We start from the raw sequence: 1,153,433 nt of genomic DNA on the forward strand, positions 1-1,153,433 counted from the left end.
ACCATATGGTAACCCTACTCCTCTTCCTCTTACGATCAAACTAGAAGTGTATAAGGTGATCCAAGAGACGAGATTATAGTCACTTTATTCGCGACTATAGAAGAGATGGGCGGAGAAATCAAAATACAATTCGGCAGCAGGGTTTTGTATGTAAATTATCTTCCAACCCTTGCTAGAAGCAAGCTTTTCACACGCTTATTCTGGTCAACTTAAAATTGAATCGAATGTACTCATCTCAGCGGCAAGTAGGGCTACTCAAATTTGAGTAGCCTTATGTTGACTCACTTTTGAGTAAACGACGTTCTCACGTAGACTGAGTCAAATCCACTCACCGGTATTTTCAGTTGCGGGGAGGGTTTTTGTTTTGATTTTATATAAGGAAATGAAAATTGTCTGCTCCGGATTCATTCTACCGGAGCAGAAAATGGTTCAACACCATTGCCCTACGCAATTTCTACTTACCTGAAAGAATTTCCGCCCGTTTTGAGTGAAACATTCACCCGTTTTCTAGGACGTTTCCTTCAACATGGTTGACCTTTTTTCTAAGTCCAGGATTTTGCTGACTGAGTGGCTTTTACTCAGTTTGACATTTCCTGTTTACTCAGTTTTTGACAACTCGATACATCGGACGAAAGTGAGTACGATCGACTCACCCTGTGAGTAAATTGAAGTTAGCGTGCACTTTTCTTTTCGATGCGATGTTCCTTCAAAATAATAATTGACTGCATCGCAATATTTTGCACATTGTAACCGTTCGCGAAGAATGCTTTAGGTTTAAGTGAAACACGGTGGCTTAAGCGCCACTCTCTTTGCGAGAAACCACCGGGACCATAAACGGTACAACGAAGAATTTTCGATAGATGAATTGATGTGGGCCCTAGATGGACGAGGAGGCTCCTCCACTGGGAATAATAACATCGGCTATCCTCTTCTACAACGCCTACCATTCTCAGCGAAGTTGTCGCTTTTGCAGTTGTACAATCAAGTATGGACAAGTGGCACATTCCCAGATGAGTGGAAAGAAGGCATAGTTATTCCCATTCCAAAACCTGATGGAGATCGGAGTAAAGCAGACGGATACAGACCGATTGCCCTTCTAAGCTGCCTAGGAAAAACATTCGAACGCATGGTGAACCGTCGACTCCTCAGAGAGCTTGAAAACAACGGCAAACTCGACCCTCGCCAGCACGCTTTCCGTGCTGGCAAAGGCACTGATTCACACCTGGCGCAGTTGGAAGCACTACTCAAGCTCAGCGAGAACCAACATGCAGAAGTAGTATCACTCGACATTTCCAAAGCCTATGACACCACCTGGAGACCCGCAATCCTCAAGACTCTGACAACATGGAAAATAAACGGCCGCTTGTTGAACATCATCATTAGTTTCCTTAACCACAGAACATTTAGGGTTACAGCTAATGGAGCAACATCCAGCATGCGTGTTGCAGAAAACGGTGTACCACAAGGATCTATTCTGTCGGTCACACTATTTTTAGTTGCAATCCTATACCTATCTTCGAAAAGATTCCATCAAATGTTCAAATTGTAGTTTACGCCGATGATGTAATTTTGATTGCTAAGGGACGAAACTTTGCACACATTCGGAAACACTTACGAAATGCAGTTACTGAATTAACCAACTGGGCTACGAGCGTTGGATTTGCTATCGCTCCGGAAAAATCAAAGTTATTACACATCTGCAATACGAAACTTCGAAAGCGTGGTCGGGCTATCAAAGTCAATGGTACTCCTATACCACGTGTTAGAAAGATGCGAATTCTTGGTGTGTTGATAGATGCGAAAATTTATCTTCTTCAGCACTTTGCACAAACCAAACGTAGCTGTGTGCAGCGATTAAACATACTTCGAGTTTTGGGACGTCGTCTAGTGAGAAGCAACCGTTCAACTCTCCTTACCATTGGTTCAGCTCTCGTGACTTCCAAGCTACTGTACGGCCTCGGTTTCACCAACATCAACATCGAAGCTATGGAACGTACTCTAACCCCAACATATAATGAGGTGATACGACAAGCTTCTGGCGCGTTCAGAACTAGTCCAATTACCTCCATTATGGCTGAAGCGGGGTGTCTGCCATTTCGTCTAATACTAATCCAGCGCCTAAATATCACAACTAGCAATACGACTTGTGGAAAAAAACAAATCAGTAGCCGACCTACCAGTGGTTAAGCGAGCATCTGATCTGTTTCTAGCAGTAACAGGAGTCTCCATGTCGAACATCTGTAGTCTTCTAAGACTAACCAATAGAGAGTGGTATACTCCATCACCATCTATAAGTAACGACTTCAGGGATAAAGTAAAAGCAGGCACTTCAAGTCAAGTTGTTGTGCCAATGTTTGTTGAGCTTGTAACAAATAAATACTCAACACACAGGAAAGTATTCACCGACGGATCTAAGGACAATGAGAAGACTGGTGCGGGAATCGTTACAGATACCAAAAGAACTGCCTTCAGTTTGCCAGGAAACAGCAGTATAATTTCTGCAGAGGCTTTTGCGCTCAAAGCTGCTGTGTCAGAAATTAGCAAAGACGAACCAACAATCATATTTACCAACTCGACCAGCTGTCTAGACGCTCTTCAAAATGGGAAATCAACTCATCCTTCCATCCAAGCAATTGAACGCGAAGTTATTGGAACTAAATTGTGTTTTGTTGGATTCCCGATCACGCAGGAGTTCTGGGAAATGAGGAAGCTGATAAACTGGCAAATCAAGGGCGGAAGCATTTGGCGTGTTTGGGAAAATGTGTGGAGACAAACCTGGGCACACCTACGTCAAATCAAACCTACTGCAGGCAAATTTGTTGACAGAAAAAATTCATCTGAGCAGCGAGCTCTTACCAGATTACGCATCGGGCACACTCGGCTGACTCACTCTCACGTGTTGGAAAACAAATCTCCACCAATGTGCTGTTTTTGTGGAACTCGACTTACTGTGCATCATATACTTGTGGATTGCAGAGGATTTGCCGAATTTAGGTTAAACTGTGGTATCGATGGGACAATAACAAATGTTCTTGCAAACACCTCCAGCAAAGAAAAAGCAGTAATTAAATTTTTGAAAGATGCTAATTTATTCAAAGAAATTTAGTTCGTAAGATAATTCAATTTGTCATAAAAATGAGACACGAATGTCACAGAAGTGATAAAGTGTCACTAATAAATAATAATAATAATAATAATCATCGTCATCGTCACAAGTTAATTCTGAACTGAGCTGTCCATCATTCTATAGGTCTTATTCATCAGAACAACTTTGTCCAAGACCGCCATCTTCTATCTAGTCTAGGTCGCAAGCTTTCAGCTGGTTTTTATTTTTCCTTCACTGTGTGTCATTCATTGCGCGTGTTGCCGTTTGTTTTGCAAAAGAGTTAAAAATAGAATCCATATCAGTAGACGGATAACCGCTGGTCACCGGCATTGGATTTGCACAAATTCCATACGTACAAGCAAAAGCATGAATTTTGTATTCTACGAATTGATAAGCGATGATAGGGTTGATGTACCAGTTATGGCTATACGTTTTTCCTATTATGATGTGTTTCAATTAAGGCCCATGAGAATTCCATGGAACACACTATAATAGGTACGTATATCGATAACTGGTACATCTACCCTATATCGCGAGCATCAACGCAGTCTGATTGTACAACCACATGGCAATGTCTATGGGGCACTTTATAGTTATACAATTCAAAGGGGCCGTCCATATACCACGAGGACTTTTTAGGTGCGGAGGAAGGGTTTTGGCAAAGGTTAACGGTACCTACAAACTTGCAAAACTCGTCCACAAGGAAGGAGATGAGGGAGTCTAAAACCTCTCGAAAACTGTCCACGTGGTATATGGATGGCCCCGAAGTAGTGATTATGATATGAGTGAACTAGGTAGTGTGTGTGTGTGGATCGCATCTATTGAACATTCGATCGCCCATCTTTTTGCGATCAAAAGTTGGCCATCGTGACCAGCATAATAAAAATCGAAATGATGATGGTTTCAAAATTCCTTCACAGTGAGGTATGGGACAGATTTAAAAAAAAATATTTACTTGTATTGCTTATTGCGCACATTATAAGGGCGACCATAAATGCGGAAATGCTTATAAAAGTGCGCTATTAGGGTAAATGAATTTGGGTCTGCCACGCACTTATTCCTTGGTTCATAAGAAATAAGTGCGCAGAAGACACCAAGACGGAACAACGCAAAAGCGCACTTTTATTGGCGATTGATCACTTCTGAGGAGTCCAGTTTCAAATGCAAAATACAATATTATATTATATAAGCATGATGATGCAATCTATCAATGTCAAGTCAAATTAAATCAAATTGCTTAGTCCGAAAAATACAAGCAAATAAAAATTCTCTCCCACTCCTCAACGTGACGAAATTTTGAAACCATCGTCACTTCTGTAGTTCTCATGTTCGCCACGAGAGCCAACTTTTGATCGCGAATGGGCGTTATACTAATTTTAGTTTTCGTTTTGTAGTAGTCGAATCAAAGTGGATTATTCTTTTAAGCGTGGTCTCATTGGCGACTCTGAAGAATTTGGTTTCCTGTCGGAAGACATTTTTCGCTTTTGCTGGATAACATTTGGTTGATATCGTGTTTAGTCTGCAACGTGGTGCAAATACTATTAACCTGCTGTGGTATTTTCTCGTGAAACGATGACTCAACCCCGCTGAAGTCCCGGAAAATACATCCGTTCAAAAGTGCGATAGCAGTATACAAGCGAGGAAAATTGTCGCTTCCGAAAAGTGACCTCAAGTAGTGAACCTTACTGTTTTTTTTCGAAATCGAAAAGACGATCAGAGGCCGGGTAAATCCTTCGCCAAATCGTATAATAAGAACCAAGGTGAGTACATATAGGTGTTCTAATGAGTCATATTCATGGTTCAGTCATGTTGAATTTCTGTATGGAGGAGTGACCGAATTTGTTTACAATTTGCTCTAAATCCGTACTATTTCCTCCCGCGATCTCCTCCCCCATATAGTTACAATGCTGGATCACCATGCTATACCCACCATGATACAAACTTAGAAATTATCGCCGACTTCGGTAATTTTTACCGAAATCTGAACAACTGAACTTTTCAATTGCTTTTCAGTTACTTTGAAACTAAATCTCCACTAAAATGACAAGATTTGATCATTTAAACAAGGTTGAACATGTTTTGATATTATTTTTCAAATTCAATAGCCTTTAAAATGAAGGTCAAAGTTTTACTGAACGTTCAGCTGTTCTGATTTCGGTAAAATTTACCGAGCACGGAAACAAAATCTTAGTGTGTAAGAAGAGTGTGTTTGGTCTGTGTCTCGTGCATACACTTATAGCGAATTCGTTTATTATTCAGTTCCAACCTACCCGATCCGGATTGAGTCTGCTTGTTTTCTGACAAACGTCAGTTTGCTCGTTTGTTTTTAAAACCTATAGCTCAGGTTGAGGTTCGCACTGACAAAAAGTTCGGTTTCGCACTGGGTTGGAACTGGTTAATAAACGAATTCGCTATTAGTATAGTAGTCAGTGTGCAAAGTGGTAGTAGAGGGTAGTAGACCTTTTCGACGTTTAATCGTCTTTCTCTATCGAGCACACATGGATGAATGGATGGTTTGTTTCGATTTAAATGGTGCAGTAGTGTGCGCCGATTAAACGTTAAAAAGCTCTATAGCATTATTATCAACAGAAGCATTAGCGGATTGACTCGCTAGGTACAAATACGTACCCGGCAGAGGATTCAAAAATCAAAATGTAAAGAAAAGATGAAATTTCGGTTGACTACCTCACGAGTGTGTGCGGTGTGGAGTTATATTCTTCAGCTTTTTTAAACGTAGAAGAGTCTGTGCCTGGGGGCACGAGTGGAAATTTAACGTAGGACGGCTATTGGTCGGTGAATTTGTTTTTGGGTTTGATTCTTTTTAATTGGTGAAACCTCTATAATTTTAACTGTATATTTTTTAAATGTTGTATCCCTCAAATGAATTGTTGTAGTGTTAGAAAGGGTCCCGAATGATTCGGCACTAGAGCTGTCGATGGGGCAATATTGCTGATGCTGGGATCTGTAATCAAGACAAATTTGTTACTTTTATTACTGTTACGATCGAGAGTTTACTTTTTAATTATTTCGGATCACTATTGGAAAACACGTCTTGATAGTTGCGATAGTAAATTCACTGTGAGCTTTATTGAACCTATTCATACACACCCATATATATATATATATATTGAGCGATATGAGAATATATCACATCGCTCCTCTCATCTCCCCCCTTTAGTATGTTTTTTTTTTAAATTTCTGTAGTTTTATGAATACTGTTGTTATGCTTAGAGTTCAATTTTAATGATCAATTATTCTACCTTATCCTACTGTGGCTTATGTATTATATACCATGTTTTTTTTTAGATAATAATTTCAAATTAATTTATATTCCTATGCTTCGAGCTTTTGATTCTACTTGAGTGACGTACGCTTTGGTATAGATTCTGTTTAAACTTTTTTCCTGTTCTTGAAGAGTTCTTACTTGTGATTGATTTTGTATCTATTTCTTTGTTTTCTGGTTCCACCGGAGCAGAATCTATGTAATTTAAAAAAAAAAATGGTTTTTGTGAAATGCACTTTAACTGGTTTTTGTGTGCTGTTCGCGTGTCGCCGTTTATATCAATTAAATATGTTAGCTTTGATAATTTCTTTATGATAATAGCTTCAGAGCTGAATGCTCGTTCATTTGCTTTGTGCGTGCAAACTACTTTTTCACTGATTTTGAAATCTTTTGCATTAACTTGGGATTTACAAGTTCCACTGAACAGATTTCTATTTGCTTTTATGTTCGATAGCTCTGTACGAGGAGAAAAAGAAAATATACGTCCATTGGGAATTATTTTGTCTTCTGTAGTAGGTGTTTGACGATGATGATGCAAGAATTTATTAACTTCATTGTCGATCTGTAATTGTGAAAAAGAATCGTTATCGATTAGTTTGCTTAACACCGCTTTTGTGGTTTGTACTGCCCTTTCTGCTAGCCCATTGCTAGCTGGATGGTAGGGCAGAGAAAGAATGTGTTCAATGTTTCGCAATTCGCAATACTTCCTGAAATTGAAACTAATGAATGGAGGTCCATTGTCGCTCACTATTACCGCTGCAAACCCAAATATAGCAAAAATATTATCGAGCTCTTGTGTAACAATCTCTGCGTTTGTTTTACACATTTTGCGGACCTCAATCCACCTAGAATAAGCATCAACTAATATCAAGAATGTACGATTGAATTTCTGAAAGAAATCTATATGAATTCTTTCAAATGGTTTGGTAGCTGCTGGCCAGTTTCCATACACTCTAGGAGTTCTGTCTATTCCTAAAATTTGACATTTTTTACACGAACTTACGTATTTTTCAATATCTGCTCCAAATTCATCCCAGTACAAAAATCTTCTAGCAATTTGCTTCATTTTTTTAATTCCTCGATGATTCGAATGTAACAACTGAAGAGAAGGCAGTTTTAAGGCACTTGGAACAACTATTCTTTCGCCAAATATTAGGCACCCTGACTCAGCATTTAGTTCATGTCTTTTTGAATAATAGTTTTTGAGATTTTCAACTTTTACATGACTTGGCCAGCCTTTTTGGACATAGTTTAATACTGTAGATATCAGTGGATCCCTAGCAGATTCTATGCTTATAACTTTCGCGTTTAGGTAAACCGTTCGATCATCAACCAAGTAATTCAATCCATTAAAAGAGCTCTGTTGACTTTCTATTAAATCTGCCTGACTTAAATGTTCGTTCAAAGGTAATCTTGATAAACAATCTGCTACGTGGTTTTCCTTTCCAGCCATGTGAGTAATAGTGAAATCAAATACAGATAATCTCAAGAAATATCTTTGTAACCTTGTAGCGATTACTGGCGGCCCCCCTTTTTTCCGGTTGAAAATACCCAATAAAGGTTTGTGATCAGTAACAATGGACACTTTTTGTCCAAGCACGTACTTTGGTCAGACGACGGGAGACAAAACATACTGGCATTTCTTTATTTTTTTCTGTATGACTTAAAACACCTGAAATGCCATCGTCACTTGCATCACAAGTCACAGTAATAGATTTAGAGGGATCAAAATGTGTGAGTATCATTGCGCTGCAAATTGCTTTTTTACTACTTTCAAATGCTTCGTTACAACTGGAATCCCAATTCCACTTACTTTCTTTTGTCAAAAGGTTGTAAAGTGGAGAAAGAACTAAACAAAGCTTTGGAACGAATTTTGTGTAAAACGTTATCATGCCGAGAAATGCTTTGAGCTGTGTTTTTGATGTTGGCACTGCCACGGCCGTAATCGCTTTCACTTTCTCTTGAGACACAAACCACTCACACTTCTCGGCATTAATCTTTACGTTATATTTCGCTAGCCTGCTCAATACAATTTTGATCGTATCTAAAAGTTCATCATCTGACTCTGCCCAAATGAGGATGTCATCGATATAAGTTTGAAAATTCGGAATGCCTTGTAATATTCTATCCATTACTGACTGAAAGATAGTGGCCGCTGGTTTCACTCCGAATGGTCACCTTTTATAAGCAAACAAACCTTTATCTGTATTTATTTCGCGCCGCTTTTATTAATTATCAGTTCTTCAATCACTGGGAGAGGGTAATGATGCGTGATAATGTGTGGGTTTACGGTTTTGAGCCATCCATGCATATTCTGATATCTTTTTTATTCGGTTTCACTACCACTACAATGGGAGATGCCCATTCGGCATATTCTACTTTTTCAAGAATACCCTTGGCTTCGAGGTCTTCTAAGTGTTTAGCTACTGTTTCTCGGTGTTTGAATGCAACTGTGTATGGTTTATGAACAATAGGTTTCGCATGGTCATTTATTCTGATATCTACTACCACGTCTCTTATTGGTTCGGTCAAATCGTTATCGAAAGCTTCAGAGAATTCTTGCTTTAACCTTTTGATCGTATTTTTCACCCAAATCTCTCTCTTCATTTCACAAAGAGAATTGAGATTAAATGTGTCCCTCCAGTGTGGCCATATAACATTAAGAAAATGACGCCCTAATAAGGGTATGAAATTTTTAGGGGATCTAATGACTAATAGAAAGAGAGTCAATATTCTCTCATTTAACTTCACATGTACTTTTATTTTGCCTAATACTTTAACTGTTTCTCCTGAGATAGCAAAAAAGTTTCTGTGATCGGGTAATAAATCACACATACTAAAATTTTCTTTATATGTATTTGAGGAACAAATTGTAGCACAAGCACCCGTATCGCACTCCATCAATATTTTTTTTATGTTCAACTGTTGATTCCACAAAAGCGGGTCTTAAACTTTTGGACTCACCTAATATCACGTTGTTTACCCAGTTACATGATTCATCTTCATCGTCCTGTTCTTCTGTCGATTCTCCGTCGTATGGTTCGTCATCTTCTTCTAAACTCATCTTGAGATTTTCCATGGCTGCCGACAGTTGATTAATCCTCTCTTCGTATGCTCTTTTTCGGTTCACGTTTCCTTTAGGGGGTTGCAACCCAAATCGTGGTTTTTTCGCCTTAGGCAACGTGCAGTTGTACGATAACTGCCCTTTTTTGTAGCAATTGTAGCACAAAATATAACTATTGACTTTAAAACTACCGCGATGGTTTGACAGATCTTTACGTACCTGATCTCCGTACGTCTTTTCATTAAATTTCCCTGGTTTGAAGAACCATCTGCTAGGCCCCCCACCGTTGTTTCCCACATAGTTGAACTTATTTGCATCTTGTTTAGCCATTTTTCGTGCTTCTAGAGCAGCTATTTCGATTAGCCTTCTCTAATAACTGCCCGAGGTTGAGATTGTGGTCGGCATCGCGTAGCATTGATTCTCTCGTTTTATCATTTCGTAAACCGGCCACGAAAACTGATTGTACCAACGTTGATTCTGTTTCTTCACTCACACTACAGTGTTCAACAATATTCTGTAGGTCGATTGCGAAATCATCCAACGATTCGCCATCTTCTTGCCACCGGATTATTAAACGATGCCGTTCGGCAAACACGTTTTTGTTTTCTTCATGTAACACTCTGAATTTAGTCACAATTTCAGCGTAAGTTTTATTTACGATTTTATCGGGTTTGAAGCTACCGATGATTCTATTGGCATTTTCTTGCCCTACGCTTGTTATAAATTCCAACGCTTTTTCTTCGTCGGGGGTCTTGTTAAGCGCAAAATAAATATCCACAATTTGAAGATACGAGTTCACATTAAGTCCGGGTACATACACAGGAAACCTCCCTTTGGTTCTTTTTTCCACTGTCACAGTAGCAGGCTTCTTTTCTTCTCCTGGAGGGTCCATTTTGAAATAACCTTCACTGATATCTTCCTGATATTACTTGAAACCCTTGACCGTTTAGATCACTTTCAAACCGTGCACGTGAAAGTTAAATTTCACTTCGTGCTGCACGCAATTCCACGCCAATTTATGGCTCGTCGCCAGAACTGTTACGATCGAGAGTTTACTTTTTAATTATTTCGGATCACTATTGGAAAACACGTCTTGATAGTTGCGATAGTAAATTCACTGTGAGCTTTATTGAACCTATTCATACACACCCATATATGTATATATTGAGCGATATGAGAATATATCACATCGCTCCTCTCAATTACTACTCAGATAATTGTTTCAATAATTGGAATGAATATCAACAGTAAGGTATGTAATTTCAAGGTTTGCATATCTACCTATACAGCCATTCCTTAGAAAAACGATACAGTGGATCTCATAATTTCATAAAAATAGTAATGTTGTTCCTCATCGCAAAATATAAGGCCCGTATTTTTGTATGTTGTCATGGGAGACTATAAATACAATATAATGATATTTAGAATTGGGATTTTGATTTGATTGTATTTACTATAAAAAAACTCTGTCTCTAAAAACTCTGCCCCACGTCATTAGGGAAATTTCCCTCTGGGAGTCCCACCCCCCTTAACTAGGGGAACTCCCCTCTGGGGTTCTCAGAGGCGAACCAGCCTAAGGCTGAATATCTCTTTAATAAAAGATTGTATTTGTTTTTATGGTTTTCATGGTTTGTAAACAGAAGGTGCAATATGATTTATACTTTTCCTTGAAAATTTAGGCTCATCAAAAAATCTGCTGGTTTTTTTTGTTTTGTTTTTGAGTAATATATTTTTGAAGTGATCAAGTTTTGAGTTTTCATGCTTATAACACCAGAAGCAGAAAATAGATAATGTGACTATTTTAGCTATGTACCAATGGAGAGGTATGGTAGTCTAGTTGCATAGGAGTATTGAGCGAAAACCCAAGACTTGATAACTTCAAAAAAATATAGCTCACAAACGAAAAAAAAAAACAAATAGCTGATTTTTCGATATGTTGTGACAAATATAATAGCGGCACCGGTGGCTCAACTTCCGAGCTGAACAGACGCGTTTTTGCTATCGTTTGTGGAAGTCGAACCCGAACGTCAACTGTGTTTTTTCGTATTCTGCTCATCGCTGAGCCGTTTTTCCGTGTCGCTGAGCGTCCAAACGACTCCGCGATGGGCAGTCGAGAAAATACATTTCGAATGTGCCGAAGAAACCGGATCTTGCCAAAGTCCACAAATTATGTGCGATCGTTCTTGGTCTGAAACAAGGTGAAGTGCTACGTATACAGAACAACAGAGCCCTCGGTGTTTCGTTCGTGAAAGTCGTTAACCTAGAGTTGGCACAACAAATCTACGAGGAACATGACAACCAACACGACATTACCGTCGACGGAAAAAATATCCTCTAAGGATCACGCTGGAGGATGGAGCAGTGGCGGTGAGGCTCTATGATTTGCCCGAGGCGTCGGACCAAAAACACGCCGATTTCCTCGGAAGGTATGGTGACGTCATATCTGTACGAGAGCAACGATGTAGAGCCGATATCGATTTCTCTGGTATTTCGACCGGTGTCCGCATAGCGAAAATGAAAGTGAATCGTAACATCGAGTCGTGGGTCACCATCGATGGTGAAGTGACGAATATATCGTATTTTGGGTAGCTACAAACATGCCGACACTGCCGCGAATACTGTTGAGAAACAAACTGCGGTGATATTATCACCATCGTCTTGTGGAGTAAACAATAACAATTTACCATTCAACTGATAGATCGGTACTGACACATCGGATGACAATTGTCAGTGTAAACATGAGAGATGCGAGCCGTAACTGTTATTCGCATATGGTATTGTATGCAATATTGAATGGAGAAGCTTTAGTGGTCAGCTAGAAGCTTTGCCTCTTGCATACAAACTTGCTAGTAGTATTTGAATGTGTGCTATCTCATATAGAGGCAATAGGGAGATAGGGAGTGTGAGAATGTGAAGCAGAAATGAACTATGTAAATAATGAACAATCGATATTGTACCATGTCTTCGTAAGATAACCTGACGTATTGAGTTTCAATAAAATCAACCTTAAAACCAAAAGTAATCTCGAAGTGTTTATTGCAATTCTCGAATCACAACATATACATCCACATCGTGCACTTGCGTGCAGAATAAAAAAAGTCGTACGCCGATGCCGCAAAACAGATGCCTTCACAAAAAATATTTCAAGCAGACTATACTCCGAACCAAACCAGCACACACTAACCAAATCGCTCCCGGTGCGAAAACAACTTCGAACCAAGCTGCACGGCCTCGGTTCGAACCAAACTCGGTCAACCCGGCTACCGTGCCGCCACCGAAACAAATTCCCCATCGACAACATAAGTTATTACCACCGATGCGCAACGATTCTCTACCTCGGCTTCGATTCCCCCATCGGACAGCGGGTCGTTGACTCCCTCTACAGGTCAACAGCACCCTGCCAGCGGTGGAGTGGATCGCAAAACTGCTAGTGACAAGTGCGATGGAAACGAAACAGATTCGTCTGTTGGCTCATCCAGCTCAAGAAGGCATCTCCGCAATCGACCACCAGGCAAGAAGCCTCGGGTGGAGGATAACTGCGACGACAAGCGAGATGGGAGTAACGCACTGTTGTAATGGCTGAGTTCTCCAGTTACAACATCAACATCAACAATATTACGAACGGAACGAAAATTGACTCTCTTCGGACCTTTGTATGAACGCTGGAGCTAGATATCGTTTTACTCCAGGAGGTGGAGAATGACCAGCTCGCTCCCTGGCTTCAACATTGTCTGCAATGTGGACCAGGCAAGGCGATCGTGCTGAAAGACCACATTCAATTCTCGCATGTGGAGAAGAGCCTGGATGGCCGCCTCATTGCTTTGAGGGTGCAAAACACGACTCTATGCGCCATCGGGGACAGCTGCTCGTGCGGACAGAGAGAGAGAGATTCTTCAACGGCACGATCGCATATTACCTTCGGCACAAGACGCAACACGTCGTCCTCGCTGGCGATTTTAATTGCGTGCTTCGCCCGGGCGACTCCACGAGTGCAAACACAAGTCCGGCACTCCAGGCAACCGTACGGCAGTTGCAGCTTCAACACATGTGGCTGAAGCTATATCCCACCACACCCGCACCCACATATTTACGTTACGCACAATGCGGCATCCAGGTTCAATCGCATGTATGTAAGCTATGGGCTTTGCGAGCATCTGCGAAGTGCTGCCACACACGTATGTTCGTTCACAGACCATAAAGCTGTTACAGCGCGAATTTGCCTTCCCCACCTCGGTCGTGAACAAGGACGTGGATTCTGGTCCCTCCGCCCTCATCTTTTGACTGCCGAAAACATCGACGATTTCCAAGTCCGGTGGCAGTTTTGGACCCGCCACCGGAGGAATTTCCCCAGCTGGATCTCATACGCGAAGCCAAAACTTAAATCTTTTTTTCCGCTGGAAGTCAAGCGAAGCATTCAGCATCTTTAACGCTGAATACCAACGTCTCTACGCGCAATTAACCACTTCATTTGAGCAGTTAAAATGACGTTTACTACCACTCGAACTTTGAAATAAAACATCATTTTGAATTTTTTTTTCTTCTAGAACCACGAGATAAGTAGCCAAAATTTTTGCGTTTCATAAAAAAATAGAAATTAGTTGGTCCAGTTTTGTGAAATCGCTGGTAGAAAGTCACGCCAAAACTGCTTGACAAAGTGGTCAATTGAGACTCACGTATGATGGCTACTACCAAAATCCAGACATGTTGACGACTATCAACCGCGTGAAAGCGAAAATGCTCAAGCTGCAGCGGCGCTTCGCACAAAATTTCATTCGGATCAATGAAAAATTCGTAGCTGGAGAGAGCATATCTACCTTCCTCCAGTTGGGTGATAGATGACGTAAAAAATCACATCACAGAGCTGCAGAACGAGCGAGGAGAGCAAATTCAAGGTTCCCTGGAGATCGATCAGTACATGCTCCGATACTTCAAGGACTTGTATGCGGCGGAGGAGACCCGGCAAGTTGGGGAGGAGATGTTTGAAACCTAGAGAGCAGTACCCGAGAACAACGAAGCTAACGCTGCTCTTGTGGCAGAGACAACTAATTATAAGGTACCGCTCTTTATACCCTTCAAAATATTGCAACACCCTCCAAAAGTGCGCCCCTTTGTCAGTCAAAAATGAATTCCTTCGCAACAAAATCAAGTAATAACACCGATAATGACCATGCATCACCATGCAGTCTTAACCACTTCAAACTAGGGAACAGAGAATAAAATATTAGGAATCACGTAGATAAAAAGATAACTACCTAATTCAATTTTCCCTTGTTTCAAGATCATCCTCGAAGGACAAAGATGAGTCTTGTCACAATCAACAAGGCATACAAAGTAAAATGGACTATATGTGTTCCTTTGATTACAAAACAATCCTGTTATCCTAGTTAAAAGTAGTTTGAAGTAGGCTTACTAGTACCTAGTACCAGACGCTACTGGGCTTGAATATGAACAAATAAACATTATTTTTCTCTACAACTTTTTCTACGACGTCATTGCGATCAGAAAAGCGGTTTTCGTGATACAATTTTTTGAAAAAAAATCAAGGACGCCATTTGAAAACTTTGCAAGATCTAAAACACCCATAACAAACAATTACTCAAAGTTTCATACAAATTGGAGAAGGTCGAGTCTGATCGATTCGTCGTTTGGTGTGGAACTGCTCACTTCTTGATCGATATATCTGCGCCCAGTTAGTTTTGATTTAAAAAAAAAAAACAAGTAACCATGGGTAACCACCATGACAACCAACAATTAACTTCTTTATTAACCAAATTTCGAGGAAACGGAAATCCAACCCAAAAAATATGTTTTTGTCGGCTGGTCACCAAATGCTTACACTGAAAACGAATTTGACTCAAACAGTGATTGACATTTAGTCATTCGTTGGGAGAAATTTATGCGCTGAGTTACCTACGCTTTTAGAAATTTCTCTGACACACTCTCTTACAGAATGCACGAAATTAAACCTTTTGTTACCAGGTGAATCTTTGTGATTGACGAAAAAATAAATGAGATTTTGACGAAGGTTTTCTTTTTGAGGATCAAGCCTATCAAAGAGATAGAGCATGAGCATGAGCATGATTGACCGCCCACGGTTGCTACTCTGCTATTGCCAAACCAGCTGTAATTACACAGAGAACCAATAGACGATGCTTGGGACTAGCAATCATCCTCAATGTGTAAAAACTGGGCAAAACTAAAACTAGGCAATACCAGCGCCGGCCGCGCCCAAACACAGGTCAAGAACGGAAGGGGTAGGAATGTGTTGACGTGACATTCGCTTTGATGGAAGCCGAGAACACCTCTGCACTTCCACGAGAAATCACTGGGATGTTGGATAAAAGGGTTGGGTTTGCAGCAGGGTTCGTTTTGGTAAACGATAAGCTGAATTGATGTCCTAACATTCATATATGGCGAAGGAGCTTAGGATTGAACCCACGGTCTTCTGCTCAGTAAGCAAAAACGAGCTCCTTTTTAATAATCGAGTTGCTGTTATTACCATGTAGTCATGATAACAAATAAAACGATTGACGAATCTTGAATGTGGATGGGCTTGAGATTAGACTCATGATGTTCTGCTCAGTAAGCAAAACCGGTTGCTCTAAGGCCACCGAGCTCCTCATATCACATTATAGCGTCTCTTAAGTTTTTTTTTAACTATTCAAACCCGGCACCGACGACAACGAAAAGTTTTACAAAATACATGATAAACAAGCGATCTTACCATACATTTTTAATATGAAAGGACCTGGAACCACGTTTTTCTACTCAGTAAGCAAGCCACTGCAACCGACGATCTTTGAAATCCTTAAACTAAAAGCTACGATAGAGTACTTAGGCCTTTATTTAGATCCACTTTCACGCGACGTTCAATGTTTCGATTTTCTCTTTACGCATGGTTCAGGCAATCATAACAAGCTATGACCGACGTGACGATTGCTTAAAACCTGGTTAAACAAGCTATTCAAATGAAATTACGTTCTCGAATTTCACTTGCCATTAATGAGCAACAGAAATACGCGATAATTCATATTTTCAGCGGTTGACAGCAAACCGACTAACGTACCCCTTTCTAGTATAAATTCCAGTACTACACTATGTTTGTTTTGATTCGCTATGAACACTATGTTTGACAGATAAAATGAGGGTTTAGTGGATTTTCCTATGTTCGAGGGGTGAATCGATTAGCTTGGGACCGAAGATAGTACCAGAGCTGAGCCAAAAAATTGAGCTCGTTTCTTCGGGACCTTCTGGTCTTAGAGTTACCTATGTGCTACGACCACAGACAAACAGACGTAACTCTTCATTGTGTATCTTCGTGCACGCATTTAACGGTTGATTTGAATATTATGAGTTTCGCGAACTACTCGCCTGGCATCGGATCACTTTGACGTTTCTATACATTCTATAGAACTTTAATGCAATATTGTTTGCGAGTTAGCGAGCAAGCTTGTTTTCCGCGAGAAGCCCGAGAGATGTCGTTACTGAGGTTCTATGTTTTGAGATACTATGTTTTCAAGGATAACTTTTTCAAAAAGTTACGTCTGTTTGTCTGTGCTACGACTACGACGGCGATTACGACAACGACAGCAGCGAATGTGTAACTTACCATTTGTCTAGGATAAACACCTTTGCACGGCACCTCCACTGGTTCTTCATGTCCGCTATCTGTCACTGTTTGCAAAATATCTAATAGCAATTACCTTTGTTGTAATACTTCTTGTATTGCCATGGTTATCTGGGAGGGGGGTCGCATCTAGTGCTTTCCCCAGGACCCGTTCACGGCCACCAGCTACCGCCTGTCCAGTCTTGGGTGTATCCAGCGAGACATCCTTCAGCTTACTCACAATCTCCGACACTCAATGCAAATCGCAGGCACACTTACGCTAGTTACAAAAAAAAAACACACCTGTGCTAAGAAACGTATCCAATAAACGTCACACTCGCGAAAGCACACCCGTCGTCGTTGAACGGCAAAAAAGAAGCACTTTTGGTACACTTTCGTTCGAAAACACTTAATTTTAAATCAAAAATAGTTGCGAGTGAACCAACATCATCACCGCTTAAATAAATTAAAATTATCAACCGCGATGCCACAAATTTCTCTCAAGCCTAGCAAAGAGATAGATGTGAAAACATTTTTTTCAATATTATGCAAAAGTCTGTCAATGACAATAACAAAGCTCAGCACTGCTCGCCAGTACGAGATTGTGGATTTGCTATGTATTATTATCGTTATCGGAATTCAACGCTACGGAGCAGATTTGTTCATCACAATCCATTTATAAGAGTGATGTGACGGTAGAGTCAAGTTAGTCCTTTTCAAGAGTGCTCAGATGTAAGGTGAAGTACACAGTGTGCTTAATTCGGTGTACAAAATTGCACTCAGAAGAATTCAAATTAGTGAAACTAACGAAGTGTAAATTGGGCCGCAACTAAGTGTGAGTGTGAGTAGTCGTTTAAAGCTGACTGACTGCCATATAACTTGATGATCAAATTATCGAGATGAAAAAGATTTTAATTCGATTTGCTAATGCATTGTAACGGCGAGATAAAATATTGAAGATGTATTACCTTAAACAAAAAGTGCAATAGTGATATCTTGAAATACCTATACAGCTATGTAATATAAACATTAAAAACCTTTCAACCTTGTTCCTTTAATCAGCCTGCGTTCTTCCATAATATTCCTAAAAAATAAAGTGTACGACATATGAATCACATTTTTTTCACTGTGAAAAACTGTGATTCATATTTCGGACAAGACAGTTTTATGCATTTATTTTATTGATAAGATTAAACGAAATATAACGTAGGTATGAAATCGAATGAAATGAAATTATACAGTGAATGTTATCGTACGTAGCTTAAACCAAAAACATATACAAAATCGGGTGTCCGAAATTTGAAGCTCCTCAAAGATAAGTGTCCGAAGTTTGAATCTTTGTAGCACCTATATAAATAACACATTTTTTTGGAAAAGTTTTGATATTTACTTTAAAATATCATCTCAGAAAGATTAACGGTACTTCAGCAGTGTATCGAAGAAACGAAACTAAATAATGTGTTACCATGAACTAAATGCCCGTTTTCTGTTCAAAATATGAATCAGAACGGTAGTTGTTAGGCGACAAGATTGAAGAAAACTGTTTGCATGATTAATGACGAAGAAAATTTATCCTGTCATTCTCATATTCTGTCAGTAAATGCATATCACTTCGCATACGAGACATAACAAGAATCGAACCACTGTAATTGTGATGTTTCGAACTCGAAGTAGCTTGTATCTTGGTGCAGACCTTTGTGTTTGGAAGTAGAGCAGTTCCACGATAAATGACGAATCGGAAATACTTGACCTTCTCCGATTTGCGTAAGTGATAATTGTGTGTTCTGGAAATCATTTGGTTTTTTGTTGATTAATTTATTTGTACAGGCTCAATCTAATAAACTTTACAGAGCCATGTTATCATTTGCGTTATACATTATTTGTGTCTTAAATCAAAAATTAAAGGATTTCAACCGATTACTCGCGGTCTTCCCGAGGTTAGTGAATGACAATTGAATGGATGGGGAGAGGGAAAAGGAGATTTGGAATATCATTTATGATTCAGAAATTTCACTTTTTCTAAAACATACACTCAATCCTATCAACGTGTACTATACAATTATTACAGAAACAAATATAACAAAAAACTACAAGCGACAGCTACAGGGATAAAAGTCAATTCTCCCTGTCTAACCTATTTCGCACTATTTGGAGGTGTTTGGTTCTGAATATGGCAATGAGTGTGCAAAATGTTACGCAATTGCATGCTCCCTATTATAATGATACGCGTTCCATGATGGTTAAATTGAGAATGTTTATTCAATTCAGCTTTTTGGTTATGAAAAGTTTCGGTTACAAATATAACTTTTTGGGAGGAGCTTGGACATAAAATTATTTGAAGTGGTTTACATGTTCATATTTGTTGCTATGGTAATAATCCAATTTATGTGACGCAAGGTTTTTTGACTGTTGGAAAGTTACCAGGTTTGAATGTGGGAAAATGTTCAATATTTTCTGTTCCTAACGCTATAAACTTTAATGACTGAGCTTGAGATTCTTATTTAATATTTTTCATGTATTGATATTAATGAGAGATGATTTTGACTATTGCGTTTATCTGGTATGTTTCATATAATGTTGAATATCTGATATGCTACACTATTCGCACACGGCCGAAGATCGGAGGCGAATGCCACTTCGATTTGTTTCGTTCACTAACGACATGTTTCGTCTAGAAACGATTCTCCGATGACACTGTGCTGGGAAAACAGCATATGCATGTATGTAATTGGTGGATTTGTTGGTTATTTCAACACTTTAGGACAATGCTTGACATTTACCACCTCTTTAATAGGTTTATTCTACAGTCGGAAGCATTGTTATTGATGCGTAAACATATTTCTGATCGATTGGTGATAAAAATTATTGAAATTGGTCCAGGGGCAGCTGAGCTATTAACGTTCAAATTCTTTCATAGTTTCGTTACATGTTCCATTTTCGGTTTTCACAAAGTGTACCCCCAGATACAAATCACAGACGTAGTCCTACGTCAAAAAATATCTCGGCTGAGCTTCCAACTAGCTTTTATTGTAGATTTAATACTGGTTTCTAATGGTTCTCAATGCGTTCCTCATCCAACCTTTTTTGCGGTAAATTAATTGTGAAGAGCGTCGAGAATACACCTTTTCAGAACCTTCTCTAGGATGGACCAACTCGACAGATTCTAGTCTTAATGAGTTTTTGGTGGATGCATCAATAGAAAACAGCCTTACCCAGGGTTTATGAATGTTGTTTTATAGTAGCTTTGTATTACTTCATAAAACTTCAAATTTTACTTGGGCTACTAGCTGAAAACCGGTGAAATTTGGAATTCTCTTAAACTAATCATGTTTTTTATTACTTCATGCGTGAAGTTAACGATTTACATAGTCGGAGATGCTTAACGTCAATATCAGACTTAAAGTGAACATTTTATACTATAGATGAGATGAGATGAACCTTTCTCATATCTCTCCTATCCTTTGCTCACTTTCTACTTTTGTTGTACAATTTTCACATCTGAAAATCTCTAAAATAAAGAATTAAAAAAAAAAAAATCAACTTTCACACTGTCGTACTATAGCGGAACTTTCATCTCCTCATCTACCTTATACCAATGCTACCGACGCCAGGAAGTCAGCTCTCACACTTGGACCCTACCTGTCGACCCATCAACTCATGGACCGGGGACCAACGGCTTTACTTCTCTTCCGAAGGAAAGTGTGATCATAGATTTTATGCCTTAGATAATTTCGGTGGCACCGACTGGGACCAGGCCCTTTAGGGTGAGACGCAATAACGATTATCCCTACACAACTGGAACCGCTATTAAGGAGAGTGTTGAGTTCAAAAAAAAAATTTGAACATGATTTCAAAGGAATCTAATTGTCAAAAGGGTGAAAAGGAATTTTAAGTAGGACGCCGGCAATATTGTATTTTGAAACTTCTATAAAAATCTTGTTAAGAAGCTTGCTTTTGATGCTTCTTTAAAAATCATTAGAAGCTTTTTTTAGCTACAACGTTTATTTGGAAGGCTCAATCGCGTTAGCTTTACGCAGCCGATAGTTAATTGTTCTTTTTTTTGTGATTAAATTCACTTAATTCTATGTCAAGTAGGAGTTGGGCCAAATACTCCCGGCTTACCCGAGGTTAGAGGGGTACATTTTCGAAGGATAGGATAATGGAAGGAGTTAGGGGGTTGGGTTTCGTTGTCTCATCGGTAGTAGTAAAATTTTCATTTATTTATTGATTCATTATGTTTTAACATTGGTTTTTCAGATCAATTCATTAGCCTTTGGCTCTTCATCTTTGTTCTGATAAATTGATTATTCTAGTATGTTCCCATTTTGGTTCCTGTACCCTATTGATTCACTTCGAGCGAGAAAAATCAGGAGATAGCGAGAGCAAGGAATAGAGTATATGTGTATTCATTGTGAATTAAATCAGTATGTCAGTTTCTTGTATGCAATATTGTCTTGTTTTGAATGTAAATATAATTAAATATGTAAGTCAAATGAAAGACCACTCCCAAACCAACGGTCCAATTAAATATTGTAACGGAGTCACACCAACAACACATAACACAGTACACATAACGGGAAGGAGTAAGGATGAAGGTGGGCGTTGGAAACAGTAGAAGGATATGGACAAGGGGTGGTGGAAAAGTGGGAGGGAGGTGGAAATGGGCTTAGGTCAAGGGGGAAGCTACTAGATCAAACTGAAGAGAAGGTTCTCTTCTACTTCAGCCATTGCGCGAGATAGATCGATCTGCCAAGTTTGTTATAAGTTTTGAAAAGAAGTGAAATTTATTTCGTCAAGCAAAGTAGACTAAATACAATGGTTACAATGTTTTACTTACATACTATGCATTATTTCTATTATGTTATATACAGAGTCGCCAACAAATACCGGCTAATACCACCGAATACGGAGTCAGGACCCATTAATTACGGGCACACACACACACACACACACACACTACAGGCACCAAAACCGTAAGTAATAAAAGAGTTGAAAATAACGATAAGGTGATTTGTACTTCTGATTATTATCGACAAGCCAGGAGCCGACCTTGAAGCTGTAGGGTGTCAAGCTCGAGCTAGCCAACAAAAGAGGCGAGTGTAGCCCACCCCAGACGATCTCCGTGGCTAGACCAGAGGTTAGGGGAATCCCTTTAAACTAGCCCATCTGGCTAGCAATTAACAAGTATGACGATTGCGTTTAGCGCTAGTTAACAGAAAACCCTTTGGGTTTGTTAAGTTTGAGTTTTAAAAATTTGATAACCTACCTAGGGGAAATGGCTCTAATGTTGGCCTATGGATCTAAGATTGGGCTAAAAATCTGCTATTTATCAATTTTATCTAGATGAACGCGTCATTGGGACGGTACTGATGGATATTTTTGGTCGCTATTGAAAATTTAGTCGATTGCTGAATTTATGTATGGGCCCAAATTAGGGGCATTTAGGCCGACATTACGTCCATTTCCCCTACTTAACCTAAAGCTTAACGTAATGTGCCAGATTCCTGATGGTCTGGATCGCCTACAGCAATCCTGAACCTTTCGATGGTAGCAGTTCTCCGTAACTCCAGTGTCTGAAGACCAGCGTTTCGAGAGCGTGAAGGACAGTTGAGCATCACCCTCAGGATCTTGTATTGGACCCTTTGTAGTTTTAGGTGATGGCAATTTGCGGTCTCTCTGTCGAGTGCAAGACCGAGGTAGACTACTTCTTTGGACCATGCCACCACTGTGCCGTTCAAGTTGATCTTATTATTCTCAGACGGAACAAGTCTGGGAGATTTGGAATGAGGAAAGATGATAACATGGATCTTTGCCACGTTTGTACGGATCTTCCAGCTGTTTAAATAATCAGACAGGATGTCCTGATGCATCTAGTCCTCTCTGAAGTTTGGGATCAGAGCTCAGATGGATGTGTCATCTGCGATCAGGGACAACGATCCACCATCAGGGAGAGCCAGCCTATCGGAGGTGAACTGATTGAACAAGATGGGTCCAAGGATACTTCCTTGTGAAACACCTTGTGGAAGACCACATCGCTGCAATTTGTAGACCAGGCCATCGTGTCAGACATTATCGAACGCTTTTTCATAGTCCAACAATGCCATGGCAGATATTTTAGATACATATTTGTTCTGTCTGAGAATGTTTATCACACGAGCAACCTTTAGGGAAGCCAAACTGCTCCTCGAGCAACAAGTTGTTTTCATCGGCAGATGCCAGGGGTCGCTGGTATACTGCCCTTTTGAACAGCTTGGACAACCCCGAGAGAAGGCTGATGGGTTGGTAGCTTGAATGAGAGGATGGATCTTTCCTCCGGATGGGGACTTTAACTGACTTCCAGCAGCATGAGGGAAGTACCCAAGTGATTGAAAATCCAGTTCCAGATTCAGAATTTGGTCGAAACCTGGGGCCTTCATGTTTTTAGATGATTTGATATAGGCCAACAGTTCATCAGCCGTAATCTCGGATTCCACAGAAAACTTGTTTGGGAATTTGATGGAGGTTGGCTGTATTTTCGGCAACCACAATGTCGAATGGACTAGTCATGTTCCGTCCGAAATTATGGGAGCTGACGAAGTGTTGACCTATAGCATCAGCCTTCTATTCAGGGGTTATCAGATGGACGACTGAATCATTGGCTTGATCCAACGGTACAAGTGGTGGAATGGGCCTTGGCTTATTTTTAAGGATTTTTGTTAGTTTCCAGAAGTGCTTGGCACAATCTGGTAGTGAACGCAACCTGCCACTAAAGTCCTCATTTCTAAGGGCCGCCGTCCTGGCTTGAATATTTTTTGTTAGGGGATTGCAATGGGTCTTCAAGGTGGTCAGTCCAGTGCGTTGGTACTGCCTATGCATTGCGCTACGGAGTCTTATAATGTCTTTAGTGGGTCTATCTGTTGTTCTCTGGCTCGAGATATCGCCTCCTTTATGGAACTCAGGCGCCGGTCAACGTCTTCGGGGGTGTCCGGATGTTTCTCGTAGTCAACAGCAGTGTCAACGCAGCGTTGGAACTGGTCCCAGCTAACGCAATGGTTGTTGCGCCAGGATGCTTGTAACCTGTAAGCAGAGAAACCTACTTCGGCCACCACCGGATAGTGGTCCGAACTCAGCTCCTGGTAGACCACAGGTTGTGAGATGTTGTGGCCCATGTTGCTGATGAAGATGTCGATGGTTGCATGAACTCCGGACCGACTCAGCCGGGTAGAAGTGTCCGAGGCCAAGATGGTGTAATGTCCCTCTTGAAGGTCCTCGTTCAGGATTGCGCCGACCATTGCCCCAAGCTTGGTGTCTGACATTTAGGTCGCTAGTGATGATGATGTCTTGCCGGAGGGCCACTGACGACCCGTCTCTGTTGGTGGTTTGCTTTGGGCAGTAAGTCGCGATGATGGTGATTGGGCCAAGTGATGTGCTCACCTCAACCCCGATGGCTTCGATTGTATTCAGTAGGAAGCTTGGTAGCAGCCGGCAACTGATGTTCCGTCTGGCAGCGATGGCCACTCCCCACTGCGGTCAAGTCTCACGAACTGAAAGTCGGGAAGGAAGACGTTCAGCTCGGCCTTCAAATGGGTCTCGATGATGATAGCGATGTCTATACTACGCTCGTTGAGGAAATTAACGAACTCGATGATCTTGATGGCGATCTTGATGGCTTCACGGTTCATGATTGTCGATGAAACGTGATGCAGCAAGAATCTGTTCGGTTCTAGGAGCGCTTTATGATGATTGCTTCTGCCATGATGGTAGTGAGTTCCTCTGTTGTGAGCAAATCTTCGTTTTCAATTGATGGTTGGGCATCTCCAGGGAAGGGTAAGCAGACGTTGCCGCATATGATTGTCGATGCGGATTAGCCGAAGGGGTTGGCATCTCAGTACGTGGCGGAACCAATGCAGCAGCGGTAGCCAAACGGTTGTTGAGTGGAAGCGGAGGAAGAACCGGAATCGGATGCCGTTGGGTAATGGCGGGGAACATCCCGGCGGTGCCGACTGGGATAGAACCCAGATCTGTTGGGGTGAGAGGTAATCACGCTTACCATTACACCACCGGCGCCGCTTCTTTCAAATGTTATAAGATTGTTTTTAATTTTTTGTCTTACTATAATGTTATATTTTCATATTGTTTCGATGTAACGTAGCCAAATGAAAAATAAAGCTACATTATATAGAGCTATTACTGTATTAATTTTGCCGTGATCGTCTTCACCCGTTCAAAGTAGCAAAATGACAGTCAGTCTTTAAATCACTCTCTTGTAAGGCGAATAATTAGTAGTCTCGAGGTAATTATGTCGAACCCCTTCTTGAAGTACTGAGCTAAGTAATTTCGAAGTGGAACACAGACTACGCCCAGAGCTTAACGTATGTCCTATAACATAAAACAGTTAACTAGTGTGTATAGATTAGATTAAATACTCTGTAATTATTAATTCGATTACAATTCCGACTTCAGTCATCATCGCTGCTTTCAAGGTGCAAGAGAGTGCCGTATTAATGGTGGGCTGAAACCAGGGCCCTCGATCATATCTTCTCAATAATATGTTTCAAGAAATTAATCGTTGGTCACTTCTGATTGGGCTCAATATAAGAAAACCCTATCTGAATATACGAAAATCTAAGAGGCGGTCTTGGATTCAAATGTGTGAAAATATAAACAGTACTCCTATAGTCGCGAGATTACAGAAAACTCTTGCGAAAGACCATACGATTGAACTTGGTAATCTTAAATGTCATGATGGAGGTTTTACCAAATCTACCTCTGAAACTTTAAATTCAATGATTTTTTTTTTTAAATGCGTTTATTTTTCCAGGCTCATTTGCCGTAGCTTTGCGGAGCCGATATTCATCGTTTGGGTACAAAATTACTTAAAACTAACGTTAGTAAAGCGGGGGCCGATTACTCGCGGCTTTCTCGAGGTTAGGGGTAACAAATTGTAACAAACGGGTGGCAGGGTAGGGATTGAGAACACAAGGTTTTTTAGAGCAATGTGCTCTTGATCTAGAACTAAGCGACATACTGATGAAAAAGACAAACATGGGGGTACACCGATGGGCAGCTAACAACTTGAGAGAACACAAGATGACACTAACTACTAAATCCTCAGATCGATCCGTTTTAAAAACACATAAATTAAATTAAAATATTCGAGATCTCGGCTCGCCAAGATGTCTCTAACGGGCCGCATAGGTTGTTTTCCTCGGGCCCTGAGGGATGCGGATAACTCGGATCTAGCAACACAATGTAAGGTGCATGACCAAAGCACGTGGTCGATATCGTGATAGCCACTACCACAAGCGCACAAATTGCTGCCTGCGAGCCCGATTCGGAAGAAATGCGAGTCTAACGAGTAGTGATTGGACATGAGCCTTGACATGACACGTTTTGAAAGTCACGGCTCATGTCCAATCCTTTGAACCATGGGTTGTTCGACACCTGTGGAAGAATAGAATGTAACCATCTTCCCAGATCACTCTCATTCCATTTTTGTTGCCAGTTGGTGAGGACGTGCTGACGGGTAATTGAGAAAAATTCCGCAAAGGCGATTTGTCGGTCAAAAATATCGCCTTCCATAGCGCCCACCTTAGCTAGCGAGTCCGCTTTCTCATTGCCCGGAATTGAGCAATGAGATGGGACCCAAACTAAGGTGATAGTATAGGAGCAGTTAGATAAAGTACTCAATTTAGCTCGGATTTCGGTCAGGAAATACGAGGAGTGCTTCATCGGCCTCATTGATCGAATAGCCTCCAACGAGCTAAGGCTATCAGTAAAAATAAAATAGTGATCAGATGGTAGTGAGGCAATTTGCTCTACTGCGTAAAATATGGCTGCTAGTTCCGCAACGTATACGGAACAGGGTTTTTGCAGTTGATATGAGGCGCTATGAAATTCGTTGAATACTCCAAATCCAGTGGAAGCGTTTATAGTTGACCCATCTGTGAAAAAACTCTTATTGTTACTAACATGGTGGTACAGCAAAATTAAGGGAACAACCATCGACCGATGGTGATCTGGTATTCCACGGATTTCTTGCAACATGGTCAGATCAAAATTTACAGAGGAACTATAAAAGTCTTGGAGGCAAACACGAGAGGAATTGAATGAAGAAGGGCCAATCTCCAGCGTCATGTAATCGTAATAGAGACTCATGAATCTTGTTTGAGGATTTCTGTCGAGCAGCTTCTCAAAGTTTTCTATTACCAATGGGTTCATTACTTCACAACGGATAAGAAACCGAAAGGACAGTTCCACGAAACGATCTGTCAGTGGAAGAACACCCGCGAGTACTTCGAGGCTCATCGTATGCGTCGAGTGCATACAGCCAAGCGCGATTCGGAGGCAACGGTATTGAACTCGTTGCAGCTTCATTGCCCAAGTAGACAAATTGTCTAAGGTATCTTGCAATGGTCCTTGCAGGTCCGGTGCACTTGGCCCTATAACGGACACAACCCCGTCATCTGCAAGCTGCCTTAGCGAGCAATTTTCATCAAGACAACCATCAATGTCTTTTACATAAAAATTATAAAGAAGGGGGCTTAAACATGAGCCCTGGGGGAGACCCATGTAACTAATTCGTGAAGTTGTCGAGTTTCCATGAGAAAAGCTCATATATTTCTCAGACAACAAGTTGCTCAAATAGTTGTTCATAATTGGTGAAAGCCCACTATCGTGGAGTTTATCCGAAAGGACATCGATACAAACAGAATCAAAAGCCCCCTTAATGTCCAAGAAAACTGAACCCATTTGCTGTTTTTGCGCATAGGCCAGTTGAATTTCAGTTGAAAGCAACGCAAGACAGTCGCTCGTTCCTTTGCCTCTCCGAAATCCAAATTGCGTATCTGAAAGTAAAGCATTCGACTCGACCCATTTGTCTAGACGAAAAAGAATCATTTTCTCCAACAATTTCCGTATACAGGACAGCATCGCGATGGGACGGTACGAGTTATAATCCGACGCGGGTTTACCGGGTTTTCGAATGGCGATAACTCTTACTTGCCTCCAATCATCCGGAACAATGTTGTGCTCCAGAAATTGATTGAATAAGTTCAACAAGAGTCTCTTCGCGACGTCTGGGAGATTTTTGAGCAAGTTGAACTTGATTCTATCCATTCCTGGAGCTGAGTTGTTACATGAAAGGAGAGCAAGTGAGAATTCCACCATCGAAAACGGGGAATCTATTTCTCTATTACCCGACGGACGATCACGAACGTTGGTTTGAACCGACACCGAATCCGGGCAAACTTTCCGCGCGAAGCTGAAAATCCATCTGTCCGAGTACTCCTTGTCTTCATTAATCGGTGATGACGCGTTTCGCATTCTCCTGCCGACATTCCAGAGTGTTCTCATGGAAGTCTCTCGCGACAAACCATCGACGAACCGACGCCAGTATCCGCGTTTTTTTGCTTTAATTAAGTCCTTAAAGGTTTTCTCGAGGTCGGTGTACCGCTCGAAATCCCCGACCTTACCGTGTTTGCGGAAGCGTTTAAACGCGGCGGACTTCTCGCTGTTCGCGTCGGTGCAATCCTTATCCCACCACGGGGTGGGAGGTCGCTTGCGGACGGAAACACCCGGAACACGTTTCGTCTGTGCTCGCAGCGCACAATCGATGATGACACGCGCGAGAAAGGAGTACTCGTCCAGCGGAGGAAGTACGTCAACCGATTGACTGGCATCAAGAACCGCGGTCGCGAATTTTCGCCAGTCAATGTTTTTCGTAAGATCGTACGCGATGTCGACCGAACGAGTAGAAGATGAACCATTGGTAATAGAAATTTTGATTGGCAAATGGTCACTACCGTAGGGATCTTGAATTACTTTCCACGAGCAATCCAACGATAGTGAACTCGAACAAAGTGAGAGGTCTAATCTGCTTATTTTTGCTGGAGGTTTGGCTACTCGTGTTGCTTCCCCGGTGTTTAGAATTGTCATTTTGAAGAAGTCGCACATGTCGTATATCAAGGTTGAGCGGTTGTCGTCGTACAGTTCCCCCCAGCCAGTACCGTGAGAGTTAAAATCTCCCAACGATCAACCGTGGCTCTGGCATAGCCGTGCAGATATCCGTGAAACTTTGACGAGAGATCGCGGTTTTCGGTGGAAGATATACTGAGGCAATACTGAGGCATTTACCTCGAATATTAACCTGACATGCAACTACTTCAATGCCTGTCACTAAGGCAGATCGATTCTATAGAAGGAATGGCGCTTGTTGATCCCCAGAAGCACCCCTCCATACGAATCTGCGCGGTCAAGGCGTATAATGTTGAAATCGTGGAAAGCAATATCGTTGTCTGAAGAGAGCCATGTTTCACAAAGGGCAAATGCATCAGAAAGTGAGTTGTTAACTAAAAATTTAAATGTGTCAAGTTTTGGCATAAGACTTCTACAGTTCCACTGAAGAACAGAGATCATATCCTCGACCTCATTCGGAGAATTATCCATCGAAAGATATGATCGATGCAAGGAAGGACCACCTAGAAGCTAGTTGCTTCAAAAGAGTTTTCACCATTGGCAGCACTAAATTAATAATGCTCCTCGTTGAGTCAGAGACATTGAATATACTGAAGAAGCTATCCACAATACCAGAAAACGTGAACATGGGGGCATGTTCTTGCTGATTATTCAGCTGCTTTTCTGGCCGAAAAACTGGGACATCTGGGGTTTTAGATGATCCTGGAAGTGACGGAAAGTTCTTGTCATAATTACAAGGTTGAAAACCCGGTGGAATGGGCTTCGGTGCATTTCCGTTACCTCTTGATTTTTCCAAGGTGGAAGGGTGGTCCGTACGAGTGGCCTTACGAGGCTTTTCGGTGTTGTGTTGTTTTGCTCGTTTTCTCGTATTGCCTTTAAAGACAAACGGACTACCCTCACCGACCTCTGAGTCAGAGTCTAGATCATCAACTGGCAAAATGGAGAACGTGTTACTGCTTTTTGGTGTGGTCTGAGAAGATGAAGCGGTATTCTTCAAGAGTTCTGCTAGTGTTCTCTTGGAGCGAGCTTGCAGAGACCGCTTAAGTTTTTCTCCCTGCTGTTTATACCTCGGGCAGTCAGTCAGGGTATGTAGGCTTTCCTTGCAGTACACGCATTTTGGAGGAGCACCGCAAGGGCCCTCTTGATGTTGCTCGCCACACTGATCGCAGCGTGGTTTGTTCGAGCAGTAGTCCGATGTATGACCAAGTTGTTTACATTTCGAGCAGTTCATTACCCGAGGTACAAACAGACGTACAGGCAGCCGAACCTTGCCAATAGCGACGTAGTGAGGTAACGCTGAACCCGAAAAGGTCACACGAAACGAGTTTGACAAGGAATAAGTTTTTTTGGAGCCTACTACGGATACTGACTGCATTTGAAGGCAGTCCAATATCTTCACCTTCGGCAGGGCACGGTTTTTAAAGATTCCGAAGGAATCGGGATCCAAGAAATCATCACTAGTCAAACTCGCTTCGGTGACCACTCCTTCAATTTCTACCTCACTACTGGGTATGTAGACTCGGTATTCCAATGAAAAAAGCTCGCACGCAACAATTTGGTTAGCCTGCTTCCGGTCATCAACGGTAACGGCGAAGCAATGCTGATTCCGTCTCTAACTAAGATTTATAAGGCGAGTTTAAGATTAAACTATATTCCATCAAAATGGAGATTGGGAAGAGTTATATTCATACCGAAAAACGGGAGGCCTGATAAAACGCAGCCAGAAGCATTTAGGCCCATTTGTATCTCATCAATTTTACTGAAGACGATGGAACAGGTGTTGAATGACTTCAACAATTCAACTTACATGTTAACGCATCCAATATCTTAATTTCAGTTTGCAGTTTGCGTATCAATCTGGAAAATCAACAGTTACTGCTCTCCATACTTTGGTAACTACAATCGGAAAATCACTTTCAGTTAAAGAAATCGCACTTTGATCTTTCTTGGATATTGAAGGAGCTTTTGACAACGCATCCTATTCTTCTATGGTTGACGCCATGAAGGCAACGAAAGGCTGTCCTCAAGAAGGAGTCATCTCACCACTAATGTGATCTTTAGTTGTAGATGATCTTTTAAGAAGCCTAGAGGCGAAAGGTTTCGAAGTTGTGGGCTTTGCGGATGATATAGTAATCGTAGTTAGAGGAAAGTTTGACGCTATCATTTCAGAAAGCATGCAACAGGCTCTAAAGTTTACCCAATCTTGGTGTATTAAGGAGGGCCTAAACATTAATCCGTCAAAAGTAGTAATCGTTCATTTTACTAGAAAGAGGAAGTTCAACCTAAAGGAGTTCAAGCTTGAAGGAGAACAGATCCATCTTAGTGACGAAAGGGGCTACCACACAGAAGAAAGCTGGCAAAACTACAACGTCTAGCATGTATTGCTATAACGGATGCGATGCGCAGCGTTAGATGCAATTCTCAATCTACTGCCCTTGCATGAATACGTGCAACTAAAAGCGGAAAGAAGTGCTCTTAGGATCAAAAGGTCTAAAAAAGTCATGCCTGGTGACCTGGTTGATCACCTAAGCATTTTACAATACTTCCAAAGAGGACCAGTGGTGAGTATGAATGGAGACTGGATGAAACCAGAGGACAATTATGACACTTCCTTCAACGTATGTGAAATGTTGCGTTCGGATTGGGAAGTCGGTGGTCCTAGCGTTCGTCAAGGCTCAATCCTATTTTTCACAGATGGCTCAAAAATCGGAACACAAACAGGTGCATGAATCTTTGGCCCTGGGACAAATATTTCAATAGCGATGGGACATTGTCCAACAGTGTTTCAAGCGGAAATCGTGGCCATACTTGAATGTGTAAGTGTTTTCCTAAGGAGAAAATATAGATGTGCAAATATCTGTATTTTTTCTGACAGTCAAGCAGCACTAAAAGCGCTTCGTGCTTACAAATGTACTCAAAAGATTGTCCGGGAATGTATTCTCTTGTTGCGACAGCTGTGCAAACAGAACTCAGTAAACTTATATTGGGTTCCGGGACACTGTGGCATTCAAGGGAATGAAAGGGCAGACGATCTCGCAAAATTAGGTTCAAATTCACCGTTTATTGGCCCAGAACCATACTGTGGAATATGAAACTGTACGGTAAAAATGGAACTCAAACGCTGGGAAGAACAAAGGGGGATGGCCAACTGGTTGGCACTCACGAAATGCAACCAGTCGAAAAGATTTATAACGCCAAATGTAACACATACCAAAAAGCTCTTGGTATGTACACTGGCCTAGTAACTGGGCACTGTCCGAGTAGATATCGTTTGAAGAACATTGGTCGGGTTCAGAGCGATATCTGCCGTTTCTGTAGCGTAGAACATGAAACCTCGGAACATCTGCTCTGCAGTTGCGGTGCATTACACAGGCGTAGATCTAAATTTCTTCGTAGTGTTATCTTACAACCTAGTGGAATTTGATCTGCTTATCCTGGAAAGGAATTTGGTTTCAGCGACCATATCATACCTGACTGGGAATGGACGTGTCCAGGCAATTAGCTGTCCACTCATTAAATGGTGGTAAGCTTGCATGATACGAACAGTTAACAGGGGTACCACAAAAGTTCAAATAATGGACGCAGGGGTTCAACTCCCCCAACAACAACAAAAAAGTTCTGGATCAATAAATCATACAAGTTGATATCATGAAAATAAATAAAAAAAGAAACTCTCACAAATACTGTTGAATTACAGAAGAACATGGATGTTCACAAAGCACCATCTTTTTAAAGGTTTCTGTTGAATTCTGGTTCCAACCACCTAGAATGTACTTAAATTTATTTTTTAAATGGAGCGTCCTAGGACGAGGGCTTCTTGGGTCGAGCTGTGCATTTCATAATGTTGAGCAATGCCGCCAAAAGGCAGGTCCACATAAAATAATATACCGCATTAAAGACATTTTCATTCTAGAATTGTGATACTTTGGGGATGGGATAAGATGGAGCACCAGGTGGAATGAAACCTACGGAGCATTTTGCAATAATACATTGGGAATCCGTTTCTTGCAGTTGGTGAAGGTGCGCTAGGACTAGAAAGTCATATCGTTTTTTCGTAAACCGTACATATGGACTGATCCCAAGTATTACCAGTTTTATCAAGGTTGCCATATTACTTGCCGCCATACAAAAGTTTGTTTGTAACACCCTTAGCTATCATTTGGAGGGTGAGCCCCCAGATTTCCAGACAAAGTGCAATTTTGGGACAGCCTAATGCATTATGTCTAAATCATGGGCAACAAAGCTGTGAAATGTGGAAATAATCCTTGGGGTATTTATTTCAATAATGACCACCAACTTCTCAAGATAGATTGAAATGAGTGAAAAATAAATTGAGGGATGATATGAACCATTATCTATCTTTTTTCCGTTGGCCGCGAAATAAATCGGAATGTGGAGTGTGGAAAGCGTTTTGTGCTCATAATATTACAATACTTCTCCCTCAAACAACACCATTGGCTACATTATACTTTGCCTCCACTTATCTATGGAATATATAGTATCTATAGTTAAAATCAGACTTGCTTCCGCTCACTTGCTATAAAAAAATGGTTTCGGAATTTCGGAATCATTAGATGTTATAATGATATTTTGTACTAGTTAGATGCAAGAAGAGGTTGCAATGCAAGTGTTTGACACATAAAACCCGTCACATTAGCTTTCAGATAGTCACAATCAGTGATTTTACGGTTAGCGAGCGCTCACTCTGAGTGAACGCTCACGAGTCATAAAATCGCCAGGTTTCATGTGTCAAACACACACTTTGCAACATCTTCTTTTAACTTACAAGTACACAATATCATAATTACATCCAACGGTTTTATAATTCCGAAAAACATTTTTTTCATAACAAGTTCGTGGAAGCAGGTTAAAATAAAAGCATATTAGAAAAAGAAATACAAACGAAAAAAGATTGTCGCTAATATAAATTTTTAATTCATGTGTGCAATAGACCAGGGCTCCCAAAGGTTTTGTTGTTGTTAATTACTTTACTATTGAGATTTTTAGCACTTGGTTAGTTTATCTCGTCGGGTCCCAAAGGTGGTTGAGAAGGGCCTGGTTTTGTACAACAGCTACGACATGATAAAAATTTGAGATGTAATAGATTCACTTCCTCAACTTTGATGCTAGATGCCTCACAATGGTTGTCGGTGAAGCAAAGAATTGTATATTTGACTATGGTGTTCATTTTAAAGTAGTTAACGGTTTGCTGCCTGGATATTTGTGTAATCGAATTGAAAGAGGAAGTGATTTTCATAGATATAATACTGAAAAACGCGGATGATATAAAAAAAAACACATTTCTTGATTTGTGCTTCACATAATTCATTATATTTTAAAGAAATAAAGGTTTTCAAATCAATGTTATAGGATGCTTTGTTGATTGTTCATTAACTCTTGATCGCTTGTAATACTTATGAATATTTTAGGCGGACAAAAAAGTTGAACTAAGAGGTGGACGCCTGACCTTTTCCACATTTATATCGCTGTGAAACAACTGTAAACTCTAGATTTTGCCAGTTCGATTTTGTTTTCTAACCTGGTTAAAATTAAAATGTTAAAATGTCATATTTAATTATCTTAAAGATAAATCGTCCAGCTCAAAGGTTAGTAGGGGTAAGCGGTGAGACCATCATCGTCATCGTCACAAGTTAATTCTGAACTGAGCTGTCCATCATTTTATAGGTCTTATTCATCAGAACAACTTTGTCCAAGACCGCCATCTTCTATCTAGTCTAGGTCGCAAGCTTTCAGCTGGTTTTTATTTTTCCGTGACTGTATGTCATTCATTGCGCGTGTTGCCGTTTGTTTTGCAAAAAAGTTAAAAATAGAATCCATATCAGTAGACGGATAACCGCTGGTCACCGGCATTGGATTTGCACAAATTCCATACGTACAAGCAAAAGCATGAATTTTGTATTCTACGAATTGATAAGCGATGATAGGGTTGATGTACCAGTTATGGCTATACGTTTTTCCTATTATGATGTGTTTCAATTAAGGCCCATGAGAATTCCATGGAACACACTATAATAGGTACGTATATCCATAGCTGGTACATCTACCCTATATCGCGAGCATCAACACAGTCTGATTGTACAACCACATGGCAATGTCTATGGGGCACTTTATAGTTATACAATTCAAAGGGGCCGTCCATATACCACGAGGACTTTTTAGGTGCGGAGGAAGGGTTTTGGCAAAGGTTAACGGTACCTACAAACTTGCAAAACTCGTCCACAAGGAAGGAGATGAGGGAGTCTAAAACCTCTCGAAAACTGTCCACGTGGTATATGGATGGCCCCGAAGTAGTGATTATGATATGAGTGAACTAGGTAGTGTGCGTGGATCGCATATATTGAACATTCGATCGCCCATCTTTTTGCGATCAAAAGTTGGCCATCGTGACCAGCATAATAAAAATCGAAATGATGATGGTTTCAAAATTCCTTCACAGTGAGGTATGGGACAGATTTTTTTAAAAAAATATTTACTTGTATTGCTTATTGCGCACATTATAAGGGCGACCATAAATGCGGAAATGCTTATAAAAGTGCGCTATTAGGGTAAATGAATTTGGGTCTGCCACGCACTTATTCCTTGGTTCATAAGAAATAAGTGCGCAGAAGACACCAAGACGGAACAACGCAAAAGCGCACTTTTATTGGCGATTGATCACTTCTGAGGAGTCCAGTTTCAAATGCAAAATATAATATTATATTATATAAGCATGATGATGCAATCTATCAATGTCAAGTCAAATTAAATCAAATTGCTTAGTCCGAAAAATACAAGCAAATAAAAAATTCTCTCCCACTCCTCACCGTGACGAAATTTTGAAACCATCGTCACTTCTGTAGTTCTCATGTTCGCCACGAGAGCCAACTTTTGATCGCGAATAGATGGGCGTTATACTAATTTTAGTTTTCGTTTTGTAGTAGTCGAATCAAAGTGGATTATTCTTTTTAGCGTGGTCTCATTGGCGACTCTGAAGAATTTGGTTTCCTGTCGGAAGACATTTTTCGCTTTTGCTGGATAACATTTGGTTGATATCGTGTTTAGTCTGCAACGTGGTGCAAATACTAGTAACCTGCTGTGGTATTTTCTCGTGAAACGATGACTCAACCCCGCTGAAGTCCCGGAAAATACATCCGTTCAAAAGTGCGATAGCAGTATACAAGCGAGGAAAATTGTCGCTTCCGAAAAGTGACCTTACTGTTTTTTTTTTTCGAAATCGAAAAGACGTTCAGAGGGCGGGTAAATCCTTTCCCAAATCGTATGATAAGAAGCAAGGTGAGTACATATAGGTGTTCTAATGAGTCATATTCTTGCTTCAGTCATGTTGAATTTCTGTATGGAGGAGTGACCGAATTTGTTTACCCCAATGACACCTGTTCTACAACTAAATACAAAACTAACGAATAACATAAATTAACATAAAACTTGTTTAAAACTACGCTTGTTTGTTTCTCGTGACACGTTGAAATCGTACACATAATAACACCGGTTGAATACACGGGACATGCTTCGCAAAAGTTCGTGAAAGCCATAATTAGTTCTTGCCGGAGGGATGGTGATAAACGAGTGCGACCGAAGATTGCGACGACGTGTGTTGATGTCCAAGAAACTAAGAAGCGTAGGACTGTCAATGTTGCCTTGCAGAAGATCCCCAACAAAGCACGCTTTTGCCACGTTGCGTCTTGCTTCTAGTAATTCCAGATTTATAAGTAGACAACGGCTTTCATAACTGGGCAGGTTGAATGGATCTCTCCACCTAAGATGACGTAGTGTGAACCGGACGAATTTTCGCTGAACAGCTTCGATGCGTTGAGTTTCATTCTGGTAATAAGGAGACCAGACGATAGACGAATACTCCAAGATAGGGCGCAAAATTGAGCAATATAAAGCTTTTAGGCAGTAAACGTCCTTGAACTTTTTTGCAAAGCGAAATAAAAATCCTAGTTGCGATGAGGCTTTAGACACAACGTACGCGACGTGATCCTTGAAGGTTAATCAACCAGAATCCCCAGGTCCTTGACTGTCGAATCACGTTGTAGATTCACGCCTCCCAAAGCATAGCTAAAATGGAAGAGTGATTGCTTGCGGCCAAATGAAATAACCGAACATTTGGACACGTTCAGCGACATTCGATTAATATGACACCATTCAGCGAAGGCTTCCAGTTGTTGTTGCAGAAAAAAATGCGTCTTGTGGTTGCTGAATCATGTAGTAAAGCTTCAGGTCATCGGCATACGAGAGTTTTAGGCATTTCAAGATGAAATTGACATCGTTCATATACAGCAAGAATAGAAACGGCCCCAAGTGACTTCCTTGGGGAACACCGGACCAAACCGGAAAGGAGGGCGAAACGTGGTCTCCAATTTTGACGGACATACTTCGACCGGTTAGGTAGGATCGAAGCCAGGAAAGCAAGTTACTGTTCATTCCCAGCTTGTCGAATTTAGCAACTGCGATTTGATGATTAATTTTATCAAACGCCGCGGATAAGTCTGTGTAAATAGCGTCTACTTGTTGACCATTTTCTATTTGGCGGATCACAAACGAAGTGAAACAAGTCAAATTAGTTGTCGTCGAACGGTTAGGCATAAATCCGTGCTGATCAATCGAAATGTAGTGTGCGTAGTTCTGAACCAGCTTATGTAGAACGATCACCTCAAACAGCTTAGAAGTGGCGCTCAACGCAGCTATGCCCCGATAGTTCGAAACAATCCGCTTGCAGCCTTTCTTGAAAACTGGGAAAACATACGACTGCTTCCAGCAGTTTGGGAATACACCAGTAGCCAAAGATAGGTTGAATACTCTTGCTAGTGGTGTTGCAAGTGTATCCGCGCAGCATTTGAGGACAAGCGATGGAATCCCATCCGGACCACATCCCGTGGAGGATTTTAAATCCTTTCCGGCTGATATAACCATATCGTTCGTGATCACGAACTGTAGCCCAGAGGCCGAAAGTTGAGGAACATTTCTGGTGGCGACGGCTACATCCTGCGGGTCGATGTGTTCATTAGTGAAAACATTGCTGAATTGAGAACGGAACAGGTCGGCGATGTCAGTGGTGGAATCAGCTTCGAACAATCCGTTGGTCATCGTAGAGGGCAGTCCGGATTCCATCCGTTGGTCATGGACGTAACGCCAAAAACTTCTGGGATTTGTCTTGAAGCGCCTTTGCAAATGGTCCTGATATGCGTTGAACAAACGATTATTAAGTTGGTTGTATTCAGTGCTCGCCGCCATATATCTCATTCTCGTGGAGTCCGTGCGATACTTCACAGTCCTAAGATGCTTGAGGTCAGCATTTGACCAGGCTGGCTTAGCCGGTTCGTGTCTAGACTTCACGGGAACGAACTGATCGATGGCATACCACAGGATACCAGATATGGTCGACGCAGCGAGGTTGGCATCACAATTTTGAAGCACCTCGTCCCAATCGACATGTGCGAGGAACTCGTTCATGCTGTTGAAGTCAGCCTTTCTGAAACCATAGGCGATGCTTTCAGAGGTTTCTTGGAAGCGTTGCTGTGGACTTATCTTGAATTCCATCAGTACAGGAGGATGATGCCTGCAGATTTTAACGAGCGGTGATGGAGCTTGCATAACTGTGCTGTGCTCGCAAAGTTCCTCACTGACGAAGCATAGATCAAGCGTACGATTGTTTTCATTTGCAATTCCACTCATTTGTCTGAGTCCAGCGGTGCTATACGCATCAAGCAGCTTCCGTGATGCCAAGCTAATCGAGGATCGTGATGTAATCGGGTACAGGGAACCATGTGGACTAAGCTGTTCTAATGAGTCATATTCATGCTTCAGTCATGTTGAATTTCTGTATGGAGGAGTGACCGAATTTGTTTACAATTTGCTCTAAATCCGCACTATTTCCTCCCGCGATCTCCTCCCCCATATAGTTACAATGCTGCATCACCATGCTATACCCACCATGATACAAACTTAGAAATTATCGCCGACTTCGGTAATTTTTACCGAAATCTGAACAACTGAACTTTTCAATTGCTTTTCAGTTACTTTGAAACTAAATCTCCACTAAAATGACAAGATTTGATCATTTAAACAAGGTTGAACATGTTTTGATATTATTTTTCAAATTCAATAGCCTTTAAAATGAAGGTCAAAGTTTTACTGAACGTTCAGCTGTTCTGATTTCGGTAAAATTTACCGAGCACGGAAACAAAATCTTAGTGTGTAAGAAGAGTGTGTTTGGTGTGTTACACTTATAGCGAATTCGTTTATTATTCAGTTCCAACCTACCCGATCCGGATTGGGTCTGCTTGTTTTCTGACAAACGTCAGTTTGCTCGTTTGTTTTTAAAACCTATAGCTCAGGTTGAGGTTCGCACTGACAAAAAGTTCGGTTTCGCACTGGGTTGGAACTGGTTAATAAACGAATTCGCTATTAGTATAGTAGTCAGTGTGCAAAGTGGTAGTAGAGGGTAGTAGACCTTTTCGACGTTTAATCGTCTTTCTCTATCGAGCACACATGGATGAATGGATGGTTTGTTTCGATTTAAATGGTGCAGTAGTGTGCGCCGATTAAACGTTAAAAAGCTCTATAGCATTATTATCAACAGAAGCATTAGCGGATTGACTCGGTAGGTACAAAAACGTGCCCGGCAGAGGATTCAAAAATCAAAATGTAAAGAAAAGATGAAATTTCGGTTGACTACCTCACGAGTGTGTGCGGTGTGGAGTGATATTCTTCAGCTTTTTAAAACGTAGAAGAGTCTGTGCCTGGGGGCACGAGTGGAAATTTAACGTAGGACGGCTATTGGTCGGTGAATTTGTTTTTGGGTTTGATTCTTTTAATTGGTGAACCCTCTATAATTTTAACTGTATATTTTTTAAATGCTGTATCCCTCAAATGAATTGTTGTAGTGTTAGAAAGGGTCCCGAATGATTCGGCACTAGAGCTGTCGATGGGGCAATCTTGCTGATGCTGGGATCTGTAATCAAGACAAGTTTGTTACTTTTATTACTACTCAGATAATTGTTTCAACAAGCTACATACAAAACGGAATGGATATCAACAGTAAGGTCTGTAATTTCAAGGTTTGTTAAGGTCATTTTTGGCTTTTTTGAAAAAGTAGCAAAGGCATTCCTTAGAAAAACGATACAGTGGATCTCATAGTTTCATAAAAGTTAGTAATGTCGTTCCTTATCGCAAAATATAAGGCCCGTATTTTTGTATGTTGTCATGGGACCATAAATACAATATAATGATATTTAGAATTGGGATTTTGATTTGATTGTATTTACTATAAAAAACTCTGTCTCTAAAAACTCTGCCCCACGTCCTTAGGGATATTTCCCTCTGGGAGTCCCACCCCCCTTAACTAGGGGAACTCCCCTCTGGGGTTCTCAGAGGCGAACCAGCTTAAGGCTGAATATCTCTTTAATAAAGAAAAAAAAATGATTGTATTTGTTTTTATGGTTTTCATGGTTTGTAAACAGAAGGTGCAATATGATTTATACTTTTCCTTGAAAATTTAGGCTCATCAAAAAATCCGCTGGTTTTTTGTTTGTTTTGTTTTTGAGTAATATATTTTTGAAATGATCAAGTTTTGAGTTTTCATGCTTATAACAGAAGAAGCAGAAAATAGATTATGTGACTATTTTAGCTATGTACCAATGGAGAGGTATGGTAGTCTACTTGCATAGGAGTATTGAGCGAAAACCCAAGGCTGGAAAACTTAAAAAAATATAACTCACAAACGAAAAAAAAAACACCATTAGCTTATTTTTCGATACGTTGTGTAAAATAGTCAAAATTTTCAAGGACAAATACAATAGCGGCACCGGTGGTGTAGTGCTAAGCGTGATTACCTCTCACCCCTGCATGCCTGGGATCAATCCCAGTCGGCGCCGTCGGGATGTTCTGAGGCATAACCAGGCATGGAAAATGATTTGCATTCATTTCAAACATTCATTTGCCTCTAAATTTTTTCTTCAACAGCATTCTGCAAAATTAGGTTTTGTAGGTTTTTTTATTAACTACAACTTTTGTCAGTAAGTCTTATCCGTATCTCTTACGCATGACGAAGCAGAGCAAACAGAAGTCACTACTGTTTTTCAGTGAATGTATTTTACATTCACTGAAAAACAGTAACAAGTTCTGCCCGCTATAGTTCGTGATGCATAAGCGATACAGATTTGAGTTATGAGCAAAACTTGTAGCTGATAATAAAACCTACGAAAGCTCTCTACATCATTTTGCGGAATGCTGTTGATGAAAAAAGTGAGAGGCAAATGAATGTAAATTAATGTATGAAATGAATGCAAATGATTTTCCATGCCTGGGCATAACATATCTGACCACAAGGGAAGTAAACCCCGTCTATCCTCGGTAGTATTGGTGCTCAGCATGGAAAACAAGATCGACGGAAAACAAATTATAGAAAAAAGAAAACAAATACAATCAATGTTCAACATTGATTTTATTGTGTTACAAAATGAAGATTGGATGAAGAAAAAATATCACTTCGATCGTCTTTACAATGTAAAGGGTGATACGGTCAAAATTTGGTCAATATCAACTTGACGTATTTCTTTCAATTTTGCATTTAAAAAACCTGAACACCCCTCATTTTGAAGGTGTGTGTGTGTAGAATGTTGCTCCTATTTTGATTTTGGAATTCACTCTTCAGTTGTCAAAATGCCGTCCAAGCAAGAAGAGCAGCGTATCAAAATTTTGCTCGCGCATCGCGAAAATCCGAGCTACTCGCACGCAAAGTTGGCAAAATCGCTAAAAGTTGCCAAATCAACCGTTACAAATGTAATTAAAGTGTTTGGGGAACGTTTGTCGACAGCCAGGAAGTCTGGATCGGGGGGAAATCGAAAACCGGAAGCCGCTGAGACGACAAAGAGAGTTGCCGGTAGTTTCAAGCGAAACCCTAACCTCTCTCTCCGAGATGCCGCAAATAAGCTGGGTGTATCGTCTACAACCGTGCATCGAGCCAAAAAACGAGCCGGACTATCGACTTACAAGAAGGTAGTGACTCCAAATCGCGATGATAAACAAAATACGACGGCCAAAGCGCGATCCCGGAGGCTGTACACGACGATGCTGACGAAGTTTGACTGCGTGGTAATGGACGACGAAACCTACGTCAAAGCCGACTACAAGCAGCTTCCGGGACAGGAGTTTTATACGGCAAAAGGAAGGGGAAAGGTAGCAGATGTTTTCAAGCACATGAAACTGTCAAAGTTCGCAAAGAAATATCTGGTTTGGCAAGCCATCTGTACCTGTGGCTTGAAAAGCAGCATTTTCATAGCTTCCGGGACTGTCAACCAAGAAATTTACGTGAAAGAGTGTTTGAATAAACGTCTGCTGCCTTTCCTGAAGAAACACGGTTGTTCCGTACTGTTTTGGCCGGATTTGGCATCTTGCCATTACGGTAAAAAGGCCATGGAGTGGTACGCCGCCAACAACGTGCAGGTGGTTCCCAAGGACAAGAACCCTCCCAACACGCCAGAGCTCCGCCCAATTGAGAAATACTAGGCTATTGTCAAACGGAACCTAAAGAAGACCAAAAAAAAACTGCTAAGGGCGAGCAGCAGTTCAAGGCAAACTGGCTTTCTGCGGCGAAGAAGGTGGACAAGGTGGCTGTACAAAATCTGATGGCAGGGGTCAAGCGTTAGGCCCGGCAATTCGGATTTGGAAAAGCGGAAGCCTAACTGAATATTTTTCCTGAATTTTATACTAATTGAACTTGAAAAAGAAATTTAATTTGATTTTTTAAATAAACGATTTCACCGATTTACACGCGTTTTCCCTTGACCAAATTTTGACCGTATCACCCTTTAGCAGATGCGGATCGCGATTTGTGGGACAATGGGGGGACCAAACATGCGATCGGAATCCAGCCACATCTCAACTGCTACGTGGTGGCGGCGTACTGATCGGTGTCAAAAAGCATTTACGTTGTAAGTTGGTTCCACTAATAAATGCCAACTGTATAGAGCAAGTGGCCGTGTGTGTTTCGTTGCCAATGCAGTCGGTCTACATATGTTGCGTCTACTTAAGGCCTAACTCGGACTGCGCCATGTACTCCAATCATGCATCTTGTGTTCAATAATTGTGTGAGCTTGCTGAAACTACCGATACAGTCATAGTTTTGGGAGACTATAATCTGCCTAGACTATCATGGCAATTTGATGCCGACATGAATTCTTACATCCCGACCAACGCTTCATCTGAACAAGAAATCGCTTTGACCCAGTCGATCCTTGGATGTGGATTACAGCAGGTTCAGGATGTACGTAACGTAAACGAGAGATTACTTGACCTGGCTTTCGTTAGTGATACTGACAGAATCGAACTTTTCGAATCGCCCTGTGGAATTTTAAAACTCGACGCTCATCACAAATCTTTTATCATCAAATTTGACTACCTTCGTAATACTGACGACGTTGGGCTGGACCGCTGTTATTACGATTTCAACTTCTGCAATGAACCCCTTATCAACGCCCGGATAGGCTCGATAGACTGGACGACGCTTTTGACTGATTGTGACGTTGACGATGCTGTTTTCCGGTTTTATGGTGCCATTTTCGATATCATCCACGAATATACTCCTATTCGACGACATTGCCGCCGTGTTCACTACAATCAGAAAGCAAGGAAACGTCTTTTCAAACAACGGACTGAGGATAACAGGCGATTACTTCACGACATGGAGGAGCACTACACCAGCCGGTTGAACACAGTTTTCCATGAATATGTATTGCGCATTGAGTCGGAGGCAAAGCGGGATCGATCGTCTTTTTGAACCTACGTGAAGAAACTTAGGCGGAATGGCGGTATACCACTCGATGTGTCCTATAAAGAAGCTCGTGCTGACTCCGCGGAAGAAGTTTCTGATCTCTTCGCAAAATTCTTCAAGGATGTTTTTTCGACTACCCCTCCCGCTCATTCTCCGGATGATCGTCGTGACTGGATGAGCAGCATAGCTCATTACAACTTGCATTTGCCGCAGTGGGATGTATCTGTTGAAGAGGTGATGACAGTTCTTTCATCTGTAGATCCTTCTAAAGGCCCTGGTCCAGACTGTTTGCCGCCATCGTTCATTAAGAAATTTTCTGCATTTCTCGCTTCACCTGTGTCGATTATCTTCAATCGTTCGCTAGTTAGTGGTGTTTTCCCCACAATGTGGAAAGTTGCGTCCATCACACCTATTCACAAAGCTGGAAACATGCACAACGTTGAAAATTATCGCGGAATTTCGATTCTAAGCTGCCTCCCAAAAGCTCTGGAGAAGATCGTATATGAGGTCGTATATCAAGCGGTTAGGCCAATAATAACCGAACATCAGCACGGCTTCGTGAGGAAACGCTCTACAACAACCAACTTAATGGTGTTTGTCAACTCGCTGATCAACTCCATTGAAAATCGACGACAAGTTGATGCGATCTACATGGACTTCAGTAAGGCGTTCGATAGGGTTCCACATGTGCTTGCAGTGGACAAAACTGAGCTGTATGGGATTACCTAATTGGACCATGAAGTGGCTACAGTCTTACTTAACTGACCGCTCAGTGTTAATTCGCCTAGTTTCGAGATACCCTCTGGTGTTCCCCAAGGAAGCCATTTGGGGCCTTTAATTTTCATCCTGTTCATGAACGATCTGTGTAGTCGACTGTGTTCTTCGAAACTTATGTTCGCCGATGACTTTAAGATCTTTCGTACAATTAAGTCAAGACTTGACTGTTGCGCACTCCAGAAGGATATTGATTCCCTTTTGCGCTGGTGTACATTGAACGGTATGCAGGTTAATGTCACAAAATGCTGCACAATATCTTTTAAATAGCCGTTCACGCGAGCCCTTACGACATGACTATAGGATAGGACTCAGTAGTTTGCTCTTCGTTTCTTCAGTTAAGGATTTGGGTGTTATCATCGACTCTAAAGTCAGATTCAATGAGCACATCTCCATGATAACTGCTAAAGCATTCGCCACATTAGGTTTCTTTAAACGAAACAGAAACGCATTCCAGGACATCTACGCGCTGAAATCACTATACTGTGTCCTCGTCCGCAGTCTTCTAGAGTATGCCGCTTCACGCTATTCAAGCTATCAGAATCGAAGCCATTCAGCGAAACTTCGTAAGATACGCTTTACGTGTTCTGCCCTGGAACGATTCGGTAAATTTGCCGCCTTACGAAGAACGGTGCAGGCTGATTGACCTGGACACGTTGGCAGCAAGGAGGAAACTACTTCAGCGACTCTTCGTGTTTGGATTGCTTAACGGTGACGTGGATTGCAACTCTCTTGTGAGCCAAACCTACATCAATGCTCCTCAAAGAGTTCTACGTAGTTACACGCTTCTGTGGCAACCTACCCATCGGACCAACTATGGATTCAACGAACCGTGGACTTTGTGCTGTCGTGTGTTTAATGAAACGTTTGATGTATATGATTTTAACATTAACAAGTCTATTTACAGACATAGAATTCGACACCTAGCTTAGAAAATATCTGTACAAAATTATGCTGAGGATTTAATTAAATAAATAAATAAATTGTCTTTTATACAGACGGCTCTAGATTGGATAATCGTGTAGGAGCAGGGGTTACAGGTCCAGATATAAATATCTCAATATCTATGGGCTACTGGCCTACCGTGTTCCAAGCAGAAGTCCAAACAATTCTTGGATGTTCTAAAATTTGCTTGCGGAGAAATTATAGACATTCGAATATCTGCATTATGTCTGATAGTAAAGCAGCACTAAATGCTTTGAAATCAGCAACATGTAATTCTAAACTTGTATGGGAATGTGCAATGTCACTCCAAAAATTGGCCTGCCAAAACCAAGTGAACCTATTTTGGGTTCCTGGTCACTGTGGAATTCAAGGGAATGAGAAAGCCGACACACTATCTAGGCTTGGATCATCTCAACAATTTATAGGACCAGAACCATTATGTGGAGTTTCTGCTTGCTCTCTTAGAATGGAGTTCAAGAAATGGGAAAAAATGAAAGTGGAGACCAATTGGAACAACACTCTCATTGCTAGGCAGTCGAAACGGTTTATTAATCCGAGCATTACAATTTACTTACTTACTTAAGGGTCCTGTGCACCACCAGCGGTGCAAAGGACCAACGTGAAAGACTTCCATCCTGGGCGGCTGCTCGCTTTTGCCTTGACCTGGGCCCAGGTCAGATTTATATCGACTTGCTTAATTTCCTTATTGAGGCTCCACCGCCATGAGCCCCTGGGTCTGCCTCTGCTGCGATGTCCTGCTGGATTCCAATCCAGCGCTTGCTTGCAGATTTCGTTTCCGCCCCGTCGAAGTGTGTGGCCGACCCACCTCCACTTTCGCTCTCGAATTTCTGTTGCTATCGGCTTCTGATGACATCGACGATGGAGCTCGGCATTCGAGATCCAGTTGTGAGGCCACCAGGCATGAATTATATACCGCAGGCATCGGTTGATGAAGACCTGCAGCTTTTGAGTGTTCTCCGCTGATAGACACCACGTCTCGCTGGCGTATAACAAAACAGATTTCACGTTCGAGTTGAAAATTCGGATTTTGGTGCGTTGACTTATCTGGTTGGATTTCCATACGTTTCGTAAACTCGCAAAGGCAGCCCTAGCCTTCTTGATTCGTGCACCTATGTCGCTCTTGGTCCCGCCGTCCGACGCTATTTGGCTGCCAAGCTATTGGAAACTTTCGACCTTCTCCACTGCTTGCACCGCTACCGTAAAGTTGGAAAGGTTCCCGTGTTGATATCAAACGATTTGGTCTTGTTGACGTTGATGGTGAGATCCGCCGCAGAGGAGCGATCGGCTAGGTCATTGAGCTTACTCTGCATATCAGAGCGCCGTTGTGCTAGTAGAGCAATATCATCAGCCAAATCGAAGTCGTTGAGATGCTCCATGGTAATAGGCTGCCAAAGCAGCCCACGGTTCGGTACACGGTCAATTGCAGCTACCATGATCTCGTCGATTACGATGAGAAACAGTAGCGGTGATAGTATACATCCTTGTCTCACACCAGCGACTACCCGGATAGGGTCGGACAAGCCCCGTAACGTGGGTAGATCACCTTTTCGTGGTACGTTACGGGATGTAAGATCTACCACCGATTCCTAGTCCTGACTACTTCAAACTAGGGAAACAGGATTTTTCAGCAGTCCAAGGAACACATCTTAGTCCTTGTTACATTTTACGCCTTGTTGATAGTGACAAGACTCGGCTTTGTCTACCGAGGATGATCTTGAAACAAGGAAAAACAAACGAGTTAGTTGTCTTCATCTATGTGATTCCTAATCTTCTATTTGTTGTTCCCTAGTTTGAAGTGGTTAATACTAGGGTTCTGATGCATGGTCATTATCGGTGTCATACCTTAATTTTGTTGCTAAGGAATCCAGTTTTGACTGACAAAGGGGCGCGCCTTTGGAGGGTGTTTCAACACTCCGAAGGGTATAAATAGCGGGACCTTTCAATTAGAGTCGGATCCTTGCGATAAATGCAAGAGTGGCAACTGTAAAAAAATCGAATACTTCATCATTTCTCAAAAGTGATGGAGTAATACGATATGCACTAAACTAAGGACACGGGTTATACTACAATAGATCAAATTACTGGTCGCAGTAGTGTTAGGTCCCGAACAGAGGAAAAAAAAGGGTCGGACAAGGCTCCGTTATGCAGAACTCTGCACGTGAAAGCCTCATACTGCGCTTCGATGAGGTTGACGATTTTATCCGGGACTCCCTTGCGTCTCAGGGCGCCCCACAGATTCTCGTGATTGAGACGGTCGAAAGCTTTTTCGTAGTCAATGAATACCAAATAAAGGGACTCTTGGAATTCATTGACCTGCTTCAGGATGATGCGAAGCGTGACAATATGGTCCACACAAGATCTTCCGGCACGGAATCCTGCCTGCTGCCGTCGGAGAGTCGCGTCGATCTTCTCCTGTATCCGATTCAGGATAACTTAACATGATGCCTCGCCAATTGTCGCACACAGTCAGATCCCCCTTCTTTGGGACCTTCACTACGATGCCCTGCATCCAGTCGGCCGGAAAAGTCGCGGTGTCCCAGATATTACTGAATAGTTGATGCAACATTTGTGCGGATAGCATGGGGTCAGCTTTGAGCATCTCTGCTGATATGCCATCGACCCTTGGAGCCTTGTTGGATTTCATGCTTCGGATAGCTGCTTCAATCTCCTGCAGTGATGGGGCCTTGGAATTGACGCGAGTTATGCGCCGCACCCTAGGCGGATCATGCCGAGATGTTGATGGCTGGTTGGCCGTCGAAACTTGAAGAAGTTGTTCGAAGTGCTCAAACCAGCGTTTCAGCTGATCAGTGGGGTCGGTAAGCAATTGTTCAGTCGTGTCCTTCACTGGCATCCTCGGGTTCATCCTTACTCCACTCAGGCGTCGTGAGATATCGCAGAGGAGGCGTATATCGCCAGTGTTTGCGGCTTTCTCCCCTTCGTCGGCCAGGGAGTTCACCCACGCTCGCTTGTCCCGTCTGCAAGAGCGCTTGACTTACTTCTCTAGAGCCGAGTACCGTTGACGGGCTTCGTTCTTGGCTCCTCTGGTTATCGCCCGCTCTATCGCGGCTTTTGCTTCTCTACGCTCCTCAATCTTCCGCCAAGTTTCATCAGTGATCCACTCTTTCCTCTGGGTGCGCAGCTCACCCAAGTTGTTCTCGCTTGTATCTATAAAGGCATTCTTGATGGCCGTCCATTGTTCTTCTACGCTGCCACCTTCTGGAACGTCCGCAGCTCGAGTCTCAAGTTCATGAACAAAAGACCTTTTTACCGCTGGATCTTCAAGTCGGCGTGTGTTGAACCGCCGCCCGAGTCTCTCCTCCCGTCGCTGAATCCGCGCCATGCGTAGGCGGATTTCACCGATTAGAAGGTGATGGTCAGACGCGATGTCGGCGCTGCGTTTATTCCGGACATCAAGAAGGCTCCGTCTCCATTTTCGGCTGATGCAGATGTGATCGATCTGATTTTCGGTATGTCCATCACGGGAAACCCACGTGACTTTGTGCACTGGCCGATGGGGGAAGAGCGAGCCCCCGATCACCATGTCGTTATTTCCACAAAATTCTGCAAACAGCTCACCGTTCTCGCTCATTTCGCCGAGACCATGGCGCACGCTCATAGTCCGTGTTGTTGGAGCCGATCTTCTCATTGAAGTCGCCAGTGTAGATCTTGATGTCACCCTTTGGAACCTGAACCTGTGTTGACTGTAAAAATTTTCCTTGTCCTGTAGCTCGGCAGCATCGGTTGGCGCATAACATTGGATTATAGTGAGGTTACGAACTCGTGTTCTAAATCTGGCAACGATTATCCTCTCATTAACAGGCTCCCACTTGATGAGCGCAGCACTTGCCTGGACGCTAAGTAGGAGACCAACTCCACGATGGCGGGGAGCGTTTTCACCTCGAATACCAGAGTATAGTAGTACCTGTCCCGACGGCAGTTTGTGTTCTCCAAAGTTTGGCCAACGAACTTCACTCAGTCCCAGGATTTCTAGCTTCATGCGTCGCGCCTCGTTGGCGAGTTGTGCCAGTTTACCCTGCTGGGCTAACGTCGATTCATTCCATGATCCAATTCGTGTCCGTTGTTTTGCGCTAAAAGTCGTTGCCGTTATATCAGTTCGATGTCTTTCTCTGTTGGTTTCTGTAACAATTGTAAAGGTTTCAGAGACAGTAGATAGTTGGCCTAAGGTCTCCTATCCGCCGTGATGGGGCTGCCATCTTAGGTGTAGCTTCCGGGGAAGAGCATTTCTTATTCAGCCGCTGGATGCCAGTCAGACGCTGTTTGAGCCGCACCTCCATGGTGAACAGACGCTCGGGTTGGCGAAGCATTTCCTCTATCACCGTGCTATGGTTACCGCGCCAGTGTTCGCGTCGCACCTCCTCACTCTGCTATTGTCGGATTGACAACATTGCCCAGGCTACGCCAACCAGCTGTGTCCATGTTTCAGCTGGCAGTCTTTTGTGATCATATGACTCGTGGAGGCGTGAGGTAGGAACTTGTGAGGACCGGAGCTAGGTATATCGCTCCTTCCAGATTGTCACTCACCATTTTGTAGCCCGAGCATTACAATGACTAGCAAAATTCTTCAACTATCAATGAAAGATCTCAGTACACTGGTTTAATAACAGGGCACTGTCCATGTAAATATCACTTGAAGCTAATAGGAAAACTTCAACATGACATGTGTCGATTAAGTGACATAGAAAAAGAAGACTCTGAACACCTGCTATGCTCTTGTATATCAATCTTCAATAAGAGGCGTATTTTTCTGGATAAGGAGCTGACAGAACCCTTTGATATTTGGAATTCAGTTCCCAGCCAAGTAGTGCAATTCATTCGAAATGTAATACCTGACTGGGAAAATGCTTTCGGTCAGTCTATGTCGGTCGCTTCATAAAATGGTGTTACGACATGCTGTTAAAGCAATATTAAAACGGGGAGTATATCACAATAGATCTTAGTACTGGTCGCCTTCAGGAAAAAGAAAAGGAAAAAGCCAGACGTAGGCGAAAGCAACGAAAGGAACATCACCAGGAAAATTCATATCAGTACAACAACAAGAACAAAACAGACAACTACAACAATAACAACAACAGCAATAATAACACCACCAACAACAACAACAACAACAACAACAACAACAAAAACAACAACAACAACAACAACAACAACAACAACAACAGCAATACCAACAATCATAGCAATGGAATAAGAACGTCGACACTTATTAACTCCACACATGCACATACGGCATTACCTCTGGACAAAGAGCTTTTGGCTGCTGCACGTATACAATTTTCTCGTCCACCAAGCACAGACAATGGACTAAAATTCATTAACTTCGAAAAAGGGGAAACTATTCACCCTTATCGCGCCGAAAGGCCAACCGGACATGAACACCCTCCAATCCTGGACCCAATGCGTCCGCCTATAGTCAGACTCACGGAACAGTCTGCAATTGGCGACCGACGCTTTTTGAAGGCACGGCTGCGGGACCCCAAAATTATGGACATTGTGCGGACTTATCTTTCATACTTGCACGACCAGCCACCTTCAGTATGCATTCGCGGAATCACTAAAACTAGTGCAACTTTAATGCTGGCAGCAGAAGGACTACCAACGGAAACAGCCCTTTTACGCGAAATTTTCCTGGACGTTCACGAAGAACTCGGAATTCCACGCACCGACGCTTTGGCAGACCTGAATTCACACCGCGCGTTCCTACTTAGTGAACGCACACAACGACTGCAGCAAACTAGGGAGGCCGCTCGCAAATTTTACAGTCCTCCGAATTTTCAACGGCACTGACGCACTCAACTAAAGGAAGTAACGACGACTATTCCCATGCAAGGGAATTATTATTATTGAATGACGACACTCTACATGAGGTAGACCCTACTAATGTAAGTAATACTGACCCTCCAAAAATCTCTTCACTTCCTCAACAGAATGCGACTGAAATTTTGGTGTATTGCCAAAATTTCAATCGCATGAAAAGCCCAGCTAAAATGAAAGAAATCCACCAGAACATTCTATCTTCTTCTTTTCAAATAATTCTTGGAACTGAAACAAGCTGGGACGAAAGCGTCAGAAGCGAAGAAATTTTTGGAAACAATTTTAATGTATTCCGGCACGACAGGAATTTTCAACTCTGTAATAAAAAGTCTGGTGGTGGAGTGCTCATTGCCATCAATGCTGACTTTACTTCTGAAGAAATCATAACAAATAAGCACAAGGAATTTGAAAATGTCTGGGTCAAAGCACTTATTGCCGGTGAAATACACATTTTTTCTTCTGTGTATTTTCCACCTAAACATGCCCACAAGCAGTCTTTTGAACTATTTTTTCAAATTGTTGAAACTATAATGTCAAATATGGAACCAGAAGTAAAACTGCATATTTATGGCGACTTCAATCAACGAAACGCAGACTTTATTACAGACATTGAAAATGAATCATTTTTACTCCCGGTCGTAGGTGAAGACGAAACATTACAATTATTATTCGACAAAATATCTTATTTTGGTCTTAATCAAATAAACCATGTAAAAAATCAACAAAACTCATATTTAGACCTTTTATTTACAAATTGTACTGAAGACTTCTGTGTGGATACATCATTAGCACCTTTATGGAAAAATGAAGTGTTTCACACAGCAATTGAATACTCAATCTTCGTACAAAATTCTTCTTCCTCCAGCGACTGGGAATACGAGGAAGTGCCGGAATACCATAAAGCAAATTACGAAGAAGCCAAACGTAGACTATGTACAATAAATTGGCAAAATTTAATAAGTATTGAAGGAAATGTCGATACTGAAGTAGAAAAATTTCACTCAATTCTTCAAAGCCTAATTTTAGAAACTGTACCATCAAAAAAAAGAAGACGAACACAAAACAATAAACTACCCGCATGGTTCAATCCACAACTGAAAAATTTAAAGAATAAAAAACAGAAAGCTCATAAACTATACAAAAAAGAAAAAACTGAAACCAATTTGCGAAACTATCACAACTTATGCAACCAATTAAGTACAGCCATCAACTCTGCATATGAGGACTATAACCGCAAAGTCGAAAATGAAGTCAAATCATGTCCTAAGAACTTTTTTAATTATGTAAACACGAAATTAAAAAGCAGCAATTTTCCTTCGCGAATGAATTTGGATGCAAATGTAGGTGAGAATTCTTCTGAAATTTGCAATCTCTTTGCAAATTTCTTCCAAGAAGTATACACCACATTTTCCGAAGAAGATCGTGACCGCGATTTCTTTGCATTCATTCCTGAAATTTCTAAAAACATCTCTGTCAACCAACTTTCTCAACATGAAGTCCTCAATGCACTTAAAAACTTAGACGCGTCGAAAGGGTCTGGACCTGACGGCATCGCACCCATATTTTTGAAAAACCTTTCTGAAGAACTCGCATTTCCTCTAGAGCGTCTTTTCAACATGTCTCTGAAAAATGGAAAATTCCCTGAAATTTGGAAATCATCTTATTTGGTACCTATTTTCAAATCAGGTGCAAAATCAGACATTCGAAATTATCGTGGAATTGCTATTATTTCTTGCATTCCAAAACTTTTTGAATCAATCGTAAACGGCAATATTTTTCAGCAGGTGAAAAATCTAATTACAAGTAAACAGCACGGCTTTTTTAAAGGTCGCTCAACTACCTCTAATCTTCTAGAATATGTATCTTTCATTATTAAAGCGTTGGACAGTGGCAAGCACGTTGAAGCGCTATACACCGACTTCAGTAAAGCATTTGACCGCATCGACATACCATTATTAATCCTCAAATTGCAGAAAATAGGAATGGAGCCTGGACTTTTGAATTGGCTTCAATCATACCTAACACATCGTAAACAAATAGTTCGCTTTCAAAATAAACTTTCAGAACCAATTTCAGTCACCTCTGGGGTACCCCAGGGTTCTCATTTAGGACCACTTCTTTTTATTTTGTACATAAACGACATTTCCTACATACTTAAAAAAATAAAATTGCTTGTATATGCAGACGACATGAAGCTCTTTATGGAAATAAGTAATTCTAGCGATGCAGAAGAATTCCAGAATGAAATCAATATATTCCACACCTGGTGTAGTAAAAGTCTACTTCAACTGAACGTAAAAAAATGTACTGCAATAGCATTTAGCAGAAAAATTGAAACACCGCATATTGAATTATCATTAGGCAACCAAATAGTAGAAAAAAGCAAAATTGTAAGAGATCTAGGTGTAATCCTAGACTCCAAACTAACTTTTATAGAACATTATAATACTATCATTAGTAAAGCAAACAGAATGCTAGGCTTCATCAAAAGGTTCAGTCATAATTTCGAAGACCCATACACTATTAAGCTTTTATATACCACATATATAAGGCCAATTCTGGAATACTGCCACCTAGTATGGAATCCATACATTTCCATACACGAAGAACGCATAGAATCTGTCCAAAAACAATTCCTTTTATATGCTTTACGTAAATTGAATTGGACTGCATTTCCATTACCATCTTATGAAGCGCGCTGCATGCTCATCAATATACAAACACTTAAGGAGCGCCGCCAATTTGCAATGCTTTTCTTCATCAACGACATTATTTCAATGCGCATAGATTCGGCAGAAATTCTCGCACAATTAAATTTTTACACACCTTGTCGATATCTTAGAACACGGAATTTATTTTCAGAAACATCGTACAGAACAAACTATGCAAAAAATAGCCCAATCAATCGAATGATGCGCCTATATAATTTGCATTGCGGAACTATTGACATCACTATGTCCAAGCAGCAAATAAAAACTAAGCTAAAACAGAATAGAATTAATGCATAGTATGTAAGTAAACATTGTAATTATCATTGTATGTAGTCTACACTGGCTTGACGAAATGGAAATAAATAACAAAGTGATCAAAATACCCAACACGGAGAAAAAAAAGAACTGCGACAGCCTCTGGTTGCCTAACCATAACATAATCCGGCTGGATCGCACCAGCTCCAGGGGGGGAGGTGTTTCGGTCGTTGTCAAGAAAGGAATTAAGTTCTACACTCTGCCTCACATCCACACTTTAATCATCGGAGCTCTTAGTATGGAGGTGGAATCGCCAACTGGAAATGTCCGGTTCATCGTTGTTTACTGCCCTCGGTAGAGTTCCACCATCAACGGATTAGCAAGCAAGTTCAAGAACGACCTGACCGCCATCACTCGTACTAGCTTCCGATTCATCGTTGGGGGCGGTAAGATGGTTGAAGAAGTCAATACTCAAGTTTTTCAACTCGAGGTTGACTACACCATCCATACCCACGGCCTTCATGTTTTTTTTAGTGCTTCTAACAGCTGCTATCACCTCATCAGCCGATATTCTACTATCATCATGCACTACTCCGGGGTTGTCTGCGACTCTAGACATTGCCTCCAGTACGGCAGGGTCATGGGGCTCACCATGGTTTGGCCAAGATTATGTGAAATCACAAAATGTAGGCCAAGAGTATTGGTCTTTTCGACTGGGGTTATGAGTAGGGATGGGTCCGAGTTCTGGTCAACAGAGGAAAGCTGAGGTATCGGTCTTTTTTTTTTCTTGACGCCAGGGAGGCAGCTCCCACACCTATCGACCAATCAACTCATGAACCGGGGACCAACGGCATTACTTCCCTCCCGAAGGAGAAGGCGTGATCAGAGATGATATGCCTCAGAACATCCCGGCCGCGACAACTGGGATTGAATCCAGGCCTGCTGGGTTGAGAGGTAATCACGCTTACCACTACACCACCGGCGCCGCTAGGGATAGGTATCGACTTATTTTTCAAAATTTTGGTCATCTTCCACAATGGCTTTGCACAATCTGAGAGAGAGAGAGCGAATCATGTTGGCAAAATCGTGATTTCTGAGTTCCAACATCCTGGCCTGGAAAATTTTGGTTAGCCTCCCTAGTAGCACGCTTGTCACCAATCAATTGTAGAAACTTATATACGACTTATTTCAGACATAAACAAGTTGCTGTAACTTATTGTGATGAAAGTGTGCTACTCGGGCTATTGACATTGGTCTTCAAGTGGGGCAGCCCAGAACGCTGGAACTGCCCACGAATGGTGTTACGGAGCCTGATAAGATCTTTGGTTGGTTCAAGGTTCAGAGTATGACTCACCTGTCTGGATGCTGGTACGTTGTTCCCTGGCACGGGATATCGCCTCTTTGATGATTGGCAGACACCGATCGTCTTCTTCGAACCACTCCGGTAGGATGTCGTAGTCAATTGCTGTGTCCACACAGCGCTGGTACTGCTGCCAGTTGACACGGTGGTAATTTCGCCGGGAAACTTGAAACTTATTGGGTGAGGAACCTACTTCGGCCACCACCGGACAGTGGTCCGAGATCAGTTTTTGAATAGGCGATAGGTTGAGAGATGTTATCGTCTATGTTGCTGATGAAGATGTCGATGGTGGCATGAGCTCCGGATCGACTCAACCAGGTGGGAGTGTACGGACACAGGATGTTGTAGTGGGCTTCCTGTAGATCGTTGTACAAGATTGTTCCATTATGGTTTCGCCGACTATTGCTCCAGGCTTGATGCTTGGCGTTCAGGTCGCCAGCGATGATGAAATTTTGCCGCAGTCGTGTTAGCTTGATGATGTCTCTGCGGTCGACGGCCACTCCCCCTCCTCCGGAGCAGGTGCGGTCAACGTTCAGCTCGGGCTTCAAGTGAGTCTCGGTGATGACGGCTATCCCGATGTTCCATTCGTTGAGAAAGTCAACAAACTCGATGTTTTTGCTCTTCAAGGAGCAAGCATTCCAATTTACGATCTTGATGGCTTCACGGTCCATACTTAGTGACGAGGGACAAACTCAGCCACGAGCGTCACAAGTTCCTCCGAGGTGAACGGAAAATCGTCGACAGGCTCACGTGAGGCAGCACCAGCGTATGACAGACCAGAGGTGGTGGAGGAACCTGTAATTGGCTGGGCCGCGGCAGCAGCGGAAGCGGGGCTAGCTTCAGAACATGTCGACGGGGCCTGGGTACTTGACTTCCGTGAGTGCAGAAGGCGAACGATGATTACAGAGGCGACCGGGCTGATTGTTGATTGTAGCCTTCCGACGGATATTCATGAACTCCACTCGCTTGGGACATCCGTGTTTGGAGGGTTGGTGGTTTCCACCGCAGTTGACACACGTTTGCTCGATGTCATCATCTTGCTCACAGGACGCAGTTGAGTGAGTTCCAGCACACTTTCCGTAGTTTGTATTCATGTGGCAGTTTTTGGTGCCATGGTCTGCGTGACATCACGGTTTGTAACGCTGAAACAGGTCCCGGAGTTTGGATCTCAGAGCCGCAAGACTGGTGGATCCCTTCGTGAAGTGCACCAGGAACAACTGGTCACGGAAGCTGGTGTTTCATCGAGTACACCGCCTCAGGCTTGAGCCCAAGCCGCTCCAGCTCGGATTTCACCGCAGCTGCCTCGAACGACAGTAATCCACGCAAAACCTCCTTCAGTGGCTTGCTCGATGGCAGATCATGCGTGAAGAAGTCCACGTTATTGTCTTTCAGGAAACATCCTATTTGTTTGTACTCCTCCAGACTGGAGCACATGATTTTGGTACCGATGCTGCAAAGCTTGAAGCGAGGCAGCAGCATGTGTTTTGCCAGTTTGGCACCCAGCTTGGCAACATCCTTCACCGGCGTGAAAAGCGGGGGAATCCGCTCTCTTCCAGCAATGGGAGCGGCGTCACCAGCGCCATTTTCTTTCGGGAGTACTGCATACTGGTTGCCATTTAGTACTCGTTTTCCGGCGTCATCCTGCAACGCGCTGGGCTTGATTATCCTGCTGCTGACTGATTGGCACGTTTACGCACCATTTGTTTCGTGTTTGCAAGTTCAAGTTGCTAGACGTTGAAAAGGCGTTTGACAATGTCTTGCATGAAGGACTTGTGTACATGCTTTGTAACTTCTGGTTAAAATAATCCGTAACTTCCTCCAGCAAAGGTCGTTTAAGGTATCGTTGAATGGTTGTCTTTCAGACACGTTTTCCATCCCAGCAGAGTCCCACAAGGAAGTCTGTTTGGCCCTTTGCTTTACAGCAGCTACACTTCCGACATTCCTCCCCTCGGACACGGTTGCGTGTTTTTCCTGTTCGCAAATGATACCGCAATAGCCACCAAAGGAAGGATGTCTCGCGAAATAACGAACAAACTTCAAAGGTGCCTTAACGTCTTTGTTGATTATGCAAACACCTAGAAAATTTAAATCAATACCTACAAAACTCAAGCAATCATGTTCCTCCATCGGCAATCGCCCAAGCTAAAACCGGCTCCACCTTGTACTGTAATCATGGATGGCAGAAGGGTTGAGTGGTCTACCGAAGTTACATACCTTGGAATGGTATTCGATGAGAAGCTACTGTTTCGCTCACATGTAGAAAAGATGTTAGTTAGGTGTTCAAGCTTAGTAAGGTGATTTGTCGCAGATCCCGCCTCTCTGGGGTTGACAAACTGGCTGTCTACAATCAAATCATGGCACCTGAAAATTTCTATCTTACGCCGGTGTGGGAATCATGTGCTAAAACTCACAGGAACAAAGTCCAGGTGGCACAAAACAGAGTGCTTACGATGATCCTCGATCGTCCTTTCGACACTAGAATAACAAATTTAGACGAAAAGGCAGGCATTCCCAAAATAGATTTGAGATAAAGACTAAATTTGCAAAAAAATTTAATATATCACAACATGCTTTGATAAGCAATTTGTATATAGTAGGTTTGGTGTATAAAGTAGTCGTAGGTTAGCTGTAGTTTTAAATAAAAGTTATAAATAAAGTTGAAAAAAAACGCATTTGTTTCACTTCATACATGTAAAACCACACATATAAAAGAAATTAAGAGCAATTAAAGTCAAAGTCAAAGTTTTTTCTATGCTACGTACTGAAATTTGTAATCTGTGATAGATATGGAAGTTACTTTTTGACGTAAGATTACGTTCTTCGGCAACATATTGAGGGTGCATTAAAAAAAAAACCAAAATCGACCACGTTACGAAAACTGGTCAGGTTTCGACCACTTATGACTCTGTCAATAGCGGATGGATTTTAATTCTAAGCAAGCCAATCGATTGGAATTTTTTTGTACGAATCTGCATCACTTCATCAATTTTCAGTAGGTCAGTATTGAAAATTACACCAATACTCAACTGTTGCAATGGTGATCAAAATTATCACCGATTGCCAGAAACAAAGTGGTTTATCTAACACAGTCGCCGAATATTGATACCGAGCACGTAATCCTACGTGTCTTGGATGTCCCGATGAGAGAGTTGTAGATTTTCCAGGTGCTTGTGCTAAATCAATACGCGACGTAGCTTTTCGGGTGACGCCATTTTTTCCAACTATCGAAAAACTGACAGCGATAAAAATACAGTGTAAACAATACACTCTAAACTACTTCTACCCAAATTTTCAAGAGGAGGTACCCAATAGGTAATTTTCAACAGCGTTTTTTTCCGTGATGCAATTTGATGTGGGACACCCTTTATTGTCTTCGGTGAAGTTGTTTAAGAAGTCATAACCTTTTTTTTTACGTAGAACTACGTCTTTGTCTACTATACTTGGGTACAAATCAAATAAAATGTGTGATGAAATAGTGTTAGGTTTTGAACGCTTGTAACTTTGTCATTTATAGATGAAATTAAGATCCAAATACGCCAATCGATATGATATTACTTCACAAATCTGGTGAAATAAATGATTTTCCAGTTTTTAATAAAAAAAACTTTTATGAAGAGCTTTGAGTGGGTTGGTTTATTTTCTTTAAATTCCGTTATAATTGCTTATCTTTTGACAGATACCACTGGTGTTGAGTACTTGGCACTGATGAATTCTGCAAGTAGACGAAATACGCGTATCTGTCAAAAGATAAGCAATTATAACGGAATTTAAAGGAAATAAACTAATCCACTCAAAGCTCTTCATAAACAGATTCCGTTAAGAGGTTCGACAAATTTAAAGGATTAAACAAACTTTTGAAAAATGCGCAAATGATAATTTTATGACTGTTTTCATGAACTAAACGTTTTCCCCAAACCAAGTCATCATAAACAAATACCACTTGGTTGCACATCATTCTGCTTGAGCATAAAAAGATATAAAAAAGTGCTGCTGTCGTGCCTCTGCACTTACCGCTTTGGACGGCGTGGCACTTTGGCCTGCAGCGAATCACCTTAAACCTCAGCTTGTACTTCCTCCAATCATGCGTTGGCGCATTTTACCCAGCACTACAAAGTCGGTTCCCAGCTCGTTGGTGGTGCCACAGTTCTGGTAGAAATTAACCGCTTGATACCCGCTTTTCCATATCTTTTGTCTCGTCCAGCAAAGTTCCTGTGACTTCGAAGTTGCGTGGTTGAAGTTCGTCATACACACTTAGAAAAATTCATGTAAATTTAGGTGCTCTGAGAGTGACATATACGAGCGTCAATTTTGACATAAATTTAAGTCATAACAGATGCGGAAATATAGCTCAATCAAACGTACTTTTCGTCGAGCAACGAACTTTTCAGTCTCGGATCACTTAATATTAAACGACATGTTTGTTTACGTCTCATCTTTTATGTTAAAGATAGATTCTGTCACGTGTAAAATTAGTTATTTCTAAGTGTGTAGATTAACCTACCGCAGCCTGGGAAGCCGAGTGATTTGCAGTTCTATGTTCCAAGTTTCCAATCGTAGTCCTTATTTTGTCGCGTAGGTCTGTGCCGATTGTTTCGATCCGTATTTCTTTCTTCGGTATTTTCAAATTTATGTTTTTTTTCAGGTTGGCTTGTTGGGCCTGCCTTAAGTCTCGCCGGGGGAGCATCGTGCACAGCTCTGTTTAAAGTTTCACGCTGGCACTAGGATGGTGATCAACCGCTGGTATTCGATGATTAATTCAAGAAAAACACGCCGTAAGTGTTTTCATCAGGAATCGTTTCAATTCATTTGTCGAAGTGAGGTCTTAGCCTTTGAGTTGAATTGAAGGTTGATCTTTATGCTAAGATACTTTCTTTCAGTCTGTTAATGTTTCCAATTATTCAGATATAGGAATAAGCTCGCACTTTGGTAGAGCATCTATCCAATAAGTTTAAAAGAACTTTTATATGATTGAGAATTGAAAGATGTGTCCAAGCAATCCTGACGGATTTGAACACACCATTAAACACCGTTCGCCGTGAACGTCTATCCTTCGCGATCATTGGTTCAGTATACGAAACTGAATAAAATTCTTCGCGTCGCGAACAATGGGTATATATCTTCACTATCGCAACTACGGGCAAGCATCGAAAGTACTTGCATTCTACTCATGCACTTTTGAGCAAATTGCAATTACCCTCTCATACTCGAAATGTGTCACGACCAACCAGGCACAACGATGCCCTATACGCTCTCTGATCAAAGCGCAGGGAGTGTTTTTAGTTCCATTGTTTACAAAAATCTTAATTTGTATCTACTGCAGCTTTGCATCGACCATGAGCTTCCGAAGAAGTCGAACTTGGTATAAGGACGATGAGGATTTATTCTGCTGCGATTCTCATTCTACAGAATCGAAAATTATTTAAAAAAAATCCAACGTTGGATAAAGTTTACCTATTCCATTCTATTGATCGTTAGGTAATATTCACTCAATTAATTCTTGATAAGTATTTTTCAAAATAGAGTTTAATGGAGTTGGTTGGAAATGCTAACATGAAGCTTTAGTGTGATGATTTATTAGCTAGAGAATGATCTTTAGAAGAGGGTAGGTGGATAGTTCCGTTAGAGTACGGCAGTATGAAAATTGAATAGAAGTTGAAAATGAGCGAAGGGCCATTAAAGCGACAGTTTTTCAAGATGACGCACATTTTTGCCTAGCCCGTACGATGTACGCGGGGACTTGAAGTATGTCTCCAAGTCCACAGGCAAAAATGTGCGTCATCTTGAAAAACTGTCGCTTTAATGGCCCTTCGCTCATTTTCAACTTCTATTCAATTTTCATACTGCCGTACTCTAACGGAACTATCCACCTACCCTCTTCTAAAGATCATTCTCTAGCTAATAAATCATCACACTAAAGCTTCATGTTAGCATTTCCAACCAACTCTGAAAATCGTTAACTTCGCGTATGAAGTAACATAAAAAACACTTTGAATATAGAGTTTAATTTTTTAACTTAATTTTACCTAGCCTCACTGAAGCCACGTGTTGAGTGAAAGGAATTCAATTTTGGGTACTTTTTTCTTACCGTGTAGAAATTCTAGTGGCACCACTATTTTTGAAATTCATCAAGAAATAGCTAAACAATGTCATTGCAAACTTGCCGTTACACGTTTTTCGGCGGCTTCGTAGTCGGCGTAAAGTATTTAACCTTCCTGTTCAATGTTAATTCAAATTCTTTTACAATATCTATTATTGTTTTAAAAGTTTAATTTTTTTGCGGATGACCTTCATAGCTTATTGAGTTAATGAAATATCAATCCTTTTTTTCAGGTGGTTCAAAATGGAGCAACAACTGTATGCAAGTGAAATTACGCCGGGTGGCCACGGCGAAAAATACCAAAAAGAAATTGCCCTCGCACTGTGGCTGCTTATGCGGGAATCAAGTTCCACTACAAGGATGGCGTATGAAATGACGGTGGCCGACAAGTTTGACGACGTTGTTTTGTTTGACGATACAAACGAGAAGATCCACTTAATTCAAGCAAAACACGCCGATACCAAGGATGAACAGGTTAAATTTTTCGAGCTGGATGCCCTGTTTCCGACTGGAAATAGTGACAAAGGCAAAGGAGACTTTGATTTGTACAAGTATGCCAAATCCTACTTTTGTGTGACTAGAAGCTTGAAAGAAAGGGCATACAATAAGATGTTTTACATCTTCACCAATAAGGTTCTGAAACTGACCGATAACGATTGGGTGAAGATCGAAGAACGAGAAGAAAATGAAATCCTACGTATTTCTGGATCCAGTGCCAAAAACCTAAAACTTATGCCAACCGAGAAGGCTATCACAGAGCTGTGCAATTACATCAACAAAGATGACGATATCACTGCGATTAAAGATGCGGTCAAAGAGTTCTTTCACAGTGGAAAGGTCAGCCAAACTTTTACTCGCTATTGCACTCCATTGAAAGACGTTATGATCATAAACGAGAACAAGTGTCGTTTTGCAAGCAACTTCAATGCTGAAAATCCAAATCCCGATGTTGTCAGGCTATACAAGATGTTGCAAAGCGATCAGGTTGATATGGAGGAAGAAGTAACCGTCAACAAAAAATTTCAGACGAAAGAATCAAGGAACAAATTTTTGCCACCACGCGTTGATGAGGATGACATTCGTAACTTCTTTCGCGATTTTACGCTATCGGTGGGTCAACCGAACGATTTGCGACCTATCATCGTTGCTGAACTAAAGGCTTGGATGAAGACTTGGATCCAGCCGGAAATTTTCGGTCAGCTGAAGGAAAAGTACTGGGAGCAGGTGTATATCGACCTGGGAGCTTATTTTGACGCATGTAACAAACCTGTTGGCGAAAAAAGTAAGCGCGTTTTAGGGGATTATTTTGACGAATGTAACAAACCTGTTGACGAAAAAAGTTTGCGCAGTTTGATGAAACTAGATATAGAAAAATGCTTTGAACAAATAAAGCGTGAAATGCAGACGGGTGGGAAAAAGCGCGAAATGGCAGAGGCGGAAGAATGGAAACTTACGTATATTAATCGCCATTTAAAGTACGAAGAGGCAGCATTAGAACAAACCGGAGGAATGTTAAGCATTGATCAAAAAATGTCAGGCAACGACAAGGTAGCACATAATAATAGGTCTAGCTCAATAGTTCGAACGATAAGTGATACTAAGTTTGTTGAAGAGCTTCGAGGAAAATTTAAAAGTCAGCAACATATTTTACTTGTGGCAGACCCCGGTATGGGAAAAACCAGCTTACTGCAGTTTTTGTCATTTGAAGCTCAAAAAAAAAACCACTCTGCAGTATTCTTAATGCGTTTAAGCACGCTATGTAAGAAACTCGACGAAATAGAAAAAGTATCAAACATAAATGATGTCCGGGAAATTCTCAGCGCTGTTCTTTCAGAGACTAACTGTAATCTCATCCTAAATGCCCCGGAAAGCCGAAATGACGAAGGATATTCCATTATTTTAGCATTGGACGCATTTGATGAAATACATTCCAAATACACCGAGAAAGTAATTAGTATACTCGAACTGCTCAGTTTGAAAAAGAGTATTCAGTTTATAATCAGCTCGAGACTCCACGTGCAGGAAATACTGCAAAGTAAGTTCGATTTTAAGCTAATACTCCTAGTCCCTTTTCAAGATGAGGACCAGATCCGGTACTTGAAGAAAATATGGATGAAAAAGAGTGTTGATGAGAAAGTTGTTGAAGACTTTTCGGAACTTCTTTTTGAAAAATATCATTCCGGCACTTTATCCAACTCGAGTGAAATGTTCGGTTTGCCTCTGATGATGCGAATGCTTGCTGAAGTTTACTCTGACAGATTCAAACAGTTTGTGTCAGCAGCGAATTCCGACAAAACGGAACCGCTTGATTGGCCAGAAGACATATTGAATATTGGGCAACTGTTAGAGCGGTTTGTCCATAAATGTTTTCACATCAAATTTGAAGAAAAATTTAAAACAAAGGTTGATATCAACGATGCTGAATTCAATTCATTCATTGCCGTGTACATTCTGGAGCATCAACTGCTAGCGATAAAGCTGCTAGAGATTGAAATGCTCATGGATATATTCACGAAGCCGAAAAATAAGAAAATATATGACTTATTCAAAATCCGATATGAAAAGGGTTCAGAAAAGTCTATGTTGGTGACAGTAGTCAACAATGATGTTCAGTTCTGCCATTTATCATTTGGTGAATACTTCGTAGCAACATATCTAAGTGATAACATTTCCGAGTTGGAACCAAACATATTGATCAAGGTTCTATCTCAACGTGAAGTTATTAGGAAACTGACACTGATCAAGCTTGAAGAAAATGAAAACTGCTCCGAGACCTTAAACGAGTTGTGCAGACTAAACTGGGACGTAGCTTTGTGGGCATGCGAGAGTGGTTGTCTGAAATTGGTTTCATTCCTAAATCTTAAATCGTTCTCCACTGATCAACTAAGCAATATGTTAAAAGTCTCTGCGAAATGCGGATATTTAGCAATATGTGAATTACTAATTGGTTACAATGCAAATCTCGATAAATCCACTGCGCTGCATTCTGCCGTTGAGAATGGTCACTTCAGCGTTGTGAAACAGTTGATTGAGAATAATGCGGACCCAAATGATATGGACGAATATAACAGGACTGCACTTCATGTTGCAAGTTATAAAGAAAATATGGAAATAATTCAACTCTTGATTGATAAAGGGGGGAACCTCAATTCTAAGACAATCTTTGGTCAAACTCCGCTTCACCTCGCTGTACTGAATAACCATGAAAGTGTTGTTAAAAATTTGATAGCGAATAGTGCGGACCCAAATGAGATGGACGATAATAAATGGACTGCCCTCCATTACGCATGCCAAAACGGAAATGTAGAAACGGTAAAATTCTTGGTTGAACAATATTCGAATATCAGCTCTCAGACAATCTTTGGTCAAACTCCACTTCACATCGCTGCACTGAATGGCCATGCACATGTTGTTGAACTTTTGATAGCGAAAAATGCGGACCCAGACAAGGTGGACGATAAGCAATGGACTGCCCTACATATGGCGTGCCAAAACGGAAATGTAGAAACGGTAAAATTATTCATTAAAAAACTTGAGAACACCAACTTTCAGACAATCTTTGGTGAAACTCCACTTCACATCGCTGCACTGAATGGCCATGCAAGTGTTGTTGAAGTGTTGCTTGCGAATAATGCGGACCCAGACAAGGTGGACGATAAGAAATGGACTGCCCTTCATTACGCATGCCAAAACGGAAATGTAGAAATTGTAAAATTCTTGATTGATAAAGGTTCGAACACCAACTCTCAGACAATCATTGGTCAAACTCCACTTCACATCGCTGCACTGAATGTCCATACGAGGGTTGTTGAACTGTTGATAGCGAATAATGCGGACCCAGACAAGGTGGACCGTAAGAAATGGACTGCCCTTTATTACGCATGCCAAAACGGAAATGTAGAAATGGTAAAATTCTTGATTGATAAAGGTTCGAACACCAACTCTCAGACAATCTTTGGTCAAACTCCACTTCACATCGCTGCACTGAATGGCCATGCAAGTGTTGTTGAAGTGTTGCTTGCGAATAATGCGGACCCAGAAAAGGTGGACGATAAGCAATGGACTGCCCTTCATTACGCATGCCAAAACGGAAATGTAGAAATTGTAAAATTCTTGATTGATAAAGGTTCGAACACCAACTCTCAGACAATCCTTGGTCGAACTCCACTTCACATCGCTGCACTGAATGACCATGCAAGTGTTGTGGAACTGTTGATAGCGAATAATGCGGACCCAGACAAGGTGGACCGTAAGAAATGGACTGCCCTCCATAAGGCATGCCGAAACGGAAATGTAGAAACGGTAAAATTCTTGATTCGTCAAGGTTCGAACACCAACTCTCAGACATTCTCTGGTGAAACTCCACTTCACATCGCTGCACTGAATGGCCATGCAAGTGTTGTTGAAGTGTTGCTTGCGAATAATGCGGACCCAGACAAGGTGGACGATAAGAAATGGACTGCCCTTCATTACGCATGCCAAAACGGAAATGTAGAAATGGTAAAATTCTTGATTGATAAAGGTTCGAACACCAACTCTAAGACATTCTCTGGTGAAACTCCACTTCACATCGCTGCACTGAATGGCCATGCAAGTGTTGTTGAAGTGTTGCTTGCGAATAATGCGGACCCAGACAAGGTGGACGATAAGAAATGGACTGCCCTTCATTACGCATGCCAAAACGGAAATGTAGAAATTGTAAAATTCTTGATTGATAAAGGTTCGAACACCAACTCTCAGACAATCATTGGTCGAACTCCACTTCACATCGCTGCACTGAATGTCCATACAAGTGTTGTTGAAGTGTTGCTTGCGAATAATGCGGACCCAGACACGGTGGACGATAAGAAATGGACTGCCCTCCATTACGCATGCCATAACGGAAGTGTAGAAACGGTAAAATTCTTGGTTGAACAATATTCGAATATCAGCTCTCAGACAATCTTTGGTGAAACTCCACTTCACATCGCTGCACTGAATGGCCATGCAAGTGTTGTTGAAAAGTTGATAGCGAATAGTGCGGACCCAAATGAGATGGACAATATGAAAAGGACTGCTCTCCATCATGCATGCCGAAACGGAAATGTAGAAACGGTCAAATTCTTGATTCATCAAGGTTCGAACACCAGCTCTCAGACAATCTCTGGTGAAACTCCACTTCACATTGCTGCGGAGAACGGCCATGCGATGGTTATTGAACTGTTGATAGCGAATAATGGGGACCCAGACAAGGTGGACAATAAGAAATGGACTGCCCTCCATTACGCATGCCGAAACGGAAATATAGAAACGGTAACACTCTTGATTGATCGAGGTTCGAACACCAACTCTCAGACAATCTCTGGTCGAACTCCACTTTACATCGCTGAACTGAATGACCATAAAAGTGTTGTGGAACTGTTGAAAGCGAATCTATGCGGAACCAAATGAGATGGACAAAGGCAAATGAAATGCACTTCAACTTGCAAGTCCTAAAGGAAATATGGAAATGGTTAAATTCTCTCGAAAAATCGACGGTGTAACTCCACTTCACATTGCTGCAGGGAATGGCCATACGGGTGCTGTGAAACTTTTGATTAAGGGGTTACAAAAAATCGACACGTATTCGTAACTGATGTTCGTTGACGCGCAAAGTGAACTGTAAAACTCGCAAAGCGATTTTCTCGAAACACAGAGTTGATTTACGGGTCCCACGATATCTCAGAACTGGATGGACCAAATTGGCTGAACTTTGTAGTGCAGACTCACAAGATGTAAAAATATTTTTTATCTTTCTTTAAACCACTTCTCAAAAATCGGCTTTCGTCATGCACACGAGACCTGTCTAAAGAGTCTTCACCCCAAAAATGAGACGATTTGGTCAAAGCAGTGATGGAATATCGTGGGACCCGGTTTTATTTTTTCAAACCACTTACTTCAAATAAGAATATATCAGCAATTCTGTTACCAAATGACTTTATATTTATTTTGTTTACAGTTGAAAATGTATATTTTGATGCCCTGAAAGCTATGAACATTTTTTCCGATTTACCGGATTTACCTATATGTAGCGTTAGCGTTAGCATTGATTGTTATGATATACTTCGTAGATTGGATGCTAGCGACACTCATGACGTCACGCCTCTTTTGAAATTCTCAGTCAGACTACTTTCAGGAATAATGCTGGGGAGTAAACATTGATTCCAATGTAAAAACCTTGTTTTTGATATTATCCATAGATAGACCGAGGCCTTAACAGATATTTTTATTTTTATTGTTCTCAATTTCTCAACAGCAATTGCTAGTTTGAATTGGAGTCCAAATCAATTGATTTATGTCTTCTCGTTTATTTCCTACCATGACAATAATTTTAAGTTACAATTGTGGCTTATCTATGCGGAGCTGATATAAAATTTACGAAGTGCGAAGTGTACATACATCACTTTCTTCTTCTTGGCTTACAACTGGAGCCTTATGACTTTATACTTAATTTGCTTTATTGTGCTCTACACACTTTAAGCACAATCTTATTATTGCGCATTTCACACCGAATTGGACTAATAAGCGCGTTTTCACTTATTAAAAAGTGTGATAAAATTGCAATAAGTGCTCCCAAGACATCAAAACGATTTGACGGACATGTGCACTTCTATCACACTTTTTGTATTTTTGGGACAGTCAAGTTTCAGATGCAATCAGCAATATATACAATCTTATTATATTGCAATAATATTTGACGAACCAATAAAGTTAAATAATCAATCAGCTCGATTTTCATAGATTTTCTCTTTCGCGAATAACCCGACTGCAAATGAATTTCCCATTCAGTGTGTTGATTCAAGCGCAAGCTGACTATGGTCGCTATATTTATTTATAGTCTGGCGGATTAATTTTTTTTCTATCAAAAAGCGGAACCAATTCAATATATTGTAGACCAAAAAGTTTTTTTTATTCTTTCCTCGACATTCGAACGTAGTATTGGTAATGGCGAACGTTATAGTTTATTTCGCAGTGCTGTGATAAATATTTAATTAATTAAGTGTGAAATTGTGCTTGTGCCGCGGTAGAATTGATCCTACGCGTGCCCCGTAGTGATAATTTATTGGATAAGTAGGAGAACGGTAGCTGTTGCCGCTGGTTCTCGTTCATTTTTTGTATTTTCCTTCGCCCGGCAAGCTAATTGGTACCCTTTTAGTAAGCTACGGCATTGTAAATTTTTGCTTTCGTTCGTTTTTACTTGTGTCTCTGTAGTGTTGCATGTACAGTTTATGTGTATAGGTGATATATATGGCTGAGTGTGCAATATGTAATTTGGGGATTTTGGTAAGTGATTTGCCGGTTATCTGTGTGGGTAAGTGTGCTCGTGTATTTCATTGCAAGTGCACTACACTCACGCGGACTCAGGCAAAGCTTATCACAGATAATGCAAATGTTCTATTCAAGTGTAGTAATTGTCTGTCAGATCAGAGTTGTGACGAGCAGAATGTATCGGTTTCGGATACCAAAATGCTGGGGGAAGCAATGAAGCAATTGTCTTCTGTTGCTGACTCTATCACTGGTATACGAAACAACGTTGCTGCTCAGATAGACAACGCGTTGAGAATTGGCATGGAAAAAATGCAACAAAATATGAACGATTCTTTAAGTTGCTTTGAAAAATTAATTAGTGAGAAATGGAATACGATGACTAGTTCATGTTTTGAAATTAGTACGGAAAAAAATTTAGCTGCAACGAATAGTGCATCTAGGACGGTTCATTCTGAATCGGACCGAAATCCCAGACGCAAAAAACGTAAATTTCAAAATAGTGACAACGATTCGACTGATGATGTTTTTCAAGAAAATGCGAGTTTTGCGGATGTTGTAAAAAGATCTAGTCATGCAAGTAAAAGTAAAAATATTAGTAACAGTAATAGTAACATTAACAGTAACAGTAACATTAACAGTAACAGTAACAAACAGAGTAATCGTAAGACTCGTCCGGTCATTGTGATCAAACCAAAAGAGTCCAAACAAGCTTGCGAAGATACTCGTAAGTTTTTGAAAACTCAGTTGGATCCAAAAACACACAAAATCAGTAATTTTAGGAATGGTAAAGATGGCTCTATTATTGTTGAGTGTGCAACAGGAGCTAATCTTAATGATGTAAAAACTGGTATTGAAAGCAATCTGGGTGAACAATATAGTGCTGTTGTTCCCACTTCGGTGCCAAGATTGAAAATAGTGGGCATGAGCGATCAGTTTTCCTCCGATGTCTTCATTGACTACTTAAAAAGTCAAAATGAAGACATCGCTATAAATGATGTTAAAGTAGTGAACATGTTTGAAAATCCACGCTTCACTTACAACAAGTTTAGTGTTGTAATTGAAGTCGATGTCGATACTTATAAATGTTTGTTATGTGCGAAAAAAGTAAATGTAGGGTTTGATCGGTGCTCGATAGTTCCTGCGATTAATGTGTTGAGATGCTTCAAATGTGGAGAATTTGGGCACAAGAGCATGGATTGCAAAAATTGTGATAGATGCTCTAGGTGCAGCCAACAACACAAAACGTCGGAGTGTACGTCAACTGTATTGAAATGTATTAATTGTTTGAAAACGAATAAAGAACGAAAAATGAACTTGGACGTCAACCATGCCGCATTTAGCTCGGAATGTTTGCTTTATAAAAGACTTTTTGATCAGAAGAAAAGCAGCTTGCGTTTCAATAAATAGCAGCCAAGTTCCAGGAATGTGAATCAATTCGATTTTTTATACTTGAATATTGCGGGGTTGTCAACAAACTACGTAGCATTACGTCAGATTGTTGAGGAAAAACGTCCTCTTTTAGTTTTATTATCTGAAACTCATATTGTAGAAACTGAAGCTTTTGATCAGTATAGTATTCCGGGATATATTGTTGCTGCTTGTTTATCACATTCTAGACACACTGGCGGTGTTGCTATTTATGTCAAAGAATCAGTTCAATTCAACCTTCGTACCAACGAAGTTATTGATGGCAACTGGTTCTTGGGCATTACAGTTGTACGTGGCATGAAGATGGGTAATTATGGTGTTTTGTATCATTCTCCCAGTTCTAGTGACCAGCGTTTTGTTGAAGTTTTAGAGAACTGGTTTGAGACATTCCTTGATTCTAGTAAATTAAATATATTGGCTGGTGATTTTAATATTAATTGGCGTGATAACCATAATTCGAATCATTTGAAGCGTTTAGCTGAGTTTTTTAATTTAAAGCAAACGGTAAATGAGTATACGCGTATTTCCAGGCACAGTAGAACTTTAATTGACCACGTTTATTCCAATTTTAATTCCATTTGTTCAGTTACGGATACTGATTTGAAAATAACCGATCATGAGACTTTAGTCATTAATGTCTTAGACCATGTTAACGATAACGATAATTTTGTAAAATTGAAGTGCTGGAGGAAATATTCGAAGCAAGCTGTTTCAAACCTTGTTGAGAGAAGCCTGGATTTTCCATTCGCGGACGGTAACTTAGATGAATCTACAGCTGTTCTTAATAACGCTTTGAAAACGTGTACCAATCAACTAGTTGAGCAAAAGTTTGTTTCTTTGAAAAACTCGAACAGCTGGTACAATTTGGATCTTTTGCGTCTTAAACGGAAAAGGGACAAATTGTACAAAAAGTTTTGTAGATCTAATAATGACAATCATTGGGCTAGGTACACAATCGCGCGTAATAAGTATTCACAATCGATAAAGAAAACTCGTTGTGAATATGTTCAAAGGAAGATTGATCAGCATCAAAACAACAGCAAAGAGTTATGGAAAATTTTGAAATCTTTATTAAAACCTAGTAATTGCAAACCGCGGTCCATAACTTTTAATGGCACATTAGAACAGTCAGAACAAGTAATTGCAGCTAAGTTTAATGATTATTTCGTAGATAGCGTTTCATTGATTAATCAATCTATTGAATTGGTCGATGAACCTGACGAAATAAAACAGCCAGTTAATAGTAGTTGTAGATTTGAAGTTTTTCACCCAATCACATTAGATGAACTTAGAGTTATTTGTTTTTCATTAGGAAAATCGGCTGGAGTAGATAATGTTAATGCTAGAGTTATTCAAGATTGCTTTCATGTCATTGGCCACATCTTGCTGGACCTTATTAATGAATCATTACAAACTGGACATGTGCCACAAATTTGGAAGGAATCCTTAGTGGTCCCTATTCAAAAAGTTGCTGGAACGATTAAAGCCGAAGAGTTTCGTCCCATCAACATGTTGCACACATTAGAGAAAATTTTAGAACTTGTTGTTAAAGGCCAGCTGTTGGAGTATTTAAATAGTAATAGTTTGTTGATACCAGAACAATCGGGATATCGGGAAGGTCATTCTTGTGAAACCGCGTTGAATTTGGTATTAGCGAAGTGGAAAAATAACTTGGAGTGTAAAGATACGATTGTTGCTGTTTTTTTGGATCTTAAACGCGCTTTTGAAACAATTTCTAGGCCCTTATTGTTAAGATCAATCAAGCGCTTTGGAATTACGAGTACTGCATATAAATGGTTTGAAAGCTATTTGTCTGACAGAACTCAACGGACTGTTTTTAATGATTCTGTTTCCAGTCCCGTGGGGAATAACCTTGGAGTGCCCCAGGGAAGTGTATTAGGGCCCCTGTTATTTATTATGTATATTAATGACTTGCGACGTGTTTTACGATTTTGCGACATTAATCTTTTTGCAGATGATACTGTGTTATTCATTGCAGCTAAGGATTTAGATGATGCCGTTTTACACTTGAATGAAGATTTGCGTTCTCTAAGTAGATGGTTGAAGTATAAGCAGTTAAAATTGAATACAAGTAAAACTAAATTTATGGTAATTTCGCGAAATCGAGTAAATGAGAACGTCTCTGTTGTAATTGATGATGAGACTATTGATCGCGTTCGGGAGATTAAATATCTTGGCGTGATTATTGATGACACACTTAAGTTCAACTCTCACATTGACAATGTCATCAAGAAAATTGCCAAGAAGTATGGAATTCTATGTCGACTGAAAAACGATTTAACTATTGCCAGTAAAATACAGCTATACAAATCAATCATCTCTCCTCATCTTGACTTTTGCCCTTCCATTTTATTTCTGGCCAATGCAACACAAATATCGAGATTACAGCGCTTGCAGAATAAAATAATGCGTTTGATTTTGAGATGTAATAGATTCACTTCCTCAACTTTGATGTTAGACGCCTTACAATGGTTGTCGGTGAAGCAAAGAATTGTATATTTGACTATGGTGTTCATTTTTAAAGTAGTTAACGGTTTGCTGCCTCGATATTTGTGTGATCGAATTGAAAGAGGAAGTGACTTTCATAGATATAATACTAGAAACGCGGTTGAAATAAGAACACCACATTTCTTGACTTGTGCTTCACAAAATTCATTATATTATAAAGGAATAAATGTTTTCAATTCGATGCCTAGACATATCAAACGTTTAGCAACACTTACAGAATTTAAAAGACACTGCATTTCACACGTTAAAACTGTCTTTTGAACAGTTATCCAGTGATTTTTTTTATGAATTGACAAATTATGTATCTTGACGAACTTATCTCTAACGGATTATTTTATATGGATAGCTGTCATAACGACTTTTTAATAATTATTGTAGCACTGCAAAAACTATTTCTGTTCGCCACGAGGGTGATGATGGATTTTTAATATATGATTTTATAGTAGATTAATTTAAAAAAAAAAGTAGTCTACAAAGGTTTGAGCCTCGCGCGCGTATTACGGATATAGAGGACTGAATTTAACATTTGATAAAAAAAAAAATGCAATTTTGAAGCTTATTTGGAAGATACTTTGAGTTAGTAGTAAGTTTTCTGGCAAATGTTGGGGGTTCGTGAGCATTCCTGACATTGCTGAAAATTATGATAGCATCAAATTGCGGGGTTACTAGTGTAATAGGATGCTTTGTTGATTGTTCATTAACTCTTGATTGCTTGTAATACTTATGAATATTTTAGGTGGACAAAAAGGCGAACTAAGAGGTGGACGCCTGAGCTTTTCCACATTTATATCGCTGTGAAGCAACTGTAAACTTTAGAGGGAATCTATATCTGTAACTGAAACCAGTTCGATTTTGTTTGCCAACCTGGTTAAAATGTCATATTCAATTATCTTAAAGATAAATCGTCCAGCTCAAACCTTTGTAGGGGTAAGAGGTGGGACCATCATCATCATCAACGCAAATTACCGGCATCATCGGACAGGGGATACTTTCCCCAGCCCAAAGATGGTGTAGTAGCGAATTCGTTTATTTTTCAGTTCCAACCTGGATCGGGTATCAGGATTGGGTCTGCTTGTTTTCTGACAAACGTCAGTTTGCTCGTTTGTTTTTAAAACCTAGCTCAGGTTGAGGTTTGCACTGACAAAAAGTTCGGTTTCGATAATAAACGATAATAAACGAATTCGCTATAAGTTTGCGTAGGCGTGCCTTAGGTCACGAGAAAACTGGTTACGGAAGTTCTGTTCGCAATAGCTGATGTGCTCTTTTCTGTTGTTGGTCGTGATTTGCCCGATTGGTTCCCGAGATTCTCTCCGCCAGGCTATGAATATAGCGACTATAAAGCCAACATCATCTTCTGTTGAACTGTCGTGCGAGTTTAGCGAGAAATTCGTTTATGTGACCGTGGTAAATCAAAGAGAAAGCCGGTGAAGAGAATCGATCAACGAGTATATGCCCTTTTAAAATGTTACGCGAGAATACAGAATTAAATTCGAAAAAATGTGGCATCACTGCCTAAGGCACCCCCAATAGCTACGCCAACGGGGCTGATCGGTAAGATAGTTTTGATATTTGTTTCACGATGTACCAGTTCTAATAACGATTTTTAAAAATGAGGGTGATGTATAGACCAAGGAAAAAACAGCGCAGGGTGCAAGCTATTTCTAAACAATCCAAATTTGAGTAGGATCTACTCATATCCACCAAAATTGAGTAAACAAAGCTGGGACTGACATGATGGCGAATGAACAACATCGACCTAAATCCGAATGTTAATTTCAGTTACAATCTAGTTTGCCCTACTTCTAATGGAAATGAGTAGACCTTACTGAAATTTTGATTGTTTAGAAATAACGTGTGCAGAAAGGTGGTCAACCAAAAATTGATTTTATTTTACTCATACATCGCAAAAAGTGCAGGAATTGTTTTTCAGATTTTATTTGAAATTAAAAAAAAAAGTTTGGAAATTTTTTTTAGAGTTCATATTTTTTTCAAATAGTCTCATCCATTATCTGCAATATTACATAAGACATCAAACCGATCAGGCAAACAATTTTCGAGTAAAAAATTTCTGAAGATAAGCTGGATATTTTTCTATAGGCTCTTTTCAAAAATAAGGCTGGATTCAAAATGGCGTTATGAAGATGGAAAATGTCGGTCCTAAAGAATGTTTCTGAAAATTTTCAACCAAATAAAAAAAAAAAAAATCAAAAGTAAACCGATTTGCGAATTCGTAGGGAATTGCTCTATGGACAATAATAGCAGACCATCAAGGGAATGCGTATATTTTGACAGTGCAATGCGAACTAAGCAAGTTCATAATTGCAACACCAATTAAAGACAAACGTGCTATAAGCAGTAGCACAAGCGTTTGTGGAATCTGTTATTTTAAAATTCGACATACCCAAAACAATTGCTACGGACAGAGGTAGTGAGTTCATCGCCCACGTGATGAAGGATGTTGCAGATTTATTGGGAATTGAGAAATTGACTAGTACAACATACCATCATGAGACAATAGGGGCACATTCACATGGTTGGAATGGATGTACAACTTTTTTGATTATGCTAAGGAACTAAAATTTCGTCTACAAACAGCACAAACAGATGCTAGATAAAGATTGATAGAAAGGACAATTATACAAAGAGAGAGTTGGTTGGAAATGCTATCTAACATGAAGCTTTAGTGTGCTAATTTATTAACATGAGAATGATCTTAGAAGAGGGTAGGTGGATAGTTCCGTTAGAGTACGGCAGTATGAAAATTGAATAGAAGTTGAAAATGAGCGAAGGGCCATTAATGCGACAGTGCAAAGTCAAACGCACACCTTTTGCCTAACCCGTACGATGTACGCGGAGGCAAAAGATGTGCGTCTGCAGCTGTGGAATAGTTCTAGCGACGTTTCAACACTACCTAAAGCCCCACGTTGCCGAGAGCATTTCCAGTCGATGGTGTGTTATAATGCAATTATTCTTTACCCAACTATTGTGTTGCTCCTCTCGTCAAGCAGTCAAGCAGTAGGGTGGTTGTTGTGTGCTGTTCCATCATCAGCACTGTTGACGGCTACTCCTGCCTTGAGTTGTTACAAAGTGGCACGTCAGAGAAGAATATTTATAAGATTGCATTCAAAAAAGATCAAATGGTATTTGTAAAAAGAGAAGATACATCGACATCGGATGAAATGAACGAAGGACCTTATAGAGTGGTCCAGGATTTAGGCCCAAATATATTATCAGAAAAGGGAAACAGGACGAGTGGTGGATAAGATAAGCTGATATTTGAAATGATGTAGGTAATGTTAGATTTTTTGATATAATATCTATTTTGGTTAGTTTGGTTTGATTTATGGGACTTTTAGCCATTGGATTGTCTTTTTGAAAATAAACAAATGTATTATTATTGGAATTGGATACATTATTGGAAAATAACTAATTCAAATTACATACTAGGACTACAGATTCAAAAATTACATAAAAATATTAATAATGATGTAGCGCGTAGGAAAACCTCAATTCGTGGGTGCAGTAGATTTAATTTATTTAAATATATTAAGAAATGGCATGTGGTGGATACGGACCTTACGTATCTCTTCAAATGAACCTAATATAAACGATCAGCATAAAGCGCACTCGTTCAAAGTTCTGACGAACGGACGATGGCGATTTATGCTGAGATGACAAAATAATCAAAAGTAAAATAAGTGCGACCCTCATGCTAGGGTAGAATAGTTATATGGAATAAAGTTTAATTCTGATCGCAACGTGCCAGTGAACACTTCATGAATATATCACCTCCCGTGGAATGTTGCGCCCGTAATTCTGTGTACATTACAAGACAGAACACATCAACAGACAGAATGAAAACAACCGTCTTCCTCATGATAGAGACCTTCTGGCGGCAGCGAAAGATCGGTTTTCAAGGCCACCGAATAATTACCAATCAACGATCAAATTTCAAAGGGGTGCAATACTAAACCCCTACCCGGTGAGTGATGTTTTCCCGCGCCCAGCTCAAGCACACCCGCCCAACAGGTGTGTTACCCCTACCGAGAAACAACCACTGATGTCTACTCGGGGTGCAATACTAAACCCCTACCCGGTGAGTGATGTTTTCTCGCGCCCAGCTCAAGCACACCCGCCCAACAGGTGTGTTACCCCTACCGAGGAATAACCACTGATGTCTACTCCCCTTCCCTACTAGGATTTAGAGTTCGGAAATAATTCACGTTCGAACCTAAGCGACTACCGAAACCTTTTTCGAGTTGTTATTAATTAATCAATCTCTTTTATACTATCCTAAACCTATTTACTACGTACATAATTCTTTGGGCATTCTTACCCTCTCTACTCTCATTCTCTTCGCTCCCTAGCTGAGCGCGTCGTTTTTTTTTCTTCATTTATTTCATATACCCCATGACTCTAACCCGTCATACCGTCACCACCTAGATCCGAAGTGCAACCTTGCATAAAAATGAATTTGTTGTTTTAACCGATAATTGCACTTCGCATCCAGGGCATTATTCGTCTCGTATGTCCACTCAGCTGTTTGTAGTCCAAAGTCGAATGTATTCTGTTTCCCCCTTGATGACATAAATTTGCTGCATCTATCCACCCTCTCGCGGGATGTTGGTCCTCGTGGCTCTGCCCAGGTTGGTTCCATGACGTTCGGGTTTTCTACGAACGCCAGGAATTGACGACTTCTCCGTGTGAGAGCGAGGTAATTTGTTTTAATAAACTTAAATTTGTCGACCGATTGATTTTCTACAGGTAAGTAAAGACGGCAAACTTGCCTGAAGTCAACAATAGCAAGAGAAAGGGCGATGGCAAAGAAATTTTAGTTTATTGCCAAAATTTTAACAGGATGAAGAGCGCGATAAAGGTTAATGAAAATGATCCTAAAGTTATCTTATCAATTTTGGCACCGAAAAAAGTTAGGATGCCAGCGTAAATAGTAAAGACATTTTCGGAGATCGCGTTAATGTGTTTAGGGATGATCGTGACAAAACGTTATCCAACAAAAAATCCGGTGGAGGTATGGTATTAATCGCAGTGTGTACCGACTGTGAATCGAAAAAGATTGAATCAAGCAAGTGTAAGGAGTTTGATCATGTTTGGGTCAAATGTTTTATTGGAAATCAAATTCATATCTTTGCGAGAGTGTATTTTCCTCCTGAAAGTGCCAAAAAAGAATCACATGAATTGTTTTTTTAGTATTGTTGATACTATTATTTCTAATCGTAATCTAATCGGTCTAAAGGCTAAGATCAAAGTGTAGTATCTGTTCGTTCTTTTCCCTTGATTTGTTTTCCTTATCTGTTCTTATCAGCTTAAGTGTTTCCACGTATGCTCTATGTTTCGCGCTACACGAGCATATATCGTACTTGTTGAGTGATAAACAATTTCGATCTTTATTAGTGAAATTAATTTCTTTCTCCGTGATAAAAGTGCAAGTCGTCATTAATTTCGTCATTGGCAAACGGCTAAGCCGTTGCACGGCTGAGGGATAGGGTAAGGGGCCCAATAATGACAAGTGTGATCTGTAACGTGTGCTCGCAGAGTACACATATATATGACTGCCATATATCTTCTCAACTAAAGGTTCTTCACATTTTCTAAAAGTTCCCGGATCTCCAGGTCAACTTTTAAGAATTGACTTTTTTCCCGCTGATTCCGGATATCCAGAGGACCGTATTCTGACCACCCGGTAGCAAAATTTATATCTTGATGTCTTATTTCCTCTATGCTAATGATTGTATGCAAGTTAGAAAAAATCGCGGATCTCTAGGTCTACTTTCTGGAATTGACCATTTTCCCGGTGATTCCGGATATCCAGAGGACCGTTTTCTGGCCACTTGGTTGCAAAATCGATATTGTGATGGTATATTTCCTCTATGCTCATGATTGTATGCAATTTAAAAAAAAAATCGCGGATCTCTAGGTCTACTTTCAGGAATTGACCATTTTCCCGGTGAACCCGAATTTCCACAGAACCACCTTTCACGGGTTTTATCGTTCCGATTGGCCACCCATAACTCCAATCGGTTCCTTGTCTGTTCCGTTTGAAAGTAGATAGTCATACCTTTCAAGTAGTGGCTCGATCTTAATATGTGGTTAGCAACTTGCCGAGAACCAGTTATGTCAACTATGAATCGACACGCATTTTGCAGCCTTGGTACTTTGAGGAAGTTTCGATGGCTTGGGATTATGTCAGTTAATCTTCTCTGATCTTCCCTTTGTTTTTAAGTTTTTAAAAGTTATCGACACTGCCATTAAAAAGCAGAGATCTTCCCATACAATTTTCTCACAATGTTCTAATGTTCATGTAACTTCCCTTACGTTTCCTAAATTTGCATGAGCCCCTCAGGACATTGCTGAAGTTTTCGGAAATTGCCTGAGATTCTCGGAACTCCTTTATAATTTCAGTTATTTCATTAAATTTTCCTGAAGCTCTTTGGACTTGTGAAGTTTCCAAAATATGTATGATGTTTCCTTAAGTTCACTGGACTTTTTTGAAATTTCGGATTTTAGCAGAAGTTAATGAAACTGTCTTTAATTTATCAAAACTTACACAAAAGTCGTTACTTTTCTGAAGTTTCAGAACTTCTTAAATGTTCCTGCAGCTAGTGTGGACCCGCAATAAAGTTGAAAAAAAAAATCTGTCGGGAGAAGATGAAAAAATCATCGACGGATCGAGCGAAGGCTGAAGTAACTTCCAAGGTAAGGTGGATGAAAATTCCACGGAAAGTTGGACGAAACTTCAGGAAGTTTAAAAATGAATACAACTTCCGGAAGTTAAATGATGTTTAAAAAATATTTCTCGATTCCCTTAGAATTACCGGGAAGGTGGGGTATTCAAAAAGATACAAGTGCCTTACCAAAATTTTCTCCGAAATTTGAGCGCGGGCAGGCAATTATAATTTTGATTATTAAAAAAAAAAAATCGGTATAAAATCTTAAAAATCGGTATTATGAGGAACCTTATCTGTATATCGGTATCTTGTTCGGAAATCGGTATAAATACCGTTAAATCGGTATATCTGGCAACGCTGGCTTTGACTCGATCGTTATCTCGACGTTTGATTGTCCCGATTCACACATTGAAAATTCACTATAGTTTCTCGACGCGTGCTAGTCTGTTTTTCGTGTAGTGAGAAAACTAATTAGCTTCACTATTTTTTGCACTTATGTGAACTTCTCGATCAACTTGGGTTGCACGCAAATAACGTGTTCTGGATGTGCGATCAATGTGCGGCGCTTTTTTCAAACGGCCACTTCCGCAATATCGTGAGCAGTGACGTCAATCAAACTTCTGTGACGCCGAATGCGGTGGATTCGATGAAGGAGGATATTGACAAAACTGAATTCAGCTGTTAATGCTCTAGCAGCAAAAGTTGATTCAAAGATTCCAACAAGCTCTACCCCACGTTGGCCCAGAATCGATCGCTTTGATCCTGTTCGTGGCACCCCAAAACGTCGCCGTACTTCGTCTAGCTCTGACAACAAACCCTGTGGGAAAAAAAGCTCCAATCGACTCTATCAGAACCGTTGACTTTAATGAAGATCTGGTGTGGGTGTATATATCTGCATTCCATCCCAGTGCTACGAATGACGGAATTTCATCTCTCGTCTCTGAGTGTCTGGGTCTGGAGGAACACGAGAAACCACTGGTTACAAAATTGGTTCCCAGAGGAATAGATCCATCCACGTTGAACTACGTTTCCTTCAAAGTCGGCGTTAATAAACGGGATGTTGCCCTTTCCTGCGATTCGTGGCCAGAAGATATTCGATTCCCTGAGTTCGATGATTCCCGGTCGAAGAAAGTTACCAAAATCGCTCGAATTGGTCCGGAACATTGACAGCAGTATCATAATACTTCCCTTTCGAAAACTGACGCAATGATGAGAGGGCCAATCAACCGAAGTCGTCCTGGCCCTACTATCGGTAATGGCGAGGTCTTCCAGCCTGTACCTACAGGCAAGTATCGTAACATACCTAAACCTCCATCTTCTGAGCCAGCTTTACGCTTTACACTTCCAGCAACGATCACGTAACTCGAATAAATGGGCAGTCTATACAACATTCATCTACTCTGGGACGCAGTGATGTCAGCATCTTGCAAGCCACCGATCTTCTCACCACAGTCGTGCCTCTGCAGCCGTCGTTCATCAGTCGTCCCGGCCCTGTGTGTGAGCTTGGAGATGTGGTCTTCCGACCGTACACAGCAGGCAAGTCCGATCTTCTTATGACCAGATCAATTCCTGACACCGGTTTCAGCGCTACAATGATCAACCATGATTCATCACTTACCAGAATAGCTCTAGGACGCAATGATGTTAACTCCATGGAAGCCCCTAATCCCCCCATCACAGTCGAGCTTTTCCCGCCTTCATTTACCAGTCGTCCTTACCCTGTGTGTGGGATTGGAGATGGGGTCTTCAAACCTGCTATGCACGATGTTTCCACGATCTCCAAGAATAATGCTGCTACCTCTACTGCTTCTAGACCACCACCATCACCACCGAGACGCATCGTGGATAGCACTGTGGAAGCCTCCGATTTCTCTGCCTCAGTCGCGCTTATTCCAGCCAGCGCTCAGCATAGTCGTCTCGGCCCTGAGTGTAGATGTAGGTCGGGGGTATTCCAACCAGCTACTACTGGCAAGTATATTGACGATTCAACCTCTCTTTTGCCTGATACCGCTTCAACTTCTAGCTGTGTTTCCGGTTCTGTGGCCTCCGAACTAGTCACATCATGCCTATGCATCCGTCCTGTCAACTGCCAGCAGGTTTATGCCACCACCTGCTCTTCTCCGGATCCGGACACCTTAAAACAGGGACTGAGGAAGCTTCCGAACCTCCCGACCCAGTCGCGCTTGCTGCAAACATCCGCCATCTGCATCGTGGCGGTCCTGTGGTCGGTGATGGTATCGGGGGCTTCCGACCTGCAACCTCAGGCGAGTATGATTGCGATTCCAAGCTTTCGGTACCTGTTGTCCTTTCGATTTCCAGCTCCCGTGATTGCTCCTCGAATGGTCTCCGGATCTACTACCAAAACGTGCGTGAGCTGAGAACTAAAATCGACTCGTTTTTCCTTGCTGTTGGAGAGGCCGAATATGTTTTGATTGTGGTGACGGAAACGTGGCTGGACGACCGAATTAACTCATCGTAACTTTTCGGGTCACTCTATCCCGTCTTCAGAACTGACCGGTCTCCCCTACACAGTCAATAATCGCGCGGTGGCGGAGTGCTGATTGCAGTATCAACGAGACTAGCCAGCTACGTAAGTACGTCACCCATTTCCAGTCAACTGGAACAGCTGTGGATTGTCGTAGAACTTCCACAAACCGACCGCAAAAACGACTGCACGATCATCCGTGAGCATGTGGAATCGTTAGGCTCGATTTCTTCTCAATTAAGTCCCTGCTCCCCCGCTTTCGTATTTGGCGACTACAATCAAGCTGGTTTGCAGTGGTGCTTTACAGACAGTGGCACACCATTAATCGATCCACTGCGTTCGCAGATACCGGTTTTTATTTAATAATTACTTTATTTGTACAGGCTCAATCGAATAAACTTTACAGAGCCGAGTTATCCTTTCCGTTATACATTATTACTGTCTTATATTTAATGTTAAAGGAACTGGACCGAATACTCGCGGTTGTCTCGAGGTTAGTTGAGATTTACAATGTTTTTTTTTGATGGGAAAAGGGAAGAAGGAGGTTTGAAATGTGGTTTACGATACAAATATTTAATTAATCCTAAAACATGAAATTATTTGTATTCATCTTGAAAACAAACATTGAGAAAAAAAACCCACACGTACAAAATACAATCTAAACACAAGGTTAATCAAACTTACAATCTAAGGTTAATATTCTCAAAGTAAACATATATGAGTTTCATAAACTCCAGATCGCATCTAGCCAAAATATCCCGAACTGGAACATTAGGTTGTCTACCTCGAGTCCGAAGGGGGTATCATAAAAATGTGATCTGACTACACGATACTCCGCACAAGACCAAAGGATGTGATCAGCGTCCTGGTAACCTTGTCCACATTCACACACCCAACCGGGGGATGTAAGATTCGCTTACAATTATGTGGGATTCATCATCAGAGGATGTTAGTGGAGACTGCATGAACCGAGGATGCGATATACCAAGCTGCTGTCCAATGCAAGAAAATTGGAGACCGAAAAATGCAGAGTGTATTAGTGAGGTAAATTATTGATGTCGAAAAAAATTGGAAACATACTGCCGACTGGACTAGAACCACAAACGTTACGATAAACAAACCTGTGCTTTCTCCACTGCTCTCTCCATGCTTCTGAATACGAATAGCCTAAAAGCAAACATGAAGCCGAGGGGGGCGACACATCTAAATCTCAAGTTTAGATGCTCAACAAATCTCACACTAGCTAATCAATCTTCGAAAAATCTTCTTTCATTTGTGGCATCTACTTGCATCGCTCATTATCTTTTTGCAGGAAATCTTCAGAATCGTCATCAATCTTCTTTCTATCTACTCAGCGTGCGCGCCACAGCAAAACACAATCTTTTTTGCATCGTAGATAGAGTCGTCCCCCTCGCACGAAGCGCTCATTTTCTCGCATACTCGACTTCGTATGCTTTTTCTGCTGGAGAGGAGTTATCAGATGAGCCACTGGGTCGCCGGGACGATCCAGTGGGGTCAGTGGGGGAATGGGTCTAGGCTTGTTTTTAAGAATTTGTGTAAGTTTCCAGAAGGGCTTAGCACAATTTGGGAGAGAGCGGATCTTACTAGCAAAATCGTTATTTCTTAGATACACCATCCTGGCCTGAATGATCTTTGTTGATCGATTATAATTGGTCTTCAAGTTAGGCAGGCCAGTACGCTGGTACTGCCTACGAATGGTATTACGGAGTCTAACGAGATCTTTGGTAGGGTTGTCAAGGTTCAGAGTGTTACTCACCTGTCTGGATACTGGCACGTGTTGTTCCCTGGCCCGGGAAATTGCCTCCTCGATGGTTTGTAGACACCGATGGTAAAGTTCCCGCTCCACCGGGTGAGTTTGATGATGTCTTTGCGGAGGGTCACTGACGACCCGTCCCTGATGTTGGTTTGCTTGGGGCTTGATCACGGGGCTTGATCACGGAAACAGATTTATTATAAGATAAAACCAAATCTTTCTATTTGTGGTCATCGAATTGTTTTGCTTAGATAATGTATAATTTTGTTTCATCTCGAATCCGCTCGATCAGCGCGATTCTTGGCTGAAGACGGCCAAATGTGTTTGATCGCGGTGACCTTGACCCGATACACAAGTGCGCGATCAACTGATCCGCCAGGCTGAAGTGCGCGATCATCAGATCCGCTCGAGTGATTGCGGTCATTCGACTCGTATCAATCCTGTCATTTCTAAGACTAAGCTTCAAATGCACGATCCTCATGATCCGCCCCACGCCGTCAATTTTTTTGCGTGGTAGTAAGCTGTCTCACGCGGTCATCCCGATCCGCAAATTCCTTCAAGTAGGAATTTTTATTCACACGGAAAATGCGGTCTTCCCGAGCCGCTCAATGATTTTTCTATGTAAACTATACGTTGACACACAAATCTGCTGATTTGTCTTTTCCTATGGCAAGTATAATCTCACTTTGTAAAAAAAAACTTTTCACATATTCTGTGCTGGGTGTTTCTTTTAGCACCACTTTGTAAAAAAAAATAAAATTAGGGTTCTGGTTTTTGTTGTTGCATCTACAATAAGCAACTCCTGGCAGGATCGCCATTGTGAATACCTGATAATCGGCTAAAGGAATCACCCAGCGCTGAATGCCGATCGCATGTCTTACCTCTGGAAAGATTGGAAGCCGAAAGAGGAAGTTGCAATGGCGGTTGCGATGACGGGCCCTCCTCACTCGCACTTACGATGAGTGCTGGCATACAGGGTGGATCAATCAGAGTTCAGCCCACATCACACTGAATACGGTGTATCATAATGTAAACCACACAGATAGGTCGTCTTTATACGATTTGCAAAGGTGCATCACCAGCCTGGATAGAATAGAATCCCACTTTCGTATTCCTTCACTGTTACCAACAGCTAGCAACCAGAAATCAATATCGATCGAAAAGAAAATATATAAATAGGCATTAACTAATGTTCGGTACTTATATTTAGTGATATTTTATATGGTTTTTTACTAGGATTAATGTGGTTTAAGCGTAATTTTTCAGTCATCCCGTGAATAGTAAATAATATAAATTATGTGACTTTTTCCTTATCAATATATTAAATACATCAAAAATAGATAAAAGTGTGTTTTATTATATGAAAAAAAAAAATTAAAATTTTGGTCTACATTTTGGCCCATTTTTTTTGTTTGTCTTCTCCTGGAAGGTCGATGAATCGAGAAAATAGTCGTACACGGCACAATTTCCTCATACTGCCAATTAGTTTGGCAGGATCAGTCTATGGTGGTGTAGTGAATCGTTGGTCCTCAAACATTTTCATCACAATATCATGGGGGAAATGACAATCCCCAGTGGTCCTAATTATCCTACTGAAAAATCTCGAGTTGGATTAAATACTGAGTGCATTTCTGTCCCAAGCGATCCTCGAAGCAGCGCTGAAAAACAAAACAAAATATTACTACCTGACACCCAAGCACCAACAAGACATTTCCGGCAAGCAAAATTAATATTTCTAGCGTTCAGAATTATAATGGCCTACCTGCGACGATCGATTTTCTCTTTTGGAAGGTTTAAAATTTTTCGGTGCTTTTGATTTTGCTTTTGCTAGCTAATACATCTTTTAGTACACTGTACTGGAAAAATTTCGGAAAATTGGTTCACTTAACTGTAGTAATGCGAAGACAAAATCGATTAAGAGAATCGATTATCGCAGTTAGACCATTATGCTTCTGAACGCTAGATATGTACCTTCTTACTAAATTCTCACTGTATGATACTGAAAAAAAACTATTGTCCTTGGTGTAGTCTGTCAGTACATTGCCTTTGTTTTCTTATTGTCTTCTTAACAGTAACGTTACAGATCGACGGAAAAAACAAACCAAAGGGAATATATGGGAACGGTTGTCGGGCTCTGCCAGACGATCGGCGACTTGCGATATCTGTGCATCTGAACTCCGATTCTTACCTCCACGCGGTGCTCGGTGGGGTTGCTGGCTATGATGCGTTGTAGCCAGAAACGCGAACAAGAACGGGGGAGTCCGAAGGTTTTGAGTGTGTGCAGGATGGGACCTAGTCATGTCTTAGGCCCATCCGATTACCGTGCTCAGCCTTTCTGGCGGCATTCAGTTGTCTACCGGACTTTAAACAATTGTAGATAGTGGATTTCGTGTGGCTAAAGTTTGTTCAGGATGAATGCATTCTGTAGGTAGAGTGTATGGACCTACTTCTAGCGTCCACGTTTGAAGCAACGGAGCGCTTCGGGCTGGCAGATGGAACCTCCCGTCTTAAGTGTTTCCGTTCAGTGTGATAGGGGTAAGGCACTGTCCTATATTTTTTCCCCTAAGGTTTGCATTGGGAACAGACTCCGGCGGCTTCGGCCCGAGAGGGTCTTTCCCGTACGAAATAGTTGATGATGCAAAACAGAGTCAGCTATTGTGAGGGTCGACGGACCCTGGCGAAAAATAAACGCAGCGGGACGATTGTTCTCCTCATGGAGACAGTCGAAGGAGGTGGAAAAGTAGCGTGGAACCATCTCGACGTGGCTTCAGCGGTTCAGCGTTCTGCTGAGCATACTGTTGAGGCCCACACGGATCGGGGTGGTTCGCGTTACGTGCTAGAGGTTAGTGATCCTGCTGATGCTGAAAAGCTGAAGCAGATCACTGAACTTAGCGGAGGGTTCAAGGTTCGGGTGGGTGCACACCCTACCTTGAACAAAATTCGTTGCGTGGTATCAAGTGTTGATATCATCAACGAATCGGAGCAGATTCTGAAGGAGCATTTTGCTACACAAGGTGTAGTAGATGTCCACAGAATCTGCAAGGGTAGTGGCGAGGGGAAGGTTAACACCTCATCCGTGGTGTTAACTTTCGAGGGGACCAGCTTTCCGGAAACGGTTAAGTTTGGTCTCCTCAGCATTAGGACCCGAGCGTACTACGCCTTGCCCTTGCAGTGCTACAACTGCTATGGGTATGGGCATGGTCGCGCGGGTTGCAAGAACAAGACCAGGGGCAGGGTCTGTTCAGGGGTCCATCCGGTTGCCGAGAAATGTGGAGCAAAGGCCTTCTGTTCCAATTGTCGAGGCAATCATCAGCCGACTAACCGTAGGTGCCCTACCTACGTGAAGGAAGCTGACATTTTAAGGATCAAAACCAACCTTGGTGTCTCCTTTGGGGATGCCAAGAAGGTTTATAGCGACGAGCGAAGCGGTAAGTCCTATGCAGCGGTTGCTGCTAGGACGGCACCTGTTGACTCTGGTAAGGGTCAGCAGGTGCCATTTTTCTCTTCCCAAGGGAAGAAGAAGAAGAAAGCCAAGCAGGGAGCTGCGAAGTCGAACTCTCAGGGCAAGGGAACAGACGGAGCTCCATCTGCAAAGGGTGCGAAGGCCGGCAAAAAGGGGACTACCCAGTGCAAGAGTAATGTGGTTGGTGCTAGTCCACCTGCCGGTCTTACGCAAGTTGCTACCAAGAGTGGAAAGAGGGCAAAGTGCAAACCCAAGAGGTTGGCACAGACCCCTTGCCTGATGCCGAAACACCAACCGAAAAGGACAAACAGCTCCTGGAAAAGTTGGTGGAAAGTCTACGAAAGGAGGTCGCCCTTGGCAAGGGGAAGATCAAACAGCTCAAGGAGTCTAAGACTCGCCTTGAGATGGAATGTGCTTCCCTTGTTGGACAACTCGAAAGAGTTGGCGTTAACCTCGACTCTAGTGAGAGCGAGGCTACTGCTCCCATGACCCGTAGGAAACGGAAGCAGACCGCCGGCCTCGAGGACACTCGAGGTAAGAAAATCCGTAAAAAAGGAGAAAACACAGCACCTTCTCCCCCTATTGACTCGGTATCGGAGCGCGAAAGCGATGCTGTTGCCGGTAAAAAGTAGTTACCATGTCTGATGTACTACAACAGAATGGTAAAGAGCCATCGAACGTAATACTGCAATGGAATGTCCATGGGTTGCGATCAAAGTTATCTGAGATCCAGCTATTGACAAAGAAACTGAAGCCTTGTGTCGTCGCTCTCCAAGAAACGATGGCCAAGGTAGCAGATCTACCTCCAAACTATCTCGGTGGTAGATATAAGTGGTATATTAAGCCTCACATTGCCTACATCCACGGCACTGGATTGGCTATTAGAGAAGATATACCACATAAGGTAGAGCAGTTGGATACTGAACTGGAGGCCACCGCGGTCACCATTCAGTTTCCGTATAAGCTGACTGTTGTTAGCTTATACATGGCTCCGAGGAATAGGGTTGACAAGGAAGTGAACGTCATCGGCAAACTGCAAGATCTCATCTCGCAGCTGCCTGTCCCTTATGTGATAGTGGGCGATCTGAATGCGCATCACCCCTCCTGGGGATCACATAAGACGGACGTTCGTGGTGAGAGGTTGTATCAGCTACTGGACACGTTGGGTTGTTCAGTGTTGAACGATGGCAGACCAACTCGGTTCGATCCCACCACCGGGGTAGAGTCCGTGATTGATCTGGCCATAGCCTCTTGGGATGTAGCCAGTCAGTTTATCTGGCGGGTTGACGATGACTTACACGGAAGTGATCATTTTCCTATCTCATTGTCACAGGCTGTAGACCTCCCGTCTACTGTGACAAGGCTGAGATGGAACCTTGAGAAGGCAGATTGGGACAGCTTCGGCAAAGAAGTCTGTCGCCAACTGCCTGGTGATGGCAGGATACTGAGACCAGGTGACTGGACCCAAATCTTGAGTAAGGCCGCTCATCGTCACATCCCAAAGGCTGGAGGGAGAGGAGGTATGAAAACTGTCCCTTGGTGGGGGACAGAAGTTCATACAGCGATTAAGACTAGACGTAAATGTCTAAGGGCGCTGCGTAGGTTGCAGCTTGATGATCCTTCTAGGGCCGATAGATTGAGGGAGTTTCAGCTTGCTCGATCTAAATCTAGAAGCATAATCAAAGCTGCAAAGCGGGATACATGGTCTGCTTTCACCGAAGACATATCGGAAACCACTAGCTTTGTTGAGCTATGGCGAAAGGTAAAGTCTGTCGGTGGTAAGAACAGACATGTTGAGAGGGTTATTAAGTTGGATGGCGATCACACGAAAGACCCAGGACTTATCAGTGAGGCCTTTGCTGATCAATTTGCCAAGGTGTCGGCAAACAGCAATCACAGTGATGAGTTCCTGCGTGTAAAGTCATTGGCTGAGGGGGAGTACCGCTACTCCCGTGACAGGCAGTGTAGTCTAGTTAAAGACTACAACAGGGTATTCGTGCTTGAAGAGCTCAACTGGGCCCTGCGCCGCGGCCTTGGTAAGGCTGCGGGCCCTGACGACATCGGGTATCCCCTGCTTAGGAGATTACCCCTTGCCGGCCGATTGGCTCTTCTTGCTACTATGAACGAAGTCTGGCTTTCTGGCCAGATACCGGACGAGTGGAAAGAAGGGTTGGTTATTCCTATTCCCAAACCTGGGAAGGATAAAACCCTAACACTGGGAAAAACACTCGAGCGGATGGTTAACCGTCGTCTGTCAACCGAGCTGGAGAGGCAAGGACGGATCCACCCACGGCAACACGCATTTCGATGCGGCTATGGGTCGGAGACGTTCTTCTCTGAGCTCGATCATCTATTGGACAAGGCCTCGTCGGAAGATTTGCATGTAGATGTAGTCTCCCTCGATTTGTCCAAGGCATATGATATGACATGGAAGCTTCCTATCTTGACTTCCCTCAAGAGCTGGGACTTCCAAGGATGTATGTTTAACTACGTAGAAAACTTTCTACAGAACCGTAGGTTCCGAGTATTGAACGCTGGCGCAACCTCTACCTCGAGGTTGCTGGAGAATGGCATCCCGCAAGGGTCTGTCCTTTCGGTTACACTGTTTCTCATTGCGATGAACTCAGTGTTTGAACGCATTCCCAAGGAAGTATACATCATTGTATACGCCGATGATATTACCCTTATCGTGTTAGGTAAATACGGTAGGGTGGTTAGGCACAAGATGCAGGATGTAGTTCAGTCTGTCGTTGACTGGGCAGATGGTGTTGGGTTTGTGATTTCCCCCGAGAAGTCCAAACTGCTGCACGTCTGCTTTGGTCATCATCACAGACCGAACCTGCCTTATGTTAGTATCGGTGAGCATGCGGTCAAGGCCGTACGCGAGATGAAACTGCTTGGTGTGACTATTGATAACAAACTCCGATTTGCTAAGCACGCCAAGTTGGTGAAGGATAACGTCAACAACAAGTTCAATATCCTTCGGACGTTAAATGGTCGCTTCTCTGAAGCCTCTCGTAGTACATTGACCAAGGTTGCTAGGGCTCTGGTTGTCCCTAGCATCCTTTACGGGGCGGAACTGTGGAGCAGGGGTGGTGTCTCCCTGCTCAAGATTCTGAAACCTCAGTACAATGAGGCGTACAGAATCTGTAGCGGAGCGCTGAGGTCTTCACCAATAGCTTCTCTGTTGGTGGAGAATGGAAAGGTTCCTTTGGTGAATGTTGTCACCGAAGACCTGGCCACCAAGGCGCTAAGGCTCGTAGAAAGGGATCCCATTCTCAATGACAGGCCCACGGTTGCAAGGGCGAGAGAATGGTGGAGCGACTTAACGCGAGTAGATCTTCCCACGTTAGCCCAACGAGCTAGGCTGTGGCAACGGGCATGGGATGCTACTGCCCCGAAAGTTGATTGGAGGGTTAAAGCTATGTGTGGGGCGGGGGCTAGCTCTAGTGTGGCGAAAGCTGCATTTAGGGAGATCGCTGCCTCATACGAGGGAAGGCTCAAGCTATTTACGGACGGTTCATTAATCGAAGAGGAGGTTGGTTATGGGGTGTCTGGGGAGGACATAAGCCGCTGCGGCCGGTTACCCGGTCTCTGTGGTATCTTCTCAGTTGAGGCCTATGCTCTCCTGCAAGCTTGTAGGCTAGCAAATGAGTCTCAGGCTGTTGTATTCTCTGACTCTGCGAGTTGTCTCACTGCCCTTGAGCATGGGCAGGTTGGACACCCGTGGCTGTTAGAGGTGCAACGGTACGCTAACCTAACCTTTGCATGGGTACCTGGGCACGCAGGTATACCAGGGAATGCTGATATACTAGCTAACCAGGGTCGTCTTGCTCGACTAGAGGCCACTCCGGTGCCCTATAGTGACGCTACCCGCTGGGTGAAGCAGACCTCGCGATACGCATGGAATGTGTCTTGGCATAACAACCGTGATGCATTCCTGCGTCGTATCAAGAACACTAGGCCACACATGTCACTTCATTCGACAAGAGGCAGTCCTAAAGGTCCTAAAGACCAAGGTGCACGAGGGAGGACGACCGACCTAACGGGGGACACAATGATGAAACAGCTGATGTTTAAAACCCGTCTCGAATGAACTAAATTCTCCTCTTGTAGGGGAACAGTTTAAAGAGACGTTAATAGACGTATCCACAGTACATAATTCCCGTCCAAGTCCACCATCGGTTTACCTTCTTAAACAAAGCAGGAGTTTATGAACTCAGAAGGTCAGAATATGTGCCCTGGAAAGCTTAACAGATCGTTCTCCTCGTTTCACTCCAATGTATTTTGAGACCACCAGTACTCTTGACCTACAATAATTGCAGATTATTATAAGAATTGAGTATTATATAAATGATTTAACTTACATCACACTGTCATTACTTGCACTTTCAAGCTGAATTGAAATGATTTTCTTAATTCAGGAATTTTAACGCCATATATCGATAAAAACTCACCGAAAACAAAACCACAACCGAAATGTTTTTAAAAGAACAACAATAGGAAACAACAAACAACATAGACGGTTAAAGGTGCGAACACTATCAATGCAGCAGTGGTGCGCTTGCATATTCTTTGAAATAACATATAAACCGAGAATACATTTTCAAATAGGCGGATGTACTTTTGCAACCAATTAATTCAAATGTCCATATTGTAAACTCTTAAAATGTTAGAAGTGGTTTTCAAGATACAAGGACAACTGCGATACATGTTGTTTTAATCAAGAAAATATTGACAAAAACCTCCTATAACACGTTACAGTTGCAGTGTTAATATGACTTAATAGTTCAGTGTCGACTGACCAGATAAATACCGTCCAAAGTAATTACAATTATTAAAATTAACCTATTATTTACCAATTGATATCCAAATACACTGGCATAGAGTTGGTAACGTTTGAGCAAGTTCGCGCCTGAGTTTGGTTTTGTAAGTTTCAGTTTCCTTGATTTAAACGATGCTGCCTATTTATCCAAAACTGTTGCCCATGGTTTTGAGTTTTGCTCTAACCAGATCACAGCTTCCTTAACGCAAGGATCTTCAACTACGTTGGATGACTTTGGATGCCTTTTTGATACAGCGGCAAGATGGTGCTCTTCGTTCAATCTGCGTTTAGCTGTTTTCTGCCTAAGATTAGAAATACGGTTGTATAATTTACCACCGTGATTTTTCTTGATTCCTCCTCGTGCAACAAAATAGGTTTCCTGAAAGTTAATTAAAGAAGCATTACTGTCTGAGTGCTTTGCCTAATTATATATTTTTTAATACTTACTGGAGTCTCGTATTTGAACTGAGCAACTATAGCATCTACATATTGGCGCAAAATATCTTCAGTTAACGGAAATCCCTTAGCGCAATGGTAGTCGGCAATGATTCCAACGAGTTCACGTTTACTATCTTTTGACAAAGAACCGTGAGGAGCCCTGTCCAAAATAAGCCGTCCAGCTACAGTCTGCGTTAATATGTTGACTAATATGTTAGGGCTGAAATGATTTGGTGTAACGTAAACTCTCGTTAGTGACTTTGTCACTTCGTTACGTGGAGAATAGGATGAGGATGGAAAATGTGTAGTTGATGGTTCTGTTTGTTGTATAGTTATAGATGTGTTATGTGCAGATGTTGAAGAATAATTCGCCACGGCGCGGGGATTAGATATCGTTTTTAAAAATGTGTCGATGCAGTGATTGGGGGGTCTGGAAGATTTTGGTAAGTTAGTGCATGCTGGTTTACACTTGACACAATAACCGACGTCTTTTCTAACTCTTCCGTACTGGTGTCGACCGGTTCGTCAAGTTCCGATAGTCCACTTTGCGAATACTGATGGAGTTCGGGATCTTGTGATTGCTCAGTCCACTTCTCCTCGACAGTCACTTCAGCAAATCCGAACACTTTATAGCCCTATGGTAGAAATAATAATTATTTACACCTCGAATCAAGGATGTTTTGTTTATATAGAGAACTTACGTTAATCTCTCTCCAAGAAATTATGCGCCTAAAAATTTCTTCCGCATTCCACCGCTGATTACCTTTGCTGCCAGCCTCCTCCAGAATGTTGGTCAGCTCGTCCTTCGTAATGTTTATTAATGATGTTATGTCAAACTCTTCGCCTGAAAAAGGAAATGTACATATAAGTATAATAACACTTTATTTTTTTTCAGTTTTTTTTTCATATATTTACCTTCAAAAAAGGTGCAGTAGTTCGTCGGGTAGATCCAATTCTTCTAGCACAACTTTCGCGAACTTGCTTTCGGTCTCCATTTTGCAATTCATCTCTGTCTAGGTCGGTCAGGCAGACAGGGGTGTATCGTTTTTATGTGTCTCCACACATAATTTTTTTGCTATATGCCGCTACCCATGACGCTCATTTGAGCTGCACATTTTTGGTACATGTTAAGCACATGACATTTATGTGTGGTTTATAAAATTAAAGTGTGGGGCGTTTAATCGACTTTATGTGTGAAATCACATGAATAAAATCTTTGCAGTTTTATCAGTGCAAGAATGGAAAATGTTTCGTCGATAGGCCTGCCACGGTTAGAAAAAAGTACCCAACGGCCAGTTCACTTTGACCTACTTTTGACTAGTTTCCTCCTTCTAATGTTGTCAAAAACGGAGGAGCAAAACCACCCAACAAGGGTAGTAAAGTGTGGGAACCCAACGTTGAGTATAGTCATATTTACCTACCTTTGGGTACAACTAACTTACTTTTGGGTAGAAAGCGAGTGGAAAATTCCATACAAATTGCACACAAGTAAATGGAAACTATTTTGACCCGCTTTACCTACTTTTGGGTTCCTGCACTAAAGTGCCGAGATGAGTGAAAAGAACATACTGTTCACGCACATAAGAGCGATGGTAATCGCCGGTGTCTCACGCACTTATCACGATATCGTCACTATAAAAAGGCACCTTTAATCGCGGTTAGAGATACTTTTATTTTATAATGATACAAGTTTATTTGCCGTCGGCCGATCGCGGGAATGGTTTATTTACTACTAACAGTACTACCTACTCTTCCTGATCATCTGTTTTTCCGCATGTAGTAGGAAAGATACACGACCACCGTTCAACCGTACGCTGAAGCCTTTCCTATTCATTCTACACAGCTGGTTGTATGGTGCACAATAGCGTACGGGAGAGAAAATTGAGAGTGAGTGATCGCGTATTAGGGTGGCTCTCGCAACATAAGTGCAAGTTATAATTATACGTTTGGCGCGATCATAAGCCGGCCGCCTTGAAACCTGCTGGATTTCAATTCTACCTTCTAACTAATTCCTAATCTAAACTTATCTAAAGAATTCAAATTATTGTATTTGTTCACTTGTTTTCTTCTTCTTGCTGCTGATACTGATCATTGATGACTGCTTTTTCGACGACATGGGACGGACGCCTGCGTCGGGATGCCGTGTGCCATGGAATACCGTTTCATCACGTTCGGTGTAGTTCTTCTTCGTGTCGCTTCTGTGATTCTTGCTGCTGTTCTTCAGTACGTCGACTTGACCGGCACGGATTGCATGTTGGTGCGTTAGTAGTGTGCCTTCGGGGTTCGATCGATTCCTAGGACATCAATCGACGGTAGGAGATCCTTCTGGTTGTCCTGCGGTTGTCCTCGATGACAGTGTACACGGGCATCATTCGTCGCTAGAAAAAATAAGGTGCCTTTTTATAGTGACGATATCACTGCGTGTTGGAATTAAGTGCGTGAGACACCGGCGATTACCATCGCTCTTATGTGCGAGAACATAAATTGGTCCTTCGAGCCGGATTCAATCGAGGTGTCGTTTCGTGCGAATGTAAAGTGCGCCGTTGGGCGGTCGGAAAAAGGACACTTGCTTTGTACAGTGCGGGACAAAAGCGCGAATTGAAATTTCGCCATCGCGCAAGTGCTTTGGGTCACGTATAGTACCCAATAATAAAAAAAAACATTCGAGGTGAATGTAGAATGGCGGATTGCTACTGAACTAGTGGATCGATAGTGGTTCCTGTTGGCAAGCGGAGACGGAGCGGACTTCGACGGACGAGCGAGATCGACGACGAAAGCAGCGCTGATCGATATTAATTGGAGTCAGATAAGTACAGTGCATGTGTGGTCTGTGGTGGCTCGATGCATGACGAGTGCCATCAATAAAAAGTGCAAATTTCTGTGAAGGTTAATTGCAATAAAATCTAAATTGTTGCATGCGACATTGTGCTTTTGATTTAGTGGATCTGGTCCCTGTGGTTCGTTCGCCTTCAGAATTGGTCTAGGACTTTGCTGGTAGTTCTGGTTGGCTTGATTTCCGCTGGTTGAATTCCCTTTCGCTGTAGTCAATCTGGGGTGGTCAGTTCGTCTCGCGGCGCGTGGAACGTCGAGTCGATTCGCAGTGTAGATCAGTGCGATAGAGGAAAGTGTGGTGAAAGTGGACAGTGCAAACGAACTTACCTGTGCAGTGTGTACTTACTCTCAGACTCAGTGATTTCAGTAGTGATACCCGAATCATGGCGAGTGATTTAAGAAGTTTGCTGAAGAGACAGAAGTGCATACTGAACAGTATAAACTCTGTAGCCAGTTTCGTGCAAGTTTACAACGAAGAGCGTGATAAAGATGAGGTTGAAGTTCGTTTGCAGCTGTTAGAGAGTGCATTCATTGAATATTTTGAAGTGCTTGAGAAGATAGACGTGATAATCGATGAAGTCGACGAGGAAGAAGTAGCAGATTCGAAGGAAGCGTCGAAGGATCGTCAGTTGCGGCTTGAAAGTGCGTCGAAGAAGAGGGAAGATGAAAGTGAAGCTATTACGAAGCACGTCGAGAATAGCTACTGCAAGACCAAGGCTGCGTTAGTGAAATGGCGGCAGAAAATGTTATCGGCAAATCCTGCACCATCAATACCGGTTTCTGGACCCATTCTTTCGAAGGTCAAGCTTCCGGAGATTAAACTGCCGACATTCTGCGCCAAGTTGCGCGATTGGGTTTCATATCGTGATGCATTCCAGAGCTTGATTCACCTGAACCGTGATCTCACTGACATGGACAAATTCACGTACCTTCGTTCATCACTGTCTGGAGACGCGCTTTTAGAAATAAATGCCGTTGAGCTTACTGCTGCAAATTACGAGGTGGCCTGGAATGCACTGGAAGATCGGTACCACAATAAGAAGCTGATCGTGAAAGCGTACTTGGATGCCATTTTCGCAATTGAGCCAATGTGGAAGGAGAGTTTCGAATCACTCAGCCAGATCGTCAGTGACTTCGAAAAGAATCTCCAAATGCTGCAGAAAATGGAGGAGAGAACCGAAGGTTGGAGTACCATTCTGGTGCACATGGTGTGTTCGAAGCTCGACTCTGTGACTCTTCGACTCTGGGAGACGTTACATAACTCGAAGGAAGTACCGACCTACAGAAACCTAGTGAACTTCCTGAAGAACCACTGCGCCGTACTTCAATCCGTTGGGTCGTGCAAGCCCACCCCTGTTGAATTCAGGAAACCGAAGATTGGTGTGAGTCATTCGTCGACCTCCTCCACTAATAGGTGTTGCTTTTGCTCCGAATCATTCCACTCTGCATTCGTGTGCAAACGGTTCCAGAAGATGAGGATCTCGGAACGTTATGACGCAGTGAGGAAGAACGGATTGTGCATCAACTGCTTGTCATCAGGGCACTTGGCAAGGAACTGCAGCAAAGGATTTTGCCGTCAGTGTGGAAGGAAACACCATTCCCTGCTTCATACGGATTCGGACAGTGCTTACCAAAAATCCTCCGTTCCACAGACGACAAAACGACCCTCAAGTGAATATCAAAAACATACACAGCAAGCACAATCGGGATCACCAACACAGCAAACAGCACCAACCACAAACCAACACGAACCATCCACTTCACTACCAATCGTCAATACACAATCGCATTGCATTAACCCACAGCCTGCCACAGACCGATCCAACACATTACAAAATACTGTAGCACTCCCAACACAAACAAGATCACATACACGCCAAGTTCTTCTGTCAACCGCTATGGTACGTGTGTGTGTGATAGCCAGGGAAGCACAATGCTAGCCAGAGCGTTGCTTGATTCATGCTCCCAGTATTGCTTCGTGACATCCGACTTCTGTCGACGGATGAAACTCAAGCAATTTCCGGACTATTTGTCAGTGAAAGGTATTGGGGGCTCAGGAATTGTATCGAAAAACGCTGTCTGCGGCATGATCAGCCCTCGCTTCACCAGCATCTCAGACTACGAAGAAGTGATGCAGTTCAACGTCCTCCCGAAACTGACTATTCCACTCCCGAGTGAAGAGGACGAAATTAGCCAGTGGAATCTACCCGAGGATATGGTGTTGGCAGACCCCAACTTCTACCAGACATTGGATATCGACATGATAATCGGCGCAGAACACTACATGAATCTGTTATGCGAAGGAAGGTTCAGGCTAAACGAGGATGGCCCTACCTTCCAAAACTCCGTTTTTGGATGGATCGTGTCCGGGCGTGTATTCGATTTCCGGTCTTCCGTTCCCAAAACGTCTACAACGCTGTGTTCAATGACTGAACTTCAAGAACAGCTGTCTCGTTTTTGGGAGCTCGAGAGTTGTCACGTCAAGAGCACATATTCCGTGGAAGAGTCTACATGCGAGGAGATCTTCAAGCAGACCACTGTTCGTGACGACGATGGACGTTTTGTGGTGTCACTGCCCACGAAGGAGCACATCATTGAACGCTTGGGAGATTCAAGGCGTAGCGCTGAGAAACGATTTGCAAGCTTGGAGAAGCGATTCGTTACCAATCCGCAGTTGAAGGAGCTGTATTGCGAGTTCATGGAGGAGTATTTGTCGATGGGCCACATGAAGAAGGTACGAGAAGAAGATCTGTCCGAGTCAGCGTGCTATTTCCTGCCGCACCATGCCGTGTTGAAACTGGATAGCACACACAACAACGAAACTGCGCGTTGTATTCGATGATTCGTGCAAAACTACATCGGGATTCTCACTCAACGATGGGTTGATGGTTGGCCCAGTAGTCCAGGATGATCTTATCTCTATTCACACACGGTTCCGTTTACATCGCATCGGAATGGTAGCAGACGTAGCCAAAATGTACCGGATGATTAAGATGTTCCTGCTCGATCAGAAGTTGCACCTGATTCTGTGGAGGAAATCCCCGGATGATCCAATCGAGATTTTCCAACTGACGACCGTTACGTACGGTACAGCATCGGCTCCTTTTCTAGTGACTCGTTGCTTGGTACAGTTAGCAGAAGATGGAGAATCAACACACCCGATCGCTGTGAACATCCTGCGGAAAGATTTCTACGTTGACGATATGATCACTGGGGTAGATGATCCTGAGGAAGGAAGAAGGTTAGTCGAGGAAATGGTCAATCTGACCAATTTAGCTGGATTCACTTTGCGCAAGTGGAATTCGAATAGCGAAGAAGTTCTAAGCGAGCTTCCATCACATCTACGAGATGAACGGGCGGTATTTGACATGGATTCGCCTGCATCGTCCGCTACCGTCAAAACTTTGGGTCTTTTCTGGAGTCCGACAACCGATAACTTCTGCTTCACCGTTCCCAAATGGAATCCCACCCCAACCGTTACGAAAAGAACCGTCGTCTCTGATGCGTCCAAATTATTCGATCCTTTGGGTCTGATAGGACCTGTCGTTGTTGAAGCTAAAATCTTCATCCAAACGTTATGGAAACTGCAAGTGAGTTGGGACGAGCCGCTCGCTGAAAACTTGCAAACATTTTGGCTGGAGTATCGCAGGAATCTCAGTGCCCTAGAATCCATTACCATTCCCAGATGGGTTGGGTATAGCAAGAAATGCACAACTATTGAATGGCATGGGTTCTGCGACGCCTCTGATAGCGCTTACGGTGCTTGCTTGTATCTTCGATGCACGTACGCTGATGGATCGGTTCGAGTCCAGCTAATGATATCGAAGTCAAGAGTAGCGCTGCTGGAGGATTTGAAAAAGAAGAAACGCAAGCAGTCTACGCCCCGTCTAGAACTCTCGTCCGCTCTGTTACTCAGTCATCTATATGAAAAGGTGCGTCGTAGCACTCAACTGGCAGTTCCCTCGTATTTCTGGACGGACTCCAACATTGTCAAATTTTGGATTGCTTCCACTCCATCGCGATGGCAGACTTTTGTTGCAAATAGGGTGTCCGAGATCCAACATCTTACAGAAGGAGGAGTGTGGAACCACGTAGCAGGAATACAGAACCCAGTCGACGTTCTCTCAAGAGGTATATCAGCCACACAGCTTGAATACCAGAACAGTTGGTTCAGAGGTCCCATCTGGTTACACCAAAGTAGAAGTTACTGGCCCGAGAATGCTGAAGTAGCCATTGATCAGCTTGATCCAGCAGTTCTTGAAGAACGTAGCACCGTTGCCATGCCGCTACAAGCTTCTCCACCGAGCGAAATCTTCTCGCTCCACTCGTCGCTCTTCAACCTAGTTCGTCTGGTGGTCTGGATTCGCCGATTTTGCCACAATACCCAGAGAGCTAACCGAACTTCCAGGAAATTCGGGTACATCGGAACGCAGGAGTATGAAGATGCACTCAAGGATTTGGTTCGACTGTCGCAAAAGGAATGCTTCCCGCAGGAGATAGCAAGTTTGTCCCGGGAAGTGCAGGTTCAAGATTCGTCCAGGATATCATCGTTGAATCCTCAGATCCATGAGGGCATCGTTCGCGTTGGCGGACGGCTGCAGAATGCGCCGGTTTCGGAGAGTCGGAAGCATCCGATGATACTCGACCATCGCCATCCTCTCGCAACATAAATGCAAGTTATAATTATACGTTTGGCGCGATCACATACTTTTGGGTACTTTTTTTCTTACCGTGCAGTAGATCAGTCTTTGAAGCAGAAGTTTGTTGCATCGTGCTTGTCAGATAAGCGTTGAATTTTTTCTGTTGTCGTTGTTACATAGTTTATCGTCATGACCCGACCTCGTTTGGAAAATTATCCATCGAAGGAAATGATTGCTGCAAGGAGGGGCCACTTCAATGTCAATTGCTTCAAGAAGGTCTTCACAAAGGTAGATCTTAATCGAGGGATGCGACACATCTAAATCTCGATTTTAAATGGTCGAAAAATCTCATACTAGCAAATCAATCTACAAAAAATCTTTTTCCATCTCTCGCATCTAAACCCATCTACTCGCATCGCTCTCCACCTTTTTGCAGGAAATCTTCAAAATCGCAATCAAACGTGTTTCTATCTATTAAGGCTGTGAACCATTTGCCGAGTTAAATTTAACTCGTGGTTAAAAGTGACATTTCGAAAGTTATTTCTTATGTTCGAAAATCCCTGTGTTAAGGATCGATAGGTTTTCGAGCAGAAGTCAGTCACGGTTGTCAAAATTTAACTTCTTGTCTGTCAGATATAACCACGCTCGGATAGCAGGGATAATCAATAACTTTCCATCTGTCAAATTTTAACCAAAAGTTAAAAAAAATCCACCAAATGGTTCAGAGCCTAGGCGCGAATGCATCTCACAACAGCAAAGCGATCTTAATGCTGGGCTTGAATATTTTTTTTCAGATAAATATTATTTTTCTCTACATTATTTTCGTGATACAATTTTTTGAAAAATTTCAATGACGCCATTTTGGAAAAGGCATGAATTTTAGCAAGATTGTGAATCATTACCCATAATAAACAATTACTCAAAGTTTCATACAAATTTGAGCAGGTCGAGTCTGATGCATTCGTCGTTTGGCATGGAACTGTTCACATGTTGATCGATATATCTGCACCCCGTTAGTTTTGATAAAAAAAAACAAGTAACCATGAGTAATCACCATGACAGACCTGTTATCGAAATTTAAAATTGAGCTGATAAAACCGATAAACCAATCAAGAATCAACATCTTTATTTTCAAATTTGGAGGAAACGGAAATCCAACCCAAAAAATATGTTTTTGTCGACTGGTCACCAACTGCTTACCCTGAAAACGAAATTGACTCAGACAGTGATTGACTTTTAGTCATTCGTTGGGAGAAATTTATGCGCTGAGTTAGTAGAAATTTCTCTGACAAACTCTCTTACTGAATGCACGAAATTACACCTTTTGTTACCAGGTGAATCTTTGACATTGACGAAAAAATGAATGAGAGTTTGACGAAGGTTTTTTTTTTTAGGATCAAGTCTATCAAAGACCATGTGAAATACAATTTTGCTGAAAAAGTTCAGAACTTCTTGCCAGTACGAGATTATAGATTTGGTATGTATTTTTATCGTTATCGGAATTCAACGATACGGAGCAGATAAGTTCATCACATTCCATTTATAGGAGTGATGTGACGGTGAAGATAAGTTAGTTTTTATCTAGAGTGCTCAACTGTAAGGTGAAGAACTCAGTGCCTTGAGGTATTTTTGGTGCTTAATTCGGTGAACAAAATTGTACTCAGAAGAATTTAAATAAGTGAAACTAACAAAGCGTAAATTGGGCCGCAACCAAGTGTGAGTATCATCATATGAATAGTCGTTTAAAACTGAATGACAGCCATATAACAGCCAGTGCTGTGTTCCTAAAATTTGAGCTAAGTAGTTGCACCCAATATTGACCTGCGCCCTTAAGATATAAACCTGCCTAAAATAACGATGCGTCCGCCCCTGACGTTGATGACGTTGTTTCAAATAGTGTATTAGTGATTACAAACTATCTGGAATTATTCAGTGCTTTCTGGAGTGATTCCAAATTTTTCTGAAGTGATTCAGTACTTTCTGAAATGATTCAGCGCTTTCCGAAATGGTTATGAACTTTCTGAAGTGATTCAGTATTTTTCGAAGTGATTCCGAACATTTCTGAAGTGCATTCCTAACTGATTCAATTATGTTCGAAGTGATTCCGGTCTTGCGGAAATGATTACAAGGGTAGTGGTTCAATACTTTCCGAGGTGATAATGTGCTTTCTGAAATTATTCAGTTCGGTTCTGAATCGATTCAGTACGTTCAGAAATGATTCCGAACATTTCTAAAGTGATTCAGTACTTTCTGAAGCAATTTCAAACTTTTCATAAATGTGCTCTCTGAAATGATTCAGTACTAGACTGCCAGCGAAAATGGTAATTTTTAATTTCGCTAACAAACCATATACACAATGTTTATTGCCTCGAAAAAAGAACCTATGCAAAATTTGGGCTCAATCGGACATGATTTAGGGGTGGCGCAAACGCGTCAAAGTTTGACTTTTTTCACTCTCGAAAATCTCCCATGAAATTTCGGAAATCAAAATTTTTTTTTTGATGCCAAATGTCTTTAAAATGCATGAAACGTCAAAATTTGGTGTTATAACGAAAAAAATGTTTTTGACGTAGGACTACGTCTTTGATTTCTATATGGGGGTACACTTTGTGAAAACTGAAAATGGAACATGTAACAAATTAAGAAAGATTTTGAACGTTAATAATTCAACTGCCCCTAGTCCAATTTCAATAGTTTTATCACCAATCGATCAGAAATATGGCTACGCATCGATAATAATGCTTCCGAATGTTGATTTTCAACAAGAAACTATTGAAAAACTGGTAAATGTTCAGCATTGTCCAAAAGCGTCGAATTAACTAACAAATCCACCAATTACCTACATGCATATGCTGCTTCCCCAGCACAGTCGTCAGAGAGTAGTAAGTAGACGAAACAAGTCGAATTGGCATTCGCCTCCGATCCTCGGGCGCGTGCGAATAGGGAGGATGGAATTGCGTAATATTTTGCACACTCATCGCCATATTCAGATCCACACGCTCCCAACGACCACACAAAATGCTCTCCAGAGTTGTAATCTTGTAACCAAACTTGGAAACAGGGGATACACTCAAAAAATATATCACATAGGGATTAAAAATTTGCATATTCTGCATAAAAAATACATAAAAATTCCCTTCCTTTTAACATATTCTGCAAGAAAATACTATTTAACAAAATTTTTTAGGAAAAACTGAACGATCAATGAGAAAAAATAGCCTTGACTTAATGGTGAAAACTATTTTTGTAGTTCTTTAAAAATTCTACTCTAACTCTTTTCTTAAATGCACTTGGTGGCCCCGAAAAGGGCCGTTTTGTTACTTGGTTGTTGGTGATAATCCATGGCCATGACTGTCTGCGCTTGGCGTGTTCAGTGACGGCATCCGGCAACGGCAAGACGGTTCGATTGGAACATTTAAAATGTTGGCTTCAGTCTTCGCGTCTCTTATTAAACATCCGTCTCTGGCTCGACCCATGTACCGTACCGTGTATGGTGAGCAGTGCCAGTCCACGATGATTTGCTAGCCCGACCAGCCTGTATGTTTGTTTTCAAAATCTCGAAATCAACCCCGCGTCAGAAAGCGAACGCATGAACGTACATTTTTGAGAGCATGTTTTTTAACTCGTACACAGAATAGTTTTGCTCTGTTACTGATTGCATAGAATCCACAGAACAAACTTAGCCGATCTAAATCTGAATTTTAAAAGTTCACTCAAATAACTCTCTTATGGAATCTTTGTAGTGGCCCTGAAAAGGGCCGGTTTTGTAGATTTTCGACGGGGGAATTAAGCGCGTTCACCACGGATACGATGTTTGTGACACGCTTGGCGTGGATGACACACAGGTTGGTATCTTCGAACAGACCGACCAGATAAGCCTCGCTAGCTTCTTGTAGAGCCATAACAGCTTAGCTCTGGAAGCGCAGATCGGTCTTGAAGTCATGGGCAATTTCACGCACCAGACGCTAGAAAGGCAACTTGCGGATCAGCAGTTCGGTCGATATCTGATAACGACGGATCTCACGCAGGGCGCGATGCCTGGCCGGTAGCGATGAGGCTTCTTTTTACTCCTCCGGTGGCTGGAGCGCTTTCGTTGCCTATGAGGCTGGAGCGCCTTCGTTGCCTACTGCTTGCGAAGAGCCTTTCCTCCAGTGGACTTGCGGCGGTCTGCTGTGTGCGAACCATTTTCCATGTGTACGATGTGAAGTCAATGAAAGCAAACTAGAATAAAAAATAAAAAATGTTTTTTTGTTTAAATGATCTTTATTTCAGTTCGACTTGGATGATTACCATATACATTTGTCTAAGTGATTTAATTGCTTTCTTCATCTTTAGGTATGGGCAAAATTCAAAATTTGTTTTACAGAATTAGTCCTAGACTTAGTACACGGTCGACCACCTTGGTGGGATTGGTTTGTTTTGTTTTTAGAATTTGAAGAGAAACTACTTAATACTACTATTTACAGCTTAAAACTAACCTACTCTACTATATACACTTAACCTACTATGTACAAATTGCTTATTAAAGCATGTTCAGAAAGATTGCATTTTTGAATAAATTTAGTTGTCATATCATCAATTTTGGAATCTACTTTGGGAATTTCTGCCTCTTGATGGAGGTCTGCTATTCTTGTGTCGAATGGACGATCTAGGATCATCCTCAACACTCTATTCTGTGCAACCTGGATTTTGTTCCTGTGGGTCTGAGCGCACGATTCCCACACCGGGGCGGCATAGAAGATCGCGGGGGCTATGATCTGTTTGTAAACAGCCAGTTTGTTTTGCCTTGAGAGGCGGGATCTGCGGCAAATGAGCGGATACAAACACCTAACCAAGGCGGAGCACTTAACTAGGGTTTTCTCTATGTGCGAGCGGAACAGGAGCTTCTCATCGAACAACATCCCGAGATAAGTAACATCAGTGGACCACTCGACCCTTGTACCATCCATTATTACGGTACAGGCGGGAGACGGTTTAAGTTTTAATGATTGTCTGTGAAGGAACATGATCGCTTGGGTTTTCGAGGCGTTGATTTTGATTTTCCACGTGGTGGCATAATCAGTAAAGGTGTCAAGGCATCGTTGGAGCTTGTTCGTAATTTCACGAGGCATCCTACCCTTGACAGCTATCGCGGTGTCATCTGCAAACAGAAAGAACACGCAACCGTCTCCTAGAGGAGGGATGTCCGACGTGTAGATGCTGTAAAGCAGTGGTCCCAGCAGACTCCCTTGCGGAACACCTGCTGGGATCGGAAATTGTCCCGAAAGGGAACTATTCAACGACACCCTGAACGACCTTTGCTGGAGATAGTTACGGGTGATTTTCACAAGGTATGGTGGAAAGTTGGAGTTACAAAGCTTGTATATAAGTCCGTCGTGCCAGACATTGTCAAACGCCTTTTCGACGTCTAACAAGGCCATGGCTGTGGACTTGGATACAGCTTTGTTACTCCGGATGTTATTCATCACCCGCACTAGCTGATGATTGGTGGAATGCCCCTTACGGAACCCGAACTGTTCCGGAAGAAGAATGTCATGTTCCTCCACAAACTTGTTTAGTCGGCTGAGGATCAATTTTTCGAACAGCTTGCTCAGCGCTGAGAGCAGGCTAATCGGTCTGTAGCTTGACGGTAGTGAAGGGTCTTTCCCAGGTTTGCGGATCGGGATGATTTTTGCCACCTTCCAGATGCTTGGAAAGTAGTGCAGCTCCAAGCATCTGTTGAGGATGGCAGCCAGCAGCGAGTGCACCCTCGCGCTGAGATTTTTCAACTCTAGGTTGAATATTCCGTCAAACCCGGGAGCCTTCATGTTCGTACTGTGTTTCAGCGCTGAGCAAATTTGTTCCTCTGTAATCCGTTCTTCTGGAGGGACGGCACAAGGGGAGGCATCTAACGTCTGGACGCACTGCACAACCTGGTTCTCGAGTGGACTTGGGATTGTAGAGCCAAGCAAATGCGACTGGGCAATGTGCTCCCCAATTGCATTGGCCTTCTCTTCGTTGGTGATAAGCCGTTCGTCATTGACTCTAAGTGGTGGAATGGGCTTGGGGTGAGACTTCAGCACCTTGGCAACCTTCCAGAATGGTCTGGAACGGTCGTCCAGGTTCTGAACGAGCCGCCCGAAACTCTCGTTCCGGATTGAGACCATTCTGGAAGCGATCTGCCGATTCAGATCGACCATTTCGTATTTACGCTGCAGATCCCCAGTCCGCTGAAACTGGCGTCTACGAACATTTCTGAGCCGAATCAAGAGTTTGGTGTGGGAATCAATTGCTTGAAACTTACCCCTCACAGGAACTCGTCGAACGCACTCTTCGTCAGCCACGGATATGGCTTGATGGAGACCCTCCAGGGCCCGGTCGATGTCATCCACTGTGTCGAGCGGTGGGTTGTCGTCGATGTGGCGGTCGACCACGCGTCGAAACTGGACCCAGTTGACTCGATGGTAGTCCTTCCGCTGGCACGGTGCAGGGGCCACGTTGTAGCCCAGCTCGGTCAGCACCGGTTGGTGGTCCGAACTCAGGTCGTTGACGGCAACCGGCTTGGCTAATCTGGTGTTTGCCAAGAACAGGTCCAGCGTCGATGGGTTGCCCGTCGGTGATGTGAAGGTTGGTTCGTCCGGAAACCAGACGGAATAGAGACCATGCTGGGAATGGTCGAATAGCAGACGGCCGTTCTGGTTCTGCTGGTAGTTCCGCCAGGCCTCGTGCCGGGCGTTCAGGTCCCCTCCGATTACAAAGCGGGCATTGGTGTGGGTTAAGATGGCAAGGTCGTTCTTGAACTGCTGTGCTGTACCATTGCTAACGGTACATTGCCGGGGGCAGTAGACAACGATGAACCGGACGTTTCCGGTCGATGTTTCCACCTCAACGCCGACGGCCTCGATGATGGAAGTGCGGTAGTGGGGTAGGGTGCAGTACTTGATGCCTTTCTTGATGATGACCGCGACACCGCCCCCCCTGGAGCTGGTGCGATCAAGCCGGACAATGCTGTGGTCGGGCAGCCAGAAGCTGTCACCGGTCTTGAGGTGGGTCTCGGTGAGAAGGCCCACGTCGATGTCGTGCTTGCGGAGGAAGTCTGCAAGCTCAATGTTTTTCGCCCCTACGGAGCGAGCGTTCCAGTTGGCGATCTTTATGGGTTCACGGTCCATAATTAGCGACGAAGGAGATGATAGCTTGGAGCTGTTGTGTTCTTGTTGCGCAGGTGCGCTAGATGATGATGGCCTGGGCCAACAGTGTGACGATCTCATCCGTTGACAGCGGAGAATCGTCTGTAGTTTCACCGGTTGTACCGGCCAATCCCGGAGCAGGGGGATCCGTCGATGGCCCGGAGGCTTGACCGGGTACTGCAGCGGCAGCCAACTGTTGGTTGAGCGGGAGCGGCGGCAACACTGGAATTGGCCGTGATTGGACCGGTGATAACGGAGGAAAGTTCTGCGCGTTGTTTTCTGGAACCTTCTTGCGACCGGGCTGGCTGTTGGACGAGGCCTTCTTCCGGATCTCGGCGTATTGGGCCCGCTTCGGACAGGCCTTACTCGTGGCCTTGTGGGCGGCACCGCAATTGGCGCATGTGGGAGCGGCTTCCTCGATGCTGTCGCAGTTGTCGATCTTGTGGTTTTTGCCGCATTTGATGCAGCGGCTGGCCATGCGGCAATTCCTGGTGCCGTGCCCGAACAATAGGCAGTTCGAGCACTGAGTGACGCCACGGTGGGTGGGTTTATACCGCTCCCACTTCACTACGATGTGGAACAGTGTGCGTGTCGTCTGGAGATCCTTCACGGTTGTGGAGTTCTTCTCCAGATGGACCAGGTAGAGCTGGTCACGATACTTGATGGCTATCAAGGCTCAACCTGGTATCTATAGAAGGTGTGGAATTATAGGCCCGAATGTATTGGTGAGATTAATCATCGTCCGACCATTTTCCAGAGCACGCTGGTAGGAAGTGTTAAAAATCCATATAGAATTTGAGAGAAGTGGAAATTATTCGCTTTGGGTGTATATTCAGTCCACAGAAAGCCAATTAAATCAAATTTGTGAGAAAATTAGCACTCACGAGTTCAATCTCTCGAAGTCCCTCCTTTTTTACATATTCTGCACAAACGATACTTTCCGGGGCGGGGCGCCCTATTCATATATTTCGGAAGGAAATCCTGTGAGGGGTGAATTGAATACACTTTAATTCAAAATGCACAAAACTGAAAAACTCATAAATAAAAAAAAAAAAAATACACCTTTTAAAGTCGGGTAGATGAATCGAAAATACTCAATTTGACAGTCCCTTGGATTCTCTTCATCAACTTTCTCTTTGAAATAAATACTACAAATTTGATACGCTTACAAATAAAAAACGGAAAGAGTTAAGATAATTGATGATTGATCAATTAAAAAAAACTAAATGTTCACATTTGTTCCGTCCACTAGCGGTCCTACGTCAAGCTTCCGTTCGTGCCCCTAGGCACAGACCCTTCTACTTTTTTTTTTTTTTTTAAAAATCGACTCTCATGAGTTCTATATGGAATATAGAAGATTGATGAGTCGGCTTCTAAAACTGTTCACAATTGTCTCCAACCTACTTATGTATCGAATTAAACCACCATTTAGGATCTAATACGAAATAATTCACTAGGGTGGTCCAATTATTCTTCATTAGGGTGGTCCAAAAATTCAAAAATATATGAAAAACCACAACTTTTCATCAGAAATCCCTTAAATCAATTGTAAAAATATCTTGAATTGCGTTAATCTGTTTTTTTTTTTGAGAATCATGAGTTTTACACAAGAGGAACATTTGCCTGAAAAGATGAAAAAATACTTGTTTTATACTTTGCCATATATTTCCTTATTAGCTACACCAAATCAGATTTCCTGGTACTCTTATAATTTTTTCGATGATCTTCAACTAATTGTAAAATGCACCTCTGTTGATCTTCATCCGTTGATAGTTTTGAATTGTATGTTTTAATCAATGCTATACCACGCTCTGCATTATCATTAACTACTTCCAAACATTGAACCCGTCTTTTGGCATTTTTAAACTCGATGGAACTACTCCACTGCTCCATATCGACATTCAGCAACGACTTCGGAATTTGGAGAGCTTTGAATAAGTTTTCAATACCACTGCTGCCTTGTACAAACGAGTGTAGTTCAATCGTTGAAATATCGTTGGATTCAACAATGGATCTGGCTGTAATGTTTTTATGAGTATCTGTAAAAAAAAAAATCATTAGAAAATTAAATGCAAATGTATCAATTAAAGCATTTACCTGATAGAAGTAAGGCTTCGATGACCTTTTTCTTAACCGGGAGGTCTACATTTTCGTCGAACAGACATAGTCCGATAAGGCTGTTGTCCAAATATTGCAAGTGAGTTAAGCAAATATATATATATGAGCAAGTAAGAGCAAATTCATGCCGAAGAATAAACATTTTCAAAGAATAAATGATTTTGGTCATCCACCTTGCATTGTGAAACGCACCAGGAGCTCTTATTTGTAATTTTTCATCGATTTTTCCACCCAAATATTAAATGGCAAGTTGTAGAACCTCTCGGTAATCATCACGGTGGTGTTGCTCTCTAATTTGTTTTTCATAAAACTCCAATAACGCCAATCTTTCTATTTCAGAAACAGCTATTTAAAAAAAAATATCATCCATACCTGAGTGGTATGAAGTCTTTTCCAAAATGTGCCATTTTGATTGGAATTCCTAAAAAATCTCAACATTTGGAGACTTTGACGTTTCAAATTTCAGAATTTTAAAAACTTTGCCAAGTAGCAGTTCATGTACCGTTGACCGTAACGATTTCGTTCAAGTTTTATTCATTTAGACAATAATTTTCAGTTGAATTTTTCAATATACAAACAAACAAATAAATAAACAAATATTTAACATTTGCGGTGAGATTTTGCTCTCATTTAAACGTTGGATTGCTGTATTTAACCTATTTTAAATTTTTTTTTTTCTTTTTGGAGTTAAGTAGTTGTCGACTACTCGCGACTACTGACAGCCACAGCACTGAAACAGCACGATTCAATAATCGAGATGAAAAAGATTTTAATTCGATTTGCTCATGCATTGTAACGGCGAGATAAAATATTGAAGATGTATTACCTTAAACAAAAAGTACAATAGTGATATCTTGAAATACCTATACAGCTATATAATATAAACATTGAAAACCTATCACCCTTGTTCCTTTAATCAGCCTGCGTTCTTACATAATATTCTTAAAAAGTAAAGTGTACGACACATGAATCACATTTTTTTCACTGTGAAAAACTGTGATTCATATTTCGGACAAGACAGTTTTATGCATTTATTTTATTGATAAGATTAAACGAAATATTACGTAGGTATGAAATCGAATGAAATGAAATTATGCAGTGAATGTTATCGTACGTAGCTTAAACCAAAAACATATACAAAATTGGGTGTCCGAAATTTGAAACTCCTCAAAGATAAGTGTCCGAAGTTTGAATCTTTGTAGCACTTATATAAATAACACATTTTTTGGAAAAGTTTTGATATTTACTTTAAAATATCATCTCAGCACATGCCTTAAGTGTTCAAAATATGAATCAGAACGGTAGTTGTTAGACGACAAGATTGAAGAAAACTGTTTGCATGGTTATTAACGAAGAAAATTTATCATGTCATTCTCATATTCTGTCAGTAAATGCATATCACTTCGCATACGAGACATAACACGAATCGAACCACTGTAATTGTGATGTTTCGAACTCGAAGTAGCTTGGATCTTGGTGCAGACCTTTGTGTTTGGAAGTAGAGCAGTTCCACGATAAATTTGTGTGTTCTGGGCAATCATTTTGTTTTTTGTTAATTGCTTTACTTGTACAGGCTCAATTGAATAAATTTTACAGAGCCATGTTATCATTTGCGTTATACATTATTAGTGTCTTAAATCTAAAATTAAAGGATTTCAACCGATTACTCGCGGTCTTCTCGAGGTTTGTGAATGACAATTGAATGGATGGGGAGAGGGAAAAGAAGATTTGGAACATGATTTATGATTCATAAATTTCACTTTTTCTAAAAAATGTACTCAATCCTATCAACGTGTACTATACAATTATTACAGAAACAAATATAACAAAAAACTACAAGCGACAGCTACAGGGATGAAAGTCAATTCTCCCTGTCTAACCTATTTCGCACTATTTGGAGGCGTTTGGTTCTGAATATGGCAATGAGTGTGCAAAATGTTACGCAATTGCATGCTCCCTATTATAATGATACGCGTTCCATGATGGTTAAATTGAGAATGTTTATTCATTTCAGCTTTTTGGTTATGAGAAGTTTCGGTTACAAATATAACTTTTTGGGAGGAGCTTGGAGTTGGCCAATCAGCGTAGATGCATTATGTATTCATCGATTGGTGATGGCTTAGTGTATAGTGTTTGTGAAAGTGGAATAATCGTTTGGGCACTTGCATCGTGGGAACGATGCGCTGCAGCGTAAGTAAGGAGATCGAATTACGCCTAATCGATTGTCTGGCAACGAACATTTGGGCTTTGTTTTAGGTGTCGATGACGTGGATTGCAATGTGGCAAGGATGACATAAAATTATTTGAAGTGGTTTACATGTTCATATTTGTTGCTTTGGTAATAATTCAATTTATGTGACGCAAAGTTTTTTGACTGTGGGAAAGTTACAGGGTTTGAATGTGGGAAAATGTTCAATGTTTTCTGTTTCTAACGCTATAAACTTTAATGGCTGAACTTGAGATTCATACGTATTGAGATTAATGAGAAATAGTTTTGACTATTGCGTTTATCTGGTATGTTTCGTATAATGTTGAATATCTGGTATGCTACACCTTCCCCCTTTGAAGGGAATGATGTAGCGAATGGAAATCATTCGTTTTTTGCTATGCTGCAAGGACCTTCGAGAATTTTTTTTAAATTAATTTGATCCTAACCCAATTTCGAGCTTCTTAGTATAATATGTTTTAAGAAATTTTACCTACCCCATATGATTGTCTTTTTTTGTTGGTTTTATTCTCTTTTTTATGGGAGATAGGCTCGGAATATCTAATTTTGAATTAATGCTATTGGTAATAATACTATTGGTGTTAGTGTTACAATGGTTGAATATAAATCAATGATTTCAAATAATGGTTTCTCTATATTTTAATTAGTCTGTTTTTGTGAACAATAATAGATTGGTTTGTTCGAGGCTTTCTAATTTTGCAATTTGGATTTAATATTTCTTCTACTAAGTAAGGTCCTTCATAAAATGGATCGAGTTGACATCTGTTTTAGATCTTTAGGTAAACTTTTTCATTAATATTTAATTGAATTGGGTTGATATTGGATTCTTGTATGGCTGTTCTCCTTAAGTTTTCTTCAATTAATTTGTTTTTAGCAATTTCATTGGATTTCTGTAATTTATATATCATTTATATTTGTATTGTAGTTTTCGAAATTGTATACTGGTTCTGTTACTTTCAAAAATTTCTTGAGGTTATTCCGCTTCCTTTCCAAAAACTAATTCTACGTTTCGATCAAGGAACAGAATACAACAACGAAATTTTTGAGCAAATTGGCAGAATATTACAAGTTGAACATAGATTCAGTACAGCCTATCACCCTCAGACTATTGGCTGGTTAGAAAGAAACCACAGGTGTTTGAATGAATACCTGAGATCTTTCTTTTTTTTAATTTTTTATCCATTTCGTTTATTTGGAAGGCTCAATCGCGTTAGCTTTACGGAGCCGATAATTCATTGTTCACTGTTTGTAACAAAATTCACTTAATTCTATGTCTAGTAGGAGTTGGGCCGATTACTCGCGGCTTACTCGAGGTTAGAGGGGTACATTGTTGAAGGATAGGATCAGGGGAGGAGCTTGGGTTAGGGTTTCGTTGTCTCATCAGAGCGTTGTTGCCAGTATGAATGGTAGTGCTGTTCTAGGAGAATCATCGAGACGGGGGGACAAGACAAACTAAAACTAATAAAGAGAGACAAAAGACAAAGGAATTAAATTCTCATACTAGGCATTTGAAGAAACCCATAAACGGACTGTATATAGCAGAGATCACGGGTTGCCAACACGTCTCTGATAGGAACATAGGGTTGTCTTCCTTGGGCCTCGAGGGTATTCAAAAGTCGCTCTCTGGCGGCGTCATTATTCGTACATTGCCAAACTGCGTGCTCGATGTCATCGTAACCGTTCCCACACCGACAGATGTTGCTGTCCACGAGGTTTATTCTATTGAGATAAGCATCTAGCGAGTAGTGGTTGGACATAAGTCTACTCATCACGCGAATGAAGTCACGACTTAAGCCCAAGCCTTTAAACTACGCTCTCGAAGAAACATTAGGAATAATTGAATGTAACCACCGTCCAAGATTTCCAGTGTCCCAATCGGTTTGCCAACTCGAAAAGGTACGCACTAAATGATAAAATTCATCGTGTGAAATTTGCCTGTCATACAATTCGCCTTCCTGCGCGTCCACCTTTGCGAGAGAGTCCGCCTTCTCATTGCCTGGGATTGAGCAATGTGAGGGGACCCATACAAAGGTAATCATATATGATCTTTCGACCAGCACACACATCTGCTCCCTTACCTTTGAAAGGAAATAAGATGAGTGCCTACCTTGTTTCATCGACCGAATAGCCTCAATCGAACTGAGACTATCCGTGAAGATGAAGTAATGGTCTGCGGGCATGTTGGAAATCATCCCCAATGCGAAGTTGATTGCTGCCAGCTCAGCAACAAAAACGGAACAAGGTTCCTGAAGTTTGCGGAAGGCGCTAGAGTTTTCATTGAAGACACCGAAGCCAGTGGATCCATTGAGACGGGACCCGTCTGTAAAATATCTTTTCATGCAATTGACTTGTTGGTACTTTTCAGTAAAAATACGCGGAATAATAATAGGTCGAAGTTGATCGGGAATCCCATGAGTTGCTTGTTTCATGGTCAGATCATATTCAATTGAGGAATTGCGATTGGTGAAGTGAACACGGTCTGGAGTATACCAAGGAAGACACATGTCCGACGATATGTAGTGGTGGTAGATTCTCATAAATCGAGATTGTGTGTTCAGCCCAAGAATTTCTTCAAAATTTGCAATTATAAGTGTGTTCGTCACTCCGCATTTGATTAGTATTCTGAGAGAGAGCTTCCAGAAACGGTTCTGGAGGGGTGTTACTCCTGCCAGAACCTCGAGACTCATGTTATGCGTTGAGTGCATACAGCCTAGAGCAATACGCAGACAACGATATTGAATTCGTTCCAATTTTATTAGGTGACTTTTTCTTGCCGAGAGAAAGCAGAAAGAGCCGTACTCTAGAACAGAGAGAATAGTTGTTTTATAAAGCGTTATGAGGTCTCCCGGATGAGCACCCCACCATGTGCCGCAAATTGAACGGAGAAAGTTGATCCTCTGCTGACATTTTTGCTTAAAATACGTAATATGGGAATTCCAAGTGCACTTTGAATCAAACCAGACCCCAAGGTACTTGAAAGACAATGATTGAGAAATGTTTCTACCCAAAAGATTAAGCTGCATTTGGGCTGGGTACCGCTTTCGAGTAAACACTACCAGTTCAGTTTTCTGCGGCGAGAATTCGATCCCTAGATTCCTAGCCCAAGAAGAATTTTGCAATGGTCCTTGCAAGTCCACGGCATGTGGACCTCTTACGGAAACCACACCGTCATCTGCAAGTTGTCTTAGCGTGCATTGTTCTGCCAAACAGTTGTCGATATCTTTGACATAAAAGTTATAAAGAAGAGGGCTGAGACATGAGCCTTGGGGCAGGCCCATGTAACTAATTCTGGAAGTTGTCAGTTGTCCAAGAGAAAAGTTCATGTGCTTTTCTGACAACAAATTGTACAAGAAATTATTTAAAATTCCAGAAAGTCCACACCTGTGCAGATTGTCTGACAGAATTTCAATGGAAACTGAATCAAAAGCCCCCTTAATGTCCAAGAATACTGAAGCCAATTGCTTCTTGTGCGCAAAGGCCAGTTGAATATCTGTGGAAAGCAGCGCTAGACAATCATTTGTTCCTTTGATCTTACGGAACCCAAACTGTGTATTTGATAGCAATTTATTTGATTCGACCCAGTGATCGAGTCTCCGAAGGATCATTTTCTCCAATAATTTCCTAATGCACGAGAGCATCGCAATCGGGCGGTATGAGTTATGTTCAGACGCTGGTTTGCCAGGTTTTTTAATGGCTATTACTTTGACCTGTCTCCATTCAGGCGGTACAATGTTGTTTTCTAGTAAGGAATTGAATAAGTCTAGCAAGCGTCTTTTAGCGATATCTGGGAGATTTTTCAGAAGATTGAATTTAATCATATCGCTTCCCGGTGAGGAGTTGTTCGATGAAAGAAGAGCCATAGAGAATTCCAGCATTGTGAATGGTCTATCCAGAGAGCTGCCGCTCGGAGACGCTTCTCGAAGAATGTGTTGGGCTGGAACTGAGTCCGGACAGACCTTTTTAGCGAAATCGAATATCCATCGGTTGGAGTATTCTTCACTCTCATTAGAAGATGAGCGGTTACGCATGTTGCGAGCCACCCTCCACAAGGCGTTCATTGAGGTTTCTTTGCTTTGATTAATTGTTTCAGCTTTGTCTCAAGCTTTGAATATTCCTCGAAGTATGTGGAGGTTTTGTGTCTACGAAAAGCTTTGAAAGCATCAGATTTTTCTACATACAATTTTGTGCATTCTTCGTCCCAACCAGATGTGGCTGGTCTCCTTTTAAAGAGTGCATTTGGAACTTTTCTTTTTTGTGCTTCCAGTGAGCTTTTGTAAATCAAATCGGTGAGGAACCGATATTCTTCCAATGGTGGAAGCGCATCTATTGATTCGACACCGATTGTCACCGCCGTTGCATATTTCTGCCAGTCGATGTTCCTTGTAAGATCAAATGGAACCCGAGATGGTTCTGCAGAGTGAGGGCCACACTTAATTGAAATGATGATTGGCAAATGATCGCTACCATGGGGATCATTGATAACCTTCCACTGACAATCCAATGATAGCGATCTTGATAGGTCGCGTCGGCTTTCTCGAGCCGGAGGTTTTGCTATACGTGTTGCTTCACCAGTGTTCAAAATAGTCAAATTGAAGTCGTCACATAAATCGTAAAAAATAGCGGCTCTATTGTCATCATATAGATCGCCCCACCCAGTACCATGGGAGTTCATATCACCCAGAATTACTACTGAGGATGGAAGAATCGAAACTAGATTCCAGAGTTGACTACGGCTAATGGAGGTTCTTGGTGGAACGTATACTGAAGCTATGCAAAGATCTTTGTTCTTCACATTTATTTGGCAAGCGACGATTTCAACGCCTGATAGAGCAGGAAGGGAAATTTTGTAGAAAGGGTAGCACTTTTTGATCCCTAAAGGTACTCCTCCATAAGAATCGTCTCTATCCAGGCGTATAATGTTAAAATCGTGGAAGTTGAGTTCTTTATCGGAAGAAAGCCATGTTTCACAGAGAGCAAATATATCACAATCAGAATTGTGAAGTAAACATTTGAACGAATCTAGTTTAGGCACTAGACTACGGCAGTTCCACTGTAGCACAGTGATCATATCTTCAACCTCGTTTGACGAATTATTCATCGAAAGATATGATTGATGCAAGGAGGGGCCATGAAATAGTCAATTGCTTAAGATATGATTCTAACGTTGGAAGCAAGGCAGAAACTAAGCTTCTTAGAGGGTCTTGTATGTTGAACATGTTTAATATGAATTCCACAATGTCCGAACCTCGTTCGGACTTGGATTTCTTTTGAGAAGTTTGAGGAGCAGCTTTTTTTATTTTTTTTTTTATCTTTGTTGGGCAATGGCGGAAAATTCTTGCTGCATCCAGGGATTGGATCAGCAGGAGCCTTCGGTTTTGTTTTTTCATCCCCATTACCTTGGGAATTTGGCAATCTTCTGGAGGTGACTTTAGTTTTCTTACGGCGCACTTTCGGGGAGGGGCATTTTCTTTTTGAGGATCCGTCCATTTTTGAAGGTGCGTGTACCACCGTAGAATCACCTTCATCCGATGAGTCAGAGTCCGATTCTTCAGCTGACAAAATTGAAAATTGGTTTGCATCTTGGACGGCTGATGCAGCCTTCACCATTTGCGCATAAATCTGCTTGAAGCGTCCAGAGATTGAACGCTGCACTTTATCGGAGTGCTGTTTGTACATCGGGCACTCCTGCAAGGGGTGAGGATTCTCGCCACAGTAAGCGCATTTTACCGATTCTTTGTGGCAAGAATCCTCTTTGTGGTTTTCACCACATTTGCCACAACGAGTTTTGTTGCCGCAATGGCTGGCAGAGTATCCCAGCCTTTTGCAGTTGGTACAATTATATATCCTCTGTACAAACAGCCGCACCGGAAAAAAAGCACCATCAATTTTAACAAAGTTTGGGAGAACTGAACCTGCGAAAGTCACCCGGAACGAGTCTGAGTGTTTATAAACTTTTTTACCGTCTAGCAAAGATGCTGAATGCAGTTGCCTTACATCCAGTATCTTCACTAGCGCGGTAGCGAATGTCGAGTTTTTAAAAGTTCCCGAGGCATGTTTCAAGTTCTCGACAGTCAGACTCGCGTCGGAGACCACGCCTTCTATCTCCACATCTCGAGAAGGGATGTAGATGTTATACTCAACACTAAAAAGCTCGTGTTCAGCAATTTTGTTTGCCACATCATAAGTCGGTGCTTCTATACGCAGTTTGTTGAATCTTTCTTTGTGTACCAAGATTCCCGGATACTTACGCAGCAAATCTCTCGTAATGACGAGAGTTTTCAAAGGTTTATTTTTGGGCCGAAAAAAGACAACCCATGGTCCTTTCGAAGACAGTTGATAGTATCTGGTTCGCGTAACGTAGGCATCGGAAGATGCCGTAAGTGTTGCGCAAAAGCGGTGCGCAACCACTTAAGAAGGAAAAAAAAAATTAAAACCTTCACTAATTAGTTAATTAATTTTAATTACTATTAGTTAAATTTTTTGCCCGATGTGTGAACAAATCAAAAAGAAAACAAAAATCGAAAAAAAAACTTATATCTACTTGCAAAAAGTTGTCTCACTATGACCCATACTCCCCTACCAGGGGTGAGAGACAGAGTCACGCGCCACGAGGCAAAATTAAACTACAATAGGGAGGCAATGGACTTGCAAAATGTATTGTCTAATACTTATGCCGGTTGTAAACAACCTATCAGCCGGTGCAGCTAGATGGTCCGTTTGCTGCTGCTGGTGGTGATGGTTGGTGTTGGTGGGTCGGCACGATGATGATACGATGAAATGATGGGCTCGCCGTTACCTCCGGTTATGGATTACCGCACGCTATGTCTGAAGGCACTTTTTTTGCAACATTCATGTACCTCAGTTTTATTTTCACAGGAAGTTAGTATTGATCCTAACAATCAAATCTGCGAAGATTTTAAAATATTTCATCTTGGGTTTTTTGAGAAAAAGTGTTTTGAAGTTTACTTAGCTGTTAACAAAGGCGTATACAGACTATTGATGATACAAAACTGTTACGGATCGAAACAAATTCAGCTGAAAATGATTCAAAAGGGGATTCAAGTTGTCAAAACACTGAGTTTCAATGATACCGTAAGATTCCCTCTTCGGTACCGTCAGATATCGTAACAATGTCATGATCTCAGAATGTTTAATTAATAAAATAATTAAACAATGGTTTAGTCTCTAAATTTACTATTATTGAGCCATTCCATTGCAAAACGATATAGTGGCTCTCAGATTTTGGTAGGAAATGGTAGTTTTGATCTTTATCGTAATTTTTTTTTCCATTAGGAGGGTGACTACTTCAACGCTAGGGTAGTCCAAAAAAAAAACGTTTATTTTTTATTTATTTTTTCAAAAATGACTTTTTTTTTAAATGTTTGGCCAATTTTAAAGATCAAAATATCAAATGAAAGGTTAAAAGTACCGTAAAACGGGGTAACATTGATAGTTTTTTTAAAGTATATTCTTAATATTTTTTAACAGCAATGACTGTTTTTCAAATTTTATATTTTTAAAACAAGTATTGAGGATCCAAGAGTTAATTCTTTAGTAATATTTTGAACGAAAATTAAAGCATTTGCACTATTTTTTTAGTTTTGTGACTGAACTTCAGTATTTTGATTTGGGGTTACTTTGATAATGCTCGATGAATGCAGAAAAAAAAATGAGTGAAACTCAAACAATTTAGTTCTTTAAATATAAAACTTTGAATGAGAATATAATCAGGAAACTTCATCAGCAATAAGAATGCCATATTGAATTTGTGATGACTGTATAGGAAATACATGCCATATGTGATGGTTTGAGTGCTTTTTTAAAAAGGCGAGAAACACGAAAATGGTTTATTAATGTGTTTGTAAAATATGTAACACATACTATTTAAAAACTATACACCATATCAACGGAAAGACCCTAAGCTACAATATGGAACCAATGTTTCTTATTTGGAAAAAGCACAGCGAGTAAATTTATTCTTTATATTATACCATCAAAGTTACCCGCATTATCAAAGATACCCCGTTTTACGGTACTTGTAATGATGCAATATAATGATTTAAAAAAATTAGGATTTTATGTTTGAAAACATTGATTGTATTCGTTTATTATGGTTTTCATGGTTTGTAGATAGAGGGTGCAATGTGTTTTTATATTTTTTCTTAAAATTTTTAGGCTTTTTTTCACAACACATCGAAAAATCAGCGATGTGTTGTTTTTCATTAGCTGATGATTAAAATTTCATCCTTCAACAACTGCACGATTATCAGGCAATGGCGTTTATCAAGCACCTACAATGGTGACCAGCGAATCCAAATTGCGTATGCTGAGTCGCATTTGCGGAAGCCGCCATATTGCGTTATTGGGATCATTCTTGGCCGCGTTGTCTTTCCTCATAGCTGATTTGAGGCCGGGCTGGATAGTTTGACGGCCGGTATGTCTCATAAATTTAGCCAATTTTAGCGTCTGTAATATAACAAAAGTATAGTTTAAAGTCATGTAAAATATAAAGTTATAAAGATAAATGTTAAATACTGACCTTATTAACACTCAGATTAAGATCTTTCTTAAAGCTGAGTAAATCTTCGTGAGAAATCTTAGATTTTTTTTTTCCTAACTGTTTCAAATTCAAACGCATTGGTCTTCCTGCGACGTTTGAAAAACTAACCTAGACTAGTTTTTTACCTGCTAACTCTCTAATGCTTTTGGCAACAAAGTGATGCTTACTTTCATCTGCCAATTTGGAGAGATTCTGAAGTCTGAATTCTGAAACCTGCGTTCGACATAATTTGAAATTTTTTATGATTTTTTTTTTGTTTTTCTGTGGTGTTTTTTTCTTACAAACATCTACACACCCGCACAACTTTGACTGTCGAGTTTGGTCTTCTGGATATTTATGAAGCTCAATTTTCATAAACTGCTCCTTTTTCTAAACCTGTAAATGGCAATGTAACATGCGTGAGCCGTACTCACGATTTTTTTTTTTGTGGTAAACTCTCATTTATATTATATATTATACCTGTTTTCTAAGATATTATACATTCAAATTCAAATCCCTGTTCATATGTTTGTCCATGATTTCGTTGGACTTAGATAAAATTCTTCTAACTTTCATGATGTTCTTTGATGTTCGTGTTTTTTTTTCTTGAAATTCTCAGATGTTTTTTAAAAATTCATAGTACTTTCCTAATGTTATTAAATTTTCCTGTGGTTCACAGACCATCCTAAAGGTTGCAAAAACTTCCTCACGTTTAAAGAACTGTTTGCAGAACATCATTGAAATTCATATAATGTTGCTATAGTTCACAGAACTCTCTTGAAGTTCGTAGAACTTACCAGGAGGGCATTGAACTCCCCTGAAGCTCACAAAATGTCCCTGAAGTTGGCAGATCTGGAGAGCGAAGCACACCTTTAAAGTTTGAAGAATTTTCCTGAAGTCTTTCCTGAAGTTCAATGAACTTCTCTGAAAGTTGTTGAATTTCTCTGCTTCTTTGGAGGAACTTATTTATAGTTTGCCGAACTTTCCTAAAATTCACTACAGTTCCCTATAGTTCGCTGATTTTCCTAGAATGTCGCTGAACCTTCCTAATTGTTTTCTTATTCAAAATATGGGAATTGCAATGAAGCTCTAGCAATTATGTAGTAATTCAAGGTTAGGACTACCTAAACTCACTGGGCAAGAGTAACTAACCTCATGTGAGTTTCATTCCTGTATTATCGGTTAGACGATTTTCAAACCAATTCGTCATGGTTGCCAGAATTTATTTTCGATCTCGCCATTGAGTCAAACATATCTATTATTTTAAATCCAAGCAAATTATTCACCTCTCAGGATGTTTTGGTGGCAAATGCCACCTTCACCACCTGCTGAGTACGGGACACAAAACTTTCGGATACCTACAATCTCCTTTATTGAACTCCATGGAGTAAAAATCTTTCAACCATCGTCGGCTAAAGTGGCTTGATTTTTTTTACAGAGTCGCTTTTTCGAAGCACAACAAGCAAACTCTCTATTTTCTTCATGAAGTTTTTTTTTTAATTTTTCCAGATTTGCACGATACCTCAAATAAAAACAAAAACATTCGAAACAGGACGAAAATCAATGCCTACTATGATTACGTGGCTGCCTCAGACTGTCCTGCTCGTTCCTTTCTCTGTTACTCTTATGAGGGAAGAGAAATTAATTAAGAAGTTGTTCTAGCAACAATTATTAATTGATTTTGGTCAAAGTCGACATAATCAATACGGATCTTACTTGAGAGTCAAAGATAACTCTTTAATGCCATTTAGATTAATTCAATCATCATTTGAATCTTGTTTAACTGCATTTGTTCAATTCGTAATAGTTTTGTATCGTCAATAGTCCATATACGCCTTCATAATCGACTTTGTAAACTTCAAAACACTTTTTCTCAAAAAACCCAAGATGAAATATTTTAAAACCATCACAGATTTGATTGTTAGGATCAATACTAACATCCTGTCAAGGAAAATCTGAGGTACATGAATGTTGTAAAAAAAGTGCCTTCAGACATAGCGTGTACCGGGATGAGTTAAAGATGGATGGCAACTCCAAGGGGCTCGGCCCATGGCAAAAACACCGAAACAAAACTAGATGCCGCGCGACTGAGACCGGGACGTTGTTAACCGACTGAGTGCTCAACTAGGAATACCTGAGATCTTTCAAAAATGAACATCAGGCTGACTGGGATGAATGGTTAAAATTTTATGCATTCAACTATAACACAACCCCACATTCAGATCATGGTGTCATGGTAATTTGGAGGTACAGTCTTTGTTGACCTATGTGTCCTCCAGTTGGTGTGTTGTAATAGTTTTTTTTTTAATGTTTTGTATTTCAGACCTTTTTGTAACCTTTGTAGGTGGTTTGTAAATAATAATTTGCGTTAACAATAATTTTAGAATTTTCCATAGATATCATTTCAAATATGTGGTCTTCGCTATCTTTTGCTGATTCATGATTTTCAGTGATTCTTCCAATTTTGAAGAGCAAACTCTAAAGTCTGACTTCCGTTCAACATCCATTGTTGCACTAGTGCAACAGCTTTATCATTTTTCTTCAATATAAATGCCAATTCTTTTTTGTCAATCCATGATTCAAGTTTAAGTAGTTTGCTTGTTTCTGATGGATTATTTGTCATGTACTCGTGCTAATCCTTAAAATATTAATTTGTTTTAATTCATCCGAAGTTGTGACTATACGTGACAACGCATTTACTTGTCCTGGTATATATTCTACTGTAAAATCATACTCTGCCAAATCGAGACGCATCAATGTTAATTTGGAAGTTGGGTTTTTCATTCCGAACATATAGACTAGGGGTCTATCATCTGTTCGTACTATGAACTTCCTACCAAATAAGTTCGGAGTACTTTGAGATTTGGGCGTAGATGCTTTTGTAAACAAACACGTCAATCGCCGATTTCTCGTAAATTTAAACTCAATCTCGCGAAAAAAAAAACCATACCAAATGATAGATGAATCATTTATCTACCTGTTTGTGCCGTTAATTTTTTAGATTGAGCTTTAATTTGCTAGAAATAGGTGATTGTCGTGTTTGTTTACAAAAGCAATTAAGCCCTAATCTAAAAGTTCTCCGAACTTATTTGGTAAGTTGTCAAAAGCGCTTTGACAATTTTCTGTCCGAACAAATTTCGAATTTTTCTTTAAAAGTTGAATAAGAGGGTGTGCGATGGTTGAAAAGTTTGGGGCAAATTTCTTACAGTAATTACAAAATGCAACGAAGCGTCTAACTTCGTCGGCATTTGTTGGTACTGGATAATTTAATATTGCGTTAAATTTGGAATCATCGGGCAATATACCCTTATCCGCAATTTTTTGTACATTTTGTGCGTTGAGTTTCAAATTGTAATATCTCAAACGTTCAAAAACTTGAGTCAAGTTTAAAAGATGATAATTTACTAAGCATCCAATTACCACTATATCATCAATATAGGTGAAAGCTAGTTCTGGAGTTGGACCTGCCATTGCAATGGTCATCATTCGTTGAAAACGATTTGGACTATTATTTAATTTCATGTGGCCACTCCCCGGGATCTACTGGTGTAGCCCAGGCTCACAATATGCTAGGTCTCTAAATCCACTAGCACGGAGTCCCTAACATCATCCAGTATATCCAGCAGACTGACTTGGACGTCGATTTCAATCATACAAAACATAACCTAAATAATATCGGTGCATCAAAAAACGCATTTTCATTATCATTCAATGACATTGCAATGAAAATTAATATAACATTACATTATTCGACAAATTTCCTACATGTATCATCACTATTTTGAACTCTTTTTTCAATAATGTATCACTCAAACTCTGGAATTTAAACCGGCTGCCATAAATTTATCACCATCGACTAGTACTATTTCCCGTCACTAGTGACGCAAAAATTTCACTTGGATTCTACTATGCTCTTGGTGGTGTGTAAAAAAGGCAGTACGCAGTGAAGTGTTGCGTTTAGACATGCCTGATTGAAACGCCATTGGCTTTTCAAAGCTTTTCTTCGTTCTACGAATGAAGACAGAGAAAATGGATTTGCTAGGAGTGCTAATTTTGATTTGAGAACAATAGGGGTATTCACTATGCGCATTGTAAACATATACACTATCGTAAAAATACCAGGGTCAATTGGAGTGTAATGGAAGTTTACACATTTACAAAGGTATATACGTTTACGATGCGCTTTGTGAATACCCCTAATGAGTTTAAATATTCATACAACGCACTCGTATAGGCTTTGTGTTGTAGCTTATGAGCTAACGCATGAGCAGATAGAACGAAAATAGGCGATTACGACCCTATGTCGTTTACAAATAGAATTAATAGAAGGGGCCCTAAATGAGAACCTTGTGGGACTCCTGATGTGGCATGAATGGTGGTTGATTTTTTTTTCCTTTGAGTCTTACTATTTGGTTGGTTAGATATGATTCAAGCCATTTCATCTTTTGAAGTTTAAAAAGAAGCATGGGTATGTCAATGCGGTCAAATGCTTTGCTGAAGTCTGTGTACAAAACTTCAACATGCACATCTCCATCGTAGTAATTCTACTTTTGATGTGGGCAAACGATTTTTCATTTATAATCACCTCAAAAAGTTTCGGGATGCAAGAGATAATGGCTATACTCGCCATGAAGCCTGGCAAAACTACCAGCAGAACCAGAACGGTTGTCTGCTGTCGGCTGTACTCTGTTGGGTTCTCGGGCGAGCCAAAATTCATCTCATCGGCGGGCAACGGGCAACCCATCGAAGCTAGACCTGTTCCTGACAAATACCGGTAGCCTTGAACGAACTCAGCTCCGACCAGGATTCTGAGATACATCCGATTGAAAACGTACCGATTTTAAATTGGCAGGGCTTTATCAGAGCGATTAGTATAGTAACGGAAATCACATGATGTTTATGTGCAAACGAATCAACCAGAAAACGAATTGATAACAAAAGTCCGATAACGAAAACCTAAAATCCACTGTTGAAAGATAAAAAAAAACACAGTCATACCTCGATATAACGTAGCCGCGAAGTTGCGTAACTTTTGAAAAGTCTGATAGTTAAAAGATAAAATTGCTTGGAAACTGGTTCTTTGAAAAGCTTTTTTTCTTGTCCTAAAGCAGAAAACAGTTAACTAGTGCGTGTAGATTAGATTAAATACTCTGTAACCAAAATTCGATTACAATTCCGAATTCAGTCATCGTCGCTGCCTTCAAGGTGCATGAGTCAGCTTTGGTGGACAAAAGAAACCGATTGAACCAGTGCCGTATTAATGGTGAGCTGAAACCAGGGCCCCCAATCATATCCTCTCAAAAGTTTTCAAGAAATTAATTGTTGGTTAGTTTTGAATCAATCAATCATACAAGTTGATATCATGAAAATAAATAAAAAAGAAACTCTCACAAATACTGCTAAATTACAGAAGAACATTAGTGATGTTCACAAAGCACCATCTTTTTAAAGGTTTCTGTTGAATTCTGGTTCCAACCACCTAGAATGTACTTAAATTTATCTTTTAAATGGAGCGTCCTAGGGCGAGGGCTGTGCATTTCATAATGTTGAGAAATGCTGCCCAAGACCAATGATTTACAAAAAGCAGGCCCACATAAAAGAATATACCGCATTAAAGACATTTTCAGTCTAGGATTGCGATACTTTGGGGATGGGAGAAGATGGAGCACCAGGTGGAAAGAAACCGACGGAGCATTTCGCAATAATATATTGGTAATCCGTTTCTTGCAGTTGGTGAAGATTGTGATCTACATTGAACTGTTTTCTGAAGAAGAAGACGAGTTACACCAAAGAATTATTTACAAATGGACTGATCTCAAGTATTACCAGTTTTATCAAGGTTTTAGAGCATGTACTATGTCTAAATCATGGGCAACAAGGTTGAGATAGAACCAAAATTGCTATTGGGGAAATTGGTTTTCCGAAATGTGGAAATAATCCACCAACTTATCAGGATAGATTGAAATGAGTGAAAAATAAATTGAGGGATGCTATAAACCAGACTCAGAAAATATTTACTTTGACATTCAGATTTCAAAAAAATCGGATCATTTTGTGTAAAATAGCAAAAGGATAAAATGACGCAACCTTTTCACAATCTTAAATAATGCGTCGAAGCAAACTGTTTTTCTTTTTTTAATTTTCGAAAATACATCAAAGTGAATCGAACCTTTAATGGTGACTGATCATGAATAGTAAGTACGAAATAATGTTAGAAATTCATATTAACAACAGTTCTTTTAACAAATATGGAAGTATGAGGAGTCGTAATCAGATTTAGTTTAGTCAGTTAAAATCCGGCTTGCTTCCACTCACTTTCTATAAAAAAAATGGATTTCGGAATTTTGGATTCATTAGATGTTATAATAATATTTTCTACTTGTTAGATTCAAGAAGACGTTGAAATGGAAGTGTTTGACACATAAAAACTGTCACATTAGCTTTCAGATAATCACAATCAGTGATTTTACGGTTAGCGAGCACTCACTCACTCAAGGTTCTCAATAAAATGAACTAAAATAAAATTGAACAACAATTACAGCAATTATCCAAAGACTACCGACTTTTTTTTGGCGTTTTTAAGTCCTTTTTCAGGATCTTGGAGGATTTAAAATACACTAAGATAACATTAAACACGCAAAATAAACCTCATACCGCCTTAAAAGCATTAAATATAACAATTATTACAATTATTGTTGGCCTATGATTTCTCAGTTAGTTGAAGCACATTATTAGCAAATAACAAATGTGCAAGTACTTCCAACATGAACTTAATGAATAGTGCTTTCTGCCCCGACATATGGTATGTTGTTTCCATCTCAGTAGCATTCGCATCCAGCGATCATTGCCGAAATTCACAAATTCACCCTTGGTTCCTCGCACTTCCATTTTCGAACTCAAAACAAACGTTGCTCTTGACGTCAACTCCAAACATCATCAAACTTTAATTGTTTCAAACAATAACATAACAATCATCGGTCGAGCTGCAGCCAGTGAACGATGCACCCGGTACAATAGCCTCTACCGGCAAAACATGTTTGTCTATCTCTTAACGTTATGATCAGTTTCGTGTCATCAGCAAAGTTTTTCGAAGTTTTACTGAAAATGTATGATGAAAAATCCGAAAATAGGGGCAAAAATCCGAAAATAGGGGCAAACTTTATTTGGTGGAAAACCTGCAACATTCTGATGATAGGAGAAGCAAGCTATATTGAAAATGTGTGGTGAAAAATGGAAAAAGGAAATCTGCACCAATCAGAAGATTGGGGAAGCAAATTTTTATTAAACTTTAACCATTCTGTGGCCGCATTGCGTATCTCGAAACGAAAAACTTTTTTATACAAGCGTTCGTACAAAATGTCTTTCGTTTCGAGATGCGCAATGTACCCCCTTGTCAATTAAAATTTTCTGGTCTAAAACTACCTGGGGGCAAATTTGTATTGAAAACTGAATTGAAAATTCCTGAGGTAAAAATTGCACAGTTCTGGTGAATGTAGAGGCAAGCTGTTCAATAATCTGGTATTTCTGGTCAAAAAAAATACTACGTTTTGGTGAATGGACGGACAACTTAAACTTTACTTCCGATAAGAACCTCAAGGGTATTGAATTCTGAGGGCTGTTCCAAAAGGAAAGATTACTGGGGATGATTCCATGATTATTCTGCGAATAATTTCTAGTGAATCCTGCAGATAGTTCCAAGATAATTCCGAAAAGAATACCAAGAAAATTACATTTTGAGTGAAATCCAAAGGAATTTAGAGGAAAGTTTTAAGGGAATTCCGATGATAATTTCAAGCTCATTATGGAAAAAATTTCTGGAGAAGACAGAAGAAATTCTTCTGAAACTTCAGGGAAATTTCAGTTCCAAGGTGTTCTGAGAAAAAAAAGTTCTAAGGTATTCCGAGAAGAACCTCAAGGATACTGAATTCTGAGGGTAGCTCCAAAGGATTTCTGGGGAGTATTCCAAGAAAATTTTGATAATTAATTTCTAGTGCATCCTGCTGATAGTCCCAAGATAATTTAGAAAAGAATACCGAGAAAATCAAATTTTGAATGAAATTCCAAAATGATTTTAAGTAAAATTTCAAGCGAATTCCGATGATAATTTCAAGCTCATCCCGGGAAAAATTTCTGAAACTCTAAAGGAATTTCAGTTCCAAGGTGTTCTGAGAAAAAAACACGAAGAATTCTAAGTATAATTCCAGTGGACTTCTGAAATGAATTTCAAAAGAGCTCTTAGGAGAGTTCTAAAAAAATCCGAGAAGAACCTCAAGGATATTGAATTCTGAGGACAGTTCCAAAGGATTTGTGGAGAGCATTCCGAGAAAATTTTACGAATAATTTCTAGTGAATCCTATAAAATAATATAGAATAATAATTCCAAGATAATTCCGAAAAGAATACCGAGAAAATTAAATTTTGAATGAAATTCCAAAGAAAAATTTATAGAAAGTACCGATAATTTCCAGCTCATTCCGGGATTTTGTTTGGGGAGGAATTTCTTCTGAAACTTTAAGGGAATTTCAGTTCCAAGGTGTTCTGAGTAAAAGTCAAGAAGAGTTTTAAAAATAATTCCAGAGGACTTCTTTAAAGAATTTCAATACAGCTCATAGAGTTCTAAAAATTTCGAAAAGACCCTCAAGCAAGGTTGCAAGTACTCATTTCAGCTAAAATAATGTTTTTCGGAATTATGAAACCAAAAGATGGTATGATGACATGTTTTACTTGTAACTTACAAGAAGAGATTACACAGTATGCGTTTGAAACATAAAACCTGTAAATTTTGCTTTCTATGAGTCACAATCAGCGATTTACTGATCGCTGAGTGAGTGAGTGAGTGAGTGAGTGAGTGAGTGAGTGAGTGTGTGAAAAATCGCTGATTGTGAGTCTAATGAAGTGAAATAAACAGGTTTAAAATATCAAACTCATTCTTTGCAACCTCTTCTTGTCGCTTACCTATTCAAAATATCGCAACCTTGCCCTCAAGGAATTCTGAGGATGGACTGTTTTGCAACTGTATAAAATTTTACACAGCTTTTGGATTCCCTAATTGAAAAGTGGGTATTAGTTTGCCTTGGTCTATTGTTGTCTTACTAAGAATTCGTCTAAAAATCTTCTCTGAAAATTTCAAGTCATTTGTTACCGTGGGTAAAAAGTTACAGCTGTTTATGTGCGTTGCAATAAATTCGGCATTGTTCTTTATATCATCTTTAAAACATGTTCAAGGTTCGGCAAAATTTTCTGTCACCCCGACTGGCGGTACTTTGGGACAGGGTTGACATGCTCAATCCTTCGCACAAGTCGTAATTCCATTAACAATCCTGTACTCGCTTGTCAAAATAGTTTTTTTTGCGCTTTTGTTCCAATCGTTACATATTTTTTAAACCCTTCTAATGATCCATTTAGGTCAAAATTTGAAGAAAAAAATCATGACTTCAATTTTCGCTGAAATTGACCAAGTTTTATCTAGAGGGAGGAGGGGCATAGTGAACAGGTGGGGCAAATTATATTAGTTTGAAAAATACTCGTTTCTTACCTTAAAATGACTATATCTTTTGATTCATTGGTACACACGTCATACTTAGGTAATCAAAATGTGTGTTTGTTAAAGTTCTAAAAGTGTTCTCAAGAACAGTTTTCTCTAAATACAAAGCAAAAACCCGAATATATCCACCTATGGTGTGATCAGACCCTTCTTACTTATTCAAGTTTATTTATTTTATTGTCATTATCAGTGACCAAGCCCCCCACCCCCGTGTCATCCAGTGACGCTACGCCACTGCCTGGGGGTACCCGGAATATATCCGGGTGTAGTCTATTTGGTGAGGCTACCAATCACCTTATCATCGTATTTTAATGTGATTTAATGGGTTTTAATTCAATTCATATTCAAGCAACTTCCCCGGGGTACCCGGAACATGTCCAAGTGTGTCCAATGTGGTGTGGAACACTTAACACGACTTGCATTGATCTTATATTTGAATTCTGTAGTAATTTGATGTGTCGCATGATGGTTTTGATACGTTTTCCGTTAAATCCAGCGTGAAGGCCCATATTCACCGGATCTTATTCCGGCCATATCTCCGGAACCGGTTCACCTATTCCAAAACCGTTCAATAGCGTTCAATGGGACCCTAAGACCTATCATTTGGCGCCGAGTTTGTCCAAATCGGTTGAGCGGTTGCTGATAAACGTGAGCGCATTCATTTCGTTACATACACACATACAGACGTACACACACACACACATACACACGTACACACACACACACACACACACACACACACACACACACACACACACACACACACGTACACACACACACACACACACACACACACACACACACACACACACACACACACACACACACACACACACACACACACACACACACACACACACACACACACACACACACACACACACACACACACACACACACACACACACACACACACACACACACACACACACACACACACACACACACACACACACACACACACACACACACACACACACACACACACACACACACACAGACACACACACACAGACACACAGACATGTTCCGATCTCGTCGAGCTGAGTCGAATGGTATATGACACTCGGCCCTCCGGGCCTCGAATCGATAGTCGGGTTGGTAAAAAGCCCAAGTAACCATAAGCATTAAGCTTTAACTCTATATTTGCACTAATTCGGCATTTATATCGTCATGAAGCCTATAATCGGCATTGTTAAAGCATGTATGCTGCATATCAGCATTCATAATGCATGCATGCCACATATCAGCATTGTTAATGCATAGAAGCATCAATAAAAACTAGCATTACTGGAAGATTGATATGCTTATATAGTGCTGCGACATAATGCTCACAAGGATTTGTGTTTGTAGGCTTTAAAACCTGATTATGTGCTAATAAAGAGCTACTATGTTAAGACTAAGTAAAATGGCTGACAACAATAAATTTAAATAATCAATTGAACTTTTTTAACTAATTGTAACATGAAAGTTTCCGATGAATGGAAAACAATACGCTAAAAAGTGGAAATTTTAGACGAAAAGTACACGTGTATCAGAATATAAATCCTTCTGATACCACTAATACTGCAGAAACTGATCAAGCGACTGGGTTAGAGTTGGGGTCTGTATCAACATTTTCTGTTCTTGCATTTCCCGATCCTCCAGATGAGGAGTCTGGTGGAAGCAGTTCTCAGCCTGCCCTCCAGGATGATTTCTTGGAAAATTATAGTCCTGATGAAGTTTCCGACGAAGAGTTGAACCTGTGTTCGCATCAAGAGGATTCAGATGAAAACAACTGCCAAGTGGAAAATTTAGCTTCATTCTTGAGGAACTGCCCAACAAACAATTTTAGCTGCAGCTTAGCTTATACAGGCAAAAAATAGCTGCATAAGGCAAATTTTGGCTGTATAACCTAATCTGCAGCTAAAATTGTTTGTTGGGTGGAGTATGCAGTATAATATATCACAGCAAGCTTTGAAACCACTTTTGTACAAAATGAATAATTATGATCGAACGCTTCCGGAATGCCCAAGACGACTTCTTCGCACTCCTAGGATAAATCCAACAATTATTGATATTGAAGGAGGACAATATTGGCATCAGGGCTTAGGTAGTTTTCATGTACAGAGTTTCGTAAAATGTATCGTGTCACTTTATTATTTTTGTAGAAAATTGTCTCCGTATGTGCTTCCGAGAATTAACAGAGCCGTTGTTGGTGGAAATCAACATCAACATTGATGGATTACCATTGTTTAAGAACGGTACCAACCAGGTTTGGCCCATATTATTCAGCATACACGGATTCTTTTCTTTAAAACCAATGATAATTGGCATTTTTTACGGAAAAAGTAAGCCAAAAAAAAGTTGAGGAATTCTTAGCTCCGTTTGTGAATGAGCTTAAACCTTTACTGACATATGGTATTAACGTAAATGAAGTTGAATTAATAGTTAAACTGCGGGCTATAATATGTGATTCTCCTGCTAGAGCATTCGTTGAAGGTAACATTACAAAAAAATCTTGAATGTATTTATAGCTTATTTTATCTATATAGGTGTTGTAAATTTCAATTCACTGCATGGCTGCATGAAATGTTGTACTATTGGACAGCATTCAACTCGTTTACGAACCAATATTTTTCCACAAACATTTGCCGCCAAAAGGACCGATGCTGTATTCCGGAGTGGGTTATGATAAACACTACCAAATTTACAAACTTCGTGAAAATGGAAAATTGAAGAGAACACCAGTTGTTTCACCACTACTTCAACTACCAATCGACATTGTTGAAGATGTGATAGTGGCTGATTCATTACACCTCCTACATCTAGGAATAATGAAGAGATTGATTCTGGCATACAAAGACGGCCATAATGGAAGCGGTAAAAGTAGGTGGCCAAATATTTAGTGCCGTAGAGTCAATATGTAATATTCTAAAAGCAATCAAACTGCCTAGAGAAATTCATCGAAAAGTGCGTGGCGTAGATTGTATATGCCATTGAAAAGCATCTGAGTGTGCTTCTTTTTTGCACTACATTGGTATTGTTGTACTAAAACATTTCATCAATGACGAACATTTTCAAAATTTTACAAATTTGTTTTGTGCTGTCACTATTTGTTCAAGTAGTTACTACACACAATTTTTACTTGTTGCTCAAAAATTGTTTGAAGAATTCATTTCGAACTATTACGCTTTCTTTAACTCCATTACGAGCAACGTACATAATCTTGTTCACGTAGTTGAAGAAGTGGCACGATTTGGTCCACTACCTACTATTTCGTCATATCCATTTGAGAATCATCTATTTCAAATCAAGAAATTAATAACATCAGGCAAACTCCCGTTACATCAAATTATTAATCGTGTAACTGAAAGGTATACTTTCAAACCAGTTACCAGTAAGAGCACTGATATATTTCCTTTGCTGAAATACTCAATCAAATCTGACCAGTCTAAATATTCTTGCATAAGTCTATCAAACGAATTTGCATTAACCAAAAACTGCTCTGATAGATGGTTTCTTACAAGGGAAAGGCGGATTGTTGCTATGGAATACGCGGATACGAATGGCGTGTACGGGTCAGAGATAGTTGCATTCACTAATCTTTTCGAATATCCACTAATTTCTGCTTGTATTAATGTGTTCAAATCAGGAAATGATTACAAGTTCCATAACATCAAACAATATAAATTAGATCAAATATTGTGTAAGTTGGTAGCGATAGTTGTGTATGAGGAGACAGCATTTATACCTTTGTTACATACATTGCCATCAAACGAGGAATTGTAGAATGAAGTTAAGCATATATCATAGTCAAACAATTTTATTATAATCAAACAATATTAATATCAAAAGCAAACATAGTTGAGCATTTAAATGCCTCCAAGCATTCAGTAAGAGAGATAAAACATGAGAAAAATATACTCAAAAATCACTCCAAAAGATATTCTTCGACAATAGGGTTAACTACCCCATTTCCGGCCTATTAAGCACAACCTGCACTTAGTCTTTCTTAATCTAGCGCAGTTTAGCACCAAACGGAATGTTATTATTACTGATGGCTTTCAAATTTATTTACCTTTCCGTACGTACCGTAAGATTCGATAAAGAGAAACCAATCGTTGAGATATTTTCAAAAGTCTAACACTGCTTCTTGACGCCAAACTCGGCCTACGGATTCTAAACTCAGCCTAACACATTGAAACGCCATTCAAAGGCCAATGAATTCACTTCGGCCTATCGGATGAAGATAAAACATGATTCGGTCGGAGCGTTTCTTTTGTTTTTGGGAATAATGGGTGCAAACCTTCATACCACGCGTTCTCATCGACTTCTTTCGGTAGCTTATTAACTAAAGTATCGTACCAAACGTATAATTGGCTTGTTAACTCTGAAATCATGGATTTATTTGAAGTTTTCTGCTCGATAGGCCCAAAATGGGCGATTAGGCCGAAGTAGTTCTCTACCCTAAATAATAGGTTTATTGTCAGAAATGTCTATTTCATCCAGTCCATCATACTCCACCAATGGGTCTTCCTCTTCATCGTGCTTCTCCTCTTCGTTATCCAGAGCAAAATCATGTCCATTCCGTTTGCGTCTCTTTCTTGCCACTGGAGCTCTTGTTCCCTTGATTTCCTCGAATCGTTGCTTGGCATTCCTTAAAAAATGATGAAGAAACTTCTGACACTCAACAAGTGACTACGATGGATCCGAAAACATTACCACTTTATGAAACAAAGCAATAACTCCATCAAATTTATGGAAAGCAATCTTCGAGAAAATAACTTCATCACAGCTTTTATTCCTGGTCGTTCCGGTCCAGGAGCAGCTCAGCATAAATTCTCGATGAAAGAAATAATCGACAATCTGTAGACACACTGTTCCACCTTCTCCAACGTACCGATCCTTACCATGCATGGAGCCACAATATCGGATGATACCCACAACAAATTGTTCATTGCTGGATTTCTTCTCGAGTGACTCCAACTCATCGAGGTTCCTAACTGGCTTCAACGGAGCACTCATTGCTCCGATACATTCGACTTCGATTTGCTGTGGCCTATGCGTAGCAAGGGTGTCGAGTTTAATGTTGACTTGAGAGGCGAAGACATCAAGTTTTGCATTTATTTGCGAGAGCAGCGCAACGGTTCTGTTTCCATCGAGCTTGGACTCTTCAACTTTCCTGGTATTTTCATCCACTTTCTTATGCAGCGACAGCACTAGCTGCCGTATGTCCGGTTCTTGTGTAAACGGGTCATCGACAGAAATCCGAGGTTCCAACGGTGGTGTCCGTCTGGACCCAGAGGATTGATTATCATGCATCATTGAATTTCAAAGCGGGGAACTATTGCGTCCTGCATCGATTCGGGTTTCCCTTTCGGGTTCATATTCGTCGTCGTGTGAGTCCAAGGCCTCTTCTACTTCGACGTTTTCAATCGGAACAGGAGTATGTTTGGATCTGCTTAAAAAGATTAGCTACAGTCGTTACTTTTCTCACCTTTTTCTTACTTTCATATTCTTCTGTATCTGAATTTAGTCCCATTGCTTTCTGTTCACGGAACGCCTAAAATTAAAAGATACAAATTGTTACAATTTACTACTATAGGAGTGAGTTCTTTCCTTACAGAATAGCTTTGAAACTTATTCCGCCTAATCTTGCAGCAAAAAGAACGCAGCAGTTTTGTGTCCGGTTTGATTCTTCGTTTGTTCAAGTAGTCTGTAGCCTGATACACCTTTTGGCCAATAGCACAAATCGTTGCCAGCCAGGTTAATACCTGGATTATTTGGATCATCCGATCCGAAACACTTCCATCCGTTCTTCAGGACCCAACGCGAAGACAACACACACAAAAACACGTCATTATTTTCGGACGTCTGAACAATGGTATAATTATTATTCTCCGGCATTATTCCTGAAAAAATCAACAGATTTTTATAAAACATGTTGTAAAAACCGATTAAAAACAACTCACCAATGAATATTCGAATAGACGATCACGGAGCATCAACAAATTAAAAACAGGATAATTGAAAATTGCGTGCATGCAGCTTGCTACTTTTGTTCGCTTTTGTTTTGCTTTAGCAAAAACGTCAAATGCGTACCAGTGCAATGTCTAACAATAAAGGCCTGGGAAAGTAAATGTATTTGTGACGACATCGTTATAGCTGCACTGAAAAGCAAAGAGAATTTTGTTCTCTATTCCTGACCTATGCCACATAGCATTAATTGAAAGCGGGCATCTAAAATATTGTTCAAATACTTCTATTTTTCTCCTGCTTATCTGTATCATTCGTGGTCGAGACAGTAAAGGCACGTGAAATTATGAGCAATGTTGCAATATAAATGCATTATCTCATTCTATCATCTCATTCTAACAAATGTTTCGCTCAAGTATAATAAACCAGATGATGATATAAAACAGCGACAAAACAGATAAGATAGATACATGAATAATTATTTCTACAGATTTTTTTAAGGCGCTGCAATAAATGAAAAAATAAATATATGGTTAACAAATCTGACATTTTACATCGTGCCATATCTATGCATTAGTAATGCTTATTACAAGCTGCTATCCATTTTACATTTCAGATGCTGCCTTAAGTAAACATTAGTAATGCTTATTACGAGCTGTTATCGTAGCATTTAAATAGCCCGCTATTTCGCCTTTTTAGCATTATAGCGAATTAAGAGCCGAGGATTCTTGGTCACTATACAATACATCTTAAAACTATAGTCAAAAGGTACAACACAATAAACACTTTATCTTCCGCTATCCAAAAAGCCTCCTCCATCAGAACTGGAGCCGCTTCCAGTGGTTGCATTATATGGCAGTTACGCCATCGTATGGCAAAGCGCTTCCATTGCAGCAATGGACGCAAAACGTGGTCAACACTCACACACTCATCTCGAAACGGTTGCTTTCCAAAGTCGACGACGCATCGACCGAAAGAACTGCTGATGAAGAACAATGAGGAGGACCACACAATGGTTGCTGCCGAGAAAACAGACGATCGCGTGGCACACATCGAGAGTGGCCTGCTTTTGTCGACAGCCAAGTGAACACTGCTCATATGGACATGCAGTGCATGATAAGCATGTAATACCTATTTTATAACCGATTTTAGTGCTAGATTAAGGCTTTGTTTTAGAGCCTACTAGTTACTTGGGAGGTTATGGTCAAAAAACTGTTTTTTCATGAATCACCCTAACCTTTGCATCTTCTACAACTTTGAAGAAGTGAAAAAAATTCCCCGAAGAGTTAGATTTTTGAAGTCACCCTAAAACTGAATCATTCCAATGATTGACCCAATGAAAAGATGCGCTTTTTCATTACCAACAACTCTTTCGAAAATATCAAAACGCTAAAACCAGTAGATTTTGCGCAAAACCCAATTTCCATGTATTTTTCCGCTCTGGACCACTGTGCATTGTCTCCAGAAAATCAATTCAGGTGGCACTACGGTGTATGTTAATGTTTTTTTGTCCCAAGTTTGCAACTGTTCAAAAGTTACCATTTGGATGAGCTTTTAAGTAATTAAATTATTTCAATCATATTTTTTTTTTGTTTATTACTTTATTTGTACAGGCTGAATCGAATAAACTTTACAGAGCCAAGTTATCATTTTCTTTATACATTATAAATGTCTTAAATCTAAAATTAAAGGATTGGAACCGATTACTCGCGGTCTTCTCGAAGTAAGTGGATGACAATTGTTTGGATCGGGAGAGGGAAAAGGAGATTTGGAATATGATTTATGATTCAAAAATTTCACTATTTCTAAAACATATACTTAATCCTATCGACGTTATATCAACTCTGTAATTATACAATTATTACAGAAACAAATCTACAAACAAAAAATACACACACACATACAAAACACAAACTAAACAGAAGGTTAATCAAACTTACAATCTATGGTTAATATTCTTCGAGAAAACATATATGAGTTGCATAAACTCCAGATCACGTCTAGCCAAAATATCCCGAACTGGAACATTAGGTTGTCTACCTCGAGCCCGAAGGGAATCGTACAACTCGGATCTGACTCCACGGTGCTCAGCACATGACCAAATAATGTGATCTGCGTCCTGGTAACCTTGTCCACATTCACAGAGATTACTGTCCCCCAGCTCAACACGGAACAAGTGAGCGTTTAACGAGTAGTGATTGGCCATGAGGCGAGACATCATACGAATGAAGTCTCGACCCACATCCAACCCCTTGAACCAAGGACACTTCGACACCTTAGGGATGATTGAATATAACCATCGTCCCAAACTCCCTTCACTCCATTTATTTTGCCAGCTGGCGAGTGACTGTTGACGATAAATGAAGAAAAATTCGTCGTAGGCGATTTGTCGATCGTAAATATCGCCTTCCATAGCGCCCACCTTTGCAAGCGAGTCCGCCTTCTCATTGCCCGGAATCGAGCAATGAGATGGGACCCATGCAAAGGTGATGATAAAAGATCTTAAAGATAAAGCACTCAGAAGCTCTCGTATTTTCATGAGAAAATACGAGGAGTGCTTTACCGGCCTCATAGAGCGAATAGCCTCGACAGAACAACATATACGGAACAAGGAGCATGAAGCATTCGAGAGGCGCTATGAAATTCGTTATAAATACCAAAACCAGCCGACGCCTCTATTAGTGATCCATCTGTGAAGAACGATCTTGCGGAATCAACTTGGCCAAACTTTGCAGCGAAAATTGACGGAGCAATCATGGAACGATGATGCTCTGGGATTCCGCGAATCTCTTGCGTCATTGATAAATCAAAATGAACAGAACTGTCGACATCCACCGGTTGGGTGTAGTAACGGAAATCACATGATGTTTATGTGCAAACGGATCAACCAAAAAACGAATTGATAACAAAAGTCCGATAACGAAAACCTAAAATCCACTGTTGAAAGATAAAAAAAAACACAGTCATACCTCGATATAACGTAGCAGCGAAGTTGCGTAACTTTTGAAAAGTCTGATAGTTATACAATTGCTTGGAAACTGGTTCTTTGAAAAGCTTTTTTCCTTGATTTGTTTTCCGTCGATCTTGTTTTCCGTGCTGAGCACCAATGCTACCGACGCCAGGGAGGCAGCTCCCACACCTGGACCCGACCTATCGAGTCATCAACTCATGAGCCCAACGGCTTTTCTTCCCTTCCAAAGGAAGGTGTGATCAGAGATGTCAAGCCTCAGAACTTCCCGGTGGTGCCGATTGGGATAGAACCCAGGCCTGCTGGGGTGAGAGGTAATCACACTTACCATTATACCACCGGTGTCGCTTCTTTGAAATGTTTAAAGACTATTTTTTATTTTTTTGTCTTGCTATATATTTTTTTTGCTGTCATATAGCTTTGATGTAACGTAGCGAAATGAAAAATAATGCTACATTAGGGTAAACAACTGATTTTGGACCCCTAGAGGAAGTGAGATCACGTTTATGTCAAAATAATATTATTTGTTTATTATTATTATGCAATTTACATGCGGTTGTGTTCGAAAGCTACTCATCTTGGATGTAAAATGTCACTTGATGTTTTATTTATCGATATATACTCGAAAAATAATTCTTTTCACATCATGATATTCACATATTTTGGACCCTTCCACTTGATTTTGAACAGTGTCCATAATATATTTTGGACACACTGAATGGGAACGAATATATGTTGGACATGCTGAAGTTCTTTCAACCTATGAGCCTAAAATTAATTACGACGGTCACTTCTTCCTATCTCGCATTTGTTAGGTCCGTCTAGGTGGGAAAATTTTCAAAGAAGGTGCCGTAAAACGGGGTGAAATTGATCGCTGAGTATACCCAATATTGTTCTTATGCATAATATTTTTACAATGTATACAAAGATACATTCGTACGCTTAGTAACGAAAAACATGTTACACATGAAAAAATATCACGAGAAATTTCAGCGATCAATTTTGCCCCGCTGATCAATTACACCCCGTTTTTATTTTATTTTTATTTAAATTTTATTTTATTTTATATATCACCGTCTTCGACTAGTCGTACAGACTGAACTATTTTCTTATAAACTAAAGATTGCTTCTAATCCTATTTCTAAAAACATTTTTGGTCAAATTAAAATCAAATTCGTCACAAACAACATTGAACGAGCGAAGGCACGAATCGAACGGGTTGTTGTATCCGTAGTTTGTTCTGTGGTATGGAACTGCTAATAAAGGTGAGTTCCGAAACCGTCGGGGAGGAATGTTTAGTGGGATCTGTGCGAGAAGTTCAGGACAATCAATAAATCCTCCGATGACACCAAAAATTAATAATCGCTGCATCGTAACTCGTCTGGTAGATAGTGGCTCCAATCCTATGAGCTTACATCGGTCAGAATAGGGAGGAAGATTAGACGGATCGTTCCAGGGAAGCTGTCTCAATGCAAAACGTACGAACCTTTTCTGTACCCGTTCAATGGTAAGAACATGAACTACATAGTAAGGGGCCCAAACTGGAGCAGCGTACTCCAGAATGCTACGAACCAACGAACAGTAGAGAGTTTTTAACGCGTAAATGTCGGTGAACTCGGACGCATGACGACGGATGAATCCCAGCACAGAAAAAGCTTTGGCAGTCATAATTCCCACGTGTTCGTTGAACCTTAGTTTCGTATCGATGGTAACACCGAGGTCGCAGATGGACGAAACTCGTTCTAATTCCGCCGTTTCCATCCTGTATTGATGCAGAATGGGGCTATTGCAGCGACTGAAGGAAATAATTTTGCATTTCTTGTTGTTAACTCGCATGCCGTTATCGCTACACCATATCATCATAGTGTTGATATCCTCTTGCAGAGCAAAGCAGTCCAAGAGAGAAGCTATGACACGATAGAATTTAAGGTCATCAGCGAATGAGAGCTTGAACGAGGAAAGCCGCAAACACAGATCATTGATGAAAATGTTGAATAATAGTGGTCCCAAAACGCTTCCTTGGGGTACACCAGACGTGATGTTGAAAGAGCGGGAACGAGCCGAGTTGATCACAACATATGCGGTACGATCACATAAGTACGAAGAAATCCACTCCGTAATCCAATCTGGAAAACCTATGTGCCTCAGTTTCTCAATGAGCTGAATGTGCGGTACGGTATCAAAGGCTTTCGCGAAGTCAACATACACCGCGTCAACTTGCCGCCTCTCTTCTACTTCGCGGGACACTGTGGTGACGTAACACATGAGGTTCGTTGTTGTAGAGCGATGCTTCATGAAGCCATGCTGACCTTCGAAGATAATCGGAGACGCTACGTTGTATAAAACATTGTGCACCAGTTTTTCAAATATTTTACCGAGACAACAAAGAATAGATACTCCGCGATAGTTTGTCACCTGGTTACAGTTGCCTGACTTGTGTATAGGAACAACGTAAGCAGATTTCCAAGCCGCTGGAAAGGTCCTTTCACGAAGCGATTGATTGAATAAGTGAGCAATTGGATTCGCCAGTTCTTCGGAACAGTTTTTCAGCAGCAGAGGTGGTAAACCGTCTGTTCCGGATCCTTTTTTGATGTCAAGGTCATCGATGGCTCGTAGAACTTCTTCGGTGGAGAACTGAATGACAGGAAGGTTGATGATGTGCGACGGAATATGTGCAAAGCAGTCGCGCCTTGGTACAGGTGACACTTTGCTAAACACGCTCTCGAAGAATATGGCAAAAAGGTTAGCAGCATCCACATTTGTATTAGCCTGGAGATCATTGTAGCTAACGTTACATGGGATGCGAGTAGATGCTTTCCGATTCCTCACGAAGTCCCAGAAACACGACGGGTTTTGTTTTACACTGTCCTGGATCCTGGATAGGTAGCGTTCATAGGTGGATAGAAGAACTGTTTTGTACTGCAGCTCCACTTCACGAAGGTACTCGCGGTCGTTCTCAGATTTCGAAAGAAAGAAACGGTGACGTGCTTTTCTGAGGATGTTGCGAAGATGTCGTAGTTCAGGGGTCCACCATGGTTTACTGGAAACTGGACTGAACGTTCGCCTTTTCCGAGGTACATAGTCGTTGAGCACTGCGTAAAGTTTTTCATAGAATGCTGATAATAATTCATCTAAAGGCTCAGATAGCAGTAAAGCTTCCCAGTCGATTGCAGCCAGAGCCGATTTCAACTGTCCAAAATCGTACGAGTGGAAATCGTAGTTAAGATTTTCGTCCGACTCATTCTCTACCACTAAATTGTCATTGCTCTCATTGAACAGCAAAACAAAAGGCACGTGGTGAATGTCAGCGGGCAGCAGAGGCGTGGAGGGTTCAACGAGGTCCAGTTGCTCTGGAAGACTGGCGAATACGAGATCGAGTAGTCTGCCATTCCCATTCACGTAGCGGTTAACTTGCTGCAAGCCAGTAGCAAACATAGTTTCTATGAGTGCCTGTTCGTGTTCGGAATGAACATTCAAGGGTATGAAACCGTTTACATCTTCGTCCAACTGCCAGCGTAAATTAGGAAGGTTGAAGTCACCCAGAGACATAATGATGTCTGCTGCGGTGGCACAGTTTGCAACATGTTGCACTGCGTTAGCATGTGCAGAATAAAGGTCGGCGCTTGAGTTTGGTGGAAGGTAAATCGCAACAAGGTAAAGTGATCGAGATTCCAGTCGTACACAAACTGCGACTTGCTCAAGATGATCGCAATCCAACAGTGGCATAGCTTTGCAAACGAGATGAGTTTTGACCGCGATTAGCACTCCTCCTCCACGAGAATGCTAACTAGTCAATGCACTACGGTCGCAACGGTAAAATGTATAGTCGGACGAAATTTCAGTACTATCGATATCTGCTCGAAGCCAAGTTTCCGTGAAGACGAGCACATCGTAGTCGCAGCTGGAGAGAAGCAAACGTAACTGCACAATTTTGGTACGCATGCCTCTGACATTCTGATAGTACACCGAGATGAGGCGTTGAGATGAACTTGTTTTAGTTTCTGATCCAGAAACAACGGAGCATTGTAGGGACGTCGTAATGTTGACTGGACTCGTTGTGATAACTTCAGTGATGCATTGAAGAGCGGCTGAGTGGAACTGCGCTGGCGGCCCTGGGCAGCTGGAAGCGATAGACGTTACCCGACAAGGAATGTTCTTATTGTGCGCGTACTTGCCTGCTGCGACGAAGTGGAAGACCCCTTCTCCAGCTTCGTACACAGGACCGGGATGACTGCAGGTCGCTGGCGGTGTAGGCTCGACTGTGACGAGAGGATTAGGGGCTTCCGTGAGGCTTTCAGGCATGCATCCCGGTGGCTTGAGTGTTGATGATGAGAGTGCACAGTGGTCTCCTGACATTGAGCGGCTGGAAGCGATGTGCATTACCGGGAGTGAGGTATTCAAATTGATTGTGTACTTGCCTGCGATAACGGGTTGGAAGACCCCTTCACCTGATTCGTACACAGGACCGGGATGACTGCTGGTCGCTGGCAGGAATGGCTCGACTGTGACGATAGGATTTGGGGCTTCCGTGAGGCTTGCAGGCGTGCATCCCGGTGGCTTGAGTGCTGATGATGAGAAGGTAGGAAACGATGATCGACTGAATTCGCCGAGATCCTCCGAGAAGCATCGGTGAGGTTTCGAACTTTGATCTCCTGGCGTTGAACGGCTGGAAGCGATGGGCATTACCGGAAGTGAAATGTTCAAATCGATTTTGTACTTGCCTGAAATAGCTGGTTGGAAGACCCCTTCACCGATATCGTGCACAGGACCGGGATGGCTGTAGGACGCTGGCAGGAATGGCTCGACTGTGACGATAGGATTAGGGGCTTCCATGAGGCTTTCAGGCGTGCATCCCAGTGATGAGGTGAGTTTTGGTGGAGTCGGTTGCTGCAGGTTGGGAGTCTTCAAGTAATGATTGCAATGATTAGTCTTCTGATGGCTTCCGAAAGTTTTTCGAACCATAATCTTCGAATTCTCTGAACATGATTCCTTCTGGCCATGTTGAGGGATCCAATGCCGTTGTCTTCAAATCCTGGTCGAGGCCGATTTTGAAAGAGATGAATGACAAGTCACCGGTGTCCTTGCCCTTTGGTACCAGTTTCACCACTTCAGGATCAACGGTGGTTTCCAAACATTCTTTCACTATCGCTGAAATCAATTCGTTCGTTGCGTCGGGACGGATGCGCGACAGGTAAAGCCAGAATTTGTCATTGCCGACAGTAGAGTTTTGAATGTGACAATATTCTGACTTGATTCTTTCGATCCGTATTGAGCTGCTGTGTTTGCCATGTAACGTGCCTTTGGAGCTTGAGGGGGCCGGGGTTCAGGCCTTGGTAATGCAGGAGGAGCAGGAAGAGTGGCGGGTTTGGTTGAAAGCTGTTTAATTTCGGTACGTAGTTCGTTGATTGCTTCCGATAACGATGCAAGCGGAGACGGCTCATGTCAACACGAAATTGAACGAAAATGGCTATTTTCGAACATTTCGGCACACTTCACGCACATCCAAAATAAATTCTTCTTGTGCGACGTAAAGTAGCTTAGAAGCGCTCGTGACACACCAGCGCACGTCATGTGAAAAATTCCACCGCAGTAACCACGACAAGCCACTTGATCGATACCAACGATAGCTTGGCAACATTCTGAGCAAGCCTTCTCCATCATGTGTACCGCGTTGATGTAAACCAAAATCGCCTACCAGTATGCTTGGAAAATGATGATGTGCCCACAAAGCAATGTTGGTTCGCGCTATTCGCCAGCAGATGTCGCTTCAGGAGAGAAAATCGGCGTGGGGAGGTAATAGGCCTTTGTTGTTTAATCACACTGACGAAAACAAAACACTCGTGGAATGGGATAAAATATCACCGTAGCACAAATAAACTAGCACGTACACACACGAATTTCGTTAACCGAGCTTAACTGGACGACGTAACAACGGAAATAATATTTACGGAGTTGAAAAACACGGAAAATAACAGAAAAAATCACGACCGATAATTGTCAATATTACGCACACAGAGCAGTGATGCTAGATTAGTTTTACGGTATGCATAAAAGTTAACCCCCCGTTACTCGCGCTGTTGTACTTTGTACAACACATATGAGTTTTCCATTGCCATTTTGTTGCTGCCAATCGATCTGAAACCAACTTGTATTCCTCAAAAAACTTGTTTTGAACTAAACAAGCTAAACTTTGATTACAATTAACCCCCAAAATGCGGATAATAGAGAAAATGTGAATGGAAACCGCGTAAACGGTGTCCATACTACGTGGGATTGACTTAATTGGTTACAACATGGTATATCTCGAGATCCTGACCAGATAGAAAGTTACTGTCTTGGGCAAAGTTGTTCAAGAGGTCAAAGCCTATTTCTTAGTGTACAATAGTTCAGAATTATCTCACTTCGTGGTGCTAGTATACATGTGAAATTCTCGTGTATAAAATATCTCTAGATCCTGACCAGATAGAAAGTAAATGCCTTCAGCAAAGTTGTTCAGGAAGTCAAGCTCTTTTCGTTGGTGGAGTAGTTCAGAAATTTCACACTACGAGGCGCTAGTATATACGTGTAATTCTTGCATATACAATAGCTCGAGTTCTTGACCAGCTAGAAAGTTACTGTATTGGGCAAACTTGTTCAGGGGGTCAAGACTTTTCGACTGGTAGACAGTAATTCAGAGTTTTCTCACCACGTGGCGTTTGTATACATATACACTTCTCGCATATGATGTATCTCGAGATCCTGACCAAATAGAAAGTAAGTCTTTGAAAAAGTTGTTCAGGAGGTCAAAGCCTATTGCTTGCTATGTATTGCTATGTAGTTCTAGTATACACGTTAAATTCTCTCATATAAAATATCTAGAGAGCATGACAAGATAGAATGTTACTGTCTTGGGAAAAGTTGTTCAGGGGATCAAGGCCTTTTGGCTAGTGGACGGTAGTTCAGAATATTTCACTTCATGGTACTAGTATATACGTGCAATTCTCGCATATGATATATCTCAAGACCTGCTAAAAATGTACTGTAATCGGCAAAGTTGTCCAGGAGATCAAACCCTATCGTTGGTGGAAAGTACATAATTTTCTCACTAGGTGACGTTGAAAGACACGTGAAATCCTTGCATATAAAATATCTCTGAATGACCCGCATACTAGTGCCACGTAAAGGGAAAATTCTGAATTACTGTACACCAACGAAAAGATCCTAACATCCTAAACAACTTTGCCGAAGACAGTAACTTTTTATATAATCAGGATTTCGAGACATTTTATATGCGAGAATTCCTCATGTATACTAGCGTTGCAAAGTGAGAAAACTCTGCCAAAGTCCACCAGCAAAAAGGCCTTGACTTCCTGAACAACTTTGCCGAAGACAGTAACTTTTTATATGATCAGGATTTCGAGATATTTTATATGAGAATTTCACGTATATACTGGCACCATATAGTGAAAAAATTCTGAACTATAGGCTTTGAACTCCTGTGTGAGGTTTGAACCGTATCCCACCGGAATCACCCAACCCTTTTGGAGAGCAGGCACAACCTACCTATTCAACTGCACTGCGACGAAAGAGGACGAACGAGATGCTTGCTGATTGAAGCGTCGTTGGGTTGTCAGATTAAAGAGGATGAATAGATTCATCCTGTTCATCCAGTTGACAGCTCGTCGAGGGGTTCATCAATGGATATTGCACTATGACTGAATGGTAATCCATTCAGTCAATTGTGCACCTCACATCCCACTCCTTCTCTCAAGAAAAACGAGAAAAAAAATCGCTGGTGCTCATAGCTTTAGGGTGCTGGTTTTTCTTTAAATAATATCAGTCCATTTCAACAGCCTATATTGTCTGTGATGTTGACCCCATGATACCTGCACAAAGTTCATTTTTTCTTTAATATCTGATACACCGCAACTTCTTCAGCCAACTGGATTCATAGCGTCTTAGTAAAAGTCCCAAAAAATGGAAATCTAGCTGCGGATGACAAGTGGCAAACCATAACGCTACCATAGAGGTAACTATAAGAGCAGAAGGTCCCGAAGAAACGTGCTCAACTTTTTTTTTTAATCTGAACTTTTGGAAATGATTTCTAGTAATCAAACATCAAGATTTCTAAGAATTATGCATTCTTGTCAGTTTTTATAACTTGCTTTCTAATCTTCATTGCCTTAAATTCAAACTCTCCTCAAAATTCACGCATGCCATTGCAGAAGTGCCAAATCTGTTTTTGAAATATAATACATCCAAAGAAGTGCAGTATATCTTTCATTAAAACGATATTTGAATAAATCTGTACACTGGAGTAGTTACTGCTACCGGATGGCTGTAAATTTATTCAGAGAAATTCCAATCGATTTTTTGCAATAAATTGTCCTATTCCCTCGTCTTAACAAATATAAAGTTAAAACAGAATCTGTGGATAAAATCTGGGTCTTTTTGTTGCAATAAAACTCCTTTATAGGAATAACTCAATCAAAAAGAAAATATTGATGACTTTAGCATTTGCTGCACATATACTAACAAATACTGTAGCCACTAAGTCAGCAAAAGCTTCATGAGATTCTTGTTCTTCTTCTTATTCGCATTTCAAGCTAATTGCTTGGCGCATATTAGCTTACTGCGTGCTCTCAACTTAGTGTTCTGAATGCACTTCCACATTTATTAATTGAGAGCATTCGATGCCAATATCAATGCATGAATTTATATATTGTATGGCAAGCACAATGAAGTCGAGTAAATTTCCGACCCGAAATATTCCCTCGACCGGAAAGGGAATCGAAACCGCCGCATCCGGCTTAGCTTCAAGAGATCTGATCAGTGAATTTCATGTCCCGTATGAATCTATTCGGTATTCTGATCCAATATTCTGGATCTCAGTAAATGTACAATGATCGAACCCTCAACTTTCTGATCCTTTTAATCGAATCATTCTTCTCTTCAGAATCGGTGTCTCACTTCTAACTACGTTCAACTGTCAGAAAGGGAATTTTTCTAGCTATCATCACGAATCACCTTTTTACCTTCTAGTAATCCTCAAACTAAGGCACTCATGATCGAGTGACTCAACATACTCAGATACGTCTCTTCGAGATTCTCCCGCGTCATTCTATCATCGACAACCTATTCCTGAGCGAATTTATTCCTGAAGATCTGCCCTTTCGAGTGGGTGACCCACAACACTCAGGAAATCCTCACGACATGCCTTTCCTGAGCGGGTGTCCCGTCACGCTCAATAACTTGGCGATTCCCAAGATCCGCCTTCTTTGAGTGGGTGTTCTGAAACACTCATGCAATCATCACGACTTGCCTTTTCTGAGCATGTGTCCCGCCATGCTCAATAACCTGGAGATCCTCAAGATCCGCCTTCTTCGAGTGGGTGTTGCGCCACACTCAGGCAATCCTCACGACTTGCCTTTTCTGAGCGGGTGTCCCACCACGCTAAATAACCTGGTGATCCACAAGATCTTCCTTCTTCGAGTGGGTGTTCCGGTAGAACGTATATTCAAAAAAATCCTTTACTACTTCCGGAAGTAGCTTTCCAACTTGTGGAAAAACAAATCCACAGACCTTCTTACGAGCGTCCCACTTCGTCACTAAAGGTTTGCAGTAATCTTTCCACCGGGCGTCCCACACCATGGCAAAGATACCAACGAGCGTCCCACTTCGTGGCATACTTATCTTCCTTCAGGCGTCCCACTCCGCGGAAGATTTTTCTTCGTTGTCGTCCAATCACTGAATAATCATTCCACCGGGCGTCCCACACCGTGGCAATGATTACATGACTTAGCCGTCTTGAACCACTTTTTCCACGGGCGTCCCACCACAGGTTTGATACCTGTTATGATTGCAGCAAAAATGATTATACTAAGACAACACGGCAATCATACTACACTGCAGGAAACTATTATCACTTTTGAAAGGCAACGTAACGAAGAAAAAAAAACAAACGCGCAAAGCAAAACAAAATGTCTTCTCAGGAACATTGACAATGCACACTTTTTTTTGTTGGTATCATTCCATTCCACTCGCGGTTCGCGGTTCGCGCTTTACACTTTCTCATAGACCAGACGAAAATTTTACGAATATACACGTGGGACTTTACGACTAGCCTTTCTTTTAAATAACACTTCAATTTCCACTTCTTAGCCCTCTCAAACCGTTGGGTGATTCTAATGGAAATGGTTCAATTTATTTTAGCACTGAATAGTAGCTAAAACCTGGCAGGATCGCCAATGTGAGGTTTGAACCGTATCCCACCGGAATCACCCAACCCTTTTGGAGAGCAGGCACAACCTACCTATTCAACTGCACTGCGACGAAAGAGGACGAACGAGATGCTTGCTGATTGAAGCGTCGTTGGGTTGTCAGATTAAAGAGGATGAATAGATTCATCCTGTTCATCCAGTTGACAGCTCGTCGAGGGGTTCATCAATGGATATTGCACTATGACTGAATGGTAATCCATTCAGTCAATTGTGCACCTCACATCCTGAACAACTTTTTCGAAGACAGTAACTTTCTATCTGGTCAGGATTTCGAGATATATCACATGCGAGAACTTCACATGTATACTAGCGCTATGTAGTGAGTAAATTTTGAACTACTGTCCACCAGCAAAAAGGTTATGATCTCTAGAACTACTTTGGCAAAGACAGTAACTTTCTATCTGGTCAGGATCTCGAGATATTCCATGTTGTAACCAATTAAGTCACAACCCTCGTAGTATGGACACCATTTACGCGGTTTCCATTTATATTTTCTCTATTATCCGCATATTTTGGGGGTTAACTCTAATAAATATTAAGCTTGTTTAGTTAAAAGCAAGTTTTTTGAGGAATACTCGTTGATTTCAGATCGATTGGTAGCTCGGCTGCAAAATGGAAATGGAAAACTCACACTGTTGTACAAAGTACAACGCGTGAGTACTCGTGTTACAAAAGTTGGCGCGAGTAACGGAGGAAATATAATATAACATAAGGAAACAACTGATCATACCATAAAAAAAAAAATCATTCAGAAGTAAATCTTAATACGGAGACCTGACTCTATGCTTGCAGTCCATATTATTTTTTGTATGGGCTGTTCATAAACTACGTCCAAAATAGGTAGGGGTCCAATTCAAGTTACCCCTAATACCCTATATCGTGTATTAATTTTGCCGTTATCGTCTTCACCCGTTCACCCGTCGGCCCAGCTATGTTAAAAACTCGTTCACTTGGTGTGCACACACAAAACCTTTCGCGAAACCTTGCGAACCAAGGCTGCCAAGCTTTCTAATTTTCCAAAAGCAGAGAATATCTCCATCTACAACGTTGTTCGGTTTCTCGATGACAGAAGTCACACTATCTTTAACGTTTGAGTGCTTCATAGCAAGACTGAGCAACGAGGAAGATGAGTTAGAAGGAAGTTCATCGCATTTATCTGATGTAGTTACCGATTAGAAACCCATTTGAATATTCGTTTTGATTGATGTCCGTACAATAAATTCAAATCATATAGTACGTACAAGAAATTGGTAATCGAGCGTTCATCCAAAGCACTTTAGATGCATTTCAGGTTCATAAATCGAGGGTCAAGTAAAGTCGAAATCAAAATTAGGTTCTTAACAGGAAACTTTCGATTCAGATGCTCCTTCATCCCCAGATTCATGTGTGTCATGGCAAGCAAGTCCTCATTTTTTTTTTCAGTGATACAAGCTTCAATCTCAGATCGCAGGAGCATGGCAATGTTAACTGTTGCATTCTTTCCAGCAGACAACAGGGTTACTATAATATGTAAACCAAAACGGAATTTTACTACAATCTTTTCACCACCATTATGTCACCATGCTTTAGAAACAGACTAGAGTAAAATCACATTGGAACTAAAATGAAACTTTTCACACTAGACGTTCGCTACGTGATCGACTTTAAACTGGCACGTTTTTAACTTGTCCGCTAACTGAGACAATTTTTCAGTTGAAGTACATTTTCTGCCAAAATGATGCAATTTCAAAATCTCGAGATTAACTGGATGAACACTGATGCTTTTCAAATGCATTTCAATTAGTGAATACCGTTCGTTAGGTGAAAATAAAACATTATTTTCTCAGCTATCGAATGTCTAGTGTATCAGTAAACAAACATCTGATCTTCAATGCACTGGTTGGATGTTAATTTTCAAACCCTGTCTGGTCACCAATCGGTCAGATGGAACTTATTAGTAGGCTTAGTTGCTAGAGATATAGCAACAATAGTTTACACTCATGTGCTGTGAATATGAGATCGTGAGACGGTTCAATAAAGCATTCACGCCAGCTCTATTTAGTTCGAGACTTTTCATCATCTTACGTAAGTAATGCTAACGTGTTACGCTGATTGTTATAAGTGTTGGGGCTTATTTAGGTCCTTGACGGAACATTGACATTCATTTCACACAAACTCGCAAGTTGAGCATTTAGCTCCTCCTCCATACTAGATAACGGGTTTTGCTCATCCATATCAAGTCAATCTCCAGATTCTTCGATATCGGTTAAGATGTGTCTGTTTATTTTATCCATTTCGACTTACAATTCCGGACCTCGGTATCATCCGGCCTCTTCTTAGCCTCTGACATGCATAACAAGCAGATCACTTTCTCCTTCAATATATGTATTTTCACGTCACTCTTAACACGTTTCACTTTAAAGGTTTTTTCCTCTCGAAGTATCAATCGACAGAAAATTCAAGGGAATTTTATTTAAATTCAAATTCGACATCGCTGAAGTCGTCGTGAATGGAAACGAGACCGATGCGCAGGATCTATAGGTGAGGCAGAAGGAAACGTAAGTCGACTGTTTCATTCATCCGGTGTTCTCGTCGGATCGAGAGAAAGAAAGAGTCGGCTAGTTTCCTGCTGCCTCACCTGTAGATCGAGACGAAACCAGTGAACTGAGATTTTTGACGTTTGATCAGCGCACCAAAACGCAATCTCGAACAAGTACGAGCAGCAGGACAAATAGTGATTCATCCCTGTGTGCTAGATAGAGCAAGTGCGAACAAACGTCAAAAAACTAATAGCGAATTCGTTTATTATTCAGTTCCAATCTGGATCGGGTATCAAAATTGGGTCTGCTTGTTTTCTGACAAACGTCAGTTTGCTCGTTTGTTTTAAAAACCCAGCTCCGGTTGAGGTTCGCTCTGCCAAAAAGTTCGGTTTCGCACTGATAATAAACGAATTCGCTATAAATGACGCTAAAAAGTTGCCTTATACAGGCTTGTTTGAGGTTACTCAAACATGAGTCAGACATTTTCATTTTCATAACTTCTTTTGAAACGTCAAAGCATGAGTAGTTGGGATTTCTGAATATGAGCAACATTGCGGATCTCAATTTTAAGATTTCAGCACATTTGTTGACTCAAAAAGAAACAAACTGGAATTGTGAGCAGGCTTGAAAAATCTCATTACAGCTAAAACGCCACACTTCAAAATTATGAAACTATGAGATATAATAATAATAATATTTTTTCAAGTAAGATCCAAGAAGAGGAGGTAAAGTTTGTATAGGACACATCAAACCTGTCAATTTTGCATTCACAGGGTCACAATTAGCTATTTTAGCTGTAATGAGATATTTCAATGAGTGAATACCCTTCGTTATAACTAATAGCTTATTGCGACACTCTGGAAGTGATATTGACAGGTTTTATGTGTCCTACACAAGCTTTACCTCCTCTTCTTGTATCTTGCATATAAAAAATATTATTTCAATATCCCATAGTTTCATAATTTCTAAAAGTAGCATTTTAGCTGTAATAAATTTTGCAGCCCTGATTGTGAGAATGTAAAAATATAAAGTTTTCCTTTCCGTCGTAGAAGAAATTTTGAAAATTTCGAAAGAATTCATTCGAAAATGATGCAAATTGCAGCCGCCGTGGATGCAGAATCGTACCGCATAATAAATGGTAATTGTTTTGCATTTTGTTTTATTTGATGCTTGATTTAACTGTTTTTCAGTTTTCGGTTTATTAATCCTAAAGAAAAAACGAAAAGACACGAAATATTTGCTCATTTGTGTATTTATGACTCATTTCCCTATATTTTGGATTCTATGGAAATGAGTAGAAATAACTCATCAACAAGTACCTCGCCATTTTACTCAAAATTTAGTTCTGGCTATGTTACTAAATTTAGAGTAGATCCGGTTGTAATGAAATTGAGTGATTTTTCACTAAATTTTAAATAGCCATGAACGAGCGTGCACACACGTTCTAATTGAAACGCGTTCAAGATGCATTTTACCGAAGAGGTGTTGCGGATTTATCATCGGCGTGACATAAATTTATTCGGCGGCGTGAACAATTTTACTGCGGCGGCGCGCCGGTTCAATTTCATCGGCGGCGTATGAAAATCGTCGGCGGCGGCGGCGTGGCGTGGCGGCGCACAGGTCTATCTGGAATGCATTGAATAGCTCTTTCCGTTGGAAATTCTTCCATTTTGATTGGTTTTTGAAGCAATCGATTAAAACGGCGGCTATTTCTCCAAAAGTCTCTTATTACTTTCTGGATATTGGTATTGTCTTGCCTATTTGTGTAATTATTAATAACAGAATTATCCCTAATGTATTCTGTTTCTAGTTTTTCAATGTATTCTAGAAAACTAGACTGATTGATGGATTCTAATTCCTCTTCTGTTAAGGTTGAAGAGAGAATCCTTGAGTCTTCTAAGTCCACTAAATCGTTGTGTTTGTATTTCGGTAAGACGATTTCCAGAAAAGTTTCCGAATGGCGTCTGTCTTTGTTATGCTCTTTTTCAGGGATTATAGCTGTGTTATCTAGTATCTTTAAAGATACTCTGCATGGCTCTGTTCTTTGTTGCCGTTTACCTTCTTTGTTTGGAAGGTCACTATGAACGCTACACTGCCCTTCAATGTTTATTCGTTTACATAACCGAATGAAAACATTCTCACCTGTTTGGCGATCGCTTGGGTTTTCGAGGCGTTGATTTTGATTTTCCACGTGGTGGCATAATCAGTAAAGGTGTCAAGGCATCGTTGGAGCTTGTTCGTAATTTCACGAGGCATCCTACCCTTGACGGCTATCGCGGTGTCATCTGCGAACAGGAAGAACACGCAACCGTCTCCTAGAGGAGGGATGTCCAACGTGTAGATGCTGTAAAGTAGTGGTCCCAGCAGACTCCCTTGCGGAACACCTGCTGGGATCGGAAATTGTCCCGAAAGGTAACTATTCAACGACACCCTGAACGACCTTTGCTGGAGATAGTTACGGGTGATTTTCACAAGGTATGGTGGAAAGTTGGAGTTACAAAGCTTGTATATAAGTCCGTCGTGCCAGACATTGTCAAACGCCTTTTCGACGTCTAACAAAGCCATGGCTGTGGACTTGGATACAGCTTTGTTACTTCGGATGTTATTCATCACCCGCACTAGCTGATAATTGGTGGAATGCCCCTTGCGGAACCCGATCTGTTCCGGAAGAAGAATGTCATGTTCCTCCACAAACTTGTTAAGTCGGCTGAGGATCAATTTTTTGAACAGCTTGCTCAGCGCTGAGAGCAGGCTAATCGGTCTGTAGCTTGACGGTAGTGAAGGGTCTTTCCCAGGTTTGCGGATCGGGATGATTTTTGACACCTTCCAGATGCTTGGAAAGTAGTGCAGCTCCAGGCACCTGTTGAGGATGGCAGCCAGCAGCGGGTGCACCCTCGCGCTGAGATTTTTCAACTCTAGGTTGAATATTCCGTCAAATCCGGGAGCCTTCATGTTTTTACTATATTTCAGCGCTGAGCAAATTTGTTCCCCTGTAATCCGTTCTTCTGGAGGGACGGCACAAGGGGAGGCATCTAACGTCTGGACGCACTGCGCAACCTGGTTCTCGAGTGGACTTGGGATTGTAGAGCCAAGCAAATGCGACTGGGCAATGTGCTCCCCAATCGCATTGGCTTTCTCTTCGTTGGTGATAAGCCGTTCGTCATTGACTCTAAGTGGTGGAATGGGCTTGGGGTGAGACTTCAGCACCTTGGCAACCTTCCAGAATGGTCTGGAACGGTCGTCCAGGCTCTGAACGAGCCACCCGAAACTCTCGTTCTGGATTGAGACCATTCTGGAAGCGATCTGCCGATTCAGATCGACCATTTCGTATTTACGCTGCAGATCCCCAGTCCGCTGAAACTGGCGTCTACGAACATTTCTGAGCCGAATCAAGAGTTTGGTGTGGGAATCAATTGCTTGAAACTTACCCCTCACAGGAACTCGTCGAACGCACTCTTCGTCAGCCACGGATATGGCTTGATGGAGACCCTCCAGAGCCCGGTCGATGTCCTCCACTGTGTCGAGTGGTGGTTTGTCGTCGATGTGGCGGTCGACCACGCGTCGAAACTGGACCCAGTTGACTCGATGGTAGTCCTTCCGCTGGCACGGTGCAGGGGCCACGTTGTAGCCCAGCTCGGTCAGCACCGGTTGGTGGTCCGAACTCAGGTCGTTGACGGCAACCGGCTTGGCTAATCTGGTGTTTGCCAAGAACAGGTCCAGCGTCGATGGGTTGCCCGCCGGTGATGTGAAGGTTGGTTCGTCCGGAAACCAGACGGAATAGAGACCATGCTGGGAATGGTCGAATAGCAGGCGGCCGTTTTGGTTCTGCTGGTAGTTCCGCCAGGCCTCGTGCCGGGCGTTCAGGTCCCCTCCGATTACGAAGCGGGCATTGGTGCGGGTTATGATGGCAAGGTCGTTCTTGAACTGCTGTGCTGTACCATTGCTAACGGTACATTGCCGGGGGCAGTAGACAACGATGAACCGGACGTTTCCGGTCGATGTTTCCACCTCAACGCCGACGGCCTCGATGATGGAAGTGCGGTAGTGGGGTAGGGTGCCGTACTTGATGCCTTTCTTGATGATGACCGCGACACCGCCCCCCCTGGAGCTGGTGCGATCAAGCCGGACAATGCTGTGGTCGGGCAGCCAGAAGCTGTCACCGGTCTTGAGGTGGGTCTCGGTGAGAAGGCCCACGTCGATGTCGTGCTTGCGGAGGAAGTCTGCAAGCTCAATGTTTTTCGCCCCTACGGAGCGAGCGTTCCAGTTGGCGATCTTTATGGGTTCACGGTCCATAATTAGCGACGAAGGAGATGATAGCTTGGAGCTGTTGTGTTCTTGTTGCGCAGGTGCGCTTGATGATGATGGCCTGGGCCAACAGTGTGACGATCTCATCCGTTGACAGCGGAGAATCGTCTGTAGCTTCACCGGTTGTACCGGCCAATCCCGGAGCAGGGGGATCCGTCGATGGGCCGGAGGCTTGACCGGGTACTGCAGCGGCAGCCGACTGGGCAGCAGCCAACTGTTGGTTGAGCGGGAGCGGCGCCAACACTGGAATTGGCCGTGGTTGGACCGGTGATAACGGAGGAAAGTTCTGCGCGTTGTTTTCCGGGACCTTCTTGCGACCGGGCTGGTTGTTAGACGAGGCCTTCTTCCGGATCTCGGCGTATTCGGCCCGCTTCGGACAGGCCTTACTCGTGGCCTTGTGGGCAGCACCGCAGTTGGCGCATGTGGGAGCGGCTTCCTCGATGCTGTCGCAGTCGTCGATCTTGTGGTTTTTGCCGCATTTGATGCAGCGGCTGGCCATGCGGCAGTTCCTGGTGCCGTGCCCGAACAATAGGCAGTTCGAGCACTGAGTGACGCCACGGTGGGTTGGCTTATACCGCTCCCACTTCACTACGATGTGGAACAGTGTGCGTGTCGTATGGAGATCCTTCACGGTTGTGGAGTTCTTCTGCAGATGGACCAAGTAGAGCTGGTCACGATACTTGATGGCCTTGCTGCGGGTCATCTTGTGGATTTCGACCGGCTTGAGGCCGTTCGCCTTAATCTCGTCCATTAAGGTGGTGGTGTCCATGTCGTGGAGCCCGCGCAGCACCACTTTCAGCGGCTTGGTGGCCTCGACGTCGTGGGAGAAGTACTCCAGCTTCATCCTGTCCAAGAGGGCCTGGACTGCGTTGTAGTGATTTTCGGCCGAGACCATCAGTTTGTAGCCTTCCGTGCACCGTTGAATGGTGCAGCGAAGGCCCTGCTTAATGTAGAAATCCAGCTGCTCCCATAGCCCGGGAGGGAAGCCCTTCACATAGAAGGGTGGCAACTTAACTTTTTTAGGCACCGTCTCAGGGTCCGACTGCGGCTGGGCTCCGTTCTGCAGGGCGGAGAACGGATTGTTGCTCAGCAGCTTTTTTGCTGCCGATGCGGTGGCGCTGATGTCTTCAGGTCTGGGTCGTTTAGTTCCGGGAGGCCCCGGCTGCGGGTCCGCAACGCCTGTCGGGACGGGCAATGGGGTTTTCTTCTGCTTCTTCTGAGCTGGCTCGGTGGTCGCGCCGTCTCCTGGGAGAGTCTGTTTTCCCGGTAAGCCGGCACTCGCGTTACCGCGCGATTTCTTACCCATGGCTGGGTCAGCGAGAGCGTCACTATACAACGCGGAGCTAATTCGACTTGCGAACGAACGAACGAAACTAGAGAGAATTCAAATCGACTGAACTGCTCAACAGTCTGGCAGCGAATGATGTTGAGCTGTTTACTTTAAAGATTAAAGGTCATTCTGTTTTATAACATGCGTTTGCTGTGTTCAACCAATCAGAAACGATGAAAGAAAAAAGAATACAACATCTAACAAGAAGAATGTAACCTTCGAGTAGATATAAAAAGGCGAAATTTGGAATTTTTGTTCATTTTCGTTTCAATCTTCACCGACGATACATCTACAATTTTAATCAATGACTGGACGTGGCAAGGGAGGTAAAGGACTCGTTAAAGGAGGAGCAAAGCGTCATCGAAAAGTGCTGCGTGATAACATTCAAGGCATCACTAAACCTGCCATCCGTCGTCTGGCTCGCCGTGGTGGAGTCAAGCGAATTTCCGGAAACCAGAGGCGTGTCGAAGGTGTTTATGGAGAACGTTATTCGAGACGCTGTTACTTACACAGAACACGCTAAGAGGAAGACCGTCACCGCAATGGATGTCGTTTAAGCTCTGAAGCGACAAGGACGCACTCTATACGATTTCGGAGGATAAATTAGCATCATCGACTCAGACAAAAAACCGGCCCTTTTCAGGGCCACCAAATGAATTAAGAAGATGTTTTTGATTTTCGGGATTTGAAAGGTGGTAGGGATGTGATCGAATGATGATTTTTTCAGTTTAAGGTTGTTAGATTCAACCTAAGTTGGTCGTTACTGGTATGAGATCTACCACTACTAATCCAGTACCGAAAATCATATGCATTCATTTGTTTTGTTGGGGTAGTAGTGCGTTTCCAGTCGAAATACGAGATAATTAACAAGAAACGCCTGGGTTGTACGCGCGCAAAGGCGAGGGCAATCATAGTCATACTAAAGAGAATAAACAGAGAGAACCCCGCTACAATTCCTATTCCTACACAAAACACCATCTTCTGCTGCAGTTAACAAAAATATTTATTATATCATACCACGTAGTCCTACGTCATCATTGCGTACAACCCCATTGGGCTGTCCCTTGTAGTTTTTTTTTACGGAAAATGGGGCGTTGCACACGCACAGACTGACGTTTGCTAGAGTAATTAATTACAGAGTCGACATCAACGCCATTACAGCCAATATTTAATGATGATTATTTTGATAGATGATCGGCATCGCAGATATTTCAAACCTTGCCGAGTTTCCGAAGCGGAAGTTGTTTTACAGTTAAAATAACGTTTAAAACCTCATCGCCCGTTCTAAAACTGCCTACGGACCCCACTCCGATGCCCTGTTAGTCTTGAAACCCGTAAGCGGTAGTTATCGAACGTATTAAAGTTTTGTTTTAGCTCAAGCTTTTTTGGACAGCAGCCGTTTCTTTCATTTAATCGAAAATTAAACTTAAACTGTGTCCATGTTTCAGCATTTTTGGTTTAAAATTAGCGTTATTGTCAAATTAAGTTAGTTCGTTGGTAAGGCTCAATCGGTCCATTTGTGAAGTGCAAACAAGTGGGATTAGGTATCGTTTCAATTCATTCGTCGAAGTGAAGTCTTAGCCTTTGAGTTGAATTGAAGGTTGATCTTTATGCTAAGATACTTTTTTTTCAGTTGGTTAATGTTTCCAATTATTCAGATATAGGAATTAGCTCGCACTTTGGTAGAGCATCTATCCTATAAGTTTAAAAGAACTTTTATATGATTGAGAATTGAAAGATGTGTCTAAGCAATCCTGACGGATTTGAACACACCATTAAACACCGTTCGCCGTGAACGTCTATCCTTCGCGATCATTGATTCAGTATACGAAACTGAATAAAATTCTTCGCGTCGCGAACAATGGGTATATATCTTCACTATCGCAACTTCGGGCAAGCATCGAAAGTACTTGCATTCTACTCATGCACTTTTGAGCAAACTGCAATTACCCTCTCATACTCGAAATGTGCCACGACCAACCTGGCACATCGATGCCCTATACGCTCTCTGATCAAAGCGCAGGAAGTGTTTTTAGTTCCATTGTTTACAAAAATCTTATTTTGCATCTACTACAGCTTTGCATCGACCATGAGCTTCCGAAGAAGTCGCACTTGGTATAAGGACAATGAGGATTTATTCTGCTGCGATTCTCATTCTATAGAATCGAAAATTATTTAAAAAAAATCCAGCTTGAGCTTGCTTGAGCTTGATTGACCGCCCACGGTTGCTACTCTGTTACTGCCAGATCAGCTGTAATTACACAGAGAACCAATAGACGATGCTTGGGACTAACAATCATCCTCAATGTGTAAAAACTGGTGATCTTAAATTAGGCAATACCAGCGCCGGCCGCGCCCGAACACAGGTCAAGAAAGGAATGGGAAGGATTGTGTTGACATGACACTCGCTTTGATGGAAGCCGAGAACACCTCTGCACTTCCACGAGGAATCACTGGGATGTTGGATAAGAGGGTTGGGTTTGCAGCAGGGTTCGTTTTGGTAACGATCATATAACGCGAAGGAGCTTGGGACTTAACCCACGGTCTTCTGCTCAGTAAGCAAAACCGTTTGCCACTAGGCAGACGAGCACCTTTTTAATCACCGAGTTGCTGTTATTACCATGTAGTCATATTAACAAATAAAACGATTGACGAATCTTGAATGTGGATGGGCCTGAGATTAGGCTCATGATTTTCTGCTCAGTAAGCAAAAACGGTTGCTCTAAGGCCACCGAGCCCCTCATATCACATAATACCGTTGCTCAAATTTGTGTATCCATTCAAACCCGGAACCAACGACAACGAGTTTCACAAAATACACGATACACAAGCGATTTTACCATAAATCTCTTTGATATGTAAGGACCTGGGACCGCGTTTTTCTGCTCAGTAAGCAGGCCACTGTAACCGACGATCTTTCAAATCCGAAAACTAAAAACTACGAAAAAGTACTTAGGTCTTCATTAAGTTCCACTTTCACGCGACGTTCAATGACAGGGTCCTATCCAGGATTACATCTGAAAAATCCAAATCTGGCCAACGCCCACCTTAAACCTAAACCTGTTCTAATCCACCTGAAATGACTACACGGCGAATGAGAACGACTCAAATCCGAGTCCAGTTCACCCACAACCGCCAAAAGTGCAGGAACTCAGCGATGAGTAAAATTTGTCTCATGGTTTCCTGTGGAAAACCTAAAAAATCTGCCAGAAAATGAGGAAATTGACGAAAATTTTATTCAGTCTCGGAGTAGTACCAATAGACTGAGTGAATCCAATCTTTACTTTTCTCAAATTCGGGAATTTTTCCCTGGAAAATCCTGGAAAAACCTGGGAAAACATGAGGCAAATTAACCCATCGCTGAGCTCCCGCACTCCCGGCGACTATGAGTGAACCAAACTCAAACCTGAGTCGCTCTCATTCGCCGTGTAACGAATGGAAGACTTTTACTACCCAGCCATGCAATAGTCTCATTCCGTGCCTTATGGCAACTTGATGATTATATTGCGCTCATCTTTTGGCACCACCCAGGGGAGACTTGGTCCTGTACCCAATGCTTAACTTATCTCCATTCCACTCAGCTACTCGCAATTTCTTGTGATATAGTGGGCGGAATATTATTATATGAGACAATTCAATGCAGACGTCTTTCCAAATTTGGCAGATCGACAGATAATCGGTGAGTTACCACGATAGTTGCTATTCAACAACTCGACAACGTCCCATCGTCAACGCCTGCTATGAGAATTCCCCATTGCAGACGCCAACTAAATGACGTCATCGAGCTATCGACCAACTACCCTGGTTATCGCCTGGTACCTTATAGCACGATGCTAGGAGGCGAACCGGAAGAATCGATGAGCTACCTCTCCCCCTTTATTTAAAAAAAAAAATCCAACGTTGGATAAAGCTTACCTATTCCATTTTATTGATCGTTAGGTAATATTCACTCAATTAATTCTTGATCAGTATTTTTCAAAATAGAGTTTTATTTTTTAACTTAATTTTACCTAGCCTCACTGAAGCCACGTGTTGAGTGAAAGGAATTTTATTTTGGGTACTTTTTTCTTACCGTGTAGAAATTCTCCACTATTTTTGAAATTCATCAAGAAATAGCTAAACAATGTCATTGCAAACTTGCCGTTACACGTTTTTCGGCGGCTTCGTAGTCGGCGTAAAGTATTTAACCTTCCTGTTCAATGTTATTTCAAATTCTATATCTATTATTGTTTTTATAGTGTAATTTTTTTACGCATGACCTTCATAGCTTATTGAGTTAATGAAATATCAATCCTTTTTTTCAGGTCGAACACAATGTTGCAACAACTGTATGAAAGTGAAATTACGTCGGGTGGCCACGGCGAAATATTCCAAAAAGACATTGCCCTCGCACTGTGGCTGCTTATGCGGGAATCAAGTTCCACTACAAGGATGGCGTATGAAATGAAGATGGCCGACAAGTTTGACGACATTGTGTTGTTTGACGATACAAACGAGAAGATCCACTTAATTCAAGCAAAACACGCCGATACCAAGGATGAACAGGTTCAATGTTTCACGCAGGATGCCCTGTTTCCGACTGGAAATAGTGCCAAACGCAACGGAGACTTTGATTTGTACAAGTATGCCAAATCCTACTTTTGTGTGACTAGAAGCTTGAAAGAAAGGGCATACAATAAGATGTTTTACATCTTCACCAATAAGGTTCTGAAACTGACCGATAACAAGTTGGTGAAGATCGAAGAACGGGAAGAAAATGAAATCCTACGTATTTCTGGATCCAGTGCCAAAAACCTAAAACTTATGCCAACCGAGACGGCTATCAAAGATATGTGCAATTACATCAACAAAGATATCATTGCGATTAAAGATGCGGTCAAAGAGTTCTTTCACAGTGGAACGGTCAGCCAAACTTTTACTCAATATTGCACTCCATTGAAAGACGTTATGATCATAAACAAGAACAAGTGTCGCTTTGTCAATGCTAAAAATCCAAATCCCGATGTTGCCATGCTATACGATATGTTGCAAAGGGATCAGGTTGATATGGAGAAAGAAGTTACCGTCAAAAATAATTTCCTGGCGAAAGACTCCAGGAAAACAGTTTTGCCACCATGCGTTGTTGAGGATGACATTCGTAACTTCTTTCGCGATTTTACGCTATCGGTAGGTCAACCGAACGATTTGCGACCTATCATCGTTGCTGAACTAAAGGCTTGGATGAAGACTTGGATCCAGCCGGAAATTTTCGGTCAGCTGAGGGAAAAGGACTGGGAGCAGGTGTATATCGACCTGGGAGCTTATTTTGACGCATGTAACAAACCTGTTGACAAAAAAAGTAAGCGCGTTTTAGGAGATTATTTTGACGAATGTAGCAAACCTGTTGACGAAAAAAGTTTGCGCAGTTTGATGAAACTAGATATAGAAAAATGCTTTGAACAAATAAAGCGTGAAATGCAGACGGGTGTGAAAAAGCGCGAAATGGCAGTGGCGGAAGAATGGCAACTTACGTATATTAATCGTCATTTAAAGTACGAAGAGGCAGCATTAGAACCAACCGGAGGAATGTTAAGCATTGATCAAAAAATGTCAGGCAACGACAAAGTAGCAGATAAGAATAGGCCTAGCTCAATAGTTCGAACGATAAGTGATACTAAGTTTGTTGAAGAGCTTCGAGGAAAATTTAAAAGTCAGCAACATATTTTACTTGTGGCAGACCCCGGTATGGGAAAAACCAGCTTACTGCAGTTTTTGTCATTTGAAGCTCAAAAAAAAAACCACTCTGCAGTATTCTTAATGCGTTTAAGCACGCTATGTAAGAAACTCGACGAAATAGAAAAAGTATCAAACATAAATGATGTCCGGGAAATTCTCAGCAATGTTCTTTCAGAGACTAACTGTAATCTCATCCTAGATGCCCCGGAAAGTCAAAATGACGTAGGATATTCCATTATTTTAGCATTGGACGCATTTGATGAAATACATTCCAAATACACCGAGAAAGTAATTAGTATACTCGAACTGCTCAGTTTCAAAAAGAGTATTCAGTTTATAATCAGCTCGAGACTCCACGTGCAGGAAACCCGGCAAATTAAGTTTGAGCTAATACTCCTAGTCCCTTTTCAACATGAGGACCAGATCCGGTACTTGAAGAAAATATGGATGAAAAACAGTGTTGATGAGAAAGTTGTTGAAGACTTTTCGGAACTTCTTTTAAAAAAATATCATTCCGGCACTTTATCCAACTCGAGTGAAATGTTCGGTTTGCCTCTGATGATGCGAATGCTTGCTGAAGTTTACTCTGACAGATTCGAACAGTTTGTGTCAGCAGCGAATTCCGACAAAACGGAACCGCTTGATTGGCCAGAAGACATATTGAATATTGGGCAACTGTTAGAGCGGTTTGTCCATAAATGTTTTCACATTAAATTTGAAGAAAAATTTAAAACAAAGGTTGATATCAACGATGCTGAATTCAATTCATTAATTGACTTGTACATTCTGGAGCATCAACTGCTAGCGATAAAGTTGCTAGACATTGAAATGCTCATGGATATATTCAAGAAGCTGAAAAATAAAAATAAATATGGCTCATTCAAAAGCCGCTGTAAAAAGGGTTCAGAAAAGTCTATGTTGGTGAAAGTAGTCAACAATGATGTTCAGTTCTGCCATTTATCATTTGGTGAATACTTCGTAGCAACATATCTAAGTGATAACATTTCCGAGTTGGAACCAAACATATTGATCAAGGTTCTATCTCAACGTGAAGTTATTAGGAAACTGACACTGATCAAGCTTGAAGAAAATGAAAACTGCTCCAAGACCTTAAACGAGTTGTGCAGACTAAACTGGGACGTAGCTTTGTGGGCATGCGAGAGTGGTTGTCTGAAATTGGTTTCATTCCTAAATCTTAAATCGTTCTCCACTGATCAACTAAGCAATATGTTAAAAGTCTCTGCGAAATGCGGATATTTAGCAATATGTGAATTTCTAATTGGTTACAATGCAAATCTCGATAAATGCACTGCGCTGCATTCTGCCGTTGAGAATGGTCACTTCAGCGTTGTGAAACTGTTGATTGAGAATAATGCGGACCCAAATAAGATGGACGAATATAAAAGGACTACACTTCATGTTGCAAGTTATAAAGAAAATATGGAAATAATTCAACTCTTGATTGATAAAGGGGGGAACCTCAATTCTAAGACAATCTTTGGTCAAACTCCGCTTCACCTCGCTGTACTGAATAACCATGAAAGTGTTGTTAAAAATTTGATAGCGAATAGTGTGGACCCAAATGAGATGGACGATAATAAATGGACTGCCCTCCATTACGCATGCCAAAACGGAAATGTAGAAACGGTAAAATTCTTGGTTGAACAATATTCGAATATCAGCTCTCAGACAATCTTTGGTCAAACTCCACTTCACATCGCTGCACTGAATGGCCATGCAAGTGTAGTTGAACTTTTGATAGCGAAAAATGCGGAACCAGACAAGGTGGACGATAAGCAATGGACTGCCCTACATATGGCGTGCCAAAACGGAAATGTAGAAACGGTAAAATTATTCATTAATCAACTTGAGAACACCAACTTTCAGACAATCTTTGGTGAAACTCCACTTCACATCGCTGCACTGAATGGCCATGCAAGTGTAGTTGAACTTTTGATAGCGAAAAATGCGGACCCATACAAGGTGGACGATAAGCAATGGACTGCCCTTCATTACGCATGCCAAAACGGAAATGTAGAAACGGTAAAATTCTTGATTGATAAACTTGGGAACACCCGCTCTAAGACAATTTTTGGTCAATCTTCACTTCACATCGCTGCACTGAATGGCCATGCAAGTGCTGTTGAATTTTTGAATCCATACTGGGTGGACGATATGAAATGGACTGCCCTCCATAAGGCATGCCAAAACGGAAATGTAGAAACGGTCAAATCCTTGATTGATCAAGGTGGGGACACCAGCTCTCAGACAATCTTTGGCCATACTCCACTTCACATCGCTGCACTGAATGGCCATGCAAGTGTTGTGAAATTGTTGATAGCGAATAATGCGAACCCATACGAGGCGGACAATGAGGAATGGACTGCCCTTCATTACGCATGCCAAAACGGAAATGTAGAAATTGTAAAATTCTTGATTGATAAAGGTTCGAACACCAACTTTCAGACAATCATTGGTCAAACTCCACTTCACATTGCTGCGGGGAACGGCCATCCGAGTGTTGTGAAATTGATGATAGCGAATAATGCGGACCCAGACAAGGTGGACAATCAGAAATGGACTGCCCTTCATCATGTATGCCGAAACGGAAATATGGAAATAGTTCAACTCTTGATTGATCAAGGTTCGAACACCAGCTCTCAGACAATCATTGGTCAAACTCCACTTCACATCGCTGCACTGAATGGCCATACGAGGGTTGTTCATCTGTTGTATGAGAATGAAGCGAACTTATACGAGGTGGACGATAATAAATGGACTGCCCTCCATATGGCGTGCCAAAACGGAAATGTAGAAACGGTAAAATTCTTCATTCATTTACGTTTGCGCATGTCTAAGACAATCATTGGTCAAACTCCACTTCACATCGCTGCACTGAATGGCCATACGAGGGTTGTTCATCTGTTGATTGAGAATAAAGCGAACCCATACGTGGTGGACGATAATAAATGGACTGCCCTCCATATGGCGTGCCAAAACGGAAATGTAGAAACGGTAAAATTCTTCATTCATTCACGTTTGCGCATGTCTAAGACAATCATTGGTCAAACTCCACTTCACATCGCTGCACTGAATGGCCATCTGAGTGTTGCGGAATTGTTGATAGCGTTTAATGTGGACCCAGACGAGGTGGACGATAAGAAATGGAGTGCTCTTCATTTTGCAAGTTATAAAGGAAATATGAAAATAGTTCAACTCTTGATTAATAGACGTCGGAAACCCACTTCTCAAACAATCATTGGTCAAACTCCGCTTCACATTGCCGCGGGGAATGGCCATCCGAGTGTTGTTAAAGAGTTGATAGATGAGAATACGGACCTAGACGAAGTGGACGATGAGAAAAGGACTGCCCTCCATCATGCATGCCAAAACGGAAATGTAGAAACGGTAAAATTCTTGATTTATAAAGGTTCGAACACCAAGTCTCAGACAATCTTTGGTCAATCTTCACTTAACATCGCTGCACTGAATGGCCATGCAAGTGTTGCGAAACTTTTGATAGCGAATAAACCGGACCCATACGGGGTGGACGATATGAAATGGACTGCCCTCCATAAGGCATGCCGAAACGGAAATGTAGAAACGGTCAAATCCTTGATTGATCAAGGTGGGAACACCAGCTCTCAGACAATATTTGGCCATACTCCACTTCACATCGCTGCACTGAATGGCCATGCAAGTGTTGTTGAACAGTTGATAGCGAATAATGCGGACCCAAATGAGATTGACGAAGACAAATGGACTGCCCTCCATTACGCATGCCAAAACGGAAATGTAGAAACGCTTAAAATCTTGATTGATCAAGGTTCGAACACCAGCTCTCAGACAATCATTGGTCAAGCTCCACTTCACATTGCTGCGGGGAAAGGCCATGCAAGTGTTGTTGAAGTGTTGATTGCGAATAATGCGGACCCAGACAAGGTGGACGATAAGAAATGGACTGCCCTTCATTACGCATGCCAAAACGGAAATGTAGAAATTGTAAAATTCTTGATTGATAAAGGTTCGAACACCAACTCTCAGACAATCATTGGTCGAACTCCACTTCACATCGCTGCACTGAATGACCATACGAGGGTTGTTGAACTTTTGATAGAGAATAATGCGGACCCAGACGAGGTGGACGATAAGAAATGGAGTGCTCTTCATTTTGCAAGTTATAAAGGAAATATGAAAATAGTTCAACTCTTGATTAATAGACGTCGGAAACCCACTTCTCAAACAATCATTGGTCAAACTCCGCTTCACATTGCCGCGGGGAATGGCCATCCGAGTGTTGTTAAAGAGTTGATAGCAAAGAATACGGACCTAGACGAGGTGGACGATGAGAAAAGGACTGCCCTCCATCATGCATGCCGAAACGGAAATGTAGAAACGGTAAAATTCTTGATTTATAAAGGTTCGAACACCAAGTCTCAGACAATCTTTGGTCAATCTTCACTTAACATCGCTGCACTGAATGGCCATGCAAGTGTTGCGAAACTTTTGATAGCGAATAAACCGGACCCATACGGGGTGGACGATATGAAATGGACTGCCCTCCATAAGGCATGCCGAAACGGAAATGTAGAAACGGTCAAATCCTTGATTGATCAAGGTGGGAACACCAGCTCTCAGACAATATTTGGCCATACTCCACTTCACATCGCTGCACTGAATGGCCATGCAAGTGTTGTTGAACAGTTGATAGCGAATAATGCGGACCCAAATGAGATTGACGAAGACAAATGGACTGCCCTCCATTACGCATGCCAAAACGGAAATGTAGAAACGCTTAAAATCTTGATTGATCAAGGTTCGAACACCAGCTCTCAGACAATCATTGGTCAAACTCCACTTCACATTGCTGCGGGGAACGGCCATGCAAGTGTTGTTGAAGTGTTGCTTGCGAATAATGCGGACCCAGACAAGGTGGACGATAAGAAATGGACTGCCCTTCATTACGCATGCCAAAACGGAAATGTAGAAATGGTAAAATTCTTGATTGATAAAGGTTCGAACACCAGCTCTAAGACATTCTCTGGTGAAACTCCACTTCACATCGCTGCACTGAATGGCCATGCAAGTGTTGTTGAAGTGTTGCTTGCGAATAATGCGGACCCAGACAAGGTGAACGATGAGAAATGGACTGCCCTCCATTACGCATGCCAAAACGGAAATGTAGAAACGGTAAAATTCTTGATTGAAAAAGGTTTGAACCCCACCTCTCAGACAATCATTGGTCGAACTCCACTTCACATTGCTGCGCGGTACGGCCATCTGAGTGTTGTTCACATGTTGATACCGAATAATGCGGACCTAGAAAAGGTGGACAATAAGGAATGGACTGCCCTTCATCATGCATGCCGAAACGGAAATTTAGGAACGGTAAAACTCTTGATTGTTAAAGGTTCGAACACCAACTCTCAGACAGTCATTGGTCAAACTCCACTTCACATTGCTGCGCGGAATGGCCATGCAGGTGTTGCGAAATTGTTGATAGCGAATGATGCGGACCCAGACAAGGTGGACAATAAGGAATGGACTGCCCTCCATCATGCATGCCGAAACGGAAATTTACGAACGGTAGAACTCTTGATTGTTAAAGGTTCGAACACCAACTCTCAGACAGTCATTGGTCAAACTCCACTTCACATTGCTGCGCGGAATGGCCATGCAGGTGTTGCGATATTGTTGATAGCGAATGATGCGGACCCAGACAAGGTGGACAATAAGGAATGGACTGCCCTCCATCATGCATGCCGAAACGGAAATATAGAAACGGTAACAATCTTGATTGATCGAGGTTCGAACACCAACTCTCAGACAATCTCTGGTCGAACTCCACTTTACATCGCTGAACTGAATGACCATAAAAGTGTTGTGGAACTGTTGAAAGCGAATCTATGCGGAACCAAATGAGATGGACAAAGACAAATGAAATGCACTTCATATTGCAAGTCCTAAAGGAAATATGGAAATGGTTAAATGCTCTCCAAAAATCGGCGGTGTAACTCCACTTCACATTGCTGCAGGGAATGGCCATACGGGTGCTGTGAAACTCTTGATTAAGGGGTTACAAAAAATCGACACGTATTCGTAACTGATGTTCGTTGACCGAATTTTGTTCCACGCGCAAAGTGAACTGTAAAACTCGCAAAGCTATTTTCTCGAAACACAGAGTTGATTTACGGGTCCCACGATATCTCAGAACTGGATGGACCAAATTGGCTGAACTTTGTAGTGCAGACTCACAAGATGTAAAAATATTTTTTATCATTCTTTAAACCACTTCTCAAAAATCGGCCTTCGTCATGCACACGAGACCTGTCTAAAGAGTCTTCACCCCAAAAATGAGACGATTTGGTCAAAGCAGTGATGGAATATCGTGGGACCCGATTTTTTTTTTCAAACCACTTACTTCAAATAAGAATATATCAGCAATTCTGTTACCAAATGACTTCATATTTATTTTGTTTACAGTTGAAAATGTATATTTTGATGCCCTGAAAGCTTATACCAACATATGAATATTTTTTCTTTCCTTGACATTCGAACGCAAATTACCGGCATCATCGGACAGGGGAAACTTTCCCCAGCCCAAAGATGGTGTAATAGCGAATTCGTTTATTATTCAGTTCCAACCAGTGTCTGTTTTTATCATTTACCATCACATGCAAGGAGTATCGCTTCAACCCAGTGTCGATGAATTGCGTTTGTTTTGAACATCTTCGTAGTTACGAAACGAGCGAAATGAACAAATTAGTTTATTATACAGGTTGAGGTTGAGATTCGCACTGACAAAAAGTTCGGTTTTGCACTGGGTTGGAACTGGTTCCAACCCCGATAATAAACGAATTCGCTATAAGTTTGCGTAGGCGTGCCTTAGGACACGAGAAAACGGGTTACGGAAGTTCTGTTCGCAATAGCTGATGTGCTCTTTTCTGTTGCTGGTCGTGATTTGCTCGATTGGTTCCACTATTTGACAGCTCAATTGGTTCCCGAGATTCTCTCCGCCAGGCTATGAATATAGCGACTATAAAGCTAACATTCTCTTTGATTTACCACGGCAACATAAACGAATTTCTCGCTAAGCTCGCACGACAGTGGTAAATCAAAGAGAAAGCCAATTAAGAGAATCGATCAACGAGTATATGTCCTTTCCAAATGTTACGCGAGAATACAGAATTAAATTAAAAAAAATGGGGCATAACTGCCTAATACACTGTCCAGACTGGAAAGTTATAACATGTTATAACGGTTGTCAAATAATTGCAACACAGAAACCGCCATCAAGATAGCGCTATAACATGTTATAACTCTGTAGTCTGAACGTTCTATGCCCAATAGCTACGCCAACGGGACTGATCGGTTTTATACTTTGAATGATCTTTATTTCTTGTATTTTTTGGTTTACACGTATGAATTTTCAAGTGACACAGATGCGTCTTTTCAACTTCAGTTATTTTAGAATTTTATTTATTATTTACTGTTCCTAGTCCTATCAGGCTTGTTAAATTATGACCACCTTGGTGGGATTGGTTTTTTTTTTAATTGGAAAACGAGACTACTGAAAACTACTATTTACAACTACAACTAATTTACAACTACTATATACACCTAACCTACTATATACAAATTGCTTATCAAAGCATGTTCTGATGTATTGCATTTCTGCACAAATTTGTTCCTAGTTTCGTTAATTTGAAAATCTACTTTCGGAATGTTAGCCTCTTGATGGAGGTAGGAAATGCGGGTATCGAAAGGACGACCTAGGATCATCCTCAATACCCTGTTCTGCGCAACCTGTATTTTGTTCCTGTGAGTTTGTGCACATGATTCCCACACCGGAGCTGCGTAGAAGATCGCAGGCGCAAGGCGTTTGTAGACAGCCAGTTTGTTCACCCTAACTAAATTGGAACTATCTATGTGCGAGCGGAAGAGGAGCTTCTCGTCAAATAACATATCAAGGTATGTTACTTCGGTGGACCACTCAACCCTTGTGCCATCCATGATTACAGTACAAGATGGAGCCGGTTTCAGTTTGGGCGATTTCCGATGAAGGAACATGATCGCTTGAGTTTTGGAGGCATTGATTTTGATTTTCCACGTGGTGGCATAATCAGCAAAGGCGCTAAGGCATCGTTGAAGTTTGTTCGTTATTTCGCGAGGCATCCTTCCTTTGACGGCTATTGCGGTATCATCTGCGAACAGGAAAAACACGCAACCGTGTCCGAGGGGAGGAATGTCGGAAGTGTAAATGCTGTAAAGCAAGGGGACCAACAGACTTCCTTGCGGAGCACCATTCAACGATACCTTGAACGACCTTTGCTGGAGGCAGTTTCGGGTGATTTTTACAAGATGTGGTGGAAAGTTGAAGTTACAAAGCTTGTACACAACTCCGTCATGCCAAACATTGTCAAACGCCTTTTCAAAGTCTAGCAATGCCATGGCTGTGAACTTGGATACAGGATACAGCTTTGTTATTTTGAATGTTATTCATCACCCGAACTAGCTGGTGACTTGTGGAATGCCCCTTCCTAAACCCAAACTGTTCAGGTAGGAGAATGTTATTTTCCTCGACAAACTTGAGCAAACCATTGAGAATGAGTTTCTCGAACAATTTGCTCAGCGCTGAAAGGAGGCTGATTGGTCTGTAGCTTGAAGGCAATGTTGGATCCTTTCCGGGTTTGCGGATTGGTATGATTTTTGCTACATTCCAGAAACTTGGAAAGTACTGCAGTTCCAATCATCTATTGAAGATAGCAGTCAAAAAAGAGTACACTTTCGTGCTCAGCTTCTTCAAAACCAAGTTGAATATACCGTCAAACCCGGGAGCCTTCATGTTCTTGGTGTTTTTCAGCGCTGAGCAAATCTGCTCCACTGTAATATTTTCTGCCGGAGGGACGACACAAGGGGAGGCATCCATGTTTTGTACACATTGTGAAACCTGATTTTCAAGCGGACTTTGGATGATGGAGCCAAGCAGATGCGACGAAGCAATGTGGTTGCACATCGCATTTAGTTAGGAGGCCCACGACGATACTATGCTTGCGGAGGAAGTCAGCAAGCTCGAGTCTTTTTGCTCTTACAGAGCATGCGTTCCATGTGACGACAGTTATCGTTTTAGACACCATACTGAATAATAAACTTACCAAGCACTTGGATCTGTTCGGGCTTGCTGCGGCACTGGCGAAGAGCGCTGGTCATGTCGACGAAAATCTTCATCAGCTCATCCGCAGAGAAGAGATCGGGATTGGCGTTTTGTGCTGGTGGTTGTCTCCAGAATCCAGGGGGGGATGGGGAGCTTTGTCCAGCTGAGGCACCAGACGTTTCTTGACGGGGGCAGGATTGCACAATTACTGTTTCGACTTTATTTAATGAAACTACACCAAATTTACAATCAAAAAGCAGCCGAGTAAATTTTTGCTAAGTCGCAACGTTTTCGAGATGCAGCGGTTTGAAAGTAGATATTTTTAAAATGTTGGTAGTTTTTGGCCATTTTTATAGTTTTTACAGCCAAACAGTTTTCGAGTAAAAATTTTCTGAAGATGAGCTTGATAGTTTTCTATAGGCTCTTTTCAAAAATAAGGCTGGATTCAAAATGGCGTTATGAAGATGGAAAATGTCGGTCCTAAGGAACGTTTCTGAAAATTTTCAACCAAATAAAAAAAAATCAAAAGTGACAGTGCAATGCAAACTAAGCAAGTTCATAATTGCAACACCAATTAAAGACAAACGTGCACAAGCGTTTGTGGAATGTGTCGGTTTAAAATTCGGCATACCCAAAACAATTGCTACGGACAGAGATAGTGAGTTCATCGCCCACGTGATGAAGGATGTTGCAGATTTATTGGGAATTGAGAAATTGACTAGTACAGCATACCATCATGAGACAATAGGGGCACATTCACATGGTCGGAATGGATGTACAACTTTTTTGATTATGCTAAGGAACTAAAATTTCGTCTACAAACAGCACAAACAGATGCTAGATAAAGATTGATAGAAAGGACAATTATACAAAGAGAGAGTTGGTTGGAAATGCTATCTAACATGAAGCTTTAGTGTGATAATTTATTAGCATGAGAATGATCTTAGAAGAGGGTAGGTGGATAGTTCCGTTAGAGTACGGCAGTATGCAAATTGAATAGAAGTTGAAAATGAGCGAAGGGCCATTAATGCAACGGGAACAAAGTCAAACGCACACCTTTTGCCTAACCCGTACGATGTACGCGGAGGCAAAAGATGTGCGTCCGCCTTTTGCTCATTACTGTCTGCAGCTGTGGAATAGTTCTAGCGACGTTTCATCACTACCTAAAGCCCCACGTTGCCGAGAGCATTTCCAGTCGATGGTGTGTTATAATGCAATTATTCTTTACCCAACTATTGTGTTGCTCCTCTCGTCAAGCAGTCAAGCAGTAGGGTGGTTGCTGCGTGCTGTTCCATCATCAGCACTGTTGACGGCTACTCCTGCCTTGAGTTGTTACAAAGTGGCACGTCAGAGAAGAATATTTATAAGATTTCATTCAAAAAAGATCAAATGGTATTTGTAAAAAGAGAAGATACATCGACATCGGATGAAATGAACGAAGGACCTTATAGAGTGTTCCAGGATTTAGGCCCAAATATATTATAAGAAAAGGGAAACAGGACGAGTGGTGGATAAGATAAGCTGATATTTGAAATGATGTAGGTAATGTTAGATTTTTTGATATAATATCTATTTTGGTTAGGTTAGTTTGATTTATGGGACTTTTAGCCGTTGGATTGTCTTTTTGAAAATAAACAAATGTATTATTATTGGAATTGGATACATAATTGGAAAATAACTAATTCAATTTACATACTAGGACTACAGATTCAAAAATTACATAAAAATATTAATAACGATGTAGCGCGTAGGAAAACCTCAATTCGTGGGTGCAGTAGATTTAATTTATTTAAATATATTAAGAAATGGCGTGTGGTGGATACGGACCTTACGTATCTCTTCAAATGAACCTAATATAAACGATCAGCATAAAGCGCACTCGTTCAAAGTTCTGACGAACGGACGATGGCGATTTATGCTGAGATGACAAAATAATCAAAAGTAAAATAAGTGCGATCGCGACTTATGCTGAGCCAACAAAAAGGGTCACGTAGCCACCACCCTCATGCTAGGGTAGAATAGTTATATGGAATAAAGTTTAATTCTGATCGCAACGTGCCAGTGAACACTTCATGAATATATCACCTCCCGTGGAATGTTGCGCCCGTAATTCTGTGCACATTACAAGACAGAACACATCAACAGACAGAATGAAAACAACCGTCTTCCTCATGATAGAGACCTTCTTGCGGCAGCGAAAGATCGGTTTTCAAGGCCACCGAATAATTACCAATCAACGATCAAATTTCAAAGGGGTGCAATACTAAACCCCTACCCGGTGAGTGATGTTTTCCCGCGCCCAGCTCAAGCACACCCGCCCAACAGGTGTGTTACCCCTACCGAGGAATAACCACTGATGTCTACTCCCCTTCCCTACTAGGATTTAGAGTTCGGAAATAATTCACGTTCGAACCTACGCGACTACCGAAACCTTTTTCGAGTTGTTAAATTAATTAATCAATCTCTTTTATACTATCCTATTTACTATTTACTACGTACATAATTCTTTGGGCATTCTTACCCTCTCTACTCTCATTCTCTTCGCTCCCTACACTGAAATAAATCGACATGTACCGTTTATTGGATCCATCTTATAACATACCAATGTCAGCAGATTTATTCATTCTATGTGATGATTGATAGATTCCATTGGATTATCATTTAAAAACTATGACTGCGATATTGAATGATTTCTATCGTAATTTCACATACTTAGTACTTGATAATACTTTGCTTCGAACGTGATTAGCGATAGGTAAGAAGTATATGAATATTATCTGATATATTTCATGGTGAAAAATTGTTGATATGTCATGGGTAAGAACAGACATCTAGAAACTAATGGAAAATCATATATGTTTGCACTATGAGAAAATTCAGTAAAATATACCTGTTTTCATGATGAATATTGCTCACTAAAATATATATCTTATAAGATAATCATGTATATTTTATTGGAGTTGCTTTTAATGATTTTTGACGTTTGTTGATATGTCGCGTAACATGTAGAAACTATTGGACTGTCATTTAACTTTGCAATATAGGAAAACATGTATATCTCATTGGAATAGCTTCTTTTGATTTTTGAGGTTTAAAGATTGTAAACAGATCTATCCCAATCATTAAATAGTCATATAGATTTGCCTTTTAAGAAATCCAACAGCAAACATTTGTTTTGACATGTTTTTCTGGGATGAATATCGCTCCCAATAAAATACATCTTACATGATTGTTCTTTATAAATTGTGGTTTAACGCAACACGACCGAAAGGGGGAATTCTTCCGTAATGATAATCTCCAGAGCACTCGTATATAATTACACTCTTTATTGGGGAGATTATAATATTCCTGTGTGGATCATGAAAGAGCGTTCCAAAGAGAATGCATAATTTTAGTTCAGTATACTGGTTTAGGTTATGTTTAGGCATAGGCATTATAGTTTTTAATAATTGAGTAGCTTTAACTTACGTTTAGTTTCCCCTAAGTGAGATTTTTCCTCACGTTCTAGTCAGGTTTTAAGTTCGCTCTTGCTGTAAGTAGTTTTAATCTTTAATTTTAGAAGAAACTTCCGGTTTGTCACTAGTTTCTTACCGGTGTGCATTCAGATTAGCTTTAAGTTAGGTTATTGTGTTCAATTGTGATCGTACTGATTCTTCGTTTGTAGGCAAACTTCCAGTTCATGTAAATAGTTTAGGTTTAACACTAATTTAGTATTCAAATTAAATTATAAATGTAGGAAAACTTGAAATTTCACCGCATAGAAAGGTGCACTGATAGTTTTCACTTTTGTCTTCTGTTCCTTTTTTTTTGCATACTCACGAGTCGCTGTGGTGACATTGGCATCTGTCACTTCCCTGCAGGGTTACCACAAACACTCATCGGGATTCCAGGGGTGGTATCGGGTCGACAAGCTGCTCGTGATGATCGTAAAGGGCGCGTGCTGTTCGTAACAGCTAACATAAATTATTGAAACAATTTTCAACGATGTTATCGTACACTCATTAAAATAATTAGTTGAACTAAATATTGCTAACAACAATGATACTGTATTGAATAATCTTTGTTTGTTATTGCTTCATAAGATAAGGGGTTCCGGAAAAGAATGTATTGAGATTGAAAAAAAAAATGATTCTACTGCAATATTTACTTTGCTATGATTCTAATAGTAAGCCTTCTACACGGCTAATTTTAGATTCCAGCCCTAGTACTCGAACTTCATGAACCAGTTCCATCGACTCATATAATTTAGTCGTTGATTTATTGCACACAGATGCATTAAGAAAGATTTGAACAAACGACACCACCGAAACAGAACATAAATTTGTCAGTGCTATTTGTCTTCACTCTAGCAAAACGAGCATAAAGTTGCACTACATTCCATGTCGGGAGAGCTGTTCTTACTTCATGCTATTTGAACGAGCTCAATCTTGAAGTCAGCCGTGGCTCAGTGGAATCGAGCGCAAACACCGAAAGCATCACACCTCAACAGTTCTGGATCGAATCCCAAATCAGCTACAATAAAAAAAGACAAAACTGTGAAAGCAGGCAATGGGATGTTTATTTTTCGATTTATTTTTAGAAATCGATTAAATATATGTGTCAAAAGAAGAAGTAAATTTCATGTGATTTTCACACAAACTTTACTTCGATTGATTTATCACACATATATTATATTGTGGTGAAAAGTATAGCTTATGTTTATGGGTTTCAAATCCATTTCAGTTAATTATTATAATTTGATCGATTTTCATTTATCATATGACGATCATATAAAAGTTACCAAATTATCAGCATTGTAAATGTATCAGATATTCATATAGAATTTACCTGACACATTTTCAATCATATCATTTTCAATGGATTATCTTATAGCGCAAATTTATTAGACTTCCACATAACAGGAATATGTCAAATTGGTTCAGTGTAGCTGAGCGCGTCGTTTTTTTTTTCTTCATTTATTTCATATACCCCATGACTCTAACCCGTCAGACCGTCACCACCTAGATCCGAAGTGCAACCTTGCATAAAAATGAATTTGTTGTTTTAACCGATAATTGCACTTCGCATCTAGGGCATTATTCGTCTCGTATGTCCACTCAGCTGTTTGTAGTCCAAAGTCGAATGTATTCTGTTTCCCCCTTGATGACATAAATTTGCTGCATCTATCCACCCTCTCGCGGGACGTTGGTCCTCGTGGCTCTGCCCAGGTTGGTTCCATGACGTTCGGGTTTTCTACGAACGCCAGGAATTAACGACTTCTCCGTGTGAGAGCGAGGTAATTTGTTTTAATAAACTTAAATTTGTCGACCGATTGATTTTCTACAGGTAAGTAAAGACGGCAAACTTGCCTGAAGTCAACAATAGCAAGAGAAAGGGCGATGGCAAAGAAATTGTAGTTTATTGCCAAAATTTTAACAGGATGAAGAGCGCGATAAAGGTTAATGAAAATGATCCTAAAGTTATCTTATCAATTTTGGCAACGAAAAAAAGTAGAAGGGTCTGTGCCTAGGGGCACAAACAGAAGCTTGACGTAGGACCGCTAGTGGACGGAATAAATGTGAAGAGCATTAAGTTCTTTTAATTGATCAAATCAGGCATAGCATTTGATAACGGCACAAAAGCATTTGTAAACAAACATTCTAAGGCCCTTTACACGTGAACTAAAGTACGCCCACGCAAACCAATACCACTTACGGAAAGGTGATAGTTGCCCCTATGCGATGATGTTGTTGATTTGCGTGGACGTACTTTGGTTCGCGTGTAAAGGGCCTAAGAAGGTTTGTTTACAAATGCTTTTGTGCCGTTATCAAATGTTATGCCTGAAATATCTATTATCTCAACTCTTTCCGGTTTTGAATTGTAGGCGATCCAAATTTGTAGTAATCTTTTTCAAAAAGAAAGTTGATTACGAGAATCAATCAGGGTGGCCAGTGAATTTTCATTTTGAAAATCTCGGTTTTTTCCCGGTTTTCCCGGTTCAAATCTTAAAAATTCCCGGTTGTTAATATGCAACAAAAAAACAAAATATACTGATAGGATAAAAAAATGTGATTTAAGAAGATTCCCAAGATTCTGGAGCTTTGAAATTTGTGTAGAGTCTGTAACTAGAACTTTTCTTCAAAATTTGTGATTAATAACATGCTTCGTGATGCAAGATTTGGAGAAACAATAATTAAAATGTGAAATTTTGAATTTTTTTCAAGATCACAGATTTATAAAAAAACATCATGCTTATGAGTCGTGGAGTCATAATTGTCACGCTCTGAGACTTGGAAGCATTTTAAGGGTAATAACAAATTACATAGCAATCTGTAGAATTTGGCGGACAAACCCTGGAATTTTTAGTAAAATTTATAAGAATTAAAAGTGTTGATTAAAAACAAATATTGAGAAGGATTCCCACACAGTTTTCGAAGGAGAAGAGCAGATTTCCAGAATTATTCTTAGAATTATTTATGAAATCCATGGAAATTGTTAGATGAATTTGGAAGGATTTCTTTGGAGAAGAATGCAAGTTCTAAATTAATGATGATGATGATGCAGATGAATTCTATTCCTACTCTTTACTGTAATAAGCTTGATGGTCCTGAAAAGAGCCGTTTTGTTTCCAATGTTGGTGATGATTTAACCTTTGAAACCAAACAGAGTGCGTCTCTGTCACTTCAAAACGTAGATGACATCCATGACCGCTTACGCTTGGCGTGTTTAGTGTAGGTGACAGCATCACGGATCTCATTTTTCAGGAACACCTTCAGCACACCTCGTAAATCAAACCGGAGATACGTCAGACACCGCCACGGCGAACCAGACGACGGATGGTGGTTATCTCGAAGAATTTGCGTTTGGTTCTGAATATGGCAATGAGTGTGCAAAATATTACGCAATTCCATCCTCCCTATTCGAACGCGCCCGAGGATCGGAGGCGAATGCAACTTCGACTTGTTTCGTCTACTTACTACTCTCTGACGACTGTGCTGGGGAAGCAGCATATGCATGTAGGTAATTGGTGGATTTGTTAGTTAATTCGACGCTTTTGGACAATGCTGAACATTTACCAGTCTTTCAATAGTTTCTTGTTGAAAATCAACATTTGAAAGCATTGTTATCAATGCGTAGCCATATTTCTGATCGATTGGTGATAAAATTATTGAAATTGGACCAGGGGTAGCTGAGTTATTAACGTTCAAAATCTTTCTTAATTTGTTACATGTTCCATTTTCGGTTTTCACAAAGTGTACCCCCATATAGAAATCAAAGACGTAGTGCTACGTCAAAAGTTAGGATGCCAGCGTAAATAGTAAAGACATTTTCGGAGATCGCGTGAAAAAACGTTATTCAACAAAAAATCCGGTGGAGGTATGGTATTAATCGCAGTGTGTACCGACTATGAATCGAAAAAGATTGAATCAAGAAAAGTGTAAGGAGTTTGATCATGTTTGGGTCAAATATTTTATTGGAAATCAAATATCTTTGCGAGAGTGTATTTTCCTCCTGAAAGTGCCAAAAAAGAATCATATGAATTGTTTTTTTAGTATTGTTGATACTATTATTTCTAATCGTAATCTAATCGGTCTAAAGGCTAAGATCAAAGTGTAGTATCTGTTCTTTTTTTTCCCTTGATTTGTTTTCCTTATCTGTTCCTATCAGCTTAAGTGTTTCCACGTGTGCTCTATGTTTCGCGCTACACGAGCATATATCGTACTTGTTGAGTGATAAACAATTTCGATCTTTATTAGTGAAATTAATTTCTTTCTCCGTGATAAAAGTGCAAGTCGTCATTAATTTCGTCATTGGCAACCTGCTAAGCCGTTGCACGGCTGAGGGATAGGGGAAGGGGCCCAATAATGACAAGTGTGATCTGTAACGTGTGCTCGCAGAGTACACATATATATGACTGCCATATGTATATCTTCTCAACTAAAGGTTCTTCACATTTTCTAAAAGTTCCCGGATCTCCAGGTCAACTTTTAAGAATTGACTTTTTTCCCGCTGATTCCGGATATCCAGAGGACCGTATTCTGACCACCCGGTAGCAACATTTATATCTTGATGTCTTATTTCCTCTATGCTAATGATTGTATGCAAGTTAGAAAAAATCGCAGATCTCTAGGTCTACTTTCTGGAATTGACCATTTTCCCGGTGATTCCGGATATCCAGAGGACCGTTTTCTGGCCACTTGGTTGCAAAATCGATATTGTGATGGTATATTTCCTCTATGCTCATGATTGTATGCAATTTAAAAAAAAAATCGCGGATCTCTAGGTCTACTTTCAGGAATTGACCATTTTCCCGGTGAACCCGAATTTCCACAGAGCCACCTTTCACGGGTTTTATCGTTCCGATTGGCCACCCATAACTCCAATCGGTTCCTTGTCTGTTCCGTTTGAAAGTAGATAGTCATACCTTTCAAGTAGTGGCTCGATCTTAATATGTGGTTAGCAACTTGCCGAGAACCAATTATGTCAACTATGAATCGACACGCATTTTGCAGCCTTGGTACTTTGAGGAAGTTTCGATGGCTTGGGATTATGTCAGTTAATCTTCTCTGATCTTCCCGTTTTTTTTTTATTTTTAAAAGTTATCGACACTGCCATTAAAAAGCATAGAACTTCCCATAACATTTTCTCACAATGTTCTAATGTTCATGTAACTTCCCTTACGTTTCCTAAATTTTCATGAGCCCCTCAGGACATTGCTGAAGTTTTCGGAAATTGCCTGAGATTCTCGGAACTCCTTTATAATTTCAGTTATTTCATTAAATTTCCCTGAAGCTCTTTGGACTTGTGAAGTTTCCAAAATATGTATGATGTTTCCTTTTTTTTTTTTTTTTTTTTTTTTTGACCCACCACTATCCCCCACATCCTTAAGTTCACTGAACTTTTTTGAAACCTCCGGGTTTTCGGATTTTAGCAGAAGTTAATGAAACTGTCTTTAATTTATCAAAACTTACACAAAAGTCGTTACTTTTCTGAAGTTTCAGAACTTCTTAAATGTTCCTGCAGCTAGTGTGGACCCGCAATAAAGTTGAAAAAAAAAAACTGTCGGGAGAAGATGAAAAAATCATCGACGGATCGAGCGAAGGCTGAAGTAACTTCCAAGGTAAGGTGGAAGAAAATTCCACGGAAAGTTGGACGAAACTTCAGGAAGTTTAAAAATGAATACAACTTCCGGAAGTTAAATGATGTTTAAAAAATATTTCTCGATTCCCTTAGAATTACCGGGAAGAGCTATCGACTATTTCTCGATTGGAAAAGGAGGAAATGCAAACATTAGTCAAAAGAGTATCAAGCATAAGGCATCTTAACAGATGATTTTTTAGAATTTTGGAGGCTCAAAAAATAGGAGGTATTCAAAAAGATACAAGTGCCTTACAAAATCGGTATAAATCGGTATAAAATCGTAAAAATCGGTATTATGAGGAACCTTATCTGTATATCGGTATCTTGTTCGGAAATCGGTATAAATACCGTTAAATCGGTATATCTGGCAACGCTGGCTTTGACTCGATCGTTATCTCGACGTTTGATTGTCCCGATTCCTACATTGAAAATTCACTATAGTTTCTCGACGCGTGCTAGTCTGTTTTTCGTGTAGTGAGAAAACTAATTAGCTTCACTATTTTTTGCAATTATGTGAACTTCTCGATCAACTTGGGTTGCACGCAAATAACGTGTTCTGGATGTGCGATAAATGTGCGGTGCTTTTTTCAAACGGCCACTTCCGCAATATCGTGAGCAGCAACGTCAATCAAACTTCTGTGACGCCGAATGCGGTGGATTTGATGAAGGAGGATATTGAAAAACTAAATTCAGCTGTTAATGCTCTAGCAGCAAAAGTTGATTCAAAGATTCCAACAAGCTCTACCCCACGTTGGCCCAGAAATGATCGCCTTGATCCTGTTCGTGGCACCCCAAAACGTCGCCGTACTTCGTCTAGCTCTGACAACAAACCCTGTGGGAAAAAAAGTTCCAATCGACTCTATCAGAACCGTTGACTTTAATGAAGATCTGGTGTGGGTGTATTTATCTGCATTCCATCCCAGTACTACGAATGACGGAATTTCATCTCTCGTCTCTGAGTGTCTGGGTCTGGAGGAACACGAGAAACCACTGGTTACAAAATTGGTTCCCAGAGGAATAGATCCATCCACGTTGAACTACGTTTCCTTCAAAGTCGGCGTTAATAAACGGGATGTTGCCCTTTCCTGCGATTCGTGGCCAGAAGATATTCGATTCCTTGAGTTCGATGATTCCCGGTCGAAGAAAGTTACCAAAATCGCTCGAATTGGTCCGGAACATTGACAGCAGTATCATAATACTTCCCTTTCGAAAACTGACGCAATGATGAGAGGACCAATCAACCGAAGTCGTCCTGGCCCTACTATTGGTAATGGCGACGTCTTCCAGCCTGTACCTACAGGCAAGTATCGTAACATACCTAAACCTCCATCTTCTGAGCCAGCTTTACGCTTTACACTTCCAGCAACGATCACGTAACTCGAATAAATGGACAGTCTATACAACATTCATCTACTCTGGGACGCAGTGATGTCAGCATCTTGCAAGCCACCGATCTTCTCACCACAGTCGTGCCTCTGCAGCCGTCGTTCATCAGTCGTCCCGGCCCTATGTGTGAGCTTGGAGATGTGGTCTTCCGACCGTACACAGCAGGCAAGTCCGATCTTCTTATGACCAGATCAATTCCTGACACCGGTTTCAGCGCTACAACGATCAACCATGATTCATCACTTACCAGAATAGCTCTGGGACGCAATGATGTTAACTCCATGGAAGCCCCTAATCCCCCCACCACAGTCGAGCTTTTCCCGCCTTCATTTACCAGTCGTCCTTACCCTGTGTGTGGGATTGGAGATGGGGTCTTCAAACCTGCTATGCACGATGTTTCCACGATCTCCAAGAATAATGCTGCTACCTCTACTGCTTCTAGACCCCCACCATCACCACCGAGACGCATCGTGGATAGCACTGTGGAGGCCTCCGATTTCTCTGCTTCAGTCGCGCTTATTCCAGCCAGCGCTCAGCATAGTCGTCTCGGCCCTGAGTGTAGATGTAGGTCGGGGGTATTCCAACCAGCTACTACTGGCAAGTATATTGACGATTCAACCTCTCTTTTGCCTGATACCGCTTCAACTTCTAGCTGTGTTTCCGGTTCTGTGGCCTCCGAACTAGTCACATCATGCCTATGCATCCGTCCTGTCAACTGCCAGCAGGTTTATGCCACCACCTGCTCTTCTCCGGATCCGGACACCTTAAAACAGGGACTGAGGAAGCTTCCGAACCTCCCGACCCAGTCGCGCTTGCTGCAAACATCCGCCATCTGCATCGTGGCGGTCCTGTGGTCGGTGATGGTATCGGGGGCTTCCGACCTGCAACCTCAGGCGAGTATGATTGCGATTCCAAGCTTTCGGTACCTGTTGTCCTTTCGATTTCCAGCTCCCGTGATTGCTCCTCGAATGGTCTCCGGATCTACTACCAAAACTTGCGTGAGCTGAGAACTAAAATCGACTCGTTTTTCCTGGCTGTTGGAGAGGCCGAATATGTTTTGATTGTGGTGACGGAAACGTGGCTGGACGACCGAATTTACTCATCGTAACTTTTCGGGTCACTCTATTCCGTCATCAGAACTGACCGGTCTCCCCTAAACAGTCAAAAATCGCGCGGTGGCGGAGTCCTGATTGCAGTATCAACGAGACTAGCCAGCTACGTAAGTACGTCACCCATTTCCAGTCAACTGGAACAGCTGTGGATTGTCGTAGAACTTCCACAAACCGACCGCAAAAACGACTGCACGATCATCCGTGAGCATGTGGAATCGTTAGGCTCGATTTCTTCTCAATTAAGTCCCTGCTCTCCCGCTTTCGTATTTGGCGACTACAATCAAGCTGGTTTGCAGTGGTGCTTTACAGACAGTGGCACACCATTAATCGATCCACTGCGTTCGCAGATACCGGTTTTTATTTAATAATTACTTTATTTGTACAGGCTCAATCGAATAAACTTTACAGAGCCGATGTATCCTTTCCGTTATACATTATTACTGTCTTATATTTAAAGTTAAAGGAACTGGACCGAATACTCGCGGTTGTCTCGAGGTAAGTTGAGATTTACAATTTTTTTTTTGATGGGAAAAGGGAAGAAGGAGGTTTGAAATGTGGTTTACGATACAAATATTTAATGCATCCTAAAACATGAAATTATTTCTATTCATCTTGAAAACAAACATTGAGAAAAAAAAACCCACACGTACAAAATACAAACTAAACACAAGGTTAATCAAACTTACAATCTAAGGTTAATATCCTTAAAGTAAACATATATGAGTTTCATAAACTCCAGATCGCATCTAGCCAAAATATCCCGAACTGGAACATTAGGTTGTCTACCTCGAGTCCAAAGGGGGAATCATAAAAATGTGATCTGACTCCACGATACTCCGCACAAGACCAAAGGATGTGATCAGCGTCCTGGTAACCTTGTCCACATTCACACACCCAACCGGGGGATGTAAGATTCGCTTACAATTATGTGGGATTCATCATCAGAGGATGTTAGTGGAGACCGCATGAACCGAGGATGCGATATACCAAGCTGCTGTCCAATGCAAGAAAATTGAAGACCGAAAAATGTAGAGTGTATTAGTGAGGTAAATTAGTTATGTCGAAAAAAATTGGAAACAGACTGCCGACTGGACTAGAACCACAAACGTTACGATAAACAAACCTGTGCTTTCTCCAGTGCTCTCTCCATGCTTCTGAATATGAATAGCCTAAAAGCAAACATGAAGCCGAGGGGGGCGACACATCTAAATCTCAAGTTTAGATGCTCAACAAATCTCACACTAGCGAATCAATCTTCGAAAAATCTTCTTTCATTTGTGGCATCTACTTGCATCGCTCATTATCTTTTTGCAGGAAATCTTCAGAATCGTCATCAATCTTCTTTCTATCTACTCAGCGTGCGCGCCACAGCAAAACACAATCTTTTTTGCATCGTAGATAGAGTCGTCCCCGTCGCACGAAGCGCTCATTTTCTCGCATACTCGACTTCGTATGCTTTTTCTGCTGGAGAGATTCGAGGCAAGTGTGTGCGTCGTTCTACAATGTTCTAAAATGTGCGTTGTTCTACAAGCTTACTGGTATAGTCGAAAGGGTAGATAGAACACGAAATAAAAAGGACAATGGCTGACGATGTTTTGTCCGAGATTATGGGAGCTGACGAAGTGTTGACCTATCGCGGCAGCCTTCTCTTCAGGAGTTATCAGATGAGCCACTGGGTCGCCGGGACGATCCAGTGGGGTCAGTGGGGGAATGGGTCTAGGCTTGTTTTTAAGAATTTGTGTAAGTTTCCAGAAGGGCTTAGCACAATTTGGGAGAGAGCGGATCTTACTAGCAAAATCGTTATTTCTTAGATCCACCATCCTGGCCTGAATGATCTTTGTTGATCGATTACAATTGGTCTTCAAGTTAGGCAGGCCAGTACGCTGGTACTGCCTACGAATGGTATTACGGAGTCTGACGAGATCTTTGGTAGGGTTGTCAAGGTTCAGAGTGTTACTCACCTGTCTGGATACTGGCACGTGTTGTTCCCTGGCCCGGGAAATTGCCTCCTCGATGGTTTGTAGACACCGATGGTAAAGTTCCCGCTCCACCGGGTGAGTTTGATGATGTCTTTGCGGAGGGTCACTGACGACCCGTCCCTGATGTTGGTTTGCTTGGGGCTTGATCACGGGGCTTGATCACGGAAACAGATTTATTATAAGATAAAACCAAATCTTTCTATTTGTGGTCATCGAATTGTTTTGCTTAGATAATGTATAATTTTGTTTCATCTCGAATCCGCTCGATCAGCGCGATTCTTGGCTGAAGACGGCCAAATGTGTTTGATCGCGGTGACCTTGACCCGATACACAAGTGCGCGATCATCAGATCCGCTCGAGTGATTGCGGTCATTCGACTCGTATCAATCCTGTCATTTCTAAGACTAAGCTTCAAATGCACGATCCTCATGATCCGCCCCACGCCGTCAATTTTTTTGCGTGGTAGAAAGCTGTCTCACGCGGTCATCCCGATCCGCAAATTCCTTCAAGTAGGAATTTTTATTCACACGGAAAATGCGGTCTTCCCGAGCCGCTCAATGATTTTTCTATGTAAACTATACGTTGACACACAAATCTGCTGATTTGTCTTTTCCTATGGCAAGTATAACCTCACTTTGTAAAAAAAACTTTTCACTTATTCTGTGCTGGGTGTTTCTTTTAGCACCACTTTGTAAAAAAATAAAATTAGGGTTTTGGTTTTTGTTGTTGCATCTACAATAAGCAACTCCTGGCAGGATCGCCATTGTGAATACCTGATAATCGGCTAAAGGAATCACCCAGCGCTGAATGCCGATCGCATGTCTTACCTCTGGAAAGATTGGAAGCCGAAAGAGGAAGTTGCAATGGCGGTTGCGATGACGGGCCCTCCTCACTCGCACTTACGATGAGTGCTGGCATACAGGGTGGATCAATCAGAGTTCAGCCCACATCACACTGAATACGGTGTATCATAATGTATACCACACAGATAGGTCGTCTTTATACGATTTGCAAAGGTGCATCACCAGCCTGGATAGAATAGAATCCCACTTTCGTATTCCTTCACTGTTACCAACAGCTAAGCTAGCAACCGGAAATCAATATCGATCTAAAAGAAAATATATAAATAGGCATTAACTAATATTCGGTACTTATATTTAGTGATATTTTATATGGTGTTTCACTAGGATTAATGTGTTTTAAGCGTAGTTTTTCAATCATCCCGTGAATAGTAAATAATATTAATTATGTGACTTTTTCCTTATCAATATATTAAATACATCAAAAATAGATAAAAGTGTGTTTTATTATATGAAAAAAAAAAATTAAAATATTGGTCTACATTTTGGCCCATTTTTCTTTTGGTTGTCTTCTCCTGGAAGGTCGATGAATCGGGAAAATACTCGTACACGGCACAATTTCCTCATACTGCCAATTAGTTTGGCAGGATCAGTCTATGGTGGTGTAGTGAATCGTTGGTCCTCAAACATTTTCATCACAATATCATGGGGGAAATGACAATCCCCAGCGGTCCTAATTATCCTACTGAAAAATCTCGAGTTGGATTAAATACTGAGTGCATTTCTGTCCCAAGCGATCCTCGAAGCAGCGCTGAAAAACAAAACAAAATATTACTACCTGACACCCAAACACCAACAAGACATTTCCGGCAAGCAAAATTAATATATCTAGCGTTCAGAATCATAATGGCCTACCTGCGATGATCGATTTTCTCTTTTGGAAGGTTTAAAATTTTTCGGTGCTTTTGATTTTGCTTTTGCTAGCTAATACATCTTTTAGTACACTGTACTGGAAAAATATCGGAAAATTGGTTCACTTAACTGTAGTAATGCGAAGACAAAATCGATTAAGAGAATCGATTATCGCAGTTAGGCCATTATGCTTCTGAACGCTAGATATGTACCTTCTTACTAAATTCTCACTGTATGATACTGAAAAAAAAAACTATGGTCCTTGGTGTAGTCTGTCAGTACCTTGCCTTTGTTTTCTTATTGTCTTCTTAACAGTAACGTTACAGATCGACGGAAAAAAACAAACCAAAGGGAATATATGGGAACGGTTGTCGGGCTCTGCCAGACGATCGGCGACTTGCGATATCTGTGCATCTGAACTCCGATTCTTACCTCCACGCGGTGCTCGCTGGGGTTGCTGGCTATGATGCGTTGTAGCCAGAAACGCGAACAAGAACGGGGGAGTCCGAAGGTTTTGAGTGTGTGCAGGATGGGACCTAGTCATGTCTTAGGCCCATCCGATTACCGTGCTCAGCCTTTCTGGCGGCAGTCAGTTGTCTACCGGACTTTAAACAATTGTAGATAGTGGATTTCGTGTGGCTAAAGTTTGTTCAGGATGAATGCATTCTGTAGGTAGAGTGTATGGACCTACTTCTAGCGTCCACGTTTGAAGCAACGGAGCGATTCGGGCTGGCAGATGGAACCTCCCGTCTTAAGTGTTTCCGTTCAGTGTGATAGGGGTGAGGCACTGTCCTATATTTTTTCCCCTAAGGTTTGCATTGGGAACAGACTCCGGCGGCTTCGGCCCGAGAGGGTCTTTTCCGTACGAAATAGTTGATGATGCAAAACAGAGTCAGCTATTGTGAGGGTCGACGGACCCTGGCGAAAAATAAACGCAGCGGGACGATTGTTCTCCTCATGGAGGCAGTCGAAGGAGGTGGAAAAGTAGCGTGGAACCATCTCAACGTGGCTTCAGCGGTTCAGCGTTCTGCTGAGCATACTGTTGAGGCCCACACGGATCGGGGTGGTTCGCGTTACGTGCTAGAGGTTAGTGATCCTGCTGATGCTGAAAAGCTGAAGCAGATCACTGAACTTAGCGGAGGGTTCAAGGTTCGGGTGGGTGCACACCCTACCTTGAACAAAATTCGTTGCGTGGTATCAAGTGTTGATATCATCAACGAATCGGAGCAGATTCTGAAGGAGCATTTTGCTACACAAGGTGTAGTAGATGTCCACAGAATCTGCAAGGGTAGTGGCGAAGGGAAGGTTAACACCTCATCCGTGGTGTTAACTTTCGAGGGGACCAGCTTTCCGGAAACGGTTAAGTTTGGTCTCCTCAGCATTAGGACCCGAGCGTACTACGCCTTGCCCTTGCAGTGTTACAACTGCTATGGGTATGGGCATGGTCGCGCGGGTTGCAAGAACAAGACCAGGTGCAGGGTCTGTTCAGGGGTCCATCCGGTTGCCGAGAAATGTGGAGCAAAGGCCTTCTGTTCCAATTGTCGAGGCAATCATCAGCCGACTAACCGTAGGTGCCCTACCTACGTGAAGGAAGCTGACATTTTAAGGATCAAAACCAACCTTGGTGTCTCCTTTGGGGATGCCAAGAAGGTTTATAGCGACGAGCGAAGCGGTAAGTCCTATGCAGCGGTTGCTGCTAGGACGGCACCTGTTGACTCTGGTAAGGGTCAGCAGGTGCCATTTTTCTCTTCCCAAGGGAAGAAGAAGAAGAAAGCCAAGCAGGGAGCTGCGAAGTCGAACCCTCAGGGCAAGGGAACAGACGGAGCTCCATCTGCAAAGGGTGCGAAGGCCGGCAAAAAGGGGACTACCCAGTGCAAGAGTACTGGAGTTGGTGCTAGTCCACCTGCCGGTCTTACGCAAGTTGCTACCAAGAGTGGAAAGAGGGCAAAGTGCAAACCCAAGAGGTTGGCACCGGCCCCTTGCCTGATGCCAAAACACCAACCGAAAAGGACAAACAGCTCCTGGAAAAGTTGGTGGAAAGTCTACGAAAGGAGGTCGCCCTTTGCAAGGGGAAGATCAAACAGCTCAAGGAGTCTAAGACTCGCCTTGAGATGGAATGTGCTTCCCTTGTTGGACAACTCGAAAGAGTTGGCGTTAACCTCGACTCTAGTGAGAGCGAGGCTACTGCTCCCATGACCCGTAGGAAACGGAAGCAGACCGCCGGCCTCGAGGACACTCGAGGTAAGAAAAGCCGTAAAAAAGGAGAAAACACAGCACCTTCTCCCCCTATTGACTCGGTATCGGAGCGCAAAAGCGATGCTGTTGCCGGTAAAAAGTAGTTACCATGTCTGATGTCCCACAACAGAATGGTAAAGAGCCATCGAACGTAATACTGCAATGGAATGTCCATGGGTTGCGATCAAAGTTATCTGAGATCCAGCTATTGACAAAGAAACTGAAGCCTTGTGTCGTCGCTCTCCAAGAAACGATGGCCAAGGTAGCAGATCTACCTCCAAACTATCTCGGTGGTAGATATAAGTGGTATATTAAGCCTCACATTGCCTACATCCACGGCACTGGATTGGCTATTAGAGAAGATATACCACATAAGGTAGAGCAGTTGGATACTGAACTGGAGGCCACCGCGGTCACCATTCAGTTTCCGTATAAGCTGACTGTTGTTAGCTTATACATGGCTCCGAGGAATAGGGTTGGCAAGGAAGTGAACGTCATCGGCAAACTGCAAGATCTCATCTCGCAGCTGCCTGTCCCTTATGTGATAGTGGGCGATCTGAATGCGCATCACCCCTCCTGGGGATCACATAAGACGGACGTTCGTAGTGAGAGGTTGTATCAGCTACTGGACACGTTGGGTTGTTCAGTGTTGAACGATGGCAGACCAACTCGGTTCGATCCCACCACCAGGGTAGAGTCCGTGATTGATCTGGCCATAGCCTCTTGGGATGTAGCCAGTCAGTTTATCTGGCGGGTTGACGATGACTTACACGGAAGTGATCATTTTCCTATCTCATTGTCACAGGCTGTAGACCTCCCGTCTACTGTGACAAGGCTGAGATGGAACCTTGAGAAGGCAGATTGGGACAGCTTCGGCAAAGAAGTCTGTCGCCAACTGCCTGGTGATGACAGGATACTGGACCCAAATCTTGAGTAAGGCCGCTCATCGTCACATCCCAAAGGCTGGAGGGAGAGGAGGTATGAAAACTGTCCCTTGGTGGGGGACAGAAGTTCATACAGCGATTAAGGCTAGACGTAAATGTCTAAGGGCGCTGCGTAGGTTGCAGCTTGATGATCCTTCTAGGGCCGATAGATTGAGGGAGTTTCAGCTTGCTCGATCTAAATCTAGAAGCGTAATCAAAGCTGCAAAGCGGGATACATGGTCTGCTTTCACCGCAGACATATCGGAAACCACTAGCTCTGGTGAGCTATGGCGAGAGGTAAAGTCTGTCGGTGGTAAGAACAGACATGTTGAGAGGATTTTTAAGTTGGATGGCGATTACACGAAAGACCCAGGACTTATCAGCTGATCAATTTTCCAAGGTGTCGGCAAACAGCAATCACAGTGATGAGTTCCTGCGTGTAAAGTCATTGGCTGAGGGGGAGTACCGCTACTCCCGTGACAGGCAGTGTAGTCTAGTTAAAGACTACAACAGGGTATTCGTGCTTGAAGAGCTCAACTGGGCCCTGCGCCGCGGCCTTGGTAAGGCTGCGGGCCCTGACGACATCGGGTATCCCCTGCTTAGGAGATTACCCCTTGCCGGCCGATTGGCTCTTCTTGCTACTATGAACGAAGTCTGGCTTTCTGGCCAGATACCGGACGAGTGGAAAGAAGGGTTGGTTATTCCTATTCCCAAACCTGGGAAGGATAAAACCCTAACAGAGCGTTATCGACCGATAACCCTGCTGAGCTGCATGGGAAAAACACTCGAGCGGATGGTTAACCGTCGTCTGTCAACCGAGCTGGAGAGGCAAGGACGGATCCACCCACGGCAACACGCATTTCGATGCGGCTATGGGTCGGAGACGTTCTTCTCTGAGCTCGATCATCTATTGGACAAGGCCTCGTCGGAAGATTTGCATGTAGATGTAGTCTCCCTCGATTTGTCCAAGGCATATGATATGACATGGAAGCTTCCTATCTTGACCTCCCTCAAGAGCTGGGACTTCCAAGGATGTATGTTTAACTACGTAGAAAACTTTCTACAGAACCGTAGGTTCCGAGTATTGAACGCTGGCGCAACCTCTACCTCGAGGTTGCTGGAGAATGGCATCCCGCAAGGGTCTGTCCTTTCGGTTACACTGTTTCTCATTGCGATGAACTCAGTATTTGAACGCATTCCCAAGGAAGTATACATCATTTTATACGCCGATGATATTACCCTTATCGTGTTAGGTAAATACGGTAGGGTGGTTAGGCACAAGATGCAGGATGTAGTTCAGTCTGTCGTTGACTGGGCAGATGGTGTTGGGTTTGTGATTTCCCCCGAGAAGTCCAAACTGCTGCACGTCTGCTTTGGTCATCATCACAGACCGAACCTGCCTTATGTTAGTATCGGTGAGCATGCGGTCAAGGCCGTATGCGAGATGAAACTGCTTGGTGTGACTATTGATAACAAACTCCGATTTGCTAAGCACGCCAAGTTGGTGAAGGATAACGTCAACAACAAGTTGAATATCCTTCGGACCTTAAATGGTCGCTTCTCTGAAGCCTCTCGTAGTACATTGACCAAGGTTGCTAGGGCTCTGGTTGTCCCTAGCATCCTTTACGGGGCGGAACTGTGGAGCAGGGGTGGTGTCTCCCTGCTCAAGATTCTGGAACCTCAGTACAATGAGGCGTACAGAATCTGTAGCGGAGCGCTGAGGTCTTCACCAATAGCTTCTCTGTTGGTGGAGAATGGAAAGGTTCCTTTGGTGAATGTTGTCACCGAAGACCTGGCCACCAAGGCGCTAAGGCTCGTAGAAAGGGATCCCATTCTCAATGACAGGCCCACGGTTGCAAGGGCGAGAGAATGGTGGAGCGACTTAACGCGAGTAGATCTTCCCACGTTAGCCCAGCGAGCTAGGCTGTGGCAACGGGCATGGGATGCTACTGCCCCGAAAGTTGATTGGAGGGTTAAAGCTATGTCCGGGGCGGGGGCTAGTGTGGCGAAAGCTGCATTTAGGGAGGTCGCTGCCTCATACGAGGGAAGGCTCAAGCTATTTACGGACGGTTCATTAATCGAAGAGGAGGTTGGTTATGGGGTGTCTGGGGAGGACATAAGCCGCTGCGGCCGGTTACCCGGTCTCTGTGGTATCTTCTCAGTTGAGGCCTATGCTCTCCTGCAAGCTTGTAGGCTAGCAAATGGGTCTCAGGCTGTTGTATTCTCTGACTCTGCGAGTTGTCTCACTGCCCTTGAGCATGGGTAGGTTGGACACCCGTGGCTGTTAGAGGTGCAACGGTACGCTAACATAACCTTTGCATGGGTACCTGGGCACGCAGGTATACCAGGGAATGAGGCTGCTGATATACTAGCTAACCAGGGTCGTCTTGCTCGACTAGAGGCCACTCCGGTGCCCTATAGTGACGCTACCCGCTGGGTGAAGCAGACCTCGCGATACGCATGGAATGTGTCTTGGCATAACAACCGTGATGCATTCCTGCGTCGTATCAAGAACACTAGGCCACACATGTCACTTCATTCGACAAGAGGCAGTCCTAAAGGTCCTAAAGACCAAGGTGCACGAGGGAGGACGACCGACCTAACGGGGGACACAATGATGAAACAGCTGATGTTTAAAACCCGTCTCGAATGAACTAAATTCTCCTCTTGTAGGGGAACAGTTTAAAGAGACGTTAATAGACGTATCCACAGTACATAATTCCCGTCCAAGTCCACCATCGGTTTACCTTCTTAAACGAAGCAGGAGTTTATGAACTCAGAAGGTCAGAATATGTGCCCTGGAAAGCTTAACAGATCGTTCTCCTCGTTTCACTCCAATGTATTTTGAGACCACCAGTACTCTTGACCTACAATAATTGCAGATTATTATAAGAATTGAGTATTATATAAATGATTTAACTTACATCACACTGTCATTACTTGCACTTTCAAGCTGAATTGAAATGATTTTCTTAATTCAGGAATTTTAACGCCATATATCGATAAAAACTCACCGAAAACAAAACCACAACCGAAATGTTTTTAAAAGAACAACAATAGGAAACAACAAACAACATAGACGGTTCAAGGTGCGAACACTATCAATGCAGCAGTGGTGCGCTTGCATATTCTTTGAAATAACATATGAACCGAGAATACATTTTCAAATAGGCGTATGAACTTTTGTAACCAATTAATTCAAATGTCCATATTGTAAACTCTTAAAATGTTAGAAGTGGTTTTCAAGATACAAGGACAACTGCGATACATGTTGTTTTAATCACGAAAATATTGACAAAAACCTCCTATAACACGTTACAGACCAGATAAATACCGTCCAAAGTAATTACAATTATTAAAATTAACCTATTATTTACCAATTGATATCCTAATACACTGGCATAGAGTTGGTAACGTTTGAGCAAGTTCGGGCCTGAGTTTGGTTTTGTAAGTTTCAGTTTCCTTGATTTAAACGATGCTGCCCATTTATCCAAAACTGTTGCCCATGGTTTTGAGTTTTGCTCTAACCAGATCACAGCTTCCTTAACGCAAGGATCTTCAACTACGTTGGATGACTTTGGATGCATTTTTGATACAGCGGCAAGATGGTGCTCTTCGTTCAATCTGCGTTTAGCTGTTTTCTGCCTAAGATTAGAAATACGGTTGTATAATTTACCACCGTGATTTTTCTTGATTCCTCCTCGTGCAACAAAATAGGTTTCCTGAAAGTTAATTAAAGAAGCATTACTGTCTGAGTGCTTTGCCTAATTATATATTTTTTAATACTTACTGGAGTCTCGTATTTGAACTGAGCAACTATAGCATCTACATATTGGCGCAAAATATCTTCAGTTAACGGAAATCCCTTAGCGCAATGGTAGTCGGCAATGATTCCAACGAGTTCACGTTTACTATCTTTTGACAAAGGACCGTGAGGAGCCCTGTCCAAAATATGCTGTCCAACTACAGTCTGCGTTAATATGTTGACTAATATGTTAGGGCTGAAATGATTTGGTGTAACGTAAACTCTCGTTAGTGACTTTGTCACTTCGTTACGTGGAGAATAGGATGAGGATGGAAAATGTGCAGTTGATGGTTCTGTTTGTTGTATAGCTATGGGTGTGTTATGTGCAGATGTTGAAGAATAATTCGCCACGGCACGGGGATTAGATATCGTTTCAAAATGTGTCGATGCAGTGATTGGGGGGTCTGGGAGATTTTGGTAAGTTAGTGCATGCTGGTTTACACTTGACACAATAACCGACGTCTTTTCTAACTCTTCCGTACTGGTGTCGACCGGTTCGTCAAGTTCCGATAGTCCACTTTGCGAATACTGATGGAGTTCGGGATCTTGTGATTGCTCAGTCCACTTCTCCTCGACAGTCACTTCAGCAAATCCGAACACTTTATAGCCCTATGGTAGAAATAATAATTATTTACACCTCGAATCAAGGATGTTTTGTTTTTATAGAGAACTTACGTTAATCTCTCTCCAAGAAATTATGCGCCTAAAAATTTCTTCCGCATTCCACCGCTGATTACCTTTGCTGCCAGCCTCCTCCAGAATGTTGGTCAGCTCGTCCTTCGTAATGTTTATTAATGATGTTATGTCAAACTCTTCGCCTGAAAAAGGAAATGTACATATAAGTATAATAACACTTTATTTTTTCCAGTTTTTTCATATATTTACCATCGAAAACGTGCAGTAGTTCGTCGGGTAGATCCAATTCTTCTAGCACAACTTTCGCGAACTTGCTTTCGGTCTCCATTTTGCAATTCATCTTTGTCTAGGTCAGTCAGGCAGACAGGGGTGTATCGTTTTTATGTGTCTCCACACATAATTTTTTTGCTATATGCCGCTACCCATGACGCTCATTTGAGCTGCACATTTTTGGTATATGTTAAGCACATAACATTTATGTGTGGTTTATAAAATTAATGTGTGGGGCGTTTAATCGACTTTATGTGTGAAATCACATGAATAAAATCTTTGCAGTTTTATCAGTGCAAGAATAGAAAATGTTCCGTCGAGAGACAGGCCAAACGGCTAGAAAAAAGTACCCACTTTTACCTACTTTTGACTAGTTTGTCTCCTTTCCTCCTTCTAATGTTGTCAAAAACGGAGGAGCAAAACCACCCAACAAGGGTAATAAAGTGTGGGAACCCAACGTTGAGTATAGTCATATTTACCTACCTTTGGGTACAACTAACTTACTTTTGGGTAGAAAGCGAGTGGAAAATTCCATACAAATTGCACACAAGTAAATGGAAACTATTCTGACCCGCTTTACCTACTTTTGGGTTCCTGCACTAAAGTGCCGAGATGAGTGAAAAGAACATACTGTTCACGCACATAAGAGCGATGGTAATCGCCGGTGTCTCACGCACTTAATTCCAACACGCAGTGATATCGTCACTATAAAAAGGCACCTTTAATCGCGGTTAGAGATACTTTTATTTTATAATGATACAAGTTTATTTGCCGTCGGCCGATCGCGGGAATGGTTTATTTACTACTAACAGTACTACCTACTCTTCCTGATCATCTGTTTTTCCGCATGTAGTAGGAAAGATACACGACCACCGTTCAACCGTACGCTAAAGCCTTTCCTATTCATTCTACACAGCTGGTTGTATGGTGCACAATAGCGTACGGGAGAGAAAATTGAGAGTGAGTGATCGCGTATTAGGGTGGCTCTCGCAACATAAGTGCAAGTTATAATTATACGTTTGGCGCGATCATAAGCCGGCCGCCTTGAAACCTGCTGGATTTCAATTCTACCTTCTAACTAATTCCTAATCTAAACTTATCTAAAGAATTCAAATTATTGTATTTGTTCACTTGTTTTCTTCTTCTTGCTGCTGATACTGATCATTGATGACTGCTTTTTCGACGACATGGGACGGACGCCTGCGTCGGGATGCCGTGTGCCATGGAATACCGTTTCATCACGGTCGGTGTAGTTCTTCTTCGTGTCGCTTCTGTGATTCTTGCTGCTGTTCTTCAGTACGTCGACTTGACCGGCACGGATTGCATGTTGGTGCGTTAGTAGTGTGCCTTCGGGGTTCGATCGATTCCTAGGACATCAATCGACGGTAGGAGATCCTTCTGGTTGTCCTGCGGTTGTCCTCGATGACAGTGTACACGGGCATCATTCGTCGCTAGAAAAAATAAGGTGCCTTTTTATAGTGACGATATCACTGCGTGTTGGAATTAAGTGCGTGAGACACCGGCGATTACCATCGCTCTTATGTGCGTGAACATAAATTGGTCCTTCGAGCCGGATTCAATCGAGGTGTCGTTTCGTGCGAATGTAAAGTGCGCCGTTGGGCGGTCGGAAAAAGGACACTTGCTTTGTACAGTGCGGGACAAAAGCGCGAATTGAAATTTCGCCATCGCGCAAGTGCTTTGGGTCACGTATAGTACCCAATAATAAAAAAAAACATTCGAGGTGAATGTAGAATGGCGGATTGCTGCTGAACTAGTGGATCGATAGTGGTTCCTGTTGGCAAGCGGAGACGGAGCGGACTTCGACGGACGAGCGAGATCGACGACGAAAGCAGCGCTGATCGATATTAATTGGAGTCAGATAAGTACAGTGCATGTGTGGTCTGTGGTGGCTCGATGCATGACGAGTGCCATCAATAAAAAGTGCTAATTTCTGTGAAGGTTAATTGCAATAAAATCTAAATTGTTGCATGCGACATTGTGCTTTTGTTTTAGTGGATCTGGTCCCTGTGGTTCGTTCGCCTTCAGAATTGGTCTAGGACTTTGCTGGTAGTTCTGGTTGGCTTGATTTCCGCTGGTTGAATTCCCTTTCGCTGTAGTCAATCTTGGGTGGTCAGTTCGTCTCGCGGCGCGTGGTCGATTCGCGAGTCGATTCGCAGTCAGCAGTGTAGATCAGTGCGATAGAGGAAAGTGTGGTGAAAGTGGACAGTGCAAACGAACTTACCTGTGCAGTGTGTACTTACTCTCAGACTCAGTGATTTCAGTAGTGATACCCGAATCATGGCGAGTGATTTAAGAAGTTTGCTGAAGAGACAGAAGCGCATACTGAATAGTATAAACTCTGTAGCCAGTTTCGTGCAAGTTTACAACGAAGAGCGTGATAAAGATGAGGTTGAAGCTCGTTTGCAGCTGTTAGAGAGCGCATTCATTGAATATTTTGAAGTGCTTGAGAAGATAGACGTGATAATCGATGAAGTCGACGAGGAAGAAGTAGCAGATTCGAAGGAAGCGTCGAAGGATCGTCAGTTGCGGCTTGAAAGTGCGTCGAAGAAGAGGGAAGATGAAAGCGAAGCTATTACGAAGCACGTCGAGAATAGCTACTGCAAGACCAAGGCTGCGTTAGTGAAATGGCGGCAGAAAATGTTATCGGCAAATCCTGCACCATCAATACCGGTTTCTGGACCCATTCTTTCGAAGGTCAAGCTTCCGGAGATTAAACTGCCGACATTCTACGGCAAGTTGCGCGATTGGGTTTCATATCGTGATGCATTCCAGAGCTTGATTCACCTGAACCGTGATCTCACTGACATGGACAAATTCACGTACCTTCGTTCATCACTGTCTGGAGACGCGCTTTTAGAAATAAATGCCGTTGAGCTTACTGCTGCAAATTACGAGGTGGCCTGGAATGCACTGGAAGATCGGTACCACAATAAGAAGCTGATCGTGAAAGCGTACTTGGATGCCATTTTCGCAATTGAGCCAATGTGGAAGGAGAGTTTCGAATCACTCAGCCAGATCGTCAGTGACTTCGAAAAGTATCTCCAAATGCTGCAGAAAATGGAGGAGAGAACCGAAGGTTGGAGTACCATTCTGGTGCACATGGTGTGTTCGAAGCTCGACCCTGTGACTCTTCGACTCTGGGAGACGTCACATAACTCGAAGGAAGTACCGACCTACAGAAACCTAGTGAACTTCCTGTAGAACCACTGCGCCGTACTTCAATCCGTTGGGTCGTGCAAGCCCACCCCTGTTGAATTCAGGAAACCGAAGATTGGTGTGAGTCATTCGTCGACCTCCTCCACTAATAGGTGTTGCTTTTGCTCCGAATCATTCCACTCTGCATTCGTGTGCAAACGGTTCCAGAAGATGAGGATCTCGGAACGTTATGACGCAGTGAGGAAGAACGGATTGTGCATCAACTGCTTGTCATCAGGGCACTTGGCAAGGAACTGCAGCAAAGGATTTTGCCGTCAGTGTGGAAAGAAACACCATTCCCTGCTTCATACGGATTCGGGCAGTGCTTACCAAAAATCCTCCGTTCCACAGACGACAAAACGACCCTCAAGTGAATATCAAAAACATACACAGCAAGCACAATCGGGATCACCAACACAGCAAACAGCACCAACCACAAACCAACACGAACCATCCACTTCACTACCAATCGTCAATACACAATCGCATTGCATTAACCCACAGCCTGCCACAGACCGATCCAACACATTACAAAATACTGTAGCACTCCCAACACAAACAAGATCACATACACGCCAAGTTCTTCTGTCAACCGCTATGGTACGTGTGTGTGTGATAGCCAGGGAAGCACAATGCTAGCCAGAGCGTTGCTTGATTCATGCTCCCAGTATTGCTTCGTGACATCCGACTTCTGTCGACGGATGAAACTCAAGCAATTTCCGGACTATTTGTCAGTGAAAGGTATTGGGGGTTCAGGAATTGTATCGAAAAACGCTGTCTGCGGCATGATCAGCCCTCGCTTCACCAGCATCTCAGACTACGAAGAAGTGATGCAGTTCAACGTCCTCCCGAAACTGACTATTCCACTCCCGAGTGAAGAGGTCGAAATTAGCCAGTGGAATCTACCCGAGGATATGGTGTTGGCAGACCCCAACTTCTACCAGACATTGGATATCGACATGATAATCGGCGCAGAACACTACATGAATCTGTTATGCGAAGGAAGGTTCAGGCTAAACGAGGATGGCCCTACCTTCCAAAACTCCGTTTTTGGATGGATCGTGTCCGGGCGTGTATTCGATTTCCGGTCTTCCGTTCCCAAAACGTCTACAACGCTGTGTTCAATGACTGAACTTCAAGAACAGCTGACTCGTTTTTGGGAGCTCGAGAGTTGTCACGTCAAGAGCACATATTCCGTGGAAGAGTCTACATGCGAGGAGATCTTCAAGCAGACCACTGTTCGTGACGACGATGGACGTTTTGTGGTGTCACTGCCCAAGAAGGAGCACATCATTGAACGCTTGGGAGATTCAAGGCGTAGCGCTGAGAAACGATTTGCAAGCTTGGAGAAGCGATTCGTTACCAATCCGCAGTTGAAGGAGCTGTATTGCGAGTTCATGGAGGAGTATTTGTCGATGGGCCACATGAAGAAGGTACGAGAAGAAGATCTGTCCGAGTCAGCGTGTTATTTCCTGCCACACCATGCCTTGTTGAAACCGGATAGCACACACAACAACGAAACTGCGCGTTGTATTCGATGCTTCGTGCAAAACTACATCGGGATTCTCACTCAACGATGGGTTGATGGTTGGCCCAGTAGTCCAGGATGATCTTATCTCTATTCACACACGGTTCGGTTTACATCGCATCGGAATGGTAGCAGACGTAGCCAAAATGTACCGGATGATTAAGATGTTCCTGCTCGATCAGAAGTTGCACCTGATTCTGTGGAGGAAATCCCCGGATGATCCAATCGAGATTTTCCAACTGACGACCGTTACGTACGGTACAGCATCGTCTCCTTTTCTAGTGACTCGTTGCTTGGTACAGTTAGCAGAAGATGGAGAATCAACACACCCGATCGCTGTGAACATCCTGCGGAAAGATTTCTACGTTGACGATATGATCACTGGGGTAGATGATCCTGAGGAAGGAAGAAGGTTAGTCGAGGAAATGGTCAATCTGACCAATTTAGCTGGATTCACTTTGCGCAAGTGGAATTCGAATAGCGAAGAAGTTCTAAGCGAGCTTCCATCACATCTACGAGATGAACGGGCGGTATTTGACATGGATTCGCCTGCATCGTCCGCTACCGTCAAAACTTTGGGTCTTTTCTGGAGTCCGACAACCGATAACTTCTGCTTCACCGTTCCCAAATGGAATCCCACCCCAACCGTTACGAAAAGAACCGTCGTCTCTGATGCGTCCAAATTATTCGATCCTTTGGGTCTGATAGGACCTGTCGTTGTTGAAGCTAAAATCTTCATCCAAACGTTATGGAAACTGCAAGTGAGTTGGGACGAGCCGCTCGCTGAAAACTTGCAAACATTTTGGCTGGAGTATCGCAGGAATCTCAGTGCCCTAGAATCCATTACCATTCCCAGATGGGTTGGGTATAGCAAGAAATGCACAACTATTGAATGGCATGGGTTCTGCGACGCCTCTGATAGCGCTTACGGTGCTTGCTTGTATCTTCGATGCACGTACGCTGATGGATTGGTTCGAGTCCAGCTAATGATATCGAAGTCAAGAGTAGCGCCGCTGGAGGATTTGAAAAAGAAGAAACGCAAGCAGTCTACGCCCCGTCTAGAAATCTCGTCCACTCTGTTACTCAATCATCTATATGAAAAGGTGCGTCGTAGCACTCAACTGGCAGTTCCCTCGTATTTCTGGAAGGACTCCAACATTGTCAAATTTTGGATTGCTTCCACTCCATCGCGATGGCAGACTTTTGTTGCAAATAGGGTGTCCGAGATCCAACATCTTACAGAAGGAGGAGTGTGGAACCACGTAGCAGGAATACAGAACCCAGCCGACGTTCTCTCAAGAGGTATATCAGCCACACAGCTTGAATACCAGAACAGTTGGTTCAGAGGTCCCATCTGGTTACACCAAAGTAGAAGTTACTGGCTCGAGAATGCTGAAGTAGCCATTGATCAGCTTGATCCAGCAGTTCTTGAAGAACGTAGCACCGTTGCCATGCCGCTACAAGCTTCTCCACCGAGCGAAATCTTCTCGCTCCACTCGTCGCTCTTCAGCCTAGTTCGTCTGGTGGTCTGGATTCGCCGATTTCGCCACAATACCCAGAGAGCTAACCGAACTTCCAGGAAATTCGGGTACATCGGAACGCAGGAGTATGAAGATGCACTCAAGGACTTGGTTCGACTGTCGCAAAAGGAATGCTTCCCGCAGGAGATAGCAAGTTTGTCCCGGGAAGTGCAGGTTCAAGATTCGTCCAGGATATCATCGTTGAATCCTCAGATCCATGAGGGCATCGTTCGCGTTGGCGGACGGCTGCAGAATGCGCCGGTTTCGGAGAGTCGGAAGCATCCGATGATACTCGACCATCGCCATCCTCTCGCAACATAAATGCAAGTTATAATTATACGTTTGGCGCGATCACATACTTTTGGGTACTTTTTTTCTTACCGTGCAGTAGATCAGTCTTTCAAGCAGAAGTTTGTTGCATCGTGCTTGTCAGATGAGCGTTGACTTTTTTTGTTGTTGTCGTTGTTACATAGTTTATCGTCATGACCCGACCTCGTTTGGAAAATTATCCATCGAAGGAAATGATTGCTGCAAGGAGGGGCCACTTCAATGTCAATTGCTTCAAGAAGGTCTTCACAAAGGTAGATCTTAATCGAGGGATGCGACACATCTAAATCTCGATTTTAAATGGTCGAAAAATCTCATACTAGCAAATCAATCTACAAAAAATCTTTTTCCATCTCTCGCATCTAAACCCATCTACTCGCATCGCTATCCACCTTTTTGCAGGAAATCTTCAAAATCGCAATCAAACGTGTTTCTATCTATTAAGGCTGTGAACCATTTGCCGAGTTAAATTTAACTCGTGATTAAAAGTGACATTTCTAAAGTTATTTCTTATGTTCGAAAATCCCTGTGTTAAGGATCGATAGGTTTTCGAGCAGAACTCAGCCACGGTTGTCAAAATTTAACTTCTTGTCTGTCAGATATAACCACGCTCGGATAGCAGGGATAATCAATAACTTTCCATCTGTCAAATTTTAACCAAAAGTTAAAAAAAATCCACCAAATGGTTCAGAGCCTAGGCGCGAATGCATCTCACAACAGCAAAGCGATCTTAATGCCAGTTACGCACTACGAAAAGGTAATTTACCAGAAGCTACTGGGCTTGAACATTTTTTTTTTCAGATAAATATTATTTTTCTCTACACTTTTGTCCAGGACGTCATTCCGATCAGAAATACCATTTTCGTGATACAATTTTTTGAAAAATTTCAATGACGCCATTTTGGAAAAGGCATGAATTTTAGCAAGATTGTGAATCATTACCCATAATAAACAATTACTCAAAGTTTCATACAAATTTGAGCAGGTCGAGTCTGATGGATTCGTCGTTTGGCATGGAACTGCTCACATGTTGATCGATATATCTGCACCCAGTTAGTTTTGATAAAAAAAAAAAAAAAAGTAACCATGAGTAATCACCATGACAGACCTGTTATCAAAATTTAAAATTGAGCTGATAAAACCGATAAACCAATCAAGAATCAACATCTTTATTTTCAAATTTGGAGGAAACGGAAATCCAACCCAAAAAATAAGTTTTTGTCGACTGGTCACCAAATGCTTACCCTGAAAACGAAATTGACTCAGACAGTGATTGACTTTTAGTCATTCGTTGGGAGACATTTATGCGCTGAGTTAGTAGAAATTTCTCTGACAAACTCTCTTACTGAATGCACGAAATTACACCTTTTGTTATCAGGTGAATCTTTGACATTGACGAAAAAATGAGTGAGAGTTTGACGAAGGTTTTTTTTTTAGGATCAAGCCTATCAAAGACCATGTGAAAAACAATTTTGCTGAAAAAGTTCAGAACTTCTTGCCAGTACGAGATTATAGATTTGGTATGTATTTTTATCGTTATCGGAATTCAACGATACGGAGCAGATTAGTTCATCACAATCCATTTATAGGAGTGATGTGACGGTGAAATCAAGTTAGTTTTTATCTAGAGTGCTCAACTGTAAGGTGAAGAACTCAGTGCCTTGAGGTATTTTTGGTGCTTAATTCGGTGAACAAAATTGTACTCAGAAGAATTTAAATAAGTGAAACTAACAAAGCGTAAATTGGGCCGCAACCAAGTGTGAGTATCATCATATGAATAGTCGTTTAAAACTGAATGACAGCCATATAACAGCCAGTGCTGTGTTCCTAAAATTTGAGCTAAGTAGTTGCACCCAATATTGACCTGCGCCCTTAAAATATAAACCTCCCTAAAATAACGATGCGTCCGCCCCTGACGTTGATGACGTTGTTTCAAATAGTGTATTAGTGATTACAAACTATCTGGAATTATTCAGTGCTTTCTGGAGTGATTCCAAATTTTTCTGAAGTGATTCAGTACTTTCTGAAATGATTCAGTGCTTTCCGAAATGGTTATGAACTTTCTGAAGTGATTCAGTATTTTTCGAAGTGATTCCGAACATTTCTGAAGTGCATTCCTAACTGATTCAATTATGTTCGAAGTGATTCCGGTCTTGCGGAAATGATTACAAGGGTAGTGGTTCAATACTTTCCGAGGTGATAATGTGTTTTCTGAAATTATTCAGTTCGGTTCTGAATCGATTCAGTACGTTCAGAAGTGATTCCGAACATTTCTAAAGTGATTCAGTACTTTCTGAAACAATTTCAAACTTTTCATAAATGTGCTCTCTGAAATGATTCAGTACTAGACTGCCAGCGAAAATGGTAATTTTTAATTTCGCTAACAAACCATACACAAAATGTTTATTGCCTCGAAAAAAGAACCTATGCAAAATTTGGGCTCAATCGGACATGATTTAGGGGTGGCGCAAACGCGTCAAAGTTTGACGTTTTTCACTCTCGAAAATCTCCCAGGGGGGGGGGGGGGGTACATGAAATTTCGGAAATCACAAATTTTTTTTTGATGCCAAATGTCTTAAAAATGCATGAAACGTCGAGATTTGGTGCTATCTCGATTTTTTTTTTCAAAAATCGGCTTTCTGGGATTTATAATTTTTTTCATGAGTTCTATATGGAATATAGAAGATTGATGAGTCGGCTTCTAAAACTGTTCACAATTGTCTCCAACCTACTTATGTATCGAATTAAACCACCATTTAGGATCTATTACGAAATAATTCACTAGGGTGGTCCAATTATTCTTCATTAGGGTGGTCCAAAAATTCAAAAATATATGAAAAACCACAACTTTTCATCAGAAATTCCTAAAATCAATTGTAAAAATATCTTGAATTGCATTAATCTGTTTTTTTTTGGGAATCATGGGTTTTACACAAGAGGAACATTTGCCTGAAAAGATGAAAAAATACTTGTTTTATACTTTGCCATATATTTCCTTATTAGCTACACCAAATCAGATTTCCTGGTACTCTTATAATTTTTTCGATGATCTTCAACTAATTGTAAAATGCACCGCTGTTGATCTTCATCCGTTGATAGTTTTGAATTGTATGTTTTAATCAATGCTATACCACGCTCTGCATTATCATTAACTACTTCTGGCATTTTTAAACTCAATGGAACTACTCCACTGCTCCATATCGACATTCAGCAACGACTTCGGAATTTGGAGAGCTTTGAATAAGTTTTCAATACCACTGCTGCCTTGTACAAACGAGTGTAGTTCAATCGTTGAAATATCGTTGGATTCAACAATGGATCTGGCTGTAATGTTTTTATGAGTATCTGTAAAAAAAAATCATTAGAAAATTAAATGCAAATGTATCAATTAAAGCATTTACCTGATAGAAGTAAGGCTTCGATGACCTTTTTCTTAACCGGGAGGTCTACATTTTCGTCGAACAGACATAGTCCGATAAGGCTGTTGACCAAATATTGCAAGTGAGTTAAGCAAATATATCTATGAGCAAGTGAGAGCAAATTCATGCCGAAGAATAAACATTTTCAAAGAATAAATTATTTTGGCCATCCACCTTGCATTGTGAAAGGCACCAGGAGCTCTTATTTGTAATTTTTCATCGATTTTTCCACCCAAATATAAAATGGCAAGTTGTAGAACCTCTCGGTAATCATCACGGTGGTGTTGCTCTCTAATTTGTTTTTCATAAAACTCCAATAACGCCAATCTTTCTATTTCAGAAACAGCTATTTTAAAAAAATCATCATCCATACCTGAGTGGTATGAAGTCTTTTCCAAAATGTGCCATTTTGACTGGAATTCCTAAAAAATCTCAACATTTGGAGAATTTGACGTTTCAAATTTCAGAATTTTAAAAGCTTTGCCAAGTAGCAGTTCATGTACCGTTGACCGTAACGATTTCGTTCAAGTTTTATTCATTTAGACAATAATTTTCAGTTGAATTTTTCAATATACAAACAAACAAATAAATAAACAAATATTTAACATTTGCGGTGAGATTTTGCTCTCATTTAAACGTTGGATTGCTGTATTTAACCTATTTTTAAAATTTTTTTTTTTCGTTTTGGAGTTAAGTAGTCGTCGACTACTCGCGACTACTGACAGCCACAGCACTGAAACAGCACGATTCAATAATCGAGATGAAAAAGATTTTAATTCGATTTGCTCATGCATTGTAACGGCGAGATAAAATATTGAAGATGTATTACCTTAAACAAAAAGTGCAATAGTGATATCTTGAAATACCTATACAGCTATATAATATAAACATTGAAAACCTATCACCCTTGTTCCTTTAATCAGCCTGCGTTCTTACACAATATTCTTAAAAAGTAAAGTGTACGACACATGAATCACATTTTTTTCACTGTGAAAAACTGTGATTCATATTTCGGACAAGACAGTTTTATGCATTTATTTTATTGATAAGATTAAACGAAATATTACGTAGGTATGAAATCGAATGAAATGAAATTATGCAGTGAATGTTATCGTACGTAGCTTAAACCAAAAACATATACAAAATTGGGTGTCCGAAATTTGAAACTCCTCAAAGATAAGTGTCCGAAGTTTGAATCTTTGTAGCACTTATATAAATAACACATTTTGTGGAAAAGTTTTGATATTTACTTTAAAATATCATCTCAGCACATGCCTTAAGTGTTCAAAATATGAATCAGAACGGTAGTTGTTAGGCGACAAGATTGAAGAAAACTGTTTGCATAGTTATTAACGAAGAAAATTTATCATTTCATTCTCATATTCTGTCAGTAAATGCATATCACTTCGCATACGAGACATAACACGAATCGAACCACTGTAATTGTGATGTTTCGAACTCGAAGTAGCTTGGATCTTGGTGCAGACCTTTGTGTTTGGAAGTAGAGCAGTTCCACGATAAATTTGCGTGTTCTGGGCAATCATTTTGTTTTTTGTTAATTGCTTTACTTGTACAGGCTCAATTGAATAAACTTTACAGAGCCATGTTATCATTTGCGTTATACATTATTAGTGTCTTAAATCTAAAATTAAAGGATTTCAACCGATTACTCGCGGTCTTCTCGAGGTTTGTGAATGACAATTGAATGGATGGGGAGAGGGAAAAGAAGATTTGGAACATGATTTATGATTCATAAATTTCACTTTTTCTAAAAAATGTACTCAATCCTATCAACGTGTACTATACAACGTGTACTATACAATTATTACAGAAACAAATATAACAAAAAACTACAAGCGACAGCTACAGGGATGAAAGTCAATTCTCCCTGTCTAACCTATTTCGCACTATTTGGAGGTGTTTGGTTCTGAATATGGCAATGAGTGTGCAAAATGTTACGCAATTACATGCTCCCTATTATGATACGCGTTCCATGATGGTTAAACTTAGAATGTTTATTTAATTCAACTTTTTGGTTATGAGAAGTTTCGGTTACAAATAATACTTTTTGGGAGGAGCTTGGAGTTGGCCAATCAGCGTAGATGCATTATGTATTCATCGATTGGTGATGGCTTAGTGTATTGTGTTTGTGAAAGTGGAATAATCGTTTGGGCACTTGCGATGCGCGCTGCAGCGTAAGTAAGGAGATCGAATTACGCCTAATCGATTGTCTGGCAACGAACATTTGGGCTTTGTTTTAGGTGTCGATGACGTGGATTGCAATGTGGCAAGGAAGACATAAAATTATTTGAAGTGGTTTACATGTTCATATTTGTTGCTTTGGTAATAATTCAATTTATGTGACGCAAAGTTTTTTGACTGTGGGAAAGTTACAGGGTTTGAATGTGGGAAAATGTTCAATGTTTTCTGTTTCTAACGCTATAAACTTTAATGGCTGAACTTGAGATTCATACGTATTGAGATTAATGAGAAATAGTTTTGACTATTGCGTTTATCTGGTATGTTTCGTATAATGTTGAATATCTGGTATGCTACACCTTCCCCCTTTGAAGGGAATGATGTAGCGAATGGAAATCATTCGTTTTTTGCTATGCTGCAAGGACCTTCGAGAATTTTTTTTAAATTAATTTGATCCTAACCCAATTTCGAGCTTCTTAGTATAATATGTTTTAAGAAATTTTACCTACCCCATATGATTGTCTTTTTTTGTTGGTTTTATTCTCTTTTTTATGGGAGATAGGCTCGGAATATCTAATTTTGAATTAATACTATTGGTAATAATACTATTGGTATTAGTGCTACAATGGTTGAATATAAATCAATGATTTCAAATAATGGTTTCTCTATATTTTAATTAGTCTGTTTTTGTGAACAATAATAGATTGGTTTGTTCGAGGCTTTCTAATTTTGCAATTTGGATTTAATATTTCTTCTACTAAGTAAGGTCCTTCATAAAATGGATCGAGTTGACATCTGTTTTAGATCTTTAGGTAAACTTTTTCATTAATATTTAATTGAATTGGGTTGATATTGGATTCTTGTATGGCTGTTCTCCTTAAGTTTTCTTCAATTAATTTGTTTTTAGCAATTTCATTGGATTTCTGTAATTTATATATCATTTATATTTGTATTGTAGTTTTCGAAATTGTATACTGGTTCTGTTACTTTCAAAAATTTCTTGAGGTTATTCCGCTTCCTTTCCAAAAACTAATTCTACGTTTCGATCAAGGAACAGAATACAACAACGAAATTTTTGAGCAAATTGGCAGAATATTACAAGTTGAACATAGATTCAGTACAGCCTATCACCCTCAGACTATTGGCTGGTTAGAAAGAAACCACAGGTGTTTGAATGAATACCTGAGATCTTTCTTTTTTTTTTAATTTTTTATCCATTTCGTTTATTTGGAAGGCTCAATCGCGTAAGCTTTACGGAGCCGATAATTCATTGTTCACTGTTTGTAACAAAATTCACTTAATTCTATGTCTAGTAGGAGTTGGGCCGATTACTCGCGGCTTACTCGAGGTTAGAGGGGTACATTGTTGAAGGATAGGATCAGGGGAGGAGCTTGGGTTAGGGTTTCGTTGTCTCATCAGAGCGTTGTTGCCAGTATGAATGGTAGTGCTGTTCTAGGAGAATCATCGAGACGGGGGGACAAGACAAACAAAAACTAATAAAGAGAGACAAAAGACAAAGGAATTAAATTCTCATACTAGGCATTTGAAGAAACCCATAAACGGACTGTATATAGCAGAGATCACGGGTTGCCAACACGTCTCTGATAGGAACATAGGGTTGTCTTCCTTGGGCCTCGAGGGTATTCAAAAGTCGCTCTCTGGCGGCGTCATTATTCGTACATTGCCAAACTGCGTGCTCGATGTCATCGTAACCGTTCCCACACCGACAGATGTTGCTGTCCACGAGGTTTATTCTATTGAGATAAGCATCTAGCGAGTAGTGGTTGGACATAAGTCTACTCATCACGCGAATGAAGTCACGACTTAAGCCCAAGCCTTTAAACTACGCTCTCGAAGAAACATTAGGAATAATTGAATGTAACCACCGTCCAAGATTTCCAGTGTCCCAATCGGTTTGCCAACTCGAAAAGGTACTCTGACGCACTAAATGGTAAAATTCATCGTGTGAAATTTGCCTGTCATACAATTCGCCTTCCTGCGCGCCCACCTTTGCGAGAGAGTCCGCCTTCTCATTGCCTGGGATTGAGCAATGCGAGGGGACCCATACAAAGGTAATCATATATGATCTTTCGACCAGCACACACATCTGCTCCCTTACCTTTGAAAGGAAATAAGATGAGTGCCTACTTGGTTTCATCGACCGAATAGCCTCAATCGAACTGAGACTATCCGAGAAGATGAAGTAATGGTCTGCGGGCATGTTGGAAATCATCCCCAATGCGAAGTTGATTGCTGCCAGCTCAGCAACAAAAACGGAACAAGGTTCCTGAAGTTTGCGGAAGGCGCTAGAGTTTTCATTGAAGACACCGAAGCCAGTGGATCCATTGAGACGGGACCCGTCTGTAAAATATCTTTTCATGCAATTGACTTGTTGGTACTTTTCAGTAAAAATACGCGGAATAATAATAGGTCGAAGTTGATCGAGAATCCCATGAGTTGCTTGTTTCATGGTCAGATCATATTCAATTGAGGAACTGCGATTGGTGAAGTGAACACGGTCTGGAGTATACCAAGGAAGACACATGTCCGACGATATGTAGTGGTGGTAGATTCTCATAAATAGAGATTGTGTGTTCAGCCCAAGAATTTCTTCAAAATTTGCAATTATAAGTGTGTTCGTCACTCCGCATTTGATTAGTATTCTGAGAGAGAGCTTCCAGAAACGGTTCTGGAGGGGTGTTACTCCTGCTAGAACCTCGAGACTCATGTTATGCGTTGAGTGCATACAGCCTAGAGCAATACGCAGACAACGATATTGAATTCGTTCCAATTTTATTAGGTGACTTTTTCTTGCCGAGAGAAATCAGAAAGAGCCGTACTCTAGAACAGAGAGAATAGTTGTTTTATAAAGCGTTATGAGGTCTCCCGGATGAGCACCCCACCATGTGCCGCAAATTGAACGGAGAAAGTTGATCCTCTGCTGACATTTTTGCTTAAAATACGTAATATGGGCATTCCAAGTGCACTTTGAATCAAACCAGACCCCAAGGTACTTGAAAGACAATGATTGAGTAATGTTTCTACCCAAAAGATTAAGCTGCATTTGGGCTGGGTACCGCTTTCGAGTAAACACTACCAGTTCAGTTTTCTGCGGCGAGAATTCGATCCCTAGATTCTCAACCCAAGAAGACAAGTTATCTAAGGAACTTTGCAATGGTCCTTGCAAGTCCACGGCATGTGGACCTCTTACGGAAACCACACCGTCATCTGCAAGTTGTCTTAGCGTGCATTGTTCTGCCAAACAGTTGTCGATATCTTTGACATAAAAGTTATAAAGAAGAGGGCTGAGACTTGAGCCTTGGGGCGGCCCATGTAACTAATTCTGGAAGTTGTCAGTTTTCCAAGAGAAAAGTTCATTTGCTTTTCTGACAACAAATTGTACAAGAAATTATTTAAAATTCCAGAAAGTCCACACCTGTGCAGATTGTCTGACAGAATTTCAATGGAAACTGAATCAAAAGCCCCCTTAATGTCCAAAAATACTGAAGCCAATTGCTTCTTGTGCGCAAAGGCCAGTTGAATATCTGTGGAAAGCAGCGCTAGACAATCGTTTGTTCCTTTGATCTTACGGAACCCAAACTGTGTATTTGATAGCAATTTATTTGATTCGACCCAGTGATCGAGTCTCCGAAGGATCATTTTCTCCAATAATTTCCTAATGCACGAGAGCATCGCAATCGGGCGGTATGAGTTATGTTCAGACGCTGGTTTGCCAGGTTTTTTAATGGCTATTACTTTGACCTGTCTCCATTCAGGCGGTACAATGTTGTTTTCTAGTAAGGAATTGAATAAGTCTAGCAAGCGTCTTTTAGCGATATCTGGGAGATTTTTCAGAAGATTGAATTTAATCATATCGCTTCCCGGTGAGGAGTTGTTCGATGAAAGAAGAGCCATAGAGAATTCCAGCATTGTGAATGGTCTATCCAGAGAGCTGCCGCTCGGAGACGCTTCTCGAAGAATGTGTTGGGCTGGAACTGAGTCCGGACAGACCTTTTTAGCGAAATCGAATATCCATCGGTTGGAGTATTCTTCACTCTCATTAGAAGATGAGCGGTTACGCATGTTGCGAGCCACCCTCCACAAGGCGTTCATTGAGGTTTCTTTGCTTTGATTAATTGTTTCAGCTTTGTCTCAAGCTTTGAATATTCCTCGAAGTATGTGGAGGTTTTGTGTCTACGAAAAGCTTTGAAAGCATCAGATTTTTCTACATACAATTTTGTGCATTCTTCGTCCCAACCAGGTGTGGCTGGTCTCCTTTTAAAGAGTGCATTTGGAACTTTTCTTTTTTGTGCTTCCAGTGAGCTTTTGTAAATCAAATCGGTGAGGAACCGATATTCTTCCAATGGTGGAAGCGCATCTATTGATTCGACACCGATTGTCACCGCCGTTGCATATTTCTGCCAGTCGATGTTCCTTGTAAGATCAAATGGAACCCGAGATGGTTCTGCAGAGTGAGGGCCACACTTAATAGAAATGATGATTGGCAAATGATCGCTACCATGGGGATCATTGATAACCTTCCACTGACAATCCAATGATAGCGATCTTGAACACAAAGATAGGTCGAGTCGGCTTTCTCGAGCCGGAGGTTTTGCTATACGTGTTGCTTCACCAGTGTTCAAAATAGTCAAATTGAAATCGTCACATAAATCGTAAAAAATAGCCGCTCTATTGTCGTCATATAGATCGCCCCACCCAGTACCATGGGAGTTCATATCACCCAGAATTAATACTGGGGATGGAAGAATCGAAACTAGATTCCAGAGTTGACTACGGCTAATGGAGGTTCTTGGTGGAACGTATACTGAAGCTATGCAAAGATCTTTGTTCTTCACATTTATTTGGCAAGCGACGATTTCAACGCCTGATAGAGCAGGAAGGGAAATTTTGTAGAAAGGGTAGCACTTTTTGATCCCTAAAGGTACTCCTCCATAAGAATCGTCTCTATCCAGGCGTATAATGTTAAAATCGTGGAAGTTGAGTTCTTTATCGGAAGAAAGCCATGTTTCACAGAGAGCAAATATATCACAATCAGAATTGTGAAGTAAACATTTGAACGAATCTAGTTTAGGCACTAGACTACGGCAGTTCCACTGTAGCACAGTGATCATATCTTCAACCTCGTTTGACGAATTATCCATCGAAAGATATGATTGATGCAAGGAGGGGCCATGAAATAGTCAATTGCTTAAGATATGATTCTAACGTTGGAAGCAAGGCAGAAACTAAGCTTCTTAGAGGGTCTTGTATGTTGAACATGTTTAATATGAATTCCACAATGTCCGAACCTCGTTCGGACTTGGATTTCTTTTGAGAAGTTTGAGGAGCAGCTTTTTTTATTTTTTTTTATCTTTGTTGGGCAATGGCGGAAAATTCTTGCTGCATCCAGGGATTGGATCAGCAGGAGCCTTCGGTTTTGTTTTTTCATCCCCTTTACCTTGGGAATTTGGCAATCTTCTGGAGGTGACTTTAGTTTTCTTACGGCGCACTTTCGGGGAGGGGCATTTTCTTTTTGAGGATCCGTCCATTTTTGAAGGTGCGTGTACCACCGTAGAATCACCTTCATCCGATGAGTCAGAGTCCGATTATCCAGCTGACAAAATTGAAAATTGGTTTGCATCTTGGACGGCTGATGCAGCCTTCACCATTTGCGCATAAATCTGCTTGAAGCGTCCAGAGATTGAACGCTGCACTTTATCGGAGTGCTGTTTGTACATCGGGCACTCCTGCAAGGGGTGAGGATTCTCGCCACAATATGCGCATTTTACTGATTCTTTGTGGCAAGAATCCTCTTTGTGGTTTTCACCACATTTGCCACAACGAGTTTTGTTGCCGCAATGGCTGGCCGAGTGTCCCAGTCTTTTGCAGTTGGTACAATTATATACCCTCTGTACAAACAGCCGCACCGGAAAAAAAAGCACCATCAATTTTAACAAAGTTTGGGAGAACTGAACCTGCGAAAGTCACCCGGAACGAGTCTGAGTGTTTATAAACTTTTTTACCGTCTAGCAAAGATGCTGAATGCAGTTGCCTTACATCCAGTATCTTCACTAGCGCGGTAGCGAATGTCGAGTTTTTACAAGTTCCCGAGGCATGTTTCAAGTTCTCGACAGTCAGACTCGCGTCGGAGACCACGCCTTCTATCTCCACATCTCGAGAAGGGATGTAGATGTTATACTCAACACTAAAAAGCTCGTGTTCAGCAATTTTATTTGCCACATCATAGGTCGGTGCTTCTACACGCAGTTTGTTGAATCTTTCTTTGTGTACCGAGATTCCCGGATACTTACGCAGCAAATCTCTCGTAATGACGAGAGTTTTCAAAGGTTTATTTTTGGGCCGAAAAAAGACAACCCATGGTCCTTTCGAAGACGGTTGATAGTATCTGGTTCGCGTAACGTAGGCATCGGAAAAGCAAAAGCGGTGCGCAACCACTTAAGAAGGAAAAAAAAAATTAAAACCTTCCCTAATTAATTAATTTTAATTACTAGTAATTAATTTTTTTTGCCCGACGTATGAACAAATCAAAAAGAAAAAAAAACTTATATCTACTTGCAAAAAGTTGTCTCACTATGACCCATACTCCCCTACCAGGGGTGAGAGACAGAGTCACGCGCCACGAGGCAAAATTAAACTACAATAGGGAGGCAATGGACTTGCAAAATGTATTGTCTAATACTTATGCCGGTTGTAAACAACCTATCAGCCGGTGCAGCTAGATGGTCCGTTTGCTGCTGCTGGTGGTGATGGTTGGTGTTGGTGGGTCGGCACGATGATGATACGATGAAATGATGGGCTCGCCGTTACCTCCGGTTATGGATTACCGCACGCTATGTCTGAAGGCACTTTTTTTGCAACATTCATGTACCTCAGTTTTATTTTCACAGGAAGTTAGTATTGATCCTAACAATCAAATCTGCGAAGATTTTAAAATATTTCATCTTGGGTTTTTTGAGAAAAAGTGTTTTGAAGTTTACTTAGCTGTTAACAAAGGCGTATACAGACTATTGATGATACAAAACTGTTACGGATCGAAACAAATTCAGCTGAAAATGATTCAAAAGGGGATTCAAGTTGTCAAAACACTGAGTTTCAATGATACCGTAAGATTCCCTCTTCGGTACCGTCAGATATCGTAACAATGTCATGATCTCAGAATGTTTAATTAATAAAATAATTAAACAATGGTTTAGTCTCTAAATTTACTATTATTGAGCCATTCCATTGCAAAACGATATAGTGGTTCTCAGATTTTGGTAGGAAATGGTAGTTTTGATCTTTATCGTAATTTTTTTTTTCCATTAGGAGGGTGACTACTTCAACGCTAGGGTAGTCCAAAAAAAAACGTTTATTTTTTATTTATTTTTTCAAAAATGACTTTTTTTTTTAATGTTTGGCCAATTTTAAAGATCAAAATATCAAATGAAAGGTAGTTAAAAGTACCGTAAAACGGGGTAACATTGATAGTTTTTTAAAGTATATTCTTAATATTTTTTTAACAGCAATGACTGTTTTTCAAATTTTATATTTTTAAAACAAGTACTGAGGATCCAAGAGTTAATTCTTTAGTAATATTTTGAACGAAAATTAAAGCATTTGCACTATTTTTTTAGTTTGGTGACCGAACTTCAGTATTTTGATTTGGGGTTACTTTGATAATGCTCGATGAATGCAGAAAAAAAAATGAGTGAAACTCAAACAATTTAGTTCTTTAAATATAAAACTTTGAATGAGAATATAATCAGGAAACTTCATCAGCAATAAGAATGCCATATTGAATTTGTGATGACTGTATCGGAAATACATGCCATATGTGATGGTTTGAGTGCTTTTTTAAAAAGGCGAGAAACACGAAAATGGTTTATTAATGTGTTTGTAAAATATGTAACACATACTATTTAAAAACTATATACCATATCAACGGAAAGACCCTAAGCTACAATATGGAACCAATGTTTCTTATTTGGAAAAAGCACAGCGAGTAAATTTATTCTTTATATTATACCATCAAAGTTACCCGCATTATCAAAGATACCCCGTTTTACGGTACTTGTAATGATGCAATATAATGATTTAAAAAAATTAGGATTTTATATTTGAAAACATTGATTGTATTCGTTTATTATGGTTTTCATGGTTTGTAGATAGAGGGTGCAATGTGTTTTTATATTTTTTCTTAAAATTTTTAGGCTTTTTTTCACAACACATCGAAAAATCAGCGATGTGTTGTTTTTCATTAGCTGATGATTAAAATTTCATCCTTCAACAACTGCACGATTATCAGGCAATGGCGTTTATCAAGCACCTACAATGGTGACCAGCGAATCCAAATTGCGTATGCTGAGTCGCATTTGCGGAAGCCGCCATATTGCGTTATTGGGATCATTCTTGGCCGCGTTGTCTTTCCTCATAGCTGATTTGAGGCCGGGCTGGATAGTTTGACGGCCGGTATGTCTCATAAATTTAGCCAATTTTAGCGTCTGTAATATAACAAAAGTATAGTTTAAAGTCATGTAAAATATAAAGTTATAAAGATAAATGTTAAATACTGACCTTATTAACACTCAGATTAAGATCTTTCTTAAAGCTGAGTAAATCTTCGTGAGAAATCTTAGATTTTTTTTTCCTAACTGTTTCAAATTCAAACGCATTGGTCTTCCTGCGACGTTTGAAAAACTAACCTAGACTAGTTTTTTACCTGCTAACTCTCTAATGCTTTTGGCAACAAAGTGATGCTTACTTTCATCTGCCAATTTGGAGAGATTCTGAAGTCTGAATTCTGAAACCTGCGTTCGACATAATTTGAAATTTTTTATGATTTTTTTTTGTTTTTCTGTGGTGTTTTTTTCTTACAAACATCTACACACCCGCACAACTTTGACTGTCGAGTTTGGTCTTCTGGATATTTATGAAGCTCAATTTTCATAAACTGCTCCTTTTTCTAAACCTGTAAATGGCAATGTAACATGCGTGAGCCGTACTCACGATTTTTTTTTGTGGTAAACTCTCATTTATATTATATATTATACCTGTTTTCTAAGATATTATACATTCAAATTCAAATCCCTGTTCATATGTTTGTCCTTGATTTCGTTGAACTTAGATGAAATTCTTCTAACTTTCATGATGTTCTTTGATGTTCGTGTTTTTTTTTCTTGAAATTCTCAGATGTTTTTTAAAAATTCATAGTACTTTCCTAATGTTATTAAATTTTCCTGTGGTTCACAGACCATCCTAAAGGTTGCAAAAACTTCCTCACGTTTAAAGAACTGTTTGCAGAACATCATTGAAATTCATATAATGTTGCTATAGTTCACAGAGCTCTCTTGAAGTTCGTAGAACTTACCAGGAGGGCATTGAACTCCCCTGAAGCTCACAAAATGTCCCTGAAGTTGGCAGATCTAGAGAGCGAAGCACACCTTTAAAGTTTGAAGAATTTTCCTGAAGTCTTTCCTGAAGTTCAATGAACTTCTCTGAAAGTTGTTAAATTTCTCTGCTTCTTTCGAGGAACTTATTTATAGTTTGCCAAACTTTCCTAAAATTCACTACAGTTCCCTATAGTTCGCTGATTTTCCTAGAAAGTCGCTGAACCTTCCTAATTGTTTTCTTATTCAAAATATGGGAATTGCAATGAAGCTCTAGCAATTATGTAGTAATTCAAGGTTAGGACTACCTAAACTCACTGGGCAAGAGTAACTAACCTCATGTGAGTTTCATTCCTGTATTATCGGTTAGACGATTTTCAAACCAATTCGTCATGGTTGCCAGAATTTATTTTCGATCTCGCCATTGAGTCAAACATATCTATTATTTTAAATCCAAGCAAATTATTCACCTCTCAGGATGTTTTGGTGGCAAATGCCACCTTCACCACCTGCTGAGTACGGGACACAAAACTTTCGGATACCTACAATCTCCTTTATTGAACTCCATGGAGTAAAAATCTTTCAACCATCGTCGGCTAAAGTGGCTTGATTTTTTTTACAGAGTCGCTTTTTCGAAGCACAACAAGCAAACTCTCTATTTTCTTCATGAAGTTTTTTTTTTTTAATTTTTCCAGATTTGCACGATACCTCAAATAAAAACAAAAACATTCGAAACAGGACGAAAATCAATGCCTACTATGATTACGTGGCTGCCTCAGACTGTCCTGCTCGTTCCTTTCTCTGTTACTCTTATGAGGGAAGAGAAATTAATTAAGAAGTTGTTCTAGCAACAATTATTAATTGATTTTGGTCAAAGTCGACATAATCAATACGGATCTTACTTGAGAGTCAAAGATAACTCTTTAATGCCATTTAGATTAATTCAATCATCATTTGAATCTTGTTTAACTGCATTTGTTCAATTCGTAATAGTTTTGTATCGTCAATAGTCCATATACGCCTTCATAATCGACTTTGTAAACTTCAAAACACTTTTTCTCAAAAAACCCAAGATGAAATATTTTAAAACCATCACAGATTTGATTGTTAGGATCAATACTAACATCCTGTCAAGGAAAATCTGAGGTACATGAATGTTGTAAAAAAAGTGCCTTCAGACATAGCGTGTACCGGGATGAGTTAAAGATGGATGGTAACTCCAAGGGGCTCGGCCCATGGCAAAAATACCGAAACAAAACTAGATGCCGCGCGACTGAGACCGGGACGTTGTTAACCGACTGAGTGCTCAACTAGGAATGACCTGAGATCTTTCAAAAATGAACATCAGGCTGACTGGGATGAATGGTTAAAATTTTATGCATTCAACTATAACACAACCCCACATTCAGATCATGGTGTCATGGTAATTTGGAGGTACAGTCTTTGTTGACCTATGTGTCCTCCAGTTGGTGTGTTGTAATAGTTTTTTTTTTTAATGTTTTGTATTTCAGACCTTTTCGTAACCTTTGTAGGTGGTTTGTAAATAATAATTTGCGTTAACAATAATTTTAGAATTTTCCATAGATATCATTTCAAATATGTGGTCTTCGCTATCTTTTGCTGATTCATGATTTTCAGTGATTCTTCCAATTTTGAAGAGCAAACTCTAAAGTCTGACTTCCGTTCAACATCCATTGTTGCACTAGTGCAACAGCTTTATCATTTTTCTTCAATATAAATGCCAATTCTTTTTTGTCAATCCATGATTCAAGTTTAAGTAGTTTGCTTGTTTCTGATGGATTATTTGTCATGTACTCGTGCTAATCCTTAAAATATTAATTTGTTTTAATTCATCCGAAGTTGTGACTATACGTGACAACGCATTTACTTGTCCTGGTATATATTCTACTGTAAAATCATACTCTGCCAAATCGAGACGCATCAATGTTAATTTGGAAGTTGGGTTTTTCATTCCGAACATATAGACTAGGGGTCTGTGATCTGTTCGTACTATGAACTTCCTACCAAATAAGTTCGGAGTACTTTGAGATTTGGGCGTAGATGCTTTTGTAAACAAACACGTCAATCGCCGATTTCTCGTAAATTTAAACTCAATCTCGCGAACAAACCATACCAAATGATAGATGAATCATTTATCTACCTGTTTGTGCCGTTAATTTTTTAGATTGAGCTTTAATTTGCTAGAAATAGGTGATTGTCAAAAGCAATTAAGCCCTAATCTCAAAGTTCTCCGAAAGTATGGTTTAAATTAGTTAATGGCCCAATGAATAGCCGTTAACTCCTTTGAGATAACTGATTTATTCTTTTCACGTTGTGTGAAAGTTTTACTTGCAAAAGCACTTGGTAAATTTCCATTTTACGTTTGCTGAGACAGAACTGCTCCACACCCAATGTCAGAAGCATCTGTAGTTAAAATAAATTCTTTTAGGAAATCTGGATATTGCAGTAATGTCGGTGGTAACAGAAAATTTCGTAAGTTGTCAAAAGCGCTTTGACAGTTTGAAAAGTTTGGGGCAAATTTCTTACAGTAATTAAAAAATGCAACGAAGCGTCTAACTTCGTCGGCATTTGTTGGTACTGGATAATTTAATATTGCGTTAAATTTGGAATCATCGGGCAATATACCCTTATCCGTAATTTTTGTAATTTTAATTTTTGTACATTTTGTGCGTTGAGTTTCAAATTGTAATATCTCAAACGTTCAAAAACTTGAGTCAAGTTTGAAAGATGATGATTTACTAAGCATCCAATTACCACTATATCATCAATATAGGTGAAAGCTAGTTCTGGAGTTGGACCTGCCATTGCAATGGTCATCATTCGTTGAAAACGATTTGGACTATTATTTAATTTCATGTGGCCACTCCCCGGGATCTACTGGTGTAGCCCAGGCTCACAATATGCTAGGTCTCTAAATCCGCTAGCACGGAGTCCCTAACATCATCCAGTATATCCAGCAGACTGACTTGGACGTCGATTTCAATCATACAAAACATAACCTAAATAATATCGGTGCATCAAAAAACGCATTTTCATTATCATTCAATGACATTGCAATGAAAATTAATATAACATTACATTATTCGACAAATTTCCTACATGTATCATCACTATTTTTAACTCTTTTTTCAATAATGTATCACTCAAACTCTGGAATTTAAACCGGCTGCCATAAATTTATCACCATCGACTAGTACTATTTCCCGCCACTAGTGACGCAAAAATTTCACTTGGATTCTACTATGCTCTTGGTGGTGTGTAAAAAAGGCAGTACGCAGTGAAGTGTTGCGTTTAGACATGCCTGATTGAAACGCCATTGGCTTTTCAAAGCTTTTCTTCGTTCTACGAATGAAGACAGAGAAAATGGATTTGCTAGGAGTGCTAATTTTGATTTGAGAACAATAGGGGTATTCACTATGCGCATTGTAAACATATACACTATCGTAAAAATACCAGGGTCAATTGGAGTGTAATGGAAGTTTACACATTTACAAAGGTATATACGTTTACGATGCGCTTTGTGAATACCCCTAATGAGTTTAAATATTCATACAACGCACTCTATATATAGGCTTTGTGTTGTAGCTTATGAGCTAACGCATGAGCAGATAGAACGAAAATAGGCGATTACGACCCTATGTCGTTTACAAATAGAATTAATAGAAGGGGCCCTAAATGAGATCCTTGTGGGACTCCTGGTGTGGCATGAATGGTTGTTGATTTTTTTTTTTCCTTTGAGTCTTACTATTTGGTTGGTTAGATATGATTCAAGCCATTTCATCTTTTGAAGTTTAAAAAGAAGCATGGGTATGTCAATGCGGTCAAATGCTTTGCTGAAGTCTGTGTACAAAACTTCAACATGCACAACTCCATCGTAGTAATTCTACTTTTGATGTGGGCAAACGATTTTTCATTTATAATCACCTCAAAAAGTTTCGGGATGCAAGAGATAATGGCTATACTCGCCATGAAGCCTGGCAAAACTACCAGCAGAACCAGAACGGTCGTCTGCTGTCGGCTGTACTCTGTTGGGTTCTCGGACGAGCCAACATTCATCTCATCGGCGGGCAACGGGCAACCCATCGAAGCTAGACCTGTTCCTGACAAATACCGGTAGCCTTGAACGAACTCAGCTCCGACCACGATTCTGAGATACATCCGATTGAAAACGTACCGATTTTAAATTGGCAGGGCTTTATCAGAGCGATTAGTATAGTAACGGAAATCACATGATGTTTATGTGCAAACGGATCAACCAGAAAACGAATTGATAACAAAAGTCCGATAACGAAAACCTAAAATCCACTGTTGCAAGATAAAAAAAAAAAAACACAGTCATAACGTAGCCGCGAAGTTGCGTAACTTTTGAAAAGTCTGATAGTTAAAAGATAAAATTGCTTGGAAACTGGTTCTTTGAAAAGCTTTTTTTCTTGTCCTAAAGCAGAAAACAGTTAACTAGTGCGTATAGATTAGATTAAATACTCTGTAACCAAAATTCGATTACAATTCCGAATTCAGTCATCGTCGCTGCCTTCAAGGTGCATGAGTCAGCTTTGGTGGACAAAAGAAACCGATTGAACCAGTGCCGTATTAATGGTGAGCTGAAACCAGGGCCCCCAATCATATCCTCTCAAAAGTTTTCAAGAAATTAACTGTTGGTTAGTTTTGAATCAATAAATCATACAAGTTGATATCATGAAAATAAATAAAAAACAAACTCTCACAAATACTGCTAAATTACAGAAGAACATTAGGGATGTTCACAAAGCACCATCTTTTTAAAGGTTTCTGTTGAATTATGGTTCCAACCACCTAGAATGTACTTAAATTTATCTTTTAAATGGAGCGTCCTAGGGCGGGGGCTTCTTGGGTCAAGCTGTGCATTTCATAATGTTGAGAAATGCTGCCCAAGACCAATGATTTACAAAAAGCAGGCCCACATAAAATAATATACCGCATTAAAGACATTTTCAGTCTAGCATTGCGATACTTTGGGGATGGGATAAGATGGAGCACCAGGTGGAAAGAAACCGACGGAGCATTTCGCAATAATATATTGGTAATCCGTTTCTTGCAGTTGGTGAAGATTGTGATCTTTTTTTTTTATAATTACTTTATTTGTACAGGCTCAATCGAATAAACTTTACAGAGCCGAGTTATCCTTTGCGTTATACATTATTACTGTCTTAAATTTAAAGTTAAAGGAACTGGACCGAGTACTCGCGGTTGTCTCGAGGTTAGTGGAGATTTACAATTTTTTGGATGGGAAAAGGGAAGAAGGAGGTTTGAAATGTGGTTTACGATACAACTATTTAATTAATCCTAAAGCATGAAATTATTTCTATTCATCTTGAAAACAAACATTGAAAAAAAAAACCCACACGTACAAAATACAAACTAAACACAAGGTTAATCAAACTTACAATCTAAGGTTAATATCCTTAAAGTAAACATATATGAGTTTCATAAACTCCAGATCGCGTCTAGCCAAAATGTCCCAAACTGGAACATTAGGTTGTCTACCTTCGAGCCCGAAGGGAATCATAAAAATGTGATCTGACTCCACGATACTCCGCACAAGACCAAAGGATGTGATCAGCGTCCTGGTAACCTTGTCCACATTCACAGAGATTGCTGTCTCCCAACCCCACACGGAACAAGTGAGCGTTTAGACAATAGTGATTGGACATGAGACGAGACATCACGCGTATGAAGTCTCGACTCAAGTCCAACCCTTTGAACCATGCAAACTTCGACACCTTAGGGATAATTGAATGTAGTCATCGTCCCAAGCTCCCTTCACTCCATTGATGTTGCCAGCTAACGAGCGACTGCTGACGATAAATAGAGAAAAATTCACTATAGGCGATCTGTCGATCATAAATGTCGCCTTCCATAGCGCCCACCTTCGCAAGTGAATCCGCCTTCTCATTGCCCAAAATTGAGCAATGCGAAGGGACCCACGCGAAGGTGATGATGAAAGAGCGCACGGATAAAGTACTAAGCAGTTCTAGTATTTTCAAGAGAAAATACGAGAAGTGCTTTACCGGCCTAATGGAACGGATAGCCTCGACAGAACTGAGACTATCCGTAAAAATAAAGTAGTGGTCTGGAAGAAGTGAAGCAATAGTTTCCAAAGTGTAGTGAATTGCTGCCAGTTCAGCGACATACACAGAACAAGGAGCGTCAAGTTTTCGAGAGGCGCTATGAAATTCATTAAATACACCAAAACCAGCGGACTCCTCTATTAGAGATCCATCTGTGAAAAACGTTCTTGCAGAATCAACATGGCCAAACTTTGCAGCGTATAATGACGGAGCAATCATAGGACGATGATGCTCTGGAATTCCGCGGATTTCCTGTGTCATAGATAAATCAAAATTCACTGAATTGCCGAAATCGGAGAAGATTACACGATTGGGAATATTTCTTGAAGGGCTGACATCCTGTGTTAAATATAGGTAGTATAAAGTCATAAAACATGTTTGAGGATTTAGCTCCAGAAGCTTCTCAAAATTTTCGATCACCAGTGGGTTCATTACTTCGAAACGGGTGAGGAGCCTCAGAGATAACTCTGAAAAACGGACGGATAGTGGCAACATGCCCGCCAGCACTTCGAGACTCATAGTATGAGTCGAGTGCATGCATCCTAACGCGATACGAAGACAACGATACTGGATCCGTTCCAGCTTGATGATGTGCGTTTTAGCTGCCGACTGGAAGCAAAAACTACCGTACTCTAAAACCGATAAAATCGTTGTCCGGTACAACGTCAGAAGATCTTGTGGATGGGCTCCCCACCACGTTCCGGTAATTGTTCGGAGAAAATTGATCCTTTGTTGGCATTTTCGTCTCAGATACTCAATGTGGGATCTCCAGGTGCATTTGGAATCGAACCAGACCCCGAGATATTTAAAAGACATGGAATGAGTGATCGGTTTACCCAAAAGTTGAAGCTTCGGTTGTGCTGGGCTATGCTTCCTAGAAAAAACGACCAACTCAGTTTTCTCCGTGGAGAATTCGATACCTAGCTGAATAGCCCAAGTAGACAAATTGTCCACGGTATCCTGTAAGGGTCCTTGCAGGTCAACCTCTTTTGGCCCTGTGATAGACACTACGCCGTCATCTGCAAGTTGTCTCAACGTGCAATTGTCACTAAGACAGACATCAATTTCTCTAACGTAGAAATTGTACAAAAGGGGGCTTAAACATGAGCCTTGGGGGAGACCCATGTAGCTAAATCGAAAAGCTGTAGAGTTTCCATGAGAAAAGCTCATATGTTTTTCTGACAGCAAATTGTACAAAAAATTATTCATTAATGGAGACAATCCACAAGCGTGGAGTTTCTCTGAAAGAACTTCAACGGATACTGAATCAAAAGCCCCCTTGATATCCAAGAACACAGAAGCCATTTGCTCTTTCTTAACAAAAGCCAACTGAATTTCCGAGGAAAGCAGCGCGAGACAGTCGTTCGTTCTCTTACCCCTACGGAAACCAAATTGAGTATCTGAAAGAAGGTGGTTCGTCTCAACCCATTTGTCGAGGCGAAAAAGGATCATTTTCTCCATCAATTTCCGAATACACGACAGCATCGCGATGGGCCGATACGAATTGTGATCCGACGCGGGTTTATCAGGCTTTTTAATGGCTATCACCCTCACTCGTCTCCAATCGTCGGGAACAATATTGAGCTCCAAGAACTGATTGTACAAGTTCAACATGCGCCTCTTAGCGACGTCTGGGAGGTTTTTCAGCAAGTTGAACTTGATTCTATCAGATCCCGGGGCAGAATTGCCACACGAAAGGAGAGCGAGTGAAAGTTCCACCATTGAAAAAGGCTGACTGATTTCGTCTACCGAATTCGCGTTTTCGCGAGGAATCAACTGCGACGGCACGGAATCCGGACACACTTTTCGCGCGAATTTAAGAATCCATTGATCCGAGCATTCCTCGCTTTCGTTGTTAGTAGACCGGTTACGCATTCTTCGCGCCGTACTCCAAAGCGTATTCATAGACGTTTCGCGCGACAATCCGTCTACAAACTGCCGCCAGTAACCCCGTTTTTTGGCCTTGATGAGGCTCTTGAGTTCGCGTTCAAGAGATGTGTATGCGTTGAAATGCTCGCGTGTTCCGCGTTTCCGAAAAAGTTTAAACGCATCGGACTTTTTACGGTAAACCTCCGTGCATTGTTGATCCCACCAGAGCGATGGTGTTTTCTTACGAATAGACGATCGCGGCACCGGTCGTGTTTGAGCTTGAAGTGCGCTGTCGACGATGAGATTAGAGAGGAAATTATATTCCTCCAACGGCGGAAGCTCTTCCACTGACGATGCTGTATCGTCTATCGCGGATTGGAACTTAGTCCAATCGATGTTACGGGTTAGATCATACGCGACGTTAACGGATTCTGACGAGTTGAACCCACTGGCAATCGAAATTTTGATCGGCAGATGATCACTACCGTGCGGATCCTGGATTACATGCCAAGTGCAATCCAACGATAGTGAATTGGAGCAAAAGGTGAGGTCTAATCTGCTACCATTCGAGGATGGACCAGCCAAACGTGTTACTTCTCCATTGTTAAGGATTGTCATGTTGAAGTTGTCGCAGAGATCATAAATCAAAGTAGAACGGTTATCATCGTACAGCTCCCCCCAGCCTATACCGTGGGAGTTAAAATCTCCCATGATCAACCATGGAGCGGGAAGTACCGCACATATGTCGAAAAGTTGTTTGCGATTAACAGAGACTCTAGGAGCAATATATACAGAAGCAATACAAAGGCTCTTACCTTTAATGGTAGCCTGACATGCGACAACTTCAATACCGGGGAATTCGGGAAGATTCACTCTATAGAAGGAATGGCACTTTTTGATCCCCAAAAGTACCCCTCCTCCACGTGAATCCTCACGATCCAATCGAATAATGTTAAAATCAAAAAAAGGGAGATCAATTTCTGAAGAGAGCCATGTTTCACAGAGGGCAAATGCATCGCAATTATTGTTATGGACTAAATACTTGAACGAATCTAATTTCGGAATAAGACTTCGACAATTCCACTGTAGAACAGTGATCAAATCCCCGACCTCGTTTGGAAAATTATCCATCGAAGGAGATGATAGCTGCAAGAAGGGGCCATTTTGAAGTCAATTGCTTCAAGAAGGATTTCACAGTCGGAAGCAATGTGAGGACAATGCTTTTCAGAGGATCAGAAATGTTGAGGTATTTGAGAATACCGTCCACAATGTCATCAAATGAGAACAGCCCAGATGAAGAAGGGGTTTCTGTTCTTAAAATTGGGGCATCAGGGGTTTTGGATGTCCCCGGAAGAGGTGGAAAATCCTGGGTATAATCAGTTCTGCGGAATCCAGGAGGAGTAGAAGTCTCCTTTTTTCCACCACTCCTTGATTTGGGCAAGCTGATTTGGGGTTCTTGATCTGCAACTTTCCGCGAACGTATGCGTTTTCGTTTCCGGGCAGAACCTTCCGGAAAACTGAAAGAAACTCCCTCCTCAGCCAAGTCAGAGCCAGACTCGTCATCTGACAAAAGAGCGAAGGGATTTGTTTCGTTGGTCGATGGCTTGGCTGTCTTAAGCATTTCTGCAAAAGACCGCCTGGAACGTTCCTTAAGGGAGCGTTTCATTTTGTCCCCGAGCTGTTTGTACGCCGGGCACGACGAGAGAGCATGAGGAGGAGTTCCATTGCAGTACACGCATTTTGGTGCAGTAGCTGCGCAGGCGCCATCCTCATGCTTCTCCCCGCATGTAGAGCAGCGTGCCTTGTTGCCGCAGTGGGAGGCCGTATGTCCCAACCGCTTACAATTCTGGCAGTTCATGACCCGAGGTACAAACAACCGCACAGGAAGACGAAGTTTTCCCAGCTCGATGTATTGAGGAAGGGCAGATCCAGAAAAGGTCACCCGAAACTTGTCTGTTGGGGTAAAACTCTTTTTACCCTCGCTAAGCGATACTGACTTCATTCTATGAACGGACAGTAACTTTACCGGAGGAAGCAAGGGGTTCTTGAATCGGCCAACCGCTTGCTTCTCCAGTATCTCGGGGTTCAGGCTCGCCTCAGTGACCACGCCTTCGATCTCCACATCAGAGGCTGGAATGTACACCCTATATTCCAGTGTGAAAAACTGGGAAACAGCAATTTCATTGGCCTGTTTCAGGTTAGCGACGGTCACACGAAGTTTGTTGTGCCTAACCTTCGTTATTTCGGTCACGGCAGAGAATCGCTTTGTCAGATCATCAGATATCTGAACAACATTCAAGGGTTTGTTTTTGGGCTGAAAATAGACAACCCATGGGCAAGTTGAGTCATTCGGGTAGGCCCGCAATCTGGAGCTTTTTTCAGCCTGCCCATTGACAGACTGAGACGACGAGCCAGGGATGACATCACCATTTTTCAGAGATGAATGGTCATCCATGTCGTCTTCTGACAAAACATCCATTTTGTTCAACTAGTGGGAGCGCAAAACGCTCTCCCACTGAACGCACAGACACAATACACAGAAAACACTACAAACACAGAAATACAAAATGAAAATTTAACTAATGGAGGAGGAAAAGAAACAAAAAAAAAACAAAAACTTATCTGATAATTCTATACTTCTACCACCGAGCGTTATATGTGTAGGCGTTTACACAGATGGCTGGAAGAGACGCGCTGCGTGGATGACCTTCGTTGTGGTGCACTTGATCGAGGCTCGGTACTCAGCGCATACAGGCGCACGATGATTGATGAACGATGTAGATGTAGAAACGGGTGCTCACACTCGATGATGATGATACGTAAGCGGGTATGCGTGAGCGCGTATGCGTGACCACGCAACGGTGATGCCCAAATTGGTTTGCGAATTACCAATAGCACGGATTAATCGTTCCGAAAATGACACTTTCTACAACAAAAAAAACTCACTTTTCGATCAATTTACCGGGAACTATGCCAGGAGTCACTTAGTGAGAAAAAACTGATAATTTATATCAAACGAATACCGAGAAAACTTCCAAAACAACGGAGCGCGAAACAAGTCGACCGTACTTCTTGCTAGGACGCAGTGAGATGAGCAGATTGTGATCTACATTGAACTGTTTTCTGAAGAAGAAGACGAGTTACACCAATGAATTATTTACAAATGGACTGATATCAAGTATTACCAGTTTTATCAAGGTTTTAGAGCATGTAATATGTCTAAATCATGGGCAACAAGGTTGTGATAGAACCAAAATTGCTATTGGGGAAATTGGTTTTCCGAAATGTTGAAATAATCCACCAACATATCAAGATAGATTGAAATGAGTAAAAAATAAATTGAGGGATGCTATAAACCAGACTCAGAAAATATTTACTTTGACATTCAGATTTCAAAAAAATCGGTTCATTTTGTGTAAAATAGCAAAAGGATAAAATGACGCAACCTTTTCACAATCGTAAATAATGCGTCGAAGCAAACTGTTTTTCTTTTTTAATTTTCGAAAATACATCAAAGTGAATTGTCAGTACGAAATAATGTTAGAAATTCATATCAACAACAGTTCTTTTAACAAATATGGAAGTATGAGGAGTCGTAATCAGATTTAGTTTAGTCAGTAAAAATCCGGCTTGCTTCCACTCACTTTCTATAAAAAAAAAATGGATTTCGGAATTTTGGATTCATTAGATGTTATAATGATATTTTCTACTTGTTAGATTCAAGAAGACGTTGAAATGAAAGTGTTTGACACATAAAAGCTGTTACATTAGCTTTCAGATAATCACAATCAGTGATTTTACGGTTAGCGAGCACTCACTCACTCACGAGTCGTAAAATCGCCGATTATGACACACTGAAACCTAACGATTGTATAATTCCGAAACATATTATTTTTAAAGCAAGCTAGTGGAAGCAATCCTGGTTAAAATAAACGCATATTAGAAAAAGAAATACCAACGAAAAAGCATTGTCGCTAATATAACTTTTTAATTCATGTGTGCAATAAACCAGGGCTCCCAAAGGTTTTGTTGTTGTTAATTACTTTATTATTGAGATTTTAAGCACTTGGCTAGTTTATCTCTTCGGGTCCCAAAGGTGGTTGAAAAGGCCCTGATTTTGTACAACAGCTACGACATGAAAAATAATAAATTAGGAGACGATCCAGGTGCTGAAAGTTTCCAAAGCTAAACTAAACTAACTAAAATAATTAATTATGTTGAACTTTGAAATGAGTTGCAACAATTCCAAGCTCAGCAGTGAATTATTGTGCTGCCATCCGCCCATTTTAAATATTAAACATATTTAAAACATGGCATATTCGACAGTTTTCAATATATCATAGCTCGAAAACTTCACTTCTAATCGAAATAACGTCTGATACAAAGTGAAAACCAAAAATGGAACATGTAACGAAATTATGAAAGATTTTGAACGTTAATAACTCAGCTGCCTCTGGACCAAGTTCAATCAATTTATCATCAATCGATCAGAAATATTTCTACGCATCTGTTAAAATTAAGACTTGATCATTTTACAAAATGTCAGTATTTAAAATTATACGTAAGTGTAACTGTTGCTATGATAATAAAAGTTATCACCGATTGCCTGCAAAAAGTGATCTGCCTAACACAGATTTCAAAGCTTTATTTCATCAGGTCTCACCAAACGGTGTTTATTCAAACACCGCATGGTGAGTGGTGGTGTTCTCCTGTACACAACGAAAGGCTCCCCGCAAGCAGCTAGCCACAAGACTGCCTTCAACCGCTGTCCGGATTCAGTTCCAATCACCGTGTGTGGTGGTGTGTGGTCGTCGGTATCAGCAGCAGCAGTGCTTTCGGCGAGTGGCGTTGAACATTGTTCTCCAGTACACAACGAGCTGCAGCCCACATGGGCATCCATAGAAGTAGGAAGAAGCCGAACCGCTATTGATCGGAATCAGTAGCTCTTCGTGAATCGCTGTGGGCCATCTATGCCAAGCGCGTCATACTAAAGGGTATAAACAGAGAGAACCCCGCTCAAATTCCTGTTCTTACACAAAACACAAGCTCCTGCTGCAGTAAACAAATAACATTTATTATATAAGACCACGTAGTCCTGCGTCACCATTGTGTACAACCACATAGGGCTGTCCCTTGTAGTTTTTTCTTTGATACATTTTATGAGAAGAATGAGGCAAAATACTTCATTAACATAAATTGACTTTGTTCAATACTTATTTTTTTTTTTTATAAAAAGCTGATTCAAAAAATGTTTTCTTTAGAAATGTTGAAAATTAAGCCACTTCAAAATTGACAAAAAATCGTTATTGAAGCTTATATTTATTTTAAATTTTCGTTGTATTTTAGCCCAGCAAAGTTTCTTGAACATCGGTTTCAGTGACTAAAAGACATTTCACAGTGATCCAGAGCGGAAAAATACATGGAAATTGGGTTTTGCGCAAAATGTACTAGTTTTAGCGTTTTGATGTCTTTGAAAGAGTTGTTGGTAATGAACAAGCGCATCTTTTCATTGGGTCATTAGAATGATTCAGTTTTAGGGTGACTTCAAAAATCTAACTCTTCGGGGAAATTTTTGGGAATTTTTTTCACTTTTCAAAGTTGTAGAAGATGCAAAACCAAGCAACTTTGTCGAATACGTAAATTTTTTATCTCATAATCTACGCATTCTACGAACTTAAACAACTAGAAAGTTAGGGTGATTCATGAAAAAACAGTTTTTTGACCATAACCTTTTTTGCTTTGTATTTAGAGAAAACTGTTCTTTAGAACACTTTTAGAACTTTAACAAACACACATTTTGATTACCTAAGAATGACGTGTGGACCAATGAATCAAAAGATATAGTTATTTTAAGGCAAGAAACGAGTATTTTTCCAACTAATATAACTTTAAAACGCGCAAGCCAATTTCAAATCTATTGAAAGTAATGAATAGAAGAAATTCTATACATAGGTTCTATATTTGCTGAAAAAATGGCAGAGGTATCATGTTTTCAACTCGAGATATTTGAATTAGAAAATTGTAATTTTTTAAGGAAAAAAGCCATAGAACATAAATAAAATTGGCAACAACTGGTCATGCCTCCTAAAAACTGCTAAAAGCTATTGTAAAAAAATAGTGACAACTAATCTAAGCTGCTAGCTCACAAAAAATGTTTTGAAAACTCGTTCTGAGCTGAAATTTTGGATACAAACAAATGAAAGGGAAGTAGTTGCTGTGATTGAGCAATTATTTAATGTTTAATTTAATCAAGGTTCTCAATAAAATGAACTAAAATAAAATTGAACAACAATTACAGCAATTATCCAAAGACTACCGACTTTTTTTTTGGCGTTTTTAAGTCCTTTTTCAGGATCTTGGAGGATTTAAAATACACTAAGATAACATTAAACACGCAAAATAAACCTCATACCGCCTTAAAAGCATTAAATATAACAATTATTACAATTGTGGGCCTTTGATTTCCGAGTTAGTTGAAGCACATTATTAGCAAATAACAAATGTGCAAGTACTTCCAACATGAACTTAATGAACAGTGCTTTCTGCACCGACATATGATATGTTGTTTCTATCTCAGTAGCATTCGCATCCAGCGATCATTGACGAAATTTCACCCTAGGTTCCTCGCACTTCCATTTTCGAACTCAAAACAAACGTTGCTCTTGACGTCAACTCCAAACATCATCAAACTTAAATTGTTTCAAACAATAACATAACAATCATCGATCGAGCTGCAGCCAGTGAACGATGCACCCGGTACAATAGCCTCTACCGGCAAAACATGTTTGTCTATCTCTTAACGTTATGATCAGTTTCGTGTCATCAGCAAAGTTTTTCGAAGTTTTACTGAAAATGTATGATGAAAAATCCGAAAATAGGGGCAAACTTTATTTGGTGGAAAACCTGCAACATTCTGATGATAGGAGAAGCAAGCTATATTGAAAATGTCTGGTGGAAAATGGAAAAAGGAAATCTGCACCAATCAGAAGATTGGGGAAGCAAATTTTTATTAAACATTAACGGTGGAAAAATTACACCATTCTGTGGCCGCATTGCCTATCTCGAAACGAAAAACTTTTTTATACAAGCGTTCGTACAAAATGTCTTTCGTTTCGAGATGCGCAATGTGCCGTGCCCCCTGGTCAATTAAAATGTTATGGTCTAAAACTACCTGGGGGCAAATTTGTATTGAAAATTTCTGGTGTAAGATTTGCAACAATCTGCTGCATGTAAAGGCAAACTGAATTGAAAATTCCTGAGGTAAAAATTGGACAGTTCTGGTGAATGTAGAGGCAAGCTGTTCAATAATCTGGTATTTCTGGTAAAAAAAAATACTACGTTTTGGTGAATGGACGGACAACTTAAACTTCACTTCCGATAAGAACCTCAAGGGTATTGAATTCTGAGGGCTGTTCCAAAAGAAAAGATTACTAGGGATGATTCCATGATTATTCTGCGAATAATTTCTAGTGAATCCTGCAGATAGTTCCAAGATAATTCCGAAAAGAATACAAAGAAAATTAAATTTTGAGTGAAATCCAAAGGAATTTTGAGAAAAGTTTTAAGGGAATTCCAACGATAATTTTAAGCTCATTTTGGAAAAAAATTTCTGGAGAAGACAGAGGAAATTCTTCTGAAACTTTAGGGAAATTTCAGTTCCAAGGTGTTCTGAGAAAAAAAAAAGTTCTAAAGTATTCCGAGAAGAACCTCAAGGATATTGAATTCTGAGGGTAGCTCCAAAGGATTTCTGGGGAGTATTCCAAGAAAATTTTGATAATTAATTTCTAGTGCATCCTGCTGATAGTCCCAAGATAAGTTCGAAAAGAATACCGAGACAATAAAATTTTGAATGAAATTCCAAAGGGATTTTAAGCAAAATTTCAAGCGAATTCCGATGATAATTTCAAGCTCATCCCGGGAAAAATTTCTGAAACTCTAAAGGAATTTCAGTTCCAAGGTGTTCTGAGAAAAAAAAAACACGAAGAATTCTAAGTATAATTCCAGTGGACTTCTGAAATGAATTTCAAAAGAGCTCTTAGGAGAGTTCCGAGAAAATTTCCGAGAAGAACCTCAAGGATATTGAATTCTGAGGACAGTTCCAAAGGATTTGTGGGGAGCATTCCGAGAAAATTTTGCGAATAATTTCTTGTGAATCCTGCTTATATTTCCAAGATAATTCCGAAAAGAATACCGAGAAAATTAAATTTTGAATGAAATTCCAAAGAAAAAATTATAGAAAGTACCGATAATTTCCAGCTCATTCCGGGATTTTGTTTGGGGAGGAATTTCTTCTGAAACTTTAAGGGAATTTCAGTTCCAAGGTGTTCTGAGTAAAAGTCAAGAAGAGTTTTAAAAATAATTCCAGAGGACTTCTGAAAAGAATTTCAATACAGCTCATAGAGTTCGAAAAATTTCGAAAAGACCCTCAAGCAAGGTTGCAAGTACTCATTTCAGCTAAAATAATGTTTTTCGGAATTATAAAACCAAAAGATGGTATGATGACATGTTTTACTTGTAACTTACAAGAAGAGGTTACACAGTATGCGTTTGAAACATAAAACCTGTAAATTTTGCTTTCTATGAGTCACAATCAGCGATTTGCTGATCGCTGAGTGAGTGAGTGAGTGAGTGAGTGAGTGAGTGAGTGAGTGAGTGAGTGAGTGAGTGAGTGAGTGAGTGTGTGAAAAAACGCTGATTGTGACTCTAATGAAGTGAAATAAACAGGTTTAAAATATCAAACACATTCTTTGCAACCTCTTCTTGTCGCTTACCTATTCAAAATATCGCAACCTTGCCCTCAAGGAATTCTGAGGATGGACTGTTTTGCAACTGTATAAAATTTTACACAGCTTTTGGATTCCCTAATTGAAGAGTGGGTATTAGTTTGCCTTGGTCTATTGTTGTCTTACTAAGAATTCGTCCAAAAATCTTCTCTGAAAATTTCAAGTCATTTGTTACCGTGGGTAAAAAGTTACAGCTGTTTATGTGCGTTGCAATAAATTCGGCATTGTTCTTTATATCATCTTTAAAACATGTTCAAGGTTCGGCAACATTTTCTGTCACCCCGACTGGCGGTACTTTGGGACAGGGTTGACATGCTCAATCCTTCGCACAAGTCGTAATTCCGTTAACAATCCTGTACTCGCTTGTCAAAATAGTTTTTTTTTGCGCTTTTGTTCCAATCGTTACATATTTTTTAAACCCTTCTAATGATCCTTTTTTTAGCATTTAGGTCAAAATTTGAAAAAAAGATCATGACTTCAATTTTTGCTGAAATTGACGAAGTTCTATGTAGAGGGAGGAGGGGCATAGTGAACAGGTGGGGCAAGTTATATTAGTTTGAAAAATACTCGTTTCTTACCTTAAAATGACTATATCTTTTGATTCATTGGTCCACACGTCATACTTAGGTAATCAAAATGTGTGTTTGTTAAAGTTCTAAAAGTGTTCTCATGAACAGTTTTCTCTAAATACAAAGCAAAAACCCGAATATATCCACCTATGGTGTGATCAGACCCTTCTTACTTATTCAAGTTTATTTATTTTATTGTCATTATCAGTGACCAAGCCCCCCACCCCCGTGTCATCCAGTGACGCTACGCCACTGCCTGGGGGTACCCGGAATATATCCGGGTGTAGTCTATTTGGTGAGGCTACCAATCACCTTATCATCGTATTTTAATGTGATTTAATGGGTTTTAATTCAATTCATATTCAAGCAACTTCCCCGGGGTACCCGGAACATGTCCAAGTGTGTCCAATGTGGTGTGGAACACTTAACACGACTTGCATTGATCTTATTTTTGAATTCTGTAGTAATTTGACGTGTCGCATGATGGTTTTGATACGTTTTCCGTTAAATCCAGCGTGAAGGCCCATATTCACCGGATCTTATTCCGGCCATATCTCCGGAACCGGTTCACGTATTCCAAAACCGTTCAATAGCGTTCAATGGGACCCTAAGACCTATCATTTGGCGCCGAGGCTAAACAGGCTGACGAAATACACGGAGAGTGAGCACGGATTGTCGGAGAGGCAGTTTGGATTCCGGAAAGGGAGATCGACGGTGGATGCAATTCGGACAGTGGTTGAGAGAGCTGAAAATGCGTCCAAACAGAAGCGGAGAGGAGATCGATATTGCGCCGTGATAACGATCGACGTCAAGAATGCGTTCAACAGCGCCAGCTGGGAGGCCATCACCGAAGCACTGCATAGAATGAGGGTCCCTGACTACCTGTGCAGGATCCTGAGGAGTTATTTCCAGAACCGGGTTCTGGTCTACGAGACAGACATGGGACAGAGATCGATTAGGATCACAGCGGGAGTTCCACAAGGCTCCATCCTTGGTCCAACGCTCTGGAACGGGATGTACAACGGCGTGCTAACGCTGAAACTGCCCAAAGGAGTTGAGATCGTTGAATATGCCTGTGAGAAGGCTTCGAAGGCCATCAACGCGATAGCTAGAATCATGCCGAACAACGCTGGTCCCAGCAGTAGCAAGAGGCGTCTTCTGGCCAGCGTGTCATCATCGATACTGAGATATGGAGGTCCAGCCTGGGTTCCAGCGCTGGAAACGAAGCAGAACCAAAGGAAACTGAGCAGTACGTTCCGGCTCATGGCCATGCGAGTCGTGAGTGCGTACAGAACCATCTCGTCGGAAGCAGTATGCGTTATCGCCGGTATGATCCCTATCGGCATCACCCTGGCGGAGGACAGCGAGTGCTACAGGCAGAGAGAAGCCGGAAGAGTACGGAAAGTTGTGAGAGTGGAGTCATTGGTTAAGTGGCAACAGGAGTGGAACACGACGGAGAACGGTAGATGGACACATAGACTAATACCGATTCTTTCGACCTGGGTGAACAGAAAACACGGAGAAGTCAATTTCCACCTAACGCAGTTCCTGTCTGGCCACGGCTGCTTCAGGAAATACCTGCATCGGTTCGGACACGCAGCGTCACCCCTCTGTCCGGAGTGTGGCATCGTCGATGAAACGCCGGAGCATGTGGTCTTTGACTGTCCAAGGTTCGAGGCAGTGCGAACGGAGATGCCCGTCCTTAACGTGGAGAATGTCGTTGATGAAATGTGTCGAGAGGAGGACTCTTGGAATGCCGTCAGCAGGGCAGTCACACAGATTATGTCAGAGCTGCAGCGTAAATGGAGAGAAGAGCAGCGATCTAGCAACGCCAGCTAGCGCTGAGAGTACGACAAGTGCATGAGCACAGCCACCCCCCGAAGTAGTCGCTTCACAGTGGTCCCGGGGGGATCCAGGCAGAGGAGAGAGTAAGGAATGGGTTTTAGTGGAGCTGCACTAGGCAACTAGTGGATACCACACCGTGCCACCTTCACTACAGGCCAGGCTTCTTGAAGCTTTCCTAAACCTTACTATAAAAAAAAAAAATAAATAAAAAAAAAAAAAAAAAAAAAAAAAACACACACACGCACACACACACACACACACACACACACACACACACACGCACGCACACACACACACACACACACACACACACACACACACACACACACACACACACACACACACACACACACACACACACACACACACACACACACACACACACACACACACACACACACAGACACAGACATGTTTCGATCTCGTCGAGCTGAGTCGAATGGTATATGACACTCGGCCCTCCGGGTCTCGAATCGATAGTCGGTTTTTCAAGTGATATCTATACCCTTCTTTGTAAGAAGGGTAAAAAGCCCAAGTAACCATAAGCATTAAGCTTTAACTCTATATTTGCACTAATTCGGCATTTATATCGTCATGAAGCCTATAATCGGCATTGTTAAAGCATGTATGCTGCATATCAGCATTCATAATGCATGCATGCCACATATCAGCATTGTTAATGCATAGAAGCATCAATAAAAACTAGCATTACTGGAAGATTGATATGCTTATATAGTGCTGCGACATAATGCTCACAAGGATTTGTGTTTGTAGGCTTTAAAACCTGATTATGTGCTAATAAAGAGCTACTATGTTAAGACTAAGTAAAATGGCTGACAACAATAAATTTAAATAATCAATTGAACTTTTTTAACTAATTGTAACATGAAAGTTTCCGATGAATGGAAAACAATACGCTAAAAAGTGGAAATTTTAGACGAAAAGTACACGTGTATCAGAATATAAATCCTTCTGATACCACTAATACTGCAGAAACTGATCAAGCGACTGGGTTAGAGTTGGGGTCTGAATCAACATTTTCTGTTCTTGCATTTCCCGATCCTCCAGATGAGGAGTCTGGTGGAAGCAGTTCTCAGCCTGCCCCCCCAGGATGATTCCTTGGAAAATTATAGTCCTGATGAAGTTTCCGACGAAGAGTTGAACCTGTGTTCAGACACATCATACCTAGAAACTACGCATCAAGAGGATTCAGATGAAAACAACTGCCAAGTGGAAAATTTAGCTTCATTCTTGAGGAACTGCCCAACAAACAATTTTAGCTGCAGCTTAGCTTATACAGGCAAAAAATAGCTGCATAAGGCAAATTTTGGCTGTATAAGCTAATCTGCAGCTAAAATTGTTTGTTGGGTGGAGTATGCAGTATAATATATCACAGCAAGCTTTGAAACCACTTTTGTACAAAATGAATAATTATGATCGAACGCTTCCGGAATGCCCAAGACGACTTTTTCGCACTTCTAGGATAAATCCAACAATTATTGATATTGAAGGAGGACAATATTGGCATCAGGGCTTAGGTAGTTTTCATGGAGTGTACCCCATTAGGCATAAATACGTTAGGCATACGGACGTTAGGCATAGTGGACGTTAGGCATAAAGTCATTAGGCATAATGGACGTTAGGCATAATATACGTTCGGCATAATGGACGCTAGGCATAAAATACCTTGCTGCTGTGCAACTCTAGAAACCTGCTTAACCTGTAAACCTGTAAACAATGCTTAAATTAGGCTTAGCGTTGAATAAAAAATGATACAAGTTAAACAAACATAGTTTATTTAATAAGCACAGTTTGGAATCCATTATTTATCATATCATAAGTGACGTATCTACATATTTACTTAGATCCATGATTAGTAGCGATAGTGGTTAAGTAATCTTACAATGAAAACTCAGCTTAGTTTTGAACTATATCTTGAAATCAATCGCATCTAGAAATAAAAAAATCACACGTTTGTTGTAATATATTCTTACACACATATTGCAAAAGTCAAAGAAGAAAAGGGTTTCCTCAAAGAACAGCTCATGAAATAAAGAATGGTGAATTCTGTGATTTTTCATTCAATAACAAAAAAACATACCTGCTGCTTCCAGGATTTCCTGCCATACTTTTCGATACAACGATTCGGATTTTGTTGTCATCAGAATGAAAACGGGCGGAACCGTCTGCTGATGTGAGGGAGCAATACTTCCATGAACAGTGACGAGTTGCCGAAACAAACACGGAACGGTGGCAAACGTTCCATCTGTAACCCAATACTTTGCCTGTCCAAGACGTCGTTCATGAGTTTCAAAAATTAAGGCTCTTTCATTATTGTCACCGAAGTCAGCAATCAATAGACGGTCTCCATTATCATCCTTCTGGAATTCATCCGGTAGATTATGCCTAACGTCCATTATGCCTATCGTACATTATGCCTAACGTCCGTATGCCTAACGACCGTATGCCTAACGTCGTGCACCCGTTTTCATGTACAGAGTTTCGTAAAATGTATCGTGTCACTTTATTATTTTTGTAGAAAATTGTCTCCGTATGTGCTTCCCGGAATTAACAGAGCCGTTGTTGGTGGAAATCAACATCAACATTGATGGATTACCATTGTTTAAGAACGGTACCAACCAGGTTTGGCCCATATTATTCAGCATACACGGATTCTTTTCTTTAAAACCAATGATAATTGGCATTTTTTACGGAAAAAGTAAGCCAAAAAAAAGTTGAGGAATTCTTAGCTCCGTTTGTGCATGAGCTTAAACCTTTACTGACATATGGTATTAACGTAAATGAAGTTGAATTAATAGTTAAACTGCGGGCTATAATATGTGATTCTCCTGCTAGAGCATTCGTTAAAGGTAACATTACAAAAAAAATCTTGAATGTATTTATAGCTTATTTTATCTATATAGGTGTTGTAAATTTCAATTCACTGCATGGCTGCATGAAATGTTGTACTATTGGACAGCATTCAACTCGTTTACGAACCAATATTTTTCCACAAACATTTGCCGCCAAAAGGACCGATGCTGTATTCCGGAGTGGGTTATGATAAACACTACCAAATTTACAAACTTCGTGAAAATGGAAAATTGAAGAGAACACCAGTTGTTTCACCACTACTTCAACTACCAATCGACATAGTTGAAGATGTGATAGTGGCTGATTCATTACACCTCCTACATCTAGGAATAATGAAGAGATTGATTCTGGCATACAAAGACGGCCATAATGGAAGCGGTAAAAGTAGGTGGCCAAATATTTAGTGCCGTAGAGTCAATATGTAATATTCTAAAAGCAATCAAACTGCCTAGAGAAATTCATCGAAAAGTGCGTGGCGTAGATTGTATATGCCATTGGAAAGCATCTGAGTGTGCTTCTTTTTTGCACTACATTGGTATTGTTGTACTAAAACATTTCATCAATGACGAAAATTTTCAAAATTTTACAAATTTGTTTTGTGCTGTCACTATTTGTTCAAGTAGTTACTACACACAATTTTTACTTGTTGCTCAAAAATTGTTTGAAGAATTCATTTCGAACTATTACGCTTTCTTTAACTCCATTACGAGCAACGTACATAATCTTGTTCACGTAGTTGAAGAAGTGGCACGATTTGGTCCACTACCTACTATTTCGTCATATCCATTTGAAAATCATCTATTTCAAATCAAGAAACTTAATAACATCAGGCAAACTCCCGTTACATCAAATTATTAATCGTGTAACTGAAAGGTATACTTTCAAACCAGTTACCAGTAAGAGCACTGATATTATTCCTTTGCTGAAATACTCAATCAAATCTGACCAGTCTAAATATTCTTGCATAAGTCTATCAAACGAATTTGCATTAACCAAAAACTGCTCTGATAGATGGTTTCTTACAAGGGAAAGGCGGATTGTTGCTATGGAATACGCGGATACGAATGGCGTGTACGGGTCAGAGATAGTTGCATTCACTAATCTTTTCGAATATCCACTAATTTCTGCTTGTATTAATGTGTTCAAATCAGGAAATGATTACAAGTTCCATAACATCAAACAATATAAATTAGATCAAATATTGTGTAAGTTGGTAGCGATAGTTGTGTATGAGGAGACAGCATTTATACCTTTGTTACATACATTGCCATCAAACGAGGAATTGTAGAATGAAGTTAAGCATATATCATAGTCAAACAATTTTATTATAATCAAACAATATTAATATCAAAAGCAAACATAGTTGAGCATTTAAATGCCTCCAAGCATTCAGTAAGAGAGATAAAACATGAGAAAAATATACTCAAAAATCACTCCAAAAGATATTCTTCGACAATAGGGTTAACTACCCCATTTCCGGCCTATTAAGCACAACCTGCACTTAGTCTTTCTTAATCTAGCGCAGTTTAGCACCAAACGGAATGTTATTATTACTGATGGCTTTCAAATTTATTTACCTTTCCGTACGTACCGTAAGATTCGATAAAGAGAAACCAATCGTTGAGATATTTTCAAAAGTCTAACACTGCTTCTTGACGCCAAACTCGGCCTACGGATTCTAAACTCAGCCTAACACATTGAAACGCCATTCAAAGGCCAATGAATTCACTTCGGCCTATCGGATGAAGATAAAACATGATTCGGTCGGAGCGCTTCTTTTGTTTTTGGGAATAATGGGTGCAAACCTTCATACCACGCGTTCTCATCGACTTCGTTCGGTAGCTTATTAACTAAAGTATCGTACCAAACGCATAATTGGCTTGTTAACTCTGAAATCATGGATTTATTTGAAGTTTTCTGCTCGATAGGTCCAAAATGGGCGATTAGGCCGAAGTAGTTCTCTACCCTAAATAATAGGTTTATTGTCAGAAATGTCTATTTCATCCAGTCCATCATACTCCACCAATGGCTCTTCCTCTTCATCGTGCTTCTCCTGTTCGTTATCCAGAGCAAAGCCACTGGAGCTCTTGTTCCCTTGATTTCCTCGAATCGTTGCTTGGCATTCCTTAAGAAATGATGAAGAAACTTCTGACACTCAACAAGTGACTACGATGGATCCGAAAACATTACCACTTTATGGAACAAAGCAATAACTCCATCAAATTTATGGAAAGCAATCTTCGAGACAATAACTTCATCACAGCTTTTATTCCTGGTCGTTCCGGTCCAGGAGCAGCTCAGCATAAATTCTCGATGAAAGAAATAATCGACAATCTGTAGACACACTGTTCCACCTTCTCCAACGTACCGATCCTTACCATGCATGGAGCCACAATATCGGATGATACCCACAACAAATTGTTCATTGCTGGATTTCGTCTCGAAAGACTCCAACTCATCGAGGTTCCTAACTGGCTTCAACGGAGCACTCATTGCTCCGATACATTCGACTTCGATTTGCTGTGGCCTATGCGTAGCAAGGGTGTCGAGTTTAATGTTGACTTGAGGGGCGAAGACATCAAGTTTCGCATTTATTTGCAAGAGCAGCGCAACGGTTCTGTTTCCAGCGAGCTTGGACTCTTCAACTTTCCTGGTATTTTCATCCACTTTCTTATGCAGCGACAGCACTAGCTGCCGTATGTCCGGTTCTTGTGTAAACGGGTCATCGACAGAAATCCGAGATTCCAACGGTGGTGTCCGTCTGGACCCAGAGGATTGATTATCATGCATCATTGAATTTCAAAGCGGGGAACTATTGCGTCCTGCATCGATTCGGGTTTCCCTTTCGGGTTCAGATTCGTCGTCGTGTGAGTCCAAGGCCTCTTCTACTTCGACGTTTTCAATCGGAACAGGAGTATGTTTGGATCTGCTTAAAAAGATTAGCTACAGTCGTTACTTTTCTCACCTTTTTCTTACTTTCATATTCTTCTGTATCTGAATTTAGTTCCATTGCTTTCTGTTCACGGAACGCCTAAAATTAAAAGATACAAATTGTTACAATTTACCACTATAGGAGTGAGTTTTTTCCTTACTTCAGAATAGCTTTGAAACTTATTCCGCTTAATCTTGCAGCAAAAAGCACGCAGCAGTTTTGTGTCCGGTTTGACTTTGGGATCCTTCTTCGCTTGTTCAAGTAGTCTGTAGCCTGATACACCTTTTGGCCAATAGCACAAATCGTTGCCAGCCAGGTTAATACCTGGATTATTTGGATCATCCGATCCGAAACACTTCCATCCGTTCTTCAGGACCCAACGCGAAGACAACACACACAAAAACACGTCATTATTTTCGGACGTCTGAACAATGGTATAATTATTATTCTCCGGCATTATTCCTGAAAAAATCAACAGATTTTTATAAAACATGTTGTAAAAACCGATTAAAAACAACTCACCAATGAATATTCGAATAGACGATCACGGAGCATCAACAAATTAAAAACAGTATAATTGAAAATTGCGTGCATGCAGCTTGCTACTTTTGTTCGCTTTTGTTTTGCTTAAGCAAAAACGTCAAATGCGTACCAGTGCAATGTCTAACAATAAAGGCCTGGGAAAGTAAATGTATTTGTGACGACATCGTTATAGCTGCACTGAAAAGCAAAGAGAATTTTGTTCTCTATTCCTGACCTATGCCACATAGCATTAATTGAAAGCGGGCATCTAAAATATTGTTCAAATACTTCTATTTTTCTCCTGCTTATCTGTATCATTCGTGGTCGAGACAGTAAAGGCACGTGAAATTATGAGCAATATTGCAATATAAATGCATTATCTCATTCTATCATCTCATTCTAACAAATGTTTCGCTCAAGTATAATAAACCAGATGATGATATAAAACAGCGACAAAACAGATAAGATAGATACATGAATAATTATTTCTACAGATTTTTTTAAGGCGCTGCAATAAATGAAAAAATAAATATATGGTTAACAAATCCGAGGGGGCCGACACATCTAAATCTCAATTTTAGATGCTCAAAAAATCTCACACTAGCGAATCAATCTTCGAAAAATCTTCTTGCATTTCTCGCATCTACATGCATCGCGCATCATCTTTTTGCAGGAAATCTTCAGAATCGTCATCAATCTTCTTTCTATCTACTCAGCGTGCGAGCAGATAGCCACAGCACAACACAATCTTTACTGTAGCGTAGATAGAGTCGTCCCCCTCGAACAAATCTGACATTTTACATCGTGCCATATCTATGCATTAGAAATGCTTATTACAAGCTGCTATCCATTTGACATTTCAGATGCTGCCTTAAGTAAGCATTAGTAATGCTTATTACGAGCTGTTATCGTAGCATTTAAATAGCCCGCTATTTCGCCTTTTTAGCATTATATAAGCCTCATATGGACATGCAGTGCATGATAAGCATGTAATACCTGTTTTATAACCGATTTTAGTGCTAGATTAAGGCTTTGTTTTAGAGCCTACTAGTTACTTGGGAGGTTATGGTCAAAAAACTGTTTTTTTCATAAATCACCCTAACCTTTGCATCTTCTACAACTTTGAAGAAGTGAAAAAAATTCCCCGAAGAGTTAGATTTTTGAAGTCACCCTAAAACTGAATCATTCTAATGATTGACCCAATGAAAAGATGCGCTTTTTCATTACCAACAACTCTTTCGAAAATATTAAAACGCTAAAACCAGTAGATTTTGCGCAAAACCCAATTTCCATGTATTTTTCCGCTCTGGACCACTGTGCATTGTCTCCAGAAAATCAATTCAGGTGGCACTACGGTGTATGTTAATGTTTTTTTGTCCAAAGTTTGCAACTGTTCAAAAGTTACCATTTGGATGAGCTTTTAAGTAATTAAATTATTTCAATCATATTTTTTTTTGTTAATTGCTTTATTTGTACAGGCTCAATCGAATAAACTTTACAGAGCCAAGTTATCATTTTCTTTATACATTATAAATGTCTTAAATCTAAAATTAAAGGATTTCAACCGATTACTCGCGGTCTTCTCGAGGTTAGTGGATGACAATTGTTTGGATCGGGAGAGGGAAAAGGAGATTTGGAATATGATTTATGATTAAAAAATTTCACTATTTCTAAAACATATACTTAATCCTATCGACGTTATATCAACTCTGTAATTATACAATTATTACAGAAACAAATCTACAAACCACAAACTAAACACAAGGTTAATCAAACTTACAATCCATGGTTAATATTCTTCAAGAAAACATATATGAGTTGCATAAACTCCAGATCGCGTCTAGCCAAAATATCCCAAACTGGAACATTAGGTTATCTTCCTCGAGCCCGAAGGGAATCGTACAACTCGGATCTGACTCCACGGTGCTCAGCACATGACCAAATAATGTGATCTGCGTCCTGGTAACCTTGTCCACATTCACAGAGATTACTGTCCCCCAGCCCAACACGGAACAAGTGAGCGCTTAGCGAATAGTGATTGGACATGAGGCGAGACATCATACGAATGAAGTCTCGACCCACATCCAACCCCTTGAACCAAGGACACTTCGACACCTTAGGGATGATTGAATATAAACATCGTCCCAAACTCCCTTCACTCCATTTATTTTGCCAGCTGGCGAGTGTCTGTTGACGATAAATGAAGAAAAATTCGTCGTAGGCGATTTTTCGATCGTAAATATCGCCTTCCATAGTGCCCACCTTTGCAAGCGAGTCCGCCTTCTCATTGCCCGGAATCGAGCAATGAGATGGGACCCATGCAAAGGTGATGACAAAAGATCTTAAAGATAAAGCACTCAGAAGCTCTCGTATTTTCATGAGAAAATACGAGGAGTACTTTACCGGCCTCATAGAGCGAATAGCCTCGACAGAACTAAGACTATCCGACAGAACTAAGACTAAAATAAAATAATGATCTGGTGCAAGTGAGGCGATCGTTTCTAGCGTATAATGTATTGCCGCCAGTTCCGCAACATATACGGAACAAGGAGCATGAAGCATTCGAGAGGCGCTATGAAATTCGTTATAAATACCAAAACCAGCGGACGCCTCTATTAGTGATCCATCTGTGAAGAACGATCTTGCGGAATCAACTTGGCCAAACTTTGCAGCGAAAATTGACGGAGCAATCATGGAACGATGATGCTCTGGGATTCCGCGAATCTCTTGCGTCATTGATAAATCAAAATGAACAGAACTGTCGACATGCACCGGTTGGGTGTAGTAACGGAAATCACATGATGTTTATGTGCAAACGGATCAACCAAAAAACGAATTGATAACAAAAGTCCGATAACGAAAACCTAAAATCCACTGTTGAAAGATAAAAAAAAACACAGTCATACCTCGATATAACGTAGCCGCAAAGTTGCGTAACTTTTGAAAAGTCTGATAGTTAAAAGATACAATTGCTTGGAAACTGGTTCTTTGAAAAGCTTTTTTTCTTGATTTGTTTTCCGTCGATCTTGTTTTCCGTGCTGAGCACCAATGCTACCGACGCCAGGGAGGCAGCTCCCACACCTGGACCCGACCTATCGAGTCATCAACTCATGAGCCCAACGGCTTTTCTTCCCTTCCAAAGGAAGGTGTGATCAGAGATGTCAAGCCTCAGAACTTCCCGGTGGTGCCGATTGGGATAGAACCCAGGCCTGCTGGGGTGAGAGGTAATCACACTTACCATTATACCACCGGTGTCGCTTCTTTGAAATGTTTAAAGACTATTTTTTATTTTTTTGTCTTGCTATATATTTTTTTTGCTGTCATATAGCTTTGATGTAACGTAGCGAAATGAAAAATAATGCTACATTACGGTAACCAACTGATTTTGGACCCCTAGAGGAAGTGAGATCACGTTTATGTCAAAATAATATTATTTGTTTATTATTATTATGCAACTTACATGCGGTTGTGTTCGAAAGCTACTCATCTTGGATGTAAAATGTCACTTGATGTTTTATTTATTGATATATACTCGAAAAATAATTCTTTTCACATCATGATATTCACATATTTTGGACCCTTCCACTTGATTTTGGACAGTGTCCATAATAAATTTTGGACAAACTGAATGGGAACGAATATATGTTGGACATGCTGAAGTTCTTTCAACCTATGAGCCTAACATTAATTACGACGGTCACTTCTTCCTATCTCGCATCTGTTAGGTCCGTCTAGGTGGGAAAATTTTCAAAGAAGGTGCCGTAAAACGGGGTGAATTTGATCGCTGAGTATACCCAATATTGTACTTATGCATAATATTTTTACAATGTATACAAAGATACATTCGTACGCTTAGTAACGAAAAACATGTTACACATGAAAAAATATCACGAGAAATTTCAGCGATCAATTTTGCCCCGCTGATGAATTACACCCCGTTTTACGGTATGCATAAAAGTTAACCCCCCGTTACTCACGCTGTTGTACTTTTTACAACACATATGAGTTTTCCATTGCCATTTTGTTGCTGCCAATCGATCTGAAACCAACTTGTATTCCTCAAAAAACTTGTTTTGAACTAAACAAGCTAAACTTTGATTACAATTAACCCCCAAAATGCGGATAATAGAGAAAATGTGAATGGAAACCGCGTAAACGGTGTCCATACTACGTGGGATTGACTTAATTGGTTACAACATGGTATATCTCGAGATCCTGACCAGATAGAAAGTTACTGTCTTGGGCAAAGTTGTTCAAGAGGTCAAAGCCTATTTCTTAGTGTACAATAGTTCAGAATTATCTCACTTCGTGGTGCTAGTATACATGTGAAATTCTCGTGTATAAAATATCTCTAGATCCTGACCAGATAGAAAGTAAATGCCTTCAGCAAAGTTGTTCAGGAAGTCAAGCTCTTTTCGTTGGTGGAGTAGTTCAGAAATTTCACACTACGAGGCGCTAGTATATACGTGTAATTCTCGCATATACAATAGCTCGAGTTCTTGACCAGCTAGAAAGTTACTGTATTTGGCAAACTTGTTCAGGGGGTCAAGACTTTTCGACTGGTAGACAGTAGTTCAGAGTTTTCTCACCACGTGGCGTTTGTATACATATACACTTCTCGCATATGATATATCTCGAGATCCTGACCAAATAGAAAGTAAGTCTTGGAAAAAGTTGTTCAGGAGGTCAAAGCCTATTGCTTGGTGTAGAATAGTTCAGAATTTTCGCACTATGTAGTTCTAGTATACACGTTAAATTCTCTCATATAAAATATCTAGAGAGCATGACAAGATAGAATGTTACTGTCTTGCGAAAAGTTGTTCAGGGGATCAAGGCCTTTTGGCTAGTGGACGGTAGTTCAGAATATTTCACTTCATGGTACTAGTATATACGTGCAATTCTCGCATATGATATATCTCAAGACCTGCTAAAAATGTACTGTAATCGGTAAAGTTATCCAGGAGATCAAACCCTATCGTTGGTGGAAAGTACATAATTTTCTCACTAGGTGACGTTGAAAGACACGTGAAATCCTTGCATATAAAATATCTCTGAATGACCCGCATACTAGTGCCACGTAAAGGGAAAATTCTGAATTACTGTACACCAACGAAAAGATCCTAACATCCTAAACAACTTTGCCGAAGACAGTAACTTTCTGTCTGGTCAGGATCTAGAGATATTTTATATGCGAGAATTCCTCATGTATACTAGCGTTGCAAAGTGAGAAAACTCTGCCAAAGTCCACCAGCAAAAAGGCCTTGACTTCCTGAACAACTTTGCCGAAGACAGTAACTTTTTATATGATCAGGATTTCGAGATATTTTATATGAGAATTTCACGTATATACTAGCACCATATAGTGAAAAAATTCTGAACTATAGGCTTTGAACTCCTGAACAACTTTTTCGAAGACAGTAACTTTCTATCTGGTCAGGATTTCGAGATATATCACATGCGAGAACTTCACATGTATACTAGCGCTATGTAGTGAGTAAATTTTGAACTACTGTCCACCAGCAAAAAGGTTATGATCTCTAGAACTACTTTGGCAAAGACAGGAACTTTCTATCTGGTCAGGATCTCGAGACATTCCATGTTGTAACCCATTAAGTCAGAACCCTCGTAGTATGGACACCATTTACGCGGTTTCCATTTATATTTTCTCTATTATCCGCATATTTTGGGGGTTAACTCTAATAAATATTTAGCTTGTTTAGTTAAAAGCAAGTTTTTTGAGGAATACTCGTTGATTTCAGATCGATTGGTAGCTCGGCTGCAAAATAGAAATGGAAAACTCACACTGTTGTACAAAGTACAACGCGTGAGTACTCGTGTTACAAAAGTTGGCGCGAGTAACGGAGGAAATATAATATAACATAAGGAAACAACTGATCATACCATAAAAAAAAATCATTCAGAAGTAAATCTTAATACGGAGACCTGACTCTATGCTTGCAGTCCATATTATTTTTTGTATGAGCTGTTCATAAACTTCGTCCAAAATAGGTAGGGGTCCAATTAAAGTTGGTTACCCTATATCGTGTATTAATTTTGCCGTTATCGTCTTCACCCGTTCACCCGTTCACCCATCGGCCCAGCTATGTTAAAAACTCGTTCACTTGGTGTGCACACACAAAACCTTTCGCGAAACCTTGCGAACCAAGGCTGCCAAGCTTTCTAATTTTCCAAAAGCAAAGAATATCTCCATCTACGGGTATGACGTAGCCAAATATGCGGTGCACTCTTTCTCGATGACAGAAGTCACACTATCTTCAACGTTTGAGTGCTTCATAGCAAGACTGAGCAACGAGGAAGATGAGTTAGAAGGAAGTTCATCGCATTTATCTGATGTAGTTACCGATTAGAAACCCATTTGCATATTCGTTTTGATTGATGTCCGTACAACAAATTCATATCATATAGTACGTACAAGAAATTGGTAATCGAGCGTTCATCCAAAGCACTTTAAATGCATTTCAGGTTCATAAATCGAGGGTCAAGTAAAGTCGAAATCAAAATAAGGTCCTTAACAGGAAACTTTCGATTCAGATGCTCCTTCATCCCCAGATTCATGTGTGTCATGGCAAGCAAGTCCTCATTTTTTTTTCAGTTATACAAGCTTCAATCTCATATCGCAGGAGCATGGCAATGTTAACTGTTGCATTCTTTCCAGCAGACAACAGGGTTACTATAATATGTAAACCAAAACGGAATTTTACTACAATCTTTTCACCACCATTACGTCACCATGTTTTAGAAACAGACTAGAGTAAAATCACATTGGAACTAAAATGAAACTTTTCACACTAGACGTTCGCTACGTGATCGACTTTAAACTGGCACGTTTTTAACTTGTCCGCTAACTGAGACAATTTTTCAGTTGAAGTACATTTTCTGCCAAAATGATGCAATTTCAAAATCTCAAGATTAACTTGATGAACACTGATGCTTTTCAAATGCATTTCAATTAGTGAATTCCGTTCGTTAGGTGAAAATAAAACATTATTTTCTCAGCTATCGAATGTCTAGTGTATCAGTAAACAAACATCTGATCTTCAATGCACTGGTTGGATGTTAATTTTCAAACCCTGTATGGTCACCAATCGGTCAGATCGAACTTATTAGTAGGCTTAGTTGCTAGAGATATAGCAACAATAGTTTACAATTATAGTTTCAGAACCACGACTTAAAAAAAAAAACTCACCTCAAACGGCTCAAGAAAGTTTCGGAAGTATTCAACTAGCGCCCACTCATGTGCTGTGAATATGAGATCGTGAGACGGTTCAATAAAGCATTCACGCCAGCTCTATTTAGTTCGAGACTTTTCATCATCTTACGTAAGTAATGCTAACGTGTTACGCTGATTGTTATAAGTGTTGGGGCTTATTTAGGTCCTTGACGGAACATTGACATTCATTTCACACAAACTCGGAAGCTGAGCATTTAGCTCCTCCTCCATACTAGATAACGGGTTTTGCTCATCCATATCAAGTCAATCTCCAGATTCTTCGATATCGGTTAAGATGTGTCTGTTTATTTTATCCATTTCGACTTACAATTCCGGACCTCGGTATCACCCGGCCTCTTCTTAGCCTCTGACATGCATAACAAGCAGATCACTTTCTCCTTCAATATATGTATTTTCACGTCACTCTTTCCACGTTTCACTTTAAAGGTTTTTTCCTCTCGAAGTATCAATCGACAGAAAATTCAAGGGAATTTTATTTAAATTCAAATTCGACATCGCTGAAGTCGTCGTGAATGGAAACAAAACCTCCAAAAATCAAATGCGTAACTGAGACGAGACCGATGCGCAGGATCTATAGGTGAGGCAGAAGGAAACGTAAGTCGACTGTTTCATTCATCCGGTGTTCTCGTCGGATCGAGAGAAAGAAAGAGTCGGCTAGTTTCCTTCTGCCTCACCTGTAGATCGAGACGAAACCAGTGAACTGAGATTTTTGACGTTTGATCAGCGCACCAAAACGCAATCTCGAACAAGTACGAGCAGCAGGACAAATAGTGATTCATCCCTGTGTGCTAGATAGAGCAAGTGCGAACAAACGTCAAAAAACTAATAGCGAATTCGTTTATTATTCAGTTCCAATCTGGATCGGGTATCAAAATTGGGTCTGCTTGTTTTCTGACAAACGTCAGTTTGCTCGTTTGTTTTTAAAACCCAGCTCCGGTTGAGGTTCGCTCTGCCAAAAAGTTCGGTTTCGCACTGATAATAAACGAATTCGCTATAAATGACGCTAAAAAGTTGCCTCATACAGGCTTGTTTGAGGTTGCTCAAACATGAGTCAGACATTTTCATTTTCATAACTTCTTTTGAAACGTCAAAGCATGAGTAGTTGGGATTTCTGAATATGAGCAACATTGCGGATCTCAATTTTAAGATTTCAGCACATTTGTTGACTCAAAAAGAAACAAACTGGAATTGTGAGCAGGCTTGAAAAATCTCATTACAGCTAAAACGCCACACTTCAAAATTATGAAACTATGAGATATGATAATAATAATATTTTTTTAAGTAAGATCCAAGAAGAGGAGGTAAAGTTTGTATAGGACACATAAAACCTGTCAATTTTGCATTCACAGGGTCACAATTAGCTATTTTAGCTGTAATGAGATATTTCAATGAGTGAATACCCTTCGTTATAACTAATAGCTTATTGCGACACTCTGGAAGTGATATTGACAGGTTTTATGTGTCCTACACAAGCTTTACCTCCTCTTCTTGTATCTTGCATATAAAAAATATTATTTCAATATCCCATAGTTTCATGATTTCTAAAAGTAGCATTTTAGCTGTAATAAATTTTGCAGCCCTGATTGTGAGAATGTAAAAATATAAAGTTTTCCTCTCCGTCGTAGAAGAAATTTTGAAAATTTCGAAATAATTCATTCGAAAATGATGCAAATTGCAGCCGCCGTGGATGCAGAATCGTACCGCATAATAAATGGTAATTGTTTTGCATTTTGTTTTATTTGATGCTTGATTTAACTGTTTTTTAGTTTTTGGTTTATTAATCCTAAAGAAAAAACGAAAAGACACGAAATATTTGCTCATTTGTGTATTTATGACTCATTTCCCTATATTTTGGATTCTATGGAAATGAGTTGAAATAACTCATCAACAAGTACCTCGCCATTTTACTCAAAATTTAGTTTTGGCTATGTTACTAAATTTAGAGTAGATCCGGTTGTAATGAAATTGAGTGAGTTTTCACTAAATTTTGAGTAGCCATGAACGAGCGTGCACACACGTTCTAATTGAAACGCGTTCAAGATGCATTTTACCGAAGAGGTGTTGCGGATTTATCATCGGCGTGACATAAATTTATTCGGCGGCGTGAACAATTTTACTGCGGCGGCGCGCCGGTTCAATTTCATCGGCAGCGGCGGCGTATGAAAATCGTCGGCGGCGGCGGCGTGGCGTGGCGGCGCACAGGTCTATCTGGAATGCATTGAATAGCTCTTTCCGTTGGAAATTCTTCCATTTTGATTGGTTTTTGAAGCAATCGATTAAAACGGCGGCTATTTCTCTGAAAGTCTCTTATTAATTTCTGGATATTGGTATTGTCTTGCCTATTTGTGTAATTATTAATAACAGAATTATCCCTAATGTATTCTGTTTCTAGTTTTTCAATGTATTCTAGAAAACTAGACTGATTGATGGATTCTAATTCCTCTTCTGTTAAGGTTGAAGAGAGAATCCTTGAGTCTTCTAAGTCCACTAAATCGTTGTGTTTGTATTTCGGTAAGACGATTTCCAGAAAAGTTTCCGAATGGCGTCTGTCTTTGTTATGCTCTTTTTCAGGGATTATAGCTGTGTTATCTAGTATCTTTAAAGATACTCTGCATGGCTCTGTTCTTTGTTGCCGTTTAACTTCTTTGTTTGGAAGGTCACTATGAACGCTACACTGCCCTTCAATGTTTATTCGTTTACATAACCGAATGAAAACATTCTCACCTAATTGGCGATCGCTTGGGTTTTCGAGGCGTTGATTTTGATTTTCCACGTGGTGGCATAATCAGTAAAGGTGTCAAGGCATCGTTGGAGCTTGTTCGTAATTTCACGAGGCATCCTACCCTTGACGGCTATCGCGGTGTCATCTGCGAACAGGAAGATCACGCAACCATCTCCTAGAGGAGGGATGTCCGACGTGTAGATGCTGTAAAGTAGTGGTCCCAGCAGACTCCTTTGCGGAACACCTGCTGGGATCGGAAATTGTCCCGAAAGGGAACTATTCAACGACCCCCTGAACGACCTTTGCTGGAGGTAGTTACGGGTGATTTTCACAAGGTATGGTGGAAAGTTAGAGTTACAAAGCTTGTATATAAGTCCGTCGTGCCAGACATTGTCAAACGCCTTTTCGACGTCTAACAAAGCCATGGCTGTGGACTTGGATACAGCTTTGTTACTTCGGATGTTATTCATCACCCACACTAGCTGATGATTGGTGGAATGCCCTTTGCGGAACCCGAACTGTTCCGGAAGAAGAATGTCATGTTCCTCCACAAACTTGTTTAGTCGGCTGAGGATCAATTTTTCGAACAGCTTGCTCAGCGCTGAGAGCAGGCTAATCGGTCTGTAGCTTGACGGTAGTGAAGGGTCTTTCCCAGGTTTGCGGATCGGGATGATTTTTGCCACCTTCCAGATGCTTGGAAAGTAGTGCAGCTCCAGGCACCTGTTGAGGATGGCAGCCAGCAGCGAGTGCACCCTCGCGCTGAGATTTTTCAACTCTAGGTTGAATATTCTGTCAAATCCGGGAGCCTTCATGTTTTTACTATATTTCAGCGCTGAGCAAATTTGTTCCCCTGTAATCTGTTCTTCTGGAGGGACGGCACAAGGGGAGGCATCTAACGTCTTGACGCACTGCGCAACCTGGTTCTCGAGTGGACTTGGGATTTTGGAGCCAAGCAAATGCGACTGGGCAATGTGCTCCCCAATCGCATTGGCTTTCTCTTCGTTGGTGATAAGCCGTTCGTCATTGACTCTAAGTGGTGGAATGGGCTTGGGGTGAGACTTCAGCACCTTGGCAACCTTCCAGAATGGTCTGGAACGGTCGTCCAGGCTCTGAACGAGCCACCCGAAACTCTCGTTCCGGATTGAGACCATTCTGGAAGCGATCTGCCGATTCAGATCGACCATTTCGTATTTACGCTGCAGATCCCCAGTCCGCTGGAACTGGCGTCTACGAACATTTCTGAGCCGAATCAAAAGTTTGGTGTGGGAATCAATTGCTTGAAACTTACCCCTCACAGGAACTCGTCGAACGCACTCTTCGTCAGCCACGGATATGGCTTGATGGAGACCCTCCAGGGCCCGGTCGATGTCCTCCACTGTGTCGAGCGGTGGGTTGTCGACGATGTGGCGGTCGACCACGCGCCGAAACTGGACCCAGTTGACTCGATGGTAGTCCTTCCGCAGGCACGGTGCAGGGGCCACGTTGCAGCCCAGCTTGGTCAGCACCGGTTGGTGGTCCGAACTCAGGTCGTTGACGGCAACCGGCTTGGCTAATCCAGTGTTTGCCAAGAACAGGTCCAGCGTCGATGGGTTGCCCGCCGGTGATGTGAAGGGTTGGTTCGTCCGGAAACCAGACGGAATAGAGACCATGCTGGGAATGGTCGAATAATAGGCGGCCGTTCTGGTTCTGCTGGTAGTTTCGCCAGGCCTCGTGCCGGGCGTTCAGGTCCCCTCCGATTACGAAGTGGTTGGCAAGATCGTTCTTGAACTGATGTGCTGTACCATTGCTAACGGTACATTGCCGGGGGCAGTAGGCGGCGATGAACCGGACGTTTCCGGTCGATGTTTCCACCTCAACGCCGACGGCCTCGATGATGGAAGTGCGGTAGTGGGGTAGGGTGCAGTACTTGATGCCTTTCTTGATGATGACCGCGACACCGCCCCCCCTGGAGCTGGTGCGATCAAGCCGGACAATGCTGTGGTCGGGCAGCCAGAAGCTGTCACCGGTCTTGAGATGGGTCTCGGTGAGAAGGCCCACGTCGATGTCGTGCTTGCGGAGGAAGTCTGCAAGCTCAATGTTTTTCGCCCCTACGGAGCGAGCGTTCCAGTTGGCGATCTTTATGGGTTCACGGTCCATAATTAGCGACGAAGGAGATGATAGCTTGGAGCTGTTGTGTTCTTGTTGCGCAGGTGCGCTTGATGATGATGGCCTGGGCCAACAGTGTGACGATCTCATCCGTTGACAGCGGAGAATCGTCGGATGCTTCGCCGGTTGTACCGGCCAATCCCGGAGCAGGGGGATCCGTCGATGGCCCGGAGGCTTGACCGGGTACTGCAGCGGTAGCCAACTGTTGGTTGAGCGGGAGCGGCGGCAACACTGGAATTGGCCGTGATTGGACCGGTGATAACGGAGGAAAGTTCTGCGCGTTGTTTTCTGGAACCTTCTTGCGACCGGGCTGGTTGTTGGACGAGGCCTTCTTCCGGATCTCGGCGTATTCGGCCCGCTTCGGACAGGTCTTACTCGTGGCCTTGTGGGCGGCACCGCAGTTGGCGCATGTGGGAGTGGCTTCCTCGATGCTGTCGCAGTTGTCGATCTTGTGGTTTTTGCCGCATTTGATGCAGCGGCTGGCCATGCGGCAATTCCTGGTGCCGTGCCCGAACAATAGGCAGTTCGAGCACTGAGTGACGCCACGGTGGGTCGGCTTATACCGCTCCCACTTCACTACGATGTGGAACAGTGTGCGTGTCGTCTGGAGATCCTTCACGGTTGTGGAGTTCTTCTCCAGATGGACCAGATAGAGCTGGTCACGATACTTGATGGCCTTGCTGCGGGTCATCTTGTGGACTTCGACCGGCTTGAGGCCGTTCGCCTTAATTTCGTCCATTAAGGTGGTGGAGTCCATGTCGTGGAGCCCGCGCAGCACCACTTTTAGCGGCTTGGTGGCCTCGACGTCGTGGGAGAAGTACTCCAGCTTCATCCTGTCCAAGAGGGCCTGGACTGCGTTGTAGTGTTTTTCGGCCGGGACCATCAGTTTGTAGCCTTCCGTGCACCATTGAATGGTGCAGCGAAGGCCCTGCTTAATGTAGAAATCCAGCTGCTCCCATAGCCCGGGAGGGAAGCCCTTCACATAGAAGGGTGGCAACTTAACTTTTTTAGGCACCGTCTCAGGGTCCGACTGCGGCTGGGCTCCGTTCTGCAGGGCGGAGAACGGGTTGTTGCTCAGCAGCTTTTTTGCTGCTGATACGGTGGCGCTGCTGTCTTCAGGTCTGGGTCGTTTAGTTCCGGGAGGCCCCGGCTGCGGGTCCGCAACGCCTGTCGGGATGGGCAATGGGGTTTTCTTCTGCTTCTTCTGGGCTGGCTCGGTGGTCGCGCCGTCTCCTGGGAGAGTCTGTTTTCCCGGTAAACCGGCACTCGCGTTACCGCGCGATTTCTTACCCATGGCTGGGTCAGCGAGAGCGTCACTACACAACGCGGAGCTAATTCGACTTGCGAACGAACGAACGAAACTAGAGAGAATTCAAATCGACTGAACTGCTCAACAGTCTGGCAGCGAATGATCGTGAGAAATAAAGATTAAAGATCATTCTGTTTTATAACATGCGTTTGCTGTGTTCAACCAATCAGAAACGATGAAAGAAAAAAGAATACAACATCTAACAAGAAGAATGTAACCCTCAAGTAGGTATAAAAAGGCGAAATTTGGAATTTTTGTTCATTTTCGTTTCAATCTTCACCGACGATACATCTACAATTTTAATCAATGACTGGACGCGGCAAGGGAGGTAAAGGACTCGTTAAAGGAGGAGCAAAGCGTCATCGAAAAGTGCTGCGTGATAACATTCAAGGCATCACTAAACCTGCCATCCGTCGTCTGGCTCGCCGTGGTGGAGTCAAGCGAATTTCCGGAAACCAGAGGCGTGTCGAAGGTGTTTATGGAGAACGTTATTCGAGACGCTGTTACTTACACAGAACACGCTAAGAGGAAGACCGTCACCGCAATGGATGTCGTTTACGCTCTGAAGCGACAAGGACGCACTCTATACGATTTCGGAGGATAAATTAGCATCATCGACTCAGACAAAAAACCGGCCCTTTTCAGGGCCACCAAATGAATTAAGAAGATGTTTTTGATTTTCGGGATTTGAAAGGTGGTAGGGATGTGATCGAATGATGATTTTTTCAGTTTAAGGTTGTTAGATTCAACCTAAGTTGGTCGTTACTGGTATGAGATCTACCACTACTAATCCAGTACCGAAAATCATATGCATTCATTTGTTTTGTTGGGGTAGTAGTGCGTTTCCAGTCGAAATACGAGATAATTAACAAGAAACGCCTGGGTTGTACGCGCGCAAAGGCGAGGGCAATCATAGTCATACTAAAGAGAATAAACAGAGAGAACCCCGCTACAATTCCTATTCCTACACAAAACACCATCTTCTGCTGCAGTTAACAAAAATATTTATTATATCATACCACGTAGTCCTACGTCATCATTGCGTACAACCCCATTGGGCTGTCCCTTGTAGTTTTTTTTTTACGGAAAATGGGGCGTTGCACACGCACAGACTGACGTTTGCTAGAGTAAATAATTACAGAGTCGACATCAACGCCAATTGCAGCCAATATTTAATGATGATTATTTTGATAGATCATCGGCATCGCAGATATTTCAAACCTTGCTGAGTTTCCGAAGCGGAAGTTATTTTACAGTTAAAATAACGTTTAAAACCTCATCGCCCGTTCTAAAAGTGCCTACAGACCCCACTCCGATGCCCTGTTAGTCTTGAAACCCGAAAGCGGTAGTTATCCAACGTATCAAAATTTTGTTTTAGCTCAAGCTTTTTTGGACAGCAGCCGTTTCTTTCATTGAATCGAAAATTAAACTTAAACTGTGTCCATGTTTCAGCATTTTTGGTTTAAAATTAGCGTTATTGTCAAATTAAGTTAGTTCATTGGTAAGGCTCAATCGGTCCATTTGTGAAGTGCAAACAAGTGGGATTAGGTATCGTTTCAATTCATTCGTCGAAGTGAGGTCTTAGCTTTTGAGTTGAATTGAAGGTTGATCTTTATGCTAAGATACTTTTTTTCAGTTTGTTAATGTTTCCAATTATTCAGATATAGGAATAAGCTCTCACTTTGGTAGATCATCTATCCCATAAGTTTAAAAGAACTTTGATTGAGCATTGAAAGTTGTGTCTAAGCAACCCTGACGGATTTGAGCACACCATTAAACACCGTTCGCCGTGAACGTCTATCCTTCGCGTTCATTGGTTCAGTATACGAAACTGAATAAAATTCTTCGCGTCGCGAACAATGGGTATATATCTTCACTATCGCAACTTCGGGCAAGCATCGAAAGTACTTGCATTCTACTCAGGCACTTTTGAGCAAACTGCAATTACCTTCTCATACTCGAAATGTGTCACAACCAACCTGGCACAACGATGCCCTATACGCTCTCTGATCAAAGCGCAAGGAGTGTTTTTAGTTCCATTGTTTACAAAAATCTTAATTTGTATCTACTGCAGCTTTGCATCGACCATGAGCTTCCGAAGAAGTCGAACTTGGTATAAGGACGATGAGGATTTATTCTGCTGCGATTCTCATGCTAAAGAATAGAAAATTATTTAAAAAATCCAACGTTGGATAAAGTTTACCTATTCCATTCTATTGATCGTTAGGTAATATTCACTCAATTAATTCTTGATCAGTATTTTTCAAAATAGAGTTTAATTTTTTAACTTAATTTTACCTAGCCTCACTGAAGCCACGTGTTGATTGAAAGGAACTCAATTTTGGGTACTTTTTTCTTACCGTGTAGAAATTCTAGTGGCACCATTATTTTTGAAATTCATCAAGAAATAGCCAAATAATGTCATTGAAAACTTGCCGTTACACGGCTTCGTAGTCGGCGTAAAGTATTTAACCTTCCTGTTCAATGTTAATTCAAATTCTTTTACTATATCTATTATTGTTTTTATAGTGTAATTTTTTTACGCATGACCTTCATAGCTTATTGAGTTAATGAAATATCAATCCTTTTTTTCAGGTCGAACACAATGTTGCAACAACTGTACGAAAGTGAAATTACGTCGGGTGGACACGGCGAAATATTCCAAAAAGACATTGCCCTCGCACTGTGGCTGCTTATGCGGGAATCAAGTTCCACTACAAGGATGGCGTATGAAATGAAGATGGCCGACAAGTTTGACGACATTGTGTTGTTTGACGATACAAACGAGAAGATCCACTTAATTCAAGCAAAACACGCCGATACCAAGGATGAACAGGTTAAATTTTTCGAGCTGGATGCCCTGTTTCCGACTGGAAATAGTGACAAACGCAACGGAGACTTTGATTTGTACAAGTATGCCAAATCCTACTTTTGTGTGACTAGAAGCTTGAAAGAAAGGGCATACAATAAGATGTTTTACATCTTCACCAATAAGGTTCTGAAACTGACCGATAACAAGTTGGTGAAGATCGAAGAACGGGAAGAAAATGAAATCCTACGTATTTCTAGATCCAGTGCCAAAAACCTAAAACTTATGCCAACCGAGACGGCTATCACAGAGCTGTGCAATTACATCAACAAAGATGACGATATCACTGCGATTAAAGATGCGGTCAAAGAGTTCTTTCACAGTGGAAAGGTCAGCCAAACTTTTACTCGCTATTGCACTCCATTGAAAGACGTTATGATCATAAACAAGAACAAGTGTCGCTTTGCAAACAACTTCAATGCTGAAAATCCAAATCCTGATGTTGTCAGGCTATACAAGATGTTGCAAGAAGATAAGGGTGATATGAAGGAAGAAGTAACCGTAAACAAAAAATTTCAGACGAAAGAATCAAGGAACAAATTTTTGCCACCACGCGTTGATGAGGATGACATTCGTAACTTCTTTCGCGATTTTACGCTATCGGTGGGTCAACCGAACGATTTGCGACCTATCATCGTTGCTGAACTAAAGGCTTGGATGAAGACTTGGATCCAGCCGGAAATTTTCGGTCAGCTGAAGGAAAAGTACTGGGAGCAGGTGTATATCGACCTGGGAGCTTATTTTGACGCATGTAACAAACCTGTTGACAAAAAAAGTAAGCGCGTTTTAGGAGATTATTTTGACGAATGTAGCAAACCTGTTGACGAAAAAAGTTTGCGCAGTTTGATGAAACTAGATATAGAAAAATGCTTTGAACAAATAAAGCGTGAAATGCAGACGGGTGTGAAAAAGCGCGAAATGGCAGAGGCGGAAGAATGGCAACTTACGTATATTAATCGCCATTTGAAGTACGAAGAGGCAGCATTAGAACCAACCGCAGGAAGGCATGCTACAATCGAAAGGATGGACACCGTAAGGGAATCAGAGGGTAAATTGTTAAGCATTGATCAAAAAATGTCAGGCAACGACAAGGTAGTAGATAATAATAGGTCTAGCTCAATAGTTCGAACGATAAGTGATACTAAGTTTGTTGAAGAGCTTCGAGGAAAATTTAAAAGTCAGCAACATATTTTACTTGTGGCAGACCCCGGTATGGGAAAAACCAGCTTACTGCAGTTTTTGTCATTTGAAGCTCAAAAAAAAAACCACTCTGCAGTATTCTTAATGCGTTTAAGCACGCTATGTAAGAAACTCGACGAAATAGAAAAAGTATCAAACATAAATGATGTCCGGGAAATTCTCAGCGCTGTTCTTTCAGAGACTAACTGTAATCTCATCCTAAATGCCCCGGAAAGTCAAAATGACGTAGGATATTCCATTATTTTAGCATTGGACGCATTTGATGAAATACATTCCAAATACACCGAGAAAGTAATTAGTATACTCGAACTGCTCAGTTTGAAAAAGAGTATTCAGTTTATAATCAGCTCGAGACTCCACGTGCAGGAAACCCGGCAAATTAAGTTTAAGCTAATACTCCTAGTCCCTTTTCAACATGAGGACCAGATCCGGTACTTGAAGAAAATATGGATGAAAAACAGTGTTGATGAGAAAGTTGTTGAAGACTTTTCGGAACTTCTTTTAAAAAAATATCATTCCGGCACTTTATCCAACTCGAGTGAAATGTTCGGTTTGCCTCTGATGATGCGAATGCTTGCTGAAGTTTACTCTGACAGATTCGAACAGTTTGTGTCAGCAGCGAATTCCGACAAAACGGAACCGCTTGATTGGCCAGAAGACATATTGAATATTGGGCAACTGTTAGAGCGGTTTGTCCATAAATGTTTTCACATCAAATTTGAAGAAAAATTTAAAACAAAGGTTGATATCAACGATGCTGAATTCAATTCATTAATTGACTTGTACATTCTGGAGCATCAACTGCTAGCGATAAAGTTGCTAGACATTGAAATGCTCATGGATATATTCAAGAAGCTGAAAAATAAAAATAAATATGGCTCATTCAAAAGCCGCTGTAAAAAGGGTTCAGAAAAGTCTATGTTGGTGAAAGTAGTCAACAATGATGTTCAGTTCTGCCATTTATCATTTGGTGAATACTTCGTAGCAACATATCTAAGTGTTAAAATTTCCAAGTTCGAACCAAACTTATTGATCAACGTTCTATCTCAACGCGAAGTGATTAGGAAACTGACAATGATCAAGCTTGGAGAAAATGAAAACTGCTCCGAGACCTTAAACGAGTTGTGCAGACTAAACTGGGACGTAGCTTTGTGGGCATGCGAGAGTGGTTGTCTGAAATTGGTTTCATTCCTAAATCTTAAATCGTTCTCCACTGATCAACTAAGCAATATGTTAAAAGTCTCTGCGAAATGCGGATATTTAGCAATATGTGAATTTCTAATTGGTTACAATGCAAATCTCGATAAATGCACTGCGCTGCATTCTGCCGTTGAGAATGGTCACTTCAGCGTTGTGAAACTGTTGATTGAGAATAATGCGGACCCAAATAAGATGGACGAATATAAAAGGACTACACTTCATGTTGCAAGTTATAAAGAAAATATGGAAATAATTCAACTCTTGATTGATAAAGGGGGGAACCTCAATTCTAAGACAATCTTTGGTCAAACTCCGCTTCACCTCGCTGTACTGAATAACCATGAAAGTGTTGTTAAAAATTTGATAGCAAATAGTGCGGACCCAAATGAGATGGACGATAATAAATGGACTGCCCTCCATTACGCATGCCAAAACGGAAATGTAGAAACGGTAAAATTCTTGGTTGAACAATATTCGAATATCAGCTCTCAGACAATCTTTGGTCAAACTCCACTTCACATCGCTGCACTGAATGGCCATGCAAGTGTAGTTGAACTTTTGATAGCGAAAAATGCGGAACCAGACAAGGTGGACGATAAGCAATGGACTGCCCTACATATGGCGTGCCAAAACGGAAATGTAGAAACGGTAAAATTATTCATTAATCAACTTGAGAACACCAACTTTCAGACAATCTTTGGTGAAACTCCACTTCACATCGCTGCACTGAATGGCCATGCAAGTGTAGTTGAACTTTTGATAGCGAAAAATGCGGACCCATACAAGGTGGACGATAAGCAATGGACTGCCCTTCATTACGCATGCCAAAACGGAAATGTAGAAACGGTAAAATTCTTGATTGATAAACTTGGGAACACCCGCTCTAAGACAATTTTTGGTCAATCTTCACTTCACATCGCTGCACTGAATGGCCATGCAAGTGCTGTTGAATTTTTGAATCCATACTGGGTGGACGATATGAAATGGACTGCCCTCCATAAGGCATGCCAAAACGGAAATGTAGAAACGGTCAAATCCTTGATTGATCAAGGTGGGGACACCAGCTCTCAGACAATCTTTGGCCATACTCCACTTCACATCGCTGCACTGAATGGCCATGCAAGTGTTGTGAAATTGTTGATAGCGAATAATGCGAACCCATACGAGGCGGACAATGAGGAATGGACTGCCCTTCATTACGCATGCCAAAACGGAAATGTAGAAATTGTAAAATTCTTGATTGATAAAGGTTCGAACACCAACTTTCAGACAATCATTGGTCAAACTCCACTTCACATTGCTGCGGGGAACGGCCATCCGAGTGTTGTGAAATTGTTGATAGCGAATAATGCGGACCCAGACAAGGTGGACAATCAGAAATGGACTGCCCTTCATCATGTATGCCGAAACGGAAATATGGAAATAGTTCAACTCTTGATTGATCAAGGTTCGAACACCAGCTCTCAGACAATCATTGGTCAAACTCCACTTCACATCGCTGCACTGAATGGCCATACGGGGGTTGTTTATCTGTTGATTGATAATAAAGCGAACAAATACGAGGTGGACGATAATAAATGGACTGCCCTTCATATGGCGTGCCAAAACGGAAATGTAGAAACGGTACAATTCTTCCTTTATTCACGTTTGCGCATGTCTAAGACAATCATTGGTCAAACTCCACTTCACATCGCTGCACTGAATGGCCATACGAGGGTTGTTCATCTGTTGATTGATAATAAAGCGAACAAATACGAGGTGGACGATAATAAATGGACTGCCCTCCATATGGCGTGCCAAAACGGAAATGTAGAAACGGTAAAATTCTTCATTCATTCACGTTTGCGCATGTCTAAGACAATCATTGGTCAAACTCCACTTCACATCGCTGCACTGAATGGCCATCTGAGTGTTGCGGAATTGTTGATAGCGTTTAATGTGGACCCAGACGAGGTGGACGATAAGAAATGGAGTGCTCTTCATTTTGCAAGTTATAAAGGAAATATGAAAATAGTTCAACTCTTGATTACTAGACGACGGAAACCCACTTCTCAAACAATCATTGGTCAAACTCCGCTTCACATTGCCGCGGGGAATGGCCATCCGAGTGTTGTTAAAGAGTTGATAGATGAGAATACGGACCTAGACGAAGTGGACGATGAGAAAAGGACTGCCCTCCATCATGCATGCCAAAACGGAAATGTAAAAACGGTAAAATTCTTGATTTATAAAGGTTCGAACACCAAGTCTCAGACAATCTTTGGTCAAACTTCACTTAACATCGCTGCACTGAATGGCCATGCAAGTGTTGCGAAACTTTTGATAGCGAATAAACCGGACCCATACGGGGTGGACGATATGAAATGGACTGCCCTCCATAAGGCATGCCGAAACGGAAATGTAGAAACGGTCAAATTCTTGATTTATAAAGGTTCGAACACCAAGTCTCAGACAGTCTTTGGCCATACTCCACTTCACATTGCTGCACTGCATGGCCATGCAAGTGTTGCGAAACTGTTGATAGCGAATAATGCGGACCCAAATGAGATTGACGAAGACAAATGGACTGCCCTCCATTACGCATGCCAAAACGGAAATGTAGAAATTGTAAAATTCTTGATTGGTAAAGGTTTGAACACCAACTCTCAGACAATCATTGGTCGAACTCCACTTCACATCGCTGCACTGAATGTCCATACGAGGGTTGTTGAACTTTTGATAGAGAATAATGCGGACCCAGACGAGGTGGACGATAAGAAATGGAGTGCTCTTCATTTTGCAAGTTATAAAGGAAATATGAAAATAGTTCAACTCTTGATTAATAGACGTCGGAAACCCACTTCTCAAACAATCATTGGTCAAACTCCGCTTCACATTGCTGCGGGGAATGGCCATCCGAGTGTTGTTAAAGAGTTGATAGCAAAGAATACGGACCTAGACGAGGTGGACGATGAGAAAAGGACTGCCCTCCATCATGCATGCCGAAACGGAAATGTAGAAACGGTAAAATTCTTGATTTATAAAGGTTCGAACACCAAGTCTCAGACAATCTTTGGTCAATCTTCACTTAACATCGCTGCACTGAATGGCCATGCAAGTGTTGCGAAACTTTTGATAGCGAATAACCCGGACCCATACGGGGTGGACGATATGAAATGGACTGCCCTCCATAAGGCATGCCGAAACGGAAATGTAGAAACGGTCAAATCCTTGATTGATCAAGGTGGGAACACCAGCTCTCAGACAATATTTGGCCATACTTCACTTCACATCGCTGCACTGAATGGCCATGCAAGTGTTGTTGAACAGTTGATAGCGAATAATGCGGACCCAAATGAGATTGACGAAGACAAATGGACTGCCCTCCATTACGCATGCCAAAACGGAAATGTAGAAATTGTAAAATTCTTGATTGGTAAAGGTTCGAACACCAACTCTCAGACAATCATTGGTCGAACTCCACTTCACATCGCTGCACTGAATGACCATGCAAGTATTGTTGAACAGTTGATAGCGAATAATGCGGACCCATACGAGGCGGACGATGAGAAATGGACTGCCCTCCATTACGCATGCCAAAACGGAAATGTAGAAATTGTAAAATTCTTGATTGGTAAAGGTTCGAACACCAACTCTCAGACAATCATTGGTCGAACTCCACTTCACATCGCTGCACTGAATGACCATGCAAGTATTGTTGAACAGTTGATAGCGAATAATGCGGACCCATACGAGGCGGACGATGAGAAATGGACTGCCCTCCATTACGCATGCCAAAACGGAAATGTAAAAACGGTGAAATTCTTGATTGATCAAGGTTCGAACACCAGCTCTCAGACAATCATTGGTCGAACTCCACTTCACATTGCTGCGCAGAATGGCCATGTAAGTGTTGCGAAATTGTTGATAGCGAATAATGCGAACCCATACGAGGCGGACAATGAGGAATGGACTGCCCTTCATTACGCATGCCAAAACGGAAATGTAGAAATTGTAAAATTCTTGATTGGTAAAGGTTCGAACACCAACTCTCAGACAATCATTGGTCGAACTCCACTTCACATCGCTGCACTGAATGACCATGCAAGTATTGTTGAACAGTTGATAGCGAATAATGCGGACCCATACGAGGCGGACGATGAGAAATGGACTGCCCTCCATTACGCATGCCAAAACGGAAATGTAAAAACGGTGAAATTCTTGATTGATCAAGGTTCGAACACCAGCTCTCAGACAATCATTGGTCAAACTCCACTTCACATTGCTGCACGGAATGGCCATGCAAGTGTTGCGAAATTGTTGATAGCGAATAATGCGAACCCAAATGAGATGGACGAAAACAAATGGACTGCCCTCCATCATGCATGCCGAAACGGAAATGTAGAAACGGTAAAATTCTTCATTGATCAACTTGGGAACACCAGCTCTAAGACAATCTTTGGTCGAACTCTACTTAACATCGCTATACTGAATGACCATAAAATTGTTGTGGAACTGTTGAAAGCGAATCTATGCGGACCCAAATGAGATGGACAAAGGCAAATGAAATGCACTTCATATTGCAAGTCCTAAAGGAAATATGGAAATGGTTAAATTCTCTCGAAAAATCGACGGTGTAACTCCACTTCACATTGCTGCAGAGAATGGCCATACGGGTGCTGTGAAACTTTTGATTAAGGGGTTACAAAAAATCGACACGTATTCGTAACTGATGTTCGTTGACCGAATTTTGTTCCACGCGCAAAGTGAGCTGTAAAATTCGCAAAGCGATTTTCTCGAAACACAGAGTTGATTTACGGGTCCCACGATATATCAGAACTGGATGGACCAAATTGGCTGAACTTTGTATTTATGATATGAAATGTGTAGTCTGCGGCATAATGTTCCTTATCCTTTTCTAGAAATTTTGCTCGAACATAGTTTTCGTGTAGATTCCATAGATTGAGAGATAACAATCAGATAAGCGGCCGTTATAGCTTAAAATTCACAAAGACAACAGAGTCAATAAAAGTTTCAATTAGATTGACAGAACATAGTTGCATTGCTTTTCAATGACGACCGATGACTGTTTCATTGATAGATGATTTTTTAGAAATATGAATCCTTAGTAGACGTGTTTTTTTATCAAAGGCAAGTGTCACTCGAGCCATCCAAAATGTTCGTTATTTTATAAATTGCTTTTAACTGTCATAACTCTGGCTGGTCCTCAGCAATGAAATTACCAATCGTTATGATTCACCCATCATTCAAAAGGTATGGCCATCCACTTTTGCTTGCACAAGGTAAACATTCAATTGGACCTGTGGTTGGCCAGCCGGAACGGAAAAAAAACCCGGAAAAGTCCAGAGCAAAATGCGTGTCGATTCATGTTGACATAACTGGTTCTCGGCAATTTGCTTACCACATCTTAAGATTGAGCCACTACTTGAAAGGTATTCTCTACTTTCAACCGGAACAGATAAGAAACCGATTGGAGTTGTGGATGGACAATTGGAACGATAAAACCCGTGAAAGGTGGCTCTGTGGAAATTTGGATTCACCGGGAAAATGGTCAATTGCTAAAAGTAGTCCTAGAGATCCGCGATTTTTTTCTAAATTGCATACAATCATGAGCATAGAGGAAATATACCATCACAATATCGATTCTGCAACACAGTGGCCAGAAAACGGTCCTGTGGATATCCGGAATTACCGGTAAAATAGTCAATTTTTAAAAGCAGGTCAAGTGATCCGAATGTGAAGAACCCTTAGTTGAGAAGATACATCTCAATGCCATGTTGATTTGATCCCGCAGTGGTTATTGAACGTCCTTCTGGATATCCGGAATCCCCGGGAAAATGGTCAATTCCGGAAAGGATTTTTGCCAATCTGCTCTGAAGCATTTAATTTATTTGAGGTATTACCGAAGCCGTAATATACTCTATATCTTTCTGGAGTAAACCCTTATTATAAAATACCTGGAAAATAGATTTGAAAGTTGTAAAAAAGTTGAAAGTTGTAAAGTTGTTATGAAAATTGAATAGAAGTTGAAAATGAGCGAAGGGCCATTAATGCGACAGTACAAAGTCAAACGCACACCTTTTGCCTAACCCGTACGATGTACGCGGAGATCATCAAATCTACAGGCAAAAGATGTGCGTCCGCCTTTTGCTCATTACTGTCTGCAGCTGTGGAATAGTTCTAGCGACGTTTCAACACTACCTAAAGCCCCACGTTGCTGAGAGCATTTACAATCGATGGTGTGTTATAATGCAATTATTCTTTACCCAACTATTGTGTTGCTCCTCTCGTCAAGCAGTCAAGCAGTAGGGTGGTTGCTGCGTGCTGTTCCATCATCAGCACTGTTGACGGCTACTCCTGCCTTGAGTTGTTACAAAGTGGCACGTCAGAGAAGAATATTTATAAGATTTCATTCAAAAAAGATCAAATGGTATTTGTAAAAAAAAGAAGATACATCGACATCGGACGAAATGAACGAAGGACCTTATAGAGTGGTCCAGGATTTAGGCCCAAATATATTATAAGAAAAGGGAAACAGGACGAGTGGTGGATAAGATAAGCTGATATTTGAAATGATGTAGGTAATGTTAGATTTTTTGATATAATATCTATTTTGGTTAGTTTGGTTTGATTTATGGGACTTTTAGCCGTTGGATTGTCTTTTTGAAAATAAACAAATGTATTATTATTGGAATTGGATACATAATTGGAAAATAACTAATTCAATTTACATACTAGGACTACAGATTCAAAAATTACATACAAATATTAATAACGATGTAGCGCGTAGGAAAACCTCAATTCGTGGGTGCAGTAGATTTAATTTATTTAAATATATTAAGAAATGGCGTGTGGTGGATACGGACCTTACGTATCTCTTCAAATGAACCTAATATAAACGATCAGCATAAAGCGCACTCGTTCAAAGTTCTGACGAACGGACGATGGCGATTTATGCTGAGATGACAAAATAATCAAAAGTAAAATAAGTGCGACCCTCATGCTAGGGTAGAATAGTTATATGGAATAAAGTTTAATTCTGATCGCAACGTGCCAGTGAACACTTCATGAATATATCACCTCCCGTGGAATGTTGCGCCCGTAATTCTGTGCACATTACAAGACAGAACACATCAACAGACAGAATGAAAACAACCGTCTTCCTCATGATAGAGACCTTCTGGCGGCAGCGAAAGATCGGTTTTCAAGGCCAAGGTACCAATCAACGATCAAATTTCAAAGGGGTGCAATACTAAACCCCTACCCGGTGAATGATGTTTTCCCGCACCCAGCTCAAGCACACCCGCCCAACAGCGATGTATTTTATTCCTTTCTTGACGACGATCGCAGCAAACCCTGATTGGCTTCGCTCATACCTCACCGGTCGACATTTGTCAGTGAAGATTGGAGATCATTTTTCTCAACCGTTCGTTGTTTCTTCTGGTGTACCTCAAGGCAGTCATCTGGGACCGTTTATATTTTTATTGTATCTGAATGGCGTTCACTTTTCGCTTCGTTGCCTAAAGCTGTCTTATGCTGACGATTTCAAACTATACTTTGTCATCAAAGATCGAAGTGATGCATTGTTTCTTCAGCAGCTCCTGGACGTGTTTTACTGTTTGGTGTGACAAGAACAGGATGGTATTAAATGCTTCTAAATGTGCCATTTTAACGTTTTCCAGGAAAAAATCACCTATCAGTTATGCTTACAGCCTGCGGGAGCAAATATTAAGCCGTGAATCTACTATTAAAGACTTAGGCGTCCTAATTTATTCACAACTCACCTTCAAGGACCATGTGGTTTATGTTTCCGCTAAGGCATCTTCTCAACTTGGTTTCATTTTTCGCTTCGCCAAAGGCCTTAGGGACATTTTCTGTTTAAAAACACTCTATTGTTCGCTAGTCCGCTCCACATTAGACTACTGTTCCGTAGTATGGGCTCCTTTTTACAGCAACGGGCTGAATCGTATTGAGACCATTCAGCGAAGATTTGTACGTTTCACCCTTCGTTGGCTACCCTGGAGTGATCCTTTCAATCTCCCTAGTTATAAAAGTCGCTGTAATTTGATGTCCCAACAATTACTTAATATTCGCCGAGGCATCTCTAAGGCTACCTTCATCGCTGATCTCCTACGATCGGACATTAATTGCGGTTCACTTCTGCAGCAGTTGAATGTCAATATCAGACGCGTAAATTTAATCCGTAATCCAGCAAACTGAGGACAGCTATTGTGAGTTGAAGTCGTCGTTGCAGTCTTTCCAGGATGAGATGACCTCCGGATCGTCTTCTGGAAACCATCCAGTAGTTCCAAACCAGAATGCACCTACATCAACGGTGAAACTACCAGAATTGCGTTTGCCAAACTTCAGTGGTCGCCTTCGTGAATGGGTCACATTTCGTCACATCGAAATCGTCAGTTATCTGACATGGACAAGTTTAGTTATTTGCGACCTTCACTTGTAGGCGAAGCATTGCAAAAGATCAGGTCATTGGAGATGACGTCTGCAAATTATTCGGTTACCTGGGATCTCCTGCAAAAGCGCTATGAAAATAATAAAAAAAAAAAACTCATAGTCAAAGCACATCTCGATGCCCTCTTCACTGTTGAACCGATGAAACGATAGAGTTACGAAGCATTGACAGGAATCTACAGATGATGGATAAAAAAATAGGAGAGGATACCACAAAATGGAGCACAATACTGGTGCACATGGTGTGTTCTAGGCTCGACTCCATCACCCTGCGCCATTGGGAATCACATCATTGTTCCAAAGAGGTGCCCAAGTACGACGATTTGCTGTCTTTCCTACGAAACCAATGTTCTAAGGTTCAATCAATTGCTCGAGAGAAACACACCAGCTTCGAAACGCGAAAACCGAAGTCAACAAGGAGTCATCCTTCGGCACATTCTTCGAACCAGTATCCTTTCTGTGGAGAAGCTCAGCATTCAGCGTTAAAGTGCCATAAATTCCGGAAATTGAAAGTGTCTGAGCGATATGAGAAAGTGAAGAAATGTGTCTTTGTCATTGTCAGCGGAAGCACCATTCGCTTTTGCAACCAACCAACGAATAAACACATACGCCCTTTCAAATGCCGTAAAAACATTTTTTTTTTTGCCCCAACCAGAGATATTAACATTTGAAAAGAGTATATATTTAGTATAAAAACGTCAATAACTCTTGATCGGCGAAAAATATTGACAAGCTTGGTGCAGCAAAAATTTGCGCCTTCTTAAGATCTAAAAGTTATTTGAAAACACCTTTGCTGAGAAATTCGAAATAAGAAAACTTGAGCAAAACAATTGGTTTTTTAGAGCCACCCTAACTTAATTCAAGAAAATAGCTCTAAATCGGCCAATTTAAGAGATACAAAAAAGTTGTTTTGAACAAAGTTGCTTGAAATTAGCTCAGCTATAACTTTGCCCAGGAATGTATACCTTAATTTATTCAAACAAAAAAGTTAGATTATCGATTTTAATGATAATAGGAACCACCCTGGAATTCATTGTCATAAAAATGAGGGCCTAACTATAAGGAACAACTTTGTAGTAGAAATTTTTAGCCTAAAGTTTCAATTTCAGGCTCAAAACATTTCATTCCACCTATTTAAATCTGCATTCTGGATCACTGTGCACTGACTAGAGCACTGCACTGGGTAATTGACAAGATTTGGGAGGAGGAGATATAACCGGAGGAGTGGATGGAAGGTGTCGTATGCCCAATCTACAAAAAGGGCGACAAGTTGGATTGCTGCAACTACCACGCGATCACACTGCTGAGCGCCGCCTACAAGGTACTCTTCCAAATTCTATGCCGCCGCCTGTCACCATTTGTAAGAGAGTTCGTACAACGTGCCCACACATCATTAAGTCATCGATTTCAAATCTACATACGACACAATCGATCGAGATCAGCTATGGCATATTATGCACGAGTACGGATTTCCGGACAAACTGACGCGATTGATCAAGGCGAAAATGGGTCGAGTGATGTGCGTTGTTCGAGTATCGGGGACACTCTCGGGTCCCTTTGAATCTCGAAGGGGGTTACGGCAAGGTGATGGACTTTCGTGTCTGCTATTCAACATCGCGTTAGAAGGTGTGATCAGAAGAGCTGGGATGTACACGAGTGGCACGATCTTCAGGAACTTCATCCAGTTCCTTGGCTTCGCCAATGACATCTACATCATGGCACGGAACATTGAGACTATAGCGGAAACGTACATCAGACTGAAGGCTGAAGCTAGACGGATTGGACTTGCCATCAACGCATCGAAGACAAAATACATGAGGGGAAGAGGTTCTAGGGAAGACAACGTAGCCTCCCACCCCGAGTTCAGATTGACGGTGATGAAATCGAGGTGGTCGATGAGTTCGTGTATTTGGGCTCACTGGTGACCGCCGAAAATGATACCAGCAGAGAAGTTCAAAGACGCATTATGGCAGGGAATCGTGCTTACTTTGGACTCCGGAGGACGCTCCGATCGAATAAAATTCGCCGCCGCACGAAGTTGGCTGTCTACAAGACGCTGATCAGACCGGTGGTCCTCTACGGCAACGAGACCTGGACTATGCTCGTGGAGGACCAACGAGCCCTTGGTGTTTTCGAACGGAAGGTGTTACGTACCATCTACGGTGGAGTGCAGATGGATGACGGAACGTGGAGGAGGCGAATGAACCACGAATTGCACCAGCTGCTGGGAGAACCATCCATCGTCCACATTGCAAAAAATTTGCGACTACGGTTGACTGGGCACGGACAGGAACAAGAAGAAGAGGCGCGCAGCGGGCAAGGTGGATCAACCAAGTAGAAGGTGACCTGCGGACCCTTCGCAGACTACGAGGCTGGCGAAGTGTGGCCATGGATCGAGTTGAGTGGGGACTATTGGGAATTCGGGCAGTGGTAACGGAATCGGATTAAGAGAAAACGGACAACGTATTTAATTAAACGAACAAGATTTTAATGAAACGTGTTTTCTTTGCTAGGTACAGGTCAAGAATGAAAAACTATTGTTTACTTCCGGTGTCTAATGACAGCTCATTGTCGATGATGATGATTTTTTTTATGATTTTTTTTTTGCTCGATGTTTCTGGAAAATCCCAGCTGGCAGACCCTTGGTCATCACATCCGCCAACTGGTCCGTCGTCGGCACGTACTGCAGCATGATACGCCCTTGGTGGATCTCGTTCCGGACGAACATGTGCTTCACGTCAACGTGCTTCAATCGGCCCACTCCACGCTCATCCTCAGCAACACGGATCGTCGATTGATTGTCCTCAAAGTACGTAACGGGGTCGCTCATCTTGATTCCCAGATCTTCCAGCAACCGCACCAGCCATGTCCCCTGACATACCACTGTAGTCAAGGAAACTAACTCCGCCTCGGTAGAAGACAGAGAGATCGTCGACTGTTTCCGCGTCAGCCAACAAACGGTACTGCCATGAATACGGAAAACATACCCGGATAATGACTTCCTGTCCATCACGTCGTTCGCCCAGTCTGCGTCTGCGTAGGCTTCCAGTATCGATGCACCGTCGTCTCCTCTATAGACCAGTCCGAGATCAAGAGTTCCACGAATGTACCGCAAAAGTCTCTTCAGGTGTACCCAATGCTGTTCGGTTGGACAACTCTGGAACTGGCTGAAGTAGTTGATAGCCGTGCACAGATCGGGTCGCGATGTAAATGCCACGTACATCAAGCATCCGACCAACTCGCGGTAGGGCTTGTCCGTCCGTTCCGCTTTTTTTTCCTCGTTCCAGGCGAAGGCGACACTCCATCGGTGTCGAGATAGGCTTGCAATCCTGCATGTTGAACCGGCAAAGAAGACTTTCCAGGAACCCACGCTGGCTGATTCTTAGGATCCGATTCTCGACGTCTCGCTCCACCTTCATCCCGAGGAAACTCTTCACTGCGCCAACATCCGACATTTCGAACTCGTCGACGAAACGACGTTTCACTTCCTCTACTAGCTTCAGGCTCCGAGATGCGATAAGGATGTCGTCGACGTACAGAATGAGAACTATCATCGAACTACCTGTTCCCTTCACATACAAGCACGGATCGTTAGCACTCCTCCGGAATCTCAACTCTTGCATGAACCGATCGAACCGCTGATTCCAAGCTCTCGATGACTGCTTTAACCCATACAGGGCACGGTTGAGGCGACATACCAAGCCATCCCTCTGCTTGTATCCCTCTGGTGGGGTCATATAGATTTCCTCGGTGATCTTTCCGTTTAAGAACGCGGTCCGCACATCCATTTGGTGGACGTGCCATCTCTCCTGGTTCGCTACCGCCAAAAAAGCTCGGATCGTATCTAGTTTGGCTACCGGAGAATACGTCTCCGAATAGTCAAATCCATGCCTTTGCGAAAAGCCACGCGCCTCTAGTCGAGCCTTACAACGGTCCGGCTGACCATTGTCAGATCTCTTAACCTTAAACACCCACTTACAGGAAATCGGCTTTCTCCCCTTCGGCAGCTTCATCAATGTCCAGGTGTTATTCTTGATAAGGGAGTCCATTTCTTCACGAACAGCTTGCTCCCACTGCGGCCAATCCTCTCGCATCTTCATATCAGCCAACGAACAAGGTAGATTATCGACGAAACTGGCGGCATTCAAAACGAAACCAGTGTAGTTGAACTGGTAGTCTTCATGCCACCCTGGAGCATTTCGGCTCCTCATCGGCCAAATTTTCGTTCACAGCTTCCGGATCGGACTGCTCGGCTTCCGGATCGGACTCCTCGCCTGCACTACCGAATACCTCTTCGTCATCCTCGGAATTAGCATCGTCCTCGTCCTCGGAATCAGGATCTTCCTCCTGGTCACTTCGTACACTTTCGTCGTCTGCATCTTCGGTTTGCCCGGGTAGAATCCCGAACTGATCGCTTCCAGAATCTTCATTCACTTGCTGAACGCCATGATTTCTTTCTTCTACGAATATCACGTCACGAGCCGAAACGATTTCCTTCCGCACAGAATCCCAAATCCGGTAACCGTTGGCAGTATACCCGACGAACGTACCGCGCCACGATTTCGCGTCGAGTTTCTTCCGGAACTCTTTCGGAATGTGAACGTACACATCCGCACCGAACACACGAAGTCTCTTCACATTTGGCTTTTCTCCATTCCAAATCTCAAACGGAGTCTTTTTCGAGTCAATAGCATTGGCAGGGCTACGGTTAGCCAGAAACGCCGCGGTTTGGATTGCCGTACCCCACAGCCTTTTGTCAACACCACTGTCCTCGAGCATCGAACGCGTTTTCTCGACCAACGTTCTGTTCATACGTTCACTCGTGCCGTTCTGTTCGGGCGTGTAGGGTACCGTCCACTCAATCACAATTCCCTTCTCCATACAAAAATCAGTGAACGCGCGGCTCTTATACTCCCCTCCGTTATCGCAACGGAACCGAGAGATGCCCCTGCCAAACTTAGCACTCGCGATCGCCTCGTATTCCCGGAACTTTTCGGCGACTTGGTCCTTCGAACGTATCAAAAACACAACAGTGAACCGGCTCCAGTCGTCTATGAACGAGATGAAATATTTCTCTCCGTGTATGCCCACCGGCGTCACTGGGCCTCAGACGTCCGAGTGAACCAGTTCCAAAACTCTTTTGGACTGTTTGCCCACGCGCGCGGAGAACGGTTCTCGAGTCTGCTTACCGGCGATGCACGACTCACGCACGGTTCCGACGTCAGTCTTTTTCGCGGTTCCAAAGTCCAATCCAACGACCATATCGTTACGAGCAAGCACTGATAAGTTCTTCGCACTCAGATGCCCGTACCGCCGGTGCCAAAGTTCGAGATGTTTCGGAATCCGACCGCAAAAATACGACGACTTTTCTGCAATCTCACTTTCTCGGCGAAAGTTCATCTCGTACAGTTTTCCGCGCCGTGAACCGACCGCGATTACTCTCGAACTTTTCTCGACGCACACTTTCCCGTCAGCGAACACAATCTTCAACCCTGCGGTTTCCATCTTCCGCACGGAGAGCAAATTAACTCTTGCCTCCGGAATGTACAAAACGTTCTTAAGGGTAATTGGAATGGACTTACTGTTGATGATGGATGTCAGTTTCACCTCGCCGCTGTGCTTCGCGGTGATGCACTCGCCCTCCTTCGCGACAGCAATCTGCATCGGCTCTGCCATCGGGGACAAACTCTCGAACAAACTCCGGTCGTTTGTCAAGTGTTCGGACGATCCCGAATCGATCTCCAGTGGGTGGAGATCCAGACGATCCACTCATGAAACACACACCATCTTCACCCTTTCCGTAATGCGCACTGTTTTTCTTCTCAGGGCAGTCGGAAATTTTATGGCCTTCTTTGTGGCAGCCGAAACACTTCCACTTCTTTTGTTGTTGTTGCTTTGCGCGAGGCTTTCCGGTGCTCGAACCGGCGAAAGCGGCATCGTCACTTCGGGGAACCGACATGTCAACACTGGCACTCTTCCGCTTGATTTCTTCGTCCAGCAATCGGTACCGCACAAAATCAAGGGACAGATTTTCCTCTGGCATTGTTTCCAGTGCCGTCACTACCGTCGCGTACTCTGACCCGAGCGTCAGCAGCAAATGACAAACGATGTCAATATCTTCCAGCACGGCGCCTGTTGCCTTGTAGTCACGTACAACACAGTCAAACACAAGAAAATGTTCTTGAAGAGAACCACCTTCGTGTCGCAACGACAACAACTTCTTCTTCAGGTGCAAGCGACTCGCGATGCTCTTGCGCTCGAAAATCCGCTGCAGCGCCAGCCAAATCGCTCGCGGGGTCGGCTTGTCCTGAATGTACTCGAGTTGGCTATCGTGAATCCGCGAAATCAGAAGGGACTTGCAGCGACGGTCCTTCTTCCGTCGTTTTTCCGCTGCTCTCTCCTTCACCTCTTTCACGGCATTCGTGTCCTCCTGCTTGACGACGTATTCGTCAACTTCCTCCAGTTCCGCCTGTATGCATTCGGCGAGCTCGTGCTTTTCCAGCACCACCTGCATACGGAACTTCCAGGAGGGATAGTTGCTTTCGTCGAATTGCGGCACACGCGCGATTTCGCCTTCTCTCTCCATTTCTACTTGACCGGACACGACGATTCAAAAACACTTCGATCCTGACACTCGCGAATCCACTGGGCCCATAACCTATTGGGAATTCGGGCAGTGGTAACGGAATCGGATTAAGAGAAAACGGACAACGTATTTAATTAAACGAACAAGATTTTAATGAAACGTGTTTTCTTTGCTAGGTACAGGTCAAGAATGAAAAACTATTGTTTACTTCCGGTGTCTAATGACAGCTCATTGTCGAGGGGTTGCCCGATGGGGTTTGTGGTATAAGGGATAGGAAATTGACATTCCCAACAGGGACGACTACTTCGGACAGCAGAGGACAACAAGGCCTTAGCCTGATTGGTAAGGTAAGTAAGCGTTCTTCCTATCAAGGACAACGCACCCTCTATCGAAGAGAATTAGTACTCAGCGCTGGTTCTTCGGCACCGCGGAGGCTTTCACTACGAATGCCTCTGCTTCCCAGTAAAGTAGTTCTATATTAATTTATTGCAAAAAGCTTAAGGAATGTTTATACACCGAAGCCTTTCGACCCGTCCCAGCCGTGGGACTTCGGTCCCCTGGAAGATGTTGTTTAGTTCATCAGGTCCAAGCTGTTCCATTCCATCAATAGTCACCGTGTGTTGTCCAGCATGTTCTATCCCTTTCGGTTCATGGTCGATGTCAGCTATCGTTAGTCCTAGGAAATTAATACTTCTTCTGGCACATTCATTCTCGCTAGCAATCAGTCATCCAATATCGCCAATGTCACAGCTTGCCATCAATACTCCAGTCATCGTCAAGTCCAGCCGAGCATCTGGTATCATCGCTCGGTCCTGCTGGTTTTGTAACCATAGGGCCTGATCAACCCGTTAGGGTGGCTAGTAGACTGATGCAAAATTTTACTTTTTCGCTCCACAGTGCTTAAATGGTTTCAAATCAGGTCCTGATTAGCCTCCCAAAGTTACAACTCATTTGGTTCGAAACAGACTTCGCACAAGCCATCTGAAGTTTACATGTAAATTACTATGGGAAATCTCAACTTTTTGTTCATTGCCTTCTAGTCTTTTTTTCCATATTGAGCTGCGAAACGGTTCGATAGCCATTCTTAAAGAAAATTTTCTCAGCTACAACTTTGCTGAAGATCGTTTCTATGTAAAAAAGACAGGAAAAAGTTATTAATTATTTAAGAGATTGGTAAACTTATGACATGATCAAGCAGCTGCTCTGTAGGCAACACTGTATTTTGCAGTGTGACATAGTAGCCATGATTTTTGTGTACTATTCAACGCCCCAGAAACACCAATGTTGCCTGCTGAGCAGTTGATTGAGCATGATCATAAGACATCAGCGCATTGAACCATTGATAACTTTCGATCCTTGCATTTAATCAAAAAGTGGTCTTGAGCAATTTTGAAAATTTCCTACAAGTACAGTTCAAAGCTTTGGAAGCAGACCGATATGGTGAATTATTAGATAGACATGCACAAAAATCTTGGTTTTACCATAATAATTCCCATACAAACTTCAAATGGTATGTGCCATCTCAGTTTCTCACCAAATGGGTTCAAATTTTGAGAGGTTAGTCAGGATCCGATTTGGAATCGTTTAAGTATTGTGGAGCGAAAAAGTCAAATTTTGCATCAGTCTAGTGGCTAGTCTCTAACGTGACAGCCTCCTAGCATCAAGTATGGCTGTAGATGATTGCCCAACGTAGCTAGAACGACGATCCATTCGTTGTCATCGGTGTCTGGGGCACCCGTGGAGGCCAGGTGGCCTCCGCTCCAGGCAAGTTCCGTCGATTTTCAAAATTTCAAATAAAAAAGCACCCTATGTTTTGTAGAATCGATTGATGCTAGGAACCACCAACCGGTGAGGGAAGAACAAAACCCAACCACTAACAATTTCAAAGGAAGTACTACGTTTCTCGGTCAATACTGGATAGCTCATCGCACTCAGCATTCGACAGCAGCGGACGATGCTTATATAAACAAAACAAACCAATATAGTAGATAATAGTATGTATTCGGTATTCCAAATAGGAAAACAGAACAGTGTCGGTCGCAGTAGGCAGAAGTAGTCAGCTTGAAATTCCACTGATTTCAAGGCGACCGGCATGTTGAGAATTAGTAGAAACCAGCAATACTGGCAACCCGGACATGTTCCACAGCAATGAAATAGTAGTTTCCCGTTCTGTCCCACAGCGATCGTAATCAGTTTTCCTTATCACTAGCTAGATGAGGATAGGACTAATCGCACGCGATTGGTATTTCTCTCGGTCTTCATATTCACCACTGTTGCCACCGCCGCAGGGCACAACACCAGTGGGCTCACTAATGGGCCTGTTAAGAAGTGAGAACAAGAGGCGAACGTCAAGGGCGGCCTAGACAGCTGTCAAACCGCAAGGATCGATAAGGAGGAAAGGAGAAGAAAAAGGAGTCGAAGTGTCAACAGAAAAGCAAATCAGTGAAAGTTAATTTACTACGATTTAATTACATTTGCTATTGCTACTAAGTGAACTTATAAAATTACTATTTCGGATTTGTAAGTAACACTATTCGAACAGATGATGTATGGAACAACTGTATTCTTTAATTTAGGCTCATGTCAGCGAAATTAATTGAATTTTTTCAGGTCAAAGGCGTAAACAAAAGAACACTTTTGAATGTAAGTTGAATTCTATTTTATACTACTCTATTAACTAATTAAACAAAGGTGTTTCTTGATTTTGTTTCAAAAAAGGTGTTTCTTGATTTTGATCCGAACAATATCTCAAAAATTCAATAAGCGAACCCCGACCTCACCGGGTATGATTGCGCACATTGCGAGCAACCCAATCATGTAGATAGCCATATTCTCTACTGTGAGAAATGCACGAGGTGGTTCCACTTCAAGTGTGTGGGAGTGACCGAGGAGGTTTTCAATGTCTCATGGACTTGCGATGACTGCAAACGTGTCGATAATATTCCAGGTGGTGTCGACAACGTCATACAAGGGTCAGATTCGACGGAAAATAACCCTGTCATCCCAGCTAATCCATTGATGGTTGGGAACGAGCAAACGGAAAGCAATCAGGAAGAGTATGACGCTGAAGTGCAGTTTCAGCGAGTGCTGGAACAATTGAAGCGGAACTTCGAGCGGCAATCGAAGCGGGAGGAAGAAAAGAAGAAGATGCAGCTTACATTGGAGCGGAAAATGTTGGAACGGAGGAAAGCGATGGAAGCAGAGTTTAACAAAAAGCGGAATGAATTGTACGAGGAATTCCAGTACGACCCCGAACCAGGAGGAGGGTGCTGTTGGCGGACATCAGGGTCATACGAATGCGGATTTTGAGAAAATGGAGAGGGAGAAGCAAAACGCTATCAATCGGGGTGCAAAATACTCCACACCAAAAACCGCACCGCAGCCTGGTGACGTCAACTACATTGAATCGCTTCTCGAAAAGGCCTCGAAGGAAAACACGCCGCTCAGGAACCCTCTACTATCAACGATCAAAAAGCCAGCCCTGCCACCTTTACCAAATCCAGCTACACTAACACCTAATCCGTTGTCAATCCCAAATCCACGACCACCGCTATATCCTGTTTCCAGCTCCATATACTGCACCTTATCCTATGCTAAACCCAAGTGTGCCAGTATCACACGGTCTGAACGGTAGCATCGAGAATCATTCAATGCAGTATTCAGAACCGGAGCTAACGAGAGCTCAGATTGCCGCAAGGAAGGGCCCATTTGCAAAGTTGCCGGTGTTCACCGGACGACCGGAAGAGTAGCCCTTATTCATCAGCAACTTCAACAACGGGAACAATGCGTGCAACTACTCAAACCTTGAAAACCTCGGAAGACTCCAGGGGTCAAGCGATGGAGGCGCGGTGAGAAGCAGGCTGCTTCTTCCAGAATCGGTCCCCAGAGTGATCGACACACTTCGACTTCTTTATGGAAGGCCGGAACAGCTCCTCCATTCCCTGATGCAGAAGGCAAGGAAGGCAGAGTCACCGCGTATGGATCACTTGACGACGTTCATCAATTATGGCATGGTCGTCCAACAACTGTGCGATCATTTAGTGGCGTCTGGACTGATGGATCATCTCGTGAACGCCATGCTTATCACCGAAATGGTGGAGAAACTGCCACCCAGCACAAAAATGGAATGGGTGAGGTACAAACGCCAGCCAGCTGCAGTGAACTTGAGCACGTTTTCGGATTTTCTTTCTGGAATAGTTTCGGAAGCAACTGAGGCCACACTCTATGTCGAGCCGCAATTGGAAAGTCGACCCAACCGGGATCGTAAGGAAAAGAAGCCGAAAGCTAGAGAACACGATGGTTTCTTGAACACACACTTGAGCATCGAGCAGTCGTTGGACCAGCCAGCAGTACAACATAAAGGTGAAGGTCAAATCGAAAACCGCAAACCATGCCGAGGGTGCAACCGCACTGACCACCCTGTTATTTTTCGAGTGGTTCCGATTAAGCTCTACAACGGAAAGCGTACCATGGATGTTATTGCTTTCTTGGACGAGGGCTCTTCGTATTCCCTGATGGAGAACAGCGTAGCGGATCATATGAAGCTGAGCGGTGCCTGGAAGCCAATACTCGTCAAGTGGACGGCGGGTGTGAGTCGGCTAGAACGAGATTCAAGGTGGGTCGATGTGTCGATTTCCACCCAAGGGTCAAAGGAAAAGTTCCTGCTACGCAACGTTCATACGGTTCAACAGCTGCAACTGCCGGAGCAGAAGATACGATTTGCAGAAGTAGCGGATCGATTCAAGCATCTTTGCGACTTACCCGTAGCCGATTGTCTGGACGGCCCCTCCAAAGTTCTCATTGGCCTCAAACATCTGCATGTGTACGCACCACTTGAGTCCCGCATTGGCAACCCTGGTGAACCTATTGGAGTTCGGACGAAACTTGGCTGGACTATATACGGCCCTCAGGGTAACGACAAGTCATCAGTGGGTTTTGCTGGCCATCCCGTATCCGGTGTACTTGCAGACCAGGACCTGCAAGAACTTCTTCGATCGCATTTCACTTTGGAGGAGTCCGGTATGTCTGTTACGGTGCTTCCAGAAGCTGCTGAAGATCGTCGGGCCAGAGAACTGCTGGAGAAAACTACCACCCGTGTCGGCGAGCGCTTCGAAACGGGTCTGTTGTGGTAGAACGAAAATCCACAACTTCCAGACAGCTTCCCGATGGCGCTAAAACGCATGAAAACTCTGGAGCGAAAGTTGTGAAGAAACCCTGAGCTGCAGCAGAATGTAGAAAAGCAGATTGCTGACTACCAACGTAAAGGAAACGCCCACGTTGCTACTGTAGAGTTGGTTCGATCGGGAGTTCAGCTACTCTGCTGCCGTTCACTACGCTGATCGGGATTCAAGTGCCCGAGTCGTTTGTCTCGTCGTTTGTTCGCGCGTTTTCACAACTAGCAAGCCGATCTTACTCACACAGTAACACAGACCATTGGTGAATCGGCCTTTTCGGGGTAGGTGGATTCTACAAATAAACACTGGTCCTAATTGTCACTATTAAATAGTTTGAACTCTACAGCTACGTCACAGGAACTAATGGCAGCCGAACCAGGTAATGTCTTGTATCTCCCCCTAAATGTTGTACTGAACCCCAAAAAGCCGGAAAAAGTCCGGTTAGTCTGGGACGCAGCGGCATCTGTTCAAGGGACGTCGCTCAACTCCGAATTGTTGAAGGGTCCCGATCTTCTCTCCAGTCTCCCATCAGTACTGTGTCCCTTCCGTGAACGCCCTGTCGCTTTCGGGGGTGATATTGCGGAGATGTAACACCAATTCAAAATACGAATGGAGGACAAATCAGCACAGATGTTTCTGTATCGGCCGTGTTGCCACTTTCGGCTCAACCTGTTCGCCGTGTTCTGCCCAGAATATAAAACGCGATGGAGTTTGCCGATCAGTTTCCTGATGTTGTTGAGGCAATAGTCGAAAAGCACTATGTCGACGACTACCTGGATTCAACATTCACGGTAGGTGAAGCCATCAAGCGGGCAAGCGAGGTCGCATTCATCCACTCCAAGGCGGGATTAACGATTCGAAAATGGGTTTTGAACAGCCCAGAGTTCCTACAGCACTTTGGTGAGCAAGCGGATGACCAAATGACCAACATTCTGTGCAACAAGACCAATGGCATGGACATAATTCTGGGGATGTCGTGGAATACGGAAAAAGATGTTTTCGTGTTCGCTACCGTTTTGCGTGACGACTTGCACTCGTTTCTGACGGATCGAAAGCTGCCATCTAAACGAACCCTGTTGAGCATTGTCATGAGCTTTTTTGATCCCCTTGGCTTGTGGGCCCTGTATACTGTTTTCGGGAAAATGTTCATCCAAGATCTTTTTTCGGAACGAATGTCAGTGGGACGAGACTATCGACGACAAATCGGTAAAGAAGTGGTTCGATTGGACCGCGCTGTTGCCACAAGTGCAGGCAATGCGGACGGAAGTGAAGATGCTTACGGGTGCGTTGCGTACTTGCGGATTCTGGTGAATGGTCAACCAAGAGTCCAAGGTGGCTCCCCTACAGTACATGTCGATCCCTAGGATGGAGCTTTTAGCTGCGGTACTTGGTGCAAGACTGTCCCGTTGCTGTGAAGGCCAATCACTCCGTGCAGGTGAAACGTCTGGTGATATACATCGATTCCGCAACGGTACTCTCCTGGATTTACTCAGACCACAGGAAGTACAAACAGTTCGTGGCATATCGCATCGGCGAAATATTAAGCCTCATGAATCCAACCGAAGAAGAGTGGCCTCAACGAAAACTACCAGCACCAAATGTCGAAGAAGAGCTGCGGGCGCATCATTTGTTCCACGAAATTTCGTTCCCTCAGCTTCTAGTAGACACCACCCGTTTTTCGTGTTGGAGTGATTTGGTGCGCTGCGTTCCATACGTGTTCCGATTCATTTCGAATTGCCGCAGAAAGGTGAAGAAGCTGCCAATCGAAGCGATTCAGGCCACATCCGATCTGGAAAGGTTGCTGAAAATTCCGTTATTGGTAACCAAGACTCCCTTGAAGTGCGAAGAACATCGTCAAGAGGAGAACTACCTGTGGAAAGTTGCGCTGCAAGATGGATTTTCGGATGAAGTCAAGACGTTGCTGAAGAACCAGATTGATCCCATTTTTGGATGAATTCGGCGTAATCCATATGGAAGAGCGGTCGGCAAATGCAGAGTTCATTGCTTTCGAGCAGCGGTTCCCCATTGTGCTTCCGAAGGGCCACGATGTTACCAACAAGCTTCTTCTTCACTACCATGTAAAGTTCGGCCACGCAAACCGTGAGACTGTGGTGAACGAACTCAGGCAGCGCTTCTATATCCGAAACATTTGAGCAGCGGTACTGCAGGCGATGAAAAACTGTGCGTGGTGCAAAATCAACAAGTGCCAATCAGCAGTTCCCAGGATGGCACCTCTACCTGTACAACGTCTCACTCCTCAGCTACGTCCGTTCAGCTACGTGGGGATCGACTACTTCGGTCCGGTAATCGTCACGGTTGGACGACGATCAGAAAAAAGATGGATTTGCTTGTTCACGTGCCTAGCGACCCGGGCAATCCACATGGAAGTCGCCCATAGCCTAAGCAGTCAGTCATGTGTGATGGCAATCAGGCGATTCATCTGCAGGAGAGGAGCCCCACTGGAGTTCTTTTCAGACAACGTCACAAATTTTCAAGCAGCCAGCAAGGAGTTGGTGCAAGAGGTGCAACGTATCGATCTAGAGTGTGCAGATGTATTCACCGATGCTAGGACCCGGTGGACCTTCAATTCTCCTGCAGCACCGCACATGGGTGGCATTTGCGAGCGGCTAGTGAAATCGGCGAAGGACGTACTGAAGGCTTTACACGATGGCAGAAAATTGACGGATGAAATTCTACTCACTGTGCTGGCTGAAGCTGAGGACATAGTGAATTCTCGGCCACTCACATATGTACCACAGGAATCAGCAGACTTCGAAGCCCTTACGCCGAATCATTTCCTCCGCGGTCTGCCTGCTGGGGAACGTGAAGAAGCTCACGTGCTGACCAATTCCGCTGAAGCGTTGCGGGACAACTACAAGCGGTCCCAGGATATGCTTTGGCAGAGGTGGCTGAAGGAGTACATTCCCACCATAAATCATCGTACCAAGTGGCACGGAGAGCAGGAGCCTATTGAAGAAGGAGAACTGGTGTACGTCGTTGACGGGAGCAACCGAAGAACCTGGATCCGTGGAGTTGTGGTGAAGGTCATTCGAGGCATCGATGGAAGAATACGTCAAGCACTAGTGAAAACTGGAAAGGGTTTGTATCGACGTGCAGTTGCCAAGCTAGCGGTGATGGAATTGAGGAGTAAATCTGGCCAGATCCCTGGTCCAGACCAGAGTTACGGGCTCACTGATGGGCCTGTTAAGAAGTGAGAACAAGAGGCGAACGTCAAGGGCGGCATAGACAGCTGTCAAACCGCAAGGATCGATGAGGAGGAAAGGAGAAGAAAAAGGAGTCGAAGCAAATCAGTGAAAGTTAATTTACTACGGTTTAATTACATTTGCTATTGCTACTAAGTGAACTTATAAAATTACTATTTCGGATTTGTAAGTAACACTATTTGAACACTATTTGAAATTTAGGATCAGGTCAGCGATATTAATTGAATTTGTCAGGTCAAAGACGTAAACAAAAGAACACTATTGAATGTAAGTTGAATTCTATTACTACTACTATTAACTAACTAAACAATAAAAATTACAGTTTTGAGCTGTGCGATAAACGGCCTGCTTCAAAAAAGGTGTTTCTTGATTTTGATCTGAACAACCACTGACCGTAGGTATCGTTTCAATATACCAGGGCACAGTTAGTTAGCTCTCGATTGTGCAAATAAAACAGTTTCGAATCGAACTCCGTTGGTCCATAAATTGTAAATTTGGGTTCGAATAGAGTGTTCAATTATCACGAACAAATATTTCAAGTGTCCGAACTAAGGGTCTCCTCCACGGTACCGGTAAGAACAACGGTTGAATCGTATTTTCACTGCTGCTACTACTCAGCGGCGAAGAACAAACGTAGCGAGTGAAGTTTCTTTGCGATAATCAGCAACCTTGAATGTGACCGTTGGTTGGTTGCCGACAGCTACTGCGAATTCCTTAAGCAACGGCCATCAGCCCACATCGCAGCAAAGTTGATGAGTTTTAATGTCCCAGCATCTTGTCATTCCTGGAACTATGTAGGTCCGAGCAAAACGACCACACGACCGAACGGAAGCTGTTGTTGAGATGAACGAATGGAGGGGATAAAATATTTAAAATTTTACGACTACCTACCACCACATTGCTGCCGTCGAGCAAAACGCAAAACTATGTGCATGTCGACCGAACGAAACACTCATCCACTCTTCTGGTCGGACGATGATGATCTTGGGTTGGTCAGGAAGGTGACGGAAGGACGGATACGAGGCAGGGAAATGACATACTGCTAGATGCAGATATGACCATGCCCGGGAAGGCGAGGCGAGGACAATGAAAATTTCGGACTCGGTGTTTCGAGTGGAGAATTATGAATTTCGCTTCCTGTTGCGCCTGGATGAAATGGGACAAAGGAAAGCTGGCAGTTGGTGACAGAATGTATCAAGTTTTCAGCCAAATGCATTCCAGCTCATAATGCTCCATATGAAATTTTAAAGGCTTCGCAATTTAAGAGCATTTTATGCATTTGTTCATCCGGGGAAAACGATTTGCCAGAGCAGTTCAGCACCTAATAATGGAAAATTGCTTTAAATATTTCATCAGATTATCTCGACCCTTTTTCCGTGGGAAGGGCACTCGGTGAGTGATGAGAGGGTGCATTTAAATTGCTTGGATTTTACGGGCACTTTATCTGAGCCCTGTAGGGAAAACTTGTTGCCTGTGCCGAACTGAAGGCTGAAGAAAGCACGACTGAATTTTACGCTTCTTCACTCCGGGCTGGTGTCATATTTAACAGTAATTTACATTCGCGTCGGCAGCTGGCTCATCGTCACGTAGACACACTTTCATTATGTTTGATTTCGACAGACATTATGCAGTCAGAACTTGACGTCGGTACAATTACCTTTATTCGAGTGTCAATGGCACCCTCTCTGGTGTTGCATTGGGAGCCCAGGGAGAAACATCATTATTTCCGATTTGCCTGCCGGAATGGAGAATGATTCCCTGACACGTGAAAGATCAAGCATTAGAGTACCGAGAACAATCCGAACGTCACGTAGTAGTTATAGGCAACTCGCAAACAGAGAATCCTCCCTCCCTCCCGTCTTGGTGGCTTTGATCCCCATGTGGATTTCGCTACCAATCGCACCAAGAAGGATTGGAAGTAATCGAAAAGTACGCGATGTTTGCTGATAGGAATTTTAAGCAGTTTTGGCACGTTTGCTTACTTACACATTCGGTGGTGATTTGACATCTGTCGGTTTGATCACTGCGGTAAAGTTGATTACATACGATTTGCTGCTACTTGCTTCGTGCGGAAAATAGTGTGTGATAAGAAACTAATGGGTTTTCGAGCTGTTTTTGAACGATTCTGTAACACGCATAAAACGTTCATTCGTGTAAATATGTGACAGTATTGCACTTTTCAAAGGAGACGCCCACAGGAAGTGCACATGACATTATTTTGTCGCTTTGTACCTGAGTGAGTGGTGAAATGAAGAAAAAACGACTCGATAACAAACTAATGAAAATGGATGATCACTAAAGGCTTTTGAGGTGTAGGGTAGACTGATGCAAAATTTGAAATTATCGCTAGACAGTGCTCAATCGGTTCCAACTCGGGTCCTGATTAACCTCACAAAAAGTAGAGTCAATTGGTAAGGAACTCACTTGGCACAAACCATTTGAATTTTATATGGAAATTACTATGGGAAAACTCATTGTCTTCGTGCTTTTTTCTATATTGCACTGTTAAAAAGTTCTATAACTATTCTTAAGAGAAATTTTCTCAGCTACAACTTTGCAGAAAATCGGTTTTACAGCCAGACTTCAAATTAAATAGTTATTAATTGTTTGACAGATTGTTAATCTTATGGCATTTTTTTTCCCTCTATTTTGGGGACATAATACCACCGCGACCATTACTTTGATGTATTGTAGTGTATCCTCTTTTTATTTATGCCATAACCTAGTGGTAAGCCACTATTGTTTGAGTAACTATCACTACTGTTGTAAGCAATTATCCCAACCAGGTAATACATTTCTTATGAAATTTATTACCTGATTGGGAGCAGCAGCCCAGATTCCCCAAATGGTCTAGGGGATACGGGTGGAAATCGGGTGTGGTAAAAACGAAAAGTTTGGGGGTGAACCGTGCATTAACGCAAAGCAGACGCGGGAACCGTTCGAGTCGCGGGTGGAAAAGTGCGTTAGCAGGCCTCTCGAAATTGTGCTCAGTGACGTTTGTGGCCCAATCTCCCCTCAGTCCTGGGATGGCAACGAGTATTTTGTCACGTTTACGCACGACTTTACGCATATGGTAGTAGTTTACCTCATGAAGCGTAAGGATGAAGTGCGAGAATAGTGACAACGGCGGCGAATACACCGGAAAAGCCGTGTAGACGTTCTGTAGGCAAAAAGGCATCAGGCTGGAGACAACGGTGCCGTATACACCGTGCCGTATAGAAAAAGTGCGTGCAATGTTTGAAGCAAGTGAGCTTTCGAAGGAAATGTGGGTCGAGGCGTTGTAACCAACGGGTTCCAATCCTTTCCAGATAGACCCGAAGACATAAAAAAAGAAACATGTTTTGTTTCGCTCCTTTTCTCCTTTCAAGCAACCATTCCAATGGAATCCCATGGTCGATTGTACAATACAGGCGAATGTTGTCACCGACCGACAACAGGACGCGTTTCCAATGCTAGTGATGTAGCACGGCTGGATTCTCGGGTCCTGATGACTGTAACCGTTTGCACAATCGATCATGGAAGTGAGAGTGATTATTTAATTAGGGTAACTTAGAAAAAAAAAAACATTTATTGGGCAAACTGAATTATTAAACTATTTGAATTATATACACAGATTTATTTTACTACTAAAAACCCCAACAGAAATTAAAATAATTTGTGATAAAAGATGGCGGTGGATGCCACAAGTAAATTTATTTTAATTTCTGTTCCTTATAGCTATATAGGGGATGATGTAAAAGTATCATATTCTTTTCCTCACCGCTGGCCATTGGCCAGCGGGGCAAACGACTGGGTAATGCGTACCACCAGTACCGCGAGTACTTGAAGGATAAAATAGACCCCATTAGTGGTCCATTAGCCTCTTACCCAGTAACTCCTATCCCTACCTCCTCGTGGTGTCTCCTGGGATATGAGCAACCTTAGCGAAGATCGGGTAACCAACCCCGGTGGGAGCTTTGGTCATATGCTGACAGGGAAGGGGGCCCCTAGCGGGTTCGGCCTACACGGCCTGAGCGTCTGTTCACCATGGAGGTGCGGCTCAAACAGCGTCTGACTGGCATCCAGCGGCTGAATAAGAAATGCTGTATTGTGTCAGCTAAATCTAAGATGGCAGCCCCATCTACACAATAACTGAGCGTCTGTCCACCATGGAGGTGCGGCTCAAACAGCGTCTGCCTGGCACCCAGCGGCTGAAACAAGAAATGCTTATCCCCGAAAGCTATACCCAAGATGGCAGCCCCATCACGGCGGATAGGAGACCTTAGGCTAACTACCTACTGTCCCCGAAACTTTACAACTGTTACAGAAACCAATAGAGAAAGATCACGGACTGATAGGCAACGACTTTTAGCGCAAAACAACGGACAAGAATTGGAACATGGAATGTACTAACGCTAGCCCAACAGGGGAAGCTGGCACAACTCGCCAGCGAGGCTCGACGCATGAAGCTCGAAATCCTGGGACTAAGCGAAGTCCGTTGGCCAAACTTTGGAGAACACAAGCTGCCGTCGGGACAGGTACTACTCTATTCTGGTATTCGAGGTGAAAACGCTCCCCGCCACCGTGGAGTTGGTTTCCTGCTTAGCGCCCAAGCAAATGCGGCGCTCATCAAGTGGGAACCTATCAATGAGAGGATAATCGTTGCCAGATTCAGAACGCGGGTTCGTAGCCTAACCATAATCCAATGTTATGCGCCAACCGATGCTGCCGAGTTACAGGACAAAGAGAACTTTTACAGTCAACTGAATGCAGTCGTGGATAAAATTCCGAGAGGTGACATCAAGATCTACATCGGCGACTTCAATGCGAAGATCGGCTCCGACAACACGGATTATGAGCGTGTCATGGGGCGCCATGGTCTTGGCGAAATGAGCGAAAACGGTGAGCTGTTGGCAGAGTTTTGTGGCAATAACGACATGGTGATCGGGGGTTCGCTCTTCCCCCATCGACCAGTGCACAAAGTCACGTGGGTTTCCCGTGATGGACATACCGAAAATCAAATCGACCACATCTGCATCAGCCGAAAATGGAGAAGGAGCCTTCTTGACGTTCGGAACAAACGCAGTGCCGACATCGCGTCTGACCACCATCTCCTCGTTGGAGAGATCCGCCTTCGTATCGCGCGGGTCCAGCGGCGGGAGGAGCGGCTCGGACGGCGATTCAACACACGCCGATTGGAAGATCCAGCAGTAAAAAGGTCATTCGTCGAGGAACTGGAGACCAGAGCTGCGGATATTCCTGATGGTGGCAGCGTAGAAGAGCAATGGACGGCGATCAAGGATGCCTTTACTGAAACGAGTGAAAACAACCTGGGCGAGCTGCGCGCTCAGAGAAAGGAGTGGATCACGGATGACACCTGGAGGAAGATAGAGGAGCGGAGAAATGCAAAAGCCGCGATAGAGCGGGCGAGAACCAGAGGAGCGAAGAACCAGGCCCGCCAACTGTATTCGGCTCTCGAGAAGGAAGTGAAGCGCTCGTGTAGGCGGGATAAGCGAGCGTGGGTGGACTCCCTAGCCGATGAAGGTGAGAAAGCCGCAGCAACAGGCGATATCCGTCTCCTCTACGATATCTCACGACGCCTGAGTGGAGCAAGGATGAATCCTAGGATGCCAGTGAAGGACGCGACTGGTCAGTTGCTCACCGACCCCACTGATCAGCTGAAACGCTGGTTTGAACACTTCGAACAGCTTCTACAAGTTTCGTCGGTCAACCAGCCATCAACATCTCGGCATGAACCGCCAAGAGTGCGACGCATCACTCGCGTCAATTCTGAGGCGCCATCCCTACCGGAGATCGAAGCTGCTATCCGAACCATGAAATCCAACAAGGCTCCCGGGGTCGATCGCATATCAGCAGAGATGCTCAAAGCTGACCCCATGCTATCTGCACAAATGTTGCATCAACTATTCTGCAATATCTGGGACACCGCGACTTTTCCGGCTGACTGGATGCAGGGCGTCTTAGTGAAGGTCCCAAAGAAGGGGGACCCAACTGTATGCGATAACTGGCGTGGCATTATGTTACTGTGTTGTGTTCTCAAAGTTCTATGCAAAGTTATCCTCAACCGGATACAGGAGAAGATCGACGCGACTCTCCGACGGCAGCAGGCGGGATTCCGTGCTGGAAGATCCTGTGTGGACCATATTGTCTCGCTCCGCATAATCTTGGAGCAGGTCAACGAATTCCAAGAGTCCCTTTACTTGGTTTTCATTGACTACGAAAAAGCTTTCGACCGACTCAACCACGAAAACCTGTGGGGCGCCCTAAGGCGCAAGGGAGTTCCGGATAAAATCGTCAACCTCATCGAAGCTCAGTATGAGGCTTTCACGTGCAGGGTGCTGCACAACGGAGCCCTATCCGACCCTATCCGGGTAGTCGCTGGTGTGAGACAAGGATGTATACTATCACCGCTACTGTTTCTCATCGTAATCGACGAGATCATGGTAGGTGCAATTGACCGTGTACCGAACCGTGGGTTGCTCTGGCAGCCTATTACAATGGAGCATCTAAACGACCTAGATTTGGCGGATGACGTTGCTTTAGTATCACAACGGCGTTCTGACATGCAGAGTAAGCTCGACGATCTCGCCGAACGCTCCTCAGCGGCAGGTCTCAACATCAACGTCAGCAAGACTAAATCGTTGGATATCAACACGGGAAATCCATCCAATTTTACGGTAGCTGGTCAGGAAGTGGAGAAGGTTGAAAGTTTCCAATATCTTGGCAGCCAGATAGCGTCGGACGGCGGAACCAAGAGTGACATAGGTGCACGGATCAAGAAGGCAAGGGCTGCTTTTGCGAGTTTACGAAACATCTGGAAGTCAAATCAGATTAGTCTCCGCACGAAGATCCGAATTTTCAACTCTAACGTGAAATCTGTACTGCTGTACGCTAGCGAAACATGGTGCGTATCAGCGGAGATCACACAGAAGCTGCAGGTGTTCATCAACCGATGCCTGCGGTATATAATTCGTGCTTGGTGGCCTCACAACTGGATTTCGAATGCCGAGCTCCATCGACGGTGTCACCAGAAGCCGATATCGACAGAAATTCGGGAACGTAAGTGGAGATGGGTTGGCCACACTCTACGGAAGAGCGGAAATGAAATCTGCAAACAAGCGCTGGATTGGAATCCAGCCGGACATCGCAGCAGAGGCAGACCCAGGGGCTCATGGCGGCGAAGCCTAAACAAGGAGATTAAGCAAGTCGACCGGAATTTGACCTGGGCCCAGGTCAAGGCGAAAGCAAACAATCGCCCAGGATGGAGATCTTTCACGTTGGCCCTTTGCGCCAGGGATGGCGCTCAGGACACTTAAGTAAGTATAGCTAGGAAAACAACTAATCCTAACGCGCCATACAAAAATCACTCTCAAGAAAAGAAACTAGCTAGGGTAGAATAACCGTCACTACGAAATTCACCGCTGAATACGTACGAGGTTGATCGCTACCAACGGGACCGTGCGTTTGCTGAATACCCGATTTGGAGGAAATGGACTAGATGCGTTGTATGGTGAGAGAGATTGGCTGGATGTGAGTGGGAGAGTCGCGGATATAAAAGGAGTGCCACACATGTGGGGAGGTCTCTTTTGGGAACTACCAAACATAGAAAAGACACTAGTGTGACGGGTACGCGGTTAAACTCGAGCGAGGTTTATTAAAAGTATTTTTTATAAACCGATAAGTTACAATCGGGCGAATAAAATTGAAGTGTATCAGAATCCGCTGATAGCGAATTGGTGAGGTGGAAGATCGCGGAGTGGTGTCCTTTGGACCAAAAGCGCGGCTACTTGGACCGGCAGTGATTGTCTGGTACCGTTAGAGGTCCGGTAGCGTGACGCATGCCCGATTCAGTTTTTGTGCGACTTCTCCTCGTAAAAACCCACTCCTTGTGCACCAGTGATACAAAAAACTAGTGTCCGCTTGAGTCCGCCACGACCGTCCGTCAACATACGGTCCCGCTACCCTGTCGTCGATCATCCCACGGGGGTGACGATACCTCGTCGGACGTGCTATCACCGACGAAGAGTGATAAAGTCCAGACGTTCCAGTGCTCTCCACCACCGGCAATTCCCCACCGGATCCGCCCCGAAGCCACCACCACCCCAGCGTTCACGAGACCGCTCACCAGTACAGGTGCGATCGGCGAATCGTACTCGTTAGTTCATCGCTCACTACCACCATAACCACAAGATCAAGTTCGAAGCAGCTGTACCACCACCATCGTGACCGGCGAGTCACACGCTAAGGTATGTCCACCCATGTCTAACGCACGGTCCATCAGTCCGACGGAGATCTTCAAGGCGCCCACCCGTCCGACGGCCGCAACGAATGCTAGCCAACGAAAATGTATTTGCGCACATCGTAATAGTATGTGAAATTATACAAATAATGAAAAGTTGAATTCCACCACGTTTTTTTCCTTAATACATTCATGAACTCGTAAATCATTTGTTTCGCTTATCGTTAAGAACCCGAATACTGCGAGGTCTATTTGGATAAGGTAAGTGCCGATATATCGTTTTTTGCCCTAGTTTGCCCTGAGAGAGCTAGCTGTGGTGTTTGACCGCAGGTCAGAGCGGAGAAGAAAAACCTTTTGTTTCAGCGTTTTACACAGCTATTTCCTTGCTGAATCGGAGTCCGACTGTCGCGGTGGAAGGTAAAATCATGCCATATGAGGCGTGGTACAACAAGCGACCGAATGTATCGAATCTTCGCGTGTTCGGTAGCGAGAAGAAACTTGATGCGAAGAGCCAAAACGCTGTTTTTGTAGGCTCTGCGCCGACCGGTTTTCGTTGCTGGGACGGTGAAAAGTGTTTTTAAGTAGAGACGTCATTTTCAATCACGGAAAATTCGCCTGATTCAGAGCGTTTTGATCATCCCACTGCGTCCTAGCAAGAAGTACGGTCGAATTGTTTCGCGCTCTGTTGTTTTGGAAGTTTTTCGGTATTCGCTTGATATAAATTATCAGTTTTTTTCTCACTAAGTGACTCCTGGCATAGTTCCCGGTAAATTGATCGAAAAGTGAGTTTTTTTTTAGTAGAAAGTGTCATTTTCGGAAAGATTAACCCGTGCTATTGGAAATTCGCAAACAAATTTGGGCATCATCGTTGCGTGGTCACGCATACGCGCTTACGCATACCCGCTCACGTATCATCATCATCGAGTGTGAGCACCCGTTTCTACATCTACATCGTTCATCAATCATCGTGCGCCTGTATGCGCTGAGTGCCGCGCCTCGATCAAGTGCACCACAGCGAAGGTCATCCACGCTGCGCGTCGCTTCCCAGCCATCTGTGTAAACGCCTACACATATAACGCTCGGTGGTAGTAGTATAGGATTATCAGATAAGTTTTTGTTTTTTTTTCTTGTTTTTTTTACTCCCCCATTAGTTAAATTTTCATTTTGTATTTCTGTGTTTGTAGTGTTTTCTGTGTATTGTGTCTGTGCGTTCAGTGGGAGAGCGTTTTGCGCTCCCACTAGTTGAACAAAATGGATGTTTTGTCAGAAGACGACATGGATGACCATTCATCTCAGAAGAATGGTGATGTCATCCCTGGTTCGTCGTCTCAGTCTGTCAATGGGCAGGCTGAGAAAAGCTCCAGATTGCGGGCCTACCCGAATGACTCGACTGGCCCATGGGTTGTCTATTTTCAGCCCAAAAACAAACCCTTGAATGTTGTTCAGATATCTGATGATCTGACAAAGCGATTCTCTGCCGTGATCGAAATAACGAAGGTTAGGCACAACAAACTTCGTGTGACCGTCGCTTACCTGAAACAGGCCAATTAAATTGCTGTTTCCCAATTTTTCACACTGGAATATAGGGTGTACATTCCAGCCTCTGATGTGAAGATCGAAGGCGTGGTCACTGAGGCGAGTCTGAACCCCGAGATACTGGAGAAGCAAGCGGTTGGCCGATTCAAGAACCCCTTGCTTCCTCCGGTAAAGATACTGGCCGTTCATAGAATGAAGTCAGCATCGCTCAGCGAGGGTAAAAAGAGTTTTACCCCCACAGACTCGTTTCGGGTGACCTTTTCTGGATCTGCCCTTCCTCAATACATCGAGCTGGGAAAACTGCGTCTTCCTGTGCGGTTGTTTGTACCTCGGGTCATGAACTGCCAGAATTGTAAGCGGTTGGGACATACGGCCTCCCACTGCGGCAACAAGGCACGCTGCTCCACATGCGGGGAGAAGCATGAGGATGGCGCCTGCGCAGCTACTGCACCAAAATGCGTGTACTGCAATGGAACTCCTCCTCATGCTCTCTCGTCGTGCCCGGCGTACAAACAGCTCGGGGACAAAATGAAACGCTCCCTTAAGGAACGTTCCAGGCGGTCTTTTGCAGAAATGCTTAAGACAGCCAAGCCGTCGACCAACGAAACAAATCCCTTCGCTCTTTTGTCAGATGACGAGTCTGGCTCTGACTTGGCTGAGGAGGGAGTTTCTTTCAGTTTTCCGGAAGGTTCTGCCCGGAAACGAAAACGCATCCGTTCGCGGAAAGTTGCAGATCAAGAACCCCAAATCAGCTTGCCCAAATCAAGGAGTGGTGGAAAAAAGGAGACTTCTACTCCTCCTGGATTCCGCAGAACTGACTATACCCAGGATTTTCCACCACTTCCGGGGACATCCAAAACCCCTGATGCCCCAATTTTAAGAACAGAAACCCCTTCTTCATCTGGGCTGTTCTCATTTGATGACATTGTGGACGGTATTCTCAAATACCTCAACATTTCTGATCCTCTGAAAAGCATTGTCCTCACATTGCTTCCCACTGTGAAATCCTTCTTGAAGCAATTGACTTCAAAATGGCCCCTTCTTGCAGCTATCATCTCCTTCGATGGATAATTTTCCAAACGAGGTCGGGGATTTGATCACTGTTCTACAGTGGAATTGTCGAAGTCTTATTCCGAAATTAGATTCGTTCAAGTATTTAGTCCATAACAATAATTGCGATGCATTTGCCCTCTGTGAAACATGGCTCTCTTCAGAAATTGATCTCCTTTTTTATGATTTTAACATTATTCGATTGGATCGTGAGGATTCACGTGGAGGAGGGGTACTTTTGGGGATCAAAACGTGCCATTCCTTCTATAGAGAGAATCTTCCCGAATTCCCCGGTATTGAAGTTGTCGCATGTTAGGCTACCATTAAAGGTAAGAGCCTTTGTATTGCTTCTGTATATATTGCTCCTAGAGTCTCTGTTAATCGCAAACAACTTTTCGACATATGTGCGCTACTTCCCGCTCCATGGTTGATCATGGGAGATTTTAACTCCCACGGTACAGGCTGGGGGGAGCTGTACGATGATAACCGTTCTACTTTGATTTATGATCTCTGCGACAACTTCAACATGACAATACTTAACAATGGAGAAGTAACACGTTTGGCTGGTCCATCCTCGAATGGTAGCAGATTAGACCTTACCTTTTGCTCCAATTCACTATCGTTGGATTGCACTTGGCTTGTAATCCAGGATCCGCACGGTAGTGATCATCTGCCGATCAAAATTTCGATTGCCAGTGGGTTCAACTCGTCAGAATCCGTTAACGTCGCGTATGATCTAACCCGTAACATCGATTGGACTAAGTTCCAATCCGCGATAGACGATACAGTATCGTCAGTGGAAGAGCTTCCGCCGTTGGAGGAATATAATTTCCTCTCTAATCTCATCGTCGACAGCGCACTTCAAGCTCAAACACGACCGGTGCCGCGATCGTCTATTCGTAAGAAAACACCATCGCTCTGGTGGGATCAACAATGCACGGAGGTTTACCGTAAAAAGTCCGACGCGTTTAAACTTTTTCGGAAACGCGGAACACGCGAGCATTTCAACGCATACACATCTCTTGAACGTGAACTCAAGAGCCTCATCAAGGCCAAAAAACGAGGTTACTGGCGGCAGTTTGTAGATGGATTGTCGCGCGAAACGTCTATGAATACGCTTTGGAGTACGGCGCGAAGAATGCGTAACCGGTCCACTAACAACGAAAGCGAGGAATGCTCGGATCAATGGATTCTTAAATTCGCGCGAAAAGTGTGTCCGGATTCCGTGCCGTCGCAGTTGATTCCTCGCGAAACCGCGAATTCGGTAGACGAAATCAGTCAGCCTTTTTCAATGGTCGAACTTTCACTCGCTCTCCTTTCGTGTGGCAATTCTGCCCCGGGAACTTGCTGAAAAACCTCCCAGACGTCGCTAAGAGGCGCATGTTGAACTTGTACAATCAGTTCTTGGAGCTCAATATTGTTCCCGACGATTGGAGACAAGTGAGGGTGATAGCCATTAAAAAGCCTGATAAACCCGCGTCGGATCACAATTCGTATCGGCCCATCACGATGCTGTCGTGTATTCGGAAATTGATGGAGAAAATGATCCTTTTTCGCCTCGACAAATGGGTTGAGACGAACCACCTTCTTTCAGATACTCAATTTGGTTTCCGTAGGGGTAAGAGAACGAACGACTGTCTCGCGCTGCTTTCCTCGGAAATTCAGTTGGCTTTGCTAAGAAAGAGCAAATGGCTTCTGTGTTCTTGGATATCAAGGGGGCTTTTGATTCAGTATCCGTTGAAGTTCTTTCAGAGAAACTCCACGCTTGTGGATTGTCTCCATTAATGAATAATTTTTTGTACAATTTGCTGTCAGAAAAACACGTGAGCTTTTCTCATGGAAACTCTACAGCTTTTCGATTTAGCTACATGGGTCTCCCCCAAGGCTCATGTTTAAGCCCCCTTTTGTACAATTTCTACGTTAGAGAAATTGACAATTGTCTTAGTGACAATTGCACGTTGAGACAACTTGCAGATGATGGCGTAGTGTCTATCACAGGGCCAAAAGAGGTTGACCTGCAAGGACCCTTACAGGATACCCTGGACAATTTGTCTACTTGGGCTATTCAGCTAGGTATCGAATTCTCCTCGGAGAAAACTGAGTTGGTCGTTTTTTCTAGGAAGCATAGCCCAGCACAACCGAAGCTTCAACTTTTGGGTAAGCCGATCACTCATTCCATGTCTTTTAAATATCTCAGGGTCTGGTTCGATTCCAAATGCACCTGGAGATCCCACATTGAGTATCTGAGACGAAAATGCCACCTAAGGATCAATTTCCTTCGATCAATTACCGGAACGTGGTGGGGAGCCTATCCACAAGATCTTCTGACGTTGTACCGGACAACGATTTTATCGGTTTTAGAGTACGGTAGTTTTTGCTTCCAGTCGGCAGCTAAAACGCACATCATCAAGCTGGAACGGATCCAGTATCGTTGTCTTCGTATCGCGTTAGGATGCATGCACTCGACTCATACTATGGATATTTTGGCTAGACGCGATCTGGAGTTTATGAAACTCATATATGTTTACTTTAAGGATATTAACCTTAGATTGTAATTTTGATTAACCTTGTGTTTAGTTTGTGTTTTGTACGTCTGGGGTTTTTTTTTCAATGTTTGTTTTCAAGATGAGTAGAAATAATTTCATGCTTTAGGATTAATTAAATAGTTGTATCGTAAACCACATTGAAAACCTCCTTCTTCCTTTTTCCCATCCAAAAAATTGTTAATCTCCACTAACCTCGAGACGACCGCGAGTACTCGGTCCAGCTCCTTTAACTTTAAATATAAGACAGTAATAATGTATAACGCAAAGGATAACTCGGCTCTGTAAAGTTTATTCGAATGAGCCTGTACAAATAAAGTAATTACAAAAAAAAAAAGAGCGTGTTGATGTTCAGGAAGCCGATTCGGAGGCTGGGGATAGGGGAAGTTTCAGATGGTTGGAAGTCGGCAGCCGACTCGACGGAAGAATTGGGCGGAAATACGGATTTGGATCTGGAGGAAACCCCAGCGGAAAGCAGTAACGTGAGAAAAAGTGGAAGAGTGATTAACCCACCCAAGTGGTTGAGTGATTATGATGTGTGGACAACCCGGATATAACGGCATTTGCGCTCAGCGGGGAAGAATTTGTTGAAGACATTCCGTCGGACGTGGAAGTGTTGAAAACACGAAGCGATTGGCCTATGTGGAAGAAGGCCATTGATGACGTGGTTTTACTTGTACTTAAATTCTAATTGATCGAGCAAATCAAGCTAAATGTAGTGTGCGGCATAGGTTAGATTTTGTGTGTATAGAAAAGCAATCTCGGCAAGGTAATGTGCGCGTCCAACAACATCTGTGCTTTGTGCTTAATATTAATTTCAACAGCCGACGACTACATCCAACTTCCGATGACATCACCTGCTTTCCCGGGGCGAAAGATCCCGGCAACCGTCACCTTGTCCGGTGGAAAGCGATTACAATTCTCATCGCGTATCGGGGCTTGGTGGATACCAACTGCCATTGTTGGAGAGATCACCGTCCACCCAAGTGGAAATCGTTGGCCGTCCAATGGTCGAATATCATCGTCGCTGTCGATAACAGCAGCGCAGCAAACAACAGCCTGGCAACACTGTCCAACATCACTTTCTGCTGCATTAAACAACGGGAAGAGATTTCTCATCGTTATGAGCGCTTGTAATACTTGTTCGGAGCATATTGACGGCAATGACAAATACGTTCTCTGCAGTGGAGTCTACAACAGACTGTTCCACTTCAATTGTGCTGGGCTCAACGTTACCAACTTCAAGGCATAGTCATCCAATGTTGGTCTACTGTGGTTTTGCGATGCTTGCAGAGTTAACTTTAACCCAACAATCGTTGATCGTGAATCGCACATACTCAGAGCACTGCGTGATCTCTCAATACGAGTAGACTCTATTGACCTTCGGATTGGACAGTATGCTGAAAATTTGAAGACCATGAACAGCTTTTTATCATATCCACACCTGAGAAGGGAATCGAATGTCGATTTGAGATTCCATCAGCATCCAGCTGGTGCTCCCACTGATTTTCACCACAGCATAGATCGGTTAAATCTGAATAGTTCGTTGCATTCTAGCCTAGGGAATATTTTCGGTGAACATGACGAACCCACAACTTCAGAAACCACCGCTGCTTCTGTTGTAAGGCGTTCTGCTGCTCTCACCACCACCACGACCGCCATTCCAACTGCTATCCTTGTCACAACTGTCACTAGATCGAATGAGAATGCCGCTTCCGTTGCTACCACTAACAGCTCTACTGCTACATGCACCGTCGCCTCTACAATAACCATGAACCCCGCTGCCAAGAACTGCATAACTGTCGCATCAATCACCGCACCTGGAACTGGAACCACGGTTACCTCAACAGCTACCTTGACAAATAACCGAGGGCCTCACGGACAATCTAACCGTTTAAGGGTTGTTATGAGAAACGAACGTCGAAGGCAGCAAAGCAATACCGACACAACCGAAGTGTTGAAACCATTCTACATTACCCCTTTGCACGTCGAGCAGACTGAAGAAGATGTCCTGGAATACCTCCGCGAAACCTTCAACATCGAAAATTCTACGGTGCGCTGTGTGAAGCTGGTACCTAGAGGCAAACAAGTCAACGAGCTAACCTTTGTCTCCTTCAAAGTATCCGTTTCATCCGACTTGGAAACCACTGTAGGGGATTCAGTGAAGTGAAATGAAGTGAAACTACTAGTAATTCTTCGAGGGGTGGAGGAGTTTTCGTAGCTGTTACTGTACTGCGGCTTCTTTGGACGATTGTAGACAGCTTGAACAAATTGTTGTACGAGTAACACTTCCTCACCATTCGCTGTTGATTATTGGCATCTATCTTCCCCCGAATTCCGACGCAAGTTTATATTCGGCTCACGCTACCGCTGTCCAGAACTTATTGGATCGTTTGTTGGACAATGACATTATTCTACTCTTCGGGGACTACTATCTTCCTCATCTGCAATGGTGCTTCGATGAGGACGTTAATGGGTTTATACCTTCGAACGCTTCCAGTGAACATGAACTCAATCTCATCGAATCCAACTCTGCGTGCGGGCTGGTTCAAGTGAATTCTTATACGAACCCGAACGGTAGACTACTAGATCTAGCATTCACGAATTCTCCAGATGTCATTGAAGAACTGCGGCCACCACTTCCACTCTTATCCAACGACGCCCATCACCCACCGTTTATTTTACTAGTGGATGTGAACAGCGCCATCATAAACCACCAAATCGACGCGGATTCGGATGCAATTGACCTAGATTTCAGGCAATGCAACTTTGATTCACTTAATGCCGCGTTTTCGTCGATCGACTGGCAGCTTCTTCTACATGAACACACTGTTGATGCAAACGTTATCTTGTTTTATGACAAGCTGTATGAGATTATTCACTCAATTGTTCCTCGTCGCCGTCGTATTTCAAGCTGCGTCAACAGGAAGCCTTGGTGGACGGCTGAATTTCGAAATCAGCGCAATAGATTGAGGAAAGCACGCAAACGATATTTCGCTGCTAAATCGAACGAGAACAGAGATTTCCTTCATCTAATTGAATCATCCTATAATGAACTTCTCTCTTCAAGCTACCAAGTATACATGCGCAAACTTGAATCCTACCTAAAACAAAATCCGTCGATGTTCTGGAGGTATGTTAAAAAGCAAAAGGCTAGCAATCGTGTACCAAATAACGTTATCTACGGTGATTCCATGGCCAGCACACCTGAAGATGCTGCCAATCTTTTTTCGATTTTTTTTCAAAGTATGTTCTGTTCAACTTCTCCTGTACCTCGCCCGGATTGTTTCCAACACGTGCCATCTTATGGTATCCAACTTCCAATCTTCAGTTTTTCTTGTGACGAAGTGTTAAGTACGTTGGCTAAATTAGATGCTTCAAAAGGAGCGTTTTGTTCGTTAGAACAAAAAACGTTCCCAAGTTTATGGAAAACCGCGTCAATGATTCCTGTACACAAATCTGGCAGTTTACACAATGTGGTAAACTATCGAGGGATTTCAATTCTCTGCTGTCTGGGAAAGGTTCTCGAATCACTAGTGCATAAGGTCGTGCTGAATGCAGCGAAACCGATTATCTCTGAGTATCAGCACGGATTCATACCACACCGGTCTACTACAACCAACTTACTGTGCTATACCAACGTACTGTTCCGTGAGATAGAACGTCGCAACCAGGTGGACTCTATTTACATCGACTTTTCGAAAGCGTTCGACACCGTCCCGCATGCCTATGCCACAGAAAAACTGAAACGCATGGGATTTCCGGATTGGATTGCGGACTGGATAAGGTCATATCTAACGGGTCGAAAGGCTCCTTTATGCTGATGACCTCAAAATCTTCAGAATTATCGCGTCTGTACTCGATTGTATTGTACGTAGTGTCAATCTGGTGCAAAGAGAATGGTTTGAGCGTAAACATCAATAAATGCAAAACGATCACATTTAGTTGCTGTTTGTCTACGCTCACTCACCAATATCGAATTGACACTACTCCGCTAGAACGTGTGCAATTTATTCGCGACTTGGGAGTTATAATTAACTCTAAACTTAGATACAACGAACATGTCTCCACCATGACAGCAAAAACTTTCTCCGTACTCGGGTTTATTCGTCGTAATGCTTCTCAACTAACCGATGTGTACGCATTAAAATCACTCTTTTGTGCTTTAGTGCGCAGCATTCTGGAATTCCCACACGTCCCAGGTGATCCGCATTGAACGTATACAAACAATGTTCATACGATTTGCACTCCGGAACCTACCGTGGAATGATCCCGTGAATCTTCCTGATTACCAACAAAGGTGCCGTTTAATCAAATTAGAGTTGCTATCAGTGAGACGGCTGAGATTGCAACAATTGGTTGTATTCGACATCCTGATGAACAACACCGACTGTCCAGATCTTCTACAGGAAGTTATGCTTAACGCACCTCAGCGCCAATTACGAAACTCTGCCCTTATTGTCATTCCCAGTCACAGGACTAGTTATGGGTTTAATAGTCCGCTAAGTTCCTGTCTTAGAGCTTTTAATGCTGTTTGTGATGACTTCGATTTTAATTTAACTAGGCTCTGTTTTAAAAATAGGTTATGAGTAAATGTGATAGGTTAAGATTAGTCTGTGCGAAACCGTCGCAGACTGAATAAATAAATAAATAAATAAATAAATAAATAAATAAACAGCAGTGAAAACCAACTGGTGAGTCCGTTCCAATTTCTTTGTTGAGAGTGGCGTCCGGCGAGGGCGCCACGGAGGACCTTTTTTGCCGACCATAAGGTCGAAGTGGTTGGGTGTAGGCATATAAATCGTGCGCACGTATCGTCAGATATGGACGCCCACCCAACCCATTAATAATAGACACCCGGGTGCCAAGCTTCGTCGTTTCCCGCTTGCTGCATCGTCGTGGGATTAACATAGAAGAAAGAGAAGAGCACAACACAGATAGCAGGTAGTTGTACCGAACGCACACAAGTATAGGGCTAGAAGTATAGAGAAGTACAATAAAGAGGAGTAGAAATACAAACAATCAGAACAAATTTGCAAAAGCATGCTTTAGCCTAAATATAATAAAAATCAACTTACCATGTTCCGTTCGTAAATAAATGTTTTGATTTGAAATCGATGTAATGTTGTTGATCAGTCCTAACAAATATTGGAATGAGAGGAAGAAAGTGCTGTTGGAGATGGAGTTAACATGCATTTATTTAAATATCTACCTAAACGCACCACACAACACCCTACAGTGTAAATCTCTCTGTAAAGAGTGGATAGAGCGCGCATGCGCAATCAGCCTCCGTCCACCGATCACTGACCGTTAACCAAAACGATCGATGCAAACCCACTCCCTATGTAAAAATTGTATATAGATTAGTAGTCATTAACAAACGAATGGAAACAGACGTGCGGTCGATTGTTCTGTGCTTCACTTTCTTATCACGGTCTGGGTACTTAACGTTCGACGTGCAACTTTGCGGGACTTTGTCATTTGTGCGGTGCGGTGGTAATTAGTTAGTGTAGCTTCAGTCGGACCTTAGTGAAAAGGTCGACGAACTTCTCAAGTGGCCTATATCTGAAGAAATAGTGGTGTTTCCTGGACGAAAAAGGCTTGTGGCGACCCAAGCCCCCGGTCAGTAATTCGGTTCATGCAAACCGGACTTTGTACGTTTTTCGGTGGCTGCTAAACAGCAGCAAGGTAAGACCTTCGGTGGCCGGCATATTTCTTGCTCGAACATTTGGTCCTTCGAGCCGGATCGAAGGCTATTCCGCGGCCGGAAAGTGTACCGTAGTGCCGGTGAAAATAGAATCTTTTGTGTGACCAGTCGAACTGGTTAGCCGTGGCCTTTGTCCGGGAACAAATAAGCGCCATCGCGCTGAAAAGTGATGTCCATTGCGGGTACACGGTATTGATTGCAAGTGAAGAACAATCGAACAAACGGTTGCAGCCAATTGTGCTATCGTGCGTGCAAATTAGCATCTCGTTGGGTGCTAATTAATTACCCGTGTGTGGAGGACTTCCGTACTCGTGACCCCGTACCCCGTCGGCGGTGAAATTTCGTGCTGTGTGGAAGAATATTCGCTTGGACGAATTCCAAGACTTAGTGCTGTGTGGTGAATAACGCGGAAGAACCATTTTGGAAACAGTGATCGGTCAAGTTGATTGACCCCCCATTGCCGCCTGGAAAAGCCATTTTCGACGCTATTTCGGCGTCACTGTGAAGAAAGCCTACTGGACAACAAGCTTACTGCTGATTGTGGTGGTACACCGTACCACTGCTAGGACTTTATCGAACTTTCAACACTTTCTACGAGTACCTGGTGAATCCGTTCCATTGTTGTTAATGCATGGCAAGCAAGCAGTAGCTTCTAAGAAAATATTCCAATCAACTGAAACCAATTTCATTGATTGACGAAAGTTGGGTGACCTTTTGAAATTTTTTCGAGTCATTGTGGCAATTGGTGGAAGACGGTACGCAATTCAAGTGGAAAACCGTTTCGCGCCCTTGATTGCGATACCGCGTAGAAGTGGGATTGTTCGCGACGGGAAGGATTATCGTTTTCGATTAAACGTCCGATTTCCGTTCGCTTATTTCGTCGTGAAGGCCAATACACCGCGACGGGAAGGATTTGATTCGATCGATTTGTATTGCCCTCGCCGGTTCGGTTTCGCGAAGAAACGTATAGCTCGCGTCGGGAAGGAGATTCGTTTTCGAATTAAGCTTGCGTTTCCGTTCGATTTTCGTTAAAATGCCTTCGAGAGAGGACAAGATGCTGACTGATCGTTTGATTCAACAGAAGTCTTTGTTGGCGATCCTGAAATCGGTGGAAAAGTTCGTCAAGGGCTTTGAAGCAGAACGAGATTCCTGTCAAGTGCAAGTGCGGCTTGATTCGTTGGACCGAGCGAACAATGCCTTTTTGGAGAACCAAGACACCATTGAAAGGCTAGATTCTGACGAACTGGATGCTCATCTGGAGGAAAGAGTGGAATTCAAGCATCGTTTCTGCACCGCAAAGGGTTTCCTACTTTCCAAGCGTCCCGCCGATACCAGTCAACAGCTGAATACTTCAATTGTCGTTCCGCCAACCACCTTCCACCTCCGTTTACCACAGATCGACCTGCCGCGTTTCAATGGCGATTTCTCACGTTGGTTGTCATTCCGAGACGCTTTCTCGTCCATGGTTCACTCCAATGCGGACATACCAACGGTCGCCAAACTGCAATACCTCTTGCAGTCGCTCGAAGGGGAGGCAAAGAAGCCTTTCGAGTCCATCGTTATTGAAGCCGACAATTACGACTCTACGTGGGATGCTCTCATCAAGAGGTACGATAATCGCCGTTTTCTCAAACGTCAGCTTTTCCGGACACTCTACGATTTGCCGGCGGTGAAGCTGGAGTCTGCTAAACGCATCCACAACCTACTCGATGATTTCCAGCGCCATGTACGGGCGCTCGCGAAATTGAACGAACCTGTGGAGCATTGGGATACTCCGTTGGTAAATCTCCTGTCGTACAAGCTGGATCAATCCACTTTGCGAGCCTGGGAAGAGAAGACGAGCGAAAAGGACGACGTCAAGTATGACGAACTGGTAGAATTCCTCTACCGAGTGTTAAACTCCGTTGGCTACGATCAACAGCAGCAACCGGCATCTTCAAAGGTGGCCGGTAGCACACCGAAGCCCTCCAAGTTCAAGTTCGCAGCAAACGCCACTGCATCCTCCAGTTCGAATGCTTCTTGTCCGCTGTCCTGTTCTGACAACCACGTCCTTCGCAACTGCCCAGTATTCCTCGGGAAGGATGTACGCCTTCGCCGAGAATTCGTGACGCAGAAACGGTTGTGCTGGAACTGTCTGGGAAGCGAACATCAATCGAAAAAGTGCGCCTCGAAGTTTACGTGCCGAACGTGCCACGAACGACACCATTCTCTGCTGCACGATTCCGGTACATCCAAGGCATTTTCGAGTTCCTCCGGATCATCATCTTCTCCTGTACAGCAACCGATTCCATCCACAAGTGTGGGTCCTTCATGTGGGAGCTCCGCTTCACCTTGCTATGGCTGCCGACGTGGAGAAAATGTATCGCCAAATGCTTCATTTCGCCAGCGACCGAAGATTCCTACGAATCCGCTTCAGGAAGAGCCCCACCGATCCGATTTCCACCTACGAACTGCAGACAGTCACCTACGGTACTGCGTCTGCTCCGTTCTTGGCCACGAGGACTCTGCAACAAATCGCTTTAGATAATGGAGACCAATTTCCAGTTGCTGTAGAAGCGGTGATCCACGATTTCTACGTTGACGATTTTCTGTCTGGTGCCGACGATGTAGAATCTGCCATCCAGCTTCGCAAGCAGGTAACAGAGATGCTCAGTGCTGCTGGATTTCCAATCAATAAGTGGGCATCAAATATTCATGAGGTTCTCCAGGACGTTCCACCGGAAGATCTGGCACTCAACCCTCTACACGACCTACAAGATGAGCCAGCCGTTTCAACTCTCGGTCTCGTCTGGGAACCATCGAATGACGTGCTTCGGTTCAAGGTCCAGCTACCACTTCCCGCTGCGATCCTGACGAAGCGTAAGGTGATGTCTTACATCGCTCAAATCTTCGACCCGCTTGGTCTCGTGGGTCCTACGATCGTTGTCGCCAAACTTTTCATGCAGCGTTTGTGGTCCTTGAAGCAGAATGGTGAAGATTGCGAATGGGATACTGCACTTCCCCGCAAGCTGCAAGAAGAATGGAAAAATTTTCATGCTACTCTCCATTTACTGAGTGAAGTTCGTGTTCCACGATTCGTCTCACTGCCTAACGCTATAAGCATTCAGCTTCACTTCTTCGCCGACGCCTCCAAGGGAGCGTATGGGACCTGCTGTTACGTGCGGGCCGAAACTAGTGACGATGTTTCGATTCATCTTCTGATGGCCAAATCCAAGGTTGCGCCATTATCCAGTCGGCATTCGATAGCCCGGTTAGAACTCTGCGCTGCACGATTATCGACGCAACTCTACAAGAAAGTGAATGCTGCCCTGAAGATATCTGCCACTGCTTTCTTCTGGACGGATTCCACCACCGTTCTTCAATGGCAACAGTCATCGCTTAGTCGTTGGAAGGCATTCGTAGCAAATCGAGTGGCTCAAATCCAGCACACAACTGACGTGAACTACTGGGAGCATATTGCTGGCGTCGATAACCCTGCTGATGACATCTCGCGAGGTCTGAATCCAGTGGACCTATTGCAATGTAAGCGATGGTGGAACGGTCCTGAATGGTTGCTACTTGCTCCGGAATTCTGGCCGAAACGTAATCCATCCGAAGAAGAACCAGGAGCGACTGTCGAAGAAATTCGCAAAGTACCACTCGTTGCGATGACCGTCGTGCAGGTTGACTTTTGCGACAATTTGATTGCTCGCTACTCCAGTTTCAAAAAGCTTCGTCGTGGTACGGCCTTCTGTCTATGCTACATCTGTTATTTACGAGAACGTACATCGCTGCGCCATTCAGGTCCGGACAAGTACACCAGCATCGGCATTCAAGACAAGCCAATTCCTCCACTCACCACCATGGAACTTCAACGTGCAGAACTACGCCTATGTCGTCTAGCACAACAGCAGACATTTTCAGAAGAGATTTCCGATCTTGTCAGTGGTGAAAGAGTTGTTAAGTCATCCAAGCTGAAGTGGCTGAGACCATTCATCGATCAAGACGGTATCCTTCGTGTTGGTGGCCGGCTGCGAAACGCTGAACTCTCCGACTTTGTCAAGCATCCGATCGTGCTCGCCGCCAAACATCCACTGTCGACTCTGCTGGCTAGTTCTTTTCACTTGAAGCTTCTGCACGCAGGCCCGCAACTCCTGCTAGCCACTCTCCGCCAGAAGTATTGGATTCTGGGCGGCAGAAATCTTGTAAAATCCGTCTTTCACCATTGCCACACTTGCTTTCGTAGCAAGCCCACACTAGTCCAGCAGAGCACAGCAGATCTACCGGCATCCCGAGTCTCACCAACTCGACCCTTTTCCGTCTGCGGCGTTGATTACTGTGAACCGTTCTTACTGAAGTCACCCGTCCGCAATCGCAGCCCAACGAAGGCATACGTAGCGATCTTCGTCTGCTTCGCTACAAGGGCTGTGCACATCGAGCTAGTGAGTGACCTTACTACAGCGGCATTCCTAGCAGCTCTTCGTCGATTAGTCGCCCGCAGAGGAAAGGTTGCTGAACTGCATTCAGACAACGCCACTACGTTCAAAGGAGCCTCGCACGCACTGTACCGTGTTTACCAGATGCTGAAGGTGAACGATTCCGACCGTGAGAAAGTCCTGAACTGGTGTTCCGAGAACGAGATCCGTTGCAAATTTATTCCACCTCGAGCGCCTCACTTTGGAGGCTTGTGGGAGGCTGCCGTGAAGTCTGCGAAGAAGCACCTGTTGAAGACCATCGGGAACATCAGCATCGGCTACGAAGACATGTTGACTCTCCTAGCCCAAGTCGAGATGTGCCTCAACTCCCGTCCGCTAACATCAATGCCGAGTGAGCCATCCGATATGGAGGTTCTTACTCCAGGACACTTTCTCGTCGGAAGTAATTTGCATGCTGTTCCGGAAGCCGACCTGCGTGGGGTTCCTGACAATCGCCTAAACTCGTACGAGCTGACCCAGAAACATCTCCAGAACATCTGGTCTCACTGGTATCCCGAATACCTGCAACAATTGCAGTCACGTGCTATCAAAGGCTGCAATCCACCTGTCACTGTGGAAGTCGACACAATCGTTATCGTTAAGGAGGACAACGTTCTTGCAGCCAGCTGGCCGCTCGGTAGAATTCCCAAGCTCCATCCAGGCAAGGATGGTGTCGTCCGAGTCGTCACATTACAAGTACTTTTACGTTGTTTCGGGTCCGTGTAAATATGTTGTTGTCTTCCGCGCGGTCGGAATTTGACTGTTATGTTGCGTACCTTTTTTGCTGCAGCTGCGCCTCTGGCGGAATTTAAATGAAGCAACCGATGAGGAGAACTTGACATGGAACGTCGTTTAGGGTTTGCGTATTCTCTTACCGGGAGCTTTTCAGAATTATTTCGATGTTGTGAGAGATTATGTTGTTTCGCAATAGGGGTTTCTACTCGATCAAATTCGGTAGTAGTCAAGCTGGCTCGATCTCTTCTTTCTATGAAGATTTTCACTTGGACTCGCCCTGAGGCAGTCTCATCCGGGCAAACTCAACGTGGTCTGCGGTCTCCTTTACCGGAGTGGCGCTTAAACCGCAGGATTAACCTAGTTCGGCCAGTGTCGGCTACAACCTTAAATTGAAGTGGATGAGCCTGACATGGGAGGTGGAGTGCCGGGGAGTAGTACCAGGGGAATGTTCCCACAATACCATTCCAAAACCAAATTATGATAATACAATGCCAAAACAATACCACACAGGTAATATTTTGGTATCCAAATATCAATTTGTGTTATTTACAAATTATTTTCCATGCAGTTTTTTTGGTGTTATTCTTTGGAGTTTTGCCTCTTGTGTCATGCTGGCCAACACAACATTTTGGTATCAGGTCAGAATTAGGTATTCATAAGTTATTTTCTCCTGCTTGGGGTGCTTATAGGTCTATATGTATCCTTTTTCTTGTAGTATTAGTCTTATGTGATAATAGTGGGCTCGGTTGCCTAATGGTAGCCGTTTTTGCTTACTGGGCAGAAACCTTACACAATTGAGCTCGCGTCACTTTCCAAAGTAATTCCAGATCTTATGTATCCTCCCTATTAACAAAACGTCCCTCCTGTGACAACCGTGGAGATGCAGAGGTGTATTCGGTCTCTAGTAATAACGGTGGTCAAACTAATAATCTTTCCCTTCTACCGATTACCGTAAGGACGTGGCCGGCGCCGTTATTGACCATATAAAATATCTAACCTTCGAAACGTGTAGATAGAGAATGGATAGCTTATCCCAGGCCCCATTCGTTTGGATCTATGTGCAATTTCGCTGGTTCTTGTCAGTCCTGGATTAGCAACTACTGAATTGTACGGTCATCCAAGCTCAAGCTCAAGCTCAAGTGGCTAACGACTGATCGTTGTAACTTGGAGTACATTATGAAGCCTGCAGATGAGTTTGCATCGTACTTTGTAGATAAAACTGGATAAGTTCCGCGAAAGTTATTCCGTTATTGCCAGATCAGCTGAAATTACACAGAGATCTAAAAGACTAGGGACTAGCATTCATACTCAATGTGTAATAACTGGTGATCTCAAACTAGGCAATACCAGCACCGGCTCGGGTCAAAGTGCAGGTCAAGAAAGGAATGGGTAGGAATATGTTGACGTTATACCCGCTTTAATGAAAGCACCTCTGCACTTCCACGAGAAATCACTGGGATGTTGGATAAAAGGGTTGGGATTGCAGCAGCATTCGTTTTGGTAAAACGCGAAGGATCTTGGGATTGAACCCACGGTCTTTTACTTAGTAAGCAAAAACGTTTGCCACTAGGCAAACGAGCTCCATATCTTACAAAATCCAAAATGGCCGAATTTTAGCAAAAATGTGAATCATTACCCATAGCAAACAATTATGCATGATTTCATACAAATCAGAGAAGGTCGATTCAAAAAAAAAATCGCTGTTTTGCCTGGAACTGCTCAGTTTAGTTTAAATGACTGCTTTATGGAAGGATTTCTCTAGACATTTCTGCTAATCATCGGAATTATTTTTTTATGAAGTCCAGAATATATTTGATTATAAGTTATAGATGAATTTCTATCGGGTTGGAGATGAATCAATTAAAGATAATTTTCAACAGAATTTCAACCCGATTTTCAAAAGTATTTCTTCCCAAATTCTAACAAGTGAATTTTCACAAAACTTCAGCTAGAATGCTGATATTTTTGATGAACATGAGCATGTTCAACTAAGTACAAGTTCGGGTTTCTCTTACTAGGTGGGGTGTGTATAATATATTCACAGTTAATGCACTTCTCACACTAGGCTGCATCGAGATTGGGGGAGAGGTAGCTCATCGATTCTTCCGGTTCGCCTCCTAGCATCGTGCTATAAGGTACCAGGCGATAACCAGGGTAGTTGATCGATAGCTCGATGACGTCATTTCGTTGGTGTCTGCAATGGGGAATTCTCATAGCAGGCGTTGGCGATGGGACGTTGTCGAGTTGTTGAATAGCAACTATCGTGGTAATTCACCGATTACCTGTCGATCTACCAAATTTGGAAAGACGTCTACATTGAATTGTCTCATATAATAATATTCCGCCCACTATATCACAAGAAATTGCGAGTAGCTTAGTGGAATGGAGATAAGTTAAGCATTGGGTACAGGACCAAGTCTCCCCTGGGTGGTGCCAAAAGATGAGCGCAATAGAATCATCAAGTTGCCACAAGGCACGGAATGAGACTATTGCATGGCTAGGTAGTCAAAGTCTTCCATTCGTTAGTCATTTCAGGTGGATTAGAACAGGTTTAGGTTTAGGGTGGGCGTTGGCCAGATTTGGATTTTTCAGATGTAATCCTGGATAGGACCCTGTCATTGAACGTCGCGTGAAAGTGGAACTTAATGAAGGCCTAAGTACTTTTTCGTAGTTTTTAGTTTTCGGATTTGAAAGATCGTCGGTTACAGTGGCCTGCTTACTGAGCAGAAAAACGCGGTCCCAGGTCCTTACATATCAAAGAGATTTATGGTAAAATCGCTTGTGTATCGTGTATTTTGCGAAACTCGTTGTTGTCGTTGGTTCCGGGTTTGAATGGATACACAAATTTGAGCAACGGTATTATGTGATATGAGGGGCTCGGTGGCCTTAGAGCAACCGTTTTTGCTTACTGAGCAGAACATCATGAGTCTAATCTCAGGCCCATCCACATTCAAGATTCGTCAATCGTTTTATTTGTTAATATGACTACATGGTAATAACAGCAACTCGGTGATTAAAAAGGTGCTTGCCTGCCTAGTGGCAAACGTTTTTGCTTACTGAGCAGAAGACCGTGGGTTTAGTCCCAAGCTCCTTCGCGTTATATGATCGTTAGGACATCAATTCAGCTTATCGTCTACCAAAACGAACCCTGCTGCAAACCCAACCCTCTTATCCAACATCCCAGTGATTCCTCGTGGAAGTGCAGAGGTGTTCTCGGCTTCCATCAAAGCGAGTGTCATGTCAACACAATCCTTCCCATTCCTTTCTTGACCTGTGTTCGGGCGCGGCCGGCGCTGGTATTGCCTAATTTAAGATCACCAGTTTTTACACATTGAGGATGATTGGGACTACCCAAGCATCGTCTATTGGTTCTCTGTGTAATTACAGCTGATCTGGCAGGAACAGAGTAGCAACCGTGGGCGGTCAATCAAGCTCAAGCTCACACTAGGCTGCATCGAGATTATGACCAGATGGAAGTTACTATCTTCAGTAAAAATGTTCAGAATGGTAGCGCTACCAAAAGTAACTGTACGGACTAAACATTCTATCAATCTCGGAATTCACACTACATGCTACGAGAAGTAAAGTCTGAGTTAGTATCCGTGAAAGTTCTCACGGAATACTAAGTTGAGGACAAGCGTTAAGTTACTGCTGCCATCGTTATCAGCTAATCTAGCTATATCGAGTTCCCTCGAACGAGAAACTAGCAATCGACATGGCTGACGTGGATTCCCAGTTGCAGCACCAGACTAGCCGACGCAGATGAATGCCGAAAAGATAAATAAGCTACAAAGTGGCAATCTCATAAATAGCGGGATGAGCCAGATGGAATTAGAGAACGACGGCGGGTGGCCGGTTAGAATTAAGTGTTACTATGGCAATTGCAACACTATCGCCGTGCTCTTAACTGCAGACTTTCAAATGGAACCAAATTTCGGGACACTAATTTCGTTGTGGTTTGGACAGACATTTCTGAGCTTTGCACTGCTCTGGAAGAGGTATGTAAATTGCCTTCTTGGAGATTACTATGGGAAGATTGGATTGCTTTCGTGTGGATTGGTACGCACAGTGGCGGAATAAATTAATTGCTTCGCTATTTTGTTCGGTTGATTAGGTTGATATACGTTGAACCGAGCTGGCCGTCGTAATTGGGATGGAACTCTCTAAGCTAATTGATAACGCTGGATTTATGAACGAGGTCAATTCTGCATGACGACCAGGAGAGTATTTAGCTATGCAGTATATCAATTTGTCACAAAGTTCGATTCTAATCTGGCATCTGACTGGATCCATGGACGAACAGCTATGCGACGACTAGCCTCTATCTATCAACAGAGTGACCTACATAGATTAGGGCCTTGTGCTTTGTCGATATATCTTTTGACGAATGATTGGGGTAATAATTTATCCGAATTCGTGTGCAGACCCACTATCGCAGTAGGCCCCGGTTTCATCATGCCTTCACAGACACATACATGGCCTACGTTGAATGATTAATGGGTTAGATTCGTTGGGTTCAGCAGCAGCACGAGCCAGCCTGCTATGATGATGATGGGAAGTGCTTTTGCGTTGATAATGCTTCCGAGGCTCAGGCGATTAACTTGCTCCAACTGGTGAGAATTTTAACCAGCATACAAAATACACAAAATCGTTCCATCCAAAATTCATCCCACATTCAGCATGTGTGGCATGTGGTTTTTCTTTGTTGATTTTTGCACCGGGATCATGTAACCATCCATTGCCGGTGTTGCGGCGTGGTACATCAATCATACCCGATCAACCGAAGCCGATGTTGATGCTGTGGTGGCGTCACTGGCCCGCTGGTACTGGTAGCATAAATTGCACTTCATATTTCAAGATTTTCGCCAGATAGACAACTTTTGCCACATAGGACCTAGAGACCCACCAACGAAAGGGTATGGGAAATGGATATTGGCGTCACAACGAGGTCCATGGGTGCTCCGAATAACGATAACATCATCATCGTCATCTGTGGCTTGCTGGGGTATGGTACACATATGGCCACCCGGAATGGCTTTCTGCTCTAATTGCAACAGGATTTAGTGGTTTTGTGTGCAGGCAGATCCATCGATACTCGGACGGACCAACGTTCGATTTTGCATTTTGCCAAAATTCCTACCGAGACTGGGGATTGGCATTGCAATTGCTCGCCAGGCCAATATGCAGCTGAATTTCCAAATAAATGAGCTCCATTCGTTATGTGATTACCACACAGAACAGGAAATACAAATGACATTTAAATGGGGGTTATCGATCGTCCTTGAAGGTGAAAACCGTTGCCAATATACTGGTGGAGTCGTTTGAGTACGGTTGACGTTCTCTTGGATGCATAAACTAGCCCAAATGCCGTTCCAGTTGGCTACTTGCTACATCTTTCGAAGCAAATAAAAACGTCCAAAACACTCTCCACCGGACCGAAATGGATTCCTGATTGCAAATTGAACAGCAGCTAGGATCACAGTTTAGCTCTCAATTCTGGAAACGATACGAGCGTTTTGATTTATTCTTCTACTAATAACTTTTACAACTATCCTCAACTGTTCCTCCCGGACCAGACCAATAATCGAGGGAAACAGCATCAACTCACCCGGGTGTTGTTGCTTTGCTAGATTGAGAGTTTTGTAGCTTGAAATAGCGGTAGCCCAACAGTGTTTACGCTAACTTCCACTCCCCGGGAAGGGATGAGGGCAAATTATTAGGTGATTTATTTTCAGGACGTGACCCTACCATTCTCTGGAAATCGGCAAAATCTGTCAAAAAATTAATGGCCCCGTGCGATGATTAATGGCCCAATGGGACCGCACGATAAGGGAACCAGTCCGCCGTTAGTGGTCGAACGAAAACATATGTTCATCCCACCATGGAACACAGGTTTATTAACTTTAGCCCATCTATTCAATCGATGGCCAGCTCGTGCTAAACGTACTATGGGAAAGATAGTCTGTCTCGAATCAGAGAAGTTTGGCACAAAACATAAATGGGTGTCCGATTCAGAAAGTGAAATGGTTAGCGAGCACTTAAGGTTCAATTTACTTTGAAGAATCTGAGCAGTTCCACGCCGAATGGCGAATCGGGAAAACTGGACCATCTCCGAGTTGCATGATACTTTGGATAATTGATTAACATTTTTGCTAGAATCTGGCCATTTTGGATCTTGTAAAATATTCAACATGGCTTCTTTGAAATTATTTAAAAAATTGTAGCCCTTGAGTTGAGCTTTGCATCCGTATTTTGCGGTTCCCGCAACTCTCTTAATGCTTCCAAACGATTTTCCTTCCCCAGCGCAAGCCGCTTGACCTCCTTATTCGTCCTTTATTAGCTCCTTTTCGGTATAGTCCACTATCCCGAATTAAATAGTACACACTTAGAAATGCCTAATCTTACACGTGAAGGAATCCATCTTTGACATAAAGGATGAGACGTAAACAAGCATGTCTGACTGAAAAAGTTGGAAAGTACGTTTGATTGAGCTGAATTTCGCGTCTAATATGACTCAATTTTATGTCAAAATGGATGCTCGTATATGTCAGTCTCAGATCACCTACATTTACATTAATTTTTCTAAGTGTGTGGTTCACAATCCGGGTCCTCTGGTGGAAGATCATACACTCACACGTATTGAACGTTGCCTCGATTGCTGAATTTATGTATGGACCCAAATTAGGGGCATTTAGGCCGACATTACACAGCAAAAAAATAATTTTGATATCACGTCAAAGTGGATGCACTACAATCATGTCGAAAATATGGTGTAATATTACTTGCTAAAAAGGACAAAATTATCATTAATACAATGCATGAACTGACATTACGCTGCTTTTACTGCATTTGTTTATTTATGTGGTCATAAAAATTACATGAAATTTTCGACATGATTGTAGTGCATCCACTTTGATGTGATATCAAAATTATTTTTTTGCTGTGTACATCCATTTCCCCTATATCATAACAATGAACAGTTGACGTGGGTTCAACTTCGAATTTAAGTACTGCATGACATTTGAGATGTTTTCCTTTTCTGGCACTGGACAAACATCATCAGAGAGTTGAAGATCGTCTTTGTGCGGTAGCAATACCCCTCGAATAGAGTTGGTAGCCGTTAGCTACCTATCGCAGAGCCCCTCGGATTTCAGGCACGGCAAGTGATAACCGTTCGGCCCATTACACGACGAGCCATAGCAAGCAACGTCATCGATTCACTCGTCACTCCTGATTAGAAAGCCACAGGGTACGCATGCACAGGTAAGTAGCTCCAGCTCCAACGGCATAGCCGCGCAACGAGGTGAAGGCTAAAACTCCACAGTCTTCATGCAGATTTTCTAGTCCAAACTGTTCTGGAGACGATGATAGTTTATCGGAAGGATTCGGAAACGATTGATAATCGATTGCATTTGCATCGAATGGATGGTCCACATTTACGAAACCCATTGATCAATGAAGATTCTTTGCTCACCATACAGTCTATTGCTTTCTTTAAAAGTGGAGCAAAATCGGCTCTGGAAGTCATTGCCACATCATTTTAAAATCGCCACTTTTTTAACTCTTCTTGTCACGCCTTTTTCAAGGGATCAAAAAAGCTACATCGAGTGGTTGCATCACGTGGGTGGCACTCGGAACAAGTGATACCAATATTATGTTCTTCTGCTTACAGAGTTCCACCGTCTCGAACGTAGCGTGGCCATCAACAAATAAAATTATGGGAAACGTAATTTTGAGCTCAACAGCCCACGGATAGAACACCTTCGAGATAAGCTCGTAGAATGTGTCGGCCTACAGACCATCCTGTCGGAACACTCTTAGCGATGTTGGCAGGAATTTTGGATTTGTAGGGAAACAAAACTAATGGAGGTGCAAGATTACCAGCAGCTGAACCCGAGATTAGAACCATGTAGTTCTCCTTGTCACAGTTCGCAGACAAGGTTTGAACTGCTTTTGAATGCTTTCCTGCAAGAACTCGTTGCTTGCATGGCATCAAAACAGAAGGCAGTCTCATCCATATTTAAGATATCTAAAATTGCTAGGTATTTGTTGATAAGTTATTTCTACTCATTCCAATAAAATCCAAAATATAGGAAAATTAGTCAAAAATACACAAATGGGGATACATTTCGTTTCCTTTCTCTTTTCTTTGGGTATTATAAACCAAAAACTGAAAAAACATTTTAATCAAGCATTTTATTTTATAGCAATCAGAATGCAAAACAATTACCTCTCAATTTGCGGTACATTTTCGCATCCACGGCAGCTGCAATTTGTTCCATTTTCGAATGATTTCTTTCAAAATTTTCAAATTTGGTTCCACTACGGAAAGGCAATTCGACGTTTCAAAAGTAGTTATGCAAATGAGTACGTCTGACTCATTTTTGAGTAGCCTGAAAGGAGCGTGTATGAGGCAGCGATTGTCACTTAGTTTTTAACGGTTGTTCGCGCTTTCTCTATCTAGCACACAGGGATGAATCGGATGATCATTATTTTTCCTCCTGCTCGCACTAGTTCGAGATAGTTTTTTGGTGCGCTGATCAAACGTAAAAAATCTCAGTTTAGTCGTTTCGTCTTGATGAGCGAGATCTATAGTCAGAAGGAAACCAGCTGACTCTTTCTTTCTCTCGATCCGACGAAAACACCGGATGAATGAAATAGTGGACTAGAGTTTCCTTCTGCCTCACCTATAGATCCTGCGCATTACGTCATACCCGAGTATCCTTGCATGAAATCCAACAAGGCTCCAGGGGTCGATCGCATATCAGCAGAGATGCTCAAAGCTGACTCCATGCTATCCACTAAAATGTCGAATCAACTATTCTGTAATATCTGGAACACCGCGACTTTTCCGGCTGACTGGAAGCAGGGTGTCTTAGTGAAGTTCCCAAAGAAGGGGGATCTGACTGTTTGCGACAATTGGCGAGGCATAATGTTGCTGTGTATTATTCTCAAAGTTCTGTGCAAAGTTATCCAGGATTCTGTGCCGAAAGATATTGCTTGGACCATATTGTTACGCTCTGCATCATCCTGGAGCAGGTTAATAAAATCCAAGAGTCCATTAATTTGGTATTAATTGACTACGACAAAGCATTCGAACAACGCAATCACGAGAATCTGTGACTATCCGGGTAGTTGCTGGTGTGAGACAAGGATGTATACTATCACCGTTACTGTTCCTCATCGTAATCAACAAGATCATGGTGGGTGCAATTGACCGTGCTTTTGCAGCCTATCATCATGGATCATCTCAATGACTTCGATTTGACTGATGATGTTGCTCTACTAGCACAACGGCACTTCGATATGCAGAGTAAGCTCAATGACCTAGACAAACGCTCCTCTGCGGCCTCACCATTAACGTCGCACTCTTCCAACTTTACGGTAGCGGGGCAAACAGTGGAGACCGGTGGTAACTAACGATTTCAAATCACTACTTGACAAGCCTCTTGGTCCCAAGCAAATCGATTAACGTACCCCATTCTAGCCAAAATTCTAGTACTACACTATGTTTGTTTTGATTTGCTATGAAAGTTTGACTCATAAAATGAGGGGTTCGTGGATTTTCCTATGTTTCGAGGGGTGCATCGATTAGCTTGGGACCGAAGAGAGTACCAGAGCTGAGCCAAAAAATTGAGCACGTTTCTTCGGGACCTTCTGGTCTTAGAGTTGTCTCTATGGCCATATAGCGTCGAACGGCGGGACCATGAGCAACATAGGTGCACGAATCAAGAAGGCTAGGGCTGCCTTTGTGAGTTTACGTAACGTATGAAGATCAAACCAGATAAGTCAACGCACCAAAATCCGAATTTTGAACTCGAACGTGAAATCTGTGTTATACGCCAGCGAGACGTGGTGTGTATCAGCGGAGAACACTCAGAAGCTGCAGGTCTTCATCAACCGATGCCTGCGGTATATAATTCGTGCCTGGTGGCCTCACAACTGGATCTGAAATGCCGAGCTCCATCCTCGATGTAATCTGGAGCCGATAGCAACAGAAATTCTAGAGCGAAAGTGGAGGTGAATCAGCCACACACTTCGACGGGGCGGAAACGAATCCGGCAAGACATCGCAGCAGAGGCAGACCCAGGGGCTCATGACAACGGAGCCTCAACAAGTATATAAAGCAAGTCGATTGGAATCTGACCTAAGCCCAGGTGAAGACAGAAGCGAGCAGCCACCCAGGATGGAAGTCTTTCGCGTTGGCCCTTTACACCTCCGGTGGTGTACAGGACCTTTAAGTAAGTATCCTTGGTTGGCAGCCTTGGTTCGCAAGGTATTGAGTGTGCCCGCCACCAGCACGCAAAGTGAACGACTTTTTAACACAGCCATCAAACAATCTTCATTCATGACAATTACAGCATTTGCAAAAATTGAGTTTTACAGTAAGCAGTGCCTGTTACGTAATGCAAGAGATTGCTTTTATATACTATTCACACTTTTCCGAGGAAAACTGATTATGGTGATTAGCCTGTCTACTACGAGGTCTACTAGTACACTTCTGACCTGTGTATAATTTTCTTAAATTTTCCCCATATTCAAGAAATTTACTCATACTATGAGTGACCTACGTTTTAGCGATTTTGAGTAATCGAACTTAAATGTGGGTAGCATTTTTTGTCCATGTGAGAGTTTTAGCTGTGCCATGCGCTATGCCAAGCGTGCCGAAGTAGGCCGAAGCATGCCAATAAAGGTGTCAATATCCCACGAGTTCGGCAACCCGGAAGCTATAATAACGTTTGTGATTGTGTATGCATTTTCATTTTCGGAGCGGGAGGTGAAAGAGAAACCGGAAGTTATCAAACCCATACGGTTTTCAAACAAACTCGACCGATCCACAAGATTTTGACTCGATGTCTATTTGAATTACTGAATTACCGATTCTCATAAAACTTTTCGAATATGAGAAAAAAATGCTGAAAAATTTAATGAAGTAATGAAATTGGGTTGTTAGCGGAATGCTTAAATAAAACAGCAAAAAAATAAATAAAGGGCTGTGTCCTAGACACGACCGCAGTATGGCGTAGAACCACGCAAAATTGATGTTTGTCATGCATTTTGACTATTGTGTGTGGCAGGATTATTTCTCAAAAAAGGATTATACCATCTGTTTTCTATTTATTGCTGTATCCAAACGCCTAAGGTCCTGCATCGATCCTGCTCCAGTTTGCACTTCTCTAGAGCTGCTGTGGGTCAAAATAACGACGCCTCGTAGATCAATAAGTACCTCCAGACCGGAAATCTGATTCGAGCAGCATTGCAAACCACATCAGTTCGATTGGTACCGTGTTCTCTCGACTAGAACAAAACGACCTAGCTCTGGTATTTGGTGACTACAATCAGTCTGGGCTCTCATGGAACGTTCCTGCAAACGATCTTCCTAGTATTGATGTTCTTCGCTCGAACATGCCCGCATCCTGCTGTGCTCTCCTTGATGGTTTCAACCTGCGTGGCTTAACACAAATCAACTCGATACTGAATAGAAACTATCGGCTGCTTGATCTCGTTCTGGCGAACGAAGCTGTAGGACTGGAATGTTCTATCCTAGAAGCCCCAGAGCCTTTGATTGGCATCGACACCAATCATCCTGCGTTGGAAGTTTCCATCAACCTATCTGTTCCTGTTCGCTACGATAACCCCCCTGTTGATGTACATGAGCTCGACTTTTGTAGAGCAGATTTCATCGCGCTGAGTCACTCGCTTGCCCAGGCAGATTGGCAGTTCCTTGACACGTGTTCATCTATTGGTGAAGCCGTCAACTACTTCGCTGAGGTCGTTGGCCGGGCAATAACTGATTCTATCCCATTGAGGAGACCCCCTCCCAAACCCGCATGGTCCAATGCTCGACTACGGAATTTGAAGCGTCTGAGATCGAAGGCCCTCCGTAAATACTGTCGTACTCGTAACCCATTCACCAAACGATTATTTTCAACAGCGAGCAACGAATATCGCACATATAACCGCATTCTTTACAAGAGCTACACAAGGCATGTGCAGGCTAATTTACGGCTTAATTCAAAGCAGTTCTGGTCATTCGTGAATACCAAACGAAACGAGGAGGGGCTACCAGTCGAAATTCACCTGGGTGATAGAATCGCCAGCAATTCCCTTGAGAAATGTAATCTTCTGGCAGAACATTTCAAGAGCATTTTCAATGACACTACGGCTTCGTTGCTGAAGCGGTGCGGGCTGAAGCTGAAATTTTCTAATGCTGCTGGCCCTGACGGGATCCCCTCAAGCATCTTGAAGCGATGCTGTTCAGAACTTACAACACCGCTTTCGATGCTGTTCAATATTTCATTACAGCAGGGGAAGTTCCCTAAGCGTTGGAAATCGTCATTCATGTTCCCGATCTACAAGAAAGGAGACAAGAGAAACGTCGAAAATTACCGAGGGATCACATCACTCAGTGCCTGCTCTAAAGTTTTCAAAATCATCATCAATGACGCATTATTCTCTAACTGCATAAATTACATTTCTCCTGACCAACACGGTTCTTATCCCAAGAGATCAGTTCCAACAAATCTAGCTCCGTTCATTTCTTTATGTCTACGGAGTATGGAAGCTGGAGCGCAGGTGGACGTTGTATATACAGATCTTAAGGCTGCATTCGACCGGGTTGACCACTCCATACTGCTAGCTAAACTTGAAAAAATCGGTGTATCCTCGGTGTCCACGCACTGGGATCCTCTTCGATGAGCTCCAACGCCTGGCAACGGCTGAGCTAACTATCCGGAAAATGGTCACTGGTTCAGGGGTTTAGCCACAGAAAGTTAAAACTCTTTTAGTCTTGAAAAAGACTGATTGATTGGCTTGTGTGGTTGGTTTCGGTCAGGAGAAAAAGAGATGAACTCGCGGTGTTAGATTGATTGTATATTAAACGGGTGTGATTCTTATAATGGTTTGATTTGTACTGATGTAGGTGAAAATTGGTGCCGGTACTTTTATACCTACCGACTCGATCGAGAGTGATCGAGCCGGGAGGATATTCCTATTTGATGTAGCTGCTTGTGTATTCCTACTGTGTGGAGTATAGAGCGAAACACAATTGTGTGCGGTGTGTGGGTACAATACATTTGGATTTCTGTTTGTTCTTTGTCGCTTGTGCAGTGGTATCTCGGACCATCGCGTTGTCCGCGACACTCGGGTTTAACTCGTTGGTTCAAGTCCTATCTGACCAATCAGGAACTTTGTGTTAGAATCGGATCAGAGCAATCGGACTATTTTACAAACAGTTCCGGTGTTATTCAAGGTAGCAACTTGGGACCATTGCTCTTCTCGATTTTTGTGAATGAGGCCGGACTGATCCTCTCAACGGATGATGTGAAGATCTATGTGATTGTTCGTAGCTTCGCCGATTGCTTGCGGCTTCAGCACCTAATCGATACATTCGAAGAGTGGTGCTCAAGAAACTATCTCACGTTGAATGTACAAAAATGTAATATTATCTCATTTCATCGCAAGCTGAAACTAGTGTCATTCAACTATACGATAAATCACCAACTTCTGCAACGTGTGGCCAATGTTCGTGACCTAGGAATCACGCTGGACTGCGCCTTAACATTCAAGCTTCATTACTCGGGCATCGTTGCGAAAGCTAACAGGCAACTCGGGTTCATTTTCAAGATAGCTGACGAGTTTCGCGATCCTGCCTGTCAAAAAGCTCTATACTGCTCTCTAGTGCGATCGATCTTGGAATTCAGCTCGGTAGTATGGTGTTCGTATCAAGCAGTTTGGATAGCGAGGATTGAATCTGTTCAATGGAAATTTGTCCGGTATGCCTTTCGTCACCTTCCTTGCAATGACCCTGTGAACCTTCCGCCGTACGAAGATCGTTGTCAACTCCTGAGTCTTGAAACACTAGAACATAGGCGGCCGATTAGTCAGGCCGTGTTCGCAGCGAAAGTACTTATTGGTGATATCGACTCTCCAGGAATCTTGGCTGAATTCGAAATCTACGCACCCGAACGAGTTCTTCGGTCGGGGAGTTTCCTGCATCTTGGACCTCGTGCTGCGAACTACAGCTTGCATGACCCAATATGGTTCATGTCTGGGCGTTTCAACGAGTTTTACGAGTTTTTCGACTTTAACTGTGCAGCGGAAACCATTCGTCACCGTATTCTGAGAATGAAAAGGACGAGGACTTCTACCTGATTCACGGACAACTCTATGCCATAGGAGGATAACTTTTGTTTATGCTAAAGACTTGATTAATGTTCGTTGTAGTTGAATTGTATTATTGTGATTCATGTAATTCGAAAAGATATGGGGTTTTTACGCCTTTTCTCGGCTTTTCCCCATCAGGATTCATTTAGACACGTTAAGTCCGATGAAGAAAAACAAACAAATTAAATTAAATTAAATAGCCGTATGACTGCACCCATTGATTTAACACATGGCGGCTCTTTATCCAGGATTCGCTCCTCAAGCCACTGCCATACACGTACATAATTTTCCAAGTCTCATTACTCATTATGGTGATCATGGTCACGCCGTGATCCACCTTTAACCGCTGTCTTGACCCTGCTTGCTGCAGGACCTAGTGCCACGCCGTCCGAAGCGGTAATGAGCAGAGGCAGGAAAGCAGTGCTGTTTTATGTCTTTTCAGGTTCAAGCAGAATGATGTGCAACCAAGTGGTATTCGTTTATGATGACTGGGTTTGGGGAAACGTTTAGTTTATGAAAACAGTGATAAAATTACCATTTGCGCATTTTTCAAAAGTGTTTTGATTAAAATTGGAAAAAGTATTTATTTCAGCAGATTAGTTAAGTAATATCCTATCGATTGCCGTATTTGGATTTTAATTTAATCTATAAATGGCAAAGTTACAAGCGCTCAAAACCTAACACTATTTTACCACACATATTTTTTGATTTGCACCCCAATATAGTCGACAAAGATGTAGTTCTACGTCAAAATCTGGAACCAATGATCGTCAGCTGCGCAGCAAGGTGTTGAGGTGCGTTACGATCCGAGATGTGCACCCCTATTCTGTATTTCGTTTCGAACGAAATTCTCATACAAAAAAATATTTTTTGTATGAGAATTTCGTTCGAAACGAAATACAGAATAGGGATGGTGGACAGCAGGTACAACGCCAATTCTCAAACGATGCGGAACATCTTTGCCAGGGAAGGATACAAGTCTTACAGCCAGTAAACATCCGAACCGGCACATGAAGCAGAATTCCGTGGCCGAAAAGCGTACAAGGCTCTTGTACGACCGTGTTTTGACGAAACACTAGGGCTGCACTGACTAATCGATGACGAAACATACGTCAAACTCGATTTTGAGCCGTGTTTGTTCGCGAAGAAGGCCATGATTTGGCAAGCGATTTGCGTTTGTGGTGGAACCATTTGTCACATCCTCGACGATGACATCCCAAGTTTACATCGAAGAATGCCTGAAAAAGCGTGTATTGCCGTTCATCCGCAAGCATAGGGGCAAAGCCATCTTTTGGCCCGATTTGGCCAGCTGCCACTACTCCAAGGCGGTGCTGAAGTGGTATGCTGCCAACAAGATCGATTTTGTCACCAAGCTAATGAATCCTTCGAATTTCCCGGAATGTCGACCAATCGAAAAACACTGGGCAATTTCAAAGCAGCGACTTTGACGAAGCGGCGGGGCAGTCAAGGACATCCAGCAAATGCGGGCAAAATGGAAGAAATGCGCTAATCCCGTGTCCATTTCCACTGTGCGGGCGCTGATGGGCTCCATCAAGAGGAATGTTTGCTCGAAATTTCGTTTGAACTGGAGAAATGAAACCATCTTATGCTGTAACTTTGAAGTTTTAATAAAAATACTATAAAGCAACCATTGATGAACTTTTTAAACTTATTGAATCACGAATTACAGGTCTTTTTGTGCTTTCCAATTTACTTTTAGTTAGCCTGATCGTTTTAGTATAACATTTTTATACATACCTACATTAAAATCTGCAAACTTCTTCAGTGTCTAGAGTCTATGACAAGACACTGAAAAAGTTTGCAAATTTTAAACTAAATATTTAACTGTTATAGTTTTTGCCGTAGGACTACGTCTTTGTGGATAACACTGCACCGTTTGAGAAATTCATGTAAATTTCTGCGAGATATAGCGCACATAAAATTAACGCTTGATTTGGCATAAATTTACGCGATATTTCGCGTAAATTTAAGCGCAATATCGCATAAACTAGCAATATTGTATGCAAGCTTGCAAACGATTTCGTTGTTAATGCCAAGTTTAGCTCAAAGTTAAACGAAAAGAGATTCTACGCGATAGTTAATATTCAGAATTTTTTATGTGTGGGGTGCAAATCAAAAAAAAATGTAACGAAACAATGTTAGGTTTTAAACGCTTTTAGCTTGGCGATTTGATAGTGGATTTCAATTTTTTTCACATGTTACTTGATTCATTTGTGAAATGTGTTGGCTTGTAATATATTGATTTGTCTGTGTGCGATTTGCAACTCTCATAGCATACATCAGCGAAACAAAACCGGTCAAAGACTTATCAAAATGACATCATAAAGTTTGCAAATTTAAATACAGCCCTTTGTCTTGTGTAAACGAGGATCGATCAGTTCAAACTCACAAAAATATGTTAATATGAAACACGGACGGAAAATTTATTAAATTCCAGCGACTCAATTCAAGAAAAAACTCTAAATCGATTAATTTAAGAGATACAAAAGAGTTGTTTTTAACAAAGTTGCTTGAAATTAATTCAGCTATAACTTTGCCCGAAAATGTATACCTTAATTTATTCAAACAAAAAAGTTAGAATTTTGATTTTAATGATAATAAGAACCACCCTAGAATTCATGGACCCTCCCCATGGACATGGAGGTTGACGGTACTGAGGCAAAGGGTTATGTTAAATTTCTTTATATTTGCAACGATGATGATCACCTTCTTAATGCTTGAGTATGCCTCAAACGATTAATTCTTGGTTGTTAATAGAACTTCCTTGATGAAATCGGCTGCTTCATGCAGACTGAGCAATTCTGATCATAGTATCACATTTGTTCTGTATACAGAGGAACTGGGAGGGTTTATTAGAAACTTCTCACTAATAAAGTAATGATCTTCTAGTAAATTTTGCATATCACTTTATTAATATTTTATTTTATTTTAGCATATTATTTTTGTTACAGTCAATTGGCATTAGCATACGATACAAAATATTTAATATTACTTGCTCGTTTTTCCGTAAAATAATCAATAATACCTTTGAAAGTTTTTTCAAGTTTTTGTGGTCTGATAGATTTCCCAGTTTGGTTAGAAGTTTCGAAGCTAACGCATGTCCACAGGCCTAATAGAAAGATAGGCAGAAAAAGTGTTTAATGATACAATGGTTGCACGCAGGGTTGCTTCCACTCACTTGCTATAGATTAGTGATTTTCGGAGTTTTGAATTCGTTAGATGTTGTAGTGAGGATTTGTGTTTGTTGGATGCGGGAGGAGATTGGAGGGCGGGTGTTTGACGCAGTCGGCGGTTTTATGATTCGTGAGCGCTCGTGATTCGTAGAATGGTTGATTGTGGCTGCGAGTGGATTTGGCGGGTTTTGTGTGTCGGACGCTTGCCTTTTGGCCTCTTCTTGTGTCTAGCATGTGCAGAGTATCATTATAGCGTCTAATGGTTTTCAGATTCCTGGTTGCGTGAAATACATTTGTGAGAATACCTTTTTGAGATTTTAGTTGTCGCGTGTTGTTTGTAGTTTATATTTTATTTATTTCATGTAATTATCTTAAATAATAGCTATTCAATAATAGATAATTCGTCCATATATTCAATAATAAATTTATGAATGACTTTAATTTGGATACCTTACAATTGGACAGAATCACTAGCAGGAATAGGTTGCGGAGTGTTCGCCTTCGAAAATATCGAAAGACATTAAATTGGAGGCGGATTCTGGTACAGAATTACAGGCTGCTATTTTGAGCAACTTATCGTCTTATAATTTAAAAATAACATTTAGGTATTAGTCAACAAATGTGGATAGTAAGTTAGATATGTTATGGTGTGAACTTTTGCAACGTTTTGTTGTTTGTTTTTTTTAGTAAATTATTCTTGAACGCAGTTAAAACTAGGAGAGGAGTAAGAAATATAATCATTTGGTGCAAAGACACAAGACACACACACACAAACACACACACACACACACACACACACTCACACACACACACACACACACACACACACACACACACACACACACACACACACACACACACACACACACACACACACACACACACACACACACACACACACACACACACACACACACACACAGGGCTACAAATGGTGAGTTGACAACCTAGCTCTGGTTCTCACAAGTTCCTACCTCACGCCTCCCCGTGGTGTAGCCTGGGCAATGTTGTCCTTCTGACAATAGCAAAGTGAGGGGGTGCGACGCGAACACTGGCGCGGTAACCATAACACGGCGATAGAGGAAATGCTTCGTCAACCCGCAGGAGTGCCAACCGGCACATTAGGATCGACGCCAGTAAGATCCTTATTACGGCATACTGGATACGGCATGGAACTATGGACACGACACGGCACAATGGATTGGATACCACGCTACAGGGCTGACAGTCGTGCTATTCTGCTCCCTAAGTAAAGAAGGGTGACACCTTCTTGAAATGGCGAGTGGGCTAATAGTGCGGCTGCCCCCGTCCCGGTAAAACCTTGGCAGGCCTCCGGATACGTTCAAAACTCGTCACCAATTGGTGATTGGTGAGTAGTAGGCTCAGATGTAACATTCCTGACTTACGCCGATCTGGCTCTGAACACGGCCCCCATGAAGGACCGTGTCAACCCTAGCATGGCCTCCCTGCTTGCATAGATAACCATGGGATCACGATAGGAGACTACATACAACGAGTGGAGATAGCGGCCCGAAGGGGGGACCCATCAGAATGGATAAAATTGGAAAAAAAAATAAAAATGAAGAAAAAGAAAAAACCAAAAAAAATATGAAGAACGACGGCAATACGCCAGACAGTGAAAACGGAGGAGCAAACGTGTTCGCAAGGAGTGGGATATTGCAGAGATCACCAGTGTCGAACCTGGGGGTCACTGCGAGTTCCAGCAGCAGCAGTAAGTTTCAAGAAGAGCAGCCAGGCGTTGGGCTAAGCCAGATATTCACACCAATATCCAGTAGTAGCAAATCCCAAGAACTGCAGCTCGGGAGAACCAAAATGACGGAGGTCAGGAGGAAGATCGATGATCTCTATGTGTTCGTGAAGGATAAAAACAACGTACACAAAGAGATCAAGCAACTTGTGACCGGTATCAAATCCGGCATAACAGTGGCAGATCGGGAATGTCAAGAGTGGAGAAAAAGGGCCGAAAATGCCGAAAAGGCTCTGCTGGAGGCCAAGGAGAGCATAAGACTGGCTCAAGCACATGAGACTCCGAAGGGACCCACAAATCCACGTCCTGAAAAGAGAGATAGGGACACGCCAGGAGATGAGGAGGAGCCCAAAAAACGCAGGGACGACGAGGAAGGCATCAAGGAGATGGGAGAAAATGGTGCGTGGCGTAAAGTCGAGAACCAGAAGGAGAGGAAGAAAAAACAGAAGGAAGATGAAGTGAGGAAGAAGGAAGAGGAAGCGAGGAGGAAGGAAGAAGAAGCGAGGAAGAAGGAAGAGAAGAAGAAGGAAGACAGGAAGAATAAGGAGAATCCTAGGCCTCGTAGGGAGAGAAGCAAGGGTGACGCTCTGGTTGTTGAGGCGAAGGACAAAACGTCCTACGCAGCACTCCTCCGGAAAGTGAGAGATGATCCGGAGTTGAAACACTTAGGCGAGAATGTGGTGAAAACCAGGCGAACCCAGAAAGGCGAGATGCTATTCGAGCTGAAAAGGGACCCTACGGTTAAGAGCTCAGCTTTTAAGGAGCTCGTCGAAAAATCTCTTGGCGAGACGGCGAACGTAAGAGCCTTATCCCAGGAGTCAGTGGTCGAGTGCAGGGATCTGGACGAGATCACAACAGAAGACGAGTTGAAAAGTGCGCTAAAGGTGCAATGCAACCTGGGAGACGTACCGATGGCAATTCGGTTGAGAAAGGCGTATGGTGGCACGCAGACGGCGTCGATACGACTTTCTTCGGACGCAGCTAACGAGCTGCTGAAGACTGGCCGAATCAAGGTTGGGTGGTCAGTGTGCCCGTTGAAAGCTATTCCTCGGGTATCTAAGAAAATGGAGAGATGCTACAAATGCATGGGCTTCGGTCACCAGGCGAGACACTGCAAAGGCCCTGACAGATCTGATCTGTGCAGGAAATGCGGAGAGAAGGGGCACGTTGCAAAAGACTGTACAAAGCAACCGAGGTGCATGCTCTGCAAAAAGGAGGACGGAAATGGCCATGTGACGGGAAATTTCAGGTGCCCTGAGTTCAAGAAGGCGATGGTGGGCCAGCAATAATGAAGGTAACCCAAATAAATCTCAATCATTGTAACACAGCACAGCAACTGTTGTGGCAGTCAACAACGGAAACAAAGTGCGACGTTGCAATCATTGCAGAGCCATACCGAGTCCCTCTCGATAATGGTAACTGGGTGGCGGATAGAGCAGGAATGGCGGCCATACAAGTCATGGGCAGGTATTCCATACAACAAGTGGTGACAAGCTCATATGAAGGGTTCGTGATCGCCAAAATCAATGGAATCTATGTATGTAGTTGCTACGCACCCCCGAGATGGACAATTGAGCAGTTCCACCAGATGCTAGATGGGCTCACCGAAGAGCTCATTGGACGGATACCAGTCGTCATCGCAGGAGACTTCAATGCTTGGGCAGTGGATTGGGGGAGCAGATGTACCAACGCAAGAGGGTATAGCCTGCTGGAAGCTCTGGCAAAGTTGAACGTCAGTCTGGCCAACGAAGGAACCATCAGCACCTTCCGCAAAGATGGTAGGGAATCCATTATCGACGTCACTTTCTGCAGTACGTCGCTAATGGCAAATATGAACTGGACAGTGTGCGAGGAGTACACCCATAGTGACCATCAGGCGATCCAGTACAGTATCGGCGAACGGACACCGGTGGAAATGCGGAGGACGAAAGTAAGCGAGCGGAAGTGGAAGACGAAGGCATTCAATAAGGATCTCTTCATCGAAGCTCTAAGGGTAGACAACAGCGTCCCGGGCCTAAGCGCGAACGAGTTGACCGAATCATTAGCAAGGGCATGTGACACAACTATGCCGAGAAAACTGGAGCCAATGAACAGGCGGCGTCCAGCCTACTGGTGGAACGAGGAAATTAGCATCCTCCGTGCTACTTGTCTTCTAGCCAGAAGGCGTGCTCAGAGAGCAAGAACAGAAGCAGACAGAGAGGAGCGCAGGGTGGTGTTCCGAGAGGCCAGGGCTGCACTGAAACGAAATATAAAGCTGAGCAAGTCAAATAGTTTCAAGGAGTTGTGCCGCGATGCCGATGCCAACCCCTGGGGCAACGCATACCGAGTTGCGATGGCGAAGATCAGAGGCCCAACGATGCCGGTTGAAATGTGTCACAACAAGCTGAAAGTCATCGTGGAGGGACTTTTCCCACAGCATGACCCAACGAACTGGCCACCTACACCATATGGCGAGGTAGATGAAGACAACGTTGAACAAGTCTTCAACGAGGAACTCATAGCAGCAGCGAAAGGGTTGAAAGCGAATAAAGCTCCCGGCCCGAATGGAATTCCCAACGTGGCGTTGAAGGCGGCGATCCAGACGTTCCCGGACATGTTCAGGATGGTGCTGCAGAAATGTCTGGACGAGGGTCAGTTCCTTGATAGGTGGAAGGTACAAAAGCTTGTGCTGTTGCCGAAGCCCGGAAAACCGCCGGGGGATCCTGCATCGTATACGCCAATATGCTTGCTGGATACTGTAGGAAAGCTCTTGGAGAGGATCATCCTCAACAGGCTGACGAAATGCACGGAGAGTGAACACGGATTGTCGGAGAGACAGTTTGGATTCCGGAAAGGAAGATCGACGGTGGATGCAATTCGGACAGTGATTGACAGAGCCGAGAAAGCTTCCAAACAGAAGCGGAGAGGAAATCGATACTGCGCCGTGATTACGATTGATGTGAAAAATGCATTCAATAGCGCCAGCTGGGAGGCCATCGCCAAGGCGCTCCATAGAATGAGGGTTCCAGACTATCTCTGCAGGATTCTAAGTAGTTACTTCCAGAACCGGGTCCTGGTCTACGTGACAGACATGGGGCAGAAATCGCTTAGAATCACGGCGGGGGTTCCCCAAGGCTCCATTCTAGGTCCCACGCTGTGGAACGGAATGTACAATGGCGTGCTGACGCTCAAGCTGCCCAAAGGAGTTGAGATCGTTGGCTTTGCGGACGATGTCGTCTTGACGGTAACGGGTGAGCTGCAGATAGCCCACCACAAAACAGAAGTGATGTTGGTCAGTAACTGCAAAGCAATGCAGCGGGCAGAAATTACCGTTGGAGAGCACACCATTGCTTCGAAGCGCATGCTTAAGTATCTGGGAGTGATGATCGACGACCGGCTAAACTTTAATAGCCACATCGAATATGCTTGCGAGAAGGCGACGAAGGTTATCAACGCAATAGCCAGAATCATGCCGAACAATTCTGGTCCAAGCAGCAGCAAGAGACGTCTTCTGGCTAGTGTGTCCTCATCAATACTAAGGTACGGAGGTCCAGCCTGGATTGAAGCGCTGAAAACGAAGCAGAACCAAAAGAAATTGAGCAGTACGTTCCGGCTCATGGCCATGCGAGTCGTGAGTGCGTACAGAACCATTTCGATGGAGGCAGTATGCGTTATCGCCGGTATGATTCCAATCGGCATCACCTTGGCGGAGGACTACGAGTGCTATATGACGAGAGAAACCAGAGGAGTACGAAAAATGGTGAGAACGGAGTCGATGGCTAAGTGGCAGCAGGAGTGGGATGCAGCAGAGAACGGTAGATGGACACACAGGCTAATACCGACTCTTTCGACCTGGGTGAACAGGAAGCATGGAGAAGTCAACTTGCACTTGACGCAGTTCCTGTCTGGTCATGGCTGCTTCAGGAAGTACCTGCATCGGTTCGGACGCACAACGTCACCCTTCTGTCCGGAGTGTGGGAATGTGGAAGAATCACCAGAGCACGTGGTCTTCGAATGTCCTAGATTTGATGATGTGCGAGAGGATATGCTCGCCCTTAGCACGGAGAATATCGTCGAAGAAATGTGTCGAGAGGAGGGCACCTTTAACGCCGTCAGCAGAGCAGTAACGCAGATCATGTCTGCGCTGCAGCGAAAATGGCGGGAAGACCAACTAGGAAGTAATAATGTGCTCACACAAGTGCGAACTGAAAGCCGAAGCCGGGAGAACTCTCCGTCAGAGTAGGCTGAATCTACTGCCGAGCGATAGCCGAGTAGAACGCGACTACGCTGGGAGCTAAATGGCTCACAAATTGGAGAGACGATCAGCGAACTGGAAGCGCCAATTAACTGAGGTAAAGTGAGGTGCGTAATGCACGGCCCCCTCCGAAGTAATACGACAAGTGGTTCCAGGGGAAAAGGGCAAGGCGTCTAAGGAGGTTTTAGTGCGGTAAGAATCCCACACACCGTGTCACCGCGACTGTGCGCCCAGTCGTCAGCGGTGGCACGATGGCCTTTTTGAAGGTTTCCTCCTTGCCAAAAAAAAAAAAAAAAAAAAAAAAACACACACACACACATACACACACATACACACACACACACACACACACACACACACACACACACACACACACACACACACACACACACACACACACACACACACACACACACACACACACACTCACACACACTCACACACACACACACACACACACACACACACACACACACATACTTATTGTTGTTGTTGTTGTTGTTGTTGTTGTTGTTGTTGTTGTTGTTGTTGTTGTTGTTGTTGTTGTTGTTGTTGTTGTTGTTGTTGTTGTTGTTGTTGTTGTTGTTGTTGTTGTTGTTGTTGTTGTTGTTGTTGTTGTTGTTGTTGTTGTTGTTGTTGTTGTTGTTGTTGTTGTTGTTGTTGTTGTTGTTGTTGTTGTTGTTGTTGTTGTTGTTGTTGTTGTTGTTGTTGTTGTTGTTGTTGTTGTTGTTGTTGTTGTTGTTGTTGTTGTTGTTGTTGTTGTTGTTGTTGTTGTTGTTGTTGTTGTTGTTGTTGTTGTTGTTGTTGTTGTTGTTGTTGTTGTTGTTGTTGTTGTTGTTGTTGTTGTTGTTGTTGTTGTTGTTGTTGTTGTTGTTGTTGTTGTTGTTGTTGTTGTTGTTGTTGTTGTTGTTGTTGTTGTTGTTGTTGTTGTTGTTGTTGTTGTTGTTGTTGTTGTTGTTGTTGTTGTTGTTGTTGTTGTTGTTGTTGTTGTTGTTGTTGTTGTTGTTGTTGTTGTTGTTGTTGTTGTTGTTGTTGTTGTTGTTGTTGTTGTTGTTGTTGTTGTTGTTGTTGTTGTTGTTGTTGTTGTTGTTGTTGTTGTTGTTGTTGTTGTTGTTGTTGTTGTTGTTGTTGTTGTTGTTGTTGTTGTTGTTGTTGTTGTTGTTGTTGTTGTTGTTGTTGTTGTTGTTGTTGTTGTTGTTGTTGTTGTTGTTGTTGTTGTTGTTGTTGTTGTTGTTGTTGTTGTTGTTGTTGTTGTTGTTGTTGTTGTTGTTGTTGTTGTTGTTGTTGTTGTTGTTGTTGTTGTTGTTGTTGTTGTTGTTGTTGTTGTTGTTGTTGTTGTTGTTGTTGTTGTTGTTGTTGTTGTTGTTGTTGTTGTTGTTGTTGTTGTTGTTGTTGTTGTTGTTGTTGTTGTTGTTGTTGTTGTTGTTGTTGTTGTTGTTGTTGTTGTTGTTGTTGTTGTTGTTGTTGTTGTTGTTGTTGTTGTTGTTGTTGTTGTTGTTGTTGTTGTTGTTGTTGTTGTTGTTGTTGTTGTTGTTGTTGTTGTTGTTGTTGTTGTTGTTGTTGTTGTTGTTGTTGTTGTTGTTGTTGTTGTTGTTGTTGTTGTTGTTGTTGTTGTTGTTGTTGTTGTTGTTGTTGTTGTTGTTGTTGTTGTTGTTGTTGTTGTTGTTGTTGTTGTTGTTGTTGTTGTTGTTGTTGTTGTTGTTGTTGTTGTTGTTGTTGTTGTTGTTGTTGTTGTTGTTGTTGTTGTTGTTGTTGTTGTTGTTGTTGTTGTTGTTGTTGTTGTTGTTGTTGTTGTTGTTGTTGTTGTTGTTGTTGTTGTTGTTGTTGTTGTTGTTGTTGTTGTTGTTGTTGTTGTTGTTGTTGTTGTTGTTGTTGTTGTTGTTGTTGTTGTTGTTGTTGTTGTTGTTGTTGTTGTTGTTGTTGTTGTTGTTGTTGTTGTTGTTGTTGTTGTTGTTGTTGTTGTTGTTGTTGTTGTTGTTGTTGTTGTTGTTGTTGTTGTTGTTGTTGTTGTTGTTGTTGTTGTTGTTGTTGTTGTTGTTGTTGTTGTTGTTGTTGTTGTTGTTGTTGTTGTTGTTGTTGTTGTTGTTGTTGTTGTTGTTGTTGTTGTTGTTGTTGTTGTTGTTGTTGTTGTTGTTGTTGTTGTTGTTGTTGTTGTTGTTGTTGTTGTTGTTGTTGTTGTTGTTGTTGTTGTTGTTGTTGTTGTTGTTGTTGTTGTTGTTGTTGTTGTTGTTGTTGTTGTTGTTGTTGTTGTTGTTGTTGTTGTTGTTGTTGTTGTTGTTGTTGTTGTTGTTGTTGTTGTTGTTGTTGTTGTTGTTGTTGTTGTTGTTGTTGTTGTTGTTGTTGTTGTTGTTGTTGTTGTTGTTGTTGTTGTTGTTGTTGTTGTTGTTGTTGTTGTTGTTGTTGTTGTTGTTGTTGTTGTTGTTGTTGTTGTTGTTGTTGTTGTTGTTGTTGTTGTTGTTGTTGTTGTTGTTGTTGCGGCCAGGACGAAATACGGAATCGATTCCACAAGCCTTTTTACGGCGTTACGCAACGACGATGATTATGAGAAGCGGTTGCTGAAGTTTCTGCATGAAACCAAACTTTATCGGAAGCTTTGAAGGGCGAAGGTAGAATGGAAAGGAAAATGCAGGATATAGGAATAAAACGGAGCGGAGGATGAAGAACAAGCAAGCGATGCAGAAAAAAAACGAAGTCTGAATGGAAGAAGATGTCGGACAGGAAATGGAAGAAGAATGAATGAGTTTGAAGACGCTGAAGAATGAAGATAAAAATGAAGCGCAAGGAAGGAACGGAGAAATCGAAAAATAATGTGGAAAAGATATATAGAAGATCATGAAGAATGAAGATGGTGAATATATGTATATAGAAGAAGTAAAGAAAAAAAATATGGAAAAGAAGTGTTAACCATGAGATGAGCATGCAGACGATGAACCAGGAAACGAGCAAACGAAAAGAAAGCTAAGTGAATTTTGAATTGTATCGTAAACACTTACACTCACCCTCACATCACTCTGAACAAACCCACACACTGTTTACACAAAAACCAATTCAACTGACATGAATGCATCCGCAGGATGTAAAATGTCAATAATAAACAACAACAACAACAACAATTTTGCATTTGTTTTTGTTTTCATCAAAGTTATTTATATAAGAAATATAATATTGCCATATAATTGTAATTTTAGCTTTGCTTTTGTAATTGCACGATAAAAAGTTAACGTCAATTGAAACATTGAGGTGTGTAAACTTGACGAATCATACCTCTAACATAAAAACCGATGCCGCTGCAGAAACGTTTTTGCTTACTGAGCAGAAGACCGTGAGTTCAATCCCAAGCTCCTTCGCGTTATACGATCGTTAGGACATCAATTCAGCTTATCGTTTACCAAAACAAACCCTGCTGCAAACCCAACCCTCTTACCCAACATCCCTGTGATTCCTCGTGGAAGTGCAGAGGACTCCTCGGCTTCCATCAAAGCGAGTGTCACGTCAACACATTCCTACCCATTCCTTTCTTGAATTGCGTTCAGGCGCGGCTGGCGCTGGTATTGCCTAATTCGAGATCACCAGTTTTTACACATTGAGGATGATTGCTAGTCCCAAGCATCGTCTATTGGTTCTCTGTGTAATTACAGCTGGTCTGGCAATAACAGAGTAGCAACCGTGGGCGGTCAATCATGCTCATGCTCATGCTCAAGAATCACCCTAGAATTCATTGTCATAAAAATGAGGGCCTAACTATAAAGAACAACTTTGTAGAAGAAACTTTAAGTCTGAAGTTTCAATTAAGAGATGAACTAGCCTGCATTCTGGACCACTGTGCAGTGGCAAACCACACCAAATAAGATGAACAGTTCTCCGGCCCAGCGGTTGTTCAACAGACGTACCCGTTTCGGAGTTCCTATGGCGGATGAAAAGTACCTACCGAAGATCGAAGAAGGCGTCAAGGAGAAGATCAAGAAGAATCACCAAGAAGCGAAGTTCTGCTTCGACAAAAAGGCTAAAGTTTTACCACCACTGGAAGTTGGTATGCCAGTCTACGTCAAACTCAGGCCAACCGATAAAGAATGGACATCGGCAATTGTAGTCAATCCAGTCTCTGATCGCTCAACCGTTGTCGCGATTAATGATAACCAATTTCGTCGAGATAAAACTTTGATCAAGCCAGCTTCACCTGTTCCTGCAAAGATGGAGTCAGTAGAGAGCAAGGCTTATGATGTCGAACAACGAAATTGTGCATCTCAAGCCTACCCTACTGAACTTCCTCGTCCCAGACGTACCGCCGAAGAAGTTTGCTGATTATGAAATGTATTGAATGGAGGCTGTGCGTCTAACTTTAAAAACTGTCGCATTAATGGCCCTTCGCTCATTTTCAACTTCTATTCAATTTTCATTCTGCCGTACTCTAACGGAACTATCCACCTACCCTCTTCTAAAGATCATTCTCTAGCTAATAAATTATCACACTTAAAGCTTCATGTTAGCATTTCCAACCAACTCTGAAAATCGCTAACTTCGCGTATGAAGAACATAAAAACACTTTGAATGTATTTTAGGTGAACATTAAATTGTTGGTTTTAGAACATTTGTTTTCCTCTGTACGGGACCTAACACTACTGCGACCAGTTATTTGATCTATTGTAGTATATCCCGTGTCCTTTGTTTAGTGCATGTCGTATTACTCTATCACTATTGAGAAATGATGAAGAATTCGATTTTTTTTTACAGTTGTCATTCTCGCATTTATCGCAAGGATCCGACTCTCGCTAAAGGTCTCGCTATTTTTACCCTTCGGAGTGTTAAAACACCCTCCAAAGGCGCGCCCCTTTGTCAGTCAAAATTGGATTCCTTAGCAACAAAATTAGCAACGTTCGAAGTGTAGTCAAAAATCTAAATCTTATCCAATAATCACGAAAGTTTGAGAAAACGTCATTCATTGTGTGAGAAACCTACGCAAAATATAAAATAACAAAAATTAAATAACAATTTTTAGATGTATTGTCCGGGCTCCGGCCACTGTGTCCAGGTATTCCTAATTGTAATTTTTCGTTTTTCCAAAACGGACATACATTACTGTACCAGTCCATCCAGTCACTCAATTCCTTTACACTATCGATTTGTTGTAGTCCACAGATGCCGTGCCCAAAAACCCCAGAATGGTTTCCTGGTGTCGAACCGGGTCGCGATCAAAACAACTCACCAAGAAAAAAAAATGCTGTCCGCTTCGAGAACGGGTTCTGATTTGATTATAGAGTGGCAAAACATGCAACCAGACCCTCTCGTTCGTAGCGCTTTTTCAATCCACGGTAGAAAGAAAAAAACGAACGAGTTACTGTTCAGCAACCCCCTCAGCTGCTACGCTGTACTACGGTATACAACGTGCCCTACTTTACGATAGTTAGTGGCTGCATTTTTTGTTTGCTCGTTCTCGCCAGTTGGGAGTTGCATCAGGCGAGCTGGGTGGAAACTACAATGGCGTGTGCATGCACTTTAACGGACGCGTTGGAACAATCACGTCACGTTCGATTATCCAGCAATGTGTACATTCCAGAAGGCTAAAAACATGATGATAGTTTTTTTTTATTTCGAGAGGGTTGGTACGTCAAGGATATTACGCAAAAGAACAACTGGTAGTTCACTCCCTTTTTCAATGGAGTAGCGACCTCGGGTGTTTACAATCCTTGAGCCAATGGATACAGTGTTCGGGAGATGATGATTGGGATACAATCGATGCAAGTTTCAGGCATGGTATCGAATTTCTAAATTGTTGAACTGATTTGTCAGGACAAATTGTGCCAATATCTTCCGAGCAGCAAGAGACATTATCCACTTGGTGACAAAACCACGCCAGTCACACAAAAGTGCCAGAAAACGCTTCACCGCAATAAGTGCTTTGTCTCAGCGATAAGAAAACTTGTAACAAATCCGGCGCATTTTCGTAGGGAAGACGTACCCAGTTATGGCTATACGTTCCTTTTATGGTGTGTTTCAATTATGGTTTATGGAACTACCATTGGAACACACCATAATAGGAACGTATAACCAAGACTGGTACATCTACCCTCTTATCCTTAGCAACAAGAAGGGAAAGTTCTCCCATTTCCATGCCCCCGTTTCCACCGGTAGAAAAATTAATTCCAACCACATCGATTCTCTTACGGTTGACCAAGCACTTTTCGCCCATGGCACACACACACACAACCACTCACTCTAGCACTACACTGCTGTACGCCAATCGTCAGCGGTTATATTGTTTCGACATTTTCCCCGACTTTTTTTTTTGTTATCCCCAGCAACAACAACAGTTCTCTTTTGTTTCCGCCGTTCAACCGCAGAGTAGTCCGGCGGTTTGAACATTAGTGCGCCTCCGGCCTCCGCGCCCTCGACCAGTCTTTACGTAATGAAGAGCTCCCGAAGCTGAAGGGAAAAAGAAAGCGTCCCATCAGCATAACGCTGTTCCAGAAATCTTGCCGTCGATTGTTCCCGTAGGCGAACCGATCATGCGAAAAGTTTCCTCGTTTCCTCCATATTGGCTATTATGCCTTTGGAATCGTTTTTCGCCCGGAGTTTTCCGGCAGGAGGCGCCACATCAGTACTTTCGTGTCCTCAGTCTGGGTCGCCTCTTGCTTCCAACTCTTGACTGCATGGGAATTATTCAAATTACTATAGTTGGCCATGCGGCGACCATTTGAGCGTAAATATCGGCTTCGATTGTAGTCTGCGGTCTGGAAAAGTAGATTTCGGAACCGATACAAGAAAATAGAACAGTTGGTTCTGCTTCGGTATAACATTTCCAGATTAGCCGAGCACCTACCGCTGATGAATCGTACTAGTTTTTAGATGACTCATCCATTTCGAAAGTTAAAATTTCCTTAATCATCATCATCATCTGAGCCACGCTCATCAGGATCATCAATTTCACCCACAAAGGACGTCTTTCTTTTCCCGACAAAGGCGGATATTTGCCATCATGGGAGTAAACTTTGCACAGCAAACATCCCTCCTCCTGCACAAATCTCGACCACAGACTGTGTTTGGTGAAAATGTTGGTCAAGGGTAAAATGCAATGCAACTCTGTCTGCTGCTGCATAACTTTTGTCTTAATTTTCCAACTTTTATCGGTTCGCTATGTGCTGACTGGCTGGCTGGCATGGGACGTCTTGGTGTTGTTGTGCTCTTCCATCATCATCGGTAGTAATGCCCTAGGAAGAGATAAAAGAGAAGACATCAAGTTTTTATTCGATTCGTTTTATGATGCTTTATTGCGGGTAACCTTCGTTGAAATCCTGGAGCGTCCGGAGTCGAGCACATTTTCAAATGAGGGACAAAGATCAATCAGAAAAGTGTGTCATACGATGCAATAAAATAGCGCCTTGGACCAGACGACAATGAAAAATCATACCTGTTCCTTTGGTTTGTTTTTTCCGTCGATCTTGTTTTCCGTGCTGAGCACCAATGCTACCAACGTGCCAGGAAGGCAGCTCCTACACCTGGACCCTACCTATCCACCCATCAACTCATGAACCGGGGACCAACGGCTTTACTTCCCATCCGAAGGAAGGCGTGATCAGAGATGTTATGCCTCAGAACATCCCGGCGGCGCCGACTGGGATTGAACCCAGGCCTGCTGGGGTGAGAGGTAATCACGCTTACCACTACACCACCGGCGCCGTTAAATCATACCTGTTGTACTAGGCGATTATTTTTGTCATTAATTACTGTCATCTCGGTTCGTGGCTGTCATAATAAATTAAGAGGTACTCCAATAACTACAGTAACTTACCAGCCTCAATTGTTATGATATATAGTTATGGACATACCGATGCTCTACCCACGTTCACCAACCAACCAACCGTGGCCTAGACGCTGATTCAACATTATCTCCGTATTCGACTCCATGCACGAAGCACCTGGCGACAGGAATCAGCATATCACACCACATGGATGGAAACAGGCCAACCGATGACCAGCAATTGTCAACTTAGCAGTTGACGATCGGTTACCACCCGGAGGAGTTTTGCTGAGACAGCAGGAACGAAAAACAAATACAGTTGCAGAGGCAATAGAGCGAAAGTAGTTTACACTACCCGTCATAAGTGACGACTCGCGTGGAAAAGTATTGCAACACTCATTTGAATATTGCATCACCTGAAAAAGTTTAGCATCACCCAAGAAAAGTTTATATTTTCACTAAAATTTGAACAAATTCACTGTATCACTGTTAAATTATTGTGGTAAACATTCAGAAAGCTCTTAATTAGACTAGGAAAGTTTTGCATAAAGTGCTGGCTCACGGTAGAGAAGTTAGATAACACTATGGATAGTACTGAATCATTTCGAGCTAGAAATCATTTCAAATTTATTGATCCTTAGTAGATAAGTTTTAAATCACTATGAAAAATAGTAAATCATTAAATATATTTTACCCGCCATAAGAATAATATCGCTCCACGGAGAATCAGACCTGCAAAGTTTAGAATCTCCGATTCTAAACACAAAAGTTTGATATGATTTGAATTTGAAGTGAATCAGAACTGTAAAGTTTAAAATCACATGAATTTGATGTGAATCAGACCTGAAAAGTTTGAAATCACTTGAATTGGATGTGAATCAGACCTGAAAAGTTCGGAATTACTTGAATTGGATGTGAATCACACAGCAAAAAAATAATTTTGATATCACATCAAAGTGGATGCACTACAATCATGTCGAAAATTTCATGTAATTTTTATGACCACATAAATAAACAAATGCAGTAAAAGCAGCGTAATGTCAGTTCATGCATTGTATTAATGATAATTTTGTCCTTTTTAGCAAGTAATATTACACCATATTTTCGACATGATTGTAGTGCATCCACTTTGACGTGATATCAAAATTATTTTTTTGCTGTGCAGACCTGTAAACTTTCTTTTCACGTAAACAAGCAGCTTGCAAGAAATGTTGCAAACAAAAGTGGACAGTTGCATACAATATATGGGATATTGCATGACATGTCCCATAAATTTACACGATCTATAATCTAAACGTGTATAATATGTGACGCTCCATTTATGTGCATCATAGTAACGTAAATTTACACTACTGTTTTTGTTGGGGACAACTGGAAAACGGAGTACCCCTATCCACTCCGCCGCCGCTGGACTCGCGGGTGACTGTTTTATCCGTCATCCTTCAGATGTCAACAAAGCGCATAAAGAGTGAATGAGATAATATGTTGTCATCATGTATGTAAATAGAAGTGTTTTTAGTTCGTCATCGTAACAACGTGTTTTATTTTCATTCCGAGTTTTTAATTAGTTTTAATTTGTATTCGCGTCCAATGTTCGCGTATCGCGAGTTCGGCCACCACGTACGGGCGCGGGATACAAAAGTGGCGACTTCGGGAGTGCAAAAGTTGTGAAAAGTGGTGAAAATATCCCATCACAACGTTACCCACAGTGAAACGAAGAAGAATGGATGACAACTCGTTCGACGGGAATCCGGGTCCGATTCAGCCGGGAAATGGACAGCAGATGCCTACCGGGAATGTGCGACCGATTCCGCAGCAGCAACAGTTCAGAAATCCGCCTCCAGCCGGACAAGTGGACCCGTACCTGCTATGGTTTCAGCAGCAGCAGCAGGGTTATGTCACGGACCTTTTTCGGCAGCAGCAGGAGGTGATAAGGCAGCAGCAGGAGGTTATGCAGCAACAACAGCAAGCGTTTATGGCCCAGCAGGAGCAGCTGATTCGCAGTATAATGACATCGATCCAGGTGCAGGTCCCAGCAAATCCGGAAGCTGTTTTAGATTCCTTGGCGAACAATATCAAGGAGTTCAGATACGATCCCGACAGCAATGTTACGTTCGCTGCGTGGTATAGTCGATATGAGGACTTGTTCGCGAAGGATGCCAACCGACTCGACGGAGGAGCAAAAGTGCGCTTGCTGATGCGAAAGCTGGGGATGTCGGAGCACGAAAGATATATCAGCTTTATTCTGCCAAAGGCACCGAAAGATTTTGACTTTGCGGTGACGGTAAAAAAGTTGACCAGCTTGTTCGGTGCTGCCGAATCTGTGATTAGCCGGAGGTATCGTTGCCTGCAAATCGTCAAGCAGCCACAGGAGGATTATGTGACGTATGCATGCCGCATTAACAAATCGTGCGTCGAGTTCGAGCTGTCCAAGCTATCGGAGGAGCAGTTCAAGTGTCTCGTATTCGTGTGTGGCTTGAAGTCGGACAAAGATGCAGATGTGCGGATGCGGCTGTTGTCGAAGATTGAGGAGCGGAATGATGTTACGCTGGAACAGCTGTCGGAAGAGTGTCAACGTTTGTTGAACTTGCGGCACGATACTGCGATGATTGAGGAGAACTCAATGTCTGTGAAAGCCTTGAAGACGAAGCAGTACCGTTTCAAGGGAACCTCGCCGTCGAAGTTCAACCAGTCCGGCAGTGAGAAGGGTAGTTGGAAAGCGAGCAGCGGGAAGACTAGTCCGGAAACAGCTTGTTGGCTATGCGGTGGCATGCATTACGCCAGGGAGTGCACGTACAAAAGCCATAAGTGCAGCGATTGCAGCCAGGTAGGCCATAAGGATGGCTACTGTCGGAGTGCAGCGAAGGTAAAATTCAGGCGACGGAAGCCCAACGTTGCAGCGGCCAAGGTAGTGACTGTGAATTCGTGCAGTGTGCAGGAGCGTCGAAAGTACGTGCCGGTTGGAATCAATGGATTACCGGTGCGTATGCAAATCGATACGGGGTCTGACATCACGATAATTTCGTCGGATACCTGGTGCAAGATTGGCAGCCCTTCAACGTCTGCGTCGACGATCATCGCAAAGACAGCCAGTGGTAGGCCATTGCAGATTGAAGGTGAGTTTTCTTGTTATCTTTCCATTGATCGGCGAGTGTTGCGTGGCTTGATTCGGGTCACCAAGGAACAGTTACACCTGTTGGGTTCTGACACGATCGATGCTTTCGGATTGTGGTCGATTCCTTTCGATTCAATTTGCAACCAGATCAGCAGCACTCCGGCCAGTGTAAGCGGGTTAAAGGCAGAGTACCCGAATGTGTTTTCTGGCGATCTTGGGCTATGTAAGAAAACGAAGGTGAAGTTCCAGTTGAAGGCCGGAATGACCCCTGTGTTTCGTCCAAAGCGTCCGGTAGCGTATGCCATGTACCAGACGGTGGACGATGAACTGGACCGATTGGAGCGAAAGAAAATTATCGAACCGATAGACTTCTCGGAGTGGGCAGCTCCGATTGTGGTGGTTCGTAAGGCGAATGGTACGATTCGTATCTGTGGGGATTATTCAACGGGACTGAATGACGCTCTACAGCCCCACCAGTACCCTTTGCCTCTTCCGCAGGACATTTTCGCTAACCTAGCAAACTGCACCGTCTTCAGCCAAATAGATTTGACGGATGCGTTTTTGCAAGTGGAGGTGGACGAAAGTTCTCGTGACCTCCTGACCATAAACACGCATCGAGGACTGTACCGCTATAATCGTCTCCCGCCAGGGGTGAAGGCAGCGCCGGGAGCGTTCCAGCAGTTGATCGACACGATGCTGGTTGGCCTGAAAGGAGTGAGCGGCTACCTGGATGACATCGTTGTCGGTGGTACCGACGAAGAGGACCACAAGAAGAATCTTCGGGCGGTGCTGCAAAGAATCCAAGAGTTCGGGTTCACCATTCGTTCGGAAAAGTGCGTGTCAGCGTGCCTTCGATCGGTTCAAAGAGCTACTTGGTTCCGATCTTCTGCTAACTCACTACGATCCGCGACGAGAGATCATTGTATCGGCGGATGCTTCATCGATAGGCGTTGGTGCAACAATCAGCCACAGGTTCCCCGACGGGTCGGTGAAGGTGGTTCAGCATGCGGCACGTGCGCTCACGAAGGCAGAGATGGGTTACAGCCAGCCGGATCGCGAAGGTTTAGCAGTTGTGTTCGCCGTAACGAAATTCCACAAAATGATCTTTGGAAGGCAGTTTCGCTTGCAGACCTATCACGCACCCTTGATTCGAATATTCGGTTCACGGAAGGGCATTCCCGTGTACACAGCAAACCGGTTGCAGCGATGGGCGTTAACGCTACTGTTGTACGATTTCTCCATCGAATACATTCCAACCGAGAAGTTTGGGAACGCCGACATCCTCTCAAGATTGATCAACAATCATGCCAAACCTGAGGAGGATTACGTGATTGCGAGCGTGATTTTGGAGGAGGATGTACGATTCATTGCGGACGAAGTGGTCAGCGGTCTGCCATTGAGCTTCAAGATTGTGGAGCAAGATACACAAGTCGATCAGCAGCTGCGCAAAGTATATCGCTACCTTCAAGAAGGATGGCCAGAAGTGTCGACGATCGAAGATCCTGAGATTCGACGGTTCCATGGGCATAGAGATTCGTTGTGTTCTGTTGGGAAATGCATCATGTTCGGTGAACGCTTGGTGATTCCTGAGAAGCATCGACTGCGGTGCATGCGGCAGTTACACCAGGGACATCCAGGGATACAACGCATGAAGTCCATAGCAAGGAGTTATGTGTACTGGCCATCGATTGACGATGAAATCGTTGGGTTCGTGAAGGCATGCAAGCACTGCGCATCCGTGGCAAAATCTCCACCGCATTCCCCACCGGTTCCGTGGCCAAAGCCTAGTGGTCCATGGAAGCGTGTCCACGTGGATTATGCCGGCCCCATTGACGGAGTCTACTACCTGCTAGCCATCGATGCCCATTCGAAGTGGCCTGAAGTGGTGCCTACGCAACGAATAACATCCACAGCAACGATCAGCATTCTACGGAACATCTTCGCCCGCCTAGGAATGCCCGAAACGCTCGTTAGTGACAATGGTACGCAGTTTACGAGCAGCGAGTTCCAGAAGTTCTGTAGTGACAGCGGAATTGATAACGTCACCACGGCACCTTTTCATCCTCAATCAAACGGTCAGGCTGAAAGGTTCGTGGACACATTCAAGCGGGCGCTGAAGAAAATCCAGGAGGGGAAGAACTGTGTTGGTGAAGCGTTGGACATTTTCCTTCTAACCTACCGTACAACGCCAAATCGTCAGGTCGAAGATGGAAAATCACCGTCCGAAGCTATGTTTGGGCGTCGCATCAGAACCAGTTTGGATCTACTTCACCCTCCGCCGGCGCGTCCGCCGATAGAGCCTAATCCAGACGATGAAGTAAGGAGAAGTTTTTCTGCACACGATCCGGTCTACGCAAAGGTGTACAGCAATAATAAATGGCGCTGGGCACCAGGAGTCGTTTGCGGCAAGATCGGCAAAGTTATGTACACGGTCTGGGTTGAGGATCGTAGAATGGTTCGAGCACACGTCAACCAGCTGCGCAGTCGTGGTGGTACTCCAGTTAGCAACCGTACGTCACAATCGTCGGCACCACCACTCGACGTTCTGTTAGATGCGTGGAGTATTCCTAGAACCACGATGGTACCGGCAGCACCATCTCCACTACCAGGACCATCGACTTCGCCGGATCTTCCGAATCCTCAGGCCCCGAATGCTGAGTCTACACCGTTGCCACCTGTATCGTCCTTGTCCTCGTCGTTAGCTACGTCTTCGTCCTCATCATCATCATCTACGTCTACATCAGCAGCATCTCCAGAGTTCGCTTCAGCAGATAGCGGACCAGCTACACCGGTACAACTTCCACGCCGGTCTTCTCGTATCCGAAGGCCGCCGCAGTGGTTTGACCCGTACCACCTCTATTGAAGAGGGGGGATGTTGGGGACAACTGGAAAACGGAGTACCCCTATCCACTCCGCCGCCGCTGGACTCGCGGGTGACTGTTTTATCCGTCATCCTTCAGATGTCAACAAAGCGCATAAAGAGTGAATGAGATAATATGTTGTCATCATGTATGTAAATAGAAGTGTTTTTAGTTCGTCATCGTAACAACGTGTTTTATTTTCATTCCGAGTTTTTAATTAGTTTTAATTTGTATTCGCGTCCAATGTTCGCGTATCGCGAGTTCGGCCACCACGTACGGGCGCGGGATACAAAAGTTTTTATGTGTTCAGTTTCAACACCGACCGCTCTGCTCGTAGCGGCGCTACCATCACTTATCGGTTACACTGTGTATGACTAGAATAGATAGTCGCGACTGGATGGATTCTTGATTTTGTCGTGGTGATCATATCGTGCGGCAAGAAATTGTTGTTTGACGAGAATTTTACAGGATGACCATTTTTTAATGTATCTTGTCGTGCGTCAATGACAAACGCGACAATCCCCATATCTGCTGTCAATATCTTTCGATAATTATGACAGATAAACTGAATCTCATTTGAGTTAGTCCTTTATCTGTGTTCAATCAAACATCTATCAAATAGCGAACGCTGGAATTCAATAAATTTTCCGTCAGTTAAATTGTTTCATATTAGCATATTTTTGTGAGTTTGAACTGATTTATCCTCGTTTACACAAGGCAAAGGGCTGTATTTAAATATGCAAACTTTATGATGTCATTTTGATAAATCTTTGACCGGTTTTGTTTCGCTGATGTATGCCATGAAAGTTGCAAATCGTATACAGACAAATCAATATATTACAAGCCAATACGTTACATTCATGTAATCTCCATTTCACAAAGAACGACGGCAGTCCCAAAACAGCAGATGAAGTAAAAGTTGAAGACAAAAGTAAAACCCCAGTTGGAAGTTGTTGAATAATAAGCAGAAATTATCACATATTCGATTCATGGAATTATTACTTCAAAGGCACCTTTACTTCCCTGATGACTGAATTCTGATTTAAACTGTGCATCATCAAAAGAATTAGATCTGAGCTGTTCACTGTACAATAGGTCGTCTTGACAGCAACCTTCTATCTAGTCGAGATGTCAACTTAAGCAACCCATCAGTATCAAAGGGCACTAGTGATTAGTGATTTTTTCAAGTGACAAGCGATAGGTCTTGTCATTCAGAACTGAAGACAGCAAACTTCTATCTGATCGTACTGTCAAGTTAAAGCAAGCAATAAGATGTCAGATTGCACACTAGCGTCACATGGTGAGTGAATTCTGATTTGAGCTGTTCATCATCCTTTGTCCATGGCTGCTACCTTCTATCTAGTCGAAGTCGCAAGTTAAAGCAAAAAGAAGTAAAATGGTATACTAGCAATAAGAAGTTAAAAAGTATACTAGTGTGATAAACGCCATTCAATAAGTCTCTTTCACTTAAAAACTGTTCTAAAGACAGAAACCAAAAACGTGATTGGTTGATTGTGGCCAAAAAGTTTGATCAATTTTCAATAGTTTACTAATGACGAATACACTAAACAAATCTTACATCAATTCTGAATCAAGGGATGTGAAAAGAATTTAAATCCATTATCAAATGGCCAAGTTAAAAGCGTTTAAAACCTAACACTATTTCGTTACACAATTTTTTGATTTGCGCCCCAGTGTAATCCACAAAGACGTAGTCGAGACGTCAAAAACTATAACAGTTAAATATTTAGTTTACAACTTGCAAACTTCTTCAGTGTCTTGTCATAGACTCTAGACACTGAAGAAGTTTGCAGATTTTAATATAGGTATGTATAAAAATGTTATACTTAAACGCTCAGGGTAACTAAAAGTAAATTGGAACGCACAAAAAGATATGTAATTCGTGATTCAATAAATTTAAAAAAGTCCATTAATGGTTGCTTTATAGTACTTTTATTAAAACTTCAAAGTTACAGCATTAGATGGTTTCATTTCTCCAGTTCGAACGAAATTTCGAATGAACATTCCTCTTGATGGAGCCCATCAGCGCCCGCACAGTGGAAACGGACACGGCATTAGCGCATTTCTTCCATTTAACCCGCATTTGCTGGATGTCCTTGACTGCCCCGCTGCTTCGTCGCAGTCGCTGCTTCGAAATTGCCCAGTATTTTTCGATTGGTCGACATTCCGGGCAATTTGGAGGATTGATTAGCTTGGAGACAAAATCGATCTTGTTGGTAGCATACCACTCCAGAACCCCCTTGGAGTAGTGGCAGCTGGCCAAATCGGGCCAAAAGATGACTTTGCCCCTATGCTTGCGGATGAACGGCAATACACGCTTTTTCAGGCATTCTTCGATGTAAACTTGGGATGTCATCGTCGAGGATGTGACGAATGGTTCCACCACAAACGCAAATCGCTTGCCAAATCATGGCCTTCTTCGCGAACAAACACGGCTCAAAATCGAGTTTGACGTATGTTTCGTCATCGATTAATCAGTGCAGCCCTTGTGTTTCGTCAAAACACGGTCGTACAATGGCATTGCACGCTTTTCGGCCACGGAATTCTGCTTCATGTGCCGGTTCGGATGTTTACTGGCTGTACGACTTGTATCCTTCCCTGGCAAGGATGTTCCGCACCGTTTGAAAATTGGCGTTGTACCTGCTGTCCACATCTCGGATCGAAAGCCCCGGGTTGGCTGTAACGCACCTCAACACCTTGCAGCGCAGCTGACGATCATTGTAAACGATCATTGTAATTCTGCTTGAACCTGAAAGGACATAAAACAGCACTGCTTTTTTTTTATATCTTTATTAAGGAGACTTTCAGCCCTGGGCTGGTTCGTCTCCGGACACCCCAGAAGGGGGTTTCCCAAAGGGAGAGAAGGTACAGAGTTTTTATTTTGCGGAGTTGAATGATGGTTGCGGTTCCAGAGGGGAACTTATTTTGCCTTACTGTCCTATGTTGCTGTCATCTTTTGTGTTTTCTGTTTTGTTTTGAGGATCCCAGCAGAGCCCCACCGGTAGCAGCTGCCAGGAGAGACCTGGCACCCGCTACCGGCAGGGAATGCCGGGCCTACTGTCATAATGTATATGGGTTAAACCTTCTTGTAGATTCCGGCCTCCTTCGCGAAACATATCAGTTGTGCCTCTGCTACCGGGTCGTTCTGAAGGGCGTCTCGGATGTTGCCCGGGATCCCGTAAAGTTCTCGTGGTCCGTGGAAACAAGGGCAGTTCATAAGAATGTGCTCGACCGTCATTATTGTTCTGCAGGTGTCGCATCTTTGGCGGAAGTTTCTGCCACTGCTGCTCCCCATGTTGTGGGTGATGCGGGTGTGGCCGCTTCTTAACCGGGACAGGAATCTCTGGTCGTTAAACCTTGGGACATCCGTCCAGGGAAGGGTTACCCCTTTGGTCTTCCGGATGAAGAGGTCTCTCCTGGCGAACCATTCGCGGTCCCATGCCGTCCTGAGGGTTGACTTGATCCAACTTTTCAGGTCCTGTCTGGGGACCGAAGTGTTGGCGAGTCGGCCATTTCGTCCAATGGCAGCGAGGTGGTCTGCTTCTGTGTTTCCGGCAATTCCGCAGTGTCCCGGTATCCACATGAAAGTGGTGCCAAGGGGGGTGTGGTTTTGTATGGCCTGAATCCAGGGGTGGCGGGCAGTGGCGGATTCCAGTGCCGCGAGGGCGCTAGCAGAGTCGGTTAGTACACATAACGGGGAGGAGGATGGTAGGGAAGCTGCGTAATGGAGGGCTGCAGTCTCGGCCGAGAAGACCGAGCATTGATCGGGGAGTCTCCAGAAGTGTGAGGTCTGTCCATCAGTTACTCCAAAGCCGACCCTGCCTCCTGCCTTGGAGCCGTCGGTGAAACGGAGTTCATAGTTGTGGTACCGTGTTTGTAATAATTCGGTGAGGCAGGATCTCATTGCCTACATTTGTCTACTCGGATGGGGGAAGAGTCCCACTCTCTGGCTCCGTTCCAATGGAGCTGGGCCACCGGGGGGAGCTCCTGGTGAGCGATTTCCTGGAGGATTCGTTTCCCTTCTGTGAGGAGATAGAATTCTCCGTCTCCGCTTAATTTTTCGTCGAGGCCCACGGCTCTGGTACAGATTGTTTCCGCAATGTAATATCGGAAAGGGAGCACTCCGATTTCAATACAGGCTGTATCGGCTGGTGTTGAGGGCAGAAGTCCAGCCGCAATTCGTGTTGCCTGGTTATATATCGGTGCTAGTCGGGTGACGACCGAATCGCTGGACGCACAGAGGAGCTCAATTCCGTAGGTCAGTCGGCTATGAACAATGGCTCTGGCGGTATTGAGTACGATGGTCCTGTTGCTCGTTTTATGCTGCCCGGAGAGGGAGCGGAGGATGTTCAATCGTGTTCGACAATTAGTCTTGACATCATTAAGGTGGGTGCCGAACCGAAAGTTCCGGTCAATCGTGACCCCGAGGATGGATATGGTCTTCTTTCTAGGGATAGTGTGGCTGTTAATTTTGATTGGTGTCGGAAGTGGTCGGTGGCCAAGGCGGCAGACGTGGGAGATTGAGCTCTTTTCAGCAGATATCTCAAAGCCGGTCCTAGCGACCCATCGGCCAACAGCGGAGACCGCAGCTTGGAGCTTTATCCTCATGGCCTTCAGGGTCTTCCCTATGATCAGTAGCAAAATGTCGTCCGCGTAGATGAGAATGTAAATCTCCTTGGGGAGCACTGCTTTCCTGCCTCTGCTTTCCTGTCTCTGCTCATTACCGCTTCGGACGGCGTGGCACTAGGTCCTGCAGCAAGCAGGGTCAAGACAGCGGTTAAAGGTGGATCACGGCGTGACCATGACCACCACAATGAGGAATGAGACTTGGAAAATTATGTACGTGTATGGCAGAGGCTATGGCATAGAGTTGTCCGTGAATCAGGTAGAAGTCCTCGTCCTTCTCATTCTCAGAATACGGTGACGAATGGTTTCCGCTGCACAGTTAAAGTCGAAAAACTCGTAAAACTCGTTGAAACGCCCAGACATGAACCGTATTGGGTCATGCAAGCTGTAGTTGGCAGCACGAGGTCCAAGATGCAGGAAACTCCTCGACCGAAGAACTCGTTCGGGTGCGTAGATTTCGAATTCAGCCAAGATTCCTGGAGAGGCGGTATCACCAATAAGTACTTTCGCTGCGAACACGGCCTGACTAATCGTCCACCTATGTTCTAGTGTTTCAAGACCCAGGAGTTGAGAACAATCTTCGTACGGCGGAAGGTTCACAGGGTCATTCCAAGGAAGGTGACGAAAGGCATACCGGACGAATTTCCTTTGAACAGATTCAATCCTCACTATCCAAACTGCTTGATACGGGCACCATACTACCGAGCTGAATTCCAAGATCGCTCGCACTAGAGAGCAATATAGAGCTTTTAGACAGGCAGGATCGCGAAACTCGTCAGCGATCTTGAAAATGAACCCGAGTTGCCTGTTAGCTTTTGCAACGATGCCCGAGTAATGAAGCTTGAATGTTAAGGCGCAGTCCAGCGTGATTCCTAGGTCACGAACATTGGCCACACGTTGCAGAAGTTGGTGATTTATCGTTTAGTTGAATGCCACTGGTTTCAGCTTGCGATGAAATGAGATAATATTACATTTTTGTACATTTAACGTGAGATAGTTTCTTGAGCATCACTCTTCGAAAGTATCGATTAGGTGCTGAAGCCGCAAGCAATCGGCGAAGCTACGAACAATCAATAGATCTTCACATCATCCGCGTAGAACGATCGGCAACCAGTTGGGAGGATCAGTCCGGCCTCATTCATGAAAATCGAGAATAGCGATAATCCCAAGTTGCTACCTTGAGGAACACCGGAGCCATTTTTAAAATAGTCCGATTGCTCTGATCCGATTCTAACACAAAGTTCCCGATTTGTCAGATAGGACTTGAACCAACGAGTTAAACCCGAGGATACACCGAGTTTTTCAAGTTTAGCTAGCAGTATGGAGTGGTCAACTCGGTCGAATGCAGCCGTAAGATCTGTATATACAACGTCCACCTGCGCTCCAACTTCCATACTCCGAAGACATAAAGAAATGAACGGAGCTAGATTGGTTGGAGCTGATCTCTTGGGATAAAAACCGTGTTGGTCAGGAGAAATGTAATTTCTGCAGTTAGAGAATAATACGTCGTTGATGATGATTTCGAAAACTTTAGAGCAGGCACTTAGTGATGTGATCCCTCGGTAATTTTCGACGTTTCTCTTGTCTCCTTTCTTGTAGATCGGGAACATGAATGACGATTTCCAACGCGTAGGGAACTCCCCCGGCTGTTATGAAATATTGAACAGCTTCGAAAGCGGTGTTGAACAGCATCGCTCCAGGATGCTTGAGGGGATTCCGTCAGGGCCAGCAGCATTAGAAAATTTCAGCTTCAGCCCGCACCGCTTCAGCAACTTGGGTCAACGAAGCCGTAGTGACATTGAAAATGCTTTTGAAATGTTTTGCCAGAAGATTACATTTCTCAAGGGAATTGCTGGCGATTCTATCACCCTGGTGAATTTCGACTGGTAGCCCCTTCTCGTTTCGTTTGATATTCACGAATGACCAGAACTGCTTTGGATTAAGCCGTAAATTAGCCTGCACATGCCTTGTGTAGCTCTTGTAAAGAATGCGGTTATATGTGCGATATTCGTTGCTCGCTGTTGAAAATAATCGTTTGGTGAATGGGTTACGAGTACGACAGTATTTACGGAGGGCCTTCGATCTCAGATGCTTCAAATTCCGTAGTTGAGCATTGGACCATGCGGGTTTGGGAGGGGGTCTCCTCAATGGGACAGAATCAGTTATTGCCCGGCCAACGACCTCAGCGAAGTAGTTGACGGCTTCACCAATAGATGAACACGTGTCAAGGAACTGCCAATCTGCCTGGGCAAGCGAGTGACTCAGCGCGACGAAATCTGCTCTACGAAAGTCGAGCTCATGTACATCAACAGGGGGGTTATCGTAGCGAGCAGGAACAGATAGGTTGATAAAACCTTCCAACGCAGGATGATTGGTGTCTATGCCAATCAAAGGGCTTCTAGGATAGAACATTCCAGTCCTGCAGCTTCGTTCGCCAGAACGAGATCAAGCAGCCGAGAATTGCTATTCAGTATCGAGTTGATTTGCGTTAAGTCATGCAGGTCAACCATGAGCGAAGAACATCAATGCTAGGAAGATCGTTTGCAGGAACGTTCCATGAGAGCCCAGACTGATTGTAGTCACCAAATACCAGAGCTAGGTCGTTTTGTTCTAGTCGAGAGAACACGGTACCAATCGAACTGACGTGGTTTGCAATGCTGCTCGAATCAGATTTCCGGTGTGGAGGTACAAACATAGCGCCAATACTTATTGATCTACGAGGCGTCGTTATTTTGACCCACAGCTGCTCTAGAGAAGTGCAAACTGGATCGGGATCGATGCAGAAGCTTAGGCGTTTGGATACCGCAATAAACAGAAAACAGATGGTATAATCCCTTTTTGATAAATTATCCTGCCACACACAATAAAGGGTGATACGGTCAAAATTTGGTCAACGGAAAACGCGTGTAAATCGGTGAAATCGTTTATTTAAAAAAAATCAAATTAAATTTCTTTTTCAAGTTCAATTAGTATAAAATTCAGGAAAAATATTCAGTTAGGCTTCCGCTTTTCCAAATCCGAATTGCCGGGCCTTACGCTTGACCCCTGCCATCAGATTTTGTACAGCCACCTTGTCCACCTTCTTCGCCGCAGAAAGCCAGTTTGCCTTGAACTGCTGCTCGCCCTTAGCAGTTTTTTTGGTCTTCTTTAGGTTCCGCTTGACAATAGCCCAGTATTTCTCAATTGGGTGGAGCTCTGGCGTGTTGGGAGGGTTCTTGTCCTTGGGAACCACCTGCACGTTGTTGGCAGCGTACCACTCCATGGCCTTTTTACCGTAATGGCAAGATGCCAAATCCGGCCAAAACAGTACGGAACAACCGTGTTTCTTCAGGAAAGGCAGCAGACGTTTATTCAAACACTCTTTCACGTAAATTTCTTGGTTGACAGTCCCGGAAGCTATGAAAATGCTGCTTTTCAAGCCACAGGTACAGATGGCTTGCCAAACCAGATATTTCTTTGCGAACTTTGACAGTTTCATGTGCTTTTTTTTTTTTTTTTTTTTTTTTTTTTTTTTTTTTTTTTTTTTTTTTTTTTAACTCTTTATTTGTTCCAAATTTACAATAAATTACATTTCATTTTAACCTAGGTGCTCTTGTTACTGCAGTAACGTACCAGCCTTAATTGTTATGATATATATCTAAGTGTTTTTACATTGTTCATGTCTTGGCAATTCAGTATTTTAAACAGGTTTTTTAACCTGCATGTCAGTATAACAATTGATATCTTAAAACTAAAAACTAAAACTAAATCTTATCTAAGTATAAAGGGAATTAATCGTTGCAATTGAGGATTGCAACGATTTTTGCCTGAAATTATTAATTATTTTGTTGGACATTTGTGCTAAAGTCTCAACATTCGAAATTCTATGTACTTCGGTTGTACTGTACCAGGGAGGCAACTTCAAAATCATTTTCAGAACTTTGTTCTGAATCCTTTGAAGTGCTTTTTTCCTGGTAGTGCAGCAAATAGACCATATTGGCACAGCGTAAAGCATGGCCGGTCTAAAAACTTGTTTAAATATTAGAAGTTTATTCGTCAGGCAAAGTTTGGATTTCCTGTTTATAAGAGGATACAAACATTTAATATATTTGTTACATTTGGCTTGAATGCCCTCAATGTGATCTTTAAAAGTTAATTTTTGGTCAAGTATTAATCCAAGATATTTCACTTGGTTTGACCAGGAAATTGGAACTCCGTTCATAGTGACTATGTGACTACTACTAGGTTTCAAAAACGAAGCTCTAGGTTTATGTGGAAATATTATAAGTTGAGTTTTGGAAGCGTTGGGAGAAATCTTCCATTTTTGTAAATAAGAAGAGAAAATATCTAAACTTTTCTGAAGTCTGCTGCAAATAACACGAAGACTTCTTCCTTTAGCGGAAATGCCTGTGTCATCAGCGAACAAAGATTTGTGGCAACCCTGAGGCAAATCAGGGAGGTCCGAAGTGAAAATGTTATACAATATAGGCCCAAGAATGCTACCCTGAGGAACTCCTGCCCTAACAGGTAGTCGATTAGATTTGGAATTTTGATAATTTACTTGAAGAGTTCTGTCAGTTAAATAATTTTGAACTAATTTCATAATATAAAGTGGAAAATTAAACTTTTTCAATTTAGCAATCAAACCTTCATGCCAAACACTGTCGAATGCTTTTTCTATGTCTAGAAGAGCAACTCCAGTTGAGTGGCCTTCAGATTTGTTTGAACGAATTAAATTGTTAACTCTTAAGAGTTGATGAGTAGTTGAATGCCCATGGCGAAATCCAAACTGCTCATCTGCAAAAATTGAGTTCGTATTGATGTGAAGCATCATTCTATTCAAAATTATCTTTTCAAAAAGTTTACTTATTGAAGAAAGCAAACTTATTGGACGGTAGCTAGAAGCTTCAGCTGGATTTTTATCCGGCTTCAAAATTGGAACAACTTTTGCATTTTTCCATTTATCAGGAAAGTATGCCAAATGGAAACATCTGTTAAATAATTTTACCAAGAAAGACAAGGTACTCTCTGGGAGTTTTTTGATGAGGATATAGAAAATTCCATCATCACCTGGAGCTTTCATATTTTGAAAATTTTTAGTTATAGACCTTACTTCGTCCAAATCAGTCCCCCAGGAATCATCAAAAATATTTTCCCGAGAGAAAATATTCAGAAAATCCCGAGCAACCTGATTCTCAATAGGACTAGTAAGACCCAAACTGAAATTATGGGAACTCTCGAATTGCTTAGCAAGTTTCTGAGCTTTTTCTAAATTTGTGATCAAAATTTTACCACCTTCTTTAAGCGCTGGAATAGGCTTTTGAGGTTTTTTCAAAATTTTTGTGAGTTTCCAAAAGGGTTTGGAACTCGGGTCTAATTTAGAAATATTATTTTCAAAAGTTTTGTTCCTCAGGGCAGAGAATCGCTTTTTAATTTGTTTTTGCAAATCCCGCCAGATAACTTTCATGGCAGGATCGCGTGTTCTTTGATATTGTCTCCTACGGACATTTTTAAGACGGATCAAGAGCTGAAGATCATCGTCTATTATAATTGAATCGAATTTAACCTCGCATTTTGGTACTGAGGCAGCTCTTGCTTCAACTATAGAAGTAGTCAGAGATTCAAGAGCATAATTAATTTCATCTTTGGTTTGCAAAGGAATGTTTGGATCGAAGTTATATTCCATAAATGTTCGATACTGCTCCCAATCAGCTCTATGGTAATTGAAAGTAGAGCTGTTGGGATTACAAATTATTTCTTGGGATATTTCAAAAGTTACTGGAAGGTGATCAGAACCGAAGTCAGCATGGGTAACCAATTGGCTACAAAGTTGACATGAATCAGTTAAGACCAAATCAATAGTGGAGGGATTTCTTGCAGAAGAAAAGCATGTTGGGCTGTTTGGATATTGAATAGTGTAATAACCTGCAGAACAATCATCAAACAGAATATTACCATTGGAATTGCTTTGAGCATTATTCCATGAGCGGTGTTTTGCATTAAAATCACCAATAATGAAGAATTTAGACCTATGACGGGTAAGTTTCTGGAGGTCACCCTTGAGAAAATTCTTTTGCTGGCCTACGCATTGGAATGGCAAATAGGCAGCTATAAACGTAAGTTGTCCAAATTTTGTTTCAACAGAAACCCCCAAAGTTTCAAAAACTTTGGTTTCAAATGAAGAAAGAATTTTATGTTTGATTCGTCTATGAATAATGATGGCAACGCCACCACAGGGTCCATCAAGACGATCATTTCTATAAATCAAGTAATTTGCGTCCTTCTTAACCTTATGGGCAGGTTTAAGGAACGTTTCAGTTATAACGGCAATATGCACGTTATGAACTCTTAAAAAGTTAAATAGCTCGTCTTCATTATCTTTAAGAGATCGAGCATTCCAATTTACAATATTTAATGCTTTAAAATCCATTACTGAATTTTAAAGTCATGACAATATTATTTGCAAATTTTACTCCAGTTTGAATAGCATCAAACATGGAGTTAGATTTAAGCATATCAGAAATCATGTCAATTAATGAATTCTGTAAAAATTCCATTTTGGGGGCAGTAATGCTTCCTAAGTCAAAATTGTCAAAATTTCCATTAGAACGTTGGTTAGTATTTTGATTTCTACCCGCTGCAATAGCAGCATAGGTAGCTCCATTAACTCGCTGAACATTGTTAGCAGCGAGGGGAGTAGGTACAGATGAAACATTTGAAGCAGGGGAGATATTTGTACCTACTGGTACGAATGTAGAATTTGTTCCTCGCTGACCGTTGTTAACAGCAGAGGAATTTGTACCTGGTCGGAAACGTGGAGCGTTTCCTACCTGACGGTTAGAACGAGATTGTAGGATCGCTTTGCGAGTCTTACATTCCCAAAAATTGGATTTGTGGTTTTCACCACAATTTGAACATTTAAATTTCTTAGGATCTTCCTTCACAGGACAGTCGTCCTTTGCGTGAGAGGAATCACCACAATTCATGCATTTAGCTGGCATGTAGCAATTTTTAGTTCCGTGACCCCATCCCTGGCACTTACGGCACTGGGTGAGGTTTTGGAAATTTCCTCCAGTCTTCCTGAAGTGTTCCCACTTCACTCGGACATGGAGCATAAGGCTAGCTTTTTCTAAGGCCTTAAGGTTGTTAAGTTCACTAGACTTGAAGTGAACTAAATAAAAATCATTAGAAATCCCGTTGCGCGAATCGCCAGGACGGGATTTCATTTTCATTTTGATTACTTGGAGTGGCACAACTCCAAGTAATTTTGCCAGTTCATCTTTGATCTGATCCAGGGATTCACCACTGGGCAGTCCTTTCATGACAACCTTGAACACACGTTCAGTTTTGGTGTCGTAAGTAAAAAAAATTGTGCTTCTTCTCAGTAAGATACTTGAGAAGACATTTAAATCCGTCCAAGGTTTCAGCCAATACACGGCATTCACCCCGACGTCCAATTTGTAGTGAAAACTTAACTTTCACGAAATTCAAAAGTTCCATGCGAAGAGCATGGAAATCGGTAGTGGTTATCACAATAGGGGGAATCTTTTCCTTCTTGGCATTAAGCCGGGAAAGTTTACTAGAATTTTTCTTGGATGATGGATCATTCTCATCATCCGTGAGCAAATCAAATTGATTACTCAAATTAATTTCATCAGAAGGGGGGTCAAGAGTTTGCCCCTTTCTTTTGCGTTTAGGCGCCATGGCGGCAGTAAATTTTTATCCAAATCGACTTCCAAGCAGATTACTATAAGAATCTGAAGGATCGAAGAGGAATTTTCCAAATCGATATCCAAGAAGGATTACCTCGGGAAGGGTCCAAACAAGGATCGAAGAGGAATAAGAGTTGAACAAGGTAGAAAATTTTTTTTTACAGGTTGAGCACTGAAAAGTGCTGTTTAAATTTGTTGTAGCTTTAGGTAGTAGTAACACTTCCTTCAGCAAAAAGCAAATAGATCCGCACGGCAAGAGAGCACGATGCGGACTGAGTTTCATGTGCTTGAAAACATCTGCTACCTTTCCCCTTCCTTTTGCCGTATAAAACTCCTGTCCCGGAAGCTGCTTGTAGTCGGCTTTGACGTAGGTTTCGTCGTCCATTACCACGCAGTCAAACTTCGTCAGCATCGTCGTGTACAGCCTCCGGGATCGCGCTTTGGCCGTCGTATTTTGTTTATCATCGCGATTTGGAGTCACTACCTTCTTGTAAGTCGATAGTCCGGCTCGTTTTTTGGCTCGATGCACGGTTGTAGACGATACACCCAGCTTATTTGCGGCATCTCGGAGAGAGAGGTTAGGGTTTCGCTTGAAACTACCGGCAACTCTCTTTGTCGTCTCAGCGGCTTCCGGTTTTCGATTTCCCCCCGATCCAGACTTCCTGGCTGTCGACAAACGTTCCCCAAACACTTTAGTTACATTTGTAACGGTTGATTTGGCAACTTTTAGCGATTTTGCCAACTTTGCGTGCGAGTAGCTCGGATTTTCGCGATGCGCGAGCAAAATTTTGATACGCTGCTCTTCTTGCTTGGACGGCATTTTGACAACTGAAGAGTGAATTCCAAAATCAAAATAGAAGCAACATTCTACACACACACACCTTCAAAATGAGGGGTGTTCAGGTTTTTTAAATGCAAAATTGAAAGAAATACGTCAAGTTGATATTGACCAAATTTGACCGTATCACCCTTTAGTCAAAATGCATGACAAACATCAATTTTGCGTGGTTCTACGCCATACTGCGGTCGTGTCTAGGACACAACCCTTTAATTTTTCGTAGGTCCGCTGATTTCTTTCCACACTCAGGGTTTCCTTGTAGGTTTTGAGCACTCGACAAACTGTTGTTTTCGGCACTTGGATCTGTACCACTCCGGATTTCCCAGGTGTTTGTGCGCAATATTTTTGCTTCTTTCGAGTTCCAGTTGACGTTATTTCTGAACGCGATCGACTACTTTGATCAAACTTTCACCAGTTGTTCTCTATAGAGGTGTAAACAAACCACTGTCAAAGATTTTCGATTCCCAACACTATAGACGTGCTAGCGGTGCACAAGGGGCTAATTTTTCGGTTTTTAGTGTCTAAAATTGAACTGTATAAAAGGATTGGTTGATTAATCTTCCATTCGAAAAAGTACATATTTATGCTCACGACAAGCTTTCCGTGACTCGGAGTGTACTCGCGAGATGTAACTGAATGAGTAAAAGGATAACAACATCGTCAATGCTTTGATGACTCCATCACAAGGCATGCTCTTTCTCTTGAGGCGCTTAACGTCAGTTGGAGTGTACAAAATAAGAAACCCGCCACCTTCTCAATTTCACCCCAGCCACAACTCTTGACGAAGAAGTTGCCCCAATTTTCACCACCAGCTCCATCTTTATCCAGCAAAGGATGCAGCACACTTCACTTTGCAGCGAAGAAAGTGCTGCTAGAATAATAGCATATTTCCAGTGTGTTTGTTTTTAACTTTTCTGCTCTCATCTACCCATAAGCTCTATTCTGTTTTTTCTTCTTCCCCAGAACAAAAGCAAAAGAAAAACCTTTTTTGAGGAAAAAATAAATGGATGTGTGTTTGTGGATATTAGCGTGTGAAGAACCAACGTGGTTGAAAGTGAGACGACGAACGCGAACAAAGAAACGTGGCACTCCGAACTGGGTGAGACCGAGGAATTTATGTCAGCTTTGGGACGAAGGATGTAGTTCATACAAGTAGGTAACGAGTTGTTTGCATGTTTCATACGTACCGAAATATTTTCTCGGTACTTCACGTGGATAGCTTTTGTAATGAGAAATGAAGTAGGCATACGGCTGATGACGAGATATGCATATGATGACAAATGACATATGACGGGTGAGCGGTTATGATGATTGGAACACGGGACGCGTGTTGTTTCGAACAACATATAAAAGTCAGAAATGAAGTTTTAATTGCTAGCTGTGACCTTGACATACGGCGCACATAAATGTTGTGTTCCTGAACTTATTCGCTGTATAAAGCTGCAGAACGAGACGTGTTGATGGCTCAATTATCCTACCTTCTCGGTAGAGTAACATTTGTTTGGTGTGGATTTTATCAGAATTATTCCATCAGTCAATGTCAATGACTGCCCTCTTTTAGTCTATCTTTATACGTGTCAGATTGTAGTACAAAAATGTAATGGTAACTGCTCGTTCGAACTGCACCATTCTGGTGTCATAGAACAGTAATAAATTCCAATTCTTTCGCTTCATTGAAAAATATTACCCATTTCATCTGTCCTCAAGCAAAAAAATCCTCCTCAGAATAATCGAGCTAAATGGCAACGAACGAATAAATCTCTCCTCCTCCGCCATCCATCGTCAAAACATTCCACAACTGTATTGTCTGTCATAATAATCCCGTGGCGGTCTCCCTGAATGTAGTCAATTTCATACACACCGAACACACCCATCTACAGCGTTATGTTTTCCCATGTTCTTTATTGTTATTCTGTCAACAATGAAAGGATTGTTCCCCACCATAATTAAAACCTTGCCAACCAACCGAGAGTACAGAGACTTATGCTTATACCGACATATATGGGTCGGAGATAGCGTGAATGAACTCAATCTCGCCGGGACGTTTGCTGCTGCTGGCGCCACCGAAAAGTATTCCCTTCGCATCGTCCCGTACGACAACAATGGATATTCCACTGTGTTCTACGGCTTTTGTTTATCTGCATTTTTTCTTGTCCCAGCACAATGCTTCTTTTCTTTCACCACACTCTGCCATACATAATTCTGATCCATGTTTATGGACTACTAATACCACTACATGGTAGGATACATTAAGATACGAATCGTAAACCCCCTCATCCCATCTGATCCACTAGGTCCTATGTTTAGTTACTAATGTACAGGATTCGATAGTGGCGTGTCTCAACACCCTCCTCGGCGTGAAGGGCAAAGGGTTGAACTGGGTGGTGGTGGTTAGCTTTTCGCGGTTTTTTGTTTTGCTATCCTCGTTCATTTCGAGTCTTTTCTTGGCGATTGTTCTTTGTCAGAAGAGGAGAATCCTTTACGCCGTTCTCGGGTTGGAATCACACGGACCGTGTGTTTCGTAACATCGTGCTTCTTGGTTTTGTGTGTTGTTTTTTGTTGTTACTCGGCGTAGACTCTCTGGCAGCTGCCGTCGACCGAGCGTGCTCCGGTTGATGGATGGATGGTGTTGATAGTGAAGGAGCGAGAGCGTGCCGACGGGAGAGTGATTCGGAGCATTCTCTCGCTCTCGTTGGGAAAATGTGTTGATGGCAGTATGGCACCTGTTTTCTGTTGTTCGGTCTGAAACCCGGCGAAAAGTGTGCAGGAGCTTTGGAGCAATGTTTGCAATGCACATTCGAATTTTAACTTACCACCACGTTGCTGCGTGAGAAAGCTCCTATTGATGGAGACGCTTGGTTGTTTGTGGTATGGAACTCACTGTGCAGTGTTCATGCCAATTAATCATGGGATTTTAATGGAAGCTCTCTCAGGTCGTGCACCCACTGATGTGGCGGCGGTGTGGCATCTGTTAGCATGTCAAAACACCATGTCGACGTTCGGCACATGCCACACGACTTCAACATGATGTCTTGTCGCCACACCAGTAGGCGCCCGGCCTAAGGCCGTGTTCAAGAAAGGTCCGTGCGAACAAAACAGTGCAGTAAAATATCAAAATCAAATGATAATATTCGATGATTTTGAGGGACGCGTTTATTCATTTTGATCGAGCCACTTTTTGATCATTTGATTTCGATTAGCGCTATCATTTGAGTCACTTTAGTTCATCCTCAATTGACTAAACGTACGAGTTCATTTGACAATGTTTATCGTACGTTAGTCATTGGAAAAATAGAGTATCACCTCAACGATCTCATGAACAAGAGTGAAATCGCAAAATGAACGCAGGCAAAGTAATTCAGTGCCAACATTTAAGTAGGCCGTTACAGCTTTTGTAAACAATGTTTTCTACCAAAAGCGCAATCACGCAAAAATATTTTGGTAACTGAAAGAGAACACCTTGCCCTATCTGATGATGTTGCAAGTTTGCATCTGTTATATTTCATTCACGAGAAATCAGCTGTTAGTTTTTATTTAGAAAAGCAATTATGTGCTTTTGAAATGTAGGCACTGAATTCACCGCATTTTTTAGCAGCAGATCAGCACAGTGAACCGCACAGTGAGGTATATCTTATTTTTCACCGACAGAAACTTATATGACTAATTATTGGTAAGTATACTAGGGGAATTTACGTATTCTCGGCAACCTAAGCAGCGACCATCTTTCTATAGCCTTTTTTCTCTAAGGAACGCACACGTATGCAGTATTGGTTTGTTTACAATCTTTTGCTGCCAGCTGCTCTAACAATTTCAGTCGAAAGAATTGTCAAAAACTGTTTTGAAACGCTTTTACACAGCTCCAATCTTCTCTAGTGAGAGCGAGTATTGTCGGCAACCAGTTTTTCTTCGGCAACCGCTCCATTTGAACTGCATGTAAATCTGCTGTTCTATTATCGTCAACTCGAAATCATCTACAATTTGTAGTGCGTGTGTTGCATTTCAAGAAAACATTGCTAGATTGCTTTTTATCAGTGGTAAAAATATAGTCGAATTGAAGCTGAAAGCATAAAAAATCGTTTGCATGCATTCAGCGAAGTGTTTTCGTAAGAAAATCCAGTGAAAATAGTGTTTCAATTTAGGTTGCCGAAAATAGTTTGTCATGCCGAAGCCGTCATTTCCCCTATATGACATTAGCATACATATTCCATTACTGCAAGAAACTCTTTTAAGCGAACTTTTATACAGTACCTATAAGAGCAGAGAAAACAAAAAAGAATACATATTTGAAACAAAAGCATCATTAACCCTTAGTGTGTGCTTGTGAAAAGCCAAAAATAAAAACATTAACCCAAGCAGCAGGTTGGGAAAACTTGCTTTTTAAGAGAAGTGGAACCGTGTTGGAAATCATACCGGTAAGTTCTGGGATAAAATTAAATAGCAGTCAGAATAAAATAACTTACAATTCTCTTTATCGCATTCATGTTTGACGAAGATAACTGCAGCTGGGCATTCAGCGTTACCGGTAAAATCAATATGCTGATGCTGGATTCTGGAGCATTATTTTTAGTAGGGATTGCTCAACTTCGATTCAACGGAATCAACCGACAGTGCTTGTCAGGGAAGTTTCCTTCTGGAAACTTGAGCTGAAACACCGGAAGTACCTGCTGCTGATGTGCATTAATTCTTGGATCATACTGTACGCTTACTCGATCTTCAAACTCAGCACCATTCAACCATCTTGCGATTTTCCGTGTGATAAATAATCACTGTTAAAAACTGGTGTTGGTGCCATCCACAAGTTATGTAAGCGGAGGCGGATTGAAATTTTCTCAAACGCCATACAACAAGAGTATGTATACTAGACTGATGCAAAATTTTCGCTCCACAGTGTTCAGTGTCTGAAATTCTTGTGTCAAAGGGACGATCAAGGATCATTTTAAGCACTCTGTTCTGAGCGACCTGGATTTTGTTCCTGTGAGTCTGTGCCCATGATTCCCACACCGGAGCTGCGTTGAGGATTGCAGGTGCTATAATTTGTTTGTAGACGGCCTGTTTGTTCACCCTTGAGAGGCGGGATCTGCGGCAAATCAGCGGATACAGACTCCTAACCAAGGCGGAACACTTGACTACGGTTTTCTCCACATGCGAGCGCAATAAGAGCTTTTCGTCAAACAACATCCCGAGATAAGTTACTTCGGCGGACCACTCAACCCTTGTGCCATCCATGATTACAGTACAAGAGGGAGCCGGTTTTAGTTTGGGCGATTGCCGATGGAGGAACATGATTGTTTTTGTTTTGGAGGCATTGATTTTGATTTTCCACGTGGTGGCATAATCAGCAACAGTGTCAAGGCATCGTTTTAGTTTGTTTGTTATTTCGCGAGGCATCCTATCCTACAGGAAGAACACGCAGCCCTCTCCAAGGGGAGGAATGTCAGAAGTTTAGATGCTGTAAAGCAAAGGGTCCAACAGAGTTCCTTGCGGAACACCTGCTGGGATGGAGAACGTGTTTGAAAGGCAGCTATTCAACGATACCCTGAACGACCTTTGCTGAAGGTAGTTAGGGAAGATACATAAATGACGTAGCATTTTAGGGTGACCAGAAATGTAGAAAAAACACGCTATAAGGGGAAGGGAGTCCAAAGTTGCATCTTCCCTTACGGGTGATTTTAACAAGATGCAAAGGAAAGTTGAAGATACAAAGCTTGTATACAAGCCCATTGTGCCAGACATTGTCAAACGCTTTCTCAACATCTTACAATGCCATGGCTGAAGACTTAGATACAGCCTTGTTACTTCGGATGTTATTCATTACCCGTACTAGCTGATGATTTGTGGAGTGCCCCTTTCTGAACCCAAACTGTTCCGGAAGGAGAATGTTATTTTCCTCGACAAACTTGAGCAAACATTGAGAATAAGTTTCTCGAACAATTTGCTCAGCGCTGAAAGGAGGCTGATCGGTCTGTAGCTTGAACCTACCGTTGGGTCCTTCCCGGGTTTGCGGATAGGTATGATTTTCGCTGTCTTCCAGATACTTGGAAAGAGATTTTTCAATACTAGGTTGAATATTCCGTCTGGCCTTCATGTTTTTGGTGCATTTCAGCGCTGAGCAAATCTGTTCCACTGTGATTCTATCCTCCGGAGGGATGGCACGAGGGAAGGAATCAAGGTTGAGTACGCATTGCTCAACCTGAACTTCGAGCGGACTTAGGATGTTGAAGCCAAGCAAGTGCGATTTGGCAATATGTTCACCAATTGCATTTGCTTTCTCCTGAGGGGTGATTATGCGCCGATCGTCATCATTTTCATCTTTGAGTGGAGGAATGGGTTTGGGGTGCGTCTTTAGTGCGACCTTGGCAACCTTCTAGAATGATCTGGAGCGGTCATCCAGATTCCGGATGATCCTCCCGAAAATTTAGTTCGGGAGTGAGACCATTCTGGAAGCAATCTCCTTGTTCAGATCGGCCATTTCACGTTTCCACGTTAGATCTCCGGTTCTTTGAAACTGGCGTCTACGAACATTTCTCAGTCGAACCAAGAGTTGGGTGTGGGAATCAATGGTAATAAACTCACCCTTCACAGGAGCTCGTCGGACGCACGCCTCGTCAGCCACGGTTATGGCTTGGTGGAGTCCCTCCAACGCTCGGTCGATGTCCTCCACGGAGTCAAGCGGCGGGTTGTCGATGATGTGCGATGTCTACCACGCGTCCAAACTGGGCCCAGTTTACGGGATGGTAGTCCTTGCGCAGGCTTGGAGCAGGAGCTACGTTGTATCCCAGTTCAGCCACCACCGGTTGATGATCGGAGCTGAGTTCGTTCAAGGCTACCGGCTTGGACAAGCCAGTATTTGTAAGAAACAGGTCTAGTGTCGATGGGTTGCCCGCCGGTGAGATGAATGTTGGCTCGTCCGAGAACCAAACGGAGTACAACCCATGCTGCGAATGGTCGAACAGCAGACAACCGTTCTGGTTCTGCTGGTAGTTCCACCAGGCCTCATGGCGAGCATTCAGATCTCTTCCAACAACGAAGCGGGAACTGGTACGGGTTGTTGGCTATGGTACAGAAAATAACTTCTAGTAGAATAGATAATGTTAAATTGAATAAACGAGCTTTTAGTTGAAACTTGGATTTGGATGGGTAGTGATAAATGGAATCGTACAAAATGATTTATTAAGTATATTGTGTTGCATTGATGGTACATCATCAGAGTTAAATGTAAAACATTCAGAGTATGCAAAGCCTTTTACTTTTCCAGGTTTGCTTTGCAGTCGTACATGTCAATGTTCAACTTTACCAGTAGAATGTTCTCCAACGTATCCTCACCCAATGTTGAACGATGAGGCGAGAGAACCAATCCTAAAGCACTGAATGCTCTTTCAACCATTGATTGGGTAGCAGGATTAGTCAATACCACAGAAGCAACTGCTAACAACTCTGGATGGCTTTTTTTTAACTCTTTATTTGTTCCAAATTCAAAATAAATTACATTTCATTTTAACCTAGGTGCTCCAGTTAGTACAGTAACTAACCAGCCTTAATGTTTATGATATATATCTATGTGTATTTTCATTGTTCCTGCCTTGGCAATCCAGTATTTTAAACAGGTTTTTTTAAACCTGCATGTCAGTATAACATTTGAAATCTTAAAAGAAAAAACTAAAGTTAAATCTTATCTAGGTATAAAGCGAATCAATCGGGGAGTCAAAGGGAAATTTGCCTTAAATTAATAATTATTTTGTTGGACATTTGTTCTAAAGTCTCAACATTCGAAATTCTATGTACTTGGGTAGTACTGTACCAGGGACGCAACTTCAAAATCATCTTCAGAATTTTGTTCTGAATCCTTTGAAGTGCTTTTTTCCTGGTAGTGCAACACTAGACCATATTGGCACAGCGTAAAGCATGGCCGGTCTAAAAACTTGTTTAAATATTAGAAGTTTATTCGTCAGGCAAAGTTTGGATTTCCTGTTTATAAGAGGATATACAAACATTTAATATATTTGTTACATTTAGCTTGAATGCCATCAATGTGATCTTTAAAAGTTAATTTTTGTTCAAGTACTAATCCAAGATATTTCACTTGGTATGACCAGGAAATTGGAACTCCGTTCTTAGTGCCTATGTGACTACTACTAGGTTTCAAAAACGAAGCTCTAGGCTTATGTGGAAATATTATAAGTTGAGTTTTGGAAGCGTTGGGAGAAATCTTCCATTTTTGTAAATAAGAAGAGAAAATATCTAAACTTTTCTGCAGTCTGCTGCAAATAACACGAAGACTTCTTCCTGTAGCGGAAATTCCTGTATCATCAGCGAACAAAGATTTGTGGAAACCCTGAGGCAAATCAGGGAGGTCCGAAGTGGAAATGTTATGCAATATATGCCCAAGAATGCTACTCTGAGGAACTCCTGCTCTAACAGGTAATATATTAGATTTGGAATTTTGATAATTTACCTGCAGAGTTCTGTCAGTTAAATAATTTTGAACTAATTTCATAATGTAAAGTGGAAAATTACACTTTTTCAATTTGGCAATCAAACCTTCATGCCAAACACTGTCGAATGCTTTTTCTATGTCTAGAAGAGCAACTTCAGTTGAGTGGCCATCAGATTTGTTTGAACGAATTAAATTGGTAACTCTCAAGAGTTGATGAGTAGTTGAATGCCCATGGTGAAATCCAAACTGCTCATCTGCAAAAATTGAGTTCGTATTGATGTGAAGCATTGTAAGGAGGATCCTGGTAGGGCCTCCAAATTCCGGCTTATGCGCCAGACGACGAGAGTCGTCTGCCAGAACTCAAGGTTGGATTGCCCAGCTAGCTCTTTTTCAACCCCACAACGGAATCCACCTCCTATAATGTCCCAAAACCTTCCAAAGCTTCCTTCCCAATTTCCAATCCCAAGAGTTCCTTAAATTCGAATTATAGTAGGTATTCCGATTCAATAAATTGAAACTAAATTTAAAGTTTTGATTGAAAAATAATAGAAAACGATTTATCTCTCATGCAATAAAATGGTTTAATTGAAACGCTTAAATTTTGATTTCCAAAGTCTATAAAAGTTGGATTTATGTTTGCATGGTGATTTCCTTAAAACCTTCCCTTTTCCTACTTTCTCCTAACGGGTGACGTCATTCAGTAAGTGTGTTCCCTGAACGTGAGTCAACCTACATGCAATAGATTCCCCCCATTTCTTCCCCTACTAATATAATAGTTTGCCCTACTAATGCTGGTGGTGGGGTGTGTTCGTGTGGGTACTAAAAAGCGGTTCAGGTACTTACAGGACTCGTCGTTGATCGGAGGTTACCTGGTCGGCCAACGGCTGGTGGACCGAGAACGACGTCCTCGCTGTTCGACGCTCAGGGGTGCGGGTTGCACGGACGGACGACTTGAATGCTCTTCAGGAAGGGGACTCCCAGTTTCCTGTGGGCGGATATTTTGCTGACGCCCACTCCGACGACGGTTCGTCACACAATGATGCAAGCCGGGCGGAGTGCCGACTTCAGGGACCATGCAGTGTACCCACCACACAATTTGGATGCTCAGATAGCGTTCGATGGCACCGGGAAGGGGCGGCCTTCGGCGCCGATGGTGAATGAAACTTCGTTGATACAGGCCGGCGAAATACCGACTCATAGGCCCATGCGGTTCGCACGAAGCGGGACTTCGGTGCTCTCTAGCACCAGGAAAGTGATTCGCGGCTTTTTCAGGCTACGTCGGAGATGTGCACTTGATTGCTGGGCTCTGATCGGGACTGGTCAATACCTTCTACCCGGGACGTGAGTCTGGGCGATTCTCTCTGGCGGTGGCAAGCTTTCCCCGTACAGATTACTCGCGGATTGTGGCAACTACGTTGTAGCGGAGTGGTGCTCGCGAGGCCGAACTTCCTTCACCGATGACCACGCTCTCTGCAACTATTCTTAGCGGCACGCAGCCGCGAGGCGAAGAATAGTCCCAGGGGATCGCCCCCAGTCTCACCGATAGCACGCGGATAGCTTTTGGATGCTGTTGAAGCCGTAGCTAGGAGAAACTTCCAGCCCACACAATCTCCACGAAACGCACTCGCCAAAACCCCAATGGTGCACGTGTTCACGTGTGGTGACTGTGGATGAATTCACATTAGTACCACCAAACACGAAATAAACGACTTTCCAGCAATTACCTCACGTTTTTTTTTAACTGCAATGTCTGATTTCTTATCAGTTCTTTTATTTGGACTCACGTTTTCTTCCCTATTAAAATTTTATGATTAGTTTTATATACTGCAATCAAATTCACCACGCGCTTACTTTACAGGATTTTCAAGTTATTCACGACTCACGATTTTTTCTTAATTTATCAATTTACTTTAAATAAACTCTGGAAATACATAAAAACTATAAATTACTATTCAATTCAATTCACTGCACTTCTTGCTTTTAAATTACTTTTCAATTGATTGACTATCACTCCGAATTTAGCTTCGATATTCACTTGTTAAAATGTAGACTTTATTGTTCGGCGGTCTGAACGGGAAAGATCGAGCGGGTGCTCTTTCTTGATCCAGAAGCCTCAATTTTCCTATTTTCCGTTTTTATTCCGGTTCTGATTTCTTGATTCTAAAATTATATATTCTAAATTTTCTTCGCGATTTGATCGGTAAGTTGACCTTTTGATCACTGACGTGTAAACCCCACCCACTTAACACTTAATACTGATTCGAGCACATTGGTTGCCTACCACGAAGGCGCAAATTTAAATCACAAATAGGGTTCTTTATGAAACGACGGTAAGCCCGTTTCAGCATAATTCTATTTAAAATTATCTTTTCAAAAAGTTTACTTATTGAAGAAAGCAAACTTATTGGACGATAGCTAGAAGCTTCAGCTGGATTTTTATCCGGCTTCAAAATAGGAACAACTTTTGCATTTTTCCATTTATCAGGAAAGTATGCCAAATGGAAACATCTGTTAAATAATTTAAAAAAATAATGTTTAAATTTGTTGTAGCTTTAGGTAGTAGTAACACTTCCTCAAGCAAAAAGCAAATAGATCCGCACGGCTAGAGAGCACGATGTGGACTTAAACTTAACCTTTCTATTTTTCCTTTCCAGGAGACAAAATTATATTACTTGTTGATATATTTATTTGTATACTTGTAAATAATTATTTAATCAGATTCGGAATATGAGTGATGAGGGAACTTATTGTGTTCGCGAGTCCTCCGTTTAGGCTGGATTTATTGATTTAAATCTTTAAGTTTATTTTCAGCTCTTCGATGATGGAACATTATTAAATTAATATTATAATAATTCACTTTTATCAGCCTTCGTTCAGGAAAATACAAAAACATTGGTATGCGTTAACTGTCCAAATAACCTTGATTTTTCTGACTATTGATTCTTTATTTAAGTTTTCCAATATTTTTAAAAGCATTCCATACTGTATTAAACCATTCCATGGTGCATAATAAAGTGTTTGTTTCAATTCCAATAAAATATCAAAAATTGAAATCAGTTAAATGTACTGAGGTTAAATTAAGCCGAGCTTATGTATTTTATGTAATACTTGTTTATTTTACACTCATTATATTTTATATATTGCATGAGTAGTAAATTATTTTTATTTCACATATTTAAAATCTCATCATATCATTATAACTATAACTTTCATTTACATAAAATAGTTGTCCTGCAGATACTGATGGACCAGAAGGTGTATCAAATAGCAAATCATTGTTATTTACATTTTGTTTTATTATTATATAATTTGGTCTATGGTTTTCAGAATTTGGACTACTCAGAGAATAAATTGAATATCATCATACATTAGGCGAATGTTTTTAATTTGTTTTACTTTTGCAGAGTTTTGCTATTTCAAGAGTTATTCATTGATACTTGTTTTTATAAATCTTGTTTGCTCAAATATCCTCGATTATGCAGCAAATTGATTCTTTATTTAAATTGTGGATTAATTAAATAGGTAAAGTTGAGTTCAATCATACCACGACCAAGGATTTATAAATAGCAAAACTTGTTTATTTTTTTAATTATATAAATTATACATTGCATGATATACTATTACTAATAGCTTAATATTCCAGTTACCCAAGCAAGTCATCGAAATTAACATGAAGCTGATGAAGCAGAGGAAATAACAACATTTAATAATATTATATTTTTCGTCATGTTAGTTATTCATCACAATTTTTAGCATTATTGTTAGTATCATTCGAGCAAAATATATTTAATTGCCTTATATATCCTATACATTTCAGTGCTGCATCCACCTGCCATTGTGAGCTGAGGAGGTATAGAGCTGCATCTTATTATATGTAAAATACTTCTTCTTTGCAGTAGCAACTATATTATCCATATAAATGTATTTCATTATGTCATATTTTAATGTTCTGATATATTTAACTTCTCCATTGCATATATTTTCATTATATAAATAAATACTGGGTTGGGGGGGAGCATCAGGGTATCATTCAAACTGAAACTGGATGATGGTATGATTGACAGCCGGAGTCTAGGAGGGAATAAACACTATCATTTTCTTTATCATACCGATTCGATTGTGGTGGTGTGAATTCTACAGTTTCAGGGCGATTGACGCGCCCTTCTTAACAAACCATCCAGTAGAAAGCTTAATAAGTATTGCGAATTGTGTTATTCGATTTGTTGGAGCGTATCGTTGGAAGGAGATTCTTAAATTCCCGTGGATTTCGCGTAAGTGTCTCTGCTTACGGGTCCGCCCTTCCGTTTTTAGCCCTTCATACAGCGATATTGTGAATTCAGATCGGTAGCTCAAATTGATCTTGCTATTAAGTGGAGCTGCATACAAGACAAGTCTTGAAGGGATGGCGGCTACCTTACATACATACATACATTAGTTCTAGCAATTTTCTGAAATTCATCCTTGAACGTGATTTGTGTAGATTATCATTCTATAAGATAGAAGTGTTAGATATTTTTCGATTTTTTTACAAAAGCATATTTTTCAAAAATTAAAACATCTACACAAATTTCGCTGAATGGTGGATGATAGGAAATTGTTCGATTATTTATTTAAATATATTACAATTTGTTTTTTATTGCTACACTAAATAACCACCATTATAAAATTTCAAATTGATTGATCTCGAAAACTCCATTCACTAAAATCAAGCAATGTGTGCTTGAAAACACCGTTTAATTCTATATTGAACTGGAATAAGTGCATAACTGCTTTTGTAAGCAATGACTTCTCTCGATTATTTCAACATCACCATCGAAGCCTTCCCCTACCTGATAGTGATATTGGTTTGTGTGGGCGAGTCCTGAATTCCCAGAAGCCATCAAGAGAAGTTGTTGATTACAAAAGTAGTTAGACCCTTATTCCAGCTCAATCTAGAATTATCTTCAATCCATCCATGCATTGCAAGATGGGCACTCTCTCACGAAAAATGACATTCTAATAAGAACTGTTTCATACCTGCACACTAGATACTAAGGGCCCATTCGTAAATTACATAAAGCGGAAAACGACATTTTTCGACCCCACCCACCTCTTCCTAACAAGTATAATATAACCTCTCCAACCCTTACCGTAACGTGTAACGCAAACCAACCGGAGGCACCATTTTCGTCAATATTCTAGTACTACAATCTGTTTGTTTTGATTCTCTGGGAAAATTTTTCAGATAAAATGAGAGGTTCGTGGATTTTCCTATGTTTTGAAGGGTGCTTCAATTAGCTTGGAACCGAAGATAGTACCAGAGCTGAGCATATTTCTTCGGGACCCCCTGATCTTTGAGCTACCGCTATGATTTAACCCCCCTAATTTGACTGTAACAACTTGTAACGTATTGATGACTACCCACCAGCGCTATGTAATTTATGAATGGGCCCTTAAATTAACTTGCTAAAATTCCCAACGTAAATACACAAAGAATGTTTTATTCTATAGAATTATAATTTGGGGGGGTGCTGGTAGAAATTATTTTGCTGTAGCATCATCTTCTAAGTTCTTTGAGTCCAGACATCAAAAAGTTATTGTTAGAAAAATTATTTTCCTAAAAAAGTGCCTATCTTGCAATGTATGGACGACTTGTGATAAATTGGATTGTTTTCCTATAAAGAATTTAATGGAATGGAATATTTTTTTTTAAATCACCTTAAATTTTTTAAATGTTTTTTTTTTCAGTGTAAGTATATACATTAAATTCATAATATTTTTGTACTTAAGTTAAAACAAATTGCTTAAATTCATCCTTGCACCAATTTTTTCTTAGCTTATCATTTATGAGCTTATTTTTTTTTGAAAAAAAAAACACCGATAAAATGTTCAGATCTTTTCAAACGAAAATGTAGATTTTCTTCTATGGACTTCTTTATCACTTATAAGGGGAAAGTAAAACCTTATTTATAAAAGGGGGTCAATTGCCCCACCTTGCCCCACCCTGTGCACGCCAGTGATCTACGAGAGATAAACAGAATGATACAAAAAAAAAAACCCTGGCATAGTAATTCTACTAATGAATTATAAAAATATTTACTAGGCAATTCGGAATATTTGTACCGTATCCGTGTTTTGCACCATCGTACAAATAAGGTTCCCGGTTCACCTGTGCATACAATGCCTTGGTTTTCTTTGCATGCACGTAACCTATAGCTCATACCGTAGTAGGCTGTGTATAAAAGAAAATGATTTACTTAGTTTGACAGTTGCACCATGACGAAGTGGCAGCGTATTCGTGATTTGTCCCACGCGCAAATGTCGCAAAAAGACATTTCAATCGCCGTGGGAGTGTTCCGGTGGACCGTCAAAAGGGTTTTAGACCGAAAAAAGAAAGGACAACTATCTGCGAAGGTGTCCACAGGTCGTCCGAGGTCAGCTCGGGTTCCGAGGGTTATCACTGCAATCAAAAGGAAGATTCGGGTGAATCCAGTGCGTTCAATAAGGAAAATGGCAAAGGAACACGGGATCAGTGACTTTACAGCACGGAAGATCGTAAAGGAAGATTCCGGGGCGAAGTCGAGGGCACGGACAAAAAAACTCATATGATTACCAACCGCATCCGGGAGCTACGAGTCGAACGATGCAAGAAAATCTTGAACTTCCTTAAGCGAAAAAATCCGGTAATCCTGTTCACCGACAAGAGCATATTTACCGTCGATCCCGTATCAAATTCCAGAACCGACCGGTATATTAGTTCTCTTCCGGTAAAATACGTGGCCGACGAGCACAAGAACGTTTATTTGACCAAGCATCCTGCTAACGTTATGGTGTTAGGATTGGTGGCTTCCGAAGGCAAAAAAATGAACCCGGTGTTCATTCCAGAAGTCATCGGGATTTTAAGTAAGTATGTTCTTCCGTGAGATCAAAGAACAGTACGGTCCGAAGCCAAATGCTGTATCTCAACAAGATGGGGCTCCGTGCCACACCTTGAACCGCACTCAGAAGTGGTTGCAGGAACATCTTCCGTTCTGGGCAAAGGATATGTGGCCGCCATCCAGCCCCGACCTTAATCCGCTGGATTACTCAATATGGCGCGTCATGAAGGCCAAGGCCTGTACTAAACGCCACCCGAGTACAACAATCCTCAGACAAACATTGACCCGTACCTGGAGAGAATGGATCCAGACTACATTATTAGAACCTGCCGTGCATTCTGGAAGCGTGTGGAGGCCGTAATTGCAGCAAGTGGAAACTCAATCGATGATTAACTTAGTTTAAGTCTCTGAGAAACATGCCCCCTTTGAATAAATAAAATAAACGCGTAAACGAAATTTTTGAATAATTTTTTTTTTAATTTTGACATTATGGTGCAAACATTATCACGGATACGGTACTATCCTTTTCTAATTTGTACAAACTTACCAAGTTTCCTCGTCACAATCTTACTAACCATTACATATTGAACGCCGATTCCCAACACATGGTGATTCATCCGAGTAGCTGAATCGGCAAAGGCACAGACTGCTTGGTGAATGTGTGCTTTCACATTTGGACGATTCATCTTAATTCCAAGTGCTGCACCCAAAGGATCATATATATGACGTAGAACCTCCCATTCGAAGCATGTTAACGGGAGATGGTGAAACGTAACAAGTTTTACACTTGACTCAACCAACAATTGTTTATCGATAGGAACTGATGTTTTCGGGATGCTTCAAGGCTTTTTTTTTCAATACTGTTTTGCTGGTCACTCATTGATCCGTGTTGTGTGGCCAAATTCGTGTGCTGTGATCTAAAGTGCCGGATGAAATTGTCGACTTCGTACTTCAATTGAATATAGTTGCACTTTTCACCTTCAATCCAGCAAGAGGCAATGGCAATGCACGAATTGAGTAACCAGTTCGGAAAGGTTTGATTTTTTGAACGACATATAATTTCTTTAATCACGTGGAAATCAATTGACAAACATTGACCGACTCAAATGAGATGCTCTTTGTATCAAATGACAGAAATGAACAATGTGATTGGGCATGAATAATGGATTGAATGAACGTGCGATCTTTCAAATGAGCATACCAAAGAAACGATACGATTGATTCATGAGTGAACCAATCTAACCTGTCAAATCGAAGCGTTTACGAATGACAATGATGATAAGTGAGAGGTTGCGAGATTTGACTGAATAGTTTTCAGTTTTCATTTTCAAAAGAATGAGTTGATATTTTACCGCACAGGAACAAAATCCTTAGATTTGCTGGTGGTGCAGTGTAGGTGTGTTGATTATGTTTCACGTTTTTTTGCATGTATGAGATCTTAAGTTGGGTTAAGATTGTTGATTCAAATCTTGTTCAGCGGGTTCAGTCGCCCACAAAACGCACGAAGATTGTGATTTAATCGTTTTTCGTAGGTAAACACAACATAAGAAACTATGGCCAAAACTGGTGCACTTACTCTAAATTATTGAATAGACTTCGGGACTATTTTGCAACGGTACACGAAAAACGGTTGGATTACGAGCAGGGTTTTTTCATCGAATTGTTTTCCGTCGATCTTGTTTTCCGTGCTGAGCACCAATGCTACCGACGCCAGGGAGGCGTACCTGGACCCTTTCTATCGACCCATCAACTCATGAACCGGTGACCAATGGCTTTACTTCCATTCCGAAGGAAGGCGTGATCAGAGATGTCATGCCTCAGAACATCCCGGTGGTGCCGACTGGGATTGAACCCAGCCCTGCTGGGGTGAGAGGCAATCACGCTTACCTCATTCGTATATTGGGTGGTTCAATTTCCACACCTAACAATTCTATGACCAAATCGGAAATGGAGCCTACTACCTCCAGCTCTCCATTAATAACTGTTGAAATGCATATAGAACTCTAACAATAAGAAGAATACCTCCAGCATGGTATGCCCCGCCTTTACCAACTAGGCAGTTTCGGGAGGCCCAAAACAAACTTAAGTTTTTTATAGCTTGAAACTTCAAAACCGAGCTCACATTATTTCGAGACCTTGTTTACATAACAACCAACTGTTGTATCCGTTCCCGGCCTGACTCAACAGCAAATTGTGTTCCCATAATCTCCCGAATCTCCCCGTCCACTCTCGGAAGGAGCATTTTCCACCCGCTGCTCAGTTCTCCCATCGCTCGGGAGAAAGCCGTGTGAAAATCCTCCTCATCGTATATTACCAAGAGCGCTTCGCATTTTCCGTTCAGTCTGCGAGAAACTGTTGTCCTGATGCGATGTCTCCGCGTTTCGCTACGACCACCGAGTGTGAGTGTGTGTGATCATATGTTCCCTGGGTACATAGGGAGGACCTGTCTGTACATAGTGAGAGGGCACTTCACCTCCCAGTACATAGAGGTGAGGCAGCAGCAGCAGCAGCAATAAGCATTAGTAGTAGCATCAACAGCAACGAATAAGAAGGCTAGAAGAAATCGTTGTTCTAAATAGTGTGCTCTAGGAAAAGTGCATTCTAAAAAGGAGAAACCTACTGCTCCGAAGAAGGATTGTTAATGTTTGCCGCGTCCTTGTTCTCGAAGCCGTGGATGGATTGTTTTTCAGTGTTTTCGGTGAATTTTAGCCGAGTAGCCACTAGGAATTAGTTGGAGTCGGAGGATATTGTTTCATAATCGTCTCCCTCCCTCCCTCCGGGAGGTAGTTGATCGACGAAGGAAGCCATTTTTCCAGTGAATTGAAGAGTGCGGGTGGATCAACGAGAGGAGGATAATGAGTTGTAAATACAGTAATAGTCTGCACGTTTTTCCATGGAAATCGATTATCGGAGGATTGCCTACGAAGTGATGGTCTCTCCAGCGGTTGACAGTCGTTCAGTGTTTATCGATGTGCGAGTTTGATAGAAGATTGTGTTTGAAGACAACTTACGTCTCACTAGCTGTAATTGTGCTAGATAGTGTGCTTTTCTCGATTCCGTTGAATTCCGTAGAATATAATATACCATTCTAAGTGTGAAATGCTTACCCGTGCGTCGCTTGTTCCAGTAATTAGATCAATAGTCCATACCCACATAGGCATAGAGTGTTACGTAAAGGTCACTACGGCTCCATTAGATAAGAGCATTATGAAATAAGTGTTGAATGAAGCAAAGTTTTACCCTACACAGAGCACGTAGTGAATAGAATAGTAGCTGTACCAGGAATTAGTAGTAAGAATACGTGTTTCGAACACACTACTGATGTTTGCCAACCCTTTCGTCGAATATAATTGATTTTGGATTATGGAAACCAAGTCGGCGACGGTGAATCAATCCGGAAGAAAAGGTGCAAAGTGATCAGCAGTTTTCGATTGTATTTTATAACGATCAAATATATCAAAGGACACTTCAACCAGACCAGCACCGCCCGAACACAATGTAAGTTTTTATGCTCCGTTTAGATGTGAACGAGAAAATCGATAGACGGGGGATCAAACGGGTTGTTTGGGTCGTGCACAAACAGAAAATTGCTTACGTATCCTTCCTCGTTTTCATCTTTTACCCGTAAAAACTTTTCCCGTACCGAATCATGTACTCATAATATTTATGACGCAAATTAAAGGTAAACCTTAGCCGGGGTTGTGATGAACGTTGTCGGAAGCAACAAAGTGAAGAACCATAGGTATAGCACAGAGGTGCACACTGAACAACCGAACCGTCGACGACGTTGGCGAGGACGGGGTTGAAAAGAATAGTATTTTAATTTTCTTGTGCTGCCTCTATGCACATACACACACAATTGGCCGTTGGATGGATGGATGGATGGATGGATGTGGCATGTGCGAGTTAAGTTGTTCGCCTTTTATAAATAACACACTCCCCAATCGATACGGTCGACGGTAACGGTGGTTGAAGGTTTCAGGATGTTTGTTCGGTCTATTGAATTGGTCAGGAAGCAATGGTGAAATATGCAAGGAATTGTCTGACGGAATTGGTGGGATATCAAATGTCATCGGCTGATGAAGTGCTTGTGGCAGGGACTCTAGTAATGTGCTTTAATATTTGTTCTCGTAGACCAGAGTTTGATTTGGTGTAGTGCACCTCACGAGTCGGTTTTTTTTTCTTTTTTAATACGCTGAATTTCTTTTTTGGGGTGCAATTTCAAAAAAACCAAAAACGACCGCATTACGAAAAGAGGTCAGGTTTTGATCACATATAACTATGTCAATAGCAGATGGATTTTAATTCTAAACGAGCCAATCGATTAGAAACTTAGCTACAAATCTGCTCAATTGAACACTATATTAATTTTCAATAGGTCACTACTGAAAATTCCACAATTGTCCAACTGTTGCAATGGGGATCAAAATTAGTACCAAATGCTTGCAAACAGCGCTTCCCTAAAACAGATTTCAAAATCGAATTCAATCACCGTGTGTGGTGGTGTCTGGTCGGTCGTCGTCAGCAGCAGCAGTGCTTTCGGACCCAATGAAAAGCTGTCCGCAAGTAGCGAGCTGCAGCCCACATGAGCGTCCAATCCCCGTAGAAGAAGGAAGAAGCCTCACCGCTACTGATGGGGATCCATATTCGTGAGTCGCTGTGGGCCATCTATGCCAACCGCGTCACCCTCGTTCCAAACGACTTACAGCTTGCCAGCCTCATCCGTGTTGAACACTCTAATAGCTCAGCATTACTCAACCATCCCGACGAAATGGTTCTTTTCAGGACCACTATAAATTTGATAAAGAGTATTTTTGGACATTTGTCAAGGTCATCATCGGGTGTCTGTTCCGATATGTTAAAATCTTACATATCATATATTTTTAAGGCAACATTGGAAGTGCAATTTCAGAATCTAATGTCAGTCGCGGCATGAAAGTGGTCTGATTTTGATCCAGAGATGAAGGATTTCAATTCTGAATATGCAAATCGATAGGAAATTTTTCTACAATTCTGTTAAAATTTAGGATTTATCATTTTTTTAAATGTCACTACTGAAAATTGCACAAATGTGCAAGTGTTGCTATGATCATAAAATGGTCACCGATTGCCTGCGAAAAGCGCTTTCCTTAACATAGATTTCATAATTAAATTACATCTGGTCACAACAACCGTTGTTTATTCAATCGTGTGGTGAGTGGTGGTGTTCTCCAGTACACAACGATAGGCTCCCCGCAAGCAGCTAGCTATCATGGCTGCCCTCAACCGCTGATCGGATTCAGTTGTTCGTCGTGATTCTGTGAGTGATGTGTTTTCCCCTAATACATATTTCATTCCCGCACCACTATCATCTCCAAGAATATTGAGGACAAATTTCTACAGCATTGCTCTAAACTGGCTTCCAAGCTTGACTGATAAAAGAGTTAACTTAAGAGTAAGAGCTTGTATCCAAGACATACCGTTCAGGATTGGCTTGTATTACATGGACATCGACAGTGAACCTCACAAACAGAACTCTCTAATTTGCTTCCGAATTTCAACCTTTCGAACTTTTTCTCTGATAACGAGTTGAGAAATCAACTTAATATACACTATACTTTTGCTGTGACATTAAAACTACCTTTCGTAATCCTACGTCAAATTTACGGTCGTGTCTTAGATACAACAACCTATTTTTTTTTATGATTCTCAGTTATCGAAAGAAATCTACAAGAGGTTTAGGGCCATTAGGCCGAATTCCATAGGTCGAAGGGCCATTGGGACAGAATATCATTATATCTTTAGACCAAACGTTATTAGGCCGAACATAGAAAAGTGACGGATTTAATATTCAACATTCTGGGATCAAGATTTTTTTCAGATCTCTATTTATGTACTAAAATATGCTTCAAGATCTGCAAGATTGCAAAATATTAGACCATTTCCATATTAGGGTGGTCCAAACATCGTTTTTTAAATGACTTTTATCAAAAATTCATAACGGCTGGGTCGATTTCAAAGAGCAAAATAACAAATGAAACGTAATTAAAAATTCTTTTTAAGAAATATATAAGGATATAAAAAAAATGTTATTTTGAATCGGCTTGAAGACAGAGCCCGCAATATGTTTTTATATTTTTCCTTGAAAATTTAGGCTTTTTGCCCTTTATATCACAAAATTAGCGATGTTTTTTTTTTCGTTTTTGAGTTATTTTTTTTAAGTTATCAAGTTTCGGGTTTTCACTCAATACTTCTATGCGACTAGAATACCATGCGTAGTGACCATGGTCGATGTAGACGTACCGTGCTTTGGATTTAACGCTCCTGAAGCTCCTCTCCAGATCTGCACCACCGTTTTGCGATCCACCACTGATCCGAACGTTGTCAGTTTAAGAAGAATTTTCTCAACCGCTGCCTTGCTGATACTGTACTTCCTAGCGGCAGCCCTGTGCGATTAACCGTGTTGCACATCACGAACCATTAATTTTCAAATACACAAAGGATTAGTGTTGGGAATCGAAAATCTTTGACAGTGGTTTGTTTACACTTTTATAGAGAACAACTGGTGAAAGTTTGATCAAAGTAGTCGATCGCGTTCAGAACTAACGTCAAAAGGAACTCGAAATTAAAAAAAATATTGTGCACAAACACCCGGAAAACCCGGAGTGGTCCGGTTCCAAGCTGGCTAAAAAGCTGAAGATGCCGAAAACAACAGTTTGTCGAGTGCTCAAAACCTACGAGGAAACTCTGAGTGTGGAAAGGAATCAGCGGACCTTCGAAAAAACTGGAACCAGGGAATCGTCAGTAGCGCAGCAGGGTGTTGAGGTGCGTTAATGCCAACCCCGGTTTTTCGATTCGAGATGTGGCCAGAAGGTACAACGCCAACTTTCAAACGGTGCGAAATATCCTTGCCAGGGAAGGATACAAGTCATACAAAGCTAGTAAACTTCCGAAACGGCACATGAAGCAGAATTCCGTGACCAAAAAGCGTGCAAGGCTCTTGTAACGACAGTGTTTTGACAAAACACAAGGGCTGCACTAGGATCGATGACAAAACATACGTCAAACTCGATTTTAAGCAGCTTCCTGGTCAAAAGTTTTACATCGCAACTGGACGTGGGGATGTGCCGGGAAGATTCAAGTTCGTGTTTGTCGCGTGGCAAAAGATGGCTCATGAAAAAAAATATTCAGCTCACGTGAGGAAATCATTGACGCCGCGGAGGAGTATTTTGCAGACCTTCGGAAAATTACTTTTCGGACGGGATCATGAAATTGGAAAATCGCTGGAATAAGTGTATCGAGCTAAACGGGGACTATATTGAATAAAATACCTTTTCACACCGTCTAGTATATCGTTGGGTCAAATCTATGTTTTTTTTTTGACAACCAGAACGAGTGCAAGTGAGAGGCTCAACTCAAAATTAAGTAAAAAGAACTCAAATTTTGTTTAGTATTTTTTCTTTGTATGGATTTATAGCTATCAGTTCCACTGAGAAACGTCTCTTGGATGACCTTACTGTTACAATCTTTTTTTATTCAATGAATAACTTTAGTGAGCAAGTTGGCAACAGGTTTGCTGTGTTGCAATTCAACGTGTTTATTTTTGTTTTTAATTTTGACAAGTTCATTCGGGATCGCTCTGTCAAATCCAGTCCGCTTTTCAAATACACATGTAGTTGGTGCTAAAATGAAACCAAAAAATCATGAGGACAATCAGGACATAGTTTGTGCTTCATGCCTAAAGAAGACTAATTTGCGAAAACTAACCGAAAAATCGATTTGCCTAATTAAACAACGTTATCTATCGGACATCGACGCAAAAAGTTGGTACTAACCGAAAACAATTTGTAGTCGTTGTTCCTTCTCTCTAAGTGATCAAAATCAACTCATAGAAGCGCATCAGAATAAACATGGTCAACGTGTTTCAACGAGGAGTGGAATGAATTACCAATGTGACGTATGTATAGCTACTCGTGTAACATTGAGTGAGAGCCTTCAGTGAAGTTGGTCTCCGAAAAGATGCGCACTTCAAAATTCTGTACGGCATGTTTTTCAGAAACTGTTGACGACTTGTTCCTAATACAAACCAAATGCAATTTGAGCACATGGAAAACATTGCAATTAAGCAGTGTCCTCCGAGGAATGGGCATCGAAGTCCCTTTTTATCTTCCCCAAAAGATAAAAGATATGAACCAGAAGCTCAAGGAGTTCTTTCCTGTTACACATCTCCCATTCGAATTTGAGCAGTCCAGTAAGGGGTCTTCTAAGGGGATGAAAGCAGTCATATATTGTACCGACGTGAAGGCTTTACTCGAGTATGTTGAACATGTAAGAAATACCGATGTATTCCATAAGATAAGAGCAGATGGGGGAGGAGGCTCATTTAAGATTACGTTATCTATCGTAGAAAAGAAGCGTAAAAGGGAGAATGGACCTAAAGATACAGAAGTGATGAAGTTGCTTGCAGTAATACCCAGCATTCCGGAAAAGTACACCAATATTGTACAAGTTTGATCGACACTTCTCGCGTTGGACAGATTGGAAGCGGTTGTCCCAGGTGACCTAAAATCAACAATCTTTCGCTAGGTATCATGGATCACAGTTCAACTTATCCTTGTCCATATTGCTGCACATGTAAGTCCATGCTTTCTCAAGAGAGTAAGGTTCCAAGAACGTTGGATTTAATAAACACAAGCTACGTTAAATGGAAGACTGAGCAACGCATTTTATAATTGCGTTCAAAAACCCATGTTGTATGGAGCTCCTAATCATAGAGCTGTTCTGGTTTGTCCACCATCATAAATGCCATTAACAAAGGTGTTGAAGCTGTTGATCCAACAACTGAACTGAACAGTGGATGAAGCTAAGTTCATGTCAACGTAATAGCAAGTAACTATGGCTTTACAGGTAGAAACTACCAAACATTACTGGAGAAAGGGACTTTGTTGAAATATGATGGACCGCTCAGTACTTTTCGAAATGTAAGAATTCAATTTAGCTCTTCTCTTATTTCTAGCCGATATTGACTCAATTAAGCGACTATTTGTAGGTACTTGACCGTTTTGCTGAGGTGTTCAAAGCTTGCCTTCAAGAAAATTTAATTTCTGGATATCTTCAGAGAAATGAAGAATTTGCGTCCCTCTTGAATTACTGGAAAGCGGCATTTGGAAAAATGGTTTATCTTCCTTCGGATGGGAAGTAAAGCCGTTGGTCCCCGGTTCATGAGTTGATGGGTCGATAGGTAGGGTCCAGGTGTGGGAGCTGCCTTCCTGGCACGTCGGTAGCATTGGTGCTCAGTACGGAAAACAAGATCGACGGAAAAAACAAATCAATGGAAAAAAATGGTTTGGAGCAAGTATCAAATAAGGTTAACAATCCCATTTCTGGCCTATTAAGCACAATCCGCTCTTAGTCTTTCTTAATCTAGCGCAGTTTAGCACCAAACGGAATTTTATTATTACTGATGGCTTTCAAATTTATTTACCTTTTCGTATGTACCGTAAGATTTAATAAAGAAAAACCAATCGTTGAGCTATTGTCAAAAGTCTAACACTGCTTTTTGACACCAAACTCGGCCCACGGATTCTAAACTCGGCCTAAAGCTTTGAAACGCCATTGAAACGCCAATGAATTCATTTCGGCCTATCGGATGAAGATACAAAGTGATTCGGTCGGAGCGCTTTTTTTTTTGTTTTTGGGAATAATGGGTGCGAGCCTTCATACCACGCGTTCTCATTGACTTCGTTCCGTAGCTTATTAACTAAAGTATCGTACCAAACGCATAATTGACTTGTTAACTCTGAAATCATGGATTTATTTGAAATTTTCTGCTCGATAGGTCCAAAATTGGCGATTTGGCCGAAGTAGTTCTCTACCATATAATGATATTAAAAAATTAGATGTTCTATTGTAAAACATTGATTGTATTTGTTTTTTTTTATGGTTTTCATGGTTTGTAGACAGAGGCCGCAATATGTTTTATATTTTTCCTTGAAAATTTTAGCTTTGTACCCTTTATATCACAAAACCAGCGATAGGTTTTCGCTCAATACTCCTATGCGACTAAATTACCATGCATCGTGACCATGGTCGATGGAGACGCACCTTGCTTTGGATGTGGCGCTCCTGAAGCTCCTCACCTGATCTGTACCACATATGAATCCGCCGCTTTCGGTTAAACTTCTCCGTACAGAGAACCGTTTGCCAGAACTCTACGGGCTTATCAGCATGCTCCTTAGCAAACTTAAGCCGTTTGGCCTTGTTCAACCCCTGTGTTACGAGACGGCGACGAACAATTCAACCGGAAACTGATAGCTGAAGGGTTTCCTGGATCTTCAACAATTACCTTCGGGTTCTTTTTGACTATGCGCATGATTTTGGTGTCCGTTCATGCATCCGTTTTGCACTTCGTGCCTCTGCTAAGGCGATTCACCACTGATCCGAACGTTTTTAGTTTCAGAAGAATTTTCGCAACCGCTGCCTTGCTGATATTGTATATCCTAGCGGCAGCCCGGTGCAATTCACCGTTTTGCACATCACGTACCACTGATTTTCAAATACACAAGAAAATTGCTTTAGAAATCACTGCGTTCTCCATTTTTTTTTTCAACTGAATCAAATGCGATCCTGTGTACAAGTAAGTGCACCATGTCGAGCCGTTTGCTTCAAGACATGTCAAAATATCAAAATATAAACAATTTAGGAGTTTTCCGATGGAAACATATCGATTTTTGAAGTGGGCATTTTTTTGACGAAGGATTACGTCTTTCGGCAACATACAGGCGGTGCAATTTCAAAAAACCAATTCGACCGCATTACGGAAAGAGGTCAGGTTTTGACCACATATAACTCTGTCAATAGCAGATGGATTTTAATTCTAAACAAGCCAAACGATTGGAAATTTAGCTACCAATCTGCTAAAATGAACACTTTTTTTTAATTTTCAATAGGTTTCTATTGAAAATTACACAAATGTCCAACTGTTGCAATGGTGATCAAAATTATCACCGATTGCCTGCTAAAAGTGCTTTCCCTAACACAGATATAAAAATCGAATTAGATGCGGTCTCACTGAACGGTGCTCATTCAATTACCGTGTGTGGTGATGTCCGGTCGTCGAAATTAGTAGCAGTAGCAGCAGCAGCAGAAGCAGTAGCAGCAGAAGCAGTAGTAGTAGCATCAGTGCTTTCGGCGTGTGGCGTTGAAAATTGCTCGTGAACAACATACAGCTCGACAGCCTCATCTGTGTTGAACACCCAGCTCAGCATTACTCAACCATCACGACAAAACGATCCTTTTCAGGAGCACCATAAATTTGTTAAAGACTATTATTTGGACATTTGTCAAGGTCATCAGTTCCCGCAAGCAGCTAGCTATCAAGGCTCAACCTGTCTATAGAAGGTGTGGAATTGTAGGCCTGAATGTATTGATGCAATTCGTTTTTCCCTCGGCTTTCATTCCGCACGATTCGTTTGTTTCGTTTAATCAATTACCCTTGTAGTGAAATCAAAAAGTTTGTTTCGATCGGCGCTTACATAGGAAATTTAATATGGATTATAGATTTTTTTTTGTAGGGGAAATGGCTCTAATGTTGGCCTATGGATCTAAGATTGGGCCCATCGCTAAAAATCTGCCATTTATCAATTTTATCTAGATGAACGCGTCATTGGGACGGTACTAATGGATATTTTTGGTTGCCATTGAAAATTTAGTCGATTGCTAAATTTATGTATGGGAAGATAGTTACATTCTATTCTCCCACAGGTGTCGAACAAACCATGGTTCAAAGGGTTGGACATGAGCCGCGACTTTATACGCGTTATATCAAGGCTTATGTCCAATCACTGCTCGTTAGACTCGCACTTCTATCGAATTGGGCTCTCAGACAGCAATTTATGTGCGTGTGGCAGTGGTTATCACGATATCGAGCATGTTGTTTGGTCGTGTACCCTACACCGTGTTGCCAGATCTGTTTTATCCGCATCCCTCAGGGCCCGAGGAAAACAACCCGCGATACCCGTTAGAGATGTCTTGGCGAGCCGAGATCTCGACTATTTGAATTTAATTTATGTGTTTTTAAAACGGATAGATCTGAGGATTTAGTAGTTAGTGTAATCTTGTGTTCTCTCAAGTTGTTAGCTGCCCATCGGTGTACCCCCATGTTTGTCTTTTTCATCAGAGTGTCGCTTAGTTCGAGATCAAGAGCACATTGCTCTCCAAACCTTGTGTTCACAATCCCTACCCGAGCAAAGTAAAATATCAAATTGATAACAAGTTCTATTACCCGGTTATCACTTTTTGATAATTGAATATGTTATCATTATGGTTGAATTAACAGCCAACATAACAAAAGTGATAACAAAAAAATGCTCGTTGGATATCACAAAAATAACTAATTTTGTTATCATTGATAACATCTCGATATTACATTCTGTAAGCCATACAAATTTATTCCATAAATTTCAAATCATGTTATCATTTTGATATCAAAGCCTTACGCTGATAACTGAAATATGATTAGGAACTAAAAGCACTATTTTTTATTGTTTCAATGCGAATAGTATTTAAAGTTTTGAACTAACCTTGCATCGTTAATAAATATATAGTGAATTTTTCATGATAACAACTGATAACAAAACAGATCAAGGCTGATAACTAAATAAGTTATGCGATAACAACTGAAAACAAAATGATATCTGGGATAACAAGACTTGTTAACTAGATGATATCAGGTTGTTATTCTACTTTGATCGGGTACCCTGCCATCCATTTGTTACACTTTGTCACCCCTAACCTCGAGATAGCCGCGAGTAATCGGCCCCCGCTTTACTAACGTTATTTTTAAGTAATTTTGTAATCTAATCAATGAATATTGGCTCCGCAAAGCTATAGCAAATGAGCCTGGAAAAATAAACGCATTATAAAAAAAAAAAAATCATGTATGGGCCCAAATTAGAGGCATTTAGGCCGACATCACATCTGCCAGTAAATGTTGGGATAATTAATTTATTATTGAATTAGCAAACTGTATACCATGAAAAAGCAGCTTGTTTTCAAATAAGGAATATTCGTTTAAAAAAACAAACCGCCAGCTGGTATTTCCCGGTGACTTTACAAAATAATACAATCAAACAAAATCATCATGTAGAACTGGGATTTGTTTAACGTCATATTTCACAAAATAGCTTTCGAGTGTCACGTTGCTTACGAGAGTGACGTAGGATTTTGTCTCTCGGCAACATATTGGGGATGCAATTTAAAAAAATCTAAATCGACCGCGTTACGAAAAGCGGTCAGATTTTGACCACTGTCAATAGTGGATGGATTTTAATTCTAAGCAAACCAATCGATTGGTAATTTTTCTACAAAGCTGGTTAAATGAAAACTTTATCAATTTTCAAAAGGTTACTATTGAAAATTACACAAATGTCCAACTGTTAGAATAGTTCACCGATTGCCTGCAAAAAGTGGTTTCCCTAACTTAGTCGCCAAATATTGATACCGAGCACGTAATCCTACATCAAATCTACGATCGAGTCTTGGATTAAACCTCTTACTTTTTTGAGACTGTTTTTTTTTTCAATACAAATTTACTAGGGGCAAGACAGCTGTACTCGGAGTAAATATATTTGCCGTGAGTAAATTTGAGTTACTCACATTTACTCAAAAATGATCAAAATAGTCTCGATTTTCTGAGCAAAGAAAATATCATCTGACAGCATATTTGGTTTTCAATATAAACAAAGTTTTCAAACATTAAAAGATTCAAGGCAGATCAGGGATCGATTGGTTAAAGTGTTATTGTTGAAGATTTTTGATGTGGTGGTGTTATTTCAGGACTCGTCCAGACATTAGAGAACATAAATAGCTTATCTTGCACAGTTTGTAAAAGATCCCTCTCATCTTGTTGAACTTATTTCAGACATAAGGAAATCCAACATAAATATTGTGGTATATCGTGAAAAGTACAACTAGGTTCTAAAGTTATAACGTTTAACTATTCGTTCGTACCGGCAAGTGCAGTAGCAAGAAACTCCTCGAGCTCGGTTTCAGGGTTTATTTATTACTTGGTAGTCCAAGAAACTTCGTGAACAAGATGTGCAGTGTACGGTCACCTGACTAGAGATCATTGCGGAGTATGAACTTAAAGATAAGATATGGATTGGCTGGAAACTACTGTTTGTTTTTGTTGGGGTTTCTTCGGTACGTACTACTGCTACCTTGCTGCTGATGCCGACAATCTGGCGACGTACTGCAATTACTCGCTGCTTCTGCTGTCGACGATGGGGAATGATGGTTTGACTGCACGCCGGTTTGACGGGGCTTGTCATTCGTGTGTGGCTTGGAAGCCTTCCAGGCGTCTTCCCTCGTTGGCAAGGATTGACTCGGCCTATGACGATATAGGAGTGACCGTGCCAAAAGGGGAATGCTCCCTTTCCTTTCCGGTTAGGGGTAACCTCCCCGAGTTTCGAACCTCCTTCGTGGTCAGTCGGACCAGAGGTTGGGATTGGTATAAGAAGGATAAGCAATTTTCATTTACTTCCACTACCTTATTTGTTTATCCTTGACAGATACGCGTATTTCGTCTACAATGTGCAGACTTCTTCATTCGAGTATTAGTACAAGACACTGTAGAAGTCTGCACATAGTAGACGAAATACGCGTATCTGTCAAGGATAAGCAAATAAGGTAGTGGAATTAAATGGAAATTACTAATCCTTCTCTCTCTTTTTCTTTATACGTAGTGACCTGTTGAACACCGATTTCACCGATTCAGGACCTTTTCCGTACGTTTTCAAACCACTTACTGGTTCCCGAGTACGGATATCTAATTGCCTAGGACCATTGCTCCTCGTGAAGGAGGACACCGCCAAGCGTAGCATTTTTCTGAGGAGTAAAATTCCTGCTCTCAAATCATAGCATTGGGATAAACGGGAGTGAGGTTTTCTGCCACTCATTTTCATGTTTTCTATTACACGCTCTTGCGTCATTATCCGGAGCCTTGAAAAGCGCATCTCACGTCAAATTATCCTCCCGCTTGAGTTCGCTTGCCCTCTCTCTCTCGAGGAGGTTTAGTATACTTCTCCCATATTCCTGGTGCCACTCACTCGAGGTGAGGGCTGCCTGAACTTGCAGGGCAAGAGTATTTTAAAACCTACAGTGAGTTTGAGAAATTTCATCAAGCCTTAGGCGGCCATAATCGCTAAGGAGAGATTCCCTTCCCGGTTTGACAGAGTGCGACCTTACCGTCGTCAACCAGCTTCAACTGAAGGAATCGCCTGTGCATCGGGACCAGCTCCACAATCGGTTATACTAGCCCATTACCAAAACACCACACCGCTAAACCAAACCGCCATCGCACGACAGCCAACGAACGGTAGACGCGCTAGTCAGACCGCCATTCGCTGGTAGACCAGTCAGCCTTTCATCGTTCACTGTCGCCAAAATTGTTCTGAAATTCCAGTCACTCGCTGGATTGTATTTGTTGTCGTAGTTGTCCTAAAAGTACGCGCCAGAGTATCTAACACACCACACTACTCACTCCTAAGTGTATTGAGGAATGTTTCTACATTATAGTGGTTAAGTTGATCCGCTCCGGGTTTTAATTAATTTAAAAGCCTGAGTACGCGAAGCCCCTCCAGTTTTCCCGGTAGTGCGCCGACTCTGAGACACAGTTCGCAGAGTTTCATGCTGCTGAGTCGTTGTCGGGCAGAACACCGGGCACTGTTCTTCTTCTCCTCATCCCACTTCATGGATTGGGAGTTTGCTGCCACTTGTTTAGATGCTACCATCCAGGAAATCGTCATTTTTGCATATCAACTGTTACACATATTCAACTGGCTTGCATACAACACCCATACAGTCGAAAGTTATATCTCTGAAAGATTATAGATTATAGATTATAAGTTTCCTTTTTTAATTAATACTTTCATCGAGGTTCATCATTGCAAACTGGAAAACACGTCAACTTACTTTGCTTGACAGCATCGGTATCAACATTGTTTTCAATATAACAATCAGGTATGTGAATAAGATATTGAGCAATGCGACTTACTCAGAGTTAATCAAAATTAACTCCGATTTTACTCATGATCGAAAGCTTTCTTATCCCCAGCAAATTGATTTTTTTTTCTTTAAAATTTGAAAAAAAAAATAAATAAAATATAAAAAAAACTACAGCTTGTTTACTATAATTTGAATCAAATAAACGAGAGGAATTAAGGAAATGATGAGTTGGGCACTTTATTTTACCTATCAGGGTATGCTAATGCAAAAACGGTACAAGCATAGAAAACTTTTAATTAACAACTGTGGAAATGTATCTAGAAGTTGAAAGCACGTAAAGGCTGACTAAAAGTAAATTGGTACGCCCCTCGCGCGCCGCTAACACGCCTCTAGTGTTTGAAATCAAAAATATTTGACAGTGGTTTGTTTACACTTTTATAGAGAACAACTTGATCAAAGTAGTCGATCGCGTTCAGAAATAACGGCAAATGGAACTCGAAAGAAGAAAAAATATTGTGCGCAAACACCCGGAAAATCCGGAGTGGTTCTGTTTGAAGCTGGCTAAAATGCTGAAGATGCCGAATACAACAGTTTGTAAAGTGCTTAAAACCTACAAGCTCTAAATAAGTGGCTTTGTTCGAAGCTCTAAAATGAACTCGTGTTTTGTTTCTCTCATACAAACGTGTTCAACGCTTCATTTCTATAACGCCTAGCTAGACTATCAGCAAGAAACGAAAATAAAAAAGCAGGACGCTTAGAAGGAAAGGCTGGCTGTGGAACTTCTCGTCGTTGCTTTGCTCATCGCTTTCAATGTAACTAACGTCGATTTTCTAGTTAAACGAAACCTCATTATGGCTTTCAATCCCCTTTCCCGAGCACTCTATCACCGCTCTTTCAATTTGTTTAAAATGCGATATGTCCCGTTTTCGATCATTGTTTTTTAGATAAGTATATGGATGGAAGATAAATTAAAAATATTACGTGTAATCTTCAAGTGTATCCACGTGAGAAATGCTTTATATATATATTTTCATTTTCCGTCATATACGTCATGAAACCTTTATTGATGTGTTTCATGAAAGAGAAAATTATCAAAGTCGAGCGCTCTTTCACTCATCCGTTTCACAGAAACTTGAAAGAAAGACCAATGGAGCGACGGGAGAAAGAGAGACAAGCGATTGAACATTTGTTTGTGCACACCGACTGAGGTTCTAGAATGCTGCGAGGCTGTTCGACTTTGCTAAAAGGAAGCCAACAGTCTCTTCGTCGCATCGATTTCGTCGATTGAAGCTGATATTGTGACGCCCTGCCTACAAGAAAGCCCTGAGTGTGGAAAGGAATCAGCGGACCTACGAAAAAACAAAAACTGGAACCAGGGATCGTCAGCTGGGCAGCAAGGTGTTGAGGTGCGTTAAAGTCAACGCCGGTCTTTCGATCCGAGATGTGGCCAGAGGGTACAACGCCAACTTTCAATCGGTGCGGAACATCCTTGCCAGGGAAGGATACAAGTCGTACAAATCCAGTAAACATCCGAAACGGCACATGAAGTAGAATTCCGTGGCCAAAAAGCGTGCAGGGCTCTTGTACGACAGTGTTTTGATGAAACACAAGGGCTGCACTTTGATCGATGACGAAACATACGTCAAACTCGATTTTAAGCAGCTTCCTGCGACTGGACACAGGGATTTGCCGGGAAGATTCAAGTTCGTGTTTGCCGACAAGTTCGCGAAGAAGGCCATGATTTGGCATGCGATTTGCAGTTCTGGCCTGAAAATAGAACCATTCGTCACATCCTCGACGATGACATCTCAAGATTACATCGAAGAATGTCTGAAAGAGCGTGTATTGCCGTTTATCCAAGCATTTAAGCATAGGGTCAAAGACATATTTTGGCCCGATTTGGCCAGATCGATTTTTACCCCAAGCTTATGAATCCTCCGAATTGCTCGGAATTTCGACCAATCGAAAAAATACTGGGCAATTCAAAGCAGCGACTTCGACGAAGCGGCGGGGCAGTCAGGGACATCTAGCAAATGCGGGCAAAATGGAGAAAATGCGCTGATTCCGTGTCCGTTTCCACTGTGCGGGCGCTGATTTACTATTATTATGCAATTTACATGCGGTTGTGTTCGAAAGCTACTCTTCTTGTGTGTAAATTGTCACTAGATGTTTTATTTATTGACATCCCAAGTAACATTGTAAATTTTATTGAGGTTTCTTATCATTCTACAAGTCTAAATCATGGTCTACAGAACCCTAATAAAACCCAAAATGTTACTTGGGATATATCCAATATATTTTTTTTTTCACATCATGATATTCACATATTTTGGACCCTTCCACTTGATTTTGGACAGTTTCCAAAATTTATTTTGGACACACTGAATGTGAACGAATATATTTTGGACACGCTGAAGTTCTTTCAACCTATGCTCCTAAAATTAATTAGGACGATCACTTCTTCCTATCTCGCATTTGTTAGGTCCGTCTTGGTGGGGAAATTTTCAACCGTAAAACGGGATGTTATTGATCAGCGGGGTGAATTTGATCACTGAGTATACTCAATATTGTGCTTATGTATAATATTTTCACAATGTATAGAAAGATTCTTGCGCTTAGTAACGAAAATCATATTGCATTTGAAAACATATCACGAGAAATTTCAGTGATTAATGTTGCCCCGCTGATCAATTACACCCCGTTTTACGTTATGCATAAGAGTTAACATAAGGAAACAATTGATCGCAATAATATACCATAAAAAATAAATCATTCAGAAGTTAATCTTAATATGGAGACCTGCCTCTATGTATGCAGTCCTCCTCCTTCCTCCTTCTTCGCATTTCAAGCTTATTGCGTATCGCATATTAGCTTATTGTGTGCTCTCAACTTAGTGTTCTAGTGCACTTCCACAGTTATTAATTGAGAGCTTTCGATGCCTGTACCATTTTTGCATTGGTATAATTGTGTGGCAAGTCCAATCATACTTCTATGCCCAGGGAAGTCGAGAAATTTTCCAACCCGAAACATTCCTTCTTTTTAGGGGCTATCCATAAACTACGTAGACGATTTTGGAGAGATTTCACCCCATTTCCATAGTCTCATAAAAAATTAAAAAAATATATGGACCGTAGGCATTTGCCAAGCTACCCCCCCCCCCCTAAAGCGTCTACGTAGTTTATGAATAGTCCCTTAGTTAAATTCATTTGGGAGATAGGGAAACTTTTGGAATTTGGTACGTTTTTAGATTTCTGTTTCTAGCAAAATACTACCTTCATTGATTATATAAAACACAACAATTATCAATCTTTTATGTTTCGTTTTTATGGTTTGTAGCCTTCAAGCGTTAACTTAGATAAACAAGTTTATTCAAATCATCTGTAACCGGGTTAAATAATAATATCCTCAAGTGGAAGAAAATACGGAGATCAAAATTCAACACCAGTGTTTCAGCATTACAAGCTAATGTTTAGGTTTACGAGGCGGTTTCTTCTTATTCATTCTTAGTTCAGCTTTTCTTTGTTTCTCTTCTACTTCCTTCTTTTTCTCCTCAGCTTTGGCTTTGTGGAACTCCAGTCTACGGCGCGATGTTATGACAGCAGGACTACGACGCTTGAATCGTAGTGTTCCTGTACGTTTGGGAGTTTCGGTTGATTCCAGGAATTCAGCTAGTAAGGGAGAACAGCCCATAATGCACCCCTGGGGTAAAATGCCCACTTATAGAAAAACAGCGATAACTTTTCCTCAGATGCATTTTCCGGGTAACGGTTTGTGATTGTTTTCAACTGGAGGTTTAACAAATAATTCTTGATCATAAAATCATGTATTGACCTACTGATTCCTTAAAAAAATTGCATTTTGTGCAAAACAGGACACAGTTGTTAAAATCATCGACTGTAAATTAAGCTTTTATCATCATGTATCACAAAAAAAAAATTAAAAAATTTACGTATATTTTTTAGATATTTTACTTGATGAATCACAGTTTAACATTCTATTGAGATTTTGAGACCTTATTTCTGATGTAACATAAAGAAATAATCATTTGAAATACCGCATCCCTTTGCATTATCTACTTGCAGGGGTTATGGTTTGTTTACCATGGGGTGCATTTTACCCCAATGTTGTCGTGCGTCTTGTCCCAATGTTGTGGTGTATATTGCATCATGAATCAGGCGTTTTGCCCCGCTATCATTTTGGAAGCAATTTAAAAAAAACCTTGAAAGTCATGGAAAATCATCCTTTTGTAGTTCTAAATCACTCGATCTTTGTAGAAAACATGGTAATGAACCAAACGCCATTACTTTCTTCTTGATTTTAGCTTCCATTCGCCAGCCATTGACGATTTTGCTTAAAGGGTGCATTTTGCACCATCCTACCCTACACTCTTTTGCACATTGCAAGGCTCTGTTGTGTCCCTTTGATCTTCCATCAAATGTTCATCGAATAAAGGGTCATTCAACTTTTCTTCGAAGTCTTGGACGAGATCCACTGGTTCAGTCTCCAGATCATAGTCATGTTCTTGAAAGCACATTTCAGAAGTCTCTTTGTCGGTTATATTATGTTCATCATCGAATGCTCCTCAAGCATTTGATCCTCTGCATCCATCGTTCTCAGCATATTGTAAACTTTTGCCAGAATTTTGTCTTCCTCCGAAATAAAGACCTTATCGTTGCCTTCTCGGTATCGGGTTCATCGAGAGAGACCCATCATGTCAAGTACTTTTTTTGCGTTGGATTGAATTACTGGGAAAGTTTTCGGACGAGTTTTAGTGGTAACATCCATCTCATTGCCATTTTTGATTTGAAAATCATTCTGTTCTGCATTGGAACGGTTACGAGCGAGGCACTTTGAGTAATCCACGTTGTTTTCATCGATCGAACGGATCGACAGATTCCATCGCCTTTTGCAGAAGAGAAGAAAAATGTTCCGTTTTGATGTGCTGTTTTGGGTTCCTGAATTTCCAGTCATCCACGACTTTCAGCCATGCCGTTTTCAGCGGCTTAAGCACTGCAACATCCAGCGGCTGCAAAATCCTTGTGCAGTTGAGGATAATGCCATAGAGGTAACTCTAAGACCAGAAGGTCCCGAAGAAACGTGCTCAACTTTTTGGCTCAGCTCTGGTATTATCTTCGGTCTCAAGCTAACCGATTCACCCCTCGAAACATAGGAAAATCCAATAACCCCTCATTTTATCTGTCAAACTTTCATAGCAAATCAAAACAAACATTGTGTAGTACTAGAATTTTGACTAGAATGGGGTACGTTAATCGATTTGCTTGGGACCAATAGGCTAGTCAAGTAGTGAGCCAATTTCAAATCGTTAATTTCGTATTGATTGTTGATAATGCCAAGCTTACCACATTCTTCTGCTGTTTCCCATGGTGTGTGCGAAGAGTACCCATCGACAAAATAAACAATCGGAAGCACTTTTGCTTCGACCAGCTGAGGATGCCAGACGCGTTTGATATACTTCAAAAAGCATTCCTTATTCATCCATCCGCTGTCCGTCTTGCCCAATCCCCATTCAGCTGGCACACTCTTGGTGACTTCCAAAGGGAATTTTTTGTGCGGCAACACCACCATGGGGGAAACATCACACCATCAGCAGAGCAAGTAAACATCACTGTAATGTTTTTCTTTGCCGGCCCCTGATCAACTTTATACACGTTTCGCTCACCTAGCCTAGCAATCACTTTGTCAATGGTCGGATCCAAGTAGAAACAGGCTTCATCACCATTGAGAACTCTTCTTGGATCGGAAAGGATGTCGGTTACCTCCTCTTCACGAACAATTCCAAAAACCTCCCTAAACCACTTCCTAATGTCGGACTCGGTTACGTTCAGAGCGGTAACGGCTCAAAACACACCTACAAGCAATAAGAATAAATAAGTATCTGGAACAAGCACATCCATGTAACTGGGTTTATATACTTGGCTTTTCTTTCTTGAATCGATTTTTTTCTGGACGCTCTTCGAGGTAGAGGGTCCCCTGATTCATGATTCGGTATTTGGTAACAGGGTGTCCTTTTTGGGCCATTTTCTTCACCCATCCAACAAGCTCGAGTTCGTCAGCATGATCAAGTACCGGAGCAGCTCCAGGTTTTGTCAGATGTTTATAGCGATTGCTCAACCGGAACTTGATCGTGGATCTTGGAATTCCGTATGCTGTTTTGATGGCCGTACCTTTTCTGATGGCATACACGAAGTTATTAATTGCCTCCTCAGAGTGGGCCACTCTTCGTGTTTTTGCCGTTTTTCCTATTTTGAATCGCCTGATAAACAAGAAATATATTTAAAACCAATGAATTCATATAATTTCGATTGATTTACTTACCAGAAGTCTGAAAAAATAGCACGATCTACCAACTGGAACTTTCTTCGTCGCATTTTTGATGATTCTTATTTGATAAACAAACAGCTGTCAAAAATAGAAACTAGGGGTGTCCAAATTAAGTTCTCAACAATTTTTTACGATTTTTTTTTTTGACACTATTTATTTATTACTTTTTAAGTTAAATCTTAAGTCGAAATCTTTATAAACACGTGAAATTCATCTTCTAAAGTCAGACAAACTGAATTGCTATAAAAATCATTGAATTATATATTTTAAACCAATTTGAAAACAAGTCTTTTGCACCGATTTTTCTTGAAAAACGTCGAAGTATGAATCTTTTTCGATAACATTTTTTAAAACTGCATAAATTGAGAAATTGAATACAATTTGAGGTGGACTAATGATCTTGAGACATTGAAAATAACTAATAGAATGTAATTACAACATAAACCCACATGAATTTGCAGAAACTAGACAGTAAGCGAGGCAAATATGTAAGGGTGCAAATCAAGTTGGTTACCATAATGCTGTAACTTTGAAGTTTTAATAAAAGTACTGTAAAGCAACCTTGAATGGAGTTTTTAAACTGATTGAATCACAAACTACAGGTCGTTTTGTACGTACCAATTTACTTTTAATCAGCCTTTATAGCACACTGTCCGAGTCTGGTATGAAATGTACACCGTGAACAAAGTTCACGGCTTCCGTTCACGAATATGGAATGGGATTTTTTTTTGCTAGTACACACACTATTCATTAGACCCATATACTTCATGTGGATTTCTGAGCGGGTTCTGTTTATGTGACCCATGAATGTTATGCGTAATTCCACATGTAAATAAGCCAACAAAAATGTGTGGAATTTCCCAAGTGTTTCTCACCCTCTGCATCGCTTTTCACAATGTTCTGTCATGTTCTGGAAATTTGTCACACTCTGTTCACTCGAACATTGCCCAGAGAAGAAAGCATGATAATAATCCTCGGGAGTATTTATTGCCCCCTCCAACCAGTCCCCAGCTCCTAAGCATTCAACATTCAACCATAATTTGCACTCTTGCACTGTGACATTTCCGAGGGAATAACAAGCGAGTGCTTTTAACCTCATCTGTTGAACGCGTTGAGAAGCTTTCACTCTGTTTTATACCTCATATCTGGTGTAGGTTGGTAGGTTTATAGTGATAAGCCATGATGCCGGTTGCCATCATCTCCCGCATCCTCACTTCATTGCCAAAATGTAATGTAAAATTAATGTGTTCATTTTCATCAGCCTGGCAGTTTTCCTTCTGCGAAAACCGCACTTCCGTCTACCCGACCGGTACCCACCTCATCAAAGCTATATGACACCACACCACTCGATTACCGTTGCCCTGACGAACCTCGGGTTGGGTTTTATTAGTGTACAAACAATTCTGCGCCACCGGATGACGACGACGATGACGAATGCCTGTTGATCTTCTACGAATTAACAGGGCAGAGTTTCAGTCTGCTCTCACTAATGGTGGATCCTGTTGAGTACATACACACAAATGTCCCAGAGCGAGGGATGCCAGCAAGTACATTTCGGAAAATGGTATGCCAGTCCTGACCGCGAAACGAAGGAAAAAACAGAGCATCGTGTGCAGATGAATTTACAGTGAAATGAAAGCTCAATTTATTTAACCTCTAACCTTTCCAAATGCTCCGACCTCTCCCGGTTGGAGGGGAATCAAATAATAAGCACGTGCCCATTTCATTGGATCGCGTTCTGTTTTTTGTTTTTTCGTTTTCACCAGGGGATCCATTATGCTCAGCTTTCCCACCCCTCCTCGGATGCCCGTCGTGGTTTGAAATTAAAAACTTTCATTATATTAATTTCTGCTAAATGACGCGTAATGCCGTTGTGTGTCGGCTGTGGAGGTACATCCAGTCAGGCAGTCAGGCAGTCAGTGCATTGGTGGTGTGGTTTGCACAATTTCTTCCACTCCCATAGCTCTAGTAAGGAGCGAAATTGGAGAGTAAGAAAGTTTGCGGGTTTTGATGTTTCCACAGGGGTCTGGAGGACTCTTTGTTAGGATGGTGAAAGTTATACTAAGCTTATAAGTTGTGCGTATTAATGAAAATTGGGATCCCTCACAACAGGTGGTATTTTTAGCTTCAGCCAAGAAGGGATTGGTATCAGCGTTGGGAAAGTTCGCGAAGTTTAATCGATTTCAGCATCAGAAAACAGCATGCATAGGAAATTGAAAACAAACTCGGAGGAAGGCAGTTAATTTATTTAAAGAATGTAAAAGCATTTTGAAGAAATGTCGAGGAAGTTTTTTTTTTATTACAGGTAAAAATTACCACTGCTTCGCTTCCATCTTTATAGGGTAAGTGTGCTAGATTTGGCACTATTATTCCAGTTTTTGGAGCCTAGAGCCAAAATCAAATTTTAAATAATTTTTCATGATTTTATTTGCGTAGATAGGGTCAAATACCCCATTTCCGGCCTATTAAGCATAACACGCACTTAGTCTTTCTTAATCTAGATCAGTTTTGCACCAAACGGAATGTTATTATTACTGATGGCTTCCAAATGTATTTGCCTTTCCGTACGTACCATAAGATTTGAAAACGAGAAACCAATCGTTGAGATATTGTCAAAGATCCAACACTGCTTCTTGACGCCAAACTCGGCATACGGATTTTAAACTTGGCCTAACGCATTGAAACGCAATTGAAGATAAAAATTGATTCGGTCGGAGCGCTTCTTTTGTTTTTGGGAATAATGGGTGCAAACCTTCACATCACGCGTTCTCATTGACTTCGTTCGGTAGCTTATTAACTAAAGTATCGTACCAAACGCATAATTGACTTGTTAACTCTGAAATCATGGATTTATTTGAAGTTTTCTGCTCGATAGGCCCAAAATGGGCGATTAGGCCGAAGTAGTGCTCTACCCTATATGACTGTTTACGCCGATTTTGGAAAATCCTACTGCCAGGATCATGAATCGAGCAGTTACGAACGAGCTATCTTATTATGTAACAAAGTATATAAGGGCCATTTTCGAGATGCACGGACCCGAATCAGCTCAACGTACCTGAAAACTGATCGAAGATAAGTGTTCTGCAGGTTTGATGGAGCCTATCTCGCGAGTCTGAAATGAGCCGAGCGTAGAATTTTTATGAAGAGTAGAATTGCTACTTCACAAATCATTCTACTGAACCTCACAGTTTGTGGGCGAAAGGGGATAACACGAGAGCTAGGAGCTTCATCAAAGGTGACACACAAGGAAGAAGTGTTAGTTTGTTTACTAAAATTAACTATGCTCATTTTGTTATGGCTAGTTTTGCTATAAGAAATGCTCCTCGTGTTTATCAGGAAAAATTCACATCAAAGGTTGATTAATTGCGTAGGAAATCAATTTGGAACGGAATTTGTGACCAACACCTTCCGATCGTATGAAACAGGTATGAAACTGTCCAAATCCGTCCATACAATTTTTTGTTTTGAATTTCTGCATGGCAAAATAGTGAACATTTCGTGAACATTAAAGGAAAAGAACTCACCAACACTGAGAGACCGTGAAAAAAAAACTCATGAACCGGGGAACAACGGCTTTACTTCCCCCAAAATAAGTCGTGATCAGAGATGTTATGCCTCAGAACATCCCGGCGGCGCCGACTGGGATTGAACCCAGGCCTGCTGGGGTGAGAGGTAATCACCTTGTCCAATAATGTAATTAGTCATTGTTTTCCGTTACTGTGCCCGAGCAAAGAAACAGTGCAAGAGTCCAGTATCCCGTTTCCGTGTTCTGAAGTGCATCCGCCAAGAATAGACCAAGACTCACGGAACCGGCACAACAAACGTTTGAATATGCGTCAACAATGACATAATATATGTTCTAACCTGGTATGGACATACATTTAGTATAGATGTGAAATTTAGGATAGGGCAAATTAGAGGATCACTATCGCTAAAAACAGGCACACTTACCCTAGGGTCACGCACGCATGCTTTGTCAGGACCCGTGGAGCTCTACTATTGATAGGTTAGGGCTTATTCCGATCCATCTAGTTACTGACATCTCATTCCAATTTGCCAAGCTCTTCTTGGAATCCCGCCGGGTGGATCATCCCATTCACAGTCTTGCTTCCAGAGGTTCTGCTGAAAGATCTTCGCCTAAATAATAACAAGTAGGGTTAAATACCCCATTTCCGTCCTATTAAGCACAGCTCGCACTTAGTCTTTCTTAATCTAGCGCAGTTTAGCACCAAACGGAATGTTATTATTACTGATGGCTTCCAAATTTATTTACCTTTCCGTACGTACCGTAAGATTTGATAAAGAGATACCAATCGTTAAGATATTGTCAAAAGTCTAACACTGCTTCTTGACGCCAAACTTGGCCTACGGATCCTAAACTCGGCCTAACGCATTGCAACGCCATTGAAACGCCAATGAATTCACTTCGGCCTATCGGATGAAGATAAAAATTGATTCGGTCGGAGCGCTTCTTTTGTTTTTGGGAATAATGGGTGCAAACCTTCATACCACGCGTTCTCATTGACTTCGTTCGGTAGCTTATTAACTAAAGTATCGTACCAAACGCATAATTGACTTGTTAACTCTGAAATCATGGATTTATTTGAAGTTGTCTGCTCGATAAGCCCAAAATGGGCGATTAGGCCGAAGTAGTACTCTACCCTACCATCAGTTCCAAAGAGTCGTAAGGCTGCTAATAGGATTCCAAGTTTCCTGCCATGTTGGATGAAATGCGTAGTTCATAGCTTCCCAGTGCAATCATAAAGGGTGTCCCACATCAAATTGCATCACGGAAAAAACGCTGTAGAAAATTACCCATTGGGTATTTTCTCTTGAAAATTTGGGTAGAAGTAGTTTAGAGTCTATTATTTAAACTGTATTTTTATCGCTGTTAGTTTTTCGAAAGCTGGAAAAAATGGCGTCACCCGAAAAGCAACGCCGCGAATTGATTTTGCGCAAGCACCTGAAAAATCCTCAACTCTCTCATCGGGATATCGGAAAACAACTCGGAATCGTGCTGTCACCGGTGAGCATCGAACGGAAGGACAAATGCGGTCGGAATGGATGTTCTCTTAGTGATCAGGATCACAAGCGCGTTGTGAAAGCGTTTAAGCGGAATCCCAATGCTTCGGTCAGGGATGTTGCCAAAAAGTTGAATCTGTCCAAATCTTTCGTTCAGAGAGCCAAGGTCCGGTAAGGACTGCATACGTACAAAGTGCAGAAGGCTCCAAATAGTGACGAACGGAAAAATTCGGTAGGAAAGTCAAGGGTCCAGAAACTGTACACCCAAATGCTGACGAAGCCTCATTGTCTCATGGTGGATGATGAGACTTACGTCAAGCGGACTTCCGGCAGCTTCAGTAGCCCCTTCTTCACTGATGTTCCGGAGGAAGTGAGGAAGCAGAAACTTAAACTGGTAAGACAAAAACAATTCAAATTATTACGTATGTATCTTTTGAATTGAGGTGAAAGTGGATCAGTTTATAATGACTCACTTTATCAATTTTTTACAAAATACCGCAGCACTCAATCGAAAAAACTCTTCCGTGTAAAATTGAAGAACTAAAATTGCTATCTAAAGCAATTTTTACAAGATTGATTTATTGTTTAAATTTTCTGTAAACTATTTTCTAAGTTCAATTGTAGGACCACAATCAAAGTGCTCATGAATAACACAAGTATTTCGTGTAAAAGGTCATATCTCACTCCCGTAGATCGTTTCAAAATATTGCTAGGAACGTTTCCTCCGAAGACAACATACATGTAAAATGCATTATTTCAATGCAAACCATTTTTTTGTAACGCAATTCCAAGCATTAGATTTCGTTTTCCTAAGTAATCAACTGGCTTTTGCATGTTATTGTGCGTAAGCATGCTCCAGGTTGAAGAACAATGTGATTTGGAACCCTCACCCCAGAGTTCATAATAGAAGAGTTACGCAGAGTGAAGCTTGCAACACTGATGTCGACCAATGGGCATTTTTATTATTTGGAACACCTCGGATGACTTCACCTGGGTTGTGAAAGTTTCCTCTAGTTTCGATAACAATACTTCCCACGCAACATAGTCAGTTTGTCTACTACGTTCGATAGGTTGACGGTTTGACAGTTCGTTAGGTAGATTTTGGTTTCAGTCTGCGTAACTCTTCTATTATCAATTCTGCCTCGCACAAAACAGAGAAGTGAAAAAAAGCCGCACGAAGGGGCGATCCATGAATGAATTAGCAAGGAAAACCATCAGCACCGTCAGCAGGATCAAGCTCGCGCGTGACGTTTTCCATTCGCAAAAATTTATGCATATTGTAAGATATCAATTGGTATTTCCATTCGAAATATTTTGCGAAAATTATCGATAGTTGAAAACGGATGCTATTCGGAGATATCACAAGAACTCCCTTATGAAAGTGCTTGAAAAGAAATAGTAAAAATATTTCTAAATTGAGAGAATTTCTAAGTCGTGCTGGAAACGCGTGTAATTGTGAAATAATAAATACAATTCAAGTGTGTGTATGTGTAAGCTAATTGAAGGATACTCTGTGAATGTTTAAGCCTATTTGATGGAGGTTTTCTGATATATCTGGAAATTTTTAAAGATAAATGGAACTATTTTAGAAATCACCCACCTGTGCAATTGCTAAATGATCAAAAGGTTCCTAAATTTTCACATGTTGTTTCACAAGTATTCGAAGATATTCTGCGAAAATTTCAGCCTTTTTGATGAAGGTATTCTGTTATATCTTGGTATTCTTAAAGATAATTATATAAATTGAATTATATCTTTAAATACTGTAGAAATCATCCACCTTTGCTATTGATCAATAACATATTTTTAAACCAATTTGATTTTCAAATTTATCACAAGTATTTGAGTATATTTTGAAAAATTTCTGCCTTTTTCATGAAGGTATTCTGATATATCTTGGTATTTTTCAAAGATAATTAGATAATTCCACGAACTTTAGCATAACTTCCCTAAAATTCGGCAGAACTTCCCTGAACTTCGGCAGAACTTCTCTGAACTTCGGCAGGACTTCGCTGAACTTCAGCAGGAATTTTCTGAACTTTGACAGGCCTTCCCTGAACTACGGCAGGACTTCCCTGAGGTTCGGCAGGCCTTCCCTGAACTTTGACAGAACTTCTCTGAACTTCATCAGGACTTCCCTGATTTACGAGAATTGAAGTGAAAGGACTTCCCTGAACTTCAGCAGCCCTTCCCTGAACTTCAGCAGCCCTTCCCTGAACTTCAGCAGCCCTTCCCTGAACTTCGGTAGAACTTCCCTGAACTTCGGCAGAACTTCTCTGAACTTCGACAGGACTTCCCTGAACTTAAGCAGGACTTCCCTGAACTTCTGTAGAACTTCGGCAGGAGTTCTCTAAACATTGGTCCGACTTCTCCATAGTTCGGGAAAACTTCCCTGAACATCGGCAGTACTTCCCTGAACTTCAACAGACCTTCTATGAATTTCCACAGAACTACCGTGAACTTCAGCAAAACTTCTCTGAACTTCGGCAAGGCTTCCCTGAACTTCGGCAGGACTTTCGGCAGGGCTTCCCTGAACTTCATCAGGACTTCGCTGAAGTTCGACAGGCCTTCCCTGAACTACGGCAAGACTTCCCTGAGCATTAGTAGGACTACCCTGAACTTGGAATCTTGGAATTGAAGTTGTCATTTCAGTAGTATTTCACATGGGCCGGGACCAACGGCTTTACTTCCCTTCCGAAGGAAGACGTGACCAGAGATTTTTATGCCTTAGAAAAATTCCACCGACCTCGGCTGGAATTGAACCCAGACCCATTGGGGTGAGAAAGCAGTCACGCTTACCACTACACCACCGGCGCCGGCTATTTCAGTAGTAGAATTATTATAATTATACATGTTGAAAATTTCAATACTTCCCATTTTCCTAATTTGCAATGCTTGTTGGTATTGGTGTATTTCGAATTTGGGTGTGGTTTCTCGTGAAATGCTGGGAAGTTTTCAGCAGTTTTCTTATAAATTGTTGGAAATGTTCTGCAGCTCCCTCGGAGCTTCCCTGAAGCTCCCTCGAAACACCTCTGAATTCCCCTCGGATATCTGTCAAGTTCCCTTACAATTTTCCGAAAACTGTCAGAGAAAGTGCTTCCCTGCGCTTCGGTCAGAGAGCGTATAGGGCGTCGTTGTGCCAATTTGATCGTGGCACATTTCGAGTATGAGAGAGTAATTACAGTTGTAGATCAAAAGTACCTGAGAAAAATGCAAGTACTTTCGCAGATTACCCGAAGTTGCGATAGTGAAGGAATGATCACAGACAAGCAGACATAAAACTCTTAAAACGTTCATCGAAATCGTTTTTAACGGTCAATTTAAATGTTTCTTAGTTGGTAGTACCGCCACTTGTGGTGCACAAGATCAATTCGGCAGCGTTTGACGTTTACACACTACAACCATCTGTTGAGTGTTTTGCCCATCAAAGTATATACGACAGATGGCGATAGGGTAAATGTTCTATGTGTTGTGTCTGCTTGTCAGTGATTTAACATTGAGGTAACGTTAGGATAAAATCAAAACATTGAGAAATATAACGCATCACTTTCAGAAATACTTCACTTCGCAACCGATGAACCATTCTGACGGCCATATGAGTACCCAAGTAACCATATAGTCGCAATATAGCTTGTATTTTCTTACTTAACTTTGCTTGAGTATGGTTAGTTGGGGAATCTGATGAAACTGTCACTTCTTGAAACTGATCCCTTTCGTATTTCTTTCATTCTCCTTTCGCACACGGAGCGCACTTTGGACGTGAGCCTCGTCCCAGATCACCATGGCAATTCAATAACATATAGTGGACATGAAACCGACCAAAAACGGCGGAATCATATTAGAACCAACCAACCAAGGACGATCTACGGAAGGAAACTGCCGGTGAAGCACGGAATGAAATACGAAGTGTTAGAGAAAAACTCCAACGGATTCCAAAAGAAGCAATTATCGACGGTGGAATAGCAGAATATGGTGAGAGCTTTCCATTTATTTAAAAAAATTAAATATCAAAATTAAACTAAATACATGCCAGGTTTGAAAACAATATTTTCGAACCTGGAAGTGTGTCTATATAACCAATATCCATTTGATAACGGTAATGCATACATGCGGGGCTTATTGTGAGTGAAAGTAACCTCGGAATGGGCGTGACTCTCCAGACATTCTGAAATGGGTTACTGGATCTGCAATAAAGCTATCACCTTCTAACTCCCGGACTAAAGCTGTCTACAATGACCATAAATGCAGCATTGTAGAGAGAGTCCGTCCATAATAACACTGCCGGCCACATACAGCTTACTTGAAGTTGAACGGAAAAGTAGGAAATTTTCTAAGTTGTCTAATGGAGGTGATAACTTTGTGCTAAGTAACACATTTTTCGAGCTAGAGCCAATTTATTGTTTCTTAAAATAAGAGGAATAAGAAACCGAACACCCTATATGTTCTTAATATGTTACATCTGATTTTAGGTTACCATAAAGGATGACTAAAAGTAAATTGCAACGCACAAAAAGACCTGTATCGTAATTCAATAAGAATAAAAAGTTCATTAATGGTTGCTTTACAGTACTTTTATTAAAACTTCAAAGCTACAGCAGGTTACATTTCTCCAGTTCGAACGAATTCTCGAACCTTCTTCTTGATGGAGCCCATCAGCGCCCGCACAGTGGAAACGGACACGGAATCAGCGCATTTCTTCCATTTTGCCCGCATTTGCTGCCCCGCCGCTTCGTCGTAGTCGCTGTTTTGAAATTGACCAATATTTTCGATTGGGCGATATTCCGGGCAATTCGGAGGATTCATTAGCTTGGGGACAAAATCGATCTTGTTGACAGCATACCACTCTAGAACCACCTTGGAGTAGTGGCAGTTGGCCAAATTTTGCAGGCATTCTTCGATGTAAAATTGGGATGTCATCGTCGAGGATGTGACAAATGGTTCCGTTTTCAGGCCACCACTGCAAAGCGCTTGCCAAATCATGGCCTTCTTCGCGAACAAACACGCGGCAAACACGAACTTGGATCTCTCCGAACTTGAATCTATCAAACATGACCAAACACAGTCACATCAGCCAACACTACTAATAGCCTCACAATAATTATGTTTAATTTTTCTTCCATTTTACGTAATTTTTCTTCCGACGATTTCAGTCCCACACGATAACCATAACCGACATGAATAACCATTATTCCGCACATATTTTTCTCCAGCCGATTCTAGCCGCACGAACCGCCATTCCACGCAACAACACAATTTTTGTATGACAAATACGGTTCTAACGAAAACAATGGATGATGATTTGCATTTCCAATGAACGACAGAGAAACACAAAATTCAAATAAAACCAATCGCTTACTTCCAAGCTCTGCTTGATAGCAACGATCCACACTACACCCACAGCCTTTTCATCTTTTTTCCACAGATATCATCACAGATTTTCGGGACAAAAACTAATAGTGAATTCGTTTATTATCGGGGTTGGAACCAGTTCCAACCCAGTGCGAAAACGAACTTTTTGTCAGTGCGAACCTCAACCTGAGCTAGGTTTTAAAAACAAACGAGCAAACTAACGTTTGTCAGAAAACAAGCAGACCTAATCTTGATACCCGATCCAGGTTGGAACTGAATAATAAACGAATTAGCTACAAGATGAAAAGATTTGTTTTGGCAAAACACAGATTTACTTTTGGCAACCCTGATCAGAGCCGTCAGCAGGATCAAGCTCGCGCGTGACGTTTTCCATGCGCAATAATTGATGCATATTGTAAGATATCTATTGGTATTTCAATTCGAAATAGCTTGCGAAAATTATCGATATTTGAAAACGGATGCTATTCAGCAATGTCATCTATGCGTTATCGCAAGAACTCCCTTATGAAAGTGCTTGAAAAGAAATAGTAAAAATATTTCTAAATTGAGAGAATTTCTAAGTCGTGCTGGAAACGCGTGTAATTGTGAAATAATAAATACAATTCAAGTGTGTGTATGTGTAAGCTAATTGAAGGATACTCTGTGAATGTTTAAGCCTATTTGATGGAGGTTTTCTGATATATCTGGAAATTTTTAAAGATAAATGGAACTATTTTAGAAATCACCCACCTGTGCAATTGCTAAATGATCAAAAGGTTCCTAAATTTTCACATGTTGTTTCACAAGTATTCGAAGATATTCTGCGAAAATTTCAGCCTTTTTAATGAAGGTATTCTGTTATATCTTGGTATTCTTAAAGATAATTATATAAATTGAATTATATCTTTAAATACTGTAGAAATCATCCACCTTTGCTATTGATCAATAACATATTTTTAAACTAATTTGATTTTCAAATTTATCACAAGTATTTGAGTATATTTTGAAAAATTTCTGCCTTTTTCATGAAGGTATTCTGATATATCTTGGTATTTTTCAAAGATAATTAGATAATTCCACGAACTTTAGCATAACTTCCCTAAACTTCGGCAGAACTTCCCTGAACTTCGGCAGAACATCCCTGAACTTTGACAGAACTTCTCTGAACTTCATCAGGACTTCCCTGATTTACGAGAATTGAAGTGAAAGGACTTCCCTGAACTTCAGCAGCCCTTCCCTGAACTTCGGCAGAACTTCCTTGAACTTTGGCAGAACTTCTCTGAACTTCAGCAGGACTTTCCTGAACTTCAGCAGGACTTCCCTGAACTTCTGTAGAACTTCTCTGAACTTCGGCAGGAGTTCTCTGTGTTATGTACAACTCTTTATTGATTAGAATGCTTTTAGAGTGTAACGCACTAACGAACGTGCCCCGATCGCTGTCAAGAAACAGAGCGACAACATAGTAGGAAAAAGATACGATGATCGATACTCGAGAGTCGAGAATAAGAAATAAAACTGAGACTGGAGCTCATTATAGTTTTGGACATCGTAGAAACCAGTTGTATTTTATCTGACGGTCAACCTAAGGAAAAACCCCCCCCAGCAAACATAAAAGTGACGACGCAGGATTAAAAGGATTTCGCGGAAATCTCGGCTACACGGATTTGAACTAGGATTTTTGCAACGGATTAGGACACGGATTCCGGACTACTCGAACAGGATAATTAACAGTGAAGGTAATCTTTCCGTTCAAGCGCGGTGGAGTAAAACCAAGGTGTTAATTTTCATCGTACGTTTGCTTGCAATATCAAGCCTCTCTCTGTACTGGTACCCGGTCGGCGTGGTTCGTTGGAAAAAAAACCGGAAGCGAGTCAGACTCGGGATTAAGAACGCTTTTCTACAAGACGCCGAAAAAGTGACACGCCGGAAACAGGAATTGCACATTGATCGATAATCAAACATTCGGTGTGGTGCACGGAAGGCGCAGCTCCCAAAAACCAGCGACGGCGGTAAACCTTTACTGCTGATTACTTTTTGGAGGTAGCGTGAAGCGGAGACTGTTCATACACATCATATTGCTTGTAATTCTTTTCAAACCTATTCTGTACCAATGGCCGGCCCAAGTATGGCGGTTACTATTGAGCCATACCGGAAAGGTGGTTCATTCGCCGATTGGGTGGAACGATTAGAATATTCTTTTGTGATCAATGATGTGTCTGAGGACAACAAAAAACCTTACTTAATTGCTTTAAGTGGGCCTGTAATTTTCTCCGAACTGCGGCTACTATATCCCCGAGAAAGCTTGACCGCTGTTAAATACCCGGATATGGTAGCTAAGTTGAAGGCTCGTTTAGACAAGACCGAATCAGATTTGGTTCAACGCATGAAGTTCAACTGCAGAATACAACAGCCAGACGAAACGGCTGAGGACTTCGTGCTTTCGTTAAAATTACAAGCAGAATTTTGTTCTTTTGGAGAATTTAAACAAGTGGCAATTAGGAACCGTATTTTGGCTGGGTTGAGAGACACAGCTTTAAGGCAACGATTGCTAAATGAAGAAAGTTTAACCAACCGGTGAACACTCGTGTTTATTTCAGTTACCATGGAGACGTAATTTGTGATTAGCCCCGGTCCCTTTCATATTGTATCATTATTTATGAACGGCCTTATATTTGAAATGACGTTTCACATTCATCTAGTGATGTCCGATTTTCATTCGAATAATCGTTTAATCGATTAACGAACCGAAAAGTAAACTATTTATAATCGGTTAGATCATGCCGATATAAGCATTAACATCTCCACAGGATCACCACCGATCGTTTCAAACATGTGCTGCACTCTCATTCGTGGAAAAATTGCAGCACAGCGAGCAAAAAATAATCGATTAGTTGTTAATCGAGTAATTAAAAAATGGGACATCTCTGATTTTGGTGTGATTGTTTTGGTAAAAATGAGCGCAAAATTTCATCTCTTCCGAGGGGGCTGCAAAACCACAAAATTACCTTGAATACGGGGGGTTCTCATTGGATGAAAGGGACCTTGAAAGAAGACACTAAAATAGAAAGTTTTTCTTTCGACAGTTTCATCTTAGTATTCATCTTTGGTTTAACTTTGCAGAGCGCTGAAAAACTAATTGCTACATGGGAAATGGCAGGGGAAAATGCTAGAAACCTGGGCTCTAATAATAATTATGGATTAATCGCATCACTTAAGGATCGTAGTCCAAATAACACTGGGAAAAGTTTTGATAAATTGGTAAAAGTATACGATGCGGCTAATCGTAATCGTAGATATGATGGTTTTGAAGAGGGAGAACATTCAAATCGCGGACCAGTCAAAAATCGACTGGGTTATAGGCATCGGGGACAATTTGATTACAAATTCCGCAATAGAGGTCAACCGGATAATGTGCGTACGAGAGACTGGCGTAGAGACGATGGAAGGCAACCTTCGAGATATGCAGACTTGACTTGTGACTTTTGTGGTATCAAAGGTCACATAAAACGAAAGTGCTTCAAACTGAAACATCTAGCGAGGGGAGCAGTGAACCTTTTGGAAACAACACAACCCGAACCTACCGTGGATAGACACCTCAGTGAGCTCCTGGATAGAATGAATACTAAGGATTCGGACAGCGATAGTGATGATGAAGGTTCAAATTGGAAACGCTGTAATCCTGGCCCATCGCAGCCAGTTGAAAGCATGTAAGAAGGTTGACGAGTTGTCAAGACCCAGCATCCTGCTACGACATCCCATCCCAAACACGAGCAGAAATGTTGAGAGACCACATGACGTCAGGGAGATCGAAGAGGAGGGGATTATACCCCAAGCGAGTCAAGCGAATTCGTCAGATCAAGCAAGCCAATCATACCCCCAAGCGGACCACTCGAATCCGCTATCGAATCAACCAAGAAGTGTGAAAAGGAAACATCAAGAGTCGGCGATGGTGTCGAATCCCCAACTAAGGAGATCGAAACGCATGCGGGTTCAGAAAAAGGATAGCGATTTTGTGTATACGTGAAGAAAATGGAAGCCAGTTTTTCTTATCGAATGTATTATTAGTCTCTGAAATTATTGAAAATAAGTTTGCAAAAAACTGTCGAAATTTGTACTTAAAGTTAGGAATTTTTGGATTATATAAATCAATCGATGTTTAATAAGTTATATTACTTGCTTAAGGATGGAGGAGTTGTTATGTACAACTCTTTATTGATTAGAATGCTTTTAGAGTGTAACGCACTAACGAACGTGCCCCGATCGCTGTCAAGAAACAGAGCGACAACATAGTAGGAAAAAGATACGATGATCGATACTCGAGAGTCGAGAATAAGAAATAAAACTGAGACTGGAGCTCATTATAGTTTTGGACATCGTAGAAACCAGTTGTATTTTATCTGACGGTCAACCTAAGGAAAAACCCCCCCAGCAAACATAAAACTCTGAACATTGGTACGACTTCCCTATAGTTCGGAAAAACTTCCCTGAACATCGGCAGAACTTCCCTGAACTTCAACAGACCTTCTATGAATTTCCACAGAACTACCCTGAATTTCAGCAAAACTTCCCTGAACTTCGGAGGACTTTCCTGAACTTCGGCAGGACTTTCGGCAGGGCTTCCCAGAACTTCATCAGGACTTCGCTGAAGTTCGACAGGCCTTCCCTGAACTACGGCAAGACTTCCCTGAGCATTAGTAGGACTACCCTGAACTTGGAATCTTGGAATTGAAGTTGTCATTTCAGTAGTATTTTTTTTTTCTTTATTTAGCGTCGGTCTCTGTTCCGCAATCTAGTGCCAATCACTGACGAACATCGATTGCCATCCATTGACGGCAATCGAATGTGCAGGAAGGCAGCTTCCACCCCTGCGTAGGATATCGCACCCATTCAACAAACATGGGCCGGGACCAACGGCTTTACTTCCCTTCCGAAGGAAGACGTGACCAGAGATTTTTATGCCTCAGAAAAATTCCACTGACCTCGGCTGGAACTGAACCTAGATCCATTGGGGTGAGAAAGCAGTCACGCTTACCACTACACCACCGGCGCCGGCTATTTCAGTAGTAGAATTATTATAATTCTAGATAGAGCTGGAATTAGGGTCTAACAGCTTTTGTAAACAATGACTTCTATCGATGATTTCTAGAAATTCAAGGCTCACCCACGCAAACCAACATCCTCATCAGGTGGGGAAAGACCTCCCCTATCCGATGGATATGTTGGTCTGCGTGGGCGTGCCTTGAGTTCCTAGAAATCATCGATAGAAGTCATTGTTTACAAAAGCTGTTTCGCCCTAATTCCAGCTCTATCTAGAATTATACATGTTGAAAATTTCAATACTTCCCATTTTTCTAATTTGCATTGGTGGTGTGGTTTGAACGGGTGTGGGTTCAGTATCAACGGGAAAGCATTAATTTTCCCTTTAATAAGGGAAAACGTGTATCTCTAAAATGTAACTAAATACAGCTTACTTGAAGATGAACGGAAAAGTAGGAAATTTTCTAAAGTTGCCTAATGGAGGTGATAATTTTGTGCTAAGTAACACATTTTTCGAGTTAGAGCCAATTTATTGTTTCTTAAAATAAGAGCAATAAGAAACCGAACACCCTATGTATTCCTAATATGTTACATCTGCTTTTAGGTGACCATAAAGGATGACTAAAATTAAATTGGAACGCACAAAAAGACCTGTATCGTGATTCAATAAGAATAAAAAGTTCATTAATGGTTGCTTTACAGTACTTTTATTAAAACTTCAAAGCTACAGCAGGTTACATTTCTCCAGGTCGAATGAAATCTCGAACCTTCCCCTTGATGGAGCCCATCAGCGCCCGCACAGTGGAAACGGACATGGGAATCAGCGCATTTCTTCCATTTTTCCCGCATTTGCTGCCCCGCCGCTTCGTCGAAGTCGCTGATTTGAAATTGACCAATATTTTCGATTGGACGAAATTCCGGGCAATTCGGAAGATTCATTAGCTTGGGGACAAAATCGATCTTGTTGACAGCATACCACTACAGAACCACCTTGGAGTAGTAGCAGCTGGCCAAATCCGGCCAAAAGATGACTTTGCCTCTATGCTTGCGGATGCACGGCAATACACGCTTTTTCAGGCATTCTTCGGGATGTCATCGTCGAAGATGTGACAAATGGTTCCGTTTTCAGGCCACAACTGCAAAGCGCTTGCCAAATTATGGCCTTCTTCGCGAACAAACACGCGGCAAACACGAACTTGAATCTTTCCGGCATCGATCAAAGGCCAGTTCTTGTGTTTCGTCAAATCACGGTCGTACTGAGCCTTGCACGCTTTTTGGCCACTGAATTCTGCTTCATGTGCCGGTTCGGATGATAACTGACTTTGTACGACTTGTATCCTTCCCTGGCAAGGATGTTCCGCACTGTTTGAAAGTTGGCGTTGTACCTTCTGGCCACATCTCAGATCGAAAGACCGGGGTCGGTTTTAACGCTGCGCAGCTGACGATTTCCTGGTTCCAGTTTTTCGTAGGTCCGCTGATTCCTTTCCACACTCAGGATTTCCTTGTGGGTTTTAAGCACTCGATAAACTGTTGTTTTCGGCATCTTCAGCACTTTAGCCAGCTTGGAACCGGACCACTCCGGATTTTCCAGGTGTTTGTGCAGAATATGTTTTCCATTTGACTTTATTTCTGAACGCAATCGACTACTTTGATCAAACTTGTACCAGTTGTTCTCTATAGAAGTGTAAACAAACCACTGTCAAAGATTTTCGATTTCCAGCACTAGAGGTATGCTAGCGGCGAGGGGCTTACCAATTTACTTTTAGTCAGCCTTTATGACTCTATGATTGTGGTTATGAGTGATGTGATTTGATATGGTTATGATCAGGCATGGCAAATCATTTACATTCATTTCGTGAATTCATTTACATTAATTTGCCTCTAACTTTTTCCATCAACAGAATTCTGTTAAATAATGTATGAAATTTTTGTAGGTTTTGATATTAACTACAACTTTTGTCGATAACTCATATATGTACCTATTATGCATGACGAACTAGACCGGGTAGATCTTGTTACTATTTTTCAGTGAATGTAATTTACATTCACTGAAAAACATAGGTAAGTTCTGTTCGCCCCGGTTCATCACGCATAAGATATACATATTTGAGTAATTGAAAAAGGTTGTAGCTAATATCAAAACCTACAAAAGCTTCATACATCATTTAACGGAATTCTGTTGATGGAAATAGTTAGAGGCAAATGAATGTAAATGAATGTAAATGATTTGCCATGCCTGGATATGATAGATAACGAACTTGACTACGTGGAGTCATAATTCAGGATATCCGGAACCTGTACTACGGTTGACATAAGGCTCTGTTATTAATTGTTAGAGCTATTGGTCATATTTTGTCGGGTAGGTTTGACATTTCGCTAAGATCAATAACAAATTTAACAATTTAGAACCATAATCTTGAATATGTGGAAACCAAGGGGTAGGTAACTTCGCACACCAATCTTGGATCAACAGTTTTCTCAGTGTGCCGCAGGTGTGCCGATTGTACCGGCAGTGTCGGTCATAGAGCAAGCTGCGATTTTTTGTAAAATATGTTTTTTTTTTTTTTTTTTTTTCCTTTATTATAGAGATTTTTAGCCATAGGCTAGTTCATCTCTTTTGTAAAATATGAATATCATGGTATATTTGGCAACCCGGTATTTCTGAAAGCATGAATGTTTTGGTTTGGTGAAAATGTCGAATATCGTGCGTCAACTGGAAGGAACCAGAGTTTTCTATGATGATTCGCTGCAGAAAGTGGATTGCATTCTGACGGCGGTCGGCGTAGACGAGGAAACCATCTACAAGCTGACCGATACGATTACGGTGCTGTGTGAAAAGTCCATCTTTTTCCTGACCAGCAAGAAGAAAATCGACTTCTTGAAGCAGATCGCGAAGGACTGCTGGAGGCGATCAAGGGATCCAAGGATGGCAAAACGTTGGGCGTCTTCTCCAAGAACAACTTCCCGGGTGAATTCTGTGAATCGTGGCGAGCCTTCGTTAAGGACAAGAGCTTTGAAACGGTGGACATCAGCGTCCCAATCGGGTACATCATGTGCTCCAAGGAGGACTCCGAGGTTATCACTATCAAGAAGACCTGCCTGGTGATGGTAGACGAATTCAACAAGTACCTCAAGGATCACATCATGGTGATTACCGATGCTGATAGGAAAGTAAAACATGCCAAACTGTCGGAGGGTGTCGAACAGGCTCTGACGGATAAAATGTACGTCTCGAAAACCATTTATTCCATCTCGTATAAGATGCCCCATATCCGAAAATAAAACTACTCTTTTACTCACTTCAAATTTACATACGTCACATCGGTGGTAAGGTCACAGTTGTTACCCTTCACCGCAATCAAAGCATATCCATCGTTGCCCCAGTAGTTGGACCAGGAGTTCTTGATTCGCCAGTAATCTTGTCCTTTGAGTTTTCCGTATCCAACCACCACCACTGCATGATCTAGTCCATCCAAATTTCTCTTGCATTCCGGTTCGTAGTACACTCCATTTGCATAGTAGCTGGAGGACTTGTTACCGGCATCGATAGCAATCGACAGCCCTCGGAAGCCTAAATTTCAAATTTAAATGTGAACCGAAGTGAATTGCTGTTCTGAGTTCCTCTAGTATATTCAATTAGAGTATGTTTCTGAAATACACAGTGAATGTTGTGAACAACTTCAATGACAGCTGTCCAGCAGTGCTCCCATTTTATTTAATGATCAATCCAATGCCTACGAGATTGTGCCGAAGGTGTGCCGAAGGTGTGCCGAATCTACTTTCGGCACACTGTGCCGACTTACCCCTTGGGACCTGTTCTACGGTGGTCATATGGTTCTGTGGTTTTCGTTTTCAGAACCGTTTGTCATATTTTGTCGAATAGATGTGATTTGATATGTTGATACGGTTATCAGAGATATAAAACTTAACCACGAGGAACCATAAACTTTCTACTATTTCCATTTAGTACAATATTACTCAGAAGTGCTTATGTGATTATGATCCTGCGTTCTACAAATACTTCTAGGAAGTAAAATAAGGGACCATCTTTCATCCATCTGGAATCCATGGAACCCAGTTATATGTTAATGATTGTTACGACTTTCGCTGGAAGGTTATTCTGACTTCCCCTGAAAGATTCTTCTGACCTTCACCGGAAGATACCTGCAACTTCTCCTGGAAAATTATTCCCGTAATTTTTCAAGACTTGCACTGAAAGTTTCTTCTGACTGACACCGGAAAATTCTTAAGATTTCTCCTTGAAGCTCTTTCTGAGTTCCTCCAGAAGTCCCGCTAGCTCGCCCCGGAAGTGCCTGCCAACTTCCTCTGGAACTGTCTCTAAATTTTTTCTGGTAGATTCTGTAAACTTCGGACTTTCTCCAAAAATATCATCCGTCTTGGATGTATATCTTCCGACATGTTCAGTCAGCTTCATCTGGAAGTTCCTTTAATTTTTTCGGGAAGTTTTTGCTTTCTTCTCTGGAATTTTTTTCCAAACCTCTTCAATCCTCATTCGAAGTTCAAATAAATTTATTGGTAGTTATACACAGGGTAAATTCCCCGGAAATGGTATATGGGTCATTCCAGCTCAAGTGGGTACACCATCTGTGGTCGATGTCACCGATTTGAGCCAAACTTGACCAAAGCGCTTATTTTGGCATTCTGAACAAATGCCTTGTTTGATTTTGCTCGGCTACAACCCTGGATTTTCGAGATTTTTAAAAATTTCATCTCTCAGAAGAGAATATTCCACAACCAAATAAGCTATTCATTCAAATTGACGTTCTAAGATCATCAATAGACTTTTTGGTTGTGGAGCAATCTCTTCTGAGAGATGAAATTTTTAAAAATCTCGAAAATCTAGGGTTGTGCCCAGAAGGATCTAGGTACTTTAGATCAAAATCAAAAAAGGCGTTTGTTCAGAATGCCAAAATAAGCGTTTTGGCCAAGTTTGGCTCAAAGCATTGACATCGACGACAACTTTTTTAAATTCTGTACCCACTTGAGCTGGAATGACCCATATTTAGAATTCATATTAAGCATTCGATTCCTGCTATTTCCTAAGAAAGTGAACTAGCTTCATTAGAAGTGGAATACGGGATTTTTGGTGAAATATCGATCTCTAGAATGTCGTTGGTATTTCAATAGAAATAGAGTTTTTTAATCACTTCATTTTCACAAAAAAAAACACAGGTCGAACTCCAGGCTGCGCCACTCCAGAGTTATTTGAAATTCATTTTTAGCCGTTCAACCTCGTTTATCCACAAATATTGACGAATCACGTGCCATTCTATAAACTCACTAATTCGCAACGATCGACCATTTCTAAAAATACGAAACTGAATTAAATGTTCCACATAAAAATCCCCCGTGTGCATTCATCAATTAGTCGTTAAATTCAAATCGAAACAGTTTAATTATTTCCGCCAAGTGACTTGTTGGCACCTGAACCATCACAACATCGCATCGAAAACTATTAGCTCACCTAGCCGAGCATATCAACGGAGTGCAAAATTTTAATAACATCATTTTCCAGCCCATTCTCTTCGCAGTGGGGGGCACTGATCCCCATCTGCATTATCTCCACCACCATCAACAACAACAACAACAACAACAACGCTCATTCACAAGGTTTACCCCGTGCCCGATTTCGATCCCGGCATCCGATCGTAGCAACGGGCAGAACGTCAGGATTGAACGATGGTACGGAAGTGAAGCTAATTAACGTTTCCTGTCAGTGTTGTCCCTCAGTGCGTGTGTGGAATTCTTTCCGGCAGTGTGTGATGAGGGGAACGCACCACTTTCCGGAGAGTGAGTGGGAGATAACTAAGGGTATCAACCGCAGCAAAACCCCCCTTGGCAAACGCAAGTACGTGTAGCTTTAGCCACCTCGACTGGCAAAGGTGTGTGTGAGGATGTTTGTAAAAGAGTAGTTGAACATGGATAATTACGCTGTTGATGTGCAAATACGGGTCGGTAGGTTCTTGCTGAATGGGGGTCATGTGGGGTCGGTGAAGCTACCCGTTATTAACACAACAATTAACCTTGTGGTTTGGATCCAGGTGGTACTTTTTTTCTCCGGAGGATGGCTTGTTGACCTGGTGGATGGATCGAAATTCATGGATTAACTTGAAACGGGAAACTTAGTTTATTGAGTAGGTTAACGAATGTCTGCAAGTGACCTATTGAAAATTCAGAGTTGGTTGGAAATGCTAACATGAAGCTTTAGTGTGATGATTTTCTAGCTAGAGAATGATCTTTAGAAGAGGGTAGGTGGATAGTTCCGTTAGAGTACGGCAGTATGAAAATTGAATAGAAGTTGAAAATAAGCGAAGGGCCATTAATGCAACAGTTTTTAAAGATAGACGCACATTTTTGCCTAACCCGTACGATGTACACGGAGACTTGCGGTCTCTTATGGAGATTTTTTACAGTGTTAGATTGGTAACATTGTTTTGTATGAATTTGACAGTCAGATTATCGGACCAACCTCACTAATCCGACCACACATTTGTCGGATTAGCGGGGGAATACTGTAATAAGAACGCTCTTTGCTAGCTTTCTTTGTTCATCATCAACGATAATAGCAATAGCATCGCAATCACCGAAATTATCCATGCTCAATTCTCATTTGGTTCGATTAATTCGATGACAATCACATATTTTTGTTTTACAAATCATATGTTTAAGCATTTGGTTCTGTTCTGCTCAAAGACATACGAGACTACATAAAAAAACGTTGAATAAACTGATTATGAAATGTGAAAATCAAAATGACATTTCTCGCTGGCATCACTGGACTTCATATGTCACTAATGTTAGTTTTGACGTTGAACTTAATATTGAAAGGTGTTGTCGAGGCAGTGGTTTATTGGCAAAAGAGAAAGAGTATAATCTCACAGGAACTTATATAGCTAATTGATTAATCACAAAGCCTACTACTTTTAATTTCAGCTTCATGTTTCGGTTTGCTTCACATCACCCCCTCTCAAACCAAGCGTGTTATGATGCTTCTTGAAGCTCTCCGTTGGAAGGCCCTTGGTGAAGATATCAGCAACTTGGTCCTGAGTCGGTACATATTTCACCACGATTTCTCGTTGCTCGATTCGCTCTCGAACAAAGTTGTACCGAATGTCAAGATGTTTGAGCCGTTTTTGGTCCCTTGACTCCTTCGCAATTTGGATGCAGGACTGGTTGTCCTCGAAGATGACAAGAGGTGCATCCAGCACAAAACCAAACTCCGTAACGAGATTTCGTAGCCAAATTGCCTCGCATGTAGCCTGGCTCAGAGAAACGTATTCCGCCTCGGTTGAGGACAACGAAATGGTTGCTTGCTTGCGTGTAACCCATGTCACCGTGTTGCCGAAAACTTTGAAGCAGAATCCTGACGTGGATCTTCTATCGTTCACATCGCCGCCCCAATCTGCGTCCGCAAACCCGAGCAGTGGAACGTACTCCTCGTCACGATGATAGACAAGGGAATACTCCTTCGTCCCTTGAAGGTAGCGTAGGACTCTTTTGAGAGCCTTCCAATGTTCCTCTGATGGTGCACTCTGGAACCGACTGAAGACGTTAACAGCGGAACAAATATCCGGACGGGAAGACAGCATGAGGTATGTCAGACATCCCGTCAGCTCTCGATAGGGACACTTGAATTGTTCCCGGTCATCGTGTAGCTTTTCCAACTTGGTGTTTGGTTCCAATGGTGTGGAAACCGGTTTACACGTTTCCATGCCGAATCGCTTCAAAAGATCAAGCAAATATTTAGTTTGATTGATTGACAACCTACCTTGCTTCATGTATAATTCGATTCGCAATCCCAAGAAATTCTTCAACTCGTGAAGATCGATCATGTCGAACTCTGCAGACAGCAGCTTCTTGGTCGATTCCAACTTCTTCAACGAATTGCACGCCAGAATGATGTCGTCCACATACAGGACAACGTAGATCTGAACCTTTCCTTCCGTTCTTGTGTAGAGACAGCTGTCATACTGCGATCGTTGAAAACCCAGCTTCACCATAAAGTTGTGGAACCGCTCGTTCCAGCTTCTAGGAGCCTGCTTCAAACCATATAGGGATTTTTTTTAGCTTGCACACCTTCTTCCCTTTCTCAAATCCTGGTGGTTGCCGCATGTAGACCGTCTCTGACAATGTTCCGTTCAGAAAGGCAGTCCGAACGTCCATTTGATGCAGCTGCAATTTCTGCTGTACGGCCACTGACAGTAACGTGCGTACGGTACTCATTCGAACCACTGGAGCATACGTTTCTTGGTAGTCCAGTTCGAACCGTTGAGAGCAGCCTTTCGCTACTAGTCGCGCCTTATACCTGCTTACCGAATTGTCATTGTTGTATTTGATCTTGAAGACCCACTTACAGGGCACCGCCCGGCAGCCATCAGGAAGGTCAACCGGGTTCCAAGTGTTATTCTTCTGCAACGACTTGATTTCATCGTCGATCGTCAGCTTCCACTCCTCCCAGTCATCCCGCTGCTTCAGTTCGCCTATGGTTTCCGGTAGATTTTGTGTGTAGCTTTCAGCATTCAGCGCAAACGCTCCGTACAGCTGATAATCGGAGAACTTGCTTGGTTTCTTCCTGTTCCGCCCACTTCGCCTTGCTGGTTCTGTTTCTTCATCCGGTTCCGATTTGGTTTCTCCGCTCGTTTCTTCCTCGGATGCAGCTTCCTGGTCATTGATTTCTTGATCCTCTTCTTCCTCGGCGACTTGAGTGCTTGATTCTTCCCTATCGGACACAAGGTGGTCCGACGTGTAAACTGGTGACATTTTGTGCTGGATCTCTTCAACTACTACATCCCGCGAAATGAAAACCTTCCGCTTTTCCGAGTCCCACAGTCTGTACCCGTTTACAGCGTATCCGACGAAATTGCACAACTTACTCTTATCGTCCAGCTTGCTTCTCTTCTCCTTTGGGATGTGGACAAACGCCTTGCTTCCGAATACTCGCATTTTCGAAACATTGGGCATACTTCCGTTCCATTTTTCAAAGGGGGTCACCGGCTCCTGCAACGCTGATGTTGGGCTTCTGTTGATCGTGTAGACTGCTGCTTGCACCGCTTCGTTCCACATATGCCGCTTGAATCCAGAGTCGTCCAGCATCGCTCGAGATCGTTCCATGATGGTCCGATTCATGCGCTCCGCAACGCCGTTTTGCTGTGGCGTATATAGCTGTAGTCTCCATCACTATTCCTTTGGCTTCACAAAAACTGATGAATTCTTCGTTGACGTACTCGCCACCGTTGTCGCACCGGATGCGCGCCACCCTGCGCTCGAAGTGTGCCTCCGCCATCGCCGAATGTTTCCTGAACATTGCCAGAACGTCACTTTTCGCCTTTACGATGTACACCGCCGTGAAGTGCGTGAAATCGTCGCTGAAGGTCACGAACATTTTGCCTCCATCCCAAGCTTCCGGCTTGAATGGTCCACACACATCCATGTGTAAAAAATTCCAACGGACGACTCGATCTTGCTTGCGGTGTGTCCGCAAATGGTAGCCGCACTTGCTTCCCTTTCATGCATGATTCACAAATTTTCTCGTCTTCTTCCAGGTTACTTCCAATTTCCAGGCCGTCCACCATGTTGTCTCGAACAAGCTTCCTCAGACCGTAACTTCCGATGTGGCCGAATCGTCGATGCCACAGAACCATTCGATTTTTGGTATCTGCAGCGAGAGCCGACTCAGTTGGTTGATGGATCAGTTCGACATCCAGCTCGAATAATTTCGTCTTTCGTGTGGCCGTACAAACCTGCGAACCATCCGCCTTCGTGATGTACGCATCATCCCGTGTGAACGTGGTGCGCATTCCTCGTTCCCCAATTTTCTTGACGGAAAACAAGTTGATGGTCAAATTAGGAACTAAAAGGACCTCGTATACAACGCACCGCAGCTTTTTCTTGCCTACTTTCGCAAGCATTCACTCACCAGTTGCTGTCCAGACTTCGCTACTGTGATGACGACCGATTGGTCGAGACGATACACGTTGTGCAGAAACTTCTTATCCTTGACCATGTGTTCGGAGGCTCCGCTATCAAGCACCCAACGAAATTCTTCGCCATCGGTGTTACTTCTGTCGTCCGTGCCCACGAACGCAACATCGTATTGTGTATCAGCAGCATTAGCCTTCTCCTTGGATTTTTTGTTTCTGCTTCCCCGACGTCTTTCCCGCACCCGTGCTCCTGCTTCCGGCTGTTACTTGGACAATCTGCTCGCTTTTGTCCGGGTTTACCACATGCATGGCACGTGAAAACGAACTTCCCACCTTTTCCAGCAAACGCCATGCCAGATTCAGATTGCACTTCGCCAAGCTATCGTTTCACACCTTCGCTCAGAAACCTCGTCTTGACGAATTCCAACGAGCATTGTTCCACTGGCAAAGTCTCCAGCACCGTAATCAACTGCCCGTAGGATTTCGGCATTGACTGAAGCAAGTTGAAAACGGTCACCTTTTCGTCGAACTTCACTCCAGCAGATTCCAAATCTCGAACATTCTTCTCGAAGGCAACAATGTGTTCCTCCAACGGGCGATTTTCGTCGTATCGCATCACTGACATTTGCTTGAGCAGGTAGAATATGCCAGCGATGTCTTTCTTCTCGAACAGCCGTTCCAGCGTGGACCAAATTTCCTTCGGAGTGGTTTTTCCTTTTATGAAGTCAAGGTGCGAATCCGCGATCTTGTGGATCAATATGGACTTGCACTTCGCGTCCTGCTGCTTTCGCCGTTCCCGCTTCTGCGCCTTCACTTCGGCGGTGTCCACCGCCGCATCGACGAAAAAATCTTCTTCTTCCAAGCTCTTCCGGATGCAGTGCTCCAACCCCAATTCTTCCAGGTACGCTTCCATCCTGTGGCTCCAATTTGAGAAGTTCGTTCCGTCGAACAGGTACACCCGTTGCGTTCTTTCTTCGTCCATTCCGCTTCCAGTCGTCCGAACCGTAAAACCGTAACCGACACTTTTACTTCGATCGATCGACCCGAAATTTCACTTTGCTCGTGATATTTTTTTTTTCTTGCGTTCCGTACTACGCCAAACAAACCACGTTGCTATGGTAACCGCGCGCCTGGGCCCATAACCTATTGAAAGGTGTTGTCGAGGCAGTGGTTTATTGGCAAAAGAGAAAGAGTATAATCTCACAGGAACTTATATAGCTAATTGATTAATCACAAAGCCTACTACTTTTAATTTCAGCTTCATGTTTCGGTTTGCTTCACATCACTTAACGTGTACCACACGCGGATTCCGGTGTGGGGGGCGCGCGACAATACTATTAATTTTAAACCTTTTTATTTACTTTACATCATTTCTACATTCGCCCTATTCATATAACACCTCTGAAACTTGTGAGTTTGACAGAACCACCAGCACCAAACTATCGGGGTACACTGGCAATATACTGGAGTTATCAAGTTGCCCCCGGGTTGGGTGCACTCTACATTTATGGTGCGTTCAAAAATACATTGTTTTTTATTCAGTCGTACTCACAACAATGAAATTTCCTGATGCTTGGATGTAAGTTCCAATTGAAACGTGTTGAGTCGAACCAAAAACATCATATCAAGAGTGAAGGAGGAAGCAAAGCAAAAATGAGCAAATACACAAACCTTTCTTCTGAGGATGTAATCTTTGCTATCAAATTCGTTCGAAGCATTTACCTTTGAGCGGCAGATGACGCGATTGTACCTGTCTCATAGCGTTTGTATGAGAAAATGGAAGAGTTGCCAGTCTTCTTGATATGTTGTCTTCGGTCGAACCCAATCCCATTTCACGGTTCCATCCTGATAAACCTAAATCGTGAACATTCAAAACACATCGCTTCCTCGAAAGCTACCTTTGATGTTTCCGAATCGGAATCGGAAAAAAGAACGCTAAAGATACAAAATCACAACGTAAGACCAAAGGTCAAACAGCCTCGGAACGTTCAAAACCGGTGATGATGGGACTAGAAGGTTCATTCAAGCACCCAAAACGGTCGCCTATAGACGTAGAATAAGATGAAAAAGCAACATTTAGGCAACCATCAGAGCAAATTTTCCGCCTCGAGAATATTTGATTTGGAGGGACGACGATGATGGCCCAAAGCAGATATCGTAAACGATGCGCTAAAATCAATCGGATTCTCCACCGGCATTGGGTTTCCGTCGCTTTGACTGGTGGTGGGGGATTTGAGCTTTATCGATTTTATGAAATCATTCAAATGAACTGTGAGCCGAGGGAGGGGGGGTGGAATCAGGCGGGGATTTGAATTAGCTTACATCATAAATATTCATCCGTAAACAGAAGGTCTACGACGACGGCGGCGGCTGATAAGATAATGATTATGGCTATCAGTTTCGACTGTTTGAGTTTCGACGTGGGAATCAGAGTAAATTATTTGTTGAGGATGGATTCGGTTGACCTGAATTGGCGCCGAGAATCGTTGAATTGCTTGCTGGATGGAAGATTAGGGCGCGTCCATTGAGAATCATGATTTGCGATTTGATCCTTAAGATTGAAGCGATTGCTTCGAAATTGAAGATTATCCAAATTTATCCGATTTGATTAACATTTGTTTGAACTCCTGGAGTTCTATAGTTTTCAAGCAAAGATTCGAAACATGTTTCTTTCCGAAATGACGCACCCAAATGCAAATACTGCAGAGCAAATTTTATTTGTTTCTCATTAGAGTTTGTTTTAGCATGCGGCGACGAGTAGCAAGTAAGGCCATGCATTGCCCGCGGTGCTCGTGCTTCTGAAGGACACTCGTCCTGGCTGGTATGTAGATGGACTCCCTGGTGTGTTTGTGTCATAACGATGGAAGAAGTATGTAAGCCCTCTTGACCTAATTTTTCTCAGTGTTTTTGTATGTAACGAGTCTGCTTCATACAATGTAAGTGATGCTGAAACCATGCAGTACGGTAAAGGTCAATTAAGCTGTCAAACGGAGTCAATAACGCAGGCTTCCAAAGCTAAAAAGCAATCATCTGCATACAAAAAAAAATGAAACACCCACAACGGGTAATTGAAACGTGTGCCCAACCGATGAGGCTATTAATTTTGCTCCGATGGAGTTAATTTTTTCCCTTTGTAAATAAATTATCGATTTTCCATTCCATCTATCACGTTTATGGCGATCCCGTCGGTCCCCTCAGCCAGGCGAACATATTTCCGCACGACGCTATTTTGCAAGTCCGTGCCACACACTGTCCGTCCCAACGGACGCCATTACCCCGGGAGTAGGACCTCGACCAGCGAACGAACGCAGCAGAGGATCTCTCGCCGACCATATTCACAGCCTTTTTATTAATGTGTTTATTGCCATTTAATTTGATACACGGTCCGGCCACAGACTGCCGCTATTTGCGCCGAGCCAGATCTCATACATGCACACACAAAAACATCCATGCCAAAGGGAAAGAGCACGCGGGTGGGTCCAAGGGGCAATTATCGTGTCCGTTTTTCGTACTACATCAAAACGAGCTCTACGTGGTTGATTGTTGTATACTGGGTGGATTTTATGCTCTGCAAGGATACAGGGACATTGATTTAAGAGGGATGCTGGGGGCACAAAATGGGAAATTAATATTCCCGTATTGGTCGATAACGGTTAACGGGCAGCGCTCCTCAACCAATGCTAGGTACATGGGGACTGGTAGAGAGCGTGGTAGATTTTAAAAATTTAATTTTAGTATGTCAAGGGACGAACATCTACCGTATGCGTGATAATGTTTGCACCATCGTACAAATAAGCTTCCCGTTTCACCTGTGCATACAATGCCTTGGTTTTCTTTGCATGCACGTAACCTATAGCTCATACCGTAGTAGGCTGTGTATAAAAGAAAATGATTTATTTAGTGTGACAGTTGCACCATGACGAAGTGGCAGCGTATTCGTGATTTGTCCCACGCGCAAATGTCGCAAAAAGACATTTCAATCGCCGTGGGAGTGTCTCGGTGGATCGTCAAAAGGGTTTTAGACCGAGAGAAGAAAGGACAACTATCCGCGAAGGTGGCCACAGGTCGTCCGAGGTCAGTTCGGGTTCCGAGGGTTATCGCTGCTATCAAAAGAAAGATTCGGAAGAATCCATTGCGTTCAATAAGGAAAATGGCAAATGAACACGGGATCAGTGACTTTACGGCACGGAAGATCGTAAAGGAAGATTGCGGGGCGAAGTCAAGGGCACGGACAAAAAAAACTCACATGATTACCAACCGCATCCGGGAGCTACGAGTCGAACGATGCAAGAAAATCTTGAACTTCCTTAAGCGAAAAAATCCGGTAATTCTGTTCACCGACGAGAGCATGTTTACCGTCGATCCCGTATCAAATTCCAGAACCGACCGGTATATTAGTGCTCTTCCGGTAAAAGACGTAGCCGACAAGCTCAAGAACGTGTATCTGACCAAGCATCCTGCTAGCGTTATGGTGTTTAGATTGGTGGCTTCCGATGGCAAAAAAATGGACCCGGTGTTCATTCCAGAAGGCGATAAGGTCAACACGGAGGCCTACATCAGGATTTTTAGTAAGTATGTTCTTCCGTGGATCAAAGAACAGTACGGTCCGAAGCCAAATGTTGTATTTCAACAAGATGGGGCTCCGTGCCACACCTTGAACCGCACTCAGAAGTGGTTGCAGGAACATCTTCCGTTCTGGGTGAAGAATATGTGGCCGCCATCCAGCTCCGATCTTAATCCGCTGGATTACTCAATATGGCGCTTCATGAAGGCCAAGTCCTGTTCTAAACGCCACCCGAGTACAGCAAGCCTCAGACAAACATTGACCCGTGCCTGGAGAGAAATGGATCCAGACTACATTATTAAAACCTGCCGTGCATTCCGGAAGCGTGTGGAGGCCGTAATTGCAGCTAGTGGAAACTCTATCGATGAATAATTTAAGACTCTGAGAAACATCCTTTCTTTGAATAAATAAAAAAACTCGAAAACGAAATTTTTGAGAATTTTTTTAATTTTGACATTACTCAATGGTACCAACATTAACACGCATACGGTTTAAAGCTATTATCTAGTAGTTTACCACTTAATTCGAGCAGTTAAAATGACGTTTACTATCACTTGAACTTTGAAATAAAACATTATTTTGAGATTTTTTCTTCTAGAACCACGAGAAAAGCATCCAACATTTGTGCGTTACATAAAATAATAGAAATTAGTTGGTCCAGTTTTGTGGAATCGCTGGTAGAAAGTTACGCCAAAACTGCTTGACAAAGTGGTCAATTAACACGACAAGCACAACCAGAGGCCTTATTAACGAAAAAGAAAGTCTATGAAGTGAATCGATCAAGATGTAAATAGGCGTGTGGGGAATGATAAAACTTGCTATTGAATAACCCCTCGCTATATCCCTATTGCTAAACACCATCAGCCAGGTTAGGTACGACCATTGAAAGAAGAAAGGATGAACCGTTCAATCAGGATTCAAGCCCATGGGAAATTGTTGGACTTGAAGCAAACAGCGTGGATTTTATGACAGAAGAAGAAATTCGTGAGGCTACGAAGCAAGATCCAGCACATACAGTCAGGAGAATGGCCAGCTCAGCTTAATAGATTTTGATCTGTAAAAGACGAACTATGCCTCATCATTTTGAAAGGAGGTCGGGCAGTAATTCCCAAGTCACTGCGAGAGAAAACACCAAGAGTAGCTCACGAAGATCATCCATTGTCTGCAAAGCTGAAGACCATCTTACGGGAGCGCGTCTGGTGACCTGGTGTCTGGCGTCGGGGGATGTTGAAAACTGGGCCAAGGCCTGCCAACATTGCGCAGTCACGGAAAACCCACTCCAATGGAGCGTACGGTAGTTTCGAAGGCTGCCTGGGAGACCACCGCTGTAAATTTCAACTGTCCTTATGCTAAGTTCGGTGGGATTCACATCCTCATTATCGTCGATTATCGTTCTTTATACATAATTGCCAATCCTATCAAACCGACAGTGCTAGATGAAATCTTCGATAGGGAAGGTTTTCCGGAAAGCGTGAAAAGCGATAACGGATCCCCGTTTAATGGGGAAGATTATAAGCAATACTGTCATGAAAGAAGAATTAAAACTATCTTCTCAACGCCGTTTTTTCCACAACAAAACGGTTTGGTGGAAAATTACATGAAGGTAATTAATAAATCGATAGCCATAGCGGCCTCTACAGGATCAAATTACAATGAAGAACCGCAAGCTGCTTTTCGGGCGCACAATGCAGCTTCCCACACCGCAACGAAAGTTTCACCTGAGGAAATTATGCAAAAATAGAAAGATCAAGCGGGGATTGCCACTCTTCGATAGTGGCCATGATGGCAAATATGTTCGAGTGGTTGACGAAACAACCGGCTGCGCTGAAGAAGATGTTCCAATCGATAACCAATCGACTCTGAGATGATGGATAACCGAGAAATCTCTAGTAGTGGCAGCAGCACCACCTCAGAGAGTGATGCTAGTGACTCCGATACCGACACACACGACGACGAAAAAAAATCTAGCTCGGATGGTGCATCTATCGCAATTGCATATTCATCGAGATCGCCATCGGTTTTCGCATCCTCGAGCGCATCTACCCCTGAAGCAATGCCCACCGAAAACGCAAGCCAGGACATATTGGAACACACCAGTAACGCCGAACGGATCGAACGTATCCTGGAATCCTGATAACAGCTGGAACTTCTCTAGCGAAGTAAGCGCTTGTGCAAGTGTCAGTGGAAGTTCCTCCTCCGGCATCCGCTAGTACCACATGAAACCGTTCCCAGGTGGCATTGCCGCCAATACAATGTGAGATAAATGCAATCGTTACATTGAAAACTTCGAGATAGGTGGTGCGCCCAAGGTGACTACAAATAGGTGTTCTAACTAATGTGTAAAATTCATGATTCGGCCATGTTGGATTTTTGTATGGGGCAGTGACCGAGTTTATTTACAATTTGCTCTAAAATCTCAATTTTCTCCCCGTGATTTCCTCGCTCATATAGTGACAACCCTAAAAAATAAATACCATGAACGAACTGTATCCCGGATGGGTAAAGTATTCCACAAATGGTTTGGATGATATCCCCGAACACGTCGTTAAGCTCTCTTTTGTATATACCCACCATGGGTACCTCATATTTCATTGCTGCCTTCAGAAAAGTGTAGCAGATTGTAAAATATTGTTGTATTAGCAAACAAAAAAAAAACAAAAAAACGAAAACGCAATTAGTGACGTCGCTTCACTCCCACCAGTAAACCGATTGCTCCACATCGGGAATGCCATGAGCGTAACCAAATCGAAAACAAGTCTTTTGCATGTCGTGAAAACTCAGTCATCGAAAACAAGCCTTTATAACACGCTTATCTTAGATCACCTAAAATTAGGTATTTTCTTTTACCTAAAATTATCGGTATTTTTACCGACTATGAGGTATTTTTCTGAAAATCTGCATCGGAGCATTTGAACGTAACCTTGAGCAAGACTCATCAGCCATATACATATGAGACAATTGTGATTCCAAAATAGAATCTGGGAAGCAGTCCTAATTTTTAGTGACGACTTTTCCCATGATTCTCTTGTGACCTCATTTATTATCGGGACAGTGACAATATTCGGAAATGCTCCTGAGCAACCTTATTAATGTATATTTCATAATAAGGAAAGTTAACCTTTGGTTAATGGAACAAATATTAGCTTATTATTTTTTTATGAGTGAATTTACTTTACTTAATTAAGGGTCCTGTGCACCACCAGCGGTGCAAAGGGCCAACGTGAAAGACTACCATCCTGGGCGACTGCTCGCTTTTGCCTTGACCTGGGCCCAGGTCAGATTTCTATCGACTTGCTTAATTACCTTATTGAGGCTCCGCCGCCATGAGCCCCTGGGTCTGCCTCTGCTGCGATGTCCTGCTGGATTCCAATCCAGTGCTTGCTTGCAGATTTCGTTTCCGCCCCGTCGAAGTGTGTGGCCGACCCACCTCCACTTTCGCTCACGAATTTCTGTTGCTATCGGCTTCTGATGACATCAACGATGGAGCTCGGCATTCGAGATCCAGTTGTGAAGCCACCAGGCACGAATTATATACCGCAGGCATCGGTTGATGAAGACCTGCAGCTTTTGAGTGTTCTCCGCTGATACACACCACGTCTCGCTGGCGTATTACAACACAGATTTCACGTTCGAGTTTAAAATTCGGATTTTGGTGCGTTGACTTATCTGGTTGGATCTCCATACGTTTCGTAAACTCGCAAAGGCAGCCCTAGCCTTCTTGATTCGTGCACCTATGTCGCTCTTGGTCCCGCCGTCCGACGCTATTTGGCTGCCAAGCTATTGGAAACTTTCGACCTTCTCCACTGCTTGCCCCGCTACCGTAAAGTTGGAAAGGTTCCCGTGTTGATATCCAACGATTTGGTCTTGTTGACGTTGATGGTGAGACCCGCCGCAGAGGAGCGTTCGGCTAGGTCATTGAGCTTACTCTGCATATCAGAGCGCCGTTGTGCTAGTAGAGCAATATCATCAGCCAAATCGAAGTCGTTGAGATGCTCCATGGTGATAGGCTGCCAAAGCAGCCCACGGTTCGGTACACGGTCAATTGCACCTTCCATGATCTCGTCGATTACGATGAGAAACAGTAGCGGTGATAGTATACATCCTTGTCTCACACCAGCGACTACCCGGATAGGGTCGGACAAGGCTCCGTTATGCAGAACTCTGCACGTGAAAGCCTCATACTGCGCTTCGATGAGGTTGACGATTTTATCCGGGACTCCCTTGCGTCTCAGGGCGCCCCACAGATTCTCGTGATTGAGACGGTCGAAAGCTTTTTCGTAGTCAATGAATACCAAATAAAGGGAATCTTGGAATTCATTGACCTGCTCCAGGATGATGCGGAGTGTGACAATATGGTCCACACAAGATCTTCCGGCACGGAATCCTGCCTGCTGCCGTCTCCTGTATCCGATTCAGGATAACTTTGCACAGAACTTTGAGAACAATACACAGTAACATGATGCCTCGCCAATTGTCGCACACAGTCAGATCCCCCTTCTTTGGGACCTTCACTAAGATGCCCTGCATCCAGTCGGCCGGAAAAGTCGTGGTGTCCCAGATATTACTGAATAGTTGATGCAACATTTGTGCGGATAGCATGGGGTCAGCTTTGAGCATCTCTGCTGATATGCGATCGACCCCTGGAGCCTTGTTGGATTTCATGCTTCGGATAGCTGCTTCAATCTCCTGCAGTGATGGGGCCTCGGAATGACGCGAGTGATGCACCGCACCCTAGGCGGATCATGCCGAGATGTTGATGGCAGGTTGGCCGTCGAAACTTGAAGAAGTTGTTCGAAGTGCTCAAACCAGCGTTTCAGCTGGTCAGTGGGGTCGGTAAGCAATTGTCCAGTCGTGTCCTTCACTGGCATCCTCGGGTTCATCCTTGCTCCACTCAGGCGTCGTGAGATATCGTAGAGGAGGCGTATATCGCCAGTGTTTGCGGCTTTCTCCCCATCGTCGGCCAGGGAGTTCACCCACGCTCGCTTGTCCCGTCTGCAAGAGCGCTTGACTTCCTTCTCTAGAGCCGAGTACCGTTGACGGGCTTCGTTCTTGGCTCCTCTGGTTCTCGCCCGCTCTATCGCGGCTTTTGCTTCTCTACGCTGCTCAATCTTCCTCCAGGTTTCATCTGTGATCCACTCTTTCCTCTGGGTGCGCAGCTCACCCAAGTTGTTCTCGCTTGTTTCTATAAAGGCATTCTTGATGGCCGTCCATTGTTCTTCTACGCTGCCACCTTCTGGAACGTCCGCAACTCGAGTCTCAACTTCATGAACAAAAGACCTTTTTACCGCTGGATCTTCAAGCCGGCGTGTGTTGAACCGCCGCCCGAGTCTCTCCTCCCGTCGCTGAATCCGCGCCATGCGTAGGCGCATTTCACCGATTAGAAGGTGATGGTCAGACGCGATGTCGGCGCTGCGTTTATTCCGGACATCAAGAAGGCTCCGTCTCCATTTTCGGCTGATGCAGATGTGGTCGATCTGATTCTCGGTATGTCCATCACGGGAAACCCACGTGACTTTGTGCACTGGCCGATGGGGGAAGAGCGAGCCCCCGATCACCATGTCGTTATTGCCACAAAATTCTGCAAACAGCTCACCGTTCTCGCTCATTTCACCGAGACCATGGCGTCCCATGACACGCTCATAGTCCGTGTTGTCGGAGCCGATCTTCGCATTAAAGTCGCCAGTGTAGATCTTGATGTCACCCTTTGGAACCTTATCCACGACGGCATTCAGTTGACTGTAAAAATTCTCCTTGTCCTGTAGCTCGGCAGCACCGGTTGGCGCATAACATTGGATTATGGTAAGGTTACGAACCCGTGTTCTAAATCTGGCAACGATTATCCTCTCATTAACAGGCTCCCACTTGATGAGCGTAGCACTTGCCTGGACGCTAAGTAGGAGACCAACTCCACGATGGCGGGGAGCGTTTTCACCTCGAATACCAGAGTATAGTAGTACCTGTCCCGACGGCAGTTTGTGTTCTCCAAAGTTTGGCCAACGAACTTCACTCAGTCCCAGGATTTCTAGCTTCATGCGTCGCGCCTCGTTGGCGAGTTGTGCCAGTTTACCCTGCTGGGCTAACGTCAATACATTCCATGATCCAATTCGTGTCCGTTGTTTTGCGGTAAAAGTGGTTGCCGTTATATCAGTTCGATGTCTTTCTCTGTTGGTTTCTTTAACAACTGTAAAGGTTTCAGAGACAGTAGGTGGTTGGCCTAAGGTCTCCTATCTGCCGTGATGAGTGAATGGGAGTTATTAAAGAGCCTAAATTTATAAAGAGACGACATGTCAAAATTGGAACAATCGATTGTCTGTCAAAGTCATAGGAAAAGTCATTCCAATCGAGCAGAAGACCTGTCAAATCGATATGATGTCGCCTCTTTATAAATTCAGGCTCTTTAGGAGATATGTGTGAACATTCAGCTCTATCGCAGGCTCTACACGCTAACTTCTGCTTACTCACCAGGTGAGTCGATCGTACTCACTTTCGTCCGATGTATCGAGTTGTCAAAAATTGAGTAAACGAGAAATGTCAAACTGAGTAAAAGCCACTCAGTCAGCAAAATTCTGGACTTGGAAAAAATGCCAGTCATGTCGGCGGAAACCTCATAGGAAATGTTATACTCTAAACCGGCTGAAATGCCTTCAGGTAAGTACGAATTGCTTAGGGAAACGGTGTTGAACTATTTTCTGCTCCGGTAGAATGAATCCGGAGCAGGCAATTTCGACAGTGAGCATGCATAAGGGCCTATACGCGATGATCGATTCTCTTCGTCGATTTTCTCTTTTGTTAATAATTCGCTAGATTAAACGTTTCTCGGTGCGTTTGCTGTTGCTTTTGATAGCCAATACAACCGGTTACTACTTTGCATTGAACAAATTCTAGAAAATTGTTTCGCTTAGCTGTAGCAATGCAAAGAGAAAATCGATGAAGAGAATCGATCATCGCGTATTCGCCCTTATGCATGCTCTCTGTCGATTTTCATTTCCTTGAATAAAAATCAAAACAAAAACCCTCCCCGCAAGTGAAAATACCGCCGAGTGGATTTGACTCAGTCTACGTGAGAACGTCGTTTACTCAAAAGTGAGTCAACATAAAGCTACTCAATTTTGAGTAGCCATACTTGCCGCTGAGATGAGTACATTCGACACAATTTTGAGTTGACCAGAATAAGCGTGTATCAACTTCAGACATAATGAGCGTTGTGAGGACAACGAACTGGAAACTGCATTCTCGTCACTCTCAATCACCAACCACCGTGCGGCAATATCGGGCAGTTTGATCAAAGTAGTCCATCGCGTTCAAAAATAACGTCAAATGGAACTCGGAAAAAGAAAAAAAAAAATTGAGCGCAAACACCTGGAAAATCCGGAGTGGTCCGGTTCCAAGCTGGCTAAAGTGCTGAAGATGCCGAAAACAACAGTTTGTCACGTGCTCAAAACCTACAAGAAAACTCTGAGTGTGGAAAGGACCTACGAAAAAAAAAACTGCAATCAGGGATCGTCAGCTGCGCAGCGTTAAAACCGACCCCGGTCTTTCGATCCGAGATGTGACCAGAAGGTACAACGCCAACTTTTGAACGGTGTGGAACATCCTTTTCAGGGATAGATACAAGTCGTACAAAACCAGTAAACATCCGAACCGGCACAAGATCGATGACGAAACATACGTCAAACTCGATTTTAACCAGCTTCCCGGTCAAAAGTTTTACATCGTTACAGAACGTGGGGATGTGCAGGGAAGATTCAAGTTCATGTTTGAAGACAAGTTCGCGAAGAAGGTCATGATTTGGCAGACGATTAGCAGTTTTGGCCTGAAAACGGAACCATTCATGAAATAGTCGGGTACGGGTATTTTTTTTTCCTTTGGTTTGTTTTCCGTCGATCTTGTTTTCCGTGCTGAGCACCAATGCTACCGACGCGCCAGGAAGGCAGCTCCCACACCTGGACCCTACCTATCGACCCATCAACTCATGAACCGGGACCAACGGCTTTACTTCCCTTCAGAAGGAAGGCGTGATCAGAGATGTTGTGCCTCAGAACATCCTGGCGGCGCCGACTGGGATTGAACCCAGGCCTGCTGAAGTGAGAGGTAATCACGCTCACCACTACACCACCGGCGCTGTTACGGGTATTTTTTGCATATTATCCAATTAAGAAAGTACGAGATGAACTAGACAATGAGCTGAAAATCTATCTAATAAAGTTTAAAAACAAATTAAGTAATTAATGATTTTGAGCATCAAAACAAGCTTTAAGCGAATTTCTTCTACAAATAACTCATTCCATGTGCCTTGACAAAAACAGAAACCTTAAAAATCAGTATATGTGTTCATTGGACTGTAGATGATCAGGAACGATTTTGTTTACCCAAAACTCAACCCACACGAGTTCGGGTCGGGTACGGGTAACCAGAAAACTAAATTTTCGGGTACGGGTATTTAAAAAAACACATTTCGGGTTCGGGTCGGGTACAGGTTCTCGAAAATTGTATCAATCTGGTACGGGTCGGGTTCGGGTATTTAAATTACATACCCGACCATCGCTATTATGCAGTTATGGCTGATTCACCAAACCGATGACGGTTGTTTCGATTTACAGCCCGGTCAAGAAAATCTTATTGGATTGAAATTTTCTCGACTTCCATGAGCATAGAGTGCTTGTGGATGTTCTTGAAACTCGGGTACCTGCCCAAGCAACAACTTTTGTTTTATTGAAGTTTTATAGCAGTTGACATAATCAAATTATAAAACTTTCACTGGCGACCACATTGCTTCAACAACCTCCTGACAACCGCTACAAACCCATGTCATGGCCAATTGGCCCAGTTTAATGCAATCATTAAAACTTGATATGCGAACTACTTTAGGAGCACAGGTTTTATGTCAGTTTTATCACACTCTACACGTGGTTGTTAACAATGAAAGCATAATACCTCGTCCTGGTCAGAAAGTTTTAACAACCTTTTTATGACTAACACAAAACTATATTACAACCGCATGAATCGCTCCTGAAGAAGTTGATAAAACATAATACGCAAAACATTTTGACTACCTTGGGTTTTTTTTGGATGATAGGTAATATTGACTACTGTTACTATACTGTTGAGCAACAACCAGTCACATATTATTTAACTAACGAGGGGGGCGACCCCGGCGTAGTGGTTAGCCAAAGTCACGAGTTTAAATTTCATCCCCGGACAAGTCACGAATGAACCAAGAGCGTTAAATTGTTTATAATAATAATAATAAAAAAAAAATATACAGAGATGTACGAAAGTGTTTTATCGCCTATCAATTAAAGCGTAATTGTTCATACTGTGTGAAATTTTTTCATACAACGGCGCCGGTTGTGTAGTGGTAAGCGTGATTGCTTTCTAACACACCGATGGGTCTGGGTTCAATCCCAGCCGAGGTCGGTGGGATTTTTCTGAGGCATAAAAATTTCTGGTCACGTATTATTCGAGAGGGAAGTAAAGCCGTTGGTCCTGGCCCATGTGTGTTGAATGGGTGTGGAAGCTGCCTTCCTGCACATTTGATTGCCATCAATGGATGGCAATCGATGTCCGTCGGTGATTGGCACTAGATTGTGGAACAGAGACCGACGTTAAATAAAGGACTTGATACTCCTTAAAAAATACTTCAATAGAACATATTATCCTAGATTGGAATTCTATAGCATAACATAAACCAAATGGTTGTATCTAAGCATTTCGTAGTCCAAATTGAGAGCGTTAAGTTATATTTAAGCTCTATAACTAGCTTGCTGGTTTTGTTAGGTATCAGCGAATCAAAACAAAACAAAAACCTTGGCAACCTGTCAACATTCCAAGCGATCTTCCTATTTTCTCTTGTAATCAAGATGCAAGAAATGCTTATTGGATCCACTAAAAGCTTTTTCAATACAAGGTTTAAAGCCGTGATGCCAAAACTGGCCATCTCCAACCGGATTTAGTGAAACTGTCTGCGTTGTATTAAGAAGCCGCTTGTTCAATATTTTTAAGAGCTTCTTGACCGCACTGTGCCTTATGTTATATGAGGGAGCCCATTACTGTAGATCCTCCAGGAGTTTCATATTGGTGATCGTCTCATCGTCATCGTGTTCAAAAGCACTGAAGGGGTTTTCATTTCATGTATCTGAATAGTTTTGTTTTTTATATTGGTAACAATTTTCAGAGTATTTTTTGTTATTGTTGTAGTATTTTTCTTATCTGTGAATCTTAGGCCTCTGATCAAGATGATAGTTGTAATGAGGCTTTAATGAAGGTTCAACTAGTTCAAGTTTTATATCGGTCATGAACAGTATGCCATAAAACATGATTGTGTTGTTTTGGTTTTATTCTGCAGTTATAAGTAGTGATACAGAACCACCTTACAGCTATCGTTAAAACTATGAAGTCTGAGTTTTAATTTAGTAGTCATAAAACAGTTTTAAAAACGACTTGACGGCCTGATTTTATTTTTTTTTTTTATGAATTGATTTATTTGTACAGACTTAATCGAATAAACTTTACAGAGCCAAGTTATCAGTTTGTTATAGATACTTAATCCTAATCTTAAATCTAGAGTTACAGGGATTGAACCGAATACTCGCAGTCGTCTCGAGGTTAGAGGACATTTACAATTTTATGGATGGGGAGTGGGAGGAGGAGATTTCACTATTTCTAAAACATGAACTTGTTATCAGCTGTATAATTTTATAATTATTACCAAAAAAAAAATAAAAAAAAACCAAACACACAAAATACAAACTAAACACAAGTTAATCAAACTTACAATCTAAGGTTAATATTTTTCAGGAAAACATATATAAGTTTCATAAACTCCAGATCGCGTCTAGCCAAAATATCCCGAACTGGAACATTAGGTTGTCTACCTCGAGCCCGAAGGGAATCGCATAGCTCAGATCTGACTCCACGATGCTCAGCACAAGACCAAAGGATGTGATCGGCGTCTTGGTAACCTTGTCCACTTTCACAGAGATTGCTGTCCCCCAGCCCAACATGGAACAAGTGAGAGTTTAACCAATAGTGATTGGACGTGAGGCGAGACATCACACGAATGAAGTCTCGACCCACATCCAACCCTTTGATCCAAGGACTCTTCGACACCTAAGGGATGATCGAATATAGCCATCGTCCCAAACTCCCTTCACTCTATTTATTTTGCCAGCTGGCGAGCGACTGTTGACGACAAACGAAGAAAAATTCATCGTAGGCGATTTGTCGATCGTAAATATCGCCTTCCATAGCGCCCACCTTAGCAAGTGAGTCTGCCATCTCATTGCCCGGAATCGAGCAATGAGATGGGAACCATGCAAAGGTGATGACAAAAGATCTTACAGATAAAGCACCTAGAAGACCTCGTATTTTCATGAGCAAATACAAAGAGTGCTTTACCTCGACAGAACTGAGACTATCCGTAAAAATAAAGTAGTGATCTGGTGAAAGTGAGGCGATGGTTTCGAGCGCATAATGTATTGCCGCCAGCTCAGCAATGTATTCAGAACAAGGAGCTTGAAGCATTCGAGAGGCGCTATGAAATTCGTTATAATTACCAAAACCAGCGGACGCCTCTATTAGTGAACCATCTGTGCAGAACGATCTTGTTTCAACGTGTAGTTGTCACTAAGACAATTATCAATTTATCTGAAAACTGAAATTTTACAAAAGGGGGCTTAAACATGAGCCCTGGAGGGGACCCATGTTACTAAATCGAGAAGCTGTAGAGTTTCCATGAGAAAAGCTCATATGTTTCTCTGACAGCAAATTGTACAAAAAGTTATTAATCAATGGGAAAAGGCCACAAGCGAGGAGTTTGGCTGAAAGGACTTCGAAAGCCCCTTAATATCCAAGAACACAGAAGCCATTTGCTCTTTTTTAGCAAAAGCCAACTGAATTTCTGTGGAAAGCAACGCGAGACAGTCGTTCGTTCCCTTACCCCTACGGAAACCAAATTGAGTATCTGAGAGTAGGTGGTTCGTCTCAACCCATTTGTCGAGGCGAAAAAGGATCATTTTCTCCAACAGTTTTCGAATGCACGATAACATGGGACGATACGAGTTATGATCGGACGCGAGTTTCCCAGGTTTTTTAATGGCTATTACTCTCACTCGCCTCCAATCATCTGGAACAATATTGAGCTCCAGGAACTGACAAAACAAGTTCAACATGCGCCTCTTAGCGACGTCTGGAAGGTTCTTCAACAAGTTGAACTTGATCCTATCAGTCCCCGGAGCCGAATTGCGACACGAAAGGAGCGCGAGTGAGAGCTCCAGCATTGTAAAAGGTTGGTTGATCTCGTCTACTGGATTCGTCATTTCGCGAGGAATCATCTGTGGCGGCACGGAATCAGGACATACTTTTTGCGCGAACTTGAGAATCCAACGATCCGAGTACTCCTCGCTCTCGTTGTTTATTTATTTATTTATTTATTTATTTTATTTCGTCAACCAACGTAGACTAGTACAACTAATACAGTTTTGTTTTCTTAAATATATATTTATATAAAAAAAGTAGTGTCTTTTCTTTTATGAGTTGTTATTTCTTATGGAATAAAAATATTGCTTTAGTTTATGCCGAGACATTGTAAAGTCAATGGTTTCGCAGTGTTTATTGTAAGAGGCCATCATGCGGTTTAATGGCCCATATTTTGCATAATTTGTGCGATGATGTTTTATGGCAAATAAATTTCGATTTCGGAGTTGCCGAGTGGGTGCATGGAAGTTTAATTTTGATAAAAGTTCTGTTGAGTCAATTCGCTGCGAAACGATATCATTTACAAATGAAACCATTGCATATTCACGACGCTCTTTTAATGTTTGTATGTTTATAAGCATGCAGCGTGCTTCATATGATGGAAGAGGAAATGAAGTCCAACCTAATTTACGAAGAGCGTATAATAGAAATTGTTTTTATACTGATTCTAATCTTTCTTCGTGCGTGATTGAAAATGGAGACCAACAATGCTGCAATATTCCAGTATTGACCTCACATAGGCAATATATAGTGTTTTAATTGTGTAAGGGTCCTGAAAGTTATAGCAAAAGCGCTTGATAAAGCCTAGCATGTTATTTGCCCTGTGAATAATTGTATTGTAATGGTCTATGAAAGTTAGCTTAGAGTCTAAGATAATTCCTAAATCCCTAACTCTTTCATATTTGTCTACAGTTTGATTTCCTAGTGCAATTGAAATGTTTGAAGTTGTTCTTTTTCTACTAAATGATATTAAGTTACATTTTTTTTAACATTCAATTCTAGTAGACTTTTTTTGCACCATATGTAAAATATGAGTATTTCCTCCCGCAATATATTGATGTCTTCTTCATTTCTTATTTCCAAAAAGAGCTTCATGTCGTCGGCATAAATAAGCAATTTAAGTTTTTTGAGAATGTAAGATATGTCGTTTACGTATATAATAAAAAGGAGAGGTCCCAAATGAGAGCCTTGGGGGACGCCTGAAGTGACTTGAATTGGGCTCGATTTCTGTCCGTTGAATTTAATTATTTGTTGGCGGTTAGTTAAATATGATTCAAGCCATTTCAGGAGCCCTGACTTAATTCCAATTTTTTGCAGTTTAAAGAGTAACATTGGTATGTCAATGCGGTCAAATGCCTTGCTAAAGTCTGTATAGAGAGCTTCTACGTGGTTTCCATTATCCATTGCATTCCATGAATAGTCTATAAATTCAAGTAAGTTGGTCGAGGTCGAACGACCCTTGAAAAAGCCGTGTTGCATGTCAGTAATTATATTTTTGATTTGTAGAAATAATTTTTCGTTGATAATTGACTCGAAAAGCTTAGGAATGCAAGAGATAATGGCTATACCACGATAATTACGTACGTCAGATTTTCGACCAGATTTAAAGATAGGTACTAGAAATGAGCTTTTCCAAATTTTAGGGAAGGTTCCGGATTCCAGGGACATATTAAAAAGCCAAAACAATGGAGCAGTGAGTTCCATTGCTAGACATTTAATAAATACTGGAGGAATTCCGTCAGGTCCAGGACCTTTTGAGGCATCTAAATTTTTTAAAGCCTGCAAAATGTCCTGCACTTGAAGTTGATTGAGGCCAATGTCCCTTGAAAATTCTGGATGAAATGCAAAATAATCGCGGTCACTATCTTCTTCAGAAAATGTCGTATAAATTTCTTGAAAAAAATTTGCGAATAGATTACAGTTTTTTTCCGAACTATCACCGACATTTTCGTCTCGATGCATTATTGAAGGAAAATTGTCAGATTTTAATTTCGTTTTTACGTAATTAAAGAAGTTCTTCGGACAGGACTTTATTTCACGTTCAGTTTTTGCATTATATTCTTCAAATGCAGTACTGATAGCTAAATTCAGTTGATCGCATAGATCCAAATAAATTAATAAATTATTACTACTATTGTGTTTTTTATAAATTTTATGTGCTTTTTGCTTCCGATTTTTCAAGTTTTTTATTTGTCTGTTAAACCAGACTGGATTTTGTGTGTTTCTGTTACGTCTTTTTTTCTTCAAAGGTATTTCTTCCGAAATTATTTCTGTTAAAATTTTGTAGAACACGTCTATACCAATTTCGACATTTCCTACATTCCTTAAAACTAATTGCCAATTGACACTGTTTAATTTAAATTTTATTTTTTCGTAGTCTGCTAATTTGTATTCAAAGTCTTCTTCGTATTCGCAGTCGTTGGGTGTTTGGTTTTCATGCATAAATAAAGAATATTCGATTGCTGTGTGAAACGCTTCATTTTTCCACAGTGGATTTAATGATTCGGTCACACAGAAATCTTCATAAATATTCGTTAGTAAAAAGTCCAAATAGCAATTTTGTTGGTTTTTGATGTGGTTAATTTGGTTCAGTCCTAAATTAGCAGTTTTGTCAAAAATGAACTGCAATGTTTCATTATCCCCAACGACTGGGAGTAAGATACATTCATTTTCAGAGTCCAGAATGAAGTCAGCATGGCGTTGATTAAAGTCTCCATAGATGTGAACTTTAACCTCAGGAGGAAGGTCAGATAGAATTTGTTCAGCACTTTGGAAGAAGGCTTCATAAGTGCTTTTATGAGCATGGTCTGGTGGAAAATACACTGAGGCGAACACGTGCGTTTCACCGGCTATGTGTGATTTCACCCAAATATGCTCAAATTCTGTAAATTTTGGTGTAAAGATAATTTCTGACTTAAAATTGGCCGAAAGAGCTATAAGAACTCCACCACCTGACTTCTTCTGTGTTGCATGAAAATTTCTGTCGTCTCTGAATACATTAAAGGCATTTCCAAAGATTTCTTCACTTTTTACGCTTTCGTCCCAGCTTGTTTCAGTTGCCAGAATGACCGAAAAGGATGAGCATAATAAATGTTGATAAATTTCCTTCATTTTAGCTGGGCTTTTCATGCGATTGAAATTTTGACAATAAATCAAAATTTCAGTCGCATTCTGTCTGTGTGAAGAAATTGTTGGAAATACGTCGGTTGATAAAGTATGGTCATTGTTATTATTAGTTACCTCAGTCTCATGCCGAGCATCGTTATATAGAAATAATGAGTCTTCCTCAAGGTGCGTCAGCGGCGTTGAAAATTTACAGGATTGTAAAATTTGAGGGCGGCCTCCCTAGTAGATTGTAGCCGTTGCGTGCGTTCACTGGACAGGAATGTACGGTAGGATTGCAGGTCTGCCAAGGCGTCGTTTCGAGTAATTCCAAGTTCTTCATGGACGTCCAGGAAAATTTCGTGCAGGAGATTTCTGTCTTTTGGTACCGTTCCTATTCAAATTTCGGACGATTCAAATTTCGGACACTTTCATTTTTAATTAAATACTACATCCAGTTAGAAACAAAGTAATAATGTTCGATGATCGTGGAGGGCACTAGTCAAAAAATTTAAAATTTACAAGACATGTGGATCATATTCGACCGAGATAATCAACTTTTAAAAGTGTCCGAAATTCGAGTTTAAGTGTCCGAAATTTGAATCGGCACGGTAGTCCTTCAGCTGCTAGCATTAGAATAGCACTGGTTTTGGTAATTCCGCGAATACATGTTGATGATGGTTGGTCATGCAGGAAGGAGAGGTAGGTCCGAACAATGTCCATAATTTTCGGGTCCCTTAGACGCGCCTTCAGGAAGCGTTGGTCGCCAGTTACGGACTGTTCAGTAAGTCTCACTATTGGCGGACGCATGGGGTCCAGAAGAGGAGGGTGTTCTCGCTCAGTTGGTTTTTCAATTCGATAAGGGTTAATAGTTTCCCCTTTTTCGAAATTAATGAAATTTAGTCCGCTTTTTGAAGACCGGTTACGCATCCTTTGCGCCGTGTTCCAAAGCGTATTCATTGACGTTTCGCGCGATAATCCGTCCACGAATTGCCGCCAGTAACCGCGTTTCTTGGCTTTGAAGAGGCTCTTGAGCTCGCGTTCAAGAGCCGAGTACGCTTCGAAATGTACGGGTGTTCCACGTTTCCGGAAAAAGCTTAAACGCGTCGGACTTTTTACGATAAACCTCAGTGCATTGCTGGGGAAGGGGAAGGAGGTTTCCTACGGAAAGACGTTCCTGGAACCGGCCGAGTTTGAGCTTGAAGCGCGCTGTCCAAGATCAGATTGGAGAGGAAGTTATATTCCTCCAACGGTGGAAGCCCTTCTACCGACGTTAGGGCATCTTCTATCACATTCTTGAACTTTGTCCAATCGATATTACGGGTAAGATCGTACGCGACGTTAACGGGTTCCGACGGATTGAACCCACTGGCAACTGAAACTATGATTGGCAAGTGATCACTACCGTGGGGATCTTGGATCACATTGCATGGGCCTGATTTTATGACAAGCACACAAATCCGTAATACAACCACATGCTGCAAGGGATGGTACGATAAAACAATGATAAAATAAGAATAAATCTTCCAAGCATCTAGATTGTTACTTGGATGTTAACTGTTTCCGGAACGATTAATAAACCAGGTCTTTGTTAAAGAAACATTGATAGAGCTGGAATTAGGACTTAACACCTTTTGTAAACAATGACTTCAATCGATGATTTCTAGAAACCCAGTCTACCAGTCTACCAGTCTTCCACTTGTTGGCGTGCCTTGAATTCCTAGAAATCATCGAGAGAAGTAATTGTTTAAATCCGCATGCAAAAGTTATGAATTGGTTCGAGTCTGTTCTATTCTGGACAAATTATGTTTATCTAGATCGAAAAATCCTACACTGCAAAAAATTAATTTTGATATCACATCAAAGTGGATGCATTTCACTCGTGTTGAAAATATGGTGTAATATTACTTGTCAAAAAGGACAAAATTATCATTAATACAGTGCATGAACTGAAATTACGCTGATTTTACTGCATTTGTTTATTTTTGTGGCCATAAAAATTACATGAGATTTTCGACATGATTGAAGTGCATCCTCTTGGATGTAATGTTAATATTTATTTTTTGCTGTGTATGGTTTTGACAGTTCAAGCTGAACATTGCATTAGGTCCTAAGTAACACTGATCAATTCTCTTAGTCGACTTTCTCTTTCGTTAATAACATGAGCACATAACTGTTTATTGTTGTGTTTGTTGTATTAGATGCTAGATAAAAGATTATTTTGTCGATCACAACGACGATCACAATCGTTGGCGGCGGCGGCGTGTGAAAAAGTACCGACGGCGGCAGCGCACAGGACTAGCTGAGACTTCATTCTTCTAATTCTGGGTTTTGGAACTTTGAAAAGTGTCTAGATCTTGGGCTTGAAGTTCGAAAACTTAAAACGAGAGTTAAGTAAATGTTAAACTTTTAATGGTTTTGATTGTAGGAACTGATCTAACCTGAGGAAATAAAAAAACAGCTTGCAAATAAACATGGAAAATATTCGAAAATTTCTAGAAAAGCCTGGAAAAATGAGAAAATTTTATCAAGCATAATTAGAAGAAACCCAGAATAAGAATCAACTAAAATATTACTTCAATTTCACCAAAGAAATTCAAGAATAATAAGATCAACAGAATCATACAATCGGTCAAAAAAGAGGCCATCGAACATGATAATGCCCCGATGAGTAAGGAGAAGAGCCCGCCCTCTATGCATGAAATGTTTGCTTCAATGCGCCAATGCATCTACCAAATTCTTCCTCCCAATTATCAAGTCAGCTCAAACTATTACACAACCCATTTTCCAATGCTGCTACCCGGTTGAACCCATGTAACTTACCATAAAACACCCAGCGCCCATTTGGGGAACAACATTGTACTACATTGTCATTTAACGGCTTCGCTTTATTGAGCCATAACCTTTACCATTCAACTTCAATACATTCTCAAAACAGCTCCCCAATCAACTCGGAACACCTTACCGGGATTGTCCCTTCCACCGTCCACCGATAACCGGTGATGACCTTTCCGTGCGACCGAAAACTTTCGAAAACACGATCCCTGCAAGTACCCTGTGCATAAATAATTAATCTCCCGGCTACACAATAATGGCCATCGCTCGATCGAACGTCGATGATAATAAATGACTGACGACGACGACGACGACGACGACGGTGAGTGACGTCATTATCTTTTCCTGTTTGGTGAGCTCGCGTGACACATCACGAAAGGAACGAAAACGAGTTGCTACCGACGATTTCCGGCGAACGTCACCCCAGGAACTTTTATGTGGAAATCGATTGAGGTAGAAATTAGGGTTTTGCTTTTGCATTTCAATCCCCCAAATCCGCCCCAAAATGTTGTTCATTATGATTATGCATCATTTGTGAGTGAGAGTGCGAGTTTTGTTTTGAACGGCACTCGGCTCATCTATAAACAAACTGCTTATCGTAGAAACATTCCGCTCGTGGGGGTGGTCGATTATTCTGTGGGGACATTTGTGGCGTCTTTTTTTTTATAAGGAAATAATTTCATTCCTGAATTGCAACGACGAATTTATTCGGAACCGTTCGTTGTTCATAGAGTTGTATTAATTTTCGGTTCAAGTGAGGCGAACTTGTGCTTGGAAAAATGATTAAGGGCTAGTATTGCCAGACTTGAGTAACTATGCTGCAGCCATTTCATCAGCATTCTGTACCCAACTATTTATTTCTCCATTATTAATTCAGAACACCAACAGACAAAATAAGTCCAAATTATGTTTAAACTAACTCAATTGACAATAGTCATGCACAAATACATTTACATAATAATCATTCGTCTAAACAAGAAAAAATTGCGGAAAAATTCCGGTGGATCGTTTGTCGGAATAAGTGGAAATCAAAAACAGAAGCTAAAGGGTGTCCCACATTAAATTGCATCACGGAAAAAACGCTGTAGAAAACTACCCATTGGGTATTTTCTCTTGAAAATTTGGGTAGAAGTAGCTAAGAGTATTTTTACCCCTGTCAATTTTTCGAAAGTTGGAAAAATGGCGTCACCCGAAAAGCAACGTCGCAAATTGATTTTGCGCAAGCACCTGGAAAATCCTCAACTCTCTCATCGGGACATCGGAAAACAACTCGGAGTCGTGCAGTCAACGGTGAGTCGTGTGATTAAACGTTACTACGAAACTTTGAGCATCGAACGGAAGGAGAAATGTGATTCGTTGAAACGACGGCAGCAAACATCAAGTGGATTGTTTTGACCGTAGACTGTACGATGCTGAGGAATACGGAGAAGGTCAGTTTGTTGCGTCTGCCTAGCCGGTGCATTGATCGGTTGAACGAGATGATGTTACATTTACGAATATTCACTTCCATTCCGTTTAATAAGCACCATTCAAGAAGCGAGTCGATATCCATCTGAAGAGCGCAACAATCGACCATGGAGGTTATCAGGCGGAAGAATTTCAGCTCATCAGCGAACATGTACTTCGGTGATCTGATGAGTCCGCACAGATCGTTAACAAACAGCACGAAAAGTAATGGTCCCAAATGACTTCCTTGGGGAACCCCGGAAGTAATTGAGAACGTTTCAAATGAGGTTCCACCGAGGCGTACAAAAGCCCAACGCTCAGACAAGTACGATTCAATCCATTGAGTAAGCCACTGAGGGAATCCCATGCGTTTGAGTTTTTCCACTGCCAGTGCATGCGGCACTTTGTCGAATGCTTTAGAAAAGTCGACATAAACTGCATCGACCTGTTGTCGCTTTTCAAGGCTGTCCACAAGAGAAGAAACGTAGCACATCAGGGTGGTTGTTGTTGACCGCTTCCTGACAAATCCATGCTGACTCTCTGATATCGCATGTTGAACGTTACGATACAAAGAATCGTGGACAAGACTCTCCAAGACTTTAGGAAAGCCACTCAAAGTCGAAATTGCACGATAATTTTCGACGTCATTAACATTACAACTTTTATGAATGGGAGTGATGGCTGCAGTTTTCCATTTATTGGGAAATATACCCTCCGAAAGAGATCTGTTGAAGAGTATACTCACAGGCAAAGCGATTGACTCCGCACACCGATTGATGAAGAAAGGTGACAGATGATCTGGACCTGCTCTTTTCGAAGTGTCGATAGAAACCAGCTTAGCAAAAACATCTTGCCAAGAGAAGTTGTAGACGGTCACGTTCAAGTCGTAGTGCGGCAAATTGCTCAAGTACGATTCAGTCAAAGGTGGTCGGTTATTACTTTGCACACTTCAAAAGAACGCCGAGAACAGATTTGCAGATTCTGATGGAGATTCAGCTGCCTCACCTTGGTAACGAAGATGTCGAGGCATTCCGTTGGATCGCTTACGGGTCTTCACATAGTGCCAGAATTGCTGGGGGTCCTGTTTCAAACTTGCTTCCGTACGATGAATGTAGCAGCGAAAGCATTGTGCATGCAAAGAGTTATTTTCGCTCTCTAAGTCACGCAGCTCAGCCTTATGCTGTTCATTCCTAGACCGAAAGTAACGCTTCCTTGCCCTGCGTAGACGATTTCGCAGCCGTTGCAGTTCATTGTTCCACCATGGTTGTTTCTTCCTGTGGGTGTCGATCCGTTGTTTTTTTTTTTTGTAATTCACATTCAGACTTGCGTGAAGACGTCGCGCAGTTGTTGAGTGGCGATACGATTCCGACCAAGCGAGAAGTTCTTCGAGTCGTCATGAGCGTCTTTGATCCACTGGGGCTAGTACACCCAACCGGTGGATGTGAGATTCGCTTAAAATTATGTGGGATTCATCATCAGAGGATGTAAGTGGAGACCGCATGAACCGAGGATGCGATATACCTAACTGCGGTCCAATACAAGAAAATTTGAGACCGCAAAATGAAGAGTGTATTAGTGAGGTAAATTAATTATGTCGAAAAAAATAGGAAAGAGGTTGCCGACTGGACGAACGTTGCGATTATCAGACCTGTGCTTTCTCCACTGCTCTCTCCATGCTTCTGAATAAGGATAGCCTAAAAGCGAACAAGAAGCGCTCATTTCCTCTCACACTCGACTTCGTATGCTTTTTTTTCCTGCTGGAGAGATTCGAGGCAAGTGTGTGCGTCGTTCTACCATGTTATACATAAAAATCAAGGCAAATGCTTGCTTGTGCAGGTGAAAGCACAGACAGAACACGAAATAAAAACCCGAATTTATCCACCTATGGTGTGATCAGACCCTTCTTACTTATTCAAGTTTATTTATTTTATTGTCATTATCAGTGACCAAGCCCCCCACCCCCGTGTCATCCAGTGACGCTACGCCACTGCCTGGGGGTACCCGGAATATATCCGGGTGTAGTCTATTTGATAAGGCTACCAATCACCTTATCACCGTATTCTAATGTGATTTAATGGGTTTTAATTCAATTCATATTCAAGCAACTTCCCCGGGGTACCCGGAACATGTCCAAGTGTGTCCAATGTGGTCTGGAACACTTAACACGACTGGCTTCGATCTTATTTTTGAATTCTGTAGTAATTTGATGTGTCGCATGATGGTTTTAATACGTTTTCCGTTAAATCCAGCGAGAAGGCCCATATTCACCGGATCTTATTCCGGCCATATCTCCGGAACTGGTTCACCGATTCTAAAACCGTTCAATGGGACCCCAAGACCTATCATTTGGCGCCGAGTTTGTCCAAATCGGTTGAGCGGTTGCTGAGAAACGTGAGCGCATTCATTTCGTTACATACACACACACATACACACATACACACACACACAGAGACATGTTCCGATCTCGTCGAGCTGAGTCGAATGGTATATGACACTCGGCCCTCCGGGCCTCAGATCGATAGTCGGTTTTTCAAGTGATATCTATACCCTTCTTTGTAAGAAGGGTAAAAAGGCAAAAAACCATTACATCTTCTGCAAGGTCAACTTCTAACATTCGCTGCGATGTTCATGAACAGAGGACGATAGGAAATGGAACTAACATTCATTGTAATAATTTTTTTGGTTTGCGTGTAGCAGCATACGTTATTCACGGGAAATGTTTGCTGCAAGACAAATGGAGAAGCAAGATAGGATGGGATCAGCGAATTCCAGAGGAAATCTGCAGTCGATGGCGTCAGTGGGTGCAAGCACTTAAGGGACTGGATCGAGAAACAGTGCCACGATGCTACTTCCCAGGATACAGCAGTTCCGGCTTAGACAACATAGAATTACATGTCTTCGTGGATGCAAGTCTGGTGGCATTTTCTTGCGTGGCATTTTCTTGCGTGGCATTTTCTTGCGTGGCATACTTTCACATCATCGATGAAGGACAAGTACGCTGCGCATTGGTGGCAGCAAAGTCCAAGGTAGCCCCGTTGAAACCACTGTCCATTCCACGGCTGGAACTGCAAGCGGCAGTTCTTGGCAGTCGCCTAATGAAGTCTGTTCAAGAGAGTCACACCTTACCTATACAACGTCGAATGATCTGGAGCGATTCAAGCACGGTATTGTCTTGGATCCAGTCGGACCAACGTAGATATCGAGAGATCATTGCAGTGAGAGTCGGTGAAATCCTGAGCGAAACCTGTGAAGGCGAATGGTGGAAAGTTCCTGGAAAGCAGAACGTGGCTGACGAGGTGACAAAATGGGGAGAAGGTCCATGCTTCAAAAACGGTTCTCGGTGGTTTACGGGTCCGGAGTTCCTCTAAAAGGCTGAACCGGAATGGCCAGGCAACGAGCTGCCAGAACCGAACGTACCAGAGGAATTACGAACCGTCCACGCACATCATCGTTAAATCACCAAACCATTGATCGACTACAGACGTTTCTCCAAGTGGGAAAGACTCCAGCGAGCAACCGCGTACATGCTCCGCTTCTGTGCTAACTGTTCCGGAAAGGTGCGTGGAGCTCCAACAGAAGCCGGTGAATATTTGTCTCAGGAAGAGCTGCAGTGTGCGGAGGAAACACTCTTTCGCTGGATACAAATGGAAACGTACCCCGACGAAATGATCGCAGTCGAAGAACAGCATCAACTATTTCCAGAACAAGCCCCCAGACTCGACAGAACCAGTCCACTTTGCAAGTTGTCTCCGATGTTGGACGAGACAGGAATGCTGCGGATGGATGGGCGTATTGGTGCCGCTCATTATTCACCGTACGCCGTTAGATTTCCGGTTATTCTGCCGAAAAACCACTACGTCACCGGCCTTATCTTGAACTGGTATCATCGACAATACGGTCATGGCAACTGTGAGACTGTGGTGAACGAGGTGAGACAGAGGTTCCATGTCTCCAGTTTGCGGAATTTTGTCCGGAAAGTAGCAAAGACGTGCAAATGGTGCGTCGTTCGAAAGGCAATTCCTCAACCTCCTCGTATGGCATCGCTTCCAGAATGCAGGCTAGCAGCGTACATTCGACCGTTCACCTTCATGGGTGTGGATTATTGTGGACCGTTCCTTATCCGGATTGGCAGAGCAAGTGCCAAGAGATGGGTGGCTCTGTTTGTTTGCCAGACGGTACGAACCATCCACCTTGAAGTAGCGAACTCATTGTCTACAGAATCCTGCAAAATGGCGGTGAGGCGGTTTATTGCTCGCAGAGGTGCTCCGCAAGAGATCTATAGTGATCAGGGCACGAACTTTCAAGGCGCAAGCAACGATTTGAAGCGGGAGATAGCACAAATAACCATTTCATTGGCCAATACCTTCACCAATCGGAATACGTCATGGCGGTTCAATCCACCGTCAGCCCCACACATGGGTGGATCGTGGGAATGCTTAGTTCGGTCCGTCAAGGTCGGTCTAGGCACTCTCTCTACCTCCAGGAACCCGGACGAGGAATCCTTTGGCACTATATTGGTCGAAGTAGAAGCGATGGTCAACTCCAGGCCATTGACGTACGTTCCCATGAGGGCAGAACATGAGGAAGCTCTGACTCCCAACCATTTTCTGATGTTAAGTTCCAGTGGTGTCGTACAACCAGCAAAGCAGCCTGCGGACGTTGCAACTACACTCCGAACCAACTGGGGACACGTTCAGGCTTGTTTGGACAGGTTTTGGACAAGGTGGATTAGGGAATACCTCCTTACCCTCAGTCGCCGCACAAAGTGGTTCATCGAAGTCAAACCAGTGCAAGCTGGAGATTTGGTGATCGTCATGGATGAAGCTATACGGAACAGCTGGAAGGATTCGAAGCGTTGATGTGAAGACAGGCAGTGGCGTGTTCCGGCGACCAGTAACAAAGCTGGCAGTGTTGGACGTGATGGATGGAGGTATAGCTGATGGAAGTCTGCAGCAATACGGGTCGGGGGATGTTCGCGACAGTCCTCACCTTGCAAGCACACACCTCGCACCGTCGATCCGTAACGTTAGGCATTGAATACGGATAACGGATAGCACGCAGATAGATTTATTTGGGTTTGCAAGGGAATTATACCATTGAAATATTACAGAAAGTGCCCAACAGTGCTCCTTCTACTTGCGTGACAAGCTTTCATTGTTGTTTTCATTGAGGTATTACTCAGGAAACAATGGTAAACACCATTTTTGTACATGGTATTGCAACTAATCTTATATGTGCTTCATTTTGATTTGGGATAAGTGTTTGAACTATGGCTCGGGATTCCCAGTGGGGCGTGCTTCTATTGTGACCATACGTATTTTTGTGGTGCGACATAGTGGAAGCGTGTGAGCATAGTTGAAGCATATACCCTATGTAATTTAAAAATCAGCTAGGAAACTAATTTCAAAGTGAAGCATTTTAGTCACTTGAAGGGGTCACCTGGGACGAACTAATATATATTAAATATAGGTCAAATTCAAAAACAACTTGAAACACGTTAAATTTTAGATTACATTCACAAGTACAGGTACTTAATAAAGCATGGTAGGTAGATAAGAGATTTCAATTATTTATTAAATTAGACCAGAGATATCATAATCATCAAACGAACTTAAATAAGAAAATTTATACAGCCTAGTAGCATTAAGTGGACTAACAGAAGAGTTAGGATGCGGAGGGTCCGCTTAGGGAGGCAACTAACCTTTAAAGCAACTGGCAACTAGCCTTTTTATGTATAGTCTGTTTATTTTGATTATTGCTTTAAAATATCAATTTGTTATGTATGTGAAAGGATGAATCAGTGGGAGATGGATTTTCGGTTTCTTTACATATAGCATCACTATGTGTCATTTCCTCAAAACCCCCCAATAACCGGCCTCTTCAATCCCTTCCTTTTCCCATGGCGTTCAAGTGGTCCGCATAGACTATTCAGCCATTACCCGTCCTTTATCCTCGGCTTTGGATTGACTTGCGCTCCCATTGCCCCACCAAACGCTGCAAAATGAAAATGAAAAAATCACAATTTGTAGCTTAAAGCTTACTCTACGGAAAAACCAGAGTTTGCTATAAAGAGGTCCGAAAAACCAAGTGGAATTCACACCAGTGGCAACAATTGGTATGAAAACGATTCCGAATCGTTACTCTGGGACCAACTTAAACGACAGACAACTTTTACGGATGATTCAGATTTTCCCAGGACCTATAGGATCAGTTTCACAATTTAAAACTTTGTATGGATGTTCCTAACATTCTAGTTGACCCTAAGTATTGTTTATCAGGAGCGTGATTCATTTAAAGTTTAACATATTTTTCTATTTTTCCCTGAACAAGTCTACCAAGGGCACTACTCAAGTAGCCACAGGCACGCTATTTCGCCTTTTTGGCTATATATGGGCCTAATCAAAACTTACAAACACTGGTATAGCCGTTGTTCACTGATAAACTGTGAAAATACAGGAAAGCTGTGAAAAATCACCGTACTGTTTGCCGAACGTTCAGCTGTTGAGATTTTGGCAAAAATTCACAGAAATCTACGAAATAATCTTAGTGTAAAGAAGTGTGTAGGTTAGTTGGGTATCTATTCGAATTTAACATTTTCCCCTGAATGTGTTTATCATGGACGCTAGCCACTTGCAATTTTACGATTTTGCTAAACATGTTTACCAGGGGCGCTAGTAATTTCAATTTTCCCTGATCATGTTTCCAAGGGTCGTAATTCATTTCAAATTTAACACTTTTTTCCAATTATAGCTTGAACTTGTGTACCAGGAGCGCATGCTAATTCAAAATTTTTTGTTTCAAATATTTTTCCTTGAACGTGTTTATCAGAGGTGCAACCCTTTTGAAATTTAACGTTTTCCTTTTAATGGTGGCGCAAGTGTTGAAAGGAAACCGGCTTGAGTGCAGTGTATTTTTAATATTTAACATTTCCGGTGTATAATTTTTTTCCCAGATTGGATTGCAGTATTTTACCTATTTTGGGCACTTTTTTCTTGTTATAGAGCTAAGTAGTCGTCCACTACCTGCGACTATCCACAACCACAGCACTGAACGTAAGTGACCGTTAGACCACGGTGGCTTTGGTGCGGGGTGGACAATAGGTACAAATTCAGCCATGATATCCCATTTCATTGAAATTATCAACCGCATCGTCAACACATCCAGCTAATTATAATGGTCGCCAGTCGATACCGAAAATAGCAGCACCAACCGCAACATAGTCGGCTCGACGGAAATCCAGTGTTCGATTATACCCGTACCCGATGAGACCGGGTCGGGTACGAGTATTCAACCATATAAAATGTAGGGTTCTTGATGGGTTCACAATTATAAAAATTAAAGTTTCGCTTCCACGCCGGGTAAAGTTGGGTACCGACCGAGTTCGGACATTCAAATGCCAATGAACATCTCTAGTGCACAGGTCCCCCCGTGAGTTATACCAATAACTCTATAACTATTCCCGCTCCATTATGTATTCGATCCTACTACGTTTGACCGTCAATCAAACCGAGTCAAAGTAATTCCACGAAATGTATTGCATATTACCTCCTAAACACAAACATGGTAGCAATTTGATAGATGCAAGCTCGGTTTTATTGCTAGCTAGGAAAAAAAGGAAAATTTCTACAATCAAACATAACCTACATTCCTCCCACCTCCTCTGATCCACTTGCCGTTTCGTCTATACCCCGCACCACTTTAGCTATTCAAAATATTTTCAATAGCTTCTAGAAGCATAGGCACATACTTGGACTAGACTCACCACGACCGAGCCCACGAGGTTGCCCGTTGTTGGGCTCGAGTGGGTAAATCCCAAAGTGGCACACCACTCTTCCAACCGCCGCACGTTGTGGGGTAGTCTGCTGACCTACCTACATACATATCCTACATTAGGGCCGAAGCCATTTTACGAGGAGATTCCGTTGCGAGATATGAAATTAATGTGGAGGAGCACACGCTACAATAGGTTTTCCGAAACACACGTGAAGCGGCAGCGACGGACGGTGGCGGGCGGGTCGAAAGAGTGGGCATGGGGTGGTGGCTTTTGTGAGTTTCCTTTTGCTGCGTGCAGCAGTAAGCTTTTTCCCTTTTGGGTCGCTATCCAAGCGTGACAAGTGCACTCTCCCTATCGGTGCACAGTGGGGGATTTTGTGAACAAAATGGATTAAATTTGCCTACCGCGGATATCCCAAGAAAAAGTCCGATAAGTCGACTCCGCTTGTGCACAAGATGGTAATACGTTAATTGTGCCCCAAACTCCCGTATATTAAAGGTTTCCATCCAAAAACTCCACTGTGCGGTGGGCGGTCGGTCTACCGCCCCCGATGCTTCCATTGTTGCTACATTGGCTGTCAATGTGCGGATCATGGAACGCGCTTAAATGTTTCATGAGAATGTCAGCGTTTCCGTGGAATTCCAGTGCTTTAATGGAATTGAATTTGAACCGAACTGTGCGCGTTATCGCGCGGAATAATGCACTAAAAGATTGATGAAGTTGCCGATGGACCCAAAAATATTCAATTGTCATTCCATCGGTAGATTGACAAGTTGGGCTAATTATTTATTCATGCAACCAAGAGCGGCAGTACAAAGGAATGCCAATCGGGCCATCATAGTAGACGGTCAAAGCATTTACAGAAATAGAAGCGTTCGCAGCGAAGGGAACTCATTTCATGGAGACGCTCGGTCCCCCATCAGTGGTTATCATTCTGAACGTGCATCAAAATCCCAGCACCGAAATCGAAAATCAGACAATCACACAGACACATGTATATCCATCCCCCGTCATGCAGCCGCGTCGTTGAACAATAGGCATCATTTTGCTCGGCTTCCCACAGGGAAACGACTCTGGCCCGATCCCGGTAGCAAAGTGCATTATGCAAAATTCGTTTTTTGTTTGTTGGGCTATTTTTCGGCGAACGGGATCCAGGGGGTGCCATTGTACGCTATCGCTTGTGTTTTTCCGCCGTTTAATCTTGTATTTTGTTTGTGCTACTGTTCTGTTCCGGTGGTGCCTTCTTGCTTTTCTGAATGGTGAAATCAGCATGAAACGATTTGCGAAAACTTTTGCCGAGAGGATGATGCTTATTGTGTGAAAGTGGGATGCTGGTGCTGCTGCTGCTGCTGCAATAGTTGGCATTTTACGGTGAAGGCTGTTGCTTCACCACCACTGCTGCTAGTTTCAGCGCTCTATTCAGGTAATACGGGCTTTACTTTTATGCCGTTTTTCGAACCGACTGTCGTTGGAGGAGCATCATGGCACTTCCTGTTGACGGTGGTGCAGAAGCTTTTGGATGTTATCCGGAGGAAAAGTGCCGGAAAAGTATTTCTTGGTTGAATAATTTGAAGTTCTGTTTACTTACAAATGAAGGATTTATGTTCGCTGTCAGAGAGAGAGTTTGAGACTGAAGACTGAATGGGGATTTTGATAGTTTTGGATTGTTGCTGGAAAGGAGAGTGGAACATTACGAAAGCTTCGCAAAATTTGATTTATATCCATATAAAATTGGGAATTTCCTCATATTATTTGGATATAACGTACTCAACATATTGCTGTTGGTACATCCAACCGGTGGATGTAAGATTCGCTTACAATTATGTGGGATTCATCATCAGAGGATGTAAGTGGAGACCGCATGAACCGAGGATGCGATATACCTAGCTGCGGTCCAATGCAAAAAAATTGGAGACCGAAAAATGTAAAGTGTATTAGTGAGGTAAATTAATTATGTCGAAAAAAAAATAGGAAAAACGTTGTCGACTGGACTCGAACAACGAACGTTGCAATGTGCTTTCTCCTGTGCTTTCTCCACTGATCTCTTCATGCTTCTAAATAAGGATAGCCTAAAAGCAAACAAGAAGCGCTCATTTCCTCTCACACTCGACTTCGTATGCTTTTTCTGCTGGAGAGATTCGAGGCAAGTGTGTGCGTCGTTCTACCATGTTATACATAAAAATCAAGGCAAATGATTGCTTGTGTAGGTGAAAGCACAGACAGAACACTGCAAGGTCAATTTCTAACATTCGCTGCGATGTTCATAAACAGAGGATGATAGGAAATGGAACTAACATTCATTGTAATAGATTTTTGGTTTGCGTGTAGGATTGGATGATATTGGATCGATTTTCACGCGATTTTCAATTTTTTCCAACGATTATCTGTTCGTTATAAAACAGATGAATGTCAACATGTGTCAGAACAATACAAACCACATGGTAAATTTAATGAAAATAACCTCAAAAGCAACCTCAGCATAATCTCTCCTAGTGTTTTTCACACTAGACCTGTGCGCCAGCGTATTTTTTGTCGGCGGCGGCGTCATGCCGAGCGCAACTTTCAGTGGCGGTGTTACGTCATGGACTGCGGTAACAAAAGACGGTGGATGCTATTCCAAATTTGCAACGGCCTTTATTCGTCCGAAGTTGGGGCCGTTTTAAATTCCTGTGTAACAAACTTAGATTTAGGACAAGTGTAACAACACTTATATGAAATGGGGAAAACCCGATGCAGTGTTTGTTTCACCGGTAGAGAACCACAGTGAAAGTGGTTGGTTGCACGGGGAAATATCGCGGTTGAGAAAGATATCGGACTACTCGACCGGTGGTGGAGAGGGAAGAGTGAATTTCCCTAGTAGAGACGGTGTGCTTGGGACAGCACTGAAAAGCTGCTTTTGAGGTGTTCTATGCGGCGTTTGAGAAAAGCAGCCCATGTGGTGAGCACATGGAAGTGATCTTAAAAGGCTATTTAAGGTCAAATGCGCTGACAACAGACGGTTGAGTCAACCATTGTCTAATCTACCGAACTGTTGTAGGTTTCACATAAGACGCGCGTTCGTAGATCGATCCATCGTCGGAGAACGGATCTGAAATCGACGGTTCGGGAAAGGTTTCATCGTCGGGAAACTTTTCCAGTCGCTCACTCTCCTAGAGGGTGATAACTCAGTGGAGCCTCGTGGTCGCGATCGAAGCGTAGAGCGTTCCACCACCGGGGAGCGTTGTCTGATACCGTCGCGTCGTTGACACCCCGTATGGACGGAGGTCGTGAGTGGGACATAGTGGTATGAGTGAAACTGAATCTGAAAGTGAGATTTTTGAGGATTCGGTTATTCGCCTTAGTTTAGACGGAACTGATCTTCCATCCTTTGTTACGGACCGAAAGGATAAACATAAGCGACTCGCAATGGCGGAAGAGCTGAAAGCACAACTTGCTGCTATGAAGCTGGAGTTAGATGAACTTCGTCGGTTGTCGTTATCTAACGCTGGTGCGTCCACCAGTCGTAATGCTGTGCCAGTAGAAATAGTGCCCGATTTCAGGGAAATTAGAGAGTATGTCAATCCGTTTGACCCCAAAGTGCCATCATGTCCCACTGCAGAAGCTTGGGTAAACACCATTGACGAAACTGGAGATGTGTATGACTGGACTCCGGCATTGAGGTTGCATTGTGCACGATTAAGTTTGAGTGGTTGTGCTAAGTTATGGTTTGAAGGATGTCATACCAATATCAAGAGCTGGCAAAATTTCAAAACGGAAATAGTGAAAGGTTTTTTTTTTATAATGCGTTTATTTTTCCAGGCTCATTTGCTATAGCTTTGCGGAGCCAATATTCATTGATTAGATTACAAAATTACTTAAAACTAACGTTAGTAAAGCGGGGGCCGATTACTCGCGGCTGTCTCGAGGTTAGGGGTGATAAATTGTAACAAATGGATGGCAGGGAAGGGATTATGAACACAAGGTTTGGAGAGAAATGTGCTCTTGATCTCGAACTAAGCGACACTCTGATGAAAAAGACAAACATGGGGGTACACCGATGGGCAGCTAACAACTTGGGAGACACAAGATGACACTAACTACTAAATCCTCAGATCTATCCGTTTTAAAAACACATAAATTAAATTCAAATAGTCGAGATCTCGGCTCGCCAAGACATATCTAACGGGTATCGCGTGTTGTTTTCCTCGGGCCCTGAGGGATGTGGATAACTCAGATCTGGCAACACGGTGTAAAGTACACGACCAAACAACATGCTCGATATCGTGATAACCACTGCCACACGCACATAAATTGCTGCCTGAGAGCCCAATTCGACAGAAGTGCGAGTCTAACGAGCAGTGATTGGACATAAGCCTTGATATAACGCGTATAAAGTCGCGGCTCATGTCCAACCCTTTGAACCATGGTTTGTTCGACACCTGTGGGAGAATAGAATGTAACCATCTTCCCAATTCACCATCATTCCATTTGTGTTGCCAACTGATGAGGACTTGCTGACGAGCAATGGAGAAAAATTCGTTGAAGGCGATTTGTCGCTCAAAAATATCGCCTTCCATAGCGCCCACCTTAGCCAACGAGTCCGCTTTCTCATTACCCGGAATTGAGCAATGAGATGGGACCCAAGCTAAGGTGATAGTATAGGAGCAGTTAGATAAAGCACTTAGTTTAGATCGTATTTCAGGCAGGAGGAGACCCATGTAACTAATTCGTGAAGTTGTCGAGTTTCCATGAGAAAAGCTCATATATTTCTCAGACAACAAGTTGCTCAAATAGTTGTTCATAATTGGTGAAAGCCCACTATCGTGGAGTTTATACGAAAGGACATCGATACAAACAGAATCAAAAGCCCCCTTAATGTCCAAGAAAACTGAACCCATTTGCTGTTTTTGCGCATAGGCCAGTTGAATTTCAGTTGAAAGCAACGCAAGACAGTCGCTCGTTCCTTTGCCTCTCCGAAATCCAAATTGCGTATCTGAAAGTAAACCATTCGACTCGACCCATTTGTCTAGACGAAAAAGAATCATTTTCTCCAACAATTTCCGTATACAGGACAGCATCGCGATGGGACGGTACGAGTTATAATCCGACGCGGGTTTACCGGGTTTTCGAATGGCGATAACTCTTACTTCCCTCCAATCATCCGGAACAATGTTGTGCTCCAAAAATTGATTGAATAAGTTCAACAAGCGTCTCTTCGTGACGTCTGGGAGATTTTTGAGCAAGTTGAACTTGATTCTATCCATTCCTGGAGCTGAGTTGTTACATGAAAGGAGAGCAAGTGAGAATTCCACCATCGAAAACGGGGAATCTATTTCTCTATTACCCGACGGACGATCACGAACGTTGGTTTGAACCGACACCGAATCCGGGCAAACTTTCCGCGCGAAGCTGAAAATCCATCTGTTCGAGTACTCGTTGTCTTCATTAATCGGTGATGACGCGTTTCGCATTCTCCTGCCGACATTCCAGAGTGTTCTCATGGAAGTCTCTCGCGACAAACCATCGACGAACCGACGCCAGTAACCGCGTTTTTTGGCTTTAATCAAGCCCTTAAAAGTTTTCTCGAGGTCGGTGTACCGCTCGAAATCCTCGACCTTACCGTGTCTACGGAAGCGTTTAAACGCGGCGGACTTCTCGCTGTTCGCGTCGGTGCAATCCTTATCCCACCATGGAGTGGGAGGTCGCTTGCGAACGGAAACACCCGGAACACGTTTCGTCTGTGCTTGCAGCGCACAATCGATGATTAGACGCGCGAGAAAAGAGTACTCATCCAGTGGAGGAAGTGTTTCAACCGATTGACTGGCATCAATAACCGCGGACGCAAATTTTTGCCAGTCAATGTTTTTCGTAAGATCGTACGCGATGTCAACCGAGCGAGTTGAAGATGAACCATTGGTAATATAAATTTTGATTGGCAAGTGGTCACTACCGTAGGGATCTTGGATTACTTTCCACGAGCAATCCAACGATAGTGAACTCGAACAGAGGGAGAGGTCTAATCTACTTTCTCTTGCTGGAGGTTTGGCTACTCGTGTTACTTCCCCAGTGTTTAGAATTGTCATATTGAAGCTATCGCAAAGGTCGTATATCAGCGTTGAGCGGTTGTCATCGTACAGTTCCCCCCAGCCTGTACCGTGGGAGTTAAAATCTCCTAATATCAACCGAAGCTCAGGTAAAACTGAACAGATATCGGAGAAACCTTGGCGAGAAATCGCAGTTCTCGGAGGAAGATATACTGAGGCAATACTGAGACTTTTACATCGAACATTTACCTGACATGCAACTACTTCAATGCCTGTCACGGAAGGCAGATCGATTCTATAAAAGGAATGGAGTTTGTTGATCCCGAGAAGCACCCCTCCATACGAATCTGCTCGATCAAGGCGAATAATGTTAAAATCGTGGAAAGGAAGATTTGTGTCTGAAGAGAGCCATGTTTCACAAAGAGCAAATGCATCACAAAGTGAGGAGTGAACTAAAAATTTGAATGCGTCAAGTTTTGGTATAAGACTTCTCCAGTTCCACTGCAGGACTGAGATCATATCCCCGACCTCATTTGGAGAATTATCCATCAAAGGATATGATCGATGCAAGGAAGGACCACTTGGAAGCTAGTTGCTTCAAAAGAGTTTTCACAATTGGAAGCACTAAATTAATAATGTTCCTCGTTGAGTCAGAGACATTGAATATATTGAAGATGCTCTCCACAATTCCAGAAAACGTGAACATGGGAGCATGTTCTTGCTGATTTTTCAGCTGTCCTTCTGGCTGAAAAAATGGGATATCTGGGGTTTTAGATGATCCCGGAAGTGGCGGAAAGTCCTTGTTAAAATTACAAGGTTTAAATCCCGGCGGTGGGGGTTTTGGTACATTTCCGCTACCTCTTAAATTTGTCAAGGTTGGTTGAGAGTCCAAACGAGAGGCCTTACGAGGTTTTTGGATGACGTTTGTTTTGCATCGCTTCCTCGGGTTGCCGTTAAAGACAAAGGGACGATCCTCACCAACCTCTGAATCAGAGCCCTGATCATCATCTGGCAGGAGGTGGAATGTGTTGTTGCTTTTTTGGGTAGTTTGGGAAGATGAAGCGGTCATTTTCAAAATTTCTGCTAGTGAACGCTTATAGCGAGCTTCCAATGACCGCTTAAGTTTTTCTCCCTGCTGTTTGTACTTCGGGCAACCACTCAGAGCATGCGGAGTATCCTTGCAGCAAACACATTTTGGGGCAGCACAACAAGGACCTTCCGTATGCACCTCCCCACATTGATCGCAGCGCGGTTTGTTTGAACAACAGTCTGCGGTGTGACCTAGTTGCTTGCATTTTAAGCAATTCATTACCCTCGGTACAAACAAGCGTACAGATAGTCGAACCTTCCCAATTGTGACGTAGTCAGGTAATGCCGATCCTGAAAAGGTCACACGAAACGAGTCTGATAAGGTATACCTTTTTTTCGTGCCTATGAGTGACACTGACTGCAGTTGAATGCAGTCCAGTATCTTGACTCTTGGGAGGCAACGATTTTTGAAGATGCCGAAGGATTCGGCGTGCAAGAAATCTTCGCAAGTTAGACTCGCTTCGGTGACCACACCTTCAATTTCTACATCACAACTGGGGACGTAGACTCGATATTCTATCGAAAAACGCTCGCATGCAACGATCTGGTTGACCTGCTTCCGGTCGTCAACGGTAACTCGCAGTTTGTTTGGCGTCACTTTAAAAATGTCGGTAACGGCCGAGAAATGTGTTGTCAGATCTTTTGAAATCCGAGTAATATTCAAAGGTTTTTGTTTGGGCCGGAAAAATACAACCCAAGGACCTTTCGAGTCATCAGGGTATGCCTTGTGGCGGTGGGTCGCAGAAGTTTTTGGGGGAACGGGTGGAGTAGGGGGAACAGGTAGACGAGGTGGCGATGGTGGAGAAGGGGGAGTAGGAGGAGAAAGAGGCAGTGGTTTGACACTCCCTTTAGGGTAGGCTCCAGTGTTTTTGTTGGTGAGCAAATCAAGTGATTCTTCATGGATATCCATTTCCTCAGAAGAATCGAGCTTTTCAAATGAAGGAGACTTAATTGACTCATCATCTGAGATGTCAAGCGACAATCCCCCGCCTTTATTTTTGTCATCCATTGCGGTGCCTTAAGGTATCACCGCAATGGAATGTATAGAAAACTTTGATGTTAATAATTCAAATATTTTCCTTGCCACAAATTTGAAATCAATCAATAATTAAAAATTAAAAAAGAAAAAAAAAGAAGTATATGGGATAGAATCTACCGCACTCTAGGTAAATTTCTCAGCAAAAAAAATAATAATAATAAAAAAACAAGGGAAACTTATGTATATAAATTAAATAATAAGCAAGAAAGGGTAAGCAACGCTGTAGGGGAATTAATCAGATCTTAAAAATCGAAAAACAAACCAAACAGAGAAAAAAAAAACTTCTGATGAAAAAAAAAAAATTACTTATCTCTCTATACCGGGATGGCGCGTCTTCCCAACGGAGAAGAAATCCACTATGCGATGAAGCAGTGGGTATTCTATAGATGCAGGCAAAAACACGTGCTGGCTAACAAAGGGCCCGCTTGGATAGCCCGAATCTGTTGTTGTGTTGTAGGTACGGCTGATGACCTTGCTGTTGAACGATGCAGATGTGATGGTGCGATCGGATGATGGGATGACTCGGTTGATGGCGTTAAAGTTGGACGGGCGAACCTCCGGTCTCGCCGAGGCCGCTGCTTCCAGAGTTGAGCGTCTTGGTCCGCTAGTGGCACTTTTTGCTTTAGTCACTAGCAGGGGAGTGGATCAAAAAAACCCCGTTCGGGGAAAAAATCCAATATACAGAGCGCAGAAAAAAAAACTTGTGATGGTGGAGAGTAGCACAAAGTGAACTTGATCAGCCGAACGTTCGACAAGGAATGATAGTGAAAGGTTTTCCGTCATCGAAAAATCCCATCTACTACCATAGTCTGCTGTCATCGCGAAAATGGAAGTCTGGGGAGACAGTAGAAGAGTACGTTTACGAGATGATGGCGATGGGTAGAAAGGGTGGATTTGAAGAAGAAACTATAGTGATGTACATTACGAGTGGCCTACGGTCGTATGTGAAGCGGTCAGGGTTGACCATCGGAAAAGTGTCCAAGGTGCAGGAGCTTTTAGACAAATTACGCTGGATTGATAGCGTGGACGCAGTAGCAGGTACCAGTAAAACTGCCGATGGCGGGGCTACAACGAATAGTAGTGATGGTCGCAGGAAAGTGGACGCAATGGGCGATTCGTGCTTTCATTGTCATGAAAAGGGACACATTGCCAGAAATTGTCCCAAGGTGAAGTGTCATTTATGCAAAAAGGAAGGTGACATGAGGAGTGAGTGTAAAACTTTCGGGGCAAAGAAGATACCGGAGGGCGAGTATCAACCATTCAAGAAAAGTTCGCACAGAAGGTTGGTGAACTGAAGCCCAGTCATAAAGTGCTGCGAGGATTCGGGAAGAAGGAGGTGACCGTGAATTCGAAGGTGTGTGCAGATCTGCAGGTCGATGGAATAATCCTGCCAGTAGGGCTGCAAGTGGTACCGACTTGGGTACAGGATACAGCTATCATTATGGGGGAGGATGTTATTGATCAGGACCGACTCGTCATGGTTAAACGGAAAGGTGATGTGAAGTTTGCGTGGGAGAGAGAAGTACAACCGGAGTCTGTTGAAACTTTTTCGGAGGCGGAGGGTGAAGGGTCGTCAGTTGCTCGAATGTATACAATCGATGTGAAGCCGGAAGTAACAATTGATCATCAACCGTTGAACAGTGATGGTGATATCCAATACAATCAACAACTAGTTCGGATGATAGAGCAGTACAGAGAATGCTTTGCTCTCAATATGAAGGAGATGGGATGTGCTAAATCGGCAGTGATGAAGATTAATCTCACGGATGAAGAGCCAGTGTATATGAAACCACGGAAGCTGGAATATGCTGGGAAGCATGTTCTGGGAGAAATTGTGAGTGAACTGCTAGATTCGGGGATTATTGCTGAGACAGAGTCACCTTACAACAGTCAAGTCGTGTTAGCCACGACAAAGAACAACCAATTCCGAATGACGGTGGACTATCGCATGTTGAATGCGAAAACAATTAAGGATAAATATCAGATGCCCGACATTGAGTCGTATTTGCAGAAGTTAGTGGGGGCGAGATTTTTTATAACCATCGACTTGTACAGTGGTTATTATCAGATTCCACTGGATACGGACAGTCAGAATTACACTGCATTCTCGACAGCTGATGGGCATTACCGTTTTCTGAGGATGCCTTTCGGTCCGGTAAACGGTTGTGCAATATTTCAGAGAGCCATGAACAAAATAGTGGATGTGTTGAAAAAGAAGAAAATTGTAGTGGTGGCTTATATTGATGACCTGATACTACCAGGGAAGAATGAGGAAGAACTGTTGGAACATTTCGAGAAGCTTTTGGTAGTGTTACGGGACGAAGGATTTACCATCAATTTGCGGAAAAGCTATTTTTTCAAAAAATATGTGAGTTTCCTGGGGTTTGAAGTGAGCATAAGTGGAGTTCACCGACCGGTGCGAGTAGCGACCTGGTGAATTAAAGACGAAAGCGGTGGCCGAGTTTCCAACTCCGACCTCAGTTCATACCGTTCAGCAGTTTTTGGGGTTATCCGGATTTTTCAGACGGTTTGTGAGAAACTATAGCATCATTGCAGAACCGTTGTTTCGACTGCTGAAGAAAGATGCAGATATTGCTGAATTCGTGTGGCAAGAAGAGCAGGAGCAGGCTTTCGGACGAATTAAACAGTTGTTGGTAGCACGGTCTTTGCTCGTGTTATATGACCCGAAGGCTGATATTGAGCTTCACACCGATGCCTCAAGTGTAGGATTGGCAGGCATTTTGCTGCAGAAGTGGGAAGATGTGTGGAAACCCGTTGACTACTTTAGCCGGAAGAACTCGAAAATGGAGGCGGTTTATCAGATACGAACTGGTGCTTTTAGCTGTGGTAGCGAGCGTTGAGAGATTCCGGCAATATCTGATCGGGAGATTCTTCGTGATTCGCACGAGATACATACGCGAAAAAAAAATGAACAGCAGAATCGCTCGCTATTTCCTGAAGATGTTGGAGTACGATATTCGAATTAAACACCGATGTGGGACGAAGATGCAGCACGTTGACGCTCTTAGTCGATCACCGATCGAGGAGCCGATGGAAGTCGAAACGGTAGTGGAGAATATAATGGTGTTGGAAATTTCGAATACGGATTTTCTCGTGAGTATGCAGAGGAAAGATGAGCGCTTGGTGGAGATAATAAATAAACTCTCGCGGGATCGGTTGTGTGACGAAGACAGGAAAATCCACGATAACTACGAGTTGGAGAAACATCGTTTGTACCGAAAGTTGACGGGCGAAAATTTTGGGTTGTGCCGAATAATGTGAATCCGACTTTCACTTACTGTCCACTTTGCTCGCCGGTTTATCGTAGTTCTGTTTTTGTGCATCAATAAGTATTTAGTATAATGATATATTGTAAGTTAGCTTTAGTTTCTTACCTCGTTTCATTCGACCGTACTATCAAACTTGCACCTCTTCCGTACTATTAGATAAGCAATGAATACCCTACTACTAGAGTAAAAATATCTGTTTTTCAATTGTTTTTAGTTATAAGCACAACTTTGAAATAGATTTAGTACAGTACCTAAAATTTACGTAGATTTAAGTACACTTAGTTTGTAAACTGAATGAACTAAGAAATTAATAATAAACTCACTACCGATATAAGTTTTTCTGGATGTCTCAAATTATGCCTCCTCACCACGTCTGACAGTTCCTTCTGTCTCTCTCTTGACACTTGTTGTCAAACCGACAGATCTCGCCTGCTCGCAGGGTTGTTACAACAGTAAAGGTGCATTCGACACCGGGGAGTTCACCGACAGCCCCCCCCCCTCAGTTTGCTGACTCCACCTCTGCGTCAGCTAACTCCTCCTTGCCCTTGACGTCAAGCACAGCAACCTTTATAGCTGGTCTCTCGTAGACGCCCTTCGCTGTTTGGATGGTCACCTTGCGTACTTCTTCTTCTTCTTCCTCGCATTTCAAGCTTATTGCGTATGGCATATTAGCTTATTGCGTGCTCCTTAGTGTTCTAGATGCACTTCCACAGTTATAAATTAAGAGTTTTCGATGCCTGTACCATTTTTGCATTAGTATAATTGTGTGGCAAGTCCAATCATACTTCTATGCCCAGGGAAGTCGAGAAATTTTCCAACCCGAAAAATTCCTAGACTGGACCGGGAATCGAACCCAGCCACCTCCAGCATGGTCTTGCTTTGTAGCTGTGCCTTTACCGACTGAGCTAAGGGAGGTCGCAGGCGTACTTGTCCATCCTTATTGACCGTGCCTATGACAAGCCCTTTTGGCCAGCAACTCCACGGGTGGTCCGGATCGGCGATCAGCACGATGTCGCCCTCTTTGATCGGTGGAACTTTCTGGAACCATTTAGAGCGTCGGGTTATTTCGGGCAAGTACCCCCGAAGCCACCTCTTCCAAAAGTGATTTGCTAACGCTTGGGATTGATGCCACCCACGTCTCAAAGCAATTGAGCATCCAGGAGAGACCACGGTTTTGACCCATCCGAGCTGCCCAATAGCCAGTGGTTCGGAGCTAGTGCAGGAGCTGCTTCATCTTCAATGGGCACGTGAGTAAGTGGTCGTGCGTTGAGAATGCCTTCGACCTCAGTCAGTGCATTCCTAAGCTCTTCATCCGTTGGACGAGAAGATTGTTTGATCTCCGACAAAGCCGTTCCCAACCATATGGGGCGCAGCTGGAGGGTTGAAACGCCAGGAGGTGTTCGAGGATACAAACTCTTGAGCCATATTGTTTGGGTCAACTGCTAACAATGCCTGCTTCAGCTAACGCTCAGAGCCAATGAAGTTGGTACCTCTGTCGCTGTAGAATGCAGCTGGCGCACCTCGCCACCCAATTAAATGCGCAGTGCCATTATGCACGAATTTGTGGTTAACGAGCTAGCTAGTTCTATATGGACTGCGCGAATAGTGAGACATGTTAAAAGAACCCCCCATCTTTTCTTAACCCTTCTCCCGATAGCTGCTTTCATTGGTCTGAAGTAGTCGACTCCAGTGTGAGTGAAAGGCCGAACGAATGCGGCTAGTCTACCACGTGGCAGATCTGTCATTGCTGGAGGGCGTGGACGAGCATCTCACAGTTTACAGCGTTGACAGCCCGATCTTACCTTTGCAGTTGACTGATGCAGAACCTTTGCCGGACCTCATTGTTAACCGACTCGTGGTCTCGATGGTGAAACTTTTCGTGATAGCTACTAACGATAAGGTGTGTGACCTGGTGGGGCCTCCCTTAGCTCAGTCGGTAAAGGCGCAGCTACAAAGCAAGACCATGCTGGAGGTGGCTGGGCTCAAATCCCGGTCCGGTTTAGGAATTTTTCGGAGAAAATTTCTCGACTTCCCTGGGCATAGAAGTATGATTGGACGTGCCACACAATTATATCAATGCAAAAATGGTACAGGCATCGAAAGCTCTCAATTAATAACTGTGGAAGTGCATCTAAAGCACTAAGTTGAGAGCACGCAATAAGCTAATATGCGATATGCAATAAGCTTGAAATGCGAAGAAGAAGAAGAAGAAGAAGATGAAGAAGAAGAAGAAGAAGAAGAAGAAGAACCTGGTGGTCCCGAGGAAGAATGATAGGGTTGATGGCGTCTGGTGGAAGACAAAACGTAAACAAAACGGTTGAGCTTGTAGAGTGGGCTTCTTTTGGGCAGCAATCGCCCCGTTCAAGGACCGTATATTCTTCACGGAATCTATCTCGTTGCGCTGCGAGGAGCTGAAATTGTTCAGCATGGCAGTATTCTTCGCTCGTGATACCTTCGCTGTTCCGAGTGTACTTCGTTGGACGGGCATTTCTGAGAAACCGAAAGATATAGGTAGTCACACTGACCAAACCTCTCCAATTTCGGAATTTCTTAGCTGGAATCACCTCTCCCGCAGTTTCAAAGTGTACGTGCATAAGCTCAAGTCAGGGTGTAGATAGAACCTTCTTCTTCCGCTTCAAATCATCTAGTGATGCGACCCTCGACTTGGCAGTGATCAGACGAACGGTTATTTCACCGTTGATAGTGACGCATCGAAGGTAAAGACATGCTCCATAAGCAGCGTTGGAAGCGTCACAAAACCCGTGTAGCTCTACCGTGGCTAGACCTTGGGAGAAAGAGACCCAGCGTGGTACGGTAAGAGTATCTAAGGCTAGAAGATTTCGTCGAAATTCAATCCACGTGTTCTGCAACTCTTCCGGTAGCAAATCATCCCAGTCACACTTCTGCTTCCAAAGAGATTGGAGGAAGATTTTTGCTTGTACAACTACCGGACCAATCAATCCAAGTGGATCGAAAATCTTAGCTGATTATGACAAGACGGTTCTCTTGGTGATGGGTGCGTCCGATTCAAGCTTGGGAACGGTAAATCGGAAAATATCAGCAGCTGGCTCCCACATCAAACCAAGAGTTTTGACGGCGGACGATAACGAATCCACTTCAAAGGAAGTTCGTTCGTCCCGCAGTTCGCTCGGAACGTTGGAGAGTAATTCAGCACTGTTCGAGCTCCATTTCCGTAAGATGAAGCCTGCTGAATTCGTCAGATCTATCAAATCTGGCACAAGAGACTTTCCTTCCTCCAAATCATCAGTTCCAATCAATAAATCGTCAACGTAGAAGTCCCTTTTGACTACCTTTGCCGCTTTTAGGTGTGTAACTTCACCTTCTCTTCCCAAGCGTTGAAGGCACTTCGTTGCAAGGTACGGCGCAGAACTAGTTCCATAGGTGACCGTGGTTAATTTGTATGCCTTGACGGAATCGCCACAAGATAGTCTCCAGAAAATGCACTGAAGTAAATGGTCCACAAGGCACAATTTCACCATCCTATACATTTTTGCCACAGCTGCAACGAATGCATACCTCCAAAACCGAAAACGTAGCGCAATGGCGAGAAGATCGGCTTGGACGACGGGTCCTACCATCAATCCATCGTTCAACGAGATGCCTGTCAATGTGCGATTTGAAGCGTCGAACACAACACGAAGCTTTGTCGTTGTACTGTCGGGCTTCAGCACAGCATGATGTGGTAAATAGTAGATGGGCTCTTCTCCTTCTGTTACTTCTTATATATGGCCCATGGACTTATATTCATTGATGAAGCCGAAATACGCCTCCTTTAAGGCAGTGTTGGATGAGAACCGACGTTCTAGCCCATGGAACCGTTTGAGTGCGTTAGCCTTGGAATCACCCAGCTTCTGAATGACAGCTTCCTTTTTCGGGAGAGTTACTACGAATCTACCAGTTTCGTCTCGTATGGTAGTGCGTTAGAAAATATCTTCACACGTTGACTCTTCAACTGACAACGTGCCTCCAGAGTTACAGGACTCGAGTTCCCAAAATTTGGTGAGCAAATCATTTAGATCGGGAGCCCCGCAAGGATAGGAAACACTTCGTGGTACTGTTAGTGAGGACCCAGGTAGGCGTCCAGACACGACCCAGCCAAACACGGTTTCTTGAAGAGTGGGCCCGTCATTAAATAGTTTGATTTTACCATCCTCCAATAAGTCATAATAGTATTCTGCACCGATGAATAAATCAATCGATCCGGCTCGAAGGACCAAAATGTTCTTACCGGTACCGTTGGAATATCCCTGGATTCGGAATTTGAAGGAATTCACTATATAACACACGTTGGATATGTGAACCGAACAAAAGAAAACTTGATCTTTATTTAGCTCGATAAGGTTTTTGTAAGATAACTTTATTCGAGGTGAATGCGCGCACGATCAATATCTAACTAACTGCCCTGTGTATGTAAAACGATACACAAGGGTCAGTGTGGTGAATATAAACTCGCGAATTATACCGATCTCGGTAGATCGGGCCTAACAGTACCTAATATCTGTGTGTTGATAAGGAATGTGAAATGATAATAAACGAACTGATCAGAGTGAGGGAGAATAATACTGTTTCGATAGTGTGGAACATGTTCGGGTTACCAGTTTAACTACTTTAAGCTAATCTTAAGCAATACTTGTTTTCTCTGACATGGAGTTTGAGTTGTTTAGCCGGTTCAGCTATTAAGGCTGTGTTCCATTTGGTGATTTTCCACTCATTATGACAGATGGAACATTTTCATTAACACTGCCATTCCACCAGACTTATTTCTGACAGACAATAAATTCATTTTCACAAACACCCTAGCAGTGCTAAAAAATTCAACACTGCTTTAAGTCACCACTCCAGCACATAAAACAATTAAAGTTTCCCAGGGCAGCAAGCCTCAATAAGTACCAGTCGATCCCTTATATCTAAATAATTCAGAGTTTATTCCTTTTTTTTGTTACGTAACATCTTTCTCCGGTCACCAACCTCGGGGAGAGAACGCAGGTACGCATTATAATTTAATGCAAAAATGAAAAAGTTTTCCCGTAGGCCCGCTTTGTTCCTTCCTTTGTTTCGACCGTGCTCAGAATACAGCGCCAGCCGTCGTGCCCACAATTGCTTGCACCCTCCCGAGCAAATCCTTGACCCCGAGCCTTCGTAAATTCCTGCTTCCTTCCGCTCGTTGTAAGCCAAGTCGAAAAGAAATTTGCGAGCCAGTCATATTTCCACCCACAACCAGAAGCAATCCCAGTCGGAGGAAAAAAAATCCTTCACAAAGAAAAAATAAAGCCATTTCACCTAACAGATGGACCGCAGCAGATTTGCCAGTTAAGAATAATTTCAATTTTCCAACTCATTACTCCGACGGCGCGCTGTGCTTCCAAACAACTGAACTGAACGCTACAACGATGATGTGGGGAGATCGAGGCTGGTCGGCGGTGGGGAAAGCATTTATCGTATCTCAACTGAAATGCAAATACGCCCATGTTACGCAATCGGGAGGCCGTTAGTTTACTACCATGGCAGCTGCCAGCATCCGTAGCTTTCGATGAAATTAATATTCCGATAAATTTTCCACAGGGGAGAGATTTACGCAGCCGTTTCCGATGGCAGCGAGCGTCCGATCGGTTTCTAATTAGCGGAAACAATAGCAAACATGTTGTTGTCAGGTTTTGAAATGTAGATTGGAGCTTTGCATTAAATTTATGAAACAATATTCGACTGTAACTCCGCTGGCTGTCTGATGGCTGTCAGCGAGTGGATGAAGGGGACATGTTAAATACGCATTTCCCACGGTGCTTACGCACACACCCACACATATCGGAAGACAACGAAGGGAAACCCAATAACCATATAATCCAAATTGAATCGTGCTCATTCATGTGCAGCTTCCGGAGTAATGCTATTATCCACCGTTCATTTCATCCGCTGTGCCAGTGTGTCCTCCCTTTAGGAAAGCTGAGAAAAACCAGGCCACAATCATCCGCATCGATCCCGTTCTGAGTCCGACACAGTCGACCGAGCACATGGCCATTCCTTAAGATTTGATAATAATTGAGTTATGGATTCATTATCTGTCCTGATTGCATTCCGGTTCGGGGGGTGATTTCTTTGCTTCAAATTGAACAGCCAATCAGCTCTGTTGGAACAAAGTAAAAATAAAAATCAATCTGCAGCGTTCTAAACTTATTAGAAAGAAACACAATGCACAACGGTTGGAAAGTTTTTTTAATCGAGTTACTGTGGATACTTTGCTTCTGGATTTGCCAGGTTTCGAAATAGGCAGGAGGGGCAAAACATAGTTTTAAGATGAAGGATTAGACCAGATGTCTATAGGCTGAACGCCATTTAGCTGAGTGCTATTATGTCAAATGCAGGGTCATGCTTATCAAGAAAAAGAAATCATTGTTATGATTGTAAATTTCAACTTATAATTCCTTTTTTATTCAAGTGGTCATAGCAACTATTGAAAATTTGTCGTTCGACAAAGTTGCAGGTAGATATATTTTAAATAATAATATTATTTAGAACAACATGTTTCAGTTCTATGAATAATGAAATGTGATCGAAGATTCATACATCATACTTTTCGAACACTCCTAAAACTTTGAAAAATACTGCAGTTACTGGAACTTCAGAAACCTAGAAATCCCATGCCCCGGCACAGGATACCAAAACTGCAGTATTCCTACCGGCTAACGAGTGCAGTAAGCATTCTCATTTTTGATTTTTTGCCACAGCACTTGGAAGCCGTTGAGAACCTTGAGGACCTGCAGTTCATAGTGTACTGTGCAGCTATGGCCGTGGTTCAAACGTTGGGATTGTGGACGTACCCGCAGGGAGACGGCAAAAGTCGTACACGTACCAACGCACAAAAACCCGTATGGATGCGACGTCTGGAAATCGTCATACTTCGGACTAAGATTGGTCGGTTGACACAGTACAAGAGGGTAAACCGATCATCTAGACTAGTTCGTCACGTTGCTGAAATTATCAAGCCCGCAGAGCTCCATGACCTCACTGAAGCCATGATCTCTCGTTATGGAGAAAGTTCGAAGCGGAAGAAGGAAAATCGAATGTTCAACACTAACGAAAGGGAGTTCTACAACCACATCCATAACAACAAAAACCAACTATTGCGAAGGACTCCCGGAGATTGGCGATGTGACACAGTTTTGGGCTGATCTGTGAGAAAATCCTGTTCAACATACCACTGATAGGATGTGGTTGGCAGAGGAAGAGGATAGGAGTAATGGAATTGTAAGTATGCCCACGGTCGTTGTAACCGCCCAGGATATTCGGGAAGCTACCCGGTATACCAGGAATTGGCCTGCACCAGGACCAGATTTTGAGCATAACTTCTGGTATAAAAATGTCACCTCAATCCATGGGCGGATGGCGGAAGGCTTCAACATGGGACTAGAAGACCCCCAACAGCTACCAAGGTGAACGATGGAGTCATCAGGCTTATGCAGCACGCAATGGGAATGTGGAGTACATCTCTACACGTTACTGACGTAGCAGTGGTGCTCTGGTCCAGAACTCTCAGCATAAGAAGGGGGATTTTCCTTGTGGAGAAGCTGCACCGTCTCTTGCAGCTTGTAACGGTGTTCAGTAATGACTTCCGGATGGAGTTTAAAGTCGATAAATGACGAACAGTCAATATCCGTCTGGGTCAAGTAGTGGATACTGGCAGTTTCCGCACCAACGAACAGGAGGAGATTCGGAATATGGTTGAAGACGAAACCTACAAGTACCTGGGGTTCCTGCAACTGAAAGGGATTCGCCATACAACGATCAAGAAAGAGCTGCAGGAAAAGTTCTTGTATCGAATCAATCGAGTTCTGAGGTTGTTCCTGTCGGCCGGCAACAAGATAAAGGCGATAAACACGTTTGCCATGCTCCTGTTGACCTACAGCTTTGATGTGATCAAGTGGACCAAAACAGACTTGGAGACGATAGAACGAGCAGTACGAGTGGCGTTCACTAAGCATCACCCAAAGTCGGCCGTCGAGAGAGTCACCTCGCCACGTAATGTAGGAGGAAGAGGCGTCACTGATATTCAAGCGATGTTTTTCGATCCAAAATAGGGATTTGTGTAACAACCCTGCGAATGCTATTAAGCCGAATGTGATAAGGCCCTAGGAGCCACTAGGCCAAATGAGTAATTTAATAGAAATTGAAGTTTCTGTCAAACTATTGAAGTATTTTCAAACTTGCATGATGACCAGCTACAATTGCGACTTTCTCGTTTTTTTCCCGTTTTTTCCTGGAGATTGGAAAATTTTCCCGAATGTGCGATACACATATAAATCATTTAAATTTATCAATTGAGCCAAATGGATCGTTGGGTAAAATCATCCATTAAAAATATTTTGCTGTTATGTTTTAACTATCTTGAAAATTCGCATGGATTTCATTACACGATTCTTTGACAATTTTCTCAAAGTTTAAAATTATTTCCTTTCACATATTTTATCCATAATATCACTAAAATTTACTTTGAAAATCTTTTTAGTATTCCCTTGAAATTTTCTGTATAACAGTACAGAAATTCTATATCGATCATTCCAAACAAAAATCATCGATTTCATTCTTAGATTTAAAATGAATCTATTTAAAATTCGTTTTAATTCTCCATAAAATTTCCATGCCCTTCAGAAAAGTCTGAAAACTCTGCTCAGAAATATCTAAATCCTTCTTAGAAAGCCTTTGAAATAATGCTCAGAATTGCCATGAACATAAAGCGGTTATCTTCGTATTCTTCTCAGATTTCACAAGGAACTCTCTTCAAAATTCTATTGACATTATTTTTTTGAATTGCCTTAGATTTTTTTCCTTGACTTACTTTGGAAGTACGCTCAGAATATTCTTGGAATTATCATCAATACTTAAAAAAAATATTCTCAAAACCTATTTGTTATAGTAATTCTTTTCACAGTCGTCAGGGAATTTTTTTCAGAAAAACCATACAATTCCATTCTGAACTCTCTTTAATTTACCTGGAGCTCATTTAACAACGAGATTTTGACTCCTCATACATTTGACTTAGAATTTTAGTCAAAAGCTCTCGTAAAAAATTTTCACAAACTCAAATCAAAATTGATTTTGATGATTAGTCATCGTAATGGTGTCTTAAGTCTTTTTTTGAAAATTTATTTTCCGTCGATCTTGTTTTCCGTACTGAGTACCAATGCTACCAATACCAGGGAGGCTGCTCCTACACCTGGACCCTACCTATTAACCCATCAATTCATGGATCGGGGACCAATGGTTTTACTCCCCTTCCGAAGGAAGGCGTGATCAGAGATTTTATGTCTCAGAAAATTCGATCCCAGGCGCCGACTGGGATCGTACACAGGTTCTTTGCGGTGAGAGCTAATCCCGCTTACCACTACGCCTCAGGCGCCGCTATTGTGTCTTAAGTCTGCCATGCATTATTTCCACTGTTTTCCATCCGACTAAGTAGGATGGAAAACCCCTCTCTCATCATTCGACCTTTCTTCCATTCGACCTTTTATCTCCTTTTCATCCATTCGGAGGGGGGTGACAAATCTAAATCTCAATTCTAGATGCTCAACAAATCTAACACTAGCGAATCAATCTTCGAAAAATCTTCTTTCATTTCTCGCATCTACTTGCATCGCGCATAATATTTTTGCAGGAAATCTTCAGACTCGTCATCAATCTTCTTTCTAACTACTCAGCGTGTGCGCAGCAAAGCACAGCAAAACACAATTTTCCCTGCATCGTAGATAGAGTCGCCCCCCTCGGTCCATTCGACCATTTTTTCATTCGACCTTGTGTTTATTCGACCTTTCGTTCGTTCGATTTTTTAAAGACGTTCCTCAAAAGAGAAGTTCGTTGATCTCAGTTCAGAAAAATTCTTAAAACTTTAAAGATATGCTTCGATCTTCAGAGAAGCTCTATAAACTTCAGGAAAATTCTGCCAACTTCAGGGACGTTTTGTGAGCTTCAGGGGAGTTCAATGTCCTTCTGATAAGTTCTACGACTCACAAGACTCAGAGACGTTCTGAGAACTTAAAAAAAAGTTCTAAGAACATCAGAAAAAATTGAAGAATTTCATAGAAGTTTAACGAAATCAAGGAAAAACCAAATGGACAGGATATGAATTTGAATGTATTTAACTTCTATAAGCTGTCTCATCGGGTCGTTGATGGAACAACTCCCAGTCCATGTCTTAGAAAACAGGTATGATAGAGAGAATTCGTTGCGATATCTCTTTCTCTTTTACACTTCCTTTATGAAATGTGATCAACGGCATGAGCAGGGTGGCAGCAGGGGCGGGATGTGCTGTCAAATCGGCCTACTGAAAGTCCATCAAAGAGATGTAAATATGGAAAAAAGTTTCTCACGAAGATTTACTCAGCTTTATGAAAGATCTTAATTCGAGTGTTAATAAGGAAAGTATGTACATAACTTTACACTATATTTTTGTTATGTTACATGCGCTAAAATTGGCTAAACGTATGAGACATACCGACCGTCAAACTATCCAGCCCTGTCTCAAATCAGCTATGACGAAAGACAACGCGGCCAATAATGATCCCAATAACGCTTCAAATTCTGTGGCTGCTGCAAATGCGACTCATCATGCGCAATTTGGATTCGCTGGTAGCCATTGTAGGTGCTTGATAAACGTGTAGTTTTGGAAGGATGCAATTTTGATCAACAGCTAATGGTTTTGGATAATATGGATGCTATGATGAGATATTGTTTTGGTGATGAACTCATGGATGAGTGCATAGGTCTTTTTTTGTGAAAATTGGTCTACCGAAACCTTCCGGTAGCACCAAAATTCAATATTGTAAAATATCACATTATAGATTTTCGCAAGAGTACAGAAAAATTCTTAGCCTGGTTCACGGAAAAAAAAAACAAACGAAGCTGTTCATAACGATTTTCCCAAACATGGAATATAAAGCAATGGAAAATAATTTTAGATACGAAAAAAACTTGATGAAAGCGGTGGTATCGTATAGTAGTGCTCATTTGAAGTAATCTCCTTATCTTGGCAGCTCCAAGTTTTTTTTTGACGTAGAACTACGTCTTTGTCGACTATACTGGGGTGCAAATCAAAAAATATGTGTGGTGAAGGAGTGTTTGGTTTTGTACGCTTGTAGCTTTGTCATTTATAAATGAAATTAAAATCCAAATACGCCAATCGATAGGATATTACATTACGAACCTGCTGAAATAAATATTTTTCCAGTTTTTCTGTAACTAAACTATTGAAAATGTACAAATGATAAAATTTTATCACTGTTTTCATGAAATAAGCCTTTTTCCCAAACCCAGCCATCATAAACGAATACCAATTGGTTGCACATCATTCTGTTTGAACATGAAAAGATATAAATCAGCGCTGCTCTCCTGCTTCTGCTCATCAGTGACCGTTTAATTTTGTGATATAACCACCTCAGCTTATTCGTCATCAGTCGATCGTTTGCACTTCACTCATTCAGTCCAGTTGATGTACATTTATGGTTCCAACTGAGGCTCGAATAGTGTAGTAGTCAAGCAGTTTAGTCCGGTTTTGGCTCGCTCAGTCGAGTTGTTCGAGTTGCGCGTTCGTGTCGTAGTGCCGGTTGCATCGTGTGATGGGAAGGCAGCGCTCCCGGAGCAAGCTCCGTGAGAAAGTGGAGAATAATGGTGAAGGTAGCTCGTGCGTACCTATCACAAATAGGTACGCTACTCTTTCCACCGATGTTGGGAATGCCCTACCAGCGGAAGTGAAGCGGACGAAGAAAAGGAAGAAGAATCAGGGCCAGTCCGATGGTGCGAGTGGCCGTGACACCATGACGAACGTCAGCGACATCGGTGAATTCGGCGGTACCGTCGATCATGAAAATTCTGCGGTCCCGAGTACGGCAAAAGTCAAGCTTCCTCCACTGGTGGTGATGAAAGTGCCACTCAACACGCTCATTAGCGATCTCAGATCGCTGGGCGTTGCAGCTGAATTCAAGCTGAGCAGGATCGGCACCAAGGTGATGCTGCGTACCAAAGCGGAGTACGAAGCAACCGTGAAGTACCTGAAGGAATCCAGGGCGGAATACTTCACACATGACATCCCCGGTGAGAAGCCCTTCAAGGTAGTCATCAGGGGCTTACCGAACTTCAACCCCAAGTCGATCGAAGAAGAACTTAAGGACCGTTACAAGCTAGCCCCAATCGCAGTCTTCTGGATGACGAGGAGAGACGAAAACGTGAAAACGTACCCGGATTGCCTTTTCCTGGTTCATTTCCAGAAGGGAACGGTGACGCTCAATGCGTTGAAGGCCATCCGCTCCATCAACTTCATCATTGTTCAATGGGAGCCATACCGTGGCGGCCGTCACGACGTCACCCAGTGTCAGCGTTGCCTGAATTTCGGGCATGGCACCCGAAACTGCTACATCAATCCGCGCTGTGGCAAATGCGCCCAAAATCATGTTTCCTCCGAGTGCGTTGTCGACGAGTCGGAAACGTGCAAATGCGCCAACTGTGGTGGAGCTCATCAAGGGTCCGACAAACAGTGTCCCAAACGCGAGGATTTCAAGCGGATCCGAAAGCAAGCGTCCACAAGAAGCCAACCAGGACGGAAGAAGGAAAACACTCCGGCATTCAGGGTGGAGGACTTCCCGCCTCTTCGTGGTACGCAACACGGTCAAGCAAATCCACGGGTGCAATCCGGCCCCCGTCACGAAACGCCTGGTGCCTCAGCTGGACAAAGCTCTCCATCCCCCCTGGATTCTGGAGACAACCAGAAGCACAAAACGCCAATCCCGATCTCTTCTCTGCGGATGAGCTGATGAAGATTTTCGTCGACATGACCAGCGCTCTTCGTCAGTGCCGCAACAAACCCGAACAGATCCAAGTGCTCGGTAAGTTTATCATTCGGTATGGCGTCTAAACCGTTAACTATAGTCACGTGGAACGCTTGCTCTGTACGAGCCAAAAAGTTCGAGCTTGCTGACTTCCTCCGCAAGCATAGTATCGACGTGGGCCTCCTATCAGAGACCCATCTAAAGTCCGGCGACAGCTTCTGGTTGCCTGACCACAACATTATTCGGCTTGATCGCACCAGCTCCAGGGGGGGTGGTGTTGCGGTCGTCGTCAAGAAAGGAATAAAATACCACACTCTGTCCCATATCCGCACCTCTATCATCGAGGCCCTTGGTGTGGAGGTGGAGTCGTCTACTGGATACGTCCAGTTCATCGCCGTCTACTGCCCTCGACAGTGTGCCGCCAACAGTGGACTAGCGGCTAAATTCAAAAAAGATCTGTCCACCATCACCCGTAACGGTTCCCGCTTCGTAGTTGGAGGAGATCTGAATGCTCGCCATGAGGCCTGGCGGAACTACCAGCAGAACCAGAACGGTCGTCTGCTGTTCGACCACTCACAGCATGGGCTGTACTCCGTTTGGTTTTCGGATGAACCAACATTTATCTCACCGGCTGGCAACCCATCGACGCTAGACCTGTTCCTGACAAATATCGGCTTGTCCAAGCCGGTGGCATTGAACGAACTCAGCTCCGACCACCAACCGGTGGTGGCTGAACTGGGCTGCAACGTGGCTCCTGCTTCAAGCCTGCGCAAGGACTACCATCGCGTAAACTGGGCCCAGTTTGGACGCGTGGTAGACAGGCACATCATCGACAACCCGTCGCTTGACACCGTGGAGGACATCGACCGAGCGTTGGAGGGACTCCACCAAGCCATAACCGTGGCTAACGAGGCGTGCGTCCGACGAGTTCCTGTGAGGGGTAAGTTTATAGCCATTGATTCCCACACCCAATTACTGATTCGCTTGAGAAATGTGCGTAAACGCCAGTTCCAGAGAACCGGAGATCTAGCGAGGAGACGTGAAATGGCCGATCTGAACAAGGAGATTGCTTCCAGAATGGTCTCACTCCAGAACGAAAGTTTCGGGCGGCTTGTCCAGAATCTGGACGACCGCTCCAGACCATTCTGGAAGGTAGCTAAGGTCCTAAAGACGCACCCCAAACCCATTCCTCCACTCAAAGATGAAAATGATGACGATCGGCTCATAATCACCCCTCAGGAGAAAGCAAATGCGATTGGTGAGCATATTGCCAAATCGCACTTGCTTGGCTTCGACATCCAAAGTCCGCTCGAAGTTCAGGTTGAGCAATGCGTACTCAACCTTGATTCCTCCCCTTGTGCCATCCCCCCGGAGGTTAGAATCACAGTGGAACAGATTTGCTCAACGCTGAAATGCACCAAAAACATGAAGGCCCCCGGGTTTGACGGAATATTCAACCTAGTATTGAAAAATCTCAGCATGAAGGTTCACTCTCTGCTGGCTGCTGTCTTCAACAGATGCTTGGAACTGCACTACTTTCCAAGTATCTGGAAGACAGCGAAAATCATACCTATCCGCAAACCCGGGAAGGACCCAACGCTAGCTTCAAGCTACACAGATAAAAATTTTGAATTTTAATTGTGATGTAAACATTCATTCACGTAAACTTAAATTTAATTTCACGCAACCGAGCAACTTGTAAACAATGTTGTTTACAAAAATGAGATTTTGTATACAATATTTGCTACATTGCATGAATTGTGCTAGAACTTTACATGATATATAATGTAAACTTATATGATATATGACGCTTCATTTGTGTGCATCATATTGAACAGAAATTTACACTACTTTTCGAACTGTGTACAGACCAATCAGCCTCCTTTCAGCGCTGAGCAAATTGTTCGAGAAACTCATTCTCAATCGTTTGCTCAAGTTTGTCGAGGAACACAACATTCTCCTACCGGAACAGTTCGGGTTCAGGAAGGGGCACTCCACAAATCATCAGCTAGTACGGGTGATGAATAACATCCGAAGTAACAAGGCTGTATCCAAGTCTACAGCCATGGCATTGTTAGACGTTGAGAAAGCGTTTGATAATGTCTGGCACAATGGGCTTGTATACAAGCTTTGTAACTTCAACTTTCCTTTGCATCTTGTTAAATCACCCGTAACTACCTTCAGCAAAGGTCGTTCAGGGTATCGTTGAATGGTTGCAATTCAAGCACATTTTCCATCCCAGCAGGTGTTCCGCAAGGAAGTCTGTTGGGCCCTTTGCTATACAGCATCTACACTTCCGACATTCCTCCCTTGGGTAACGGTTGCGTGTTATTTCTGTTCGCAGATGATACTGCTATAACCGTCAAGGGAAGGATGCCTCGTGAAATAACAAACAAGCTTCAACGATGCCTTGACGCCTTTGCTGATTATGCCACCACGTGGAAAATCAAAATCAATGCTTCCAAAACCCAAACAATAATGTTCCTCCATCGGCAATCTCCCAAACTAAAACCAGCTCCCTCTTGTACTGTAATCATGGATGGCACAAGGGTTGAGTGGTCCGCCGAAGTAACCTATCTCGGGATGTTGTATGACGAAAAGCTCCTATTCCGCTCGCATGTGGAGAAAACCGTAATCAAGTGTTCCGCCTTGGTTAGGAGTCTGTATCCGCTGATTTGCCGCAGATCCCGCCTCTCAAGGGTGAACAAACTGGCCGTCTACAAACAAATCATAGCACCTGCGATCCTCTACGCAGCTCCGGTGTGGGAATCATGTGCACAGACTCACAGGAACAAAATTCAGGTAGCTCAGAATAGAGTGCTGAGGATGGTTCTTGATCGTCCTTTCGACACTAGAATAACAAATTTACATGAAGAGGCAGGCATTGCCAAAATAGATTCCAAAATTATCGAAATTAAGACTAAATTTGCACAAAAATGTAATTTATCAGAACATGCTTTGATAAGCAATTTGTATATAGTAGGTTAAGTGTACATAGTAGTTGTAGGTTAGTTGTAGTTGTAAATAGTAGTTATAAGTAGTCTCCTTTTTCCAATTCAAATCAAACCAATCCCACCAAGGTGGTCATACTTTAAAATAGACCTGATAGGACTAGGAACTGTAAATAATAATTAAAATCTGAAATGTACTAAAGTTGAAAAGACGCATCTGTGTCACTTAAAAAATTCATACATGTAAACCACACAATCACAAGAAATAAAGATCATTTAAATGGCAAAATGCTTTTGCTCATTGTCGCTTCGGACTAGGAATGGGCGTTTTGAAACAAAAAATCGATGTTGTCGAATCGATTCTAAAACGGACTATAAAATCGATCCTCTAAAATATCGAAATAAAAAAAATCGATTCGAGTAAAATCGATTTTTGTAAATATTTGAATTATGCTTTATAATCTTCTATTAGACGAAATATTCCTCTTCCTGTTGTTTTAGTGTATGTGTGAGAGCATTTATTTGTATAAAACCAATTCACAAAAGCAATTGCACTCTATTTAAATATTGAAACCGAATTATTAAGAAATATTGCGAATATTTAGCTTCACAGTTAGAAATGCCTAATTTTACAAGTGACGGAATCCATCTTTGACATAAAAGATGAGACGTAAACAAACATGTAATGTAAAATTAAATGCTCCGAGACAGAAAAGTTCGTTACTCGACGAAAAATACGTTTTATTGAGTTGAATTTCACGTCTATTATGACACAATATTATGTCAAAATTGACGCTCGTATATGTCAGGCTCAGAGCACCTAAATTTACATGATTTTTTCTAAGTGTGTTATTCAACTTCAACTCTATATCTTAGCTTTGAAAATCTTCTGTACATACTTAGAAATTTTTAAAGGAATCTGTAAAATTTTACCGAAATCTCAACAGCTGAACGTTCGGTAAACAGTTTCGCAGATTTCCTGTAATACTTCACAATTATCTGTGAATTTTTCACAGATATCTGTTAATAATTACAGGAAAATTGTTAAATTGTTTACCGAACGTTCAGCTTAATCTGTTAAATAATCTTAGTGTGTAGGTATTAAAACTTACCTTTCCAATGTTTTTTTTTTGCATCAAGGAGTGCGTGTTTTTTTTGCAAACAAAATCAGCTGGATGAATTAGAAAGAATGGGTCCAAAGTACACACAACATAAAAAGTAACAAATAAATAAAGCCCAAGATTGAAAGGGTGTTTAGCAAAATTTGACGACGATGAAATTAAAATCGCTTGATTTTAAATAAAAACATATTTTTGGGAAAGTGAAATACCATTTTGTTTATCATTTTTTCAAGAATTCAATGATAACATTTGATTCAACATAATCAAAAACAACATAAAAAGAGTTCGGCGAGTTCTCCTTTGGTAATTTAGGCGTTTTGTTTTTTTAAATGCTTAATAAAAAAGTTTAAATGAGTAAAAAATCGATATCAACTTTGAAAAATCGATTATGTCAAACATCGAACAGAAAAAGATCGGATGAAAAAAAATCGAGTGAGTGGTGGTGTTCTCCAGGATCAGTAGCTCTCCGTGAGTTGCTGTGGGCCATCTATGTCAAGATCGTCATACTAAAGAGTATACACAGAGAGAATCCCATTCAAATTCCTATTTCTACACAAAACACAAGCTCCTGCTGCAGTTAACAAATAACATTTATTATCTAAGACCACGTAGTCCTACGTCAGCATTGCGTACAACCCCATAGGGCTGCCCCTTATAGTTTTTCATCTGAAAAATCCCCTAATCTCCCATGTATGAAATTGCACAAATCGATTTTTTGTTTAATTTTAAAATGCATGAATCTTCGAGACTGGAACCATTTTGTTCCGAAATTCAACGTTCTGGGATTTGGTGAATTCTCCGAAATAGATTTTTGTTTGTTTGATGCGGAATGACATTGAGATCTCGTGTTATCAGTGAAAACAAAACTCGTATCAAAAATTGAGTTTCTCGGTTTGAAATTCCGGAAGTCCCTGAAAGTAAATTTATGACAAACAAAATATGCGAGTTAACACTGGATATCGAAGTTTCATGCATTTTTAAGTCATTTGGCATAAAAAAAAAAAGTTCATTTTCCGAAATGTCATGTCTTGGAAGATTTTTTAGATAAAAAACAGTTTAAACTTTGACTATTTTGCGCCGCCCCATTTCATGTCCGATAATTGCGCCCAAATTTTGCATAGGGTCTTTTTTCGAAGGCGATGAACATTTTGTACATGGTCGGTTTGAAAAATTCGACAGTCACTTTTTTCCCATACATTTCATTGGCTCCCTAATGCTGGGTTTAGACTAGGCAAGTCAAATGATCAACTCAGTTGAATTCAATTGGCTTGAAAAGTTGAGCCTGGTTCAACTTTTTTCAATTCAAGTGAGTTGATCAAGTCACTTGAATGGCATGGTTTACACGTTCAATTCGCGTTCAAGTCAGTTGAATTCAACTGAGTTGATCAATTGACTTGCCCTGTTTAAACCCAGCTTACTGTAGGTAGGACCTAATGAAAATTTACGCGAGCAATTTCCCACTGTTTTCACTCATTACATTTATTCAATAGTATAAAGAAAAAATAAAACACAAATGCATTTACTCAATTCCTTCCATTCTGTTTTTTGTTTGTCTTCCAGAACCAAACGGCGGCAGCTTGAGTAACGTAGCAGTGATGTGGTGGTAAACTAAACCGCAACCAGAATCAAAAGTAATGTGACAAGAAACCAATTCTAATCCAATTTGAGCGCTGTACTGAGAAACACCCGTCAAAGTACAAGAAAGTGAAGCGCACCAAGGCAGAAAAGAAGTGGTCTTTGAGAAAGTGCGTGTGCCATTTAAGGGGTGTGTGTGTGTGTGCGCGCGCCCGTGCGGTGCGGTGAGCTGGGCAAAATATAATCCCACTCAGCGCTAGCGCTACTGTCCGGCCGTCAGAATGAAGCAAACAGTGATTCTATTCATAATTGGTTGCACCGTGCTGGGGGCTGCTTTCGCGGGAGCACAGAATGCAGCAAATGGTGACCCAGCTCCGGGCCGGTCTCCGGGACCACCCGGGGTAGCGCAGCTACCGAACACCGAGCACGGAGAGCCCATGGACGGTGAAACGCCGACGTTCATCTTCACCAAGGATGACACCGCTGGTAGTCGTTCGCCGTTGACGTCGAACGACGTTCTGGATCCACCGCCGGGCGATGATGATGACGACGTCGGTGGTGGTGGTGGTGGTGATTCAGAACAGTTCGCAGGTGACGTCAGCAGTGAATCCTCCCGAAGCAGCAGTGTGCTGGCTGCTTCCGGGGAAAGTGAAGAAGTGGAACTGGCTGGTTCTGTGGGAGGGGAACTTCAGGTCGAGAATCAACTGGAAGGGGAACCGGGACCGGAGCAGGTAGAAGTGGAACCTTGCTCGAGGAGTATCGAGGATTATCTGAAGCCAGACGATAAGATTGTGCGGGTTGGCAAAGACGACGACAGCAGAGGCGAGACGCACCTGCAGGTTCACGTCGTTCATGACGTGTTTGACACCGCTAATGGAATTGTTCCGGGCGTTGTGTATCGAGGTAAGTGGAAGCCATTTTTCCGTTACAGATCTACCTATCTAGGTAGCTAGCAGCAGTCGGGAGAAGGTCGTGGAAAGTTATGTTTATTTATTGATTCCGCCAAATGGACTTCTGAACTCGGTAGCCTTGGGCATTGGGCTTTAACGAGAGCCGATTTTTCAAGAGAATTTTTACGGTCTCGGTAATTAATGGCCCAAAACCCAATCCTGTCATGAGGCAAACCATTACAGAAAATCCATCCCCATAGGCCCCAACGCGTACCGTCATTAACCTTTTCATGACGATTCGGGGATGCAGTCAATCAACGTGGTTTGTGGTCACAATGGGGCCACAGTGAGACGATTCCAAACAACAAATGGCCAAAACATCTTTTGATCAATGAAAACCCATGTTACTTACGAAATGTTGGGGTGTTGAATCCGAATCTGAGGTTGTTTATCCATTGAAATTTGTATTTCTCATGTCTCTCGTTATGTTTTTTTTTATTAGAATCATCAGTATTTTTTTTTGATTTGAGAAAAGTATTGAATTTTTAATATAAATGACCAGTTCCACGCGAAATAGAAAAATAATTATATAAAAATAAATTATTGGACCTTCTCCGATTTGCATGAAACTTTGCACATCTGTTTGTTATAGGCAATCATTCACCTTTTTTTTTTGCAAAAAATCAGTTATTTCGTATATTGTATTTATTAAGAGATGTACTAGCCTATGGCTAAAAATCTCTTTAATAAAGAAAAAAAAAACGATATTGCATTTTTTTTTTTCAAAATAGCGTCTTTGACATTTTTCAATAAAATGTTGCAGTGAAATCTCACTGTTGATCGAAATGACGTCGGAGACCAAGTAGTTATTATATACAGCTTTATTTTTTACTACAATTTTGTCTCAGACGGCATTTCGATCAGAAGTGACGGTTACGTACAACATTTTTTCTAAAGTGCCAAGGACGCCATTTTGAAGAAAATTCAGGATCAAAAATGGTCAAATTATAGCAAATATGTAACTGATTGCCTACAAAAATCAATTTTGCATCAAGTTTCATGCAAATCGGATATAGACAGATTTTTTTTCTATTTGGCCTGGAACTGCTCTTTGCAGCTTGGTTTAAAATTATACAAAACTCAATGACCACAGATTTGTTCTACACTTTTTTCCATGGAACTTTATCTTCGGTGCCATAAACACTTATGCCACCATTAGAGCTTCTGCAAATTGGGTAAAATTGTAAATTAAAAAAAAAAATGATGCGAATTTTCCACTTTTGATTTTTGACCAGCGATTTCCCACCGTACGTGCGCTTCAGCGATGAGTATCGATCAACCAGGAGGACGAGTAATTATTTTGGACCATTTCTTTCTGTTTTTTTTTTCGCTCACCTCCCACTTCTCGATGGCGCTGTCATTGTCGCTGTCTGTCATTAATTTCATTCCGGATGTTAATTGTTATTGTTTGGTGGAAATTGAACGTCAACCGACCTCGCTGCAGCACGATGAAGCCGATGCTGGTGGAATGGTTATCCGTGTCGTCGTCCTGATGGTAAATTTTCACGCACGTCCATACATGTTATTTGCGGGGTTTATTTGATGGGGAACATTAGCTCAAATAGGGTCGTAAAGAAGGGAATTAATCGACGGTGAGTGTGGAGTAATGTTGCTAATTGTAATGGTACGATCCTGATGAGGATTTTAGTGCTACGAAAGTCATTAGCATTTCAAGCAAGGGTTTATTTAAAATGTACCTTATCTACATTTATTTGCATCGAAAAATTGTGTCGTTTTCGTTTTAATGCAATCAACTTTTTACCTCAGGATTCTGGACCAACATTAGAAATGGGCGGTTCAGCCAACCGGTAACAATCATGGAATTGAAAGAAGAAAAAAAAACGTATCTCCAGATATTTTGCGACTGATTAAAATACTAGTAAACGAAATTTGTTAAGAGTACAAATGAAATCAAGGATTATATATATTTATAGCATTCATGATCAGTAACAAAAGCGATAGCTTGAGCTTGAGCTTGATTGACCGCCCACGGTTGCTACTCTGTTCCTGCCAGATCAGCTGTAATTACACAGAGAACCAATAGACGATGCTTGGGACTAGCAATCACCCTCAATGTGTAAAAACTGGTGATCTCAAATAAGGCAATACCAGCGCCGGCCGCGCCCAAACACAGGTCAAGAAAGAAATGGGAAGGATTGTGTTGACATGACACTCGCTTTGATGGAAGCCGAGAACACCTCTGCACTTCCACGAGGAATCACTGGGATGTTTGCTTGCAGCAGGGTTCGTTTTGGTAAACGATAAGCTGAATTGATGTCCTAACGATAATATAACGCGAAGGAGCTTGGGACTAAACCCATGGTCTTTTGCTCAGTAAGTAAAAACGTTTGCCACTAGGCAGACGAGCACATTTTTAATCACCGAGTTGCTGTTATTACCATGTAGTCATATTAACAAATAAAACGATTGACGAATCTTGAATGTGGATGGGCCTGAGATTAGACTCATGATGTTCTGCTCAGTAAGCAAAAACGGTTGCTTTAAGGGCACCGAGCCCCTCATATCACATAATACCGTTGCTCAAATTTGTGTATCCATTCAAACCCGGAACCAACGACAACAACGAGTTTCGCAAAATACACGATACACAAGTGATTTTACCATAAATCTCTTTGATATGTAAGGACTTGGGACCGCGTTTTTTGCTCAGTAAGCAGGCCACTGTAACCGACGATCTTTCAAATCCAAAAACTAAAAACTACGAAAAAGTACTAAGGCCTTCATTAAGTTCAATTTCACGCGACGTTCAATGACAGGGTCCTATCCAGGATTACATCTGAAAAATCCAAATCTGGCCAACGCCCACCTAAACCTGTTCTAATCCACCTGAAATGACTAACGAATGGAATACCTTGACTTCCCAGCCATGCAAAAGTCTCATTCCGTGCCTTATGGCAACTTGATGATTCTATTGCGCTCATCTTTTGGCACCACCCAGGGGAGACTTGGTCCTGTACCCAATGCTTAACTTATCTCCATTCCACTCAGCTACTCGCAATTTCTTGTGATATAGTGGGCGGAATATTATTATATGAGACAATTCAATGCAGACGTCTTTCCAAATTTGGCAGATCGACAGGTAATCGGTGAGTTACTACGATAGTTGCTATTCAACAACTCAACAACGTCCCATCGTCAACGCCTGCTATGAGAATTTCCCATTGCAGACGTCAACGAAATGACGTCATCGAGTTATTGATCAACTACCCTGGTTATCGCCTGGTACCTTATAGCACGATGCTAGGAGGCGAACCGGAAGAATCGATGAGTTACCTTTCCCTCCTCATGATCAGTAACAATAGTAATAATACAAAAACTGCGGTGCCAAAGTTTCAGAGTTTGTATATCACAAAAACTGTTGACTGATTTAAGGACAGTAGACGAACAAAGCCGAATGATTTTTTTTTTTTATTATAATCACTTTAACACTCTTGGGTCATTCGTGACTTGTCCGTGTCTCGTGACTTTGGCGTGAGAGGTATGGATTCTAACCACTACGCCGGGGTCGCCCCAAGCCAAATGATTGAGCAAACTCACGAATTGGCTCACCGTGGCGTTTTGGAGAACAAAAGACAGATTTCAAAGAGATTCTTTTTTCCAAGAATGATCAAGATGCCGTATCACTATTATTAGGAGTGATCGCCATCGTTTGACTAATAGCATTATCCCAGCACGGCATTATACTTCAGTGCACTGCCGTACTGTGAGTTGTTCTCCAAATGTCAAAGGGTTCTATCAGCCCCTTGTCGAAGAACTTACGCCTTTTATTGAAAATTGCCGGACGGTGGCATAGCAAATGTTCCGAGTCTTCCTTTTCTATGCCACAGAAGCGACATACATCATCTTGAATTTTTCCAATCAGCTTCAAGTGAAAACGGCTCGGACAATGACCTGTTTTAAGACCTGCATATATACTAAGATCTTTCTTTGAAAGTTCCAGGATTTTGTGGGTCACAGAAATGTTTGGATTAATAAATCGCTTCGACTGCCTACCAATAGAAGTGTTCTTCCAGTTTTCCTCCACTTTTGAATATTCCCACGCTTTTAGCTCAATTCTAAGAGATGCAGCCGATAAGCCACAGAAGGGCTCTGGCCCCATGAACTTATGAGCCGATCCGAGTCTTGCTAGTGCGTCAGCTCTTTCATTTCCCTCAATCCTGCAATGACCAGGAACCCAATATAAGTTGACTTGATTATGACAAGACAATTTTTGAAGTGATTGAACACACTCCCAGACAAGTTTTGATGTACATGTCGCCGACTTTAAAGCATTTAGAGCAGCTTAACTGTCGGACATGACGCATATATTTGAACTCTTATAGTTTCTACGCAAACATATAACGGAACACTCTAAAATTGCTTGGATTTCAGCTTGGAACACAGTTGGCCATCTGCCCATAGGAACCGATATTTCTATCCCTGGGCCAGTTACTCCTGCTCCCACTTGATTGTTCAATCTTGAACCATCTGTATAAAAAACAATCGATCCTGGACGAAGAACCGGGCCACCAAATTGCCATGAATTACGCCCAGGGTCAACTACTTCAAAAAGTCTTTTCTCCATCCAATCTTAGTTGTTCCTTACTAGAAAGTTGATACTAACAGTTTTTAGAATCCTAAGATGTCCTATAAGGTCTCCTTCAAAGAGTTTCACTGACGTTGTAATCCTTAGAGCACACTTTTCGGCTTCTAATTGTACAAATTGATGCAATGGTAGCATATAAAGCAAAACATCCAATGCCTTCGATGGTGTACTTCTCATTGCACATGTTATTGAGAGAGTTGCTAACCTTTGGAGTTTTTCTAACTTTCTCTGAACAACACTCTCTTTTGTTTTTGGCCACCAGACCAATGCACCATAAGTAATCCTGGGTTTCACAATTGCTGAATAAATCCAACATTTTCGGTTTCAGTCCCCACTGTTTACCGAATGTTCTTTTGCATTTCCATAGAGCATTAGTAGCTTTGTTTATTGCCTGCTCTAGGTGCATATTCCAATTAAGTTTACTATCGAGGATTACTCCAAGATATTTAACAGCATTAGAAAGTTCCAAAAGTGTGCCTTTCAATCTTATGTCTAACGTCTAATGAAAATTTCTTCCTTCAGGTAAATGGCACGATAGTAGTTTTAGAAAGATTTATGTTTAATCCTTTCCTATCACACCACGATGAGACAAAATTTAAAGCAATTTGCATTCTGTTAGCGTTAATACAATCATATTTGCCACGTACAATCATCTGCGAAGCCAATTATTTCGAAGCCTTGGGCTATTAAATTTTTGAGAAGATCATCAACTATTGAAGACCACAATAGAGGTGATAACACGCCTCCTTGCGGGCATCCTTTGGTTGCTCTTACACTGATGAGTGAGCTTCCAAGGTTTGCTGATATTTCTATTTTTGATAACATTTCATCGATCCAATTTACAATGCTTTGATCGAACCCACGTTTCATCATAGCTGTAACCATTGAATCGTGAGATGAATTATCGAATGCACCTTCAATGTCAAGGAATGCAGCAAGTGAAATTTCTTTTGCTTCAAAAGATCTTTCTAGTTTTGTAACAACCGTATGGAGTGCTGTTACTGATGACTTACCTTCCTGGTATGCAAATTGATATTTGCTCAGAGGATCATCTATTATTTTTTCCATTATTTTTAGCAAAATAAGCTTATTGGCCTGAAGGATTTTGGTGAAGTTTTATCCTTTTTATTAGCCTTGGGAATAAAAATAACCCGCACTTGTCGCCACACTGCCGGTATATAGCTTAATATTAAGCTTGCTCGAAATATCTTTGTTAGAATAGGCATTTAAACCGCTTTTCCCTTCTGTAGTAGTACAGGAAAAATTCCATCCCTACCTGGTGACTTGAAAGGTTCAAAGGAGTCAATCGCCCATTCAACTTTTCTTTCCGTAAAGATTTTGTTGGCGAAAGTGCAAGCATCAGCTCTTGTTCTGTCTAACTCAGTCGTTTCATTCAATATTTCATGAATATCCGTCCTGGTTTCATCGATACCAATTGCTGTTGTTGTCACGTTTTGGTCTTCGTTTGAATTAATAATAGAACATGGAAAATGCGTTCTCATCATCAACTCTAACGTTTCATTTGTAGAAGTAGTAAAAGAGCCATTCTCTTTTTTCAAAGTGCCCAGACCATTGGAATGATCTTTAGCGACTGCGACTGTTGAAATATTTCTCAATAAATGGCACACCTGACCTGATAGTGAGCGATAATGAGCCAGCCATTTGTTTGAACGAATTAAATTGGTAACTCTTAAGAGTTGATGAGTAGTTGAATGCCGATGGCGAAATCCAAACATTCTATTTAAAATTATCTTTTCAAAAAGTTTACTTATTGAAGGAAGCAAACTTATTGGACGGTAGCTAGAAGCTTCAGCTGGATTTTTATCCGGCTTCAAATTTGGAATAACTTTTGCATTTTTTCCATTTATCAGGGAAGTATGCAAAATGGAAACATCTGTTAAATAATTTTACCAAGAAAGACAAGGTACTCTCTGGGAGTTTTTTGATGAGCTTTCATATTTTGAAACTTTTTTGTTATAGATCTTACTTCGTCCAAATCAGTCCCCCAGGAATCATCAAAAATATTTTCCCGAGAGAAAATATTCAGAAAATCCCGAGCAACCTGATTCTCAATAGGACTAGTAAGACCCAAACTGAAATTGTGGGAACTCTCGAATTGCTTTGCAAGTTTCTGAGCTTTTTTCCAAATTTGTGATCAAAATTTTACCACCTTCTTTATGCGCTGGAATAGGCTTTTGAGGTTTTTTTTTTAAAAAAAATTGTGAGTTTCCAAAGGGTTTGGAACTTGGGTCTAATTTAGACACATTATTTTCAAAAGTTTTGTTCCTCAGTGCAGAGAATCGCTTTTTAATTTGTTTTTGCAAATCCCGCCAGATAACTTTCATGGCAGGACCGCGTGTTCTTTGATAATGTCTCCTACGGACATTTTCAAGACGGATCAAGAGCTGAAGATCGTCGTCTATTATAATTGAATCTAATTTAACCTCGCATTTTGGAACTGAAGCAGCTCTTGCTTCGGCTATAAAAGTAGTCAGAGATTCAAGAGCATAATTAATTTCATCTTTGGTTTGCAAAGGAATGTTTGGATCGAAGTTATATTCCATAAATGTTCGATATTGGAAATTGAAAGTAGAGCTGTTGGGATTACAAATTATTTCTTGGGATATTTCAAAAGTTACTGGAAGGTGATCAGAGCCAAAGTCAGCATGAGTAACCAATTGGCTACAAAGTCGACATGAATCAGTTAAGACCAAATCAATAGTTGAGGGATTACTTGCAGAAAAAAAGCATGTTGGGCTGTTTGGATATCGAATAGTGTAATAACCAGCAGAACGATCATCAAACAGAATATTACCATTGGAATTGCTTTGAGCATTATTCCAAGAGCGGTGTTTTGCATTAAAATCACCAATCATGAAGAATTTAGACCTATGACGGGTAAGTTTCTGAAGGTCACCCTTGAGGAAATTCTTTTGCTGGCCTACGCATTGGAATGGCAAATAGGCAGCTATAAACGTAAGTTGTCCAAGTTTTGTTTCAACAGAAACTCTCAATGTTTCAAAAACTTTGGTTTCAAATAAAGAAAGAATTTTATGTTTGATTCGTCTATGAATAAAGATGGCAACGCCACCACAGGGTCCATCAAGGCGATCATTTCTATAAATCAAGTAATTTGCGTCCTTCTTAACCTTATGGTCAGGTTTAAGGAACGTTTCAGTTATATCGGCAATATGCACGTTATGAACTCTCAAAAAGTTAAATAGCTCGTCTTCATTATCTTTAAGAGATCGAGCATTCCAATTTACAATATTTAATGCTTTAAAATCCATTACTGACAATATTGTTTGCAAATTTAACTTCAGTTTGAATAGCATCAAACATGGAGTTAGATTTAAGCATATCAGAAATCATGTCAATTAATGATTTCTGTAAAAATTCCATTTTAGGGGCAGCAATGCTTCCTAAGTCAAAATTGTCGAAAATTTCCGTTAGAATTACGTTGGTTAGTATTTTGATTTTTACCCGGTGCAATAGCAGCATAGGTAGCTCCATTAACTCGCTGAACATTGTTAGCAGTGAGGGGAGTAGGTATAGATGAAGAATTTGAAGCTACGGGTACGAATGTAGAATTTGTTCCTCGCTGACCGTTGTTTACAGCAGAGGAAGAACCTGTCGCTTAGAACGAGATTGTTGGATCGCTTTGCGAGTCTTACATTCCCAAAAATTGGATTTAAACATTTAAAATTCTTAGGATCTTCCTTCACAGGACAGTCGTCCTTTGCGTGAGAGGAATCACCACAATTCATGCATTTAGCTGGCATGTAGCAATTTGTAGCATCCCTGGCACTTACGGCACTGAGTGAGGTTTTGGAAATTTCCTCCAGTTTTCCTGAAGTGTTCCCACTTCACTCGGACATGGAGCATAAGGCTAGCTTTTTCTAAGGCCTTAAGGTTGTTTAGTTCACTAGACTTGAAGTGAACTAAATAAAAATCATTAGAAATCCCGTTGCGCGAATCGCCAGGACGGGATTTCATTTTAATTCTCCAAGTAATTTTGCCAGTTTATCTTTGATCTGATCCAGGGATTCACCACTGGGCAGTTTTTTCATGGCAACCTTGAACACACGTTCAGTTTTGGTGTCGTAAGTAAAAATAATTGTGCTGCTTCTCAGTAAGATACTTGAGAAGACATTTAAATCCGTCCAAGGTTTCAGCCAATACACGGCATTCACCCTGACGTCCAATTTGTAGTGACTTTGTGCTTAACTTTCACGAAGTTCAAAAGATCCATGCGAAGAGCATGGAAATCTCTAGTGGTTATCACAATAGGGGGAATCTTTTCCTTCTTGGCATTAAGTCGGGAAAGTTTACTAGAATTTTTCTTGGATGATGGATCAAGAGTTTGCCCCTTTCTTGTGCGTTTAGTAAATTTTTATCCAAATCGACTTCCTAGTAGATTACAATAAGAATCAGAAGGATCGAAGAGGAATTTTCCAAATCGATATCCAAGAAGGATTACCTCGGGTAGGGTCCAAACAAGGATCCAAGAGGAATAAGAGTTGAACAAGGTAAAAAATTTACAGGTATATTGAGCACTGAAAAGTGCTGTTTAAATTTGTTGTAGCTTTAGGTAGTAGTAACACTTCCTTCAGCAAAAAGCATCATATTCCTGCTGTTTATCCCCATTTCTTATCCTAAATTTATCCAAGTTCATGATATAACCAATAACCCGGGAGCGCTGATTCTCAGCGCGGGAGAAGGTTGAATTCTTGAAAGAAACAATAGGTTACTTCATTCCATTGATTTAAAAGCATAAGGTGTCACAATAAAACTATTAGAAAAGTTAGTTTCGGACATTACCCAAGAAACACCATTTGTTTCTCAGCGAGTAACAACAACCTTAGTGTCGTGCATATAAAACTTCATTGTACCTTGAAAAGCGCAGAAGGTGGAGTCTCTTTGCAACTTATGTTTGTGGCATAAGGTGTTGCAAATAAGGTGCATGTAGCATGATATTTGAATGACACAAGTTGTTAATGAGGTTTTAACTGACTTAACTGCAATGTTTCACTGAAATATTTAAAACAGTACTGTGATGTTGGAATATTTGTGAAGCAACATAAATTCGCCCGGTAGTGTTCAGTTTGTAAGAAAAACTTTTTTTTCCTTAAAAGTGCCCGTTTGGACGGATGGTAGTAAACATAATTACCTATCCTGAGGCAAAGTTTCATCCAAATCAAACATGGCTATTTTTTTAAATCGACTTGAAATTTTAAAAATAGTTTTTTTTTCAGTGTGGGTCTTAAATGAATTTTTTTCCAGTATGTTTTTCGATAACTTGGGCAATTTCCTAAAAGTCATCCATACAACACATTTTTGTAGGAGTTGTCATTTTCCATAATATTTTTTTTTTTTTTTAAATCGGCAGTGAAAGTTTGCCCCTTCTCAAATGTTAGTCTAGATAAATTTTGGAAAAACTAAGTATGCAAAGTGGCATATTTAGTCAAGGTCCACACATCCGGAAGTTTCATTGAAATCTGAGAGGGTGCTGCCAGCTCCGAATACGATTTGGCGCGAAATACGTCTAATCAGAACATGCAAATCTTGGATTTCGCTTTGGTGAATGAAGCAACGCTCTCTCGATGCCACATTGAAGCAGCTGTAGAACCACTCTCTTTTCTTGATGCCGATCATCCCGCTTTTGAAGTAGCTATTAGTCTCGCACAGCCTACTGAATTTGAGAGTTTCCCGGATGAACCTGGACTTGACTTTCTCCGCGCTGATTTTGGAGGATTACTTGAAGCGCTTTGCCAAACTGACTAGCACATCCTTGAATCCGCTGAAGATATTGACATTGCTGTAGAGTACTTCACCAGTGTGTTGAAGAGTTAATTGGTTGATTTTGTTCCACTGCGCAGGCCATCTTCGAAACCACCTTGGGGAAATATACATTTACGACGACTCAAACGTCTAAGATCCAAAGCACTCCGAACCTACTGCCAGTCTCGTTGTCCTTCTTCCAAGTAACATTTCGCACGTGCTAGTAACAATTATCGCACGTATAACCGTTATCTGTACAAACGCTACTGCAAACGAACTCAGGAAAATCTACGCAGACATCCACGACATTTTTGGAAATTTGTCGACTCTAAACGGAAGGAGAATGGGTTACCCGTTGAGATGTTTCTGGGCGATGAAGTCACCACCTCCGCTTTGGAAAAGTGCAATTTGTTTGCCACTCACTTTAGAAGGGCATTTAATGATTCTACGTCGTCTGCACGTCAAATCACAGAAGCTTGTAGAGATACACCTAGTGGGGTCTGTTCTCTGAGAAGCTTTGCGATCACGTCGAATCAGGTGGACTCCGCAATAAACAAATTGAAATACTCTGTGTCCAGTCCATATGGCATACCGTCATGCATTTTGAAAAAAAAACACGACACTTTTCAACATATCATTATGGAAGCGTAGTTTTCCCACAAGCTGGAAAACATCGGTCATGTTCCCCGTGTTTAAAAAGGGGGATCGACAGAACATCGAGAATTACAGAGGAATAACTTCGTTTTGTGCTTGTTCGAAGGTTTTCGAAATCATAATAAATGATGAACTTTTCGACTCCTGCAAGAATTATATTTCTACGGATCAGCACGGTTTCTACCCTAAAAGATCAACATCTACCAATCTCGTCCAGTTTACTTCGTTTTGCGTACGCAACATTGATGCTGGTGCTCAGATCGACACCGCATACACTGATTTGAAATCAGCTTTCGATAGAGTTGACCACGTAATATTACTGAAACGTCTAGGAAGAATTGGTGTCTCTGCGGATCTTGTTAGCTGGTTTGGATCATACCTCACGGATCGTAGCCTCACCGTTAATATTGGATTTGAATCTTCGGAACAATTTTCAAACTTATCTGGCGTGCCACAGGGTAGGAACTTGGGTCCTTTGTTATTCTCACTCTTCATTAACGAGCTTTCTCTCGCACTACCATCTGGCTGCCGTGTGTTTTACGCTGATGACGTCCAAATATACATGATCATTAAAGGTATCGAGGACTGCTATGCTCTACAATTGCTGCTGAATAGTTTTGCCGATTGGTGCACCCGGAACATGCTGACGTTGAGCAGCCACAAATGTAACGTTATATCGGTTCATCGCAAGCTCAACCCAATTACGTATGGTTATTCAATTAATGGTCAGTCCCTTGAGCGTTGTCTTCAAGTTCGTGGTGTTGGTGTCATCCTGGATTCAGTGCTGACCTTCCAATCGCACTACAACGATATTATCTGTAGAGCCAACCGACAGCTGGGATTTATGTTCAAAATATCCTGCGAATTTACCGATCCTCTCTGCCTCCGGTCTCTGTACTGCGCACTGGTGCGATCGATTCTGGAAGCCAACTCTGTAGTATGGTGCCCGTACCAGTAAACCTGGACTGGTAGGATCGAAGCAATTCAGAGAAAATTTGTGAGATATGCCCTAAGACGCCTTCCGTGGCAAGATCCGTTAAACCTACCACAATATGGAGATCGATGAAGATTATTGGGACTGCAGACGCTTGAGCAGAGACGGAATGATGCCCAAGCGGTGTTTGTAGCTAAACTTCTCACAGGAGAAACTGACGCACCGGAGCTACTAGGTCAACTTAACCTTTACATTCCTGAACTATTACTTCGCCAACGGAACTTTTTGCTGCTTGAGCCCCGCAACTCCTTGTACGGCCTTCATGATCCTGTCCGCTTTATGTCCACTAGGTTCAACGAAGTCTACATCCTCATCGACTTCAACTTTACTGTGGCAACATTTGAGCGTAGACTGACTGAATTGCATTAATGGATCGAGTGAGATTCGTTATTGTGAAAGGTGAGTAATATTCCATTGCTCCTAAATTGTAACGATTATGCTACCTGTATCCTTTTTTTTTCTCGATTCACCACTGCCAACGAGGATTGCTTCGGATGATGGATGTCCAATGTAGCTGATAGAATTATATTTTTTTATGTTTTTGACTACAGTTGCTATTTGAAGCCATGTTCACTTTATGTTATGTTCACGAATGTGCTTGTTTTGTAATGTTTGTACTGTATTGTGAAAAGATATGGGGTTTTTACGCCATTTAAATTGGCTTTTCCCCATCACCACATTCATTAAGACGATAAAAAGTCAGATGAATAAATAAATAAATAAATAAATAATCGATTTCCCCAAAGTCTCACACACCATTAACAAACAAATGATTTTTGAACCACTACCTTTTCAGAACAAAACAGTAAACATCGGCCATAAGACAGTCCTTGTACATTCAAACGTAATAATTGCCGTTTCACCAGAATTCGAACAAATAGTCAAAACTCATATTTATAAACGAAACCGGCTCTTGAATATTACTAACAATCTGTGTATTGCGCCTTTAGCTCAAGGACGAAGTGGAAAATGCCCCTTCAAAGAAACCCGCCCACTGCAGAAATCAAGCTTTTGACCTATGGCACTTTAGTGGTCAAAGCTACACTACATGATGTGTTGATGAGTAAAGGGTGATACGGTCAAAATTTGGTCAATATCAACTTGACGTATTTCTTTCAATTTTGCGTTTAAAAAACCTGAACACCCCTCATTTTGAAGGTGTGTGTGTGTAGAATGTTGCTCCTACTTTGATTTTGAAATTCACTCTTCAGTTGTCAAAATGCCGTCCAAGCAAGAAGAGCAGCGTATCAAAATTTTGTTCGCGCATCGCGAAAATCCGAGCTACTCGCACGCAAAGTTGGCAAAATCGCTAAAAGTTGCCAAATCAACCGTTACAAATGTAATTAAAGTGTTTGGGGAACGTTTGTCGACAGCCAGGAAGTCTGGATCGGGGGGAAATCGAAAACCGGAAGCCGCTGAGACGACAAAGAGAGTTGCCGGTAGTTTCAAGCGAAACCCTAACCTCTCTCTCCGAGATGCCGCAAATAAGCTGGGTGTATCGTCAACAACCGTGCATCGAGCCAAAAAACGAGCCGGACTATCGACTTACAAGAAGGTAGTGACTCCAAATCGCGATGATAAACAAAATACGACGGCCAAAGCGCGATCCCGGAGGCTGTACACGACGATGCTGACGAAGTTTGACTGCGTGGTAATGGATGACGAAACCTACGTCAAAGCCGACTACAAGCAACTTCCGGGACAGGAGTTTTATACGGCAAAAGGAAGGGGAAAGGTAGCAGATGTTTTCAAGCACATGAAACTGTCAAAGTTTGCAAAGAAATATCTGGTTTGGCAAGCCATCTGTACCTGTGGCTTGAAAAGCAGCATTTTCATAGCTTCCGGGACTGTCAACCAAGAAATTTACGTGAAAGAGTGTTTGAATAAACGTCTGCTGCCTTTCCTGAAGAAACACGGTTGTTCCGTACTGTTTTGGCCGGATTTGGCATCTTGCCATTACGGTAAAAAGGCCATGGAGTGGTACGCCGCCAACAACGTGCAGGTGGTTCCCAAGGACAAGAACCCTCCCAACACGCCAGAGCTCCGCCCAATTGAGAAATACTGGGCTATTGTCAAGCGGAACCTAAAGAAGACCAAAAAAACTGCTAAGGGCGAGCAGCAGTTCAAGGCAAACTGGCTTTCTGCGGCGAAGAAGGTGGACAAGGTGGCTGTACAAAATCTGATGGCAGGGGTCAAGCGTAAGGCCCGGCAATTCGGATTTGGAAAAGCGGAAGCCTAACTGAATATTTTTTCTGAATTTTATGCTAATTGAACTTGAAAAAGAAATTTAATTTGATTTTTTAAATAAACGATTTCACCGATTTACACGCGTTTTCCCTTGACCAAATTTTGACCGTATCACCCTTTAGTACTTGCGGAATAAATCAAAAAGAGCTAAAAGGCAATTATCGTATCATTTTTCACAACTGTTCAGTTATTATTCAAGGTAGGCTGTTCGAAAAACTGGAGTTGAGTAATTTTACCACTCGAAAACAATCAAATAGAGGAAACCCACCAGGAAAGATTTTTCAGCAACTCATTACTACACAAAATGCACATCGAAAATAGACGACATTTGGAATTACTGAGGAAACGGCATTTCTCATCAATTGGAGTTATCTTTACAGTAATTACGATAACCATAATCGTTATGACCTACAGAAAACGCCTCGAAATAGCAACATTTTTCAAGAAACGCACGGGACGTGCTTCTTTTGAGGAAGGAGTAGTTAAACACCAATCCACCCCCGTCTTAGAGCCATCACCGGAACTAGCAGACTTTAAACCCAACATTGCACCCAGCATCAATATAATTCGTCAACATCGTTCAATCAACATTCCCACAACAAATGATCTTCCCACAGATTATGCAGCATAAACAGAGCAGCCGGAGAGTTATGGGTGTGTGTATGTCGTCTAGGGGTGTAATTAAATTGAAGGACAATAAAATCGAAGAATTCAGTTTTAGCTTTGGAGTAGAGTAGTTCGTCTTAGATTTTTTTTTTTTTTAATTTCGAATGCCTCGGTAAAGTTTTAACTTATATACGGCTTCTTTGAAGGTATATCATTATGTATTATCTATTTGTAACTTCAATATAGCAACACAAATGTTAGCTGGGTTATCTAAGGCTTGTACTCGAAAAAATGCACCATTTTTATCCGTGTGTTACTTTTTTATCCGTGTGTTACTTTTTTATCCGTGGGTAAAAATTGATGAAAATCTGACTATAACTAGTTTGGAGTGAATTGTTAACATGTGCAAAATTTCATAACAATCGGTTCAGTGGTTATTGAGATGGCATCGAAACAAGAAGAAAATCGCCGGAGAATTTTGCGCGCCGTCATGGAAAATCCGACTGCGACCATGAGATGGTTCGGAAGACAATTGGGAATCACCCATACAACTGTGTCTCGGGTGGTAAAATCGTTTAAGGAGTCCCAGACGACCGAGCGGTGGGCTGGAAGTGGAAGAAAATCGAAGATAGCTGACCCTGTGAAGGCCCGGAAGGTGTTGAATTATTTCAAGCGTAATCCGAACCTTTCGATTCGCGAGGCGGCTCTGAAGGCAAAGTGTTTCGCCTGGTTCGTTCAGCAAACCATGAAACGAGCTGGGCTTCGTGTATTCAAGGTCCGGAAGGCACCGAACCAGCGTGATCAATAAAACACGGCGGCCAAATCCCGCGCAAGGAAGCTGTATCGAGAGTGGTTAACGAAACCGATGTGTGTGGTTATGGATGACGAAACCTACATCAAGGCAGAGGCCAAGCAGAAACCGGGACTGGAGTTCTACCTTGCCAAATTACGGTTTGATGTTCCGAAAGACATAAGGAAGAATAAAGTGGACAAATTTGCCAAAAAATACTTGCTCTGGCAGGCCATATGCCAACGCGGTAAATTGAGTAAAAGCGTACATCATAATGGGTACTGTCAACAGCGAAATTAACCGCACCGAATGCCTCCAGAAGCGTCTGTTGCCCTTCCTGCGGTTCCACGAAGGTGAGACATTATTTTGGCTGGACCTGGCATCATGCCATTACGCACGATCGACGTTGGATTGGTACAGAGACAATAACGTTGTTTTTGTACCAAAAACCGCCAACCCCCCAAATTCACCAGAGATTCATTCGGTGGAAAGATTTTGGGCCATAATGAAGGCCAAAGTTCAAAAATCGTCCAAGGTGTTTAAGAATGAGCTGGAGTTGAAGAAAGAATGGATGAAAGTGACCAAATAGGTCGGCTCCACCATTGCAGGAAATGTCATGAGGGGTCTTAAGGGAAAGGTGCGGGCTTTCAGCGATGGAGAGGAAATTGAATAAAGTAATTTTGCCGAAACATAATCCATATGTATTAGTTCATTCCCTGAAAGTTTCAAGAAAATCCGACTTAAAACAAATTTTTGGCGAACACTTTTGTCTAGTGCATTTTTTTCGAGTACAGGCATTTACATTTATTTTCATCGAAAAATTATGTCGTTTTCGTTTTAATGGAGTCAAATTTTTACCTCAGGAGTCTAGACCAACATTAGACATGGGTGGTTTAGCCAACCGGTAACAATCATGGAATTGAAAAAAAAAATCGTGTCTCCAGATATTTTACGACTGATTAAAATACTAGTAAACGAAATCTTGTTAAGTGTACAAATTAAATCAAGGATATATATATTTTTTACCCTCATGATCAGTAACAAAAGCGAAAATACACTTGACGATATGAAAATAATGTAATGTATCTCGCGATCCCAACCATCCATGAAGTAGCTGTCTACGGTAAAGTCATATTATTATTTTTCTTCGCCTGGTTTTAAGGTGAACAGCCATGTTGTAAAATACGCTACAAGGGAGAAGAGGTCCAAAGTTGGTGATTCATCAAACGCAAACGTTTGTTTACGTTTCATGAAGCTCCAGCTCTGGACAGAGGGTAAAAATAGTTCTTGAGTGCTCAATTTGAGTCAATTTTCCAAACATCGATGAAGTTTGATGTGCTTCTTTGAATTTCACTGAATTTATCGGAAGTTAACTGATTTACTTAACAATTCAGACAATTTATCTAAAATTTGCAGGACTTTTCTAAGAGATCTTAAAAGTGCTTAAAGGAGGATCTGTTAACTTCAGTGCTATTAAGAAGACTTCTGAAAGGTTCAGAAAGCTTGACGGACGAGCTCCGAGTATATACAACTGAATCGGTGTTTATTTTTATTTATAATACAAATCAGGATAAATCAGGATTTTTCCTTAAATCTCAGGGTAAATAAGGTTCATATCATTTTATCAGGATGGAGGAACAAAAATCGGGAAAATCCGGATAAAACAGGATGTATGGTACCACTGCTCTATAGTCATCGTAAACTAGCTTGCCGTTGGTAGATTATGGTCATACAGTTAGATTTATTTTCAAAAGTTCACTATTGACATACAACGTTAATCCTATGTAAAAAATACAATTTCAGAAATTTCAAATTTTTATGTCAGTGTTCACTCGGCTGTCGACAAAAGCAGGCCACTCTCGATGTGTGCCACGCGATCGTCTGTTTTCTCGGCAGCAACCATTGTGTGGTCCTCCTCATTGTTCTTCATCAGCAGTTCTTTCGGTCGATGCGTCGTCGACTTTGGAAAGCAACCGTTTCGAGATGAGTGTGTGAGTGTTGACCACGTTTTGCGTCCATTGCTGCAATGGATGCGCTTTGCCCCACGATGGCGTAACTGCCATATAATGCAACCACTGAAAGCGGCTCCAGTTCTGATGGAGGAGGCTTTTTGGATAGCGGAAGATAAAGTGTTTATAGTGTTGTACCTTTTGACTATAGTTTTAAGATGTATTGTATAGTGACCAAGAATCCTCGGCTCTGTTAAGTTAATTCGGTTGAGCCTTATCAAATAAATAAATGAACAAAAAAAAAATTTTTTATGTCGTCATAAAAGAATACTGTATGGCTGAAATCGAGCGAAGTCAAAATCCGGATCCCGCCGTAGTACACTTTGTCATATCGCAGCAGCACACGTGGAATGTTTTCGATCAGATAATAATATTTATACCCATGCATTCTGAGAAATCCACCATGTGCTTAGCCGATTCAGTAGAAAAAATAAAGTTAAAAATAAACACGACACTGTTTGAAAACAAAGCTGATTATGGAAAGAAAACAACCTTCCCAACCGAAATATGGCCTTCGGCTCAAAAGCATCGAATTCAAGCCTCCCGGCTATTTACATTTATTCTGGCTCGTTCTCGTTCGCTTGATATCAATAATGGAAAATGTAATTTTCTCGAAAAGCAGTCTATCCTCTCCGGAGCTTTATCTTTTTATCCTTTCTGACAGCTAGGGTTACCATGATCTATCGCCTTGTGGTCTGGCTGAGATTCATATGAGTTTCATTTCAGGCCTAACATTTGATAACGGCACAAAAGCATTTGTAAACAAACTTTCTAAGGCCCTTTACAAGCGAACCAAAGTACGCCTACGCAAACCAATACCACTTTGGTAAAGGAGACAGTTGCCGCTATCCGATGATGTTATTGGTTTGCGTGCGCGTACTTCGGTTCGCGTGTAAAGGGCCTTAAAAAGTTTGTTTACAAATGCTTTTGTGCCGTTAACAAATGTTATGCCTGATTTCTCGTTTGCCTTATCGACTAATGTTTTCAATTCGTCTTTTTTGTCTAAAACCTATCGGTTGCCCTAGATCGAGCGCTACGGTTGGCATCATATCTATTTGTAGAAGGGTGTCTGCGGGGGCGCTCCGGAGAACGAAAAAGAAAGTGAAAATTGTGGTTTGGCAGGCGATGCTTATATATCAGTCGGCTCCTTGCCGATGGGAAAACTTTTTGTCTGACTGAAGTTCGGTTTCTGTGGGGGTCGCCTCAGACGGAAACACGCGGCGGTGCGTCGGGACATGCCCTATGTAGTAAGATGTACAGCATCGACGGCTCGCCGGGATCGACATGTTTTGCGATGTAATCAATTTATTATCGCGCTCTATTACGTATTTGTAGTGCCCGACGGTTGGAGATGAATGAAAAGCAAGTCTATACAGAGCTGGAAAAAGGGCTTGTCTGCTTTGATCGATTCTCTTCATCGACTTTCTCTTTCGTTAATAACTCAGCTACAACAACATCCCCTGTTGTATTTGACGATTTGGACGATTGATAAAAACCATGCTATGTGGCAAAAATAGCACAAAAACTGTTTGCATAGCCGTGGTTATCAAAAGAGAAAGTCGATGAAGAGAATTGAACAAAGCAGATATGCCCTTTTTCTAGCTTTGTATAGAAGTAGTGGGGATGCTGCCATCATGGATGGCTGGGTAAATAAATTAGCGAATTAACACCGGTTCGGATGGCTCGATAGTATTTTATTGTGACATCAAATGGGATTTATCGGGGCATTACCGAGTAATCGGTGCTGACTGGATGAGGTTGTTTACACTTTATTGGTTGTGGAAATTTAGAGTTGGATCTGCTTTGATTTAATTATTCGTACCCATAGCAAATTTTTTGTGTCAGATCTCTCTTCATGCTAAGTAAACCAAGTAATGGTGTGATGAAGTCCAACAAAGCTCTACGGATTATTATAATATATCAAGACATGTAGAGCATGAAGACCTCGCTTAGTCGGTAAAGGCGCAGCTACAAAGCAAGACCAGGTGGCTGAGTTCGAAATTAATAACTGTGGAATTGCATCTAGAACACTAAGTTGAGAGCACGCAATAAGCTTATGTGCGATAATAAGTCGACAGTGAGCATGCACAAGGGCGTATACGCGATGATCGATTCTCTTCATCGATTTTCTCTTTGCATTGCTACAGCTAAACGAAACAATTTTGTAGAATTTGTTCAATGTAGAGTTGTAACAGGTTGTATTGTCTATCAAAAGCAACAGCAAACGCACCGACAAACGTTAAATCTAGAGAGTTATTAACAAAATAGAAAATCGATGAAGAGAATCGATCATCGCGTATACGCCCTTATGAATGCTCACTGTCGAAATAATCTTGAAATGCGAAAAAGAAGAAGACAAATAAGAAGAGCATGAAGTGCATGCACACTGAACGAACGATTATTGAATTGCTCGAGCCCTTTAACAATATGCTTTCGAATTCCAGAGGATTGCTTTATGGATGAATTCGTCATCAGGTGATGCGCATCCATACAACTGTATATGCATTTAAACCCATGCAATATGGGTACCTACGGAAAGGGCTCAATGAGTAAAAGTGGAAAATTGACATCCGCCGCCATTTTAGAATTCAAGATGGAGGACCAAAATCCAATATGGTGACCTCCGGATAGCGTAAATGCATTTAAACCCATGCAATATGGGTATCTATGGAATAAACTCAATGAGTAGAAGTGGAAAATGGACATCCATTTTGAAAACCAATATGGTGGAACAAAATCCAGTATGGTGGCCTCCGGACACCGTATATGCATCTAAACTCATACAATATGGGTATCTATGGAATGGGGTCGATGAGTAAAAGTGGAAAATCGACATCCGTCTCCATATTTGAATCCAAAATGGCACACCGAAATCCAATACCTACCTGTACAATCCTACTTGAAAAGAAGCGGTGAAGACACGTGAAGACATTTCCTCAAAACACCTGGCATCCCAGCAATCAAAGCTTACTAATGAACTTGTTTGATTTTTTTGATGATTGTGATTACCTATTTAAGCACATATTTTGGTAATGCTTACGTCCTTGAGTATAAATATATAAGAAAAATAGGTCACTTATCACGAACAGCTTCATAATTCGAATAGAATTATGTATCATCCAAGCTGATTACTGAAACTGAACATTCACTAAACAACCTCCGTCGCCGAAAGCGATGAAACACGGTTGCTCTTGTAAACATCACGCAAGTTTCGCTCATCGCCCTTTAGCAATTTGCTCTATCCTATCACCATCGTCGTCGTCGTCGTCGTCGGAATAGTAAAAGTACCCGCATCCATCTACAAGATAATGATTTTAGCTCTTTCACCTTCTAGTTCAGCTCGTTCGTTCCTTTCTAGGTTTTTTTTTATGCCAGGGGTGGACGGGGCAAGACGGCCACCCTTAGGTTCACATCATTTTCATATGCAATAATTGCAGTTAATGTTAATACATTAAATACATTACCTACCCTTGTTCTTTCACTTCTCTTCTAGCTCCTCGATGCTCTGAACTAGAGTTTAGATTTTTTTGAAATAAATTAAGAAGTAACTTTTTCCCTCTGTTTGCAGACACCCTCAAAACATTTGCCCATAGCAGGAGTTGCTTTATTGTGTATTTTACAGTTCTTAAGAATTATGTTATTTAGATTATCAAAACAAAATATCCACACCAGTTTGAAACATCAATTGAAAGTTTTAACAAACGACACTTAAAATGGATTCTTGATTAGTGAAAATTCTTATTACAAGCTACTATTAATACATTATTACAAACTTATTAGTTTATACATAATTTTCGGAGCGTTGCATCACAGACTAACAGATATAGCTCTTTGAAGAACATTTGTCAAAAAATATCGTCAAGCGTATTTTGCATGCACACAAGCACTCTCTATCATGTGCATTTTCCAAGCAGTGTTTTGCAACCGGAGCATCCCTCGTTCATGTAATATTTTCACTGGTTGCTTTTCCCTCGTTCGGTCAGCTGTGTTGAAAAAAACAAATCAGATGCAAGTCAGCGATGTTGATTCTACGAAATTTTCCAAAGATCTATAGAATTGATTGAATTTTGCAGAAATACGGATCCGTAGGACAAATTCATAGAAGCTCAGTGATATGATATCTACTAAATTACCTTGAAATAGGACTGGCATCACTGATAAGTTCAAAATATGGTGGCTTGCTTGATGCTTCCAGTGGCACCACCATGACGAATGCGAACACATCTCAAACTAACACACTTATTTGCCAAAAATGTGAATGTGTGAGTTATGTCTGTTTGTCTGTGGTTACATCTAAGGTCAGGGCTGGTATTTAATCACTCAATGCGCGCAATGTACTGACATTCTGAAATATACAAAGTGAGAATCAAGCAAACACAAAGTTGGCTTGTTTTTCACCCTGCGCAAGTGTGAAGCAGCGGAGAAGAGAAGACAGTTACACACCCAGAAATAACGAAAGCTCAATGTGTAGCCATCGCTCCCACGGCTCCGACGCAAAGAGCGCCACTTAGTGTAGGGTTGCAAATGGGAAACACAGCAAAAAGACAAAATTATTCTTTGTTATGTCATTCTCTTCATCTATGCAGGCAGTCCTGGTAAGCAAAGAAGCCATTAGCGCTTGTTGTATTATATTCGCTCCCTGCGCCGCACTGAGTGTACCGCTCATTGTGTGGATCGCTTTCTCACAGATTAGTTGGAAAAGAGTGTGCGAAGTAAATGGGAAAACCGCACACTCTTTGTCGAGTGTTGTGAGATGCATGCACAAAGTTGCTTTGCTAACGCTCTGAGGTGCTTTTCAGCCCTGGCTAAGGTACGTACGTACAGCTTCTAAAAATATAAGATTATTGATGTAAACCAAAAGGATGCTCATCCTGCCCCGTCCACCCCTACACCTATTAGACATGGGATATGAGCAAACCTTAGCAAGGGCATGCAGCAGCACCCCCTAGCCTGTCAGTCACGTCTCCGGCGTCACCTTTTGCACCTTTGTGCTTCTCAACAACCAACAAAAAACCCGACGAAAAAGCTTCGGTGAAAGTGGCGAAGGGCTCGGAGCAACGGAAGCCATCCTGGTTCCACCCCTTAACCCCAATTCCAATAATGACGTGACATGTGAGCTTGTATACACGCGCTTGGCTGGCGTGAATGTGTTTGTCGGTAATGGATTCGACACAACCAGCCTTCCTCCTGAGCTCTGGGAAGGAATCATCTACAATCTCCTACCTGCCGACGGTGATAGAGGAACTAGAGTGCTTTTGAAGTGTGCGGGAACATAGAGAGACATTCAGGAGCGCGTGTATGTGCTCGTCTCGCAGACTTATGTACGTCGTTCAGTGTTGGATCGAACATTCTAACAAGGGGCGGGATGTTGACAGACAGATGATCGATGTTGGGGTGGTTCAATTAATTCGACTATGTTTGGAGAAAATTATTCAGATCATTGTCTCACGCTACGCAGTGCAGCCAGGTTCACCAATCCGGTGGAGGTAATTGCAAAATTAAACATAATCATACACATCCCATGTTCGCCCATGTTGCTTTGTTGTTGGCACTGGAAAATTAAATACGACTCGTGTTGTCCATGCAGGTTGGGCCTCAAAGGCTTCGTCGAAAGGAAGAAGAACGAAGCGATATCACGTTACCGGAACGAGTGGCTATCCTTAGACTTTCTCGTGTTCCGACCTTGGCACCTTTATCTAATAGTTAGTTCTTCTTTGAGACGACGACGACGACGACGACGACGTCAGCCGTCACTGTGCGTGGGCGTTAGACTACGTGACACACAAAGGTGCAGATTTACCGGATAGGTTTACATTCGACAGCTGACGACGGTGAAAGCTTCTGGGAACGGAGCTGGCGTTGGCAACACTGATTGGTTGTCAGTCGTAGGAAATCTAATTTTTGTTTGACATTTGAGCACGAACCGAGTTTAGCCTTTGATGCACGCAAAATTGAGTATACAAATGGCGAGCAAGAACGTGAGCTGAGCCATGTCGATCAATCGAGCATGTTAGCTTTTCTTAATTCGTTCCTAGAATAATAAACTATTTCTGGATGTTAGGGGAATGACGCAACGGAGCAATTGTTGGTGAGTATCAGCTTATTTCGTATGCTTTATGGTAGAAATTCTTATATCCGACAGTTAAATTACTTCCGAGTAAGACAGTTATTTATTAAATTTTTATGGAATAAAGGGTGATACGGTCAAAATTTGGTCAAGGGAAAACGCGTGTAAATCGGTGAAATCGTTTATTTAAAAAATCAAATTAAATTTCTTTTTCAAGTTCATTTAGTATAAAATTCAGGAAAAATATTCAGTTAGGCTTCCGTTTTTCCAAATCGAATTGCCGGGCCTTACGCTTGACCCCTGCCATCAGATTTTGTACAGCCACCTTGTCCACCTTCTTCGCCGCAGAAAGCCAGTTTGCCTTGAACTGCTGCTCGCCCTTAGCAGTTTTTTTGGTCTTCTTTAGGTTCCGCTTGACAATAGCCCAGTATTTCTCAATTGGGCGGAGCTCTGGCGTGTTGGGAGGGTTCTTGTCCTTGGGAACCACCTGCACGTTGTTGGCGGCGTACCACTCCATGGCCTTTTTACCGTAATGGCAAGATGCCAAATCCGGCCAAAACAGTACGGAACAACCGTGTTTCTTCAGGAAAGGCAGCAGACGTTTATTCAAACACTCTTTCACGTAAATTTCTTGGTTGACAGTCCCGGAAGTTATGAAAATGCTGCTTTTCAAGCCACAGGTACAGATGGCTTGCCAAACCAGATATTTCTTTGCGAACTTTGACAGTTTCATGTGCTTGAAAACATCTGCTACCTTTCCCCTTCCTTTTGCCGTATAAAACTCCTGTCCCGGAAGCTGCTTGTAGTCGGCTTTGACGTAGGTTTCGTCGTCCATTACCACGCAGTCAAACTTCGTCAGCATCGTCGTGTACAGCCTCCGGGATCGCGCTTTGGCCGTCGTATTTTGTTTATCATCGCGATTTGGAGTCACTACCTTCTTGTAAGTCGATAGTCCGGCTCGTTTTTTGGCTCGATGCACGGTTGTAGACGATACACCCAGCTTATTTGCGGCATCTCGGAGAGAGAGGTTAGGGTTTCGCTTGAAACTACCGGCAACTCTCTTTGTCATCTCAGCGGCTTCCGGTTTTCGATTTCCCCCCGATCCTGACTTCCTGGCTGTCGACAAACGTTCCCCAAACACTTTAATTACATTTGTAACGGTTGATTTGGCAACTTTTAGCGATTTTGCCAACTTTGCGTGCGAGTAGCTCGGATTTTCGCGATGCGCGAGCAAAATTTTGATACGCTGCTCTTCTTGCTTGGACGGCATTTTGACAACTGAAGAGTGAATTCCAAAATCAAAATAGGAGCAACATTCTACACACACACACCTTCAAAATGAGGGGTGTTCAGGTTTTTTAAATGCAAAATTGAAAGAAATACGTCAAGTTGATATTGACCAAATTTTGACCGTATCACCCTTTACATCATCAACAGGACATGATGATGAGCATGAGCATTTACCCGGATGGATCATTTAACCGAACGTACATTTTTTGATTAATCTTAGTCTGTCTAAAATACAACAATTTTCTTTAGCAATGGAAAGCAGTAATCAGTGTTGGAAAACTCATCAATCAAATAATATTTTTCGCTCTCATACGCTCTCAATCTCATCATGCTTGACTAGACACAAAAATGATTCCGTTGCACATCGTTTTCTTAGAAAGAGAAAGTATAGTTTGCAATCTCTTTTTGCTCTTCACCGATGGCAGACACGAAGTGACTGCTGCCACCCGTTATGAAAGTTTCGGTTGCGTTCGGGCGTAAAGCAAAAATTTTGAAACTCAATCTCACCACAGTTTGTTGAGTTTTGCAGCTGGTGAGTTTCGTTAGCTTGATATTCCGAGCTGCGATATCACAGCTTGCAAAATCAACCACAGCTGTTTGATTGTTGATTTTTGTCTCCGAAAATCAAGCGTGATCTTGGGCATTGGCGAGATTTGATGTTTTGATATTTTCCTAACACTGGCAGTAATATTGGAACACAAAATGTTTTGACGTGAACCTACGTCTCCGGGGACTATTGGCGTCTAGCAGCTGAACCACAAACAGAAAGAAATTCTTTAAAAATATCGTCAAGCGTATTTTGCATGCACACTAGCATCTCTTATCATGCACATTTCCAAGCATTGGTTTGCAACCGTTCATACAACTTTTTCGCTAGTTGCTTTTCCCTCGATCTGTCATGCCAGCTGTGTTGAATAAAAACAAAACAGATGCAAGTCAGTGATGTCGGTTTGAGTGAATTATGCAGAAATACGGATCCATGGGAGAAATTCACAGAAGCTCAGACTTTTATTAAGGATTTTATTTTTGTTTGTTTAGTGCCATTTTTCTTTTGCTGGAAAAAAGTTTTTAAACGGGGGAATACATCACTAATAAGTGCCATTTCTAACACCACTCATCAGTTTAATGTGTACACAGCAAACAAGTATAATATGTATCAATCAGTGATATTCATGGTGATGTATTGAACATCAGTAACTGGTAAATATTGATGGCATATTAAGTCATCAAAACAATTTGTTCTCAAATTCTGTGTACAGCGTACAGCGTAGTATTACACAAGCGGGATGACCAATGTGCATCAGTTTGGATGAAATATTTAACAACTTTTTATTCTATATTCGACAGATGTGGTGTGTCTCCAGTGGGATGCTTTGGCCTCCTTATCATTTTCAACAACATCTTCTAAATTTACCCAAAAAAGAACTGGCATCACTGATAAGTTCGAAATGTGGTAGTTTGTTTAACGCTTCAGTGGCACCACCATGACAAATTCGAGCACATTCCCAACTAAAGCCTTATTTGCGATGAATGTGATTATAGTGTTGTGTCTGTTTGTCTGTGGCTAAACTTTAGCGAGCTTTTCCCACCTACATTTCGAAGTGAGAACTGTTATATTGATGGTTGCAAAATTATTCAAAGGAATCAGGCGATTTTTAGGGAAAATCGCTCCATAAACAAAAACTAATATTTTCCCGGGGAAATTTATACTTGAATCACGCAGGAATTCGTTTTAGGTAACTAACTGTTTTTTTTTTTCGGTGTGATACTGTGCTGTTTTCAAGATAAATTATTCATTTCAATTTGCACTTTCATGGAAAGGTTAAAATGGTGATAATGTGTGATTTTCACTAAGGCGAATTTAGTAAGGAAAGCTGATAAAATTTAAGAAATGGTTTTATAGGATCAAATATTATAAATTAACAATATGGTTCACTCTTCTATTATCCTCAAGACATTTTTCCCGACACTAGAGGCACTAGTGACTTGAAAGATAACTAGTACACTGTAAATTGAGCGCTTAGCAGTTGACAGCTCAATATCAACAAGGCTATCAAAAACAACTCACAGTTTAGTAAAAATTCAGTCATGATTGTGAGAAATTACCTGTTTTTAATTATATTACAATTTTATTCAAACTGTAGGTTATGGCAAAACAGAATATAATTTGGAATAGAAAAAAAAGATTTGCCCAATACGAATATTATTTAATCTCAGATTGTTTGTTTCGAGTTGAGAGCCAGTAAAATGGTAACTACAGAAGCGTTAAAAGCCTACACACAGTTCGGTAAAAATTTAACCTTCCCAAAAATGGGTAAACATGCATTTACCCAGATCTGGGTAAACATACTTTTGAATAAAACTGCATAAAATTTACTTAGATTTTGACGTTTTGTATCTAAGTATACTTTACCCATTTTGATAGATATGAAAACTCGAATCCCACTGCAGCAGCTCTACATTAAATTGGCTCCTCTAGGCTCTATCAAGGTGATTAATCATGAATTTTCGAAATGGAATTCAACATTTCAATCCTAAAGTATCCCCACTTTTTAGTTCTAACTCCGCCAATCTACACGCCGTACAATCTAAAAATGGTACGAACGTCATCTAGCACATGGAATAGAGTAAAGCGAAATGGAACGATGCGAAACGGAACGCAGAATCAAACCAGCAAATAAGGCTACCAGAAACTTAAATTTCTGATGGTCATAGGGTTATTAGAAGTCAAAATAAAAAATGAACCCCGTTAATATACACGAAGTGTCATTCAGATTAACGGGGGTCCACGGTATTCAATGATATTTAGACAGCGAAAAAAATTCCCTTTCATACCGACGCCAATCTAAATTTGACTTGCGATTAGAACAAGATTGGGTAGATTTTTTTTGCATCATAACATAATTAGTTTACCCAGATTATGGCAACTCCTTACTGCACATAAGAATGGGTACCATCTACCAAGTCTTTGTGTAGAATCAGAATAGCGTGTAGAAAAAGTGAATCCTACTCAATTTAGAGTTGTTTTCATGGACCGTGTACCGCCAAAATCTGTCAAATTATCTATTCACTCAATAGAGTTCTCCAGATGCACAAAAGTGTGCGTGAGACCGCGCGCTACCTTTTTAAGTAGTTGTGATATCGCGATACCTTTTTGTTTCTTCTTCTTCTTCGTTTTTACGTATTGATGTTGGATTTTAGTGTTCGTGAGATTGCGCTTGGAGATCTCTATAATAAGTCAAATCCAAGAGTGCGGTTTTAGAGCATGTATGTTATGGGTTGTATTTTAAAAACAAAAAGTTTGATATAGAGATGAAAAATGAAATTTGATTAGTTTATAACTTATACTGCGTATCTCAAAATTGAGCGAATGGGAAATTTTTGAAAGACTGTAAGCAGATAGATTTTTGAAATCTTGGCTAGTGGTTGAACAACTATGTATTGATTTATCAGTATAGCTTTGGACTTTATTTGGCAGAGTACGTATGAAGTTTGAGTAATTTCAGTAAAACGGTCGATTATCAATTTTTTGACGTAGAACTACGTCTTTGTCGACTATACTGGGGTGCAAATCAAAAAATATGTGTGGTGAAGGAGTGTTAGGTTTTGAACGCTTGTAACTTTGTCATTTATAGATGAAATTAAAATCCAAATACGGAAATCGATAGGATATTACAATACGAACCTGCTGAAATATACATTTTTCCAATTTTTCTGTAATTAAACTATTGAAAATGTACAAATGATAATTTTATCACTGTTTTCATGAAATAATCCTTTTCGTAAACCCAGTCATCATAAAACGAATACCACTTGGTTGCACATCATTCTGCTTAAACATGAAAAGATATAAATCAGCGCTGCTCTCCTGCCTCTGCTCATTACCGCTTCGGACGGCGTGACACTAGGTCCTAGGACTAAGTCAGCGGCTAAAGGTGGATCACGGAGTGTCAACCACAATGAGGAATGAGACTTGAAAAAACGTGCATGTAAAACCCCCTCCCCCTTAACAATCTCTCCCCCTTCCTCCTTAACAATAACCCTAAAAAGACATGGACTTGGACGATCATGTTTTCCGGGAAATAAATTTTAAGCAAACCACAATTAGGTATGTATAAACAATTTATTTTTTACATGCAGAGCCAACATTCTCAAAAAACATTTGCTTAACAGGGACATACACTCGATGGATTACCAATAACTGACTGTTAAACATATCTGGTACCTTCAAATATGCAATTATATTGACATCCAAAGTCCATCCTTTTTTACATATTCTGCACAAAAGAAACTTTTTGCTCCGCCTCATTCATAAAAAACGGTGGGAAATCCTATCAGGTTTGGTTGCAGCAAGCAGGACCAAGTCAGTGGCTAAAGGTGGATCACGGCGTGACCGCAATGAGGAATGCGACACAATGAGGAAAATAAATGTTTGTAAACCCCCTGCCCTCCTTCACAACAACCTCCCCCTCCCTCAACAATAATCCGAAAAAGACATGGACTTTGACGATCACTTTTTTCCGGGAAATAAATTTTAAACAAACCACAATTATTAATAGTAAAAACATGTGTTTTTCCCTTAATTTCTTCCCGCATCATAACTTTTAAATTTGAGAAAAAAATTGCTTGAAAGACATATTCGATGATTTGATGCTGATGAATTACACACCACTGACTGTAAAAGTAGTAGTAGTAAAATTTCGTTTATTTCTGTTGATTATGGTGTAAACATTGATTTTACATTTCAATTGATTTGCCTATCTGGCTCTTCATCTTTGTTCATTGGGTATTCTAATTTAGTAGTTGCGTATTTCATCTAGTTAACAGAAAACCCCTTGAGGGTGTGTTTTGTTTTAATTGAAAAATTTGATAACCTACCTAACTACGAGTCTAACTTAACTAACGTGCCAGATCACCTATGATCTGAGGATCTGATCTCAGACGGGTGTCTCTGAACCTTTCCAAGGAGACCGTTCGTCGCTCTTCGAGAGGCTGAAGACCAGCCAGCCGGTGAACCTCACAATTTCGGGTCCTGGACTGTGTATCCTAAGGATCTTGTTCTGGAGTTTGTATGTGTTCCACACATGAATTGTTGCAACGTGATCAACAAATCAATATCTATGTGTCGGCCACATATTTAATATGTTTTATATATGAGTGGATTCTGTTTATGTGTGGTCAAATGAAAATCATGTGAAATTTCACATTAATATATTTGTCAAGAAAAATGTTAAAATTGTTTTGAGTGAACCATAACCGAAACATTGAAATACTTGAAAATTTTAAGATAAAGTATAATAGTCAAAAATGCATGAAAAACATCAATTTTGTGTGGTTCTACGTCATACTGCGGTCGTGTCTAGAACACAACCCTTTAATTTTTCATAGTAGGCGGATTTAGTAAAATTAGTGCCATTTTTAAGATTTTAATTATGACTACAGATTAGCAAAATTTCAAGATGTTTGGCTCTTTGTATTTCAAGAAAAGGTGTTTTTTAGGAAATCAAGTTTTTCTTAAATAGCTCTAACCAGAGATTGAAACGGTTAACGTTTTTTTACGACACTCGTTTAGTTGTCGTTAGCGACGGTCTATTTGAATTTAAACTCTCATGCTCTACCGTCGTCTCTCTTACAGTGCATAAACGGTAGAACAACATTCGAGCAAAAAGAACTATCATATGACATGTGTGATTTCGTTCTAATTCCTCAATTTGGTGTAAATTAAACCATTTCTGGTCATAAACATTATTACTAGGAAATCATTACTTGCTATTTTTAGAATTCACATAAGCGCAACAACATGTCGTATGACAGACCCTGTTATATGATATTGTAGTTTGGTACTGTAATTTGATAGTTTGTTTTACAAGTGTTGGAAGCAAAGGCAGTCGATTATTACAGGAAATGTGTCGACTTCCATTACCACTTACAAGACTGGCTGTAACTTCTTACACACTCATCCAAATAAGCCCAATACTATACCGATAACCAGAAGATGGTTGATGAGCCAGCAGCCAAACATTTAGAAATCTATCTTTTTAAGTTGATCATCTGGATTCACTGTCAATACATACCGTGTGTTCATTTTGGTCAAAATTGCCAATAGGTGGCGACAAAGGTCCCAGATTATGCACAAGCCCTCGTATAGCACGGGATGTTGTCTTCTATCAGTGACAAAGATAATATGATAAACGGCAAATGAATTCGACCCACACCCGAGTCTCGCTCACTCAAACCCGCTTAAAAGGTACGTCACTCACAGAATGAGTAAACTTGCACTCAAATATGAGTAAAATGTCACTCAAATATGCGTGACACCTACTCACATCCGAGTAAAAACCCACCCACTATATGAGCGACCCACGCCTCCTCGAACCCGAGTGAACGGGTTTCGAATGTGAGTCAGATCCACCTGCCATGCCACTCAAATATGAGTCAGATTCATTTGCCGTGAAAGCTTTTATTTTAAAAGCTCTGAAAAGTGCATTGAGGTATTGCAATATGTTCCTTTCAATTCTTGTGTTATTACAACGATACCAACGAATATTGATTTTCTTATTAAAATTTTCCATTTCACAAATAAATAAATAAACCCAGTTGTGGCTATCCACTTCTTTAAAAAATCAATTAGAAATCCAGATCTGCAATACAAGCAAAACCATCATAATAGCCACTCCTGAAGATTTTTTTTCTGGTAGCTTTCGGTTTCAGGCGTTTCGACGCAGAAACACAGCAAAACACTAAACGTCATTTTCTGCTGTTAAATCACCCGAACGAATATTTCACACTTTTTTATGTTTTCTTCAGCAGAAGGCAAAAGAATTACTTAGCCTTTACACTATTTCACGACTCTGGTTTATGCGGACAACATTTTGCAACTGATCGTAGGGAAGACCCTGAAGTTCATGAGGGTAAAGCTCAAAGCTGCTGTTGGCCGATGGGTCGCTAGTATCGGCTTTGAGATATCTGCCGAAAAGATCTCAATCTCCCAAGTCTGCCGCCTTGCCACCGGCCACTTCCGGCACCTATCAAAATTGACAGCCACACTATCCCTAGAAAGAAGATCATATCCTTGCTCGGGGTCCTTAATGAGGTCAGCACTAATTGTCGAACACGGTTGAACATCCTCCGCTTCCTCTCCGGGCCGCACACGACAAGCAACACGGTCATCGTACACAATACCGCCAGAGCCATTGTTCATAGCCGACTGACCTACGGCATTGAGCTCATCTGTGCGTCCAGCGATTCGGTCGTCACCTGACTAGCGCCAGGCAACACGGTGGCCAGACTCCCTTTCCGATATTACATCGCGGAAACAATCTGTACCAGAGCCGCGAGCTTCGACGAAAAATTAAGTGGAGACGGAGAATTCTATCTCCTCACCGAAGGGAAACGAATCCTCCAGGAAATCACTCACCAGCTCCACTGGAACGGAGCCAGTGAGTGGGACGAGTGGACACATCTTTGGCCAAGTAGTTCCGAGCAGAAGAAAACACTCTACGGCAATGAGATCCTGCCTCACCGAATTACTACAAACACGATACCACAACTACGAGCTCGGTTTCACCGACGGCTCCAAGGCAGGAGGCAGGGTCGGCTTTGGAGTAAGTGATGGACAGACCTCACACTTCTGAAGACTCCCCGATCAATGCTCGGTCTTCTCGGCCGAGACTGCAGCCCTTCATTACGCAGCTTCCCTACCATCCTCCTATCCACTGTGTGTACTAACCGACTCTGCTAGCACCCTCGCGGCACTGAAATCTGCCATCGCCCGTCAGCCTTGGATTCAGGCCATGCAAAATCGCACTCTCCTCGGCTTCACTTTCATGTAGATACCGGGACTCTACGGAATTGTTGGAAACATTGAAGCAGACCACCTCGCAGCCATTGGACGAAGTGGCCGACTCGCCTATACCGCGAATTGTTCGCCAGGAGAGACCTCTCCATCCGGAAGACCAAAGGGGTAACCCTCCCATGGACGGACGTCCCTGGTTTTACGATCAGTGACTCCTGTCCCGGTTACGAACCGGCTACACCTGCATCACCCACAACATGGGCAGCAGCACCTGCAGAACAACAATGACGGTCGAACACATACTTATAAACTGCCCTTGCTTCCACGAACCACGAGAGCTCTACGGGATCGCGGGCAACGTTCGGGACGCCTTCCAGAACGATCCGGTAGCAGAGGTACAACTGGTATGTTTCGCGAAGGAAGCTGGATTCTACAGGAGAGTCTAACCCATGATTATTGTTATAGTAGGCCCGGCCTTCCCTGCCGGTAGCGGGTGCCAGGTCTCTCCTAGTAGTTTCTACCGGTGGGACTCTGCTGGGGTCCTGAAATCAAAACAGAAAATACAGAAGATGACTGCAACATAGAGCAGTTGGGCAAAATAAAAACAATTATACATTTAAGTAGCGGTTTCCCTCTGGAACCGCAACCATCAGGGATCTCCCCTCCGGAATCCTTTTCGGACCTAGTCTCATTCAACTCTGTAAATGGAAAATTCTGTACCTTTTCTTCCTTAGGGATGCCCTCTTCTGGGGTATCCGGAGACGAACCAGCCCAGGGCTGAAAGTCTCCTTGATAAAGATATATAAAGTATACCTATTTTCCGACTATGAATTAGTAGAAAAACATTAGAAAATAAAATAGTATAAGAAAATTATTTTATTAAGATTTTCAGTTTGGTTGCCAGTGTTCCCAAATGAGTAGACACCCTGTAGATAGAAGAAGATGATTAAACACACATTGCAAGAAGAATGATCAGCCCGCCTTCCAAAAGGGGGCGCTTCATAGCTTTGAGGGTGCCAATAATTTTGAAGAGTTAATGTTAACTTACTTACATTTTCCTTGCTTTCCAGATTTTCACGATTTTCTTCGAAAAATTTCGAGGTTTAACGAAAACTTTTAAAAACTTTTGTTTGTTAAACACGTATCTTATTTAAAATTTAGTTTATAAAGTAATTAATTTAACACTGAGACGAAGATCTCTGTTACATAATTCATCCACTGAATTTTGTTTTGAACTCCATGTCCACGTTCAAGAGATTTTAGATGCAGCTTTAAAACATTCAATGAAACAAAATTAAAAAAAAAAATCGACGCATCAGATAGTTGATTTATTTTAGGTTTGTATATGTAAGCTGGCAAAGTTGTATGCGGAAAGGGCAAGTGAACTCACGCACTAGGCGGGCGGTTGCATTGATTCCAGCCAACCCTTTACTAATTCAAGGCTTCTGCCACAATTGCCACGGTTCAGTCCTTTATACCTGTATTCCGCGCGCGAGGCTCAAACCATTCACAGCAAAAAAATAATTTTGATATCACATCAAAGTGGATGCACTACAATCATGTCGAAAATTTCATGTAATTTTTATGACCACATAAATAAATAAATGCAGTAAAAGCAGCGTAATGTCAGTTCATGCATTGTATTAATGATAATTTTGTCCTTTTTAGCAAGTAATATTACACCATATTTTCGACATGATTGTAGTGCATCCACTTTGACGTGATATCAAAATTATTTTTTTGCTGTGTTGTAGACTACGCACTTAAAAATTACTAATTTTACACGAGACGTAATCCATCTTTGACGTAAATTATGGAGCGTAAACAAACATGTCGTGTAAAATTAAGTGTTCTCAAACCGAAACATACGCAATTCGACGATAAGTACGATTGATTGAATTTATTTTCTCGTTTCTTTCAACTGATTCTTATGTCATTTGGGCCGCTGGCATATGTCGGTCTCAGGGCACGGAAATTTACATGACTTTTTGGTAGTGTGTACTCAAAGTTATTTTTTACTACAAAAAAAAAAAAAAACTAAAAATCCATCATCACCATTGTGGCGAACAATGTAGTTTTTTGTATATGCTACACAAATTACTAACATCCCAACAAACAATTTTAGCTATAGATTAGCTTATACAGCCAAAATTTGCCTTATGCAGCTAATTTTTGCCTGTATAAGCTAAGCTGCAGCTAAAATTGTTTGTTGGGATGTCTTTATGACAGTATCCATACAAAATAATCCGTCAAGATACATGATACAATTCATAAAAATTTAACTGCTGAATAAACAGCTTTTACATGTGAAATTGAGCGTCTCTTAAATTCTGTAAGTGTAGTTGCACGCTTGATGGCTCGCGTGTGTCAAATTTAAAATAATTAATTTTGTGAAGCATTATTCAAAAGATGTGGTGTTCTTACTTCATCCACGTCTCTAGTGTTATATCCGAAGTTTTATCCATGAAAATCGTTGCTTCTTTCAATCCGATCACATAAGTATAAATGCAGCAAACCGTTAACTACTTTACAAATGCACACTTGGAAAAATTAATGTAAATTTAGGTGCTCTGAGACTGGCATATGCAAGTCTCAATTTTGATATAAAATTCCGGTATAATAGACGTGAAATTCAGCTCAATCAAACAAACTTTTCGTCGAATAACGAACTATTCGGTCTCGAAACACTTAATTTTACATGACATGTTTGTTTACGTCTCATCCTTTATGTCAAAGATGGATTCCATCACGTGTAAATTTAGTTATTTCTAAGTATGTGAACACCAATGAAGCCCAATACACAATTCTTTGCTTCACTGACAACCATTGCAAAGTGCCCAGCATAAAAGTTGATGATGTGAATATTTATTAATAATATTACCAAGGTTGCAAATACTCATTTCAGCTAAAACGATGTTTTTTTTTTTTAAATTATGAAATAATTAGATACTATGATCAAATTTTGAATTGGTAAGATACAAGGAGAGGTTGCAAAGAATGTGTTTGACATATTAAACCTGTTTATTTCACTTCATGAGAGTCACAATCAGCGATTTTTCACACACTCACTCACTCACTCACTCATTCACTCAGCGATCAGCAAATCGCTGATTGTGACTCATAGAAAGCAAAATTGAAAGGTTTTATGTTTAAAGGGTGATACGGTCAAAATTTGGTCAAGGGAAAACGCGTGTAAATCGGTGAAATCGTTTATTTAAAAAATCAAATTAAATTTCTTTTTCAAGTTCAATTAGTATAAAATTCAGGAAAAATATTCAGTTAGGCTTCCGCTTTTCCAAATCCGAATTGCCGGGCCTTACGCTTGACCCCTGCCATCAGATTTTGTACAGCCACCTTGTCCACCTTCTTCGCCGCAGAAAGCCAGTTTGCCTTGAACTGCTGCTCGCCCTTAGCAGTTTTTTTGGTCTTCTTTAGGTTCCGCTTGACAATAGCCCAGTATTTCTCAATTGGGCGGAGCTCTGGCGTGTTGGGAGGGTTCTTGTCCTTGGGAACCACCTGCACGTTGTTGGCGGCGTACCACTCCATGGCCTTTTTACCGTAATGGCAAGATGCCAAATCCGGCCAAAACAGTACGGAACAACCGTGTTTCTTCAGGAAAGGCAGCAGACGTTTATTCAAACACTCTTTCACGTAAATTTCTTGGTTGACAGTCCCGGAAGTTATGAAAATGCTGCTTTTCAAGCCACAGGTACAGATGGCTTGCCAAACCAGATATTTCTTTGCGAACTTTGACAGTTTCATGTGCTTGAAAACATCTGCTACCTTTCCCCTTCCTTTTGCCGTATAAAACTCCTGTCCCGGAAGCTGCTTGTAGTCGGCTTTGACGTAGGTTTCGTCGTCCATTACCACGCAGTCAAACTTCGTCAGCATCGTCGTGTACAGCCTCCGGGATCGCGCTTTGGCCGTCGTATTTTGTTTATCATCGCGATTTGGAGTCACTACCTTCTTGTAAGTCGATAGTCCGGCTCGTTTTTTGGCTCGATGCACGGTTGTAGACGATACACCCAGCTTATTTGCGGCATCTCGGAGAGAGAGGTTAGGGTTTCGCTTGAAACTACCGGCAACTCTCTTTGTCGTCTCAGCGGCTTCCGGTTTTCGATTTCCCCCCGATCCTGACTTCCTGGCTGTCGACAAACGTTCCCCAAACACTTTAATTACATTTGTAACGGTTGATTTGGCAACTTTTAGCGATTTTGCCAACTTTGCGTGCGAGTAGCTCGGATTTTCGCGATGCGCGAGCAAAATTTTGATACGCTGCTATTCTTGCTTGGACGGAATTTTGACAACTGAAGAGTGAATTCCAAAATCAAAATAGGAGCAACATTCTACACACACACACCTTCAAAATGAGGGGTGTTCAGGTTTTTTAAATGCAAAATTGAAAGAAATACGTCAAGTTGATATTGACCAAATTTTGACCGTATCACCCTTTAAATCACATACTTTGTAACCTCTTCTTGTAAGTTACAAGTAAAACATGTCATTATACCATCTATCGGTGGTAGATCTTATACCAGTAATGCACCACAAAAAAGTAATCTCCCAACGTTACTGGTTTGAAAAGATAAAAATTTACAAAATGGAACGAACTCACCAAGTTTAGCCAATTGAACCTGAAGGCTGCCTGATGCCTGATGTATTGATGTAGAAGTCCAAATTACTACTAGTCCTGTTTATGATTTGAGATAAACAAATCTAGATAGAGCTGGAATTAGGGCGTAACAGCTTTTGTAAACAATGGCTTCTCTCGATGATTTATCGAAAGACATGACTCTCCCTGGCAAATCAACATTACCATCGAATAGGGGAAGACTTCTCCTACCCGATGGATATGTTGATTTGTGTGAGCGTGTCTTGAGCTGCTAGAAATCAACGAGAGAAGTCATTGTTTACAAAAGCTGTTACGCCCTAATTCCAGCTCTATCTAGAAATGTTCGGATGTGTGTAGTCGATTTTTGATGTGCATTGGCAAGCCTTTTCGTGGCCATGATGGGGTAAATGATGGGACGTCTCCTAGACCTAGAATGAGGAACTAGAAATTGTCTCCTGGGCCTGATTATGGCCAGATTAGCAACCGATTATAGATAAAAAAAAACTCCACGAAAAAAACACAAACGTCAGGTTTGAACACACGCACAGCCTACTCTCCAGGTTAAACGTCAAAAAGCTCAATAAAGGCAAAAAGCTCTATAACACCTTCGAATTGTTCGAAAATTAAAACAAATATTAGGCATCGATTGGACTATCAGATCCTCCACACTGCAAGAAAAGTGATCCATCTTGAAATAAATTCACGCTAAAAAAGTTAAAAAAAAAGGCTTTTTTCATGCACCATCAATGTAGAGTGCGCTAGCCGAGTTTGAGAGGAAATGTCATCCAATCCATTTGTTTACATCATAATGACGATTTTCAAAACTCAAAATAATCTACATGTCATTACACAACTGGCCAATTTCCATCGGGAGTGGTCTTATAATTCGATTATCTACAGATCTTAACTGATTTACAGCTGAAATAACAACACATTGAAAATCCAGAAGATCACAACCGCTGGGACAATTTTATAAATTTTCATTTTTCTCATCAAAAATATTTTGAAGCACCAGTTGGATCACTGCAAAATCGATACAGAAAACCAAATATTCCACGTGGATGACGATTTCAAGCACCTGCGGTGGATAAATTAATCAGGAAAGGTGAAAATATGTTTCTCTTCCTATGCTTCACGGTGAAAATTTCTACCCTCATCACTTTTTTAGGATTCCCCTATTCACCGCCAGAGCAATCGTTAATTTCTATTGGCAAATCAAAGTTGACCGCGGTGGAGAATAGAAGAACTACACACTTAGAAATAACTAATTTTACACACTTAGAACATAAAAGATGAGACGTAAACAAACATGTCATGTAATATTAAGTGCTCCAAGACTGAAAAGTTCGTTGGTCGACGAAAAGTACGTTTGATTGAGCTGTATTTTGCGTCTGTTATGACTCAAATTTATGTAAAAATTGACGCTCGTATGTGTCAGTCTCAGAACATCTAAATTTAAATTAGTTTTTCTAAGTGTGTATGAAAGTGATGATGGTTTCAAAATTTTGCACGGTGAGGTAAACGAGTGCAATCTTAAAATGCATTTATTTGGCTAACAAATGATTTCAATAAAATCTGGTTGATGATATGATGGTAGAAAACTTAAGAGCTACTCAATAGACATGTAATATAGAAAGTGTTACCGACGGGTAACATTGCTGACTTAAAAATTAAATAACACGGAAGAGATAGAATGTTTTATATTAGGGAATTGATTTATTCCGATTTGTAACGGCAAGTTTGAATGCGCGGGCGGCTGAGATCAGAAGAGTGACCGAACAGCTAATGTGTGAGTGCTAATGGTGGGTGGATGGAATCCACTGAACCTGAATGAAGTTGGGGCGGAAACTCTCTCGGGGGAGAGCCAGTGAGCGCATGATCGGGAGCAGAGAACGACAACGGTGCGAAGGCAGTCGGGATCGAGCTACAGAAAGGAGATCACGGAGTGAACCTTGTTCGTGTAGTTTACGGACGAAGAGTCTAAGTGACCAATTTCTGCCACCTTGACGTCGTGGCTTCGCCTTACCGCGAACGGTCTTAGAAAAAGCTGTGTTGGATGACCTTCCGTGCCTGCTCCGCCAAGCAACATCTATCGCGTCGGTAACGCTAACGAGCACCTACGCTGCCGGAGATCCGTCCCGCATATGGCCTCAGGTGACCAGTCAACCTCCATTATTATTTAACTTTATTAGGGAGGCTTTCAGCCTTGGGCTGGTTCGCCTCCAGTCAACCTCCATCACCGCCGCCATTGTCTTGGCTATTACTAGTGCCAAGCCCTGTCCAGTGGCGTCCCCACCGGCCAGCCACCACAATAGCACGCCTTGATCGGAGCCACCGCCTTTGTGTGGGTTGCTACCGAGCTACGGACGAGAAATACCACTGGTCACTGCGTCACCGAGTACCCCGCGAAGTCCTACTAGCTTCGCCGGCACTAAGAGATCGCCCTGGTCGTGGCCATTAGCTCGGCCCATGTAGTGGCCTCCATCACGTTCATCTCCACTTCACCCCAAAGTCTCACCTGCACCGTTGCCATCGGCGCCCACCGCCCGCACTGTACCGGCGTCCTCTGGACCAGCGCCCCCTCCGAACTATCACCATCGCCGCCCACCGCTCGCAATGTACCGTCAAATCTAATAAACAGGTATTTAACCATTTACATAGTGTTGGTTAGGTTCTCCCGGGTCCGAAAAGTCTCCCACACCTATACACCCTGAGAGCCGGAACCTACAAAGGTCTTGAGTGCCATCCCTGGAAGCTGCTGTTGGTCAAGAACAGCAGCTTGGGGTTTAGGGGGTTCCCTTCAGGAGCTCAGCGGTTCCGGGGCATATTGTAACAAGTGTAAGCGTTGCGTCCAAGATTGGTGAGATTAATCGCGTGTAGTTTTCGTATATTTAGTTCTTAAATTCCAAGAAAATGTTTAAATGTTCGTAAAAGGTAAAACGTGCCAGAATCCTCACGAACGCAGCCATTAGGAGACACTTCCCTATAAACTGTAGAACAATGCCACTAGCCAGAGAGGTGGGCAACCCGCTCATGAACTGATCTAAGGAGCTACTTCAACAGGCTGAACGAGTAAACGAACGCTCTTTAAAAATGAACGGTAGCTCACCCGCTCACCACAGCAAAACAGAAGTGATAGCTGAACTAGTTCAACTAAGCGAGAGCGCAAATCGGAACTGAGCGAGAGTGTTTGATTGCTGTGTGACAGCTGAGCTAGAGCTATGTTGAGCATCGACTGATTGAACTGAGCGAGAGCGCGAACCAGAACTGAACGAGAGCATTTGATTGTGACAGCTGAGCTAGAGCTATGTAAATGATTGAACTGAATGAGAGCACGAACCGGAGCTGATCGAAAGCGTCTGATTGCTGCTGCTAGAACTATACGGAGAGAAAACAATTTTTTGCAGATGATGTTTGTTTTTATTGATAATTGAAAAAAATTAATATTATTTTTAGTTGATTCATCCTAAGATTGTATTATAGCTTTATTTTTTAAGCATTGTTCTTTTATAACAACCTAAGCTTTGGTTATAACAATCTGTTTTTGTATGAGAATAACTTTGTCGATGATTGCATTCTACTCCCCTTCATATCGAAGCAATATGAATTTTTGAATTGACTTCTACTATGAACGTCGTTTCAAATACAGACCAACTTTATTTCCAGTTTGAACTTACTTCATATTTTATTTATTTAAAACTAGATTTTTTTTCTCTCCGTGATAGTTGAACAGAGCGACTGGTGCTGCCAGGTGTACAGAAATGTATACACAAAAAGTGAGCTGCTGGTTTTAACTTCACCGAACCAGCATCATATTTAATATTGCGTGGCTTGATGCTGCTTCATGCAAAGAGTAGCCAAATTATGGAACTATTTTTGAACTGGACATTGTTTACAAATTGATTATATTATTGAAAATAAAAAAGGGTCTGGTATGGGGCAAGAAGTCCGCATATGTGTAAAAATTTGCAATGATGTGGCATCACTGAAACTAACAAATGTTTGTCTCTCACGCTCACGTCCAGATTTTTCTTTGATATGTGATTTCTAATATTCTGCAATGAAAGAACACCCATGACTGCAACCTCTTGGAGCCAGTTTTTTGTTTTTCTGCATTTCATTCAGTTCAATACTTATATGTATGTATCATCCTCTATTTTGGTGGGAATCTAGGAAACAGGTATATCCGAAACTTTACCAGATAATGGTAAAAAGACTATGTATTCCTGTGACATCGGTGCCGTGTGAACGGATCTTTTCCAAAGCAGAACAGCTAATTTGCGATAGGCGCAGTAGGCTGACGGCGAAAAATATTTCGCAAATTATGTTTGTGAATGTTAATCAAACCTAATACCCCGGACAGACTATGGCTTATATCATGTAATATAGGCTGGCTTGCAATGAGCACTCATACATAGGATTTCCAGTGAAAACTAGATGTATGTGTGCTCATTGCAAGACAGCCTATATTACATGATATAAGCCATAGTCTGTACGGGGTATAAAGCTGGCTGAAATGTTACTTGTTTTTCTTTTCTTTATTAAATAAATCTTGTATTAAAAGTAAAAAACCCTCATCTATTTCCAATAACATCTACTGCGGCATTGACACTACAGTTGGTGACACATAAAAGTTTTACAAAGTGAGCAAATGAACGGTTCAGGAGAACTAGCTCAGTGTAATGAGCGGAACGGTTCAGAGGTGCTCACTTCAGTGAACCATTTTGCCCACCTCTACGTACGACGGTTCAACGGTCACGGTTCGGGGTCATCGTCCACCAAGAGGCACAGTCATAAGCCTGGTGATCATTATAGACTACGGTCACCTAGCGAAAGTCAAAGCTAAAAATTAATAGTTTGAAGGTGAAAACTAAAGCTAAAGTGCTAAAGTGAGCTAAGTTGGAAGTTTGAAGAAGTTGTAGAGGAAGCTGCCACATACCATTGGACAGCCAGGACCTCGCGGTTTTACCGTTACATTTGTGAATACAACGTATTTCTCCGGAGTCGACCACGCCAGTGTGTCCGAATCGCAGTTCGATAATCTGATCCCTCAGTTACAGTGTGCGCTACCAATCCAGGCAAGTCAACTTACCCTTGTGGCTCGTTGAAACCTCGAGTCCATCACCATACTCGAGGGGCGTACGGGACAGGTAGAGGCGTCCACCCCTGGCCCAAGAAGGTGATGCGGTACCAGAGGAAGGAGAGGAACGACGACGACGGCAGTGGCAGGTGAAGGGGCCCCGAAGACAAAAAAAGAGTAGTGCTAGCACAAGGTAGGAGTATACATCTAAGGAAGTGGGAGACCGTCCGTGAAGTGAGTGTCGTCAAAACGAATAAAGTGGGAGTTTGTCTTAAGTGAACTTTGAGTGTTTTCTTGGTTCGCGGAATAATCACGAGCGTGTGCCGACCCTGAGGCTTGGAGACGGGGGTCTCATCAGTGCTGGGAGTAACACCGCACTGGCACGTTACAATATAAAGCAGTCTTATAAAAGAATTAATTTATTTTCAGACTCTAAGTTGAATACACAGATTTCAGCTTTTCTACCATCGTAGCAGCAGCCAGATTAAACAAAAACGATACATTTGGAAAATAAAAGCATTTTAAGCACTCGTATACCTCCCCGTGGATTTTTTTTAAATAATCATCACTTTCATAGTTCTTCTATTCTCCACGGGAGCCAACTTTGATTGGCCAATTGGAATCGCCGATAGTGACTGATTGCAAGAAAAGGATACTTAGTGATTTGGCTTTGAAAAGGAGACTTTTTAGTGACTGGCTTGGCAAAAGTGACCAAGTCGCTAAAAATTTACTTGCTAACAGCCCAGAAAAATTAAAATTTTATGACTTCCAGCGTTCGGACTAAAATGTAGTAACTTTTTTTTTCGCTTATGACATTTTCAACAAAATTCATCGATGCTTCCATTCCATTATTTTAAGCGGGTTCAGTTTCTTCTTTTGCTATGGACCGCTCTGCTTCATGTTTTTATTGATCGTAGCAGTTATAAAAGTTATTTGCATAATTTTGTTGCAGCCGAAATGGCACAGAATATGATCAAAACTGTTTCACACAACGCAATCAGCCAGTTTCCATTTCTTTGCATTGCATCAACTTTGCTTTCCTTCTTTCATAACCCCAAACGACCAGCATCCTCATAAATACCTAACATTATTGACTTTCCCTCTTGACAAAACCAAAAGGAATCGAATCGTAGAAAAAGAAATACTTATGCATATGCATTGTTTCGTACCCATTCTTCCATTTTCTCAAATAACAAAAAAACTGACACAATTCAATACCACTGGGAAGCCTCTTTTTCCCCCTCGGGCTATATTTTCACAATGCATAGCAAATGTGAGTTTATTTTTCATATCAAAACAAACCCACCCTTTCTGCCTGCCTAGTTTGAACCGCACAACGTGCTCGCTGTACACCCCAGAATGTGGACAAACAGAAAATCAACACCAGCCTACTATAATGTTGTGTAATAAATAATAGCAACAGAAACAGCAAACAACCCAAACCCGCAGAAAATGAAAATGTCAACTCTATCTATCTCCCTTAGGACAATATGTACCCAACACCAACACCTGACGGTATCATGCGAAGGCTGGGGGCGTGGAATAGGGGAACGAGCATTGAACGGAACAGCCTGTACTCTGGCCTTTGCATATAACAATCGTGGGTCGTAAATTAAGGCAATGTAAATGATACTTCGAAAAGAGCATCGATCCGCAGCTGTGCTTTATAGAAACCGAATCTCTACGTACTATTTATATTTTCACTCATCCCGTGATCGAATCATATGACTTCGCATCGACTGAAGTAGTGTGTCCTATCTTAATTTACGCATGGCTAAGCACCGCACTGGTATGGCTTGATAATCCGGTGCTCTTATCAGTGTGCTTCCCTCTCCATACGGTTCGGTAGTCTCGCTTGACCTAGTATTTTTACACATCATTAGCCACTTCGGTAGTGCACGGTAGCAGCCTTCTATCGTACCTACGCACTTCGTCGTTAGTGGCCGCCGCCACTGACTTGGTGATGACATAACGGAAGAACATCAAACAGTCGACAGTATGAAAATCCAAACAGAAGCACCTCGTGTGTGGATGATATGAAGCGAAACAGCTGTGGGGCTATTGATATGCACAAGGTGGGGATGTAGCTCAGTGGTAGAGCGCTCGCTTCGCATGTGAGAGGCCCCGGGTTCAATCCCCGGCATCTCCACACATCGAATTCTATTTTTACTGGAATTTCATTCTTTTATTCGCAACCAGCGAAATTGATATCGATGATTGGTATATGCACAATCATTCTCAATATCGAGCTGTGTGTTCATCGAGTTGCTTGATGTAGCACACACTGACGCCGTCGCCAATCTCTTTTATCATGATTGTGAAACAAGAAAAACGAACGGCAAGGGCTAGATTGTCATCGATCTCGTCTCATGGTGCCGGTTGCCTTCGCTATTCCCTCGCACTCTCCGCCGACCCGGATAGGAATAAATTTATTAAATTTATGGACATTCATTACTGCACACAGCATCCTGTCAGCCTAGTAGCGCCACAATGTCTACCAGGAATTTGCGCCCCACCTCCCCGCTGGCTTCATATAGGCGGTCACATTGTTAGGAAGTGTATTTTCGGTGAATAAGACCGTAGCAAGCCTTTGTATCTTGTTATGGAATATAGGAAGGCTACACACTGTCAGTCGATACAGAAGGCGATGAGTCTGTGCCATGGCTGGGAAGAATTTACTGCTTTGACTTTGACTCTTATTTATTAAGTAAGTGACTATTTACTATCTTTCACATTTAATGGTGATCGATGGAAGGCTGTGTCGATTCGTTTGGAGGTCACATTTTAATCAATGCTCAATTTAATCTTCGAAAAAAAAACTCCCGCTCACCCAACTATCTTGAACTTTAATTCCATCTACCTTTTCGGCACCAAACTTCTCCCAATCAGCAATCTGAAAAGTAAAACTTCCCACCCAGAAGAACCCACCGGCGGTGTCGCCAGCTGCCATTTCCTCCCTGGAAGCGTGTAAAAATGCAAATGAAAACTAATGATTTGCGAAACTTTTCCCACTCAATATTGTCATGTTTTCCGCTCCAACGACTAGCGAGTCGCTCCTCCCTGCCAGAAAAGTAAAGTTAATTATGAAATATTACCGCTGAGAATCGCTAGATTGCTGTTCACTTTCCATAAGGGTAGGTACCCCTACTATCTCTATTACGACGAAAAGGGCAGCAGGGAAAAGGAAGGTAGGCAAAACTTTCCAACTTAGATGATATGATAATTTATTACGGAAACTCCTTGTTTGCGGTGCCATTTCTCCGGTGTTTTGCTCACGTGCCTGTTCTGGGTGATTATTTGGCGCCTTTCGGTGGCTGGTAGAAGTTGTCATCTGCTGAAACTTCTTACCTGACACGTTAAATAATTAGGGTAGAAAACTACTTCGAGCAGAAACATCAAATGTATCAATCGGTACTGTCTTGGTAAATTTAGAGCTGGTTACTCACTGTTTTCTTAGAGGCTTAGTGCTAATATAGGAATTTATGCATATCTGCAAGTACATACAATTTAGTTCCCTCGAACTGACACCGAGAGATGAGTGTTGTTTTTATGCATTCAGCTCACTATAAAACTATCTGAGACGTAGCTCTCGGAACTATGCTGAAGTTCACGTAACTGCCCTAAAAATCTGTAAACATTTGCGAAATTCTCTAGATTTCCTCGAAGTTCAAAGGATTCCCTTACATTCTAACGGTAACGTACCTGTCCAATAGCTCCAAGCGCATCTGTGGGTGCTTTTAGATGTCCTTTCCTTTTGCATGCTTTCGCGTCATCGGTGCTGCTAGTGGACCATACTAGACGATCGTCGCACTCGATTCTGGGATCCCTCGACGGTGCACGTCGACCCGTACCTTGAACGTAATCTCGCTTGGTGGTAGCCGGAGTTACACGCTACACGCCTCCAATTCACATCATTCATGCCGCACTAGGCTTCGATAGTTCCTGAGTTCCTGCTTTTGAAAATACAAGGCTTAAGATTACTACCTGTCCAAGAGACTTATTCGGTTGCATCCAGGTCTACCGGGTCTTTTTGTTTGCCAGGCACTTTCCGATTTACTATTGCTGTTGTCTTGCGTCATCGACCATCGATCCACCCGACAAGATGCCCGACGATGAAAACTCTAAGCGATTGGAGCAGCTGTCCACCCTAAGAACGACACTATTGGCGCAGCTAAATCGTGCAGAACAATTCGTTGCTCGATTTGACGCCGAACGGGATGAGCTCGAGGTACCACTCTGCCTGGAAAACCTGGACGTGTTGTGGGCATCGCTCGAAGAGGTGCAAGAAACTCTTGAAGACCTGGAGACAACCAGTAAGGGTAAGACCGCCAATCTTGAGTTCCGTGCTTCGTTTGAACCAAAGTTTTTCAGAATAAAAGCAAATCTGAAAGCTAAACTGCCTCCGCCAATCCTTCCACAAACAAGTCGCCCTCATGAATCCCCCTATCGCATACCTTCCACCTTGTCTAGCCTGAAGTTGCCAACCATGATAGTGATTACCGTCGTGGAACACGTTTCAAGCCCTCATCCACGACAATTACGAGTTGCCCGCGATACAAAAATTCCATTATTTGTGTGCGGCCCTTAAAGGAGAAGCCACGCAACTGATCGAAGCAATTGCAATTAGTGCTGCAAATTACCCTCTGGCGTGGGATTCGTTAAGCCGTTATTCACCGTTAGGTCACCTGCAGGACCTAATGGACGTTCCACGAATAAAAAAGGCGACAGCATCGGAATTGCATTCAACCCTGGATGAATTTTAGCGTCATATCAAGATTCTACAGCAGCTAGGCGAGCCAACAGACGCATGGAGAACATTGCTGGAGCATCTATTGTGCATAAGACTCCACGATGAAACGATTAAAGCCTGGGAGGATCACGCAGCATCTGTTGATGATCAGAGCTACTCCTGCTTAGTTGAATTTTTGGAGAAACGGGTTTGTGTGCTTGAATCGATATCGGTAAATCATCATGGAAATCAGCCGGTAGCTACTTCGCAACACATCGATAAATAACGGATTTTGGAATATTTTATACTGGGAAATCCGGGTATGAAAATTTCGAGCATCTGAACACCCCTCTTTTCACGATTAGAGCCATATTTACGGAGATAAATCGATTTAAAGGTTTGGTTGGTCCACCAGCCAATTAATAAAGGATTTTGGAATAATTTATACTGGGAAATCCGGGTATGAAAATTTCGAGCCTCTGAACACCTCTCTTTTCGCGATTAGAGCCATATTTACGGAGATAAATCGATTTAAAGGTTTGGTTGGTCCACCAGCCGATATATAAAGGATTTTGGAATAATTTATACTGGGAAATCCGGGTATGAAAATTTCGAGCATCTGAACAACCCTCTTTTCGCGATTAGAGCCATATATATGGAGATAAATCGATTTAAAGGTTTGGTTGGTCCACCAGCCGAAAAATAACGGATTTTGGAATATTTTATACTAGGAAATCCGGGTATGAAAATTTTGAGCATCTGAACACCTCTCTTTTCGCGATTAGAGCCATATTTACGGAGATAGGGTAAATGTCGGCTTCGGCACCCATTGACTGTTTTCGGCAACCAAAATTTAAACGTTAATTTCACTATGTTTTCCCATCAACACACTTCCCTGAATGCATCCAAACGATTCTTTAGTCTTTCAGCTTCAATCTAATTGTATGTGTACGTCTGAGCAGTCCTGTTATGCCAGATTTGTATTCAAATGAAGCATACGTACTCTAAAATGGGGTTGATTTCAAGTTGCCGATAATAGAACAGCTGGTTAACACGCAGTTCTAATGGGAAGGTTGCCGAAGAAAACGAGGCTGCCGACAATAGTCACACTCACCTGAGAAGTTTGGAGCGTTGTAAAAACGCTTTCAAACAGTTTTGAAGAATTCTGTCGATTAAAATGGATAGAGAAGCAAGCAGCAGATGAATGTAAACCAACAGACACGTCATATATGTGCGTGACGCTGGGAAAATGCTAATAGAAGTGCGGACACTGCTTAGATTGACGAGAATACGTAAATTCCCCTATATCGATTTAAAGGTTTGGTTGGTCCACCAGCCGATAAATAACGGATTTTGGAATATTTTATACTGGGAAATCCGGGTATGAAAATTTCGAGCATCTGAACACCCTTCTTTTCGCGATTAGAGCCATATTTACGGAGATAAATCGATCAGTAGTTGAGTGAATCAATCAGTTGAGTCATCAAAACTTTGTGATTGAAATATGTTATGGTTGTGGAAACACACGGCCTCAGTTTCTGCAACTTCCACACAGTCCGCCGATGACAGCACTTGTGAATACATCGACAAATTACATTTCAAATGACTTCCTTAACCGTGGTTAGATTGGAAACCTTTCCAAGTTTATAAATAGTTTACAATATCCCCCCGGATTACAGATAAATCACCATTTGTGCGTCATTACCGGACGGATGCCATTCCATTCTGGAAAGCAGTGAAATACCGGTCATTCTCAGAAGTAACCCATCGCCGAAGGCTGACGAAAAGCGAACCATATTTCCCAAACCAACCCCTAAATGGAGTCCATTTTTCCGCTCGCCATCCATCCACTGGGATAAACTGGGAAGGGACAGACACTCAAATGATTTCCCAAGCCCCAGTCGGTGATCCCTTTCGGACGAACGATCCCAAGCCAGACCACGGCACGAGATAACGGTTTTATGCGAGTTTCCATCGGTTCCATTTCCCACTGCGCTATTACTGTGCCCATTTCTGTGCCAAAGATTTTGCTGCTGAGATAAAAATGGAAAATAAAGCTTCGGCACTTAACAAATGTCACCGGTGTGCTCTAGCTTTAAAGCCGGCCGGGATGGGCCGTCGTCATGAGTTTGCTGCCAGGTCAACCAGAAAAGCCAGTAGTAGTAAGTGGGATTCTCGTCGGGATAACCCAGTGAATTATTTCACTCAACACTATCTCAAGCAATCAAGAATCGGAAACGGCGGTGCTGCAGTGCAAAAGGATTCCCCAATCTGGCGAAAGACACTGAGTCGACCCTTTCTTTTCTCCCTTAAACGTGTTATCCATCTTCTCGGGATCCGGGAAGACGCCGTCGCGTCGTCGCCGTTGTCACCGTCCTCCCGTAATCAGTCCCCACTTAGGAGGCACTTTTTCAAACAAAGCCTTATCCTTTTACTCCGCTTAGGCGCTGTTTCCCGTTTGAACTTTTATTTCATTTTGTTCGGTGTCGTAAAGCAGGATTTCTCCTCTCTCTCTTTGGCTTGGGGTTTGTCTGGTTCCGTTTTGGGTATCCATTTGCTGTGCCGGATTTTCGAATGAATTATGGAAAACATGGAGGATTACCAGACTCTTGGCTTCTGGTGAATAGTTATCAGTGTATTTTTGACTGTGCGGTAAGAGGATTAGGAGTCAGTATCGTTGGAAGGATATTTACAGAACATGAAGAGAACCACTAAATCCTGTACAGTTTAGAGCAATATGGTTGCTTGCTTTGCGGGTGGATGCGATCTCGGTGGAACCAAATTCCATAGAATTAAGATTCCATAAAATCATTTTGATTTTCATTTTTGTTAAATCCAACCTCTGTTCATGCACACCCACAACGCCATCCCTCTCCACAGTTCCGGTTCAACGGGAAAATAATTTTCAATTTTAAATCCACACCAATGTCGATGTTCCCCGAGCGGTATCGATGGCTGAAGTGGTAAAGCCACCGCAACGTTAAACAATAACGACGACGACGATGATGAAAACGCAACAACCGCAACTCCGGGTGGGACAATCTCCCGAAGCAGATCCGTTCGAAACATTTCATATTTTTAATCCTTGTGACACTGAACTGACGGGGAACAAACCTCATTCCAGTCGTTTCTATATGCACGTGGTTTTTTTTTTTCGATGTAAGAAATAACGAAATCTCGGGAAAAAATATTCAACTGCTGGGATCAACCACTGCCAGGAGTGTTATTGTACGATTCCCAATATTTATGGCCCATATTTCAATATAAATTACAGCCCGTGTACAATTTTTCATCCCATTGACTCGACTGGTGTGATTGCTCTGCTTCAAATCGATCCAGCCATGAACTCTCCCTGCCCAAGAACGAACAATCCAAAACTAATTAAACTGTTCTTCTTCTGCTTTGAGCGATTACAATCTCGTTATAGCTCTCCGGATAGATAACAAAGCTTTCCACGAGGGAAAAGAAAAGAAAAAAACGGAAACCTCCCACGTGCAGGGGATTTCTCCACCGAGAACGTGTATACCTCAAAGCTTTAAGTTGTTACGTAATTGGCTACTCTGGGGAGCACTTGCTCTGATGGCTCTAGTGTGCTTTCATCGTAGGCTAATTCTGGAAACCGGTACATTCTACCCTTTCCGAGAGCGATCTGGCAGAAGGAAAGAATCAGAAACAAATTATGACTCTTTTTCTTCTCTGCCTTGGGAGTATAACAACGGAACAACGAAATGGCTGGTTGTAAGTTTTCTAAAAGTAAGGTAGGTACTGCACCGGATAGTTCCTCGGTTTCACTGTCGTTTCGTGGAGAATAAAGCGTCCGGTGATGGTGGCGAACTTGCTGATTCTTTGAGGTGCTTCTACTTAATGCACCGGGTTTCCTTCCTTGCGCCGGTGTTGCACTGTTGGCACAGATTCGGGCGTTATTTTGTTAAGTACATGTTCAATTTACAATATCATCTGTTGGAAACTAGTAAGCCATGAGGAAGACTTCAATCAAAAATTTTCATTTTCCTAACAACCTGATTGCTCAGTAAGAAGAATACAGTCCACTTATTTCAGTGTATACACATACAATGTTGTATTTGCGTTACCTGTTAAATGAAAAACCTTGTCAGTTGAATTATTAGTAAAATAAATCTTGTACCGAGCAGATGCGTTCAATTTTAGTTCTTTTCAACCATCGAGATTTTGGAGAAGGGGAGCGAGGTCCTGATTCCTATGGCAACTGAGTGGAAGATGTTATCACCTTTTTGCAGTACCCAGCGGTACTGTCCTGATAAGGATCGATTCATGCTTATTTATTATGCTGGCATTGTGAACCTCCTGGATCGCCAGGATTGTTGGAGAATGGTCTCTGACTAGCGTCTCAAGGTCGCTGATGTTATTAAAGAAACCGTTCATATTCCACTGGATGGCGAGCAAATATGCGGGAGTTGGGAGCCTAGAGGGTCCGATGGGCAAACCGTTCTGTTTTGGGTGTTGATGGTTAGTTCTGGGAGATATCTTGGTTTTGTATTGAAGGGCGGACCCCCGCAGAGCTCCACCGGAGGAAGCTGTCGGTAGGGACCCCGCCGCCGGCAGAGATGCTGGAGCTGCTGGGAAATGGGACGGACCCAATGATGGGCCAGGGGATGATGGAGTGAGATGACCTAGACTGGCCCTCCACTGGTCATACCTTCTCGCGTCCGTTAGTGCATCCGGAGGGATGCGTTTTTTGTAAGCAAGCCGGAGGGATCTTCTCAAGGGAAGGATGTCGGTGTGGCGTTGTCCTGCGGAGTTTGCCAACGAGCACTTGGGGGAATCCGCCAGTTCCGGTTGACCCATAGCTTCCGTACCGGTGGGGCCCCGATTACCCGAGGCCTTATCCGTTACGAGCGTCCTAGTAGCGGGTTTTAAATTTGACGAGCTTTGTTTCCATTGATCCGGCGGGGGGAGTGTGATGGCATCGCTTGACCCCTGGAGCAGGTTCTTGTATCCCTCGGTGTCCTGGTGGGGGAGTGCGATGTCATCGCTTGACCCAAATTTTCTTGGATTAATATTCTTGCCTCCCTCGGTGTCCGTAAGGGGGAAGATGAAGTTATCATGCGACCCTTCAAAGATGCTGGCGAACCCCGACAGAGTTCCACTGACAGAAGTAGCTAAGGTTGACCTCGCTGCCGACAGCGATGTCTGTACTGCCAGATTAGATTGGAGAAGAAGCCTATTTTTATCCGATCGGAGGGGTATGAGGTAATCGTTCGATCCTGTCTTGATTCCCGCGCTGTCCAAGTTTAATATAGTAGCCTTCGCTCCCCCGTTATCCATAGGGGAATAGGAGTTTCCTCCCTTGTCCGTCCCTCTTCCAGCCACAGCGGAGGGTAGAGGGGTGTCCACCAGTTCTGGTGAGGCAGAGACGTCCACACCGGTGGTGCCTCGCCTGCTCCGCTGCTCCACTGGGTAAGTGAGACGAGCCATGTTTTGGGATCGGTCTGTGGAGGTTGCCAATAAGCGCCGGGAGGTGTCCACCGGTTCCGGTTGGCCGAAAACTTCCGCACCGGTGGGGCCCCGGCTGCCCAAGGCCTTATCCAAGTCGCTGGTTTGTAGTTCAGGTTTGTTACGTGGTGTTCTGGTGTGTCGGTGTGGAGGTTGTCCGATGTCCTCGTAATCTGTGGAATTTATTACGCTCTTATTGGCTGGTGATGGGGCCATGAGTGCGTTGAGTGAAAGTAATTTTCGTAGTTGGAATATCTGAGTAACGAGGACGGGACTTATATACCCATTGGGGAGTCCGGGAATACCACTTCCTCCTCGCCGGATGAGATAAGAAAGTCTGTGTCCATATTTTCTTCAAGGGTTGGGTTGGAATCTTTTGCTGAGAGTCGTGTTTCTTCTGGCGTCATGTCATCGTCGGAGTCACAGAATCTAGCCGGGGAACCTTCCTTGCACCGTTTGGCATCTTTTTTCACATCTAGGCTGCTGGGAGACCTTTTTCTTAGTGCCGGTGTACGGCACCGGGGGAAGAGGTTCCTCCAGTAGTTCCTGGTTTTGGTGGGGTATCGTCGGTTGCTGGGTGGTCTTTTTTGTTTTACGAGTTTGTCGTGGTGGGAGAGAAATTTCGTCTGTAGCCGTGTCTTTCATCTTGCGAAGCGACGCGAGCTCCTTGTCCTTTGTGTTTGAGGAGTGTTGCAAGACTTTCACCTTAGCCACGAGATCCTCGATAGTGCCGTACTTTCTTGTGAGCTCCATTCGGTTATCTTTTTGTTGTCCTTTTTCCAAAATTTTGATGCGCTCGTCCTTCTGAAGAAGTTCCTTGCGGAGTTGTTTTACTTGTACAGCGGTATCGTTCTGCTTTTTCAGGGCTTCGAGCAGTTGGGAGATATGTTGATCCTTCTTCTGAACTTCTTTGTGAAGCTCGGCGATGTCCTTCCGGAATTCGTGGGCTTCGCTGCCGAGATCTGACGTTGGATGACCATATTTGATCGTGTTCTCCAGTTCCGCGATCTTCTTGTCCTTTTCCTGACTATTTTGGACCAGCATGTTGACCTTCTCTGATAAGTCTTCAATTACCTTACCTTACGCACTAGATCGGGCATTTCCTGCTGGAGATGCCATGGTCGTTTGTTTTGCATCTGGGACAGAACATTTCAAAAGAGCAGCGCTGACCTTGGACGATCTCGTGCTGCTTAGAGCAGTGTCCGCAGGTGGGGTTGGTCTCTTGGCAACGGGCCTTGGTGTGTCCGAAGCTATAGCACTGGTAGCATAGCATTGGTGATGGGTAATAAGGTCTTGTTCTGCATCGCTGGTATCCCACATCGATGTGTGTTGGTCGCACGGTACTCTCTATGGTCAAGATGACCGTTGATGTTTTCTGCTCGATGCCTCCGATTTTGCGTGAGATTCTCCGCAAGTATGTGACCTTTTGATTAGAAAGATACTTTAGTATATCCTCGTCGGACATTTTCTCCACACCTTGGATGTTGATCACGCACCGAACGGAGTTGAGTCCGGTGTGTTTAGTGATTTTTATCTTCGTCCCATCTAGCAGTTCAGTCATTTCCAGGAGTTTGTCCACCTGCTTTTGATTCCGCACTTTTAGGGCATATGTCAGACCACGTGCCTCTGGAAAAGCACCGTCGATCATGCCACTGATATGGCTTTCAATAGATGTCCGTAAGAGGAATGGGTTCTCCGGTGCTTTACCGGAATCCAATGCCAGTTTCAAAACGATCAGTTCACCATGGTTGCCGTCTCTGTCCATGAAACCCGGTAGGGTTGCGCCGGTGTAAGATCCATCAATAACATTATATGGACCCCCTGCCCTTGTCGGGGGGAGCGGAGGAAAATTCCCGTCCAGCATCACCGCTGGGGGAAAAGGTACTATCCCCCTTGAGCCACCACTGAATTCGGTGAAGGTGCTGACTTTTGATGAAAAAAAGGGGAAAGGGCCAGGAGAAGTACCACTCGCGCCACACAGGAAATAGTTTAGGGATGATTAGTTGCCGTTTAATTAATTAATCTGAACCAACTTTCGACGGAGGTAACGAACAAGCTTCGCCAACCGTCAATTTAGATGCACCGGCTTGCGTGCAATCTATTCGGATCTTGCATGCAAGTTCCTCGATTTTTCGAGCGTGCCCCCTTGACAACGATGGCTCCCGTACTATTGCGTCGCTATGTGCTTACCTCTTACCACACGTAATTGCCACTGACTGAAATGGGAAAAAGGGAATCTTCCACGATGGGGGGCACCCTGTTCGCCCCCGAAACTGTTCCGACTCACTAAAGATGAAAACTCACAAGATTTCACTCGCGGCGACGCGATAAAAAACTGCAATGATTTGTAAACACGTTCGACGATGTAAATTACAATAAATATGTGGCACTCATTTAAATGTATGTTCCAAACCGTGATGGGTCGATATCCAAATGAGTCGCCAGCGATCAAATTGTACCACCTAAAAAACTCACTGATTGGCAACGCAGCAGACAAAATTGATCAAGAGGTAATTAATAACAACGACTATGAGTCGGCATGGCGATTGTTGGAAGATGCATATGAGGATGAGCGATTGATCATCGATACTCACATCGATGCGTTGCTAGATCTGCCTAAGTTGACCAGAGAAAACGGCGATGAGATGCGAAAGTTGGTGGAGACATGCACAAAGCATGTAGATGCTTTGAAAACCCGGGAGCTCCCGGTGGAAGGTCTGTCGGAGATGATTCTTATCAACCTGATCAGCAAGCGGATGGACAGAGAAAGTAGAAAGTTGTGGGAGTCGTCATTGAATCGCGGCGAACTCCCATCATTCGAGGATCTGATTGATTTCCTTAAAGAACGAAGCCGTGTCCTTCAGAAGTTGACGAACTACACCCACATCAATCACCCGCAGGTAGCAGCAAAATTCGGACAGCAGCAGGCAGCGATAAAGCCCAAACAAACGAAAATGTTCGTTCAAACAAACAAGGAGTCGTGCCCGTGCTGTTCCAATCCCCACTCTATATATAAGTGCACCGATTTCAAAAAGCTACCTGGTGCCGAGCGCTTCGACAAGGTCAAGAAGGCAGGTCTATGTTTTAACTGTCTGCGCCCAGGACATCGTACAGTGGATTGCACATCGGACCAGCATTGTAAAATCTGTGCTAAGCATCACCACAGCTTCCTCCCCAATGAGCGCTCAGAAGATTCCAGGAAGCAAGCTGAGATCAACCAACCGAAGAATTCAGTGGAAGCTGAAAAGAAAGAAGAACCACCAGCTGCACCTGATCAGCGCACAGTCAGCTGCTGCACACAAACGCAACCAATATCGAAGCAAATATTTCAGTCAACAGCGAAGATCGTGGTGTTCGGTTCCGGTAATGCAACTACGACATGTAGAGCGTTGCTGGACTGCTGCTCTGAGTCCAACATCATCACGGAGAGGTTGGCGAAGAAACTCAACATGCAGTTGTTAGTAATGAATCCGCCGATTACGATCTGCGGACTGAACGGGATGAAGACAACGGCCAACAAGGTTGTCCATACGAAGGTGTCGTCTCGAGATGGCGAGTTTTCTGCTGTTCTTGATTTTATAGTGACGCCATCAATCACCGAGCTACCGACAGGTAAGGTAGAAATCAAAAACTGGCCACTCCCTGCTGGCATCGAGCTAGCAGACCCAGCGTTTGATGTTCCGGATGTCGTCGATGTGATTATCGGCGCTGAAATATTCTACGACATTCTTATGAAGGGACGTGTGAAGATAGGAAGTGACTTCCCGACACTGGCTGAAACGGTGTTCGGGTGGGTCGTCAGCGGTTCTGCGGAGACCAAGCAATCGGCTGTCCAAAGCAAATAAATTATGAAATAATTAGATGCCATGATCAAATTTTGAATAGGTAGGAGTAGGATACAAGAAGAGGTTGCAAAGAATGTGTTTGACATATTAAACCTGTTTATTTCACTTCATGAGAGTCACAATCAGCGATTTTTCACAAACTCACTCACTCACTCAGCGATCAGCAAATCGCTGATTGTGACTCATAGAAAGCAAAATTTACAGGTTTTATGTTTCCAACGCATACTATGTAACCTCTTCTTGTAAGTTACAAGTAAAACATGCCATCATACCATCTTTTGGTTTTATTATTCCGAAAAACATTATTTTAGCTGAAATGAGTCTTTGCAACCTTGGTCCAAAGACGAGTCTGTCAGCTAGCAACCACGTATGAAGATGTCAACCGTACTCTTTCCAGATTCTGGGAACTGGAGGCAGGGTATCACACCAGCAAGATGACCGCAGCAGAGCGTGCTGTAGAACAACATTTCGATGAATCGCACAGCCGAAACAATGAGGGGCGGTACGTTGTTAGATTGCCATTCAATAATCTCAAGGGTCAACTGGGCAACTCTTATGAGAATGCGAAGCACCGACTTGGAAGGCTGATGGTCAGTCTTACCAAAAACCCATCCAAGCGAGAAGCCTACACGCAATTCATGACAGAATATGCGACTCTGGGCCATATGCAAGAGGTAAGCCAGAACCCGGAGGACGCAGGACGCACCACGCAGTCTACAAGGCCACCAGCTCGACTACAAAAGTTCGAGTGGTTTTTGATTCCTCGGTGGTGTCAACGACAGGCATATCTCTCAACGACACTCAGCTGGTAGGACCAACAGTGCAAAGCGACTTGGTCACTATCATGCTACGTTTCTGTACGCATCAGGTAGTGCTAACAGCGGATGTACCTAAGATGTACCGGCAGGTACTAGTACACCCGGACGATCGAAAGTATCAGAGAATTGTGTGGTTCAACGACGCGAACGAAATGGCTACCTTTGAATTAACAACGGTCACATACGGCTGTTCGAGTGCCCCTTACCTTACCTTGCCACAAGGGCGATGACACAGCTAGCTATGGACGAAGCAGAAAACTTTTCAGTAGCAGCTGGCGTTGTCAAGGAGGATAGCTACATAGATGATTTTCTCACTGGAGGCAAAACAGCTGCAGCCGTCGTGGAAATCTACAAACAGTTGATGATCATGCTGAGCCGAGGTGGCTTCGGTGTGCATAAATTTTGCTCCAATAGCGCTGAAGTTCTTCAGTTCATCCCAGCCGAGTTGCAGGAAAAGCAGGTAGACTTCGAGATGTCTGATATCAACGACATTATCAAGACTTTGGGGCTGATATGGAATCCTAATTACGACTACTTCGCTTTCAACGTACCACACGTGGAGCTGAATGGAGGCAGAATCACGAAAAAAGATGGTTCTATCGGAAATTAGCAAGCTTTTCGACCCATTGGGTTTCCTAGGACCGGTGGTGACCACCGCAAAACTGATAATGCAAGAGCTATGGCGTTTGAAGCTGGGTTGGGACGATGAGTTGCCCGACGAGCAGATGCAAATGTGGTTAATGTTCCGTAAACAACTGGTTGCAGTACGGAATATCAAGAAGAAGAGATGCGTCATTCCAGGCGATGCTACGAAGATTGAGCTACTTGGTTACTGCGATGCATCCAAACGGGCATATGGTGCTGTCCTGTACGCTCGGAGCGAGCTCAGCGATGGTACAATAAACATTCAACTAGTGTGAAGTAAATCCCGAGTAGCCCCACTGAAGCCGACGACCCAGGCTTGAACTGTGCGGTGCACTAGTACTGGCACAACTGGTTCAGAAGGCGATTAAATCTTTGAAGGTGAAGTTCGACAGTGTCAAGTTGTACTCCGACTCGATGATTTGTTTGAGTTGGCTGAAGAAGTCCCCAGCGGTCTTGAACGAGTTCGTGTGCAACCGAGTAGCCACCATAATAGAACTAACGCAGAACTACGCATGGGGCTATGTCAAGTCCGAGAATAATCCCTCTGATGTGCTTTCGCGAGGATTATTTCCAGAGCAGCTGATCGAGGATGAACTTTGGTGGAGAGCCGCACCAGAGCAGCGACAACGTTGTGAAGCAGAAGATCAATTAGTTCTTGTGTTGGCAGATGAAGAACTTCCGGAGCTTCGGAGTACAAAAACCATTCTTGCTGTGACCGTGGGAAAATCATGCAGTTACTGGAAACGGGTTAGCAACTTCAACCGTCTGCAACGTGCTTGGGCGTATGTGTGGCGGTTTGTTGAAATAACCATACGAAGAAGAGAAATCCTGTCAGCAATCCGTTATCAACCAGCGAATTGTCTAGGGCGACTCAAACCATCTTCAAGGTCATTCAACAGGAGGAGTTTAAGGAGCAGCTCAAGCAGTTGCAGTCCGGGGACAAGAAGCGGAACAATCTGTCCTTTCGTGGACGGCGAAGGCTTCATCAGAGTCGGTGGTCGACTAAAATATTCAAACATTCCCTACGAAGGCAAGCACCAATTACTGCTTCCAGAAAGGCATCCAGTGGTCGAGTTGCTAGTACGCCACCTACATATGAGAAGAACCTACACGTAGGACAGAACGCATTGATTTCGATAATTCGTCAGCAGTATTGGCCGATTAAAGTGAAGACAACCGTCAAAAGGATTACCGGTCGATGTTTCAGGTGCTTCAAGCACAAACCACCACAGTTGAATCAGTTTATGGGCGAGTTGCTAAGTTACCGAGTCACACCTGCACCAGTGTTTGCTTCGACTGGTGTAGATTTTGCTGGACTATTCATAATCAGAGAAAGTGGTAAAAAACCGAAGTTTCTGAGAGCATACGTTGCTGTATTTGTGTGTATGGCAGTGAAGGCAGTACATTTGGAGCTATGCACAGATCTGCGCTCAGAGACTTTCTTAGCAGCATTGCAAAGATTCACCAGTCGACGTGGCATTCCTTCAAACATTCATTCGGACAATGCCACAACATTTATCGGGGCTTCCAATGAACTTGCTGAACTACGAGAACTATTCCAAAGTCAGTTGCACAAGGATAGGCTGACCGAGTTCTGTGCCACAAAGGGTATTACCTGGCATTTCATCCCGCCGCGAAGTCCTTACTTCTGCATAGTTTGGGAGGCCGGAGTAAAGGCAATGAAGTACCTACTCAAACGCGTTGTGGGAGAAACGAGGTTAACATTCGAAGAAATGACGACGTTCCTGGCCGAAGCGGAAGTGATTATGAATTCTCGTCCTATGTGCCCCTTATCAGACGATCCCAACGATTTCCAGGCTTTGACCCCTTCGCATTTCCTGATTGGACGCACAGGTCAAGCAATTCCCGAACCGTCGTACGACCAATTGAAGATTGGCAGGCTGTCAAGGTGGCAACATGTGCAGTACATGAGAGAACATTTTTGGAAGCGATGGTCTGCTGACTACCTGCACACGCTGCAGACACGGCAGAAATGGAAAGGCGATGTTCTGGACATCAAAATAGGTGCTTTGGTGCTACTGCGAGAGGAGAACGTTCCACCACAGCAGTGGAAATTGGGCCGCATCACTGCTACACATCCAGGTGAGAGTGGTCACCGTCAGGACGGCAAGTAGCGAGTTTAAACGGGCAGTGACTAAGATCTGTCTGTTTCCGGATGTTGACTCTAACGATCCAACGGGGGGTGTATGATTGCTCAGTAAGAAGAATACAGTCCACTTATTTCAGTGTATACACATACAATGTTGTATTTGCGTTACCTGTTAAATGAAAAACCTTGTCAGTTGAATTATTAATAAAATAAATCTTGTACCGAGCAGATGCGTTCAATTTTAGTTCTTTTCAACCATCGAGAAATCGCTAGTCCGAACCACGCCAAAAACTTTCCCCCAAACACAACCACTGTTGATTTAAGTTCAATAAAACCTGTTATCCGATAATTCTCGCGTAACATTTGAAATGGGCCTATCCTCGTTGATCGATTCTCTTCATTGACTTTCTCTTCGGTTAACCACGGCAACATAAACGAATTGCTCGCTAAGCTCGCAGCACAGTTCGGCAGAAGATGATGTTAGCTTGCACCTGCAACAACTCACTGAATGGGAAAATCAAGAGCAAATTTTCATTACGTCGAAAGTAACAAAGGTAAACAAAGTCGAGCTATCAGTGTCAATCGATGCTCCTGCTATTACACTATATACTGTCCGAATATAGGATCACATCCCATTTTTAAATTTATTTACCAGTCAAATTGTTTTTGACGTAATCACCTTCCGATCAGAATAGTTTTCGATGTTACTTAAGTTACCCGATTTCTATGGAGATGCCGTTTGACTTAAGTAACAGCGCTGAGAAACCCGTGAAAAGTGTACGTTCGTCGTTTCGCTTTCTTATGATTAAAGTGAATAAATCGAACTGTTTGTTGCTAAGATGATTTCGGTAGTCCTAAAATGATAAATGGGCTGCACGTAAGTAGACGTAATTGATAATTCTCCCGAATATCCTGGTAAATACACTTTGACAGGGGAGGTTTACTTGGATTTGGCTGAAAAACAGTTGAACTTTGGAATTTGAAAAGACAAACGAACTTCCGGTTTTGATAATTATATTTGTCCACTATTCCTGAATACTTGGAAATTTTTTGAAGGTAAAAAAAAACAAAATGGCGTCTCAAAATGGCGGCTCGCGTGGAGGAGTGTCAGTCAGGTTTTGCTGCAGAACTTCTAGTGCACACCCTCTGGTGGTGAACTGAAATGAAATTTTTTTATTGTGGTTAAAGTTGATAATATTCCCTATGGCTTATACCTAACTAGAACGAAATCCGACAAAAATTGACCAAATTATGGACATTTGAAAATTTAGTGCTTTTTTTACCCCTTTTTTCTCACTTTGACCTTGCTTAAAAAATAGTAACTAACATTTTTTTTTCATTTTAAGTATAAGCCATACAAAAAATAGTATCCTTCAAAGCGCAATTTTCTGATTGTAAATCGGATCATTTGTTCAAGCCCTATGCTCTAAGTTGTTATAAAAAATATGGTTTCGAGAAAAACGCGTTTAAAGTTTTTGTAAACTTTAAGTTGGGATTATTTTCTCATCAGCGCACATGACAAAGGTTCACTCAAAGCGCCATAACTCGCTAAATATGTTTCGGATCGTAAAATCCTTTTGGCCACATATTCTACACACTTGTAGCTTTCATGTTATGCAAAAAAATCAATTTTTTTGAAAAAATCCAAGTAAACCTCCCCTTAAGTAACAATAGGGGCAACCAAACGACGTATAATAACGTTTGACTCAAAAACCAGTATTTTTGACGTAGGACTACGTCTTTGATTTCTATATGGGGGTACACTTTGTGAAAACCGAAAATGGAACATGTAACAAATTAAGAAAGATTTTGAACGTTAATAACTCAGTTGCCCCTAGTCCAATTTCAATAATTTTATCACCAATCGATCAGAAATATGGCTACGCATCGATAAAAATACTTCCGAATGTTGATTTTCAACAAGAAACTATTGAAAAACTGGTAAATGTCCAGCATTGTCCAAAAGCGTCGAATTAAATAACAAATCCACCAATTACCTACATGCATATGCTGCTTCCCCAGCACAGTCGTCAGAGAGTAGTAAGTAGACGAAACAGGTCGAAGTGGCATTCGCCTCTGCAAGCAGCGAGCTGCAGAGCCCACATAAGCAACCATCAAAGGAGGAAGAAGCTGCACCGCTATGCTATGGAGGGGAATCAGTAGCTCTTCGTGAGTCGCTGCGGGTCGGTCATCTATGCCAAGCGTATCACCCTCGCTCCAAACGACGTACAGCTCGACAGCCTCATCCGTGTAGAACACGCAGCTCAGAATTACTAAACCATCACTACAAAACGGTCCTTGTCAGGGCCACCAAAAATTTGTTAAAGAGTATTATTTGGACATTGGTCAAGGTCATCAGTTCCCGCAATCAGCTAGCTATCAAGGCGCAACCTGTCTATAGAAGGTGTGGAATTGTAGGCCTAAATATATTGGTGCAATTAGTTTTTCCTCGGCTTTCATTCCGCACGATTCGTTTCTTTTGTTTAATCAATCACCCTTGTAGTGACGTCGAAAAGATTGTTTCAATCGGTGCTTACATAAGAAATTCTATGTGGATTATAGAATTTTTTGTATGTTACCAAAATTTATGAATGGTTTGTCACTAAATGTTGAGATAATTTATTGATTATTGAATTATCACACTGTATACCATGAAAAAGCAGCCTGTTTGTGAGTTTTTGCCTATTTTCAAGTAATGAGTTATCATAAAAAAAATCGCCAGCGGGTATTTCCCGGCGACTTAACAAATAAATAAAATCAAACAAAATCATCAGGCAGAACTAGCTAGGATTTGTTTTACTTCATATTTTACAAAATTGCTTTCGAGTGTTAAGACATCGTCTCCCGCAAAGTTTACATTTTTCCCTTTACCAACAGGGCTAGATAGATCTCTACAGGATCTATAGAATCCACGCAATTTCAAAAAACCAAAATGCACAGCATCACGAAAAGAGGTCAGGTTTCGACCAATAGTAGATAGATTTTAATTCTAAACAAGCCAAACGATTGAAAAATTATCTACCAATCTGCTTAAATGAACACTTAGTTAATTTTCAATAGGTCACTATTGAAAAATACCAAATGTAATAGTTATCAAAATTATCACCGAATGTCTGAAAACAGCGCATTCCCTAACACAGACTTAAAAATCGAATTCGATGCGGTTCCACTGAACGGTGCTCATTCAATCACCGTAAGTGTCCAGTCCAGCAGCAGCAGTAGTAGCAACCGATCCGCACTCGTGTTTATTTCAGTTACCATAGGGATGTAATTTGTGATTAGCCCCGGTCCCTTTAAAATTGTATCATTATTTATGTACGACCTTAAATTTGAAATGACGTTTCACTTTTATCTAGTGATGGCCGATTTTCATTCGAATAATCGATTAGTCGATTAACGAACCGAAAATTAAAATATTTGTAATCGGTTGTATCATGCTGATATAAGCATTAACCTCACCAGAGGATCATCACCCATAGTTTCAAACATATGCTGCACACTCCTTGGTGGAAAAATGACAGCACAGCGAACATAAAATAATCGATTAGATGATAATCGAATAATTTAAAAAATGGGACATCTCTTATTTTGGTGTGATTGTTTTGATAAAAAGAGCGCAAAATTTCATCTCTACCGAGGGGGCAGCAAAACCACAAAATTACCTTGCATACGGGGGGTATTCAAAGTTTTTCTTCCGACTGTTTCATCTTAGAATTCATCTTTGGTAGTAGCAGTAGCACTACAAAATGGTCCTTTTCAGCACCACCATAAAATTGTTAAGAGTATTATTTGGACATTTGTCATGGTCATCATTTACCGCAAGCAGCTAGCTATCAAGGCTCAACCTGGTCTCTATATAAGGTGTGGAATTGTAGGCCCGAATGTATTGGTGAGATTAATCATCGTCCGACCATTTTCCAGAACACGCTGGTAGGAAGTGTTAAAAATTCATATAGAATTTGAGAGAAATGGGAATAATTCGCTTTGGGTGTATATTCAGTCCCCAGAAAGCCAATAAAATCAAATTTGTGAGAAAATTAACTCTCACGAGTTCAATCTCTCGAAGTCCCTCCTTTTTTACATATTCTGCACAAACGATACTTGCCACCCCGTCCCATTCATATAATTCGGAAGGAAATCCTGTGAGGGGTGAATTGAATACACTTTAATACCAAAATGCCCAAAACTTAAAAATTCATATTAGCATTAGCATTAGCATTAGCATCGAACAAGTTGCACAATATCGTAGGTGGTACGAATTCAAAACTATTAAGAGCAAGACGGATATCTATTACTGGACAGATAGTAAGTAGGAAGTAATTACTATCTCCCAGATAAAGACATATCCCGCTCCAACAGTTAAGGATTGTCCTGGCCACGTCCTTACAACTGGTAGGGATAGGAAAGGTATGTTAGTCCAACATTTACTTAAGAGAGATGCAGAGAACTCTACGACCCCTCATAAATGTCTCGGGAATTTAGGAATTATGTTAGTAGGGAAGGTAAGCCATAGGATACACCCAGTCAGTGTTGCTGGCATATATAGTTTTTTTTTATTAATGTTGAAATTGCTGTCCGGATCATCTGCTGAAAGATAAGGTTGCTGAAATAAAATGAAAATATAACATAGTTAACTCGCCATCGTTGTCACACCCGTAGCTAATTAAAAGGAAGGAAATATGTTGGGTTTTATCTTTTTTTTTCTTCTATTGATTGAGAGGAAAACTCGCGGGAGTGAAAATAATTGTAGTACCTCTTCTCCCGTAGGCCCAAAACCTCTATGTCTTTTCAATTTGAATTATAATCAATTAAAGTAAACTTAAGTTCATGTGATGTGTATGTGTGTGTGTATGTGTATTCAATCTAACCCCCACTGGCCGGCAGTGGTATTATGGAAGAAATTTGCTTACAACAATCCTTGATGTAATAATTTAAAGCAAGTTTAGTCCGGGAGTTAGAAAGCGATAGCTCTACTGCAGATCCAGCAACCCATTTCAGAATGCCTGGTAATTCACGTCCATTCCGAGGTTACTTTCACATACAATAAGCCCCGCGTGTAAACACTACCGTTATCATATGAATAATGGTACTGCAAACACACTTCCAGATTTCGAAATGTGATGTTTCGAAATCTGGCGCGTATTTAGTAATATATGGAAATATGCATTTATGATTGATTATAAATCAGATGGATCTCACCAAATTCTGCCTCCGAAAAAGGACCGGTTTGTTCACTCGCGGTAATCGAAAAAATCTTCCGCGTGGTTTTTACAACCCAACACGACATTTTGAATCACATTTGAAGTTTTCCATTTGCACCGAATTTTTGCTTGACACCTCATTCGCGTGCATCTTCCGGAAGGCAGAACGCCAGCACCAAGAAAAAAAAATACCCAGTGAAACTATTCTTGGGAGGGAGGCAAAGCACCAAAAACAAGCGAAATGAAAAACCGACCGACGCGACACACAGCTATTCGAAACAAAAATCAAAACTTAAAAATTCATATATAACAAAAAATCAAAATACACCTTTTAAAGACGGGTAGATGAATCGAAAATACTCAAGTTGACAGTCTTTTGGATTTTCTTCATCAACTTTCTCTTTGAAATAAATACTACAAATTTGATACGCTTACAGATAAAAAACGGAAAGAGTTAAGATAATTGATGATTGATCAATTAAAAGAACTAAATGTTCACATTTGTTCCGTCGACTAGCGGTCCTACGTCAAGCTTCCGTTCGTGCCCCTAGGCACAGACTACTTTTTAACATGAAAGCTAGCGATTTGCATTTGTATGATTAAAACCCTGCTAAATTTGTTAAACATTGCTATCACTATGGGATTATATGTGTTTAATTGGAAATAGGAATAACTTTTCGGTCATCAAAACAAAACTTTATTTTTCTCGGATTGGTGCGAATGTTACTTACGACATAATGAAAATTTGCTCTTGAAATCATTTGCAGTCGGGTATTCGCGAAAGAGGAAATAGATGAAAAGAATCGATCAACAATGATAGGCTCTTTGCTCGTGACAATTAGGTTTTGCACCGTCGGGGTTAACCACAATCTGATGACAGTTTAGTGGTACTGTTTACGTGGACTTAGCCGATTTTTTTTGGGTGGATTTTCTCGATAATTTTTCAGACTGCAGTGAGATGTAAACCACATTTCTGCAATGTTCACGAGCAACATCCTTGCAATGCGCTGTTCCTCGACAATTTTCAAATTAAAATTCGGAAATTTTAGATTTTTTTTTTTCGAAAAAACGACTAAGCGCTTGTAAACAGTACCACTGAACTGTCAAAAAGGTTCAGCCAATTAACACTGAGTTCATTCGTGACGTCACGCTGCAGAACCTAATTGTCGCTACGAATGAACTCTGATGCACTTTCGGTGTATTGACGGAATGAACTGCATGAACAAATTTGACGTTTGAGCGGTGCCGTGTTTACTAAAAATGAACACATGAATAATAATAACACACATATGCAGTATTGGTTTGTTTACAATCTTTTGGTGCCAGCTGCTCTAACAATTTCAGTCGAAAGAATTATCAAAAACTGTTCTGAAACGCTTTTACAAAGCTCCAATCTTCTCTAGTGAGAGCGACTATTGTGGGCAACATCTTTTTATTCGGCAACCTTTCTATTTGAGCTGCGTGTTAAACGGCTGTGCTTTCATCGGCAACTCGAAATCAGCAGCATTTTGAAGTGCGTGTGTTTCATTTCAAGAAAACCCTGCAAATTGAAGTTGAAAGCCGTAAGAAAATCAGCAAAATTAGCGTTTTAATTTGGGTTGCCGAAACTAGTCTGTCATGCCGAAGCCGTCATTTCCCCTTTATAATTATATTATTGTAGAATCCGTGTGACAAACCAAAAAGCAGTTTGCTTTCCTGGTTAATCAGATGGAAGCACATCCGTCGGTAGTCAGAGGGCAACAAATTTGCCAGGCAGCTGCAATGGACCGGCAAATGTACCACGCTCTCTGGACGGAATTTTCTAGTAGAATAAACAGGCTAGGTCTAGCAATTTTGGAAAACCTAATAAAACAAATCAATAATGTTATGGGGCATCATGAAGGTTCACTCATTCTATCATTTAGTCAAATCATGGTATCACCTAGTTCAGTCTGATATCCGGATAGAGATATGGATAATCTAACAAAATTATTTTAAAACACAATTAATCATTTTAAGTCTCCGTGAAGTACCAAATGCTCACAAATTCTGAGTGGAACATAACAAACAGACGTAACATATTTAATATTTCTCACTGTAAAACATCGTCACTAAAACAATACCGCCATCTGTTGAGTACACTGTGGTGGGAAGTACCATAGAGGTAACTCTAAGACCAGAAGGTCCCGAAGAAACGTGCTCAACTTTTTGGCTCAGCTCTGGTACTATCACTAAGTGGCAGCAGGAGTGGGATGCGGTGGAGAACGGTAGATGGACACATAGGCTAATACCGATTCTTTCAACCTGGGTGAACAGGAAGCATGGAGAAGTCAACTTCCACTTGACGCAGTTCCTGTCTGGTCATGGCTGCTTCAGGAAGTACCTGCATCGGTTCGGACACACAACGTCACCCTTCTGTCCGGAGTGTGGGAATGTGGAAGAATCACATGCGAGAGAATATGCTCGCCCTTAGCGTGGAGAATGTCGTCGAAGAAATGTGTCGATAGGAGGGCACCTCTAAGTAGTAAGTAGTAATGTGCTCGATCAAGAGCGAAGTGAAGGCTGAATCCACCACCGGGGTTAACCGAGTAGAACGCGACGCTGGGAGCTAAATGGCTCACAAATTTGATAGACGATCAGCGAACTGGAAGCGCCAATTAGTTGAGGTAAAGTGAGGTGCGTTTTCGGACAGCCCCCTCCGAAGTAATAAGACACACCGTGTCACCGCGACCGTGCGCCCGGTCGTCAAGCGGTGTCATGATGATTTTCATCCTCCTTTTAAAAAAAGAACACACACACACTACAGACACCAAAACCGTGAGTGATAAAAGAGTTGAAAATAACGAATAGGTGTATTGTACTTCGGATCAATGTCGACAAGTCAGGAGCCAACCTTGAAGCTCTAGGGATTTGAGCTCGAGCTAGCCAACAAAAGAGGCGAGTGAAGCCCACCCCAGACGATCTCCGTGGCTAGACCAGAGGCTAGGGGAATCCCTTCAAATTAGCCAACTGGCTAGCCATTAACAAGATTTATGAAAAGTCATTTGGACATTTTTACGGATTTTAGGTTGTTCAAGTATTGTTTTGAAGATCTCCAGCTGTTCAAAAATTCAACTGACGCTTGTTGAATATTCTCTTCATACGGCAGAATGATCTAAAATTACTCGAAAGAGTTCCAGCTGAATGAAGATTTTAATCAATCCCTCTGGCTGTTTTTTTTTCAAGACTCAAGATCTACATACGTTCAAAAATTCAAACACAGTTACTCAGCCGTCGTGTATGACACGGAAGCTTTCAAATGATTCAGAATGATTTGGAACTATTCGGAAGAAGATGTCAGAAGCCCTATGAAGACATCTATGAACGTATCCTCGGTAGTTCTCTGAACTTCTTGTCGAAAGTTCTCTGAACTTCTCGTTGGAAATACACTGAACCTCTCCTTGAACATTCCCTGAACATTTCGTATGAAGCTTTCGGAATTTTTCGTCGGAAATTCTTTGAACTTCTCCTAGGAACATCTTTGAACTTCTCCCTGAAACATCTCCGAACTTCTCGTCGGAAGATCTCTGAACTTCTTGTTGCAAGTTCTCAGAATTTCCCAGGTTACCAGCTATGTAGAAAAATGGTTGGTGCTTCGTCACCAACGTATTCATTGTTAAACATTTGTTTACGTTTCTTGAAGCAAGAGGGTTCAATCTAATTCTTGTTGCGTATTCATTTTCCCTAAGATGGTAAAACCAATTCAGGAACGATGGGATTCTATCGTTAACAACTGTTCATCTGTTTGAAAAAAACGACCAGTTTACCTTTGGAGTGGTTCTTTCCAACAGATCTCGCTGTAATGTTCATTATCGAACTTTATCGTTAGATTGTGCGAACCATGAGCTATGCAAAAGACGTGCCCATCTCACACAGCTGAACTTGCTCTGTTTTTTTTTCGTGTTTGATTTCGCCCCAAAGATAAACACGCTCCAACTACTAGATGGGGAAAATATGGCTCTGTACTACGAACCTAACAGTGAACAGAACTTCATAGCGGGGGAGCTTCTTCCGCTCGGCAACAACTTGCCCACCTACATAAACACACCGACAATAGTGCAGCGCATAAGGCAAGCTGATTCAATGACGTTTATATAAGGTCTGGGCCAAAGGGCTTATTGGTGTTAGGGAAATGTGCAAATGGTTAGTGGTGTTCGTATTATATTGCAATGTTTATCTTTTTACACGAAACAGCTGTTGGCAGTGACGTATTTCTATCTGTTCTCAGTATGTTGGCAGTGACGTATATCTATCTGTTCGCAGATGTTCAGCAATGTTTACAACATTTTTGCTTCTAACACCAGCAAGCTGCCTGTTGGCCCAGACCTTATATAAATGTCATTGAAGCTGATTATCATACACGGCGGCAGCCAATAATGCAACGAACTGAAAGAAGAAAAAACGTCCTGGACCAGGATAGCGCTGAAAATATGCAGCCTGAATCGACGATAAGAAAGCACCGTTTTATTACCTCCATTAAAGCACTTTTGCCACACGATGGTGCGGGGCCATTGCTGGGGGAGCACGAGTTCCGTATGGGGTCGGAATTCCATCGGCATAGCTGAATGCCATCACCATCACCCAGCTCTCTATCTCTCTAATTCTCTCTCTCTCCCTCATGGTATCCTACTACGATGGCGTTGCATAACAAGTGAACTGAATTGCCTCATGTGATCGAAGAAGTCTCCAGTTCGCGTGTGCAGCGGGCGGAATGCCACCAGCCAGGACCAACCAGCGGAAGCGTTTCAGTGCAGTTTCAGCAAGACAATCTCTTTTACCCTTGCACACAGCCAAGTGTATCTGTGTGTACATTCGATGGTTGGCTTTTATATCTCCATGGAAAATTCCATCTTTTTTCGGTTGATGAAGAAACTGGAGGCGAGTGAGAGAAAAAAAACGAATCCGGAAGCAGTGGAAATTTATCGAGCGCTTCTTCTACCAAGCAGCGCGATGTGAAATTCTATCCGAATGAGATACAAAACAGACGTTATGGCTGCTGGTTCGAATGCAGCGCTGCATGGCATTGTGCTGTTAGTTTGAAGTTGTATCGAATGTCTTGATGATCCAATAGATGCGATGGAAAAGGACCTTGGAATGGTTGTGTGGATACGGTGGGCCATAACCGATAATGTCAAAAAGAGAGAAGACGCTAGGGCAGCCACTTCGCCGTCGCCATCGGGATCGGTTCATTACGTTGATTCAAAATTGGAATCGCGGAAATGAGGCAATGGAACTTAGCTCATTTGGCATCCACACGAGAGTGAGCGGCAAGAATGCGATTAGATGGGTAATGCTTTGGATTTCAAATCGAATTGATCGTTTTGGAAGTGGTGGGATTATTACTTGTTTTCCTTTCAGTAGTGTACGACACGAATCAACTCCAACAAAATTAGAATTTAAAAATCATTGGTATTATTTTTTATGTCTTTATTACCGAGATTTTCAGCCGAATCATTAGTATTTTATTTATTCTCAAACTGAGCAGATTATTGGCCTCTTCCAATATGTTTCGAATAAAATGGTAATACAATCGGAAAATCCTCAAGAATCGGATTATAAACCAACTGTGAACTGTTCTAGGTGGAAGTTTAAATTCCAACAACCTCTTGTGAAGAAATCGCTCTGGCGTAAATTTATCATAAAAAAGGTAAGCATCGATTTCCTGTCTGTACGCATTCATCAAAAGTTTGTTTTGCAAGATAATTTTTTGAGGTTATCAAGCTCGATTAAGAAATTCCGGAGTGATTTTTTTTTTAAATATTTAAAGCCTTCTGGAAATATGCGAGATGTAGATATCAAGGGAAATATTTAGCACACAAGAAACTTAAATCAATGATGACTAATTTAAGCTATAATGATAATCGTAAGACGGATCAAAAACGTGAATGTATATGGCTCTTGAACGAGAGCTGCTAATTGATGACGGTAACGGTTCTTCGGGTTGTTTCCGTCTCTTTAGCAACTGCAACTAGCGCATTATTACTAAACATCCTGTGTGGCCTAAGGGAACTTACGTGTGAGGCTAAAGTATCATAATTTCATGCATCAAAGACCCAAATTTCGCACATTTTTTAAAAATCCAAACAATTTTTTTTAATGAAAACTACAAATCGATGAAAATATACACGATAGCTTGTCACTAAATGGAGTTACCAAGAGTTACCACCATAACAGACCTGGAATCAGCCCCCAATTTGTAGATTTTAGTGATTTGCTGTGATCTGAGGGGCTCTGTGGCTTATTGGCGACTATTTTTGCTACTGAGAAGAAGATCTTGGGTTCACTTGTGTCACTAAACTTACTGAATTGTCTTTTTTTTTAAAGAGATCTTAGCACTGAACACCAAGCACTGCGCTCTTAAACTCTTAACTCCCCGTCACGTCTCACGTCTTACGTTTATAATATTTCTTATGTACAAATCTTAGTTCTAGTTCGGGTTGTCTTTACATCGCTTGACTCGTTTTTCGTCCTCTCTCTCAGTTTTTGTTTTACAACCGAATTTGATCGAGCCAATTGCTACCGAAGATCATTCGTTTGCTTACTCTCTATGGTCTACCGAGCAGAGTTCCTTATTTTGCAAATCATTCTACCATAGAGGTAACTCTAAGACCAGAAGGTCCCGAAGAAACGTGCTCAACGTTTTGGCTCACCCCTCGAAACATAGGAAAATCCACGAACCCCTAATTTCATCTGTCAAACTTTCATAGCGAATAAAAACAAACATAGTGTAGTACTATAATTTCGACTAGAATGGGGTACGTTCATCGATTTACTTGGGAACGATATGCTAGTCCTGTGTGAGCCATTTTTAAATCGTAAGTTTCCACCGGTTGGTAGAAGTGCGCTTCCTTAGCAAGCAGAGTAGAGGAAGGGCAATGTTAAGGCACTGTTATCAATGAATAATAACAGGAAAAGCACACTCCAAAGAATGCAAGCTTTTACTAAAATAGATAGAAAGATAGTGTCAGGAACGCTGAGCAGATTACCTTCGATGGATGTAGGCTGGACGGTTCTTTATTCCCGACACTCGCAGAATCATGGATGGTGGATTTGACGGTGTAATTGCTATCCCGTGGTCCTTGGTTTTAGGGATTTGAAGCAGGTTGGGAAGAATATAGCAACCAGACACACAAAACTTCTTCCTTCTTCACAAAATCACACACGCGATGTAGGGTCAAAACAACGGACTCACAAAGTATATTTTATTGCAGAACAAACTAACATCTATACAATCATTACACAAATTACACTAAGGATCATCCCGTCCTTCTATCTCGATTGGTTATCGAACTAACACTAAATATCCTAAGCTACTGGTAATTGTATGATCCCGGTCGATAGCAGGCGATGTTTTCCATCGGCTGTTATCGACAGAGAGATCCTCTCTTATCGTTCAGTGCTCCTACCTAAATATTCACCACTGCGGCTTAAAGCCGGCAGCGGATCTTCGATATTCTAATTACCATACACGAACGTCGAAACAATGAAGCCTACTATTCAATCTGGGTGTTGGCTATAGGGTTGCAGTCACTGTGCTGGGCTGTTCTCTAAACATCTTCACCCACCCAGAAATTGAAGATTTCTGCAAAGAAAAGAAACATCCTCTTCGACGGGAAAGGGAATCAGGAACGGGTACAAATTGACTTAAGAGCAGCTTACTCATTGGTAGGATCGATATCATCGTTGTTATCGAGTAGTGGTAAAAGGCATTTTTAGGCAATTTTTTCCACTGGCCGTTTGAGGTTGCCGGTAGCGGTTTTAATTGTCACAACCCTGACAACATTATCTGTTCCGGGATGAGTTTCTCTGCGCCATTTCTTCCAGAAATCCTGTAAAGTTTTTTGCATCAATTACCAACGGTTAAGCCTGTTAATCGGAATATCTGACAGATCTGGTTCGGGGAAACCTTGAAGCGACGATCCAACCAAAAAATGGGCAGGTGTTAAAGCCTCCAAATCCGTAGGATCATCCGAAATAGCTGTGAGTGGACGAGAATTAAGACAGGCCTCCACTTGAACGAGCAAGGTGTTCAGGTCTTCGGATGAGGTTGGATTTTCACCGAGGATCTTCAACAGATGATTTTTGGCAGATCGTACAGCTGCCTCCCATAATCCACCAAAATGCGGGGCACTTGGTGGATTAAAATGCCACTGCATACCTTCCTCTGCATATTCCTTGGAGACCCTGTCGTGATGACTTCGATTTTTAAGGAGCTTCAGAAAATCCTGCATCTGATTCCGAGCTCCAACGAAATTCGTTCCGTTATCCGAATAAATATCAGAACAGCGACCTCTGCATCCTATGAACCGTCGCAAGGCCTGGAAGATCGATCTGTCGATAAATCAGTGACCAGTTCCAAATGAACAGCCTTTGTGGCTAGACAAACATAAATGGGTACGTATGATTTGACTGCAGGCCGACGAGGAGCAGATCTCACGTAGAGCGGCCCGAAGTAATCCACTCCGGTTTTAGAAAACGGTCGAGATATTGTGACACGTGGGGCTGGCAACTCTCCCATGAACTACTGTACGGGTGACGGTTTCGACCGGAAGCACTTCATACAATGGTGAACGGTTAATCTGGCAATATTTCTCCCTCCTAGAGGCCAAAATTTGAGACGAATCGTGCTCAATAGCAATTGTGGACCTGCGTGTAACAATCGCTCATGGTACTGTTTCACAATCATCCTGGTGAGTACGTGGCGTGCAGGTAAAACGATAGGGTGTTTTGTATCCTCAGCTTCGCCGGAGTGCCTCAACCTTCCTCCAATCCTGATGATCTGGTCAGCTGAAATGTATGGATTGAACCACTTCAGCGCAGACTTTCGTGGTACTGATTCGCTTTTCAACAATGCCCTCCATTCTTCAATGACACTTCCTTTTGGACTCGACGGATTATGGTTAGTTCGGCCTTCTTGAGTTCTGCAGTCGACAAAAAATCTCCACAACATCGCTGATCTGGGGACATTTGTAATAGTCGTATGAACCGTAGCCAGTACGCCGTGTGACAAACTAAATCAGCATACGATGAGAATTTGGAAAGGTACATTTCGTTGAATTCAGCAAATGGAGAAACCGTACAGGATAGAACGGTTCGCTTTCGCTCCTTTTCTGAATCCACATTTGATGGTGCATCCATACCCTTTGGCCAATTGTCAGATGATTGTCGCAGCCAGTCTGGTCCGTGCCACCAGAAATTATTTTCAGAAATACTATTCGGCATTACTCCGCTGGATATCAAATCAGCAGGGTTTTCAACGCCCGGAACATGCTGCCACTGAACTGTATCAGTAATGGATTGGATCCGTCCAAAAATACGCTGTTGACTGAATCCTGATAGACTCTTGAACCTTTTCGAACAGTTGGACTGCCAAAACCGCTCCACACAGCTCCAGTCTCGGTGTGCTCTGGACTTTCAACGGTGCTACCTTGGATTTCGATGACAGCAAACGAACCTTTATCCTTCCCTCTGAATCCTGACTTCTCAAGTATAGGCAACATCCAAAAGCCTTCGACGAAGCATCGGAGAAACAGTGAATTTCGACAGAGACCGCCTTGGGGATGATGACGCATCGATCGATCCGAATTGAATTCAGTAGAGGGAGTTGCTCATGATACTTCATCCATTGCTCACCCACCGTCGAAGGTAGGGGCTGGTCCCATTCCAAAGTTCGACCATTTTCGTCCCGTATTGTCCACAGTTGCTGCATGAAAATCTTTGCTGTAGTCACTGCAGCGCCGAGAAGTCCCAACGGGTCGAACAGCATAGCTATCACCGACAGTATTTGGCGCTTGGTGAGTTGGAATTCTTCTGATAGTACTGGAATGTTGAAATAGAACTTGAACTGATCCGTGACAGGCATCCACGTTAAACCAAGAGTTTTCACCGACGAATCAGGATCCAGATCAATACCTCCACCCTCCCGAATGGCCAGATTATCCTCGGGAATACCTTCCAACACCTTTGGACTATTGGACGCCCACTTTCTTAGTTGGAACCCGCCTTTAGACATCATCTCGTCCAGCTGTTTGCGTAGAATACAAGCCTCTTCCAGAGTATCCGCTCCTGTGATGACATCATCCATGTATACATCTTCGCTTGCTGCTCTTGCAGCCAGTGGGTATCTGTCCTTCTCGTCTATCGTCAGCTGCTTCAAAGCTCTGGTGCCTAAGAATGGTGCTGGTTTAGTACCGTAAGTGACAGTATTCAACTCGAACACTCGGACTTCGTCTAGAGGGCTGGCACGCCAAAGAATGCATTGAAGGAATCTGTCTAATCCAAGGATAAGAATTTGCCTGAACATTTTCTCAACGTCTGAAACAAACATTATCTACTTGGTACAGCAACGAAGAATGATAGCCCTTAGATCTTCCTGTATCACCGGTCCTGCTAGCAAAATATCATTGAGGGATACACCGGACGATGTCTTACAGGACGCGTCGAAAACAACCCGAACCTTGGTAGTAGTGTTGGCTTCTTTTATCACAGGGTGATGAGGCAAGTAGCATCTCTTAGCCAATCCTTCCTGGGTATCGTTTACCTCTCGCATGTGTCCTAATGTGACGTATTCTGAAGTTTCCGGTAAGCTACTTCCCATGATTTGCCTAATCGTGCAAGACCATCTTCAATTTTCGGTAACGCGACAGAGTATCGTCCATCCGAATCTCGTTGAACCGTTTGTTGGAATATTGATTCGCAGCGTTGATCCTCAGCTGAAAGCACCTTGGATGATCCGATTTCTTCGCTGGCCCAGAACCGTGCAACCAGTACCTCTAGATCTTTGGTTGCTGAAGTATGACAGTTGATGCGCAAACCTTCTGTTGGATGTGATATGCCGCCGCTGACAACCCATCCAAAAACAGACTCATTGAGTGTAGGAAGTCGTCCTCCCAGAGAAATTCTCCGATCGGTCTCGAAGAACTCGAAAAACGACTCGATACCAAGCACCATATCAGCAACCTTCGATTCAAAGAAGGCGGGATCAGCTAGCTGAATCTCAGAAGGTATTGCAAAACCATCCGTTTTGAATAATGCTGTAGGGAGATTCACCGTAACCTTGGATAGTACCAAGAAGTTCATCGTTCGCGAGAATGGAGAAACTCGGGAACGTACCATCGCCTGTAGCCTGTGCTTGACCTTTGTTGCAGCCTTTCCTATTCCAAGGACAGAAATATCCACCTTTTCTCGGAATACCTTCATCCGCTGACTCAGCCGTTCAGAAACAAAGTTGCTTTCTGATCCTGAATCGAGTAGAGCACGAGCAGGGAACCGTCCACCTTCGTCATCTTCCACGATGACGACTGCTGTAGCCAATAGAACTTGGGAAGTGTAGAGCTGGGTCGAACCAGAAACCGTGATGTCAGTGGCTGCCACGTTAGCCACTTGGGAGGAGGTAGAACCATATGCTTCATTGTCTTCGTAGGTTTGGTCAGATTCTTCGGAATTGGAAGGATTGTTGCCGCCAGCAACTGCTGCGACCTTTGTTGACCTTTCCCTTCTCGATTTAAAACACACCAGAGTATGATGACGACCCTTGCAATTCCGACAAGAAAATCTTGATTGGCAATCTCTTGCCTGATGACCAGGTCGAAAGCAATTTCTGCACAATGAATGGGTTTTCAGCAGTGCATCCTTATCATTCACAGTCATTCGTTGAAAAGCAGAACATTGGTAGAGGAAATGGTTCTCGTTTCACGCCACGCATCGTCCCCCAGACGTTTACATCGTGCTGAAACTAGACTTGACCGAAGAGAGTTTCTGCTTAATCGTCTGCTGTGATTGATGAGTTCCCTTTGTTTCCACCGTTTTTGGTGGTAGAGATTCCAAGACCCGGATCCTACGTTGAAGGAATTCCAATAAATCCTTCAGAGAGTCCTCGTCCTTTGTTGACGAGAATTCTTCCCAACTGCGGCGAGTTACGGGATCCAACCGAGAAGTGAGAAGGTTCATCAATAACAAGTCCTTGTAGTTCGCTTGTTCTACGATCTGATCGAGCGTTTGGACTGCTCTCTCAAATCCATCCACAAGAATGTGTAGATCCCCTACAGATTCCCTGGTAAGCGAGGGCAGGTTGAATAGAGCTTGAACCTGTCGCTTTTTGAGTTGTTTGTTGTTGTTGTTACGCTGCTGCAAAGTGTTCCAAGCAACTTGGTAGTTGTTCCGGGTGATTTCCAATGGGTCGATTAGGTTCTTCGGCTCTCCTTGCAAGCAGCCCTTCAGGTAGTGGAACTTTTCTACTTCTGACAAGTCCGTTTTCCAATGAATGAGCGAAGTGAAAAGATCCCGAAAGCTGAGCCACTGATCAATGTCTCCATTGAAGGTTTGTAAGCTGATCTGGGGTAGACGTACATGATCCAATGTACCATGCACCGGTACATCGCTCACTCGGGTGGATTGCTCTAAAATCGTTGGAGGCTGTAGGGCACTAGCCTTGTCCATCAAGAAGGATTTGGATGTATAGTAACGGTCACTGTAAACTCACCTCTCCTCATCGAAATCAACCTCTTCATCTTCAGCGTCTTACTCATCATGTGATTTAATTTCCACCAAAGTGTTGCCATATCTTTCCCACAAATCATCTAGCCTTGACAGGCGGATGTTTACATCAGTTAGAGTAAGTAGTTTGTTCATTATAACCCTTGATGAACGTACAGATGTCATCGAATGATGCTTGGATGTCTTCCAACCTTGTTGTCAGCAATTTCCAGGTAGACGACTTTTGCTGTTGCTTGGATGCCGCCCATGTGCGTAGATGTTATTTAACCGGTAAACGAAAAGAATGACGTTGTAGTGATCCGAGAATCCAAGGCTTCGGCTGGCATATACTGCTGCTTACTGACCTGACATAAGGAAATGTAGTCCCACAATCGTAACTGTAGATCGAATGACTACCAGAACACCGAATCACCTCGCAACGGCACAGCAATATCGTATCACTTGAGTTCATCAAACGGTTGGAGGAAGAGAGGGAGAGAACTTGTTTGTAGTATTCCAAAATTCCTGGCCTCGGCTGGGCATATACTGCTATCACTCACCCAGAGAAATAACGACACCAGAATCCAAAAACGTTTCGTATTTTACAAGTCCAATTCTACGTCAACGTAAGCGCTCCAAGTCAGAGGAATCAAGCGAAAGGATCCATTAAGAGGAAAAGTTTGTATGTAGTATCCAGATATTAAGGCCTCGACTGGCCATATACTGTGGTAACTAACCTGGAGTACCAACAGCAGCACCAAAATTCAAAGCGAAATCCAAACAGATCGAACTTTCTAACACCATTCAAGTCAGCTTTGTTCAAGTACGAACAGGTTTGTGCTCATTAAAGAGCTCAGGGATTGCCAGCACAATGATGTGAAGAGGATGTAATGTATAATTAAAATTGTGTATTTCCGTCGTCCATCTTCGGTGACATATACTATTCTATTGACTCACCAAGGCAGACATAACTTGAGCTCCTTCTTCTTTCTGTGTGTCCCCTAGCTAACCTTTGCTCGTGGATGGAGGCATGCGAAGCTTGGTGTACAAACTACAATCGCAACAATCTAGAGATGAACCAGCCTAAGGCTGAAAGTCTCGTTAATAAAGGAAAAAAAATCGCAACAATCAATGTCGCAATTGATGATGAATGACTGATGGTGATCTCGAATCGAAAACCAATCGATTGCGTTGTCTTCCGGAGGGTAGCATCAACCGGTTTGGCTCCGTATGTGGTATAATTCAAGAGAAACGTCGAAATATTGGAGTTAGTACACGAAAGTGAACGCTTACATACACTGAACTATGCAAATTACCTGGGCAAAACTCTGCTGCGCTGGTTCAGTGGTCCTGCTGAGATGGTAGGACGGGTGTTGCTCTGATCGCTGTTCGAACGCACTATCATGCAAGAATGCTCTGTTGCAGGTGGATAAATGACCATGTTATTCCACAATATACTGCACGATGGTAATACGTCAAGATGGGAAGATGGCCTAACGAAAAACGAAGCAAGATGGAAAGACGGAAAGACGTCAAAATGGATAAGCGGAAAGACGGTAAGATGGATTGACGGTAAAACGGAAATGCGTCTAGATGGAAAAATGGAAATACGGAAAGACGGCCAGACGCAAAGATGAAAAGACTACACGAAGATGGCAAGAAAGACTCAAAGATGGCAAGATGAAAAGACGGACAGATAGAAAGACGGAAAAACTGCAAGATGAAAAAACGGAAAGATGGAAAGACAGCCAAGTGGAAAGACGAAAAGACGGCAAGTTGGAAAGATGGAAAGACGGATAGAGAGTAAGATGAAAAGACAGAAAGACGTAAAGACGTCAAAATGAAAAGATGGAGAGATGGCAAAATGAAAAGACGAATATACAGCAAGATGGAAAGACGGAAAGCCGGCAAGATGGAATGAACGCAAGATGAAAAGACTTGAAGATGGAAAGATGGAAAGACGGAGCCAGATGCAAAAATGAAAAGACGTCAAGATATAATAACAGAAAGAAGACAAGATGGAAAGATGGAAGACGAAAATATGGAAAGATAGAAAGGTGGAAAGACGGCAAAATGAAAAGACGGACAGACGGCAAGATGAAAAGACAGAAAGAAATCCAGATGGAAACATGGAAAGACGGACAGAAATATGAAATGAAGGCAAGATGGAAAGACGGGCAAGAAGGACAAATAGAAAGACGGAAAGACTGCAAGATGAAAAAACGGAAAGACGGCCAGATGGAAAGATGGAAAGACAGTCAAGTGGAAAGACGGACAGACGGCAAGTTGGAAAAATGGAAAGAGGACAGACGGCAAGTTGGAAAAATGGAAAGACGGATAGAGAGTAAGATGGAAAGACGTAAAGACGGAAAGACCTAAAGACGGAAAGACCTAAAGACGGAAAGACGTCAAGATAGAAAGACGTCAAGATAGAAAGATGGAGATTAAAAGACGAATATACAGCAACATGGAAATACGGAAAGCCGGCAAGGTGGAATGAAGACAAGATGAAAAGATGTGAAGATGAAAAGATGGAAAGACGGAGCCAGAGGAAACAATGAAAAGACGTCAAGATAGAATTACAGAAAGACGAGAAGATTAAAAGATGGAAGACGGAAATATGGAAAGATAGAAAGGCGGAAAGACGGCAATATGAAAAGACGGACAGACGGCAAGATGAAAAGACAGAAAGACGGCCAGATGGAAAGACAGCCAGATGGAAACATGGAAAGACGGAAAGACGGAAAGACGTCAAGATGAAAAAACGGAAGTACGGAAAGACAGTGAGATGGAATGACGGCAAGATGAAAAGACGGCGAGATGGAAAGATGAAAAGACGGCAAGATGAGAACACGAAAATACTTCATGATGAAAAGACGGAAAAACTGTCAGATGGAACGACGGCCGGTTAACAAATACGGAAAGACGTCAAGATGGAAAGATGGAAAGACGGCAAAACGCAAAAACGGATGTACGGCAAGATTGAAAGATGGAAAGGCGGAAAGGCGACATGCTGGAAAGATGGAAAGATGGGATGAAACCAAGATGCCCAAGTAACCAACAAGCCCGTTAATCGCCCTTTTTGGTATATAAGGCTGCTATACGACTGATATAAAGTTCGGAAACCTTATATCGCAAAAAGGGCGATTATCGGGTAGTTAGCGGGCTTGGTGGTTACTTGGGTGGAATGATCGAAAGATGGAAAGATGGAAAGCCGGATAGACGGAAAGATGGCCAGATGCAAAAATGAAAAGACGTCAAGATAGAATGACAGAAAGATGACAAGATGGAAAGATGGAAGACGGAAAGATGGAAAGATAGAAAGGTGGAAAGACGGCAAAATGAAAAGATGGACTTACGGACAGACGGCAAGATGAAAAGACGGAAAACAGCAAGATAGAATGACGGCTAGATGAAAAGATGGCGAGATGGAAAGATAGAAAGATGAAAAGACGGCAAGATGAGAACACGACTTCAAGATGAAGTTATATGGAACGACGACCGGTTAACAAATACGGAAAACGGCAAGATTGAAGGATGGAAAGGCGGAAAGATGGGATGACACCAAGATGGAAAGATGGAAAGACGGCAAAATGAAAAGACGGATATACGGCCACATGTAAAATGGAAAGCCTCAACATGGAAAGGAGAAATGACGACAAGTTGGACAGTCGGCAAGACGGAAAAACGTCAAGTTGGAATGATGCAAAGACGGCCAGATGCAAAATTTAAGATTCTACTGAAAATTCACATGGAAAACTCCTTTAAATCATCTAGAAATGCTTTCCGAGTAGCCCTTGCTGAAGATCAAATATAGAAGGATTTCAAAGTGTTTTTATGTTACTTCATACGCGAAGTTAGCGAGTTTCATATTTGGTTGGAAATGCTAACATGAAGCTTTAGTGTCATAATGTATTAGGTAGAGAATGATCTTCCACCTACTCTCTTCTAAAGATCATTCTCTAGCTAATAAATTATCACACTAAAGCTTCATGTTAGCATTTCCAACCAACTCTGATAGAAGGATTGTGACCAAGTGGTATAGTGGTTAGCGTGATTGCCTCTCACCCCAAAAGGCCTGCGTTCAATCCTAGTCGGCACCGCCGAGATTTTCTAAGGCATAAAATCTCTGATCACGCCTTCCTTCGGAAGGGAAGTAAGCCCTTTGTACCCGATATATGAGTTGATGGGTCGTTAGGTAGGGTCTAGGTGTGGGAGCTGCATGACTGGCGTCGGTAGGATTGGTACTCAGTACGGAAAACAAGATCGATGAAAAAAAAAGAAGGATTGCGACCAAGGACAGTGGCAAAAGCGATCATCTAAACTAATATTATTTGGAATGCAGCCACCGCTAAACAATTCAGTACCATAAAACATTTTTTTTAAAAGCTGAGCTCTTAATCGAAGGGTCCTTTTTCTGCTCAAAGAGCATCTCGCCTCTCTGGGTGGGCCTGTTTTTCACCTCTTTTACTTATCCTTCAACTCTGTTTTCACTTTCTGCGTACGTTGTTTTATGCTTCGCCTTGACGATCAGAGCGTCGTCCTTAGTTCTATCCCTACGAGGCCTGGTGTGTGTATTTTTTACAGAACATCCACCAAAATAAAGGAACCATGGTTCCATAGAACTCTGAAGAATCTTTATCGAATCGCTTACCTGATTCCGGAGATATGGCTAAAACATGTTCCAGTGAGTATGGGTCACGAGCAGGGCTATACAATTTCTATACTCTAAAATGAACTCGAGTTTCGTCGCTATCATATAACGTGTTCTTCACATCATTTCTATAGCACCTAGCTAGACTATCAACACGTAATGAAAATGAAAAAGAAGCACGCTTAGAACGAAAGGCTGACTGTGTATTTTCTCGTCGTTGCTTTTCTCATCACTTTCAATGGAAGTAGCGTCGATTATCGAGATGAAACGGAACGTCCTTTTGACTTTCAATCCCTTTCACCGACACTCTACCGCCGCTCTTTCAACTTGTTTAGCATAGCGCTCCAGTTTTTGTTACTGTGATGGAAGATAAATTAATCATATTACGTGTAATCTTCAAGTGTTTTCATGTGAGAAATGCTTTAAATATATATTTATATTTTCCACAATATACGTCATGAAACCTCTGTTGATGTGTTTCATGACAGATAAAACTATCAAAGTCAAGTTCTCTTTCACTCGTCCGCTTCACCGACGCTTGAAAGAAAGACCAATGGAGCGACGGGAGGAAGAGAGACAAGCGATTGACAATTTGTTTGTAAACGCCGACTGAGTTTCTAGAATACTGCGAAGCTGTTCGAGCTCAACAGAAAAAGAAACCTAGTAGTCTATTAATCGCATCGATTTGGTTGATTGAAGCTGATATTGTGACGCCCTGGTCGCTAGACTACATGTTACCTTACCTATTCCGGTCAATAATTTGACTTCAGTATGGGCAACATTGTCCATCAGTGCACCTAAAATACACAAGTAATGTTGATGTTTGTGTATGGTTTCACTTATCCAGCACTTTAATTAAGAGCTCATCAGCAATAAATCTACCCAGAAGTGAGCAGTGTGCGACCCATAATCTAATATCAGTAATGATAATATTGAAGAAACTTCTGTGAAGCTTCCTCCCACCGCTCCTAATCATTACGGTTCGAGGGAAATTTCAACGAAAACGCGTCGCCCATATTCGCGCCAAAATCAACTCAATCAACCGCCACACCGTCCAATGTAGGTCAGGGAGCGAGTCTAGCGGTTGCTTTGCGACGACATTCAACTCAATTTCGGTGATCTATTATTTTGCCTTCGCCGTAATGAACTGCTCTTAACGTTGAGCAGTTGAAAGTTTGATGAAGCAATTTCTCAATTCTCGTTAGGATTTTGCTTCATTCAACGGAATTTGCGTCGTTCATACGGCAATCATAAAAGCGGAGCGTGGATGTTGAAGATCAACAAGCTGCGTGTTAAAACAACATTCATTCCGCTTCATTTGACTGCTTTGTTCCATCATAACCGTTTCAGAGAAACATAAATTCTACCAGATCAAGCATGCACAACCGCCGCCAAGTGGATGAATTCAACGTTTGATGATTAATTATACATGAATGCAGAAAGGCCCGTAGCGTGTGAAAGCTGTTGCACATAACCATAAAGCAAATCCTTTCGTGCGTAAATACACATGATGTCAAACACACATGTCAGAAACCAGAGCTCAATGTCAATTAAGAACAATATCGCACTCTCTCTCTCTCTCTCTCACCCTGGAAAGTTATGAATCATCATAAAAATTCAATTTAAGCTCCGGAAAGCACTCACTTAAATTACCTCGATACTCGTGCAAGGATCAAATTGAAAAAGTCTCATTGCGCTAAGATCTAAATTCCAGTACGATACCGAACTTGCTCCGGGCCATCCCCGCCTAAGACGAAGTCAAGACTGAATCATACCCATCGAGATGAGCACAGAATCAGAGAGAGCACTTTGAGGTAGATGTTCTCGTCTAACTTTAAAATTCTTCCCGTGTTTCTCCACTTTATCGTCTTTGTATATCGGTTTGAATCCCGTGCAACAGCACGGGACGAGCTCAGCACTTCTTTGGCTTTGGCTTGCCATTGGCATTTATGAATTTCTGCGTCCCTTCCGTTCGTTGTCTGCTCCCGGTAAAACTGGTCCGGTCGGAACGAGCACCGTAGTGTAGTGGGTGTAGCTACCGGAAGGTAAAAACTTATCGAAAAGCGACTGACGGGAAGCGGTCCCAGTACGGTACTCCCTCTAGGCTAAGTTGGTGGGAAAACAGCTAGCGACCAAAAATCGATACAAGAAGCATACGACGGTTTTACTTTTACCGCTTCCTTTCGGTTTAGGTTCTGGGAATCGCCGTGGAGCAGATGCTGCTGCTGCTGCCGTCTGTGGTGGGATAGATGGAATTGGGATCGGCTGATGTGAGTGAGTGTGTTGAATTTTTAAGCAAACTTTCGATACAGTTTAAGCCGGTGGTTGGTGGTGATGGTTGCTGGTGGGGATTTTCGGAAAATTATGTTAGCTTACGTGTGGGTCAGAATTGCGGTAGGATGCTTTCACAAACGTGGTTATCATTTGAAAACATCGGATGCTGTTTGGATCATAGGACTTTGAGATTCGAAAGTTTCGTTTTTGGAGGAATCAAGTGAAAACACAAAAATTTGAATTTAGAAAAGGTTGGGTTCCACATCAAAACGCTGCGAACGGAGATAGAGTGCAGCTAATGTTCTTTTAGTGAGAGCTGTCCATATATATGCATATATATTGTTTTATAATTTGTATGGATGGTATTAAAAATCCCCATGTACAAATTTGGACAAGTGGAAAAAATACACTGATGCATATTCGGGACAAAAAAGTTGAAAGTGAATAGTGAAAGTGAATAGTGAAAGTGAATAGTGAAAGTGAATAGTGAAAGTGAATAGTGAAAGTGAATAGTGAAAGTGAATAGTGAAAGTGAATAGTGAAAGTGAATAGTGAAAGTGAATAGTGAAAGTGAATAGTGAAAGTGAATAGTGAAAGTGAATAGTGAAAGTGAATAGTGAAAGTGAATAGTGAAAGTGAATAGTGAAAGTGAATAGTGAAAGTGAATAGTGAAAGTGAATAGTGAAAGTGAATAGTGAAAGTGAATAATGAAAGTGAATAGTGAAAGTGAATAGTGAAAGTGAATAGTGAAAGTGAATAGTGAAAGTGAATAGTGAAAGTGAATAGTGAAAGTGAATAGTGAAAGTGAATAAAGAAAGTGAATAAAGAAAGTGAATAAAGAAAGTGAATAGTGAAAGTGAATATTGAAAGTGAATAGTGAAAGTTTTTTTTTTCTTTATTACCGTGATTTTTAGCCGCAGGCTAGTTCATCACGTTATACAGCAGATGGTCAGGCTAGATCCTGACTAAAAAAAATAGTTTTCAATTTGACATTAACGTGACGTATAACTGGCTCTGATTACCCAACGAATGAGACACACAACATTTTAAAAACTTAATGTAAAGTGAGGATTAGATCGGGGCTGTGGTGAGAACTGGGGGTGCGAACAAGGTAGAGCTCCACCGTAGGAGACAGTGCCCGATCGGGTGGAGAAACCCCGACGGCAGAAAAATAGAAACGTGAGGAACATACAAGTGGGCTTCCTTCAGAGAGGCGATCAGCGCAGCCAACGTCGAGGGGTCGTAACCAAGCAGATTACTGACGTTCTCCGGGAGTCCATGTTGTTCGCGTAGCTTTTGGAACTCCGGGCAGACTCACAGCACGTGTTCCACCGAGGCGGGGATGATGCAAATTGAGCAGACCTTGCGGAAGGGTGTCCCATCGAAATTACAGGAAATCCTCGCATGGCCGGTGCGGAGTCTTGAGATGATCCGCTGGTCCTTGTACTTTTAGCGTTCCAGCCAGGAGCGTACGGTTTCCTTGATCTTCCTCAGGAAAGCGGTCCGCGACTGGAACCATTCCTGCTGCCAGGCTTCCATAATGGTATTAACAATCCAACGCCTGACGTCTAGGAGGGGTACGTTCCTGGTATAGCGGGGACGGGATGCACCAGATCCTGCCAGTCTGTCCGCAGCATCGTTTCCGGGCACACCACAGTGTCCGGGGATCCACGTAAAGACGGTTAAAGGTGGGGCGTATCGTGACATGGCTTGTATCCAGGGGTAGCTCGGGCTTCGGCTTCCAGCGCTTGGATGACGCTGTGTGAGTCAGTTAACACGAGGATTGGTTGATCTGCCGGAGTGATGGCTGCGTCTAGAATAGCTGCGGCTTCAGCAGAAAAGTCCTGCCACTCCGAGTCCAAATCCAGCCCACGATCGTGATCCGTCCGTAAAGCGATGAACGTGCCCCGGATAAACCGACCCGAGAAGCTCTGCAACAGAACGTCTTAACGCTACAGAGTTATCTCCGGCTTGGAATCCACTCTTAATCCGCTTATCTATTTTGATGACGTTTGATCGCCAACTCTGCGGAGGGCTCTGTTCCCCTCGTTGAGGAGAAAGACCCTTTCGTTCCCGGATGTCTTAGCAGCGAGGGCAGTAGCAATGGCTGCAGCAGATCTATAGCGGAAAAGGAAGATTCCGAAATCCACACATGCGACGTCTGCAGGCGTGGAAGGGAGAAGGCCGGATACGATACGTACGTAGGTATTGTATACCGGAGCGAGGATTTGGTTGAGCTTCTCGGTGGCTAAGCAGATTATTTCGAGGCCGTAGAAAAGTCGACTGTCGATAACAGCCCGAGCGACACGAAGGCGGATCTCACGGTTGCTAGAGCGATGCGGGCGGAAGATTGTCCTGACTATGTTGATGCGGCTCCGACAGTTTTCTTCTACCATCCTGAAGTGCTGGTTGAAGCTTAGGATGCGATCCAGTACTACCCCCAGAACACGCACTATTTGCTTGAGCGGAATCGGATGATCTTGGATGGTGATCAGTGATCCTCGAATCAGATGGCCCGAGTGACAGATATGACACCGTACACTCTTCGGCGCGAAGAGCTGGAAACCAACCGAAAGCGCCCACCTGCTGACGGCGGAGACTGCTGCTTGAGCTATGTTCCTGGTCCGCTTAGTCGTTCGTCCCGTTACGACGATGAGTATGTCGTCAGCATAAACGATTACGTGCACGTTCTTGGGCAATCGACTGAATACCCCGTGAATGCCACCAGGAATAGCGTTACCGCTATGACGGATCCCTGTTTCCTCGAGGAACAGATTGGTTCGAGTGTTCCCGACAGTCACCTGGAAGGTACGATCAAGGAGGAAATTCCGTACAAAATGTGTGATGTGACCTTCCAGGCCCCAGCCGACGAGCTGCCTGATGACACCAGGTGACCATATCCTGTTGAACGCCTTTGAAATATCAAGGGAGACTAACTCCGCATGGTGACCGTTGTTCTGGGCTTCCTTAAGTACTTTCCCGAGGGCTGCAAAGTAAGTGGAGGAGCCGTGTTCTTGCCGGAACGCATGCTGCCGTTTGTCGAGGAGGCCGTTTGACTCCAGGAACTGCTTAAGACGACGATTTTCCATTCTCTCCATCACTTGCCGCGCAGCAAGTGAGCGCAATTGGCCTAAAGGAGGAGGCTTCTTCACTCGCCGTATTGTTTTTTGGAATGGGCACAACCAAGCTTTGTTTCCAGACATCCGGATACGAGTCAGTGAGCCATACTGCTGCCGAGGGCAAATTGAAGCTTCCGGAAAGTAGGTGCTTCGTTGATCTGGATAGCAGGAACATCGGGTGGAATTCGCAAGTCGCGAATGCTGGTTGTGGAAGGTTTGACGCGCTGGACGAAATCCCTGTCGTAGCCGCTGACAGCAGACAGGCCGGCAAAATATTTTCCTAATTCGTCGGCGATGTCCTTCGGTTCTGAGATCGAGGTGCCATGAGCTTGGATAGTAGATGGAGTAGACCTCCGCTTGCCACGCAGAGCGCTGACGCGATTCCACAATTCACTCGACGATTGGAATTCGTCGATTGAATCCAGGAAATCCATCCGGCTAGATCGCTTTGCGTCACGGATCACCTGTCTGCACGAGAGATGGCGTTATCTGTAAAACTTCAGCGCTTCCTCCCTACCAGGGTCGTTTGAGGCAAGACGCTTAAGCTGGCGTTAAGCTTTGCGTCGCGCTTTCATCGCACATTTGGTATCCTCGTTCCACCAACGTAGGGCTTTTCACCCAGGTACGCTACCCGTCCTTGGGATAGATACTGTTGCAGCTTCATAGAGTACTTCCGTGAAGCTCAAGATGTCGTTCGGATCGCGTTACTGAAGGCGAGCGTCGGATTTCTCCCTTAAGGCGTCCCAGTTGGTTTGCTCGTAGCTCCATATGGGTCTCCGAGTCGTTGAAGGGGCCGCGCCTACGGAAAGCTGTATGCGGATCGGGTAATGGTCACTACCATGCAGGTCGTTACTGATATTTCACTGTGTCCTGTTCACGATAGATCGACTGGCAGTGACAATGTCGATCGCGGTGGCGTGCCGTCCATTAAAAAAGGTGGGAGCGCCGTCGTTCAGCACCACCAGGTCCTAACTCTCGAAGATGTTCGCCAGAGTAGAACCTCTGGGGTCTGGGCGGGGGGTGCCATAGTCCGGATGGTGCCCATTGAAGTCGCCGACGATGAGCCGCGATTCCGGAAGTTTGGAAATAGCTGCACTTAAGTCTTCATCTTAGCGTCCGCAGGGCAGGTACGCACAGCCGATAGCTAAGTTAGCAGCGTTCTTGAGGCGAACGCCAACAATTGGTAGGTCGATTAGGAGGTCAAGAACTTGGTGTGGTATGCTCCTAAGCACCCCGATGGCTACGGAGTGCCTGAAGTTGCCGCAGCGCTTGCAGCTCCAATCGTATCTCCCTCTCAGCGAACGATTGAGTTGGCCGGTTGTAACTTTATTGACCTCTTGTAGAGCGATTATCCAGGGGGCATCGCTTTGGCAAAGGAGCTCCAATTCCCCTAGGCGGCCAAGGAATCCGTTTATATTCCACTGGAGAACAACGTTCACCGGCTTGGGCAGTACTGGTGTGGAGTACGAGATGGTAGACTCACTGCATGTCGAGTAGGGCCTAGCCCCGCTTAGGGGAGGTGTAGGCATTCCATTTACGGTGTCGTAGATGCTAGGTACGTTCATGCGACTGGTGGTGTCGATTTCGTCGGCCGAGACCGTGTCTGTCAGAGCATCGCCAAGAATAAGTGGAGGCGTTTCATCCAAAAAAATGCGAAGATGGCACATCGGGAAGAACCACCGGTGGGCTCGAGCAGCAGACCGAATGAAACATTGCCCCACCCGAGGCAGACGGAAAAATTCCACCCATCCAAGGCAGGGGTGATCCAACGGGAAAATGGATGTTTTGGGAGGTTTCTCATCTCAACCAGAACTGTCGACCGGTCCCTGGTTTCGTAAACCGTGGGATCCGTACTTGACGGCTCGTTGTGTCCAGAATAAGACAGAGCCCCACCGCCCTTGGTGGAGGCGCTCCGCCCACCCATGGCAGGGATGTCCACACGGTGGTAGCATCGGTGTGTGATTTTTGCGTTCGAGATCGGTGTTGCATGGGACAGGGCCCCACCCGGGACAGGTGGAGGCGTTCCACCCATCCGAGGCAGGGATGTTCCAGCAACGGAAGAAGAAGTGCTGACTAATCGCGCATAGACAACGCTATTTAGTTCCAACGCGTTGTTCGGCGGCTTGCATCCCTCGAAGTCCTTCGGGGAATGGGCGTAGCATCCCTTGTCCGTCCCGATATCTTCCTGTAGCTCGACTCCTTCATTTTCCTCAGGGAAATAGGTGTTGCCACCCTTGTCTGTCCCTCTTCCAGTTTCACCCCGGTGCCAGGGCGGTTGCCGTCAGTTCCGGTGTGGGAAAGGCATCTTCTTGTGGATTTTCGTCAACGAGCCACGGGGGTGGTCCAGCAGTTCCGGACTGCGGGTGCTCCGTGTTCTCAATGCATAGTGGTCTTCGGTCGCTCTGTTCAGGTGCGGAGGGGTGTCCGAAGATTCTGGAGGAGTTTTAGCTTCCAGTTCGACGGTACCTCGGCTTCCCGGGACAGAAGTCGAACCTGTTTGGCGGTGGTTGATAGACTGCGGTGATTTTGGTGTTGGAGTGGCCATTAGAAGTGTCCAGTGTCAGGCGATGGTCAGTGGCCGTTGAACGGAAGCAACAACTTCCGTTCAGACGGTATCGGGTGGCTCCGGGGATAACCGAAGGGACTTCGGTATCTTGGGAGGCTGCGTTATGCGGGGTGACCGTTTCGAGGGGCTGAGGACATAGTTAGGCCGCTTGGAGGACTTCGGTGTGTTGATGTCTGGTAGCGGCGTATCGACTCTGGTGTTTGGGTTCGGGCTAGGGTCAAGAGTAATATTCGGATCGCTGACGTTCTCCGGTGAGATGGAGACATCGCTGCTGGTGTCAACTACTTCACCCGAACTATTGGGGTTTCTGAGTGTGGCTGGCATTTGTTGCTGCATCATGGCGAAGAAGTCCGCCAGTGGCGAGTTCGCGGATGGGGCGTCTATCGTGCTGCTGGTATTCCCAGATTTGCTGATTGCGAGCTCTGCCTTAAGATGGGCGATCTCCGTGTCCCTATCACGGACCGCGTTGACAAGATCTTCAACACGTTTATGCATGTTAACATGGCCAGGTCCTCACTTAACTTCCGTATTTTAATACTTTACACTTGCTCTACCTAAAGTGATATCGATGAACATAAAGTTATTTCATTTGAATGTTACCGAAGAATTACCATTTTGTTCCACTCGGATCGCAATCGGATTTTTGTTTCCGGAGATATATCCAAGCCAGTGAAATTTATTGCCTTCATTTTCTCTCAAACCACGCAAAAATCTCACTTTCACCCTATTTACTTCAAATATCGACAGAACACAGGTCCATTTTTATCGCCATTCCTGCCTCATATCTTGCAGCACGCGAATCGGTCACGGTGAATAAATCTTCTTTTTCCTCCGCCATGTCCGTTCTCCGGAAGCATTTGGCGCAAGACTATCAGTATCGGCACTGTATCAGAGATATCTCCTTTTAGTAGACAGATATGACCTACCTACCGAACTGGCACGGGAAAAACCACCCCCAACGACGGAGCGAAATCCAAGAAACATGTCCGTTTATCCCTCCGACAGAGCAATAATGGGTCATAACGAACGGTGGTCGGTTGGGAGTCTGCCCTGTATCGTACGTTCAGCGAGCGAAGTTTATTGAATTTCCATCAAAAGTGATTTAGGATTCTGCCATACCATGAGTTTTTCCACTGAGGTCGAGATTTGATGGGAAAATATTGATCCTGAATGTTTTTCTGGGTCTTCGGAGCGAGCTAAGCCCTTCACCCACTCCGACACGTTAATTAAAAAAGAAATCATAATCCAACAAGTTTTCCCTTTCCGCAAATATGAGCTTTTAGGGTTTATTAAACAAACGAGGGGTGCTCCAATTGTAGGTTTTTTTTTCGTCTAGGCTATCATTTTTTTAATTTTAATTTAATTCTGATTGATAAAGGTTGATCACTGGTCTAAGGGATTCCTCATCATCAGCAAAAAAAAAAATACACCAACCAAGACATCTCTACCCGTCCACCGAGAGGACTCAGATCTATATCATTAGTAGACTGAGCTGAAAAGGCAGTTGGAAATCCCCGGGATAGTCCGGCGGTAAAGTTTCACTCCGGTGTTGCGTCAGCCAACCGGTCCCTGGTCTGGATCGGACAGCTTGATGACGGCTTTTCATTCGAACAGGGCAAACACTCGAACGAAGCAGGTCGGAAAAAGGCTTCCGAGAAAATGTTGCTCTCTCCCACTGCTGTATGATACAAAGTTATGAGCGCAGAATAACATTGCGTTGTAGTGTACATGTTCAACCCCCACCGGAAAGCAAACAGATTCTTTTTTTTGTGTGTGTGCCGTGTGCTCTGGGAAGAGTTTTAAATTTACCACACACAAAAAATCCTGTTACGGGGTTGAAAGTTTCCAACAAACGGCCTTTCAAAGTGACCCCTTTAGTGTTGGGCGGGTGGGCGGCAGCAATGGGAAGATCACGTTCCAAAAGGATTCGTTATCTCATACCCTCACACGTCTAGGTTATGAATGGAAGCTTGGCGGCAACCGTGCGAAAGAGATGGAAATCGACGTTGGGACCTGATGGCCTGTTGGTTTCAAGTTCACCGAAGCGAGCGAGCTACATACTCTTACATAGCTTGAAACGAGCCTAATTGAGTTTCGCTATTCAAACTGACCCTAATTGAGTTCGTCATCATCGGGGAGGGGTTTGTAGAGAGAGAGAGAGAGAGCATAAGGAACGAAAGCTTCCATGAATGAGATTTGGATGAAAGGTTGTTGGAGTGGACAATGTTTTGGTCAGTCGAATAGGTTCGAAAAGGAGGCTAAGAAGACAATGAGTGTGCTGAAAAGTTCCTTAATCGATAGTGGAATGATTCGAAGCGCTTTCTGTCTTTGTGAGGAATTAACCGGTTGAGCAGTTGGCTTGAGCTGTGGTGAACTAGCCCTCGGCTAAAAATCACTGTATTAAAGTCTAAACAAAATGTTTTGAACAACTATTAAAAATGTAAAATCAAACTGCTGCACTCATTTGGCCATTCCTTTCATTCTTGTGAGCATTCAGGCTTTGTTATGTTGTGAACTATTGGCCCAATGACATTTATTAGGATACTGATAAGTTGAATATTGATAAACAAAGAGTTATTCGGCATCATTTATTTACATTCTGGGTTTAAAGGGAAACCCCTTTGGTAATTGAAAAAAATTTCAAAACCATTACAATAGAGATGTAGCCTGTAGTATACCGTAGTGGAGCTCTTCTATTATTTATTGAAAACACCAAATAAGACTGTTCGTCTCCAATTCTATATTTAGGTGACTGTTTAGGCAGTTCGTAGGTGGGAATCGGATCGGTGGGGCTCTTCCTGAAGCGGATTCGTAGGAATCTTCGGTCGCTGGCGAAATGAAGCATTTGGCGATACATTTTCTCCACGTCGGCAGCCATAGCAACGAAGCGAATGCGAAACCTCAGTACCAGTGCTTGAATATCTTCCTGAATGACTGGACCAACCAATAACGTGTCGTTCAGTGAATATCCCGACAGCATCTTGCACGACGCGTCGAATCCGACCCTGACCTTCGTTGTTGTACTCGACTCCTTGAAGACAGCGTGGTGCGGGATGTAGCAATGAGGAATGTCATCGTCTACCGGTTCGTCAAGCTTCTTCGTGTGTCCTAATTCGAGGTACTCGCCAATGAAGCGTTGGTATGCATCCTTGGTAGCAGGATCACGTTCGAGTCGCCGCTCGATGCTTCGAAGACGACGGTCTGCGATTTCCCGGGAGCTTCCTAGGACAACTTCAGGATTGTCGGTTCGAGGAAGACTGACGATGTACCTCCCAGATGGATCACGAGTAGTGGTCGCTGCGTAGTGTTGCTCACAGCGATTTTCTTACACAGATAGTGGTGGACCATCGGAGATGGTTTCGATTTCCCAGAACTTCAGAAGTGCGGTTTCTAGAGGATCATCCTTTGTCGAAAGATTGCAGATCCGAGGTATGAATTTTGACTGACTGGATGCAGTCCCAGCGACCGCCCATCCGAATGGTGTTTCAGTCAACCATGGAAGATCATTTCCTAATGACATCTGCCGACCAGTATGCAGTTCTCAGAAGGCTTCACAGCCGATGACGAGGTCTATCCTTCCTGGGACGTGGAACTGTGGATCTGGAAGTGCAACTTCCGGCAAATTCCATGACGAAATGCTGATCGGCATTGTCGGTAGCTCCGCTGACGGATTCTTGAGGACCAGGAACTGAAGCTTCGTACAGAATTCCTGTGTTCTCGATTGAACCGTTGCGGTGATAACACTTTTTACGTTCTGCGTTGAGAGACCGATTCCTGCTATCGATATGTCCACCTTCGACCGAGGGTTGAATAACAGCTCCGTCAGCGGTTTCGAAATGAAGTTGGACATTGACGCTGAGTCCAGTAAGGCCCTTGCCTGATGCCTGCGACCGTGATTATCGATGACGTTCAGGACAACCGTTTCCAGCAAAACCATGCTACATGCAGTTTGAACTGCCATGCTAACGTTCGGTGGACCGGAGCTCGCACCGGACACTTGTGGATGGATTCGATTGCTGTACAGAAGAGGATAAAGATCATGTAGAACTCGACGATATCTTGGATGGACCAGAATCATGCAGCAGAGAATGATGTCGTTCGTGACACGTTCGACACGTAAACTTTGAGACACACTTCTTCGATTGATGTCCGCTTCCCAGACAGTTCCAGCACAACCGTTTCTGCGTCACGAATTCTCGGCGATAGCGTACATCCATCCCGAGGAATACTGGGCAGTTGCGTAGGACATGGTTGTCAGAACAGGACAGCGGACAAGAAGCATTTGAGCTGGATGATGCACGTTTGCTGCGAACTTTAACACTCGAACACGCTGGTAAAGGAACTCTACCACCAATTCGTCATACCTGACGTCATCCTTCTCACTAGTCTTCTCTTCTCATGATCTCTAAGTAGATTGATCCAGCTTGTATGACAACATGTTTACCAACGGAGTATCCCAATGTTCCACAGGCTCGTTCAATTTTGCGAGTGCCCGTACATGGCGCGGGAAATCGTCGACCAGGCTGTGGATGCGCTTAGCAGACTCCTGCTTCACCGCTGGCAAATCATAGAGTGCCCGAAACAGCTGACGTTTAAGGAAACGGCGATTATCGTTCCTCTTGATGAGAGCATCCCACGTAGAGGCGTATTAACGGCTTCAATATCGATGCACTCGAAAGGCTTCTTTGCCTCCCCTTCGAGCTACTGCAAGAGGTATTGCAGCTTGGCGAACGTTGGTATGTCAGCATTGGAGTGAACCATGGACGAGAAGGCGTCTCGGAATGACAACCAACGTGAGAAGTCGCCATTAAAACGTGGCATGTCGATCTGCGGTAAACGTAGGTGGAAGGTGGTTGGAGGAGCGGCAAATGAGTTGTTCAGCTGTGCCTGATTAGCATCAACCGGACGTTTCGACAGGAGGAAACCTTTCGCCGTGCAGTAACGGTGCTCTAAATCCACTCTTTCTACAAGATGTTCCTCTAGATTTTCGGAGTCTAGTCGTTCGATAGTGTCCTGAACCTCCAAATACACATGGTTCACTCGGTCTAGAGACTTGATTCTCACTTGGTATCCGTCCCGCAGTGCTTCGAAGTCTTTGATGAATTTCTCCACAGCGTTACGGGTAGCGATCAGCGGCTCACGCTGTATCATTTTTCTCCTTGGACGGCATCGTAACCGAACTCACGAACGGAAACGGTAGAAAATCGATAACGGAGCTCCTTCCCGACGCGAACTACACGTTTCTTCGCGAAACCGAACCGGCGAGGACAACACACAAATCGATCGATTCAAATCCTTCCCGTCGCGGTGTATTGGCCTTAACGGTGAAATATACGAACGGGAAAGGGCAGTTTTATCTCGAAAACGATTACTCCTTCCCGTCGCCAACAAACCCAATCCTACGCGGTATCGCAATCAGGGGCGCGAACGGTTATCCACCTGAGTTGCGTACCGTCTTCCACCAATTACCACAATGACTATAAAAAATGCGAAAAAGTCAATATTGTTTTTTTTTTTATTTAAATGATCTTTATTTCTTGTATTTGTGTGGTTTACATGTATTATTTATCAATTGACACAGATGCGTCTTTTCAACTTTAGTCCTTTTGAATTTAAATTATTATTAGTTACCGTTCCTAGTCCTATCAGGCCTTTTTAAGAGTATTTTTTTATTGATTTGAATTCAAAAAAGGAGACTACTTATAACTATTATTTACAACTACAACAACCTTTAACTACTATATACACCTAACCTACTATATATAAATTGCTTATCAAATCATGTTCTGATAAATTACATTTTTGTGGAAATTTAGTCTTAATTTCGTTAATTTTGGAATCTATTTTGGCAATGCCTGCCTCTTCATGTAAATTTGTTATTCTAGTGTCGAAAGGGTGATCAAGAACCATCCTCAGCACTCTATTCTGAGCGACCTGAATGTTGTTCCTGTGAGTCTGTGCACATGATTCCCACAGCGGAGCTGCGTAAAGGATCGCAGGTGCTATGATTTGTTTATAGACGGCCAGTTTGTTCACCCTTGAGAGGCGGGATCTGTGGTAAATCAGCGGATACAGACACCTAACCAAGGCAGAACACTTGACTACTGTTTTCGCCACATGCGAGTGGAATAGGAGTTCTTCATCGAACAACATCCCGAGATAGGTTACTTCGGCGGACCACTCAACCCTTGTGCCATCCATGATTACAGTACAAGAGGGAGCCGGTTTCAGTTTGGGCGATTGTCGATGGAGAAACATGATCGCTTGTGTTTTGGAGGGATTGATTTTGATTTTCCACGTGGTGGCATAATCAGCAAAGGCGTCAAGGCATCGTTGGAGCTCGTTGTTATTTCGCGAGGCATCCTACCCTTAACGGTTATTGCGGTATAATCTGCGAAGAGGAAGAACACGCAACCGTCTCCGAGGGGAGGAATGGCATCAGTGTAGATGCTGTAAAGCAAAAGGCCCAACAGACTGCCTTGCGGAACACCTGCTAGGATGGAGAACGTGTCTGTAAGACAACCATTCAACGATACCCTGAACGACCTTTGCTGGCGGTAGTTACGGGTGATTTTAACAAGATGCAAAGGAATGTTGAAGTTACAAAGCTTGTATACAAGCCCATCGTGCCAGACAATGTCAAACGCCTTTTCGGCGTCCAGCAAGGCCATGACTGTAGACTTGGATACAGCCTTGTTACTTCGGATGTTATTCATCACCCGTACTAGCTGATGATTTATGGAGTGCCCCTTCCTGAACACGAACTGTTCCGGTAGGAGAATGTTGTGCTCCTCGACAGACTTGAGCAAACGATTGAGGATGAGTTTCTCGAAAAATTTGCTCAGCGCTGAAAAGAGGCTGATTGATCTGTATCTTGAAGAAAATGTTGGATCCTTTCCGGGTTTGCGGATTGGTATGATTTTTGCTACCTTCCAGATGCTTGGAAAGTAGTGCAGTTCCAAGAATCTGTTGAAGATAGCGGTTAGAAGAGACTGTACTTTCATGTTGAGTCTCTTCACGATCAAGTTGAATATACCGTCAAACCCGGGAGCCTTCATGTTCTTGGTGCATTTCAGCGCTGAGCAAATTTGTTGTACTGTAATCATATCCGCCGGAGGCACGACACATGGGGAGGCATCTAGGTTTTGAACGCATTGCGCAACCTGATCATCGAGCGGACTTTGGATAGTCGAGCCAAGCAAATGCGATGAAGCGACATGCTTGCCGATAGCATTTGCTTTCTCCTGTGGGGTGATTAAAAGCCCATCGTCATCATTTTCGACTCTGAGAGGTGGAACGGATTTGGGATGAGTTTTCAGGACCTTGGCTACCTTCCAGAATGGTCTGGAGCGGTCGTCCAGATTCTGGACAACACGCCCGAAACTTTCATTTCGGAGTGAGTCCATTCTGGAAGCAATCTGCCGGTTCAGATCGGCCATATCACGTTTTTTGCCCAGGTCTCCAGTCCTCTGAAACTGGCGTCTTCGCACAATCAATAGCAACAAACTTACCCCTCACAGGAACTTGTCGAACGCATGTCTCGTCAGCCTCGGATATGGCCTGTTGGAGTCCTTCCAACGCCCGGTCGATGTCATCTACGGTTTCATCGATGTTGCTGTCCACCATTCGACCGTACTGCACCCAGTTGACATGACGGTAGTCTTTACGCAGGCAGCTTCTACAGTATGACCCATAAAAAATGCGACATTGATTACAGCTTATTTTTGGGTTTATTTTAAAACTGTTTTTACCACTATTTTATATGCGTGTATTCGTTAGAATCTCTACTGTCAAGTGATGTAAACAAAACAGTGATTTTCGTTTTAAAAGTTTGCAAAAATGTACGCAAAAGAAATTGTTACCAGTTTGCTTCTCGCCCAAAAGTCAGTGAAAGAGATAACAAAGATCGTAGGATGCCACCGGTCCACTGTTCATCGAATTAAACGTTCTCTCCTTGCTGGACCACATCCACGGAAGCCAGGAAGTGGAAGTCCGCGATCGGCACGCACTCCAGGGGTCATCAGATCGGTCAAAAGAAAAATAACGGTGAATCCGGTAAGATCGATCCGGAAATTGGCAAAACAAGCCAATATCTCCAACACCTCGATGCAACGGTTGGTCAAAGATGACTTGAAGGCTTCGTCTAGGGCTAGAGTGAAGCGCCACCTGATAACGAACCGGATTAAGGGACTGCGGCTTGAGAGATCTAAGCGGCTTCTCTCCATCTTGAAGAAGAAAAAACCAATAATCGTGTTCTCTGACGAAAAACTTTTCAACATCGATCCGGTGTCCAACACGCGCACTGACCGGTTTATTTCGCCGAAGAAGATCGAGGAGGTTCCTGAGAACATAAAATTTAAGTTTACCACCAAGCATCTTGCAGGAGTTATGGTTTTCGGAGCAGTCGCGTCCAACGGCTTGAAAATGCCTCCGGTATTCATCAAAGAGGGTCTAAAAGTGAATACGGAGGTCTACATCGGCATTTTGAAGGACCATCTGATGCCATGGATTAAGGTCAACTTTGGAGAAGACCAATTAGTCGTTTTCCAGCAGGATGGAGCGCCCTGCCATACTTCTAACAGGACCCAAGCTTGGCTCACCGAGAACCTGAATTTTTGGTCGAAGGAGCTTTGGCCCCCCAGCAGCCCGGACTTGAATCCATTGGATTATTCAATATGGGCCTATGTTCAGGCTAAGGCCTGTGAAACCCCCCATCCCAGTGTGGATTCGCTCAAGTCAAGTCGCTCAAGTCAAGGCATGGAACTCGATGCCAGCGTCATATATTACGACCGTGTGTTCCAGATTTCGACCCCGCCTGGAGCAGGTGATCGAGAACCAGGGAGGACACATTGAATAAATGTATTCAAAACATGTCAAATAAACATGGGAAAGCAAAAATATATTTGTTTCAATCAGCAGTTTAGAAGGAATCACATTTAATTGGAAAAAATGTCCCATGTCGCATTTTTTTATGGGTCATACTGTAGCAGGAACTACGTTGAAACCGACTTCAGTCACCACCGGTTGGTGGCCGAAGCTGAGATCGTTGTGCGCCTCCGGCTTGGATTGTCCGATGTTTGACAGGAAGAAGTCCAGGGTGGAGGGATTTCCCGTCGGAGAGATGAAAGTTGGTTCGTCCGGAAATTGCACAGTGTACAGTCCATGTTGAGCGTGGTCGAACAATAGACATCCGTTCCGGTTCCGCTGGTAGTTCCGCCAAGCTTCATGGCTCATGGTCACCCCCAACGATGAATCGAGAGCTAGTACGAGTGATGGCGGTCAGGTCGATCTTGAATTGGATGCCTAGGTCATTGCTTGTGGTACACTGGCGTGGGCAGTAAACTGCGATAAACCGGACGTTTCCAGTTGGAGATTCCACCTCCACACTAATGGCCTCGATGATAGAAGTGCGGATCTAGGGCAGAGTGCAAAACTTGATTCCCTTTCTGACGATGACCGCTACCCCACTGGAGATGGTGCGATCAAGCCGGATAATGTTGTGGTCAGGTAACCAGAAGCTGTCACCGGACTTTTGGTGGGTTTCGGTTAGAAGACCCACGTCGATGCTATGCTTGTGGAGGAAGTCGGCAAGCTCAATCTGTTTAGCTCTTACAGAGCAAGCGTTCCAGGTAGCGATGGTTAGCGGTTTAGACACCATATTGGATGATGAACTTACCGAGCACTTGGATCTGTTCGGGCTTATTGCAGCACTTACGTAGAGCACCGGTCATGTTGATAAAAATCTCCCATCAGTTCATCTGGTTTATTTGTTTGAGCTGTTGGTTGCCTCCAGAATCCAGGAGTGGATGGAGAGCTTTGTCCTGCAGAAGATCCAGACGTTTCTTCAAGGGGCGTGGATCGCACCATTGGATTCGCTTGTCCATGAAGAGGCGGAAAGTCCTCCGTCCTGAAAGCCAGGGTCTTATTCTTCCTTCGTGCTGGTTGATTGTTGGTGGACGCTTGATTTCGGATGCGCTTGAAATCCTCGCGTTTAGGGCACTGCTTGTTGGATCCTTGGTGAGCACCACCACATTTGGCGCATTTGGACGCCACAGCTTCATCCGCAGCACATTCGGAGGTGGCATGGTCTTGAGCGCAATTTCCGCAGCGTGGCTTAATGTTGCAGTTGCGGGTACCGTGTCCGAAGTTCAGACACCGCTGGCACTGAGTCACATCGCGATGGCCGCCATGGTATGGCTCCCAGCGAACGATGATGGAATTGATGGACCGGATGGCTTTCAGTGCGTTGAGCGTCACCGTTCCCTTCTGGAAATGTACCAGGAAAAGGCTATCCGGATACGCCTTCACATTCTCGTCTCTTCTTGACATTCGATACACGGCACTTGGGGCCAGCTGGGGATGTCGTGGGTGAAGAATTCCACCTTGGAAGTCCTCTGGTGGGCGATGACCAAGTCATACTCCGCTTTGGTACGGAGCACCACCTTGGTGCCGACTCTGCCCAATTTGAATTCCGTTTTGACACCCAGCGACGCCAGATCCGCGATGAGCTCGTTGAGATGGGCATTTTTCACTACCAGCGCAGCGGAGGTAGCTTCCCTCTTGCCGCGCTCATGTCGGCAGGATTTTCTTTATCGGCATCACTGAAATCTCCGTTCGTCGCAGAGGCATCGTCTCGACCAATCGTGCCATCGGACTGGCCTCGATTCTTCTTCCTCTTCTTGCTGCGTTTTTCCAACACGGCTGGCTGGATATTCCCATCCATGGGGAGAACAGCAAACCTGTTCGAGGTAGGCACACAGGAGCTTCCTTCACCGGGGTTCTGGACCTTCGCCGGGCTTCGCGACCGATGCTTCCCCATTTCGGGGCACACACACACGCACGACAAACCGCGAAAGAGAGAGCGCGAACACTATCGCCACGAACTTTTAAAACAACTCGAGAGAGCGAGCTAACACCGAACTGAACTGCTTGACGATCAAGCAGAGAATCCAGCCAGAGGTTCGGGTGACATATTTCATGATGGCATCCAGTGAAACTCGTCGTCAAAACAGGCGTGTGGCCAAACCACAACATTTGTTGTATATGACAATGAAAGTTCTTCGCCTTAAGGCCCAAACGCAATGTGGGCGGAAACGGAACGGAAAAGGCAAGTTTGACAGTTGTCACAAATTACATCAAGCTGTCTAACCGAAGTCGATTTGGTTCTAACTAGTTTTCAATCCGCCAAGTAGGCCTCTTCAAATCGGGCTGTTCCGTTACCGTTGCCTTTCCGCTTTCGCTGTCATTGCGCTTGGGCCTTTAGAGTTTCCGAAGGCTTTCGATGCACTTTTAAGCGCACGGAGACCGCAAACATTTCACGTAACAACCTTAAGGACCGTCTTATTCATGGAGCAGTGCATTGAGCGAAATCTATCCTTCCTCAAATCAATACCGAATTCAGTACATTGATAAAATTTCAAAGATTGTTTTTATGTGTCCCACACATGGATTTTTGCAATGTGATCAACAAATAATATCGATGTTGTAGCATGAGAACAAACCCATAGCTAATTTACATACATATCCCACAGGCAGCAAATTATAATTACGCTTAAAGAAGCACACCTTCTGTGTCTTTACTTCAGTCTCTCTACTCGTTACCACTTTTTACCTCGCACAGCGAAACCCGTACCGGCCGCAGTGCTTTATGTTTATTAGGCGAAAAAACCCAATTTTGTAAAACTGCAAAGGATGCATTTATTGATGTCGCCCCAGCTGTCTCATAGGAAAACTGTATTCGATAACCCCTATAAATAAGAAACGCTGAAATATACGAACAGGATTATTCGTTCTGAGCTCGACCCAACCGGAGGTTCTCCGATCTTGGCCAATCGACTACTCTGAACAAAGTAATAAGTATTTCTTACTCCTACGGGTTAAGACCTGTAGGTTGGCAAAGAAAGCCCAGGCATGAAGTCTACACGATTCTTTTGAAACTACAACGAAGCGTAGTTTAATGTGTCGGACGCATACTTACATACAATTTTACACTCAAGGCTCCATCGATTAACTTTTCTTTTGATTTTTGAAGTAAATATATGTATAAAACTACCCTAAAATTTTGGTTTGATTCTAAACATTATAAGAAAATTGGCATGACATTTTCGGTGTCGCAATAATTTCGTGTTCGCCCTTTAAAAGCCATTTGTAACCACACATAATATTCATTTGACTCATAAATTTCATGTGTGATTATGTGTGGATTCTGTTTATGTGTGGTCACACGAAAATCATGTGGAATTTTACATGGAAATTCGTCAATAAAAATTTGTGGAATTCGATTAGTGTACAGTGTTGGCAACAAAGGTAGATACATTTGTTCACCATGATGCGACAATTGGAAAAGCCTACGATGTTCCTCACACTCAGTGCAAATGAGATGAAGTAGCCCCATTCGTTGAATCTCCTGCAATGGCAATGACTTAACAGATCCTATCCAAGAATTGACTGCTCTACAAAAAGCAACTATGGTCAATGATGATCCAGTCACGTGCTGTGTGTACTTCAACAAGCTAGTCGACACGATTGAATTTCAGCACCGTGGAAGTCTTCACGCGTCCCCCGGGAAGCAATCAGTGAAAGTATGCCAAAAACTACAGGTGCAAAAGTATCATGGTATTCATGCCTGTACTACCATATCGGCCCTTGTCAGGGCCACCAAGATTTTCTAAAAGAGTTAAATTTCTGAACATGTCCCAACTAAAATTCATATCAAAAGCTTATTTTCAGGGCAATCATAGTCATACTAAAGAGTATAAACAGAGAGAACCCCAATCAAATTCCTATTCCTACACAAAATACAAGTCCTGCTGAAGTTAACAAATAACATTTATTATATATGACCACGAAGTCCGACGTCACCATTGCATACAACCTCAGAAGGCTGTCCCTAGTAGTTTTTTTTTCAAAATTTCTTTCATCGATTTATCATTTAACGTAAAATATCACCTTAGAACTAAAAAAAAATGTATCACTTTCGACAAAAAAAAAAATCCGTAGAAATCCGTAGATTTGAATAAGTCTAAGGAATAGCATAGAAAAAATCTGGCATCTCTGGCTCTATCGTTGCGTCCGTGTTTGGGATTTTTCAATACATGTGTGATTTTTTCTAAGTGACCCTCAGTATGGAAATTAAAGACGTAGCCCTACGTCAAAATGAATTATGTTAGTAGCAGAAGCAAAAGTGGACAGAATTATTAGAAATAAATTACTCCAAATTGAACTGTCGAATAATCCAGATCAAATTTGTATCCCAATCCAAGTAAAGAAATCCCAATTCCAGTTTCCAAGTTTTTCCTTAAAAAGAAGAAGAGTGGCGGTTAGGCGAAAACCGAAAAGTTCTGTGCAAGAAATCAACTGGAGTATTAGCTGATGCTCACACCCCCGCTCAACATAATTACAGTGCACATTGAATATCCCTGCCGGTTAAATTTGAACGGAAATCACGAACCTGCCACATCTACTTCCTTGGTTGTTTTTTGGACCTTTCATAAATTTTCTTCAAACATCCTCCAAGAGGGTTCTTTCTTTTTTTCTCAGGAAATTTTTTCAGCTTTCTTCTAGTGCAAACATTCAAACATTTCCCAGAAATTTCTTCTGACTTCTTGTGGAAGAAGATTTTGCGTTTTTGGTCCAAAAGTTTAAATTGTCGCCATATAAAACAGCGGAACTATAAAATTTATCAGAATAGGAAATACCGATAAATACCGATTTTTAAAACCTTTAATACCGATAAGCTTGAAAATAATCTGATAACGCTGAATGTAACTTTAAGTTTACCGTCAATCTAAACGAAACACTATGGTTTATTACCGATTCAAAATCATTCTAGTTTTTTAAAGATCAATAATAATAGTATCATAATCGTGCTCTTACTTTTGGTATTCCACTTCGTATATTTGTCACGGTCAAAAGCAACTTTCTTCTCCGGTTAGGGAGAGTCTTTTGCTTACTAGGTCAGACAATGGTTTTTGATTCTCCGGTTAAGGAGAGAAGTTTTCACTTCTAGGTCAAGAGTTCTTCTAGGAGTTACTTTTTTCTTCGGTTAAGGAAAGAAGTTTTCACTTCTAGGCCAAAAGATCTTTCGGATTCAAAAAGAGAAGAATCTGGAGTAACCTACGAACTTGATTTTATTCCAAAACTGTGTACAAAGTGATCTTATGCCTACGTGTTGGCAACTTAAAATTATGTAAAACTTTTACTTGGTTCGTCCAGGGTTTTACATATCCCGACTTTTGTCTATTTTTGCCTTTTCTATTAGTTAGGATTCCAATCGCCCTTGAAAGGGTAAATTTGTGTTGTTTAAATCTGGGAATTCTCGGTTATCTTGTATATTTATTTCTTTGTGTAACTCAGATCTGATATGGCTCTACAATAGACCTGTTCATTTTAAACGAAATGTTCGGAATGTAACGGGTCAACCGTGATTACTGTTCGTCATGTTAATTTGAACTTCTGTGCAAATTTTCAGCAAAATCGGTGATGATTTAGAGGTGCTTCAAGTTAATTTTATGTTTTTAAGGTAATTTACGGCTTACAATATTTGTATCTCGAGACTGAAACAACGAAAGCTGCTGTAACAACTTTCATAGCAAAGTTTAATGTGTTATGTATCAACTTTGTAACCAAAGGTTGACTATTCGAAGTGATTTTATTGAAGTTTGACTTAGTTTCATGCTCGAAGATATCTTAAAAAGTGAAGAATTTTAAAGTATTTGTTCTACGAATTTTCCACCCATATGATATAAAAATGTGTAGTGTACGGCATAATGTTCCTCATATTGTTCTAGAAGTTTTGTTCCAACATAGTTTTCGTGTATATTTCATAAATTGAGAGATGAAAATCAGAAAAGAGGCCGTTTTAGCTAAAATTCACAAGACAACAGAACCAATAAAAGTCAATTAGATTGACAGAACATAGTTGCATTGCTTTTCAATGACGACCGATGACTGTTTCATTGATATATGATTTTTTCATAAATATGAATCCTCAGTAGACGTGTTTTTTTTATCAAAGGCAAGTGTCACTCGAGCCATTCAAATGTTCGTTATTTTATAAATTGCTGTTATGGTTCGAGTGACACTTGCCTTTGATAAAAAAAAAACACGTCTACTGAGGATTCATATTTATGAAAAAATCATATATCAATGAAACAGTCATCGGTCGTCATTGAAAAGCAATGCAACTATGTTCTGTCAATCTAATTGACTTTTATTGGTTCTGTTGTCTTGTGAATTTTAGCTAAAACGGCCTCTTTTCTGATTTTCATCTCTCAATTTATGAAATATACACGAAAACTATGTTGGAACAAAACTTCTAGAACAATATGAGGAACATTATGCCGTACACTACACATTTTTATATCATATGGGTGGAAAATTCGTAGAACAAATACTTTAAAATTCTTCACTTTTTAAGATATCTTCGAGCATGAAACTAAGTCAAACTTCAATAAAATCACTTCGAATAGTCAACCTTTGGTTACAAAGTTGATACATAACACATTAAACTTTGCTATGAAAGTTGTTACAGCAGCTTTCGTTGTTTCAGTCTCGAGATACAAATATTGTAAGCCGTAAATTACCTTAAAAACATAAAATTAACTTGAAGCACCTCTAAATCATCACCGATTTTGCTGAAAATTTGCACAGAAGTTCAAATTAACATGACGAACAGTAATCACGGTTGACCCGTTACATTCCGAACATTTCGTTTAAAATGAACAGGTCTACTCTACATGTAAGAATGTGAAGTACATTAATTTCATTTTCTTGGCCTTGGTTTCGACCTCAGCTAGGTCTATGCAAACGAGATGCAACTATGTGGTTATCATATGGTTTTGGTTTTAAATTAATTGCCTCGCGGCGCGCGGTAACAATATTGATTCAGCCACTTTCACACAACCGGTCACCATATGCAATATTTAAAGAGTTTTAAGTTTATAGATTTAAATCAACTAAAAGATTTAAGCGCAAAAACAATTTTACCGACCAATCGTGGTCGTACGTCAGCCTTCCATTTGTGCCCCTAGGCACAGACTCTTTTACTTTTTAATTTAGATTTAGCTTACCAAAACATATTGCAACCCCCAAAATAACCAAATAGTTAGTTTAAATAATAATGGTAGTTGGGAAGCTTTGCCACTGCACATCTTCCAATGCTCCATGACGGTGTGAAGGACATTTAAGAAGCCACATGTTTGTGTCCAAATATTGTCAGAACTTGGCAAACAACGAAATTCACTGGAAAAGAGTGACAAGACCACCCATCTTTTATTCCTAAACACACCTTCAAAAGAAACGTAACCCAAGAAGTCTACAAGACCTGCATAAAACTAAAATTGTCTCTTGAGAATAATGCTCTGATATAAATTAATCATTGCACTGTTCCCAGCCACTGTTGAGTGCCATTCACCGACGAGTGTTGATTAATCACCGATGGCGATTGAGTGCCAAGGAGGCATCTTCAACGCCTGAACTCTATTGAACCCATCAACACATGGGCGGGGACAAACGACCTTACTTGCCTTCCGATGAAAGACGTGACCAGAGATTTTTTCGCCTCAAACAAATCCCAATGACCAATGGTAGTCACGCTCACCACTCAACCACCGGTGCCATAAAAAATCGTATGAAGAACGTAGTAGCTCCAGTATGTGAGAAAAATTGACACTCACTGAGGTCTGCACAAGATGGCAACCTCTCCATTCGATTCCTCAGACATTTTTACCAGTATACACTTTTCACAAAAGATAATCGTTTTTACTTGGTCCCCCCCCGTGCAGCGATTCAAAGCTCACACACAAGCTTTGTCTACATGCTATTACTGAGCAAAAACATTTATTCCTTCACCCTTGCTCTTCTGTACTACGCTCATCGCTCAAAAGAGCTGCCATCGGTGCCACCCATTAAGCTGTCCGACTTACGCCATCACTATCCCATTTCTGCAGATGATTTGTCGCATGATTCTATCACCTAAATTGAATGAAATCAAATAAAACCATTAGCTTACCACTTGACCCTTGAATCATGACTTTCCGGCTGGTCGTCGGGCGTCGTCTACCACTCCGCATCGAACCAAAAGGGACCCGTCGCCAGTTCGTGCGGGGCGATTTGAAATTCCAATGAATGTCCAACCCTCCCCCCCGCACTTCCTTTATGGGAATCCTAAAATCAGACCCATCTGGTTCCCGCACAACATAAGGAAGCCTGGCACAGCCGGCATCGTGCGAAATGGTACCATATCGATTTCAGGCTCGCCAAAGTGGATTCCCTTCGTTTTGGTTGGGTTTGATTGAATTCAGCGAAACGAAACCGAAAGTTGACAACGATTGGTGTGGAAAGTGGAACAAAACCTTCCAAGGTAAGATGAACGGCGAAGGGTGCCAACAGAGCAGGACATCAAATCTGATGGGAAACAGAATCAAATCCTATTATCCGACCTTTGTTGGCTGTCGCTGGGAATGTTCCACTTCAAGGATTGCCCTGGTTTGATGCTTTGAAGGGTTTTCCAGGTATTTCATTCGAATGTTGGATTGAATTAAATTTCCGGGGATGGAGCTTTTTGCAAGTGAAAGAAAAGTGAGATGTCAGCTACATTACATTCATGATTAAATCATTAAAATGTCACCGCTCATTAAAACATTTTACCACGCCTGTGAAGCACGTCTTCAAAAGGAAGAATTTTATCACGCGCAATTTTCGCATGCTTCTTTTCCAACGACACCAACATTGGCATTAATTCTATAGGGACTGAAGCTTCATGTTCAGCTCTTTAGAAAAAAGGAAGCTCGAGGACTTTGTACCCAAACGAGTTTATACGTATGTGGGTGGTTTGTAAGAGCTGAGCCATCACACGTTCAGAAACCGACAGAAGTCAAGCATTACGAAGAAATCTGGTGTCGGAGAGATTTCTACGCGGGTGGACTTTTTGCGAACTTGAAGTGTGAAATTTAATTACTGTGCGTGAGTGGTGTTGTGGGTGTTTTGATGAACGCAGAAAAGTGTGTTTGTTAGCTGATGCATTCAAAATTGTCGGATGAGCGATTCCAGACGAATTCGCAAATACATTAATTTTCATATTTTTTTATTTGGCTGAAAATTTTCAAAAACGTTCTTCATGACCAAAAATGCCATTCTGCTACTCTGTCATTGCCAGATCAGCTGTAATTACACAGAAAAACAATGGACGATGCTTGGGATTCGCGATCTAAAACTAGGCTATACCAGCGCCGGCCGCGCCCACAAAGGTAAAAAAATAAGTGGCTAGGAATGTGTTGACGTGACACTCGCTTTGATGGAAGCCGCGACATACTCTGCACTTCCACGAGGAATCACTGGGATGTTGGGTAAGAGGGTTAGGTTTGCAATAGGATTCGTTTTGGCAAACAAGCTTCTTTTTGATCATCGATTAGACTCATGATGTTCTGCTCAGGAAGCAAAAACGGTCGCTCTAAGGCCACCGAGCCCCTTATATCACATCATACCTTTACTCGAGCTGTTGTAACCATTCAAACCCGGCACCGACGACGACAAATTTCGCAAAATACAAGCGATTTTACCAAAAGCACTAAGGCCTTCAGTAAGTTCCACTTTCACGCGACGTTCAGTGCTTCGATTTACTCTTTATGCATTGTTCAGGCTTCCGTGCTCTTACAGTCTTACATCATAACAACCATTGACCGACGTAAAGATTGTTTAGGCCCTGATTAACCAACATATTAAAATGAAATTACGTTATCAAAAGCAGTCAATAATGTATCCCAAACTGGATCAAGAGTGCACTCTATGTTTCTAAACATTCCGCAGCATTCCATCCAAGATCAAACAGGATCAATTTTCTACAAAAGTGGCTTGGGATAAATCGTAATGTATAACCGACAGTATAGCTTTTCTTATGTTCTATCTAAAACCGCAAAATAGATCACACGCGATCGAGGTCGTCGTCACCAAATACAATCACCGTGGCAGCACCAACACAACCTTACAAAATGTTTGGAAAATTTCGCAAACAAAGAAAAGAACAAATCCACACAACTACATAAAAGCACATAAATAGGGAACATGGCACTCTTCCAAATGCAAAAACCACCACCATATAACTTCAATCGAACTTTTTGAATCACAACACATTATAAACAGCGACAATTTTATCCCATACGGAACCCGATCCGAAAAAGTTCGCGTCTCAATCCTCTAAAATTGAAGTCTGAGTTTCTGAATTACAAATTGTTTTGGAATTTTGAAATACCGTTTTCCAAAATTCCTATGTTTGCATTTCAGATTTTCAAAATTTCTGGACCTTCTATATTTGAAACTTTTTTATTTTTTTCAATTATTTTTGATATTCTAAATAGTTGAGTACCTGATTGTCTCAATTTCTGAAATGCTGAAATACTGAATATTTGTAGATTGAAATTTCTGAATAGCTTAATTTAAAATTTTCTCAATTTTGGACTTTTAATTAAATTTAGGAATTGCTAAATTTCTGAGGTTTGTTACTCACAACGTGTGCTCTCTCTCTCCCTCTCTCGCTAAGACTACAATGCCCCAGATCCCTGGTCTAAAGCCACGGGGACCAGACGGGGTGGCCTATCCACCAGCCTCTTTTGCGGCGACTAGCTCGAGCTTGAGAGACGGAGCTCTCAAGGTCGGCTCCGGACAAATAGGGGACACTGATCAGCAAATGCAAACACGGTCACCTAATCTTTCACTATTTAACTTTTATTAATTAAAACTTCTTACAAATTCTGGGGGTGTGTGTGTGTGCTGCGCGGAATCGGACGGGCGGCTACGAGTGCGATCGGATGATCGCTGATATTGCTGCACGTCGGCGGCGTCGGCGTCACTTGTGCTGGACGCAGGGGACTGCTGGATGAGTGCGATGAATGGCACGGTTGCCACGGACAGTGGTATCAGTGCAGGATGGCACGAGGTTCTGTCGCTGTGAACTCCACGTGGTTCCAGTTTTCCTATAAAGGTTGAACGTCGGCTCGTTGGCACGTATAGCCGGTCGATCGAGCACTACCTGGCCCAGTGCGTTCTCGGGCTGATTTCACAGACTCAGGTTTTACACCCGGCTTTGAATTAAAGCTCAATGGGTCCTGATTCTACGGTTTCAAAGGATTAGGCAGCTTTGTTTTTCCACCCGTATTCGACTTTTCACTATTTATTAAACTTTGTTCTTCAACTTGCTGAACTTGTTCTCTCAAAGATTGGCGTGGAAAACAACTAGTGCTATTCCGGTAGCAGACCATATATTTCCCTTTTCCCAAAATGTCCCTTTCCATCTTGATCCATTAGTTCCATTCCAAATTTCCCTTCTCCTGTTTTCTGTATGCTAAGTGTAGGTGTATAACAGTTGGTGTGTTTCTGTATTGAATTCGACCGTTTATACTGGAGTTCATGTAATTCAGTTCCCTAATTCCTATCTGTTTTATGTATATTAATGAGCCATTAGTGCTCTACTATTCATTCACTGTTTAGTTTTAGCAACAATATGAATAATAATATCATTGATTCTAAGTAGCAGTCCGCATCGTGCTCTCTTGCCGTGCGGATCTATTTGCATTTTGCTGAAGGAAGTGTTACTACTACCTAAAGCTACAACAAATTTAAACAGCACTTTTCAGTGCTCAACCTGTAAAAATTTTCTACCTTGTCCAACTCTTATTCCTCTTCGATCCTTGTTTGGACCCTACCCGAGGTAATCCTTCTTGGATATCGATTTGGAAAATTCCTCTTCGATCCTTCAGATTCTTATAGTAATCTGCTTGGAAGTCGATTTGGATAAAAATTTACTGCCGCCATGGCGCCTAAACGCAAAAGAAAGGGGCAAACTCTTGACCCCCCTTCTGATGAAATTAATTTGAGTAATCAATTTGATTTGCTCACGGATGATGAGAATGATCCATCATCCAAGAAAAATTCTAGTAAACTTTCCCGGCTTAATGCCAAGAAGGAAAAGATTCCCCCTATTGTGATAACCACTTCCGATTTCCATGCTCTTCGCATGGAACTTTTGAATTTCGTGAAAGTTAAGTTTTCACTACAAATTGGACGTCGGGGTGAATGCCGTGTATTGGCTTAAACCTTGGACGGATTTAAATGTCTTCTCAAGTATCTTACTGAGAAGAAGCACAAATTTTTTACTTACGACACCAAAACTGAACGTGTTTTCAAGGTTGTCATGAAAGGACTGCCCAGTGGTGAATCCCTGGATCAGATCAAAGATGAACTGGCAAAATTACTTGGAGTTGTGCCACTCCAAGTAATCAAAATGAAAATGAAATCCCGTCCTGGCGATTCGCGCAACGGGATTTCTAATGATTTTTATTTAGTTCACTTCAAGTCTAGTGAACTAAACAACCTTAAGGCCTTAGAAAAAGCTAGCCTTATGCTCCATGTCCGAGTGAAGTGGGAACACTTCAGGAAGACTGGAGGAAATTTCCAAAACCTCACCCAGTGCCGTAAGTGCCAGGGATGGGGTCACGGAACTAAAAATTGCTACATGCCAGCTAAATGCATGAATTGTGGTGATTCCTCTCACGCAAAGGACGACTGTCCTGTGAAGGAAGATCCTAAGAAATTTAAATGTTCAAATTGTGGTGAAAACCACAAATCCAATTTTTGGGAATGTAAGACTCGCAAAGCGATTCTACAATCTCGTTCTAACCGTCAGGTAGGAAACGCTCCACGTTTCCGACCAGGTACAAATTCCTCTGCTGTTAACAACGGTCAGCGAGGAACAAATTCTACATTCGTACCCGTAGGTACAAATATCTCCCCTGCTTCAAATGTTTCATCTGTACCTACTCCCCTCGCTGCTAACAATGTTCAGCGAGTTTATGGAGCTACCTATGCTGCTATTGCAGCGGGTAGAAATCAAAATACTAACCACCGTTCTAACGGAAATTTTGACAATTTTGACTTAGGAAGCATTACTGCCCCCAAAATGGAATTTTTTCAGAATTCATTAATTGACATGATTTCTGATATGCTTAAATCTAACTCCATGTTTGATGCTATTCAAACTGGAGTAAAATTTGCAAATAATATTGTCATGACTTTAAAATTCAGTAATGGATTTTAAAGCATTAAATATTGTAAATTGGAATGCTCGATCTCTTAAAGATAATGAAGACGAGCTATTTAACTTTTTGCGAGTTCATAACGTGCATATTGCCGTTATAACTGAAACGTTCCTTAAACCTGCCCATAAGGTTAAGAAGGACGCAAATTACTTGATTTATAGAAATGATCGTCTTGATGGACCCTGTGGTGGCGTTGCCATCATTATTCATAGACGAATCAAACATAAAATTCTTTCTTCATTTGAAACCAAAGTTTTTGAAACTTTGGGAGTTTCTGTTGAAACAAAATTTGGACAACTTACGTTTATAGCTGCCTATTTGCCATTCCAATGCGTAGGCCAGCAAAAGAATTTTCTCAAGGGTGACCTCCAGAAACTTACCCGTCATAGGTCTAAATTCTTCATTATTGGTGATTTTAATGCAAAACACCGCTCATGGAATAATGCTCAAAGCAATTCCAATGGTAATATTCTGTTTGATGATTGTTCTGCAGGTTATTACACTATTCAATATCCAAACAGCCCAACATGCTTTTCTTCTGCAAGAAATCCCTCAACTATTGATTTAGTCTTAACTGATTCATGTCAACTTTGTAGCCAACTGGTTACCCATGCTGACTTCGGTTCTGATCACCTTCCAGTAACTTTTGAAATATCCCAAGAAATAATTTGTAATCCCAACAGCTCTACTTTCAATTACCATAGAGCTGATTGGGAGCAGTATCGAACATTTATGGAATATAACTTCGATCCAAACATTCCTTTGCAAACCAAAGATGAAATTAATTATGCTCTTGAATCTCTGACTACTTCTATAGTTGAAGCAAGAGCTGCCTCAGTACCAAAATGCGAGGTTAAATTCGATTCAATTATAATAGACGATGATCTTCAGCTCTTGATCCGTCTTAAAAATGTCCGTAGGAGACAATTTCAAAGAACACGCGATCCTGCCATGAAAGTTATCTGGCGGGATTTGCAAAAACAAATTAAAAAGCGATTCTCTGCCCTGAGGAACAAAACTTTTGAAAATAATGTTTCTAAATTAGACCCGAGTTCCAAACCCTTTTGGAAACTCACAAAAATTTTGAAAAAACCTCAAAAGCCTATTCCAGCGCTTAAAGAAGGTGGTAAAATTTTGATCACAAATTTGGAAAAAGCTCAGAAACTTGCTAAGCAATTCGAGAGTTCCCATAATTTCAGTTTGGGTCTTACTAGTCCTATTGAGAATCAAGTTGCTCGGGATTTTCTGAATATTTTCTCTCGGGAAAATATTTTTGATGATTCCTGGGGGACTGATTTGGACGAAGTAAGGTCTATAACTAAAAAGAATCAAAATATGAAAGCTCCAGGTGATGATGGAATTTTCTATATCCTCGTCAAAAAACTCCCAGAGAGTACCTTGTCTTTCTTGGTAAAATTATTTAACAGATGTTTCCATTTGGCATACTTTCCTGATAAATGGAAAAATGCAAAAGTTGTTTCAATTTTGAAGCCGGATAAAAATCCAGCTGAAGCTTCTAGCTACCGTCCAATAAGTTTGCTTTCTTTAATAAGTAAACTTTTTGAAAAGATAATTTTGAATAGAATGATGCTTCACATCAATACGAACTCAATTTTTGCAGATGAGCAGTTTGGATTTCGCCATGGGCATTCAACTACTCATCAACTCTTAAGAGTTAACAATTTAATTCGTTCAAACAAATCTGAAGGCCACTCAACTGGAGTTGCTCTTCTAGACATAGAAAAAGCATTCGACAGTGTTTGGCATGAAGGTTTGATTGCTAAATTGAAAAAGTTTAATTTTCCACTTTATATTATGAAATTAGTTCAAAATTATTTAACTGACAGAACTCTTCAAGTAAATTATCAAAATTCCAAATCTAATCGACTACCTGTTAGGGCAGGAGTTCCTCAGGGTAGCATTCTTGGGCCTATATTGTATAACATTTTCACTTCGGACCTCCCTGATTTGCCTCAGGGTTGCCACAAATCTTTGTTCGCTGATGACACAGGCATTTCCGCTAAAGGAAGAAGTCTTCGTGTTATTTGCAGCAGACTGCAGAATAGTTTAGATATTTTCTCTTCTTATTTACAAAAATGGAAGATTTCTCCCAACGCTTCCAAAACTCAACTTATAATATTTCCACATAAGCCTAGAGCTTCGTTTTTGAAACCTAGTAGTAGTCACATAGTCACTATGAACGGAGTTCCAATTTCCTGGTTAAACCAAGTGAAATATCTTGGATTAATACTTGACCAAAAATTAACTTTTAAAGATCACATTGAGGGCATTCAAGCCAAATGTAACAAATATATTAAATGTTTGTATCCTCTTATAAACAGGAAATCCAAACTTTGCCTGACAAATAAACTTCTAATATTTAAACAAGTTTTTAGACCGGCCATGCTTTACGCTGTGCCAATATGGTCTAGTTGCTGCACTACCAGGAAAAAAGCACTTCAAAGGATTCAGAACAAAATTCTGAAAATGATTTTGAAGTTGCCTCCCTGGTACAGTACAACCGAAGTACATAGAATTTCGAATGTTGAGACTTTAGCACAAATGTCCAACAAAATAATTAATAATTTCAGGCAAAAATCGTTGCAATCCTCAATTGCAACGATTAATGCCCTTTATACTTAGATAAGATTTAGTTTTAGTTTTTAGTTTTAAGATATCAATTGTTATACTTACATGCAGGTTAAAAAACCTGTTTAAAATACTGAATTGCCAAGACATGAACAATGTAAAAACACTTAGATATATATCATAACAATTAAGGCTGGTACGTTACTGCAGTAACTGGAGCACCTAGGTTAAAATGAAATGTAATTTATTTTGAATTTGGAACAAATAAAGAGTTAAAAAAAAAAAAATTGATTCTAAGTAAACATTAGATCTATCATGGTTCTCAGCCATGAGCGCACCGAACAGCAGTATACTAGTGGATTGCTGTCTCGTTCGGTTGAGTGCTCGCTCGTTAAAGCACTGCGATCGCTCTGCTCGAGCTTTTTCCATAGGGCAAAGTACCCAAACGGTAACAATTTTCGAGATTTTTTAATATTTCATCTTTCAGAAGAGATTACTCCACAACCGAATAAGCTATTAATGATCTTAGAACGTCAAATTGAATTTTTTTAAATGTAGAATCTTATAGGGGTACCCACATTTTGCTTTTGGTACAGTAATAACATTAAACAGGCAGATTAACACCAGGTATAAAAATTGTCAAAAATGGCCTATTTTCACCATGGGCGGGATTTTTTATTTTTTTAAATATTTTGGGCTCAAATTTTCACCACACTTTGGAAAACTCTTCTACTATATGTGTTTCCAAGGGTGAATGATTAAGAAAAATAGTTTTTGAGATATGAACAGACGAGTGAGTGGTAGTTTTGAGCTTTATGATTGAAAATCAGTGCTATTTAATCATTCTTTTTTTCTTTAATTCCTGCACGCCAATGGAACAACGATATTTTTATATTATTTTTCACATGTTCTGGGTAGGATTCTCATTATTTGAAATCATAACTAGCTCATATATTAGTTAAGAACGAACCCTCTTGGACCACAACTAACCGCTTCATCGGTGCATCTCTATTATCATCATCACCGTCATCCATACCATTAGCAACAACAGCAACCAATCACTTCATTGGTACATCTCTATTATCGTCATCATCGTCATCATCCATACCAACAACAACAACAACAACGCCGATGACGACGACTAAGACTCAGCAATCGGCATAGCAGTTAGCACGATCACTAACCCACACCCAAGTCCAAGCATCAGCAATTCTTCCCCAGCAACACAAAGGTAGCTCAGTAACGAGCGAGGCATATTCCTACATCAGCAAATGGTCATCCGGCAGCCAATGATGTCACCAACCCTTGGACCCGCCAACGACGGAAGACACCTCAGCAGTTTTGTCGCCTTTGCAACAGCAACACGGCGACCACGTTCCCTCTTTAAATTTATCTTATCAGCTGATTGATAGGGCTTCGGTAGGTTTGGTTATAAAATAATTCAATAAATCAGTTCAGTTGGTTTTAGACCTCAGTAGAGTTAACTAGTGTTTTTTTTAAACTTAAGTCTGGATGACACATCCAAAAGTTATTTACTACTGTCCATAATTTAATTGTGGTCCTAAAAATTAAAAATACGTTCCTATGGGATACAGCCAAAACGTTGTGCTTTAGAAGTACGATTAAATCAGATAGATTAGCAGGTACAGTCAAGATACCTATAGTGCGGATTTGTTCTTGCTGGATTCCTATAGTATGGTCGATCCGGCATTAACGAATACACGAATACAGCAAATTGGAACCAAACACTGATTGTACGGCAATTAGAGATAAACTTTTGATGTCTTTTGGAGAAGTTGTTAAGCAGATAGTTGGCCACCTTTTAGGAAGAGTCAGTTTTCGGTAGGACACAAGTCTGATCCTGTGGAAGATCCGGAACATCCGTAAAAGTGGTCAATTCATTAAACTGATCCTAGATATCTGTGTTTTTTTCGAAACCACTCATAAACGTCTTATCACAATAGATTCGGGGGAATGACAAGCAAATGGACGCTGGAGACCACGAGATGGTTTACTAAAAAATCCAGAACATCCGTAAAAGTGCTCAATTCATGAAACTGATCTTAGAACTCAACGGTTTTTTAGAAACCACGCATAGACGTTTTACCACAATAAAATCGAAGTTTTGACCAGACAATTTATACTCGGGATCACGGGTTGGTCCACTAACAGATCCGAGACTTTCGTAAAAGTAGTCAATTCATGAAACTGATCCTAGAGTTCCGTGGTATTTTAGAAACCAATCATAGACATCTTACCAGAATTAATTCGGAGTTGACTTCAGAATATGGACTCTGGAGACTACAGGAAAGTCCACCGGAAGATCCGAAACATCAGTAAAAGTCCTCAATTCATGAAACTTATCCTATAGCTCTACGATGCTTTAGAAACCACTCATAGACGTCTTATCACAATAAAACCGGAGTTTTGACCAAAACTGATATGAAATTTATTGGGGACCACGGAATGGAAGTTGAGTATTGTCAATCGTACTCATTACTATGGTTACCGCTTTTTTTACTTCAAAGAGAAGCTAGTGACAAAATTGAAAGAATTGAAAGATCGAATGGTCTTGGCGTCTTCTGCTGCCAGGAAAATATCACATAATAATTCTAAATTAATCTAAACATTCTTTAGATTAATTATGTCAATTTATAATCTAATCAGGCAAGTACATAAACTACAACATTCAATCCGACGGCAAGGCACCAAAAAATGTTCAAACTTACTCCTACGTTGTGTCTCACTTTTCTAATTGTGGCCACAGCATGGCCCAGTGTGCGCACAGGGAAGAAAGTGCATACGATGCACTTCACGCATTTTCACGTATCTATTACACGTACCGTCACAAACTCTAAGAACCCAGCCCTCTCTCAATAATCCTGTGGGAGTTTCTCCAGATAAGATCCAAGCCGAACTAAACCAGAATGACGAGGAAATCCGAAAAATTAAATTCGAGAGGTTGAATATTCGATCTAGGCATTGTTCCAGTGGTCAGATAAATTAATAATTATTTTATTAATTCTAAAGACAACTTAAATGCGAAGCAACACATCTGCTAATCAAAGCGTTTGGAGCCTGGAACCGTGAAATTATCATTATTCATTTCAAAATCAAACTGACTGTTTATTGAAAATACTTCTAAAAAGTAATCTTCCAGCACTGATGACACAATTTGACGAAATTCATGGTACTTTTCCAAAGCACTGAGAAATAAAGCGCTAATCCTCAAGCAAAATCGGAAGGATTTTATTACTCCCTTTTGTTGCATTAGGTTGCATCTAATCACAATAAGTTAATTATTTGAAACCAGCAAATACAAGCCGAATACAAATACTTCCTATAGTGCTTCTTCTGCAGGTGTTCGAAGGTCGAACACTTGCCCGTCTTGGCGAGGAACATATCCACGGGTTTGAGTGAACGTTTTTACGACCTTCTTAAGTCCCTTTTCTACCTTGTGGAATTCATCGGTGCGTTTGGCTTCACGTTCCCTGTGCAACTCTTTTCGGTTGACAGGCTTCATAACAGACGCATTGCCTTCGTGGTCTTCCAGCCAAGGTTCGAGAGAATGTAATCACGTCGTTTGGAGAATTTGGGACGTCTATTGGATTCGGATTCGGACGGCCTTTATAAATCGGAGACAAAAAGCATAGTTTAAATTGAACTCGTAATACTAAGGGAATATAGTACTTACATCAGCATTTCCTGAACATTTTCCTACCGAAAAACCGATGAACACATAAAACATCACAAAAGTCATCCTCTAGAAACTCTTAAAACTCTTTAAGGAGAATGTTTTATAGTGAAATTTTTTGCCTGTATCTCTTCTAATAAAAAAGATATACCCAAATACAGTAAAAAAATGAATAAATTCGAATTGATTTTATACAAGTTTAAAAAATAAAGTAACTGCAATTTTTTCATATTATTGAAAATAACATACGTTCTTTCAAATGCCGTAGAAAAACTTTTTTTTTTTTGTTTGCCCCAACCAGAGATATTAACATTTGAAAAGTGCATATTTTTAGTACAAAAACGTCTTTCCGCTGCAAAAATTTGCACCTTCTCAAGATCTAAAAGTCATTTGGACACACCTTTGCTGATAAATTTGAAATAAGAAAACTAGAGCAAAAAAAATGTTTTTTTAGCGCCACCCTAACTCAATTCAAGAAAATAGCTCTTAATCAGCCAATTTAAGAGATAAAAAAAAATGTGTTCAACAAAGTTGCTTGAAATTAGCTCAACTATAACTTTGCCCAAGAATGTATCCCTTTATTTATTCAAACAAAATAGTTAGATTTTTAATTTTAATGATAATAAGAACCACCCTAGAATTCATTGTCATAAAAATGAGGGCCTAACTATAAGGAACAGCTTTGTACAAGAGACTTTTAGTCTAAAGTTTCAATTTCAGTCTCAAAACATATCATTCCACCTAAATCTGCATTCTGGACCACTGTGCATTGTGCACTGGTCGCCAGGGTCAATTTTCTAGTCATAACTCAAAATTCATTCTGATAAGATGCCAATGAGTGATTTCGAAAAATGCGGACCTCTAAACTCAGTTTCAAAAACTGAAAAATTTAACGGATTTTCTGGATCTTCCTGAGGAACCAGCTCGTGGTCCCAAGGGTCAATTTTCCGGTCACAACACCCATTTTATTCTGATGAGACATCTATGAGTGATTACGACAAAATAATAAAAAAAAATCGTGGAGCTCTAGGATCAGTTTTCTGAATTGCCCACTTTTACGGATGTTCCGGTGGACCATCCCGTGGTCATCAGGGTCTATATTTTGGTCACAACTTTAAATTAATTCTGATAAGACGTCTATGAGTGGTTTTGAAAAAAATGCCGAGCTCTAGAAACAGTTTCATAAATTGACCACTTTTACGGATGTTCTGGATGTATAAGTGGACCATCCTGTAGTCCCAAGAGTTCAAATTCCTGTCAAAACTCCGAATTAATTGTAATAAGACGTCTATGAGAGGTTTCGAAAAAAAATGGAGCTCTAGGATCACTTTCATGAATTTACCACTTTTAAGGATGTTCCGGATCTTTCAGTGAATCTTTCCATGGATCTTATCTCGTACAGAAGTTGTAGGCGTGTAGGAACGCTTTGTTTTCATTAGGATGATTCAAGTAGGTAACTATAACCTTTTTTTCTTTATCTGCCAGGCGCTACAATTAATTGAGTCTGCTAATTCATCCGCCTTACCTTTGTAGATCTCTCGGTTGTGTACACAGGGTGTTATTGTTTTCAATATTTAATGGCCTTACCAGACTTCTGACTTTCCGGATGCAAAATTGTCCCAAAAGGAGGTCAGAAGACACCAAGAAGTTATCTCTTCAAATTACCCTACAATTAGTGTTTGTCTCCAATTAGCTCTAATCCCACGTGTATTCGTTAATTCTGGTTCCTATTGTGCGGTCCCTATTAACTGACATAATCCCAAGCCATCGAAACTTCCTCAAAGTGAAAAGTGATTTTTTATCAAATGTAAAACTCCATATTGATTCGATCCCCCGGTGGCCATAAATACCCGTCTGGATATCCGGATTCACCGGGAAATCGGTTATTTCCTAAGAGTAGTCCCAGAGATCCATGATTTGTTCTAAATTGCATAAAATCTTGAGTATAGAGGAAATATGCCATCACTAAATCGATTCTGTAACCAAGTGACCAAAAAACGATCCTCTGGATATCCGGAAACACCGCGATTTTTTTTTTTTCAAATTGCATACAATCATGAGCATATCGATTTTGCTGCCGGATGGCCATAAAGTGCCCTTTTGGATAACCGGATTCACCAACTCCTAAAAATGGTCCTAGAGTTCCACGATTTTTTTTTTTGTTTCTTAAATTGCATACAAGCATGAGCTCAGAGGAAATATGCCATCACCATTTTCTATTCAAAATAAAATAAGATAGCCATACCTTTCGATTGGTGGCTGAATCATAACGATTGGTTATCGCATTGCTGAGAACCAACCATGTCAACATGCATCGACACGCATTTTGCAGCTTTTAGGTTATGTCAGTTAACCGTACTATAGGAACCTTGACTGCATATAAAATTTCAGCTGTGGATGACAGCTGCTACTTGAATAATACCCCTTATTTTTTTTTAGATACAATCTCACGAGCAAGAATGTTTCTCAGTCTGATTTTCTGAATTTTTGAATTTTTGAGTTGCTTAATTTCTGAATTTCTGAAAAACTTAATTTCTTAACTTCTGAAATCGGGGATTTTTATTTATTATCAGATTAAATTGGCTGAAGGGTTAATAATAACCCAGAACCTGTCAGAGATAACACTAGGAAATTTTCATCAGTAAAAGATAGGAACTATTGAAGAATGAAAAAAAAACTTATTTGAAATATTTGTATTACCCTTACAATGGTTTTTCATGATTTTCCTCCACCGTGAAAATTGTTGAGGGAATTTTATTCACATTATATTTGGATTTCTGAGATAATTTTCATATTATTTCCCTATTCAACCTTCTTTCTACGGAGCTTTGTTCATGAGTTATGAATTTTAATAGCAAGTGATGTCCGAGAAAATCAGAAAACTTCACTTTAATTTTTTTTTTGTGTTCATATAATCTTAAACTCTACCCGTGGGAAAAATTTCATAAAATTCGGATACCTTTCTGTTCCAAATCTGTCCAGTAGCAAAAATAAAGCCCTCATTGGCAATTTTCTGAATTCCTAAAGTTCTGTTATTCTGTTAATCTAAAATTCTGGTTGTTTGTGTTTCTGGAAATGATTGTCTATTTATAACTTTAAAGATGTTAGAACTGTTAAACATCGATGAGTGATTCAATCTACCTAAAGCATCTGCATATGACTACGAAAAATTGCTCACCAAATACCAAATACTAGATCTAGGTCGTTTTGTTCTAGTCGAGAGAACACGGTACCAATCGAACTGATGTGGTTTGCAATGCTGCTCGAATCAGATTTCCGGTCTGGAGGTAGATACATAGCGCCAATACTTATTGATCTACGAGACGTCGTTATTTTGACCCACAGCTGCTCTAGAGAAGTGCAAACTGGAGCAGGATCGATGCAGGAGCTTAGGCGTTTCGATATCGCAATCACACGCCTCCCCCACGCGATTTGGTACTATTCTGGTGGTTGCGGTCGTTTCGAAATACCGTGAATAGGCTGCCAAATAATTGAGATGAATTAATGCGCTCATCGAGCCAGGTTTGCGTAAGAACTATGACATCGTAGTCAGAGTCAACGGCAGTCAGGAAAAAATCATCAATCTTTGTTCGCAGGCCACGAACGTTCTGGTAATACACCAACAGGCGGTCGAACGAAGTCGGTTGGAGGTCTGCAGAATGATCGATCAGCCGGAACGAGCATGGTGGTACTCTGTAACACAGAGACGGACTAGGAGAAGAACTGTTTTCAACAAACGCATACTTGCCTGATGTAGAAGGTTGGAAGACCCCTTCACCATTCTCAACCACAGGGCCAGAACGACTACGATGACAGGAATCAGCCAGCGCGACTGGGTTGAGTGGCTCAGGGACTTCCTTGAGGCAGCAGGTAGTGTGTACTGGTCTGGGATGTTCCAAAACGTGGCGAGCAAGATCCGGTGCAGTGCTGTTTGTCCCATCGGTGATGTGGGATTTGAAGCCATCGGAGTATGACGTTTCAGTTGAACCAGCCGGTTGTTGCTCTTGAGGCAGTGAGGCGCTGGAAGCAACGGACGAATCAAGAACGGAACTGGTGATGATACGAACATACTTACCTTGAGTTGCGGGTTGGAAGACCCCTTCTCCAAGCCCACACACAGGTCCAGGACGAATGCAGGACGATGACTGGATTAACTCGACTGTGGCGGGAGAAGAAGGGGCTTCCGTAGTGCAAACTTCAATGCGTCCCAGAGTGTTCAGGTGACAGGCGGGCGATGGATGGATGAAGGTTGGTATAGCGCTAAAACCAATGGACGAATCAGGAGCGGGACAGATCATGACACGATCATACTTGCCTTGAATTGCAGGTTGGAAGACCCTTTTCCCAAGCCCACACACAGGTCCGGGAATCTATAACTCGATATTGGGTTGGGGAGGGATGACTGAATCTGAATTTCTGAGATCCTGAATTTCGGAATTCAGAATTGCTGTATTGATGAAACACTTAATTTTTTTTTTATTTGCTGAATTGCTGAATTATCGATTTTGCGATTTTTTTTTAAATTTTCGATACTGAATTGTATTCTTTTTTCAAGAATTCAAGCAAAACTTCAAGAACAACATGTGAAAAGGGCATATAAGCTTTTTGTAAACAAACCTTCTTATGCCCTTTTCTTGCCACCCATTTGACAACAACACAAACCATCAACATCATCGGGTAGAGGAAACTTTCCCCTTCCCGATAATGTTGTTGATTTGCGTGAGCGACCCTCGGTTGGCGAGAAAAGGGCCTACAAAGGTTTATTTACAAAAAGCTTGTAGGCCCTTTTTATATGTGGCTCTTGACTTTTCTAAAGGACGTATGTAAAATTGGATAGGAAATTAGAAACATTGAATAGCAATGTCCATATGAGATTATTAAATCCTATTTAAAAGTTAATGTTATTTTTTTTAATCTGTTTCAGCTATTAGTTGGATAAACGGATTGCGTTTAAGGAAATTGTGAAAAATGTTGATACACCTTTTAAGCGGCGCCGGTGGTGTAGTGGTAAGCGTGATTACCTCTCAACTCAGCAACCTGGGTTCAATCCCAGTCGGCGCCGCCAGGATGCTCTGAGGCATAACATCTCTGATCACGCCTTCCTTCGGAAGGGAAGTAAGGTCGTTGGTCCCCGGTTCATGAGTTGATGGGTCGATAGGTAGGGTCCAGGTGTGGGAGCTGCCTCCCTGGCGTCGGTAGCATTGGTGCTCAACAAGATCGACGGAAAACAAATCAAGGAAAAAAATACACCTTTTACTTGTGTGTGGTACTACTCACATTCACCTTTTTTTTTTTTTTTTTTTTTTTTTTTTTTAACTCTTTATTTGTTCCAAATTCAAAATAAATTACATTTCATTTTAACCTAGGTGCTCCAGTTACTGCCGTAACGTACCAGCCTTAATTGTTATGATATATATCTAAGTGTTTTTACATTGTTCATGTCTTGGCAATTCAGTATTTTAAACAGGTTTTTTAACCTGCATGTCAGTATAACAATTGATATCTTAAAACTAAAAACTAAAACTAAATCTTATCTAAGTATAAAGGGAATTAATCGTTGCTATTGAGGATTGCAACGATTTTTGCCTGAAATTATTAATTATTTTGTTGGACATTTGTGCTAAAGTCTCAACATTCGAAATTCTATGTACTTCGGTTGTACTGTACCAGGGAGGCAACTTCAAAATCATTTTCAGAATTTTGTTCTGAATCCTTTGAAGTGATTTTTTCCTGGTAGTGCAGCAACTAGACCATATTGGCACAGCGTAAAGCATGGCCGGTCTAAAAACTTGTTTAAATATTAGAAGTTTATTCGTCAGGCAAAGTTTGGATTTCCTGTTTATAAGAGGATACAAACATTTTATATATTTGTTACATTTGGCTTGAATGCCCTCAATGTGATCTTTAAAAGTTAATTTTTGGTCAAGTATTAATCCAAGATATTTCACTTGGTTTGACCAGGAAATTGGAACTCCGTTCATAGTGACTATGTGACTACTACTAGGTTTCAAAAACGAAGCTCTAGGCTTATGTGGAAATATTATAAGTTGAGTTTTGGAAGCGTTGGGAGAAATCTTCCATTTTTGTAAATAAGAAGAGAAAATATCTAAACTTTTCTGCAGTCTGCTGCAAATAACACGAAGACTTCTTCCTTTAGCGGAAATGCCTGTGTCATCAGCGAACAAAGATTTGTGGCAACCCTGAGGCAAATCAGGGAGGTCCGAAGTGAAAATGTTATACAATATAGGCCCAAGAATGCTACCCTGAGGAACTCCTGCCCTAACAGGTAGTCGATTAGATTTGGAATTTTGATAATTTACCTGCAGAGTTCTGTCAGTTAAATAATTTTGAACTAATTTCATAATATAAAGTGGAAAATTAAACTTTTTCAATTTAGCAATCAAACCTTCATGCCAAACACTGTCGAATGCTTTTTCTATGTCTAGAAGAGCAACTCCAGTTGAGTGGCCTTCAGATTTGTTTGAACGAATTAAATTGTTAACTCTTAAGAGTTGATGAGTAGTTGAATGCCCATGGCGAAATCCAAACTGCTCATCTGCAAAAATTGAGTTCGTATTGATGTGAAGCATCATTCTATTCAAAATTATCTTTTCAAAAAGTTTACTTATTGAAGAAAGCAAACTTATTGGACGGTAGCTAGAAGCTTCAGCTGGATTTTTATCCGGCTTCAAAATTGGAACAACTTTTGCATTTTTCCATTTATCAGGAAAGTATGCCAAATGGAAACATCTGTTAAATAATTTTACCAACAAAGACAAGGTACTCTCTGGGAGTTTTTTGATGAGGATATAGAAAATTCCATCATCACCTGGAGCTTTCATATTTTGAAACTTTTTAGTTATAGACCTTACTTCGTCCAAATCAGTCCCCCAGGTATCATCAAAAATATTTTCCCGAGAGAAAATATTCAGAAAATCCCGAGCAACCTGATTCTCAATAGGACTAGTAAGACCCAAACTGAAATTATGGGAACTCTCGAATTGCTTAGCAAGTTTCTGAGCTTTTTCTAAATTTGTGATCAAAATTTTACCACCTTCTTTAAGCGCTGGAATAGGCTTTTGAGGTTTTTTCAAAATTTTTGTGAGTTTCCAAAAGGGTTTGGAACTCGGGTCTAATTTAGAAATATTATTTTCAAAAGTTTTGTTCCTCAGGGCAGAGAATCGCTTTTTAATTTGTTTTTGCAAATCCCGCCAGATAACTTTCATGGCAGGATCGCGTGTTCTTTGATATTGTCTCCTACGGACATTTTTAAGACGGATCAAGAGCTGAAGATCATCGTCTATTATAATTGAATCGAATTTAACGTCGCATTTTGGTACTGAGGCAGCTCTTGCTTCAACTATAGAAGTAGTCAGAGATTCAAGAGCATAATTAATTTCATCTTTGGTTTGCAAAGGAATGTTTGGATCGAAGTTATATTCCATAAATGTTCGATACTGCTCCCAATCAGCTCTATGGTAATTGAAAGTAGAGCTGTTGGGATTACAAATTATTTCTTGGGATATTTCAAAAGTTACTGGAAGGTGATCAGAACCGAAGTCAGCATGGGTAACCAATTGGCTACAAAGTTGACATGAATCAGTTAAGACCAAATCAATAGTGGAGGGATTTCTTGCAGAAGAAAAGCATGTTGGGCTGTTTGGATATTGAATAGTGTAATAACCTGCAGAACAATCATCAAACAGAATATTACCATTGGAATTGCTTTGAGCATTATTCCATGAGCGGTATTTTGCATTAAAATCACCAATAATGAAGAATTTAGACCTATGACGTGTAAGTTTCTGGAGGTCACCCTTGAGAAAATTCTTTTGCTGGCCTACGCATTGGAATGGCAAATAGGCAGCTATAAACGTAAGTTGTCCAAATTTTGTTTCAACAGAAACTCCCAAAGTTTCAAAAACTTTGGTTTCAAATGAAGAAAGAATTTTATGTTTGATTCGTCTATGAATAATGATGGCAACGCCACCACAGGGTCCATCAAGACGATCATTTCTATAAATCAAGTAATTTGCGTCCTTCTTAACCTTATGGGGAGGTTTAAGGAACGTTTCAGTTATAACGGCAATATGCACGTTATGAACTCTCAAAAAATTAAAAAGCTCGTCTTCATTATCTTTAAGAGATCGAGCATTCCAATTTACAATATTTAATGCTTTAAAATCCATTACTGAATTTTAAAGTCATGACAATATTATTTGCAAATTTTACTCCAGTTTGAATAGCATCAAACATGGAGTTAGATTTAAGCATATCAGAAATCATGTCAATTAATGAATTCTGTAAAAATTCCATTTTGGGGGCAGTAATGCTCCCTAAGTCAAAATTGTCAAAATTTCCGTTAGAACGTTGGTTAGTATTTTGATTTCTACCCGCTGCAATAGCATCATAGGTAGCTCCATTAACTCGCTGAACATTGTTAGCAGCGAGGGGAGTAGGTACAGATGAAACATTTGAAGCAGGGGTGATATTTGTACCTACGGGTACGAATGTAGAATTTGTTCCTCGCTGACCGTTGTTAACAGCAGAGGAATTTGTACCTGGTCGGAAACGTGGAGCGTTTCTTACCTGTCGGTTAGAACGAGATTGTAGGATCGCTTTGCGAGTCTTACATTCCCAAAAATTGGATTTGTGGTTTTCACCACAATTTGAACATTTAAATTTCTTAGGATCTTCCTTCACAGGACAGTCGTCCTTTGCGTGAGAGGAATCACCACAATTCATGCATTTAGCTGGCATGTAGCAATTTTTAGTTCCGTGACCCCATCCCTGGCACTTACGGCACTGGGTGAGGTTTTGGAAATTTCCTCCAGTCTTCCTGAAGTGTTCCCACTTCACTCGGACATGGAGCATAAGGCTAGCTTTTTCTAAGGCCTTAAGGTTGTTTAGTTCACTAGACTTGAAGTGAACTAAATAAAAATCATTAGAAATCCCGTTGCGCGAATCGCCAGGACGGGATTTCATTTTCATTTTGATTACTTGGAGTGGCACAACTCCAAGTAATTTTGCCAGTTCATCTTTGATCTGATCCAGAGATTCACCACTGGGCAGTCCTTTCATGACAACCTTGAACACACGTTCAGTTTTGGTGTCGTAAGTAAAAAATTTGTGCTTCTTCTCAGTAAGATACTTGAGAAGACATTTAAATCCGTCCAAGGTTTCAGCCAATACACGGCATTCACCCCGACGTCCAATTTGTAGTGAAAACTTAACTTTCACGAAATTCAAAAGTTCCATGCGAAGAGCATGGAAATCGGTAGTGGTTATCACAATAGGGGGAATCTTTTCCTTCTTGGCATTAAGCCGGGAAAGTTTACTAGAATTTTTCTTGGATGATGGATCATTCTCATCATCCGTGAGCAAATCAAATTGATTACTCAAATTAATTTCATCAGAAGGGGGGTCAAGAGTTTGCCCCTTTCTTTTGCGTTTAGGCGCCATGGCGGCAGTAAATTTTTATCCAGATCGACTTCCAAGCAGATTACTATAAGAATCTGAAGGATCGAAGAGGAATTTTCCAAATCGATATCCAAGAAGGATTACCTCGGGTAGGGTCCAAACAAGGATCGAAGAGGAATAAGAGTTGAACAAGGTAGAAATTTTTTACAGGTTGAGCACTGAAAAGTGCTGTTTAAATTTGTTGTAGCTTTAGGTAGTAGTAACACTTCCTTCAGCAAAAAGCAAATAGATCCGCACGGCAAGAGAGCACGATGCGGACTGTTCACATTCACCTTGATTGATTCGTCGGTATCACACCTTGATTGTTACATACAGCATGCCTGATTCGTATTTTTGAAAGAACGGTTTTCACATACGTCAAATTAGATACACCGGTTTTTTGTTTTGCAGTGAAGATACGTCTCTCGAAACTTGAGGTCCGAACAATGGGATGTTCTTTGGCAAGCACTTTGTCTTTCTTCTTCTCGTCGTACACTACCTTGGCTGACATCTGATGTAGTTCGTGTTGTCGTTTTAATTCTTCCTTCGCAGCATCGTCTCTGGGTTGCTAGATCTTAAAAATTATTTATAATATTTATGTTTTAGTCACGAATATTTAACAAAACATACCTACACACCAAAAAATTCTGAATGTTACTGGCGATGTAAACATTCATGCATGTAAACATTCATACATGTAAACTTACTTTTCACGTAAACTAGCAGCTTGCAAGAAATGTTGCAAACAAAAGTGGACAGTTGCATACAATATATGGTATATTGCATGAAATGTCTCATAAATTTACACGATCTATAATCTAAACTTCTATGATATATGACGCTCCATTTATGTGCATCATAGTATCGGAAATTTACACTACTTTTTTTTAGCTGTGTAGCAGTAGCTAAATCCCGTTGAAACCCATTTTGTATCTACTTAGAAACAACTTGACGCATCTGCTGATTGATAAGGGTTGCTTTGTTTTTTCACATATGACGCTTCACATCTTTGACATATAAGATTAGACGTAAACAAACATATCATGTAATATTAAGTGCTCCGAAACTTAAAAATTCGTTGCTTGACGAAAAGTACGTTTGATTGAGCTATATTTTGCGTCTGTTATGACGCAAATTTATGTCAAAATTGACGCTCGTATTTAGGTACTCTCCGAGCACCTAAATTTACATGATTTTTTTCTAAGTGTGTAGGGCGTTCATTAAATATATTTTCCATAATTCATTAAAATTTCCAAACTTGTTTTTCATTAACTCGTAGGAAAAGCATGTATTTTATATTCGGTTGGAAGCAAAATATCGATTTGTTTATTTTTGCGACTAACGTCCTTTTGGAAAGTTATGCTTGAATTGCTGAATTGCTGAATAACTGAATTGTTGAATTGATGAATTTCTTTCTATTCAAACTTCTTTATTTATGATTTTCTGAATTTCTGTAATTCAAAATCCTGGATTTGCTCAATGGGAGAAGTACAGAATTTATGAATTAGTGAGATTCAAAATGTATTGATAAGTTTATAAATTTCCAAATTTATGAATTTCTGAATATCTGTGTGTCTGAATTTTGTATTTATTTAAATGATGAAATTCTGAGTTTCAGTGTTTTGGATTGTTTAAATCACTATATATCTGAATTCCTAAGTTTCTGAAAATCTTATGTGCTACATTGCAGTATTTCTATATTTTTATTTCTCCAATTCGCTGGATTTATGAAACGCTGTGTTTCTCAATTTTTGACTTGTTGAATATCTAAATTTGTGCTTGTTTAACTTTGGAAATTAATGATTCATCACTTTTTGAATTAGTACGAGATATAGAATTTTTGATGACTGAATTTTGGAGATGCATAGTTGTTAAATTGCTGGATAACTGATTTGCTGTCTTGTTGAATCACTGAATTGTCGAATATCTGTATGTCTGAATTAAGGATTTTCCTTAATTCAGATTTTAAAAATTTCTGAAATTCAATTCTTTATTGTGGGTGATCTATTATTGTGAGGTCAGTGTATATGAGTTTCAAAAATTCTGAAATTCTGAATTTATGGTTGACTGTATTGCTGACCTTTCGATCTGCTGAATTCCCGATTTTCTGAATTTCTGAATTTCCTAATTTTTGAATTTATGAGTTACTGCATTTCTGTAAAACTTAATTTCCTAATATCTGAAATTGAGGATTTTTATTTATTATCAGGCAAAATTAACCGAAGGATTATTAATAACTCAAAACCGATAAGAGATAGCACTCAGGAGTTTGCACCAATAAAAGATAATAACTATGGAAGCATGAAAAAATAATACAAATATTTGTATTGCCCTGAAGACAATGGTTTTCCTGATTTTCATTTTATTTTCTTCCACGTGAAAAATTTCCTAGGAAATTTTATTTAAATTATACATATTTGGACTTCTGAGATAATTTCCACATCATTTCACTATTCAGCCTTCTTTCTACAGAGCTTTGTTCATGAGTTATGAATTTTAAAAGCACGTGATGCCCAGGAAAATCCGAAAACTTCATCTTATTTTTTTTATCACACTCTACTTGTGGAAAAAAAATCATAAAATTATTATACCTTTCTGTCCCAAATCTGTCCGATAGCAAAAAAAACCCTCATTTGCAATTTTCTGAATTTCTAAAGTTCTGTTATTCTGTAGATCTAAAATTCTGTGTGTTTGAATTTCTGGAAATGATTGTCTATTTATAACTTTAAAGATGTTGGGACTGTTAAACATTGATGAGTGATTCAATCTACTAAAAGCATCTGCATATAACTGCGAAAAATTGCTCCATATTACTTTTAATTCAAAGCTACATAGAATATCCTCCTTCTCACACACAATCCGATCCCATAAAAGAAGCTAGCCCCAATCCTTCTCTTCAGCCGTTCAACCGGAACGATTAGCCAACCGTTCGCTTCCCCGAATTCTCCGGACACTATCTGCACCGCTGACTGGGGGAAGCTAAATTCACAAACGGTAGCTCTGCCATTCAATGTCTCTTGCAACTACATATCTAGATGATGATGATGATGATGATGGTAGAGTAGAATAAAGCTCATTTGCATGGCACCTTCGTCATCGTCCGTCGTCGTGCATCTGTGTTGTACTGCTGTGTCCTATAGAGCAACAGTGCATTAGCAGCAAGCAGGGAGATGCAACGAGATAGGTACCTACAACAGGAAGCACGGCACATTCACATGGCAGCGCATCGTTCGTCGTTTTGATAGACAGTCAGTGCAGGTACGAAGTCCTCTCTATATAACGATGGATTACCATATTCACTGTGAGTGCGTACAGGTGGATGGTTGACTGTGTGACACAAGATGGATGTGTTCACAGGGCATCCTTCCGATATGACAGTGGCAGACTGGTCCAGATTGAAGTAAGCAGTAATGCACTTCCTACACAGTGTTGAACCGGTTCTGAAGCCGTAAAAAAAAGCGCACAAGAGGACACATGAAAGAGCGCGTGAGTGGCTCAATGTCGTTTTGGGAAAGCATGAGCCCCAAGGACAGGATTTCGGTATTAGGGTGGTGTAAACAGTCCAATCTACCTAATGCCATATGAGATGGGACTAGCCATGGATGGTTGGGACACTTACCAGAGTCGGGCGTTCTCCGGTCCCAGGAAATATCAGAGGCTGTCGTCACTCGGATGGAATGCTAAATGACACATCCCAGTTCCAGTCCCAGTCCCAGTCAGTGCCAGTTGTGTTTGCCGAATGCGAATGCTTAGGCCAAAAGCGAGTCTGAGCCGATGAAATTGGTGTTTTTATTTGTTCTGCGGGGTTTTGCAGTTAGGAATTTGGTGGTCTGCACATGCATTCAGAATGATGAATTGGTGTCGAATAGGAATTGGGGCTTGTGTTGCTTTTTGGAGGGATTCGTTTGTTTTCACCGTTTAGGGGTGGTTTTGCACCCAATTTGACGTATAGCCGGCAGGACATTTGTAAATGCTGATCTTGTTTCTGACATCTGACACTAATGAAAAACGTTCTTTTCTCTTCTCTTACAGGTGAGTCAACGAATCAATTGAATGCAGTTCTATGCAGCTAAGTACAAACTAAAAGACAAATAAAGAATGGCAATTTTTCTCGACAGGCATTAGAATAGGAATAAAAAAAACATGAACTTTGGGTATTCACTTGGACATTTTTTGTATTTGCTTTCAAAAATCATTGAAAGCTGAATAACAGCTTACTCTCAATTGTTTGATTCTTAAGCTTTTGCGGCTTTTCAACAAGGTTATTAAATATTTTAAAATTAAATCATAATTCAGTTATTTTTCATCTAAAACCATTGAGTAAAATTTAAAGAAAGTAGTCAAACAAAACACTTTCTTTAAGACATTAGGGTGCAGGGTCCATTGTCGGCAGTAGTATTTTGTTCGATCCGATTAAATAGCATCGAAGAAGTCGGCTTCTCGGAGGAAAACTTCAAGAGCCGCAGTTTTGACCGGGTCATCTGCTAAGGCATCCCGGATGCTTTCGGAAATGCCGTAAAGCATGAGAGCAGTGGCAGATGGCATGTTCGACGGAGTTATGTACTTGACAGAACTCGCATATGTTTAGAAAAGGGCCGGACCCAGTGAACCCAGCTCATGGAGCTCTTGGTTGGTCCACTTTATCAGGATTTGGTTGGCCTCCATCAAGAGGAACCCTCTCTCGCCTGTGGTCTTCTCGTCCCGGTCGATTGCTCTACGGCAGATGAATCTTTCGAAAGGTGGGGAGCCGATTTCGATGCAGCAGGAATGCTGAATGTGGATGGTAGTAGATCGGTTGATATCCTGATTGCCTGATTGTATGTGGAGGAAAGCTTTTTATTTAGTTGGTCCTGCGCTAGACACGTGATTTCAATACCGTATGTCAGCTTTGAGTGGGCCGATTACTGTCTAGGTGCTGGCCTTGTAGGGTGCGCAGCTGGCCTTTGTCTCTTCGAAGTGTTTCGAATAGGAAAATTTCCTATCAAAGTAGATGCCCAGGATGCGCACTGTCCTCTGGTACGCGATGCGAGTAGATGGGTTTAGATGCAAGAGATGAAAAAACTACAAGGGACAGCCCTATGGGGTTGTACGCAATGGGGACGTAGGACTACGTGGTCTTATATAATAAATCCTATTTTTAACTGCAGCAGGAGCTTGTGTTTTGTGTAGGAATAGGAATTTGAGCTAGGTTCTCTCTGTTTATACTTTTTTGTACTACGCGCTTGACATATATGGCCCACAGCGGCTCACGAAGAGCTACAGATTCCGATCAATGCGGCTTCTTCTTCCTTCTATGGATGTTCATGTGGGCTGCAGCTCGCTGCTTGCAGGCAGCCTTTCGTCGTGTACTGGAGAACAATGTCAACGCCATGAGCCGAAAGGGCTGCTGCTGCTGCTGCTGCTGATGCCGACGACCGGACAACACCACACACAGTTATAGGAACTGAATTCGATCAGCGGTTGTGGGCATCCTTGATAGCCAGCTGCTTGCATGGAGTCTTTCGTTGTGTACTAGAGAACACCACCACTCACCACGCTGTGACTGAATAAACACCGTATTATGAGACCGGATGGAATTCCTCTTTGAAATCTGTGTTAGGGAAATCACTTTTCGTAGGCAATCGGTGATAATTTTAACTATCGTAGCAACAGTTGCACATTCGTGCATTTTTCAGTAGTGACTTTTTTTAAAATGATAAAGTCTTAAATTGAAGAGAATGATGCGTAGAAATATTTCTGGTCGATTGGTGCTAAAATTATTGAAATTGGTTCAGGGGCAGCTGAGTAATTAACGTTCAAAATCTTTCATAATTTTGTTACATGTTCCATTTTCAGTTTTCACAAAGTGTACCCCCATATAGAAATCACAGACGTAGTCCACGTCAAAAGATTTTTGGTTGATTGATCCGCTAGAGTGAGATTTTTCGACCATTTAAAATCGAGATTAAGATGTGTCGCACCCCGTGGACAAAACTAGCAATTTTCGTTGCAGATTTGCATATATGTATATCCAAACATTGGTTCAATTTAACATTTTGTTCATTCGACCTTTTGTCAATTAGTCCTTTTGTATCTCTAAATTCAATCCGATGTTTTGTCCATTCGACCTTTTATCAATTCGATTGTTTGTCCATTCGACCTTTAGTTTATTCGACCTTTTGTTTATTCGACCTTTTATCTATTCAATGTTTTGTCCATTCGACCTTTTGTCCCTCCAAGTTCAATACGAACTTCTATTCATATGACCTTTTGTCTTTTCCACCTTTTTTCCTTTCGAAATTTTATCCTACAACCGTTTAGCTCGAAGAACTTCTTTAAACTTTGTAGAAGTGCAGAAATTTCTTTAGAGCTTAACTGAATTTTGTTGAAGTTCAGCGAAATTCGTAGCAATTTAGTGTGTTTTATAGAATTGAAGTGAACTTTGCAATAATTTCAGCAAGTTCAATTTAACTATTTTGTCCTTCCAAGTTAAATTTGAACTTTTGTCCATTTCGACCTTTTGTACATTTTGACCTTTTGTAGTCTATTTTGACCTTTGTCCCATTTTGATCTTTCTTCCATTCGACCTTTAGTTCATTTCAAGCTTATGTCCATTTAAACTTTTTCTCCTCTTCGACCTTTTACGGATTCGACATTTGGCCCATTTGACCTTTTGTGTATTCGACTTTTGTCAATTCGACCATTTATCGATTTGACCTTTTGTCAATTCGACGTTTTGTCCATTTCGACCATTTGTCTTTCATTTTCTTCTTCTTCTTCTTGTTCTTCTCATTTCAAGCTTATTGCTTATCGCATATTAGCTTATTGCGTGCTCTCAACTAAGGCTGTGTCCCAATTGGTGAGTTAAATTTAACTCGTGGTTAAAAGTGACAGATGAAAAGTTATCGAATAACCCTGCTATCCGAGCGTAGTTATTTCTGACCATTCTGAGAAGTTAAATGTTGGCCACCGTGGCTGAGTTCATCATGTTGTTATCATGTTGATCGATAACACCGCGATTTTCTAACATTGAAAATATCTCTCTAAATGCAAGGGGTAGGTCACTCCGCACACCAATCTTGGGTCATATTTTTTGTCAGTGTGCCGCAAGTGTGCCGCAGGTGCTCCGATTGTGCCGGTCATAGAGCAAGCTGTGATTGTTTGTTAAATACCCATCCCGGCAACCCGGTATTTCTGACACCTTGAATGTTCTAATATGAAATCGCAAGGATAAATCGGATTGAGGATGACGAGGGAAGTGGCGGGTGTGCGAAATTTTGGTGTTTTATGCTCATAAAATGAAAAAAAATTCCTGTGTTGGTTTTATAATGCCCTCAAAGGCTGACCAGAAACCTAGCCTATCGTGCTGTGAGAAGCAACGGTCTATCAGCGGCCTGAAAGAGATGAAACCAGTGGGGAACATTGTTGGAGAGCGACTATAGAGGATGATGCATAGACTTCTGTAGTTTGTTTTGTGTGAGTTGCATCATTATTTGAATTAAGAGTACTAATGGGGTCTGAATGTCTGAATGTGAACAACTCCATTGACAGTTGTCCATCAGTGCTCCCATTTTATTTACAACAATCCAATGCCTACGAGATTGTGCCGAAGGTGTGCCGAAGGTGTACCGAAGGTCTGCCGATGGATGTTCCCAAACTGTGCTGAATATTATTTCGCACAATGTGCTGAGTGACTTACCCCTCGCTCTAAATGTCAGTTTTAACCACGAGTTAAATTTAACTCGGCAATTAGGACACAATCTTACTGTTCTAGATGCACTTCCACAAAAAAGCTTTCGATGCCTGTACCAATTTTGCATTAGTATAATTATACTCTATGCTCACGCAAATGGAGAAATCTTCCAACCCGAAAAATTCCTAGACCGGACCAGGCCACCTCCAGCATGGTCTTGCTTTGTAGCTGAGTCTTAACCAACTGAGCTAAGGGAGGCCCCGGATCTTTTGTCCAATAGACCATTTTTCCATTAGACGTTGTCTACATTTAGTCCATTTGTCGATTCGACCTTTTGTCAGTTCGACCTTTTGTCCATTTGACCTTTTGTCCCTTCGATCTTTTATCCACTTTGACCTTTTGCCCCACTAAGTTACACTTGCACATTTTTCAATTCAACCTTTTGTCCCTTCGATCTATTGTCCATTCGACCTTTTGTCTTTCAGCCTTATGTCCTTAAACCATTAAGTCGTAGAAGTGCAGCAAATTCTGTAGTAATTCACCGAATTTTGTATAAGTTCAGCGAAATTTGTAGAAGTTAGAAGTGAGTTTTGTAGAAATGAATTGCCCTGCTTAGATAAATTCGGAGAAAATCCGTGATGACATTAATGGAACTGAACACCGGCAAACTTCAGGGACTTCTCAGAATATCAGGCAGTATAGTATAAATTCAGGAAACTTCATAGGTTTGTTGGTTATCTATCTTAACGAGACTTTCAGGCTGGTTCTCCTCAGAGGAAACTTCGTAGAAATTCTGAGAACTTCACCGGGAACTTTGAATAAATTAGGGGCCCAACCTACAATTGGTACTGCAGATTAGCTTAGATAAATTCGGAGAAAATCCGTGATGACATTAATGGAACTGAACACCGGCAAACTTCAGGGACTTCTCAGAATATCAGGCAGTATAGTATAAATTCAGGAAACTTCATAGGTTTGTTGGTTATCTATCTTAACGAGACTTTCAGGCTGGTTCTCCTCAGAGGAAACTTCGTAGAAATTCTGAGAACTTCACCGGGAACTTTGAATAAATTAGGGGCCCAACCTACAATTGGTACTGCAGATTAGCTCAAAATTTGCTTATACAGCTCATGTTTGCCTATACAAGCTAGTCCGCAGCTAAATTGAAAAGAAAATAGAAGTGTAGCTTTTTTCGAAGTTGGTTAGCAAATTACGTAGCGATTCGAGGAACTGCGAGAAAGTGTAAAAATTGGGTGGTTCATCAAATCTCTATGAGAGCTTCAGGGTTCTTGGTTTCAGAACAGGGAACTTTGTAGCAAATTGTCAGCGATCTTATTTAAAAAAGCTCAAGGAACTTCTTGGAATTTTTGGAGACTTCCATTAATGTCAGGTAACTTCCCAGATGTTTAAAGAAAATTCGTAGAACAAGATGAGGATTTTTCTTGAAGTTCAGTGAAGTTCATAGATGTTCGTGGTTGAATTAAGAGAGCTTGAAAATATCCTCAGTAGATGGCAGTGTTCGGGGTTAACCTCACCCTACCCTAGCTACGCCACTGCCGTTTTAACATGCCTTTCTTGTTAACATACTGGCTATCGCAGCTTTTGTATACGTAGAATTCCTTCTCAAAGTTAGCGCCGATCTTATCGGCCCACTGTTTGTAAGTCCAGACAGTCTTGACAGTTCCATTGCTCGATTAACGTTCCACCGAATTAAACGGAATGACCTTCTCCTCGGACATTCGCTGCATGAATCGCAATCCGGCCATCTGTAGCCCGACCAACTCGACTGCAGATCCATCCCTAGGAGATGACGAAACTCCCAGACACTGGAACCCATCTTGTCCATCCAGGTACCGCAATTGGAATTGTTACATTGGCATCTTCGGGTGGATGCCGATACGGTTGTTGAAACCTTTGTCCTGCATGTGCGCATAGATGAACCGGTATTACGTTCCCGGTAGGAAAACCCCTGGAAGTGAACCATGAGGTCCCCCTGGATTGTCTCGTGCAAGAATTGATTGCATTCACTGGGCATATTTGCATCGGAATCATCCGTTGTATACAACCGGGAGACCTTGTCTTCCAGGATGTTCTTTCCAGTGGGAGCTTCCTAGACGTACTGTTGGACTCAGTATAACCAACAATCAATACGAAACTATCGATTTCAAATTGGCTCACTACTTGACTAGCCTATTGGTCCCAAGCAAATTGATTAACGTACCCCATTCTAGTCGAAATTCTAGTACTACACAATGTTTGTTTTGATTTGCTACACGGCGAATGAGAACAACCCAAATTTTAGTTTAGTTCACTTATAATCGCCAAAAGTGCAGGAACTCAGCGATGGAAAAATTTGTCTCATGGTTTCCTGTGGAAAACCTAATAAATCTGCCGGAAAATGAGGAAATTGACGAAGATTTTATTCAGTCTCGGTGTAGTACCAATAGCTTTTCTCATATTCGGAAATTTTTCCCTGGAAAATCCTGGAAAAACCTGGGAAACATGAGGGAAATTTTCTCATCGCTGAGTTCCAGCACTTTAGGCGATTATGAGTGAACTAAACTCAAATTTGGGTCGTTCTCATTCGCCGTGTATGAAAGTTTGACAGATAAAATGAGGGGTTCGTGGATTTTCCTATGTTTCGAGCCAGAGCTGAGACAAAAAGTTGAGCACGATTCTTCGGGACCTACTAGTCTTAGAGTTACCTCTATGGTATAACCACCACCAGACTGCATCACGGCAGTTGAAACGGGCATTCATGCCCCCGTCCAGGAGATTCGGAATCAGTCCATGTTGCAGACAATGTCCAAATCCAAGAATCATATACCGAGCTTCGCCGAATCTACCGGTCAGGAACATGACTTCACGCCAATAAATGAACGTATCTCAACCCCAGCAGCGCATGTATCCGGTTGCAAAGTGTGACAGACCAGCAGCCAGAGTAGAACACCTCTGCGGAGGCTTTGGGGGAGTGACAATGGGACTCACGACCGGAAGGTTGGCCGACAGAGCAACCCGAACGCACTGAACCGATCCAAGCGCAAGGCGACGACCAAAGGATTAACCATGTCGGACGAAGTCCGTCATCAGTTGGCAAGCAGCGTTGACGGTCAACCGGTACACTCCAGTGATGATCACGTCAAAATAGCTGGGGATCATGTACCGGGGAATTTCCCTCAAAGGAGCTAGGTTCTTTTCCAAGCAATTGGCTACCGGAACCAGCTTCGAGTATTTTAGCAAACGCTGTGAGCAGTAATCGATCGTCAACGGGTGAGCCAGGTCATCGTTTGGTCCGATATCGCTCAGGATCGAAACGACACCCTATAGTCTGAAGTACACCAAATCAACATAACCTGAAATAGTGTACGGACCGCCACCGTTATCGCGTGCCTCCTCGGTGCAACAATACAGCAAATTGTTGAAATCGACTAAATCCAACTTGGACAACATATGGACCGGGAGTGCAAATTATCAAAGTGCGGTTTCATGTTGACCTTGAGAGCAACACGCACAGCCACCACCGATCCGGGCTTTAGATTGACAAAATCCAACTGCGTCGTATTGCCATGGATGGTGGCCTGCTTGTGGAAGATGTTCGACTCTTCCAGTTTGAGATTCTTACGTGGATCAACCACATACTCCTATACGCCATTGATGTAGTGCTCATCCTCGTTGAAATCCGTGGGGGTGGTCGAACGGTTGATTGGTTTTTTTTTTTTTATAAATCTGCGCGGGCGAAATCCTGTCGGTCCGGCCCATAGACTCAGATAGCTGATAACCGTCTCGTGATTCTGGGTCAAATGGCGCGTAACGGCCACGATGTCCGGATTAATTTGATCGACAAACAGTTGATCGAAACCGCGAGCAGACAGCAACAATGCCGGTTGTCTTGTCGACGTGCTTAACCCACTCCTGGTACTGGCGTTCCTCGTCGATGATATGGATATGATGCGGCACCAGCTCGTCGTACCCGACGACGGAATCAAATCGAAGATCGAGCGCTTCTCCACCGGCGACGGATTGTTGTGCGTGAAATCCAGGAGTGCAATGGTGGAGACGAGATAGTTAATTGTCTCGCTGTGATGGCTGCTAATTGTGTCCTGCCACAAAAGCTCCATTGATGCCATCTTTGGCACCCAAACCAACGCTGGCAAAGTACTTTGTACAGTTTTCCGGATAATCCGGCTCGAAGGTCCATAATGTTGGGATACCAGACCCTTCCCAACACCGATTAGGGGGGACATTAACTTGCACTGCCGTTTCTGGGATGAGACATTCTTGGGCGCCTTTATGAGAGCGTGTGTAGGCGCTCCTTTGGGGTTCCTTCCAACCATTTTGTTCACAAACACAGCATATTCGTCATCCGATCGCAGTAGGCCACGCTTGAAAGCTTACGTGTTTATCTTTTGCTGCGTATTTTTCGTCAGTGAATTAAACATTTGTTGCTTTAAATTTGTTAATTTGTGTGCTAAAATTTAGTTTCAAGTGTTCATAAAGGTATCATTTAGTTTCATTGTTCGGTGTCGGTTTGCATTGCCTCCCGAGAGCTCGGTTCTCCAAGTTCGGATGCCACACTTTCGGCGTGTAGTTCTATTGAGAGATTCATCACCGGGGGCGAGTTGAACCCAGTCCAGTTGGTGAAATAGCCCGGGAACGTGTTGATAATGTTTTTTTTATTATGAAAATCTAAAACCATAAATTCTGATTTCGTGATGAAAGGTTGATCAAAAAGTATTCAAAAGATCTCCAGCTTATCAAAGATATCAGTTAGCTCCTATTGCTGTTGAGTTTAATACACTTTATTTTGCAGTATACATTTAATTTAAGATCGGTAGTAGAACAACCTCCTTTAGACTGATTATGCAAATTTCGTGGAATTTCGAGGAATGGAATTTAGCTAATTTCATGGCCAAAGTTAAACTTAGCGGAATTCGCGGTTTACGCGAAATCGCAAATTTCCGCTTTTCCTAATGATCCACAATCAAGAAGAAGCTTAATATTTGAAATCCAACAACATTTTTCACCCATCTGCTTGATATGAGTCCAAAAGGTCTTCAGAAGTCTTCTTCAATTTAAGCATGTCTTCAAAAAATTTCATTAAACATGAAATGTCTTCAGAATTGTTTCAGGCGGCTGGTTCGGAATTACACCGACAGTTCGCTCACCTGAGAACGGGACTGAATCTTCTTCGCACAAAGTACCGTAGGAACTCTTCTTTGTAACGGTTCTTGAAAGTATACGGGTTTTATTAAACTTATAAACGGAGAATCAAACACAGCGATAATTATCGGATAACTAGGTTTTATTGAACTTGAATCAACAGTGGTTGTTAGGATAATGAATTTTTTTGATTGAAGTCTTCCTCATGGTTTACTAGTTTCCAACATCCTCCGGGCCAGCAGCGGAACTGGCCTGGAATAGAATTATCTTCGTAATCGGTTGAAAGGTACGTTGATCTTGAAGTGCGTATCTTCACTGTCCGAACTTTGCCATCGGTTCCATGGTAAGCCTTCTCGATAATACCTTTGAGCCAGCATCCACGATGCAGGTTCTCATCGATGACCATCACCAAATCATCTACCGCGCACTCGTAATAGTTTAGGTTGTCTTTCCATTTATGTCGTTTATCAATTCTGGGCGATAAGCGGACACCCATTTACGCCAAAAACGGTCAGCGTAAATTTGTGCATGTTTGTAGGCGGCTCTAGTCACCAAACTGCTCTCATCAAAACCGTAATCGTACTGAATATGGTTGTTTCGTCCAAGTAATAACATATTAGGCGTTAACGGCTCAGGATTATGTGGATCATCCGACACATGTGTAAATGGTCGATTGTTGACAAAGTTCATTACTTAGCATTATACTGTTAGCAGAACCAAATCAGTAGGGTTTCTCTCCTTCAGCATAGAGCGTAAGTCTGTTTTTACCGAACGCACTAAACGCTCCCAGCACCCTCCAAAATGAGGCGCACCTGGAAGTATAAAGGACCACTCTATCTGCTGCTGGTCAAGCTCCTTTACGATCCTCTTCAGCTCTTGATTGGTTCCAGTATAATTCATTCCGTTATATCAGTAAGGATTTTCTGAGAAACACCACGAATTGCCAGAAAACAACGTATGTATGCATGTAAAGAGTACAACCCAGCGCTTCTCTACACGTCGTCCAACCTTCACCGTTAGTGGTCCAAAATAGTCGATTCCTGTATAAGTAAAAGGAAAAACAAAAGGGGCGTCCTTTCTTGGGGTAAATTACCCAACTGCGCAACGGTTGGTTTGGCACGTAGCTCTCTACATGTCACACATGTTCGTGCAAATTTCTTAACTTGTGAACGAATCTTCAAAATCCGGTACCGATTTTTCGAGTTATTTATAATAGTTTCCAGTCCTTGATGAGCATTGGCGTTGTGAAACGTCTTGATCAGTAGGTTCGTGAAATTATGGTTGTCTGGTAGAATTACAGGATTATTCACATCAAATGTTTTGCTATTATCTTGAATGCGACCTTTCATCCTTAAGATTCCTTTTACCATGATGGGAGAGTATGCTAACAATCGGCTTGACTTTTTCATATAACCGGTCGTCCGTTAGCTGTTGATCTCTTCATGGAATGCTTCCATCTGTACTCTTCTATACCACACGTTTTTGCCTCTTCCATATCCTGCACGTTGATTGATAACTTCTTTGGTTTATTCTTTTTGGGAATCCCAAGAATTTTTCTCATCTTCAAATAATATGCTGTCGATCTTATTAAACGGTTGTAGTCAGAAAATCTGCTGATATTGGGCAAATCCATAGTATCCTCACAAACTTGATAGTATACCGATTCTTTTACAGCTTCAATTTCCGAGTGATAATTCACGGATTCATTTGATAACATTGTTACGCACCTTACGTTGATGGAGCTTTAAAAACTCTGGACCACTCAGCCATTCGTTGATGCTTGCAAATTTAGATGACTTTGTAGCTAGGTCAACTATTCAATTCCACATTCCGGTGTTGCGTCCATTTTTTTTTAACTTTTCCTACTCGGGATCCCACGTACGCGTTCAATTTTTCCTTCGTACATAGCCAAGCCAGACAAATCTTGGAGTCCGTCCAAAAGTACGTTGACGTCACTTCTACTTCTAATTCTTCTTGTACCACCTTCATCAGTTGATTAGGAAGAACACATCCTTGTAATTTGAGCCTGGGAATCGTTTGCGATTTAAGAGGCGCCACTCTTGATTTGGCAAGAACTAAAGCAACATGAGTTTTGCTGAAGTCTCGATGCACATGTATATCACGCTCGCAAAAGCTTTATCACTTGCATCCGAAAAATCATGAAGTTCGACACTGCCAAATGAAGGAACATCATTAAAATAGTATCTTGGTGCTCGGACCTCCTTAAGCATCGAGGTTTGTTCAAGCCATTTAATCCACTTTGAAATCAGACCGTCAGGTAGTTTATCATCCCAATCCACTTGCAAACGCCATAAGTCTTGAAACATTATCTTCAAATGGATTGTGATTGGACTAAGCACATTCAACGGATCGAAAATACTCATCATGAATTGCAGTAACTGTCGCTTGGTAGGAATATCAGCTCCAGAACGAAACTTTACATCAAGCTTCGGGAAGTCCAAAGGAAAGACAAGCTCGTCAGTATTTAAATGCCATTTCAGATCAAGGACACGAGCCTCCGCACTCGGTTCAGCTCTCATCGAGGAATCCAGAGATTCCAGCACTGTGCTAGAGTTGGAGACCAATTTCACCAATTCAAATCCACCTTGTTTGTGCGCCTCGATAACCTTTTTTTGCTAGATCAATTGCTTCGTCTTCGGTGTCTGTTGAATCAAAATCATCCCCGTAGTGCTGTTTAACTATTGCACTTTCTACTCCAGGAAAGCGATCTTCAAGTTCCTTCGCATTGAAATTCTGGAGCTGAAGTACGATCCATGCCACTCCAGAAGAAACGTTGAGAGTTTTGATCCAACCATCTATAAGGACTTGATGAAACATCTCTTTGATATCTGCCATGAAAACTACCTTTATCTGTCTCCCTCTCATAAGTACGCCTATTAATGACGGAACGAAATCTGGTCTTTTTAGCAACAAATCATTCAAGGAGAAACCGTGGGATTTTGCTTTAGCGTCCATTACCAAACGAAATTTGTTAGCACTAACAACACTAAAATGTGGCGTACTTACAAGTATTTGGTGTTTCAGTCAATTCTTCAGATTTCAGCTTCCTCGCATAGCCCTTTGCCACATCATTGATCTTTTGACAATACTGTTCAGTGAACTTTGGGTCAGCATCCATCTCCTTTTCTATAATAGCCAGACGACGAAGTGCCTGAGGCTTGCTGTCAGGAAACGTGAAGTTGTTGTATTTATAAATTTGACCAATTTCAAAACGGTCCCCACAACGTTTCAACGTTGATTGAAGTCTTCCTCATTGCCTGCTAGTTTCCAACAAGAATGTTTGCGCGAAATAAATTTCTTCAGACAATTGCAAATGTCTTCAAAGTGAAGACATGCCTTCTAATCTGGCATCCCTGGTTGAGAAATGTAGAGCAAATGCCTCAGTGCATATTTTGTAATGAATGTTCCTTTTGCGTGTTGTTTCAACCTAATCGAGCCCCCGCTCCACCCCAAATGAAGTGCTTTGTGTGAGAGCGCGGTTGTAGGGTTTGATGATGCGTTTGAACTCTGGGGAATAGAAGGAAAGAAATAAAGGAATGAACGGAAAGTGCCGTTCCCCGGGAGGACTCTACGCGATTACTCAGCTGTGCACGTTGTTGTGTGAATAAGAAAGCGATATTTATTGCCAATAATGTTATCGTATTGATTTGCATGCATAATGAAATCGGCGATTGTGCAATGTCAATGGTGGCGAGTTTTCTTTTTGGATTTAATGTATTCCGGAGAAATGGGTGGGTGGAAATCGAGAACGCATATTTATGGAAAACGTGAGCTGTATTTTGGAATTCTAATGATTTTTGGAGAACAGCTTACTGTAAAAGTGAAATGTTATTAGGAAACCAAACTAGTTGGTTTGGTTGGGAGTGCGATATCAGAAGTAGCCGCAGGAGGGTTGGACATTTTCTTGACCTTGGTCCATTATCGTTTATGCAAGTGTTGAGGTTGGGTAGGAGAGTATTTAGGCATATTCACCTTGACTTCTTTCAAAATTTCTAACTCTTCCACTGATGTCGTTTAACAAAACCCCTATGATTAAATTTCACAAATTTATTCAAAATGTGTACAGACGATGTAACAGACGTCGTATTTTGTTCTATACATCTCATAAAAGGATCTGAAATTTCAAAGCTTAACAGTCGGAAATTGCTTTCGGCCATAGAACGTCATCTGTCCCGTCCAATCAAAGAGCCACGAATCCAAAACTCACGTTTCCTGGAAGGTCAACCCGTTTGGTCTTGCTTCAATCTTCATACCGAGCCCAAAACACCAACAGCCGATTAATCATTTAGGAACCGAAACAATTTCCCAGCTTGGAACTTGACCCTCCAATCGTCACTCGATTCATTTTTCAAATCCCTACGAATCAAGATTCCCTCGCCCGTCACGTTCACGATTTTTCACAAAACACACGTTCCAATCTTGTTTTCGTCCGTTCTCGTCTGCTTGAGAAACCGAAATCTGCTTCGGAAAATCTCATTAGATCCCAACTCATTTACTCCGGACACCTTTTCAAGCAATACAAGCCGAACATCGCACGGCTTGACTTTTCATATTCGCCCGCTCCTTCAACCCAATTTAAGCTAGTAGTGGCGGAGTCTAATCGCAGTGGATCTATCCTTCCCCGCTTTCTGGCATTGAACCACTTTCATAGCATGGCAGTGGCGACGGCGGTGACGTGGCACTCGTAATCTACGAACCAACTCGAATATAAGAACTGGTAAACAAACTTTTCGCCTTTTATCGCATTCATCACCATCATCTTCGGCGTCATCTTCGTCGTCGTCGTCGTTGTCGTCATCATCAGCTTGAACCCATCAGTGGCAGAAGGTGCTATGTAGAGTTTCATGTTATTTTGCACGAAAATGACTTTTGGTTGGGAAGAAGGGGACAGCTACAGAGAGCCAAATTGTCACCAGGGACGAGGTAAGAATTAAACTTCTTTTCTTAACGATATCCACGGGATAAGAAGACCACATGCTAAGTTGTCAGGAAAGTTTTCCCGGACAATGTTTGACCGATTTATTGCCAGTGGATTAAATGGGAACAGTTTTCAGAATTGACGGGAAGACAAATTACTTGGAATTCCAGTCGATAATGAGGATTAGTGTGTCGAGTTTTTCGTGTTGATGAGGACACGATGGCTATTCTGGGGACATGCTTGAGTCATCGTTCCGTTTTCGATTGAGTAAAGAAGCACTCGTATTTAGGTTTCAAACTTAATAAAGACCACAGCATTGTAGAACAGGACCGAAAAGGTTTTCCAAATTTCCCTAAAGTTTCACTGGACTGTCAGTTCCTTGAAGAAGATCATGGTGATTTAATCTGATAGAGATCTACTGGATTTGCACTAGAAGTACTTAGAGACTATCCATAAGCTATGGAAATATTTTAAGGGCAGGAATAATCTTGAGAAAAGTTTGCAAACTCGAGGAAAATTTCGAGACTTTCAGAAAAGTTCCGCGAACTTTGAGAAAACTCCGCAATTTTCATTAAAATTTCTGGAACTTCAGAAAAGCCAGCCAACTTCAGGGGAGTTTTGAAAACTTCAAGGAACTTTTGCAAACTTCATATTATGTGATAAAACAACGAACTTTGATCATAGAAAATGTGACAGCGACATCAAGTCAGATTGTCCTATCAAGCAAAATAATCGCATATCAGTCCCATCCGAAAATTCTATCGTCCATATTTAAAGTTACAGTTCTGATTTTTCGAGATATCATAATTTTCTCTGATATTACAAAACGTGCAAGCTTCATTGCAACTAATTTGTACTTCAAGAAGGAATCAGTTTATTGACTATTATTTATCAATATTGGAAATGCAATTCGCAGCTTTGGTGGCCATTTGCTTAAGTAATAAGTTTGACCCATTTTATGTTAAAGAATCTCCTCGACATTTGACTCGTTCTGAGCCGAGCAAATCCACCAGACTAATCTTGCTCCTCTTGGTTTGGTGGGCGGCGTCAATGTTCATCTTCTTGGAACCCATTCAAAGTTCCTGAATTGGGAACACTTCGCAACACTTTCACTCTTTTGAATTTTGAAAAATCACAATCATTCCAATAGAAATTTTTTAAGATTTAGTTTCCGAATTCTTAAAGCTATCACAATTCAAGTCGGACTTGAAATTTAAACGATTTACCTCGCTAAACCTTTCCGGTCCCACCTGCTATTGAAAGTCCGTGCCACACCAAACATCCACAGATTAGTGTCGAGTTTTTATAATTCTACGAAAATGCTGCCATGAAGCCTTGCTACATAAGAATTTAGTACCAACCGCCGTTGTCGTCGCCTTCGGAATTGCATTCGTCGTCCTGTCACGGTTGTGAGTCCCTCTGCACTGGAGCCACTTACCTCCGACCAGCCAACCAACCCCTTCAGCACCTTATTTTTAATCCAAGTGGAAAAAGGTCATGTCTTCTTGTACTATGGAACAGAGCTTCTTCAGCGATAACTCTTCCAAGACTGTGTTGTGGTGGGGTGGTTAGAAGATGACATTCAGTCGGTTTCCTTAGTTTCGGCACGATCTCCGCCAGTACGAGTAGTACATGTTCGTCGTCTGTCCTCTGTCTTTCGGTTGGTTTTCCGCTGTTTTATTACCAACACCAAAATGGTCGTACATCTTGCATGTGTGCCTGGGGAAACGTTGTCGGGGCTGAAATACAAGCAAATTGAAATAAAACGGCAAAAGTCGCCGCCAAGATAACGAACAACTTTAATGGGCTTGTCAACCGAGCTGTGGGTGCTCTTGTCAGGGGGTTAGGAGAGGGTGAAGAAATAGGGTAGTAAATTGTGGTGAGTTTGTGTGCACCCACGGGTCGAAGTAAATTTCCGTGTCACGAAGAACTTTTTACGACTTTACCTGAAGCTGTCCCGGGGACTGATCCATGGTGGACAGATATTGCTATTGCTAGACGAACAAAGAGTACTAATTGTTGCTGCAGATGTCTGATTTGCGAGCGAAAATCGTGATTGGTTCTTTCTTTGGGACGAGTTTGCATCTATTAAACTAGATTAGTTGGGAAAATGTTAATGAAATGGTGGTCGTCACTAGAGAGAATCTAGTACATACTTATACTATACCCTCTCTAGTCGTCACCATCTTTGAAGATTTGATAGATTATCTGGCCTGCTTCCTCACTTCGCATTTTAAATATTTTTGTAACTCAAATCTGATTTTTCTGCAGCAAACACCGAGTAGCATTATAAATCTTGAACAAAGAAGTTGATCGTTAGTCGTTTGTCCAAGAAACTTCGATTAAGTTAAGTACCTTTGTGGATGGCGCAAGCAAAAGCTTTCAGAAATAATGCTCGTAAAACTGCCTACAGGTGTATTCCAGCCACGTGTAGAAATGCTTTCACCGACGGTTGACCCCGAAAAATGGAAATCAGAAAGCGTAGAAAGAGCAGACTATCTCGAATACAAAATGTTCACCCACACACCCGAAAGTGGAAAGCGATGTTGACCATAATTCGCTCTCGGAACTTTTACACCCTGGGAAAGCTGTGCTACACTTGATCAATCAACCGCATCTTCCGGGGGAGAGAAACGGAGGAACGGAGAACAGATCCGGTCAGTGTTCCGGACACGTAGTTTACAAGGAAGATGAAGTACCCTTTTATGGGAATACAAGTGCTGCACTCCTCCCCGATTGGGTGGCAAGCATGCAAATTTGTCCCATTTATTGTGAGGCAACGTGTGGTTTGGTCTCGGTTGCAACATCACCGAGTCAGATCTATTCCTACAATCTGATAAACGGAGCACCACTCAAGAGACATGGTTGAGTCAGAGCTCAAAAGCGAGCAAAACAACAACTTATTATATCCTTGGGGGAAACCAGCATTAAACCCGATTCAGGGTGGCCAGCGAACCGTTACAAGCTGGAAAACCAACGGAGATCCATGAAAAATCAATAAATCTTGGTTTATGGTCACCTAAATTATAAGTTTTTATTGTTTATGAATTTACAAGTTTATTCTATCTGATGATGAGTTTCTTTGCACCAACTTATTATAAAGTTTGTGAAAAATCTATTTATGAAATCGCCATGATTCAACTTCGTACGTAAAAATGTACTATGGAGTCGCTGGAAAATTTCACGATCTCAAACGACTCCTGTTCGACAACTATCAATCAGCCGTTCTCCATGGCAGAACTAAACCACGCACTAGCTAATGGCAAAGGAAACTCCGGCGGTCCCGATGATATTGGATACCCAACTCTAAAACTGCTCCCACCAAGTGGGTCTGGCTGGACAATACCCTCCCATCAGAATGGAGACACAGCCTCGTAGATCCCATTCCGAAGAACGGTGTTTCCCCAGAGCCTTCCAATTACCGTCCTATATCGATCACGTTCTGTGCCTTCTAAGTGATAAAACGGATGGTAAACCGTCGCCTGGTTCACTTCCTCGAAGAAAACAGCTATCTCCATCATCGTCAGTACGCACTTCGACCGGGGTATGGAACTAGTACCTACTTTTCTGCACTCGACCAAATCCTCGGTGAAGTCATGGGCAACGATCAACATGTGGAGATCGCCTCTCTCGACTTGGCCAAAGTCTACAACCAGATGTGGGCTCCGAGCAACTGGCTCAGTTGGGAATCTCCGGGAACATCATGCATTTTCTACAGAATTTCCTCACGAAAAGAACCTTCCAAGTGACAATTGGAAATCACCGCTCAAGGGTAGCCAGGGGTACCACAAGGTTCAGTCCTTGCCGCGACCCTCTGCTTGGTTACCATGAACAGCTATCAAAAGGTATTTACATCCTGGTGTACGCGGATGACATCCCCTTCCCCGTTGGACCGATTCAGTCGGATTCAACCTCTCTGCAATAAAAAGCGTGTGCACTCACATCTGGTAATCAAGGCACCGGCCGCCACTTCAACCGATCACAATCAACAGAAAACCGATTCCTTACAAGAAGACGATACGGATCCTCCGAGTACGACTTGGCAACCAACTCAGCTTCTTGGAGCACCTGAAAGATGTCAAAGAAAATTGTAAAGCTCGTCTTAGCCTCCTGCGAACTCTCACCAGACCCTATCGTAGCAATAACTCTAAGGCCAGCTCCTCTACGGTATTGAAAATCTATGTTCACCAGCTGACACTGTGATAGGTAAGCTGAGTTCTACATACAACAATGCGATCCGAACCGTGTCCAGCTTGTTGCCTTCGACACCTGCAGATGCCGCCTGCGTGGAGCTGGGGGTGCTTCCTTTCGCCCACGTAGTTGCCAGCACGGTGTGCAAACGAGCAGTGAGTTACATGGAGATGACATCCGGGAATGACGAGACAACCCTCATTACAGAGGCCTAACAGACTATTGAATCGATTCTGCAACTGTAACCTCCAACCTATATCCGAACTTCATCGCTGCGGTCCAAGAAGTTGGGGCCTGCCTTATAGCGAATTCGTTTATTATCGGGGTTAACACCAGTTCCAACCCAGTGCGAAACCGAACTTTTTGTCAGTGCGAACCTCAACCTGAGCTGGGTTTTAAAAACAAACGATCAAACTGACGTTTGTCAGAAAACAAGCAGACCCAATCTTGATACCCGATCCAGGTTGGAACTGAATAATAAACGAATTCGCTATTAGATTGGGCCTGACCTTGTTCGGCAGTATTCATTGCAGCCACAGCACAACCGCTCCTGATTTTATCGAACTCAGCCAGTGTTAATTCTGCTCTCTCTCCCTCTTCTATACGCTCTCGTCACCCATGGATTCAGACCATACAGGAGTATTCCTTGCCTAACACCGTCTTCGCATGGATACCTGGCCACTGTGGGATGAAGGGGAATGACGAAGCGGACCATCTAGCAGCCCAATTGTGGCTCAATTCTGTCTTTCACAACTCTTGGTCAACTATCTGGAATAATCGCACGACACTGTTCTTACGCGTGCATTTTCGTGTAGATTCTATAGATTGAGAGATAAAAATCAGAAAAGAGGCCGTTATAGCTAAAATTCACAAGACAACAGAGCCAATTAAAAGTTTCAATTAGATTGACAGAACATAGGTGCATTGCTTTTCAATGACGACCGATGACTGTTTCATTGATAGATGATTTTTTTTAGAAATATGAATCCTCAGTAGACGGGTTTTTATCAAAAGTAAGTATCACTCGAGCCATCCAAAACGTTCGTTTTTATAAATTGCTGTTATGGCTCGAGTGACACTTGCCTTCGAAAAAAACACGTCTACACGGAAACCGCAAAATACCCAATAATGGCTACAAAGTAATCATTATCGAGGGAAACTGGGACTACCCATTAAATGAGTAACATTTTACCCATTTATGAGTAATTACAACTACAAAAATAAGAAGTAAGTATTCATTTGTGAGTATCAAATACTCATAAATGGGTAGTCCCAGTCTCGTCTCCCTCGAAAATGCTTATTTTGTAATCAATATCGAGTCTTTTATAGTCATTATTGGCTATTTTGCGGTTACCGTGTACTGAGGATTCATATTTCTAAAAATATAAACTATCAATGAAACAGTCATCGGTCGTCATTGAAAAGCAATGCAACTATGTTCTGTCAATCTAATTGAAACTTTAATTGGCTTTGTTGTCTTGTGAATTTTAGCTGTAACGGCCTCTTTTCTGATGTGTTATCTCTCAATCTATGGAATCTACACGAAAACTTTGTTTGAATGAAATTTTTAGTACAGTATAAGAAACATTATGCCGTAGACTACACATTTTTATATCATATGGGTGAAAAGTTCGTAGAACAAATACTTTAAAATTCTTTACTTTTTAAGATATCTTCGAGCATGAAACTAAGTCAAACTTCAATAAAATCACTTTGAATAGTCAACCTTTGGTCACAAAGTTGGTAGATAACACATTAAGCTTCGCTATGAAAGTTGCTACAGCAGTTTTCGAGATTTCAGTCTCAAGATACAAATATTATAAGCCGTAAATTACCTTAAAAACATAAAATTAACTTGTAGCACCTCTAAATCATCGCCGATTTTGCTGAAAATTTGCACAGAAGTTCAAATTAACATGATGAACAGTAATCACGGTTGACCCGGTGCATCCCGAATATTTCTGTTAAAATGAACAGGTCTAATAACTAGATAGAGCTGGAATTAGGGCGTAACAGCCTTTGTAAACAATGACTTCTTTCGATGATTTCTAGAAAGTTAAGGCTCGCCAACGCAGATCAACCACACCATCGGGTAGGGAAATACTTCCCCTACCTAGAGGTTTAGTTGGTTTGCGTAAGCGTGCCTTGAGTTCCTAAAAATCTTCAAAATCTTCATCAATCTACCTTCTATTAACTAAGCGAGCGAGCATCTTACAACAGCAAAGTAAAAATTTTCCTGCATCTTAGATAGTGTCGCTCCCTTCGGATAGAAGTCATGGTTTACAAAGGCTGTTACGCCCTAATTCCAGTTCTATCTAGATATATATTGCGCTCTTCTCCCTTAAATGGACTGCACAGTTTGAAAGTGCAACCATGCATAAGTGTGATTAGAAGTGCTATCTGTCAAGTTCTGGCATGCGCTGTTTTATTTATGACATCTGTCATTGTTTGTTTTGATTTTTCATAGCTGTTCGTTTTCCGTCGATTTTGTGGAAATTGATTATTTACAATAGGAACATGGCCAACGTAATCCTACAGAATGTTGAAAATAAAAGAGCTAGCACGAATACTAAGTATCATTGCCTTTATGGCTACTATTTCCTCGGGCTAACAAGAGCCAGGCTTGCAATTGTGTACCGTAAGAGCAAAACAACAATCAGCGACTGGATAACATCCTACGAGGAGAATGGACTACTTTCCTCTAAGCAGCGGGAGCAAGTATTCCGGAAATTCAGTACACGACAAAGGCAATGGATTTTGGACCTCTACCATCAGAACCCGATTCTCTACCTTGAGGAATGTCGAGATCTTTTCTACCAACGATTCCAGATCAAGATTAGTGGATCATCTATCTGCAGAATTTTGCATGCTGAAGGATTGACGTGGAAGGCTTTGGAACGAAGGGCCATCCAAATCAAAGAGCATGAAATTCTCCGTTACTGCTCAGAACTAAGTTCTTTTGATTGGGATACGTATCAACTAGTATTTCTAGACGAAGTGTCGTTGGATAACAGAAGCATCTTGAGGAATCGTGGCTACGGGATCAAGGGGAAACTACTCGGTTTCCGGGGTGAATTTGTGCGTCGTCCCAGGGCATCATTCTTATGTTTTCTGGGTTTGCATGGTGTGTTGGACTGCTTTGAAACAGAGGGAACATTCACCCGGAAGATATTTTTTTAATGTTGTCGTGAATTTGCCCTAAAGAACAACAAAGTACTTCAATACCCAGGAAAGAACTCTGTATGGATAATGGATGGCGCTCGCATCCATTGCGATGCCAACATCATTCTGTATCTTCGATCCATAGGCATCATTCCAGTGTTCCTACCTCCTTACTGTCCCTTTTTCAATCCGGTGGAAATGATATTCGGCATGATGAAATCACGAATTAGGAAAGTATACGTAGAAAATCGAAACGAAAACCTGTCCCATTTGGCTCTGGAAACATTTATGGGGTTGGAAAACTATGATTGTACCAAAATTTATCATCACTGTGGATATTCACCGGGTGGAGTCTTTATCCCTTCAGTTGGGTTGTCGCAAAATGCTGGGCAGCCAAATTATGCTAAAGGAGAGTGAAGTTAACAAAAGTGTGAGTAAAAAGGCTTTATTTGAATAAAACTGTTCAGGTACAAAAATCACGTATGTATTTGAAAATGATGATTCACGAATGATCAATATCATACATATCCGAAACATTTTCTGCAAGGGAACGGCTTACTTCATTCTCCTCTGGTCTGATAGAGTCCTGCATTGCTGAAACTAGACTCGAATTGATCGATGATCGAGCCCGTAGTGCACTAATGCGGTGCTTTACCCTCTGTCCCAGTGCAATCAATTGGTCGGCCTCTTCTTCCAATACTGTTAGCTCCGTTGAAAATGCGTCATTGATGGTGCTGGCAACAGATAGCCCATTTCGAGTACTTTCCAGCTGCACAGCTTCGGAAATAGGTACAGACCTGAAGAACTTAATTATGGAGTACGGAGTTAACTCTGCCATTCTTCGTTCCCGTTCGTGTGCTGGAGCCGTGTGGATGTAATTTGCCCACAGCTTCCACGCGCTAGCGTGACCGGTAAACTGTCTTCCATGCAACTCTCGAAGCTCATTAGCCAACACGGAAAGAGACTGGTTGTTGGGAGCACCCGCTCGATCAGTATCCTGAAACTGCACCAATTGTTTGTTGACCAAATCCCACAGTTGCTTGCACGATACAGCCGTTGAGTAGATGTGTCCATGCACTCGTATGTCCTTCGTGTTCCAGCTAATCAGCAGTTTGCTGTCAATTTGGTCAATGTTTATTCGTCTCCGATTCTTATTCTGCATATAAACGAATTTCTGCAAATCCTCATACGATGGTTCACTATCAGCCCAGGTAGGAACCTGACTTCCATTATCCTCGATGAAAATAACTTCACGACAAATTGCTTCACAATTGTCCACACACTTTGCAGAATCTCCTCTACTGTATCACCGTACAGTATTTTTGAAGCTATCAAGCTACCGGATGTTTCTCCAACAAACCTACGCTTGAAGAATGATCCACACAGCGATAAATTATGTTTCCTTTCGCTTTTGCCCGTACTTTTCGCAGTCTCGTCAGGTTTTCCTCCATTCGTGTATGAGTTTCCTGCAGCGTCATCATGACCCAAAGGAAGAATCAGAGGGTCACAATCATCGTCGAGAGCTTCAATGGAGTATTGGTCAGAATTATCATCAAAGCTGACGTCGTAATCCACTTGATTCGTAGTGTCCCGATTCTCCTGATCCTCAGCGTTAGCCTCGTAATCGTCCAAGTTGCTGCAAGCAAACATTATCAAAAGTTGAATCAGTCAATGATCAAAAGATAATAAAAACTTAATTTTACCTGGTAATCGTTGCTACTACAATATTTATTTCGACAACAATTTTCAAGCGCACAATTCCGAGGCAGCAGGAAACTTGAAGAAAACAACAACAATCAAATTTCAACTCTGTTTTGTTTCTGTTGACAATCTGAAGGATCGCTTCTGGCAGTGTTGTCAGGATGTATTGTGCATAAAAAAATTGTAAATTGTAAATCCAAAAAAGTTTTTTTTTTCTTTGTTATGATTTGTAATGACGCAAAAAACAATAACAAAAGATTACAAAGTACATGGGATAATTGTAGCGTGCAAATAGTGAATGCTTAGCACTTATATTCAAGCAAGTATTCAAGAATTTGTTAAATTATTTATCAATACGATATCAAATCTTTTCTGGCAACAATATAGCACAAGGATAAACTGTGATTTGAGAAGTGTGCTGAAAATCCAACTTTCAATGCAAACTGCAATACACACATACAGAAACATTTTCCGATCCCGTTGAGATGAGATGTCGTTCGTCTCTCGGGGTCTTAGAACGAAATTGTGTTTTTCAAGTGATATCATAGCCTTCCGGTACACCTTGGTGTACGAGAAAGGCAAAAAGGTTGTAATCAGCAAATTGTGTTCGTTCAAGGTACAAAAGGCCCCTAATCGCGACGAGAAGCAGAACAAGTCCGCCAAAACCCGTGCCAGGAAGTTGTACCTCAACATGCTGACGAAAGTTGAATGCTGCATCATGGACGACGAAACATATGTGAAGGCCGACTTCAAACAGATCCCCGGCAACCTGTTTTTCACGACCAAGGATAAGTTCAGCGTTTCGGAGCATGTCCGCACTCAGAAGATGTCCAAATTTGCGAAGAAATTCCTGGTTTGGCAAGCCATCTGCACGTGCGGAAAGCGGAGTGCACCTTTCGTGACCCAGGACACGATGAACGGACAGGTGTACATAAAAGAGTGCCTCCAGAAGCGGCTGCTTCCTCTCCTGAAGGCCCACAACGTCCCAACAATCTTCTGGCCGGATTTGGCCTCATGCCACTACTCCAAGGACGTGCTGAAGTGGTATGCGGACAATAAGGTCAATTTCGTGCCGAAAATGTTCAACCCTCCCAACACTCCGGAGCTCCGCCCCATCGAGAAGTACTGGGCGATTATGAAGCAGCACCTTCTTAAACGACCTAAGGTAGTGAAGACAGTCGAGGAACTGAAGAAAGTATGGGTTTACATGCAAAAAACGGTTGATTCACAGGTTGTGCAGAATCTTATGGCCGGGGTTAAGGCCAAGGTGCGGGCATTTGCGTATGGACTGTAAATAAAATACGAGTAAAATGGTAAAATGAAAACTCGAATTTTGCGAATCAATTTTGTGTGTGGCAATTTCATCGTGGACACCCTTTATTCAGCCAAATTTTTGTCCCCCAGCTGTGTAATTATATTACAAAATGAAATGAATATTTTGCTTGATACATCTTATTTTAATACTGTTTTTGTAAAATCGTTACAACAGTGTTAGTGCTTAGCGACAATTCATCGTACTTGGCTTCGTTGTACAGTATTCCACATTTCTCGATGATCTTTATTTCGATATTTCTTCCTATCTGAATCGTTTCAGTAACCCTGATACTGATTCATCGACATTTTTTGAGCACGAAGTGTTTAGAATAGTATTAATAAGTATATAATTGCATAAATTGCTCTTTTGATTGTCGATTTCTCCATATTTAGGTGTTTCTGTTGTCTGCTATTTTTCACCCACACACTTACAACCAACGCAAAACAAACACATGCGCTTCAAACGACAGCTGTAAAATATGCAATACAGCCGCAAAGTTCGAATGTGTTGTTCAAGTTTGTTATGGGCTATTAATTTATAGACCAGTTAAGAGGGTACTGTCAAATTTGTGACATCCCATAGAGGAAACATTTGATGTCGGTGCCGTGTTCGAATATGACAATAATCGACGAAAAATTTACTCATTCTAGAAGTATACACTCAAAGAATAAATCACATATCCTATGGAAAATATTCAATAGAATTTCACATCACTTCCATGTGATATCATAATTGGGAATTGCACCGCAAAATCACATGAGCCTTATGTGACAAATGAAATTTAAATTATTTATCTATCATATAGAGCTCATGATCACATGAATGTTATGTGAAATTCAGATATTTAGATCAGAGATGAACTAGCCTTCGGCTAAAAATCTCTTAAATAAAGAATTTAAAAAAAGATATTTAGATATCATTGCACACTGGACCAGGAATGCAATCTAGCGGAGCAAAATTAAAAGCATAAACAAGTAGCTCAAAACTCTTCGGCAAAGATGGCGCCACAATCTAACTTCTTTCTCTGACGTTTTGGAGACTTCAATTTTTTTTATAGTCAAAAACAGTAGGCTGTGGAGTTCTGACGTCTTAGCAAGAGTTGTTTATTTTATCAAGATAAACAACTTTGCCAGAGCCTTCAAGTCTTCAAAACAACATTTCAATGGATTAAAAAAAGTTATAGAAAAAAAAACATGTTCCACTAAAATGAAGAAATCTCAAAAACAAACCTACTTCTCTCAAATTTTGATATTTTGTTTATCGAGTATTGCTTGTTTTTTGCTGAAAATTTCAGGTTACGGTTTTTTTTTTGGGAGATATTAAAGTTCAAAAATTGTGTTTTTTTTTCGGTTTTTCAACAATATCTTTAAAATTTGAAGCTTAAACCAACATTTTTCTTTAAAAAAGTTGTATATTTAATGCATTTGCATAAGTGAAAAATATAACATTATATGGTTGTAAGTAAAAAACTAAACAGAAAGAAGAAAAAAACCATATTTTCGACATTTTTTCTTTAACTCTATACAACTTGGAACCAGTAGACTGTGGAAATTTTACGTTTTCAAAAGAGTTGTTTATTTTGTCAAGATAAACAACTTTGCCAACGACATAAAGTCTCCAAAACGTCAGAGAAATAAGTTAGATTGTGGCGCCATCTTTGCAGAAGAGTTTTGAACTATTTGTTTATGTCAATTGGTGGTCCTTATTATGATGAGAAACTTTGCCCAGGACACCAAGTCACGAAAATGTTTCGTTTCTGAGTTATTAATCTTGCTCCGCTAGATTGCATTCCTGGCCCAGTGTGCATTGGTTTTGTTAATGGAAAAATATTATGTGCATTTCCAATGGAAACTACGTGAAAGCTTTTTTCCGTGAACCAATATCATATGTACCGTATGCGTGATAATGTTTGTACCATCATACAAATAAGGTTCCCGTTTCACCTGTGCATACAATGCCTTGGTTTTCTTTGTATGCACGTAACCTATAGCTCATACCGTAGTAGCCTGTGTATAAAAGAAAATGATTTACTTAGTTTGACAGTTGCACCATGACGAAGTGGCAGCGTATTCGTGATTTGTCCCACGCGCAAATGTCGTAAAAAGACATTTCAATCGCCGTGGGAGTGTCCCGGTGGACCGTCAAAAGGGTTTTAGATCGAGAAAAGAAAGGACAACTATCCGCGAAGATGGCCACAGGTCGTCCTAGGTCAGCTCGGGTTCCGAGGGTTATCACTGCTATCAAAAGGAAGATTCGGGTGAATCTAGTGCGTTCAATAAGGAAAATGGCAAAGGAACACGGGATCAGTGACTTTACGACACGGAAGATCGTAAAGGAAGATTGCGGGGTGAAGTCGAGGGCACGGAAAAGAAACTCACATGATTACCAACCGCATCCGGGAGCTACGAGTCGAACGATGCAAGAAAATCTTGAACTTCCTTAAGCAAAAAATCCGGTAATCCTGTTCACCGACGAGAGCATGTTTACCGTCGATCCCGTATCAAATTCCAGAACCGACCGGTATATTAGTTCTCTTCCGGTAAAAGACGTGACCGACGAGCACAAGAACGTTTATCTGACCAAGCATCCTGCTAGCGTTATTGTGTTTGGATTGGTGGCTTCCGATGGCAAAAAATGGACCCGGTGTTCATTCCAAAACGCGACAAGGTCAACACGGAGGTCTACATCGGGATTTTAAGTAAGTATGTTCTTCCGTGGATCAAAGAACAGTACGGTCCGAAGCCAAATGTTGTATTTCAACAAGATGGGGCTCCGTGCCACACCTCGAACCGCACTCAGAAGTGGTTGCAGGAACATTTTCTGTTCTGTGCGAAGGATATGTGGCCGCCATCCAGCCCCGATCTTAATCCGCTGGATGGCACGTCATGAAGATCAAGACCTGTTCTAAACGCCACCCGAGTACAGCAAGCCTCAGACAAACATTGACCCGGACCTGGAGAGAAATGGATCCAGACTACATTATTAGAACCTGCCGTGCATTCCGAAAGCGTTTAGAGGCCGTAATTGCAGCAAGTGGAAACTCGATCGATGATAAACATAGTTTAAGACTCTGAGAAACATCCCCCTTTAAATAAATGAAAAAAAAACTCGAAAATGAAATTTTTTAGATTTTTTTTTAATTTTGACATTGCTTAATGGTGCAAACATTATCACGGATACGGTATGTCGATATGTTGCTCAAATAATAAAACAAAATCCTGTAAAAACTCGGAATATTTAATTCAGTCTATGAGCTAACTACGTTTTCAAGAATATGAGTGAACTAATTTCAGCTTTGAGTCGACATCATTTGTCGTGTAATCGTAATTTCTCTTTTTTTAATTGTTTTTAACGGGTACCACGTAAATGGATGCATTCCCAGCTCCAATAAGGTTCAATTCGTTAAAAGCAGGTATTTTTTTGCTTGAACATGACTTTTACAGGCATTTCTAAAATTCACAGACATTTTTCGCAGACTTCTGAAAAAAGAAATCTGGCATCTCTGCTGGGCACCCTGGAGCGATGTGTTGGTAATTAAAATTTGGATCCTGAACAACCCGAGGCGGCCCATTATGGTACATCATCCTGGGAAATGGCTCCTTGACTCCCACACATATTTAAACACCATTGCATACACTTCCACCCACCACCGCCGCCGGATGGTGCATGCAGCTGTGACAAAGTAAAATTGCAATTAGATAATTCATAACGTGGTCCCACAAATGGTGGAGAAAGCAGTTGAGAATGTACTTACTTCCCATATGGAGTGAATGAGGGAGAGCGGGGTAGGGTTGTTGAAACCACATTCCATGCCACAAAGTGCTTGTTACGTAGAACGATGTGCTACGCAATCGAGTTGAAAGGCTTCAAGCGGAGATCTTTAAATGTAAAATGTTACAGGGGCGTCGAGCCGAGGGAATGCTTCGGTGATTGTGTTTTCCTTTTCACAGCATCAGGGATCGGTTTGAGCGGATTTGTACAAAGAGGTAATCCCAATCGTAATTTCTATTGATGGATTGATTATTGGATATCTCATGAATGGAAAAGATTGGAAATGCTATTGGAGATGGAACAGCTCGAGCAAGAACGAATATCTCGATACCTTAAATTGGTATGGATTAGCCTAACATAAGAGGTAAAATACCACAGAATAATACCAAAGAAATGTTGCTACAATATCATTCCAATAGCAAATTAAGCAAATTCAATACCAAAACGATACCACACAGGATATTCTTTTGGTATCCAAATGTCATTTTTTGTTATTTAGAATGAATTTGCGTGTAATTTGGTAGTTTTATTTTTTGGTATTTTACCTATTTAGTCAGGCTGATCCACACAAAATTTTGGTATCAGGAGCAGAATTAAGTATTCATAATTTATTTTCTGCTGCTCGGAAAGTTATCCTGTGGGTGTATTGAAGAAAAGTATAGAAATCGAAACTAGAGAACTAACATCAACAGCAACGTTAATGCAACTACATTCATTACATCGGCCGGTTGCTTACTTCCAAATATGTTTGTTTCGGTTAGTTCAGTTAGGAACCGCCGGCCAATATTTTAGGATCAAAGAATTGAGTTCTGTTTGTGTGTTAAAGGAATATGTATACGACCATCTTTTTCTTGGATTTGACGTTCTTACGTGAGCTTATGAGCATGAGCATGAGAATGATTGACCACCCACGGTTGCTACTCTGTTATTGCCAGACCAGCTGTAATTACACAGAGAACCAATAGACGATGCTTGGGACTAGCAATCATTCTCAATGTGTAAAAACTGGTGATCTCAAACTAGGCAATACCAGCGCCGGCCGCGCCCGAACGCAGGTCAAGGAAGGAATGGGTAGGAATCTGTTGACGTGAGACTCGCTGTGATAGAAGTCGAGAAATCCTCTTCACTTCCACGAGGAATCACTGGGATGTTGGGTAAGAGGGAAGGGGTTTGCAGCAGGGTTCGTTTTGGTAAACGATAAGCTGAATTGATGTCCTAACTAAAGCTTGCTTCAGATAGAATTGGAACAAAAAGAATTGCCTGTATTTCAGTTATTTATTATTGAATTCAAGATCTTTTTTTATACAAATGTAGCGTTTTCTTCATATTTTTAAGAAAAAATACGGATAAAATTATTCGTCACGGTTTCGAAGGAATTCTCGAATTTTTCCTGTAACACGGCTCATTAGGCGGCGCACACATTCTTCGTCCATCGTTTAAGCTATCTTATTCCACCAGGTCTTCATCTGATTGATGTCTTTGACAACCTTTCCCTTTGCCTTGAGTCTCCTCTTCATGATTGCCCAGTATTTCTCAATAGGGCGGAACTGGGGGCAGTTGGGTGGGTTAAGGTTTTTCGGAAAAACTGGACCCCTTTCTCTGCATACCATTCTTGAACGACTTTGCTGTAATGACAGCTTGCCAAATCTGGCCAAAACATTATGGGATGGTCGTGGGATCGAATGAACGGCAAAATTCGTCATTGTCTTATTTGTAACGAAAACTTTCGTTTTTTTTGCCACAGCTGCAAATGCCCTGCCAAATCATAAATTTTCGTGCAAATTTGTCGGTAAAAACAAATTTAAATTTGGCTGGAACATCCCCCCGAGCCGTTGCCAAGTTAAATTTTTGACCTGGGATTTGCCCGAAGTCAGCCTTGACATAGGTTTCATCGTCCATCAGAAGACACCCGTCGAACTTGGTCAACACCTGGTCGTATAGCTTCCGCGCACGGATTTTGGCCACACTATTCTGTTTTATGGTCCGATTTGGCTGTTTGCTAGCTCGATACGACTTGATTCCTTCCCGGAGTCGAGTTCTCCTCACGGTACTATGGGCAGCACCGAAATTTCTGGCCAAATCACGGTCCGACAGATTGGGATTCCTCTTAGGCTCTGAACCATTTGACGAATTATTTTAACTTTTGGTTAAAATTTGACAGATGGAAAGTTATCGATTAACCCTGCTATCCGAGCGTGGTTACTTCTGACAGACAAGAAGTTAAATTTTGACAACTGTGGCTCGAAAACCGGTCGATCGACAGCACGGGGATTTTCGAACATAAGAAATAACTTTCGAAATGTCACTTTTAACCACGAGTTGAATTTAACTCGGCAAATGGTTCACAGCCTTAATCGTCTTCAAAATCTTACCACGCAGTTTCCGGTCGACAGTTCCACTCCGACGATTGGCTTGAGGCTTCCGAATCGTCATCAATGTTTCTTTATACCGTTTGATAACGCGCCATACGGTATTTCTGGGCAATTTCAGCTGTTTAGCTAGCCTAGATGCAGACCACAATGGATTTTCCAAATAACTGTGCACAATTTTTTCCCTTCTTTCGGCTTCCATGTTGATTGTTTACAAAGTACAGTCGATTTGCGGAATGTCAAAAATACATACGTAAAGCTGACGAAATTCCCGACACGTGGGTGCCAAGAACTTCCAAATCCGTCCACCAGGAGCACCACAATATGAGCAAAAGTTTGTTCCAATTCTAAATGAAGCAAGCTTTATATGGAGGGATCCTTTAAATTTGTGGAACCTCTTAACGGAATCCCTTTATGAAGAGCTTTGAGTGGGTTGGTTTATTTCCTTTAAATTCCGTTATAATTGCTTATCTTTTGACAGATACGCGTATTTCGTCTACTACTTGCAGACTTCATCATTGTCAAGTATTCAACACCACACCACAAAATTTTAGGGTAGTTTTATACATATATTTACATCAAAAATCAAAAGAAAAGTTAATCGATGGAGCCTTGAATGTAAAATTGAACGCATTTTCGCTTGATGCCCTCCATCAAAGTCTTTACAGTGTCATCCGGTACCAGTTTCTCAGTTTTTTTTTTTTTTTTTTCCATTTTCTTAACATGTCCTTCTCGTCTTTGACTGTCTTCTTGCTCTTCCGAAGTTCCCGCTTCATTATTGCCCAATACGGCTCCACCGGGCGCAGCTCCGGACAGTTTGGCGGATTCATGTCCTTTGGAACAAAATGGACAGAATTGGCCTCATACCACTCCAGGACACTTTTAGAATAGTGGCATGATGCCAAATCTGGCCAAAATAGCGGAGCTTCGTCGTGCTGCTGCAAGAACGGCAAAAGGCGCTTCTCGAGGCACTCAGATTTGTAGATCTCACCATTTACTGTGCCCTTTGTCACGAAAGGCTCACTCCTCAGTCCGCAAGAGCAGATGGCCTGCCAAATGAGATATTTGGAGGCGAACTTCGACATTTTCTTCTTCTTAAATTTGTCGTCCACATCGAACTTGCTCTTGCCGGTGAAAAACTCCAACCGCGGAATTTGCTTAAAATCGGCTTTTATATACGTTTCGGCGTCCATCACACAGCAGCCATATTTTGTCAGCATCTTCTCGTAGAGCTTCCGTGCCCGAGTTTTAGCCGTCGATTGTTGCCGCTCATCGCGGTTTGGGAAGTTCTGTACCTTGTATGTATGTAGTCCAGCTCTCTTCTTTTCATTCTGGACGTAGCTCTGCGACATGCCGATCTTTTCAGCCAAATCACGGCTTGAGACGTTGGGATTTGCTTTAATCATCCGCTTCACCTTTCCCTCCGTCTTTTTGTTCTCCGGTCCCGGTTTTCTTCCAGCTCCTTTGCCGTGGTCCAACGTCAACCGCTCCTGAAACCGCTTCAATACTCTGGAGACGGTTGAATGGTGAATGATCAACATTTTTCCCAACTGCCGGTGCGACAGGTCAGGAAATTCCAGGTGTTTGTAAAGAATTTGTTCTCTCAGCGTTGGTTCACCTACATTTTCGTTGAATCGAAAAACACGACTTCGAGTTTGACAGCATGTACACAATACACATCAATGAGAAAGTGTGCAAAATTTGGTTGATTTTTACCCAATGGTAAAAAAGTTATGCCCTGTTGAATGTGTCGCAATAATTTCGTGTTCGCCCTTTAACATTCATCCTCAATGTGTAAAAACTAGTGATCTCATACAATACAAGGTAATACCAGCGCCGGCCGCGTCCTAATGCAGGTCAATTAAGAAATGGGTAGAAATATGTTGACGTGAAAATTCGTGTTGTACGAAGCCAAAAAATCCTCAACTCTTCCACGAGAAATTACTGGGATGTCGGATATAAAGGTTGAGTTTGTTTTGGTGGACGATACGCTGCGTTAAGGTAATTTGTTCATGTTAAGCTAAATGTCTGGATTTGCCTCAAAGAAAGCTGAAATAAAAATCATCAAAACCATAAATCCATAGATCCATCTTCGAAGAGCTGAAAACTAATGTGAACAAAACAAATTAATAGATTCAACCAGGGCGAAAGCTGAAAAGATTGAATCAGTACAATATAAATATAAAGATGTTCCAGCATTAATGAGGCGAAAAGAAAAGAGAATTATTATAATGTTAATCTAAAAGTTTTATAATCATGCAATATATAATGTATATATTATATATAAAGTGAAATGCAAAATATAAAAAAAAACTATTTATAAAATAATAAAGTTGCAATATTTTATACAAAGCTCAAAAATAAAGAATGACATATTTGAAATAATGCAAAATAATATAACACGATGCAATACAATACAATATAATAAAATATGAAATGTACTGTACAAGATATAGTCAATTGAAACATATGGGTAATCTATGAAATGCAAACAATGTATATAGTATATAAAAATGATTCAATTAACCGTGATGATGGGGAAGCATTAGTTACTACACAGTTTCATATGGGGGGCGATGATTATATTATGTCACGCTCTAATGGGGTAGGGGGTAATCGTGCATCTAAAAACCACAACACTCCACGACAAAATATGATTAAGTTTTCGTCTGCTATGCAATGAACAACAGAGATACGCGACAATTCATACAGTTTCAGCAGTTGATGGTCAATTCTAAATACACGAATGGTACTGCATACAGTGACTTAGACGGTGACTATGCCGGCACCTACGATGAATTTGGAACTCACCATTTACCTCGTCTACGCCGTCGTCACACCAACCGTATTGCAGTAATAAACATCAACAAACTCCAATACAAACCTCCGTATCACCATACAACAAATCATTTCCATCCCTCCGTATCCGATCGCCAAGGGCGTACTTTTTTGGGTTCCATCTTACTGCAGCCTAATTAATTTCCTCCTCTTTCCTCTGAATCAATGGCATTGACAAGCTACCTCTCATACACGAAATACCACTGCTCACCACGCTCACCACAAATTGCATATTTTCTGCGGCAATTCCATCCGTTTCGAATGCACCAACCACTAATGCAGATGATTAACTATGCAATTTCTATAAATCAGCCAAAAACCACACGAAAATAAGCGAAACTATTCCACTCGAAAAACAACGCGACCGTTTCCTATCACCAACTTTGACGTTCTTACGTGAGCTTATGCCTGCTATAAACTTAGTAAAGGCTGACTATAAGTAAATTGGTACACCCCTCGCACGCCACTAGCACGCCTCTAGTGTTGTGAATCGAAAATCTTTGACAACTAGTACAATGATCAAAGCAGTCGATCGCGTTCAGAAATAACGTCAAATGGAACGCGAAAGAAGGAAAACTCTTGTGCACAAACACCTGGACAATGCGGAGGGGTCCGATTCCAAGCTGGCTAAAGTGCTGAAGATGCCGAAAACAACAATTTGTCGAGTGCTCAAAACCTACAAGGAAGCCCTGAGTGTGGAAAGGAATTAGCGGACCTACGAAAAAAAAACTGGAACCAGGGATCGTCAGCTACGCAGCTAGGTGTTGAGGTGCGTTAAAGCCAACCAAGGTTCAACTCTAACTTTCAAACGGTGCGGAACATCCTTGCCAGGGAAGGATACAAGTCGTACAAAGCCAGTAAACATCCGAACTGGCATATGAAGCAGAATTCCATGACCAAAAAGCGTGCAAGGCTCTTGTACGACCGTGTTTTGACAAGGGCTGCACTTTGATCGATGACGGAACATACGTCAAACTCGATTTTAAGCAGCTTTCAAGTTCGTGTTTGTCGACAAGCTCGCGAAGAAGGCCATTATTTGGCAAGCGATTTGTAGTTCTGGCCTTAAACGGAACCATTCGTCACATCCTCGACGACGACATCCCAAGTTTACATCGAAGAATGCCCGAAAAATCGTGAATTGCCGTTCATCCGCAAGTATAGGGGCAAAGTCATCTTTTGGCCCGATTTGACCAGCTGCCACTACTCCAAGGTGGTTCTGGAGTGGTATGCTGCTAACAAGATCGATTTTGTCTCCAAGCTAATGAATCCTCCGAATTGCCCGGAATTTCGACCAATCGAAAAATACTGGGCAATTGCAAAGCAGCGACTTCGACGAAGCGGCGGGGCAGTCAAGGACATCCAGCAAAGGCGGGCAAAATGGAAGAAATGCACTGATTCCGTGTCCGTTTCAACTGTGCGGGGGCTGATAGGATTCATCAAAAGGAAGGTTCGAGATTTTGTTCGGCTGTAACTTCGATGAATTAATTAAAGTACTGTGAAGCAACATTAATGGACTTTTCAAACTTATTGAATCACAAATTACAGGTCTTTTTGTGCGTACCTATTTACTTTTAGTCAGCCTTTACTCTTTTTAAGCACTTACACAGTTATAGTTATTAGTCGAGAGGGATCCATCTCAACCAAGGTATGATTTTGTTTTCTTTATGAATTTCAATAATTTTCGAGATTTGTACTCATAATCTTTTTTTTTTTAATCCTAACGTTTAATAAGGAATTCCAAGGATAATTTCAAGAGAATATTTAAAAAATATTCCACGGGAAAATGGAGCCCAAATTCTGGTGGTTATTTCAATAAATGAATTAATCATTTTTAACATTATGGGCTCGTACAAGAAACGTTTCGAATATAACAGTGATATGCACGTTATGAACTCTCTAAACATTAAATAACTCGTCTTAATAATCTTTTTTTTTTTTTTATCACTGCAACTATTACTTTGATCTATTGTGATATTCCCCGTTTTTATATTGCTTAATTAGTTATGTCGTATCACTATTTTGTGAAGCGACCGGCATAGACTGACCAAAAAGCATTTTCCCAGTCAGGTATTACGTTTCGAATGAAATGTACTACTTTACTGGGACCTGCATTCCAAATATCAAAGGGTTCTGCCTGCCCCTTATCCAGAAAATACGCCTTTTATTGAAGATTCTTCCTTTTCTATACCACAGAATCGACACATATCCTCTTGAAGTTTTCCTATTAGCTTCAAATGATATTTACATGGACAATGTCCTGTTATCAAACCAGTATGGACACTGAGATCTTTCTTTGATAATTCAAGAATTTTGCTAGTCATTGAAATGTTCGGAATAATGAACCGTTTCGACTGCCTAGCAATGGAAGTGTTGTTCCAATTGGTCTCCACTTTCATTTTTTCCATTTCTTGATCTCCATTTTAAGAGAACATGCAGAAATTCCACAGAATGTTTCTGGTCCTATGAATTGCTGAGATGATCCTAACCTGGCTAACGTATCGGCTTTTTCATTCCCTTCAATTCCACAGTGGCCAGGAACCCAATATAAGTTTACTTGGTTTTGACAGGCCAATTTCTGAAGTGACATTGCACATTCCCATACGAGTTTGGAATTGCATGTTGCTGATTTTAAAGCATTTAATGCTGCTTGACTATCAGACATACTGCAGATATTCGAATGTTTATAATTACTGCGCAAGCATATTACAGAGCATTCAAGAATTGCTTGAATTTCTGCTTGGAACACGGTTGGCCTGTAACCCATGGATATTGCGATATCAATCCCTGGACCAGTTACGCCTGCTCGCACACGGTTGTTCAATCTTGAACCGTCTGTATAAAAAACAGTTGAACCTGGACGGATGTTTGGTCCTCCACTTTCCCAAACATTACGATCAAATTCTGCTGCATTGTATAAACGATCGAAATTATATTTTTTTCTCCATCCAGTCTTCATTTTTTAATACAAGAGAATCAATATCAAACATTTTTTAAATGCTAAGGTGTCCTGTAAGATCACCTTCAAGGAAGTACTTTGTTCGTTGAATCCTTAAAGCGCTCCTTTCAGCTTCTAATTGGATAAATTGATGCAACGGAATCAGATAAAGTAGAGCATCTAGTGAAATACTCGGTGTGCTGTTCATTGCACCAGTTATTGAGAAAGTAGCTAGTCTTTGCAGTCTCCCCAACTTCTTCTGAGCAGATTTTTCATTAGTTTTCGGCCACCAAACTAATGATGCGTAGGATATTCTGGGTCTTACAATCGTCAAATAAATCCAGTGGATCATTTTTGGTTTTAGGCCCCATTTCCTACCAATGTTTTTTTTACTTATCCAAAGAGCCTTATCCAAAGAGTCTTATTTACAACCTACTCTATATGTGAATTCCAGTTAAGTTTACTGTCAATTATCAGATCGTACATTCCAATTCAATATATTTAATGATTTAAAATCCGTTACTGCATTTCAAAGTCCTGGCGATATTGTTCACAAATTTAACTCCAGTTTGAATAGCATCAAACATGGAGTTAGTTTTAAGCATATCAGTAGTCATGTCGATTGCTGATTTCTGTAAAAATTCCATTTTAGGAGCAGTAATGCTACCTAAGTCAAAACCATCAAAATTTCCGTTAGAATTATGTAGGCTAGAATTTTGATTTCGATTTCTACCAGCTGCAATAACAGCATAGGTAGGTGCATTTACTTGCTGAACATTGTTAGCAACAGGATAAAGAGTTTGAAGCTCGATCTACAGGTATGAATGTAGAATTTGTTCCTCGCTGACCGTTGTTAACAGCAGAGGAATTTGTACTTGGTCGGGAACGTAGAGCGTTTCCAACCTGTCGCTTAGAACGAGATTGTAGGATAGCTTTGCGAGTCTTACATTCCCAATTGGATATGTGGTTTTCACCACATTTTGAGCATTTAAATTTCTTCCAATCTTTCTCCACAGGACAGACGTCCTTTGCGTGAGAGGAATCACCATAAATCATGCATTTAGCTGGCATGGAAATCGGAAGTGGCTACCACAATAGGAGGGACCTTTTCGTTCTTGGTATTACGCCGGGAAAGTTGACTAGAATTTTTCCTGGATGGTGGATTATTCTCATCATCCGTGAGCATATCAAATTGATTGCTCAAAAAAACTTCATCAGAAGGGGATCAAGAGATTGCCCTTTTCTTTTGCGTTGATGCGCCATGATGGCAGAAGAAAGTTTCTCCAAATCGACTTCCAACCAGATTACTTTAAGAATCCAAAGGACCAAAGAGGAATTTTCCAAATCAATGTCCAAGTACGATTACCTCGGGTAGGATCCAAACAAGGATCGAAGAGTAAAAAATGTGAGTACTGAGAAGTGCCGTTTAAATTTGTTGTAGCGTTAGGTAGCAGTCAAACTTCCTCCAGTAGAAAGCAAATAGATCCGACAGCAAGAGAGCACGATACGTTCTGATTGTAAGATGCAAATTTGTTGTGGGTTGAGGTGTTCCATAACTTATATGTAGCTATCCACGCTCCAAGACCCGAAGCTGACAATCAATGTCCACCACCATTTAGTAATCCAATGATTTGCCCGTTGGTATCTCGCCAGGAGCATCTAAATGGTTTCCGAGTAAACTTGCAATACCTACTACCATCTTCAAATATTTGCTTCCGGTTAGGAGCTTGCAAGGTAATGAAGTTGGAATGTAATAAACTGTCCATACAGTAGCATGAATTTATGAAACAAACGTCCACAACCACACATTTCCCTCCAGGCTAGGATCACGGTTTATTTCATTTCGACAAACGACCAAGGAACGAAATGTCTCTGCAGATGCTTCCTTGCCTTCATCACCAACCAGTAGTTTTAATTAAGTTTCCAGATTTTCCATCCTGCCCTGCGCTGCGTTGGCTTGGCTTGCTCGTTGGCCAGTCCGAAGGCACACCTGTGACTGTGTAGCGAAAGCAATTTGCTACATACTTTTCAATTCTGTATGTATGTGATGAAATTCACCTGTTATGCTTGCTCCCTAAATGGGACCATTCGTTTCCCACCGGGTGGTCCCGTCCATGGCCGGAGGATCATCGTCAGGGATTAGATATGAATGACAGTCACAGGCACACAAGGCTGTGACGAGGAGGACGACGATGGATGCAATGTGTGACAGTATGATGGCTGATGGTTGGTCCGGTCCTCGATGCTGGTCGTCTGCTGCTTTGATGGTCGGTTTGGACAAAAATTGGACGAAAATGTGAGGATATGATGGATATTAACACTCCGAATACGGTGGGTAAAAAACTTTACGCCGACTACGAAGCCTCCGAAAAACGTGTAACGGCAAGTTTGCAATGGCACAACTTAGCCATTTCTTAATGAATTTCAAAAATTGTGGTACCTTTAGAATTCCTAGGGTTTCTAGATGATTTTGATTGCAAAGAACTTGAAAATAGAGTCGTCTACTTTTTTAAAAAGCGAAAAGAGTTGTTACACGTTTTTTTGAAAGGTGTGTTTGTAGGGTTTTGCAAGTGGCGCAAGATCTGTAATTTAGATTAATGGGCACAAATGTTCACAATTAGTCAGAATACAGTCATGGTTCTTATATATGGATCCTGGAGACAACGGAACGGTCCTTTAAAAATCCGGAACATCCGTAAAAATGGTCAATCCATGATCCTGATCCTAGAGCTCTGCGGTTTTTTGAAAACATTAGGAACTGTGATATAAACAAATATTTTGGGTCGTGACATAAACATGTCCCTGGATGGCCATGGGACCGTCCTCTGGAAGATCCGGAACATCCGTAAAAGTGGACAATCCATGAATCTGATCCTAGAGCTCCGCGTTTTTTTATAAACACTAGCTGAGTGTGCCCGGTCTTGCTCGGGATTCAATATTAGCTTGAGTTTATGCGCCGATTAAAAAAAAAAGCATGCTATATTGTACGTAGCCCCCCCCCCTCTTATCTAAGGGGCTACCCCCTATGATTATCTCCTTATACCCCCACACTCGCCCCCACATGCCTAATTTGGTTCCATTTACTTGATTAGTTCTCGAGTTATGCAGAAATTTCTGTTTCATTTGTATGGGAGCCCCCCCTTACATAAAGGGGAGGGGTCTCGAATCATCATAAGAACCTTCCATGGCCCCAAAAATCCCTGTATACAAATTTTCACGCCAATCGGTTCAGTAGTTTCCGAGTCTATAAGGGTCAGACAGATAGACAGACAGACAGACAGACAGAAATTCATTTTTTATATATATAGAAGATAGATTAGGAACTGTGATGATAGAAAGAATTTGGGCTTGTGACATAAACATGAACCTGGATGTCCATAGGACCGTCCTCCGGAAGATCCGGAACATCCGTGAAAGTGGTCAAGCAATGAAAATGATCCTAGAGCTCCGCAGTTTTTGAAAAAAACACTAAGAACTGAGATGATAGAATGAATTTAGGGTCATGACATAAACATGGACCTTGATGGGTATGAGACCGTCCTCCGAAAGATCCGGAACATCCGTGAAAGTGGAAATTCTCGAAACTGATCCGAGATCTCCGTGGTTTTCGTGAAAACGTTAGGAACTGCGATATTAGAATGAATTTGGGATCGTGACATAAACATGGACCCAGATGGCCATCGGAACGTCCTCCGGAAGATCCGAAAATTCCGTAAAAGTGGTCATTGTATGAAACTGACCCTAGAGCTCCACGGTTTTTTTTCGAAATCACTTGGAACTGTCATATATAAATTAATTTGCGGTCGTGACATAAACATGTACCTAGAAGGCCATGGGACCATCCTCCGCAAGATCTAGAACATCTTTAAAAATGGTCAATCTTTGAAACTGATCCTAGAGTTCTACGGATTTTTCGAAAGCATGTGGAACTGCGATATTAGAAAGAATTCAGGGTCATGACATAAACACGTACCGGAGACGAACCAGCTCAGGGCTGAAAGTCTCCATAATAAAGTTAAAAAAACACGGACCTGGATGGCCATAGAACCGTCCTCCGGAAGATACGGAACATCCGTAAAAGTGATCCAGAGGTTTCTTATATCACAGTGTTTAAAAAAGAACTGCAGAGCTCTAGGATCAGTTTCACAGTATGATAAATTTACGGATGTTCCGGATCTTTTGGAGGACAGTCTCATGGCCATCCGGATCCATGTTTATGTCACGACCCTAAATTCTATCTTAAATCGCAGTTCCAAGAGTTTTCGAAAAAAAACCACGGTTTTTTCACAGTTTCATCGATGATCCACTTCTTCTGGAGGACGTTCCAATAGCCATCCAGGTTCATTTTCACGAATCTTCCGGAGGACTGTCCCATGGTCATTCGGTTCCATGTTTATGTTAAGACTCCAAATTCATTCTAATATCACAGTTCCACGGTTTTTCGTTCTTGGATCAATTTTATGGCTTAAGAGATGAACTAGCCTATGGCTAAAAATCTCTATAATAAAGAAAAAAAAAAAAAAAAATTATTGCTTGCAATCGGGCTAAGGCCTTGTTGTCCTCTGCTGTCCGAAGAAGTCGTCTCCACTCTACTCGATCCATGGCCAGACTTTGCCAGCCTCGTAGTCTGCGAAGGGTCCGCAGGTCACCTTCTGCTTGGTCGATCCACCTTGCCCGGTGCGCGCCTCTTCTTCTTGTTCCTGTTGGAGCGCTTTTGAGAACCATTTTCATTGCGTCGTCGTGCGACATTCTTACGACATGCCCAGCCTACCGTAGTCGCCCAATTTTTGCAATGTGAACGATGGATGGTTCTTCTAACAGCTGGAGCTTGTCCTCCACGAGCATAGTCACGGGCTCGTGGCAGTAGATGACCACCGGTCTAATCAGCGTCTTTTAGATAGTCAACTTCGTGGCAAAGACGGCACTATTCCCTGCCATAATGCGTCTTTGAATTTCTCTGCTGGTATCATTTTCGACGGTCACCAGTGAGCCCAAATACACGAACTCATCGACCACCTCGATTTCATCACCGTCAATCTGAACTCGGGGTGGAAGGCTAACATTGTCTTCCCTAGAACCTCTTCCTTTCATGTATTTTGTGTTTAATGCGTTGATGGCAAGTCCAATCCACCTAGCTTCAGCCTTCAGTCTGATGTACGTGTCCGCCTTCGTCTCAAAGTTCCGTGCCATGATTTCGATGTCATCGGTGAAGCCAAGAAGCTGTCTTGATACTCGTGTCTATCCCAACTCTTCTGATCACACCTTCTAACGCGATGTTGAATAGCAGACATGAAAGTCCATCACCTTGCCGTAACCCCCTTTGAGATTCAAAGGGACTCGAGAGTGTCCCCGATACTCGAACAACGTACATCACTCGATCCATCGTTGCCTTGACCAATCGCGTCAGTTTATCTGGAAATCCGTACTCGTGCATAAACTGCCATAGCTGATCACGATCGATTGTGTCGTATGCGGATTTGAAATCGATGAACAAATGATGTGTAAGCAAGTTGTATTTGTAGCATTTCTGCAGAACCTGCCGAATCGCGAATATGAACCCATGAATTCCTGCTGGTATTGCCCAAGAAATCTCTTGCAAATGGTGACAGGCGGCGGCGAATAATTTGTGAGAGAACCTTGTAAGCGGTGCTCAGCAGTGTGATCGCGCGGTAGTTGCAGCAATCCAACTTGTCGCCCTTTTTGTAGATTGGGCATACAACACCTTGCTTCACTCCTCCGGTAATATCCCCTCCTCCCAAATCTTGGCAATTACCCAGTGCAGCGCTCTAGCCATTGCTTCACCACCGTATTTTAATAGCTCACTTGGTTGTTGATCTACACCAGTTGCTTTGTTGTTCTTCGGTCGACCGATCTCCTCCTCAACTTCTTGAAGATCAGGGGCCAGTAGCCTGTCGTCTCCTGCACGTGCTCCAAGGTCTGTTGCCTTGCCACCTTCGTTTTCTGCTGCATCACCATTGAGGTGCTCGTCATAGAAATGCTTCCACCTCTCAATTTTATGGAGTGACCATTTTACGGATGTTGTTGATCTTCCGGACGACGGTCCCATGACTATCTAGGTACATGTTTAAGTCACGATCACAAATTCATTCTTATATCACAGTTCCTAATGTTTTTGGAAAAAAAACTGCGGAGCTCTAGGATCAGTTTCATTGATTAACCTCTTTTACGGATGTTCTGGACTTACCAGAGGATGGCCCCATGGCCATTTGGATCCATGTTTATGTCATGACCCCAAAATATTTCTTATAAGCAGTCCCACATGCTTTCGAAAAAACCGTAGAACTCTAGGATCAGTTTCGAGGGTTGACCATTTTTAAAGATGTTCTAGATCTTGCGGAGGACGGTCCCATGGCCTTCTGGGTACATGTTTATGTCACGACTGCAAATTAATTTATATATGACAGTTCCAAGTGTTTTCGAAAAAACCGTGGAGCTCTAGGATCAGTTCCATACATTGACCACTTTTACGGATTTTTCGGATCTTCCGGAGGACGTTCCGATGGCCATCTGGGTCCATGTTTATGTCACGATCCCAAAATCATTCTAATATCACAGTTCCTAACGTTTCGTTAATTTTCCACTTTCACTGATGTTCCGGATCTTTCGGATACGGTCCCATGGACATCCAGGTTCATGTTTATGTCACAAGCCTAAATTCTTTCTATCATCACAGTTCTTAATTTTTTCAAGAAAACCACGGAGCTCTAGGATCAGGATCGTGGATTTACCACTTTTACGGATGTTCCGGATCTTTCGGAGGACGGTCCTATGGACATCCAGGTTCATGTTTATGTCACAAGCCCAAATTCTTTCTATCATCACAGTTCCTTATGTTTATAAAAAAACGCGGAGCTCTAGGATCAGGATCGTGGATTTACCACTTTCACGGATGTTCCGGATCTTCCGGAGGACGGTCCAATGGCCATCTTGGTCCATGACCCAAATTCATTCTTGTATCACAGATGCTAATGTTAAAAAAAAACGCGTAACTCTAGGATCAGTTTCATGGATTGATCACTGTTACGGATGTTCCGGATCTTCCGGAGGACGGTACTATGGACATCCAGGTTCATGTTTATGTCACAAGCCCAAATTCTTTCTATCATCACAGTTCCTAATGTTTTCAAGAAAACAACGGAGCTCTAGGATCAGGATCGTGGATTTACCACTTTTACGGATGTTCTGGATCTTCCGGAGGACGGTCCCATGACCATCTGGGTCCATGACCCAAATTCATTCTTATATCACAGATCCTAATGTAAAAAAAAAAAAACACGAAGCTCTAGGATCAGATTCATGGATTGTCCACTTTTACGGATGTTCCGGATCTTCCGGAGGACGGTCCTATGGCCACCCAGGTACATGTTTATGTCACGACCCCAAATATTTGTTTATATCACAGTTCCTAATGTTTTCAAAAAAACCCCAGAGCTCTAGGATCAGGATCATGGATTGACCATTTTTACGGATGTTCCGGATTTTTAAAGGACCGTTCCGTTGTCTCCAGGATCCATATATAAGAACCATGACTGTATTCTGACTAATTGTGAACATTTGTGCCCATTAATCTAAATTACAGATCTTGCGCCACTTGCAAAACCCTACAAACACACCTTTCAAAAAAACGTGTAACAACTCTTTTCGCTTTTTAAAAAAGTAGACGACTCTATTTTCAAGTTCTTTGCAATCAAAATCATCTAGAAACCCTAGGAATTCTAAAGGTACCACAATTTTTGAAATTCATTAAGAAATGGCTAAGTTGTGCCATTGCAAACTTGCCGTTACACGTTTTTCGGAGGCATCGTGTTCGGAGTGTTAATGGAAACTTTTTGCTTCGGATCTGAAGATGGTGACGAACAGCTGCAACAAGAAGGTCAAAGGTTACCGAATGGACTTTTCGTAATTCGATTAGTTCATTATAAAGAAGATCAAAATATTAGTCATGCAAAGTGAATTTTTATCACTGTATTTTTCTTCATTATCGTAATTGTATTATGACATCTTCAAATGTTCTTAACTTACCATGAAAGCATTCAAAGTGTCACACCCGTCAGCATTCGCTTTCATCTGGGCTGCTGTCGAACCCGGAGGCATCCCCCGTGGCTTGTGCTCGACGACAAATGGTGATTGACACTATTGGTCCGCCATCAGCAACACCCACACTCTACCACCGGTACCAACAATTGTAAAGGGCCTATCAGCTTTTGTAATCAAAACTTTTAATGCCCTTTTCGCACGACCCAAAGCTTGCCTATGCAAACCATCGGTTATGGGAGAAATTCTCCGAACATTATAAGTTGTGTTTCCAAAAGCAGATAGGCCCTTAACAATTGTTGCTCGAGACTTATCTTGAGTTTCTTCAGCAATAATGAAAAAGAAACATCCCAACAAGTGAATCGTTCATCGAGCAAAGTCATTCCCGCAGCACTTCGTCTCTCGGTTCGGAACCACGACGTGATCACCGACATGATGATTTAATTGAAGTAGGTAGGCCAACCATCATCATCATCGTCGTCGTCGTCTCCATCGCACTGCGTGATGCCAAGACCAAGTCGAGGGGCTTCAATTTATTCGCTTGAGTAAAAAGTTGTACGTACGCCAAAGGAAAAAAAAACGGGAAAATATCGACGAGGACGACCGACGCTGGGTGGTGAGGCTAGGGGGTTTGCGTGAAAGCACTCATCAGGTCATCAAAGCTGCTTCAAACGATGCGATGGTATCGGTTATTTCTCGGACAAATCACTTATGATGGAGGGCGGCCGGCCGGGAGAAGAGTGATGGAGATGCTGGTGTTGTCAGAACATCAGGCTGTCGTATTTGATTGCATTCCTGTTTCGACGCGCCCATCGAACCATTAGTACCACTTTTGAAATAATTTACCGGAAAGTTGAAAGCGTTCGTGGAAATTGTGCCGGGGGTGGGGAAGAGGAATCCACCGATCGATATCGAACGCAACTCAACCACATTGAATCACGCTTGTGATAGAGCAGTTCTAGGCCAAATAGCAAAAACAATTTATTTTACTCGACCTAACAACTCTTGAAAGCATCTGGGAAAATGAAAAATATACCTGCATCACTTTCCTAGTCTATTTGATACATTTCTCACATCGAGGACCAGGGCTGCAATAAATGAACAGATGCGTGGTATTTATATCCTGGATTACAATTAAAGTCTGGAACGCGCAAAAATTGGTCAACTTCAATAGGTGTATTTCTGTTAAAAATGCATAACAAAAAACCTTGTATGCTGCATTTGGAACAATGGTTGCTATGATGAGTTTTCACCGTTTGCCCTCCAGTTTTCAAAATGACGTCCAAGCAAGAGGAGCAGCGTGTCAACATTTTGCTCGCGCAGCAAGAGAATCCGACGTTCTCACACGCCAAGTTGGCAAAATTGCTGTATATGGCCAAATCGACCGTGACAAATGTTTTAAAAGTGTTCGGGGAGCGTCTGTCGACCGTCAGGAAGCGTGGAAGCGGCGGCAATCGTAATCCGGACGTAGCAGCGACGACGAAGAAGGTGGCGGTGAAATATAAGCGGAATCCTTACCGCTCCATGTCTCCCAAGCTACTGTGCAGCGGGCCAAGAAACGAGCCGGGTTGACGACGTTTAAGAAGGTGAAGGTGGCGAACCGAGATTACAAACAAAACACAGCAGCGGTCCCAAAAGCTGTAGCCGAATCTGTTCACAAAGTTCGACTGTCTAGTCACGGACGACGAAAATTATATGAAGGCGGATTTCAAGCAGCTTCCGGGGCAGGAGTTTTACTCCGCATCAGGAAAAGGGAAGGTGGCTGAAATTTTCAAAACCATCAAACTATCGAAGTTCCCGAAAAAATATCTCGTCTGGCAGGCCATATGCACGTGTGGTCTAAAAAGCGGCATTTTCATTGCTACGGAAACCATCAATCAAGAGATCTACGTCCAGGAGTGCCTGGAAGAGCGGCTGCTACCATTCCTGAAGCAACATAATAGACCTGTACTGTTCTGGCCGGACCTGGCGAGCAGCCACTATGGGAAAAAGGCAATCGAATGGTACGATGCGAACAACGTGGTTGTGGTACCCAAAGACCACAACCCTCCCAACAGCCCAGAACTTCGCCCTATCGAACGGTATTGGGCCTTGGTCAAACGGAATCTCAAAAAAAACTAATAAATCCATGGAAAACGAGCAGCAGTTTAAATCTAACTGGTGTTTGGTGGCGAATAAGGTCGATGAGACCACTGTGCCAAATTTAATGGAAGGGGTTAAGTGGAAGGCACGGCAGTTCGAATTTGGCAAACCAAAAGAATAAAAGAAATATTTCCATTAAATATCTGAATTGAACTACCAAAGGAAAAATAAGAAGATTTTCGAGGTATGGGGCCTTATTATGGGTGTCACTACACGGTGATAAGGAAGTGATAGTCAGAATAAGAGCCGTGATTGCCGTACAAATCAAATGGGAATCACTTCACCGTGACGACAAGTGACAAGTTTTCACCGTGTAGTGACATCGGTAATAAGCCCCATGAATTTTGACTGAAACAAACAATTTTTTTGTCGACCAATTTTTGCACGTTCCAGTCTTTAATATGCATGCAATCAAGCATTAGAAATACATTTACTTAATTCTTTTTTTCTGAAGCACATTCTATGCATCAATGCTATCTATAGTTTAATGCTGGGTGTCTTCTCACTTGGTTAAATAAAATTCCCTTTTTTTCAGAACTATAACGGAGGTTTATAACAAGAAAGCTCTTCTTTAAATGTGTTAAAAATAGAACATTTTTGATAAAACAACAACAACGGAAATTAACTTAATCGTTTTAAAGACATGAAATTCAGTTTAAATTAAACAGCTTTGCAATCAAATCCATTGAATTTTGAAGTTCAAAATAGTCAATGTTTTGAAGTTTCGGGTTTGAAGTACAAGTTCAAGATTTAGAATATTTGCAAAGTACTGATGGAAATTTTATTTATAAAACACTCCGAACATGATGCCTCCGAAAAACGTGTAGCGGCAAGTTTGCAATGCCATGGCTTAGCCATTTCTTGATGAAATTGTTATGAACCTTGTGGTACCTCTAGATTTTCTAGGGTCTGCATTGTATGTTGATTGTAAAAATATTGAAAATAGGATCGCCTACTTTTTTTAAAAACGATAAGAGTCGTTGAACTTTTTTTTTAAGATGTGTTTATGGATTTTACAAGTGGCTTAAGATCTGATTAATGGGCACAAATGTTCATGATTAGCCAGAATACAGTAATGGTTCCTATGTATGGTCCTCCGGAAGATCCGGAAGATCCGTAAAAATGCAGTGGATGAAAAGCAAATCCCGTGTCTTGAAATACTCATTGGTTTCTTCCCTTGGAGTGCAGAGAACAACAATGAAGAAATTCTGACTCTCTTAGAAAGTCAAACGATGCACAGTGGGGTAAAATCGACCCAAAATCCCACTTAATTAGACGGCGCATGGTAGGAGTCCTGCAAAATAGCCTATCTTCTCTTATCATATGTGAAAAATTCGAAACATCGATTGGTGATGGTCCCGTTTAGGGTTGACTTCGGGAAGTGGTCTGTTTTGCCCGATTTACCCCTAATTTTGGAAGAAAAATATAATTATCATCCCGAAACTGAACTTGGCGCGCTTAGATTGAGCCAACGTGAACGTTATCCTTGTAAAAAGAGCTGGGGAGTTGAATGGTGCTAGTTTTACTTTGATCAGACGTCAGTAAGTGGTCCATTTTACCCGATTTCCCCTTGGCCTATAAAAACAAGATTAAACACTCGGAAAGCAGAATTTGACGGACAAAATATTGAACTTTATAAACTTAACTATTGTACAATTATTCAAGGAATCGAATGCTGCACAGTTCGCCATGTGGCAACCACTGTAAACTCCCATTTCACCCTAAATTCTCCTCAAACTTGACCAAACTTATATATCATGTAGTTTTATAGATTAGCGTCATTAATATTACAAGCACTTTCACTGTACTTATTTAAAAATGCCCGGAGAATCGAATGGTGATGGCCCCGTCTTGGTCAGATATCAGTAAATGGTCTATTTTGCCCCATCTCCCTCAAATTAAAAAACACCTATATAAATCAAGTGGAAATTTAAATTGGTACTATAATGTATAAACCTATATGCACTAAATTATCGTAGATGGGATGGCTATCGCGATGGGTTGGCTGTTGATGCAAGGAGGATACTGCAACGCAACGTAAAACATCAACATGTAGAACTAGTTTTCACTGTCGACGGAGGATCCTTGAACTCCATCAAAAACAGTCAAGTCATCCTTGATTTCCAAGTTTGGAAATGCCAACATAAGAAAAAATTCCATAACAGAAATCAACATGATGGTAGTGAAATACCAGGGCAAAGGGATGATGGTGACTTTCAAAATGTCCACGTAGGCACTGGCGATGACAAGATGGTCGTAGATCAAATTGACGAAATCCCAGGACCAAGTGGTGTCGAAAGCAATAAACAAACATTAATGTTCCTGGCCACACAACAAATACAGTCGGTGACAAGAGAAAATAAAAAACTACAAGGGATGGGGCTTATGGGGTTGTACAAAATGGTGACGTAGGATTACGTGGTCTTATATAATAAATCTTATTTGTTAACTGCAGCAGGAGCTTGTGTTTTGTGTAGGAACAGGAATTTGAGCGGGGTTCTCTCTGTTTATACTCTTTAGTATGACGCGCTAGACATAGATGGCGCACAGCGACTCACGAAGAGCTACTGATGCCGATCAATAGCGGTGCGGCTTCTTCCTCCTTCTATGGATGCTCATGTAGGCTGCAGCTCGCTGCTTGCAGGCAGCCTTTCGTTGTGTACTGAAGAACACCACCACTCACCACACGGTGATTGAATAAATACCGTTTGGTGAGACCGGATGGTATTCAACTTTGAAATCCGTATTGGGTAAATCGCTTTTCCGAGGCAATCGGTTATAATTTTAACTATCTTAGCAACAGTTGCAAATTTGTGCAATTTTCAAGAGTGACATTTTGAAAAAAAAAAATATAAAGTCGTTAATATTTACAGATGCGTAGAAATATTTCTGATCGATTGATGATAAAATTATTGAAATTGATCCAGGGGCAGCTGAGTTATTAACGTTCAAAATCTTTCATAATTTTGTTACATGTTCCATTTTTGGTTTTCACAAAGTGTGTCCCCATATAGAAATCACAGACGTTCAAAAAAATACACCCCAAAACCAAGTATCAAAACAAGGAAACAAGCAGAAAATCATCTAAATAAGATAACAGCAGAACCAATTTTGGGGAAGAACTAAATCCCCATGCGAGCGGCGAACAACGACAACTTTAACAACAATAAAATCAAATTTGTTCAAGTGAACCTTCACCATGCGAAGGGAGCAACTGCTGTACTTTGTAAAATATATAGAGAAAACTGGACATTGCCCTTATCCAGGAGCCATAGACAAATAAAAGTAGGATATAAGGAGTTCCTACAACATCTTGTAAGTTAATTTACGATGAAGGGCATTTAGCTGCCAAGAGTTGAAATTTTAGTAAATGGAAGTGTAAATTTAGTTCATATAACATAATTTATAAAAAGAGACATTGTTGCGGTCATGATGGAGGTTCCAAGAACTCACGGGAAAACGGAAATCTATGTTGCTTCAGCATACTTTCCAGGTAACTTGAGACGGCAGAAACAAAATAAGGTAAAATAAGGCATTAAGGCGATCAAGAACGACTGCCGCAGTAGGATCAACTTGATCCGCACTATCTCTCGCCCCCACCGGTCTAACAATCGTGACACTCGTTTTCGGGTTGCAAGAGTCGTCATCGATAGTCGCCTATTGTACGGTCTTGAGATGACGTGCATCGCCACCGAAAAGCTCGTGCAGATACTAGCACCAACTTTTAACACCTACGTTCGGATTGTCTCCGGTCTTCTTCCGTCAACGCCCGCCGATGTCACATGCATCGAAGCGGGTATTCTGCCCTTCTGCCATCGTATAACCGCAGCAATTGCAACAAAAGCTGCTGCCTTTACCGCAATGACCTCCGGAAATGACAGGATCTTTCTCCTCGATGAGGGGAACAGACTCCTCCGCATGGCAGCCAATTTGGAGCTCCCCCCAGTGGCCAAGGTCCATTGGTACGGAGACAAAAGTTGGCGCATACCTCCACCAAAAATCGAGAGTCGGGTAAAAAGCAGGTTCAAGGCTGGAGATAACTCTGCAGCGCTGAAGAGAACAATAGTCGAACTGCTAGGCTCAGAATACCCAACCCATGCCCACATATACACAAACGGATCGCTTTCCCGAGCCGGGGTCGTCGTTCCTTTGATTCTTCATCCGAAGAATCAAAGGAACGACGAGCAAGTGGACGGATATGTCGAAACTTCGGGACCAGAAGGTGGTTTCTCGTCTTAGGACAGGCCATACAAGGATCTCACATAGTTTTGGTGGGACGCAGTTCCACAGAATGTGCTACGTTTGCGGAACCACTGCATCGGTGGAACACATCCTATGCCTGTGTCCGCAATACCAACAACTAAGGGAGCAGTACGCACTTCCCAACAGCATTAGGGACATACTGGGCGACGAACCTTCCACTTTAGCGACAGTTATTTATTTCCTCAAGGACGCTGGGTTATACAACAACATTTAGGTCCTTTTAACTTTCTTTTGGCTGACGGTACATCTCTACCGGACGGGGGAGTACCCCTCCTACGGTGGATTTCCGATCTCTTTTAAAACCCTACCCAACTTTGATGTACCAGATTGTTTTTTTTTTCTCGTTGCCTGTATTGTTAGTCTTTGTACTGGAATCTGTTTTAATTGCTTCTCTTTGAGTACATGTGAATTGTAAGCCAACTCCTTAACAAAATTTGCTAACAGAACCCCCCTCTGGGGCCTCCCGTTTTATAGAGATGAACTAGCCAACGGCTAAAAATCTCACTAATAAAGTTTAAAAAAAGAAAAATAAAACAGCAAAAAAGGTAGCGTAATTGTAATATAAGAATATATAACCACATGTACACGGAATTCAGTCCCCCCTTATTGACACTGGGTTATTGCAATCAGCTTGCCATAAAACTTAAAAATACTGAAGTAATGAAATTGGGTTGTTAGCGGAATGCTTAAATAAAACAGCAAAAAAGGGTTATCTTCCATTTAATTCCACTTAATTAATTTTGGTATCCATGACAGATACGTATTTCGACTACAATGTGCAGTCTTCATCAGTGTCATTCCCACTAAAGAACTTATCAAGTAAGCTAAAGGAGAAGTAGATTTTTCTCCTTTAGCTTACTTAGATCTTTGGCTTTTATTAGTTAGGTAGGTTCCGATCCTCTACACCTGCATCGCTTAGACCACAAGCATCAGTTCCATTTGCATGTACAATTGTCTAGCGCCGTGGCATGCACCGCCATCGTCATATAAGGTTTTAATGTGTGCAATCTATATTCCACCGGACAATAGCCAAGATGTAATTCTAATCAATGACCACGTTTCCTCCCTTAATGAGCTTTGTGGAAAGTATTCGACTGGTGACGCTCTCCTGGTATGTGGTGATTATAATCAACCACGCATGCGCTGGTGTTCAATTGACAACGTCATCCAATGTGATGCTTCACCACTACCGCTGTCCAGTAGCACTCTTTTGGATGGTATGGATTATTTGTGCCTTGGCCAAAGGAATCTTGTGCGCAATCCGCTCGATCGCATTCTCGATCTGGTTTTTTGTTTGCCTAATTGTGAGGCCAATGTGAATAGCTGCTCAGGTCCGTTGCTACCCGTGACTCTCACCACCCCCCGCTTGAGATCTCTCTACCAGCGCTTGTGGTGTGTGACGAACCTATTGAAAGACATGAGGAGCGACCTCTAAACTTTCGAATGATTGATTTTGCGGCCCTTTCGAACTTTTTACTAAACGTTGACTGGAATGCGATATCTACTATCATAGATGTCGATGAAATGGCGGAAATGTTTTGTTCCATTTTGAACGATTGGCTTGTTTCGAATGAGTTGGTTGGAAATGCTAACATGAAGCTTTAGTGTGATGATTTATTAGCTAGAGAATGATCTTTAGAAGAGTGTAGGTGGATAGTTCCGTTAGAGTACGGCAGTATGAAAATTGAATAGAAGTTGAAAATGAGCGAAGGGCCATTAAAGCGACAGTTTTCAAGATAGACGCACATTTTTGCCTAGCCCGTACGATGTACGCGGGGACTTGAAGTATGTCTCCAAGTCCACAGGCAAAAATGTGCGTCATCTTGAAAACTGTCGCTTTAATGGCCCTTCGCTCATTTTCAACTTCTATTCAATTTTCATACTGCCGTACTCTAACGGAACTATCCACCTACATTCTTCTAAAGATCATTCTCTAGCTAATAAATCATCACACTAAAGCTTCATGTTAGCATTTCCAACCAACTCTGAAAATCGTTAACTTCGCGTATGAAGTAACATAAAAAACACTTTGAATGTTGTTTCGAATGTTCCACGAATTCGGCCGTCAGTTTCGCCTGCCTGGAGTACTCTCCATTTACGGGGTTTAAAACGCACTCGCAATGCTTGTCAACGGAAACTACGTCGTCAACGAACGCCTGGAAACAAACGAAGTTTTCAACAAGCCAGCAATGCGTACCGGTTTTTGAATGCCACTCTCTACAAATCTTACGTATTGCGTGTGCAAATTGGTCTGAGAATAAATCCACGTGGTTTTTGGCGCTTTGTTAACTCCGAACGGAAAAGTGCAGTGATCCCAACGAATGTCTACCTGAACGAAACGACTGCAGCGTCAGCTACAGAGTCATGCCACTTGTTTGCCAAGCATTTTGCATCCGTATTCGCGACGAATCCCGCCTCAAACTTGGAAATCGATGAAGCCACCAGTGATGTTCCCGCTGATTTTGTTGAGTTTGGACTATTTGCTGTAAATCCAGAAATAGTTTCATTGGCTGCAAATAAACTGAAACGTTCGTTTGTCCCTGGTCCTGATGGTTTGCCTGCAGTTATAATATGCCGTTGTATTGCCGCTTTAGCACAACCGTTGTGTGATATCTTCAATCGCTCACTTCAGCAAGCAAAATTCCCTCGCATTTGGAAGCAATCGTTTATGACACCCATTTTCAAACGTGGTGATCGTTACAATGTTGTTAACTATCGGGGAATCACGAGTCTCTCAGCTGTCTCAAAATTGTTTGAGATTATTGTGGGTGGAGTTATTTTAGCTGCCACAAAAAGCTACATATCCACTGATCAACACGGATTCATGCCCGGACGATCGGTTACCACCAATTTGTTGAATTTTACGTCGAAGTGCATAAAAAGTATGGAGGAAAAAGTCGATGTAATTTATACCGACCTGAAAGCGGCGTTCGATAAAATTGATCATAACATACTGCTACACAAGTTATCTCGTCTTGGAGTTTCTATGCAATTGGTTTTTTGGTTGGAATCCTACCTTACAGAGCGTGTACTTCGAGTGAAGGTAGAGGGTTTTGTATTTTCGCCGTTTTCAAACAAGGCTGGAGTTCCACAAGGTAGTAATCTCGGACCGTTGCTGTTTATTCTGTTCTTCAACGATGCTGCTTTGGTTTTGGGCGAAGGATTCAAACTGGTCTATGCAGATGATTTAAAGCTGTACATTGTGGTGCGCACACAAGAAGATTGTTGGCTTCTGCAAAACTCGCTGACTTTGTTTGCCGATTTATGCCAGAGAAACAAACTGACTATTAGTGTGGAAAAATGTCAGATAATCACGTTTCACCGCATGGTACATCCAATTTTGTTTGACTATCATATTGACGGCGATACTCTTACCAGAGTTACCAGTGTGACTGACCTAGGGGTTCAACTAGACACAAAAATGACTTTTGATTTACACCGTTCAGCGCTCATATCGAAAGCAACGCGACAGTTGGGCTTTATTTCCAAAGTTGCGAAGGATTTTTCGGATCCACATTGTTGGAAGTCATTGTACTGTGCACTTGTCCATCCAATTTTGGAAAATGTGTCCGTCGTTTGGCATCCTCACCATGTCACGTGGTGCCTAAGGATCGAACGGGTTCAGAAACGGTTCATTCGTCTGGCACTGAGAAACTTGCCGTGGAGTGATCCTGACAATTTGCCGCCGTATCCTGATAGATGCCGACTGTTGGGCTTAGACACACTGGAACAACGACGGAAAGTACAGCAATCGTTGCTTATTGCTAAGCTGTTGAATGGTGAAACTGATGCCCCCGACCTGCTTGCGATGATGAGCTTTCGTGTGCCGAGCAGATCTCTTCGGAATACAACGCTACTGCAACCAAGTTTTCACCGAACCATGTTTGGGAACAACGAACCAATCTCAGCGTGTATTCGAGCGTTTACGGCTGTCGAAGAGTTTTTCGAGTTCAATGAACCAACCGAACGTTTTGCAAATCGGATTAGGTCTGTGTTAAATTAGCTCTAATATATTCATTAAGACTAAATTGTCAGATGAATTATTTTAAATACAAATACAAATCTGCAATATCCAAACTATGCAAATACGTCTGTACCTCACCATTGCTCTACCATTAGTGAATCAACAAATTCAAACTCTTGCACCGCTTAGTAAAATGTAAACAATTTTACATCAAACCATTCGACCCTTCAACTAATGCTGAACATATCACCAGGTACATCCGCAGCAAAATCGGTTAGGCTAGGACTTAGTTCCGCTGTCAGCCCTTGACGTCAACCGCTAGTAGGGGACGCCCTCTAAGCTTCGTGTCCTTTATATTATCCCTATTGGAATACGAATTTAAGAAATATTCAGAGAACTTAACGTAAGTCAAATGAAATGCAGAGATGTGGAGAGAATTTGAGAAAAACTGTGAACACTTTTAGGATGTTCCAAGTACCTCAGAGAAGCTAGGGGCGTAAGGGCAGTTCTCACAATTACAGGAAGTCCATACTTTTGGAGGAGTTTAAAAATCTATAAATGGCAAATGAAACTGACTCATACTTGAGTATCGTTAACTTCAATTCCCGTGTCTCCTCGAGATCGTTATGTTGACGATGACAGCGGTAGAGGCTAACAACAGGTGCAATTTCCAAACCTATCGACTAGATGCTTACGTCACATGACGACTTGAGTGTGAAACCATCGATAGAACTGCAAATCGTGAGCAAATCGGCCATCGTCTCTTTTGCCACCATCCCTTCCCAACAGGGGAGTTTGGTAAAGGAGATGATTAATCCGATTAGTGCCTTTCTCAAAATTGGCCCTTACTCGCTTTCTACTTTCATCTCCTCATCTATCGTATAAAATGAAAAGTTCGAGTCTGATATTTGTCGTTAAGCATTTTCAAATATAAAAAAAAAATATATGTAGATACTTAAAGAATACCTTTATGGTACTTTTTTGGTATTGCATTTGCATAATTTGGTATTGGAATGGTATTGTGGTATACATTTTTGGTATTTTACCTCGTATCTCAGGCCCATCCATCCTAATTTAAGGTATTGAGATATTCGTTCCTGCTCGGGATGCCGTCAGAAGGATTGTTTTACAATGTCTGAAACTAACGAAGTACGATGAGCATTATTAACAATTTAATTATTTCGATTGCGTTTGTATTAAAATTGTGAACAAATTTATAAGAAAACTGACACAGAATTAAACGTAAATGTATATACGTAATTTTCTCCACTACGTTCTATCAAACATCTCCCCGTCGAAAAATGCCTACCACCAAAAGGCAGACCGTATTTCCCAGAAAATTTCCCATTTTTCACACGTGTCTGACTAAAACGTTATGATAAATGATCGTCTGCCGTAAACTGTAAGCGTGGGTGTGTGTGTGTGTGTGTGAGCAGTGCACCGCCAATCCAACTGCCCACGTCGTCTCCCACTTGTCCGTTGCCGGAGAAGGAACGTGTATCATCCTGGAAGCAGTAACTTACTTTCCCAAGAATTCCGAAAATATTTCTCGACTGAGTAAATACAGACACACGGAAAGAAAGGTTTCCATTGTTTGCGGAAGCTTAGACCGTTGATATTCGAGCAAATAACGTTCATCCATCCTTCCGAAGCAGATTTCTATACAATAAGCCGAATCCAATTGACCGTAGGCAGTTTGTTTGTTCGATTGCATGGTTGAGTAGATTCGAGCTCTATAAATATGCGAATTTCGAAACTATTTCAGATCGAATCACAAAGGCTCGCTCGACGTCCTCTAAATCACCTGTGAATGGCATTATTCTGTGCTGCGGCATATTCTCGCTGACACTCCGGGCTGTGCTCATGCCTGAATGAACAACAACTGCTTGTCTGCTTTCATCAAAAAGTGTATAAATTCTAACGATTAGGTACCGCCGTATCACCGCAACAGCGAAAAGGTGGTCCCAAACTGTAATAAATCATATCACTGGTTGCTCGCCTCAGCCTCGGAGCGGGTGTTTGCCTAGTAGGAATGCTTTATTAGACAATGGTTTGCAAATTACGAGGGAGGTTTGCTTCCTCGGTCGTTTCAAATCAATCTTCGTCCTTTGCTGATGTCGCCCAGTTTCTCTCTCTCTCTATGCATAGAGGGAAAACACAGGATAGATACCGAGTGCTGAGTCGTACAAGAGTGCATAAATTATTAAGATGATTCAATTATTCCCCACTAGCTTCGAGTTATTCAGAGCCTACAGCAGGAATCTGCTTACTGATTCGCAATGCAACTGCCTCGTCGTTGCTAACTGGCTGTGATTTGAGAGGCACATATATTTGCCGGCAATATTGAACCGAATGTAAGTTGTCACCGAGATATCGGGATGGTTGTGCAATCGAATCCATTAATGATAGATTTTGCAATCAGGTGAACATCGAGAGTATCGAGCCAAGTGACGATTCGATCAGACGAGACCTTCTCCGATTTGCATGAAACTTTGCATAATCGATTGTAGTCGGCAATCATTCACACTTCTGCTAAAATTCGGCCATTTTGAATCTTGAAATTTTGTTCAAAATTGTGTATTGGAAATTTTTAAATTAATCGTACACTCAAAATAATTCTCTTATCAATGCTACGTGAAAACACACATAGATTTTTCTATCGCATTTTTCACGTAAGAAATACGTGATTCTCATATGGAGGCACTCAATTCTGTGAGCTTCAACGTCACTGGATTATCACGTAGAATTTACGTGATTCTTCCGATAAAATGCATGATGATTCCAATTGATTATTTTATTCCGATTCGGTTTAAATAAAATGTATTTCTTAATAGACATTAATAGAAAAATTAGCACATTGGCATTAAACATATAATGAAATAAAATTCGACAGAGACAAGGATCGGGAACAGGAACACTAACAAAAATGCAGCGGCTTATAACTTCCACTTACTTTGAAATCCATACATGATGGTCCTTGTCGTCATACTAAAAAAAGGAACAAACTAAATTAATCTCCATGTAAAATTTTAATTAATTATACTTACAACTCGAAATTGTCTCAGTAAAGACCAAACCAATCTGGATTTCAATGGCATGTCAACATGCACAATGAACTAGCGCCATATTGTATAGCACTATGAGTGAATCACTCATTTATTTTTTCAGACGTGACAAGGATTTACGTGAAACGAACATAGAATCTGTGTATGTGTAATTCACGTAAACTTCACTCAAAATCTGACGATTTCGAAAAGAGTTTCGGTTCCCATATAAGTGGTAAAATTGACACCAAAGAAAAAAGAGATACCCTACGTGATTTTTCACGTAACAACAACGTGTCGATTATTTTCAGTGTAGGTCACTTCACTTCTGATCAAAATGACGTAGGAAAAAGTAAAATCTTTCCAGGAAAAATATACACGGTAAATTGTTTGTAGTAATTTGGAAATACTCAATTAAATAAAAAACTAAATGTCCTTGTTCAATATCTTTTATTGAAAACTAAGCGTTTGAAAAACTGGTCCACGGTTTTTCTCAAATTCTCCACAGCTCTGCATTTCATTTGACTTACGTTAAGTTCTCTGAATACTCATGAAAATCAAGAAACCCATGTATTCAAAATGTTTCAAGAGCTTCCTTTATGTTCCCACAATTTCATTGAAATTCTTAGCTTTTCCTTTCAGTCCTCAGATCTTCTGTAAAGTTCCTACTATTGAAGGGAAATTAATCTGAACATATCCAATCTTTCATAATGTTAAATGTAATATTGCAATAAATCATTATTTTTGATGATGCAAATGATGAATCGAAAAACCTCGACCTTCTCGGATTTGCATAATTGCATATTTTGCATAATTTTTTGTTATGGGCAATGATTCTAATGTTTGCTTAAATTCGGTCATTTTGGAACTTGTAAAATTTTCAAAAAAAAGTCATAAAAATATTTCAAAAATTGTAGCGCAGAAACGATGCTTCTGATCGAAATTACGTCCGAAACAAAGTTATAAAGAAAAGTAATGCTTTTCTGGGAAAAAATAAAGATTTGGTTTAAGAATTAAAATAAGTAAGAGGTTGTCTCCAAGACACGACCGTATATTTGACGTACGAATACGTGCTCGGTTTCTGTGTTAGGGAAACCACTTTTTCCCATGTGGACGCTCGTTGTGTACTGGAGAGCAATGGTCAACGCTACGTACCTATTGAAAATTAAAGTGTGTTTATTTTATCAGATTCGTAGAAAATTTTCCAATCGATTGACTTGTTTAGAATTAAAATCCATTCGCTATTGATGGAGTTATGAGTGGTCAAAACCTGACCACTTTCCGTAACGTGATCAATTTTGGTTTTTTTTTTTTTGAAATTGCATCCCCAATATGTTTTGCCGAAGGACGTAACCCTACGTCAAAACAAGCAAAAACGCTGATTAATGCTGGTAGAATGTGTCTCTGAAACATATCCTCGACAAACCGACACGAACAACCAAAACTCCACGCATAAGTAACAATTCTGGTTTTATGAGGGTTCTGTAGATCACGATTTAGACTTGTAGAATGCTATAAAACCTCTATAAAACTTGCAATGTTACTAGGGATACCCTCCTCCAGCCTTACAATAATTAAATTGTCCGTTCCGGGAGCACATGCGAAGGGCAAATAAAGTAGCACACAGTGAATAACACTTTCTCTCGATCGTGACATCACAAATACCATACAGTATACACCGACCACACGCGATCGAGGCCAACGCGCCGGAAAGCAAACGAAAATCAATAGTAATTGAAAACACACTTACAAGATCATTTTCAAGTGGAACATATTCACCAAATCAATATATCGCGATCTAGTACTCTCCGGGAGTGCTTTGTCGAAGCCTTCTCGCATACTCTCCTTCAGCCAAATCTAAAGCTGCACGATAACAAGGTGCGATTCACTTTTCTTCCATATCATTTATTTTTTTCTTGGCTGGCACTTTCATCACCATAGGTTACTTCCATATTACACTGCCGTACATCAATTGATAGTGAGTGACCAGGGCCCAACAAAGTCACTTTCAATCGACGCTTTCAACCATCACTTTCAATTGAAAGTCATTCTGTCTTCTCTTCTAGCAGATCCCCTTCAACATCAACAGAGCCTCTTTCGATCATGCTGTTTGTTTTGGCTTGATTCGTGTTCATTTCGTCTTTTATTGTCAAATGAACTTACTTTCGCATTGAAGCGAAGCTGTTCGATCCCGATTCGAGCAGTTTTTCTGACTTTTGTTGATTGTACACTCGGTTCATTTAAGCGCATGCGCATAGATATCTGTGCACGTGGATGTCAAATTTATCTTTGTCGGGTGGTTTGTTTACTCATCAATTTTGGTATTTTTGGAATCGGGATGGCGTCTAGAGGCTGGAAATTTATCACCGACGCCATTTTTAAATACAAGATGGCGGCTTCCGATTTCAGAAAAGGTGGGAAATACTGATCCCAACCCATCAATACGGTATTTCTGGACTCGAGGTGATGTCTTCTTCTTCTTATTCACATTTCAAGTTTATTGCTTGGTGCATATTAGCTTATTGCGTGCTCTCAACTTAGTGATATTAATGCACTTCCACAGTTATTATTTGAGAGCTTTCGATGCTGATACCAATGCATGAATTTGTATATTGTGTGGCAAGCACAACGATACTCTATGCCCAGGAAAGATGAGAAAATTTCTAACCCGAAAGATTCCCTCGACTGGACCGGGAATCTAACCCGCCGCCTCCGGCTTGGTAATACCGTGCTTTTACTGAATAGGCTATGATGACCCTAGGTGATGTCTAGAGATTGTAATCCATCAAGATCGTAATGTCTAGAGATTTTGAAATCCAAGATGGTGGCCTCCGGTTCTATAAAATGTGGTAAATACTGTCAAATACCCCCCAAATGTCTGTATTTTCGGAGTCTAAATGACGTCTAGAGGATGTAAATCAATCACCGACGCCATTTTTAAATCCAAGATGGCGACTCCCGGTTTAAGAAAAGTGAGAAATACTGTCTAATTCCCATCAATATAGGTATTTTTGGTATCGGAATGACGTCTAGAGGCCGGCAATCGATGTCCGAAGCCAATCTTAAATCCATGATGGTGGCTTTTGATTTCATAAATAGAGGGATATACCAACCGGTGGAAACTAACGATTTTAAATTGGCTCACTACTTGACTAGCCTATTGGTCCCAAGCAAATCGATTAACGTTCCCCATTCTAGTCGAAATTCTAGTACTACAATGTTTGTTTTGATTCGCTATGAAAGTTTGACAGATAAAATGAGGGGTTCGTGGATTTTCCTATGCTTCGAGAGGTGCATCGATTAGCGATTACATTAAAATACTCATCAATATGGGTATTTTTGGAATCGGGGTGACTAGGGATTGGAAATAGATATGTGACGCTTCTGGTTTAAGAAAAAGTGAAAAATTCTATCAAATACTCATACATTTGGTTTTTTTTAAGAGTCAAGGTAACGTCAAGAAGCCAGAAATCGATATCCGACGCCATTTTTAAATCCAAAACGCTGGCTTCCGATTTGAGGAAATGCTTCAAATTCCCTAAAATATAGCTACTTTTTGAACGAGGATGACACGTAGATGCCGAAACTCGATGTTAGATGCCATCTTGAAATCCAAGATGGCGACTTCTGGTTTCAGAAAAGGTGATAAATACTGTCAAATACCGATCAATGCGAGCAATCCCAGCAACGTCTAGAGGTCAGAAACCGATCGTTGACACCATTTTAAAATCTAAGATGGTAGAATGTGATATACTGTCAAATACCGATCAAGGTGAGTATTTTTGGAAATGGGGGTTGCACCTAGAGGCCGAAAATCGATGTCCGACGCCAACTTTAAATTCAAGATGGTGGCTTCCGATTTCAGAAGAAGTGTCAAATACCCTACAAATAAAGGGTGTCCACGATGAAATTACCACACACAAAATTGATTCGCAAAATTCGAGTTTTCATCCGATTGCCATCAAATTTTCAGGGATTGAGAAATAACTATTAAACTTCATTTTACCATTTTACTCGTATTTTATTTACAGTCCATACGCAAATGCCCGCACCTTGGCCTTAACCCCGCCCATAAGATTCTGCACAACCTGTGAATCAACCGTTTTTTGCATGTAAACCCATACTTTCTTCAGTTCCTCGACTGTCTTCACTACCTTAGGTCGTTTAAGAAGGTGCTGCTTCATAATCGCCCAGTACTTCTCGATGGGGTGGAGCTCCGGAGTGTTGGGAGGGTTGAACATTTTCGGCACGAAATTGACCTTATTGTCCGCATACCACTTCAGCACGTCCTTGGAGTAGTGGCATGAGGCCAAATCCAGCCAGAAGATTGTTGGGACGTTGTGGGCCTTCAGGAGAGGAAGCAGCCGCTTCTGGAGGCACTCTTTTATGTACACCTGTCCGTTCATCGTGTCCTGAGTCACGAAAGGTGCACTCCGCTTCCCGCACGTGCAAATGGCTTGCCAAACCAGGAATTTCTTCGCAAATTTGGACATCTTCTGAGTGCGGACATGCTCCGGAACGCTGAACTTATCCTTGGCCGTGAAAAACAGGTTGCCGGGGATCTGTTTGAAGTCGGCCTTCACATATGTTTCGTCGTCCATGATGCAGCATTCAACTTTCGTCAGCATGTTGAGGTACAACTTCCTGGCACGGGTTTTGGTGGACTTGTTCTGCTTCTCGTCGCGATTAGGGGCCTTTTGTACCTTGAACGTTTGAAGCCCAGCCTTAGTTTTGGCCTTCTGGACAAAACTTCGGCTTAGGTGCAGCTTCTTAGCCACATCCCTAACGGAGGCGTTCGGATTTCGGTTGAAGGCCCCAACTACGCGGTTGTGATTTTTGGTGTTGTACGGAATACTTTTTCCTTCACTTCTGGGCTTCCGATCGGTGGTCAACCGTTCCTCGAACCGCTTAATCACTCGCGACACCGTGGAATTCGCGATTCCCAACGTTTTAGCGATGGAACGATGCGAGAGATCCTTGTTCTCGTGATGAATGCGCAAGATTTTATCACGCACGAGCTGTTCTTTCGACTCCATTTCCGCGAGTTTTGATCACAAGACTTTAAAACTTGCAGGATGTAAATAATGCACTATGAACTAAATCCACCCAAATTTTCATTAAATTCTACCCAACGGTTAAAAAGTTAGAGCAATTTCATAGTGTGGCAATTTCATCGTGGACACCCTTTAGCATCGAATATTGATTTTCAGCAACTACGCGTCGTCCCCGTTCCAAAAATACCAAGATCTTAGGGTATTTAACACTTTTCTTAAACCCGATGACATCCATATTGTTTTCCGAAACGGCGGCGGATATTGATTTTCGGCATCTGCGAGTCGTCCCCGCTCCGAAAATATCCATATTGAAGGGTATTTGACACTTTTCCTGAAACCCGATGGCTGCCGTCTTATATTCCAAAATGGCGTCGAATATCGATTACGCGTTGTCCAAAATTAGAAGTATTTGACACTTCTCAAAACCAAAGGGCACTAACTTGGATTCCCAAATGGCGTCGAGTATCGACTTTCGTTAATTTAATTTTCGTTTAATATAAAATAACATTCTAATGCTACATATAATTCGGATGCCATCCCTATCCGCAACCGATATTGTGCGGATACTATCCTGATACTATATGTTTATGCCTGACGACGCGACGTGAGGCTATTCGAATGAGCCTTGAATTGAAGTGAAAATGGAATAAAACGAAGGAAGCAGTTTTCAAGTCATTCATTGTGTCAATTGAAAAAAGACTTTACATTAAATGATGCACTTGATGAACGAAACAAACGATTGTCAAGTCATGTTTAACAGGAGGAATGTTCATCGTGGCTCGATAACAAGAATCACAATAACTTACACGAAAATGAAATTGCTCGAAATGAAGCGATTCTGCGGAGGGTTCATTTTGTTTTCTTTGTTTCGAAAATGCAGAACCCTGTGAGTGACTTAACTGACAGTGCCGATGAGGTTCGTTTTAGAGGGTGGCTCTTCAAATGATGTGCATGGGTAAACTCGTTGCGCAGAATTGATTGAGTGGTTGTATTGGTTCATCTTCTTATTTATCTATCTTCTATTTTTTTGGTCGTACCATATTTGTTATACAAAAAAGTGCTGTTGTGTGGAAAGGCAGGTCGTGAGGCTGAAATCGGCTGGAGTAAAATATTTGCGGAATAATGGTCATTCATTTCGATTATGGTTACTATGTGGGACTGAGATCGTCGCGAAGAAAAATGAAGTGAATTGGAAGAAAGATTAAGCATAATTATTGTGCGACAATTAGTAGTGTTGGTTGATGTGTAGAAAGAGCTTTTGGAGCTAAATATTGTGTCTGAAGTGGATAGATTTCGTGTGTTTGAGTTTCGATTTCACTATCGTGATTGTGTTTGGTTTGATAGAGTTTATTGTAGCGTTGAATCGGTAAATGTAGAGCATCGTGGAAGTGTTAATATTGGTGGGTTTTATTTTATCAATGTCTGTTTTATGTCAATCTGATGAATTAGCGTTGAACAGCTTCGAATCGTGCACTCCATACTGCTTGGTAGGGATTCCAGACAACACACGCGAATTCCAGTAGTGAGCGTAACAATGAACAGTAAAGGGCTTTCAAATACAGAGGATCACGAAATTTCTTAGTGATCTTGAACATAAATCCAAGCTGACGATTTGCTTTGTCGATCGTGGTGGAGAAGTGGCGAGTGTATGTGAGCTTTTCATCCAACATGACACCGAGGTCTTGATCGACACGTTGAAGTGCAGTCCCAGCAACGTTATAATCAAACAAATCGGCAGTCCTAGTTCGACGGAAACTACACAGATAAAAATTCTGAATTTTAATAGTGATGTAAACATTCATTCACGTAAACTTGTTGCAACAATGGGCTTTTGTATACAATATTTGCTAAATTGCATGAAATGTCTCAGAACTTTACATCATATGTAATGTAAACTTATATGATATGTGACGCTCCAACAGAAATTTACGCTACTTTTTCGAACTGTGTAATTACGCTGCACTTTGAGAGACGCACAGGACCATAAAATTACGTTCACACCAATCATTAAAGATTTCAAGAAGGTTTTGTAGTTCTAAACAGTCAGCATAGCCTCGAACGACTAGGGAAATCTTCAAGTCATCGGCAAAAAACAATTTACCTCCACGTAGTAGAATAAACGTTACATCGTTCACAAATAAAGCAGTGGTGCCAAAGTGCTACCCTGAGGAACTCCTGATCTGTTCGAGAAACAGTACGATGAGTAGTTTCCGATGCATACAGTAACTGCACGTTGCACGTGGTACGATCTAAGCCAGCTGCAGAAGGAAGCAGAACATCCAATTTTTTCAAGCTTTGCTAGCAGAACGACGTGCACAACTCTATCAAACGCAGTTTTAAGATCAGTGAAGGTGGCATCCACTTGAAATTTCTCGCTTACATTTTCCATACAGAACGACGTACAGCTGACGAGATTCGTTTCCACGGAGCGGCCAGAAAAGAAACCATGTTGACATGTACTTATGTAATGCTTGCAGGAAGCAAACAATCTCTCATTTATCAGCAACTCAAATACCTTAGATCCAAGGTTCGCTCATTTTCTGCTTGCGATGCTGAGTCATTCGAGGCTGCATTTGTCCTCAGTTGTGCAATGCTACGTCATTGCCGAGAAACATTTTTGACGGCAGCCCAGTTTCCTTTCTCTTCGTATTGACAAACGACCAGAATCCTTTGACCGACAACATAGTAGAAGCAATTCGAAGCGATTTGATGCGTTATGGGGTGTTAACATCTGTGCGGATTTACTCGCGCTAGTGTATTGGCCAACTAGCACGCTGATGCCCTGTTTACATTATGCTGGTCTGTGTCTTTGCTAGCAGTGAGCTCATTAGCGCGAGTGAACTAGCCTAAGTGTAAACACCACATTAGCCATAAGCGTAGCGCTTGCGTGAAAGCTTCCTCTACCGTATGCATGATAATGTTTGGGCCATTAAGCAATGTCAAAATTAAAAAAAATCTCAAAAATGTCGTTTTCGAGTTTATTTATTTATTCAAAGCGGGGATGTTTCTCAGAGTCTTAAACTATGTTAATCATCGATCGAGTTTCCACTTGCTGCAATTACGGCCTCCACACGCTTCCGGAATGCACGGCAGGTTCTAATAATGTAGTCTGGATACATTTCTCTCCAGGTACGGGTCAATGTTTGTCGCTGGATGGCGGCCACATATCCTTGGCCCAGAACGGAAGTTGTTCCTGCAACCACTTATGAGTGCGGTTGAAATAAAACATTTGGGTTCGGACCGTACTGTTCTTTGATCCACGGAAGAACATACTTAGTTAAAATTCCGATGTAGACCTCCGTGTTGACCTTGTCGCCTTCTGGAATGAACACCGGGTCCATTTTTTTTTGCTATCGGAAGTCACCAATCCAAACACTATAACGCTAGCAGGATGCTTGGTCAGATACAAGTTCTTGTGCTCGTCGGCCACGTTTTTTACCGGAAGAGAACTAATATACCGGTCGGTTCTGGAATTTGATACGGGATCGACGATAAACATGCTCTCGTCGGTGAAAGGGACTACCGGATTTTTTTCGCTTAAGGAATTTCAAGATTTTCTTGCATCGTTCGACTCGTAGCTCCCGGATGCGGTTGGTAATCATGTGAGTTTTTTTCCGTGCCCTTGACTTCACTCCGCAATCTTACTAACGATCTTCCGTGCCGTAAAGTCACTGATCCCGTGTTCCTTTGCCATTTTCCTTATTGAACGCACTTGATTCACCAGAATCTTCCTTTTGATAGCAGCGATTACCCTCCGAACCCGAGTAGACCTCGGACGTCCTGTGGCCACCTTTGCGGATAGTCTAGGGGCATCCCACTCTAATCTTTATATTTCTCGCGTTATACTCAGAAAGTTTTTACAAATACCTAAGATACCCGGAAATACTTAAAAATACTTAACCTATATTTTGCATTAGGTTGTTACCACCGTTGCTAAACACATTTTAGTTGTTTATTTATCGGATGTCGTCAAGGATTTTGTGTGAATATTTGAAAACTGCAGTATTAATATTTTCAGCTTTAACAGCTATTTTAAATGTTTCTTTTTGTTTTGTAGGCATCAAGAAATGGTCTTGGAATAAGAGAAGATCATTGCAAAAATGATTCACCTATAAATTAATGTCGTCAATGGTGGAAAAAACAGCCGCTGACTAGCCGCTGATTATTTCTCCAATGTAGAAACCGATTCCATCATTTTCGCATTATACCTGCACTATTAATTATGTCACACTTTGATGCGCATTTAGGATGATTCGTTCGACATGTTACAGGAAGAAGTCAGATTGACAATCATGGAACCTTTACCTTCGTTGTTTGTTTGGTTTTATCGATCGTTGCGTTATAAGATTAAGTACTTTTCGACCGTTATAATTAGGCCATGTAACACTAACTTAATAAGAGTCTTAATCTGAACAAGAAATTGTGAAGGTTTTCCAAAACATTCGCATTGTTCTTGTTGCCGAGCTTGTGGCATCTGTTTCATCTTGTAGCTTCCCACCGAACGTGTTTATTCTGCCGTAAAGTGCCTGTTTTGAAAATTTCAAAAATAAATTGAAATTGTATATAATTTGAATTGAATTGAACATGATGGTAGGTATTAGCCACTTGTGCATGGTAAAAATATAAATTAAGATAAAACTGTAAAACACTGCAACATTTTGGCGAAATGCGCAGAATTAGGTGCTGCGCAGAATTATGGCGCACATAGTAAACATGTTGGTAATATGACTACATTTCCTCGGATTTGGAACCGTCAATTCTCATCTGTTAAACCATTATTAGAGCTGGACATGATTGATAAGCCATATCTGCTATGTGTTGAAGTAGAATTCATTTTTTCATTGATTCTATTAACTAACAGCAACGATTGTAAAACTTAAATTTAATCAATTTATTTCAACATATGACATGTGAATAAATAAGTATCGATTATTCAAACTTTTGAATAAAAACAACAAACCAATCAACTTCTTTAACATGTCACTGTAGTAGCGCCAAGCGTCACGACAGTCACGTTCTGGAAAGATCGAACAGTATAAGTTATAAATTGGTGGCGCAAGTGGGTAATTGTTGTCTACCCACTAAAATTTATTAAACTGGATTTTTTTTAATATCCTTTGTTTCGTAATGGGTTGGACATTTACCCACTTGTCCCACCACTTTTCATTTACCCCAATGTACCTTTCATTTTTAACTACCGCTTCGATTCAACCGGGATAATCTATTTGCCACTACGGATCAGAATGATAGCGATGCTAGTGTTTTTGAAATCCTCAATCACCAGCACCTTGTCGTTGGTGGTTCCAATTACTTAAACTGGGAAATTTATGTTCAAATGAAAACATCGAGTGCAAAATGTCAATTAAACTACTTCACCAGTCTAAAGTAACTGTTTTCCAACCCGAAAAGCGTAATGCAACTACGGTAACTACGATGGAAATTATGCAAGTTTAAAATACTTAAAAATATTTAAGAATACCTATGAGAGATTTAAACGTATTTAATGTATACTAGTACAAAAGTTTAGAGTGGGATACCCCTAGCGGATAGTTGTCCTTTCTTTTCTCGGTCTAAAACTCTTTTGACGGTCCACCGGGACACTGCCACGGCGATTGACTTGTCTTTATGCGACATTTACGTTTGGGACAAATCACGAATACGCTGCCACTTCGTCATGGTGCAACTGTCAAACTAAGTAAATCATTATCTTTTATTCATAGCCTACTACGGTATGAGCTATAGGTTACGTGCATGCAAAGAAAACCAAGGCATTGTATGCACAGGTGAAACGGGAACCTTATTTGTACGATGGTGCAAACATTATCACGCATACGGTATGAGCGTTCTTTGGGAATCGCCCAAACCTGTCATAGTGAAAGCGATGCGAAGAGATGTGCAGCCAGCGTTGCCAGATATACCGATTTATCGGTATTTAAACCGATTACCAAACTAGATACCGATATACAGATAAGGTTCCTCAGAATACCGATTTTTAAAATTTTATACCGATTTATAGCGTTTTTTTTTAATAAGCACTAATGTGCCTGCCCGCGCTCGAATTTCAGAGAAAATTTTTTTGAGCATCTTTTTGAATACCTCATATTTTTTGGTCCTTCAACATTCTAAAAAATCATCTCTAAATATGCCTTATGCTTGATACTCTTTTGACTAATGTTTGCATTTCCCCACCGGTTTTGGCTACCCATCAATCGATACATAGTTATTTCCTGTAATTCCTAGATAATCGAAAAATATTTTTTAAACATTATTTAACTTCCGAAAGTTTTTATTCATTTTTAAACTTCCTGAAGTTTTGTTCAACTTTTCCTGGAACTTTCTTCCACCTTATCTCGGAAGCTTCTTCAGCCTTCGCTCGAATGATTCTTTCATTTTCTCCCGCCAGTTTTTTTTTAACTTTCCCGGAGCTTCAAGGATGTTATCAGATTTTTATTGCGGATCCACATTAGCTGCAGGCACATTTAAGATGTTCTGAAAATTCAGAAAATTCCAGGCGTTTGTGTAAGTTTCGATAAATTAAAGACAGTTTCATTAACTTCTGTTAGAATTAAAAAAAAAGCCGAAAATTTCAGAATAGTCCAGCGAACTCCAGTGAATTTAAGGAAACAATATAAATATTTTGGAAACGTCACAAGTTCAAAAAACTGCAGGTAGATTTAATGGTTTGAAACTAATGTTCTGCCCGACAACAACTCAGCAGCACGAGACTCCTTGAACTGTGTCTCAGAGTCGGCGCACTACTGGGTTGTTGTCGGGCAGAACATTAGTTTCAATTGGCTCCCAGCCAAAATCGCGAAAGGCAAACGGAGGATCGTGTAGTATAAAAAATTGCTTGAATTTTTTGACACGAGCGGGAGGAGAGAACACATTCAGTTTTACACTGATTTTGTTGGATCCGCACAGTATTTCTTCGCCAACATAGAACAACAATTTGATTTTGAGAAGGTGGAAGGTAGTGACCAGTTGATTTGGTTTCGGTGTGCTAAAATTAAAGATCAAGCTGAAAAGTTGGTTAAAGTTTGATAAAATCGCAAATTCATAATCACTAAAATCAAACAGCAACAAAAAGTTGATAAAGTATTTGAAAAGGTCCTGAATGAGCATATACACCATAACATTAAAAACACCATACACAAAACAATTAACACTATTTATTTGAATTCGTATTTCCTTATTTTGAATTTTAGTATTAGTATTTCTTAGGCTAAGTGAATTGAATTTTTTATTTTGTATATATTGTGTTACTTTTTATTTGAATTTTTGCCTAAGATTAGTTTATGATTAAATTTTGAACTAGTTACGTGAATTTAAAAAAAAAAAAACTAAAAATGATTCCGGAATTTCTTATGGTTTATCAGTCGATGAACGTCGCGCACTTGTTGGATGATGAAATTGAGCATGAACTGGTAATTCGGCATAGAAAGTTTTCAAGTGGTGATTCTAGGGACATTAAGAGGCGCAAACTACGTGGATTGATGAAGCTACAAAGAGAAGAGAACAATTTTGATACATTTGCTTTGCCTGACGAACAGCAAGAGGCTGAATTTCATCTACTGGATGAGAAGATAGCCATGATCCGTGAGGAGTTAGAGAATAGAAGGGTTAAGAAGGCAGATTTGCCTCCGTTGAAGACACGACTAGTGCATTTACTTTTCAGGTTAACAAGATTGAAAGAAGGGATGAAATATAACACCCAAGGCGTGGAAAATGTAACAGTTCAGTTGCTTAACAACTATTTCTCGTTTCTTTCGACTGACCCAGATGCAGTGTTAGAAATGCAGGAAAATTTACAGAATGAGTTGAGTAGGTTGAGTGTTCAGGGTCAGGAGGAAACAGATGAGGATTGGTTGGAGTCGATTTCGTCAGAAGAAGGGATTGAAGAGAGAGAAAAAGAAAAGAGAAAACGGAAAACCAGTACTCCGAAGAAAGCGCCATAGATAAAGAAGAGTAAGACAAAGAAAGCAGATAGGATGATGAAAATGGTTATAGGTCGAGTGGACAAATACCTGGAACAGAAATTAAGTACACTGAGTTTGAGTGGAAGAACGGAATCGATCGCCAGTCGCGGGAAAGAAAAAGTAGAAAGAGCAAAGGAAAAAGAAACAGAAAAGGATGTTAGACAACCGAAACAGAAAGAAGCGCGTTCGCAAAAACCTCCGACCGTATTTGTACCGTCTAACCCAGAAGTTGAAGAGTTGACCGTAACAGTCGAAGGAGATAATCGTCCATACGTGAGGTTCAATGTGATGGGGATGGCAATGGTAGGCTTGTTAGACAGTGGGGCCCAGGTTTAGATTCTGGGCATTGGAGGTGAAAACTTGCTGAAGAAACTGAACATCAAACGAACCCAAACCAAAACGAAGCTTTTCACCGCTGGAGGAGAAATTTTAGAAGTTAGAGGAGCAGTACATCTTCCAATCACATTCAACGGTAGAACGAGACTAGTTACCACTCTGATTGCTCCCTTCTTAAAAAGAAGGTTTAACCTGGGGATGAACTTTTGGCAACTCTTTGGAATAGAACCCACAATAAGAGATTCGGCTGAAGCGCTAGTAGATGAAGTAGAGGTTGAGCAAGAAGAGGAGATGCAGTTGACTCCAGAGCAACAGCAACAGCTGGAAGCAGTAAAATGTGAGTTTAAAGCGTTTGAAGAAGGTCAGATACTTGATACAACTTCGCTCATAACCCACAAAATAGAAATCACCGAGGAATTCAACACAGCAGGTCCAGTTCGGCTAAATCCTTACCCGTGGTCTCCAGAGGTTCAGAAACAGGTCAACTTGGAGCTGAACAAATGGATTCAAGCAGGAGTAGTCGAACGATCCACAAGTGATTGGGCCCTATTGATAGTACCGGTGATTAAGAGAGGCGAATCCAACGATGGAGATACCAGGTTAAAAGTCCGAATGTGTTTGGACGCGAGAAAACTCAACGATAGGACTCGGAGCGATGCCTACCCTCTGCCACACCAAGACCGGATCCTTGGAAGATTGGGATCTGCGCGTTATCTCACAACAATAGATCTGTCCAAGGCGTTTTGGCAGATTTCGTTAGACCAAGATTCGCGTAAATATACGGCGTTTCGGGTCTTTGGCAGAGGGTTGTTCCAATTCACCAGACTCCCATTCGGCTTGGTTAATAGTCCAGCCACCCTGTCGCGGCTGATGGACCAGGTACTGGGATATGGTGAGTTGGAACCGAAGGTGTTCGTGTATCTAGATGATATAGTTATCGCAAACGACACCTTCGAGGATCACCTCCGATGTATAAAAAATGTAGCCCGCAGGCTGAAAGAAGCCAATCTATCCATTAACTTGGAAAAGTCTAAATTCTGTGTCCCTGAACTGCCGTATTTGGGGTTTATTCTCTCCCTGAATGGTGTGAGACCGAACCCAGATAAAGTTGAGGCGATAGTAAACTTTGAACGGCCGACTTCAGTTCGGTCTCTTAGACGATTCATGGGCATGATTAACTATTATAGGCGGTTCATAGAGGGATATAGTGAAATCACAGCCCCACTAACGGACCTGTTGAAGGGCAAACCATAGGTCGTTAAATGGAATGAACAATGCAAAGCTGCTTTCATCGATATTAAAGAACGGGTGATCTCGGCACCCATATTAGCGAACCCAAACTTCGAGCTCCCGTTCACGGTACAGACCGATGCTAGCGACAGTGCGATTGCGAGGGTGCTAACCCAGGACGGTGTTGAGCATGTAATTTCATACTTTTCGAGGAAATTAACCACCCCACAGAGGTCGTGGAAAGCAGCAGAAAAAGAAGGCTTGGCTGCGATGGAGGCGATCGAGAAATATAGACCGTATATAGAAAGAACAAAATTCACTCTGATCACCGACTCGTCCGCCCTGTCGTTTATATTGAACACGAAGTGGAATTCGTCCTCCAAATTAAGTAGATGGAGTATGTAGTTGCAGCAGTACGACATGGTCGTCCGTCACCGCAAAGGCAAGGAAAACATAGTTCCGGATGCTTTGTCGAGGTCAATGGAAGCATTGGAGATCACCAACAGATCGGATTGGTATTCAGACCTGTTCAACAAGGTAACCGAATCTCGAGAGGAGCATGTGAACTTCAAGATCGAGGCATCCAAACTATACAAGTTCGTGTCTAGCCCTACAGATACACTGGATTACAGATTCGACTGGAAGCTATGCGTTCCAGAGGATCTAAGGAAGACGGTTTTAGATGAAGAGCACGAATCTGCGATGCATCCAGGATACGAGAAAAATATTCAGCGTTTGAAGTACAAGTACTACTAGCCTCGAATGGCGATAGACTGCAAGAAGCATATCAAGAACTGCACTACGTGTAAAACGTGTAAACCGTCGACGGTAGCCACAGTACCAGTGATGGGAAGGCCAAAGCTCACCAATAAGCCATTTCAGATACTGGCACTGGACTTCATTCAGAGTTTACCTAGAAGCAAGTTGGGTAAATGCCATTTGTTGGTCATGATGGACCTGTTTTCTAAATGGACCCTTCTTGCCCCACTGAGGAAAATTGAAGCGAAGGAAGTGTGCAGGATTGTTGAAGACAGTTGGATGAGAAGGTTTGGAACACCGGAGGTAATAATATCCGATAACGCCACAACTTTTGTGGGAAAAGAGTTCCAAGCATTACTGAAACGTCGAGGAGTTTAACATTGGCCGAACGCCAGACACCATAGTCAGGCAAATCCGGTAGAAAGGCTGAACCGGACAATAAATGCATGCCTGAGAACCTACATGAAAGAAGATCAACGGAACTGGGATTCAAACATCTTTGAGGTTGAGGAAATGCTGAATACGACTGTTCATGCCTCGACTGGATTTTCGCCCTATAGGATCCTGTATGGGCACGAGAAAGTCACCAAAGGAGAACAACATCGTCTTGAAAGGGACGAAAAGGAAGTTTCAGTAGATCAGAGGGAGGTATTTCGGAAGCAGATTAATGAAAAGATGTTTAAGGTAGTTAAAGAAAATCTATTAAAGAGCCACCAGAAAAATTTAAAAAATTACAACCTTCGTCACAAAAAGTTTGCACCGACTTACCAAGTAGGACAGCGGGTGTACAAGCGCAATTTCCGATTGTCTTCCGCCGTCGAGAAGTACAACGCCAAGTATGGGCCAGTCTACATTCCGTGTGTCGTCGTAGCGAGGCGAGGAACGAGCTCCTATGAGTTGGCAGACGAGAATGGCAAGCATCTTGGCGTATTCTCAGCTGCAGACCTTCGTCCAGATGATTCGGATTCTCGCCAATGAGGGTAAACGATACCTAAAAGAGAATTCGAGTATTAGAATTATGAACATCGTACTAGAGTTTCAGAACTAGAAGTACCTTGTAAACAAGTGCATTATTAGAGCACGAATTTGTTGCAACACAGATCAGCTTCTCTGTCTCCGGTCATCAAAGTACCTCGATCGAATGAACTGTCCTTTGGATAGAGGTCAGATAGTGATGGTTGGTTGGTACAATCATTGTCCGAACCATAGAGCAGAAAGAAAGCTCTCTTGCTCGAGAAAAGATGAAGTTGTGTGCTGAATCTGTAAATAAAAAGTAATGACGTCATCAATTGAAAAGCTGCGCAGCAAAAGTAAATGTTTGTGAATAGATAGTAGATTGAACCCTTTTGTAAGTAAAATTGTATACGAATGAGGTTACAACAGAGGGGTTGATAAGGGGAATAATAGCAGTAGAATAAAGATAGGTTTAAGTAGAATAATAGAATATAAGAATAGGGTATAGTAATTTAAAATTGTGTGTATGTACTTACTATTTTTAACCATATAGAGTAATTAATTATCGATGAAATGGGATCGTTCTCAGGGTTGTTCCACAGGCGTAAAAAAATCATAATGATCGCTTTCAAGGTGCACAGCAAGCTCAACCATACGAATAGGAACTCCATAGTAGATCACGCCTGATAAGACCAGGAGGCCACCTGGTCGAACAAACCTGAAAATAAATAGTTTCGTCCAGCTTAACGCATAGTAGATACATAAAGTAATACTTATCTTGTAAAATCCGAGCTAGTATCACCATTTGTTAACTTGCCATATTCTTTTTGTTCACTGTTATAGTAGCACAATTTAAATTTTATTCCATTGTTCCTTGTAACAAAACACTGTTGTAGATGTCCGGTCAACTGCATGTACAATCGCGATCGCGTGTGAGAAGAGACTGATTGGTCATCTCCATCTCCTACCACGAGTAGGATGAAGGCGAGATGAATTTAGCGAAAATGCAGTAGTAGAACGAATTCACCCCTGGTGTCAACTGAAACAAATACTCATAACAATTTGATCACACGTGCTCAATTATAGTAATTTTCTTAAAGAAATTTTAACTTTTAGTTTGCTGATGATTTTAAAGTGTTTATAGAGTTTGAATGTTTTTTATTGAATTTTAACTGCTTCGCGTAGCGATAAGTATATGTTTATTTTAACTGTTTGGTAACTACCTGTCAGCTTTGAAAAGGATATTTGTACCTCTGTGTGGGATTAAATAATTACTCTGGTTTACTTCCTAAACCAGATCAATTATTTAACTTGGGTGGGGGGATAGTGTAACCGTTCTGTTACAAAGGTTCAATACAATATTTTAAATATGCACCATGTGATCGAGCATTCAAATAAATTTGTGTAACACTTGCGGTGAAACCCACTGGGCAGACGATACGGCCATGCTTAACGGCCGACTGCTGAATAAGGCGCGCATGGCCGTATCGTCTGCCCAGTGGGTTTCACCGCAAGTGTTACACAAATTTATTTGAATGCTCGATCACATGGTGCATATTTAAAATATTGTATTGAACCTTTGTAACAGAACGGTTACAGGTTTTTAGGAACTTTAGTGAAGCTCAGAGAACATCAGGACAGATCAATTAATTTCAATGATATTGCTGGAATTATACAGAAGTTCCGAGAAACTCAGGCAATTTACGAAAACTTCAGCAATGTTCATGCAAATTTAGCTAACGTAAGGGAAGTTACATGAACATTAGATCATTGTGAGAACATTTTATGGGAATCGTCGATAACTTTTAAAAATTAAAAAATCGAGAAGATCAGAGAACTTCAATGCTGATGTTAAAATAAATTCAAGAAAATTGTGAGAGCACTTCAGAGATTTCATAATCTTCAAGAAAGTCCAGAGACCTTCTAAGATGATTATAGATATTCCGGTAGTCTTATTATACTCAGGGAAGTTCATAGCGCTTCGAAGATGCCCAGAGAACTCCAAAACAGTCCCTAATTTCAGAAAATAACAATAACTTTTAAGGAATTTCGAGGAATTATTGAATATTCCATTCCTGCATTTCAGGAATGTTCCGAAAACTTCAGGGAAATATCGGATCTTCAGGGATGTTTTTTGAATATCAGGAAAATTTTCTGGATCATTAGAACATCCCCCAGGGATCTCTTTCATTCGGAATTATGTCCTTGTTTCTTTCGACTGTTCTGTAAGTGCTCTGGCTTCCTACTTTCTTCAGATGTTTCTTCCAATCTACCTTAGGAAGTTTCTGCCAGCGTCTCCAGAAAGTTTATGTCGTCTTCTCCAGGAAGTTCATTTAATTCTCCTAGAAATTTCTTTCGTCTTCTTCTGGAAGTTTGACCATAAGCCAAAGGTTTTTTGTTCGACTTCTATTGGAAGGTTTTTCCGAGCTTCTTCTGGCTTTCCCTGGAAATGGCTACTTCTGGAAATTTACTTCCGGTTTCCGAAACTTTTCTGGCTTCCTTTGGATGAAACATCTGATTTTTCCGATAGTTTATTTAAATTTTCGTCACAAGTTTCTTAATTCGTGTCTTGGAAGTTTCCCGGAGGTTTTTCCAGCTTTTCTCGAACTTCATCCAGGAGAGCTTCTTTCGTCTTTCTCTGGATATTTTTTCAGCTCCATTCAGAATCTTATTTAAACATTCCCTGGAGTTTTTTTTTTTTTTTTTAATTTTTCGATAATAGTTCAAAAGCTATAATTTTGCTTTGAATAACGGCTTGCTCAGTCTTCAAACACTGCGACGACTACGATGTAATCTGCCCTAAAAAGCCTGAATTTATATAAATTCAGGCTCTTTAATCGGCCCGACATTTCGGCCATAGGTTGTGGCTTTTTTCGCTTTTTTCGTTATTGTGGCTGATTTTCATATTTTGGTTTCATTTAACGATATTTAATTGAAATAAAAAAACACTACTTGGTCACAATTTTGATCACCCCTTGAGGACGAAATTTTAAAAATTTAATTTAAAAAAATTAAAGAGTGTTTTAAGACTGTGAAAGCCGTAAAACAAAGCAATTCCCCTCAAATCCCAGTCGTCACCATCGTTAAATGTTTTGCTTTGAAAAACGGCAATAATATAATTTTAAATAAATAATGAATACCGATAAATACCGATTATTTAATACCTTTGATACCGATAAGCTTTAAAACAATCTGGCAACGCTGTGTGCAGTGTTCAGCAAAGCGACAGAGCTGTTCGTGTTGTGTTTTGATTTTTTTTTTTTTTTCCTTTGGTTTGTTTTCCGTCGATCTTGTTTTCCGTGCTGAGCACCAATGCTACCGACGCCAGGAAGGCAGCTCCCACACCTGGACCCTACATATCGACCCATCAACTTATGAACCGGGGACCAACGGCTTTACTTCCCTTCCGAAGGAAGGCGTGATCAGAGATGTTATGCCTCAGAACATCCCGGCGGCGCCGACTGGGATTGAACCCAGGCCTGCTGGGGTGAGAGGTAATCACGCTTACCACTACACCACCGGCGCCGTTATGTTGTGTTTTGATGCCTGCGAACGCAAGTGGAATGATTCGATTGAGGGAAACTGGATACCTGTATCGATTCGGAAAATCTGATTGCTCTCGTTTTTACGCTGTGGGACAAAACATTGAAACAGTACTGAAACATGTTGATTGTCAATATGCTTTGGCGACAAGTTCCCTGTGGGCTGGGAGGAGAGGCAACAAGTAAGTGTAAATAGTGATTTATTTCATAATTCACATAATTATTTTAATTACTCTACATTTATCCATTCTTGTGTAAGACCGAAAGTTCTCTGGATATTTACGAAGATCTTCGTGCAATCTGAAGAACTCCCCATCTCGCATTCTATTTCTAGACACTTCGGTACTGAAGCACAAACAGTCGCGCAAAAGGCAATTATAGCGAGCGACTGCTGTATCGATATCAAGATCATTAGGCGCCAGTGGTGTAGTGGTAAGCGTGATTACCTCTCACCCCAGCAGGCCTGGGTTCAATCCCAGTCGGCGCCGCCGGGATGTTCTGAGGTATAACATCTCTGATCACGCCTTCCTTCGGAAGGGAAGTAAAGCCGTTGGTCCCCGGTTCATGAGTTGATGGGTCGATAGGTAGGGTCCAGGTGTGGGAGCTGCCTCCCTGGCGTCGGTAGCATTGGTGCTCAGCACGGAAAACAAGATCGACGGAAAACAAATCAAAGGAAAGATATCAAGGTCATTCAACACGTTCCAGTCGATCCGGGACAAGGAACGCCTCAGCAAACGGAAATCGGTCTTCCGAAAATTGAGCCGATTGGCAGTCAAGGTTTCATCAAAACGAATTTGAGAGATCCGTTCGCGATAGATATATCCAAAGCAGGGTGGAAATTGTCAAGAGGAACGATGACGTCAGGTGCTTCAGTGACGACACAGTCTAGGAGTGCACTTTTGCTTACAAAAACCAAGTCAAGAAAACGAGACTAGAAATTGGGAACAAGGTTTATCTGGCTCATTTCATGAAAAGCCGTGCCGTCAACAAGCAAGCGGCTGGCAGGAGTAGTTGAAGATGCAATCGGATCTGGAAACGCATAACCCTGGCCAGAGGGCGTCCAGATAAGTCCAGGCTGATTAAAATCACCAAGCAGAAGAAGCACATCCGTTATATCAGCTGATTCTGTGAGGTCTAAGAAAAAAGCACCGGGAGAACTACTGATTTCGGGTCGGATGGATAAAGTACGCGAGACTTGTTTAGGTTATCAAATTCAACTGTATCTATATTTCAATTATCTGCCTTACATATCTCATAGTAGTGGGAAACAATTAGCGGGTATACAAAGAGGATACAATTTGCATATTGGAGATGGGAAGAGAGACAGAGCCGTTGCAAACTCAAAGAAAGGCGATAATAGTAGCCGAAATTGCTGCAGGAGGTTTCCTCAAATTCCGTCACAACATAAACCGCCCACCAAATTACGCAAAGAAATTTTAAGCTCCATTCCGCCCTGGCACGTACTCGTCGTCTTCCAAAGCTATCCACCGGATTCGTCAAACATCACGCCGCACGATACCATTTGGGGTTCTAATAGCCACCACCCTAACGTAGCCATCGGATCATTGCCACTTACTCCCACCTGTTCAGTGATCCGATACGGCGTTCAAACTGGTTGATCTCGGGAACAGCATTTAGTGGTCGACCGATGAGAAAATGTGCCGGCGTGAGAGGTTGAGGGTCGTTGGGATCATCGGAGAGTGGAGAAATCGGCCGTGAGTTCATGCAGGCCGCCACTTGTGCGAGAACAGTACTCAATTCCTCAAAGGTGAAACGAGCATCACCCCCGAGTTTGCCTAAGAATGCTTTGACCACCTTCACGCCTGCCTCCCAAAGTCCACCGTGGTGTGGTGATCGAGCAGGAATGAACATCCACTCAATACTCTTGTCGGAGAAGAAGTCTGCTACTTTGTCGTCCAGTTCGGTTGCGTTGATTTGTTGGTATAGTTCACGGTATTTTCTTGCTGCTCCCCGAAGGTTAGTAGCGTTGTCGGAGTAGATTTTGCTCGGCAATCCATAGCGGCTACTAAAGCGGGTGAAAGCTCGGGTCGAAAAACAAATAAACAGTGCGATGTAGCCCTTGCTAGGTACAGCGCTCGCATTCGTCGATTGATGATGTTGATTGGTCCAGCATAGTCAATGCCGGTGATGGAGAAAGGCAGATTCGGTTCCAGGCGATCTGCAGGTAGCTGACCCATCAGCTGACGTAGTGGTACTGGTCTCACACGAACACATTCGACGCAAGCTTGGCAAATCTTCCGGGCAGCACTGGTTCCGCGAACAATCCAAAAACGTTCTCGCACAGCTGCCAGTAATGACTGTGGACCACAGTGAAGCTGCTCGTGGTGCTCGTGGTGGAGAATGAGTGCGGTGAGAGGTGAGTGACGAGGCAACAAGATAGGATGCTTCGTATCGTAGTTGAAATCCGACAGCTGCAGCCTAGCGCCCACCCTGAGGAGATGGTTTTCATCCAGAAACGGTTTCAATTGACGAAGCGAGCTGCTATTATTGACTTCACGGTTGTTTTCCAGTTGGTTGATCTCCGTCCAGTAGTGCTGACTCTGGACATTTCGTACGTAAACTTGCATGGCGTTATCGATTTCTTGTGGGGCTAGACGATTTGTTGTCCTGAGCTCTCGGTAACGAAAGCGCAGCATACGGATAGTACCTTGTTAGCATACCATCGAAAAAGAGGTTTTCATAAGGAGCTAGATACGCCACTGCAGCCGACCGTTGTTCTCTTTCCACTTGCCGCTGCTGGGTGACATCGAGTGTTGAGATGGGTAGTTTCCTGAGTGTTGGTTGTCCCAGTCCACCTTCAGCTCCCACAAATGTTGCAAAACCATCTTCGCTTTGATGACGATCGGAGCCAGTAATACAATTGGATCGAAGATGCTGGCGATTTGCGAAAGCATGGTCCGCTTTGTGGGCTGAAAGATCTTGTTCGTAGCGTTTGAGAACTGGAGCACGTCGCTGCACGGCTGCCAGTAGATGCCGAGGGCCTTGATGGTGCGGATATCGTTGAGCTCGATTGGTAATTGCATTTCTATGTCTTCTGCTGGGACAGCCTCCTGAGGCGAAGATCGTTGTCAATTGCTGTCGCAGTAGTATCGCTTCTTCTTCGGAGTCAGCGCCCACCAAAAAATCGTCCACGTGGATGCCCTTCTCTGCCTTCCCAACCGCCGTCGGATATTGCTGCCTGTGTGACTCTAACAGCTGCTGCAAGCATTTTGTGGCCAAATATGAACCGCTCTTTGTCCCATATGTAACGGTGTTTAGTCGATATTCACACACGGGGTCGTCGTTTGCCCATCGCCAAAGGATCCACAGAAAATCGCTATCCGCGAGTTTGATCATCCGGTACATTTGTTTTATATCGCCAGTGAACACAACTACCGGAAAGCGAAACCGGAGAAGAATGTTGACTATTGAGTCCTGTAGCACTGGGCCGGCCATGAGCACATCATTAAGGGATATGCCACTGGTGGTCTTCGCGGAGGCATCAAACACGACGTGGCATTTCGTGGTGGAACTAGATTCCTTTACCACACAATGGTGAGGCCGGTAGATGGCACCTCTCGGAGCTGGATAATCGGTGAGTGTCATGTGTCCAACTTCACAGTACTCGCGGAGAAAGGCATGGTACTCTTGCTTGAGGTGATGGTTTCGTTGCAATTTTCGTTCGATGTGACTCAAACGATTTTCAGCCATTTGTCTGGAATCACCAAGTAGACTCGGAAAGTGCCGAACAGTATGCTTGTGGAAGTGATCTTCGCAACGTTTTTCCTCATCGCTGAGATGGGGTACAGATGTAGCATATTCGTCCAACTCCCAGAAACGACGCAACTGTTGGCTAAGGCTATCATCGGAGGTAGATAATAAACACGTTGAAGCCATCGTGTGTGATGAAACCGTTTTACCTCGATAGCGACCAGCAACCACCCAGACTCGGGGCCTGCCATGATGCCAACGACAGTGCGTCCCAGAAAACAAACAGAAGTTGATTCATCATAATAGCTTACGACTGTGCTTGCCTACGGTTGGAGTTTGAAAGATCCCCTCTTGGGGCAAGACAGCTTATGATCATGAGTAAAACCGGAGTTAATTTTGAGTAACTCTGAGTAGCTCGTGTTGCTCAACATAAAAAAAAACACATAGCAACCGATACTGTCAAGCAAAGCAAAGCAACAACAGCAATGCTTTACTGGCAAGATCTTTCAGCAATGAAAGAGCAATTGCACGTGCATGAAAGGAACTACAAGCTGTCCCCTCAAAATCGACGGAAGATTTTTATGGTGACCTTACGGAACAGTCAGATCTGTCTTGCTTTACTGCCATGCCGATGACGTTCTATTACAGGGGGATTTTGTACAATCTCTGTTTGTACAAGCCTAGGGGGAATTTCAGACAATCCCAGTTCGGTTTCCCAACAATATCAAAGGTAACTTCGGAAAATCCAAAGAAGGAATATGAACTATCCCAGGGAGGATTCCGGACAATCACAGGAAGAATTTCACTCAATATTGAGGAGGATTCATGACTGTCCAGGGGGGATTCCATATAATCCAGCCAATCCAAATGTAGATTATGGACAATCCCAGTATTAAAAAATGGTACGTTATGGTTCCTACATCCTTTCGACGACCGCTCATTGACAAACTTCATATAAGTTTCAGAATAGAATCAACAATGAAGTTGGCCAGAACCAACCTATTTGGACCTGGGATGAACAATTAAATAAAAGACTGCATCAACAATGCTCCTTTTGCGTTAAATATCGATAAACACAACAATACAAGACGGTGCAAATTCAACCTGTTCCTGTTCAACCTTTTTCAACTCGTGTCTATTGATGTCTTTTTGCAGTAGTATCATGGAAAACAACGAACGCTTCTGGAGATAGTTGACTCTAACTCTGACATTTTCCAGCTAAATATTCTCAGAGATTTAAACCCCTCTTCCTTAATGAATGCTGGTAAATAAAATGTTGCTTATCACGAAAGAGTTTCCTCATTTCAGGCATATAGTGCAACTAAATATGAAACCTCTGACCGATTTTGTGAGATTGAGCTAAATTTAATTTTCATGAGCTAAATTAATCTCCTGAAAACATTTGGCCAAATTCTTACTTCCTTAGTCTTGAAATCACACCATCTAGTGTTTCTTTCCCGGACAATTTACCAGAATTATAATTTTCCGATTCCCAGAAAACTAGTTTGACTTCCCGAGAAGCAGTTGATTTGTACGAAAACCATGTTAAACATTTGTTATATTAAAAATGACCACACAACTTTTGGGGAAAATTGATAGAAATTTCCGGAGAAAGTTTGACGAATTTTTAGTGCGAAGTCAGGAAAGCTTCCTGGCTAGGAATCTTTCAAACGAAACCGGTAGACGCTTCTGACACAATCTGTGGGAAACTCCCGCACGAAGTTAGAAGAGACTTCCATGCAAATCTAGGCAGCCGGATGAAACTTTCAGAATAATTCAGAAAAGTTTTCCGCGGGAAGTCCGAATGAAATGGGAAATAGTTTCCACTTCCAGCGGTAGGACTTCTGATTGTAATCTGATACTATTGGAATGAAAAGATGATGAAACTTCCGTTGAAAAATGGACGAAATTTGCGGGAGAAGGTGGAAGATTCTTCCAGGGCAAGTTTAAAAAAACTTCCAGGAGACGTTGGAAGAAACTATCGTGCAAAGTCAGACGAAACCTCCCAGAGAAATCATAAGAATCCTTCCGAAGGATTTGGGAATTTGGAAGAAACTTCCAGAAATTGTCGGAAAAATCTTCCGGGAGAAATCCTGACGAAGTTCAAGTTTTAATCAATAGCTACCGAAAATATTTCCCGATTTCCAGGAAGAGTCTTCAGCTATTTTAAGATTCCCGGGTAATTATAATTTGCTGGGATATGGAAACACTAACACTTAAGCCATCTATCCTAGAAAGCAAACGAGACCTATACATCCCTTGGCTTGGACAAGAGCCATATAAGAGCAACCGTAACTACTACCGTAAAAATATTAGACTACTTTGTTTGTTTTTGAGTAAATATGAGTAACTCAAATTTACTCACTGCAAATATATTAACTCTGAGTACAGTTGTCTTACCCCTAGGATCCCCTCTCCTAACTCAAACGTAGGGCTGGGACGACTGTTGAACGCTGGAAGCATAGGCTCGACTGCGATGATAGGATCAGGGGCTTCCACAAGGCTAGTGGCAAGTGTGCGTCCGAGTGTCGAGTTGAATAAAGCAGGTTGTGCTTTTATCGGATTGACCTCAAAAATAAGGATTCACCGGATTTTACACACTGAGAATGGATTGCTATGGTTCCTAGTGCAAATTTCGCTAAATCTGGTCAACCATGGAGTAGCAACTACTGAAATGTATGGTTGCCAATGATCATGCTCATGCTCTCAATGGTTGTATTGGTTCATCTTCAATCGAATGATATGAAAAATAACAGCACTGATTGCGGGTGTTATCGAAACAGCAATCAAAACTCGTCTACCGACCGACATATCATCCATTACTTCTCTTATCTGAACGCAAACACTTGGTAAGAATCAGGGTCTGCTCTCACCATAGGTGGATTAATTAAGGTTTATTTTTATAGAGTTTTGTCAGGAAGAATGTGTACGTAGTTTTTCTAAGGGTTGGTCAACAACACTTTTGAGAACGTGCAAGGCAGCTCTATTTCTAGTGGCCTTTTAAGGCCACTATGAGAAGGTCTGGATATAAGTTTGATATGAGCCATAAAATTGTGGATCTTGGATAAATCAGGAACGTAACCATCCGGAACTCAAATGACACCACCCAACGACATCGGGTAATGATAATGGTACTATTAAATAAAGCGTGCAAATGTATTGTTTTCCTCTATGGCCTGCCCACCCGTTTTCCACACTGTTGGATCTAAGAAAAACGACGTACGCCATTTGTAAACAAGCGAATTATTATGCTTCATGTCTCCGACAAATGACCCCTGAGATGGCAAGTCTCAAAGATGATGGAATTTTATGTGTCAGACGTTGAGTTTTTCCACAGCATTTGAGCCGCAAGCCTCGTTCCGTACAATGACGACCATGTTTTGCTACCAGTCAGCCAACGGGCTGACATGTTCAATCGTACATTCGAATGATACGGAGAAGTCTGGTTATAAGAAATTTCAGAAAGGAACATTTCCAACAATTACTTGGATTTTTTTTCTCTCAAACCAAGAAGGGGAAAACCAGCCAACCATCATTTACGGATTCATTTCCCGTTCGTTAACTTTGCACGAGGAATTCGACGCCAAACTTCTGGCTACTGACAAAAAAAAGTTTAGCTTTGATTGCTATCGCGTTTGAGTGTTTCCAATAGTCCTCGAAAATAAGTTTCCAAATGAGGCCAAAAGAGCACTTTTTCCTGAAGAGATGGAGAGCGAGGGAACTGACCCAATCGAAGTTTTTGATTAAATTTATTGCTTTGATACCGTAGCGAAATAATTTATCGCTGAAAGCGTTTCGGGTTTCATATAAAAGTTTTGACGCTTGTGAGAAGGTACTTTCAGGAAAGGTCTATTTTTTTGTCTGCTGGCGGAAAATCCTAAAATTGCGTCCGAAATGAACAAAATGTTCCAACCACACACAGCCATCTCTGAATCGATCAGAACGAAAAACGTTCTTTCATCTTTGCTTTCGATACTTGATGCAGAAAGACACCATTACACCTCTTTCACTGTTGAAAGCATCAACATCAATCCGGCACAAAAGAGGTGCGATTATAGTCGACTGACTTGTCCCATTTGGCAGGGCGTCAAAGTTGGTTTGCTCTGAAACGCGTCCTTCCTTTCACAAACTGCTGGTGCTGGATTCACCTTTAAGGCGACGCAATTCAATGTGGTTATAATGGTGAGAAAAGTCATCCTCTCGCATCCCCTCCGTTCGTTCTTCATCAGTTTTACCGATTTTTTTCCCCTGCTAAAGTAGTGACCAAGCAACGGGAATGGAGCAAATCCTAGTCAAGTCGAACGAAGGATGTGCGAAAAAAAAAGAATGCCACTGGAAAAGCAGGGAAGCGTGAAAGGCGATGAGATTTCTCGCAGCTTCTTGAGGTTTCATTGCTCACGGCCCCACTGATGATGGGTGGTGGAGGGCGCAATTGAGATTGGAATCTTACCAGTCAGAGTCTACTATGCGCAGGGATCAATTCGGGAAATTGACATCATAGCTTTTGGGATTCTACTTGGCAGCTGGATCGTCTCAAGAGTGACATTTTTCCGCACAATCTAGACTATTAGCAACGCGAGGCTTGCCAGTAGCTTTTTGTTGATAATGTAAATTAGTATCGTGCTGTGAAACCAGACTAGAAGGACTTCCAAGATGCTATCAGTTGATGCTAATTTTCGGGGGAAATTTCCAAGACATTCCGTATCTGAAATTAGATCTACAAATAAAGTCCACTCTCTGCTAGTTCGAGAGCACTGCTGCGAAGCACGGAAGGTTCGTAAATAAATTAGTGAGTCAACAGTTTGTGCGAACACAATAACATCTAACAGCTGTGCTGATGATGAGTCGCCAGCGGAAAGTGTACCATTAGTCGACTGTACAAATACTCGGTGCAATTTTCCGGAAAGTTTTCAAGTTTGCTCTTACACACACACGTGCCCCTCACTGGGGAAAACAAACAGAAGAAAGATTCAGTCGGCTCCAGTTCAACACAATTGCGGCAATTGCGATTTCCTGGACGACGTATCCCGTTTGACCTTTTCTGAGACCAACGGAAGTGCCATCATACAAACCGTGCAGCAAAATTTCATGATTTCACAAAAACGAACATGATAAATCGGTTAGGATAAGAATGTATATAGCACCCCTTTTGCATTTCTATGAAATAGAAATGTAAAAGAGACGTTTTATCATGGAATTTAGAACAAACCTGATGGGCAAACCTACTGTGTTACCTGACTCATAATGAATATACATTGTATCCACGAGATCGCATACTTCGTCCAATTTTTCATAGCATAATGAACGGAAAATTATATGAGGTGTAAGTACCCACTGATACAGTAGCATTTAATATGACCACTCTACTATGCAAGTTTGACAGTTGACGAATTTCACCCCAACTGTACTATGGGGTTGGCAGACGGATCGCAGTAGGCCGCGCTTGAAAGCTGTCGTGTTTTTCTTTTGCTGCTTATTTTTCGTCAGCGAATTTATCAGTTTTTGCTTTAAATTTGCTAATTTGTGTGCTGAAATTTGGTTTCAAGTGTTCATAAAGGTATCATTTAGTGATATATCGTGTTTTGCCTTGAGTGACTCGGTTGACCTTGAATCTAACCACCAAAATATACTAAAGGGTGTCCACGATGAAATTGCCACACACAAAATTGATTCGCAAAATTCGAGTTTTCATCCGATTGGCATCAAATTTTCAGGGATTGATAAATAACTATTAAACTTCATTTTACCATTTTACTCGTATTTTATTTACAGTCCATACGCAAATGCCCGCACCTTGGCCTTAACCCCGGCCATAAGATTCTGCACAACCTGTGAATCAACCGTTTTTTGCATGTAAACCCATACTTTCTTCAGTTCCTCGACTGTCTTCACTACCTTAGGTCGTTTAAGAAGGTGCTGCTTCATAATCGCCCAGTACTTCTCGATGGGGCGGAGCTCCGGAGTGTTGGGAGGGTTGAACATTTTCGGCACGAAATTGACCTTATTGTCCGCATACCACTTCAGCACGTCCTTGGAGTAGTGGCATGAGGCCAAATTCGGCCAGAAGATTGTTGGGACGTTGTGGGCCTTCAGGAGAGGAAGCAGCCGCTTCTGGAGGCACTCTTTTATGTACACCTGTCCGTTCATCGTGTCCTGGGTCACGAAAGGTGCACTCCGCTTCCCGCACGTGCAGATGGCTTGCCAAACCAGGAATTTCTTCGCAAATTTGGACATCTTCTGAGTGCGGACATGCTCCGGAACGCTGAACTTATCCTTGGCCGTGAAAACAGGTTGCCAGGGATCTGTTTGAAGTCAGCCTTCACATATGTTTCGTCGTCCATGATGCAGCATTCAACTTTCGTCAGCATGTTGAGGTACAACTTCCTGGCACGGGTTTTGGCGGACTTGTTCTGCTTCTCGTCGCGATTAGGGGCCTTTTGTACCTTGAACGTTCGAAGCCCAGCCTTAGTTTTGGCCTTCTGGACAAAACTTCGGCTTAGGTGCAGCTTCTTAGCCACATCCCTAACGGAGGCGTTCGGATTTCGGTTGAAGGTCCCAACTACGCGGTTGTGATTTTTGGTGTTGTACGGAATACTTTTTCCTTCACTTCTGGGCTTCCGATCGGTGGTCAACCGTTCCTCGAACCGCTTAATCACTCGCGACACCGTGGAATTCGCGATTCCCAACGTTTTAGCGATGGAACGATGCGAGAGATCCTTGTTCTCGTGATGAATGCGCAAGATTTTATCACGCACGAGCTGTTCTTTTGACTCCATTTCCGCGAGTTTTGATCACAGGACTTTAAAACTTGCAGGATGTAAATAATGCACTATGAACTAAATCCACCCAAATTTTCATTAAATTCTACCCAACGGATAAAAAGTTAGAGCAATTTCATAGTGTGGCAATTTCATCGTGGACACCCTTTAGGCAGCTTCAGTTCAATTGGTCGGTGTCGGTTTTCATTGCCTCCCGGGAGCCCGGTTCTCCGAATTCGGATTCTACACTTTCGGCGTGTAGTTCTATTGAGCGATCGGTCCGGTTGGTAAGTTAGCCCGGGAACGTGCTGATAATGTGTCTGTCGCGAGTTTTGGTGGTAATTCGGTGGCCGATGTTGCCGTGAATCAGAAAGTTTTCCGCTCGGCCGCTGGTCTCTCGCCGGTGTCGGAGAATGCGAGCAATATGAAAGATGCCTCGCTGGATTCGCCCAAGACTGGACGGGTGGCCGCGAACTGTTCCTGGGGAAAGCACTAGACGCGAACCTCCTCCCAGATGACCATGGCAATACAAGAAAATTTATGTTCGTTGAAGGAAGTACTACGACAATGGTGCATCATGAAATGAGATGCAAAGCTTTGTGAAAATCAAAACTACACACACTCTACTATAGGGTTGGCAGCCCTGCACTTTTGTCAGAGAGCGTATAGGGCGTCGTTGTGCCAATTTGGTCGTGGCACATTTCGAGTATGAGAGAGTGATTGCAGTTAGATTAAAAGTGCCTGAGAAAAATGCAAGCACTTTCGCGGATTACCCGGAGTTGCGATAGTGAAGGTATGATCATAGACAAGCAGACATAACATGCTTAAAATGTTCATCGAAATCGCTTTTAACGGTCAATTTAAATGTTTCTTAGTTGATAGTACCGCCACTTGTGACGCACATAATCAATTTCCTTGCATTTGACGTCTACGCGCTACAGTCATCTGTTGAGTCGCTCATCACAGTGTATACGACAGATAGCGGTAGGGTTTACAATGATAAATATTCAATGTGTTGTGTCTGTTTATCTGTGATAAAACATTGAGGTAACGTTAGGATAAAATCAAAACATTGACTAATATAACGCATCACTTTCAGGAATACTTCACTTCGCAACCGATGAACCATTCTGACGGCCATATGAGTACCCAAGTAACCATTTAGTCGCAATATAGCTTGTATTTACTTACTTTGCTTCAGTATGGTTAATTGGGGAATCTGATGAAACTATCATTTCTTGAAGCTAATCCCTTCCATATTCCATTCATTCTCTTTTCGCACTTTGCATATAACACCATCTCATACTAATCTCTACATTGATTCAATGACTCATTCCGAGTACTTGGTGGACCAACGATTTAAAACGTGAGTAACAGATGGTGGACATGAGATCGACCCCACCAACCAGCGGGGAAGAGTAAGCATCGAAACAGGTACGGAAATTAGTGAGGATTTATCTCCCTTATCTTCCTAAGAAAAACCCGGAAAAGGCGGAATCATGCCTGAACCGACCAAGAACGATCTACGGAAGGAAATTGCCGGTGAAGTGCGAAATGAAATACGAAGCGTTAGAGAAAAAGTACAAGGGATTCCAAAAGAAATAATCTATGGCGTATGTTTTTGCAATACTAATATTCAATTGATAGAGGTAATACATACATGTGGGGCTTATTGTGAGTGAAAGTAACCTCGGAATGGGCGTGACTCACCAGACATTCTGAAATGGGTAGCTGGATCTGCAATAGAGCTATCACCTTCTAACTCCCGGACTAAAGCTGTCTACAATGACCATAAATGCGGCATTGTAGAGAGAGTTCTTCCATAATAACACTGCCGGCCAGTGGGGGTTAAAAAGAATACACACATACAACTCTACAACTTTGTGGGTGTAAAAATATTTTCTACTTAACCTAGGACAATGTTACAAATTGTGCATTAGCGGGTCAAAAAAGACCCAGACTGTATCTCGCTCCCAAAATTAAAAAAAAAAAGATAATGCTTCCTAAAATGGCACCCTGCCCAGGATTTCTCCATTTTGACAATTTAGATTACCTGGCTCCGGTTTCAATAGGGCACAAAAGGACACTTCGAAAACCTCAAACCTCCGACAGCTGATTTTTCATTCAGTAGTAAATAGATAACATGCCATCAGACGGTGTAAGGTAAATCTGGCCTCATCCGGATACCCGGAACCAGTTCAGGTAGGGCTCAAAAAGGACATTTCCTAAACCTCATGTAAAGTTATCGTTCAAGTAGTCAAAATTTATGATTATTCAGAAGCAAATATACAACATGCCATGTACCAACAGGTGGATTTGACCACATCCGGATACCCAGAGGCCCAGAAAGGAATCTTCCTAATCCTCATGTACTACTCTAAAATATGATTTTTCATCCAGAAGTAAATCATTATGGACTAACAAGTAGATATGGCCACAAGTGGATACCCGAAACCCGTTTCGGTAGATCCCAAAAAGGATTAAATTGAAAAATCGATAACCCACCTAACTACGAGTATAACCTAACCTAACGTGCTAGATCACGTATGATCGTATGATCTGATCTCAGACAGGTGTCTCTGAACCTTTCCAAGAAGACCGCTCTTCGCTCTTCCAAGACCTCAGAATTCCGCGTCCGTGGAGGACTGTTTAGGATCATCCTAAGGATCTATGCCTGGATCCTTAGGAGTTTAAGGTGATGGAATTTGGTGCAACTCCCCCAGAATGACATACCGTACTCGATTACGGGAAGGATGATTTGCTTGTAAATAGCAAGCTTATTTTTCAGGGACAGTATGGACTTTCTGTTGATACGTGGATACATTGATCTTATCAATATGTTGCACTTGGTTTTCGTTTTGTCAACGTGCTCCTTAAAATGCAGCCCGCTGGCAAGAGTCAGTCCAAGGTAGACTACATATTTGGACCACTCCACAACTGTGCCGTTTAGGCAGATTTAGTTATGCTCAGACGAAACAAGTCTGGGAGATTTTGAGTGTGGAAAAATTATAAACCTTCGCCACGTTGATACGGATTTTCCAGCTGTTGAAATACTCAGACAGGACATCCAAGCCTCAGAGCTCCGATGAACCTACCCTTGTAGACGATGGTTGTGTCGTCTGAGAACAGAAACAACGATCCACCATCAGGGAAAGCCAGAATATCGTAGGTGAATAGATTGAACAGGATGGGCCCAAGAATACTTCCTAGGGGCACACCTGCACCGATGTTAAAAGCATCCGATGTGATGCCATTCAGAGAGACCTGGAACGTCCTGTCCGATAGATAATTTGGTATGATCTACACGAGGAAGATCGGAAGACCGTATCAATGTAACTTATACACCAGGCCACCATGCCAGACATTGTCAAACGCTTTTTCAACGTCTAACAATGCCATAGCAGATGATTTAGAAACTGTCTTGTTCCGTCTAAGAATGTTTGTTACTCGAGTCAGTTGGTCAGTCGATCGACCTTTTCGAAAACCAATCTACTCCTCGAGTAAGATGTTGTTTTCTTCGGCAGTTGTTAGAAACCGGCTGTAAACTGCCCTTTCGAACAGCTTGGATAACCCTGAGAGAAGGCTGATGGGTCGGTAACTTGAAGGAGAGGAAGGATCCTTCCCAGGTTTCCGGATGGGTATGACTTTAGCTGACTTCCATCCCGAGGGGTAGTAGCTAAGTTGGAAGCACTGATTGAAAATCAGTGTCAGATGCTTGAAGAATCTGGAATTCAAATGTTTGTGGTATGTTCTAATCAACAGAAGTCAGAGTTACTTCAATGGAAACCCAAGCAATACCAATTGTTACTCAGTGAGTAACAACAACCTTAGTGTGACCAAATGAAGGTCTAAATTATGGACGACTCATCGCATATAAAACTTCATTGTACCTTAACAAGCGCAGAAGGTGCAATCTCTTTGTAACATATGCAAATCAGTTGCACGTAACATGATATTTTGATGGCATAAGTTGCAAATGAGATTTTGACTGACTTAACTATAATGTTGTACTAAAATTTTAAAACAGTTCAGTTTCGTTTTCGAAAACATGTTAACCACATTCTAGTTAACCACACAAATGTATTGGATATTTATGTGTGGTGATGGGGAAAAAGAATCATCGATAGGGTGCACAGCATGCTGTGGTTACCCTAAAGCAGGATCTGAGTGTCTCGATGGAACAGGCCAATCAATATAGATGTCAAATTTAAACACCATACAAGCCTACACCAACGGCTGCTCTGAGACAGATTTATTGGAGAATAAAGCCATTTAAATGTTAACTATACGCAAACCAAAAATCTATTACAATGAATGTTAGTTCCATTTCCTATCATCCTCTGTTCATGAACATCGCAACGAATGTTAGAAATTGACCATGCGGGCGATGTAATGGTTTTTTGTCTTTTTATTTTCGTGTTCTATCTACGCTTTCGACTATACCAGTAAGCTTGTAGAACGACGCACATTGTAGAACAATGTAGAATGACAAACACACTTGCCTAGAATCTCTCCAGCAGAAAAAGCATACGAAGTCAAGTATGCGAGAAAATGAGCCCTCCATGTTTGCTTTTAGGCTATCCATATTCAGGAGCATGGAGAGAGCCTGGATCATCCACTGATGATGAATCCCACATAATTGTAAGCGAATCTTACATCCCCCGGTTGGGTGTAGAAACGTACTGGATTAAGCATAGATTCGAATATGCAGGTGATAATTCAGTTAATTAGGGAGAAGCATTTTATTAATAAGGAGTGTGTCCACCATCTGCCACAAGGACGGCCTGAACCCTTTTGGTATAGAGTCGTAAAGGTTTTGAATGACCTCCTGTGGTATTTTGTGCCACTCATCAACTAGAGTTTTCTCTAATTGTTTGAGTGCCGACGGTGGTGAAAAAACTTTTCTTACTCTTGCCTCCAACGTCGAGGCTACAAAATGGTGAGTTGACAACCTGGAAGGAGCGGAATACCTAGCCCTGGTCCTCACAAGTTCCTACTTCACGCCTCCTCGAGTCATATGATAACAAAAGACTACCAGCTGAAACATGGACACAGCTGGTTGGCGTAGCCTGGGCAATGTTGCCAGTCCGGCAATAGCAAAGTGAAGAGGTGCGACGCGAACACTGGCGCGGTAACCATAGTACGGTGATAGAGGAAATGCTTCACCAAACCTGAGCGTCTGCTCACCATGGAGGTGCGGCTCAAAACGGCGTCTGTTCTCCATGTTAGGAGCGGCTGATCACCGTCCTAGTGCCAGCGTGGGACTCTAAACAGAGCTGTGCACGATGGTCCCCCGGCGAGACAGGGGGTTGGGGCAGGCCCAACAAGCCGCCCTGGAAAAAAACAAAGTTGCAAATACCGAAGAAAGAAATACGGATCGGAACAATCGGCACAGACCTACGCAACGAAATAAGGACTACGATTGGAAACTCGGAACATGGAACTGCAAATCGCTCGGCTTCCCGGGTTGCGATAGGTTAATCTATGACGAACTTCAACCACGCAACTTCGAAGTCGTCGCACTGCAGGAACTTTGCTGGACGGGACAAAAGGTATGGAAAAGCGGGCATCGAGCGGCTACTTTCTACCAGAGCTGTGGCACCACCAACGAGCTGGGAACCGGCTTTGTAGTGCTGGGTAAGATGCGCCAACGCGTGATTGGTTGGCAGCCGATCAACGCGAGGATGTGCAAGTTGAGGATTAAGGGCCGTTTCTTCAACTACAGCATCATCAACGTGCACTGCCCACACGAAGGGAGACCCGACGACGAGAAAGAAGCGTTCTATGCGCAGCTGGAGCAGGTGTACGACGGCTGTTCGCAACGGGACGTCAAAATCGTCATCGGCGACATGAACGCTCAGGTAGGACGGGAGGCAATGTATAGACCGGCAATCGGGCCAAACAGCCTGCATGCCGTATCGAACGATAACGGCCAACGATGCGTGAACTTTGCAGCCTCCCGGGGTATGGTAGTTCGAAGTACCTTTTTCCCCCGCAAGGATATCCACAAAGCCACCTGGAGATCACCTGACCAACACACAGAAAACCAAATCGATCACGTTCTAATCGACGGGAAATTCTTCTCCGACATTATCAACGTCCGCACGTACCGCAGTGCGAACATAGATTCGGACCACTACCTAGTTGCAGTATGCATGCGCTCAAAACTCTCGACGGTGCATAACACACGTCGAAGTCGAACGCCACGACCCAACATTGAGCAACTACGGGACACCGGAGTTGCCCAGGACTACGCGCAGCAGCTGGAAGTTGCACTACCCACGGAAGAGCAGCTTGGCGCAGCTTCTCTTGAAGATGGCTGGAGGGACATCCCTTCAGCCATAGGTAGTACTGCTGTAGCGGCACTAGGTACTGCAATCCCGGACCGAAGAAATGACTGGTTTGACGGCGAATGCAAACTGTTAGTAGAGGAGAAGAATGCAGCACGGGCGAGAATGCTGCAACACCGCACGAGATTGAATGTGGAGCGATACAGACAAGCGCGGAACAGACAAAACTCGGTTTTCCGAAGGAAGAAGCGTCAGCAGGAAGATCGAGATCGCGAGGCGATGGAAAATCTGTACCGCGTAAACGACACACGGAAGTTCTACGAGAAGCTAAATAGTTCGCGCAAAGGCTACGTGCCGCAAGCCGATATGTGCAAGGACTTGGACGGTAACCTTCTCACGAACGAGTGTGAGGTGATTGAGAAGTGGAAGCAGTACTATGACGGGCACCTCAACGGTGAAGCAGCAGAAAACGAAGGTGGCACGGAAACAGACCTTGGAGCACGCGCAGAAGACGACAGGCTACCGGCCCCTGATCTTCAAGAAGTTGAGGAGGAGATCGCTCGGCTGAAGAACAACAAAGCAACTGGTGTAGATCAACTACCAAGTGAGCTATTGAAATACGGTGGTGAAGCACTGGCTAGAGCGCTGCACTGGGTAATTGCCAAGATTTGGGAGGAGGAGATATTACCGGCGGAGTGGATGGAAGGTGTCGTATGCCCAATCTACAAAAAGGGCGACAAGTTGGATTGCTGCAACTACCGCGCGATCACACTGCTGAGCGCCGCCTACAAGGTACTCTCCCAAATTCTATGCCACTGCCTGTCACCATTTGCAAGAGAGTTCGTGGGGCAATACCAGGCGGGATTCATGGGTGCCCGCGCTACCACGGACCAAATTTTCGCGATTCGTCAGGTTTTGCAGAAATGCCGCGAATACAACGTGCCCACACATCATTTGTTCATCGATTTCAAATCCGCATACGACACAATCGATCGAGATCAGCTATGGCAGATTATGCACGAGTATGGATTTCCGGATAAACTGACGCGATTGGTCAAGGCGACGATGGATCGAGTGACGTGCGTTGTTCGAGTATCGGGGACACTCTCGAGTCCCTTTGAATCTCGAAGGGGGTTACGGCAGGGTGATGGACTTTCGTGTCTGCTGTTCAACATCGCGTTAGAAGGTGTGATCAGAAGAGCTGGGATAGACACGAGTGGCACGATATTCAGGAACATCCAGCTCCTTGGTTTCGCCGATGACATTGACATTATGGCACGGAACTTTGAGATAATGGCGGAAACGTACATCAGACTGAAGGCTGAAGCTAGACGGATTGGACTTGCCAGCAACGCAAGCAAGCAAGAGGTTCTAGGGAAGACAATGTTAGCCTCCCACCCCGATTTCAGATTGACGGTGACGAAATCGAGGTGGTCGATGAGCTCGTGTATTTGGGCTCACTGGTGACCGCCGAAAATGATACCAGCAGAGAAATTCAAAGACGCATTATGGCAGGGAATCGTGCCTACTTTGGACTCCGGAGGACGCTTCGGTCGAATAAAATTCGCCGCCGCACGAAGTTGACTGTCTACAAGACGCTGATTAGACCGGTGGTCCTTTACGGCCACGAGACCTGGACTATGCTCGTGGAGGACCAACGCGCCCTTGGTGTTTTCGAACGGAAGGTGTTGCGTACCATCTACGGTGGAGTGCAGATGGATGACGGAACGTGGAGGAGGCGAATGAACCACGAATTGCACCAGCTGCTGGGAGAACCATCCATCGTCCACATTGCAAAAATAGGGCGACTACGGTGGGCTGGGCACGTCGTAAGAATGCCGCACGACGACCCAGTGAAAATGGTTCTAGAAAGCGACCCAACAGGAACAAGAAGAAGAGGCGCGCAGCGGGCAAGGTGGATCGACCAAGTAGAAGGTGACCTGCGGACCCTTCACAGACTACGAGGCTGGCGAACTGTGGCCATGGATCGAGTAGAGTGGAGACGACTTCTTCGGACAGCAGAGGACAACAAGGCCTTAGCCTGATTGGTAAGGTAAGTAAGTCCAACGTCGAGCACAGCTGCTCAATGATATTGAGATCCGGTGACTGTGCTGGCCACCCAAGCTGTTCAAAATCGTTCTTAAGACTTTCATACCATGTCTTAATGATTTTTGCTGTATGAATCGGGTCGTCGTCATCTTGAAAGATTGCCTCTCCTCCCGGGAAGACGGACTGCATCATGGGCAGCACCTAGTAGTTATTTAACAAATTGATTTTTTTTAGTAATCTGATTGAAATTATGTCCACAACTGTTCTAATACCTGGTCGTCTAGAATTTTCTCATAATCAGTGGCCTTTACTTTGCCCTTCAGCACAATAATAGGACCAAGCTCAAGTCACGATATGGCGCCCCACACCATGAGCGAGCCTCCACCGTGCTTTAAAGTGGGAAGCAGACAGTCTTTATCGTACGAGCACCACACGTAAACCCTACCAGTAGTTGGAGACAGCGTAAACGGCCGCGTTGAAATTCAGACGTCATGATAAACCGAAGACTTCCATATGCAAGATGTTTTTGACCACATTTATATATTTGGAGGTGTTTTGGCATTTAATCACTAAAGATCAAATTATTTTTCCCCCTACTAAATGTTTTGTATAACAATGTCAACTCCCCAATCTTTGTGCAATTACTTAGACATCAGGATACTTCAGTGGAAGATCATTTGTTGATTTAAAATCTGTCTACGTTAAATTGCGGACACTTTTCTTTCAGTGTAGTTTTTGAAATATTTCACGAACCGCTGATACGTTTCACTTATATGACAGCTGAACCTCTCCACTTTATTTCGTGGTACAACATGTTTACATTCTTGTTCAGTTTGGTGTTAGGGCATATAGTCTAGACACTGGCCCTAATCTAGAGCTGTCAAACAGATAGCTCGCTTGAGAAAGAAGAAAAAGAAGTTCAGTTTGGTGAAATGGCGTCGAATCAAGTGGAAGTACACAAATGCATTTTGTACGAACGGCAGCAAAATCCAACGTTGTCGGTACGCGATCTCACCATAAAGCTAAAACTGCCGAAGGTTACCGTGTTTAGTTTGTGTAAAATCGTTTGACCAGTGTTTAACTGTGGATCGGAAGGTTGGAAGCGGAACAAATCCAAAAGTGTGCACTTGACAAATAGACCAGAAGATGGTAGCCATTATTGAGAAACTTTCTAACCTTTCAGCTCGTAATGTGGCTCGCAATGTTGGAAAATCAGAACAATATGCTCCAGAAATTAAAAAAATAAAAAAGGTACGTAATGACAAGCAAAATTTCACTGCAAAAAGTCGTGCTAAGGAGATTTTCATCCAGTTTTTGCGTTTCAACGAGCAATCAACAAAATACTCAGCCAGGTGCGGGACGATGAAGTCGTCGGTTACATTGACGATCTGATAATAGCTGGAAAGTCAGAAGCGGAAGTGCTCGAGATGTTTAGACGACTGTTGGTGGTGCTGAAGAAATCAGGGTTGACCATCAACCTGAAGAAGAGCCAATTTTTCGAAAAAAAACGGTGCTGTTTCTGGGCTTGGAGGTCAAGCAAGTGGAAGTCAACCCGGGTCTCCTGAAAACAGAAGCTGTTCGAAGGTTCCCAACCCCCACCTCAGTTGGACAAGTCCAGCAGTTTATTGGCCTCTCTGGGTTTTTCCGCAGATTCGTCAAAGTTTACAGCATTATTGCAGCGCCACTCTACCGGCTTCTGAAGAAGGATGCAATTTTCGAGTGGGAGAGCAGCAGGAGGCGTTGAAGCGATCAAGTCCATCATGACAAGCAGACCGCTATTGGCATTATTTGATCCAAATCGTTACCTGGAATTGCATACTGATGCGTTGGCGATGGGATTGGCAGTTGTGCTACTGATGAAGGTGTAGGAAGGACTCAAGCCACTGAGCTATTTTAGCAGAAAAACAAACGCAGCCGAAGCCCGTAGTTATGAGTTAGAAATGCTAGCAGTTGTTGCAGGGGTTGAGCCTGTCCGGGTTGTGCGTTTGCGGAAGGAAAAGGTGGACGACCGGAGGGATTCTTGCATCCCATTCCCAAGCACCCGGTGCTATTTCAAACTATCCACTTGGATCATTTGGGACCGTTTCCACGCTCATCTAGATATAATGTATACCTGTTAGTACTAATATGTGAATTCCGAAATTCTTCTCAGCGAAACCGGTCAAATCAACCAAAACAGCGCCGGTAGTTGCCATGTTACAGGAAACAGTGGCAGTTTTTGGATCACCGGGCCGGATTATAACCGAACGGCTTTCATGAGTCGTGCGTTCGGTGCAATGTGTGCTGACCTGGGGGTTCAAAACATAAAGGTCGCTGTTGGAGCTCCAAGGGGAAACGGCCAAGTAGAACGCTCCAATAGAACCATTTTGAATTCGATAAGAGCGCAGTGGGATGACAAAATGAATGGTATTCAATGGGCTATCAACAACAGTCCAAATGCCACACCTGGACTAAGTCCGTCTTCGTTACTGCTGAGCTTCAAGCCTCGGAATATTCATCGGAACGAAATCGTGCTAGTCATACACGATGAGGACGACAACAGAATTGCTGATCCTGCGCAACTGAAGGCGCTTGCAGTGCAACGAATGCAACTAAAGCAGCAGGCACAAAAGCACTACTATGATCAACGGCGTAGGCGAGCCAGAGTATACCAGGTCGGGGATCTTGTCTTGACCAATTTCAACCAGGAGGCAGTCACAAACTGGAATCTCGTTATAAAGGGCTGTACGTTATTACTGCCAATTTGGAACATGATCGCTACCAAATCGAAAGCCCACCAGAGCGGAGTGAGCGTCGATTCTCAACGGCCTACTCCGCCGATCGCGTCAAACCATGGTGCAAGCTACCAGATCTTGAAGTGATGGAGGACACGCTGATGGAATTTCGACAATGAACAGGCGAGTAATACGACGGATGATGCGGAAAACGACGAGTAACTCAACGATGAGGACATCGAGTAAAGCTGGGTGTCCGAATGTAGTGAATATTTGTTCCTTGTATGCTATTATACTTAGTATTGAAATTACAGGCAGTTGTTAAGAAGCTTTCCATAAGAGCACACGCGTTTTATACTTTTCACCACAGTTGAAAGAAAACCACCTTTCGGAGGCCACACAATCGTCTTCGTTCATTTTAGTTAACAAACTAACACTTCTTCCTTCTGTGGCACCTTTGATTATCCGCCTTGACCGTGGAGTACCTAAGCCCCAGGTGGTTCGATTTCGGTTGGCTGCATCCGTGGGTTCATGTTGCTAGCAAACACCGATGACCGAAAAATGTTTGATGATCAAACATCAAGCCCAGAAATCTGACTATTTAAATTATGATCGTACAGCCGTTTCTTTTCTAAAATTTAAGGGTAGCTGTACGCTCAATTTTGAGATACACTATATAGGTATCATATTTTTCGTATATTCGATTTCAGCACATTTCATCTTTTCTTTTGTAAGAGGTTACAGTAGCTATTTATGAGACAAGCAGAACAAGTGATTCCTTTCTTATCAAAATCATACCGTCTCCTTTAACGACACTGACTGTCTACATTCCAGTCATAACGCATACCGCCCGAGATTTATTGGCGGCCATAGAAATTGTCTTCTATGACTCAAAGCGCAACCCGTGCGTCGCCATTTCATTTGCTGGCGTCGGTCGTCATTCCATAAGGAATGACAAACCAAAGAACACTAGCATCAGCAGCAGCCTACAAATGACAGGCTCCGTTGTGCGGTTGGTTGTGCTGCGGTTATGGTTATGGAATAATTTTCACACACCCAGCTCGTCCGCTCCGATATGAATTATTGACCAATAACATTTTTTACGACCTAACTTTGTCTCGGAGGCAGTAGCAAATTGGGATGGTGGTTGGGAGTTCGAGTTGAACGGGTCACCACCGATAGGGCTTCTCGGAGTTATCCTCATTCCACTCGAGCCCATGATCATAGACGCGGGGTTAGGCGTGAGAAATGCGTTTTTATAGGCCATAAACCGGTGGTGTTAGTCTTGAGAAGGGTCGAAAATTGCTTTTTCTCGGCGTTCTCATTTCGGTTTACGAATTTGTTAAAATATTTGCAATCGTTAAAACAAAATGCTGAGCGATTTGTAGATGGGATTTTTTTTTTTGCTTTATAATACATAGACATTGGAAAGTTGCATAAACCGCTTCAAAAGCAGGAAATTGTTTAATTTTGAGAATTAAATTGCTAGGTTCCATTACTACCGCAATCCAAGGGACACATCTCGAGTACTTTTCCAAAAGTGACAAATGTAATCAAATTGAGTTATTTGATTTTTCTCTTCTATCATAGCATGTTCTACAAAAATACCCATTTAAATTTACTTTAATTTACTTAAGATAAGTCCAATGCACAGTTTAGAAATATGGATATGCTTCAGTAGTACTGCGTTTGAGCTAAGATAGAATTATAGTAAAAGAATAAAATTAGATGTCGAGCACGTAAACGAATTTTAAATGCCCTTTAAGTAACATACATCACAACACCTTCCGAGTTAAACATTGACTAAAGTGATAAACCAGTTCCGCAAAGCAAAATCTCAAAACTAAAAATCTGTCACGTTTCAAGCAACAGCTACCTTTTCTCATTCTCGCCTTACGCACACCACGGTGCACTACTACCTCCTCCACACAAACTGCAAACTTCACGTTTCTTAGAATTCCACGTCCGAAGCCAGAGTGAAAAATTCTGCCTCGAGCATAATTATTAACTCGTAGCACTTCCTAGCTGCACCCACCCAGTCTGGAGGAAAAACTTTGCTCTTCCGACACCACCGCATCACAAGCCTATCAGAAATTGCTGCCTTAGGCTAAGTGATTTCACCCCCCCCCCCCCTCTGTTAGAAAAACATCATAGCTTATTTTTTCGACTCCCTAAAAGGATGTTATTTTTAACCTCCCGTTGTCACAACCACAACACCCCCCATTGCACCGGAAAAGGGTTAATGACTGTAAAATGGCAAGCACGCGCCGTTAATCTTTCCCTCATCCAAACGCTAATGGCTGGCTTCCACCTTCCCCGCACCAGCCTCTCCGTTGACTTGCCAGAAACACTTCAGTTAGTTAATCAGAGTATCAGCGAAGCACCGACCGTTACCAGCAGTGGATGTGTCTATCTTGACGCTAATTAGGTTGAGCGCTTTGGTAAAAAGGCGCTTAAATGTGATGGGCGGGGGCGGAGATCCAATGAGCGAATTGCTAGCGGAAAAAGGATCGCATTTCCACTGAAATCGTGGTGAGCATAAAGTGGTGTTAATTGAAAAGTGTCCAGATGAATTTAGATTCATTTGCTTACTTCGAAGCTGTGGCTGTTTCAGACGGCTGTATTTCATCTGTCAAGCCACGTGGGAAGCTGCATGATATGCGATATGCAAACAGTGACATTTTTCAAAAGAAATGGATACCGAAACAGCATCCCTTAATCTCGTGTCGTACACCTCCGTAGATGCTCATCTGAAGCAACAAATGACTGACGACGGAATTCCCGGAGGAATCGTTTAATGTGAAACCTGTCATTTCAGATGTCATTCATCCCACGCTTCGGTCGATTCTTTTGTGTGGTTGCACGTGGTGTGGTAAAATTCCAAGCATCATTCATACACACTTTGAAAAATTCATGTAAATCTAGGTGCTCTGAGAAAGAGCAACAAGCGTCAATTTGACGTAAAATGGAATCATAACAGACGCGAAATTCAGCTCAATCAAACCTACTTTTCAGCCTTGAAGCACTTTCTTTTACACTACATGTTTGTTTACGTCTCATTCTTAATGTCAAAAATGGATTACGTTAGGTGTAAAATTAGCTATTTCTAAATGTGTACGATGCCATTCAGTGTGGGTTATTTTCTAGGAGATTTGTCGGTCTTATTAATGCAGATTTGTTTTTTTCCTTAGTAACAGAGTTAGAACTTTGGATCAGCTAAATAAACACATAGGGGAAATGGATGTAATGTCGGCCTAAACGCCCCTAATAAGGGGCCCATACATAAATTCAGCAATCGACTAAATTTTCAATAACAAAAATAACCATTAGTACCGTCCCAATGACGCGTTCATCTAGATAAAATTGATAAATAGCTGATTTCTAGCGGTGGGCCCAATCTTAGATCCATAGGCCAACATTAAAGCCATTTCCCCTATGTGTAACATTGATACGATATAAGAATGAGCAGGATCGACCGCCCACCAGATCATCTACCTAGTGATTTTCCGATTTTCCTAACTAATCGATTATTTACTAATCGATTACTTTTTTTTATTGATAGTAATCGACATCGAATTAATGGACATGAAATAATCGATTAATTTTTATACTCTGAAAACAAAGAAAACCAAGAATGTGTTTCAACTAGCTGTAGATTATTAATCAATGGATCATGGGTAAATTATTGTTTCGTGATATAACAATTCAATAAAATACACTTTTACTCTTCAGCGCTTATTGACATTTTTATTAGAAATATAGTGAGATAAAAGACAACTTGCATCTTTATGACGAATTGATTTTGACTTTGGACTGCAATTGCCATTGCCTGAAAAAAAAAAAAACATTTACTCGAACCAAACATCTGCTCCAACAGATTGTAGCAATAGTATCATGTTAAGATGAGACAAACGGTTTCTCAGCTTTGTTATTATCCCTTTTTATGATACAGACCTGTTGGTCCATATTTGAGAAGCTTTGTTATTGCCTGACCTGCTTTAGAGCATAGACGTTCTGAACTTCAAGTGACCATGTTGGAGAAATAAGTAACCAAATAGAGACTTATAGTTGTAAAAAAGTGACTAAAAAGTGACCTAAGGGAAGAAAATTAGTCGATCTGATGGCATACCAAATAAATGTTTGATGTTTTAGACTTATTCAATTAGATTCTCATGACCACTTATATATGTATTATTATTATTATTATTATTATTATTATTATTTATTAGTCCATCTTTAAAGTCTTAATGAAACACTTAAAGCTAAAAGTAGTCATACATTAAAATTTCCCGACATTAAGCGATTACGAAACCTGGATGAAGTGATGCCAAAATCGAATTGGTCGGATACCACGTTGAATTAACGAACCATGGCGACAAGAGAGCTGTTAGCTGCATAATTGGTATTGTGCGCTTCCTCGTGTAGCAAAGCTCTCAGACGGAGTGTACGGACAGGTGCATATACATTAATCTTAGCCAGTAACTCCGGCACATCATATTCAGCAAGCAAAACTTTGGCAACGAAGACAGCCTACGATGCGTTTCTCCGCTCAACAAGAGTATCCAAGCCCAGCAAACGACAGCGATCAGCATACGGTGGTAGATTAAGCGGGTCGCTCCAAGGAAGATAGCGCAATGCGTATCTGACGAATCTACGTTGTACAGCTTCGAATCGTGCAATCCATACTGCCTGGTAGGGACTCCAGACAACACACGCAAACTCTTGCTTGAAAGCAATGAGCGCACCAATGAGCAGTAAAGAGCTTTAAAACACAAAGGATCCCGGAATTCGTTTGAGATTTTGAACATGAATCCTAGTTGACGGTTCGCTTTGTCGATTGTGGCTGAGAAGTGGCGAGTGTAAGTAAGCCTTTCATCCAAGGTCTTTTACGTGATCAACACGTTGCAGTACAGTGTCAGCAACATTATAATCGAACAAAATAACATTTCTAGTTCGGTGGAAGCTAATCACACAACACTTTGAGACGCACAGGAGCATAAAATTCTGCACACACCAATCATGCTTTCAGAAGCTCCAGAAGCTTTTTTAATTCTAAGCAATCAGCAATGTAAATTTTCAGGTCATCAGCAAAAAACAATTTACCTCCGCTAGGCAGGATAAACGCATCGTTCACAAGTAGAGAGAAAAGCAGTGGTCCCAGTATGCTTCCCTGTAGAACTCCGGAAACGTTCGAGAAGCAGTAAGATGAGTAGTTTCCGATGCAGACAGTAACTTGCCGTTGTACGAGGTACGATCTCAGCCAACTGCAAAAGGGAGCAGAACATCCAATTTTGTCCAGTTTTGCTAGTAGAATGACGTGCACAACTTTATCAAACGCAGCTATAAGATCTGTGTAGATGGCATCCACTTGGAGTGTCTTAGATACATTTTCCATGCAGAAAGACGTAAAGCCGACGAGATTCGTTTCGACGGAGCAGCCAGGAAAGAAGCCATGTTGGCAGGTGCTAATGTAGTTTTTGCAGGAACCAAACAATCTCTCATTGACCAGCGACTCGAACACTTTAGATTCGACCCCGAGCGAGGTAATCCCACGGTAGTTTTCCACATTGCATTTGTCTCCTTTCTTGAAAGCAAGGAACATGGTAGAGCAATTCCAAAGCGTGGGAAACTTACGCTGATGGAGCGATAGATTAAAAAGCAGGGTCAGCGGGGCGAGCATTTTTTCAGCACAACAAATGGCATAACGCTCGGTCCGGATGAAAAAGAAGATTTAGTTTTCCTTATCGCAGAGAGAACCATTTCAACATCCACAGTAAAAACATCCATGTTTACGACATGCTCTTTTCAGGTTGCGGAGAGTAGCGTTAGTCCATGGCGGTTTTCTAGGGGGAAGGCACTTTGGCACTGAAGCAGAAATACAGTCGCGCAGAAAGCAATTAAAGCGATCGACAGCTATGTCGATCTCCAGGTCATTCAACACGTTCCAGTCTATCTCGGACAAGGAACGTCGCAGCAAAGGTAAATCAGTCTTCCGGAAGTTGAGACGATAGACAATCAAAGTTTCATCAAAGTGAAGTTGAGATCTATTTGCGATAGAAATATCCAAAGCAGGATGGAAGTTGTCAAGAGGAACGATGGCATCATGCTCCTCAGTAACGGTACAGTCAAGAAGTGAATTTTCACTAACGAACACGAAGTCTAGGAAATGAGACTGAAAGTTGGGAACTAGATTTATCTGCCTCAATCCATGAAAACCAGTACCGTCCACAAGCAAGCGGCTGGCTGGAGTAGTAACAGATGCTATTGGATCTGGATATACAAATCCCTGACCTGAGTGCGACCAGATAAGCCCATGCTGATTGAAATCCCCGAGCATAAGAATCATGTCCGAATAATTAGCCATAGAAGAAGCAAATTCTCCAGCATCCATATGAAGTTGCATTATGCTACAGTCGAGACGGCGTTCAGGGGGAATGTACACCGCTCCAATAAAAATGCTCCGTGAAGCGAGACTAATTTTAACCCAAACAGTCTCAATCGAGTAAATTGTTCATAGGCGATCTGGCAAGAGACAAATGCGTTGGAAACAGCTACGAGAACACCACCTTCGCGAGTACGAACACTGTTGGCAAGATAACGGTCCAATCGGTAGACACTAAAAGAGTCGCCGAACAGTTGCACAGAATTGATCCTCCCATCAAGCCATGTCTCCGTGAAGACATAAACGTCAAACTCCTCGTCAAGCGCAGCAAGATAAACATCGTCCAATTTAGTCTTGAGTCCTCTGGTGTTTTGATAGTACACACGTAAACCGCGTTGAGATACAGCGTGTGTCCTGCAAGAAGGTAAACTGCAACTCGAAGAGGTATCAGAACTTGACAAATATTCATCTATGCAACTGTACTTGCCTGTGGTCACAGGTTGGAAGACCCCGTCTCCGTTTCCGAACTCAGGACCGGGACGACTATGACGGCGGGATCCAGCAAGCTCGACTGAGTCGGAGGGATTAGGGGCTTCCAATGTTCTGAGTGCTGGAGGTGGCTGGGTTCGATTCCCGGTCCGGACTAGGAATTTTTCGGGTTGGAAAATTTCTCGATTTCCCTGGGCATAGAAGTATGATTGGACTTGCCACACAATTATACCAATGCAAAAATGGTGCTGGCATCGAAAGCTCTCAATTAATAACTGTGGAAGTGCATCTAGAACACTAAGTTGAGATCACACAATGAGCTAATATTCCATACGCAATAAGCTTGAAATGCGAGGTGAAGAAGTGAACGATGATGAAGGAAGATAACGTTGAGGTACTCGTTGCTGCTCTAGGTGAACCATCCTGGTGTTTGGTTCGGAATTGAGAAGCTTGTTTTCGGTAGAGTCAGGCCGTAACGATATCCTGGAAGCCAAAGAACTATCAACCAACGAATTGCTGATACGTGAGGAATACTTGCCTGTAAGAGGGTTCTGGAAGACCCCGACACCAACCTCGACCACATGTCCAGAACGACTGTTAAGGCAGGAACAAACAGCAAGCACGACTGGGTCGGGAGGACTAGGGGCTTCCACAATGCTACAGGCAGTGCGTTCTGGGTTGATTTCAGCAAGCAGCGGTGAATTGATTGATTCCAATGTAGAGGATACTATTGGCCACCGGTATCCGCTGGTGGTTTCGCACCAATACTAATGACTTGACAGTTTTTTGAGCGATTTTCAAATTCACGGAAATACACGTTCTCAGGCCATGTTTCTTCTGACAATGCAACGTCCTTCAGATCCTTACTAACGCCCACTTTGAAAGTCACAAAGCTAGGTGTGGCAGGGTCTTTGTCCTTAGGCACCAACCTGATTACCTTAGGTTTCACATCGGGGCCCAGATTCAAGCAGGTAATTGCTAGTGATGCGATGTCATCATCTGGAGTGTTGGGATCAAAAGCTGACAGATAAATCCATAGCAGATCCTCACGCTGTGGCACTGTTTTCAACGTATTAAAGGCCGATTTAGTCCCACGAGTAACCGGAGCTTTCGCCAACGATAGGTTCTCATCACGCTTCCGTCTCGGAGTGTTGGGAACGGGATTCGACCCAAAGATTTTCAGCCATGAAGGATTCAAAACGGGAGCTGTATGATAGAAACATCGTAGGAATAGAAAGTTTATGACTAACCAAGCTTCTACTACCTTGAAAAACATGAACACCCGAGAATTCTCAGGGAATTTAATTTTTCCGTGAAATACCTGGAAGTCTCAGAGAATCTTATCATAATTCAGGAAATTTAATAATTTTCTTGCTAAGAATGCATTTCAAAATAAAAAATTTAATATTCCTAGTTATTCTCATTCAAACATTGAATTTTATAGATCCAGAATGAATTAATCTTCATTCAAAGATACCTTTTTAAAATTCAGAGGCTTCAAATAATTTTTTTTTGGTTCTAGAATACGCATATTTTCCACAAATTTTAAAAATTCGGACCTAAAAAATTTAATACTTCATGAAATTTTCAAAAATCAAGAGTCAAATTCCTTGCACAGTTTTAAGGTTCATAAAATTTTATTATAATTTCTAAGGACCTCATTCCACGGGACTTCTGGGAAAAAAAAATCTATGAGAAAAACATCAACTGCAATCTGCTTTCATGGTAGTTCTGAGGAATTTTAGAATTCATGTGAAGCCTACGCCTAAGATAGTAAACTCCAAGCGAATTTCATGAGAAATCTCCGTTGAATATGGAATGGACTATTCTGAGGTCTTAAAAACTACTTGAAAGTTCCCAAAATATTCCTGAAGCTAATTAAATTACCTTGAAGTTCTATTGTAGTTTGAGAAACTAGCCTGATGCTCGCAATACTTCTCTAAACTTTTTCGGACTTCCTAAAGTTTCCACAATTTTCCTAACGATCATGAATCTTCTCTAAAGTGTTAAAAATTCACTGAATTTCCGAAGCTTTTTTTTTAATTTATGTAATTTCCCAGCTCTGGAATATCTCTGCTCTGAGGACATCTGTTCTTACTTAGAGTTTTTTTTTGTTTAGAACTTAGCGAGATCAATACCTTTCTCGAAGTTCTCGAAACTTCTCTTAAGAGTTTGCAGTTCTCATGAAGCTTGTTGTACTACCGTTAATTTAATTGAACTGTTCTAAAAATTGTTGAGCTTGCGGGAACTTCAGGACTTACATATGTTGTTAATTAACATATTTGATAAGGCTTTACTAACTTTGCAGAGCCGAGGATTCTTGGTCACTATACAATACATCTTAAAACTATAGTCAAAAGGTACAACACAATAAACAATTTATTTTCCACTATCCGAAAAGCCTCATCCATCAGAACTGGAGCCGCTTCCAGTGGTTTCATTGTATGGCAGTTACGCCAACGGGAGTCAGAGCGCTTCCATTGCAGCAATGGACGCAGAACGTGGTCAGCACTCACACACTCATCACTAAACGGTTGCTTTCCAAAGTCGACGACGCATCGACCGAAATAACTGCTGATGGAGAACAATGAGGAGGACCACACAATGGTTGCTGCCGAGAAAAAAGGAGGTTGGCGTGGCACATATCGAGTGTGGCCTGCTTTTGTCGACAGCCGGGTGAACACTGACTTACATATGTGAAAACCTCAATAGTTTTCTTAACATCTCTAAAGTTCTTTGAAAATCTGGGGACTTTTTAAAATTTCCCGCTAATTTAGTGAAACTAATGGAACTGAACTCCCCTGAAATTCCCTTTGTTTTTGGAGCTTTACTAAACTTATTTGAGTTGCTCCCAAAATGTCCATAAAAGTTCCTGAAGTTCTCGGATCTTCCTTTAAGTTACATAGACTTTTATGAAGTTCTCGAAATGTTTTTGTAGTTATTCTGAAATTTCAGGAACTTGTTCTAGCTTCCGCAGCGAAATAATTAATATAGTTCTATGATTGTCACTGAAGTTCTCAAGATTTGTCTGAAGTTCAAATTATCCAAACTAATTCATAACTTCCTCAATAGTCGAGAGTTTCCTGATGTTTTTAAAACTGCCCAAAATATTTCTTAATTTCCGTAAAATTCTGTAGACTGCCCTGAATATCTTAGCATTTTTTTTAAAAAGAACCCACCATTTTACTGGGAATGATTCAATTGCCTTTAAGTTCTACAATTTTCCTTAAGTTTTATAAACTTAATAAACACTCACGGAACTTTGTCTTAAATCACAAATTTCCACTGGAAAGCCTGAACATCCCAGAATTTTTCTATGCTTAACCTTAATTTCGCTAAATTGATCAAATGTTCCAGAAAATTTTCTGATATATTTTCGGAACAATCATAGAATCCTCGGAATATTCCATAATTCTAAGGAACTTCTTGTAAGTCGCTGCAAATTTCCTTAATGTAATGTGATTTTTCTGATGTTATCTGATCGTCCTCGAACTACTCGGAACTTCACTGAATATAATGAAACAATCTAAAAATATCTAAATTTCTTATAAGTTCTCTGGAAGTTCTTGAAAATATCGGTGCTTGCTGAAAAATCTCACCTTTTGGAACTTTGTTGATGTTCTCTAATCAACTTAGCTAAATTTTTGAAGTTTTTTTTAGATCTTGAAATTTTCTCGAAATATTTTCACATTTTCCGGATGTTCCTTTAATTTTTATTGCGTTCTAGAAATTTTCTCTAAGCAAACCTGAAATTCTAGTTTCTACAATTTCCTTGAAATTTATATAACTGCCCTTTAATTCTCAGATCTGTCTTGATGTTCTCGGAGCTTCCCTAAAACTCTCAACTCTAATGAAGATCTCGGTTCTGCTTTAAAATAAATGGAATTCTCGTAAACACCTTTAAACTTCCTGAAATTCACTGGATTTCTGTGAAGTTCCTGAAATATTTCTGAAGTATTCATAAATTTTCTGAAGGTCTCCGTACTGAATCTTTCGGAACATCTTATGAGTTTTCGATTTTAATTCAGCACATCATGGAATTATCCTGAATTTGTCTAAACTTACGCTTAGAGATTTTTAAACCAGTTCAATAACGGTCTCGGGGACTTACCCTTAAGACCTCTGGAATTCCCCAAAGATCTCTAGATCTAGCTTTTCTGAGATCAATAGAACTTCATTAAAGTTTCCACATTTTTGTCAGTACGAAACGTCAAGCATTAAAAATGTTGTGATCTTATGCTTACTAAAATGAAGTAAGTGTTCAACTTCAACATTTAATGCATTCGATAGTAAATCTGTTTCTTTAAAACTGATTGTCATGTCTGAAAAACGTTTGCGTTAAAAACATATTTTTAACGAATTTCATAAATAACATTCTTATTATTAACCTGGAAATTATCCGCCAAAGTTATGGAAAAACCTGGAAAACTGAGGAAACTTTATTTAGCCAAATGAGTGTAGATAGAGAAGAACGATTAAACATAAAAAAAACTCCATACTAGGTTGTCAATACAAGAAAAAGTGACTTTAGTGACTTAGCCTTAAAAAAAGAGACTTTTTAGAGACTGGCTTGAAAAAAGTGAACAAGTAACTATAAAGTGACTCACTACAAGCCCTGCGTTGGGATGGAACATAGTTTAATCGATGTTCTGTTGGCTTGGTGAGTTATATACACTAAAATAAATTGAACTCTTTCAATAAAAATATAAATAATCGTACAATTATCGATTAGCAGATAATCGAGGTATTAATCGAGTAGTAATCGGACATCACTAACCGATTCTCTGCGGATGATCACATCATTTCAATCACATCATTCCCATAACGCCTATCTAGCCTCGCAATGTCAAACGAAATTGAAAAAGAAGAGCGCTAATTACACAAGGCTAGCTGTGGCTGCCAAATACGAACAATCGTCGCCTACTTCGTATAACAGTTGTTTCCCTTGAACTGGTTTCAAACGTAAACAAGCCATAAGAAACCTACAAGCGCGTTAAATTGTACTCAAAAGTGAGTAACATTCGACTCATTTTCGTTAAAAGTGGAACTACCCTAAAAGTGAGTAATCTCATGTTTACTCACTTTCGAGTAATGAATGAATCTGTTAAAATCTGAGTAGCATTTACTCAGTTCTGGTTTTTGGAGTGTTTTAAGCGGAACTGAGTAAATTTTACTTAGTCTCGTATTTATTTATTCTTTCAGAATATCATTTTATGCTGATAGGATGAAGAAAACCTAAACATTGTCTATTTATTTAACTTTTAAAACATAAAGATTAACACAATTAAATAACACAATAAATTATTAATTTTTTTCACATCGAAGTTGGACCAACAACGATTTTACATTGGCTCACTACTTGACTAGCCTATTGGTCCCAAGCAAATCGATTAACGTACCCCATTCTAGAATAAATTCCAAAACTACACTATGTTTGTTTTGATTCGCTATGAAAGTATGACAGATAAAATGAGGGGTTAGTGGATTTTTCTATGCCTCGAGGGGTGCATCGATTAGCTTGGGATCGAAGATAGTACCAGAGCTGAACCAAAAAGTTGAGCACGTTTCTTCGGGACCTTCTGGTCTTAAAGTTACCTCTATGGTTGGACTATCTGTGATAGTTTACTTGGGCAGCATTAGTTCCATTACTGTTAATGGAGCTTCTTTTAGATTTCAGAATCTTCCGTCAACTTTCGGTAACCGATGTTGATCATTTCCGGTGAACGCTATCGTTTTAGGATTCCGATTCCAAACCGGAAACGTTGATTTTTTTTTCCAATCAATCAGATAAATCAATACTCTCTGGGAGCAGAGCTACTCCCGGATTTTTGTTGAATTTTCACTGTCTTAAAACTGAAGAAACTGAATGTTTGAATAATACTATATCACGACTTTTCCTACAAAATAATATACCCATCTACTGTTAATATGAAGCTCAATGCTTTGGAACTATTTGCACCAATAATTGATTCAAATGATCCTGAAATAAGGTTGAGTGCATAAAATGCGTGGAAAATAATAGAAATTTGAACGTACGAAAAATAAAATTATCCGTAGCTGGGAAGATATAACCTGTTATCATTTATATTTCTTCTGTGGCCAACATACCTAGAAGAAAGGATTTTTTTTAGAACAACATTAAAATTCTGGGTTCTTTAATTAAGCGGGACAATATGACCGTTTCATAAACTAATATGCTCCCACAAAAAAGATACTGTATGCTCTATTCTAAACGGATAGTACAACACTCACCAAAGCAAAGGTGTGACATGCCCCAGAGCATTAATTTTAGATGCCTCATACAGCACAAAGATGGAATGAACACTTTCTTGTCATATAGGAATTTGCTTTCTTAGGCGAAGTTATTTAGTGGATCATGACCTTATCGTTGGTGGACAGAAGTTCGGAATTTTTTCACTATGCGGCGCTAGTGTGTATGAATTAATGATGCCCTTGTTTTTGTTATATCTTGAAATCCTTGTTATCTAGGAAGTTGCTTTCTTTGGCGAAGTTGTTCAGTGGATCAAGATCTTATGGATGGTCTACAGAAGTTCGGAATTTTCTCACTACGCGACGCTAGTGTACATGAATTTGTGATATCCTTGTTTGTGTGATATCTTGAAATCCTTGCCATCTAGGAAGCTGCTTTCTTGGGCGAAGTTGTTCAGTGGATCAAGACTTTATCGTTGGTGGACAGAAATTATGTCCATCAACCACCAGGTCTTGATCCACTGAACAACTTCGCCCAAGACAGCAACTTTCTAGATGGCACGGATTTCAAGTTATAACGTAAACTAGGGAATCACAAATTCAAGCATACTAGCGCCGAGTAGTGAGAAAATTCCAAATTTTTGTTTACAAACCATTAGGTCTTGACCCACTGAACAACTTCCCCCAAGACAGCCACTTTCTAGATGGCAAGGATTTCAAGATATAACAAAAACTAGGGAATCACAAATTCAAGCATACTAGCGCTGCGTAGTGAGAGAATTCAAAACTTCTGTCCACCAACGATAAGGTCTTGATCCACTGAACAACTTTGCGCAAGAAAGCAACTTCCTATATGGCAAGGATTTCAAGATATCACAAAATCAAGGAAATGACTAATTCATGCAAACTAGCGCCGCGTAGTGAGAAAATTCCGAACTTCTGTCCACCAACCAGTAGGTCTTAATGTACTGAACAACTTCGCGCAAGACAGTAACCTTCTATATGTCTAGGATCGTGAGATATTCCATGTTGGTCCCTATTAGGTCAAATCCCATATGCTACGTGTACTCCATTTACGCGATTCCCTCGCGTAAACGGAATCATTCGAGACCAACGTAAATGGAATTCGTGTAGATTGAGTTCGCGTTCTTCGGGGGAAGAGTGTATCTCAGGAACTCTATGCTCAATGATCTTGAAATTTGGTGAGTTTTCCTAACTTTTTAAGTTTAATTGTCTATCTTGGGTCTGGCAAAGTTTCAGGATTTTATGTGCATGGTGTTCCTAAAAAAAAAGTCGCATTCTCGACCTCTGAGCCTTTGCAATACAGTAATCATTTTTGCTTAGATTCTCAATCAATCTGCACGAATGGCACGATACATGCTCCATTCCGCCATTCCAGGGATCTGAATGTCATTTGGTTATTATGGCTACCCGGAACCGGATCCAATCCGGACTAAATTCGGGTGAATAGAAAATGGCTAATCTGAGATGAAATGAACACTAAAGATCGTTGAACTATGACTAATATGGTACTGCTGAACATTATTTGACGATATAGGAGCCATAGACTGGTCCTGCGAAAGATTCGGAACATGCGTAGAGGTGGTCACATTATGAAACTTCGCGATTTTTTTTTCAATGGTTCACAAAAGTGTTTCAAAAGTAATAAACAATATGCAACCAACACTTGGACCTCCCATGGCCACATTCCGGTCGTCCAGAAGATCTGGCACATCCTTAAAAGTGATCAATTTGATAAACTCGTCTTACAGTTCTACGATTTTCTTTCAAAACGGTTCCTATTGTTCTTTAAAAGTTGTTTACGAAATGCAGTTAGCATTTGGGCCGCCCATGGCCATATCTTGGGCACCAAAAGATTCGAAGTATCCGTAAAAAATATCAATTTTATAAACTCGTTTTACAGATCAACGATTTTTTTCTCGATTAAATCACAATCTTCGTGCGGTTTGTGGGAGAAATATAGATATATTCCGACGAATAAGATTCGTCAATCAACAATCTGAACACTGTCTAGGATCTCAAACAAAAAAACGTAACATTTCATCAAACCCTGGCTCCACTCATTTGGTTTTGTACAACATCTGGCTGCAGCTTCTTCTGTACGGAAACCCACTTTTTCTTCATGTCTTCCTCAGATTTGACCAGTATTTTTCGATGGGCTTTAGTTCCGGTGCGGGGGGGGGGTGTTCATGTCCTTGGGTACGAAAGTGACCCCGTTGCACATAGGGGCATAATGGTACTTTTGTTGGACAAAAATCGAAGCGCGCTACCCCTGCATCTTAGAGATTTGGTGCCTTGGGCAAAGTTGTTCAAGTGCTTAAGGACTATTTATGGACGCCGTTGAGGTGGCGCCACCTCCAACTTTTTATAGAAGTATCATAGCGAAAAAGTTTCTTGTGCAAAGTTGTCTGTTTTGACTTTTTGAACAACTCTTTCCAAGACGTCAAAAATCCACAGCCTACTTTAAACGAGATATTTGACATTTTTTGTAATATTCATTGAAAAATATTTTTTTTTTCGATTTAATGTACTTTAACCCAGGTTAAAGTATACTTAAATGTTTTTTTAATAAAAATATGTATTTTCTCAAGCATTTCTTGTGAAATACTTATTAAAGTAAATGATTTGGCAGCATATTTCATCAAAACAATCTAAAATTCATACAAACTTCAATGGTCTATAAAACAAAAATGAGCAAAAAGTAGCAGCTCATTTTCAGCTCACAAGTTCTTCAATGCTTACCGATTGATATCCTGAAGAGCACTTAACAGGGCATTTTTATTACACTATGTTGAATATACTAGATTAACCAAAAAAACAATATTGCTCTCTCTACATAACATACCAAAATAATCAAGTAAGCCTTGAAGCCTTTTTTTTTTCGTTAAAACCTTAAAAATATTTGTGTTTTAGTATGCATCTGTAACATTTATTATATTATAAAATAAAATTTAATCTTCAGCAATATCATCGTTATCATCATCACTATCATCTATATCATTGACACTGTTTGCATCATTTGGTAGCTGCAGAAGTGCTACCATGGTCGGTTTGAGATCCCTGTGTTTATTGATCACGGGAGTTCTCATCGATGACAAAACAGGATCAGAAGTTATCATTAAATTGTTGAAAATATCCTGCATTGTATCCTTCCGACTAGTGTGTCTGCTCTTCCATTCCCGGAAATTTCCAAGGGGGGTGACACATCTAAATCTCAATTTTAGATGCTTAACAAATCTCACACTACCGAATCAATCTTCGAAAAATCTTCTTTCATTTGTCGCATCTACTTGCATCGATCATCATCTTTTTGCAGGAAATCTTTAGAATCGTTATCAATCTTCTTTCTATCTATTCAGCGTGCGCGCAGTTAGCCACAGCAAAACACAATCTTTTTTGCATCGTAGATAGAGTCGTCCCCCTCGGAAATTTCGGAAATCCTTATTTCGGGCCTCTTGTGCTTCCTCTGTCAGCATGCCGATTGGTAGTAATGCAATTTCGATTGCATTGGATCCGTGTATAAACACTCTGTGCACGCTTGCTGGCATGGGATACCAACTGTAGAGCTTTACATAAAGTTTTGCTGTATCTAAAGCGAATGTTCGGAAGGTCTCCACGTTAATAGCATACCCACAGGACAGTGTTCGTAAAATAGTATCAACCGGTCGATTATGGTTTCATCAATACCTGAAATTTATCGAGCAATAAACATTGTATGTCATACTCTATGTTATTCAATTCGACGACCTAAAACATGAAAATAAAAGATATGATACCTGTGATTTCACTTGTCTTCGATGGGTTCGAAAAAAATCTCCGCGCTGTGTTGCCATCGTTTGTCGTTCCACTAACAGCCCACATTCAGCTTTGAACTGGTTCTGGATACCCGTTTTTCGTTTCTCAATAGCTTCCTTCACCAATTGCGTTTTGTGGTAAACATTTACATCAAGCCGGTAGCTTACGTGAAGTAACCACTCCATAAACCGTATATACGCATGCAGCACGGATATTCCAAGCAAAAGTGCACTTTTGTTCTCCGGACGACTCAATACTCCATCAATGTTGTTCATTTCCTTTGGTAAGGCTCCGCAAACATTGCATCTTTGCGCGGATGTTATGTTAGTTAATGCATTAGATACCTTTCCATCAATCATAGATAGTGTAAGCCTATGATCAATTTGCATGACTCCTGATGAAACCTCTACAATTGATGCCTTCAAATTCTGGATTTGACGACTCACGTATTTTTCTTCCTCAATTATTGAGTCCTTTGTTTCTTTGGAAAATTCCACTTTTAAAGGCCTGCAAAACCTAGTGGAAGAAGGCCTGGGGTTTTGCCAAACGACATGTTTTTCCTCCCCGATTACGTAAAACAGTTGAAGTGGAACTACACATGTCATTATTATGCTTGTATCGCTGAAGCCTTGGTCGTCCTGATGTTGCTTGTAAACAGCTTGCGAGCCACTCCCGTCAAAACCCCATTTTGAGATAAGGACAGTTTACTTCTGGAATCATTGTTAATCTATTGACGGTTAAATCTAAAAGAGCTTGTAATGTTACTTCAGCTCTTCTCTCTGTAACATTTACAAATGCTTTGCCGGGATAACAAAGTGCTTTTGCACTCTGCACTTTTTTGTATGATGGATACAGATTTGCTCCCCTTTGCTTGGCTTGTACTCTTAATAACTGTAAGTTTGCCTTGACAAGTCTGCATCTACTAACAATGCCAATGCTTCCATGGGATCACGCAGCTTTAATTTGAGATGCTTGAACAGTCGAATTTCCCAGAGCTGCTTTAAGCAAACCTGCCTCGGAATTTCTGCCTTCCGATCGAAGATTCATTTCTGTAGCCATCGACAAAACTAAAATAGGAACATCTGATCGCAGTTTAGTGACTTTCCTTCGCTTCGAACGGTTCGAGCATTCCTCAAATGGAATCGGAGGTCTGCCACGACGACGATTTGAAATCGTATTTTTTTAATTATTTGTTCTTTTCTTTACATAACTTTTGATTGAATTTTCGATGCTTCCCCACGATTGAAAAAAATATCTATGATTTTCTTATTTTGAAGCAGAACATCAAATAATTGACAAACATAATTGATCAGCAATGATTACAATATGCATTTAAAACAAAATAATTGAAAAATATTTCCGTCTACTTCAGGGTGAGCAGGGTTGCTTGACAGTAAAGTAAATTTTCATAAGATGAAAATTAAAGCTAATTTGATATTTTCAACAAATGTTATATATTTGCTTGATATACTAGCAAAAAAAATTCCAAAATTGCCTGTAATGATTTCAGAGCGTAGCTTCTCTCAAAATACACAGCATTAATGTCAAATTATCAAACGTTTAACCAGAGACATGTACATTTTGGTAGTTAATTTTTTACAAGAAATTCTCAGTGACGAAAAACACTGACCGCGGTGATGGAAACCGTACTCACCTTGTACATTATCCATGTTTTAATAATCTTGATGCAGCCACTTACTTCCGATCTTCCCACGTCTAGACATCCTTTCATCCACAGCTCATTACTCTTTTCAAAATGTTCCAAGATACGACCACTTTTCTCCCATCTCTTCTTTATTTCTCCACAACACCTTATAACGTTCTTTCTTATAAGCTTCAAGATTTCAGGGTTTACCCCAATTAAAGTGGACGTTTGTAATCTCTCGCAGACATATTTATACCTGAGCTACAATGAAAGAACACTTCTCTTCTTGTGACGCAGACCATTTTTAAATAACAATTACTGTCTGAGAAAACAAACAAACAATTCAAGGCTAACCTGATGATTTTGAAATGTGACGTAGAGACAATGTGGAATATATAAAAAAAGTTTTTTTTTTGTTATTTATGAAAATCAAGTATTTTCAATACTGTGTAATAAAAATGCCTTGTAGTGCCCGGTCCAGTGCTCTTCAGAATAGTTATCGGTAAGCACTGAAAAGCTTATGAGCTGAAAATGAGCTGCTATTTTTCGCTCATTTTTGTTTTATATAACATAGAAGCTTGCATGAATTTTCGATTATTTTGATGAAATATGCTGTAAAACAGTTTATCTAAATAAGTATTTCCCAAGAAGTGCTTATGAAAATGCATGGTTTTTAACAAGACATTTGATTATGCTTTTTCTGCGTTTAAATTACACAAAACCGAAAAAAATTTCAATGAAAATGACCAAAAATGTCAAATATTTCGCTTGAAGTAGACTGTGTATTTTTGACGTCATGAAAAAAGTTGTTTAAAAAGTCAAAACAAATAACTTTTCCGAGGATTTTTTTTCGCTACGATGCTTCTATAAAAAAAATGGATATGGCGCCACCTGAGTGGCGTGATCTAGAACTAAAATATTGACGTCCTTCAATAGTCCTTAACCACCTAGAAAACTTTGTCAAAGGCACCAAACCTCTTAGATGCAGGGGTTGCGCGCTACGATTTTTGTCCAATAAAAGTATCATTCTGCCCCTATGTGCGTTGGCTTCGTACCACTCCAGGATAACATTTGAATCGTGGCACGAAGCTAGATCCGGTCAGAAGAATGTAGGGCCCTCGTGTTGCTTCAAACACTCCTTGAGATAGATATCCCCGTTTGCAGTCCCGGTAGCTGCCGGGAATCCGCCTTGACGTAAGTCTCATCATCCATGATGAGACAATGAGGCTTCGTCAGCATCTGGGTGTATAGTTTCCGGGCCCGTGACTTTCCCACCGTATTTTGCCGTTCGTCACTATTCGGAGCCTTCTGCACTTTGTACGTATGCAGTCCCTCCCGGTCCTTGGCTTTCTGAACGAAAGACTTGGACAGATTCAACTTTTTGGCCACATCCCTGACCGAAGCATTGGGATCCCGCTTAAACGCATTCAGGATTACATTTCTCCTTCCGTTCGATGCTCAAAGTTTCGTAGTACCGTTTAATCACACGACTCACCGTTGACTGCACGATTCCGAGTTGTTTTCCGATGTCCCGATGAGAGAGTTGAGGATTTTCCAGGTGCTTGCGCAAAATCAATTCGCGACGTTGCTTTTCAGGTGACGCCAGTTTTTCCAACTTTTGAAAAACTGACAGCGATAAAACTACAGTGTAAACAATACACTCTAAACTACTTCTACCCAAATCTTCACGAGAAAATACCCAATGGGTAATTTTCAGCAGCGTTTTTTCCGTGATTCAATTTGATGTGGGACACCATTTATCATCGTTACGCCTTGATAGTCCCGAAGGTAGGGAATAACTGCGGGATGCAGTAGTTGCCGCATGAAGGGTGGGGCACTAGACAGATGCAAAATTTGACTTTTTCGCTCCACAGTGCTTAAATGGTTTCAAATCGGCTCCTGATTAGCATTGGTGTAACTAATGGGGGTGCCAGGGGGGATAGGCCCCCTCCAGAATTATCTAGCCCCACTCCAGAATTTTTGATGTTTGTTTTTGACTCACCGGTATTTTTTCATACTTGTTATGCTCAATGCTACTATTTAACAGTGATTAATAAAATTAGACCACCAACGAAGATTTTTTAAAGTCCTTCATGTTGATTACTTTTGTTATGTTCTGGACTATAAGAAACAATTTTGAGAAATAATATTATACCAAATCGATGGCAATAAGACGTCTTCAGGCTTTAAAAATTGGCCATGAGCACAGGAATTTTTCTTTAACTTGTGGAAACTTCGTAAAACTTCAAATAGAGGTTCAGGGAAGATCGTAGAAATTAAGTAAACTTGGTAGATATTCTGGGAAATTCATAGACCTTCAGAAAAATTCGTAGAAAAAAGGAACTTTGAATTTCAGTTTTTTTTAGCCTCATGGACTTGGAATAGTTGTGGAAATTCAACAGCAAACTTTGTAGAAGATTTTCGAATTTCGTAGCATTTTGAGGAGCTGTGTAAAGCTTCATATAAGTGTAAGGAATTTTGAAAAAGTTCAGGGATTTTTTTTAAAAGACCTAAAAATAGTTCAATAAACTTCTAAGAACTTCAGGGATTTGCACCTCAGTTTAGGGAACTTCGTTGCAGTTTTTCATAGATCTTACTCCAAAGAAGCTCCATGAACTTCTTGGAGGTTTTGGGAACTTCGCTAAATTCAAGGAACTTCCTAGATGTTCAAGAATATTTGTAGATGTCTTAGGTGTCTTTCCAGAAGTGCAAAGATGTTCAGAGATCTTTGTAGAATTTAAAGAAATGGAAAAAAAATATGGAATGTGGAATAAATTCAGGGAACTTCGTAGAAGTTGAGGAAATTTTTTAATACCTAAGTTTTGTAGATGTTCAGGAAACGTTGCATAAGTTACAGGATATGCTTTCAAATATCCTTCCTAGACATCAGGAAATATTCGAAAGATCTCCATATAGTCCAACATATTAGTAAAGTTCACTGGATATTTGGTAGGTTGTAGATTGACCAGGAAGTATTCAAAAGTTTTCCATCTAATGGAATCAGATCGAATCTTGAATGATGAATCTTGATTTTATGGCCATATTTGTACATTCTCTATAAGGAAGACCCGTGCCTTGGTGTTTTAGTTATATTGTTACAAATTTGCACACCAGCAGCTAAATTCTGGGCAGAAATTTCAATTTCTGCATATACCTAATATGTGTAAATTTCTTTTTTTTTTCGAATATCCTTTTTTATTAGTTACAAAATCTTGAAAACATATGGGTTTGGGATCACGAAATGATTTTTATTTTAACATTAACAATGTTAAGGATCGTACATCTGCAGCATATGCATGTACGTAATTAGTGGATTTGTTAGTTATTTCGACGCTAACAAATTCTTGACATTTCCCATTTTTTAAATAATTTCTTGTTAAGAATCAACAGCATTGCTATCGATGCGTCGAAATATTTCTGATCGATTAGCGCTAAAATTATTGAAATTGGTCCAGGAGCAGCTGGGTTATTAACGTTCAAAGTCTTTCAAAATTTCGTTACATGTTCCATTTTCAGTTTTCACAAAGTGTACCCCCATATAGAAATCACTAACGTAGTCCTACGTCGAAAAATTCTGCATCTTGTAATCCTAAATGCATTAAATTTTATTTTGTGTACACTTTACCTTGAAACAGACAGAATTTTAAAGAAACTATAAAATTCAAACTACTACACCCAACCGATGGATGTAAGATTCGCTTACAATTATGTGGGATTCATCATCAGAGGATGTAAGTGGAGACCGCATGAACCGAGGATGCGATATACCTAGCTGCGGTCCGATGTAAGAAAATTGGAGACCGAAAAATGTGGAGTTGTATTAGTGAATGAAATTAATTATGTCGAAAAAAAATAGAAAAAAGGTTGGCGACTGGACTCGAACCACGGACGTTGCGACTATCAGACCTGTGCTTTCTCCACTGCTCTCTCCATGCTTGTGAATATGGTTAGCCTAAAAGCAAACATGAAGCGCTCATTTTCTCGCATGCTCGACTTCGTATGCTTTTTCTGCTGGAGAGATTCGAGATAAGTGTGTACGTCGTTCTACAATGTTCTACAATGTACGTCGTTCTACAAGCTTACTGGTATAGTCGAAAGCGTAGATGGAACACGAAATAAAAAAAAGACAAAAAAACCATTACATCGCCTGCATGGTCAATTTCTAACATTCGTTGCGATGTTCATGAACAGAGGATGATAGGAAACGGAACTAACATTCATTGTAATAGATTTTTGGTTTGCGTGTAGAATTTAATTTTGGTTCCTATGTCTGAGATTTGACTTATGAATAAAAAAAAATCTAGTTACAAAATTCATGAAATTACCTAACCCTGAGAATTTTCTTAAGTTTTAGATGCTTTACAAGATCCGGACTGTGATTTTATTACAAAAAACATGAACAAACGATCATTGCTTGTTCAAAGGTCACAATCGTTGTTATGGAATAAATATAATCAAATTTATTGTTTCACCATTAAAATAATAGTTAGCCTCAATGTCATATTATTGATCACAGAAAAAAATGTACCCAAAAATAAGTTGCCTTGGACGCAGTTTGAGTGAGTTTTTAATAACCCGTAGTTTTGCAAAATTAAAAAAGTGCAGCAAGCCCCCCTTCGGCCCCTCCAGATAAATTTTCTAGCTACGCCAATGCTGATTAGCCTCCCAAAGTTACAACTCATTTGGTTAGAAACAGACTTCGCACAAGCCATTTGAAGTTTACATGTAAATTACTATCGGAAATCTCAACTTTTTGTTCATTGTCTTCTAGTGTTTTTCCATATTGAGCTGCAAAACAGTTCGATAGCCATTATTATAGAAAATTTTCTCAGCTACAACTTTGCTCAAGATCGTTTCTATGTCAAACGAGACAGGAAAAAGTTATTAATTATTTAAGAGATTGGTAAACTTATGACATGATCAAGCAGCTGCTCTGTAGGCAACACTGTATTTTGCAGTATGACATAGTAGCCATGATTCAACGCCCCAGAAACACCAATGTTGCCTGCTGAGCAGTTGATTGAGCATGATCATAAGACATCAGCGCATTGAACCATTGATAACTTTCGATCCTTTCATTTAATGAAAAAGTGATCTTTGGCAAAGTTGTAGCTGGAAAAATTTCCTACAAGTGCAGTTGAAAGTTTTTGAAGCAAACCGATATGGTGAATTATTAGATAGACATGAACAAAAATCTTGGTTTTACCATAGTAATTCCCATACAAATTTCAAATGGTTTGTGCCATCTCAGTTTCTCACCAAATGGGTTCAAATTTTGAGAGGTTAGTCAGGATCTGATTTGGAATCGTTCAAGTATTGTGGAGCGAAAATTTCAAATTTTGCATCACTCTATTGGACACCCCAGCGATTAACGAGACCGATGCAGCAGCAGCAGCCAGTCGGTTGTTGAGTTGCAGTGGCGGAAGCACCGGAATCGGCCAATGGCAGGGAAGTTTCACCCGTTGTTTTCCGATACTCTTCTGTGGCCTTGTTCGTTTGCTCGTGGAAGCCTTTATGTGGATTGCAGTGAACTCCGGTCGTTTGAGGCAGCTCTTGTTTCCCCATGCTGAGAACGCGAACACTTTCTCAACGAACTTTTCGAGCAACTCAAGAGAGTGAGCTAAAATCGAACTGAACTGCTTGACGGTCAAGCAGAGAATGACGTCAGAAAATTTAAACTGTTTGTTAGTTCCATTATCATCATAAAAATTTGCGCGAACCTTCAGGATGTTCTGAGAATTTCATGGAAAATCCAAGAATTTAAAGGAAATTCCAAAAACGTCCAGAACAACATGGATATTTTAAGATCTTTAGGGTAAGTTGCAAAAGTTTCATGGTAGTTCCATAGATTTCAGGAAGATTTCGCGACCCTCAGTGTATATCAAAGAGCTTCAGGAAAATTACAAGAACTTTACTAAAATTGTAAAAACTTCAGTTTAGTTTAAAGATCTTAAGGAAACTGACGTAGTTTCGGGCAGTTCTGAGAATTCAAGTAAACTTTGGGAACTTTAGGCCAACGAGGAACTTCAAAAATAATCAAAAATTAATTATAATGTAGAGAACCTTAGGGAAGTTTAGAGAACAACCCCCTTCAGCGCACATTTTAAAAATCAGTGAGTAACCAGCTCCAAACATACCATGACAGCCCTGGTTCAAACTTTATGCACAATTTCAGAGTAAAAAATTAGATTTTGAGGTCATGCGGATGAGTTACGAACTATCTGTTTATGTCAATAGATAGTGTTTTTTATTGCGGAAAACTTCATCGATAAAATTCTAAGCCTCGGAAATGCTTCGTTTAAGGGGTATCGGTGTTGTCGTCCGAATTGCATTTCTGACCCACTGTGCACTGCCCTCAAATTGAGCAAACATTACAAACCAGCACACGCACCGTGTTGCCCTGAAACCGCTGGCTGGTGACACCCCGGTTATCCACTTTAGAACGATATAATGGCAAAAGTTTCGACGACTTCCACAGTCCGTTCATCCAACCGACGTACGAATTTCATGCGGTTCAGCAAATCGAATTTGGATGCAAATTCGATTTCCTCCGGTGCTTTCGGTGCTCACTTTCTCGCTTCCATCCAGCCGGGTTGGGTGAATTTCGATTTTCAAAAAGGGGTAGAAGATTTTGATCATCACTACCGACACTCAGTCGGTATCAGCTAACGATGTTTATGCACCGACACCCGAATCTTGCAGTGCAGGGGGATGACGATGATGACGGAACGACGGGGATTTCCGGCCGGCGGAAATCTTGTTTAATGCAGAACGGAGCTCGCCTACCTAATGCCTAGATGGCATCCATTCGGATCCGGTTCAGTATGCAGACAGGTGTTCATTCTGCAACAAATTACGAATCGAATTGGATCACACTCTTTGATCGAAATGGGATTATATTCATATCCGGCACCGGTGGTGAAGCAACGTTTTAATTTAGGCGAGTCAGCAATTGATTGAATGAAAGAAAGTGTTAATCAAATGATCGGGGATTGCCGTCCAGATTTGGTACGGAAGTATTGATTTTTGGCAACCAAATCCTACATGAAACTCCCTGGAATTGTGAAGCGTCCTTCAAATGATACTCTTATTACGTATTCACAAAAAACATATCTCAAGATGGATTTACCCACTCAATTGGAACAAAGCTTCAGTTCCAGTGGTAATTTACAGTCCAAGATAGAATCCGAAATTGCTCCCAGCTGGGAGTCCAGTGAATCCTTCATTATCCCCACAGCTCATCCTGATTGGCTCGCTTTGTAATGATTTCACCGAAGCAGCAATTTTTTCCAGATAATACACAGTCCCCTGCCGATCGTTCCACAAAAAAAAAACGAAAGTATAATAACGTAGCATCAGGATCTGGCAACAAATGGTAACTGCTCTCGAAATGGCAGTTAAAAGCCAGTTTTTTTCCGTTTCCGTCGCACCCTCACCCTTCATCGCTCGCCCCTTTGGGTTGTTTCGTTTGTGTCCTTCCATGCCTAATTGCGTTTATTCACTTCGGTACGTAAGAAAGTCTTGAAGGCGGCGGTCGGAGTTGGAGCCGGCGGAAGTGAAACGGCCCCTAAGTTAAGCAGAACACAGACAAATAATCCCGAAACGACAACGAGAAACCAGCAGCAGCGCGAGCGGAGTCCAATTTGATTACCGAGACTAACTTTGGCCATATTTTCATATCGTCTAATTTCATTCAATTTAACGCAGCACAAGCAGGTTAGGGTTTAGGAGAACGGTTGGATGGTTTACCAACAAATAAGCTTCCCTGGTTCCACAGCAAAGCGGAAAATGGCATTACATTTCAATCAAGTTTGCGGCTTTCTGTTTGAAGGTACACAAGCTATCATCGATGTGATCAATCTTTTTGACGCGGCCGGCTGGTGGCTACGACGGCGGCGACACGATTCCAATCAGCGTTGGTTGAGAACCATGCGCAGTTCGCATTTCGCATTTATTCAAGCAGCGCTTTTCTGAGCTCTGAAAAATGGGGTTCGGTTGTTGTTCGACTGGAATGGGTTTTTGACGTAGGATTACGTCTTTCAGCAACATATTGGGGTAGAATTTCAAAAAATCAAAATCGACCGCGTTACGAAAAGTGGTCAGGTTTTGATCACATATAACTCTGTCAATAGCGGATGGATTTTAATTCTAAACAAGCCAATCGACTGGAAAATTTTCTACGAATCTGCAAAAATTACCACTTTATCAATTTCCAATAGGTCACTATTGAAAATTACACAAATGTACAACTGTTGCAATGGTGATCAAAATTATCACCGATTGCCTGCAAAAAGCGCTTTCCCTAACACAGATTTCAAAATCGAATTCAATACTGTCTCGCCGAACGGTGCATATTCAATCACCGTGTGTGGTGAGTGATGGTATCCGGTCGTCATCATCAGCAACAGCAGCAGTACTTTCGGCACGTGGCGTTGAACATTGTTCTCCAGTACACAATGAAAGGCTTTCGCTAGCAGCTAGCTATCAAGTCTGCCCTCGATTCACCAAAGAAGGTGGAAGAAGCCGCATCGCTACTGATCGGACTCAGTAGCTCGTCGTGAGTCGCTGTGGGCCATCTATGCCAAGCGCGTCACTCTCGTTTCAAACAAAATACAGTTCGCCAGCCACATCCTAATAACTCAGCATTACTCAACCATCACGACAAAACGGTTCTTTTCGGGACCAATTATTGTTGTTAAGAGTTAATTTTCGCCTTGCTGCCATCCAGATCACCCCCAAATCTCTTTGATAATATACCCAGCAATCAAACCAAACAGTATTGAAGTGGTACATAAAAATTTCCCACAATGACCGTATTCCATATGACCTTGTCAATTAACCAGAAACACTTCGAATGCTCGAATTTATATGATTAATCGCGAATATCTCGTGAATAGAAAATTTTAGCAAGAAATTATTCCACTCAATTTTTGCTTTTTTTTATTAATTATTGAATAAACCAAAAATTCCGTGTCATCAGAAAACGGGGCGTTTCCGTGATGGAAAAAAGTGGTTTCCCTAACACAGTCGCCGAATATTGATACCAAGTGTACGGTCGTGTCTTGGATACAATCTCTTAAGTTCTTTTAATTTACTGTTTCATATTCAAATTAAGTTTGATTCTGTGAGGTGTTTCCGCTACTACAGCAACTAACTAATCTTATTTGTTATGATTTATTTAAGTGTGTTTGTTTGCATTGTTTTGCATTAGAAAATTAAGTATTTGGGAATGGGGTTAACTTTTAGTACAGTTCGGCTATTCCAGCCTTAGAGCATTCAAAACGAAAGTTTCAAATTCAACCCGACGTTTCTACTAAAAGTTTGTGTCTTCTTCAGGGGAGGATTCAAGTTCATCGCTTTTCGTTTAAAACTGAACTTTTCCTGAACATAAAAATTGTTGTGTCGTACTTCGCTTTCGTATATCGGATAAACTGAAAAGTAGCTATTGATTTTGTATTAAAATGTTAACTGATTGGCACTGACACTGCCCAAGTTAAGCGGTTACTGAAGAAGACTCAACCCGGAGTCTGAAAACACCGAAAGAATGATAGAAACTCGTGAGTAGTATCAAACCGACAAAGTTGTATTAACACTAAATAGAATAGAACGATGAAATAATATAAACTCGACTCCGGATCAAGACACAATAAAATTTCTCAAATGAACTCAAAACGCTGAAATGCAAATGACAACTCTCAAAAGTCCATATGGCTAAAATTGTTCAAACTGGCTTTGAAATGCAAATTTGGTAAAGGTAAATCGGGCAAAATGGACTCTTTCTTGCTGGCTGACCGAATTGGAACCGTCGCCATTCTATTCTTCGAACATTTTTACATAAGTGCAGTGCAAGAGAGCGTAGGTCCCTTTGCGCAGCAATCTCTGCTTGACCGTCAAGCAGTACAGTTCGGTTTTTACCTGCTCTCTCGGGTTGTTCACTAGTTCGTTGCGATAGTGTGCGCGCTCTTTTTTGCGTGACCTCAGCTGCACGTGTGTACGCGACTGCTTTTTCGGCCGGGAAACGATCCCGATTGGACACCGCAAGTGCTCAAATGGCATCGAAGAAGCTGTTGGCGAACAATCGTTACGCCATCCTGGAAAACGGCGATGAACTGAAGGTGGAAAAGAAGGAGAAAGTTCCACCGTTCTACGATCCAACTTAAAACGTGTGGCTTAAGCGCCACTCCACAAGGGAGACCACACGCCCAATGTAAATTTGCCCGGTTGAGATTCTCCTAAGGGCGAGTCCATTAAATTTCCTAGAAAGGATTTACGGATCAGGAGCCAGCTTTCAACTAACCGTCCAAACGGGAAAACCCTATTATCTCCGTAAGATCACACACACTATAATCACTCAGAGAGTCGGTGAGAGCTCACCCATTACCAAAAAGAACTCTACGAAAGAGAATTTATCCTCATCGGCAGTCTCGTCACTTGCCACTAGAAGTCGCCCCTATCTGGAAGTGGACTACCCTCCCCAACATTTAAACTCTCAACAAGAGGACGGGACTCGAAAACTATAACGGAGAACGCGAAGTGATGTCGAATGCATTCCATCAAATAAAGCTAGGGAGATGGATCGTTTAAGAAATTATTGCTACGAACTATTCAGACGATAGATATATTGACGGAATAACGTGTTCTTCAACATTACTTAACCTACGTAGATCTATTTACATGTTAGCTTTATTGATTTCTATGAGTTTGTGTGTGTTCATTCCTCTCTCCTATGTGTGTGCGATTTCTCTCTCGCTTACTAACGTGCTCATATGCTCTTACATGTTCATTTGTGTGACGTCACCTTATCGGCCACTCAGCTCTAAACGCGTCTGCGCTCCTGGCTACAAATGAAGTGGCGTCGGAAATCTTACGCGCGCATATTCTACCACATCACGAGTTCCGGAAAAGCGTGTCACGGATACTAGGCGCTAGTCGTTCCTCAGTCTTAGACTGGTAAAAAATCACTCCGTGGCGCCCTCGCCGGACGCCACACTCCAAATAAAAAAAAAGGCTCGACTCACCAGATGATCGTTGGCTCACGTGATCACAGTCGATGACCTATCGACGGGTTCGACGCACTGGTTAGTGATCGTCGATGGTGATCCCACCGACAAACCGACATGAAGCTCGGACGAACCGGAAGTCCATCATTTTCCGAAACCCTTCGTGTCCTATCGTGAATCTAAAGACACGAAAATAACTTGAATCGTTTAATCTTGCGGCTGTCCCTTCCCTACCTTATCATAAATTAAATGGACCCCTCTTAGGAAAGATTTCAGCAAAAATGTTTGTGTCTTCCTACTGCCTACACTAAGGAATTTAATTCAAACAATTTAAACCTATTAAGTTATATACAAATTTATATTGCTGATTGCTTCTGAAACTGGACTGTCCCAAAAATGCGTCCCACGGTCATGTAATGATATTCCCAGGTATTTTAGGCACACAGATCGATAAAATAAGCTTTTATCTAGCATCTAATATGACAAACACAACAAGAAACGGTTATGTGCTTAAGTTATTACCGAAAGAGAAAGTCGACAAAGAGAATCGATCAATGTTATTTAGGACCTAATGCAATGTTCAGCTTGAAATTTTTCCACTATGGGATTTAAAAAATTTGACAGTACCCTCTTATAAACCAGATACATTTATGGCCCATAAAAAACTTGAACACATACGATCTTTGTGGCTGTGTTTTACAACTGTCGCTTACGCCGTATGCGTTTGTTTTGCGTTGGTTGTAAGTGTGAGAATAAAAAATAGCAGATAACAGAAAAATGTTGGCTTAGCAGTCCCTTGGATTCATCCCTGTGTGCTAGATAGAAATAACAACCGGTGGAAAATAACGATTTTAAATTGGCTCACTACTTAAATAGCCCATTGGTCCCAAGCAAATCGATTAACGTACTTCATACTTGTCGAAATTCTAGTACTACATTATGTTTGTTTTGATTCACTATGAAAATTTTACAGATAAAATGAGGGGTTCGTGGATTTTCCTATGCTTCGAGGGGTGCATCGATTAGCTTGGGACCGAAGAGAGTACCAGAGCTGAGCCAAAAAGTTGTGCACGTTTCTTCGGGACCTACTAGTCTTAGAGTTACCTCTATGATTATAGCATAGAGGTAACTCTAAGACTAGAAGGTCCCGAAAAAGTCAAGTAGTGACGCAACGCAACGAATGTTAGAAATTGACCATGCAGGCGATGTATTTAATGGTTTTTTGTCTTTTTTATTTCGTGTTCTATCTACGCTTTCGACTATACCAGTAAGCTTGTAGAACGACGCACATTGCACAGTGGTCCAGAATGCAGATTTAAGTGGAATGATATGTTTTGAGCCTGAAATTGAAACTTTAGACTAAAAGTCTCTTTTACAAAGTTGTTCCTTATAGTTAGGCCCTCATTTTTATGACAATGAATTCTAGGGTGGTTCCTATTATCATTAAAATCAAAAATCTAACTTTTTTGTTTGAATAAATTAAGGTATACATTCTTCGGCAAAGTTATAGCTGAGCTAATTTCAAGCAACTTTGTTCAGAATAACTTTTTTGCATCTCTTAAGTTGGCCGATTAAGAGCTATTTTCTTGAATTGAGTTAGGGTGGCTCTTAAAAAAACAGTTGTTTTGCTCTAGTTTTCTTGTTTCGAATTTCTCAGCAAAGAAGTCTAAGGATAACTTTTAGATCTTAAGAAGGCGCAAATTTTTGCTGCACAAAGTTTGTCAATATCTTTCGCCGATCAAGAGTTATTGACGTTTTTAAAATATGCACTTTTCAAATGTTAATATCTCTGGTTGGGGCAAACAAAAAAAAATCTTACGGCATTTGAAAGGGCGTATGTTATTCTCAATAATATGAAAAAATGGAGGTTTGTTATTTTTTAAACTCGTATAAAATCAATTTGAATTTATCCATATTTTTTACTATATTTGACTATATCTATTTTATTAGAAGAGATACAGGCAACAAATTCAGATATAAAACATTCGTCTTAAAGAGTTTTAAAAGTTTCTAGAAGATGACTTTCATGATAAATTTCAAATAAAAAAGTTTTTGGCAAAATATGGATTTCATAGGACCACTCTAATGACAAATTTATATAAAATGTGCCAGTACATTTGTTTCAATATTTGGACATTTAATATCTTCGAAGAAGTTTTTGTTCTTAAAAATTCCCTTCGTTTGGTGTTTGCAAACGTCAGGGTGGTCCTCAAATTAGGGAATTTGTAAAACTAACTTTTTTGTTTTACAAAATAAAAACATGTGTTGTTTAAAAAAGTTGTAGCTAAGTTAATTGCAAGCAACTTTGTCCAAGAAAATTTTTTTCAATCTCTTAACGTTCTCATTTTAGAGTTATTTTTCGGAGTTGACTTAGGGTGTTCCTGGAAAAAATAGTTTTTTAGCAATAACTTATTTATTTGAAATTTAACATGAAAGTCATCTTCTAGAGACTTTTAAAACTCTTAAAGACAAATGTTTTATAGCTGAGTTTGTTGCCTGTATCTCTTCTAATAAAAAAGATATACTCAAATATAGTAAAAAATATGGATAAATTCAAATTGATTTTATACGAGTTTTGAATGAAATTAACATGCCTCAATTTTTTTTATATTATTGAGAATAACATACGCCCTTTCAAATGCCGTAAAAAAACTTTTTTTTTGTTTGCTTTAACCAGAGATATTAATATTTGAAAAGTGCATATTTTTTTGTATAAAAACGTCAATAACTCTTGATCGGCGAAAGATATTGACAAACTTTGTGCAGCAAAAATTTGCGCCTTCTTAAGATCTAAAAGTGATTTTAAAACACCTTTGCTGAGAAATTCGAAAAAAGAAAACTAGAGCAAAACAACTGTTTTTTTAAGAGCCACCCTAACTCAATTCAAGAAAATAGCTCTAAATCGGTTAATTTAAGAGAAACAAAAAAGTTATTTTCAACAAACTTGCTTAAAATTAGCTCAGCTATAACTTTGCCCAAGAATGTATACCTTAATTTATTCAAACATAAAAGATAGATTTTTGATTTTAATAATAGGAACCACCCTAGAATTCATTGTCATAAAAATGAGGGCCTAACTATAAGGAACAACTTTGTAAAAGAGACTTTTAGTCTAAAGTATCAATTTCAGGCTCAAAACATATCATTCCACTTAAATCTGCATTCTGGACCACTGTGCATTGTAGAACATTGTAGAACGACGCACACACTTGCCTAGAATCTCCCCAGCAGAAAAAGCATACGAAGTCAAGTATGCGAGAAAATGAGCGCTTCATGTTTGCTTTTAGGCTATCCATATTCAGAAGCATGGAGAGAGTAGTGGAGAAAGCACAGGTCTGATAATCGCAACGTTCGTGGTTCGAGTCCAGTCCGGCAATCTGACTCCTATTTTTTCTTTATTTTTTATTTTTATTTTATTTCCATTTCGTCAATGATTATTACAATGTTTACTTACATACTATGCATTAATTCTATTCTGTTTTAGCTTAGTTTTTATTTGCTGCTTGGACATAGTGATGTCAATAGTTCCGCAATGCAAATTATATAGGCGCATCATTCGATTGATTGGGCTATTTTTTGCAAAGTTTGTTCTGTACGATTTTTCTGAAAATAAATTCCGTGTTCTAAGATATCGACAAGGTGTGTAAAAGTTTAATTGTGCGAGAATTTCTGCCGAATCTATGCGCATTGAATTAATGTCGTTGATGAAGAAAAGCATTGCAAATTGGTGGCGCTCCTTAAGTGTTTGTATATTAATGAGCATGCAGCGCGCTTCATAAGATGGTAATGGAAATGCAGTCCAATTCAATTTACGTAAAGCATATAAAAGGATTTTTTTTTTTTGGACAGATTCTATGCGTTCTTCGTGTATGGAAATGTATGGATTCCATACTAGGTGGCAGTATTCCAGAATTGTGGTATATAATAGCTTAATAGTGTATGGATCTTAGAAATTATGACTGAACCTTTTGATGAAGTCTAGCATTCTGTTTGCTTTACTAATGATAGTATTATAATTTTCTATAAAAGTTAGGATTACACCTAGATCTCTTACAATTTTGCTTTTTTCTACTATTTGGTTGCCTAATGATATTCCAATATGCGGTGTTTCAATTTTTCTGCTAAATGCTATTGCAGTACATTTTTTTACGTTCAGTTGAAGTAGACTTTTACTACACCAGGTGTGGAATATATTGATTTCATTCTGGAATTCTTCTGCATCGCTGGAATTACTTATTTCCATAAATAGCTTCATGTCGTCTGCATATACAAGCAATTATATTTTTTTAAGTATGTAGGAAATGTCGTTTATGTACAAAATAAAAAGAAGTGGGCCTAAATGAGAACCCTGGGGTACCCCAGAGGTGACTGAAATTGGGTCTGAAAGTTTATTTTGAAAGCGGACTATTTGTTTACGATGTGTTAGGTATGATTGAAGCCAATTCAAAAGTCCAGGCTCCATTCCTATTTTCGGCAATTTGAGGATTAATAATGGTATGTCGATGCGGTCAAATGCTTTACTGAAGTCGGTGTATAGCGCTTCAACGTGCTTGCCACTGTCCAACACTTTAATAATGAAAGATACATATTCTAGAAGATTAGAGGTAGTTGAGCGACCTTTAAAAAGCCGTGCTGTTTACTTGTAATTAGATTTTTCACCTGCTGAAAAATATTGCCGTTTACGATTGATTCAAAAAGTTTTGGAATGCAAGAAATAATAGCAATTCCACGATAATTTCGAATGTCTGATTTTGCACCTGATTTGAAAATAGGTACCAAATAAAATGATTTCCAAATTTCAGGGAATTTCCATTTTTCAGAGACATGTTGAAAAGACGCTCTAGAGTAAATGCGAGTTCTTCAGAAAGGTTTTTCAAAAATATGGGTGCGATTCCGTCAGGTCCAGACCCTTTCGACGCGTTTAAGTTTTTTAGTGCATTGAGGACTTCATGTTGAGAAAGTTGGTTGACAGAGATGTTTTTAGAAATTTTAGGAATGAAGGCAAAGAAATCGCGGTCACGATCTTCTTCGGAAAATGTGGTGTATACTTCTTGGAAGAAATTTGCAAAGAGATTGCAAATTTCAGAAGAATTCTCACCTACATTTGCATCCAAATTCATTCGCGAAGGAAAATTGCTGCTTTTTAATTTTGTGTTTACATAATTAAAAAAGTTCTTAGGACATGATTTGACTTCATTTTTGACTTTGCGGTTATAGTCCTCATATGCAAAGTTGATAGCTGTATTAAATTGGTCGCATAAGTTGTGATAGTTTCGCACATTGGTATCAGTTTTTTTTTTCTTTTCTGTATAGTTTATGAGCTTTCTGTTTTTTATTCTTCAAATTTTTCTGTTGTGGATTGAACCATGCGGTTAGTTTATTGTTTAAATTTTGCCAATTTATTGTACATAGTCTACGTTTGGCTTCTTCGTAATTTACTTTATGGTATTCCGGCACTTCCTCGTATTCCCAGTCGCTGGAGAAAGAAGAATTTTGTACGAAGATTGAGTATTCAATTGCTGTGTGAAACACTTCATTTTTCCATAAAGGTGCTAATGATGTATCCACACAGAAGTCTTCAGTAAAATTTATAAATAATTTCGACATAACTAATTTACCTCACTAATACACTCTACATTTTTCGGTCTCCAATTTTCTTACATTGGACCGCAGCTAGGTAAATCGCATCCTCGGTTCATGCGGTCTCCACTAACATCCTCTGATGATAAATCCTACATAATTGTAAGCGAATCTCACATCCCCGGTTGGGTGTACAACGAGGGGGGCGACACATTTAAATCTCAAGTCTAGATGCTCAACAAATTTCACACTAGCGAATCAATCTTCCAAAAATCTTATTTCATTTCTCGCATCTACTTGTATCGCGCATCATCTTGTTGCAGGAAATCATCAGAATCGTCATCAATCTTCTTTCTATCTACTTAGCGTGCGCGCAGCTAGCCACAGCAAAACACAATCTTTTCTGCATCGTAGATAGAGTCGTCCCCTTGGTGTACAATCACATTTACTTTAAGTGTATTTCACATTGGTTCAATGTGTTATACACGTTAATTTGAAGTGTTTAAAATTTTGAAATGTTGAAAATCTTTCAATATCTATTCAAATGTATTGCACATTGAATCACACTACTGTTCAAAACAGATGGATTTAACGTGTTTTGCATTTCAATGCGATTGTGAATTGCTTGCTCAGAAAGGTAAACATCGAAAACAAGACTTGCTACTTTATCGGCAGCAGCACACACCAACAGTCCATGATCGAATCCCAAATCAGACCCATTTAAAAGATATGTGAAAGCTCTGGCCTCTGGCAGTTTTGTTAATATATTTGTCGATTCATTTTAGAGCTGGTCGATAAAGTAGAATATTGAACTATGATGTGGAAAGCTATTGATATCACCATATGAGGCACATAGAATCCAAGTGTGTCACAATTCAAATCCATAGTGTTCAGGCATGATTCATAGCATAAGATTCACACATGGAATGGATGTGTTTCACAATAAGCGCAAAATTAAGTGTGAGACACATGATGATGACGTGTGGAATTTTTTGAGTGAAGTGAACTAAAACTGTACTAAAAAGTAGTTAGCAAAATGTAAACAAGGCGTCAACATCTACCAGCATGAGATTTCAGGAGCAACTAAAATTCGTGCCAGTTGAGCTAGAGAACTAGCATAAGTGTGAACACTGCATATGGGATTTTCAGTGGAGCGTGATATGCCACAGACTGACTACTTAATATGGAACTTACAGAGTTAGGGCATCTTTAGCGGTGGTCTGATCTAGATCCAAATTTATGTCACATTTGAACCAGCTAAAATTAAAAAGATCAACCCAAAATAGATCAAACTGTGTGCGTACGCACCGGTTGGTCTATTATTGGCCGTTCTATTTCAAACGTCAAAATCCAAGTCAAAACCAACTCACACCCTGATTTCGTGGTCAGCCATTTTTTAATCTCGTGCGCATTCGTACACGGTTTTTATCCGGCAATTACCGTGAAATTGACCTCCGATGGCGGTCTCCGGGATTGATGTGCGGCTTTAACAAAAAGCCTTGAACTGCTCGTCCTCCTGTTCCTCGTGCTTCCTAGTGAAATAATAATAAAAACCTGTATTTATTGAAATTTGTCTGGTATTTGTTGCGTGTTGGGTTTTGGATTAAATCAGAAACTGGCCAAACATCTATCGGAACATATCCGATAGAGGCCAACATGATTATGTGCATCATATTTGACTACCATTGACATTGCTTTTGAAATCTAATGTGATTTGATGTGTCACATGATGAGTTTTGGACCAAGTCACAAACTGGCCACTTCCCTGGGAGCTTCCATAACATGCCCGAAAAATCCTGCAGAACAGAAGCGTCCGGATGTTTCCCTTGTGATCCTTTCGCTGCTGCGACGACAGGGCCGGCAGCAACAGCAGCACCGATAGCGCGATAGAGCTGGAACTACACCAATGTCTACAGCAGTCGATTGTTCCGCCCACGTTTCTTAGAAAATCGAGGAACTAAATCGGTTTGTTTTGCAGAAAAAAACTCCAACAACAAAACAAAACAAAACAAAATCTCGAGTGCGACAGCTGTCAAACTAGTTTGGAACAGTACTTGCCTTAATCCAAATTCAGTTCAAAATAGATTGAGAATTATACTGATTTAAAAAAAATACATTTTAGAACTAGTCTAAAACAAAATATAGATCACCAGTGCAAGGGCTCTATATGGACCAGTTAGGTCTGTGCCACAAATGGGAAAGAGTTAAGGGCTGAACACAATGCCAGCGGCATAGCGGCGCAACGGCAAACGCGCAATGTACTAAAATCGCTCTAACCTCTGCACCGCAGCCGCTTTGCCGCATTCCTACCCACAATGCATGCGCGCACAATCTATTTATTTTTCCTCTTCTTTGGTAAACAAACCACGGAAACGGGATTATTTTGATTGCAGTTTTGAGTTATTTGTTATTTGAATAATCTCTTATTCAGCTGACATAGTGAAGAAAGGTCAGTAGAAGCTCTTCTGAATATTTAATCAATCTTAAATCTTGTAAAAATATCCCAGGGGCTTTGAAATTTTCCGAAGTTCAGTGATCGTATCTGAATTTGCATTAACTTCAGAAAATGTGGGATCACTTTGAAGAAGTACCTTGAACCGTGGGGAAATATCCAGTGCTTCGGAGAAGAGTTATGAATATCAGGAAAACTGTGGGAGCTTAAGGAAAGTTCCATGAATTTTGGGGAAGTCCAGAGAACTCTAATTTATTGAGAAGTTTAAAGAATTTTTGGGGGAGTAAAGATATCTTGAGGGAAGTCCCGACTAGCGGGACAGTTTAAAGATCTTCAAGAAAATACTCAGACTCAGACAGAATACATTTCAGGAAAATGTTGGAAACTTCATCGAAGATCTAGAGAAGTTTTTAGGAAAACCTCAGAGTAGTTCTGACGAGAAATTAGTTCTGAGGAGAAATTCAGAGTAGTTCTTAAGAGAATTTCAAAGTTATTCTGAGGAGCATGCTTGGCATACACAGTTTTGGTCACGAACAGCTCAGCACGAATAACTTTGCACACAGTTGACGAAAGATAGTTCTTTTTGAAGCAGTAGATAGAATAGAGTTTAAGCACAGACAAACAGACATAACACTCACAAGTTGTTCATCGAACAAGCATTTAACGGTCAATTTAAAAGTATCGTAGTTGGTAGTACCGCCACCTGTGGTGTGCATAGTCAATTCCCTTGCGTTTGACGTTTACACACTACCGCCATCTGTTCAGCGTACTACCCACCACAGTATACTCAACAGATGGCGGTAATGTTTTAGCGACGATGTTTTACAGTGAGAAATATTCAATGTGTTAGTCTGTGGTTTAAGCGTGTTATAGATACGTTAAAAAAGTGGGTTTTAATTCTAGTTATAAACTTTATTTGTTTCTGCGTTGTAAAAATGAAGTGAGAAATGCTCGCTGTACATCTGGGACTTTGAGTGTAAAAATTCATTGGTGTTGATTCAAATGTTCACCTACTCTTTGCATATCTATAGTAAACTATGATCCTAATCTATCAATTACTTTAAAGAAAAACAAATTTCAACAACTGTGTGTAAAGTTATTAACAAATGAGCAGTTGGTGTGTACAACTGTGCATGCCAAGCATGCTGAGGAGAACTTTAGAGTAGTTCTGAGGTGAATTTCAAAGTAATTCTGAGGAGAGCTTCAGAGTAGTTCTGAGGAAAAGTTCAAAGTAGTTCTGACGAGAAATTCAGAGTAGTTCTGAGGTGACCTTCACAGTAGTTCTGAGGAGAACTTCAGAGTAGTTCTGAAGAGAATTTCAGGCTAGTTCCAAGAACCATAGAGAAGTTCCATTAACCTCAGGAAAATTTCGGGAAATTTATGAAACTCCCCGGGAGCACCCGGAACATATATGGCCAGTGTGATCCTGAGTACTTAATATGGTCACCAATGTTCTTAATTTTGAATTCTCATATAGTTTGGTGTGTCACATAAGGATGTAGGTTCAAGTTTCACTTCTCTGGGGGTATCCGTAATATGTTCGGATCTGGCCAACCTTCAGTACTTAATATGGTCACCAATGATCATATTTTTGAATTATCATGTAATTGGATGTGTCGCATGTGGGTGTTGGTTCAAGAAGAATCTGACCAGTTCCCCGGGGTTACCCTAAATATGTACGGATGCATGGTTCTGATTACATACTACGACCTTGGATGATTATTTGGTTCACGTCTTGAAGGTTCTGGTTAAATCAAAATTACAAAAAATACAACTGAAAATGATGAGCACTTCTCAGGCTGCCGCTTAACCGCAGCGCGTTTTTCCAAAATGTTGAAAAAACGCGTTTTAGTACAATCATAGAGGTAACTTTTTGGCTCAGCTCTGGTACTCTCTTCGGTCCCAAGCTATTCGTTCACCCCTCGAAACATAGGAAAAACCATTAACCCCTCATTTTATCTGTCAAACTTTCATAGCGAATCAAAACAAACATTGCGTAGTACTAGAATTTCGACTAGAATAGGATACGTTAATCGTTTGCTTGGGACCAATAGGCTAGTCAAGTAGTGAGCCAATTTAAAATCGTTAGTTTCGTATTGATTGTTGGTACAATGCCGCTTTTGCCGCAACGCGCTCATTGTGGGTAGTCAAACGGATTCCAGTGTATTGGAAAATTTGCGATTGCCGCTATGCCGCTATCATTGTGTTCAGCCCTTTACAGAGTCGTTACAGAGGCGAATTTTGAAAAGACTGTTTGGGTTAAACAGGATTAGATATACTAAACGATTCACACAAACTACACTACATGAAAGTTTTAATTCAAACTGAACTGCTGGCTCGTGATTTGCGGCAGTACTAGTACTAGATGTTTTTCTCACACCGCCGCAAATCCAGTCCCGTCCGGCATGAGCTCGGTTCTGTCTACTGAACAGCTGACAATCGGGTTCTCGGGAGGAGTGGAAAATCATAATCACCCGAAAACAAATTTTGAAAAGGAAACGAAATTATCGATTGTCACTACCGAATGAGAAGAAATTATCATGGTTGATTTTCTTGAGAGAATTGCTTTGCTTGAACAAAACTATCACGCTCTTTGCTTTATTTTTTCATCCTCTGTACGGGTGAAAAGTGCCGTTTCTCTTCACACATCCGCGATAATTTCGGTCTTTGTTCAAAATCTAAGAATTTCATTTATAATTTTGCTTTAATTCCAAGAAAATTGAGAGAACCTTAAAGAAGTTCTGTTAATCATTATAAGTCATTATAGGCATGGCATTACCAAGCCGGATGCGGCAGGTTCTATTCCTTTCTTTCGGGTGGGAAATGTTTCCGATTTCCCTGTGCATAGAGTATCATTGTGCTTGCCACACAATATAAAAAAAATCCTGCATTGGTATTGGCATCGAAAATTCTCAGTTAATAACTGTGGAAGTGCATTTAGAACACTTCTCAACTTAGAATACGCAATAAGCTTATATGCGAAAAAGAAGAAAGAAGATGAAGCAAAGAACTCCAACGAAGTTATGCATTTTAACGAAATCTTCGAGAACATAGGGATCCAGTGAATTTCTGAAACTTCATAGAAGTTCATAAAATTTTAGGGGAGATCCGAGAACTTCAGGGAAACTCCAAGAACTTCAAGAAAGGTTCATGAACATCAGGAAAAATCGGACACGTTGTAAAAGAAGTTTCGTAAGCTTCAGGGTAGCTTCTAGCGTTGGGGGAACTTCAGGAATGATTATTGCAGTTCCATTAATTTCAGGAAAATATCTGGAAATTTTGAGATGCTCCCAAATTTTCAAGTAGTCCAGAAAATTTCAGAGATGTGAAGGTTATTAATGAAGCTTAATTATTACTAGGCCTGTTCTATTACGTTCAGGGCAGAATTTCAAGGATTTTATGTTAGTTAAATTTCGATAACATGGAAATCACTCAACTTGAAATGTTCTGCATTATGCGAAATTCCGCATAATTCCGTTTCGAGACGAAATAAACGGAATGACTCGATATATCGCATACCCTTAAGAGAGCACTCAATTAATTAATGTGGAAGTGAATCTAGAACACGGTAAAACGCTCGAAAAGAAAAAGAACGCACAGTTATTGCTTAACGAATTCTTCGTTAATTGTCAAAGTGTGTTTTTTCACAGCAACCATCCAAGACTACCCTTGGCAGCCATAAACATAATAATCACGTTCTCTTCATCAACCGATCGGAAGATAATTATCTCATCATTATTACAGACACTTTTCCAGCACTTCTCCGAAGTTTTACCGCACACAATGCTCGTCCCCATTGTGGTTATGCATTCACGTGATGAACAACGGTGAAATGCCACTTTCTACTTTGGACGAAGACGACGATGTTGGTTGATGAAAGGCACAAGTAGCTCTAGCAAACGCGCTCTTTTCCACCATCATCTCATTTCCGGTCAAAATGGTAAACCGGAGCATCGTCGTCGTCGTCGTCGTCGTCGTCGTCGTCGTCGTGGTTGGTCCGATGGCCGGTTGCATATTGCAGCAACAGTCAGTCAATGCAGTCAGCGTAGTGCAATTTTTCACACTCAGGCACGTTCTTTCGTTTGCGATCCATCGGGCCCTGGCACATCGACGACGAACCTGACGTAGGGTAAATATTTAACCTTCTTTCCTTGGCATCAACGAGCAGTGAGAGTGTGTGTGTGTGTGTATCTTTTGCCTTCCACCTCCGTACCATCCTCGGGCGCACGTTTAACTAGTGGGCATCTTTCTATACATATGGTGATCTCGGATCCGGAAGAAACCGGAGCGAATGGAACGATACTTGACCCTTTTTTTGCCTTGCTTGGTGATGACCGTTGTGACACGAGGTGGGTGGGTCAGTGGATTGGGGACTGTGACAGGAAAAAAAAGGTCAACACGTGGTGGGACTGACGGCTCGGTTGTTGCATAATATTTCCTTTCCCAATGGGGAAAATTGAGAAAATGATCGAAAATGTTTCGTTTTATCATCTTCCTTCTCACTTTTCGCTTAGTGGATGTAGTTTTTTTTTTGCTCGATGGAACATGGTGAGCTCGTTAATATTGCACGAACTCAAGTGAGCTGGAGTACTTGTTGCTACTACTTCCAGTGGTGCTTAAGGTTCAAGTGGAATACATATTGGCTAATGGGTAAGTGAGACTGGGTAATCGAGTTTGAATTGATGTTTATGGATTCCGACTGTTAAACACTAACAGTTTGAGAACCACTGTCTACTAATTTTGACAACTTTGGCAGCTGGAAAAAAATATGTAGGCATATCGCTTCCAATTGCTCAATCGATTTTCGTGACCAACACACAATCAGTGCAGCTCAACACGTTTCACCGAGTCGCGTGAATTTTTAAACAGCTTGTTTATTTTTTCATAACACCATAACTTATTGCATCGTTTATCGATTTCCGTTTCAAAACCGACAGACACACAAGCGAGCATCGGAGCAACAGTTCAGAAAATATAATTCAATCCCATCACGAACTGCCAAACCAAGCACGGTCGCCGTTGGCATGATAAGCCAATTCCATAATCGATTCTTGGAACTCACGTGTTGCTGGATCACACACACACACACACACACACTCACTAGAGCTGATAGCCTCGAACTACCGAAGTAAAATCTTGTCCAGTCATTCATGTGTTCAGGGGGGAAGATACCCCATCTGTTGCCGATTTTCCATTTCGTTTCAAGAATTCCCCAGTAAATTTAACTGCCACCATGCTTTGAATACATAATTGATCGACACGTTTACTAACAGCTATCCATTTCCGTTCTCATTCCAGTGGAAGCCCAACGCTCGAAGGAGTCCGATGTCCGTGACTTTTACATCGAATCACTGGAGGAGGCAGTGCCTGCTCACTTGCACCGCCAGCAGCCGGTGGGGCGGTTCTTAGATAGCAATCAACTTTCCAATTCGGTAGCCCGGGCCATGGGCGAGGGGTCCTCCATCGATTACCATCCGCTTCCATCCAACACGTGGATCGACGACCTGGAAGCGGACTGGGCCAGTGGCCAGCATCATCATCATCATCATCAACAACAACAACAACAAGAGCAGCCGGCCACCGGTGAATCGAAGCAACCGTGGCGAACGCGAATCAATAACGCCATCCAGTGGAACTCGATCCAACCGAACATTGAAGCCTACTTCGACGAGGGCGATTCGGATGACCGGGAAGATGAGCGGGGCGGTCCCTTTCTTCCCCGGGACTGTCTGAGCCACGTTTGGAAGCAGGATCTCATGTTCAACGACCGGATGGTCATGAATTGGAGCGTTCCGGTGGCCGCCACGGTCGATGGGCTGTACAGCGAAGAAGTGGACGAACAGGTCGCGATCGATAGTGGGAAGCTTAGTACAAGTAGCAATAGCGGTAGTAGCAGAGATAGTCTAGATGACAATGGCCAACGCAACAGAACTGTCTATTTTAGGTGAGTGAAAATGTTTGCTATCATAAGACAAGAACATGCTCCTCGATCAGGGGCCTCACTGGTGGCCATGTTTTTGATGCCACCATTTGCGCTCGTCCTTCTGCTTCATTTTGTCAAGCTTCTCCATTCATTTTCCATCTGCGGTGACATCTATCGGAAACTACTCACAATTTGTTTTCCGTTAATTGTTCACAGAGAACTGTGCAGTGCAGAACATATCTGGTGCCTCTATATACAGCCATTCCAAAACTTTTAGGAATTTCTGCGGCACACAACTCCTGTGAACTTCAAAGGAAAATTCCAAGGACATTCTAAGGATAATTTCAAAAAGTTTGTGAGAGAAAACAACTTCAATGTCCTGGATTTTTTTTTTCGAAAATACTTAAAGGAGGATTACAATTTTTTTTTTTTTTTATATTAATTTATTTGTACAGGCTCAATCGAATAAACTTTAATGATTAATGTCTTAAATCTAGAGTTAAAGGAATTGAACCGATTACTCGCGGTCGTCTCGAGGTTAGTGGAGATTTACAATTTTTTGGATGGGGAAAGGGAGAAGGAGGTTTGAAATATGATTTATTATACAAATATTTAATTAATCCTAAAACATGAACTTATTTCTATTCATCTTGAAGACAAACATTAAAAAAAAAACCTACACGCCCAATACACAAACTAAACACAAGGTTAATCAAACTTACAATCTAAGGTTAGTATTCTTAAAGTAAACATATATGAGTTTCATAAACTCCAGATCACGTCTAGCCAAAATATCCCGAACTGGAACATTAGGTTGTCTACCTCGAGCCCGAAGGGAATCGCACAGCTCAGATCTGACTCCACGATGCTCAGCACAAGACCAAAGGATGTGATCGGCGTCTTGGTAACCTTGTCCACATTCACAGAGATTGCTGTCTCCCAGCCCAACACGAAACAAGTGAGCGTTTAACGAATAGTGATTGGACATGAGGCGAGACATCAGACGAATGAAGTCTCGACCCACATCCAACCCCTTGAACCAAGGACTCTTCGACACCTTAGGGATGATCGAGAATAGCCATCGTCCCAAACTTCCTTCACTCCATTTATTTTGCCAGCTGGTGAGCGACTGTTGACGATAAATGAAGAAAAATTCATTGTAGGCGATTTGTCGATCGTAAATATCGCCTTGCATAGCGCCCACCTTAGCAAGTGAGTCAGCCATCTCATTGCCCGGAATCGAGCAATGAGATGGGACCCATGCAAAGGTGATGACAAAAGATCTTAAAGATAAAGCACTTAAAAGCTCTCGTATTTTCATGAGAAAATACGAGGAGTGCTTTACCGGCCTCATAGAGCGAATAGCCTCGACAGAACTGAGACTATCCGTAAAAATAAAATAATGATCTGGTGCAAGTGAGCCGATCATTTCTAGCGTATAATATATTGCCGCCAGTTCAGCAACATATACGGAACAAGGAGCTTGAAGCATTCGAGAGGCGCTATGAAATTCGTTAAAAATACCAAAACCAGCGGACGACTCTATTAGTGATCCATCTGTGAAGAACGATCTTGCGGAATCAACTTGGCCAAACTTTGCAGCGTAAATTGACGGAACAATCATGGAACGATGATGTTCTGGGATTCCACGAATCTCCCGCGTCATAGATAAATCAAAACTAACTGAATTGCCGAAGTCGGAGAAGCATACACGATGGGGATTATGCTGTGAAGGGCTGACATCCTGAGTTATGTACACGTAGTACAATGACATAAAACGAGTTTGAGGGTTTAGCTCAAGAAGCTTCTCAAAGTTTTCGATTACCAGTGGGTTCATAACTTCACAACGGGTGAGGAGCCTAAGGGACAATTCCGAAAACCGATCCGATAGTGGCAACATGCCCGCCAACACTTCGAGACTCATCGTATGAGTCGAGTGCATGCATCCTAACGCGATACGAAGACAACGATACTGGATACGTTCCAGTTTGATGATGTGAGTTTTAGCCGCCGACTGGAAGCAAAAACTACCGTACTCTAAAACCGATAAAATCGTTGTCCGGTACAACGTTAGAAGATCTTGCGGATGAGCTCCCCACCACGTTCCGGTAATTGTTCGGAGAAAATTGATCCTTTGTTGGCATTTTCGTCTCAGATACTCAATGTGGGATCTCCAGGTGCATTTGGAATCGAACCAGACCCCAAGATATTTGAAAGACATGGAATGAGTGATCGGCTTACCCAAAAGTTGAAGCTTCGGTTGTGCTGGGCTATGCTTCCTAGAAAAAACGACCAACTCAGTTTTCTCCGTGGAGAATTCGATACCTAGCTGGATAGCCCAAGTAGACAAATTGTCTAAGGTATCCTGTAAGGGTCCTTGCAGGTTGACCCCTTTGGGCCCTGTCATAGACACTACGCCATCATCTGCAAGTTGTCTCAACGTGCAGTTGTCACTTAGACAATTGTCAATTTCTCTGACATAGAAATTGTACAAAAGGGGGCTTAAACATGTGCCCTGGGGGAGAGCCATGTAACTAAATCGAGAAGCTGTAGAGTGAGGATTACAATTAAATCTGTAAATCTGTAAATCAGTAGAGTTTTCCAAACAAATTATGAGAAGAAATCCAAAGAATTTGTGAGGAGAAATGCCAATGAATTCTTAGGAGACTTTCAATGTGAGTAGAATTTCAATGAAAGGAGTGAGATTCAAAAGGAAATCGGAAATGAAATCATTGAATATTCTGATAATCTTTCCAAAGGGTGTCTTATTGTGGAGAATTATCTACTTAAACTTAAACATTCAATGGATATGATTATAAAGTTGTTTCTTTAAAACTGATTGCCATGCCTTAAAAATGTTTGGATTGATTACTGTTGTTTTTGATCTTCCAGAAAAGCATATGTTGAACGCATTTCAAAATAGCTTTTTTATTATAAGCCTGGAATTTATCCGTTAAAGTTCTGGAAAAACCTGGAATTTCATTTAGAAAAATGAGTAGACACCCTGTTGATAAAGCAAGACGATTAAACGGCACAAAGCAAAGAATGATAAATCGTGAAATAAATTCTTGCTCAAAAAGTTGAAAATAGTGACTGATTACAAGAAAAAGTGACTTTAGTGACTTGACCTTAAAAAAGAAGACTGTTTAGTGACTGGCTTGAAAAAATTGACCAAGTCACTAAAAAGTGACTCGCTACCAGTAGTGTTGTTCCTTATCGCAAAATATTAGACCCGTATTTTCTCGGTTTGGCGATATACTATATATATGGCGATATCTGTCTGTCTGTCTGTCTGTCTGTCTGTCTGTCTGTCTGTCTGTCTGTCTGTCTGTCTGTCTGTTTTTTTTTTTTTTTTTTTTTGGCAAGGAGGAAACCTTCAAAAAAGCCATCGTGCCACCGCTTGACGACTGGGCGCACAGTCGCGGTGACACGGTGTGTGGGATTCTTACCGCACTAAAACCTCCTTAGACGCCTTGCCCTTTTTCCTCCGGAACCACTTGTCGTATTACTTCGGAGGGGGCCGTGCATTACGCACCTCACTTTACCTCAGCTAATTGGCGCTTCCAGTTCGCTGATCGTCTCTCCAATTTGTGAGCCATTTAGCTCCCAGCGTCACGTTCTACTCGGTTATCCCTGGTGGTGGATACAGCCAACTCTGACGGAGAGTTCTCCTGGCTTCGGCTTTCAGTTCGCACTTGTGTGAGCACATTACTACTTTCTAGTTGGTCTTCCCGCCATTTTCGCTGCAGCGCTGACATGATCTGCGTTACTGCTCTGCTGACGGCGTTAAAGGTGCCCTCCTCTCGACACATTTCTTCGACGACATTCTCCGTGCTAAGGGCGAGCATATCCTCTCGCACATCATCAAATCTAGGACATTCGAAGACCACGTGCTCTGGTGATTCTTCCACATTCCCACACTCCGGACAGAACCGAACCGATGCAGGTACTTTCTGAAGCAGCCATGACCAGACAGGAACTGCGTCAAGTGGAAGTTGACTTCTCCATGCTTCCTGTTCACCCAGGTCGAAAGAGTCGGTATTAGCCTGTGTGTCCATCTACCGTTCTCTGCTGCATCCCACTCCTGCTGCCACTTAGCCATCGACTCCGTTCTCACCATTTTTCGTACTCCTCTGGTTTCTCTCGTCATATAGCACTCGTAGTCCTCCGCCAAGGTGATGCCGATTGGGATCATACCGGCGATAACGCATACTGCCTCCATCGAAATGGTTCTGTACGCACTCACGACTCGCATGGCCATGAGCCGGAACGTACTGCTCAATTTCCTTTGGTTCTGCTTCGTTTTCAGCGCTTCAATCCAGGCTGGACCTCCGTACCTTAATATTGATGAGGAAACACTAGCCAGAAGACGTCTCTTGCTGCTGCTTGGACCAGAATTGTTCGGCATGATTCTGGCTATTGCGTTGATGACCTTCGTCGCCTTCTCGTAAGCATATTCGATGTGGCTATTAAAGTTTAGCCGGTCGTCGATCATCACTCCCAGATACTTAAGCATGCGCTTCGAAGCAATGGTGTGCTCTCCAACGGTAATTTCTGCCCGCTGCACTGCTTTGCAGTTACTGACCAACATCACTTCTGTTTTGTGGTGGGCTATCTGCAGCTTCGCTCCTTGCATCCAGTTACCAATCGTATCTATCGCCTCAGCCGCCAACATTTCCACTTCTTCCAGCGTCTCACCGGTTACCGTCAAGACGACATCGTCCGCAAAGCCAACGATCTCAACTCCTTTGGGCAGCTTGAGCGTCAGCACGCCATTGTACATTCCGTTCCACAGCGTGGGACCTAGAATGGAGCCTTGGGGAACCCCCGCCGTGATTCTAAGCGATTTCTGCCCCGTGTCTGTCACGTAGACAAGGACCCGGTTCTGGAAATAACTACTTAGAATCCTTGTCTGTCTGTCTGTCTGTCTGTCTGTCTGTCTGTCTGTCTGTCTGTCTGTCTGTCTGTCTGTCTGTCTGTCTGTCTGTCTGTCTGTCTGTCTGTCTGTCTGTCTGTCTGTCTGTCTGTCTGTCTGTCTGTCTGTCTGTCTGTCTGTCTGTCTGTCTGTCTGTCTGTCTGTCTGTCTGTCTGTCTGTCTGTCTGTCTGTCTGTCTGTCTGTCTGTCTGTCTGTCTGTCTGTCTGTCTGTCTGTCTGTCTGTCTGTCTGTCTGTCTGTCTGTCTGTCTGTCTGTCTGTCTGTCTGTCTGTCTGTCTGTCTGTCTGTCTGTCTGTCTGTCTGTCTGTCTGTCTGTCTGTCTGTCTGTCTGTCTGTCTGTCTGTCTGTCTGTCTGTCTGTCTGTCTGTCTGTCTGTCTGTCTGTCTGTCTGTCTGTCTGTCTGTCTGTCTGTCTGTCTGTCTGTCTGTCTGTCTGTCTGTCTGTCTGTCTGTCTGTCTGTCTGTCTGTCTGTCTGTCTGTCTGTCTGTCTGTCTGTCTGTCTGTCTGTCTGTCTGTCTGTCTGTCTGTCTGTCTGTCTGTCTGTCTGTCTGTCTGTCTGTCTGTCTGTCTGTCTGTCTGTCTGTCTGTCTGTCTGTCTGTCTGTCTGTCTGTCTGTCTGTCTGTCTGTCTGTCTGTCTGTCTGTCTGTCTGTCTGTCTGTCTGTCTGTCTGTCTGTCTGTCTGTCTGTCTGTCTGTCTGTCTGTCTGTCTGTCTGTCTGTCTGTCTGTCTGTCTGTCTGTCTGTCTGTCTGTCTGTCTGTCTGTCTGTCTGTCTGTCTGTCTGTCTGTCTGTCTGTCTGTCTGTCTGTCTGTCTGTCTGTCTGTCTGTCTGTCTGTCTGTCTGTCTGTCTGTCTGTCTGTCTGTCTGTCTGTCTGTCTGTCTGTCTGTCTGTCTGTCTGTCTGTCTGTCTGTCTGTCTGTCTGTCTGTCTGTCTGTCTGTCTGTCTGTCTGTCTGTCTGTCTGTCTGTCTGTCTGTCTGTCTGTCTGTCTGTCTGTCTGTCTGTCTGTCTGTCTGTCTGTCTGTCTGTCTGTCTGTCTGTCTGTCTGTCTGTCTGTCTGTCTGTCTGTCTGTCTGTCTGTCTGTCTGTCTGTCTGTCTGTCTGTCTGTCTGTCTGTCTGTCTGTCTGTCTGTCTGTCTGTCTGTCTGTCTGTCTGTCTGTCTGTCTGTCTGTCTGTCTGTCTGTCTGTCTGTCTGTCTGTCTGTCTGTCTGTCTGTCTGTCTGTCTGTCTGTCTGTCTGTCTGTCTGTCTGTCTGTCTGTCTGTCTGTCTGTCTGTCTGTCTGTCTGTCTGTCTGTCTGTCTGTCTGTCTGTCTGTCTGTCTGTCTGTCTGTCTGTCTGTCTGTCTGTCTGTCTGTCTGTCTGTCTGTCTGTCTGTCTGTCTGTCTGTCTGTCTGTCTGTCTGTCTGTCTGTCTGTCTGTCTGTCTGTCTGTCTGTCTGTCTGTCTGTCTGTCTGTCTGTCTGTCTGTCTGTCTGTCTGTCTGTCTGTCTGTCTGTCTGTCTGTCTGTCTGTCTGTCTGTCTGTCTGTCTGTCTGTCTGTCTGTCTGTCTGTCTGTCTGTCTGTCTGTCTGTCTGTCTGTCTGTCTGTCTGTCTGTCTGTCTGTCTGTCTGTCTGTCTGTCTGTCTGTCTGTCTGTCTGTCTGTCTGTCTGTCTGTCTGTCTGTCTGTCTGTCTGTCTGTCTGTCTGTCTGTCTGTCTGTCTGTCTGTCTGTCTGTCTGTCTGTCTGTCTGTCTGTCTGTCTGTCTGTCTGTCTGTCTGTCTGTCTGTCTGTCTGTCTGTCTGTCTGCACATTGTAAAGGTACAGAGATAGATTGATGGTTCGCCAATCAGTCAGCCATACAGCTCATTCTATGGACTGAATCATCTCGAAATTCAGATTCACTGCGGAGGCTGGTGAAGCGTCAGTGGATCCCATATTAGCAACATTAAGAAGGATTCTGCTTGTAAAATTGTAAAGGTAACCACACCGGAGGTAACGAAGCCTATCTGAACCGCGGTATTAATAAACGCAATTGGAACCGCCAGCAGTTTCAGGGCTATAAATATGCAATTCCGGTAAGACCAAGCAAGGATGAAAAATATGAATGAATAACAAGCAGAGACAAAGTGGATCAAACGTTGGCAACCGGTATCAAGATCCTGAACCAGCATTTGGATGCTGTTGGATATTAGTCGATGGAAGATGTGGATGAACGGATTAAATCAGAAAGACAAAGAAATTAATTTTGAATTCGTCAATGAACAATGTCAGTGGTTTGGGCCTTCTGTTCAAAAGTTCAAAGTCATGGAAAATCGCAGTCGTTTGACTATCTCATCAAAAATTGTATAGCTCAGTTAGACGAATTCAGTACTCAACAGCGACTGCTGGAGAATTTTAGTTCGAATCCTTCCTGATTGCCCGAGTAGCATGATGATAATGTAGAGGCACATCTTCCACTTTCCGGTTGAGTATCTATGATACAGGGTTCGGTGAACCAGAATGACATCCGGTACAGAACTTTCTTGTCGTGGGTGGACAACTTCTGTCCACCTTTCTCCTTCTCGTGGAGGGTCAGAACTTTGAGGTTGTCAACGGTCATCATATACTGGCTAACAGTTCCAGCAGTGGCCGACGATCTAGCGCTTGTCAATCTTCTCATTCGTTTTGGCATCGTTGAACCAAGAGGAATGAATGTTCTACTAAAAAAAGACTCACATGCATGTTATTTCATGCTCGTTTTACTTATAAACAGGACAGTCACAGTGATTGCTCCTTCATAATATGCACACAAATAATTCGTTGAATCATCCGTGAGAACTTAAACGCTGTACAGACTGGAGAGTTATGACATGTTATAACGGTTGTCAAATAATTGCAACACAGAAACCACCATCAAGATAGCCCTATAACATGTTATAACTCTGTAGTCTGAACGTACTATTACCAAGGTAAAAAAAATAATCTCAAAAGTCATAACTGCAGGGTTGCCAAACTGATGGGTTGCTGAGACTGACAGCTTGATTGCTACACTTCGTCACATTCGGCACAACGCTGGGCACAGCTTTCGGCACAGATAAAATACTCGGCACAGATTGAGATGTGCAGCGCTGAGTACCCCTTGAGTTCAACTTCGTACTATCCAGCCAACAACTGCTCTTCTTGTCTTCCCTGTGTCGTTGACGTTGAGATGTTGGAGATGGCTTGCTTTTTTACATGGAATATTTTCGGTTTTACCAATACAAGCAAGCCGCAGAAAAATTAAATGAAATCGAGTCATCGTTCTATGAGCGTTTCTTATTTGTCTTTACCCTCATCATTTTCTGTAGCATATGTAGATAGAGCGAAGGGTGTTATCATTAATTCTTATTTATTTAGTTTTCTGAGCTAATCAAACGGCTAAGAACACAATAACGAACAGAAAAAAATCATCATCTTCTCTTAAAGCTGGGCTTAGACAAGGCAAGTCAATTGATCAACTCAGTTGAAATGGCACTGACTAGATCAACTCACTCGAATTGAGAAAAAAAAACTACGTGGTCTTATATAATAAATCTTATTTGCTAACTGCAGCAGGAGCTTGTGTTTTGTGTAGGAATAGGAATTAGTGGGGTTCTCTCTGTTTAGTTTAGTATGACGTGCTTGACATAGATGTACCACAGCGACTCACGAAGAGCTACTGATTCCGATCAATAGCGGTGCGGCTTTTTCCTACTTCTATGGATGCTCATGTAAGCTGTAGCTCGCTGCTTGTAGGCAGCCTTTCGTTGTGTACTGGAGAAAACCACCACTCACCATGCGGTGATTGAATAAACACCATTTGGTGAGACTGGGTGATATTAAACTTTGAAATCTGTGTAAGGGAAATCGCTTTTCTCAGGCAATCGGTGATAATTTTAACTATCATAGCAACAGTTGCACATTCGTCCAATTTTCAATAGTGACATTATGAAAAATGATAAAGTCTTAAATTTATTACATGCGTAGAAATATTTCTGATCGATTGGTGATAAAATTATTGCAATTGGTCCAAGGGCATCTGAGTTATTAACGCTCAAAATCTTTCATAATTTTGTTACATGTTCCATTTTCTGTTTTCACAAAGTGTACCCCCATAAAGAAATCAGAGACGTAGTCCTACGTCAAAAATTGAACCAGGCTCAACTCTTCCTGCCGATTGAATTCAACTGAGCTGATCAACAGTGTCGAAAAGTAGTACATTTTTTGACACTGATATTTTAGATAGGAAAAAGTTGGCCATTACTAGATAGAGCTGGAATTTTGGCGTAACAGTTTTTATAAAAAATGGCTTCTTTCTATGATTTCCAGGAATTAAAGGCATGTCGATACAAACCAACATAACCATCGGGTAGGGAAAGTTTTCTCTCACCCGATGGTGATGTAGATTTGCGTGAACGAGCCTTGACTTTCTAGAAATCTTGGAAAGAAGTAATTGTTCACAAAGCTGTTACGCCCTAATTCCAGCTCTATCTGTTTTCCTGTCTAAAATATCAGTGTCGAAAAATGTACTACTTTTCGTCACAATATGCCGAAAAAAATTACTTGTTACGCGCAATGAAGCAATTTAAGGAAATTGTTGTGAAACGATTTTTGAACGGCGACCGCCCTGGCACGATATTTAAAAGCGTAACTTCATTTAAAATACCATCAAAAGGTACCAAGAGATGTCCTGGAAAAGATGAAGAAGAAACGAAAAGTTCATGGTGTTTCCGCATTATCAAAGCAAAAGAGATCTGATAGAGCTAAGGTGATACCATCGCGGAACGCTGGTCACGAGTTCATTTTTTTCTGATGAGAAACTGTTTGTCCTGGAGCAGCCTCACAACCCACAAAGTTATCGGATCTGGGAAGCAGCTAAGGAAAATATTCTTACGTCCAAAATAAAGGTACCTCGATTTCAAAGTACATCTTCAGTGATGGTTTGGGGCGCAATTTACAAGCGTGGTAAGTTACCTTTGATTTTCATTGATAGACAATTTGACGGATTTTCCTGGCGCAGACTGAATGACCTCCCAGCTCTCCTGATCTGAATCCATTGGAATTTTTCGTTCGGTCCTAAATCCTATCAAAACTAAAGGATCTCATAATCTCAAATTTGGATCAGTTCAAGCCTAACTGACTCAAGGCAGTTATCCAGAAAATCTGGGATGAAATGCCCATGGAATCAGTGCGTGCTGCCTGTGATGGTTTCGAAAAACGCTTGAGGCTAATAAATAACGAGTCATTCCGAAGCATTTGCTGTAGTTAATCTACATAAAGAGTACTTTCAATTATTATTTGTATTATTTTAATGTATTTTGAAAGTGTTCGCTAAAATTTAAAAAAAAAATATTGGCAAACATTGCGAAATCATAGATTTTAAGTTATAATGTTATTATGTAGTCTACATCTTTGATTGTCGAATAAATAAATAAATCCATAGAAAACTATTATGCAACTACAAGTACACAAAAGCAAAATTGTTTTGACACAAAGTGGCCCACTTTTTACTAAAGTAATATTTTTGATGAGTAGGTTCCAAGTCAAGTACACGCTTTGTATGAATATTATGTACTAGTAGAAAATTTCTTTGTTTCGAAACGATGCAGCTTGTAGATACCTTCCGTTTAACCCCTTCCCCCTTTTTTTGGTGAGCAAATAATGAAGCGAGACAGTTTTCTCAATAACTTTTGTGAGACACTGCATGCTTATGCAGAAAGTTGCACCACTCAATGGACGGTTCGGTGAGCAAAAGATATGAGTTTATTATGCTGGATATATTGAAACTGGAAAGGGGACCAAGGAAGCCATAGAATAAATAGAGGAATAAAAAGTTTTGGTGTCACCATGCTTCGAGCTTTCATGACACAAAAGATACTTTCTTTTTTTTGCTCCTTTGTCGAGTTGGTCATTGTTCTGCGCTGGAAGTGGGAGCTTAAAGCGGATTTAGAAGCTGGAAAAGTTGCCACCGTGTTTAAGAAAATGTATCGGTATGGTTTCATCCCAATTTTAATAATCCTTATTTCTGTCCCTATATTTGTGCAACCTGAACGAATCATATTTGAATGGCAGTTTCTTCGTATTAAATAAGAATCCCAACAAACAATTCATAGTTACAAATAAGCATATGTATTGAATAAATGTTGCATTACAGTGTACAATGCTGAATAAAACGAGATGTCGAATTATGTGCTGAAAAAAGCTCATTGAGTTCGATAGATGCACCTTTATTCCGCTGTTTGCTCTTATCTGATTAATTTTTATTTTATTTAAAGCTGTATAAACGTTGACTGTCTTCCCAATTCAACGCCAGAAGTTTGATCTAATAACAAACTGAATAAGTGTAATTTGCACATACATTGACACTTCAATTCGACTGTTTTCAATTGATTTCATAAAATGCTTTTTTAGACGTCTAGTTCTCCATTGACCCTACTCACATGCACAAAATCAGACAGGCTGGTTGGTTCTTCGGGGGATAGCTGTACGTGTACACTCTTCCCCCGAAGAACACGAACTCGGTCTACACGAATTCCATTTACGTTGTTCTCGAATGATTCCGTTTACGCGAGGGAATCACGCAAATGGAGTACACGTAGCATATGGGATTTGACCTAATAGGGACCAACATGGAATATCTTGCGATCCCGGACATATAGGTTACTGTCTTCGGTGAAGTTGTTCAGTGGATCAAGACCACTATGGATGGAATATGTATATTTTCGGAATCGGGATGACGTCTAAAACCCGCAAATCGATTTCCGACGCCATTTTGAAATTCAAGATGGCGGCTTCCGGTTTCAGAAAAAGTGGGAAATATTGCCAAATATCCTTCACTATGTACATTTTCAGAATCGGGAAGACGTCTAGAGACCGAAAATCGGTGTCCAGCGCCATCTTCAAATGCAAGATGGTGGCTTCCGGTTCCAGATAAAGTGTGAAATACTGATAAATACCCTTCAATATGGATATTTCCGGAATCGAGATGACGTCTAGAGACCGAAAATCGATGTCCAGCGCCATTTTTAATTCCAGGATGGCGGCTTTCGGTTTCAGAAAAAGTCGGAAATACTGCCAAATACCCTTCAATATGGGTATTTTTGGAATCGGGATGACATCTAGAGACCAAAAATCGATTCCCATTCAAAATGGAATCAAATATGGCGGCTGCCGATTTCAGAAAAAGTGGGAAATACTGCCAAATACCTTTCAATGTGTATATTTTCGGAATCAGGATGACTTCTAGAGACCGAAAATCGATGTCCAGCGCCATATTGAAATCAAAGATGGCAGCTGCTGATTTCAGAAAAAGTGGGTTCTGAAAAACTGTCATATACTCTATAATATGGTTATTTACGGAACGGGTTCGACGTGTACATCCCAAAAATATATGTCAGACACCATTTTGTAATCCAAGAGGCCAGTGACTAAAGAAAAACTGTCAAACACCCTATAATATGGATACTTTTGGAATTCAGATTCAGAAAAACTATCAAATTTTGGTATTTTGGTGGCCAGTGACTTAAGAAAAACTGTCAAATCCCCTATTATATGGATATTTTCAGAACGGAGACGACATGTAGATGCCGAAGATCGATGTGCGATGCCATTTTGTAATCCAAGAGGCCAGTGACTAAAGAAAAACTGTCAAATACCCTATAATATGGATACTTTTGGAACTGGTTCGACGTGCACATCCCGAAAATTGATGTCTGACACCATTAAGGAATCCAAGATGGCGGCCGTTGTTTTCGGTAAAGCTGTCAAATTCTACGATATGAATATTTTCGGTACAGGACGCGTGTAGTAGCCGAAAATCGCTGTCCGATACAATTTTTTTAAACCCAAGATGGTGGCTCTCAGATTCGGAAAAACTGCCAAATACCCTACAATATGGGTATTTTCGGAACAAGTACAACAATTTATGTCTGACGCCATTTTGTAATGCAAGATGGCGGTCGTTGACTTCAGAAAAATTGTCAAATATCAAATAATATGGATTTTTTTGAGATGACATGTAGATGCCGAATATAAATGTTCGACGCCATTTTGAAATCCAAGATGGTGGCTTTCGATTTCAACATACTGTCAAATACCCTTCAATATGAGTATTTTTGAAAAAGGAATGACATCTAGAGAATGACATCTAGAAATAGAAAATGCGTGTCATGAAATTCAAAATGGCAGCTACAGGATACAGTAAAAGTTGGAAATACTGTCAAATACCCATGAATGTGGGTATTTTGTGATTCGCGGTGACAGCTACCGACTAGCAATTAATGTTCGATGCCATATTGAATTCCAAGATGGCAGCTTCTGGTTACCGATAAACTGGATAGTAATGGTAAATACTCCCACAATATGGCTATTTTCGGAATGGAGACGATATGTAGAGGCAAAATCGATGTCCGACGCAATTTTGGAATCTAATATGGCAGTCCTGTTTTTAAAAAACAAACTGTCGAATACCCTACAAAAGACGGAAAATTGATGGCTGACGCCATTTCGGCATTTCAATTTTCTACATCTTTGTTGCGAAAATATCCATATTGTAGAGTATTTGAGTCTTGATCTATTGAAAAACTTCGCCCAAGAAAGCAACTTTCTAGATGGCAAGGATTTCAAGATAAAATAAAAAATGAGAAAATTCCGAACTTCTGTCCACCAAGGATAAGGTCTTGACCAGTGAACAACTTCTATATGTCAAGGATCGCGAGATATTCCATGTTGGTCCCTATTTGGTCAAGTCCCATATATGACACATATATGCTACATGTACTCCATTTACGCGAATTCAATTTACGCGGTACGTATTACTCGCGCTCTTCGGGGGAAAGCTGTACCTGACACTGCAAAACATGCCCAACGAACAATTTTGACTGCAGAATAGCTTATACAGCTAATCCTTTAAATTTGTCGAACCTCTTAACGGAATCCCTTTATGAAGAGCTTTGAGTGGGTTGGTTTATTTCCTTTAAATTCCGTTATAATTGCTTATCTTTTGACAGATACGCGTATTTCGTCTACTACTTGCAGACTTCATCAGTGGTGTTGAGTACTTGGCACTGATGAAGTCTGCAAGTAGTAGACGAAATACGCGTATCTGTCAAAAGATAAGCAATTATAACGGAATTTAAAGGAAATAAACCAACCCACTCAAAGCTCTTCATTATACAGCTAATTTTTGCCTTGATAAGCTAGTCTGCAGCTTACATTGTTTGTTGGGTGTTCTGCACAAATCTAGATAGAGCTGGAATTATGGCGTAACAGCTTTTGTAATCAATTACTTCTCAAGATCATTTCTAGGAATCCAAAACAAGTCTTCGCAAACCAACACAACTATCGGGTAGGGGAAGTCTTCCCTTATCCGGTGGTGATGTTGATTTGCGTGTGCGAGCCATAACTTTTTAGAAATCATCAAGAAAAGTCATTGTTTACAAAAGTTTTTACGCCATAATTCCAGCTCTATCTAAAAATATACTTTCTGTCCAACCCTATTAAAACAGAACATAAGACCGGCAGTCGTATACGACCGGCAGTCGTATACGACCGGCAGTCTGCACAAACCAAGTTTCTCGAAACCATCGAACAGAAGATCGAAGCGATTGAATCGGGAGCCAAGCTTGCTGTCGTATCCTCGCAAAATGTCAACAGCTACAGAGTCGCTGTTAACAAAGTTCCCTACCGAGCCGATGAGAACCTCGGAGCCATTGTGAGGAGAATTTTCGACTTCCCAGGTGTGCCTCACATCATGGTGAATGTTGTCAGGTATTTCCGTCTACCAGTTAGATCTTCAAAATGGTCGGATCGTTCGCTCACACCCACAATTGTCATCGTGTTCGACGGAAACGAAGCCAGGAATTCGACGCTGCGCGTGTACTACAAGAAGCACATGGATGCAAAATTGTGTATGCTGGATGATGATCTTCCGCTAGACTATCGGTTCACTCTGAACGAAGTCCTGTCTCTCACAACTTTCCGAATACGGAACCTTGCTCTGAGACTTAAACACAAAAAAGTCATCAGCTCTGTGTTTATTCGAAATGACACAGTTTCCGTTCGTCTCATTGATCAATCCGAATACAAGCTAATCAACGATATCAATCAACTCATGGAACTCACTGGCTCGACAACAGAGGGTGAAAATTCATCGTTGTTCTTCGTCGCACAGTCCTCAGTTTCTTCGCTTGGATTAACACCCTAAGTGCACTACCATTTCGACGACTTTCATTCCACCAGATGACTACCTACCTAAAACAACTTCGTATAGGACATCTCAACGTTCGCAGTCTCGAACGACATATTGATATAGTCAAGTTAATGCTCGACCGTGACCAATACCATTTCTTCTGCGTAACTGAGACTAAACTGAGACAATCCTCACCGGCTGGACCTATTCGGATTCCCGCCTACAACTTTATTAATCATTCGCTTTCGTCCGGACGTGGTAGGAGTACCAAGACGTTTGGAGGGGCAGGAATTTATGTTAAGAAGGGTATCAAGGCGGTGCCGATTTTGAAAACAACTTTCGACCCAACCATTCCTATCAACCAACGGCTTGAATTTCTGGCCATCCAAGCTAGGTTTGGCGATACCAACACGTGCATCGTCGTGGTATACAACCCCTGTGGTTGCAACGCACTTTTTGCCCAACAATATGAAAAGCTTCTACTCGATCTGCTGGAACACCATTTTGACAGGATCTTCCTGGTTGGTGACTACAATATCAACGTCGCCGCGAGTCAACCCACTGCGAACCTACTTGCTTTAAGACGGATTCACACCACCTTCAATCTTACGGTGCTACCCACGTCGGCCACCCGGATCACTAAACACAGCTCTACTACCATTGATCTAATGGTAACCGATCACCCACTGTTCATCAAAAAATCCAAAGCTGTAAACGCGAACTCCATTTCCGTTCACGAAGCTGTTTATCTGATCGCTGACGTGCGCATACCTGAAGCTCCACCTCGTCGTATGAAAGTACGGAATCTCGGTATGATAGATCACCTACGGCTGCAAGCTGATTTCCAGGCAAAGGACCTACAGCACATCTACCAAGAAAAAGACATCGACATCAAAACACAACTTCTCACTAGCGCACTTTATTCGCTTTTGAACCAGCATGCTCCGGAGCGGATAATTAGTGTTCGTGACAAACGCACGCCATGGATAACGAACGAAATCCAATCTGCAATCACCTTAAGGGACCTAGTCTATTCTCTCTATGTGCGAAATCCAAATCGTGTCAGAGGAGATGCTCAATGGCGAGACTACATCTCCAAAAAGAGTAGGGCCGGCACCCTAATTGGTGCTGCTAAGAAACGGTATGCTGATTCGCAGTTTGGCATGGATCTTCCTGCTAAGCAGCTGTGGTGCAACCTGAGGAGAGAAGGCATATACATAACAATACAAAGAAGAATGCGGCCATGGAGGAATTTGATGCTGACCGACTAAATCAGTTCTTTGCTGAAGGCCATCACATGTTACAGCATAGGGCTGTTCCTTCGCAAGCGAACGCAGAATCCGATCGACCACCCGCAAATGTGGCCAGTTCAGGCACCAGGAAAATGTACGAGATTGGGACCAACGCAAAAGGGACGGATGAAGCTGCTCTGCCCGTTTATCCTCCCCCTCCTGACTCACCTGTTCAATGCGATTATCGTGCTCAAACTTTCCCCTCCGTCTGGAAAAAGGCCATCGTTACCCCGATACCGAAATCATCGAACCCTACTTCACCGGAGGACGTCAGGCCCATTAGTGTCCTACCTGCGGTGTCTATGGTATTGGAGAAGATTCTACTGTCGCAAATAACGGATCATCTCGATGTATCCACACCCGCTCTTCTTGCCAAACACCAGTCAGGATACAGGAAAAACCACAGTACCACGACTGCTCTAGTCAAGGTTTCTCACGATATCCTCAACAACTTTGACGATAACAGGTGCACAGTAATGGTTCTTGTCGACTTTTCGTTGGCATTCAACTGTGTCAGACATGGTCTACTTGAAACGAAGCTAAGGAGGGAATTCGGGTTTTCAAACTCCGCGTGTAATTTGATTTCATCTTTCCTAGCGCAGCGAAGCCAGGTTGTAGACCTGGGTGGTACTGCCTCGAATCCCCGGAATCTCACCGACGGTACGCCACAAGGATCCTGTCTGAGCGCCCTGCTGTTTAGCCTATACATCAACAGCCCTGCCTGGTGTGCTAAAATGCGAGTATCACCTCTATGCGGACGACCTCCAAATTTACATATCAGGCCCCGCAAGCGAAATTAACAGGCTCGTCGCTGCAATCAACCAGGATCTCCTCGCTATCGAACGTTGGGCCACTGAGAATCGTCTGTTTCCCAACCCAAAGAAGACGCAATCTATAGTCTTTTGTAGAGATGGGGCCATAATCCCACAAAATGACATCCGCTTCCGTGGAGTGCTTTCCAGACAGATTCGTATGAAGCTCGTCCAAGCTGTGGTGATGCCGTTCTTCGCATACTGCGACGTCGTGTACTACCCAGGACAGTCCACCGCGCTCAAGGCTCAGTTGCATCGATGCTTCAAGTCGTCGGTGAGGTTCGTGTATGGTATCCGAGGGCGTTCGCACCTAAAGGTCGGAACGAGCGAGCTAGATCCTTTGTCCTACCGCATCACACCACAAGTTCCCGAAAAAGTGTTCTAATATTCGGAGCGTCCACCTGGAACGCACAACCACTAGCTACAAGGCAGCAACGGACTCTCACGTCGCTTAAAGCTGATTAGTTCTCTAGGCTAATACCAATAGTAGCTGTCGATTTAAGAAATGTCAAATGTTTAGACTTAGACTTTAATTTCATTCTTAACTTCCCACTAAAATGATTCAAAATGGTTGCTTCCTTGACCTGATTTATGGTTCTGTAACTGACAGGTTTTCGTTATGCTATCAATAAATTACAAATTAATTTTTTTTTTTTATATCTTTATTAAGGAGACTTTTAAAAAAAAATAAATAAAATAAAATTTAAAAAAAAACGGTGAAAAATCGTTGTCATTCACTGTAGACCGTTTTACAATTTTACTACAACGCTCTAAATTTGTAAATTTGCGTGCTGAAGTTTAGTTTCAAGCGTTCATAAAGTATCATTTAGTGATATATCGTGTTTTGTCTGTGTTTGCCTTGAGTGACTCGGTTGACCTTCAATCTAACCTCCAAAATATACGACGCAGCTTCAGTTCCATTGTTCGGTGTCGGTTTTGATTGCCTCCCGGGAGCCCGGTTCTCCGAGTGAGTTCAGATGCTACACTTTCGGCGTGTAGTTCTATTGAGAGATCGGTCCGGTTGGTGAATCTCGCCAGTGTCGGAGATTGCGAGCAATATGAAAGATGCCTCGCTGGATACGCCCAAGCCTGGACGGATGGACAGTTGATGGCCGCAAACTGATCCTGGGGAAAGCACTAGACGCAAACCTCCTCCCAGATGACTATGGCAATGTAAGAAAATTGTGTTCGTTGAAGGAAGTATTACGACAAAGGTGCATCACGAAATGAGATGCAAAGCTTAGAGAAAATCAAAATTACGGAACCTATGGATTGGAGGATCAAATTATCATGGTGAGACCAGTTCAAATACATGTCACAATAAAAAAAAAAAAAAACTACATACGTGCTAGGTTTGGAAAGAATATTTTCGAACCTGGAAGCGTGTATGTAATACCAATATCCATTTGGTAACGGTGATGCATACATGCGGGGCTTATTGTAAATGAAAGTAACCTCGGAATGGGCGTGACTCTCCAGACAATGGGTTGCTTGATCTGGAATAGAGCTATCACTTTCTAATTCCTGGACTAAAGCTGTCTACAATGACCGTAAATGCGACATTGTAGAGAAAGCTCTTCCATAATAACACTGTCGGCCAGTGGGGGTTGGAGTACACGGTTCCCAAGCCCCATCTTGTTGAAATACAACATTTGGCTTAGGACCGTACTGTTTTGATCCACGGAAGAACATACTTACTTAAAATCCCGATGTAGATCTCCGTGTTGACCTTGTCGCCTTCTGGAATGAACACCGGTCCATTTTTTTGCCATCGGAAGCCACCAATCCAAACACCATAACGCTAGTATGATGCTTGGTCAGATACACGTTCTTGTGCTCGTCGGCCACGTCTTTTACCGGAAGAGAACTAATATACCGGTTGGTTCTGGAATTTGATACGGGATCGACGGTAAACATGCTCTCGTCGGTGAACAGGATTACCGGATTTTTTCGCTTAAGTAAGTTCAAGATTTTCTTGCATCGTTCGACTCGTAGCTCCCGGATGCGGTTGGTAATCATGTGAGTTTTTTTGTCCGTGCCCTCGACTTCGCCCCGCAATCTTCCTTTATGATCTTCCGTGCCGTAAAGTCAATGATCCAGTGTTCCTTTGCCATTTTCCATATTGAACGCACTGGATTCACCCGAATCTTCCTTTTGATAGCAGCGATAACCCTCGGAACCCGAGCTGTGGCCACCTTCGCGGATAGTTGTCCTTTCTTTTCTCGGTCTAAAACCCTTTTGACGGTCCACCGGGACACTCCCACGGCGATTGAAATGTCTTTTTGCGACATCTGCGCGTGGGACAAATCACGAATACGCTGCCACTTCGTCATGGTGCAACTGTCAAACTAAGTAAATCATTTTCTTTTATACACAGCCTACTATGAGCCATAGGTTACGTGCATGCAAAGAAAACCAAGGGAACCTTATTTGTACGATGGTGCAAACATTATCACGCATACGGTATATTATTCATGTCAATCTGGATAATTTTGAAGCCTGTTCTTCAGCACGATTAAACCAGCCGCTGGATTAGTGTAGAAATTAAATTAAAAATCACGCGATTTACTGGCACATATTGTAACTTTTTTTTTTATTGATGAGACAATATTGTCGGCTATTTTGAGAATGTGTGAAAGTTTAAAATGTTGATGTGAATTCTGGTATATTTCGAAAACTTGAAATTAATTCAACTCGAAATTTTCTGCGAAACAGCTTCAAAATATTCCGCGAAATTCCACGGAACTCCGTTTCGAGGCGAATAAACGAAAATACTCCCTTACTTTGAAGTGACCACCTACGAAAAAGTGTCAGAGTCACTAAAATTTGTTCGCATTTTATTCAACTGAAATGTACATCTTTAGCAGATTCGGAAAACTTTAATATCCCTCACTAAATGAAACCATTTAACGTGTATCAAGATAACACCATTCATTGTCCTACGCTTCAACCATCGTCCTGCCACCGAATCCACACAACGTCCCACACGCCACATAAAGTGCTAATGTTTATCCTCTCAACAACGTAGTAACACGTTTACAGACATAACAGATTTCTTGCTTGCTGTAAGCGCACTTTAATGGCTCGGGTTATATCTCTTGGAATGACCTCCATCTCTCCGGGGTACGAGGAATGACTTTACGACGACGGGCCACCCAGAGCCAATCGTGGGAGGAAACTTTTCCTATTTGCGATTTCTTGAGGTCAATCAACTTTTGAACCTCCCAACAACGTTGAGCATTAATCCTATGGCTCGCTCGCACGCCACAACAACTAGAAGTTCGATATGGGTTGTAGTCGGGAAAACTTTCCACTTCCAGCTCTATGCCAGCCACCGACACTATGTACTCTATAGAACTCGATGAAAGTTGCCAGCGTAAATTGATATCCGGAACTGTGTGATAAACCGTGTGACAAAATTGGGGTCTGACGGGGTTGGGGTGGGGGAAAGTTTATTCTCTCCACGTTGCCACTATGTAATGGAGTTTTGAAAACATCAAGTCAAAGCCAGGCAGCGACTCGATTCCGACATGCTTGCAGCTCTGAACAAAAGTTAGTGCTGTTTGAAATTAGTTTTCTAACCGGAGTGTTTTCTTTGTTTCGTTTCCCATTTTCTAATACAGGATATTATATCGTACAATGACCAGCCATATTGTTTACGAACTGATTTACACAATGGTGCTTTTAAAAGGTGAGTTTAATGTTCCGAATTGTCATTTGTAAAAACATTAACGCCCGTCTCTCTCCGTCCCTGCAGAATGCAATTTACTACTTAAGGAAACCACGGGATCTCTCGACTCCGGCAAGCTGCCGGCGGAGTACGATGACTGTAGAATAGGCTTCCCCTCGCAATTGGAGGATCAGCAGCAGCAGCAGCAGCAATCGCCACCGGGTCTGGTGGTACAACTAACGAGGCTCAACATACCCTGCCGAGTGGACGGCGGCTATCTCAAATTTCTCGAACATTCCATCTCTGGCGGTAGTGTAGATGGAGTAGGTGATGCTGCGGTGAAGAGCATCGGTGATCGTGCGCTGAACGGTGAGCCGTGGCAGCCGGACGGCGAACGAAGTGTGCTCTGTGGCAAGCTCGAAGAACTGCCCAAACACGAACGGACGTTCTACTTTCAGAGGCACCGGAATACCAGTGTCGTGGTGCATAACCGGGCGGTGTTTAGTTTTAACTTTAGGCTAGTGGATTACTGTTACAATGTAACGTTGAGTGATAGGAACAGTTCGGTGCTACTGAGGCCTTTGCGAGGTCTCGACTGTCGCTTCAAGATACATCTGCCGTACGGAAACCGGGTCCGGCTACGACTTCTGACCAATGGAGCGGAGGAGTCTGTCAATTCTACAACCGCGATCAATCACGAAGAGGTAGATCTGAGCATGGCCCACAGCGGTGACAGCTACGGTCTACAGTGCTATGGTGGACTTCGTTTTGAAGTCTACGAACAACCACAGAATCGGTGGGCTCGCTGCATAGATAGCTACAGTACGGCAACCATCTACACGTTGCTTTCCAGTGATAATAGTTTAGTTATTCAAATCAACAAGAACCCACTGCTGGCAGCCTTGGAAGCCGCCGCGGAGGCAAACGATAGCAGTAGTTCCAGCGGTAGTAGCAGTAGCAAACCAGTGCCATCACTACTCATCGAATACAGTACGCATCCGATTGAGAACGTCATCTCACAATGTGCCTTCGGATGGGTCGCGAGCAATCAATTCTGCATCGCTCCGTTTGAAAGTCAGCGACTCAGCTGGATGGAAGCCGAACGGGAGTGCAACCACCGGGGAGGTCACCTTGCCTCGATCCGATCGGTTGCCGACCAGATGCTGGTCGATCAACTATTGCTCAAGAGTCCCGGCTATAGGGACGGGAACGCCTACTGGATAGGAGCATCGGATCGGATGCTCGAGGGAGACTTCCGGTGGAGTGACAATCTACCGTTTACGTATACTAGTGAGATCTCGGTTGACGATCGTGCTCAGGGTAGAATACTGAGGATTTCTATTTTACAATTTCAGATTGGTTTCCTGGCTGGATTCAACAGGAGAACTACAACCGACAGCCAAACGACGACGGTCTAAGCAGTCAGGACTGCGTGGAGATTCGACGGCAGTTCCAGACTCCTCCGGGGACGTCGTTGAACGTTAATCCGCTGGCGATGTCGTACATGTGGAACGATCGAGACTGCGACACGAGAAACTTCTTTCTCTGTGAACGAGTGGGCGTTGAAGGTAAGGGCTCTGATTGATCTGTTTTATTTCACAGTGATTCTGACCATGTTTTTGAATTTGCAGAAGTGCTGGAGAAGACCTGGCACGACGATTGCAACAAGACGATCGCTCTGACGATGGATCGCCCGAAGGCCACCATCTGGAGTCCGGGGTTTCCGAGGCCTTATCCGGACAACGTAAACTGCCTGACAATGATCACTGCCCCACCCGGTTATCGGATAGTGGTAGACTTTGAGGAGCTAGTTCTTGAAAACGAACCACTGTAGGTTTCTCAAGCCATCGGAAAACAAAAACAATGTCCTAACCCGTACTCCCCCTTCCCAAAACAGGTGCACTTACGACTATCTCCAAATTCTGGAGCCGCCGGTCAACTTTTCCGCCGCCTACAGCAAACCTTCCCGCTCCTTCGGAGGAGTTCCGCTCTTCCAGACGCGCAATCCGCGGCACAGCACAAGTCGCTACTACGTTCGCCGACGCAAGTCCAGCGTGGACCTCAGCGATCGGCTCATGTCGACCTTTACCAGCAAAACGCCGAACCTGATTCTCCAACCGGAGGACCCCAGCTACGATCTGCGGATTCCACCACCGGACCTGTACTCGGGTCGCGTCCCGCGCAAGGTCTGCGGCGACTGGAGCTCAAAGCTGAAGCTCCTCCGGCACGTCACCAAGGGGCCGATGTTGGCGTTGCGCTTCGTGTCCGACTACTCCAACCACTACGGTGGCTACAAGGCCAAAGTTGCCATGGAAAACGGTGAGTTGAAGTTTGCTGACCTTGCTCGATGGCTATGTTTCATTCTGTCCCACTTCACTCAATCACTCACTAACTCACCTGTGAACTGTGATGCATTCGAGTTTCCTACAATCCTGTCTACTTATTGAGTGTCTACTATCTATATTTGTACTTTCTTGCTGTTGAACAACCTTTCTGAACACCGCGTGAGATGCACACTGTTTGGCTCTCTACTAGTGAGTGTTTGTGTGTGTGTGTGCGCGTGTGTTTGTTTCCTGCGAGTGAGAGATGTTTATTTGTTCACTGTATAAGGTGTTTGGAACAAACTCACTACTGTCAGTAAGGTGGTGCTTTGCTGAAGTCTGACGGTAAGCGATGGATGGTGCTTGCTTTTGCTGTTGACGGCGGTTATCAACGGGACCCAAGTGGAAAATATCACAATTGCATTCAAATAGTATACAGTCTACAGATAGCTTCACAATAGAGACTTTCTCCGAGTTGTATGAAACTTTGCGTAATTGTTTTTTTTTTTTGTGAAAAATTCGGTAATTTTGGATCTTGTAAAATATTCAAAATGGCGGCCCTGAAATTTTTCAAAAAATTTTAGCGCAGAAACGGCATTTCTGATCGAAATGACGTCTTAGAAAAAGCTGTATTTCTGGGGAAAATAAACTAAACTTGTTTTTATTTAGTTTTAGTCAAAATTTATAACCAAATGTTATAAACCAAAATATCTTTGTTTTTTCAATAACAAATCTTATGCGAAAAGGCAGTCTATTGGACACTTGAAGACTGGCAATAAGTCGTTAAACGTGAACTTTTTCTCTGACGTCCAAGACGTCATATGGAAAATTTTACAAGATCCAATGTGGTCAAATTTTAGCATAAATGTGAATTATTGCCCATAACAAATAATTAACCTTTATGAAAACCGGAGAATGTCTAGTTTTTTCCGATCAGTCATTTGTCGTGGAACTGCTTAATGGATTTTGCATTCAGCTAAATTGCGGCTAAGTTCAGATCTACGACTATTTCATCCTTACGACAATTCCCTTAAAACGACCTATTTCCACTTTGATTTTCAGTCTGCGGTCACAGCAATCCAGTTCAAATGAATTATTTCTAGATAGAGCTGGAATTAGGGCGTCACAGCTTTTGTAAACAATGACTTCTCTCGATGATTTCTCGGAAGCTATGGCTCTCCCTGGCAAATCAACATCACCATCGAGTAGAGGAAGACTTCTCCTTCCCGATGGATGTATTGGTTTGTGTAGGCGTGCCTTGAATTCCGAGAAATCAACGAGAGAAGTCATTGTTTACAAAGGCTGTTACGCCCGTCTTGATCGTCTATAGCCTCAACGTTGTTTGGTACGCACGTTCCCGACATTTCAAAACATCTTTTGAGCATCGTAAAGCTTCATGGTAATATGCGCATTATTGACCGGTAACAGTAAGATATTTAATGCACTCCAAACTATTCTGGAGTTAAGATCTTGAAGTTCTACAGGCTCAATGAAAGTCTTGAATAATGTACTGAAAATTTGTATGAGTCCATGAAGCTCAAGAGAGCCTCTTGACAACATGGAATGGTATCAATAAGATATTTAATGTTTTCCAAACCATTCTGGAGTTTAGATCTTGAAGTTCTACACACTCAATGTGGTCTTGAACAAAATCCTGAAAGTTTGTATGATTCCATGAAATTCAAGGGAGCCATTTAAAAACATAAACCGAATGGTATCAATAAGATTTTTCAAATACTCTCCAAATTATTTTGGAGCTAAGATCTTGAAATTCTACAGGCTCAATGAAAGTCTTGAGCAATCTACTGGCCATTTGTATGAAACCATGAAGCTCAAGAGAGCCTCTTGATAACATGAAATGGTATGAGTAGGACATTGAATTCTTTCCAAACTATTCTGGAGCTAAGATCTTGAAGTTCTACAGACTCAATGAAAGTCTTGAACAATGTCCTAAATTGTTTTATGAGTCCATGAAATCCAAGAGAGCCTTTTAAAATCATGCACATCATCGAATGGTATCTATAAGATATTTAATGCATTCCAAACTATTCTGGAGCTAAGATCTTGAAGTTCTACAGGCTCAATGAAAGCCTTGAACAATGTCCTAAATTGTTTTATGAGTCCATGAAATCCAAGAGAGCCTTTTAAAATCATGCACATCATCGAATGGTATCAATTAGATATTTAATGCATTACAAACTATTCTGGAGCTAGGATCTTGAAATTCTGCAGGCTCAATGAAATCTTCAACAATGTACTGAAAATTTGTATGAGTCCATGAAGCTTGAAAGAGCCTCTTGGCAACATGGAATGTTATCAATAAAATATTTAATGATTTCCAAACAATTCTGGAGTTCAGATCTTGAAGTTCTACACACTCAATGTGGTCTTGAACAATATCCTGAAAATCTTTATGATGCCATGAAATTCAAGGGAGCCTTTTAGAACCATAACCATCATCGAATATTATCAATAAGATTTTTCAAATACTCTCCAAACTATTTTGGAGCTAAGATCTTGAAGTTCTACAGGCTCAATGAAAGTATTGAGCAATCTACTGAACATTTGTATGAAACCATGAAGCTCAAGAGAGCCTCTTTATAACATAGAATTGTATAAATAGGATATTTAATGATTTCCAAACCATTCTGGAGTTATAATCTTAAAGTTCTACAGATTCAATGAAGTCTTGAACAATGTCCTGAAATTTTGTATAAGTCCATGAAATTCAAGATGGCCTTTTAAAAACATACACATCATCGAATGGCATCAATAAACTTTTTAATAATCTACAAATTAATGGGGAGCTAAGATCTTGAAGTTCTACAGGCTCAATGAAAATCTTGAACAATGTCCTAAATTGTTTTATGAGTCCATGAAATCCAAGAGAGCCTTTTAAAATCATGCACATCATCGAACGGTATCAATAAGATATTTAATGCTTTCCAAACTATTCTGGAGCTAAGATCTTGAAGTTCTACAGGCTCAATGAAAGTCTTGAACAATCTACTGACCATTGTATAAAACCATGAAGATCGAGAGAGCCTCTTGACAACATGGACTGGTATCAATAAGATATTGAATGATTTACAAACCATTTTGAAGCTATGATCTTGAAGTTCTACAGACTCAATGTAGTCTTGAACAATGTCCTGAAATTTTGTATGAGTCCATGAAATTCAAGAGAGCCTTTTACAAACATGCACATCATCGAATGGTATCAATAAGATTTTTTCAATACTCTCCAAACTATTCTGGAGCTAAGATCTTGAAGTTCTACATGCTCAATAGAAGTCTTGAACAATGTACGGAAAATTTGTATGAGTCCATGAAGCTCAAGAGAGCCTCTTGATTACATGCGTATTATGGATTGGTATGAACAAGATATTTAATGCATTCCAAACTATTCTGGAGATCAGAGCTTGAAGTTCTACCGACTGAAGTCTTAAATCTGTATGAGTCCGTGAAGCTCAAGAGAGCCTCTTGACAACATGCACATCATGGATTGGTATCAATAAGATTTTTAATACTCTCCAAACTATTCTGGAGCTTAGATCTTGAAGTTCTACAGACTCAATGACAGTCTTTAACTGAATGTACTGAAAATCTGTATGAGTCCATGAAACTCAAGAGAGAGTTTGATAAGATGTTCATTATGGAATGGTACCAATAAGAATGTTAATACTCTCCAAACTATTCTGGAGCTAGGATCTTGAAGTTCTTAAGGCTTAATGGAAGTCTTGAACAATGTACTGAAAATCTGTATGAGTCCATGAACCTTAAGAGAGCCTTTTGATAAGATGCTCATTATGGCATGGAATCAATAAGATATTTGATGCTTTCCAAACCATTCTGGAGTGCAGTTCTTGGAGTTTTACAGACTCCATGAAGCCTTAAACAATGTCCTGAAATTGGTCATGAGTCCGTGAAGCCCAAGAGAGCTTCTTGACAATATACACATCATGGATTGGTATCAATAAGATTTTCAATACACTACAAACTATTCTGGAGCTAAGATCTTGAAGTTCTACATACTGAATGAAATCGTGAACAAGGTCCTGAACTTTTTTATGAGTCCATGAAACTCACGAGAGCCTTTTGATAAGATGCTCATTAAGGAATGGTATCAATGAAAAATTTAATACTCTCCAAACTAATCTGGAGCTAAGATTTTGAAGTTGTACATACTCAATGGAAGTCTTGAACAATGTTCTGAAAATCTGTATAAGTCCATGAAACTCAAGAGGGAGTTTTGATAAGATGCTCATTATGGAATGGAATCAATAAGATATTTGATGCTTTCCAAAGCATTCTGCAGTGCAGTTATTGAAGTTTTACAGACTCCATGAAGCCTTAAACAATGTCCTGAAATTGGTTATGAGTCTGTGAAGCCCAAGAGAGCCTCTTGACAACATGCACATAATGGATTGGTATCAATAAGATTATCAATACACTTCAAACTCTTCTGGAGCTAAGATCTTGAAGTTCTACAGACTGAATGAAATCTTGAACAAAGTCCTGATTTTTTTATGCGTCCATAAAGATCAAGAGAGTATCTTGACAAAATGCACATTATAGAATGGTATCAGTAAGATATTTAATGCTTTCCAAACCATTCTGGAGGGCAGTTCTTGGAGTTTTACAGACTCCATGAAACCTTAAACAATGTCCTGAAATTGGTTATGAGTTCATGAAGCTGAAGAGAGCCTCTTGACAACATGCACATCATGGATTGGTATCAATACGATTTTCAATACACTCCAAACTATTCTGGAGCTAAGATCCTGAAGTTCTACATACTGAATGAAATCTTGAACAATATCCAGAACTTTTTTATGAGTCCATGAAACTCCCGAGAGCCTTTTGATAAGATGCTCATTAAGGAATGGTATCAATACAAAATTTAATACTCTCCAAACTAATCTGGTGCTAAGATCTTGAAGTTCTACAGACTCAATGGAAGTCTTTAACAATGTTCTGAAAATCTGTATGAGTCCATGAAACTCAAGAGGGAGTTTTGATAAGATGCTCATTATGGAATGGAATCAATAAGATATTTGATGCTTTCCAAAGCATTCTGCAGTGCAGTTATTGAAGTTTTACAGACTCCATGAAGCCTTAAACAATGTCCTGAAATTGGTTATGAGTCTGTGAAACCCAAGAGAGCCTCTTAACAACATGCACATAATGGATTGGTATCAATAAGATTATCAATACACTTCAAACTCTTCTGGAGCTAAGATCTTGAAGTTCTACAGACTGAATGAAATCTTGAACAAAGTCCTGAACTTTTCTATGAGTCCATGAAACTCTCCAAACTATTCTGGAGCAAGGATCTTGAAGTTCTAAAGGCTCAATGGAAGTCTTGAACAATGTACTGAAAAGCTGTATGAGTCCATGATCCTCAAGGAGCCTTTTGATAAGATGTTTATTATGAATTGGTATCAATAAGAATTTTTATGTTTTCCAAACCATTCTGGAGGGCAGTTCTTGGAGTTTTACAGACTCCATGAAGCCTTAAACAATGTCCTGAAATTGATTATGAGTCTGTGAAGTTAAAGAGAACCTCTTGACATCATGCTCATCATGGATTGGTATCAATACAAATTGTATTACTCTTCAAACTATGCTGGAGCTAAGATCTAGAAGTTATACAGACTGAATGAAATCTTGAACAAATTCCTGATTTTTTATGAGTCCATAAAGATCAAGAAAGTCTCTTGACAAAATGCACATTATAGAATGGTATCAGTAAGATATTTAATGCTTTCCAACCCATTTTATAGTTCAGATCTTCAAGTTCTACAGACTCAATGGAGTCTTGAACAATGTCCTAAAATGCTTCATGAGTTCAAGAAAGCCTTTTGACAAAATGTGCTTCATCAAATGGTATCAATAAGATATTTAATGCTCTCCAAACAATTCTGGAATTAAGATCATGAAGTTCTACAGACTCAGTGAAGTATTCCAAAATATCTTGAAAATCTGTTCGAACCCGTGAAACTCAAGAGACCCTTTTGACAACATAAACATCATGAAATAGTATCAATAAGATATTTGTCGCTCTCGAAACTATTCTGGACTCAAGATCTTGCAGTTCTATAGGCACAGTTTTTCACATGCTTGAACTCTGCGAGATTGTTGACTTGAAATGTTGCGTATTTTAAAGATATCAGATGTTAATCAAAGACGTGGCTCATGGTTTTGGATATTTTTTGGGATTCTGACACTTTGAAGCAGAGGCTAGAGAATTATGACAAAAATGCGAAATGAGTTTTGAGGATAGTTGTAGAGGAAATCTAGCGATGATTCTGAAGTAACTCTGGGGAGAATTCCAATGAAATTTAACTAGAAATTTCAGGTAATACTGAGAAGCATCTCATGAACCTTGTAAGGTGATGTGAATGTGAGTTTTAAGCTTTTTCTGAAGAAACATTTAAGGGGATTATTATTATAATTCCCGGGAACTCTAATACAAATCGAAAGGAATTTCAGAGAGCATCCTAAGGAAATTCGGAGCCTCTTTCCTTCAAAGTAAATTAACCATACGGCAAACTTGACTACTTGACTACAATCCTGACACTACGCCTAATGATCATTTACGGCTGAACATCTCCTAAATGCTGATCAATCGACCAATCAAAGATAAATTTTGAAGAGAGCTACTAGGAAATATGGATAATAATTTCATGGAAATTTAATTCTTAAAAATAGCTCAACAGCTGGCAGAATTTTAATCAAGTTTGAAGATAGTTTCAAGAGAAGTCGTAAGATAATGTATAAGAATTTCGGGCGAATTTCACATTTCCAAAGAAAGTATGAGTAGTGCTCCAAGATAATTTGAAGACAGTTCCAAAGAAACGCTTAGGAGAGTTTCAAGAGAATTCTAAGATAATTTCAAGAGCTTCTCTTAAAGGCATTTTGAAAACACTTCTAAGGTGAAATCTCGGTTGAAATAAATAGAGATTTTCGGAGATTGCATCTCTTAATTATATATGACATACCAAGAGATATCCAATGAATAAACCAAGCGAATTCGAAAGAAAATTTTGGAGGGAAACAAATTCTCGCCAGAACTAAGAATGCGACGATAATTTAAAATTTGAATTTCAAAAGTATTCTGGAAGGGATTCCTAAGGCTTTCTGCACAGAATTCCGAGACCCTAGAAACAGTTTCTAGGGAATACCGCACAGAATCATGAGATTATTGAGGCAAATCCTGAGACTTAATATAATTCTGAAAACTGTTTTGGAATGATCCTAAGCAAATGCTTGACAAATTTGCAAAGATGGATTCCTAAGAAACAATTTAGTCGAATCAAACATTGAAAATGTTTCAAGCTTCCTAGCTAACGTCAAATGGCGATTTGAGCAAGCTACAATTGATAGAACCGTTTCTACACATCGGAAGTACATGAGCGAATCGACGATCATTCCTTTTGTCAGTGGTGGCGAGGGGAAATACCCCTTACCAACGGGTGAGTTTGGTAAAAGGAATGCTCGATCCGATTCCTACCTTCCTCAACACAGATCCTTTAGCTAAGAGGTAGTGATTAATCACATATTTCTATCTAATAGTAACGGATGGAGATGGGCTTCCTTGTTAACAACAGTTTGAAGCTCGTTTATGTTTCTCTCATGGTTCAACATAGCGGATCCGCCAAATTGGGATAGTTCCAAATAAGACCCATTCCCCCTGGAAGCGACGCTACATCCCTGCAGGTGTCAAGAAACAGATTATCTAACTGTATTCTTTTCGCTTGTCAACCATTTTGAATCCACTGTACCATCATTGTCAACCGAGACCGAACATTTACATTTCTTTGCACAACAAAACTGCCTACATTCAGCCACTGGCTTTCAAGGCTTATGGAACCCATTAGAATTCTCTGTGTAAATTGAATAAATTATTCCTGCCAGATTTATGAGTTCCGTCCCGCTAGCTGCTGTCACCGTCGTCGTAGCCTCCTTTGTCGTCGCCCGTGAAAGCAAATATGCCTAAATCATTCAACAAACACAATAACCAGCAAGACCTATGTTTTGTATCTTGCAGAGCCATCAAGAAGCATCATCACAATTTTCATCGTTTGTATTGTGCGTGAAAATTCCATGCGTCCTCCATCGCTATCTCTCTCTCTCTCTCTATCCTTTTGGCGTGTCGTGTTGCATATAATCTAGTCATTTGGAAATGGAAAACTCGTTGAAGTGGTTGATAGCTCTGGGAAGTTTTTGAACGATGGCAATATTTCATTTCGACGCCGCTCAACGCCTCAAGGGACGTGGTGGCGAATTTGGATGGTGCTATCCTGACTAGATGGGGAATCATTGGGGTTAGGACATTTTTCCCGTACACGCAGCGGCTGTGTCGAGAAAAGTTACCAACCTGCACACACAGCGACCGGAACTGGACCTTCCTCGGTCAATCGTCTGTTTCTGACCTTTCCATCGTTTAATTTTACGTTTTCAATTTAAAACTAATGCAACTTTAATTACGTCGGAAAGAGCACTCTGCCGCCTGGAGTTTGTGTTTTTATAGCGATGGAGAGAATAAAATCGAGCATGCTTCCACCTAGAAAGGCTTCGGACATCCATGGTAGCTGAAATGTCAGCCAGGAGCCACACCACTCGTTGATGGATTTAAATTAATGTTCGAAATGGCATTTTAAATGCACGTCACGAATTGAGTTTGAGGAAGCAACAAAAAAAAAACTATCAATTTTGCACTCAACAAGTTTGAAGAGTTCACACGATTGCCGTTCAACAATTTTCCTCATCGCCGGCCATTAGTTCACTTGAAGGAAGACGACTCGATTGCCTGTGGCTAATCCTCAGTGTTAAGCCAAAGCCGGCTAAAGAGTACCTAGATAGGATGAAAGTTTCCAACTTTGAAACGACACTTGTCAGACTCTTTTCTCCTCCTGAGCTGATTCTAAATCTGACCTGCGTTGGTTTCACATGGTTTTTCTATTTCATACACACAGACAAATGCACTGTGGGGATTCAGGTGGCCATTAAGCATTGGCGTACCCCATCCAGAAATTTCTAGTGTTTTTTTATACACCGGTGTTTCCAATGTCTCGCGACATGAACAGATTCTGTTATGTGGTCGCCGGAAGGATTTTAAAATAATTTTGTAATTTTTATGATAGCTTATTTTTCGAACAAAGTTTGTTTCCCCAAATGCATTGGATCTAGAAAATCATCTCATCACAATTGGGTAAAAGCTGCATAAGGCTGATCTACAGCTAAACATGTTTATCCCGCGAAGTTCTTTAAATTGTCATCCTACCTGAAGATCCCGTAATTTTCCTGCAACTCTCGGAACTTTTCCCAAGTTTTCGGCAACTCCTGAGTTTCTCAGAACTCCTTTAAAGGCATGTAATTTCAATGCAGTTAACTGCCAGGAGGTTTTCTGATCTTCTCTGATGTTCTTGGAGCTTTTGTAATATTCAAACCTCTGAGAGTTTGGAGAAGACAACCTTTTTCTGTTCGCAGGATTCTTATGAATAATCTTTATTTCCATATCTTAATTCAAGGAGCCTTCACTCAAGCCTTACTCTACACTTATAGAATATTCTATGGGGAGGTAACCTTACTGGTCTCCAAACATAAAACCTGACTAAAAGTAAATTGGGACGCCCCTCGCGCGCCGCTAGCACGCCTCAAGTGTTGGAAATCGAAAATCTTTGACAGTGATTTGTTTACACTTTTATAGAGAACAACTGCTGCAAAATTTGATCAAAGTAGTCGATCGCGTTCAGAAATAACGTCAAATTTAACTCGAAAGAAGAAGAAATATTGTGCACAAACACCTGGAAAATCCGGAGTGGTCCGGTTCCAAGCTGGCTAAAGTGATGAAGATGCCGAAAACAACAGTTTTCCGAGTGCTAAAAACCTACAAGAAAATCCTGAGTGTGGAAAGGAATCAGTGGACCTACAAAAAAAATGGAACCAGGGATCGTCAGCTGCGCAGCAAGGTGTTGAGTAAACATCCGAACCGGCTCATGCAGCAGAATTCCGAGACCAAAAAGCGTGCAAGGCTCTTGACGAAACACAATGGCTGCACTTTGATCGATGACGAAACATACGTCAAACTCGATTTTAACATTGCCAAACGCCTTTTCGACGACTAGCTAGGCCATGGTTGTGGACTTGGATACAGCTTTGTTACATCGGATGTTATTCATCATCCAAGGGTGGAGTGCCCCTTTCTGAACCCAAACTGTTCCGGAAGGAGAATGTTATTTTCCTCAACAAACTTGAGCAAACGATTGAGAATGAGTTTCTCGAACAATTTGCTCAGCGCTGAAAGGAGGCTGATTGGTCTGTAGCTTGAAGACAATTTTGAATCCTTACGGGGTTTGCGAATTGGTATGATTTTTGCTACTTTCCAGATGCTTGGAAAGTAGTGCAGTTCCAAACATCTGTTGAAGATAGCGGTTAGAAGAGACTGCACTTTCATGCTGAGTCTCTTCAAGATCAAGTTGAATATACCGTCAAACCCGGGAGCCTTTATGTTTTTGGTGCATTTCAGCGCTGAGCAAATTTGTTGTACTGTAATCATATCCGCCGGAGACACGACACAAGGGGAGGCATCTAGGTTTTGAACGCATTGCGCAGCCTGATCTTCGGGCGGACTTTGGATAGTCGGGCCAAGCAAATGCAATGAAGCGACATGCTTGCCGATCGCATTTGCTTTCTCCTGTGGGGTGATTAAAAGCCGATCGTCATCATTTTCGACTCTGAGAGGTGGAACGGGTTTGGGATGAGTTTTCAGGACCTTGGCTACCTTCCAGAATGGTCTGGAGCGGTCATCCAGATTCTGGACAACACGCCCGAAACTTTCATTTCGGAATGAGTCCATTCTGGAAGCAATATGCCTGTTCAGATAGGCCATTTCACGTTTTTTGCCCAGATCTCCAGTCCTCTGAAACTGGCGTCTACGAACATTTCTCAGGCGAATCAAAAGTTGGGTTTGGGAATCAATGGCAATAAACTTACCCCTCACAGGAACTCGTCGGACGCACGCCTCGTTAGCCACGGTTATGGCTTGGTGGAGTCCCTCCAACGCTCGGTTGATGTCCTCCACGGTGTCATGCGGTGGGTTGTCGATGATGTGCCTGTCTACCACGCGTCCAAACTGGGCCCAGTTTACGCGATGGTAGTCCTTGCGCAGGCTTGAAGCAGGAGCCACGTTGCAGCAAAGTTCAGCCACCACCGGCTGGTGGTCGGAGCTGAGTTCGTTCCAGGCTGGCTACCGGCTTGGACAAGCCGATATTTGTCAGGAACAGGTCTAGCGTCGATGGGTTGCCCGCCAGTGAGATGAATGTTGGTTCATCCGAAAATCAAACGGAGTACAGCCCATGCTGTGAGTGGTCGAACAGGAGACGCCCGTCATGTGGTCAGGCAACCAGAAGCTGTCGCCGGACTTTAGATGGGTCTCGGTTAGAAGGCCCACGTCGATGCTGTGCTTGCGGAGGAAGTCGGCAAGCGCAATCTTTTTTGCTCTAACAGAGCAAGCATCCCAGGTGACGATAGTTAGCGGTTTAGACGCCATACTGGATGATGAACTTACCGAGCACTTGGATCTGTTCGGGCTTATTGTGGCACTTACGAAGAGCACCGGACATGTTGACGAAAATTTTCATCAGTTCATCCGCTGAGAACAGATCGGGGTGTTGTTTTGCGCTCTTGGTTGTCTTCAGAATCCAGGGGGGGGGGGGGGGATGGAGAGCTTTGGCCAGCAGAATCACCGGAAGTTGCTTGAGTGGGATGCACCCGCGAATTCGCTTGCCTTTGTTGAGGAGCACGAAGAGGCGGGAAATCCTTCGTCCGGAATGCCGGGACTTTGTCCTTTTTGTGCCCTGGTTGGTTGTTAGTTGCCACCTGTTTTCGGATGCGTTTGAAGTCCTTGCGTTTGGAGCACTGTCTGTCAGAACCTTGATGTGCACCACCACAGTTGGCGCATTTTAACGCCACGGATCCATCCGCAGGGCAGTTGGAAGTGGCGTGTTCTTGAGCGCAGTTGCTGCAGCGTGGCTTGATGTTGCAGTTTCGGGTACCGTGTCCAAAATTGAGGTACCGCTGGCACTGCGTTACGTCACGATGGCCGCCACGGTATGGCTCCCATCGTATGATGATGGAGTAGATCGATCGGATGGCTTGCAGCGCATTGAGAGTCACCGTCCCTTTCTGGAAGTGCACCAGGAAGAGACAATCCGGGTACGTCTTCACGTTTTAGTCTCTCCTTGTCATTCGGAAGACAGCGATTGGGGCTAGCTTGTACCGGTTGATTTCAGCTTCGACCATTTTGGGGTCGAAGTTTGGTAAACCCCTGATGACTACCTTGAAGGGCTTCTCACCGGGGATGTCGTGCATGAAGAATTCCGCCTTGGAATCCTTCAGATATTTCACGGCCACTTCGAACTCCGCTTTTGTTCGCAGCATCACCTTGGTGCCGATCCTGCCGAGCTTAATTTCAGCTGTAACGCCCAGCGATGAAAGATCGCCAATCAGCGTGTTGAGTGGTATTTGCTTCACCACCAGTGGAGGAAGCTTGACTTTCGCCGCACTCGGGCCGGCAGAATTCTCGGTTTCGACGGCGTCGCCGAAATCACCGATGTCGCTGGCGTTCGTCGCGGTAACATCGTCGCGTCCGCTCGTACCATCGGACTGTCCTTGGTTCTTCTTCCTCTTTTTCGTCCACTTCACCGGGACTGGGTTGATATTCCCAACATCGGTGGGAAGAGTAGCGTACCTATTCGAGGTAGGTACCGAGCTACCCTCACCACTGTTTTTCTTCTCCGCTTGGTCACGAGGTCTGCTCCGGGAGCGCTGTCTTCCCATCACGCGATGCGACCACGACGCGACATGCAGTATATCTGCGAACGTTTGTAACGAACTATAGGTTAATCGAACAACTCGACAGAGCGAGCAAAGACCGAACTGTACTGCTTGACGTTCAAGCAGAGAATGGACCATTAGGTTGCGAGACGGCTGCCATATACTTGTAACTAGGAACACTCTGACGAAAAATAGTCCAAAAGGGAGGGGCCTAATTAGCTATTTTGCAAGTATAATTTCTTCTATTCTGTGGAGACAGTCGTCACAACTTATTTGAAAGAGCCAGACAATGGACGCTTACATCAGAAAGAGAAGCATTACCAACGGCAATGACATCATTCGAACCATACACAGCTGAGTTTGACTACAATGATCACCTGTGTAATGCTGCTGTCAGAAAAGCCAACTAAGCACACTGTCTCTGGAGATACTCAAGTACACCAGTTTGTTCGCTTCGATCCAAAATGGCAGTTTCATTTGCGACGGAGATGGTCACCACAAATTTGGTAGGACCCTGAAGGACGCGGACCTCGGAGACTCTCTGAGTAACTTCACCATCTTTCGGACGTTCCACTGCAGTCGTTCCGTTAGGCTGACTACAACAGTGATCATCTGCAAAATTTCAACCGCTGTGAAATGGTGTAAGCACGCCATCCCGAAAGAACCAGCATGTAAATCTCTTGGACCCTTTCTCAGCAAAGGTGTCTACACATAACTTTTAGATCTTTATATGGCGCAAATTTTTGCTGCACAGAGCTTGTCGATATCTTTCGCCGATCAAGAGTCCGTCATCAGGTGTAGCAACATAATCAGAATTGTTGTTCCAATTTCATAATTCAATATTCCGAAGCAATCAAACTTTAAAAAATCATTCGTCGTCACAGTCCACTTTCCTTAAATATTGATTGAACACGCTCAAATTACAGGATTCTGAGTTTTTGAATTACTGGAAAATTCGGGAAAATTCAAATGACCGTTATCCGTAATGAAATGGACAAATGTTATGTTCTTTCACTAAATGGGGTTACCAGAACTAAGGCTTGTACTCGAAAAAAATGCACCATTTTTATCCGTGTGTAACTTTTTTATCCGTGGGTAAAAATTGATGAAAATCTGGGTATAACTAGTTTGGAGTGAATTGTTTACATGTGCAAAATTTCATAACAATTGGTTCAGTGGTTATTGAGATGTCATCGAAACAAGAAGAAAATCGCCGGGGAATTTTGCGCGCCGTCATGGAAAATCCGACTGCGACCATGAGATGGATCGGAAGACAACTGGGAATCACCCATACAACTGTGTCTCGGGTGGTAAAATCGTTTAAAGAGTTCCAGATGACCGAGCGGCGGGCTGGAAGTGGAAGAAAATCGAAGACAGCTGACCCTGTGAAGGCTCGGAAGGTGTTGGATTATTTCAAGCATAATCCGAACCTTTCGATTCGCGACGCGGCTCTGAAGGCAAAGTGTTCCGCCTGGTTCGTTAAGAAAACCATGAAACGAGCTGGGCTTCGTGTATTCAAGGTCCGGAAGGCACCGAACCGGCGTGATCAACGAAACACGGCCGCGCAAGGAAGCTGTATCGAGAGTGGTTAACGAAACCGATGTGTGTAGTTATGGATGACGAAACCTACATCAAGGCAGACGCAAAGCAGATACCGGGGATGGAGTTCTACGTTGCCAAATCACGGTTTGATGTTCCGGAAGACATAGGGAAGAAGAAAGTGGACAAATTCGCCAAAAAATACTTGCTCTGGCAGGCATATGCCAATGCGGTAAACTGAGTAAACCGTACATCACAATGGGTACCATCAACAGCGAAATTTACCGCACCGAGTGCCTCCAGAAGCGTCTGTTGCCCTTCTTGCGGTCCCACGGAGGCGAGAGATTATTTTGGCCGGACCTGGCATCATGCCATTACGCGCGATCGACGTTGGATTTGTACAGAGACAATAACGTTGTTTTTGTACCAAAAACCGCCAACCCCCAAATTCACCAGAGATTCGTCCGGTGGAAAGATTTTGGGCCATAATGAAGGCCAAAGTTCGAAAATCGTCCAAGGTGCTGGAGTTGAAGAAAGAATGGATGAAAGTGACCAAAAAGGTCGGCTCCACCATTACACAAAGTGTAATGAGGGGTCTTAAGGGATACGTGCGGTTCAGCGATGGAAAGGAAATTGAATAAAGTAATTATGCCGAAACATAATCCATATGTATTAGTTAGTATTAGTTTCAAGAAAATCGGACTTAAAATAAATTTTTGGCGAACAGTTTTGTCTGGTGCATTTTTTCGAGTGCAGGTTCAAGATTGCAATAAATTTCAAATTTTTTATTTTTCCACAGATTTCTAAACCTTTACCGAACAATTCTGCAAATCAAAAACCAAGCAAAACCTTACTGACTCTATTAGTGTGAATGTATTGTATAACATGCGATCGATTATTAATTTACTACGGGTACAGTGTTGTAAGTACCATGATACTATGGATTGAGAGTTGCTTGAAATTTAAAAACCTATTCGAGAGAACGACCATCCAGGTGAAACACAGATAAGACGCTGAACCTCGGAATATAAACCCATTTTAGCTAGATGAAACATTTTTTCCACGTGCACTCCCATTTCCGTGCTACCTGTGGCATAGAGATACCAAAATGTGCATATGAAGCATAAACGAAGCAGAATGGAATGGGATGAAATATTTGACATTTATTCGATTTAAACTTTCCTCGATACTTTCTGTACCGTCAGAGACATGGGATCCCAATTGATTTTCATTGTTTGACAGAATATTTGATGCGATTAACGCTTTTATGTTTTGACGAGGGAACACCACGTCACAATTTTGAGTTACTTTTTCTCTTTTCAGTTTGTTCTATATCAACGTCAACAGCAAAGCAAGCACCGAATTCACCGTTGAACGCAAAACTGTCCTTGAATCGCAAAGCACCCCCTTAGTGTATATTCCGATGTGCTTCATAAATAACTGTCTATTTATTGGAAACAACCCTCCCCCCGTTAATGTTAAGATATTGATAGAAATTTTAAATCCCCCAGTCAGTGCAAGGGTTCCCCCAATTCCAACATCACTACTTAACTGAATTTCGCACCCGAATCAAACCTCCATCCCCTATTTTGTATTTCGATTGAATCAGTCATTAAAGCAACTGTTTGTAAACTCACACCCAGGAAGACAATGGCCACGTGGTAAGTCAAGTCGAGCAAACATCCGGTATGTGAGTTGCAATTAGCGCAAAGTGCCTGATCGCCAGTGCAGTTGAGTCAAGCTGAAGTTGATGAGCAAAATAATGCCCGCCGTATTGCGCACTTCCACATCGCTCATTCGTATGATTTGTGTACCTTCCATATTTGCTGCGCGACACGCGAAACTCAATCTCCACCCCAAGCATCCGGAATTTATCATTTGAGCCAAAAACCCGAAAATTGTATGATTGCATCACATCGCGTGCTATTTTGGTACCGTAGAAAATTTGCGTTGTTTGTAGCGTTGGCCTTAGAGTTAAGATTTTCCGATTGTAAATAGATTTGTTTTATTTTCAGCTACCTACCATCATCGTCGGGTGGGGGGGAAATTGTGGGCTTTCTTCGTTGCTGCTATTTTTGGTAACAGAAAAATCAGAACTCAACAACACCCGGAAAATCCCTCGAGGGTCCTTTTGGTTTGCTGCAATCGGTCATACGGGGGTGTTGTTGCTGTTGTGTGATTGCAACCATCAGAGCTATAAATGGACTTTTGATTTTCTTCGATTATCGATCTGAACAGTAGTGGGAGCGAAGGTGGAGGAACCGGAAACGGGTGGGGTTTGCTTCAGGCAGAATTTTGAACATGGACATAGTCCTCCCAGCGTGCAAATATGAAGGCATCATTGAACTGCATGGGTATTTGCCCAGTGGATAGGTCCGTTAGGGTTCTCTGTGTGTAAATATTTGTTTAAAATTAATGCATTTGTTCCTGGCAAAGCGTGCATCGATGCATGTTGGAACAAGTCCATTAGATCTGCTAATGAGTGGTTTTATCAAATTTCTAATACTTGTCGAAGCATCAAACGAGCGAAACACTGCATTCAACAACTGGAAGCAATCAAACAAATGGAGAGACGGGTTTGGTGGTGAGATCCACACCACTCATATGCACACTCACACACACACCCCGGTTACCTCACCAAGAACACACTGGATATTGATTTTCTAATTCACATTCGCTCTGGTATGAAATTCGACTAATTGGAAATTGAATGCCAATATCTACATACCTACCTACGTACGTAACAGTCAGTAGTGGGAAAAGGCAACATGTTTGATGCCTAGAGCAGGATCAGCAACAGCATGTAGAGTAGAAGAGCCCTCTGTCGCACACATTCCTCCTCCCACAGGGCGCTCCATTCACGTCAATTTGTACGGCAATGTCGAGAACTATATAGGCATTGGTACCGACAATTGGATCCTGAAATCAGTGACAGGGCGGAGCAGAAGGGATTCCCGTTCTTCGTACATTGATGCATGAAACAAACGCTTAGGGCCAGATACAGGAGGTTGACCAAATTGCTTTTTAGCACTGAATTTGTGTGCCCACAAATCACTGCTGATCACCGTTGAAGCGGGTTAGTGCATTCGTGCGGCTCAGGAAAAATTTACATGTGGTTTTTACAGGGTCTGCATCCTCACCCCGACCTGGAAGAGATTGATGAATGTTTAATTGGATTGCCATTTTCGAATCTCCACTACACTGCAACGACACCATGTGGTAGTAATCCGATCATTTGCATCATTTGATGTATGACGGTTCCTCCCAACTTACGCTCGCTCAGGGAAAGTGCCGTTCAATTGTAGAGCACCTGTATTTGGACAACTCGAGGCAAGGGATTACGAAGAAAACAGTGAGAAGCCTACGAATGGTTGTCAACCATTGTAATTAGCACACGCACAATAGTACCATGGTTTTGTGTCACCATAATTCTGAACAGCACAACGAGAGGGATTCCGGGAAGTAGCGGTAAAGAAAAAGCAACTACAATATTATTGTTTCTAATGAATGAGCTCTGTGCGCTGAGTGTTGTTCGCATGGAGAAGGACATTGGCGTAGCTAATTGGGGTGCCAGGGGGGCCAAACCCCCTCCAGAATTATCTAGCCTCTCCTCCAGAATTATCTAGGCCCCCTCCAGATAAATTGTCAAGCTACGCCAATGGAGAAGGAGCTTGTCAATGGTTGCAATTAAACATGCTACTGCGTCCCGGTGTGTTTGCTAATCCTGAATTATAAAGCGTCGACGCTGTTGCTTGCTAAAGAAACAACGGGGAATAATTATGTAACCGGGAACTTGAGGTTGTCAGCACAGTCGAAGATGTGAAATATTCAACCGATTATCAGTTTGTTGAATAAGTTACATGGCATTCTTGAGTAGAATCTTCTGCGTTTATCGCAGATGGTGGAATTTGAGTATTAAATAATCTGATAAATTGGGTTCTGGTCTTCATTAACATTCTCGAACGATTCTCTTCAGATTTTTGAATTCCAGATATTTCCGCAGTTGCGGGAGTTTGAAAAGCGCTCTCATCAGACTGAGTCAATTTTTGAGCAATCGATGTTCTTGGAACTGCAAAAAGATTAGGATAAAGTACTTTGAGTACGGAATGTTCTGAGATCGGTAGGAGTTCCTAGGAACTGTAGAGCTCCAGAAGTTGGGAAAGTGTTGATTATTCTTAGCGATCAAAATGTCCTAACAGATCAAAGGTTTGCTACAGATACAGAAGCATCTGGAGTCCAGTGAGTGCGTACACTACCTATACATTAGACTGATGCAAAATTTGAAATTTTCGCTCCACAGGGCTCAAACGGTTCCAAATTGGGTCCTGCTTAGCCTCCCAAAATTTAAACTACTTTAGTAAAAAACTGACTTGGCACAAACCATTTCAAGTTTACATGGGAATTACTATGGCAAAAATTATGTTTTTGTTCATATCTATCTAACAATTCACCACATCACTGTGCTTTTAAAAATCATAGCAATGAGTGTAGAAAATTTTCTCAGCTACAACTTTGTTAAAAACCACTTTTTAATCAAATGCACGGAACAAAAGTTATTAATGATTCAAGTCACTGATGTATTTGCTCATTCTACTGTTCAGCAGGCAACATTGGTGTTTTTGGTGAGAAGAATAGAGCACAAATATCATGGCTACTATGTCACACTGCAGAATACAGTGTTGCTAACAGAACAGCTGCTTGATCATGCCATAAGATTATCAATCTCTTAAACAATTAATAACTATTTCATTTAACATTTGGCTGAAAAACGATGTTCCGGAAAGTTGTAGCTAAGAAAAATTACCGTAAGAATAGTAATAGAACTTTTCGAAAAAGTAATATGGAAAATGGGCAGAAGACAATGAACAAAAAGTTTGGTTTCCCATAGTAATTTCCATATAAACTTCGAATGATTTGTGCCAAGTCAGTTTCTTACCAAATGAGTTTAAATTTTGGAAAGCTAATCAGGACCTGATTTGAAGCCATTTGAGCACTGTGGAGTGAAAATTTCAAATTTTGCATCAGTCTAGCGAACAGCCTTCAGGGAGACCAACACTACCACTATTCGCATAATATTCGAAATCGTTTACACAGGGCTAGGAAGCTTTATGAGCTGAGTCCGTTGCTTCAAGAGCGAATACAATGCTTCTTCATCGCACCGAAGCAAGTTTGAAACAAGACCCAAAATCATTGTGAGCATATGTGAAGAATCGGAAACGGTATCAGAGGTATCAGGGAGACACAGCCGAATCACCTTCGGACTCTGCAAATATGTTCTCTGCGTTCTTTCGGAGTGTGCCGACCACCTCCGTCTGAATCGTACTTGAACAATTTGCCGCGCTACGACTTGAACATGACAGTTTCCAACTTCTCTCGACAATATGTTCTCGCCAAACTCGAGTCCATAGACGCCTCCAAAGGAGCAAGTCCAGATCGTGTTTACCCCTATCTTGATTAGACGATATGTGCGGCGTTAGTTGCTTTGCCTGTGAGCAGTGTTGACAAAATCATCAATCAAATAATATTTTTCCGCTCTCATACGCTCTCAATATCACGCGTGATATTGGAACAAAATATCATGCTTGATAATGATTTTACAAGCTCCTTTGATATTGCGAGAGTATTCACAACGCGCAAAAATCAAGCTGAGAGCTGACTCGACACAAACATGATTCCGTTTCACATCGTTTTCTTAGAAAGAGAAAGTATAGTTTGCTATCTCTTTTTAATCTTCACCGATGGCAGACACGAAGGGACTGCTGCCAGCCGTGATGGAAGTTTCGGTTCCATTCGTGTGCAAAGCAAAAATCATTAAACTCAATCTCACCACAGTTTGGTGAGATTTGCAGTTAGTGAGTTTTGTTAGCTTGATATTCCGAGCTGCAATGTCACAGCTTGCAAAATCAACCGCAGATGTTGGCTTGTTGATTTTTGTCTAAGAGAAGAGGTGACAATACGGGAGCGAAAATGAACTACTTTTCTGTCAAACGTGTACCAGCTCCTGATTGGCCGAGTTCATGTGCGTAAGGTAGAGATAGACTTGGCGTTTTTATTGGTACTGACTTAGGCAAAACATATCACCAAAAAACTACAATATGTGTGTATCTAATCGAGAAGCGTTACAATTCAGTATCAATAGCTTTCCCGTGTAGACATCCAAGAGAGACAACCGAAAGCAAGAGAAGTTATGCTACACGGGGGGCGCTCGGAAGGAACGCATCTGAAGGTTTTTTGTAATGTACCTAACATGCCGGCCACCTAAATTCTGTTAAGGGATTTATGAATTCAAAAATCTTAACTAAGCTGCTTAAGATTAAGATGCTGGAAGTTTCACAATATGATACTGTATTCTTCTGAGGAACTACGTTGCGCTTTCCGGGCTTGCAGCGTTTACATCCTTCGGGGTTGCACCTGACGGTTGAGAATAGCAGGTGCTGGTGGGCTTCCCAGTCAAGGCCTTCTCGAATGGCAGCAAACAGATACGTGACGCCTGTCGTTTATAGATGGCGCCGTTCGGTGTGCGTACCTTCACTACCCTGATTACACTGTCGGGACCGGGATAGACTTCAATGATTCGAGCTAGAGGCCACTCGATGGCTGCGGATCCATCCTCCTTCAGGACCACCATTTGACCCACCTTCAGCAGGGTTGCTTGAGGGAATCGTTGATTCTGGTTGTGCAGCTGTGAGATGTACTCTCGCCTCCATCGCTTCCAATGCTGCTGTACTAGTTGTTGCAGTTCCTGGTAGTGCTGTAACCGGTTTGTAGGAACCTCTGTGTAGTCCGGATCGGGAATCGCCAGCAAAGATGATCCAGTCAAAAAATGTCCGGGAGTGAGCACGTCTAGCTCATCAGGATCTTCCGACAGTGGCGTAAGCGGACGAGAATTCATGGCCGCTTCTATCTGGGTGAGAATGGTGGTCATGTCTTCGAACGATAATTTTCGTTGGCCCAAGACTCGGATCAATGACGTCTTGGCAGATTTCACGGCGGCTTCCCAGAGGCCACCAAAGTTTGGTGCTCTTGGTGGGATAAATTTCCAAACGATGCCACGCTTAGAAGTTTCATTAGCGATTTCTGAGGTTGCAACTGGATCGGATAGAAGGTCGTAAAGCTCTCGTAGATGGTTGCTAGCCCCTTGGAAGTTCAGACCATTGTCCGAGTGGATCTCAGTAGGTAACCCTCGACGGGATACAAATCGTCGCAAAGCCGCCATGAAAGCAGCCGTGGTGAGGTCCCCTACCAGCTCGAGATGGACCGCTTTCGTGCTAAAACACACGAAAACTGCGATGTAGGCTTTTAGCGCAGCTGCTCGACGATGTGCGGGCTTTAGGTAGACGGGACCACAATAATCCACACCAGTGACCGCAAATGCACGAGTGGGAGTTGTACGAGGTTTTGGGAGTTGACCAGGTGGTTGGGATATAGGGACAGGGTTGCTTCGAAAGCAGCGAATGCAGTTTCGGAAAGTATAAGTTGCCAGTGCCTTACCCCGTAGGGGCCAAAATTCTTGCCGTATTTGAGCGAGCGTCATTCGGGGGCCAGAATGGAGCGACAGGTTATGGTATGCGACAGCTACCTGCCGCGAGAAAGAGTGGTTACTAGGGATAATCATAGGGTGTCGGACGGCGTATGATTCATCGGCGAGATTTAGCCGGCCACCAACGCGAATTATGCCTTGTTGATCTAGGAACGGATGGAGCAGCTTCAAGGGTGAGTGAGCAGGAACGGGTCGATGGTTGGCGAGGGCTTTGATCTCCGTAGCGAATGGCTCCCGCTGAACACACCGTACCAATGCGTACTTGGCCGCCTGCAGCTCCTTCACGCTGACATTCCGAGTTTTTGTAGATGATTTACGGCAGCTACGGATGAATTTTATGCAGTACGCCGTAATCCGCAAAAGTTTCCAATAGCATGCGTAATTATCCAAAAGTGGGTGAGGTTGTGGACAACCCACCGCCACAAAAACGTTCTTCTTTTTCTCCAGCAACTCCTCCGATGGTTCCTTGTACTTCAAGTTTTGTTCGGTATTCCAATGTTGATCAAGCAAGGATAACCAGGGTGGCCCATGGAACCAGTGCTGCATATCGACGAGATCCTTTGGCATTACTCCCCGAGACACAAGATCGGCTGGATTCTCCGTGCCCTTGACATGGTTCCATCGGTGACCTTTCGTTAGCTCCTGAATATGCGAAACACGATTCGCAACAAATGTTGGCCACACGTACGATGGCCGCTTCAGCCACGATAGCACAACTGTCGAATCTGACCAGAACCAAGTTTCGGTTCCATTCATCCCGAGTGCCTTGACGGTCGAACGATATAGTTTTGCTGCTATGAAGGCACCGCATAACTCTAACCTTGCGAGAGTAGTCTTCTTCAAACTAGCTGGACGAGATTTTGCCGCCAAGAGTTCCACCTTTATCTGCCCCAGTTGGCTGATGGATCTAGCGTAGATACACGCGCCGTAAGCTGCTTCGGACGCATCCGAGAAGACGTGAAATTGGATCAGAATTGGATGATTAGTGAATGCGTGCCGGTCCACTTTGATATCCGAGAGTTTGGGCAGCTGCTGATAAAAATCCGTCCAGCGACTAGCTAAGTCCTGCGACAATGGATCGTCCCAACCTTGAGAGGCTACCCACAATAGCTGCATGTGAATCTTTGCCCACGAGATGACTGGAGCCGTGAAACCGCAAGGATCCCATAGTTGAGCAATGACGGAGTAAACCTTGCGCCTTGTCCACTGTCCGTTTACAGCGAGACCCGATACGTCTACACCCAACAAATCTGGCCCTGGTTGCCAGTTAATTCCTAGGGTTTTCACCAGTTCCTGGTCGAAATTCAGTGAGGATTGAGTTCCCAATTCATCTGCGGCTAGACCCGCCAACACACTCTTGGCGTTGCTGACCCATTTTCGTAGTCTAAAACCACCTTTAGACATCAACTGCTCTAACTCTTGCCGCAACAATATAGCTTCGCTTTCTGAGTCTGCCCCTCCAATAAAATCATCAATGTAGAAATCATTCAAAAGCGCCGCTTTCGCTCGTGGAAACTGACTACCTTCGTCGTGCGCTAGCTGCTGCAAACACCTCGTTGCAAGAAACGATGATGGCGCCAAACCAAACGTGACCCTGGACATCTCGTAAGTTGCTATGGGCTCGTTTGACGAAAATCTCCACAAAATCCGCAGAAGAGCAGCGTCATCAAAATGTACCTTCACCTGCAGGTACACACAGCTAAAAAAAAGTAGTGTAAATTTCCGTTACTATGATGCACATAAATGGAGCGTCATAAATCATACAAGTTTACATTATAAATCGTGTAAATTTATGAGACATGTCATGCAATATTCCATATATTGTATGCAACTTTCCACCTTTGTTTGCAACATTTCTTGCAACCTGCTAGTTTACGTGAAAAGGAAGTTTACATGCATGAATGTTTGCATGCATGGATGTTTACATCACCAGTAAAATTCAGATTTTTTTAGTGTGCATCTTCTCAATGTCACCAACTAAAGCGATAAAGTACTTCCAGAATCGCAGAACCAGATCGAATAACGGATCCTGAATCACTGGACCCGTCATCAAAGCATCATTCAGAGAGTAGTTGGATGTTGTTATAGCCGAACCGTCGAAAAACTGGCCGAAATTTCGTGGTCGCACTCGACTCTTTGATTACCGGATGATGAGGCAGGTAACAAGAGAGCCGTTTATCACGCTTTAGGTCCTCCTCCGGTACCATAACCATATGTTTCTGGTCTAAATACGTCTGCATCGCCTCGTTGTAACTCCTGCGCAATTCCTCGTTCTTGTCCAACCGCCGTTCTAGTTGCACCAGTCTTCGCACAGCCATATCCTTTGATTCACCGACCATCCGCTCAAATCCCATTCGTTTTGGCAGACGCACAACGTACCTCCCCGTGGTATCTCTAGAGAAAGTAGCTTCAAAGTGCTCCTCGCAATCCTGCTCTTCTTTGGTCCGCCGTGGTACATCTGGCATCTCTTCAATTTTCCAGAACCGTTCGATCTTCTCACCTAGAGTCGGGTCAACCGACACGTGGCAGCATGGAACTGGGTTCAGACTGCCCAAATCCGCCTTGCCAGCTGCTATCCACCCAAATACGGTATTAACGAAGAGCGGTAGACCCTCACCTATCCGCTGAATTTGGATCCGACCTCCATTCAATAACAGGAACTCGTAGAAATACTCCAAACCCAGTAGAATGTCTATTGGAGCCTGTTTGTTGAAACCAGGGTCCGCCAGGACCATATCAGAGGGGAGATTCCAACTACCGATCGGAATAGTCGTCGATGGCTGATCATCCGTCACCTTCTTCAGCACCAAGAAACTCATCGGAACCGCATAGTCCGTTATACGCGAAATAATAGTTGCAGACACAGAACTGTTTGTCTGAATCCGCGCGCTACCGACTCCTGATATTGGCACGCTAGTGCCTTTCCTTGGTAGCTTCAAGACCTGACACAGCCTGTTCTTCGATAAGTTGTCCGACCGCATTGTAAAATCCTTCGGAGGTACCAGACCGTCAGTACCAATAAAAACGCCAAGTCGATCGGTCACCGTTGTCGTAAAATTAGAAAAATATAGTTTACATTTTTGTTGTAATAAAGCCTCTCTTTTCTTTTACATTTTGATCGCGAGTGTTTTCTTTTCAATAACGTTTCTCGACAATTCCACGGCCATAAGCGAGACTTTATAACGAAGTCAAGAAACAGAAGTTTGCAGCAAAACGGGTGTCCATGGTGCGTTCTTGAAGGGTCCGAACAATAGAGATATAGATAGAAATAAAAGAGGAAGAATCCAATTGTCACCTCTTCCTCTTAGATTTTTGTCTACGAAAATCTAGCGTGACGTTGGGCATTGGTGAGATTTGATTTTTTGATATTTGTCCAACACTGCCTGTGAGTATGATTTTCCAGTGGCGCCGCGTCCACATGTGCAACCTGTGCACGACACAGGTGTAAATAATTTGAAAAAATGCGTTTAGATTTTTATAGCTGTACTTCTTTACTCCAGACCACAAGTGACAATGAATACACCATTTTATGGTGTGGCTCAATTAAAACTTCGACCGTGGTTTGCTCCAAAAAGGACTAAATTGAGTTCAGATGGTCTGCCTAATCCCTAATGCATTTCTAAGCATGTCGATATCACTACCATGACAAAACTCGTTAAATAGTGCACCTAAGAGCGAGCTTTTTTTGGGTAGCTGCCACCCGCTTGTGAATGGTTCCTGATGTAAGTCAAGCAGACCTTCTATCACCTCTTGAAACATACCAAAAAATTCCACTATACATGGCGGTTTGCACCACTAGTTGTAATTGAAACTTTCAACAGTCACGCGTCAAACGGGAGCAACACGGAAACAGCAGTCTTATACGCTTTGGACGTGTATCATACCGGCAGACCGGTTTGAATGTGTGAGTTTAAATTAGAAGAACATTTGTGATGTATGGGTGCCTACAGCGTGCATTTCTCGCTGTGCACTTGGATATATGATTGCAGGTAATGAGAGTAATGGTGAAACAGAGCGCAAAAGCTCGCTCTCACTCTCTTGTCAGTTGTAAATCTCTCAATTACCGATGGTTGCACAAGTGCGCCTGTCAAAACTTATGAGCTTCCGCTCGTTCATTCTGATAGTGTTGTGCTGATGAATAAAGAGTTGATTAATTCAAGTTTGCTTCCCCGGGGAACTTCATGAATTTTCTCTAGATTCAGACACTGTTTTGTATCAAAAAATATTTTCGGGAGTGTTTGATGGATATTCTTTATTACACTTCAGTCGAAAGAGTTAGCCTTGTGATAAAAACGAGAGTTAGTTAAGTCTTGCGATTCCTCCTACTTCGGTTAGCGCGAAAAGGGCCATACAAGTTTTGTTTACACAAGATGATAGGCCCTTCAAATGTTACGTTAGGTAGTGATTAATATAGGAACTGAGAAAATTGAGAATATGTCCCTCGAATTCATGAAGCATTGAAAAATAAAACAAAAACTACTATGTGGTGGTAAACTATAAAGCTGGGCTTAGACAGGGCAAGTCAATTGATCAAGTCAGTTGAATTCAACTGTCTTGAACGCGAATTGAACGTGTAAACCATGCCATTCAACTGACTTAATCAACTCACTTGAATTGAAAAAGTTGAACCAGGCTCAACTTTTCAAGCCAATTGAATTCAACTGAGTTGATCATTTGACTTGCCCAGTCTAAACCCAGCTTAACGAACAAACCTTGATGCACAGGTAAACAAATGGGGCACGCTACGACTCTGTGATTTTCAATAGATCTCTTGCGGAGGGCACTTTTCCCAGCGAATGGAAGACTGCAGCGATCACTCCCATTCATAAAACTGGTAGTGTTAACGAAATTGAAAATTACCGTGGAATTTCCATTTTGAGTTGCTTTTCCAAAGTTTCGAAAAGTCTTGTTAATGATTTTCTACATCGTAACGTTGATCATGTAATATCAGAGAGTCAACACGGATTTGCAAGGAAGCGGTCAACAACAACCAACTTGATGTGCTACGTCAATTCGCTTGTGAATAGCCTCAAAAGAAGCTCTATCAAATCGATGCAGTATATGTCGACTTCTCTAAAGCATTCGACAAAGTTCCACATACACTACTGGCTGTGGAAAAACTCAAACGCATAGCATTCCCGGAGTGGCTTACTCGATGGCTCGAATCGTATCTATCTGAGCCCAGGGCTTTTGTACGGAGTCCCCCAAGGAAGTCAATAAGGACCATTAGGCTGTTTGTGAACGATCTTTGCCAACTCATCAAATCACCAAAGTATATGCTCGCTGATGAGCTAAACTTTTTCTGTGTAATAGCATCCATGGTGGATTGCTGTGCCCTCCAATTAATCATTTTGTTCGACCATTTTCCACAGAGATGGCGTTGTTCCGCTGGCAGGAAGTGATAAAAATCCCCATATAGAAATTGAGATAAGTGGGAATAATTCGCATTCGGTGCATATTCAGGTCAAAAAAAGTGAACGACAACCTAAAAAAATAGTCATGGGCTTTGTCGTTCAGTTTTTTTTTCCCGGAAATTAATACTAAACAAGCTACAATTAAATAAAAATGATTTTTCCTTATACGATTTTACCTGCTTTACTACCAGTTCAAATTTGTGAGAGAAATTCTCTCTCACGAGCTCAATCTCTCAACATGCCATGTATTTTGTTGACACTCGATTTGTGATTTCCCTTTCACAGATTACAAAATAGAGTACCTGACACTACGAAACATGTCTGGTACCTCTATATATGCATTTGCTTTAACATTTGAAGTCCCTCCCTTTTTACATATTCTGCGCAAAAGATACTTTATGCCCGCCCCATACATAAAATTCGGCGGGAAATTCTGTGAGGGGTGAGCTATTTTGTGTGCAGAATGTGTAAAAAAGGAGGATAGTCTAAATGCATATATAGAGGTACCAGACATGTTTTGCACTGCAGTGTCCTCTGTGAACAATTATAGGAAAACAGATTGTGTCTAGTTACCGATAGATGTCACCGCAAACAACAGCTGTGACATCTGATGGAACATGAATGCAGAAGCTTGACAAAATGATCAATTGTATCAATTGTATACCTACGTTCTTCTTGGATGGTGCTCATTCAACGGAATGGAAGTGAATATTCGTAAATGTAACGTTATTTCATTCAACCGATCAAGGACTACTGCTATCTTTGATTACAAAATGAATGCTTTAAAAGTCAGCCGAGTGTCATCAATCAAAGATATTTCGGATAATTCGGTAAGCTGGAATTTACCGAGCATGTAGCAGCAACTACCGCCAAAGTTTACACGATACTGGGATCCATCAAACGCAACACGCAACAGTTTAAGGATGTCTATTGCCTAAAAACATTGTATTGCTCTCTGATGCAAAGCATACTGGAATATGGCGTTCTGGTATTGGCACCCCAGTCGGTGCCGCCGGTATTTTCTGAGGCATAAAATCTCTGATCACGCCTTCCTTTGGAAGGGAAGTAGAGCCGTTGGTCCCCGGTCTATGCGTTGATGGGTCGGATAGGTAGGGTCCAGGTGTGGGAGCTTCAGGCTTGTTGAAACACCTCAAACTCACTGGAGGTTTTAAAACACTCTTGTCCTGCGAGTTTAGCCAGCCCTCACCTCGAGTGAGTGGCGGCAGGAATATGGAAGAAGTAAACAAAAACTCCTCAAGGGAGAGTGAACTTCAGCGAGAGGATGATTTGACGCGAGGTGCGCTTTTCGAGACACCTATTAATTTTTATTTTGCTCGACGCAGGAAACTCAGAGTTCACCCAGAGTGAGAGTAAAGCTGGGTTTAGACTAGGCAAGTCAAATGATCAACTCAGTTGAATTCAATTGGCTTGAAAAGTTGAGCCTGGTTCAACTTTTTTCAATTCAAGTGAGTTGATCAAGTCAGTTGAATGGCATGGTTTACACGTTCAATTCGCGTTCAAGTCAGTTCAATTCAACTGACTTGATCAATTGACTTGCCCTGTCTAAACCCAGCTTAAGAGTGTGTGATAGAAAACATGAATGGCAGCAAACCTCACTCTCATTTTGTCCCCCTTCGCTCACAAGCTTTGAAGCTCAGTGGAATGATTTGGCAGTAGGCATTCTACTCCTCAGATTTAAATAAAATGCTCCATTTGCAAAATAAAAGCATTTTAAGATTGCACTCGTATACCTCCCCGTGGAAAATTTTGAAACCATCATCACTTTCATAGTTCTTCTATTCTCCACGAGTGCCAACTTTGATTTGCCAATTGTGTGTACCGCAACAGCTGATTCATCGGGTTTTCTGTTGCTTACAGCATATTTATGCTCCTTTAGGTGGACTTTTACTTTGCGGCGCGCTTGTCCGATACAGACCAAAGAACAATCCTTGTAGGGAATTTGATAACTTCCAGGCTGTTCATCCGGTGAAACCTTATCATTCAGGTTACACAACAGGTTACGCAAAGTGCTGTCGCTCCTGTGTACTACCTGAAGACCTTGTCGCGAGATTTGATTATAGTAGAGTTACGCTGAGTGAAGCTTGCAACACTGATGTCGATCAATGGGTATTTTTTTGGCAACCTTTGTTTTTGTTTACACCTCGGTTGACTTCACCTGGGTTGCGAAAATTTTCTCTCGTTTATCAACTCTGTTTTCGATAAGAAAACTTCCCACGCAACAGAGTCAGTTTGCCTACTATGCTCGATAGGCAGTGATGGATCGCTCTTTTGAGTCTTTTTCATTACTTTTTTAAATGGAATGCTTACGCTAAATCCACTTGAATTTTCAGTTAACCCATCTAAATATATAGTTTTGTGCTATTAATCTCTCTATCAAAATTCAAAATATCCGCACCGTAGAGCCACACTATGTGTTTTCACTGAAGGTACACTCGAGAGCGCTCTCAAGTGTACCTCCAGTGAAAACACAGAGTGTGCCTCTACAGTGCGGATATTTTGAATTTTGATAGGGAGATTAATAGCACTAAACTATCTTTTTTAAGATGGGTTTACTGAAAATTCAATTGAATTTAATGTAGGCATTCTATATTAACCTTTGCGTGCCTAACGTCTGAATTTGCATAGATTTCAAAATTCAATTAGCTCTAAAAACATAATTTCTCCATCTTTTTCTTCACAATGAATTGCATTTTGTCGGGAATCTATTGAAATTTTTGAATCTATCTGAAAATATTTGGATCAATACATGGTTCCGGAGTCATTCTGGTTTCCGTTGGGGTCACTTTTGGTCTGCATTCGGCTTTACTGTTCTGTAATAAGTATACACACGATGAACATCATGTTTTTTTTCTCTCATATGATGTAATTGGACCAATGGCAGCTATATCGACGGTCCACGATCACATTGGGCATCCCGGAAATGTTCTGGTGCCCCGGGGAAGTGGCCAATTCTCAACAAGAACCTAAACCCATCATGCGACATATTAAACTTCATGATTTTACAAATCTTGGCCGGTAATGGCCATATTGAGAGTCCATGGTCACACTAGCCCTCCCGGGAATGTTCTGGTGCCCCCGGGGAAGTGGCCAATTCTCAACAAGAACCATAACCCATCGTGCGACATATCAAACTTCATCATTTGACAAATTTTGGGCAGTAATGGCCTTATTGAGAGTCCATAGTCACACTAGCCCTCCCGGGAATGTTCCGGTGCCCCCGGGGAAGTGGCCAATTCGCAACAAGAACTAAAACCCATCGTGCGACATATCAAATTTCATGATTTGACAAATCTTGGCTGGTAATAGCTTTATTGTGAGTCCATGGTCACACTAGCCCTCCCGGGAATGTTCTGGTGCCCCCGAGGAAGTGGCCAATTCTCATCAAAAACCAAAACCCATCGTGCGACACATCAAACTTCATGATTTGACAAATTTTGGCTAGTAATAACCTTATTGAGAGTCCATGGTCACACTAGCCCTCCCGGGAATGTTATGGTGCCCCCGGGGAAGTAGCCAATTCTCAACAAGAACCAAAACCCATCATGCGACATATCAAACTTCATGATTTGACAAATCTTGGCCGGTAATGGCCATATTGAGAGTCCATGGTCACACTAGCCCTCCCGGGAATGTTCTGGTGCCCCCGGGGAAGTGGCCAATTCTCAACAAGAACCATAACCCATCGTGCGACATATCAAACTTCATCATTTGACAAATTTTGGGCAGTAATGGCCTTATTGAGAGTCCATAGTCACACTAGCCCTCCCGGGAATGTTCCGGTGCCCCCGGGGAAGTGGCCAATTCGCAACAAGAACTAAAACCCATCGTGCGACATATCAAATTTCATGATTTGACAAATCTTGGCTGGTAATAGCCTTATTGAGAGTCCATGGTCACACTAGCCCTCCCGGGAATGTTCTGGTGCCCCCGAGGAAGTGGCCAATTCTCATCAAAAACCAAAACCCATCGTGCGACACATCAAACTTCATGATTTGACAAATTTTGGCTAGTAATAACCTTATTGAGAGTCCATGGTCACACTAGCCCTCCCGGGAATGTTATGGTGCCCCCGGGAAAGTAGCCAATTCTCAACAAGAACCAAAACCCATCGTGCGACATATCAAAATTCATGATTTGACAAATCTTGGCCGGTAATGACCTTAAAGAGACTCGACGGTCACATTAGCCCTCCCGGGCATGTTCCCCGGTCAAGTGGCCGATTATCCACAAGAACCAAAACACGTTATGCGATATATCAAACTTTATGATTCTGCTGAACTCGGCCAGTAATGCTCTTTTTGAGAGCCCACGGTCCCATTGGCCCTCCCTGGCATGTTCCGGTGTCCCCGGGTATATTTTCTTTTATTATAAGAAACAGCAATTAACTTGCATACTAACTTTCGCCTTCATGGAAGTTGACAGAGTTGATTTATTTCTCTTCTTAGAAGTTGATGGTTCAGAATTTTTCTCAATGTCGTCTATCGATTCTCGATCCGTCGATAGAAGCAACACAGTTTTACCCTTACGCTCGGTCCAAGATGTGAGCATCATTTCTTCACTGTAACCATGTATTTAGTACAGTGCCAGACTCTAGTTTTTTTTCTTATCGATGAACTCTGGTGGGATTTCTTTTTTATTGCATCTTAGAGTACCCAAGGATACAAGACCTTTGGCGAGCAAACCTTTAGCTAGAGGCAAGGTTGCAAATACTCATTTCAACTAAAACAATGTTTTTTTTTTTTAATTATGAAATAATTAGATGCCATGATCATATTTTGAATTGGTAGCATACAAGAAGAGGTTGCAAAGAATGTGTTTGACATATTAAACCTGTTTATTTCACTTCATGAGAGTCACAATCAGCGATTTTTCACACACTCACTCACTCACTCAGCGATCCATGGGTACGCTGTAAAGACGGTGTGCCATGGAGTGAAAAGCGGCTTGCTTTTGAGCGCCAAAGTGGTTGGAATCGGAGGTAATGTAGCGATCGGTGGACGTCGGTTCGCCATAAATACCGATTTTCAGGGTGTTGTCCTCCTTTCTGGTAATCATCCAGAAAGGGCAATTTCCCATCCTATTCTTTTTCTACCGTGAATATTATTAAACTGTACCGGGAGTTAGGCAGGTTAAGAGTTTGTTGTAGATAGTGTTCTTTCACTGGTGCATCGTCTACGTAGTGCCTCCAAACACGTGGGTAAATCTTGTGTTTTCAGCATCGACTTCAAAGTCACTCATGAAGACGTTCGCCAGGAGCAAGAAAATCTGGTCCATGCATACCTCAGCCACAAGCAGATAAGCCTCAATGTGATTGTGTGGCGCTCGACTACGTTCCAGATGTCGACGCAGGCTTCTTAAAGCGTCGGCAATTGATACGTTTATGTCACATCGTCTCTACTTAAACCCTTCTAGCTGCTCAACCAGATCTACCGAATTTTCCATGCGTTACGGGGTAGTTTTTCATTTCTTCCACTAGCGACTGCCATCTTCTCGGTGGGTGTGCGGATATTTGACGAAATGGGGTACGTTAATCGATTTGCTTGGGACCAATAGGCTAGTCAAGTAGTGAGCCAATTTAAAATCGTTAGTTTCTACCGGTTGGTATAGCGATGCCACCATCGGATTGGGGACGGTGAACATTCTAACAAGCTTATCTTCTCCCATGAGGCGTGCTACATTGTGCCGTGCATCGTCGTCCTCGTTCCGAAAATACCCATATTGTAGGGTTTATGACACTTGCCTTTCTCCCTGCACAAGTGTAAAGCAGCGGAGAAGAGAAGACAGACACACACCCAGAAATAACGAAAGCTCAATGTGTAGCCATCGCTCCGACGGCTCCGACGCAAAGAGCGCCACTCAGTGTAGGTTTGCACAATGGGAAACGTGGTAAGCAAAGTCTGCAAAGAATTCAAAAAAAGACATTAGCACTTGTTGTATTATATTCGCTCACTGCGCGCACGGAGTGTACCGCTCATTGTGTGGATTGCTTTCTCACAGATTAGGTGGAAAAGAGTGTGCGAAGTAGATGGGAGAACCACACGCTCTTTGTCGAGTGTTGTGAGATGCATTCACAAAGTTGCTTTGTGCTAACGCTCTGAGCTGCTCTCCAGCCCTGTGAGTCGTAGTCAGTACTTATCTTCCGACTCCTTTTGCTCGAAAAATCGTCCGACTCCGAATTCGATTCCACAGCCCTAGAAAGAAACTAAGGGCGTAGAATAGAGCGGAATATTCCAAAAATGTGCATAACCGATGTTGGACGATGCACCCAAATTGGTTATGAAAACCCACTAGTAATGCAAAGAAATAATTACTGCTATGTTTGCTATTAAATTTCGGCAACTATAGGTCTCTAACCAGGATCACAGCCATAAAACATCATATGGTTACTAATGAATACTTATTTGCGGGGCAACCTTTGTTGGGCATTAAACAATAAAATCCTTTCACCAAGCAATTTGACTAACCGCAAATACGTTTCCCAGAAAGACAAATCTCCTCCCATTTGTCCAAAGTCAACCATTAGCCCAAACATCTCATCCGGAACATCCGATCCCAAGCACATATACTCAAATGCCACCCGGCTCGCAAACGGTTCGGGGCGCGGGGTGGGAGAAGGAATTAATTATCCGGATTTGAATTTATTAGCCTGGCTCATCCTTTCACACATCTCTCGAACGCTCTCGACGCAGGAAGTAGAAAGCTTGCAACAATTGGCACCTCCATGCCGGCTCGAGACTAAGCCGAATCGAGTTGATTTGTTGTTGACCTGGAAATGCGTGTTTTCCTCCCTTTTCTGCTGGAAGTTATAAATTGATTAACTTTGAATAATGGAACAAACAAAGCGTGCAGAGAGATTGGTAATTTGAGTTGATGTTTTTGCGAGTTAGCTCCTGCTGGATGACTGCCAATAGAGCAAAAAGTGAACCAGATTCAAATCCGTTGAGTTCGTAATTAGGTACCTAGTAGTCGCTTTCGGTGTTCTATGTGTTCTGCTCAGTTACCTGCTAGTTGTATATCTGTGCATAATTATATGTTCGTTTGTGTGTGTGTGTGTGTTTGCGTGCCTGTATGTAAATATGTTCGGCTATCGATGTGGCTCGCCTGAATTGAACAGACTCTTCTTTACGTGTCGGCACGCTTAATGCTCTACTTTCCGAACTCTAGAACATTGCATTTGGTCACCGCATTGAAAATTGATTGAGGTTTTCCCGTTTCATGACTCGTCGTCGCCGCTGCATCCCAATCGATCCGGCAGTGATATCCGAGTGCTACGACGAGCGCTTCAAGGCATACAACGCATCCTGTTATTTATTCATCTCCTACCCGGAAGTGGACTGGATAACGGCCCAACAGGTTTGCCGGGGAATCGGAGCACAGCTGGCGTCAATTTCAACCACCGACGAGCAGAGGTAGGTTTTCCGAACGGAATGGATAGCTGACTGGATTAACTGGTAAATCTTTAATGGGATGGAAGGAAGGGAATTGTGGCTATAAAGCTGGACTTTGTTGGTAGTTCCACAAATTGGTATCATTTGGTTAGCGGGAAAGGCAAAATTTCACTCTCCTGCAAATAACTTCCATCAATTTAAAGATGCTGCAACAAAGAGAAAAATAACTTCCTCGCATTTCAATTCCATGCAACCTCCCTCTGAACGCCGAGAAATGCTCCTTTCTTAAGTGTTAATTAAAATACGATATTTCAATTATACTATCCCATCGCTTGCTTCCCCCATCAACAGGTTCATTACGTCCAACATACGAAATAGCCTGGACTACACCCCCCGGGCGCTGTACTGGGTAGGAGGCGAACTATCCGAAACGGGAGAGCTGGAGTGGGCCGATGGAACGAAGCTATTGTTTGAGGTTGGTTCGCTATACGATGCCAATTGAATCGATAGCTAATAACAATAAATCTCCCTTTCCTTCCAGGGCTGGCTCCCGGGTCAGAAGCCGGAGCCGGCTGCTACAGCGAGGGCTTCCGTTTGCTTGGGTCTCCAGTGGAAGATCTCCCCAACACCGATGATTTCATCGGGCTTGCACTGGAGCACGCAGAAGTGCTCCACCAGGGCTGGCTACATCTGCAAGAAGCCCCGTCCGACGGCCGAGGAGAACATGGCCAAGAATCAGACGATCAGCGGGACGGAAGGACGACTGCTGTCGCCGAGTCCGTATCCAGCCCAAACCGACTACTGGATACGGTTGGTTGCTCCGGAGAGCACTCGAATCATCATTCAGTTCCAAAAACTCGACATCGAATTCCAAGAGGAGTGCCTCTACGATTACGTCAGCATTCAGAACTATCAGATTCTTCCAAATGCTCCGTTGAATCCAGGAACCAATGCGCAGCCAATGGCCATGTTCTGGGATGGTCGAACCGATAGCCTCCCGTCGGCTGACTACATGAGTGACCAACCCTTCCGCCCGTTGCTCAACGGAGACTACTACTACGATCAAAAAACTTCCTCGCCCCCAAAGCAAGAGAAATTCTACCGGAAGAGATCACTATCAACCAACGACGACATCCAGCAGAAGCTGCAGGACAACATCAAACTGCTGGAGAAGATCAACTCCAAGCTGAAGGATCGCAAGAAGCGGTTCCTCAGCTCGGACAACTACAAAACCGTCAAGAACAGCTCCCAGAGTATTACGTTAGAGTCCAATGCCGTCGGACCGACGATCGAAGAAACGGACCCTTCGTTCCTGCCGTACGTCCGGTGGTGTGGAACGCACGACTCCAACATGACGCGCTTCAACTTCATCTCCAGTGGGAACGAAGCGTTCTTGCGGTTTCACTCCGATTTCTCCGTGGCCGGAAGCGGGTATTCGGCAACCTGGAGCACGGTGGACGTCTCCGGGTGTCCAGTGCAAACCTTAACCTCCCGAGAGGGTTCCATCAGCAGTCCGAACTATCCGCACTTTCTGCTGAACAACCTGGACTGCACCTTCATCATCCAGGCCCCCTACGGGAGGAAGGTTTGGTTGGAGTTCACCTTCTTCGACATCCTCCAGGACGCGATCGTTTACGTGGACATTTCGGAGGGACCATTCGAACCGTTTCGGGACGATCAGCACATCAACGACGGGGTGTTTTTGAGCAAGGGTGAACGGTTGGTGGTGCGGCTCAAGACCGGTCCGTTGCCACGGGGGAAAGGCTTCCGTGCTACGTTCAAAGCGCGTAAGATCGCCGTTGATGTGGGCGCGGGAAGAGTTTGAGTATTGACGATTTTATTTTCCAGTGAGCACCGCGGTGGAGCAGAGGTTCATCCATCTGGGCAACAGGACGAGCGGGAATTTGTTCTACCTGAACTACCCGCAGACGATACCGTACGAGATCGACTTTGTCCAGCATCTGGTGGCACCACTCGGGGAGCTGATACTGCTGGAGCTGCACGGGGTGGGTTTCAGCGAGCATGGCTGCCACAAAAGTGGGTTCATCGAGGTGAGTCGGGATTTTTACGTAGGACTGTGGAATACACTGGGCCGGGTTCAAATCAAAACGTGTGACGAAATAGTGTCAGGTTTTAAACGCTTATAACTTGCTCATTTATGGATGGATTTCAATTGTTATCACACCATTTGATTCAGATTTGATGTAAGATTTGTGTTTGGATTTGCGACTAACACTACGCGGTGAAACTGGGGGGTTTGAAAACGGTCACTTGACTTTTTATTGCTCGCCTGTTATTTTGTAAGAATAACACGGTAGATGCGTTCGATTTGAAGCTATATTTTTGACTGACTTGTTTGATTTCTGGCTATCTTATATATCTATACGATCAGTATCAGAGAGAGTGTGTAGAGAACCGAAGGAACACGATTTCAATAGGCCTTTTGGCTCATCTGCGATACCTACTCTAGCTGATAAGGTTGATAAGCAACGAAAGTGTTGCATTGGAGAAAAAGAGAAAAATCTATTCTAGCTGAATTATTTCAATAGGGTTCACTATCCAACTAATTCTTCAACATACGCCGGCCACCGTTAAAAACCCTAGTTTTTAACCTATCTACCCTATTTAATTATAATTGGCTAACTACTCAATTGCGGGTATCTTCGTCTCCTACCATGTGACTCTTCGGTTTAATATTTACGTTCGAGAATGCCGAACTTGCGATCAGCTGTGGTTGCGGTTAGCGACCCTGATCGGTCAGCTGCTTGCATCGGGTCAACGGTCATCTGCTGTTCTTCGATCTTCTTGTCCGTCGATCTTCTGCCTCGTTCGTTCATCCTTCCTTTAATATCTTCATCAATCGTCATCCATCATTAGAATTGCCTGCGCTATGGTTGTGGGTCGTAGCGCTTGTGCTCGTACGTCCGAGCACGGGTCCGTCAGCCGGGCATGGTGCGAGACTAAAATTCCATAAGTTTTTTGAAAATTCATTTACCAAACGTACTTACAAGGTCCGGAGGCCCACGGGCCCCCGGTCGGTGCGCAATGTTAACACTGCGATGGAAGAGACGAAGTACATCGTCGCTTGGGGCGAGTGGCAATGACTGGTCGATGGGCAGCACGCAAATTTTGGAAATTGTACGCCTGTACTCTCCGTCCTTGGTCTTCACTATGACGACACGGATGTTGCCGTCGTCTCCCCTGAAGATGTGAACCACTCTGCCATAGCGCCATTTAAGAGGTGGTAGTCCATCGTCTTTCACCAGGACTAAAGTTCCGATAGCGATGTTGTCCTTTTCGCGGGTCCATTTTGTTCTTGGCTGCAGCCCGGACAGGTATTCCGTGGCCCAGCACTTCCAGAGCCGACGAAGGAATTCTTGAACTTCCTGCCAACGATCTAATCGGTTGGGAGGTAGGTCTCCTAGAGAAGGTTCCGCAATGGCTGTGAGCGGGTGATGGATTAGGAAGTGCCCTGGGGTCAGGACATCGAGGTCTTCAGGGTCAGTCGATAGTTGTGTTAGAGGCCGAGAATTCATGCAACTCTCGATTTGTGCTAGAAGTGTCGTCAGCTGTTCGACCGTTAGAATCGAGTTTCCAAGAGTGGATTTAAGATGGTTCTTGAACGATTTGATGGATGTTTATGGAACGAGGAGGGATAAATTTAAATTCTATGCCGTCTTCGCCACACGACCGAGTGACGGCGTTCTGCAACTGCTGGTCTTTAAGCTGCTTGGCAAGTTCTGCTACTTCCCGAGAAGCACCACGAAAATTCTGTGCGTTGTCGCACTCTATGAGTTTAGGTTTGCCTCGACGTGCGATGAAGCGCCTGAAGGCAGCAAGGAACGATCCCGTTGAGAGATCTCCCACGAGCTCTATATGAACTGCCTTTATCGAGAGGCAGACGAATACTGCAACGTAGCCCTTGATCGGCTGCGACTTACGTTGAGGATAGCGAAAGTTGATCGGACCACACAGATCAACGCCTGTACACAAGAACGGTAACGTTGGAGAGACACGTTCTGCCGGAAGATCGCCCATGATTTGCTGTTGGATTCTTGGACGACAGCGGAAGCAGCAATGTACGATTCTTCGCGCAAGGTTCCGAACGCGCAAAGGCCGAAATTTCTCCCTGATGCTTGCGATTAGCAATTGTGGTCCTGCATGTAGCATTTTCTGGTGGTAGTATCGAGCGACCAGTTCGGAGAACGGGTGCTTGGAGGGCAAAATCATCGGGTGTTTCCGATCTAAAGAAATTGTTGCGTGACGTCGCCGGCCACCAACTCGCAGGATGCCTTGTTCAACGAACGGCGTTAGTGCCTTCAACTTGGAGGACGGTTTGACCTCTCCAGTGTTGGTCAACGAAGCGAAGTCTTCTCAAAAGGTTTCATGTTGAGTTATTCGAACGAGACATCTGTTGGCTTCTTCGAGTTCTATTGCGGTTAGAAAACCCCTACGACGTTGTGTTCGGTTAGCAGGATTCGAATTGAAGTAAAATCTTCGAACCCACGCAACTAAACGCAGCAGCACTGTATACGATGACCGTAGAGCGGATATTAGATTTGGTAGAACAGTCTGGATTGCTAGGGTAACTGATCGTTCTTCGAGGTCTTCCATGATGAAATCTTCATCCGATGTATGCACGAAAGCAGGCCAAAAGCGAGAGGAATGCACTAACCAGTCGGGTCCGTGCCAGCAAGCCTTGGTCGACGAGAGTTGCTCGGGATCCATTCCCCGAGAGATTATATCTGCAGGGTTCTCTGTGCCCGAGACATGAGCCCATAATCCACCAGCCGTTGCATGTTGTATCTCCGAGACCCGGTTTGCAATAAACGTCTTCCACCGGGACGACGTAGAGGCTAGCCAATGGAGGACAATGGTGGAGTCTGACCAGAAAAACGACTTAGTATCGAGAGTGATGGCGTTTTGCACCTTCTGTAACAAATGTGCGAGGAGCAGTGCTGCCGAAAGTTCCAGCCGAGGTAAGCAGACCCGTTTCTGCTTTCGAGAGTCTCCAAGGGGTGCTACTTTTGATTTAGCGACGAGGAAGTTTACTTTGACTGATCCGTCATCAGCTACCGCACGAAGGTAAATGCATGCGCCATTGGCCTTTTCTGATGCATCGCAGAATCCATGCATTTCAATCAACACTGGTTTGATAACTGGTATAACCCATCGAGGAACAGAAAGATTCCTGAGAGCTTCGAGGTTTTCCCGGAATTCAAGCCATCGTTGCTGAAGTTCATCGTCGAGAGGTTCATCACATTTCTTCTGGCACCGCCACAAGTCTTGGAGGTAGATTTTGGCCTGTACGATTACCGGACCGACCAGTCCCAGAGGATCAAAAAGTTTGGCAGCATCCGATAGCGCGATTCTTTTGGTAATTGTAGCTGTATCGTTCCATTTGGGTACGTCAAAGAGGAAATCGTCTGTCGTAGTCTGCCATTTCAGTCCTAGCGTCTTGATAGGAGCGGAGGAAGAATTAAGGTCGAAAACTGTTCGTTCGTCTCGTAGATCTGCTGGAAGGTGTTCGAGGACCTCCGGACAATTCGAAGACCATTTCCGAAGACAAAATCCAGCAGACTGAAGCAGGTTCAACAACTGGGAACAAAGCTGCTACCCTTGACTGACGTCATCAAAGCCAGTTAATAGGTCATCCATGGAGAAGTCCTTGGATACGACTTTAGATGCTTCTGGATGTGTGGCTTCTCCAATTCTAGCGATTTCCTGGAGGCACCTGGTTGCTAGGTAGGGAGCGCACGAAGTACCGTAAGTCACGGTCGTAAGTTGGAAGGTTCGCAAAGGTTCCGATGGAGAATTTCGTCAAAAAATCTTGAGATAACGCCGATCGAGCAGGAAAAGTAGGATTTGCCGGTACATTTTCTCAATATCCGACACAATCACGTACCGAGGGATCCGAAACCGTAAAGTGATCGACACCAGATCGTCTTGAACGACGGGACCGACCATCAATCCGTCGTTGAGGGATACTCCGGTATCCGTAGCGCACGAAGCATCAAATACTACTCGAAGTTTGGTAGTCAGGCTATCAGGTCTAACGACACAATGGTGGGGCAGATAATACGAAAGAGTATTGAGCTTTAGTTCTTCCGAACCGGTGACTTCCTCCATATGTCCCAGCCGATGATACTCCTCGATGAAGTCTGAATACACTTTCTTAAGCAATGGATTAGCATTCAGACGTCGCGCCAGAGCGAGAAAACGACGAGTGGCAATCTCTTTGGAGTTTCCGAGTGTTGAGAGGACTGTCGACCTTTTCGGAAGTTGAACTACGAAACGTCCTGTATCATCCCGAGTAGTTGTAGCTGCAAAATGCGCTTCGCAAAGCGCTTCTTCGATGGATAGGGTACTGCTAGCTTGGCACGACTCTAGTTCCCAAAAGCGTACCAATTGATCTTCGAGCGAACTGATACTGCAGACGTGGACAAAGCTGATTGTGGGTGACGGAGATGAGCCAACCTTGCCGGAAACGACCCATCCAAGTACGGTTTTCTGCAGCACTGGTAGATCTGGACCAAGACGTACCAAACCTTCTTCGACGAGTTCATAGTAGACCTCCATCCCAAGTATCATGTCGATGGGACCAGGTTGATGGAAGGTAGGATCAGCGAGAACGAGATTAACTGGTATGCTCCACTCTTGGATGCTCAATGCCCTTGCAGGAAGATCGCGAGTGATCCCCGATAGTACGTGGAATGAGAAATCAGCGATCAAGTTCGAACAATGTGATTCGATTCGAGCGTCGACGGCGTAGGATGAAACGACAGTGGCATTCCCTACACCTCCAATCTCCTGATGAGTTTTAATACGTCGCAGCTTCAGTTTCTGTGACAGCTGCTCCGTCATCAAGTTCAGCTGCGAGGCAGGATCCAACAAAGCTTGAGCCCACACGGCATACCCGTTGATATCAGAGATCTTCACCATCGCAGTTTGCAGCAAAACAGTCAGAAAAACGGTTCGAACACTGCCGAGAAGGGTGGTCGACACATGGCTGGTAGATGGGGTACAAGTAGGCGGGATTACAACATTTGGAGGTTGCAAAGACTGGGATGAGGCGGACTGAGGTGAAGCAGCTGTAGTACTTCGAGTGGACTGAGATTGGTTATGTGTTGTTGGTGGTTTGGGATTTGGAATGGCATCCGACGAACGAAGTGTGGTATTTTGGTGCAACATGGTATGAGAGCAACTGCAACTGGACGGGCATTGCTTAACGAGGTGGGATGGTGAGAAGCAATTTATGCACAGCGAATTTTTCTTCACTATTTCGAACCGTTGGGAAACAGGAAGCTTGCGAAAAGTCTCGCAGTGGAAAGGCGAGTGCGAGGACTGTGTACAAAATGGACAGCATTTCGATGATGAGTTAGTAGTTACTGCATGGCTAAACTTCGGTTTCTGCTACCGAACTGGTTCGAGTTTGGGCAGGTCTGCAGTGCGGGGCTTCGACGATGATAAAGACTGCAGGATAGAACAATGTCCGCGCAAAAACTCAACCTCATACCTTGGAACTTCGGTAGATTTGTGATGCTGTTCCCATTGCTTGAGCGTTGCGCAATCCAATCGCAAAGCATATGTGCGAGAAGTACACTCCACCCTTCGGTCTGGACATCTATCTTTTGGATCATGTTTAAGTTGCGCTCGAATTCATTCAGCATTCCTTGCGCATCGATTCGATGGAAAGCAAAGACTCAATGTATGTCTTCACGACAAGTTTCTTGTTATCAAACCTCTTCTCAAGTAGTCCCCAAGCTACTGAGTAATTAGCTGAGGTGATTTCAATCGACTCAATCACCCGTTTCGCTTCCTTAGACAGAGAGGAAATAAGGTACGAAAATTTGTCAATTGGTTTCAGTTGAGGGTTACTATCGATCAGGCTTACAAAGCCATCACGAAAGGTAAGCCAATTTGCTAGGGTACCATCGAAAGTGGGAAGTTTTACTTCTGGTAACCTTATTCGAGCGAATGATGAGTCAGCAACTGTAACCCTGGGTGCCACGACATTTGACGACGATGCAGTAGGTTCTGGTTTAAGTTGAGAAGCGATAAACCCGAAATCACCCCGAATTTTTCTGTACCCATCCTCATCAGGTGCAGCTGTTTCAGCTGCGTCAGCATCTTCTTCCTGATCCTCAAGTAGCTCCATCTGCAAGCGATTCGATTGAAAATCGGCAAAGTTTTTCTCTAGCCGCTGCATCCATCCCTCGAGAAATAAGGTGTCCTTTTGCTCATCGTAATTGGTAACCAGGCTAATGAGGTTGTTCATCGTGTCAATGCAAAAACGTTCTTGACGAGACAGCGCACGCAAACTTGGTGCCATATTGATGAGTAAGAAATTCTGCCGAAATTCTCAAAATCGACCACCGATACAAAGAATTCGCAAACGAAACTCTCGTTTAAATGTTACACCACCACAACTTCGCATACGATGAGCAAAAAAACTTCGAAAATGCGTCAGTATCCAAGTGACTTCTCCCAAAACCAAACCAATCAGGGGTAATAAATCAACCGTGGTTCAATCTACGGTGCGATAGTCCTCTCTCGATATTATGCAATTTGTTATTCCATTTATTTGATCAGCAGCCTTACTGCTATCATGCATGCGTACTTACAGTGCGTCTCGAGTTGCAAATCGATTCTTCCTACCTCCTTTGTCCAGCCCAACAAAAGCCACCCAAGACAAGCCAGAAGAACGTTGACCCAAGTCAAACCTACAAAGCGTGACCCAGCCCAGTAGTAAGCAGCGCTGATCGATGATCTTTGTCTGGTATCACTGCAACGTAGAAAACTGCGTCTTGTTTCCCGCACAAAATTTCAATTTTTTCCGAACTGTGCGGACTCACTATTGGATTTTCACCCACTAGGGGACTTTTCCCGTGGCACTGTGCGTTTACAGTCGACACTGACCGAGTTCGATTAATTTTCACGTTCGATACTTATGACATTTTCTGTAGCTTTATGTTAAATGCTTCAAAGATATTAAATCAGGTTTACTGTCCCTAATGGAAAAGAAAATTGGCACCGTAAAGCGAACACCATTGTGCCGTGCAAAAATATACACACTGAACAAAACTTTCCCCCCTTTCCAGATCTACGACAACTACGCCGACAAGAACGGCACACTGTGGCATCTGTGCGAACTGAACCACCCGAACGCCACCAGCTCCAAAGCCTATTCGGCCGAGTACAAGCTGATCGAGAACAACCTGGCCAAACCGGCTCCCATCTACATCACGTCCTACCTGAACACACTGCACATCCGGCAGCGAACCGTTCAGGGCATGGGCGTCCGATTGAATGCCACCATCCGCATGCAGAACGACATCGCCTACAAGATGAAGCTGATCACCAACGAGGACGAGTGGGTCGAAAGCTGCAAACCGAACCCGTGCCAGTACGGTGGCAAGTGCATCATGCAGGCGAAAAACCGCGGAATGTGCCAATGTCGGGGCTACTTCACCGGACGGTTCTGCGGGTTGAACATGTGCGAACTAGAGCCGTGCTATTTCGGCAAATGCGAATTGACACAATCCAGCTTCAAGTGCCACTGCCAGCCCGGTTACATGGGCAAACGGTGCGATGAAAAGCCGAAACCATGCGAGGACAATCCCTGCGAGGGACGTGGCGAGTGCCATCCGAAAAACGGGGGATTCCTCTGCCGATGTCACGCTTGGTGGGAAGGCCCCCGGTGTGAAAGACGAATGATGCACATTCCCTATAAACCCCTGTCCGAACGGATGCTGCAGGAACCGTTCTGGTTGGGTTTGATCACGGTTTTTGTGGTGCTGGCCGTCATCGGGCTGGTGTGGTGTGCCAAGCGGCACTTCCCGGAGAAAATCGAGAAACTGTTGGCCGATGAAGCTCACCGGAATAGACGTAAGACTTGCATCGTTTGGAGTGAATTCAAATGCTTGAATAACATTTCTCATTTTTTCTCACAGCTGCAAACTTCCAACCGCATCATCTGAACACGGCACTCCGGGAGCAGCTGCAGGCAGCGGCAGGAACGGTGCCCTCGTCGACGGCCACAACCCCCGCGACGCATAGGACCATCTTCGGACGTTTGGGTATTAGAAAACCATCAATATTGAGCCTCAGCAGCCCTCAGCAAGTTGGAGGGGCAACCGCTAGAACATTTTCATTAGATGATCTATTACGGCCCCCTCCTCGACGTAAGACAGACAAACATATGATTAATCTTAGTTTTCTAAGCAAACCAAAACATTCAAGAACCGATACGATACGATCAGTTCGAATAACCTTAAACTAACCTGTACCGATCTCTCAAGTACAAGCCAGTAATCTGTCTCCCTCATCCTTCCTTGCCTCACTTACCATGTCCCCTTCCGATTGATTCGCCTAAGAACGAAACCTGCATTCACCTATATAAGCTCTCTAACTGCCGCAAAATTCTAAATTTTCCCCTGGAGTTTCCACTGTCCTATCCTGTGCTCGCTGTATCTACCACTTCTCTGCTAATATTCTGTCCCTTCGCATTCCTCTTCCAAGCATTTGTAGCTAACTGTTAGTGAACTTCCTTCAAAAAACGCACCAAGTGTTGTGATCTCTTTGGTTTGCTTCATCTCTCTTTGTGTGTGTGTTTAAAAGCGGTTCCTCGAAAGACTGGTGGTTTTTGAGTGACTAATTTTGCCGAGCCTTGCACCATCATATAGATTTTCACAATACTTGTCGTGATCGATTAAATTCGATTGAGTAGGCACCTAAACCGTAATTGATGTTATTTCTAAGTTGCACGCTGATCGTGATGCCTGTGCACCAGAGCACCAGTACTAGCATTATTCGGGAAGCGATGACTGTGTATTTGTATGATGAAACTGTGTCCGATCCAGGCACTGCTGGGCTGTTTGGAACGAATCTATCAACTTTATCCGGCAATGAACGTACATCAAACTGCTGACTGAGTTCGCCCTGCTTTACAGAAGATATTAAAGATGTTAATTATTGTTAGGGAGTGAAGAAAGTCCTTGAGCGCTTATTTTTTGACGTAGGATCACGTCTTTCGGGTGCAATTTCAAAAAACCAAAATGGACCTTGTTACGAAAAGCGGTCAGGTTTTGACCATATATAACTCTGTCAATAGCGGATAGATTTTAATTCTAAACAAGCCAATCGATTGGATTTTTTTCTACGAATCTGCTAAAATGAACACTTTATTAGTTTTCAACAGGTCACTATTGAAAATTACACAAATTTCCAACTGTTGCAATGGTGATCAAAATTATCACCGATTGCCTGCAAAACGCGCTTTCCCTAACACAGATTTCAAAATGGAATTCGATCCAGTCTCACTAAACAGTGCTTATTCAATCACCGTGTGTGGTGGTGTCCGATCGGTCGTCATCATCATCAGCAGTACACAACGAAAGGCTGCCCGCGAGCAGCGAGCTGCAGCCCTTACACTATTCCCATTCACCGAAGAAGGAGGAAGAAGCCGTACCGCTACTGATTGGATTCATTTGCTCTTCGTGAGTCGTTGAGGGCCATCTATGCCAAGCGCATCACCCTCGTTCCAAACATCATACAGCTCGCCAGCCTCATCCGTGTTGAACACCTTAATCAGGGTGTCGACTACCTGGAAAAAACCTGGGAAAAACAGGGAATTCATTTTTGGACCTGCAAAATCAGGGAATCTCAGGGAATTTCATTCAAATGCAGGGAAATATTTCTTAATCAAAGAAGTATGCCAAACTTTGCTAGTTTCAAACAACTTGATTACTCGGTGTAGTTTGAAGATGGTTGTCCATTTAAAATTTAAAATAGAGTTTCGAATTTGTGGTTGCTCATTGCTTGATGTTGCATTTTTGCAAGTTGAGCAAGAATTACATTTCCTTAGACACTAGACATTGTTAGTTGTTGCAAAATTTATCCTCCAAATGTGTATGTCTTGGTCTCTTAGTAGATGTTACATCTAATTGCGTCTGACTTAGATCATTTGGTCGCATTGGAGCGCTTTTGAGTAAAGAGCTAAGAGAAGAGGATGATGTTTGAGTCTGAACACTTGTAGTTCCTGTTCCTTATTGTGTTGTAAACAGCCTGATTAGCTCAGAGAATAAATTAAATGAAAATTTAAGATAATGGAGTAGCACTTTTATGATGGAAATATGATTCAAAGAAACGCAGACAAGCATTGCCTCGGCAGCATTTAGGGGGTTATTGAGTATTCTAGGTCTTCATTGTAAATCTGATTAGCTCGGAAAATAAGATTCTCAGTGAAAGGTGAAAGTGCTGGTTTTACGATTTCCCACCATAGGAATCTGGTCACAAATTAGCGTTTGGTTAAGCGTATTAACCGGAATAATTTTCTTGCGAAGCTGGGTCTCAAATTGTGCTCAAGGGATTAAAGACAAGTGTTTCATATGTAAGATGTAGGAGAACTGGTTTAATTTCTGCCCCTAGCGTCGAGTTCAGAAACAGTCAGTTGAGAACTTCTATGCCGGATTGAAAAAGTTCACGATATTTCACGAAGTTTGACAAGGTAAAAGTTCGCGAGTCATAGTGAGTTTTGATGAATATTTTCAACACTGCTAAATCGGCATGCCAAGGATCTCTTCTCACATCATGGAGTCAATCGTGCAAACTTGTTGACAATTTTAAGACTAGATTGTAGATTGATATCGAGATGGTTGCAGTTTCCTTCGCTACTAATTATGAATTGAACTGATTATCTGGCGCTTATCGCGATTACAATTTGTGAATTTAGAAAAATGTGGTGCCTTTCCGTTTTTGGAAACACGCGATTTCTGTCTTTATTGCATTCTATAAAATGTATCGAACGCTTTATTCAATTTGAGATTGTACTGGACCACTCTTCATGGGTTAGAGGTTCATGTGGTATTTAATGAAAAAATGGCCATAAAGCACTACCCAACTAACCATTTTGGCTTCAGACTAGCTGATACAACCGGAAAATTACGTTACGTATCTAATTTGTGCCTGTATAGGCTGGTCTACAGCTAGAACTGTCTACATATCTGAGGAAAGTAATAGCTGATGAAATCGTGTTGACAAAACCATGTAGACACTGCAACTGGAATTTGTTGAAAAATTACTGGAAAATCAGGGAATATCAGGGAATTTTGTTTTCTTCATTGAGTCGACACCCTGCTAATAGCTCAGCATTACTCAACCATCACGAAAAAGCGATCCTTTTCAGGACCACCATAAATTTGTTAAAGAGTATTTTCTGGACATTTGCCAAGGTCATCAATCGGATGTCAGTTGCCATAAGTTTAATCCAACATACTATGATAACGAAAAATTATCACCGATTGCCTGCGAAAAGCGCTTTCCCTAACACAGATTTCAAAATCGAAGTCCATCCGGTCTCGCCGAACGAGGCATTTCCGTGATGGGAAAAAGTGATTTCCCTAACAAAGTCACCGAATTTTGATACCGAGCACGTAATCCTACGTCAAATCTACGGTCGTGTCTTAGATACAACCTCTTACTTTTTTTTCATGGGGATATATCATGTGTCAGAGCAACGACTGGCTGAATTTGAGCACTTTGTTTACCCTCCCCCCACCCCCCCACCGAGAATAGGTAAAGGTATTACCGAAGCCGACATTTCCCCTATCTCAACGAGTTTTGGAAGCTGAATCTCCCTAAACTGTTCCAAGAATTTGTGGTTTTCACGAAATATTCTGTGCTTCCAAGAGATTCTTCGAATCATTATGTTACTAAAGCATTTTTTAGATTCCTTGACATTAATATAGTTTCGTTGGACATCGTTAATGTTCTGAAGTTCCCTAAATTTCTAATATTTTAATAAGATTTTAATAAAGGTTTCCAAAGCATTATTAAGATTGACTAAACGTGATTAAATTTTTTTACACTCCTTTGAACAACCTTTAACTTCGCTCTAGGTGATTTGAACTTCTCTAAAATTATTCTAAGCTTCATAAGAACTTTCCAAAGAATTCCAAAAAGAAAAATGAAATGAAGAAGTAGTGCGGTTTAACGAACTTCGGTGACCGTAAAAGTGCTTAAAAGAGGTCATGGAAGATCTAAGAGGTATAAAGGATATCAGAGTTAACCCAAGTAACCAAAAGTTCCGCATTCAACGATAAAACTCACTTTCAATTTCCATAAAGCTCAAATAAAGTTCCGACAGAACTTTCAAGTTCAAATAAAGTTCTGCCAGAATTTTCTAGTTCCATAAAGTTCAAATAAAGTTCCGACAGAACTTTCAAGTTCCATAAAGTTCCGACAATAAAACCCACTTTCATTTCCATAAAGTGCATATAAAGTTCCAACACAACTTTCTGGCTACTTTAGAAGCTATTGAAAGCACACGAGGAACTTCAAGCTCCAAAAAGTTCCGATACGTACTCCTAGCAACTAGAAGTCCAAAAAGCATCCTTCATTATCGAAACAAAGAAAAGAAAATTAATTCTCCGCAGAATCGCTTCATTTCGAGCAATATCATTTTCGTGTAAGTCATCGTGTTTCTTGTTATCAAGTCACGATGAACATTCCTCTTTTCAAACATGACTGGACTCCCAACAAACATTTAATGTTGAATAAGAGCTTATTCAGGCAAAAACAAGCTTCTTCAGCTAAAAAATAGCTTATTCAGCTGTTGATCAACTCAAATTGTTTGTTGGGCTATCACTTGTTTCGTTCGTCAAGTGCTTCAGTTCATTTCATTTGAAGCAAAGACTTGTTTCAATTGACGCAATGAACGACTCGAAAACTGCTTCCTTCGTTTTTTCCACTTTCACTTCAAAATTCGGAGCTCATTCGACTTGTCACGACCTGACGACGCAGGCATCAAAATATAGTATCCGGATAGTATCCGCACAATATCGGTTGCCGATAGGGATGGCATCCGGATTATATGTAGTAATAATATATTATTTTATATTAAACTAAACGAATCCATTGTGGAGTCCAAGATGGCAGCCATCGGGTTTCAGAAAAAGTGTCAAATACCCTACAATAGGGTATTTTCGGAACGGGGATGCCGCGTAGATGCTGAAAATCGTCACCCGACGCCATTTTGAAATTCATGATAGTGGCCATTGGTTTTATGAAGTGTCAAATACCCTAAGATGTGGGTATTATCGGAACGGTAGATGCATAACATCGATATCAGATACCACTTTGGATTCTAATATGGCGGCCATCAGGGTTCAAAAAGTGTCCCTACAATATGGGAATTTTTTAAATAGAGGCCAACGTGTGGATGCCTAAAATCGATATCAGATACCACTTTGGATTCTAATATGGCAGCCATTGGGTTTTACAAAAAGTGTCAAATAACTTAAGATCTGGGTACTTTCGGAACGAGAACGACGCGTAGATGCTAAAAATCGATATTAGATGCCATTTGTAGGTTATTTAACACTTCGACAGTGAGCATGCATAAGGGCGTATACGCGATGATCGATTCTCTTCATCGAATTTCTCTTTGCATTGCTACAGCTAAGCGAAACAATGTTCTAGAATTTGTTCAATGCAGAGTTGTAACAGGTTGTATTAGCTATCAGAAGCAATAGGAAACGTACCGAGAAACGTTAAATCTAGCGAGTTATTAACAAAAGAGAAAATCGATGAAGAGAATCGATCATCGCGTTTACGCCCTTATGCATGCTCACTGTCGACTTCTTCTGAAATCGGAAACAACCATCTTGAATTTCAAGATGGCGTCGGACATCGATTTTTGGCTTCTAGATGTCAGCCCAGTTCCAAAAAACCCACATTGATTGGTAATTGAAGTATTTCACAGTTTTTCTGAACCAACGTCGCCATCTTGGATTTAAATACGGTGTAACATCAATTTTCGGCATCTACGTCTCATCCCCATTCTGAAAATAACCATATTTTAGGATATTTGACACTTTTCCGCCAATCGGAAGCTGCCGTCTTGGATTACAAAATGGCGTCGGATATCGATTTCCGGATTCTAGACGTTACCCTAATTCTAAAAATAAAAACCGTTTGTATGGGTATTTGATAGAATTTACAACTTTTTCTCAAACCGGAAGCCGCCATCATGGACATTCTTGGCATGCACAGGTGTACACACCAACTGCTCATTTGTTAATAACTTTTCACTCAGTTGTTGAAATTTAGTTTTCCTTAAAGTAATTGATAGATAAGAATCAAAGTTTACTGTATGCATGCAAATAGTAGGTAAATCTTATCATCTGAATCTATACAAATGAATTTTTACACTTAAAGTCCGAGATGTGCAGCGAGCATTTCTCACTTCATGTTTGCAACGCTAAATCAAATACAGTTTATTACTAGAATTAAAATCTCCTTTTTTACGTATCCATAACAAGCTTAAACTCTATTCTATCGACTGCTTCAAACAGAACTATGTTTCGTCAATTCTGTGCAAAATTATTAGCAAATGAGCAGTTTGTGAGCAAAACTGAGTATGCCAAGCATGATCATGGATTTCAAAATGGCGTCGGATATTGATTTCCAATCTCCAGACGTCACCCCGATTCCAAAAATACTCATATTGATGGGACGGCATCAGCATTTCCCATTTTTTCTGAAATAGGAAGCCACCATATTGGATTTCAAAATGGCGTCGGATATCGATTTCCAGCCTCTAGACGCCATCCTGATTCCATACATACCTTTATTGATGGATATTTGACAGTATTTCCCACTTAATCTGAAATCTGAAGCCGCCATCATGGATTTCTAAATGGCGTCGCATATCAATTTTCATCCTCTAGATGTGTATTTGACTGTATTCCACTGTTTCGAAAATCGGAAGCTGCCATCTTCGATTTCTAAATGGCGTCGGATATCGATTTTCATCCTCTAGACGTCACCCCGATTAAAAAAATACCCATATTGACACCCGACAATGATAAATTTGACTTCCACGTGCACAGATCTATGCGTATACGCTTAAATGAACCAAGTGAACAATCAACAAAAGTCATAAAAACTGCGCGAATTTGGATCGAACACCTCCGCTTCAATGCGAAAGTAAGTTCATTTGACATTGAAAGAGGAAATGAACACGAAGTCAAGCCAAAACAAACAGCATGAAAACTGCTCGAAAGTGGTTCTGTTGATGTTGACGGGGATCTGCTCGAAGAGAAGACAGCATGACTTTCAATTGAAAGTGATGGTTGACAGCTTCATCGTTGCTTGACGATTTTCCCTGTCCCTAAGCACAAGGCCACAACAAAGTTCCGAACATGTTCCCAGCGGAAGTTCTTAGCAGCTTTAAAGTATCTTAAAAGTTCCCTGCGGAGTCAGTCAGCTGACACTGAAAATTCCAACAGTAGGCGGAACAACAGCTTACTTGTAATATATCTCAGATGACGTAGCGGTTTAAACAGCTCCAACTCTAATACAGTCAGGAATCCTTATTGCCGGATTCCTTATTGCCGGTATCCCTTGTTGCCGGATCCTTATTGCCGGGCTATCCGCGAATAAGGATATCCACAGCTTATGGGATTTGCACTAATAGGGGCTGTGGTGGATTATCTCATTTGTTTCAATATATAAAGGTATACTGTCTTCAACAAATATGTTGTACTGGGATAGACCAACAAGCCTGTGTCATTGGATTCGCCGCTAGAAGCGCTTCACTTTTATGTTACATACTTATGTCGGGCGTTATAATATATGGATCTTAGGTCCAACATAGAATATTTCATGATCCTGGCCATATAAAAAGTTACTGTCTTCAGCACAGTTGTTCAAGTGACCAAGGCCTTTCGGATGGTGGCCATATTAGTTCAGAACTCTCTCACTACGCAGCGCTAGTGTGCATGTGAAGTTCCTATATAAACTGTATCCCGAGAACCTGGCCATATAGAACGTTGCTGTCTTCAGCAAAGTTATTCAGGTGACCAAGTCCTTTCGGATGGTTGTCATATTATTTGAGGACTCTCTCACTACGCGGCGCTAGTGTGCACATGAACTTCCTTAATATGTTATTTTTGGAAAGCTTGTCCATATGAGATGTTGCTGTGCAATGCGAAGACACGAAACGGAATAGGGATAACGTGTAGAAAGGCTGTAAATCGATTTTGGAAGCAATTTTAAAATCCAATATGGCGGTCATCGATTCAAGAAAAACTGTCAAATACCCTACAATATGGGTAGTTCAGAGTCCGGAAATCGATGCATGACGTCATTTTGAAATCCAAGATGGCGGCCATCAGTTCAATAAAAACTGGTAAACAATATGGGTATTTCCAGAAAGGTGATGACATGTAGAGGCTGGAAATCGATGCCAGACGTCATTTCTACAATATGGATAGTTTCGGAAAGGGGATGACATGTAGAAGCTGAAAATCGATGCCAGACGTCATTTTGGAATCCAAGATGGCGGCCATCGGTTCGAGAAAAACTGTCAAATACCCTACAATATGGGTATTTCTGGATAGGAGATGACGTGTAGAGACTGTAGCTTGACAACACTCAATGGAAAATGCATTTGCAGTCGGGCTATTCGCGAAAGAGAAAATCGATGAAGAGATTCGATCAACAATGATAGGCCATTTTCTCGTGTTGCGCGAGAATTACTCTTTTACTGTTTAGCTACTCTGGTAAGCGTGACTGCTTTCTCACCCCAATGGGTCTGGGTTCAATCCCAGCCGAGGTCGGTGGGATTTTTCTGAAGCATAAAAATATCTGGTCACGTCTTCCTTCTGAAGAGAAGTAAATCCGTTGGACCCGGCCCATGTGTTGGTTGAATGGGTGCGATATCCTACGCAGGTGTGGAAGCTGCCTTCCTGCACATTCGATTGCCATCAATGGATGGCAATCGATGTACGTCGGTGATTGGCACTACATTGCGGAACAGAGACCGACTTTAAATGAAGGAAAGATGCTTAGCTACTCGGATTTACCATCCAGCAACCATCCAGAATGAGCTTCCAAAAGAAGCTGCTTTTAGGATCTTCTTAAGAAGCTTTTTTTAGGATCTTCTAAAGAAGCTTCTATTACACTTAAACAAAGACCATAGTTAGGAATATTATTTTGCAGAAAACACTTATTTTCAGTATAACTACGCTTAATGCCGTTAAATCTACCATAATTTCAGTAAAGTTGACTATAAATATAATCAAATTTACTACCATTCTGTCAAAACTACTATGCTTACTCAAACGGCATAGAAGTTTTGATAGAAGAAATAGTCAAATTAAATTAATTTCGTTTCTGCAAAAATCTATTGGTGGGAGTATTTAATTTAAACCATCAATATAGTGTTTTTACCAATGGATTTTGTTTCAGTGTAGGATCTTCTTAAGAAGTTTCTTTTAGGATCTTCTTAAGAATCTTCTCTCAGCATCTTCTTAAGAAGTTTCTTTAGAAGCTTCTTTTAGGATCTTCTTTAAAATATTATTTTAGAAGCTTATTAAGACACTTCTTCTGGATGTTTCTAAAGGAAGCTTCTTATCTTCATAAGAAGCTTCTAGCTTCCTAGACTAGACCGTGAATCGAGCCCTGCCGTATCCAGGAGTGTACCCCATTAGGCATAAATACGTTAGGCATACGGACTTTAGGCATACGGACGTTAGGCATACGGACTTTAGGCATACGGACGTTAGGCATAATAGACGTTAGGCATAAAATACCTTGCTGCTGTGCAACTCTAGAAACCTGTTTCGAGCATGGTAAACAATGCTTAAATTAGGCTAAGCGTTGAAAAAAAATGGTACAAGTTAAACAAGCATAGTTTATGTAATAAGCACAGTTTGGAATCCATTATTTATCATATCATCAGTGACGTAGCTACATATTTACTTAGATCCAAGATTGGTAGCGATAGTGGTTAAGTAATCGGGCGATGAAAACTCAGCATAGCATATCTTGAAATCAATCGCACCTAGAAATAAAAAAAATCACACATTTGTTGTAATAATTTCTTACACACTTATTGCAATTGTCAAAGAAGAAAAGGTTTTCCTCAAAGAACAGCTCATGAACAAAAGAATTGTGAAATCTGTGATTTTTCATTCAATAACAAAAAAACAGCTAAGGTTGAGTAAAATACGATGCCAAAGAACAGCTCATGAAATGCAGAATGGTGAATTCTGTGGTTTTTCATTCAATAACAAAAAACATACCTGCTACTTCCAGGATTTCCTGCAATACTTTTCAATACAACGATTCTGTTTTTGTTGTCATCAGAATTAAAACTAGCGGAACCGTCTGCTGATGTGAGGGAGCGATACTTCCATGAACAGTGACGAGTGGCCGAAACAAACAAGGAACTGTGGTAAACGTACCATCTGTAACCCAATACTTTGCCGATCCAAGACGTCGCAAGTTTTCATGAGTTCCAAAAATTAAGGCTCTTTCATTATTGTCACCTAAGTCAGTAATCAATAGACAGTTTCCATTATCATCCTTCTGGAATTCATCGGGTAGATTATGCCTAACGCCCATTATGCCCAACGTCCATTATGCCTATCGTACATTATGCCTTACGCCCGTATGCCTAACGTCCGTATGCCTAACGACCGTATGCCTAACGTCGTGTACCCCCAATGTGCAACCAATCAAGTTATATTTCAAAGAGAGTTAATCAAGGAAATCATTGCTGTTTTCATGACAATTTTTCCAAGTATTTACATTAGAGTGGGTAACCAACTGCTCTTTCGATGTTTATTCAGGTCTCCAACAAGTGGGCAAAATTTTAACGAATTTGGTTATAATCTCGATTTGCGGGAGAATTTTATATTTTGTTTGAGAAAATGTATGGGAAACGGAACGATCCTATTCATTTGCTTTGCTTACCAAAAATACAAATATTACTCATAATTCACCACTACTCGGACTTAGATGGAGAATACTACAGTCAAGATTCCTACAGTACGGTTAACAGGGACCGCACAATAGGAACCGGCATTAACGAATACACGTAGCATATGGGATTAGAGCTAATTGGGGACAAACACTTATTGTAGGGTAATTTGAAGACATAAGTTCCTGGTGTCTTCTGAAAAGTTATTAACAAGATAGATAACCTCCTTTTGGGACAATTTTGCATCCGGAAGTCAGAAGTCTGGTCCTTCGGAAGATCCGAAACATCCGTAAAAGTGGTCAATTCATGAAACTGATCCTAGAGCTCCGCGAATTTTCCGAAACGACTCGTAGACGTTTTATCAGAATGAATTCGGAGTTGTGACCGGAATATGGACGCAGGGGATTACAGGATGATCCACCGAAAGATCCGGAACACTATGTAAAAGTGGTAAATTCATGAAACTGATCCTAGAGCTCCGTGGATTTGTTGAAACCAGAATGTGACCAGAATATAGAAAGAATTCGGAGTTGTGATCGGAAGATGGACCCTGGGGATCACTTACTCATCGATCGAAAGATCCGGAACATCCGTAAAAGTGGTCAATTCATGAAACATTGACATCTTATCAATATGAATTCGGATTTGTGATCGGAAAATCGATCATTCATTCCACGAATTGGCTCTCCAGAGGATCCAAATCTTCCCTAAAAGAGGTAAATTCATGAAACTGATCCAGAGCTCGACTGATTTTTCGAAATCACTCATAGTCGTCTCAGCAGAATAAAACTGGAGTTGTGATCGGAAAATGGACCCTTGAGACCACGAGATGGTTCACTAGGAAGATCCGGAACATCCATTAAATTGCTCAGTTCTTGAAACTGAGCGTACAGGTCCGGTTTTTTTTTCAAAACCACTCGTTGGCGTCTTATCAGAATGAATTTGGAGTTATGACCAGAAAATTTACCCTTGTAACCAGCGCACCCTAATTTCACTTGCAAAAAATATCGGCCAAAAAATATGAAGAAACTTTCCCGAAGACACTATATATCAAAAACTGAAGGCTTTGGCGCAAACATTTTTGTCTTCCTAAATCCGGCTTCGGGACCATTGTACAGTGGATGGCCCTCCGGAAGATCCGGAACATTCGTACAAGTGGTCAACTCCGTATTTTTTCCGAAAACTCTCATACACGCCTTATAATTATGAATTCCGAGTTATGATCGGAAAATAGACCCTAGAGACCATGAATGCTCCTCTGGAACATAATAGACGTCTCATCAGAATAAACTGTGACTGGAAAATGGACTCCATGTCCATTGGATGGTCCTCCGGAATATCCGGAACATCCGTTAAAATGGATAGTTCAAGAAAACTGATCTCAGAACTCTTACTAACTTTTTCTATTTATTATGATGGATAATTTCTAGGTGGTATTTAAGAATTTAATAACTTCTAAGCGCTTTTAACGGAATTTTTGAAATTTATTCCTCGGATTTCTTGGTTTTCTTTCTTATAACTTCTTGGAGATCTTTCTTTGGAGTTGCAAATTAACGAAGGACTATCTTTAATATTTATAGTTTTAATTCATCAAATCTAATAGCCTGAGTTATTATTCATATTAGTTTATGAGTGGTTTCAAAAAACCGCGCAGCTCTAGGATCAATTTCATGGTAACTTTTATCACTTTAATGGATGTTCCGGACCTTTTGTGAACCATTCCGGGGTCCCCAGAATAAATTTTCTGGTCAAAACTACGATTTTATTGTGATAAAACGTCTATGAGTAGTTTCTAAAAAAAATCGTGGAGTTCTAGGATCAGTCTCACGAATTTACCACTTTTACGGATGTTCCGGAACTTTAAGTGAACCATCCCGTAGTCCTCAGGGTCCATTTGCTGGTCATTTCTTCGAATTTATTGTGATAAGACGTCTATAAGTGGTTTCGAAAAAAAACCGCAGAGCCCTAGGATCAGTTTCATGAATTGACCACTTTTAAGGATGGTCCGGATCTTTCAGTCGATGTGTAAGTGGTCCTCAGGGTCCATATTCTGACCACAACTCCGAATTCTTTCTGATACAACGTTTATGAGAGGTTTTGAAAAAAAAAATACGGAGCTCTAGGATCAGTTTCACGAATTGACCACTTTTACGGATGTTCCAGATCTTGCAGTGAACCATCCCGAAGTCTCCAGAGTCCATATTCCGAACAAAACTCCGGATTCATTCTGATAAGATGTTTACGAGTGGTTTCTAAAAAACCGCGGAGTTCTAGGATCAGTTTTATTAATAGATCTCTTTTACGGATGTTCCGGATGTTCCACAGGACCAGTATTATGTCCTACCGGAAACTGTCTCTTCCCAAAAGGTGGCCAACTATCTACTTCCCTAGTAGCACGCTTGTCATAAATCAATTGTAGAAACTTATATACGACTTATTTCAGTCATAAACAAGTTGCTGTAACTTATTGTGATGAAAGTGTGCTACTCGGGTTAACAACTTCTTCAAAGACATCAGGAAGTTATCTCTTCAAATTGCCGTACAATCAGTGTTTGGTCCCAATTGTCCCAATGAATTGTAATTGCTGAACGAAATTACGTTGAATTTAGTTGCTAATACCTACTAGGCTGCAAGATAAACCCCCTTAAAGAATGTGTTAAAAAATTATAACAGCGGATGTAAATCCTTAAACGAAGAGATAGCGATTTGCTTCTTTCAGCAAAAATGTACATTGCAAGCACTTACAACTTTGTAGAACGTTGAAAAAATTGGAAAATTGAAACAAGAAAGTTATGGTACAAACCGGTTTTAAGGGGGTACTACCAACCGGTGGAAGCTAACGATTTTAAATTGGTTCACTACTTGACTAGCCTATTGGTCCCAAGCAAATCGATTAACGTACCCCATTCTAGTCAAAATTCTAGTGCTACACTCTGTTTGTTTTGATTCGCTATGAAAGTTTGACAGATAAAATGAGGGGTTAGTGGATTTTCCTATGTTTCGAGGGGTGAATCTACTAGCTTGGGACTGAAGCGAGTACCAGAGCTGAGCCGAAAAGTTGAGCACGTTTCTTCGGGACCTATTAGTCTTAGAGTTACCTCTATGGTACTACCCAGGTAACAATTTGATGCTTAACAAGTGTTGTATAATCGATTTTAATTTAGCCTTAGATTAAATAATTGCTGCACATAAACCACGTTAACCTTTGTTCGGCTTTTAAACATCTAAATCTGGTTATTTTAATCAGCCAAAAGCTTAACCATAATATTCATTATAAGCTTTTAAAAGCATTAAATAACAGTCTTTTCCAACCCTTGTTCAGCCTATTAGTTTTATTTCAAAAATAATAATGGAAGACCGCTTCATATCTTATGCATTTACCTGAACCTGCTTTAACTTGTTGTTGACTATTTGGAATTACATATTAATATTGTTAATATTAGTCTAAACATTACCTATGCATTTCGAGAATCGAACCGGCAGTCGCTGATTCCCAGGCGTCAACCATACCTACTGGACCATTTAAGCATATGTGTGGCAAAAGGTATGATCATTAACTTGAAGCACGTTGAGTAATAGTTTTGGAATGCGATCTGAAACTTCAGTGCAATATAACAGACAAAACACAGGAATACAGATGTTAATACTTCCGACGTCGTCGCAGCCCACATCCACCTGGAGCTATTCCTAAAAAAATCTCCTTTTCCTTGTATCTACTGCTGCCACTGCTTTTAATTAGAAAGGTAGGCAGTGAATTTAGAAGAAATAAAATGCCGGACATGCAACGAGTGACACAGACACTGACGACATTTAACAAATCAAGCTATCAAAATAAGTGTAACGCATTGCTGATTTGTGGAGTTGTGTTAAGCTTAAATAGGGCTTGTTCAATCTTTAGATCAGCTAATTTATTGAGGTTGGCTTATGGGGATACAATTCGCTTCATGCACTACTGATCACCTATATATTCAGCCTGTTGTTAATCAGCTTTGTACACCTTAAATCAACCAATAATCAGCTTCTGTTCTTAATGTTCAGCATGAATTGTAACATGGGTACCGTTTGTACTCCATTTCCACCCTATAACTTTGTCCATTTGAGAGATAAAAAATTGTCGTGTTCGAGAAAAAATCTTAAAGTGACTTCATCTACAATGTTTACACAGATGTTCCTCAATTTTAACAAGACATAAAGAAAGTTATTTTTTATCTGAGTGTATATCCCCCTTAATCGAAAAATTTAACTTCTCAAATAAAGTACACAAAAAATTAAAAAAAAACATTCTAGAAGACATCGTAATGCTACACTGAATAGTTTCGTCGTAAATGGGCATGTTCCACTTTTTTTAAATATCGTCCCACTGTATAATTCACACTAATAACATTTACGGAAATCTTCGTGTGGAACAAACGATTCGAGACCATTCATGAGTTTATGGACCCGGAAAGCAGTCAAAACATCTTTTCGTGAATGCCCACTCGGTTAGATGTCTCCGACAAACACCAAAAGTGTCGCCCTGAACTAGCAATCAAACCGCTTATTCGTCACCCTCCCCCAAACTGCTTCTGAAATCCCGCAATGTCGATGTCCAATTGGTAGATACATCTCCTCCAAACCTCATCAATCCACCAGTAGTGAAACAGCTGACAGTATAACCCCACCATCCCACAGTGAAAATTAAAAAAAAAGTACTTCATCATTAATCTAGGATGCAATCCAACAACAATCAATTCCCTACAATGAACAAACGAAAGCAATTTGTCTGTACAATTACAAAATTTAACGTGGCTGCTGGTAGGCAAAAATGCACTTTTCTCACCATTTGTACCATTTCTTCTTCGGTTTTGATTCATTTACTCATGCACTCAGCATAACGACACACAGCCGAATGCCGTTGAGCTCTTGCGTTGATTATGTTTTCCGAATGACACGCCCACTTTCACAGGAATGATTTTCATTTTTTCATTATTTTTTTTTAGTTTGAACTAGCTTGACCCAATTAGCAGTAGGTTGCAATCTTCCCCGAGACGAATCTGGAGACCTGGAACTAGAATGATACACTCGGTCTAGCGCAGACCTGTCAGCTTCACACACACATACACATACTCGAAACTACCCTGTACTGTAATTCTAGAGCAAACAATCGATGTCTTAGTTTTCTCCAACAACAGTCGGAAAGTGACAAACGGTCGCTCTCCCGCTCTATCTCTCGCTCTATTAGTGGCATGCTTTAGTGAGCTTTTCTAAACCTACTTAGAACCAATCTTTAATAACTTTTCATTTCGTTTTCATACTTTAATACTCTATCTTTTCATCGAAGTTAGTCTAGGGTGAAGGTTTTAATGGAATCTTGACATTACAGGAACTCCATCGCCGAGGAAGAAGCGAAACAATTCCACCCCCACGAAGAAGAACGTCAACGAGAAGAAACAGATACTGCAGCAGTTGGTATCGCCAGCTCCGAATGCCGCAGCTAAGGTTAGTACCATCAAATCGATTAATCCGCAAATGATCCCAGTTTGATTCTTCCCTGTGAAAACAACAGCAAGTCAGTCTCGGCGAGCTGATCCAGCTGTCCGAAAACCGGCTGAAGGTCCACCATGCCGAGTCCGAGTCGGACCTTAAGGAAACCACCTTCTCCGAGCATTCGCTGTCCGTGTCCTCAATGGTGCGTCAGATATCCGATCCCAAGCTGGAGAAGAAGGTCACCTTTGCCCGGCTGCTGAGCAAGGTGTCCGCCGAGATGAGCAGCGGGTCCGAGGACCTGGCCAACGTAAGTACACCGGGTTGCGATCTTGTTGTGCTTTGCTTTGTTGGACTCTACTCTACTCTGTTTTTTTTGTTTCGTTCCACACGATCGGTCCGAATTACCGAACGTGGCTTCGTTGGTTTTATGCAGCATTGCGTTTTACTACCACACCAAATTGTATACATTTTATCGAGATTTTGATTTTTGCATTAACTCCTTTCTAGCGAGGCGGAAAGGTGGAAACATAACGGGTCGTATGAATAGAGAGAGAGAGAGAGAGAGGCAAGACCAGAATCGGTTGTCTTTGTTGGATTAATGGTGTCTAACAGAGTGGTTAATGCTTATTTATTGAGAATAAGAAATGTAAAATAACTAATCCAATATCAAATGAATATTCACATACCTTACACACTCAACCTAGTTCGGTCAAATCTCCAGCAACCGATTACCTCAGCATTTACTTTTGCTGATATATCTGCAAAATATCTGTTAGCTGAGATCTCCGCCAAAATCTAATTTGTTAGCTGAATCTCACAGTAAAATAAATTGCAAAACTACTCGGCTGTTGGAATCTCAGCAACAAAATTTAAGTGTGTACAGAAAGTTACCAAGATCCCTAACGCTTCTAAAGATACGTTTAGACTATCTGATTTGTTGGTCTGATTCGAGCGGACTGTTCGATAATTTTGTCACACTTTTTCGACATGATGATTAGATTTGTTGTTTGATTTGTCGAACGAAATAGGTTTGTGTTTAATTTTCATTCGACTCATTCAGTAAAATAGCCAGTGTGATTGGCAGAAAGATGTCGTAATGGCTTTGATCATGGCATGCTCAACTAAACAGTGTTTATATAATGTATTATATAATAATAAGCATGCCAAACGGCAGGTCTGAGAGCCTACTAAGAAATTTTAAGAGCTTCAGAGAGGTTCGGAGATTTACGGAGAAATTTGTTGAACTTCAGGGTAGTTCGTAGATCTTCAACTATAACTTCAGAAAATTTTACAGAAATTAAAAGAAATTTGCAGAAATTCAGAAAAATTCACAATGTCAGAAAGAAACAAATTTCAAAAACTTCAAGCAAGCTAAAGTAAATCTTTTAAATTTGTCGAACCTCTTAACGGAATTCTTTATGAAGAGCTTTGAGTGTGTTGGTTTATTTCCTTTAAATTCCGTTATGATTGCTTATCTTTTGACAGATACGCGTATTTCGTCTTCTACTTGCAGACTTCATCAGTGCCAAATACGCCAAGTGGTGTTGAGTACTTGGCACTGTTGAAGTCTGAAAGTAGTAGACGCAATACGCGTATCTGTCTTTTTTTTTTTTTCCTTTGGTTTGTTTTTTCCGTCGATCTTGTTTTCCGTGCTGAGCACCAATGCTACCGACGTGCCAGGAAGGCAGCTCCCACACCTGGACCCTACCTATCGACCCATCAACTCATGAACCGGGGACCAACGGCTTTACTTCCCATCCGAAGGAAGGCGTGATCAGAGATGTTATGCCTCAGAACATCCCGGCGGCGCCGACTGGGATTGAACCCAGGCCTTCTGGGGTGAGAGGTAATCACGCTTACCACTACACCACCGGCGCCGTTTACGCGTATCTGTCAACAGATAAGCAATCATAACGGAATTTAAGGAAATAAACCAACACACTCAAAGCACTTCATAAGCTTAGGTATTTTCAGATCAATTTATAAAACTTTAAGGGGAGTTTTGCAAATCTCCAGGGAAATTCGCAGAACTTCAGACAAGTCCAAAAATCTACAGTGAAAAGTAAAGAATTTCACAGAAGTTTAGAGATCTACTGAAAAATTATTGAACATCAGAAAAGTTCGTCGACCATCAGAACAAAACTGTAGAACTTTGAAAAAATGTACAGAATTTCTGAAAGAATAACAAGAATGGTCATAGATCTTCAGATAAATTTGAAGACCTTCAAGAAAGTGTGATTATTTAATACATTTTTAGAATCTCAGAAATTTTAATTAATCTTCAGTGGAACTTCAGGGAAGTTCAGCGATTTTAAATAAAGTATTCATACGATTTAAGGAAAATTTGTAGATCTTCAGAGAAACATTTTAAACTTTAATGAAGCTCAATTAGTTTCAGATAAATTTGGAGAACTTTAGGTAATTTAGAAGATCTTCAGCGAAATTTTCAGATTTTCAGGGTAGCCCGAGACCGTACAGAGGAGTTTACAAAACTTCAGACAAGTTTGCAGATCAACTGAGAAATTTAAAGAGTCTCAAGGTAATAGGTCTTGAGAATAAAACTTCGGAGCATCAGACAACTTTACAGAACTTTAACGGTATTTGCAGAACTTCAGAAGAGTAGATATTAAGAGAAATCTGTAGATCTTCAATGAATTTTGCAGATCTTCAGAGACATTTATTATTCCAATATTCTGCATAACTCCATGGAAGTTGGAAACAGATAGATCTGAAGAACTTCAGAGAAATCCTTAGACCTTAAGAGATGTTTTTAGAACTTCAGAACGTATAACCTTCAGAATTTTATGGAAGTCCAAGAAATTTACAAAACTTTAGAGAAGTTCGGAGATCTACTGAGAAATTTATTGAACTTCAGGGCAGTTCGTAGATCTTCAGAGCAGAAATACAACTTTACATAAATTTTAAGACATTTAAGGAACTTCAGAAAAGTTTAGAAGGATGATAGCAAATCTACTGAAAAATATGCAGATGTTTAAATAAATTTTCAGAATGTTATTGAGGTTCTTGGATTTTAAGAGAAATTTACAGAAGTTCAGGGAAATTCGCTGACCTTTAGATTTTATTTTCTTCCTTTATTTAGGAGATTTTTAGCCGTAGGCTAGTTAATCTCTGGTTGATCTTTAGAGATATTTGCACAACTTCAGAAAAAAATATTGATCTTCAGAGAACTTCCTTGCAGATATTTATTAAATCATGAAAATCTACGGAGAAAATTACGGAACTCTGAAGGAGTTCGTAGATTATTAGAAATTAAGTGAACATCAGAGATGTTTAAAGATCTTAAATCTGCATGGCGCCAGGAACTTTGTAGATTTTTAGAGAATTTTACAGAACTTCTGAAGAACACACAGGACTTCTAAGAAATCTGCAGAACTACCGTGAAATTTGCAGATCTTCAGGAAGGTTTTTTTAATCTTCAAAGATATTTTTCCAGAGAACAGAAACAAAACTTCAGAAAGGTCCGAAGGTCTTCAGAGAAATATGCAGAATTGAGATCTTAACATAAATTTTCAGAACTCAAGGAACCATGTAGATTTATAGAGAACTTTTCCCACTAGTTTGTCGAAAGTTGGTATCCACATCCTGGCGAAGTTTTGAAATCCTTTTTCGTCTTCATATCGCAATTCTTGAAGGACAAGATGAGCCAGATCCCTGCCGGTGTTCCTCCTGAGCAACCATTTCCGATTCCACAAAGTTTACCTTCTCCTTCTCATTTTATTTAAAATAATAAAAGGAAATGCGCCTGTGCGGAAGTATTTACTTTTGATTTCTGATACAATTTTGTTTTGAAATTTAAATTAACAGTTCTTTCGACATGTGCAAGCAGTGTGAACGCCAACAAACAAGGAGGTTCGACAAAGTGTGTCGAAAGTAAAATCAAGCAGATTTTTCATTATGGCGGCGATCAAAATCAGACCAATAAATCAGACAGTCTAAACGGACCTTAAGTGGTACGTAGGGTGATAGATTTCCTGTCTACTTCCTTTATTTCCTTGTTTAGGCTCCGCCGCCATGAGCCCTTGTGTCTGCCTCTACTGGGATGTCCTGTCGGGTTCGAATCCAGTTTCCGCCCCTTCGTAGTGTGCCGATTCACCTCCTCTTACGATCGATCGCTGGTAATTTATTTATTAATATTTATGACTAAACATCAACAGGCGTCGTTGGCCCCAATGATGTAACCTAAACTAAACATGAAAAGTATTAAAACTAAACATCAATAAGTCAATAGTCATCTCGTAAAAAATGCTGGACAAAATAAACTTATGTAGAAAAAAAATTACAAGGGACAGCCCTATGGGGTTGTACGCAATGGTGACGTAGGACTACGTGGTCTTATATAATAAATCTTATTTGTTAACTGCAGCAGGAGCTTGTATTAGGTGCAGGAATAGGAATTTGAGCGGGATTTTCTATGTTTATTTTCTTTAGTATGACGTGCTTGACATAGATGATCTACAGCTACTTACGAAGAGCTATTGATTCCGATCAATAGCGGTGCGGCTTCGTCCTCCTTCTATGCTATGCTCATGTGGGCTGCAGCTCGCTGCTTGCAAGCAGCCTTTCGTTGCGTACTGGAGAACAATGTTGAACGCCACGCGCCGAAAGCACTGCTGCTGCTGCTGATATGCCGAAGACCGGACACCACCACATACGGTGATTGGAACTGACTCCGATCAGCGGTTGAGGGCAGCCATGATAGCTAGCTACTTGCGAAGAGCCTTTCGTTGTGTACTGGAGAACACCACTACTCACCACGAGGTGATTAAATAAACACCGTTTGGTGAGACCGGATGGAATTCAACTTTGAAATTTGTGTTAGGGAATCGCTTTTCGCAGGCGAATCGCTTTTCGCAGGAAATCGCTTTTCGGAGATAATTTAAATTATCATAGCACCAGTTGCAAATTTGTGCAGTTTTCAATAGTGACGTTTTGAAGAATGATAAAGTCTTAGATTTAACGTTCAAAATCTTTCGTAATTTTGTTACATGCTCCATTTTCTGTTTTCATAAAGTGTACCTCCCATATAGAAATCACAGACGTAGTCCTACGTCAAAAAGAAATACCTCCGGCGAAGCAGCTGGCGAGTCAAATAGTGTGGATACCCTATTGAAGAGTCTCTGTAAACCACCGATTGCGATAAACATGCTATAATTAGTTCGCTGTATGGGCAGGCGCAGCATTGAATTATTCCGTAGGGCTCTGGGTTGAACATTGATGTCAATTTGCTCGAGGAGAACAGGGCAATCGGTGCATCCTTGCAAAATATCTGCAATTAGCAATGCCCTTGCTGTATCTCTTCGGACCGACAGGGGCTCCAGATGCATCAGTTGCAAACGGCTTCCGTAGCTAGGCAATCGGAAGGGATCCGTCCACGGCAGTTTACGTAGCGCGTTATCTCAGGAACCGTCGCTGAACAGACTTTTTCGACACCGTTGTTGTAATGAGGGGTCCAGACAACCGAGCAGTATTCTAATATGGAGCGAGACAAGGAGCAGTACAACGATTTAAGGCAGTAGATATCCGTGAAGTCTTCGGCAACCCTAGAATTCTGGCAGCTTTGTCGACGGCATACGAGATGTGCTGCTTAAAAGAGAGTTAGTGTATCGAAAATCAAACATTCATACATTTATTTGTACAACATCACATTTAAGATAAGACATAATCAACAATAGTACGCCACAATACTCGGTTTGCTAGGTCACGCTCTACCAGCTCCGCCCATCGTGCTCTCTGCGCTCCACGTCTTTTTGTGCCAACCGGATCAGTAGCGAACACCAACTTTGCAGGGTTGTTGTCCGGCATTCTTGCAACATGCCCTGCCCACCGCATCCTTCTGGCTTTGACCACCTTCTGGATGCTGGGTTCGCCGTAGAGTGCAGCGAGCTCGTGGTTCATTCTTCGCCGCCACTCACCGTCCTCCTCGAGCATAGTCCATGTCTCGTGTCCATAGAGGACCACCGGTATTATTAGCGTTCTGTACATGTTACATTTGGTGCGGCGGTGAATCTTTTTTGACCGTAGTTTCTTCTGGAGCCCGTATTAGGCACGACTTCCACTGATGATGCACCTTCGTATTTCACGACTCTCATTGTTGTCAGCCGTCAGTAAGGATCCAAGGTAAACGAATTCCTCCACTAACTCGAAAGTATCCCCGTCTATCGTGACATTACTTCCTAGACGAATCTTGTCATGTTCGGTTCCGCCTACTAGCATGTACTTTGTTTTTGACGCACTCACCACCAGTCTGACCTTTGCTACTTCGTGTTTCAGGCGGGTGTATAGTTCCGCCACCGTTCCAAATGTTCTTGCGATAATGTCCATGTTGTCCGCAAAGCACACAAATTGTTCGGATTTCGTGAAAATCGTACCTCGGCTGTTGAGCCCGGCTCGTCGCACTACACCTTCTAGAGCGATGTTGAAGAGCAGGCATGAGAGTCCGTCACCTTGTGGCTGAATGAACTGGATAGTTCACCCGAAACCCTTACGCAGTTTTGCACACCGTCTATCGTTGCTTTGATCAGTCTGATCAGCTTCCTAGGAAAGCCGTTCTCGTCCATGATTTTCCATAGCTCTGTGCGGTCGATACTGTCGTATGCCGCCTTAAAGTCCTTGAACAAATGATGCGTTGGGACCTGGTATTCACGGCATTGCCGTACGGTGAAGATCTGGATTTGCCGTACGATGAAGCCGGCTTGATAACTTCCCACGAACTCGGTCATTTTAGGTGATCGTCGACGGAAGATGATCTAGGATAGCACTTTGTAGGCGGCATTCAAAATGGTGATCGCTCTGAAGTTCTCACAAGTCAGAGTCGATGTTAGCGCCACGATAGGTCCTGACGTCGATAATGTCGGAATAGTGCCGTCCATCAATCAGAACGTGGTCGATTTGCGATTCCGTCTGATGTGGTGATCTCCACGTGTAACGATAGGGGAGATTATGTTGGAAGAAGGTGCTACGTATGGCCATGTTCTTGGAGGTGGCGAAATCGATGAGTCGTAGGCCGTTCCCGTTCGTCAACTGGTGGGCGCTGAGCTTTCCAATCGTCGGTCTGAATTCCTCCTCCTGGCCTACCTGAGCGTTTAGGTCTCCTATGATGATCTTGACGTCGTGGCTTGGGCAGCGATCGTACTCGCGGTCGTGCTGCGCGTAAAATGCGTCCTTGTCATCATCAGTGCTTCCGGAGTAAGGGCTGTGCTCGTTAATGATGCTAAAGCTGAAGAATCGGCCCTTGATCCTCAACCTGCACATTCTTTCGTCGATCGGCCACCAACCCATCACGCGCTTCTGCATTTCGCCCATCACGATGAAAGCTGTGCCCAGCTCGCGTGTGTTGCCGCAACTCTGGTAGAACTCAGGAGCTAAAGGAACATCCGTTGGACCGGATGATATCGGATATCCGATGCCTTCCTTTTCACTGCAAGATGAGTCTTCTCAAAGCCTTCAACCGCATCTGGGCCAGTGGTGTAATTTCATGCGCCTGGAAAGAAAACATAACAATCCCAATACCCAAATCAGGAGAGAATGCAAATGAGGTTAATAGCTTCCGCCCAATCTCTTTAACAAGCTGTGTTGTGAAGACAATGGAAAGGATGGTCAACCGCCACATGAAACCAAAGGAAAGCTGCATCCTCGACAATATGTGTTAACACCGGTGCCGTCGAGTTGGTCACCCTATCCCAACCGGTTCCACCGCTCGACTGATAAGCCGTCGCTATTGATAAGATGTCATGGGTGGGATTTCGTAAATCAAAACAAATGGACAATAGATGAACAAAAACTTGTCGATCCACACATGAGGTAGACGTTTATATTGAAAGTTTATTCTTAAGTGCTATTCTATTAATTCTACTAATAAGTGTCTAAAATCTAGTTCCTTATCTAACTAAGAACTAGTGAAGGTAAGAAAGGCTACTGAATTAAAACTAGAACTAGAATATAAATGTAATGCATATCTTACAAACTACGTAGGATCTAAACCTAACCTGAAGTTGGACAGTGAAAGTGAAAGGCCGATAGAATTGCAAGGGCCACTGAAATGTAAGTGATGATCCTAATGTTAAAACTAATCATAAACTAAACTAAACCTACTGTTGCAGTTTGAAGCGTGAATAAATCTAGCTACAGAAGTCAGTGCCTTGGTTTTCATTTATAGCTGTCGCAACAATTTGCTTTTCGTCGAGGTAAAGGTACAACCTGCTATCTCGCGGATCTAGACGAAACCATTACGGAGGCAGCGAACAAAGGAGAACACTGCGAAATCGTGGCTTTGGACATCAAAAAAGCATATGATCGAGAATGGCATAGAAATATTATGGAAAGCAGAATCGAAAGCAAAATGGGCCAAAAAATGAATAATTTCGTATATAATTTCCTGCAAGACCGATCTGGCAGAGCTTGTTTTAACGGTCAACTGTCAAAGTTCACTCGGCAGGAAAATGGTGTACCTCAAGGGTCGGTACTATCAGTCTCTCTCTTTCTCCTTTCCATGAACTCACTATTCACTGTTGTTCCAAAAAATTACAAGTTTTTCTCTACACTGATGACATACTAATCGTCGCAACGGGAAAACGTGTCAGCTATTTAAGACGAAGATTGCAAAAAGCTGTTAAAGCTGTGGAAAAATGGGCTACAAGCATCGGTTTTCAACTATCTTCTTCAAAATCCGCAACCATGCACTGTTGCAAGATGAAACGGCATCGTAGATGGCACCTCGAGGGAGCAACAATTTTGCTAGGAGGTACAGAAATTAGCAAACCAAAATTAATAAGAGTTCTAGGTATCATTTTTGATCGAAAATGCACCTTTAACCAAAACTCAAAGCAATTGAAAGAAGAATGCAGAAGTCGATTTAACCTTTTGAAAGCTATATCAAGAAAAGCAGACAAGAAAACATTGCTCTACATTGGGGACGCTATAGTCACCTCCAAATTGATGTACGGTTTGGAAATATTACGCAAAGAAAAGATCGCTACGCTGTCTCCTACGTACAACCAAATAATAAGGACGGCCTCTGGAGCTCTACGAACCATCCCAGCCCTCTCAGTAGCTGTCGAATCAGGTTGTCTACTTTTGCAGCATCTAGCTACTATCGGATTGGTAAGAAAGGCCTGTGCAATACTGGAAAAATCCCCGAAGGAATGTAATTTTCTATGGAACAAAGCCAACGTTGCATTTCGAACCCTAACGTGTAAGTCACTGCCACAGATCTGTAAGCTAGACAGAATACTTCCTAGAACATGGTTTCAAAAAACACCGTACGTTGACTGGACTATTAGGTAAAAAATCAGAGCTGGTCATGCTCCTCAACTGGCTATGGAAACCTTTCGAAAGCTGTTAGAAGAAAAGTATCAACAATTCGAACAATGGTAAACTGATGGATCACTAGCCGAAGGAAAAGTATGATATGGAGTAATTGGATCAAAATTGAAGCTAGCTTAGCTGACCAATGCTCCGTTTTCTCAGCTGAAGCAGCAGCACTTGTAGCTGCAACTCAACGTGCCAGAAATAAATCCGTAATTCTCAGCGACTCCGCTAGCTGCCTACTAGCACTAGAATCGGGGAAATCTAAGAATCCTTTTATCCAACGTATTGAACGAGAGACTGCAAACAAAGATGTACGTTTTTGTTGGATCCCCGGTCATTCTAGCATACCGGGAAACGAAGAAAAAACCTCCGAATTGTGAACAGGAAAGAGCAGATTGTCTTAACTATCACCTCACCTATCACCTATCATCAAGGATACAACCTTGAGTGACAAAATCTCGAGATTACCAATGACATACACGAAATTCTTCGCAACGACAAAACTGCCGAGGATAAACTAATCAACTTTATGAAAAAGGTAGAACGTTTCAATATAATATAGCGTGACTCTTAGCATTATTGTTATACATAAATTGTTAATAAACTTAAATTACCGCAGAGACGAATGCCCTATAAGGGTAAAGTCTCTATAAACAATAAAAAAAATTAGGAGAGCTTGAAAGAAGTATTCCAATGGAATTCCTATGATAATTTCATGATAAGTCAAAGTGGAATTCCATGAGTATTCTGAAGTATATTTTGAGGAATTTCTGAGCTTATTCCAAAAGTAATTTAAGGAATAATTCCATTGAAGTTTTGGAGGAATACTAAAAACTACTGAGGAGAATTTTAAGTTAATTCGGCTAGAACTATTAGAACTCCTAAGTGAAGTGCAGAGGGTATTCCGCAAAGAATTTCTAGAGTGGCTTATGTGGGTATTACCAGAGAGAAAGTAGGAGTCCCAAGATGGATTTCTCAGATGATTTTGAGGAAAGTCTTAAACAAATCTCAAAGATATCCTGCGAAGGTTCCAAGATAAATCTGACTCGTATATACTTCTTAGCATTTCAGGATTCTTGTGCTTTGATATTTTTGAAGATATCTAATCTAATCTAATCTAATCTAATACAAACGCAGCCAGTACGAGAAAGCATTCTGGAAAATGATAAGGTTAGATGAGGTCCAATCATTTTTCTTGTCTAATTGATGTTTACAGCATATCTGAGATATGATATAAACATCAATACGGCTAGGCCTACTGCGTTGTATTTGCCGCAAAGTTGATTCTTGGAAATGAATGGGAACATTTCTTGAATCTACAGAGGTGGAAGGATGCGTGGACATACCGTACCGAACGCTCCGAGTTACTATGTGTAGTTGTGTGTAATGTATAAATATTTGTACGTACAATAATGAAGAATCATAAAATAATGCAATCGAAGGATCTTACCGAATTTTCTCCTATGTTGGTAATGATTCTTTTACACACACGCGCGCGCACTCATGACTATAAACTGCCCAAGTAACCTTAGGCACAGCTGAACAACGACTTTATTAGTTTTTGTAAGTTCCGATGAGGCCCGCATATAGCCAAAAATGCGAAATAATGTGCCTATGGTTACTTGGGTGAACATCCCAAGTGATAGATCCCTCGAAAAGAACTAAACTTATCTTTGTTTGCTTCTTCCGTCATGTTACATGGAGGAACCTTTCAAATCCCCGTACTCCAGGCTTTTGACGATCCCCAGTGGCTGCACATTTCGGGAAACTTAGCGGAACTAAACAAAACATTCATATTGGTAATCCTCTGCTTCGTGCCCCAAAAGTCAGCTGCTCATGCTACCCGGCAAGAGCTTTGAGTCCCACTCATCTTGTACACAATTCACACGCGTATCTGTTATGCACTTGTCAACATTGATTTAAAAGCTTCGCGACACTATACTAGCATTACAAACATTAAATTAAAACTTGATGAATCAGCGGAAGAAAAACACACAGCAAAAATTCACACGTCAGTCTTCAAGCGCGGCCCACTGCGATCTCCTTTTGATATTTTTGAAGATATCGAGCTAAAACAAATTTTCGAAACTATGGAAATTTTAAAGATCTGAGATTTAAAATCAATTTCAGAATGTATTCACATTTTAAATTGTAGGTAGATTTGCTTTTCAAGACTCCGAAACTATGAATTTTTCCCCCTTCTTTTTTAAACTTGGTTATGCCCTTGTCAATATTTACCATTTTCAAGAAGCTGATTAACTTGTGTGCTCCATAATCTGCTTCAATTTCCAAACATAATATGCCTTCAAACGTCTTCAATAAAATCATGAAAGGTCTTATTTATGTGTAAAAGATCTGTAAGATCTTACATCGAATATTTGAATGGTACGAATATTAATTGATATTTCCATGAAGTAAAACTAAGAAGATTTCTATTACCCCCTATCCTCCCTTGAGTGCTTACGTAATTATTGAATAACCCCTAATCACGTTGCATCCGTTGGAAATATGATGCGGAAAAAAAATGACGTTCATAGATCATAGATTTACCTGTCATTTTGTGGCAACATATTACTATCGGATGAATTGTTCGTGGGCCTTAAGAGTCTAGGATAAGAACGGAGCCAACTGTCAAAGTCAGAAACAATAAGGCAATCCATGAGGCAGCTGCGGTCAGCTGATTTTTGTTTGTTCACCAAGAAGTTTTGACAGTTCACAGTTGGGCTGACGGATCTTGTCCATTGAAAATAGAATTGCTTATGTTTAAATTTTGCATAGACAACACCTGTCCACTCACGCAGTCAGCTTTTTAGCTGTCAGGTCAACTGCGAAACGCCTAAAGGTTCACCTTATCGAACAAAGGCTATCGAGGCTGTCTAGTTATTACTAACAATATCGCTATGAACGGCCTGGTCAGTTTGTTTTGAATCCGCACATCTCTTATCCTAGACCCTCCAACTAGTTAAAACAGTTTAACACTATGGACACGAGATCCAAAAACAAATAAAATCGTTCGAAACGCCAATAGCTACCAGAAGCAACAAAATATTCACTTAATATCGAAAAAAAATAAATCCAACTCCGGCCTACGATGAAGCCTCACTCTCTACTCATACGACCTAAAACGTTGCATTGTTTTGTTTTGGATTTTTAAGTTTCATGCATTTTCCGTTTTGTTCTGAACATGACCATGATGAGTTACCTCGCTGCGACACGCTCTATCAACTCTGTACCCTCTAGATCGGTGTTTGTTTCGTGTTCTTTTTCGTTTCTGTTTGAGTTCTCAACGTGTATATCTATGTGGTTGTGTCTCTGCAATAAAAAAAAATTAAACAATAACAACAAACAACAACAACAAAAACAACTAAACAAAAACTGACAAGCGGAAACGGAAAGAGAAAAAGCGAAAACAAAAATCCTATCTATTTCTTTACCAAAAGGGAACAAAACATTCTAGCGCTTTAAGTCTTCCGACTGAAGTACCGCAACGCGCAAATTCCGTACCACCGTCACCTAGCACAAACGAAATTCGTTCGCCGCACAGCACTTCCTCGAACCAGGGAAGCGATTCGCTGTCCAGTTCCGAGCTAGCTTTGCATGATTTCGGTTTGCGAGGCCACCACCGGCGGGCCCGTCCCAAGGTCTCCAGTGCCGATTCGATCCTGGCCATGTTCAAGAACTTTGCCACCTCGAGCGCCGGCATCAACCTTCCGTCGTCGATCGTAATTTCGCCATCGTCCACCCCGACGGCGTCCAGCCCACAGGACGACGTGGCCGGCGATGACGACTCGTCGACCTCGTCAATCCACACGCCGGTTAGCTACTCTAGCGGAGCACCCGACTCACCCGTGTTCTACCGTCAAAGTACGATCGAAGTACCTGTTCTCGATGCACTTAGCGCTCACAAAACGACGCCCTCGACTACCACCACCACCAGCACGCAGATGCATCCCCCAACCATACTGCTGGAGATACCCAGCAACGGAATCAATAACAAGTGCCTGTCTCCAATCAGAGAAATGCCCACGCCGATCCCGTCGCCAGCGTTGACGCCAATTATGCCACGACCCCAGCGGATGCGAACCCCCCAGAACATGCATGACGAGTCGATGTCCGTGACGTTCAGTGGCGACTATTCCGGATACAACGTAAGTCCCCATGGTGGTCCCAAGCCGTTCGGTCCTGTCTAATCTGATTCTTCTTTTGCTTCTTCCAACTCAGAACTCGAAACCCAACCAAGTCACAATCGAAATCAACCATCCCGAATCGGACACCGATTCACCCACCCCAACGAATCTATCCTCTCAGAGCGACTCGAATAGTTCGAACGGTTCCAGCCGAAGCCGCAAAGTCCCACTACTTCCGAAGATCTCGATCGATGTTCAACCTCCTACCCCCGAGCGAGAACGAGCGGTGCGTCCCCGCGATTTGATCATCCCGGAGCTAATCATCCAACATCCCAGTCCAACGAGGGAACGCTCGTCGGTAGTGATGTTCCCCGGTTCGCCTCCTCCCCAGCGAGCCAGCATCGGAGAGACTAGTTCCTTCTTCCCCAACAAGCAGCAGCAGAAAAGGTGCGACCCTCTGTAGTGCAGGGCCTTAGTCGATGTGTTCAATGTGTCCCTAGATGTGCTTGATGTTGTTTTGTGTAGTTCAGTGTCTAACCAGTTGACCCCTTGCACTTGCAGATTGCTGAAACAGTGGGAGAAGCCCGGTTCGCTGGATCTCCCATTCGATCCACCGATGATCACGATCACGTCCAATATGAGTGAGCTGGACTCTGACGCCGACTATATGTCACCGGCCGCCACAGGTAAACAAAACGGGGCCAACACCCTAGGCGTGTCCGGTAATTCCGTAGGCATGTGCTATCTCAGTCCGTTTTCGATGTGTATCCGCGGTGATCGAGCACCGTCTGAAAGTAACCTTAGTTCATCCGGCTACTCTAGTATGGCTAGTCCCGGTCCCAGTAGGTGCGGATCTAGCAATCCTCTCTTTCCGAGCGAGATGGAAGACCCCGGTTCAGGTGAGACTTGATGCTTTTCCACAGAGATGATCGTACCCTTACCTAACTTGATGTTTCGCCATTGCGCAAGGTTCCGGTGGAACGGGCTTCCCTGGGCTGAGCTCCATGATGGGAGCCAACGGTCGTCGTCATACATCGATTCTGAAGAAACACAACGAAGCTACCGGTGGTGCCGGTGGAACGGCCACCGGTGGCACCACCGACCGTCACGAGTCCTTTCGGTTGAGGTCGGACTCGGAGACGCTATCCGATGATCCACTGCTCGAGTCCAACGACGAAGGCATCGGGACCGATCACCTGGACGAAAAGATCGAGGAGGGAGAAATCAAAAGTGCCAAAGATTTGGAACTCTACATCGGCAATGAACTGATCGAGAACGGGCGTAACATACTGAACCAGACGGAGGCAGTGTCCATGTCCCAGCTGCAGCTGCCCTCGATTGTGATTCAGACAGAGAGTGGGTTCGATAAGCTCTCGCCGGTTTCGTCACGCTCCGAGAGCCCCCTGAGGTAACTGAGCCCGTGTAGAGAGAAAGAGAGAGAAAGAGACAGTACACAGAGTTGACACGGATACACGACCAGACTTCATCTTTCCCCCCTAAACAAAAAGGTCGAATCGTGATCGTGTTCTAGGAACGGTGGGTGCTCGAAGGTTGAACTTCTCGTGTAAATTGGTAGAACCCCCCACAGATTGAGCGCACGGTAAACGAGCCTTGATTAGCGGTAAATATGTATATTTTGTCACCATCCAGATGTACATTTTCCTCTGAACACATACTTTCAAGCACTCTCTAGGCAAAACTTGATAATCTCCACTCCCCCCCCCCCTCGCCCGTGCCCTACTTCACAACTTGATGCAAATCACGCAAACCACCCGCCCCTCACGACTAGGTTCAAAATTATACAGAATATGGAATGCCTGTTGATTTTCTAGATCAATGCACAATCTTTTTCCAAGAATTACAGGTGATAATTGGCAAGATGTGATCGCGAAAGTTCCAAAAGCCCACTTCCCTTTTGAAGAAATCCAAATCCTGTTCCCACGCGAACCGATTAAATCCTCACTGCGAACGAGAAGTTCAGCCATCTTGCCTTACACGTACACACAAAACACAACTAGCGAAGACTTCCCCCCTACAACTACTACAACAACAACAACAACAACAACAACAACTGCAACAAACTAGACGGTGCGCGTCTGCTTAGCACCTGCCCACCCCTCAGATGTCAGCACCAGTCTGCCATTTCTCCACCCACCAAACCAAATTCCCTTTTCCAGCGATCGAACCGCCAGCATGGAACGGTTCTCACCACTATTCTACGGCAAGAAGGACCAACAGCTGCCATTTACCGATTCGGACGGCCTGTATGACTTCCCCTCGTCCGATGGTAAAGGCAGCTCGACGATCCATCACCGCAAGAGTACCGTAGGCCGCAGGAGAGAGCGTCGCAGCTCCCGCTCCGGAGCGACACTCTCTCCTTCGAAATCGACCTCGATACTGCTGGACATTCCCAGCGGAGGCAACAAGGACAAGGACTACGGCTCCAGCCTTCACCATCCCCATCAAACCACAACCAACGCGCACAGTGGCACCGGTTCCAAGTTCTCCTGCGCTACGCCGACTCGCAAAAGCCCCAAGAGGCGTCCACTCTACCGGCATCCCATAGCGAGTAGTTCATCGTCTGAATCGTTGACTTCCACTCGCGAGTACGCACAAAGATCTAGCAAAGGTAAAAGCGCTTGTTGACCGTCACCTTCCTTGCTTCACACAATTTCAGCACTCACCCCCGCTCACAATCACTAATTTTGTATAATCGTATCTTCCCCTTTGCACACATTATCAATCCACATAAAAAACAAACTATGACACCGAACCAGCGTTCATATCGTTGACGAGGGAAACCCACCTGTGCGACTCCGGAGATGACACCGGCGAGGTACGTTCACAAGCCACCATCGGCTACAATACTGGCAACACTGGCAACATCAACATCAGCTTGCCGGCCACTACAGCGGACTCTATCCAACCGACCATTCTCAATAATCCTATCCCCCCCTCCGATCAGCCTTCCGCTATCCTTCCATCAACGTCATCCGAACTGCCAATGTCTCATCAGAAACCGGACGCTCCGTCCCGGTTCGCCAACTGCGCCGATTCCGATCTGTTCCGGCGCTTGTTGAACTACAAGCTGGACAAACTGCGCACGATTCCGGTGCAATCTAGCAAACAATCCAGCACGTCCTTCGATAGCTATGGCTACACCCGAATCGGTCAATACGATGACGAGTTTTACGACGATGATGATAACGTTGATGTTGATGATGATGATGATGATGAAGATGATGATGACGATGATGACGACGATTATTACTATGAAAAGGTTTTGTTCTCTTTGCAACACTCTGTCCCTCTCTGTCGATCTTGCTCGCTTTTGTCTACCCTGTGTCCCCACACACCTCATCGGATTGGAATACGTCTAAAATCGTAGCTAAAACAAAAATTACGCCCCACACATCCACCACCAACACCATTTAGAATGTTTATTCTACCCCAACCCTTTCACACATACACACACTTATAGAAAAAAAAATAACAATCGGAATTGCGAAATTGCGAAGAATAGAGAGACCATTAGTAGTTCCTGTTAGAGCGTTAGTAATGCCTAGATGTTTGCGTTTCAGTTTTTCAGTAGAAAATTTGTAGAAAACTAGTAGGCGGGTTACACTTTAGCCCACGTCAAACTCTAGAAGGTTTCTAGTATTTAGTGTACAAAAGTTATTGTTCGAATTGGCTGAATATCCACAGGGCTGCCGAGTTACTTCGTTCCGAAATTTAGGTTTAGTGATCTGTTTGCACATGTGACACTGCTGCCATCTGCTCTGTGGGTGTGAGTTTGTGTGTGTGTGTGTGTGTGTGTATTTTGTTCGTTGAGTTACAATACAGCATCGTAGATGACCACCACCACCACCGCCACCAACTCTCTAGATATCATCAATTGGTAGTAAGTAGTTTGGCTTTCATCAATCAAATCGAAGCGAATTATTCATCCATTCATCATCATTTTTCAGAGTGGACCATTCAATCGTTAGAGTGATTCGAAGCGTAGATCATTCCTGTAGAACTTGCTCTAATATATTGAACTTGAGTGAGTTTTCTGTTGATGCGTTTATAGTTGTGACTTCCCTTTAGTTTGACCTGGACGAACGGTTGAAAACTTCAAGCTTATCGAAAAACGGTATCCGATAATTAGGTTGAATGGAGAATTGAGCCGAAGTACGTAAGACCGAATGGGTCATCAGGTAGGATCAGGAAAAAATTGAAATCTTGGATTAAAAACAAAACTGTTGCAGAGCTCAAATAATAAGAAAAACAACAGGGGATTCGACAAAATTGTATTAGACACACTTCCCAACAAACATTGAAAGCTTAATAAGAGCTTATTCAGGCAAAAATGTGCTTCTTCAACTAAACAATTGCTTATTCAGCTTTTAATCAGCTCAAATTGCTTGTTGGGTTAGACATAATTTCAAAACTCTATCAAATTTTCAACATTCCAAAACTTATTAATAGTTTTAGTATTCTGGGGCTGTGACGTAGCGATGCTAGGAACGTTTCTAATGTCAAAAAAATGTCAAGCAACTATTTTGCCTCCAAAAGTTCTTCTAGGAGAGATCCAATGAAATTTATAATAATTTCAAAGGACTTCTAAAGGAAGTTCCTTTAGACTTCTAGTCCATGAAGGCTTCTGTTAATTTTCTGTGATTTTCCTTAAGTCATTGGAACTGCCCTGAAGCTCCGTTATCTTTACAGAAGCTTTAACTACCCCAAAGCAAGCAGAACTTACCCTTTAAGGTCATTAAACTTCCCCAATGCTCTAAACGATCTCCAACTTCTTGGAGCTGCCCTGAACTGTTCCAAATATCTTTAGACTTCCCTAAAATTTTCGGAATTTTTCGAAGGCTCCCGTTGAAATAAATGAAAGTTTTCTTGTGAACTTGGCTCAGAATTCCTGTTAATATCCTCCAGGAATTCCGTGAAATTCCTCCGTATCTTCCTGTGGACTTTCCCACTTCCAAAAGAACTGTGGACATCCTTCCTGTATTCCTGTGGACATCCTCTTGATCTTCCTGTGGACGTTCTCCAGATTTTCCGCTGTACTTCCTACAAGTGTTAACGCCCTCCAGATCCTCTTGTGGATTTCCTTCAATATTTCTGTGGATCTCCTTCAGATCTTCTTTTGGACTATCTCCAGATCTTTCTGTGGATTTCTCCAGATCTTCATATGGACTTCTTCAAGATCATTCTGCTGAATGCCTCCCGATATTCCTGTGGACTTACTTCCGGTCTTCCTGTTAACTTCCTTCTAGTTTTCCTGAGGACTTCCTTCAGATTTTTCTGAGGACTTCTTCCAGATATTTGAACTTCCTCTAGATCTTTCGGTGGACTTTCTCCAGATTTTTCTGTGAACTTCCTGGTAACTTCCTTGAATGTTCTCGAGGGCATCCTACAGTTCTTCACTTGGACTTTCTCCAGATCTTTCTGAGGATTTCATCAAGATCAGTCTGTGAAATTCATCCTGATATTCCTGTAGATTTCCTCCCGGTATTCCTGTTTACTTCCTCAAGATCTTCCTATTTACTTCCTTCAATATTTCTGTGGAACTGCTACAGATCTTCCATTGCACTTTCTCCAGATTTTTCTGTGGATTTCTACAGATCTTCATACGAACCACTTCAATATCTTCCTATGGACTTCCTTCAGACCTTCCTGAGGACTTTCTCCAGTCTTCCTTTGAACTTCCTCCAGATCTTCCTGAGGACTTCCTTTTAACTTCGTTCAATATTTTTGAAGACATCCAACAGATCTTCCTTTGGACTATTTCCATATCTTTATGTGGATTTCTACATGATAATTCTGTGAAATACCCTCCAGGTGTTCCTGCAGATTTACTCCTGATATTCCTGTTTACTTCTTTAAGATCATCCTATTTACTTCCTTCATTATTTCTGTGGAACTCTTACAGTTCTTCCTTTGGACGTTCTCCAGATATTTCTGCCCTTTGGAAGTTCTATGAAGTTTACCTCGGAAGTACCAAAAACTTCGTATTGGAAGCATTTCTTGGAGGATTCATTGAACATTCCTTGAAATTTTTTTGGGGAAGATTAAGGATCTTCCCAAAAAAAGACCATCAATATTTGCATTGGAAGTTCCTTGAACTTTCCATCGGAAGTTAGTTGAACTCCCCGTCGGGAGTTTCTAAATCATTCACTTGTCTGTCTAAATTGAGTCTAAGTTGAGGCATTTTGACATTTAGACAGAGAACTTCAAGGCAGTTTGATGAACTTCAGTAACATCTCGATGAAGATCAGGACAGAGAACTTCAAGGCAGGTTGATAAACTTCAGTAAAATCTCTATGAAGATCAGGACAGTTATTTTAACTTCAAGAAAAATGTAGGAACTTTTAAGAAGTTTCAAGAACTTCCGGGAACTTCAGGAAACTTCTGCTTTGAAAAAAAAGATCTGAATGACCAGAGAACTTTAGAACAAATCTGAGATCTTCAAGGCAGTTCAATGAACATCAGATACATACAACTTAACAAATGTTTGAAGAACAAATAATATATAGACCAGATAACTTCAAAGAAGTTTAGATATCATATGGAAAGGAACGTGACCTTTGAGGCAGTTCCACGACCATTAGGAATTTTAGAGTTGTTCAGAGGATCTTAAAAAAAAATGAGAACTTTCTGTTTGTTCTAATAACTTCAGAAAAATTATTGGCTACAAAGAAGAAGTTTCAAATGATTTATTAAAGCTCCAAGAGCTTCAAAGCAGCTCCAAGAATTTTAAGATCGTTTTGAACTTTAGGAAGTTTAATGACTATAAAAGGTAAGTTCCGCTTGCTTCAAGGCAGTTACATAGATTTTAGGAAAATTCCGAAAGTTATGAAAAAATCGAGAACTTTAGAACACTTTCATTAATTTCAACGGGAGCCTTCAAGAAATTCCGAAAATTTCAGGGAAGTCAGGAACAGTTCAGGGCAGCTCCAAGAAGTTGGAGATTGATTAGAGCATTTGGGAAGTTTAATTACCTCAAAGGGTAAGTTCCGCTCGCTTCAGGGCAGTAACATAGGTTTCAGGGAAAAAATCTAGAACTTCTGTAAAGATTAGAGACCTTCAGGGTAGTTCCAATGACTTTAGGAAAATTACAGAAAATTAACAGAAGCCTGCAAATTTTCAGGAAAGTTTAAAGACCTTAAAGTAAGCTACGTGAACTTCTGGGCAATTCTAAGAACTTCAGTACAGTTCCACGATTATCAGAATAAAATTGCCGGAATTTCAGGGAAATTCCGAAAATTTCTTAAAAATTTCGAGAACATTAATTTCATTAATTTCAGTGGGAGTCTTCAAGAAATTTCGAAAATTTCATGGAAGTCCAGAGATATTTCCAACAGTTCATTGCAGCTCCAAAAATTTCAAAATCGTTCAGAGCTTCGGGAATAATTAATGACATTAAAGGGTAAGTTTCGCTCGCTTTAGGGCAGTAACATAGGTTTCAGGAAAAAAAAATCTAGAACTTTTGTAAAGATAAGAGACCTTTAGGGCAGTTTTTTTCAGATTTCAGAAACTTCACAGAAATCTGCGAAGCTTCAGGGAAGTTTAAAGATCTTTAACTAAGTTAGAAGCACTTCTTTGCAATTCTGATACCTCCATAGATTTCAGGAAAATTTATGGAACTTCTGTAAAGATATGAGACGTTCAGGGCAGTTCCAATGACTTTAGGAAAATTGCAGGACCTTAACAGAGATATTTAAAACTTCAGGAAAGTTCAAAGATCTTTATGTAAGTTTCGTGCACTTCTGGGAAATTCTGAGAACATCAGTACAGTTCCAGTGGAAACCTGAGGAAAATTTCAAAAACTCTAAAAGAAATCTAGAACTTTAGAACTTTTTCACTAATTTCAGCGAGAGCTATCAAGTAGTTCCGAAAATTTCAGGGTAGTCCAAAAATATTTGGAACAGTTCAGGGCAGCTCCAAGAATTTCGAGATCGTTCAGAGCTCCAGGGAACACTAATGACCTTAAAGGGTAAGTTCCATAGAGTTCAGAAAAATCTAGAACTTCTGTAAAGATAAAAGGCCTTCAGGGCAGTTCTAATGACTTTAAGAAAATTGCAAGAACTTCACAGAATTCGATAAAATTTCAGGGAAGTTTAAAGATCTTTAAGTAAGTTACTTGCCCCGTAACGTGGGTAGATCACCTTTTCGTGGTACGTTACGGGATGTAAGATCTACCACCGATTCCTAGTCCTAACTTCTTCAAACTAGGGGAACAGGATTTTTCAGTAATCAAAGGAACACATCTTAGTCCTTGTTACTTTTTATGCCTTGTTGATAGTGATAAGTCCTCGGGTTGCCTGGGATGCCGAGGATGATCTTGAAACAAGGGAAAAATGAGTTAGTTAGTCTTCATCTATGTGATTCCTAATCTTCTAATCGTTGTTCCCTAGTTTGAAGTGGTTAAGACTAGGGTTCTGATGCATGGTCATTATCGGTGTCATAGCTTGTTTTTGTTGTTAAGGAATCCAATTTTGACTGCCAAAGGGGCGCGCCTTTGGAGGGTGTTCCAACTCCGAAGGGTATAAATAGCGGAACCTTTCAGTTAGAATCGATTCCTTGCGATGAAGGCAAGAATGACAACTGTATCAAAACCGAATACTTCATCATTTCTCAATAGTGATGGAGTAATACGACATGCACTAAACTAAGGACACGGGATATACTACAATAGATCAAATTACTGGTCGCAGTGGTGTTATGTCCCGAACAGAGGAAAAAAAAAGTTACGTGACGAGATGAACTAGTCAAAGAGCTAAAAACCTCGCTAATAAAATCTCAAAAAAAGTAAGTTACGTGCACTTCTGGGAAATTCTGGAAATTTCATAACAGTTCCATGAATATCAGAAAAATGCGGGAGCTTCTGGGGAAATCCAAAAACTTCAGAAAAATGTCGAAAACTTAAGAACACTTTCATTAAATTTAGGAAAACAGTTCCATAATCTTCAGAGTAATACCAGAAACATCATCGGGAGAATATTGCGAACTTCATGGAAATACCAAAAACTTCATAAAATGAAAGAGAAATTCAGGGCAGTTCCGAAAAATGAAAGGCAGTTCCGAGAATTTCAGGGAAGTTTCTTGAAAAAATTGTGGGAACATATGGAAAGTTCTCAAATCTTCTGGAAATGTTTCGGACTAGGAAACTTTGAGAACTTCATGGTGGTTCCATTGAATTAATAAAACTGCACCAACTTTTAAAGGAGTTCTGAGAACTGCAGCGCTATACTGAAAACATTCAGGAAGTCAATAAAACTCCAAATGGGCAGAGATCTTAAGGGCAGTTCCAATAGCTTTAGGAGTATTCCGAGAATTTTGATCCAGTCTTTTGGGGAAGTCAACAAGCTCCAAAAAGTTCAGGACAGTTCCAAGAATTTCAGGAAATTTTCGGTAATCCTTAAGAACATTTAGGAATCCAGAAAACTACAGAGAATTTTATTGAAAAATTCAACATTTTAGGAACTTCGTGGAAGTCTGGAGAATTTAGGGGGTGTTTTTCAGGAAGTCAAGAAAACTCCAGAAGGGCAGAGATCTTAAGGGCAGTTCCGATAACTTTCGGAGTATTCCGAGAATTTTGATCCAGTCTTTTGGGGAAGTCAACAAGCTCCAAAAAGTTCAGGATAGTTCCAAGAATTTCCGGAAATTTCCAAAAATTTCAGGTAATCCTTAAGAACATTCAGGAATCCAGAAAACTTCAGAGATTTTTTTAAATTAAACATTTTAGGAACTTCGTGGAAGTCTGGAGAGAGGTGTTTAAAGATTGTTCGAAAATTTTCATTTATTTCAAAGCTTAAGATAATTGTGAGAACTTCAGGAAAGCTCCAAGAGCATCAGCGAAGGTCAAACTGCCTCAAGGCATTTCAATCAGAACTTTACGAACTCTACGAAGTACGTTCGTTTACAAAGTTCCAAGAGTTTCAGGAAAATTGAGAAATCTTCAGCAAAATTCCATGGACTTTATTCAAAATAAGGGAAAGTTTTAGGGGAAGTTTCGATAGCCTCGTAGCAGTTTAAAAAGCTTCAGAAAAAAATTGCGGGATCTTCAACCAATTTCAAAACTGTCCCATTAATTCCAGAAAAAAATAAATCGAGAACTTTCAAGAAGCTCCGAGATCTTCATGTAAATGCCAAAAACTTCAAAGAAGCGTTGATATTTTTAGGCAGTTTTGTTTTGATATGTCCTAGAACTTCTCTTCCTGAAGTTGTTTGAACATTATTTCTTTTTCTTTCAATTTGGAAGCTCCAGTAACAATCTATCTTCAGCACATTGTACTTCCATTTGGAAGTTCCTTGAGGTTACCGTCGGAATTTATTATTTCCTATCGGAAGCTTCTTGCACTTCTTTTTGGAAAGTTCTTGAATTTTACTTCAGAAGTTGTTTCGGAAGATACAAGAATTTCCCTTCGGAAGTTAGTAGAGCTTCATTTTTATGCTAGATCTTATTTTCCCATCGCAAGTTCTTATAACTTCACTTTGCCATCTACTAGATCTTACGTTCGTTGCTAGAATCTCACTTTCCGTTCAGAAGATCGTAGAACTACCCTTCAGTATTCATTGAACTTAATTTGTGAAGTTGCTAGAACTGCTCTTCGGAAGCTCCAAGAACTTTCCTTTAGAATTACCTTTTATTTCATACTAGATCTTCCCTTCCTTTTTCCAAGATCCTTTGGAAGGTCTTATAACTTCCTCTTGGAATGTTCTAGAACTTCGCTTCCATGCAGGCCATCCACGAATTCCTTTGTTTGTCTGATGTTAGAGTTTGATGTGAAAATCCCCGCCTTTCGAAACAATTTCCAGCCATTGTTTCCTAGTCTTATTATCCTCCTGTTTCAGTGCTACTTGCCCCTGCCCAGCCAGGATTTGGTCAACCGTCCGAGAGTAGTATCAGAAACCAGTTTCCTACCTAGATCCTTCCAATCGAAATTGTTACCCATTAGCCTCGAGCCCGCCACGAGTAATGAGTCCCCAATACTAACCTAGAACTACAGCTGTTTAAAATGTAAATTCAAACATTACTGATTTTTGGCGCCGCAAAGTGTCACACACGACTGAGCCTAGTAAATAAACGAACTAGTTAAAAAAAAACTTCTCTACCTGAAGTTTCTTGAACATCCTTTCGTTTTTCTTTCTATTCGGAAGTTCCTGCAACAATCTGTCGGGAGCACCTTGTACTTTTATTTGGAAGCTCCTTGAATTTCTCTTCGGAAGCTTCTTGAACTTCCCTTCGGAAGATGCTAGAACTTCACATCGGAAGTTATGAGAATTCCCTTCGGAAGTTACGAGAATTTTCCATCTGTTAGAACTTATCTTCGGAAGTTGCTGGAACTGCCCTTCGATGAAAGTTTTTATTTTCTCTTGGGAAGTTTCTAGAACTTTCCTTTGGCATCTATTTTCACTTCTTACTAAATCTGCCCTTCATTCATTCAAATATTATTTGAAAATCCTATTACTTCCTTTTGGAAGATCCTAGTACAAGTATGTTTCGAGCAAGATTGAAGTACTTCAGAGTACTAACTTTCGAAAAATTAAAAAAAAACACCAAGAAGTTTCAAGGAACTATGGGAAATTCCGAAAATTTCGAGGAAATTCCGGATTAATCAGGGAGGTCCCATTTTTTATCAGGAATATTGCCGGAATATTACGGAAGCTACGAAAACTTCTCGACTATTTTGGGAACTTCAGCGAAGCAGCAAAAACTTCAAGGAATGTCTTAGAACCCAAACAAACAATTTCAGCTGTAGATCAGCGCTACCCAACAAACATTGGAAGCGGAATAAGAGCTTATTCAGGCAAAAATATGCTTCTTCAGCTAAAAAATTGCTTATTCAGCCTTTAATCAGCACACATTGTTTGTTGGGTATGTAGTTAAAACCAGGCTTATTCAGCTTTTATAGCCTGCCAAATTGAAAATTTCCAAGAAGCTCCGAGATTTTCCCGGAAGATCGAAAAAGGATAGACATGTTTAGACAACTTATTCATCGTTAGGCAAGTTGTGAGTACTTCTAGCTGGATCATAGAACTTCAGAGTACTTTTATTACAAAAACAGGAAAATGTTAAAAGCCTTAAAAAAGTTTCATAGAATTAATGGAAATTCCAAAACTTTCAGGAAAATTCCGAAAATTTCAGGGAAATTCCGGAATATTCAGGAAAGTTCCATTTATATCAGGAGAATTGCACGAATGTTACAGGAGCTCCGAGAGCCTCTTGTCAATTTAAGGAACTACAGGGAAGCACCAAAACCTTTAGGGAATGAATCCAATAAACAATGTCAGCACCAGATCAGCGTTATGTAGTTAAAAAAGGAATATTCTGCTTTTAGTCAACCAAAATGAAAACTTTCCGCAAGCTCCGAGATTTTCACGGAAGATCGAAAAAGGTAAGAGAAAGTTAGACATTTTTAGACAACTTCTTCATCGTCCTGCAAGTTCCGAGTACTTCGAGCTAGATCAAATGACTTCAGAGTACTTTCATTACAAAAACAGGAAAATGTCAAAAGCCATCAAGAAGTTTCATGGAATTAATGAAAATTCCAAAACTTTCAGGAAAATTCCAAAAATTTCAGGTAAATTCCGGAATATTCAGGAAAGTTCCAGGACAATTTTCAGAATGTTCAATAGCTTCGAGAACATCTCGACAATTTAGAGAACTTCTGGAAATAAAAAAAATCTTCAGTAAATGTCCTAGAATCCAAACAAACAATTTCAGCTGCAGATCAGCGTTATGTAGTTTAAACCTGGCTTATTCAGCTTAGCCTGCCAAATTGAAAACATTAAGGAAGCTCTAAGGTCTGAGAAGCTTGGATATTTTTAGTCAACTTCTTATTTGTCAGACAAGTTCCTAGTACTTCGAGACAGGTTAAGGAACTTCAGAGTACTTCTATTAAATTAACAGTAAAATTGCAAAAACTGTCAAGAAATTTCAAGGAACTATGGGAAATTCCAAAAAATTCAGGGAAATTCCGGATTATTCAGGAAAGTTCCATTTATATCAGGGAAATTTCCAGAATGTTACAGAAGCTCCGAGAATTTCTTCAGGGGACTTCAGGGAAGTGATGTAATTAAAAACAGGCTTCTTCATCTTTTAGCATGCCAAATTGTATGATATTTAGAGAAATTCAGTGATTTTCAAAAGATGTTCCGCAAGCTTCAAGGGAGTTGAGAAAGTTTCTGGAAAATTTTCGGAAATTCAAGGAAGTTCAAAGAACTTCAAGGCCGTTCATTCAATTTCTGAAAATAGGCGGAAACTTAGTGAAAGTTTCCGAGAAATTCAGGGAAGCCTTGAGAACTTTATGAAAGTTTAGAGAACTTGCGGGAAGTTTCACTAACTTCAGGGAAGCATCGGAAACGTCAGAAAAGTCTAAACTTTCGGGTAAGAGTTGATTGAGATTTGAAGAATAAGTCCTGATAAGTTCACTGGAGTACCCTGAACTTTTAAAATTAATCGAGATCTTAACTGGAAATCTTAAACTATTTAAGTTGTTTTACCCTCAATGGCAATCTGGGGTTAGGAAAATTCACAGATCTCCAGTAAAATTAAGGAAAGTTTTTCGAATACTTCTGGAACTTTACAGATATCTAGAGAACTCCAGTGAAGCTTAGGATGTTGTAAAACCTCCGGAGATGTTCAATTATCATCAAGGATGATGCAGTTTAAAGAACATATTGCGCGAATTTCAGGGAAAATCATTGCAGTTCAATCCATTTCAGGAAACTAGTAAGACATTTTGCAAAGTTTTCAGATTTTTAGGAAATCCAGAGGACTTCAGAGAAGTTTAGAAAACTTCAGAACATTTCTTAAATTTCACAGAAGTTCAGAGAAGTCCAAGGATGCACAGTACCAAACACTTCAGGAAAATCACAAGGAGTACAGATAAGTTTCGAGAACATCAGGGATGATCTACCCACAGGGCAATCCACACGAAATGGCAAATGGGGAAAACTCAACCTTCTTTGATTTACATGACACTTTGTATAATTGTTTGTTATGGGCAATAATACACATTTTTGTTAAAGTTCGGCCATTTTGGATCTTGTATAGCATTCAAAATGGCATCTCTGAATTCTTCAATAAATTGTAGCACGAAAATAGTACTTCTGATCGGAATGACATCTGATATATAGTTAGGGGCTGTTCATTAACTGTGTAGACAGTTTTTTGGGATTATTGATTTTCCATACCAAAAATTTAAAATTTGTATGGGTCGTGAATAGTTGTTTACCCTCCCCCCTCCCTAAAATGAATTTTAAGTAATTTTAATTAAAAATTAAAAAAGAAGCATAGTAGGGGAAATGGATGTAATGTCGGCCTCAATGCCCCTAATTTGGGATCATATATAAATTCATCAATTGACTAAATTTTCAATAGCGACCAAAAATATCCATAAGTACCGTCCCAATAACGCGTTCATCTAGATAAAATTGACAAATAGCTGATTTTTAGCGATGGGCCCAATCTCAGATCCATAGGCCAACATTAGAGCCATTTCCCCTATCTCAATAAATTTTGGTCTGATTTTTGAAAATTTTATTTTTATTAAAAAACTCAAATAAAATAAAAATTTTAATGTTTCAAATTATGAACCTTAGCAAATTGAAAAAAAAAATCGTCAACTAGAATTTTTTGTAAAAATGTTAACTTGTTGTATTTTTTTAATCATATTTTTTATATTATTTAAGTAAATCATTTTCTTTGAAAAAATACAAACAAAGATCAAAAACTTTACCAAAATATCTTGTTCTACAAATTTGGTCAGTTTCAAGGGTTCAGGTTTAAACATTTCAAAAGTTTGCATTTTTAATAACCTTTTTTTTTAATTAAAAATATTTTTAAAAATTTTAATTTTTTGAGTTTTTACTGAAAATGAATTTAAAAATTTATATTTATTATTTTTTTCAGAAAGACATTATTTTTCTTAACAATTTTGTCTCAGACGTCATTTCAATCATAAATGCCATTTCCATGTCACATTTTTTTTTGAAAAATTTTAAGGGTGCCTTTTTGAAATTTTTACTAGATTGCAAATGGCCTAATTTTAGAAAAAATGTGAATTACTGCCCAAAACCAACAAGTACGGAAATGCAAATCGGAGAAGGTCAATTTAAAAATTCAATTGTTGTATAGCTATTTTGTCAGGAACTGTTCATTAGTTGAAGGGAAATACTTGAGGAAGAATACCAGAAAAATGGCGGGAATTTCAAAAAAGATCCTTGAACATTAGAAACATTGACGATACTTCAGGGAGGTTCTCAGATGATAGGGAAAGTTTATACAATTTTAAACAAGTTCCATCAGCGTCAAACTTTTGATAACTTTAGGAAAATTTCAGCTTCATTAATTTTAGGAAAATTATTAGAACTTTGAAGAAATACATCTAGATAGAGCTGGAATTGGGGCGTAACAGCTTTTGTTAACAATGACTTCTCTCGATGATTTCTTGAAACTCAAGGCTAGCCGAAGCAAATGAATATCACCATCAGGTAGGGGAAGTCTTCCCCTACCCGGTGGTTTTGCTGGTTTGCGTGGGCACGCCTTGAATTCCTATAAATCAGCGAGAGAAGTCATTGTTTACAAAAGCTATTACGCCCTAATTCCAGCTCTATCTAGACATAATACATAAATACATAAATACAAAAATAAATAGCAAAAAAATAATGGAATTCAGACGTGAGCTTCTCTGATTTACATGAAACTTTTCATAGATGTTTGTTAAGGTCAATAATTCACATTTGAGCTACGACAAAATAGAAGAAAAAATAATGATTTTCAGGTTAAATAAGCACTGTAAAAAAGTTCAAGTAATTTCGGGTAAAACATCAAAACAAGTGTTTAAATCTTTAATGTCCAAAAATAACCCTCTTCAATATTTCTTGAATAGTTTTCATTTTAAAGCTTATAAAAATGATATCACCTATGAAGATTGCAAAATGGACACTTAAAAATTTCCAAAAATCATGAAACAACAACTTGTGGACACATATTTGAACTCTTATAATTTGCTTGTGAATTTTTGAACAGGAATTGATTTCGAACGTTGAAAACATTGTTTTCTATAATGAGAGAGAGAAGGATTAGTATTTTCCATTTAATTCCACTACTTTATTTGCTTATCCTTGACAGATACGCGTATTTCGTCTACAATGTGCAGACTTCTTCAGTGTCTTGTACTAATACTCGACTGAAGAAAAACATCGCATTTACCGAATATATATTAACACAGGTACATTTTCACTTAGAAACTAGGTAAACTTAAATTTAATTTTCTATAGGAACAGGTACTCCGCTGCTTACTCGTTGATGTGTCCTAGGTAGTAACTTGAAAAGCCATGTGTGTCCGTTTCCTTGATCCCTGTTGAGTAAAGTTGAATTACGTTGTTTGTTGATCTCGAGGCTTTCTGCAACATCCAATTTTCATGGTGTAGATACGGTTCGTAAAAACGTGATGTCCTTCGTCGATAGTTGGTGGTCCTTTGTGAATATGTGTTCTGCAACCTTTGATTTGAAATCATATGTTAGGCCTTTTTCCTTTTGCTTTTTGGCCTTATTAACCTCCGCTATATGTTCTTTAAATCTAGTTGCTAAAGTTCTCTTGGTTTGTCCTACATATACTTTGTTACAATGAGTACAGCTTATTTTATATACACCAGCTTTACCTAAAACATTAACTGGGTCTTTAGTGGATCCTAACAATGATTTCAACTGGTTATGTCTACTGGTGAAAACTAAATCTAATCCGAATTGTTTTAACTGTGGTCTTAGTTTACAAGTAATATCTTGATCAAATGGAACGGACACTCGTTTCAATGGTTCAGGTGCTGTGGTGAGGGTTGTAAATAATCTCCTTTGTAGAATTCTCGCTTTTTTATCGATGATTGCCTGGATTGTGGTCTCCTTGTATCCGTTGAGTCTTGCTGTTTCGAAGATGTACTGTAATTCCTTAACCTTTCCTGTATCGCTGAGTGAAAGAGTTTGCATTCGGTGAATCATGTGGTGAAAGGCGGCCATTTTCTGCTGGAACGAATGGTTGGAAGTATAGGGGATAACTCTTTTTGTGCTTGTTGGTTTCCTGTAAATTTCGTATTCAAGCGAGGAAGATGATGACGATTCCTTGATGACTAGAAGATCGAGAAATGCGAGTTTCCCGTCTTTTTATACCTCGTGAGTGAATTTGATATCCTTATGAATTCTGTTGATCTCATCTAAAATTTGTGGAAGGGCTTCCCGTTTAACTACGCTGAAGATATCGTCAACAAACCTCCACCAACGGTTTGGTAATAGTCCTTTCTCCTTCAGGATTATCTCCAAGTTGGCCATGAAAAGTTCACACAAGAAGGGGGATAGGGGGTTTCCCATTGGGGCTCCTTTCGTCTGCTTGTAGAAGTTACCTCGGAAAGAGAAGTAGTTCTCTTCCATACAAAGGCGGGTCAGCTTAAGGTACGTCCGAACCTTGTTTCTCCATGCTGCATCCTCTCGTTGTGTTAATAGCCAGTCCTCCAAATGGTTGATCGCTTCCTTGACCGGTTTTCTATGTAAAATTTTACACAAATATGTGTAATCTAAAAGTTTAAAAATTTGTCCAAAAACTGTTTTCATTATTTTTTGTTATTTTTCAAGTGTCTTTCGGTAAATAGCATTCTCCAAAAGCAGCTTATGAAAATTATTCAAAAATCATTGAAGAGGATCATTATTCGATATGCAAGTTTAAACACTTTTTGAAATTTTCACCCAAAATTACTTAACATTTTTAACCAAGTATATTTTTTTCAGAAAAGAAATTATTTGTTCTTCAACTTTGTCGCAGAAATCATTTCGATTGGAAGTGACATGTTAGAGTTAGGATTTGTTGAAAAATATCGAATGGCGTATTTTGATGTTTTTAGCGAGTTTCAAAATGGCCGAATTTTAGCTCACATGTTGTAACCGTTGACGGCCGGGTGTTTGCTCACCTGTGAGAGAAGGACCAAAATGTAGCAATCGTTCTGGTAGTTGACGGCCGGGTGTTTGCTCACTTGTGAGAGAAGGACCAAAATGTAGCAATCATCCTGATCGTTGACGACCGGGTATTTGCTCACCTGTGAGACAAGGACCAAAATGTAGCAATCGTCCAGCTCGTTGATGGCCGGGTGTTTGCTCACATGTGATAGAAGGACCAACATGTAGCCATCGTCCTGGTAGTTGACGACCGGGTGTTTGCTCACCTGTGAGAGGAGGACGAAAATGTAGCAACTGTCCTGCTCGCTGACGGCCGGGTGTTTGCTCACCTGTGAGACAAGGAATGTTAGAGTTAGGATTTGTTGAAAAATATCGAATGGCGTATTTTGATGTTTTTAGCGAGTTTCAAAATGGCCGAATTTTAGCTCACATGTTGTAACCGTTGACGGCCGGGTGTTTGCTCACCTGTGAGAGAAGGACCAAAATGTAGCAATCGTCCGGCTCGTTGACGGCCGGGTGTTTGCTCACCTGTGAGACAAGGACCAAAATGTAGCGATCGTCCTGGTCGTTGACGGCCGGGTGTTTGCTCACCTGTGAGAGAAGGACCAAAATGTAGCAATCATCCTGATCGTTGACGGCCGGGTATTTGCTCACTTGTGAGAGAAGGACCAAAATGTAGCAATCGTCCTGGTCGTTGAAGGCCGGGTGTTTGCTCACCTGTGAGAGAAGTCCTGTCCAGAATGTTCGTTTGTCGGGGAAAGAGCGTCAGTTTAGCTCCAATCAGGTTTTCCCACAGCGTGACCAGTGATACGAACACAGAGGATACTTTCGACAGGCAGATCTACCTTTGCACTTCTTCATAGTATTAATATGTTTTTCACTAAAACAACTTCTTTCTATTTTATTTCTATTCGTACCGCAGATATTTCTCAACTTCTTTTCACTTTTGAACAAATTTTCCCTCTCTTTTTTTACATCCGCTTGCTTCGATGTTTATTTCGTTGCTACGGTTACGCTCAGGGGTGGCCTGACGGTTGACAGTGTGACGATTGCAATACCTGAATTAGGATTGGGCGATCTTCAGAGAAATGATGGATCGAGCTTATATTTGGCTCTAGAATCGATCCACTGATTAAATCAGAACCAAAGAATCGATCTTTTGATTTTTTTAATACGCTTGTTTACGTTGGCACCCCAAGAAAATCTTTCTTTTATAATATTCAATTAAATCACCGGCCAGATTTTTTTTTCTTTAAATAAAATGCGCGCAAGGTAACGAGGAAACGAAAACAAAGAGGAAATGAACGCCACACTTGCTCACTGTCAATGTATGAGTCAATTCAGTTCAGTTGCCAACAAAGTACACGGAGAAACAGAATGATACATTAATGATTTAAGTTTAATCATTTTCGAGAAAAACGGGACAGCTCATAATGACGGATGAATTTTTATCATTTTTGTGTAGTTTTGAATCATTAATGATTAATCAATCAAAATGTATCATTCTGTTTCTCCGTGTAGGAAAAATGTGACGGCAAGGAGCAATGAGCACAGGAGGAAGGTATAGCAAACCTTCAAACACAGACAAACAGACGTAACTCTTTGAGCAAGTTTTTCTTGAAAACATAGTATCTTAAAACATAAGACCTCAGTAACGACATCTCTCTGGCTTCTCGCGGAAAACAAGATTGCTCGCTAACTCGCAAACAATATTGCATAAAACTTCTATAGAATGTATAGAAACGTCAAAGTGATGCGCTGCGGCGAGTAGTTCGCGGAATTGATAATATTCAAATCAACCGTTAAATGCGTGAACGAAGATACACAATGAAGTGTTACGTCTGTTTTTCTGTGCTTCAAATATTGTTGTATTCGTAAATATTGGAAACGCAAATAGTGACGTCATTGTAATCAGATAAAAACATACACTGATAAAATTTCAAAGATTGTTTTATGTGTCCCACACATTATTTTTTGCAATGTGATCAACAAATAATATCTATGTGTCGGACACATACTCAATATGTGTACACATAAAATCCATGTGTAATCACACATACTATTCATTTGACTCATAAATTTCATGTGTGCTTCTGGATGGATTCTGTTTATGTGTGGTCACATGAAAATCATGTGGAATTTCACATGGTAATTGTATGTATGTAAGGTAGCCAGTGGAATTTCACATGGTAATTCGTCAATAAAAATGTGTGGGATTTTATTAGTGTAGGGAGCAATGCTGACGTTGAGTTATGTTCGTTAAATTTACCACGCAGTATGGGGTGAGAGTAAATCGCATGTTTTACTTTTCTTTTTTAAAAAAATTAGCACCTATTTTTTTGAAGATCGAAAAAATCTATTTTTTTCGATCTTTTCGTGAATCGGATATCAGGATGAGAAAGATCGATCTTCCAAAAATCGATCAAAGATCGCCCAATCCTTAATAGAAATGTTCACGGCAAGAAAAAGTACCCACGTTGACCAAGTTGACAAAAAAATAATAAGACGGAGCAGACTGGAACCGAACCATGGACGTTGAGATTGCGGGGCCCGTGTGTTGACCACTCGTCTATCAACGCTTGTGAAACTGAAATGGTTAAAGGCGCATAAGAGCAACCTCAATGAACATAAACTTATATTTGAGTTCATTTATTATTAGTCAATAGTTGAGTAAATTTTAACCAACGCCGCTTTTCTGATTCACTCAACGGCGGACCTCAAATGATAGAACCCAACGTTGAGTTTTTTTAACTTAATTTTGAGTTTTTTTTTTCTTACCGTGTTCGGACTGGCAGTGTTAGCAACTAAAGCCCTACAGTAAAAGTATGGACGTCTGTCAAAAGTTGTTCCAATCGAACCGTCAAAATGCACCGCTTTGCTCGATTGGAACAGCTTTTTTTCAGTTTTGTGGTGACAGTCGTCCATACTTTTACTGTAGGGCTTTATTAGCAACACATGTGAATGATTGACCCTAATATGAGAGGTGACAATTGGCTTCTTCCTCTTTTATTTATATCTCTATCTCTATCTTACGCACATGAAATGGTCCTATCAGGAGTTGGTTCACGTTTAACAGAAAAGTGGTTCATTTTCGCCCCCGTATTGTCACCTCTTCTCTTAGGATTGACCTTAACAAACAATTCGACAGTGAGTATGCATAAGGGCCTATACGCGATGATCGATTCTCTTTGTCGATTTCTCTTTTGTTAATAACTCGCTAGATTTAACGTTTCTCGGTGCGTTTGCTGTTGCTTTTGATAACCAATACAACCTGTTACTACTCTGCATTGAACAAATTCTAGAAAATTGTTTCACTTAGCTGCAGCAATGCAAAGAGAAAATCGACGAAGAGAATCGATCATCGCGTATTCGCCCTTATGCATGCTCACTGTCGAATTATGGAAAGCTTCATGCAAATGAAAAAAGCTCGCGTCAGATGGATTCGTCATTTGACGTGGAACTGTTCAAAAGTCCAGAGAATTTCCAGGAAGTCCGAAGTACTGCAATAACTTACAATGTCTAGACAAATTTAGGAAAGCTTACAGTTCTTAATTAAGGGGGTAGTCCACTCTGGCGGCATGAAAAATAGATCATTTTCACGAATTTTTTTTTTTTTTTTTTTTTGAGGGTAAATAACGAAAATTCAATCGCCGTTTAAATCGAATGAGCCGTTTCTAAAATACAGCGCCCACCAATTTTGAAAACATCGTTTAGAGATAATCGCGCAGCAGTTGGAACTACTAAGACACGCCGTTTCGCCGGTAACGGCGGGTACTCCGAGCGCTCACCTGAGCGCGCTTGGAGCGTCTGGACACGAGTCCACTAATCGGCCTATAACTTTGGAACGATGTCACTTGCGGCCTTGCGGTCAAGTCTATGTCAAAGTAGACTTTCCAAAGTATTTTTTAAGCTAAAAAAAAAGATTTTTTGAAATTTCCAGAGTGGACTACCCCCTTAAACTTACGTGTGCAACTTCAAGAAGTTCAGGAAAACTATGCGACTAGGGCGACTTTAAGCACATCGTAGAGAACTTTAGGAATCCCCTTTGAGTCCTCAATATGCCAAATGGACCAGATTTCCGAAGCATAGGGTTTGTTAGGTATTCATCGAATTATCAACCAAAACTCATACACATTACATACCCCAACATCATCCTTCCCTGAAACGCACCTATAGTCATTATCGACCTCCATCGAACCGCCCACTATCCAACTGCTATATATTGTTACTGCTGCTGCTGATGATGATGATGATGATGCTGATGCTGCTAGTGTAAATACAATACTGATTGATCTATAGTAATTAGAGTATGCCATCCGTAAAAAGATCAATAGCAATTCGTGAATGTCAACTTTCGAATGATCGCATGTTCTTGAAAGATGATAATCCAAATACCATGCTCTTACCATTCCCTTCCACCAGGATGTATCTAGCCAAATACTGCCCAAGGTAACGGTTGAGGACATCAGCGCCAGACCGCAGAGCAAAATTGGACGCCTCCGAGCTATTGGCAATCAGATACGGTTCGTCCTAAATTACCCACCACCGATATCTAATCCCATGACTCAAATTCACAGGTTCCTCCGTCGTCTGGAGCGTTCGATCCGCCAGAAGGATCGGCTGCTAGCGGTGTCCGACGAGGACGGGTCGCCTAAGGTGACGTCACCGCTGCTGAAGAAGCATGAGAGTAACTGCTCGTCACCGGCGGCGGCGGCGGCGGCGGGTTCTGGTGTCCAACGGAAGGAGCTGATCATCGTTGAGGCTCAGCAGCATCAGCCACCGTCTCAGTCCCAGCAGCTGCTGATGCCCTCGAGTGTGGTCGGTATCAAGTCCCGGCAGAACTTCAAAATGTCCCGCCAGAAACGGGTCGCCGGTAGCCGCGGGGGCTACAACGATCAACCCTGGCACGAGCGGGATCGGAAAATGCTCGGCAGCGGTGATGTAAATAGCGATTAACTGTAAAACAAAAAAGAAAAGTAGATTCTAGAGAGGGTAATATCCTGCGTTCAGCGCCATCCTTCTTCCAGCGGAAGCGCATCCTTGCAATATAATTAGGTGAATACGCGTTCGTTACCACCACGTGTCGTCGTGTGTTACTTTGTAAGTTCTTTGAAACGTATTGCACAAACCGATATTCAGTAGTTTGGAATCGTGTCCTAGGTAAGTGAATAACTTGATTTTAAATGTGCAAAATGTGGATGTAAATACCGGCACTCTGTTACCTTCAAACAACAGACAACAGCAGATCTAGCCTTCTTTTCGGCGTGAATGATGAGCGATGTCACACTAAATCAAAACAACCAATACAAGCATAAAACTTAAAAGCAAGCAAACTCTACAGCAATACTTAGGAGAACTTTTTCTAAACAAAAAAAATCAACAAATTTAGAAAGAATAACTAAACAACTAACAACTGTTAAGAGAGCCACTAAACTTAAGCTGTGTGTGTTTTTGTAATCCTTTTACACATGTGGAGAGAAAAATCACTCTCTCTCACACACACACACACACACACACACACACACTAAAAACGCATCTTAATCTTAGAAACGAACCGTGCACTTCAACCATGAGAACAAAACGAAAATTCGCTCGACCTGTGTGCAGCATTTGAATGTGTTCAGTTTTTGGTCGTCTTCTCAACTGCACCCTGACCACTGACTGTACTGTCCCTATCCGTGGTCATTGTATATAGCTGTAATCAAGATCCTGACCTACCATAGAAAACTGCTCTCGGTGCAACAACATTAAGGATCGAGATTCGATTTAGATTTACCAAATGCGGTGCACATCCACAGACCGACCGTGTACATAGTGAGCAAAATGCAAGTACAATTCAGCTAATAACAAAATGGAAGAAATCCTTGGCAAAGCAAACAAATAAAACAACCGATTCGGTAGGGAACTTTGACCAAAATTGTGCAACCTGCTAAACGCTAAAACGAAAAATCTGTAAAAAGAACGCTAGAAACAGAGGGCAAATCTGTAAAACGTGTAAATTGGTAGATCACCTGAATTGAGACTGATTTTTTTAGAACATGAAACGACAAAACTAAAAACGAAAAAGCATACAAATTGATGCAAACTAAAACAGAGCCAGCATTGAGACGTTCGTAGGAGACGGGGGGAGCGAGTGGAAGCAGATTGTCGCTGTAGACTGTAGATTAGAGAAGCTGCGCGAATAGCGCACTAGAAGAGCAAACCCCCTTAGGAATGCACCTAAATGTGTCATCGGGACAAATAGTTAGAAGCAGAAAACGTAGCTTTCACGCATAAATTGAAATAGGGGAAAGTTTGAGAGGCTAATCTGCAATTGAGTGGCAGTACTGGGTGGAGTTGGTACCGACGTAGGTTCCAAATAGATTTTGAGATGGAAATTTCAATTATTCAAGTATTTGTTGTTTCTCCTGCATTCAGAAGTAGCTTCATGCAACCTAAAAATAACTCGACCCACCTTACAAAGGAACGCTCCTGTATATGTGAGGAGAGGACTTATTTAATCCACGAAATTGATGAAGGTCATAAGACACACATGGTGTATATCGGGGTTTTTTTTTCGGGGAGCATTCAGTGCTCCGCCAAGCCTTGATGTACATTTATTTAACATGAAATTCAGATAAGTCAAATGAAGATTTTCGCCAATACAGTAAACGTTCGATTTTGGTTTATTAATTTATTTGATAAGACTCAATCGAATTAACTTTCCAGAGCCGATGATTCTTCTTCACTATACAAAACATCTTAAAACTATAGTCAAAAGGTGCAGCACAATAAACACTTTATCTCCCGCTATCCAATAAGGCTCATCCATCGGAACGGGATCCGCTTCCAGTGGTTTCATTGTATGGCAGTATCGCCAACGGGGAGTAGAGCGCTTCCATTGTATGATTGGGTGATTTTGGATTGATCTTTTTCATCCCGATTTCCCATTTTTCGGATAGATTTTTTGCCTACGAAAAAATCGATCTTTTCTTTCGATCATTTCGATCTTCAAAAATACAGGTGTTAATTTTTTTAAGTGTATTTACATCGAAAAAAAAAACGATTACAAACATAACGTCAACATCAGCATAGCTCCCTATGTTATTATCTGAATTACAATAACGTCACTATTTGTGTTTCCGATATTTACGAATACAGCAACATTTTAAGGTTCGCACTACCTGCAACCTGTGCTCATTGCTCCTTGCCTTTATATTTTGTCTTTTGATATACAATCAACCTTTTGTTCAAGCCGAGAACATAAAATATTTATGTTGAAAACAACAACATTTAATTGAATGCTATATATATAGGAAAGAATTTCATCGGGTACCAACGTTTAAAAAAATAAAAAGAACGATCTTTGGTACCGTTTTAATCAGTAAATCGATTCTAGAGCCAAGTGTAAGATCGATCCGTCAAGATCGATCTTTCTCTCAAGATCGCCCAATCCTATTCCATTTCAGCAAAACGTACACAGAAACAAAATCCATTGGCAAAAATACTATATTGATGGTTTAAATTAAATACTCCCACCAATAGATTTGTGCAGAAACGAAATTCATTTAATTTGACTAATTTTTCTATCGAAACTACTATAACGTTTGAGTCAGCATAGTAGTTTTGACAGAATGGTTGTAAATTTGATTATATTTATAGTCAACTATACTGAAATCATGGTATATTTAACGGTATTAAGCGTAGTTATACTGAAAATAAGTGTTTTCTGCAAAATAGTATTCCTAACTATTATCTTTGTTTCAGTGTAGTCATCAATCAGTGACACTTACACACTCATCACGAAACGGTTGCTTTCCAAAGTCGACGACGCATCGAGCGAATGAACTGCTGAAGAATAACAATGAGGAAAACCAAACAATGGTTGCTGCCGAGTTAACAGATGATCGCGTGACACACATCGAGAGCAAGGTTACTGATATTCGCTTCATTTCTCTCATATTCGTTCATCGTGTGCGACGGTACTCGAAGCATGTATCTCAGCAAAACTCTTGAATGATGTGGATGCCCACATAAAAGCAAATCGTAAAGAAAGCTCGGTGACAGAGGAGTGTGAGTGCCGATGCACCACTCAAATCTTCGTGCTGCGTGCTCTTCTTGTCTTCGTCGTTCACATCGTGAGCAGGATCCATCTAATCACGTCCTGCAACGGTACCTTGTGTGAGTACCGAGCACCCGGTGGGCCTGACCCGGCTAGGTTGTCCGCAGCGTCCGGGAATCCATGCGTAGGTAATGTTTGATAGCGCAACCTTCAATATGCCCTGGATCCATGGGGTGGACCGGGACCTCCAACGATAGAGCCTGAATAACACTGTGGGAGTCCGACAGGATCAGGATTGGGCGATTCGCAGGAACCGTGATGGCATGAAGAATAGCCGCTGCCTCTGCCGAGAACACCGAACATTGCTTTGGCAGACTTCTACTCGTTGGGGAAATGTCACCAGCGATTCCCATTCCGACTCCAGCTCTCGATCTTGACCCGTCCGTGTAACGATGCATGTAGTTTGGGTACAATCCGGTCAGCTCTGCTACCGATCTCCTAAGGGCTACGGAATTGTCCCCGGCTCTGAACTTCTCCTTTATCCGGCTGTCGATGTTTGGTACCACTGAATCTTGGCCACTGGGGGGAGCTCTGCGTTGGCGATTGTACCATAGAGGTAACTCTAAGACTAGTAGGTCCCGAAGAAACGTGCTCAACTTTTTGGCTCAGCTCTGGTACTCTCTTCGGTCCCAAGCTAATCGATTCACCCCTCGAAACATACGAAAAACCAATAACCCCTCATTTTATCTGTCAAACTTTCATAGCGAATCAAAACAAACATTACGTAGTACTAGAATTTCGACTAGAATGGGGTACGTTAATCGTTTGCTTGGGACCAATAGGCTAGTCAAGTAGGGATCCAATTTAAAATCCTTAGTTTCGTATTGATTGTTGATTGTACGGAGAACTCTGTCCCCTTCGCTGAGGAGACAGATTCTGTCGTTTCCGGCGGTATTTGCTGAAAATGCAGCGGCTTTGTTGGCAATGACTTCGTAGATGCGGTACCGGAAAGGGAGAGTAGGAGACCGGAGATGATGCGCGTGTAGCTATTGTACACCGGAGCGAGTATTTGTATTGCCTTGTCGGTAGTGATGCAGGTCAGCTAGAGTTCATACATCAGCCGGCTGTCTACGATGGCCCGGGCAACACGGAAACGTACTTCTCTGTTGTTGGACCCGTGGGTACGGGAGATTGTGCGGATGAGGTTGATCCTGCTGCGACAGCTGGCCTTGACCCCTTGAAGGTGCTGGTCAAAACTCAGCGACCGGTCAATGACAACCCCCAGCAGTTTCACAGTTTTCTAGCGCACCTAGCGCTCTTTCCAGCAGACAGCTGAAAACCTTTCAAAGCGGCCCATCTGGCTACGGCGGAAACCCTTGCTTGGGCCCTAATCCTCCTTCGTCCCGGAGTTTGACCTGTGGCTACGATTTGCACGTCGTCTGCGCTCGCTGGTAACCGCTCGAAGACAAGGAACAAAGTGACAGCGATCACTGAACCTGCAACTGCGGGATTTGGTATTACCTACCGAGACTCGGAAGGATCGGCCAGTCAGGAAATTTTGGACGAAATGGATGATATGGCCGCTAAGGCCCCAGCTAACGAGTTGCTTCAGTACCGCGGGCGTCCATGTTCGGTTGAAGGCTTTCGCAATGTCCAGGGAAACCAACTCCGTATGGAGACCATTATCGTTGGCATCCTTGAGGAGACTCGAGAAACTGCTTCAATCGTCGGTTGATCATCCGCTCGAACACCTTTGCCATGCAGCAGGTGAGCGCAATGGGTCGGAACTTCGCCACGTCCCATGTCCATGTCGGCTCGTTTGCTTTGGGGATGGGGACAACCAAGCTCTCCCTCCAATGCTCTGGATACGAGTCTGTCTGCCAAAGCTGGTTGAAGAGTTCCAGCATTTTTACTTTACCCGGGGTAGGCAGGTTCTTGAGCAGCGGGTAGCCGATCTCATCTGGGCCGGCTGAGAGATTTTTTGATTTCCCGTTGCTTCTACTAAGTGCGAACTGAAACTCCTGCCAAGTGAAATCGTGGTTGATCCTATCCGGAGAAACTCGAAAACTGCTTAAGGACGAAGTCGATGGGTTTTGCTAGCCGTTGAAAGGTCGCCTCGTACTTGGAAATCGCAGAGGTAACGAGAGGGTTAAAAGTATCCGGCAACGTGAGGAACAGGTGCGCCACCAGGTTATTCTCTCCCAGCTTGGCGCCTGCCATTTTTATTTGCTCATCGAATACCTGGAAATGACTCCGCATCGACGACTCGTCTCGCATCCGAAGCCTTGCCAACTGCTTCCGTAACTACGGTGAAAACTAACGATTTTAAATTGGCTCACTACTTGACTAGCCTATTGGTCCCAAGCAAATCGATTAACGTACCCCATTCTAGTCGATATTCTATTACTACACATGTTTGTTTTGATTCACTGTGAAAGTTTGACAGATAAAATGAGGGGTTCGTGGATTTTCCTATGTTTCGAGGGGTGTATCGATTAGCTTGGGACCGAAGATAGTACCAGAGCTGAACCAAAAATTTTAGCACATTTCTTTGGGACCTACTAGTCTTAGAGCTACCTCTATGGTAATACCAAAGAGGAAACTCTATGACCAGCAGGTCCCGAAGAAAAGTGCTCAACTTTTTGGCTCAGCTCTAGTACTCCCTTTGGTCCCAAGCTAATCGATGCACCCCTCGAAACATAGGAAAATCCACGAACCCCTAATTTTATCTGTCAAACTTTCATAGCAAATCAAAACAAACATAGTGTAGTTCTAGAATTTCGACTAGAATGGAGTACGTTAATCGATTTGCTTAGGACCAATAGGCTATTCAAGTAGTGAGCCAATTTTAAATCGTTAGTTTCCACCGGTTGGTAATACCAACAATCAATACGAAACTAACGATTTTAAATTGGCTCACCACTTTAGTAGCCTATTGGTCCCAAGCAAACGATTAACGTACCCTATTCTAGTTGAAATTCTATTACTACACTATGTTTGTTTTGAATCGCTATGAAAGTTTGACAGATAACATCAGGGGTGTGTGGATTCATGCAGAACATGCAGGGGTGAGTGAAATAGCTTGGGACTGCTTGGGACCGTTGTTCTGGTACTGAGTGAGCCAAAAATAATAATGATTTTCTTCGGGACCCAGTGGTCTTAGAGTTACTTCTATGGTTATACCGCCTGACTTGCCACACACTTCTTGGCAAAGGTGTCCTGAAGCGCCTTTCTCCCGGACGATTTCTAGGCATTCATCCGGAATGAAACTCACTAGCATAGATTTTGCCATCCGATCCATCTGAAGAAAATTCTCAAGATCAAGATCCACAGTAGGCACATCCTTTTCCAGCGCTTCAGACACTTTCGCAGCCTCCAGGTTTAGCTTGACTCTATACTGCCAGTTCGTAAAAGTGACCCCTTTGAGCTGAGAAATTCCAGAAGTCTCCTTCATCGTGGTGCTCATAACCTGAAGAGATTCGGTCTTTCTGGAACTCAGAGAAATTACACAGGAACAGTTTTATTAAATAAAAGCGAATACACGTCTACACTTCTTGAAGAGTGACAAACAAGTTGCTAACGACCGCTTCTTGAGAAAATTTGAAAGGTACCGGGGCTAATCACAAATTACGTCCCCAAGGCAACTGAAAAAAACACGAGTTGGTTAAACAGTGTTATGGAAAATGCTGCGCATCTTCAAGAAAACTTTGCGTATCCCCTAGGTTCTCTGAGTCGTTTACAAACTGTTATACATACTTTGACAGATCGATGTCTATGTATAACACTTAAAATCCTAAAAAAGGTTTCAATTTTTAAGGCGCAAGTTCCACATATGCTATGTGATGAAATGCAACTTTTCAGGAGTTGTTGAGCAACTTTGCGCTGTTTGTGTCCTTTTACATGGTTGCTGATCACTGATTTAACACCACGCGGTTTAATACAATGCTACACAGTTTGCAAAAGTAGTGTCAATTTCTGTTAGATATGATGCCCACAAATATCATGCAGGTTTACATGATAGATCGAGTAAAGATATGAGATTGCGTGAAAGGAAATACAAGTTTACGCGCTTACCAGTAATATTCAGCTCTTTTATCTGTGTACCCAGGACTGCCACTGAATTGCAAATCGACGCATCAATGAATATGTAGAGTAATTACGCACCCACAGTAGAGCAACCCCCAACCGGAAATGATTCGATTCCCGTTGCCATTTAGTCATACCGAGAATCCCTCTAACCATACCAACAAAACATGAATCCATGCACAGAACGATCCATCAAGTCAATGTTGCATTAACACCTCACATGGACCTAACTCGCTATTGCCTTTTTTCCTTTCCAAATTCTAAAGCTTCAATTCCGTCTGCATTTTACTGCTCTTGAAAACCGAGCTTGCTTTTAACGTGTAATCAGTTGAAACGACGACATCCAGAACAATCGCCAGACTTTCTAAATATAACTTAAAGCAACTACACCGCTCCGAGCGAGGCAAAAACTACTTAAATCATACGGGTCTTTCTATCGTTAGGTAAATAAATTCCAAACTCAATCAACAGTGCTTATTGTCTTGCCATTAGTTCAGTTTGCTGTATAACAGTAAGCACCATCACCAAAGCCATCCTGAGCAATTTACTCTAATATCTTCTGATTTACGAAAATCAGCGGACCAGCAGCTAGTTGATGTTTATAAAACGTTCCTGCCTGTGACTTCAATCACGCTTGCTTGTCGCTTTGAAACTCGAACCAAATTTCTCCCTGGTTCGAAAGCCAATATTCGCCCTCAAATCGAGTCGGACCAAAGGATTTATTAATCACATGAAGAAGAAAACCGTTAGATCTTCACACGATCATGGAGGAAACAAAACAAAACAAAAAGAAGAAAACATTTATGAAAATACACGACTTCTGTGATAATCAACTTTTTTATAAGAAGAAAAATTGAGAAAGTGTTAATTTAAACTTATGATGAAGTAAAAAAGAAAAAGGAAATACAAACATCTATGCTAAAGCAGAGATGAACTGTGTGAAAATAAAACATTCAAATGTGTTATATAGCTAAAGCTAAGCGAAGTTTTAAGGTTCAATATATTCCAAAACGAGTTTGTGTGTGTTGTTTATTTTTATTGCTCGTGGTAAGCAAATTCTAAAGTCGTTGATTCTTCTATTCGATCCAAGCGTTTTAATCAAATGAAAAAAGTTAAACCGATCAGATATATTTACTCAACAACAATCGCCAACAAGAAAAATCTATCTATGATCTCTTCAGGTCCCCTTCCATCCGGACGACATCTTCATTTTCCACTTCCATCACCACAAATCTTGAGAGCAATCTTTCACCCGAACATACAACTGAAGGTGAACACACCTCGGGAAAACGCATAAACGCACGAATCTCATATGTTGACCGTTTCATTGTTAATCCATAACGAGTTGTTGCAATAGTAAGATTAAAGTAAGACGAGAAGAAAACCACATAACAGTATCACTTTTACATCACAATGATCGCAATAGATTCTCATGATCACGCAAAAGTTGGAAACATTCGGAACAAACGAACAAAACTATACCAATATGTGCACTTTTCATTCCAAACAAAAATAAAACTAGATGTTAGTGATCACAGGAAAGCAAAACAAAAAAAACAATGGCAAGTCACCACAAGGGCAAGAATGAACACAGAAAGCAGAAGAAAACAACTGAAAAAAAAAAAATAAAACAGTGGTTCGTTTTACCGAGTAGTTTGTTGAAGGAGGAAAATAGAGAGAAAACAAAACCAAAAAAAAAAGCAAGCAAAACATCTGTAATGATAAGTATAAAGAATCACTTCTTAGATATTGGCTGAGATCGATAGCTAAATAAATGAAAACTATTGACAAAATTAAACTTAATTGTTTTTATTAATCTTGGTTCGAATCCTGCCTGTTGCATCCGACGAGGGATTGGTTTTATAGACTTTCGACTTTTCGGCCTTTCGAACAGGGCTTTCAATATTGCATGCAAGAAAGCTCTGAAAAGCTGCTGGTGCTTTCGGTTTTATCCAAACATTTAGTAGAGTACCATGCTAACGTGTACTTTGGAAGCGTCGGCAGAATTGATCCCCTGAAAGGGATCGAAAATCATGTTTCACAAATTCAAAAGCAGTTTTTCCGTTTCGAACCGCAATTCCGTTATTGAAAATGTGTTCACTGTGGTCCTGTTTGAAAGTACAGGGTGCGTGACGAATTTTTGCAGTAAATTTCAAATAGTAATTTCTCATGCTTGTGCATCATGATTTAGATATATTTGGCAGCACTGGATAGCTTATAGTGTTAGGTCTAAGATTTAAACAAACAATGTTGAGTAAACGTAAAGATGTCGAAACAAGAGAGCAATCTGTCAGCCTTTGTCGCTTTGTTGCGCGCCGGAGTATGCATGAAAGAAATAATTCGGTCGGTAAATGTGTCTGAAAGAACAGTGTATAATATTTAAAAAGGCTTGGGAAAGTGATAAGACGGAGCACCTGCTCATACTGCTAATAAAGCACAGAAATGGCTTACGGAAAATATTTCGTAAATTTGGGAGGAAGAAATTTTGCCCCCAAGCAGTCCCGATATCAATCCGTTGGATTATTTTGTATAGGGCGTCGTCCAACGGGATACCAATAGAACCCCTCACACCACACTTAAGTCGCTAAAAGCTTAAATCAAGGCAGTGATGACATCTATGGATCGAAACATTTTAAAACGTGCATACTGCAGTTTCCGGAAGCGTCTAACTACAGTCGTCGAAAAGGAAGGCAATTTTTTTGAATAAATTTACTTACAACTTCCATATGTTGCGAAAGAAAATAAATCGCACAAAATTCATTGCTAGAATAACTAACTGGTTTATTTTTTCTCAAATATGCCATTTACTGCAAAAATTCGTCACGCACCCTGTAGAAGGCAGTGAACATAATTTTGATTTGGAACGAATAAACTGCAATTGGATGTTTTGAAAAATGTACTACGTCCCTTTGCACCTTAATAATTGCATTCGCGTATTTTTTTTTTTCTTATCGATTATGTCCGAACTGGAACATTCCCCCACCTGCCTTCAACTTGGATGCAATTTCACAGTTGAGTAGTTCCACGCCAACTGACGAATCGATTTTAATTTTTCCCTCTCTGAATACCATGAATCTGGAACTACGCCTAATGTTTCGCTGATATCCCGTACAGACTATGGTTTATATCATGTAATATAGGCTGTCTTGCAATAAGCACTCGTACACCTAGTTTTCACTGGAAATCCTATGTATGAGTGCTCATTGTAAGACAGCCTATATTACATGATATTAGCCATAGTCTGTACGGGGTATAAAGGTAAGGCACAAAGTTTATGCTGGAATTCAGCCATTTTGAATCACGCCCATTTTTTTCAAAATGACGTATGCTATGTCATGCAGAAGTGTTGCACACTTAATCACGGTTTCCTTGTTCGGTAATTTTTTTACAGTTTTCGAACTGTAAATCACAAAAACTACCGAACATTCAGCTGTTCTCAATAAAATTACTGACGTTCATTAGTTTTTGCAAGAAACTACTGAATGTGGTAATAGTAATCACTGAATTGACCGTAAAATAACAGTTTTACGGGAAATGACTAAAACTCAGTAAAATAGAACACCGAGATTATGTTTTACTGAAACAGTCATCAAACGAAATTCCAAAATTACTGATCACACTAGTAAATTGAACTCCTTTACGTCATTCTCCTCCGTTCCACCACGCGCACTTGACTTCAGAAATTTGTCTGTGAAAACAGCGACATGTTTGTAAAAATTAGTTAAACGACTGGCAGTCAACGCAGGAGTGCAAAATCATACGAAATCGGGCAGCTTATGCACTCCTGCATCGACTTCCAGATGTTCCATTGAATTTGCAGCAAAAAATTCAATTGTGTGTTGCAGTGCTCCAGACTTACGCACGCAATCTGGCACTCCAAGAAAGCAACCAGCCGGCTGAACCACGAGGAAGTATTAAGCTGGACTATAGCTCAAGATTAGTCTATAAAGCATCATTGCTATTATGCCTCTAAACAAATAAACCTGAGTCCCCTAAAAAAATCTTAAAATATCTGAAATATTTTATTTATTACTCATTGATACCATCAAAATACTGGAAAACTCAGCAAAAATAATGTAAACAAATAAATTACTGAAAAACTCAGCAATTTTTTTTACTGACTAAAATGGTAAATTTTGACATTTCAGGGATTTTTCCATTTACCGAGTTTTCAGTTAAACAGAAAACTACTGAGTTGATTGCTGAAAACTCAGCTGTTTAAAACCCCAGTAAAATTTTACCGACTTCGGTAATCTAAACTCTGTGTGTGCGAAGAAGGTTCAGCGAAGTTTCGAGGGAGCTTCAGGAAAATTCCAAGGAAACTGCTGACAAATTCCAACAATTTATGAGAAAACTGCTGAAAACTTCCCAGCATTTCACGAGAAACTTCAAAAACTACAAAGGACAGCCCTATGGGGTTGTACGAAATGGTGACGTAGGACTACGTGGTCTTATATAATAAATCTTATTTGTTAACTGCAGCAGGAGCTTATGTTATGTGTATGAATAGGAATTTGAGCAGGGTTCTCTCTGTTTATACTCTTTAGTATGACGCGCTTGACATAGATGGCCCACAGGAACTCCCAAAAAGCTACTGATCCCGATCAATAGCGGTGCGGCTTCATCCTCCTTCTATGGATGCTCATGTGGGCTGCAGCTCGCTGCTAGCAGACAGCCTTTCGTTGTGTACTGTACACCACCCCTCACCACGCGGTGATTTAATAAACACCGTTTTGTGAGAAATCTGTGTTTTCGCAGGCAATCGGTGATAATTTTAATTATCAAAGCAACAGTTGCATATTCGCGCAATTTTCAATGGTGAGTCCTAAATTTAACAGATGCGTAGAAATATTTCTGATCGATTGGTCATAAAATTCTTGAAATCGGTCCAGGGGCAGCTGAGTTATTAACTTTCAAAATCTTTCATAATTTTGTTACATGTTCCATTTTTGGTTTTCACAAAGTGTACCCCCATATAGCAATCACAGACGTAGTCCTACGTCAAAAAAAAAACCCTTGGAACTGTCCACAAGGTCCTTTCCAACTTCCCAGAAGTTTTAATATAAAAGACGTTTCGGAGAGCGATCAAATTACGCGTGTGGTTCTTTTGACATTCGATAAAACTTATAAAATTTATTTTGACGTTTCTATTCTACATGCTCATCAGAAGCTATTCTATTAAAAAATTACGTTGGAATAATGATTACTTTCCTATTTTATAAAGAAGCTATTTGTCAACGCCACCGAAATCGCAAACTGAAGCTGCCAGAGCCGCCACAGCTGAGTGATGACCTGGGGGGGACGTGCTGTCAAATCAGCCTACTGATCATTCTTGTATGAAACTGGTTCCAAACGTAAACAAATCCTGTAGGTTTCTTATAGCTTTATTACGTTTGGAACCAGCTATGCGAGGTAGGCGACGATTGTTCGTATTTGACAGCCACCACCGCCCCCCCCCCTTGGTGATGACACCGCTTCGTGTTTTGATTTGTACTGTACCCTCCGCTCAGTGGTGTGGGTTTCGTACATGCATAGATGTAGGTGTGCGTGTTTTCTTTTTCTGTCTCTATAAATTCCAAAGAGTGAAGGGAGTCTGCCCATAACCTTTTAAAATAAAAGACGTTTCGGAGAGCGATCAAATTACGCGTGTGGTTCGTTTGACATTCGATAAAACTTATAAAGTTTATTTTGACGTTACTATCCTATTTCTGATGAGCGAGAAGCTGGGTAATTGGTATGAACCGTATGAACGCAGATTACACTCGTCACGGTAACCAGCGTAAACACATTAATGTGTAAAATTTCAAAAAGGGGCCTACACGGTAAGAAAAAAGTACCCAAAATTGAGTTCCTTTCACTCATCACGTGGCTTCCGTGGGGCTAGGTAAAATTAAGTTAAAGAAGAAAACTCAATTTTGAATAATCCTGGCGTTGACCAAGTTGACAAAAAATTAATAAAACGGGACAGACTGGAACCGAACCATGAACGTTGAGATTACGGGGCCCGTGTGTTGACCACTCGTCTATCAACGCTTGTGAAGATGAAATGGTTAAAGGCGCATAAAAGCAACCTCAATGTAAATAAACTTATATTTGAGTTCATTTATTATTACTCAATAGTTGAGTAAATTTTAACCAACGCCGCTTTTTTGATTCACTCAACGGCGGACCTCAAATGATAGAACCCAACGTTGAGTTTTTTTTAAACTTAATTTTGAGTATTTTTTCTTACCGTGTACTCATAAAATGTGTGTAAATGTGCATTTATGTGTAAACCCAGCAAACGTCAAAAGAAGTGTATTTTTAACACATTTTTCAAGAACGGTTTTTACAGCAAAATGTGTAAAAAGTAATCATTTTCGGTTGGATGTACACTCGTGTTTATTTCAGATACCGTGGGGACGTAATTTGTGATTAGCCCCGGTCCCTTTCAAACTGTATCATTATTTATGTACGGTCCTTATATTTGAAATGACGTTTCACATTCATCTAGTGATGGCCGATTTTCATTCGAATAATCGTTTAATCGATTAACGAACCGAAAAGTAAAATATTTGTAATCGGTTATATCATGCAAATATAATCATTAACTTCTCCAGAGGATCATCACCGATCGTTTCAAATATGTGCTGCACTCTCATTGGTGAAAAAATTACAGCAAAGTGAACAACAAATAATTGATTTGTTGTTAATCGAGTAATTAAAAAATGGGACATCTCTGATTTTAGTGTGATTGTTTTGAAAAAAAAAGTGCGCAAAATTTCACCTCTGCCGAGGGGGCAGCAAAACCACAAAATTACCTTGCATACGGGGGGTATTCATTGGATGAAAGGGACCGCGAAAGAGGACACTCAAATAGAAAGTTTTTCTTCCGACAGTTTCATCTTAGTATTCATCTTTGATAGAACGGGACAAGTTTATGTCGATTCCCATCAAGCGAACCGGATGCTTTCTGTGGATTCATTTGGACTAACTTGGTGAGATCGCATCTGATTTTATCTATTTAAACTAAATTTACACGATTCTCTTAAATTTGGCAAATTCTTAATGGAGTTTTCTCCACACATCCCATTTTTTGTGTATTTAAAATCATAATTGAAGGAGATTCTTAAATTCCCGTGGATTTCGTGTAAGTGTCTCTGCTTACGGGTCCGCACCTCCGTTTTTGGCCCTTCATACAGCGATATTGTGAATTCAGATCGGTAGCTCAAATTGATCTTGCTATTAAGTGGAGCTGCATACAAGACAAGATCTTTGAAGGGATGGTGGCTACCTTACATACATTTGAAATCATAATTGAACGCCAAATGTCTGCACATTTTTGAACATGTGGTGGAACATTACATGTAATTCATATATATTAAAACATTATATTATATACTGGGTGGGGGCAGCCTAAGGGAATCAAAGGATTTGTTGACTGGACGAGGGTTCGTAGATTTGCCAGTCCATTGTCACGTGATTACAGATGGCCATCTGGTCGTTTTGTCTTCCAAAGGTCTTCAATGAAGCTGTTTCACACTGCTGCAACAAACCATCAGGCAGAACTTTACAACCGGTAAAGTATCTGCAGACATTGGTAATCCTTGCACTGATGGTGGGTTCCATTCACATCGCATCAAATCACTTGTCGAGGAGAAGTTTCGAGAACTTCCGACAAGAATTTCAGAGAACTTCCAAGTAGAAGTTCAGAGAACTTCCAAGCAGACGTTCAGAGAGCTTGTGACGAGAAGTTCTGAGATCTTCCGAGGAGAAGTTCAGAGAACTTTCGAAGGGACGTTCCGAGAGCAAGTTTAGAGAACTTCCGAAGAATATCTCAGAGACGGTCTCTAAACATCTAGTCGGATGTTCTTTGAAGTTTTCGTCGAAAGGTCTCTGCATTTCTCGTCAGTATTTCTATATGAACTTCTCTAATGAGAGAGAGAATGATTAGTAATTTCCATTTAATTCCACTACCTTATTTGCTTATCCTTGACAGATCCGCGTATTTCGTCAACAATGTGCAGACTTCTTCAGTGTCTTGTACTAATACTCGACTATTAGTACAAGACACTGAAGAAGTCTGCACATTGTAGACGAAATACGCGGATCTGTCAAGGATAAGCAAATAAGGTAGTGGAATTAAATGGAAATTACTAATCCTTCTCTCTCTCTCTCATTATACAGGTATTCCACTAAGACGCTCACATTCATCAGGATATGAACTTCTCGTCAGAACATATCGGAAGCTCCGTGATCTTTTCAGACCATATTTACTACACTGCAGCAAACGCTGCGATGCATATTTCGTCATGTTGTGTTTCCTGGAGTATGCTCGGATTGATTCGTTTCACCTTCACCGAAATCACAGCGACTGTTTTCTGGTTCAACAATTGAAAATGGCCTATCAGTAAACGAAACTTCGGAAGTCCTTTACTCGCAAAGTGTAGACCACCCACGCAAACCAACAGTATCATCGTGTAGGGGAAAGTTGTTTAAGTATAGGCCTTTTTAATAGAAACTAAGCGATCGATTCAACCTCTGGTGGTGAATAGGACAACGTCCAAAAGAGTGTTGTGAGCATAAATGTTTGCCTTGAGACATAGGAAGCGGAACACTTTTTTACTTTTCCTGATAAATTGATTCATCTGAGATGCTGCAAAACTTAATCTACAGTTGAAAAATTTAATTCTGTAACTTTTTTGAAAAGATCCTGCTGGTGTTCAGGAATATTTTTATTGGAAAAAATGGAAAATTAGAAAAGTGCCTTAGTGGTTATGATCTTCCGGATTTCTTGTGTGTGAATAGTTAAGGTGCAAATCAGTTCAGATTTGTGGAGAATCGTACAATAAGATAATTACCGATTTAAATTGGTAAGATTTTGAATGAAAAATGCTGTTATTTGCGTTGGGGAAAATACTTATTCTGATGTAAACAAACGGTTTGGTTGACGTTTCTTCTCGAACTCGCGTGGCGCACTCTACATTGGTGGTGCATTAAAAAGGCGTATAGCAGTATAGCATGACTTGCAAATGCTTTAGATTAAATAGCAATATTGAATAGCAATGATTATCAAATTCCATATCATGGATACAAAAATCTTTTGTTGGTAGAGCAAACTTCCTCCATCATAAAATATACATTCTTTGGTTTCCACGCTTTACCAATGTACCACCTCTGATAGCGATGACTTTGTTTCCACTAGAAATGTTCAGAGGGAGAGATAGGCGGAGAAAACAAAATACAATTCGGCGGCTGGGATTTGTTTCTAAATTATCTTGCAACCCTTGCTAGAAGCTCAAATGACTTTTATTTTTGATTCGATTTACGTGCAAAATATGTAATGATTGCATTGCAATATTTTGCACATTTCTTGGTGCCATATTAACCAACGAAGATCAATTAGTCAATAGAGTTAAAATATTGTTTTTGGTTCCAAAAACTAGTTGAATTTGAGAAGCACACAAAACATAAAAGTGCTTGAATTTCTGTTCGATTGCAATACTCTCAAATTTATTCTACTAAGAATAAGAAATCATCGGAAAAATTTTAATTGGAATGTTCGATTGGCTCAGATTTTGACAGTTCATTTGGCTCAAAACATTCTCTCCGCCCATCTCTCCCTCTGAGTATTTCCAGTTTCCACTGAGGTTTCCACCTCGTTTGTCAGCTCAGATTAGCAAATGACATTCGATAGATTTAATTATCAATGTTCATCCTGTATTCGAAAGAAGCATCATCTGATTACAAAACAACCGTCATCCGGTTGCAGCTATCATTCGAAAAAGCGTTTGTGATGTTCTTCTTCTTCTTCTTCTTCTCATTTTCCTTTATTTAACGTCGGTCTCTGTTCCGCAATCTAGTGCCAATCACCGACGGACATCGATTGCCATCCATTGACGGCAACCGAATGTGCAGGAAAGCAGCTTCCACACCTGCGTAAGATATCGCACCCATTCACAACACACATGGGCCGGGACCAACGGCTTTACTTCCCGTCCGAAGGAAGACGTGACCAGAGATTTTTATGCCTCAGAAAAATCCCACCGACCTCCGCTGGGATTGAACCCAGACCCATTAGGGTGTTAGAAAGCAGTCACGCTTACCACTACATCACCGGCGCCGGCATGTTTCGATTTGAATGGTCTGAGGTTACATTCGAACAGAGGATGATGTTTTTGTACAGTGTAAACGATAAAGAATATCTAGATAGAGCTGGAATTAGGGCCTAACAGCCTTTGTAAACAATTGACCACTTTGTCAAGCAGTTTTGGCGTGACTTTCTACCAGCGATTTCACAAAACTGGACCAAATAATTTCTATTTTTTTTATGAAACGCACAAATGTTGGCTACACGGATAGAAATCTCCTTATACCTTTTGGCAAATTTCTATTGCTGATTATTCATAAAATGTATAAGTCAACTAATAAGCAGACGCCTTGCAAAAAGTTAATGAAGCTCATGCGTCAAATGAAATGTATAAGTGGTCACACATACCTTTTATGCATTTTTGTAGGACCTATGTGGTTTGTCTTGTGGAATGTATAAGGCTGATGCTTTGGCAAAAATATATAAGTGAAACACATGAATAAAATAATTGATTTTCGTTTCGTGTAGGACCTATGTGGTTTGTATTATGGAATGTATAAGGTTGATGTTTTGGCAGAAATGTATAAGTGAAACACATGAATAAAATAATTGATTTTCGTTTCGTGTCTAGTTTCGACTTTCGTGTACTTTTCTCGAGGTTCTAGAAGAAAAAATCTCAAAATAATGTTTCATTTCAAAGTTTGAGTGGTAATAAACGTCATTTTAACTACTCGAATGAAGTAGCTAATTGCGCTGTCAAAGAGCGGAACCAATCGAGCAAATCACAACCAACAACATAAAAGAGCACATCAGCTATTGCGAACAAAACTTCGGAAACCGTTTTCTCGTGATTCAAGGCTTGCCTACGCAAACTAACACTATCTTTGGGTTGGGGAAAGATTCCCCTATCCGATGATGGCGGTAATTTGCGTTCGATTGTCGAGGAAAGAATAACCGACGTTTTGTTTATAAAAGTTGATAGGACCTTTTAAATTGTTGGTCTACAATATATTGAATTGGTTCCGCTTTTTGATAGATCGTAATTCTATCCGCCAGACTATGAATATAGCGACTATAGTGTGAACACCACCAAACAGGGGGGTTTGACAAAGTGTGTCGAAAGTAAAATCGAGCAGATTTTTCAATATGGCGGTGGTCAAAATCAGACCAAGAAATCAGATAGTCTAAACGGACCTTTAGTGAAAATCCGAGACAAAAAAAAATACAAATCACTGTCAAACTCATTTTGACAGATCCAATATCATACATTTTCTAGGTTAGCCAGAGGAAAATAATAAGCAACTTTACATGGTGATGCTCCCGCTAGTGTGCGTGTGTTAAACGTTACTAATCTCTATTAATTATTTAGATTTTTTAAAATCTGGATTAAATCGCGTATTCTTCTCGATGGAGCCTTATCGCTATAATGGCGGTAAGCTCCAACTCGGATTAACTTTTAATACCGTCCCTGTTTGTATGATCTGAAAAATGTTTGCTCAGAATTATGTTGATTAACTCTGATGTCGACATCAAACCAGCCGGACATTCTTGATCGGGATTTAATCCGAGGATAATACCGGTTGGAGCTTACCACCATAAGTGAAGTCCAATCGAGTTATTATTTCAAAGCACTTTTCTGACCACGAATTACAATTGGCAAATCAAAGTTGGCACGCGTGGAGAATAGAAGAACTATGAAAGTGATGATGGTTTCAAAATTTTCCACGGGGAAGTATACGAGTGCAATCTTAAAATGCTTTTATTTTGTGAATGGAGCATTTTATTTAAATCTGGTAAGTGCTACGTTAGTAGAAAACTTCAGGACTACTCAATAGACATATAATACAGAAAACTTAATTTCTTTTCAGATTTTTAGGTGTAAACATAGACTTCCGCTTTTCTACCACTGTAGCAGTAACCAGATTTAAATAAAATGCTCTATTTTCAAAATAAAAGCATTTTAAGATTGCACTCGTATACTTACCCGTACAAAATTTTGAAACCATCATCACTTTCATAGTTCTTCTATTCTCCACGAGTGCCAACTTTGATTTGCCAATAAGAATCAACCAAATTCCCCATTCAACTTTTCACACCAACTTGTATGCAACTTTATCACTTTTATGCTCGCCACCAGATCCCGCTACAAACCGCCCATTCGAAGCATAGATTCACCCACCCACATGTCGTCGTCACTCACAGCGACTCCACGACCTACGTTCAATTCATTCTCCACACGAACAACATCTCGCGAGCACATTCCCATCCGAAGTTCCACCGCACGCTCAGTTATCGAACGGACTTGCCAGCGCACGGATCTCTCCATAGCTGTCGGATCGGGGTCGCCGTCGGACGGACTAGCAGCATCAGAGGAGAGCATTAGCAACATACCATCGCAGTGTGTTGGAGGGAGTAGGAGTACACAGCTTGGCTTGGTGATATTCGGTGCGAGTGTGTCGGTGCTGCAAGTGTGTCGCCTGTGTCTACTCCATCTCTAGTGGTGTAGTAGGAGCGTAACGTAGAGCAGATAATAAATTCAGTCAGCCCAGCAGCACCAACGCTGGTGTCCTCCTCCGTGTCGTTGAATAGCGCATCGTCAGCAACGGGAGCCATTCGCGTGGAACTTGTTGGGTTTAGTGTGTAGTCGGTCGTTATAGTGCTGTTCCGAGGAGAAATCGACGACGCCGAGCTGACCTTATGTAATTCGTGCGGGTCCCGTGCCGTGTCGGTGAAAATCTTTCCGTGATTACGGGAAATCAACCTTTCGTCGTTGCCGTCGCCGTGAGTGAGTGGGTGGGTGTGTGAACCCCTCGGAAGAAAGAAAAAAAAAGCTCTCCCGGAGTGCGTGTGGCTCTAAATACCCACCTCCGACCGAGCAGCATTAGGCGTGGTAGTGTTTTTCCCCTGTGAAGTGTGCGGAGCGAGGTGTGGTGGATTGTCGTCGGGCGAGTAAAAAAAATAAAGTAATGGAGTGAGAGGAGCAAAGCGCCGCCATCGGTGATAAGATTAGAAAATTCAATAGTGAGATTTTCCATATTGAGGCCTGTGTGCAAATTCCAAATTGCGCTTGGGAAGTTCAGCTAGTTATTCAGCCGAAGTGAGTCGGGAAAAAAGAAGAACAATGGATAAATCCGGAGGAGGTGATTCGCGTGACGGAGGACCCTCGTCGACTCCGCAGGCATCATCATCATCATCAACAGCAGCAGCAGCAACACAGCAAACTTCAACAATTCCGGCCATTGGGTGTGGTTCCAGTTCCAGCTCTGGACCGTCATCTGCCACCGCCATGACGCTGAACGTCACCACCACAACGGGCGGCAGCTTTTCCGTACTCGTCGACGGTGAAAATTCCGTGGAAAACCTCAAGAAAATCATATCGAAAAAGCTGAAAGTCTCCAAGGACCGTATATGTTTGCTGCACCGCGAGAGGTACGTATCCCAGCAGGGCGAGAGAAACTGTAGGCACACAAATCCACACTCACTCACTCGAGTGAACCGTGAGAGCAGCGCTTTACTTTCTACACCCAGACCTCACCATCCGCAACCATACAAATTTCCTGTATTTCTCTTTGTTTACGTTGCGTGTGTGAGTGATGATCATGCAATTATTTTACACTTTTTCGCTTTTCGCTACCTCAATAACCGACCGCCAGCCACTTCTCCGCGACCGACGAGGGGGCAGCCTTCAAGCTTCAAAGAGCCCAGAAAAGTCTCTTCCTATTCCGCAATCGAAGGAGGTGTACCCTCCTCTCGTCCCCATCACAAACCCTCAAAATAATGCCCACGGCTCGGGCGAAGTAGGCTTCAGCTAGTGTCCAAAAATCGGCGATTACTGCGCTGCTGCCATTTTGTTTCGCTTCGAATGGCAGCAGCAGCAGCAGAGTTCGATATTCTCGCCACTCGTCGCCGCAATACACACGTCGACGACGACGGCGGCAGTGGCGGCACACAAAACACCATCACCGAACCGATGTGACGTGTGCCATTCTCGACGTCACGTTGTCTTATTTTTTTTTTCGCGACGACGAATTTCATGGGTAGGGGGAATGGGTTGGAAGTTTTGGAGAGGATGTGGGGGGGTGGGCAATTTGAGCTGATAGGCCCCCTCGTTGGCGATGTCGTCTGCCTTTGTGCGGCTAGGAAAGGAGTGGGCGAAATGGGTGGAATGGAACAATGGATTATATTCGGGTGTTGTTCTGAGTGGGAGATGCTTTGCTTCGGGCTCGAGACGATGAGTCTACACAAGCTGCTTTGTACCTACATGATGCCTATGCTTGTGGCATGTACAGCGACCTTCAAAGGTAGTTAAATTTGGTTTTGCAATGATACGATACTGGGACTATTTGACATTAAATTTAAAGTCTGGTGAAGTTTCAGCTTCGCGTTTTCAGGGGTTCAAATCTCATCGTCCAGAAGCAGTGCAGATTGAATTCCATGCTTGATTTCCTGCACCAATCACTGAGTAGCATTTTTAGCTTCAAGAAGACCGTCAATTATGTGCTTGAGAAAAAGCGAAGTGGTGAAGTAAATGGTACGAGGGAAGGCCACCGTGAATCAAGAAACGCGCTGACTGCTCTTTGCCTCTGACTAGAAGTTCGCTTCAAACTATCAAATTTACTCAACATTGTGAAATCGATTGCGTATCAGTTCCTCTTAATTTAGGCAAGGGGCCCCTATATTGGTTGAAACGAAGTGGGCTTATACTGTGATTCCGAATGTCTTATGACAAACTTCATAGGTCTTTATGAGTTAACTATCTAATGATCAGGGGAAAATTTAAACTAGGGTCTAGCTTTCCACAAAGTTTATGTTGGTAAGAAGATCAAGTTCTTCCAAATGATAATGATGAACACAAGGGGTATTTTTCTGCACACCTCAATCTGTACCGAGAACTTTATCTGTGCCGAAAGCTGAGGCAAGCGATGGGCCAAGTGTGCCAAAGTGTGGCAATCAAGCTGTCGATCTCAGTATCCCATGAGTTTGGCAACCTTGCAGTTATGACTTTTGATATTGTTTGTTTACATTGCCAAGTTCTCATGGATGGTTAAGCGAACTATATTTGTGTATATTGAATAGTATATACGAGGGTAATCACTGTGCCTGTTCTGTTAAAAAGTAAAACGTGCTTCAAATAACACGAATGTAAGTTTTTCTTAGTACAACATTCATTCCTCTTGCTTTAACAATGCCAAACGAGTGATCGTTGTCAACCATCAAGTTCAACTCCTCCACTAGAAGGATAAGGGTGAGTGATGGCAGAAGCTGTCCATCCAGGACAAGAAATTCCTTTACCGTGTCTCATTCTAGTAGACGTTACTCGAAACCTGTACTTATGACCCACCTGGCAAGTGGAAGATGTACCTCTACATTATCATCATGGTACTCGAACAATGCTACAACCTAGAAATCAAGAAGGATTCGACCTAGAACTCCCACTTGCGATAGTAGAAGCAGCAATAGACCTTCAGTTGCTCCAAGATCTACTGATGCCACCAGCCACAGTCAATCGCATCTCCGATATCGTTCAGTCCATAGAATGGAGTGGTTCTGCGGGAAAAACTGCTGCGGTTACAGTTGCATTTGCACAATGGCGGGATCGTTCTGTGCCGGGTTGTTGTTGACACCGTACATCAATGCTGCAATTGGAACTGGATTCTGCAATTATCCTTGTTTATACAATTTACTTTCAGTCCGTATCCTATTGCCATCTGGGGCTAATACGTATGCAGGCCTATTCTGACCCAAAATATGAATCCTTGCGATTGCGTTTACTTCGTTAGCAACGCTTGTTAAAATGTCAACTCAAAGCAGTGATGCCATTTTATATTATATTCTATCTCATACTTATCATCGAGTGCCCTAACGTGCCGATCAGTGTGCTACGATGTGTTTCGGCACAGTGTGCAGCGTTGATTGCCCCTTGTATGAACAGATAAAATTTGGAATTCGGTCACTACGCGACGCTAATGTAAGCGTCGTAAACTTATTTCTCGTCATATTGTGGTCGAACTGATAGCTCACATCATTTAATCTTATGAGGCGGTGCCTCGGAATCTACAGGAGATGTACTCCTTCCAAGCGGTTACTTAATACGTCAAATGCAAACAGTCTCTGCAAGTAAACCCTGCAATGGTGAAGAGGCTTTAGACTTATCAGTTGACATCGTTGTTCGTATGGAGGCAGTCGAAGAGGGTCCCTCCACGGCGGGTTCCACAAAGCAAATCTGATGAAATAACGTAACTCTTTCTAGCCGGTAGGCACAATTCCTCTAATCTACTAACAACTAATTAGCTGAGCTAACATTGTATTTTTTTCCATGATTTGTTTTCCGTACTGACTAATTCCGGAGAACTTTGAGATTTGGGCGTAATTTCTTTTGTAAACAAACACGTCAATCGCCGATTGCTCGCGAATAAAAGCTCAATCTTGCAAACAAACTATACCAAATGATAGAGGAGTCATTCATCTACCTGTTTGTGTTGTTAGTTTTCGACTTCTTCTTCTTCCTCGCATTTCAAGCTTTTTGCGTATGGCATATCAGCTTTTTGCGTGCTCTCAATTAGTGTTCTAGTTGCACTTCCACAGTTATTAATTGAGAGCTTTCGATGCCTGCACCATTTTTGCATTGGTATAGTTTTGTGGCAAGTCCAATCATACTTCTATGCCCAGGTAAGTCGAGAAATTTTCCAACCCGAAAAATTCCTAAACCGGACCGGGAACCGAACCCAGCCACCTCCAGCATGGTCTTGCTTTGTAGCTGTGCCTTTACCGACTGAGCTAAGGGAGGTCTTCGAGATTGAGCTTTAATTAGCGAGAAATCGGTGATTGACATGTTTGTTTAAACAAAAGCAATTACGCCCTAATCTCGAAGTTCTCCGGACTTATGCTATCGACGCCAGGGAGGCGGAAAGTACACCGCACAGAGAAACAAGGTACGATCGCCCAGTTTGATCGACGTCCACACCTGCTCTCAGCATATCCAAGCATTATTTTCTAGTAACCTCGCTTTAAACCTAGAATTTACAACCACTAAAACACCTCCACCTTTAGCTTTCCAGCTATTAGCAGCATTCCTATCGCAACGCGAAACTTCGTAATCGTCGCCGAACACCTGACGAGAGAGTGTGCGTGAATCCAACCATGTCTCCGTGAGAATGACGTCTTAGCAAAGATCCGAGGTAGCTACGCAAAAATCGTCGACATCACAGTTGATACCACCGACGTTCTGGAGCGTCTCGAATGAACTAAATTCTCCTTTTGCAGGGGAACAGCTTAAAGAGACGTTAATAAACTTATCCACCGACGTTTTGGTAGTAGACGGATATCTCATGCTGGCGGTTGGCAGGATGGATGCATGGACATGATGTGGCTAGTGCGGAGGCCGCAGAACCGGAAACACAGCTAGAAGTTGAAGCGGTATCCAGCAAAGGAGAAACTGAATCGTCCCCTCAGGGCCGAGACGACTATGCTGAGCGCTGGCTAGAGTAAGCGCGACTGAGGCAGAGAAATAGCGTTTCGTAAGAACGGTGTGCAAGTAGGTCCGTTGTCGGGCAAAAAAAATTCAGAAAACCCCGTTTCTCGACTCAAGCGCAGGACCGGGATGTCTGCTAGTCGCTGGCAGGAAGGGTTCGAATGCGGAGAGTGGAAAAGGGGCTTCCTCAAGGCGAGCGACAAGAGTGCGGCTAGTACAGGAGGCTCCGGGAAACCAACTGGCAGATTTAGTTTCTTTGGCACTGATATTCGGATCAACATCAGGCTCCGAAAGCTCACAATTGCAGTAGTACTTGCCTGATGTAGCAAGCTGGGAAATCCTCAGCCTACATCTACTCAGGGCCAGGACGACTTGAATAAAAGCAGGCAGTAATAGGTGCGACTGAGCTAGAGCTAGAGCTGGGGTTTCCCAAAATGTTTTCTACGGTGCGTCCTGGTGCAGCATTATTCTTGGAGATCGTGGAAACATCTACGGTGTGTTCCGGATGAGCAGAACGCATCGTTTAGCCTTGAGGGAATCGGGAGAACCTAGATGCGGGGCCTCCCTTAGCTCAGTCGGTAAAGGCGCAGCTACAAAGCAAGACCATGCTGGAGGTGACTGGGTTCGATTCCCGGTCCGGTCTAGGAATTTTTCGGGTTGAAAAATTTCTTGACTTCCCTGGGCATAGAAGTATGATTGGATTTGCCACACAATTATACCAATGCAAAAATGGTACAGGCATCGAAAGCTCTCAATTAATAACTGTGGAAGTGCATCTAGAACACTAAGTTGAGAGCACGCAATAAGCTTAAAATGCGAAGAAGAAGAAGATGCGGGAAAACTCATCACACAACTCCCTTTTCACCGCCCACCTCAGGTCCGGGACGACTATGATGAACGAAGGCGGCAGTACGGCAGGACTGAATTGGGGTTATTAGGAGCTTCCATCAGGCTTTCTACGGTGCGTCTCGGATGCTGAGCCAAGATATCGTCGTCACTCCATGGGGGCCGGATTGCTTAATTTGGTGACTTTCATTGTTCGTGAATCGAACAATGATACTCTCCGGCCAAGAATCGCAGGAAAATGCCGAATCATGTAGATCCTCGTTTACGCCAATCTTGAACGACACGAAGTTCAACGTGGATGGATCTCTTCCTCTTGGTACCCCAGCTTAGTTACCATTACAGCATCACTGGGCTCCAATGCCCAGCAATTTCATCGTTCGAAGTGCTGGGGTGAAATGCCGAAAGATACACCCACACTTTGTCTGAATTCTGGTCAACAGTTTTGATCGGTTCGCTAGGAGGCCTCATACCGCTTAGAATAGGCTTGTCATTCGCACTAATCGAAGGCCGGTGACGTCATCCCAATGCTTCGGTCATGGATGTGGTCAAAAAGTTGAATCGGTCCAAGTCTTTCGTTCAGAGAGTCAAGGACCGGGAGGGAAAGCATACGTACAAAGTGCAGACGGCTCCAAATCGTGACGAACGGCCAAATACGGTGGGAAAGTAACGGGCCCGGAACTGTACACCCAAATGCTCATTGTCTCATCATGGATGATGAGACTTACGTTATGGCGGACTTCCGGCAGCTCCCGGGGCTACTGTTCTTCACCGCCCAGTACAAGTTTGATGTTCCGGAGGAAGTAAGGAAGCAGAAACTTTCAAAGTTTGCCAAGAAATACATGATTTGGCAAGCGATCTGCTCATGTGGCAAACGGAGTGTGCTGTTCGTGACTACCAGAACTGTAAACGGGGAGATATACCTCAAGGAGAGTGTCTACAGAAGCGTCTGCTTCCTCTGTTGAAACAACACGAGGGCCCTACGATCTTCTGGCCGGATCTAGCTTCGTGCCACTATTCAAATGTTGTCCTGCAGTGCCCAAGGACATGAAACGCCCAAAATTGCCAGTCGGGTCCAAGCTATCTGAGCTCTCAATCAATAACTGTGGAATTGCTTAAAAAGAACGTTATGTTAAGAGCAGGCTGTCATTTTGTATGTTGGTACCAAGAAAGAGAAATTCTCCCAAAAGAGTCACCTTGAGTGGACTTCGGAGGAATGATTTTCGTATGAGAGTGATGTAAATGATGTAAATCCACACCAACTGATGAATCGATGTTGATTTATCCTCTCCGAATCCCATGAAACTTCGCATAATTGTTTACTAGGGGCAGTGAACCAAGTTTGTGCTGGAGTTCGGCCTATTCTATCAAAATTGCGAGTTAGATATTTTTCAATAAACCTATAGCACAAAAATGGCTCATCTAATCGAAATGACGTCTGAAACAAAGTTGTTGGAAACTGGATTGCCTTTAGCTTAGCTTAGCTTAGCTTAGTCTGACTGCACGTATCGATAGTTGCACTCCGTGATTGATCTGAACCAGTGAAATTGTACAAAGAATCAACTGAATGGGGCTTGGGAGTAACCTGCCATTCTCAGTGTACATGTTCCAGTGACTCCTACCTTTAAAGATCAATAACGTCACCGGCCACGTCCTTGCAATCAGGTGGGAGAGGGAAGGAATGTTAGTGTGTGACTTTTGTTGTTTTGGGACCGTGTTTACCTCTGCATCCCACAAAAGTCACAGGAAGGAGGTTTTGTTAGTGGGTTAGGTTCGTTGGATCAGGATTCACCTTGATAAGTGATGCGATCTTTTGTTTTGTGTAGTTATTTATAAGTGTTTTCGATTTATGCTCTAAACAGCCGGCTGTCTAGAGATGTAGATCATTATTAGATGTGTGTATACCGATTTAAACCAACAATAAGGATACTGTTGGGGCCACTCACAAAGTGTGATGATGGTTTATTTTATTTTATCAATGACCAAAATAATTAATTATAAGCGGTTTGAACCGATTTAAAACAACAGCAAGGATGCTGTTGGGGCCACTCACAAAGTGTGATGGTGGTTTACTTGATTGAATATAAAATAATTATTAGAACCGATTTGACCCGATTTAGACCAACGGCAAGGATACTGTTGGGGCCACTCACAAAGTGTGATGGTGGTTTATTTAGTTCGGAAGAAAATGAATATGTATACTTCTTTTTTTTTTATATAATAGAACGAATTTGTACTGATTCAAACCAAAAGCAAGGGTTCTATTGGGGCAACTCACGAAGTGCGATGGTGGTTTATACTATAAGGGCATAAAACAAAATCAAGAGCCATTTCGGTTTCCATAGCTTCCTAGACACTCGGCCGCAAAATAATCTTATCCGACGGAAACGTCTCGATCATCGCGCGATTTACCGTATTGATTCAAATTCCGAACAGTGCGTTAAAATCATCCTTTGAAAAACACCTTTTTTACCTAAAATATTGCTGATCCGCTCAGAATGCATTTAAACTCACGACTTATCGTAATATGGACATCCTAAAAGAAAATTTTTCAAAATCCGTCCCATACAAAAACACAAGTGCTCAGAATTTGAGCGTGTTCGTAATATGAATCAGAACGGTACAAACTGTAAAAATACCATTATACAATACATACTGGTATCACGTATGTCCCATTCACATTTACTCATGCATTTTGGGTTCATGCACATAAACTGATGAAACTTTAAGAGAAAAACTCGCGTTGTAGAATTTGAATTGGAACCGGAACGAGTATGGTATTTAAGATTCAATACAGTGTTGACAGAATTGAAAGACCCTCTCCCTTTGTGAATAAATCGTGTTTATTATTAGTATTGGTATCGTTAACTTTTATAAAAACCATATAAATCATTTTGCTTTGTTTAGAGGTTTTATTACGGCATTTGAATAAGACTGTCCTGTCATTTGTAATTCAAAATTAATGTTTTAATGATCAACATAGTTTTGGATTATCCAATATAAATCGGCAACACTGTGACACGCACGAGCGGTGTGGCTTGAGTTGCTTGGCAACGGTACTTATTTACTGTTACATCACAGCTTGCTTCGTTCTTTCTATTCCAGAGAAACTGTATTTTACTTTGCTGACCAGAATTTTCAAGCGTTACTAAATCAAAGCTTTTGAATGAAATATTTCAAGACCAATGCAAAAACTCATAACATAACACAAATAACGTTTTGCATTTCACGCTCAAAGAATACAACCCAAAACCGTTAAATGCGTATCGTTACTCCCGTTGTTGACTGACGGGTTAGTACATATGAGTGCAATCCCATGACCCAGAATTTTTAGTAAATTAATCATTCAAACACGATTCAAAAATCAACTAACGCGTATTTTATAAACTACTACACTACCGTCCTCCGTACTAAACTATGTGACATACCATTACCAAAACTAAGTAATCCTATCCAAGCGTGCCGCTCGTTCCAATAGGATCCTCCAGACTGTCAAAAAGAAATTCTAGTCCACTACTCACAATCGCAAAAAGTGCAGGAAATCTGCAACGAGCAAAAACCGCCCCACATTCTCCCGTGGAAAACCCCAAAAATCTGCCGTAAAATGAGGAAAATTGACGAAAATTCCACTCAGTCTAGGAGTAGTATCAATAGAGTGAATGACTTTCTTCCCTGGAAAACATTTGGCAAACCTACCCATCACCGACCTCCAGCACCTCAAGCGACTTATGAGTAAACCAAACTCAAAACCCGGGTCTCTCCCATTCGCCGTGTGTTTCATCGGAAAATTCTTTGCTAAGATAAAAGCTTCCTGATACAACACCTGTACGTGACGTAGTCAGCAATCTCCATATCAAAGCCAGTAACAAAAACAAACATAGATTTTACCAGCTGAAAGCGCGAACGTCAACAAGTAAATCGACAAAAAATTTATATCAACCATCAAAAGCATTGTATGGCTTATAATTCCATTCAATCCACCTCCAGGAACAGGAAAATCGTCCAAAGGATCAATCAAGGAACAGGAAAATTGACCAAAGTCGTCAAAACGAACGGGGACCAGACCAAAATTAAAACAATATGCATTGCGCGGTACTTATCTGACAGCTCCTTCCAACCGGTCCATTCGAAAACTGCCGTTGTTGGAAACTGGATTGCCTTTTCAGAAAAAGAAAAATAAGAAATTATTTGTGAAAAAACGATTAAAATAGGTTCCGGATCATTTGACCGAAGGCCGTTGGGTTGAATACCGTTTGTCCGAAAGCCGTTTGACCGAATACTGATTGATTACTTGCCTTCAGCCTTGCGTAGTATGGATATTCATGTTAAATGAAATTTGGATATTCATGTTTAAACAATTTAATGAATTCTAAATTTTCTAAATTCCAAAAATAACTAGAACTCCAAAGAACTGGTCAAGTTTAAAAGAAGGAAAAATCTCATAAAATTTTAAATTCTTGTTTACATCATCCACATCACAACTCCAAAGAACATGCTCAAGGAAAAATCTCCTAAAATTATTAAAATCTATTTTCTTTTCTAAATTTGAAGCCTAGCAGCATTTACTGTGCCAAAATCCAAAATATAACTAGAACATTGCCCCAAAGAACTGATTTTTTAAAAGAGTATCCGGCTAAAAATCATGCCAATTACATAACTAAAAAGAACAGCTCATGGTTAAAAGAATAATGCATCGTAAAATTCTGCTAAGCTTGAGATCTTAAAATTACTCCGCAAGAAGACGTTGGAAATACTCTGGAATCTAGTACTGTTCGAACATTGAAAACCTCTTGGCAAATTGAATTCTCCAAATGGCATTCGGCTGGACACCCTTTCAATAGAACGCGGTATTTCAGTAATGCCGATCTTTTGTTAATTCAGGTTATGCTCAATGGCATCCTGGACAAATATTAGATAAAGCGAGGATCCATTGTCACAAAATATGATTGAATACCTCCAGATATGCCATGGTAGCACAAATAGCAATCAAAGCATAAATAACAGGTCTTGATAAGTCAGAAATTGCTTAGATAATTTTACCTGTAAATTTACACCATGAATGCGGGAATATCCTCAAAATAGAAAAAATATCTTGTAATGAATTATCGAATGCCCCTTTTAAAAAATAAAATAGGCGTCGGTCAAAACGACGGAATTCCAGCACCAGTTCGTTGTCCCTAGCGAACAATTATGCGAAGTTTCATGGAATTCTGAGAGGTAAAATCAAGAGCCACATGTGAAAAGGGCATACAAGCTTTTTGTAAACAAACCTTTGTAGGCCCTTTTCTCGCCAACCGAGGGTCGCCCACGCAAACCAGCAATATCATCGGAAAGGGGAAAGTTTCCTTACCCGGTGCTGTTAAAGGTTTCCGTGGGTGTCATATGGGTGGCGAGAAAAGGGCATAAGAAGGTTTGTTTACAAAAAGCTTGTATGCCCTTTTCACATGTTGTTCTTGAAATCTAAAATTCGTTTAAGGTCTGCATCCACAATAGTCCGGGAAGTCAAAACATAGTTATTCGGTATTTGAATAAGATTTTCGAACTTTGGACTCAACTCTATCTATTAAGCTGGGTTTAGACAGGGCAAGTCAATTGATCAAGTCAGTTGAATTCAACTGACTTGAACGCGAATTGAACGTGTAAACCATGCCATTCCACTGACTAGACTCACTTGAATTGAAAAAAGTTGAACCAGGCTCAACTTTTCAAGCCAATTGAATTCAACTGAGTTGATCATTTGACTTGCCTAGTCTAAACCCAGCTTTAGGGTTTGTACAGACTCCTCAGATACCGTGGTGGCCATCTTTGTCCAAATTTTTTGGAAGTGTTTGATTCCTTGTTTCTTTCCAGAAAGCTTCCACTTCTTCAGAGCCCAATATCTCTCGATTGGACGTAACTCTGGACAATTTGGTGGATTTGCGGCTTTTGGTACAATATTCACTTGATTTACTCCGTACCACCCCATCACAGTTTCAGCATAATGGCATGATTCCAAATCGGGTACAAATTGCTTGGAACTGTTTTTACTTTACACGACTTCAGCCCAAAACACTGTTTTGATTTTTGGGCAAAACCAGGTGAAATTCCTGTTTTACGAGCCACGGTTTGAACAGAGAGATTCGGGTTTTCCTTCAATATCCTCTTCACCTTTCGGTCCATGACAGGATCAGCACGTCCACTGTTTTCATCACTTCTAGTGGACCCTACACGATTGTTTATATTGACAATATTCGTATTGTCAATACATTCTATATTGACGACAATACATAGATATTGACAATATTTCTGTATTCACACCATCAATATTATTGTCAATAATTCGCCTTTGCGTCAATATATTGTGATGCGTGTGGGGTTCGCTTCTCGGTTTCCTCTCGACTGTCAAACGTTCCAAAAATGATTTGAGAACACAGTGGATTTAGGTGAATCCAAATTTGTGCAAGTTCCCGTTTTGACAAGTCACGATTTGCATTACGTCCGTACAAAATCCGTTCGCGCACGTGTTTTTCATTCGTCGCCATCTTGACCATGGAATGTAAACACCAATCATAGTCTTGTTCATCAATGACTCCCAGCTATACCACAGCGAAATTTTTCACTCCTACACTGTACCAAACCACCGTTCTCTGTTCGAATGAAACCTCAGACCATTCATATCGAACCATCGAAATCGCCTTTTTGAATGATAGCTGCAACCGGATGTCGGTTGTTTTGAAATCAGGTGATTTTCCTCTCGAATACAGGATGAACATTGTTGGGAAAAGAGATAGGGCCTTCAGTTGCGAAATGCGAAATGCTCTCTGCAGAATGATAGTCATCTTAAATTGAAATGCATTTGGTATTGGTTCAGCCCCTTAACGCAAATCATTCAAAACGATGATGTAAGTAATTCTATCGAACGTCATTTGCTGGTCTGAGCAGACAAACGAAGTGGAAACATAGCTATCGCTATCAGAGGTGGTAAGAACATTGGTAAAGCGGGGAAACCGTAGATTGACTAAGCCAATTTTCAAATAAATATCATCCTTTATTTGGAGGACAGTCATATGGATGCTCATCAGTTGATGACGAATTCAACCGTAAGGAAATCATCCGAAATACGACAGCATATTGTTGAAGGGCTCGAGCAATACAATTATCATCCGAAGTTTACGTTTTCGTTCAGTGTACGTGCAATATTAAAAAAAAAATACATTGATTTGAAGCAGTGGCGTCGCCCTAACCTCAATCTATCTGTTCAATAACTCTCAAAACGTAAACAAATAAAACAATATTGGTTCCAATGAATACAAACCTGTGAAACTAGAAGACCATGAGTCTTTTGAAATTGATTTGCATGTAAACATGACCCTAAATAACGTTTTCAACGTTGTCGAACAGGTAAAAAGTGAGGTTACGCTACGCTACTGATTTGAAGGTGTCCGGATCAATGTGGATACAGACCTTATTGTTTCGCTATTTGGGGTGGATTTGCTCAAATATGCTGTGAAATCCTTCAAATTTACAAAAAGGGTTGAAGTTACTTTCAAAGCAACCTGCATGAGTAATCATCATGTGTTGACAAGGGATCCCTGAAACAAAACTCATTATCCATCCATCCGTGATACATTTCCTAGTTGAAACAGGTTTCACTTTGCACCACTACACCCAAAACAATACGCATTTAGAACACTCGCTAGGGGAGCTGACGAAATGAGGGTCCCTACTAAGAATACATTTTTAAACGCCGCTTTAGGGTGTATTCTGATCTGAGCGTGCATTAGCGGAGCGGAGCAAAGTTTGCGTTGGCATGAGAGAGACAACTATGCAGTACTTCTTTCGCTCTCGTAGCTTTGTAGAATCTCGCCCCGCGCGTGAAATATCGCTCAGGATGGAATACACCATTATGGCACGAGAGGGAGAGGAGTACTAGTTGTCTCTCTCATTCCAACGCAAAATTTTGCTCCGCTCCGCTAATGCACGCTCAGATCAGAATACGCCATTAAGGTGGATTCCGTCCTGAGCGATATTTAACGGTGTATTCAGACCTGAGCGTGCATGAGCGGAGAGTAGTTAGAACCAATCTAAATCCCGCCCCGCGCGTGTCAAAATATCGCTCAGGACAGAATACAGCTTTAAGAAAAGTTTGTTTTAAACGCCGCTTCACCCAGCGTTTATCCGCAGTCACGTGTTTTTGGCTTTTTTAGCAACTGGAACTAAACGAACACACTAGAGACAGAGAGAGAAAAAAATATATTCCCGAGTGTATCAAGGGCCAACGCACACGGTGACTAGTTCAAGCATGACAATTTTCCTGTTCCCTCCCGTGAGGGAATGTTGAACGATTAACGTTACGTGGCGGCCTTAAGGACATGTTTCGCGAAAGTCTTTTCACAACCATTTAACTTCACCACAAAACTGGCGCTCTAATTAATGTACGACGCTGAAAATGCTACTCACTGTATGCTGCACATAAGCAAGCTTCGAGTAAAATTTTCTGTTCTGCATGGCTTCTGGGCGATGGAATGTGTGCCCCTGAAGTATTAAGTGATTTGCGAAGCGGAATCACTCGAATTCCGGTAATTATAAGCTGATAAGATCAAGCATCTTAAACTACGTGGTGAAAACCCCTCTAGTGCTCTACCAGCGCCAGCGCCAGACGATGACGCCATGACAGCGTCATGTGTGCCGAAGCTTTAAGCTATGAGACATTCTCTATGTCAGCAGAAAACAATGTGTTCCTAGTAACTGGTGTAAACTAGTCGTTCTACAGTTGCATATCTGCGTGCTCTTGCTCACAAAGCAAAATCCGGTTAATGGATGACGTAGCACAAACTCTTGCGATTATGATGAAATTGTCTTTATGCACTTTCGAGTACTCGAGATTCGACGTTTATTCATTCTTAAAAATATCCACCCGTGGCGGGTCTTTGTTCGGTGCGGTCACCACGGAAACAAAATATCAACAAGTATTTTCGTTGTTCTGCAATCACAATCATCATCATCATCATCGCCATCGAGTGAGAATAAAGAAGGTCGGCTAGAGTGAGCAGCACCATCATTATCTTCGACGAGTTTCCATCGTTCGTCGGAATCGAAGCCTTATGGCATGAGGAAGCTTAGCAGAGCTTCCATTTCACGTGTCAATAAAATTTGGCTTGCTTTCCGGGGCTATCATGGTCAATGTAGGCCATCGGTGGAAGAGCACCAGCGATATAGAGAGAGGGAGAGGGAAGAAGTATTGCTGTGTTGCTGCTTTCCTCCAAGCAAGCCAACAACACCGGATACAAAGAGCATGTTTCTCTGAGGGCCGCGACGGTCACGTCATGTGTGCTGATTCCGCAGTTGAAGTATGAAGCGAATCGTCAAGAGGGTGCATTCTACTGGAGGGATTTTACTTCGTTGGGTGAAGAGCTTTCGAGTGCTGTGAACAGCTCGTATTTTTGTTTTCGGGAATATTTGTAATGTTCTCTTCTGAAGATTTTCATGAAGCTTATTGTGGAAATGATGGCATCATCAATTATTTTACCTTTTATGGGTTTTGATCTAATTTCCGTCTTACTAAGCACAACCCGCGCTTTACCATTCTTTCTTGAACGGGTTTGAACAATAAATGAAATTTTTCTATCAAAGATGACTTCTAAATTTATTCACCGTTCTATACGAACCGTTAGATTTGATAAAGTAGCACAAATTGTTGAGACATTGTTTAAAATATAATACTGCTTCTTGATTCTAAATTCGTTCTACGAGTTTCAATTCCGTCTGAACGCATTGAAACGCCATTAGATTTTCTTCGTCCTATGGATAGTCGTAGAAAAATGGGATTCGCTAGGAGCGCTTCTTTTGTTTTGAGAACAATGAGCGTAAATATGCATACAATGCGCTCTAAAAGGGTTTATGTTGTAGTTAATGAACTAACGCATCGGAACAAACCTGTTATTGATTTTTGCACGGTGAAATCATTGATATGATTGATCTTTTCTGATCGATAGAACGAAAATAGGCGATTACGACGAAGTAGCGCTCTACCCTGGGGGCCTCCCTTTGCTCAGTCGGTAAAGGCGCAGCTACAAAGCAAGACCATGCTGGAGGTGGCTGGGTTCAATTCCCGGTCCGGTCTAGGAATTTTTCGGGTTGGAAAATTTCTCGACTTCCCTGGGCATAGAAGTATGTTTGGACTTGCCACACAATTATACCAATGCAAAAATGGTACAGGCATCGAAAGCTCTCAATTAATAACTGCGGAAGTGCATCTAGAACATTAAGTTGATAGCACACAATAAGCTAATATGCGATATGCAATAAGCTTGAAATGCGAAGAAGAAGCGCTCTACCCTATCGTCAGATGAACTTTATGTCATTGAGGGAAAGCTTTTGGCCCAAGCAGAAAAATTAAGTCTCGTAAAACGGGGTTTCTTTGATAATGCGGGTAACTTTGATAGTAGAATATAATGATTAAATTTACTCTCTGCCTTTTTCCGAAAATCAGAGAATATCAGGGAATTCCTTTTTGGACCTGGAAAATCAGGGATTGTCAGGTAATTTCATTCAAAGTCAGGGAGGTATTTCTTTATAACAGAAACAAATTAAAAAGTAGGGCTGACTTCGCTAGTTCAAATTTTAAAAAGAGTTGCAAAGTTGTGGTTGTTCAATGCTTGATGTTGCAGTTTTGCAAGTGGAGCAAAAGTTACTCAAATAAAAGGGTATTTCGATGATTTTGAGCCTTTTATAAATTCAGCTCCCACTGGGTGTTGTCACATTCCTGAGTTGAACCGAGATAAACATTCAGTTCCGTTCCGTTCAGACGTTATTATAGACTGTTCCAGAGAGTATAAGCACACTTTCAAAATAACAAAAAAGTCATGTTTTTTTTAAGTTTTAATAATTTTATTTGGCAAATCATATTTGTATTTGTATTTCAAATGATATTTTACTCTCGTTTAATCAACATATGTAATCATAGCCAAGACTCCTAACTTTTCCTCGAACATGACCCATTAGCTTCTGCACAGTGGTACTTCCCACCATTTTGACCACTTTTGGTCAATCTTTTTTGAATTTTTGAATGTCGTCCGCTGGTTTTATTAATTTTCGAAGCTTTGCTTTGGTTAAAGCCCAAAAAGTCTCGATTGGCCGTGCCTCCGGGCAGTTCGGTGGATTCATATCTTTCGGCACTAAGTATACATTTTGACTTTTGTACCATTCTAAAGTGTCCTTTGCGTAATGACATGACGCCAAATCAGGCCAAAATACTACTTGACCTTCGTGCTGCCTGATCATCGGCAACAATCGCTTCTAGAGACATTCCTTAACGTATTTCTGAGTGTTCATCGTCTCCGTTGTGATGTACGGACTAGACGTTCTACCACACTCCCATATTGCCTGCCAAACCATAACCTTCTTACCGAATTTTTCGGTAAAAATTGCCTTCTCCGTTTCGGGGATGTCCTTGCCTTCGCTTACAGTATAGAATTGTGGTCCGGGAAGCGTTTTGTAATCTAGTTTCACGTACGTTTCGTTGTCCATTATTATACAGCCAGAATTTCGACACAATAACGAATCGTAGAGTTTGCGGGCCCGTGGTTTCACTGACGCGGTCTGTTTTGGGTTCCTTTTGGGTTTTTTTCTGCTTCCGGTATGTTTTTAGCCCAAGTCTTTCTTTGGCACGCATGACGTTACTCGACGAGGTCCCTAGTTTTTTCGCAACATCCCGAACGGAAGTCGCTGGTTTTCGTTTGTAGGCATCCCTGATCTTTTTATCGATATCCGGACTTACAGGACCGGATTTCCGGCCGCTCTTCGGCGCATTTTCAAACGTACACTGTTCTCTATATTTTTTAATCGCAGTTCGTACTGCTCCGACGCTTACACGCTCTTCCTTGGCCAATTTTTTCAAGGAGAGTCCGCTCACAGTGCACCATTTGTGTACGATACTTTTTCGTTGTTCCGGAGTAAGACCACGCATTTTGACAGGAAACACAAAACTGATCACTTTTTTGATGCTATGTCATTCAGAAATGAGCAAACAAAACGACGCAGCCAAAACATGTTGCAATATTTCATTATATTCAAAGTGACCGTTAAAATAAGGTGTGTTTATACATTGTAAACGATGCTATCTTCTTTCATGTCAAGAGCTACATTTCAGCAACGCAACACGGATTTATGCCAGGACGCTCAGTTAAATCAAATTTGCTGGAGTTCACCTCAACATGTATAAATCACTTGGAAAATAGGGCTCAAGTAGATACCGTTTATACCGATCTGAAAGCGGCATTCAATTGCATCGATCATGGTATTCTTCTTCAGAAAATGTCTCGCCTGGGAATTTCGGATGGTTTGGTTGATTGGCTGAAATCATATCTTTCCAACAGAACACTTCGTGTCAAGCTGGGTTCGTGCACTTCATCACCATTTGCTGCAACCTCCGGTGTTCCCCAGGGCAGCAATTTAGGACCATTGCTGTTCACAATCTTCTTCAACGATGTGACGCTCCTCTTGCCGAGTGGTTGTGTGTTCATATACGCCGATGATCTCAAACTATACATTGTTGTCAAGAACGTCGAGGATTGCCGTCAGCTCCAAGCAATGTTAGACCAATTTGTTGATTGGTGCCGCTTAAACAAGCTTTCCGTCAGTATATCAAAATGTGTGGTCATGACATTTAATCGCACAAGAACGCCAATCGTATTCGATTACTCAATTGATGGATTTGTACTAGAAAGAGTAGAACAAGTAAGCGACCTAGGTGTAATGCTGGACCCTAAACTTACGTTTGACTTACACCGTTCAATGGTAATCACTAAGGCTAATCGTCAGTTTGGTTTTATATCAAGAATCTCAAGAGATTTTTCGGATCCGTACTGTTTAAAAGCACTGTACTGTTCACTCGTTCGTCCGATTATCGAGACTGCATCTGTTGTTTGGACTCCCTACCAACTTTCCTGGAACATCAGAATAGAACGTATCCAAAAAACATTCATTCGTCGAGCATTAAGACAACTTCCTTGGAGAGATCCACTAAACTTACCTCCGTATGCTGAGAGATGTCGCTTGCTAAGCATGGACACGTTACAACGACGGCGACAAATTCAACAGGCAACATTCGTCGCGAAGTTATTAAGTGGTGGAATTGACTCTACCCACTTACTCTCTTGCTTGAACTTTCGTGCGCCAAGAAGATTTCTACGCTCAACGTTCCTATTGCGTCAAGACTCACACCGCTCTTCTTTTGGACAACATGAACCTGTTACGAGTATGATTCGCACGTTTTCTACAGTTGAAGAGTTGTTCGAGTTTGGGGAACCTGCTGCTCAATTCCAGAGACGTATTATTAACTCCAGATACATTTAGTATTTGTTATGGCTTCTGGTTCATTAAGACTTATTGTCAGATGGATGTATTAAATAAAAATAAATAAATAAATAAATAAACAGTCTATAGTTGTTGCATAATTAAGCTGCTTATGGGAATGTGCGTCTCTTAATAGATGTTATACCTAATTGCGTCTGACAAAATTTAGCCTTCAAGTAGATTGGTGCGTCTGCTCGATCCAGCGATCAATCCCTTGAGCGCATTGGTGCGCTTTTGAGTAAATGCAAGAATGGTTAAGAGTTAAGCTGGGCTTAGACAAGGCAAGTCATTGATCAACTCAGTTGAATTCGATTGGCTTGAAAAATTGAGCCTGGTACAACTTTTTTCAATTCAAGTCAGTTAAATGGCATAGTTTACACGTTCAAGTCAGTTGAATTCAACTAAGTTGATCAATTGACTTACCTTATCTAAACCCAGCTTTATGAGAAGATAATGATTTTTTTTTCTGAATACTTCTAGTTTCAGGGTGGCCACAGAACCGGGAAAAAGCCGGGAATTTGAAATGGACCGGGAAAACCGGGAATTCCGAAACAAAAGCGGGAAAAATCAAATTATATATTTTATTTTAATTTAATTGCATATGCACAAGTTCACACTCTTTCTCAGTCCAACTTGCTCAATATAATTCGAAAATGCTAATCAGTCCCACCTTGATGTTGACTGGCGATGGCAGCTTTTATTCTCTTACACCGATTCCGTTTTCGAGGGGGGGAGGTAGCTCATCGATTCTTCCGGTTCGCCTCCTAGCATCGTGCTATAAGGTACCAGGCGATAACCAGGGAAGTTGATCGATAGCTCGATGACGTCATTTCGTTGGCGTCTGCTATGGGAAATTCTCATAGCAGGCGTTGACGATGGGACGTTGTCGAGTTGTTGAATAGCAACTATCGTGGTAACTCACCGATTACCTGTCGATCTGCCAAATTTGGAAAGACGTCTGCATTGAATTGTCTCATATAATAATATTCCGCCCACTATATCACACGAAATTGCGAGTAGTTGAGTGGAATGGAGATAAGTTAAGCATTGGGTACAGGACCAAGTCTCCCCTGGGTGGTGCCAGAAGATGAGCGCAATAGAATCATCAAGTTGCCATAAGGCACGGAATGAGACTATTGCATGGCTGGGTAGTCAAAGTCTTCCATTCGTTAGTCATTTCAGGTGGATTAGAACAGGTTTAGGTTTAGGGTGGGCGTTGGCCAGATTTAGATTTTTCAGATATAATCCTAAATAGGACCTAGATTATTTAATACACTAGTAACCTCAACTTCTGTCACAATGTTTCATTGTAACTAATCAACACTCAATGGGTAAAATATCAAATTTGCGGTAAATTTGAAAAAAAGGGAACTTGGAGTGTAGAGTGCACTGCCCACTGGACGATTCTGAAGCCTGACCAAGTGAGTGGGTTACGGGTTTATTTGATTGTACGTCATTTCCAAGTTATATATAGATACATTCATACCATTGGCATTTTGTATTTGAGATAAGACAGAAACAGGATGCGGAGGGCCCGCTTAGGGGGAGCGTAACCCATGTTATGGCTTCCATTTATTAAATAGTTCAGATAGGCTGGAAATGATAGGTTCATGGTGAGAAAATGTACCATATGGTGCCCGTTCACTGATCAAAATTAGATTCAAATCGTCAGGCCCTGCCCTGGAATAAGGGAATTGACGATGATTTGTCAAGTTTCATTTTGCATTTGCATATAATTGTAAGTTTAGGTTTGCTTTTGTAATTGTAAGATAGATAGTTTGCCTAAATTGAAACATTGAGTTAAACATGACGAATCATACCTCTAAAATAGTAGTAGTTACAGTGCCGCATTATCTAACTTTTGTTTAGTTTGTTTACATATAACTAATACTAATACCTCCTTGTTTTCTCTCTAATTTGTCTACTATGTCCCACCATCACGATGAGAGATGAGCTACCGTACATGGTACACGCTCATATACACTCCCAAAATAGTATGCCGCAAGTAAGTATATCACAGAGGCAACTAAAGATCCAGAAACAAAAACCGAAAACGCTGAACGGCAGATTGGTTTACAGTGGTCGACCAGGGTGTGTGCTGATAAATTACAAAATTACAATTACATCATTATTCCATACATCAGCTTGAATTACGTTGATCGATATTACATTTTTTTGCTGTGCACTACACCACCGGAGCCAGCAAAGTTCAACAATCCATCGTTGCTTATGCCTTTGTTGTCGTTTGGAACCAGTTTTGCGAGGTAGGTGACGATTGTGCGTATTTCTCGCGTAAATTTTGAAAAGGGCCTAGCCTGAACAATACGTAAAGAGCAAATTGAAACATTGTACGTCGCGTGAAAGTGGAACTTAATGAAGGCCTAAGTACTTTTTCGTAGTTTTTAGTTTTCGGATTTGAAAGATCGTCGGTTACAGTGGCCTGCTTACTGAGCAGAAAAACGCGGTCCCAGGTCCTTACATATCAAAGAGATTTATAGTAAAATCGCTTGTGTATCGTGTATTTTGCGAAACTCGTTGTTGTCGTTGGTTCCGGGTTTGAATGGATACAAAAATTAGAGCAACGGTATTATGTGATATGAGGGGCTCGGTGGCCTTAGAGCAACCGTTTTTGCTTACTGAGCAGAACATCATGAGTCTAATCTCAGGCCCATCCACAATCAAGATTCGTCAATCGTTTTATTTGTTAATATGACTACATGGTAATAACAGCAACTCGGTGATTAAAAAGGTGCCCGTCTGCCTAGTGGCAAACGTTTTTGCTTACTGAGCAGAAGACCGTGGGTTTAGTCCCAAGCTCCTTCGCGTTATATGATCGTTAGGACATTAATTCAGCTTATCGTTTACCAAAACGAACCCTGCTGCAAACCCAACCCTCTTATCCAACATCCCAGTGATTCCTCGTGGAAGTGCAGAGGTGTTCTCGGCTTCCATCAAAGCGAGTGTCATGTCAACACAATCCTTCCCATTCCTTTCTTGACCTGTGTTCGGGCGCGGCCGGCGCTGGTATTGCCTAATTTAAGATCACCAGTTTTTACACATTGAGGATGATTGCTAGTCCCAAGCATCGTCTATTGGTTCTCTGTGTAATTACAGCTGATCTGGCAATAACAGAGTAGCAACCGTGGGCGGTCAATCAAGCTCAAGCTCAAGCTTACACCGATTCCGTTTTCGAGGTGTACCTAACACTGAGCGCCAACAAGTGCGAGCTATTGACAGCTCAGCATCATTCGTTTATAAACAAACATGCAACAAACAGCTACACCCTGAAAAATTTGGGTGTACGGTAGTACAGATCTGCTGTTACTCCAGAACAAAAACGAACGACATTAAGCGGTTTAAAGCTTTTTTTTTCGACGGCGATCAAGCGTCTGAAAAAGATTCAGAAAAGTTGGACGATCGGGTTCGTTCGACATTTTCTTTTAAAAGCTTTTTCGTTCACCTCACGTTCGGCTCTCCGCATGTATTGGTATGTTCTGAAACGTACCGACCCGACGACGAACTATCAACCTTCGTCAATGAAAAAGCTTCGTGTTTTTTCATTCATTTCGCGAGCATTGGCCTGTTCAAAACCGCATTTGCATTGAAAAAAGTGAGACGCGTTTTCCATGTGTTTATAAGTGTAAAACTATCAAATAAGAGTAGTGAAGTTTGAGAAAGTTGGAGCAAATAACCATGCCTACAAAATATTCGACGAGGTATGAGAAGGATTATCCATGGAGCGCGCCGGATCCCAAAGTACCGACTGCTGCTCGATGCACCTGGTGCAATAAATCATTCAAAATTGATACGATGGGAAGGGTGGCCTTTGGGAGTCATGTAAAAAGCAAAGGCCATCAGCATCAGGCTGCAGCACGTCGCTCAAATTTGCCGATCAGCAGCTTATTTGGAACGAATGGTAAGCTCCGAAATAACACGCTTGATTATAGCACAATGCACTGAAACTTGCAGCGAAGCTTCGATTATTGTTTTGGTTGCTATCGAATCAAGTTCATCATGTGCTGAGACTTTAATACAAGAATTCTATGAATTGAATACTGATCTTCTATCTCAAATTTCAGATCGTTCAACAAACGATAAAATCATATCTTCAACTTCAAGTTTGACTGTCGATCCCAAGGTGAGTACAACTACCTTGGTCGATCCAATTCAGACAAATGCTTCAACATCATCTGAAGTGGCAGTAGGTGCCAATCAGGCTGTCGCTGAAATTTTATAGGCACTTGAAACTGTGGCCACCCATGGTTCATACCGTAGTGCAGGTACCACCCAACAAACATTGGAAGCAGAACAAGAGCTTATTCAGTCAAAAATTTGCTTCTTCAGCTAAAAAATAGCTTATTCAACCTTTAAGCAGCTCAAATTGTTTGTTGGCCAGTGTTGCTCTGTTCCAGAAGATGTTTCCTGACAGCCTAATTGCTTCGAAAATGGAAATGAGCCGCACTAAAGTTGGTTATTTCATCACACACGGTCTGGCACCTTACAGATCTTACTGACCAAAGTTGAAAGTTGCTCCGAGGTCGTCCTTAGATTCGACGAAACACTGAACAAAATTGCACAACGGCAGCACCTTGATGTAAGCATTCATTTTTGGGATGAAGACAAGCAGGAAGTACAGACAAGATATGTAGGCTCAGCTTTCCTATCATCTACACGAGCGATTGACTTGATGAGTGGGATCAAGAAGTGTTTCGAAACATATCCCGGACTGTTGAAAAAAGTTATTCAGGTGTCTATGGATGGACCCAACGTGAACTGGCGACTCCTTAACGATCTGTCCTCCGAATTGCAAGAGATGCTTGAGAGCAGTTCCTTCAGTCTACTCAGCATTGGCAGTTGCGGTCTTCATGTAGTGCATAATTCGTTCAAGAGCGGTATGCAGAAAACGGACTGGAAGATCGATCAGTTTCTGATGTCGTTGTACTACCTGCTAAAAGATGTTCCCCTAAGACGTGCTGACTTTATAGCAGTTACTGGTAGCACCATATTGCCGCTCAAATTTTGCGGAGTCAGGTGGGTGGAAAACCAGCGAGTAGCAGAACGAGCTCTAGATATGCTTCCTCATCTGCGAACATATGTGAAGGCAGTAAAATTTCAACAAGAGTCAAAACGAAAAGAAAGTCATCCCGATTTCAGGAGAAGCTTTAAGGCGGTTTACAGCTCCAACGCGTTTGCAGTGGTGTCCCAAGCGGTATCGGATCAGCTCTTTGGACCTAAATTGAGCTTTTTTGTAGCTGCAGCGGCAAATGTGGAACCATTTTGGAAAGAATTTCAGGGTGATGCACCATTTTCTCCCTTTTTGTACGATGAACTAACAAGCCTAGTTCAAAATGCGATGCAGAGAGTGGTGAAGCCAGACCGCCTTAAAAAGAAACCTAAAGCGCTAACGGAGATTGACTTAAATCAGGACAACCCTCTTACATCAGCTGAAGTAGACGTGGGATTTACTGTAAAAGCGGCTATCAAAGCGGAAGAAATCCGTGGAAAAATGTCTGAACAACAACTCTTGGTGTTTCGCAACGACTGCAAAAACTATTATGTTGCATTTTTGACGAAACTCCTCGATCGTTCGCCACTTCGATATGCTCTAACAAGGTATATTTCTTGTTTAAGTCCATCTGTCATTCCAAACTCCCCAGATGTAGCCAAGAAACGACTTGAGTTTTGTTTGGAACATATGGTGGAGAAAGATCATTTGGCTGGAGCTGTTGCGGACAAGGTGAAGGATGAATATTCGCAAATTTGCACGATGGCCTTCTTCAAGTTAATTGCTTCAGGATATCGCAGACAGGAGACACGGGTCGATCATTTCTGGTTGAAGGCAATTGCTGATTCTGGAAAACAGCTTCCGAATTTGGCATCGTTTGTCAAGAAGATATTGATAATATCTCACGGAAATGCAGCCCAGGAGCGCGGATTTTCCGTCAACAAGGAGTGCCTGGTGGTAAATCAATCCGAGGAAAGCCAACGCACTGTACATGATGGGATTTTAGCGGCTGGTGGTGTGACCAACATTCAAGTGGACAAGCAGCTTATTCAGTACTGTCGAAACGCCCGAGGTCGGTACCAGGAATTTTTGGATGCAAAGCGAGCTGAGGGGATTGCAAGCGATAAAGAAGCTATCCGAAAGAGGGAAGCGGACAAAGCAATAAAAGAGCTGGAAATGAAAAAGGCTAAACTTTTGGCAGACGCTTAGAAAGAGGCTTCTGCTTTGGACGTTAAACTAAAAGAGCTGAGAAAGTAAAGTGTAATATTAAGGTTTCTTTTTAAATATAAACTGAGTCGACCATTTTGTATGGAACATAAACATATTTTCCTATTATTTTTGTATCTTCATCTGGATTCAGCTATGAGTTTGGTTTTCTGTTTTTGTGGATGAAAATTGTTGAGAACTTGCTTAGTTATTTTCATTTTATTTTGTTAGAGGCAAACCGGGAAAATATTAATGTTTTAACCGGGAAAACCGGGAATTTCAAAATAAAAATTCTGTGGCCACCCTGAGTTCTTGTTCCTTATTGTGTTCTTAACAGCTTGATTAGCTCAGAGAACTAACTAAATGAGAATTTAGGATAATGGTCTTGGTTGGGAGTTTTTTTTATTGATTGGAGTAGCACTTTTATGATTCAAAGATACGTAGACAAACATATCTGGAAAAAATATACCTCGTCCTCTCTACGAAAAAAAAAAAAAGATTTCAAGACCCTTGGACTGGTCTAGATTTTCAGGATAACTACAGTCACTTTGAAGAACTATTAAGAGAATTTTAGAATTTTTTTTTCCAAAACTTATTTGAGCAGATATTAGAATGAATTCTAGGTATTTCAGAGAATATTTTCTAGGGAGGTTTAGGAAAACCTCCAGGAGAATTTTCACTAGATCTCCCAAGAGTGAAGAGGGGGGAGAGGTAGCTCATCGATTCTTCCGGTTCGCCTCCTAGCATCGTGCTATAAGGTACCAGGCGATAACCAGGGTAGTTGATCGATAGCTCGATGACGTCATTTCGTTGACGTATGCAATGGGAAATTCTCATAGCAGGCGTTGACGATGGGACGTTGTCGAGTTGTTGAATAGCAACTATCGTGGTAACTCATCGATTACCTGTCGGTCTGCTAAATTTGGAAAGACGTCAGCATTGAATTGTCTCATATAATAATATTCCGCCCACTATATCACAAGAAATTGCGAGTAGCTGAGTGGAATGGAGATAAGTTAAGCATTGGGTACAGGACCAAGTCTCCCCTGGGTGGTGCCAAAAGATGAGCGCAATAGAATCATCAAGTTGCCATAAGGCACGGAATGAGACTATTGCATGGCTGGGTAGTCCAAGTCTTCCATTCGTTAGTCATTTCAGGTGGATTAGAACAGGTTTAGGTGGGCGTTGGCCAGATTTGGATTTTTCAGATGTAATCCTGGATAGGACCCTGTCATTGAACGTCGCGTGAAAGTGGAACTTAATGAAGGCCTAAGTACTTTTTCGTAGTTTTTAGTTTTCGGATTTGAAAGATCGTCGGTTACAGTGGCCTGCTTACTGAGCAGAAAAACGCTGTCCCAGGTCCTTACATATCAAAGAGATTTATGGTAAAATCGCTTGTGTATCGTGTATTTTGCGAAACTCGTTGTTGTCGTTGGTTCCGGGTTTGAATGGATACACAAATTTGAGCAACGGTATTATGTGATATGAGAGGCTCGGTGGCCTTAGAGCAACCGTTTTTGCTTACTGAGCAGAACATTATGAGTCTAATCTCAGGCCCATCCACATTCAAGATTCGTCAATCGTTTTATTTGTTAATATGACTACATGGTAATAACAGCAACTCGGTGATTAAAAAGGTGCTCGTCTGCCTAGTGGCAAACGTTTTTGCTTACTGAGCAGAAGACCGTGGGTTTAGTCCCAAGCTCCTTCGCGTTATATGATCGTTAGGACATCAATTCAGCTTACCCTGCTGCAAACCCAACCCTCTTATCCAACATCCCAGTGATTTCTCGTGGAAGTGCAGAGGTGTTCTCGGCTTCCATCAAAGCGAGTGTCATGTCAACACCTTCCTTCCCATTCCTTTCTTGACCTGTGTTCGGGCGCGGCCGGCGCTGGTATTGCCTAATTTAAGATCACCAGTTTTTACACATTGAGGATGATTGCTAGTCCCAAGCATCGTCTATTGGTTCTCTGTGTAATTACAGCTGATCTGGCAGTAACAGAGTAGCAACCGTGGGCGGTCAATCAAGCTCCAGCAAGCAAGCTCAAGACTCTGAAAGTTCCTTCAACTAGTAACGCTGGTAGATAACTTTTTCGTGGTGCGTTACTGGTATAAGATCTACAACCAAACCCTAGTCCTGACAACCTCAAACTAGGGGAACAGAATTTTTCAGTAATCAAAGGAACACATTTTAGTATTTTTTATGTTTTATGCCTTGTTGATAGTGACAAGACTCGAGTAGTGACCACCCTCCAATCATATAATTACCAAAAACGGAACGTACGATACGCGATGTCCACGTTTCATCAATTTATTGGATTCTGAAGCATCGTGTTTAAATATTTGATTTAATCAGGCCCAATGTTTGCTGAATCATCTTGCCCCTTAAATACTGCACAGTAGTGGTATGTGTGACGCATCTTTGATTTGAACATATATCAAATAGACAAATTATGGAGGTAGGATAGATAACTACTTCGACTAAGCGGTCATTTTGGGCCTATCAAGCAGAAAACATCAAATAAATCCGTGATTTCGGCGTTAACTAGTCATTTCCTGCATTTAGTACGATACTTTAGTTCAACAGCTACCGAACGAAGTCAATGAGAACGCGTGATATGAATGTTTGCACCCATTATTCTCAAAAAAACAAAAGAAGTGCTCCGACCGAATCAATTTTTATCTTCATCCGATAGGGCGAAGTGAATTCAATGGCGTTTGAATGACGTTCCAATGCGTTAGGCCGAGTTTGGGGTCAAGAAGCAGTGTTAGATTTTAACAATATCTCAACCATTTGTTTCTCTTTATCAAATCTTACGATACGTACGGAGGTCATCTGCAGTGAAAAGATTCCATTTTGTGAAAAAAAAAATCCACTCGAAAAGTAAAGGCAAAAGGCGGGTCGTGCTTGGTAGGCCCGAAATTAAAACTAAAACCTATATCAATCATTTTTCATAATGCTTTTAAGAACTGGCTGTGTTGGTTTTAGATTATATTAGACTTGCTCAGAAAGTTTCTTCTAACACAGGACAATGCTCACGAGTTCCCCTAGAAGCTCCTTCTGAATTCTGTCAGAAGGAGGTCAGAATGTGTACCGACTTCCTCTGGAAGTTCCAATAAACTTGCCGGCCTCCCCGGAAATCGCTTCCCACATTTCCTGGATGTTTATCTCCCGACAGAGTCGGTCAGCTTCCTCTGGATATTTCTTCAAACTTTCTCCGGGAGTTTGTCTGACTTCTATGGAAGCTTTTTCCATCATCTCCAAGAAGGTTCCATCAGCATCCACTGGAAGATTATTTTGTTTTATTCATAGTTCTACACACAGTAAATTTCCCGGGAATGGTTTCCCGGTCGGTGTGGACTTTCTTTAAAAATGTATTCTATTATGTCTTTTGTTAGCTGTTTCGCAGGATATCGAACTAGCTTCACTGGAATTGTGAGTTTTGGTGAAATGATTTGGAATTAATTCCCAGGATGTCAATGGTAAAGGTTGACTAAAAGTAAATTGCTTGCGCCCCTCGCGCGCCTCTAGCACGCCTCTAGTGTTGGGACTCGAACAGCTTTGACAGTGGTTTGTTTACACTTCTATAGAGAAGAACTGGTTCAGCGTTGATCAAAGTAGTCGATCTCGTTCAGAAATAACGTCAAATGGAACTCGAAAGAAGAATAAATATTGTGCACCTGGAAAATCCGAAGTGGTCCGGTTCTCCAAACTGGCTAAAGTGCTGAAGATGCCGAAAACAACAGTTTGTCGAGTGCTCAAAAACTACAAGGAAAAACAGAGTATGGAAAGGAATAAGCGGACCTAAGAAAAAACTGGAACCAGGGATCGTCAGCTGCGCAGCAAGGTGTTGAGGTGCGTTAAAGCCAACCCCGGTCTTTCGACCCGAGATGTGGCCAGAAGGTACAACGCCAATATTCAAACGGTGCGGAACATCCTTGCCAAGGAAAGATACAAGTCGTACAAAGTCAGTAAACATCCGAAACGGCACATGAAGCAGAATTCCGTGGCCAAAAAGCGTGCAAAGCTCTTGTACGACCGTGTTTTGACGAAACTCAAGGGCTGCACTTTGATCGATGACGAAACATACGTCAAACTCGATTTTAAGCAGCTTCCCGGTCAAAAGTTTGCGAATAAGGCCATAATTTGGCAAGCGATTTGCAGTTGTGGCCTGAAAACGGAACCATTCGTCACATCCTCGACGATGACATCCCAAGTTTACATCGAAGAATGCCTGAAAAAGCGTGTATTGCCGTTCATCCGCAAGCATAGGGGCAAAGTCATATTTTGGCCCGATTTGGCCAGCTACCACTACTCCAAGGTGGTTCTGGAGTGGTATGCTGCCAACAAGATCGATTTTGTCCCCAAGCTAATGAATCCTCCGAATTGCCCGGAATTTCGACCAATCGAAAAATACTGGGCAATTGCAAAGCAGCGACTTCGACGAAGCGGCGGGGCAGTCAAGGACATCCAGTAAATGCGGGCAAAATGGAAGAAATGCGCTAAATCCGAGTCCGTTTCCACTGTGCGGCCGACATTACATCCATTTCACCTAGTTCAAAATCCAATGATTCCATAACTTAGAAAAACATTGTTTTATAGCGAAGTAAGTGGAAGCAACCCTGGTTGTTTGTAATACGAGGGAAAATCCTCTGGCTGCGCCCATGAATTTCACGGCACATTTCATTCCTGATTGATCTTCTGATTTACGAATATCCGCTGTTGGTTTGATTTTAGCATTGTACAACATTCTGCAGCACATAGTTTGAAAAGCACTGCCCATGAACTCCTTCAAACGTCCCAAAGTTACGTCGTTAAAACTGACATGGGTCATTCGACTATTCCGCTATAATTAATATACTTTCATTACTTCAATTTCAGGGAACTGCACGATGGTACTCTACGAGAGAATGGACTTATGGACGGCTCCAAGCTGATCCTCACACCGAACGTTGAGACTGGGCTTCTGGTGAGTTTCGAACCGCATTCCATTCAAATACTACTTACTGCAAGGACATAAAATCACCCTAAAATGCCATTTCATTCAGCAGTGCATCATTTATCCTGTGACAAAAGCCCCTCGCGGGGCTTATCCGCACAACACCAAGGCATTATTTATGCATTGTAAGTCGCGTGATGGCTGTGGTCGGTTGGTCAATCCCGTGGGATCCACCGAAAGGCCGTCAAAGCAGCAGTGCAACCGAAAGCCGGATGGCTGTGTCGCGATTGGCGCACTCCGCATCCCCCAGCATTGCGGTCGGTCGGCCGTGTGTTTTGCTGTGCCTTTCTGGGTTCTCTAGCTGTTTCATGTTCTCGTTTCTCCGCCCGAACGCGAGCTGTGAATGGTTGAGAGAGTGGGTATGTGAACATAACGACCGACAGTACGGTATAGTTTGTGCCGACATGGTTGGCACGGATAAGACCACGGTGTGTGAGAAGGCACTCTTGTTTACTCTGTTATGCATGGAACCATTTTTACGGGAGCTACTCTCGGTGTGAATTTTCCCAGTTCGGAAAGTTTAATGAAAAATGATTCTTCCCTGGGAACTTCGGAGGAGATGAAGTTTCATTAATTACTCAAACGTGTCTCCAATCGCCTTCTGTGCCTCGGCCTGTTTTAGCCTTGAAATCAAGACTGTTATGTAAGAACCGAAATCAACCTCAAACCGTCCGGTATGGGAATCGGTCTGATAACGGGTCCTCACTTGTCAACGCCATCCAAAGACCCGCACCGTCTATTTTCGACCGTAAAACGCTGTTGATTTGCAATTCGCATGCAATGCGTCCGCTTTCGCCAATGTTCAATGTTCTTAGAAACCAGTCCTCCCCTGGGAAAAAGTGACTATATGGTTCCTACTAGCCGTCATCGTCGGTCGCCGTTCAATCGATGACCACATCACCGCCGCAGGTCATTATTGTCCCACACGTCGGCGTCGGTCGTCTTCGTTCTGTCTGTTCACCGCGCACGCTTCGATCCTAGTGTGAGTGCACGTCGGGGGAGGCATGCAATCGCTTATACCATCATCACATGAAAACTCGTCAATGTAACTCCGTACATCGATTGGGTTCGAATGGTGACGTAAGCCGCAGGCAAACTTGTAGATGCCGTGAAATTCTAAAACCTAGCCCAGCTATTTCGACAAAATCCCGTCAAACTACCTGGAGCGCTCTCGCCTTCGACATCATCAGAACCGGTACCAATGTTGTGCTGTGTCCGTTATCACGCTAAATCATTCGTGTCGTGCTGTTGCTCAGACCTATACTATACTGTAAAATAATAGCGGACCTCCATTAGAACCGTTTCGCGCACACAAACAGGTTTCACCGTTTAAGTGCGTACCCAACTGCCGCCGCCGCCGCCGCCTGCGAGTGGTGGAACCCCACGGCTATCAGTGACCAGCACCACGCACTGCCGCCGGTCCAGCTACCGAGCACCAACCGACCCGCGCTGGCTGCCATAAACTAGTTGAGCGGGACCGTTCGATGCAGAGAGACAGACCGAGCCTTAGCTGCTATGCGCCCACAATGTAGCCAACTTTAACCGTACCGATTACGGATTCCGTTTGGGGTTTTAGTTGGTACCTATCTACCTACAACAACAGCTAGCACAGTCAAGTCTGTTGGGTGTAGCGAGAAGAAAAAGGAAGGATTGGGGCAGCGAAATATGTAGCCATGAAACCCCACAGAGGTACTAGTAGAATAATGGAAACAGGCAGTAGGTCGAAATGGGCGTTTTACGGAGAGTGCGATTTGATAAGCTATGGTTTTCGGCAGGGCTGTGAAGTTGGAGTCGAGATTTTTGAGCATAAGGGTCGGAGCCGGAGTTGACGAAATTCGACTCTGACACCGATTCCGATGAAAAAAATAATTTGAAACTAGAACCTAATTTGGTCCACGTGCAACTTTTGTGACTCATGATCGATTCGATTGCAATCTAATGAGTATCAAGAAAACTAACATGAACCATCTAAGCTATACTGATTATTATGTTCTGACCTTTTTTCTCATACTACAGTTCAATAATGGACCAGGAATGCAATCTAGCTGGAAATTTATAATAACTCAAAAACGAAACAATCCCTAGACCAGGCATACCAAAAGTACTGCCTCATGACAGTATTCCAACTAGCATTGGGCGATAGCCGGTGCGGCTGCTTTCCCACCCCAATGGGTCTGGGTTCAATCCCAGTCGAGGTCGGTGGGATTTTTCTGGTCACGTCTTCCTTCGGAAGGGAAGTAAAGCCGTTGGTCCCGGCCCAAGTGTGTTGAATGGGTGCGATATCCTACGCAGGTGTGGAAGCTGCCTTCCTGAACATTTGATTGCCGTCAATGGATGGCAATCGATGTCCGTCGGTGATTGGCACTAGATTGCGAAACAGAGACCGACGTTAAATAAAGGAAAAAAAAAGCATTGGGCGATCTTGAGGTAACTCCTATCAATAGAAGTAAAGTTTCAAACTGAAATAACGTCGGAGTTTCTTATCTTATTGATTTGGTATGTTCGGATGAATTATTCAAAAACAGTTTTCAATCTCATAGGCATATTAAGAGATGAGGGGGGGGGGGCTTACTATACCCCGCCCCCTAACTCATATAAATGGAACTAAATCTTCAAATTGCAAAAACTTCGGTGTTTCTGATCTTGTCAAGTTGGTATTTTCAGATGTATTCAAAAACATGTGCTCCATTTAATAGGCGTAGTTAGATATGGAGGGGCTCACTGTTGTTGGGATGGGTTATTCAAAAACATTTGCTCAATCTCATAAGAGCAGTTGTAAAGCGAGTACTCCCATTCTCTTCCCTACTCTTTTGGTGCAATATACAATGTCAGATATATTCACACAAATGTCATTTGATTGTAATGCTTATATGGATTTCATTTTAATATATTAGGGTACTCTTTTAGATGCTGTTCTATCCCTTGACGCAAATATTGCTGTTGAATTAGGTCTCGTGTGGATTTCTTGATAAGTCAGACATTAGCTTCACCCCTCATATCGTTGACCTCATAGGGGCCTCATAGCCTAGTCAGTAAAGGCACGGTATAACCAAGCCGGATGCGGCGGGTTCCATTCCCAGTCCGGTCGAGGGAATCTTTCGGGTTGGAAATTTTCTCGACTTCCCTGGGCATAGAGTATCATTGTGCTTGCCACTCAATATACAAATTCATGCATTGGTATTGGCATCGAAAGTCTCAATTAATAACTGTGGAATTGCATTTAGAACACTAAGTTGAGAGCACGCAATAAGCTAATATGCGCTGAGCAATAAGCTTGAAATGCGAACAAGAAGAAGAAGTTATACAACCATCAAGGAAGCAACTCGTTGTATCGTATTGAAATAATCTGTAATCGCTCGTTTGCCGGTTTTTGCATGAAGCTGGTCGAAATTTCGAAAAGGAATCAGCACTGTTAGAAGTGACGTTTGGCTTGGGAGCCCATCTGAAACTTAGCCCACTTAGCACACAGGAAAGACATCAAATCCCGTTGATGTCACTTCAGGAGTTCCTCAAGGCTCCCATTTAGGACCACTATTATTTATTCTCTTCGTCAATGACATATCTTTCATTATTAAGAAATTTAAAGTTTTAATCTATGCTGACGACATTAAACTTTTTTTTTGGAAATAAAAGATGCCAAAGACATCATCACATTCAAAGAGGAAATACAGATATTCCATACTTGGTGCCAAAAAAGCCTGCTACAATAAAATATAAAAAAATGTAACTCAATTACCATCAGTAGAAAATGAATCCTACCCGACATAACAATCACTTTAGGAAACCATATCGTAGAAAAGTGTGATAGAGTCAGGGATCTAGGTGTTATTTTGGACTCAAAACTTACTTTCACCGATCATTTTAACACAATTATTAACAGAGCTAACAACATGCTTGGTTTCATAAAACGTTTCTGCTATAACTTTCACGATCCGTATACGATAAAAATATTGTACATTGCTTATGTAAGCTCGATATTAGAATATTGCAGCACAGTTTGGTCTCCTTTTTCAATCACACACGAAGAAAGAATAGAGTCCGTTCAAAAGCAGTTTCTATTGTATGCACTCCGCAAGTTAGGTTGGACTGTATTTCCTCTGCCATCTTACACAGCTCGGTGTATGCTCATAAATATCCAAACATTAAAAGAACGTCGTGAATTTGCTATGATTTCTTTCGTAAACGATATCGTATCGCATCGAATTGATTCAATAGAACTATTGTCATCCTTAAATTTATATACACCATCTAGGCATTTACGAAATAGAAATATATTTGCTACAAATCGTCATCCTACGAATTATGCCAAATTTGGACCCATGAACCAAATGATGGATACATATAATAAGCACTGCGATAACATTGACTTTACAATGACAAAAACCAAATTAAAGCAATATTTTAATTCCTCACATAACGTCAGCTAGAAGTAATGTTTTAACTTGTTCTCAAGACATATTATAAAAAAATATAAACAAAGTCCAAATTGTAAAAATAGCTCTTAAGGGGGTATTCCCAATCTTTTGCCTTTTTTCGGCCTGTTTTTCAATTAATTTTTTTTCAAGGAAAATGAATAGTAATGCGCCTAACTCTTTGGGATTCTTGTTTATTGAACATTAAAGTTTACAAATAAATTTTTTTCGACATAAAAAAAGACATTATTGACGTCACAAAATGGCGGCAAACAGACCCCTGTTCGCCGCAAACGCCTGGACGGGCGAAGACTTTTCTCTGGAACGGCTTCATCTGAAACAGATTTCGTGATGAAATTATAATCTGCATAAGATTCTCTGGAGCTTCTCCCGTTGGCAGCAAAAAATCTTGCAAATTAACAAAATGGCGGCCATATGAAAAAACAGGCGATTTTTAGCCCGCTTTTTTGCAGCTTTAAGGTGCTTCAAACAATGTTAAATGTTAATATTTTTGGCTGAAAGTGCGAGAAGCTCCAAAGAATTTAATAAGGAACAAAATGCGCAAAGATTCAAGTCAATATCTCTTATAGTTTCTGAGAAAAATCTTCGCCCGATAAAAAAAATGTGGTTTCGAGAAAAACGCGTTTAAAGTTTTGACTTTAGTTAAAACCATTTGGGGGTTCTTACCATTAGTCAGCTATGCCTGGACACCGAATTCGCTGATGGGAAAACGGCTTGGGGGGATGAAAGTATATAGTCTAAAGTACAAAAAAACGTGAAAAAAAAAAATTGATTTTTTGAAAAAAAAGATCGGGAATACCCCCTTAAGACAACAATTGTAAAACGGTCTACACTGATTGACGACAAATAAATAAATAAATAAAGTTAGCCCAACAAGCGACATCCGACTGTACCTGTGCCTGAGACGAAACTGATGAAGACAGTTTTCGTTTTCTCTTGTTTTTGGTTCTGTTTTTTTTACTTTCTGGTGTTTAATTCTATGTTTTCAATACTCGGGTGGCCCGAATGGTAGTTTAATATTTCAAATAAAAGCTATGAAAATAAATTTAAAATTTTATAGCTGTTAATAATTCAAACAACATCTCCTCACTAACAAATGAACGGACAAGTGAATATTAAATATTTACACTACAACAATTTTCGTTTTAAAAACTGCATATAGTACGCCCTTACACACTCCCCCCCCACTCTCTAACAACGCTTATGAGATCGAACAGTTTTTTTTTTTTTGAATAATTCATCCTGAACATACCAAATCGATAAGATAAGAAACTCCGAAGTTATTTCTGTTTGAAACTTTACTTCTATTGATATGAGTGAACCACCCCCCCCCCCCCCTACCCCCCGTCCCACATCCCATGAATTTTTCTACACAATTTTCTTTAATGTTTGCACAATCCACGGCAAGTGATGTGCATAGGTGAAGACAAAAAAAAATCAATATTTAATTGCAAATGCTCTGAAAGATTGTTTTTTGGATCGAAACAAAAATCGAATGAAAAGTATCGATCCAGTCGATTTTTGACGTGCGATTCAAAAAATCGATTAATCAAACCAAAAGAATCGATCTTTTGAGTTTCGATCCAGGATCGCCCATTGCTAATTTCAACGGCTGACGCTTTCTTTTTCCTACGACAGCCTTGAGATTGAGCTATAAGCGACAGCCCACAGTGAGGCTGTCATACGACATAGACGCCAGTCTTGTGCAGTACACGACAGCTCGTTCTTATTCATGTATTTTGTTCAGTGGCGTTTCCTTAACCTCAATCTACCTATGCACCAACTCTCAAAACATAAACAATTGTCAGAATATTGCTTGCAATGGATAGATATCGAGTAAACTAGAAGATTAAGTGTATTTTTCAACCGATTCGAGTATGAATATAGCATTAAATCTGGTTTTGAAAGTTGGTGCACAGGTAAAAAGTGAGGTTACGGGACGCCACTGATTTTGTTCGTTCGACTATGACGATTTGTTGCTGCTGGCTTTGAAATTTTGTTCGTATGTCATGAGACTGCTACTACACTACCAGGATGACGCCGAAGCTTGTTCGGTTGCTATCACGTTCAAAATTTTCATCCGATATTTTTTTTTTAAAACGCGCGTTCTTGAGCAGATCAGACATTCCGGCGAAAAATATAAGCCTACCCGACACCAACCTGAATTCTACCAAACCCCAACCCGATGGTGGCGCGACATTGACCCGACATAAACACAGAATTGACCTGACATCAACCCGACATTTGGCCGACGTCGATCATAAATTGACATTACATTGATCCGACATCGGATCGACATGTCTCTTCGGGATCATTTTTCTGGGTTTCTTCCATACTCCATTGTCGTATCATTTCTCGCACAACACAAAAAAACGGCCTATCATTGTTAATCGATTCTCTTCATCAAATTCTCTTTGGTGAATAACCCAACTGTAAATGAATTTTCCATTGAGTGTGTTGTTTCAGGCGCAAGCTAACATCATATTCTGTCAAAATGTGCAGCGAGCTTAGCGATAAATTCTCGCCTAACTTTTCAACAGGTCCTAAGTAACAAATGTAAACAAATCGAGTTTATAAATGCACATTGTAACATTTGTACCTAAGAACATTATGCACACACACACATTCAGATTAATGTCAATTGAATTGAGAACATTCTAAATTAACAAAACGTCTGAAGTCCAAATTTGCATTAACGATGTTTCACTGTTACATAAGACGTTTAACTATGTTCATCAAGACAAACGTCTGAAATATCAGAAAAACCAAAAAAATGCAGATCTGTACTTCGGTCCTTTGTGTTTATACCAGTAAAACGTCTAAAATGTTCAAACAAACCAAAACAATGTGATTGTGTAGATCGGAATTTCCGCAATTATCCGCGAACAATTCAAATTTTAAAAATTTTATATGGACAATTGTCTACGCATGAGGAGGGGGGGGTCAAGAATACCGAAAAGCTGTCTACGCAGTTAATGAACAGCCCCTAAAATAACACTGTTATCAAATAAAAAGCGGCTCACGCGACCACCAACGATCGACCAAAACAATCTGTGGGCAGTGTTGCGATATACCGTTAAAAAAAGTTGATGCATTGTCCAATACTCATATTGTTCGTTTAACTCGTATAACTTAAATTATGTACTCATAATGCTTAAAACAAACAAACAAATAATGTTGAAAACATATAGACCTATGTAACTGTGATTATAACAAAACGTCCTATATAACGTGTCCAATGTACACCTGACAAGAGCAAAATGTCCTATGTAACATTTTTCACGTTTTCATAGAAAAAAATGTATGAAACGGGTAGATTATAATTTCAATTTCAATTTTACTATCGCATTTTACTATTGAAGGTCTTAAAAATGTCAAAAGTTGATTTGGTTTAAAATAGTATCAAAAAAGATTTTGTCAATCTTCAACCTCGTTTTTCTCGAAAAGAGTGAAATGTTAGATAGGACCTTTTGAAAAGTTCGGAGAGAATTTGTTTATGTAGCCATGGTAAACCAAAGAGAAAGTCGATTAGATCGATCAACGAGGATAGGCCATTTTGAAATGTTACGCGAGAATTGTATACACTGTAGTTGGTTTTTACGCGGTTTTTACAAGGTTTTTTTACGCGTTTTTTTATGTGGATTTCGGAATTTACGCGGTTAGTGGTTAGTTGAGAGAGTATTGCTGCAGATTCTATACGATGCGAAATAATGTCATTGATAAAGAAAAGCATTGCATATTCACGCCGTTCCTTTAGTGTTTGTAGATTGATGAGCATGCAGCGTGCTTCGTAGGACGGTAGAGGAAATGCAGGTCCTGAAAACTGTAACTGAACCTCTGAACTGAAGTCTAGCATGCTATTTGATTAGCTTATGATAGTGTTTATAATGTTCTGAATATGTGATTTTGGTGTCCAGTATTACGCCTTTACTTTAGTCCTTTACAATTTTGCATTTGTCTACTATTTCGTTTCCTAAATATATGTTTATGCGAGGGGTTCCAATTTTTCTACTAAATGTTATTGCGTTACATTTTTTTTGGCGTTGGGTTGGAGTAGATTTTTGCTACACCAGGTGTAGAATTGATTTATTTCATTCTCGAATATTTCTGCGTCGGAGGCATTTCTTATTTCTATGAAGAACTTCATGTCGTCTGCATACACAAGTACTTTAATGTTCATAAGTAGACCCAAACGAGATCCCTGGGAAAACCCCAGTTTATTTTGAAAGCGTACAATTTGCTTACAGTTTGTTAAGTAGGACTGGAGCCAGTTCAAAGGTCCGCAGCTTTGAAAAGTAATAATGGTATGTCGATTCTGTCAAATGATTTACTGAAGTCAGTGTAAAGAGCTTCTACGTGGTTGCCATTATCCAGGACATTCAGTGTAAAAGAGACAAACTCCAGAAGATTAGAAGCAGTGGAGCGGCCCTTGAAGAAACCATGCGTTGACTTGTTATTTGGTTTTTTACTTGTTGATAAATTTTGTCGTGTATGATAGATTCAAAAAGTTTTAGAATACAAGACATAATGGCAATTCCACGGTAATTTCGGATGTCAGATTTCGTGCCAGATTTGAAAAAAAAGGCACCAAAAAAAGAGGCATTCCAAATTTCAGGAAATATTGAATATTTCAAAGACATGTTAAGATGGTTCTAAAGGAAGGCAGAGTTCTTCTGAAAGATTCTTTAGGAATACAGGTACTATCCCATCAGAATCACTCATTCTGTGTTGGGCCTCTATTGGGCCTCTAGATATTTGTTAATATGGATACATGTAAATAACAGTAACCCGATGATTAAAACGGAGCTCGTTGGCCTAGTGTCAAACGTTTTTGCTTACTGAGCAGCTTATCGTTTATCAACACGAACCCTGCAGCAAAACCAACTCTCTTATCCAACATCTCAGTGATTCCTCGTGGAAGTGCGGATGTGTTCTCGGCTTCCATCAAAGCGAGAGTCACGTCAACACATTCCTACCCATTTCTTTCTCGACCTGTGTTTGGGCGCGGCCGGCGCTGGTATTGCCTTGTTTGAGATCACCAGTTTTTACACATTGAGGATGATTGCTAGTACCAAGCATCGTCTATTGGTTCTCTGTGTAATTACAGCTGAACTGGAAAGTACAGAGTAGCAACCGTGGGCGGTTAATCATGCTCATGCGTAAATTTTAGAGTATGCAATTTACTCAAATGTAACTGATTGGACTGAACTATATCGTTGGGTCGAATCTCTCACACTATCTTTAACGTACACAGATTAAGCTACATTCTTAGCTCCTAGTACAGGGTGTCGACTACATGGAAAAACCAGGAAAATCAGGGAATATCAGTTTTAAACAGCTTAATTACTGGTTGTAGTTTAAGGATGGTCTTTCATTCCAAATTTCAAATAGAGTTGCGAACTTGTGGTTGTTCAATGTTTGATGTTGCATTTTTGCAAGTTGAGCTTACTCAAATAAGAAAGTTTTTCGATGATTTTGAGCCTATTATAAATTCAGCTCCCACTGGGTGTTGTGACATTCCAAAGTTGAACCCAAATAAAAATTAATTTTCGTAGAGACTTATGGGAGCTGTATCCAACAAAAATCCCTTGAGCGCCTTTGAGTTAATGCAAGAATGATTAAGAGTTAAGCTGGGCTTAGATAAGGCAAGTCATTGATCAAGTCAGTTGAATTCAATTGACTTGAAAAGTTAAGACTGTTTCAACTTTTTGAAATTCGAGTGAGTTGATCAAGTCAGTTGAATTCAACTGAGTTAATCAATTGACTTGCCATGTGTAAACCCAGTTTTTTTCTGAATACTTCTAGGTCTTGTTCCATATTGTGTTCTTAACAGCTTGATTAGCTCAGAGAACTGACTAAATGAGAATTCAGGATAATGGTCTTGCTTGAGAGGATTTTTTTATAGCTTGGTGCAACACTTTTATTATTGAATAATGATTCAAATATACGTACACAAGCTTTGCTTTGCTTTGTGGCTGTATTAAGTATTTTTGGTCTTCATCGTGAACCTGGTTAGCTCGTCAAATTAGCCTATCAGTCAAGTTTTAGTATTGTAATGTTGCTGCTATTGCAATTTAAATGGAATTAACTTACAGAATGTTGGAGGTGAAAGCGCTGTTTTTCACGATTTCCCACCGGAGGAATCCACCCGCGAATTAGCTTTTGGTTAAGCGTATTATCCGGAATAATTTTCTTGCGGAGCTGGGTATCAAAATGTGGTCAAGGCAAAACAAATATAATGGGATTAAAAACAAGTGTTTCATATGTGAAATGCTGAATGACCAGGGAACCGGGATAAAGCTGGGAATTTGAAATCACCGGGAAAATCCGGGAATTTTTGAATTTTTCCAAAACAAATTTGAGCAGATTTTAGAATCAATTCTAGAGATAACACCAAGGTATTTCAGAGAATATTTTCTAGGGAGCTTTAGGAAAACCTCTAAGAGAGTTTTTACTAGAACTCCCAAGAGTGAAGAGGATTCCAGGATTCTTCCGCGTCGCTTAGGAATTTTGGAAGATCTATAAGGAAAGTCGGAGTATAATTCCAAGCGTATTTCGAATGGAATTTTTAGAGAATGTTAATGACAATTCCATGCAATTTCCAGGCGAACTTAAAGGAGAACTTCAAGATAATTCTGAGCAAAATTGAATACAATTCTCGATGGGAGGATTTCCTCTGGTGTTAGCAGGAAAGGGGGATTACAAATTTTGTTCGCAAAACCTAGGTGGCCCTTTACACTTGTCGGTCGAGAATCTGAGGTGGATTGCATGGAAATTCTACCGAGAGTATCTAGTCTATTGTAAAACAAATCAAGGGATTTCCAGAGAGAATTTCAGATTTAGAAGAATATAAGCCTGAATATAAGTTTTTAGAGACAAATTTTGAAGACTTCAACCCGTTACAGAAACAAATTTAAGATCCAGCAAAGGTGCTGTTGTCTTGGAAATAACCAATTTATCCTTCAGCTTAATCGCATTCATGGTTAATTATGCTTAATTAAAATACCTAAACCGCGAAAATTTCCAAAATTCCGGGAGAGTAACGAACATTTTCGATGAATGTATGCCCCTAGGGTATAAAACGGATCCTTTCCGGTTTTGGCAACACGAGATTTCTGTCTTTTTTGCATTCTATAAAATGTGTCGAACGCTTTATTTATTTTGAATTTCTACTGGACCACTCTTCATGGGTTAGAGGTCCGTGTGGTATTTCATGAAAAAATGTCCATAAAGCACTGAGGAATGTTACAGCTGATGGGGTGGTATCACCGACGAACCGACGTGACAGCTCATACAAGCTACTTTCAAATTCGTGCCCAAGACTCCATATTTAAAATACGTTAAACGCTACCGACATCTACTCATCCGAGCGCGTCATACCATGAGCAAGGACACGAACCCTTGGTTTGCGTCTCACCTCGTTAGACAGATCTGATCGCTCGTTTGAAAGTTCGAATCACTCGTCTGACAATTCGAATTGTGGACAAACGGAATGCTCCTGTGGCATGTCAAATCAGGGAATTTTGTTTTCTTCGATGAGTCGCTATTTACGGCCTCGATAACACAGACAAACAGACATAACACTCGCAAGTTGTTCATCGAACACGCATTTAACGGTCAATTTAAATGTTTTTCACCACCTGTGGCGCGTATAGTTTAGATACACTACCGCCATCTGTTCAGCGTACTGCCCAGCACAGTATGCTCAACAGATGGCGGTAGAGTGTTTTAGCGATAATGGGTTATCGTGAAAATTATTCAATGTGTTACGTCTGTTTGTCTGTGATGATAACTTAACCACAGATAAACAGACATAACGCATGGAATATTCATCACTGTAAAACATCGTCACTAAAACATTACCGCCATCTGTTGAGTGCGCTGTGGTGGGTAGTACGCTGAACAGATGGCAGTAGTGTGTAAACGTCAAACACGAGGTAATTGACTATGCGCGCCACAGGTGGCGGTACTACCAACTACGATATTTTTAAATTGATCGTTAAATGCTTGTTCAATGAACAACTTGCGAGAGTTACGTCTGTTTGTCTGTGATGATAACTTAACCTTAATTACAAAAATTAAAGAACCATACTTTCCCCCACAAGTCATGATTCCAATGTCTCCATAGCATGAAGAATGTTTGCAATTTCATTTGACCTACTCAAATAGAAGAAAAGGTACCGCCAAAAGTACTTTCCCCATTTTACTGCCTAACCGATCCACCGGATAAACATCGAAAGAAGCGAGAGAGAGTAAGAGGGGGAAGGGGCAAGGTAATAGACTTATATCGCTCCTCATGATCTAATAGCAACTTTTCGCACAATCGTCTTCCACTCTTCTGCTTCGCTCTTTTGCACCTGTTAAGTGCTGTAAATGTAGCAAAAACAAATCCCGCGCATTTTGCAATCACCCCGACGATAAGCGGAATTCTTTAAACACAATTTACCATAAAATGCAAAAAGTGTATAAAGAGCGCGCGGTGGTCCAGGCAGTCCATTGCTCGATGATCCCGATTTGTGCGCAGCGCACTCTTGGCCTGCTCGCCCCTGCCGCTCCGCCCCACGTCGTAACGGAATGCCTAATAACCATCCGCTGAGCGTCTCGCACCTCGGAGAAGTAGACGGCAGTGGAATAGGTCTGGGATGTACGGTGTTTTGACGAAGCGGCCCACAACCAGCCAGCGATGAGAAATGGAAGTAGTTCAAAGATGCGTACCGTGTGATAACGGATGGGATGTCGGGTTTTTTTTTCTTTTCGTTTTTTTGACAATCAAACCATAAACTGTTTCGTTTTCAGCAGGGGGGAAAAGTGGGGTTACTAACGGTTGGTGAGCGAAAAGTGTATCTGTTGGTGTACTAATTTGGTGTTTATTTATCGTTTGATTTCAGGCACAACGAGCGGAGAATACAGTAATGCAGGCGCTGGAGTCGCTGAATGACAATCAGGTGAACGACTTCCTCAGTGGCAAGTCTCCGCTGAATCTGAGTGTCCGTCTGGGGGACCACATGATGCTGATTCAGCTGCAGCTGAGCACCCTGAATCCGTCGTCCCAGAGTGGAAGTAGATCCAAGACACACAAGTCCCGTAGTCTGACGGGAGCAGCAGGTGGCAGCTCGACTGGAGCTAGCACTAGCCTAATGCAAGCTTCGTCCTCTCGCAGTAGGACGACCATCCCGATAGGATTGAGGCGCGTAGCGACAACTGACGGTGGAAGTGCGTCGGGTAGTAGAACCATCGTTGAACACGTGACCGAGTCACAGACCTTCACCAAGCAGGAACTAGAGAATATCCATAGTATAGTGAAAAACCTTGCCGAAAGTGAGAACCCGACAATGGCAATTGTGCGTCCCAGCGCACCGGAACCAATGGAGACTGAACCGGAAGCGAGGCCGTTGGCCTCGGAATCCCCGATCAAATCCCTATCCAATCTAGTGTCTAGCTCAATCAATCCCAGCAACATTCCTCCTCCGTGCAGCAGCAGCAACAACAACATCCTGCCGACGGATCTCCCCTCGACCCTAACGGATCCCATCAGCGCCAACCTCACCTCGTGTCTATGCAAAAGACTGGACAGCAACGATAACAATTCCTGCGATCCAAACTGCCTATCGCGCGTTCCTGAGCCCCAGCCGTCTACATCGACGGCCAGTTTACACCGCACGGCTCACAACCCCATCGCACGTCATAAAACGAAGGTCCAAACTCTTCGGAAGCACTACAGCTTCGATAGTACCACCCTAGCGAAAACGGATCTTGAAACCGTTCAACCCGTGGCTTCGTCGTCTGCCCCAAACTCCCCGCAACGCCCGGATCAGACCCTAGTGCACCATTCGCACCAACATCAACATTATCACCCGCACCACCACCAACACCACAGTCATCAATCTCAACCCCAGCCCGGTCCAAGCAACGCACCTCGAGCCCTCAACGGTGACGCCTCGAGCATAGAGAACCCCGCCCTGGCGGAAGCCTCCCGTAACCTTACGCAAACCCTGCGGAAACTGTCCAAGCGGGTGTTTACCAACAAGGTCAGCGAAGCCGCCGCGCAAGAACAAGCTCGCAACGTGAGCTCCGGGGCCGTCATCGAATCCATGAAGCACCACGGAAAGGGAATTTACTCGGGAACCTTCTCGGGCACGTTAAATCCGGCCTTGCAGGACAAGTTCGGTCGCCCTAAGAGAGACATCTCCACCATCATCCACATCCTGAACGACCTGTTGAGCGCTGCGCCGCAGTGCGCTCGAACCGGGACCAAGATCTATTTCGAGCCCTCGCAATCGGCAAGTTCCGCGACCGCAGTAGCCACGAACCAGGTGACAGCTGGAGCGAATGCATCCAATGGAGGCGCTTCTAGCAACAGCAGTAGTAGTGCCAGCAGTGGAAGCAATCTGCAAGCAGCTGCCCTGATGGCGCCCACAACCCTAACAACTCCGGTGGCGGCGCTCAGTCCACGCTTGGTGTCACGATGTGTAAGTAAAGACAAATCACATAAAATATTCATCTGGATCCAAAACCCTGACACGCATGACGATTCTATCACTCTCTCTCTCTCTCTCCCCCCGCCCATCCAGGTACCGGCGTCGATACAGACCAAAAAGTATCCCAGCAACGGAACGACCAACACCATCGCTAGCATCGGCTCAACTAGCAGCAACAGCAGCTGCAGTGGCTGCAAACCCGCAGAACCGCCAACCCCCGGTAGTAGCAACAGTGGCGCCACGGCCTCCACCTTTGCCCGCTGCCATCACCATCCGAAAGCCGCCCTGAAAGTGCTGTGCAAATGTGGCCACCCACTGACGCCCACCGCTTCTTCATCGACAAGCGCCCAACCACAACATTGCCAACGCTGTGCCGCCGCAATTAGTGCAGCCGAGTTGGAAAACTCCAAAACCAAATCCAAGCTAGACAATCTCCGCCTGATTATGCAGCAGAAGAAGGAACGCCGCGAAGCACGTAAGCAAAAGTGTGCGCCGTACAGTACCACCGCCGTGGCCTCCCCACTAGCATCATCATCGACCGTCGTCGGACTCCGTGGAACGACGGCGGTGAAGGCAGCGGAGGTGGCACTCACCACTTCCCGTCACCCCGCCACCATCGCCACCTTAGCAACTCCGTCGGTGGCTGATGGAGTGGTAGAGACAATGGAAACAACTCCGGCCATTATGGCGAGCAACAGTGACGGAGCAGCATCAGAAAGCAACAACAACAACAACAACAACAATGGCAGCATCAGCAGCAGTAGCAACGGAGCAAATTCGGCCACTGCCACCGCTACGGCCACCACCACTACTACAGCGGCGGCTACGGCAGCGGCGACGGCGGCTGCAACGTCTTCGGAGGCGGCTCAAAGTCACCAGATCGTGGAAGAGGTTGATACTGTTGCATAAGGTGAGTCGGTATTTGAATGTGTGGGACATGCGAGAAACATGGGGAGAGAGCGAGACATGGGCACTCACAGAGAGAGAGAGAGACCATGAAATCTGTGCCGCTCTCAGTGGATTGATTGATGATGAACTTTCTTATTGGATTGGAGAGTCATTGTGACTTGCTTTTACGCGAATCTGGCCATCTTGTGGTGAACATTCGAAGCTTTGAAATCGTTAAGGAAAATTATAAGAAGTTGTAAGGAATTTCTTATAAGAGAATACTATCCAATGGTAAGCAATTTGAGCTGTCTCTTGGAGTAGTTGGATAAAATTAAACGGAAAGTGAAGAAGTTTGAAGCTAATAGCGAATTCGTTTATTATCGGGGTTGAAACCAGCAGTGCGAAATCGAACTTTTTGTCAGTGCGAACCTCAAACCTGAGCTAGGTTTTAGAAACAAACGTTTGTCAGAAAACAAGCAGACCCAATATTGATACCCGATCCAGGTTGGAACTGAATAATAAACGAATTTGCTATAAGTCTTCCAATATTCGTTCAAGGAAACTATGGAAAAGATGAGTTCATGAATAGCAAGAAGAACTTGCAGACGATGTTTGGAGAATGTTCAGGATTTTTAGGAGAAGTTTTGAGAACTTCCAGAGGAAGCTTGCACGCCGAATGAGAACGACCCAAATTTGAGTTTAGTTCACTCATAATCGCCAAAAGTGCAGGAACTCAGCGATGAGTAAATTTGTCTCGTGGTTTCCTGTGGAAAACCTAAAAAATCTGCCGGAAAATGCGGAAATTGATGAAAATTTTATTCAGTCTCGGAGTAGTACCAATAGACTGAGTGAATTCAATCTTTACTTTTCTCAAATTCGGGAATTTTTCTTTGAAAAACCTGGTAAAACATGAGACAAATTTTACTCATAGCTGAGTTCCTGCACTTTTGGCGATTATGAGTGAACTAAACTCAAATTTGGGTCATTCTCATTCGCCGTGTGAACACCTTTAGACGACTTATTCTTCCTCTTTTTTTCCTTTATTTAACGCCGGTCTCTGTTCCGCAATCTAGTGTCTAGTGCCGATCACCAACGGACATCGATTGAAATCCATTGACGGCAATCGAATGAGCAGGATGGCAGCTTCCACACCTGAGTAGGATATCGCACCCATTCAACACACATGGGCTTTACTTCCCTTCCGAAAGAAGACGTTACCAGATATTTTTATGTCTCAGAAAAGTCCAACCGACCACGGCTGGAATAGCCGACTTATAAAAGAAGCTAGACAATTAACAGAAACAACTTTCAAAGGAAGTATCTGAACAACTTCCAGAGAAAGTTTGGAACAACTTTCAGCAGAAGTTTCGAACAACTGCAAAAGGAAGTTTGAAAAATTTCCAAAGGACGGTTGAAACAATTTCTAGTGGAAGTTTGAAACAACTTCCAGAGGAAATTTGAACAACTTTGTGGGGAATTTAGAACAACTTCCAGGAGAAGTTTGAAACAACTTCCAGGGGAAGTTTGAACAGCTTCTAGAAGAAGTTTTAAAAACTTCCAGAGACTGTTTGGTCAACTTTCAGAAGTTTGAACAGCTTGCAGGGAAAGTTTGAAATAACTTTCAGAGCAAGTTTGAAACAACTTCCAGTGGAAGCTTGAAACAACTCCCGGAGGAAGTTTGAACAGCTTCTAGAAGAAGTTTTAAAAACTTCCAGAGACTGTTTGGTCAACTTTCAGAAGTTTGAACAGCTTGCAGGGAAAGTTTGAAATAACTTTCAGAGCAAGTTTGAAACAACTTCCAGTGGAAGCTTGAAACAACTCCCGGAGGAAGTTTGAACAGCTTCTAGAAGAAGTTTTAAAAACTTCCAGAGACTGTTTGGAAAACTTTCAGAAGTTTGAACAGCTTCCAGGGAAAGTTTGAAATAACTTTCAGAGCAAGTTTGAAACAACTTCCAGTGGAAGCTTGAAACAACTCCCGGAGGAAGTTTGAACAGCTTCTAGAAGAAGTTTTAAAAACTTCCAGAGACTGTTTGGACAACTTTCAGAAGTTTGACCAGCTTGCAGGGAAAGTTTGAAATAACATTCAGAGCAAGTTTGAAACAACTTCCAGTGGAAGCTTGAAACAACTCCCGGAGGAAGTTTGAACAGCTTCTAGAAGAAGTTTTAAAAACTTCCAGAGACTGTTTGGACAACTTTCAGAAGTTTGAACAGCTTCCAGGGAAAGTTTGAAATAACTTTCAGAGCAAGTTTGAAACAACTTCCAGTGGAAGCTTGAAACAACTCCCGGAGGAAGTTTGAACAACTTCCGGAGCTAGTTTGAAACAATTTTCAGAGGAAGATTGAACAACTTCCAGAGGAAGTTTGAAGAACTTCCAGAGGAAGATTGAACAAATTCGAGGGGAATTTTGAATAACTTCCAGGGCAAGTTTGAACATCTTCCAGGGGAAGTTCGAACAACTTCTACGGGAAGTTTGTAACAACATTCAAAGCAAGTTTGAACAACTTTCAGTGGAAGTTTGAAACAACTTCCAGCGGAGGTTTGAAACAACTTCCAGAGGTGGTTTGAAACAACTTCCAAAGGAAATTTGAACAACTTCCGGAGGGAGTTCGAACAACTTCCAGAGCAAGTTTGAAACAATTTCCACAGGAAGATTAAACAACTTCTAGATGAAATTTGAACAAATTCGAGGGGAATTTTGAACAACCTTTAGGGGGACTTTGAATAACATTCAGCGCAAGTTTGAACAAATTCGGGAGGAATTTTGAACAAATTCGGGAGGAAATTTGAACAATTTACAGAGGAAGTTCGAAACAACATCCAGGGGAAGTTTTAAAAACTTCCAGATGAAGTTCGAACAACTTCGTGGTGAATCTAGAACAATTTCCAGAGGAAGTTTGAACAACTTCGTGGGGAATTAAGAACTGTCGGAGGATTATGCGCAGCGAGAGTAATGCTACAACGTCTGTTGTGTGGAAGAAACGAGAAGGAACTAAAACTTTATTCTTACTGTCAGTTACATGGGGTCGTGTGCTGTAAGCTACACTGTATCAAATCTAGTAATTCAAATCATTAACTTCATTCGTTGCTGGCATGGTTGTGCCAACACTTCTCCTCAACGCATAGAAGTTTACATGACACCGAGTGACTTACGGTGCCGCTCCAGCTTGATCCTGTCCAGTGGCTTGGTCATGATGTCCGCAACCATTTGATCCATTGGTAGATAACGGAGATCAATGACTCCCCGTTGGCGTAGATCCTTCGTGAACTCGTGTTTTGTATCGATGTGTTTGGACCGGCGCTCCATGCGGTCCGACTCCACCATTTTTATACAGGACTGATTGTCCTCCCACACGAGTATGGGGTCCGAGCTGTCTTCTGCAAGATCCTTGAGAATCTTCTTCATCCATAGTAATTCCTGGCAGCCTTCCGATAGGGCCACAAACTCGGCCTCGGTGGACGACAGGGCGACGCAATTTTGCTTCCGCGTGGCCCAGCTCACTACGCCACCGTCGAACTTGATGACCTGACCGGAATTCGACTTCCGATCGCCTTCATTTTCGGCCCAATCCGCATTGACGAAGCACTCGAGACCTTCGGCTCCGCCACCCAGGTGCAGACGGAAGTTCTTGGTCCCCTAGAGGTACCTCAGCGTACGTTTAGCTTCTGTCTAGTCGCGATCTGACGGATTTGACACCTTCCTGCACAGTAGCGAAGTCCCGATGCTGATGTCCGGCCTGGTATTGACCGCGACATATAACAAACTGCCCACCAGCGAACGATAGGACGTGTTCGTTGGCAGGGCTGTCTCCTCCGTTCGTTTTATATAGCCTGGGTCAAGCGGTATCTTCGACATCTTAGCGTCCCCATGTCCGAAGCTTCCGAGCAGCTTCTCGATGTAGTTTCCTTGGTTCATGGTGTAGTGCCCGTGGACCTTTTCGATGTGGATTCCGAGAAATTGACGCAGATCTCCCAGAGAATACAGCTTGAAATGTTTCTCCAGGGCGGTCCGAATTTGCTCGAACTCCTTTTCCGAGTGGCAGAAGACGACCATATCGTCCACGTAAATCACGATGAAGCACCTTTTCCCGTCCTTGTTCTTTTTCACGTAAAGGCACGAGTCTGCCTTGCCGGGCTCGAAACCCATCTGCTTGAAGATGCCGTCGATTTTCGAATTCCAAACCCTCGCCGTAGAGGCAACGCTTCAAGTGGCACACCAAATTGCCGTCCGATTGGAATCCTGGGGGCTGCTTCATAAAGATAACTTCTTCGAGGTCGGCATAAAGGTAGGCGCACTTGATGTCCAGGTGTTTTGCCATCATGCCGTCTCGACTCGCGATCGTTAGTAGCGTCCTGAGGGTTGTTTGCTTCACTACTGGTGCGAACACCTCATCGTAGTCCGTACCGTAGCGCTGTGTGAACCCTTGCGCTACCAGCCTTGCCTTGTGTCGTACAACTTGACCGGTCTCGTCCTCCTTCTCCTTGAACGTCCACTTGCAGCCGATCGCTATTCTTCCAGGAGGCAGTTGCACCAGTTCCCAGGTCTGATTCTCGACGAGTGCGCCGATCTCCTCCTCCATCGCTGTCTGCCAGACAGCCTTTTCGGGGCGTTGGACCGCTTCCTCGTACGTTCGTGATTCCTTCACAAAATGCTTCGTCACGCTGGTCATCTCGTCGAACCGTTCCGGCGGGATACCTTTATTGGCCCGTTCGGATCTTCTGGGTTCGCGTTCGTGGTCTTCCTGTTCGTTGGCTTCTTCAATACCGCGCACAGGATCGACGTCACTGAAACCATCAAAATCTGCTTCGGACTCCGCAGTACCAAACTCGTCATCCTTATCTTCTTCCGCTACGGATTCGGCAACGGGCTCGATTTTCTTCAGTACCGAGTCAAACACTATTATCTCCTCCTGGCTGCAGACAGGGGCCGGCTTCACGATTGGCTTCTTCTTCTTCTTATGACCAACCTCGGCAGGCACTTCCGTAGCACTTTCGATGAACCTGACGTCACGGCTCACTATCACTTTCCGCGTAGATTTGTCCAGGAACCTGTAGGCTTTGTGCTCTAGTGAGTACCCGACGAAGACGAGCTCCTTCGCAGTGGTCGTGAGTTTCTTCCGCTTTTCTTTCGGAACGTGAACCCACGCGCTGCACCCGAATACTTTCAGGTTCTCCACGTCCGGTTTGGTTCCGTGCCACAGTTCAAACGGTGATGACTTGACGGCCTTCGTCGGGAGTATGTTCTGGAGATACGCGGAAGTGTTCAATGCCTCCGCCCAATAGCACTGTGGCAGATTGGAGTCAAACAAAAGGCATCGAACCATCTCCACGAGGTAGCGGTTCTACGTTCCGCTACTCCGTTTTGCTGCGGGCTGTAGCCCGCCGTAAACTGCCGCTGTATTCCCTCCTTTCTGTAGAAATCACGTAGCGTTTCTCCGGTACATTCTCCGCCTTGATCCGAGCGAATAATTTTCGGCTTGCGGCCGAAGCGGTTCTGCGCTAGCGCCACGTGCTCCCGGATTTTGGCTGCCACCTCTGACTTGTGTTTCAGAAGGTACAGCACACAGTAGCGGGAGTGATCGTCGATCACAGTTATAAAGTAACGGTACCCGCTGACGGATGGCACTTCGACCGGGCCGCACACGTCGGTGTGCACCAGGTCCATCGTCGCTTTCGTGCTTGATGATGACTCCTTCGGAAACGGAGCGCGGGAGCTCTTCCCTTTCAGGCAACAATCACATGGCTCTTCGATGCCGCACTCAAATACTTTCAAACCGCTTACCAAGTCTTCCTTCTTCATCCGGATGATCGCGGTCGGGTCCCTGTGCCCGAACCGTCTATGCCAGACGTGCTGGCAGTCTTTGTTGTGGTGGCTGCTCGCCGACAACACGACCTCCTCCGGTTGCTTCAGCTGGTACAGCCCACGCTTCAACGTTGCCGCGGCTACCGTCGTCCCGTCACGCAAGATTCGGCACCCACGGGCATCAAAAATCACTTCGGCGTTCTTCTACACTATTGCCGGCACCGACAACAAGTTCATGGCAAGACCGGGTGTGTAAAGCGCGACACTTATGTTCATTTTTCTCACAACAGTCAATCGTGCCACACCCCTGGCCTTCCACTTTCGCAAATTTTCCGTCGGCAAGCGTTACAGATTTAATGTCACAACTTTTCAATTCACTGAAAAAACTCCGATCGTGCACAGTTCCGACTTTCAGCACCAAATCTCCGGATGATCATTGATGCTTTACGGTCTCGTCCAGCAGCTTCCGTTTGACGAGTTCGAGGGTGAGGTCGGTGTCAGACCGGCTCTCTAGGGCAGACTTCTCAAGACCATCGCGACCTGAAGATTTGTCTCCAATTCCTGTCCCGCATTCTTCAGCCTCTCGAACAAATCCTCCATGGCAAAGAGGTGCTCCGCCATGTTTTCACCATCCGCGAAACGTTAATCGCAGATCTGCTTCAGAAGCGAAACTTTTGAGGTTAAGGTTGCTGTTTCGTGGTGCTTCTTTATCTCGTCCCATACTGCCTTCGCTGTCTTGGCCTTACGGATCAGCCCGTGTTGGTTATCCGAGATCAGGAGGCCGATGATGGACCGAGCCTTGGAGTCCAACGCGTTCCAGGCGTCCTCGGTTTCCCCTTGCTTCTGGACGCCGAGGTCGACGCACCGCCACAAATCCTCTCGAGTGAGGAGCAATTCCACCTTAAATTTCCAGGTGGGATAATTGAAATCATTCAATTGTTGGATGTTGAACCGATTGCCATCCATTTCCGCGCGAAAACTTTCGAAACTTTGCGAAAAATCGAACAATTTTCGCGAAAGAAAAAAAAAACAAGGAATCTCTAAATGGCGTTGAATTTTCTTTTGTTCTTCCACTCTCTATCACGCACAGGCACATAACCTGTCAGAGGATTATGCGCAGCGAGAGAGTAATACTACAACGTCTGTTGTCTGGAAGAAACTAGAGTCGGTGTATAATGAGTCACGCCAAGAGTGAAGCCAAGTCTCTATTGAACTGTCAAATCGGCTACCTATCGTGCAAAGTAAATAAACATTACGATGCTATGAAAGGTCTACGAAAGGTATTGCAATGAAATATAAAATAAAATTGAAGAAATCATCATAAACACGCAGCGAGCATTAAATGGTCATGGGATACGTTTGGTTTTGATCAGTAATGAGAATTTCTACTATTTTTGATAAGATAATTTGACAAAATCACTGATATTATGATTCACTACAGCCGTTATTTTTGGTTCTCGCTAGAAGTCATTTAAAGTTGATGTAGAAGTCCTCTGTTGCCAAGTGAAAAGAAAGGGAATCCTTCGGAAACCGTGATGCGAGTTCAACTGTTTTTCTCTTGGCGTGACTCATTATACACCGACTCTAGAAGAAACGAGTAGGAACTAAAACTTTATTTTTACTGTCAGTTACATAGGGTCGTGTGCTGTAAGCTACACTGTATCAAATCTAGTAATTCAAATCATTAACTTTATTCGTTGCTGGCATGGTTGTGGCAACAAGAACAACTTCCAGAGGAAGATTGAACAACTTCTACGGGACGTTTGAACAACTTCCAGCGGAAGTTTGAACAACTTCCAGTGGAAGTTTGAACAAATTCGAGGGGAAGTTTTAACAACTTCCAGAGGAAGTTTGAACAACTTCGTAGGGAATTTAGAACAACTTCCAGAGGAAGTTTGAACAACTTCCAGGGGAAGTTTGAAACAAATTCCACAGGAAGTTTGAACAAATTCGAGGGAAATTTTGAACAATTGCTAGGGCAAGTTTGAACATCTTCCAGGGGAAGTTCGAACAACTTCTACGGGAAGTTTGAAACAACTTTCAGAGCAAGTTTGAACAACTTACAGTGGAAGTTTGAAACAACTTCCAGATGAAGTTTGTACAACTTCCAGCGGAGGTTTGAAACAACTTCCAGGGGAAACTTGAACAACTTCCAGAGGAAGTTTGAACAAATTCGAAGGGAATTTTGAACAACTTTAGGGGGACTTTGAATAACATTCAGCGCAAGTTTGAACAAATTCGGGAGGAATTTTGAACAACTTCCAGAGGAAATTTGAACAATTTCCAGAGGAAGTTCGAAACAACATCCAGGGAAAGTTTTAACAACTTCCAGAGGAAGCTTGAACAACTTCGTGGGGAATTTAGAACAACTTCCAGAGGAAGTTTGAACAACATCCAGGGGAAGTTTGAAACAAATTCCACAGGAAGTTTGAACAAATTCGAGGGAAATTTTGAACAATTGCAAGGGCAAGTTTGAACATCTTCCAGGGGAAGTTCGAACAACTTCTACGGGAAGTTTGAAACAACTTTCAGAGCAAGTTTGAAACAACTTCCAGATGAAGTTTGTACAACTTCCAGCGGAGGTTTGAAACAACTTCCAGGGGAAACTTGAACAACTTCCAGAGGAAGTTTGAACAAATTCGAAGGGAATTTTGAACAACTTTTAGGGGGACTTTGAATAACATTCAGCGCAAGTTTGAACAAATTCGGGAGGAATTTTGAACAACTTCCAGAGGAAATTTGAACAATTTCCAGAGGAAGTTCGAAACAACATCCAGGGGAAGTTTTAACAACTTCCAGAGGAAGCTTGAACAACTTCGTGGGGAATTTAGAACAACTTCCAGAGGAAGTTTGAACAACATCCAGGGGAAGTTTGAAACAAATTCCACAGGAAGTTTGAACAAATTCGAGGGAAATTTTGAACAATTGCAAGGGCAAGTTTGAACATCTTCCAGGGGAAGTTCGAACAACTTCTACGGGAAGTTTGAAACAACTTTCAGAGCAAGTTTGAACAACTTACAGTGGAAGTTTGAAACAACTTCCAGAGGAAGTTTGTACAACTTCCAGCGGAGGTTTGAAACAACTTCCAGGGGAAACTTGAACAACTTCCAGAGGAAGTTTGAACAAATTCGAAGGGAATTTTGAACAACTTTTAGGGGGACTTTGAATAACATTCAGCGCAAGTTTGAACAAATTCGGGAGGAATTTTGAACAACTTTCAGAGGAAATTTGAACAATTTCCAGAGGAAGTTCGAAACAACATCCAGGGGAAGTTTTAACAACTTCCAGAGGAAGCTTGAACAACTTCGTGGGGAATTTAGAACAACTTCCAGAGGAAGTTTGAACAACATCCAGGGGAAGTTTGAAACAAATTCCACAGGAAGTTTGAACAAATTCGAGGGAAATTTTGAACAATTGCAAGGGCAAGTTTGAACATCTTCCAGGGGAAGTTCGAACAACTTCTACGGGAAGTTTGAAACAACTTTCAGAGCAAGTTTGAACAACTTACAGTGGAAGTTTGAAACAACTTCCAGAGGAAGTTTGTACAACTTCCAGCGGAGGTTTGAAACAACTTCCAGGGGAAACTTGAACAACTTCCAGAGGAAGTTTGAACAAATTCGAAGGGAATTTTGAACAACTTTTAGGGGGACTTTGAATAACATTCAGCGCAAGTTTGAACAAATTCGGGAGGAATTTTGAACAACTTTCAGAGGAAATTTGAACAATTTCCAGAGGAAGTTCGAAACAACATCCAGGGGAAGTTTTAACAACTTCCAGAGGAAGTTTGAACAAATTCGAGGGGAATTTTGAACAACTTCCAGGGCAAGTTTGAACATCTTCCAGGGGAAGTTCAAACAACCAGTGGAAGTTTGAAAAAACTTCCAGGGGAAGTCTGATCAACTTCCAGGGAAAGTTTGAACAGCTTCCATTGGAAGTTTGAACAGCTTCCAAGGAAAGTTTGGACATCTTCCAGGGGAATTTTAAACAACTTCCAGGGGAAGTTTAGACAACTTCCAGGGTAAGTTTAGACAACTTCCAGGGGAAGTTAAGATCTGCCTGAGGAAGTTTGGACAACTTCCACAGGCAGATTGAACAAATTTCAGGGAGCAATTTTGGAAACTTCCCCTGGAAGATTGAACAACTTCCAGAGGAAGTTTGAACAAATTTGGGGGGAAGTTTTAACAAGTTCTAGAGGAAGTTTGAAACAACTTCCAGAGGAAGTTTGAACAACTTCTAGAGGAATTTTGAACAAATTCGAGGGGAATTTTGATCAATCTCTAGGGGAAGTTTGAACAACTTCCAGCGGATGTTTGAAACAACTTCCAGAGCAAGTTTGAACAACTGCCACAGGAGGTTTGAAACAACTTCCAGAGGAGGTTTGAAACAACTTCCAGAGGAGGTTTGAAACAACTTCCAAGGGAAGCTTGAAAGAACTTCCAAAGGAAATTTGATCAACTTCCAGAGGGCGTTCGAACAACTTCCAGAGGAAGTTTGAAACATTTTCCAGAGGAAGATTGAACAAATTTGGAGGGAATTTTTAACAACTTCCAGGGCAAGTTTGAACATCTTCCATGCGAATTTTGAACAACTTTTTGGGGAAGTTTCAAAAACATCGAGCGGAAGTATGAACAACTTCCAGCGGAAGTTTGAAACAACTTCCAGAGGAAGTTTGAACAAGTTCGTAGGGAATTTGGAACAACTTTTAGGGAAAGTTTGAATAATTTCCTGCGGAAATCTTCCAGGGGAAATTTAGACAACTTCCAGGGGAAGTTTGAAGATCTGCCTGAGGAAGTTTGGACAACAACTTTCAGGAGAAGTGTGGAACAACTTCCAGGGGAGGTTTGAAACAACTTCCAGAGGTAGCTTCTGAACAACTTCTAAAGAAAGTTTGAACAACTTCCAGGGGAAATTTGTACGACTCCAAGGGAAAGTTTGAACAACTTCCAAGGGAAGTTTGAACAACTTCCAGGGGAAGTTTGAACAACTTCCAGGGGAAGTTTGAACAACTTCCAGGGGAAGTTTGAACAACTTCCAGGGGAAGTTTGAACAACTTCCAGGGGAAGTTTGAACAAACATAAGGCAAGCTTATGAATATCAATAGCACAGACAAACAGACATAACGCAAGTAGTTCATCGAACAAGGATTTAGCGGACAATTTAAAAGTATCGTAGTTGGTAGTACCGCCATCTGTGGCGCGCATAGTCAATTCCCTTACGTTTGACGTTTACACACTACCGCCATCTGTTCAGCGCAGTGCCCACCACAGTGTACTCAACAGATGGCGGTAATGTTTAAGCGACGATGTTTTACAGTGAGAAATATTCAATGTGTTATGTCTGTTTTCTGTGTCAATAGTTTATTTTGTTGGGTGTGGAACTGCTCTATTGGAACTTCAACGATTTGTTCGAAGGACGTTTTGAGATCATTTCGAAGAAATTATTTAGAAGTTATTTTCCAAACTTTGTTTTCACACTTCCATAGACTCGAAGCAATTTTGTTGCTCGAAATAGGCATCATCGTTTGAACAACAGTATCTGAGCCAAATGTCGCTAATACATACATCTCTTAAAAATTTCCTTCCAGACTTTCCACAAAGCATTGATTCAACGGTCATTTTGGAACCCGGAAAATAGCGGTGCGTCGCGAAACAGCGGTAACTTAAGTTAAGCATCAAACTGAATGACAGAGACGTGCAACAGAAAACCGAAACAAATGTATTTGGCAGCGGATGAAATTTTTTTTGTACAAAAACGAATAGTCAAGACTAAACAAAATATATGATGTAAACAAAGTACTAACAGCATAAATAAATATCTTAGCGGAAAAGGATTAAACAAATCTATAGCAAACAACTTGAACAATTTGGTAAACCATATGCGATGATAATTATAATCAAGCAATTATAAATACTTCAACTATGAAAAGAATCTAAACAGCAAAAAAAAAATTGCGGAACGAAAGGTAGAAAACAAGATGATCTCCAATTTAACAAAAAAAAAAACATGTGAAAGAAGTATAAAATTTCTGATACTAATTGTAAAACATGGACAAAAAAAAAACAAATTAACGCAAACAAATATTTAGCCAATTATACCTAATTGTAATAAAAACAAAAATAAATACACACACACAAAACACATCCACACATACACTAATGGCTTCTGGTTTCCAAAACTATCTCCATAAAAATAGTATAACTCAGTAGTGAACTGAACTTTATATATTGAATCAAGCTTCTTCTAAAAGAAAATAAAGAACCCACTTTCTTACTATTGATAAAGTATTTGTAGTGAAAAACAAAATGCAAGCATCCCCTCACCAGCCCATCCCTCCCCCCCCCTCCCCACCCAAATTCGTACTATTAGCAGCTTAGTGTAACAAATTTAATCAAATCTTTAAATATATAAAAAAAAAACTGTTTTCGCTTCCTCCGGGCGCTTCGTTACTCTGACTCTGTTCCTTTATTTTTCTTTCGAAGTTTCGTTTGACGTGTTTCCTCTTTCTTTCTTTTTTGTTTGGGTCGACTTTAAGTTTAAATGGGAAAAAAAATTGCTATCTAAAACCGTTGAATTGTGTTCAAATGTCGCAAAACCAAAAGTCGGACGACTAACGTTTCGAGAATCAACCTGAAAGGTATCCTTGTTTGAAGATTGAGTTTTACAATCATTTAGGTGAAAATTTAGCAATCGTAAGAAGAAGAAAAAAAAAATAAATGTAATGCGACTGTATGTGGTTATTGTTTGTGTTAGGAACTTTTGTTTTGCCTTATTACAATTATTAAGAGGAGTTTAGGAGATAAGTAGGATTAGCTTGCAGCGCCAACAGACACGGACACAGTGATTGTGTTCTCACGGTAAGATGCGGTTTAGTGAAAAACGATAAAATCAAATTCAAATGTGAAGAAAATTTGCTAAATGCGTAAAGAGATAAGGGAGATCTTTCAACAAGACAAAAGTGAACCATATTTAAGAAATGGAAAAAAAAAATGTAAGAAAATAAAAAAAAACACTTGATGAAAAGGAATGAGAATAGGCAAGCAAACAAAAAAAAAACAACAAGCAAGCAAAATTTAATTATGTCATAAATATTACACAACAGTAGCGTACTATGTGAAGGTTAAGTGAATAATCCAATAAACGGAAGGTAAAAATTGTGTACTAAGCAGAGAGACTCTTGAACGGAAACAATAAAGAAAAATTGCAATCTACAGCAGAAATGATCGGAGGATGTTCTTGAAGATGACAAGCCGTGAACTTTGCCCGATTTTTAACATAGTTGGGAAGAACGAGGCCGAACAAGTAATATTTGGATTAGAATAATAAGAACTCTGAATATAACTCACAACTCCTCTGCACACTTATATAGTAGGGTGAAGTTTTGAGAGATCCAGGTGCAACATCTTACTTGAGGGATGCAAAATTTCCATCTCTTCGATCGAAGGGACGAACCCAACTTCTTCATCACCGGTCGAACAGAGTCCAGCTGATTTCAGTACTCCAGCATCAGTAGTGGTCACAGCATGCATGGAATCTTCCAACGATAACTATATTCCTTTTTGTAATATCTGTAGCATCTAATTAATCATATCGTCCGGCCATTTTCGACAGAGATGGCGCTATTCCGTTGGTAAGAAGTGATAAAAATCCCCATATAGAAATTGAGAGAAGTGGGAATACTTCACTTTCGGTGCATATTAAGGTCAAAAAATAGTGAACGACAACCTGAATAAATTAGTCAGGGACGTTGTCGTCCAGTTTTTTTTTCCCGGAAATTATTGTTAAACAAGCTACAATTAAATAAAAAAGGTTTTTCCCCATACAGCTTTACCTGCTTTACTACCAGTCCCCTGATAGCCAAAGAATTCAAATTTTGTAAGAGAAAATTTGCTCTCACGAACTCATTCTCTCAACACGCCATGTATTTTGATGACACTCGATTTGTGATCTCCCTTTCACAGATTACAAAATAGAGTACCTACATAGTGATGTCCGATTACTACTCGATTGATCGAGCCAATCATTAACAGATTCTGTTAAAATAATCGATTATTCAATGCCTCGATTATCTGCTAAGAGCATCTCCACCGCTAGTTCTCATTTCGGTCGTTAAGTGGGGCGTCACGCCCCGAATGGGTCTCTATTTAGTTTAGAAACCCGACAAAACTCGATTTACCACCGCTGGGTTGGTGTAATTATAGAAACTCAAACTCCCACCGCGGGTTTCCAAATAACATCTTCGTCTTGGTTTTGATTAAAGAGGCTGAATTTATTAATACGGGTCCAGATGGGGATTCCGTAGACGGATGTCGATGGGGAAAATGAATCCGTAAACGGATTCCGATGGGAATTCGTAAACACATCCCGATGGGGATTCCGTACACGAATCCCGATGGGGAAACTGAATACGGATCCCGATGAGGATTCCTTAAACGGATCCCGATTGGGATTCTGTAAACGGATCCCGATGCGCATTCCGTAGACGGATCTCGATGGGGATTCCGCAAACGGATCCCGATGGGGATTCCGTAGATGGATCCCGATGGGGAAACTGAATACGGATCCCGATGGGGATTCCGTAAACGGCTCCCGATGAGGATTCTGTAAATGGATCCCGATGGGGATTCCGTTGACGGATCCCGATGGGGATTCCGTAAACAGATCCCGATGAGGAATCTAAGTACGGATCCCGATGAGGATTTCGTAGACGGATCCAGATGGGGATTCCGTAGACGGATCTCGATGGAGATTCCATAAACGGATTCCGATGGAGATTCCTTAAACGGATCTCGATGAGGATTCCGTAAACGGATCCCTATGGGGATTCCGTAGACGGATCCCGATGGGGATTCTGTAAACGAATCCCACTGGGGATTCCTTAAACGGATCCCGATGAGGATTCCGTAAACGGATCCCGATGGGAATTCCGTAGACGGATCTCGATAGAGATTCCGTAAACGGATCCCGATGGGGATTCCTTAAACGGATCCCGATGAGGATTCCGTAAATGGATCCCGATGGGGATTCCTTAAACGGATCCCGATGGGAATTCCGTTGACGAATCTCGATGGGGAAACTGAATACGGGTCCTGATGAGGATTCCGTAAACGGATCCCGATGGCGATTCCGTAGACGGATCCCGATGGCGATTCCGTAGACGGATCCCGATGGGGATTCCGTAGACGGATCCCGATGGGGATTCCGTAAACGGATCTCGATGAGGAATCCAGGTACGTATCCCGATGGGGATTCTGTAGACAGATACCGATGGGGATTCCGTTGATGGAATCCGATGACAGATCCCAATGGGTAATCCGAAGCCGGATTCCAATGGGGAATACCAAGCCGGATCCCAATACGGAGTCCGAAGCCAGATCCTTATAGGGAGTTCTTTGAAATTTGTAGCAAGTACGCTGTATTAATTTCATGATATCATTTAAGATGTATCAATTGTAATTATAGTTAGTTTTCCAATTCGTTATCATTAGTTTTGTGTGTAGTCACGTTAAATTATTTATAGCATGAAAGCTCGTTTTTAAAATTTCAGCCTAAATGTATTCACCGCCAAGGGAGAGCCACAGTTAGAAGAGTTCCAGTAGCCATAAAATAATTCGAATGAGTTCCCTGCGCTAAGCTACAAGCGCAAAGGAAATGTCCCGATAGCCTGATAGTTTGCCTGGTATATCACTTTGATGCCACAATTTCACCGCATTAGCTTGCGGGCATCGACTCACAAGCTAATCGATTCAAAATGCGTTGACCTTTCATATTCGGTTTTGCGCACTTTTCCCGAACTTGGGAGAGAATTTGACTGGTTGATTTGAATAGGCAGTTGGAATGAGATGCCACTAATTTTGGGAGGAATTACGCGTGAGTAATTTAGAGAATCGGAAATCGTGATTTCCGCGTCATCTGAGGACGAAGATCTCCTTGCGCGGTATCTGAGGATTTCCTCAATCCTTAATCTTCCACTTTGTTCTGGTTCGTGGAAGAGGCAAGAGTGGTCAGTGTTTGATCCGTGCCGTAGTGGGTTTAAAAAGGTGTGCATAAAGTGACATGAAATCCTAATAGGGCATTTGCTAAATTAATTCTCCTTTCCCTTAGTTAGGCACAAATTAGTTACTAGTGCAAGAAGTTTGGCGGTAGTGTGTGCAGAAGGGAACATAGTCAGGTAAATCTACTGGTTAAGATAACCTTGAGGGCGTGATTGTGATTCTCCTCATGCGTGCATTGGTTTTCCTGAAACTTAATAGGTTCGTGGCTGCGCAAGCCAATTGCCGACACACCACCGTTTTCGTTACGACCGCTTTTGACCCCACCCATCAGCTACCAAGGATCCCGGGGTACACGTGGCCGGAAGAAGGACGCTTTCACCAATTTGGCGCCTTTGGCAGGCAGGCTCACCATCGCTGTATCGGTTAACAGCAACCGAACACGTGCAAACTATTGTTTCGGCGCGCAAGCAACAGCATCCGGACAATCGAGCGTATGTACCACGCTCCACGCGTAAGCCCGCGAATCGGTGTAGGAGACATCCATCAGTTCATCGCATCGATGATAGTTTCCGGACCGAAGTAGTGCGCAACGCAGCTTCGGTACCACCGCCGGTCTCCTCACCAACGCAGCAGAAAATCCTAGGTCGTGAGTACTAAAAACATGCATGTTATCCGTTAGTGTCGTCCATGGCCATGTGACTCGTAGAGGCACAAACTTATCTAGCCCGTATGTCCATTAATAAACGGGACTAGATTAGAATGAATGTCGGAATGTGAATCCACCGACAAAGTGAGTACCAACAGAAGAACCTGCACACAGTGAACACGCACATGGGAGGAAGGACATTAAACACGCGCTAGGAGATAGAATGGGAAAAAGTAAAGGGAAAGGAACAACAAAAATCTAGGCCTAGAAATACAATACGAATGTAGGGAAGTAGAGCAACAATAAAACGCTTTGTGCTATAATTGCGTTGAAATGAGAGTGGAGCTTTATATTATGTAGAACTATACAAATGTTTCCCAATAAACTGTTTTTCGTATCTATACACTGAATGTAATCCGTTGTATATTTTGAATGTTATTTGGTTAATTTCTGTTAAGGTTTTCGTGTTGCTCCGTGTTCGATATTAGTTTCTTTTGGAATTTGATGTTACTGGGAGGTCAGCCCGTTACTGACCATTTGACTGCTCTCTATTCGGAAACGGGTCAGAACTTTTTGGGATTTTGAGGCTGGGCCGGTGATGAAAAACCCCGCCAAAGTGCTTCTGGTACTCGGTCGTTTCTATTGATAACCTCGTGTACGTGTTTTGAAGATTAGTGGCATCCACACGTGTCACGTGAAGTACAGTGGACGTATTTAAGTCGGCCAGTCAGCTTCCTTCCCCTTTTCGGGAAAATTGATCCTCCCCTAAGGAAGGTCTCATAGCCGGGCAACGCATTAGCTTGTTGGATGGTCTCCTTTTGGAGTGACGCATAAGCCATCCAATTATCAAAAAGGGGAAGCTCGACAGGCTGGCGGGTTACAAATTCTCGGGTGCTCCTTGGGAAGTTCTTGGAACTTCTTGGGATGTTCTTGAAACTTCTTGGGACGTTAAGCAAAATAACCATACAAATTTTATTAGGGAGTTCTTTGAACTTCTTGGGAAGTTCATGAGGAGTTCTTGTGAACTGCTTGGAAGTTCTTGAGATCTTCTTGGAAGTTTTTGGGAACTTTTTTTTGGAACTTATTGGAAGTTTTCGAGAACTTTTTGGGAGTTCTACGCAACTTCTTGGGTACACACTTAGATTATTTTACCGAAATCTGTGTAATTTTACCGAAATCTCAACAGCTGAACGTCCGGTAAACAGTTCGGTGATTTTTCACAGATTTTCTGTGATTTTTCACAGGTATTCTTTGAAAAATTACAGGAAGACTGTGAAAAATCACCGAATTGTTTACCGAACGTTCAGCTGTTGAGATTTCGGTAAAATTTCACAGATTTCGGTAAACTAATCTTAGTGTGTACTTCTTGGAAGTACCTCCGAGCTTTTTGAATGTTCTGTCAAGAAGTTCGGACATCTTTCAAGAACTTAACTTTAACCTAACTTACACCATACTTTAACTTAATATTAAAATAAATTTACCTTAAGTTTGACTTAATTTTACCTTACAAAGCACTTTCAAGAAGAATCGAGAGGTTTCAAGAGGTTCCAAGAACATTCAATATGCTCCACGAACTGTAGTTCGCTGGAAATAATGTTAACATAACTTTAACATACCATTAACGCTTGCTGTTTTCTTCACTGTGTCATTCAAATGGGAGCTGGATACACAGGTACATCCATCACACACCGGAAAACCCCACACGTGACATTTCAACCAGAACCAGCTAGGTAAGAAGCCGAAGACCATACGCTCGGACAGAGGAGGTGAGTACATCAGTAACAGTATCCGTAAATTTTATGCCGAGGAGGGAATAAAGCCTGAGTACACCGCTGGGTATGCTCCCCAACATAATGGGGTGGCAAACATCTAGCCAGCCTGGGAATCACTGAAATTTTCTTAACTTTCTGAATAATTCTAATATTTTCATAATTTATTGAAACTGCCTTTAAGTTTTTGAAATTTTCTTGATATTTATGGAACTTTCTGTTCTGAAGTTCTCAGAACTACTCCTAATTTGGGTAGAAGTAGTTTAGAGTCTATTGTTTACATTGTTTACACTGTATTTTTATCGCTGTCAGTTTTTCGAAAGTTGGAAAAAATGGCGTCACCCGAAAAGCAACGTCGCGAATTGATTTTGCGCAAGCACCTGGAAAATCCTCAACTCTCTCATCGGGACATCGGAAAACAACTCAGAATCGTGCAGTCAACAGTGAGTCATGTGATGAAATGTTACTACGAAACTCTGAGCATCGAACGGAAGGAGAAATGCGGTCAAAATGGATGTTCTATTAGTGATCAGGATCACAAGCGTGTCGTGAAAGCGTTTAAGCGGAATCCCAATGCTTCAATCAGGGATGTGACCAAAAAGTTGAATCTGTCTAAGTCTTTCGTTCAGAGAGTCAAGGACCGGGAGGGCCCGGAAACTGTACAGCCAGATGCTGACGAAGCCTCATTTTCTCATCATGGATGATGAGACTTACGTCAAGGCGGACTTCCGGCAGCTTCCGGGGCTACTGTTCTTCACCGCCCAGCTCGCCGCCCAGCACAAGTTTGATGTTCCGGAGGAAATAAGGAAGCAGAAACTTTCAAAGTTTACCAAGAAATACATGATTTGGGAAGCGATCTGCTCATGTGGCAAACGGAGTGAGCCTCTCGTGACTGCCGGGACTGTAAACGGGGAGATCTACCTCATGGAGTGTCTACAGAAGCGTCTGCTTCTTCTGATGAAGCAACACGAGGGTCCTACGATCTTCTGGCCGGATCTAGCTTCGTGCCACTATTCAAATATTGTCCTAGAGTGGTACCCAAGGACCTGAACAATACCCCCCCCCCCCCTCCCCAACGCACCGGAACTAAGGGCCATAGAAAATACTGGGCTATTATGAAGCAGACACTACGGAAGCATCCCAAGGAGGTCAAATCTCAGGAAGACATGCAGAAGTGGGTTTCCGTACAGAAGAAGCTGCAGCCAAATGTTGTACAGAACCTAATGAGTCGAGTTAAGTGTATGATGCGAGCGTACGGTTATGGTATTGAAGTTGAATGAAATAAATATGCCAAAAGCTTACTAATGGGTTATATCAACTCAACTAAGTCAACTAAGTAATTTTCTACAGCATTTTTTCCGTGATGCAATTTGATGTGGGACACCCGTTACTGATAAAATTTCAGCCAATTCCATGGTGAAACAAAAAAGTTATACCCATGCAAACATTGCTATTCATATGTCTGTCCGTAAAAATAAAAACCGCACAAACGATGTTAGACGTAGACGTTAGACCCTCCCCAAAAGTAAGGCAGGTGGTGTTCATTTGAAATGCTAATAACTTTTCGGGGTTAGCTCGGATTAATATCCGGTCTTCAGCCAAGATGTTCCCAATACTCCAAAGGTTCTACATTTTATACACGAAGAAAATTGACCAACTACAGTGCCACCTAGAGCCACGAATGTGAAAGTGGCTCGTTCCCACATATATTCTTCACGCCCTTTGAGCGAGGGGTTCCCGTGAATCAAACGACTTCAAAATTTGACCCCCCCAAACTACCATTCCAGGGGGTGGCGTTAGAAATTCCAGGATTGACCTATTTTGATACACATTGAGGTACTTTATTTGTAAATTTATTAGGAATCCCTTTGGACCCCCCTATGAATTGTAAGCAGCTAATACCTGCTAACCTGCAAGATACACCTCCTTCAAAATAGTGTTAAAAATATAAAAATTGGCGTTAATCCATAAAACAAAGAGATAGCGATTTGATTATTTTTGCAAAAATGTGCATTTTTAAAGCACTTACAACTTTGTAGAACACTAAAATTCAAACAAAAATGTTGAGTTTAGTGGTACCACCGTCCACTTTCACCCTATAACTTCGTTCAACTGCGAGATAGAAAATATTCGTTTTGAACAAAGTTTCTTAAAATGACTGCATCTTCAATGTTTCCATGGATATTCATTAATTTTAATTTAAGAGAAGAGATGACAAAACGGGGGCGAAAATGAACCACTTTTCTGTCAAACGTGAACCAGCTCCTGATTGGCCGATTTCGTGTGCGTAAGATAGAGATAGAGATAGATAAAGATAGAGATAGAGATAGAAATAAAAGAGGAAGAAGCCAATTGTCATCTCTTCCTCTTAGATTTTAATAAGACATAAACAAGTTAGTTTTTATATCTTAGTGTATACCTCCCTGGCTTCGGCAGCACGGAAAACAATTCAATAAAAAATACATTAAATGTTGATTGTTGAATTTTGAATTTAAACATAAAATTTGAAATGGTAAAATTTTAAGAACCTGACGTTTGTTTTTTCCGTGGAGTTTTTTTTAACTATAATCGGTTGCTGATCTTGCCAAAACCAGACCCAGGAGACAATTTCTAGTTCCTCAGTGAGTTCACTAAGACAGAAGAAGCCCTGCATGAGCTGCATTTCATTGTAACTAGTTCAACGTCCCGGTTATTTCCCGCTGAGCAGCTGTTCCGAAGACAAGTAAAATCTCCATGAGGCGTTCCATCATTCAGCCCATCAGCGTTGAACCTGATCATTGGCCACGAAAAGGCTTGCCAATGCACATCAAAAATCCACTAGACATACATCCGAACATTTGTTTATCTCAAATCGACGGAAGACATTCCGCGCAACTACCATAAACCGTACTAGTTCATGCTGATCTTCGTCAAGCTTCGTCTACAATTTGGACTTCTACATCAACACATGTCAAGCAGCCTTCAGGTTATTTTGGCTAAACTTGGTGAGTTCGTTCCATTCTGTAATTTTTTATCTTTTCAAACCAGTAACGTTGGGATATCGCCTTTTTGTGGTGCGTTACTGGTGTAAGATCTAGCACCGAACCCTAGTGGTGACAACTTCAAACTAGGGAATCAGGATTTTCCAGTAAGGTACAGTGGGGTAAGTGGGTAAAGGAAATCGTATTGTTTATGTTTGTTGGGTCATAGCATTTGCAGATTAAAATTAATCAGGTCATGTATATTATAATGATTAGCTTCAAGCGAATCTGTGCAGGCTTACATACTTGATTTTTATACAAAAACATATGGAAAAAAATAACACAACTTTTTGAAAATAGTGTCCGAAATTTTCACTTTATTTCACTAATTTTCACAACTTTATTTCCTTTAATCAAACATGTTTATAACCTGAACTTGTTAAATCTTCTCACGAGAAATGATGGCTGAAAAAACAGATTTCGGCATTTTCACCCCATAATTCTTACGTTGCCATGCTATGACTGCTTTGTCGTAGCTCGGTTTTAGTGGCTTAAACACTGCAAGATCCATCGGCTGGAGCAAATGGCTGGTATGCGGGGGTAGTTTTAGTATGATCACTTGTTCGTTCAGAGCTTTTTCCATAAGTTCAAGCGAAGTATGTGACGAATGTCCATCGTAAATAAGGACAACAGGTCTCGCCTTTGGAATCGCTTTCAAAAACACACGGTCGAAATAGTTCTCAAACGTGGTCGTTTCCATCCATCCATTCTGGGTAGCAGCATAGGACATTCCAGGAAATTCGTCACTACTCTTAGCTGTTCAAGAAATCCCTGTTCCCTTTGAAGATAATCAGTGGTAGCAACTTGTCTCCTGCTGCATTTTCACCTAGCAATACAGAGAAATTTTCTCTGCCCGAACCCGCAGTTACCCTATGCGCCGCAGTTCTCTTTTCTCCAACCACTTTAACTCGGGATGGATCCAAACAGAAACTTTTCTCGTCGAGATTATAGATGCGATGAGATGGAATACCCGTGGTAATTTCCTTGACCATTTTGAAGTACTTTGCTATAACGAACGGATCAACATTTCTTTTTCGAGCAATTTCTACCGCTTGTGGTATCTTTTGGGATAGTCTGTAACGTCGCATAAATCCTCTGAAGAAATCATTTCCCACGACGAAATTTTTAAATGGAGTTTTCAGGCCGCTATCTTTTATATACTGTCCAATCGCCAAGAGGACTTCTTGCTTGGAAAGGCCGAAACCCCATTTCTTCATTGTTTTAATATGTGCGGCTAACTTGGCTTCAATGTTCCATGGGATTGCCGTGTCTCTTCCCAGATTGGAACTCTGCCTCGGTTTGAGACATTTCATGGTTTCTAATAGCCGCCAACGCCTTGAACAAGTTGTGTTTTGGGTAACCCGCACGCGCCGTTTTCCTCCGGTAATTACGAACCATGTTTACCTGGAGAGCAGAAAGAAACTCATTCTCAAATCAGTACGTTTTCACTTGCCCCACCCGCTTTGAAAATTGATGGTGATTTTATTTGACTTTTTTTGTGTCAACACCGATTACCCTCTAGACTTTTGTCGATAAAATGAAGAACTATAAAGAAAACCAACTCACCGATGCACAAGGAAAGTATTTTCGGCATCTTTTTCACAGAAATATATCAAATTAAGTGTACACGCAACCAACTTGTACCGGAGTGAAAGTTGACAGGGAAACAAACTTTTGCTCTTCTTAGCTATAGCGGTTGAATATCGGATGACTTTCACACTGAATGAAATGTTCTGAATGTTTTCGAAGGTTTATGCGTGGAAATAAATGGTACGCTTTCTCACTGAAATATATTTACATATTATTTTCACTTACCCCATTTACCCTCTTGCCCCACGGTACCTTAATCAAAGGATCACATTTTAGTCCTTGTTATTTTATGACTTGATAATAGTGATAAGACTCGGGTAGTGACCATCGCCGTTATGCATTTCTATATGGTATATTTCAAATCTAAAATATTGTTTATGTTCATAGAGTTTACATAATCCTTTTTCCTTTGTCCTTCTCCTTTTTCTTTCCCTCTTCTCTTTTCAGAAAGCCAGTAATGGCGCTATATCCATAAGCCATAAAAGGCTAGGGCAAGAGATAGTGCTCATGTCCCAACCGTCAGAAGAAAATGGAGCATCACTTAACCTTTTTAGCTTTGATGCTTCCAACGACCAACCAATCATATAATTACTAAAAATCGGAACGTACGGTACGAGATGTCCACGTTTCATCCATTTATTGAATTCTGAAGCATCGTGTTTAAATCTTCGATTTAAACAGGCCCGATGTTTTCTGAATTATGTTGTCCCTTAAATGCTACACAGTAGGCCTGGTCGTTTTGAATTTTGATATGTGTGATGCATCTTCGATGTGAAACATTTATCAAATTGACAAGAAAAATGATGGAGGTATATTTATCATTTTCCAGGATGCTTTCAAGAACTGGCTGTGTTGGTGTTAGATTAGATTAGAAGTTCTCAGAACTGCTCCTAATTATACGTAACTTCCCTAAAGAACTTTTAATATCCCTGAATTGTTGGTACATTCTTTAAAATCATACAATTTTCCAGAATTTAATGGAATTTTTCTGATAGTTCCTGATCATTTTCGGAATCTGTGATTTTGATTTTGAAATTTCTTTGAAATTGTTGCAACTTCCATAAAATTCTCAGAACTTTTTGTAGGTTCTTAATAAAACCATAAAATTCACAAAGTTTTCATAAAGTGGTGGCAAGTGTATTAATCTTCCGCAATTTCCTGATGTTAATCCTGCAGTTCTCAAAATAGCTACAAAGTTCACCTTTTTTTTTAAACTTTAGTTACGTTTTCGATGGGTTCTTCTTCGTTCTTGGAGCATCTGTAATGTACCTGTAACTTCTCAGAAGTTATTTAAACGGCCCTGTAGTTCTCAATTTTTCATAACTTTCGTAAAAATCCTAACATTTTTCTGATGGGCTCTGAAGTCAGCAGAACGTCTAATCTACCCTTCTCTAATCAACTCAAGCTTACCTGATGTATTCTAGACTATTTAAGTCTTGGAACCGCCTTGGAAATTTTCTCAAAGCTAATGGAACTGCCCTGAAGATCATCTACAGTGCCGGAAAAAAACAAAGTCAAAACAAGCCTAAAAATCATACCGATAAACCTTGAACAGTTGATCAACCAATCAGCAGCCAACATTACAACAAATTTGATGCACTTCCTGACCAATGGCTTTACTTCGCGTGATCAGAGATTTTATGCCTCAGAAAATCCCACTAGCGCCGCTGCCTTGGGTGGTTAAAATAATGTCCCCTGGAAACTTCCTCTAGGGGAAATTCATTTTAAGTTTCAAATGGAGATTCTTCACGATTTTTCCAAGGAAATATCGTAATCGGGAAATGAACTTCAAAACTCCCACACCCCATTGCCGTTTTGGGGTTTCTCAATAGAATCCTTTCACTAAATCACCAACACTGGTTTTGTCCAATTTGCTTTTATTCACATTACCAGATAATGAGATCAATTTAGTCCAATAATGTCCTACATTGAACGCAGAAGTCACAATTAAGTACCAATATATTATGTATAATAACCATCATCCGTTTTGTTAAAGTTGTTTAATTTGCACATAAACAGTTTCTGATTCGGGTGGGGGACTAGATTGTTTGTAAGTTTCACGAAATGCTTACAATTACAGACACTCCAAACAGAACGCAACTAAAACTCTAGAGCCCAAATTCAGGTGGGTAAGCATATATCGTGGTTCCTTGGTTCCAATTCGTTCGGTGGCTTCGTGTCTGGCGGTTTCAATTTCTTGATATGATTCGTGTCGGGGTGGCTTGCGTGGAGGACGCATGGCCAGCATGCGTCGGAGTCGAAGCGGCAGAGCCACCCACCACGGCAACGGCCGTCACACTCGGTGGGACCTTCAGCTGGCGGATTTCCGGGAAAACTTCCAGCATTAGGATCTCCAGGATGTCGTAGAACAGCTGTTTGTTGTAGGTTGCATTCTGGGCGTTGTCAAACAGCTTCATTATACCGTTGCGGGCGTTCTGGGCACCGATGAGGTTGCAAAGCAAATCCGGGATGTTGTCCAGGAGCAAAGACTTGGCCGCGTTCATGGTCATTTCCTGTTGATCTTCGCTTCGGTCGGTTGATTTGATGGTCAGGACTCCACCGGGCCAGTAGGCTTTCAGAACGGTTGACGCGTAGGTGTGCAGCATCGGTTCCTCGAAGAGATAGCTGATGGATTCCCGTATCTGACGATTGATGGTCTGGCCATAGGTGATCTGAACGAAAGAGATCAGGCTGCGGCGAAGCCACTTGAAGACACCACCCATGTCGAAGATTTCACCGAGCAGGGCATACAGAGGTTCCGCGATCGAGTCCTTGGCATCCGGGTCCTGCTGGGACTTGGCTGAACCATTTTCGGTTGCCGAGCCCTCAAGGTACATTGAAACCTAAAACAACAAATCGAGGTTATGAAGTGCATTTGATCACTTATAGATCACGAGAAGCTTACCTGATCATCATCTGGAAAATCCGCAGTGTTCAACCGGAAATGTGGACCCCAAAACTGGTCCAACTTCTCGCTGTTCGCTTTGAACAGCGTGGCAAATGAAAATTTCGATTGTTTCTTGGAAGGCGAAGGATTCGTGCTTTGCTTCAGTCTATCCGAGCTTGGACTCAAAAATTCGTACAATGCCTCGCTCTGGTTCAAGTGATCGTCTTCCAGGATAAAGTTAAGGTACTTCTGGATCTGTTGCTTCGACTTTTCCAGCAGGGCTTTGTCGTTCTTCAACAGAAACAGCTTGAAGGCGTTGTTCGACGGAAGATCGATCGTCTTCAAATCCGTACACATCAGTCTAAGCTTCCGGTGCAGGTCGTGAAACTGTGCCAGGGATCTGACCACTACCCACCCGGTGGAGATGCTATCTGCAGCATCCATTGCCGTGGCCACATCTTCCTTACCGCAGTCGTTCACTTCGTCCACCTGGACGACGATCATGAACTGTGGTTGAGGTTCTTTGTCGTCGGAGAAATCAACGCTCTCGACTATGGCACGCCATTTCCCGAGGTATTCGCCCCAAACTTCGGTCCTGAGCAGATGAGCTTCTAGTTGACGCTTCTCACCCTTCAACCAGTCGATTTCCTTCTCCAAAATCGACAGCAGCTTTGAGTCGGGTTTCAGCGACTGCTTCAAGGCATCCAGCGCTTGATTCTTGTTGGACAGCTTCTCGTCCAACTGCTCCAGTTTGTTCCGGGCATATGTGGAGTGATTACTCAGATCCATGATCACCGGATCGACATCCCCACTTGCCGACGAGGCATTGGAAGCCGTTTCGTCCTGACTTTCCGTGCTGGAAGATAGATACGTACTCATCGTTATCTCTTTGAAGTCTTCCTGAGTTAGCGAACTCTTCAGCTTGGCGTATTCTTCACTCAGCAGAAACGGTTGATAGTACTTTTCCTCCAGAGTTACCAAGCACTCTCGTTGAACTTCGTAAAATACCTCCGTCCCGCTGTCCCCCACCAAGAACGATTCCATCTTCTTACGAGTGGCCTTATCTACCGGAATCTCTGAATTGGGGCACCTAATGTAGGTATAAAATATTTCAGCACCCAGCTGATGCCACGAATTCTTCTGGGCATGCTTCAGCTCTTCGACCGTCGTGTAGAACCCGACCAATGAAGACGCCTTCAACGGTTCAAGGAAGATCATGAAATGACGTCTCCCGGCTACGGTCGAAAGGATGTCCAGCACCGACAGGTCAACGTCGTTACTCACATTCCCATCCCATCCCAGCTTGGACAAGCACTTTTCGCACTGACTCTTGGCGAACGATAGCTGCTGGATGTACTTTTTCAGCTTCAACGAGGCCGTTATCTCCGCTCTTGATGGTCCACTTTCCGAATCCCCAGCGTTGTTCCTGCAACACAAAAAAAATCCATCAATCCCACTTCCCACCACCATCCCTAAAAACCAATTCTTACCCGCTTCCGCTCTTCCCAACAAACAACTCACTGTCGAACCCTCGGGTCCTCTGCAGATTCTGCATCGTCGTCGCTTGCATGATATCGCTCACGATACTGCCCCGAATCGAATGCAGCTCATCCATCATCTGACTGCCGTTGATCACCTTCAGGAAATCCTCGAAATTCGCCGCGTACTCGTAGCTTCTCTTGTGGATTGCCACCGCAACCAGCTTCGTCTCGATGCACTCTACAATCTGCTGGTTGAAAAAGTCGGGCGAAGTCACCAGCCGAATAACCGGAAACAGCACCTTGTACGAGATGACCTCGCTCAGCAGATCCTTGATCGGCGACAGCGAGTAACCTCGTGGAAGCAGAAAAATGATCATAATCTCGCAAATTTTCTTCAAAAACTCCAATTCCTTTTCCTGCGTTACCAGGTACGAAGAAGTGCCAAACACCGGTTCCGTACCCAGCTCTGCCGCCCGAGCCTGAGCGATTCGGATTTTCTCCAAATGCACCGTCGCCTTGATCACAAAGTCAACCGCAATCATCTTGGGAGCGTCGATGCGGGAAGCTCTCTCGTGCAGTTTCTCGATCCCCAGCCAGATGTCCTCCTTGAGCAGGTCGACGATCCGCCGCGGGTTCGCAACGATCTCCTCCAGGGCTGGGCTGACAATGTCCCGCATGGCATTGCCGATGATCTGCTGCAGCAGACTGTCTACGGTACGACCGAAGATGATCGGCAGATTTGAGGCAGCTTTGGCTGGTGACTGCGGGTCGAAGAGGTGCGATTTGGTTGCATTGTACAGGACGTTGGAAGGCAGGTCCTCCCGGGCGTAGGGACGGCTTTCCTTCGTCGTTAGCTTGTAGTGGACGTAGATGGTACCGAAGATGGCTGCCGGGTGGGACGAGAAAGGGGGGGGATGTTAGGTTAATTAGCTGATCAGGACTATTTGTGGTGGTGAGTTTCCGTGGATAATGCGTGCGAAATGTGCCAAGGAAAATCTTGGTGATACTGGAAAAATAGTTAAATAATGTTCAATGGCAATTTTGCAAATTTTGGCGAAAAAATTCCTGGAAATTCAGACGGAACAATGAACTAGTGACGTGGCATAGATGTAGCACGAGTGGACGCGGTATGCTCAGGACTGAAAACAGGCATCGATGCAGGCGAAGATGAACCCGCTAACGTTGTAGGCGTAGCCGGCGACGGTGTCAGCGTACCTGGCGATTGGTTTGGCAAGTTCCAGGCACCCGACAGGATGTCGAGCGGCAACGAATGCTGATGCGAGGTGGCAGCATTCGACGATCTTCGATCCAAACGATGTACATGACGGCTCCGATCTTTTTGACGACACCAGGAACCCACTTCCAACTGTTTCGACCATAGAGCTTAGCGTATACGGGATCATTTCGGTTGAAGGACCTCGGTTTCTTGCGGTCGTCATTCGTTGGCACTCGGCGATGAACGTGGAAGCTCGAAGCAAGTCCGGATTTTGCGACCGAACATGACCTCGTATGGTGACTTCTGATCCGGTACAGCAAGGTTGGGCGTGCTTCGGTGTGTCAACAAGAAGATATCCAGTGCTTCTTGGATCGACCCTCTCCCCTCTCGAATTTACTTGACGACCCGCTTAAAGGTATCCACGAATCGTTCCGCCTTGCCATTCGATTATGGATGAAAAGAGGCTGTCGTGAAGTGCTGAATGCCATTAGGAGCGCAGAAATCTGCGAATTCGTCGCTAGTAAATTGGGTACCGTTGTCGCTGACTAGAGTAACGGGCATACCCAGCCGAGCAAACAACCCACGTAGGATACTGATGGTCGCAGCAGAGGTGATACGGGTCGTTTGGATGATCCCGGGCCACTTGGAGAACGAATCGATAGCGAGCAGGTTTCGCTTTCGATCGGACCAGCGAAGTCAACGTGAACGCGTTGCCACGGAGCGGTCGGTTTGGGCCACGGCACCGGTGGAGAGTGAGGAGGTGATCTAGCTAGCGAAGTTGACAATGACGGCATCCCAAGCTGAGCCAGTACTCGTAGCTTCTTGCGATGGCCTTCATTCGCTGCCAGTCATGCCTGGATGACCACGATGGAGCTGTTCGAGGCACCGCTTTTGATGCAGCGACGGGATGATGAGTCGTTCGGCAAATAGAATGCACCCATCCGGAGACCCTCTTCCAGGTTGAGGCTCGCAATGACGTAGTCCGCTTCAAGCTTGACGTGCTGGTTGATCAACGGCGAGAGCAGGACTGCATTGCCGAACTTCTCGGTGGACACGTATTCGGTGTCGAAATCGTAGAGCAGCAAGTTGAGAGCTATTCGCAGTGCAGACTAGAATTCCCTTCTTGGAACCAAAGATGTGAAGCAGAGGGCGATGATCGGTCTGTAGCCGAAAGTGCTGTCCGGAGAGCATCTTGTAGAACTTCGTAACGGCGAAGATGATGGCCAAACCTTCACGATCCGACTGACTGTAGCCCTGGATACGTGTTTTTTAAAACATTTATGGTACCGTCGGGGAACCTGTGGCTGATGGTTTCCCCTTGTCCAACGGAAGCAGCGTCAGCAGAAACGATGATCTCCCGCTTCGGGTCGTAGTGTGTGAGTAGAAGATCCGAGAAGAGAATGCTCGAACGCTTTCTGGCTCTCTGGATTCCAGTGAAACTTCGTTTCTGCCTTAATTTTTGAAGAGAAGTATTATGAGCTGGTTTCTCAAACTACAAATGAACTTCAAGACAGTTTAATCAATTTCAGGGAAATTTTGGAAACTTTCGAGTAGTTTTGATGACCTCAGAATATTCCAGGCGATTTTTCCTGAAGATTTACTTGGAGTTCTCCTCGGCCTTTACTTTGTAATTTGTCGAAGTTTACATGGAATTATTCTAGAAAATCTAAAGGTATTTTTCTATAACCCTCCACAGAATTTGCTTTGAACGCTTCTTTGAATTCCTTAAAATTCTTATCAGAATTGACATTGAATTATTTTCTGAATTCCCTATGAAATTCACTCCTTCTCCTCACATTGAAAGATGCATAAGACATTTGCAGTTCTCTTCACAAATTCCTTAGATTTCTCTTCAAAATAGGTTATATTGTCTTTATTAGGGAGGCTTTCAGCCTGGGGCTAGTTCGCCTTCGATTCTCCACCCCCTAGATATTCTCCTAAAATGTACTGCTAAAACACCTACATTCTACAAAAAATGCAGATCTTCTAGCTCCTTGGCACGTGTTCTTATCTCAGCAGAACCCATCATCTTGTAGATATACTATAAAATTCAAAATGTAGAAAATGTGCACAAAATTACAAATTGCTTCAATTTAAAACAGGATTGAGGCTCTCAAACTTTTGCTGCGAAATTTCCTTATCATTCTATCAGCATCAACATCACTCCATCTTAATCTCATTCTAAATATAGCGATGATCACAAAGACCATCACGTGAAGAGCTGCTCTCCAGCTCCATGACACACTCGTGTATTCGACTTGACATGATTTGCATTTTTACGTTACATACAGCCACCCACAATGCTGAACACTGCATCCCGCGCTACGGATGGGGACAAAATCTCACTGCTCCTAATTATAAATATCGATTCCAATTAGAATCACTTTTATCCCTCCCAGGCTTTCCTCGTCAGCCACCCACAACGCACCGCCCCTTTCAAAACTTACCCAAAGCAATCAGAATCAGCGAGTACAGCACAAACAGAAAAATGTACACAAATGGTGGCCAGTAGAGGGCGGTAGCCACCATCACGGTTCCAAACACCCCAATCCAGTAGATTATTCGCATCGTCGATCCGTGGTTCGGTTGCTTCCCTGATGATTGATATTACAAAGTAGCACACAATTTTTCCACCCGTTCACAGCTTCTGTTGCTGCTCAAGGACGTCCAAGGCTCATGATGGCGGCCGCTGCTGGAGTTTCTCTAGTTTCTTGCTCCGGGGAACATTTCGTGGACTGCAGTGCGTTCGATTAACCGGAAATGCTTAAAACTTGCCCGATTCAAAGCTGACAGGATGTAAATTTTCAAATTTTCACTTGCAATATTGAATGGTTTCTTTCTTCTCTGTTCTTGGAATGAAAACTGTACACTTTTCTGTTGTGCTCCTCTGCGAGCAAAAACGCCCCTTTTCTGATTGGAATCGCGAACGGAGCGTGCTGTCATTTGATGGAAAATGTATAATATTTTCCTTTCTTTTTTTGCAACGCTCTCATGGTGGTATTGGTGAGTTGTTGATAAACAAAATACAGTAGAATGAAGAACCGACAGCAAAATAAACAGGTTGCCGGCACTCAGTTGATGGATTGCCACAGGGGTGTGCACCAGAGTTTGACAGTTTGAATATGATCTATTTTTTTTATCGAGGGGTTTCTACACGGACAATCATACCAACTCAGTGACTGAGAATAATTGACTCATAGCGAATTCGTTTATTATCGGGGTTGGAACCAGTTCCAACCCAGTGCGAAACCGAACTTTTTGTCAGTGCGAACCTCAACCTGAGCTGGGGTTTAAAAACAAACGATCAAATTGACGTTTGTCAGAAAACAAGCAGACCCAATCTTGATACCCGATCCAGGTTGGAACTGAATAATAAACGAATTCGCTATCAGATTGGGAGTTCTAACATATTACAGCGAAGGTGTTATAAAATTAAAACCAAACTGTTCACACTGATGGCAAGGTGATATACGATGACAGTTGAGATTTTACGGGAGTTTCAAATGTTGTTTACCAAAAACAAACAAAGTTACAAAGTTGAGAAAATGACTGAAACCATTTCTGAAATTGAGGCGAAAACCTGTTTTGGTTTCCTAAATGTAATTAACGATACCATGGTAAATTTGGATCGAATATTCAAAAACGATATTCTGCGACACCGAAGGTGTCGGAAAATGTATTTAGATAAATTAGAGAAGCTTAAAAGCAGAAGGTTTTACCGCTGCTTGCACTAATATATTATGGTTTTTAGGAAGCGGACCTTACAAATAATGGGTTGTTAAGAACCATTACCGATGAATGTATGTGGGTTCGAAAAAAATATCGCTGTGCTCAGAAAACGAAGCTCTTTCGGATGATTTATTAAAAAACAGTACATTTTTCAAAATTAAAGAACCCAATTCAACGTCACTCCATCGTTTTGCCGATCGCCATATCAACCTCCCCCATCACATCGAAAAAAAGTAAAACCCGAAATGGATTCTGAATCTATTCCGGTTCCTTCCCCTTCCCCGTAGAAAGAAGCCGATACCGTGGAGGTCCCATATTTGATCCTGGACCAGGATGCCACCACTCGCAGACCACCCTTAATCGATTCCGAAAAACAGCTGGAATTCAGATGCCCTGTCCGCATTTTTTCGAATTATTTTGCTTTATAGCGCATTCAAATACCTTCTAAAATAATATCAAAACATGTATGTTTGTTTTAAAAATGAACAGCATGTTTAAAATAAGCACATATATTTTCGTTCTCATAGTTGTCAAATCATTCAAAAATATTCACGTTTATTTTCAACATGAATATTTTAAAAAATAAACGAAGCATTATTTTTATTTTAAACATCGATATCACATGACTTCAAACTTAGAATACACAGCAAAAAAAGTTGTTGAATATTACATCGAAACTGCTGCAACCAGGTCAATCCATCGGTTGTGTAATATCACATTGTACGATGTACATCGATTTTGCGAACAAAATTACATCCATTGATGTAATATTGTATCTGCTTTTTGCTATTACATCATTATTTCATACATCAGCTTGAATTACGTTGATCGATATTACATTTTTTTTTGCTGTGTACGTTATTTTTGTGGCCAGAACAAACTGAGTTTACGTTTAAAATTACCTCAAATATGTTTGTTTCAACGATAAATTTTTCTGCGTGCAGATGGTGATACGACTGCGTAGTGTACCATTGGTGGTGGGCTGGTATGCACTGAACCAAAACACCCGCAATACTTCGAATGATTATTGCATTACTCGAGCCCTTTAACGATATGCATTAGAATTTCGGATGATTTTCTTATGGTTGAATTCGTCGTCAGATGATGAGCATCCATATGACTGTCATCCAAATACATAATGATTTTCGTTTGAAAATTAGCTATAAAACATACGGCACTTAGAGGACAAACAATTAAGAGTAGTGTGACATGCAAGAGCTTTTAAATAGATTTATAATTTGATTATCAACATTTCTATACTGAATAGCCATAATATAATAAGCCATTCCATAATGGATACAAAAATTTTTCGTGGTGGAGGAAACCTCCTCCACCACGAATTAGACAAACATTGGTTTTCGTCCTTTACCTATGTTCGACACAGCTCTGATAGCGATGCATATGCTTCCACCTCGTTTGTCAGCTCAGATCAGCAAATGACATTCGATGGAATTATTTACATCATCGTTTTGAATGATTTGCGTTATGGGGCTAAACCAATACCATATACATTTCGATTTAGTATGACATTCATTCTGCAGAGAGCATTACGCATTTCAACAGAAGGCCCTATCCCTTCTCATAACAATTTTCATCATGTTTTCTAGAGGAAAATCATCTGATTTCAAAACAACCGTCATCCGTTGCAGGTATCATTCGAAAAAGCGATTTCGATGATTTGTTTTGAATGGTCTGAGGTTTCATTCGATCAGAGGATGATGTTTGTGTACAGTGTGGCAATTTTGTGGCTATACACGCTAACCAGCCTAAACACATTAATGTGTAAAATTTCACACATTTCGTGAAAAAAGGGATCTACTCATAAAATGTGTATACTGCGTTTACACATTTATGTGTAAACCCATCAAACGTCAAAATAAGTGTATTTTTTTGCACATTTTTCAAGAACGCAAAATGTGTAAAAAGTAATCATTCAAAGAAATTAAATATGATAAGGACACATGATTTTTTTTATTAATATCGGAGATTTCTTATTTGTGTCAATGATTGAACGGGGTGGGCCAATTACCTTCGATGGACAAACTCAGCTGCGATTCCAGCCCCGGACATCGATGGTGATAAAGTTGCTGTGAGGTGGAACACGGTGTTGTGCTGAAGAATCCAGGGTTGTTCTGTCTTTCAAACACCAATTACGTAACTCGCGACCGGTTAATTAATTAACTACACTTTATTTGAGTGAACATGCAAACAATTTAATTTAAAACACTACATATATTCAGCACTACATATAAAACTTAAATTAACACGAATTAAAATTCCTCCGTGGGTCTCCGCGCGTGCGATTCGGTGACTTGGTTGAGGTGGACTGGTCGCAGCTTCCGAAGATCGCCGTAGGTAGTCCGGTGCTTCGTTGATGCGATGATTTCCTCCGTCGATATCTGAGAGTGGGTGATATTCTCACCGCTCTTATCACTAGTCATCCTTATCACTCCTACAGCAATCGATGACGGTGATGGTCATGATAACGATGATGATGGCTTCGCTCTCTCCAGAGTGAGTGTTCCTGCGTGTGCTGAGAAAACTGATTCGATCGTGCAGGGCTAGATCGACATATCGGTGTGTGGTTCTTGTGCTGCTTTGGTGCTAGTCGCGTGGGGATGCCATGGTTGTAGTCGGATGGGTCACACTCCTCGACAATGATAAAATAAAGATTGATCGGATTTAATAATATTTTATTTAAAAAAAATCACAGCCAGACACCGGACAGTGAAAATCTTAATAAAGATTATTTTTCTATGGCCTAGCTATGAAAATAATATAAATCACTTACCCTCTAGATTGTCCACCGTTGCTGTGTTACAGTTTGGACCGTTTCTCCATTTTTCTGTTAAAATAGCTGAAAGTTTTTCGCTTAGGCAAATGGCGTCCATCAACGAAGCATAAGTTGTTTTTTACCCATTAATGAGTATAAAAATACACATTTTTTTACTAGTACTACATCTCCAAATTTACACATTTTTTGACAGCTGCATATAAATATAAAAAAATGTGTATTTTTTACTCATTAATGTGTTTACGCTGGTTACCGTGTATGGAACTGTTTCCGATGCTCAGGTGCTTCCTTCTGACTACGTCAGTAGTTGACAACAAGGCTACGTTTTGTCGAACCGATAAAAAGGGAACCCGTTAAGGCCCACGCACATTAGATCCGGATCGGACGCGTTACGGCAAAGTGACAGCTAAATCTATAGAGATCTCCAAGCGCAATCTCACGAACACTCAAATTCAACATCCATATATAAAAATGAAGAAGAAGAAGAAGAAGAACAAAAAAGGTATCGCGATATCACAACTACTTAAAAAGGTAGCGCGCGGTCTCACGCACACTTTTGTACATCTGGAGAACTCTATTGCCTATCTGTCAAATTCACACCAACGCAACGCGAACGGATCTAATGTGGGTGGCCCTTTAGCGATTAGTGGCGTCGGATAAGCATCGCAGAACCCTTCAACCCAACACCTGTGACTCCGTGTTACCATTACGCTAAGATCTAAGATTTTCATTCTATATGTGTCATAGTGTGTCATTAATTGAGTTGATACAAGTATTGCACCAAGGAGAGGATACCCGAGCAAAGCTGGAGATCAAATTGAAATCAAAATTTGCTGTTACGATGTAAATTATTCTGAATACTCCAGTTGATCTCATTTTGGTTGACTTAACGGTTAACACAGCAAAAATGAGAGCAAAATTTTACACTGTTAAATCAAATAGACAACTAATCCTGCTTTCAATGAAATCAATTTGATTACTGATTTTGCATTCATAATGTTTAACTGAATATGGGCCTGGCGTAAATGGTTAGCATCCACGCTTCTAACGCTGAAAGACTTGAGCTCAAATCTCATCCCGGGCAAGTCACGAATTACCTAAAATGTATGAAACAAAATACATAAACAATAATCGTTAGTTCAACGACAGATGAACTTAAATTAAATTTTAAACAAGACGTTAACAGCAGAATTTCATGTTAAGTTGCTTTCATTTAAAAAGTTTTGACTGCAAAATGAAAGCACAATATGATATCAGACTTCTGTCGCAAAAATTGAAATCAAAATTAGTTTTCATTATGATATGAGCTTCAAACTTTAATATCGATTTGCTTTCATTTTGTTAACCGACTTTGCTCGGGTAAGCTACCGATTCATGAAGGATGGAACCATTTCTTTGAATAATTTAGTAATAAAATTATTAACATGAAAAGAGAATGTCAGTTCCTTGTTTTTATTAAATCCCAGCGAATGCTTGCATTTTCAACAGGAAATTTTTTTAGTGTAATTAATTTAATGTATAAACTACAATGTGCAATTGCAATAATAATAAAATTAGAATATAACCTGTAACACAGAAACTGCACAATTGCTGCATTGAATTCTATCACTGCCCATGTAAAAATCATTGAATATTTTGAGAGCCGTTGTTATTTCAGTCGAGCGAGGTCCAGACAAACCAAATGTCATCCAGAAAAAAAATCATAGAAGATGTCCCATTTATTTTTAATCTGAAAACGGTATGAAACAATGAAACGATTAAATTTGATAGGCGATGGGCTATATCACTAGACTACATTTCGGAAGACGAATAGTTACGTAATTTGAGGATGATGTTCTGGTATAAAACGCGGTTAGATGATATTGCTGATTGACAACTTGGGAAAGAGCACTGTAGGTATTATAAATAGGACAGATTAAAAATTAAAAATATAAGTTAGATTAAATAATATACATAAGCAGTTAATTATCGATGATGATATGCAAATTAATAATAATAGCTTGAATAATAGTAATTTTGTATGTCCACATTTGTACGAGTGTACGTACTCAAAAAAAAAAACATAGAACGGACCTATTACCACAAACGAAGAGACAGACGACTAACTGGCGAAGAAATCCATTTAAATAATGTGGTTCACTGTAATAGAATTTTCTTGGAAGCTTGTGCCAACCAGATGCCAACCAGATGGGTTAGTTTTTTTGTTTTGATTTGAACAAAGTTGATTTTGTGTACAATGTTTTTTTTTTTTTTTTTTTTTCTTTGTTTAACGTCGGTTTCTGTTCCGCAATCTAGTGCCAATCACCGACGGACATCGATTGCCATCCATTGACGGCAATCGAATGTGCATGAAGGCAGCTTCAACACCTGCGTAGGATATCGCACCCATTCAAACACACATGGGCCGGGATTTTTATGCCTCAGAAAAATCCCACCGACCTCGGCTGGGATTGAACCCAGACCCATCGGGGTGTTAGAAAGCAGTCACGCTTACCACTACACCACCGGCGCCGGCTATGTGTAAAATGATTCTTTGACAGTGTGCAAAGAGTGCGTATCATTTTGTCATTTTTTTATGCATTTCAGTCTTGAGTAGTGTGAAAGAGATAGAACCAAAACATAATAATACATTTGGTGAAAATGCTAGTACAATTCAGTAGTAGTGTTGCCATGTGGTACAATCCAGTAGTAGTGGTGTTGCCATGTGGTACACTGAAAAATTGCAATAGCAGGTTAGTCACCAAAGTTTTCGAGCCGCTCCGTCTGTCACTTCGTTTGTGCTATTACCATATATTACTTCATTAAGGGAAACGTTCTAATAAAAAAAAAACAACAAGCAGGCGAGCTGCAACTCAAAAAGACGAGAGAGATCAGATTTTAGACTGACGTTGTGAAAAGCAGTTCGTTCGCGAGTGAAATAAAGAAAGTTGGCAAGATGGAGCCATCCGACAATGGCGCAGTGAAAGATCGAAAAAACGCTCCCACTATGAAGTAAGTATAAACTATGAGATGAAATAGATACTTTTGGGCTTAGTATGCATAACGTAAACGTAGTTCTTGGTAGGTGAAAAGAAGATTTGTTTTTAGGATGTTATTTTATAAAATGGTGATGGCCGCCATCTTGTAAGTGGAAATCAAACGCGAACAGGGATGATTCAGGTGAATCTAATTCTTACACGGGTTAAGTAACAAAGTAACGAGTAATTTGAACCGGGAGGGTCGGAACAAATTGACTAAATCCAACCCTTCAGCTGTTGTTGTGTCTGACGGAAGACACTTGACCCAAATGGGTCAGATTAAAATAAAGAAATCCAACCTCTGAGCGGGTTGGTGTGTCTGACGGAAGACACTTGATCCGGTTGGATCACACTAAAGCAAAGAAATCCAACCTCTGAGCGGGTTGGTGTGTTTGATAAAAGACACTTGACCCGGGTGGGTCAGATGAAACTAAACTACATCCAAACCTTGAGCGGGTTGGTGTGTCTGACGGAAGACACTTTACCCCGTTGGGTCAGATGAAATTAACAAAAAAAAAACCAAATGGGTCTGAAGCAAATGACACGGGTGAATCAGATTAAATTCACTAAATCCATCTTCCGAGCGGGTAGGAGTGCATGATTCGGCTTGGGTACGGAAGTCAATTCTTTAAACAAGATTATGTGTAATTGATCGTGTGCAACCAATTCGTAAAGAAGCTATCATCACACAGGACAAACGTTGATTCTGAAATAAATAAATAAATAAATAAATAAATAACTGAGCTTATTATACGAAAAGAAAGAGAGAACTGATAAAAAGAATTTGGAGCAATCGGTTGAAGATGGAAGTTTCTTTCGAATGCATTCCACGATGCGAGATGACAATTCAGCAAACGATCACAACTCAATGCTCATGCAAGGAGGGGAGTTGGCTGTCAAATACGAACAATCGTCGCCTACCTCGCATAGCTGTTTCCAAACGTAAATAAGCCATAAGAAACCTACAGCGTTTGTTTACGTTTGGAACCAGTTTCATACAAGAATGATCAGTAGGCTGATTTGACAGCACGTGCTCATGTCGTCAATGAGTAATATGTCGTTTGCATCCCTCCAGGTACCGGAGTGTAAACCTGTTGATGGACAAGAAGACATTGACCGTAAGTCATATGAACAGTGGAAACATATGTTGGAAGCATCAATGCAATTGGCTGGAGTTGTTGAAGAAATAACCAAGGTGAACATCTTCCGTATCAAAGCGGGTGCACAATTGATGGATGTCCTCGACGGAACAGTTTCGAGCACGGATTCTCCGGATATGCGATCTGCTCCGTATTCTAATGCGATACACCGTCTAGATGCATTCTACGGATCACGAGACTATATCTTCATGCAGCGACAAAAGCTTAGATCGTTGATACAAAAACCAGGAGAGGCGGACGTGAAATATGTTAAACGAGTCATATCAGCGGCTGAAGTATGTGATTACAATGATGGTAATATAGCAGAGCAGGTAGCCGACACGATTCAATCGGAAGGAAGGAAGATTCTCAGAAAAGGTGGTTCTCTTGCTGATCTGCTGGAGAAAGTGCGGGCCCTGGAGATGGAGCAATTGAATGAGGAAATGTTTGTTAGAAGTCACCGAACAATAGCACAGGCTGAAGTGGACGCTGTTGCATATGATGGGCAGAGAAGTCTTCAATCAACGAGTTTCGGTGCAGGTACTGCAAGATGGAGAAGTGGAAGGTACTGCAAGATGGAGAAGTGGAAGAGGATAAAGAGCCTGAATTCCAGGCTCTCTAGAAGAGGAGGAAGAGGATTCGGTCGTCAAGAGTTTACCAGGAATGTGACGTCTCGTGTAATGTGCTGGAGGTGTCTAAGCAAACAGCATATTCCCGCGGAATGCCATGCCATTGACATGATTTGTCGAAATTGTCAGCGTAAGGGGCACCTTGAGCGTGCCTGTCATGAGACGCCATCGACAAAACCGATTAAACGCCGGAACAGCAACGATGATAAGGAAGTTACTACAAACATTAAGAAGATAGCAGTAGTCAAGAAGGATGATGATAGTTCGACTGAAGAAGCTGTAAGTGTATCTCCTTCTGTGTAATTTTTTTCTTCTTCTTGCTTGCTATATGGTAGAGAACTACTTCGGCCTAATCGCCCTTTTTGGGCCTATCGAGCAGAAAACTTCAAATAAATCCATGATATCAGAGTTAACAAGTCAATTATGCGTTTGGTACATACTTGCCTTGGAACTGGTGAGTACCATTCCAAGTGACTATATATTTTCGTCCGGGTTTATCGTGGTCTGATTTATTTGAACACCCAAGCAGTGAAGTGCAATAAAGTGCCATTGTAAAGTTTGTGAAAGTTCTCCAATAAAGTTCTTTTCTTACCGCTTACCGTGAGTTTGCTGTCCGTCCTGTTGAATAAATTAAAGTGAATGAACTTACCTGTGCATCTGCTGTGCTGCTTCCTGCCGGTGTCATCTGCTGTAAGTGGCGGCTATCCACTGTCGCTGCCCACCACCAAGTGAAAGTATTAAAACACAACGTAGGATAACTATTTTCGTGGTAAGCGCCTACATAAATTTAGCGCCCACATCCTTAGTAGTTCAATTGTAAATACTACAAGCAATACTCAAATTGCTCCTAAATTTCAAGATGTACAATTATCTTCAAGAATGAATGTTGGTACACAAGAGGTTAATACATTCGTTAGTCATGATGTTGCAATGGTTGGTTGATGTGAAAATGGTATTTGGTTTCCAACATATTCTAGTTTCAATACGTTTCAGACCACGTCCAAATTAGTTTTGAATGTTGGAAAGTTATCATATGATAACAACCATGATGGAATCATTATAGGAATACTAGATACTCGGGGGGTGTCTATTACACACACAAAAACAAAGATTGTTCTCGGAATTGTTTATTATATTAAAATTTGAATAGTTCAAAGTAAATTAAAAACATGTTTTCAACAAATATATGCATGTTTGAATTAAATTCAAAAGCATATTTATTTCAACAATACATAATCTGGGTAAACAATTTTTAGCGTATCCTTTTTTAACTTCTTGTTTATACATTCGGCAAACTCAACCGAAAAGCGGCAAAACCGAAGTAGCTCGACAAAACCGGTAGAAACCCACAATATTAACGTCACTCCGTCGTTTCTGATGCCGATCCCCATATCATCCTCACCCCCACCCGACGTCGAAAGAAAAACAGATCATCAAAAGGGCGGAAGCGCTCAAAGGGTGGAAGCGCGTAAAGGGCGGAAGCGCGTAAAGGGCGGAAGCGCGCAAAGGGCGGAAGCGCGCAAAGGGCGGAAGCGCGCAAAGGGCGGAAGCGCGCAAAGGGCGGAAGCGCGCAAAGGGCGACCAAATAGCGCCGCGGGGGCGCTCCGCCCAAGTCCGCCGGGCTGTCCGTGAGCGCGCTGCTGGCGACTCGCCCACTGTATATGGGCGTTCCCAAATCTCCACGATGTAGAAAAGGGCCCGAATGCTTTGAAGGTCCTTCAAGCATGTTGAATTCCTTTCCAGGTGGACCAGATACAGCTGGTTGCGGTACTTACGTGAATGTTGGGAGGGAAGGCCACTCAAGACCACCTTGAGCGGTTTGGTCGTCTCAATATAGTGGAAGAAATACTCCACGTTTTTCTGCTTCAGCAACGCCTCGACGGCCTTGTAGTTGTTAATCGCTAGGACCTTCAGATTGATGCCTTCAGTACACAGGCGCATGGTACACTTGAGACCTTTACCAATGTAAAAGTCTATTTTTTTCTTGCAAGCCTTCCGGGAATCCTTTTACGAAGAACGGTGGAACTTTCTCCTTCTTTTCCACCTTCGGTTCATCGCCGTTTTCTAGGATGGCGTAACGATTGTTCGCCAACAGCTTCTTCGATGCCATTTGTGCACTGGCGGTGTCACATCGGGATCGTTTCCTGGTTGGAATAGCAGTCACGTCAACACACGGAGGTTTCTTCATGCTGAGGTCGAACGATGCTTCATCAAATACTGCGAAAAAAGAACCGCGAGCACTATCGCAACGAAATAGTGGACAACTCTAGAGGGAGTGAGTAAAAATTGAACTGTACTGCTTGACGGTCAAGTAGATTATGAACTGGAAAAAATTGCTCTTTTACAACCTTACAATAGACTCGCCTCTCTTTGTTTTCTTGATAGTTATACAAGCTCGCGATTGGTTGATTGCGGCCAAAAAGTTTGATACATTTTCAATACTTTTTAAATGATAAACTACCATAAACTTTACACCAAACGAATTGTACATCAAATCTGAATCAAATGGTGTGAACAGAATTGAAATCCATCCATAAATGATCAAGTTATAAGCGTTTAAAACCTGACACTATTTAGTAACACAATTTTTATGATTTGCACCCCAGTATAGTGAACAAAGGCGTAGTTCTACGTCAAAAATTTTTTTGTTTGAAAAATACTGTTCGAACGAAAACGAGAATAAGGGCGTATGTGTCAAGCTAATAAAATCATTCATAAAATGGGATTATCTTTTAGGTCATCAAAATTCGGAAGCGATTTTCTCGTTATGGTGATTTTGGAATTCCACCATTTTCAAAAATTTTAGTCTAGAAATGAAGCGGGATTTTCGGATCATCAACAAAACTCTCCACACTCTGCTATTGCATAATGAGATTTATTCACCTCGTATCATTATTTCGCTCACGATGGTCGCTTACAAATAAATCTTTGTGCTGAGTGCTCCCTACCTGACTCAAAAGTAAAATTATTCTCACAAGATTGAAAAATGCTGCTGTATAATGGACAAATATTGCAATCGTAACATAACAAATAAGTTAACATTTAGGGCAACTAACTAGAGCTGCGCGTGCTGTAGGAGTGATATTTTGTATACACATGTGTCTATCCGCATGCCAATCAATGTTCACAGATCCGACTCCACCCCGCTGTCCAGGAAGTCCCGCAGCAGATTGGCAGCCTTGAGCGGGAACAGCCGCACAAAGGTGTTCAGGTACAGCAGATACTTGGGAATGGACACATCAATAAGACCGCGCCGCTGGGCATCGATGATGGCTGCCGCCGCCTCGTCCGGTTTGACCAGTCGCATCAGGTTCGGGAAACGCATGTGCGGCTTCTTGCACAGGCCCGTGTCGACCATGTACGGATAGACGCTGGTGAACTTGATGTTTGGATTGCGGGCATCTTGACGAATCTCCTCGTGGGCGGCTTCCATGATGCCACGGACGGCGTGTTTGCTACCGCAGTACGGAACCAAGTTGTTGAGCCCGACCAGACCGGCAATGGACGACAGGGCTACGATGAATCCACGGTTCTTCTGAATCATATCCGGCAGATATGTTTGAAGCATCTGTGGGGAAAGGATTATGAGTTATTATGCAGAAGTACTGATTCAGTTATGGGAGAAATCGTTACCCAAAAGTGAGCCAGCACGTTGATCTCGAACGTCTTCCTGATCTCGCCCTCCGTTTGTTTCAGCAGGGTATGCGTCGGCATGATACCGGCGTTGTTGACCAGAATGGTAACGATACCGACCTGCTCCTTGATCATTTTGGCCGTTTCGATGATCTTTTCCCGGTTCGTTACGTCGCACCTATTCGGGGAAATTTATTTTTCATTAGTAGATCATCTGGACAAGAAGCCCGGAAAGCAGATTCCGTAACTTACACATATCCGAAAGCGTTGCCACGTTCCTTCTTGATGCTGGCTACGGTTTCGCTGTTCATCTTGTCGTTAATGTCCAAACAGACGACCGTTGCTCCCAGCTGGGCATACTGCTGGGCCAACGAGCGACCAATACCATGACCAGCCCCAGTTACCACGACGATGTCCTTGGCGACGCTTTCCGGCTTCGGTGGCACGACCACCATGTACATGGCCTCCAGCGTGTAGTAGGTCCACCGGAACATCATCACCAGGATGTCGACGATCAGGACCACCAGGTTGTAGATTTTGACACCGGCATTTGGTCTGTTTGGGTGAAGAAGAAAATGGGTGTTTATTGGTAAAATGATTTAGTTGTTAGAAATGGAACTAAGTTCGTTGTTAATTCCTTTATTTAACGTCGGTCTCTTGTTCGGTAATCGAGTGCCCATGCCCCAACCAACGGCTTTACTTCACTTTCGAAGGAAGACGTGACCAGAGATTTTTTCGCCTCAGATAAAATCCCAACGACCCCGGCTGGGATTGAACCCAGACTCACGCTTACCACTACCCCATCGGCGCCTTTTATTAAGTTCGTTGTTGTTCACATAGTTGCATATCCTTGACGTTAAAAGAAACTTTATTCCTCAGTCCAGAGGGGAATGACAGGGAGCTGGAGACAATTTCCTAGGGACAACGTATAAAATCCCACATGGTTTCGATTATGGGTGTTGAGCGAAAAAAAAACGTCGTGGAGCGTTAAAAGGGAGCAATATTACTGATGGCTTTTGAACATGCACAGATGTGTCCTTAAAATTATTCTGGAGAAATTGTTTGTTGTATGAATTCAAAAGAATACCTACGAGCAGTTCTTACCCTAGTTGAGGAGTAGCTTATTCTGCCATAAAAAACATAATCAGATTGTCATCAGCTTCAAGAGAAAGTCCGCAAAATGTTCAAGCATAAATGATTTCTTAAACTATCAAAATAAGGTCAAATGCACAAAAGAGAGACTACATAACGTATTCAAGGACGTCCACAAGAAATCATATTCATACCACAGACAAACAGACGTAACTCTTCATTCTGGATCATCGTTTGCGCATTTAACGATTGGTTTGAATGCTATCGTTTCCGCGAACTACTCACCGCAGCGCTGGCATCGGATCACTTTGACGTTTCTATGTATCAGTGTCAACATTTCAAAGGGGCGTAATTGCGTTTTGTCGATTTTTCGCAAATAAACGCTTACCCCTCCAAGTTAACAATGCTAGCTAGTAGAGGAAACATTCCTTTACCTGTTGCCAAAGATTTTAAATTAACAAGATATCCCACTAATCTATTTCTCGAACAAGGCAATGGATACACCACCCTTATGTGATCGCAGTGCCATCTGGTGAGTGCACATTGAAACTGTTGGGAGACCCCGCCAACTTCACCAGAGATAAGAGATAACTCTTAGACCATAAGGTTCCAAAGAAACGTGCTCAACTTTTTGGCTCAGCTCTGGTACCCTCTTCGGTCCCAAGCTAATCGATGCACCCCTCGAAACATAGGAAAAACCACGAACCCCTCATTTCATCTGTCAAACTTTCATAGCCAATCAAAATAAACATTGTGTAGTAATAGAATTTTGACTAGAATGGGATACGTTAATCGATTTGCTTAGGACCAATAGGCTAGTCAAGTAGTGAGGCAATTTAAAATCGTTAGTTTCCACCGGTTGATTGAAGTGCATCCACTTTGATATGATATTAAAATTATTTTTTTTCTGTGTAGTGTTACAGTAGTACCAACAATCAATACGTAACTAACGATTTTAAATTGGCTCACCACTTTAGTAGCCTATTGGTCCCAAGCAAACGATTAACGTACCCTATTCTAGTTGAAATTCTATTACTACACTATGTTTGTTTTGATTCGCTATGAAAGTTTGACAGATAACATCAGGGGTGTGTGGATTCATGCAGAACATGCAGGGGTGAGTGAAATAGCTTGGGACTGCTTGGGATCGTTGTTCTGGTACTGAGTGAGCCAAAAATAATAATGATTTTCTTCGGGACCCAGTGGTCTTAGAGTTACCTCTATGGTAGTACCATAGAGGTAACTCTAAGACTAGAAGGTCCCGAAATAACGTGCTCAACTTTTTGGCTCAGCTCTGGTACTCTCTTCGGTCCCAAGCTAATGATTCACCCCTCGAAAAACCAATAACCCCTCATTTTATCTGTCAAACTTTCATAGCGAATCAAAACAAACATTGCGTAGTACTAGAATTTCGACTAGAATAGGGTACGTTAATCGTTTGCTTGGGACCAATAGGCTACTAAAGTGGTGAGCCAATTTAAAATCGTTAGTTTCGTATTGATTGTTGGTAGTACTAAAATTTCGACTAGAATGGAGCAACCGGTGGAAACTAACGATTTTGAATTGGCTCACTACTTGACTAACCTATTGGTCCCAAGTACATCTATAAGCGTACCCCATTTTAGTCGAAATTCTAGTACTACTTCATGTTTCTTTGCCATTTGTGGCACAGACCTAACTGGTCCATATTTTACACTATGTTTGTTTTGATTCGCTATGAATGTTTGACAGATAAAATGAGGGGTTCGTGGATTTTCCTGTGTTTCGAGGGGTGCATCGATTAGTTTGGAACGGAAGCTTGTCTAAAAAGTTGAGCACGTTTCTTCAGGACCTTCTGGTCTTAGAGTTACCTCTATGGTAAATGTATGGAGTGCATTTTTGACATAGGACTACGTCTATGATTTCTATATGGGGGTACACTTTGTGAAAACCGAAAATGGAACATGTAACAATATTATGAAAGATTTTGAACGTTAATAACTCAGCTGATCCTAGACCAATTTCAATAATTTTATCACCAATCGATCAGATATATGTCTACGCATCTGTTAAATTTAAGACCTTATAATTTTTCAAAATGTCAGTATTGACAACTGCACGAATGTGCAACCATAGAGGTAACTCTAAGACTAGAAGGTCCCGAAATATCGTGCTCAACTTTTTGGATAAGCTCTGGTACTCTCTTCGGTCCCAAGCTAATCGATTCACCCCTCGAAACATAGGAAAAACCAATAACCCCTCATTTTATCTGTCAAACTTTCATAGCGAATCAAAACAAACATTGCGTAGTACTAGAATTTCGACTAGAATGGGGTACGTTAATCGTTTGCTTGGGACCAATAGGCTAGTCAAGTAGTGAACCAATTTAAAATCGTTAGTTTCGTATAGATTGTTGGTGCAACTGTTGCATTGTTCTCCAGTACACAACGACAGAGTCGCCGTCAACGCCAATAGAGAGAACCCCGCTCAAATTCCTATTCCTACACAAAACACAAGCTCCTGCTGCAGTTAACAAATAAGATTTATTATATAAGACCACGTAGTCCTACGTAACTTTTGCGTAGATTGGAGATTTTCATCATTTTCAAGTCGCAATAACCATTTTCTCTCTATGTCACATAAACCATGGAATTCCTCTGGGTTTATCATCATCCGTGGATAGCTCAAGAACCAATTTCTCGCTTCTGGATCGCCACTAAAATCGAATTTCAAGAATGGTCAATCAACAAACGTTGAAACTTTATCAGAAGTGAAGTAGGGGTATTTCAAATAAATTATAAAAGAGTCTGGCCAGCTCATGTTGATCCCCGTGGACCGTCTACGGCTAATACTATTAAGTCAAGAAGAAGGATGATTTGAGAACTAAGGGGTATTCCACTTTGCACACTTTAATTTTATCATGGTCAATCAATGTGTGCCTAGCAAGGTGTCAAAATTCTATGAGTTTGGCAATCCTTAAAGTTATAACTTTTGTGATTGTGTTTACATTCTCACTTTCTCTGACGGAGCATGGTAAGCAATCACCTTCATTATCATTAGAACGTCAGCGGATCGGGAGGTGGAAGAGGAACTGGAAGCCAACAAACCTATTCCAACCAGTGGAAACTAACGATTTTAAATTGGCCTGTATAGAGATCGAAGCGAAGCGAAAATCTCATACAAATACTAAATATTTCACCAGCGTGAAAAACGCAATTGGCAAATTTTTCACTTCGCTTTGAACTGTAGGCAGATACGATCCAGCGAAATCTAATGTTGTGGATCGCATCTTTTTCGCTTACGTTAATTTTTTTTCGCGCATGCAGCGCTCGCGAAAAGAGCAGCTGCTAAGCGAAAAGTTGACGTTTCGGGAGAGCGTATCTGTCAGATTTTCACTTCACCGGAGGTGTAAACTGATCGATTTCGTTTCACATGAACTGTAAACTGCGAAAAAAGGAAACTGGAAAATGTTCCACAAACATTTTTCACAACCTTTTTCGCTAGCAAAATTTCATGATTTTTCGCGTGCTTCAATTTTCGTTTCGCTTCGATCTGTATACTAGGCTTAACTCTAAGACCAGAAGGTCCCGAAGATACGTGCTCAACTTTTTGGCTCAGCTCTGGTACTATCTTCGGTCCCAAGCTAATCGATGCACCCCTCGAAACATAGAAAAATCCACGAACCCCTCATTTTATCTGTCAAACATTCATAGCGAATCAAAACAAACATAGTGTAGTACTAGAATTTCGACTAGAATAGGGTACGTTAATCGATTTGCTTGGGACCAATAGGCTAGTCAAGTAGTGATCCAATTTAAAATCGTTAGTTTCCACCGGTGCCTATACGGTGTTCAAGCAAATTCATACCATCCTCAAGATTCTGTATCAATGCTCCTTTGAACTGTTGATTCCTTGCAGGTGTACGGAAGCAAAGGAGAAACCCGATCGATGATGAAATAAATTCCTGCCTATTAAATCCCCCGATTAAAGTGAACCCAGAACTCGAACGGGTGAGATTTCAATACCATCCAAACATCAACATCGTCGAACCAGTTTTAAATCATCTGATCGACTGCGTGTCATCAAAGATGCGAAGTGCGTGTCATCAAAGAAATCACCCTAGCCAATCGTATCGCTGATTATGATGCCTTCTACCACCTTCTAATTACACACCGCAATTTACCACCGATGAAAACTATCAAAAATCTCCCCCTTAAGATGTCATGCTTCGAAAATAGGATGCACGCCCAAATAACAGTGTAACAGCCGTTTGGCTTTCACTCTGATTTATTGTGGTTTTATAACGGCAATAGGCAATCTTTTTAGTTTAAATACAGCATTGAACAGTGCAAAACATTTTTGATTAGTAGTTCAGCTGAATACTGTTTTAAAAACCTTTTAAAGTCTGACGAGAAAATCAGAAAGTGTCTGGTTTTAAAAATGAATTAAATGCACCACTCTATCCCTTTATAAAACTATTAAGTAAATCAATTGGTATTTGTTTTATAGATGTCACGACGAAATTCTCCATAAAGGTGTTTTATCATTATAAAAGCAATTATGAAACCGTTCGTTTTCAAACGGGATCAAAAAGCATACATTGATGCGTTTTGTTGTCAATGAAGTGTATTACAAAACCTCCTACTGTTTACAAATAAAACTAAAAAGATGGATCCGCCTAAAGACAGAGAAGAACATAATCGAGTGGGGCTTTCAAACGCAGAGTCACAAGGAAATGCCAAAGGATAATCGAGTAATAATTGGGTTCCTTACCGGTTTTAAGGTAATTGGATATTCGTAATCTGCCTCACAAATGGAACCTAAATCCAATATTTCATCAATTTTGGAGGAATGGAACTGTTTTAAATAAGTGTGATTACATAAGCATAAATCACCATCTTAGCGCCCCTCGATGGAACTTTGTATGGGAGTGAGCTGTCAATTTGTTAGTTTTGTGTCACGCCCAAGTGAAGTGATTAGTTTGTTCTAAATCTTGATTGAAAAATCAACATAGAAATAAATGGAATCGAAAAACATATCGTTGTGCTCAGAGGATGTATTTCGATATATTTTTCAAAATTAAAGAACCCAATTCTAGCAATGCTGTCGAAGGAAGAAAAAACGAATCCAATTCCAGAACTTTCTGGGAGGGCAGCTCCGACAAAATCGGTGAACAACAACAGAGTAGCCTACTGATAGGAGCGAAGTGAATGCGGCTTACGAAGCACTGGAAGCCTTCAAATTAGACGCCTAAAATTGATGGGAATACACAGCATATTGTCAATGGCAGCCTTCTCCAGAAATAACGTTGTGATGATGATCCGAATAGTATCAGTGCCAAACTGGGACTGCGGAAAACTGATGTCAGGAAACTCATCCGGAAGAAGGAAAACTTTTCGGGAACGATTGAGCTTCCACCTGATCCAAGTTACGTAGACTTAGTTCGTGAGTAACTGCTTCCAATAGATGAATTGTCCTTATCAAGGATGTCGCGCAACTTGTTGATCCAACGCTGGAGTAGAACCACCAACGAAACGACATGCCACTGGAGCATTTCGTTTGTTCGCAATTCGATTTCTCAAATGCGCGATTCGATCAGTCAAACGGGTGACCAGATATGTCAAACAAGATGAGACGCAAACAAAGTCAATATAAATGTTCGTCTCCTTGCTCACGTTTTGACGCGATCGGATGACTAGATGGCGGTAGTGTTTAACGTATTTTAAATATAGCGACTTGGGCAATAATTTGAATGCTGCTTCTATGAGCTGTCACGTCGGTTCAACGGTGGTAGAACATCGTTGCAATGATCGCACAACAAAACTATCGAAAGATAAACACATTTTGACATTTAACTTTTTCCAGGCAACTTTTCCACCAATAAAACTAAACGGAATAGGATCAAGCAAAATGGCTTCAGATAAAAACAATTCAGTCATTTTGTTAGCGATTTCATGAAAGCCAAACAGCTTTTTCACAAATGGCTTATTAAAAATTAATGTTTATGCCATCACCATATTGTTATTATTCCATTTGCTTTTTTGCAATCTTCGTCTTTAAACATGTTTTTCCTTTACAATATCTTATATCTTTATTCTCACCAATTCATCAATGAGCAGTAATAGAAGTTACGAAAATTAAAAAATTGTCTCGACTGTGAGCAATGATTAACATAACATAAAGGGTGTCCACGATGAAATTGCCACACTATGAAATTGCTCTAACTTTTTAACCGTTGGGTAGAATTTAATGAAAATTTGGGTGGATTTAGTTCATAGTGCATTATTTACATCCTGCAAGTTTTAAAGTCCTGTGATCAAAACTCGCGGAAATGGAGTCGAAAGAACAGCTCGTGCGTGATAAAATCTTGCGCATTCATCACGAGAACAAGGATCTCTCGCATCGTCCCATCGCTAAAACGTTGGGAATCGCGAATTCCACGGTGTCGCGAGTGATTAAGCGGTTCGAGGAACGGTTGACCACCGATCGGAAGCCCAGAAATGAAGGAAAAAGTATTCCGTACAACACCAAAAATCACAACCGCGTAGTTGGGGCCTTCAACCGAAATCCGAACGCCTCCGTTAGGGATGTGGCTAAGAAGCTGCACCTAAGCCGAAGTTTTGTCCAGAAGGCCAAAACTAAGGCTGGGCTTCGAACGTTCAAGGTACAAAAGGCCCCTAATCGCGACGAGAAGCAGAACAAGTCCGCCAAAACCCGTGCCAGGAAGTTGTACCTCAACATGCTGACGAAAGTTGAATGCTGCATCATGGACGACGAAACATATGTGAAGGCCGACTTCAAACAGATCTCCGGCAACCTGTTTTCCACGGCCAAGGATAAGTTCAGCGTTCCGGAGCATGTCCGCACTCAGAAGATGTCCAAATTTGCGAAGAAATTCCTGGTTTGGCAAGCCATCTGCATGTGCGGGAAGCGGAGTGCACCTTTCGTGACCCAGGACACGATGAACGGACAGGTGTACATAAAAGAGTGCCTCCAGAAGCGGCTGCTTCCTCTCCTGAAGGCCCACAACGTCCCAACAATCTTCTGGCCGGATTTGGCCTCATGCCACTACTCCAAGGACGTGCTGAAGTGGTATGCGGACAATAAGGTCAAAGGCAAATGGCACAATAATTGGTGCTAAATGGCTTTTATTGAACTTTTAATAAGAATTTCAAATCGTTCTCAAGGCATTTTTCATATCAAGAGCAAATTTTCATTATGTCGTAAGTAACATTCGCATTGTTTTGATGACCGAAAAGTTATTCCTATTTCCAAGTAAACACATATAATCTCATAGTGATAGCAATGTTTAACATATTTAGCAGGGTTTTAATCATACAAATGCAAATCGCTAGGTTTCATGTTAAAAAAACTGGTTTTTGAGTCAAAAGTTATTATACGTCGTTTGGTGGCCCCTATTGTTACTTAAGTCAAAGTGTATTTACCAGGATATTCGGGAGAATTATCAATTACGTCTCCATACGTGCAGCCCATTAATCATTTTAGGACCACCAAAATCATCTTAGCAACAAACAGTTCGATTTATTCACTTTAATAATGAGAAAGCGAAACGACGAACGTACACTTTTCACGGGTTTCTCAGCCTGTTACTTAAGTCAAACGGCATCTCCATAGAAATTGGGTGACTTAAGTAACATCGAAAACTATTTTGATCGGAAGGTGATTGCGTCAAAAAGCAATTTGACTGGTAAATAAATTTAAAATGGGATTTGATCCTATATTCGGACAGTATATAGTGTAATAGCAGGAGAATCGATTGACACTGATAGCTCGACTTTGTTTACCTTTGTTACATTCGACGTAATGAAAATTTGCTCTTGATATAACCTTTTTGCAGCAAGTCATTCTTGAAATGTCTCAATAATGCACTCTTTAGAACCTTCTTCAGGGTGGGCCAACTAGACAGATTCTAGTCTTAATGAGGTTTTGGTGGATGTAATAAAGGCAAAGCTATCTTGACCAGGGTTTTATGAATGTTGTTTTATGAAAGCCTTCATAAAACGTTAAATGTTACTTGGGCGGCCACCACAGACTTCAGCGGAAGCGCTTCATCCGGCACCTGTAGGTCTGTATAGAATTCGAGAAGTTTCCGCCCAATCCACTCAGCTCTACTAATACACAAATGACAAACGTGGGTGATTCGTGATTCAAGAGCATTTATATTTAGGATTAATACGTATTGACATCCCTAATAAAATTGTTATGGTTATTTTGCTTAACGACGTGTTCCGGGTATCATCCAAACCATATGTAGAATAGTGCAATCATTTGGGTTGTCATTCGGTTATGGTAATTTTTTATTAGGGATACCCCAACAGTACTGAGACTTCTTTCAATATTCTATGAACATCCCTATAAAGTCCTGTAGATACCCCATCGAAGCCCATACCAATTGAAACTCATGACTGGCAAGAATGTTCGAGAAGAACGCGGGGGAAAATGTGAAAATTTCCATCGCAGAAGATCCTCGGCAAGACCGGGATTCAAATCTGGCCGTAGTGTAGGTGTTCCACCATCCCCGTCGTATAGTTGTGATCCATTTGATTGATATTGATGAAATTGTTAGTGTGGGCTTCCAAATTTATTATCAATAGCAACCATCGGGCATTTTTCAGTTGAAAACGAATCGTCACTAGGGGACAACTCATTTCAGCCGTCTAGACTGCCGTATCGACCAGACGCTCTCGACTGGCCATAGTGTGGATGAACCCGAGCCGCTGGGATTTTTGCTGTGATTTAGAAGAGGCGGACTTAGTTTTGCTGGGTTTAAAGAGATTCACCATTCCGATAATACTTACAGAATTTTTCGAACGTTGAGGATCGACCGATGGGTTGTCGTTTTTAAATTCTTGATTGAATCGTTATTTAACCAGCTTTTGACAACAAATTCTCTAGCTTCATTTTTTGAGTAAACAAAGTATTCAACCAAGTAGTGAACCTTTGCAACGGTTGACCAAAAGTCAACACTAAACAGTGATGCCATTTCATATTATATTATTTGAGTCCTACTTGTCAAAGTGTTCCTTAACGTGCTGAACAGTGTGCCGATTTGTGTTTCGGCACAGTGTGCAGAGTTGATAAGCCCTTGTTGAGGATAGTATATGAAAACACTACGAGGCAGCTTGTTGCAGATCCACTTGATTCCTTCGGTAAGATCTTTCCTTTTTATCTATTTATACTCCATATCCATTAGTATTTAAGGTGCGTCATTATCAGCATTAGTTTACCAAAACGATCCCTGCTGTACATCTTTCCCTTCATCCAACATCCCAGTGATTTCTCATGGAAGCGCAGAGGACTTCTCGATTTCCTTCACAGCAAGTATCACGTCAACACATTCCTTCCCATTCCCTATTTGACCTGCATTAGTCCCAAACACATCTAATGGTTCTCTGTGTAATTGCAGCTGATTTGGAAATAACAGAGCAGCAACCGTGGGCGGTCAATTATGCTCATGCTCATGCTCATGTAGAGCAGTTTACTCAACATAATTCTATGAATTTGTGTTACTTGGGCTGACACCATTTCCTGTCCCGATATTCATTTATTTCAATCAATTCCGACCCGTTGAAGATGAACTAGCCACACACTTAGAAATAACTAATTTTACACGTGACGGAATCCATCTTTGACATAAAAGATGAGACGTAAACAAACACGCCATGTAATATTAAGTGCTTCGAGACTGAAAAGTTCGTTGTTCGACGAAAAGTACGTTTGATTGAGCTATATTTCGCGTCTGTTATGACTCAAATTTATGTCAAAATTGACGCTCGTAATTGTCACTCTCAGAGTACCTAAATTTACATGAATTTTTCTAAGTGTGCAGTTGGCTAGTTCTCTCCTAAATAAATCTAAAAAAAAAATCGCACCATAACGGGATTGCAAAGCTACAAAGCCAGTCACTGCATCAATTATGAACCTTCCAAAATATTTGGGTCACAGTGAGCGTCATCAACTTCCTATTTCGGATCTGGAAGGGTTCATAATTGATTGAACTGTAATGAGTGGAAGAGTACAATTTTGACGCATCGCATATTCGAATAGAAATTGCAAGTCAGCTGCGAGGGAAACCTTCACCTAATGATTAAAAAAAAAAACCCATTGGATAAATAAATCCAGACAATCACGGAACATTCTTGACTCATGTTTATAGTAGCCAAGAACAAACTGGAGACGCGCCACAATATCAACTTGAGTCGAAAACATCGGCCATCATCAGATTCCATCATCGATTGATGTTGATGATGAACAAGTTTAACAACAAATTACGCCCCCCCCCCTCTCCTCTTCCTCCGCCTCTCCCACAAGAGAAATCCCATCAGCGGAGGTTGAGTCGTTCAATGCAAAGTTGTTCTCCAGAGAGTGGAAATCCATCAAGTCATGCTGCGGGGGGGTGCTTCGACTAGCCGGCTAATGGCAGGCTCTCACTACGCCAAGTAATTACGCGTTCGAGGAAGTCGCTTATTGTTTGCTGGATTTGAAAGTATGATGCGGCTTGACTAAACAAAACAGTCTATCCAGCTACTTGAGACGAACGGAGTGACGTCAAATGGTCAAGCAGACCACTTGGAATTGCTTCGATTCAACGAGGCTCAACAAAAAGCCGATGGATTTATTTCTCAAACAATCATATCAAAATTCAAAACAGTCTCACAACTAACAGAACATGGTTAACATCCTTAATCTACAAATCCGAGTTGACGCCGGTATCGAGGAAGTCGCCCAACAGCTGTCCATTCTTGAGCGGGAAGATGCGCATGAACGTGTTCAGATAGAGCAGATATCGTGGAATCGAAGCCTCCACCAGTCCCCGGCGCTGGGCGTCGATGATGGCCGCGGCGGCGTGTTCCGGTTTTACCATCTTCATCAGCGACGGGAAGCGGGTGTGCGGCCGCTTGCACAGGCCCGTATCGACCATGTACGGGTAGATGCTGGTGAACTTGATGTTGGGCTTGCGAGGATCGGAGCGCAGTTCCTCAGCCAGGGCTTCCATGATGCCACGGACGGCAAACTTGGTTCCGCAGTACGGGACCAAGTTCTTGAACCCGACCAGACCGGCAACGGACGACAGGGCGACAATGTGGCCACGGTTCTTCTGGATCATGTCCGGCAGCAGGGTTTGAATGAGCTACAATACAGGTTGTTTGGGGATGAGTAAGAACTGACATTTTGGCGTCGCTACTATTTCGACAGATTACCCAGAAGTGTGCCATAACGTTGATGTTGAAAGTCTTGGTGATCTCCTGTTCCGTTTGCTGCAGCAGTGGGTGCGTTGGCATGATTCCAGCATTGTTCACCAGGATCGTTATAACCCCAACTTGCTGTTTGATCTTCTCGACTACCTCAACGATCTGCTGCCGGTTGGTCACATCACAGCTAAGGATCGAAAAAAGAACGTGAGCTTAATTTTCTCGACAACAACCTACAAGGCGCCAGGAAATATCTTACACAAATCCAAACGCCTTTCCTCCCCGTTGGTTGACCTCCGCCACCGTCTCGAGGTTGGTCTTCTCGTTGATGTCCATACAGACTACCTTGGCGCCCAGGGCAGAATACTGCAGCGCTAGGCATTTGCCCATGCCATGGCCGGCTCCGGTGATCAGCACAATATCCTGACTGACATCCTCGGCTTCCGGAGGGGCAACCAGGTGGACCAGGCTCATCACAATGTTGTAGGTGGCCTTGGCGATGAACACCAACATGTCGACCAAAATCAGCACCGCATTGTACAGCTGCACTCCGGGGTTCGGTTGGCTGGGAAAATGGCTTCGATTAGACCTACAAACTCAATTTTCGATTTAGGACGGAGACGGATGCTTACATTGAACCTGGGTGATCGTGAAGTTTGGTGCGATGTGAGCAAGCATGTAATCGTGCTTCAAGGTCATGATCGAGGACGCCGTGGCTCCGGTGCTGACCACGTTTGTTCTACATACACTAGTACTATTACTACTACAGACGAACACTACATGAAACAAAGTGACAACCGGGGTTAATGAAAGTGCAATGTGACATACGTCGCGGACTCACACAGAGGGGTTGATGATGAATAATGGTGAGGTCAATGTTTCTGATTTTATGATCGGTCGGCTTCGGCGAAATTGGACGACGACGTCGGGCAAGGTGACAAACAGATGTGGTTGGTGGTCTTGTTGACCTAAATGATTGCGCAGAAGGGCTTTGCTTGCCGGCTCTGGTTCGGGCAGTGTGGAGGAAGGTGAGTAGTTGACGATGGTCGTAAAAAGGCGACACTTCGAGATGCATTACGCCGTGATGCTGTTGAATTTTTCCACTGCTCATTTTTTTATTGGAGTAGGTACGGTGCTGACACGTGAGATTGCAGTCTTGAGTGGTTTGGTTTAATAAGCTTCATTGATGATTGCGTGAGTTAATGCAAGGTTGGTTTTTGTAGATGCTGTACCATTTTAGAAGCGTTTGGTTTAGCATTTTAATTGCACTGTTTGGGAAAATACAGCTTAATTTACGCTGATTCATGGAGGAATATTATGAAACAGTTAGTCCAAAGATAAATTTTGAAGGACGCGCAAAATTGTTCAAGTTGGCTCATCATCCTTTCGAGATTTGTTTGATGAACTTTGTGCGAGCACAGTTCTAGCACTAAAGATGAATCTACAGGGTGATTCAGAATAACTGTCATCGATTTCACAAATATGCAATTCTCAATCGGTAAAATGGATATAGGGGAAATGGATGTAATGTCGGCCTAAATGCCCCTAATTTGGGCCCATACATAAATTCAGCAATCGACTAAATTTTAAATAGCGACCAAAATATCCATTAGTACCGCCAAAATATCCAATGACGGTTCATCTAGATAAAATTGATAAATTGCAGATTTTTAGCGATGGGCCCAATCTTGGATCCAAAGGCCAATATTAGAGCCATTTCCCCTATGTTCAAGTATTTTTGTGTGTGTACAGATATCAGCTTGTATTGATAGTAGGCTTTTAAATTTCATTCGTTTTTGATTTCAAGCAGCCATGGACGTAAAAATGGAGCATGTCATAAATCTGTATAAATTCATTTATTATCTTTAAGAATTTCAGTTTCTTTGAAAGAAATGAAATATTTATTTTTCGCAACATTACAGAGGTAAAAAGGAACCATGCGTGGAAAATCCGTTCAATTTCAGAGCTTGGCCGCATCGCCAGGACTTCAAAAGTGCTGGAATTAAAATGTGCGTGCCAGGTGTGGTTCATTTTCGTGACTAATATGGCTGGTAATTAAAGGTAAAGGGAGAGAGATTTGGATTGAAGTATGCTAAGTTGAAGGTTATGTATGTAGTATATCTGGAATATACTGATATCAAAAATCATGCAAGTGTTCAATCATTTTGACCATTTTTAAAAGTGACAGTTGTTCTGAATCACCCTGTATATCAGATCTCTGACACGTTAGGCAACCACGTCTTGTTAAAAAAAAGTTAGTTTAGAAGATAGCATAGGGCTATTCTCACAGACGGCTCGGAACCTTATTTAGGACAAAGCAGAAGTCAACTTTTGTTCTTTAAGGCTAGTAAAGTGCCAACTTTTGAAACGACATAGTTTAACTTGTTTTAAATTTACCCAAGTCGAATAAAATATTAGGGATTTTCAATTATCCTATTATCCATTTGTCCAAACAACTTTATTCTAAATTGCAAATTTGTAGGAATTCACCCAAAAATGTTACAGTTTAATTACCGTATGCGTTTGCACCAGCGTTGCCAGATTGTTTTCAAGCTTATCGGTATCAAATGTTTAAAAAATCGGTATTTATCGGTATTCACTACTTTAATTCGTTTTATATTGTTGCCTGTTTTGTAAGCGGAAATTCAAACCTTTGGACTAAGAACGAAGTAGTAAGTCGGAAGAAATTTCCGGGAATATCTGAACTAGTCTCTTAATGATTCCGAAAAAACTTCTAGAGAAATAATTAAGAAGATTTTGTGGTGGAAGTTTGCAGGAAATTCTTAGAAAAACTTCCGATGAGATCAGATAACACACCCAGAGGAAACCAGAAAAGTTTTGGAAATTGGAAGGCAATTCCAGGGGATGTCATAAGAAGCTCGGAAAACCCTTCCAATAGAAGTGCGTGACTTATGGAGAAACTTCCAGAGGATGAAAGAAACTTCTGGGAGAACTTCCTGTAAAAGATGGAACAAACTTTTCGGAGGCGCTGGGAAAAACTTGCTTAGGTAGATTGGAAGAAACTTCTGGAAGAAGGTGAAAGCCAGAGGGCTTACGGAACAGAAGGAGAAGTTGGGAAAAATCTGGAAGAAATAGATTTCTGGGCGATGTTAGCTACATTCCCTGAAGTTCCTAATTATCCAGCAATATTCCTGATATTTATAAAACATCCCTGAAATATTACAATTTCTCGGAAGTTTTCAGAACATTCCTTAAATGTACTTCGAAATATTTCTTAATTCCTTAGAACTCCTTGAAAGTTCTAGCAATTCTCCAAAAAATAATGGGGCTGTTTTGAAGTTTACAAAGTTTTCATGAAGCTCTGGGAACTTTGCTGAAGTTTTTGGAAATTCCCTGAGTTTCTTGGAACTCCATTAAAGTTCAATTTTTTTTTCATGAATTGGTGTGTCCTGATGTTAAAGAGCTTTCCTAAAGTGACCTCAATTCTCCTGAACAAATGGAAGTGTCATGAAAACTATTATGTTTCTATGAAGTTCTTTGAACTTGTGAAGTTTCCAAATTATTTCAGATGTTTCCTTCAGTTCACGGGAGTTCTCTGGACTTTCCTGAAATTCCCGGGTTCTCGAATTTTAACAGCAGTAAATGAAACTGTCTTTAATTTATCGAAACTTGCCACCCTTACATATCTTTAAACTTACCCAAAAGTCCGAACTATTCTGAAGTTTCAGAATTTCTGAAAAGATCCTGCAGTGTTCCTGAAGCTAATGGAACCGCAATAAATATCTGGAAGCAATTCTGTTCCGGAGAAGTTGAAAAAACTGACGCGAGAAGACGACCTGCGGACCCTTCGTAGACTACGAGGCTGACGACGTATGGCCATGGATCGAGTAGAGTGGAGACGACTTCTTCGGACAGCAGAGGACAACAAGGCCTTAGCCTGATTGGTAAAATAAGGGAGAAGACGAAAGAACCTTTCAAGGGCAGCCAGAAGAAGCTTCCAAGAGAAGTCGAAATAGATTTCCGTAAGGAATTGTAAAATACCTCGAAAATAACTTACAGGGTAAGGTGGACGAAAATTGCTAGGGAAAGTTGGAAGAAACTTCGAAGGGAAGATTAGAGAAAATTAATTTTTAAAGAAGACATTTTTTTAGGGCTGGCTCAAAAATTTAGATTTTTATAAAGATAAAAGCCTCTCACAATAGTTTCAGTGCGGGCGAGCAATAATCATCGGTATAAATCGGTATTAAAACTCAAAAATCGGTATTCTGAGTTACCTTATCTGTACATCGGTATCAAGTTTGAAAATCGGTATAAATACCGTATATCTGGCAACGCTGGTTTGCACCATCGTACAAATAAGGTTCCCGTTTCACCTGTTCATACAATGCCTTGGTTTTCTTTGCATGAACGTAACCTATAGCTCATACCGTAGTAGGCTGTGTATAAAAGAAAATGATTTACTTAGTTTGAAAGTTGCACCATGACGACGTGGCAGCGTATTCGTGATTTGTCCCACGCGCAAATGTCACAAAAAGACATTTCAATCGCCGTTGGAGTGTCCCGGTGGACCGTCAAAAGGGTTTTAGACCGAGAAAAGAAAGGACAACTATCCGCAAAGGTGGCCACAGGTCGTCCGAGGTCAACTCGGGTTCCGAGGGTTATCGCTGCTATCGGGTGAATCCAGTGCGTTCTATAAGGAAATGGCAAAGGAACGCGGGATCAGTGACTTTACGGCACGGAAGATCGTAAAGGAAGATTGCGGGGTGAAGTCGAGGGCACGGAAAAAAAACTCACATGATTACCAACCGCATCCGGGAGCTACGAGTCGAACGATGCAAGAAAATCTTGAACTTCCTTAAGCGAAAAAATCTGGTAATCCTGTTCACCGAGGAGAGCATGTTTACCGTCGATCCCGTATCAAATTCCAGAACCGACCGGTATATTAGTTCTCTTCCGGTAAAAGACGTGGCCGACGAGCACAATAACGTGTATCTGACCAAGCATCCTGCTAGCGTTATGGTGTTTAGATTGGTGGCTTCCGATGGCAAAAATGGACCCGGTTTTCATTCCAGAAGGCGACAAGGTCAACACGGAGGTCTACATCGGAATTTTAAGTAAGTATGTTCTTCCGTGGATCAAAGAACAGTACGGTCCGAAGCCAAATGTTGTATTTCAACAAGATGGGGCTCCGTGCCACACCTCGAACCGCACTCAGAAGTGGTTGCAGGAACATCTTCCGTTCTGGGCGAAGGATATGTGGCCGTCATCCAGCCCCGATCTTAATCCGCTGGATTACTCAATATGGCGCGTCATGAAGGCCAAGGCCTGTTCTAAACGCCACCCGAGTACAGCAAGCCTCAGACAAACATTGACCCGTACCTGTAGAGAAATGGATCCAGACTACATTATTAGAACCTGCCGTGCATTCCGAAAGCGCGTGTAGGCCGTAATTGCAGCAAGTGGAAACTCGATCGATGATAAACATAGTTTAAGACTCTGAGAAACATCCCCGTTTTGAATAAATAAAAAAAATTCGAAAACGAAATTTTTGAGAATTTTTTTAATTTTGACATTGCTTAATGGTGCAAACATTATCACGCATACGGTATTTTATGGGATATTCATTTGAATATATTTAAAACAAAATTGCACTGTCATTAATTCGGAGAACGCTGTTTTACATAAAGTTGTCTGGCATAATATAACATGTTTGGTTTAATAGTAATTTGGTATAAGTTATATTAAAATCAATAATAATTTTCACTACAACGTATGATAAATCGATACAATGACACTTCCACCCGTACGTACTATTAATAGGGACTTTCCCTAGGCGTAAGTCACTCAGCACATTGTGCCGAAATTAGATTCGGGCACATCCATCGGCACACCTTCGGCACATCCTCGTAGGCATTGGATTATTGTAAATAGAATGGGGGCACTACTGGACAACTTTCCTTAAAGCTATTCACAACATTACGTGCTGTTTGACTGTATATTCAGGAACATCCTCTAATTGAATATACCAGAGGAACTCAGACCAGCAGTACACTTCTCGGTTCAATTATAGATTTAAATCCGAAATGTAGGTTCTAGCGTGGGCTCGAGAGAAAGAGGCAGTTAATCAGGCCCCATTTGTACCCTCAATTCAAATATTGCTGCAACTCACACAAAACAAACTACAAAAGTCACATTCATCATCCTCTATATTCGGTCTCCAACAATGTTCCCCACCGGTTCCATTCTTTTCGGCCGCTGATAGACCTTTGCTCTTCACATTACGAAAGGCTAGGTTTCCGGTCTGCCTTTGAGGAATTTTATAATCCTACGAACACAAGAAAAAATGTTCGCGTCCTCAATCGGCTGGCGAACGGATACTATGAATTTGAGCATCATCTACAACCGATGTAGACATTACATTTCTCCTTGGTTGCCATTAGACCGATTTATCCTTGCGATTACAAACCAAAACATTCAAGGTGTCAGAAATACTGGGTGGCCAGGTTGGGTATTTTACATACAATCGCAGCTTGCTCTATGACCGGCACTGCTCACTGCTCCTTCTATCGCGAAAACAATGAAACGAAAATTTATTATTTATAATTTGATACCTAACTAAATGCCCGATAGGTACCATGTTCTAAGCTGGCGTTACCAAACCCATTGATAGATGCCAAACGTTCATTTAACGACTATTATGCCAAATTGCCCTTATGCCAAACTACTTTTATGCCACATCACTATATACCAAACGGAATAGCCCGTATTTAATAAAATCAAACTTTTGTTTTGATCAAGAAGGTAGTATTCCTCTCGTTATTGAATATTGAAAAAAAGGAATACTGTCCACACCTGTCTGCCGATACTTTCATCGGAAACGGCGGTTCACTATGATGGGTGTCATTTCCGGGAAAATTTACCATCCCTAATTGTTTGATCTTTTCCGAAGTAAGACGACATCTTTGTGGACTACACTGGGGTGCAAATAAAAAAAATTTGTGTAACGAAATAGTGTCAGGTTTTAATCGCTTATTACTTGACCATTTATGGCTGGATTTCAATTCTTTTTACACCATTTGATTCAGATTTGATGTAAGATTCGTTTGGTATAATTATTGTAGTTGTTTATCATAAGTAAACTATTAAAAATCGATCAAACTTTTTGGCCGCATGCAACCAATCACGTGCTTGCTTGCTATGACAATCGAGAGAACAGAGAGGGACGAGTCGATCGTGAGGTTATAAAAGAGCGTACATGTATATTTTGTTTCAGTTCGGATGTGGTCTCATCGTTAAATGCCGTCAATTCGCAAAATCCTCATCAAAGATTGATTGCTTGCGGATAAAATCACTGTTGGAAGGCATTTTAATAAACTTTAACGGCTATTAACTCACAAATACTGGCAAAAGTCGTCGATCTTCCCACTCTCAATAAAACATCCAAAACACACGACCAATAAAACTAACTCAAAATTGTGTAGGTTTTCGCTCAAAATCGTAGAACGTGGGATTACTCACTGAGTGAGGAATATTTTACGTATGTTAGGTCTATTAGTATTTGAGTGGTCCAAAAACGATTTTCTCCACCATGCTCAATCGATTCTAAATCAGGCTCCAATAATTCTCTAAAAAAATTTAGTTCATTTGCATGCGAACTCTGACCATTCGAAGTTTAAATGGGGAAAAGTGAACTTTTTGTTCTCAACGTTCTAGCCCTGCATTGTAGTGATCTACGGAAAAGTTTGCTGTTTTATTGTTGGTCTAACGTTTCGGTCCGTTTGGGACCTTCTTCAGAGACTCAATCATTGCAGTTTTCTCATCTAGTGTGGTTCTGTGGTACCCGAAAATGTCACGAGGGCAGAGTTTTCCCGCTCAATCGCAAACGGTTATCCGTCGAAAACCCTTTAGAATGTTTAGGCCTGGGCAATTTGTATTATCAGCGTATTATCTATTATGTGACTAAGTCTCGGATGATGAGGTTTGGTACCGGAAAAATGTCTGGATGTGAACAATGTAGCCCTGATAACTCATTATGGCTTCCATTAATCTGGTGTTTGAAATCTCATGTAATTTATTATGCCCCTTCTAGTCTCTGGATACATGTTCTGGCAATATCTCCAGTACTAGTTGAAAGATTCTTAAATCCCGCTCTATCGTAATAATACTAACAATTTGTGTTTAATTTCGAGAAACACGTCTTCCACGTATAAAAAATTAACCCAGCGGCGCGCCGACTCAAAATTGTCTGCGGTGTTCACAGTAACGAATATTCCATTCTTTATTGAATATCCTAAACTGGGTCTGGACCAGGACCTAATAAATCTCCTGGTTTCCTACAATCTCTTGATCCATCGAGAAATCATATTCTTACAAAAGAAGAAAAATTGTCTTCTCTAAAATTTTCCTTTCTTTAGAATATGTAATAGTCAACTTTGGAATAATCGAATGAAATTTAATGCCCTTCTTAAGCTGTTTTTTTTAAATAACGCTGATTCAAGCAGTGATGCCACATTTACAGATTTATCTGTAATCATACAGATTTTTCTCATCATACAGTTATAAGGAAATTTGCTTTACTTACTGTCGGTTGCAATACAACAATCAGGTTGCTATGTGTATATCGTTTTGAGCATCGCGAGTTACGCATAGTTACTCAAAATTAATTCCGATTTTACTCATGATCAAAAGCTGTCTTGTTCCAAGGTTTGTTTCTACAATTTTTGCAAATTTTTGCAACAGCTTTTCAAAAAAACAAAATTTGCACGGTAAGAAATTCAAGTAATTTTTTTAAACAGTCAATAAAAGTGTTTAAGTCTTAATTTAAAAAAAATACCCACTTCAACATTTTATGAATATTTTCTTTTATTAAAAAGATTTTGAAAAAATCTACCTTCCTTAAAACTTTTAAGTTGGACATTTAAAAATTAACAAAAATCAAAGAAATTTTGGAGAAATTTTTTTTACAGAAAACGATGTTAAAAGTAAGGAATAGTTTTGTGTAAAATTTTTTACTAATCAATCGTACGAACAAAACGTTCAAAATGTTTACAAAAAGTTGTTGTTTTGTGAATTTTGTTAATTTTTAGCTTTTAAATAAAACATATATAAACAATATTTAAGCGGGTCATTTATTTGAATTAAAGTTTATATATTTTTTGTTATTATTTTTTCCCAAAATAACTTTAGTTCTCTTTTTATGAAAAGCCATCATTTTTTCCTGTGAAAATTCATCAGAAATCACTTGAATTGGAAGTGACGTTTTCGAGTCATGATTTTTTGGAAAATATTTGAGTTTTTTGTAAGATTAAAATGGCCAAATTTGAGCAAAAATGTAAATCATTGCCAATCATAACAACCAATTATGCAAAGTCTCATGCAAATCGTGTTTGGCGTAGAACTGCTCCTAGGCGTTTCTAGGGCCATTGTTTGGGGATTATTGGTCATTTAAGGGTGTTATAAAAAAATCATCATCGCTGAAACACCAACCAAACGAAATGTTAGGGGCTCTCTTTCGTTTGAGACTAGTTTTAAAATGTCATTTGGCTGGAAGAGTTACACTGAAAAATTTACAATTTACAGAAATTTACACTGAAAAATACGATAAAAATAACACACTGTTTACACAAAAACCTTCAACTGACATGAATGCATCCGCTGGATGTGAAATTTCATTTATAAAGAACAACAACAACAACAACAACGGTAAAAATAAACATTGTTCTAGACCCCACGATACATTTCCATACTAATCTCATATGAAAGGGGTGACCTAGACTTTCGTTTGATGGGTGTTTCAGTGATACCGAATTGGGCACCGGGGTGAAATTGATCGAAATGCCTTGTATTGTCGAATGACCCGTAAAAATTTTTCGGAAATATCTATCAAGATAAATCTTGATAAGATTTCATCAAGGGACTCTAATGATTATCATAGTAAGTTGTTCTCATAAAGAATCTATAAATTACTACTTAAATTTAAACTTTATTTTACAGGCGTTCAATAGCATACAATATCATCTTTCAAACAAACGATCATAGGGCTGTAACGACTATTGTCATTAGCTTGCAAGTGCATGTTTCTTCACTGAAGTCGAAGTATTTAAAATATTACGAACAAATAGTTTCCATTACCAAGAAATTTGACCTAAAGGTTTGTCCATTCTTATGTTATTCGACCTTTTATCCTAAAACCAAACCTTTGCCCGCACCCCTCTCCCCAATGTTCGAGTTCAGTTGGCGCTACTGCCCTATCACAATATTCATGGCATAGTTTGCTTTTAAAATTTAAGTGGTATGGGTTATGGATCTAATGTTGGCTTATGGATCTAAGATCGAAGTAGGCTCTGCTAGTGGACGGTTCGGATTTCTTGCGCTGTCAATCCTTTGTATAAAATTCAAACAAACATTTTCCTTTTGGCCGGTGTGAAAAGTGTGATCTGCGGTAAATCTCCTAGCGATGACAAAGTACTTGATCCTTCGGGTCGTTTTGCAAACCGCGAAGTGATTTTTTTGGTTCCAATGAGAAGAGGTGGTTGAACTACAGATAGTGTTGATTGGAAAATGCGGTAAGAAGGGAACATAAGAGAACGAAGATCCGTGTTCGGCGTTCGTTGCGAGCTGTGTGATGCGTTAGGGGTTTTATAGCATTCTACAAGTCTAAATCATGGTCTACAGAGCCATCATAAAACCAAGATTGTTACTTGGGGAAGCATCTGGCGGAGGACAACACACAGCAGCTAAAGGGCTACTGAAGAAAATCGTGGAATAGAGAAGTCCGGAAAATTTGATGATCACAGTCAAGCAGACCAGTTTTGGTGAGATCATTCAATTTTTATCTATAAATCAGAAATTTTGGGAACATTGGAGGCTTTTGGTGAGATCATTCAATTATACTATATAAACAGTTATATAAACCATTCATTATATGGGTCATTCCGGCTAGAGTGGGTACACCACCTGTGGTCGATGTCACCGATTTGAGCCAAACATGGTCAAAACGCTTATTTTAGCATTCTGAACAAACGCCTTTATTGATTTTGCTCTGAAGTGCCTAGATCCCTCTCGGCTACAACCCTGGATTTTTGAGATTTAGAAAAAAAATCTTTCAGAAGAGATTACTCCACAACCAATTAAGCCATTCGTGATCTTAGAACGTCTATTTGAAGGTTTTTTGATGTAGATTCTTATAGGTGTACCCACATTTTGTTTTTGTAATAGTAACTACAGTAAACAGACTGATTACCGGCAGGTATCAAAATTGTCAAAAAATGGCATATTTTCACCATGGGCGGGATTTGTTATTTCTTAATAATTTGAGCTCAAATTTTCACCACACTTTGGAAAACTCTTCTACCTGATGTGTTTCCAAGGGCAAATGATTTGGACAAACAGTTTTTGAAATATGACCAGATGAGTGAGTGGTAGTTTCGAGCTTTTTCTTGAATTTCTTCACGCCTTATTTTTATGTTATTTGTCACTTCTTCTGGGCAGGATTCTCATTATGTGAAATCATACCTAGCTCATTTATTTACTTCTGTCCATAATTCAATTGTTGTCCTAAAAGTGAAAAAACGTTCCTATGGGATACAGCCAAAATGCTGTGCTTTAGAAGTACGATGAAATCAGAGAGACTAGCAGGTTTATAAAATTTTAGTTGTGGATGACAGCTGCTAAAATCAGAAATACTCCTCACCATCCCTCTCCAACGGGGGAGTTTGGTAAAGAGAGATGATTAAACCGATTTGTACCTTCCTAAAGTTGTCCTTGCTCGCTTTCTACTCTCTATATACAATTTTCACACGGCCGTACTCTAACGGAACTATCAACTCAATACTTTCATCTCCTCATCTATCGTATAAAAATTACCACTTTAGTCTGTTACTTGAAATTAGCATCTTTAGCTATACATATGGTTGTTAAATTCACTCTTACATAACTCAGAGAGCAATTGGTACGGTATGTTCACGAATCCTACCACCCCCGTAGATTTGCGAAATGCTCTGTTTAAATATATTTATTTAAACTCGAATCATTTCACAAAATCATCTTTGCGGCAAATGCAACGCAGTAGGCCTGACCGTTTTGATGTTTGTGTCATATCTCAGATATGCTGCAAACATCTATATTGACAATATAAATGATTAGGCGTTATCTTACCTAATCATTTCGCAGGATGCTTTCTCGTACTGGCTGCGTTTGTATTAGATTAGATTAGATTAGATTAGATTAGATTAACGCTTTCCTTCGAAATTTTCCTCAAATTAGGGACACTTAGGCCGACCCAAGGGGTGAGAAAAGTTTACTCTGAGTTGCTTTTTTGCAGCGAGTAACTCGCGAGCAACTCAAAGTGCCTCAATATTTTCTCTGCCTACTCCGTTTACTATTTTTAAGCATATACGTCTTATATTAGACGTCAGTTTTGTTGGTAAATAAAGTAATCCCAAGTGTATTCTGAGCCTTTCGAATAGCTGGAATACTATGGAAGAACCTGTGCCGGTGCCTGCTTACTACCAATAACAACCTACACTTCCAACCAGCTTTAAGGGTTGTGCTGCCTCCTCAGCAACCAGTCTCAGTCGTCACTCCGAAAGGATCATCTCTGATCAAAAAAGCTCTCCAATATTCTTCTAAACATCAGAAATTCCACCTATAATAGCAGCGATCCCATGATCTTGGGTTTCTCCAGTAGAGTAGTGAGTAATATTTCAACCATGGCCCCTCCAACGGCACCCGCCGCCACAGTTTTCGATATAGAAAATATCTCCCGGTGGGACAACAATCGATTAACACCCAATTCCAGCTCCGAAGGCAACGCTACAAACCATTACCCCGTGGAATGTTCAGCCAGAGCATCAGTGGAGCCGCTGCCACTGCCGAAGCCCAAGAGGAGGATGACGATGAAGTAGCTGCTGTTTCCGGTGAGTGCGATCCTCGTTTGAACTTCATACCTATTAACGATCTACCGGACGAAACCGAAGTGAAAACCCGTCAGGAAGACGAAGCACAAATCAAGCTGACAGATTCTCTTCGTCGACTTTCTCCTGGAGACTTCCGTCGACGGCCGCAGCAAAATCTTGGTGGTGTATATCAAAAACGGGACGAATCACGACCATCCGGAAGGCCTAGCAAAAGCACCAAAAGCGAGGATGGATTTCCCCCGTCAGCAGAACGGCGCCGTGGTAATTCAGAGCTCGTTTCGCAGTTCCATAGAACGGCAGTTTATCAAGCGATGGGACGGAATTGCTTCGACAAGTATCGATTTTGAGTATTTGGTCAGGCAGATCGGGTTTTTCTACCACATCAACCAGATAAGCATTCGACCGTCGTAAGTATAAGGTTGCAACAGGTTCCTTTCACGTTCACGGTTGGTAAGAGTCGAACGAAGGTTATTAAACTGAGATGATTTAAATGTCTCCGAGTTCCGCTTTCATTGTTGTTTTATTTGACAGCAGCTTTTCGGCTTCGCATGAAGGTGCAGCTTCAAATGTTGCTGTGATGCGAAAAGTGAGAAAGCAAATGACAGCGATCTTGCTCACTGAGCCTCCAAACAACTCTGAATTTGCTCATGATTAGGAGCTGTCTTGCCCCTTGGGCCGACCTTACCCGAGCAGGAACGAATATCTCGATACCTTAAATTGGTATGGATGAGCATGACATAAGAGATAAAATACCAAAAAAAAATTCCCACAATACCAGTCTAATACCAAACTATGCAATTGCAATCCAAATATCAAATTATGTTATTTACAAAGAATTTTGCATGCTATTTTTTGGTATTATTCTTTGGTATTTTACCTCTTATCCCGAGCACGAAAGAATATCTCGATACTCAAAATTGGTACTTGGAAAAAAATCCGTTCCCGAAAACGGGAACGGACCGTGAACTAAAAATCACGGCCAGCTATCCAGAACAAAATTTCTCAAATATACACCGTGAACTATGGTTCATGGCTGTGGTTCAAGAATATGGGAACTCTTTTTTTTCCGTGTATGGATAAGCCTGACATAAAAAGTAAAATACCAAAAAAGAATACCAAAAAAATTTTCCCACACAGATAAAAATTCTGAATTTTAATTGTGATGTAAAAATTCAATCACGTTGACTTGTATTTCATTTCATGCAACCGAGCAACTTGTAAACAATGTTGTTTACAACAATGTGCTATTGCATACAATATTTGCTACATTGCATCAAATGTGTCAGAACTTTACATGATATATTATGTAAACGTATATGCGTATATGTGACGCTCCATTTATGTGCATCATATTGAACAGAAATTTACACTACTTTTTCGAACTGTGCACAATACCATTTCAATAACTAATTATGATAATGCAATACCAAAACAATAGCAGGTATTCTTTTGGTATCCAAATATCAAGTTTTGGTATTTACAAAGCATTTTGCAAGTAATTTTTTGGTATTATTCTTTGGTATTTTACCTGTTATGTCATGCTGGTCAATACCAAATTTTGTTATCAGGTCAGAATTAGGTATTCATTAGTTAATTTCACATGTTCGGGTTGTCATGCTGATCAACACCAAATTTCGGTACCAGATCAAAATTAGGTATTGATTAGTTCACAGTTCGAAAAAGAAGTGTAAATTTCTGTTCAATATGATGCACATAAATGGAGCGTCACATATCATATACGTTTACATTATATCAGGCATAACATTTGATAACGGCACAAAAGCATTTGTAAACAAACTTTCTAAGGCCCTTTACACGCGAACCAAAGTACGCCCACGCAAACCAATACCACTTTCGGAAAGGTGATAGTGGCCCCTATATGATGATGTTGTTTGTTTGCGTGGGCGTAGTTTGGTTTGCGTGTAAAGGGCTTTAGAAAGTTTGTTGACAAATGCTTTTGTGCCGTTATCAAATGTTATGCCTGATATATCATGTAAAGTTCTGACACATTTGATGCAATGTAGCAAATATTGTACAAAAGCCCATTGTTGTAAACAACATTGTTTACAAGTTGCTCGGTTGCGTGAAATGAAATACAAGTCTACGTGAATGGATGTTTACATCACAATTAAAATTAAGAATTTTCATCTGTGTACTTTCTCCTGGACATTAACCCTACATTTTCAAATTACATCAAATCGTTTTAACAAAATGCACTTTCGCATCTTAAAAGTTCATCGAACTAGATCGCTTAGCGGGCACACGGCGGGCACATTGCTTTGATTTGCCCCTTTCCGTTGAAATCGCACCTCACTCAGCCGACCTTGATGGTCAACGAACCACGCCACGCATTCACCCTTTATCTGTTTGGAATATCGTTTCCATAATTTATTTGATAGGTATTTTATTTATTTATATATTCATAATATAACAGTCTTGTTAGTGACCTCACACCGGTTCCAATATGTGCAGTGTATCCTTCCGCATGGTTTGCTTCCTCAAGAGTAAGGGAAGGAGGGGTATAATGAGCAACCAGCACTTAAGCCTTAAATCGAAGTTTAAGGCTAAAGTGCAGGATACTCATTATGCCCTACCTGTTCGCTATGCCCCGCTTCTTTCCCATATCAGAAAAAAAAAGATTCCGTTTTCAAAACAATCAGCCCCCAGAAACAGACAGCTGTCAACGATTGGTGGTCGAGCTGCATAATTTATGTTTGAAATTTTTGATATTGCTATTATCGTCTGTTCGAGTTTGCATACTGGATGATCTTTAGAAACAAATCTCCGGAATCGGAAAAATGTGCTGCTAAGCTATTTGATTCGTTGAGACAAACCAGTATCTGGTTTCTGTCAGAAGAACAACAAGCCTAGGAAGTCAGTGCGACCGGTATCATTCAAAATCAATGAGTGCAAGCTTTAGAGCACTCTCTTTCTCGTTCTACGGTCTTCTAACCTTGAACTTCGAAAAGCCGACGGCTGAAGGCCTAGGTTATAAGGTGTTTTTTTGCAATTCCTACCTGAAAAGATTAGATTCAAACCAGCCGACACGTGGAGATGGCTCACCCGACATTGATAAGATTGTTGGCAAAAGAAAAAGTCTTTAAGTAGATTAAGTTGCTTAGGTGGTTGGGTTCAAAATAAACCAATACAAAAATCAAACACAACCGTTGCCAACTGATCGACAGACGATAAGATAAATTTCGCGATATTGATGGAACTTTGACCGATACAGTTATCTTTCGCTCGTTGGCGACTGTCGCTTGGACTGAATTTCACACTCTCCAGGCTGTGGTGAACTGAGTTAGTGATATTTTGCTATCCATGCAGCTTTTTACACTGGCCGTAATTTGAATCAAAGAGACTGAATTGACTCTTTAATTTGAATGATTCACCCCTCGGATTGACATTAGACGATTATCATTGTTATGGCAGTGTGCTAGTATGCGATGATTTTGGAAAAACAGCGAAATGAAAAAAAGTTTTGTAGTTGTTGTTGTAAATTTTTAAACGGATGCCTCGAGCCTGTTTATGATCCAATAGATCCAAATCTGTCATCAGCCTCCAAGGCGGAACCTTCCCGCTACAGTTAAGATCGAATTAAATCTTCGCTAACTGTGTCTACTCTCGACATTGGCCTGGACTCCATTCAGTCAATCGAAGTCCTTACGACCCATCAAATCTCAATTCGCATACGGTTGACGATTGGGAATCACCACCTCCGTCGTTCGTTTTACCGTTTCTCCACCAAACATCTCAGTGGCGCTATTACCCCTCACCATCCATCTAACTATTAGCAACAATCAATACGAAACTAACGATTTTAAATTGGCTCACTACTTGACTAGCCTATTGGTCCCAAGCAAATCGATTAACGTACCCCATTTTAGTCAAAATTCTAGTACTACACAAAGTTTATTTTGATTCGCTATGAAAGTTTGACAGATAAAATGAGGGGTTATTGGAATTTCCTATGTTTCGAGGGGTGAATCGATTAGCTTGGGACCGAAGATAGTACCAGAGCTGAGCCAAAAAGTAGAGCTCGTTTCTTCGGGACCTACTAGTTACCTCTATGCTATTAGTCAAACAAGCACTGTTCAAAATGACCACAAGCAGGATATCGCAATCCGGTCCGGACAAACTGACGAACCGAACCAGGGATTGGGGTTAGGCCATTTCGTTTTATCGGTCTGTGAGCTACCCTGGGGTCAAATCTCGATTACTTTTCGAAGAGACGTATCAGCTTTTGTAAAAAATGCATTTGATCGTCGGTTTGGCGTAACTGGTAGCTCGCCCACGCATACTAACACCGCTATCAGGTAGGGGAAAATTTAGAATGCGTGAGCGAGCTACCAGCTACGCCAAACCGACGATCAAATGCATTGTTTACAAAAGCTGATACGTCGCTTGGAAAAAGTAATCGAGAAATATTGTTTAAATGTATCGCCCTTTGTTCGCTTCTTATCAACTGTCATTCTTCGCTGCTCACAGCGTAAATATTTACGGTTTCATGATGAAGCTCAGGTAATCATGATAGATCCTGACGCAGTAGGCCTCTTTTTTTCATTCGTGTTGTTCTCAAAGATCCAAATGTCACGATTACCCGATATTTGTCAATGATGTAAATATTTACACGTCGTGCATTGAAGAATTACAGTGGAAAATTTCCCAAGCCTCCGATTGCTATGGTGCAGCTATAATGGTAATAGTCTAATGTCAACTAGGAGTGATTCAAATTTTATGGCTAGCGTAACAATCTGGATAATAATTCTCGTTTATAGCAGTCTATGAGTGGAAAATAGCTTAGTGACGGGTGCTGAGATGAACGAGCCTCAGGCGGACATAAAGATAAATTGTAATAGCTCATTTTCAACCTTGCTGTGTTTCCGAAATGCACAACAATGTTTTGTTTCCAAGCAAATTAAATTCAGAACGAGCTTTACTAATTTAGAGCGCTTTGATTTAAAACAGTTATTGAGCAGTTTCACGCCAAATGACAAATTGAACTGACGCGAATTTCTCCGATTTGCATGAAACTTTGCAAAATTAGTTTTGAGTTGAATGGGATTGAGAACAATATTGGGAACTAGCTGACCCGGCAAACGATGTACTGCCTAGTTGTTAAATAGCAATAATAGCAATTTCAGCATTTACAGCAATTCGGCATACAATTTATAAAAATTTACAAGAACTTGTGTTTTATAAAAAAAAAACATTATTTTGGTCTGGGCAATTTTCAAGCTTGGAAGATTGTTCGGAGATACAGCAACTTAGAAAGAAATGATTAAGGTTTCTGAGGAGAATTCCTATGAGATTTTAAATGAGAATTGAAGTGGAATAATAGTTTTAATACAAGAGAAATTCTGAAAAGAATAATAACGACATTTTGACAAACATCCTGAGGGAAATCTGAACAGAATTTCAAGAAAATTCAGAGAATGTCCAAAGGAATTCTGAGATGAATTTCAAAGAATTTTAGGGATGAAGAAAGCATGTTTTGAAATGAGTTCCTATTTAAATAGGGGAATTTACGTATTCTCGGCAACCTAAGCAGCGACCTTCTTTCTATAGCCTTTTTCTCTAAGGAACGCACACATATGCAGTATTGGTTTGTTTACAATCTTTTGCTGCCAGCTGCTCTAACAATTTCAGTCGAAAGAATTGTCAAAAACTGTTTTGAAACGCTTTTACAAAGCTCCAATCTTCTCTAGTGAGAGCGAGTATTGTCGGCAACCAGTTTTTCTTCGGCAACCGTTCCATTTGAACTGCATGTAAATCTGCTGTTCTTTTATCGACAACTCGAAATCAGCTACAATTTGTAGTGCGTGTGTTGCATTTCAAGAAAACCTTGCTAGATTGCTTTTTCTAAGCGGTAAAAATATAGTCAAATTGAAGCTGAAAGCATAAAGAATCGTTTGCATGCATTCAGCGAAGTGTTTTCGTAAGAAAATCCAGTGAAAATAGTGTTTCAATTTGGGTTGCCGAAAATAGTCTGTCATGCCGAAGCCGTCATTTCCTCTATTAGAATAATTGAATAAAGGTGGTGAAAAGAACATCAGTGGCATTTTTTGGAGATCGTGAGGCAAATAGCTTGTGAATTTTAAGAATAGTTCCAAAAGAATTTAGAAGAGAGTTCAAAGAGATTTGAAAAAAAGGCTAAGGAAAATTTTTGATGATTTTTTTTTTTTAATTCTGGTCTTCAGATACTAGGAGGAATTTTGAAGAGAATTTTTATTAAAATTTTGAGTATATTTTCAAAGGAATTGCATTATCAGGTTGAAATTGAAATTGGACTCAGGTATTGAAGGGTTTCCATGGATGATCCCGGGAAATTTTAAGGGGAATTTCATGGGAATTCTGAAGAGAATTCCAAGGTACGAGAAGAATTCCAAGAGTATTTTATTGTGAGAAAAAGGAAAATTCCATGATTATATAAAAAAAAATTCCATAGTAATTATGAAACTACAAAAACTGTGGATTGATTTTGAATCGATAGTCAACTCTACACAACTCGATATTTTCTATAACTCGATGGATTCTGCGGTCCCTTCATTTTCCCAAGTATCGTACTCTCCATACGTCGATATTTCTTCAAGTCGATGCCTTCATTGGTCGATATCATATATAGTGTTATTTTGAATCTATAACTCGATATGTCAAAGGTAGAGCTTCTGAATTCTGGAATGTTGAATTTAAAATCAAAGGAACTTTAAGAACATGATAGCTGGTGGTCATATTGAGTCATACTCGACCACATCAGAACACAAGTGTTCACCCGGCTGTCGACAGAAGCAGACCGCTCTTGATGTGTGTCACGCGATCGTCTGTTAACTCGACAGCAACCATTGTGTGGTCCTCCTCATTGTTCTTCATCAGCAGTTCTTTCAGTCGATGCGTCGTCGAGTTTGGAAAGCAACCATTTCGTGATGAATGTGTGAGTGATGACCACGTTCTGCATCCATCGATGCACCCCTCGAAACATAGGAAAATCCACGAACCACTCATTTTATTTGCCAAACATTCATAGCGAATCAAAACAAACATAGTGTAGTACTAGAATTTTGACTAGAATGGGGTACGTTGATCGATTTGCTTGGGACCAATAGGCTAGTCAAGTAGTGAGCCAATTTCAAATCATTAGTATCCACCGGTTGGTACCCAACAAACAATTGAGAGCTCTTATAAAACACCTGAGTTGATCAAACGTTGAATAATAGCTTCCAGAGTTGAACAAGAATGTAGTTGTATTGCCATTTGATTAAAAGTTTTAAAAGCTGTTGGAGCACTCTTAAATGATTGTTTACGTTCGGTTTAACTATATGCTTTATAAGACCTACGATAACTTTTATAGCACCTTAGTTAAACTGATTCACAAGAGCTATACAGAACGTGGAATAAACGCATCAAAACAAACAATTGGGAGCTCTTATAAAACACCTGAGTTGATGAAATGTTGAATAATAGCTTCCAGAGTTGAACAAGAATGTAGTTGTATTGCATTTTTGGTTAGAAGCTTCAAAAGCTGCTTGGAGCACTCTTAAATGATTGTTTACGTTCAGTTAAACTGTTTGACAGGAGCCATATAGGATGTGGAATAAACGCATCAAAACAAACCATTGGGAGCTCTTTTACAACACCTAAGTTGATCAAACGTTGAATAGTAGCTTCCAGAGTTGTACAAGAATGTAGTTGTATTGCCATTTGGTTAAAAGCTTCAAAAACTGCTTGGAGCACTCTTAAATGATTGTTTACGTTCGGTTAAACTGTTTGACAGGAGCCATATAGGATGTGGAATAAACGCATCAAAACAAACCATTGGGAGCTCTTATACAACACCTGAGTTGATCAAACGTTGAATAATAGCTTCCAGAGTTAAACAAGAATGTAGTTGTATTGTATTTTTGGTTAGAAGCTTCAAAAGCTGCTTGGAGCACTCTTAAATGATTGTTTACGTTTGGTTTGACTATATGCTTTATAAGACCTACGATAACTTTTATAGCACCTTTGTTAAACTGATTGACAAGAGCTACACACCAAAAAATTCTGAATTTTACTGGCGATGTAAACATCCATGCATGCAAACATTCATACATGTAAACTTCCTTTTCACGTAAATTAGCAACTTGCAAGAAATGTTGCAAACAAAAGTGGACAGTTGCATACAATATATGGGATATTGCATGACATGTCTCATAAATTTACACGATCTGTGATCTAAATTTGTATGATATATGACGCTCCATTTATGTGCATCATAGTAACGGAAATTTACACTTCTTTTTTTTAGCTGTGTATATAGAACGTGAAATAAACGCATCAAAACAAACCATTGGGATCTCTTATACAACACCTGAGTTGATCAAACGTTGAATAATAGCTTCCAGAGTTGAAAAAGAATGTAGTTGTATTGCCATTTGGTTAAAAGCTTCAAAAGCTGCTTGGAGCACTCTTAAATGATTGTTTACGTTCGACCAACCACAATTTTGTTGCTAAAAATAGCACAAGTGATAGGCATGTTTATATAACCATAAGGCAATGATTATTCGACTGGAAGAGAAGTCACTCAAGATGAGCTTGATATACTTCTCTCATATGATCAAAATATGTATTCAAGAATAGAGCAGATGGAAACAGAAGCGGCTGGCAATCCGGGATCATGAGTTCGAATCTTGCTTCGAGAAACCCTCGGTGGAGTAGAGGTAAATTATATATAGGTGTTATTAATAAATGCAAACATTAATTTAAGACATATATCATGTAATCAACGATAACATTTCTAGATAAATTCTCTCAATTGATGATTAGAGAGATTAATTGAAAGAATATCAATCAAAGATTAAACAGATGTTTCTTACTACTTCCTCCATGATCACAGAATGTGAATTATGGCATAATTACATATTTTTTCAATGTGCACAAATAAATTAAATTAATAAAAACTGTACAAGCAATTATTTTGGCGTACCACGACAATTGTTAAACTAATTTTAATCTGTGAATATTGTGAGTACTTACACAACGGTTATTAAGGAGTCATTAAAAAGTGCTATAAACGCTTTTCACCGCTTGCTGTATAGTGATTATTTAGGTGTCATAAAAGAGTGTAACAAACGCCTCGCAGGTTCAATCTCTAATACATTTCGAAGCAGCTGTTAGGAGGTGTCTACAAACGTTGTATAAGAGCTTTCACCAAAACAATAAAGCTTGAGTTTAAATATGTATCTATAAACGTTGTATAAAAGTTGCTTCTATCCGGTTGTTAAGGAGTCATTGAAAAGTGCTATAAACTCTTTTCACCGCTTGCTGTACAATGATTATTTAGGAGTCATAAAAGAGTGCAACAAACGCCTCTCAGGTTTACTATCTACTAAATTTCAAAGCAGCTGTCAAGAAGTGTCTACAAACGTTGTATAAGAGCTTTCACCAAAATAATAAAGCTTGAGTTTAAATATGTATCTATAAACGTTATATAAAAGTTGCTTCTACTCCTATACCGCGTATACATATAATGCTGTAGTTGAACAGGTTCTCCAAACCAGTGTAAACAAGAGTTTTACAGAAGTTGTAATAAACAAATTGTACAGTTATTATTCAGCATGCAGTTGAATAAAATCACAATGGAAGCGTTTCTTCAACAAGAAATTGATTTTGGATAAACGTTTTACTGAATACGTTAGACAACACCTTTGTGTTGCAGTTGTATAGGTTCTCCAAACCAGTGTAAACAAGGGTTTTATAAAAGTTGTAGTGAACACATTGTGCAATTATTATTCAACATGCAGCTGAACAAAATCAAAACTAAAGCGTTTCTTCAACTGGAAATTGTTACTTGGGTAGTACTGAGTAGAATTCCAAGTAAACCCTGAATAGGATTCAAATAGATTTTTTTTATGAAAACTCATAGGAATTTCTGAGGCTAATTTCCAAGGAATTATGAAGAGGACTCCAAGGAAGTTCACAGAAGAATTCCAAACTGATTCTTAGAATAATATCAAAAAGTTTCATGGAGAAACAGAATACGGAACACAATTCCATGGGAATTTTTGAACAATACTTCGGGAGTAGATTAAAAGGAGCATTACAATTAAATTTGAAAATTATTCCAGAAAAATTCCAAAGGAACTTGGAAAATAATCCCAGGAGAGTTCTTAATTGAATACCAAGTAATTTTTAATGAGACATCTATGGAATTTGTTACATAACTGCAAGTGAATTCTTAGGGAAGTTTCCAAGTGAGTCATCTGAAATGAATTCATTGAAAATTCTTAGAGTAATTTCAAATGATTTCTTACTGAATTCCGAGGATGATTCCAACGAAATTTCAATGAAAATTTCAAGAGAATTGCAAATATGTTTCGGTGATTTTTTTTATAAAATTTAAAGGAGAGTTTTAAAGGAATTCCGAGAAGCATTTTAACGAAATTATGGGAGTCCTGAGCAGGAATTCCTAGGAAAATTCCATAGGAATTTCTGGAGAATACAAAGTGAATTTCCCAGAAAATTCCCAGGGGAACTCCTAGGTAGTGCTGCATAAATTATTAATAATTTGAAATGCATTGCAGATTGAATTCAAAGAGTGTTCTGCAGATGGTTTTCAAGAGGGTTATGGATTAAATTACAAGAAAGAGGCCTTAGATGAACTCTGAGGGTATGCTGAGATGATTCATGCAAATTCCTCAGAAAAAATGTACAGATTTCCAAGGGTATCAGGATGATTATAACATAGAACATAGGAAAAAAAAAGAATCACGATCCAGGATTTGGAAAAGATTAATAAATTAGTACATTTTGAGGTTTCATGTTAAGAAATTTTTTCGCTGAAAAATCTGCAATACTTAGGTAGTTTTATTTAAAAATATTCCGGACATGGAGATGTTTCCAAGATTCTGAACATCCATTTGACTGTCCTCCAAATAAAGGATGATATTTATTTGGAAATTGGCCGTAAAACATACAGGGATCAGAGGACAACAATTTAAGGATAACATGACTTGCAAATGCTTTAGATTATGTAGATTATTAATTCTATATTGAACAGCCATTCATTATGGATACACAAATTTCTTCTTGGTCGAGAAAGCTTCCTCCTCCACGAAATAGAAGATGTACGGTTTCCACGCTTTACCAATGTTCGTACCACCTCTGATAGCGATGGCTATGCTTCTCCACCTCGTTTGTCTGCTTAGAGCAGCAAATGGCGTTCGATAGAATTATTTACATCATCGTTTTGAATGATTCGCGTTAAGGGGCTGAACCAATACCAAATGAATTTCAATTTAAGATGACTATCATTCTGCAGAGAGCATAACACATTCCAACTGAAGGCCCTATCCCTTCTCATGACAATGCTCATCCTGTATTGGAGAGGAAAATCATCTGATTTCAAAACAACCGTCATACGGTTGCAGCTATCATTCGAAATGGCGATTTCGATTTGAAAGGCCTGAGGTTTCATTCGAACAGAGGACGGTGGTTTGGTACAGTGTAGGTTGGTGTGAGATCATGATCAACTTTTAACAGAAGGATGACGAATGGGATTGCATATTTTATTCATGGTGCCAACAATCACGAAAACAGTAAAACTCGAAAGAACTGCTCATGTTTACAGGAAGGAAAAATGTAATGGCCTATGTAACAATTATGCAACACCGAAAACAATCCAACTCATAATACAGGGTGCGTGACGAATTTTTGCAGTAAATGGCATATTTGAGAAAAAATACACCAGTACACGCTTCCGGAAACTGCAGTATGCACGTTTTTAAATGTTACGATCCATAGATGTCATCACTGCCTTGATTTTAGCTTTTAGCGACTTAAGTTCTATTGGTATCCCGTTGGACGACGCCCTATACAAAATAATCCAACGGATTGATATCGGGACTGCTTGGGGGCCAAATTTCTTCCTCCCAAATTTACGAAATATTTTCCGTAAGCCATTTCTGTGCTTTATTAGCAGTATGAGCAGGTGCTCCGTCTTATCACTTTCCCAAGCCTTTTTTAATATTATACACTGTTCTTTCAGACACATTTACCGACCGAATTATTTCTTTCATGCATACTCCGGCACGTAACAAAGCGACAACGGCTGACAGATTGCTCTCTTGTTTCGACATCTTTACGTTTACTCAACATTGTTTGTTTAAATCTTACACCTAACAGTATAAGCTATCCAGTGCTGCCAAATATATCTAAATCATGATGCACAAGCATGAGAAATTACTATTTGAAATTTACTGCAAAAATTCGTCACGCACCCTGTAGATTGGTGTGAAGCAGCTTTTGAAAGAAGGAAAATGAATGTGATGGTTTATTCGTAATGATAAAAATCACAAAACCCGCTAAAACACGAAAGAACTGCTCATGTTTGAAAGAAGCAAAAATACTTAAAACATTGCATTTTTATTGCTTGCTAAACATTAATTTTCAAAATATCAGGATTCACCCTCAGGCAGAACGATTCAGTCAGCATCAAAGTTGTTCACTGCCAGATAGTTTGGTTCAGAGTTGATTCGTTGGGTGGCGCTAGATTCCAAATTAAGTTCTTCTATTGATAAATCAGAATCAAGACCAGATAGAGGTTTCCTATCTTCGGTAAAGTTGGACGACACCCGTTCAGTAGCGAACAGTTTAATTGGAAATTGTCTCACAAAGTGGCGCCAGATTACAATTAAAGTTATTCCATTGATTACTCCGGATCTAGACCAGATAGAACTTTCCTGTCATCAGCAAAGTTATTCAAATGGACGAGGCCCGTTCAATAGTGAACATTTTAGATGGAAAATTAATCACAGCAGGCGGCACCAGAGATCAAATAAAGTTCTGCTAGTGATAACTCTGGGTCTAGACAAGATAGACATTTTCTAACCACCAAACCGACATGAATGATCTTAGAAGGAACATGACATCTGTCTTCATGTTCGTGGAAAACTTTTAGCTAAGCCACGAACACGTGAGCAAAATGTACGAGCTGATTCGTGTCTAATCTATTCTGGAAGAGGTTCTAGGGAAGACAATGTTAGCCTCCCACCCCGAGTTCAGATTGACGGTGAAGAAATCAAGGTCGTCGATGGGTTCGTGTATTTGGGTTCACTGGTGACCGCCGGAAATGACACCAGCAGAGAAAATCAAAGGCGTATTATGGCAGGGCATCGTGCCTACTTTGGACTCCGGAGGACGCTCCGGTCGAATAAAATTCGTCGCCGCACGAAGTTGACTGTCTACAAGACGCTGATTAGATCAGTGGTTCTCCACGAGCATAGTCCAGGTCTCGTGGCCGTAGGCGACCACCGGTCTAATCAGCGTCTTGTAGACAGTCAACTTCGTGCGGCGTCAAATTTTATTCGACCGGAGCGTCCTCCCGAGTCCAAAGTAGGCACGATTCCCTGCCATAATGCGTCTTTGAATTTCTCTGCTGGTATCATTTTCGGCGGTCACCAGTGAGCCCAGTTTCGAACGGAAGGTGTTGCGTACCATCTACGGTGGAGTGCAGATGCATAACGGAACGTGGAGGAGGCGAATGAACCACGAATTGCACTGCTGGAAGAACCATCCATCGTCCACATTGCAAAAATTAGGTGACTACGGTGGGCTGGGCACGTCGTAAGAATGCCGCACGACGATCCAGTGAAGAAGAAGAAGAGGCGCGCAGCGGGCAAAGTGGATCGACCAAGTGCAAGGCGACCTGCGGACCCTTCGCAGACTACGAGGCTGGCGAAGTGTGGCAATCGATCGAGTAGAGTGGAGACGACTTCTTCAGACAGCAGAGGACAACAAGGCCTTAGTCTGATTGGTAAGGTGAGTAAGTATTCTGGATAAATAATTGTTGTCTAGATTGGAAAATCCTCTACTATTTGCCGTTTAATTTTATCATTGTGGATGGTATTTTACCTATTCTGCCCTTTGCCTTTTGTCGTGTGTATTTGGTTGTTGTCTTGGGTTGCCATGAGTTGAAAACAATTTGAGTTTATTAACAGCTGAATTAGCAATTCTTAGCTTAACTTAGGAAGCTTAGTTTTGCCTGAATAAGTTCAATGTTTTTTGGGTGGAGCGTTTACAAAAAAATAAAATTAGATTTGCATTGTTGGATGTACAGTGCTTTCTTTTGACACTCTTTGAAAGTTCATCAACCAGCAGCAAGCAATTTGAGATTGAGATTTTGATGCAAAAAATGAGCAGTGGTAGCTCTTTGAACTTCCATGGAGAGACACAAAAATCACGTTGTATTATTTTAGTATGTCCGGTATTTCAAGAATAATTCTAGAAATGATTCTCCATTGTGGTTCTGGAGGATTCCTAGAGGGATTGCCGAATATCACTATCCACAACCAACCAATCAATCTCAGAAGACGTTCAGTGAATCACCAGAGCTAGTCTAGAGAATTCCAAGAGGGATAGCCGGATAACTAGGAACCTCAAGTGCAATTCCGTAGAAAATCAAAAGAATAATCCAAATAACTCCAAGGAAGATTCTAAAGAAGTCCAATCGAAGTTCCATAGAACGCCAACAGGAGATGAAGAACATAAAAATGAATTCCAACGAATTCCACAAGGAATTGAGGAGATAAAACTTAATTGGAATTTTGAGCATCCATAGAGAAATTTTACTCTAAGGAGGATATTTACTAGCGAACTCCCATTGTATTTATGGAGAGTCAAAAAGCAAATCTATAAAATTACAGAAAATTGGAGAATCCCACTAGATTATAAATAATCTCAAGATTGATTCCGTATAATCCTAACAGAAATTTCAGATAAGCCAAAAAGAACAGAAACGGAAACGTCGTAGTAAGATTCGTAATTAGATGATCTAATTGTGTGATTTGGTTATATGAGTAAAAAAGTTTACTTGACTCTCTCCGTAAGAAAAACAGGGGAAAGTAGATTAAACTTGTTTTATTCATATTGATTAATGAAATGATAATCTTTCTTAGAAAGCAGCATTTAAATATTGAAATAGCCTTTCGTATTCAGCAGCATGATTTCAATACTACCCACCCATCATAATTTGAAAATATGTATGATGTAATTTTGCATGATTTATGATATTCCGGATTATACCAGACCATCAAGTGCCAAACAAATACAAGTAAACGCTTTAATGAATGACATTTGAGCCTAAAATGACTATATAAAAAATAATAATGATGACTTGGAGCAAAAACCACATTCGTAATGAATAAAAATACAACTTATAACCATATATCAGGCAGAATTAAGGGTTATTTTCTGGTTTCCGAGGTTTTCCCGGTTCGCTGGCTACCTTGATCTATAAAACCGATTGCACTGAAACCGATTCAATCATCTCCGAGACAATGAAGTGAGGTAGCACACACACACACATACACACCGAAATTTTTCCGATCTTCCTCATTGAGTATTTGAATATTTGAGTGATATTAAAACCTTTCGGTACCCCATAGTAGAAGAAAGGTAAACAGGATTCGAAAACCTGCAGGTCTTTGTGAGCCTTTCTCTTGCACGAGCTGCTCCTTCGCCTTCCGATATCTTCGATCTTTCTATCAATGGTTGTATGGAATGTATGTAATTTGCTTTTCGATCGACAGTTGCTACCGAGAAGATTGACGAAATTTTAGGACGGTCTGCCATGAAACATATGAAAATGTAACTCTGATGTAGTCATCTACCACCACCCATTTCGACTAGAAACTACTTGATGGTCCATCTAAAATCACCACTGTCACATATGTATGTTCTCCCCTTGGCCAGTACGCTATCAGTGAACCGCACAGCACACACTTTATTTATTTTTGCATGATCATACTACTTTCCTCCTGCTTCCCCTTATCGCGAATTATTCAACGGCAAACATGAGATTAATCATGGTGCTCTATCTTCTAGGTTTAGGCCACCAGCTGCACACTATCACACCGAAAATGTTACTTCATCACTGCACCGACCCTGCAGATGATGGTGCACTACGCCAGCTGTTTCCACAATGCACATGATTTTACTTTTTCGATTCTAGATATGAGACATTAAACGAACATTCCATCGTGGGACAAAACAAAACCAAAATGAAAACTACACCCCACACGAAACCAGAACACAAGTTGAAGTTTTATAAATAGCACATCGAATTCCACTTACTCTTCTTGTGGCATTTTGCTCCGGTTTTTCTCGTTCTAGAACTTCCCTCGGAAAACGTTCCAATCCGGCCAAGAATCACTGCTCGACTGGAAGCTCACTCTCACTGGCAAGCACTCGCAGGCAGACCTGAGTCCCCGTGTGTCTTATCAGCTGAATGTAATTGCTTCTTCTTCTGAATAGCTTGGAGAGTAGATTCTCCGCTCCGTGTTATCAACGCAGGGTCCCCGACGACAACGACGACGACGACGACGACGCAAATGAGTGTTTGGCAAATAATCACGCACCGCACAGTATCGAAGACGACTCGTCCGCTTAAACGACGGGACTTCGACTAGCCTATACCTTCTAAGATTGCTCTCAACCCGTAGGGCAATCAAATCCCGCGCGCGCAAAGGTAGTAATTTTCTCTCGCACCGGACCTGACTGAATCGCAATCGATCAAAAAAAAAAAAAATCACACAAAACACGTGTGACGAGTGTGCACTATGTGATCAAACAGCAGAACGCGAAACTTGCAATCAAGTCGAAGAATTCCTGATTCCGTCGAACAACAAACACAGGGTGACACCAACGACGCCGTCTCCCTAATATATCTTTGCGTTTTACTCGAAACAGAAACAGTTTTAGCGGAGGCTGGAAAATTCGCGACCCCGCGTTGACCCGATTAAGCCGATAGTATCCAGTGGACTGAAGCGCCGTCGCACAAGAAGCCGTACTCTTATACACACATTCAGAACATGCATGCAGCCGAGAACGGACGACGACCACGACGACGACGACGACGACGACGATGACGGCGACGCACTCAGAACCCTGCAGGAGTCCACTTGGTGGATCTGGTTAGTGGCGGGTGCGCGATGGGGCAGGCACGACGGACGATATGCGACATGCGAATAGTAACTGCTGCAGCACCAGCCAGCAGCCAGATGGAACCATGCAAGAACAACTCCGGTTCTGCTCGTTGGCACCGTCATACAGAATGTGAAGCAGAGAATCTGCTTCACGATGCACAATGAAAGCAAAACCGGTTTGTCGCGATTCATACCATTAATGGATGTGAGAAAACGGTTTTCGAGAACAATTGCCTCCTCGAGGTACGACGCTACTGTGGCAGGAAATTGCGCCGCATGTCGTGTTTTTTTTTTGTTGATCTGCAAGATTTTGCTCTGTTTGTCTGGAAAAGGAGGAATCTGCTAAGGACTCAGATTTCACATTCCAAAACATATGGTAGCGACAAAATGTATGTTCAAATTGTTTTTGAATGGACATTTTTGCGGTCATTTTAGATTTAAATTGATTCCTTGGTGATGAGATACACAGCAAAAAAAATATTTTTAATATCACATCCAAACCTCAAATGAAATGTCCTCATTTTCAAATTTTTGATATGGTAACCCTAGTAAAGAGAGGTGATAAAACTGATTTGTACCTTCCTAAAAGTTGTCTAGCTCGCATTCTACTCTCTATATTCAACTTTCACACTGCCGTACTCTAAACGGAACTATCAACTCTATACTTTCATCTCCTCATCTATCGTATATAAATTACCACTTCAGTCTGTTATTTGAAATTAGCATCTTCAACTATGTAAATCGTTGACTTCACGCAGAAGTAATACTAAACATATAGTCAAAGTTTAATATTACATCCAAGAGGATGCACTTCAATCGTGTCGAACATATGTAAAATTATCATTAGTACAGTGCATAAATTGACATTACGCTGCTTTACTGCATTTGTTTATTTTTGTGGCCATAAAAATTACATGACATTTTCGACATGATCGAAGTGCATCCTCTTGGATGTAATATTAAACTTTGACTATATGTTTAGTATTACTTCTGCGTGAAGTCAACGATTTACATAGTTGAAGATGCTAATTTCAAATAACAAACAGACTGATGTGGTAATTTTTATACGATAGATGAGGAGATGAAAGTATAGAATTGATAGTTCCGTTTAGAGTACGGCAGTGTGAAAATTGAATATAGAGAGTAGAATGCGAGCTAGACAACTTTTAGGAAGGTACAAATCAGTTTTATCATCTCTCTTTACTAGGGTTACCATAACAAAAATTTGAAAAGGAGGACATTTCATTTGAGGTTTGGAGACTAAGGAAGACAAAGATTCCTTTTCTTAATATTAAATGAGGACAATGAGCTTTTATCAAACGTTTTAATAATATGTGCGCTATCACAAAATTCATGAATTGGAAATGTTCATAACTTTGAGTCGTTACCAATTCAATTCATCTTCTCGTTAAACTTCTGAAAAATGCATCAAACTAGCCTTCATAATTAATCATTTTGTCAAGCTTCTGCATTCATGTTCCATCAGATGTCACTGCTGTTGTTTGCGGTGACATCTACGGAAAACTACGCACAAAATGTTTTCCATTAATTGTTCACAGAGGACACTGCAGTGCAAAACAGTTAAATGAGTTAAATGATCTATATTTCTTGAATTTGTGTGGTTTACAAGTATTACTTATCAAGTGACACAGATGCGTCTTTTCAACTTTAGTTATTTTGAAATTTTAATTATTATTAATTACAGTTCCTAGTCCTATCAGGCCTGTTTAAAGAATGACCACCTTGGTGGGATTGGTTTGATTTGAATTGGAAAAAGGAGGCTACTTATAACTACTATTTACAACTACAACTAACCTACAGCTACTATATACACCTAACCTACTATATACAAGTTGCTTATCAAAGCATGTTCTGATAAATTACATTTTTCTGCAAATTTAGTCTTAATTTAGTTAATTCTTGAATCTATTTTGGCAATTCCTGCCTCTTCGTGTAAATTTTTTTTTTTTTTTTTTTTTTTTTTTTTTTTTTTTTTTTTATTATAGTCACTTTAACACTCTTGGGTCATTCGTGACTTGTCCGGGGGTGAGATTTGAACTCGTGACTTTGGCGTGAGAGGTATGGATGTTAACCACTACGCCGGGGTCGCCCCCTACGTCGTGTAAATTTGTTATTCTAGTGTCGAAAGGACGATCAAGAACCATCCTCAGCACTCTATTCTGAGCGACCTGAATTTTGTTCCTGTGAGTCTGTGCACATGATTCCCACACCGGAGCTGCGTAGAGGATCGCAGGTGCTATGATTTGTTTGTAGACGGCCAGTTTGTTTACCCTTGAGAGGCGAGATCTGCGGCAAATCAGCGGATACAGACACCTAACCAAGGCAGAACACTTGACTACTGTTTTCTCTACATGCGGACGGAAGAGGAGCTTTTCATCGAACAACATCCCGAGATAGGTTACTTCGGCGGACCACTCAACCCTTGTGCCATCCATGATTACAGTACAAGATGGAGCCGGTTTCAGTTTGGGCGATTGCCGATGTAGGAACATGATCGCTTGTGTTTTGGAGGGATTGATTTTAATTTTCCACGTGGTGGCATAATCAGCAAAGGCGTTAAGGCATCGTTGAAGTTTGTTCGTTATTTCGCGAGGCATCCTTCCTTTGACGGCTATTGCGGTATCATCTGCGAACAGGAAGAACACGCAACCGTCACCGAGGGGAGGAATGTCGGAAGTATAAATGCTGTAAAGCAAGGGGCCCAGCAGACTTCCTTGCGGAACTCCTGCTGGGATGGAAAACGTGTCGGAAAGACAACCATTCAACGATACCTTAAACGACCTTTGCTGAAGGTAGTTACGGGTGATTTTAACCAGATGTAATGGGAAGTTGAAGTTACAAAGCTTGTACACAAGTCCGTCATGCCAAACATTGTCAAACGCCTTTTCAACGTCTAACAAGGCCATGGCTGTGGACTTGGATACAGCTTTGTTACTTCGGATGTTATTCATCACCCGTACTAGCTGATGATTGGTGGAGTGCCCCTTTCTGAATCCAAACTGTTCCGGAAGGAGAATGTTATTTTCCTCGACAAACTTGAGCAAACGATTGAGAATGAGTTTCTCGAACAATTTGCTCAGCGCTGAAAGGAGGCTGATTGGTCTGTAGCTTGAAGGCAATGTTGGATCCTTACCGGGTTTGCGGATTGGTATGATTTTTGCTACTTTCCAGATGCTTGGAAAGTAGTGCAGTTCCAAACATCTGTTGAAGATTGCGGTTAGAAGAGACTGCACTTTCATGCTGAGTCTCTTCAAGATCAAGTTGAATATACCGTCAAACCCGGGAGCCTTCATGTTCTTGGTGCATTTCAGCGCTGAGCAAATTTGTTGTACTGTAATCATATCCGCCGGAAGCACGACACAAGGGGAGGCATCTAGGTTTTGAACGCTTTCCGCAACCTGATCTTCGAGCGGACTTTGGATATTCGAGCCAAGCAAATGCGATGAAGCGACATGCTCGCCGATCGCATTTGCTTTCTCCTGTGGGGTGATTAAAAGCCGATCGTCATCATTTTCGACTCTGAGAGGTGGAATGGGTTTGGGATGAGTTTTCAGGACCTTGGCTACCTTCCAGAATGGTCTGGAGCGGTCGTCCAGATTCTGGACAACACGCCCGAAACTTTCATTTCGGAGTGAGTCCATTCTGGAAGCAATCTGTCTGTTCAGATCAGCCATTTCACGTTTTTTGCCCAGATCTCCAGTCCTCTGAAACTGGCGTCTACGAACATTTCTCAGGCGAATCAAAAGTTGGGTGTGGGAATCAATGGCAATAAACTTACCCCTCACAGGAACTCGTCGGACGCACGCCTCGTCAGCCACGGTTATGGCTTGGTGGAGTCCCTCCAACGCTCGGTCGATGTCCTCAACGGTGTCAAGCGGCGGGTTGTCGATGATGTGCCTGTCTACCACGCGTCCAAACTGGGCCCAGTTTACGCGATGGTAGTCCTTGCGCAGGCTTGAAGCAGGAGCCACGTTGCAGCCCAGTTCAGCCACCACCGGTTGGTGGTCGGAGCTGAGTTCGTTCAAGGCTACCGGCTTGGACAAGCCGATATTTGTCAGGAACAGGTCTAGCGTCGATGGGTTGCCCGCTGGTGAGATGAATGTTGGTTCATCCGAAAACCAAACGGAGTACAGCCCATGCTGTGAGTGGTCGAACAGGAGACGACCGTTCTGGTTCTGCTGGTAGTTCCGCCAGGCCTCATGGCGAGCATTCAGATCTCCTCCAACTACGAAGCGGGAGCCGGTACGGGTGATGGTGGACAGGTCCTTCTTGAATTTAGCCGCTAGTCCACTGCTGGCGGCACACTGTCGAGGGCAGTAGACGGCAATGAACTGGACGTATCCAGTCGACGACTCTACCTCCACACCAAGGGCCTCGATGATAGAGGTGCGGATATGGGACAGAGTGTGGTATTTTATTCCTTTCTTGACGACGACCGCAACACCACCCCCCCTGGAGCTGGTGCGATCAAGCCGGATAATGTTGTGGTCAGGCAACCAGAAGCTGTCGCCGGACTTTAGATGGGTCTCGGTTAGAAGGCCCACGTCGATGCTGTGCTTGCGGAGGAAGTCGGCAAGCTCAATCTTTTTTGCTCTTACAGAGCAAGCATTCCAGGTGACGATAGTTAGCGATTTAGACGCCATACTGGATGATGAACTTACCGAGCACTTGGGTCTGTTCGGGCTTATTGCGGCACTTACGAAGAGCACCGGACATGTTGACGAAAATTTCCATCAGTTCATCCGCTGAGAACAGATCGGGGTTGTTGTTTTGCGCTGTTGGTTGTCTCCAGAATCCAGGGGGGGATGGAGAGCTTTGACCAGCAGAATCACCGGAAGCTTCTTGAGGGGGGGCGGGTTGCACCCGCGAATTCGCTTGCCTTTGCTGGGGAGCATGAAGAGGCGGAAAATCCTCCGTCCTGAATGATGGGGTTTTGTCCTTCTTTCGTCCTGGTTGATTGTTGTTTGACGCCAGCTTTCGGATGCGTTTGAAGTCCTCGCGTTTGGAGCACTGTCTGTCAGAGCCTTGATGTGCACCACCACAGTTAGCGCATTTTATCGCCACGGCAGGGCAGTTGGAAGTGGCGTGTTCTTGAGCGCAGTTGCTGCAGCGTGGCTTGATGTTGCAGTTGCGGGTACCGTGTCCAAAATTGAGGCACCTCTGACACTGCGTTACGTCACGATGACCACCACGGTATGGCTACCACCGTACGATGATGGAGTAGATCGATCGGATGGCTTGTAGCGCATTGAGCGTCACCGTCCCTTTCTGGAAGTGCACCAGGAAAAGACAATCCGGGTACGTCTTCACGTTTTCATCTCTCCTTGTCATTCGGAAGACAGCGATTGGGGCTAGCTTGTACCGGTTGATTTCGGCTTCGACCATCTTGGGGTCGAAGTTTGGTAGACCCCTGATGACTACCTTGAAGGGCTTCTCACCGGGGATGTCGTGCGTGAAGAATTCCACCTTGGTATCCTTCAGATATTTCACGGCCACTTCGTACTCCGCTGTGGTTCGGAGCATCACCTTGGTGCCGATCCTGCCGAGCTTAAACTCAGCTGCAACGCCCAGCGATGAAAGATCGCCAATCAGCGTGTTGAGTGGGACTTGCTTCACCACCAGTGGAGGAAGCTTCATTTTTGCTGCACTCGGGCTGGCAGCAGTTTCGTTGTCGACGGCGTCGCCGAAATCACCAATGACGCTGACGTTCGTCGCGGTGGCATCGTCCCGTCCACTCGCACCATCGGACTGGCCTTGATTTTTCTTCCTCTTCTTAGACCGCTTCACCGTGGCTGAGGTGGGATTCCCTACATCGGTGGGAAGAGTAGCGTACCTATTCGAAATAGGTACACTCAAGCTACCCTCACCGCTGTTCTTCTTCTCCGTTTTCTCTCGGAGCCTGCTCCGGGAGCGCTGTCTTCCCATCACACGAAGCGACCGACACTACTGACGACGCGATTAAACTGCGAATGTTTGGAACAAACTAGAAACTTTAGAACAACTCGACAGAGCGAGCAAAGACCGAACTGTACTGCTTGACGTTCAAGCAGAGAATCGCAGTGCAAAACATGTCTGGTACCTCTATATATGCATTTAGATTAACATTCGAAGTCCCTCCTTTTTTACACATTCTGCACACAAAATAGCTCACCCCTCACAAAATTTCCCGCCGAATTTTATGTATGGGGCGGGGCATACAGTATCTTTTGCGCAGAATATATAAAAAAGGAGGGATTTCAAATGTTAAAGTAAATGCATATATAGAGGTACCAGACATGTTTTGTAGTGTCAGGTACTATCTTTTGTAATCTGTGAAAGGGAAATCACAAAACGAGTGTCACAAAATACATGGTATGTTGAGTGATTGAGTTCGTGAGAGCAAATTTTCTCTCTCAAATTTGAATTTTTTGGCTCTCTGGGAACTGGCAGTAAAGCAGGTAAAACTGTATGGGGAAAAATAATTTTTAATTAATTGTAGCTTGTTTAACAATAATTTCCCGGAAAAAACTGAACGATAAAGTCCCTGATTCATTTCTTTAGGTTGTCGTTTTCTTTTTTTTGACCTGAATATGCACCGAAAGCGAATTATTCCCACTTCTCTCAATTTTTATATGGGGATTTTTATCATTTCCTACCAGCGAAACAGCGCCATCTCTGTGGAAAATGGTCGAACAAAATGATTAATTCATTTTTGATACTTGGAAATGAACTAGTCTAGCTGATTTGCATGAAAACTACAGCTTTACAGCCTTAAAATCATCCCAAGTTTTATCGAAATCAGGATCCATGTCATCGTTGATTCAGTGTTTACTCGGCTGTCGACAAAAGCAGGCCACTCTCGATGTGTGCTACGCGATCGTCTGTTTTCTCGGCAGCAACCATTGTGTGGTCCTCCTCATTTTCATCAGCAGTTCTTTCGGTCGATGCGTCGTCGACTTTGGAAAGCAACCGTTTCGTGATGAGTGTGTGAGTGCTGACCACGTTTTGCGTCCATTGCTGCAATGGATGCGCTCTGACCCTCGTTGGCGTACAACAATTTGCCATACAATGAAACTACTGGAAGCGGCTCCAGTTCTGATGGAGGAGGCTTTTTGGATAGCGGAAGATAAAGTGTTTATTGTGTTGTACCTTTTGACTATAGTTTTAAGATGTATTGTATAGTGACCACGAATCCTCGGCTCTGTAAAGTTAATTCGGTTGAGCCTTATCAAATAAATTAATAAACAGTCATCGTTGATTGATATCAACATGAAACATCTAAGCAACCTGTTAATTTTACCATTGATTCAGCATAGGACTCTTAAGGCCGCTGCCATAGTGGGAGCGAAGAGGCACGCTTAGCGTTCTTTACAAAAAATCCTATTATTGATATTATTCCTTACATTCGATTTCACGCTTCGCGTGCCTCTTCGGTCTCAATATGGCAGCGGCCTAAACAAAATACCTGAAATCCCATAGAACCAGAACGTCAAAATCGAACACATGTTAGATTCAATCTGTGTGGCAGTGTTCCATTTGGTGAATTTTAACTTAAATTTGACAGATAGGAAATTTTCAAATGAACCTGCTAGTGTACCAGACTTATTTCTGGCAGACCAGGAATCAATTTTGACAAACACCCTCTCGAAAATCACACGATTTTCGAACATTATAATTTATTTTCGAAATGTCAAATTTTAGTAAAATAAATTATAAATCCCTCTGTTGTTGTCCGATTTTCGAGAAATTATTTGTCAAAATTAATTCCTGGTTTGTCTGAAATAGATTGGACTGGTCTGGTAGAAAAGTAAGTTTATTTGAAAATTTCCCATCTGTCATGTCAAATTCAAATATAAGTAAACATTCACCAAATGAACCGCAGCCTAAATGTAGGGGATTGACAGCAGTAGTTTACTCCTAGTCCAACCATCGAATGGCATTTGCCAGATAAGATGAGGTACTGGCGTGCACAGGGTGGGGCAAGGTGGGGCACTTGCCCCTCCTTTTATAAATAAGTATTTTATTTCCACATTTACAAAATTATGATATAAAATAACTTGATTTCTTGATAACTTGTTTTGAAGGTAAAATAACTTCATTTCATAAAATAAGAGCACTGAAAACCTTTTATTGCATCAATTCCTTTGAGATGATCCCTGAAAATTGCATCACCTAGGTGCATGAAGGGACAAACTTCAATGATTTTTTTGGTTGCAACACAGTGCATTTTTGCACCACAGTGGTGCATACAAAATATTTCTGGTGTATTTTTTTTTTCAATGTGGTTCATTGAGGTTTTAAAGAAGAGGGTAAAATTAAGGTTGAAAAAAATCACCTTCGTGGTGGTAAATCGAAGATAAAGCTTTATATTGAATATTTCTGGTGTAAAAATATCATCAAGGTGGTGCAAGGAGGGACTAATCAAAATGAAAACTGAAAAATTGAATCACGCTAAAAATTTGGAGGTGCGCATTTAACTGAAAATGTCTGGTGGAAAGTTCGCTACACTGCGGTGAATGTAGAAGCAAGGTTTATTCATTTTTGTGGTGCATAATTTGCATCGTTCTTATGAATGCAAGCTTCATTGAAAATTTATGGTGGAAAATTTGCAGCATTCTGGTACATGAAGAGGCAAAGCCTGAAAATTGCACCTCAAAGGTGCATTGTGAAATAAACTTCACTGACAATTTTTGGTGTACCGTTCTGGTGAATGGAGTAGCATGCTTTATTGAACATTTCTGGTGCAAAATTAGCATCGCGCTGATAAATAAAATGAGCGGAATATTTCTGGTGAAAAACTTGCACTTGTTTGGTAAATGAAGGCACAAGCTTTATTTAAAATTAAGCTTTATTGAAAAATTCTGGTGGAAAATCTGTACCGTTCTAGTAAACGGATTGGCAAGATTTTTGGAAAACATTTGGTCTTAAATTTGCATCCTTGTGCTGAATAGAGAAACAAACTTTAATAATAATTTCTGGTGTAAAATTTTCACCATTCTGATGATTGGAAAGAAGCTGCATTACTGAAAATTTATGATGAAAAATCTAAAAATAGGGGCAAGCTTTATTTGGTGGAAAACCTGCAACATTCTGATGATAGGAGAAGCAAGCTATATTGAAAATGTCTGGTGGAAAATGGAAAAAGGAAATCTGCACCAATCAGAAGATTGGAGAAGCAATTTTTATTGAACATTAACGGTGGTAAAATTGCATCGTTCTGATCAATTGAAATTTTCTGGTGGCAAGTTTGTATTGAAAATTTCTGGTGTAAGATTTGCAACAAGCTGCTGCATGGAGAGGCCTGATGTAAAAATTGCACAGTTCTAGTGAATGGAGGGGCAAGCTTTATTGAAAATGTTTGGTGGAAAAACTACAACGATTTGGTGAATGGGCGGACAACTTAAACTTGATTTCCGAGAAGAACCTCAAGGATATTGAATTCTGAGGACAGTTCTAAAAGAAAAGATTTTTGGGGATGATTCCATGAAAATTCTGCGAATAATTTCAGGGCTGTTACAATATTTTCTAAATTTGATCCGCGAAATCCGCGATTTCTCAAAAGAAATCCGCGACTTCAAATTCTAATCCGCGACAAAAAAAAAACTGTTTTCATTGCCTAAAAATACCATTTCCAGAACAACATGTGAAAAGGGCATACAAGCTTTTTGTTGACAAACCTTCTTATGCCCTTTTCTCGCCACCCATATGACACCAACGGAAACTTTTAACATCACCGTGTAGGGGACACTTTCCCCTTCCCGATGATATTGCTGGTTTGCGTGGGCGACACTCGGTTGGCGAGAAAAGGGCCTACAAAGGTTTGTTTACAAAAAGCTTGTATGCCCTTTTCACATGTGGCTCTTGATTTGTATACTACTACATGGCATTTCAAGCTTATTGCATATAGCATATAAGATTTTGCCTGCTCTGAACTTAGTGGTTTTTGAAGTACCTTCACATTGATTTGAGAGCTTTCTATGCCTGTACCATTCTATGCCCAAGGAAGTAGAGAAATTTGCCAACCCGAAAAATTAACAGACCAAACGGGAATCGAACTCAGTTGCCTCCAGCATGGCCTCGCTTTGTAGCTGTGCCTTTACCGACTGAGCTAAGGGAGTATCGTTTGTATCCTTTGAAAAAAAATTCAGTTATTTATGAATGTTTTTTTTATTATTATTATTATGGTCACTTTAACACTCTTGAGCCATTCGTGACTTGTCCGGGGGTGAGATTTGAACTCGTGACTTCAGCGTGAGAGGTATGAATGTTAACCACTACGCCGGGGTCGCCCCCTAGTTTATGAATGTTTCTATTGAATAATACAGGCCTAGATTTGATGAAGCATTATTTAAAAAAATGCATGTTCATTTGAAATGCAAATTTTCTTGAAAGTTAACCTTTGCGTCTCTGACGTATTTTGCTGTCCCAAATGTTGTAGTTAATTTGGCTCTAATTTTTGACCAATTCAAACCAAACACCCTGCACATAATCGAGAAATTACCAGAGTTTCCTAAGTCACACTTCTTGGTCACGTCACGGTTCTGTATTTACACAGATATTCTTTGGAGTCTGGGGAATGGTGAGACATTGTATTTTCGTTGGCAAATCATAACCGAATAATATATTTGTGACTTTGTGGATCATGCACGACTTATTACTATGTGTACTGGAAATTATAGGTTTTACAAATTTGATTTTTTCTACTAGATCAACCAAAACTGCAATAATGTCTGTATTATCGAAAAATGTCCAATCAGTTTCAAAGTGTCTATGTGGATCATGCATGATCTATTTCCGAGTAATCCAGATGTAAATTCTTCAAATCGTCCTGGAATTCAGATAATTTGATCTACTAGATCAACCGAGATTGGGACAATGTCTTTAAATCGAAATATTTCCAGACAGATGCACAGTGTCTATGTGAATCATGCATGAGCTATTGCCATGTATACCAGATGTTTTAAGTTCTCCAAATCGTTCTGGAGTTCAGATGATTTATTCTACTAGATCAACCATGACTGGGATACAGTCTGTAGTATCGAATTATGTCCAAACAGATTCGTAGTGGCTATATGGATAATGTTTAATTATTTCCACGTATACCAGATGATCTATGATCTGTAGTATCGAAATATCGATTTGGAAATCCTTAGGAAATATTTGGCATACACGAATATAGGTTGGCATGATCCACATAGACACTGCAAATTTATTTGGACATATTTCGATACTACAGATATTGAATTAGGCTTGGGTGATTTAGTAGAAACAATCTGATCTCAATAATGATTTCAGAACCTATAACATTTTGTATACGTAGCAATAGGTCGAGCACAATCGACATAGACACTTTGAATCTGTTTGGACACATTTCGATACTACAGACATTATTGCAGTCTTGGTTGATATAGTTGAACAAATTAACTGAACTCCAGGACGATTTGGAGAACCTATAATATCCGGTATACATGGTAATTACCCGCATATATACGATTCGTTTATGATTTGACATCGAAAAATGCTATGTTCATATTGGAAATAAATAAAAACATGAAAATGTCTCTCATTGGACAGACCTCACGGAATTTCCGTGTAAATCCGGTGTGACTTATGGAATTGAGACCATTTCTCGATTTTTTGCAGGGTGTTTGGTTTGAATCGGTAAAAAAATGATAGCCAAATGAACAACAAAATTGATGACAGCAAAATAATCCGGGATGGAAAGGTTACAATGAATTCCACAATTTTTGTGACAGCACATCAGTCCCTTCGCGATTTTCGCGACATCATTTAATGTTTCCGCGATTTTCGCGACTGAAAGTTCAAATCCGCGATAAATCCACGAAAATCGCGAAATTCGCGAAATTCGCGAAATCCGCGCCTGTTGTAACAGCCCTGTAATTTCTATTGAATCCTGCTGATAGTTCCAAGATAATTTCGAAAAGAATACCGAGAGAATCAAATTTTCAATTAAATTTCAAAGGGATGTTGAGAAAAATTTCAATGGAGTTACGAGGATAATTTCAAGCTCATTCTGGGAAGACTTTCTGGAGAATGCAGAGGAAATTTTTCTGAAACTTTAGAGGAACTTCAGTTCCAAGGTGTTCTGAGAAAAAAAAGTTTTAAAACATTCCGAGAAGAATCTCAAGGATATTGAATTCTTATGACAGTTCCAAAATATTTCTGGGGAGAATTCAAAGAAAATTCTGCAGATAATTTTTAGTGCATTTTGCAGATAGTTCCAAGACAATTTCGAAAAGAATACCGAGAAAATCCAATTTTGAGTATAATTTCTAAGGTATTTTAAGCCAAATTTCAAGCAAATTCCGAGGAAAATTTCTAGCTCATTCAATTCCAATGTGTTCTGGAAAAAAAAATCAGTTCTAAATATAATTCCAGTAGTAGTAGGAGAGTTCTAAAAAAATCCGAGAAGAACCTCAAGGATATTGAATTCTGAGGACAGTTCCAAAGGATTTCTGGGGAGTATTCCAAGAAAGTTCTGCGTTTAATTTCTAGTTAATCCTGCAGATAGTTCCAAGAAAATTCCGAAAAGAATACCGAGAAAATTAAATTTTGAGTGAAATTCCAAAGGGATTTTGCGGAAAATTTCAAGGGAGTAGCTCATTCCATGCTCATTCCATGGACATTTTTTTGAGGAAATTCTTCTGAAACTCTTAGGGAATTTCAGTTCCAAGGTGTTCAAGAAGTAAAAGTCAAGAAGAGTTCTAAAAATAATTCCAAAGGACTTCTGAGAAGAATTTCAAAAAAACTCATAGAGTTCTAAAAATTTCGAGAAGAACCTCAAGGTATTCTGAGGATGGACTTTTTCGCAACTGTACAACGTTTAAAGACAGCTTTTGGATTCCCTAATTGAAAAGTGGTTATTAGTTTGCCATTGAATCTTGGTCTTTTGTTGTCTTACTAAAAATTCGCTTAAGAATCTTCTCTGAATATTTCAAGTCATTTGTTACCGTGGTTTAAAAGTTACAGCTGTTTATGTGCGTTGTAATAAATTTGGGTTTGTCTCTTATATCATCTTTAAAACATGTTGAATGTTCGGCATCATTTTCTGTCACCCCGACTGACGGTACTTTGGGACGGTTCATCATCGTCGATGCGATTAAATTGCCAATTTCCGCAGTTTGCATTGAAGAAGATGAACCACCACCGGAACAATCAATAAAATTTGCTAATTTAAACAGTAGGGAAACAGTGGTGGGTGGACAGCACCATCTATCACGCACTTTGGAGTACTCCTCATCCCCAGATTAAATGCACCATAGAAAAAAAAATGCCCCTCCTTAACAAGATTCCTGTGCACGCTAGTGATGAGGTTGCGACATATTTAAATAAATAAGCTCTGCAAACAACGCTCTTTGACAACAATTTTATGAATATTTTACTGGAAAAAATGCAAGGTTTAAAATGGAGGATATTTTCGGACAAAAGGAGGATGTAGAAAAATTATTGAAAAAGGAGGACATTGTCCTCCTTTAGGATACCATATAGTAGCCCTACTCTTTACCAAATTCCCCCTTTGGAGAGGAATGGTGAGGGGTGTCCCCAAAGATGAAACTGTCGGAAGAAAAACTTTCAATTTTAGTGTCCTCTTTCACGGTCCCTTTCATCCAATGAATACCCCCCGTATTCAAGGTAATTTTGTGGTTTTGCTGCCCCCTCAGTAGAGATGGAATTTGCGCTCATTTTTATCAAAACAATGACACCAAAATCAGAGATGTCCTATTTTTTAAATACTCGATTAACAACTAATCGATTATTTTTGTTCGCTGTTCTGCCATTTTTCCACCAATGAGAGTGCAGCACATGCTTGAAACGATCGGTGAAGATCCTCTGGAGATGTTAATGCTTATATCGGCAAGATATAACCGATTACAAATATTTTACTTTTCGGTCCGTTAATCGATTAATCGATTATTCGAATGAAAATCGGCCATCACTACACAGAAATTCAAAACGACCCTAAATTAAGTTCTTTTCACTCATCTCCCATGTTCCGTACGATAAGCCAAATTTGGGTAAACCGGCTCAAAGTAGTTTGCATTTAAGCACGGCAAAAAAAATACCCATCGCTAAGTTATTTTCAATTTTTTCTACCCAAAATTAAGTTCAATTGACTCAAATTTGGGTATATCGCATATTACTCAATTTTGGCTTCTCGTACGGAACTAGACGGTTGAGTCGAATCTTTCGTTCTATTTTTGACAACAATAGCGAGAGGAAATGAAACGGGCAGAGGTCAAATAACTCAAATTTGAGTTTAAAAAACCCAAGCGGTGGGTAGTTTTGTTTTTCTGTGAGATGAATGTGAAACGTCATTTCAAATATAAGGATCGTTCATAAATAATTATACAATTTGAAAGGGACCGGGGCTAATCACAAATTACGTCGCCACGGTAACTGAAATAAACACGAGTGTTCACCGGTTAGTGTCCCCCCGCCACCACTGGCAAAAAGAGATGATCACCGACCCGCTCATGTACCAACGTTGTGTTTGAAACATGAGCGGGTCGGTAATATTAAACTTTATTTTTTGCTGTGTACCAACACGATCAAATCCGGACATCCATGAAGACATTTTCACAGTATTTTTTTTTCAAAATTTCACTGAATCAAGCTAAAAGTGTATAGAATCACAGTAGGCATTGGTTGTCAGGATCAGGGAATCAAGAAAATGCTATCTTCCGATGCTTACCGACGATGAAAATACTAGTAAACTGTAAGAGATGAACCTGCCCAAGGCTGAAAATCTCTTTAATGAAGCAAAAAAAAAAAAATCCTAGTAAACGGAATCGTGATCAGTGTACAGTGAGATCGCGGATTATCTTTTGTGTTACACATCATGATCAGCAACAAAAACGATAATCTACTGATATGATAACAATCACTTTGTAATGTATCTCGAAATCTAGCAAGTTGCTGTCTTCGGAAAAGTTGTTCTAGAAGTCAAATACCCTACAATATGGATATTTTTGCAATCAGGAGGACACATATATGTTGAAAATCAATGTAGGCCGCCATTTTGAAATCCGTCATCTCGGCCGTTGGTTTTGGAAAAAAAAAAACTGTCAAATACCCTACAACATGCGTATTTCTGGAACAGGAATAACGTGTAGATGTCAAGAATCGATGTCCACCGCCATTTTGAATCCAATTTGGCGGTCTTTGATTTTAGATAAAACTGTCAACATGGCGGCCGAAATCGATTTTCAACATCTACACGTCATCCCGGTTTCAAAAATACCCATATTGTAGGGTAATTGACAGTTTTTCTGAAATCACGGGACTGACATCAAATGTTTCCACTATGGGAATTCACAAATTTGACAGTACCCTCTTAACAGGTCTATAAATGTATGGCCAATAACAAACTTGAACACATACGAACTTTGCGGCTGTATTGTATATTTTACAGCTGTCGCTTACACCGCATGTGTTTGTTTTGCGTTGGTTGTAAGTGTGTAGCAAAGGTCACTCTGCCATCCACCAACTCGCACGGGTTACTAACATCATCAAGCGGAATAAGTCCGTTTCCAATACATCTGCCATGGCATTGTTGGACGTCGAGAAGGCGTTCGACAATGTCTAGTGCATGATGGTCTAGTGTACAAGTAGCATCGATACAACATTCCGATCTACCTAGTGAAGATCATCAAAAACTACTTGTCGGGCAGATCATTCCAGGTCTACTTCAACGTTGATGCAGTGGTCCCTCAGGGTAGCTTGCTTGGGTCTATCCTATTAAACATTTTCACGTCAGACGTTCCTCCCCTGCCGGGTGGTGGTATCCTGTCAATGTTCGCAGATGACACCTCCATCATCTATAAGGGTCGAGTGATCCGTGCTCTGGCGAGTAAACTACAATCAGGCCTGGATGTTCTGTCCGACTATTTCAAGATCTGGAAGATTTGTACCAATGCAGCTAAAACACAAACCATTCTGTTTCCACACTCGAATTCACCTCGGCTTGTTCCGCCTGCTAACGTCAAGGTCGATGTTGATAGCACTCCTATTGAATGGTCGAGTGAAGTAGTCTACCTTTGTTTCCCCCTTGCTAACAAATTGCTATTCTGATCCCATGTGGACAAGACATCCACCAAGTGTAACATCTTGATCAGGTCGCTCTACCCTCTGATAAACAGGAAGTTCACCCTGTCCCTCAAAAACAAGCTTGCTGTCCACAAGCAGATCATTCTGCCGGCTATTGAGTATGGTATGCACTCTGGGAGAGTTATGCCAAGTGCCAGCCGATAAATAAATATACAAATTTCGAGCATCTGAACAGCTCCTTGTCTGAAATCGATGGCCACCATCTTGGATTTCCAAATGGCGGCGAACATCAATTTTCGACAGTTTTTCTTAAATCGATGGCCACCATCTTGGATTTCCAAAAGACAGCAAACATCGCTTTTCGATCTCTTTACGTCATCCCCATTCCGAAAATACCCATATTCGTATTAGTTTGTCTTACATGGGAAATTTTCAGTGACGAAAGCTGATGATGATGATGATGATCAGAGATTATCGCTATTTCATATGATCATGATCTGTTACACAAATGATAATCGCATTATCGTTTCCTGAACTGTCCATTGTGATTTCTGGATTTGTACTAATCACGAGTGTAACCAAAATGAGAATGCCATTATCTTTATCTGAATCGTTGATTTTGATTCCCTCGGAATGAGTTCATTTGTTTACATCATGGCTTCACCGGAGCAAGCACGTCGCGATTCGATCCTGCACGCTCAAAACGAAAACTCTGGTCTATCCGCTGTTGGCAGCTTTCGATCAAACTCCTGGGCCCAGGAAGAATGTAATATCACAAAGAAGTCGAAATTCCCCTAAAAGTTCCTTGTCCAGCCTGCTCTGCAGTTGTGGGCTGAAAGCGAAACTTTCGTTACTTCTTGGACCACGAACCAGCAAATTTACCTGGAGAAGTGTCTACGAAAGAGACTACTACCTTTTCTTGAGCAGTATGGCAGGACTTAGCAAGCTGCCACTACTCAATTTCCACCAAACAGTGATACAGCGAAAATGGCGTCACTGTGGTTCCCAAGGAGATGAATCCGGCTAATACTCCGGAACTGAGGCCAATTGAGGAATACTGGTCAATTGTCAAGCACATAATGATGGAAAAGGGTGGAGCTGTAATTGACCTGAAGGATTTCAAGTGGAAATGGAATTTGGCAACCAAACAAGTGGGAACAGGGCACATGCAAAAAAAAATTGGGCCAGTTCGAAGAAAAATTCGAGCAATGGCCTATGGTAAGAAGGAAGACTGAAACAATGGTCGTACACACTAAGATTATTCTACCGAAATCTGTGAATTTTTACGAAATCTCAACAGCTGAACGTTCGGTAAATAGTTCGGTGATTTTTCAAAGATATTCGTTGATAAATTGTGAACCGAACGTTCAGCTGTTGAGATTTCGGTAAAATTTCACAGATTTCGGAAAAAATAATGTTAATGTGAATATTAGCATAAGGACAGTTCATTAAAGAAGGTGGATCAATGTTTTAGGGTTCAGTGTTCACTCGGCTGTCGACAAAAGCAGACCACTCTCGATGTGTGCTACGCGATCGGCTGTTTTCTCGGCATTGTTCTTCATCAGCAGTTCTTTCGGTCGATGCGTCGTCGACTTTGGAAAGCAACCGTTTCGTGATGAGTGTGTGAGTGCTGACCACGTTTTGCGTCCATTGCTACAATGGACGCGCTCTGACCCTCGTTGGCGTACAACAATTTGCCATACAATGAAACTACTGGAAGCGGCTCCAGTTCTGATGGAGGAGGCTTTTTGGATAGCGGAAGATAAAGTGTTTATTGTGTTGTACCTTTTGACTATATTTTTAAGATGTATTGTATGATGTATGTAATGACCAAGAATCCTCGGCTCTGTAAAGTTAATTCGGTTGAGCCTTACCAAATAAATTATTAAAAAAAAAAAAAAAAAAAATGTTTTAGGGTTAAAACGTAACGAAAAATTGTGAATTTTCGCTCAGTGTGTAAAACCACAGACACACAGACATAATACTCGCAATTTGTTAATCTAACAAGCATTTAACGGACAATTTAAAAACATCGTAGTTGGTAGCACCGCCACCTGTGGCGCACATAGTCAATTCCCTTGCGTTTTGACGTTTACACGATACCGCCATCTGTTCAGCGTAGTGCCCACCACAGTCTACTCAACAGATGGCGGTAATGCTTTAGCGACGATGTTTTACAGTGAGAAAATTGTATTATGTCTGTTTTTCTGCGGTAAAACCATTGTTTATTTTGGCAACACACCTGAAAAATAAAAAAAAAAGTGAGAAATTTCGAACGATGGGTCGGATCAGCTTATCAACTCGCAGGTTAATTCTACACAAATGGTTTTCCGAAAAGTTGTCGTTTCGAGAATTGGCCAAAAGCGTGAAGTGCAGTAAATCCACTGACAAACCGACATGAATGACCATAGTAAAAACCGAGGGGGCGACTCTATCTACGATGCAAAAAAGATTGTGTTTTGCTGTGGCAAGCTGCAAGCACGCTGAGTAGATAGAAAGAAGATTGATGATGATTCTGAAGATTTCCTGCAAAAAGATGATGAGCGATGCAAGTAGGTGCGACAAATGAAAGAAGATTTTTCGAAGATTGATTCGCTAGTGTGACATTTTTTGAGCATCTAAACTTGAGATTTAGATGTGCCGCCCCCGTCGGTAAAAACAATAAAATTTCTGACCAAAGCACGCTACTGACACCAGGCTTCATGTTCGCGGTAAATATTTAGCTAAGCCTGCATGCAAAACTGCATGCAAAAGTTATGAATTGGTTCGTGTCCGATCCATTTTGGACAAATTATTTTTATCTAGTAAATCGTTATCTAGTAGTCGGTGGTTAATCTACAGTGTTAAAGATTGTTAAGAAGTTTGGAGAAACGCAAGGGGTAAGTCACTCTGCCACATTGTGTTAACACTCTCAAAAACACACTTCGACACACATAAAACACCATTACGTCGCTAGATAAGCGAATTTTTGAATCAATTCTGTTACCACTGCAAATACTGTTTACATTCTATTGTTATTTTGTTGTTGAGAAAAAAACCGAGCAAAAAACCGTCGTACCATCCTACCGGGAAAGAAAAACATTTTGGATCTGGAAATCCGAAACCGGTTGGGATCCACGAAAGCAGCAGCATCAGGAGGAACAGATCCGGAGAACTTCAAGATTAGGGCGTAATAGCTTTTGTAAACAAACACTTAATTTGACGATTTCTCGCGAATTAAAGCTCAATCTCAAAAACTAACAACACAAACAGGTAGATGAATGGATCCTCTATCATTTGGTATAATTTGTTTACGAGATTGTTCTTTTATTCGCGAGAAATTAGCGATTGACATGTTTGTTTACAAATGCAATTACGCCCGAATCTCAAAGTTCTTCGGAGATGCTAAAAATGGTAAATGTCTCGCAAGAAAACCAAGACAAATACAACGGAACAGTTTCTCATTGTAAATCGGCCCCACCAATTAATAACAAATTGCACCGATTGCTTGGTCCTTGTTCCCGGGTGGCACGTGCCCATTCGTCTTCCTCCTGCAGCGGCAGGGCCTGTCTCACTTTGAAAGCCGGTGCACCGAGCTGCGGTCGTGTTAGCTCCAAATAACCTTCCCGTCGGTTTTGCTTTTTTCATTAAACAAATATCTTTTTGATTTACGGTTTAGCGACTTTGCAGTCAATTTAATTGTTTTATAGGAAAGTTTGAACATACTGAGAGGTAAGCACATATCATCGGTAAGAGACGGGTGTGTGAGAAAATTTGCGAAAAAATCTAAGGACACCGGTGGGATTCGAACCCACAATTCCCATTCAGTACACGGGTGCATTGCCAATTATACAACGGTGGACCTATGGTCTACGGATGTATTTGGCTAATGACATTTGAGTTTCGAATCCGTTCCCCACCCTAGTCTTTTTGCGCAAGCGTTCTCTGATACACAACAATCGTCTATTATCGACGATATGTGCTTGTACCGCAACCACTCAGTATCAGTCGATGTGAACAAACACAGCTCATTTTTGTTGTGCGGTTTCTTGGATATTAAGGGGGCTTTTGAATCTGTTTGTATCGATGTCCTTCCGGATAAACTCCACGATAGTGGGCTTTCACCAATTATGAACAACTATTTGAGCAACTTGTTGTCTGAGAAATATATGAGCTTTTCTCATGGAAACTCGACAACTTCACGAATTAGTTACATGGGTCTCCCCCAGGGCTCATGTTTAAGCCCCCTTCTTTATAATTTTTATGTAAAAGACATTGATGGTTGTCTTGATGAAAATTGCTCGCTAAGGCAGCTTGCAGATGACGGCGTTGTGTCCGTTATAGGACCAAGTGCACCGGACCTGCAAGGACCATTGCAAGATACCTTAGACAATTTGTCTACTTGGGCAATGAAGCTGGGTATCGAAATCTCTCCGGAGAAAACTGAGTTGGTTGTTTTTTCTAGGAAGCATCTTCCTGCACAGTTACAGCTTCAACTAAAGGGTAGAACAATCACTCAAAGTATATCTTTCAAGTATTTAGGTGTCTGGTTCGATTCCAAAAGCACGTGGGGAAAACATATTGCGTATGTGAAACAAAAATGCCAAAAGAATCAATTTTCTTCGTACAATTACTGGAACTTGGTGGGGAGCACACCCGGAAGATCTGATCAGGTTGTATCGAACAACCATCTTGTCGGTCCTAGAGTACGGTAGCATCTGCTTTCAATCCGCGGCAAAAACACACATCCTGAAGCTACAACGGGTTCAATACCGTTGCCTCCAAATCGCGCTTGGCTGTATGCACTCGACGCATACGATGAGCCTCGAAGTACTCGCGGGTGTTCTCCCACTGACAGATCGTTTCGCGGAACTGTCCTTCCGGTTTCTTATCCGTTGTGAAGTAATGAACCCATTGATAATAGAAAACTTTGAGAAGCTGCTCGACCGAAATCCTCAAACAAGATTCATGAGTTTGTACTATGAGTACATGACGCTGGAGGTTGGCCCTTCTTCATTAATCTCCAATCGTGATTGCTTTCAAGCCTTCTATAGTTCCTCTGTAAATTTTGATCTGACCATGATGCAAGAAATCCATGGAATACCAGATCACCATCGGTCGATGGTTGTTCCCTCAATTTTTGCAATCAAGTACCACCATGTAAGTAACGATAAAAGATTTTTCACAGATGGGTCAACCATAAATGCTTCCACTGAATTTGGTGTATTTAATCAATTTCATAGCGCCTCTTTTAAACTGCAGAAACCATGCTCAGTATACGTTGCGGAACTCGCAGCTATATTTTACGCAGTAGAGCGAATTGCCTCACTACCTTCTGACCATTATTTCATTTTTACGGATAGTCTTAGCTCATTGGAGGCTATTCGTTCAATGAGGCCGATGAAGCACTCCTCGTATTTCCTGCCTGAAATACGATCTAAACTGAGTGCTTTATCTAACTGCTCCTATACTATCACCTTAGCTTGGGTCCCATCTCATTGCTCAATTCCGGGTAATGAGAAAGCGGACTCGTTGGCTAAGGTGGGCGCTATGGAAGGCGATATTTTTGAGCGACAAATCACCTTCAACGAATTTTTCTCCATTGCTCGTCAGCAAGTCCTCATCAGTTGGCAACACAAATGGAATGATGGTGAATTGGGAAGATGGTTACATTCTATTCTCCCACAGGTGTCGAACAAACCATGGTTCAAAGGGTTGGACATGAGCCGCGACTTTATACGCGTTATATCAAGGCTTATGTCCAATCACTGCTCGTTAGACTCGCACTTCTATCGAATTGGGCTCTCAGACAGCAATTTATGTGCGTGTGGCAGTGGTTATCACGATATCGAGCATGTTGTTTGGTCGTGTACCCTACACCGTGTTGCCAGATCTGATTTATCCACATCCCTCAGGGCCCGAGGAAAACAACCCGCGATACCCGTTAGAGATGTCTTGGCGAGCCGAGATCTCGACTATTTGAATTTAATTTATGTGTTTTTAAAACGGATAGATCTGAGGATTTAGTACTTAGTGTCATCTTGTGTTCTCTCAAGTTGTTAGCTGCCCATCGGTGTACCCCCATGTTTGTCTTTTTCATCAGAGTGTCGCTTAGTTCGAGATCATGAGCACATTGCTCTCCAAACCTTGTGTTCACAATCCCTACCCTGCCATCCATTTGTTACAATTTGTCACCCCTAACCTCGAGATAGCCGCGAGTAATCGGCCCCCGCTTTACTAACGTTAGTTTTAAGTAATTTTGTAATCTAATCAATGAATATTGGCTCCGCAAAGCTATAGCAAATGAGCCTGGAAAAATAAACGCATTATAAAAAAAAGTAAAATTATGAATTTGTTCGCAAAAAAAAATATTTTCTTTTGAGAAACAGGTGTCTACTTTCATTAATGAACAGTTCTTATACAACATTTCTCGATAGGATTGTTATATCCATAAGCGGTGCGGTGTCCGGGAGTCTCCAAAAAGTAAATGTTGCGTTATTGGCGGATGGGAGCGATGTTCTATAGCTCAATATTGAAATAGATATAGTTACTATGCACGTCATAAACGAAAAATCTCTGCAGGAAACTACGTCATCTATGTTCGTTCGTATGGATGTAGCACAGACAAACAGACGTAACTCTTCAATCTGGATCATCGTTCACGCATTTAAGGATTGATTTGAAAATTATCATTTCCGCGAACTACTCACCACAGCGCTGCCATCGGATCACTTTGACGTTTCTATATATTCTGGTTACCTTGCATACAATATTGTTTGCGACTTTACGAGCTAGCTTGTTTTCCGCGAGAAGCCCAAGAGATGTCGTTACTGAGGTTCCATGCCACATGCTCAACATGCATTTGAAACATCACTCAAAATTAATTTTAGTAAAGGTAATAATGCGAATTGAATCACAAAAGAACATCAAATTTTTCTCCAACCAGATGACTGAAAAAAATTTCCATCATGAGTTTCATATCAAAATCAAAATCTCAATGGATTTGGTTGAAAAATGTGTTTTGCCTTTGAAAATTTTTAGGATCAGGATGCGCGGATTACTTTTTGAGTCGTCGATTTCTTTTCGAAAAGAATGAAGAGTTCTGGGTTCACGGATTTGGATCGTCAATTGATATATCTACAAGCATATATTGAACTCCATACAAATTGCCCAACTGATCAGAGGGGTGAGGTCAATGAAAGATTAAGCTTCTTCGCATCCGATTTCAAGAAAGATGGAAGGATTCAAAGCTAGAAATTAACAAATTTCTAAAAACTAATCAGCACTGGCTTGATGCTTCAATTAGTTTTCACAATTTCGGCTTTTCTCCTAAAAAACCTGCCGGTAGACCAGAGAAAAGTTTCGAGGAATGCTCTGAAAGAGCTAAACGAATTAACATTTGCAGTTCAGATGAGCTTGCGTGCCGAAGGGTCCTCTAGGGTTCCAAGAATAATGAAAGACATAGCTCTAAAATTACAAAGACAGCTGATAATTGTGAAACAGCAGAAGTTAAATGCAAGCCGCTTTCCGACAACCAAGCTCTGTCACTGTGTGTAGAGGTAAAGCTTTCATGGAATCAGTACAATCTAGTCCGAGATTGCGACAAAGATAAGTTTCCATCATACAACATTGTTCAAGCAGCAAAGGCCGAAGTGAATTCATTGGCGTTTCAATGGCGTTTCAATGCGTTAGGCCGAGTTTAGAATCCGTAGGCCGACTTTGGCGTCAAGAAGCAGTGTTAGACTTTTGACAATATCTCAACGATTGGTTTCTTTTTAGTAAATCTTACGGTACATACGGAAAGGTAAATAAATTTGGAAGCCATCAGTAATAATAACGTTTCGTTTGGTGCTAAACTGCGCTAGATTAAGAAAGACTAAGTGCGAGTTGTGCTTAATAGGCCGGAAATGGGGTAGTTAACCCTATCAGAAAATTATCCTCAAAGCACAGACAAACAGACATAACACTCACAATTTGTTCATCGAACATGCATTCAACGGACAATTTATAAGTATCTTAGTTGGTAGCACCGCCACCTGTGGCGCTCATAGTCGATTGCCTTGCGTTTGACGTTTACACACTACCGCCATCTGTTCAGCGTAGTGCCCACCACAGTGTACTCAACAGATGGCGGTAATGTTTTAGTGACGATGTTTTACAGTGAGAAATATTCAATGTGTTATGTCTGTTTGTCTGTGCTCAAAGTATCTTCTGGCAAAATGATACACCCTCTTCCACCCGTTATTGTCGCTCGATAAAATTCATTTTCCAGAAAGAGACCACAGAACTTATTGATGCAGAAAAGAACTACATCGATTCTAAAATTCAAGCTCTAAATCCACTGACATTCACCGTCAACTCTATTGAAATAAAGGTTAACTTCATCATGCTTTTCACAATGGTTGATGGTAAAATATGTAATTCTATTACGGAAACCAAATCAACCCAGAAGTGTTTTGTGTGCAAGCTAAGAGAAAGTGTTGGGGGCAAAGGCTGATTTTGGAATTTGGCCTGTCGATATTACACGCGTGGTTAAAATTTCCGGAATGTGTCCTTCACATTTCTTATAAGTTTCCTTAAAACAGTGGTGGGTATCAGACCCTGATAATAAAAAATTGTAGCGATGCGGAAGAAAACGATCCATGATGATTTTAATTCGGAAATCGATTTGCTTATTGACCGGCCTAAACAAGGACTGGGCAACTCTAATGACGGAAATACGGCCAAAATTGTTTTGACAATTTGGAATAATCAGTAGAGATTACAGGATTCGATCTATATATTATGCACCGACTCAAAGTGATACTTCAAACCATTTCCAGCGGGTTGAGCACCAACGTCGGAGAATTCAGAAAATATTGCGAATTAACTAAATTGAAGGTCTGAAATCTATATGATCGAAGTATGATCGATTTTCTGGGAAGTAAGATAAACCAATCGAATTAAATTTTGTTTCAATTTACTTTATTATGTAAATCTGCATTATTTTGGTAGTGCATTTATTACAATGTATTGCTGTATTGCAATATATAGCTGCCATAAGCCACTTTTTATTTTAGATCTTTTATTAATGCCGCCATCAAACAAAATCAAATGCACACCGATCTTAACATCAAAAACTAGAACTTTTTGTCATGGCAATAGATTTCTAAATTTAAAAAAAAACAGTCTGGTTCACTGCTGTTGAGTTAATTTATGGCAGTTGTTGTTAAGCAATAAAAAATCAAATTGGATTTATAGCTGATCTTCAGCAGAGCGCAGTAAAAGCAACCGGTGGAAACTAACGATTTTAAATTGGCTAACTACTTGACTAGCCTATTGGTCCCAAGTACATCTATAAGCGTACCCCATTCTAGTCGAAATTCTAGTACTACACTATGTTTTTTTTTATTCGCTATGAAAGTGTAACAGATAAAATGAGGGGTTCGTGGATGTTCCTATGTTTCGAGGGGTGCATCGATTAGCTTGAGACCGAAGATAGTGCCAGAGCTGAGCAAAAAAGTTGAGCACGTTTCTTCGGGACCTTCTGGTTTTAGAGTTGCCTCTATGGGAAAACTGCATGAATTTAAATTTACTCTTAAAGAGGTTATGATAACCTCTTGCGGAGTATGGAGATTGTTTCCGCAGTGTTTTAAACAGCTTTATTGTTATTTTCAAGCATACTTTAAAAACGTTATCTGGATTGGAAGCTGGAAGACAACCTTAACGGAAGCGTTTATTAACAGTTTTATAAAATTGATCTTAAAAACCGCTAATAAACTACAATAAAACTAAAAATGTTACTTGGACATCTTGGATTTCAAAATAGCCCCGACCATCGATTTCCAAGTTCTACTATTGAATCCCGATCGATAGACACCCATGTTTTACGGTTTTAGGAGTATCATTGTCGTCATTCGGCCGCCATCTTATCCTGGGTGCCCACTGATGGATGTCTCACCTCCGCCACGCGCCGGCCTTAGATCTTAAAATTACGTCGAAAATATCATATCGGACAATAGTCATCGGTTTCGATAAAAAAAAAAAAAAAAAACACCCATATTGCAAGGCAAAGGAAGCATACCATGGAACCAACTCAAAGCAGACAAAGAGTATAGTAAAATGTCAACTTCACTCAGTTTTCAATACCATGCGCTCTTCTCCGCTTTGCTTCGACTTTCCTCTTTAAAACTAAGGACGCCTGTTTGGAAACCACATTTTGTTCCTCTTTGAGAAACTTTTTGGCTTGATTGAATCCGTTGATGCAATGAGTCAAGGAATGCATGCTTCTTACACAGACAACAGGCGCCATTCTTTCTCCTCGATCGTTGTACACGCATTTATCGTTCAATTGAAATATTATTAGTTGCGCGAATCCCTCACCACAGCGTGATAAGATTCAACATATTTTGAAGAACATTTTTCTGTAATAAGAGTGGTGGGGAAGTTGTTAATTACTACGCAGGAGCAGGGTTGCTTCCACTCACTTCCTATAAAAAAAATGTATTTCGGAATTATGAAATCATTAGTACTGAAAATGGTAAGTTACAAGAAAAGTGTGTAAACAAATTGTTTGATACATAAAACCTGTCATTCTTTCTTTCAGTGCGTCACAATTAGCGATTTTACGATTCGTGAGTGCTCACTCTGAGTGAACGCTCACGATTCATATAGTCGCTGATTGTGAGATTTGATGTGTCAAATACATACTTTCCAACCTCTTATTGTATCTGACAAGTACAAAATCCAATGATTCGTTAAATTCGTAAATCATTTTTTATAGCGAAATGAGTGGAAGTAACCCCACCGGTTGGAAACTAACGATTTCAAATTGGCTCACTACTTGACTAAATAGCCTATTTGGTCCCAAGCAAATCGATTAACGCTCCCCATTCTACTCGAAATTCTAGTACTACACAATGTTTGTTTTGAATCGATATGAAAGTTTGACAGATAAAATGAGGGGTTCGTGGATTTTCCTATGTTTCGAGGGGTGCATCGATTAGATTGGGACCGAAGATAGTACCAGAGCTGAGCCAAGAAGTTGAGCACGTTTCTTCGGCACCTTCTGGTCTTAGAGTTACCTCTATGGCTTTACTTCCCTTCCGAAGGAAGTCGTGACCAGAGATTTTTATGCCTCAGAAAAATTCCACCGACTTCGGCTGGGATTGAACCCAGACCCATTGGGGTGAGACAGCAGTCACGCTTACCACTACAGGCGCCGGCTATGTTGTGACTTTGTCCTGTAATGATCAATGGAGCTGACCTTTCGTGACAGAACTACAAATAAGTTGAGTTTAACGCGTACGATATTTTAAAATGAACATACACTGTTGAGCTAATTTTGTGCTAACATTTTCATTTCTTGGCGCCAGTGGAGCGTTCAGTGTGCGTTTTGCATTTAATTGGTCTTGGACAGCCTGCTTCAATGAACTTTTACGTATTATTAATTTCGTCGTCACGCTTTCAGTCGAATAAGTATGTGATGCATATAGAAATCACTCATTTAATTGAACCGCGATAAACAATGTCCGGTGCAACCACGGTTCACTAACTGGAACTAAGTATTAATGTAGTTAAACTTTCATGCGATATAATGCGCCGCATGATAAGCTTTGGCTCATTTCAAATTCTGATCACTTCCTGCAGGCCTCCCGAGGCTGGGGATGGCCGATTTTGTCCCTGCTGCTGAAAATAGGTGCCAGAAATGTTTATTTAAAATTTTCACGTGATTTAATGTCAGGTATTGAATTCCACGGGAACTCAATATGGCCAATACTGGCCGATAACAACTGCAGCAGAGAAATTCGTAGACGCATAATTGCCGGAAGTCGTGCTTACTACGGACTCCACAAGACCCTGAGGTCGGGTAAACTTCACCCCCGTACTAAATGTGCCATGTACAAGACGCTGATAAGACCGGTAGTTCTCTACGGGCACGAGACGTGGACGATGCTCGAGGAGGACCTGCAAGTACTGGGTGTTTTCGAACGACGACGGGGTATGTGAGAACGGTATATGGAGGAGAAGGGTGAACCACGAGCTGGCGCAACTCTATGGCGAACCCAGTATCCAGAAAGTCGCGAAAGCTGGACGGGTACGATGGGCGGGATACGTTGTAAGAATGCCGGACAACAATCCAGCAAAAATGGTGTTTACCTCGAATGCGGCCGGTGCAAGACGCAGAGCAGCACAGCGAGCAAGGTGGTTAGACCAAGTGGAGGAAGATCTAGGAAGTGTGGGACGGTCAAGAAATTGGAGACAAGCAGCCACGATCGCGAACCGAGTTAGTTGGCGTAACATTGTGACGCAGGTGCAATCCTGAGGGACGTCGGCCCAGGAAAAGTAAAGTAAAGTTCCCCATCTCAAAAACTGGAAACAACCCAGGGTGCACCCGGATAATATCCAGATTGGACCAATGTGCTCCTAAACGCTCGTTATAAGCACCAGTGAACTCGATTTTGAAACAGATAACTTCCCTGGAACAGAGCGTAACAATATTGACTGCTTAAGCTAGTGCGAAAGCACTGCACTATTCAATTTATTGCTCTGTGCAGACCGTTTGTACCAAACGGTAAAGGACGAGCCAATAAAAGAGCCAACAAAAACATTCAGTCACTCATGAACACAAGTCAGTGAATGATGAGGCAGATGGTAGTTCATATTTATATGAAAAAGACTAATTGAACCTAAATGTTTTGCGCTCTAGAACATGTCTGGGTGTGGTCATTGTGATCCTGGAACTTCGATTTCGAATGTTTATTTCAAATTTCATTTCAATTTTGGTTTTTACACTCAAAAAATTCTACACGTCATCATAATGTGTCTCACACTTAATTTTGCGCTTATTGTGAAACACATCTATTTCATGTGTGAATCTTATGCTATGAACCATGCCTGAACACTATGGATTTGAATTGTTACACTTGGATTCTATGTGCCTCATATGGTGATATCAATAGCTTTGCATATCATAGTTCAATATTCTACAATATTCTACTTTAAAATGAATCGACAAGGAGATAAACAAAACTGCCAGAGGCCAGAGTTTTCACATACATTTTTAAAGGGTCTGATTTGGGATTCGATCATGGACTGTTGGGGTGTGCTGCTGCCGGAGTCTTCGCCGATCTCACTGTGCCACGGTTGTTATCATATATGAGGCGGGTTGATAGCATAAAGTCACAACTCTTGTTTTCGATGTTTACCTTTCTGAGCAAGCAATTCACATCGTATTGAAATGCAAAATACTTTAAATCCATCTGTTTTAAACAGTAGTGTGATTCAATGTACGATACACTTGAATAGATAGTGAAAGATTTTCAACATTTCAATGTTTGAAACGAGGTTTGAAACACTATAAATTAACGTGTATAACACATTGCACAGTGGTCCAGAATGCAGATTTAGGTGGAATGATATGTTTTGAGCCTGGAATTGAAACTTTAGACTAAAAGTCTCTTCTACAAAGTTGTTCCTTATTGTTAGGCCCTCATTTTTATGACAATAAATTCTAGGGTGGTTCCTATTATCATTAAAATCAAAAATCTAACTTTTTTGTTTGAATAAATTAAGGTATGTATTCTTCCGCAAAGTTATAGCTGAGCTAATTTCAAGCAACTTTGTTGAGAATAGCTTTTTTGTATCTCTTAAATTGGCCGATTTAGAGGTATTTTCTTGAATAAAGTAAGGGTGGCTCTTAAAACTCTAGTTTTCTTATTTCGAATTTTTAAGCAAATGTGTCTTCAAATAACTTTTAGATCTTAAGAAGGCGCAAATTTTTGTTACACAAAGCTTGTCAATATCTCTCGCCGATCAAGAGTTATTGACGTTTTTATACTAAAAATATGCACTTTTCAAATGTTAATATCTCTGGTTGGAGCAAACAAAAAAAAAAAGTTTTTTTACGGCACTTGAAAGGACGTATGTTATTCTCAATAATAGAAAAAAAAAATTGGAGGTATGTTATTTTTTAAAATCGTATAAACTCAATTTGAATTTATTCATATTTTTTTACTATATTTGGGTATATCTTTTTTATTAGAAGAGATGCAGGCAACAAAATCAGCTATAAAACATTTGTCTTAAATAGTTTTAAAAGTATTTAGCAGATGACTTTCATGATAAATTTCAAATTAAAAAGTTTTTGGCAAAAGATGGATTTCATAGGACCATTCTAATGACAAATTTATATAAACTGTGCTAGTACATTTGTTTCAATATTTGGACATTTAGTGTCTTCGAAGAAGTTTTTGTTCTTAAAAATTCCCTTCTTTTGGTGTTTGCAAACGTCAGGGTGGTCCTCAAATTAGGGAATTTTTAAATCTAACTTTTTTGTTTTACAAAATAAAAACATGTGTTTTAAAAAAAAAATTGTGGCAAAGTAAATTGCAAGCAACTTTGTCGAAGAAATTTTTTTTCTATCTCTTAAGGTGATACTCTAAGGAAGCCTTAGTGTGAAACTTTAAAGGCACAAATGTCAGCTTCCACAAAACATACAAATTTGAAATTGCTACTCCTTGTTTGCTGTGCTACTACAAACAGAGAGTAGCAATTTCAAATTTGTATGTTTTCTGGAAGCTGACATTTGTGCCTTTGAAGTTTCACGCTAAGGCTTTCTTAGAGTATCACCTTAACATTCCCATTTTAGAGTAATTTTTCGGAGTTGACTTAGGGTGTTCCTGGAAAAAATAGTTTTTTAGCAATAACTTTTTTATTTGAAATTTGTCATGAAAGTTATCTTGAAGAGAATTTTAAAACTCTTTAAGACGAATGTTTTATAGCTGAATGTGTTGCCTGTATCTCTTCTAATTGATTTTATACGTTTTTAAAAATTACATACCTCCATTTTTTTCATATTATTGAGAATAACATACGTCCTTTCAAGTGCCGTAAAAAAATTTTTTTTTTGTTTGCCCCAACCAGAGATATTAACATTTGAAAAGTGCATATTTTTAGTATAAAAACGTCAATAACTCTTGATCGACGAAAGATATTGACAAGCTTTGTGAAGCAAAAATTTGCGCCTTCTTCAGATCAAAAAGTTGTTTGAAGACACATTTGCTTAAAAATTCGAAATAAGAAAACTAGAGCACAACAACTGTTTTTTTAAGAGCCACCCTAACTCAATTCAAGAAAACAGTTCTAAATCGGCCAATTTAAGAGATACAAAAAAGCTTATTTCAACAAAGTTTCTTGAAATTAGCTCAGCTGGACTTTGCCGAAAAATGTAAACCTTAATTTATTCAAACAAAAAAGTTAGATTTTTGATTTTAATGATAATAAGAACCACTCTAGAACACATTGTCATAAAAATGAGGGTCTAACTATAAGGAATAACTTTGTAGAAGAGACTTTTAGTCTAAAGTTTCGGTGAGATTTTTCTGAGGCATAAAAATCTCTGGTCACGTTCTTCCACGAAGGGAAGTAAAGCCGTTGGTCCCGGCCCATGTGTGTTGTGAATGGGTGCGATATCCTACGCAGGTGTGGAAGCTGCCTTCCTGCACATTCGATTGCCGTCAATGGATGGCAATCGATGTCCGTTGGCGATTGGCACTAGATTGCGGAACAGAGACCGACGTTAAATAAAGGAATAAATAAGATATATTTTGAAGTTTTTCAACATTTTCTCAAAAGTTTGCGGTTTGAATCATGTTATGGATTAGAAAAAGTTAAGATTGGATGCAGCTATATAATAAAAAATGAATATTTGCATGGTTGTTCACTAAAACATTAAAGGATAACGAAAAACATGTTATTCACCATTTCAACATGTTTAACAATTTATTATTTAATTTTCCAAATAACTCGGAAATGGCAGGCTGTGGAACTTTGGTGTCTTCAGAAGAGTTGCTCATTTTTATAAGATAAACATATTGATTATTAAATTAGTCAAATTGCATGATACCGTATGCGTGATAATGTTTGCACCATTGAGCAATGTCAAAGTTAAAAAAATCTCGAAAATTTCGTTTTCGAGTTTTTTTTTATTTATTCAAAGGGGGGATGTTTCTCAGAGTCTTAAACTATGTTAATCATTGATCGAGTTTCCACTTGCTGCAATTACGGCCTCCACACGCTTCCGGAATGCACGGCAGGTTCTAATAATTTAGTCTGGATCCATTTATCTCCAGGTACGGGTCAATGTTTGTCTGAGGCTTGCTGTACTCGCGTGGCATTTAGAACAGACTTTGGCCTTCATGACGCGCCATATTGAGTAATCCAGCGGATTAAGATCGGGGCTGCATGGCGGCCGCATATCCTTCGCCCAGAACGGAAGATGTTCCTGCAACCACTTCTGAGTGCGGTTCGAGATGTGGCACGGAGCCCCATCTTGTTGAAATACAACATTTGGCTTCGGACCGTACTGTTCTTTGATCCACGGAAGAACATACTTACTTAAAATCCCGACGTAGACCTCCGTGTTGACCTTGTCGCCTTCTGGAATGAACACCGGGTCCATTTTTTTTTGCCATCGGAAGCCACCAATCCAAACACCATAACGCTAGCAGGATGCTTGGTCAGTTACACGTTCTTGTGCTCGTCGGTCACGTCGTTTACCGGAAGAGAACTAATATACCAGTCGGTTCTGGAACTTGATACGGGATCGACGGTTAACATGCTCTCGTCGGTGAACAGGATGACTGGATTTTTTAGCTTAAGGAAGTTCAAGATTTTCTTTCATCGTTCGACTCGTAGCTCCCGGATGTGAGTTTTTTTTCCGTGCCCTCGACTTCGCCCCGCAATCTTCCTTTACGATCTACCGTGCCGTAAAGTCACTGATCCCGTGTTCCTTTGTCATTTTCCTTATTGAACGCACTGGATTCACCCGAATCTTCCTTTTGATAGCAGCGATAACCCTCGGAACCCGAGCTAACCTCGGACGACCTCTGGCAACCTTCGCGGATAGTTGTCCTTTCTTTTCTCGGTCTAAAACCCTTTTGAAAATTTACCGTTATTTGTAAAACACCAATTATGGGTTAAGCATTAAAATACTATCGAGAGTAACTCAATCATTTCTCAACCAATTTTTGATTTTCAAACGGTTTTGGCAAGAAAAAAGTCAATTGGTTTGTGGTTTTACTGAAATTCAGCCGCAATCAAGATAACTGAAACATAATCCTCCTTAGTATTGTAGCTAGGTGGCCAGATTTTGACTTGGACCAAAACCGAAGACTACAAATCAAGAAGACTGGAAGTAACGGCAACGCCTCTTCTGAGCAAAAGTGGAACCTGTGTACCTATGATGGTGTGTGCAGCAGTTGCCGAATGAGGGCAATGATGCCATTCACAATCATGGTAGAATCTTCCTCGATCATTAATTTGCTATCTCAGAATTATCTTCCACTTTTCCTAAACCCTTTAGTTATGCATTTATGGGCATTCGTATGGTGCATTAGTAAAATGCATGCGCGTTCCGCACGGCTTTGATACCTGGTCACAGCGGGGAGCTAAGTTGTGACGCGTAGTACTTGGCGCAGTACTCGCTGACCATTTGAATGTCACTGTTGTTATCATTCTCTGGAAGGGGTTTGGTCGATTCCAAGAATGTGTACACTTGTACTTCATACAATGTTCCACCTTTGATTGACAGAGGCGCTGTTATCAGTGACGTTTGACATTGGTATTGGAGAAGGGAACAGTTGCCAGTCTTCTTGATTTGTAGTCTTCACCAAAACCCATCAAACGACACCTCATATCACATGAGAATTCAAAAACATTGTACACATCCGGAAATAATCCGGGTTACCCTAAAGGAATAGGCTATATTTTGGACCAAAACCCATCATGCGACACCTCAAACAACATGAGAATTCAAAAACTTGTTCAATGGTGGTTATATAAATTGTCGAGGACCACACCTCAAATCACATGAGATTTCAAAAACAAATGCAATGGTGGTTTTGGTTTTATAATATGGCCAGGATCACATTGAACACATCCGGACATATTCCGGGTGCCCCAGGGGAAGTGGCCAGTTTCTGACTTGAACCAAAACCCATCATGTAACAAATCGAATCACATGAGAAATCGAAAACAAGTGCAATTGAGGTTATATAATTTGCCCAGGACCACATTGCACACATCCGATGCTGATCCGGGTACCCCAGGGGAAGTGGCCAGTTTCTGACTTTGACCAAAACCCATCGTGTGATACCTCAAATCACATGAGAATTCGAAAACAATTGCAATGGTGGTTGAATAAATTGTCCAAGACCACATTGGACATATTCGGAGATGTTCTGGGTACCCCAGGGGAGTGGCCAGTTTATGATTTTGAAAAAAAATCATCATGCGACACCGCAAATAACATGAGATTTAAAAAACAAGTGCAATAGTGGTTTTATAAATTCCCCAGGACAACATTGAACATATTCGGACATGTTCCGGGTACCACAAGGAAAGTGGCCAGTTTCTGACTTGGACCAAAACCCACCATGCGACACTTAAAACCACATGAAAATTTTAAAAATAAGTGCAATGGTGGTTATATCAATCACCTAGGACCACATTGAACACATCCGAAGATGTTCCGGGTACCCCAGGGGAAGTGACCAGTTTCTGACTTGAACCAAAACCCATCATGCGACACCGCAAATCACATGAGAATTAAAAAGCAAGTTCAATGGTGGCTATATCAAGTATCCTGAATCACATTGGACTCATCCGAATATGTTCCGGGTACCCCAAGGGAAGTGGCCAGTTTCTGACTTGGACCAAAACCTATCATGCGACAACTCAAATCACATGAGAATTCAAAAACATGTGCAATGGTGGCTATATCAAGTATCCTGGATCACATTGGACACATCCGAATATGTTCCGGGTACCCCAGGGGAAGTGGCTAGTTTTCGACTTGGACCGAAACCCATCATGCGACACCTCAAATCATATGAGAATTCAAAAACTTGTGCAATGGTAGTTATATAAATTTTCGAGGACCACATTGAACATATTCGGACATGTTCCGGGTACCCCAGGGGAGTGGCCAGTTTCTTTCTTGATCCAAAACCCATCATGTGACACCTCAAATCACATGTGAATTATAAAGCTTGTGCAATGGTGGTTATATAAATTGCCCAGAACCACATTGGACACATCCGAAGATGTCCCGGTTACCCCAGGGGAAGTGGCCAGTTTCTGTCTTGATCCAAAACCCATCATGCGACACCTCAAATCACATGAGAATTAAAAAAAAAAAAGTGCAATTGTGGTTACATCAAATGTCTAGGACCACATTGGAAAAATCCGGACATGTTCCGGGCATACCATGGGTAGTTTCCAAATCCTTTCAAGGGCCAAAACCAATCATACGGTACACAAAATCAATACGGAAGTCAGATCTCACCACAGTGGAGAGTTCTTTCTTGCAACTGGTGAACTTTTGTGAATGCTGAATTTGATGTTTCAAAATTTTCCTAACAAACACACCGTGGTATTTTTCGGCCTTTGGCCTGACCTCCTGATCTGTATTGGACGCATTTTGAGCGTTATTTCAGAGCAATTGTACGCTCATCTTGAAAAGACCATATGCTGAGCATCGCAAGGACAGTTCTCCGACGATCAATTTCCAAAGCTCAACATCAAAACAGTGCGGCACAACACCATCCCCAATTATGCATTCCGATTTTGTGCGGGCGCTGCGCATCAATCAGCTGGTGCTGCCTTGAATGTCAAATCATAAAATTATGGCGTTCTCTTCCTCAGCATAACCGAACGGTCGTCTACCGAACCACGGAAAACAACATAAAATAAGAGAACCGGTATGGATATTACGGAAGTGACCTTCTTCGCAGCAGAATCTTCTCAAAATGCTGTTATAGTAATGTAGTCGACACGAGGGGGATCCACTTTTTAATCTATCTGAAGATAGGATCGCTGCGTTCGTTGGGAAGATGTGAGACTAATAATAGGTCCACCGCTTGAGTCGTCTCTGCTGTCGTTCATTCACATATTGTAATCGGAGATCATAAAAGTCGCAGCTCTGCCGAATTTTAAAGAGTGTTGCCCACTTTATGGCGATGATGCCGTTGTGTTCTTTTCCAGAATTAACGTTCAGCGTAGTTTCCGTAATTCAGTACCGCGTAGTATTTTCGAGATCTACGTGTCAAATAGGTCAAATAGGTCGAGCAGTCATTGGAAGCTACTGTTGATTTCCCCCAAAAGTTCCCTAATCTCATCGTGTGCATTGATCGACAAAGATCACATCGCACATGGCGGTGCAACTTTTACTGACTAAACCAGTCCCAGCCGACAACTAGACTCGAGCTCCATGTTCATGATCATGAACTTAGAACCTTCTAGAAGCAGTCCGAATCGGTTTGACCTACTGCGCTTAGTTCAATGGAGGTTTTCTAATTGCAAGTGTGGAAAACCAGTCTCAGATCGTTTTCTGATGTCAGCTGAAAACTATACTTCGTGTGATGACGGAACGTTTTCACGTGCAACTTTGCGCATTTTTTTCTGAGAGGAAGGTAGTCGTCGGTGGCGAACATAATTGCCCCCGTGTAGTCTAGATGTCAAGTACAACCTGTTGGAACCCGCGCTGCTTGCTAGTTGCTGCTGCTGTCGGCTTGCAAACAACGATATTCTTCGATGAAGCGAAGCAAGAGCAAACACACCTACAGACTGGCAAGTGCTAATTGTTTGGCCGTCAACGAAGTGGAGGAGGAGTTGGTTCAACAAAGAAACTCGCTGCATCTTAAGGTGCAATTGTGCGGTGTCGGAGATTCACTCTTATCGACTTCAATTGATCTAAACACTTCTAAATTGAGTTACAAATTGACCGGCCGACCCCCATCATTCAGTCAGTGGTCCATTTACAAGCCAGAATCACGGAATACGGCACGCACCGACTGCGATCAGTGGCAACAAGTTTGCGTGCTCTCCATTTATCAAAACATCGTCCACTCAATTTGCGCAGGTCAAGACAAAGTATGGCAATCAAAGGCTTTATGACCGTCTTCATTCAGTGTGGCTGGAAAGTGCCGGACTATGCGTTGATTTAATGGCCGAGAGATGAAATAGAAAGTGTGAATTGTAGTTCCGCTATTCTAACTCATGGCTTTCAGTAAACCAAATTTGAGTACGTGCATTTCACAACCTGGTGCTAATTTGATGCTGATTTGCAGTAGGAACTGGAACTGGTCAGTTTTGTGGCATTCAGCATATTGGAAGAATCGAGTGCCATCAACTTCAGTTTTATAAACAACACACGCACCGCATCGTGATCGTAATTACCCGCCAAGGTCAGTTTAATAAATCCTCGCATTTTCTCCTGTTTCACCACCATTCGATCCGACCCAGTGCGCTTCGGTATGGTGGTATGGAAGAATTTTCACTTCCATGTCATGCACGGGGCACCACTTTGCAAGGTCCTGCCGACGGCCGCGAAATTGCGTGCCTGCCAGCATGAATGTTAAGGTCAGACGCGGTTTAATATACGGACCGACCGGACGACGACGGCGAAAGTTTCAAGCCGCGGGGTCAGCAAGCTTCTATAATTGGTTAGCCAGAGTTGAGACCGGGGTTCAAAACGAAACCGACGCTACTGGAGAGTTCACGAGAGACATGTCTGCCGTTGGTTGGGCGGATGGTGGATTATTGTGCCGCCATGAGTGTGCGGTAAGGTCGAACGGTACGTGGACCTGACCTACACGCGACAAGTTTTAAACCGGATTGGTGGAATTCAATGAATTATCATCAGAATTGAAGAATGGTGACGTGAAGGATTTGTTATGAAGTAAGCCCTTATAAGCTGTAGTTGATCTTTAACAGTGAGGATCCGTTTGATGAGGGGCACTGATGTGGGAAAATTTATTTCCAAAATTTTGAAATTTATAATCATAAATTCAAAATTATAAATTTAAATCCATGCTGTGACTATTCAAAATTAAAAAATTCAATTGAAATTTATCACGTTAGAATTTAAAATTAAAAAAAAAAAATTTTTCAAATACCTTCGTACCGGTCAAACCGGGTTCTATCACTGTTCTTTTAAGGTTTCCTTCTTCAAACGTAAAAAAATCCTCATCCTTTTATACGAACAGGCCTAAGATTGAAATCACGACGTTCTGCTTAGTGGACACAAACGATCCCTACTAGGCCACCAAGCTCCTTACTTATCAACAATCCAATATGACTGAAGACTAGGGTTGTTGTACCGGTAGTACCGGGTGGTTTCCTGGTACCGAAATACCGGTACTGGCATGTGAAAATACCGGTATTTTCGGTACTGGTCATTTGAAAAATGCTAGAGCACAATGATTAGTAGCACTGTCAACGAGTATTGTTTTTTAAAATATTTTATAAAACGTTTTTAAATTGGATTACAACTTGACTAACCTATTGGTCCCAAGCAAATCCACCAACGCACCCCGTTCTAGTCAAAATTCTAGTACTACACTATGTTTGTTTTGATTCGCTATGAAAGTTTGACAGCTCAAATTAGGGGTTCGTGGATTTTGCTATGTTTCGAGGGGTGCAACGATTAGCTTGAGACCGAAGATAGTACCAGAGCTGAGCCAAAAAATTGAGCTCGTTTCTTCGGGACCTTCTGGTCTTAGAGTTACCTCTATGGTAAAAGTGCCTAAAATCTCAAAAAGTGAAACAGTAATTTTCCATTCAAACGCAGATCAACTGTCAATTTTAAAAACAAAAAGCTGTTGGTATAACCGGTATATTTTGTTCATTTGTACTCAGGTCGGTCATGGTGGTTAGTCTTTGTTGCTCTATGAGTAACAAGTAGACTGATCCAAAATTTGAAATTTTAGCTTCATAGTGCTCAAACGGTTCCAAATTAAGCCTTGATTAGCCTCCCAATATTTGAACTCATTTAGTGAGAAACTGACTTGGCACAAACCATTTGAAGTTTATATGGGAACTACTATGGAGAAACCATAACTTCGGTTAATATCTACCTCAAAATTCACCAGTTCACTGTACTTTAGAAAATAAAAGCTGAGCTTGTTGAAAGTTTTCTCAGCTACAACTTTGTTCTAGACCACTTTTCGATCAAATGTTAGGAGCAAAAATTATTAAGGATTCAAGTCACTGATGTCTTATGATTATGCTCAATCAACTGTTCAGCAGGCAACATTGGTGTTTATGGCGCGTAGAATAGTGGACAAAAATCATGGCTACTATGTCACACTGTCGAATACAGTGCTGCCAACAATACAGTTGCTTAATCTTGGCAGAAGATTATCAATCTCTTAAACAATTAATAACTATTTCACGTTTCACATTTGACGTTTGGCTGAAAAACGATGTTCTGCAAAGTTGTAACTGATAAAAATTCCCATAAGAATAGCAATAGAATTTTTTAACAGAACAATATGTAAAAAGGCTAGAAGACAATGAACAAAAAGATTTGTTTTCCCATAGTAATTTCCATATAAACTTCAAATGGCTTGTGCCAAGTCAGTTTCTCACTAAATGAGTTCAAGTTTTGGGAGGCTAATCAGGGTCCAAATTGGAACCGTGTGAGCACTGTGAAGCAAATATTTCAAATTTTGCATCAGTCTAGCAACCAGCTTCGTAAATTGATTTGTTTTTTTTTTAATCAAAACTTGCTGGTTGCAAAATGATGAACCAAGAACTTTAGGGAACATTCAAAATATTCAGATAAGTTTCGAAAACATCAGGTAAGTTCAGAGGACTATATGAATGTTTGGGATGTTTAAAGATCTTCAAAGGTAAGTTCTCATAGTTTTGAGAATTTCATGATAATTCCGAGAATTTCAAGGAACTTCTGATAACTTCGGGATAGCATTTTAAGATCCTTCATATTAGGATCCAATGGATAAACTTCTAGAAAATTTCATGAATTGTTCAATTAAATGCAGGCAAATTGCAGGAACTTATCAGAAGTTGAAAGATAGCAAATGATTTTAATTGAGTTTATAGATTTTAAGGAAAGTAACATGAACTTTGTGGCTATTCTGAGAATATAAAAATAGTTCCATGAATAACAGGAAAATTTCAGGAACTTCAGGAAAGTTCAGAGAGTTACAAATATATTCCGTAAATTTTAAACTGTTAGAATAATCTAGAGAAATTCAAGAAGTTAAACAAATTTAAGATTTTAAGAGAACATCAAAATCTGTAAAACATTCTGAAACGTTTCAGAAGCTTCAACAAATTCAAGGAACTGCAAAAAAAAACGGTGGGATATTAAGAGATTTTCAAGACAGTTTCATTTATTTCAGGGCAGGTCCAGAAACATCCTCAGAAGAATAGCAAGAACTTCAGAGTGGTCTACATATTTTTAAAGAACTTTAAAGAAGGTCCGAGAAATGAAAGGAATTACTTAGGATTTCAGGAAAATTTCAAGGACAGACTGCGGATAAAAAGGTAAAATTTTAGAACTTCTATAACTTTTTGGGCACTTCAGGGAAGCTTTCGAAACTTCTAGATGGTTCCACTTCAAGAAAACTGCAAAAGCTTTAAAGAAGTTCTTAGATCGTCTGGGAAGTCAATGAATACTTCAGAAAAATCCAAAGAACTTGTGGATGCGTTATAGAAATTCCAAGAACCTAAGTTCTTGAGATCTTCAGACAAGCCCAGAGATCTTAAGGACAGCCCCAATAACTTCAGACAAGTCCAGACTTTTGGGGGAAATTCAAAGATCTGTAAAGGATAATTTCTATACATTCAGGATAGCTCCATGAAGTCCAGAATACTCCCGAGAGATTTAGAAAACGTCGTACATGGTTTGCATACTTAAAAGAATTTCAATAATTTTCAGGGAAAATCTTCAGGTGTAGTACTTTATGAAAACTGTACGAACTTCCGGGTAACTTCAAAAACACCAAAAAAGATCAGAGAACCTTCAATTAACATAACTAGAAACTCAGGGAATTTCTAAAAACTTCAGCAAAGTTCTCAGATATTCAGAGAAGCCCTGAGAACTGCGATGAAGTTTTTTAAATTTTTAGGTACTTTAATTTTGTTTTAGATAGTTCAGGGTGTTTGAAAGATGATCAGAAATCTCCAAAGCAGGTTCTTTAATTATTTGCGGAAACTTTCAAGAATTTCCGAAAATTTATAGATAATTCCAAAAATCATAGGTGTGTTTGAAAAATGTCAGGAATGTTGCGGGGTTTTAAGAAAAATTCCATACGTTAAGGAACTTCTGGGAACTTCTTGATAATTTAGGGAATATTGTCATGGAGGAACGACAGCTTCAGGTAAGTCCAGAGAAGTTTAGGAAAATTTCGAGCTTTTTAGGGATGTTACATGACCTTATGTTTCGAAAATTTTAGGAAAATTTTGGGAAGTCTTGGAAAATTTGATGATATCTTTACTACCGTTATACGCATAACTGTCCCATGTACTATGCAATCCTTATGCACCGTGGGACTCTTATGCGTATAACGGCAGTTTAGGGCAGTACAAAAATTTCAGAGATGTATTGAAAACTTCTGAAAAGTCTAGACTTTTAAAGATCTTCAAGCATTATTAATTATGTTCATTAGGGCTAGTTTTAGGAGACCGTAAAACTGTTTGCGCTGAATGGTATTTCCCATAAAGTAGGTCGGACATAAAACATCGTTGCGTTTTGACCAACCGTTAAACTGAAAATCCAACACCCAAAAAATAGAATTTTTAAGATTTGCTGGTTGCACTGATTAGAGAAAAAATTACCCGTACTCTAGTTTTGTGTGTACTTCCCTTAATAACGATTATGGGCGCTCCTTAAAGGGGCGCATGAATTTGAGGTGAGTGGGGCGTCGCCAGGTCCAGTCGCCAGGATCCCAACATATATTTGTTTGGTGAAAACAACTGACCTGCTTTACATCAATCAAAAGGCCTTGACCCACTCAATAACTTTGTCTAGGACAGTTCTATATGACCAGGATTCCAAAATATAGCGTATTCAGGAAATTCAGTTTCACACTAGCATCGTGTAGTTCGTAAATTCTGAGTTTCTGCCACCAACGAAACCGACCTTGACCTATTGAACACATTTGCTGAAGACAGAAACCTGGCCAGGATCCCAAAATATAGCATATTCAGGCAATTCACGCCGCGTAGTGAGAACATTCTGAACTTCTATCCACCAACCGGTTGGCTTGACCAACCGATCGACTTTGCCGAAGACTGTAGACAGGATCCCAGGATATAGCATATTCATAATAGTGAGATAATTCTGAACTACTGTCCAACTGAACAACTTTACCGTAGATATAAATCTTATATATGGCTATGATCCTCTCATATAGCGTATTCAGGAAATACACTTTCGCACTAGCACCGTTAAGGAAGAACTATTTTGAACTTATGTCCACCAACCAAAAGGCCTTGACCTACCGAACAACTTTGCCGAAGACAGAGACGTTCTATATGACCAGGTTCAGAAAATTCACTTGCGCACGAGCACCACGTAGTGCGGTAATACTGAACTACTGTTCATCAATCAAAAGCCCTTAACCTGTTGAACAACTTTGCCAAAGACAGAAACCTTCTATATGGCCAGGATCCCAAGATATAGCATAGTTAGGCAATCCAGTGGCACACTAGTGTCGCGCAGCGTGCAAATTCTGAACTACTGTTCACCGGTATAAAGGACATGACCTTCTGACCAAATTTCGCCGAAGACAGAAACCTTCTTCATATTCAGGAAATTCACCTACACACTAGGGCCGCGTGTTGAGAAAATTTTGAACTTCTGTCCATCGATCCAAAAGGCCTGAACAATTTCTAAGGAGGAACGTACAACGTAATGTTGTACAACCACCTGCATAAACGCGAACCATAACTGGACCTCACCGAAAATGGTTAAACATTGTTTATAATCCCTGCTAAACTGTAACTGAAATGATTATGGAACTTTACATGACCTAAATGCCCCTAATATGAGCCCATACATAATTACAGTAATCGACTTAATTTTCAATAGCGACCAAAAATATCCATTAGTACCGTTCCAACGACGCGTTCATCTAGATAAAATTTATAAATAGTAGATTTTTAGCGATGGGCCCAATCTTAGATCCATAGGCCAACATTAGAGCCATTTCCCCAATTATGGTTTTCTGGAAGTATACTTTACAAATAATGGGTGGTTATGAACCATTACCATTCAAAATAGTTACCCTAATGAAAAATAACCATAAACGAATGATATCCCAAATCATTGCACTATACCACAAATGGTTTGGATGATTTCCCGAACACGTCGTTAAGCAAATTAACCATACAATTTTTACTATGGTTGTTGTATCCATACAATTTCAGAAAGAGAACTTTATCAGAACCTTTTAACTTATGGTTTGAGAACTTTAATGGTAATGGTGATGGTAGTCAGTAAGGTCCATGTATTATCGGTCAACTTTACGTGGAATATATCGCGAATTGTCTTCTTCTCTTTCTTCTTTCCTTTATTTAACGTCGGTCTCTGTTCCGCAATCTAGTGCCAATCACCAACGGACATCGATTTCCATCCATTGACCGCAATCGAATGTGCAGGAAGGCAGCTTCCACACCTGCGTAGGATATCGCACCCATTCAACACACATGGGCCGGGACCAACGGCTTTACTTCCCTTCCGAAGGAAGACGTGACCAGAGATTTTTATGCCTCAGAAAAATCCCACCGACCTCGTGCTGGGATTGAACCCAGACCCATCGGGGTGTTAGAAAGCAGTCACGCTTACCACTACACCACCGGCGCCGGCTTATCGCGAATTGGTAATCATTAATTTACAGGCAACTAATTCGCGATATTTTCCACATAATGTTGATCGATGTTACAAAACCATTCATGGACCTTACTGACTACTACAACCATCACCATTAAAGTTATCAAATCATAAATAAAACGGTTCGAATATAATTACTTTTCCGAAAATGTATGGAGAAAACAAGAATTTGGGATGGTAATGGTTCTTAACATCCCATTATTTGAAAGGTCCACTTCCAAAAAACCATAATACGTAAGGTTATAACTTTATCACGCAAACGTTGATATAAAGTTCCATAACCATTTCAGATAAAGTTTAGCAGGGATTATAAACAATTTTTAACCATTTTCGGTAAGGTCAGGTTATGGTTCGCGTTTTTGCGCGCAGGCTTCAAAAAGTTGATGTCTAGAGGCCGAAAATTGATATCCGATGCCATCTTGAAATCCAAGATGGCAGCTTCCGGTTTCAGAAAAAGTGGGAAATACTGCAATATGGGTATTTATGGAATCGGGGTGATGTCTAGAGGCCGGAAACCGATATCCGATACCAGTTTCTAATACAAGATGGCGGCTTTCGGTTTCACAAATAGTGGGAAATACCGTCAAATACCCATTAATATACACTGGAGTCGCTTTTTACGCGGTTTTTTTTTACACGGTTTTTTTTACGCGGTTTTTTTTACGCGGATTTTGGAATTTACGCGGTTTTTTTTTACGCGGATTCCGGAATTTACGCGGTTTTTTTTTACGCGGATTTTGGTTTTTTTTTACGCGGATTTCAGAATTTACGCGGTATATAGCTTTTTACGCGTTTTTTTCTTACACGGTCTTTTTTTACTCGGTTTTTTTTTACGCGGATTTCGGAATTTACGCGGTTTTTTTTTACGCGGATTCCGGAATTTACGCGGTTTTTTTTTACGCGGTTTTTTTTTACGCGGGACATATCACCCGCGTAAAAAGCGACTCCAGTGTAAGTATTTTTAGAATCAAGGTGATGCCAAGAGGCCGGAAATTGATATCCGATGCCATGTTGAAATCCAAGATGACGGCTTCCGGTTTAAAAAAAAATAGTGGGAAATACCGTCAAATACCCATCAATAGAGTATTTTTGGAATCGGGTGATGACTAGAAGCCAGAAACCAATATCCGATGCCATTTTCAAATCCAAGATGACGGTTTCCGGTTTCACAAATAGTGGGAAATAATGGCGAACACCCATCAATATGGGTATTTTTGGAATCGGGTGATGGCTAGAGGCTGAAAATTGATATCAGATGCCATTTTGAAATCCAAGATGGCAGCTTCCGGTTTCAGAAAAAGTGGGTAATACTGTCAAATACCCATCAATATGGGTATTTATAGATTCGGGGGGATGTCTAGAGGCCGGAAATTAATATCTGATGTCATTTTGAAATTCAAGATGGCAATTTCGACTTTCACAGATAGTGGGACATACCGTCAAATACCCATCAATATGAGTATTTTTGGAATCGGGTGATGGCTAGAGGCTGAAAATTGATATCCGATGCCATTTTGAAATGCAAGTTGGCAGCTTCCGGTTTCAGAAAAAGTGGGAAATACTGTCAAATACCCATCAATATGGGTATTTTTAGAATTGGGGTGATGTCTAGAAGCCAAAAACCGATATCCGATGCCATTTTGAAATCCAAGATGGCGGCTTCCGATTTCGCAAATAGTGGGAAATACTATCAAATACCCATCAATATGAGTATTTTTGGAATCGAGGTGATGTCTAGAGGCCGGAAATTGATATCCGATGCCATTTTGAAATCCAAGATGGTGGCTTCCGGTTTCACAAATATTGGGAAATACTGACAAACACCCATCAATATGGGTACTTTTAGAATCGAGGTGATGTCTAGAGGCCGGAAACCGATATCCGATGCCATTTTGAAATCCAAGATGACGGCCTCCGGTTTCACAAATAGTGGAAAATGCCGTCAAATACCCATCAATATGATTATTTTCGGAATCGGGTGATAGCTAGAGGCTGAAAATTGATATCAGATGCTATGTTGAAATCCAAGATGGCAGCTTCCGGTTTCACAAAAAAAGGGAAATACTGACTAACACCCATCAATATGGGTATTTTTAGAATCGAGGTAATGTCTAGGGGCCGGAAATCAATATCTGATGTCATTTTTAAATTCAAGATGGCGATTTCGAGTTTCACAAATAGTGGGACATACCGTCAAATACCCATCATTATGAGTATTTTTGGAAGCTGGTGATGGCTAGAGACTGAAAATTGATATCAGATGCCATTTTGAAATGCAAGTTGGCAGCTTCCGGTTTCAGAAAAAATGGGAAATACTGTCAAATACCCATCAATGTGGGTATTTTTGGAATCGGGGTGATGTCTAGAAGCCAAAAACCGATATCCGATACCATTTTAAAATCCAAGATGGCGGCTTCCGGTTTCGCAAATAGTGGGAAATACTATCAAATACCCATCAATATGAGTATTTTTGGAATCGAGGTGATGTCTAGAGGCCGGAAATTGATATCCGATGCCATTTTGAAATCCAAGATGGCGGCTTCCGGTTTCACAAATATTGGGAAATACTGACAAACACCCATCAATATGGGTACTTTTAGAATCGAGGTGATGTCTAGAGGCCGGAAACCGATATCCGATGCCATTTTGAAATCCAAGATGACGGCCTCCGGTTTCACAAATAGTGGAAAATGCCGTCAAATACCCATCAATATGATTATTTTCGGAATCGGGTGATAGCTAGAGGCTGAAAATTGATATCAGATGCCATGTTGAAATCCAAGATGGCAGCTTCCGGTTTCGGAAAAAGTGGGAAATACCAATCAATATGAGTATGTTTGGAATCGAGGTGATGCCTATAGGCTGGAAATTGATATCCGATGCCATTTTGAAATCCAAGATGGCGGCTTCCGGTTTCGCAAATAGTGGGAAATACTATCAAATACCCATCAATATGAGTATTTTTGGAATCGAGGTGATGTCTAGAGGCCGGAAATTGATATCCGATGCCATTTTGAAATCCAAGATGGCGGCTTCCGGTTTCACAAATATTGGGAAATACTGACAAACACCCATCAATATGGGTACTTTTAGAATCGAGGTGATGTCTAGAGGCCGGAAACCGATATCCGATGCCATTTTGAAATCCAAGATGACGGCCTCCGGTTTCACAAATAGTGGAAAATGCCGTCAAATACCCATCAATATGATTATTTTCGGAATCGGGTGATAGCTAGAGGCTGAAAATTGATATCAGATGCTATGTTGAAATCCAAGATGGCAGCTTCCGGTTTCACAAATATTGGGAAATACTGACAAACACCCATCAATATGGGTACTTTTAGAATCGAGGTGATGTCTAGAGGCCGGAAACCGATATCCGATGCCATTTTGAAATCCAAGATGACGGCCTCCGGTTTCACAAATAGTGGAAAATGCCGTCAAATACCCATCAATATGATTATTTTCGGAATCGGGGGATAGCTAGAGGCTGAAAATTGATATCAGATGCCATGTTGAAATCCAAGATGGCAGCTTCCGGTTTCGGAAAAAGTGGGAAATACCAATCAATATGAGTATGTTTGGAATCGAGGTGATGCCTATAGGCTGGAAATTGATATCCGATGCCATTTTGAAATCCAAGATGGCGGCTTCCGGTTTCATGTTTTTCCTTGATTTGTTTCCGTCAATCTTGTTTCCCGTACTCACTGCGGATGCAACTAACATTCAATGTAATACATTTTGGGTTTGCGTGTATGTCAAATTTGCTTCACTCTATAGAGAGAGCAGTTCCAGGCAAAATAGCGACAAAAAAATTTTTTTTTGAATCGACCTTCTCCGATTTGTATAAAACTTTGTGAAATTGGCTGAACTTCAGCCATTTTGTATCCTAAAAAAATCAAAACGGCGTCATAAATTTTTTTGAAAAAATTGTGATCGAAATGACGTTTGGGACATTGTCTTTCGGGGAAAAAATTAACAGATGTTTTTTTTTAACTTATTTTAAAAGTAAAAATTCCAAATCAAAATGTTAAAATCCCAAATAACTCGAAATGTCCTTGCAATTTTTAAAATTATTTTCAAAAAAAAAATATGAAAATTAAATTTTTAAATTGTGTTGAACCTCTTAATGGAAGCCCTTTATAATTGCTTATCTTTCGACAGATACGCGTATTTCGTCTACTACTTTTAGACTTCATCAGTGCCAAGTACTTTTGCTTGATTTGTTTTCCAGGGATCTTGTTTTCCGTACTGAGTACGAATACTATCGACGCTAGAGAGGCAACTCCCATACCTGGATACTATCTATCAACCCATCAACTCATAGACCGGGGACCAACAGCTTTACTCCCTATTTACTGGGATTGAACCCAGACCTTTTAGGGTGAGAGGTAATCACGCTTACCACTACACCACCAGTGTTGAAAAGCTGAGCGATTTCACCATTCCAATTACAATTTTCCTCCATGTTTGGTTTGCGATCTTTCAAAGCAAGATTAAAAAAACCGTTCCCGTTCCATCCAAACTTTTACTCCAATCCTGGGATTTCACAAATATTTGTTTGCCTGATCACCAGGAATATAACCGAACGGAAACCTTTTCTTCTCTGGCATAAGTAGAGGATCTCTGGTAAGTAGAATTGGACATTTCAGTGCTAAATTATTAAAATAGCATTGAAATAAAATAAAAATCGTAGAACAAACATTATAAAGCCAACTAAATTCCTGCATGATTTAATCGATGGCTGCAAATCGTATCCGAATATAATCCTACCGGATTAAACCAACAACCAGAATCGGGTGCCTGCATTGGAATACATTTTACAGGGGGCTCTTCTTTTTTTTCTTTAATTTGGTTAGTCACGTCTCCATATATTCATGAATCGATGTGGCAGGGCTGTTATCATAACAATGTCCATAACCTTAACATGTTTTTTCAATTTTATTTGAAAACTAGTAATTTATATTTAAGGATTGACACCAGTGCTGATAAAAATCATTTCTTCTACACTCAAATAAGCTGAAAATGAAGGCAACCTTGAAAGATAAACCAACTACCTGTATGAATTTGAATTTTGACATGATCACATGCTCTTGATCAAGGCAACCGCTGAGTTTCGAGGTTTGTTTTTGTTCATTCAAAGATGTGTATTCATTATCGTCTGTTGTATTGTCATATCAATATTCATAAACATCTTGATGCGAATGATTTTGAGTATCAAATGTGACATGATTATTTTCGTTTTACATAAATATACCGTTGTGTAACGTGTTATGTTGCTTTTGTCACTCAGATCGATGGAAGAATATTGCCTTTTGCAGAATTGATGATAATATCGAGGTTTTAGGCTCTGCAATTGATAATATTCAAAATAATCATTTATGGCAAAATGATTTTTTTGCTTTTGAGGATCGTTTCCGATTTTGACAGTTTTGGGTTGCGTTGATAATTATCAACAAACGCGTATTCGTTGATGGATAATGAGCTCATCTGTTCATTTCACTCGTACGTTGACAGCGAAGATTTTAGAAACAACCGCAATTCATCTACACTAGGTAGAAGCGATAGTCAATGCGTGTGAAAATAACTGTTAAAAACAGACACTGATTGACACATATCACAATAGTTTTTCAGGTTTTATACAAAATTCATTCATTTAAAAAGCATGTTTTAAAGAACTAGCATTGACAACTTTCTCAAAAAATAATGAAATTTCCAAAGGCTGTCACTAACTGATCACCGTCGGGTAGTGCTTATTGCTGTCACCAGGCGTGCATGAGTTTAAGTTGGATTCGTCAATACGTTTCGTTTCGGAAGCCTTAGGACGTCGAGATGCTACGTTGTTGACAGCGGAAGGTAGTCTGAGCTTCTTGTTATCAAAACTAAAGAGTATGACGCAACCAGCTGTTCAAGTGCGTCAAAGAAGAATGTAATCGTTTTTTCACATGGACTTCCGACGACCAACATGAAGCAACAGTGGCTAAAGTGAACCCTACACGATTGCTTTTATTGACAATAATCGTATTGTCAATACATGCTATATTGACGTCAATACATCGAAATTGACAATATTTCTGAATTCACATCATCAATATTATTGTCAATAATTCCCCTTCGCGTCAATATATTGATGCGTGTGGGGTTTGCTTAAGACGAGTGAGGACCAACATCAATCCCTTAAAAATAATCCCGAATCCGGGAATTTTTTAAACCCGGGAAGTTGGACCCCCTAATCCAAACATTTTAGAACCAGCTACAAAGCAATATCAGTGCTAAAGTTTTCAACAACAGAACAAAAAAACCTTGCCTTTGATCAAGTTCAACAGTATGACAGCATAGTAGCATCTTTCGGACCAATGTTAACCGGTTAATTGTGTTTGTACTTCAAATTCGCCGCCTCTCTTCATCAGCACCGCTCGCCGGTTTGAATCGTTTATGATTTACGACTCTTTGAATGTATATACATTTCATTTGGGCAACCGAGGTCACCCTTAGTCAGTAGAGGCTTAATAGTTTAATGACTTCAACCAAGTACCTCCACACATGCGCGCAACAAGAAAAAAAAAGTTATAAGGTCAAACGAAATTCTTCATGGTTATTCTTGTGGGATGACTATTTACCCAAGCAAACTAATCCCCGTTTCTCATTACAAACGATCAACGATGACAGCACAAAATCCTAATCGCTAATTAAAAACAAAAACACCAACATTGCCCCGAACCCTGGCTGTCCGTCCATTCTCAAATTAACATCGAACCATCAGCCAGGGAACTTGAACCCAAGGTTGCAAAGACTCATTTCAGCTAAAATAATGTTTTTCGGAATAATAAAACCAAAAGATGGTATGATGGCATGTTTTACTTGTAACTTACAAAAAGAGGTTACAAAGTATGCGTTGGAAACATAAAACCTGTAAATTTAGCTTCTTATGAGTCACAATCAGCGATTTGCTGATCGCTGAGTGAGTGAGTGAGTGAGTGAGTGAGTTTGTGAAAAATCGCTGATTGTGACTCTCATGAAGTCAAATAAACAGGTTTAATATGTCAAACACATTCTTTGCAACCTCTTCTTGTATCCTACCAATTCAAAATTTGATCATTGCATCTAATTATTTCATAATTTAGAAAAACATTGTTTTAGCTGAAATGAGTCTTTGCAACCTTGCTTGAACCCACACCTGAAGCTGTCCGGCAAACATAAGCAAACACAAACATCACGCTCCCTCCCGCGTTTGGATTGAAGAAACAAAGCCGAAGGGTTGGGTGGAGTACTACTTCGGCCTAATCGCCCATTTTGGACCTATCGAGAATAAATCTTCAAATTAATCCATTATTTCGGCGTAAACAAGCTAATTATGCGTTTGGTACGATACTTTTAGTTCGAAAGCTACCGAACAACCGAAAAAGCGCTCCGACCGATCTTCATCCGATAGGCCAAAGTGAATTTCAATGCGTTAGGCCGAGTTTGGGGTCTCGAGCTATCTCAACAATTTGATACTCTTTTTCAGATCTTACGGTTTGTACGCAAAGGTAAATAGATTTAGAATATAGAGACAAAGGGCGGGTTGTGCTAGGTAGGCCCAAAATTAGATCACATCCCTACCTAGGTTTGTTTACTAAATACAGTAGTGCCCAGTAGTGGAACATGTGACGATTCATAATTGCTTGAGCCAATTTGTCTTTTCACGGTCAAGGCATTTACGCAATCCAAATTCGGGGCTTCGGACGAACTTCGGTGAACTGTGGACTGTGGTTGTCGGTTGGAATTGGATTATGTTGTTGAGGCGTGATAGTCAGCGTGGTTAAGAAAAAAAACTGGATTGGCACTGGTACTTACTGCTTTGGTCGACCGTCTGGGGCGCCCCCATTGGCAGAATCGGCGTCATTGCTTTGCTTGGACGGCCTCGGCGGGATTCGTATCTGAGATTCGTCGATGAATTGCCTGGAAAGATTGAAGGGGGATGTTGATTTTAGCGCAATGTAAACAGTAGAACATTGCGTTGTAGTGGACGTTTTGATTTCCATTCCCAGCTGTGGATACAAAAAACCGGTAAAATACTCGAATAGGAGCATAATATCAACGCCTCTTTCATGATCTTCATGCCGGTGTGGATGAGTAGTAATAGAGACCATGGTGGGTATATAAATGGTGATACAGCTTTGGCACTATATAGGCGAGGAGGTCGCGGGGGGGAAAAGTGCGGTTTTAGAACAAATTGTAAACAAACTCGGTCGCTGTCCCATACAAAAATCCAACATGGCTGAATCATGAATTTGACACATTAGAACACCTATATGTAGTCACCTTGATAGAGACTGCCTTTCATTTCAGTGAGAATGGGTTGAATCCAAAAGCAAAATGCAAAATATAGCAACCACATTTTTCATACTTACTGCGTTACATTTTCTACTTCCTGTTTCAGCTGCAGTCAATTTTATTTTTAAACTACGATTTACAAAAAAAAAAAAAAAATTGAAGAAGGATCCTGCTAACATTCAATTTCCATTTCGCATCAGCAGTAGGGGGCCCTACAAAAAAGGTCCGAACGCAGACCGGAGCATTAATGGACGACACTGAAAACCGTGTGCTACAAAGCAACCAGTTCTCGGTGCTCAAGGAAGACAAACAAGACAATGAAGAAGGTGGTGACGCCGTTGACATCACAAAAAGGAGCAGATCCCCTCTCTCTTCACTTCGATGAAGGATGTCGACCAGCTTGGGACTGTGTTGGCTGATCACATCCTACATTAGGGTGGGGCTTATTTTCAAAAATCTTTCGGGGACACATTTTCTCATGTGGAAAATGATTACTAGGGCCAAACGAACAACATATCCAAAAATGAGCGTTTTTCGTTAAGATTTAGAGGTGGCGCCAGAGGCCTAAGTCCAATATATCTAACGAAGCTGATTTTTGAACAAGTCTAGTGTGTCTTTAGGAAAACACGTGATTTCGGTTCCCTGAAGAACAAAAATTTTGCCCGTTTGACGATATCTTTAACCATTTTCGAGATATACGGCATAGCAAGTTTGGACTTAACAGTGAGCGTATGAGTACGATACAGATCGAGCGAGAACGCGAGAGTGTGAGAGAGAGCGAGAGAAGAGAGAGGGAATGATTAAATCTCGATGCACATTTCAAATGGTCCTATCTGCTTTGATCGATTCTCTTCATCGACTATCTCTTTTGATAACCACTGCTATGCAAACAGATTTTGCGCTAATTTACAAAATAGTTTGATAAAGGAAGTTCTTATCTAGCATCCAAAATGTCAAATACAATAGGGAAAGCTTTTACAGCTGAGTTATTAACGGAAGAGAATCGATCAATGCAGATAGGACATTTTGAAATGTTTATCTAGAAATGTGTTCATTATATTTGTGTTAAATTTTATTAATCCATAAAATCCAATTCTCGAATGTGATCTCACTATGACGAATACTTATCAAAAATAGTACTTTTCTTCAAGTCAGTTAGGTTTTTCTAGTGGAAGTTAACGTTTACAATAAGATTCTGGAAACATTCTTCGTTTTGAGTTACATTACGATTATAATCATTGTTCGTTTGGCCCTAGTAATCATTTTCCACATGAGAAAACGTGTCCCCGAAAGATTTTGAAAAATAAGCCCCACCCTAATGTGGGTGCATTCGTCGTCGTCTTCGTACTGGTGCAATGCGTGCTGTTCCACTCATACGTCGTGTCTGACGCTTATCCGTCCATTGCTCGAAAGTAAATGACGAAGAAAACGATGTGGCAAGCGTTTTTACTACCACTGCTTTTCTCCTCCCTTCCATTCATTGGTGAAAAGGTGAGCGGTCAACCGAGTGGTGAGCTTGCTCATGTGAGTATGCGCAATGTGTCGTGAGTTCGCTTTGTGCTCTATCGTTACGTCCGTGTTTGGGATTTTTCGTTGCATGTTCGAATTTTGATTGTTAAAGACGTAGTCCTACGTCAAAAGGTAACTTTTGATGAATAAATATACCATCATAACCAGCGGCATTTTGAGCTATTGAATTAAATGCCTTTTTTGAAAAAAGTAAGAGGAAGCCAGTTTAGAACAATGCTGTGGAATTTTTTCCTCTTTGCTCTTGAAGATGATAGCGGTGCTCATGCGTTGCACCTGGAGCTATCGGTGATCAGTTTGGTGAAGGGCATTGGCATAGTACCTAGTTCTCAATTGATGTTCTTGGAGAAGGTGGAAGCAGTGTTCATCCGTTGCATACAGATGATTGAGATTCTGTCAAATGATTGAAAGAATTTATATACTAGAGTTTTCAACATTTTGTGAACTATTACGGTATATTTACCAAATTATTGATTTTGGTTGTACTGTGGACTGTATGTATAGCATATTATAAATTGATTTTGCATTGAGCTACTAGTGGAATAGATATTGAGCTGCTTGGTTTGGCAATATTAAATTAAATATCATACTTTATAGGCACGAGTTTCTTTTGTACAGCCTGTTATGTATCCTGAACACATGATAATGTATCCAATATAAAAACGAAACCTTCAATCAAAAGGTTATGAATTGTTCATAATTATTAAAATACAATTAAAAATACAATCCTATAACAGTTACTCTTTTATATGGATAGTGGCTATGCAGCATAATGGTTTTAATTTTAACTTAAAGGTGGTTTAAACTAATTGGACACAATGATTACACAGTGGAATAACATTGATCTACCAACAATAACACTTTTTTACTGATGTAAATATACAAAACGGCCTGCACAACATTATCGCAAAGCAAACAACAGGTTTACTCATGTTGTTTACCAATTTATTCTTTTGAAAAGTATTTTTCTAGAAATAATCGTGACTCAGATGCGTTACAAACAATGTACATCTTTATTTCAAAGCAGGGTTACTTCCACTCACTTCGCTATAAAAAATGTTTTTCATAATTATGGAATCATTGGAAGCTATTATGAAAGTTTGTACTTGTCAGAAACAATAAGAGGTTGGAAGGTACGTATTTGACACATAAAACCTGTTAATTTCGCTTTCAGTGCGTCACAATCAGCGAATTTATGATTTGTGAGCGTTCACTCAGAGTGAGCGCTCATGAATCGTAAAATCGCTGATTGTGACGCACTGAAAGCAATAATGATAGGTTTTATGTGTCATACAGCTAGTTTACAACCTTATCTTGTGACTTTCAACTACCATTATAATATCTAATGATTTCATAATTACGAAAAACCATTTTTTATAGCAAGTGAGTGGAAGCAAGCCTGTTTCAAAGGAATATAGTCAAATGTCATACCTTGTCTTGAAGACCCTTCTCCAGCATCCCAACCAGTAGATAAAGCAATGTTGCTCTAGCTGTTCTGATCCTGTCTCGGTAACACCGATTTTTTTCAGCATCAGTTTTCGGCTGCTTCTTCGGAAGTTTGTTCGCTTGCTCTTCCTTTGCGCGCTTACGTGATCGGCGCTTGTATTGTATAGAAAAAGCTGCGACATGGCTTTATCGATAAACTCGCAAACAATTTCTCAATTATCAATTACTTCGTACAATTGTACACATTTGAATAGATTGAACTGCCCATCAATTTTGGTATTCGGAAATTAAATCTGCATACCGGACGGTACTTACCTTTATGCTTTTTGATGCAATTTTTAAGGCCCTCCTATTAAGATAATTCTGCAAGATTTATTTTTGGCATAATTCTCTTAATAGGAGGGGCTTCAAATTTGCATCAAAAGGCATAAACATAGGTACCGTCTAGCATGCTATCACGGTATCATGGAAAAGCCTCGTTTCATGATGACGTAATTACGCATTTTCGTGCACAGCACGGACTTTTTGGCTTTTCCATAAATACAAAATATGCGAAAATTGATTGTAGGAATCTAGGATGGATGACCTTGACAAATGTTCAAATAATACTCTTTAACAAATTTATGGTGGTCCGTTTTGTCGTGATGGTTGACTAATGCTGAGCTATTAGGGTGTTCAACAAAGATGAGACTGGTGAGCTGTATGTTATTTGGAGCAAGGGTGACCCACAGTGACTCACGAAGGCTGCCTTTCGTGGTGTACTGGAGAACAATGTTAACGCCACACGCTGAAAGCTCTGCTGCTGCTAACACTGACGACCGGACACCACCACACACGGTGATTGAATGAGCACCGTTTAGTGAGACATGATCCAATTCGATTTTTAAATCTGTGTTAGGGAATGCGCTGATTGCAGGCAATCGGTGATAATTTTGATCACCATTGCAACACTTGGACAGTATATGGACTGTGTATTTTTCAATAGTGACCTAATGAAAATTAATAAAGTGTTAATTTCAATCGATTGGCTTGTTTAGAATTAAAATCCATCTGATATCGACAGAGTTATATGTGGTCAAAACCTGACCAATCTTCGCGGTCGATTTTGGTTTTTTTGAAATTGCACTCCCAATATGTTGCCGAAAGATGTAATCCTACGTCAAAAATTCCCATTGTGCACTGCAGTACACTGGTTCCACTGAATCGTCCCGATTCCAGTGGTTCATCTGATGACTCCTGTTGAGAAAGCTGCAATGATTGACCAACACTTCATCAGCTCCCATAATCTCGGACAAAACATGCAAAACTGCTGCTGCTGAAAATGCCATCACCTAAAACTGCAAAGGATCCAGAACAAAATCCTTAGGATGATCCTAAACAGTTCCCCGTGGACTCGAAATTCTGAGATCCACCACTTGAATTACGGAGAGTATTTATTCTGGAAAGGTTCAGAGACACCTGCCTGATATTAGATCAACAGATCATATGTGATATATAGTACTGTAGGTTAAGTTATATTCGTAGTTAGGTAGGTTATAAAATTTCCTTTTTCTATATGCCCCCAAGGGGGAATAATGAACACAGCTCGCTCGAATGTGAAGGCGTACCCAGCATTGCCTTTTCCTGGTACACTTCCAGAAGGGAATGGTGACGTTAAACGCGCTGAAAGCCATCCGCTCCATCAATTCTATCATCGTCCGCTGGGAGCCATATCGTGGCGGCCATCGCGATGTGACTCAGTGCCAACGGTGTCTGAACTTTGGACAGGGCACCCACAACTGCAACAATAAACCACGCTGCGGTAATTGCGCTCAATACCACGCCACCTTCGAATGTGCTGCGGATGAAGCTGTGGCGTGTTCGGAGTGTTAAGATATGCTCATTAGATGAATTCTCATAAACGAAAACACTGCTGAACTGCGACCTGAACAGATCAACAATTCCGTCCGTTTCTTAAGTACAAACCGGTCGATCGCATAGACAGTAATTTTCGAGAAAACAGAGGAGGCAGCATTCACGTCACGAACTCGGAATTCATCATCGCCCTAATAGCTGGTGCTATCTAAAAAAAAGCGGTCAATCCCTCGAAGAGTTAGTCTTACGATTTTCGATTTGTCGAAGACTGCAAATCAATTTGATCTTTGTACAAAAAGTTACCATTCTTTCACTTTAGACCAAATGTTCCACCCGCACTTACAAGCTCAAATATACGCCTGTAGATATGCGCGGAGCATGTGGCCTTGCTTAGCTCAGTCAGCAAAGGTGCAGCTACAAAGCTGTGGCTGGGATCGATTCCCGGGCCAGTACACAGAAAACGAAATCAAAAAAAGTGGAACATGACCATTTGCGACGGAACTATTGAGTGTAGCATTTTGATGTCTTCTAAAATGTTCCTGCATTTTTTGAGTAACGTTTGCACCCATGTGCTATCCAAACTATCCATGCAGCATCAATCATAGGAACCCATGAGTCAGCAGACAAAATTTGACAGCTCTATCAATCGAACTCTAACCGTGATGGCAAAAACAGTGAAGCAACTCCGTTCAGAAGTGTGCGCGTTCAAAGAACGGCACCCGCAGCGTCGAAAACGGGCATCGTGCGGCACTTTGTGGACGCCGAATACGCCCGTTCCGACATCTACAACATCTTGGCACTATTAGACAACAATCAGAGGATCGAAAGAAAGCCCGGTTCCGGACGGCCGACGACCCTGAGCGACAAGAAGCTCCAAAGGATGTTGAAGAGGAAGACCGAGGGAAAAGTGGCTACATCGCTGCGTGCGCTTGGCCGGGAGGTCGGTGCAACCGACCAAACAGTGAAAAAGTACCTGGCGAACATGAACATACATGTCAGGAAGCGGAAGTCACGTCCACTGGTTTTGGAGCTGCAGGCAATGACGCAGCGGCAGCGGCTGAATAAGATGGTCAACTCGTGTTTTCCCGGAGAATCGCGACGTGGCGGTGGTGATGGACGACGAGACCTATCTCACCCTGGATGGCAACGACTGGCAGTGCACTTCGTATTTTACTTCCCCCACGAAGGAAGTGAGCTCCGAGGTGCAGTTCATTTCCCACACCAAGTTCCCCAAGAAGGTGCTGACAATCAGCGAGAAGGGTATGTCAAAGCCGCTCTTCTTTCGCTCCGGACTGGCCGTGAACGGGGAAATTTATAGTACGAAACGCCAGCCGGAAGTTACGTCGTTCATCAAGATATTCCATAAGGGCGAAGACGCGGTGTTCTGGCCGGATCTGGCGTCGGCCCACTACTCGAAGCGATCGTTGGAGGAGATGAAGCGGCTGAATATCGATGTGAACTCGCCCAACGTCCCCCAGCTGCGTCCCATCGAGAATTTCTGGGCCAACCTGAAGCGTAAGATCTACTCCAACAGTTTTGTCGCGAAAAGTGAGGAGGAATTGATAAATAAAACGAAGAAAGAACTCAAAAACATGCCTACACGCATGTTTTCGTCCGCTATGGCGAATGTTCCGGTTGACTGCCGGAAGGCCGCTCGCAAGGGCGTATAATTTTTTTTTGCAAGTAAGCTTAAATAATTACCTTCCATGGGAAATTGATCACAAGAAATTATCTGTCTTAGCTTTTTTGTTTATCACCATCCGAAAAAAGTCAATTTTTTAATGCAAACGTTACTTAATTTGAGCGGTGAAAATGTTTGATTAAGGGGGGTATACACTCAGATAAAACTAACAACTTTTTTATGTCTTGTTAAAATTGATGAAACATTTATGGAAACAGTGTAGATGAAGTTATTTTAAGAAACTTTGTCTAAGACGATAATTGTTATCTCTCAAGTGGACGAAGTTATAGGGTGAAAATGGAATACAAACTGTAGACCCCTACTTAAAACCGTTCTTAACCATTACTTTTTTGATTGAATTTTCTTTTTTTTTATTTTTTTATAATTCTTGATAGAGCTGGAATTAGGGCGTAACAGCTTTTGTAAACAATGACTTCTCTCGATGATTTCTAGAAAGCCAAGGCTCGCTTACTCAAATCAACATCAGCATCAGGTAGGGGAAAACTTCCCCTTCCCGTTGGTTATGTTGGTTTGCGTGGGCGGGCCTTGAGTTTCGAGAAATCATCGAGAGAAGTCATTGTTTACAAAAGCTGTTACGCCCTAATTCCAGCTCTATCAAGAATTGCATTTTAGCGGCGCCGGTGGTGTAGTGGTAAGCGTGATTACCTCTCACCTGGGTTCAATCCCAGTCGGCGCCGCCGGGATGTTCTGAGGCATAACATCTCTGATCACGCCTTCCTTCGGAAGGGAAGTAAAGCCGTTGGTCCCCGGTTCATGAGTTGATGGGTCGATAGGTTGGGTCCAGATGTGGGAGCTGCCTTCCTGGCGTCGGTAGCATTGGTGCTCAGCACGGAAAACAAGATCGATGGAAAACAAATCAAGGAAAACAAAGAATTGCATTTTTGCTGGAAAAAGCAAATTGCTATCTTTTCGTTTAAAGGATTTACATTCGTATTTGTAATTTTTTAACACTATCTTTAAGGGGGTGTATCTTGCAGGTTGCTTATAAAATCCATAGGGGTATCCTAATGATGCCTAATGAATTTTCTAAAAAAAAATACCTCAATGTTTTGTTACGTTTTGCTGTTTTCATAAATATTTTTCTAAGTATGTACATTAAGGCGGGTTGCAGCTTCGACCAAGTTGTTTGGTATAGTATTTTCATTCTAATTACGAGCTTTGGTGAAATTTTAGTTCTGCTAAAATTTGCATTGCATTAGAACACTTACAACTTTGTAGAACATTGAAAAAATTAGAAAATTCAAACAAACAAAAAAATTGTATAAAACCCGTTTTTAAGGGGTAATATTGTTTGCACTCCATTTTCACCCTATAGTTTCGTCCACTTGAGAGATAGCGATTTATAGACTTCAACAAAATTTCTTAAAACGCCTTTATCTAAGGCTTGTACTCGAAAAAAAATACACCATACACCACATGGATAAATGTGTAACTTTTTTATCCGTGGGTAAAAATTGATGAAAATCTGGGTATAACTAGTTTGGAGTGAATTGCTTACATGTGCAAAATTTCATAACAATCGGTTCAGTGGTTATTGAGATGTCATCGAAACAAGAAGAAAATCGCCGGAGAATTTTGCGCGCCGTCATGGAAAATCCGACTGCGACCATGAGATGGATCGGAAGACAACTGGGAATCACCCATCCAACTGTGTCTCGGGTGGTAAAATCTTTTAAGGAGTCCCAGACGACCGAGCGGCGGGCTGGAAGTGGAAGAAAATCGAAGACAGCTGACCCTGTGAAGGCCCGGAAGGTGTTGGATTATTTCAAGCGTAATCCGAACCTTTCAATTCGCGACGCGGCTCTGAAGGCAAAGTGTTCCGCCTGGTTCGTTCAGCAAACCATGAAACGAGCTGGGCTTCGTGTAGTAAAGGTCCGGAAGGCACCGAAGTGGCGTGATCAACAAAACACGGCGGCCATAACCCGCGCAAGGAAGCTGTATCGAGAGTGGTTAACGAAACCGATATGTGTGATTATGGATGACGAAACCTACATCAAGGCAGACGCAAAGCAGATACCGGGGCTGGAGTTCTACGTTGCCAAATCACGGTTTGATGTTCCGGAAGACATAAGGAAGAAGAAAGTGGACAAATTTGCCAAAAAATACTTGCTCTGGCAGACCATATGCCAATGCGGTAAACTGAGAATACCGTAAATCACAATGGGTACCATCAACAGCGAAATTTACCGCACCGAGTGCCTCCAGACGCGTCTGTTGCCCTTCCTGCGGTCCCACGGAGTCGAGACATTATTTTGGCCGGACCTGGCATCATGCCATTACGCGCGATTGACGTTGTATTGGTACAGAGACAATAACGTTGTTTTTGTACCAAAAACCGCCAACCCCCCAAATTCACCAGAGATTCGTCCGGTGGAAAGATTTTGGGCCATAATGAAGGCCAAAGTTCGAAAATCGTCCAAGGTGTTTAAGAACGAGCTGGAGTTGAAAAAAGAATGGATGAAAGTGACCAAAAAGGTCGGCTCCACCATTGCACGAAATGTAACGAGGGGTCTTAAGAGAAAATTGCGGGCTTTCAGCGATGGAAAAGAAATTGAATAAAGTAATTATGCCGAAACATAATCCATATGTATTAGTTCATTCCCTGAAAGTTTCAAGAAAATCCGACTTAAAATAATTTTTTGGCTAAAACTTTTGTCTGGTGCATTTTTTTCGAGTACAGGCCTTACAATTTTTCCATAGATGTTCATCAATTTTAACAAGACATAAAAAGTTAAATTTTTTATTTGAGTGTATACCCCCCTTAAGAAAAATTTCACCTCTCGAAAAATGAAGAAACATTTTAGAAGACATCAAAATGCTACACTCAATAGTTTGGGGCCTCCCTTTGCTCAGTCGATAAAGGCGCAGCTGGAGGTGGCTGGGTTCGATTCCCGGTTCGGTTCTAGGAATTTTTCGGGTTGGAAAATTTCTCGACTTCCCTGGGCATAGAAGTATGATTGGACTTCCGACACAATCATATCAATGCAAAAATGGTACAGGCATCGAAAGCTCTCAATTAATAACTGTGGAAGTGCATCTAGAACACTAAGTTGAGAGCACGCAATAAGCTAATATGCGATATGCAATAAGCTCGAAATGCGAAGAAGAAGAAGAAGACATTCAATAGTTTTGTCGTCAACGGCCATGTCCCACTTTTTTTTTATTTCCTCCCACTGTAGGCCGGTATAGGAATTTTTGAGTTGGCAAATTTCTCAACTTCCCTGCGCATAAAGTTACAATCAACTTGCCACACAATTATACTAATACAAAAATTGAACAGGCATCGAATGCTCTCAATTATCAACTGTGGAAGAACATCTAGAACACTTGTGCAATGAGCTAGAAGAAGAAGAAGAATACAAAGATGTTCTGCATAGATTTGGATAAAATTGAGCAATATTTATTTTTTGGCAAGCAAATGAATAGGTTCGTTTTGATTCCCTTACAATTTTCCATACAAAATTTAAAATTCTCCCGCAAATCCAGATCATAATTAAATTCGTTCAAATCTGACACCGTTGTTTGCGACCTCAATGAATAACGAAAGTGCAGTGAGAAACATTCAAACTTTACCCACCCTATAGCAAATTATTCAAAAATTCTGATTTGGAAAGTGAAAAAAAATGTACTAGGCTTGGTTAAAATTGAGAATTCTAGACGAAATGAAACATTGACAAATTACTAAACCAAATTGCACCTACCTATTTCGAAACCTGGTGCTTGGTTTACTTAATAAGGCAATTGGACGTCAATTTTATGGTTTGTCAAGGTCGTAGCAAACCCTCACTACGACGCAGTATATATTACAATTAATAGTGATGGTAGGCTCCAACACGGATTAAATTATAATACTGGCCCTGATTGGACGATCTATCAAATGGTTGATGAAGACTGTATTTATTAACATTGACATCAACTTCAGAGCCTGATATTCATGATCGTGATTTAATCCGAGGATAATACCGGTTGGAGCTTACCACCAGTGATCTATCGCTCAATCGGTTACCACACAATGTTTCATTTCGTGCCTCGATCTAGCCCCTCCCGGGGCCTATTTCTTACTACGCACTTACTGAGCACACGAGACAGGCTCGGCAAAGTAGTCAACGCAATTATCATTACTCTCCCGATCGATGAATTCATCAACAACTAAACGAGCTTCCATTTTACAGATTCATCAGCAAACGTCTTGCACGGCCAATGAGAATTACCCAAATTTTAGTTCAATTTACTCATAAATCGCAAAAAGTGCAGGAACTCAGCGATGAGTAAATTTGCCTCATGTTTTCCAATGGAAAACCTCAAAAGTCTGTCGGAAATGAGGGTAATTGACGACAATTTTACTCACTCTAGAATTGGTACCAATCATGATTTTTATCATATTCAGGTTTTTTTTTTCGGATTCAAATTTGGGTCGTTCTCATTGGTCGTATACGTTAATTCTGGTTGTTTGCTCTCGATGTACATATTTCATGGAAATTGGTCCAAAAAAAATCACAATTCGTGCATCGCGATGTATCGATCGTAAAATATGTCAACCCTCACACGTTCTAAATTGCTACGCGACGCGCCATTAGAATGCCACGGTCATTCCAGCCTGTTATCCAAGTGTTAATTACCATCACCACCAGCAGCGTCCAGCTCTAACACGATATCCATTTCAATAATCACCTACGCAGGTGGGTGCGAAGGGGCATTACCGGCAAGGTCTGTACAAAACTTGATATCCATTGGGGCTATCAATCTGTATCCAGCCAATTGCAAACTAGGTGCACTCCATTACATCACATGGCCAACGACAACAGACAACGATCAATCAGGTGTGACAAGTTTGCTCTAACAACGCCTGATGCATCCCCTCCAGCTAATCAGAAGAGCAAATTTTACAGTGCAACATTGAGAACCGTAGCCGCTTGAAACGTACCTCTCGCTGCGAAACACCGAAATCGCATTGTCGATGTTAGAATCCTGGAGACAATTCATTGTTTACTGCTACAAATTTCTTCACAACAACAACAACAGAAAAAACACGCGACAACTTTTCTTCTCGATCGCTGTGCGGATGCCCTCTTTTTCAAATCACGTCCTATTTCTCACACACGAAAATGAGGGTGATTTAAATTTAAATACCCCGGCGGCGGCTGACACACACGACGACGACGGCGATGCACTGCAAATTTCAAAATTCAACACGCGCGTGGACACTAACCGTAGAAAAATATCACCGACGACCGCACAAGCAGCCGTGACCACTACTGGAAAAAAAACAATAATACCAACCGGCACCGAAGTCGCTCTTCAATTTGAGGTTAGTTATCCCCGAAAATGTTGCCACTGTGGGTTACAAAATGAATTGACAAATGGAAGCTTCCACGCCCGCAAACGGTTAGAACGCAACTGAACTCTTCTATGTCCGATGAGTTGTTATCGACCGGCAGCCAGCCAAACAACCGAACGAACGAACGAACGAACCAAACGCCATGTAGGTACACACCGATAGTTATTAGAGGGTAGTTAGATAGATCCCCTTGTGTAGACGGGGCGACGGCGGCTGGGGGTGGTGCTAATGGTGTAGGCAGCGAGGTTACAATGACCGATACCGGAGGGAGGGGTGCGCTGCTCAGGTGTGTTCTGCTAGTTGTGATGCTTCCCATCCATCCATCTATTCAACCGACTGAGCGACCGTTTGTCCGTCAGCATCGTCGTCGTCGTTCATTCAATAGTAATAATAATACCCCATAACCGAATGACGGTGAGGAGCCACGGCGGCGGGGTGAAAACAGACCCAAACTTCGGAAAATTTTCGCATCAATCCAACTAGAGGGGTGGTTTGTCGCCTACTTTAAAGTCACTGACGTTTAGCACCCTCGCGGCCCTTTGGCATTTCTAAATGCAATTCATTTCGTGCGTTGGTCTAGCCTTAGGTCTATCCCTGATCCAGATTCAAATTCGGAGGAAAAAATCGACATAATTGGTGATCAGCTTGTCAGTTTTTAGATTTGTTCTAAATAAAATCGGAAGATTCGAAATTCTTTGTACAGTCAGGAGTCCTTATTGCCGGGCTATCCGCGAATTAGGATACCACCAGCTTATGGGGTTTTCACTAATAGGGGCTGTGGTGGATTATCTCATTTGTTTCAATATATAAAGCTATACTGTTTTGGACAAAGTTGTTGTACTAGGTTAGACCAACAAGCCTGTGTCACTGGATTCAGGTTTAATTGGGAACTACGCCGTTAGAGGCGCTTCACATTTATGTTACTTATGTCGGGCGTTATAATATATGGAACTTGGGTTCAACATAGAATATTTCGTGATCCTGGCCATACATAATGTTGCTGTCTTCAGCAAAGTTGTTCCGGTGATCAAGTCCTTTTGGATGGTGGCCATATTAGTTCAGAACTCTCTCACTACGCGGCGCTAGTGTGCACATGAAATTCCTTAATATGTTATGTCTCGAAAGGTTGTCTATATAAGATGTTGCTGTACAATGTGAGAACAGGAACCGGAAAAGGTATGACGTGTAGAGGCCGAAAATCAATTTCGGACGCCATTTTGGAATCCAAGATGGCTGTAATCTGTTCAAGAAACACTGTCAAATACACTACAATATGGGTATTTCCAGAAAGAGGACGACGTGTAGAGGCCGGAAATCGATGCCAGACGCCATTTTTGAAACCAAGATGGCGGCCATCAGTTCAAGAAAAACTGTCAAATACCCGAAAATATGGGTATATCCGGATGGGGAATGATCTTTAGTGGCCGGTAATCGATGACAGACGCCATTTTTGAACCCAAGATGGCGGCCATCGGTTCAAAAAAAAATGTTATCTCGAGAGCCTGGCCATTTAGAAAAATGCTGTCTTGAGAAAAGTTGTGCAGGTGACGAATTCCTTTCGGATGATGGTCATATTACTTAAGAGCACTCTCACTACGCGGCGCTAGTGTGCAAGTGAACTTCCTGTATAAACTGTATCTCGAGATGAAGTAATGAAATTGGGTTGTCATCTGTCATGGATACCAAAATTAATTAAGTGGAATTAAATGGAAGATAAACCCTTTTGCTGTTTTATTTAGCATTCCGCTAACAACCCAATTTCATTACTTCATTATGATGGCTACCAAGCCTTTGGGGATTTTCCTTATTAGAGATTTGTATAGATTTTTCTCCTTTAGCTTACTTAAATCTTTGGTTTTTATTAGTTAGGTAGGTTCCGATTCAACACATTGTAGATTCATTTTTATACCTATGATCTTGACTTTTTTACCTAGGGGATGAGTACTTAAGGGGGTTAGATTTTGATAAGTTCTTTAGTGGGAATGACACTGATGAAGACTGCACATTGTAGTCGAAATACGTATCTGTCATGGATACCAAAATTAATTAAGTGGAATTAAATGGAAGATAAACCCTTTTGCTGTTTTATTTTTGTATCTCGAGAACCTAGCTATATAGAAAGTTGCTGTCTTCAGTAAAGTTGTGTAGGTGACCAATTCCTTTTGGATGATAGTCATATTAGTTCAGAACTCTCGCACTACGTGGCGCTAGTATGGACATGAGCTTCCTGTATAAACTGTATCTCGGAAACCTGGCCATATACAAAATTGTTGTCTTGAGCAAAGTTGTTCAGGTGACCAAGTCCTTTCGGGTGGTGGTCATATTAGTTCAGAACTCTCTCACTACACGGCGCTAGTGTGCACATGAACTTCCTTAATATGTTATGTCTCGAAAGCTTGTCCATATAAGATGTTACTGTACAATGTGAGAACATGAATCGGAAAAGAGGTGACGTAAAGAGGTCGGAAATCGATGCCAGACGCCATTTTGGAATACAAGATGGCGGCCATTATGCAGGATCCAAGAAAACTGTCAAATACCCTACAATATGGGTATTTTCCGAAAGGAAACGATGTGTAGAGGCCAGATATCGATGACAGGCGTCATTGTTGAATCCAAGATGGTGGTCTTTGATTTAACGTAAACTGTTAATGGAGACGACGTGTATAGGCCCAAAATATATTACTGCAGGATCCAAAATGGCGGCAATTGGATTTAGAAGGGACATTTAGTGGCTATAAAACTGCCCCGTATCAGTTCAGCACAGTTAACGCGGACTGTTTACGGGGGAGGGTGCGATAATCCGCTAGGAACATGATTTTTGTCTAATTAATGTTTTAGGGTATTTTGGAGCTCAAAATCTTGCGTCGCATTATTTTACTCGAATAAGGCAAACCAAGCATATTGCGTATAATTGATTGTTTATAGTGTATCATTGAGCAAGATGGCAACGGCACGTGCGATGAGATGCTTTTATTTTGTATTGTTTTTTTCAATAACTAGAATGATTGTATAATTAGAGAGAGAGAGAAGGATTAGTATTTTCCATTTAATTCCACTACTTTATTTGCTTATCCTTGACAGATACGCATATTTCGTCTACAATGTGCAGACTTCTTCAGTGTCTTGTACTAATACTCGACTGAAGAAAAACATCGCAATGATTTCAACTGGTTATGTCTACTGGTGAAAACTAAATCTAATCCGAATTGTTTTAACTGTGGTTTTAGTTTACAAGTAATATGATCAAATGGAACGGACACTCGTTTCAATGGTTCAGGTGCTGCGGTGAGGGTTGTAAATAGTCTCCTTTGTAGAATTTTCGCTTTTTTATCGATGATTGCCTGGATTGTGGTCTCCTTGTATCCGTTGAGTCTTGTGAGTCTTGCTGTTTCGAAGATGCACTGTAATTTCTTAACCTTTCCTGTATCGCTGAGTGGAAGAGTCTGCATTCGATGAATCATGTGGTGAAAGGCGGCCATTTTCTGCTGGAACGAATGGTTGGAAGTATAGGGGATAACTCTTTTGGTGTTTGTGGGTTTCCTGTAAATTTCGTATTCAAGCGAGGAAGATGATGACGATTCCCTGATGACTAGAAGATCAAGAAATGCGAGTTTCCCGTCTTTTTCTACCTCGTGAGTGAATTTGATACCCTTGTGAATTCTGTTGATCTCATCTAAAATTTGTTTAACTACGCTGAAGATATCGTCAACAAACCTCCACCAACGGTTTGGTAATAGTCCTTCAGGATTGTCTCCAAGTTGGCCATAAAAAGTTCACACAAGAAGGGGGATAGCGGGTTTCCCATTGGGGCTCCTTTCGTCTGCTTGTAGAAGTTACCTCGGAAAGAGAAGTAGTTCTCTTCCATACAAAGGCGGGTCAGCTTAAGGCACGTCCGAACCTTGTTTCTCCATGCTGCATCCTCTCGTTGTGTTAATAGCCAGTCCACCAAATGGTTGATCGCTTCCTTGACCGGTACGCTGGGAAAAAGAGCTGTGACGTCGAAAGATACCATAATCTCGTCCTCGTTGATGTCTCCTGAAGATTGTAGTTGCTGGGCAAACTCCTGGGTGTTACTAACTGCTTTACTCTGGAACTGATTCGGCATACTCTGGAACTCTATGACTAGCCATTTCATTTCCCGGTTTGTGGACTTTGGGGAGACCTTTGATCCTGGGTAGAATGGGATTGGGTTCCCGTAAACGACCTGCTCCATCTCCTAATATCGATTTGCACTCCTTGAGTGCTTTCTCCACGCGTTTCACTATGTTCTGTAAGGGGTCTACTCGAAGCTGTCTATACGGTCCGTTGTTAATCTTCGTTGTCATCTGATTATCGTAATCGTCCTTGTCCATGACAACGACCGCGTTTCCCTTGTCTACCTTCACGTAGTATACTGCTTTACTTTTTAGCTCCTTTACAATCCGAATTTCTTTTTCGTTGGCGCGACTTCGTTCCTGTCCGTCCTTGATTATGTTCGATGTGATAGTCCTAACCGTATTCTGTGATGTTGTTGGAAGCGTCTTGGTAATCGCTGTTCCTACGTCAATGATGATCTGCTCCACGTCTGGCTTGATTGTAACCGCGTATTGATTGCACATTTCATTTTCTCCTTCGATGACAAATAACCAACCAGCGCTGTCATGTTTGATGAATTCTAGTCACCCTCGTACTTCCACTCCGTGAGAAGGGTTTCGAATTCCCTTAACAAAGCTTGAATTTTTGCACTCTGTTCGACATTGCTGTCCAAAGTGCAGAAGCTTTCGAACTCCGAGAGTTGATTTATTTTGAACTCGATTACCGCCGCACCACTGTAGATGGGTCCACTTCACTAACAATTTCATCTGCTATTGCCAGTTCATCTCTTATGATTTCGTTGATTTCACTGTGTGTCATCCCGGGCGCACCAAGCTTTTCACCAATTGTCGTCTTCATTGCCTTCCGAATTCACGAAATACGACGGAAGAATTTTCTTCCAGCAGTTTACCCACGTACTTTGTTTTATGTCCTTAAGAATCACATCCAAGCAGTCGAAACAATTTTTGATGCTGAACTTCTTCCATGATTACGCTAGTGCAAGGCCTTCATTCTCGGCTGATTCCGGAATAAAACTGTAGCTTGAATTAGTTCAGCTTGAAATTTCTGATGATGCCTTGATCAAGGAATTGAATCAAAGACGTAGTCTTTGGTGGCATGTTTTAGAAGCCTGATGTTGGGATTACTTATGGTGGGCGGATGCGACGGAGCGTTATCAAGGAGCAGCAAAGCCTTGAAGCTAATGTTCTTGGCTGCGCAAAACTCCTCCAACTGTGGTGAGAAGTAGTCGTTTATCCAGTCCTCAAATAATTCTCGGGTCATCCAACTTTTCTTGTTGCTACGATAATGCACATGGAGATTCGCTTTCTGTAAATTTTGAATGGTCTTTGGATTCACGACATTGTTGATAACCAAAAGCTTCATCATCAGGGACCCTTTCGTGGTAGAGCAAAACATGATTGAGAACCCTTTTTTGTCCCCTTTCGATCCCGGAATTGTTTTGAGACGCTCTGAGACATACAATCTTTGAGGAGGCGTTTTTTTGTAACACAGTTTTGATTCGTCGCAGTTGAACACTTGGTCAAGACAATACTGAACACTGGCATGGAATCGATTTCCGGCCTCTAGACGTCGTCCCCTTTTCGAAAATATCCATATTAAAGGGTATTCGACAGTTTTCTGGAACAGATGGCCAATGGTGTCTGGCATCGTTGTCCGGCCTCTACACATCATCCCTTATCAGCAAGGAATCAAAAATATCTCCAAATTACAAAATGACAAGCGATCAACGAACCGAATAATAACGCTATGTCAGAAGTGCAAAGCAATAATGATATAATCTTCTTCCGAGTGTTCACTCGGCTGTCGACAAAAGCAGGCCACTCTCGATGTGTGCTACGCGATCGTCTGTTTTCTCGGCAGCAACCATTGTGTGGTCCTCCTCATTGTTCTTCATTTGCAGTTCTTTCGGTCGATGCGTCGTCGACTTTGGAAAGCAACCGTTTCGTGATGAGTGTGTGAGTGCTGACCACGTTTTGCGTCCATTGCTGCAATGGACGCTCTCTGACCCTCGTTGGCGTACAACAATTTGCCATACAATGAAACTACTGGAAGCGGCTTCAGTTCTGATGGAGGAGGCTTTTTGGATAGCGGAAGATAAAGTGTTTATTGTGTTGTACCTTTTGACTATAGTTTTAAGATGTATTGTATAGTGACCAAGAATCCTCGGCTCTGTAAAGTTAATTCGGTTGAGCCTTATCAAATAAATTAATACACAAAAAAAAAATAATCTTCTTCCTTCTTTTTCATGACAAGCAGCGCGTGCGACACAACTCACTCGGGGCAGTAGAAGGAAACGAGCAAATTGTTGGAAAGCTGCTTCACGAAGTAAAGCCGAACATGATACACGTGTGTTAATAGGATTTTTTTTGTTATGTCTTTTCTCGATTCATATCAAGCTATGTACTCAACCGTGTACATTGCAACAAAGCAGGCAAGCAATATATCATTATCATTCTACCACTCGGATCGAGCTATGTTACAAAGCGAGTTTGTCATGGTAGTCGTAGCAACCGTTTTATCTGTATCGTTGATTGCTATATGTGTTTGGATTCGCTGCCTATCAGGAAATATCCATCAGACAGATGCAAAATTTGAAATTTTCGCTCCACAGTGCTTAAACGGTTCCAAATTGGGTCCTGCTTAGCCCCCCAAAATTTGATCTACTTTTGTAAGAAACTTACTTGGCACAAACCATTTCAAGTTTATATGGGAATTACTATGGAAAAACTTATGTTTTTGTTGATATCTATCTAACAATTCACCACATTATTATGCTTTTAAAAATGATAGCAGTGAATGTAGCAAATTTTCTCAGCTACAACTTTGTAAGAACCACATTTCAATCATATGTTAGGAGCAAAAGTTATTAATGATTCAAGTCACTGATGTTTTATGATTATGCTCAATCAACTGTTCAGCAGGCAACATTGGTGTTTCTGGTGCGAATAATAGAGCACAAATATCATGGTTACTATGTCACACTGCAGAATACAGTGTTGCCTACAGAACAGCTGCTTGATCATGCCATAAGATTATCAATCTCTTAAACAATTAATAACAATTTAATTTGACATTTGGCTGAAAAATGATATTGCGCAAAGTTGTAGCTTAAAAAGCGATATGGAAAATGGGTAGAAGTCAATGAACAAAAAGTTTGGTTTTCCCATAGTAATTTCCATATAAACTTTGAATACTTTGGGCCAAGTCAGTTTCTGACCAAATGAGTTAGAACTTTGGGAGGCTAATCAAGACCTGATTTGAAACCGTTTGAGCACTGTGGAGCAAAAATTTCAAATTTTGCATCAGTCTAATATCCATTTAACAGTTTTTCTTAAACCGATGGCCGCCATCTTGGGTTCAAAATGGCGTCTGGTATAGATTTCCAGCCTCTAAACGTCGTCCTTTTTCCGATTCTTGTTCTCACATTGTACAGCAACATCTTATATGGACAAGCTTTCGAGACATAACATATTAAGGAAGTTAATGTACACACTAGTGCCGCGTAGTACGAGAGTTCAGATCTAATATGACCACCATCCGAAAGGACTCGGTCACCTGCACAAATTTGCTGCAGATAGCAACTTTCAATATGGCCAGGTTCTCGAGATACAGTTTATACAGGAAGCTCATGTGCACACTAGCACTGCGTAGTGATAGAGTTCAGAACTAATATGGCAACGATCAGAGACGACTTGATCACCTGAACAACTTTGCTCAAGACAGCAACATTCTGTATGGCCAGGATCACGAAATATTCTATGTTGATCCCAAGTTCCACAAAAAAGTGAAGCGCCTCTAGCGGCGTAGTTTTCAATTAAACCTGAATCCAAAGCGCTTAGCCACACTGACTGGCATGGAATATGCTTTGCCGAAGATTCTTTGCCTTTTTTGCTGACCGAAGGCGCTTGACGCCCAACACAAAGAAGAATACTAACAGTTAAGTGTAAAATTTTAGACTTATACATTTTTAGTAAGTTGGCAATGCTTTCCTTGTTATTTTCGTTTGTAACTGTAGTATATGTAGTAGTCTGTATAAACTGTACTTTTTTACAACAAATCATTGGGACTATTTCTAGTCTGTTGATGCAAACATAACAAATTAGCTCTAGATTTGTTACTTGGATAGTCTTCGATTAATCTCTCATCAGTGAATGCCGATGTAGCAGCGCCGGTGATGTAGTGGTAAGCGTGATTACCTCTCACCCCAGTAGGCCTGGGTTCAATATCAGTCGGCGCCGCCGGGATGTTCTGAGGCTTAACATCTCTGATCACGTCTTCCTTCGGAAGGGAAGTAAAGCCGTTGGTCGCCGGTTCATGAGTTGATGGGTCGATAGGTAGGGTCCAGGTGTGGGAGCTGCCTTCCTGGCGTCGGTAGCATTGGTGCTCAGCACGGAATACAAGATCGACGGAAAAACAAATAAAGGAAGAAAAAAAGTGAATGCCGATGCAAATTTACCAGAATTCCTACAATCACCAACTTCATCCTGGAAATTTCGATTGCAATACCTTTCCCACAAACAGCAATCACGGCTCACAGTAAATCCAAAGCCATCGCACTGTACGGTAGTGAACACACATGGCCCGTTTCATATGTAGGCACTTATGCCGTGTCTTTCGCCGATGGCTGATGATGACCGTCAGCACAGCCAGCAATCGACCTGTGTATATTGAGTGAAAGAAAGAGAGAGCGAGCGAACGAGCGGGGGTTGTGGTGGTCGAGCTAACTATACCTGCATGTTGGCCACTATTCACGCTATTAGCAATTTTTCGCGGCCACCGGTTGTCATGAGCATCATCATCATCATCATCATTGAGCATCGTCATCAACGCTGACTGACCGGTCGTTTCAATGTAGGGTCGGAAGGTGAGAACTATGCCGCCGGTTTCCAGGGTTGAATTCAATGTAATGTTTGATATGTTTCCACAACACCCAAGAATTATATCAAACGGTGTGTGACATCCTAACGTTCAGTTTGAAGGTCTTTAATGTAATAATAAATCATTCACCCTCTGCCAAAATCGTCCAAGTGCTTCGATGGTTAAGTGATTCCATCCATCCGCGCAGAAGTGCCACTGCACGTCGTCTCCAGTCGAGGGATGATAGCTATAGGTACATACTGCGGTCACGAATCACTGCAATGCTTGTGCATGAATGACTGGTGTGACTTTTCAACCCCTCGCTCTCTGCGCGCTCATACCAGTTCCATTGAGTTCGTTCGTATATATTTCAAATGATGCACAAAATTTGCGTTGGGTGGCTACCGACTCAAACCGTTTGAAAATGCATCAGCTTCCCCAAGCCATGGGTTGGGGTTTCCATATGTGTTTTGCAATTCGTTTATGAGTATTTAGAAATATGTCTATGTACAACTAAATGGAGAGATTTGTCCGTTTTTCTTGTCAGCGGGAAAAGGTGAATAATTGAGGCTGACTCGAGGGGTTGGGACCTTGTTGGGAGAAGAACAATGCTACCGATCGGCTGTGGCGAATAGAAGAGCCTCTATAGCTACGTATGAATAATTGCCGACTACACGTGTCTTTAAATGAGTGAATCGATACGTAATTGAGCGTGTTTTGTCGTGGGAAAGAATGATTATTTATTCAACGTTGCTAATCTAAGCGGATCGGAAAGGCATTCCAAGGGATGATGTTCGGTTGTTTAAATCTAACAATAATATACATCCAAAAACTCTCGCGTAACATTTGGAAAGACCTTATCATTGTTGATCGATTCTCTTCATCGACATTAATAAACGAATTTTTCGCTAAGCTCACAGCACAGTTCGACTGAAGATGATGTTAGCTTGCACCTAGAACAACACACTGAATGGGAAAATCATTTGCAGTCGGGTTATTCGCGAAAGAGAAAATCGATTAAGAGAATCGATCAACAATGATAAGCCCTTTTCTCGTGTTGCGCGAGAACTATTGAAATGGAATCCGAAGCAAGTAAACTATAGCAAGAAATATGATTTATCGCTAAAAGACGATTACTTAACCTAAGTAATTCATTTATGGAATTCAATATTGTTCCACCAGCATGGAGACAGGTTAAAGTAATAGCTATTCAAAAGCCTGGGAAACCAGCGTCTGATCACAGTTCTTACCGTCCGATCTCTATGTTATCATACCTGAGGAAATTATTAGAAAAAATGATCCTATCAAGAGCTCACCCGGAGCGGGAGTAAAACCTCTGCAGAACCGTTTCTGGGAGCTCTCATTAAGAATATTGATCAATTGTAGTGTCAGTACCAACCTTGTGATTTAAAACTTCGAAGAAATGCTCGAATTGAGCATCCAGTCTAGATTTGTGCAAATCTATCTTGATTATATGTCATCGGATATTAGCCTTCCGTGCTATAACCCCCCTCGTGTATGCTTTACTAACCCATTGGCTATGGTCTCTCCATGAAACAGGCTATTCAAGGAGCTCCAGATCAACTTCTACCTATCTCAATTCTCCGTATTTTTGCTGAAAAGTACCAACAAGTCAATTGCAATAGAAGATTTTTCACTGATGGATCACGCATTGATGGATCCACTGGCTTCGGTGTCTTCAATGAATACTCAACCGCCTTTCGGAAACGTCAGGAACCTTGTTCCGTTTATGTTGCTGAGCTAGCAGCAATCAACTTCGCATTGGGGATGATTTCCTACACGGTAAGAAAAAGGTACCCAAAGTAAGTTCTTTTCACTCGTCTCGGCACTTTAGTGCAGGAACCCAGAAGTAGGTATTTTCATTTACTTGTGTGGAATTTTCCACTGGCTTTTTAACGAAAAGTAAGTTAGATGTACCCAACAGTAGGTAAATATGATTATACTCAACGTTGGGTTCCCACACTTTACTACCCTTGTTGGGTGGTTGTGCTCCTCCGTTTTTGACAACATTAGAAGGAGGAAAGGAGACAAACTAGTCAAAAGTAGGTAAAAGTGAACTGGCCGCTGGGTACTTTTTTCTAACCGTGTACATGCCCATAGACCATTACTTCATCTTCTCGGATAGTCTCAGTTCTATTGAGGCTATTGGGTCGATGAAACAAGGTAGGCACCCATCTTATTTCCTTTCAAAGGTAAGGGAGCAGATGAGTTTGCTGGTCGAAAGATCATATATGATTACCTTTGTATGGGTCCCCTCACATTGCTCAATCCCAGGCAATGAGAAGGCAGACTCTCTCGCAAAGGTGGGCGCATAACAAGGCGAGATTTATGATAGAAGAATTTCACATGATGAATTTTTCCCATTAGTACGTCAGAGTTCTCTTTTAAGTTGGCAAAACGATTGGACAAGTAATTCTCTTGGGCGGTGGTTACATTCCATTATTCCAAATGTTTCTTCGAGAGCGTGATTCAAAGGTCTGGATGTAAGTCGTCAATGTCAAGACTTATGTCCAACCACTACTCGCTAGACGCACATCTCTATAGAATAAACCTCGTTGACTGCAATATATGTAGGTGTAGAACCGGTTATGATGACATAGATCACGCATTTTGGTATTGCCCGGGTAATGACGCCTCCAGAGCACGACTGTTGGAGACCCTAGTGGTCAGAGGTAGACAACCCTTCCGTGAAGTAAGAGATGTAATAGGAACCCGTGATCTTCCCTACATGCAGGCGATCTACGAAATCCTTTGTTTGTCTGATGTTAGAGTTTGATGTGACCATCCCCTCCTTTCCAAACAATTTTCAGCCATTGTGTCCCAGTCTTAATATCCTACTGTTTCTGTGCTACTTGCCCCTGCCCTTCCAGGATTTGTTCAATTTAACTTGTAATTTATTTATTTTTTAAACTGCTCTAGTTGGTACACACATAGAAAAAAAAACTAATTTTACACGTGACGGAATCCGTCTATGACATAAAATATGAAACGTAAACAAACGTGTCTTGTAATTTTAAGTGCTCCGAGACTGAAAAGTTCGTTGCTCGATGAAAAGCAACGTTTGTACGTAAAAGTACGTTTGATTTAGCTATATTTCGCGTCTGTTATGACTCAAATTGATGTCAAAATTGACGCTCGAATATATCAGTCTCAGAGCACCTAAATTTACATGATTTTTTTCTTATTGTGTAGTTGAAAATTTTCCAAAGTTACACACGAATAAACATGGTGCATTTTTTTTCGAGTACTAGCCTTAAGATGTAATCTTATATTTACTAATTTTTGAACAGCCTTTCTCAGTGCAGTGCGCACCAGCTCATAGTAGGAAATTGATTGCTCAAACATGAGAGATTGACAAAATGGAAGAGTGAAGGATGCTGCATTTGACGAAGTGGTAGACCGTTTTCAGTTGAGAATTCTAATTCTATTTGACTTCTAGTTGCTTGTTTATCTTGACTGCTTGAATAGGGCTAATCTTAAGGTTGCAGTTTTCAGCAAAGTTGTCAAGAAGATTAAGACCTATTGGCGTTGACGGCACCGTCGAAAAATTGTCTCTTCAAGAAAAGATTGGCAGTTTATTATGGAGTAAAGAGCTACAGAGTAGCCGTCAACGCCAATTGGATGATGAACAGTATAATTCAAGAGCAAATTTTCATTATGTCGTAAGTAACATTCGCACCAATCCGAGAAAAATAAAGTTTTGTTTTGATGACCGAAAAGTTATTCCTATTTCCAATTAAACACATATAATTTCATATTGATAGCAATGTTTAACATATTTAGCAGAGTTTTAATCATACAAATGCAAATCGCTAGCTTTCGTGCTAAGAAATACTGGTTTTTGAGTCAAAAGTTATTATACGTCGTTTGGTGGCCCCTATTGTTACTTAAGTCAAAGTGTATTTACCAGGATATTCGGGAGAATTATCAATTACGTCTCCTTACGTGCAGCCCATTCATCATTTTAGGACCACCGAAATCATCAACATACAACATAGCAACAAACAGTTCGATTTATTCACTTTAATAATGAGAAAGCGAAACGACGAACGTACACTTTTCACGGGTTTCTCAGCGCTGTTACTTAAGTCAAACGGCATCTCCATAGAAATTGGGTGACTTAAGTAACATCGAAAACTATTTTGATCGGAAGGTGATTACGTCAAAAAGCAATTTGACTGGTAAATAAATTTAAAAATGGGATTTGATCCTATATTCGGACAGTATATAGTGTAATAGCAGGGGAATCGATTGACACTGATAGCTCGACTTTGTTTACCTTTGTTACATTCGACGTAATGAAAATTTGCTCTTGAATTAAGAGTTATCGCACTAAGGGCTGGTGTAACATTTGATTAGCTGGAAGGTTATTGCTGATCCACCGATAAGTTCAAATTTTGTAGAATAAAGAAGAAGAGCTGTCAAACTACTGTACACTGGAAAAAAATGTAGAAGTAAAGACGTATGCTAAATGTTAACATTTTAACATGTTAATTGTAAAAATTAAATAGTAAATATTTAAGGTTAAAATGGTCATTGCTTAGTGCTAAATATCAAATGTTAAATGTCACATGTTTACTGTTAAATGCGAGGGGGACAAAACTCCTAGATTTATCCAAATTTTATGAAAATATAATCTTTATTTTGGTGAATCGATTCATTTCTGAATCTGAATGAATCCACTTTATCCGATATTATCTCCAAAATAAAATATATTGTTTTTTATCGATCACATCTCTATAATATCGGGTCACATCTCTAACTAGGAAGGAGCGTCTCGGCGCGGTACAATGCGATGTAAACATTGTGACTTTGTCGTCTCTTCCATTCTCCCACTGTTTGAATGGTTGACGGGATGGATAAACATTCACATTGCCTCCCCTGTTTAAATCACATTAGTGGAAAACGAAAAGATGAGGACGATGATAATGTCACGGTTAGGAGGTGTTCTAAGTTGGAACTTCCAACAGTTCCAACACCAAGGCAGAAGTGGTTGCGAAGGCAAACGAATTTCGGCTGAAGGCTGGATTTCAGAAATATTCGGTGAGGAATGGAGGTCTAGATCCTATGAAAGAAATTCGTTGGTTAGAAGCTTCATACGAAGAGCTTTGGAGTGTGCTTCTGCTGTTGATGGTTGGGGAAATGTAGAATTTGGGTGGGTTAATGTTATTTCCGCACAACTTTTTGAAAATATCAAAAAGCAGCTGCTGCTGGCTAGCCATGAGTGGTCCGAGGTGCGATAAAAAATAAAGTAACAGACAGTCAAACCGTGATACACACTAAAAATTAAATGAGAGAACGGTTGGATAATTCTGACTCATTCAAGATAATCGATGAATAGCGGATGGAATCGGATGATATCGGCAAGCGCATGTTATTATTCTTTACGAATCGGAATAATCCGCAAAAATCAAATTCATGAAATTTTTTTATTGAAATCCGTTAAATTAGCTTTAGAATGGATTACTTACGTCCCCCTCCCCCCCCCCGCCATAGCATGCTATAATTACGAATGGCATCAACATCCGATTTTTTTAAAAAATATTTAAGCATGTGAAAAATCAAAATCTTGGTAGGTTTTTTTTACAAGGTACATATCCTCCGTGTGAAAAAAAAAACCCTGAGTGTACTGTATATTGTTTTCTAGAATCGTACAGTCAGTAGGGTAGAGTTTGTTCCATTACTAAGCAAGCCATGGTTTACTTTATCATACCCCTGCCCCTCTCACTCATATCAATTAAAGTAAAGCTTCAAATTGAGATAACTTCGGTGTTTCTCATCTTGTCGAGTTGGTATGATCAGACGTGTTATTTCAAGGGTGTTGTAAGCCCCCCCTCCCCCTCTTCAACTACGCATGTGAGATAGAGCTATTGTTTTTGAATAATTCAAGACCAACAATTGAAAAGGCCTTAACTCCATTCTGGAAATTCTCCTCTACCCGATTGTGTTTTAGGATTTCGGTTCACGAGAAAATTGCCTTACAAGGTTTGTTTACAAAATGGAGTTGTGGCCTTTTCAATTGTTGCTCTTGAATTCATCTCAACACACCAAATCGATAAGATAGTGCTCAAATGGTTCCAAATTGCATAACCTGCTCCAGAGTAACCTGGCAAGTTTTGCACATGAAAACCATTGACATTGGCTTGCAAAATCTTGAAGTTTGACACCCATATTGATATGGTTCCTGTCATGTCATAAATTGATCACTTCCCTCGGAAAATACAGAAACTGCTCCATTGGCCATGGGTTGACCATTGCAACTTGTGACGTTGAAAATTATTTTGAAGATATCGCGCATGATGATTGATAACCATATTGACGTGAATCAAAAGATTAACATTACTGGTCACTTTACCGGAACTGATTTGATGGTTGTTGCTCAACAGATCTTGGATCTGTACTCAGCATTGAATTCAGAATTGCTTCTTGTATCAGGAAAAACTATGAATTCAAATATATGTTCACACCAGAAAAAAAAAAACTACAAGCGTAGAAAAAATCAGTTTTATGTCATACCCCCCAAAAATCTGGAACATCTTCGGTCACCACAAATTTTTAAACTGCAATAAATTTCCCGCCAAATGCATCCGTTTGGTTTATTTTTAAAATTGGTTTATTTTTCAAAAAGTTGATACCATTTGAATTTTGGCAAAATTCTGCCTGTCCCGATTATTTTCTCTATCCCCTTTATAACTATATAGACAAGATCTCCTATTTTTCACAGTATCTTCGTACCGACGTTGTGTATCGAATTGGAATTTTGATACAACGTTATAGAAGGTATAAGGATTTTGAAATTGCAAAAAAGAAAATTTTTGAGCTATGCCATGACAGCTCGAATAAAATTTTTGATTTGAGCTTTTTATGTGACCTTGATCGATTTGGCAACACATTGAAAAGCACCGAATGAGAGGAGAAGATTGGCGCTACCGAGCAAAACCGAGCTATTCATTGGTTCAAGAAGAAGCTCACTAGCGTTCGTCGCGAGCAGTTCAATTTTTATTGTTAGAGTATCAGCGTAAATATATAAGTGCAGTTCAGAAGTTAAGTGTTTTCCTATCAAAATGTCCTTCCGAAATTCCCCGTGATTAAATACAGTCCGCTACTGAACACACCACCTTAATAGTTATCATTTAGTATGTTACATAATTCCCGGTCGGGTAGATCCAAAACTACCATGAGCGGACAGAATCACAAACACTGAATAGCAAGTGCACCAACAAATCAAATAAACGCAAGAAAATCATCTTAACAGTCGTATATTCTTGCTCCCATTTTCCTGCGCTTCTCCTACTCCTCCTTCTCTCAACTATGAGACTCTCAAAGGTCTCCCTGCTACCTTTCTTTTCTACTCTACTGCTGATGATTTACATAAAGGTTTCACTACTCACTGATGGGCCCATCATTGTTGTTCGGCTGCTGCTGCTTATGGGTGCACCGGTGCTATCGATGTCGTTCGGAGACATGCATTCTGTCGTCGGACGTGGGGGCGCATCGCGTACTTGTCCCTTCATGCGAACACGCAACAGCCCGACCGAGCGGAGCGCCCGTCCGGTGATCTTCAACAACCCGGGCGTATGCGCTCGAGTTTTCCGCCTACTGCTTCTGCTGTCGTTGGTCGCCGTTTCGACGTCTGATCCTCACTCACATAGCATAGCCGGATTGCCTACGCCTATACACCGCTGCCTGCTTCGGCCGTCGCTGACCGCTCCTTGAGCTACTCTGTCGACCGGACCGTCACCGCCTGACTTGGATGTCGAACGTATGGCGTCTCTCTTCGATCGTCAACCAGGACACTCGTATCGATCCCGACTGGTCGAAAGGTTGACCCTCGACTCCTGTCCTTGCTCGTATGCACAATCGTTTCAGCTCCTCCTTCCGTCACTGGTGTGCCAGCTTGTTTAGTGGGTGGTCGTATCGGTCTGAAGATTTCCCCGATCCTCTCCCGGTCGGCTAGCAACTGCCCGGATGTTGACCGTGCCCGCAGACGGTCTCGCTCTGCTTTTCGTCCCTCGCGTCGCACACTGGACACTGCCGCACTAAACGGAAAGATGAAAATCAAGAAGAAAGGGCCTGTGGCAAACTAGGGTTAGGTTAAGGCTCATCTCACACGAAATTTAACGGCCTACCTCTTTCGAAGGCCTTTCTTGGTGCCAAATCTGTTCGGAGCTAGAACGATTTGCCTTGTGTGCCCCTCTCTGGTTCGTTTTGTATCCTCAGACGGCGTGAAGGTGGATGCGGTGCAAATTATCTTCCACCGATCTATCGGAAGACAGTAACAAATGCTGTATTAGTCGGGCTATCCAGAGTAAGGTACATTTTACACTCACCGTGCACTTTTTCCCCGTGTGCGTCTGGGAAGGGGTCAAATCCAGCCGGTTGTGGGAGTTTTTCTTCCGTTGCTCCGTGCGAGTGCAGCACCTCGATCTGCATGCAAAATGCAAATGGGGTTATCATGACGCACATGCAGAAAATCATCTGCCATTACCTGATTCGTATCTCCAACGCCACGCAGAGTTCGATCGGAACGGGTGTTGTCTTGCAGCACTAGTTGTTCGCCACCGAAATTTCTATCGTTGCTACCAGCGACTACCCGCGAGTTGCTTTTTTCACTCCTTTTTCTCAGCACCGGGAACTGTTTTCCGGACACCAGAAGCGAATTTTTTTCCACGGACAACCAGCGAAAACGCGACTAATCAGCGGGAGAACCAAAACGATTTTGCCTCTCTGTGTACTTTTCCTTTTGTCTGCTTCGTTCCTCTTTTAGATTCAGCTTAGAGGAAGAGGTGACAATTGGCTTCTTACTCTTTTATTTCTATCTCTATCTCTATCTTTATCTATCTCTATCTCTATCTTACGTACATGAAATCGGCAAATCAGGAGCTGGTTCACGTTTGACAGAAAAGTGGTTCATTTTCGCCCCCGTATTGTCACCTCTTCTCTTAGAGATTCAGCGGAAACTGAGCTGAATGGCTGCACTCAGCACTCTCACGGGTGCAAGATAATCCATAGCATTGAGTCCGCTTTCAATCGGTGCACCCCTGCAGCATCTGTTTACGCTGTTCAGACTAAACTGAAAGCTTTTTCCTTCTACTTTTGCTTTATGTTTTATTAACTATATTGTTAACTAACGTTAACTTAACTAAACGTAACAAGTACACCGTTCGAAAAATTCATGTAAATTTCTGCGAGATATAGTGCACATAAAATTAACGCTAGATTTGGCATAACTTTATGCGATATTTCGTGTAAATTTAAGCGCAATATCGCATAAATTTGGAATATTGTATGCAAGCTTGTAAACGATTCCACTGTTTATGCCAAGTAAAGCTCAAAATTAAACGAAGGGAGATTTTACGCGATAGTTAAAATTCAGAATGTTTTTCTGTGTAGTTAACGATTAAAAGTAATCATTCAGTTGTTTAAGTTTAAAGTTAACATTTAGTTGTTAACATTTAATAGTTAACATTTAATAGTTAATATTATATTAGGAGAATAGATTTTGAAAGATACCTAAAATTCCCCGTTATTATTTAATAATGCTATAGTAAAATTTCACAGTTAACATATAATTGTTAACATTCAACATTTCATGTTTCATATTTAACATTTATTTTACATTCAACATTTAACATTCAAAATTCAACGTTTGAAGTTTACCATTTGGCAGTACACATCGAGGGGACGACTCTATCTACGATGCAGGAAATATTGTGTTTTTCTGTGGCTAGCTGCGCGTACGCTGAGTAGATAGAAAAAAGATTTATCACGATTTTAAAGATTTCCTGCAAAAAGATGATGCGCGATGCAAGTAGATGCGAGAAATGAAAGAAGATTTTTTGAAGATTTATTCGCTAGTGTGAGATTTATTGAGCATCTAAATTTGAGATTTAGATATGTCGCCCCCCTCGTGCTATGGACAATATAAACATATTTTAAAAATTTCTGTATTTACACCAAAAATCATGATTTTTTTACGCCATACCTTTAGCTTGAAACGGATAATGTGATTAGAATCCAATCGATATGTTGTATCGTTGTCAAGAAACCGTTAAAAACGTACCGTGTAAATTGCAACTCAGCGGCACTAACCGTTTAAAAAAAAAAAAAACCGTGAAAAAATGACTTCAGTGTACAATAAAACAGTACCTTGTATGCCACGGCAGGACGGCGAAGTAATAGGTGCGTTTTAATTCTATCCGTCTTCGTAATAATAATGTTATGCCTCAGAACATCCCGGCGGCGCGCCGACTGGGATTGAACCCAGGCCTGCTGGGGTGAGAGGTAATCACGCTAACCACTACACCGCCGGCGTCGCTAGCAGTGAACATGTGAGTAATGTTTCATTCAAATCGGAAGGTGTCTAGACAAAACCGACATTTTTTAAGTGTTATGAGGTGGAAATGCTCTAAAGTAAACACAGCAAGAAATTGGGCATTGACAGCAAACAGCAAATTGAAACAGAGAGTGATAAAAGGGAGCCCAGGAGAGGAAACTGGCATTAAGCTATTAAAGTGTACTTAATTCAATAAAATCAGGAACACTAAATGTTACATAAGGAATCATGTCATCATGTCTTAAGGAGATAATGGAATAAACTCAAAATTTAAAACGATAATTAGGAAAATTGTTCCCTTATTATTTTATAACAAAGTTCGGTGTTCATTATTGAATATTTATTTCAACTGTTGCTTACCTTTATTTTTGCTAAACGCTTTTACCATTAATCCTCTTAAAATTCATTGCAAATATATTACAACACATCAATATGGGTTAATTCTCCTACGCAATTTTTCCCTAACGAAAACTAGTTTCAAGCTGAAAGAGTAACAATTATAATGAACTATAATTACGAGAATTAAGAACAAAGACACAGGTGTTTTTATTCCCCTCGTATTTCTTACGCCATACCCTTCCCATTCATTACTTATTCATTCATCAAACACTAACGCGTACTTGTCCATCGTGGTCGCCATCGATCTCATGTGAGCCTCCTTCGAAGCACCAGCAATGGCATAGTCGCACTCACTCTTGTTGTAAACACAGGTCATCGAATCGAGCTGTCCTTGGAGGAGGAGTAGTAGTAGGTAATTTGCTTCAAGTCGCACCCCAGACCGCAGAGAGCAGGAAGTGCAGCGCCTTATGTTGATTCCTCTTGACTGCGGAGAAGAACCGAGAACGGACAGCAAAAGAAGTCGATTAGAGTTTTTTTTTATTGTATTGTTGGAGCGATAAAAAGTTTGATTTGTTTTTATGTTTTTTTATTGTCAATTTGTCGGTTATCGATCTGGTAAGTGGATCGGAAGTCACTTCCGGATATTTGGTAGATTTCTAGAAAATAGCAACGTGGAACGAGAGACAAAGCGGAGGAGGTTGGTGTATTTACAGCACGCAACATGTGGAATGAGTTTTCGGTCAATGGGAAAGTTTTTTTTTTGCACTCAAGATCAAATGCAACTGGCTGTGATTTCGGGTGAAGTGGAGCATGAAGGTGAAAAAAAGTGTGTGTGCTTTAGAAGAGCGGGGAGACGTTTCCGTTTCGATTAGGTGATTAACTATCAAACCCCCCAACGTCTGATACTGTAAATGCTAAAAGTTTCAGAATTCCGTCATTTCTGAACTGATCTTTTATCTATCCAAATTTAAAAAAAAAAATCCTCATGTTTTGATGAGCTTTAAAGTTGAATTGAAATGGGGTAGTTTTTAGAGAATGCATTGTCCATGTGATGTACAGTCAAGATTCCTATAGTGCGGATTCGTTCTTGCCGGATTCCTATAGTACTGATGCCACTGGATTCCTATAGTACGGTCGATCCGGCATCAACGAATACACGTAGCATATGGGATTAGAGCTAATTGGGACCAAACACTGATTGTACGGCAATTTGAATATATAACTTCCTGATGCCTTTTGACAAGTTGTTAAGCAGAAAATTGGCCACCTTTTGGGACGATTCAGTTTCCGGTAGGACACAAGTCTGATCCTGTGGAAGATCCGGAATATCCGTAAAAGTGGCCAATTCATGAAACTGATCCTAGAGCTCCACGGATTTTTCGAAACCACTCATAAATGTCTTATCAGAGAGAATTCGGAATTGTGACCGGAATATGGGCCCTGGGGATTACGGGATGGTTCACTGGAAGATCCGGAACATCCGTAAAAGTGGTCAATTCATGAAACTGATCCTAGAGCTCCGCGGTTTTTTTTAAACCACTCATAGACGTCTTATCAGAATGAATCAAAATGTAGAAAAATGTGAAAGAGTTAGGGATTTAGCGCTTTTGCTATAACTTTCAGGACCCATACACAACTAAAACACTATATATCGCCTATGTGAGGTTAATACTGGAATATTGCAGCATTGTATGGTCTCCTTTTTCAATCACGCACGAAGAAAGATTAGAATCCGTACAAAAACAATTTCTATTATACGCTCTTCGTAAATTAGGTTGGACATCATTTCCTCTTCCATCATATGAAGCACGCTGCATGCTTATAAACATACAAACATTAAAATAGCGTCGTGAATATGCAATGGTTTCATTTGTAAACGATATCGTTTCGCAGCGCATTGACTCCACAGAACTTTTATCAAAATTAAATTTCCATGCACCTACTCGGCAACTCCGAAATCGAAATTTATTTGCCATAAAACATCATCGCACAAATTATGCAAAATATGGGCCATTAAACCGCATGATGGCCTCTTACAATCAATACTGCGACACCATTGACTTTACAATGTCTCGGCATAAACTAAAACAATATTTTGACTCCATAAGGCATTATAACTCATAAAAAATAGGAAAGCTGACACTGCTTAATTTTTATTAAAGAAAAAAATATACTTAACCTTTTGTCTAAAGTTGACGAAATAAATAAATAAATTTAAGAAAACAAAACTGTATTCTAATATGTACTAGTCTACGTTGGTTGACGAAATAAATGAATAAATAAATAAATTCGGAGTTGTGACTACGGCGCCGGTGGTGTAGTGATAAGCGTGATTACCTCTCACCCCAGCAGGCCTGGGTTCAATCCCAGTCGGCGCCGCCGGGATGTTCTGAGGCATAACATCTCTGATCACGCCTTCCTTCGGATAGGAAGTAAAGCCGTTGGTCCCCGGTTCATGAGTTGATGGGTCGATAGGTAGGGTCCAGGTGTGGGAGCTGCCTGTCTGGCACGTCGGTAGCATTGGTGCTCAGCACGGAAAACAAGATCGACGGAAAAAAAACAAACAAAAGGAAAAAAAAAAGGAGTTGTGACTGGAAAATGGACTCTGGGGACCACGGGATGGTTCACCAGAAGATCCGGAACATCCGTAAAAGTGGTCAAGTCATGAAACTGATTCTAGAGCTCCGCGGTTTTTTTGAAACCACTCATAAACGTCTTATCAGAATGAATTCGGAGTTGTGACTGGAATATGGGCCCTGACGACCACGGGATGGTTCATCGTAAGATCCGGAACATCCGTAAAAGTAGTGAATTCATGAAACTGATCCTAGAGCTCCGTTGTTTTTTTGAAACCACTCATAGACGTGTTATCTGAATGAATTTGGAGTTGTGACTGGAATATGGGCCCTGAGGACCACGGGATGGTTCACCAGAAGATCCGGAACATCCGTAAAAGTGGTCAATTCATAAAGCTGATCCTGTAGCTCTGCAGATTTTTTGAAACCACTCATAAACGTCTTATCAAAATGAATTTGGAGTTGTGACTGAAATATGAACGCTTAGACGGAAAATGGACCATTGGGAACACGAAATGGTTCACCAGGAAGATCCTGAACATCCATAAAAAAAAATTCAGTTCTTGAAACTGAGCTTTGAGGTCCGCTTTTTTCGAAAGCACTCATTGGCGTCTTATCAGAATTAATTTGGAGTTATGACCAGAAAATTGACCCTGGGACCAATGCTCAATGGTCGCAGAGCTGTATTTATGAAGACAATAATATAAGCACCAAAACCATCACTTTTAGGTACATGTTGTCTTGGGGAAAGTTTCTTCGTATTTTTTAGCCGATTTGAAATTAAGTCCTTAAAATTGGTGAATTGAAAATTCAACATTTTTTTATTATTTGAGATATTCTAATGCAGTGTTTAAAAAAGTTGTAGAACAATCAATTTGAACCAACTTTGCTCACGGCATCAAATTTTTATCTCTTATGGTTCATGACTTATGGTTATTTTAAACGAGTAGGTTAGAGTGGCCCCTAGAAAATCTTTCTTTAAATATTTTTATTGGTGATCAACGTATAAACAATATTTAAAGAAGGCCGATTTTCGAGGGGCCACCCTAACCTCTCGTAAAAACATTGTTCTAAATACTTTTAGATTTTTTTATGACGCATATTTTTAGTCACTAATTTGATATCTCCTTTAGTTATGGCTAGTTTTTGATAAAAAAAAAGATTTTTAAAAATTAAATTAAATATTTTAAACAAAAAACGCTCTCACCGTTTTTTTTCCACCAATAATGAAAAAACACGACATTTTAAATGAAATTAAAAGTTTGAAAATCGGTTTGCTCCATTTAGAGACATTGTCATTATAATAGAACCATTTTTTCGAAGAAAATCTCCATTAATTTTCTATATATAAAAAAAAAGATAGCAGCCTGGTTGCTTCAGCAAAAATATGCGTCATCATAAGTTCTAAATGTAATCAAAACAAGGTTTTTACGAGAAATGAACTTATGAAAAGATATTCGAAGAAATCTGTTTTTTAGAGGCCATCCTAACCTGCTTGCTTAAAAAATCATAACTCATGGACCATAAGAGATAGAAATTTGGTGTCTTGAGCAAAATTGCTTCGAATTGATTGTTCTACAACTTTTAAAACATTGCATTGGTAATAAAAAAAAAAGTTTGTATTTTCAAATCTCCAATTTTGTGGACCACCCTAATTTCACCAACATAAAAAGATCGGCCAAACAATATGAAGAAACTTTCCCGAAGACACTATATACCTAAAACTGACGGTTTGGGCGCAAACATTTTTGTCTTCCTTAATACGGCTTTGCATTGTGCAGTGGATGGTCCTCCGAAAGATCCAAAACATCCGTAAAAAGGCTCAATCCATGGAACTGATCCAAGAACTCCGTTTTTTTTTTCGTAAACTCTCATAGACGTCTTATAATTATGAATTCGGAGTTATGATCGGAAAACATACCCTGGAGACCATGAACGCTCCTCTGGAAAATAATAGACAACTCATCAGAATGAACTCGGAGTTGTGACTGGAAAATGGACCCCAGGGTCCATTGGATGGTCCTTTGGAATATCCGGAACATCCATTAAAGTAGATAGGTCAAGAAAACTGATCTAAGCACTCTATGGTTTTTTAGAACTGCTCATAGACACATTTTTTTTTTATTTATTATCATGGATGATTTCTAAGTGGTATTTAAGTAATTAATAACTTCTAGACACTTTTAACGGAATTTTTGAATATTATTCCTTGGATTTCATGGACTTATTTCCTTTGACTTCTTGGAGATGTTTCATTGGAGTTACAAGTTAACGAGGGACTAGCTTCAATGTTGATATTTTTAATTCATCACATCAAAATTTAATCAATAAGCCATTTGAAAACATCGTCTTCTTGAGTTATTATTAATATTAATTTATGAGTGGTTTTGAAAAAAAAAAACAACCGTGGAACTCTAGGATCAGTTTCATTAATTAAACACTTCCAATGATCTTCCGGATCTTTTAATGGACCATCCCGTGGTCCCCAGTATAAACTGTCTGGTCAAAACTCCGATTTTATTGTGATAAGATGTCTATGAGTGCTTCCTAAAAAATCGTGGACCTCAAGGATCAATTTCATGAATTGAGCACTTTTAGGGATGTTCCGGATCTTCCGGTGGACCATTCTGTAGTCTCCATATTCTTATTTCTGAAAACCAACTCAGAATACATTCCGACAAGACGTTTATGAGTGGTTCCGAAAAATCCGTACAGCTCTAGGATCAGTTTAATGAATTGACCACTTTTGCGGATGTTCCGGATCTTCCGGTGGACCATCATGTAGTCCCCAGAGTCCAAATTAAGGTCACAACTCCGAATACATTCTGATAAGACGTCTATAAGTGGTTTGAAAAATCCACGGAGCTCTAGGATCAGTTTCATGAATTGACCACTTTTCTGATGTTCCGGATCTTCCGGTGAACCATCTCGTGGTCCGCAGGGTCCATATTCCAGTCACAACTCCGAATTCATTCTGATAAGACGTTTATGAGTGGTTTCTAAAAAACGTGGAGTTCTAGGATCAGTTTCATGAATTGACCACTTTTACGAATGTTCCGGTTCTTTTAGTGCACCATCCTGTAGTCCCCAGTTTCCATATTCCGGTCACAACTCCGAATTCATTCTGACAAGACGTTTATGAGTGGTTTCTAAAAAACGCTGAGTTCTAGGATCAGTTTCATGAATTGACCACTTTTACGGATATTCCGGATCATCCACAGGATCAGACTTGTATCCTACCGGAAACTGAATCATCCCAAAAGGTGGCCAACTTTCTGCTTAACAACTTCTCAGAAGACATCAGGAAGTTATCTTTTCAAATCAGTGAGATTTTCAAATTTTCAACCAAAAAATTTCAACAATGTTATTGTTTTGTTGACATCGTTTGACAGTCCACTTGACCGAATAATGTCAATTTCGTGCGCGGTCTATGCTTCGAATTGTTAAGAAATGTCAAAGTGCATCTGGTACCACTAACACTGTTTATTTTCGAAAAAGCTTGCGTTCGAACGGGTTCGTACGAAAACCAGAATGCCGTTTTCGAACTCGTTCGAATCGAGTCGTTCGTACGAACGAACGATTCGTACGAAAACGGAAATAGAGGTGATAGACTAATACCGATTCTTTCGACCTGCACACTTAGATCTTTTTGCCGAGATGGGCACCACCGAGCAGTTCGGCATTTTATTTTGCTGGATCTCATTTAAAAACTTGCCGAGTTTCAGCAAAATTTATGTTTGTTTGCTGAGATCACGGCAAAATTCCCGTTTATTAGCTGAATCTCGGCAAGTTTTTCACTGAGATCCAGCAAAATAAAATGCCAAGCTGCTCGGTGGTGCTCATCTCGGGAAAAAAATCTAAGTTTGTGGGTGAACAGAAAACACGGAGAAGTCAACTTCCACCTAACGCAGTTCCTGTCTGCCCACGGCTGCTTCAGGAAATACCTGCATCGGTTCGGACACGCAGCGTCACCCCTCTGTCCGGAGTGTGGCAACGTCGATGAAACGCCGGAGCATGTGGTCTTCTTTTGTCCAAGGTTCGAGGCATCACAGTATAATGTCGTTGTTGAAATGTGTCGAGAGGAGGGCACTTGGAATGCCGTTAGCAGGGCAGTCACGCAGATCATGTCGGAGCTGCAGTGTAAATGGAGAGAAGAGCAGCGATCTAGCAACACCAGCTAGCGCTGAGAGTATGACAAGTGCATGAGCACAGCCACCCCCCGAAGTAGTCGCTTCACAGTGTAGATGAGAGAGTAAGGAATGGGTTTTAGTGGAGCTGCACTAGGCATTGTATGGGTTAGGTAAAGAAGTGTGCGTTTGACTATTTAGTACTGTCGCATTAATGGCCCTTCGCTCATTTTCAACTTCTATTAATTTTCCATACTGCCGTACTCTAGCGGAACTATTTTCCTACCCTCTTCAGACCATTCTCTAGCTGATAAACTATCACACTAAAGCTATAATAGTTAATAAAGCCATTTATACATTCAGGACTATCGTATAGTCACAGAATAATCTAAAATTTAGAAGACATTTTGTTTTTTATGTAGTTCATTTTTTGTTTTTAGGGTTATGTTGGCGTTGTTAAGCTTTCTATATCAGCCATAGTAAAACGACATAGGGGAAATGGCTCTAATGTTGGCCTGTAGATGTAATATTGGGCTCATCGCTAAAAATCTACTATGAATCAATTTTATCTAGATGAAAACGTCATTGGGACGGTACTAGTGGATATTTTTGGCCGCTATTTAAAATTTAGTCGATTGCTGCATTTATGTATGGGCCCAAATTAGGGGCATTTAGGTTCTAAGAATTTCGAAAAAGTTATTAGTGCAAAATATTAGACCCATATTTTCTTATTTTGTCATTAGGATGACCATTTCCATGTTCGGGTGGTCCAAAAAATCTATGTTTTTCAAAAATGACTTTTGATTTCGCATAGAAAATACTGATTGTATTTGTTTGTTTTTTGTTTATGATTTTCATGATTTGTAGGCAGAGGGCGCAACATGTTTATATTCTATTCCTTGAAAATTTAGGCTCTTACACAACATACCAATAAATCAGCATTGTGTTTTTTTTTTTGATTTTGAGTTATATTGTTTTGAAGTTATCAAGTTTTGAGTTTTCGCTCAGTATTCCTATGTGACTGGTCACCCTAATCCATCCCTACACTGTACACAAACATCATCCTCTGATCGAATGAAACCTCAGACCATTCAAAACAATACACCGAAATCGCTTTTTCGAATGATAGCTGCAACCGGATGACGGTTGTTTTGAAATCAGATGATTTTCCTCTCGAATTCAGGATGAAACTTGTTAAGAGAAGGGATAGGGCCTTCAGTTGAAATGCGTAATGCTCTCTGCAGAATGACTGTCATGCTAAATGGAAATGCATATGGTATTGGTTCCGCCCCATAACGCAAATCATTCAAAACGATGGTGTAAATAATTCTATCGAACGTCATTTGCTGATCTGAGCTGACAAACAAGGTGGAAGCACATGCATTGGTATCAGAGCTGTTACGAACAAAGGTAAAGGATGAAAACCAATGTTTGGCTAATTCGTGGTGGAGGAGGTTTTCTTCACCACGAAAATTTTTTGTATCCATAATGGAATGGCTTATTATGGCTATTCAGTATGGAATTGTAGATAATCAAATAAATTATAAATCTAATTAAAAGCACTTGCATGTCACACCATTCTTAAATGTTTGTCCTCTGAGTGCCGTATGTGTTATAGCTAATTTTCAAACGAAAATCATCCTGTATTTGGATGACAGTCATATGGATGTTCATCATCTGACGACGAATTCAACCATAAGAAAATCATCCGAAATTCGAATGCATATTATTAAAGGGCTCGAGCAATGCAATAATCATTCGAAGTATTGCGGATGTTTTGGTTCAGTGTAGTCCACCCTAGTCCATCTTTGACATAAAGGATGAGATGAAAACAAACATTTCGAAAGTACGTTTGATTGAGCAAAATTTCGCGTCAATTATGACTCAATTAGATGCCTAAATTTACATAAATTTTTCTAAGTGTGTAGTCAAGCCATTCCGGTTTTTTTTAATAACTGCGCACTAAGAAAAATTCATGTAAATTTAGTTGCTCTGATAGTGACACATACGAGCGTCAATTTTGACATAAATTTGAGTCAAAACATACGTGAAAAATAGCTAAATCAAACGTACTTTTCGTAGAGCAACGAACTTTTCAGTCTTGGAGCACTTAATATTATATGACATGTTTGTTTACGTCTCATCTTTTAGTTCAAAGATGGATTCCGTCACATGTAAAATTAGTTATTTCTAATTGTATGTTTATGGTCTTTCAACGGGATTTTAAATTATGATATAATTATAAATACTGTGAAAAAAAAGTGTTGTTAAATTCCATCATTTTCATGCAAACGTTTTGCCTAAGTAAACTGATGCAAATTAACAGGGGATAATGTGTAATTCTACATAATTTAACATAGACGATTACCCTATGCACATGATCACCATATAAGTTTACATGTCTTACATGTATACTTACATGACAAGCATGTAAATTTGCATTTTTTAAACAGTTAAATTCCTGTACCTGTAAAATTACATGCCGGATTTTTATCGTTTGTAACAGATTACGCCGCATTTATTTTTTTAGTATGTAGGAAATTTTATACAACACGCTTAGAAAAAATCATGTAAATTTAGGTGCTCTGAGACTGACATACGAGCATCAATTTTGACATAAAATAGAGTCATAATAGACGCGAAATTCAACTCAATCAAACGTACTTTTCACCGAGTAACGAACTTTTCAGTCTCGGAGCACTTAATTTTACATGAAATATTGGTTTATGTCTGATTCTTTTTGTCACAGATGGATTACGTCACTTGTAAAATTAGTTATTTCTAAGTGTGAATGTTGTAGGTTGTACTGCCATTTTCGTTTAAAGGCGTTGAACTCTTGAAACCATTTTGAATATCGATATTTTAAACATCCGAAAAATACTGTCACAACTCGCAAAGTCTTTTAGGTGAGACGGCAGATTGATGAATACATTCCAAGTGGAATCAATATCCCAAATCAGCACCTGAGTTCTACCAACGTAACCGAAACTGTTGATCCAATTTTCCGCTTGTCCTAGCTGTCAACCCCCGTAAAATCGTTGTTATGTTGCCACCGCATGCAGATGATTGAATAATTTGAATAACATGCGCGAAAGGCGTGTTGGTTGCCATTACGTGAAACATTCAGCGGGACAAGAGACAAAAGCACTATCAGGACACACGTACAACAGTCACACATAAATCATATATATATTTATAGCTTTTGTGTATCATATTCATGTAGTAACGGCTTAAACGACAAGACAGCACAAGGAAGCGTGACACATATTTGGGACAAAACATGCAAAGCTTCGCTGCTGTTGCTTGCAAAGAAGAAGAAGAAGAAGGTGACAGCGCGGTTCTCTTCCAAGGTTCCAAGCACTGAAATCATTTACCTTCTCGCGGGTTCGCGGCGCGCTGTCCTGTAGGGAAGAATGATTCTAGCACGCAGTAGGGGAACGTAATCGATTCCTCCTGGCGCTTATTGATTGTGTTTGCGAAATTAGATTTGATGGCTTTACATGAGGGAACATCGAATTTGGGGATGGCTTTTTGTTGTGGAAAAAGAATGGTAAATAGTATTAAGGGACCAAATAGGATATTACGCTTGCAACGTCGACAGGAACGATACGGTAGCACGATCCGATGGTAGGCACTGACCAAAGGCTTCCAACAGCAGCGGTTCCTCGGCGATCGCTTCCTGGTAGTCTTGGAAGGAGACCTGCAATTAAAACGAAAATCAAGACTTCATTCAATCACCTCAAAATCATAGAAAATCCCCCACCTTCCCATCCTTATCCATATCCAGCTTCCTCAGGGCGATCTCCACCAGATCTTTCACCCCCTCGTCCGGATCCTCATCCTGCGGCTGCTTGATCAGACAATTTCTCAACAGGGCAAACATCTCGTCCTTCGTTATGTACCCGTCGCTGTTGAGATCGTAAACTCGAAAGCAGAAAGCCGTCTTCTCCGCCTGCGTTCCTTTCAAAAAGGTCGACAACCCCAGAATCCACCCTTCCAACCGGATCGGCAATCCTTCGTACCCTTTCTCCCAGGCGCAGAAAATTCGCTCCATCAGCGTCTCCTCCGTGACGATGTCGAACGTACTGTGCAGCAACTCGCGGAACACCGACCGATCTATCCCGTCGGTTGAAGAACCGGCCTTGGCAATCACTCCGGCATTGTTTGCCGCCAGAGCTTTGGAATTGAGCGTGGCATTCGTAACCAGCTTGCGGAAGATCTTGCACAGGGCTTCCACCTCGATCCTGCAAAAGGGAAAACCGAAAACAAATATTTGTAACAGAGTTACGGTTCCACTGGTGGAGACAAATTGACACGGAACACGCACCGCCTTCCTGTGCTCGTTCATTTGGGCGGTTGTGGTCTTTTTTTTGAGGAAAAGTTGCAACCTGTTAGTTAGTGGAAATGGACGTCGGTGGTTAATGAAAAGCAAAAGTTATTCTTCACCTTGCTCTTAATTTTGTACGGTGGGGGGTCTTGACATGCGATAGTGCGATTCTGCTCTTTGCCGCAGCAACAGAGCGGTGGCATGCAGTCGGGTAATTAAGTTGGGTCGATTAGTGGCGATGTAAACGGGACGGCAATTTATGACAAACTTCGTTGGCGGGAAACGAAACTTTCCACTAGGCAGTCATACCATCATCGTCGTAGGAATGTGAATGGAATTTTCAACCGCTTCGAAGTTAATTTAATTCCATAAATCATGCCAAATGTATTCGAATAATAAACTTGTTTGAAGTTAGGATTCGAAATTTCCGTATATATGCATCTACATTTATATCGAAATGGATGTCTTTAGGCACACCAGATCTCAAGGCATTAGTAATAACCCTACAAAATATTGAATGCATTTTCTGCTTCTATGTTCCAGGCCACAACTTTCGGTTTACTTTTCAACAAATCCGTCAGTAGGGCGGTTACCTTACTAAAGCAATCAATAAATCTACGGTAGTAGTTGACCATCCCTAAAAATCGCCTGAAGGATCGAACTGATGCTGGTCTCTCAAAGTTGGCAATGGCCTCAACTTTGTCCGGGTTGGGTCTCACTCCTTGTTCAGACGAGATAAACCCAAGGTAGGGCAACTCTTTGAGCTTTTGCTGACCATCCTCGCCTTCACTTCTCTTCATGACAGGTACGATCAGAAGCTATCCACTTATCCAACTTCTCGTTGACATTCCTTTGCACTTCCGGTGACCATGGGTATGGATTCAGCCTCACTGGATCCGCATTCTTAAAACTCTCCATTTTGTGAGTAATCAACGGAGTAGTTTCCAGTTGCTCATCATTTACAAATACTTTGAACTGCATTTTTACATCTTCCAGGCGCTCCACTTGTTCCGATGTCAGCATTTCACTTTCTGAGATCTCAGTCTGTTCGGCCTCCGCTACTTCTGCTTCATCTAGAGTCGTCTGGATCGTGGGTTCAATCCTGAATAACCTCCAGAAGTTCATTCCCAGTATCAGTCTCCTTTTCATGGAAGGGGCTACTAGGGTTGTAAGAATCCTGGTTTCTCCATCAAAGGTTACCGGAAGATTCACGTAACCCTTGACTTCTAAACTGCTTCCTCCGACCGTTGAGAGCTTCGTTTTGGTGTTGAACAGCTTCAGTTTTAACTTACTGATTAAGTTTTCGCTCCCTGCCCCCAGAATGGAGACTTGAGCTCTACTATCCAACAGGCCTACCAACCTGACTCCCAACACCTCTTCTTCTGCAAAAGGCCGATTATCTCCTTCCAATTTTACGTTCAACTCGCTGACATCCGAACACGTGAATACGAATACTGTCGGAGGCTTTCTTGACGGATTTTGACGACCTCCTACGTCGAACCTCGCCCGTTTTTTGCGCAGTATGGGCAGTTTTCCTTCGTGTAACCGTGGAATCCACATACTGTACAAAATACCGCTTTCTCTGATGGTGGTATTTTCCTCTACAGTTGAAGCACGCCATCTTCTCTGGAACCTTGTAACTCGCAATCTGCTTCTCCAGGGATCCTTTTCTTGGTCCTGCTGAAACTTCCTCCTGGGCTGCACTAGGATTACTCGATACAAATGTCCTAGGCTGGTCCTGCTGTGGTTTCCAGTTGGGTCGGTTTGTCGGTGTTGCAGAATTCCAATTTCTACCTCCTGACTGGTTTGCTCTTTTAAAAGGTTTGGCACGCACCTCATGCACCAGTGCAGGTTTTGACGTTGAGTCCTGATCTCTGCTCCTATACATCCACATGTTTGCCGAGTCCAACTTTCTAGCTCACTGCTTCAACGCCTTCAACGACCTGACGCCTTTCACGACCAAAACATTTTTGTAGTCCGACCGATGATTCCGAAGGATAATTTCAAACTTTCTTTCTTCGAATGAAGCGAAAGATCTCCGAAACAGCGTTGTAAAAGTCCTGAAACTTCTCCGAACGTTTCTGTCTCCGCTGGGCTGCTTGTTGCTCATAATGGAAGTCCATGTCTGGAGGTTGAAACTCCAACTTCAACTCAGCAACTAGTTCGCCCAAGTTTCGGAAATCTCCATTTCTCTTGCCTTCCATGTACCACGTTCTGGCGTCTCCCGCAAAAAGGTGGATGGCTTCGCCAAACAGCATTCGTCTACTCAACCCCTCTGCTTCGGCCATGAATTCCACTTCGTCGATGAACTTATTGAGCTTGAGCTTCCGTCATATCGCATCCTCCATTCAGCTACCGACCGAGGCCTTCTTCTGAAAACTCGGGAGCTATCTCGGTTGCTACTTGTGTGCTTTTCTTCTCCTGTTTGCTTGACCTACCACTTTCTCGTTTTGTTCCCCGACTCCTGTTTTCCTAATTTCTTCTCTGCTCTTTCCTTTGTACTCGTCTTCTCTTCTCCCACCTTCAGATGAAGATTTCCTTTCTTTTTCATTTTCCATGAGATTCAACTTTTCCACAATGTACTTATCCACATGGTCAATCAATTTTTTAAAGTTTTTTTTTTTTTTTAACTTTATTAGAGAGATTTTTAGCCGTTGGCTAGTTCATCTCTATAAAATGGGAGGCCCCAGAGGGGGGTTCTGCCAGCAAATTTTGTTACGAAGTTGGCTTACAATTCACATGTACTCAAACAGAAGCAATTAAAACAGATTCCAGTAAAAAGACTAACAATACAGGCGACGAGAAAAAAAACAATCTGGTACATCAAAGTTAGGTAGGGTTTTGAAAGAGATCGGAGCTCCACCGTAGGAGGGGTAATCCCCCGTCCGGTAGAGATGTACCGTCAGCCAAAACAAAGTTAAAAGGACCTAAATGTTGTTGTATAACCCAGCGTCCTTGAGGAAATAAATAACTGTCGCTAAAGTGGAAGGTTCGTCGCCCAGTATGTCCCTAATGCTGTTGGGAAGTGCGTACTGCTCCCTTAGTTGTTGGTATTGCGGACACAGGCATAGGATGTGTTCCACCGATGCAGTGGTTCCGCAAACGTAGCACATTCTGTGGAACTGCGTCCCACCAAAACTATGTGAGATCCTTGTATGGCCTGTCCTAAGACGAGAAACCACCTTATGGTCCCGTAGTTTCGACATATCCGTCCACTTGCTTGTCGTTCCTTTGATTCTTCGGATGAAGAGGGATTGGGATTGGCACCACTCTGCTTCCCAGGCTTCCCACATTTTGCTGACTATCCATCGCTTTATGTCCTGTAGTGGCACTTCGTCGGTGTAACGGGGGCCAGCTGGTCCAGACCCTGCCAGGTTGTCGGCTTCGCTGTTGCCTGGGATACCGCAGTGCCCAGAGATCCAGGAAAACACCGTGTTGGGAGGTGTGGCCTCCACAATACCCTGTATCCAGGGGTGAGTCATGGTCTCCGATGTAAGGGCTTGTATCACGCTGTACGAATCGGATAGCACCAGTATGGGCCGGTCCGAGGGTGTTGTAACGGCAACAAAGATGGCCGCAGCTTCAGCGGAGAAAACCGAGCATTGTGGTGGTAGACTACTACTCATCGGTGCTGAAATTCCGGCTACTCCAATTCCGACCCCGGCTCGTGAAAGCGATCCGTCTGTGTATATGTGGGCATGGGTTGGATAGTCCGAGCCTAGCAGTTCGGCTATTTTCTCTTCAGCGCTGCAGAGTTATCTCCAGCCTTGAACCTGCTTTTTATCCGACTATCGATTTTTGGTGGAGGTATGCGCCAACTTTTGTCTCCGTACCAGTGTACCTTGGCTACTGGGGGGAGCTCCGAATTGGCAGTCATGCGGAGAAGTCTGTTCCCCTCATCGAGGAGAAAGATCCTGTCATTTCCGGAGGTCATTGCGGTAAAGGCAGCGGCTTTCGTTGAAATTGCTGCGGTTATACGATGGCGGAAGGGCAGAATACCCGCTTCGATGCATGCGGCATCGGCGGGCGTTGACGGAAGAAGACCGGAGACAATCCGAACGTAGGTGTTAAAAGTTGGTGCTAGTATCTGCACGAGCTTTTCGGTGGCGATGCACGTCATCTCAAGACCGTACAGTAGGCAACTATCGATGACGGCTCTTGCAACCCGGAAACGAGTATCACGATTGTTAGACCGGTGGGGGCGAGAGATAGTGCGGATCAAGTTGATCCTACTGCGGCAGTTGTTCTTGATCGCCTTAAAGTGCTGCTCGAAGTTGAGGGACCGGTCAACAAGTACCCCCAGAATACGGACCGTCTTCTTCGGTGGTATTGGCTGGCTTTGAACTTTAATAGGTGGCCCGCTGACACGGTGCTGGGATGGACACACGTGGCACCTGACACTTTTCGTGGCCGAAAGCTGGAAACCTACCGCGCTGGCCCACCTGGCTACAGCGGAGACTGCTGCCTGGGCCTTGATCCTGTTGCGTGCTGCTGTTGGGCCGGTAGTTACGATAAGTACATCGTCTGCATACACGAAAATGTAAACATTTTTCGGCAGTCCTCCGAAAATTCCGTTCATGGCCACAAGGAAGAGGGTAACGGCGATAACTGAACCTTGAGGGACGCCCTTCTCTTCTCGGAAAAGCTGGGACCTCGTGTTGCCCACTGCAACTCTGAAAGAGCGATCGGTCAGGAAATTTTTGATGAAGTGGACCGTGGGTCCACACAGCCCCCAGTTGACAAGCTGCTCTAAGACGAGGGGCGTCCCCGTCCTGTTGAAGGCCTTCGATATATCCAGCGAGACGATCTCGGTGTGGAGACCGCTATCGTTGGCACTCTTGAGGACCTCCCCTAATGTTGCAAAATAAGTTGACGTTCCGTACCCTTGACGGAAGGCGTGCTGTCGATGGTCTAGAAGGTTTTTCGGCTTCAAGGAAATGCTTTAGCCTCCTGTTGACCATTCGCTCCAGGACCTTGGCCATACAGCATGTCAAGGCTATTGGCCGGAACTTGCTAGCTTCACGGGTTGTTTCATTGGCTTTTGGGATGGGGATGACTAAGCTCTCTTTCCACGACGCTGGATACGAGTTGGTGAGCCAGAGCTTGTTGAAAAGCTCCAGCATCCGTAGCTGGCCTGGCGTTGGTAACCTCTTGAGTAGAGAATACCCGATTTCGTCGGGACCCGCCGACTTTCCGTTGCTGCAGCGGAGGGCATGCTGCAATTCCTGCCAGGAGAATGCCTGGTTGATGTCCGAGTTTCCAGCGTCAGTAGAAACAGAAAAACTTGCAATGGATGACGTCGAAGGCTTAGCTTTCCGCTTGAATCCATCTTCGTACTTCTCGATGGCTGCGAGATCGGCAAAGTACGAGCCGAGTTCGTCCGCTACAATTGCAGGGTCAGAAACAGCTTCACCGTTAATCTGTACGTGGAGCGGTGTCATGCACCGTCTCCCACTGAGGGCGTTGAATTGCCTCCATTAGTCGGCCGAAGACTGTGACGAATTCATTCCTTCCAGAAAGTCCATCCAGCTGGTTCGTTTGGCGACACGGATTTCTTGCCGGCATTGATTGTGCGACTCATGGTAGTGACGGAGAGCGTCCTCGCGATCGGGATGTCCGATAGGAAGGCGCTTTACACGGCGAAGTGCTTTACGCCGGGCTTTAACGGCTTTCCTCGTATCTTCATTCCACCAGCGTATCGCTTTTCGCCCCGGAACGCTGCTGGTCTTTGGGATGGTTGCTGTTGCTGCTTCGTATACCACTTCTGAAAGTCTTCAATGCTGTTCGGATTACGCTGTAGTAACAAGGACTGAAAGGCTTCACCATAGCTATCCCAGTCCGCTTGTTCATAGCGCCATCGGGGCCTTCGTGTTGTCATCGGGAAGATGGCGATCGAAATTTGAACTTTGATGGGGTAGTGGTCACTACCATAGAGATCAGTGTTCGCGCTCCACTGAGTTTTTCCGGCAAAGCAGCGGCTGACAGCAGAGACGTCGATGGCAGAAGTATGCCGCCCGTTAAACTACGTGGGCACACCGTCATTCAGAATCACCATGTCTTCCTTCTCGAAAATATCGACCAGGGTAACACCTCGAGGGTCGGAGCGGGGGCAGCCCCAGCTTGGGTGGTGCCCGTTCAGATTCCCAACCAGGATGCGCGGTTCCGGTAGTTTAGCTATGGCTTCGCTGAGTTGATCGTGCAGGTTTGGCAGCCGTCCGCATGGCAGGTATGCAGGACATACCAAGTATGGGAAGCTCGGAGTCCATATCGACAACCTGGAAAGGTATAGTCTTCAAAACCCCGATGGCCACGGAGTGCCGGAAGTTGTTTCCCTGTTTAGCTGTCCACGTATACTTACCGCCTAGAGAGCGGTTCATTTGGTCTGTTGTCGCTTTGTTAGTTTCCTGGAGTGCAATGACCCAGGGGGGATTGTCGTGGCAAAGGAGCTCTAGATCAATTTTTTAAAGATTTCCTCTGAATATTTCTCCTTTTTGCTGGGTTTCCTTTTCTTCTTACTTGGATTACTACTTGTCTTCTTATTGACTGTTTTCTTCCTCTTTACCTTACTTGTTTTAGGCTCCGATAGAGATTTTTCACTCTGAGAACCCTCCTGCCAATCCGAATCTTCTGTATTTTGAGTAAATCCTTCCTCATTCTCTCTTGCGCGTTCTTCACAACTTCTGGATCATCAGACAAAAACGAGAAGTTGGTTTTCAGCAGTTTAACTGCTACACCTTCTAAACCTTCAATATAGAAGTTTTCCTTCAACCTAATCAATCTGTAATACAAGTGTATCAGTCTGTTCTATGTTTGTTACACCATGTTTGTTTTGATTCGCTATGATAGTTGGACAGATAGAATGAGGGGTTCGTGGATTTTCCCATTTTTTTAGGGGTGAATCGATTAGCTTGGGACCGAAAAGAGTATGGAAGCCAAACCAAATAGTTGAAAACGTTTCTTCGGGACCTTCGGGTCTTAGAGTTACTTCTATGGTGGAACTGTTTACGTGGACTAAGTCGATTTTTTCTTGGGTAGATTTTCTCGATAATTTTTCAGACTGCAGTAAGATGTAAACCACACACACACACCACAATATTTTTTCGAAAAAACGACTAAGTACTTACAAAACCATAGACGCATTTCGCGCCAAATCGAATCGAAGCTGGCAGCACCCTCTCAGATTTCAATAAAATTTTCTGGATGTGTAGACCTTGACTAAATAAGCACTTTCTAATAGCAATGTAAGTTCCTCTTCAATATGTTCATTGGAAGCACACTTTTTGCAAGCACGGAAAAAGCAATCAGTTGTTCTAGTAGAAATATTACAAAGCATTTTTTCTATTATTGCATCTTGTGACATAATTCTTAAACTGATCATTATCAATTATCAAAAATGATCAATTAAGCGTCAAAAAGGTATTCTAATTCAGAAGATGAACCAAAAACATTTAACTTGATTGGAAAAAGGGAAAAATAGCATGTATGAAAATAGGTTTAAAACATTGAAAATATATAAATAAATGATATATAAAAGTCTTTTTTCTCTCACATATTATCAAATTTTGCATCAGTAGTAGACAACAGAATAAGGGAATGATATTTTTTTTGACAAGGTCTTCATGTCCAAATAGTTTTATTGAACTCCGAGAGGGTACTGCCAATTCCAAATACGATTTGGCGAGAAATGCATCATGAGCCCTTTTCATATGAAATTCTCGATTAATCAAAGTGAACTTAAGTGCTGATTAGACAAAATTGAATCGCAAATTGAGCTTCATTGGATTCTGAGATGATTTTGAGCTTCACTGGTTTAGTTTTGTGTGAAAATGGCAAATCAAAAAATCAGTTCAGTTCAGACATGAAAAAGTTTTTGTAAGAAAAACTTTTTTTTCCTTAAAAGTGCCCATCTCGCAATGTATGGACGGTTGGTTGTAAACATAATTACCTATCTTGAGGCAAAGTTTCATCCAAATCAAACATGGCCATTTTTTTTAAATCGACTTTAAATTTTTAAAATCGATTTTTTTCAGTGTAGGTCTCAATTGAAATTTTTTCCAGTATTTTTTTTCGATAAACTTGAACAATTTCCTAAAAGTCATCCGTACAATACATTTTTGTAGGAGTTGTAATCTTTCCATAATATTTTTTTGAAAAAAATCGTCAGAAAAAGTTTGGCCCTTCTCAAATGTTAGTCTAGATAATTTTTTTTTAAAACTAAGTATGCAAAGTGGCATATTTAGTCAAGGTCCACACATCCAGAATGTTTCATTGAAATCTGAGAGGGTGCTGCCAGCTCCGAATACGATTTGGCGCGAAATGCGTCGTATATGAAATCCACGACGAAAGGGCATCAACCACATTAGAAAGAAATATCTGATATCGATCAATAATTGATGTGATAATTATTATTCGCTTCATTCATATACAATTACAGATATTCTAGCTTATTAGAGGTTGAAATTGTCTGTTTTTCAATGTTGAGCTTGATGTTGAGTCTTCTTTCCTAATTGCGGGGATGAGGGCTACTTCGGTGTCCCGATCAGTTTTTTTTCGTGGAAAAAAAAATCAACTAAAACAAAAAAGGGCATCTAATGAATGGCAGTGCTGCCAGAAAAGATTGAAAAATTGGTTCTCATGGTGGTTGAAGGATGTTTGAGTGTGTCGAAGAGTGTCGAAGAGTGTTTTTGATTTGTTTAACACAAGGTGGCAAAGTGGCTTACCCCCTGAATAGAACACACCATTTTCCACTCGGTATCTGCAAACTTCTAATGAACTAGACAGATGCGCCAGAGATGCTTAAAACATAGACGCCTAATATATAAAAAAAAATTTTAAAAATTTAATATATTAATAAATAGTTATTTTGGCGTTCTTGTACCAAAAAATATAGATTTGGGTCCATTGTGCATTTACCTTCTGAAAACTTTTAAAATAATAGCTTTGGATATTAATTCCATTGCTTTAGAAAATGCATCAGAAAAAAAAAAAACACTTTTCTTTAATCTGTTTTCCGAAAATGTTACATTGCGTTGAACTTTGTTTTAGATAGTATATCTTATGTAAATATGCTGTGGGACACGATGGTGCAATCAATCCAAATATTTAGATGCATCAACTTAAAAAAAATCACGTTTTAAGTTTTTAGTCGCTAAATAATATTTAAATTTGGCAACACTGCTCTTGGTACTGTAATCGTTTTTTTTTTCTTTAAATATTATTTCACACAATAAGTCATGAGAATAAATCCACTTATTAAGAGGAAATGGAAAAAAAATAAAAAAAAATTTACCCTCATAATTTATGACTTTCATTCATTTAAAATGCAATATCTCAGGAACTACGCAAATAACTTTTTGTCGTTAAGTTTTTCTTATGTAAAAAAGGATGAAGAACACGATGGTGTCCTTAAAATGAAAATTAAACGACACGTATTATGAGAAAACTGCATTTAAAGTTTTCAAACAAAAATAAAAAATATTTGGCAACACTGTACAGAAACAAAAGTTACAGATTTAGATTTCTTGTCTAATTTCCTAATTAAAACAATACCTAATGCAATTTGTAGCTTTATTTGTTCCGGAGATATGAACACAAGAAGATAGTGCTTTCCAAAGAATCACGAAAAATGGAAAATGCGCCCCTTGACCGAGGGGGGCTCCAATCAGCATAAAATTTTGGATTTTTAAAATTTGAACTTATATGAACATTCCCTACAAATTTGGTCCAAATCGGAAGAGCTCAATTTCATGTGCTGTGTACACTTGGCGCGGAATGACCCAAATACATTCCAAACTACTTTTACCCAAATTTTCAAGAGAAAATACCCATTGTTTTTTTTCCGTGATGCAATTTGATGTGGGATACCCTTTAGCACGTCCTCCTGCAACTTCAAAATCATCAAGTTTGTATAGACACCCCAATCGCCCTGCTATTTTGGCAACGATGGCCATTCATCCATTATTTTTTTAAATTGCATCTCCGTTAGCATCAATATTTGTTTCTTCGTTGGCTTTTGGTGTTTTCCCTAGCTGCTGGAAAAACTAATCCGTTTTCCCGGTTCATAAAAGAGCGTACTATTTCCTACTCTCAAGCGTACTATTTCCTACTCTCAAGGTATTGCCGCCTTGCGTACGTCGTCAAAACTTCGAACTGATTGTCCTGGACTTCTTAGCACAGAGATGCTCGCAATATATCTCATCAGAACCCAATGTTGCTGATTGATGAGCGAAGTCGCGATTTGAAACCGACAATAATCTCCACGGCAGACAACTACAAACCAAAACTGTCTGTTCATCAGTAACCTACCGCTTCAAGAGAAGAGCGAGAGAGGGCCCTTTACGTTTACGCCTTTATCCGTTCATTCTATGAAATGAACGAATCCAAGCTGGTGCCGAGGAAACTCGGGCACTGAGTGAGTGCCGCTCGAGTTTCAGGTGGTTCAAATCACCGAGTGACCGAGTCAATGGTTGACTGATGCAGATTTGCTGTCTTCACCTCGGCCGGGGTTAACCTAAATCAGATGACAGTTCAGTGGTACCAACCGGTGGAAACTAACGATTTAAAATTGGCTCACTACTTGACTAGTGGTGTCAAGTACATCTATAAGCGTATCCCATTCTAGTCGAAATTCTAGTACTACACTATGTTTGTTTTGATTTGCTATGAACAATTGGCAAATAAAATGAGGGGTTCTTGGATTTTCCTATGTTTCGAGTGGTGCATCGATTAGCTTGGGACCGAATATAGTACCAGATCTGAGCCAAAAAGTTGAACATGTTTCTTCGGAACCTTCTGGTCTTAGAGTTACCTCTATGGTAAAAGCATAGAGGTAACTCTAAGACCAAAAGGTCCCGAAGAAACGTGCTCAACTTTTTGGCTCAGCTCTGCCGATCAGAAAGGCATAACAAAATTATAAAAACTGGGGTTATTTATTTAACAAAAAAAAAATGTAACAGAACGTGCTATAAACCTTGGCTGGTTAGTTGTTAACATAACAAAAATCATAACAAAAATTCGTCTAGTGGTAACACAATTATAACAGATCTTGATATGATTATATCAAAATTATTATAAAATTTGGTTATATTATACATTATACATAGTATACATATGAAACAACAGTTGTTATAAATAAGATTTACCATATTTGCCATATTTCTGGCAATGGTTGCCCTAATAAAAATAACCATAAAAGAGAGCTTAACGACGTGTTCAGGGTATAATCCAAACCCTTTTAATCTAAGTCAAATAATTAATTGGAATTCATCAACTGTAGGTCATTTTAAATAATTAAGAGTCATTTTCCAGGCTTCTTTTTCCATAATAAATATGACAGAATTCGTTTCATAAAGTGTGGTGCTTCATCGGCCAAAGTTTTGCAGCAGCTGGTTTGTCTCCCCGATAAATGCGGAGTTCCAACAACCGATCTGAGATAAAGAAAGGTTGTTTTAGTAATTCTGAATGAATGAATGGCTTGGTTGCCGTCGGTCGTGGTCTTCCACATGGATTGTTAGAGGATCTTCCATCGAATCATGAGATTCCTATGGTGATGGATCATCATCTGTAGAGTTTTCTGATGACGAATCAGAAAAATCGGAAGATTTTATACAAGCAGAATTCTTCGAAGGATACGATGAACGGTGTTCCAGATCGGTATTTATTATCTTATTAGTTCAAGGTAGACAAGACTGTGAACATCCTATCTTTTTTTCAGGTACCTTCGAGTTACGATCAATCAGCAAAATTTCTTGACAACATTCGAGTCAGAGACATAATGTTTATGGCACGGAATTTTTACATAAGGCACAAGCCAAGGAGGTTGGGAAGACTTTATGAAAATGTTGAATGTTTTCACGATAGGCAAAACTTATCCCGAAAGCTTTATCACTTCTACTAATGCTTTCCCAGCTCCGAAAGGGTTTATTTTTGTGTGAATTGTCATGATGGGTATGTCGTCTTCTTGTTTAATAATGACAGCACACTAGCAACCTATTTTATTTTAAGATATGAAGCTACTCCACAACCTGAACCTCTATGCCCTGTGGAAAACTGTGGATCAATTTAAACGGACTTTTGGTTACTTTTCCCATAGAGCAGCAAATCTGATATCCTTTTTTGAAATACTTCAAGGAAATAACTGAATACGAGACACCGGTTATTAATGAAAAAAATCGCGATATAAGCCTAAACGGCTTAAAAAATCCTTTTTTCAACAATCATTCGAAAATTTTATCATTTCATTTCATTATCATTTCAAAATACACAGATGCCTCTAATGATCGTCACTTAGAAATATAGTGAACAAACTTATATTTTGGAATCATTAATACATATTTTATGTACTGATAGGTATTAAAACTGACTTTGTTATAATTCTGATATGATGAGATTCTTCGCACAAACCCCTTTTCACTAATATATCAAAATATACCAAACATTGATATAAATATCAACCATTGATATAATTGTGTTATAATTTTGTTATGCCCTTCTCATCGGGGCTCGTACTATCTTTGGTTCCAAGCTAATCGATGCACCCCTTGAAACATAGAAAAATCCACGAAACCCTCATTTTATCTGTCAAACTTTCATAGCGAATCAAAACAAACATAGTGTAGTACTAGAATTTCGACTAGAATGGGGTACGTTAATCGTTTGCTTGGGACCAATAAGCTAGTCAAGTAGTGAGCCAATTTAAAATCGTTACCGGTTGGTAAAAGTGCGCCAAAAACTTTCCGTTGCCAACGAGGGGGGCGACTCTATCTAATATGTAGGACAATTTTTACTTTGCTTTTGTGAGATGCGCGCACGCTTATTACATAGAGAGAAGATTGATGACAATTTTGAAGATTTCCTGCAAAAAGGTGGAAAGCGATGTGAGTTGATGGATTTAGATGAAAGAGATGAAAAAAGATTTTTCGTAGATAGATTCACTGGGTGAGATTTTTTGACCATCTAAAATTGAGATTTGGATGTGTCGTACCCCCCGGTTGCCAACAACATTCGGTACCGACGCCGGCCAATCTGGAGCGACTCGAAGTCTGCTCGAAGTCACAACTGATTACGCGCAATGCCTCGACGCAGCGTTGCCGGATGAAGGAGAGCTCACCGAAGCCCCTCTTGAGGACTGCTGGAACAACGTGAAAGCAGCCATTAACGGCGCTGCTGAAGGTGCCATTGGGTTTGTGAAGCGGAATCGACGGAACGATTGGTTTGATGAGGCGGTTTTGGACGAGAAGAACGCAGCGCGGGCGAGGATGCTGCACCAAGGAACCCGTCAAAACGTGGAGCGATACAAGCAGAAGCAAAGCCGGTAAAACCATCTTTTCCGGGATAAGAAGCACCGCCTGGAAGAGCTGGAGTGCGAAGAAATGCACCAGCTGTATCGTTCTCACGAAACGCGCAAGTTCTACGAGAAACTCAACGCATCCCGCAAAGGCTTTGTGCGGCGAGCCGAAATGTGTCGGGATAAGGAAGGTGGTATCTTGACGGACGAACGTGAGGTGATTGAAAGGTGGAAGCAGCACTACGATGAACGTCTGAGTGGCGCTGAGGCAGAGGACCAAGGCAGCAGGAGGATTGGCTTCGTCGGTACATGCTAGCTCCCACGATATGTGAAATTAAGGATACTCCGACAGCTTAGGAAAAGATGGTATCGGAGCGGAACTTATTAAAATGGGCCGGGATAAGTTGGCCACCTGTCTGAACTGACTGATGGTCAGGATCTGGGCTACAGAACAGCTACCGGAGCAGTGGAAGGAGGGAGTAATATGCCCAATATATGAAAAAAGGCGACAAACTAGAAAGTGAGAACTAACGAGCTATCACTATTCTCAACGCGGACTACAAAGTACTTTCTCAGACCATCTTTCGCCGTCTATCGCCGCTAGCTAGCAGATTTGTCGGAAGTTTTCAAGCCGGTTTTGTGGACGGGCGATCGATAACTGTCCAAATTTTTACGTTGCGGCAAATCCTCCAAAAGTGTCGTAAAGTCCCTACGCACCACCTATTGATCGATTTCAAGGCCACTAATGACGTGAAGAGCTATCGAAGATTATGGACGACAACGGGTTTCCCGGGAAGCTGACCGGATTAATCAGGGCTACGATGGATGGTGTACAGTGCTGCGTGAAGATATCGGGTGCGTTATCGGACTCGTTTAAAACTCGCAAAGGACTTCGACAAGGCGATGGTCTTTCCTGCCTCCTGTTCAACATTACGCTAGAAGGTGTTATGAAACGTGCGGGCTTTAACATGCGGGGCACGATCTTCAATAAGTCCAGCCAGTTCATTTGCTTCGCATTGTCGGTCCGTAGCGGAGCAATACACTAGGCTGAAACGTGAAGCAGAGAAAGTTGGATTAAAGGTGAATACGTCGAAGACAAAGTACCTGTTAGCTGGAGGAATTGAGCGCGATAGGGCTCGCATAGGCAGAAGCGTGACAAAAGACGGAGGTCATTGGTGACGTCGGATAACAGCTGCAGCAGGGAAATTCGTAGACGCATAATTGCCGGAAGTCGTGCTTACTACGGACTCCACCTCCACTCCTCCTGTATGGAGGAGAAGGAGAAGGATGAACCACGAGCTGGCGCAACTCTATGGCGAACCTAGTATCCAGAAAGTCGCAAAAGCTGGACGGGTACGATGGGCGGGATACGTTGTAAGAATGCCGGACAATAATCCCGCAAACAAGACGCAAAGAAGCACAGCGAGCAAGGTGGTTAGACGAAGTGGAGCAAGATCTAGGAAGTGTGGGACGGTGCAATCCTGAGGGACGTTGGACCAGGAAAAAGAAAAGGAAATGAACGGATCGTTCCATTTCACTTTACCCCATTCCACGTTTGAGAAATTTTTAGTATGCCCGTCGTGCAAATTAGTGGGGTTCAAACTAAAAAGTGTTCAGATTAAAAACGGTCAGATTACCGGAGGTCCACGGTAGTACGTTTAAAGTTTAGCGTATGGCAGCATTTTCTCGCCATTATATTATCTAGCAGCAGAGATATAGGGGGCGCATTTTGTACGCTATGGGTATTTTACCCCATTTCCTCTACAAGAAAGGCAAAAGTGTGAATAGCATAGCATAGCATAGCATAAACCAGGTTGCACAATGTCGTAGGTGGTACGAGCTTCAAACTGTTGTTAAGAAGGAGACCCACCTTCATCCGTTGCTGTTAGATAGTAATTTGTGATTAATTACTACCTCTTAGATAAAGGATGTGTCTCCCTCCAACAGACCAGAGCTTTCATGGCCACGTCCTTGCATCTGGTGGGAGGAATGTTAGTCCGACACTTACTTAAGAGAGATGCAGAGAACTCTACGACCCCTCATAAGTGTCACGGGAAGGGTGGATTTTTATTAGTAGGGAGGGTAAGCCATATGATACGCCCAGCCGGCGTTGCTGGCAATCGTTATATCAAGCATTTAATCAATAGAAGCTGTAAGTAGTTTATGTGTCCGTTGTTGCTGCCCATTACCTAAACATATTATTCAAAACAGTCTTCAGATTTTGGAATTAAGAAACGTTATCAGCTCGATCCTGTTGCTCCTTTGTGCCAGAAAATGTTTGTTGATCCTAAATATAGGCACAATTCATTCTGATCGATAGGAGGTTCTCACGAGTAAAAGGTTATTAATAGTATGTGGAATCGTAAATTAGAATGAAGATCCGCCCTTGGCCTAACTCCCACTGTCTGACAGTGGCATTATGGATAAAATCTGCCTGCAATCATTTCTTATGAATGCAATAAGCTTGAACCCGGGAGTTAGAAGGTGACAGCTCTACCGCAGCTATGTTCACACATGATAAGCCCCTCTCCAATACATTATCGATGCAAATATACACCATTGATAATGTACTGAAACATTCAATCAAGCAGTAGAGCAATACTTGATTGACGCGTATTTAGTAAGTTTTGAAATGATCGTCTTGAATTAGATAGATACTTCCCATCAAGGACAGAGGAACAAAAAGGTAAATAAACTTAGCTGAGCTTAGCTACGCGTAGTTTAGAACAGCCGGCACCACATGCAATGGATAAAAATTTGAAAATTTTCACTTAATGCACTTTTCAACATCACTGTACTTTCAAATTTACACTTTTTAAAAATGAAATTGTAAATTTATAACATTGTCACTAGAACGAAAACGACGCAGCAAAACAAAAACACGTCATTTTCGCAGCGCGGCCTACTTCGATCTCCAGAAAGGCAAAAGTGTGAATGAGCATTTATTCGGTTGCTTTCTGTAACTGGGTAAAAACAACTTATTTTTTAAAATATTATAATGAGATTTAATCTGAGATTTGAATAATTTTAAAATCATTAAATAAAATGAAAATTACTTATTTGGAGATGCTTATTATCAGACTATGCATGATGACGTATGTTTCAATACAGAAACTAAAATTTCCAAAAATTTAGCTTGAATTTGTGGAATAAAACAAATGTGCTTGGAACAACATTATAAGCTAATAAATCATTCAAGAAATGTAATGTTTCTTGTCTTGAAGTTTTTGGAAGCTAACTTTTTTCGTTAAATTTCCCATGTTCATCACTTGTTGGTACTTTTATTAATTATTTTAAACGATTCTCGAAACGAAACAAAGGCACTCGACAAGGCTCACCAAGTATGTCAGCAACGTTACGGTGCAGCAAAGATATTTTTCACTAAATAACGGCTAAAAATGTACCCATTATTGTTCCCTGAACAGGTTTCGAAAATGGATGAAAAAGTACCCACAATTTGAAATTTTCATTAAAGTATTTTTGGACAGTTTCATGCAGTACCCGAAAAATCTGGGATGGGATTTGACAATACGGTAGCGATTTCGAGCCAATTTGCTGTCAAATCCGAGCCAGTTTCTGATTGGTCGATTTGACAGTAGCAATCGTGGAATAGAAACGGCAGAGCGATTGCATCAATCTGGCTGGCAGTGGTGCCAGAATCAATGTAGACGTCAGTGGAGATGTTAATTGTTTATATTTGCGAAAGGAAAATTGAAAAATTGAGTGCACTGCGTGTTTTAAGCGATGGATATTGTTGTTTGTTTATGGTTGTTTTTATTGTGTTGAGCAAAAATGATGTACAAGCTTCTAAACTAGAATCTCCGATATTTTACATTCCTGGGATCATTGACCAACTCTGTCAAATACCACGCACAACTTTCCGAAATGCAAAAACATTAAAAAGAGTGAGAAGCTCGATTGTCAAGTCCCGTCTCGGCTAAAAAATGGGTACTCGCCAGTGCATATCTCGGATATGAGACTGTTCTGATTTAGAATCTCGATGTGTTTCCATCCCGCCAGCAATTTCCCGGCTGCAATCCGACCTAAAATTCAAAACTCCGCTCAATCGGGGCCGGTATCGATGTTAAATCGAATCATAAAGGGTAAACAAATCAATAGTATGTAAATTTTTACGAGCACATTTCAAATAAAAGAACAACATGATCGACTTAAATGTGCACCATTAAAGGAACGTCATCAGGAATAGCGGGGGAAGTCATGCAAGGATTTTGTTTGTTTTGCTAAGCTTTCAATACCTGCTCCGACGGACTGGGACTGTTGAATCTAGCCTGGGGAACGGGGGTGCATCAAAAGGCACCCCGACGACGATGGATGAGACGAACAAGTGCCGGGAAATAACCCCTTTTATTTTTGCTTTATGAATACAAACAATGGAATAAACCAATCGAATCACGGCAGGCAGCGAAAAAAAAAGCGCAACATTCACATGAGCACTTCAGCGACGACGTGGGGGCATGCCCCTTTCGATAACGCGCCTCAAGTTCGATTTGTGCCAACAGCTCCCTTCCCAACTGGGGTGGTGTGAGGGTGACGGAATTTGACGAAAATAAAACTACACGGACGGATAAAGAGTGCTTTGACTTTTGGCGAAGGGTTGCAGGAGTCAACTACACTGGTCACGATAAAGTTATTTTTTTTTTGTAAATGCTAATTTGAACAATTTTCAGCACTAAAATCAACCGGTGGAAACTAACAATTAAAAATTGGCTCACTCTTGACTAGCCTATTGGTCCCAAGTATATCTATAAGCGTACCTCATTCTAAACGAAATTCTAGTACTACACTATGTTTGTTTTGATTCGCTATGAAAGTTTGACCGATAAAATGAGGGGTTCGTGGATTTTCCTACGTTCTTCGGGACCTTCTGGTCTTGGAGTTACCTCTATGCTAAAATTCTGTGAATGAGAGTCACTTCAAGAGAAAAACAGTGGAACTCGCATCACGGTTTTCGAAAGATTACCTTCCCTTTCACTTGGTAACAGAGGACTTCTGCATCAACTTCAAATAACTTCTAGCGAGCAAACAAATCAGCGGCTGTAGTAAATCATTTAATAATAAGATAATGTTTATCGAATTATCTTCACAACAAATTTTACAAATTCTCATTACTGATCATTACCAAACGTAGCCCATGTAAATTTAAAGCTCACTGATGGTGTATGATTATTTCTTAGATTATATTTTATATGTTATTGCAACACCTTTCGTTGAGCTTTCATAGCATCGTAATGTTTGTTTACTTTGCACGATAGATAGCCGGTTTGCCAGTTCAATAGATAGACTTGGCTTCACTCTTGGCGTGACTTATTATACACCGACCCTACACTGAAATTGTTGCATTGATTCAAACAATTCTAAAAGTGAAGCATATGTGTCCACTTATGACGAGTCGTGAAAATAAACTAAATCCCTTCTTCATTCAATTTGTTTGAAGTATGTTATGATCATTGATCCCATTTAAGGCAAAACAAATTATTGGTACAGTTGAAAACCGGAATAACTCACTGGCGACAATCGGTTTTACTCTCGTTCTGTACGTTGAACATAGTGTCGGAAGTAGTGCGCTGTATAGCGCATCATTGTGCGATAATTTGATAATTTGAAAATTGACTACCTGTTGATGTCCGATTTCTGACCATTTGCCACTGTTAACCTTTTGCTGCCTAGTGTATTTAATAACCCCGCAACACATGTACAGCTCATTGCAAAAAATAACAGTTTTGACTGTGTCAGTTGAAGCAACATTTTGCGCATTTCGACAGCGTGTTGACGGGCATTAAAATAAACTTTCTGCCATCAAAGTTTAAACATGTACCTTCATATAACCGGAACCGGGTCGATAGTTTTGTTTCTTCCGCAAAATGCAACTCACTTGGAAAAATGTGTCCGCCGCTTGTACATCTCCAGCATCTTCGGGTTGAGCTTCCCGTTGAGCTCGTCCATCTTGGCCAGTATCTTCCGATTGCGACGAGACTCCCGTCGTCCACCTTGTTGCTGCTGCTGCTGCTGTTGTTGTTGCTGCAGTTGCTGCTGCCGTCGCCGATCCGCCGTCGATTGGCACCGGTCGCCCGATTTGGTTCGATCTCTGGATACCGCGGAGGCTCGTCTGCCACTGGCCAGGAAAATGCTAACGCTCTTCATTATCATTGCTCCGCCGCGGGTGTTTAGGACCGTCGCTAGGCCAGCTCCGCCGCCAGCCCCGCCGAGTCCACCGAATGCCAATTTGGCAACGGATTGTTGCGCCTGGCCACCAGGGGGAACCGAACGGGAACGGTTCATGGTGCTGCTTCGGTTGTTTAGACTTCGGGTTGGGGATTGTTATGGAAACCCGGACAGTGTGGAACCCGAATCGAATCAAAGGTTGTTTGTTTGTTTATTGGGGGGGTTTGTTCGTTGGTACAACTGACTGCGGGTATCAGTTGTTCGTAGCACGTGGCAGCTGAAAGAACTGGGAAAAGAAATTTGGATAATAACGATAATTTAAGATGCATACAATTTTAGAGTCGTGAGTTTTGGATGGAGATAATTGAGTAGGAGGTAAGTCGTACCTAGTTTTAAAATATCGATTTTGCTCCACCCCGCTCAATCGGTTCTAAATTAGTTCTCTCAAAATATTGGCTCATTTGACCCTAAGAAATTTTAGTTGCGAATTACTATGGGGAAAGTGCACTCTTTGTTCTCATCGGGTAAACGGGTAAGCTTCCTTTCTGTTCTTACGTGAAATTTAATCAGCACAACTTAGCTGAAAACAATTTTTGATTAAACTTCAAGGTAATAACTTTGTGATATGATCAATACAGTGGTTCAAAATATCGATTTTGCTCCACCGAGCTCAATCCATTTCAAAACAGGTCCTGGTAGTTGTCCCAAAATTTGAGCATGCAAACCCATAGTGCACTGGCGTTTTAAAGTTTATATGGGAATTACTATGGGAAAAGTAAACTTCGCTGTAATGATCAGCGGAAAAGTTTTGCTATTTGCACGGTGAATAAGAACGACCCAAATTTGAATTTAGTTTACTCATAATCGCAGAATGCTCAGCGATGAGTAAATTTACCTCATGTTTTCCTGTGCAAAACCTCAGAAATCTCAAAGTTGGTTGGAAATGCTATCTAACATGAAGCTTTAGTGTGATAATTTATTAGCTAGAGAATGGTCTTAGAAGAGGGTAGGTAGATAATTCCGTTTGAGTACGGCAGTATGAAAATTGAATAGAAGTTGAAAATGAGCCATTGATGCGACAGAGAAAGTTAAACGCACACTCTTTGTCTAACCCGTACGATGTATTCGGAGATTTGAAGAATGTCTTCAAATCTAATGGGCAAAAAGTGTGCGCCTGACTTCGATCAAATACTGCGTGCGGCTGTGGAATAGTTCTAGCGACGTTTCATTACTACCTAAAGCCCCACGTTGCCGAAAGCATTTCCAGTCGATGATGTGTTATAATGCAATTCTCGCGTCACTTTTCAAATGGACCAATCTACATTCATCTCTTCATCGTCTTTCTCTTGCGTTAATAACTTAGCTGCATTCATATTTAGGGCTATTTTGTCTACATAGTCTGCTAAAAGAAAGTATTATTAAGCATATTGGATGATAAGAACAGCTTAACATATTTTTGGAGCCGAGTTATTGACGAAAGAGAGACTCGATGAAGAGAATCGATCAATGTAGATTGGTCTATTTGAAAGGAGACGTGAGAATTCTTGTTTACCCAACTATTGTGTTGCTCCTCTCGGCATGACCACCGTAGTTATCTCAGACAGAAAGCAGTAGGGTGGTTGTTGCGTTCTGTACCATCATCAGCATTGTTGACGGCTACTCCCGCCTTGAGTTGTTACATTTAAAGTGTTCAAAGTGGTCCCTCGCTTACTTTCAACTTCTGTTCAATTTTCATACTGCCGTACTCTAACGGACCTACCCTCTTCTAAGACCATTCTTTAGCTAATAAATTAACACACTAAAGCTTCATGTTAGATAGCATTTCCAAACACTAAAGCTTCATGTTAGATAGCATTTCCAACTAACTCTGAAAATCGCAAACTTCGCGTATGAGTCACATAAAAAACACTTTGAATGATCAGAAATCTGCTGGAAAATGAGGAAAATTTATGAAAATTTAACTCAGTCTACGAGTAGTACCAATATACTGAGTGAATCTAATCTTTACTTTTCTCATAATTTGAATATTTTCCTGGACAAATCTGGAAAAACCTGGAAAAACATGAGGCAGATTTACTTATCGCTGAGTTCCGAGTTCTTACACTTTATGTGATTTGATGATGATCATGATGATATGAAATTACCACTCATTATAGCAAGACAACTGTTGGTATACTGTAAACTATCCTCGCTGTTCGACTTGATCAAGTTTAATAATCTCTAATAAGTACTCAACCTGCCATTGTATGAAGGGCCAAAAACGGTTAGGGTGAATCCGTGGGCATCATCGCTCACGTGCATCCACGCTATAAATGAGAATCTCCAGGATCATACAACCGGTCAAAAAACAGACCTTCCAACAGGAGTGGAGAGAAGAGCCCACCCTCTATTAACGAAATGTTAAAGACAGGGAGTTGGCATTTCTACTCTCCCCATTCATTTTGCTTCAATCAGGTGGACCCTCCTAAACCCAGCATTTAGTGATTTATGTAATAATATAGCGTCAAATATAAAAAAGGTGACTTACTTTTATGATAAAGTAACTTGCATACATACTTTGTGAAATACATGAAAAGTTTGTTTCCTTTAATGTAAGTACTTAAATTTAAAAAATCTCTGCTAAAGTATTTTGAGCGTGCATCTCACAATTTGAGTTCCCATTAAGTGCGTTGCTATTCTTCTTGCCAGTTTCTTTACAATTCTCTGCTTTGTTTTTAATTAACCGAAAGTGAAATTTTACTCAAATTTTTTAAAGAAAACAGACAAATAAAACACGTCAATCTATCCAGCGGGACAAACTTAACGAATTTCAAAGTTAATACGTAATTTGGAATGTACCAATAGCGTACTATAGCGGATTTTGAACGAACCTCAAAACTTCCCGGAAGACCCGTGTCCCGCTGGATAGACATACGATTTCAGCAATGACCAAGTCGATCGACCAGATTTCTGTGGAAATGTGGACGTACCAAATGCGTACTTAACGAATCTGTAATTCATTTTTACGTAACTCTTATTTTCACTTAAATGCTCATACTAAACTTTTTAAATCGGTTTATATCTGAATTCAAGGCACGGAATTGAATTTCTCGGAAAATTTTAGCCCAATTTCATACAAAAAACATTATACTTAAGTGCATTCTAGCCAATTTGAGGACCAAAAACAGGTTTTTTTATTTGCATCCCTTGTACTAATTTCATGAATAACTATGGAGACGTACGGTGCTGCTTGGAAAACTCCATCATGAGAAATGCCTTGATAACTTTCTGATTGGTCATGACCAACGTACCTAACTGGAATTCATGTTTTGGTAGAATTTACCAGTGATTAAAATAAAAATTAAATTATTAAAAAAAATCCATTTTTTCGATGATACATTTGAGAAAACCTGATCAAATGATCAGATATCTTTCAAAAACTTTTTCTGAATATCCTGGTAAATTCTATCAGATAGTGAATTCCAGTTAGGTACGTTGGTCATGATCGATCAGAAAGTGTTCCAGGGATATTCAGGAATAATTTCTGAAAGACATCTGATCATTTGATCAGGTTTTCTCTAATGTATCATCGAAAAAATGGAATTTTTAAAATAATAATAACATGAAGCTTTAGTGTGGTAATTTATTAGCTAGAGAATAATCTTTAGAAGAGGCTAAGTGGATAGTTCCGTTAGAGTACGGCAGTATGCAAATTGAATAGAAGTTGAAAATGAGCGAAGGGCCGTTAATGCGACAGTATAAAGTCAAACACACACCTTTTGCCTTTTTTAGGTAGTGATGAAACGTCGCTAGATCTATTCCACAGCCGCAGTCAGTAATGAGCGGCGGACGCACCTCTTTTGCCTGAAGACTTGAAGACATACTTCAAGTCTCCGCGTACATCGTACGGGTTAGGCAAAAGGTGTGCGTTTGACTTTATACTGTCGCATTAATGGCCCTTCGCTCATTTTCAACTTCTATTCAATTTTCATACTGCCGTACTCTAGCGGAACTATCCACCTACCCTCTTCTAAAAAGATAGTTCTCTAGCTAATAAATTATCACACTAAAGCTTCATGTTAGCATTTCCAACCAACTCTGAAAATCGCAAACTTCGCGTAACACTTTGAAGGATATTAATGTTATCCTTTGTAGAATTGTGCCCCTTTGTAAATATATGTTCTGCAACCTTGGATTTAAATTCATTATGAAGTACTTTATCCATCTCTTTGTTAGCCTTTTTCACCACTAACGGTTTTAAATTGGCTCACTACTTGACTAGCCTATTGGTCCCAAGCAAACGATTAACGTACCCCATTCTAGTCGAAATTCTAGTACTACACTATGTTTGTTTTGATTAGCTATGAAAGTTTGACAGATAAAATGAGGGGTTAGTGGATTTTCCTACGTTTCGAGGGGTGAATCGATTAGCTTGGGACCGAAGAAAGTACCAGAGCTGAGCCAAAAAGTTGAGCACGTTTCTTCGAGACCTACTAGTCTTGGAGTTACCTCTATGGTAGAATCATAGAGGTAACTCTAAGACAAGTAGGTCCCGAAGAAACGTGCTCAACTTTTTGGCTCACCTCTGGTACTATCTTCGGTCCCAAGCTTGTCGAATCACCCCTCGAAACATAGGAAAAACCAATAACCCCTCATTTTATCTGTCAAACTTTCATAGCGAATCAAAACAAACATTGCGTAGTACTAGAATTTCGACTAGAATGGGATACGTTAATCGATTTGCTTGGGACCAATAGGCTAGTCCAGTAGTGAGCCAATTTAAAATCGTTAGTTTCGTATTGATTGTTGGTAGAATCCTCACGTTGCTTCAGAAGCCAGTCCTCTAAAAGGTTGATGGCTTACTTTACTGGTACACTCGGAAAAAGTGCTGTGTCATCAAATGAAACCATGACTTCATCTTCCCGAATCTTTCCTGATGCCTGAAGTTGAAAAAAGTTGAAAAAACAAAGTTCGGTCATATCTCAAGCTTACTCGTCTTTGTATGGAGGAAAATTATTTCATTTTTAGAGGAAATTTTTATAAACAAACTAAAGGTGCTCCTATGGGATATCCGCTTTCTCCATTTTTATGTGAATTGTTCATGGCTAACCTAGAAAATACTCTGGAGGATAGGAATTTGTTGCCCAAATGTTGATATAGGTACGTGGATGACATTTTTAGCATTGTCAAAAGGGAAGATTTATCAAAAACTTTGGAGGCCATAAGCAACGTTCACAAGGACATCAAATTTACTCACGAAGAAGAGAGAGACGGCAAACTCTCCTTCTTAGATCTTCTCATCATCAGGGAAACGTCTTCGTTCAATTTCGAAATCTATAGGAAACCAACAAATACAGAGAGAGTCAAAAAGATGATTAGACAAAAGGCAGCACGCTTTTAGAGCTGGGCGCGGGGTTGAAACGTACTTGGCGGAGTTGGATAGGTCGCTTCCCAATCGTGATTAACAGTGCTTGATAGCATCACTCGACATATCGAAGGCATATGATGCCACCTGGAGGTACGGCATTTTACGCACTCTGCGGAAGTGGCAGATAGGTGGGCGGATGTTCAATGGGTTGAACAGTTTCCTCGCCGACAGAACATTCCGAGTAAACGTGGAAGAACATTTATCGAGTGAAATGCCATTGGAAAACGGAGTTCCCGTCACGTTGTTCCTCGTCGCGATGCAGCCAAACTTCAGAGCGGTGCCACAGACTGCCACCATGCTCTTATATGCGGACGATATTTTGCTGGTGGTACGGAGAAATAAGGAACGACGCTCTATCGCGATCTACAAGCCGCGGTGAAAGCTGTCGATAAGTGGGCGAAGAGCGATGGGTTCAAAATATCAGCTACGAAATCGAACATCTTCTACGGCAGTCCCAACGCCCGTCGAGAACCTAGCAGCAATATCAGCATCGATCGTGTAGTTGTACCGAAGACGAATCGTTTGAAAGTCATCGTTGTCACCCTCGAACGGTCACTGATTTTCAAGCTGCATTGTACGACTGTGAAAACTACATGCGACTCAAGGCTGCGAATTCTTAAAATGATTGGGGCTAAACTTCCACGAGGGCAACGCGAATCCCTTTTGTGCATAGGATCGGCAATTGCTACGTCACACATTCTTTACGGCATCGCACTTGTCAGCAGAGCGAAGGATAAGGTTGTGCAAACTCTCGCACCCATTTACAACCGGATAGTCCAGTTCGCCTCAGGAGCGTACGTCACCAGCCCGATTCCAGCGATCATGGCTGAAGCGGGCACATTACCGTTCGATCTCCTGGTTTTTTAAGCTACAGCTCGAGTTGCCATTCGCTTGCTGGAAAAGGATTACAGAAATGTCGACCTTCCAGTCTTCCAACGTGTATCCGATCGTCTGGCGGCGGTTGATATAAATTTTCCTACCATCACTGTACGGACACGTTTCGCCAATCGAGTGTGACATGCTCCCAAGCCATGCATTGTTTGGGACGTGAAACGACAGGTGAAAGCGAGAGATCCCCCAGATACAGTGCGTCTGATCATTCAGGAGTTGCTGGTAAACCGGTTTCACCGTGTTACGGCTATCTATACCGACGGTTCTAGGTGTGAAGACAGAGTAGGAGCAGGAGTATTCAGCGGCAGCGTGCATAGAGCAATAGGCCTTCCGTCGCAATGTAGCGTTTTTTCGACGGAGGCCTATGCGATCAAATCGGCTGTCAACGAGGCGAGTACAACAATTGACGCGATCATTCTGTCCGATTCGGCTAGCTGTCTTTCAGCAATAGAGAGTGGCAAATCGTGCATCCTTGGATCCAAGAAATTGAACGTCTGCTTCGAAACCATCCGATTCACTAGTGTTGGGTTCCCGGCCACGTCGGCATCCGTGGCAACGAAGAAGCGGCCCGACTCGCCGGAGAAGCACGATTTTTTTTCCTTTGTTAACGAGACTTTTCGCCTTAGGGTACGGCCAGGGTAGACGCGATTCGCGACGCGACGCGACCAATTCAAAAGAATCTTATTATTTATTATTATTCCTTGCGTGAGTCGCATCGCGTCGCGTCGCGTGTCGCGTCTACCCTGGCCGCAGCCTTAGGCTGGTTCATCTTTAAACCTCCATAGCACGAAATAATCCGCCAATCAATATCGGTATTCCAGCAAAAGATGCCAACTTACAGAAGTCAAGCTGAAGGAGATAAAACGTGACACGAAAAAGTGGATTGATCAGAAAAGTTTTGCCGACTCACTCGTTTGCGCATCGGCCATACCAGGTTGACACACGAATTTCTATTAAAGAAATCATCGCCACCGACATGCAAATGCTGTGGAACGGTTATGGATGTCCGGCACGTGATTCTACACTGCAGGAAATTTGAAGCAGAACGAAACATGAGATCGATCCAGCTAGTCTTTATACGGTACTATGCAACGATGATGACAGTGAAAAGCGGTTACTGAAGTTCCTGCATGAAACCAATATCTATCAAACATTGGTGAAAACGAGGAAAAGAGAGAAGCGGATTCAGAGGACGTTAAGGACAGCAGAAGAAAACAGAGAATGATGGAGAAGAAACATACAAAGTGGGAGCAGAAGAATGAAGAAAAAAGTGAAGAAAGCAGAAGAAGATGGAGAAGAAGATGGTTATGCAGAGGATGAAGTAGAGCGCGAAGCAAAACGAAAAGGGGTGAAAGAAGAGGGAAAGGTGAATACAGGCACAAACACGGATGAAGAAGGAGGAGAAAAATACGATACAGCAGTATCTGAAGCGATGAAATCTGGACAACAACAACAACAACAACAACAACAACAACAACAACAACAACAACAACAACAACAACAACAACAACAACAACAACAACAACAACAACAACAACAACAACAACAACAACAACAACAACAACAACAACAACAACAACAACAACAACAACAACAACAACAACAACAACAACAACAACAACAACAACAACAACAACAACAACAACAACAACAACAACAACAACAACAACAACAACAACAACAACAACAACAACAACAACAACAACAACAACAACAACAACAACAACAACAACAA

General features: G+C 41.6%; 8 protein-coding genes, 1 non-coding gene and 7 pseudogenes across 19 annotated transcripts; 8 read left to right on the forward strand and 8 right to left on the reverse strand.

Annotated features, from left to right (window-relative positions):
• Positions 1 to 3,272: 3,272 nt before the first annotated feature.
• On the forward strand, positions 3,273 to 67,806 carry LOC135707425 (uncharacterized). 7 transcript variants are annotated; one of them, XM_065229247.1, is made up of 4 exons: positions 3,273 to 3,900; positions 4,501 to 4,866; positions 21,931 to 22,032; positions 62,037 to 67,806. In XM_065229247.1, the coding sequence occupies exon 4, from the start codon at positions 62,047 to 62,049 to the stop codon at positions 67,231 to 67,233; it is 5,187 nt and encodes a 1,728-aa protein (XP_065085319.1). In that variant the 5' UTR covers positions 3,273 to 3,900; positions 4,501 to 4,866; positions 21,931 to 22,032; positions 62,037 to 62,046; the 3' UTR covers positions 67,234 to 67,806. The 7 variants fall into 7 exon arrangements, with proteins under 7 accessions (XP_065085319.1, XP_065085317.1, XP_065085318.1 ...); XM_065229251.1 differs by lacking the exons at positions 3,273 to 3,900; positions 4,501 to 4,866 and adding an exon at positions 17,216 to 17,894 and having other exon boundaries at positions 62,037 to 66,523; positions 66,920 to 67,806; XM_065229245.1 differs by having other exon boundaries at positions 3,273 to 4,866.
• On the reverse strand, positions 54,468 to 60,430 carry LOC135707434 (uncharacterized). The gene is made up of 2 exons (XM_065229262.1): positions 60,418 to 60,430; positions 54,468 to 56,421 (listed from the first exon to the last, which is right to left on the reverse strand). The coding sequence occupies exon 2, from the start codon at positions 56,375 to 56,377 to the stop codon at positions 55,880 to 55,882; it is 498 nt and encodes a 165-aa protein (XP_065085334.1). The 5' UTR covers positions 56,378 to 56,421; positions 60,418 to 60,430; the 3' UTR covers positions 54,468 to 55,879.
• Positions 67,807 to 126,427: 58,621 nt separating the features above from the next.
• Positions 126,428 to 136,978, forward strand: LOC135707439 (uncharacterized; annotated as a pseudogene).
• Positions 134,234 to 135,088, reverse strand: LOC135707440 (uncharacterized; annotated as a pseudogene).
• Positions 136,979 to 165,396: 28,418 nt separating the features above from the next.
• LOC135707427 (serine/threonine-protein phosphatase 6 regulatory ankyrin repeat subunit B-like) lies at positions 165,397 to 169,627 on the forward strand. Its single transcript, XM_065229253.1, has 3 exons — positions 165,397 to 165,400; positions 165,599 to 167,852; positions 168,249 to 169,627. The coding sequence occupies exons 2-3, from the start codon at positions 165,629 to 165,631 to the stop codon at positions 168,758 to 168,760; spliced, it is 2,736 nt and encodes a 911-aa protein (XP_065085325.1). The 5' UTR covers positions 165,397 to 165,400; positions 165,599 to 165,628; the 3' UTR covers positions 168,761 to 169,627.
• Positions 169,628 to 229,450: 59,823 nt separating this feature from the next.
• LOC135707453 (uncharacterized) lies at positions 229,451 to 239,314 on the forward strand (annotated as a pseudogene).
• Positions 239,315 to 240,828: 1,514 nt separating this feature from the next.
• LOC135707454 (uncharacterized) lies at positions 240,829 to 241,623 on the reverse strand (annotated as a pseudogene).
• A 134,984-nt stretch (positions 241,624 to 376,607) lies between these two features.
• On the forward strand, positions 376,608 to 881,889 carry LOC135707424 (uncharacterized). Of its 4 annotated transcripts, XM_065229243.1 has the most exons (26): positions 376,608 to 377,742; positions 483,799 to 484,716; positions 758,819 to 759,464; positions 780,274 to 780,341; positions 780,408 to 781,610; positions 781,676 to 781,888; positions 781,952 to 782,150; positions 782,218 to 782,639; positions 798,667 to 798,684; positions 817,254 to 817,407; positions 817,738 to 817,861; positions 817,928 to 819,173; positions 819,235 to 819,437; positions 826,488 to 827,274; positions 827,340 to 827,570; positions 843,519 to 843,634; positions 843,702 to 843,929; positions 856,390 to 857,097; positions 857,171 to 857,523; positions 857,638 to 857,975; positions 858,046 to 858,484; positions 859,254 to 859,705; positions 859,854 to 859,912; positions 860,042 to 860,356; positions 879,443 to 879,543; positions 879,598 to 881,889. In XM_065229243.1, the coding sequence occupies exons 2-26, from the start codon at positions 484,095 to 484,097 to the stop codon at positions 879,974 to 879,976; spliced, it is 9,624 nt and encodes a 3,207-aa protein (XP_065085315.1). In that variant the 5' UTR covers positions 376,608 to 377,742; positions 483,799 to 484,094; the 3' UTR covers positions 879,977 to 881,889. The 4 variants fall into 4 exon arrangements, with proteins under 4 accessions (XP_065085315.1, XP_065085312.1, XP_065085314.1 ...); XM_065229240.1 differs by having other exon boundaries at positions 859,854 to 860,356; XM_065229242.1 differs by having other exon boundaries at positions 827,340 to 827,465; positions 859,854 to 860,356.
• Positions 529,372 to 529,443, forward strand: TRNAA-CGC (transfer RNA alanine (anticodon CGC)). The gene has a single exon. It is a non-coding gene; the product is annotated as a tRNA-Ala (tRNA).
• Positions 622,266 to 624,851, reverse strand: LOC135707441 (glycogen debranching enzyme-like; annotated as a pseudogene).
• Positions 637,378 to 638,593, forward strand: LOC135707442 (uncharacterized; annotated as a pseudogene).
• On the reverse strand, positions 638,899 to 682,968 carry LOC135707443 (uncharacterized; annotated as a pseudogene).
• A 17,624-nt stretch (positions 881,890 to 899,513) lies between the features above and the next one.
• On the forward strand, positions 899,514 to 958,894 carry stx (stuxnet). Its single transcript, XM_065229252.1, has 5 exons — positions 899,514 to 900,645; positions 929,960 to 930,047; positions 943,399 to 944,979; positions 945,082 to 945,898; positions 957,262 to 958,894. Exons 1-4 carry the CDS (start codon positions 900,338 to 900,340, stop codon positions 945,895 to 945,897), a joined length of 2,793 nt encoding a protein of 930 aa, XP_065085324.1. The 5' UTR covers positions 899,514 to 900,337; the 3' UTR covers position 945,898; positions 957,262 to 958,894.
• Positions 958,895 to 970,554: 11,660 nt separating this feature from the next.
• On the reverse strand, positions 970,555 to 977,199 carry snz (snazarus). Its single transcript, XM_065229239.1, has 4 exons — positions 976,726 to 977,199; positions 973,072 to 973,948; positions 971,600 to 973,007; positions 970,555 to 971,537 (listed from the first exon to the last, which is right to left on the reverse strand). Exons 1-4 carry the CDS (start codon positions 976,844 to 976,846, stop codon positions 970,884 to 970,886), a joined length of 3,060 nt encoding a protein of 1,019 aa, XP_065085311.1. The 5' UTR covers positions 976,847 to 977,199; the 3' UTR covers positions 970,555 to 970,883.
• Positions 977,200 to 988,492: 11,293 nt separating this feature from the next.
• LOC135707431 (short-chain dehydrogenase/reductase family 16C member 6-like) lies at positions 988,493 to 1,030,672 on the reverse strand. Of its 2 annotated transcripts, none has more exons than XM_065229259.1 (4): positions 1,030,489 to 1,030,672; positions 989,472 to 989,774; positions 989,220 to 989,397; positions 988,493 to 989,154 (listed from the first exon to the last, which is right to left on the reverse strand). In XM_065229259.1, exons 1-4 carry the CDS (start codon positions 1,030,500 to 1,030,502, stop codon positions 988,711 to 988,713), a joined length of 939 nt encoding a protein of 312 aa, XP_065085331.1. In that variant the 5' UTR covers positions 1,030,503 to 1,030,672; the 3' UTR covers positions 988,493 to 988,710. The 2 variants fall into 2 exon arrangements, with proteins under 2 accessions (XP_065085331.1, XP_065085330.1); XM_065229258.1 differs by lacking the exons at positions 988,493 to 989,154; positions 989,220 to 989,397; positions 989,472 to 989,774 and adding exons at positions 1,000,958 to 1,001,442; positions 1,001,513 to 1,001,690; positions 1,001,763 to 1,002,068 and having other exon boundaries at positions 1,030,489 to 1,030,654.
• Positions 1,030,673 to 1,115,334: 84,662 nt separating this feature from the next.
• LOC135707430 (calaxin) lies at positions 1,115,335 to 1,145,517 on the reverse strand. The gene is made up of 4 exons (XM_065229256.1): positions 1,145,111 to 1,145,517; positions 1,125,369 to 1,125,849; positions 1,125,190 to 1,125,305; positions 1,115,335 to 1,115,386 (listed from the first exon to the last, which is right to left on the reverse strand). The coding sequence occupies exons 1-4, from the start codon at positions 1,145,515 to 1,145,517 to the stop codon at positions 1,115,368 to 1,115,370; spliced, it is 1,023 nt and encodes a 340-aa protein (XP_065085328.1). The 3' UTR covers positions 1,115,335 to 1,115,367.
• Between the last annotated feature and the right edge of the window lie 7,916 nt (positions 1,145,518 to 1,153,433).

This window comes from Ochlerotatus camptorhynchus, unplaced genomic scaffold, assembly GCF_037179485.1.
Source record: "Ochlerotatus camptorhynchus isolate MF236.1 unplaced genomic scaffold, CSIRO-AGI_Acam_v1.1 ptg000312l, whole genome shotgun sequence".
Lineage (NCBI taxonomy): Eukaryota > Metazoa > Arthropoda > Insecta > Diptera > Culicidae > Ochlerotatus > Ochlerotatus camptorhynchus.

What these genes read in the sequence shown, in the direction of transcription:
- LOC135707424 (XM_065229240.1), top strand. Translation starts at nt 484,095, where the DNA reads ATGAAGCAAACAGTGATTCTATTCATAATTGGTTGCACCGTGCTGGGG. An exon ending in TCAACCACCGACGAGCAGAG is followed by an intron (nt 817,408 to 817,737) that starts GTAGGTTTTCCG and finishes CCCCATCAACAG; the next exon opens with GTTCATTACGTCCAACATAC. An exon ending in ACGATTATTACTATGAAAAG is followed by an intron (nt 860,357 to 879,442) that starts GTTTTGTTCTCT and finishes CCCTTCCACCAG; the next exon opens with GATGTATCTAGCCAAATACT.
- LOC135707434 (XM_065229262.1), bottom strand. Translation starts at nt 56,377, where the DNA reads ATGGACCGTGAAGCCATCAAGATCGTAAATTGGAATGCTTGCTCCTTG.
- stx (XM_065229252.1), top strand. Translation starts at nt 900,338, where the DNA reads ATGGATAAATCCGGAGGAGGTGATTCGCGTGACGGAGGACCCTCGTCG. An exon ending in TGTTTGCTGCACCGCGAGAG is followed by an intron (nt 900,646 to 929,959) that starts GTACGTATCCCA and finishes CTTCAATTTCAG; the next exon opens with GGAACTGCACGATGGTACTC. An exon ending in ACGTTGAGACTGGGCTTCTG is followed by an intron (nt 930,048 to 943,398) that starts GTGAGTTTCGAA and finishes GTTTGATTTCAG; the next exon opens with GCACAACGAGCGGAGAATAC.
- snz (XM_065229239.1), bottom strand. Translation starts at nt 976,846, where the DNA reads ATGCGAATAATCTACTGGATTGGGGTGTTTGGAACCGTGATGGTGGCT. An exon ending in GCTGATTCTGATTGCTTTGG is followed by an intron (nt 973,949 to 976,725) that starts GTAAGTTTTGAA and finishes CCCACCCGGCAG; the next exon opens with CCATCTTCGGTACCATCTAC. An exon ending in GTTGGGAAGAGCGGAAGCGG is followed by an intron (nt 973,008 to 973,071) that starts GTAAGAATTGGT and finishes TTTGTGTTGCAG; the next exon opens with GAACAACGCTGGGGATTCGG.
- LOC135707425 (XM_065229245.1), top strand. Translation starts at nt 62,047, where the DNA reads ATGGAGCAACAACTGTATGCAAGTGAAATTACGCCGGGTGGCCACGGC.
- LOC135707430 (XM_065229256.1), bottom strand. Translation starts at nt 1,145,517, where the DNA reads ATGAACCGTTCCCGTTCGGTTCCCCCTGGTGGCCAGGCGCAACAATCC. An exon ending in CGGCGGACACATTTTTCCAA is followed by an intron (nt 1,125,850 to 1,145,110) that starts GTGAGTTGCATT and finishes TCCCTTTTGCAG; the next exon opens with GATCGAGGTGGAAGCCCTGT. An exon ending in ATATGGATAAGGATGGGAAG is followed by an intron (nt 1,125,306 to 1,125,368) that starts GTGGGGGATTTT and finishes TTTTAATTGCAG; the next exon opens with GTCTCCTTCCAAGACTACCA.
- LOC135707431 (XM_065229258.1), bottom strand. An exon ending in GGAAAGGCGTTTGGATTTGT is followed by an intron (nt 1,001,691 to 1,001,762) that starts GTAAGATATTTC and finishes TTCGATCCTTAG; the next exon opens with CTGTGATGTGACCAACCGGC. An exon ending in ACGTTATGGCACACTTCTGG is followed by an intron (nt 1,001,443 to 1,001,512) that starts GTAATCTGTCGA and finishes CCTGTATTGTAG; the next exon opens with CTCATTCAAACCCTGCTGCC.
- LOC135707427 (XM_065229253.1), top strand. Translation starts at nt 165,629, where the DNA reads ATGGCGTGCCAAAACGGAAATGTAGAAACGGTAAAATTCTTCATTCAT. An exon ending in AAAATTCTTGATTGATAAAG is followed by an intron (nt 167,853 to 168,248) that starts GTTCGAACACCA and finishes TGATTGTTAAAG; the next exon opens with GTTCGAACACCAACTCTCAG.